This window comes from Schistocerca cancellata, chromosome 2 (assembly GCF_023864275.1).
Source record: "Schistocerca cancellata isolate TAMUIC-IGC-003103 chromosome 2, iqSchCanc2.1, whole genome shotgun sequence".
Classification (NCBI taxonomy): Eukaryota; Metazoa; Arthropoda; class Insecta; order Orthoptera; family Acrididae; genus Schistocerca; species Schistocerca cancellata.
Genome location: NC_064627.1, coordinates 1,019,046,569 through 1,020,200,001, shown reverse-complemented (window position 1 = coordinate 1,020,200,001; position 1,153,433 = coordinate 1,019,046,569). Strand labels below are relative to the sequence as shown.

At 43.5% G+C, this 1,153,433-nt stretch overlaps 1 protein-coding gene, 1 non-coding gene and 1 pseudogene across 2 annotated transcripts; all 3 read left to right on the top strand.

The window, feature by feature from the left end:
- Positions 1-252,222: 252,222 nt before the first annotated feature.
- On the top strand, positions 252,223-1,143,732 carry LOC126160650 (extracellular serine/threonine protein CG31145-like). The gene is made up of 4 exons (XM_049916920.1): positions 252,223-252,882; positions 713,783-713,822; positions 928,578-928,653; positions 1,143,160-1,143,732. Exon 4 carries the CDS (start codon positions 1,143,289-1,143,291, stop codon positions 1,143,730-1,143,732), a length of 444 nt encoding a protein of 147 aa, XP_049772877.1. The 5' UTR covers positions 252,223-252,882; positions 713,783-713,822; positions 928,578-928,653; positions 1,143,160-1,143,288.
- Positions 820,868-820,942, top strand: Trnat-ugu (transfer RNA threonine (anticodon UGU)). The gene has a single exon. It is a non-coding gene; the product is annotated as a tRNA-Thr (tRNA).
- On the top strand, positions 1,135,832-1,135,949 carry LOC126163733 (5S ribosomal RNA; annotated as a pseudogene).
- Positions 1,143,733-1,153,433: the final 9,701 nt, after the last annotated feature.

Below are 1,153,433 nucleotides of genomic sequence, written 5' to 3'. Positions count from 1 at the left end.
GTAAGAACACTTCGAACATTAGGAAAACCGAAAAATCTAAAGAGAGAAACAGACAAATGTGAAGTGAGCATAATGCGTTTAAGTGAAGTGAGGTGAGCAGATAGGGGTGAAGCAACATCAGCTAATTGCACAATGTTTTATACCGGTTGAAAAAGTTTTGAACGTAGAGTTAAATAGTGACGAGAAATCAAATAGTTCAAAATATGAGTAAAGTGGTATTCCGTAGTGATCGTTTAATGTTTGTAAGTGCACAACCAGTGGACATTCTGATGGTACAAGTGTACAAGCCAACATCAGACAATAACGACGAAGAAGTGGAGAAAATGTACGATGAAATAGAAGATATCATACATTCTGAAGGCAAGGAAGAGTAAACACCGTAATCATGGGAGATTTTAATAATGTGGTTGGACAACGTAGAGAACCAAACGTCGTGGATCAATATGGATTAGGAAGAAGATAAGACAGGGGAGAGATGTTTATTTAGTAGAATTCTGTCAGAGAAACGACTTGGTGGTGATGAACACTTGGTTCCATAAAAGGAAAAGTAAATTGTACACAGGGAAGAGCCCAGGAGACATTAACAGATACCAGATAGACTACATACTCGTCAAACACAGGTTTAGGGCTAGTACAAAAGACGATAAAACTCTGCCTCCTGCTGATGTCGATTCTGATCATAACACTATGGTTGCGGACATCAGTACGTAATTGAAAAGGATACGACAGCCTGGGAGGTACAAGCAGTGATGGGACCTGGAAAAGCTAAGAGTGACCAATGAGGCAGTAAGAGATTCCTTGGAACAAGAATTTAGGCAATTGAGAGGTGCAAATACATATGAAAATGTAGATGAGCAATGGAGAAATGTTAATCAGGCTTTATGGAATATGTTAAAAAGCGATGTTAGGAGAGAAGCAAAGAGAGCGAGGAAACCGTAGATCACCAGTGAGATGCTGGAAAAGACGGAGGAAAAGAGGAAGTGTAAAAACGTTAATGAAACAGCGCACTCAGAAGAGAAACGACAAAGCGAAAGAAAAGTATATAGACGGAATGTGCGACGAAATAGAGAACTTACAAATAAGAGGAAGGTATGACCATATGTACCAGAAAACAAAGGAGTTGGGAGGTAGAGAAAACAAATGAGAAAGGACTTTCGGAACAGAATACTTCAGAGCGCAAATGGTTACTGAACAGACAGAGGTGCTGAAAGCATGGAAGAATATATAAAGATAAGAAATATCGTCCACAAGGCATTGAAATACAGACAGACGAAGGGATTGACGAAGACGAAAGAGGGACTAGCGTACTGACAACTGAAATAGAGAAGACGATTAAATACATGAAGTCACAGAAGATGACTACATACTGGTGGATTTGCTGAAAGAAGTCGAAAAAGAATGCTTGAAGACATTCGCGCGTCTCATAAACACAATCTGCGAAAGTGGGGAATGGTCTAAGGACTTTTTTGATGACACAATGGCTGCTCTTGGTAAGAAGCGGCAAGCCAAGAAATGTAGTGATTTCAGAACAATCACTTTAATCTCACACGTAGCGAAGGTTATTGCAAAAATACTCAACAGACGGCTGGAACACAAAATTGAAGAAGTAATAGGAGAGGATCAGTTCGGATTTAGGAAGGGAAAAGGAACCACAGACGCCATCGTCATGGTGAGGATATTGTCGGAGAGAGTTTTGGCTGTTAACGAAGTTTGTGTCTGTTCTATAGACTGGCATAAGGCCCTTTGACAGTGTCAACTGGATAAGATTGATGAAGATCCTTAGGAGTAAACTGAAGAGATTAGAGACTAATTCTCAACTTGTACCTGGGACAAAGGAATGCGGCTGAACTGTGGAGAAACAATCAGCGTGGAAATAAGAAGAGGCGTCAGACAAGGGCATTGTCTATCGCCGATTCTCTTCAACCTGTATGAGGAATGGCTAGCGAGAGAAGCTCTGAAAGGATGCAGAAACTCCAGGATAGGAGGGGGCCTCATCGTACCATCACGTATGCAGGTTACCTGCTGGTGCTTGCTAAAAATCAAAGACAACTGCAACTGGAAGGAAATTCAGCATAGAAATCAACATCGAAAAATAAAAAGTGAGCACGAGTGAAATTCGAGCAAGAATCGCTATGGCCAATACTGCATTCGATAAAAAGAGTAATCTGCTGACTAGTAAGTGAAGCTTGGAATTAAGGAAGAAACTATATCTGGAGCATATCACTGTATGGAGCAGAGACGTGAATCATGAGAAGAAAGGAAAAAAAAATACCTTGAAATTTTTGAAATATGGTGCTGGAGGAGAATCGAGAAGATAAAGTGGACCCATCGGCTGACGAATAACGATGTACTGAGAAGAGTAGGATAGAAGAGACACATTCCGGATACAATCTTTCAGAGTATCGCCAACTGAATCGGACACATACTTAAACATGGAGGGCTCATACACGAAGACATTGAAGCTAAAATTAAAGGAACGTAATGACGAGGAAGAAGAAGGAGAATTCAATTTTTGGATGACATGAAAGATGGAGAGAGATACAGCAGACCGAAGGAAGAAGCTGAAGACAGGGAACATTGGCATCATAAATTCTCCTTACGAAGACACAGACCACAGCCACTAGGCAGAATACTACACAATAATAATAATAATAATAATAGTGAAAAGCTGTTAAACTCCCCAGTCCCAACAAATGAATTAGAATTTCCAGTGACACCTCAAAATCTAGATGGAGATTTCCCATGGAGATTTCCCAGCAACAGGGTTATAAATTCATGAAGCCATCAAAATACTCAGAAAAAATAAAGCAAGTGGTTAAGACTCCATTACAGCAGAATTATTGAAGTGGTCAAAACCAAAAATCATAAAGGATCTACAGCTGCTTTTTGAGAAGATTTGGGAAACTGAAAGGATTCCATTTGAATGGAAAACAGTTTAATCCACCAGCTACATAAAAAGGGAGACAAACAAAACGTCAATAATTACAGAAGAGTGTCTCTTCTGCCAGTGGCATACAAAATATTACCAAAACTTCTCCTGAACAGAATGGTAGATACTTTCGACAAACAACTGGGAGAATATCAGGGTCGTTTTCGAAAGGAAAGATCCTGTACAGAATAAATTTCTAACTTAAATTCAATAATTCGCAGTAGAATATTAACCAGCAAACTAATAATAGTGTCATTTATCGATTTCAAGAAAGAATTTGATTGTATAGGTAGAGAAACAATACATAAGGTCATTAGAGAATTTGGCGTTAAATCAAAATTAGCAAATATAATTCATGTAACACCAACAGGTACAATATCTACAGTCAAATTTATGGGAGAAGTATCTCAGCGATTTAAAATAAAAGGTGGTGGTAGAGAAGGTGATGGTTTATCAACTTTACCGTTTAATTTGTTCTAGAAAAAATTGTAACGATCTGGAATTCGGAGCTAAAAAATCACAAAATTCAACCAATAACTCTGGGAAGGAAAACGAATCGAATTAAGGTAAACTGCTTGGCTTTTGCAGATGTTTTTGCAAGACTTTCAGAAAACCTGACAGAAGCACTTCTTCAAATAAACCTTCAGGAAGAAATAGCAAACAGAAGTTTTCTCAAAATTTTAGATGAAAAAAATTCATGACAAATATAAAAAATGCGCCAAAGTTCATGAAAACACAAATAGGTGAAATTAAATTTAAATATCTTGGAGAAACTATACAACAGAATAGACTACAAAAATCTGCAGTAGATGTAAGAACTAACAAAATGGAAAGATCTTATGGCTTGACCAAACATATTTACAACAAGAAATGTATATCTAGAAACACAAAACTAAAACCCTGCACCACAATGGTACGACCAGAATGTTTATATGGATTTGAATGGCTAACGGTGAACTATAAGATGGACAAACTAGGGGTACTGGAAAGAAGGATTATTAGATAAATAACGGTTGCAATAAAAATGCAGATGGTTGGAAAATAATAAGTAATAAGGTGATCTACAAAAACATAGAGAAAATACCTGAAATAATGGCCAAACAAAGATTAAACTTTTTAGGACACCTCTACCGAATGGATGGAAATGGACTAACAAAACACATACTCCTATATTTATGGAAGAAGAAATCGACAATAGCATGGATTACAGAAGTAAGGAAAGATATAGAAAGAAAGAAAATCAAACAATCATCAGTAGCAGAAATTATAAAAATTAGATACTAAATATGGAAGGCTTTCAAAGCAGAAGGAATAAAAGATCGGGAACTACATGGACAGAAGAAAGGAAGAGACTTCATGGGGAGAAAATGAGGGAATACTGGAAAAATAGGAAACAACAACAAAGGAAGAAGAGAAACTGAAGTTGTTAACGTGATCCCAGTTGGTCAGTACGATTGTAAAAAAAAATATTTCTGTACCTTGTTGTAACCTTATTGTACCCTTACTCCTGATTGACTATCGCTGATGCCCTAGGCCGAGCTTCTTGTACGTATAGTAAATTATCCGCCTTTCCCTATATGTTAGCCCTTTTTAAGGGATTTTGAACATCTTGCACCAGTTTAGATTGTCGAACACTTTTTCCAGGTGGATAAACCCCATGAACAAGTCTTGATTTTTCCTTTATCAACAGCAGCGTCAAAGCCTTTCTGATGCCTTTACCTTTGCTAAGGCCAAGTAGATCGTCATCTAAAACATCCTCAATTTTCTTTTACATTCTTCAGTATGTTATTCTTGCTAGCGACTTGGATGCATGAAATGCTAAGCTGAGTGTATGGTAATTATCTCCTTTGTCAGTTCTTGCAATTTTCAGAATTGTGTGGATAATTTTTTTCGGAATATCTTATGGTATATTGCCAGTCCCATACATTCTAAAAAACGTATGTGAATAGTCGTTTTGTTGCCACTTCCCCCAATGACTTTAGAATGTTTTCCATCCCTTCTGCCTTATTTAATCTTTTTTTTTTTTTTTTTTTTTTTTTTTTTTTTTTTTTTTTTTTTTTTTTTTTTTTTTTTTTTTCCTATACTCCGCGAGCCACCTTACGGTGTGTGGCGGAGGGTACTTATTGTACCACTATCTGATCCCCCCTTCCCTGTTCCATTCACGAATTGTGCGTGGGAAGAACGACTGCTTGTAAGTCTCCGTATTTGCTCTAATTTCTCGGATCTTTTCGTTGTGATCATTACGCGAGATATATGTGGGCGGTAGTAATATGTTGCCCATCTCTTCCCGGAATGTGCTCTCTCGTAATTTCGATAATAAACCTCTCCGTATTGCGTAACGCCTTTCTTGAAGTGTCCGCCACTGGAGCTTGTTCAGCATCTCCGTAACGCTCTCGCGCTGACTAAATGTCCCCATGACGAATCGCGCTGCTTTTCGCTGGATCATGTCTATCTCTTCTATTAATCCAACCTGGTAAGGGTCCCATACTGATGAGCAATACTCAAGAATCGGACGAACAAGCGTTTTGTAAGCTACTTCTTTCGTCGATGAGTCACATTTTCTTAGAATTCTTCCTATGAATCTCAACCTGGCGCCTGCTTTTCCCACTATTTGTTTTATGTGATCATTCCACTTCAGATCGCTCCGGATAGTAACTCCTAAGTATTTTACGGTCGTTACCGCTTCCAATGATTTACCACCTATGGCATAATCGTACTGGAATGGATTTCTGCCCCTATGTATGCGCATTATATTACATTTATCTACGTTTAGGGAAAGCTGCCAGCTGTCGCACCATGCATTAATCCTCTGCAGGTCTTCCTGGAGTACGTACGAGTCTTCTGATGTTGCTACTTTCTTGTAGACAACCGTGTCATCTGCAAATAGCCTCACGGAGCTACCGATGTTGTCAACTAAGTCATTTATGTATATTGTAAACAATAAAGGTCCTATCACGCTTCCTTGCGGTACTCCCGAAATACCTCTACATCTGCAGATTTTGAACCGTTAAGAATGACATGTTGTGTTCTTTCTTCTAGGAAATCCTGAATCCAATCACAAACCTGGTCCGATATTCCGTAAGCTCGTATTTTTTTCATTAAACGTAAGTGCGGAACCGTATCAAATGCCTTCCTGAAGTCCAGGAATACGGCATCAATCTGCTCGCCAGTGTCTACGGCACTGTGAATTTCTTGGGCAAATAGGGCGAGCTGAGTTTCACATGATCTCTGTTTGCGGAATCCATGTTGGTTATGATGAAGGAGATTTGTATTATCTAAGAACGTCATAATACGAGAACACAAAACATGTTCCATTATTCTACAACAGATTGACGTAAGCGAAATAGGCCTATAATTATTCGCATCTGATTTATGACCCTTCTTGAAAATGGGAACGACCTGCGCTTTCTTCCAGTCGCTAGGTACTTTACGTTCTTCCAGCGATCTACGATAAATTGCTGATAGAAAGGGGGCAAGTTCTTTAGCATAATCACTGTAGAATCTTAAGGGTATCTCGTCTGGTCCGGATGCTTTTCCGCTACTAAGTGATAGCAGTTGTTTTTCAATTCCGATATCGTTTATTTCAATATTTTCCATTTTGGCGTCCGTGCGACGGCTGAAGTCAGGGACCGTGTTACGATTTTCCGCAGTGAAACAGTTTCGGAACACTGAATTCAGTATTTCTGCCTTTCTTCGGTCGTCCTCTGTTTCGGTGCCATCGTGGTCAACGAGTGACTGAATAGGGGATTTAGATCCGCTTACCGATTTTACATATGACCAGAGCTATTTCACATTTTGTCTCTAATTCTTTATAACCAATCTCTTCCCTGTAGCTCTGTTTTTTCTTCTATCACATCAGAGAAGCCCTCCCCCTCATAGAGACCTTCAATGTTCTCTTTGCGCTATACCCTCTGTATTTAACAGTGGAATTCCCGTTGCCCTCTTAATATTACCGCCTTTTCTACTTCTATTTATTCACATTTTTCATGCAACCATTTCCCTTTATCTTCCATCCACTTTCTCTGTGTTTCATTCCTAAGTAACTTGTATTTCTGTGTTTCTGAATTTCTCAAGCGTTTTTGTACTTCCTTCTTTTGCCAGTCAACCACAGTATTTATATTCTGTTACCCTTGGTTTCTTCGCAGTTACCTCCTCTGTGCCAACATCTTTCTTTCCACTTCTGCGACTGCCCTTTTTAGAGGTGTCCATTCCACAGCAACTGAACTGTCTACTGAGCATTGATCGTGACAGGGCCACATATCTCATGAAATAAGCGTCAAACGAAAAAAACTACAAACAAAAAAAAATGATTCAAATGGCTCTGAGCACTATGGGACTTAACATCTATGGTCATCAGTCCCCTAGAACTTAGAACTACTTAAACCTAACTAACCTAAGGACAGCACATCACGAGGCAGAGAAAATCCCTGACTCCGCCGGGAATCGAACCCGGGAACCCGGGCGTGGAAAGCGAGAGCGCTACCGCACGACCACGAGATGCGGGCAACTACAAAGAACTAAACTTGTCTAGTTTGAAGGGGGAAACCCGCTAGATGGGGCTAGATGGGGCTAGATGGGGCTGTTATAGGTCAAACGGATATCTACTGCGTTTTTTTAAAATAGGAACCCCCATTTTTATTACATATTCGAGTAGTACGTAAGGAAATATGAATGTGTTAGTTGGACCAATTTTTTTGCTTTGTGATAGAGGCGCTGTAATAGTCACAAATATATGGTACACAATTTTAGACGAACAGTTGGTAACAAGTAGGTTTTTTAAACTAAAATAAAGAACGTAGGTACGTTTGAACATTTTATTTCGGTTGTTCCAATGTGATACATGTACCTTTGTGAACGAATCATTTCTGAGAACGCATGCTGTCACAGTGTGATTGCCTGTAAATACCATATTAATGCAATAAATGCTCAAAATGGTGTCCGTCAACCTCAATGCATTTGGCAATGAGTGTAACGACATTCCTCTCAACAGCGAGTAGTTCGCCTTCCGTAATGTTCGCACATGCATTGACAATGCGCTGACGCATGTTGTCAGGCGTTGTCGGTGGATCACGATAGCAAATATCCTTCAGCTTTCCCCACAGAAAGAAATCCGGGGACATCACATCCGGTGAATGTGCGGGCCATGTATGGTGCTTCGACGACGAGTCCATCTGTCATGAAATATGCTGTCCAATACCGTTTCAACAGCACGAGAGCTATGTGCCGGACATCCATCGTGTTGGAAGTACATCGCCATTCTGTCATGCAGTGAAACATCTTGTAATAACATCGGTAGAACATTACGCAGGAAATCAGCATACATTGCACCATTTAGATTGCCATCGATAAAATAGGGGCCAATTATCCTTCCTCCCGTAATGCCACACCATTCATTAACTCGCCAAGGTCGCTGATGTTCCACTTTTCGCTGCTATCGTGGATTTTACGTTGCCCAATAGTGCATATTATGCCGGTTTACCTTACCGCTGTTGGTGAATAACGGTTCATCGCTAAATAGAACGCGTCCGAAAAACCTGTCATCGTTCCGTAATTTCTCTTGTGCCCAGTGGCAGAACTGTACACGACGTTCAAAGTCGTCGCCGTACAATTCCTGGTGCATAGAAATATGGTGCGGGTGCAATCGATGTTGATGTGTCATTCTCAACATCGACGGACTGAGATTCCCGATTCTCGCACAGTTTGTCTGCTACTGATGAGTGGATTAGCCGCGAGAGCAGCTAAAACACCTAGTTGGGCATCATCATTTGTTGCAGGTCGTGGCTGACGTTTCACGTGTGTGTGAACACTTCCTGTTTCCTTAAATAACGTAAATATCCGGCGAACGGACCGGACACTTCGATGATGTCGTCCAGGATACCGAGCAGCATACATACCACGCGTCCGTTGAGCATTTTGATCACAATAGCCATACATCAATACAATATCGACCTTTTCCGCAATTGGTAAACGGTCCATTTTAACACGGGTAATGTATCACGAAAAAATACCGTCCGCACTGGCGGAATGTTACTTTATACCACGTACTTCTACGTTTGTGACTATTACAGCGCCATCTACCACAACGCGAAAAAAGTGGTCCAACTAAAACATTCATATTTCTTTACATACTACACGAATATGTAATAAAAATGGGGGTTCCTATTTTAAAAAGAAACGCATTTAATATCCGTCTGACCTATGGCAGCGCCATCTAGCGGGCCAACCATAGCGTCATCTGGTTTCCCCCTTCAAGCTAGACGAGTTTCGTTCTTTGTAGTTTTTTCGTTTGATGCTTATTTCGTGAGCTATTTGGCCCAGCCAGTTTCAATGGACCACCCTGTATACCCTCAGAGAACTTTAAGCATATCTCTTCATTCCTTAGAACTTCTGTATCCTACTTCTTTGTGCATTGATTTTTTGTGACTAGTCCCTTAAACTTCAGCCTTCTCTTCACCATTGCGATCTGAGTCTATATCTCCCCGTGGATATCCTTAACAACCTAATGCCTGATTTCGGAATCTCTGCCTTGTCGTAATGTAATCTAACCGAAATCTTAATTTATCTCCCGACCTTCTACAAATCCACGTCCTCTCATTCTGATTGTTGAACAGGGTATTCTCTGTTACTATCTGAAATGTAGTGCTGAACTAAATTAATGTTCCTCCTCTCTCTTTCATACCAAGTCCATATTCTCCCGCAACTCCTTCTTCTACCCCTTTCTCTAAACCGCATTCCAATTACTCATGACCATTAGATTTCCGGTACTTTACGAATTGAATTATCCGCACAGGAACTCACTCTCTGCCTACATTCCTATCGATAAGGAATCCTACTCCAGTTATTTCACTTTCTGCTCCTGTTGATATCATCCTATACTCGTCTGACGAGAAATCCTTGGCCTCTTACATTTCACTTCACTGTTCTCCAATGCCCTCTGTCTAGACCGAACCTTAGCATGGAACGTTATGATTTTGTTGATTATTCAGTCTTTTTCTCATGGTGACCTCTCCCTTGACAGTACCCTCCCGGAGGTCCGAACTGGGGACGAGTCCGGAAACTTTTACCAATGGTAAGATCATCTTGATATTTTTTCACTTACACGATACATTTCCAGTGGATACGCGCTATGTTAGTTTAATGCATTGGTTTCCATTATCTCTAGCATTCTCAGTCCGCTGACCATAGATGATTCTTCTGCCTTTAAGCGCAGTTTCCCACCACAGGGGTGAGAGAGTGCCCTGAACCTCTCTCCACTCCACCGCCCTGTTTGTCAAGGCCGTTGGCAGAATGAGTTTGATTTCTTACTCCGGAAGTCACTGCAGATTACTTTTATTGTAATTCAGTGTATGGCGGGGTTCGAACAGGGGGGTGAAGATGGTATTTAATTAAAATCTATTACGCTACCCCTAGACGTCGTTTTGCTGAGCTCCCCTCCTTATCGCAGCCGAAGGAGTCGTGTTGCAACAATAACTGATGCATATCATGATCTAGAAGTGACGGCAGCAGGACAGTTGCATTATGGAGCTTGCAACTGGAATGATTTGGCACTGTTTGCTTTACTTAGCGGCGCGGGGTAGCCGAGCGGTCTCAGGCGTCTCGTCAAGGTTCGCGTGGCTCACCCTGTCGGAGGTTCGAGTCCTCCCTCGGGCATGTGTGTGTGTGTTGACCTTAGTATAAGTTAGTTTAAGTTAGGTTAAGTAGTGTGTAGTCGTAGAGACCGATGACCTCAGCAGTTTCGTCCCGTAAGATCTTACTACAAATTTCCAAAATTTGCTTTACTGAGGAGTAAGACGCACAGTTGGTCTACTTTCAGTCATTCTGCTTTTCTGTCAAAGTTGCTTTTGTAGAATCTCTATCCTTTATCTCAGCATAGTAGAGCCCCAGCATCGGAAAACTAATTTGGTGTCTCCCTCTTTCCATTAGAGAGTCTGCTGTTGCCTTGTTATTCGGCTTTTCCGAATTTTGCTGTTGTGTTCCTGAAGCCGGCGGTAGTTAATCTTTTTTAATTCTGATGTACAAGGGATTTGCAAGGGATTTTATGCACTCTTGTTCCCACAAGCTTCGGGCATAGGTCCTTTACAGTGTTTCAATATTCTTGCTGATTTAAACACTGTGTCAGTATTATGCCTTCTTAGTACTCTGCTGATCCTCTCTGTTACTATTCTTACGACTGGGAGGGAACTTTCCCCTCAGCTGGTACTCCTTCAGTAGAAGCTGACGTTTTCACCATTAGAAGTCCACACTGCAGGCAGGCGTGAGCTGGTGATCTTAGCCAGTGATTTATAGCATCACTGTCCGCTTGATTAATACGTTCCTGTGTAGCCTTTGGTGTGATATACATCAACTAATCCTGCCAGATTATTGAATTGCGACGGAAAACGCCTTTTTTTTAGATATCAGCATTGTTAAGCTGATATTAGAATTGACATTAATGACTGTGAAAGGATCTTAGTTCACTGTATATGGAGGCACACATAAAATGTATTCGCAATTAGGAAGATGGACAACCATCAGCTGTATAACAAAATGACGACAGTGAAAATTTGTGCTGGACCGGGACAAAATCGTATTTATCCGCCGACACTGGGCAAGTGACTTTCAAGTAAAATGTCTTTCCTGTACATGAATATACATAATGGATGTATGAGTACAGGTTGTAGACACATGTTTCACGAAATACGGAAATTTAGATTTGACCGTGAGTCGTTCTCGGATTGTCAAATGGTAAGATGACCGCTTGAGATAAGCGGGAAATCAGGGTTCGACATCGGGTTCGGCAAAAATTTCCATTGTCATCGTTCTACTACAGTGCTGACGGTTGTCCGTATTCGTAATTACGAATGCATTTCGTATATCAGATAACAGCTTCAGTCGCCGCAGGGTATGTTTCTTGCGAGCATGTCACGAGAAACTTCGCATAGTGATTCCGAATAACAAAGGCATTGCAATACAGTATATATGGAGGCAGATCAGTGTTTCAAGATGGAAAATTCTATACTGTCTGCGCGTATGAAGTAATAGCACTAAGATGATATTAGTGGCAATGAATGTGTCACTGTCAAGTAGCGTAACCCGTTGAAACATGGCCCATACATAAAAAGGACTGCTGCAGCATAGTATGGAAAATAAATGAAAGAAATGCGTAAAGATACGAACAGAAATGGCACTTGTACTCAAGGACAATAAAGTCACCTCGATTCATGATTGTGTCTTCTCGACATTACAAACAGCGAGACATTGTTGTTAAAAGGGTGTGTGATCACCACTTGGTCCTCCACCACCATAGCGGTCGACAACTAGATGGTCTCTGGCACATGTGGACTTGCTGCAATACATCTCCCCAACGCATCCCACACGTGATCTATATGATTTAAGTCAAGTGAAAAGTTGGATCAGTCCATTCATGGAATATCTTCTCGTTCCAATAACGCACTGTCGTCCTTAAACATCAAGTCAGGGACGAATGCACCCCTGGTAAATCTCACATGCGGAAGAAATACAATTTCGCATGACGCTGGCGGACGAGCGTATAGTTTTCAAAGATTTGGAGGTTGGTACGCCCTTGTACCCATGTAACATTATGTCTCCCCACACGATAACAACAGCACTATGATACTCGACAATGATCAAAGAACTCTCTCACATGCCGAGTGGTGGGAAAATGTAATGCACCCACGAACAGCTGAGGATGAAAACTGAGTGCAAGACACAACAAGAAAGGAGGAGACGTAGTGTGGATTCCACATACAAAGGAAGATATGCCACTACGTCTTTTGCACGAGGTTCTCAGCAGAAACTTTCGACACATAATGAATATTTGTAAATGAAAATAACTTCTGGAACATAGCGAAAAAATGTTCAAATGTGTGTGAAATTTTATGGGACTTAACTGCTAAAGTCATCAGTCCCTAAGCTTACACATACTTAACCTAAATTATCCTAAGGACAAACACACACACCTATGCCCGAGGGAGGACTCGAACATCCACCGGGATCAGCCGCACAGTCCATGACTGCAGCGCCTTAGACCGCTCGGCTAGAACATACCGATTTTCGAATAAACAGAAGTCTTTCTTTTTAAAGTGGTTTATTTTCCGGCACAATTACACAAATTTTGAAATACAAAATATCGATTTCCACCATCACTTTCTATTTTCGCATTATAAGGAGAAGCAGTTGTTCACTCACAAGCACATTGGACAACGTGGGTTTCTCAGTGTGCTTGTGACCGATTCATTTTAAAAGGAATTTGTATCACTGACAGTCGTTTCCATCGAGAATAAACTGTCACTCTTTCAAAAAGAGATATATTTGTCAATGTCAACAGAATTAAAGCGCCAGTACCACAGAGACGATGCGGAACTGGACAGGTCAGCACGCCTCACATACGACGGCAGAATGGGCACTAAACAGAGGGCGCAGTAGCAGATATGACGCAAGAATACCTCCGGCTTCACCGATGACAGAGTTTATTCAGGCGCGACTAAATAAACCATTGCGATAATAAACTGGGCGGTAAGGAAAGGCTTATTAGCGGACAGCGCGGGATTCGGTTTAGGGTATTCATGAGGAGGGTGATTGGATCCGTGGGCTGATTACGGCTGCAGGCTGGCCGGCATAAAGCGTATTTGCATAAACTTGGCTGCCCCGCAATCAGGCTTTGTGCTCATCCGTGCACCCGCCGGGAGTCGATCGGAACGTCATGCGGAAAATCTGTCAGTGTTGCCCGATGACGGCTCGCCCTCGCAGCGCAGTCCTGTCCCTCTTCGCACATTTTTTTCTCAGTGCGCAGTCAGCTCTCCAAGACTCTGAGTACAGTCTTCGCGGAAGAACAGGGAAGCAGAATACAGTACACATACTCCAGAAAATAAAGTATACAAACATCTGAATCACCTGGTTGGAATCCAACCTATAGTTCACTGACATCGGAACGAATCAGCCCTAGTTATTTGCTCTACATTATTTAATCCACTTCTCTGCCCGATACCTTGTACTGAGGTCACTATACTTTAACATCAACTCATTTACTTGTTCACTTTTCAAGTCATAACACTTCCGACTGGTCTGGTGCAGTCTACCTTTCAATATATACATATATACACATCGACGTAACTGCCACACCCAACGTCCTACACAAACTGTATTTCACATTATAGCCTTAGCCTTCCCCAAAACTTTCCCTTTAACCGCTCGTTAATGACATCGGACTTTAGAAGGAAAAAAAACCATAATCTACACAATTCCGAAGATGGCGATTCCCAGTCCGACAGCAAGCATCCAATCTGCTGACTAGAATAACATACAGACGAATGGAAAAGATAATTCATGATATGTCAGATGACAGTCTGGCGTTAGGAAGGGTAAAGGCATCCGAGAGGCAGTTGTGGCGCTGCCATTGATAACGGTAGAAGCAATAAAATTCAAGGCACTCTCATAGGCTCTGTCGACCTGAGAAAGACGTTCGAAATTCTGAGGAAAATAGCGGTAAGCCATAGAAGAAGATGGGTAATATACAATATGTACAAGAACCAAGAGGGATCAATAAGACCGGAAGACTAAGAATGAAGTGCTCGGATTAAAACGGGTAGTCTTTCCCTCCTACAGGCCAAGAGAAGTCTACCAGTATGAAGCACAGGCTCTAATTTCAGGAAGACATTTCTGAGAATGTACTTTGGAGCACAGCATTGTCAATAATGATAAATGAAAGTTCCAAGAGTGGAATTAAAATTCAGGGTGAAAGGATATCAATGATAAGATTCGTTGAGGACATTGCTATTCTCAGTGAAAGTGAAGAAGTATTACAATACCTCTTGAACGGAATGAACAGTCTAATGATAACAGAGTATGGATTGAGAGCAAATCAAAGAAAGACGAAAGTAATGAGAAGCATAAGAAATGAGAACATCAGAATTCGGGATCACGAAGTAGATTTTAGAGAATTATGGTACCTAGGAAGCAAAACAACCCGTAATGTATGGAGCAAGGAGGACATAAAAACTAGATTAGTACTGGCAAAAATTGCATACCTGGCCAAGAGAAATCTACCAGTATCAAACACAGGCCTTAAGTTGAGGAAGAAATTTCTGAGAATGTACGTTTAGAACAAAGCATTGTATGGTAGTGAAACATCGACTTTGGGAAAACCGGAGCAGAAGAAATCGAAGCAGCTTGGGACGTGGTGCTACAGAAAAATTTTGAACATGAGCTGGGATAATAAGGTAAAAAAAGAGAGGTTGTACTCAGAATCGGCAAGTAAAGAAATATGTGAAAAACATTTACATGAAAAGGGGACGGAGTTATAGGACATCTTTTAAGACATCAGGGAATAAATCCTGTAATATTAGAGGGTGTTGTAACTCCGTATGAGCTCGACCTTCTGATTTTATGTTTATGATCTCCACACCAGATACAAAGTCACAGTGGCATCGACATCGTGGAATTCATTTGACTACTGAAATCGGTCAAAGACGGCCGATCTTTTCAAATCAGCGTTTCGTCAGGGAATCTCAAATTGATTCCATATTTTTCTAGATTTCCTCACAAGTCACTTCTAATTATATTGCGGATCTATAAAATATTATCTCAACTGTACGACTACATTTGTGATTTCTGATCAGAAATATGTGAAATAAATTCGCAATAGTGTATTGTCTTACTAGTGAGGTCACGGTTCGTGGTAATCACGGAAACTCATCGAGTAAAACAGAAGTGACATCTGGCGTTCCCCAAGGAACGATTTATGATACAAGCAGCCGTCTGAGGTTGTTTACGGATGACGCTGTCATGTAGTATGTAGCAAAGATATCAGAAGATCAAAAACAATTGCAACATAATTTGAACAAGATATTTGCATGGTGCAAAAATTGGAAATTGACTAAAGTATAGGCAAGTTGGAAGTGATCAATGAATACTAAAAGGAATCTGTTAAAATTCAATTACACGACGAATGATGTAAATCTAAAGGCTGTCGATTCCTCTAAAAACCCGGGGATTACAGTTATGAACAACCCAAATTGGAACGATCACACGGATAACGTTTTGAAGCGCGAGGACCAAAGGCTGCGATTCACTGCTATAACACTTAGAAAATGCAACAGACCCCATAAGGAAACTGCGTACAACACGCCGTGCAGAGAAGGGCAGCTCGTTTTGTATTATCGAGATCTAGAGAACAGTGTCTCGGATATGATACAAGATTTGCGGTGGCAATCATAACTTTCTCCTCCGAATGTGAAAATATTTTGTTGACACCAACCTATATAGGAAGAAATGATCATCGTAATAAAATAACAGAAATCAGAGCTCGCACGGAAAAAATTAATGGTCCTGTTTTGCTCCGCTGTTCGAGAGTGTAACGGTAGTGAAATACAGTATTATGAAGGTGGTTTGACGAACTCTCTACCTAGCAATTAAGTGTGAGTTTCAGAGTAGATTATCACTATTTCATATGCTACTAGCAGTAACAGAAAGAAGAAGGTTCCGCTGGTAGGTAGTTTACATGGTAGAGGTGTGGGCCAGCAATTGCAGGAAGTGTTGGGAACTGAGTACCAGGTCAACAGCATTGTGAAGCCTAGTGCAGGGTTGGCTCAGGTAACTGGCAGCGTAGGGGAGTTATGTAGGAATTTTGAGGAGGAGGATCAGGTAGTGGTAGTGGTAGTGGATGGGGCGGGGAATAGTCTTGAGAGGGACGGGGAATGATGTGGGTGGTGACCTGGCAAAGAAAGCTACTCAGACTGGTGGCACTAATGTGCGTTTCGTGCAACTGTTTCAGCGTCATGATCGGCCTCATCTTAATGCGACTGTTAGGGCTAGGCGCGTTAACATGGGGCTGGAGAAGGCACTCATGGCAGAGGGCATGGGTCACATTTTAGTGGTGCCAGTTGAGTCTATCAGTAGATCGGGTTTCCCTAGGCATGACCTGCACGTCAATAGGTTTGGGAAGGAGAAGCTGGAAAAGCTTACAGGTGACAGTGTATTGGATGGTGGTGGGATCATTCATGGAAAAATTCCTGCAGTATTTGGTGTTAGAACTGCACCCTTTTTAGACTGAAGTCACCTGATAGGTATACCTGCTGAAAGGAAGTCCCTCTAACTGAGGGCCTACATTCAGAGGACGTCATGTTTCCAAGCAGAGAAGGAATTAGCATATTTCATCAAAATATAAGAGGTATTAAAGTTAGTGAACTGCTTATAGATGTTGACTATGAAATTATTGGTATACTGGAGCACCACTTAAATAAGTTGACAATTTAGAGGCTTCCTTTACCAGGATACAGATTAGTTGGCTGTTTTTCAAGGAGTTCCTTGCAGGCTGGGGGAGTGGCATGTGCGTAAAAACAGTATTCTTTGAGTCCATAGACGTGTCACGGCAGTGCAGATCTCTGAACTTTGCGCAGGGGCAGTTGAATTTAGTGAAACTAAACTTCTAATTGTTGTTGTTTGTAGGTCCACTAACTCTAACTTCAAAGAATTTCTGCTACAGCTAGAGAGGGCTCTTGATTCACTTTATAGTAAGTACTAGAAATTAGTTATATGTTGTGAAATGGCTCGGAGCACTATGGGACTTAACATCTGTGGTCCTAACTAACCTAAGGACATCACACACAACCATGCCCGAGGCAGGATTCGAACCTGCGACCGTAGCGGGCACGCGGTTCCAGACTGAAGCGCCTAGAACCGCACGGCCACACCGGCCGGCTTATATGTGGTGACTTAAATATAAATTTTGTATATGATGATGCAAGAAAAGGATGTTGGCAGATCTCCTATATCCATATCATCTGATGCAGATTGTGTTTTTTCCTACTAGGGTGCAGGGGAACAGTAGCACTGCCATAGACAATATTTTTATTCATTCTTCCTTACTAGATAGGCATCCTGTCAGTAAAAGGGTGAATGGCCTTTCAGACCATGGTGCACAAATTTTAACGCTAGAAGGCTTTTGTACTCAAACAAATGCCACATATAATTTCAAAGTATGTAGGAAAGTTAATCCAACAGCAGTAGAGAGTTTTTTTAAACCTCATCAAGGAACAAGAGTGGCAGATTGTTTATAGTGTCGATAACAAAGATGACTAATATAATGCTTTCCTTAACGCATTTCTCATGCTCTTTGAGAGTTGCTTTCCAATTGAACGTTCTAAATGGGGTACTGGCAGTAACAGGCAGCCCAGGTGGCTGACTAGTGGGATAAGGATATCATGTATTACAAAGTGGGTATTATATCAAAATGTTAGAAGTAGTCACAATCAAGCTACAGTAGCCCATTACAAACAATACTTAAGGTGTTTAATATGTTATTAGGAAGGTAGAGAGTGTGTGGTAAAATTAAAAACATATGGTCAGTTGCGAAGGAAGTGTCTGGTCAGCAGCACAAGGTCGACGATATAAAGTCAGTTCACAGTAAAAACATTTATGTTACTGATAAATCAGATAAATGTACAGTATTTAACAATCACTTTTTGAGCACTGCTGGTGAATTAAATAAAACTTTAGTTTCTACAGTGAATTGTATAACTCTGTTTTCGAGACTGATGTCTGAAATAATCCTCTGTGATCCAGACAATATTAATTAAATTACTGAAGACTAAGGACTCTCATGGATATGATGGAGTGCCTAGCAGAATATTAAAATATTGTGCTGCACATTTAGCCCTGTATCTAGCCATTGTTGTAATTTTTCCATTAGGAATGGTCAGTTTCCTGAACGATTAAAGTACTCATTAGTAAAGCCGCTTTATGAAAAGGGAGAAAGGGATAATGTAGACAATTTTAGACGTATTTCAATGCCATCAGTGCCTGGTAAAGTTATTGAAAAGGCTGTGTATGTAAGGATAATTGATCATTTTATATCACACGATTTGCCATCAGATGTACAGTTCGGCTTTAGAAGTCGTTTAACAACTGAAAATGCTATATTCTCTTGTCTTTGTGAGGTAGTGGATGGGTTAAACAAAAGGTTTCGAACGCTAGGTACATTTTTTTTTATTTAACTAAGGCATTCGATTGTGTTGATCACGAAACATTGCTCCAGAAGATGGACCATTACAGAATACTGAGAGTAGCACACAATTGGTTCATCTCTTACTTTAGCAACAGATAGCAAAAGGTCATTATTCACAATCTGGAGAATGGCTGTGATGTGGGGTCTGAATGGGGTACGGTCAAGTGGGGGGTGCCCCAGGGACCCAAGGATCAGTGTTGTGGCCACTCCTGTTCCTTATTTATATAAATGATATGCCCTCTTATTTCTGTTTGCTGATGACACTAGCTTGGTAGTAAAGGAAGTTGTTTGCAACATTGGCGCGGTTTCAAATAGTGCAGTTCCTGACATAAGTTCATTGCTTGTAGAAAATAAACTATCGCTAAATAAGAGTAAGACTCAGCTTTTACAGTTTCTGACACAGAATTCAACAAAACCTGACGTTTTAATTTCTCAGAATTGGCATATGATTAGCGAAACTCAACAGTTCTAATTACTAGGTTTTCAGATATGTAGTAAACTGTCGTGGAAGCCCACGTTCAGGATATTGTTCAGAGACTTAATGCTGCCATTTTTACTAATCGAACGGTATGTGAAGTGAGTGGTCGTTTGACACGAAAATTAGTCTACTTTGCTTATTTTCATTCGCTTATGTCGTGTGGTATTATATTCAAAAAGGATATTTTTAGTTCAGAAACGGGCGATTGGGGAATAAGTGGTGTAAGTTCACGACCCTTTTCTCGACCATATATATTCCTTACTGTCATTTCTTGTTAACAATATTACCTTATTCCCAAGAATAAGCAGGCTTTAACTCAGTTTATGCTCGGCAGAATTCAAACCTGCATTTGGATCGGAATTTCTGAACTCATGTGGAGAAAGGTGTGCAGTATACGGCTGCATCCATTTTCAATAAGCTACCTCTAGAATTCAGAAATCTTAGGAGTAATCCAACTGCTTTCAAATCGAAACTCAAGAGTTTCCTCATGGGTCACTCCTTCCGTTCTGACGAGGAGTTCCTCGAAAAATTAAGCTGATTCTTGTTGTATTGTTGTTTGTGTTTACTTAAACTTACTGCTTGACTTTTTTAGGATTCAAAAACATTTTATTTTTGTCTGTTATTACTTTTATGTTGTAATTTCATGTACTGGCACGTTCCATGACCTTGGAGATTTGCTCCTCAATTTGGTTCTCCAGAACGTCATGTGTAAATAAAGAAATAAATGTTATGGCTGTTACAGTCTGTAAAAGGAATGTATGAATATCTTTCTCCCATACTCCACCCGTCAAACACGTATTCTTGAAACTGCCTTTTCCGAGTTGTAGGTAGTTCATTCAATGGAGCTGTAATTGCTTTATTATTCACTTTTCAGGAGATAAATGAACTAATTGACGGAACAATTCAACAGTAACACTGTTATGGTAACTTCACAGCATGCCTACACTACTGTATGTAAAAAGTGAAACGCCGAGCGGAGTGGCCGCGCGGTTGGAGGCGCCATGTCGCTAATCGTGCGGCCCCTCCTACCGGAGGTTCGAGTCCTCCCTCGGGCATGGGTGTGTGTGTTGTCCTTAGCGTCAAGTTACTTTAAGTAGTGTGTAAGTCTAGGGACCGATAACCTCAGCAGTTTGGTTCCTTAGGAATTCACACACATTTGAACATTTGAAAAAGTGAAACACTGAGAAACAGTGATCTACAAAACGCCACGATAAGAGGATGAGTAGAACAGATGGACTCATAACAAGTGATTTAAATGGCAGAGATGCAGCGTGCACATGGCCTAACAGAGCTCTCTTTTGTGTGACCGGACAGGTCAGGGTTACGCAAAGCTGAATCGGCGCGGAGCCGTCACGGTGGAAATGTGTAACCAAGTGCCACTAGGACTCGCCGACATCACAGGGTGGAATATCGGCGTGTTTCTGCGTTCTCACAGGGCAGACGGGTCTCTAGGTCAGTGACACTGCAGCTCGAGCAGGGTACGACGCTTGTATAGTGAGGTATCTGGAACCAGTGGAGAGAAGAGGGCCGCACATAGCGCCGACAGGGTACTGGACGACTCAGTGTGACCACAGAGCGAAATGACAGCCATCTCGTCGGCTTGTTCGCAACGGACAGAACAGCTTCTTCAAGAGCGCTGGCGCGACGTTAGGGCATTTCGGCAGACGCGGACATGTCTGCGTCGACATTTCGATGCCCTCCTCTGCGGGCTCGACTGCTGGCACCTTTGCCGCTACGTCACCGTCGACTGACCAGAACCCACCAATGCCGCAGAGAGCATTGGGCACATGAACGCCGACTGGAGTGCTGAGTGGCTCCAAATTGTCCACAGTGGTGGCCGCATGCGTGACCGACGCCGCCGTGGTGAGCTCAATCGGGCAGACTGTGTTGTCGAGCGGCATAGCTGATAAACGCCAAATATGATGGTTCTGGCCGCCATTGCCTGTAATACACGATCTCGCCTTCTTTGTCTTGGGCGCCTCTGAATTGCTACTGCTACATCAGGAAAATCTTACAGCCTGAGGCACTGCCCCTCCTGCAGGTTGTTCCACATGCCATATTTCAGCAGGACAACGCCCGTCAGTATATGGCGAGGAATTTGCAAGCCTCATTTGAAGAACGAAGAGTACCACTGCTTCCCTGGTCTGTCCGTTCGCCTCAAATGTCACCCTTCGAAAATGTCTGCGATATGGTCGTTCGGCATCATGTTCGTCAGCTCTTCCTGTAGTCACAACTGACACTTTGTGGAAGCACCTGCAAACCTTATGGCACAGTAATCCCCACCAGTATATTCAGGTACTATTTTAATGCATGCCACGACGTCTAGCGGCTCTGATTGTTGGCGCTACTTACTTTTTTTACTTTGATAGCTGATCTTTATATTGTAGTTTTATGAGATGAATCCAAATGTAGTCTTAGTTTTTTTTTTTTGTATCACCCATAGTTTTCGAGCAATATGCTTTTCATTATATAGTATAAAAAACCTATGCTATACAGTACACGTGGAAATTAATGAAACACTTTATTACAACATAAGCAAGGTTTCTATTACTGTAAGCTACTTAAAACAATGGTATGTTTTACTAGTGGTTTCTCTTGTCAGCTGGAAATGGTTTGCATTTTTTTCTCGTTTTTCATTGAAGCTTCTTGTGTAGCTTTTTCTACGATGAGTCGCTTGCTGAACTTCTCGGTGAAGTGACCAACTGTAGTCCCCCATTATGTTGGTGTTCCAGCGGCCTTGGTAGCGTTTTTGCATCACTTTAATGTCCTTGTGGAAACGCTCTCCTTGCTTCTCACTAACATTTCCCATATTGTCCGGGAAGTACTCAAGGTGACTGTTCAAAGAGTGAACTTTCAGGCTCATTAAACATCCTAAATTTTAAACTTCTTTAACAATGTTGTGATAACAGAAACATATTGTAGGTATTTTTCATGTCATAAGAACTTTGTAACGGCTTGCATGAACGATACCCATCCTTCCTTCTCATTTAAGGTCATTGTGGATTCAGACTTAACATCAAACATCAGTTTTCTAATGTTAGGTCCGACAAAGACGCCTTTTTTAGTTTAGCTTCTGAAAGGTGTGCAAACGTTTGGCAGAGACAATGAAAACATGGTCCATCCTTAGGCAAAGCCTTTAAAACTGTTTCATTAGGCCTAACTTTATATGTAGAGGTGACATGAGTACGTTGTTTTGGATCTACAAGGTTATTGCGTAGAATGTTCTTCTCACCAGGTTTTAAAGACTCCCTCACAGGCCATTTCTTTCTGCACCAGTGTTGATTCTTAGTCCTACTGTCCCATTCACACAAGAAACATGGAAATTCGGTAAACACACCTTGCTGACCGAGGAGCATGCATGTTACTTTTAGATCGCCACATATCATCCAACCATGAGCAGAATAGCCTATTTCATTTAGCACCATTTCTAGGTTTTCGTAGCTTTCTTTCATATGTACAGAATGTCCAACAGATATAGATTTATACAAGCTACCATTATGTAGTAAAACAGCCTTTAAACTAGTTTTGGATGAATCAATAAACAGCCTCCACTTTTCCTTTTTGTATTCAATGCCAAACTCATTCATCAAACCAGGAATGTCTGAGCAGTACACTAAATCACCTTCTCGTTGAAGAACTTGGAAAATTACTGCTCTCTCTTTCTATATATATGTATATACTGGTTCCAACTGCCAATAAGTTCTTTTCTTTTAATCTAGAGCCAAGCAGTTTAGCTTTTTCTTTCGTTAAGCCCAGGTCCCTAACAAAATCATTAAGCTTGGTCTGGGTAAACAATTTGGGCTCTAGACATTCTACATTGCAATGGAATTCATCATCATCTGGTTCATCCAAATCAGATTGTACATCAGAAAATACTTCTTCTGGAATAGAATTAAATCATCTGGTGGTTCAGGAACGGGCATATCTACACCATGCCCTACTGGTTGGATGGCGGATGGAAGCTTATGGTAGGTTATTCCCTTGTTGTTTTTCGAATTATAAGCAGAAATACCAACACTGCAGAAGTAGTCATCATCGGAATGATTTCTTGGCTCCCTCCATATCATAAGAACAGCAAATCTAAAGGCTGTTTTCTCCTTTTGGGACCATTTTCTCAAATCCTTAGCACACACATAATGTACCTTATGTGACGCCCCAGACTTATCTTGATCACCAAGTTTAGATCCAAAGTATGATAGATAAACCTTTTTCACAAAGTCTTTAATGTTTCTTTGGTGTGTTTTACTCCCAAATATAATAACAAATGTCAGCAGGGTTTTTACATCCACTAATAGAAATTGTACTGAGCACATGTACAGAAAATGGGAAAGTGAGGTTAGGTTGACAGTAAACAAAACACCATCTGTTAACACAAAAATAGAATCGACCTTATTTCGCCAGAAAATGTTGTTCAGCAGTGCTACCAACGTCATCTACATTCATTACACCTCCTTTTTAAATTATTTTAACTACATAGAAGCTGTTAAATTCTTTAAAAATCGCTAATTTAATAAATTTAAGTGTAAAATGTGAAGAAATGGTGGGTGACACAGTTTTTTAAGTATCATATTTTGATTTCCCACCCTAAAAAACATATGAATAAGGTATTTTCAACCAAAAAATTCTTCCATCGATGGATTGTGTTGTCATTTGTGTAGTGCCATGTCTGCAATGAGTGGAATAAATTTCATTGTGCCGCGCTGGGTAGCCGTGTGGTCTTGGGCGCCTTGCCACGGTTCGCGCGGCTCTCCCCATCGGAGGTTCGAGTCTTCCCGCGGGTATGGGTGTGTGTGTTGTCCTTAGCGTAAGTTAGATTGGGTGGTGCGTAAGCCTAGGGACCGATGACCTCAGCAGTTTGGTCCCATAGTCCTTACCACAAATTTCCAAATTTCATTACGATCACATCTACTGGTATGATTGTTTCACTTTTTCCAAACAGTAGTGTATGTGTGTGGCCAGACACGAAGTATTGGCATCTTGAGGTCTTCTTATTTCTACCAGTTCAGAAACAGTTAGCCTAGCACTCAAGTAATTTACAAGCAGTAAGTACAGTGCACATATTTTAACTTGGATGATTTTAAATTAGGTTGCAGGGTGGGGTGAAGCAATCGTCAGAAGGGAGAGGAGTGGTACACAGGTAGCATCTCTTGCAGCAGATGCCAACGCTCGATGTGAATAGCTAGCTTTTTTTAACTCAGAAGTTGCAGGTAGCACTCGCGAAATATTGAGAACTACTTCTTCATTCACTGAAAAACCACTTGCAGGGATAAAAAGTAAAACTTGTATCATTAATTCAGTCGCTCGCGATTTAATAAGACATTAAAAATGTTGAATGGAAAATCTGTTTCAGTCTAAAGTTAACTAATATCAATGATGGCTGGAGGGAAGAGGGGGTCAAGTACTAGGTAATACCCGATTGCACTCAAGGGTGATGTTCTCAGAATGGTTTGGAGCCACTGACCTCCTCGATGTTTGATTATCTTGGCCAGAAATGCCCCTTGAGTGCTCGTATCCTTTTGACGTCCTCCTTCCTCCGACTGTCGAGGGTTACCTTGCTGCCTCCTTAACTTCATCTAGATTACGACCATCAACCCTGATGTTAAGTTTCTCGCTGTTCTCATTTCTCCTACTTTTTATGACTTTTGTCTATCTTCGATTTTCTCTCACTTCATGTTCTGTACTCATCGGACTGTTCATACCATTCAGCATATCATGTAATTCTGCTTCTCTTTCAATGAGGATAGTAATGTCGTCAGTGACTCCTTTCATCTTGAATGTTAATTCCACTTTCGATGCTTTCATTTATTCCCATCATTGCTTCTTCGATGTATGTATTGAAGAGCAGGAGAGGAAGACTACATTCTTGTTTCACATCCTTTTTAATACAAGCATTTCGTTCCAGGTCTTCCACTTTCATAGCTCCCTCTTTGGTCTTTACATGCTGTATATTGCAAGTCTATCAAAATAGCTTACCCCTATTTTCCTCAGAATTTCGAACATCTTGCACCATTTGACTCTGTCGAACGCTTTTTTCTGGTGTACAAATCCGATGAACGTGACTTGATTTTTCTTTAGTCTTGCTTCCATTATCAACAGCGACGTCAGAGCTGCCTCTCTCATGCCTTTACCTTTCCTAAAACCGAACTTATTGTCGTCTAACGCATCCTCAATTTTCTTTACAGTTCTTCTGTATATATTCTTGTCAGCAACTGGAATGATGAGCTGTTAAGCTGACTGAACAATAATTCTCGCACTTATCAGCTCTTGCAATCTCCAGAGTTGTGTGGATGATGTCTTTCCGAAAATCAAATGGTAAGGTGCCAGACTCATACATTCTACACACCAACGTGAAGAATCGTTTTGCTGCCTCTTCCCCCCATTATTTTAGAAATTCTGGTGGAATGTTACCTCTCACTTCTGCCTTACTCGATCATGTCTTCCATAGCTCCTTCAAATTATGATTCTAACACTGGATCCCCTATTTCTTCTGAATCGACTCCTGTTTCTTCTTCTATCACAGCAGAGAAGTCTTCCCCCTTATACAGGCTTTCACTGTACCTTTTAGACCCGTCCGTTCTCTCCTCTGAATTTAATAGTGGAAATCCCACTGCACATTTCATGTTACAACTATAGCTTTTAATTTCACCAAAGGTTGTTTTGACTTATGTTGATTCAGTCCTTCCGACAATGTTTCCTTTTAAGATTTTGTCACGTTTTTCATGCATCCATTTCGCAATAGCTTCGCTGCACTTCCTTTTTATTTCATTTTTAAGCGACTGGTATTTCCGTATTCCTGAATTCCTCTGAACGTTTTTGTACTTCTTCTTTCATCGATCAACTGAAGTATTTCTTCTGTTACCCATGATTTCTTCGCAGTTATCTTCTTTGTACCTATTTTTGAATTCCCAGCTTCTGTGATGGTCCTCTTGAGTTGAACTGCCTACTGAGCATTTCTTATTGCATTATCTATACCCTTAGAAAACTTCATGTATATCATTTCATTGATTAGTATTTTCGTCTTCCATTTCTTTGTGTACTGTTTCTTCCTGCCGAGTCTCTTCAGTCTGCACTTCATCATTACCAAATTGTGCTGTAAGTCTATATCTGCTCGTGGATACACCCTACTATCCAATATCTGACAATAATGCAATCTTACTGAAATGTTACAGTATCTCCCGGATTTGCCATGTACACCTCCTCCTCTTGTGCTTTTTCAACAGAATAATTGCTATACTAGCCGAACTTTATTGTGGAACTCGATTAGTTTTTCTCCTCTCTCATTCTCAGTACCATGCCCATATTCTCCAGTAATCTTTTCTTCTACACCTTTCCCTACAACCTCATTCCAGTTCCCCATGACTATTAGATTTTCATCTTCCTTTACATACTGAATTTCCTGTTCAGTATTCTCACCAACTATCTCTGTCTCTTCATCTTCTGCTTGAGACGTCGGGATGTGTACCTGAACTATCGTTGTCGGTGTTAGTTTGCAGTCGATTCTGATGAGAACAATCCCATCACTGAATTGTTCACAATAACTTCCTCTCTACCCTGCCTTCCTATTCACAACGAATCATATTCCCGTGATACCTTTATCTGGTGCTGTTGATATTACCATATACTAACCTGACCATTAATGTTTCTCTTATTTCCATTTCACTTCACCGATCCCCGCTGTGTCTAGACTGAGCCCTTGACTTTCCATTTTCAGACTTTCTAGCTTACCTACCAAGTTGGAACTTTTGACATTCCACGCACCAACTCGTCGAATTTCATCCTTCTGTCGGTGATGTAATCTTTTTGTCTTTTTGTCATGGTCACCTCCCCTGTTGAGTCCCCTCCAGGAGATCTGAATAGGGGACGTGCAACTTATCCGGTTTTTTTTTTCATGGTGTTTTACTGAGAAGTGTGCAGCTGATGGCAGCCAGGTTGCGTGGCGTATGATGGATACGCTCCCGGAGAGGAAGTGACGCACGGCGATCTTCGATACTTTGCTGCCGAGTGAAGTCTGTCCTTAGCCTTAAAAAATTGCATTGTCGAGGTGCGCTCAGTGTCAGAACGGCCAGGGAACAAGGTATCCTTTAGAGTGTACTTTTTCGCGGCCACGTTATTGAATAAATGCTTAGCGAAGTTCTTGCTGTGCCATATTTTTCAATACAACAATCTACTGACGTCTAATCTCCTGACAATGATGACGGAGGACAGCGTTGAGATATCGAGACTAAAAAAAAATTGTATAGTAAGAGCTGCGTGAAGTGTTTATTCAACAAGGGAACTTAGCTCTGATTAAAAATCGCTCCAGACCCTCGTCCAAAGCAATTGCTGCTGACCACAGATCGGATCTCTAACATACCGCTGTACACATGGTCATAGAAAGTGAAACGTACAATGAACAACAGATAGGTCACCAAGGAAGGGAAAGAGAGTTTTGGAAGAGACATGGGTGAACGCTGTGACAACATGCAAGGATGAACAACCATTAATGCTCACAAATACCAAGGCACTAAGGCCTCAAGTACATCAACAGCAAAGAAAACATTTGAGTGAATTTGTGTCGCACCTTCAAAATCATCGGGTAATAACTTAACAGCTGGGAATGTACACAATTAATAACAACACTGAAGCTTTTAGGACAACGTCGTAGGAGATTGACCTTGACCCACAATACTAACAGCGTATGCCTGGATTGATCACCATTCTATGCGGCCGCGCGATTGTGTAAATATTCCACGTTGCGGCTGCTTTTAACGGATCCGAAAAAAGTACTCGTATTTGACAATAGATGGAAGTTGTTCCGTTTCGTTACAACTACATTATCCCGTGGTAAAATCATCAAAAGAATTTTAGTGATCTACGTTATCCGTTTAATCACATCCGACTGAAAGCGGTTGTTGTTCGTCTAACATGATGTTTTAAAAATATTTATAAATTTCATAGTTTCGCAGTTACGAGTGAGCGTCTAAACACATTTCAAAATATAACTGGTAAATCGGGAAGACTTTATCCGGGCATGCCCCGCGAAAGACTGTGACGACAAACAGGTTTTGTTAAGTTTTGTTTGCTTATTTGTCTGTGATGATCGTTTTGTCTAACATGTAAGAACTTCATAACTTCTCTCATTGCCTAACATGGCAAAGACTAGGCAGATACTGACATACATTCTTATGAGAAATTCGGCAATCCCTTGTTGCATAAAACAGATCGTAGTGTCTGTTTATACAACAAATGTGGAATTTGTCAATTTTTGCAACACGTGGCTTAACTGTTGTTGTTGTTGTTGTGGTCTTCAGTCCTGAGACTGGTTTGATGCAACTCTCTATGCTACCCTATCCTGTGCAAGCTTCTTCATCTCCCAGTACTTACTGCAGCCTACATCCTTCTGAATCTGCTTAGTTTATTCATCTCTTGGTCTCCCTCTACGAGTTTTCCCTCCACGCTGCCCTCCAATGGTAAATTTGTGATCCCTTGATGCCTCAGAACAAGTCCTACCAACCGGTCCCTTCTTCTTGTCAAGTTGTGCCACAAACTTCTCTTCTCCCCAATTGTGTTCAATGCCTCCTCATTAGTTATGTGATCTACCCATCTAATCTTCAGTATTCTTCTGTAGCACCACATTTCGAAAGCTTCTATTCTCTTCTCGTCCAAACTATTTATCGTCCATGTTTCACTTCCATACATGGCTTCACTCCATACCAATACTTTCAGAAACGACTTCCTGACACTTAAAGCTATACTCGAAGTTAACAAATTTCTCTTCTTCGAAAACGCTTTTCTTGCCATTGCCTGTCTACATTTTATATCTTCTCTACTTCGATAATCATCAGTTACTTTGTTCCCCAAATAGCAAAACTCCTTTACCACTTTAAGTGTCTCATTTCCCAATCAAATTCCCTCAGCATCCCCCGACTTAATTCGACTACATTCCATTATCCTCGTTTTGTTTTTGTTGATGTTCATCTTATATGCTCCTTTCAAGACACTGTCCATTCCGTTCAAGTGCTCTTCCAAGTCCTTTGCAGTCTCTGACAGAATTACAATGTCAGTGACTTAACTAACGGCAAGCAAAGCTTTTCGTTTTGGTTCAAAAATGGTTCAAATGGCTCTGAGCACTATGCGACTTAACTTCTAAGGTCATCAGTCGCCTAGAACTTAGAACTAATTAAACCTAACTAACCTAAGGACATCACACACGTCCATGCCCGAGGCAGGATTTGAACCTGCGACCGTTGTGGTCGCTCGGCTCCAGACTGTAGCGCCCAGAACCGCACGGTCACTCCGGCCGGCTTTTTAGTTTTGGAAGGAGACACTTAAAAAGGGTGTTTTCTGCTGTTCAGATCATGTGAGTAGTTTCAAGTGAGCGTTCCGATGATTTAGTAAGAGAGAGAGAGAGAGAGGGGGGGGGGAGGGGGGGTCTTATGGCATTAGTGTTTGGAATGCGGCAGGTTCAGCCACATAATCGGAAGGGTTTTATTTCTTCACGCGCATTGTCGCCTTTCTATGCGCTCCATGAGAGGTGTGTTCCAAACGTATCTGTTGAGCAGCTGTAATAGTAATGTGTGTGGATACAGTGTGGGGTGTTGTTTGTATCACATGATTAGAGAAGGCGCCTACACCTGACCTACTGCTCACGCATAGCACCGAGGTTGCCACAGACCTTAAATATCCCAACCGACAGACTGATCATCAACAACTAAATCCACGAGATACCAACATGTTTGGCAGGAAGATTGGTATTATAAACTTCACTGCAGCACCTATTCTCCCATTTCCAGCAATTTACTGCTGGTGAAAATTTCCTTCACGAACAAGAGTTGAAGCGGTTACCTCCGTCTCCAGCACTACAGCACAGATGTACGTTAGTAGCTTCGACTGTGGAACTAAGATATTCGACAGTTGCATAGATCCAGCAACACCATATCCATTCTGAACGATTTAGAACGTACAAGAAGAGATACCCTATAGCTGGCAGGTTCTCAGATTAGCCACTTTGGCTTCGTCTCTCATGCAGCCTAGGCGTACAGAGCTCCGTTGTTGAGTATGAAACATCCCTCGGTTGTTGAAACCACGCTGCGCGTGTGACAGAGGTGCTTTGCTGACTGTATTAGACAACGCCCACCAAAATCTACAAAGCTGGCATACTTACTAAAGCGGTATCTACTTATGCAGTTTCGCAGATAACAGAATCACAGAGACGAAATGTTCTGTTCAAAATTATGTGTTGAATTATTAGACTCGCTCGCAGAATCACACTGCATATCAGAATTACAGTTAACAGTCGCAGCAAACATTCGTGTTCGGAGTAACACGGCAACTGTAGTCGACATTCGAGTAGTACTCACGTTGATTTTACATACGGAAATGAGCAATACCACAATAAATAAAGAAAAATCTGTAAGGAGAAGCTCAAACCAAATTATGATAAACTTACAGCATACGAACACCAGGGTAATGGCATGTGTAACGAGGTTATATTTTTATACGGATAATGTTGAAATTCTGAGAAATTTTGGTTAAAGTTTCGCGCCATTTGAATAGAGTGACACACTTCACGGAGCACTGCCGATATCCACTTTTGATATTCTACGACAGCTGCATACGTCGAAGAACACCATGTTCATACCGAACGATCTGTGACGTACAAGAAGGGATATTCTTTAGCTAGTAGTTTCTCAGCTTAGCGACTTTGGCTTCTCCTCTCATAGAACTTGGGATAAACTGGAAGACTTCATAATTGGAACATAAGCTTGAGTTACATTGTAACTGCAAAGGAAAATTCCTATTTGCACACACATACACACACACACACACACACACACACACACACACACACACACACATATATATATATATATATATATATATATATATGTGTGTGTGTGTGTGTGTGTGTGTGTGTGTGTGTGTGTGTGTGTGTGTGTGTGTGGAGTGGGTGTGGGTAGGTGGGCGGGTGGGCGTCTGTCATTAATTTACACACCGACGAACATTTGGATGTGGTATTACCCGACCACGATATTATCATACTTCGAGTGGCCGTTATCGGAAACACAGAGTGACGTTATAGCAAACAAGTCTCAGTGGAGTGGTGGCTAAGGAAAACTCATCACATTATGAACGATTTCAAGACAGTACTGCATATACTATCAAGTGGCTCAGCGTGTTCTCGTGAAATGTCACAATGAAATGGAACTTCTGAAATTTTCGAGGAGTATTTACTCTTCTAATAACTTTTGGGTGCGCAGCCGGATCCCTCCAACAATCAGCCATGGTATTTCGTGGTCAACTAATTGTATGGACCAAAACAAAAAAATGCCTAGTAAACATGTGGCCTTACGTTTATACCTTAAGAACTATGAGAACCTGTTCAATAGAAGAAAGCGTTTTACAATAACTAAAACCAATGAGTGCTCATAGCCCTCAAGATCTTTACCTTAGAGCCCATGTTTACTGTACATTTTTTCCTTGTTTTGGTCCATACTACGACCTCTGAAAGTCTATTCTTGGAATTATGGTTCACTTAGTTCAAATACAAATCACGTGGCGTCCAGAAAATGTTTGCTAGTCTGAATTTCACTTTTTTGTAAAATTCTATTCACTGAAACGTAGAAAACTTTAATTATTGCTAGGCCGGCAACTCCTACCAAAGTGTCTTGATTTTTCTTAAGTGTTTCCTCCATTATCAATCTCAACGCCAGAAGCGTCTCTTTTGTGCCTTTACCTTTCCGGAATCCAAACTAATCGTCATCTAAATGATTCTTAATTTCCTTTTCCATTCTTCTGTACATTGTTCTTGTCAGAAACTTGTACGGATGAGCTGTGCGACAGCTCTTGCACTTATGTGCTTATTACTAACTTCCTGATCCTTACACGACACCAAACAAGTCATGGATGAGAATTCCTCGGGTAGTTGGACGCAGGATACTAGGCAGCAATCCCTCATCACCAGATATGAGACTTAATGTCAGCACTATGAGCCGTAACTCCAAAGAAAGTCCATGGAGTGCCATACGAATTCTCCAACAAAGAAGTAATTTAATACGGATCAAAGTGAAGCCCGCAGTCTTCTGGGACAGACGCGGTGTGTTTCTTTTTGACATTTCTGAAGCTAAAGCAACTAATTCAGCACGACGATTCTGTTGAGATCCAGAATATCCTAAGTTATTCCAGAGGCAAAGACAAATTTACGCTTGCCACGCGATAACTCCAGCTGCTGCAATATTTTTGCGACGGTAGAACTTGTTGCGTAAGATGGCTGGACTGACCTATCACACCGCGGAGCAGTCGTGAACGGGCACCTTCAGACTTCCATTGCCTTCGGCCGCTGAAACATGGACTATGCGAGTAACATTTCCCAAATTCAGATGTTGGCGTCACAGCTGTAAGACAATGGCTAGCCTAGGCTGGTTCAGGTTTTTACGAGCACGCTATGCGAGCTGATGTTGGTCGTTGGCAAAAGCACTAAAGGAATGGAGGTGACTATGTCGAAAAATGAAAGCATTTCGCTGAAATATTTTTCTATTTGCACAGTGCTACTGTGCTTCCTGTACCTGTTTAAACTTCCATGGAAATAAGTGCAGTTTTTCATATGTTTTCTGCCATTGTAAATGCTTCGCTCTTTGCTGTACTGGACAAAGCTGCATGAGCGCTTTACACGAGTAATGACAAACTTTCCGTCGCTACCACAAATGCCGGAACGAAGATGCGGAACCCAAGACCAGAGAAGGCGGTGAGGAAACGTCGGCCAGTGGTGCGCGGAACCGGACTGCGCCATGCCAAGAAGAAGTGAACACTTGGAAGAAGTGAACATAAGCGCCGCTCCTGCCAGGGTCGGCCGCTCAGATCGGTCCAGTCTGCAACGGACATAACTGCGACGCTATCATATTGTCGTGATACGTATCAAGTGCTTACTTAGTCTTTGTGTATATCAAGAACTTTAATGTTTTCATGTCGCCTCTCGCTAGCGACAGTTTCTGTAATCAAAGTTAAGTACTGTCAATTTGCTGTCTAGAAATAGAACTACTAATGTTATTTGTTTGAACTGTTGTATAGCATTCCTAGAACGTTGTATCCCTTACTCTATGAGCGACGAGTGGGCAAGATCCCACAAATAAGGTCCTTGACTCTGTGTCTAATGCAGTCTGTCATTCGCTTGGTTGCAAGTCAGTTGTGCAGCGTTAAGACATTCATATTAGAGGCACAGAAGCGAGCAGCTGAGTTGTAGAGAAGGAGATCTAGTGAATCTGGGATAAATTATCAATAATATTTTAATATGGAGATAAAAAATTGCTTGTAAAGATATGTCTTGACTGTATGGATGGAGAAGATTTTTGGAGCATCTCCTTGTTTTCATTAAGTCACAAATTATGTATTTGGTTTAAATGTCTGTAATCTTTGTAATGAGTGAATTTAGTAACTGTTAAAGTTTTCTTATGTTGTACAGTCTTTTTCGAAAAGAAACAGCGTTCATTCTTAAAGAACGATTTTCTTTAAAGTAAAATCCTCCTCCATCAATGTTTTGTCGTGTGTGCATTGCGCCTTACGTTACACACAGCCACAATTTGTTTGTGACAAGCAAATAAAAATTTAGCAGTGAGTAGATTATTTTTCTTTAGCTGCTGGATTTGCTGATATCAGTTTTCTTTGGAGAGTGTCAGTATACCAGACGAAAAATAGCATGCTGAGGAAGAAGTAAGTTACTTTTTTTTCAACGTAGATCTCACTTTGTACTCTTGAGAGCAAGCTGCATGTAGTCAGAATTTTCAGTTATTATGCTATGTGGGAAGATTAATTTACAGTGAACTGTTATTTTCTTCCGATTTCAGCAGTATTTTATATTGTAGATACTTTAAGTCAGACACTGCACTTCATGTTACATAACTTCTATAAAGCACTTCAGTATCGAATTTCAGTTGCATAATTTTCTCTGAGTAAAGAATTAGTACGAAAAATAGCATGCTGAGGAAGAAGTAAGTTACTTTTTTTTTCAACGTAGATCTCACTTTGTACTCTTGAGAGCAAGCTGCATGTAGTCAGAATTTTCAGTTATTGTGCTATGTGGGAAGATTAATTTACAGTGAACTGTTATTTTCTTCCGATTTCAGCAGTATTTTATATTGTAGATACTTTAAGTCAGACACTGCACTTCATGTTACGTAACTTCTATAAAGCACTTCAATATCGAATTTCAGTTGCATAATTTTCTCTGAGTAAAGAATTAGTATTTTTGGGATGTAATTAGATTCAATTCCCGTTATTTAAAATTCAGTTTTTCATTCAGATTAAAGTATTGTTTCACTACACTGTTCACAAGCGCAATACAGGGCCATCCGGCAGTCAGTATTGCTTAGCAGTGTCTTAAGGACACGTTACACGAGGAGACAACTTATGGCGCTAGACAGTAATTCCGGAATGATCTTCACATTTGACAAATTCCACACAACTTCCGATGTTTTGAACACTGGTAGCTTTCGAGTGTTTGCCACTGCCCCTAATTAAGAATAATGATTGTGTGTGACATCTTATGGGACTTTACTGCTAAGGTCACCAGTCCCTAAGCTTACACACTACTTAACCTAAATTATCCTAAGGACAAACACACAGACCCATGCCCGAGGGAGAACTCGAACCTCCACCGGAACCAGCCACACAATCCATGACTGCAGCACCTGAGACCGCTCGGCTAATCCCGCGCGGCCCTAATTAGGAGCAAAACACCATATTCGAATAGTTCGTCCCCAGGTTTCCACGTGCTCCAGGGGGTCCTCTGAATACGACTGATCAACGTACTGTGATCTATTGAGAGCCAAAGGAGGTAAACCGAGTTTAGAGGGGAGCACCCTCGTACCTCTTCATCGTTTCTGCGGCCTGAGCAGCGATCTATTATCATGTATGAGTTACGGCGACTGCGCCGTGTATTAGGCGTTATACTGACAAGGGAACCTCCCCATCGCACCTCCCTCAGATTTAGTTATAGGTTGGCACAGTAGATAGGCCTTGTAAAACTGAACACAGATCAATCGAGAAAACAGGAAGAAGTTGTGTGGAACTATGAAAAAATAAGCAAAATATACAAACTGAGTAGTCCATGTGCAAGATAAGCAACATCTAGGATAATACGAGCTCATGAGCGCCGTGGTCTCGTGGTTAGCGTGAACAGTTAACAAACGAGAGGTCTTTGGTTCAACTCTTCCCTCGAGTAAACTTTTTACTTTCTTTATTTTCGCAAAGTTATGATGTGTCCGTTCGTTCATTGACGTTTCTGTTCACTGTAATAAGTTTAGTGTCTGTGTTTTGCGACCGTACCGCAAAACCGCGCGATTAGTAGACGAAAGGACGTGCCTCTCCAATGGGAACCGAAAACATTTGGTCGCAAGGTCATAGGTCAACCGATTCTTCCACAGGAAAACACGTCTGATATATTCTATACGACACTGGTGACGGCATGTGCGTCACATGACAGGAATATGTTGTCGACTCACCTAACATGTACACTTGGCGAATGGGTAAAAAGATTCTTCTACCTTGCCCGATTTAGGTTTTCTTGTGGATGTGATAATCACTCCCAAAAAAGTGATGAAAACAAAAGGGTTTGTCACATAAACTGCAACAAATGAATGCAACAGTTTCCCAGTCGCACAGTTCTCCCTGTCCTCTGTCAAAACATATGTTTTTAACGTTTTCAAATTTTTCCGTGCGTAGACCGTCAAATCCTGCATATGCCCAAGCAAATCTGAACATGTCCTGGTATTTTGGAGAGCGAAGATGATTATGTGTGAGTGCCTGAACTTTTATAATTGTATGAAAATAAAAAATTAAACTTTTTGCTCGAGGGAAGACTTGAATCAAGGACTTGTCGTTCCGCAGCTGCTCACGCTAACCACGAGACCACGGCGCTATTTAGCTCACAATTTCCTTGATGTTGCTTATTTTGCAGATGGACTACTCAGTTTGTATATTTTGCTTATTTTTTTCATAGTTCCACACAAATTCTTCCTGTTTTCTCGATTGATCTGTGTTCAGTTTTTCAAGGCCTATCCACTGTGCCAACTTATAACTGAATCTGAGGGGGGTGCGATGGGGAGGTTCCCTTGTGAGACGTCAGTGTGGCGGGATGCGTATCTGTCTTACCGGCAGGCGCGACCTCTGGGAGCACATCGCCACTTTATGTGTCACGTCGACGCCTTCTGCGTCGCTGCGATAAGGACAGCCAGCAGCCGCGAGACGCAGGCACGACTCGTTAAGCGGCGAAGCCGTGGTGAACCACTGAGGATTCCCTCTCTTCTCCTTTCCTCCCCCAGGATGAGCCCCAGAGCGTAACCCCAGTCACGTCCGCTTCTGCAAAGCCTGCTAAGCGGAAGCAGCCTTACTTACAGTGGCTGATGTAGCTGGGGAAACAGCTTCAGCAACTAAATCACAATGACTCTTCCAGAACAGCAATATATCTTTACTTATTGCGTTAATGCACTGTTTCGTTGGTTCGTGGTAGGACATTTGGCTGTGTAGATTAGAAATAATAACGTTCTTATAAGAATAAAGTAAAGGAAACAAAAGAAAAATTCGGAGTAGGTATTAAAATCCATGGAGAAGAAATAAAAACTTTGAGGTTCGCCGATGACATTGTAATTCTGTCAGAGACAATAAAGGACTTGGAAGAGCAGTTGAACGGAATGGATGGTGTCTTGAAGGGAGGATATAAGATGAACATCAACAAAATTAAAACGAGGATAATGGAATGTAATCGAATTAAGTCGGGTGATGTTGAGGGTATTAGATTAGGAAATGAGACACTGAAAGTAGTAAAGGAGTATTGCTATTTGGGGAGCAAAATAACTGATGATGGTCGAGGTAGAGAGGACATAAAATGTAGACTGGCAATGGCAAGGAAAGCGTTCCTGAAGAAGAGAAATTTGTTAACATCGAGTATAGATTTAAGTGTCAGGAAGTCATTTCTGAAAGTATTTGTATGGAGTGTAGCCATGTATGGAAGTGAAACATGGACGGTAAATAGTTTGGACAAGAAGAGAATAGAAGCTTTCGAAATGTGGTGCTACAGAAGAATGCTGAAGATTAGATGGGTAGATCACATAACTAATGAGGAAGTATTGAATAGGATTGGGGAGAAGAGAAGTTTGTGGCACAACTTGACCAGAAGAAGGGATCGGTTGGTAGGACATGTTCTGAGGCATCAAGGAATCACAAATTTAGTATCGGAGGGCAGCGTGGAGTGTAAAAATCGTAGGGGGAGACCAAGAGATGAATATACTAAGCAGATTCAGAAGGATGTAGGTTGCAGTAGGTACTGGGAGATGATGAAGCTTGCACAGGATAGAGTAGCATGGAGAGCTGCATCAAACCAGTCACAGGACTGAAGACCACAACAACAACAGGAATAAAGTGAGGTTTACTTCGATAAAATTTGAAGTAAAAACTATGCAGGTTTTTATAAAATATATCACACACTTCAGGTTAATGAACTGCATGACAATCTACAATTTTTCAAACAAGAAAAATGAATTGACGAAAGTACGGTGAACTTTGCTGAAATATTACAAGGACGCGAATGGCAAGCTAAAATTCCCATAAACAAGTGTAATATTCGAAATGCTCTCCAGTCACATTAATGCGATCATCTGTTATAACGGCAGACCGTTGTGGCCGTGCGTTTCTAGGCGCTTCAGTCTGAAACCGCGTGACCGCTACGGTCGCAGGTTCGAATCTTGCCTCGGGCGTGGATGTGTGTGATGTCCTTAGGTTGGTTGGGTTTAGGTAGTTCTACGTTCTAGGGGACTGATGATCACAGATGTTAAGTGCTCAGAGCCATTTGAACCATTTGTTATAACGCTGAATAACCACCTTTTTCATGGAGGACCGGTGCGTGACGTGCAATAAGAGAGTCAATGAGGTTCTCGAAGGTACTGACAGGGATGTGAGGTGTCGTGGCCGGCTGCACTAAGTCTCTCGGTTGAGGATCCACGGCGCGAACAGCGGCGACTTTGGTGACCATGGAAGCAAGGTAAACTCACCCTAGTGGTCCACGAACCGCGTATGTACACTGTAACCTGCGTGACACATTGTGCTGTCCTGCTGGTAGATGCTATCGTTGTGAGAAAAAAAAAACTGTTTGTAAGGATGGACATGATTCCCAGTGATAGGTGTATATTGTGTTCATCCTTTGTGCCTTCCACAAAGGTGAGATCACCCTGCGAATGCCTCACATTGGTAGATGCAAATTGTGTTCATCCATTGTGCCTTCCACACAGGGGAATGACCCCCGGCCTCGACCGTTCCGACGGTCGTTGCAGGGCGTTGGCTTTCACACGTTACATGCCGTACACGCCAACGGCCATCTGTCTGATGGAGCATAAAACGATTTATCTGATAAGACCACCTGTCACCATTCGGTGGACGTGCACTTGTGGTACTGGCGTGCCAATTCCAGTCTCCGTTGCCGATGAAAAGCAGTCAGTGTGGCTGCATGAACCAGGTGCCTGCTGCGGCGTTCCACACACAGCAACTTTCACTAAAGAGTTGTTGAGGAGACGCTGTTGGTTGCTCCTTGGTTCATCTGGGCTGTTCGTTGTTTAACGGCTGCACGTCTGTTTACCTGTATATATCTCTGCAGGCGTCTTTCACCGCTGTCACCTATGGTCCGTGATGCACAACAGTTTTCTCGGCGACGAATTTGAATAGCGCCAGTTTTCCATGCACGGCGGCACACGAACAGTTTACAAAGTTAGCCGTTTCGGAAATGCTTCCATCCTTGGCCCGGCAATTAACACGCCCTTCTGAACGTCAGATAAATCGCTTCGTGTCCGCATTACGACAACAGCTGTACTGTTTCTCACATCTCCCATAAAACGTGTACATACCTTCCACTGCTAATCCTTACTGCATGTTGATGTCGAACGTAGCCGGTGGTCATATTAATGTGACTCGACCGTGTGTAAAGAATGAGACACATGATTAGGTTAAACAAATAAGTGAAGCAACTGTATTTACTCGTATACAAAATAAAATTATTAGGCAAATGAAAGCACAGTACGTGAACTAAAGTAAAATATGGGACACGTAAGTCGTAAGAATAATATACAAAGCTTTTGGCTATGTTTATTTGCATTTCCTGCGGTTAGAAATGGCGAGTAAAGAAGCCGTTCCAGATCATCTAGTGTTAAGTTTGTGCAAATACCCATACTTTCCATTGTAACATCTAAAGTATAACTTGCCATTTTTTGGAAATATTAAAGCATTTTGCACAGTCATTAGTCTCTGAAACACCGAGCTTCCTTATTGCATCAGTATAGGAATTTCGTTCATTTTTCTCTCGTGTCGATGAGCATTGTAATCGGCTTCTGTCTTCACTTTTCCCGTGATCGTCGCAGAATCGAGCAGGAAGCCACCGACGACTGCTCTCATATGCCCATATTATGCGAATATAATTCTTACTCCGGAAACGTGGATGACGCTTATGACGTAGCGATTCCTGTACTTCATGGAAATACATTTTTGAATCATCAAATTAAAATAAAATGTACCACTACGCTTGGCTCCTTTATGTGTATACTCAACCTTCAATCACTCATTGTTAATGATTTGTACGTGTTTATCTGTTTTGGTGTAACAGCTGAGAGAGTAAGGAATTAATTGTGTGACGTTTTGGTGTAGTGGAGGATACGTGACAGCAGGACAAGGAAAGGTGCTACTATCGTACTAGCAGAAAGCGTGGGAAATACGAGAATCTTGCCTGCGAGAGCGGTTGTATTTGACTTATACTTTTGCAGTAAAACAACTAACCGCGATCGACATTTGAGACTTTCAAGTATATTATGTGTGAAGTAATTTGAATAAAATATTAACTTAAATTTTTGCAATTTTAAACATTCATTTCACATTATTTTTACTAAGTGGGACGCTACGTCAGTACCTCCAAATGGTTCACACTCCTCTCTTGGCGAATGTTGTGTAGGACTCAATATAGCTCCTCCTTTTCTATCTCTAAATTCATTGATGTTTCTTGAAGTGGGTGGAAACTGCCCTGCCAGACAGGCTCATATAAAAGTTGCCTCAATTAAAAGTGTTTTTATATTCCGCTCATTTCCAGAGTTGATGTGTTGTATTTACTATTGGGCGAAATTTTTGTTCATTACTAGTTACGAGGCGGAAATACCAATTTCAAGTGGTCCTACCTAAAAAAAATATTCATACAGTGTTGGCCTGACTATAAAATACGAATATCTGGTGAAATACATCTGAGACAGCACTTCACTGACAATAATCAAATGACAGGCAAAAATCTATCTCCTTGTCTGTTGGTTTTAGAAATGAGGTCATGCACCATCGAAAGCTACTGTTAGTCTTTTCTTAATATTTGGCTGGTTTCGGTTAAAGTCAGTCTTCGAGCACAGCTTGGGTTATCAGCCAAAGCTGCGTTCGAAACATACTTTACTTCCCATAGAACTTACAGTCGACGTTTTGATTTTGTGCACCTCATTTGACGTCAATGTATCCCAACGTAACCTTCGCTGTCATACCAAGCTGTGCTAGAAAATGGTTTCTTACCGAAATTTGTGACGCATTAAAGGATAGTTTTAACAGCAGCAAACGTAGTTGCAAGAAGTGATTTCTAATACTGCCTGGTAGAGCCAAAGTAAAAAAAAAAATTGTGTGCAGTCCATTAGGTCATGGAAGATTTCATATAAGAACACCAGGGATTCAAGCGAGGAAATGTCCTGTTGTGAGACAGGTCGTGAAATAATAATCTGCAATGAAGCAATAATCAGCGATGATGCCCATTTGTACGGTCTAGCGAAAACTCGTTATATCTGATACATGTAACACGTAAGAGGACACCAGGCCTTGGAACGTGCAAACCGTAACATTTCATGACACAAGGGCGTATAGTTCTCTAATTTGAAGGTCAAAGGAAACTATGTAATTCTTGAAGCAAATAGCTATACTATGACAAAAGAATAAAACTTGAAGGCTCTACAACTGTTGGGAGGAAATAATCGATAAGCAAAAACTGTATAATCATCATATGCTTTCAAACAAGAGCTTACCTCACAGACATCTACTTGGTACAAACGTAGAAAACACAGGGAGTACCATACAGACTGAGTCAACAAAACAAGCAATCCCATATGTATTGAGAACCAGTAAATAAATCGAGGCGTGTTTTTAGCTGAGTTGTAACAGACAATGTAGCAAATTATCTGCGTAAGCAACCAATTTTAACGTATATAACGGTTGAACTGAAGGAGTCTGCGGAAGAAAATACTAACTCATAAAAACCAATTCTTAGTTACTTAGCGTTATATGTTTTGATTGAACAAAGGCAGAAAATTATAAATACAATTTGATAAAACAATTTTTATAGCTGGCAGTGCTTATTAACGGTACATACACAAAACAAAACAGTTCACGTCATCAGAATTCATCATCATCATCATCATCATTTAAGACTGATTATGCCTTTCAGCGTTCAGTCTGGAGCATAGCCCCCCCCCCCCCCCCTTATACAGTTCCTCCATAATCCCCTATTCAGTGCTAACATTGGTGCCTCTTCTGATGTTAAACCTATTACTTCAAAATCATTCTTAACCGAATCCAGGTACCTTCTCCTCGGTCTGACCCGACTCCTCCTACCCTCTACTGCTGAATCCATGAGTCTCTTGGGTAACCTTGCTTCTCCCATGCGTGTAACATGACCCCACCATCTAAGCCTGTTCGCCCTGACTGCTACATCTATAGAGTTCATTCCCAGTTTTTCTTTGATTTCCTCATTGTGGACACCCTCCTGCCATTGTTCCCATCTACTAGTACCTGCAATCATCCTAGCTACTTTCATATCCGTAACCTCAACCTTGTTGATAAGGTAACCTGAATCCACCCAGCTTTCGCTCCCATACAACAAAGTTGATCGAAAGATTGAACGGTGCACAGATAACTTAGTCTTGGTACTGACTTCCTTCTTGCAGAAGAGAATAGATCGTAGCTGAGCGCTCACTGCATCAGCTTTGCTACACCTCGCTTCCAGTTCTTTCACTATGTTGCCATCCTGTGAGAATATGCATCCTAAGTACTTGAAACCGTCCACCTGTTCTAACTTTGTTCCTCCTATTTGGCACTCAATCCGTTTATATTTCTTTCCCACTGACATTACTTTCGTTTTGGAGATGCTAATCTTCATACCATAGTCCTTACATTTCTGATCTAGCTCTGAAATATTACTTTGCAAACTTTCAGTCGAATCTGCCATCACAACTAAGTCATCCGCATATGCAAGACTGCTTATATTGTGTTCACATATCTTAATCTCACCCAGCCAGTCATCAGAATTGTCCTTACTAAAGTAATTCCTTTCCTCCGCCCACCCCATTAATTATTGTGTAATCCTGCCCACTCTTGTAATACAGGGTGACCAAGAAACTGCTTTCTCGGACAGCTAGACAACATACAAGCAAATCATATTAATGGAATTTATTACAGTAGTTGAATTGTCAATACTCAACTTGCGAATGTGCAAGGTGGTGTCGTAAGCAATTGGCGACATGCAAATAATCAGTGTCCTTCAAAATATATAATTTCCACGCAAGTAATTGATATGGATCACAAGTTACAACTCTTCTAATGCGGCTCTTCTAGTACGTCCGAGGCTAGGCGGCGCGTCGGTTTTATTCTGTTCGTATGGAGCCCGCTTCTGTCGAGACGACGTCCTAGTCAGCGTGCTATTGGCTGCGTCGTCTCACAGCCCACTCTGCTGTATCGTTCTTGATCTTCGTCGTTACGCCGGAACATTCGTCCCCCTCAAAGCGACGGACCGTCGTCGTGTAGGGAGCGCGAGATGGCGGGGGAGGCAGGAGCGTTCGTGCAGTGCTTGACCGGCTACAGCCGTGGCTACAGGGGACGTTAAGCTTCCGACCGTACCCCCCGCCACCCGGCCTTCGCTCTGACGGAAAAGTCCCCCGGAAAACGACCAGAAGGGTACGCGTCCACCTGCTGATGCCACGAACCAGTTGAAGAAGGCGGCGACTGCTGCGGTGAGGACGGGTCCAGCTCCATCGGTAGGAGGAGAGGAGGCGGAGGAGGCGAAGGGGTCGTCCTGATGTGTCTTGATGACACTCGCTGGCGGCTGCTGTGACCGCGCTGTCCTCGGGATCCGTGAATCAGAAGGAAGACAGTAAAGAATCGTTATCGGATAAGTGGGGTGGGCATTTTGGGAGAGACAAATGCAAGAAACAGAGAAGACAAGCATGAAAAACAAGTACAGAAGCAAAGAAAATTACTGCAACACCCACTTGAAAACACTGATTAGCAAAAGAGACCGTTACATCATGTAAACGCCCCTGCAAAGAAAAGACAAGAGAGAATTAAGGCGTAGCCGCTACGTGCAGGGTAGGTTTGTGAATCCTCGTCACCAATGTGGAATCCTGCCCACTCTTTCAATATAGGGTGCCTAGGAAGCTGCTTTCTCGCATAGCTAGACAACATACAAGGAAACCATATTAATAGAGATTATTACAGTAACTGAAATGACAATGCTTGCGTATGTACAAGGTGGTGTTGCAAGCAGTTGGCGACATGCAAATAATCAGTGTCCTTCGAAATATGCGGTTTCGATGCAAGTCATTGATGTGGATCACATGTCACGGCTCTTCTAGTGCGCCCGAGCCTAGGCGGCGAGTCGCTTTAATTCACCTCATGTAGAGGCTGCTCCTGCTATTGCCTGATGTCGTTTCGCAGCCCTCTCCACTGTGTTGTCCACGATCTTCTTGCCGGCGCTCGTTGTTACGCCGGAACAATTATAACACTGACGTTTCTTTTTAACCCAGACTGAAAGCTATACCTTTTCCACAGCATTGCCAACAAGCCTCGAAGAGGCCTTCAGTAACGCAACAGCGCGACAAACAACTTTCCTGCCATTACGGATAGAGTTTCGAAACGTGTGCTCTATTGTAACAAACTTCTGCAAATGCTGGATGAAGTAAGACTCCTTTTACTTTGTTTCCATTACTGTACAGTTTCATATTTTCCATCTTGCCTTTGGCTGTAAAGTCAAATATTGTGTCCACTCTGCTACAATAAATTACAGAATTACACGTGGGAACTGGTGAGTTTTACGATTCTAATCCACATATGATCGTGATTTTGTAGCATCTGATCTAACGGGTTTTTTTTGTAAATAATTATATGCAATTATGTTTTTTACATAAATGAACAAAATGTATTCAATAATTAACAGTGTTTAGAATACTAAATGCACTGAAAGTTAAATGAATGTAAATTTCAATTGAAAAAAGACGATTTCATTGCACGGCGGTGCAACAGCAATGTCGATCTCGGAATGTTAAAATCACGAGCGACAGCTCGTAAAGACATTCCCATTTGCATTGCAGCAACTGCTCGTTCAATATCGTTTTGATTGCGTTTTGTCGTTTATAGTTTGTAATTTCGTGCCATTTTTCCTGAAAATAAACAAATATTCACTTTGTTTATGTAAATAAATAATTCCATACACATAAACGATAAAAAAATATGCTGTCGGATTTACCCCACCATTTAGCGGTCGGATTTAACCCACCATGCCATGTTTCATTTATCACACATAGAAACAATTTACACAACATTTCCAATAAAAACAATACATACACTGAATAGGTCACTAAATGCACTACAAAAATCACTTACCAGTTTATTTAGTTCGTCTTATTTAATAATGTAAATCTAGTGGTGCAATATGCACAAAAATTAAATTGAAACAATCGAAAACGCACTTTTTTACCCGACGGTCGGAGTTACACCACCTTATCCTATAAAAAACTAGAAAACAATATTATGTATCTATTCCAATTTTCATTTTCATACCATTTACAAGGCTATTTATTTTGAAACACAGCAGGGATATAAAGACAACAACCATATTGATTATGTTGGTGAAACACTGTAGACTAATACCTCCAAAGGGGTGCAATGAAAACAGTTAGTCTTATTACGCCATCACAGTAAAATGCATCAAATAGTAATCTGAATGTAATGTTGTAATTTTTTTAATATACGTAGTGGTTAAAAGTTGACATAGAAGTTATTTTTACAAAAAATTATCGTGCGTGCATTTTCATTTTAGTCCTCTACTCATATGGTATATATGTGGAGTGCTTCTTGTATGTTAGCGTCTGATTTGCGTTTTTTTCAGTTTTCGTATTAAATTACGTTAAGCAGTCTGTCGGTATGCTAATTACTCCATCTTTTTACATCAAAGAGGAAAAACTGGCTTTTTACTACCTGCACTTAAACAAGCCTAACTTCTTTGTTCTTTCCGCCCTTCTCAGTATACCTTTCTAATTTTTTCTTTGTTAATAGTATTCTTTCCATGGACATACAACAAGGCAAGTCCTGTTAAGCAATTTTTGCTCACAGTGGGCTCTCAAGTATTAACGGCATAGGGGAGAATCTGAATAGCCGTCTTTGATTGTTTGTAGATGATGCTGGCATTTATTTCCTTGTAAAGTCATCAGATGACCAAAACGAATTGCAAAATGATTTAGATCAGATATCTGTATGGTGCGAAAAGTGGCACTTGACGCTGAATAAAGAAAAGAAATTCCGCTAAATTTCGATTGCGCGAAGAGTCACACAAATCTTCAGGCTGTAAATTTAAAATACTTAAGGTATTACAATTAAAAATGACCTAAATTTCAATGGTAACATAGATAATGTTGTGGGTACAGCAAACCAAAGTTTGCGATTCATTGGCAGAACACTTAGAATGAGCAACAAACAGGTGGGACTGATGGATGACATCGAAAAAGTACAAAGAAGGGCAGCACGTTTTGTATTATCGCGAAATCGTGCCACAGACATGATACGTGAATTAGAGTGGCAGTCAGTAAACGAAAAGCGTTTCTCACTGCGACGGGATTTTCTCATGAAATTTATATCACCAGTTTTCTCCTCCGATTGCGGAAACATTCTGTTGGCATCCACCTACACAGGGAGAAATGATCATTAAGGTAAAATAAGAGAAATCAGGGATCGCACAGAAAAATTTAAGTGCTTGTTTTTTCCGCGCGCCGTTCGAGAGTGGAAAGGTAGAGAGACAGCGTGAAGGTTGTTCATTGAATCCTCTGCCAGGCACTTTATTGTGAACAGCAGAGTAATCAAGTAACGCAGATGTAGATTCAGGTTGCAAAATTCCCATGGGCACTACTGCTGCCCTATCTTACAACACAGAGTGCACTTGCCGAGGAGATTTATCGGAGTAAACAATGTTGTTTCCAGCCTGAAGCTCGTCATAAACCAATATCAAAGACAGCCAAACATTGTAGGGAACCCATGCGAGGCCATTAGCTCCGTCATATAATTCAAAACGTTTGTCATTTTCTGCTGTCAAACAGTGGAAGCTACGCGACACTTCGATGGAATAGTATAGTGAACACTAATAATACACATTCACGTGGGTAAAGTTCATCTACATATACATCTATATGGATACTCTGCAAATCACATTTAAGTGTCTGCAGGGGGTTCATCGAACCGCTTTCACAATTCTCTATTATTCCAATCTCATATAGCGCACCTATATCTTCCCGTACGAGCTCTGATTCCCCTTATTTTATCGTGGTGATCGTTTCTCCCTATTTGGGCGGTGTCAACAAAATATTTTCGCATTCGGAAGAGAAAGCTGGTGATTGGGATTTCGTGAGAAGATTCCGCCGCAACTACAAACGCCTTTGGTTTAACGATGTCCACCGAAAATCCTGTATCATTTCAGTGACACTCTCCCCCCTTTTTCCATATACTCCGTCAATCCCACCTGGTAAGCATCCCCTACCACGAAGAAGTATTCTTAAAGAGGACGGACAAGCGTAGTGTAGGCAGTCTCCTTAATATGTCTGTTACATTTTCAAAGTACCTTGGTGTCACCCTTGACCGCACCCTTTCATATAGAAAACATCTTGAAAAAACTGCTGCCAAGATGAAAACTCGTACCAATATTATTAAACAATTGTGTGGAATGACATGGGGAGCTTCAGCAGATACCTTGTACACATCATCCACTGCGTTGATCTTCTCAGCAGCCGAGTATTGTGACCCGGTGTGACTAAACAACTGCCACACCAACTTGATCGACTTCCAGTTGAACCACACAATGCAGTTAATAATTGGGGCAATCCGACCGATTTAATGGCTTCCTCTGCTGAATAACATCTATCTATCTGGAGTCCACAGAAGCGATGACTTGGTTAGGGAATACCGCAAGCTACAGGAGAACCTGGAATTACCCATACAGGAAGACATACCACGCTTACGACGAAATAGACTTCGTTCGAGAAATCCACCATAACGGCAAGAAGAAGAGCTGGACGCCTGTAATACTGGTGTGAAAGACGTGTGGAACCAAAGCTGTCAACTTATTGAAAATCCTGAGGAGCGTGAGTGGTTCCGAAAGTATAATTGTGACACTGCTGGCACAGAAATCTACAGGAAACTGCGGGTCAAATTGAACACTGGCCATGGCCGATGCGCACACTTTCTTTAGAAATGGGGTGCTGCAAAGTCTCCGTTTTGTGATGTAGGGCTCCGAAAGAGACAGTCAAGCACATTAGAGATGAATACCCCTTGCGTTCCTATCAAGGGAGTTGTTGCGACCTCATGAAAGCTGATGATATGGCTCTTATATGGGTTAGTTTTACACGTAATTTTGCATTTTAATGTTTCTGTGATGTATAGTATTACTTATGTTATATACCTGTAATTTTAAACTACATGTGAGCCATACGAATAAATAAATAAAATTTTCAATGTGTTTTGTCAATAAAACGCTGTGCTTGGTTAGCCTTCCCCACATTTCCTATCTGTTCCTTCCAATGTAAGTTGTTCATAATTGTCATTACTGGGTATTTAGTTGAATTTGCGGCCTTTATATTTGACTGATTTATCGTGTAACCGACATTTAATGGATTCCTTTGAGCACTCATGCGGATGACCTCACATTTTTCGTTATTTAGGGTCAACTGCCAATTTTTGCACCATCCACATATCTTTTCTAAATAGTTTTGATATTTGTTTTGACTTTATTAGTCGATAAACGACAGTGTAATCTGCAAACAACCTAAGACGGCTGTTAGGATTGACTCCCAAATCGTTTATATAGATAAGCAACGGCAAAGGACCTACACTACCTTGGGGAACGCAAGAAATCCTTTCTGCTTCACTCGATGACTTTCCGTCAGTTACTACGAACTTCGACCTGTCTGACAGGAAATGACGTATCCAGTCACATAATTGAGACGATATTGCATAAGCACGCAATTTCACTACGAGCCAGTTATGTGGTACAGTGTCCAGTCTTCCGGAAATCGAGAAATACGGAATCAATCTGAAATCCCTTGTCAATAGCACTCAACACTTCAGGCGAGTAAAAAGCCAGTTGTGTTTCACAAGAACGATGTTTTCTAAATCCACGTTGACTGTGCCCCAATAGACCGTTTTCTTCGAGGTACTTCATATTGTTCGAAGGCAATTTATGTTCCAGAATCCTGCTGCATATCGACGTTAATGATATGGGCCTGTAATTAAGTGGATTACTCCTACCACCTTTCTTGAATATTGGTGTGGCTTGTGCAACTTTCCAGTCTTTGGGTACGTATCTTTCGTTGAGCAAACGATTGTATATGATTGGTAAGTATGGAGCTAATGCATCAGCATACTCTGCAAGGAACCTAATTGGTATACAGTCTGGGTCAGAAGATTTGCTTTATTAAGTGATTTAAGTTGCTTTACTACTCCGAGGATATTTACTTCTACGTTACTCATGTTGGCAGGTGTTGTCGATTCGAATTCTGGAATATTTACTTCGTCTTCTTCTGTGAAGGCATTTCGGAAGACTGTGTTTAGTAACTCTGCTTTAACAACACTGTCTTCGATAGTATATCTTTTGCTATCGCGCAGAGAAGGCGCTGATTGTGTTTTGCCGCTAGCGTATTTCACATACGACCAGAAGCTCTCTGGATTTTCTGCCAGGTTCCGAAACAAAATTTCGTTTTGGAAACTATTCTAAGCATGTCCCATTGAAGTCCGCGCTAAATTTCGAACTTCTGTAAGAGATCGCCGATCTTGGCGATTTTGCGTCTGTTTCATTTTGGCATGTTTGTTTCGTTATTTCTGCAACAGTGTTATGACCAGTTTTGGTAACCAAGGAAAATCAGCTCTGTCGTTTCTTAATTTATTTGGTATAAATGTCTCAATTGTTGCCGATACTATTTCTTTGAATTCAAGTCACATCTGGTCTACACTTATATTTTTAATTTGGAAAGAGTTGAGATTGTCTCTCAGGATGGAATCAATCTGCCTTTTGAATAGATTTTCTTTTCGTTTATTTTTGTAGCGTTTGGGGGTTACAACATTCAGTCTCGCTACGAAAACCCTGTTTCACTAATCCCTGTATCCGTTTTGATATTCGTAATTAACTCAGGATTATTTGTTGCGAAGAGTCAAGTGTGTTTTCACAACCGTTTACTACTCGCGTGGGTTCATGAAGTAACTGCTCGAAATAATTTTCAGAGAAACCATTTAGCACAATATCGGATGATGTTTTACGCGGTCCTCCGGAATTAAACATGTGTTTTTGCCAAAGGATGAATTAATATCATCACCAACTATAATCGTATGAGTAGTGTACGTGTTTCAAATGAAACTCAAGTTTTCTCTGAACCTTTCAGCAATTGTATAATTTGAATTTGGAGGTCGGTAAAAGGATCCAATTTTTATTTGATTCCGTTTGCCAACAATGAGCTCTGCCCATACTAACTCACAGGAACTATCTACTTGAATTTCGCGACGAGATAAACTACTTCTAACAGCAACAAATACGCCACCGCCGAAAGTGTTTAGTCTTTCGTTTCGGAACACCGATAGGTTCTTCGCATACATTTGGGCTAAGACCATCTCCGGTTCTAGCCAGCTTTCAGTGCCTGAATCAGTGTTTTCTATTAGAGCTTGGAGCTCTGTTACTTTCCCAACACAGCTACGACAATTTACAGCTGTTTATCCTGATTTTTCCTGTATCTACGTTCTTCCTGTGTTCTGCCTGCACCCATTGTGACTGAAGCCCTTCTTATGTTTTCCCGAGACCCTCTAACCTATGAAACCGCCCAGTCCACGACACACAGCCCCTGTTACCCTTGTAGCCGCCTCCTGCGTATAGTGGTCTCCTGATCCACTCAGAGGAACCCGAAACTCAACCACCCTTTGGCGCAAGTCGAGGAACCTGCAGCCTACACGGTCGCAGAACCGTCTGAGCCTCTGCTGCAGACTCTCCACTCGGGTCTGTACCACAGGTCCGCAATCGGTCCTGTCGACTATGCTGCTTTCATCTCGCAAGCAAGACTGGCAGCCTCTACCACTTCTGTTAGCCGCTTGAAACCAGAGAGAATCTCTTCTGATTCAAAGTGACACACATCAATGGTACCGACGTGAGCCACCACCTGCAGTTGGCTGTACCCTGTGCTCTTCACGGCATTGGGGAGGACTTATTTCACGTCTGGAATGACTCCATCCAGTATGCATGCAGAGTGCACTTTTCGTTTCTTCCCCTCCTTGACAGCCATCAATAATCCCACACTCTGTGGCTGCCCGGTTCTTGCAGGCTGAGAGGTATCCTCTGAAACAGGACAGGCGACGGCATCTGGCTCAGAGACAGACAGAACCCGATACTTAATTGTCGGGCTAACTGGGAGGCCTTACGTGCGGCCGCCTGGGAAGTCTTTCGCCGCCTGCTACGCCCTGGGGTGACCTCCTACTCGACCACAGGTGAGTGGTCGGCCTCAGTGCAAGCAGTAACTGGGCTGGCCACCGGTGAGGACCGATCGGAGGACTCGGACTTGCTGGACGTCCGTTGGATCCCCACAGCCGGCCCACAACAGTGGTGCCCATCCACTGCATCCTCAAGCTGTGTAACCGAAGCCATCACAGCCTAGAACTGAGAGCGAAGTGTCATCAACTCGGCTCGCATCCGCACACAGCAATCACAGCCCCTCTCCCTACTAAAGACCGCTGAAAACTAAACTATACAGATAAAAGGACTATCAGCACTTGCTGAGGATCTCTACAGTAGACTCTGACGAAAACGCAGGAATTATGTCTAATAAATTAGTTTAATGCGCAGAGATTGAAAAACCTAACTGCCGAAGCACTCGGGTGAAACTAAATAATTCGCTCCTGATTAAGAATTTGTAATATGTCACAAATCGGTTTACCCTCCGACGCATACGAAAACGCGAGAACTGTGGCTATTAGTTATCAAATTAATACACAGAAACTCAAGAAACTAAACTATTATTATATAATTCGCTCCTGGTTAGGAACTTGTAAAAGTCACAAAATCGGTTACTTCCCTGTTGTTGCGTCTGTCTCGGCCGGCTGCTGCTGCCTGACGAGAGGTAGCCAAACATTATAGGGACACCATGCCAGGCTATTAACTTTAAATTGCAGTGCAAAACAATTTTCCATCATCCTCTGATAATACCAAATATTATAGTGAAGTAATAATACACATACATATAGGTAGGAATTAAAGGTTACTATGTCTTTAACTACCCATTTTCATGCTTTATAGTGACTCCACGTTAGAGTATTATCTTTATCTTGCAGTACAGAGCTTTTGTCATTATGGATTCATTGTAAGCTTTAGTTGACTTCGAACTCATAGCAACATCTCTTCTTAGCTACATGAAGGTATATTGTCACTCTTTGATATGCTCTTCCATCACCGTGTCTTGTAGTTTTCACTGTGTGTCAGCAAGACATGACAAAAGGTTTGAAATGCAAGATGAAGGGGATACCCTAGTATGGCATCACTATAATATTTGGCTGACTTCGAAAAGAGGTTTAGAGGCGAGTTTCAGGCAAATTTATATCCGGAGTAACACTGTTTACTTCTTGACACAAGCACGTTTTTCTGTAAGTTAGGTCCACAGTAGTATATATGTGTATTTTGAAATATGTCATAACGTCTTATGCCGAGCTGAGTAGCTGTCAGCAGCCCCAAGACTTTTCGGAACAAGCGAAATGCTCAGTTAGTGTGATCAGTCTTGCCATTGCCTGCCTGCCTGCTGTGTGTAAAAAACTGACAATCAGGGAAAGGAGATGGCAAATGAATTATTGTAACATTTTGTTTATTTTTGACTCAGTCTCTCTTTATGACACAGTTATAACCGGTTTCGCTGCTCACTGGCCATCTTCAATGCTGTGGGTGGCATTTCTTGAAAGAATGTTCATATATTGTCAAAACTGACATGTTCAATGGCCACCTACAGATGCTACCGTTGGCATTTGGTGAACAAATGTCCATGTACTGTGAAAACTCACGTGAATGTGTGACAATTTGTTCGCCCGTAGAATCTGAAGACGGCCATTAAGGCGGAAAAAATTGTGATTGTGTCACAAAAAGTGATTGATCGAAAATATTTCATACTTGAAGAGCAACACAGAAAATTTTCCATATGGAAAATAATGTATGACTCTTTTGTATCTTACGCCATTTATTGTACAGAAGTCTCTGCACGTATGCAGGTGCTGCTTTACGTAATTTTTCGGATAAATATACTTGAGCGTAGCCCAAAAACAAAAACAAAAAAAAAACAAAAATCTGACCACTTGAATACTTTGGAACGCAGCCAAAATGGCTAAATTATGATTGTGTACTTCATTTTAATGGCCTACAGAGTACTTTTAAGTAGAAAAATACTACAAATTGCACCCTTTGGATACATGCGTTTGGAAAATTCAAATCAGGTCGTTCGGTTTCACCAGCAATAGCTTTTGACAGACTGAAGTGCTACCATACCGAGAAAAGTTTCATGTTAACCGACTGGCCACGGAAGCTTATGCAGCTATAAGTAGAGGTAAATAAATACTGTCATTACCATTACTCTATTCTTTTTCAATTTATGGCTACCGTTTCCTTCCTGAATTAATACACTGAAATTCATTAATTGCTGCTGAATCTATCAGTATCTTATCCCCATCAAAACTCTTTGCTTTCCATTTCCCAAAGGTAGCGCTCAGAATGTCTACAGAATTGTTACTGTTGGGATCAGAAATACAATTTACTGCATCATAATAGATTATTTCTGTAACAGTCGCACTCTCTCAAAGAAAATCCTTGTAGAACATCATCTCGGGAGACTGCTGTTACTCACAGCATTCCCTCCACCTGAGCAGTATGCTGGGTGTGTAATGGTCAGACACCACATGTAATTTGATCGAGTGCTTATTGACTACGGTGCTAACACCAGTGTAGCAGGATTGCAATTTCTGCCCCAGAATGGCGCGAGCAGGGTCTGTGGGATGAAAACCACCAGTACCGCAGCGAGCGTGGAATCAAGAATAGTTACGGAACGAAGTTCTTTACTGATCGTTGCTTCCATACGTGAGGTCAATGACAGTGGCCAGTGAACGGCGATGGCTAGCGAGCAGCAAGTGGCTACACCGAGACAGCGTAACGCTGTGACACCATAACAGTGGCAGGCAGCATGCTGATGCAAGACGGTAGTCACCTCTCCAGTAGCCCTGTTGAGCGGTGACGTGTGATTGACTGGTGAACACTGTACACAGTACAAGGTGGGTGAGTGAACATCCTGATGGCCAGGTTGAACCCCGGGTTCTCTGAGACTGGCAAGAGTGAGATGTCACCTCTCCAGCAGCCGTGTTGAGCGGTGACGTGTGATTGACTAGTGAACACTGTACACAGTGCAAGGTGGGTGAGTGAACATTCCGATGGCCAGGTTGAACCCCGGGTTCTCTGAGACTGGCAAGAGTGTGATGTCACCGCTCCAGCAGCCGTGTTGAGCGGTGACGTGTGATTGACTAGTGAACACTGTACACAGTGCAAGGTGGGTGAGTGAACATTCTGATGGCCAGGTTGAACCCCGGGTTCTCTGAGACTGGCAAGAGTGAGATGTCACCTCTCCAGCAGCCGTGTTGAGCGGTGACGTGTGATTGACTAGTGAACACTGTACACAGTGCAAGGTGGGTGAGTGAACATTCTGATGGCCAGGTTGAACCCCGGGTTCTCTGAGACTGGCAAGAGTGTGATGTCACCTCTCCAGTAGCCCTGTTGAGCGGTGACGTGTGATTGACTGGTGAACACTGTACACAGTGCAAGGTGGGTGAGTGAACATCCTGATGGCCAGGTTGAACCCCGGGTTCTCTGAGACTGGCAAGAGTGTGATGTCACCTCTCCAGTAGCCCTGTTGAGCGGTGACGTGTGATTGACTGGTGAACACTGTACACAGTGCAAGGTGGGTGAGTGAACATCCTGATGGCCAGGTTGAACCCCGGGTTCTCTGAGACTGGCAAGAGTGTGATGTCACCTCTCCAGTAGCCCTGTTGAGCGGTGATGTGTGATTGACTGGTGAACACTGTACACAGTACAAGGTGGGTGAGTGAACATCCTGATGGCCAGGTTGAACCCCGGGTTCTCTGAGACTGGCAAGAGTGTGATGTCACCGCTCCAGTAGCCCTGTTGAGCGGTGATGTGTAATTTACTGGTGAACACTGTACACAGTGCAAGGTGGGTGAGTGAACATCCTGATGGCCAGGTTGAACCCCGGGTTCTCTGACACTGGCAAGAGTGTGATGTCACCTCTCCAGTAGCCCTGTTGAGCGGTGACGTGTGATTGACTGGTGAACACTGTACACAGTGCAAAGTGGGTGAGTGAACATCCTGATGGCCAGGTTGAACCCCGGGTTCTCTGAGACTGGCAAGAGTGTGATGTCACCTCTCCAGTAGCCCTGTTGAGCGGTGATGTGTAATTTACTGGTGAACACTGTACACAGTGCAAGGTGGGTGAGTGAACATCCTGATGGCCAGGTTGAACCCCGGGTTCTCTGACACTGGCAAGAGTGTGATGTCACCTCTCCAGTAGCCCTGTTGAGCGGTGACGTGTGATTGACTGGTGAACACTGTACATAGTGCAAGGTGGGTGAGTGAACATCCTGATGGCCAGGTTGAACCCCGGGTTCTCTGAGACTGGCAAGAGTGTGATGTCACCTCTCCAGTAGCCCTGTTGAGCGGTGACGTGTGATTGACTGGTGAACACTGTACACAGTGCAAGGTGGGTGAGTGAACATCCTGATGGCCAGGTTGAACCCCGGGTTCTCTGAGACTGGCAAGAGTGTGATGTCACCTCTCCAGTAGCCCTGTTGAGCGGTGATGTGTGATTGACTGGTGAACACTGTACACAGTACAAGGTGGGTGAGTGAACATCCTGAAGACCAGGTTGAACCCCGGGTTCGCTGAGACTGGCAAGAGTGTGATGTCACCTCTCCAGTAGCCCTGTTGAGCGGTGATGTGTAATTTACTGGTGAACACTGTACACAGTGCAAGGTGGGTGAGTGAACATCCTGATGGCCAGGTTGAACCCCGGGTTCTCTGAGACTGGCAAGAGTGTGATAACACACAATGGGTGGTTTCAGCTCGGCGGTACCAGTTCGAACTCTAGAACCATCAGAGCTAGCTGATGGCTCGAATGCCAATGACTTCGGCTAGGTGACGAGGTTGCTTGATGAGGGTGTTGCCGCTTGTCAACACATTTTGCCGATAACTACATCTACATCTACATCCATACTCCGCAAGCCACCTGACGCTGTGTGGCGGAGGATACCTTGAGTACCTCTATCGGTTCTCCCTTCTATTCCAGTCTCGTATTGTTCGTGGAAAGAAGGATTGTCGGTATTCCTCTCTGTGGGCTCTAATCTCTCTGATTTTATCCTCATGGTCTCTTCGTGAGATATACGTAGGAGGGAGCAATATACTGCTTGACTCTTCGGTGAAGGTATGTTCTCGAAACTTTGACAAAAGCCCGTACCGAGCTACTGAGCGTCTCTCCTGCAGAGTCTTCCACTGGAGTTTATCTATCATCTCCGTAACGCTTTCGCGATTACTAAATGATCCTGTAACGAAGCGCGCTGCTCTCCGTTGGATCTTCTCTATATCTTCTATCAACCCTATCTGGTACGGATCCCACACTGCTGAGCAGTATTCAAGCAGTGGGCGAACAAGCGTACTGTAACCTACTTCCTTTGTTTTCGGATTGCATTTCCTTAGGATTCTTCCAATGAATCTCAGTCTGGCATCTGCTTTACCGACGATCAACATTATATGATCATTCCATTTTAAATCACTCCTAATGCGTACTCCCAGATAATTTATGGTATTAACTGCTTCCAGTTGGTGACCTGCTATTTTGTAGCTAAATGATAAAGGATCTATCTTTCTGTGTATTCGCAGCACATTACACTTGTCTACATTGAGATTCAATTGCCATTCCCTGCACCATGCGTCAATTCGCTGCAGATCCTCCTGCATTTCAGTACAATTTTCCATTGTTACAACCTCTCGATACACCACAGCATCGTCTGCAAAAAGCCTCAGTGAACTTCCGATGTCATCCACCAGGTCATTTATGTATATTGTGAATAGCAACGGTCCTATGACACTCCCCTGCGGCACACCTGAAATCACTCTTACTTCGGAAGACTTCTCTCCATTGATAATGACATGCTGCGTCCTGTTATCTAGGAACTCCTCAATCCAATCACACAATTGGTCTGATAGTCCATATGCTCTTACTTTGTTCATTAAACGACTGTGGGGAGCTGTATCGAACGCCTTGCGGAAGTCAAGAAACACGGCATCTACCTGTGAACCCGTGTCTATGGCCCTCTGAGTCTCGTGGACGAATAGCGCGAGCTGGGTTTCACATGACCGTCTTTTTCGAAACCCAAGCTGATTCCTACAGAGTAGATTTCTAGTCTCCAGAAAAGTCATTATACTCGAACACAATACGTGTTCCAAAATTCTACAACTGATCGACGTTAGAGATATAGGTCTAACTGGCGAGGAGATTGTCAGGGCGCCTGTGGAAGTCGGAAGTCGGAATGCAGAGTAGAGACCATTTATAATTGCTTCAGTCGGATGTATTGTGACAGAAGCCTGCTTGCCATCATGTAGCCGGTTGCGGAAGTTGTAACTTTCCTGAATATCATATTTTTTTCTTGATGGTGTGAAGTAAACCCGTTCTGGTTTCCTAACTATGAGGGCGTGTCAGTGTTGTACTAAACAACGCATGTGGCGTATTTAGAGAGAACGCTATCTGATAAAACCAATCGCTGAACTATCTGAAACTGTACATGTTTCACCAAAATAATCAGAAAACTTAAAAACTGTATATTAAATAAGCCGTCCTGTGAAATTCTGTACAGAGTGGCGCAGTCAACAGTGCTACAGTGCGTGGCGTCACAGCACATGACTTGCACAAAAGTAATAGAACGAAAATCCTACATAAAACTACAAAACGAATTTTGAAAGAATAAATAGCCATAATGATTTTGCTAAAATACCCGGTGAATTTAGACACAAAAACTCACTAAGCTAAATGAAAAGCATTAAATGATACGCATGCAAATGCAACACTGATCTGTAAGAATAAAACCCTCTGCATAAGAAATAAGATCGGAAGTGAAATTTACCTAAACTGAAACCGACATTAATTTTGAAAATTTGGGAATTTCTGGTACGTTTCTGTGGGACCAAACTGCTGAGGTCATCAGTTACTAGGCTTACACACTACTTACATTAACTTAGTTTATGCTAAGGACAACACTCACACCCATGTCCGAGGAAGGACTCGAACCTCCGCCGGGGAAAGCCGCGCGAACCACGCCAAGGTGCCGTGGACCGCGCGGCTACCCCGCACGGTCATTAAATTTGAAAAAGCAGCAGATAATTGTAAATGATCTTACTATCCTGCCCCAACAAACTTCCGTAATTTTCCTGTGCCAACGGAAACACAGGACTACGCGAAGTGAAGAACATCAAAATATGCAGCGCAGTAGCAAACTAGCTAAACAAAAGGAAGGAAGCCTTGCGCAGAGCAGTGCAAAGATGTGCAACTATTCTAAGTAGAGCACGTTTCGCTTTAAAGCAGTTACGTTCCGCTAGGTGCATTGCGGCGACATGTAATTGAAAACAAAAATTTTCGTGAGGAAAGTTTGGAGGAATTTAAATTTGCTGCGTGATATAAAGAAGACTAACAATTTTTATAGAGCTATATTGCAATTTAAGATAACTTCCTTTCACTGTTCCGTCTCAGTTGCACATTTTAATAAGACCACATGTTTTGATCACTCTGAATCATCTTCAGTTGTAAACAGTTGTGTCAGCATGTCGTGTTTTCTACTTAGAAGCCACATAACACTGTACTCTGATATGTGGTTCTGGGTAGTCAACACGGCTTGCTGTCACAACTCCTTAGATGTGGATATGATTCAGAGTGATCGAAACGTGTAATCTAATTAAAAGTGTGCAACTGAGAAGGAACAATAAATGAATATTACCTAAAATGTCTATATAGTTGCTGAATCTTAGAAGAACATTTTGTCGATTGCAGTGCGTACATTGTGAACAATGAAACTCATTCTTTAGCTATTACAAAAATTACCTTTTATTAAAAATATGGATTTGCTGTGGAGTTAATTATTGAAATGGTAAAGGAATGGTAAATCTATAACTTCTGAGTGCAAGCCAAGTGAACTGGTAACTTTGCTTAATCTGGTATCGAAAATAAAACTAACTAACCCGAACCAATACAAATAAAAATCCCACAAATTTTTCATTTATCAAACACACCATAAATTACGTGCAGGCAAGCAATGCAGCAACAACATTACTTGAAAATCTTCGCTCCTCAAATTAATCTCTACCGAATCGTATTTCCAAAAAATTCAACACCGTCTGTGTCTTTATCTCAATGTTCTGCAGGCTATTTCCAAACTATTAAATAGTATGACCAACGCCTGATTCACTCGCTAGCTTCTTTTACATTAGAGTGCCACAGCAACGACAATGCTACTGGGAAGCAAAGATCACATTGCTCGTTCTCAGAACCTCTGTGGAGTATCATATCGACTACTGGAAACCTCTGTTCGAAAAATATTCATACGCAGATATGAAATACGACACGGCGTATGAAAATAGAGCATGCATCTTTCTTCTTGAATACCAAAAATAAGCTAAAAACCTTACAAAATGCAGCGATGTGACACAGCCTTTAGCAATCCAGTCCACCGCTACGGCAGACCACTGCATTGCTGAATACTTTGACAACATTATTTTAGCACCCAAATTCAGAATTGCGCAAGTGGTTGGCGTGCTACTTCTTTTTGCTACGGCCTAAACATTAACGCCTCACTTCCATCATATCTGATTCTTTAAAGAATGGTATTCGCTTGAATAAAATGGCTGATAACTTTACATATGAGTTTATGTGTTAATTATTTGATTCGATGCTTGATGTAAATCTTTGTAGTTGAAAACGTAAAACACTATTTATGTCGGCTTTATTAGATTCGGATTACTCACCCATAGACTAGTGGATAAACGTAGAAAAGGCTTGAAAATATGTTTAAAGTTCGTTAGAAGTCGCTAATTACTCTCACTATCAAACACTGGATGAGTACAGTCTGGGTAATTTGAGCTCTTTCAAGAAAAGTTTAACGCACCTCAAAGTTTATGATGTCATACCTCCTGAACTATGAGTCCTACAATGATAAAATCTCGCAGGTACATTCAGTGGTATATAAGGTTACTGTCTTTAAACTGTGTAGCGACTATAGCTAGTAAAGGAGTAAAACTCTAAAACGTCGAGCGAAAATGTAGTAAGCTACAAACTTTCTGCCTCTCATTATTTTGTGAGGAATTTCAGTGAGGAGAATATTCTAAAAGATTTGACTGGAAGCTGCTAAGTGCTCTTGTTCTCCAGTCCTGGTTCAATATAGTCTGGGTAATTTGCACACCATAACTTACGCTGCCTCAACAAATACCTGTTAACACAATTTGTGACATGAATATTCGCCGTATTGTTTTAAACGTAAGATTATACCTCTTAATGAGGGTATTATGACGCATTTTAAATTTTTAAATTGGTCTATAACTAGGGTAGAAAAGGAATAGATACCATAGAGGGAAGATGGCCAACAGTTGTGGTTCTCCAACTACGAGCTTTCCAGCGCTGCTGGTCAGATTATAGTGAGTTTTTGTCGCGAGTGACACGTCGATACTTCGCTTGACCCTTTACTTCAGGAAAAAATAAGTATTACAATTTAATTTTTAATACACGTAAATATTACGTAGTATGTCAGTACTTTTCAATGTTGCCGTAAGTTAGACTGTGAATAGTTACGGAAACTTATTTCAGGGTTGTATAGGTCGAGCTGCATACCATCATACTGTTTCGCTTTGCGTTCTCGTTTACCAAATTTTATGATGCGCAATGGTTACCTCAGTCACTGCCAGTTGGGAGACATTGCCGTACCGTCTCTGAGATAGTTAGCCACACCGTGAAACGTTTCTTAATTTTTTAGTTTTGACCCATTTTTTTTTTTTTTTTGTTACAGATGGCAATTAAATATGTTGCCAAGATTGGTTCTACTAAAGGCAGATGGAGAGAGGAGGACTTCTAATTGCTATTAATAAAGTGGAAGATGATAGTTATTCAAACAGGAAAACCCTAAATGGCAAAACGAAAACCCTTTGTGATTAAAATACCGCAATGTGTCGAGGTCCTATCTGGATTCAGCCAATGAGGAACGACTTGTTTGATTTTCTATAATTTTCTCTACAAAATTTAACTGTAACAAAGAGTTTCACTAAAACGTGTTAAGATTATTAGATACTCTTTCAACACTATTTCATCTTTGTTTTTAAAGTGTGTTTAAAGCCTGTCTGGTCATTTATCAGGTGAAATGGCCATATGTTACACAGATAGGCAGATGTCCAGCGATCACAGGCCCACCCCCAGACCACGCGCTGTTTCCACAAACTGCCTCCATTCCTTCCCGCTTTGTGCCCGGTCTCTTCAGGTGTCTTTAATCCCAAGGGTTGCTTGGTCCTTCTTCACGTCTTCCATTCAGCACTGCCTTGGTCGTCCAAAGGGGCGTTTGGTGTTTGGTTTCCCCCCTAGTGCCATCTTCGCCTGCCTTGCATCTGGCATACGGGCCACATGACCCACCCGTTGTATTCTTTTGCACTTTATCTTCTGTATGATAGCTGGTCGTTGCGTCGGAAGGTAGATTTCCTCCTTTTTCCTCCTCCTCCATTCTCCGTTATCTAAAACTGGTCCCCATATCTTCCTCATTATTCTTATTTCAAATATTAATAGTTTTCCTTTTCTCGCTTAGTCATACTCAATGTTTCTGAACCGGGAATATCACTGTGTTGTTGATTTTCATTTTAGTGTTCATTGAGATCGATTTAGAGCCCAGCGTCTCTCTGAGGTAGTGCATGTATTTCATTCCTACTGCTATTCTTTCCTTGATGTCCATTTTTATGTTGTTGTCCATGGCAAACGAAGATCCCAAATATTTGAACTGGTATACTTTCTTGAACTTCTTGCCGTCTATCTCTACTTTACATAGTTTTAAAAAATCGTAGTTAATTTGAAATTTGCTCTGGCCTCGTCAACGGAGTCTTATTTGGTTTTCTATGAATACATAAAGCAATATATCTGAATTTCCCAGTGTTTTTTGTGTATTATGTGTTGATATTGGCAGTTGAGGAAATCATGGCCGTCTATCAACGTTTTACCCTATATGAAACACAAACCAAATTTTTGTTGCTCCTGGAAGCCTGCTTAGACTGACAACTTTGCAGCTGAGACAGGATGACCGGGTGACCTTTCTACCAGTACAGACGAGATGGCGCAGTGGTGATGCCACTGGACAAGCATTTGGAAAGATCAGGGTTCAAATAGTAGTAGTAGTAGTAGTAGTAGTAGTAGTAGTAGTAGCAGCAGTAGCAGTAGTAATTTCTTTCAGCTGTGGATCACTTCTACAAGCATTTTGCATATATAGTACTCAACTGAAGACCAACAACAAAAAAGAACAAAAGTTCAGTTACACACCTCTTGCAACATGTCGACCCAAACAGGGGATGGTCCATTTCGGGACATGCCATCCGCCGTACCTGGTACACATCAACCGTTTGGGTCTAACTAACGATTAAACATGAATCTTAGGAGAAACTGGGACACCAGAACATATCACACTGATATGTGAAACGCCAGCACACATGAGACCTATACAGAACGACAATGACATCGCCAGAATAACAGGTAATCCCCATGATTGGAACACAATAAGTAAGGTAACCGATATTGTATCAAACACACTGCATGGGGAATACAAGCACGAAAACACATGTGGGAGAAAGCGCAGACAAGCACAAACAACACAACAAACCACATGGGAGGACATAAGAACGACCACAGATTCAGAAACCGAGGAATGAACTAAGGCACTAAGCACACATGACTCAGAAGGGATCAACACGTAAGGGACCCAAGCCAGCAACACGACACTGTATGCCCTAACTCAGTCACAAACTACACAACAGGCAATAACAATCATAGAAAAACAGCGACACCACATGCTAAGACTATAGTAATAAGGTAACGTCGCTTGGGAGGAGAAGGCTCGAAGAACGTTTACTCCGAGGCTCCTTCTCCCCAACGTCACGTTGTATATTGTTTAAAGTATACTGTACAAAAGCAGTAACGTATTATTCGTCTTATTATGTGTAGACAGAAGCATATTCTCTTCTTTATGCAAAGGCACAACCAAAGAAGTAATTTAAGGAACACAGCACTCAAATAGCAATGAACTACATTCTATTTCTACTAACAAATTTTCAGCCATAAGTGTATTCTTCACGTAAAGGCAAAAATTCATGTATTCCATGTTTCAAATGGTCAGTCAGTATTTAACCTTTATAAAACTAGGTGTATGTATCTAAGGTATCACACAGAATATATCATGACTACCAACAATAAGACAAACAAACAACTACTGAATATAATGTAGTGTTCAGACATGCAACATTTCAAGTAATATATCAATAGACACAAATACAATAAAAATACATAAACACAAACCATAGCTCGAGGTTCTACCGAGATCTTCTCACCTGAAATAAGTCGAAATAGGCTATTATCAACCAACAAGCTACTTAGACTATATTACTTAGACTATATTACACATCCGAATATAGTACATCACTTCCCTCTACATATTGCAACTTATTTTCACCACAATTATTGCTTTGCATTTCCTTTTTTTTCTTTGAAGTTTGCATTATATGAACTGTATTCCCCTTCACTAACCAGAGACAAATTATACAGAACCACTTTAACAATTATTAAGCATTCAGTTCTCAGTAACCTTAGAGAAATTGTTACGTTCTTTATGTTGTTTAAAAAAGCATTAACAACTATATATGAATAGGATTGTAATAATAAGAAGTTTCTGCTGTTAGATTTAGAAGCATCCGACCCGCCTTACATTTCAAACGGGTGGGTTACTCTGTACCGCTAATGAAATAATTAAATAAAATGTTTGGCATACTTACAGGTCTAGTTTGGCAACAGTAGGAAAAGTAGTCGGCCATGGTCTTTTAGCGAGAATCATCTCGGCATTTGGCTGAAGCAATTTAGAGAAACCACTGAAAACTTAAATCAGGATGGCCAGATGGGCGTTAGATTCACGAACTTCTGGAATACAAAGTCAGTCCGTTAAAATCAGCGTAACATCGTTCAGTTCGTATGTTGCGTACTGTTACGTTTAACTATTCTTGCAAAGAACCTGTTTCGTAACGTAAAAAGCTTGTCGCACACTGTATGTTCCAATCCCCGTCTGGTCAGCCATCATTTATGTTTCGTGTTATCTAAAGTACACTAAACCTGCGCCCTTTCTTCTACAGGACGTCATACAAGCATTTTCGTTCATTTCTTTCGTTGACCTAATGTGGAATCCTGAGATGACCTTGTACCATCCAGCATCAGCACAGTCGCTGGGAAAAATAACACAAAAACACTCTGAGTAAGGGACAAAAGCAGAATACGGAGTATTAATTTGAGTTTCTCAAGGCTCTCTCGAATCTATTTAGGTAATTGCTGGAGTCACTACTACACTGTCGACGTCAACACCTACGGATATTTTTTCTCTTTCTTCATTTCATTGGCTTTTGGTCTCCGCCATACAGATATCTATTACATGACCATACTACAACTCTCAATGCATATTCTACTACGCCATTGAAAAAACTAAGACAAGAACAAATCCCTGGAGTGTGACTCCACTAAAAATCAACGCATAAAGAAATTGTATTACGAATAAGAATTCTGAAATGTGTTTTACTCTGTAGCCATAATTTATTAATTTTTGCCAATTAGTCACTGGTTTCGGTACACAGGCCATCCCCTGGCACGCAGTCGTGACGCTTGCTTCCCAAGTAGTTGTGGCAGATGTGTATGGAAAGAAGAGTGAGAGGATGTTGTACGGTTTCATTACCGTTACCTAAACTTTCCACGACTTCACTGGAAGAATGATATGAGATTCCCTTCAAAACAATATAGGACCCTCATTTATCCATTCCGAGACGACTGGAACCTGGTTTGAATGCCAGCTGATTTCTCACACCATATAGGGCATGGTAATACATTGTGTTTTTGGTGTTTCGGTTACTTTTGTACAACTTCTGAATATATAGATACATGACACATATCTCAGTGGTTGAACATCACATTTAACGCAAGTCCATTGTTTCGGGTTAACAGCAAGACTGCAGCCGATGATGGATGCAGAAGCTCTCCCTTGACTAAAGTTCGGTAAAAGATTTTTGTTGAGTGTTGTACGAACTAATAGTTGGTTCACGTCTTGTTATGAGCACATCTCTGTTCGTAACTGGTGGGTAGGAAAGTTGTATAAATTTTAGCGCATGTGCGTAACCGTCCGCTTTTGCTTCTGCTCTGATTATTAAACCATGGAGATAAGACTATTGTACTTTACAGCCAGCGTTACAACATGTCAGATCATCGCATAAAATACTGACAACAGGTTATACGGTGATATAAAATCAATGGAGTAAAAAAGTCGCCGTTGAAAACAAAAGTACGACACATAAAGTGCACCGGTGCGGCTCTCGCGGCCTATCGACCTCTCCGCGCAGTGCGACCTGTTGTTTCTCTTCAGCTCAAGTAACGTGGATTATGGCTAGTTACTACGGTGCTACAGTTTTATACTTGACATGGTCAAACTTGGGCATGAAATAGTTTAGTGTCACTCGCTTCTGAAGAAGGCCAAATTATTGTGGCTGAAACCTGGGTAAAGTTTGGTTTCTATTTGCAACTGAGGCTGACCTGTTACATGTTCAATTACCACAGTTTCTGACAGGGCAGCACAATGTTAAAAATTCGAAGTTAAGGAATACTGCTACCTAGGCAGCAAAATAACCAGTGGCGCACGGAGCAAGGAGAACATCCAAAGCAGACTAGCCCTGGCGAAAAGGGGTATCTTGGCAACAGGTCTACTATTATCACACATAGGCCTTAATTTGAGGGAGACATTTCTGAGGATGTACGTCTGGAGCACAGCACTGTTTGGTAGTGAAACATCGGCTGTGGGAAAACTTGAACAGAAGAGAATCGAAGCATTCGAGGTGTGGTGCTATAGGCGAATGTTGAAAATTAGGTGGACTGATAAGGTATGGAATAAGGAGGTTCTGCGCAGAATCGGAGAGGAAAGGAAAGTGTGGAAAACACTGAAAAGAAGAAGGGACAGGATGATAGGACATCTGTTCAGACATGAGGGAATGACTTCCATGGTACTAGAGGGAAGTGTAGAGGGCAAAAACTCTAGGAGAAGGCAGAGATTGGAATACACTCAGCAAATAATTGAGGACGTAGGTTGCTAGTGATACTCTGAGATGAGGAGGCTGGCACAGGATAGGAATTCGTAGCGGACCGAATCAAAGCAGTCAGAAGACTGATGACCAAAAAAAGGAAAATAAAATTGTAGTACCATGCCTCATCACCAGTGATGACGTTGTCCCGAAAACTTTGACAGAAAATTTAGATCAGTTTCAAGCTGTTGTTTCAAAGCACGATATGTTTCAACACGGCATTCCCTTTGACTGTCAGTCAGAACCCGAGGAACAAACTTGGCAGCAACCCTTTTAATTTCCAAATCTTCCGTTAAGATGCACTGAACCGAGCTCCAAGATAACCCACTAATCTGACAGTTGATCAATTGTCTGTCGACTGTCTATGGGCACAAGCTCTCAAATTTTTTCAATATTATGGCCGATCTGGACAGTTGATGGACGTCCACAACTAGGTTTGTCTTCAATCGACGTGTAGCCATTTTTAAATCGCGCAAACCACTCGCACACTTGAGTTATTTCCATAGTGTCATCGTGGTATGTTGGTTGCAATATATAAACAGTTTCAACGGCATTTTTTACCGAGTAAAAAACAAAATTTCACTTGCTATCATAAAAAACGAAACAAGAACAAAATAGCGCTAGCCGGGTCTACAGCACAGACGGCACCGAATTAGCAATGAGTTGGGCTATACACTTCTAGCGGCAGAAATGCGTACTACAGAACTACACAAGGTCCGCCCACGGCAACGTTTCCTTTTTTTTTTTTTTTTTTTTTTTTTTGTCAGGCCCTCTGATTGTTGCCAGCATCATATTTAAAGTACCAGGAAAGCAGGTTGCAGAGCTAGATCAGAAATGTAAGGACTATGGTATGAAGATTAGCATCTCCAAAACGAAAGTAATGTCAGTGGGAAAGAAATATAAACGGATTGAGTGCCAAATAGGAGGAACAAAGCTAGAACAGGTGGACGGTTTCAAGTACTTAGGATGCATATTCTCACAGGTCGGCAACATAGTGAAAGAACTGGAAGCGAGGTGTAGCAAAGCTAATGCAGTGAGCGCTCAGCTACGATCTACTCTCTTCTGCAAGAAGGAAGTCAGTACCAAGACTAAGTTATCTGTGCACCGTTCAATCTTTCGACCAACTTTGTTGTATGGGAGTGAAAGCTGGGTGGATTCAGGTTACCTTATCAACAAGGTTGAGGTCACGGATATGAAAGTAGCTAGGATGATTGCAGGTACTAGTGGATGGGAACAATGGCAGGAGGGTGTCCACAATGAGGAAATCAAAGAAAAACTGGGAATGAACTCTATAGATGTAGCAGTCAGGGCGAACAGGCTTAGATGGTGGGGTCATGTTACACGCATGGGAGAAGCAAGGTTACCCAAGAGACTCATGGATTCAGCAGCAGAGGGTAGGAGGAGTCGGGGCAGACCGAGGAGAAGGTACCTGGATTCGGTTAAGAATGATTTTGAAGTAATAGGTTTAACATCAGAAGAGGCACCAATGTTAGCACTGAATAGGGGAGCATGGAGGAACTGTATAAGGGGGGCTACGCTTCAGACTGAACGCTGAAAGGCATAGTCAGTCTTAAATGATGATGATGATGATGATGATGATGATGTTAGGCCCTCGCATGTTCTCTGCCTTCTTCGGTGAACTTATCCGTCTCAATTCATGAATGGGAATGCTATTAAGAGTACCAACATCGTAATTGTTACAGATGTAGGAAATATAACAACAAAGCCTATGAGCATAAACGAAGCGGTACGACAAAGATGCTATATTTCTCCAACATCTTCATCATATGCAGGTTAAACATTAATAAACCGACAAATTGCAGGGATGGATTCTTCATTGGAAACGGAGGAAAAAGGAACCTTCGAAAATGTGTCCGGAACTGCGTCGTTGCCACGGTAGATGGCTCTGACGAATCATAGTTCCTCTGACCACATGCCGTGCGTTCTTTGTGTGTTGCAGGCAGTGTAATTGACGCAGCGTACTATAAGCAGCAGAATGATCCGACATTCATGTAACAAACAAGCCGAATTGGTATTTGCGAACAGCTAACATGATGGAAACGGTCAAGAGCCAGCACGGCTATACCACAGCAAGTATCCTTACAGACACCAACCACATCGTACTATATTTCAATCCCTTTTTTGGACAGAAATGAACATGCAGGGAGGCGACGGACTGTGCACACACCAGATCTGAAAGACCGGCTTCTACGGGATGTGGATACGAACCCTAGTACAAGTTCCAGGCAAATGACCCGTCAACGTGGTGTAAGCCAAAGTATGATTATGTGTATCCCGCATGAGAACCGCTGCTAATCCTTTCTTCTGCTGTCCCATGGAGATCACTTTGAAAGTTTTTGTTGTGACATGGATGCGATGCTACTCTGTACTTCGTTCCGGGACGATATGCTGTCATTTCACGCACACCGTCAATTTCCGGACACATGCTCGTAGGACCTCATTTCTTCCATTTCCGGTCAGGAAACCGTCCCTGCAGTTTGTCAGTTTTGTTAATGTTTACCTTGTATGTAGATGAAGATGTTGAACATAACTGGAGTTGAAACTTCCTGGCAAATTAAAACTGCGTGCCGCACCGAGACTCGAACTCGGGACCTTTGCCTTTCGCGGGCAAGTGCTCTACCGTCTGAGCTACCGAAGGACGACTCACGCCCCGTCCTCGCAGATTTACTTCCGCCAGTACCTCATCTCCTACCTTCCAAACTTCACAGAAGCTCTCCTGCGAACCTTGCAGAACTAGCACTCCTGGAAGAAACGATATCGCGGAGACATGGCTTTGCCACAGCCGTGGGGATATTTCAGAATGAAATTTCCACTCCGCAGCGCAGTGTGCACTGATATGAAACTTCCTGGCAGATTAAAACTGTGTGCCGGACCGCGAAAGGCAAAGGTCCCGAGTTCGAGTCTCGGTCCGGCACACAGTTTTGATCTGCCAGGTTGTTTCATGTCAACGCACACTCCGCTGCAGAGTGAAATTTTCACTCTGGAAATAACTGGAGTTCTTTCAGATCTTGACACCAGACTAAATATTATTTTATAAGCTGATGACCTAATTCTGATTACTGAGAATGAAGACGACCTTCGCCGGCCGTGGTGGCCGAGCGGTTCTAGGCGCTTCAGTCCAGAACTGCGCGACTACTACGGTCGCAGGTCCGAACCCTGCCTCGGGCGCGGATGTGTGTGAGATCCTCAGGTTAGTTAGGTTTAAGTAGTTCTGAGTTCTAGGGGACTGATGATCTCAGATGTTAACTCCCATAGTGCTCAGAGTCATTTGAAGACGACCTTCGGGTGGGTTGCAGCAGATAGCCTCAAATTACAGCCTAACACTGGCTATAGTGAAACGAAAGTGTTGTCATTTCAGTGCAGATAACCAGTAAGGGCTAAAACAGTTTTGAGTAATAAAATCTTGGAGGAAGTCAAACAGTTTTAAATATTTAGCATGCAACATCACTTAGGAATATTACCATGGCGTGGACCAAAAATTAATTAAACTGACTTTCATATGTGGAACTACCGTAAAACGTTTGCAAAATAACGCCAGGAAATAAATCGACCTTAAATTTTATAATACAATAGGAAGCATGGGCAACAAGACACCAAGAAAGTAGAATAAAGGCTCAAAGAATGAGAATTGTTAGAGGAGTGGGAAGGATGTACAAGGGAAGAAAAAAAATGAAATGAAAGGAAAGATTTAGGAATGTATAACCTAAACGAAAAAATAAAGGAACTTTGGAGAAAATGAAAGGAACGTGTAGACCCTACGGGTGCAGAAAGAATACCGATAAAGGCTCTAAATTATAAGTACACTGGAAGAAGAAATGCAGGAATCCCACACAAGAGATGAGTATCGTAATAGGCAGTTTGTCCAATACATGAAGTGAAGAAGAAGAAGAAGAAGAAGAAGAAACGTGTACTGAAGAGCTTAAAAAATCAAAATGGGAAAGCTTGTGACGCCTAAACCTATAAACGTTACTAAAGAAGTAGCTACAAGTAAACAAAAGTATGAACGAATGGTAACGAAGTTTTTTTTTTATATTTTATGTGGGCGTAAAAGTAAAAATTCACGATTCGCTGGCTCAAATTTGTTTGGTCTAAGGAATGTGTAGCCATTTATAGGGATCACCTCTCTTTATTTTCCAAACAGTCATTGATTGAAAAGGAAATCGGTGCTGAAACAATTACTTAATTTTACTACAACCATGAAAGATCTGGTGCCTGGTCCACTTGAAACACGCGCTGCGTGCCACAGTTACAATAAAAAGTTGTTCCCCAAGAAATTAGATTAAATGTTCAAATTTCAGTTTAAGAAGATGATGCCCCGTAGCTCTTAAATATTTGAAAAATATAAATGTGTTATATGTATTGACAGATGTATATACAGTTAACTTCTTTGCACCTACTTTTTTGCTTCCAACTTCTGTAATTGGCCTTACAGTCCATTCCTCTGCAACCGTGCTGCCTGCAGAGTTGATTCTATAGCCTTACAGAACGTCAAGCTTGTCTCGTCATCCCTTAGTACTTCTGTATCCCACTTCTTTGCGTACTGATTCTTCCTGACTAATCTCTTGAACTTCAGCCTACTTCTCATCACTACTACATTGTGATCTGAGTCTATATCTGCTCCTGAGTACGCCTTACAGTCCAGTATATGATTTCGGAATCTCTGTCTAACCATTATGTAATGTAACTGAAATCTATGGTTACAACACTGGTCGAGCGGTTCTAGGCGGTTCAGTCCGTAATCGCGCTGTTGCTACGGTCGTAGGTTCGAATCCTGCCTCGGGCATGGATGTATGTGACGTCCTTAGGATAGTTAGGTTTAAGTAGTTCTAAGTCTAGGTGACTGATGACCTTAGATGTTAAGTCCCATAGTGTCTGGAGCCATTTGAACCATTTGATTGCGACCCAGAAACAAACCGACAGTCAAGCCAGTGGAAGATGTCATCGTCACCCCGTCCAGAAAAATGTCAAGTCAAATCAAACATCAAAACACTGTTGATTTGCTTTTTTCATGCCAAGGACGTAGTTCATTCAGAGTTCGTTTTCCTAGATCAGACACTCAATCTAACCATTCATTTGAAAGTTTTAAGAAGAGTGCGCAGTAGAGTTCGTAAAAAAAGGACGCGACTTGTGCCAAACAGGAGACTGGTTCTTCCATCACGACAAGGCACCTGCACACACAGCCGTGTCTGTTGCACAGTTTTTGGTTAAAAATGGCTTGGTTCCGCTGTCCCACGTACCTTACTCGCCTGACCTCTCTCCGTGTGTTTTTTCTTATTTCTACGCATGAAAAGGGAAACGAAAGGACACCGATTTGACAATGTTGGAAAAGAAACAAGAGAAAAAGACGCAGGAGGAGCTGTCAGCCATTTTTAAAGATGAATTTAAAAAATGTTTCGAACAGTGTAAGCACCGTTGGGACAAACGTATGAGTTGTAATGGGCAGTATTTTGAGGGGGTAAGTTTGTTTTGTAAGCAATTTGAAACTGTATAGTTTTTAAAAAGTAATCCCCCCCCCATTTTTAATAACCCCTTGCATGGCGTATACGTCGCACATCCTACCGTTGTGACAGTAAACGTGTAGAAGAAAGGAATTTTCTATCACTACCTGACAAACAGTTACGGTATACTGCAGAAGCAAAGAATGTTAGCAGCAGGTGGCTAAATTGGTGCTCTCCAACAACCACACCATTTCGTGCAACGAAAAGCTCTGAAAATGTCGAGTATTTAGGTACGTAGCTCGTTCGAATGACGATCGCTTGCAGTTCCACGTATCGCCAACTAAGCGGAAGCTCGAGTTCTGCGAGCCCGTATTTGAAGATTTCAGGAGTGCACCGGCTGCCTCTGGTTATCAGAGTTGTGCGTCCGCCGAGAGCCGCCGGATGTTGGGTGCGCGATACGGCGCCGGCACCACCCGCGCTGACGTCATCGTGTCCTACCCCCACTTCCGGTCCTATCCTACAGCAGCACCAGCCCCCACACGACCAGCAGAGGCGGACAGTAGGTTGGTGTCAGCCCACGCGTCGTCGCGTTGGGTGCGCTCCTGCGGTGCTGGCACGCTGAATGATAATGGCTGAAACGTGGGCGTGAGCGTGTGGGCCGCCATTAAGGATCATTGACAATTCCTGTTACCGTGATTTGTGCGTAATTTCGATAGCGACCACTGCGGAATGAAAACTGCAAGAGGCAGAATGTTTACTCTTCGCTCCGGACACTCCTGTCTTCCCGTTTCGGCAAATTAACGTCCGACCGCATGCAGCCTGAAATAGCCTCGTCTTCGTCACTGCTCATTTGGGGCTGCTTTCAAGTGGTCTGCCAATTCGACAAACGTCCCACGGACTCGAGTACATAAGACATTAAACCACTACGGCAAACTGTCCAGTGCATCAGTTTCCAACAATAGTCTATTAACATAAATGTTTCCCGTGCGTAGAGTTGCGTCACTAAACCGATACAACTAACAATTTAGCAGCGCTTACAGTGCCATTCCTCACAGTCCACTAATCGATTTCCTGACGGATTCTTACGCCATGACCAGACTCCATAACAGGAATTATGTTCTTCGTCACATCAGGGGAAGTGTTTTTTTCTTTTTAGCCATCAGTCTCCTCTTCCTCTTAGAGTATCATTTGCATCACATGTCCTAATTTTTCGTCTACAGTTTATACCCTCCACAGCTCAATGAAAATTATTCTCTGATGTCTGTTCTCTGAACGTAAGTCATATCATAAAGTCCCTTCTTCCGTCGGTGTTCTCCACATGTTCCCTTCATCGCTGATTCTGCAGTGAACCTCTTCATTCCTTATCTTATCAGTCAGCCTAATTTAACATCCTCTAGAGCACCATATCTCAAACTCTTCACCCCTTTCTTCTATGGTTGCCCCACAGCTCAAGGTTACGACAATACAATGTTGTGATCAAAAGTACAATTTCAAGAAAGTCATTCCTCAAATCAAGGCATCTACTCAACTCTAAACTGGTGTGTAAAACTTAAGGACCGAAGGAGCTTTCTCATAATGGGTTACTGCCAAGTACCATAGATCGATGAAAGTTTCACCTGCATAGAAAGAACTGCCCCATTGTAGTATAGAAGGTAACTGAAAGAAGTACGCAGTGACACAGAAATGCAGTTTTATTGAAAGACAATAATTACAGTGAAATAAATACGATTCACAGTCGTTCCCTTGACATTAGATCCATACCCACAAACTGTAAAGCTGTAAAGGTCACATCAATATTCAAGAAAGCTATTGGGAGTAATCCACAAAATCACAGTCCCATATCATTAAAGTCGATATGCAGCAGGATTTTGGAACATATATTGTGTTCATAATGAATTACCTCGAAGAAAAAAAGCCGTCTATTGACACACACTCAACACAGATTCTGAAAACATCGTTCTCGTGAAACACAACAAGCTCTTTACTCTCACGAAGTGTTGAGTGCTATTGAAAAGGAATTTCAATTGGATTCCATATCTCTGGATTTCCGGAATACTTTTTGACCCTGCACCACACAAGGAGATTGTAGATAAATTGCGTGCTTAGGGAATATCGTCTCAGTTATGTGACTGGATTCGTGATTTCCTGTCAGAGAAGTCACAGTTCGTAGTAATTCACGGAAAGACATCGAGTAAACCAGATGTGCTTCCTGGCGTTTCCCAAGGTAGTGTTGTGGGCTGTATGCTGATCCTTATCTACACTCCTGGAAATGGAAAAAAGAACACATTGACACCGGTGTGTCAGACCCACCATACTTGCTCCGGACACTGCGAGAGGGCTGTACAAGCAATGATCACACGCACGGCACAGCGGACACACCAGGAACCGCGGTGTTGGCCGTCGAATGGCGCTAGCTGCGCAGCATTTGTGCACCGCCGCCGTCAGTGTCAGCCAGTTTGCCGTGGCATACGGAGCTCCATCGCAGTCTTTAACACTGGTAGCATGCCGCGACAGCGTGGACGTGAACCGTATGTGCAGTTGACGGACATTGAGTGAGGGCGTATGGTGGGCATGCGGGAGGCCGGGTGGACGTACCGCCGAATTGCTCAACACGTGGGGCGTGAGGTCTCCACAGTACATCGATGTTGTCGCCAGTGGTCGGCGGAAGGTGCACGTGCCCGTCGACCTGGGACCGGACCGCAGCGACGCAAGGATGCACGCCAAGACCGTAGGATCCTACGCAGTGCCGTAGGGGACCGCACCGCCACTTCCCAGCAAATTAGGGACACTGTTGTTCCTGGGGTATCGGCGAGGACCATTCGCAACCGTCTCCATGAAGCTGGGCTACGGTCCCGCACACCGTTAGGCCGTCTTCCGCTCACGCCCCAACATCGTGCAGTCCGCCTCCAGTGGTGTCGCGACAGGCGTGAATGGAGGGACGAATGGAGACGTGTCGTCTTCAGCGATGAGAGTCGCTTCTGCCTTGGTGCCAATGATGGTCGTATGCGTGTTTGGCGCCGTGCAGGTGAGCGCCACAATCAGGACTGCATACGACCGAGGCACACAGGGCCAACACCCGGCATCATGGTGTGGGGAGCGATCTCCTACACTGGCCATACACCACTGGTGATCGTCGAGGGGACACTGAATAGTGCACGGTACATCCAAACCGTCATCGAACCCATCGTTCTACCATTCCTAGACCGGCAAGGGAACTTGCTGTTCCAACAGGACAATGCACGTCCGCATGTATCCCGTGCCACCCAACGTGCTCTAGAAGGTGTAAGTCAACTACCCTGGCCAGCAAGATCTCCGGATCTGTCCCCCATTGAGCATGTTTGGGACTGGATGAAGCGTCGTCTCACGCGGTCTGCACGTCCAGCACGAACGCTGGTCCAATTGAGGCGCCAGGTGGAAATGGCATGGCAAGCCGTTCCACAGGACTACATCCAGCATCTCTACGATCGTCTCCATGGGAGAATAGCAGCCTGCATTGCTGCGAAAGGTGGATATACACTGTACTAGTACCGACATTGTGCATGCTCTGTTGCCTGTGTCTATGTGCCTGTGGTTCTGTCAGTGTGATCATGTGATGTATCTGACCCCAGGAATGTGTCAATAAAGTTTCCCCTTCCTGGGACAATGAATTCACGGTGTTCTTATTTCAATTTCCAGGAGTGTATATAAACGATTTAGGAGCAATTTGATCAGCAGATGATGTCGTCGCGTATCGACTAAAAATGTCATCAGTAGATCAGAACAAATTTCAAAACGATTTAGAAATGATATGTGGGTGGTGCAGAAAGTGACAATTGACCCTCAATAACGAAACCTGTGAGGTCATTCACATTACTGCTAGAAGGAATCCGTTAAACTTCAGTTACACGATAAATCGGTCAAATCTAAAGGCCGTAACTTCATCTGAATACCTAGCAAGTACAATTACGATCAACTCAGATTGGAAGGAACACATAGAAAATGTTGTGGGGAAGGCTAATCAAAGACTGCGTTTTTGGCAGGACACAGAAAATGTAAGAGATATACTGAAGAGACTGCTTACGCTGCTCTTGTCCACACTTTTAGAACACTTCTGCGCGGGTGGCGGGTACTTTACCAGGTAGGACTGACAGAGTACGGAGTACAGCGAAAAAGATCAAAGAAGGGCAGAAAATTTTGTATTATCGTGAAATAGGGGTGAAAGGGTGAAACGTCCTCTTTGGAAATTTATAAATAACTGTCCTGGTAAACCTCTTAAGTTATTTGATTTTCAAACAGCTGAACAAAACGTACTCAGACATTTCTCTCTTTACTTATTCTGATCAACACTAAACTGACACACAATGTTTTCAGCGCTACGCAATCTGACTTTCAAGAATCCCTGCAAAAGAATGGCCCTGGCTAACAATAACCTATACCTTTCATGAATCACTTACCTCACAAAAATCTTCCTTACTCGAACTACTGCAATACAGTGAGCGCCAATACTGTCAGCTAAATAAAAGATTCTAACTACTGAAGGCACTAACCACTGATAGGCATAGTTAGCAAATGAAATATTTTGATAGAATACGATCAATGCATTTACCTTAATAGTGTTCAAAAGTCGTTATATATATACAGGGCGAGTCACCTAACGTTACCGCTGGATATATTACGTAAACCACATCAAATACTGACGAATCGATTCCACAGACCGAACGTGAGGAGAGGGGCTAGTGTAATTGGTTAATACAAACCATACAAAAATGACCGGAAGTATGTTTTTTAACACAAACCTACGTTTTTTTAAATGGAACACCGTTAGTTTGTTAGCACATCTGAACATATAAACAAATACGTAATCAGTGCCGTTTGTTGCATTGTAAAATGTTAATTACATCCGGAGATATTGTAACCTACAGTTGACGCTTGAGTACCACTCCTCCGCTGTTCGATCGTGTGTATCGGAGAGCACCGAATTACGTAGGGATCCAAAGCAGAACGGTGATGGACCTTAGGTACAGAAGAGACTGGAACAGCACATTACGTCCACATGCTAACACCTTTTTATTGGTCTTTTTCACTGACGCACATGTACATTACCATGAAGGGTGAGGTACACGTACACACGTGCTTTCCGTTTCCAATTACGGAGTGGAATAGAGTGTGTCCCGACATGTCAGGCCAATAGATGTTCAATGTGGTGGCCATCATCTGCTGCACACAATTGAAATCTCAGGCGTAATGAATGTCGTACACGCCGCAGTACATCTGAAACGTCCCCTTCGAAAAATTATACAAGACTGTGCTTAAATTGACACACAATAATTTTAGCGCAACGCAATCTGACTATCAAAAATCCCTACAAAAGAATGGCCCAGACAAACATTAAACTATACCTTTGACAAATCACTTACCTCACAAAAATCTTCGTTACTCGAACTACTGCAATACAGCGAGCGCCACTATTGCCAGCTAAATAAAAGATTCAAATTACAGAAGGCACTAACTACTGATAGGCATAGTTAGCAATTGAAAGATGATAATAGAGAACAAACAATGTATTTACCTTAACAGTCATAATATATATAGTAGTTCATAATATCCAGTATTACAAATTATCAAAACTCCGCCATCTCTCTCTCCCCACATCCACCACTGCTGGCGGCTCACCTCCAACTGCGCAACGCTACGCGCTGTTCACATCCAGCTGCCGCTGCCCAACACTACAATGGCAGACAACAATGCAAAGTAGCCACAGACTGCACACAGCACAGCCAGTGATTTTCATACAGAGCGCTACGTAACGTTGCCAATAAGAAAACATAAACAGCCTACTTACATAGCCCCCATGCTCCCCACAAAAAAATTTACAAATTGTTTTGGACAGTGGCCAATAATGATTTGAAAAAATTTTTCATAATTACAGTAAGAAAAATATCAAATGCACACACTTATTAATACAATGTTGGTCAAAATCTAAAATTTTCTCACAGTCCATAAAGACAGTCCCGATCATTCATCACAGTGAAACTGCCGTTTCTTTTCTCAAAGTCTGAGCTGTAAAAGACAATGCAAACGGAAGTGGTAGATTTTCATGCAGTCTTGAAGAAGTAGTGCTGTCCTTCCAACGGAAAGACAGTACTGACTCTTGACATGCAGACAGGTATTGGGCCACAACAGAGCAAACCCACAGCAGAGTCTTTCGAACTTTTGAAGAATATTGGTAGGTAGGTCATCACAGAGTAGACCCACTGTAGTCCTGTTAGAGATTGTGGTATTGGTGGGCCACCAGAGGTGCAGACCCACTGCAGTCCTTGTAGAAATAACGGTACTGGTGAGTCAGCAAAGGTGTAGCCCCACTGTAGTCCTTGTAGAAATAATGGTATTGGTGGGTCATCAAAGATGTAGACCTACTGTAGTCCTTGTAGAGATGGCCGGCAGCCATCTGCTGGGACTGTGCAGGTGCACAATCACCATTGAAGAGTCTTGCAGATAATAGAGCAAGTCCATAACCACCACTTGTGGACTCACAAAGTTTTTGGAATTGTCCTTAGAACCAGCAATTCTGTTATCCAGTCCCTTGCTGAATTATTAACACATGTGCAAACACTAACAGTCCCTACTTCTCACATATTGTCCATATACTATGACCAACAGAAACATGTGCAGTGAAATGAATGCTTACAAGTTACTTAATTTGATGAACTGGTGTCAATTACAATATTATAACATAAGAATACAATAACAAAGGTACAAAATACATCATTAAAGAACATAACAATACAGATAACATTTGTAGTACAAGCTTTACAAAAGAATCGAACTAACATATACACCAGGGTTACAGGAATTATGACATGAGTACATACGTAGAAGATCAGAATAACTTTCGAAACATCAACTTTATACATGATGAGCATTAAAACAGAACAGAATTAATAATGTCTAAACACCTTTACAAAGTAAATAACATATTATTAATGCCAATTATATTTGAAGATAACAGTATTCCTCATCATAGTGAATATAGCTTAGTATTAGAAGAAGAAAAACTTCTATGAAACTACACAGAGACAGGAAGAAAACAAATACACAAGGGTACACAAACACATAGTGGGATAACACCAAAAGGAAAGGACAGGGTTTGTTTTCAGTGTAACATTTGATACTGCAGTCCAACCCAAAACTTCATTCCATAGATCTTTCATCTTATTTCGATATTTGCTCCAGCCAAAAAATTCTATCCAAGCATGCTTTCTGTATTCTGTTCACACATTTCTTACCTCATTATTTATTTACCATTATCTTACCTCAACATTTATTTCCAAGAAAATCCTACCTAAACCTGTTGTCCCTAAACCCTACTATTTTATTCATATCCTCTTTCAAAATTCTTTTTTTTTTGGCCACATCATTTTCTTATAGCTTCTCAATGCATTTCTTCCAATTCATCATAGTTAGTTTCTTATATAGTCTACCCCCTCTTAAGCTAACTTAAATCTACTGAGCTCAGATGCATAAACTACGGGACGAGGCAATGCAGCAGCACAAAACAATTAATACAAACAGCAATGACAAAAAAATGGAAATTGGTGAAGCAACAATATTACAACTAAGATAAGGCACTGTGCAGCAAACAAGAAAAATAAATCAGTAGTAAAACTAGCTTAGAAGAGTAACACAAATTAAAATTCAGTAGCACTATGCCTGGCAAACAGCAGCAGCAAATATAAAAAATATAAAACTTATATCTATACATAACAAAGCTCAAGCAGAAAAAATATTACAGAAAAAATGGCCATGTTTAATACTTATGTCACATCTTAACACTAGAGTGATGCATCACAAAAACTTACTCTACCAAAAAAATTTACCAAGTAGTTGAAAAGAAAATTATGTATGCAGTTCCTGTGAAGGGAAATGTCTTTGTGCTCCCCCATTTTTGGGAAATGTATTACAAAATTAGTATTTACTGGATCTGTAGACAGAAAATATTTACATTAGTACATCTATAAAATTCTATTTTAACCAATGCTGCAGTGCAGCTAGAAACTCGATATTAAAGAAATTGTGTAAATAAATACATAAAGCAAGCCATATGGCCTTTTTCTCAACTAGCAAGACAATAGCCGTGAAATGTTTCTCATCGTTTCATTAGGCATTTCAGTAAATATCATAAATTACGAGCTCCACAGTATGCTTTCAACAAGGAAATGTCAATAGCGAGGATAATGGCCTCCCTTTTTTTTTTCTACCTGTGCTTCCGAAAAGGCACACCCTAATGGCTTGTTCTCCAGGCGTCTGACACAGCTGGGTGCCCACGACACATTACGTGCAGGTGGTCACTTAACTTTGTTATGGAAATATTTACGACAGCAGTTTCCGCTACAGTGACAGTCTCATATACAAATATTTCACAGGTCAAGAATTTGCGTTAAACATCTGTAGAAACAAAATCCTATTGATATAACAGTGTCCAAAAATGTTCGTCGGCATTGTAATACATTTGCGCATTTACCCACATTTCATAACTCTTAAAGTACGATTCTTAGTTTCCAACATCCTTTTTCACAAGTCAGAGTCCCTAACCAATATTCATTATTCCTTACCTCATTATACATATACATATTCGTCGACACTTCTTCAATATTACATCATAAGAGATACGTAGCATAATCAAATAACTCGTATAGCATCAGCTTATTAATCATAAACATACCTCAGCAGCATAATACACATCGTCGTTGTAAGAATAACATCATAACACCTCAGTCAAATCTCAAAATCGTTGTAGCTTTCTGCAATAATTTCAAAACCTAAAGAAAATTCTCTGCTCATTTCAGTAGTGTCATCTACCTCAAACGTACTTTAAAAATCATGACCTCATACCAAATACATCATTCAAAGCTCTCATAGTATCACAATGGTTCCGAAAAAATATGAACAGTTCACAAAGTACAGACAAAATACAATTTCATAAGTGTGGAGTTATCCAACTCTGTAATTGCGTAAACATGCGTCACTGACGTAGGTAAAAAAAATGTTTGTTTCTCTGTTAAATAATCAGGTGGCTGTGTAATTCTGTGTTGGAGAAATATGGTACCGATGTGTAAAGTTGTATAAGCAAATGCCATATTAGCTAGGGTTCCTTGTGCTTGCCAAACACATGGTACACAAAGTAGGCGTGTACCCCCCTGAGGATTATTGTAATTATACCCTCAGGTGTTACAGATTACAGCAATGGAATGAAATGTATCATGGAAAACTTTCTTTGTAATTCAAAAATCTTTAAAAATAAATGTTTTAAGTACAAAATTAATCACTGAAATGCGTGTCCTGTAGCTCTAAATGTGCATCTTGCTGTAAGATAATTATGTGGAAGTGTCGTAGTTATTTTCGTCCGAAAGCTAAGTTCTGCAGAAGCCAATGTACTTACCTCATGATAAACAAAAGTGAAATGCTTTGCGTATAGATATCTTAGTTATTGCGGTTATTGTTGTGGTGATGAAAGTACTGTGCTGTAACGTATTGTTGTGCTACGGAAAAGGCTGTCTCATTGTAGCTATACCACAAAAGTTACTACTAAAATATGTTTTACTTTCCAGAATAATTCAGAAAAACTGTGCAGATATGAAACAGATACACCGCAAACAGATTCTAAGTCTGACAAAGCATACTAGTAATGTAAAGTGAAAAGTTATATGGCAAAGACAAAGTTAAAAAGCAGATTATCTTTCAATAAACGGTTTTACATGTGAAATGTGGTGTAAACCTTTGCTCTTCTTAGTATGCAGAGTTTCAACTTTAACGCAATTATCATGTGGTATACGTCGGTAAAGAATACTGGAATTTTTCTCAAGGTTAGCGTCTATGTTATTTTTCTCTGAGCCAGCTGGCGCACGCGGCAGCCTGTGGTGCGAGTCATTGTCTGTTCCTTTGTTGGCGCGCGTCGTTATTGGGATTTGGAGACCTAACTTCTACAAATTCACGTTGTCGAAAGTGCCCTGCTCTGTTTGAGTCCCGCCAGTTCTGATGAAATTCAGGTCTGTCGTTATGATTATCTCGTCTGCCGTCATGTCGGTAGATTTCATAATTTCTTTCTTGTCGGTCATGTGGTGGATAATTTCTTCCTGAATCATAACTGCACGCTGAACTTTTGCGTCTGAAGTTATTCTGTCTCCCTTGATAATAATTGTTTTGGTTCCCATATTGTCTGTTTCTATGGTTGTCTCTGTCACATTCATTACTACACTCCTGGAAATGGAAAAAAGAACACATAGACACCGGTGTGCCAGACCCACCATACTTGCTCCGGACACTGAGAGGGGGCTGTACAAGCAATGATCACACGCACGGCATAGCGGACACACCAGGAACCGCGGTGTTGGCCGTCGAATAGCGCTAGCTGCGCAGCATTTGTGCACCGCCGCCGTCAGTGTCAGCCAGTTTGCCGTGGCATACGGAGCTCCATCGCAGTCTTTAACACTGGTAGCATGCCGCGACAGTGTGGACATGAACCGTATGTGCAGTTGACGGACTTTGAGCGAAGGCGTATAGTGGGCGTGCGGAAGGCCGGGTGGACTTACCGCCGAATTGCTCAACACGTGGGGCGTGAGGTCTCCACAGTACATCGATGTTGTCGCGAGTGGTCGGCGGAAGGTGCACGTGCCCGTCGACCTGGGACCGGACCGCAGCGACGCACGGATGCACGCCAAGACCGCAGGATCCTATGCAGTGCCGTAGGGGACCACACCGCCACTTCCCAGCAAATTAGGGACACTGTTGCTCCTGGGGTATCGGCGAGGACCATTCGCAACCGTCTCCATGAAGCTGGGCTACGGTCCCGCACACTGTTAGGCCATCTTCCGCTCACGCCCCAACATCGTGCAGCCCGCCTCCAGTGGTGTCGCGACAGGCGTGAATGGAGGGACGAATGGAGATGTGTCGTCTTCAGCGATGAGAGTCGCTTCTGCCTTGGTGCCAATGATGGTCGTATGCGTGTTTGGCGCCGTGCAGGTGAGCGCCACAATCAAGACTGCATACGACCGAGGCACACAGGGCCAACACCCGGCATCATGGCGTGGGGAGCGATCTCCTACACTGGCCGTACACCACTGGTGATCGTCGAGGGGACACTGAATAGTGCACGGTACATCCAAACCGTCATCGAACCCATCGTTCTACCATTCCTAGACCGGCAAGGGAACTTGCTGTTCCAACAGGACAATGCACGTCCGCATGTATCCCGTGCCACCCAACGTGCTCTAGAAGGTGTAAGTCAACTACCCTGGCCAGCAAGATCTCCGGATCTGTCCCCCATTGAGCATGTTTGGGACTGGATGAAGCGTCGTCTCACGCGGTCTGCACGTCCAGCACGAACGCTGGTCCAACTGAGGCGCCAGGTGGAAATGGCATGGCCAGCCGTTCCACAGGACTACATCCAGCATCTCTACGATCGTCTCCATGGGAGAATAGCAGCCTGCATTTCTGCGAAAGGTGGACATACACTGTACTAGTGCCGACATTGTGCATGCTCTGTTGCCTGTGTCTATGTGCCTGTGGTTCTGTCAGTGTGATCATGTGATGTATCTGACCCCAGGAATGTGTCAATAAAGTTTCCCCTTCCTGGGCCAATGACATCACGGTGTTCTTATTTCAATTTCCAGGAGTGTATGAAAAAGCGATCTTTCTCTATAACTATTATTCTGCCAACGGTTGTCATACGGATGGTGTCTGTTTTGGTCACGATTTACGTTATAAGAATAGCCTTGTCGTGTCAAGTTATTATTTCTGTCGTCATGGAATTGTGACGGATGTGACCTGTAGTGATTGTTTTCCTGTTTTCGCATCCCACGACTGTCTGTGTCAATTTCTAATTGTTGTAAGAGCCCCTGAAAAGCTTCAATGTCGTCTTTGCAACGTCCTGCTAAAATACTATGTCTCAAATGTTCAGGCAGTTTGATTAAGCAAATGCGGATGAGTTCTGAGGGGCTGTATTGGTTTGACAGGTATTGATTCTTGTGCAACATGTCTTCAAAATATTTCACAAGACTGGAAAATTCAGATTGTTCGAAATGTTTCATCAATATGATGCTATGTTTTACTCGGTCTTGTGTAGCTTGAGACCAATACGCTGAGAGGAACGCATGGTAAAATTCTCCTTCACTGTGACAATCGTGAATGACCGATCGCATTCTTACAACTGGTTCATTCTCCAAGTAGCAACACATAAATTCTAACCTGTGCTCCAATGACCAGTTGGGAGGAAAACAATGAGAGAATTGATGGAGCCACACTTGTGGATGAATTTCGTTGGCAGAATTCTTAAACGTTTTGAATTTACGTGTAGTAATGAACAGCTTATAATCAAAATCATCATGTCGGCGAGTCGCATGTCGGTCATTGTTACGTCGTTTCGGCGGTTCCATCTCAAAATTCGGTGTACCTTGCCAATTTCTTTCATAATTTCCGAAGTGCCCTGTGTTATTATTTTGTGGCTGTTCCGTATTTCTATGTCCCTCCTCCCGTATTGGAGCGCGAGTGTCCTCTGAAATACGTAATTCTTGTATTACCTGTGTCAGCTGATCTTGTACTTCCCAGATTTCTCTTTGGTGTTGCGTATTAATTTGATTCAGATTTTGTTTCAGTTTCCTAATTTGTTCACACTCTTCTGTGTCATTAAAGACTACCGGTTTTTGTCATTCAGATTATCATCTACCTTCGTAGATAAGTTAGTGACCTGATCCGAAAGTTCGGCTACTTTCTCCGATAGTAAACACATTTCCTCAGTGTGTTTTTCTGAACCAAGTTTCAGAGTGTCCATTTGTGTTGAAATCGAATCTACTGTGTCCTTTAAGTTTTCCTGAGTTTTTGCAAGTTGCGTAACCGAATCGGTAGATGCAACGAGTCAATTTTAGCCCACAAGGTCTCATGACTTTCATGAACAATGGTTTGCAGTTCTTTTATGGCTGCTTCGTGATTCTGTAATGCATTTTCATGCCGCGAAAAAATAGGTTGAAAATGCTCACAAATTTGTGTTTTTACGTCAATTCAGACTTTTTGACATTTCGGTTCAATGTTATGTAACTCAGTAGTTAAATCTTCACGTGTTTGTTCAAGTGTGGTGTCTAACTTCCGAAGATTTTGTTCCATTGTGTCTAACTTTTGAAGCTTTTGCTGTGTTTGTCTCTGATTTTGTTCCATTGTGTCTAACTTTTGAAGCTTTTTCTGTGTTTGTCTCTGATTTTGTTCCAATGTGTCTAACTTTTGAAGATTTTGTCCCATTTGTTTCTGATTTTGTTCAAGCGTTGTGTCTAACTTTTGTAGCCTTTGTCCCATTTGTTGCATTAACTGTAATAACAGTGCACTGGTGTCTGAAACATGTTCCTCAGTGCTATTCGGCAACGCATTGGAACCGGCAATATTCGCAGTTTGAATAGCAGAAAATGTGTATTGACTTATTTGAGAAAAGGGTGAGGACGCAAAACCTGAATCTACAGTATTTGCAAGATTGTGTTCTGTCATTTCGGATTCCTGAGGCAAGCTGTTGCAGACCGATCGATCGATAATGCTTCCCTGTTCACTAATTGTTTCACTGTCTACACCATTGTTTGCAGCCCGCTCCATTTCCCTATGTACAATTACCAAATTACTACTTTGAACATCAGTTAATTCATTACTCGGTGGCGCTAACACACTGCTTTCGTCTTTACTGTCATTTCTCAGTTTACTTTGGAGCCTAGTATTACGTTTTTCACACGCCATTATTGTCACAATATTTCACACGACAACACAAAAAAACACAATTTGAAGAGCAAAAATAAGAGAACACATTAACATAGTACTGAAAATAATATCTCGTTAATTGCAGGCGCAGCTGCGAAATACTTGGTGCAAATCTACATGCATGCCACAACTGTTTTACTGTGCAACAATGAAAAACCACAACTACCAAGGAAATTCTCTCTATAATTACGCGCTAGCAATAAACAAAAGCTACACTAAATACACAAACTTCAAGAAAAAATCAGAAGATTCCAGTGAGGTATACTAGGCTAAGGGTCGACATATGAAACGCCAAACAGCTGAACAAAACGTACTCAGACATTTCTCTCTTTACTTATTCTGATCAACACTAAACTGACACACAATGTTTTCAGCGCTACGCAATCTGACTTTCAATAATCCCTGCAAAAGAATGGCCCTGGCTAACAATAACCTATACCTTTCATGAATCACTTACCTCACAAAAATCTTCCTTACTCGAACAACTGCAATACAGCGAGCGCCAATACTGTCAACTAAATAAAAGATTCTAACTACTGAAGGCACTAACCACTGATAGGCATAGTTAGCAAATGAAATATTTTGATAGAAACGAACAATGTATTTACCTTAATAGTGTTCAAATGTCATTATACATATACAGGGTGAGTCACCTAACGTTACCGCTGGATATATTACGTAAACCACATCAAATACTGACGAATCGATTCCACAGACCGAACGTGAGGAGAGGGGCTAGTGTAATTGGTTAATATAAACCATACAAAAATGCACGGAAGTATGTTTTTTTTAACACAAACCTACGTTTTTTTAAATGGAACACCGTTAGTTTGTTAGCACATCTAAACATATAAACAAATACGTAATCAGTGCCGTTTGTTGCATTGTAAAATGTTAATTACATCCGGAGATATTGTAACCTACAGTTGACGCTTGAGTACCAGTCCTCCGCTGTTCGATCGTGTGTATCGGAGAGCACCGAATTACGTAGGGATCCAAAGCAGAACGGTGATGGACCTTAGGTACAGACGAGACTGGAACAGCACATTACGTCCACATGCTAACACCTTTTATTGGTCTTTTTCACTGACGCACATGTACATTACCATGAAGGGTGAGGTACACGTACACACGTGCTTTCCGTTTCCAATTACGGAGTGGAATAGAGTGTGTCCCGACATGTCAGGCCAATAGATGTTCAATGTGGTGGCCATCATTTGCTGCACATAATTGCAATCTCTGGCGTAATGAATGTCGTACACGCCGCAGTACATCTGAAACGTCCCCTTCGAAAAATTATACAAGACTGTGCTTAAACTGACACACAATAATTTTAGCGCAACGCAATCTGACTATCAAAAATCCTTACAAAAGAATGGCCCAGACAAACATTAAACTATACCTTTCACAAATCACTTACCTCACAAAAATCTTCGTTACTCGAACTACTGCAATACAGCGAGCGCCACTATTGCCAGCTAAATAAAAGATTCAATCTACAGAAGGCACTAACTACTGTTAGCAATTGAAAGATGATAATAGAGAACAAACAATGTATTTACCTTAACAGTCATAATATATATAGTAGTTCATAATATCCAGTATTACAAATTATCAAAACTCCGCCATCTCTCTCCCCACATCCACCACTGCTGGCGGCTCACCTCCAACTGCGCAACGCTACGCGCTGTTCACATCCAGCTGCCGCTGCCCAACACTACAATGGCAGACAACAATGCAAACTAGCCACAGACTGCACACAGCACAGCCAGTGATTTTCATACAGAGCGCTACGTAGCGTTGCCAATAAGAAAACATAAACAGCCTACTTACACATCTGGTGTAATGTCGCCGAAGGCTGCCACAATACGTTGTTTCATATCCTCTGGGGTTGTAGGCACATCACGGTACACATTCTCCTTCAACGTACCCCACAGAAAGAAGTCCAGAGGTGTAAGATCAGGAGAACGGGCTGGCCAATTTATGCGTCCTCCACGTCCTATGAAACGCCCGTCGAACGTGTACCTCACCCCTCATGGTAATGTACATGTGCGTCAGTGAAAAAGACCAATAAAAAGGTGTTAGCATGTGGACGTAATGTGCTGTTCTAGTCTCTTCTGTACCTAAAGTCCATCACCGTTCCCTTTGGATCGCTACGTAATTCGGTGCTCTCCGATACACACGATCGAACAGCGGAGGAGTGGTACTCAAGCGTCAACTTTAGGTTAAATATATCCGGATGTAATTAACATTTTACAATGCAACAAACGGCACTGATTACGTATTTGTTTATATGTTCAGATGTGCTAAAAAAACTAACGGGGTTCCATTTAAAAAAACGAACGTAGGTTTGTGTTAAAAAACCTACTTACGTGCATTTTTTTATGATTTGTATTAACCAATTACACTAGGCCCTCTCCTCACGTTCGGTCTGTGGAATCGATTCGTCAGTATTTGATGCGGTTTACGAAATATATCCAGCGGTAATGTTAGGTGACTAACCCTGTATATCAGTTCATGACATCCAATCTTACAAATTCCCTTTTTCTAAACTCTGCCATCTCTCTCCCCACATCCACCACTGCTGGCGGCCCACCTCCAACTGCTCAACGCTATGCTCTGTTCACATCCAAATGTCCAACACTACAGTAGCAAATATTCCAACAATGCAAATCAGCCACGGACTGCACACAGCACAGTCAGTGAATTATTATCGAACGGCGCAGCTGGAGGTAATCTTCTATTCGAGAAATTGACTGCTCTGCCCGTTGTCCCGACTTAAGTCCTACCGAGCACCTGTGGGATGCGATGGGGAGACATATCGGAGCATGCCCATGTGCACCAACCACCATCCATTAGTTGTCAACCGCTCTGATGGAGGATTGGAGCGCCCTACCACGAGAACTCGTTACGAACCTTGTGGCCAGCACTGGCCTCCGTAGTGATCACGCACACCCAAATAAGAACCGTATCCCGCCGTTTGTAATGTCCAGGGGAATATTACACTCCTGGAAATTGAAATAAGAACACCGTGAATTCATTGTCCCAGGAAGGGGAAACTTTATTGACACATTCCTGGGGTCAGATACATCACATGATCACACTGACAGAACCACAGGCACATAGACACAGGCAACAGAGCATGCACAATGTCGGTACTAGTACAGTGTATATCCACCTTTCGCAGCAATGCAGGCTGCTATTCTCCCATGGAGACGATCGTAGAGATGCTGGATGTAGTCCTGTGGAACGGCTTGCCATGCCATTTCCACCTGGCGCCTCAGTTGGACCAGCGTTCGTGCTGGACGTGCAGACAGCGTGAGACGACGCTTCATCCAGTCCCAAACATGCTCAATGGGGGACAGATCCGGAGATCTTGCTGGCCAGGGTAGTTGACTTACACCTTCTAGAGCACGTTGGGTGGCACGGGATACATGCGGACGTGCATTGTCCTGTTGGAACAGCAAGTTACCTTGCCGGTCTAGGAATGGTAGAACGATGGGTTCGATGACGGTTTGGATGTACCGTGCACTATTCAGTGTTCCCTCGACGATCACCAGTGGTGTACGGTCAGTGTAGGAGATCGCTCCCCACACCATGATGCCGGGTGTTGGCCCTGTGTGCCTCGGTCGTATGCAGTCCTGATTGTGGCGCTCACCTGCACGGCGCCAAACACGCATACGACCATCATTGGCACCAAGGCAGAAGCGACTCTCATCGCTGAAGACGACACGTCTCCATTCGTCCCTCCATTCACGCCTGTCGCGACACCACTGGAGGCGGGCTGCACGATGTTGGGGCGTGAGCGGAAGACGGCCTAACGGTGTGCGGGACCGTAGCCCAGCTTCATGGAGACGGTTGCGAATGGTCCTCGCCGATACCCCAGGAGCAACAGTGTCCCTAATTTGCTGGGAAGTGGCGGTGCGGTCCCCTACGGCACTGCGTAGGATCCTACGGTCTTGGCGTGCATCCTTGCGTCGCTGCGGTCCGGTCCCAGGTCGACGGGCACGTGCACCTTCCGCCGACCACTGGCGACAACATCGATGTACTGTGGAGACCTCACGCCCCGCGTGTTGAGCAATTCGGCGGTACGTCCACCCGACCTCCCGCATGCCCAGTATACGCCCTCGCTCAAAGTCCGTCAACTGCACATACGGTTCACGTCCACGCTGTCGCGGCATGCTACCAGTGTTAAAGACTGCGATGGAGCTCCGTATGCCACGGCAAACTGGCTGACACTGACGGCGGCGGTGCACAAATGCTGCGCAGCTAGCGCCATTCGACGGCCAACACCGCGGTTCCTGGTGTGTCCGCTGTGCCGCGCGTGTGATCATTGCTTGTACAGCCCTCTCGCAGTGTCCGGAGCAAGTATGGTAGGTCTGACACACCGGTGTCAATGTGCTCTTTTTTCCATTTCCAGGAGTGTAAAAAGTGGTACAGTTTATCAAGTATGTTGTTGCTTCGAATACGATTTCAATGACAGAGCCCAAAGGTCATCAGGAACAGATGTAACGGCAGATTTGCTCCAAGGAATAATGCAAGAACCGCTCTTGTTTTCAGTATATCAAATAATAGTTTGCTTACAGTTGGCGCAGCTGGACACACGGTACTTTCCTCGTTGAGTAAATGTAGGTAAAATCAGAACGACATAGCAAGAAGAAAGGTTTGATTTCAACGTTTCATCGGCACTTACATTCGATGCTCTAGCTCAGATGGAGGAAAAAGAAAATCGACAGGGAATCTCCTATGATCTCTTGGATGAACCAATTACTTAATTCAATGTTATATTAGTCATGTACAAAGTTTTTATCGATATAATGTGAATAGAGTGAACTCACATCCAATGTCGGCGCTATTCATTATTTTTATGTGTTCGCGGCTAAATGGTGGACAACAACAATTTTCTAAATGGCTGTCATTTCGTAAATAGATTAGACTTTGACACCACCCAAGTTACTAGTGACACACAATGAAACTTTGTCCTCTTTACTACACCTCTTTACTACACTAATTAAAAATTCATCAGTTGAAGTGAAAGATTTACGATTGTATTCAGTATTTGCTTTGCCACGTCTTAGAAGTTCATTTTATTGGCCATATGTTTCAAGACTTTTGTTGCTTCTTACAATTTGTTTATTTGTTACGACGTTTCGTTACTGCCATCATAAGACGGTCACATGTTTTACTACTGACACAGATCATTCTTTTATTAGCTCTATAAATTTTTGATATCTAACTATTTCAGTTGCCCAAATGTCACATTAAATAAAGAAATTACAATGAGTAGTCTATACGGTTTTATTCATGAAATATTCACAAAGATCGGGGACCCATACAGGAAATTCATGTTCGGTATTAGTTTTGTAACTTCATTCAGATCACCTCACAGTATAAGTAGCGTGCGTTGGTCATGTTTATAGTTCTTGTGGACGTAAATATTGTCCTCTAAGTCTTATAAGATTATTTGAGACGAAGTAGAGACCATAAGCGTTGTGGAGGTACGGGCAGAATGCCTATCACCTCAAAGAGTTCACCAATAAAAAGACTATAGATGAAGGCAACTTTTGTGCAGTTAGTACTTCCCTTGGGTGATGAATAAGAAACAAAAAATTATGCTGGCGTCATCAAAAGAACGATGTGGCCCGGGGCAGTGTCCTGGCCCCTTTTATTTAATCTACACACAATTATCAACCAATACCAACTAATATTAGCCATTTATTGTACGCCGATGATATGGCTGTTGCCACACAAGGAAAGAGCTTTAGGACGTAGAAGGGAACTTAGAAAACTTGTTAGAACTTAAGTATCAATATTACCAAGAGAACTCCCTCAAACCAAACCCTCTGAAGAGAAAAGTTAGGGCTTTGTCACCTCCGCTCAAAACTGGCGAACAGAAAGGTGAAAGTCCCTTGGCATGGCAGCAGCCTGTAACAAACCAAAAACCAATGTTCCTGGGTGTTGTGCTGCGAGATCTCTGATATGTAGCCGTGCGGTCATAGGCTCCTTGCCACGGTTCGCGCGGCTCCCCCAGTCGGAGGTTTCAGTTCTCCCTTGGGCATGGGTGTGTGTGTTGTCCTTAGCGTAAGTTAGTTTAAGGTAGATTAAGTAGTGTGTAAGCCTAGGGACTGATGACCTCAGCAGTTTGGTCCCATAGGAACTTACCACAAATTTCCAATTTTTTCTGACATGTGAATATCATTGTGACATGATCTCCCAAAAGGTTGCAGCCAAGAAGAAGATCTTGAGGAAACAAGCGAACAGCAAATAGTGAGCCAGCCCAATTGCATGAAGAACAATTGCCCAAGCACTTCGCTTCTCCACAGCGATGAATGAATACCCGGCAAGTTACAAGCCAGCACATGCCAAAGAAGTCAAGTCAGTATAACTCTAAATTAGACAAAAATGGTTCAAATGGCTCTGAGCACTATGGGACTTAACATCTATGGTCATCAGTCCCCTAGAACTTAGAACTACTTAAACCTAACTAACCTAAGGACATCACACAACACCCAGTCATCACGAGGCAGAGAAAATCCCTGACCCCGCCGGGAATTGAACCCGGGAACCCGCGCGTGGGAAGCGAGAACGCTACCGCACGACCACGAGCTGCGGACTCTAAATTAGATATGCAGACTAACAACAGGGTGCATGAAAACCACACCACTTTGAACCTATGCAAGGCGGTCATATTCTCAGATCCTTAATCCCGAAGTATTGAGCACACAGAAAAATTTGAACAAACATTCAATGAACACCATCCCGTAAACAGTACTTCATGCGGACATGGCAGACATAAATCCCATAAGGGATCGAGTATTAGTTAGCTGACGATCGGTTCGGTTTTAGGAAAGGTAAAAGCACCAGAGAAACAGTTAAGATGTCGCGTTGACAATGGAAGCAAGACTGAAGAAAAATCAAGAGACTTTCATAGGATTTGCCGACCTAGAGAAAGTATTCGATATTAAAAAATGTTTGAAATTCTGAGAAAAATAGGGATAAGCTATAGGGTAAAGAGCGTAGTAAACAATATGTACAAGAACCAAGAGGGAAGATGAAGACAGGAAGAACGAACTCTCGAATTAAAAGGGGTGTAAGACAGGGATGTAGTCTTTCGCCCCTAATGTTCAATCTCTACAACGAAGAAGTAATGACGGAAATAAAAGAAAGGTTAGAGAGTGGGATTAAAATTCAGGTTGAAAGGATATTAGTGGCAAGATTAACGGATGATATTGCTATACTCAGTGAAAGTGAAGAAGAATTACATTATCTTTTGAATCGAATGAACAGTGTAATGTCTGAGAGAGAAACGAAGGAAGACGATAAAATGAGAAGTAGCAGAAAAGAGAACACCGAGAAATTTAACACCACAGCTGAGGTTCAAATGGCTCTGAGCACTATGGGACTTAACATCTATGGTCATCAGTTCCCTAGAACTTAGAACTACTTAAACCTAACTAACCTAAGGACAGCACACAACACCCAGCCATCACGAGGCAGAGAAAATTCCTGACCCCGCCGGGAATCGAATCCGGGAACCAGGGCGTGGGAAGCGAGAACGTTACCGCACGACCACGAGATGCGGGCCCACAACTGAGGATCACGAAATAGATGGAGTTAAGGAATTGCTCTACCTAGGCAGCAAAATAACACGTGATGGAAGGAGAAAGGAGCGCATAAAAAGCAGATCAGCCCTGGCAAGAAGGGCATTCCTGGCCAAGAGAAGTCTACTACTATCAAACATAGGCCTTAATTTGAGGGAGAAATGTCTGAGAATATATAGAAACAGTAATATCAGAAACTGAGTCCGCCTTGATGCAAAACACCTTGTTATTCGTTTGTTTCTTTATTATCCCAAACTAGTTTCGGCGACAAATATCACCATCATCAGTCGGGTTTTTAATCTTATTTATTGTATGTTACAGCATGTTTTAAGCAATTATTGGCGCTGTTTGCGACATATTTTCTGCGCTCTTTTCTTCTGTTGCCGTCCTTTGACTTAGCGAACATCATGGCATGTTCGTTGAATGGTATGTGGGTGCTTTTACACACAGAAAAACAAAACTTCTGCATTTCGTTTCTGATCCAGGTGTTTAAAGAAATAAACGAATAACAAGGTGTTTTGCATCAAGGCGGACTCGATTTCTGATATTACTGTTTTTCTATGCAAACACGGACCAAATGGAAGAGTTCCATGATAATATTATTGAGAATATATGTTTGGATCGCAGCACTATATGGTAGTGAAACATGGACTGTGGAAAAACTGGGACAGAAGAGAATCAAAGCTTTTGAGATGTGGCGCTACAGACGACCGGCAACCGCTTTGGCGCTCACCGATTCTCAATGGCTTACTATCAAGCTCAAGAGCAGCATTGTAGGTGTGAAAAAGCCGGAGCTTAACCTGCCTACAGGTGCCTGGTACTCAAGTCATGTATACTGCCTGCGCAGGTGCATTTTTAAAATTCTCAATAAAGGCGGGTTTGTCGGACTGGAGTGTTTCACAGGGACCCTTTGTCGTTTTACTCACGCATGTGTCAGTCACACCATGACCACCCCCCACGTGGACAGAAATTAGGAACGCTGGAAAAGCATTACATCCTTAGCTGCAACAGATTTCGTCGAGTGGTTCCAACTTGTACGTAAGAGCGACAGTTGCGGTCATATTGCGCTCCAAATTGGTGCGATCACCTTCGGTGGGGATGCACCTCCACAATGTTCCTAAAGAAGGGCTTAAACGTCAGAAGGTGTTAGCAGTGTCAAAGGTTGAGGAGAACCTCTTCCTGTTTCTCATCGCACTACGGACTGTTGTTTTCGACCGTGAAATGTGTGGGAATCAACGTCACAGAAAAGAGGTGGTTTCATCGACACCCTCCGTGCCAGCCCCTGATGTCTTTTCGTGTCAATTATGATCTGCGATGTACGTAGAATGCCTTCGTCGGCAGCTGATGAGAAAACCGCGTGATTTCAACGATAGGTTTCTCGGTTTTTAGATCCACCACAGAGATATCAAAAGAAGGGATAAATGTGGGCAAGAAGTGTTGTGACGAACTTCCGATTGTGTGACACGCCCGCGGTGGCATTGGGAAAAACTGTGATGAAATTTGGTGCCAATATGACATCATTAACTCTCCTTAAGCCCCATATGAACTTCTCAGCTGTGGCTTTTTTTTCGCAAGAGTCACTTTCTAGTTTGAAGCATCGTCGACCAAGAGGCTGCCGGCGCAAGTTGCCACGCTTTTGCACCATTACAGAGGAAGTCTGTAAGCACTTTTTACCCAAATTCCATACTTAAGCGTCGCAATGGGTCGGAATTACGGGATTCCGAAAAAGTGATCCTTTAACTGTGTTTCGCAGCGTAGTAGAGAAAGATAAACGGATGAGATGGAAAAACAGATATAAAACGGGATGAGAAAAGCTTGGATAGTTGACAATGTAAGGTGAAAATACGTATTCTATGCTTCTGGTTTGCAAATAGGCAGAAGAAATTTCCTGCATGCTGCAACAGTTTGATCTTCCCAAGTTAGATCCTCATACAACATTATTCGAAGGTATTTTACTGTTTTTAGAAGTATTGGAGGAATTGTGCCACAAAAATGCCCCCTGATAAAGTTGTGCGACGACATGAGGATGATATGTAACTTCTCTCGGTTTAGTTTAGGATTAACGATTCGTGCTCATTGTGACACTGAACAAACATCATCATTCATACTTGTTGCGGTACAGGAGTGTTCTTAAGTCTAGCACGTAGGTGCAACTGGATATCGTCGATATATAAATGGTACTCAGAAGATTGAAGCATAGGTGAAATATCATTCACGCAAAGCGAGAAAAACAATGGACCCTGGAGGGGGGACTCCAAATACACTCCTGGAAATTGAAATAAGAACACCGTGAATTCATTGTCCCAGGAAGGGGAAACTTTATTGACACATTCCTGGGGTCAGATACATCACATGATCACACTGACAGAACCACAGGCACATAGACACAGGCAACAGAGCATGCACAATGTCGGCACTAGTACAGTGTATATCCACCTTTCGCAGCAATGCAGGCTGCTATTCTCCCATGGAGACGATCGTAGAGATGCTGGATGTAGTCCTGTGGAACGGCTTGCCATGCCATTTCCACATGGCGCCTCAGTTGGACCAGCGTTCGTGCTGGACGTGCAGACCGCGTGAGACGACGCTTCATCCAGTCCCAAACATGCTCAATGGGGGACAGATCCGGAGATCTTGCTGGCCAGGGTAGTTGACTTACACCTTCTAGAGCACGTTGGGTGGCACGGGATACATGCGGACGTGCACTGTCCTGTTGGAACAGCAAGTTCCCTTGCCGGTCTAGGAATGGTAGAACGATGGGTTCGATGACGGTTTGGATGTACCGTGCACTATTCAGTGTCCCCTCGACGATCACCAGTGGTGTACGGCCAGTGTAGGAGATCGCTCCCCACACCATGATGCCGGGTGTTGGCCCTGTGTGCCTCGGTCGTATGCAGTCCTGATTGTGGCGCTCACATGCACGGCGCCAAACACGCATACGACCATCATTGGCACCAAGGCAGAAGCGACTCTCATCGCTGAGGACGACACGTCTCCATTCGTCCCTCCGTTCACGCCTGTCGCGACACCACTGGAGGCGGGCTGCACGATGTTGGGGCGTGAGCGGAAGACGGCCTAACGGTGTGCGGGACCGTAGCCCAGCTTCATGGAGACGGTTGCGAATGGTCCTCGCCGATACCCCAGGAGCAACAGTGTCCCTAATTTGCTGGGAAGTGGCGATGCGGTCCCCTACGGCACTGCGTAGGATCCTACGGTCTTGGCGTGCATCCGTGCGTCGCTGCGGTCCGGTCCCAGGTCGACGGGCACGTGCACCTTCCGCCGACCACTGGCGACAACATCGATGTACTGTGGAGACCTCACGCCCCACGTGTTGAGCAATTCGGCGGTACGTCCACCCGCCCTCCCGCATGCCCACTATACGCCCTCGCTCAAAGTCCGTCAACTGCACATACGGTTCACGTCCACGCTGTCGCGGCGTGCTGCCAGTGTTAAAGACTGCGATGGAGCTCCGTATGCCACGGCAAACTGGCTGACACTGACGGCGGCGGTGCACAAATGCTGCGCAGCTAGCGCCATTCGGCGGCCAACACCGCGGTTCCTGGTTTGTCCGCTGTGCCGTGCGTGTAATCATTGCTTGTACAGCCCTCTCGCAGTGTCCGGAGCAAGTATGGTGGGTCTGACACACCGGTGTCAATGTGTTCTTTTTTCCATTTCCAGGAGTGTAGCACACGTTTCCATGATAACTTCACCGACCCACGGAAGACAAGATGACATCTGCTTTTGAGACAGCCGTCGAACCACATTATTTCACTGTTTGAGAAATTCAAATGTTTCCTTTTGATAAGCAAAGTATTGAAATGAAGTGTATCATATGCCGTGCTCAAATCAGTGCTGAAATGGTCGCATCTCGTCTTTCCATGGTATGCTTGATATCGTCAATCACATTGCTTAAAGCAGTTGCTCTGCTGTGGTGGGCTCTTAAATATGTGAGGGATATTAAGATGTTCCAGCAATAGAAACTAGTGCGTTGTCCTGGACGACAAACTTTTATCAGAGACACTGACAAGCTGTGCCCCAGAGAAGCTTTATAGGATCACTCTTGTTCTCCATATACTTAAATAATCTGCACAACAGTTTCGGCGAAAATCTCAGACTGGTTACTAATGACACTGTTGTTGAGTGACTATTGAGGGATCCAGGATAACTTGGACACACTTTCTGTTTGGTACAATTGAAAAGTCCCCTTTGAAAAATTTATACATGACTGTGCTTAAACTGACACACAATATTTTTAGCGCAACGCAATCTGACTTTCAAAAATCCCTACAAAAGAATGGCCCTGACTAACATTAACCTATACCTTTCACAAATCACTTACCTCACAAAAATCTTCATTACTCGAACTACTGCAATACAGCGAGCGCCACTACTGCCGGCTAAATAAAAGATTCAAACTACTGAAGGCACTAACTACTGATAGGGATAGTTAGCAAATGAAAGATTTTGATAGAGAACAAACAATGTATTTACCTTAATATCATCAAAAGTTATAATATATGTAATTTCAAAACTCCGCCATTTCCTTCCACACATCCACCACTGCTGGCGGCTCACCTCCAACTGCGCAACGCTACGCGCTGTTCACATCCAGCTGCCGCTGCCCAACACTACAATGGCAGACAACAATGCAAACTAGCCACTGACTGTACACAGCACAGCCAGTGATTTTCATACCGAGCGCTACGTAACGTTGCCGATAAGAAAACATAAACAGCCTACTTACACAATGGATGACGGCTTGATTTAAATGCGAATAAATGTGAATTACTTTGGATGTAATGCATGAATACAGTATTAATTAATAATTCGCTGCTTGAATCAGTAGCATCTATTAAATATCTGGATAAAGAGATGTGACATTGAACTAACTTACAAAACTGAAAAGGTTTCCAGTCAGTGCTGATACATCTTCGTTCATTGACACTTTTGACTTTTTCAGTGGCCCATATTACTTACTAGTCGATAGCTGCGTCACACTGCAGCGGGAGGGAACATCTTGTTCTTACCAGAGGACGTGACAACACCGTTGAAACCAGTCTAGACAATAAACAATAGTGTGTGAGCATTGACTGATAATCTTAGCGAGCTCGCGGAAGCTCTACGCCGCAACGTGGCAAATATGTAGTGCAAAATGTCAATTGTAGACGAAGCATTCTGGGAAAGTCTAGCGTATTTATAAAGGAGACTGCTTACACAACACTTCTTCGACCCATTCTTGAGTACTGTTCGACTGTTTAGGGTTATAATTACGTCAGGTCAATGGAGGACATCGAAGTAGTGCACTTGCGTGCTACTAATTTCTTATCGGGCGTCTTAAGAGTATTACGGAAATACTCCTTGCAGTCAGAAGTGAATCTTTCAAGCACTGAGGTCGATGTTTCCCTGAAAAAGGACAAGTAAGATTTATGACAGGGTGCAAAACGATTCTACTGCCGTTAGTGTGTCATCTCACGTAAGAACCCAGAAGATTAAATAAGGGATACTGTGACTTTTCCACGTAGCCAGTTGTTCTTCCCTGGTAAAATTTATGGGAGGAGAAGGAAACGGAATTACTAACAGTGGTACTAAGTACTGTGCGCCATGCATTATTTGGTGGTTTGCGAAATATGTATGATGGTATGGACGTAGATATATTGTCGCTGACTGAACAGCAGATACCCTATCCCTTGGATAAGATCATTTCGCAAGCCAGCGCAATAGCTGGACCTCGACTTTCTCTATTCTTTCGTAAGGATCACTTGAAGAAGTTGGAGCAGCAGAAAATGAAAAGATACTTGTTGGTATAGCACAACGGCCTTGTGTCATTATAAAAAGTATTTGAGAGACTCTACACTTTGAGAATTGTGACTGTCACATTGAAAAGCCGTTTTGTGATTCAAGGTATTGCTACAAGGCGTAAGTCTTTTATGTCACATACAAAGAAGTTTTCATATCCTACCATTAGATCCTCATTTTAAAGTATTTCTTTAGCATCCTGAACCATCCGTATTATTTTCATGGCAAGGTTCGGTACACCGTGTATACACCCAGAAGTGACAGAAGTCATGCGATACCTCACAATACCGTGTCGGACTTCCTTTTGCCCGGCGTAGATAAGCAGCTCGACGTGGTATGGACTCAACAAGTCAGTGGAAGTCCCTTATAGAAATGTTGAGCCGTACTGCCTCTACAGCCCTCCGTAATAGCGAAAGTGTTTCCTGTAAAGAGTTTTGTGGACGAACTGATCTCTCCATTACATACTATAAATAATCGATGGGATTCATGTCGGTCGATCAGGGTGGCCAAATCAATCACTTGAGTTGTCCAAGATGTTCTTTAAACTAATCGCCAGCAACTGTGGCCAGGTGACATGGTAGACTGTCATCGACAAAAATCCATGAAGTCTATGAATGGCTGGCAATGATCTCCAAGTAGCCGAATATGATCATTTCCAACCGCTGATTTGTTCAGATGTAGCAGTCGACCCAGCCCGTTATACGTAAACACAGCTCACACCATTATGGAGCCACCACCAGCTTCCACAGTGCCTTCTTGACCACTTTGGGCCGCGCGGGATTAGCCGAGCGGTCTAGGGCGCTGAGGTCATGGACTGTGCGACTGGTCCCAGCGGAGGTTCGAGTCCTCCCTCGAGAATGGGTGTGTGTGTTTGTCCCTAGTATAATTTAGGTTAAGTAGTGTGTAAGCTTAGGGACTGATGACCTTAGCAGTTAAGATTTCACACATATTTGAAGATTTCTTTTGACCACTTGGGTGCATGGCTCCGTGGGGTCTGTGCCACACCCGAATCCTACCATCAGCTCTTACCAAATGACATCTGGACCACGGTTTTCCAGTCGTCTAAGGTTTAGCCTATATGGTCACGAGCCCAGGAGAGGCGCTGCAGGCGATGTTGTTCTGTTAGCAAGGACACTCATGTCGGTCGTATGCTTGTAACGCCGGAAATGCATATCCTCCTATTTCCATTTATTGTACTATAAATTTGTTTTCCTTATTTTTGTTACCTGAATATATAACATTTCTGTGTCTTCGTGTATTGTAATTGTTTTACTATTTGTATATATATATATATATATATATATATATATATATATATATATATATATATATATATATATATATATATATATATATATTTATGCATTTATGTCGATGTATAATTGGTTTGTTTCGTAAATATTATTTGTATTTTGACGCTGGGTCTTGCCTAGGGAAAACTGCTATCGAACGATTACATCGATGGGTCGTGTGAAGAATCAAAGTGTGTAGGATCTTTGGTAGTGTTAACTCTGCCGCGTGGAGCGCGAGCAGAGAGAGAGTCTGGCTGGGGTCGTGCAGTGGAGCAGGTGTGTGGTGTGAAGCTCCCGAGAGTTGCCGCGCTTTCGGGGTTTGGCAGCATGTAATTGCGCTCGACTTGCTATGATAGTTTCTGACATGGTGTCGCGGACGGGAAGCATTAGCTGGCGCATATCAAGAGCCCGTTTCGTCTGGTGACCGTGTCGAGAAGAAGGCGCGCCAACATCCAGCTTCTGCAACAGCGACGGCCGACAGTGAGTGACTGTCGCCACCTCCTCGATCGACGGCATCGAACCTTCAATCAACCAACAAGGAAGACTGGAAGCACGTAAAGTTTTAGAACTGTATGGCAGACCTCAGCTTTTCAAACTGTACCATTTTCGTAACTATAATTACAGCAACTTAGCATGAACCTATGTTGCTCATTGTCCCAATTGCTTTGCCAAGCAGGGTCCCTTCCTTTTCCGAAATGAGCCCGAGTGTCGTTGAAATTCAAACGCCAGCATCATTTTATTTCACTACTTTAATTTCAAAGTTCAGTTAAGGTATTCATAGCTGGCTACAATATTTAGATTGCACAAGCACAAATTAAGAGTGCGAGTTTTGTTACCGTATTTTAGTTACCTGTGACTGCAGCTCAGCTTGGTACATACTAAATTTTACTATTGTTAATTGTTCAGAATCATTTAATTCAAGTTCAAAGTTAAATCTCTTATTTCTAAATTGTGTAGATTCATGTAGCTTTTGAAATGATTGTTGAGGTAGTCCAAGACTAACCGTATTTTACTGAATTTCGATGTGCTTCAGAAAGAAAGCTCACTATTAACTTCAGTCACTAAATTAACTTTCGATTTTCTGGTTTTATTAATTCTTTTGCAAAATTAAGTCAGAGTGTAGCGAATTTTATTACTTCTGACAAACTTTCAGTTTTCACACTACACGTGTCAACCTTCAGTTGCCAAGCTTCTAGTGCTAATTATATGTGTAATAACCTTTCTTTTTCAGTTACTATAGTAATTGTCCTTAGGACTGGCGACCGTAATTTCCCACAAATCTCAAATACCTAATTACCGCTATTTAATTGTTAACGTAACGTCCGCACATTTACTTTGTTTATTAACTTTACCCCTATTTCAAAATTAATTTCCATCAGTTTCATTAGCATTTTTCCTTTCATTTAGATGTAACCCTTTCCTCCCTCTTTACCGACAAATTAACTTCGGTGACGATTGCTTTTCCCAAATTTCCATTAGGTACAAGCGGTTTCATTTTTCCATGTCATTAAGGTCGATAAGTGAGTGGGGAGGTTACATGCTGCCATAGCCCGTTACCGCCACATTTCGCCTCACTGTGCTATCGGACACGTTCATCGTACATCCCACTTTTATTTCTGCGGTTACTTCAAGCAGTGCTGCTGGTCTGTTAGCACTGTCAACTCTACCGTAAACGGTGCTGTTGTCGATCGTTAAATGATGACCGTCGACTACTGCGTCGTCCGTGGTGAGAGGTAACGCCTGAGAGTTTGTATTCTCGGCACACTTCTGACACAGTGGACCTCGTAATATTAAATTCACAAACAATTTACGAAGTGGAATGTCGCCTGCGTCTAGTTCCAATCACCATTTCGTGTTCAAAGCCAGCCAGTTCTCGCCTCGCGGCCATAATCACGACGGATACCTTTTCACATGAATCACCTGAGTATAAACGACAGCTGCGCCAGTGCGGTGCCCTTTTAAACCTTGCGTACGCGTTGCTGCCGCCAATATGCATATCGCTGTTCCATGAATTTTGTCACCTCGGTGTGTATAACTTGACGATAGAGTGAAAATATGTCATCATTTTCATTTACCTGTAAAGTGAAAGGTAGCTAAAATTAGGAACACTGATACAAAATTTGCTGAAGAAATATTAACATGTAACAATAATTATCACCAGGGAATTGACGACAGTCATAATTGTATTGTTTTACAAATTATTTTAAACAATACTCGTTAATACATGGAATACGTACAGAGACATAGTTTTTCCAGAACAGAAGTTGGTACAGCGGTCTTCCCTTATCCGTCATCGAAGTGCATATGTGTGTTACAGTCAAGTGATTAAAACACAATAGAGAAACAAAAATTTAGATAATGTGATAACAGCGACATTTGATGTTGGATTACTGCAGTACGAATACACCGACAATGATGTAGTATGTGCACATGTTTTCCTTGACATGACATATGTACTGACACATATCCGTATTTTCAAATAATTTTATTTCGCTTCTAGCCTTTCAATCTTCCCTTCGTAGATTCGAAACTGACCGCTAGTGATGCATTACTATGTAAATGTCCGTATTTTTAATTTTTGAAGGGAACTTACATTCCTGATGGAAGCATGCTTTTGTGGCCCCACAAGAATCAGATAAATTTTCTTTTAACCACTAATTTTTGTGTGAATGGAGCATAAGACACGATCCCAGCTTAAAATAACCTCAATGCTATTTCCGTAGGATGCTGAACCATCGACCTTATTAAATTATACCAGTCACGTATCGTACGAAAGAAAGGCTTCGCGCAGCGAATAGCATTAATAATGAGCCGGCCGAAGTGGCCGAGCGGTTAAAGGCGCTACAGTCTGGAACCGCACGACCGCTCCGGTCGCAGGTTCGAATCCTGCCTCGGACATTGATGTGTGTGATGTCCTTAGGTTAGTTAGGTTTAAGTAGTTCTAAGTTCTAGGGGACTGATGACCACTGCGGTTGAGTCCCATAGTGCTCAGAGCCATTTGAACCATTTGAACCATTAATAATGAGTCTGCACGTTTTCCTGTTTTATTTTTTATATATATTTTCGTGGATTAAGGGAAACTTTCAGAACCAGGACAAGAAAGAAACCGACTCTTAAACTTCTTAATCAAATCAACTCCACGAAAAGAAAATATTGCTTTGATAAAACTCTACCAAGTAGAGCTCAGGCGCTAATGTGGGGGTCGTGAGCAACTATCTCGCTGCAGGTGAAAAGAAATAATTAATCCAGTTACGAAGCCAACATGTTTTTCGCAATTATCTTTGTCAAAAATTGAAACTGTTTTCTTTAAGAATGGAGGTGGCACAGAGGCAAATTAGTTGCGAAAAAATAACACAGTAGATAGCACTATGGATGAATCGATTACAGCGTTTGTAGCACTGAAGAAAGAAGTAATCAAAAAGGTTTTCCAAGTGCAATCTCATGAGACTTATAAATACTGTTGATAATTTTCAATGACGAAGATTTAATTTTGCTGCGTGAAGAAATACAACCGATCATAAAGCCACCGACATGTTTATTTTTTAGCATTAATCTAACATTATCTGCATGTTCTTCTTCTAATTTTTGCATCTAGGGAACGTGATAATTCGCAGGGAACGTAGAATTCCGTGCAGCATGATTTTGACAGAAAACAATCGTTCCAGAAACCTAGTAATAGGACAGTTGAGCCATCATGTCCGATGCTTATTTCAGCCAAGACTTCAGGTCCTAGAGGCCTATTTATAAAACTGTTTCCTGCAGTTTAGTTCTTGTGTGCGGGAAGTATCTTCTGAGATAAAGCTGGCAACTAGATCAAAATTTCAAGAGGATTCTAATTTCAGTGCACATTCTCTCTCCCTTTAGTGTTCAAACATGAGGCTGATTTGCAGCAGTACACCATTCCCGTATTCTCAGGATCTATTCATTGGTAACCCTGTCCCTCCAGCTGATCTTCATCATCTTTCTACAGCAGCAAATCTCCAGGGCTTCTAACTGTCTTACTTTCCTATTGCCCAAGTTTCACACCTGTATAGGGCCGCCTTAAAAAAAAAAAAATATTCACGATCCGTTTCATTATTTCCTGACCGATGTTCTTGCTGATGAATAAGTTCTTTCTCGAATTAAATGTAGTTTTAGCCAGCTATATTCTGCTCACAATTTGGTTCTTGCTTCTACCACCCCTTGTGGTCCTGCTTCCCAAATAGCTAAATGCCTCTATCTCTTCTGGATCATCTCTTCCAGTTCATACTATTCTTCAGTAATGCATACCACCAATTTAGTCTTTCGCTTTTTTATTCTCTTGCCATAATAATTATAGAAAATCATTTCAATTGTGCTAAGGACCGTCTCTACATCTTCTTTCGTCTCCATGACCGCATCAATATCATTTGCGTAATGCAGCATATCTATCTTCTTCCCATTAATTTTGATCCCCAGAACAGCTGTTTTCTGAACTTAGTCTGTTTCTTCCTGGATTTAGACATTGAATGTAAGCGGAGAGAGAGCACACACCCTTGTCTTACGTCTTTACTAATTTTTACTTCTTGTTCCTGATGAAAATTCCTAATCACACGCTCTCGTTCTTTTAGACCCTGAGTATAACCCGCATGGCTTTTTTATTTATTTATTATTTTAAACCTGCTTTCTTCAGCACTCTGAACATCTCTGGACAAATAACGTTATCAAACGCGTTCTGTAGGTCACCAACATTTTCATAATTATGTCTGTTAAGTGTTTGAATCCCATCCCTAAAAGGATTTCCTTTTATTAAAAGAACACAATCATTTTGAGTTATTAAGCAGCTCTTTCACAACAATGCTGGTTCACTCTCAATTAAAACGAATCCACCTTCAGAATTACCCTCGCGGTAAAGTCTCGACATCAATATTTTATTTCATTTCACGCCCTTTTTCTTAATTTTAAAATTATCTCAGTGTTCATAAAGTTCTAAGCTATTTGTCAGCTTATGTAACTTTATGTTGTCTCTTTATGCAATAACGCATGCTAATGCATTGCCTTCGCAAAAACACTGCTGAGTTTCGTGGCCCTAATTGGTATTATGAATGAACATTTGCATATTCACGACAGTCAGAACAAAAAACTCTTCTCTATCCATTTAAAACAGAACTGCTTAAAAAAAATTAAAATCATACATTATCTTCTTTACTGCTTCCATGAGTCCCTTAAAGATCATTACTTTAAAACATATGAAGTAAATGTAATACTTTATGAAACGGACCGATTATGTTGTAACCACGCGCACAATAGATGTTCTTAGAATTCCTGCACATTCCCATTCTCACCTGGTCTGAGGCGTGCTATTTCGACTGAGGAAGGAGGCGTGCTATGGTAGTCCCTGCAGTTGAGTAAAGCCATTCTGCCAGGCCTGGAGTACTGGTCAGCGCATCTACCTATTGAGAAGGGGAACCGGGTGAAGATCCCGTCCTAGGTACAAACTGTCATTCGTCGCATTTCAATCTGCATACGTACCTCATAGATGTTTGAGACTTGAAAAGGTTTCGCCAACCATTTAGCTTCATTGTCTAAATTCTTAGTAGTTTGTTCTCTCTCTCTCTATCTATCTGAGTTGCATTATACTTGTTATATGCTGAGTGTCCCAGCGCGGCGGTCATTATTCAGGGATATATCGGGAACAATCATTTGAAGCAGAGAAAACTTCAAATGGGCAAATGCCCTATTGTAAATCCGTTTCGATACCGAACACATTTAATTTACATTGTTATTTATTTTCTGTATTGCTGTTTTGTCGAAAACGGACATTATCAGCCTGTGGCTGTGTGCAAAATATGGTTGACTCTAACACAGAAGACAACAGCAACCAGTCACTTTATATAGTTTTATTTATTTAAATAGCACCGTTAACACATTTAATTTACATTGTTATTTATTTTCTGTATTGCTGTTTTGTCGAAAACGGACATTATCAGCCTGTGGCTGTGTGCAAAATATGGTTGACTCTAACACAGAAGACAACAGCAACCAGTCACTTTATATAGTTTTATTTATTTAAATAGCACCGTTAACGGTTTCGAACAGAAAGGTTAATCTTCAGACGGCCAGTTCACGTATCGAACCACGTAGTTCATCTTGCGTTGTCACGTTTCGTTTCTAGACCCCAGACACCATGTAACTCCACAAACAGAACTCTAATGGCGTAAGATCTGTGTCCCGTTATTAATTCTACTACAACGACGGGTCCAGTGATTAGGGTGATTGCCGGTGAGGGTTCACTCACATGTCTGGTAAAATGTGGACAGCCTTCGTCATGCTGAAAGTACATTACAGTCGGCGTGGCCAGAGGAACGTCCTCAAGGTAGTCACAAAGGAAATTTTCCAAAAAATGCAAGTCATTCTGTCTTGATATTTTCTCTTCTAAAATTACAGGACTTATCAAGATGTTGTCGACCATGTAGCACCAAAAAGTGATCGAAACCGTCTTTTGAAACTGGTTTCCACAGTAGCGAATGGATTTTCCTGCGACCGTCGATGATTATCACGTGTGTTGTTGATTCTATTCCGTGTAAACATGACTTCAGTGGAATCCAACAACTGACAAAATTAAAATCGTGTGGCATTTCCCCAATAGAATGATTGTGGACACGCTGTATATGAAATGGGTACAAGTTTTCCGCCTGTAATGTTCCCCATACTAGTTCCAATCCCAAAGAAAGAAGGTGTTGACAGATGTGAAAATTACCAAACTATCAGTTTAATAAGCCACGGCTGCAATATACTAACACGAATTCTTTAGAGACGAATGGAAGAACTGGTAGAAGCCGACCTCGAGGAAGATCAGTTTGGATTCCATAGAAATATTGGAACACGTGAGGCAATACTGACCCTACGACTTATCTCAAAAACAGATTAAGGATAGGCAAACCTACGTTTCTAGCATTTGTAGACTTAGAGAAAGCTTTTGACAATTTTGACAGGAATACTCTCTTTCAAATTCTGAAGGTAGCAGGGGTAAAATACAGGGAGCGAAAGGCTATTTACAATTTGTACAGAAACCAGATGGCAGTTATAACAGTCGAGGGACATGAAAGGGAAGCAGTAGTTGGGAAGAGAGTGAGACAGGGTTGTAGCCTATCCCCGATGTTATTCAGTCTATATATTGAGCAAGCAGTAAAGGAAACAAAAGAAAAATTCGGAGTAGGAATTAAAATCCATGGAGAAGTAATAAAAACTTTGAGGTTCGCTGATGACATTATCATTCTGTCAGAGACAGCAAAGGACCTGGAAGAGCAGCTGAACGGAATGGACAGTGTCTTGAAAGGAGGATATAAGATGAACATCAACAAAAGCAAAACGAGGATAATGGAATGTAGTCGAATTATATCGGGTGATGCTGAGGGAATTAGATTAGGAAATGAGACACTTAAAGTAGTAAAGGACTTTTGCTATTTGGGGAGCAAAATAACTGATGATGGTCGAAGCAGAGAGGATATAAAATTTAGACTGGCAATGGCAAGGAAAGCATTTCTGAAGAAGAGAAATTTGTTAACATCGAGTATAGATTTAAGTACCAGGAAGTCGTTTCTGAAAGTATTTGTATGGAGTGTAGCCATGTATGGAAGTGACACATGAAAGATAAATAGTCTGGACAAGAAGAGAATAGAAGCTTTCGAAAAGTGGTGCTACAGAAGAATGCTGAAGATTAGTTGGGTAGATCACATAACTAATGAGGAGTTACTGAAGAGAATTGGAGAGAAGAGAAATTTGTGGCACAACTTGACTAGAAGAAGGAATCGGTTTGTAGGATATGTGTTGAGGCATCAAGGGATCACCAATTTAGTATTGGAGGGCAGCGTAGAGGGTAAAAATTGTAGAGGGGGACCAATAAATGAATAAACTAAACAGATTCTGAAGGATGTAGGTTGCAGTAGTACTGGGAGATGAAGAAGCTTGCACAGGATATAGTAGCATGGAGAGCTGCATCAAACCAGTCTCTGGACTGAAGACCACAACACAGCACGTGTTCGTTGGACATAGATATGAGCAGACAGTCGTCGTATGGTGGCGTTCCATTTGCCAGTATTCGAGAGAAGTTGGCTTCTTTGAGCACCAGCTCTCCGTTCTCATACGAACATCTCATACCAACAACATGACTGTGACTTAACGCGATATCACTCGTCTCCGGTCATTTAAAATGCCACGAAATTACTTGTTGGTACTAAGGCCGCAGTAGTTCCGCACACTGTCAGGGAGGGCGTTACTATCGGTAAGGCACAGTGCGCCGCCCGGAGACGATGAGGAAGAACCATTGTGATTGGAAGAGGGAATGCTGTCGAGCAGCCGAACAGGATGGATTTGGGAGAGGCGCCTGGGTTTCGTTATCAGGTTGGTGGCGGACAACACCAGTCCACAAGGCCGAAGGATGGAAGTGCAGGGAGTCGGGTACTGTTTTGGTATACAGCAGATTGTTTCTTGCGTTTACTGGAGGTCGCGGACTGGGACAGCGACTTGAAGTGGGTGTCTCTGTCTTAAGAATAGCATTTCCCTAGGGAAAGCAAGTTGTTGGCAAGTCTGTCCGCTATAAACCCGGTATTGTATTTGCGGGAAAAAGCAGACATTAGTACTGTGTGGCGTATATGGACCGTAACTGTGTGTGAGGGTTGACTATTTGATTATTACACTGCTGTTAACTGAGCTGTAGGTAATTGATCAAGTTTGGTTCCGAGTACACACGATAAGATTGCTTCGGACCGTTCATACGGCAGTATTCAGTCAAACAAATTGCTTTTGTGTATCTTGGTAATAGAATTGTTTTGTGGTGAATTACATTTAGTGCTAACTCTGATTTCTCATCTACATCTACATCACACTTAGGTGCCTGGCAGAGGATTCATCGAAAAACTTTCACAATAATTCTCTATTATTCCAATCTCGAACAGCGCGCTGAAAAAGCGAACACCTGTATCTTTCCGTATGAGCTCTGATTTCCCTTATTTTATTATCATGATCGTTTCTCCCTGTGTATGTTCGCGTCAGCAAAATATTTTCGCATCCAGAGAAGAAAGTTGATGATTGAAATTTCGTGAGAAGATTCCGCATCAACGAAAAACGCCTTTGTTGCAATGAAGTCCAACCCCAATCTTGTATCATGTCAGTGACATTCTGTCCCCCATTTCTCAATAATGTAAAACATGCTTCTCTTTTATGAACTTTCTAGATGTTCGAGGGTGAGTCAAATGAAAATCTAAAATATTTTTAACTATTATTTATTGTGCAGAAGTGGTACAAAGCAGTATCACTTTTCAACATAATCTTCCCCTCGCTCAATGCAAGTTCTCCAGCGCTTACGAAGTGTATAAAATTTAGAAAATAATTCTTTTGGTAGTCCGCCCAACCACTCATCCACTTCGTAGCGTACCTCTTCATCAGAACGGAACTTCTTTCCTCCCATTGCGTCCTTCAGTGGTCCAAACATATGGAAATCACTTGTGGCAAGGACTGGTGAGTATGATGGATGAGGAAGACACTCGAAATGAAGGTCTGTGATTGTTACAACTGTTGTACGGGCAGTGTGGGGCCTTGCATTTTCATGTTGCAAAAGGACATCTGCTGATGGCAATCCACGTCGCTTTGATTTGATTGCAGGACGCATGTGATTTTTTAGGAGATCTGTGTATGATGCACTGGTGACAATGGTCCCTCTAGGCATGTAATGCTCTAAATGACGCCTTCTTCGTCCCAAAAGAGAGTCAGCATAACCCTCCCTGCTGATGGTTCTATTCGAAACTGCTTTGGTTTTGGTGATGAGTAACGGCGCCATTCCTTGCTCGCCCTCTTCGTTGCCAGTTGGTGGAAGTGAACCCAGGTTTCGTCCCCAGTAACGATTCTTGCAAGGAAGCCATCACCTTCTCGTTCAAAGGGCCGAAGAAGTTCTTCACAACCATCAACACGTCGTTTTCTCATTTCAGGAGTCAGCTGCCGTGGCACCCATCCTGCAGAGACTTTGTGAAACTGGAGCACATCATGGACAATGTGGTGTGCTGACCTATGACTAATCTGTAAACATGGTGCAGTGTCATTCAGTGTCACTCGGCGGTTTTCCTTCACTATGGCTTCAACTGCTGCAATGTTCTGTGGATTCACAGCTCGTTGTGTCTGACCTGGATGAGGAGCATCTTCCACTGAAGTCACACCATTTGCGAACTCTCTATTCTATCCGTAGACCTGTTGCTGTGACAACATGCACCACCGTACTGAACCTTCATTCGTCGATGAATTTCAATAGGTTTCACACTATCGCTAAGTGGGAAGGCCATCTTCATACTGAGACTGCGACGGTATGTGTGCATCTGCACTATGCTGCCACCTACAGGCCATTCTACACGCTGTTTGTAGCACGCTCATCAACTTACAGGATAACGGCGCGAAATTTCGATTTGTTATTACAAATTTAAGGTTTTCATTTGACTCACCCTCGTACTAACACTGTAATTTAACGCGGTGTGTGGGCACGATTAATTATGGCAACTTTCATGTGTATTTTGTGTCCATTGTGTAGTGTGATTTTATTTAGGCCTCTGGTTCCATTTTCTTTGACCTTACTACGCATCTTATACTATCTTTCTGAATTCTTTTCTTTCCGTGGTTTTGTATAGTGCAAATGAACTGCCTCATTTTAACAATGTGTATATTATTCCTATTATTTTAGCGGTCTGTTCTACTTTAATTATTCTTATGATAAATTTTGCATTCTGCCTTTACTGAGCTTGCCTTGGCCTGCTACTAAACATTGGTTTTTATTTGCGACTGTGTTTGGTGATTTAAGTTTTTTATCATTAAGGTTCTGTATTTATTGTAAACTGGAAATTCATGCAAGTATATTGAAATATTATAAGACATGTTCACTCACAGCTCAAACCGGCGTTACCACTTTCCTGTAACACTATAACGGGACCACACTATACACACTCTCATTAGTCACCTACACCCAACCTTAGGATACGACTCTCAGTCACCGCCAGAAAATGGGCCATTGTGTGCAGAACAATAAAACCCTTTCCAATTAGCGGTCTGAATAAAATTTCGGGGTCCCAACCGAAAAAAGCCATGCCAATCCTTGCTTTCCTTATCGTGGTTGCTTTGTCCAATTTTTAAACGGTACACATCCACACACACAGGGACACATAGCAGGGAATCGTGTTTTGTTTATGTTGTCAATAACACTGCAACATATTCCTGTGTTCCCATACTTGCTTATGGTGATCTAGGAGAACAGTTATCGAAGAACATATTCCGCATGGAGAACAGTGAAGTGTAGTATGCACGTACCTACGAGAGGAGGAGGAGGATGAGGTTAGTTTTAACGTCCCACCGACAAGGGGCCATTAGAGTCGAGTCCAAGTTCAGGTTAGGGAAGGATGGAGAAAGAAAGCGGTCGTGCCCTTTCGAAGGAACCATCCTGTCATTTGCCTTAAGGGAAATCACGGAAAACCTAAATCAGAATGGCCGGACGCGGGCATGAAATGTAATCCTCCCGAATGTGAGTCCAGTGTATTAACCACTGCGCTATCCCCCTCGGTAATATATCTACGAGATTATCGCAGGAGCAGTTAGTCAGTACTTGATCGGCATATCGGTTCTGCAGTGAGAGTCCCTCGCCGTTTAGTTTTATCTGTGTATTCTGCATGAAATGGACTTTGCATGTTTCCCCATTTCGTTATCTGCGCGACATAGCACCTTCCGTGTAGCAGCTATCGCTACTCTTATCAACAGTGGTTGCAACTAAAGACAGTTGAAGTATGTAGAAGAGCATCTTCTGTAATACACTGTGTAACCTCCCCCTCACTTACCGACCTTAATGACAGTGAAAAATGAAACCGCGTGTACCTAATGGGAGTTTTGGAAAAGCAATCGTCACCGAAGTTAACCTGTCGGTAAAGAGGGAGGAAAGGGTTACATCTAAATGAAAGGAACTGTGCTAATGAAACTGGTGGAAATTAATTTTGAAAAGGGGTAAAGTTAATAAAGAAAGTAAATGTGCAGCCGTTACGTTAACAATTAAATAGCGGTAATTAGGTATTTGAGATTTGGGGGAAATCACGGTCGCCAGTCCTAAGGACAATTACTATATTAACTGAAAAAGAAAGGTTATTACACATATAATTAGCACTAGAAGCGTGGCAACTGAAGGTTGACACGTGTAGTGTGAAAACTGAAAGTTTGTCAGAAGTAATAAATTTCGCTACACCCTGGCTTAATTTAGCAAAAGAATTAATAAAACCGGAAAATCGAAAGTTAATTTAGTGACTGAAGTTAATAGTGAGCTTTCTTTCTGAAGCACATCGAAATTCAGTAAAATACGGTTAGTCTTGGACTACCTCAACAATCATTTCAAAAGCTACTTGAATCTACGCAATTTAGAAAGAAGAGATTTAACTTTGAGCCTGAATTAAATGATTCTGAACAATTAACAATAGTAAAATTTAGTACGTACCAAGCTGAGCTGCAGTCACAGGTAAGCTAAAATATGGTAACAAAACTCGCACTCTTAATTTGTGCTTGTGTAATCTGAATATTGTAGCCAGCTAACTGAACTTTGAAATTAAAGCAGTGAAATAGAATATTACTTTAATGCTGGCGTTTGAATTTCAATGACACTCGGGTTCATTCCGGAAAAGGAAGGGACTCTGCTTGGTAATGCAATTGGGACAATGAGCAACAAACGTTCATGCTAAGTTGCTGTAATTATAGTGACGAAAATGGAACAAGATTAAAAGCTGAGGTCTACCATACAGTTCTAAAACTTTACTTGCTTCCAGTCTTCCTTGTTGGTTGATTGAAGGTTTGAAGCCGTCGGTCGAGGAGGTGGCGACAGTCACTCATTGTCGGCCGTCGCTGTTGCAGAAGCTGGATGTTGGCGCGCCCTCTTCTCGACACGGTCACCAGACGAAACGGGCTCTTGATGTGCGCTAGTTAATGTTTCCCGTCCGCGACACCATGTCAGAAACTATCATCGCAAGTCGAGCGCAATTACATGCTGCCAAAGCCCGAAAGCGCGGCAACTCGCGGGAGCGTCTCACAACACACCTGCTCCACTCGCTACCCCAGCCACACTCCTTCTGCTCAGCCCGCGCTCCACGCGGCAGAGTTAACACTACCAAAGATCCTACACACTTTGATTCTTCACACGACCTATCGCCGTAATCGTTCGATAGCAGTTTTCCCTAGGCAAGACCCAGCGTAAAAATACAAATGATATTTACGAAACAAACCAATTATACATCGACATAAATGCATAAATATACAAATAGTAAAACAATTACAATATACAAAGAGACAGAAATGTCATATCTTGAGGTAACAAAGCAAGGAAAAAATTACAGTACAATAGATGGAAATAGGAGGATATGCATTTCCGGCGTTACAACTGGTGTATGAAATGCAAGCGTTAGTAGAAAAAGAAAATCGAAAACTACAAAAACGGTTTTATTGTAAATAACCTAAAGAGAGCGCTGGCATAAGAAGGTATGTGAGAGCTACATGTGCATGAAAGAGATATGTTCAAAGAAAACTTGCTTAGTACAACAGTCTATAAATCAGTCAGCAACATACGATGAACTGCGGAATGATCACCTGTATCGTGAACTAACATTGTTACGAAAAAACCCAGAGGTGTACAAATTCTTCTTCCAGCCTGCCTGGTCCTATCTCCGCGCAACCGTTAAAGTAGCTCAACCCGCCACAACGGAGACAAGAGAGTACGTGTGTACTGAGAAACAGAGGTTGAAGTAGGCCGACTTGGGTTTCCGCAGGCCTGGCACGTTTTACAGGAATGTTCAGCCTGCCGAACCACACAACAGATTGCACTATCAATAGAATGTGACTGACCCCAACGCTGCTCCATTACCATAACGCTCGGAGCTTGCAATATGAAAAAACCTCACTTAAAGGAGATTGAGTAGAAATTAAGAATAGGGGAATATATAAAAGTCACGAAAGAGACTCCAAGTACAGCAGGGGAAACGTTGTCCTCTGTATGAGGCAGCTTCAAATAAATTGGTAAGTGTCTAGAAATGCAAATTGTATATGAAGTTACTAAACACTCATTCAGGAACCTCCAGTATGTTACAACATGTTTGTAAATTTGACTAGCAGTTCCCTCACTCCATAAATGTTTTGAATGAGGACGAAGACTCAGTGGCTGACAAGTATGTGGAAATGTGTGATTAGGAGATCAGGCCATTTAGCAGTGTTTAGGCTTTCTATATTTAGGGCGAACACTGATTAAAACAGAAAAAGAATATGGCTCAGTGGACATTAAATACCACAATATGGCTGTATGAAACGTAGTGTGAGGAAAGATTAGTATGAGAAAAAAGCATCTTTCAGACATGTGCTTTTCAGATCAACGAACATCGTGTTTTTTGAAATACGTATTGGGAATTCAGAATGAACCATTCGGACAGTTAGAATGAATTCAGAGAAAGCGCAATACGCATTCTGGAAAACGCAATTAAACTTGATATAACTGGGGTCATATTTGGCTGGAGCACAGAAACTAGACTTCAAAAACCTTACTTTAGTTAGCGTTGAAGTATAATAGACGCCTTCAGGTTTTAGGTGCAATGGATCTCGACTTTCAGGGATGATTCTGCTTATTGCAGAAAACCTGTATTCCAAGTGACCTGACGATGGTTCGAACTGAGAATAGCTATTGCTAGTCGAAAGAGGGTGAAGCTGCAGAAAAAAATCGTTCGTACCGAAGTGAATAAATAAGCCCAAAATACGCCGAAAATGGAAAAAAGAGAAAATCCACCATTTTCTGGCCTACAATGACCCAAAATATAATTATATATCATTGAGGCTCGAATGTGATATTCGGGTAAAAAAAAAAATACTTTTCATCAACTTCCGATCCCTATTCAAAACACTATAGTGAAAGAGTACTGAATTAACTGCTACGTAGCGTAGCACAGCAGTAAGACGTGCAGGCAAGCAAGAGTCCTTTAGCCTCCTTGGGTCGGGTATAGCTTTCATTGCATGGGAGTAAAACAGCCTGGACATTCTGATGATAGCGTGCGGCAACTTGGCTGCCTGGCTAACACGCTTGTACGCAGCAACGCACCGCCTAAAACCGTCGACACGCGGACCGTGCTGTCTGACATCAAATTTGGCGTGCCGAGTTCAGTGTGTCGCTGAACGCTCAGAAACGATGCGACTTGCACTTACGGTACGCGGGCACCAACATGGTACACGCGATCACAATGCGCTCCAGCGGCAGTTGCTGGCTGTATCTGACTCGTAAATCACACTGTTTACGAAATGAATGGGCTGAAAATTCCTACGTTAGCTCTATTAAAACGTACTTTACTCTCTTGTCCATATACTAATCAGGTTGTTCTCTCCATAGTATACACAAATAAAAAGTTCATTATAAGGCAAGAAAGAAAGTACCGTATCCATTCAATAAGGACATCGGCTTATAAAAGTTCCATTACAAAGAGTGCGGTAACATTTACAACAGTTCCCCACACGAGATAAAAATTATTTCATCATTCTCACTTTGTAAAAAAACCCAAAGTTAATTTTTATACTACTGGACATTAAAATTGCTACACCACGAAGATGACGTGCTACAGACGCGAAACTTATCCGACAGGAAGAAGATGCTGTGGCATGGAAATCATTAGCTTTTCAGAGCATTCACACAAAGCTGGCGCCGGTGGCGACGCCTACAACGTGCTGACATGAGGAAAGTTTCCAACCGGGCTTATTTTATATAAATAATGCAAATATTTTTTTGTAGCTGTGAGTCCGATTACGCAAGTCTCGTAAACGATTGGCCCTGACTAGTTTTCGTACGCAATCTGACTGCTTAGAATGACAACAAAGAATGTAAGGAAATTTCTGTTAGCACAATTAATTAATTAAGTCCCCAGCAACTATAAAACCTACGAAACCAACAAAGCACAAGTGTAGCTGTTCTGTATGTGGTAGTATGACTCAACGCACATCTGGCACGGTTCTTCTTCAACAAGACAAGAATTTTTAAATACCAATTATACTGACGTGATAAAAGAAAATTAGAAATAGTATAATTGCGCAAGAAAATCAGAATTACACTCTAATACAAGAACACACGCCAGATGCTTTGTTGACTGAACCTGTAATGACACATTATTCAGGTCACTGAAAGAATAAAAGAATAAAAGAAAATACCTCCATATATATTGACGAAATGCACTCTGACCATTACAATATCTCCATTAGAACAACATCTGCTATCTCTCCCATCAAACCACTGCATAAAACATGGAACAACACTCTCCACTACCACATCTCACTCTGAGTTCACGACAAGCAGTGTCCACCACAACTTCTTGGTAAGAACTGCCTGTCGCTGCGTCTCAATAATCACTCTAGTGGAGGCGGCAGAACAATACTCTCTGGCGCGATCTTTGGCGCTGTGGCTCAGTGTAGCCACCTTTCAACAGCATTTGACCGGCGTTGCCTGGTGAAACGTTGTTGTGATGCCTCGTGTAAGAAGGAGAAATGCGTACCATCACGTTTCCGACTTTGATAAAGGTCGAAGCCTATCGCGACTGAAGTTTATTGTATCGCGACATTGCTGCTCGCGTTGGTCGAGTTCCAATGAGTGTTAGCAGAATATGAAATCGTTGGGTTCAGAAGGGTAATACGAACGTCGTGATGGATCCCAACGACCTCGTATCACTAGCATTCGTGATGACAGGCATCTTATCCGCATGGCTGTAACGTCTCGATCCCTGAGTCAACACATGGGGACGTTTGCAAGACAACAACCATCTGCACGAACAGTTCGACGACGTTTGCAGCAGCATGGACTATAAACTCGGAGACCATGACTGCGGTTACCCTTGACGCTGCATCACAGACAGTAGCGCCTGCGATGGTGTACTCAACGACGAACCAGGGTGCACGAATGGCAAAACGTCATTTTCTCGGATGAATCCAGGTTCTGTTTACAGCATCATGATGGTCGCATCCGTGTTTGGCGACATCGCGGTTAACGCACATTGGAAGCGTGTATTCGTCATCGCCATACTGGCGTATCACCCGGCGTGATGGTATGGGTTGCCATTGGTTACAAGTCTCGGTCACCTCTTGTTCGCATTGACGGCACTTTGAACAGTGGACGTTACATTTCAGATGTATTACGGCCCGTGGCTCTACGCTTCATTCGATCCCTGCGAAACCCTACATTTCAGAAGGATAATGCACGACCGCATATTGCACGTCCTGTACGGGCCTTTCTGGATACAGAAAATGTTCGACTGCTGCCCTGGCCAGCACATCCTCCAGATCTCTCACCAATTGAAAACGTCTGGTCAATACTGGCCGAGCAACTGGCTCGTCAAAATACGCCAGTCACTACTCTTGAACTGTGGTATCGTGCTGAAGCTGCATGGGCAGCTGTACCTGTACACGCCATCCAATCTCTGTTTGACTCAATGTCCAGACATATCAAGGCCGTTATTACGGCCAGAGGTGGTTGTTCTAGGTACTGATTTCTCAGGATCTATGCACCCATACTGCGTGAAAATGTAATCACATGTGAGTTCTAGCATAATATATTTGTCGAATGAATACCCGTTTATCAACTGCATTTCTTCTTGGTGTAGCAATTTTAATGGCCAAAAGTGTACCTAATCAGTGTACATACTCAATAGCAGAATCTCTACAACATGGGAATTACAAAACTTAAAAAAAAAGGATGCAATATCTTACTGCAAGTAGTAAATGGCATCCTGTAGATTAAGCCAATCGAGCTAGCTCACTCCCCCAAAAGAGCGCACTTACTTTTACATAACATCGAATATTACCGTATAGACTTATATTAAGCTAATAAGAAAGTATCAGAATCTATCAAAAAAACGAAAGTTAGAAAGAAATGTTTGGATGCCGTAAGACACGAACCACCGACACATCATAAATTTCGACAAACCTGTGACACTATTAATTGCGCTTTTAGCATTTTTTTAAGGAATAGAAGGAAATGGTCCCGGGGGCAAAGTGGGCAGGGTTCAAATGGTTCAAATGGCTCTGAGCACTATGGGACTTAACATCTGTGGTCATCAGTCCTCTAGAACTTAGAACTACTTAAACCTAACTAAACTAAGGACATCACACACACCCATGCCCGAGGCAGGTTTCGAACCTGCGACCGTAGCAGTCGCGCGGTTCCCGAGTGAGCGCCTAGAACCGCTAGACCACCGCGGCCGGCAAAGTGTGCAGGGGTACGAGGCTTGGCCACGATGTCTACCTCGCTAAACAAGAACGTACGTAAGGGGTAAATGAGCACAGAAGAATATTCATTTCTTTATTGACAAAAAAACTGAACTCAAAGGTACACTTCTGTAACACCCACACGTGGCGTCGATAATCCACGGACGCCGCCGCCCCATTTTCGTTGCATGTCTTCTTATAATGTCTTGTAGGTACCGTTATCTGTTCATCTCCTTGTGTGAATGTATCAAATTTATCTCCTGTTATGAATAATCCAGCTACGGGGCGGATCGTTGAAGTATTGACTGTGCTTGGGGTTCCTCACAATAGCACAATGACGATCGTTTAAATAGCTCCAAAAATCCACGAGTCCTATGACAGAACCAGAAAATAAATATAAATAATGAATGGCTTGACCTCTGATCCATGTGACAAAAGTTGTGCTTCGTCCTAGGGGAATAAACAGCTTCTTGGTGGAAGAGCCGGCCAGGGTGGCCGAGTGGTTCTAGGCGCTTCAGTCTGGAGCCGCGCGACCGCTACGGTCGCAGGTTCGAATCCTGCCTCGGGCATGGATGTGTGTGATGTCCTTAGGTTAGTTAGGTTTAAGTAGTTCTGCGGGCGACATCCGTAAAAAGAAAGCCAAAATTTGACGCACAAAATACCAGATATCTTCCGCCTGCCCACAATGTAGCCGGTGTTCGTCTATATACTGGACGTTGCAGTTCACACATAAAGGCGTATCTGTAATATGGATCCTATGGAGTCTCTCGCAAGTAGTTTGTTTTCTCTTCACCATAAAGTACCAGGTCGAACGTTCACCTGAAACTCGCTGCTCGACTCGCTGCGACTCACATCGTCTCCGCGCACGCAACGCCATGGCTGGGAAGTAGATTGCCGCCGCATTGGAAGTCCTCATCAACGCGATGGGTTTCACCCGCGGCCGCCAACGGCAGCCAAGGCGCAAGCGAACGCAGCGGAACGGGACGATGCTCCAGTGCTACAAGTGTCAGCAGCTGGGACACACCGCGCGCGGGTGTAAGAACGCCGTCGCGTGCTTGAAGTGCGCGGCGGCTCACGACACCCGCAGCTGCACGAAACCTCGTGGGGTGGCCTGCAGCTGCGTGAACTGCGGCGGGCCGCCCGCCGCCAACTCGCGCAGCTGCGGCTACCTCCGCGAGTCACGCCGCCTACCCGCTGCAACACGCCCTGCGGCGACGCCAAGCGACTCGACGGCTGCCCCGCCCCCCCGCTCAGGCGAGGGGTGCGAGCCGCGCCGTCTTGAGGCCGCTACCGATGAAGCTCTGGCCGGCTTCCAAGCCGCCTTTGCGGCCGAAAGGGCCGCACTGAAGAAGGAGCTCGCAGCTGTGCATCGCCAGCTCCAACAGCTGCGCGATGAACTGCGGGCTACCAAGAAGAAGCCGCCAGTTCCTGCCGCCGTCCTCCCCCCCCCCCCGTCACCCCACCCCCCCGTGAGTCGACCGGTGGGGGTCGATGCGGCCACGCAAAAAACCGCCGCTCCGCCCCCTGCAGCAATGCAGGAGGTGGCGTCCATGGAAACAGAGGATGTGCCGCCTGGGCTGCCCCCCTCCAAGGTGGCAGCCGCAAGCAAGGTCGCTAAGGCGCCTCCTGACTCCTCGCAAGCCGAGAAGCCAACGAAGAAGAGGATGATTAGCCTACCATTCCCCGACGTGAACAACGTACAGGTCATCCTGAAGAACATTGCCGCGGTACTGAAGAACGGGTCCTACCCCTATTCAGACCAACCATACCCCTTCACCCCGCCAGACCAGCCCATACCTCCCCTCCCCCATCGACCGCTCCACCTTCGCACGTACAAATACCGTGACGCGTTGATGGAAGCGCTCACGAAGAAAGAACAAGCCTTGATACATTCACACCCCATCTTCACGCCTTCTCAGTGGGACGACTCAGTAAACATTATAGACCTATGGGTGAAGGAAGAGTTCCGGTCTGGTAGGAGGAAGATGGCTCCTGAAGATGTGGAAGCCATGGAAGAAATTGCACGTAAACAACGACAGTTTCAGTAACTAAAAACATGCGAGGCCATCACCACAGTAGCGGAGACTCATGCTAAAACCCACCGGCCAGTCACTTAGGCCGTTCGTTTTCCATTTCTCTCACTATCCTTTAATCTTTCTTTTATTTAAAAAAAAGGGGGAAAATGCACAAAGCCGAGCAGCACGATAAAGCCATTTAATTTTCTAGTCAAACCGTCATGCCAGAAGGTGAAGCGCCTCGTGCGCTAGACCTTCGCCCACAGTCGAGGATATCTCCCTCCTTCAAATGTGCAGGTACACCTGAAACTAGCGTTACCGCGTTGACGGTGCACCATACTATGCTCCAATGTACAATCGGACATGTCACTTCGACACTATCAGGCGACCGGAGGCGAAGTAGTGCGCGAAAGATGTCACTGGCCATGGTAACCGGGAGACGGGGAGAACATCCAGTAGGTAGATGTGCTCCAGATAAAACCTCTCAAAGTAGGAAAAGGGTACCGGTATCTCAGTAAGCGCCACCGGAGGGTCAAGGGAATAAGGTGCGAGAGCCTCCATCAGTAAGACTGTAAGGCTGGTCGGACATCGTCGCCAAACCGTGAGGTGCATACTAACATATAGAGACACTGCTCGATCATGAACATTGGCAAGGCCCAAGTCCGCCTCATTCTTTAGGAAGAGTGAGGGAGAGTTATCGAACCTTAAATATCATTCCAGCGCTGACAAAGGAACCGACTGCCGCCATGACGCTCCGAGGTATGTGTTTAGGCATCGGTAGTGTTTGCGCTACATGCGGAATTCGTGATGCCTGATAGATATTAACAAATTCGGTCCGTTGATGAAGGTCCAGTTCACGATGACGATGATTCACAAGTCCAGCAAGGATGTGTTGCAAGGGGCTCCGATAATTAATGGTTGTCGTGCGTGAGATGTCGTCCGTGAAGTCGATACCAAGACAGCGGATTTTATAGTACAGTCTGGTTGGTGTTGCTAAACCGACAACAAATCCTGGATGACCTTATTTAAATATGTACAAAAAAATGGCCCTGAGCACTATGGGACTTAACATCTGAGGTCATCAGTCCTCTAGAATTAGAACTACTTAAACCTAACTAACCTAAGGACATCAAACACATCCACACCCGAAGCAGGATTCGAACCTGCGACCGTAGCAGCAGAGCGGTTCCGGACTGAAGCGCCTAGAACCGCTCGGCCACAACGGCCGGCAAATATGTGCCATGTAATGAGAGTTGCAGCCGTAGCTATAATACTTACTGAAATTTAATTACACTAAATTGTACCAAGAACAATGGGTTTTAATTGCTCCTCAACATGCCGCTGCCTTCAACTAACATCTTCTTACAATACGCAAGTTACAGTAATTCTTTTACCATCAATATGATGTTTCTTGTCATTTTCTTACAAGGAATCATACAATTAACAGCGGATTTTTGAGAGCTTCAAAAATGGTTCAAATGGCTCTGAGCACTATGCAACTGAACTTCTGAGGTCATCAGTCCCCTAGAACCTAACTAACCTAAGGACATGACGCACATCAATGCCCGAGGCAGGATGCGAACCTGCCACCGTAGCGGTCACGGTTCCAGACTGTAGCGCCTAGAACCGCTCGGCCACCTCGGCCGGCTTTGAGAGCTCCTCACTTTGCCGTTGCTCAGAAACGGCGTATACAGGGTGGTCCATTGTTCGTGACCGGGCCAAATATCTCACGTTATAAACGTCAAACGAAAAACACTGCAATGAACGAAACTCGTCTAGCTTGAAGGGGGAAACCAGATGGCGCTTATGGTTGGCCCGCTAGATGGCGCTCCCATAGGTCAAACGGATATCAACTGCGTTTTTTTTTTAATAGGAACCCCCAGTTTTATTACATATTCGTGTAGTACGTAAAGAAATATGAATATTTAGTTGGACCAGTTTCTTCGCTTTGTGATAGATGGGGCTGTGATAGCCGCAAACATATGGCTCACAATTTTAGACGAACAGTTGGTAACAGGTACGTTTTTTAAATGAAAATACAGAACGGTGGTACGTTTGAACATTTTATTTCGGTTGTTCCAATGTGATACCTGTACCTTTGTGAACTTACCATTTCTGAGAACGCATGCTGTTACAGCGTGATTACCCGTAAATACCACAATAACGCAATAAATGCTCAAAATGATGTCCGTCAACCTCAGTGCATTTGGCAATACGTATAACGACATTCCTCTCAACAGCGAGTAGTTAGCATTCCGTAATGTTCACACATGCATTGACAATGCGCTGACGCATGTTGTCAGGCTTTGTCGGTGGATCACGATTGCAAACATCCTTCAACTTTCCCCACAGATAGAAATCCGGGGACGTCAGATCCGGTGAACGTGCGCGCCATGGTATGGTGCTTCGACGACCAATCCACATGTCATGCAACATGCTATTCAATACCGCTTCAACCGCACGCGAGCTATGTGCCGGACATCCATCATGTTGGAAGTACATCGCCATTCTGTCATGCAGTGAAACATCTTGTAGTAACATCGGTAGAACATTACGTAGGAAATCAGCATACATTGGACCATTTAGATTGCCATCGATAAAATGGGGGCCAATTATCCTTCTTCCCATAAGGCCGCACCATACATTAACCCGCCAAGGTCACTGATGTTCCACTTGTCGCAGCCATCGTGGATTTTCCGATGCCCAATAGTGCATATTATGCCGCTTTACGTTACCGCTGTTGGTGAATGACGTTTCTATGCTAAATAGAACACGTGCAAAAACTCTGTCATCGTCCCGTAATTTCTCTTGTGCCCAGTGGCAGAACTGTACACGACGTTCGAAGTCGTCACCATGCAATTCCTGGTGCATAGAAATATGGTACGGGTGCAATCGATGTTGATGTAGCATTCTCAACAACGACGTTTCTGAGATTCCCGATTCTCGCGCAATTTGTCTGCTACTGACGTGCAGATTAGCCGCGACAGCACGTAAAACACCTACTTGGGCATCATCATTTATTGCAGGGCGTGGCTGACGTTTCACATGTGTCTGAACACTTCCTGGTTCCTTAAATAACATAACTATCCGGCGAACGGTCCGGACACTTGGATATGTCGTCCAGTATACAGAGCAGCATACATAGCACACGCCCGTTGGGCATTTTGATCACAATAGCCATACATCAACACGATATCGACCTTTTCCGCAACTGGTAAACCGTCCATTTTAACACTGGTAATGTATCACGAAGCAAATACCGTCCGCACTGATGGAATGTTACTTGATACCACATACTTATACGTTTGTGACTATTACAGCACCATCCATCACAAAGCGAAAAAAGTGGTCCAACTAAAACATTCATATCTCTTTACGTACAACACGAGTATGTAATAAAAAATGTCGGTTGCTATTTAAAGAAACGCAACTGATATCCGTTTTACCTATCTCAGCGGCATCTAGCGGGCCAACCATAGCGCCATCTGGTTTCCCCCTTCAAGCTAGACGAGTTTCGTTCTTTGTAGTTTTTTCGTTTGATGCTTATTTCGTGAGATATATCGCCCAGTCACTATCTATGGACCACCCTGTATACATACGGGCTGCAACTGAGAGGCAATATGGCACCTTAGAACTCTGCACCGAATGGATTTGGCGTGCTTGTGACGTAGGAGTCCATCTTAATTATCAACGATCAGACGCCCCTTTAGGGTATCTGACATGCTAGACATTGCTCTCCACGTTCGGGAAGACTCCCCAACGTGCTATTCCGCGCTATTGCGTCAGATACTCGGCACGCTCAACGCTCACCGTTCGGATGCACGGTCATAGTGTCGACGGTTTAAGTCTGTAGCGCCGTTCCCCTTATTATACCTCCACGGTTTTAGCATTTTAGTTCCAGAGATAGTTATCGGTAAAATTTTCACCTAGACTTTTCTCGAAACCTTCTATTGATCGGTGCGAGGCTATCGGTGTCTGTGTGTAGGCTTGACAGAGACGTGTTGCTTTGTAGTCTTGCTCTAGGATGCCTTCGGAGCCCGTGTGTATATTTGCGGAGTCGCAGCGGCTGTCGACAGCGCAGAAGGATGACGCGTACCCGAGCGCCGGCAGCTGTCAGAAGCAGCGGCAGCAGCGGAGCAGGGACTCACTTCAAGGAGGCGTCGCGTGCGCTTCGCCGCAGCGGCCGCATCCGGTTTGCGATATCGCCGGCTTGCTCCAGACGCTGCGCGTGGTGCCTTATCTCGCCTTCCGCAGATAAGATAGTATTCATAGCGCCTGCTCCAAGGGCGGCGACGCTCTGCGAAAGTTGAGGTTTCCTCTAACGTCGTGCAGGTCTCGTAAGAGCGCAGAAAGATGTCACAATGTGCACTACTGCGAAATATTCCGTCACCGCGTGCGCACACTTACACGCACACACACAAACACACATACACTATACATTGACAGAATTTTTTTTTTTAAGTTACCGTATTAAATATTGTGAATACTGTTGGAGGGTACAAAGATGGATACCCTAGAGTTATTTACGCAGCACACGAAGAAATAATGGGACGAGTGCATCTGTATTACGAAGGGTCTCAACTGGAGGCTGTCCATTGTGTCCTCTTTTGAGCATCTTCCTTCATTTGTTTGTACACGGTGACAGTTATTGAACTGTATGAAAAAAAATATACTTACAAACTACGGCGTGCGCACACTTTATTCAGCACGCAAAAGTCACTACAGATATTCGAATTTAGGTTATGGCATGTTCGTATTTCTGTCTTCATTGGCAATAATATGGCGCAGACGAATAGCGAAATTCTGCATGACCCGCTGAAGTGTCGGAACATCAAAGCTGTCCTCCTGAACGGCTGTTTTCATCTCAGCAATGGTTTTGGGTTTACTGCTGTACACCTTGTCTTTAATAGAGTCCCACAAAAAGGAGTTGCATGTGTTCAGATCCGGAGAATTTGGCGGCCAATCGGTGCCCATGCCAGTGGCCTCTGGGTACCCCAAAGCCAGAACGCTGTCCCCAGAGTGCTCCACCAGGACTTCACCCTCCTGCTTCGGTAGGATGGGGCTTCGTCTTGCATGAACCACATCGTCTCGAAATCACGGTCACTTTGGATAATGAGGATGAAATCATCTTCTAAAACCTTCACTAATGTTCGGTAGTCACCATGGCATGAAGGAATATCTCACCGATTATTCCGTGACTGGACGTCGCACCCGTTGAGGGTGAAGAGACTTCTCGAACGCGAGATGCGGATTCTCAGTTGCCCAAATGCGCCAGTTTTGCTTATTGACGATCCCCTCCAAATAAAATTGGGTTTCTTCGCTAAACCAAACCATGTATGCGCATACTAATGCCCATCATGCCCCGCGGCTAACCGTGCAGTTTGAACGTCCAAAGGCAAACTGTTCAGAAGCTATGATGATTTTACTCCATATAGTTCAATAATTTCCATCATCTATGTTGGTCCATTTCTAACGTCGTCCATCATTTCATTTTTGTTCCTACCTCTTACTCACATTTGTTCGGCTTTTCCTTTTGTAAGTTTTTGTTGAAGCCAATTGCAAAGCAATATATGTTGCAGCCAATATTTTTTCCTGTGTCTGATCACTTTCAATAACATCCTTTCATCTCCATTTCCTTCATTACTTTTTAATCTCAATTCCGTCAGTTCACTTCACCGTAAGTATTCATCGCTATTGCCATATTTAAAACCTTTTAAATATCTTTCTCCTTTCTGTTTAACTGCGCATAATTCGCTGGTATGCAAAACTAAACTCCATTTAGCAAGTATTTTCCTCCGACTCACTGGAATTCTTCTGACTATTAGTAACTGTTTCACTTTTTTAAAGGCTCTCCTCCCCAAAATTATCCTCTTTCTTATTTCTTTTGTACAATATCCGTTCCATGTCTTTAAAACTTCCCAGGTATACAGACTTTATTTGTTCTGTCTTTTTTCCGTCTATGATGAGAAAAAACACCTGTCATTAGTAGAAAAATTGAGAGGCAAATTCAAACAGAGATCTTCTCTATACTCTTCTCTATACTACGAGAGAACTTCAGGAAGTAAGTTACAAGTAACTTTAATTGAATGCTGCACTACACCTCGAAGTGATACACATCCATGTCAAAGTTTTTCAACCTTGGCCCCTTAGTTAACCTGCATTTATCACGAATCTCTCGCTCAGTGCGGAAACTCAATCGACTGAAAAAAGCACAGGTGACTGATGTGTATAAGAAGGGAAAAAGAACGGACCAGCAAAATTACAGACCAGTATCCCCAGTATTGGATTTCTGCAGATTCGTTGAACATACTCTCAGATGGAATATAAAACATTTCCTAGAGACCGAAAATCTTATGTGTACGAATCAGCATTCATGCGAAACTCAGACTGTCCTTTTCTCACATGATATACTGCGAACTATGGATGAAGGGCAACAGGAAGTTTCCATATTCTATATTACCGGAAAGCGTTTGACGCCGTGCCTCACTGCAGGCTTTTAAATAAGGCACGAGCATATGGAACAGGTTCACAGACATGCGACTGGATCGAAGAATTCTTAAGTTATAGAACTCGGTATGTTGCCCTCGACGGCCACTGTTCATCAGAGGCGAGAGTATCGTCAGGAGTGCCCCTGGGAAGTGTGGCAGGGCCGCTGTTATTTTCTGTGTGCATAAATCATTTGGCGGACAGATTGGCCAGCAATCTGCGGTTGTTTGCTGATGATGCTGTGGTGTATGGTAACGGTCGAAGTTGGGTAGCTGTAGGAGGATACAAACTGACCTAGACAAAATTTCTAGTTGATGTGATGAATGCCAGGTATCTCTAAATATAGAAAAACCTAACTTAATGCGGATGAGTAGGGAAAACAAACACGTAAGTTCTGATGCACCAGTTACGTCGTTTAAATATCTGGGCTAAACGCTGCAAAGCGATATGAAATAGGAGGATCATATGAAGATTGTGGTAGGGAAGGCGAATTGTTGACATCGGTTTATTTGGGAGAATTATAAGAAACTGTGGTTCATCTGTAAAAGAGAGCGCATATACGATGCTAGTGAGACCTATTCTTGAGTACTGTTCGACTGTTTCGGATCCGTACCAGATCGGATTAAAGGAAGACATCGAAGCAGTTCAGAGTCGAGCTACTACATTTTTTAACTGGTAGGTTCGAACAACACGCAAGTGTTAGGGGTACGCTTCCGGAACTCAAATGAGAATCCCTGGAGAGAAGACGACATACCTTTCAAGGTACACTATTTAGAACTGGCATCTGAAGCTGACTGCCACACGATTCTGGTTCAAATGGCTTTAAGCACTATGGGATTTACCATCCGACGTCATCAGTCCCCTGGACTCAGAACCACTTAAACCTAACTAACCTAAGGACATCACACACATACATACCCGAGGCAGGATTCGAACCTGCGACCGTAGCAGCAGCGCGGTTCCGGACTGAAGTGCCTAGAACCGCTCGGCCACAGCGGCCAGCCGCCACACGATTCTACTGCAGCCAACATACAATGCGCGTAAGGACCACGAAAAGGAGATACGAGAAATCTGGGTTTATAAGGAGGCATATAGATAGTTATTTCTCCCTCGTTCTATTTGCGAGTGGTATACGAAAGGAAATGAGTTGTGGTGGTACGATGTACCCACTGCCACGCACCGTAAGGTCCGTTACTGAGTATCGATGTAGATATAAATGTAGAAGTCTCTGTAACCAAGGGTTGGAAATTTCTACCAATCGTTCAATTCCTCGACAGCAGAAATCCACTTTTTATCTCGAAGCCATTCGAGAACCGCAAAATCAACGTGCTAATCGTTGGAGAAAAACTCTCTCCCTCCCCCTCACCTTCGATTTTCTTTCAGCTTACCGAAAAGATGGAAGTCACGTGGTATGGAATCTAGATGATGTGTCGGATGTTTCCAAAGCTCTTGTCGAAAACATTGAAGCGAAGCTTGTACATGCTGGGTGGGGTGTTGCATTGCTACGCAGAAGAACAATGGCTTTACTTCATTTTTCGTGTCTCTTATTCTTTATGGGTGGTTTGGCATAAGCTCTGTGCACACAGCTCGAACAAAACGGTGCACATGATCTTGCCTGCTGATGTCACAACCTTACAAATGTTTCGTGGAGTCGCGGTGATGTTTCTTCCATCTCCAGACGTTCTGTTCATTGTAGCTGTGAAATTATGGACACATGTCCCATTGCCCGTAACGATATGGCTTAGGAAAGCATTTCCATTCACATAGTAACGCTCAAACAAGTTCAGAAACGCCGTCACATTTCCGCCTTTGTCTACAGGTGGCAGCGATCTCCAAATCCAGCCTAAGCATAATTTCCGGTATCGCAAATGATATGCGATGTTGATATGACAACTGCCTATTGAGATGCGCAACTGCTGAGTAGGTCTGTTGTTAAAATATCGATATATCAATATTTTTCCAGAGGTGTCTATATTGATATACAGGGTGAGTCACCTAACATTACCGCTGGATATATTTCGTAAACCACATCAAATACTGACGAACAGATTCCACAGACCGAACGTGAGGAGAGGGGCTAGTGTAATTGTTTAATACAAACCATACAAAAATGCACGGAAGTAAGTTTTTTACCACAAACCTACGTTTTTTTAAAATGGAACCACGTTAGTTTTGTTAGCACGTCAGAACATATAAACAAATACGTAATCAGTGCCGTTTGTTGCATTGTAAAATGTTAATTACATCGGGAGATATTGTAACCTAAAGTTGACGCTTGAAACCTCCGACGTTCAGTTGCGTGTTGTAACAAACACGGGCCACGGTCGGCGAGCAGCATCTGCAGGGACATGTTTACGATGACGACCGTGTTTACGAGTGTGGCTGTAGTGCACTGTTGTGGTTTGGTCTAGCTGTCGCAGTGTCCGCATGTAGCGCTTGCTGCTATTGTTATTCTGCATTCGTCTCCACACGCTCACCAACTGTAGTACACCGTGTTACCAGACGTCTGTGATAGTGTAGTGTTGTAGGAACCGTGACCATGGTGTATTCGAACTCTGAATAGGCGGAGATGATACTCATCTATGGCGAGTGTCGACGAAATGCAGCTGAAGCCTGCAGGGTGTATGCCGAACGGTACCCGGACAGGGAGCATCCAACGTGCCGCATATTGCAAAACATCTACCGCCAACTGTATGCAACAGGTATGGTCGTAGCACGCAAACGGGTCCGTAACAGGCCCGTCACAGGAGAAGCGGGTGCAGTTGGCGTGTTAGCTGCTGTTGCCATGAACCCACACATGAGTACACGGGACATTGCGAGAGCCGGTGGACTGAGTCAAAGTAGTGTCATGCGCATACTGCATCGTCACCGCTTTCACCCGTTTCATGTGTCGCTACATCAGCAATTACATGGTGATGACTTTAATCATCGAGCGCAATTCTGTCAATGGGCATTAACAGAGAATGCGTTGCAGTTCTACCTGTTTACCGATGAAGCGGGTTTCACAAACAACGGGGCAGTGAATCTACGGAACATGCATTACTGGTCCGTGGACAATCCTCGCTGGCTCAGACAGGTAGAGCGGCAGCGACCGTGGACTGTAAATGTATGGTGCGGAGTCTTTGGCCCTCACTTCATTGCAGGGGCCCAAACAGCTGCAACATACATCGCGTTTCTACAGAATGATCTGTCAACGTTGCTCGAAAATGTCCCACTGGAAACGCGTCGACGTATGTGGTATCAGCATGATGGTGCACCTGCACATTCCGCAATTAACACTAGGCTGACCCTTGACAGGATGGTCGACGGGCGTTTCATAGGACGTGGAGGACGCATAAATTGGCCAGCCCGTTCTCCTGATCTTACACCTCTGGACTTCTTTCTGTGGGGTACGTTAAAGGAGAATGTGTACCGTGATGTGCCTACAACCCCAGAGGTTATAAAACAACGTATTGTGGCAGCCTGCGGCGACATTACACCAGATGTACTGCGGCGTGTACGACATTCATTACGCCAGATATTGCAGTTGTTTGCAGCAAACGATGGGCACCACATTGAACATCTATTGGCCTGACATGTCGGGACACACTCTATTCCACTCTGTAATTGAAAACGGAAACCACGTGTGTACGCGTACCTCAACCCTCATGGTAATGTACAAGTGCGTCAGTGAAAAAGACCAATAAAAAGGTGTTAGCATGTGGACGTAATGTGCTGTTCCAGTCTCTTCTGTACCTACGGTCCATCACCGTTCCCTTTGGATCCCTACGTAATTCGCTGCTCTCCGATACACACGATCGAACAGCGGAGGAGTGGTGCTCAAGCGTCAACTTTAGGTCACAATATCTCCCGATGTAATTAACATTTTAGAATGCAACAAACGGCACTGATTATGTATTTGTTTATATGTTCAGATGTGCTAACCAAACTAACGGGGTTCCATTTAAAAAAATGTAGGTTTGTGTTAAAAAACATACTTCCGTGAATTTTTTATGGTTTGTATTAACCAATTACACTAGCCCCTCTCCTCACGTTCGGTCTGTGGAATCGATTCGCCAGTATTTGATGTGGTTTACGAAATATATCCAGCGGTAATGTTAGGTGACTCACCCTGTATATGTCTTTTCTTTTCACCGATATGTCGTTACATCGTCATCAAAAAAGCTATATCGAGTGCCGATATTTCTATTTTATTTTATTTTCGCAATTTTCGGTAAGTGTCTGGAATTGTTCTTGTGAAACTGTAGTGGAACATAATTTTACTTTCCTTCAGTGGAGGAGTTTTACTACTTTTTGAGTTTTCATCAGGTCCAGTCCATCTCTTTCATTGTTCGAAGCAAGTGTAGGTGGCACAAAAAACATGTCCGATTGCACTGGCTATGGCGGTGTGAATGGAATAACATGATTTCCAATGTTAAGAAACAGCACTCCAGCTGCGATAAAAAACAGTTTTTGAGGCAATTAGTGTGCTATTTCTTCACATCGGCAGTCTTCAAGAACAGTTGCCGTAAACGGTGAACAAAAATCTTTATGACGAGATTGGTCTTTGCGGTTGGTGGAGATGTGTTAGGGAAAATGTTGACGTTATCGGCGCTCGATGCTACCAACAGAAACTGCAGTGTTTAACTTCACCACGCAGTTTTGACACTGCGACTGTTGGTTCTCTGGCGTCTGCGGAAATGAAAAACAGGGAAGTCGTTATGATGAGTACTGGACATACCCGATACATGACGAAACCGAAAGACGAACCCATCGGACACCTTCTATTGTGGCACTTTGACGCTCCTACCACTGTTAGCGAAGTGGTTATCGCCTTGTGTGAACGTGCATCGCTTTCCTTTCAGATCTTGCACTAAGGGGGATAGGCAAGCTGCTGACTTCTTGATGTGCAGAATATTTAATAAATAACCAATACCTAAATATACAGCTCCAAAACCGGCAGTATATTTGCACGTACAGCTGATATTTTTATAGGCCGGTGTTTTCTGTCGGTATATCTGTACGTTTTTTCGATATATCCATGGTCGGCAACGATACTTATTTAAATATCCATAGTTCGGATTTCCGATAGTTTTAAAAATATCAACAGTCCTGCTACCGAGCAATGTCTGCACCACTCTGAGACTAGCCGGCCGCGGTGGTCTAGCGGTTCTGGCGCTGCAGTCCGGAACCGCGGGACTGCTACGGTCGCAGGTTCGAATCCTGCCTCGGGCATGGGTGTGTGTGATGTCCTTAGGTTGGTTATGTTTAAGTAGTTCTACGTTCTAGGGGACTTATGACCTAAGATGTTGATTCCCATAGTGCTCAGAGCCATTTGAACCATTTTTGAACTCTGAGACTGCCGCGAATCAGTCTCTGCATTGTGTAGACATTGTTCGTATGCGGTCGACGGTGGTGGCCTTCTTCTGCTTCTTCTGTATCAACACCACAGACAGCTTTGCGGTCTTGCCCAGATTCTAACCACCGTTTCACTACGTGTTGATGTGGCACTGCAGTTGGTTCACATACGGCCAGAATTTCAGGAGGAATGTGTGTGTAATTTACACATTTCACCCACAAGAATCGTATTGCCTCACGTACTACAGCGTTGGAGTACCTTTCCAGTTGCCGCGCCGTTTCATCCGCACACTGTGACAAACCTGTTATCAGTACCGCAGCATAGCTGCGCCTGTGGAAAACCCGGTAGTGTACTCTCTTCTGGCAATGTACCACTCGTGTTGCGCAGTGTTATTAGTGTGGCACGAAATGTGTAAGTTAGTTTATGAAGGCCCTACGTAGGTAAACTACTTTATTATTAGATTTATCATTATGTAACAGCGTATTGGTTCAAAGACAAAAAGAATGACTATAGCCGTTTCTACTATTACGAACTTGCAAGAATTTAAAGTATTAACCTAACGTAGCAACATAAACGATGTCCAATGCGAACGTTTCTTGATCGAGCAGCAGAGTGGTGGAAGCGACATGAGAGTGGGTCACTTGTCACAGAAGCAGTCAAATGCGCAGACAGATGCGGGACGGCGCAGTCCGGCCAAGGAGGGGCGTGATACCCAGCTTCAGAGGGCGCTGTCATAGCAACATGCATCCAGCAGCAGCTAATTTGGTTTGTAACAGCATTCCGCTACTATCATTATATGGTCCCGGAAGTAAAGACGGCTGCCGCTGGCTGCGTCGAACAAAACAAAGGAGCGCCACCATCTTGTAAAACGAGACACGTAACTTCAAAGACTTGCTGGAAGGCTGTTTTGTCAACTAACTCTAATGCTCTAGCGACGGTTCAGAATTTCATTCACCTAAGATACCACTTTTACTGAGCATATATCACTTCCTGACGAATATATTCGTTCCATGTTCTGTCTTACACGTCCCTCCACTGATCTCAAAATCTCATTCCTGCTACTCGTATTTATTGTTCTTTTTTCCTTATTACCCAATCTTCACTGCCGTACATTAAACAAGGGACTGCCACTGCTCTATAAAATATCACTGAAGTCTCTTTATGAAATTCTCTAATGTTCTCATTGTTCTCCAAATTAGTCCGTACTTGCTTAGCTTTTCCTTAACTTCAGTGCTTGTTGTTCAACAAATTAGTCCGAACCTAATTAGCTTTTCCTTCACTTCAGCTTTTATATCATATGATATATCACAGCCCAAATGCTCAAAAAGACTTGTTCCCTCTATTAATTTTCCACCAGTGGCCATCCTAATCCTTGTATGATATTTCCCCTGAATGCCATTACTTTAATCTTGCCTGCTGATATCTTCAAATTACGTTTATTGGTAATTTGGGTATATCTGTGTTCATTCTAAACTACGATCTTCTTTTTAAATTCAACCCCATTAAATCACAAATAGGTATTTCTTCTCTTGCAGTGTATTACTGTGGGCAGTGTGCAGTGAACTCTATGCAAAATGCTAGGTCTGCAATCAATTATGGATCTTCTATCTTTCGTTTCTCCTTTTTTATTCACAAATTCAATGATCGCAAGTTTTTAAATCGAAAACTCGATCAAGACGTGCCTCTTGACTTAACCAACTTTCTTCGTAGTAACAGGCAACGTCCCGATACTCTTTGTTCAGTACAACCGAAAACTGTTGCAACTGACAGTCGAATAAAGCGTGAAACTTCAGAAATTTTACTCTATCCCTGCAAAACCTGCTCAAAGTGCTTCTTGATGTTCTGAACAATGAATCCCGCCTGTAGATCGTTGCAATAGTTCCATTTTCATTGTCAACTAAATCTAAACGGAATTGGAATATTGTTTCACAAAAGTTCTGAAGAACTCGTAGATTCTGCGGCTGCATAATACATGTTGAGAATTCTCAACCCCCTCTTATGTCATTTACATTCATTTCTAAAGTGCTGGGACAATACATCAGCAGACAGTCTCTTTTTGTGCAAACAGCCACTGGACCTGTGAACGTCCTCCATACGAACAAACAGCAAAGGGTAAAGAGCGCTGACACCACGATTCTACTGAACTGAAGAGAGTTACTCCGGCCGTAAAACGCCACATCGTAATAATAAACGAAATGTAGCACTGTACCGGTTACTTCGGAGAAGGACCGAACAAAGCCGATACAGGCCGAATCTGTTTAGCTGTGGTTGTTTCTCCGCCTTTACGCTTGGCAATCACATTACGAATAGTCGACTTGAGTAGCCTTAGGAATGTTGGAATATCCATGATGAATTAAAACGGGGTTGAGGGTTGGGGGGTGGGAAGTGGGCGGTGCGTGTCGTCCTCTCGTAACATGTAGAGGTCAATTTCGCGTTACGTGATGGTGTTGGAATATGTTTCATCAGATAGTGTATGTCATTTCTAGTGTCAGAAAATTTTTGAACGGTGTGATGCAGCCCACTGTAAATTCCTCTTCTGTGCCAATATCTGCACCTCTTGTACTCGTACTTGCACACAGTGTGCACAGTTAATAGTTAATTGTTGAATATTCTGCAAACTCTGCCTTCCCATTCGTCCATGTTAGTCGATTCTGCTGAGAACCTATTCATTGCTAATCAGTCTGTTTTCAACATCCTTTTACGGCGCAGCGTCTCAGATGCTTCGGACTCTTTTTCCGGTTTTGCCATATTTCATAACTCGGATCGATGGGGGGGCTTTGCTCCAAATCGATGTTCTCAAAATTTCTTCTTCTAATTATGGAAAATGTTTGATAGTAGTAGACTTCTCTTGGCCTAGAATGCCCTCTTGAATTATACTACTCTGTTAGTTATGTTTTCCTTGCTTCTTCCTTCACTTGTTATTGTACTTCCAAGCTAGCATATTTCCTGTGTCTATTTCGTGGTCCCCAATCCTGATGTTAAAGTCACTCATTACTTTCATCTTTATTCAGTTTACACTAAGCCCAAACGTGCACTTATCCGACCGTATATTCAACAGGATCTGAAATTCTTCTTCACATTCACTTAACTTTCACTGATACTAGAGATATCGCCAAAGAATCATATCATCGATATCTTTCAGCCGGCCGGTGTGGCCGAGCTGTTAGGAGCTTCAATCTCGAACCGCGCGACCGCTAAGGTCGCAGGTTCGAATCCTGCCTCGGGCATGGATGTGTGTGATGTCTTTAGGTTACTTAGGTTTAAGTAGTTTTTAAGTTCTAGGTGACTGATGACCTCAGATGTTAAGTCCCATAGTGCTCAGAGCCATTTGAACCATTTGATATCTTTCACCCTTAATTTTGTTACCAAATTTGTACCTTCCTTTTATGTCATTCGTATGTCTTAATATTGCACTCACTGTTTGCAGAATGCTATAAAAAATTATACCATTCTTAGAAACACATACTGTTCCCAGACAGACGTAAATTAGTTCTAAAAGCTAACACCGGTCATGCTGAAAATTGGAAAGTGTTTTGCACGACGTTTTCATAAGAAACTAGATTATATTTATCATTCTTAGCCTGACACCATAGATAATCGGTTGGAAAATTTTATTTATATTCTAAACGTGGTGGCCTGTGTCATTTTCGTGTCTCTCTTTGTTAACTAGGTGGCGGGTTTTAATGGAGTATGAATGTTTCTGGGCCAAGTGCAAATCTGCAGCTCTTTGGACTTTAGACAGAGCAACAGGAAACGCTTCGGCCAAGCACGCCGGTGACCGGTGTATGGGGCCGTGGCCTGGATGGCATAAGATTCTTGGAAATGAGGTCGGCTTCGAACCCACAGTGGCGGCAGGTACTGTCCTCTCACAAGATTGCTTGCAGTTATTATCCAACCAGAGGGCCGTACGGTGACATGTGAGAGAGTCGGGGGAGCCTTTTCATGTTTTCTAAATTCTTTTGAAGATAAGTATCTGCCTCCTGTAGAAAGCAAGGGACACAGGAAACAAACTCTGGCCCGTAGCGAACATCTCTGAATTTTCAAACCCAGTTGTAAGGTTCAAAAATGGCTCTGAGCACTATGGGACTCAACTGCTGAGGTCATTAGTCCCCTAGAACTTAGAACTAGTTAAACCTAACTAACCTAAGGACATCACACACATCCATGCCCGAGGCAGGATTCGAACCTGCGACCGTAGCGGTCTCGCGGCCAGTTGTAAGGCTATGGAAATTGGTGACAGAATGTGTAGTTGGTGTTAAGATATATGACATCAGATCACAGCGCTGAAATGAATGCTTTTTTGTAGTAGGGGAGAATTTTATATTGTCATTGGCGATTGAAAGAGATGCACAACTATTGGTGGGAGTCTCTGTTGGCGTGAAACCTTGAGACGGGACTGCAGTGGTTTGTAATTTTGAGATGAGCGACTGGCACCATTTGGCAGCGAGGAATAGACGTGATGTAAACCAGTGTGGCCAGAGATGCTGATTGTGGAAGGATGCGAGAGTGTCCTCATAGAATTAGGGTTACGATGCCGTTGTTTTTTGACAGAGTTGTCGTTCATAGCGCAGTAAGGCTAACACATATCTGAATTCCGCAGCCGGCCGCGGTGGTCTAGCGGTTCTAGGCGCTCAGTCCGGAACCGCGTGACTGCTACGGTCGCAGGTTCGAATCCTGCCTCGGGCATGGATGTGTGTGATGTCCTTAGGTTAGTTAGGTTTAAGTAGTTCTAAGTTCTAGGGGACTGATGACCACAGATGTTAAGTCCCATAGTGCTCAGAGCCATTTGAACCATTTTTTTGAATTCCGCAAAGGTGCTGACGATGCCGTCTTCGCGAAGGAGCCAGCTCATCTGAAATGCACAGCTCAGTGCCACAGTCATTCTCACTGTGAGAATAAGTCGCAGCACTTGCAGAGAAGCTCAATTTGATTTCACGTTTGTAGACTCCAGAACGATCACATGTCTCATCTCCTTTTGCGCTGGTAATGAATGTGTGGACTTCCGTGTTTTAGTTACCAACTTCCAGTCACTGTTACAGTTGAGAATTAGCGGATTAAATAGTTAATTTATTGTTGAACTTTGGGAGACACTAAATTCGTAAGAGGGGAAGAAGTAATTTAACTGACGTGGGAGCGACACTGTTTCCATTTAATCTTCATATAAATTTGGAGAGATATAATTGTCACAGATTTGCAATTGTTCGTTTTATATTGATCCCGCAAACGTGATTATGAATAAATGTGGGTATTGAATTTAATCATTTTTTTTCCATCTAACTTTATGCACAAAAATTTTGAGATTAGCTCCTAAAGTAGTAGCCCACCCAGAAATAGGTTTGGAGAGTTAAACGAAATTCTACACTGCTGGGTTTTGCAGCAATTGGCGGCTCTGCCAGGGTCATGTTTAGGTTTATCTGGGAAGCAGTCAGTTACGTTAACTGTAGTTTCATCTACGTTTGTGAGGTTATATCTAAGGTTCTCAGGAAAGTAATCAGATTCATGAATCATTGTATTATCGTAATTTGTAGCCACTTATAATTTCAGTAGTGTACATTTTATATAGGTGTTTGTGACTTAAACTAAGAGACTATACCCTTATTGTAGTCCAAACTGGCATCATTTACTAAGTTGTATTTTCATTCCCCTAGGTTCTAATGAAGGTTTTGTGGTTTCTGTCCCGCATCTGGCGATTCACCTGCATTGCAAAGAGCGTTGTCGTTATTTTGGTTCTGTTATATATGTTTGAGATGACGTAAATAAGTTGGGGTGTGCGGGAATCCAAGACCACCACGAAAACGTACGATTTTAGTTCTATTGTTTGTAGAACAAGGACCATTTTCATCCCATATATGGAGCGCGCCTTTTAGCAGTGGAGGTGTGAGAATCATTACAGGTTCTTAATAAAGAAATAAAAAGACACAGTATCAAATATTTTGCGTCCGCGTGGTCCGTTAAACTAGGAATCCTGACTTCCATGAATTCATGGAAACTCACAAGAAACCGAAAACTCCCACTCCATGAAATGCAGCCAGAGCAGTCTCATCAGACGCAACGTACCATGCAGCCAAATGAAACACATAATGTGCGGGACATACAGGCAATTAAAGCGTTCTGAATGAGAATGTGAAAGCTGTGGATGGTTCTGTATCGGGAGAGGGAAGTAACGGAACAGCAATGGAAGTAGATTGAGAGTCAAGAGATAACCGATTTTGGCTAGTATTGCAAACCAAGAGGGAAGTATCGTTGACAAGAAGGCATGAGGAGTACTTACTGTAATATATTCGGAGAAAATTAAAGTATTAGTTAGTCAAGGAGAGCACATAAACCAACATGTTGACAGTTGGCAAATAATAATTCAAAGGAGATCAATACCTACTGTCAGATATTTCGTACTTTTTGCAACATATAATCAACATTATGGTGGCAGAATTCACCACACTCGTTTTTCGCTCCATGTTGCGTGCGCATTTCTAACCTGTGTGATACCATATCAAAACAGACACATGTACCATGCTGATAAAAACAAATTTAAAGACGATGTCGATAGAATGGCAAAAACTTACAGTGGGTTCGATGGCCAAATTTGACTCAAACAGATGAACAGGGTAAACTGGGAGCAGCAAGAGGGACTTGACAGTACAAGACATTTCGGAAATCGGGTGAATGACGAGGATGGAAATACAGAGAGGAATAATGTAGAGCAGGAGAAGATGAAGAAAGCCCCTACTGTCGGATATTTCGTCTTTTTGCAACATATAATCAACATTACGGTGGCAGAATTCACCACACTCGTTTTTCGCTGCATGTTGTGTGCGAGTTTCTAACCTGTGTGATACCATAGCTAAGCAGACACATGTACCATGCTGATAAAAACAAATTTAAAGACGATGTCGATAGAATGGCAGAAACTTACAGTGGGTTCGATGGCCAAATTTGACTCAAACAGATGAACCGGGTAAACTGGGAGCAGCAAGAGGGACTTGACAGTACGAGACATTTCGGAAATCAGGTGAATGACGAGGATGGAAATACAGAGAGGAATAATGTAGAGCAGGAGAAGATGAAGGAAGCCCCTACTGTCAGATATTTCGTACTTTTTGCAACATATAATCAACATTACGGTGGCAGAATTCACCACACTCGTTTTTCGCTGCATGTTGTGTTCGAGTTTCTAACCTGTGTGATACCATAGTAAAACAGACACATGTACCATGCTGATAAAAACAAATTTAAAGACGATGTCGATAGAATGGCAGAAACTTACAGTGGGTTCGATGGCCAAATTTGACTCAAACAGATGAACCGGGTAAACTGGGAGCAGCAAGAGGGACTTGACAGTACAAGACATTTCGGAAATCGGGTGAATGACGAGGATGGAAATACAGAGAGGAATAATGTAGAGCAGGAGAAGATGAAGAAAGCCCCTACTGTCAGATATTTTGTACTTTTTGCAACATATAATCAACATTACGGTGGCAGAATTCACCACACTCTGTTTTCGCTTCATGTTGCGTGCGAGTTTCTAACCTGTGTGATACCATAGGAAAACAGACACACGTACCATGCTGATAAAAACAAATTTAAAGACGATGTCGATAGAATGGCAGAAACATACAGTGGGTTCGATGGCCAAATTTGACTCAAACAGATGAACAGGTAAACTGGGAGCAGCAAGAGGGACTTGACAGTACGAGACATTTCGGAAATCGGGTGAATGACGAGGATAGAAATACAGCGAGGAATAATGTAGAGCAGGAGAAGATGAAGAAAGTCCCTACGGTCAGATATTTCTTACTTTTTGCAACATATAATCAACATTACGGTGGCAGAATTCACCACACTCGTTTTTCGCTGCATGTTGTGTGTGCGTTTCTAACCTGTGTGATACCACAGCAAAACAGACACATGTACAATGCTGATAAAAAAAATTTAAAGACGATATCGATAGAATGACAGAAACTTACAGTGGATTCAATGGCCAAATTTGACTCAAACAGACGCAGACGACAGCGTTCTGGCAATATGTGGAGGGTTAGTAAGCAGTATAGAAGAAAGAATGGAGGGAGCCATCAATACGTTATATCGAGGAGAGGGAAAAGATGAGCAAATCAAATGGAAGTGAGCAGAGAGAGATTCAGTACATTTCTGAGCAGCTTTGGCAGATAGAAATAGTGTGTCAGGGAATGATGAATTCAAATTAACTGACTTTTCAAAACATAGGGAAGACGATCATCAGGATAGAAGACATGAGAAAATGAATTAAAGGCATGGGGGAAAAGAGCAGACAAGAAAATAAAGACATACGGAAAAAAATTAAAGACATAGGGGAAAAGATGAGACAAGAAAATAGACAGGGGAAGAGCCTGAGAAACGAAATTTGGGAGATAAGGGAAGAAACCAAAAAAATTGGCCAGAGTACCAGAGGAATCTCATGGAAAGATGGACCAGGCTGTTGATAAAGCAGGGGAAGCAGAAAGGGTAACTAGTAAACAAACCGACAAGAATAGTCACGAATCGGTATCAAAAATAGACCATAGTGATGAGAGCACAGAGTAGTGTAATGAAACCAGAGACGAAATCAAAATCGAGTTTGAGCTGTGTAGTGTGGGATCGGACATCACAAACATGACGCGAACAGCACAAAGATAAGATATGCAAAAGCTTTTAATGTTTAAGAATTAACGGAAATTAAGTAATTCAAAGCTAAAGAAAAAGATATAGGTGAGTTTAAAATATGTATCCGACAGCATGGTGAAGATAGGAGGATGGTCTGTATGAAAGAGGTATCAAATGATGGCAAAGGTGCCAGGATCAAAACGTTAGTGAATTTAGCTTTGGCACTTACAACAGATGAAGATCGTAAGTCATACAGAGGCAAGACGATGTGAAAAAGGCACGGGTGAGTATGCGGAAGAATTTAGTACTGGAAGTATCATTTTCTGCAGGCTCGATGTTTTAGAATGTACCACGATGAGGGGGTCACTTCATCCTAAAACTTGGATTACCCAGTTTCAAGGATCACTACTGCCATGTTGGCCGCTAAAGTATCAACATGATTTTATCTACGGTAATTTAAAAGGAATGGAAGTGGAAAAGAAGCACAAAATTGCCGCAGTGTGCCGCTTTTACCAAGAATTTCGTGATATATTTCTCATTTCTGTAGAGCTCTGGTCTAGAGAGACACGAGAATGAACAAAGCACAAGATGATCATTTCAAAAGATTATGTAGGATCAGGATGTAGAGCACAGTAAACTTCTTAGAACTCCTGACACTTTCATAAGCGTTCGACAAAAATGTTCGAAATTCTGGGGATAATATGGGTAATCTGTATGGAGAGACGGGTAATGTAAAACATGGACAAGAGCCAACAGCGAATAATAGCAGCGGAACACCAAGAATAAAGTGCTCATCAAGAACGAAGTGCTCAGATTAAAAAACGTGTAAGATAGTGATGTAGTCTTTCGCCACTACTGTTCAATCTATATATCGAAGAAATAATGCCGGAAATAAAAGAAAGGTTCAAGAGTGGACTCAAAATTCTTGGCTAAAAGATATCAATGTAAAGATTCGCTGATGACATTGCTGTCCTCAGTGAAAGAGCAGAAGAATTGGCGGATGTGTTGCATGGAATGAATATGAACTGAGAGTAAATAGAAGAAAGACTAATGAGAAGTAGCAGAAATGACAACTGCGAGAAACTTAACATCAGGACTGGTGGTAACGAAGTAGATGTTACGGAATTCTGTTACCTAGTCAAATGGTTCAAATGGCTCTGACCACTATGGGACTTAACTGCTACGGTCATCAGTCCCCTAGAACTTAGAACTACTTAAACCTAACTAACCTAAGGACAGCACACAACACCCAACCATCACGAGGCAGAGAAAATCCCTGACCCCGCCGGGAATCGAACCCGGGAACCCGGGCGTGGGAAGCGAGAACGCTACCGCACGACCACGAGATGCGGGCGTTACCTAGTCAGTAAAATAACCCATGACGGACAGAGCAAGAAGGACATGAAAAGCAGACTAGCGCTGGCAAGAATTGCATTCCTGGACAAGAGAAACCTGCTAGTATCAAACATAGGCGATAATTTGAGAATGAAATTTCTGAGAATGTACGTCTGGAGCAGAGCACTTGTGGTAGTGAAATATGGACTGTGAGAAAACCGAAAACGAAGAGAATTAAAGCATTTAAGATGTGGTGCTATAGACGAATGTCGAAAATTAGGTGGGCTGATAAGGTAAAGAATGAGGAGTTTCTCTGGCTACTGGTGAGGAAATGATAGGACATCTCTCAAGACATCAGGGAATAACTTCCATGGTAACATAGGAGGCTGTAGAATGTAAAAACTGTAGAGGAAAACAGAGATTGGAATACATCCAGCAAATAAATGAGGAAGTAGATTGCAAGTGCCGCTCTGAGATAAAGGGACTGCCACAGAAAGGGAATTCGTGGCGGGCCGCATTAAACCAGGCAGAAGACTGATGACTAGAAAAAAAATCATCACTAACCACGTCAAACACATTATGAGTATCAGACAAGCACCACAGAGGACATAAAAATCCTCTGGTAACCAACTAACCTTCAAGTAAAAACACAACAGATTTAGTCGGTGAGAAACGCAAAATTCAGGTATGCCCACTCGCTATCTGAGGACTTTCACAGTCACGTCGTTCTCTGAAAGAATTTACGAGTTCTGGGAATAGGCAAACCTAAATCTGCAGCTGAGCCTGTAGTTCCAACCGAGGGGCTGAATCACTATTTCAGCATGCCGACATTTTATCTTGAGGAACGCAAAAGGGTGCAGACCATGTCCTCCCTTAAAATATCAGTGTTTGGTAATAAAAGTAATTTTTTTCTGCAGTCGCTAAGCCAAAAAATGATCAGGCATTGCACTGCGAAAAATTCGTTCCTCAGCTGCAGGGTACAACAACATAATGGTGCCAATTACCAATTTTTTATCGATTCACTTCTCCTGAAATTAACGAAAATCTTGAACCATTTTCTAATCTTCAGCTTTTTCTCAACATTCCGGAAGCAGATACTCGTAAAACTGTTGCCGAAAAAGGATATGCCAAACGACCTTCCAACTATACGTACACTGACATTCAACTAGTATTATCCAAGGTTTTATTATCATAAACACCGACCAAGAAAACTGCTTTTCTGAAGATGTTCACAGTCTCTACACTCTCAACACATTTCTACCAAAATTCTGCTCGTATTCTACAAAGTCTATGGAGCCAGTGATTAGGGATACAGAACCTCTGTTTATAGTACGACAACATGGAAAAGGGAAGAAGCAAACAAAGCACCTCTGCCAGGCTATACAATCTAGTGTTTGTAGTTTTGCATTCCAGAATTTTATTCTTCAAATACATCTATATTGCTGATCCTTTCTTCTCTTCCAGTGTGAACTGCAACAGGAGAAAGATTTTCCTTGGCACTGAAACTCCTTAATACAGGGTGGTCAGAAAATGTGTGAAATGCTTGTAGGGATGTTACAGGGCAGTTTGTACTGAGACATAAGTGTTAAGAAAGAAATTCGATACGTTGCTCCGTTTCCGTGTTATTTAGCGTAGAATTTAGCCAATCGGGGCGTCGCGCGCTTGCATTCAAACGGCCTGCCAGGGGCGGTGTTGCCCAACGAGTGCTTTGTCTCGTTAACTGAAACTTGAATTTACGCGCGCGACGATCTGATTGGCTAACTTCAATGCTAAATAACTCGGAAACGGAGCAACGTATCGAATTTTTTTCGTAACATTCATATATCAGTACAACCTGCCCTGTAACATCCCTACAAGCATTTGACACATTTTCTGACCACCCTGTATAGATCAGGAAAAATAGAGGGCCTATAGCACTTCCTTGGGGATCGCCGGGTATTACTTCTGTTTTACTCGACTTTCCCCCTATTACTACGAACTGTGACCTTTCTGACTGGAAATCACGAAACCAGTCGCATAATTGATGCGATATTCCATAGTCACGCAGTTCGGTTGGAAGACTCTTGTCAGCAACGGTGTCATAAGCCTTCTGGAAATCTAAAAATATGGAATCAATTTGACATCCCCTGTCGATAGAACTCATTACTTCATGAGTATAAACATCTAGTTGTGTTTCACAAGAACGATATTTTCTGAATCCGTGCTGACTGTGTGTGTCAATAAATCGTCTTTTTCTAGGTACTTCATAACGTTCGAATACAATATATGTTCTAAACCCTACTGCAAATCGACGTTAGTGATATTGGCCTGTAATTCAGCGGATTACTCCTACTTTCCTTTTTGAGTATTGTGTGACTTGAGCAATTTTCCAGTCTTTAGGTACTTATCTTTCTGTGAGCGAGTGGTTGTATATAATTGCTATATATGGAGCTATTTTATCAGCATACTCTGAGAGGAACCTAACTGGTACACAATCTGGACCGGAGGCCTTGACTTTATTAAGTGATTTAAGCTGCTTTGTTACACCGAGGATATCTACTTCTATGTTTCTCATCTTGGCAGTTGTTCCTGACTGGAATTCAGGAATATTTACTTCGTCTTCTTTGGTAAAAGAGTTTCGGAAAATCGTGTTTAATAACTCTGCTTTAGTGGCACTGTCATCAATGACTTCACCGTTGTTATCGCGCAGTGAAGTTATTGATTGTGTCTTGCCACTGGTGTGCTTTGTGTATGACCAGAATCTCTTTGGGTTTTCTGCCAGATTTCGAGACAGAATTTCGTCGCAGAAACTATTAAAAGCATCTCGCATTGAAGTACGCGCCATATTTCGAACTTCTGCAAAAATTTGCCAATCTTGGGGATTTTGCGTTCTTTTAAATTCGGCATGCTTCTTCCGTTGCTTCTGCAACAACGATCTGACCCGTTTTGTTTACCATGGGGGATCAGTACTATCACTTATTAATTTATGTGGTATATATCTCTCAATTGATGTTGATACTTTCTCTCTGAAAACATTCCACAACTTTTCTACACTTACATGATCAGATCGGAAGGAGACAAAACTCTCTCTTAAAAAGGCGTTAAGAGCATTTTTATCAGCTTTTTTAAATAGGTATACTTCGCGTTTCTTTTTCATGGTTGTAGGTGTTACGGTATCCAGCCTAGCAGCAACTGCCCTGTGGTCGCTAATCCCTGTATTCGTCACAACGCTCACTATTTGTCCAGGATTATTTGTTGCTAAAAGATTAAGTATGCTTTCACAACCATTTACGCTTCAAGTGGGCTCATGAACTAATTGTTAAAAATAATTTTCTGAGAAATAATTCAGTACAATTTCGAATGACGTTTTCTATCTGCCGCCGGCTTTAAAGGGATAATTTTTCCAGCATATCGAGGGTAGATTGAAGCCGCCACCGACTATAATTGTATGAGTGGGGTACCTATTTGAAATAAGATTCAAGTTTCCTTTGAACTGTTCAACAACTCTGTCTTCTGGGTCGGGGGTCGGTAAATCGACCCAGTTAATAGTTTATTCCAACTGTCAGGTATAACTTCTACCTATACTATTTCGCAGGAACTATTTACTTAAATTTCACTACAACATAAACTACTTCCAACAGCAATGAATACTCCACCACCAACTGTATTTAATCTATCGTTTCTGAAAACTCTTAGATCGTTTGAAAAACTTTCGGTTGAACGTATTTCCGGCTTTGCCAGCTTTCTGTACCTATAACTATTTGAGCTTCAGTGCTTTCTATTAGGGATTGGAGGTTTGGTTCTTTCCCAACACAGTTACGACAATTTACAACTACAATACCGATCGTTTCTACAACCACGTTACTGTGTTGTACCTGCCCTCTTTTAGACGGGCGCCCTTTCTGTGGTTCCCTGAGACAATCTAAAAAACCACCCAGTCCCTTCCACACAGCCCCAGCTACCCGTGTAGCCGCTTCCTGTGTATTGTGGACTCCTGACCTATTAAGCGGAACTACGAAACCCACCACCCGATGGCGCAAGTCAAGGAATCTGCAGCCTACACGGTCACAGAACCGCTTGAGCCTAAGATTCAGACCCTCCACTCGGCTCTGCACCAAAGGACCACAGTCGGTTCTATCGAAGATACTGCAGATGGTGAGCTCCAACTTAATCTCGGAAGCAAGACAGGCAGTCTTTACCATTTCCACTAGCCGCCCGAAACCAGAGAGAATCTCCTCCAATCCAAAGCGACACATGTCGTCGGTACCGACATGAGTCACCACCTGCAGTTGGCTACACCCTGTATTCTTCAAGACATATGGAAGCACCCTTTCGACATCTCGAATGACTCCCCCCGGTATGCATATGGAATGCACACTGGCTTCCTTCGCCTCCTTGGCCGTCATGTTCCTAAGGGACCCCACTACGCACCTAACGTTGAAGCTCCCAACTACCAGCAAACCCACCCTCCGTAAATGCCCACACCTTGCGGGCCGAGAAGCTTCCTCTGCAACAGGGTGGACGACTGCATCCGGCTTAGAGACATCGTCAGCCACAGATAACGTCCGTAAACTGTTCGTAATACGAAATGGGGAGATTCTACGATCGGTCCCTAGGAAAGTTTTTCGCCGCCCGCCAGACTTCGGAATGATCTCCCACTCGACCACGGGTGAGGGGTCCTCCTCAGTCCAGCCAGTACCTGTTGTGGCCACAGCAGTGGACCGAACGGGGACCACGTGTGACGCGCTCGACGTGCCTCGCATTCCCGCGACCGATGCGCCCACAGTGGTACCCCTTTGCAACAGCCTCAAGCTGCGTGACGGAAGCCAGCGCAGCCCGAGCTGTGAGCGAAGGGTCGCTAACTGAGTTCGCATCTGTACACAGCAATCACAGTTCCAAAAGCAGCATGCATGTCATATTATGCTGAGCTGAGAGTGTATGCCATTCTGCATTGGAGGTCAGTAAGACAAGACTCGTCAGCACAAGCACAATGCTCAGTCAGCAAGTTCAAGTATGCTGATGCCAGCCTGTCTGCCTTGAGACACTTGACAAGTATCATAGACCAATTTAGACGTGGCAAATAATTAATTTGAGGCTCCATTGCGCTTTACACTATCCATAGTACAAAAGTCAAAACCTTGTATATATGCTCGTGCTACATTGGTTAACTTTTTAAATACATACTTTTGAAAATGGTGCAAAAATATTTCAGACTGTTGAGGTGCTTTTGAGCATGCCAGGGATGTGACTGACTGTTTCATTTTAATGGTCTGTAAGGTACTTTTAGATTTGGAAGTGCTGCAAGTTACACCATTTACATACTTTTTTGGGGAATTGCTTTTGAACGTGGTGTAAAAAAGTCCAAAATTTGGATGCTTTTGAGCACAGCCAACATGGCTACTCTAGAGCTCCATTGTGTTTCAACGTTTCCTTTTAATGTCTGTTAAATACTATGCTCTGACTTGTGGAGAGGGGGAGGGAGAGTGAGGTTTTACAAAGTAAAGCTGGGCTAGCTAGCCATCTTGGATGTTTAGATTATTTTAAATTTCACATCATCATGCCTTTCTAGTTTATTGCCGTGAGTCACATTTGATTTTTAAATTTTCCACCATCCATCATCTTGGATGTTTAAATTTCCTTACATCCACCATTTTGATTGTGTCATTCTGCAATTGCTGTGCCTTGACTAGCAATGGAGACACGTGGCACAAACTTTAACTGATCGACACCGTCGAAACAGATACGCTAATAACGTTCCTAATGCATTTAGAAATGTAGTCACACAGCAAAATGTTAAGAATCAAATAGTCATGTAAATGATGAAATAAGGAGATATTAGTTAAAATAAAGGAGAGAGAAATTTACGAAAATAATTTCCGGTAGAAGTGAAAGTAGGCTGTGCCGTGTAGGTTACGCTTATCTGGGAATTATGTTAGTTGAGGTAGAGGGCTGGAAGGGTAAGGGAGAAACCAGCTAAAGGCAATGAAGTTTGGATTAAGAAACAGGTTATGGTGGATTTTGGTGCAGAACATCTGCAGAAATGAATTTAGATCAGTATACATAAAAATGGACAGCCCTATCACAGCTAGAACGACTGTGTTGTCGATTTAGGAAGCAAATGTTTTTTTTTTATTATTCTACTGTCACTGCACTTCACATTTGTTTGTGAAACGACGGCAACGTTTATCTATTGCATATGGCTGCATCCGCAAGTAATTCCAAGTATGTAATGCTAGTGTTTTGATTCTCTATCAGAAAGAAAATATTGTATCACTCATAGCCACGGGAATACAGTGTTTTATTTGCAGAGTATTTTCTGTTTTACAATATGCAGTGAGACTGAAAAGAAATTTCAGTAACAGGGCTGATTCTCAGTACAGCGCGTGTCGTCATTTGAATGTAAAATTATAAAACAATAGCCCAGTGGGACTGATTTGACAAACTTGTTAAGCTCAACGTAACACAAACATAGCGAGAGCTCTATGCTTCGTTGTAGAACACACAGATAATGTAACCGTAGATGAAGTGTCGCCCTTCCTATATGATAAACTTAACGTTTAACACATACTACGTCGTTAGCTGAAACACGAACGGCGGATGGTTTTGAGAAGTTTACAGCTACATCCTAATTTCCGCCGTTAGCGTCTAAAGTCTACACGCATTAGGACGAATTTTACTTCTCAGAATATCATTTACAAACAATGTCCTACAAATATGTGTGGGACATATTACAATCTCTGTCTTCTCCAATTGTTTCCTCCCTCTACGCATCCATCAAGTAGAACTGAGTGTTTTTTTTTTCTGATGTACTTCCTGCCCATTCTTCTAGTTCCCTCTCCACATATTCATTTTCTTAGCGATTCTGCTGGAAGCCTATTTGTTTCTTATTACTCTATTTAATTTTAAGGACCCTTCTCCAACCTTTTGATTGTCTTCTTTTCCGATTTTTCCACAGCCCATGATTCACTTTCATACAATGCTATACTCGTTCACCCTCAGAAATTTCTTTGCCAAATTAAGGCCTGTGTTTGAATTCTTTTTCCGAGTAGTGTCCTATTTGCCTGTGCTAGTCTGCTTTCCATCTTCTCGTTACGTCGTCGGTGAAGACTTACTTGGCTTCCGAGATAACACAATTAGATCTCTTCAACATCATAGACGCAGATATCGTCTACATTACAATCTAAAAACTCCCCTCTCCCCAACAGGATATAAACATACACGTTCATAGAGAACACACACATTATGCGTAATGTACGCGATTTGTCGCATTTGATAACTTCTGACACCGAAAAAAAATAAAGGTTTGAAATTTTGAAATTTAGCATTTTATTGAGAGAAATACCAGCAACTTCACTGTTTCTATTTTTTGTGGTGCCCCCATGAGTCATGGACATTGCCGCTGGTGGAGAAGCTTGCGTGCGTCAGCGATAGAAATAGCTGTACCGTAGGTGCAACAACAACCGGAGGGGGGGGGGGGGGGGTAGCTGTTGAGAGGCCAGAGACAAACGTGTGGCTCCTGAAGAGGGCAGCAGCCTTTTCAGCAATTGCAGGAGCGACAGTCTGGATGATTGATAGAGCTGGCGTTATAACATCAACCAAAACACCATCGCTGTGCTGGTACTGTGAACGGCTGAAAGCAAGGGGAAACTAAAGCCGTAATTTTTCCCGAGAGCATGCAGCTTTACTATGTGGTTAAATTACGATGGCACCCCCTTGGGTGAAATATTCCGGAGGTAAATTAGTCCCTCATTCGGATCTCCGAGGGGGGATTGCTCAGGAGGATGTCTTTATCAGAAGAAACAAAACTGGCTTTCTACGGATCAGAGTGTGAAATATCAGATCCGTTAATCTGGCAGGTAGGTTAGAAAATTTAAAAAGGGAAATGGATAGGTTAAAGTTAGATATAGTGGTAATTAGTGAAGTTAGGTGGCAAGAGGAACAGGACTTCTGGTCAGATGGATACAGTGTTATAAATACAAAATCAAACAGGGGAATTGCAGGAGTAGATTTAATAACGAATAAAAAAATAGGAACCCGGATAAGCTGCTTCGACCAGTATAGTGAACGCATTATTGTACCAAGATACACACGAAGCCCACATTCAACACACTAGTACAAGTTTACATGCCAGATAACTCCGCAGATGAGGAAGCGATTGAAGAAATGTATGATGAGATAAAAGATATTATTCAGATAGCTAAGGGAGACGAAAATGTAATAGTCATGGGAGACTGTAATTCGAGAGTAGGAAAAAGGAGAGAAGGAAAAGTAGTAGGTGATCATGAACTGGGGGCAAGGAATGAAAAAGGAAGCCGCCTGGTAGAATTTTGCACAGAGTATAACCTAATCACAGCTAACACTTGGCTTAAGAATCATGAAAGAAGGTTGTATACGTGGGAGAGGCCTGGAGACACTGGAAGGTTTCAGATAGGTAATATAATGGTGTAACCTCCCAACAGTAAAAATAATTACATCATTCACATTCAGTGTAACCTCCCAACAGTTTATTATTCCGTAACCTCACAATAATAACGTGACTAACCTCCCAATAAAAATATGTGACTCATATACACTCCTGGAAATTGAAATAAGAACACCGTGAATTCATTGTCCCAGGAAGGGGAAACTTTATTGACTCATTCCTGGGGTCAGATACATCACATGATCACACTGACAGAACCACAGGCACATAGACACAGGCAACAGAGCATGCACAATGTCGGCACTAGTACAGTGTATATCCACCTTTCGCAGCAATGCAGGCTGCTATTCGCCCATGGAGACGATCGTAGAGATGCTTGATGTAGTCCTGTGGAACGGCTTGCCATGCCATTTCCACCTGGCGCCTCAGTTGGACCAGCGTTCGTGCTGGACGTGCAGACCGCGTGAGACGACGCTTCATCCAGTCCCAAACATGCTCAATGGGGGACAGATCCGGAGATCTTGCTGGCCAGGGTAGTTGACTTACACCTTCTAGAGCACGTTGGGTGGCACGGGATACATGCGGACGTGCATTGTCCTGTTGGAACAGCAAGTTCCCTTGCCGGTCTAGGAATGGTAGAACGATGGGTTCGATGACGGTTTGGATGTACCGTGCACTACTCAGCGTCCCCTCGACGATCACCAGTGGTGTACGGCCAGTGTAGGAGATCGCTCCCCACACCATGATGCCGGGTGTTGGCCCTGTGTGCCTCGGTCGTATGCAGTCCTGATTGTGGCGCTCACCTGCACGGCGCCAAACACGCATACGACCATCATTGGCACCAAGGCAGAAGCGACTCTCATCGCTGAAGACGACACGTCTCCATTCGTCCCTCCATTCACGCCTGTCGCGACACCACTGGAGGCGGGCTGCACGATGTTGGGGCGTGAGCGGAAGACGGCCTAACGGTGTGCGGGACCGTAGCCCAGCTTCATGGAGACGGTTGCGAATGGTCCTCGCCGATACCCCAGGAGAAACAGTGTCCCTAATTTGCTGGGAAATGCCGGTGCGGTCCCTTACGGCACTGCGTAGGATCCTACGGTCTTGGCGTGCATCCGTGCGTCGCTGCGGTCCGGTCCCAGGTCGATGGGCACGTGCACCTTCCGCCGACTACTGGTGACAACATCGATGTACTGTGGAGACCTCACGCCCCACGTGTTGAGCAATTCGGCGGTACGTCCACCCGGCCTCCCGCATGCCCACTATACGCCCTCGCTCAAAGTCCGTCAACTGCACATACGGTTCACGTCCACGCTGTCGCGGCATGCTACCAGTGTTAAAGACTGCGATGGAGCTCCGTATGCCACGGCAAACTGGCTGACACTGACGGCGGCGGTGCACAAATGCTGCGCAGCTAGGGCCATTCGACGGCCAACACCGCGGTTCCTGGTGTGTCCGCTGTGCCGTGCGTGTGATCATTGCTTGTACAGCCCTCTCGCAGTGTCCGGAGCAAGTATGGTGGGTCTGACACACCGGTGTCAATGTGTTCTTTTTTCCATTTCCAGGAGTGTATAACCTTTCAATAATTGACTGACTGTGAATCTAAACTGTTGAATTTGGACGTCAGCAGTGCTGCGTCATGGCCCTGAAAGATCATTCTTAGCTCAAAGAAGTCGCTGGATAACGCGTATATATCTGCTGTTATAAGAAATTTTTCTCGCACAGCCCAGTGTAATGCTGGCTGCTAGATTTGTCATGTATAAAAAGAAACAACTAATTTCTCTTTACGAAAATCGGCATGACCATGGATTGGAGAAATTAGTAAATTCTTTAAATTCAGATGAATGATTGTCAAAAGTTAATTTTTATAAGAAATATTGTTATTAAAAGATCTTTTAAAAACATTTGCATGGGCCTTGATATAACAATTGTGCAAATTTAGTTGTAACAAACTACATATGCGCGCGGCTGCTTTTACCTTATACTACATCTCTCAGGGACGGACGCCCCAACCGTCCGACTGCCGACTGCTAGCTACTACCACTACTGCTGCCACAGCTCCTACTGCAGCGGACACTGCACTCTGCAGCCGACACCGCTCTCTGGTCTGCGATTCTATTACAGCTTACATATCGCAGGCAGCGCGTGAGCAATCCATCGAAATTACATCTGCTCGAGTGCGTTAGCAATAAATTCCTTAGTCATGGATCTCTTACAATGGTAAGACAGAGATTTAGGAATAAGGTTTAAAATTTCCAGAATGAGATTTTCACTCTGCAGCGGAGTGTGCGCTGATATGAAACTTCCTGGCAGATTAAAACTGTGTGCCCGACCGAGACTCGAACTCTGGACCTTTGCCTTTCGCGGGCAAGTGCTCTACCATCTGAGCTACCGAAGCACGACTCACGTCCGGTACTCACAGCTTTACTTCTGCCAGTACCTCGTCTCCTACCTTCCAAACTTTACAGAAGCTCTCCTGCGAACCTTGCAGAACTAGCACTCCTGAAAGAAAGGATACTGCGGAGACATGGCTTAGCCACAGCCTGGGGGATGTTTCCAGAATGAGATTTTCACTCTGCAGCGGAGTGTGCGCTGATATGAAACTTCCTGGCAGATTAAAACTGTGTGCCCGACCGAGACTCGAACTCTGGACCTTTGCCTTTCGCGGGCAAGTGCTCTACCATCTGAGCTACCGAAGCACGACTCACGGCCGGTACTCACAGCTTTACTTCTGCCAGTACCTCGTCTCCTACCTTCCAAACTTTACAGAAGCTCTCCTGCGAACCTTGCAGAACTAGCACTCCTGAAAGAAAGGATACTGCGGAGACATGGCTTAGCCACAGCCTGGGGGATGTTTCCAGAATGAGATTTTCACTCTGCAGCGGAGTGTGCGCTGATATGAAACTTCCTGGCAGATTTAAAATTGTAAGCCACTTCCAAGGGCAGATGTGGACTCTCACCAAAATCTAATGGTTATGAACTGCAAATTAAAACTGAAGAAACTGCAAGGAATTTAAGGAGATAGAACCTTGTGAAACTGAATCAGAGATTATAGAGAGTTTTAGAGAGCATTAGGGAACGATCGAAACCAACAGGGGAAAGGAATACAGTAGAAGAAGAATGGGTAGCCCTGAGAGACGAAATAGTGAAGGCAGCAGAGGATCAAGTAGGTAAAAAAGAGAGCTAGTAGAAAAAAAAGTGTAAAAACTTATGGAACTTAACAGCTAAGGTCATCAGTCCCTAAACTTACACACTACGTAAACCTAAATTATCCTAAGGACAAACACACACACCCATGCTCGAGGGAGGACTCGAACCTCCGGGGGGATCAGCCGCACAGTCCATGACTGCAGCGCCCTAGACCGCTCGGCTAATCCCGCATGGCGGAGAGCTAGTAGAAATCCTTGGGTAATACATTAGATATTGAATTTAATTGATGAAACGAGAAAATATAAAAATGCAGTAAATGAAGCAGGGGGAAAGCCATACAAACGTCTCAAAAATTAAAATGCAGAATGGCTAATCGGGTACAATAGATGCCGCCTACAGGGAAATTAAAAAGATCTTTGGAGAAAAGAGAACCACCAGTCTGAATATCAAGAGCTCAGGTGGAAAAACCAGTCCTGAGCAAAGAAGGGACAGCAGAAAGGTGGAATGAGTATACAGAGTGTCTATACTAGGGAGCAATATTATGGAAATGGAAGAGAACGTAGATGAGGATGAGATGGAAGAAATAATAATGCCTCAAGAATCTGACAGAGCACTGAAAGACCTAAGTCGAAACAAATCCCCCGGAGTAGACAAAATGTCGTTAGAATTACTGATAGCCTTGGAAGAGCCAGCCACGACAAAACTCTTACATCTGGTGAGCAAGATGAATGAGACAAGAGAAATACCCTCAGACTTCAAGAAGAATATAATAATTCAAATTCCAAAGAAATCAGGTGCTGGCACGTGAGAAAATTACCGAACTCTCAGTTTAATAAGCGACGGTTGCAAAATACTAACACGAATTCCTTGCAGACGAATGGAAAACTGGTAGAATCCGATCTCGAGGAAGATCAATTTGGGTTCAGCAGAAGTACAGGAACAGGTGAGGCAATACTGACTCTACGACTTGTCTTAGATTAATGAAATATATACCTAAGTTTATAGCGTCTGTAGACTTAGAGATAGCTTTTGATAATGTTGACTGGAATACTTTCCTTCAAATTCTGTAGGTGGCTTGTGTAAAATGCAGGAGGCGAAAGGCTATTTACAATTTGTGCAGAAACCAGATGGAAGTTATAAGGATCGCGGGGCATGAAAGGGAAGCAGTGGTAGAGAAGGGAGTGAGACAGGGTTGTAGCCTCTCCCCAATATTATTCAATGTGTGTATTGAACAAGCAGTAAAGGAAACAAAATAAAAATTTGGAGTAGGAATTAAAATCTAAGGAGAAGAAATTGAAAACCTTGAGATTTGCCGATGACATTGTAATTCTCTCAGAGACAGACTTGGAAGAGCAGTTGAACGGAATGGATAGTGTCTTGAAAAGGATATAATATCGACATTAACAAGAGCAAAACTATGACAATGGAATGTAGTAGAATTAAATCTGAGATGCTGAGGGGATTAGACTTGGAAATAAGACACTTTAAGTAGTAGATGAGTTTTGCTATTTAGGCAGCAAAATAATGATGATGGACAAAGTAGAGAGTATAGAAAATGCAGACTAGGGACAGCAAGAAAAGTGTTTCTGAAGGAGAGAAATTTGTTAACATCAAATATAGATTTAACTATCAGAAAGTCTTTTTCTGAAAATACTTGTATGGAGTGTAACTACACTCCTGGAAATGGAAAAAAGAACACATTGACACCGGTGTGTCAGACCCACCATACTTGCTCCGGACACTGCGAGAGGGCTGTACAAGCAATGATCACACGCACGGCACAGCGGACACACCAGGAACCGCGGTGTTGGCCGTCGAATGGCGCTAGCTGCGCAGCATTTGTGCACCGCCGCCGTCAGTGTCAGTCAGTTTGCCGTGGCATACGGAGCTCCATCGCAGTCTTTAACACTGGTAGGATGCCGCGACAGCGTGGACGTGAACCGTATGTGCAGTTGACGGATTTTGAGCGAGGGCGTATAGTGGGCATGCGGGAGGTCGGGTGGACGTACCGCCGAATTGCACCGCCACTTCCCAGCAAATTAGGGACACTGTTGCTCCTGGGGTATCGGCGAGGACCATTCGCAACCGTCTCCATGAAGCTGGGCTACGGTCCCGCACACCGTTAGGCCGTCTTCCGCTCACGCCCCAACATCGTGCAGCCCGCCTCCAGTGGTGTCGCGACAGGCGTGAATGGAGGGACGAATGGAGACGTGTCGTCTTCAGCGATGAGAGTCGCTTCTGCCTTGGTGCCAATGATGGTCGTATGCGTGTTTGGCGCCGTGCAGGTGAGCGCCACAATCAGGACTGCATACGACCGAGGCACACAGGGCCAACACCCGGCATCATGGTGTGGGGAGCGATCTCCTACACTGGCCGTACACCACTGGTGATCGTCGAGGGGACACTGAATAGTGCACGGTACATCCAAACCGTCATCGAACCCATCGTTCTACCATTCCTAGACCGGCAAGGGAACTTGCTGTTCCAACAGGACAATGCACGTCCGCATGTATCCCGTGCCACCCAACGTGCTCTAGAAGGTGTAAGTCAACTACCCTGGCCAGCAAGATCTCCGGATCTGTCCCCCATTGAGCATGTTTGGGACTGGATGAAGCGTCGTCTCACGCGGTCTGCACGTCCAGCACGAACGCTGGTCCAACTGAGGCGCCAGGTGGAAATGGCATGGCAAGCCGTTCCACAGGACTACATCCAGCATCTCTACGATCGTCTCCATGGGAGAATAGCAGCCTGCATTGCTGCGAAGGTGGATATACACTGTACTAGTGCCGACATTGTGCATGCTCTGTTGCCTGTGTCTATGTGCCTGTGGTTCTGTCAGTGTGATCATGTGATGTATCTGACCCCAGGAATGTGTCAATAAAGTTTCCCCTTCCTGGGACAATGAATTCACGGTGTTCTTATTTCAATTTCCAGGAGTGTATGTACGGAAGTGAAACAGTGTAGACAAGAAGAGAATAGAAGCTTTTGAAATGTGGTGCTCTGAAAGAAGCTGAAGGTTAGATGGGTGCATCACGTACCTAAGGAGGAGGTACTGAACAAAACTGCGGAAAACAGGAATTTGTGGTACAACTTGACTAGAAAATGGGATCGGTTGGTAGTACACGTTCTGAGCCATCAAGAGAACATCAATTTAGTATTGGAGGGAAGCGTCGAGGTAAAAATCGTAGAGGGAGACCAAGAGATGAATACAGTGAGCAAATGCAGAAGGATGTAGGGAGCAGTAGTTACTCGGAGATGAATAGGCTTGTACAGGATAGAGCATCACGGAGAGCTGCATCAAACCAATCTTTTGACTGAAGGCCACAATAACAACAGAAACATATATTTTTGTGTCTTAGTAGCATTTATGAATTTAATAAACATTATAAAATCCCTTTTTTACTATGGTTTTAGAGATTTTCAAAACATCGTAATGGATTTTATACATAATATTTTTACCAACTGTTATATAATATACTGATCAGTTGCTGATGTAAGTACTGCGTAAAACGTGTCTATAGATATTGCTGTTACATATTGGAAGGACACTCGTAGAAAAAACAGCAGAGGCATTCTAGTACTCTGCTATGATGGGTGCCCGCAATAACCAGAAGTGTACAAATCCTTCCAGCCAGCCTGTCCTTATCTCCACCCTAACCATTAAAATTGCTAAGACTGCCGCAGCGGACACAAGGTTATATGTGTGCTGAAGCACAGTTGTTAAAGCGGGATATCTTGGGTGTTTGGAAGCTTGGGAATGTCCACGGTACTCTTTCAGTCTGCTCTGCCTGACGACAGATTGCATTGCCAATCCGTCGTGATTAGCCGGGAATACATTTGCATGCTAGTTTCACTGCAGTTCCTTTGTCATAACATTGAGAGTGTCAGAACAACAAATCAACCTTACAGGACGCCGTAGAGAAATTAAGAATTTGGAAATATATTCTAGTCACGAAACAGAGCTCAAGTCCTGCACGGGAAAAGTTTTCGTGTGTTCATGAGGCATCTTGAAATAAATCAGTAGTTGTCTCGCATTGCAAATTGTGTAAAAAGTTACTGAACACTCATTCTGGAACCGTGAGTATGTTACAACATGTTTGTAAATTTGACCAGCAATTCCCTCACTCCAGAAATACTTTGAAAGGGGACAACGATTTAATGGCTGAAATAGGAAAAAAATATGGCTTAGTGGATATTAAAATCCCACATCCTGATGGTATGTAACGTAGTGCGAAGAAAGTTTTATATTGTTTTTTTTTTCAGACATGTACTTTTCAGATTACCGTGATATGAAAAACCAACATCGTGTTGGCTACAATGGTTTTGGGGAATTCAGAATAGATCATTTTGGACACTTAGAATGAATTTAGAGAAGCCGCAATACACATCCAGATAAAAGTAATGAAAATTCGTATAAATGGTGTCGTATAGAAGGTATAGAAACTAGATTTCCAAAACCTTACATTAGTTGGCGTTGCAGTGTAATACACATTTTCAGGTTCTTAGGTGCAAAGGATCCCCACTTTCAGATATTGTTCTCCTTACTAAAGTGAACATGCATTAGAGGTGACGTAATTATGGTTAGAATTGAGAATAGCCAGGACTGGTCGAAAGAATGATGAAGATGCAGATAAAACTGTTCACATAAATATAAATAACTAAAAAAGGACAAACAAAATCCACCATTTGTGGCCTACAGTGACCCAAAGCAATCTGTATTTCATTGAGCTTCGTCTTGTGAATCTCGGGTGAAAAAATACTTTTCATCAGTTTGCGAATCCTGATCAAACACTACATTGAAAGCGTACAGAATAAACTACCACTTAGCGTAGCACAGTGGGAACACGGGCTGACAAGCAAAACTCCTTTAGACTGCTTTGGTTGGGCATAACGTGGCGTGGACGGAAATAAAGCAGCCTGCTCGTTTATGCTGGTAACGCATGGCACCTTGCTTGCATGGATAACCTGCAAGCTTGGGCAGGCTAAAAGCGGAATGTGTACACCTCTGGCAAGAACACAAGCGAACACAGATAACGCCGGTAAAAAACAAAACAAAAATTTAAGAGAAACTACAAACGACTCAGTGTCAAGTAGATAGCAACATCGAGGGTACATAATTTTCAAACTTGTTTTCAAAAAAAATGGCTGTGAGCACTATTGGACTTGGCCCGCCCGGTTGGCCGTACGGTATAACGCACGGCTTTCCGGTCGAGAAGGAGCACCGGTCCCCGGCACGAATCCGCTCGGCGGATTTGTGTCGAGGTCTGTTGAGCCAGCCAGTCTGTGGATGGTTTTTAGGCGGTTTTCCATCTGCCTCGGCGAGTGCGGTCTTGTTCCCCCTATTCCGCCTCAGCTACACTATGTCGGCGATTGTTGCGCAAATAAGTTCTCGACGTACGCGTACACCACCGTTACTCTACCACGCAAACATAGGGGTTACACTCGTCTGTTGTGAGACGTTCTCTAGCGGGTCCACCGGGGGCCGAACCGCACAATAACCCTGGGTTCGGTGTCGAGCGGCGGAAGGGGTGAAGTGGACTGCGGTAGTCGTCGTGGGGTTGCGGACCACTGCGGCTGCGGCGGGGACGGAGCCTCTCCGTCGTTTCTAGGTCCCCGGTTAACATAACTGTGGGGCTTAACATCTGAGGTCATCAGTCCACTAGAACTTAGAACTACTTCAACGTAACTAACCTAAGGACATCACACACATCCAAGCCCGAGGCAGGATTCGAACCTGCGACCGTAGCGGTCACGCGGTTCCAGACTGAAGCGCCTAGAACTGCTCGGTCACACTGGCCGGCTCAAACTTATTTTACCAAGAAATTATTTCATTAATCACATGAAAAAAGTGCGTTATAAAAATGAACGTAATTAAGTAAAGTAAAGAAACAAAAACCTTTTATCAACTAGAGTTGTTTTTTCTTACTCAAGTTTGGCGCAGTTAAAATAGATTTTCACCAGACGCGTTTTGTTTTTATTTAGAATCTTCTGTGAACATACTGGAAATATGGTACCGTACATACAAAATGTCTCTATATTTTGGTATTTATAGATAAAAAATACAATTTCTTTATAAAATTGGCATACGATTTAATTATGGTGTTTTTCTCTTTGGTCGCATGTGTGAAGTCCTACGTTTTTCCTTCTCTTGCTAGGAGAAGCTGAAACAAGAAAAATGTAGTTAAATATTCGATTTCCACAGTTTTTGGTCTTTTAAATACTCCAGCTTTCTTTCACTTCGTTAGTGACATTTTCTGTTTCCTCTCTCTTTCGTAAACTTCACAAGAGTACTGTAACTTTCACATGTTACGCTGTGAACTTAGTGTTTATGTTCATTCATTTATTCTCTACGTGAGTTGTGAGTGTTTTAGAGGCGCGCGCACGCTCTCGCGCGCGTGTGTGTGTGTGTGTGTCTGTGTGTGTGAAAGAGAGAGAGAGAGAGAGAGAGAGAGAGAATAGATTTGGGCTTCGGGTGAGGAGTGATGCAGAGAGAGGTGTGGGTTAGAGTGAGTGCAAATTAGAGATGTGTTAGATATTTAGCAGAGATGTAGGTAGATTGGCGGTGGGGTGAGATTGGTGGAAAACTTCTGGGGGCAGGGGGCTGGGGTAAAACACGGGTTGTAGGAAAAACAACTGGAAGTGCTGGTACTCACATCCCAGCTGAACATTTAACACTTCTTCTCTAATTTACGCTCCCACAGACGCACGCGCAACCACGCACGCACAAACACACACACACACACACACACACACACACACTGCTTCCTCACGCCCCACCACCACCACCACCACCACCATCGCTACCACACCTCCCCATCAATCTAATCTCTCTCTCTCTCTCTCTCTCTATCTCTCTCTCTCTCTATCTCTCTCTCTCTCTATCTCTCTCTCTCTCTCTCTCTCTCTCTCTCTCACACACACACACACACACACACACAGAGAGAGGGAGAGAGAGAGAGAGAGAGAGAGAGAGAGAGAGAGACGTAAACATACGACTACCAAAAAATGCATTTTCAACTTTGACAGTACAACCTACAAAGGAAAATGAACAAACATACAAACTCTGCTGAGTGTGAACACGTAAAAATTACAGTACTATTAAGCTTAAGAAAGTGAGGCGACGTGGAAAAATTACAAATGAGTGTAAGAAAAAGCAGGTTCGTAAAAGGTGAAAAATTACGAAAAGTTAATGTCCATCCACGTTTCTTTTTTTGTTTCAACTTGAAGCGACAAGAAAGGAAGATAACACAGGATTTCAGAACATGTAACATGCGGAAAGAAACACCATCAGTAAATTGTGCCCTAATTTTATACAACAATATTATTTTCAATACGTATACGGCTTCACATTTCCAGACTGCCCACGGAAAATGCTTTGTTAATAAAAGCGAAACGCGTCTGGTAAAAAATATTTATTTGCAGTAAGCTTAAGAGAGAAAAACGAATAATAACTGATTATAACACCTGCTGCGGAAGATGGCCATGCAAACGGACATAATGATCTTTGAACTTGATTTCTAAGTTAACTACCGTTTTTAATGCAAGCTTTGCGAGGGAAATTTCGTAAATAATTCGCAGAATATCGAAAGAGAGTACTGGATGGTGCAACAACAGCGAAAATAGCAGGTTTCAATAATATGCTAGTTTTGTCCCGTTCTTTCCATCCTCTAAGCAACACAGGTTGGAGTGATACTTGCACGATGCCTCTAGTAGAGTCTTCCAGTGTAGTTCGATGAGTATTCACCGAGATTGAAAAAGAACCTATGTCTGAACATGCTGTGGAACATGTCAGTTTTCACTAATGATACTTCTTGGCTAGTGTCACAAGTCAATGACCAACAGCTAAGAATCCGTACTGGTTTCAGACATCACTGAAGGTAAGGAGGACGACGGTTCAAATATCCTCCCGGACATCAAGGGTTTCCATAAATCACTCAGATGATTTCTCTGACAAGGACATTCCCGTTTCCCTTCCCCATCTTTTCTTAATCCGACTTAAACGACCTAGCTGTCAATGGGACATTAAACTCAAATCTTCCTTTCTTGCTTTCTTCAAACACACAGTGTCTGAAGTTAGCAGCGAACAACTCATTAGTACAGTCATTTTCATGACGGTCATGTGGCCATAAACTATGTTCAAAGACAAATAAGGCTCGAATTAATGAAATGTGATATTTGTGAGGTATTCTCTCGAAGAAGACTGTCGGAGTAATGAACACATAGCCCACTTACTCTTGAAGCCTCATCGCTACGACACCATCGTTCGTGCATCGTACAGTGGGCCTCATCCTAGTTGCTACTGTTTGCGATGAGACTTCGTATCCTTGGAGAAACAGAAGTTAAGTAAATGTTCTGTTTGTTGCGTTAACTTGTTCGCCGATCATTTCTGCTCCTGTCCAGCCTTCCTGTGGCAACGGTTGCCGCACCACGCTGTACCCCATCTCTCCTTACCGTTGTGTACGAAGTCATAAAAAGCCGTTCATCTTTTTGATACCAGTCTACAAGGAGAAGGGACAGTCGAAAAGTTTCCGTTCGATGGTGTTGCAGCAGCATATATGCAACGTAGTCCGACTCTGATGCTGTTTTATAAGCACTGACATGTAGGCAAAGGATCAGTATAGCGTTCGTGTTTTTCCGACGTGTTTACGGGAAAAGCAGAAACGCGAACTGTGGCGACCAAACGCATTCAAACAGGACCAACGTCTTTTCTTTTTTCTTGAGTGCCGAAAGACGAACACCGACTGACATCCATCGAAGAATGAAGAATTTTTATGGGGCAGCATGTCCGCCGAAAACCACCGCTGCACAATGGTGTGCCAAGTTCATGATAACGCACGTCCCCAGGTCGCAAATGTCATAACGCCGAAGTTACGCCTACTCAAGTGGGACACACTCGACCTTACAGTCCTGCTCTCTCCCTATGTGATTCTCATGCCTTCTGCCCCTTAAGAATGGACTTTAATGGGTAGACGAGTGCTGTTGCATGAGGACGTGCAAGGGGTGTTCTTCACGCAGCAGGACGCAGTGTTTCACCCAATGGCTATTTTCAACCTCGTTTGTGGGTGGAATGATTGCCTTAATGTTCACTGTGATTATGCCTCATTGGTATACCGATTCTGGACTGACCAACCTTCGAATAGAAAATTTTTGTTGCCCATGTACACCGAGTGTCCAACCTATCTCTGTCACCTCAGTACTTCCGAAACGGAACAAAACGTGAAAAACGCAGTTGGCTAGGGATGCACTTGTGTAAAAGCTCACAGAATGGGCAGGAATACGCACTCCATAAATGTGAACAAACACCACTTTCATGACAAAGTTGAGATTTTTTTTAATGGCACTTATAGGTTTGTTCTACGAAAATGAAAACTGTTGGCACAATTAGAGGCTGAAAACATGGTTTCATTGTTGTAAATCTCATACATTCCAAAATATATGAACTTTAAAAGATGGCAAAAGGGCCAGAGTTTCTGCCGTAATGCGCAGAGCCAGGGTTTCCTACAGCGGGACTCAAGACAGTCCAGGCCACCCTGCTTACGGCGTAACATTACTGCACGACCTGCAGCACCGTTGCCATTATTTTAAAATCTATGCAGTCCTGAAGGCATATTGTTCAAAGAAGCGAAACCAAGTCTGCCATCACAAACTGAACAAATAACATTACTGCTGTTACAATGGCAGGTTAGCACGATTTAAGTGAGTTTGAACGTGGGGTTATATAATCGGCGCACCAGCGACTGGACATAGCGTCTTCGAGGTAGAGATGAAGTGAGGATTTTCCTGTACGACTGTTTCATGAGTGTACCTTAAATATCAGGAATCCGGTAAAACATCAAATCTGCGACATCGCTGCGGCCGGAATAGTATCCTGCAAGAACGGGTCCAAGACGACTGAAGAGAATCGTTCAACGTGACAAAAGTGCAAAACTTCCGCAAATTGCTGCAGATATCAGAGCCGGGCGATCAACAAGTGTAAGCGTGCGAACCATTCATCGATAAGGGATTTCCGAGTCGAAGGCCCACTCGGCTACTCTTGATGACTGCACGACATAAAACCTTAAGCCTCGCCTGGGTCCATCAACATCGACATTGGACTGTTGATGACTGGAAAGATGTCGCCTGGTCAGACGAGTCTCGTGTCAAATTGTATCGAGAGGATGGACGTCTACTGGTATGCAGAAAACCTTATGAATCTATGGGCCCTTCATGTCAGCAGGGCACAGTTACAGCTGGTGAAGGCTCTGTAATAGTGTGGGGCGTGTGCAGCTGGAGTGATATGGGACCCGTGATACGTCTTGATACGACTCTGACAGGTGACACTTACGTAAGCATTCTGTCTCATCACCTGCATCCATTCATATCCATTGTGCATTCCGACGGACTTGGGCAATTCTAGCAGGACAATGCGACACCCTACACGTCCAGAATTGCTACAGAGTTGCTCAGGAACACTCTTCTGAGTTTAAACACGTCCGCTGGCCTCCAAACTCCCCAGACATGAACATTATTCAACATATCTGGAATGCCTTGCAGCGTGCTGTTCAGAAGCGATCTTCACCCCCTCGTACAGCCCTGCAGGATTCATGGTGTCAATTCCCTGCAGTACTACTTCAGGCATTAGTCGAGTCCATGCCGCGTTGTGTTGCGGCAGTTCTGCGTGCTCGCGGGGGCCTTACACGGTTAAGCAGGTGGATCAGTTTCTTTGAGTCTTCTGAGTAGTATTAAACATTTATTATCTGCCAGGAAATACAAACTACAGCGCCAGATGAGAGAACGTTTCATTGAATTGTCCAGAAAAATAAAATTAAAAACTTGCGAATAGAAAATATCTTACACGTTACTTTATTCAGACTAAACTGGTTAATTCCAACAGAGATATCATGTTAGAGTGATCGGCAAACATACCTAAATATGCAAATCACGAGATATGTAAGCAAAAAGAAACAACAGCAGTTTCCAGTATCATTAAACAAATCAGTAAAAAACTTCCGATTGTGACGTGGTATTAAGCAAGTTGTTCCTTTTTTTCAGCAGACATTTGTAAAATATTTTGCAATATCGAAAGTTGTTTATGAATGTAATCACCAAAACACTTCATTTTCTCTAAGATGTATACACTTTCCCACCGTTAAATGTCACTTAATGCCATTTTGATTTTCACTACTCCACGTGAGATTATCTTAATTTGTGCGCCACAACTGATGTGGAGCGTTGTTGAGTTGATGACTTCATCAACATCAGTCTGAAAGTCAGTAAAGTCCTTTTCCTCAATTCTATGTACGTTGAATGGTAAAGAAGGGCGTACTGAAGTAATTACTTGTTGTAAATCATCAGATGCATAACACTAAATTGCCTTCTTTCCCTTTTCTATTAATGCAAAATTTCAATCACAAAGATAATTACGTTGCATGCAGTCAAATAGGCCATAAGACGCTGCGAACATGTACACATATAAAAGTACACGATTTTATTTGGTTCACGGCAGTTGTCACTCTAAATCACACCTTTCCATTTGTTACCAGTTACATTGACGGTATGTTTAGTGTAATTCAGAACATGGGGTAGACTTGATGCTACGTTTTTAGCTCCACGAGACCCTTCAGCCTCAGGCCACGATTACATTACTGCCTCACTGTGGTCAACAGTATGAACACAGAGGTTGTAATATAAAAGCTGGCGTGAACAGAACACCAAGTCGGAGCGTATAAGAGTTGAAACAAACAATACCCACTACAGATCGACTACTAATGTACAAGTGCTACTTCCACAACACGACAGACAGTATGGAAACTGTTACGTTCACTTTTTAAACTGATATATTTCGAGGCTGATAGCCAGGCAAGTTTAGAATGAGGAAGCCCGTAGAGCTGACACCAGCGTTTTCTGTTCGTCACTGTTACGATTCGCTAACTTCGTCATATGATGAAGCGCTCTCAGTACAAAATGGTAGGGCGGATGGGCATCTCTAGAGCAAATAAAATCAGTAAAAAAAAAGGTACTTAACAAGTTTAGAAAGGTAGCTCTTCAACTGTACCTTTAGTTTTCATTTCAGTAGAAGAAACATACACATGCCCTGTAAAAAACTGAACTTTTTGTTGAAAAAGATGTTTGTCGATTTCTATTGACTGTACATTTCTGCCAATTGTGTGTGCCCGTGACATGGTTGCATCCCAGGCCAACTGCATTTTTCACATTTTCTTTCGTTTTGGAAATATTTGAGGTGGCAAAGTTAGGAAAACTGGGCATTAAATTTTATTATTGAATTAAAATGAGTGTATTAAATCTCAAATATATTAAATCGTATTAATGAAGTAAGTTGAAACGGTAACATAGGTTTCTGAGGATAGAGCGATTTTTAATGGTAACAACTCTTACTTGTCCACAGACACCGAAATGTGTAGGCCTACCTTAGATCGTTACTTGCTTGAAAAGATGCTATAATATAATTAATTTTCACGTTCTCATGTGGAAAACTCATACGATCAGTGTAATTCTAGCAGGCTAGGCGCAAGTCCCGCTTGCTTCTTACGTCATTCGGTCACGGTAGCGGGCAAGAAGAGATAAACTGAACTGCCATTCGTTCCGCGCCATAAACTGGACCAATGAGTGTGCGAGATGAATGGCGCTTTCAAAGAAAGCTTAACAGTGTCTTATACCTATCACAACCGCTCGTAACTTCAATGGTACTTCACATCTACATCGCATTTTCGGTGACGCAAGTTCAGCAATTCCTTTTGCTCTGCCCGTTTCCTGAAGAGTAAAACAGTATGAGCATTTCGTACCTCACTGTAGTCTCGTAAAGGAGAGCAAAAGCAAACAATTTTCTAGGTTATTCGCAAGAGAACCTATTCATGTTATCCATATCAAATAGAAACAGTACGACTAATCTGACCACCTTCCTCTTTGTGTCAGCTTCAGCCTTATACCCTTCATTCTCTTTCCAAGTAGTTTTAGCGACAACTTCTCAGTGGTTACAGTAAAAGAGCGTTTTCCTTTTCCTATTTTATCAAAGTTAAACTATTCTCCACTCTTTTCTCTCACCTGTTAAGCATCTTACTTGTTTCCTTTCCCATAGTATCCCATTCTGTATTGTCCCCGCCTACACTCCTGGAAATTGAAATAAGAACACCGTGAATTCATTGTCCCAGGAAGGGGAAACTTTATTGACACATTCCTGGGGTCAGATACATCACATGATCACACTGACAGAACCACAGGCACATAGACACAGGCAACAGAGCATGCACAATGTCGGCACTAGTACAGTGTATATCCACCTTTCGCAGCAATGCAGGCTGCTATTCTCCCATGGAGACGATCGTAGAGATGCTGGATGTAGTTGGACCAGCGTTCGTGCTGGACGTGCAGACCGCGTGAGACGACGCTTCATCCAGTCCCAAACATGCTCAATGGGGGACAGATCCGGAGATCTTGCTGGCCAGGGTAGTTGACTTACACCTTCTAGAGCACGTTGGGTGGCACGGGATACATGCAGACGTGCATTGTCCTGTTGGAACAGCAAGTTCCCTTGCCGGTCTAGGAATGGTAGAACGATGGGTTCGATGACGGTTTGGATGTACCGTTCACTATTCAGTGTTCCCTCGACGATCACCAGTGGTGTACGGCCAGTGTAGGAGATCGCTCCCCACACCATGATGCCGGGTGTTGGCCCTGTGTGCCTCGGTCGTATGCAGTCCTGATTGTGGCGCTCACCTGCACGGCGCCAAACACGCATACGACCATCATTGGCACCAAGGCAGAAGCGACTCTCATCGCTGAAGACGACACGTCTCCATTCGTCCCTCCATTCACGCCTGTCGCGACACCACTGGAGGCGGGCTGCACGATGTTAGGGCGTGAGCGGAAGACGGCCTAACGGTGTGCGGGACCGTAGCCCAGCTTCATGGAGACGGTTGCGAATGGTCCTCGCCGATACCCCAGGAGCAACAGTGTCCCTAATTTGCTGGGAAGTGGCGGTGCGGTCCCCTACGGCACTGCGTAGGATCCTACGGTCTTGGCGTGCATCCGTGCGTCGCTGCGGTACGGTCCCAGGTCGACGGGCACGTGCACCTTCCGCCGACCACTGGCGACAACATCGATGTACTGTGGAGACCTCACGCCCCACGTGTTGAGCAATTCGGCGGTACGTCCACCCGGCCTCCCGCATGCCCACTATACGCCCTCGCTCAAAGTCCGTCAACTGCACATACGGTTCACGTCCACGCTGTCGCGGCATGCTACCAGTGTTAAAGACTGCGATGGAGCTCCGTATGCCACGGCATACTGGCTGACACTGACGGCGGCGGTGTACAAATGCTGCGCAGCTAGCGCCATTCGACGGCCAACACCGCGGTTCCTGGTGTGTCCGCTGTGCCGTGCGTGTGATCATTGCTTGTACAGCCCTCTCGCAGTGTCCGGAGCAAGTATGGTGGGTCTGACACACCGGTGTCAATGTGTTCTTTTTTCCATTTCCAGGAGTGTATCTCCACCTCATTCAGTCCTGCACCATACCACCTCATTTGGAGGCAGAACGTACGAACGAGCCACAGGCCTGCACGGGCCGTTTCGCGTGTTTGTGTGACCCTTTGAATGGTGGACAATGGGTTCTGCATTCTTCATTCTCCATTCAGTGGCTGTTCTTTCAGCTGTCTGATCGTGGTTCTTTTCTGGCTAACTGAGGTTACAGTTTGACCATAGATGTTGCTATTTGAACTGATATTACTTTCTGGTGGCTTTTTTTCAGGCTAGGAAGGTACTGTGAGGTTGTGTCACGCTTTTTGCAGCTTAGTGTAGTATTCTGCTTACAGCGGTTCAGGTCTTTAAATGTGTATTAGCTTATGTTCAAACTTAAATGTCGTTGTTCGGTGATCCGTAACGTGAGTCCCGTCCGTGATACAGATTCAGGTGCCAAGGATTTGCTAGCATATCTAGAGCTTTTATTTGTTCAGTTTTTCATATATTGGGTACTTCTATACGACGTGGTCCGTCACATGGCAAGTATAATCTTTTAGTCCAGTACGGCGGGACAAAAAAGGCGATAAGAGAGGTATAAGATTTAATCTTTTACCATGTGTCTGTAGCTGAGAGTGTGTCAAATCCAAGTTTTCGACCTCCAGAACACTCAGAACAACTTTTTGTCGCCAAAAAAAAACAAGAAATTTTGGCACATTTTTCATGTTTTCGCCCATTACTCGAAAAGTAAGCATCCTACTGAAAATGTTACCCTTACGAAAATGAAATAGCATTAAATTTTGCGTCGAATGCATTATTTAAATGTAAAAAGCAGTGCAGCCGTTTGGCCGCTATCAGTTGTAAAATTTCGTTCATTCTTACAAGCTTCGCTAGAAAGTCGGCCCCAACGCCTGTAACTAACAACTGGCTGCTACAAACGAAAAATCTCTAGTTATCAATGTTCTAAAGTATGAAATTTCGTACTACAGCACGTAGTTTTTCAGTTTTCTGTACTATTAGACGTTCATACCCTTGAACGTCAAAGGAATTCCATTTTTTTTTTTTTTTTTTTTGTAAGTCAAAGTTATTCAATGAAATGAAATTTCTGAAAGGAAATAAATCAGCCCCACCTTCGTGTATAGAGGTATCTAAAGATCTCCCTCAAATGACATGACCGAGCTACGTGGCACAGTGGTTATCACACTGGACTCGTGTTCTGGAGGACGACGGTTAGAACTCGCGTAAGGCCATCTGATTTAGGGTTTCTGTGGTTTCCCTAAAACGCTTCGGGCCAATGCCGGAATGGTTCCTTTCAAAGGGCACGGCCGACTTCCTTCTCTATCCTTCTCTGATCCGATGGGATCAATGACCTCGCTGTTTGGTCCCCTCCTCCAAATCAACCAACTAAGCAACAATCGACATGTCGTAAACAGCCGAGGCAACCGCCCCTTCCGTTCCTTTGTACTGTTTCCACTGTCACCCACGCCCAGTCTTTCTCTGTTGTGCGAGGGATGAGTCCAAAACAACTTGTGTCTTGCAAAATTCTCGTTCATCGTTCCATTTTATTTTTGTTGTGCGGTCAGTGCATTCAAAACGAGTGCTCGAAATCGTATGGAGATGTGTTTTATATGCGACAGCAATTTTGCAGATGGTGATGTGAATAAAGTGAGGCAGAAAGGACTGGAAACGCTACTATAATCCAGCAAGGATATACAACTGCAGCACATCGTAAGTTATTAACTGGTCTGGTAGAAGCCGAAGTACACAATGCTTGTCAGAAGAAGTACAGTAACCCAAAACTGATTAAATCGCCTTTAGCAAAAGGCACTGCACCGTCAAGTTGAATCTTCGATCAAACAAGAAGATATTTGGTTTTAATGAACACTAATTGTATTGTGGCGATGAAATTCTACATCCACATCTACATCCATACTCCGCAAACCACCTGACGGTGTGTGGCGGAGGGTACCTTCAGTACCTCTATCGGTTCTCCCTTCTATTCCAGTCTCGTATTGTTCGTGGAAAGAAGGATTGTCGGTATGCCTCTGTGTGGGCTCTAATCTCTCTGATTTTATCCTCATGGTCTCTTCGCGAGATATACGTAGGAGGGAGCAATATACTGCTTGACTCTTCGGTGAAGGTATGTTCTCGAAACTTTGACAAAAGCCCGTTCCGAGCTACTGAGCGTCTCTCCTGCAGAGTCTTCCACTGGAGTTTATCTATCATCTCCGTAACGCTTTCGCGATTACTAAATGATCCTGTAACGAAGCGCGCTGCTCTCTGTTGGATCTTCTCAATATCTTCTATCAACCCTATCTGGTACGGATCCCACACTGCTGAGCAGTATTCAAGCAGTGGGCGAACAAGCGTACTGTAACCTACTTCCTTTGTTTTCGGATTGCATTTCCTTAGGATTCTTCCAATGAATCTCAGTCTGGCAATCTGCTTTACCGACGATCAACATTATATGATCATTCCATTTTAAATCACTCCTAATGCGTACTCCCAGATAATATATGGTATTAACTGCTTCCAGTTGGTGACCTGCTATTTTGTAGCTAAATGATAAATGATGTTGGTGCTAAACGGTAGAAACTAAGCAGGCATCCCTATGCAAAGCGAAATATTCTCCGCAAAGTGATGAAACTCGAATTAACAGGTACTGTTTTTAGAGTTGCTGAAAGGTGAGGATGACTGGGCTCGCGAATTGTTGAAACGTATCCGATAAGAGGGCCTTTGTGCTAAAATGCACGATATTTTAGGTTCTGTCAGAGAGATTTTTACCGGCCGATCACGGGTGGAGGAAAACGAGAAATTCCTGGATTCACACAGTTAAATGAAGCAATCGAAATGATTTCTTCCCACGCTAAACGATCAGGAAAGTATCAGTTCACTTTTGCAGGAGTTAAAGGACCAAATCAAGAACGGCTGAGAGGGAAATGTAAGGACCATAAAAACCCGACTCTTCCGGAAGTATGGTGAAGAAATAATGATTGTTGACAGACAGAAAAGGAGCACAGTAATGTGTTTCAAAAGTACAGGCTATAAGATACTGTCTGATAGTTTGTATCACAGCAAGCTGTCAGATCTACGAGAAGAGTGTCTGAGAACTGTACGCGCTGCTGCAGATATACTTCGTGAGGACATCCGTACACAGGTCTGTGATACATTGCAATACCCACCACCTGACGATATCTTGCCAGACGTCCAATCAGTGACCCTTGAATCATTGCTCCGTTTCAATGAGTCGTTGGTTTGAAAAACAAAAGATGAGCTCTAGATAAATGGGATAAAAGTGTGTTGCTTTGTCACATGCAGTGATTTCTGCAATAAGGCAACGGTCGTTTCTGTCTTCACTATTGATTGGTCTCAGTACATTCATGTGCAAAAGATTCGGATCAAGACTTCTTGTCGACGCTCTTAGTGCAATTGGGTACTAGCCATATATATGGAAGCTTTCCTGTTTGGGAAATCTTCGATCGCATGACCTGAGCTTCGTAACATAGCCAATGAAGGATTCATCCAGCTGATCTCTGATAACGCCGATTTTAACATCTGCACGACTGACGGGATGAATACGTTCCATTCTCTCCCTCCGTAGCTATGCAACCTGACAAGAACATCGATCCGGAAAGAAGACGTTCAGCTTCTGATTTTTTGTATACCCAAGTGACGCTTCGCATAGGGGAACAAAGTCCTCAGAAAGATCTCGTCGTTTAAAGACACCAGGTGCTTCATCAGATATCATTTTCGATGAAGGTACAGATGTTACAGTCGCACAGTAGAAGTTTCTCGCAAATAAGAGCCATGGGTAACAGAAGAAATACGTCAACTGATCGATGAAAGAAGGGTGTACAAAAATGCTCAGGGAAATTCAGGAATACAGAAATACAAGTCGCTGAGGGTTGAAATAAATAGGAAGGGGAGGGAGGGAAAGGGAAGGGAAGCTAAGACGAAATAACTGCGTGAAAAATGCGAAAAATCGAGAAAGAAATGACTGTTGGAAGGACTGACTCAGCATATAGGAAACTCAAAACAACCTTCGGCGACATTAAAAATCAAGGGTAGTGAAATTAAAAGCGTACCTGGAATTCTACTGTTAAATGCAGAGGAGAGAGCAGGTTGGTGGAAAGAGTATACTGAATGCGGGTACCAGTGGAAAGATTTGTCGGAAGTGTAGAAGAAAAAAAAATGGAGTTGATTTAGAAGAGATAGGGAAAGATAAATAAAATCAGAATTTAAGAGAGCTTTGGAGGACTTAAGATAAGTTAAGGCAGAAGGGATAGACAAGATTCGATCACAATTTCTAAAATCATTAGGGGAAGTGGCAACCAAAACGACTATTCTCGTTGGTGTGTAGAATGTATGAGTCTGCCGACATACCATCTGACTTTCGGAAAAACATCATCCACACAATTCCGAAGACTGTAAGAGCTGGCAAGGGCAAGAATTATCGCTCAATCAACTTAACAGCTCATGCATCCACGTTGCTGACAGGAATAATATACAGAACAATGGAGAAGAAAACTGAGGTGGTACTATATGACGATCAGTTCGGCTTTGGGGAAGGTAAAGGCACCAGAGAGGCACTTCTGATGTTGCGGTTGATAATGGAAACAAGACTAAAGAAAAATGAAGACACTTTCTTAGGATTTGTCGACCTAGAAAAAGCGTTCGGCAATGTAAAATGGTGCAAGATGTTTGAAATTCTGTTGGAAATAGGGATAAACTATAGGGAGAGACGGGTAATATACATTATGTAAAAGAACCAAAAGAGAATAATAAGAGTGGAAGACCAAGAACGAAGTGCTCGGATTTACAAGTGTTTAAGACGGGGATGTAGTCTTTCGCCCCTACTGTTGAATCCGTACATCGAAGCAGCAAAGATGGACATGAAAGAAAGGACGGTGTAATGACCACAGAATATGAACTGAGAATAAATTGAAGAAAGACGAAAGTAATGAGAAGTAGCAGAAATGAGAACAACGACACACTTAACATCAGAATTGATGGTCACGAAGTAGATGAAATTTAGGAATTGTGCTACCTAGACAGCAAAATAACCAATGACGGACGGAACAAGGAGGACATCGAAAGCAGACGAGCACTAGTAAAAAAGACACTCCTGGCATAGAGAAGTCTATTAATATCAACCATAGGCCTTAATTTGAGGAGGAAATTTGTGAGAATGTACTTTTGAAGCACAGAGTTGTATGGTAGTGAGATTCAGACCGTTGGAAAACCGCAACAGAAGAGAATCGAAGCATTTGAGATATCGTGCTACAGACGAGTGTTGAAAATTAGTTGGAATGATAAGGAATGAGGAGTCTCTGCGCAGAATCGGAGAGGAAAGGAATGTGTGGAAAGCACTGACAAGGAGAAGCGACAGGATGATAGAAGATTTGTTAAGATATCAGGGGATGACTTCCATGGTACTAGAGGGAGCCGTAGAGGGCAAAAACTGCAGACAAGGACAGACTGGTATATATCCAGCAGATAATTGGGGACGTAGGTTGCAAATGCCACGTTGAGATGAAAAGGTTAGCACAGGAGAGGAATTCGTGGCGAGCCGCATCAAATCAGTTGGGAGGCTGACGACCAAATAAAAAAGTTAAAAGAAGTGTAAAGGATGAGTCTTATTGAGCTCTTTGTGTTGATCTCAAATTTTTTCACGGAACTCTTCCATCACCCACAGTTTGTGAGTAATCATACCATTCACATGTCTAGCAGTCATTCAGTTGAGTAAATATCATACCTTACCTAGAATACATTTTACTTAGCTACAATGTATGTGTAGCAGATATTCGGCTATACTTTGTTTGAGGGTCATCTTTCTTGAAATCTGACTGCATGTGTGGAGTCCATTTTTCCTGTTAGCGTTTTTCCATTTCAGCGATGAGGGGGTTGGAAACACTCGTTATAGTCGTCTGTCCCAGCGCGCCATTCTCAGGGAAGAAATAAAAACGGAATTCCACCATGTATATTTTCATCGACGTACTACACATCACGACGTTCTAATTCTTAATCCACTCACTGACTAGTTCTTCGTATTTCCTGAAAAGTTTATCACAATGTTCTTGAAAGAGTACCATTCAGCCAATTCTTGCATATATATCAGGCTTTCTTAAGTTCCCTGATTTTAGGGCCAACAGATGTTCATTGCGCCGTGAGAACTAAGATTTTGGAAAGAGACAGGCAGTTATGTCACGATCCATTGATTTCACGAAATTCTTAACCAGACCTAGTTTGATATGTAATGGAGGCAATAAGATTTTGTCAGCATTTACATGTGATTGTTGAGCAAGGTATTCCTGGCCTGGAGTGAATGAGTGAATGATTCTCTCTTTGGCTAGCTTTTTTTAAAAAATAATGATTTATTCTGTCTCTGCTATCCCATATCCACAAGAAACAGTAAAAGTTTGTGCACCCATGTCGTAATCTAAGTAAAACAAGTGTCATATTAAGATCTGCAAATATCTGCTATGAAGAGTCAGCATATCGGATACCGCATGGCAAGAGATGTATGTTCACGTATCTTCCCTTCACACCACCTGAGTGAACTATAGGAATCGATGAAAATTTATTTCCGTTATGTAGCAAGACCGCTTTCAAGCTGATTTCGAGGAGTCGACGTTCAACACAAAATGGCTCCATCAAAGAATCAACATTATTACAGACAACTAGGTAATCCAGATTAGAATACAGATGGAACCAGAAAAATGTAGATACTCTTTGATATCTAATATCGTTTTCCAGCAGATGACAGTGCAGCATAAACGACGTAAGATTGTCTATAAATATGGGCTTCCGCGGCCATTGTCGCAATCAACGAAATTTTTCAGGATCTGAAGGAGGTCACTTGCAACAGTGACTGAAACGTCGGTGGTTTTACATATTAACAATGCGATCACAAACCCAGTAAAATTTTATTGACTGGAAGTAAGATTGTCGTTTGACCAGCGCAAAGCTGTATTGAAGCGGTACTGGAAGTACGGAAACACGATGAAGTACAACGACAATTGTTCAATGTGTATGTAACTCAGCCACCAAAACGTACAACAGTTTATCATGGTCGGGATAAATTTGAAGCCAACGGTACTGTGGTACTGTTCAGGATGTGCATAAGGAAAAGTATGGCCGACCAAAGACATCAGCGAGTCCAGGTTCCAGCGCTATTGTGTTGCAACATTTTAATATGTCATTTCAGAAATCTGTGAAGCAGGGTGCACGTGAAAGCGGGGTAAACGGATGAAGGTTGTGACGATTTCTGAAGACTGCAAGGTCGAAAGTGTTCATTCCAAAATCGCTGCGCGCTATGAACGAGGACGACCCCGATTGCAAGTGGTTGAGGTGGATAGTGATCACGCATCTTTTCGCTTCATAGTAGACCTCGGGGCCAAAGAAGGTGAGACATTTCATCCTCGTGTTCACAAAACCAGTTGTCGACGATGTGAACTGTGTGGACAGTAACCCTGTCACCTTGCTTCACGGCAATGTCGAACGGACCTTGAACAATGCGGTGTACCTCATCAGCCAAAATGGTCACATAATCTTTGGCGGTAATGTGACCTAGCGGCGTGCCCATGGGATCCAAGAAATAACATTATATTGTTATCCAGATCATCAAAGAATCCACACCACGCCCCACTCTTGGTACGTAATCTCTGCCTAGAGGTTGGCAACAGCGTGAAACAAGACTCTCCCGAAAAAATGACTTTCTTCTATTAGTTTGCAGCTCAGGTTTTGTGGCTTTATGGCGGTTTCACAGTATACCGTAAAATCTTCGATATGGTTTTGAAAGGTAACTTGTTTGGACTATTTAACTGATTGAGAATGTTAGCAAACCTTAGTGTATTAACAACATTTATTTTTTTCAAACAAGACATAAATTATACTAAACAAGTTATAGATTGAATACCCTAAACAACTAACAAGTGATTTAAAGCTCCACTGGATGGAGCCTGGTTGGAGAAGACAGTTTAACTAGGTGGTCAGTGAGTCAAGTACTCTGTCCCTAAAAATATGGGTAACTCAAGCTGAATTGATCTGACGCTGAGCAGACTTCGATTCATCAAATCTACTGAAGGTGCTCTACATAGGTGCAGCCGCCCGGGCTGGTCGAGCGGTTCTAGGCGCTACAGTCTAGAACCGCGCGACCGCTACGGTCGCAGGTTCGAATCCTGCCTCGGGCATGGATGTGTGTGATGTCCTTAGGTTAGTTAGGTTCATGTAGTTCTAAGTTCTAGGGGACTTATGACCTCAGAAATTAAGTCCCATAGCTCTCAGAGCCATTTGAACATAGGTGCACCTGACAGCAACTGGCGGTTGAGGTCTGTGCACCCTGACAACGCCGGAGCAGCAGTACGTTACCCTGTATAGTTCGTGCGGCGACGTGACTTGCAGATGGCGAGATGTGTGCGGTAAAGGAGGAGAGACGTGGAGGCGTCATCTGTGAATCGATAGCGGTCACGAAAGAAATACAGAAACCTCACGGTCTAGCTATCAGACAGACGGATCGCAATTTACTCTCTACCAGGGCCCTGAAATCACGGCAGATTTCAGTGTGTGACACACCCGTTCGCTTGTCGTACCAAGGACCAATTTGTCTCACTTATTCGACAAAGCGCTCAAGGATACCAAACGTCAAGACTGGTAAACCAAAAAAGAATGAGTGTGCCCTCGGCAAACGAGTAGTCCGAGACGGTTGAAGTCACACTGCCTGTACAGTAAGAACTTCACCACAGGTTCCCCAGTCTAAACTACTCGCAAGTGAAGTGAGTCTCAGGACTGGTCCCAAGCACCAACCACACATACCAGAGCTTCACCAGAAGTACCAGGCCAAAGTCCCGCACACCAGTGCTTCGCACCTTTACAGAAAAAAATTCCGTTTTCCCGCAAAATGCGCAGCCTTCACCCGGTTTTGAGCCAATTAAAGGGCTCTAGAGGCGCTAAATCTCCCCTCCCACACGACAGCATAAACTCTTGTCGAACCAAGGCAAGAGTTAAGAAACCTGAGTCTCTAAAGAAAAAAGGAAACTGCCAATTACTGGCTTGTTTAAGTTTTTGCAGACGGGGAAGAGATGATTTTCTCCGAAGTCGTGTCGCTTCCCGTGGCAACAAACGAACAGATACAATGTCAAAGATCTAAATCGTCTGGAGATTGTTAGTCCTAGCAGCTTCCTCTAGTACCATGGAAGCCATTCCCTCCTGTCTTAACAGATGTCCTATCATCCTGTCCCTTCTCCTTATAAGTGTACTCCACATGTTCCTTTCCTCTCCGATTCTGCGCAGAACCTCCGCATTCCTTACCTTATCAGTCCACTCAGTTTTCAACATTCATCTATAGAAGCACATCTCAAATGCTTCGAGTCTCTTCTGTTCCGGTCCACAATCCATGTTTCACTACCATACAATGCTGTACTCCAAACGTACGTACTCAGAAATTTCTTCCTCAAATTAAGTCTGATATTTGATATTAGTAGACTTCTGTTAGCCAGGAATGCCCTCTTTGCCAGTGGTAGTCTGCTTCTGATGTCCTCCTTGCTTCGTCCGTCATTGGTTGTTTTTCTGCCTAGGTGACAAAATTTATTTAACTTCATCCATTTCGTGACCATCTATCCTGATGTTAAGTTTCTAGCTATTCTCATTTCTAGTACTTCTCGGTAACTTCGTCTTCCTTCGATTAACTCTCAGTCCATACTGCGTGCTCACCGGTCTGTTCATTCCGTTCGGCAGATCATGTAATTCTTCTTCACTTTCACTGAGGATCGTAGTGTCATCAGCGAATCGTACTATTGATATCCTTTCACCTTGAAGTTCAATTCCACTCCTGAATCTTTCTTTTATTTCCATCATTGCTTCCTCGATGTACAGATTGAACAGTAGGGCGAAAGGCTACATCCTTGTCTTACAACCTTTTTAATATGAGCACTTCGTTCTTGGTCGTCCACTCTTAGCTGTTGTACATATTGTATACGACCAGTCTCTCCCTATATCCTACCCCTACTTTTTTCAGAATTTCGTACATCTTCCACCATCTTACATTGTCGAACGCTTTTTCCATGCTATGAACGTGTCTTGATTTTTCTTTAGTCTTATTTCCATTAATAACCGCAACGTCAGAGTTGCCTTTCTCGTGCCTTTAACTTTCCTAAAGCCAGACTGATCAACATCTAGCGCATCCTCAATTTTCTTTTCCTTTCTTCTGGATATTATTCTTGTAAGCAATTTCGGTGCTTGAGCTGTTAAACTGATTGTATGGTAGTTCTCGCACATGTTAGCTCTTTCCATCGTCGGATTTGTGTGGATGAAGCTTTTCCGAAAGTCAGATGGTATGTCGCCAGACTCATACATTCTACACACCAACGTGAATAGTCGTTTTGTTGCCACTTTCCCTAATGATTTTAGAAATTGTGAAGGAATGTTATCTATCTCTTCTACCTTATTTGATCTTAAGTCCTCCAAAGCTTTTTTAAATTCTGATTCTAATACTGGACTCTTGTTTCTTCTTCTATCACAAAAGACAAATCTTCCCCATCATAGAGACTTTCAATGTAATCTTTCCTCCTATCCGCTCTCTCCTCTGAATTTAACAGTGGAATTCCCGTTGCACTTGTAAGTAGGCTGTTTAGGTTTTTATATTGGTAACGCCACATAGCGCTCTGTAAGAAAATCACTGGCTGTGCTGTGTGCAGTCTGTGGCTGGGTGGCATTGTTGTAATATTCGCTATTGTAGCGTTGGGCAGTTGGCTGTTAACAGCGCGTATCGTTGCGCAGTTGGAGGTGAGCCGCCACCTGTGGTGGATGTGGGGGAGAGAGATGGCGGAATTTTAGAGCGGACGATCTGGACGTGTGTGCACCAGAAAGAGTAAATTTGTAATAGATGTTATGGCTTTTGAACACTATTAAGGTAAATACATTGTTTGTTATCTATCAAAATCTTTCTTTTGCTAACTATGCCTATCAGTAGTTAGTGCCTTCAGTAGCTAGAATCTTTTATTTAGCTGGCAGTAGTGGCGCTCGCTATATTGCAGTAGTTCGAGTAACAAAGATTTTTGTGAGGTAAGTGATTCATGAAAGATATAGGTTATTGCTAGTCAGGGCCATTGTTTTGTAGGGATTATTGAAAGTCAGACTGCGTTGAGCTAAAAAAAATTGTGTGTCAGTTTAAGCACAGTCATGTATAATTTTTCTAAGGGGACGTTTCATATGTCGACCCTTAGCCGAGGATACCTCACTGGAATCTTCTGATTTTTTCTTGTAGTTTACATAGTTAGTGTAGCTATTGTTTATTGCTAGCGCGTAATTGTAGAGAGAATCTCCTTTGCAGTTGCAGTCTTTCATTGTTGTACAGTAAAACAGTTGTGGCATGCAGGTAGATTTGCACCAAGTATTTCGCAGCTGCACTAGCAATTAACTACATATTATTTTCAGTGTTATGTTAATGTGTTCTCTTATTTTTGCTCTACAAATTGTGCTTTTTTGTGTTATTGTGTGAAATGGTTCAAATGGCTCTGAGCACTATGGGACTCAACATCTTAGGTCATAAGTCCCCTAGAACTTAGAACTACTTAAACCTAACTAACCTAAGGACATCACACACACCCATGCCCGAGGCAGGATTCGAACCTGCGACCGTAGCAGTCCCGCGATTCCGGACTGCAGCGCCAGAACCGCTAGACCACCGCGGCCGGCCATGTGTGAAATATTGTGACAATAATGGCGTGTGAAAAACGTAACACTAGGCTCCAAATTAAACTGAGAAATAATAGTGACGACGAGCGTAGCTTATCAGCACCACTGTGTAATGGATTAACAGACATTCGAAGTAGTAATTTGGTAATTGTGCATAGGGAAACGGAGCGGGCGGCAAATAATGGTGCAGACAGTAAAACAAGTAGTGAACAGGGAAGTATTATCGATCGATCGGTCGGCAACACCTCGCCTCAGGAATCCGAAATGGCAGAACACAACATTGCAAATACTGTAGACTCAGGTTTTGGGTCCTCACCGTTTTCTCAAATGAGTCAAAACATATTTTCTGCTTGTCAAGATGTGAATGTTGCCGGTAAAAATGCACTGCCAAAAAGCATAGAGAAACAGATTCCACACACTAATACATTATCATTGCAATTAATGCAACAAATGGAACAAAATCAGGAACAAACATAGCAAAAGCTTCAAAAGTTAGACACAATAGGACAAAATCAGAGACAAACACAGCAAAATCTTCAAAAGTTAGACGCGACGGAACAAAATCTTGGGAAGTTAGACACCACGCTTGAACAAACACGTGAAGATTTAACTACTGAGTTACATAACATTGAATCGAAATGTCAAAAAGTCTACAATGACGTAAAAACACAAATTAGTGAGCATTTTCAACCTATATTTTCGCAACATGAAAATGCATTACAGAATCACGAAGCACCCATAAAAGAACTGCAAGCTATTGTTCATGAAAATCACGAAACCTTGCGGGCTAAAATTGGCTCAGTTGCATCTACCGATTTGGTTACGCAACTTGCAAAAACTCAGGAAAACTTAAAGGACACAGTAGATACTTTGAAAATAGGTTCAGAAAGACACATGGAGGAAATTAGTTCATTATCAGAGAAAGTAGTTGAACTTCCAGATCAGCTAAATAATTTATCTACGAAGGTAGATGATAATCTGAATGACACAAAACCGGTAGTCTTTAATGACACAGAAGAGTGCGAACAAATTAGGAAATTCAAACAAAATCAGAATCAAATTAATACGCAACACCAAAGAGAAATCCGGGTAGTACAAGGTCAGCTGACACAGGTAATACAAGAATTACGTATTTCAGAGAACACTCGTGCTCCAATACGGGGAGAGGGGCACAGAAACACGGAACAGCCACAAAATAATAACACAGGGCACTTCGAAAATTATGAAAGAAATTGGCAAGGTACACCGAATTTTGAGATGGAACCGCCGAAACGACGTAACAATGACCGATATGCCACTTGCTGACATGATGATTCTGACTATAAGCTGTTTATTACTACAAGTAAATTCAAAACATTTAAGAATTCTGGCAACGACATTCATCCACAAGCTTGGCTTCATCAATTCTGTCATTGTTTTCCTCCAACTGGTTATTAGAGCACAGATTAGAATTTATGTGTGGCTACTTAGAGAATGAACCAGCTGTAAGAATGCAATTGGTCATTCACGATTGCCACAGTGAAGGAGAATTTTATCATGCCTTCCTCTCAGCATATTGGTCTCAAGCCACACAAGACCGAGTAAAACATAGCATCATAATGATGAAACATTTCGAACAATCTGAATTTTCCAGTCTTGTGAAATATTTTGAAGACATGTTGCTCAAGAATCAGTACCTGTCAAACCCATACAGCCCCTCAGAACTCATCCGCATTTGCTTATTCAAATTGCCTGAACATTTACGACATATTATTTTGGCAGGACGTTGCAAAGACGACATTGAAGTTTTTCAGGGACTCTTACAAGAATTGGAAATCGATACTGACAATCGCGGGACGAGAAAACAGGAACACAACAATTACAGGTCACACACGTCACAATTCCGCAATGAAGGAAATAATAACTGGATATGACAAGGCTATTCTTACAACGTAAATCGTGAACAAAACAGACACCACCCGTATGACAACCGTTGGCAGAGTAGTAATAATTACAGGGGAAGATCACCTCTCCGCAGTAGTGACTATCACAGAGACAATCAGAGAAACAGACAATATGGGAACAAAACAATTATTATCAAGGGAGATGGAATGACTTCAGACACAACGGTCCTCCGTGCAGTTACGACTCAGGGAGAAGTTCTCCACCACGTGACTATTAAGAAATTAATTACAGAAATTACCGACATGACGACAGACGATATAATCATAACGACAGACCTGAATTTCATCAGAACTGGCGGGATTCAAACAGGGCAGGGCCCTCTCGACAAGGCGAATTTGTAGAAGTTAGGTCTCCTAATCCCAATAACGATGCGCGCCAACAAAGAGACAGACAATGACTCGCACCGCCAGCAGCCACGTGCGCCGGCTGGCTCGGAGAAAAATAACATAGACGTTTACCTTGAGAAAAATTTCAGCATTCCTTACCGACGTATAAAACATGATAATTGCTTTGAAGTTGAAACTCTGTGTACTAGGAAGGGTAAAGGGTTACACCACATTTCACATGTAAAACCGTTTATTGAGAGATAGTATGCTTTTTAACTTAGTCTTTGCTATAGAATTTTTCACTTCACGTTACTAGTACTCCTTGTCACAGAAACTGTTAACATGCAACTATGTTTTAAAGTTAACTATCCAGTCAAGAACCTACGGAACTTATTTAAACACGTAATTACAAATGCATTGCTATAGTGAACAGAGGTCTCAGTGTTATTGTGTGTGTACATTCTTGCTTGTTAGTCGCACGGTTATGTAACGACTATAAGGCTTACATACTTAGAACATATACTGCTAATGAGATTTAATACAACATTTTGGTTTACTTGAAAATACATTATGGATTTAAAGTGCTTTCTGAGAGATATCAGATGACTCAGTGGTTAGTTTATTTGACAGCTACACAATTATATCACGACGCTACTAATGAGTGACACAATTTATATTATTGCTTTTGCGCTGTATCTGCTTTATATCTGCACAGTTTTTCTGTATTATTCTGGAAAGTAAAACATGTTTCAGTAGTAACTTTGTGGCATAGCTACAATGAGACAGACTTTTTCGTAGTACAATATTACGTTACAGTGTAGCACTTTCTTGATCACGGTACTGCACATAATAACTACGATATCTATACGCATAGCAATTCACTTTGTTTATTACGAGGTAAGTACATTGCCTTCTACAGAACTTTGCTTATGGACGACGATAATTACGACACATGGCACATTTTTTACCCTTAAGTAATGACAGAGATTGTCTTACAACAAGACGCACAGTTTAGCGCTACAGTACACGTATTTGAGTGACTGATTTTGTACATAAAACATTTATTTTTAAGGATTTTTGAATTACAAAGAAAGTTTTCCGTGATACATTTCATTCCGTTGCTGTAATCTGTAACACTTGACGGTATAATTACATTAATCTCAGGGGGGTACACGCCTACTTTGTGTACCATGTGTTTTGCAAGCACAAGGAGCCCTAGCTAATACAGTATTTGCTTATACAACTTTACACATCGGTACCATATTTCTCTAACACATAAATTACACAGCTATCTGATCATTAAACTGAGAGAGACAAACATTTATTTTACTACATCAGTGACAGATGTTCACGTAATTACACCGTTGGATAACTTCACACTTACGAAATTGTATTTGTCTGTACTTTGTGAACTGTTCATATTTTTTCGGAACCATTGTGATGCTATGAGAGCGTTGAATGATGTATTTGGTATGAGATCATGATTTTTGAAGTACGTTGGAGGTAGATGACGCTATTGAAATGAGCAGAGAATTTTTTAGGTTTTGAAATTATTGCAGAAAGCTACGACGTTTTTGAGATTTGACTGAGGTGTTATGATGTTATTATTACGAAGACGATGTGTATTATGCTGTTGAGGTATGTTTATGATCAATAAGCTGATGCTATATGAGGAATTTCATTAGGCTACATATTTATTATGATGAAATATTGAAGAAGTGTCGACGAATATACAGGGTTATTACAAATGATTGAAGCGATTTCACAGCTCTAAAATAACTTTATTATTTGAGATATTTTCACAATGCTTTGCATACACATACAAAAACTCAAAAAGTTTTTTTAGGCATTCACAAATGTTCGATATGTGCTCCTTTAGTGATTCGGCAGACATCAAGCCGATAATCAAGTTCCTCCCACACTCGGCGCAGCATGTCCCCATTAATGAGTTCGAAAGCATCGTTGATGCGAGCTCGCAGTTCTGGCACGTTTCTTGGTAGAGGAGGTTTAAACACTGAATCTTTCACATAACCCAACAGAAAGAGATCGCATGGGGTTAAGTCGGGAGAGCGTGGAAGCCATGACATCAATTTCTGATCATGATCTCCACCACGACCGATCCATCGGTTTTCCAATCTCCTGTTTAAGAAATGCCGAACATCATGATGCAAATGCTGTGGAGCACCATCCTGTTGAAAGATGAAGTCGGCGCCGTCGGTCTCCAGTTGTGGCATGAGCCAATTTTCCGCGGGCTACGCGTGAAACTTGCCCGCACGCGTTCAACCGTATCTTCGCTCACTGCAGGCCGACCCGTTGATTTCCCCTTACAGAGACATCCAGAAGCTTTAAACTGCGCATACCATCGCCCAATGGAGTTAGCAGTTGGTGGATCTTTGTTGAACTTCGTCCTGAAGTGTCGTTGCACTGTTATGACTGACTGATGTGAGTGCATTTCAAGCACGAAATACGCTTTCTCGGCTCCTGTCGCCATTTTGTCTCACTGCGCTCTCGAGCGCTCTGACAGCAGAAACCTGAAGTGCGGCTTCAGCCGAACAAAACTTTATGAGTTTTTCTACGTATCTGTAGTGTGTCGTGACCATATGTCAATGAATGGAGCTACAGTGAATTTATGAAATCGCTTCAATCATTTGTAATAGCCCTGTATATATGTGTAATAAGGTAAGGAATAATGAGTAGTGGTTAGGGACTCTGACTTGTGAAAAAGGATGTTGGGAACCAAGAATCGTACTTTAAGAGTTATGAAATGTGTGTAAATGCGTGAATGTATCACAATGCCGGCGAAAATTTTTTGGACATTGTTATATTTATAGGATTTTGTTTCTACACATTTGTAACGCAAATTCTCGACCTGTGAAATATTTATATCAGTCTGTCACTGTAGCTGAAACTGGTGTCGTAAATATTTCAGTAAGAAAGGTAAGTGACCATGACGTAATGCGTTGTGAGCGGCCAGGTGTGCCAGCCACCTTGAGAAAAAGCCATTAGGTGGAGAAGAAAGAGGCCATTAATCTCGCTATTGGCATTCCTTTGTAGAAAGCATCGCAAATATGACACGCTAATACTTGGAAACATATGGTTATACTGTGGAGCACATACTTTGTGCTACTTACTGAAATGCTTATGAATTGATGGGAAATATTCTTACATCTACACACCTGATTATGACTACTGTCTTTCTACGAGAATTGAGAGAATTTCTACTAATCATGCAACGTAAGCTTTCACGGCCGGTATTGTCTTCACTTGAAACTTCCAGGCTGATAGGCCGTGGTCGAAGTATAAAACTGTCTCCTGACGTTTCGTCTCCAACTGCGGGAGACATCCTCGGAGGTAAAACGGCGAACTGCGAAGAGGACTCGAGGAAGCGCTGATTATATAAGCAGTACAGAGGGCGCCACAGTCGATCACGTGGCGTCGGCTATGAGATTGTCTCTGGTGATGCCAACATTCTCGATTGAAAGTAATCGATCGTCACGCTTGCGGTGCAACGCTGACATCCAAATTTTATCCAGTTTAACACCTTCGTCTTTCCTGTTAAAATTATTACGATGTTTATCAATCTCGATAGCCTCTCTATACAAGCGTGCATAATAATGCGAGGTTTTTGATGTGACGCTTGTCTCGCTGAATTTTATTTCATGATCACCTTCCTGGTAAACATGTTCCGCTATGGCCGATTTATCCGTGTGACCCAGGCGGCAATTCCTCTTATGTTCAACAAGACGGGTGTTCACACTTCTCTTTGTGGTACCGATGTAAACCTGTCCGCAACTACAAGGAATTTTATATACCCCCGGTGTAGCCAAAGGGTGTCGTGCATCTTTTGCCGACCTTAAAAATTCTTTTATTTTCCTAGTGGGTCTGAAAGTAGTTTCCACCCCATACTTGCCTAAAACTTTCCCAATGCGATCTGTGACTTTACTAATGAACGGAAGAAAAACTTTGACCTTGGGCGACTGTTGTTCGTCGTTGCTCCTGATTCTCTGCCTCGAGCAAAGTGTTTGATCTATATCCTTGCTGGAATAGCCATTCTTCACGAAAGTTGACCATAGATGTTCAATCTCATCTTTTAAATAAACAGGTTCACAAAGTTTGTACGCCCTGTCTATCAAAGTTTTCATTACACCTCTTTTTTGTCTAGGGTGGTGGTTTGAATCTTTATGTAGGTAACGATCAGTATGTGTGGGCTTTCTATACACCTTATGGCCCAACGTTCTGTCCCGTCGTTTAATCACAGACACATCCAGGAAATTCAATTGCCCATTCCTTTCCGTCTCCACAGTGAAATGGATTTTCGGATTAATGCTATTTAAATGTGTCAGGAAGGCGTCCAACTCCTCTGCTCCGTGTGTCCATACTACGAACGTGTCATCGACATAGCGATACCATCTGGCTGGTCTCTTACTGGCAGTCTGCAACGCCCGTTGTTCAAAAGTCTCCATAAATAAATTAGCCACAGCAGGACTGAGAGGACTGCCCATAGCCACCCCGTCAATCTGTTCATAAAAATCATTATTGTATTGAAAGTAAGTTGTGGTGAGGCAGTGTCGGAATAACGCCACAATATCGGTAGGACGTTGTGTCGTTATTTACCATGATTCCGGTAAACGAAGCTATCTTATGCATAGCGGGTATTTTTCCTACCGATATTGTGGCATTATTCCGACACTGTCTCACCACAATTGAGAGCTGCATGCACTGACAATCTGAAAAGGCTGGGGTGGCAGTACCGTTACCCTGTATACTTCGTGCGGCGACGAAACTTGCAGCTGGCGAGACGTGTGCGGCGGAGGAGCTGAGACGTGGAGGCGGTACCTGTGAATCGATCGAGGCCACGAAAGAAACGCAAAAATCTCACGGTCTAGCGATCAGGCAGACGCAATGCAATTTACTCTCTGCCAAAGCCCTGAAATCACGGCAGATTTCAGTGTGTGACACGCCCGTCCGCTCGTCGTACCAACGACCAATTTGGCTCACTTATACGACAGAGCGCCCAAGGATGCCAAACGTCAAGACCGGTAAACCACAAACGAATAGGTGTGCCCTCAGCAAACGAGTAGTCAGAGACGTTAGAAGTCACACTGCCTGTACAGTAAGAACTTCACCACAGGCTCCCCAGTCTAAAGTACTTACAGGTGAAGTCAGTCTCAGGACAGGTCCCAAGTACCAATCACACATGCCGGAGGTTCGACCAGAAGTCCCTTACCAGACCAAAATCTCGCACACCAGTGCTTCGCACCTCTCCAGATAAAAATTCTATTTTTCCTCAAAGTGCAGGAACGACAGCACCTTTACTCCATCTTGAGCCAATTACAGGGCTCTAGGGGCGCTAAAGCTCCCCTTTCACACGACAGCATAAACTCATGTTGGACCAGGGCAAGAGTTAAGAAACCTGCATCTCTAAAAGGAAATACTGGCTTTTTTAAGTTTTTGCAGAGGGGGAACAGATGATTTTCCCACAGCAACAAGTGAACAGATACAATGTCATAGATCCCTGCCTAAATCGCCTGTGCCTTGGAGTTTGTTAGTCCTAGCTATAAGATGTAATAAAGATTCTATCTCTAGACGTTTCTCAGGGCCTGAGTTTTCTTATACAACAGAGGCGGCCGAGGGAAGTGGTTCACTGGCCTACTTGCCCTACCAGCAAACACAAAAACATATGAGTTTTTATTATTTGTGGCTCTGCACACAATGCTCAGTTTATGACTTCACTCGATAGATGTGTTCCTTTAGACTTTTGCCCCAGCACAGGCTTCTGCTGGCGCCGTGGCAGGTATCATGATTTTGCTGGAGACCTGTCTCGAAGAGAGGCTGCACTGTCTTCCCTGTATGGCTGTGGGTCTGTCTGGCAAGATTTACTAAGGGAGGGGCTCGCCTCCAATTGCTTTCAACTCACACCAAGCCGTTTCTATGAGCTAAGAATCATAAATATACCTCATGCTTTTAGCGCCTTACGAGGCTTCATCAACGTCTGCTTAGGCTTTCTAGTGTCTCACTTAAGGTGCATTAGGTTGTAACAAAATCTTTAATAATTTTCTGTATGCAAAAAATACGTGAGAGAGTAACTTAGCTCCAACAAAATGCACTCTTTACCACACAGAACACTATTCTGGCCACACTGACACCTGCAATGTATTGAGGACTCAGCAGACGTGCCGTTCGTGGTCAAATACACTCCTGGAATTTGAAATAAGAACACCGTGAATTCATTGTCCCAGGAAGGGGAAACTTTATTGACACATTCCTGGGGTCAGATACATCACATGATCACACTGACACAACCACAGGCACATAGACACAGGCAACAGAGCATGCACAATGTCGGCACTAGTACAGTGTATATCCACCTTCCGCAGCAATGCAGGCTGCTATTCTCCCATGGAGACGATCGTAGAGATGCTGGATGTAGTCCTGTGGAACGGCTTGCCATGCCATTTCCACCTGGCGCCTCAGTTGGACCAGCGTTCGTGCTGGACGTGCAGACCGCGTGAGACGACGCTTCATCCAGTCCCAAACATGCTCAATGGGGGACAGATCCGGAGATCTTGCTGGCCAGGGTAGTTGACTTACACCTTCTAGAGCACGTTGGGTGGCACGGGATACATGCGGACGTGCATTGTCCTGTTGGAACAGCAAGTTCCCTTGCCGGTCTAGGAATGGTAGAACGATGGGTTCGATGACGGTTTGGATGTACCGTGCACTATTCAGTGTCCCCTCGACGATCACCAGTGGTGTACGGCCAGTGTAGGAGATCGCTCCCCACACCATGATGCCGGGTGTTGGCCCTGTGTGCCTCGGTCGTATGCAGTCCTGATTGTGGCGCTCACCTGCACGGCGCCAAACACGCATACGACCATCATTGGCACCAAGGCAGAAGCGACTCTCATCGCTGAAGACGACACGTCTCCATTCGTCCCTCCATTCACGCCTGTCGCGACACCACTGGAGGCGGGCTGCACGATGTTGGGGCGTGAGCGGAAGACGGCCTAACGGTGTGCGGGACCGTAGCCCAGATTCATGGAGACGGTTGCGAATGGTCCTCGCCGATACCCCAGGAGCAACAGTGTCCCTAATTAGCTGGAAAGTGGCGGTGCGGTCCCCTACGGCACTGCGTAGGATCCTACGGTCTTGGCGTGCATCCGTGCGTCGCTGCGGTCCGGTCCCAGGTCGACGGGCACGTGCACCTTCCGCCGACCACTGGCGACAACATCGATGTACTGTGGAGACCTCACGCCCCACGTGTTGAGCAATTCGACGGTACGTCCACCCGGCCTCCCGCATGCCCACTATACGCCGTCGCTCAAAGTCCGTCAACTGCACATACGGTTCACGTCCACGCTGTCGCGGCATGCTACCAGTGTTAAAGACTGCGATGGAGCTCCGTATGCCACGGCAAATCGGCTGACACTGACAGCGGCGGTGCACAAATGCTGCGCAGCTAGCGCCATTCGACGGCCAGCACCGCGGTTCCTGGTGTGTCCGCTGTGCCGTGCGTGTGATCATTGCTTGTACAGCCCTCTCGCAGTGTCCGGAGCAAGTATGGTGGGTCTGACACACCGGTGTCAATGTGTTCTTTTTTCCATTTCCAGGAGTGTACAACAGTGTGGCCTGCAGGCTTGGCCAGCATCTGCATTTATGTACACGCATGCATTTGCCGAAGTGTTTTCGTACTTTTGTCCAACACCTGTTTATTCTGCTTTTGTTTTACGTAGCCCTAGATCACAGACCAAGTCATTTAGATTTTCCTGTGTTAGAAAGTGATGTACATTTACAGTAACTCCTTCCACTAACCTGAATCAGTCTGTTGTAGATCACTGATGTCATCAACACTTTAAAAATCTTTGATCACATTTTTATCATCTGCTGCAGGTGGTGTGTATTGGTTTGGTCCGTGAGGCACTCGTCCAATTGCCCATTCTGAAGACAGATATTTAACAGTAAGGTATATTTGGTCTTTCAACTAATTCCAGATGTATTTGTTTAGCAGAAGTAGCAATCTGTTACATGACCCATAGGTTTGTGTCATATAATGGGAACTGCTAGAGGTATATGACGTGAGCCTTTTACCCAGCCAGTTAATAATGTTAAATATTTAGCACAACAGATTTCTGGAATCCAAAATTTATTCTGGCTTATTTTACTGTCAGAATAACAATCGAAATCTCCTTTAATTATCGTGTCAAATTTCGCCTCTGCACTTTCAATATGCACTTGCCACAAACGTAACAAAAATTGTTTTTTTCTCTTACACATTAGCGAGACATGTTTCTCTTTCTGACACTACACTTGTCAGTTCACAACTGAAGAAAGTGCACTAGTATCTTCTTTGATTAAATAAAGCTTCTACTCTTCTGGCAACTAAGCAGTATACTTCCTATCTGCAAGACATCTTTTACTTGTCTGTCGTTAGAGCAAATCTTGACCTGGAGGGGAAAGTTATTAGTGTGAGGCGAAGTTCCTTGTTGAGCACTGTTGACATTTCTGAAGTCACAGAAAACAGCCACCTTAAGAAAATACATCAGTCGTTTATCCAGTTAAATAAAATTATATTAGTTACAAGTTACATAGGCTAAATACCGTATAATGCAACTGTATTGAAAGTATTATGACGAAGTGCGTTTCGCGTTATTTCAAACCGTCTTCAGTGATCGCTGTAACAGTATGGTTTTTCTACTAATTTTATTTGCTAGGGTCATGAACAGTACATGTACCTTAACGTGCTTCTATAAAATGACTTAATTATTATTGTCACTCAAGGTTTCTTTTTTCTTCCTTTTGTCATTTCTCCCTTTCTTCTATACATATGTGGAAGTTTTTTGCACATAGCATTTACACTATTACCAATGTATTCACGATTTTGTGTGAAGAACCACTTCCATCTCGCCATTTCGTGTACTGTGCTCTGATACTGCGGAATGTGTTAGTTTTTGTTTGGTTTTAGTAGTAACGGGAGTGTCTGGTAATTCTCTCTCTCTCTCTCTCTCTCTCTCTCTGTGTGTGTGTGTGTGTGTGTGTGTGTGTGTGTGTGTGTCTGTGTGTGTGTTTGTGTGTGTGTGTGTTTACGTTCTTTTAATCACTGAATTTCGCACCCTGCGCTAATACAGAACAAAACAGTCTTTTGTAAAAAATTGTGAAAAACTGGTATATGATGAAAGCATTTATGACTTCATTTTTGGATTTGATGAATGCAAATACATAAGACTCGACTGAATATGTTTATTTAACATTTTCATTGTTGACCAATGAATCATAAATTCACCTAAAGTGTCTGTGATATATTTTCATTTCCGAGCGACTTACGATATCAAATGTAAAATACTAGGCGACACGTACTTTTATATTCATTTGCAAATTTGCACATACTTCACTCTGAATTCTGCCTTCCGCAAGAATATTAGTCTATTCCGAGAAAATCTGCTATTAGCAAAGCCTTTTTGAAAACCGCAATTAATAGAAACCCTTTCCAGGTCATCGCACACTCTACAACTCAGAAGGGAAGTGATGATGCCGAGTTCAAGACTCTCTGCCACTTACTACATTATATTCGACGTGATTGTTAGTTGTAGATATTTCGGTTCTCTGCACAGGCAGGTGTGAGGCTATCAGACTGCGGCACGCATTCTCATGGCAGTTGGTCTGCCTAAAAAGGGAGATTCTCTTAACCTACGACATTTCTATAAGTAACTGTGATCCACAATTCACTCAAATTTATTCATTTATGCTCCCTTTTCTTCCAGTTGTGCAATGTAAGCAAACCCATCCCTTGAATACGTTTTTATTATTTTCATCAAATATGGTAATATATACTGAAAGGAACACTCAAAGAATTAAATTACGCTGAGCTCTTGAAATGCTGGTAAGATTGATTGAGAGTCCAATTTGCGGCATTAGCTGTTTTATTGTAGTCTATCAGAGACACATACAACCGGTTCCGCACTAAGTAGCTACATCTTCAAATGTACCTTGCATGGGGGCTTAATTTAAAAAATACAATGAAAGTAATTTTAGTAGCTGTGTGTCCGGTTACGAAGTCTCGCAACCGGTTGGCCCTGACTAGTATTAGTACGCAATCTGACTGCCTAAAATAATAATAAAGAATGAAGGGAAATTTCCGTTAACACAATTGATTAATTAAGTGCCCAGCAACTATAAAAGCTACGAAACAACAAAGCACAAGTGTAAAAGTGTGATTCAACGTACACGTATCTGGCACAGTTCTTCCTCAATACGACAAGAAATTTTAAACACCATTTACAATGAACTAATTTAAAAAACCACAAATACTATAATTGCACATGGAAACCAGAATTACAAGTCTAATACATGAACACGAGCCAGATACTTTGTTGACTGAACCTGTAACCAAGAGGCATTATTATTAAGGAGATTTGAAATAAAAAAAATTTTTGTTACCTTCATATATATTGATGAAAAATTCACTGTGATCATTGCAACAACTTCCATATATACAGTACACCAACCGAACATCATCTACTCTCTCGCCAAACAGAACAATAACTGCACACGACATGGTCTCAACTAGTACTGCTCTCGACATCCTCTCAACAAACACTGCCCACGGCAACCTCTGAACTACAACTGCTCTCGACATTCTCTGAACAACTACTGCCAGTGAAGGCGGCAGAATAATACTCTTTGGCGCAATCTCTGGCGCTGTGACTCAGTGTAGCCACCTTTCAACCTCTGCATAAAAAAATTATTTAAAACCGCATGGGAACCATACTACTGCCTGACTAAGTTCAGAATTCTTAATACTAAAAATTAAAATCACGGCACACGGTTGAATAACAAAAGACGTGAGGCGATATCATAAAATTGCTTAAAGGTCTAGTGTCCCACGTTTTCTGAATGGCTTAATGTGTGTTCCAAGGTGCAACGAGGAGCACTACTGACGCAACCACCAACGGAAGACAAACTTAACAAAGCCAGTTGTTATACTATTGTTATTAACACTTCTACACGCTGTGGCCGAGATGTTCTAGGCGCTTCAGTCCGTAACCGCGCTGCTGCTACGGTGGCAAGTTCGAATCCTGCCTCTGGCAGGGATGTGTGTGATGTCCTTACGTTGGTTAGGTTTAAATAGTTCTAAGCCTAGGGGACTAATGACCTCAGTTGTTAAGTCCTATAGTGCTTAGAGCCATTTGAACCATTTTGAACACGTCTGCATTACCTGTATTATTGTTCTATATCAACACGAATTATATGCGTCTAACGTTAGTGACACTACTAGCGCAACTTACACTTGTGCGACGACTGTGGTGCGGTCTTTGCATCAAAATAAAATAGCTCTAATATAGCGAGACTTGTTCTATAAAAACACAAAACACACGTTTACTGACAGTACTGATCTAACTCACGGGTTATGGTACACTTGGCCACTTGTAAAGTTTGATCGTTTTACCTACTTGGTGTTAGTCACAACTGACCGTCAAATAAAGTTCCACAATGCTATGTCCCCACCTAAATTGTCTGTATTAGTTGTTAAAATACGCTTTCCATTAAAACCGATACATCATGTGCTATAGAATCCGACAGTCAGAGTGGAACGTATGTGGTGAGAGGAGCCTTCCTCCCTGGTTGTGTAAATTGCACAGAGTACTTGCGCACACCCTGTATAGCACTTGAATTAGGCAATTTTAAATTTGCCTTTTATTTCCTGCATAATAATATTGTTGAACATTCTGCATAGCCTGGCGTGTATGGTGCCAACTCTTCCTCATATTCTACCTGAATTTGCATGTAAACTATACATTTGCTACTTCAGCAAACGAAAGGCAATCAAATGTAGTTTATCGGTTTTAAACTTTCTAATGGATTTTCCCTTTCTATATGAATAAAGTCGAGACAACGACATTTACAGGGTGTTTCAAAAATGACCGGTATATTTGAAACGGCAATAAAAACTAAACGAGCAGCGATAGAAATACACCGTTTGTTGCAATATGCTTGGGACAACAGTACATTTTCAGGCAGACAAACTTTCGAAATTACAGTAGTTACAATTTTCAACAACAGATGGCGCTGCGGTCTGGGAAACTCTATAGTACGATATTTTCCACATATCCACCATGCGTAGCAATAATATGGCGTAGTCTCTGAATGAAATTACCCGAAACCTTTGACAACGTGTCTGGCGGAATGGCTTCAGATGCAGATGAGATGTACTGCTTCAGCTGTTCAATTGTTTCTGGATTCTGGCGGTACACCTGGTCTTTCAAGTGTCCCCACAGAAAGAAGTCACAGGGGTTCATGTCTGGCGAATAGGGAGGCCAATCCACGCCGCCTCCTGTATGTTACGGATAGCCCAAAGCAATCACACGATCATCGAAATATTCATTCAGGAAATTAAAGACGTCGGCCGTGCGATGTGGCCGGGCACCATCTTGCATAAACCACGAGGTGTTCGCAGTGTCGTCTAAGGCAGTTTGTACCGCCACAAATTCACGAAGAATGTCCAGATAGCGTGATGCAGTAATCGTTTCGGATCTGAAAAATGGGCCAATGATTCCTTTGGAAGAAATGGCGTCCCAGACAAGTACTTTTTGAGGATGCAGGGACGATGGGACTGCAACATGGGGCTTTTCGGTTCCCCATATGCGCCAGTTCTGTTTATTGACGAAGCCGTCCAGGTAAAAATAAGCTTCGTCAGTAAACCAAATGCTGCCCACATGCATATCGCCGTCATCAATCCTGTGCACTATATCGTTAGCGAATGTCTCTCGTGCAGCAATGGTAGTGGCGCTGAGGGGTTGCCGCGTTTGAATTTTGTATGGATAGAGGTGTAAACTCTGGCGCATGAGACGATACATGGACGTTGGCGTCATTTGGACCGCAGCTGCAACACGGCGAACGGAAACCCGAGGCCGCTGTTGGATCACCTGCTGCACTAGCTGCGCGTTGCCCTCTGTGGTTGCCGTACGCAGTCGCCCTACCTTTCCAGCACGTTCATCCGTCACGTCCCCAGTCCGTTGAAATTTTTCAAACAGATCCTTTATTGTATCGCTTTTCGGTCCTTTGGTTACATTAAACCTCCATTGAAAACTTCGTCTTGTTGCAACAACACTGTGTTCTAGGCGGTGGAATTCCAACACCAGAAAAATCCTCTGTTCTAAGGAATAAACCATGTTGTCGACAGCACACTTGCACGTTGTGAACAGCACACGCTTACAGCAGAAAGACGACGTACAGAATGGCGCACCCACAGACTGCGTTGTCTTCTATATCTTCCACATCACTTGCAGCGCCATCTGTTGTTGAAAATTGTAACTACTGTAATTTCGAAAGTTTGTCCGCCTGAAAATGTACTGTTGTTCCAAGCATATTGCAACAAACGGTGTATTTCTATCGCTGCTCGTTTAGTTTTTATTGCCGTTTCAAATATACCGGTCATTTTTGAAACACCCTGTAGATACTGGGTAATCGTCCTTTAGAAGCAGATCCAAAAGTTGATGGACGTTTATAATGCTGTTTCTCGTATGTCCTCTAATGTAGTAAAGGTCCTTGGATACACCGTTTCCTGGAGACTCCAGCAACTGACCTCTTTCCATGATATTTACAGTAGATACTAATTTCTTGGTGGGTTCCCCAAGCATATCCAGATTTTTCTATATACCATGCTGAAACTATTTCATAATCTTTGCTTCCGCAACTACAATGGCTTGTTGTTTTTGCAGTAACAGGTTCCTTTCATTTTGTATGAACGCAGACTTAAAAATGCCGCGAAACCATCCTGTCGGTATCAACATCACTACTATAGCCGATAGTGGAGGTGCAGCACGGGAGCAGGAGAGCTGGACGCCAGATTGGAGAAAGAAAACGGGACGTGTAGCTCCGTTTACAGGTGAGTGGAGTGTCCTAACACCGTGTGGAGACTGGCACGGAGAGAGGCACAAGATGTAACCAGCGCGAGTAACGAAAAACAAGTAGCGCACGGGGCTAAGGGCATGGTGCGATCCGCAAGGCCACCTCCTTCTTGGTCGAGCTCTGAGTAAGCAATCGCAGGCTCCGCCTGTCGCCGCCGGCTAGTAAACACGTAGCTCAGAGATTCTGCCCACAAAATGTTTCGCGCCTACCGTCCACGTTAGCTTTTCCCGTTATTCCGCCGCGTGAACCATGCCATCTGTCACAGTCCATCTTTTACGTCCATACAATGCTGTGCTACAAACGTACATTTTTAGTAATTTCATCCTCAAATTAATACCGGTGTTCTTTTATCCAGGAAATCATTCTTTGCCTGTATTGATCTGCTTCATATGTCTTCGTGGTTCGCCTATCATGTATTACGTTGCTTCCCAGGTAGCAGGATTTAGATGGTTCATCTCCTATACTGTACCTAAATTTGTTGTTAAGTTTATCGCTAATCTCATGCCTGGTAGTTTATACGTGTCATTCAGAAGTTTCTTAGACTGTGTCTGTATACTGAGAAAAATTTCAGGTAAAATGTTTAAATGGTGAGGAATAGAATCAACTAAATGGCTAGCCATATAACCTTTTGAGTACAGTTCTTGATCAAATTAATTTAAAATAATCCTAGCACATGTTTAGATTTCTCTTAAATCTTGCTTCCATTATGAAACTTAACGTCAGAACTAACTCCTTGGTGCCTTTACCTTAGATAAATCGAAATTAATTGCCGTCTGACATTTCTTCAGTTTTCTTTTCCATTCTTGTGTACGTTACTCCTGTCAACAACCTGGATGTAGGAGTTGTTATTCTGATTGTACGATAACTCTCACAGTTATTTACCCTTCCTATATCCTCTCAGTTGTCTGCATGATATTTTCGCGAACTGATGGTATGTCTTCAATCTCGTAGATTCTACATATTGAATACTCGTTTGGCTGCCTTTTCCCCCAATGGTTTTAGAAATTCGGTAGGAACTATATATATTCGTTCCGTCTTATTCGATCGCAAGTCTTCCTAAACTCTTTCAGGATCCCCTACATTTCCCATATCGACTCTCACTTCTTTTTCTATCACTTCATCCGGCAGTAACACCCCATAGTAGAAGCCGTCAGTGAAATAGTTTTACCTATCCAGTCTTCCTTCTGAGCTCAAAAGTGGAATTCTCATTGCACTGTTAATGTTGACGCCCTTCATTTTAATTTCACCAAAGCTTGACTTTTCCATTTATGCTGAATCACTCATTTCGACGACCATTGCTTTATCAGATTTCTTCCAATTTTTTCTGCTGTCATTTTACCTCGTTGCGTTTGATATTTATTTATTCTTAACTGACTTACATTACTGCATGCCTGTCTTCTCATGAATATTTTTGTACTTCCTTTATTCGTCGATCAGCTGAAGTAGTTCATCTGTTATCCAAGGTGTTTTTGCACTTACGTTTCTTAGACTTATATTTGTCTGTCCTTGTTCTGTGTTTGTCCTTTAAGTAGATGCCTATTGCTCTATTGTGGTATTCACTGTCGTAGTGTCTGCAACCTAACAGATCTCCAAACGCACCTCATCACTCCTCAGTAATTCAGAATCTCATTTCTTTCCGTATTGATGCGCCGGACGATGGCCTTAACTTCAGTCCATTCTTCATCACTAAAATTGTGATCAGAAGCGATCTCTCTCTAACTGCGACGTTAACTGCAGTTCATTGGAGAACTCAGTTAGTCTTCCTCTTTCCTCATTCCTAGTGCCGGGCCTATATTCTCCAATTACTATGTCTTCCATTCGATCTCCTGTTTCACCCTAGCAATCACCAATGATCATCAGACTTTCAGCTCCTTTTACATAATGACCTCTCCTTTCTCCGACTCCTCTTGGGCCATGGACCTTGCCGTGGTGATTCGACTTGCGCACCGAGTGGAATGGCTCACTGGCTAGCACACAGGATTCTTATTTGGGAGGACAACGGTTCACACCCGCGTCCGGCCATCCTGATTTAGGTTTTCCGTGATTTCCCTAAATAGCTTAAGGCAAATGCCGGGATGGTTCCTCCGAAAGGGCACCACCGATATCCTTCTCCATCCTGCCCTTGTGCTCCTTCTCCAGTGACCTCGTTGTCGATGGTACGTTAAACAATGATCCCCCCTCCTCCTCCTGCTGCTGTGGCTTGCATGCCCCGACGGTACAGATAGCCGTACCTTAAGTGCAACCACAACGGAGGAGCATCTGTCAAGACACCACACAAACGTGTGGTTCCTGAAGAGGGACAGCAGCCTTTTCCATACTTACAGAGGCAACAGTCTGGATGATTGATTTACGTGGCCTGATGATGTCAGACAACAAGGCCTTGTTGTGCTGGTACTGCAAACGGCTGATAGGAAGAAGCAACTACATCCGTAATTTTTCAGGAGGGTACGTAGCTCTACGACTAATGACGATGAAATCCTTTTGTGCAAAATATTCCAGAGGTGAAATAGTCCCCCCATCCGTACCTCCAGTTGGGGACTACTTATAGAAGTAGCCCTAACAATAAATAAGAGGGTGGGACTTCTGGTAAGCTACTACAAAGAGCACAGCGAAAGCATTGTCATAGCAAAGCTAGACATAAAGCCGACATCCACCACATTACTACAAAGTGTTCATATCAATTATCTCCGCAGATGACGAAGAGATTGAAGAATTGTGTGATGAGGTAAGTGAAACTGTTCAGATAGTTAAGCGAGATTAGAATTCGACAGTAGGAAAAGGAAGAAAAGGTACAACAGTAAATGAATATGGACTGGAGAAAAGCAACGAAATAGGAAGCCGCCTGGTAGAATTTTGCCCATGGCATAATTTAATAATTGTAGCGTTAACACCTATTTAAGGATCATGGAAGACGGTTGTATACGTAGAAGAGACCTGGAGACACCGGAATGTTTCAGATTCATTATATAATGGTAAGACAGAAATTACGGGACCAGATTTTAAACTCATTTCCAGGGGCAGATGTTGATTCTGACCACAATTCACTGGTGGATTAAAACCGAAGAAATTGCAAAAGGATAGAAAATTAAGGAGATAGGGCTTGGATATGTTGAAAGAACCAGAGGTTTTTCAGAGTTTCAAATGGAGCATTACGCGACGAGTGACTAAAACAAGGGAAAGGAATACAGTAGAACAATCCTTAGCTTTGAGAGACGAAACAGTGAAGGCAGCAGAAGATCAAGTTGGTAAAAAGACAAGGTATCACAGGAAATACAGAATTTAATTGATGAAGAAGGAAGGTATAAATACATAAAAATGCAGGAATCGAAGCTGGCGAAAAATTAGAAACGTCCAAAAAACGAGATTGACAGGAAGTGTAAAATGGATAAGCAGAAATGACTCGACGACGAATATAAGAATATAGAGAAAGATAGATAATTCCTGTAGGAAAATTAAAGAGTCCTTCGGAAAAAAAGGAAGCAGCTATACGAACATCAGGAGCTCAGATGGAAAACCAGTACTTTCCAAGCAAGCTGTAAGATGAACTGAGTACGCAGTAAGACTATATATGGGAAAGGGTAGAAGGCATACATTAAATGAGATGGGAAATATGATACTGCGATAAGAATCTGACAGGGCTCTGAAAGGCCAAAGTCAAGACCACTGGAGTAGACGACATTCCACCAGAACTACTGATATCTCTGGGACAGCCAGCTATGACAAAACAATTCCACCTGTTGTGCAGTATGTGTGAAACAGGCGAAATACCCTGTAACTTTAAGAAGAATGTAATAATCCCAATACAGAAGAAAGCACCTGCTGACAGCTGTGAACATTACCTGACAATCAGTTTAATATGTCCTGACTGCAAAATACCAACATAATTTTTTTTTACTGAATAGCGGACATTCAAGTGAAATGTACACCACGATTCAGTCACATTAATGTGACCACGGCCTACGTTCAGCGTCAACGTTCAATAACCACTCTCAGACGGTAGGTGACAGCAGTAGTAGTGGAGGGTATATAAATCAGGCGGTGGGACGCGGAAAACAGTGCAGTCATTGTCGCATTGCGGACCAAGGGTGGAAGCATTTCCGAAACCGTGCACAGTCCAAAACCGGCGCCGAGGAAACTGTGGTGCAGCACAGGCGCCACGTGACAGGGGTGAACCACGCCTGCAGAAATGATTACGGACGAAGAGACGTGCAGCTGTTGTGTAACTGATCGCCCAGATGAACCAAGGGGCTACCAACAATGTTCCTCAACGACCGTTCAGCGAATGATGGCGTGAAACGTCTGAAAGGAAACACCCTGCAAACTGGAGGGATCATTACGGCTTGAGAATGTTTTCGTGGTATCCCCCTCGGTGAAATCGTCATTCCGAAATGCACAGTGGAACAATACAAACATGCATCTCTTCTTGGGGACCATGCCCACTCCTGCACACAGTTCTTTCTCGGCACTATGGCACCTACCAGTAGCACAATTCAGCGTGTCACACAGCTTGCAGCGTAACGCGCGTGGTTCGAAGAGCACCAGCATGAGTTTGCCGTACTCCCCTGGCCCAGATTCCCTCGTTGTAAACCCAGTCAAGAATCTATGAGACCACCTCGATTGGGCTGTTGGTGCCATGGATCCTCAACCGAGAAACCTAGCACAGCTGGTAACAGCAATGAGGTCGTCATGTCTCCACATCCCGTTGGCACCTTGTAACGCCGGAAATGCATATCCTCCTATTTCCATCTATTGTACTATTTTTTTTCCTTGCTTTGTTACCTCAAGATATGACATTTCTGTCTCTTTGTATATTGTAATTGTTTTACTATTTGTATATTTATGCATTTATGTCGATGTATAATTGGTTTGTTTCGTAAATATTATTTGTATTTTTACGCTGGGTCTTGCCTAGGGAAAACTGCTATCGAACGATTACGTCGATAGGTCGTGTGAAGAATCAAAGTGTGTAGGATCTTTGGTAGTGTTAACTCTGCCGCGTGGAGCGCGGGCTGAGAGAAGGAGGCTGGCGGGAGTAGCGAGTGGAGCAGGTGTGTTGTGTGACGCTCCCGCGAGTTGCCGCGCTTTCGGGGTTTGGCAGCATGTAATTGCGCTCGACTTGCGATGATAGTTTCTGACATGGTGTCGCGGACGGGAAACATTAACTAGCGCACATCAAGAGCCCGTTTCGTCTGGTGACCGTGTCGAGAAGAAGGCGCGCCAACATCCAGCTTCTGCAACAGCGACGGCCGACAATGAGTGACTGTCGCCACCTCCTCGATCGACGGCTTCAAACCTTCAATCAACCATCAAGGAAGACTGGAAGCAAGTAAAGTTTTAGAACTGTATGGCAGACCTCAGCTTTTCAAACTGTACCATTTTCGTAACTATAATAACAGCAACTTAGCATGAACCTTTGTTGCTCATTGTCCCAATTGCATTACCAAGCAGGGTCCCTTCCTTTTCCGAAATGAACCCGAGTGTCGTTGAAATTTAAACGCCAGCACTAAAGTAATATAGCTAATTCTATTTCACTGCTTTAATTTCAAAGTTCAGTTAGCTGGCTACAATATTCAGATTACACAAGCACAAATTAAGAGCGCGAGTTTTGTTATCGTATTTTAGCTTACCTGTGACTGCAGCTCAGCTTGGTACGTACTAAATTTTACTATTGTTAATTGTTCAGAATCATTTACTTCAAGTTCAAAGTTAAATCTCTTATTTCCAAATTGCGTAGATTCAAGTAGTTTTTTGAAATGATTGTTGAGGTAGTCCAAGACTAACCGTATTTTACTGAATTTCGATGTGCTTCAGAAAGAAAGCTCATTATTAACTTCAGTCACTAAATTAACTTTCGATTTTCCGGTTTTATTAATTCTTTGCTAAATTAAGTCAGGGTGTAGCGAAATTTATTACTTCTGACAAACTTTCAGTTTTCACACTACACGTGTAAACCTTCAGTTGCCACGCTTCTAGTGCTAATTATATGTGTAATAACCTTTCTTTTTCAGTTACTATAGTAATTGTCCTTAGGACTGGCGACCGTGATTTCCCCCAAATCTCAAATACCTAATTACCGCTAGTTAATTGTTAACGTAACGGCTGCACATTTACTTTCTTTATTAACTTTACCCCTTTTCAAAATTAATTTCCACCAGTTTCATTAGCACATTTCCTTTCATTTAGATGTAACCCTTTCCTCCCTCTTTACCGACAGCTTAACTTCGGTGACGATTGCTTTTCCAAAACTCCCATTAGGTACACGCGGTTTCATCTTTCACTGTCATTAAGGTCGGTAAGTGAGGGGGAGGTTACACGTGGCGACCTGGTGACAGGACAATCTTCAGATTTGAGGTTGTTCTGGACACGAATTTTGCATTGTGCAAATCTCGTAACAAAGTATTGGTTATGTACAGGCCGTTACGTCAGCGAGAATAAGTAGTGGGAGTAATCCTAATTATATTTGAGTTTTGGCATTTATATTGAAAATTATTAAAATGAGTGAAGGCAACAATTGCCAAAATTTGGTAGACTTGGATACGGAACAATCGGTCGAACAGTGGGAAACGCGCACCGCGGTACCCATTGTTCAGGGGCAGGCGGCTAGCATGAAAGACGCGACCACCGAAACGCAACAAAGAGCAGAAATGGAATTCCAAACTTTAGAAAATGTTTCGGAATCGGAAGTGAAAATCGAACCTGAATCCCTTTATGACGAATACGGGGGGACAATTAAAGAGGAAGCCGCTACGGAAGTGGAACCGGTAGTTTCCGGGAATTTAACTGATTTATTGAATGTTTTGATTAACGAAATCAAGAGTCAATCGGCCAAGCTAGACAATCAGAACAAAGCTATTAACGTTGTTAACAACAATGTTGGAGTTGTTAATACAAAAGTTGATAAAATCAAAGAAGATATTGTTGTAATTAATACCGAAATCGGTAATCTTAAACAGGAAATGATAGGCGTTCAGGCGGAAATTGCGAGCATAAATACTCGTTTTGATTCCGAAATTAGCAGAATCGAGAAAAGTGTAGGAGAAGCAGTTGCTCCGATCATCGAGAATAAGGTGACGGAACAAATTCAATTAGTGAAAAAAGAGGATCAACAGAAGGTGGAAACTTTAAAGGCTTTAGTGTCCGAAGTAGACACTAAAGTGAGGGAGCAGGCTAATACCTGCGAAGAGAAAAAGAGGGAAGTGGAAACGCTTGCGACAACCACTTGCCAAGTAATTACGAGAGTGTCGGAATTAGAAAAGAAACTTGACGAAAAACAGAGCTATGTGCCAATCTGTGCACATAGTTCGGAATTGTTGACGAAAGAGGAGCGGTTCGACCCCTTGAAAAAAGGCGGTATACACGCCACGGATTTCATTAAAAATTGTGAAAGAGTTTTACCCAGATCATGGACTAATGAGAGAAAAATTAATGCGGTTATTGATGTGCTGGCTGGTGATGCCAAGCGTTGGGGCTTAAACCTCAACATTACGAACCTGACTTTTGACGAGTTTAAAAATTTGTTTCTGGCTGAATACTGGTCAGAGCAAAAACAGCAAAGTGTTTGGCGCGAATTTGTCGTATCGAGGCCTTTCGATGCGAATTCGCGCGGTTCGATGAGGGAGTTTTGTGAGGGCTGGATCCGCAAGTTGGAATATTTGCGTGATCGCCGCACGGAATCCGAAATTATCTGGGAACTCTACAGGAAGCTTCCAGATGACACAAAACGCTACGTAGGAAGCAATCACAGGACAATCAATGATTTCCTGGACAGAGTTGAGGACGAGGACAATTGTCGCAATAATCGCGACAGTGGTAGAGGCCGTGGTAACAACAACGAGTACCACAGCAACCACAACAATGATAACCATGGGAATAATGCATACCGCAGCAATAACAATAATGGTTCGGACCGTAATAACAATCGGTACAATGCAAATAATAACAGGAATGACAGAAACCAGTATCATACTAACGTGATACGGGATTCACAGAATAGTAATAACGCCAGAGGGTGTGATCAGCCGCCTCAGCAGCATCCGAGGAGCGTATCTGCTGGGACGAGACAGGGAAACCATTAGCCGCGCCGGTGAGGGGCCGAGCGGGCGTGGAGAAATTTTGGCGGCCCAACAACAAGAGAAAACCCAGGTGTCGCCGTTATGAAAATTCCGTGTGGAATAATCAACGGCGGGAGAGTGTGCCAGTGTTAGGAGAAAGGAGTGCGCCCACAACTAGTAGATCAGCTGTATACACGGCAGTAGGAAGTACATTCACTGTCAGTGAGAGCAATTTAAGTAGTGTTCCGGAAATCGATTATAAAGTGGCAGCTGTAATACCCACAGCGGAACTGGAGATTGAGTTTAAGAATGATTCGCAATTGTTGAGAGAAGATCAGATGTCGGATAACACGTCCGTCATCGAGCGAGGGGATGCAGAGAGGGATGAGGTCTGGTTAAGGCAGTTCGGTCGCTTATACGACGAACTAAGAGATTATAGGGGTCTGTATGGGAGGAGTGTTTATGGGGAGCGCGTGCAGGATTTTCCGCGTCTCGTCCCGCAGGAAGATAGTGTTTGTGAAATGATAGAAAGTTCTGGCCCTAATCGGCAGACTTTACTAGAAATAGTTGATGTTAAGGGGGAGCACGAGCAAGATTCGTCGTGTTTCGTCCCGCAGGAGTTTGATGTTGAAGTAGTAACGGAAAGTTCTGGCCCTAACCGGCAGACTTTACCGAAAGTTTCAGTGGTAGAAGTAACCGACCCATCCGACGCAAACCTCCAGTTTAAACATTGCGAGAGTATTAAGGAGAAAGATTACGAAAATTTTAGTGATAGCCGGACACTATTGGTAGAAAAGCACATAGATTACAACGTGTATGAGGTTAGAGCTGACATTATACGGTCAGACGATAGCAGTGTGGGTTGTGCAGATCTAGCGGAAGTAATTGCAGAAACTACTGGACACATTCCTCCAGGTAGATTGGCGGATGAGATTAATCTGACCAAAGTGGAATCAACGAAGGTGACGATTAATGAATTGATAGCAAAGCAACACTCACTAGTTGACGAGTTACAGGAAAAGGTTTCGGTATTGGAGGCGAAGCTACAGGCTAAGCCTCAGGACAAACGTGTTGAAATTAAAACTGTATGTGAACAGAGGCTGAAAAAGCCGCCAGATAAGCCGGATTTAGGGTCAAAGCCGGATGGTTTTTTCTGGAATGACCTGGATATAGACGAGGATTTACTGTGGGAAAATAAAGAAACAGTCGAGGACAAGTGTAGACAGATAGTAGTGTCTGTTAATATGCACGACCTACAGCTAAACGTGTTGATTGACACCGGTGCAGAATTGAGTGCTGTATCTGGGAAAATATTTGAGTTACTGAAAGACAGACCTGGCATCGTAGTTATGCCAGTAACAGGAGTGAAAATTATCTGTGCTACTGGGAAGGCCAGTAAACCGGTCACAAAACAGATTTTTGTCAACTTCGAGATAGGTGGGGCACGATTTGAACAAGAGTTTATCGTCGTGCCAGACTTGACTACGGAAGTAATTATCGGGTTAAATTGGCTATTAAAGTACCGTGCAGTGATTAATTGCAAAAGCAAAACTTTGACATGTACGTCACAAGATAAAACGATAGTAGTTAGTTTTGACGAGGCAGGAGACGGTGTGCATAAGCAATACCAGCCTATACACATTGTTAACTGGCCGGATGACATTTACGTAGGAATGAATTTGAACTGCCGTAACGTGAGGAATTTCGGCAGTGACAAAAGTGTAGAAAGTGAATTGGAAGAGATAATCAAATTCCCTCCACGGATTGACATTAGTATTGGTGTGAAAAAAGATCGTTTGCGAGAAGTAATGAAGCTAAAAGCCGATGCTCGCATACGTCGTCATGACGCAAAAGCGCGTTTTGCTAAGTTTGCAATCGGAGACTTAGTACTTGTAAAAGCTCATGAGAAATCGAGCGAGATAGACAATGAAATCTCTAAATTTAAGTTTGTTTATAATGGACCATATAAAGTCATTGGTATACCTCACACAAATGCTTATTGCTTAGAGTATCCAAGCTCTGGAAAACGATTAGGTATACGGAATATTGTAGACTTGAAATTGTACCAACCTAGGATCGATTAATACCACACAATGGGTAATTTGTACAGTATGTAAATATAGAGTGTAAGATTTAAGGATGTGCCATGTTACGATGCTTTTGCCTGACCTAGAGGTCATTAAAGAAGTTGTAATTAATAAGTAATTAATTTTGACTAAATGATTTAAGAGTAACTGATTAGTAATCATCTGAAAAATCCAAGCTGCTAGTTTAAGTTTTCAGCTGAGTCACAGTAGATTAAGCAATGTAAATATGATTTTGTAACTTTCTGTAATATTTCATGAATGTGTGTTTTTATTAGTCATTGCCGATGTACTTAGACGCTGTTTTAAGTTTCAGGCTAGTACATGCGTATGATGATGGACAGTGTTGAGTTATCTACTGTGATAGTATTAAGGGACTCCTTGAGATTACTCGGGAGTGAGGTTTCCTAAAGAATTCAGTGAAACGGACGTTCTGGAAATGCCGTCACACAGGTGGGTGAGATCAAGCGTGCCGCACAGGCGGGCGCAACAATACTTGCGAGGCGAAGCCGCTGTCGGCTCTGTGCCGCTGTCGGCTCTTGTGCCGCTGTCGGCATTTCTTGTACTTGCGAGTACGGAATGTGGAGTTGCTTTTCTTCCCGGACAGCTGATGTGAAAGGATTCTGCTGTCAATATTTATGTTTTATTTTATCTGCTGTATATTATTTTCTTGCTTAGCGTTAATTGGACATGACGAGAATATTAATTATGAGAAGGTTACATAAAATTGTGTATTCTATGTAATTAATTATTAGTTTGCGTATTTTGATATACCTGTTTTTTATGACCATGTACTCTGATCAATTTTGCAGATAGTATTCCATTTTTTATAGTGTTATGAATTTTAATGATTTTGGAATAGCTAAACCATTTTCTATATTTTCTATAAATTTTGATATGTTGTCAACCTCTTTTATTTTGTGCAAGATGACAGAGTGGCATAAGATTAGGAGTGTCTCCACTCAATTATTATTGTCTAAAAATTGGTTTATGATTAATTAGACGAATGCTAAATTTTTTTGATGTTTTGAGCATATGCATTTCCGCTGTTTCTTTTTTGGGACATTTTCTGAGTCTGTTTACGTTACACGAACATCCTCAGACAATGTGGGGCACGTGTAACGCCGGAAATGCATATCCTCCTATTTCCATCTATTGTACTATTTTTTTTCCTTGCTTTGTTACCTCAAGATATGACATTTCTGTCTCTTTGTATATTGTAATTGTTTTACTATTTGTATATTTATGCATTTATGTCGATGTATAATTGGTTTGTTTCGTAAATATTATTTGTATTTTTACGCTGGGTCTTGCCTAGGGAAAACTGCTATCGAACGATTACGTCGATAGGTCGTGTGAAGAATCAAAGTGTGTAGGATCTTTGGTAGTGTTAACTCTGCCGCGTGGAGCGCGGGCTGAGAGAAGGAGGCTGGCGGGAGTAGCGAGTGGAGCAGGTGTGTTGTGTGACGCTCCCGCGAGTTGCCGCGCTTTCGGGGTTTGGCAGCATGTAATTGCGCTCGACTTGCGATGATAGTTTCTGACATGGTGTCGCGGACGGGAAACATTAACTAGCGCACATCAAGAGCCCGTTTCGTCTGGTGACCGTGTCGAGAAGAAGGCGCGCCAACATCCAGCTTCTGCAACAGCGACGGCCGACAATGAGTGACTGTCGCCACCTCCTCGATCGACGGCTTCAAACCTTCAATCAACCATCAAGGAAGACTGGAAGCAAGTAAAGTTTTAGAACTGTATGGCAGACCTCAGCTTTTCAAACTGTACCATTTTCGTAACTATAATTACAGCAACTTAGCATGAACCTTTGTTGCTCATTGTCCCAATTGCATTACCAAGCAAGGTCCCTTCCTTTTCCGAAATGAACCCGAGTGTCGTTGAAATTTAAACGCCAGCACTAAAGTAATATAGCTAATTCTATTTCACTGCTTTAATTTCAAAGTTCAGTTAGCTGGCTACAATATTCAGATTACACAAGCACAAATTAAGAGCGCGAGTTTTGTTATCGTATTTTAGCTTACCTGTGACTGCAGCTCAGCTTGGTACGTACTAAATTTTACTATTGTTAATTGTTCAGAATCATTTACTTCAAGTTCAAAGTTAAATCTCTTATTTCCAAATTGCGTAGATTCAAGTAGTTTTTTGAAATGATTGTTGAGGTAGTCCAAGACTAACCGTATTTTACTGAATTTCGATGTGCTTCAGAAAGAAAGCTCATTATTAACTTCAGTCACTAAATTAACTTTCGATTTTCCGGTTTTATTAATTCTTTGCTAAATTAAGTCAGGGTGTAGCGAAATTTATTACTTCTGACAAACTTTCAGTTTTCACACTACACGTGTAAACCTTCAGTTGCCACGCTTCTAGTGCTAATTATATGTGTAATAACCTTTCTTTTTCAGTTACTATAGTAATTGTCCTTAGGACTGGCGACCGTGATTTCCCCCAAATCTCAAATACCTAATTACCGCTAGTTAATTGTTAACGTAACGGCTGCACATTTACTTTCTTTATTAACTTTACCCCTTTTCAAAATTAATTTCCACCAGTTTCATTAGCACATTTCCTTTCATTTAGATGTAACCCTTTCCTCCCTCTTTACCGACAGCTTAACTTCGGTGACGATTGCTTTTCCAAAACTCCCATTAGGTACACGCGGTTTCATCTTTCACTGTCATGAAGGTCGGTAAGTGAGGGGGAGGTTACAACCTTCTAGAGTCCAAATGACACTCTTCCTGCACATCTCGCTCTGCAAAAGGCGGTTATTCAGGCTTTTTAAGAGGTGATCACATTAATGTGGCTGGACAGTGTAGAAACACGCGAGGCAACACTGACCCTACGACTTCTGTTTGAAGGAAGGTTAAATAAAGACAAATCCGCGTTTATTAAAAAAAAGTTCAAATGTGTGTGAAATCTTATGGGACTTAACTGCTAAGGTCATCAGTCCCTAAGCTTACGCACTACGTAACCTCAATTATCCTAAGGACAAACACACACACCCATGCCCGAGGGAGGACTCGAACCATCGCCCGGGCCAGCCACATAGTCCCGCTTTTATAGCATTTGAACATTTAGAGAAAGCTTTCGACAATGTTGAATGAAACACACTCTTTTATATTCTGAAGGTAACAGGGGTAAAATGCAGGGAGTGAAAGTTAATTAATTTCTACAGAAACCAGACGGTAGGTATAAGTCAGTGGGTATGAAAGGGAAGCAGTGGTTGAGAAGTGAGTCAGTTGTAGCCCATCGTCGATGTCATCAGGTGCGTACATCGAGCAGGCAGTAAAGAAACCAAACGTAATTAAGGAGAAGGAATTAAAGGTCATGGGGAAGAAATTAAAACTTTGAGGTGTGCCGATGACACGGTAGTTCTGTCAGAGCCAGCAAAGGACTAATAAGAGCAGCCGAATGGAATGGACAATGTATTGACAGGAGGATATAAGATGAACATCGTCAAAAGCAAACCAAGGTTGATAGGATGTAGTCGAATTAAATCAGGTGATGCGGACTGAATTAGGTTAGGAAGCGAGACAATAAAAGTACACACATCAAAAAAAGTTTTGCATCGTCTCGGTTCCGAGAGTTCCGGAACCTGTACAGAAAATTTGAACAGAGATCAACGTAAACATCTTTACAACCCTTTTTATTGCTCATGAAAACCACACATTGCATGTTGTACCACTATACAGCGAGACCTTCAGAGGTGGTGGTCCAGATTGCTGTAAACTGCGGTACATCTTATGCCAAGTAGCACGTCCTCTTGCATTATGCATGCATTCGTTGTGGCATACTATCCATAAGTTCATCAAGGCACTGTTGATCCAGATTGTCCTACTCCTCAACGGCGATTCGGCGTAGATCCCTCAGAGTGTTTAGTGGGTCACGTCCATAAACAGCCCTTTTCAATCAATCCCATTCATGTTCGATGGGTTCACGTCTGGGGAACATGCTGGCCACTCTACTCTAGCGATGTCGTTATCTTGAAGGAAGTCATTCATAAGATGTGCACGATGGGGGCGCTAAGTGTCGTCCATGAAGACGAATGACTCACAAATATGCTGCCGATATGGTTGCACTATCGGTCGGAGGATGGCATTCATGTACCGTACAGCCGTTACGTTGCTTTTCATGACCACCAAGGCGTACGTCGGCCCCACATAATGCTACCCCAAAACAACAGGGAACATCCATCTTGCTGCATTTTCTGGAAAATGTGTCTAAGGCGTTCAATTTTACCGGGTTACCTCCAAACAGGTCTCCGACGATTGCTGTTTGAAGGCATATGCGACACTCATCGGTGAAGAGAACGTGATGCCAATCCTGAGCGATCCATTCGGCATGTTGTTGGGTCCATCTGTACGGCGCTGCATGGTCTAGTGGTTGCAAAGATGGACCTCGCCATGTACGTCGGGAGTGAAATTGTGCATTATGCAGCCTATTGCGCACAGTTTGAGTCGTAACACGACGTCCTGTGGCTGCACGAAAAGTATTATTCGACTGACGTTGCTGTCAGAGTTCCTCCGAGCCATAAACCATAGGTAACAGTCATCCACTGCATTAGTAGCCCTTAGACGGCCAGAGCGAGGCATGTCATCGGCAGTTCCTGTCTCTCTCCATGACCGAACAATATCGCTTTGGTTCACAACGAGACGCCTGGACTTTTCCCCTTGTTGAGAGCCCTTCTTGGCACAAAGTAACAATGCGGACGCGATCGAACCGTGGTACTGACCGTTTAGGCATGGCTGAAATACAGACAATACGAGCCGTACATGTCCTTCCTGGTGGAATGACTGGAACTAATCGGCCGTCGGATCCCCTCCGTCTAATAGGCGCTGCTCAAGCATAGTTGTTTACAGCTTTGGTCGGGTTTAGTGACATCTCTGAACAGTCAAAGGGACTATGTCTGTGATACGACATCCACAGTCAACGTCTATCTGCAGGAGTTCTGGGAACCGGGGTTGATGCAAAACTTTTTTGATGTGTTTAGTATATGCGTTCTGCTATTAGGGCCGTAAAATAAGGATGGCCAAAGTAGAGAGGGTATAAAATGTAGATTGGCAATATCGAGAAAAGTGTTTCTGAAGGAGATGAGCTTGTTTACATCGAATACGATTTAAGTGTTAGGAAGTCTTTTCTGAAGGTATTTATTTGGAGTGTAGCCATGGGTGGAAGTGAAACATTAACAAGAAGCAGTTTAGGCAAGAAGAGAATAGGGGCTTCTGAAATCTGGCGCTACAGAAGAATACTTAAGGTAATTGGGTGGATCGCGTAGCTAATGATGAGTCGCAGAGTGTAACTTCTCGCCGGCCCGGGTGGCCGAGCGGTTCTAGGCGCTACAGTTTGGAACCGCACAACCGCTACGGTCGCAGGTTCGAATCCTGCCTCGGGTATGGATGTGTGTGATGTCCTTAGGTTAGATAGGTTTAAGTAGTTCTAAGTTCTAGGGGACTGATGACCTCAGAAGTTAAGTCCCATAGTGCTCAGAGCCATTTGAATCATTTTTGTAATTTCTCTGCCTGTATTTTCTCATATTTTTCCCATGCGAGGGAAGATCACACTGGCGACCAAAATTGTGCCTGTTTTATTTTCATCTGTATTACATTTGATATTCAGTACAAACCTAAGAACCCTTCTGTAAACGTGGATGATTGCTGGATTGAGTGAATGTGGGTGTACTTGCAAATGCATGGAACTTTGCGATTTCAGGTGTTCTTTCTTGGTTCAGCTATGTATTACAGGCCTGAGAAATGCCTTGAAGTTTAATTTTCAAAGCTATCTTGAGGTAAAATTCGAGCTGGAAATTATCTGCACGGACTTTCTCAAAAGGTGGCCTCGGGTTCGGTTCCTTGTGACGCACATGCGAGGGATGCGGTTGTTCAAATTTTCGACGGTGAACCGACGGAAAGTTTTGTCTCTTCTGTTTCCTGAATGGAGGAGGTGCCTGGAATCACTACGAAATTCATGTTGGTTGCTCAGTTCGCTCGCTCCAAGTTGTTCGGTCTCCGGGCAGGAGAGGAGGCAGATTGGTTTTAGTACAGTCTTGCCGCATAAGAGTCGTTGAGGTGGTACGTGGTGAGCAAAATGTGCCGCTTATGGGTGGACATAGACGGTTATTTTTCGATTTACGAACTTCCCTTGATTTTAAAGTTATTTGTCAAAAGCATTATGGGATCATCGTGAGTGATGATTTTGCTAGCAGACGGGACGTAACTTGTTCCTCATCCAGTCTCGATCACTTCATGCAACGTGATCTCGACTGAGTTTCGAGCTTCCTTCCGCTGAAAGTTACGAGCTGGTCTTGGCGACTCAACATTTGCTAGAAAATGGTGAATATTATCTTTGGTTATTAGGTAAATGTTTGAGTCTTTGCGTATGAGACAAGTGCGCCCATGTTGCGTCCCTGAGGATACCTACTCCTCGCTGAATGTTGATGTTTAATACCTTTTACGCTTACGGGAACATATTGTTATTATTTTATACATGTTCAATGTTTATTACGTTGTACTATGTGAATAAATGTCCCTTAAACATCAATTTCGTTTGTTAAACTTTTCCCACTTGTGCACTCCTGCACGCTTTCCCTCCTGCGATTAGTAATCTCCTATTGCCTGTAAGAGAAAGTTACTGGGAAGCTTTTATAAAAGTTCAGTCCCTGATCGATCAGTCTTAAGGGGCTCCGGAACGCCCTATACTTGCAATGTTAAAATAACACTTATAAATTACATCTTTCCTCACAAAGTATTTGAGGTAGGAAGTTGAACTTTTTACAGGTTATTTATTGGAATATGGGCTACAACTTAACACAGGGATTTTACAAAATTTTAGTTCAGTTATTAAAGATGATTTTTTCAATTGTAACGAAAATTCACAACATTTTTTTGCAATTTTTTATTTATATATTCAAAAATATACAGTTTTTTGGAAAAAGGCTGTGTTAAATTATGCAGAAGGTACTGTGTAACATTTACTGAAAGTTTGAAACAAATATGTTTGGAAGATCCTTAGAAAACGTGTAATTAGTATGAGAAAATAAAAGTTTTGGGAATCGAGCGACAAAGATTGGATTAACTTTTTAGTGCATTCCAGGTCCATAGGATGGATTATCTTCATCCTCTGCAAACTCCTCCTCCAGCTTCCTCTTGTTCCTCCTCCTGTTTACTCTTGCTTGTATTTCTAGACTCTTTACAGCCCTGTCTGCAGCCCGAAGGCGTTCCTTGTCTAAAGCAAGCATCGCTCGTACCATGTTAGAATGTTATTATTTACAGTAATAACACATACCTTTGGCTTTCCAACATTTCTCCTTTTCTTAAAAGCCTTCAGAGGATTTCTAATAACTTTACTTTTACTCACTATTATACTTCAACAAAACAGAGACTCAAGAAACAGAATTAATTACGAATATTTTCGAGATAACGACAGAGTAAATAAACATGAAACAATCGACAATCACACCAGCGATATATATTGAACCATCACAGGTTAGCCACAACACATACTTTATCTCACATCACTAAAATGTACCTGATGAACACGGACGTTAATAATAACACCATTTGACAGCAGTTTAACAGCGCCACAGTGGGTCACGCCCATGTAGAACACATTTCAAAAAACATTTAAAAATAGTTGTTGTCTTCGGAATTGAATAAATTACATATCTATTAAAAGGTAATAGCCTGCAGATTCAGAAAACGCAAAAAAGTAAAAATTGAACTTTTCATGATTTTGAGCCTTTCCGGAGCCCCTTAAGTTCGGTATTTAGTTTTACGATGGACGTTTTCTTTGATACAGAACCTACAGCTACAGTCAATTAACATTTCTGGGACTTTAGACTGCTTGGCATTCAGGAGGCGCTACAGGACGATAACCTGTTATTTGTTCAATAGGAAGCTTGCGGCTACGGAAAGTTGATCCTTATGGTGAAAGAACGTCCCACTGAACAACCAGTTACCAACATTTAAACATTTTCTTTATCCCATAAACAGGGGTTACCCTTTAACTCCACGTCTTAAGATTTACGAGTAATACTCAAGAATCGGCGTAGCGTGAGTATTTTGAGCCATTTCTTTCGTGGATGAATAAAATTTCCTCAGGATTCTTCCAACGATATCAACTTTTTATTATGTGGTTGCTTCCCTTTACATCACTCCAATCGGTTAATAACGTTTTAATCTTCTCGCTTCGTATCCATATCTGCAGCCATAGGTTGATATCGTTGTTAGCTGCTATATTATTGACAGGGTGATTAAACACTTTTTTTTCTGGAATCGCTTGAAGCATAATATAGCGTCACTGTAATAGTAACTACAATGGTTCTTCTTGATGCTTTTCAGATGTGAGGTACGTCTTCCACACGTTTCTGGAATCAAAGCAAAATTTTTAAACATGGGCCTTTGTTTTGAGAACCCGGAAATCACTCTCCCGGCTGTCATTTCCTATTCATACTGAAAGTCTGCTGCCTCGTAACATGGTGTTCCTCTTCAGTTCCATCAGTGTCGCTGTGTCACTGGGGGACATTTTCTCCACTCAATCGATACCGGTCCTATTCTCGTCTTGTCAAGATTCTCGTGACTGAGGCAATATTGGCAATATTTCTCCCTCCAATCCGCCCCCTTCCCTACCAACACAGAACCGTTTAAACTGTTTTTTCGGCAAGTGAATTCCCAGTAAAAGAATTTAGCTTTTGCCGTAATTACATCTTCCTCATTTCTGTCTCAATTAAGCGTAGTGGGAAATCAGTAAGGGCAAGACTGTATTACAAAATGTTGCCAGAAACAGTTGTAGAGGGCAGTATTACGTTTTTATTCACTTACTATCAATTCCAGCACTGGTTCACAATTTATAAATATGTATGTGAACTAGATATATGTCGTAATCTCCTTCTCCCCCCCCCCCCTCTGTCAACGTCCACCTCCTTTTCTCTTTGTCCATCTCCTCCTCCTAACCTCATTGTACATCCGTCACCTCCTACCCCATCTCACCTCCTCCTTACCTCTCACTTCATCTCCTCCTCTCCCTATCTCTGCTCATTTCCTCCTTCCTCTCTCTATCCATTTTTGTGGCCTCCCCTCTCTGCACATCTCTTCTCGAGATCTCTGACCTCGACTCTTGTTTATTGTTATTGAAAAATAAATCTTGATTGGGAATTGAAGTCGGTTAGAATTAATGGATAAATCAGTTGTCATCACTGGTTATAAGGTATGAAAGAGACCGCTCCAGCTCCTACATATGTGAGGGTAGTGGCTTCAATGACAGTATTTCGCCTAGTTTTAATCTGCAAAACTTATAGGATTACAAGCTTTCGGACAGTTCGGATTCTGTAGTAGTATTCTAATTGAATGCTGATAAGCCATAGACACAGATTTCAAGTATTCTCTTAAAACCGACTATGAGGAAGAAAACAAAACAAATGATTGTTGTGTACAAAAGTTTGATTTAAAATTATTTATAACGAGAATGAATATATAAGGAAGAAACAATTCGCCTAATGGTTTAAATGCACTGGTAACGTAGTTAGAACTGACAGTGGGAAACAAAACGAAACTGCATATTTTCTTAGCACAACACAGTCCTTTCTTTCTTGTAGTTAACTTCAACAGAACGCGTTTAGATCCTTTCTTTAAAAAAAAGTATAGCCTGTGAGCAGTATTGTCAAGTGGATGAATTGATGAATTGGTACTCTCCATGTAGGAGAGATGTTGAGTCACAGTCAGGCACAACGATACGACTAGTAAAAAGTGTATGTTGAAATGTTGTCAACGCCTGGCCTGTCTGTGACATGTCAACGTCGGAAAAAGAAATTTCTGGTCTCGTAGACCAGTTATTGTTTTACAAGGTACAAGTATTTTTAACATTTCAACATGCACTTAAGAATGGCTAAAAAGCTGAAACCGTGATTCCGTAAAATTAATAAACAATTAACAGTGAAATTGCGAAAATTTCCTTATATAATTACTACCCATCTTCTGCAATAAAATAATCATAGATGACAAGTTTTACAACAAATGGAATCTCCCAAAACAATACGAACGCACTCCGGGAAGCGATAGCCTTCCAGAACTATAGCCAGTGACCAGGTACTTGGGGCAGCTCCGTCTGTGGAGGCGTAATGTATTCCTCTGTTAATTATACATAATGTGAAAAAGCTAGAGAACATAATCTTCCTGTAGTTACAAAAAGGACTATGCTCGTAGCTTAAAACATAATAATTAATGTTAAAATGTTTAACACATATAATGGGCTTGTAGCTGCGCAGAAACAAGTGTTGTAAATGAGATTGTGATACTACATTTCCACAACTCCGTCACTGTTAGATTGTTATTTATCTTAGAGTTATGTTCCATTGTAATCCTTGACTTAAAGGTTAATATGCATTGTCGTTTGAAAGATTATAGTTGTACGCCACTCAACAATACAGTAATAGTTCTGTAAACTATATTTATTCTCATAAATTGTTAAATGGCAATGATGCATTGATGGCAAATTTAAAATTTAATGTTCTAAATCCTTGTCGCCGTCTTTTATATCATCTCGTAGTCTCTGTAGAGCTGTACCATGGGAGCAAGAAGAGGATGTTGTTCGGTGGCTGGTATCCTCCATCTGTAACAAACTGCATGCAGTTATTAAATGGGTTCTTTATTCGCAAGAATAAGAAATCTACTTAACTTGTGGTACAAGCTCTTCCGTTAGTCCACGTTAGCCTCACTACTGACGAAGTACTAAGTCCACTATGTACACTATGTGCTGTCTGGTTCTGAGCTAGAGACTGTGACTGCGGCTCCGAGTCGGTGATATGCTGAAACTCACCCCGTGTGACAGACTCAAACTAACTGGCCCTCTGGCCCATGGCGGCTATCCAAATACGTCGAAGAGGGCGTTGGCGGCACGTTTCCTGTGAGTCTGTTTTTTGGCCTCGGTCGTTCTTCGTACAATATCTGTGCCACATGGTGTGCTGGCGACAACTTACGCCAGCACACGATGTATCATTGTGATCCTTGTTATAACGAATTATATCACGAAGATTGAAACTTCCCTTTTCATGAGTTTTTGATGAAGTAGCTGGGACCCATGTAGGGGGTGTTCCATTCCAACCTTTTACATGGCAGCAAAGGGTTAAACAATTCTGTTTCCCAGAGCGAAGCTACCTCTCTTAAATTACGGCAGTCTAGAAGCGAAGTGGATGTCAAGAATAACATTTCAACAGTCAGAGCGGGTCAGGGAAACAATATCGGTGCCTCTGGCAAGCCACACAGCTGAGCTCAGCAGAAATGTAGTGGGAGGGGGTTTCAGATACACAGGCTCGGGTCACCTTCGTTACGTGCTGAGAAAATTCTATTTCTAAAGCAATAACGCATATCAAGAGCTTTTATAAACCATGCCTACACTATGTGTTTAGCAGTGTCCAGGCACCTGGATGAAAATGACTTACAAATTCGTGGCTTCCTACATCGGTAATGCTGGAATTCAGTATGGTGTTGGCCCACACTTAGCCTTGATGACAGCTTCCAGTCTCTCAGGCATACGTTCAATCAGGTGCTGGAAGGTTTCTTGGGGAACGGCAGCCCATTCTTCATGGAGTGCTGCACTGAGAACAGATATCGATGACAGTCTGTGAGACCTGGCACGAAGTGGGCGCTCCAAAACATCCCAGAGGTGTTCTTTAGGATTCAGGTCAGGACCCTGGGCAGGCCAGACCATTACAGGGATGTTATAGTCGTGTTACCACTATGCGATAGGCTGTGCGACATGAAAAAGTGCTCGATCGCGTTGAAAGATGCAATCACCATCTCCGAGCTGCTCTTCAACAGTGGAAAGCAAGAAGGTGTTTAAAACATCAACGTAGGCCAGTGCTGTGATAGTGCCAAGAAAAACAACAAGAGGTGCAAACTCCCTCCATGAAAAACACGACTACACTATAACATCACAGCCTCCAAATTTTCCCGTTGGCACTACACACGTTCACAGATGACGTTCACCAGGCATTTGCCATACCCACACCCTGCCATCGGATCGCAACGTTGTGTACCGTGATTGCCCACTCCACACAACGTTTTCCCACTATAGAATCATCCAATGTTTGTGCTTCTTACACCAAGCGAGACGTCGTTTGGCATTTACTGGCGTGATGTGTGGCTTATGAGCAGCCGCTCGACCTTGAAATCCAAGTTTTCTCACCTCCTGCCCAACTGTCATAGTACTTGCAGTGGATCCTGAAGCAGTTTGGAAGTACTGTGTGATAGTCTGGATAGATGTTTGCCTATTACTCATTACGAGCCTTTTAAATTGTCAGCCGTCTCTGTCGGTCAACAGACGAGGTCGGCCTGCACGATTTTGTGCTGCAGGTGGTCCTTCACGTTTCCACTTCACTGTCACATCACAAACAGTGGACGTAGGGATGTTTAGGAGAGTGGAAATCTCGCGTACATACGTATGACACAAGTGACAACCAGTCACGTGACCACGTTCGAAGAAGCTGAGTTCCGCAGAGCGCCTCATTCTGCTCTCTCACAATGTCTAACGATTACCTGGTGGCAGGTGGCAGCACAATGGACCTAGTATGAAAACGTATGTTTTTGTGGCTGTCCAGATATATTTGATCACATAATGTATATTATAGCAGACTAATTAAGAAAGCACGGCAGAGTGGACCCGCTGATACCTTCGTAATAGGAAGACCTATGCGGTGATGGCAAGTGATGTCGGGTAAACATTAGTCACTACTTGGCTCCATTAATACCCCACAGTCTTAGCTCTTACAAAAGCCGGTCAGACGGATCAATGGCAAATACAACGTTCTCACTCGATTCTCTGATTACGCTACTGGGCAACAACAGCCGCTACTGGGAGAGATGGCTACCTCGCCACAACCATCACTCGCAGATTTCAACACCACAGTCCAGGGCTATCGCAGTTGGGTGGACCCAGCTATCTTTCCTATCATCCTGGGTTGGAACACCAGAGTTCCTGATACTTTGGCAGACTGATGAGAGCCTACCTGAACGGCAGGCCAAGATCATCTTACTACGATGCTACACGGCCACAGTCATCTCAGTTCAACAGATGGAGAATAATGGTGGTAGGCGGTAGTGGACAGAGCACCTCCCAGAACGGCGCCGCCTTCAGTGTCTGCCATGGTACCGCATTACAGCCAGTGCTGGAGCCACCACGAGTGCCAAACCGCCAAGGCAGCAGCCAGCCACGAACGGAGGCACTTACGATACGAATCCCCGATGGGCATCTTTAGCAGATGTCAATAGCGAGTCTAGACACTGACTGTAACTTCTGAAAATAAATAGCTTGAGGCCGCAAATACATAAGTGCTAGACACATTTGGTGACAAAAAACTGTGCATAAATTGAATCTGTGTATATGCAAAGGGGTCTTAGGTTGTCTAGCCCGATTGTATTGTAATTCATCCTGTTACAATTACTTAGACACCTTCAAAAATAATGAATTAGGAATTCAATGACTACTAAATGGAACAATAATCACAATTAATTCGGTTCATTGCGTCAAAGTGACTCATAAATGGTCTGATAAGTAATGGTAATTCAGGGTGTATACGTGGACAAGGAAAATAAACTCCCGAATATTTCCCGGATTTCCTGGTTTAAATGCAGTTTTTCCTGGGTGAAAATACACTTGTTCCGTGTTAAGTGACAGTATTCTCTTATTCAGCACTGTAAAACTCATCAATCCTTTGAATGTTAATGGTTTTATATGTTGTTGTTGTTGTGGTCTTCAGTCCTGAGACTAGTTTGATGCAGCTCTCCATTCTACTCTACCCTCTGCAAGCTTCTTCATCTCCCAGTACCTACTGCAACCTACATCCTTCTGAATCTGCTTAGTGTATTCATCTCTTGGTCTCCCCCTACGATTTTTACCCTCCACGCTGCCCTCCAATACTAAATTGGTGATCCCTTGATGCCTCAGAACATGTCCTACCAACCGATCCCTTCTTCTAGTCAAGTTGTGCCACAAACTTCTCTTCTCCCCAATCCTATTCAATACTTCCTCATTAGTTATGTGATCTACCCATCTAATCTTCAGCATTCTTCTGTAGCACCACATTTCGAAAGCTTCTATTCTCTTCTTGTCCAAACTATTTACCGTCCATGTTTCACTTCCATACGTGGCTACACTCCATACAAATACTTTCAGAAACGACTTCCTGACACTTCAATCTATACTCGATGTTAACAAATTTCTCTTCTTCAGAAACGCTTTCCTTGCCATTGCCAGTCTACATTTTATATCCTCTCTACTACGACCATCATCAGTTATTTTGCTCCCCAAATAGCAAAACTCCTTTACTACTTTAAGTGTCTCATTTCCTAATCTAATACCATCAACATCACCCGACTTAATTCGACTACATTCCATTATTCTCGTTTTGTTTTTGTTGATGTTCATCTTATATCCTCCCTTCAAGACACCATCCATTCCGTTCAACTGCTCTTCCAAGTCCTTTGCTGTCTCTGACACAATTACAATGTCATCGGCGAACCTCAAAGTTTTTATTTCTTCCCCATGGATTTTAATACCTACCCCGAATTTTTCTTTTGTTTCCTTTACTGCTTGCTCAATATACAGATTGAATAACATCGGGGAGAGGCTACAACCCTGTCTTACTCCCTTCCCAACCACTGCTTCCCTTTCACGTCCCTCGACTCTTATAACTGCCATCTGGTTTCTGTACAAATTGTAAATAGCCTTTCGCTCCCTGTATTTTACCCCAGACACCTTTAGAATTTGAAAGAGAGTATTCCAGTCAACATTGTCAAAAGCTTTCTCCAAGTCTACAAATGCTAGAAACGTAGGTTTGCCTTTCCTTAATCTTTCTTCTAAGATAAGTCGTAAGGTCAGTATTGCCTCACGTGTTCCAGTATGTATTTCTACGGAATCCAAACTGATCTTCCCCGAGGTCGGCTTCTACTAGTTTTTCCATTCGTCTGTAAAGAATTCGTGTTAGTATTTTGCAGCTGTGGCTTATTAAACTGATTGTTCGGTAATTTTCACATCTGTCAACACCTGCTTTCTTTGGGATTGGAATTATTATATTCTTCTTGAAGTCTGAGGGTATTTCGCCTGCTTCATACATATTGCTCACCAGATGGTAGAGTTTTGTCAGGACTGGCTCTCCCAAGGCTGTCAGTAGTTCCAATGGAATGTTGTCTACTCTGGGGGCCTTGTTTCGACTCAGGGATTTCAGTGCTCTGTCAAACTCTTCACGCAGTATCATATCTCTCATTTCATCTTCATCTACATCCTCTTCCATTTCCATAATATTGTCCTCAAGTGCATCGCCCTTGTATAGACCCTCTATATACTCCTTCCACCTTTCTGCTTTCCCTTCTTTGCTTAGAACTGGGTTTCCATCTGAGCTCTTGATGTTCATATAAGTGGTTCTCTTATCTCCAAAAGTCTCTTTAATTTTCCTGTAGGCAGTATCTACCTTACCCCTAGTGAGATACGCCTCTACATCCTTACATTTGTCCTCTAGCCATCCCTGCTTAGCCATTTTGCACTTCCTGTCGATCTCATTTTTGAGACGTTTGTATTCCTTTTTGCCTGCTTCATTTACTGCATTTTTATATTTTCTCCTTTCATCAATTAAATTCAATATTTCTTCTGTTACCCAAGGATTTCTACTAGCCCTCGTCTTTTTACCTACTTGATCCTCTGCTGCCTTCACTACTTCATCCCTCAAAGCTACCCATTCTTCTTCTACTGTATTTCTTTGCCCCATTTCTGTCAATTGTTCCCTTATGCTCTCCCTGAAACTCTGTACAACCTCTGGTTCTTTCAATTTATCCAGGTCCCATCTCCTTAAGTTCCCACCTTTTTGCAGTTTCTTCAGTTTTAATCTACAGGTCATAACCAACAGATTGTGGTCATAGTCCACATCTGCCCCTGGAAATGTCTTACAATTTAAAACCTGGTTCCTAAATCTCTGTCTTACCATTATATAATCTATCTGATACCTTTTAGTGTCTCTGGTTTTATATACCGGAGTAGAATTTCCCGGCACTTTAGAAAACGTAAATCAGGGGGGAAAACACGTTTTGAAAGACCTTTGATGTGCAGCAACATGTACGCTGCATATTTTCGTATTATGAAGGTATGAATTCGAATTCCACCAAACACTGCATGTCACTTTCAGAAGCATTGAAATCTAGATTGCGATGCGCTTTTGTAAGTCAGTCATAGCTCATGTCACGTGATCTCGCCAGCTGATGACAGCATATGACACGTGATGTAGTCGTCCAATAGCAAGATCACTCTTAAGTAGCACGAACACACAAATAAGAAAAGTTAATGGCTTAAATTAATATACATAGCATGTACCTACAGTATTGGTGTCGAAGATTAATAAGCTGGAAGAGAAGCTAAGCTTCCACATATAATGTTGATCTTTTTTGCGCTTGTTACACTGTAAGACACATCACACAAATGCGCCAGAAATTTTTTAATAACGACGTAAATGTCTGATCTTCTGGGCTCGAAATTCTTCTAAACGGTCGTCTTCAAAGAGTTGATTTTTAAATGAGAGTCAAACTCTTTGTGATTTAAGAAATTCATCGTACATTCTCGCACATAGCTCATCTTACGTAAAAGGGAAATCTCCTTTGAATGTAATGCTTTTCAAACCACCATTCGCAATATTTTCCCGCGACCTGTCAGAAATAGGTTCGTTTCAGCAGTTGCAAGAGAGCGCCAGATAACAAGCGTCACCGCGCTTGCGCAACTACGAAGATGCAGGAAGCCCATATCTTCGTACATGTAAAACATTAAAAGCTCTTACATTATGTCATAAAAGAAACAAGACATCAGAGGATACTTCTAGAGCGTCGGAATTTCGTGAACCATACTAAAACGCACAATTCGGCTTAAAATGCACATTCGTATGTAAATTTTCTTGGAGTACCAGTACTGTATTATCTCATGTTTTGTTCTTTATTATGGTATAATGCCATACATGCACTTGAAATGCAGCGGACAGTTGAAAATAGCCAATAGTGTGAAATTAAACACTTCGTTTCTAATAAACTGACTGCCTCTACAGAAAAGATAAATAAAAGCCAAATCTCTTTAGCAAACCGGCCAAAATAACTTCATTGTTCTGTAAGGCGATTAATGTGTGACTGTCAGAAAGGTGGAAATAAAATCTAAAACTGTAACATATTTAAGCCTTCCGTAATCACGCGAACGTATTTTAATTCATTTGATAGCTCCCGGCCACAAAAATCCGTTTTGTTATCATTTAACGTGAGAGCAATAAACGAAGAGGAAACAACAAAATCACTAAACGTAAACACGGGTCACTTGGTGACGACTCTTCTCCCCACCTCAACTCAGACTGCTCTGTGCATCAGCCCCAGATTTACTAATTTCCGAACCGGGCCAATATTAAGTAGTGGCGCCCAGCCACACATCTGTTACGAGAAGCGGGAGAAGGTACCACTCATACGCGACTCAACTGTGCATGTGCAAGACCCTGCCCACAACTGCTCAAACGAATCTAATTTAAACAGTTGTCACGCCATGCTCATCCTAGGCAATTTGTTGTTACAAACCATTGCTTAGTCTTCCTAAAGCCTTTGACACATTTTGCTGTTGGCAGACGCTTGTATGAGCACTGTTTTGGTGTTGTATACGGCGCATTTCCTTTGCAACTTAAGTTTCACTTCTTTCTTTTTTCTCCTGTTAATGTTTTGTTGCTGCAGTGTTATTGTGCAGTAGCGGGATACAGTAATATCTTTAGTTAGAGTATTGGTTCTTACCAGTCAAAATCACAAAAATTTAACTGAAAACCAAACAATGAAAAATTTGCGGAATTCTAAACAATTCCTGGGTTTTTCCCGGTTTTCTCCCGGATGAAAAAATTCCCGGGTTTTTCCCGGATCTCCGGGTTGTCCCAGCTTGTATACACCCTGTAATTCTAAAGTGGAAACCTTGGCACATCTGACTAAAGAGTCCGGGGGCTATTTTTCTAAAGATCGCGCATGGAAACGAAACAATTACAGGCGCGAAGTTGTACCTTGATTGTCGTGATCTTTGTATACAAGACAGTACCAGTGAACGGAGTGCAGTGTATCTGTAGTCGGTGGTGGAATCAAATTGGTCATTCCAAGCTGAAAAGAAGACATCAGAGTGAAGTTTGAGATTACTGAAATTCTATAAAAACGACTTTGCTGTCCCTACAGACCGTCTCGCTGTCGCGGTTCGGTCTCATAATGTCTGCCTGCAGATGGAGGCTGAAGCTGCAGCTGAATCAGTGATTGGCGACACACCATCAATCTGCATCTGCGGCTGACACCCAAACCTACAGATGTCAGATATTAAGATCGGTACCAAACGTTGTATGTAGATAGAGTGTCAACCAAACCTACGATTGACTTCGTGCTATGTGCTGTCGTCCAGTAGTACATGCGTAAACGGTAAAGAAAAGCAACACCAGAACTATGGAGCACAGGATAGGCCTATCAGTGAGTGACAGCTTGGTAGATCTCTCCTGGGTGAGTTGATACAGCGTATGGTCATCGTATACTATAGGGTCAAAAGTATCCGGGCACCTGGGTGAAAATGACTGACAAGTTCGTAGCGCCCTCCAACGGTAATGTTGGAATTTAGTATTGTGTTGGCCCACCCTTAGCCTTAACGACAGCTTCCACTCTCGCAGGCATTCGTTCAATCAGTTGCTGAAAGGTTTCTTGGAGAGCGGCAGCCCATTCTTCACGGAGTGCTGCATACACGAGAGATATCGATGTCGGTCGGTGAGGCCTGGCCCAACGTCGGCGTCCCAAAACATCCCAGAGGTTTTCTGTAGGTTTCAGTTCAGGACTCTGTGCAGGCCAGTCCTTTACAGGGATGTCACTGATGGGTAACCACTACGCCACAGGCCGTGTATTATGAACAGGTGCTCGTTCTTGTTGAAAGATGCAATCACCATCCCAGAATTGCTCTTCAACAGTTGGAAGCAAGATGGTGATTGAAACACTAGTGTAGGCCTGTGCTGTGATGGTGCCACGCAAAACAACGAGAGGTGGAAGCCCCCTCCGTGAAAAATACGTCCACACTATAACACCACAGCCACCAAATTTTACTGTTGGCACTACACACGCTGGCAGATGACGTTCACTGGGCATTCGCCATACCCACACCATGCCGTCGCATCGCCACATTGTGTACCGTGATTCCTCACTCCACACAACGTTTTTCCACTGTTCAATCGTCGAATATTTGCGCTCCTTACACCAAGCGAGACGTCGTTTGGCATTTACTGGCGTGATGTGTGGCTCATGAGCAGCCGCTCGACTGTGAAATCCAAGTTTTCTCACCTCTCGCTAACTGTCATAGTACTTGCAGTGGATTCTAAAGCAGTGTGGAAGTACCGTGTGATGGTCTGGATAGATGTCTGCCTATTACACATTGCGAGCCTCTTCAACTGTCGGCGGTCTCTGTCAGTCAACAAACGAAGTCAGCCTGTATGCTTTTGTGCTGTATGTGTCCCTTCACGTTTCCACTATTACGTCGGGAACAGTGGACCTAGGGATGTTTAGGAGTGTGGAAATCTCGCGTACTGACGTATGACACAAGTGGCAACCAATCACCTGACCACATTCGAAGTCCGTGAGTTCCGCAGAGCGCCCCATTCTGCTCTCTCACGATGTCTAATGACTACTGAGGTCGCTGATGTGGAGTACCTGGCAGCAGGTGGCAGCACAATGCACCTAATATGAAAAACATTTTTTTTTGGGGGGGGGGGGGAGAGGGGGGGTCCGGATACTTTTGATCACATAGTGTAGCTTGGATCCCGCGTTCAAATCCACTGACGACAAATTGTTTGAATTGCATACGATTGATATAGTTATATGGTAGAACACTTTCCTGATAGAGGAAAACAGCAAACACCCGCAGTGATCACAAATTTTCAAGGTAATAATGTCAGTGAAGTGACTCAAACCTTGGCGGGGGTAACTTGAATTGCTATTCAGCGCCACTCTGAACTTAAGGGAAGACCCGCGCAGTATCATGAATACCAATTTACAGTTCAGCAGCAAACAGCAAATTGCACTTAAAACAACAGCAGTAACTAAACACCTCAGCATACACTCCTGGAAATTGAAATAAGAACACCGTGAATTCATTGTCCCAGGAAGGGGAAACTTTATTGACACATTCCTGGGGTCAGATACATCACATGATCACACTGACAGAACCACAGGCACATAGACACAGGCAACAGAGCATGCACAATGTCGGCACTAGTACAGTGTATATCCACCTTTCGCAGCAATGCAGGCTGCTATTCTCCCATGGAGACGATCGTAGAGGTGCTGGATGTAGTCCTGTGGAATGGCTTGCCATGCCATTTCCACCTGGCGCCTCAGTTGGACCAGCGTTCGTGCTGGACGTGCAGACCGCGTGAGACGACGCTTCATCCAGTCCCAAACATGCTCAATGGGGAACAGATCCGGAGATCTTGCTGGCCAGGGTAGTTGACTTACACCTTCTAGAGCACGTTGGGTGGCACGGGATACATGCGGACGTGCATTGTCCTGTTGGAACAGCAAGTTCCCTTGCCGGTCTAGGAATGGTAGAACGATGGGTTCGATGACGGTTTGGATGTACCGTGCACTATTCAGTGTCCCCTCGACGATCACCAGTGGTGTACGGCCAGTGTAGGAGATCGCTCCCCACACCATGATGCCGGGTGTTGGCCCTGTGTGCCTCGGTCGTATGCAGTCCTGATTGTGGCGCTCACCTGCACGGCGCCAAACACGCATACGACCATCATTGGCACCAAGGCAGAAGCGACTCTCATCGCTGAAGACGACACGTCTCCATTCGTCCCTCTATTCACGCCTGTCGCGACACCACTGGAGGCGGGCTGCACGATGTTGGGGCGTGAGCGGAAGACGGCCTAACGGTGTGCGGGACCGTAGCCCAGCTTCATGGAGACGGTTGCGAATGGTCCTCGCCGATACCTCAGGAGCAACAGTGTCCCTAATTTGCTGGGAAGTGGCGGTGCGGTCCCCTACGGCACTGCGTAGGATCCTACGGTCTTGGCGTGCATCCGTGCGTCGCTGCGGTCCGGTCCCAGGTCGACGGGCACGTGCACCTTCCGCCGACCACTGGCGACAACATCGATGTATTGTGGAGACCTCACGCCCCACATGTTGAGCAATTCGGCGGTACGTCCACCCGGCCTCCCGCATGCCCACTATACGCCCTCGCTCAAAGTCCGTCAACTGCACATACGGTTCACGTCCACGCTGTCGCGGCATGCTACCAGTGGTAAAGACTGCGATGGAGCTCCGTATGCCACGGCAAACTGGCTGACACTGACGGCGGCGGTGCACAAATGTTGCGCAGCTAGCGCCATTCGACGGCCAACACCGTGGTTCCTGGTGTGTCTGCTGTGCCGGGCGTGTGATCATTGCTTGTACAGCCCTCTCGCAGTGTCCGGAGCAAGTATGGTGGGTCTGACACACCGGTGTCAATGTGTTCTTTTTTCCATTTCCAGGAGTGTATATAGAGGCTAGGAAACATGTTTAAATAAAACGCCATAAGCACAGGAAAATCACCTTAAAACGTTTCCAAGAGTTCACGTCTGATTGCATGAATTCTCCAGTGGACAGTTAAGTGAACCAGGTGCACACAGCAACAGCTGTCAACGGCCCCCAAGCGCCTGGCCTCTCCCGCTAGTCCACAACACCCTGCGAGTACTGCCGAAGACGGCCAAATTCACGACCACTTGGCGATCATTTACCAGGCTGGCACTGCCCTCACCTCTCTCTCCACTCACCCCTTTCTCTGTCCGCCAGAGCGCATCCCCTCGCACACGAGTCGCAACCGACGACCAAAGAATAAAACAGAGGGCAAAGGTCGATATCCGGAGAGTCGCCACGGACCGGCGTCAATGCGGGGAAGTTGTCCACCTCGGCAGTGGCTTGCCGGTACTTAAATATCTGCATCGGAGAAGCGCTCAGGGACGCAACGGTCACCTGATGTCGCTCCAATAAGATTGCCCTCAATGCTGCCAAAACTATGGCAGTGTATTTCACTAAACGACGCCCTATCCTCCGCCACAACACTCCATCGGGAGCGTCCGGGTTACTTGGGCCCAAGATACCAAGTATCTCGGGGTCTGGTTGGATAAGAAACTATTCTTCCACTGCCACGCAGAATACATCATCCATAAACGGTAAAAGTTGTCAAAGGCCTTCTACCCGCTCTTCTCCAGCCGAGAGCTGAATTTAGATACCGGTCTCCTGCTGCATCACTTCTTTGTACAACCCTCACTAACATGTGGTTTCTCTGCGTCGGCCACGATGAGTAAGTCACGGATGCAGACGCCCCAGCGCCTACAGAATAAAGTTCTCAGGTGGAGTCTTCACGCCCCTCCGTTCACCAGGATTGTCACTCTGCATGAGGAGACAAATACAGCCCTTCTTAAGACGACCATTCACCGTAAGGCTCGACAAATATACAGTAAAGTGGAAGCCCTCCATGAGACGGTAGCTGGACTACAAACCATCGCCACCACAGTACCACGGCGCTGGCACCGACACCTGGTTCAGCTCACCATCCTGGAAGACTCGGATTCGGGCTATGACTGACGATAGGCCCAATACGACCACCTTTTTATTCCCGTTTCGTATAATCACGCCTTTTCTTGTCTTGCCACTTTTTTCCTTCACCGTAGGGTTGGCGCATTACTACATCCCTCCTCCGTACTTCCACAGTCGGAAGGTGGCACGGGCCTTAAAGTTCCAAACCTTCAAAGTGCTGTGCTCGTCTGTTGTTCAGCAGTTGCTTTGAATCTCCTCTCACTTTTCCACCGAGACAGTTGGACCGAATCTGAACCGGTGACGCTATGTACAAGTAAACTACCACAAAATTAAAAAAAAAAATAGAAAAACGCTGGGTTGCATAGAAGCTGCAGCAACACACTGTGTAGAGCACTGGTTCCAAACATGGGGGTGATTACCCCCTGAGTGGTTAACGAAATTTTCTAAGGAGTGAAAACTGAAGAATTCGATTGTGTTACGGTTACGAAACTAAACTACTTTGTAAAGATCATTATTATTATCACTATTTCGTATACTATAATACTGATTACTAAGTTACCAGTGCTTATCAATTTTTCAAACATAAGCATTAACCTGTGACACAATTTGGTTGAGGTTAAAGTATATGAAACGAATGTATGAACACCTTCTACTCACACAGTCCACTTTTAAGATACAAACTCCTTACTTTGTGCCATGCCTCTATGACTGTAAGACAGATGTATACATCATACGTGCTTTAATATCTCATCAAAATGCCTTCTCTGAGTTGAAGGTAGTTCTCGCACTGGACCACAAATTGCTCCATTATTCATTTAGCACTCCGTCTTCAGGCCACAAGTGGCCCATCGGGACCGTCCGACCGCCGTGTCATCGTCAACTGAGGATGCGGTTAGGAGGGGCGTGTGGTCAGTACACTGCTCTCCCAGTCGTTATGATCGTTTTCTGCGGAGCCGCTACTATTTGGTCGAGTAGCTCCTCAATGGCCGTCACGAGGTTGAGTGCACCCCGAAAAATGGCAACAGCGCATGACGGCCCAGATGGTCACCCATGCAAGTGCTGGCCACGCACAACAGCGCTTAACTTCGGTAATCTGACGGGGAACCGGTGTATCTACTGCGGCAAGGCAGTTGCCTTCCATTATTCCTTTGGCAACAAATAATCCATCTAATTGACGACACGACACAACAGTAAATACGTAATGGTTACTAAACTGCTGCTGAGCCTTCGTAGTGTTATTATTATTAGTAGTAGTAGTTGTCAGACAAAGCCTTGGCAGCCCAAGATTTACCAATTTCTACCAGTCAGAAGTAAGGAATCCAGCAACGAAGTAATTTGCAGACTGTAGTGCAGCGCATGTGCTTTAATTCGGTTGGTTTTAAATGGGGGTGTAGAGTGTGGCTGAAACAGGAGTCGCTAGGAACAGCAGTAATGCAGAGGAAGAATATTTTGTAACAAGTGTCTACCATCAATGTGGATAGTTAGCTTTCTTTTCTGAACAGGAGTTACAGGTAGCAATAGCGATGCACTGCTAGGTGCTTCATCATTCTATAAAGAAAGGTTGTTAGAAACAAGCAGAATCATTATTTCTCGATATAATAAAACACCCACAGCAATTATAATTTTTTCATTCTAAAACGACGTTAGTGGTGGCGGGTACTACGTAATATCTGATTGCACTCATGGATAATAGTCTCAGAAAGGTTGGGAAACATTGCGTAGAGGGAAAACATATTACCATCTGGGGATAATCCGTCCATCTGAAAAGCCCCTCATCCATCCACCTCGCCCTCCCCTTAAAGTATCGTTACGCTGGTTGATTTATGACGCTCTGGGGATAATCTGTCCTTCTGAGAACAACCCCCCTACCTCTCTCCACTCCTCCTCCTCTCTCCTCTCGGAAATACCCATCCCCTGCTGCCTCCCTCTCGCTGATATAAGCCCACACTTTTCATCTCAAATAAATTTACTAATTAATAAAATCGATCAATTAATTAACTCCTCCCATTCTGGGAAATCGTCCAGTCCGGATGACACAAAATTCAAACCAATGTCTATAATAACATCGACGCATACAAGGGTTGGAACTTTAATGGTGGCAACTATTTATTTACAGCTCGTATAAAATAGATACGTGTTTCATAGCTTTACTGACGTTCAAAGTAGTCACCAGCATTGTGTATAACCAGTTGCCAGCGATGTGAAAGTCATAGGATACTCTTAGCAGTGTCAGTTGTATTGACAGTTCGAGCAGCGCGGTCTGTTTCCCGACGAATTTGTCACAGTTCTGAAGCGAATGCCGTGAAGTTTTCCCTTCAGTTTAGAAATCGAGTTGAACTCACGAGGGCTTAAGTCAGGGGAGTGCAGTAGGTGGTATGGCACTTAACAGCCCCATAAGTCAAACAAATCAATAACACCTTGCACTGTACGTGCTTGAGCATTATCCAGCAAAATGATGGTCGGATCCTGCAAAAAGTGTCATCACTTCTGTCTCTATGCTGTTCATTTTTGGAACAGAACCTAGGACCAGCTTAGAGACAGATGTGATGACACTTTCTGCACGACCTGACCATGACAATGCTCAAGCACATATAGTGCAAGCTGTTACTGATTTGTTTGACTGATGGGGCTGCTAAGTGCTGTACAACCTACTGCACTCCCATGACTTAAGCCCTAGTGAGTTCAACTCGATTTATAAACTGAAGGAAACACTTCACGGCATTCGCTTCAGAACAGCTACAAGTTTGTCGGGCAATAGACCGCGCCGCTCGAACTGTCAACACAGCTTGCAGTGCTAAGAGTCTTCTACGACTTCCACATCGCTGGTAACGTGTTATACATAACGCTAGTGACTTCTCTGAAGGTCACTGAAACTTTGGAACGCATATATATTTTGTACGAGCTGTAAATAAATAGGTGCCACTATTAATGTTCCAACCCTCGTATGTGTAATCAGTTTGTGAGAGACAGGGCTGCTCCCCTCCTCTCCCCCACTTTCAATGATGTAATAATTTTAAGCACCAAGGAATGGAATGAAGTGTGGTATATTAGCTGCCATTTGGGGTCTCCAGCGCGTCTCTCTGTCGTTCAGGCACCATCCATTAACTGTGGATGTCGGCAGCGTAATGGCATGTACATATCAGCGCGCCCCTCCAGCCTCACAGAACTACAGTGAGGACACTCATGTCCACGGTGGCCATGAACCATGCCAAGTGTGGAATGAGAAAACCCCTGTTGGGTGCCTCACAGCCTGCCACAGGAAACCATTGCCAGAGGCCTCACAGCCATCCATGGCGAGCCCGTGCTAGAGACACCACATCGCAACGCTAGGGACCACCAGCTGTCTACCGTTAACTACTGTCAATCAATGCTGCAATTACATGATGCATAACGAGCTACCAGAGAGCCCCACAGCGGACGCAAGCTACAGTCCCCTTTGTTCGCAGTGGTGTTCTTTGCTGGAGGAATTCCAGCTTCAAGTGAATACTTCCGGTTGCAAGTGACTGCAGAGCTGGAGTCGGTATCCTTTGATATTTGATACCTGGAAATCCACCTTTGCTCTTCTTCAAGTAGCTGCTTCCTGTTTGAGTGTGACACAATGTGTGCAAACACGCGGATGAATGTTTCTATCCCCCCTCAGAATGCCGCACTCCTATTGGCTAGGCCAGCCTGAGTGGCCGAGCGGTTCTAGGCGCTACAGTCTGGAACCGCGTGACCGCTATGGTCGCAAGTTCGAATCCTGCCTCGGGCAAGGATGTGTGTGATGTCCTTAGGTTAGGTAGGTTTAAGTAATTCTAAGTTCTAGGGGACTGATAACTTCAGAAAATGGTTCAAATGGCTCTGAGCACTCTGCTACTTAACTTCTAAGGTCATCAGTCGCCTAGAACTTAGAACTAATTAAACCTAACTAACCTAAGGACATCACACACATCCATGCCCGAGGCAGGATTCGAACCTGCGACCGTAGCGGTCGCGCGGTTCCAGACTGTAGCGACTTGAACCGCTTGGCCACAACGGCCGGCGATAACTTCAGAAGTTAAGCCCCTTAATGCTCAGAGCCATTTGAACCATTTTGAACCTATTGGATCAGCGAAGGCATATAGAGCCTACCCATCCATTCCTGGCCTGCTTCTGCTATCATATTGCAGCTGGGTCATCTCAATTTCATGCCTCCCTCATGCATTATTAGTCTGTTTGCTCCGTTGTCGTCTTTATGCCAACATGAAGCGTTCAGCAGCGCCATCAGGCAGCATCAGCAGCAGAGGCGCCAGTGATGGCAAACGTCCAAGACTGTCGCAGGCATAGGAATTACAAGGCAAGTTCAGATTCAAATTGGCAAGTGTAGCATTTTTTCGAATTCTGTCAATATCGTAGCAGCGGTATTAAATACCTCTCTTCTTGTTGTTTCAGCATATATCCACCAAATTGTGCATCAGCAGGAGGCAGAAAGGCTGTTGTGGCAGGAACAGCATCATACGTAGTATATATTCTTCTTCACGTTTGTTATATCCTGCTGTTATTTAGTCGTCATTGAGTCTTTGACGATGTACACGATTTCGAGGATCAAAATCGATAACTTTTGCACTAAGATTTGCGTAGTAATAGTACTGAATACAGGCCAAGTGTCTCGCCGCATTGTTTCCCGTCAGATCACAGAAATTAAGTGCTGTCGGGCTGGGCTAGCACTTGGATGGGTGACCATCCGGTCTGCTGTGCGCTGTTGGCAAACGGTGTACACTCAGCCCTTGTGAGGCAAACTGAGGAAGTACTTAACTGAGAAGTAGCAGCTCCGGTCTCGTAAATCGACATACGGCCGGGAGAGAGGTGTGATGACCACATGCCCCTCCATATTCGCATCCAGTGACGCCTATAGGCTGAGGATGGCACGGCTGCCCGTCGATACCGTTGGGCCTTCCAAGGCCCGTTCGGGCGGAATTTAGTTTAGTACTGAATGCATGTCGTCTTACAGTTTAAGTCTACATCCAGTGGGTAATTGACGACCTGGTTGCTCAAAGCCAGCAACAGCAACAGCAAAAGCAGGAGCAGCAGCACTGTAATTATTATATGTTTTCTTCTTCATAGTACTGTGCGTATACATAATATGTTGCTGTTAGACAAAAAATTTCATCCTACATGTCATATGCTGCATATTCTCTGTTTTGCAGAAGATGATTTCGAGGAGTAGGAGCAGTGAAAGACAGAGGTTGTGATGCCATCTGCATCACAGCTATCGTGTAAGTACATATGCGACCATCAATTTTTTTTCTTTTGTGTGTGTGTGTGTGTGTGTGTGTGTGTGTGTGTGTGTGTGTGTGTTTGTGCTTTTCAAATTGATTAGATTACATTAGATTAATACTTGTTCCATAGATCATGAATACGACACTTCGTAATGATGTGGAATGTGTCAGGCTAATAAAAGATGTCTGTACAAGACATTACATTATACAAAATATTGCATGACACTAATGTTTAAGGTTTTTTTTCCCTCCCTTAATTTATATCTAAAAATTCAGCCACTGAGTAGAAGAAGTTGACATCTAGAAATTCTTTTAATTTATTTTTAAATGTTGGTTGGCTATCTGTCAGGCTTTTGATGCTGTTTGGTAGGTCACCAAAGACTTTTGTGGCAGCATAATTTACCCCTTTCTGTGCCAAAGTCAGATTTAACCGTACATAGTGAAGATCATCCTTTCTCCTGGTGTTGTAGCGATGCACACTGCTATTACTTTTGAACTGGGTTGGATTATTAACAACCAATTTCATAAGTGAATATATATACTGTGGCGTTACTGTGAGGATCCCTAGATCCTTAAATAGATGTCTGCAGGATGACCGTGGGTGGGCTCCATCAATTATTCTGATTACACGTTTTTGAGCAATGAATACTTTTCTACTCAACGATGAATTACCCCAGAATATGATGCCATACGAAAGCAGTGAATGAAAGTAGGCATAGTAAGCTAATTTACTGAGATTCTTATAACCAAAATTTGCAATAACCCTAATAGCATATGTAGCTGAACTCAAACTCAGACGTTTCAGCAGACCATCAATGTGTTGCTTCCAGTTTAACCTCTCATCAGTGGACACACTTAAAAATTTTGAAAATTCTACCTTAGCTACAGACTTCTGTCCAAAGTCTATATTTATTACTGGAGTTGTGCCATTTACTGTACGGTACTGTATATACTGTGTTTTATCAAAATTTAAAGAGAGTCCGTGTGCTGAGAACCAGTTAATAATTTTGTGAAAAACATCATTTACAATCACATCACTTAGTTCTTGGTTTTTGGATGTTATTACTATACTTGTATCATCAGCAACAAGAACTAACTTTGCATCTTCATCAATGTGGAATGGTAAGTCATTAATGTATATCAAGAACAGTAAAGGACCTAAGACCGAACCCTGTGGGACCCCGTACTTGATAGCCCCCCAGTTTGAGGAATCAGCTGTTGTTTTAACATTACATGAACCACTTATTTCAACTTTCTGCATTCTTCCGGTTAAGTATGAATTAAACCATTTGCACACTGCCCCCCTCAAACCATAATGATTTAGCTTATCTAAAAGAATTCCATGATATACACAATCAAAGGCCTTTGAGACATCACAAAAAATACCAATGGGTGATGTCCGGTTATTCAGATCATTTAATATTTGATCAGTGAAAGCGTATATAGCATTTTCTGTTGAAAAGCCTTTCTGAAAACCAAACTGACATTTTGTAAGTACTTTATTTTTACAAATATGGGAGGCTACTCTTGAATACATTACTTTCTCAAAAATTTTTGATAGAGCTGTCATAAGAGAGATTGGGCGGTACTTATTGACATCCGACGTATCCCCCTTTTTATGCAGTGGTTTTACAATGGGATATTTCAGTCTATCGGGGAAAACACCCTGCTCCAAAGAGCTATTACATACGTGGCTGAGAATCCTACTTATCTGTGGGGAACAAGCTTTAAGTACCTTGCTGGAGATGCCATCAATTCCGTAAGAGCTTTTACTTTTCAGTGACTTTATTATTTTACTGATTTCAGAGGGAGAGGTTGGTGGAAATACAGTTGTTTCAAACTGCACAGGTATGGCCTCTTCTATTAGTAGCCTTGCATCTTCTAGTGAAGATCTAGATCCTATTTTCTCCACAACATTATAAAAAATGATTATTGAGAATATTTTCAATTTCTGATTGTTTGTTAGTACACTTGTCATTCAGTTTTATGGCACTAAAGTCTTCCTGTGCTCTTGGTCAATATGGTGCTGTTGTAGGTGATTTCGGAAGCCTCAATCAACTGATCCATAGTGGTTCAGGCGAGGAGATGCCTGCGTGGGTGGACGAGGTGAAGAGGGAGCTGTGTCGTCATGAGGAAATGCTGGATGACCTGAGGGATATGTCACGGAGCCAGTGTGATATGATTTATACATGTACTCACTCTGCTTACACACATACAGTGTTCTTCAAATGGCTCTGAGCACTATGGGACTTAACATCTGAGGTCATCAGTCCCCTAGAACTTAGAACTAATGAAACGTATCTAACCTAAGGACATCACACACATCCATCCCCGAGGCAGGATTCGAACCTGTGACCGTAGCGGTCGCGCGGTTTCAGACTGAAGCGCCTAGAACCGCTCGGTCACACCGACCGGCTGCAGTGTTCTCTTTTTCCTTGTAGCTGCAGGTGGTGTCCGGAAGAATGTCTTTATTTCTCATTATTCTTTCCCTGCAGTACCACCATCCATGCACTATGCAGTGACGTGGGTACCAGTGACGGTGAAGAAGCCACCAAAAACACCCGGTCCTGTGGACCTCGTCACTATGCGGGAAGGCGTGGCGGTTCAATTAGTCGCAGCTGCAATCCCTCACCAGCTTTGCTCTGGCGTCCATGGTCAACCCTCCCTCAGGCCACTGGCTCAGAGTTGTGGTAACAACCATCTATGCAGCTAGTGAGTGGTCAATCGACTGTTTTTAACGATCGATTGGTCAGTCGATTGTTTTTTTCGTTCAGTCAAATGAAACAACCGAATGAAGCTAATCTCTGCCGCCATATCAACTCCATGAATCTGTTCACTCACTCAGCACGTTTGAGTGGTTTAACTCATATGTTTTTCAGCCTTTTCGGTTATGCACGAAGCATGACTAGGGTTGACAACTTTTTTTAGTGATGAGTAAAGAATCTTGTTTCAAAGAGATTTGAATGAAACTTATTTTCGCGAAATATGCCTATGAGGAAGCAATATGCTGGTTGACTTAGCCGAAGAGAAACAGAAGTAAACCTGCAAGTTAACCACATGTCTCTGTTGTAATCTCATCAAAATAGTTTAAATGAGATGAAAAACTTCACACATACAAGACTAAAAAGCAGAAGATAAATATTTAAATGGAGAAACTTTTTAATATACGTATTTACATACTAAAATACCAATTTTTCTGCTTGTGCCATTAGATATCGAATTTTTGTTGTTTTAAAAGTTTAATATTTGGTGCTGCGTTGTAAGCGAGGTTTACTACATTCACTTTTCAGTCAATCGAATTTTCCACAGATACGAAAAAAGTTCCAAATTTACCCCGGACAGTTGTATAAAAATCCCTCCAGCACGCCACTGTGCCCTCAAAATTAGAACCAATACGAGGAAATCTGGACGTATTGCAGCCCTAATTGGGGCAATGGTTCCCATAATGATATACGAAGAAGAAAGGAATTTTGCATTGTCTTAGCGACAGTTTTTATTTATGTGGATGGTAAATATTTTGTACAGAAAATTACGTCAAAAGCAGTGTGTGTACCTCCGACGTTTTCAATTTGACCGGTAGTGTCATATCTATTAAAACTCACAAGCACAAGTTTTCAGGACTATCTCTATGACCTTATATGTATGGGGGCTAGGAGGGATTATTTAATATTTTCTAGCCTCTTTTGAAACCGTTTATATTAAAAATTTTGTCCATTTAAATAGTTATCTTCTGTTTTTTAGTCTTGTATGTGTGAAATTTTTCAACTTATTTAAACTATTTTGATAAGATTGCAACAGATACATGTGGTAAACTCGCAGGTTTATTTCAGTTTCTCTTCAGCTAAGTCAACCAATATATTGCTTCCTCATAGATATATTTCGCGAAAAGACCGCAAATGTAAAAATGAGAGGGAATCGAGCTCACAGGGAAGCTTAGTAGCAACCGTCCTCAACTGCGAAACATTCGCGACTGGAACAAAAAGCAAGGAAATAGCAGTGGTACAGTAAGTACCTCCTCTCCGCCACACACCAGAACAGAAGTAGAGTTAATGTGGCCTTGTCATCCAGTTCTGAGCTAAGTCGAACGTTTCAAGTCTATAGCTTATCGGAAAGTTGATTTAAAATCAATTGCAAAATTTGTACCGAACAGAGAGACACGCAGAAAAACAAAGTATCCTCTGCCACACATCGGGCACAAAATCGAGTTAATATTACAGTATAGTCCACGCCCCACACCATTACAGAGCATCCACCAGTTGGATCAGTCCCCTGCTGGCATGCAGGGTCCATGGATTCATGAGGTTTCAGTCACCAGTAGTTTCAACACTCTAGATTATCGGGAAGCTCCTTTAAAATCGACTGCAAAATTTATACCGAAAGAAACAGACAAGAAACCGACTTGTTAAAAAGTGATTGTTCATTTACACTGAAGCGCCGAAGAAACTGCTATAGGCATGCGTTTTCAAATACACCGACGTGGAAACTGCGTTCGGCAACGCCTACATAAAAACGACATGTGTATAGCGTAGTTGTTATGTCGGTTACTGCTGCTATAATGCCAGCTTATCAAGATTTAAGTGACCATGAACGCGGTGATATAGTAGGTGCAATAGCGATGGGACACAACTTCTCCGAGGTAGCGATGAAGCGGGAATTTTCCCGCACGACCATTTCACGAGTGTACCTTGAATATCAGGAATCCGGCAAAACATAAAATCTCCGACATCGCTGCGGCTGGAAAATGTTCCTCCAAGAACGCTACCAACGACCGCTGAAGAGAATCGTTCAACGTGACAGGAGTGAAACCCTTCCGCAAATAGCTACACATTTCAATGCTGGGTCATCAACAAGTCTCAGCGTGCGAACCATTCAATGAAACATCAGCGATATGGGCTTTCGGAGATGAAGGTGCACTCGTGTAGCCTTGATGACTGCACGACACGAGGTTAACGCCTCGCCCGGGCCTGTCAACACAAAAATTGGACTGCTGATGACTGAAACCTCATGAATCCATGGACCCTGCATGCCAGCAGGGGACTGTTCCAACTAGTGGATGCTCTGTAATGGTGTGGGGCGTGTGCAGTTGGAGTGATAGGGGACCCTGATACGTCGAGACACGACTCTGACAGGTGACACGTACGTATCCTTCCTGTCTGATCACCTGCATCCATTCATGTCCATTGTGAATTCCGACGGACTTGTGCAATTCCAGCAGGACAATGCGACACCCCACACGTCCAGAATTACTACAAAGTGGTTCCAGGAACACTCTTCTGAGTTTAAACACCCCAGACATGAACATTATTGAGCATATCTGGGATGCCTTGCTACGTGCGTTCAGAAGAGATCTCCACCCCATCGTATTCTTATGGATTTATGGGCGGCCCTGTAGGATTCATGGTGTCAGTTCCCTCCAGCGTTACTTCAGACATTAGTCGAGTCCATGCCACGTCGTGTTGCGGCACTTCTGCGTGCTCGAGGGCGCCCTACACGATATTAGGCAGGTCTATCAGTTTCTTTGACTCTTCAGTGAATAATTTATCAAAGTTTTAAAGACAATTTTGGAACACCCTATATTTTCCATATTTCTTTATTGACACAATAAGAAGTCGTGGACAATGAGTAGCTGCCGACAGTGGGAGATTGCATACTCCACTACGCCGTCCCGACCACCGAACAACTGAATATCTTAAAAATCATTTGCCTTCTACTCGGTGAGCTGTATAAAACTAATTTCATTCACATTCATATTCCTTACTGCAAATTAGTACTACATCTCAACAGTAACGTAGCCATAATGCGCTTTCATAAATCCTTGTCACTATCATGTGTAATTTACCGGGTGATCAAAAAGTCAGTATAAATTTGAAAACTGAATAAATCACAGAATAATGTAGATAGAGAGGTACAAATTGACACACATGCTTGGAATGGCATGGGGTTTCATTAGAACAAGAACATACAAAATTTCATAAAATGTCCGACAGATGGCGCTTCATCGGATCAGAACAGCAATAATTATCATAACAAAGTAAGACAAAGCAAAGGAAATGCTCAATATGTCCACCATCATTCCTCAAAAATAGTTGTAGTCGAGGAATACCGTTGTGAACGGCACTGTAAAGCATGTCCGGAGTTATGGTGAGGCATTGGTGTTGGATGTTGTCTTTCAGCATCCCTAGAGATGTCGGTCGATCACGATACACTTGCGACTTCAGGTAACCCCAAAGCTAATAATCGCACGGACTGAGGTCTGGGGATCTGGGACGCCAAGCATGACGAAAGTGGCGGCTGAGCACACGACCATCACGGAACGACGCGCGCAAGAGATCTTTCACGCGTGTAGCAAAATGGGGTGGAGCGCCATCCTGCATAAACATCGTACGTTCCAGCAGGTGTTTATCAGCCAGGCTGGGGGTGATACGATTCTGTAACATGTAGGCGTACCTCTCACCCGTCACGGTAGTAGTTACAAAACCAGAATCACTCATTTCCTCGAAGAAAAAAGGCCCGATAACGGTAGATGTGGTAAATCCAACCCATACCGTGACTTTCTCGTCGTGCAATGGAGTTTCCACGACACTTCTAGGACTTTCGGTAGCCCAATTTCGGCTGTTGTGGTCGTTGACAGATCCTCGGAGCGTGAAATGAGCTTCGTCGGTCCACAACACGTTACTCAACGATTGATCATCTTTCGCCATCTTTTGAAACGCTCACACCGCAAATGCCCTCCGCTTCACTAAATCACCAGGTAACAGTTCATGATGCCGATGGATTTTGTACAGATAGCATCGGAGGGTACGCCTAAGTGCCAACCAAACAGTAGTGTATGGAATGCCGGTGCGACGTCCGACTGCACGAGCGCTGAATTCCCCGTGCATAGGCGAACCTGCTACAGTCTCCATTTCTTCCTGAACTGTCTCAGCAGCATTACGCCTTGTGCTCGATCGGCCACTACGGGGTCTATCGTCTAAATAACCCGTGGCTTCGAACTTCGAAATCATTCTCGCCACAGCCACATTTGTCAACGGACCTTTACCCGTTCCAAACCCCTTCCTATGGCGATAGGATCGTGACGCTGAACTAGCACATTCCCCATTCTGATAATACAGCTTCACTAAAAGTGCCTTTTCTGGTAACGTCAACATGCTGCGACTGCTGGTGCATCTGATTCTCTCTCTTTTTTTTTCTCTTTATTGTGATTTCATTCCACTGCCCCATATGGGCACAATCCGCCGCTCTTCAGCCGAGCGACACGACAACTAAAACAAGAATAAAATGATACAGACATAAGGAGATAAAAAAGGGGATCATAAAACAGAGTAAGGGGAGAAAATGGAGGTAAAAATACACTGACATGTAGACGTTCATGGGGGACAGTTAAAAAAGTCACCAGAAAGTTAAAAAACACAGTTGGCGATTCTTAAAACACAGAGAAGACACTGAATGCGCATGCACAGGTTAAAAGTTGGCCACAGTATTAAAAACACTCCGAAACAACAGACTTAAAACCCACTTGAAGCACACACGACGAAGAATAAAACTACCAGGCGGGACCTGCCGAGGGAAAGGTCAGAGAGGATGGAAAAGGAGGGGAGAGCATGGGGCAGCTGGGGAAGCGGCGGGATGAAGAGAGGAGGGGCTACCGTGGGTTCACGAAGAGGCAGGAGACACGTGGGGTGGGAGAGGAAGAGGGAATACAGGGCAGGAGGGAGCGCAGAGACACTGAAAGGAGGCACAAGAGATGGAGGGGGAGTAGGAGGGGGAAGCCACTCAGGAGGAGGGAGGGGGAGGAGAGGGAGTCCTGAGGAGGAGACAGGAGGAGGGGGTTAGAGTTGGTAGGAAGGGTAGATGTCAGGGCGAAGCTCATCATCCAGGAGGGGTAGACGGTGGAAGTTGTGTTGGGAAAGGAGATGGAGGGTGTGGAGATGGGGAGAGGGAGGGACACAACGGTAAAGGCGCGGCAACTGGTTGGGGGTGGAGAGGAAGGGAGACACCAGAGGGTAAGGGGAATCAAGGCGGCTGACAATATATAGCGTGCAGATGTGTTCAAGGAAAAGGAGAAGGTGGGGGAAGGGGATGAGGTCATAGAGGATGCGCGTGGGGGACGGAAGGCGGATGCAGAAGGTGAGGCGGAGTGCATGGCGTTTGAGGATTTGGAGGGCTTTATAGAACCGGGGAGGGGCGGAAATCCAAGCGACGCTGGCATAACAAAGGATGGGGCAGATCATGGATTTGTAGGTGTGAAGGATGGTAGAAGGATGCAGACCCCACGTCCGGCCGGACAGGAGTTCCAGTAGGTGGAGGCGGTTGTGAGCTTTGTTTTGGATGATAAGGAGATGGGGAGTCCAGGTGAGGTGGCGGTCGAGTGTGAGGCCAAGGTATTTGAGGGTAGGAGTGAGGTGGATAGGACGGCCATAAATGGTGAGGTAGAAATCATGGAGGCGGAGATTACCTCTCTCATTACAGCTCCTTTTATACACGATTGTCATGCGCAGTCACTGACGTTTTGCTGTCCAGCGCTATCTGTCGGACATTTTGTGAACTATGTTTCTTTTTGTTCTAATAAAACCCCATGTCATTCCTAGCATGTGTGTCAATTTTTACCTCTCTATCTACATTATTCTGTGGTTTATTATGTTTTCAAATATATACAGACTTTTTGATCACCTGGTATATCTGGTGGTCGGATGGAAGCATGCGCCCGCTGGCGTTGTCGCATGGAAACGCAAAGGAGGAAGCATTCGCCCTCTCATTCCCCTCTCTCCGCCCAACATTGTGACCGTCGACCAACTTACCGTCTACACTCTGTTTGTGTCTGGTAAAACAATCCGATTTGACCGAAATGTCCGGGGTTTACAAAGTTTTCGGCTGGGGTCGGCAACTTACGTGATGGCAGGCCTACCCAGCGATACCTCAGGTTAATTAGTTACGCATTAATGGCACCTGAAACAATTTAATCCACAACACATGAATCAGTTTTAAATTACGAAAAGAAAAAATTACTCCATTCAGTTCACTTTCAAATGAACACACAAACTGCTTATTTTAACTGTGGCATTCCCCTGAGACACGTCTTCGCTTGGGATCATCCTCTGTCAATATAATGTAGCTCTGCTTTAGTTCCGGTGGTTAAATTATTGCAGGTTGGTTTCACTCAGAAGAATTAATGGATAGCTAAAAAAAATGGTTCAAATGGCTCTGAGCACTATGAGACTTAACTTCTGAGGTCATCAGTCCCCTAGAACTTAGAACTACTTAAACCTAACTAACCTAAGGACATCAAACACATCCATGCTCGAGGCAGGATTCGAACCTGCGACCGTAGCGGTCGCGCGGTTCCAGACTGTAGCGCCTAGAACCGCTCGGCCACCCCGGCCGGCAATGGATAGCTCGGTCATCTAAAACATTAAACAGTGGTTTCAATTACAAGAATGAACACAAGAATTATTGATTATTTTCACCTGAACAGAAAGAATGAATAATTCAGTCAATACGCAAAGCTACAGCGCTGTCGAATCTTCTCATTCGATTGCTACCGCTGACTGCCTTCATTTGAAGAAAGAAAATGAATAATAATGCAACATACAGGTAAAACTATAATTGACTGGTTTCACTTAAAAGAATGATTGATTTTGCTCGGATCCTTCCACAGGCTAGTTTCACTTGTAAGAATGAATGAATAATTCAACTGATACATGTAAGTACAGGCGAGTGAGCCGGCCGGAGTGGCCAAGCGGTTCTAGGCGCTTCATCCTGGAACCGCGTGACCGCTACGGTCGCAGGTTCGAATCCTGCTTCGGGCATGGATGTGTGTGATGTCCTTAGGGTAGTTATAGGTTTAAGTAGTTCTTAGTTCTAGGGGACTGATGACCTAAGGTGTTAAGTCCCATAGTGCTCAGAGCCATTTTTGAACAGGCGAATGAGTCGATTGTTTCCAAGAGCTGAATGAATCGATTGTTCTCATTAAATGGTTCCTGTTAATACCTGCAGCTGCACCTGCCGCCAGGCTGCTCAAATTGGGGCAATGCACAATCTCCTCCTACGCCACGTTCTTACCCAAAACACAAGGTACGTGCACGTTCCTCCTCCACGCAGTCAACAACACCAGCATTGTTGTCAACTAGCCGTAGTAGCAGTAGTAGTAGTAGTAGTAATCTTGTGACTAGCGCAGTTCCCTCTCCTGTCTTTTAGTGAAGGACATCAGCTTAGTGTGGCGTCATGTTAAAAGTTATCCTGGCATGGGACGCCAAAATGGAAGTTAACCCGTGGTTCTGACTATATAAAATGATTAAGAATGTAGTAAAATTTACTAACATTTATTTTTAGAAGAAAAACAGACATAAATTATAGTTATTGATTGAATACAGGAAACAACAAACCATTGGGTTAAGAAAAAAGTGGACAAGAATCCTGGGTGGCAGAAGTGAGTCAAGTAGTCTGGCCTTAAAAATGTGGATAACGCAATCTGAATTGATCTGACGGTGAGCAGATTTTGATTGATAATCTACAGAAGTCTATATAGGTGCAGCTGAGAGCAAATGGCGATTGAGGTCTGTACACCCTGACAACGCCGGAGCAGCAGTACGTTACCCTGTATACTTCGTGCTGCGACGTAACTTGCAGCTGGCGAGATGTGTGATGCGGAGGCGAGGCATAAGGTGGCACCTGTGAATCGATCGCGGCCACGAAAGAAATGCAAAAATCTCACGGTCTAGCGATCAGACAGACGGATCGCAATTTACTCTCTACCAGAGCCCTGAAATCACGGCAGATTTCAGTGTGTGACACACCCGTTCGATCGTCGTACCAAGGACCAATATGGTTCACTTATACAACAGAGCGCACAAGGATGCCAAACGTCAAGACTGGTAAACCTAAAACAAATAAGTGTGCCCAACAAGAAGTCGAAGCCATTTGAAGTCACAGTTTCGGTACAGTAAGAACTTCACCAAAGGCTCTCCAGTCTAACTACTTGCAAGTGAATCAGTTTCAGGACAGGTCCCAAGCACCAACCACACATGCCAGAGCTTCGACCAGAAGATCACTTGCAGACCGCAAAGTGCATGAACGACACCGCCTTCACCCCCTCTTGAGCCAAGCACAGGGCTTTAGAGGCGCTAAATCTCTCCTCCCACATGACAGCACAAACTCACGTCGAACCAGCGCAAGAGTTAAGAAACCTGTGTCTCTGGACAAAAAAAGAAACCGCCAATTACTGAGCTTTTTTTAAGTTTTCGCGGAGGGAGAAGATGGTTTTCTCCGAAATCATGTCGCTTCTCGTGGCAACAAGCGAACATATACATTCTTAAAGATCTTTACCTAAGTCGTCTATGCCTTGGAGCATGTTAATCCTAGCTATGAGGTGTAATAATGATTATATCTCTAAACGTTTCTCCGACGAAGGGGTTTCTTGTACATCTACATCTACATCTACATCCGTACTCCGCAAGCCACCTGACGGTGTGTGGAAGAAGGTACCTTGAGTACCTCTATCGGTTCTCCCTTCTATTCCAGTCTTGTATTGTTCGTGGAAAGAAGGATTGTCGGTATGCCTCTGTGTGGGCTCTAATCTCTCTGATTTTATCCTCATGGTCTCTTCGCGAGATATACGTAGGAGGGAGCAATATACTGCTTGACTCTTCGGTGAAGGTATGTTCTCGAAACTTTAACAAATGCCCGTACCGAGCTACTGAGCGTCTCTCCTGCAGAGTCTTCCACTGGAGTTTATCATCTCCGTAACGCTTTCGCGATTACTAAATGATCCTGTAACGAAGCGCGCTGCTCTCCGTTGGATCTTCTCTATATCTTCCATCAACCCTATCTGGTACGGGCCCCACACTGCTGAGCAGTATTCAAGCAGTGGGCGAACAAGCGTACTGTAACCTACTTCCTTTGTTTTCGGATTGCATTTCCTTAGGATTCTTCCAATGAATCTGTCTGGCATCTGCTTTACCGACGATCAACATTATATGATCATTCCATTTTAAATCACTCCTAATGCGTACTCCCAGATAATTTATGGTATTAACTGCTTCCAGTTGCTGACCTGCTATTTTGTAGCTAAATGATAAAGGATCTATCTTTCTGTGTATTCGCAGCACATTACACTTGTCTACATTGAGATTCAATTGCCATTCCCTGCACCATGCGTCAATTCGCTGCAGATCCTCCTGCATTTCAGTACAATTTTCCATTGTTACAACCTCTCGATACACCACAGCATCATCTGCAAAAAGCCTCAGTGAACTTCCGATGTCATCCACTAGGTCATTTATGTATATTGTGAATAGCAACGGTCCTATGACACTCCCCTGCGGCACACCTGAAATCACTCTTACTTCGGAAGACTTCTCTCCATTGAGAATGACATGCTGCTTCCTGTTATCTAGGAACTCTTCAATCCAATCACAGAATTGGTCTGATAGTCCATATGCTCTTACTTTGTTCATTAAACAACTGTGAGGAACTGTATCGAACGCCTTGCGGAAGTCAAGAAACACGGCATCTACCTGTGAGACCGTGTCTATGGCCCTCTGAGTCTCGTGGACGAATAGCGCGAGCTGGGTTTCACATGACCGTCTTTTTCGAAACCCATGCTGATTCCTGCAGAGTAGATTTCTAGTCTCCAGAAAAGTCATTATAGTCGAACACAATACGTGTTCCAAAATTCTACAACTGATCGACGTTAGAGATATAGGTCTATAGTTCAGCACATCTGTTCGACGTCCCTTCTTGAAAACGGGGATGACCTGTGCCCTTTTCCAATCCATTGGAACGCTACGCTCTTCTAGAGACCTACGGTACACCGCTGCAAGAAGGGGGGCAAGTTCCTTCGCGTACTCTGTGTAAAATTGAACTGGTATCCCATCATGTCCAGAGACCTTTCCTCTTTTGAGCGATTTTAGTTGTTTCTCTATCCCTCTGTCGTCTATTTCGATATCTACCATTTTGTCATCTGTGCGACAATCTAGAGAAGGAACTAAAGTGCAATCTTCCTCTGTGAAACAACTTTGGAAAAAGACATTTAGTATTTCGGCCTTTAGTCTGTCATCCTCTGTTTCAGTACCATTTTGGTCACAGAGTGTCTGGACATTTTGTTTTGATCCACCTACCGCTTTGACATAAGACCAAAATTTCTTAGGATTTTGTGCCAAGTCAGTACATAGAACTTTACTTTCGAATTCATTGAACGGCTCTCGCATAGCCCTCCTCACACTACATTTCGCTTCGCGTAATTTTTGTTTGTCTGCAAGGCTTTGGCTATGTTTATGTTTGCTGTGAAGCAACCGAGGTGGCCGATGGAAGTGAGTCACAGGCCTATTTGTAGTATTGACGAACATGAAAACTTGTGAATTTTTATTATGCACGGCTCTGCACACAATGCCTGGTTTACGACTCCACTGTGTTGACGTGTTCCTTCAGTCTGTCACCGCAGCGCAGCCTTCGACTGGCGCCAGTGCAGGTATAGTGGCATTGTCCTGCTGGAGACCTGTCTTGACTAGGGGCTGCTCTGTCTGCCCTGTATGGCTGTGGCCCTGACTGGCAAGATTTACTGAGGGATGGGCTCACTGCCAATTGCTTTCAACTTACATGCCACTTCTATGAACTAAGAATCATAAAAATGCCTCATGCTTTTAGCGCCCTACCAGGCTCCATCAACGTCTGCTCAGGCTATTAACTTTCTAGAGTCTCACTCAAGGTGCCTAAGGTTGTAACAAAATCTCTCTGTGTTATCATTAGAATATGGGTTGAATCTAGCAGGAGAGTGCCACGATCTAGCCAGGTTTCTGGAAGCATACGTTTCTGTGTTGGAAGCGTAAATCCTCCAAGTCCTTAGTGATGCCCAGTATCCCACCATTAAATGCAGTGCTGTTCTCTGCTGTGAGTTAATTCACCCCCCACCCCCCAAAAAAAACAGCAATGGGTGTTGAGGAAAAGACTCTTCAATACATTTGGGGATATAATGGCGTGATATTGCGGGATATATCAATCGCCAAGTGGTTATTTGAATCTGCCTTGAGTGCTATAATGGACGGGTTTAGCGAGATGGAAGCTAGAGAGCCAGCTAAAGCACTCAGCCGAACACTACACCTGGACATCCATATACAGGTCTGTGATCCGTTAAATGGACGACACAGCTGTGTCAAGCTTCCTAAGGATATAAAAATGGTTCAAATGGCTCTAAGCACTATGGGACTTAACAGTTGAGGTCATCAGTCCCCTAAACTTAGAACTACTTAAACCTAACAAACCTAAGGACATCACACACATCCATGCCCGTGGCAGGATTCGAACGTAAGGATATAGCTGAAAAGTAGACATGCATTAATGTCAAAAAGAAAACCGATCACACTTGTTTTGCCTGATCAGTCCAGACTTGCGAAAGAAATTACACGAAAAATCCGCAGTACGAGTTCCCCTCCACAACCTTCCCTAGCCTTTTTCCTTTTTGCTCCCCATCTTCCCCTATCCCATTTCCCCCTTCATATTTTGGGCTTAACCACATACCCAAGTACTCCTCCCTACTTGCCTACTCAGCGTTTACCAGTACAACCCATCAGTCGTCCATCGTTGCACCCGCAGCCTCCTACCCTACGAAACTTCTGAAATTTTCTCCTCTACCAACGGACGATCTTCCCTAGATTGGTTATTTCAACTTACAGAGACAGTACAGTGCTTCATTTGTAAGTCCAATGTTTTATATTGCTTTATATGTTTTAAATATATCCTTATTGTTTGCATTGTACCTATTCGTATTCCTGTTTTAAATTAACAACGAAGAGATCAAGGTTTTTGTACAAAAATGTTCCATCAATTCGTCTTTACGACTTTTAAAATCCCCTGTACATCTCTCAACTTTTACTTTATTGTTTCCTTCCTCCTGATTTTCGTTAGATGTACTTTGGCTGAAGGGCAAGTTGTACAACCAACTTGCTCTTCAGTCCATCTCTCGCTCATATGGACTGAGGGGGCCAAATATTACTAGAAAAAGAAAAAAGCCCGGGACGGACCGCTATAATTTATAGTCTGTCTGTTTGAGAAAGCTAATCTCCGAAATACTGTAATGATGATAAAGGTTTCGCTAAAAACTGATACACGAGGAAGTTGCCTGCAGATAATTTATTACCTCTGTGGCGTCCGCCTGTACGTACTGCTACCTATCTTAATGTAATTTCAACTAGTAAGTAATTTTCAAGTACATAAAGTACTGAAAGCACGAAACCCTTCAGAATTACATATTTTACTAATGTTCCTGTGTTTTCAGCACGCTAACCACTTGATAATTACATCTGGAGTACCCCAGGGAAGTGTGGTACATCCGCTGTTGTTTTCTATCTACATAAATGATCTTTTGGATAGGGTGGATAGCAATGTGCGGCTGTTTGCTGATGATTCTATGGTGTACGGGAAGGTGTCGTCGTTGAATGACTGTAGGAGGATACAAGATGACTTGGACAGGATTTCTGATTGGTGTAAAGAATGGCAGCTAACTTTAAATATAGATAAATTTTAATTAATGCAGATGAATAGGAAAAAGAATCCCGTAATATTTGAATGCTCCATTAGTAGTGTAGCGCTTGACACAGTCACGTCGATTAAATATTTGGGCGTAACATTGCAGAGCGATATGAAGTGGGACAAGCATGTAATGGCAGTTGTGGGGAAGGCGGATAGTCGTCTTCGGTTCATTGGTAGAATTTTGGGAAGATGTGGTTCGTGGTTCGTCTGTAAAGGAGACCACTTATAAAACACTAATACGACCTATTCTTGAGTACTGCTCGAGCGTTTGGGATCCCTATCAGGTCGGATTGAGGGAGGACATAGAAGGAATTCAGAGGCGGGCTGCTAGATTTGTTACTGGTATGTTTGATCATCACGCGAGTGTTACGGAAATGCTTCAGGAACTCGGGTGGGAGTCTCTAGAGGAAAGGAGGCGCTCTTTACGTGAATCGCTACTGAGGAAATTTAGAGAACCAGCATTTGAGGCTGACTGCAGTACAGTTTTACTGCCGCCAACTTATATTTCGCGGAAAGACCACAAATATAAGATAAGAGAGATTAGGGCTCGTACAGTGGCATGTAGGCAGTCATTTTTCCCTCGTTCTGTGTGGGAGTGGAACAGGGAGAGAAGATGCTAGTTGTGGTACGAGGTACCCTCCGCCACGCACCGTATGTTGTATTGCGTAGTATGTATGTAGATGTAGATAACGACTAATAACTGGTAAACGCAATTGTGGAAATTATAATAAATCACAGTTATACGACACTGTGACAAGGTATACGAAACGACCCTAGAGAGCAGAGATCGAACAACGGTTGAGAACAAATCGAGAGAGGAACAGCGTGGCTTCAGACCAGGGAAGTCAACCTTTGACTTCAAATTTGCAGCTACGCAGCTCGAGAAGTGCCACTACGAATTTGGGGAAGACCTTGTGATGGCCTTTCTCCATACAAGAAAGGTATTTAATAGCGTCTATAGTAGAAAGGTCTGGAAAACAGTAAAAAAGAATGGAGTGGGAAAGAGACAATAAGCAAAGTGGAGGAGATTACTGTGGGAGCCTGAGTCGTGTGAAAGTGGGAAATGAAATGACGGATTGGTTCCAGTAAACAAGCAGTGTGAAACAAGGCAATTCATTGTCAACTCTCTTCTTGTTCGTGCTCTTAGATGAGATTACGACTAAGATGCCAGCAAAAGCTGGAGAAGACAAAATGAAAGCAGTAGTGTTTGAGGATGACTTGATGATCTGGGAGAACAGGGAGAAGGAGATCCAGGAACAGCTGGATGCTTGGGAAGAAACATTGAGACAGTGTGGAATGAAATTTAATGTCAACAAATGTGAAATTCTGGTTACAGATAGACAGAATGGCAGACCAACTAGCAAAATAAGAATTGGAGGTGAACAATTGAAGGAAGTGGAAAGTATCAAGTAACTGAGAAGTGTGATACAGGAAAATGGAAGAAATGTGAAAGATATCAGTGAATGTGGCAGACAGGCAGAAGCATTCCTGTATAGTGTCAGGAGCCTGATTTGGAACAAGGACGTCCCACAAATGGTTCAAATGGCTCTGAGCACTATGGGACATAACTGCTGAGGTCATCAGTTCCGTTGACTTAGAACTACTTAAACCTAACTAACCTAAGCACATCACACACACCCATGCCCGAGGCAGGATTCGAACCTGCGACCGTAGCTGTCGCGCGGTTCCAGACTGTAGCGCATAGAACCGCTCGGCCATCCCGGCCGGCGACGTCCCACAAGGAAGCAATATATCTAAGTTACCACATCCCAGTACTGACCGACGCATCTTAAACGTGGGTAATGGATAAACGAGATGTAAACAGACTACAGGCATGTGAAATGAAATTCCTCACAAACATAATAATAGAGTATAAGTAACAAGAAGAGATAGAATGTGGAATGAAAGGGTAAAGGAAATATTAAAATAGGAACCCTTGCAGAGCAGTATAGAAAAATCAAGGCTAAGATGTTATGGACACATGAAAGGAGCGGGAAACAAGAGGTTTACACGAAATTGAAATGTGAAGGAAACGAGCAAGAGGAAGACCAAGGTATAGATGGGTGACAGGTGTAGAGGAGTGTGTTTAAAAATAGGCGAGGATTGCAGCAGAGTGAACCCAGCAAGATGACACAAGATGGTTGGAAAACAGGGTTAGATGGCGAGGCTCATGTTCCAAATACACCCAGCCTGGGGCTGGAAACTGTTCAAGATGATTATGATGAAATTATACATAGCTCTCCATCTCATTTCAGAAAATCTATGTTTACTCCTAATATGGGTCACAACGGCAGTGTTGCCGTGGTCATTAGCACTGGGATATGTTCGTACTGTAGTTTTATTTACTTTTTGAGTTCACGAAAGCTGTTCGGAACACACTTCCTTCCGCGATTAACGAGAAACCGGGCCTCAAGAAGGTGTCATTATTCTTTCGCGCACAACCTGTTTCACGAGTGGTGCGGAGAGAGAGAGAGAGAGAGATTTCAGGTATCGGCGCTGCGATTAACATCTAAGCGTGGTGTTCCCGCTCCGCGCCCAACCGGCGTCGGTGCAGTAGCAACGAGCAAAGCCTGCTGGCGGAAAACGCCGCGAACTCTTTCGGTGCCAAGCAAGCGGTTGCGGGCGGGGAGGCAGAGCTGCGCGCGCACCTCCTTCCCCCTCCACCCACCGCTCCCCCCTTCTCGTGTGACTAACCCATGCCGCTGGACCAGACGCGGCGGCAACCAGGCCTCAGTCGAGCTTCGTTGACTGAGCTGAGCGGTCGGTACTGCGCACTGTCGCTACTGCGCATGCGCCGGCGAGCAACACGCTACTTGCCGAACGCGAGCACGCGCGGGTGAGGCACTGTCGTCCGTGACCCAGTGTGGAAGCGAGGTCGTTTGCCAGTATTCCCTGAGCGACGCGACGAAAGCGAAACGCCGTTTCCTCCCTCCTCCTCCCTTCCCCTACACTGGCGACCATGTGCTCGCAAGGACGCGGCAACTTGCCAAGCGTGACCGTGATGAGCTGAGTGTGTGTACGAGAGGCCAGAAGGCGGCAGTCAGCTGTTTCCCGTCGTACCACGCGCGCCACCTGCCTCTGGCTAGTATGTGCAATCAACAGGCGGGCTATGTTGTGACGTGACACGCGGCCACCGGGCCCCTATTCTTCAGCGCTGCTGATCACGTGACTGAGTTATCAGTTATCAGTCTAGCGCGCCGCGGCGTCCAGTGGTTGCAGAGCTACCGGCACCTTGAACAACTGCTTCCCGCCGACCGCCAAGTGGTCGCGAGCGCGCTTTGTTGTCGGTCCCGTTCTCGCGGCCGCCTCTGGGATATCGACCCGACCGAGGGCGGCGTCGGCCGGCCTTCCTCGCAAGACCACGTGCTCTACTCACACGCACAGGTGCGTAGTAACTGTTACGCACCGGTCGCTTGTCGCTGCACGCAATTCGCTTCCCTTTCCCACGCAGCGGACGAGTGTCATTTTCCTTTGCATGGCTTTCGGAAAATGCTGCCACTTTGCTTGCGTTCTACGTTTTGCCAGTGACTACTGCTACATCTTTTGGTTTCTGTTTATCCATCTACGACGCAAGACAGTATGTCCGAGTTCAGCATATTTATATCGGTAGACATATAGGCAGTGAGAACTACCCTACGGATTGAGAAATTTCAATGCTCACGGAAGACACGCGTATCTTCTTCCCTCCACTAAACGGCACAGCATACGAAACTTTCGGATACTTAGCATTTGCGTGCAGCTGTAAACACGTCTTAAGACATGGTGCTTCTCTGTTACATAACGAAGTTGTTGTTGTTGTGGTCTTCAGTCCAGAGACTGGTTTGATGCAGCTCTCCACGCTAATCTATCCTGTGCAAGCTTCTTCATGTCCCAGTACCTACTGCAACCTACATCCTTCTGAATCTGCTTAGTGTATCCATCTCTTGGTCTCCCTCTACAATTTTTGCCCTCCAATACTAAATTGGTGATGCCTCAGAACACGTCCTACCAACCGATCCCTTCTTCTCCCCAATCCCATTCAATACCTCCTCATTAGTTATGTGATCTACCCATATAATTTTCAGCATTGTTCTGTAGGACCACATTTCGAGTGTTATTGCACCAAGAGTATTTTCATTATAACAAACACGAACGAAAATGAGAGATTAAAGGCGATATGTAATCACTGCAACGAAGAAAATGTCTTGACATATAAGATATCGAGGTCGTATTTAAATATAATGTTTGTATGTGACAAAGACTATTCCAATTCTAAATAAAACACGCAGAAAATAAAAACCCAATTTTTTACTCAAATATTGTGAAAATTAACGGACTTAACCATGGGTTCTTGGTTGAAAATTTTAGATCTAGATGTCATGAATGAAGACACACAGAACGCTGGTGTAATATTCTACAATATTCATTATTTTAGAAACCAGTTTTCAGCTGTTAAGCCATCGTAACAGGCGAGAACCGGTTTGTAAAGTACTCGAGTATCGTGTGTTTCTTTCATTCATAACAAATTTTGTGACCTACAATACCCTCCGTTTGTAAATAGTCTGTTACGTGCCTTGTTCTGAAGTGGTTTTCTTTAAAGATATTTAAGGTTTGTCATGATTTTGTCCACACTCTAAGTTTGACAACTGAGGTACAATAACCTGAACCAGTATCATATCGTCTGTTTATCTGTATATTCTTCAAAATTTGGTATTCGTAAAAAAGTAATCAACAGCTGACAACATGTCGTTTCTGGATTAATTTGCAAATCCAGAGTGGTAGCGTAGTTTCTGTTGACTAAACTGTGGTGAACTGGTGTCACTGCCCGTTCTAGTAAGCTTGCGCAACTTCAGGGTATTTCGGGAGCTAGAGGTTACCGCTCTTGTGGGACTTTTCATTACCGTCGTATATCTCTTCGGCTCATTTTCGCTGACCAGGCTACTGCCGCTGAGTTTCACACGGAACCTGGGGCCAAATTTATGGTCATTGCGCCTAAAGTTACGCCGCCGTGCGGAGAGATAATTCAGCGGCGGCGGGAGCGACCCCTGGCAACGCGTGCGGAGGTGACGCAGCTCGTGTTCCAAACGGGTTCCTCTCGCCACGGCCGGCGCAGCCGCTTCCCGAATGAGGCAGGCTTCGTCACTCGAGCCTGTTTGTACCACGTGACGCCCCCCCCCCTCCTGCCCCCTGCCCACCGGAACAGACCAATCAGCTGCTTCGCGCCGTAATTCACTTTCTAAAACGCGCCGGCTGTATGCTCCTGCGCTTAGGCAGCATCCTCCGTAAACACTTTTGGCTCTCATTAATGTCGGCTAAGGCGAGCCGCGCCGAAAGCGTTATTAGGAGAGTAAAAGGCGAGAGCACTGCGATACACCGCTGGTGCCGTAACCACAAGAAAGGATGGAAGGAGCGAGGAAAGGAAGCGGCAGACTTGCCAGAGATCATTTAAGAGGCCAGCGCGAGGAACAATTTACACGCTCGGCAAAACACTTGTTAATAACTGTGCAACGTAGCAGAAGTTATTTCCTCCAGCAACTCCTTACAGTCCTTGCGAAGCTATCAACAAAAAGGCAATATTCAAGTAATTTCTCTGCTGCGAAACTGGATGCTTTGTTATTGAAGCAATCTGGTAAATCTCGGCCTCATCTTCTATCGCCTATAGAAAGTAATTTATTAGGTTTGTGCGTAAGTTCGTAGAGCTATTGTTTTTCATGTTGGTACTCCAGTTGCTATGGGTTTATTTATCGATTGTCATTTTTATTTGTAGTTCAGTTTGTAGTTTCAGTTTACATCTTGTCATTTGGAGATTGTGAGTGGAGCTGTGGGCGCTATAAAATGTAGGGCCAAGTGGAGAAATCTGAACATTTGCGACATATTCTTCTGTTTGAGTTCAGTATGGGGGTGACAACAACGGACGCAGTCAGAAGCATTTGAGCCGTGTATGGGGATAATGTCGTGAACAGAACACAGCAACAAATTCGTTTTTTCGTTTGACATTAATGACATTCCACGTTCAGGAAGACTCCTGGTGTTTGATGCAGATCGTTTGGACGGATTAATCTATAATGATCCATGCCAGTGTACTCGAGAACTACCAGATGTGACTAACTGTGATCAATTTACTGTCGTGCGACATTTGCATGGAATGGGAAAAGTTCAAGAGTCGAGTGTATGGGTACACCATGCCATAAACACAGAAATCATCGGATGACCAGATGCGCGTCTCTGCTTGCTTGTCATCAATTGAATCGTGAACAACACTGACCATTGCTATCCTAGATCGTTACTGGTGAAGTGGTGTCTTCACACTTACGTAAGAAAATAAAGGGAATGGCAGAGCCCAAAGGAAGCAGCAACTGCCAGTACAAAGACTTGTTTGCATCCACAAAAGATAGTGTTATGCATCTGATGGAACAGCGACGGTGTGTCATGCTACGATTTGCTTCTCCGAGGTGTAACCGTCACAGCTTACGTTTTTTGTCAACAACTGAGACGTCTTGCAGAGCAATCCAAGAACAACGACCAGGAAGACAGCGTGAAGAGACGCTGCTCCTCGATAACGCCGGCACGCATTCTACTTGACTGAGAAAAATCTCTGTACAGGAAATGGGATGGTGAGAAAAATCTCTGTACAGGAAATGGGATGGGAAGTCATTGCGCACCCAACTCATTCACCTCATCATGCGTCCTCAAATTTTCACTCTTCACGCTCTCTATCGAACAATCTTCAGAGAATTACCTTTCCGGATGATAAAGCGCTCCTAACATGTTTCGATGAGTTCTTCCCCTCAAAGCCAAGTGACTTCTAGAGTCGCAGAATCGAAAAGTTGCCCCCCCCCCTCCCCCCCCGTTGGCGAAATGTTGGAAATAGGGAAGGGAAATATATTATAGATTACTAAAGTCTCTGTAACGTCTATCTACACTACTGGCCATTAAATATGCTACACCACGAAGATGACGTCCTACAGATGCGAAATTTAACCGACAGGAAGAAGATGCTGTGATATGCAAGTGATTAGTTTTTCAGAGCATTCACACAAGGTTGGCGTCGGTGGCGACACCTACAACGTGCTGCCATGAGGAAAGTTTCCAACCGATTTCTCATACACAAACAGCAGTTGGCCGGCGTTGCCTGGTGAAACGTTGTTGTGATGCCTCGTGTAAGGAGGAGAAATGCGTACCATCACGTTTCCGACTTTGATAAAGGTCCGATTGTAGCCTATCGCGATTGCTTTTATCGTATCGCGACATTGCTGCTCGCGTTGGTCGAGATCCAATGACTGTTATCAGAATATGAAATCGGTGGGTTCAGAAGGGTAATACGGAACGCTGAGCTGGATCCCAACGGCCTAGTATCACTTGCAGTCGAGATGACAGGCATCTTATCTGCATGGCTGTAACGGATCATGCAGCCACGTCTCGATCCCTGCGTCAACATATGGGAACGTTTGCAATATGATAACCATCTGCACAAAGAGTTCGACGAAGTTTGCAGCAGCAGGTTCAAATGGGTCAAATAGCTCTGAGCACTATGGGACTTAACGTCTGAGGTCATCAGTCCCCTAGAACTTAGAACTACTTAAACCTAACTAACCTAAGGACATCACAAACATCCATGCCCGAGGCAGGATTCGAACCTGCGACCGTAGCGGTCGGGTGGTTCCAGACTGTAGCGCCTAGAACCGCTCGGCGCAGCAGCAGGGACTATCAGCTCGGAGACCATGGCTGCAGTCACCCTTGACGATACATCATAGACAAGAGCGCCTACGATGGTGTACTCAACGACGAACCTGGGTGCACGAATGGCAAAACGTCATTTTTTCGGATGAATCCAGGTTCTGTTTACAGCATCCGTGTTTGGCGACGTCGCGGTGAACGCACATTGGAAGCGTGTATTCGTCATCGCCATGCTGGCGTATCACCCGGTGTGATGGTATGGGGTGCCATTGGTTACACGTCTCGGTCACCTCTTGTTCGCATTGACGGCAATTTGAACAGCGGAAGTTACATTTCAGATGTGTTACGACCTGTGGCTTTACCCTTCATTCGATCCCTGCGAAACCCTACATATCAGCAGGATAATGCACGACCGCATGTTACAGGTACTGTACGGGCCTTTCTGGATACAGACAATATTCGACTACTGCCCTGGCCAGCACATTCTCCAGATCTCTCACCAATTGAAAACGTCTGGTCAATGGTGGCCGAGCAACTGGCTCGTCACAATACGCCCGTCACTACTCTTTATAAAATGTGGTATCGTGTTGCAGCTGCATGGGCACTGTACCTGTACACGCCATCCAAGTGCTGTTTGACTCAATGCCCAGGCGTATCAAGGCCGTTATTACGGCCAGAGTTGGTTGTTCTTGGTACCGATTTCTCAGGATCTATGCACCCAAATTGCGTGAAAAGGTAATCACATGTCAGTTCTAGTATAATACAGTTGTCCAATGAATACCCGTTTATCATCTGCATATCTTCTTGGTGTAGCAATTTTAATGGCCAGTAGTGTATTCCGTTTATTAAACGTATGGAAAAATACTACGAACCTGTGCACCAACCTAGTAACTCGTAAAGTTCTAAGAGCTGAACAGTCGAGTGACATTATTTTGAGTTTATATACACCCGAATCATATCCTCGCTACTTTTTACACACTTGCACCTGTTCTTCATCATGTTACTTTACTGACTCTTTCGTCGCTTTTTGCTACAACAATTTCAGGATTATAGATATAAGCACAATATAGTTTATGTTCAACAATACTGATTTATATTTTTAAATGATTTTCGTCTTACAATATCACCATCAGACTGTGATAGATGACTGTCGTCAAACAAGTGGGGTATACAAAATTTCTTGTCCTTACTGTGGTAAGTTTTATATTCGTCAGTCAGAGACGTAATAACTATGTTGGCTGAATGCGGCTGGAGATTGCTGAATTATGACTCCACATTTGCTGAGTTTGTACTGACTGAGGGCCACAGCTACCAGCCATCGTCCAATATCCATCACTTCGTAAGGGCAAAATACTTCCCCTGTTCTGAACTTGGCTTACTGGGGATCAATGCCCACTCGTCTCACGGATGTCGTTCAAACTTATGGTATATGCAGGACTGCGCCAGAAATGAAAATGACGTAACTGGGAGCTCCAGACCGCTAAGAGGGTCGGGTGAGGCATGAAACATTTATGGTGATGTAGTTTGCAGGCAGCACCCTGCGCAGCGGAAAGAGGGCAGAATGGCAGTCTAAAGGTCGTGCGGTCGAGTCCCAAGGGGGATTTTTATTTCATCTTTTACGTTATTTACTCTGCAAATGAGTCGGAAACGACCGAAGTAACCAAGTGTACAGCGCAGTATGCTTTATTCAGTTGTGGAAAATTATTGCCAAGTCTACGTATGCTTACGAGACAGTACTTCCTCTTTTGGACAGAGCGTTCAGATAAACGGTGGACGAGTATGCGACAAAATATACTTAGTCAAAATTTGGAAACTTACAACAGCTTTACACAGAAACTTTCTGACGGATGTGATGAAGCCCTACGCGCAGGAGAAGAAATTTCTGTTGTTAATTAGCTCATGAAGAAGGCAAACAAATCCGCAACTATAGGACTACAGTTTTTGAGATGAAGGATTACTGCAATCCTGCAGTACTGAAATGATTTCCCCCAAATGTTCTCCGCTAGTTCAACCCTGCGACGTCTGTTTTAAACGCCAGGAAAGTATTCGATCAAAAAATTTCAAAACTACAACCTAACTCATCGAAAGAGAGAGAGAGAGAGAGAGAGAGAGAGAGAGAGAGAGAAAGAAAGAAATCAAAAACCGAGTAGAATGAATCGAAATACAATCCTGGAAATTGAAATAAGAACACCGTGAATTCATTGTCCTAGGAAGGGGAAACTTTATTGACACATTCCTGGGGTCAGATACATCACATGATCACACTGATAGAACCACAGGCACATAGACACAGGCAACAGAGCATGCACAATGTCGGCACTAGTACAGTGTATATCCACCATTCGCAGCAATGCAGGCTGCTATTCTCCCATGGAGACGATCGTAGAGATGCTGGATGTAGTCCTGTGGAACGGCTTGCCATGCCATTTCCACCTGGCGCCTCAGTTGGACCAGCGTTCGTGCTGGACGTGCAGACCGCGTGAGACGACGCTTCATCCAGTCCCAAACATGCTCAATGGGGGACAGATCCGGAGATCTTGCTGGCCAGGTTAGTTGACTTACACCTTCTAGAGCACGTTGGGTGGCACGGGATACATGCGGACGTGCATTGTCCTGTTGGAACAGCAAGTTCCCTTGCCGGTCTAGGAATGGTAGAACGATGGGTTCGATGACGGTTTGGATGTACCGTGCACTATTCAGTGTCCCCTCGACGATCACCAGTGGTGTACGGCCAGTGTAGGAGATCGCTCCCCACACCATGATGCCGGGTGTTGGCCCTGTGTGCCTCGGTCGTATGCAGTCCTGATTGTGGCGCTCACCTGCACGGCGCCAAACACGCATACGACCATCATTGGCACCAAGGCAGAAGCGACTCTCATCGCTGAAGACGACACGTCTCCATTCGTCCCTCCATTCACGCCTGTCGCGACACCACTGGAGGCGGGCTGCACGATGTTGGGGCGTGAACGGAAGACGGCCTAACGGTGTGCGGGACCGTAGCCCAGCTTCATGGAGACGGTTGCGAATGGTTCTCGCCGATACCCCAGGAGCAACAGTGTCCCTAATTTGCTGGGAAGTGGCGGTGAGGTCCCCTACGGCACTGCGTAGGATCCTACGGTCTTGGCGTGCATCCGTGCGTCTCTGCGGTCCGGTCCCAGGTCGACGGGCACGTGCACCTTCCGCCGACCACTGGCGACAACATCGATGTACTGTGGAGACCTCACGCCCCACGTGTTGAGCAATTCGGCGGTACGTCCACCCGGCCTCCCGCATGCCCACTATACGCCCTCGCTCAAAGTCCGTTAACTGCACATACGGTTCACGTCCACGCTGTCGCAGCATGCTACCAGTGTTAAAGACTGCGATGGAGCTCCGTATGCCACGGCAAACTGGCTGACACTGACGGCGGCGGTGCACAAATGCTGCGCAGCTAGCGCCATTCGACGGCCAACACCGCGGTTCCTGGTGTGTCCGCTGTGCCGTGCGTGTGATCATTGCTTGTACAGCCCTCTCGCAGTGTCCGGAGCAAGTATGGTGGGTCTGACACACCGGTGTCAATGTGTTCTTTTTTCCATTTCCAGGAGTGTACATTCCACTGTACGTCACCAGCTACCGTCGCCAATACTAGGCAAAATGATGCGCTGCAGATGGTTTGCTGCAAAACTATGCGATGAGAGGGATCATTTTGTGTATGTAAACCAAGTTTGATTTTCTACAGAAACCTTAAAAGAACATGTAAAAATCGACGATCATGACGTGTGCAAAACACCGAGAGAATTTCGGTTAATTTGCACTTTAAGTAATTTAATAATTGAAATTAATAAATGTTTCCGTCTTAGGGACTCGGCCGGCCTCTGTGGCCGAGCGGTTCTAGGCACTTCAGTCTGGAACCACACCACCCCTACGGTCGCGGGTTCGAGCCCAGCCTCGGGCATGGATGTGTGTGATGTCCTTAGGTTAGTTAGGTTTAAGTAGTTCTATGTTCTAGGGGACTGATGACCACAGATGTTAAGTCCAAAAGTGCTCAGAGTCATTTGAACCATTTGAACAAGGGATTCGAGCGCACAACCCTAGCGTTACAGTCCTGTAATCTTCATGCTGCGCTCACCACTATCGGGAAACTACGCTAAGACAAATGGCTCATGGCTCAACCAACCCGTAGCAAAAAATTTTTTGCTAAACATTCGACCAGCTGGAACGCCAACTTCTGTCAATTTGGACGAAATCGATGATGAGTGGGTGCGGTCCCCTTTTTAATCCTCATAGCTTTTCAGTGCTTCCACACTGCCTGTTCCATTCTATTCCTCTATTTTTCCTTATTTGTTTCTCTTATTGTGATTGTGTAAAGACTCCATACTTTATCTTTTATAATAAGTGCATCTTCCCTAGAATAGCAGAAACTCTTCTTGCACTAACAAATAATTTATATTTCGTAATTCCTGTTACATTTGCCTATTCTGTCTTTTACTCTGTCTCTGTATAATCTCCCACACGTAATACCTCTTCAAGCTATTCTCCTGTACTCTTGTCTTGTAATAATTTTATTTGACTATGGAAAATTGTTATGTAGGCGCTATTTTAGACGTTTAGTATTAATGACTTTCTGGTTTGTTCCCTTTGTATTTATTTACTATTTCATATTTTTAATTACATTACCACTGCACTGTCGAGGATTACATGGTTCAAATGGCTCTGAGCACTATGGGACTTAACATCTGTGGTCATCAGTCCCCTAGAACTTAGAACTAATTAAACCTAACTAACCTAAGGACATCACACACATCCATGCCCGAGGCAGGATTCGAACCTGCGACCGTAGCAGCCACGCGGTTCGAGACTGAAGCGCCTTTAACCGCACGGCCACACCGGCCGGCGAGGATTACATTTACTCTGTGTTCCTAACTCACTATCGATGTCTAACATCTTCTTCATTGTTGTTCACTGTTGTTGGCGACGATAGTTAAAGTCTGATAATGGACTTGAAAGCCGAAAACTGGTTAACAAAATAAATGAATACTGTAGGACACACAAAATATTCTTTATCACATTTTTTTTTCTCTGCTATGTATTCAGGTTTTCAGTTGATAACGAACTAACTAATCAGTTAGTGGGAACGCCACAGAGTACAACTTTTCTTTTCAAAGAGTTTACTAATTGAAGTAAAAAACTGTGAAGTGTGGTATTATATAGAATAAAATATTAACACAAGAACATGGAGTAAATGAATAGCCGCATTTATTTTAGACGTGAAAATATTCCTTGGCCATACGACATAAATTTTGGTAGGTAGTGTGAGCAGTTGAGCTGCAAATTCGTTACTGGCAGGAACATGATCACGACGTAGTCTTCATAAAGAATATTGACTTAATTCACCACTGGAATGTTTTCCATATGTTCCTTTCTTGTCCGATGCTGCGGAGAACCTCCTCATTCCTTATCAGTCCACCTGATTTTGAGAGTTCTTCTGTAGCATCACATCTCAGACACTTCTATTCTCCTCTGTCCCGGTTTTCCCACTGTCTGTGACTCACTACCATACAATGCTGTGCTCCAAATTTACATACCCAGAAATTTCTTTCTCAGACTAAGACTTACACTGAAGCGCTAAAGAAACTGGTATACGTATACGTATTAAAGAGATATGTAAACAGGCAGAATAAGGCGCTTCTGTCGGCAACGCATATATAAGACAACAAGTGTCTGGCGCAGGTGTTAGATCGGTTACTGCTGTCACTATGGTAAGTTATCAAGGTTTAAGTGAATTTCAACGTGGTTTTATAGTCGGCACAAGTGCGATGGAACGCAGCATCTGTGAGATAGCGTTGAAGTGGGGATTTTCCATTACGACCATTTCACGAGTGTACCGTGAATATCAGTAATCTAGTAAAACAACAGATCTCCGAAATCGCCGCGGCCGGAAAAAGATCCTGCAAGAACGAGACCAGCGACGACTGAAGAGAAACGTTAAAAGGGACAGAAGGGCAACCCTTCCGCAAATTTGTGCAGATTTCAATGCTGTGCCATCAACATATATCACCTTGCGAACCGCTCAACGAAACATATTTGATATGGGCTTTCGAAGCCGAAAGCCCACTCGTGTGCTTTTGATGGCTGCACAACACAAAGCTTTATGCCTCGCCTGCGCCCATCGTCACCGACATTGGACTGTTGATGACTGGAAACACGTTACGAGGTCGAACGCGCCTCGCTTCAAATTGTATCGAGCGGATGGACATGTACGGTTATGGAGACAACCTCATGAATGCATGGACCCTGCATGTCAGCAGGAGACTGTTCAAGCTGGTTAATGCTCTGTAATTGTGTGGATCATGTACTGTTGGAGTGATATGGGACCCTGATACGTCTAGATACGACTCCGAAAGGTGATACGTACGCAAGAAACCTGTCGGATCATCTGCATCCATTCATGCCCATTGTGCATTCTGACGGACTTGGAAAATTCCAGCAGGACAACGCGACACCCCACACATCCGTAATTGTTACAGAGTGGCTCTAGGAACACTCTTTTGAATTTAAACACTTCCACTGGCTACCAAACACCCTACACATGAACATTGTTGAGAACATCTGGGATGCCTTGCAACGGGCTGTTCAGAAGAGCTCTCCACCCACTCGTACTCTTCCTGGCTTATGGACAGCTCTGCAGGATTCATGGTATCAATTCCCTCCAGCACTATTTCAGACAGTAGTCGACTCCATGCCACGTCGTGTTGCGTCACTTCTGAGTACCCGCGCGGGTCCTACACGATGTTAGGCAGGTGCACCAGTTTCTTTGGCCAGATATTTTGATACCACCAAGCTTCTCTTGGCCAGGAGTGCCCCTTTGCCTGTGCTGGTCTGCTTTTTATGTCCACTTTGCTTCGTTTGTCATGGGCTATTTTACTTCCAAGGTAGCAGAATTCTTAAATTTCGATATTCTCATTGCTCTTATTTCTCACCTCTTTTTTCTGCTTCCGGTTTACCATCAGTCCATATTCTGTAATCACAAGTCTGTTCATTCCATTCAACAGATCATGTAACTCTTCTTCACTTTCACTGCGGATAGCAATGTCATTAGCGAATCCTACCACTGGTATCCTTTCAACCTGAGTTTTAATCCCACTCTTGAACCTTCCTTTTGTTTCCGTTATTACTTCTTCATTGTTTGGATTGAACAGTAGGAGCGAAAAATTGCTTCCCTGACTTACCCTTTTTTAATCCGAGGACTTGTCGAACGCTTTTTCTGGGTCGACAAATCCTCTGAGCGTATCTTGATCTTTCTTTCATTCCATTATCAAGTGCAATGTCACAACTGCCTCTCTCGTGCCTTTACCTTTTCTAAAGCCCTTCTGCTCTTCTAGCAGATTCTGAATGTTCTTTCCCATTTTTCTGTGCGTATATACTTCTTGTCAGCAGTTTGGATGCATGGCCTATCAAGATGATTGTGCGATAGTTCTCGCATCTATCTGTCCTTGCCGTCTATGGAACTGTGTGGATGATATTTTTCCTAAAATCTGATAGGACGTCACGAGTCTTATGGATTCTTCACACCAACTTGAATTATATCAATCACTTCTGCCTTACTTGATCTCATGTCTTCTGATTTTTTTTATATTCCAATACTCGATCCCTTGTGTCTATCATACTGACTTCAATTTCTTCTTCTGTCAGGTTACCAGGCAAGTCCTCCCCATCAAAGTGGCCACTTAACGGCACTGTGCGTTGAACACTGCACTCCCACTGAACACTTCCGGTTACAACCTTTCCTTTTAATTTCACAGAAAGTTGTTTAGATTTTTCCTTATGCTGAGTCATTCCTCCCGATGATCATTTCTTTTTCGATTTCTTCACATTTTCCTGCAGCCCTTTTGCCTTCGCTGCCCAGCACTTCCTATTTATTTCATTTCTAAGGGCTTCATATTGCATTCTGGTATCTTTCTCTGGACGTTTCTGTACTTCCTTCTTTCGTAGATCAATTGTTCTGTTAAAGAAAATTTCTTCGCTCTGGCCTTCCTTGTGCTCATGTACGTCCAACATCAGTGACTGACCTGTTCAGAGACGTCTACCCCTCTTCAACTGAAACATTTATTCCAGTATTCCTTGTCTCCGTATCCACATCCTCAGCGAATTTCAAGCACGCCTCATCATGCCTCAGTGATTCAGTAACCCACTCCGTTTCACACTAATTCTTCCGTAAGATTATCTTAAACTTCATTCTACTCTTCACCATTACTAAACTATGAGTCTATATATGTTCCTGGATACACCCTACAATCCACTACCTGATTTCGGAATCTCGATCTGACCATGACATAATCCAGCAGTGGAACCTTACCTAACATCGGTTCCCTTCAGATCACCGAAGTTAAGCTCTGTCGGGCTGGGATAGAGCTTAGATTCACAGGTAGATGCCGTGTTTCTTGACTTCCGCAAGGCGTTCGATACAGTTCCCCACAGTCGTTTAATGAACAAAGTAAGAGCATATGGACTATCAGACCAATTGTGTGATTGGATTGAAGAGTTCCTAGATAACAGGACGCAGCATGTTATTCTCAATGGAGAGAAGTCTTCCGAAGTAAGAGTAAATTCAGGTGTGCCGCAGGGGAGTGTCATAGGACCGTTGCTATTCACAATATACATAAATGACCTGGTGGATGACATCGGAAGTTCACTGAGGCTTTTTGCAGATGATGCTGTGGTGTATCGAGAGGTTGTAACAATGGAAAATTGTACTGAAATGCAGGAGGATCTGCAGCGAATTGACGCATGGTGCAGGGAATGGCAACTAAATCTCAATGTAGACAAGTGTAATGTGCTGCGAATACACAGAAAGATAGATCCTTTATCATTTAGCTACAAAATAGCAGGTCAGCAACTGGAAGCAGTTAATACCATAAATTATCTGGGAGTACGCATTAGGAGTGATTTAAAATGGAATGGTCATATAATGTTGATTGTCGGTAAAGCAGATGCCAGACTGAGATTCATTGGAAGAATCCTAAGGAAATGCAATCCGAAAACAAAGGAAGTAGGTTACAGTACGCTTGTTCGCCCACTGCTTGAATACTGCTCAGCAGTGTGGGATCCGTACCAGATAGGGTTGATACAAGACATAGAGAAGATCCAACGGAGAGCAGCGCGCTTCGTTACAGGATCATTTAGTAATCGCGAAAGCGTTACGGAGATGATAGATAAACTACAGTGGAAGACTCTGCAGGAGAGACGCTCAGTAGCTCGGTACGGGCTTTTGTCAAAGTTTCGAGAACATACCTTCACCGAAGAGTCAAGCAGTATATTGCTCCCTCCTACGTATATCTCGCGAAGAGACCATGAGGATAAAATCAGAGAGATTAGAGCCCACACAGAGGCATATCGACAATCCTTCTTTCCACGAACAATACGAGACTGGAACAGAAGGGAGAACCGATAGAGGTACTGAAGGTACCCTCCGCCACACACCGTCAGGTGGCTTGCGGAGTATGGATGTAGATGTAGATGTAGATGTAGACCATCAGGTCTGCCGAACGCTGTTGGCAAACGGGGTGCACTCAGCCCTTGTGAGGCAAACTGAGGAGCTACTTGATTCAGAAGTAGCGGCTCCGGTCTCGTAAACTGACATACGGCCGGGAGAGCGGTGTGCTGACCACATGCCCCGCCATATTCGCATCCAGTGACGCCGGTGGGATGAGGATGACACGGCAGCCGGTCGGTACCGATGGGCCTCTCACGGCCTGTTCGGAGTTTAGTTTACACACTGAATTACCCGTTCAGTATCGTCATATACGTTCTCCAACTCTTCATCTTCTGTTTACGACGTTGGCATGTATACCTTTCCTACCACGGTTGTTTTTCGGTCGAAATCGATGAGAACAACACAATCACTGGTATGTCCACAGTAGCTCGCTCTCTGTCCTGTTTTCCTATTCGTAACGAGTCCTACCCCCGTTAAACCATTGTCTGCTACTGTTGGTATTACCCTGTATTCATCTCACCAGAAATCCTTAACTTCTTTCCATTCCACTTCATTGACCCATATTTTGTATAGTTTGAGACTTTTCATTTCTCTTTTTAGGTTTCCTAGCTTTCATTTGGTGGAAACAGGACTCAGGATATATAAACTACCGACAATGGAGGGCATTACACCATGCAACACCATTCTGATATTTGTCAGATATTTTAGATATTTTTATCACGTAACGTATATTAATTCAATTCCAATGTCCGCAAACAACATCATATGAACTGCTTCACCCACGGCTGCGAATACACTTGTATTATATAAGTGTGCAGGCTTTGTGACGTAATCACCGAAGCTACAATCTCCTACGATAGTAGGCTGCGTCAACTTCCTATACACGATAAACTTGTAGACCACTCTGCTGGGACCTTGTACGGAATCTACTGGTGTTTACGGTTAGCTGAATCGGTGTTGCCAAATACCTGCCAAACTCTGATCCTGAATTTACTTTTCTACTGATGTTTCGTGAAGTTTTGCGAGGGCGTTCAATAAGTACCGCAACATATATTTTTTCTCGGCCAATTTTGGTTGGAAAAATGCTGAATTTGCTCTACATCTACATCTACATTTATACTCCGCAAGCCACCCAACGGTGTGTGGCGGAGGGCACTTTACGTGCCACTGTCATTACCTCCCTTTCCTGTCCCAGTCGCGTATGATTCGCGGGAAGAACGACTGTCTGAAAGCCTCCGTGCGCGCTCTAATCTCTCTAATTTTACATTCGTGATCTCCTCGGAAGGTATAAGTAGGGGGAAGCAATATATTCGATACCTCATCCAGAAACGCACCCTCTCGAAACCTGGACAGCAAGCTACACCGCGATGCAGAGCGCCTCTCTTGCAGAGTCTGCCACTTGAGTTTGTTAAACATCTCCGTAACGCTATCACGGTTACCAAATAACCCTGTGACGAAACGCGCCGCTCTTCTTTGGATCTTCTCTATCTCCTCCGTCAACCCGATCTGGTACGGATCCCACACTGATGCGCAATACTCAAGTATAGGTCGAATGAGTGTTTTGTAAGCCACCTCCTTTGTTGATGGACTACATTTTCTAAGGACTCTCCCAATGAATCTCAACCTGGTACCCGCCTTACCAACAATTTTATATGATTTTATATTTTATATTTTATATTTTATATTTTATATTTTATATGATTTTATATGATCATTCCACTTCAAATCGTTCCGCACGCATACTCCCAGATATTTTACAGAAGTAACTGCTACCAGTGTTTGTTCTGCTATCATATAATCATACAATAAAGGATCCTTCTTTCTATGTATTCGCAATACATTACATTTGTCTATGTTAAGGGTCAGTTGCCACTCCCTGCACCAAGTGCCTATCCGCTGCAGATCTTCCTGCATTTCGCTACAATTTTCTAATGCTGCAACTTCTCTGTATAATACAGCATCATCCGCGAAAAGTCGTATGGAACTTCCGACACTATCTACTAGGTCATTTATATATATTGTGAAAAGCAATGGTCCCATAACACTCCCCTGTGGCACGCCAGAGGTTACTTTAACGTCTGTAGACGTCTCTCCATTGATAACAACATGCTGTGTTCTGTTTGCTAAAAACTCTTCAATCTTCAATTGTTGTGGGACATCGTGGAATGTTTCCGCTTCGTGAATATTTCCGCTTCAGCCCCTACAGTTTCATGAACTTACGATAGATGGCGGCACTATACGTAGCCTTCAAAATGGCGTCTATAATAGAGGTGCGTTTCACGCAGAGATCTAGAGTATCTTTTGGCGAAAACCAGAACGTCGCAGATATTCATAGGGGCTTGCGCAATGTGTACGGAGACCTGTCAGTGAACAAAAGCGCGATGAACCGTTGGGCAAGGCGTCTGTCACCATCGCGTCAAGGTCGCGCAAGCCTGTCCGGTTTCCTGTGCGCCCGCCGACCGCGCACAGTAGTGAGTCCGGCAATGTTGGAACGTGCGGACACTGTCAGTCGAGGTGATCGACGGGTCTCAATTGAACACCTCGCTGCTCAACTTGGAGTCTCTGTGGTTACTCAAAGGTTTGTGCCCGCTGGGTTCTTCGCCTTCCGACTTCCATCTGTCGACCCAATGAAGGCTGCGCTCCATGGGAAGCAGTACGTGGATGTTGGGGAGGTTACTGATGCAGCACGACGTTGACACCGACGTCGTCCAGTGGATGGGTGTACCTGGCCTAAAGGTTCCCCCCAAGTAAGGCAGCGTAAGGCCGTCGCATTGAAAGGAAATTATGTTGCAAGCTACTACTACATCTGCATGTACATGGCTACTCTGCAAATCACATTTAAATGCCTGGCAAAGGGTTTATCAAACCACCTTCAAATTTTCTATTATTCCAATCTATATCTTTCCGTAAGAGCTCTGATTTCCCTTATTTTAACGTGTTGATCGTTTCTCTCTGTGTTGGTCGCTGTCAACAAAATATTTTCGTATTCGGAGAAGAATATTGGTGGTTGCAATTTCGTGAGAAGATTTCGTCGCAGCGATAAACGCCTTTCTTTTAATGGTATCCAGCCCAAATCCTGGATCATTTCATTGATACTCTCTCCCATACTTCGCGATAATACAAAACGTGCTGACGTACTCCGTCAGTCCTACCTGGTAAGAATCCCACACCACGCAGCACTATTCTAAAAGAGGACGGACAAGCGTAGAGTAGGCAGACTCTTTAGTAGATGTGTTACATTTTCTAAGTGTCCTGCCAATCAAACGCACTCTTTAGTTAGCCTTCCCCACAACATTTTCTATGTGTCCCTTCCAATTTAAGTTGTTCGTAATTGTAATTCCTAGTATTTAGTAGAATTTACGGCATTTGGATTTCACTGATTTATCGTGTAACCAAAGTTTAACGAATTCCTTTTAGCACTCATGAGGATGACCTCACACTTTTCGTTATTTAGGGTCAACTGCCAATTTTCGCACCATTCACATATCTTTTCTAAATCGTTCTGCAATTTGTTTCGATCTTCTGATGACTTTGTTAGTCGATAAACGACAACTTCATCTGCAAACAACCTAAGACGGATGCTCGGATTGTCTCCCAAATAGTTTATATAGATAAGGAACATCAAAAGGCCTATAATACTATCTTGGAGAACGCCAGAAATCACTTCCGCTTTACTCGATGACTTTCCGTTAATTACTACGAATTGTGACGTCTCTGACAGGAAAACACGAATCCAGTCACATAACTGAGGCGATATTCCATAAGCAAGCAATTTCACTACAACCCGCGTCTGTGGTAAAGGGTCTAAGGCCTTGCGGAAATCCAGAAATACGGAATCAATCTCAAGTCCCTTGTCAGTAGCACTCAACATTGCACGCGAATAAACAGCTGGTTGTGTTTCACAAGAACGACGTTTTCTAAATCCATGTTGACTGTGTGTCAATATACCGTTTTCTTCGACGTAATTCGTAATGTTCGAATACATTATTTATTCAAAAATTCTGTTGCATGTCGACGTTAATGATATGGGCCTGTAATTTAGTGGATTACTCCTACTACCTTTCCTGAATATTGGTGCGACCTGTGCAACTTTCCAATCTTTGGGTACGGATCTTTCGTTGAGCGAACGGTTGTATATGATTGTTAAGTATGGAGCTAATGCATCAACATACTCTGAAAGGAACATAATTGAATTACAGTCTGAACCAGAAGACTTGCTTTTATTTAGTGTTTGAAGTTACTTGACTACTACGAGGATATTTACTTCTAAGTTAATGTTGGCAGCTGTTCTCGATTCGAATTCTGGAATATTTACTTCGTCTTCTTTTTTGAAGGCATCTTGGATTGCTGTGTTTAGTAACTCTGCTTTGTTAGCACTGTCTTTAATAGTATCTCCATTGCTATCGCGCAGAGAAGGCATTAATTGTTTCTTGCCGCTAACATGCTTCACATACGACCTGAATCTCTTAGGATTTTCTGCCAGGTTTAGGGACAAAGTTTCATTGTGGAAACTGTTATAAGCATCAGGCATTGAAGTCCACGCTAAATTTCGAGCTTCTGTAAAAGATCGCCAATCTTTCGCATTTTGCATCTGTTTAAATTTCGCACGTTCGTTTCGTTGTTTCTGCAACAGTGTTCTGACCCGTTTTGTGCACCAAGGAGGATCAGCTCCGTCGTTCGTTAATTTATTTAGTATAAATCTCTCAATTGCTGCCGATACTGTTTCTTTGAATTCAAGCCACATCTGGTCTACACTCATATTATTAATTCTGAAGGAGTGGAGATTGTCTCTCAGGAAGGCATCAAGTTAAATTTTATTGTTGGATAGGTTGATTGTTTCGTTAATTTTTGGATTAGGGAGTTACAATATTCAGTCTCACTACGACAACCCTGTGTTCACTAATCCCTGTATCCGTTTTGATGCTCGTTATTAACTAAGGATTATTTGTTGCTAGGAGTTCAAGTGTGTTTTCACAACCGTTTACTACTCGAGTGGGCTCATGAACTAACTGCTCGAAATAATTTACAGAGAATGGGTTTAGCACGATTTCGAATGATGTTTTATGCGTACCTCCGGAATTACACATGTGTTTTCGCCAACACATCAAGGATAAATTAAAGTAACCACCAACTATGTGGTGAAGTGCCGCTCTTTCCTCCTATCCTATTCAGGAGCACAGGAATCCACAGGATCTAGTCTCAAATTCCTCCGGATCATGCAGTTCAGATGCATTGCCATTTCTTGACATAGGAATATGGAAAACACCATTTCGTGTTTGTGGCTCAATGTGTGACACTGGGCACAAAATGTTTTTCCCTCATTTTTGATTCACTCTGTTTATGGGGAGCGGTAGCGACCCTACTCTACCTTGAGGTACACCAAATTCTTGTTTCGCTTTTAATAACGCCGGTGAACGAAATCGGAAAGCTGGATTCTGTTCAAATCAATAGCAACAATTATTTTGTTTGGCAAGCAGAAGTGCAGAACTGAATGGCACGTTTTATGGAACAAACACACCACACGCCGATCTGTGGTGCCTAGTGTCACCTGGATCATATTAACGAACAGAGCACGTTCGGCCTCACACGCTCTGTGCTTGAGTAAACCATACTGACTCCTACATAGGGCTCCATAGAAGTTGTCATATGTGAGCTTAATATTGTACAATTCTACGTGATATCGACGTCGCTGAGATAGCTCTGTAGGTCCGAACGCGCTTTTGATGGACTGGAGCACTCTCTGCGTTTTACTAATCATCTGACACGCTTCGTTGTTTGAACGAGCTACGGTAAACTGAAGATAGGTAGGAGGCCAGATCGTCTGCATGTTCAATTGGAATCCTACTGGTAACCCGTCTGGTCTTGGCACTGCCTTTGTCGAGTTGGTACTACCTTACTTCCATATCTGTCATTTTCGCATATGCGCGACAGTCGATCTTAGGATTTGCACTGTGATCGACGAAGCATTTTCGGAAGACAGAGTCTAGCCATTTTTGCCTGCACTAAGCCTTCTTTCGTTTCGGGGCTATTATAGTCAACTAGCATTTGTACAGTCGACAAGTGAACAAAACATGATTGTAACAGCTTTTATTTTGCCTTTGATCACTCTGTATAATAATAAAGTGGTACATAATACAGTATGCACAAGGTTCTGAGGAAATTAACGAGACTGGCAACACTGTGAGCCATCTGGCAACGCTGTGGTGTTCTGCTTGTGCAGAGCGGTCTTTTTATCAGTTCCTGACGCTCAGTCCGGATTTCAGCTCCTTACAGCCAGCATGTGAGTTTTGAAAGAGCCATTTGTTGTGTGTTACGAAAATGGAACAGCGGAACTTAGAGCAACGTCATGCCATCAGGTTTTGGTGTTTACCGTGGGAAATCCGCGATTATGACCTTTGAAAAGGCTTATGGTGAACATTTCTTATCAATATCATACGTTTTTCGCTGGCACAAATTATTTTCGGAAGGCCGAGAACACTTTGAAGATGAACCTCGCTCAGGGAGACCTTCAGCTTTAGAAACTGATGGAAACGTTGACCATTGACATCAGGGGTGTCTTACATGGAGAATTTGCTGCTCCAGGACGAACTGTGAACCAAGTGTTTCACAAGGATATCGTCAAAAGGGTCAGGAAAAGAGTGAATCGGGAGAGGTCGAACATTGCAGGCAAGTGAATGCTGCATCAAAAGAATGTGATCAACATGTTAAAGGCCGTACCAGTTGAAGAATTTCAGCGCTGCTGCCACGACTGGAAACAACAACTTTGCCGGTGTATAGCTGCCAAAGGGGACTGCTTTCAAGGGACAATATTGTTGTTCGAAATAAATAAAAACTTTGGTAGATAAAAAAATTGCATTACCTTTATCACCCACCTCGAATGTAATATAACACGGAAATAAATTTTTGTACGAAAAACAATGAAAATCTTATGTTTTGTGAGTGAAACTACGCCAGTGGTATACATCGCACGCTCAATTATTGTTGCTCTTTACCAAGCTCACTTCAACGATCAAACCAGAGAAGCAGAAGGAAAAACCCATTCCTCATATAAAATACCGTGAAATATAATATAACATGTATTCTTGAAAAAGTAGCAGACATGTGTAAAAATGAATAATTTACTAATTTATTAATGTTATAGAAACTATTTGGAATTAGCATATTTTTCCCCTTATTTTAAAACAATTTTCTGTTATTTATTTTCACAAGCAATTCACTGAAGAGTATTTTAATCTGATGTAGCGTACGTTTTTGAGTTGGGCGTAGCTACATACTTCTCTACGAAACTAAGTTCTGAACTTGTGCGTTTATTTCTAAAAGTTCCCTAGTGATCTAGAGTAATACACATATCTATATGTACATACATAATTGTGGGGTAGTCAAACTTTCACATTCTTTACCAATGTTACTGCATTTTTCCATATTAGTAATACTCTTCTATATCCTTATTGCCCATTTATCGATTTTGAATGACTGATTTTCAAAACACAACTCCCCAGAACACCACTACATACCAGACAGCATATTTTGAGACCAAAAGGCTAGTATTTTTGTTCAGTCCCACGGCTCTCTAATTTTAATATTATTTCGCTTAATTTTAATATTATATCGCTTTTATTCTTATGTCTCTAAATCGCATCCATTTTACTCTTGCAGCATGTCGCTATTACTCAAGCAGAGGGATATTACAGTCGAGCCGGCCGCACTGGCCGAGCGGTTCTAGGCGCTTCAGTCTGGAACCGCGCGACCGCTACGGTCGCAGGTTCGAATCCTGCCTGTGGCATGTATGTGTGTAATGTCCTTAGGTTAGGTTTAAGTAGTTCTAAGTTCTAGGGGACTGATGACCACTGCAGTTAAGTCCCATAGTGCTCAGAGCCATTTGAACCATTACAGTCGAACAAACGGCAATCCGGTAGCTACGGGCTCATGAGTGTCACAAGGTTCTGAAACCTGGAAGAGATGTTTACTATACATCGGTATATCATCTGTTCTGTGCTAGCGATGTGAAAGGATCCTGACGTTTCACGCGAGTCCCTTAAAAAATTCACGCTGTGTCACATCCTTCCAGATACAGAGACTTACGACAGAACTGCTTTCGAGGAGGCATGAAATAGTGCCACAGCTTGAAACTTGAGAGGAGCCTTAACAAGAAACCATCAGCTTCCAATCTCAAAACGCCATGTTATACGTGTCCGCCCCCCGGTAGCTGAGTGGTCAGCGCGACAGAATGTCAATCGTAAGGGCCCGGGTTCGATTCCCGGCTGGGTAGGAGATTTTCTCCGCTCAGAGACTGCGTGTTTTGCTGTCGTAATCATCATCATTCCATCCTCATCGACGCGCAAGTCGCCGAAGTGGCCTCAAATAGAAAGACTTGCACCCGGCAAACGGTCTATCCTACGGGAGGCCCTAGTCACACGACATTATTATGATATTCGTGCCGATTTCGAACTAGGCTGTTCTTCCACTATGCATAAAATAAATTATTGTTCTGCAGATATGTAACAGATGACTGTGTCTGGAGGAATATTTTCATCGGAAGGAAAAGTGGTTGAGTTTTGATTGTCTTAATGTAGCGGAATTACTTGAGACCGAATGTACTGGTGTTCTACATCATCGTAAGATAAGAAACTCAGAACCACGTTTCACCAACTGCTTAATATACTTTATTGTTAACTAGAGGTTACATAAAAAAATCGTACCTGTTTCTAAGACGTTGAAAATAGAGCATATTCTCTCCAGACTGTCTGTGTAGCGCTGCGTTTCAAAGCAGAATCTGGAGTTTTGAAAAAGGTGTTGTTTCACTAGTTTTGAATTTGATAGGTACATCGTAACATCCAATCTCTCATTAACTCCAAAATCGCTTTTATAATATGCATCGGTAACAAATAAGGCATACAATGAGCTGCCATCACCACTCGAATGTCTACTTACGGATTCTGCTGTGCAGGGGCAAAATCCTTGCGGTAACATATCCGGCCTACATTGAATCTGCAATATTTGGCCGCTCAACACGCAAAATATGCAACTTGTCCAAACCTTTTCGCCAGTACTAGACTCGGCAAACAGCAGCAGACCAGTCATTTGCTCTTTACTTGTCCATTCCACCAACACCTCAGTAAGGCGTATTGTAGGTGTGTAGCTGTATTAAGCAAAAGGATACTTTTTCATTTTTATACTGCTTAAACACTTCTGAATAATTGTACTAAACTCTCTAAGTGACAGAAGAGTGACGAAAGAGTGTTCAAAGAAAAGAAAATATATCCTGAAGTGCTTCAGTTGCTAGTACTTTTATTCAGAATATAGATGTAAACTACCGATAACATTTAAGCTGTGTGCGAAATACATTTCAAAAAGTACAGTCACTCTATTTCACGATTTGGCAATTACACAATTTCGTTCTGGATGAATACTTGTCTATGTTTGACTTTGGTGTCAGTTTTTGGATAAGACCAGAGCCTACACTACTCAATCGAAAGTCTGTTTGCACTTTTCTCAAATTCTAACAAAAGTGTAAATGTTAGGATGAGCGGTTTAAAACACAGAGTTAAGACAAAAATGAAATCTCTCGCACGCGTGCGTTGCCCTCTAGAGCACAGAGGACTCGTCTGACCATTATATATAAGCGTCCTTCTACCTGAATCCCAAGTTGGAGAATAGTGAAAGACACGAAGTATTTCTAGAGGTTTAAGACCGTCATGTACTTACTACAAAACCTATCTGACCAGATGACACTTTGTTTCTTCAAATGGATAACATCCTCAGATATTTTGTAAGACAGAAAAGAAATAAGTGTACCAATCCTCTTTCTAGTAATATATGACTTATGTGTACCCCGTGTTCTTTTTCGTTTTAGGACGTATTATGTTCAATGCAGTCTGCCGAACCGTTTTATATATTTGAAAATACACTCCTGGAAATTGAAATAAGAACACCGTGAATTCATTGTCCCAGGAAGGGGAAACTATATTGACACATTCCTGGGGTCAGATACATCACATGATCACACTGACAGAACCACAGGCACATAGACACAGGCAACAGAGCATGCACAATGACGGCACTAGTACAGTGTATATCCACCTTTCGCAGCAATGCAGGCTGCTATTCTCCCATGGAGACGATCGTAGAGATGCTGGATGTAGTCCTGTGGAACGGCTTGCCATGCCATTTCCACCTGGCGCCTCAGTTGGACCAGCGTTCGTGCTGGACGTGCAGACCGCGTGAGACGACGCTTCATCCAGTCCCAAACATGCTCAATGGGGGACAGATCCGGAGATCTTGCTGGCCAGGGTGGCACGGGATACATGCGGACGTGCATTGTCCTGTTGGAACAGCAAGTTCCCTTGCCGGTCTAGGAATGGTAGAACGATGGGTTCGATGACGGTTTGGATGTACCGTGCACTATTCAGTGTCCCCTCGACGATCACCAGTGGTGTACGGCCAGTGTAGGAGATCGCTCCCCACACCATGATGCCGGGTGTTGGCCCTGTGTGCCTCGGTCGTATGCAGTCCTGGTTGTGGCGCTCACCTGCACGGCGTCAAACACGCATACGACCATCATTGGCACCAAGGCAGAAGCGACTATCATCGCTGAGGACGACACGTCTCCATTCGTCCCTCCATTCACGCCTGTCGCGACACCACTGGAGGCGGGCTGCACGATGTTGGGGCGTGAGCGGAAGACGGCCTAACGGTGTGCGGGACCGTAGCCCAGCTTCATGGAGACGGTTGCGAATGGTCCTCGCCGATACCCCAGGAGCAACAGTGTCCCTAATTTGCTGGGAAGTGGCAGTGCGGTCCCCTACGGCACTGCGTAGGATCCTACGGTCTTGGCGTGCATCCGTGCGTCGCTGCGGTCCGGTCCCAGGTCGACGGGCACGTGCACCTTCCGCCGACCACTGGCGACAACATCGATGTACTGTGGAGACCTCACGCCCCACGTGTTGAGCAATTCGGCGGTACGTCCACCCGGCCTCCCGCATGCCCACTATACGCCCTCGCTCAAAGTCCGTCAACTGCACATACGGTTCGCGTCCACGCTGTCGCGGCATGCTACCAGTGTTAAAGACTGCGATGGAGCTCCGTATGCCACGGCAAACTGGCTGACACTGACGGCGGCGGTGCACAAATGCTGCGCAGCTAGCGCCATTCGACGGCCAACACCGCGGTTCCTGGTGTGTCCGCTGTGCCGTTCGTGTGATCATTGCTTGTACAGCCCTCTCGCAGTGTCCGGAGCAAGTATGGTGGGTCTGACACACCGGTGTCAATGTGTTCTTTTTTCCATTTCCAGGAGTGTATAAAGACAGACAATTTCCGTATAAGCTGCAGAATTCTTGTATTGGGAATTAGTGGACCGTTCCTCCATCTTTTCTGAATTGCTTTGTTCGTGTCCGCCCCTCAGTATGTAGGCCTATGTTAATTAGTTAACACTACACGGTCTGATTGCATGTGGGATTAGCTAATTGGCGGCTCTGGAGAACAATGGCTAATATAAGACTCTGAAACGTAAAGTAGCATCCTTCAGAAGCTACACAATATACTTGGGAAACCACGCAGGACCAATTTGTCACAGAATCACGCAGATGACACACAAATATTAATGACCACTTAAAATACTAGCGGCACTGCCGCTGACCGGCGGAGAGGGCGCAGTATGTTCTATTCGAGTACGGGATGTCGGCGTGGTAGTGTATTCACATTAAACAGCTTTCAGGTGTAGAATGATACGACGACAGTGAAAATTTCTGCCCGACCTGGGCTCGAACCCGAATTTCCCGCTTAACGCAAGCGCTCTCATTAGCATTTGGTTATCCGTGCACGACCCACGGCCAGACCCGAACTTCCGTATGTCGTCAACCATGTGACTACAACCGGTACTCGTACATTCCCGTAGAGGTGACACATTTTACTTGAAAGTGGCTTGCCCTGAGTCGGCGGGTAAATACGTTATTGCAGTGCCTGTCTCAATCTGAATTACGATGCAAAGTTACTTGGACATGCGTGCTACTGTAAGCGGAGCAGACACGGACGGAGAATCACCCTAGCGTAGATATGGGCTTCAGATTGGGAAATCCACTGAGATAAGCGACTTTGACAAAGGGCACAGTATTATTAGGCAGAGTCTGTGAACGAATACCTCAAAAACGGCGTATCTTGTCTAATGTTTACGTGTTACTGTCTGAGCATCTGCGGAAAGAGGCAGAAGGCAGTGAAGCTACCACAAGGAGTTAAATGTTTGTATGTCCACGACTCCTCACTGAAAGTGGGGTTGCCTTCTCTGTAAAGTACGGTACATGATGATCTGTGTTATCTCTGCCGAAAGAGAACAATGCTGGTGCACGCACACCGTTCATTGTACGTTGTGGAATATGGAGCTCCGCAGCAGACCACCTTTATGTGTACATATGTCGACCCAACGACATCGTCAATTACGATTGCAGTGGGCACTTGACTGTCAGGATGCAACCGTCGATCAGTGGAAATGTGTGAATCACACTTTTGCTGCACTAGGTCGACGGTCGTCTCCATAAACGCTGTCATCGAGGTGAACGGCGGCTTAAAATGTGGGGGGCGCCACAGACGCAGGCTGGTGGGAGTAGTATTGTGCTATGGGAGACATTCTCCTGCGCTTGTATGTGACCTGTGGCACTAATCGAAGACACGCTGACAGCTGCGAAGCGCCTGCATCCCTTCACGCTAAAGGTCTTCCTCGATGGCGATGTCAATCATCCAGCAGTATAATTGTCCGCGTCTCGGAGCCGAAACCGCGCTACACTGGTTTGAGCAGCATTGCAGTGCCGTCACGTTGATTCCTCGGCGACCAAAGTCGCCTGATGTAAATCCTCCGAAACCCATCTGGGTCGCTATCGGCCGCCATCATCGCGTACCCAAATTAGCGGCCCGTTGTTTACACGGAGACGTCTGAAGCCTCATACCTTAACCACACTACCAACATACCGTCAGATCTCTGATACGCAAAAACAGTTATTTATTTCATTCCAAACATGGACATGGAAGCTAGAAGCAGGTGGTCATAATGTTTCGGCTCATCAGTGTACGTGGCCTTCAAAATGGTGTCTCGAAGGGAGATACGATCCAAGCTGAAAACCAGAGCGTTGCAGAAAGTCATAGGCCCTTGCAGAATGACTACAGATACCTGGCAGTCAACAAAATCACGGTGAGTGAACAAAACCACGGTGAGTCGTTGGGCGATGCGTCTGTCATCACCGCAGAAAGGGCGCGCGAACCTGTCGTATCTCCAGCGTAACAGCCAGACGCACACAGCCGCGACCCCTGCAGTGATGGATTATAATCAAACACCGTGCAGATCATAATCGAAAACCTCGGTGCACATCTAGTTGTCTCTGTTGGTAGTGCTGATACACCTGTCCACCAGTTAGCGCACTCGAAGATATTCCTCGTCGCCTAGCAGAGGACGATAAAGAGCAGTGAAGGACCATCTGTGCCAAATTGCTTGCGCGAGGCTTCTCGCGCAAATTTTTTGTCAAACGTCGTCAAAATTGATTAAACATGGGTTCATCACTTCCAAACAGAAACCATGCGGGCATATAGGCCTGCCCAGTAAGGTAATGTAAGGTCGTCAATTTGAACGGAGACTACGTTGAAAGAGTTTTGTAGCCAAAAGAGTGGGAAATAATATGGTGTATTGGAATGCTGAATAAAACTAACCTGTTTCAGAAAAAAGAAATGCATTAGTTACTGATCGCCCCTCGCAATTTGACTCTGTCGATACCAGTAGCAATGCCAGTATGGTACCATCACAAATACGATGTAGTCGACTCATTTGGCACCCTTCGTATCCACTAGTAGTCAGCAGTTGCAGATGTGATTGGTATCGGCTAGAAAATCGTTTGCAGATGAACGGGCGGGTGTGGAAATGCTCACGGCAACTTCCTGCAAAACCCGTTCTGACCGCCACCACCCTCTCGTAGCCCAAAATCGATTTATTAATTTTGAATTAAGTTAATAAATAGGACGACTGGTCACATTTTCACAGCGCTTGGTACAGTGAGTCAGTGACACACCAACACACAACGGTAGAACTTGTAGGAACAATTTTCATTTTATTCGTCTTTTATTGTCCATTCTGAACTGCAACTTTGTATACTGGTCTAGAGGATGCTCGGCTTCATTTTTTTAATAGTGATATGAACACTGGTGGTCTCTCTCTTGTTGAATAGACATATTTTCAGTCATTCCACTTCACTATACAAATCAACATCAGCCGCCATGCTAACACATCAGACACCTAACTTGTACTCCATCTTCACACTTCAAACTCGTACTATGAACTGTACAAATACAAAAATTTACCTTTAACACTATGCAGCAAGGGAAATACTATCATATATCTATCTGCGCAAAATCGTTTTTGAAACATACATGTCAAGAATAAAGTGAAAATAAGTAATTATCTCTGCTTAACTTTTTATGAAGTCCACACTCATTATGGTAATTACATTGTGTTAATATATGTTGACGTTTGTACATTTTCGAATAGCCATATGTTAGTGGGTTTTTGGGTTTTGAGTCTTCATCTAGAGAATCGGTCAGTTCATATGATTCAAGATCGGTTAGTACATTTATCTCACCATAACCAATTTTATTACACCATTCACATTAAGTTGGAAGTAAACTTTACTTCATTCCTTTGTCACTCGTATAATAGCACCTAGTAATTCCTAACCGACTACCTGTTAATTATTTGTACATGTACAGGGTGAGACATAAAAGTATATTCAGAGATCTGTGTATCTCAAAAGGAAACAACAAAGCTCAAATTCTTATGACTAATAGAGGCCTTTAAAATGGTTAATTTCATTTTCTGCTAGATAAAATTGTTATCTACGGTGAGGTATTATTCCAGTAAGAGAAATGTGCGGAACACGACTTTAGAGGAACAACAATTTAAATAAATATGTTTTATCGCCTGATGGCTGTCCTTTCTTTCCCAGAGGACCTGCGCGCTGTGTTATATGAAAAGTTTCTAGCGCGGTACGTTTCTAGCGGTTTGTGCGTGTACAGCCTGGCCTAATCTACCTGGACTCTTCCCCAAACTATCGACAGAAGTTATCATTAAGTGGTCACCCTTCCACAGCAACATGGTTCCTTTTCTTTCGTTTCCGTGTTTTATGGACATACTCTGCATTGTTTTAATCAGTGTCCTACTACTTTTTTGACATTCTTTACTTCAGTACTGTGCTTTGAATCTTTTCCTTGTATACATACGTTATTTCCTTTTGGTTTAAGAGTTTATTCTTGTTTTAATAGTTTGTAACCAAACATCTCTAAATCTCCAGAATGAGTTCTCACTCTGCAGCGGAGTGTGCGCTGATATGAACTTCCTGGCAGATTAAAACTGTGTGCCGGACTGAGACTCGAATTCGTGACCTTTGCCTTTCGCGGACAAGTGCTCTACCAACTGAGCTTCCCAAGCACGACTCACAACCCGTCCTCACAGCTAGGAGACGAGGTGCTGACGGAATTAAAACCACAGATAGGAGACGAGGTACTGGCGGAATTAAAACTGTGAGGACGGGTCTTGAGTCGTGCTTGGGTAGCTCAGTTGGTAGAGCACTTTCCCGCAAAAGGCAAAGGTCACGAATTCGAGTCTCGGTCCGGCACACAGTTTTAATCTGCCAGGAAGTTTCATCTCTAAGTTTTTTATTTAAGAGCGCTGGTCGCTTTGCAGTCTATAGCCCTAAAAACATAAGCATAGTCATCAAAAGCAAACTAAGATTTCAAATCACTGTTCCTCAAGAAAATGAGAAATACCCCAAATTTGTAAACATTTACATTTCACTTAAAACGTACAGGGTGCCAGTTGCCGTTTACTTCCCGTAATCGTAAACGAAACGTCAGGGAATAGTTTTTAATACCGATCACAGCCTCTCAGCTTGGAAGTTCTAACTGTAGCAAACACCGGCCGAGTAAGCCTACACTGTGTGACTTCATATTTTCTCCAGCGTAACACAAGCCGGACGAGAATGTGTGCGCTACAAAGTCTTACGCAATACGAGCTTCCCTGCTCCTTCATTTTTAATTATGGTAATTAGTTTACCTAAGGGGTGAATTTAAACCGAGTACGAGCTGCGTCGTGACGGGATAACAAAGGCCGGTACTCTCGAGGTATGAAGAGATCGCTGTGTAGAAACCTCGATCCAAGTGACCGAGGAAAGAAAGAGTAATGCAACAGACGTGTTGTGTTCGAATGTTTCACATTAACTGAAGACTAAGGTTGCTTCATCTGAATCTTTACTTTGATTCGTATCTTGGCAACGGTAGCGTGACCGTAATGGAAAGCTGACCAACTATGACGATATTCGAGAACGAAATACCAAAAACACATCGCATTACTTTGCCAAATACGCTTTAGGAAAGGCGGTGGCATTCGAAACAGCTTCCAGTAGTCTTGAAATGTATAAATACAGGTCCTGTATGGTTCTCAAGGGAATCTTATACCGTTCTTCCGACAAAATTGTGAACATTTCAGGAACGGTGATGAGAGGGATAGCAATCACGTACCCTTCTCTTCAAAGCAGACCATAATGCTTCAACAATGCTGAGATCTGGTAACTGTGGTGGTCATGGCAGACGCGACGATTCATCCTCACAAAGCTAGTCAAGGACGATGCGAGTGGGCCGGCCGGAGTGGCCGAGCGGTTAAAGGCGCTACAGTCTGGAACCGCACGACAGTTACGGTCGCAGGTTCGAATCCTGCCTCGGCCATGGATGTGTGTGATGTCCCTAGGTTAGTTAGGTTTAAGTAGTTCTAAGTTCTAGGGGACTTATGACCACAGCAGTTGAGTCCCATAGTGCTCAGAGCCATTTGAACCATTTGACGATGCGAGCTGCGTGAAGAGTGGCCGTGTTGTCTTGGAACACAGCATCACCATTGAGGAACAAACATTGTACCTTGGGAAGGACCTGATTAGCCAGAATGGTCATATAATCCTTGACAGGAATTCGACCTTTCAGAATAAACATGGGCACGTGGAATACTACGATATGGCTGCCCATTTCATCTCCGAACCCTGCCATTGAAGAAAAATCGTCGCAGATATCTAAAACCAAAGGCAGTCACTATGTACTAGCTAATACCAGAATTCTAAGGTTCAAAATGGTTCAAATGGCTCTGAGCACTATGGGACTTAACTGCTGTGGTCATCAGTCCCCTAGAACTTAGAACTACTTAAACCTAACTAACCTAAGGACATGACACACATCCATGCCCGAGGCAGGATTCGAACCTGCGACCGTAGCAGCAGCGCGGCTCCGGACTGGAGCGCCTAGAACCGCTCGGCCACCGCGGCCGGCACAATTCTAAGGGTACCATGGTGTAATAAGGAAGAAACATCACAGAGATCCACGACAGTGGTAACACGGGTGAAATATAGCCGCTGGAGGTTCAACAGACGCCTATATAGCCTCACCCCCTGTGTTTGCTGATAGGAAGAAGATCCAAACCATATGTTACTACAGTGCCTTCGGAACACGTATCACATAACGTCCCCGCACTAATCTTGGGGCTCTTGGTCATGAGTTCCCAAGCAAAAACAGACATAACGTCTGATGGGATAACCGCACTCACTGGTTTTTCCAGTGTTATTTATAATCCATCTTGATTGCAAAATATGTTTATTCAAATGACCGGTTTTGGTTCATCCTTCGTCGTGGTATTTAGCGGGACACCGGGTTAACGCCTGCTTGGGTTTTCCGGTTGAAGACAGAGCCACGTCCTGCCTCTTTCTCTTTACGGGTAAGCGTCATAATGTTCGCCAGAAACTTGTCTCGGTTGTTTGCAGTTTGACTGAAGCAGCTTGGCGCTTACCTTCCTTGTGGTTTTCATCTTCAGTTGTGTTGTGTTCCCACGTTTTGCATTTAATTGGTGATTATTTGAAGGTGCCGCTGGAATGCGTTACGGCGTAAAGTCAAGAGCCGGAACGACAGTCGGGAACGACAAGGAAGAGAAGGCCGTGAGAAGAAATATTAGTAAATTACAACTGACCAATCCGACGTCAGATTGAGGACCCATTCTGCCGCCAGCGCACTTGTGCTCAATCTGTCGTCGGATTGGTCAGTTGTAATTTACTAATATTTAACTCCATTGATCTTTTGTAATCCTATTAAAATTGTGAAGCATATCTAAATTATTTAAAAATTGATCTTTGGAGTTTAATAATTTTTATTGAATCTGATCTTCATTATTTTTTCGTTTTTAAATAGAAAAGAAAAGAATAATGGTTGTACCTTGTTACTGCTCTAGAAAATAATTTCTTGTTCGTTAATAAATTTGTCAGAGGAGGTACCTGATAACAAATCGTGTTGAATGATTTTCCTCACGTATTGCCTTAGGGAGGAATAGTTTGGAAACATACTAAGATAGGGTGATGGTGGATAACCTAGAAGGAGCAAATATCTTGTAGGTATGTGAGCGGACACGAGAACAGAATGTTTAGTGTAGTGCGTGTTGTTCAGTTTTCGATGAGTGGTAAAACGTGGGACGGCGAGAGGTCCATAATATACTGTCACAGGGTCGTAAATGCTGGTCTTCGAATTAAGTATCCATGATCAACAAGTCAGAGGTTTCTGCCTATTATGGACTAATTTTCTTTGATTGTTAATAGATTGGAATACCAAGTTACTCTGCGTAGTGGCGTGCTTGGCTGAGGTGGATGGTTGTTGATTGTCAGTCAGGTAACAGTACAGATGGCGGAACGCATATAGTGCTTTCATATTGGCCGGATTATTGCGTGGTTGATGAGGTGCCACTTGTTTCACCAGGAACTGAGGGAATCGTTGGAGTGAATCATGCATAGGGCGGACGGCAGGGAAGACAGTGACCTCAACATAATTGAGAGCGCAGATGGTATGCCTACAGTGTGTAAAAGGATAGGTTAGTGTCGTTTTACGTCCCGTCGACAAAGAGGGCATTAGAGACGGAGCGCTAGCTCAGGTTAGGGAAGGATGGGGAAGGAAATCGGCCGTGCCCTTTGAAAGGAACCATCCCGGCATTTGCCTGAAACTATTTAGGGAAATCACGGAAAACCTAAATCAGGATGGCTGGAGACGGGATTGAACCGTCGTCCTCCCGAATGCGAGTCCAGTGTGCTAACCACTGCGCCAACAGTGTGTAAAAGATAATACACGCATCAAAGAAAGGTTTGCATCACCCGGGTTCCCAGAACTCCTGAAGATAGAAGTTGACTGTGGATATTGTATCACAGACACAGTCCCTTTGACTGTTCAGAGATGTCAATAATCCGCCCAAAATGCAAACAACCATGTACGAGCCGCTCCTATTAGACGGAGAGGGTCCGACAGCCAATCAGTTCCAGTCACTCCACCAGGAAGGAGGTACGTAGCTCAAGTTGTCTGTAGTTCAACCATGCCTAGACGGTCAATAATGCGGTTCGATCGCGACCGCGTAGTTACTTTGTGACAGGAAGGGCTCTCAACAAGGGAAGTGTCCAGGCGTCTCGGAGTGAAGCAAAGCGATGTTGTTCGGCCACGGAGGAGATACAGAGAGACATGAACTGTCGATGACATGCCTCGCTCAGTTCACCCATATGCTGCTACTGGAGTGGATGACCGCTATCAACCGGTTATGGCTCGGAGGAAACCTGACAGCAACCCCACTTTGCTGAATGATGCTTTTCGTGCAGCCACAGGACGCCGTGTTACGACTCAAACTATCCGCTACAGGCTCCATGATGCGCAACTTCATCCCGACGTCCATGGTGAGGTCCATCTTTGCAATCACGACACCATGCAGCGCGGCACAGATGGGCCCAACAACATGCCGAATGGACCGCTCAGGATTGGCGTCACGTTCTCGTCACCGATGAGTTTCGCATATGTCTTCAACCAGACCATCGTCGGAGACGTTTTTGGAGGCAACCCGGTCAGGCTGAACGCCTTACACACACTGTCCAGCGAGTGCAGTAAGGTGAAGGTTCCTTGCTGTTTTGGGGTGGCATTAAGTGGGGCCGACGTATGCCTCTGATTGTCATGGAAGAAGCCGAACGGCTGTACGATACGTGAATGTCATCCTCAGACCGATAGTGCAACCATATCGTCAGCATATTGGCGAGGCATTGTCTTCATGGACTACAATTCGCGCCCTCATCATGCACTTCTTTGAATGACTTCGTTCAGGAAAACGGCACCGCTCGACTAGAGTGGCCAGCACGCTCTCCAGACACGAACCCTATCGAACACGCCTGGGATGGAATGAAAAGGGCTGTTTATGGACGACGTGACCCACCAACCACTCTGAGGGATCTACACCGTATCGCCTTTGAGGAGTGGGACAATCTCGACCAACAGTGCCTTGATGACCTTGTGGATAGTATGCCACGACGAATACAAGCATGCAACAGTGCAATAGGACGTGCTACTGGGTATTAGAGGTACCGGTCTGTACAGAAATCTGGACCACCGCCTCTAAACGTCTCGCTGTATGGTGGTACAACACGTAATGTGTGGTTTTGATGCGCAGTAAAAAGGGCGGAAATGATGTTTATGTTGATATATATACCAATTTTCTGTACAGGTTCCGGAACTCTCGGAACCGAGTTGACGCAAAACTTTTTTAGATTTGTGTAGAATGGTGGTGATGTCACGGATCCTTGGGGCTCACCTGCTGTTGAACGGAAAACACACGCTAGCTAGTACACAAAATAGGTGTAGGTTTACCTGATCTATTTAGGAGATAATGGAACAGTAGTAGGACGTGTCCTTGGTGAACACATGCAGATCTATGAAAACTCTGCCACCAGGTAAAGAAAATAATTATAAACAGAATATCGGGTGAGACATGTGATAAGACCGGAAACTTCACGGCGAACGTAAATTTGTTAGTTGTTCTCAATGGAATGAGATTCCGTGTAAAGAATGTGATGTCAGGCGTCTCTCATGAAAATGAGAATGAAACCGTAGCAGATCGCTATGTGTATACATGACATGGCAGTAGCATCAGTATCTCTTTTAATCTGTTCGTAAGCGACTGAGTTACGTGCAAGATCACATTGCTACACAATTGTTGCGACGAGTTAAAGACGTACAGATAAAAAACGCATGTGGAAAAAACTGGTAGTTAAGTTTCACGTAAAAAGAAGCGCAATTACTTTATTACATTACCGCTGAAAAGTTGCGGGAATCACTGCCAGCAGTTAAAACCAATGTGTTTCCACAATGAGTGATTTGTAGAGGAACGAGTAGATGAATGTAGCTGTATAAAATGTAGTAGGTCATATTATAATTCATTATAAGGATCATAAGGTCGTGATATTCATCCACATAGTATGCCTGGTCCGATCGTTTCTTTTATTTTTCAGCCTGAATTACCGGAAGAGGTAGAAAGGATTCAGATAACAACACCACGACTCATCGGCACGAGAACGGTGCGGAAATGCTCAACAAAGTCTATTGAGAGACGCTTCTGCCGATACTTACCTCGTGCTCTTACAGCTCACCCATAAAATACAGAGAGACTTAGTTCTATGAAAAACATATCGCTTGATGGCCGTAATTATAAAATTACGGCTTAACGGAAGAGTATCAGCAACTGGTGATCCTTCGCACAGACCGCGAAGGACCTACCAAAGTGAAATGTTACATTGGTGAAGAAATGGTTCAAATGGCCCTAAGCACTATGGGACTTAACATCTGAGGTCATCAGTCCCCTAGACTTAGATCTACTTAAACCTAACTAACCTAAGGACATCACACACATCCATAACTGAGGCAGGATTCGAACCTGCGACCGTAGCAGTCGCATGGTTCGGGACTGAAGCGCTTAGAAGCGCTCGACCACCGCGGGCGGCTACATTGGTGAACACTGCACGCATTGATTCTTGTAGTATCTGCAGCAGGATCATACTATCATCTAGGCACAGTATTCTAGCGGTCACCTGGTTACCATCTTCAGGTTAGAACACTGTTTGCTGACCTCGCTGGAATTGCCTCATACCGTGAACGATGGCCCCTTTTACACGCCGCGTAAAACCAATAGCGTTGCTGCCCCCTAGCGGAAGTTAACGTGCAGCGCCACAGCGATGGCAGCTGGCAGAAACGATGAGTTGCTATCGATTATCTGTGTGAATACAGTCTGCCGGACGAGTCAAAGAACGTTGTGTTTTTATGTCGTATAAAACGGGATTCCACGTTTTATTTAAAGGGTGTCCCTTGTCTCTATGTCTGCCACTCTAATTTCAATTGATTCCTGTAAGGTAGTACTCCAGAAGCGAGATGCGTGGGCAGCTATCTGTGTGTCATGATACATCACTCTGGTTCCTACGGTTAGACCGTGCTCCGCCACAACAGAGTTTTCAGTTTGTGGTAATCGTGTGTTAGGATGGTGCTCCAAATACTTGTCGGGTAAGGAGTTAATTGTCTGCCCAATACACGTATTACCCTAATGGAAATGGATTTTGTAAACGCCGAAACTCCTCAGTCCTGGATTACTTTTAACCGAGCCAAGGAGCGCTCTAATTTTGACTGGTTAACGAAACATGCTTTAAATGATATATTCTTGAAATCCTTCCCATCTTTGAAGGTATGATCCCAGCATATAGTACGAAAAAAATCTGGTCTACATACGTCTGCTACTGGTCGAAACGCCAAGGCAAAAAGAAATTATCAGTCCAGCCATTATATATGAACACAAACTTAAAATGTCCTAGCTCGTCCGAGAGGGCGTATACCCTCCGTGCCAGCGTCCTCAGGACCCCTGACCGTTTGAACGATGGTTGCCAACTCATAGTAAGTAGATACCGGTCCGTATGCAGTGGTTTTCTGTAAACACTATGCCCTGGAGTCCCATTATCCCCTCTGTACATCAGTACGTGCAGAAACGGAAGCTTTCTACAGCATAAGAATCGTCGCGCACCATAAACTGCGAACATGTATATAAATGACCACACAAATCAAAGCAGTAGTGCAACTATTAATAATAACATCACTATTTCATTTTATCTCTTTTACACTATCATTAAGATACTAGGTGTGTTTGTCGAAGGATGCTTCCGCAGTTGTATTCTACTCGTACACGTTTCGTGGACGAGTGCCACATATGTCATTAATTTATTATTCCAAATTTTTATGCGAATCGTTGATGAGGTTGCTTCGAATCATGCAAGAAAGAATTTTCTAGAAGTTTTAAGTGTACGCCTATTCTTTATGCGCATGTTTCACTGGCCTTTGCGTGTACTCGAGACAACATAATAACCTCTGAAAAAGTACAAAGCTTTTCTTTGAATCCCTTGCAATCGCCCTGTTAGCTGTAAGGATCGTGGACAGAAAAGAATTTCATAACGAGCCTCTATCGTAAATGAGCTGCACTTTCTAATCTTTCCTCCCTCGCTTTGCGACCTTCAGTCCAATTTTTCGCATTCTTTTTCTATAGCAAATGGATTACGTGGCTTTTGAGTGGGCTCCCACAACTACTAAATATTTGAGACTGCAACACTTACTGGATCGTGCCTACTAACGTAAAACAGAATAAAGCTGTTTCACGTGGTTGCTAACTTTATAATTTTTCTTGTTCACATTGAAACGTCCCCGTAGAACAATTTATATTTGACTGTGCTTAAACTGACACACAATATTTTTTTAGCGCAACGCAATCTGACTTTCAGAAATCCCTACAAAGGAATGGCCCTGACTAACATTAACCTGTACCTTTCACAAATCACTTACCTCACCAAAAATCTTCGTTACTCGAACTACTGCAATACAGCGAGCGCCACTACTGCCAGCTAAATAAAAGTTTCAAACTACTGAAGGCACTAACTACTGATAGGCATAGTTAGCAAATGAAAGATTTTGATAGAGAACAAACAATGTATTTACCTTAATAGTCATAATATATATAGCAGTTCATTACATCCAGTCTTAGAAATTTCAAAACTCCGCCATCTCTCTCCCCACATCCACCGCTGCTGGCGGCTCACCTCCAACTGCGCAACGCTACACGCTGTTCACATCCAGCTGCCCAACACTACAATGGCAGACAACAATGCAAACTAGCCACAGACTGCACACAGCACAGCCAGTGATTTTCGTACAGAGCGCTACGTAACGTTGCCAATAAGAAAACATAAACAGCCTACTTACAACATTTTCAACAGCGTCTTTGCGCCAAAAGACTAAAACATGCAAGTTTGTCTAGATTTCGTAAACAAAAAACCTGAGCAGCCAAGTACCATGTAGTCAACGATCGAAGAAGATGCCTTGCCTCCGAAGGAATATGACTTTTCCAAACTGTGTCGGATTTCGCTAATGACTGTCCCTGTATAGTGTACATCATGTTCTGTTACAAATCATTGAGGATTTGTTCTGTTACCAGAGGCATTGACTCCTGAGCAGCTTAATCAAAGTATGCTGACAAGAGACGGGGAATGAAACAGTTGGACGCTTCACGTGACTGAATGTTGTCTGATCTCGCACTGTTCATCAGCGTGACAGTCGGTCATAGCATGGGCGAGACACGCTACATCTGCGCGTTTAATAGTGACCAGATTTGGGGTGTCCAGTAGAGAGGATATACCATCACTGAGGCGGCACAGTTTCTCATACCACCATGATCGGTATGTACTTCATCCGTCCAAAAAGTTCCGTGGCTGATATTAATCCTTTATATAAATTAGAGAATGAGGAAAGAAAGGAAAGGGACAGGGGCGAATATCGAAGAGGTGCTCCGTCCGTCCAAAATGCTCCATGCTGATAGTGTTCATCTACATGAAGTAGAAAATTGCGAAAGAAAGGGAAGGTATGGGTAGGAATTCGTAACTTTCAGCCGCCCAGAGCATTGTGATAACATAGTGGCGCAAGTTGAAAATACGTCCCGGATAGGGATTCGAACCCGGATTTACCGCTTCTCATAAAGCCTTTAAACGCTTCAGCCCTCTGGACACGGTCCCTGATCCACTCAAATTTCCAACTCGTTCGACGCTGCAGAGTAGCTTCCTTCGTCCATTAACCCCTAGTCGCAAATATTATCGATTCCCGTTAGAATTCGGACGATATTAGTGCATCCCCACCGAAGCAAACGTCAAGCAATCGTTGCACTGTTACAGTAAGTATATACAGTATATTTCTCCTGGAGTATAAGCTTGTTGTGCAGTGACTAGGGTGGTGGCTTGAGCTAACGACTATAAACTACAGATGTGGATTCGGCCAGTCAGTTGTCAGTAGGCATTGTTAAGTACTGCACATGGTAGTATGGCTGTACGAACGTTCTGTAGGTTGTATTCAAAATGGGAATGGAGGGAGGGGAGACTACGCAGAAGCGTTAAAAGCATTAAACGATCATCCTAAATTTTCCCTATTTTCTGTTGATTCGGTCTGGAAACCTTTTGGACAGACGTGGTCTAGCAGGACGCCTTGGACACGCGGAATTCAGTCACCAAGCAGCCTTGACAATGGCGGTATGGCTAACAGTCACATATCGGAAGATAAAGGTTACTGTGTTCCACCGTCCTTCACGTAGATGTACACTACTGTTTGCGAAATTTGCAACACCTAGAAGGGAACGTACGTTTATAATGAAATTTATCCCACACATTAAGGACATGAAACACACCAATTATGGAAATTATAAATCTTAACGTACACTCCTAACAGTGAAAAATTCAGTAGGGCGTGAAACTGCCATATGCTGCAATCAGAGCAGTTGTACATCGTGGCGTGGACTCAAAGAGGTCCTTGATGTGCTGCTGGGAGACACATTGTCACGCAGTTTGTAGCTGTGGCAAGAAATCATTGACAGCAGTTGCAGGAGGACGAGAACAAACAAGCTGGCGACCGACCATATCTCAGATATGTTCGACGGGCAACATGACAGGCAAAACTGAAGGCCAAGGAAGCAGTGGTACCTGTCGTTCTTCGCCAAAGACTTGCACATTCCTTGCCACAGGTGACATGGCATTGTTCTGCTGAAATATGGCAACTGGAGTTGACTGCAAGATGGACAGCAGCCTCAACTCTCTCTCTGCTGTTCAAATCGTTCGCAATGCATGGGAGGCTAGAATCACAGCTTGTAACCAGTGGTACTTCAAACCATCTTGGCCAGACTGTGTTCACCACGATACCATCCAACCATGCACAGCCGTTACTGTACGTTAAGCTGAAGCGGGACACGACCATAAACGCTACATTCTGCCACTTAGCTCACCCAATGAAGCCGTTCACGTGTCCACAGTAGTCTGAGGTGTTGGCAATTTTTGATCAGTGGAATCCGACACAATGGTATGCGTACAACCAGTCTTGTCCTCAGCAGACGACGACGAACTATCGATGCAGGCATGTCCACACCAGCTGCAGTGCTCTAACCGCCGAGCCAACACTCTTGACGAACATGGTCTATTGGTTACGGCCACGCAGACAAGATGGCGGTCTTCCTGCGCTGTAGTCACTTTGAGTAACCCAGTCGCTGCGTACAGCCCTGTTTTATCCACTGGCTCCACGCAAGCATAACTGACGTTGCAGCTGCCGTGTATGAGTTGCATTGTCATGGTATGACAAACCCATTTCCTGGACACCAATCATTTTGCCCCAATCTATATCACTCACATGCTGATATTGCGTCGTTTGACATCGACGATGCAAACCAATGCTTGCTTGCATGTTTCCAACTTTGTTTGAAGGCTCTGACCGGTCACTAGAAAGAGGGCGCTGATAGGCATACTGCACGTCATCTCTCTGCAATCTTAATTGCTTATTGTGGTTCCACTGTTCTACACATTGTCCCAGTTTAGAATGATTCGGACATGAGTCGTGGCGCACCAGTTCGATTTGCCTCTTTCGCAATTATCCTCTGTACCTCTGCCATCATTTCACCATCATCATCATCATCATCGACTGAAAAGATTTGCAACTTGCCGGCCGAACTTCCCCAGGTGGAGACCATGAGTGCCATATGGTCATTTCATTACGTTCCAAATCTTTGGTTGCGGCCGGAGGTAGATGGTAGAGGATGCTCGACATGTTTCTCTTGGTGCTGGCCGCCATACAAACATGAGAGGATTGGGTTCTTTGAGACGGCATGAGCTCTGGTGCGCTCCTAGTGGTAGTTGGGCGCTCGCTACGGACTTGAGCGGCGAACGGATGGAATACACCTGTGTCGCTATGGTCCTTCGAAGCTTGTCGCAGCGAGAGGTTTCGCTGGCCTGGGACATAGTGGACGGAAACTTCTGCTGGACATCTTGTGAGGAGCTGTGGCTGATGTGAGGTAACAGTGCGATTGTGACTTCACACCTGGAGCGTGAGCGTCCTGTGGATCCGGCTTGACTGCAGCGTCCAATGAGTTGGAAGTTTTGCTTGCAGAGACTTCCTTTGTTAAATGGTGAGCTCTGATGTCTGACACCCTGCTTTTTTTTAGATAGGAAAAAATGGAGAGAGTCTAGGAACGTGTTGAGTGTAGTTATCGAGACTGTTATAAACTTTGTTCTGACACTTGTGAAATAATTGAAGTGTGCTGAATGCGGGCACTTTGTTGACTGAGATAGTCACGTTGGTTAACTAATTACCACCTTGTGTAAGACACTGCTCGGAGTCGTTGATACATTTAAATGGTTGTTTTGAGTCGGTTGCTTAATGAGCACAGTAGTTTCTGAAGCACAAGTAGTTATACTTTGTTAATTCATGGAAATCTTAACGGGTTACTTTTAAACCTTGTGTGTTTATCTGTTCTGAGGCTCTGGTTGTATTTATTCCACGTGTTCTAGGTTACTTAATAATTGTGCTTTTAAATACTAGAGCTTGTACTGATGGCTGACGAGCGTTATGCATGTCACGGCTTAGTGGTCTTTTGTAATTATTCCGTTACCTGACGCCAGTAGCTAAGGCCTCTAGATCTGGGCGTGATGCCTAAGTCTGTTGTTACTGTAATTCTGGAGACAACACACAGTCTTACTGACGTGACTGAATTCTGTAAGTGGCTCAGTAAGTAATTTATTTAACAGAATACTGTGAAAAGTTTTAATTGATTTTTAATACTGTTAGTGTGTTGCAATTTTACTTTGGTCGCTAATAAATGTTGTCACTGTAAGAGAAGTAATTTTCTGGATTTTAAAGTTAATTAAGTGTTTCAAGGTTTAAACGAGAAGTTGCGATTGACTTTTCTTCAGTAGTTTTATTGTTTAAGTCCATTGTGGACGTGATCAATAAAGGTGTAATTAATATCATGTCTGTTCTCTGCGAAATTTTATCCGTAGTAAATATGCTTTAAGGTAGTGTGTGTTTATTAGCTAAACCAGCTCTTCGCCACTCCAGCACTCAGCTCCTGCCTATCGCGACAATACAAGGCCATTCCTTCGCGGTGTTACTACTTTCGCACACAGTAGTTAGTTTACGCAGTATTTACTACGTAAAACTACTAAAACGTGTTTTACTTTCAAAAATAATACAGAAAAATTGTGCAGATATAAAATAGATACACCGCAAAAGCAACAATGTAAATTGTGTCACATATTAGTAGCGTTGTGATATAATCATTTAGCTATCAAAGAAACCAAATGCTAAGTCATCTTTAATCTCACAGAATGTACTTCAAATAAAGAATATCTTTTCAAGTAAACCAAAATGTCGCATTAAAATCTCATTAGCAGTATATGTTCTAAGTATGTAAGCCGTATATTCGTTACGTAATCATGTAATTAACAAGCAAGAATGTACAAATAACAACACGGTGTCGTCTGTTCACTACAACAATGCATTCATAATTTCTGTTTAAATAAGTTCTCTTGGTTCTTGACTTGATTTTACTTCAAACATTGTTCCGTGTTAACAGATTCTAAGTCTGACAAAGCATACTAGTAATGTAAAGTGAAAAATTTCATAGAAAAGGCTAAGTTAAAAAGCAGATTATCTTTCAATAAATGGTTTTACATGTGAAATGTAGTGTAATACTTTTCTCTTCCTTAGTACTCAGAGTTTCCACTTGAAAGCAATTCTCATGTTGAATACGTCGGTAAGGAATGCTAACATTTTTCTCAAGGTTAGCGTCTGTGTTATTTTTCTCTGAGCCAGCCGGCGTGCGTGGCTGCCTGCAGTGCAAGTCATTGTCTGTCTCTTTGTTGGCGCGCGTCGTTATTGGGATTTGGAGACCTAACTTCTACAAATTCGCCTTGTCGCAAGGGCCCTGCCCCGTTTGAATCCCGCCAGTTCTGATGAAATTCAGGTCTGTCGTTACGATTATATCGTCTGTCGTCTACAAAGGAAATTCTATCTATAATTAGGCGCTAGCAGTAAACAATAGCTACACTAATTACACAAACTACAAGGAAAAATCAGAAGATTCCAGTGAGGTATCCTCGGCTAAGGGTCGACATATGAAACGTCCCCTTAGAAAAATTAGTGAATTACTGTGCCGGTAAACCCCTTACGTTATTTGATTTTCGAGCAGCTGAGCAAAACTGACCGTACTCAGACGTTTCTCTCTTTACTTATTCTGATTGTCACTAAACTGACACACAATATTTTTAGCGCAACGCAGTCTGACTTTCAAAAATCCCTACAAAAGAATGGCCCTGACTAACAATAATTTATACCTTTCATGAATCACTTACCTCACAAAAATCTTCATTACTCGAACTGCTGCAATACAGCGAGCGCCAATACTGCAAACTAAATAAAAGATTCTAACTACTGAAGTCACTAACTACTGATAGCCATAGTTAGCAAATGAAAGATTTTGATAAAGAACAAACAATGTATTTACCTTGATAGTGTTCAAAAGTCATAATATATATATATATATATATATATATATATCAGTTCATGACATTCAGTCTTGCAAATTTACTGTCTCCAATGGACACACATCCAGATCATCCGCTCTCAAAACTCCGCCATCTCTCTCCCCACATCCACCACTGCTGACAGCTCACCTCCAACTGCGCAACGCTACGCGCTGTTAACAGCCGACTGCCCAATACTACAATAGCGAATATTACAACAATGACAACCAGCCACAGACTACACACAGCACATCCAGTGATTTTCATACAGAGCGCTACGTGGCATTACCAATATAAAACCTAAACAGCCTACTTACAAAATTCTTTGGGTCAGACCTTACAGATGTGTTGTGATAAAAATACTGATCTTCTTGAACACTACTGTGTAATTTTTAAAGTGGATAGCACAGCTAAGACAACAGTGAAATGATGACACTTTGTTAGCAGAGGCAAGGGGGGAGTGACTCCGGTTAATTAACCCCTTTGGCTAAGCTGCGGTTCATCTGGAGCCCGTCTTGCCTCGCTCGCGTCAGTCTGAGCTAACGACGGGCGGATATCTTATCCCAGCACAGAAGCCCCGAGGCGGTCTGAAGAGTACACGCCGGAGTTGGAAGCCAGCAAGTGCCCCCACCCCACGCGTCCCCCAAATCTCGCCCACCAAGCGCGACCCACTAAACGGGCCGGAGCGCCGCTGTACGTATTTGCAGATGCCGGAGATTACGCCTGACGCGCGCTGCCTCGCTATCGGCGCACTCCGTCCGCCAATCAAGCGTTATCTCGTTCTTTCCCAGTCGGCGTAATGCGTGCGCCCACACTGCTCGAGTACCCCCGTATATTAGTAGCGCGCGTTATCGTGTAATTCCGCAGTCGAGCCGGATCGGCCGTCACTATTATCTGGGGGAAGCCAGGGCAATTAGTGCCTCGACAGCGTCGCTGGTTCCCGAACATGATTAATTTTGGCTCGAAACAGGATTAAAGAAGGTCAGCGAACCCTCGATTTGTACTGCGCCAACCGAGCCTTTATTTGCGAAGCGAGTGTAGTTGCGCAGTTTCGGAGACACTCTGTAAGCTTCCTGGAGAATTTTCTTTTATTTGCGTGAGTCCATGGCCCAAGGCGTAGTCTTTCTAATCAGAAGTATCTCGACAGCCATTAATATACATTAATATGGATACTGGGTGTTTCCGTAAGAGCGTGCAAAAATGTAACAGGACACAGAGAAAGCTCCAACGAGTAATTTGAGGAAGGAACGTGGGGTCAGAGAAGCCAGCTTAAGGAGATATGAAAGTAAACTTGTCTACCACTTGATCTAGCATTACTGTTTTTCAGCTTATTTGCGACTAACATGCTTACAACGTTACATGTCCTGTGGTGTTTATTTACATGTACACTCTTTATTTCCTGCAAGGAAATAAGGATGACAAGCGCCATTATTCTCTTTACCTTGCTTGTCCATAACGTGGCTCTGTTGTATCGTATTTACATTGTCCCATGACAGAACGCGGCAAAGGTCTTGCCGCAGTGGATACACCGGTTCCCGTCGGATCACCGAAGTTAAGCGCTGTCGGGCGTGGCCTGCACTTTGATGGGTGACCATCCTGGCCGCCATGCACTGTTGCCGTTTTTCGGGGTGCACTCGGCCTCGTGATGCCAATTGAGGAGGTACTCGACCGAATAGTAGCGGCTCCAGTCAAAGCAAACCATCATAACGACCGGGAGAGCGGTGTGCTGACCACACGCCCCTCCCATCCGCATTCTCAGCTGAGGATGACACGGCGGTCGGGTGGTCCCGATGGGCCACTTGTGGCCTGAAGACGGAGTGCATGACAGAACGCGCTAAGATCAACGACAGAGCCATTCATTACTCAGTGCTTTTCAGAGACGTGCAGTACTTTACAATGGGAGCAGTACTGGTACAACTTTGCAGAACACACTGACATGCATCTTGTGTATCCGGAAGTACGTCGCAATGCTCTCGCTGCTGAAAGGGTGTGTACGGAACGATGTCCTAACGAGTATCTCCCGCTACGAGGAGTGTTTATTTCTCTCGTTCGACGAATGTGGGAGACCGGTTCATCGGAAAGAATTATCGAGGGACCTGACAACTTGAGAACCACTCGCACGCACAAATTTGAAGAGAGGTGCTGGAACGTATTGCAGCGAACCGTACTACAAGTACTCGTCGTACGTTAAATGGGCGCTGCACGTACTAGCGTGTTTCGAGTCCTCCACGAACAACAATTACATCCATGTCATCCACAACGAGATGTCCTTAGGTCAGTTAGGTTTAAGTAATTCTAAGTCTAGGGGACTGATGTCCTCAGATGTTAAGTCCCATAGTGCTTAGAGCCATTTGAACCATTTTTCAAAAGACGAAACTAGAGGAACTAGTGATGTTGGACGTTGGGGTCTGGACCGATGTCAACTCAACCCAAAGGTGTTTCACTGAGTTCTGATCGGCACTCTGTGCATATCAGTCCATTGCAGGAGCGCTATTATCCACAAGCCATAATTTAAAAGATGGTACAGTGTCATGCTGATTCATCCATTCGATGGTGGTGGTGGTGGTTAGTGTTTAACGTCCCGTCGACAACGAGGTCATTAGAGACGGAGCGCAAGCTCGGGTTAGGGAAGGATGGGGAAGGAAATCGGCCGTGCCCTTTCAAAGGAACCATCCCAGCATTTGCCTGAAACGATTTAGGGAAATCACGGAAAACCTAAATCAGGATGGCTGGAGACGGGATTGAACCGTCGTCCTCCCGAATGCGAGTCCAGTGTGCTAACCACTGCGCCACCTCGCTCGGTCATCATCCATTCGATATCAATGTCGGTCCTCGATATATCGGAAAGATGCGTCGATTTATCGATCTCTTAACTGAATTAAGTATCGACCTACCAGCCAGTAAAAATATCAGCTGCACATAGCAAATATACTGCCGTTTTTAGAGCTGTTTATTTAAGTATTGATTTATTATTAGATTGTGTACATCAACGAGCTAGCAGCCTACTTAACCCTCTTAGAGCAAGAACTGAAAGGAAAACGATGCACCTTCACGTTTGGCGATATCCGCTATGCCAACAATGGTAACTACATGTACGTGCCACAATGGCAGCTGTCTGAGGGTCTGTCGTTCGGTTTCGTTACATATCGCAACTGTCCGGAACACTTCTTGTCGACTTCCTTGCTTTTCCATTTCTGCAAATGCTAGGGACCTAGCAGTTGTAGTGTAAAAATTGCATGGCGAATTTAAATGATGTAGTTTATGTTGATGGCAACGAGCGTCGATTACATCAGAGTTTCCCCTTACACGTCTCCGCCCACCGCAAAGACCAATATTGGCCATTTAGATTTTTGTTAAACATTTTCAGCAAATGTTTTTGAAGAATGCCGGTGTGAAGAAATAGCACAGTAGTTTCATTAAAAATTATGTTCTTAGCGTAGCTGGTGAGCTATTTCTTCACATCCGTAATCTTGTTCCATTCATACCGCCACCGCCACCGCCACCGTGCAGTCGGACTTCTTCTTGGTTCCTCCACCTGTACTTGCTTCACACAATCAAAGAGAAAAACTGGACGTCATGAAAGGTAAAAAACTAGTAAGACTTCTTTACACAGTGCAAGTAAAATTATATTCGACTACAATTTCAAAAGAATAATTAAAAATATTTACTGGAAATTGCGAAAAAATATAATATAAAATAAAAATATCGGCACTCGATATTGCTATCTCGATGTCGATATATCGAGATAGCGGATAGGAAATGTCGCTGATATACATCGACATCTTTCAGTACAACTGTAAATAGATATTTTATCAGCAGCCCTGCGACCCGCCAGGTTAGCCGAGAGAGCGCATTAGCGCTGCTACCTGGACTCCGGTAGGCGCGCCGGCCCCGGATCGAATCTGCCCGTCAGATTAAAGATGTGGTTTTCCACATCCCACTAGGTGAATATTGGGCTGGTCTCCATATCCCGCCTCAGTTACACGACTCACAGACATTTGAAAACGTTCGCACCATGGATTACACTAGTCTCAGACAGTTGGGGTACACTAATTCCATCCCGGGGGGTACGGTAAGGCGACAGGAAGGGCATCTGGCCACCCTCTGACGCTAGCATCACCTCATCCATAGTACTTGTAACAGGACCAACCCCACATTGAAGTGGGACAAAGGCCCAAAGGAAATGATGATTATCAGCAGGCCTACTATAAGTAAGAAGAGGCAACTCTCAACCGTTTTCGAGAAAATCGAGTTCGAAAACTTTAGATTTCCTTATATACTTCGATGCTCGCTAAAATGCAACGACTCCGCAGTCGAGCGAGTAAGTGTTTAATTTCACAGGCGCACTATCTCAATATCGAATCTTGCTGCCAGCACTACATTTTTTTTTTTTTTGTGACTTACAGAAATATTCGGTGCCACGCATCAATACGTGTGGTACGATGCGAAGCTAATGTGATGATCGGGAACAGTTTATGATTGTAAACCAAGCTTGTTTTCTGCAACAAAAAACACACTGGAAAAACCATGGACATGCAAAAAAGCGGCGTTCATGACACCTGCTGTATGTTGCGATAATTATACACTCCTGGAAATGGAAAAAAGAACACATTGACACCGGTGTGTCAAACCCACCATACTTGCTCCGGACAGTGCGAGAGGGCTGTACAAGCAATGATCACACGCACGGCACAGCGGACACACCAGGAACCGCGGTGTTGGCCGTCGAATGGCGCTAGCTGCGCAGCATTTGTGCACCGCCGCCGTCAGTGTCAGCCAGTTTGCCGTGGCATACGGAGCTCCATCGCAGTCTTTAACACTGGTAGCATGCCGCGACAGCGTGGACGTGAACCGTATGTGCAGTTGACGGACTTTGAGCGAGGGCGTATAGTGGGCATGCGGGAGGCCGGGTGGACGTACCGCCGAATTGCTCAACACGTGGGGCGTGAGGTCTCCACTGTACATCGATGTTGTCGCCAGTGGTCGGCGGAAGGTGCACGTGCCCGTCGACCTGGGACCGGACCGCAGCGACGCACGGATGCACGCCAAGACCGTAGGATCCTACGCAGTGCCGTAGGGGACCGCACCGCCACTTCCCAGCAAATTAGGGACACTGTTGCTCCTGGGGTATCGGCGAGGACCATTCGCAACCGTCTCCATGAAGCTGGGCTACGGTCCCGCACACCGTTAGGCCGTCTTCCGCTCACGCCCCAACATCGTGCAGCCCGCCTCCAGTGGTGTCGCGACAGGCGTGAATGGAGGGACGAATGGAGACGTGTCGTCTTCAGCGATGAGAGTCGCTTCTGCCTTGGTGCCAATGATGGTCGTATGCGTGTTTGGCGCAGTGCAGGTGAGCGCCACAATCAGGACTGCATACGACCGAGGCACACAGGGCCAACACCCGGCATCATGGTGTGGGGAGCGATCTCCTACACTGGCCGTACACCACTGGTGATCGTCGAGGGGACACTGAATAGTGCACGGTACATCCAAACCGTCATCGAACCCATCGTTCTACCATTCCTAGACCGGCAAGGGAACTTGCTGTTCCAACAGGACAATGCACGTCCGCATGTATCCCGTGCCACCCAACGTGCTCTAGAAGGTGTAAGTCAACTACCCTGGCCAGCTAGATCTCCGGATCTGTCCCCCATTGAGCATGTTTGGGACTGGATGAAGCGTCGTCTCACGCGGTCTGCACGTCCAGCACGAACGCTGGTCCAACTGAGGCGCCAGGTGGAAATGGCATGGCAAGCCGTTCCACAGGACTACATCCAGCATCTCTACGATCGTCTCCATGGGAGAATAGCAGCCTGCATTGCTGCGAAAGGTGGATATACACTGTACTAGTGCCGACATTGTGCATGCTCTGTTGCCTGTGTCTATGTGCCTGTGGTTCTGTCAGTGTGATCATGTGATGTATCTGACCCCAGGAATGTGTCAGTAAAGTTTCCCCTTCCTGGGACAATGAATTCACGGTGTTCTTATTTCAATTTCCAGGAGTGTAGTTTTCCATATTTACGCCATCAGTGTCACCCTGTGTGTCGCGATAGTTATTGTTTTCCATGTTTCTACGATCAGTACCATCCTGCTTCGAGTAGTGTTGCGTAGGTTACGTGATATACCTGTCACAAATGTAGATGCAGTAATGCGAATAAAATGACTACACTGATTTGACTGAATGTTTTCATTTGTCCTTTTTGTATACAGTCTCATTTAGAAAAAAAAATACTTTTTTCCTTTCTTCATATTAAAGATTTGGAAAAAAGTGAATGAATGATTAGAGACTGCTACTTTTCGTGTTCACAATAAACGTATTGCTAGAATTATGTGGGACTGAAAAATGAGCTACCGGCAGCGACATTCGATCCACAGACCTCACGCATATGAAGCTAAGTGCTTACTCGCTGCGCTGAGGATCCCCTGAACACTAGCGGCCCTACAAAGCGTACAGCAAAAGCACGCCCATAATATTCAAACTCGATTTTATCAAAAACAGCTGAAAGTTGCATCTTGCTGCTTACGCATGTTCAAGTCCTAATAGTGTTCTACACGCCCGCCAACATGAATCACGTCGGCGGTAAATTCGCACTGTCTCCTCGTTAGCACTGACTACAGAACTTAGTGGTTCTTCAGGAAATACTCGACAATCGTAACCAATTCTGTATAACTGGCTACATATATTGTGCTAGATGGACTGCTAGTACCACTTCGGCACTCAAGGATGACTCCTCCTGCTGATTTCATGAATTTTTAATTTTTTATTATACACTACTGGCCATTTAAATTGCTACACCACGAATATGACGTGCTACAGACGCGAAATTTAACCGACAGAAAGAAAATGGTGTGATATGCAAATGATTAGCTTTTCAGAGCATTCACACAAGTTTGGCGCCGGTGGCGACACCTACAGCGTGCTGACATGAGGAAAGTTTCCAACCGATTTCTCATACACAAACAGCAGTTGACCGGCGTTGCCTGGTGAAACGTTGTTGTGATGCCTCGTGTAAGGAGGAGAAATGCATACCACCACGTTTCCGACTTTGATAAAGGTAGGATTATAGCCTATCGGGATTGCGGTTTATCGTATCGTGACATTGCTGCTCACGTTAGTCGAGATCCAATGACTGTTAGCAGAATATGGAATCGGTAGATTCAGGAGGGTAATACGGAACGCCGTACTGGATCCCAACGGCCTCGTATCACTAGCAGTCGAGGTGACAGGCATCTTATCCTCATGGCTGTAGCGGATCGTGCAGCCACGTCTCGATCCCTGAGTCAACAGATTTGGACGTTTGCAAGACAGCAATCATCTGCACGAACAGTTCGACGACGTTTGCAGCAGCATGGACTATCAGCTCGGAGACCATGGCTGCGGTTACCCTTGACGCTTATCACAGACAGAAGCGCCTGCGATGGTGTACTCAACGACGAACTTGGATGCACAAATGGCAAAACGTAATTTTTTCGGATGAGTCCAGGTTCTGTTAACGGCATCATGATGGTCGCATCCGTGTTTGGCGACATCGCGGTGAATGCACGTTGGAAGCGTGCATTCGTCATCGCCATACTGGCGTACCACCCGGCGTGATGGTATGGGGTGCCATTGGTTACACGTCTCGGTCACCTCTTGTTCGCATTGACGGCACTTTGAACAGTGGACGCTGCATTTCAGATGTGTTACGACCCGTGGCTCTACCCTTCATTCGATCCGTGCGAAACCCTATTTCTGCAGGACAATGCACGACCTCATGTTGCAGGACCTGTACGGGCCTTTCTGGATACAGAAAATGTTCGACTGCTGCCCTGGCCAGCACATTCTCCAGATCTCTCACCAACTGAAAACGTCCGGTCAATGGTGGGTGAGCAACTGGCTCGTCACAATACGCCAGTTGATGAACTGTGGTATCGTGTTGAAGCTGCATGGGCAGCTGTACCTGTACACTCCATCCAAGTCTCTGTTTGACTCAATGCCCAGGCGTATCAAGGCCGTTATTATGGCCAGAGGTGGTTGTTCTGGGTACTGATCGCAGGATCTATGCACGCAAATTGCGTGAAAATCTAATGACATGTCAGTTCTAGTATAATATATTTGTCCAATGTATACCCGTTTATCATCTGCATTTCTTCTTGGTGTAGCAATTTTAATGGCCAGTAGTGTATTTTACTAATTTATTTCCTTTTTCTCAATCACCCTCTGCAGTGTTCGATTGTCCCTGTCTGTCAGTATAGGAGGTCTGCCTCTTGGTTTAGCTGTCGTTGCTTCTTCACTTTTCTATTAGACAATCACATGAACAACTTGGGCAGCTTTAGAAGTGTTGAAATGTCATCCAGCGACTAGTCCACGTTGTAAGCCACTGTGTACCCTTACCAACCACTCCTTCTGATATTGGTTCTCTACTGACAACTCAGATTCACCAATTCCTTTAATACTGGCGTCTCTCCTCTCGTGACATTTAGTGGTCAGTTCCGCATTACTTACAGACGTCTGCGTATTTGTAATCAGATTGCGTATTTCTATGCTTAAGGTTTCGTCTCGTAATGGTGGAGACATCATCAGAGGCTATAAACATTCGCACTGCAGTTTCAAACTTAAAACTGCTCATCAAGCCGAACTGTTTACACATATACACGCAGTATTCGGGCGGGACGTTATCAGACAGATGCATAATGTCGCGGAGTCATAACGACATGTGTTATGGAGCATAAGAAAAGGCAGCTGTTGTCCAGGAAACTCTGATAAAGCTGCAGCAGCAGATCATGCACTTGGACCAGGGAGACGATGAAATTCGTTCCTCCAACAGCTATGGTTTTAAGAAAGTCAAATCATCACTATGCTAGCCTGTGTAGAGAGATGGTTGACATTCAGTAAAAGTGCACTTCCAGTGCCCGCAAGTTTTCCTTTGTGTGCTGTTTGCATGATGAATGATGGGAAGTAAACACGGTTAATTATGAAACGGCTGTTGGTAGCGAATCACAATGCTCGTTCGTAATTTCCTATGCTTCGTAATACTGAAATCTGCTGCCATTTCGGTTCATTCGCGCTAGTTTTATCCTGTGCTGTTAGATCTCAACCTAACCGCAACCTCGAAAATCGTGACGTGTTCGGAAGAAAAGTCCAATATTTATGTCAGCGAACATGATTATGTCGTCGCTGTTCGTTTAACTTGCAGAAATGTAAACTTCGTTTCTTCTTCTTTTTGTTGTTTTTCTTCTTCTCATCTCATTCCCGTTGGAGCTCGGTCCGCTTTTCAGGTCGGTCCACGCCATTTCTTCCCGGCGACATCCTTGCTGTGGTTAAGCATCTTCATCTTAGATCTGCGTTTGTAGAGCCTATCCACAGTAATTTTGGTTTTCCACGTTTTCTCTGACCTTCGACTGTGAGATTATGGGCTGAGCTGATGACCGAGAGAGGAACAAGCCAACATGAGTTGTTCTAGCAAAAAGTTTACGTTTGACAACGCATGTTTGCTTCTGGGATGTTACTTTTGACGGGGCCTTATGGTGTAGAAGCTTTAAGTATTTGATGGTGGGATAACGCATTTCGGAAACATGTTGTGCTAAAATTGTCATACGTATAACAACATTCTCAGAACCAACTAATGACATAGTTGTATGATGACGCCACAACAGATAGACTGAAGTAGGTGCTTTCGTATGATATGTCCATGCCAACGAAATCTACGTTCTTGCGTCTTCCCACTGGTTGAAGCCACTCCAGCTGGTTGTATTGCTGATGTGGTTGAGCAGGAAAACAGCTATCAATCTCTTTAGTATCAGCATTTCCATAACACGTAGTGAATGTTGAGCACTTACAGTGGTGGTCCAACACTCCTTATCATATAATGCAATTGGCCTCATCATCGTGCGGTATGTCTTTGTTCTCAGGTGAATAGACAATTTAAACTCTACTGTTAAGTTGGTTGGTTGGTTGGTTTGGGGAAGGAGACCAGACAGCGAGGTCATCGGTCTCATCGGATTAGGGAAGGACGGGGAAGGAAGTCGGCCGTGCCCTTTCAAAGGAACCATCCCGGCATTTGCCTGGAGCGATTTAGGGAAATCACGGAAAACCTAAATCAGGATGGCCGGACGCGGGATTGAACCGTCGTCCTCCCGAATGCGAGTCCAGTGTCTAACCACTGCGCCACCTCGCTCGGTACTGTTAAGTATCAATCTTACTGCAGCCAAGGAAATCGTGGTATATTCGGAAAAAATCCAAACATTTGCTACAGTCAGGATAATAAGACTGAGTGGTCTTCATGGACAACCGTATACTACCACACGATTAGATACAACGAACGATAACGAACTGCCAAGGATACCACGCAATGGAAGAGCTGCGGACACCGCAAGTGCACTTTTCCACTTAGGCTAAAGCACACTTCCCATGTTCGCATCTGTTTACGCTTTTGAATTTCTGCTACAGTGCCAAAAACTTTAACAGAAAAGAAGAAGGATTAAATTTAGATTAAAGTAAACATCGCTAACGGTCCCCTACTTCTAGCTCCGTCACATAGGTAGACGCTACTTAGGTAGTGGTTTGATGACGTAATGTCGCGGTAGTTGCGTGGATACCTATAAAGAATTCAGCTTGCTAACCCTGTCTTTGTAGCATATCATGATGTCAGCGTCAGGAGGCAAAAGTTAGGCACAGAAAATGGCTTGGACCACGAAATGACGCCCATGAAAAAAAAAATATCTTTAAAGCTCGCAGATACCGGCAGTGAAACCCTACATCGCGGAAGCACATCCTTGTTCCGGTCCCCAAGCCAGAGGCCGAAAGGCACACGCAATCATGTACGTGACGTAACTGTACCTAGTCAGTCAAGGAACTGGATAAACACTGCAGTAGCAAAACTCATGGCATAGCGATATGGGCGTATGCTGATGGCGGTAGTATCGCGTACTCAAGATATAAAAGGGCAGTGCATTGGCGGGGATGTCATTTATGCTCGTGTGATTCAAGTAGAAAGGTTTCCGATGCGCTTATGGACGCACCACGGGAATTAACAGACTGAACCTTATTTTAAACATAGCTGCGCAACAGCAACGGTTCCACGTAATTAGATTAAAAAACAGCCGACCAGTTGCAAAGGTCTCCAACTTCCACGTACTTAATTTTATTTATCTGACAAACCCTATTCTCAGGGCTATATTTTATTTGGACTAATGGAGCCATGGAGATGTTTGTAAAAATGGCAATGACATATCACTCCATGTTAATGTAATACTGCCGCCTTCTGAAGAAGATAGATTTAAATCTATCGAAACCTAGGTAAAGATTACTTTATCCTTTGCAACTGGTCGGCTGTTTTTTTAATCTAATTAGACTGAACCTTGATCGGTAGTAGGAGCCAGACGCAAGGGGTATTCAATTTTGGAAATTTTTGAGATCGCCAATGTGAAGAATGTGCCGAAAATACCAAATTCAAGGCATTACCTCTACGGGCAAAGCAGTGCCCGACGGCCTACACTTAAAGGCATAAAGCAGGTGCGTTTGCTTAGAGATGTCAGCACCAACAGACAAGAATCACTGCGTGAGATAACCGCAGAAATCAATGTGGGACGTACGACGAAAGCTTCCGATAGGACAGTGCGGCGAAATTTGGAGACAGTGGCCTGTGGTAGCAGCGACCGGCACGAGCGTCTTTTCTAGCAGTACGATATGGCCTGCAGCGCCGCACCTGGGCTACTGACCATATGGTTTGGACTCCCAGACGACTGGAAAATCGTGGCCGAGTTGTTTACCTTTGTCCCTTATTTTACCTTGTCTGAAATAAAGCAAATATTGAGTCTCTAGTATTCGTATCTGATTGTGTGCCTCGTGTATAGTTTTATTATTCAGAAATAATATGCACGTGAACCGTGAAATCACGGTACCTCAGAGAGAAAATTTATGTTGCCATAGAAAAGCGATGGGCCCAGTTTGTCAACAACTGCAACAGCTGCGGGCGGCGATTGCCGCTTGTAACATAATGGTTGTTATTTATTCTTTCTTAGTGGGATGTGTTTCTTTCACGGCATATCTGCAGTTAAATGTCAAATTTCTTAAGAACCTGATCAAACTTTTATGATCCTGCATAGTGGAGTCAGTAGTGGAATTCATTGTAAACGTGTTAACGTACTCAGAAGTATGTACCTTGTACGCTCCGAACCACACGAAAATGTGCTTACGATACAAATTGCTCATTCTAAAAATAGTAGTATGAGCAAAACTGCGCGTCTTTCCGCGGGAGACATTTCAGTGTTCAAATCTAAGAGAGGAACTTTGGTAATGCGAAGAATATTATAAGACCAAAACACACATATTTCAATATAATGACTTGTTGCAGTATTTTAGTCTGCTTAAAATAATTATGCTATACTACAACTTTTCTCTGCTGACCTGACAATATTGCACAGCTATTTAGCCCTCAAATTGCAGACGTGAGACTTCAGTGTATTGGTCAACGCACAGTGAAACAGAACCAAATGAACATCTGAATAATGGCCGAGCGGTTCTAGGCGCTTCAGTCCGGAACCGCACGACTGCTACGGTCGCAGGTTCGAATCCTGCCTCAGGTATGGATGTGTCTGATGTTCTTATGTTAGTTAGTTTAAGTAGTTCTAAGTTCTAAGGAACTGATGACCTCAGATGTTAAGTCCCATAGTGCTCAGAGCCATTTGAACTAGAGATGGGGGATCCGCTCTTGAACTAATTCATAGAGTTGAATCTTTCAAAGGAGTGAACAATCAGTGATTCAGAAAAAAAGAACGGTATCTCCAAACGTTTCCCACGGCAGAGAGAGAGAGAAAGAGAGAGAGAGAGAGACGGAGCATATCAGCAGCGCCTCTGCTGGTCAGAGCACAGTGCACATCACACAACACAGCCAGCGCCGGCCTCTGCCCTGCTTCTACCTTGGCTGCCTGCATTGTGCAGTGCCCCATTGGATTTTGTGTTTCACATATGCCGTGCCGTCTCTGTGCGTCGTCTGCTGCGTGCAGTGTCTGGCGCAGCTTAACTTCGCATCGCACTCTGTCGGCGATCGTTTCAGTCGCATGTCCTGCCCTCTGGGCAGTTGATGCGAGCAACAGGACATAGAGCCACCTAGCAGATAACATAGGAACTACTTGCAACAACCTGCTCGCAAGGGAATGGACGATTTGTCTCGGAGCCGGTGAGTTCACCGCTCCCCCCACCCTCGGAACTCGCCCGCTCAACACTCACCCCACCGTCTCGACTCTAGCCAGAGCGTTGAGCAAAGTGACTCAGGTGTCACTCTGGTCTCTGCGGTCTCAGCTCACGCAGTAATACAGCTCGCGGCTCGACCTGCTCGACTCAGTGCCTCTGCATCGGAGTTTGTCCCTACTGGATATTGTTCTTCGTAGTAATACCGCTATGTATATTACATTATTATGTTATGTATACATCAATTGTTTTTATTTTATTTTTATTTGTTTGAACTGAGTAGATTAGGTTCCTGATGACTCCTCTTACTATAGGATTTTTATTACGGACACTCGAATTTATGCTTTAATTACGAGCAAACCGATAAATGTATCGCAAAATGTGATACACCAATATTTTCCTTGTTTTATTTTGCGTAAGGCTATATGCAGCACTTTCGTTTTACAGTCAAATTTATATATTTTTTTCTTATTCTGGTACGGATTTTGCGATTTTAGGCGTCTTCGGAAGGAAACGTTCACTTTAAAAATATATGGCTTGCGATGTATTTGTATGAGGTTAATGAAATTTTAATACATTATAGCCAAATATATTGTTAATGTAAATCTCAAGTTACAACATTTTCCGATCACCCAAAAAACCACGATAGTGCAAAATAAATCAATAATCAAATACTTTGTCATATCGTGGAAATTTCAATAAACAATACAAAATTCTTACTCATTATCTGTGTTACTTCAAAATGGGATCAAATAAGATCAAAATACAGGTATAGTACTGGAATAAACCAAGTTTAAAGGGCAATGTGCCTTCCATTTATTTTCTATTGTAAATGAGTGGTGAGTCATGAAAAAGAGCTAATTCATTTCAGGGAGTGAACAGTTCTGATCCAATCTCTGAAAAGAACAGTTTTGCCCATCTCTAATTTGAACCATTTAAACCATATCCGACTAAAGCCACCTTTTCACATTCCACATCACTTCTGCGTTCCAGCTGTCCAGTCCAAATGGCATACTAATTAGATTTTCAGAAGATCATATTGGTATGTCACTGTTACAACCTATCTTTTTACAAGCTTAATGGAACATAGGCTTTTACTTTGGTGCAGAAAGTTAAGTGTAGAACATAGAACGAAGTCTGATGATGAAATGACGATCATGTACTTTTGCTTGTCGTTTTTCGGAGTGCACTATTCCCATGGAGAGGTTATATTGCCATCAAGAGGTGGGTAATATTTTATACCTTTTGGTGGCAATATCGTGAGCGTAACATTCTCCCCAGGAAAACTTTCATCACAAGAAAACTTCCTTCTAACAAAGTACGATCTTTATGCTGTGACCAGGAATGACGCTAGCAGATAACAGATGCGTTTTGTATATTATTGGCTTATACCACTGCTTTTGAGATGATGGTTTATATTCTAAGCGTATTTTCGAGCAGTTGTGACCATTCGAGATCTCACACTTCCCGTGTTGCTATGGAACGGCACAGCTGTATCCTACTGCAGCCACACTGCACTTGGGCGAAACAATGAACCGACATCACCCCTCCACCCACTTCTCTGCTCGACTGTCAGTCACTTCGTTGCTCTGAGTTAGCGGAAGGCATACTGGACCGAGACTGCTTCCAAGAAAGGAGAAAGAACCGGGGAGAAAATGCTTACTTAACGCTCAGCAGTGGAAGGTATGTTGAGGAGAAGTCTAGATATGTCTACGTTTGAATCTAAATATGTACTCCCCAAGCCACCTTTCTGTGTGTGGTGGAGGGTACTTTGTAAAGCAGTATCACTTCCCCATTTTCATGCATGGCTCGCAGAAAGAACGATTGTTGGTAAGCCTCCTTGTAGGCTAGAATCTCTCTGATTTTGTCTACATGGACTTCGCGCGCGGTATATGCAAGCGGAAGTAATGTATCTGTTGGCTTTTCTAGGAGCGTCGCTCTCGGGATTTTAACAGCAGACCATACCGTACTGCAAAACGTCTCTCTTTCAACGTCTGCCGCTAGAGTTTACGGAACATTTCTGCGACGTTTCCACGCTTACTAATTGAACCAGTAATGAAACGTGCTGCTCTTCTTTGGATCTTCTGTATTTCCTCAACAATCTTGTCTGGTATGGAGACCATACTGGCAAGTAATATTCAATTATTGGTATAAAGAGTGTTTTGTGAGCTACTCTCTCTGTTGATGGACTACATTTCTTGAGGATTCTTCCAAGGAAACTCAGTCTGCTGGCCCGCATCTCGTCGTCATGCGGTAGCGTTCTCGCTTCCCACGCCCGGGTTCCCGGGTTCGATTCCCGGCGGGGTCAGGGATTTTCTCTGCCTTGTGATGGCTGGGTGTTGTGTGCTGTCCTTAGGTTAGTTAGGTTTAAGTAGTTCTAAGTTCTAGGGGACTGATGACCATAGATGTTAAGTCCCATAGTGCTCAGAGCCATTTGACCCATCAGTCTGCTGTCAGATCTTCTTGCGATCCTTTCACTTGGAATCGCTCCACGTACATACTCCTAGATGTGTTGTGGTAGTATCTACTTCCAGTGATTGTGCATTAAATGTATTCGAAACTGCGAATAAGGACAACCATCAGCTATAGAATGGAATGACGACAGCGAAAATTTGTGCCCGAATGAGACGCAAACCCGGTTTTCCTCATTTATCGCGAGCGGTCGCCTTATCATTTGGCTATCCAAGCACGACCCACGACCAGACCAAACCTTCCTTATGTCGTCAACCATGCGTCTACGACCTGTACTAGTACATCCATTAAATATGTCCACAGAATTTGCATTGTAATCAGAATAACACAGACACTGCAATGTCTTACATTTCTGCCGAGACCGGTCAGGCCGCTTTCAAGTACAATGTCAAATCTAAAAAAATATACACATAACGGATGTACGAGTGCAGGTCGTAGACGCTTGTTTGACGACATATGGAAGTTTTGATCAGGCCGTGAGTTGCGCACGGATAGCCAATTGGTAAGGCAACCGCTCGCGATTAACGGGAAAACCGCGTTCGAGTTCCTGTCCGAGACAAATTTTCATTTTCGTCATTGCATTCTACAGCTGATGTTTGTCCTTATTCGCAATTGCGAATACATTTAATGTATTTCATAACGGCTGTAGTCGCCGCAGTGCGTGTTCGTTTGGACATGCATACATGTCCAAAGTAACTTAAGTAACTTAGCATCGTAATCAGAATAACAGAGGCACTGCAATGTCGTATATTTCCAGTGACTCTTCTGCAGCCGTGTAATCAAGCAATAAAGGGTCTTTCTGTCTGTATATTCGCAATACGTTCCATCTGTTTATTGAGGGTCAACTGTTAATCCCTGCACCAAGCACGGATCCTCTGCATTTATGTAGAATCTTCTAGCCTTGCGACTTCTCTCTATACAACAACATCATCCGCAAAAAATCTCACGGAGCTTCTCTACTAGTTCATTTACACATATTGTGAAAAGTAATTGTTCTATAACACCTCCTTAGGGCACATCTGAAATTACTTTTACGTCTGAATACTTCTTTCCTTTCAGAATGACACGGGTGTCCTGTACACTACAAACTCTTCAGTCCACATCACACAGTTTGTATAATTTTCCGTGCGTCCGTATTTCGCTCATTAGGCGGCCGTGCAGAACAGTATCAAACGCCTTCCGGAAGGCAACGAATGTGGCATCAACCTGAAAACTTGTATCTACTGCTCTCCTAGTCTCGTGTACGAAAGACAAAGCTGCTTTTCACGTGACTTTTGTTTTCGGAACCCACGTTCATTACTTCAGAGCAGAATTTCGGTCTCCAGAAACGCTATGATACGCCAGCTGAAAACACGTTTTACTGGTATTGTTTGTTAGCTTAGTAATCGAGGACAGTCCCAGAGGTGAGCTGGGGCTGTCTGCGTACTTACCACCGCATTCTTTCCTCGTGGGTGGCGGTGGGACTCCGAATGCAGATATCTGTCGGTGTGCGTCGATTTTCTATACACTTTATGCTCTAGCTTGCCTCTAAATGTCAATGTCAGAGGAATCGACCCGTTGTTATTTGTAGCGTGACCTCCGTGTTTTAGTAATCTAAGTATTTCTGGTTCCAGATGCCCCCATATAAAACGTCGGTTGTATAGACGTTTTAGTGTTTTACGAGGGCAGTTCAATAAGTAATGCAACACATTTTTTTCTGAAACAGGGGTTGTTTTATTCAGCATTGAAATACACCAGGTTATTCCCCAATCTTTTAGTTACACAACACTATTTTTCAACGTAATCTCCATTCAATGCTACGGCCTTACGCCACCTTGAAATGAGTGCCTGTATGCCTGCACGGTACCATTCCACTGGTCGATATCGAAGCCAACGTCGTACTGCATCAATAACTTCTTCATCATCCGCGTAGTGCCTCCCACGGATTGCGTCCTTCATTGGGCCAAACATATGGAAATCCGACGGTGCGAGATCGGGGCTGTAGGGTGCATGAGGAAGAACAGTCCACTGAAGTTTTGCGAGCTCCTCTCGGGTGCGAAGACTTGTGTGAGGTCTTGCGTTGTCATGAAGAAGGAGAAGTTCGTTCAGATTTTTGTGCCTACGAACACGCTGAAGTCGTTTCTTCAATTTCCGAAGAGTAGCACAATACACTTCAGAGTTGATCATTTGACTATGGGGAAGGACATCGAACAGAATAACCCCTTCAGCGTCCCAGAAGACTGTAACCATGACTTTACCGGCTGAGGGTATGGCTTTAAACTTTTTCTTGGTAGGGGAGTGGGTGTGGCGCCACTCCACTGATTGCCGTTTTGTTTCACGTTCGAAGTGATGAACCCATGTTTCATCGCCTGTAACAATCTTTGACAAGAAATTGTCACCCTCAGCCACATGACGAGCAAGCAATTCCGCACAGATGGTTCTCCTTTGCTCTTTATGGTGTTCGGTTAGACAACGAGGGACCCAGCGGGAACAAACCTTTGAATATCCCAACTGGTGAACAATTGTGACAGCACTACCAACAGAGATGTCAAGTTGAGCACTGAGTTGTTTGATGGTGATCCGTCGATCATCTCGAACGAGTGTGTTCGCACGCTCCGCCATTGCAGGAGTCACAGCTGTGCACGGCCGGCCCGCACGCGGGAGATCAGACAGTCTTGCTTGACCTTGCGGCGATGATGACACACGCTTTGCCCAACGACTCACCGTGCTTTTGTCCACTGCCAGATCACCGTAGACATTCTGCAAGCGCCTATGAATATCTGAGATGCCCTGGTTTTCCGCCAAAAGAAACTCGATCACTGCCCGTTGTTTGCAACGCACATCCGTTACAGACGCCATTTTAACAGCTCCGTACAGCGCTGGCACCTGTCGGAAGTCAATGAAACTATAGGAGACGAAGCGGGAATGTTTGAAAATATTCCACAAGAAATTTCCGGTTTTTTCAACCAAAATTGGCCGAGAAAAAAAATGTGTTGCATTACTTATTGAACTGCCCTCGTAGAATGACGCGACCTAAGGCCCTAAAAGATTTTATTTACATTGACACTGGACAGTGAAACCTACGAATCTATGTTTTGTTATTATTTTTCAGCAAGCTAATTTTCTTAAGGAAAAATGGGCTTTGTCTTTCTTTGCTGTTGCCCTTGAATCCAAGCCCGCAGACTTTCGAGGGTATACGGGTCGGGCAAAACATTTTTGAGTAGCTCGTGTCTATTTTACCGTGTGGCCTTTTTCCAGGTATCTCATCATTTCTGACTTATTCAGTGGAAATCCTTTGACAACCATTTCAATATTCTGTGAGGATATACATTCCCATCTAGAAGAAAATTGACAGCGGATCTTTTATTTACATAGTCATGAAATAGAAGTTTTGTGGTGATCGGTTTCAGTTTATTCCAAATTGCTTTCGAATATTACCCCTGTAGTAAGTCTAACGAATAAGTTTTACATGTGCCATGTGATATCACAGAATTAGACACAAAGGCTTGTCACGGCTCCTGTTGTGAAATAAAATCCTAGTGGTTATATACTTATAGGAGAAGTGTCTGCTTGTGCTTGGAAGCATTTATCACACGTCACAGGGAACCTGTGACATTCCATACGTCTGAGGCATTTTTGCTGCTAACAAACGATATCTGCAGATTCGGCGGCTGATGAAATTTCTGTACCGTAAATTGTAATTGGACAAATGCTAAGGTATTCATTCATGCAATCATTATTGGCTGTCGAATAAAGCTGTTACAATTGGAATAGTCTGTAGCGAGAAGTCATCAAATAATCCCTGAAAAGTAAATATCAGGATTATGTCATTCTGAATAGATGTGCTGTGTCATATATGAGAATTATGGCCAATTGAGGATCTAAACTATTCAAGGAAAACATAGCATGACATCTCTAACTTTACGCTATATTACGACAGTCAGGTCACTAAGAATATCTCTGTACAGTAGTTATAAATCCACTGGAAGTCTTACTGGCGCGAGGCTGATTTCTTTCTCTGATCAACGCGTCATCAGGAAAGTTTTCCCTGCTATCACGCCGGTGGCTCTGCAATCTCAGGGTCACATGTGCTTGCATCGAACACCGCATGCTCAATGCACTCGTAAGGAGCCATTTCTCCTGGAATGCCTTAGGAGAGCACGGCACATTTTGATCACTTTCAAATAAAACATTTTCACGTGTGCTTAGCAATGCACAGCTGCACCTTTGTTTGCTAATCTTGTTCATTCTACAGAAATACTCTGGATGTGAGCTGCGTACTACAAAAAAAATCGACTATGCGGTATATTTTCCATGATAATGGTTAATACTCTTATCACTCACAGCGTGTGCAGGGCTTAATGACGACAGACTTGCCACATCGGAAGCGGCTCTGTCACTCGTTTCTTCACCAGGCAACCACGATTTCTGGATTTGTTCAAATGGTTCAGATGGCCCTAACAAGGGAACATCCCCATCGCACCCCCCTCAGATTTAGTTATAAGTCGGCACGGTGGATAGGCCTTGAAAAACTGAACACAGATCAATCGAGAAAACAGGAAGACGTTGTGTGGAACTACGAAAAAATAAGCAAAACACGCAAACTGAGTAGTCTATGCGCAGATAGGCAACATAAAGTCTCATATGAGATCAGGAGCGCCGTGGTCCCGTGGTTAGCATGATCATGTGCGGAACGAGAGGTCCTCGGTTCAAGTCCTCCCTCCAGTGAAAAGTTTAATTTTTATTTTCAGTTTATGTGACACACTCTTATGTTTTCATCACTTTTTTGGGAGTGATTATCACATCCACAAGAAAACCGAAATCGGGTAAGGTAGAAGAATCTTTTTACCCATTCGCCATGTGTACAAGTTAGGTGGGTCGACAACATATTCCTGTCATGTGACGCACATGCCGTCACCAGTGCCGTATAGAATATATCAGACGCGTTTTCCTGTGGAGGAATCGGTTGACCTATGACCTTGCGATCAAATGTTTTCGGTTCCCATTGGAGAGGCATGTCCTTTCGTCTACTAATCGCACGGTTTACCGGTGCGGTCGCAAAACACAGACACTAAACTTATTAAAGTGAACAGAGACGTCAATGAACGAACGGACAGATCATAATTTTGCGAAAGTAAAGAAATTAAACTTTTCACTGGAGGGAAGACCTGACCCAAGGACCTTTCGCTCCGCAGCTGCTCACGCTAACCACGAGACCACGGCGCTCCTGAGCTCAAGGTAGCCTTGATGTTGCCTATCTTACGCATGGACTACTCAGTTTGTATATTTTGCTTATTTTTTTCCTAGTTCCACACAACATCTTCCTGTTTTCTCGATTGATCTGTGTTCAGTTTTTCAAGGCCTATCCAGTGTGCCAACTTATATCTAAATCTGAGGGGGGGTGCGATGGGGAGGTTCCCTTGTAAGCACCATGGGACTTAACATCTGAGGTCATCAGTTCCCTAGACTTAGAACTACTTAAACCTAGCTAACCTAAGGACATCACACACAGCCATGCCCACGGCAGGATTCGAGCCTGTGACCGTAGCAGCAGCGCTGTTCCAGACTGAAGCGCCTAGAACCGCTCGGCCACAGCGGCCGGTTCAGGATTTGTGTCATACGTCTTTTTCACAGATGAGACCATATGTAACAGTCATCGGTGGGATAGTACGCAGAACCCCCATTTGTGGTGATAGCGAATCATCAGCGTTAGTGCAGCCGGTATGTGGGGAGTGGGACAATTGGCGACCGTATTTTGGGACCAGTCTTCTTTCCACGTCGCCTAACAGGCCGCAACTGTCGGCGTTTCTTGCGGATGACTCTGTCTCCCCTGCTGGAAGAAGTGCCATTGATGATTCGAAGGGTTGTGTGGCTGCTGCGCGATGGTACTTCACCGTCAACGGCCGGATGCACCTCAGTTGTGTCTTCCATGGTCAGTGGATCGGACGAGGGGCTCAAGTTGCATGGCATGCTCATTCACCGGATCTCAACCCGTGCGATTTCTAGTTATGGGGCTATCTTAAAAGTGTCGTGTATGCAAAGCCCATTACAGATGTCGAGACACTGGAGCAGCATATTTATGCTGCCTTTGGCACTGTTCGAATGTAGCGCGGCCGACATGAGCTTGTGAGGCACAACATGCTACGGCGTGTACACGCATGGTTTGAGGCACATGAAAACCATTTTCACCACATATTGTAACTGTGGCTGCATGGTACAGTGCGTATTGGTGTAACCTCCCCCTCACTTATCGACCTTAATTACAGTGAAAAATTAAACTGCATGTACCTAATGGAAATTTGGGAAAAGCAATCGTCACTGAAGTTAATCTGTCGGTAAAGAGGGAGGAAAGGGTTACATCTAAATGAAAGGAAAAATGCTAATGAAACTGGTGGAAATTAATTTTGAAAAGGGGTAAAGTTAATAAAGAAAGTAAATGTGTGGCCGTTACGTTAACAATTAACTAGCGGTAATTAGATATTTGAGATTTGGGGAAAATTACGGTCGCCAGTCCTAAGGACAATTACTATAGTAACTGAAAAAGAAAGGTTATTACACATATAATTAGCACTAGAAGCGTGGCAACTGAAGGTTGACACGTGTAGTGTGAAAACTGAAAGTTTGTCAAAAGTAACGAATTTCGCTACACTCTGACTTAATTTAGCAAAAGAATTAATAAAACCAGAAAATCGAAAGTTAATTTAGTGACTGAAGTTAATAGTGAGCTTTCTTTCTGAAGCACATCGAAATTCAGTAAAATACGGCTAGTCTTGGACTACCTCAACAATCATTTCAAAAGCTACTCGAATCTACGCAATTTAGAAATAAGAGATTTAACTTTGAACTTGAATTAAATGATTCTGAACAATTAACAATAGTAAAATTTAGTACATACCAAGCTGAGCTGCAGTCACAGGTAAGCTAAAATAAGGTAACAAAACTCGCACTCTTAATTTGTGCTTGTGTAATCTAAATATTGCAACCAGCTACGAGTACCTTAACTGAACTTTGAAATTAAAGCAGTGAAAACGAATTAGCTATATTACTTTAATGCTGGCATTTGAATTTCAACGACACTCGGGTTCATTTCGGAAAAGGAAGGGACTCTGCTTGGTAATGCAATTGGGACAATGAGCAACAAACGTTCACGCTAAGTTGCTGTAATTATAGTTACGAAAATGGTACAGTTTGAAAAGCTGAGGTCTGCCATACAGTTCTAACACTTTACTTGCTTCCAGTCTTCCTTGTTGGTTGATTGAAGGTTTGAAGCCGTCGATCGAGGAGGTGGTGACAGTCACTCATTGTCGGCCGTCGCTGTTGCAGAAGCTGGATGTTGGCGCGCCTTCTTCTCGACACGGTGACCAGGCGAAACGGGCTCTTGATGTGCGCCAGCTAATGCTTCCCGTCCGCGACACCATGTCAGAAACTATCATCGCAAGTCGGGCGCAATTACATGCTGCCAAACCCCGAAAGCGCGGCAACTCGCGGGAGCTTTACACAACACACCTGCTCCACTCGCTACTCCAGCCAGACTCCCTCTCTGCCCGCGCTCCACGCGGCAGAGTTAACACTACCAAAGATCCTACACACTTTGATTCTTCACACGACCTATCGATGTAATCGTTCGATAGTAGTTTTCCCTAGGCAAGACCCAGCGTAAAAATACAAATACTATTTACGAAACAAACCAATTATACATCGACATAAATGCATAAATATATATACAAATAGTAAAACAATTACATTATACGAAGACACAGAAATGTTATATATTCAGGCAATAAAAATAAGGAAAACAAATTTATAGTACAATAGATGGAACTAGGAGGATATGCATTTCCGGCGTTACATGTGCCCCACATTGTCTGAGGATGTTCGTGAAACCTAAACAGACTCAGAAAATGTCCCAAAAAAGGAACAGCGGAAATGCATATGCTCAAAACATCAACAAAATTTAGCATTCGTCTAATCAACCGTTAACCAATTTTTAGACCATAATAATTGAGTGGAGACACTCCTAATCTTATTCCACTCTGTCATCTTGCACAAAATAAAACAGGTTGACGACATAATAAAATTCATAGAAAACATAGAAAATCGTTTAGCTATTCCAAAATCGTCAAAATTCGTAACGCTATCAAGAAATGGAATACTATTTACAAAATTAATCAGAGTACATGGTCATAAAAACAGGTAGATCAAAATACGTAAATTAATTATTAATTGCATCGAATACACATTTTATATAACCTTTTCATAATTAATACTCTCGCCATGAGAGTCCACTTAATGCTAAACAAGAAAATAATATTCAGCAGATCGAAAAAACCATGAATATTGACAGTAGAATTCTTTCAGCTGTCCAGGAAGAAAAACAATTCCGCCTTCCGTACCCGCAAGTACAAAGAATGCCGACAGCGGCACAAGAGCCGACAGCGGCACAAGAGCCGACAGCGGCTTCGCCTCCCAAGTATTGTTGCGCCCGCCTGAGCGGCACGCTTGATCTCACTCGCCCTTGTAACGGCGTTTCCAGAAAGTCCGTTTCACTGAATTCTTTAGGAAAAACTCACTCCCGAGTAATGTCAAGGAGTCCCTTAATACTATCACAGTGGATAACTCAACACTGTCCATCATCACACGCATGTACTAGCCTGAAACTTAAAACAGCGTCTAAGTACATCAGCAATGACTAATAAAACACATATTTATGGAATCTTACAGCTATTTACAAAATCATATTTACATTCCTTAATCTACTGTGACTCAGCTGAAAACTTAAACTAGCAGCTTGGATTTTTCAGTTGATTAAATCATGATTAAATTGATTAAAATTAAATTGATTAATCAAAATTAATTACTTATTAATTACAACTTCTTTAATGACCTCTAGGTCAGGCAAAAGCATCGCAACATGGCACATCCTTAAATCTTACACTCTATATTTACATACTGTACAAATTACCCTTTCGGTGGTATTAATCAATCCTTGGTTGGTACAATTTCAGGTCTACAATGTTCCGTATACCTAATAGTTTTCCAGAGCTTGGATACTCTACGCAATAAGCATTTGTGTGAGGTATACCAAAGACTTTATATGGTCCATTATAAACAAACTTAAATTTAGAGATTTCATGGTCTATCTCGCTCGATTTCTCATAAGCTTTTACAAGTACTAAGTCTCCGATTGCAAACTTAGCAAAACGCGCTTTACTGTCATGACAACGTATGCGAGCATCGGCTTTTAGGTTCATTACTTCTCGCAAACGATCTTTTTTCACACCAATACTAATGTTAATCCGTGGAGGGAATTTGATTATCTCTTCCAATTCACTTTCTACACTTTTGTCAATGCCGAAATTCCTCACTTTACGGCAGTTCAAATTCATTCCTACGTCAATGTCATCCGGCCAGTTAACAATGTGTATAGGCTGGAATTGCCTATGCACACCGTCTCCTGCCTCGTCAAAACCAACTACTATTGTTTTATCTAGTGACATACATGTCAAAGTTTTGCTTTCGCAATTAATCACTGCACGGTACTTTAATAGCCAATCTAACCCGATAATTACTTCCGTAGTCAAGTCTGGCACGACGACAAACTCTTGTTGAAATCGTGCCCCACATATCTCGAAGTGGACAAAAATCTGTTTTGTGACCGGTTTACTAGCCTTCCCAGTAGCACCGATAATTTTCACTCCTGTTACTGGCATAACTACGATGCCGGGTCTGTCTTTCAGTAACTGAAATATTTTTCCAGATACAGCACTCAATTCTGCACTGGTGTCAATCAACACGTTTAGTTGTAGGCCGTGCATATTAGCAGACACTACTATCTGTCTACACTTGTCCTCGACTGTTTCTTTATTTTCCCACAGTAAATCCTCGTCTATATCCAGGTCATTCTAGAAAAAACCATCCGGCTTTGATCCTAAATCCGGCTTATCTGGCGGCTTTTTCAGCCTCTGTTCACATACAGTTTTAATTTCAACACGTTTGTTCTGAGGCGTAGTCTGTAGCTTCGCCTCCAATACCGAAACCTTTTCCTGTAACTCGTCAACTAGTGAGTGTTGCTTTGCTATCAATTCACTAATTGTCACCTTCGTTGATTCCTCTTTGGTCAAATTGATCTCATCTGCCAATCTACCTGGAGAAATGTGCCCAGTAGTATCTGCCATTACTTCCTCAGGATCTGCGCAACCCACACTGCTACTGTCTGACCGTATAACGTCAGCTCTAACCTCATACACGCTGTAATCTATGTGCTTTTCTACCAATCGTGTCCGGCTATCACTAAAATTTTCGTAATCTTTCTCCGTAATACTCTCGCAATGTTTAAACTGGAGGTTTGCGTCGGATGGGTCGGCTACTTCTACCACTGAAACTTTCGGTAAGGTCTGCCGGTTAGGGCCAAAACTTTCCGTTCCAACTTCAACATCCAACTCTTGCGGGACGAAACACGACGAATCTTGCTCGTGCTCCCCATTAACATCAACTATTTCTAGTAAAGTCTGCCGGCTAGGGCCAGAACTTTGTATCATTTCACAAACACCATCTTCCTGCGGGACGAGACGGGGAAAATCCTGCACGCGCTCCCCATAAACACTTCTCCCATACAGGCCCCTATAATCTCTTAGTTCGTCGTATAAGCGACCGAACTGCCTTAACCAGACCTCATCCCTCTCTGCATCCCCTCGCTCGATGACGGACGTTTTATCCGACATCTGATCTTCTCTCAACATTTGCGAATCGTTCTTAAACTCAATCTCCAGTTCCGCTGTGGGTATTACAGCTGCCACTTTATAATCGATTTCCGGAACACTACTTAAATTGTTCTCACTGACAGTGAATGTACTTCCTACTGCCGTGTATACAGCTGATCTACTACTTGTGGGCGCACTCCTTTCTTCTAACACTGGCACACTCTCCCGCCGTTGATATTCCACACGGAATTTTAATAACGACGACACCTGGGTTTTCTCCTGTTATTGGGCCGCCAAAATTTCTCCACGCCCGGTCGGCCCCTCACCGGCGCGGCTAATGGTTTCCCTGTCTCGTCCCAGCAGATACGGTCCCCGGATGATGCTGAGGCGGCTGATCACACCCTCTGGCGTTATTACTATTCTGTGAAGCCCGTATCACGTTAGTACGATACTGGTTTCCGTCATTCCTGTTATTATTTGCATTGTACCGATTGTTATTACAGTCCGAACCATTATTGTTATTGCTGCCATGGTTGCGGTATGCATTATTCCCATGGTTATCGTTGTTGTGGTTGCTGTGGTACCCGTTGTTGTTACCACGGCCTCTACCACTGTCGCGATTATTGCGCCAATTGTGCTCGTCCTCAACTCTTTCCAGGAAATCATTTATTGTCCTGTAATTGCTTCCTACGTAGCGTTTTGTATCATCTGGAAGCTTTTTGTAGAGTTCCCAGACTATTTCGGATTCCGTGCGGCGATCACGCAAATATTCCAACTTGCGGATCCAGCCCTCACAAAACTCCTTCATCGAACCGCGAGAATTCGCATCGAAAGGCCTCGATACGACAAATTCGCGCCAGACACTTTGCTGTTTTTGCTCTGACCAGTATTCAGCCAGAAACAAATTTTTAAATTCGTCAAAAGTCAGGTTCGTAAGGTTGAGGTTTAAGCCCCAACGCTTGGCATCACCAGCCAGCACATCAATAACCGCATTAATTTTTCTCTCATTAGTCCATGATCTGGGTAAAACTCTTTCACAATTCCTAATGAAATCCGTCGCGTGTATACCGCCTTTTTTCAAGGGGTCGAACCGCTCCTCTTTCGTCAACAATTCCGAACTATGTGCATAGATTGGCACATAGCTCTGTTTTTCGTCATGTTTCTTTTCTAATTCCGACACTCTCGTAATTACTTGGCAAGTGGTTGTCGCAAGCGTTTCTACTTCCCTTTTTTTCTCTTCGCAGGTATTAGTCTGCTTCGTCACTGTGGTATCTACTTCGGATACTAAAGCCTTTAAAGTTTCCACCTTCTTTTGATCCTCTTTTTTCACTAATTGAATTTGTTCCGTCACCTTATTCTCGATGATCGGAGCAACTGATTCTCCTACACTTTTCTCGATTCTGCTAATTTCGGAATAAAAACGAGTATTTTTGCTCGCAATTTCCGCCTGAACGCCTATCATTTCCTGTTTAAGATTACCGATTTCGGTATTAATCACAACAATATCTTCTTTGATTTTATCAACTTTTGTGTTAACAACTCCAACATTGTTGTTAACAACATTAATAGCTTTGTTCTGACTGTCTAGCTTTCGTTCAATTTTTTCAGACTGAGCTTCTTGCTTGGCCGATTGACTCTTGATTTCGTTAATCAAAACATTCAGTAAATCAGTTAAATTCCCGGAAACTACCGGTTTTACTTCCGTAGCGGCTTCCTCTTTAATTGTCCCCCCGTATTCGTCATCAAAGGATTCACATTTGATTTTCACTTCCGTGTCCGAAACATTTTCTAAAGTGTGGAATTCCATTTCTGCTCTTTGTTGCGTTTCGGCGGTCGCATCTTTCATGCTAGCCGCCTGTCCCTGAACAATGGGTACCGCGGTGCGCGTTTCCCACTGTTCGACCGATTGTTCCATATCCAAGCCTACCAAATTTTGGTAATTGTTGCCTTCACTCATTTTAATAATTTTCAATATAAATGCCAAATCTCAAATCTAATTAGGATTCCTCACACTAATATTCTCGCTGACGTATCGACCATTTCGTAACCAGTACTTTGTTACGAAATTTGCACAATGCAAAATTCGTGTCCAGAACAACCTCAAATTTGAAGATTGTCCTGTCACCAGGTCGCCACGTGTAAGCTCCCCCTCACTTATCGACCTTAATGACAGTGAAAAATTAAACCGCGTGTACCTAATGGAAATTTGGGAAAAGCAATCGTCACCGAAGTTAATCTGTCGGTAAAGAGGAAGGAAAGGGTTACATCTAAATGAAAGGAAAAATGCTAATGAAACTGGTGGAAATTAATTTTGAAAAGGGGTAAAGTTAATAAAGAAAGTAAATGTGTGGCCGTTACGTTAACAATTAACTAGCGGTAATTAGATATTTGAGATTTGGGGGAAATTACGGTCGCCAGTCCTAAGGACAATTACTATAGTAACTGAAAAAGAAAGGTTATACACATATAATTAGCACTAGTAGCGTGGCAACTGAAGGTTGACACGTGTAGTGTGAAAACTGAAAGTTTGTCAAAAGTAACGAATTTCGCTACACTCTGACTTAATTTAGCAAAAGAATTAATAAAACCGGAAAATCGAAAGTTAATTTAGTGACTGAAGTTAATAGTGAGCTTTCTTTCTGAAGCACATCGAAATTCAGTAAAATACGGCTAGTCTTGGACTACCTCAACAATCATTTCAAAAGCTACTCGAATCTACGCAATTTAGAAATAAGAGATTTAACTTTGAACTTGAATTAAATGATTCTGAACAATTAACAATAGTAAAATTTAGTACGTACCAAGCTGAGCTGCAGTCACAGGTAAGCTAAAATACGGTAACAAAACTCGCACTCTTAATTTGTGCTTGTGTAATCTAAATATTGTAGCCAGCTATGAGTACCTTAACTGAACTTTGAAACTAAAGCAGTGAAAACGAATTAGCTATATTACTTTAATGCTGGCATTTGAATTTCAACGACACTCGGGTTCATTTCGGAAAAGGAAGGGACTCTGCTTGGTAATGCAATTGGGACAATGAGCAACAAACGTTCACGCTAAGTTGCTGTAATTATAGTTACGAAAATGGTACAGTTTGAAAAGCTGAGGTCTGCCATACAGTTCTAAAACTTTACTTGCTTCCAGTCTTCCTTGTTGGTTGATTGAAGGTTTGAAGCCGTCGATCGAGGAGATGGCGACAGTCTCTTATTGTCGGCCGTCGCTGTTGCAGAAGCTGGATGTTGGCGCGCCTTCTTCTCGACACGGTGACCAGGCGAAACGGGCTCTTGATGTGCGCCAGCTAATGCTTCCCGTCCGCGACACCATGTCAGAAACTATCATCGCAAGTCGGGCGCAATTACATACTGCCAAACCCCGAAAGCGCGGCAACTCGCGGGAGCTTTACACAACACACCTGCTCCACTCGCTACTCCAGCCAGACTCCCTCTCTGCCCGCGCTCCACGCGGCAGAGTTAACACTACCAAAGATCCTACACACTTTGATTCTTCACACGACCTATCGATGTAATCGTTCGATAGCAGTTTTCCCTAGGCAAGACCCAGCGTAAAAATACAAATAATATTTACGAAACAAACCAATTATACATCGACATAAATGCATAAATATATATACAAATAGTATACAATTACATTATACGAAGACACAGAAATGTTATATATTCAGACAATAAAAATAAGGAAAACAAATGTATAGCACAATAGATGGAACTAGGAGGATATGCATTTCCGGCGTTACATTGGAACGCAGAGCTCGTATTGAACCGTAGGCTCTGTAACAATGTATGACTGAATAAATAGTCTATAGCATTGGATACCATGCATTTCCGGACATAAGTTCATTAGACGTGTTTAGTTTCGTATCCTCCCATCGATAAGTCCCTAGAGTTTGTACATAGTGGAAAAAAATCACCTTGTGTACGTTGATGTAAATATAGATGCGGACAGGGGTCGCAATACTTAATATGTGTGCCGAACAAAGCGGTATCGAAAATTTCCTTTAAGTTTTAAAGCTCCAGTTACTGCTTTTACTAACCGCACGAACTGTCATAGTTACTAAAGAGTTTTGCCAGCGACGGTGGTCGGCTGACGAGCAGAGAAACATTGCGTGTGGCTTCTAGCAGCCCAGTAACGCGCGCAGCGTTCAGTTCGGACATTCAGCGGCCGGTCGCCGCTCATAAAACATGCTTTAACGACCAGCGGTTCTCCGCGCCAGCCAGCACGGCTAACTTTGCGCCGTTGTGTGCAGCGCGGCGGAGACTTCGAGTTCAGCGCCCGAACATTTTAATCGTTTTCGTCGTTAAACGACAATTAACATGCATTACGACGTAGATAATCATCGGAAAACGTGATATGCTAGTTAACTGTTCGCATTACTAGCGTCATTCAGCGCATACACGCACAAACTGTTACGCCGGCGGACGCGAACATTGTGGTCGAAATGCACGATGTTGTGCTTCTGCATTTCTGCTCTGTAACTGACTGTAAAACTCGTGGCAACAAGAACATTGGAATCGATTAATTTCTAACATCGACTGTGATGTTCACGGGAGACAGCAAATGGCTTATAAAATTTTAAAAAACTTCAAACACAACATAAAAATAGAAGGTACAGATAAACAGTATTGAGGAACAATGGGTAAATTTTTACAGAGTATTATGGTATGATGTTACAGTAGAACAAACTGATATTTAAATAATAGTTGACAAGATGTTAGATGAAATAGTCTGACAAAATAAAATCTGCCTTAACATCAATTAACAACAGAAAATCCACAAGTACAGATGATATTAATGCTGAATAGCTAAAATATGGAGGAACAATGCTACACCTTCAACTGCTACATCTCTTAGACGAATGTTGGAAGAACAAGAGTATTCCCAAACACTGGAAGATTGCTTGGGTGATATCAGTTGTTTTAGAAAGGAGACAAAAGTATCTGCAGTAAGATAAGTTTACTAGACTCAGAGTACAAGATATATGCTAATATTATGAATTAAAAACATAACGAAAGTAGTACTATATGAGGAACAAATTGGTTCTGGGAAACGACACTCTACAATAAATGCAGTTTTTATTTTACATCATATTATACAGAAACGTTGAGAATACAGTTCAGAGACACACATTGCTTTTCATAATTTTAAAAAGGCTTTTGACGACTTCAGTAGACAGGAACTTCGGAATGACGAATCGTGGATATCCGAAACATCTGATAAATGCGATGAAATGTTTGTATCAGAACACGACAGGTGGTCTAGATTTCAACGGGCTGCAGGACCTCGCCAACATCGTTTAACATTTACGTACCTGAAATAATGCGTATGTGGAAAACAGAATTTAAAAAATGTAGTAACATGTAACAACTAAAGCCGTCCTTATGATATTATTTATTATATGGCTACCAGTTTCAGTGCTTCAGTGCGCCATATTCAGGCCTGTATGCATAAATAGTGGTGATAGCGTCATCAAATTATCACCCTTGCAGTACAAAGACAGATTAAAAATAGGATCAAGGACAATACTCTACAAGTGAATTTACAGTAATCATTTGATAAAACTAACACATATAACAATCGTTACATACCTAAGGTATACCGTAACGAATTTCCATTCTGTATATTATGCAGTTATACTATTTATTAATAAATTCATTAATTAAGTGTTCCTTCATATTTATTGCTCAGTTGGAAGATATTGTAAACTGCACAATCCTGAAATAACCTACGAAACGAGAAAAATAACAGCAGAAAATAATAGATTTATGAAAGAGAGTACAACTTCAGAAATAAGTAAACTAAAGAAATACGCATCTGTGCCGAAATAGCCCTCGCACAAGGACAGCATCACATCAAAGTTATAAAATGCTAAGCCGAAAACCGAATATAGGCATATTTATATCATTTGTATAAAAGTAATGTCGAAGAACATATAAACAGACCACTTATGTAATGCCATATACAGAATATAGAGAATTGAAGATAATGCTCAGGATGAACAACATCTACACATCTATGAGAGTGTAGCCCTTGCGTAAGGACATCTCAACAAAATCTAAGTGTCAGTATGGTAAGCTACTCTTATAAAAATGACAACAAAAATATATCTCTGTGTCAAGCCAAAGTATAAAATGCTGAGGTGCAAACTGCAGAAGGCCGTGCTTATGTCATATACGTAATTTAAATGTCCAAGACGTGTCAAAAGACCAAATATGGGAAACCACCTGTGTCACAACATACGCAGAATATATGAAAAACCCTCATAACAAACTATTCAGTGTGAAAAACATTCATGTGTGAATGCATCCATATATCACGTACTGCCATAAAGCAAAAATCACACGAGGACAACTAGCGAACTCACGTATTGCATCCTCGCAGACTAGTAGCATTCTTTTTGGTGTGGCTTGATACACATGGTCTGGGTGTGCCTTCTAGTCGGTATATTTAGTACAAGGTGGCCGCCTTAACATTGTCTGTCTACTCCTAGTTAGCCTTGCATCCTTAATGTCAATGACATTTCCTGACATTAAATTATGTTATTGACCAGTTGTTTACCTGGCTACACAAGTCGTAAAGGGGTTGGTTTAGACTGTTATTCAACTCCATTGCAGCTTTTGGTAACGTTATCCAATAAAATATATTGGTTTCATACAGGAACTCCGTGGTTTCATTTACCACATAACTATTGTCTTTGTATATGCTGAGCATGTTTAAACATATTCGCTAAGGGTGTGTGGATAGGTCATAATATTTTTGTGATATTATGTTTTGGTTGTTGATTTCTTTGTCTGGGTAGGATTGCTGGATTAGTTACATATTATTAGGTAAAATATGGTTTTCCATTGGACTGTAATTCTTTAGCGTGACATTGGATACATACGACTCTCTGCACCTTTGATATTAATGATAATGTATAATACGATCTGCAGATATTATATGTTACGTGGATGTATATTAACAGTATCTGACATTTACATGAATTACATTACTGTCCTTGTGTGATATTTGTTTCATGGTCATACATGATGGTTGGGTGCATTCACACATGAATGTTGTTCACACTGAATAGTTGGTTGTGAGGGTTTTTCATACAGACTGCATGTGTTATTATATAGGTGGTTTTCTATATTTGGTCTTTTGACCCGTCTTGGACATTCATTTTATGTATTAGGCATAAGTATGGCCCTCTAAGTTTTGCCCCTCAGCTTTTTATACTTTGACTTGACACACAGATGTATTTATATTGTCATTTTGACAGCTTACCTTCTTGACAATTAGATTTTGTTGATATGTCCTTACGCAAGGGCTACTTTCTCACAGATGTGTAGATGTTGTTCATCCTGAATATTATCTTGAGTTCTCTATATTCTGTGTGCACTGTTACAAGCATTAAAATCTAGAATTACGTACAACCACAACGCTATTGGAAATGGTTACTCATGCGACTCTAAACCCCCGCCATGTCGCGGATGGTTATCTGGATCCAGATGTTTACTTCAACTCAGATGAAGCATTGTTTTATCTTAACGGATACCGGTACGTTAATCCTCTAAACACACGCTTTTGGTCAACAGACAATCACAGGGAATGCTTTGAAGTGCCTCTTCATTATATCAAAGTAGTGTTTGGTGTGCAGTTTCACGCCAAAGAATTGTACGCCCCATTTTCTTTAACGGCACCATGACCTCTCAAATACACGTACCAGAACTGTTACAGTCATTCATAGTGCAACTAACGGAGGGAGAACGAGAGTATGCGATTTTCTAGCCAGTTGGCGCTACGACACGTACTTTACGGTTTTCAGTGTCACACGTCCTTGAAGTTTTCTGAGATGAACGTGCAGTTTCTGCAGTTTTATCGCCTCTCAGATCGCTCAGTCTGTCTATCAGTGGTTTTTATTTGTGGAGTAGTTTATAGGGTAAAGTCTACAGTAGCAACCGGCATACAATTGAAGAATTGAAAACAAATATTCGTGATATGGTAGCGGAAATCAGACTAAACGAATTGACAAAAGTTTCTAGAAACGTGTTGAATTTGTGGTGAACATTTTCAGCACCTCCTGTGAAATATTGATCTACAATACGTTCAGTATTGTGCTTTTCGTAATAATAATTTACTACTGTGTGTTCTGTATGTTATTTGTATGACATGAGGCTTGTAGCGTGAAATAACAAAAAAAAAGGCTTTTTACTCTCGTGTGATTTGTTACGAATCTTAGTATAGCACGAAGAACACTTGCTGAATATTCTTTGCTTTAAACACGTTGTAGGCTAAAAATCCAAATGGTAACTTTCACTTTCACTTTTTAATAAACTTTTAGCAGAATTGCTTCCAGTAATTTTATAAAATGTCCTTGCAGAGCTGTGAAATTACGACTTAACGCACAATCCTTTTTTCTCAAACCATGGGCTACAAATTATTTGAAATATGAGCTCTATTATTTATCTGAGGTATCTGGTTGAATGAATATGTAGGCAATGCACCTTCTACTTGGTTAAGCTCGTTCAACATCATTGACGAAGTCTGTTAAAAAAATTCAGGAACTTTGTCCATAAAATTATTCTCCGCTCACCCTTTACTCATAGTGCATGGTCTTCTTCGAAATACTCTCATCGAAAATTGACAGACGGCGCCACTTCCGGAAGCAGTATTGTCACATCTCTTGCTGGATAGCGCGAAGCGCCGTCTGCGAATTTTCTTTTATCTCGTCTATAGTTGCAAATCTTCCTTGTTTTAACGGGGTTTTGGAAATAAAAAGTCTGCAGGGGCCAGGTCTGGAGACTACGGAGGTTGAGGCGTCACAGCGATTTAGTTTTTTGTGCAATAGTCACGCACCAACAGGGATGAATGTACGGGTGCGTTATGGTGATGAAAGAGCCATGAATTGTCTCACTACAATTCAGGCCGTTCCCTTGTCACATCTTCTCGCAAGCGGCCCAGCACCTCCCGACAAATGGTTCAAATGGCTCTGGCTGGGACTTAACATCTATGGTCATCAGTCCCCCAGAACTTAGAACTACTTAAACCTAACTAACCTAAGGACATCACACAACACCCAGTCATCACGAGGCAGAGAAATTCCCTGACCCCGCCGGGAATCGAACCCGGGAACCCGGGCGTGGGAAGCGAGAACGCTACCGCACGACCACGAGCTGCGGACCGCACCCCCCGACAGTACCATGGATTAACAGTTTGTCTGTGTGGCATGAATTCAGGATTAACTGAGGCTTGATCGTTGTCGTTAGAAGTCGAAGATATTCATGAACGAAGGACATCTTTTTTCCAACTGGCCATTTTTAAGCCACGTGAACCATTCGTAACAACGAGTACGTATTAAGCATTCATCACAGTTGGCTTTCTGAATCATTTGGTGTGTCTCTGTACAGGTTTCCTTGAGCTTCACGCAGAATTTAATGCAGACGTGTTGTTCCTTTAACTCTGCCATCTCGAAATTCGCAAACTGTGCCACACAACGTTCTACTCAATACAGCACTGAATAATAACTAACAAACATACAACAAAGAAACTTTCGGCGGTTACACATTAAACACAGGCGTGTGCAGGTATGCCAACCGCGTTACGCTTCAACACACCATTGGCGCGAAATTACAAATGTTTCGGAATTTTTTGAACAGATCTCGTACTTAACGTAATGTGAAATTTCCCCGTTATAGCTGGTGTTAGGTAATGTACTCGATATTTGCAATCCGGTACGAGTGAAAGTTGAAGCAAAATGTGGAAACTCATACGAATATTAGTCAACATGTTATTAGATGTTAAGAATTCATCACTCCTCTTTCGCTCTCTGGTTCGTTACTTAACAAACTTGACTCCATGCGCCGTAAAAGCGACCAACAAGGGAATAGTCCGCATTGATAATATCGTACTACCCTGGAAAGGACGCTACTTTCACGTAAACAAAAGAATATTATTTTATACTTTCCAATAATAAACGTATTTTCAAACCAATAAATTATTGTCACAGACCTTGAGAGATATACATTGAGGAAAATGTTAGTGCCTTCATTCAGTTCAGCCGTACTAGCCAGAGAGATGACACATGTTATCAGAAAAAAAGTTTTCCATCTGGTTTTTGTAATGTCTCTGTCTTTTTCCGCGAGATCACACACAGGCGCTACTCAATACTACATCTTTGGTTCAGTTCAACTTGAAATTAGGCAGAGTATTTTTAACGTACATGTAAAGTCTTTACTAAAGTTAGTTCCAGTGTATGGTACAGGTCTCTTTTATTTTGGCCAAACTGTGGAAACTAACATGGACGTATGGAACAATATTATACTCATTACACCATCTGAAAAGTGGTAAAAATGCCGAAACGAGCTCCTCGTGCAACTTTCTAAACGCTGTGCGCAAGTACATCAGTAGTATAACAGAAACCTGTACCGAAAATAAAAGATGTCGTTCTTCAACCTCGTGCATGCTGCGAGCCCATTAGGAAAAGAAATAAACTGTTGAAGTTAATATTTTTGTACAGTATTAATTTGAAATAAGAAACACTTGTTGTTTTATTGCTTCTGTGTGTGCAGTTGTACGCAGAGAAAGCTAGGAGTATGATTTCGAAAAGAAATTCGGCTGTTCTTTATCCGATAGCAATACATATGGATTCTCTCGCTTTTAAAACAACTGCCGAATAACCAAACAAAACATGGTGCCCAATAGTACAGTTAGGCGGAGTGCTGAACAACGAGCCGTGGTTTCTGATTTACAGTATATTCTGTCTATCTGCCGATGTCGTGCTGAAGTAATTGTGAACTCGTATTTCATGGTAAATGAACGACTACTTGCATTGTTACTGGTATCTTTTGATGTTGGTAGATACTATATGCGTCATACTTTAATAGCCGGATATGTGTGTTTAATGCAGTAGGAGGTATTGAATTAATAATAACAAGTAATAGTCTGTCACGTAGGCGTTGCATGTTTCGCCCAAAATCGCAAACAATCATCTGGATATGTCCAAGGTGGAATTTATCCCTGTTTGCGGTGAGGGCTGGCTGTTCATGATTAGAAGGTGCGTCTGAAAAGCTCGGCGAATGATCTCAGAATAAAAAAGGGAACACGAGTTACAAACAATGTAGAAACAGAAGTACAACTTCAGACAGCCAGCTCGCTATTGTTCAGCATGTATTGTGAAGAATGGTTTCATCAATACGTTGCCATCATCGGGTCTTCTGCAAAACATTTCACTGAACCTCAATCATACCGTGTCATGTCACAGAATGATACTTGATGAACATGAGAACAATACAGCATCAGCAAGTCAACCGTGGACTAACTATTACATGAAACAAGGTACTTATTGCACTGATTATTAACAGAATTCTGCTAATGTACGAACGTGAGCTTGCATAATCAATGCAATATATATGTTGTTTTATAATTGTTATTCCCCACTTGACCAAGCGAGGTGGCGCAGTGGTTAGCACACTGGACTGCATTCGGGAGGACGACGTCTCAATCCCGCGTCTGGCCATCCTGATTTAGTTTTCTGTGATTTCCCTAAATAACTTGAGGTAAATGCCGGGATAGTACCTTCGAAAGAGCACGGCCGACTTCCTTCCCCATCCTTCCCCAATCCGATGAGACCGATGACCTCGCAGTTTAGTCTCTTCTCCAAAATCAACCCAACAACCAACCCTCCACCCTTGACTTGCTGATATCCTATTCTTCTCTAGTTCATGAAGTATCGTTCGATGATATGACTGAGTGTAATATGCAGTTGTCAAAACTCAGTGAAATGTACCTTAGAAGGTTTAATGGTGGTCACACAGTTTTCTGTAACCAGCCATCACAATAAATGTTGTGCAATAGCAATTTTGGCTGTCTAAAGTTGTTACTCCGTTTCTACATTAATCTACACTGGAGCCCCGAAGAAAATGTTAAAGGCACGTGTTTTCAAATACAGAGATATGTAAATAGGCAGAACACGGCACTGGGCTCGGCAACGCCTTTATAGGACAACAAGTGTCTAGCGTAGTTGTTAGATCGGTTACTGCTGCTACAATGGCAGGTTATCAAGATTTAAGTGAGTTTGAACGTGGTGCTATAGTCGACGAACGAGCGATGGGATACAGCATCTCCGAGGTAGCGACGACCATTTCACGAGTGTACCGTAAATATCAGGAATCAGGTAAAACATCAAATCTCCGACATCGCTGCCGCCGGAAAAAGATCCTGCGAGAATTGGACCAACGACGACTGAAGAGAATTTTCCAATGTGGCAAAAGTGAAACCCTTCCGAAAATTGCTGCAGAGTTCAATGCTGGGCCATCAACAAGTGTCAACGTGCAGACCATTCAACGAAACATCATCCATATGGGCTTTTGGAGCCGAAGGCTCACTCTTGTATCCTTGATGACTCTACAGCAAAAAACCTTTACACCTCGCCTGGGTCCGTCAACACCGACATTGGATTGTTGATGACTGGAAACATGCTGCCTGGTCGGACGACTCTCGGTTCAAATTGCATTGGGCGGCTGGATGTGTACGGGTATGGAGACAACCTCATGAATCCATGGACCCTGCATGTCAGCAAGGGACTGTTCAAGCTGGTGGAGACTGTGTAATGGTGTGGGGCGAGAGCGGTTGGTGTGATATGGGACCCCTGATACGTCTAAATACACTCCTGGAAATGGAAAAAAGAACACATTGACACCGGTGTGTCAGACCCACGATACTTGCTCCGGACACTGCGAGAGGGCTGTACAGGCAATGATCACACGCACGCACAGCGGACACACCAGGAACCGCGGTGTTGGCCGTCGAATGGCGCTAGCTGCGCAGCATTTGTGCACCGCCGCCGTCAGTGTCAGCCAGTTTGCCGTGGCATACGGAGCTCCATTGCAGTCTTTAACACTGGTAGCATGCCGTGACAGCGTGGACGTGAACCGTATGTGCAGTTGACGGACTTTGAGCGAGGGCGTATAGTGGGCATGCGGGAGGCCGGGTGGACGTACCGCCGAATTGCTCAACACGTGGGGCGTGAGGTCTCCACAGTACATCGATGTTGTCGCCAGTGGTCGGCGGAAGGTGCACGTGCCCGTCGACCTGGGACCGGACCGCAGCGACGCACGGATGCACGCCAAGACCGTAGGATCCTACGCAGTGCCGTAGGGGACCGCACCGCCACTTCCAAGCAAATTAGGGACACTGTTGCTCCTGGGGTATCGGCGAGGACCATTCGCAACCGTCTCCATGAAGCTGGGCTACGGTCCCGCACACCGTTAGGCCGTCTTCCGCTCACGCCCCAACATCGTGCAGCCCGCCTCCAGTGGTGTCGCGACAGGCGTGAATGGAGGGACGAATGGAGACGTGTCGTCTTCAGCGATGAGAGTCGCTTCTGCCTTGGTGCCAATGATGGTCGTATGCGTGTTTGGCGCCGTGCAGGTGAGCGCCACAATCAGGACTGCATACGACCGAGGCACACAGGGCCAACACCCGGCATCATGGTGTGGGGAGCGATCTCCTACACTGGCCGTACACCAGTGGTGATCGTCGAGGGGACATTGAATAGTGCACGGTACATCCAAACCGTCATCGAACCCATCGTCCTACCATTCCTAGACCGGCAAGGGAACTTGCTGTTCCAACAGGACAATGCACGTCCGCATGTATCCCGTGCCACCCAACGTGCTCTAGAAGGTGTAAGTCAACTACCCTGGCCAGCAAGATCTCCGGATCTGTCCCCCATTGAGCATGTTTGGGACTGGATGAAGCGTCGTCTCACGCGGTCTGCACGTCCAGCACGAACGCTGGTCCAACTGAGGCGCCAGGTGGAAATGGCATGGCAAGCCGTTCCACAGGACTACATCCAGCATCTCTACGATCGTCTCCATGGGAGAATAGCAGCCTGTATTGCTGCGAAAGGTGAATATACACTGTACTAGTGCCGACATTGTGCATGCTCTGTTGCCTGTGTCTATGTGCCCGTGGTTCTGTCAGTGTGATCATGTGATGTATCTGACCCCAGGAATGTGTCAATAAAGTTTCCCCTTCCTGGGACAATGAATTCACGGTGTTCTTATTTCAATTTCCAGGAGTGTACGATTCTGACAGGTGACACGTATGTAAGCATCCTGTCTGATCACCTGCATCCATTCATGACCACTGTGCATACCCGTGGACTCAGGCGATTCCAGCAGAACAATGTGACACCGACCACATCCAGAATTGCTACAGAGTGGCTCCAGGAACATCTTCCGACTTTAAACACTTCCAGTGGGCACCAAATTCCCCGAACATGAGCATATCTGGGATGCCTTGCAATGTGCTGTTCAGAAGAGATCTCCACTCCCTCGTACTCTTACGGATTTGTGGACAGTCCTGCAGGATTCATGGTGTTAACTCCCTCCAGCATTAGTCAAGTCCATGCCACGTCGTGTTGCGGCATTTCTGCGTGCTCGGAGTGTCCTACACGACATTAGGCAGGTTTACCAATTTCTTTGGCTATTCAGTGTAGAATGCCCCTAACCTGATAATGCCAAGCATATATACTTACAAACAAAATGGCATATCTTTCTTCAAGTAACCACCATTAGTTGCAATACACTACTGAAATCCGTTGTAAAGCTGTGGATAACTGTCAGCAGACGCTTCTTATGCAATCACTCGAAGAACCGTGATCACGCGTTGCTGGAAATCCACAACGTCTGCAAAACGTAAGCCTTTCGGGGCTGATTTAAAGCGGGGAAACAAAAAGAAGTCTGCTGGCACTTGATTTGGAAACTAAGGCATTTGTTGAAGATTGGCAGTCTGACGCTCGGGTAGAACTCTAGGATGGATCAAGTTCTTGCTGTCGATAAAAGACGGTCAACGTCGCCTTAATCTTGGATTTCATCAGCCGACGTGTTTTTAGGAAGGCGTAGAAGACGATGAACACAGTGCCATAAACCGTCGCTTTGTCTCCGGAACGTACTGGTAGCACTTCTATAGTGACGCTTTTCAGAAGCTGCAGAATCTGTTCAGACATGTCGATGAAATCTCCACTCGACTTTGCTTCCGATCGTTTCTCAGCGTGTTCGGTACGAAACGAACACAATACTCCCTCCTTTCCAGATCTTCTTGAATAATACTGCTTGCAGTGCATTTGCTCATCTTCAACTCTTCTGCTGTCATTCACAAAGCTGGCCGCAAGTATTCGTCGCACTCATTCGATACTGTCTGGGATTGTGCGTGTTGACGGTCGACGTGAACGTCACTCATTCTCGACATCTTTCTTTCCACCTCTAAAACGTTTAAATCATTCAGATACATGCATTTTACTCGCTACTTCAATATCGCCTACTCGCATTATTACTCCAGGAGCCTCCGTCGCCGTTTTCCCAAATTTGAAGCAATGTTTAAAGCGTTGGTCTATTTTGCTCTTAATTTTACAGTGCCACGACCTCTCACACGGACTCCGTTAGCTTGGTCGCAGCGGGCACCACTGCTTCACTTCCGTGATTTGCGTAATAGGGAGCACTTGTTGACATTTCTCTCGGTGCACATTCGCAGGCGTCTCATCGTGACTACCACGTATGGGAATATCGACCGAACTTTCCAGACGAACCTTGTATTATTCATTCCGAATTCTGACGCCTTTGTTTAGGATGAGCAAATGAAACTTGATCAGAATATATACAATACTGGCCATTAAAATTGCTACACCAAGAAGAAATGCAGATGATAAACGGGTATACATTGGACAAATATATTATACTAGAACTGACATGTCATTACATTTTCACGCAATTTGGGTGCAGAGATCCTGAGAAATCAGTACCCAGAACAACCACCTCTAGCCGTAATAACGGCCTTGATACGCCTGGGCATTGAGTCAAACAGAGCTTGGATGGCGTGTACAGGTACAGCCGCCCATGCAGCTTCAACATGATACCACATTTCATCAAGAATAGTGACTGGCGTATTGTGACAAGCCAGTTGCTCGGCCACCATTGACTAGACGTTTTCAATTGGTGAGAGATCTGGAGAATGTGTTGGCCAGGGCAGCAGTCGAACATTGTCTGTATCCAGAAAGGCCCGTACAGGACCTGCAATATGCGGTCGTGCATATCCTGCTGAAATGTAGGCTTTCGCAGGGATCGAATGAAGGGTAGAGCCACGGGTCGTAACACATCTGAAATGTAACGTCCACTGTTCAAAGTGCCGTCAATGTGAACAAAAGGTGACCGAGACGTGTAACCAATGGCACCCCATACCATCACGCCGGGTGATACGCCAGTATGGCGATGACGAATACAAGCTTCCAATGTGCGTTCACCCCGATGTCGTCAATCACGGATCCGACCATCATGATGCCGTAAAAAGAACACGGATTCATCCAAAAAATGACGTTTTGCCATTCGTGCACCCAGTTTCGTCGTTGAGTACACCATCGCAGGCGCTCCTGTCTGTGATGCAGCGTCAAGGGTAACCGCAGCCATGGTCTCCGAGCTGATAGTCCATGCTGCTGCGAACGTCGTCGAACTGTTCGTGCAAATGGTTGTTGTCTTGCAAACGTCCCCATCTGTTGACTCAGAGATCGAGACGTGGCGGCACGATCCGGTACAGCCATGTGGATAAGATGCCTTTCATGTCGACTGCTAGTGACACGAGGCCGTTGGGATCCAGCACGGCGTTCCGTATTATCCTCCTGAACCCACCGATTCAGTATTCTGCTAACAGTCATTGCATCTCCACCAACGCGAGCAGCAAAGTCGCGATACGATAAATCGCAATCGCGATAGTCTACAATCCAACCTTTATGAAAGTCGGAAACGTGATGGTACGCATTTCTCCTCCTTACACGAGTAATCACAACAACGTTTCACCAGGCAATGCCGGTCAACTGCTGTTTGTGTATGTGTCATGTCAGCACGTTGTAGGTGTCGCCACCGGCGCCAACCTTGTGTGAATGCTCTGGAAAGCTAATCATTTGCATATCACAGCATCTTCTTCCTGACAGTTAAATTTTGCGTCTGTAGCACGTCATCTTCGTGGTGTAGCAATTTTTTTGGCCAGTAGTGTATTTCATGCACGTTAAGATACGTAACCCAGCTTAAATCATACCTCATAACCCCCCCCCCCCCTCCCACCCCTCAAGCACCTGTCTCGCGAATGATTTAAAATCGGATGCGTACTTTAAGATGCATGAGATACTTTACGGGCCAGTTCTACTTTTCGCATCCGGCAGGTTCTACAAACATCACATTTAGCATTATCGACAGCATAAATGAATGCTCACAGCTCTTGGAACACCAACAACGAAATGTCGGATTAGAAATTGTATCAAGAGGATGTCACCCGCTCATTATTTATTGTGCAGTAATACTGTCTCAGCATACTGCAAGAAAATGGGAAGACAAGGACCACACAATATTATACTGAGGCGACGAAGTCATGGGATAGCGATATATACACATACAAAAGGCGGTAGTATCGCGTACTCAAGGTATAAAAGGGCACCTCTGTACTGAGATGATTCATGTAAAAAGGTTTCCAACGTGATTATGGCCACGCGACAGGAATTAACACACTTTGAGTGCGGAATGGTAGTTGAAGGTAGACGTAAGTGACATTCCATATCGGAAATCGATAGAGAATTTAATATTCCCAGATCCTCAGTGTCAAGAGAATACCAAATTTCAGGCATTACCTCTCACTAAGGACAACGCAGTGGCCGACGGAGTAGCGTTGACGCATGTAACCTCCCCGGAAAATTTTGAAAAACAATATTTAAATGTTAACGAGAGTTGAACCTAGTCTAACCTACCAGCAAAAAATGTAAAGTCAATTCAATAAAAAAATGAAATCTCAGTGACAATGAAAACGTAAATTGACCGAAATGTCGATCTTTAGGCCCTGATTAAACTCAAATTCTTACCTCAATAAAACTGCATCTGCTCTTATTTTTCGCCATAGCTTGGAGGAAATGCATCGCAAATATATTTTTTTTTTTGAATTTAAGGGAAACTTTTCTTTAAGGAAATGCAAGGGAAATATTATTTCAAAAAAGGATTGTTTGTTAAAATGCTTGGTTTGAAAACAAAATTATTATTGGGGCGATTCTTGAACAAATTAATTACACTTAAGATCCATTACAATACATTATTAGCTGAGCGCAAAGCTGCTTCATTACCTTATTTAAAAATATACCTCGTCCTGAATCTCGACCAGAATGCCATGTCGACGCCCGCCGACTCCTCACACACAACAGCTAACTCGCAACCGACTGCATACTCTCGCGGCTCGCTACTCACTACTGCCTCGCAATAAAACACTCGCGCGCTATTACTCTCTCGCAACTGTACTCAACTCTATGCTCTCTGGTCAGAGATTGTGCAATGCCTCACCATCGCTGCGTACGCGTTTCACGCAGAATTGTCAGTGTTAATAAACAAGCAGTACTGCGTGAAATAACCGCAGATATAAATGTGGGACGGACGACGAACGTATCCGTTAGGACAGTGGGGAGAAATTTGGCGTTATTGACCTATGGGAACAGACGGCCGACGTGAGTGTCTTTGCTAACAGCATGACATCGTCAGCAGCGCCTCTCCTGGGCTTGTGAACATATCAGTTGTACCCTAGACGAATGGAGAGCCGTGGCCTGGTCAGATGAGTCCCGATTTCAATTGGTAACAGCTGACAGTAGGGTTCGAGTCTGGCGCACATCCCACGAAACCATGGACAAGTTGTCAACAAGGCATTGTGCAAGCTGGTGATGGCTCCGGAGCGATGTGGGCTGTGTTTACACCGAATGGACTTCCACCTTGAATTTTAATTTCTGTCTTGCACCTTCCTTTTATTAGAAATGAAGAATACACATCGCACGCCGTGATCGCAGTGTAGGCGCTTTTATTGTTCGAAGACGACGGATTTAGAGTAAACTGAAAATAAAAGACGAAATTTATCAGGGGTAGCAGCAATTTAATATCAAAATTAGTGTCTGCGAAATAAACGAAAAAATCCTGCTACCTAGGAAGCAAAATGATATACCGCATAACGCACGAAGCAAGGGGGAACAATCAACAAGACTTTCACAGTGAGATCAGACGATTAAAAAACAACATTGTTTGGTAGTAAATTACGGACTGTGGGAAAACCGGAAAAGAAATCTAGGTATTCGCAATGTAGTGCTACAGAAGGCTGTGAAACTTTACGGTGACTGATAAAAAATGAGTTGTTTCTCAGCGGGGTTGGCGAACAGAGAAATTCCTGGAAAACACTGTCAAGAAAAGGAACGATTTGATAGGACATATGTTAAGACGTCAGGGAATAACGTTCATGGTACGTGAAGGAGCAGTAGCTAAAAACTGTGAGGACAGGTAGAATCTGGAATGTCTCCAACAAATGTGGACGTTAGATGTAAGTACCACACCGAGATGAAGAGGTTGGCACAGCAGAGGAATTCGAGGCGGACCGCATCAATCCATTCAGAAGACAGCAGAAACCCCCTCACCCCTCCACCCGCCCCCCCGTCCCATCCATCCAACAAAATAAGAAATCATAGTACTACTGGCTGCACTGAAATTTTCATGGAAGTTTATGAGACTCATGTTGGCTCTCGTTTGATACGAGCAATAACAGCGAAGGACTGGGTTCGGGATTCGGGTTCCAGTCTGCCAGAAAGTTTCAGAGCCAGTGATGGTTGAGCTGGCGGCCCGCTTTATGTACAATGAATGTCGCCTTTTAGTTTTTTAGTATTCTAGTAGATTTTTCTGAATATCCGAAAACTTAACATTTGCTTCAATTGTGCCAAGCGGTACTAATACATGGAATTTGTGTGACACGTCTGTTTGTAGTTCGCACTTATTAAAACAGTGTATTTTATAAAAGGCCGTTTGCAGATGGAAAATCATAACTATAAGTTTTTTTTAATGGAAACGCTTATTTTCTCTGGAAGTTTGTATACTCTAGTACATTTTACTAGCCGATAATTGTATTCCTTCCTTGCTCTACTGAATGTCAACCGTACAGTAACTGTAATTACTGGAGAAGATTAGCTCGTTGATTTCATAATCTTTGAATGAACTACTCTAGCGCCCGCCATACGTCTACCGCATTTCCTTTTTCTTCAGATGACGTCAATTATACTTCCATTAGTCATCTAAAACTAGAATCTGAATAACTTTTACTAGCCACTGCGTATGTCTTTGTTGGCATAGCACAAGGAGCTGCATCAGCTTCCCTTAGAAATAAGTAAATTTTCAGTATATGAAGACATCGAAGTAGTCCACAAGTTTTCTTCACATTACCAGTGAAATATTTCGTATATCATGATTCAGTATATAATACATATTTTCTACAAAAGGAGGTCAATCATAGACAGTATCGTGCCAGTTTTGGTAAGCAATTTCGCGTAATAAAGAGCAATAGTAGGAACTGAAATTTGGCAAACGATGCCTTCGTTCCAGTTGATGATTCTTCAGTTGGCACCAAGATCTTTTTTTGCCTGAATGGATTTCCAACTATGTTTGTTTGTGGGAACCTAGATGTAAAAGTCTGGAGAATGCGCTATCGTTGTAGTAGCGAACGCTCGCGTTTCGATAACACGCCATAACAAACATGCATCGAACACTTACCGTACTCGAATATTTGGCAAATAGAAACACAGTGATAAAAACTGCGTGCCGGTTCGAGACTCGAGGTTAGGACCCTTGGCAGCCGCGGGCTAAAGTGCTCATTCGCTGAACAATTGCCCACGAAAGGCAAAGTTATCGAGTTCGAGTCCCGTTCCGTCACACAGTTTTAATCCACCAGGAAGTTTCATATCAGCGCACACTCCGATACTGAGCGAAAATTTACTCCACAAACACATTGTTTTCAGAGCAACCGAAAATTTTGCCACATGCCAACGTACATTCAACAGGTTATTACTATTTAGTCTAGTTCTCTGTTTCTAGGTAAAGTATGCAGACGTGATATCTATTTATTGTTTGTTTTAATTGCCATTAATTCGAGCCCCCGCTAATAACGTAGATTCCCAAATGTAAAACTCACATACAAATACTTACTTAGTTGTCAATAAGTGAAGGTTCACGGTTTCACATGTTCGTTTGAGGTGATGCTTAACGATATAAATGACAAAAAATTCGAATAATCTTGCTTTATTATTGTTATGTACGTGAATAGCATGAGATCAATTCCCAGAATGACTGCAGTGTTCTGCTGTTTGAGTCAGTGTTACCACCTGCACCATAGTCAAAGAAATGTAGTGCCCTCGCGGAAAACACACGCTCATCTGTCGTCTGCCAAAGACTGCCAAGACTCACACCACAGCAGCTGCCTACGCAAGTGCTACTGCCAAAAATGCCCCCTCCCTCTCCCCCTTCCCCGTCGCCCTTCAGCTGATGCTGTTGTTTTGTTCTAGTGACTGGTGACGTCATTCTCAGGACACCAGACAATCCCTTCGTCTGTATTACGACGTGACTTCTGACTCAAATTAAATATCGTGTGACTTTAAGGTATGTTAGTGGATAACAACACAAATAGTTCAAGCTGCAGATGACACTGGGAATCCCTCACAAATTGCTGGTTCTGGTCGCATGATAAATGTGATAATGTCCTGAATGATTCTGGTTCAAAGCTTTGGAAATGGTTGAAAACATACAAAAACAAAAGTTACTAAAACAGGCCAAAATAAAAATCTAACAGTTGTTACATGATTCCATCAGATGAGACGATTAAAGAACAGTAATTGGATATGATCTAGGAAAAGTATTATGAAAGTTATTGAGACGACTTTATCGATTTTTGCCGGGCCTGGTGGTGTAGTGGTAAAGCGCGGGCCTGGAAAAAGACAGTTCGTTCGAATCTCAGTCGGACCATGGGTTTTTCGGTCTTCAATTTAACACGGTCTTCACCCATAAACAATGTGAGGACCCCAAGAAACGACACGTGATTCGGATTCCACGTTAAATCCTTGGTCCTCTTTTAGTGATTAGGATAGTAGCTTAAAGACATGCAAGCCGCTGACATGGTGTCCAATTGAAAGGCTTACAGATGGCCATTGAGCCACACGGAATTGTTATTATTATCTTGTCGATGGTTTGATAATAAGATAGAAAATATCGTAGTAAATTAATTGTTGAGTGGTACTTAAGTAAATAAATTAGTGAAATCAAAGTGAAGTAGAAATTAGAATATAAATGAAAAACTTGGTTTAGTTTAGAGAGTTACATACTGGCAAACAGCGGGCAGAACAGCAGAGCAGAAGAGACAATGACCATGAAGTCAGCAAGTTCCACATAAGTGGACGCTGTCGATTCAGCCATCAGGGCATCGCCCGACTGGCTCACGTGTTTCTCAGTCGTCACATGTGATCAAAGGCCCTCGCCTACATTCCAAGAGCCAGTGACCTAACTTAAAAAGATTCTTCGAGAAGCTTTTCAACGTGACAGAAGAGGCAATGGCTGTGAAGTCGTTCACCTCCAGTAAACTGAAGTGAATAAATATGCGAGACGCAGTGAGCCTGACAGACGAAGGAAGAAGAGGAGAGTAGCAGTAGTTTCAGTCAGTTTCGGTGCTGAAGACGGTCATGCAAGAAGAGACTACATCATGCACAGACGCACCAAGTCCGCCGCTGTAATGGAATAGCAAGCAGCAGCCTCGGCGCCAGAAGACAGAAGTTAAAAGGTATTTGAAGTCTGGTTTTTACGTACCCGGGTGACTCGTGAGGACGGGAAGGAGACGGCCTCACATCAGCAGTCACCTGTGAGCTGGGATGAAGATCTGACAGTCGAAGACTGGCAAGCGGGAGTCCGTTGTTCGAGTCCGGGACACCATCCGATGCACGACTTCGCTCGCAATAATTAAACGGGCCACCTCGCGCTGCGCGTCTCCAGTCAGCTGGGCAAGACGGCGACACGAGATACACACTGCCACGCGTAATCAGACGCCGCCGCTGCCGCAGCAGAAGGCTTCGCAAACGACACAGCTGCCGCTCACAGAGCCAGGACATCGAGTGAGGAAACAGTTGTACGAATCTTCAATAAAAGTTATGTAAAAATGCTGTTTCATTCTACCTCATACCCGAGCCAAGGAAGAACCCACCCTGCCCACATGTTGTTAAGAGAGAAAAATTAATTTATTTACTATGTTCACCATGACATAATGCTTTAGAATTAAATGCCCATTGCAGTGATGCTCATCCTGACAATTGACTAGCATCAAAAGAGAAAACCCAATTACATTTAGTATCAGAACTGTTACATAATATATCGCCTGTGAAGTGAAACTAGTTGTCAGAAGAGAGGTATGGTTTGACCTTCTGCCTCGACTGAAATTATCAATTGCTCCAAAATACTTTTTTAAAACTGTGTCAGAATCAAGATGAGAAGTGATCTCGTATCAGATTTTGCAGGATTAGATGATGGTAAACACCCCTCACCCCACCAATAAAAAAAAAACTATTGTGTCACTGCGAAAAAGAGGTAGTTCTGACTTCCAATAAATGTTAGTAAAGCTAGAGTTATTATCGAAAGGAGAAAGCGAATACGAGAATTTGAACCACACGAAGAACGCTGGTAAACTAAATACGAGCACAAGGGCCGATACGAGAAGGGACGGGTATTTCAAAGCAATTTTGGATAGTGGTCGACGTGTCGGTTATATTACACCAGAACCAACTTTTGTTAATTACAATTCAGGTTCCGACGAACAAAACAGTTTTCACCTGAAACAGTCGACGTGGAACAGATAGATTGGTCGCAGTCGATCTCGCGTTTATGAATAGCGCGGCGTGTTGAACAGAATTGTGTTACCAATTTTTCAGTATCTTACGAGACAGTCACCAGCACCTGAACCAACTTATATTTTCTCAAGCTCTGACAGAAGATTTGTACTGTTTAGTTGGATCTTTAACATCCCTTAAAACAATCGAATATTTGTTGCTCGTGATGGATAAAATAATGACCCCTAAAGCAATGATTATCATCTCAGATTCGCTCCAGAGGTCCTCCACCGAGGCACGTAGTAGTTCAAATCCCGGCCCTGCCAGACAGCGGAGTGTGCGCTGTTATGAAACTTTCTGACAGATTAAAACTATGTGCCGGACCACATTAACTTGGGACTTTGCATTTCGCGAGAAAGTGCTCTACCACGTGAGCAATCCAAGTACGACTAACGACCCATCCTCACAGATTTACTTCAGCGAGTCGCTCATTTCTCGCCTTCCAAACAGCGGAGAAGTTATCCTGCGAAACCTGTGGGGCTAGCACTTCTGGAAGAAAGGATACAGCAGACACGTCTTAGCCATAGATTGGGGGATGTTTCGAGGATGAAATTTCACTCTGCAGCCTAGTGTGCAGTGATATGAAACTAAGCCATGTCTCCGCAATACCCTTTCTTTCAGCCGGCCGCCGTGGCCGAGCGGTTCTAGGCGCTTCAGTCCAGAACCGCGCTGTTGCTACGGTCGCAGGTTCGAATCGTGCCTCGGGCATGGATGTGTGTGATGTCCTTAGGTTACTTAGGTTTAAGTAGTTCTAAGTCTAGGGGACTGACGACCTCAGATGTTAAGTCCCATAGCGCCTAGAGCCATTTCAACCATTTGCACCATTTCTTTCAGGAGTGCTAGTACTGCAAGTTTCACGGGAGAGTTGCTCTGAAGTTTGGAATTTGAGGGATGAGGGATAACCTATACATTACTCTTGTAACTCTAATTGTCATGTTTCTAAAAATGTATTCTTTCGTCAAAAGTTATGTACTAACTATTAAGTTATTGAAATTAAAAGTTTCTGTATGGAGAAAAGTCTCGCGGGAACTGCGAGATTATAAACGTGGGAGTTCCACGCCAATTCTGCGGTCCTGTGTTTAGCTATATCACTGTAAAAGTACTATTCTACTTGTCTGAATATGTTCGTTGTTTGTCTGACCTGTCTGTAGAAGAACTACTGATCTCACAGTAATAAATGACGAAAAACGCGAAGAAATGCATTTCAGTCACCACATAACAAACTCGACGTTAGACGATGAGCTGGAAGCAAGAGACAGAAATAGATTTTGTTTTTAATTCTTTCCAATGGTAAGGAGTGCAAGAGTAGTTAATATTTATTCCTAAAATGCACTTACTTCGTTTAAACTTTTTCTTTCTTGGATACTGTTTACGATGGAATATTACAACCTACGGTATGTATATAGCATCGTATAACATCTAGCCGTCTGCGCAATCGCCTTAACCTTTTGTGGAATATTGATTTGGATGTAGTATTACAACCTACTCATGTGTGTATGTGGTGTCGTAGGAAAACTGCGCACAGCCATTACTCTGCCCGTCGATACAACCAAAAGTTTACCTTCCGTAGCAGTGAACTTTAGTTTCACAACTTACGTACCATGGTAAACTACTCATCTCTGCGTTGGCACAACAGTGGAAGCTTGCTACCACAGCTTACGTTAGCGCAGCGTCCAGCCAGCTAATCCCCTGCCTCCATACGTCCTGTGCTGGTCAGTTAATTGCACACTAGGTGTTTGTTCTCGTCACGCAGGAGAATCCAATTACAAGCGCCGTGTTGTTGCGCGACCTTCGGTAAATGAGTCCGGCGCGCAGATACAGGAGATTCGCGGTAAGCTGTGACGCCCAGACTGCAGTTTGGTTTCTCTTGGACCAACCACATTGTGAGCAGAAAAACATCATGTTTACATCTACATAATTACTTTAGTTCTACAGCTTTCGGATATTCATCGGAGCGCTGTAAAAAAACTTTACACTCCTATTTGAACATATAACATATCGTTTTACTTCGAGTAATTTTTACATAATTTCCTTATCTTTAATTGTACAAAGGGCGTTCAACAAATAAGGTAACACATTTTTTCGGCTAATTTCGTCTCAAAAAATTGAGTGTGGGTCAGCGTGTAATGTTCCCACTTTTGGGCCCTATAGTTCCAGGAAGTTTCGATAGGTGGCAGCGCTGTACGTAGCCCTAAAAATGGCGTCTGTAACAGAGGTGTGTCCAAGCAGAGAGCTTTCATTGAATTTCTTTTGGCGGAAAGCGAGAGCGTCGCAGGTATTCATAGACACTTTCAGAATACCTATGGAGACTGGCAGTGAGTAAAAGCACGGTGAGTCGTCGAGCGTCGCGTCTGTTACCATTGCAACAAGGTCGCGCAGACATGTCAGACTGCTAGTCTGCCGGCCGGCCGCACACAGCTGTGACTCCTGCCATGTTGGAATGTGCGGACACCTGATTCGAGATGAGTGACGGATCACAGTCAAACACCTCGCTGCTCAACTGGACGTCTCTGCTGGCAGTGCTGACACGCGCGTACGCCAGTTGGGGCACTCAAATTTGTGTGCCCACTGGATTTCTCGCCGCCTAAGAGAAACCTATAAAGAGCGACAAAGGATCAGCTGTGTGAAATTGCTTGACCGTTGCAAGGCTGATCGGACAGTTCGTTGTCTAACATTGTCACGTGGATGCATCGTCACAAGAATGCGTCACTTCCAACCGGAAACAAAATGGCAATCCATGGAGTGGCGGTACACCACCTCTCCTCCGAAGTTCAAAGCTGCGCCCTCGGCCGTAGGAGTCATGGCGATGGTCTTCTGGGAATCTGAAGGGATTATTCTGTTCGATATACTCCCTCATCGTACAACCATCAACTCAGAAATGTATTGTGCTACCCTCAGGGAATTGAAGAACCTACTCGAGCGTATTCATCCCCTCAAAAATGTAAACGAACTTCTCCTTCTCCATGACAATGTAAGGCCTGACACATGTATGCACACCCGAGAGGAGCTCACAAAACTTCATTAGACTGTTCTTCTTCATCCACCCTGCAGCCAGCCGGGGTGGCCGAGAGGTTCTAGGCGCTACAGTCTGGAACCGCGCGACTGCTACGGTCGCAGGTTCGAATCCTGCCTCGGGCATGGGTGTGTGTGGTGTCCTTTAGGTTAGCTAGGTTTAAGTAGTTCTAAGTTCTAGGGGACTGATGACCTCAGAAGTTAAGTCCCATAGTGCTTAGAGCCATCTGAACCATTTGAGCCATCCACCCTGCACCCCTGCACCTTCTGACTTCGATCTGTTTGGTCCAATGAAGGATGCACTAAGCGGGAAGCAGTACTAGGAAGATTGGGGGGCTATTGATGCAGCATGACGTTCGCTCCGATATCGACCAGTGGGGTGGTACCATGCGACAATCAGGCCCCCTCAGTAAAATGGCGTAAGGCGAGCGCACTGAAAGGAGATTACGTTGATAATTAGGGTTTTGTAGCCAGAAGAGCGGGAAATAATGTGGTGTATTGGAAACACGAATAAAACGAAACTGCTTTCAGAAAAGAAATGTTTTCCATTACTTACAGAACGCCCCTTGTAGATCGGGTTAGATCCCAGGGACTCTTAAACGCGTAGTTAAAACATCTCTGTAGTCATTTTCGTTCTGCTCGCTGACTTTTAGTAAGTATAAAAGACGTAACTGTCGTTCACGAATCCCACTTCTTCCACAGCCCACTTCCTCAATAACACACGTGATAGTTTCTTCTGCAATAGCCAACTTATGAAATAGATTTTGCTTAGGTTTAATTGCGGTACTAGCGCTGTCCGAGTCTGAATATTAGAATAAATATTGAGAACTATTTATTGATAAGGTTTCGGACTTATTGTTAGTGTAGTTATGCGGAAACCATTCTGAGGTAACGTTAACGTGAACTAATAAAAGAATCCAGAGTGTGAACTTACTCACCCGTATTATTTACCTATCCTCATCAACGAAGAGCTTAAAATATTGATAGCAGTTCAACCGTGATTAATTGAGAATAGATATGAAAATTTGGTGATCTTAACCTGAAGGCTGAAATTTCACAGTTGTAATTCAGACTAGTGCTCCGCACTTCAAATATAAACGTTCAGGTTATTCAAATTAAAGTTTAACAATAATTAGAAGTATTTTCCAATGGCATTTGCCGCCAGAACCGACGGGCGTTAATTGTCATATTGAGTACTAGTACTCGGAAACAAAGCACAGTTTTCGCTGCTCTCGTAGTAGACGAAATTTTACAGTAGTGCATATCGACTGCTACTGTAAGCATCACAGTATTTTAATTCGTATGATCTTATTGTACATGGCATTACAGCTGTTCTGCGGCATGTAACAGTCCAAATGACACTCCCGCGCCACCTCTTCGCTTCTGCCATAGGCAAGAAGAAGGTAATTTTATATATGTATTTCAAATACCATTTTAAGTAGTGTAGTACTGTGTACTTTTCATTCTTCAGCACATGGAGTAATATTTTGATTATCAGTTAGAAGAAGAAGAAGAAGAAGAAGAAGAAGAAGATGAAGGGAAAAAAGAAAAAAAAGAGAAGTTGCCAGTATGAAAGCTGGTGATGGTGCTAGTCGTTCACATTCACCACTCAGTTTTCTTCTTCTGCGTTTCACAAATTAGGCCTGTCAATCTGATCTGGCCTTAGTTCCATCATTTAATTGGCCGTCCTATGTCTCTCGTTCCGTTGGGTTTGTACTGTAAGGCCGTCTTTGGACTCCTTGTTTCTCCCATTAGTTCCAAATGTGCCTTTCAGTGTTGTTTATGTGGTTCTATTTTGTCATTTTCTTCAAAAATATTCAGTTCTTGTAAAATGCTTTCGTTAGGGATCTTGTCCAGTTAAGTGTAATCTTTTATGCTCATAGAAATTTCATTACAGACACCAGAACATGACTGCAGTCTTTTCTCTTCATAACCCAGGATTCACTGCCATACCAGAAGAGCAGGGAACACGAGCACCTTTCAGAATTTCCCTTTTATGTCTTTTCGTGTAATTTTTAATGTTCCGCTTACAGTGCCCCACATCTCAGTAATTTAATATCTACCGGGTGTTTGAGTTAAAGGATACGCCTCTGTAACTTGCAAAATAGTAGGTGACAGGCATATTTATTGAGACAGGCACACATAGGAAACGTTGCGCATTCTGCGGGATTATGAACATAATTTATTGAGGTTTTTTTCAGAGAGATCCATTTACACTTATGAGCTAAAACATTGTGACCACCTGCTTAATAGCTCTGGCTTTGGAATGAGATACATCACTAATTCTGCCACATACCTAGCACAGGTGATGAAACTCGTGAAAATAACGGGCTGCTGATTTGCGTACCCGGGGGTGGTGCCAGATAGCAACACAGGTGGGTACCACGGGATTTACATCAGGAGAATTTGGTTGACAAGACGTCAGCGATAGTTCACCGTAAAGCCCCTCAAACCTGTAGGACTGTTCTGGTTGAGAGACACGGAGAATGGTTTGCTGAAGGATGATATCGTCAACGGGGAGCACATCAAGCATGATGGCATTCATGTGGTTTACAGCTGTCAGCGTGTCTTCGATTACTACTACAGGTCCCATGTGAGAGCAGGAGAAGGTCCCTCATAGTGTAATACTGCTGCCACCAGCCTGACTCCTTCGCTCGCTGCACGTGTCGAGCCGCCATTCACCTCGCTGACGGAGTTTGTGGAGACGACCGTTGATCCAGTGTAGCAAAAATGCGTTTCACCTGAAGAACCGACGCGTTTCCCGTGATCGACAGTTGAATCCCGATGGTCCCGTGGCCACTGCCTGTGAACGTGTAAGGGTGGCCTGCTGCGGTGCTTCATGTTCAACAGTGTACGATGAACGGTGTGCTCTGAAACACTTACACGGGCACCAGCACTGTAGACTTTCGGTGAAGATGCCGCAGATCACCATTCATTCTACACTCCTGGAAATTGAAATAAGAACACCGTGAATTCATTGTCCCAGGAAGGGGAAACTTTATTGACACATTCCTGGGGTCAGATACATCACATGATCACACTGACAGAACCACAGGCACATAGGGGACCGCACCGCCACTTCCCAGCAAATTAGGGACACTGTTGCTCCTGGGGTATCGGCGAGGACCATTCGCAACCGTCTCCATGAAGCTCCCGGAGATCCGAATGGGGGACTATTCTGGAATCTTTTGCCAATGGAGAGATGATCATGACACTGCTTCAGTTACAGGACAAATGTCCCGTAAGTACACGTTACGTGTCTTTAATCCAGTGGTTTCCATTGTCTTCTGCATCCTCATTCCGTTGATCATTGGTTTCTATCTCCTAAATTAAAGGTGATAGAAATGTGATTTACATCAATCTGTACACAGCTGTTTTAAATACGTCGGCTACTACTGTTGTGTGTACAAAATTGTATCTCGTTGTTGTACCTCTCAGGAACCGCGCCACCGCTACGGTCGCAGGTTCGAATCCTGCCTCGGGCATGGATGTGTGTGATGTCCTTAGGTTAGTTAGGTTTAAGTAGTTCTAAGTTCTAGGGGACTGATGTCCTCAGAAGTTAAGTCCCATAGTGCTCAGAGCCATTTGAACCATTTTTGACCTTAAGTTCCCCAAAGCTCTTTTAAACTCTGATTCTAATAATGGATCCCCTGTCTCTTCTAAATCGACTCCTGTTTCTTCTTCTGTCACATCAGAAAAATCTTCCTCCTCATAGAGGCTTTCAATGTATTCTTTCCACCTATCCGCTCTCTCTCTCTCTCTCTGCGTTTAACAGTGGAATTCCCGTTGCACTCTTAATGTTACAGCCTTGCTTTTAATGTCACGGAAGGTTATTTCACTTTCCTGTATGCTGAGTCTGCCCTTCCGACAGTAATTTCTTTGCCCTTCCGACAGTAATTTCTTTTTCAATATCTTCACATTTTTCCAGCAACCATTTCGTCTTAGTTTCCATGCACTTCCTATTTATTTCATTCCAGAGCGACTTGTATTTCTGTATTCCTGATTTTCCCGGAGCATTTTTGTACTTCCTCCTTTCATCAATCAACTACAGTATTTTTTCTGTCACCCATGGTTTATTCGCAGTTACCTTCTTTGTAGCTATGTTTTCTTTCCCATCTTCTGTGATGGTCCTTTTTAGAGATGTCCGTTCTTCTTCAACTGTACTGCCTACTGAGCTATTCTTTGTTGCTGTATCTATAGCCTTAGAGAACTTCAAGCGTATCTCGCCATCCGTATCACACTTCTTTGCGTATTGATTCTTCCTGTCTGAAAATTTCAGCCTACTCTTCATCATTATTATATTGTGATCTGTGTCTATATCTGCTCCTGGGTACGCCTTGCAATCCAGTATCTGATTTCGGAATCTTTGTGTGAGCATGATTTAATCTAACGGGAATCTCCCTGAACCCCCTGGACATTTCCAGGTATACCTTCTCCTCTTGTGATTCTTGAACAGGATATTCGCTATTACTAGCTGTAACTTGTTACAGAACTCAATTAGTCTTTCCCCTCTCTCATTCCTTGTCCCAAGCCCATATTCTTCTGTAACTTTTCTTCTACTCCTTCCCCTACAACTGCATTCCAATTCCCCATGACGATTAGATTTTCATCCCCCCCCCCCCCTTTACATGCTGTATTACTCTTTCAATATACTCATACACTTTCTCTGTCTCATCATCTTCAGCTTGCGACGTCAGCACGTATACCTCAACTATCGTTGTCGGTGTTGGTTTGCTGTCGACTCTGACAAGAACGACTGTGTCACTGAACTGTTCATAGAAACACACTCTCTGCCCTACCTTCCTATTCATAACGAGTCTTACTCCTGTTATACCATTTTCCACTACTTTTGATATTACCCTATACTCATCTGACCACAAATCCTTGACTCCTTTCCAGTTCACTTCACTGATATCTACTGTATCTAGATTGAGCCTTTGCATTTCGCTTTTCAGATTTTCTAGTTTCCCTGCTACGTTCAAGCTACTGACAGTCCACGCTCCGACTCGTAGAACGTTATCCTGCCGTAGATTATTCAATATTTTCCTCATGGTAACCTCCCCCTGGGCAGTCCCCTCCCGGAGATCCGAATGGGGGACTATTCTGGAATCTTTTGCCAATGGAGAGATGATCATGACACTGCTTCAGTTACAGGACAAATGTCCCGTAAGTACACGTTACGTGTCTTTAATCCAGTGGTTTCCATTGTCTTCTGCATCCTCATTCCGTTGATCATTGGTTTCTATCTCCTAAATTAAAGGTGATAGAAATGTGATTTACATCAATCTGTACACAGCTGTTTTAAATACGTCGGCTACTACTGTTGTGTGTACAAAATTGTATCTCGTTGTTGTACCTCTCAGGAAAGTAAATCAATAAACCATGTTTATAACCCCATAGAATGTTAACGTTTCGGATGTGGAACTATCTGAAAAAAGCATCCTGACACTTATTATTTAGTAAGTTACAGGGACATGCTCTTTACCTGAGACACCCTACGTTAAAGGTAATACAGTACTCTAGGTAACTCAAATGTTGAATTTGTTGCAAAATCTGATCTTGAGTTACCATATCGTTTCGTGCCGGCTATCTTTCACGCAATGTCATTGCCTTAGTTTATTGGCTACGATTTTAAAATTATAAAGATTGACTATCAAGTTTTAAACACGGATTGATTTTTGTGTTTCCTCTTCCGAATTTGCCGTTAATACAATGTCGTTTGCGTACAAATCAATGTTAATATATTTATTCTCGATTATAAGAATCTTTTTTGGCGCTCTTTCTTTCCATTTTCGGATAGCAACATCAATATAAATATTAAAGAGAGTAGGCGACAAAGTACACCCTTATTTTGCTCTTTGGTTTGTTAAAATCGCTTCCCATGTATAAAAGGGAACTCAGGTATAAGTTCCATTATATAGACTCTTGACGCAGTGCATAGACTTGGATACCCACGTGTTTCCATATTTTCCCACAGGTTATCTCTATCCACTCTGTCAAATGCTTTCTCAAAATCTATGAAAGCAGGGTAGTTTGTTAAATTAAAGTCTCTCCTTTTTTTGCATTTATTATTCAATGTGGCACATTGCTCCCAAGTATGAATAATTCGGCGTAGACATTTCGTGGGAAGCTAATATTTTTCTTGATTAGTTGCCAATTTTGAGCGTCATGTCCTGCAATATTTAGGAATGACATAAACCCGACCACTTGGAAATGGTACAAAAGGCCGTAACCTGGGTCATAATTAAGTAAACAACAATGCAGTCAAATGGGGGTGTGTTCATTTAAAAACTGGTCATATAAATCTGTTCAGAAGAAGCTTTACTGAGAAAATCAGCACGTCGTCTTTCTGAAAACGCTTTCCATGCAATGGTTTCTTTGTTTCAGGAAAGAGGTTAATGAACAGAGAGTGAGGCAGACAAAATTTGATGGGTAAAAGAAGCAGCCATGTGAAACGAGGTCCTGTGCCAAAGGAGCCGGGCATAGTCGTGGTGGAATGGTGCAAAAACACTCCCTCGGACAACTTACCAAGACGCTTCGTCTCGAGAGCCTCCCGTAATCTCGTCAGGAGACTTCGGCAGCATCTTTCTGTAACAGTTTGCTCCGTAAGCCGCGTGCACACACGATGAGCCAGGTAGCGCAGGGCTGCATACAAACGCGCAGAACCGCGCAGATCAGAGCAGAATGGACCGGAGTGCTCGTGTGTGCACAACTATGATCCAGAGTGTGATTGCGCTCGTCAATAGAAATGGAAAACGGGAATCGCCTTCCAAACAGAGCCACGAACGGATAAACTATTTCCCTTCAGGTGCCAACACTTCGCGGAAATTGTTCGTTGATGCGCTGCGCGGCGCAGAGCGGCGTGGTTTGCCGTCCACACCGTTCGCGCAGCACTGCGCCGAATCTCTGTCCTAGGTTTTGCTCCGCGCAGCCGGTGTGGGCTCAGGGCCATAATCTCGTAGGGGCTACACTGTGACCGTCCCAAAATAACGGCGCTACCTCGCCTAAAGCTTCTTGGGTCTTCCCATTCCACGTCGCTGGTGAATACACATGTTCCGCCGGCCGGGGTGGCCAAGCGGTTAAAGGCGCTACAGTCTGGAACCGCGTGACCGCTACGGTCGCAGGTTAGAATCCTGCCTCGGGCATGGATGTGTGTGATGTCCTTAGGTTAGTTAGGTTTAAGTAGTTCTAAGTTCTAGGGGACTCATGACCTTAGAAGTTAAGTCCCATAGTGCTCAGAGCCATTTGAACCATTTGAACACATGTTTCCGCTATATTTTTGTTGCTTTCATCAACGATCTTGGTGAAACACTCAGCTTTTCTCCACGGTGAACTGCTAGCTAAAGAAGCTATCTGCTCTTCCCTGACACAGCTGCAAATATACTGCAAACATACTGACTTAGATCGACGGGTTTTTGGAACTGATGTGAGAAGTCGCGAAATCCAACGGGCAGCCACGTTTGACCTTCAGACCTATTTGGCAACATTCGACGCGTCAGAGTCACCTAAGAATAATTGTGTGATGTTATGTTGCATTATTACCATGCCATTCCACCCATTAACCACTGACTGATGCAGTGTCGCTCCATGTCAAATGCAGACACTCCACTTTATCTCTGGACTTCTTCATTTCATTTTTGGTCCTCTAGCGATGTGCTACGGCAATGTGGCATGGGGATTTCTGTGTTTACTAGGAATGAAGACTCACACCTACAATCTAATAAAAAGTTAGCTACATGACGCTACCATTTCGCGGCAGTCGTTAAAACTCTACTAGCATCCCTTGTAATACACTGAAACAAATGACGTTCAACGAAGAAACTAAAAGAAACGGGAGGGAATTCGGTACACGTCATGTACGTGTACAGTCAGACAAATGATTAGAATTTCAGAAAAATTGTATGATTTATCGAAAGATAGAGTTTTTTCTGATGTGAGAAAATCAGTAACACGCTGGTCCATCTCTGGCCCTTATGCAAACAATTACCCGGCTTGAAATCAAGAGCTGTTTGGAGGGCCCTGGCCATAATGCTCAAACGTGCTCAGTTGGGGAAAGATCCAATGCCCTTGATGGCCTAGGAAGGTTTTCGCAAGCACGAAAACAAGCAGTAGAAACCCTCGCCATGTGCGGAAGGGCATTATCTTTCAGAAATATAAGTCCAATTTGGCTTGTCATGGAGGGCAACGAAACGGGGAATAGAATATCGTCAACATACCACTGTGCTGTAGGGGTGTCGTGGATGCTATGCTATGAAGACAAAAGGCACCCCGAGACCATCACTCCTGGTTGTCAGGCCGTATTGCGGGCGATATACGGGTTGGTGTCCCACCGCTGTCTGGGGTGTCTCCAGAGATGTCTTTGCTGGTCATTTGGGCTGTATTCGAAGCGGGACTCGTCACTGAAAACTGTTATACTCCATTCAATGAGATTCCAGGCCGAATGTGCCCGACACCACTGCAGACTGTATACAGAGGTCAATACCAGTCGGAGCAAGTGGCGTAATGAGCTCAGCTCCCTTTCTGTCAACCCCTACTAATGGTCCCTGTAGTCACTGAAGCACCAGTTGCACGTCGGGTAGACGATGCTGACGAACTCGGGGCTCTGTCTCTCGGACGTTAGTACGGTCCTCACGTTCTGTCGTCTCTCTAGGTGTAAAGCTCCTTTCTTGGCGGCGTGTTCGGCAATGGTTCACCCCTCCCTGCCAACATCCTCGAACAGTGACATCGCTTCTATTCAAATGTCGAGCGTTTCGCCGATTATTCCAACCGGTTTCTTTGAGCTCTGCTACACGTCTTCTCTCAAATGCTGGTAGCAGCGTATATTGCCCACGCACCTGTCTGTAACACACAGTTACTACCCATCTGAGTACACAGAATGAAATTCGGAATGGCTTGATGCACTGGTATCGACATGTCCCGTGTTCAGTATCCACGCCAGCTGCGCGCTGTAATTGTGCTACAGTGTAACACATTCATCGATTGACAGCCAAAGTGCACAGTTTTGTACACTCCTGGAAATGGAAAAAAAGAACACATTGACACCGGTGTGTCAGACCCACCATACTTGCTCCGGACACTGCGAGAGGGCTGTACAAGCAATGATCACACGCACGGCACAGCGGACACACCAGGAACCGCGGTGTTGGCCGTCGAATGGCGCTAGCTGCGCAGCATTTGTGCACCGCCGCCGTCAGTGTCAGCCAGTTTGCCGTGGCATACGGAGCTCCATCGCAGTCTTTAACACTGGTAGCATGCCGCGACAGCGTGGACGTGAACCGTATGTGCAGTTGACGGACTTTGAGCGAGGGCGTATAGTGGGCATGCGGGAGGCCGGGTGGACGTACCGCCGAATTGCTCAACACGTGGGGCGTGAGGTCTCCACAGTACATCGATGTTGTCGCCAGTGGTCGGCGGAAGGTGCACGTGCCCGTCGACCTGGGACCGGACCGCAGCGACGCACGGATGCACGCCAAGACCGTAGGATCCTACGCAGTGCCGTAGGGGACCGCACCGCCACTTCCCAGCAAATTAGGGACACTGTTGCTCCTGGGGTATCGGCGAGGACCATTCGCAACCGTCTCCATGAAGCTGGGCTACGGTCCCACACACCGTTAGACCGTCTTCCGCTCACGCCCCAACATCGTGCAGCCCGCCTCCAGTGTTGTCGCGACAGGCGTGAATGGAGGGACGAATGGAGACGTGTCGTCTTCAGCGATGAGAGTCGCTTCTGCCTTGGTGCCAATGATGGTCGTATGCGTGTTTGGCGCCGTGCAGGTGAGCCCCACAATCAGGACTGCATACGACCGAGGCACACAGGGCCAACACCCGGCATCATGGTGTGGGGAGCGATCTCCTACACTGGCCGTACACCACTGGTGATCGTCGAGGGGACACTGAATAGTGCACGGTACATCCAAACCGTCATCGAACCCATCGTTCTACCATTCCTAGACCGGCAAGGGAACTTGCTGTTCCAACAGGACAATGCACGTCCGCATGTATCCCGTGCCACCCAACTAGTTCTAGAAGGTGTAAGTCAACTACCCTGGCCAGCAAGACCACCGGATCTGTCCCCCATTGAGCATGTTTGGGACTGGATGAAGCGTCGTCTCACGCGGTCTGCACGTCCAGCACGAACGCTGGTCCAACTGAGGCGCCAGGTGGAAATGGCATGGCAAGCCGTTCCACAGGACTACATCCAGCATCTCTACGATCGTCTCCATGGGAGAATAGCAGCCTGCATTGCTGCGAAAGGTGGATATACATGTACTAGTGCCGACATTGTGCATGCTCTGTTGCCTGTGTCTATGTGCCTGTGGTTTTGTCAGTGTGATCATGTGATGTATCTGACCCCAGGAATGTGTCAATAAAGTTTCCCCTTCCTGGGACAATGAATTCACGGTGTTCTTATTTCAATTTCCAGGAGTGTATTTTCCGTCGATACCTGTACGAATATCAGTTTCTACTCGATTTGCCAAATGCCTTCGTGGTGTGTCGTTGTTTTACTGTCTTAGGGTGTATACGGATGTTTCTTCTCCATCAGCTTATGGAAAGAGGGTGAGATGAAAATCTGCTTGTGCAGCTATGGGCGAGCTGTTACTGGCGTAACTGAAGCTTCGTTTTCTCTACGGCATCGCTATGTAATGGACTGAAGAATATTCTTCGTTTCCGACCAGATGACGTTTCGTAAAGGTACCAAACACTTTTTCGAGAGATAAACAGTGATTCTCTCTTCGAGTGAGGGCAGTTAATGTTAGTCAGCGTTTCCGTCCCACTCTCCCCTCGTTCAACACATCTGTGGCCATTACCCCCAGTTGGTCCAACCCGATATGGAAACCACAAGTGAAAAACAGAGCCGGCCGGAGTGGCCGCGCGGTTCTGGGCGCTGCAGTCTGGAGCCGAGCGACCGCTACGGTCGCAGGTTCGAATCCTGCCTCGGGCATGGATGTGTGTGATGTCCTTAGGTTAGTTAGGTTTAATTAGTTCTAAGTTCTAGGCGACTGATGACCTCAGAAGTTAAGTCGCATAGTGCTCAGAGCCATTTGAACCATTTTTGAAAAACGGATTATAGTTTTTTTTGCCTAAACTGAGCCAATATGATCGTCCACTCCATATATCTGCACATGGTTACTTTCAGATAACTGAAAGACGTGACTCACTCTCTCTGCGATTCTTTAATCGTTCAGTGGAAATGTGCCAATATAATGCATTTAAAAAATTAACGTAACTTTACACTCCTCTACAATAAGAGCTTGTTGACATATTGTAAGATTTGACCGGATATTACTAGTTTTGTGGCTGATAAACGTCAACGGAATAGTATAGCGTTTCAGAAGCTGCTCATTGATATTTTACAGGCCTTCGAACATCACTTTTCGAGACTGAATCTCCCCATTTCTCACTGACCAAATATGGGGCTACGTCGAAACTTAAAAAGTTTTCACCTAAGAAATACAGTTTTCACTGTCATTTCGCAAACGTTTTGTCTGAACGGCACAGTAGTGGAAAGTAAACGGTGCAGACTTTATTGTTGTCGAGAAGAAATCCTTACGCTGCTTACTCGCAAGGTTGTACAATAATAGTATTGATGGTTCGTTCTCTACTAACTTGCAAACCTGTTCTGCCTTCACCGACGTTGCTAATCTGTACCTGTAAAAGCTGCTACTTATTTCACTGAATCTATTTCACTGTGCTCTTTCCTAGCCTCTTTAGAACTCATCGGAACACAACCAAAACATCGTTATCATTTGGCTCACACCCGTATAATCACTAACGGAACGTACTGACGAATGAACTATCTACTTCTGTTCTCCGTCCAACCTTTACACAAACAACTTATACACGAGCACCGTTTCATACACTCAAGCCAGATACTAAATCATTAACGTAGAATAATAATAATAGTAATAATACACTATCATATGCAGTTTGTATAAGTATATGGTTTATTCTAATTCGAGTTTAAATTTAATGCATTAGTTTCATGTAAAAACTCTTTTGTTGTACCTATATTTGCTGTTATTTCACACATTCTGTAGCTGCTTCAATACAACGTCAAACTTAAATCACAATAAATTAGCATTCCTATTTGTACATCACATTAATCAACATTAGGTAACCAATTCTCACCTAATTCCTCGAAATCTTTAACTGGTTATACATATGCAGAAGTTATATTGTACTAGACTGCGAGAGATATTACAGTGACTGTGTATCCTGCTAAGTTAGGAGTACCTGCTGCTCATTTGAACCTATTTTCAAAGTGTAATACTGCAAGTTTAATTTCCTTTTATTAGTTCATTTCTATTACAGATAGTTTTCACTTAAGTCGACACAATCGTCTCGAGAGATTCAACAACCGTTTAGATATTTACGGTAATTCTCATTTGTTGTTGCGTCTCAATTGTATAGTTTTCCTTAGGTTACATTTTTCGATCACTTTGGATTATCTTCAGTTGCGTCCTGTCTACTCAGAACCACATATAGGAGTCGGCAAGATAGTTTGCTGGCGCCACTACTTAACACTCCAGATGATACAGAGTGATCGAAACATGTACTCTAATTAAAGATGTGCACCTGAGATGGAAAAATAAATGAGATTTATCGTCAGAGATGCATCTCTGAAAAGCTCTTATGTCTGGCTGAAGAGAGTTGGCTATTGCAGTGTGTCGCTGGACCGCTCTGCCGTCGCTGAGCTGAGATGGCAGTGGAAATGGCGGCGTCGCCAGTTCAGTTTGCAAAATTAACCTGAAAATATATACCGGGTGGTTATAATTAAACTCTCCTTATTTAACACGTTGTAACACGGAAACTAATTATCGTACGAGTACCAAACGTGGTAGTATAAATGTCCAGAGTATGGAGTGCACGATTTCCGTGCGTCACAGCGCCACCGTCCAGTTCCAATTATGGCCATAATCAGTCACCGTGATTCATAGTCCCACACAGTCCGCCCCGATAGCTGAGTGGTCAGCGTGACGGATTGTCGTTCTACGGGCCCGGGAACGATTCCCGGCTGGGACGGGCATATTCTCCGCTCAGGGACTGGGTGTTGTGTTGTCTTCATCATCATCATCATCGCGCAGGTCGCCCAGTGTGGCGTCGAATGTAATAAGACCTGCACCGAGACGGCCGGACTTGCCCCGCAAAGGACCTACCGGCCAATGACGCCAAACGCTCATTTCATTTCCATAGTCTCACACACACCTCACCAGTCGGAGTGCACTTGTTGACATGTTAACCTGAGCTTGGTCAAAAGGAGTAGACCCTCTTTCTCCACCTGCTGTGCGAATCAAGATGAAGAATTTCGAATCAACTGGAGAAGTGAGTGTCGCTCCGGGAAGAGGAACGACCGGTTGCACCACAGGTAATTCATAAAATCGATGTTGCTATGGCATACAACTCTGTGCGCAATTCCGCGTGCTGTGTCACGACAGTTGAACATCCCGTAGTCCACTGTACGGAAGGTGCTTCGAACCATTCTCAATTAGTACAAGATCCATATCGTGCAGCAGATTGCACCGCAGTGCGCACAACGACGTGTTGACTTCGCTCTCCACTTTCTCGCAAAGATTGAAGATGACGAGAGCTGGCCTTGATCCATACTATGAGCAGACGAAGCTCATTTTTCTCTGTTGGATGAGGTGAACACACAGAATATCCGAATGTGGGGATCTTCATCTCTACATTTACATCTACATTTATACTCCGCAAGCCACCCAACGGTGTGTGGCGGAGGGCACTTTACGTGCCACTGTCATTACCTCCCTTTCCTGTTCCAGTCGCGTATGGTTCGCGGGAAGAACGACTATCTGAAAGCCTCTAATCTCTCTAATTTTACATTCGTGATCTCCTCGGGAGGTATAAGTGGGGGGAAGCAATATATTCGATACCTCATCCAGAAACGCACCCTCTCGAAACCTGGCGAGCAAGCTACACCGCGATGCAGAGCGGCTCTCTTGCAGAGTCTGCTACTTGAGTTTGTTAAACATCTCCGTAACGCTATCACGGTTACCAAATAACCCTGTGACGAAACGCGCCGCTCTTCTTTGGATCTTCTCTATCTCCTCCGTCAACCCGATCTGGTACGGATCCCACACTGATGAGCAATACTCAAGTATAGGTCGAACGAGTGTTTTGTAAGCCACCTCCTTTTTTGATGGACTACATTTTCTAAGGACTCTCCCAATGAATCTCAACCTGGTACCCGCCTTACCAACAATTAATTTTATATGATCATTCCACTTCAAATCGTTCCGCACGCATACTCCCAGATATTTTACAGAAGGAACTGCTACCAGTGTTTGTTCCGCTATCATATAATCATACAATAAAGGATCCTTCTTTCTATGTATTCGCAATACATTACATTTGTCTATGTTAAGGGTCAGTTGCCACTCCCTGCACCAAGTGCCTATCCGCTGCAGATCTTCCTGCATTTCGCTACAATTTTCTAATGCTGCAACTTCTCTGTATACTACAGCATCATCCGCGAAAAGCCGCATGGAACATCTGACACTATCTACTAGGTCATTTATATATATTGTGAAAAGCAATAGTCCCATAACACTCTCCTGTGGCACGCCAGAGGTTACTTTAACGTCTGTAGACGTCTCTCCATTGATAACAACATGCTGTGTTCTGTTTGCTAAAAACTCTTCAATCCAGCCACACAGCTGGTCTGTTATTCCGTAGGCTCTTATTTTGTTTATCAGGCGACAGTGCGGAACTGTATCGAACGCCTTCCGGAAGTCAAGAAAAATAGCATCTACCTGGGAGCCTGTATCTAATATTTTCTGGGTCTCATGAACAAATAAAGCGAGTTGGGTCTCACACGATCGCTGTTTCCGGAATCCATGTTGATTCCTACATAGTAGATTCTGGGTTTCCAAAAACGACGAGCAAAAAACATGTTCTAAAATTCTACAACAGATCGACGTCAGAGATATAGGCCTATAGTTTTGCGCATCTGCTCAACGACCCTTCTTAAAGACTGGGACTACCTGTGCTCTTTTCCAATCATTTGGAACCTTCCGTTCCTCTAGAGACTTGCGGTACACGGCTGTTAGAAGGGGGGCAAGTTCTTTCTCCAGTCACTGTGCAAGAAGTTCCTCTGTATGGTAAACGTGTCGCCGTATGGTGTGTCTTCACGGCTACTTTCATCACTGACAAATTCTTTTTTGAATAGGATGGCGTTCAAGGACAAAATACGTGCAGTGTGACTGGTCAGCTTTACTGCGATATGCTTCACTCAAACCCGCCCCACAGGAAAGAGACGCATTGAACTCAACAGTTTTCATGCAAGATGGGGCCCCACCGCACTTCGTTCGTGAAGTTCACCTGCTTCTCCGAAACGCTTTTGGAAACTATCGAATTATCAGCCGATCGTTTCCAAATGCTTGGGCGGCACGATCACCTGATCTCACCCCCTGTGATTTGTGGTTGTGGGGCTACCTGAAGGGCAGAGTTTACTAATGGAACATTCACACAGGTGCTGATCTGAGACGCAGCATATCAAGAGAGGTAGCCAGCATACCTACGGACGTTGCGGACATGCTTTGTTCTGCTGTGCACAATGCAATCGTGCGGTTTCAGACTCTTCTGGACGCTGATGCGCGCCATGTTGAGCAGTAATGGTACCAGTGAGTAATGGTTCAAATGTCTCTAAGCACTATGGGACTTAACATCTGAGGTCGTCAGTCACCTAGACTTAGAACTACTTAAACCTAACTAACCTAAGGACACCACACACATCAATGCCCGAGGCAGGATTCGAACCTGCGACCGTAGTAGCAGCGCGGTTCCGGACTGAAGCGCCTAGACCCGCTCGGCCACAGCGGCCGGCCCAGTGTGTAATGGTATGATGTGCCGTAGCAGCACATTAAAAGTGTTTCAGTTGCATTGATTCTGCGTTATTTCTCTTCCCCACCTCCTTGATATTAAGGCTACCAAGTTTGGTCCTTGTACGGTAATTAGTTTCCGTGCTATAAAGTGTGAAATATGGAAAGTTTAATTAAACCACCTGCTAGATTCAATTCCCCACTCCTGATGACGGTTTGATGAACATTAAATTTCTCTAATGATGCAGAGAGAGCGTCAGAATGATTTCGATATAGTGTTTATGATATTGTTTACACGCCAGCTGAACTTTTATTACGAATTTGCGTGTATATTTATTTAGTTTAATTTTCAAGAAATGTCTTCACAAAATAAATAGTTATGGCTTGTTAGTTAATTTCCGAAAGCTCACGTAAAGTTTAATCCTTTCGAACGAAAAGCAATCTATGCACTCTTTTCCACAGTTCATACACACGTCTTCCTCTAAAATGGCAAATAAAAGTACTTCTGGCTGTTCCTGCCTTTATACTCTTCTACCACTCGCTCCGCACACACATTTTCAATAAGAGCCAAAGCTGTTAATAAATTCCTCCAAATCTGATGTAGTTGTTGACCGCCATTAAACAAGTACCGATCTCTTGTGTTCTTCTCTACTTTCTTGAAAACGTCGTTCTTCATCAAATTAACTGGGCTTCTTCTCCCGTCTGTCAATCTGCTCATTTTCTCGGTCCACCTTCACATTTTGCTATTACGCTTTTACAGTGTCTCAGACAAAACTCCCCATTACACTGACAAGTTTTCGAAATAGCATTACTTCATCTCCTTCCCGGTGCAATATTTCTTCCCATATTTTGTCGTCACGTCAGAGTCTAAATATTCAATCAACATACTTCTCCTTCACCATATTACGTGGCTGACCCCGCACTAAAGAAAATTCATCATCTCACTCCTCTCACTACCAACCGTCTTCTGTCTCCCCCTCGATTACAAAACACAGGTTTTCAAAATGTGTGTGAAATCTTATGGGACTTAACTGCTAAGGTCATCAGTCCCTAAGTCTACACACTATTTAACCTAAATTATCCTAAGGACAAACAAACACACCCATGCCCGAGGGAGGACTCGAACCTCCACCGGGACTAGTACACAGATATTAATTTTGACGTAACGGGCGTAGTATTTGACTAGGAAAAATCGTCAAATGTACACTGCATAAATTTAGAACAAAAGAATATATTTACGAATAAATTTTCACACAACAGCATTCATTCGTTAACATTTTATGTTTGTATGAATAAAAATCGGTAAATGCATATGCATTAACTTTACATTGGAAAATGGGCAATTAAAAAAAGAGACTACTGTGAAATTAACACATATCAATTACATAATACGACAATTTCCGTCGCAGTTGGATCCTTCACATCAAGCGTTGTGTAATTTTATGAGGCGAATTAGTTATTTTGTCTACTGTGTAACATTTATTCAAACAAATTATCTTCCACGAGTATTTAAAGTCCACTTGATTGACTGCTAAAGGTAAGCAGTGACGCAATCGTCACGTGTACGTGCTTTTAACATCTTAATTTTCGAATCTCCTTTCAACTCATTCGCGGGAAACTTTGCACGTGTAGTAATTCTAACAAGTATTCCATTCCGGGCGTAATTGATGGTCTGCAAATCGATTTCAGCAGCCTGAAGAGAAACTTGAAGGGAACTCTTGATTAGTGTGAACGATTGCAGCTACTATCGGCGATGAAGACCGGAGGAATGTACGCGACTGTGGAAGTAATGGTATCGCATCACTGTCGGTATCTGTCAACACTAGTATCGTATTAATGCGGCCACTTTGTTCGTTGCATAACAAGTTCCAGACTGTACAATTGCAGATAAGATTCACAGTTCCCACACTTCACAACTTTCCAACATCTAATCTTCAGAAGCAGTTTCGCTTGACGTTGCAAAATCATTTCTCCGTTCCTGCACCTGCTTTTCTCCTTCTCTCTCTCACTCTCTCTCTCTCTCTCTCTCTCTCTCTCTCTCTCTCTCTCTCTCTCCTTCTCTTTCTCTGTCTCTGCCTATGTTCCTATTAATTTCTCAGAACTCTGTACTCTTTGTCTAATTCTCGGGATATCACGTCATCCTCTTCTTATAACTTCCTCACGACACTGAAATTTCTGCCTGCATCTGCATAAATATATACCTAGATTTCCTGCAAGCTTGCGTATGGTACATGGCAGACGGCATCTTGTACTACTACTGCTACTGCTACTACTACTACTACTACTGCAGTGGTTAGAGTCATGAACGACGATGGTCGAGTTTAAGCTTGTTCTGTGCACCCATAACACGCATTCACCAACAGCAGGGCCATCGAGACGTACAGGCCTTGCAACTAACTAGTGACGTCAGGCTAATCGGCTTGTCCGCCACTCTTCAGGAACGTTCGGCTCCGCGCAGGGCCCACGGAAAATAAATATTTAATTGAAAAGGTACCCACTGCTGGTCTTAATTTTGTCGTGTGCTATTGGGAACTTGCTCGCCTTTAAATGCACTGTTAAGAATTATTAAACTCCACTGAAAAAGTTATTCGCTCCGTACCGGAGACGGCTGCTAGCACTCGTAGGACCTGCAGTGTCACGTGCTGTGACGTATGCTCCACGACCTGTCTTTCTCCCGGGCATCGACCAACAGGCAATAAGCGTTCAGTAGCGTTCTGAGCGCTCTTATGTGTATGCTGTAAGTAATGCGAACATTAAACGTAATCTTGGCGAGTTACTTAGTGAATTTTTATCCCGCTTGTTGCGAGTGTTCATCGCTGATGTTGGCGGTAAACGAGAAATTCTACATACGCAAACGAGAGACATAATTTGTGGGATATACGCTTTCTTCAGGCGCAGAACACGTGTATGCGCGTACCGCAACTGCCGCTTGGAACTGGCAACAATTCGAACCCCGTTTGTGCCTCGACTTGCAAGACCCCCACCGTTCGTGAATAAGACTATAGTCATTTCCTTTTCTGTTAAACTCGCAAATGGAGCGAGGGAAAGCAACCGTCTACAACTCTCCGTGAGAGTCCTGATTTCTCTTATCTTGTCTCTACGGTCCTTCCGTGAAATGTATGTTGGCGACAACAGAATCGTACTGCAGTCATCCGCAAATACCGGTTCTGTAAATATCCTCAATAGTGTCTTCCCTCCAGCCGGCCGTGGTGGTCGAGCGGTTCTAGGCGCTTCAGCCTGGAACCGTGTGATCGCTACGGTCGCAGGTTCGAATCCTGCCTCGGGCATGGGTGTGTGTGATGTCCTTAGGTTAGTTAGGTTTAAGTAGTCCTAAGTTCTAGGGGACTGATGACCTCAGCTGATAAGTCCCATAGTGTTCAGAGCCATTTGAACCATCTTCTCTCCAGGAAGTCCCATTTAAGACAACCCGCAATCGGGTGATCGTTTAGTAAAATACACTGCTCAACAAAAGTTTGGAATACTATCGTAAAATGTAATTTACGATACCAAAGGTCTCACTGACATAGGCGCTTCATGCACTACCAATTCAGAGCCCATGTACTGGATGGTGTTTACTACGGGCATGGTTCTTGGCAGTTTCCCAGTCATGTAAACATACCGCTGCCGCAGTGGCACACATTGAGCAGTCCAGTATCAACAACAACTTCCTTTAGTCTGTGTTCAGCGCTGCGGTAACGTGCCACTTAGAAGCATACAACACTTTGACAGAGTCAGGACAATGGCATTACTTTCAGCAGGTCACACACATCAATATGTTGCCGAACGGTTGCATGTCATTCAAAGTGGTGCGTCTAAGGTGTGAAGGAAGCACAGAGAGACGGGAAATGTGAACGACAGACCTCGAAATGGTCCTCCTCGAATGACGACTCAAATGTAGGACAGTACCCTCCAACTGTCGACTCGCAGACGCCCAGCTTCAGCTGCCAGAAGTATTGGAAATGACCGGGGCAGAGGAGTTCGTATCTCAGACCAAACAGTGCGCAGAAGATTGGATCATGGCGGCCTTCATTCCAGAAGACCAACGAGAAAATTTGGATTGAAGCAACGGAACCGACGCATTCGAAGGACCTGCGCTCTTCCACCTCAAGAGCGGACCGTTGCAGAATGGAGTAATTTCATGTTTTCTGACGATACCAGGATTGGTTTGCGACCTGACACTAGACGCTGATACGTTCAGGATGTCTATCCGTTTGCAGGTGGAAGTGTTATGTCATGGTTGGCAATAATGACGGGACGGCGGACAACTCTAATTCCCATCTATGGCAACTTATCTGGTCCCCGACACATCCAGGCGCCCTACAATCGATTGTAAGGCCCTACAGACATGAAGTCGGTGACAACTTCATCCTTGTCGACGACAATGCAACACCGCACCCTACTCTAGCAGTGTCTCGGTATGTTAAAAAATGCAACATTATCCGAATGCATTGGCCACCACAGTCCCTAGACATGAATGAAACTGAGTGTGCATAGGACATGTTGGAGGTGGCCATTGCACAACGTCCGAATCCACCTGACAATTTTCAGGACTTCACCGATACAAACACTGAGGAGTTGGACCTCAGACGCCAAGATAAAATTGATGGTCTCATCCAGAGCATACCTCACAGAGCGCACGAGCTCTTCCGTGTGTGGGGAGGACATACTCACTACTAAAGACTGATAGTCATTATCATGAGATAAAGATTTTCACTACGTTTGACTGGTATGTTTGTAATAATTTTTTTCATCTAACCAAAATCATTGTTGTTTTCGGAAGGCATTATGTTTATTTTGTTAGTAAGGTCTTGTACAAACCTCAATGGGTGTCCTATAAGAAGTCATTGTAGTACATGATATTCCAGAATTTTGTTGAGATGTGTGGATCGTCAGATTCTCACGTGTTTACTATGTATTGTTTCAGAGATGTCATTCAAACTATCTTCTGTGAACAAAATACATTGAAGCGCCAAAGAAGCTGGTATAGGCAAGCTTATTCACATACGTAAACGGGCAGAATACGGTTCTGCGGTCGGCAACGCCTATATAAGACAACAAGTGTCTGGTGCAGTTGTCGGATCTGTTACTGCTGCTAAAACAGCAAGTTATCAAGATTTAAGTGAGTTTGAACGTGGTATCATAGTCGGCGCACGAGCGATGGGACACAGCATCTCCGAGGTACGACCAGTTGACGGGTGTACCGTAAATATCAGGAACCTGGCTAAACATCAAATCTCCAACATTGCTGCGGGCGGAGAAAGATCCTGCAAGAACGGGACCAACAACGATTAAGAGAATCCTTCGGCATGACAGAAGTGCAACCCTTCCGCAAATTGCTGCGGATTTCAGTGCTGGGCCATCAACAAGAGTCAGCGTACGAACCATTCAACGAAATACCTTCGATATGGGCTTTCGCTGCCGAAGGCCCGCTCGTATACCCGTGATGACTGCACGACACAAAGCTTTACGTCTCGCCTTGCATCGTCAGCCCCGACATTGGACTGTATATGACTGGAAACATATTGCGTAGACGGACGAGCCTCATTTCAAATTTTATCAACCGAATGGACGTGTCCGGGTATGGAGACAGCCTCTTGAATCCATGGACTTTCCATATCATCGGGGGACTGTTCAAGCTGGTGGAGGCTATGTAATGGTGTGGGGCGTGTGCAGTTCGAGTGGTATGGAACCCCTGATATCTCTAGATGCGACTCTGAAACGTGACACGTACGTAGGCATCCTGTCTGATCACCTGCATCCATTCGCGTCCATTGTGCATTCCGACGGACTTGGGCAGTTATAGCAGAACAGAGTGACAGCCCACACAACCAGAATCGCTACAGAGTGGCTCCAGGAACGCACTTCTGAGTTTTAGCACTTCCACTGGAGACCAAACTCCCCAGACATTAACATTATTGAGCATATCTGGGATGCCTTTGCAGCGTGCTGTTCAGAAGAGACCTCCACCCCTTCGTACTCTTACGGATTTATGGACAGTCCTGCAGGATTCATTGTGTCAGTTCCCTCCACCACTACTTCAGACATTAATCGAGTACATGCCACGTCGTGTTGTGGCACTTCTGCGTGCTTGCGAGGGCTATACACGATATTAGGCAGGGGTATCAGTTTCTTTGATTCTTCAGTGTATAGCTGTGATGCCCGAGCATCTATGACTATGGAAGATCTGGGAACAGTCAGGGGCATTACGAATAACTGCTACAGATTCATCAACACAGACCCTATTGAAAAGTAAGACATTATGTTCTTCATACAAGAAGTTCGTAACTCTTATTCCGGCACCTTATGTTGGTCAATGCACTGACCGATGCTACTTCTATTGAAAGTAGTCGTCTGCTGAAACGACTAGGGACCCATCTTTCAAGAATCTCGAGCCATAAAGTTGCGTTTAAGTAGCTGTGGCAATTTCTCCCAACGCACAGCTTTATAACGCGTGCGAGACCGCGCACCTGCCGGCCGGCGTGGCCGAGCGGTTCTAGGCGCTTCAGTGCGGAACCGCGCAACTGCTACGGTCGCAGGTTCGAATCCTGCCTCGGGCATGGATGTGTGTGACGTCCTTTGGTTAGTTAGGTTTAAGTAGTTCTACGTTCTAGGGGACTGATCACCTCAGATGTTAAGTCCCATAGTGCTCAGAACCATTTGAACCATCTGAACCGCGCACCCCATTTGCACAATGCAAACATTCCAGACTGTTTTCCAAGGCTCGAGCAACGCAGTGGCGCTGCGGGCTCTGTCTGCTGGAAACGCTTGCGTATTTCCGGAGGAGTCTGCCCCGTATGTCACAGTGATTTACTTGGTTGGAGGAGTGGGGAAGTCGAACTAAGCAGCAGCAAAATACCAGACGACAGCTGCAGTATTTGTTTCTCACTCAAGGGCAGTATCAGAGAAGCTAATTCTTCCGATCTAATTACTGAAACATTCATCAGAAATGTGGGCTGACCGCTTCTCTCCCTCAGAGGTTAATCAGGTTATCGAGGTGATATCCGAACAGCATATCTTGTGGAACTTGGCTGACGCCGAGTTGGAAAACTAAATGCAAAAGGAGTTAATTTGGACAGAAATCGGAGGAAAAATTAATCAAAACTTCAAGAATAAATGCCTTTGATTATGTCTAATGTAATGCGTTTGTCAAGTTCATACTGAGCCTTTAACCACAGTTATAGTGAGTTCTATTTTGTTTTATTGTGATCAGTACTGTGAGCAACGATTAAAATTCGGCCCGTTGAAGTAATCAGCGAATTCGCTCCTCACAGTGAATTGCTCAGCTTAGGCGTAACCGCCGACAGCTACCAACGGTATCATGTTGTCCTTGGGCAGGTCATTAATTTCTGATATGTCTGCGTTATAAGGCAATGGGAACTGGCATTCCTTCACATCGTCGAGGAACGGTTTTGTTATTAAAATGTTAAGCCCCTTTTCTTCTCCACGACGTAAGAACATTTCTGTAACTGATTTGCGCTCTCTGAGTAGTCTTCCCAATAATATAACGTGTTCCTCCTCCTCCCTAGCTTCCGTATGCTTTCAGAGTGCCAGAATTAACAGGTTCTTAGATTGTTCACTGCGCGGCACGTTTTGCCTTTGCTTCCTCCGCCACTACCGCCGCGCCGCACTGCACCGCGCGTATTATAGCAAAATGTTCCTCACAGCGCGTTCTGGAACTCACGTCGTGGCAAGGAACCGCACAATACTGCTCTCGTGTGGGGGAAACTGGAGGACCCACCGACTTCTAACAAACTGAAAAAGTAAATTCAAACCTTTCCGAAAGTTTCGAAAGTTTTTCTTGCTTTGATCTTCCCTCCCCCCCCCCCCCCCTCCAAAAAAAAAATAAAGTGCAAAGAGAAAATGTTTGTCGCTTACTACATTTCGGTTGTCAGTTTGGAAAAGATTCCTCGTCATATGCGACATAGTAAGGTATTACTTCATGTATTGGCCATGAAGTTTGCTTCGCTCTATCGACATGTATTGCTGAAGCCAAATACAAAATTAAATTATTGTAAGACACTTAGGACAGTAGTTCCCAATCCGAGGGTAATTACTCCCTGAGGGGTAAAACGAAATTTTCTGAGGGCTAAAAACTAAACGATTCCATTCTGTTTCAGTCACGCAACGAAATTATTTCCGAAAGATCATTACCATTATCAAAATTTTGTAATACGCGAATACTGATTATATAAGTTATCAGTAATTACTTTTTCTCAATTAGTGGTATTAATGCGGTGGAAGTTACAGGTTCCTCACATAGTCCACCCGCTACACACATTTTGTGATTTGTCCTGTTCATCACTGATGATAAAAGTGAGATATATAGGTAACAAATGCTAAATATCTCAAAAGAATTTCATCTCAAAGTTGCAGACAATATCTGCAGTTGTCCTGAGCTTCATTACTCGATCGAAACAGGTAAATGAATAACATGACAACAAGACGCAGCAGTGACAACATAAGGGCTACTACGGTCTTGTAGACAGTATTGTTATTATTATTTGTTATTGTTATTATCATTAGTGGCTGCGGTCAGACACAGAGCATTAACAGCCTGAATTATTCCAGTTGCTGGCAGTTCAGCAGTAAGGTTTGCAGCAATCAAGTGATTTACGAACAGTAAGTACAGTGCACGTATTTTAACTTGGTTGGTTTTAAATGGGGCTGCAGTGTGCCACAGTGGAGAGGAGTAATGCAGGGGAAGTATGTTTTGTAACAAGTGTCTACCATCACTGTGGATTGTTAGCTTTCTTATCTGAGTTGGAGTGGTGGGTACCAGTTGCGATCCACCTCGAATTCCTTCGTCATTCATTCTGACTCACCCACACACACGCACACTCGCAAACACACACACACACACACACACACACACACACACACACACACACACACGAAAACTAAGTATTATTGATCGTTCATCATTTTAAAGATATAAGTGTTAAAAAAATGTCTTTCACTCTACAGTTTAGTTAGGTGTTGATGTTGGTGATAATATAGTGGAGGGTGGGGAGGGGGGAGAGGGCAACAGATACCGCGTGAAGGGGGGAGAGGGTGAAGGTACTAGCATATGTCTAATCGCACTCAGGGATAATGGTCTAAGACAGACTGGGAACCACAGGTTTAGGAGATACTGCGTGATAAATATTGAGTAGCGCGAAAAACCAACATTTCTTAAAAGGTTAAGTATTTCTCTATTTCAGTAGTGCAAAATTTCCATTGAATTAAAAAAGCGTGTCAGAAGGTAGTTCTCACTCTGTCATGTACAGTAGTCAAATTATCAAAAACGTCACTTTCATTTTTTACATTCGGACACAGCGTCATGCAGTCTGCATCGGACAGCCAAAGACGCAAGCGTATTCCGCAGCACGCTGCATCTAGGAAAACGGGGGTTCATAGCGCTTTTATCAGGTATCTGGAACTTACGCGATCTTCCAGTATACAAACATTGTACGTGATCCTTTTTTGCCACGCAGCATAGTGACCGCATTGAAATGACCTAACAGTGTACCTGGAAGGACTTCCACGCTAGTGTGCGAGTTGTTTTATCTTTAACGGGACTGAAAAATACAATGGTATAAAAAACGTAATAGAGTTTTGTTGAAAAAAATAACACAAATAAAGTGCGCGAGGTCGAAATAGCATATGAAGTGAAGGTACAGGAATATATTTCCAGGTCTGATTGGGACACGTGGGTATCTTAAACGTATTAAGCGGATGAAGCGTCCCGAACAGTCCCTCAGCTGTTTTTGTAGCCACAGCACGTAGCGAGTCTATGACTCAAGCGGAGGAAGTGATGCGTATTTGAGTTAAACACGCATGACGCAGCGACCGGTGTTGTCTTTCTCGGTAGCGAAACTTCCCGTGAATCACGCCGGCGCGTGGTAACAAAAACTTCCTTTCACGAAGGAAAACAGGTCCATTCTTTGTGATTCATTAATGTTGAAATAGGCGTGGATTAATTGTAAACCGAGTAACCGAAATGTGTACTTGCTCGGACAACGGTGACATTTTGAGCCATCTGGGACCAGTACACTCAGTGAAGCCCTGAGATTCTTCATCTGTACTTCTTCTCCAGAGAGGCTAATAATACGCAGTATGAATTGCTTTGTACTGTCAACTTGTTCCTTGGACAGTAGTACGAGTTTTTTCTGTTGTATTTTCTATTTACGCAATGTACACGAGCACTTTAAAATTGGTGGTATCGTGAGCCGGCGTGGGATAACTTTGGTCCTTTCCGGGAAACTTTGGCCCACTGCTCGGAAAATGTTTTAAATTTCTTCTTCTTCTTCCTAACTTCACGTATTAGGAAAATTGCCTGTTACGGTCTACATCTCTTTCATGGTCTCCCTATATTTCTTCTTCCAGAACATTTATTATTATTCTTATTAGTCGCAAAGCTCCCAGAGTGGAAGACGGTAAGTAAAGATGGCTCATTTTCCGTTCTTCTTGTTCTCCTGGTTCTCTTTATTTGCCCACCAGTTTTTCAGTATTTGCGAGAATTTAGCACTTCTTTCTTCGCTCCATTTTGTTCCGGTTCTTCGGGATTTTGTCGCTGGTTTAACCTCCCACTTTTCTTCTTTTATTCTAAAATTGTTTCTTACGTATATTTCTTCTTTGGTGATTTTGGCTAATTCCTAGTCTTTTTTAACATTTTGAGTCCATTCTCCTCCATTAGGGAAGGAATCTATGTACCTTACTATTCTTTTTCTTAGTCTGTGCTCGGGGAGCCTCATCATGTGGCCATAGAATTTGAGTCGTCTTTTCCTTGTCTCTCTCTGTGTTAGAATATTCCTCAATTTTGGACGTTTTTCGTAGTCTATATCCATTCTCGGTCCACCTTGGTCCCAAAATTTTCTAATTATTTTTCTTTCTTCTTTCTTTAGATTTTCTATATCAGTTTTCCAGTTAAGTGCCAAGGTTTCGCTGGCATATTACATTGATGCTCTAATTAGTGATTTGTAATGTCTAATTTTGGCATTTAAAGAGAAGCATTTTTTATTATGGAAGTTTTGCACTAATCCTAAACACTTAAGAGCTTTTTAAATTCTTTCTTGTTGTGCATATTTTTCAGAGATAATTTCTCCTAGATATTTAAAATGTGATACTCTGTTAATTTCTCCATATTTGGCTTGTAATTTGAAAATTTCTAAATTTGCTGCTGTAAACACTATCTTTTCAAATGAATCTGTAGGTGGACTTTCTCTGCGCATTCTTTTAGAGTTTCTGTTTTATATCCATCTCACAAGAATCTACCATTATTGTGAGATCGTCCGCGAAGGCTAAGTTAGGTTCAAAAAAATGGCTCTGAGCACTATGGGACTTAACATCTGTGGTCATTAGTCCCCTAGAACTTAGAACTACTTAAACCTAACCAACCTAAGGACATCACACACATCCATGCCCGAGGCAGGATTCGAACCTGCGACCGTAGCGGTCACGCGGTTCCAGACTGAAGCGCCAATACCGCACGGCCACACCGGCCAGCGGCTAAGTTAGGGATTCGTAGTTCCTTTTTTTTTTTGGTTCCTAATGATATTGGTTTGCAGCAATTTTCTTCTTCAAGTTTCTTTTCCCATTCTTCCATAACTCTACCTAGAATTACACTGAACGACAGAGGCGATACATAACCCATTACCTTTTTTAGCCCAATTTTTTTTATCTCGAATGGATGTTGTATTTGTTAATGTCTGCCGAATAATTTTCTGTATATTTCGATCCAATCCTTTCTCTTCAAGAATCCTAACTAGTGTGGATCAGTGAATTGAGTCATACGCCTTTTTGAAGTAGACAAAGACATATACTATAGGCTTGCCTCGCATCTTCCTTATTCTTGTCATTAATTTTAGGTTTAAAATTTGCTGTGGGCACGATCTGTTTCGCCTGAAACCAGCCTGGGAATCTGAGATTTTGGGTTCTAGCAGTTGTTGTGCTCTTTCAAGAATACAAGCTGAGAAATTCCTCTGTAATTATTCATATTATATTTGTCCGCTGGTTTATGTAATGGGTGTATTAAGGCACACTTCCAATCTTCTGGGATTTCTTCGGTGAACCATATATTTTTAATAATTCTTACTACCTCCTTTCTTGTATTAGGCCCTAGACTTTCGAGAAATTCTGCTACAATTCCAACCTCCCCAGAAGCTTTGTTATTTTTGAGTTTATTTATGTGTTTGATAATTTCTTCTTATGTTGGGGGTGTAGAAGATTTTTGTTGCGGGGCTTTGGTATTGGATACTGGATTAGGGCCTTTACCAGGAATCTTTCTCCACCCATCCGGTCTACATGTTCTCCTGTTTTCCTTTGTTTACTTGTTCAGTTTGTATATTCCTAAATGTTTCCTTATATCTTCATTTATTTTTCAATCTTCCCTTGTACATCCTTCCACTCTCCTTAGAAATCTCATTTCCTGAGAGTGCGTGCTACTTTCTTGTCGTCCTCTTGTTGTCCGTGCTTTACCTCCATATGTAAGGGTTGGTACTGCTATTGTTTTATAAAACTTTAACTGGATTTCTTTCATGGCTTTATTCTGCAAATTTTTGTGATCTTTCCACATGTAAAGGTAGATTTATTTGATTTGTGGTCCATATTATTTTTCCCGCTAAAATTAAATCATTCTACAATTTTTACCCCCTACACTTCCCTGCAATACCATTTTGGCAATTCATTGAGGCCTCAGTATGTGTCCAATCAACGAACCCTTGTTTAAGTAAAGTTGTGCCACAAATTTCATTACTTTCATCAACTCAGTGTTAAATGCGGCAGTGTACGTCTTTTCAAAGCCAGAGTCATTAATTGTCAAGGAGGACGAACTCATCATTATCTAAAACTCGCTTTTTACTTTTAAATGCGTTCGCACATAACTACCCTTGTTCGATAGCAGTGCATGTTCAGTACGAAAGAGAGCTAAAGCTACTAAAATTAACTTTAATTTATGTTATTTCTATCTCGAAAGAGCCATTAAATACAACGATCTGTAATGATCGATGCAGATGTTTATCGTCAGCAACCATTCCTCTTATGGCAATTTCATATCATTGCCTCAATGGTATTGCCCAGCGCTACGACATCTTTCGGTCTTCCTGGTTGATGCAAATGTCAGAATCGCTTCGATGACTTTGTACGATGTCGAACATAGTATTTTTAAGCATGCGCGGATTGCCAATCACCGTCGGCAAAAGTACAAATCATCTCTCAGTTCTGTCCGTTTGTTCAATCTAGAGCGATTCCGCTTTATTCTATGCACAGGTCTTCTTTCAGATGTATTTCTAGAATTTTCTTCAGTTCAACGAGATTTTTTCACGAATCGTTTTGATAGTGTCTGTCTGATTGTGACGAAACCCCTTTCAGCTAAATTAGATTATCACATAATTGTGGCTGGCTGACTTCTGGCCTAACAAGGGATGAGCCGTCCACTCTGCAGTACACATAAAGCTTAGCCTAGGGTCCCATCAGCAGACATAATTTTAAAAGCCTTTACTACACTCGTTCGTTGCTAGCTAAAATAGGGCGTACGTCACCACTTACATTAGCTTCCGCCCTGTCCTCAAAATATCAAATGCACTCAGTAAAATGTGGCGTGCAGTGATTTGCATGCCACAGGCAGCACACACTGGGAGTGTCTTCGGTTGGAGCATTTAGGCATTTAGACAGGCGTTAATGGACTGTGTGAGCACACAGTCCATTAACGCCTGTCTAAAGGCTCCAACCGAAGACACTATATATATATATATATATATATATATATATATATGTGTGTGTGTGTGTGTGTGTGTGTGTGTGTGTGTGTACTCATGTTTTTTTGGTAGTTGCTGTACTTCAATTCTTGTTGATTTTTGTAGCTTTGGCACTTTTAACTGGACATTGACACCAAAACGTTATCATCAGCAGCAGTAGCAGTATCGCCACAATCATTATCTTTTACCAATCACTGTTCAGTATAACGAATTGTAACTTTTCGTCATGTAAAGGGCGAGAAAAATAAAAACGACGAAAAATATTTCATGCATATCAGCTTATAACGGTTCTGAAGTGCATGTATTGCCTCTTTAATGACAACTTCATTGTAATAACTATATAAGTTACGTCGGCAGTGTAAACAACTGCTCAGACCTTCTTGAACGGTTCGAGCGTTCTTGACAGCCAAGCTGGTGGAGGATAGCTAAGGTCACCATCCAGCGTCACGGATGGTCACGCTTCTATATCTATTTTATATAGTGAATCATATGTTTTATTGATTTTTGATTGTGGAAATGTGTCAGAACATCGACTCCCCCGGTGGAACACATAAATTGAACTGAAAATGACATTCCTTGAACCTTTCCCTCTTTATCCATGTATCATATGCATAGTTCATAAAGTGATTCCTTCTCTAATTAATTAAATGTCGCTCTACAGTAAAGAAACGAGTCACGTGAAAGTGGTAGTTTATATCTAAAATCTGAAACTTCCAGTGAGCAGAGCTCAAAGAGACACTTCTATTGGGCAGGCCATCTTTACTGACAATCATTTATTAACAGTACTTTCGTTGTAATTAATGCTGAGTGCGTGCGCAAAATATGCATATTTAAAATAATCGTAGATACACTATTAGTTTTAGATCACTGTGTGTGGTCTGAGGAAGACGGGCAGAGAGACATGCTTCTCTGAAACTGTGAATTGTGTATATTTAAAATGGTGGCCCATTTTAAAGATTCTGTTGATATCGTTGACTGTTGTAAATTTTCGAGGGCTCAACGAAGGCAAAAAAAGGCACACGAACCGCCACAGAGGGTCATTCTGTTCCAAGACGGACACCGACGTAAGTCACGGCTTGGAAGTTGGGGTAGTTTGGAACTTGTACAGTATTAGGTTTTGAGTTGTCAGTGGCGGTGCGAGTACTTTAACTTTCGGCTGAAATTGAATTGGACTAAGAAAGACTGAGGCTGCCCAGATTCCCTTTGCGAGTGTCTGGCGATGTGCAGCGCTGGACTTCGAATTGTTGCTGCTGTATTTAAAGATTGTTGTGGGTCAGCTTGTTGGAAAATATTCATCATTACGGGAATTTAGATATCTTAATCGCTTTACTGAACTTCAAGTATTTTTTTTTTTGAAATGGCAATTATTTTGTGAATAGTTCATTGGAGCGGGACTTTGCATTTCGCGCACTGCAGATGCTTATTTGATGCTTGGGAATATGCTTCCACTTCGCTTCACACATAAGCAATCTTTACTGCATTTGATTATTGCTCTTACATTCATTTAAAGCTTACGTCCATATTTTGTAGGAGCACCATTTCAAATCTTTTTGTGTGTAACTGGATGACTAAATTATCAGTTCATTAAAAGTAAATCCTTTGGTGTAGCCTGCTGTCATTTGTCTTATTATCATATTTGTTTTTTACATCAATTTCTTAACTTATAATCAATTAAATTCGCAAAACTTGTCAGAATTAGACTATTTACATTACAGGGTCAAGTGTTGTATCAGTTATTGTAACGAATTTAGCTTCTGGGCGTAAAGCAGACGACGCACGCGACACTATGACGATCGCGAGCAACTGTTTCAGTGTGGTGCATTTCCCCAACGGTGTGTAACGCAGTCAAATTAGACACGTAACATCACAAACACTCCTGAAACATGAATCGTATTACCGCTGTCCCATTGAACTCATATGGGACGCCATCAAGCACCTGCTTTGGTTCCTATTCATTGTAATTTCCATGAATTGTGGGTGCGGTTGTTAGTCAGTAATAAATTACGATGATCCCATTTGCCACTATCATCAAAACTATGTTAGGTACTAACGATAGTAAGCACATGAGACTAATCTAATTGCTGATGAATGAAGATATTGACAAACTTGCGTTCTTCTCGGTGACCTTATGCAGCATGCACCTTCCCTAAAGAAACGACCAGTGTTTCACTCGAATAGAGAAGCTGTAGTGGAAACTACTAACCCATAACTATGTCAACAGCGTGCACTAAATGTTTTCAAGCATCAAGTTTGGCGAGTTGCTAAATGAAAGAGAGTCATCAGATGAAAATTCCAATATGTTGTCACTCGCTGTTGGAAAGTCAGTTACATGAATCAACAGCATTATAAGATGAAACATAAAAGGAGAAGAAAAAACTTGTTAGTAGGAAATGGATCTTGATCGTTCTTCCCCAACAACAGAGACCTGTGTCGTTTTTCTCAAGTACATCAAAACTTTAGCACAGATTTCCGAACACCTAGATCCATTTCACAAAAAATTAACCTTGCCGTATTATACTTCCATTCTTCTATTACGAACTAAATTTTAAATTGTCATGGATCTTGATCGTTATCCCAGTACCTATCATATACAGTCTAATAAAATAAGAATTCACTCTGTATGGATGTATACCTACAGGCAGTTCTGTTCCTTCGATAATCCAAGAATCTTTCACTTTGTTGAGGTCCACAAGTCATGAAGGCATACCTTACGTCTTTCCTCGTTGCATACATTTAACACGCTAACAAGATAACCGTAGGTAAATTTTTAGCAGACTTGAATATTAAACATGTTGTGCATGTATTTTGAAAGTTGAAAATATAATCAGTGTCAGCGACTAAACAAGCGTTGTTTTCGGAACTCTAGCTTCATCGGCTATCGACACATATATAGCAACAGAGGATTTAAATCGATTAAGAGAGCGTCCTTTCCACATAACACACACTTTCGTTGGTTATTTGAAATGCATAAAAAAAATTAAATTACACATACGAGGGAAAATGCCTCGTAATACTGGATCAAATACGCATTTAATACGAGAGAAACGTTTGAAAATGCCTTCTTCACCCAATGTTACTAGCGTAAGCGCTCTAATACTTACTGTTTGAAACGTTTATCGCGTGCACACGTAAGAAATTACGAAAAACAGCAACCGTAAACAACAGCCACGTGAACAATAGTTTGCTAATGTTCTGGGATATCTAACATGGCGGCGCCGGCTTCAAATCAACGTGCAGCGTAACCTTCTCTAGTTTTTACATCCATGGCAGTAAATATTCCACAGCAATATTAGCAACAGTAATGGACTTTTAACTATCTCAAAAGGCAAATCAAGGCATATTACATAACAGGCGTGAAACAGACCCTTTCCCTGAGCATGAATGTAATGTTGTTCATCATAACTTAATACAAACATTTTTTGGAAGGTGGCTATTAACAGCCATCATGTAACGTATCAAATGCATGTCTGAGTATCAGCTGCTTTTTAATTAAAAACGTAAGCACTGACCGGTTTAGTCACAGATCATCTTTACGGACTCTATCCAAAGATACAAAAAAATACATGTAGTGTACAGAAAATGTTACAAATTCTCTTCCAAGGAAGTACAAAATATACATGAGTACTTCCAGAGTTAAAACAGTTTAAGTCACATCATTATATCTGTCACTACTTAAATAATGGCAACGTCTAATATGCAGAGCATGCCATGAATTCCAGTATAGCACATAACACTTTTCGAGGTAAACATACTAATAAGAAGCGTAAACAGAGCAGTACTGAAGAGAAGATCAGAGGTATAAGTGTTACAAACGTACAAAATATTTAGCAAGAAACTTATCATCGAGATATTTTTGTAACATAAGACGAAAATATTTTGCAAAGATCTTTGACCAACTCCCCAATATTTTGTACAATTGTAACGCTTATAAGTAGTGGTCAAACACGCATTTTATACAGGGTGTTACAAAAAGGTACGGCCAAACTTTCGGGAAACTTTCCTCACACACAAATAAAGAAAAGATGTTATGTGGACATGTGTCCGGAAACGCTTAATTTCCATGTTCGAGCTCATTTTAGTTTCGTCAGTATGTACTGTACTTCCTCGATTCACCGCCATGATTTCATACGGGATACTCTACCTGCGCTGCTAGAACATGTGCCTTTACAAGTACGACACAGCATGTGGTTCATCCACGATGGAGCTCCTGCACATTTCACTCAAAGTGTTCGTACGCTTCTCAACAACAGATTCGGTGACCGATGGATTGGTAGAGGCGGACCAATTCCATGGCCTCCACGCTCTCCTGACCTCAACCCTCTTGACTTTCATTTATGGGGGCATTTGAAAGCTCTTGTCTCCGCAACCCCGGTACCAAATGTAGAGACTCTTCGTGCTCGTATTGTGGACGGCTGTGATACAATACGCCATTCCCCAGGGCTGCATCAGCGCATCAGGGATTCCATGCGACGGAGGGTGGATGCATGTATCCTTGCTAACGGAGGACATTTTGAACATTTCCTGTAACAAAGTGTTTGAAGTCACGCTGGTAGGTTCTGTTGCTTTGTGTTTCCATTCCATGATTAATGTGATTTGAAGAGAAGTAATAAAATGAGCTCTAACATGGAAGGTAAGCGTTTCCGGACACATGTCCACATAACATATTTTCTTTCTTTGTGTGTGAGGAATGTTTCCTGAAAGTTTGGCCTTACCTTTTTGTAACACACTGTATATAGCGCAATTCGCGCCTACCCTGTTAACTCGCGGCTTACCGCTCTGATAGAGAATAAAACTTACTGGCTGCCAATGGTAACTGGAGGGGTATGCGCAGGACGGCTGAAAACTGGACCGCCTTCATACGTGAAGCGGATTTTAGCAAGTGTGGACAAGCTGCTCGCAGAAATTCTTCCTCGCGTCATATGCGGCGAAGCTTCCCAGTTATCGGCACTAAAATATTCGGCGTAGCTCCAGGCTAAATAAGTCAGAAGTGCCGTTTGCTTTCATAGGATAATACTTGTTTCACAATTCCCGCATACATGACGTCACGCACAATATCGACGGCCACATGACCGGCTATCGACTTTCGCTAGCATTCGATACGGGCCTGTCACAAGATTCCTGGCACGCGCACCAGAGATTTACAAAACACACCATTCTCTGATTGATTTATTATAATTATTGATATAGTAAAATGCCACGTAACGGTTTATCGACGGATATGCCTTCATATAAGAGTGCTCTCTTCGCAGTGGTTTATTTTCACTAGTTATTTACAAATTAAGAATGAAACACACTTCTTCTTTAATTTGCAGAAAATTTATCATACACACACACACATCACCATTATCATTAAATGCCATTAACGCATCAACGATACAAGCCTCCAAAATAGAATACGATAACCAGAACCGGAGTCAAACATCGCATCGTTAAGTGCTAGCGTAATGAATAACGTCGTGGTTTCCGGAGTCTAAAGTGGTTGGTTGGCATCCTGTTACATGCATTCTTTTTCAGGTTAGCGTTGTTAACACGTTCTGTTTCTTTCTTATGAATGTAATACAAGTACGTTCTCCAATACTGGATATTATTCACATTCAGTCTGATCTGAGTACGAAGGATGAAATTGATACTTAACTATTTCCCAGTGTATGATCAGGCAGGAACCTAAGAGGATAGCTTAAATTTCTGCGACAGAAATGAGCAATAAAAAATTCGTATTCTTCGTTCACACAAATATTTGGCTCTTTATTTCCGAGTATGTGCCACATTTAGAATGTGTGGCTGGGCGGGAACCTAACGGGAAAGCTTTAATTGCTGCCACTGAAAAGAGCAGTAATAAAATTCATACTCTGCCTTTTCACTCTTTATTTCCGAATATGTGGCGATTTCTGAGTGTGTAGCTATGCTGGAACCTAAAAGGACAGCTTTAAATGGTACAATTAAAACGAGCTGCAATAAACTTTGTGCCGCGCGGGATTAGCCGAGCGGTCTTAGGCGCTGCAGTCATGGACTGTGCGGCTGGTCCCGGCGGAGGTTCGAGTCCTCCCTTGGGCATGGGTGTGTGTGTTTGTCCTTAGGATAATTTAGGTCTTAGTAGTGTGTAAACTTAGGGACTGATGGCCTTATCAGTTAAGTCTCATAAGATTTCACACACATTTGAACAATAAACTTTGTATTTTTCTTCTCATAAATATTTTTCTCTCTATTTCCGAACATTTAGTGACTACAGAGTGTGTGCCTAGGCAAAAACCCAAGAGGACAGCTCAAATCGCTGCGAGTGAATCGAGGAGCAATAATAGTCATATTCTTCCTTGTCACAAAGTCTTTACCCCGTCATGCGGTCATCGATATTTGGGAAATTGTTGTGTATTACCCGTTTTCTCAACGACAAAAACATTTATTTACACCAAAGAGCAAAAGCGTCGTACAGTAATATTATAATACATAGCTCTACTGCGCCGCGACAGTAACCTATGCAGTACGACCAGAGCTATGGGACCTTACAAGTAATGAATACGAAGAACGAAATAAAAAAAACGAAAATAAGGGTTCAAATGTCATGTTGCTGCCGATAAACACAGAAACACACTTGGTGAATCTCAAAAAAAGTTTTGTTGTCTTAACCTATGCAAAATACAATTACGGCTCACTGCTGCAGATCTGCGATGGAAGTAGCTAGAATGTCAGTAAAGTTGCAGTCTTTGTATGTAATACTCTGGATGTTCCATGGCTCTGGCCATAGACGTATGTACCACATTTACTGAAACACTTGGTTCACCTATTTCTACATTATTGTTGACAATGATCCATCTTTCGAGCTGCTTAGATTTCGTGATTTGGCACTGCAGCGCTGTCATCGGCAGAAAGAGAAAGAACGGCTGAGAATAAGACTAAGGAATTCACAGTCAATAACAGAGATATATGTGGCCCGGTCATACGAAATGGCCGGCCGAAGTGGCCGAGCGGTTCTAAGCGCTACAGCCTGGAACCGCGCGACCGCTACCGTCGCAGGTTCGAATCCTGCCTCGGGCATGGATGTGTGTGATGTCCTTAGGTTAGTTAGGTTTAAGTAGTTCTAAGTCTAGGGAACTGATGACCTCAGAAGTTAAGTCCCATAGTGCTCAGAGCGATCTGAGTCATACGAAATGTGTTCCACCCTTAGTGGAGCAACGCCTAAGCAATTACTTGCAGCGGGCTGCCCCACCAGCAGGGAAAAAAAACCGCAGTATTGCCGTGTATTTCATCCAAAAATTAAAGCAATGTTGGCAGCAACACAACTGCGGCAAATATTGCCGCAAAATGCGGCCTGTGTAAACCCACCTCCAACGTATTGCCCATGAAAGGCAAATGTCGCCAGCAGGTGTCCCAGCCAGATACACAATTTTAATCTGCAAATAAGGTTCAAAATGGAGCAGACTCCTCCACAGAGTGAAAGATTCCACCTGTGAAAATGTTTCTTATTGAGTCAGTTACTTATGTTCGTTAATATGACTTTCTCTGAGTGAAAAATTTTCCTCATCTGAACACAGACAAGCTTCATTATCTTCCTATGGCAGGGAAAAAAATTGCAAGTTCTTGAAGTGTTCAGAATTGCGAATCCGCGTTCATTTCAGTTTTGGTGCTTGTTCGTCTTTAAAGTGATTAGAGTCTGCTTGTGAAAGATCTGTCACTTTTGGGTCGCTTTTGATGTGTAACATCGCATATTTCGACACGGTTATCTTCTAAACATTTACCGTGTACTGTGACCCAGTACTGGACACCATGGGCGCAAAGCTACACTTGTGAATTCAAAACTACGGAGACATCTTTTCACTGAAGCAATAAAAGTTAAAAAAAAGAAGATGCCACATCATCGAAACACTGACAGCTATCAATGACAGAATGATTCCCACGTGGGTTGTGCAACTGTTTTAAAAGCTTCATTCTCCACTAACGATCAGTTTCGATTATCAGTCATCGACTAGGGCTCAGTAGATGTTAACGAATCTTAGTGATATAAATATGTGTACCTATTATAAAGATGTTCACTTGCCAATGAGCTTGAATCAGAAACGGCCAGTAATGAAAAATAAAGAAATTGTTAAAACGGAGCAACTAGAAAGGAAAACAGTTACGAAGTTCAGTTACTTTGGCGAGACAATGTTGTCCAGTAATACGAAATCAGTCTAAGTGTTAACTGCAGTAAATCAAATCACTACAACAGAAATTTACGAGTCACCTAATTAGGCAATCAGGAAATATTTAGAAAAGGATGGAAAACAAGTCCGAGAACCTTGCGGTGAAACGGAAACTAGAGTCATAGTACAATTATGTGCCCTTCTGCGTATTTCTGTGCGACCATATCGCGATACCTTCATCATTTTTCAAATTACACATGTCTCTTCATCCGTTACTTTAGGATCAGTCATGTTTTCTTAATGAATTGGTCACTTCAAGATTTTTAACTTTCTTCAGTTCACCTGTCACATTTTCAAATCGTCATTGAGATACCTGTATCTTTCTCGGCGTGATAGACTGCTCATTTCTCAAAGTTAGTAACTATTTACTCAGCCATTAAAAAATATTCATACCAGTTTTATAAACTTTCGAGACAGAATGGCAAGAAAAGTATTTTCAAACAACTGTTAATTTTTATTATTTTCAGTCAAACGTCTCGCCGTTATATTTTTTATTTGCCTTGCGACACTTTCTAGGGGGCATTGTCAAATATCTGAAAACAAATGTTACTACTACGAATAAAGAATTTCTTGCTTTTACAAGAAAAGAAAATCCTCTCTGGTGCACCTGAACATGCAAAGTCGAGTAATATTCCGCGGCATAAATTCAGGAGGGAATTTAGTTGCGCCAGCAGCTCGCATACAGCAGCTGTCGCATCTAAGTAAAGACTACGTTCACAGAGGTAAGACGAAGTTTTATCATTTGCACCTGGCTGCTTTTCTTTGCACGACTCGTGGAGAAACTTACCACAAGTGAGTTTGAAAATAATTCCAAGTATAAGCGCTAATATGTTCACAATTACACCACCATGATAACTGAATTCAAACGACAGTATAAGGTAAACAAAGCAGGATATAGGATGCATGTGATTAAAACTGTAAAAAAATGGTGTAAACATTCGCCAAATACCATATAATGTTGCAGAAGGGCTGATTTGTTGTCATATACCATCGTTTGACTACATACGTAATATCTATATTTTGGTTTATGGTTAACCCAATTCCTTATAAAGTGAAAACGAAACACATGGCAAACAATGCCAAGTATATTTTACTTTGTCCAAGACGAATTTTTTTATCCATCATATTCAGGTGACATGCATATGATACATAAACTGAAGCGCCAAAGAAACTGCTATAGGCATGCGTATTCAAATACAGAGATATAATGTATAAACAGGCAGATCACGGCGATCGATCAGCAACGCTTATGTAAGACAAGTGTCTGGCACAGTTGTTAGCTGCTACAGTGACAGGTTATTAAGATTAAGGTCAGTTTGAACGTGGTGTTATAGTCGGCGGAAGGGCGATGGGATAGAACATCTCCGAGGTGAAAATTCCTGGCAGATTAAAACTGTGCGCTGGGCCGAGACTCGAACTCGGGACCTTTGCCTTTCGCGGGCAAGTGCTCTACCAACTGACCTACCCAAGCACGACTCACGTCCCGTCCTCACAGCTTTACTTCTGCCGGTACCTCGTCTCCTACCTTCCAAACATTACAGAAGCTCTCCTGCGAACCTTGCAGAACTAGCATTCCTGAAAGCAAGGATATTGCGGGGACATGGCTTAGCCACAGCCTTGGGGATGTTTCCAGAATGAGATTTTCACTCGGCAGCGTAGTGTGCGCTGATATGAAACTTCCTGGCAGATTAAAACTGTGTGCTGAGCCGAGACTCGAACTAGGATCTCCGAGGTAGCGATAAAGGGGGGATTTTCCCGTGCCAGCATTTGACGAGTGTACCGTGAATATCAGGAATCCGGTGAACCATCAAATCTCCTACACCGCTGCGGCCGGAAAAAGTTCCTCCAAGAACGAAACCAACAGAGACTGAAGAGAATCGTTCAACGTGACTGAAGTGCAACCCTTCCGCAAATTGCTGCAGATTTCAATGCTGGGCCATCAACAAGTGTCAGCCGCGAACCATTCAACGAAACATCATCGATATGGGCTTTCGGAGCCAAAAGTCCTCACGTGTACCCTTGATGACTGCACGACACAGATCTCTACGCCTCACCTGGGCCCGTCTACGCCGACGTTGGATTGTTGACGACTGGAAACATGTTGCCTGGTCGGACGAGTCTTGTTTAAAATTGTATCGATCGGAAGGACTTGTACGGGCGTGGAGGCGACCTCATGAATCCATGGACCCTGCATGTCAGCATGGGACTGTCAAGCTGTAATGGTACGGGGCGTGTGCAGTTGAAGTGATATGGGTCCCCTGGTACACCTAGACACGACTGACAGGTGACACGTACGTAAGCATCCTGTCTGATCACCGGTATCCATTCATGTCCATTGTGTATTCCGATGGACTTGGACAATTCCAGCAAGACAGAGCGACACCCCACACGTCCGGAATCGCTACAGAGTGGCTCCAGGAACGCACTTCTGAGTTTAAACTCTTCCGCTGACTACCAAACTCGTCAGACATGACCATTATTGAGCATATCTGGGATGGATTGCAATGTACTGTTCAGAGGAGACCTCCACCCTCTTGTACCTTTACGGATTTGTGGACAGGCCTGCAGGATTCATTGTGTCAGTTCCCTCCATGCCACGTCGTGTTGTGGCACTTCTACGTGCTCGCGGGGGCCTAGCACTATATTAGGCATTTCTACCAGTTTCTCTGGCTCTTCAGTATATTTTATAGTGCCTTATTTAAGTTATGAATCTGTACTGACACTACAAAATGTTGTAATGAGGAGACACTAGTCTTAAAAATTGATGTAATATACTGGGAACAAAGCTGAAATATAATATGTTGCAAATAATGTGGCTGTAAAATTATTTGTTTGTACAACACACTTTTAGAGTTTTTGCCATTTGACCGTTATGAAGTCGTATTAGTGTGCTTTAGAACATATAAAAATACATGTATAGATATTGTTGTCACATACGTGCGTTAGATCTTTAACTGTTGTTAGAATGTGGCACCTGTGCATGCATATAAGTTCATAAATATTGTGTGTGTGTGTGTGTGTGTGTGTGTGTGTGTGTGTGTGTATGTATGTAGTGTATATCCTTGATGCTTTTTCGCCAGTAAACGCTGTACAAGATATGAATGTGTTCTGCACTCAGAAGAGGATTCTCCATAATTTTCGCGGCTTGTTCCGTAGGTTTTATAAACACACTGAATTGTTACACGAAAATAAATAATGGTTCAAAAAAAATGGTTCAAATGGCTCTGAGCACTATGGGACTTAACATCTGTAGTTATCAGTCGCCTAGAACTTAGAACTACTTAAACCTAACTAATCTAAGTACATCACACACATCCATGCCCGAGGCAGGATTCGAACCTGCGATCGTAGCGGTCTCGTGGTTCTAGACTGTAGCGCCTAGAACCGCACGGCCACACCAGCCGGCAAAATAAATAATGTGACATGTACAATAGCAAGGACAGGTACAATTGAATCATATGAAGTCTGTTGCCATATGAAATTTGTTTAAAAGTTGTAAGGTTTCTTCCAGGAATACTATTATATACTCAATAATTTTCCACCAAATGACATAGCAAAATGGTCAAGACAATGGTCTGTCATTCAGGGTAGGGGGGGGGGGGGCGAGGGAGGAGAGAGGAGAGTTGAGCGCAAATCACTGTCCTAGGATTCAGACTTAAGATTAGAGTTTTCCGCAGTTCCCGAAAACCGGTTACTGCAAAGGCTGTGATGGCAGTGGCGTTGCCATCCTTTGCCAGTCAGCTACAGACGCTCTGGCAGTGGTGTGGATGCGAAATGAAGGATCGAGAACGTCTCATTTTCTCAGTATGAAGTGTCTGACTGGGAGTCAGAGTGAGGTATAACGTCCTGTCGACATCGGAGTCATTAAAGATGGAGCACAAGGTCAGTATGTTTCAAGGATTAGTAAGGAAGTCAGCCACGCCCTTGCAAAGAAACCATCCTGGCAATTACCCGGAGCAATATGGCTTACAATAAACTCTTTCTACAGATTGTTGAGTGCTGACCATCGGTCTGGGCCCACTGTAATGTTAGGTTAATGGAAAAATAGAGAATATCCAACAAAAGCAACACTTTTCGTCATACGAGAGCGTTGCGGAGATCCTTAACAAATGCGAGTGGCAGCCGCTACAAGAGACGTATTGTATGTATATAACTAAGAGATATAATTTTGAAATTTCGAGAGCGTAAATTCCAAGAAAAGTCGGGTAACACAGTACCTTCTTCCATTTAATTATAGTAAAATAAGAGAAACAGAGATCGGAAGGCCGATGTGGACGGAGGGAATTACAGTGCTACCGAGGGTACCCCTGGACTTCCAAGGACACATTTCAGATGTTGTTCTCTCTTTTTTTACATTTGTCATTCCCAACTCGTGAGACTATGGGAAGCTGTTATAGAACTTCGTTTTTACTAGGCAAATATTCCAGCAGAGTGGGATTTGGGGACAGGCATTGTAACTGGAAATGCTGATCGGTTGCGGCCAGTATCGTCCATCTACAGAGCATTTCTCAAAGTTACGAATAACCAGTCTATAGTCCTGCATAGTACTGGCATTTCCTGTAATCAATCCTGCAACATTGAAGAAACACCGCGGTCAATACACAAATATGGGCTTCTCTTCTGTTAGCAAGGGTTTGGAACAATTTGGAGCTGTATAGTTAATCTTGGTGTATAAAACGTAGGTGTGTCGCAAATATACGGCCTGTGAGAGAGACGGGGGATATTCTTTCCTTCTGTGATCGTGCAGCAGAACGATTCTATCGCATCGTTCAGCTGGATCGCATTTAAGCGGTACTGTGGCCTTGGATGAAAGTTAATCAAATGATAAGCCCGCAAGAGTACATTAAGCGTCTGTTTGTTTCGATTACATGCGGTGTGAAAGTCGTCATCGCACCATGTGAAGATCACATTACACACAGCCTTTGAATGTGCAGTTGTGTTGTCTTGCGTAAATTTAATCGTAAGTTTGGTTAATTGCTGCTCACACGTTGTCGCTGTTCATCGGCAGTGTGACTATTTTCAGCTGCACATGCCATTACTATTAGTTATTTTTCAATGAAAGAATTCCGCTGTGTATAAAACTGAATACCATTAAAGCGATGATTGAGTGGGTGGCGGAATGGCAGAAACATCATGAGAGGATTTTCTAAACATGTTTTCTCGAAACTGCCGAAATAAATAATATCTACCACTCTAAATCTCATAGATTCAATACAGGATCAAGAGGCACAAAACCAGGAGGTACTGTGAAGACTAGTAACTGAAAAAAGTTTCAGTACCCCTCTCAAAGGAAGAGAGTAGTTGATGGCAGATCCATTATAAATCAGTACACAATCAATATGACAGTAGACAGAGACATGGACAGGGAAAGCTGAAGAGAGAGATAAGAAACACGAAATACAAATCAAGCCGAAAGGGTAGTGAGAACGATTTCAAACTGTGAAAATGAACAGACCTTGACATAATGTCTAGCAGGGACTATAGTGACAAGTTTCTATAACCTTACAACAGAAAGGTTCTTCGTCTGTAACAGTAGTTTCATTTCCTATATAATCTACTGTGCCTATAAATCTGTTTCGCGTTAGCTACGGCAGCAACACGTCAGGTCATGTATTTCTATATTTAACAAACACAGTCAGCTCCAATTAGACGCAACGATGCGTTTGATGATGATACTTCACAATCAGTCCGATCCACAACAGAAATTTCTATCCGAACCGGCAGCATATTTCTTGCCAACATTTAAAATTGTGCGTCAAATGTAATAAGTAGCAGTACTTGTAAAACGTTCCACGTCGGGCTGAAAATTGATAGAGAAGTACTGTTTCCTGCTTTTGCATGGTTAGTGAAATAATTCATCTGACTGAAGAGCATGATTTCACGAGACGCTCAGCCTAGTAGGATACAGCAGATGATAAAAGCTTCCTCAACTAATCAAACCATATATTACCATAAAACTGCGGAAAGAGTATTTGAAAGTGTAGGAAACGGAAAGAAGATTGTGTAAAATGTTGTTTAAGAAATTAACAGCGTCTGCTGTGTGATGTTACAGAAAGATCTGGGAAATTATGTCTGGAGATGAATCACTAAATGAATAGGCAAGGAAAAAAATCTATGGAAACATATATCATGATAAAGGATTTGTTGATGTGTCATATGGAAAACAAGGCACTGGATGTGTTGGACGGAAACTGTAACAGTTACAACCAACTTCCTCCATTGTGGGACATCGTGGAATATTCCTGCTTTAGCTGCTATGGTTTCACAAAATTGCGATAGGTGACAGCGCTACACATAGTTTTCAAGATGGCGTGTGTAATAGAGCTGCATTCCAAGTAGAGCTTCTTTTGACGGGAAACCAGAGCATCGCAGATATTCATGGGCTCTTGCAGAATGTCTACGGAGACCTGGCAGTCAAAACAAGCACAATGAGTTGTTGGGCGAGGCGTCTGTCATCATCCCAACAAGGCCGAGCAAACCTGCCCGATCTCCCGCGTGCCTACCGGCCGCACGCAGCTGTGATTGCTGCAGAGTTGGGACGTGCGGACACTCTCATTCGAGGTGCACAATTGAACGTCTCTGTCGGTAGCACTGACACACTAGTCCACCAGTTCGGATAATCAAAGATGTGAGCCCGCTACGTTCCTGGGCACCCAACCACAAAAGTATCTACACTCCTGGAAATTGAAATAAGAACACCGTGAATTCATTGTCCCAGGAAGGGGAAACTTTATTGACACATTCCTGGGGTCAGATACATCACATGATCACACTGACAGAACCACAGGCACATAGACACAGGCAACAGAGCATGCACAATGTCGGCACTAGTACAGTGTATATCCACCTTTCGCAGCAATGCAGGCTGCTATTCTCCCATGGAGACGATTGTAGAGATGCTGGATGTAGTCCTGTGGAACGGCTTGCCATGCCATTTCCACATGGCGCCTCAGTTGGACCAGCGTTCGTGCTGGACGTGCAGACCGCGTGAGACGACGCTTCATCCAGTCCCAAACATGCTCAATGGGGGACAGATCCGGAGATCTTGCTGGCCAGGGTAGTTGACTTACACCTTCTAGAGCACGTTGGGTGGCACGGGATACATGCGGACGTGCATTGTCCTGTTGGAACAGCAAGTTCCCTTGCCGGTCTAGGAATGGTAGAACGATGGGTTCGATGACGGTTTGGGTGTACCGTGCACTATTCAGTGTCCCCTCGACGGTCACCAGTGGTGTACGGCCAGTGTAGGAGATCGCTCCCCACACCATGATGCCGGGTGTTGGCCCTGTGTGCCTCGGTCGTATGCAGTCCTAATTGTGGCGCTCACCTGCACGGCGCCAAACACGCATACGACCATCATTGGCACCAAGGCAGAAGCGACTCTCATCGCTGAAGACGACACGTCTCCATTCGTCCCTCCATTCACGCCTGTCGCGACACCACTGGAGGCGGGCTGCACGATGTTGGGGCGTGAGCGGAAGACGGCCTAACGGTGTGCGGGACCGTAGCCCAGCTTCATGGAGACGGTTGCGAATGGTCTTCGCCGATACCCCAGGAGCAACAGTGTCCCTAATTTGCTGGGAAGTGGCGGTGCGGTCCCCTACGGCACTGCGTAGGATCCTACGGTCTTGGCGTGCATCCGTGCGTCGCTGCGGTCCGGTCCCAGGTCGACGGGCACGTGCACCTTCCGCCGACCACTGGCGACAACATCGATGTACTGTGGAGACCTCACGCCCCACGTGTTGAGCAATTCGGCGGTACGTCCACGCGGCCTCCCGCATGCCCACTATACGCCCTCGCTCAAAGTCCGTCAACTGCACATACGGTTCACGTCCACGCTGTCGCGGCATGCTACCAGTGTTAAAGACTGCGATGGAGCTCCGTATGCCACGGCAAACTGGCTGACACTGACGGCGGCGGTGCACAAATGCTGCGCAGCTAGCGCCATTCGACGGCCAACACCGCGGTTCCTGGTGTGTCCGCTGTGCCGTGCGTGTGATCATTGCTTGTACAGCCCTCTCGCAGTGTCCGGAGCAAGTATGGTGGGTCTGACACACCGGTGTCAATGTGTTCTTTTTTCCATTTCCAGGAGTATATTTAGCCCCATGAAGGATGCAGTCCTTGGGATCAGTATGCGGATGATGGAGAGTTTACAGATGCAGCGAGACGTTGGCCCGAAATCAACCAATACAGTGATACGAAGTTGGCATATAGGTCGTCCCAGTGAGATAGAGGAAGACTGTAGCTCTGAACGGAGATTATGTTGAAAAATATGGTTTTGTAGCCAAATGAATCGGGAAAAATATGGTGCATTGGAATACTGAATAAAACTAATCTGATTTCAGAAAATAGAAGTGTTACTTTACTTATTGAATGGCTCTAGAAATAAGAAATGTCCTACCTTCCTGTGTCAGTCTTTTTTAACATTGCTTTCTTAGCTGAATCTGAGAAGAACCCCTTAATTTTTTATGAGTGGACTTAATTTCAAGCACCCTTTTGTAACAGCACGTCTCAAGCGCTTCTGTTGCCTTTTTTCCCTATTCCCATACTCCATTATTCGGTTCCGTACAATATTATGACCCAGGTGAAAGTTTTCAGATATTTCTTCTTCAAATTAAAGACGATGTTTGATCCTAGTGGGCTCGCTTTAGCATGAACGCTCGCCATTGACTGGTTACTTTAAGACAAATACAGACAAGAGTATGAAACTTCCTGGCAGTGTAAAACTGTGTGGCGGACTCGGGCTTGATCTTGGGACTTTTGCCTCACGCCGACAAGTGCTTTACCGACTGAGCTACCCCAGCTCGACTCAGCTTTGCGTCTGCCTCCACCTCTCCTCCTACGTTTCAGACTTCACAGAAGTTGTTCTGCATACCTTCCAGGACTAGAACTACAGAAAGAGAAGAAATTACAGGCAGATGTCTTAGCCACAAGCTAATGGATTGCTCCCAGAGTGAATTTTCATTCCGAAGAGGAAAATCAAATGGCTCTGAGCACTATGGGACTTAACTTATGAGGTCATCAGTCCCCTAGAACTTAGAACTACTTAAACCTAACTGACCTAAGGACATCACACACAGCCATGCCCGAGGCAGGATTCGAGCCTGCTACCGTAGCGGTCGCGCAGTTCCAGACTGTAGCGCCTAGAACCGCTCGGCCACTTCGGCCGGCCCGAAGAGGAGTTTTGGAAGGTAACGGAAGAGGTACTGTCGTAAGTAGGACTGTGAGGGCGTCGTGATTCGTGCTTGGATACCTCAGTCGGTAGAGCACTTGATCCCTGGCGGCAAAGATCCCAGCTTCAGCGGACCGGACCGGCACACAGTTTGAATCTGTCATGAAGTTTAAAATCGGTGCACACACTGGTGGATAGTGAAAATTCATTCTGAAGACACGCATGAGTAGTATTTTAGTTCTCACGTTGATTCTGACTTGTATAGTGAACATATGCATTTTGTGTCCGCCCCGGTAGAAATTAAGGGCCCGTGTTCGGAAATCTTCTCCGCTCAGGGACCGGGTGTTGTGTTGTCCTAATCATCATCATTTCATCCCCATCGACGCGCAAGGTGCCGAAGTGGCGTCAAATCGAAAGACTTGAACCCGGCGAACGGTCTACCCGATGGGAGGACCTAGTCACACGACATTTTTTATGCATCTTGTGACATTCACCTACTATCTCTATAGGATGCATCTACTGCCAATTTTAGGCCTTTTTATATGAAGATTAAGAGCCTTCAGTGGAGCCACGCTATGTTCCAACCCCTGTAAAATGAATTTTTTTTTTTGGTAAAGCAATTTCAGCTATGTTCCCACCGCTCACCGCTAAACTCGTTTTATTTGTTATTAGCTACTTTTTGCCTAGATGACACTGGCGACGCGTCATGGCAGGTATTACAGGAGACACCGAAAACATTAGGGAGCCATCCACATCCGTGACCGCTCAGCTGACAGATAATCGAGATTAGCTGGAACCTGGTTCACAGCACATACAACTCCGTTTATGGCATGTCAGATGCACTCAACAGAATTCAGTTCGTAAATGTAGGGAGGGGGGGGGGGAAGCAGAACAAAGGCACCATCAGTTCCACAGAAGGTGCCTCAATTTCAAGGATAGGGATGATGCATTGTCTTGTTAAAAGTTAGAGCTTATATGAAAACTTTTATAGTGATGTGGTAGGAGTGGGGAGGAAGTGGTAAAGTTCTGGGCCGAAATTACATTACACATTTTGCTTAAAATAATATATTACACAGAAATTCCAACTTTAGTATTAAAACCCAAAAATTTTGTTTTAAGTTTCACAGAATTACCAGCACATTCTTCATATTACAATTTCTGAAGAGATGGTGCTAGAAGAAATAACAGTTTAAATGTCTGATGATGATTCACATGAAACCAAGGTGTAAAGATAAATTTCACACAATGACAATTGCTCAGGAAAAGAGAAGGTGTCGAAACTCAAATGAGTTTCAATGACTTTAGATAACAACTATAAAATGACAGATGCACTGTGTATACAAGTTAAACCCTGAGCTGAGCAACGTAAGTTTGCTTACGAAATTTTGGCGTAATCCAAGTACAGTATTTCCGCCTGATTAAGTAGCTAAAATACTATTTATTAAACCTTGTAAATGACGTTGTACCAAAGTTCAATGCAGTAAGCAGGGTTTTAAAAAGAAAGCACAACAGTAGTTACATAATTGCAATTAGTGAACAGCTGTTAAAATTTAAATCCTGAGAACACAAATACGAAATAATATTTATCCCAGGCACACAGCTTTTTAAAAGTGGTATCTACCTATAGGAGCCGACTTACGATATATTACAAGGCAATCATTTCAATCAGACAGTTCAAAACGCAGTAATGACAGTTTGGAATTGAGTCGTAAATTTCTGTAACTAACAGATGCCACGATACACTAACTTGAAAAGCGAAGTAATAATTACAGCTGACTAACTTACAACAGAATGTCGAAAAGGAAAAGAAAAAAAAAAAAAAAACGTGTCACTTAATTTCAGAGCCTGGTTCCAAATAATAATGCACAGATACAGACCCTACTGTCAAATGGCTGCCCCGTGCCTTTCTTAAAACATCTGTCGCTAATGTGGCCTTTACAATGCAATAAACAGAGCAGGACATTGGGATAGAAATACCTGACACATCAGTTTGTTACCACAAGCATATAAGGGAAGGCACTTGTACACTAAACGAGGACCGAATTAGTGGTAACTGTTTTACACAGTAGCTGCTGATTTAAAACTTAACAAAGCAGACCAACTTGAGGTCACGACACTGTTCAAAACCTGACTGCAGGGTAAACACATTACGCGGATTTCAGATGTAGCCAGAGCGCGGGAACAGTCTGATAAGGACAGTAATTCTCACCGGTTTCTGGAGAACCCGCAAGAAGAGAGTCACAGCACCATAACAGGCGCAACATTGGAACATTGTAACGCATCGTACACTATCAAGTCCGTCGCCATTTATTACGGCATGGGTTACGTGCGCGTCGTCCACTTCTACGATTACCTTTGACGAATGTGCAGAAACATGTTGGACGGCAGTGGTGTATGGAACGGCGTCGGTGGGGACAGGAATAGCATCAGGTACTGTTTGTTTGAAAATGATGACCGAATTTTGGTTCGCCATGACGGAGGGAGCGGCATGACAGTGACTCTGTACGCACAAGACATACGGCGCCAACTCAAGGCCTTATGGTGGGGGTACTACTGAGTAAAACCACAAATCACAGTTGGTTCCGCGGCTGGAGTGGCCGAGCGCTTCTAGGCGCTACAGTCTGGAGCCGCGCGACCGCTACGGTCGCAGGTTCGAATCCTGCCCCCGGCATGGATGTGTGTGATGTCCTTAGGTTGGTTAGGTTTAAGTAGTTCTACGTTCTAGGGGACTGATGACCTCAGATGTTAAGTCCCATAGCGCTCAGAGCCATTTGAACCATTTGAACAGTTGGTTCCTGTCCAGGGTACTGTGACCAGTGAGACCTACGTGAATAACATCCTGCGATCCGTAGCCACACTTTTCCTGCACAACACCACAGACGCTATTTTTCAGCAAGACAATACACAATTACATGTTGCTGTTCGAACGTGTGCCTTCTCGATATCACAGGATGTCAGCCTTTTGCCTTGGCCTGCCAGACCACCGGACTTGCCGCCAATCGAAAATGTGTGGGATACGGTGCAACGACGGGTGCAGCGCTGTGACAGAATGCCAACCACCACAGATGAAATTTGGAACCAGTTGATTGCAGCATGGATGGCTATATAACAGAGCGCCATTCGCGCCTCATAAGCGTCGAAGCAACCACGCATGGAACAAGTTATCAGGGGCCCATCACTGACCTTGTACGTACAAGGCAACGGGACACGTGCTCAACTGAGGTGACAAATGCTAATCATTTTTGTGGAACGTACTAATGTACATGTCCCTTGAATATGAACGTCCAGTCTCTAGTCGTTCAAAGTGTTCTGCTTTTTTCTAAACATGAGTGTACTTTTTCTTCACTTTCATTTGCGGTCATACTTCATACTTGTAAAACGCACTGTGAACTGAGGGGCATTTACGACATTAACGTCTGTCAGTGTGACAGGCGCCAATTTTGAAGGTCACAGGGGCTCGGCCGCTACCTGCTACACTCCTGTAACTTCCCAGCAACAGCGATTAACGGTGCGCGCGCATCGCACTGCAAGGTCCGTCGATTCTCACGCTTCCACTGGAGAAAAAGGCGGGCTGCGCAGCTGCTAAAGGCAGTTTTTCTAAAGACACCTGAATTATTTTTTCGCGCGCTTCAGTGTTGAATGTTTTCAAGTAAACCAGGGTACATATTTTACTGTTTCATAGTGTTTTAGTTGGTTGGTTGTTTTGGGGAAGGAGACCAGACAGCGAGGTCATCGGTCTAATCGGATTAGAGAAGGAAGTCGGCCGTGCCCTTTCAAAGGAACCATCCTGGCATTTGCCTGGAGCGATTTAGGGAAATCACGGAAAACCTAAATCAGGATGGCCGGACGCGGGATTGAACCGTCGTCCTCCCGAATGCGAGTCCAGTGTCTAACCACTGCGCCACCTCGCTCGGTTTAGTATTTGTTCATTACAGCTTTAGTGAAAAGGTATATTTTTAATGATTTTAAATAAGTTTCTGCATAAGTGCGAATTTGGATTACTTACGCAATGTGGATGAAGTAACAGGCTCCCCAAAAGGTGCAAACGTATCAGATTGTAAATCAGTGTTAGGAAATCTGTCCAAAGATCCATTTGGAGTATTGCGTTTTGATGGGAAGAGTGACATGATCAAACAGGGACGGCCCACACTAAATCTTCCGCATTTAATTACAGTAAATAAAAATTATGTCAGGCATTTTGATAATCTTGGTACCCCTGTTACAAATAATTATGTGGCTGTAAAGAGTCACAAAAATTGTACTGTTAGCCATGTATGTTGTTTCCTTCCGATATGCTGTAAAAAAATAGCGTGAATGACAGGAACATTTTCATCAACTTAAGAAAAAAGCACGAAAATTCCAAGTACCATATTAATTCTGCATGGGCACACATTAAAAAAAATGATAAATTTTTGTTTGAAAAATGCCTTAACATTAAATATTCAGAAATATAATGAATCTTATCTTCGAAATATACTGTCACAAACCAGACTTTCAATGGCTCTGAGCACTATGGGACTTAACTTCTGAGGTCATCAGTCCCCTAGAACTTAGAACTACTTAAACCTAACTAACCTAAGGACATCACACACATCCATGCCCGAGGCAGGATTCGAACCTGCGACCGTAGAGGTCGCGCAGTTCCAGACTGTAGCGCCTAGAACCCCTCGGCCAACCCGGCCGGCAAGCCAGACTTTCTCACCATGCTCCGTTGTCCGTTGAAAAACAACTGCTCAGGTCCTCGAAACAACAAATGTTATTCAACGACTCCGTGATTGAAGTTTTCGACGAGAACAACGCACAATTGACCTCAAACGTAAATAAAACTTTTAGTATAATTCTTATTCATGTACACACAGTAACGGTTACTGTCCGATTATCCGGTATCCCTCTGTAGGCCTAATATTTGCGAGGTTGGGCTTCTACTTTAATAGGCGGCATTATGCTTTATTCAGTGATGCGACCCAATCAAGGAAAATCGTAAATAATGACAGTACTGTTACTTTTAATAGTTTTTTAAAAAGCGATTGCAGTTTCGAATATCTCACGCGCCGCCAGTGCAGTAACGGGAAGTTTCGAGAGAACAGTCGAACCAACCAATGAGGCAGAAGGCGGAGCAAAACCATCACAAAAACGATTTTATATGAGCTAGCCGCTCATAGAGGAACACGTGCATGCAAATTAGCGGTGGGCTAGTGTCAAATTTGTCTCTGAGAAATGATTTTTAGACATAACGGAGGCTTCATTTTGCTGTATGTATATTTATCAAACGAGAGAATACGTCCAGCACCTTCCCGAATGGTACTCACTTGGTCAGTAAAATTTGGCACATCTCATACAATTTCCGACGTATTTCCTCTTATGCCCAGTGGTGGTATTCCTGTTCCCAAGTAATTCGCTGTGTTTTGTGACGTAAAGTGAGTAGGGGTAGGATGCACACAAAATATCTCCGCCCGTACTTGTGCGGACGGCAATTAGGGGCGGGACAGCAGTATTCCTCTGCCAATATTATTCACTGTGCTTTGTGATGAACAGAGGTAGGATGCACACTAAATATCTCCGCCCGTATCTGTACAGACGGCACAGTAGTGGAGAAACAACAGTAGTAGTGGAGATTCCGTTGTTACAGGGCACAGTGTAGTTGTTTGATAGCTGAAACCACGCAAAAACTCAGGTCTCGCATAATTGGTGAGCTATAGCTAGTGCGTCTGAAAATGATTGAATTAGCAGGTTAATCAGGAAGACCAATACTTTGACAAATGTAGATGTTCAGAGTCAGTAGCTTCTTATTAGTAAAACGAATTGTCGTAAAAAACAGTCAATCAGAGAAACACAGTTCCGACAAGAAGGAAATCTCTTAAAACAAAAGAAGTGTAAAGAAGTAATGTAGCGAACGACAGGAGTTTGAGCAAATGTAGAAAAATACGAGAAACAGCTCTTGAAAACACTGTTGTAATTCAACAGTGGTCTGTTAGATAATTAAAATACTAATGAGTCTTGATCGCGACGACTTATTACAAGCTAAAAATCACACACCGGGTGGTAACCGGTTTCGATTTTATCAAAAAGGATCTTCAGAACCATGTCTCATCAGATTTGAACAGAGACGACGGCAGTGGGTTGATAAGTCTCAGAGGACACCACTGGTAATTGCTGAACCCACTCCTCTGACACTTCCCAATGCTGCGCCCGTAGTCCATGTTCACCATCTAACAAGATGTAGTCTGGAGACGATTTCTGATAAAACAGAAACCGGTTAACATCCGATGTGTGTTTTTCAGTGCGTAATAAATCAAACCGCAAGAAATGCATGCTTGGACATAAATGAGGATGCCAGCTATGCCCCCTCGTTGTGCTGTTGTATTTGACCACGACCGGCTCCTCCACCGTGTCCTCAATACGTTGCAAGTGTCAATAGTGCTCAGAACAGGTTTCCGTGCAGTCGGAGCTCAGTGAATTGGAACGTGAGCAGTTTGTCGGTGCATGGTGGGTGCTTCCATAAATAAAGTACCAGAAAAGTTTGTTATTTCAGGAGGCACCACTCGAAGCTTTGTACCCCTTACAGGGAAAGCTGAAAAACATCGTCCACTAAGTTTCAACGCGAACGAAACTGTGTGTTGAGGATCGTGACAGATAGTCATCGAAGAGGATTGTGACGAAAAGTAAGGTTGCACTCGTGAAAGCTGTCAGAACCAAAAACAGCACGAAGGGAGCTCATTGAGCTGGGATCTGCAATGCGAGCATCAGCTCCGAAAAGCCACAGCAATGATGCGAGTGCCCGTAACGGGAATACTTGGTGCCGGGGCCATAAAACCTGGACCATGGAGCAATGGAAGAAGGTCATTCTGTAGGATGAGTCTTGTTGCACGTTGTTTCCAACTTCTACCGGGTTTACGCCCGAAGATTGAAACATGGTTCGGTTATGACTTGTGCAGCTATATCATGGGATTCCATTGGCCCCATAGTTACTGTGCAAGGTGCATGGGGGCTTAATAAAATGAAATGCAAATATTTTTAGTAGCTGTCTGTCCGATTACGCTGTTTCGTAAACGGATGGCCCTGACAACTAATTGTTACGCTATCTGACTGCATAGAATGACAACAAAGAATGTAAGAAAATTTTCGTTAACACAATTAATTAATTAAGTCCCCAGCAACTATAAAACCTACGAAACCAACAAGGCACAAGTGTCGCTGTTCTGTGTGTGGTAGTGTGACTCAACGCACATCTGGCACGGTTCTTCTTCAACAAGACAAGAAATGTTAAATACCAATTATACTGACGTGATAAAGGAAAATTAGAAATACTATAATGGCGCAAGAAAATCAGAATTACACTCTAATACAAGAACACAAGCCAGATGCTTTGTTGACTGAACCTGTAATGACACATTATTCAGGACACACAAATAATAAGAAAATAAAGAACAGTAGTTAGTTACCTTAATTTATATTGACGAAAAGCACTCTGATCATTACAATATCTCCATTAGAATAACATCTGCTATCTCTCCCATCACATAGCTGCATAACATGGAACAACACTCACTACTACCGCATATCACTCTGACTTCAGCTACAATCAGTGTCCCCCACAACTTCTCGGCAAGAACTCTCGGCAAGAACTGCTTGCCACTACCTCTCAACACGCACTGCCAGAGGAGGCGGCGGAACAATACTCTCTCTGGCGCGATTTTTGGCGCTGTGGCTCAGTGTAGCCACCTTTCATATGCCCTTCCTCCACGGGCTAGAATTTGATGGTATTTTTGCCAGCATTGGTGGTGAAAATACCACCAAATTCGTCAAAAAAAAAAATACAGACAAAATAAAAGACAATATTAATACGTAAATATCATATAACTAGATAAAATTTTGGCTTTGCACTGACCTTTCAATAGCCTAATATATAAAATACACTAAGCAATACAAATTCTTTCATACATGTGACTTTACATAGTAATTTACAGAAATATCATGTGGTTAAACAATTCAATCGATAATGTCAGCAATGACGAATATGAGCAGGTAAGAGTCTTATAACTTTTCACAAACAGTAATACACAAAAAATCAGTTAATACAAATATTCACAACACGTAGTTCACAGTTCCAGCAATAGCACCCAGCACTGTTGAATAGGTGCTGACAGCAACAAGTGACATCATCTCAGTAGAAGCAGTCCATCAGTGGCACCCAGCATTGTGGAACAGGTGCAGACTCCAACAGGTGACATCATCTCAGTAGAATCAGTCCATCAGTGGCACCCAGCATTGTGGAACAGGTACAAACAGCAACAGGTGACATCATCTCAGTAGAATCAGTCCATCAGTGGCACCCAGCATTGTGGAACAGGTACAAACAGCAACAGGTGACATCATCTCAGTAGAATCAGTCCATCAGTGGCACCCAGCATTGTGGAACAGGTGCAGACTCCAACAGGTGACATCATTTCAGTAGAAGCAGTCCATCAATGGCACCCAGGATTGTGGAACAGGTGCAGACTCCAACAAATTACATTAAACAACTATCACTGATCACACTGTTCCTCACTACAAATTAAACATGTCCTAGTGGCACCAATCATGTAGAAACAGTACAAGTAACAGTCCATAATTTCATCATTACTCAGACAGTTCAAGCATGAACAATAGTTTGAATGCACATACAAATGCTTTTACAATGCTCTTACACTAAACATATAAATCATAACAAACACACAAATGATATCAGATAACTGTCATATTACTATTACAAATACACAAACATCAGTTAATATTTTTGGGTGTCAGTGCAAGCCACTACAAACAAATAAAATAATATTTAGGAGATAGGTGGCTAGGATTAGGAAAGGAAAACACACAAAACACACTCACTCATCTTTCATCCACATTAAGTACTACTGTGTAATTGTATAGTGTTAACTGGCTGAATCCACTTCTGTCAAATTTCATGTTCATCATGTGTATCAAGTAGTAGTGACAGCAATGTATAACAGTCAATAATTGTTAAGTCAACGTCATAGTCATCATGTCAAGACCAATGTTTGCCAAGCCAGATCAAAATGTACTGTTACTGAACAACTGTCAGTGTGCCAAGATATGCAACTTCCTCTCTCCAAAAAAAAAATACATACTGCTTAGTGATTTAACAAGGTGTGTGTAGACAATCTTCCTTCCATTTTAGTGTTCTAGTCTGCTATCTTCATCCTCCTTGTTCCATATAGACCAACAACAAAAAAATATGCACCTCACTTATTTTACCTCTTATACCCATACTCCAATCAACTTCATACAATCTCAATACCTCCATAATACCTCTTCAATACGTCGACATATAAACCTTAGCACCAATATCATTTCACTTCCATAACAACTCTTTCCTTAAGTCAGTCTCCTCGAATAAGTACAGATAAAATCCTAATGCAAACCTCCTCATCCCATACAATCCGAAGACACACTGTCAACACACAACCTCTGTGTAATCCATCTGACCAAAATCTTCTACTCATTATGAATTATAAACAAAGAATGCATACATGACCTCTAACAAACTTAGTTCGAATAACTCTCAGTAATTAAGTACGATTACGGAGTGTGAATGATCCTAATATTTCACAGTGTGTACACCACTTCAAGAATTATGGCAAACAGAAGCAAACATGTGGAGTATTTCTTGTGTCAAGTGTCACTTCCTATTTCAATTGCTCACGAAAAATGCAGTGTAATAACTGTGTTGGTATGTCATGTCGTTAGCTTCCTTCCTATTAGCATAAATTTACACAGCTTTCATAAAACCTCCAGCTCATGTGACTTCTATGACGTTTCTTGTACTAATGTCGTTCGTCGAATTATAGCAGTTCATTTTTTTTTATCTTAAAAATATAAGGCACTGAGCCTAAGCAAAACAAGCAATAGCGAGTAAATATACCAGTAGTGAACAGAATGTCAACAAGTGGATGCAGCACAATTCTTACAACGAGGCTCTGCCAAGCGAACAATCTGTAACTAGTACCATAGTGTAACCTAAACTCTATGTTCATACACAGTATAATAGCATTTCTATATACAAAATTAAAGAGTAGTTGTGACAACAAACAGAAATGTATAAATATGCAATCCATACGCATAGCAGCAAACATATCTTACGTAATAACAGGTCATCAGCATCGTATAACCGTAAGCAAATAAATGTTCATATGTAATCTAATAAATAAACATGAAGGCGCAAGCAAATAAGTAAACATGAAGGCGCAAGCAGATAAATCACAAAGTATAACTTACATACCTAACCACATCAGCACAATTAATCAGGTGACAATTATAATTTAAATAAATAGGCACAGCAGGCACATAATTAAAGATATGACATCAGTGAAAAAAGCAGTGCAGCCAAGCGATGCATAGTATACACAAGTTACAATCCAGTACATTAAAAAAAATTGTCAAAATCAGTTAACGTACGCAAGCACGTCGCTTCACAAGTAATTTCATAGAACATGTAATTAGCACAAAGTATGAATCACGTAATCGCGCAGCAAATTACGTCTAAGGTACGTACCTAAGTGGAAATATGTTACCTGAAAAATAAACTCAATTAATAGTTACCTTTTTTACTTTATTACTTTCTTCTTTGAAATGACATTTTTCCTGAAATTTTCTCGACAGCAAGTCGTCTTAACGTCGGACACGCACAGAATTTACCTGAAGTTCTTAAATATTTTATAGAACCGTATCCTGAAAAATACTGAATGTTAATAACAGAATTCAACAAGTCACTATAGCTTTATACTGAATTTAGTCGGAGAAATTAGACTGTGTATTTATTTACGGCTGTCAGTGCATTCACACTGAGCGCTCGATCAGCTGTAGGCGCGTGACGTAGGAAGTGATTGTTTGCGGTCACGACTGCCCTGTGCGGCGCGCAGACTTGACTGTTGCTTTGAGTATGTGCCGCCGCCAAAACACAGCGCGGTATCCTTGTACTCTCCGCATGTTTACATGTAGCTGTTAGTTCCTCAAAAGTATGTCATTCTACAAAAAATTTTTCAAAAGTATATCATTCCACAAAAATTTTAACGTTAGATATATGATGTATTCCCTTAGAGCGTCGTGATTTAAGAGTTTCTACTTCGACAGTGTTATCATGAATAATTTTGCGAATTCTATATGGACCGTTATAAAGCAGAAAAAATTTCCGACACAAGCCTTTTCCTTTGTGAGACAATCGATGAGACTTAATTAACACCTTCTGACCAACTGACAAGATTTTTAAACGACCAGGACGCTTTGCTGATTTCACTCTTCTAGCAGCCGCAGATGCAATATTTTGTAGAGCCAGATTCACAACTTCAGAATGCCGCAGCTTCCGTGAAGGCGGAAAAGGAACGATTTCAGAAATGCGATTTGTCGGTGCTTTGTTTTTTAATATCAGTATAGGCGGTAAAGAAGTTGAATCATTAGGGAGTTCATTCAGAATGTTTTGAAAAATATGAAGATACTGATCCCAAGTTCTGTGATTCTGATGACAATAAAGACGACACAATTTATTGATTTCCTTCATCCATCTCTCTGAAGCGTTAGATTGAGGGTGAAAAAGTGAAATGAAGATTGGTTTAATTTTACGACGCTGTAGAGTACGAAGCCAAATTTTAGAACGAAACTGTGATCCATTATCTGATATAACCTTATCAACATGACCCACTTCTTTAAGAAAATGGTTAATGAAAGCATTAGATACTGAACGAGCTGTTGCTTGCGTAATGGTGTAAAACACACATATTTTGATGTCAACTCCACTGCTACGAAAATGTACGCAAAACCATTAGTAGAACGAACCACTGGACCGAACAAATCAACTGCAGCCGTGTCCTTTAATTTTGCTGAAATGATAGGAAACAACGGTGCTCTGTGAGATACTGTTGGCGGCTTAGCCTTTTGACATAATTTGCATTTGGCAAGAACAAATCGAATACGTTTTTCCATATTATTGAAGTAGCAATTTTCTCGTAATTTATGAAAGCATTTTCTGGGACCAAAGTGTGCATAACTGAAATGCGTATACCAAATCAGCTTATTAACCCACTCATCAGGAATACAAACTAACCAAACAGAGTTGTCGACCGATTTTCGTTTAAAAAGAACTTTCCAGATAGATCGCAAAAACGAGGTGTGGCCAAATTGTCCAATCTAACAAAGCGTCTAAGAAAATTACAGACACCAAGGAAACTACGAACATCACGTTTTGTGGTAGGAACAGCATAATTACGAATAGCGTCTAATTTTTCTGGATCAGGAAGAATACCTTCTGTAGAAATAATGTGACCGAGAAATCTCACCTGAGAACGACCAAATTCAGATTTTTCTAAGTTCACTGTAATGCCAACTCTTGCAAAGATACGTAACAATGAATCCAAAATTTTGTTGTGCTCACTCCAAGAATTTTTAGCAATAAGAATGTCGTCGACATAAGAAGTAATATTGTCACGAAGATAAACAGGTAAAATTTCATTTAAACTACGAATGAATGCTGCTGAAAATACAGTAAGTCCAAACGGTAATTTCCAGTCACTTTTGGGTAAAATAGTCATATCCGGTTATTTTTTAGCGTCTCTCTAGATAGATTGATAGTCGAAGAGTTGTTTTGATAGGTGCAAAGAATAGTAAAAGAGTAGGCAGCGGTGCAGAAAACTAAAAGAGAAATAGCACCACTACAGCTCGAGGCCCTGTGCACGCTACGGCACATATTCACTTAGTGTAGTGAATCCCCTGAGGACATCAATAGCTGCACATACATTTCAGTTTGTTACTTAGTGGAAAATTTGGCGGAAGTGCGTACAGAAATTGAGCTAACCATGAACATGGATGTATGTCATTCTTAGATTTGCGAAAGATCTTAAATTTCCGAACAGTCAAAAAGTGTTTATAGTCAAAGTTTTCGCCTCGTGGCGACAAAGACCTACCGCGTTTGTCCCAGTCCCAAGGTCGATTATTGTCAAGTTCGCGCGCCTGGCGCTCTCTTGTTGCATCCCGTAAATGAAACCAATTATTTTCTTCAAACCCCTCTGGTATCTGTGATTCTAAATTTCTTTTGCCGTCTTTTCCTACGATTTCGCCTTCAATTTGTTTGACTTGCTTTTTTAATGCCTCAAATTCCTTTTTCACGCGTTCATTAAATTTTCCCTGATTTTCAACATGTTTATTTATGCTCTGGTACTCTTCGGTTTCTGAAAATGGCAATGGAGCTGTGTCATCTGAATCTCTGTCCCCATTTAAACTAAGATTTGTCAACTTATCTGAAATCTCCTCCACTCTTTCCGAAAAGTCACCAATTTGTTCTTTCTGTTTATTTACGTCTTCCGTAAGTGTCGCGACTCGCGTTTCAGTATTAACGCATTTAGTAGTTAACTGTTCATACTGTTGTGTTAGGTTATTTAATCTGTCATTTGGTACGGAATCCTCGATTCTCTCAAATATTTCTTCCTTATCTTTTGCACGTTGTAAATTTAACTCTGAAAATTTCTGTACTATCACGTGATCTCTTTCCTCCTGTTCTCTATCCTGTTCCTTTTGTCTGATTTCTACTGCAGTTAATCTATTATTGTGAGAATTCAAAATCGGTTGTACTTCTTCTTTGATTTCTTTCTTTAATTCATCTTTCATATTTTTGAAACATGTCCCTATTCGTGAGTCTAACTGTGTTTCCATTGTTTCCATCTCGGTTTTACTTGTTCCTATTTGTGAGCCAAACCCTCTTATCACTGCTCTTAATTCAGATCCCATTTTTTTTAATGCAGATCCCATTGAGTCTATCTGTGACCCCAAATCTAATATTGCACTCATCAACCGCTGCATATCTTCTGTCGTTAATCTCGTATTCTGAGAATTTTTCGATTGTGAAAAATTTTGAACTGTTTCCGGACTATTTTCCCGATTTATTAAATTGTTTTCAACACCATTATTCATCATACTGTTGTCCTGTGTTGGCGAGTTCGCCATGTCAACAATTTCGTTATTCTGACTATTCATCATTTTCGCCTGTTTCATTGACCGCATAATGATTTACAAAATATTCAAAACTCGTCACTATATGAAAATTACACACAATGCCTCCTTATGTCCAACAATATCATTCACACGAAATGCTTCCCTCAAACACGATTAACGAACAATAGAAGAATGACAAACACCAAATCTACACGTGCAATATAGACTACAATTACTAAACTACAAATTACTACAACAATACTACTGTCTATTATTTTTACAAGCAGAAGATTCCAAGGGACGATCCGAAGCAGCGGTCGCCACGTGCATGGGGGCTTTATTAAAATAAAGATATAATAATGCAAATATTTTTAGTAGCTGTCTGTCCGATTACGCTGTTTCGTAAACGGATGGCCCTGACAACTAATTGTTACGCTATCTGACTGCATAGAATGACAACAAAGAATGTAAGAAAATTTTCGTTAACACAATTAATTAATTAAGTCCCCAGCAACTATAAAACCTACGAAACCAACAAGGCACAAGTGTCGCTGTTCTGTGTGTGGTAGTGTGACTCAACGCACATCTGGCACGGTTCTTCTTCAACAAGACAAGAAATGTTAAATACCAATTATACTGACGTGATAAAGGAAAATTAGAAATACTATAATGGCGCAAGAAAATCAGAATTACACTCTAATACAAGAACACAAGCCAGATGCTTTGTTGACTGAACCTGTAATGACACATTATTCAGGACACACAAATAATAAGAAAATAAAGAACAGTAGTTAGTTACCTTAATTTATATTGACGAAAAGCACTCTGATCATTACAATATCTCCATTACAATAACATCTGCTATCTCTCCCATCACATAGCTGCATAACATGGAACAACACTCACTACTACCGCATATCACTCTGACTTCAGCTACAATCAGTGTCCCCCACAACTTCTCGGCAAGAACTCTCGGCAAGAACTGCTTGCCACTAACTCTCAACACGCACTGCCAGAGGAGGCGGCGGAACAATACTCTCTCTGGCGCGATTTTTGGCGCTGTGGCTCAGTGTAGCCACCTTTCAAAGGTCCCACTCCTTCCGAGGATTACGTGACCATTTTGGCTGATCAGGTCCACCTCATGGTACAATGGTTATTTCCCAATAGTGATAACGTGTTCCAAGACAACAGGGCCACTGCTCACAAAGCTCGCATCGACTAGAACTGGTTTTTCGGGCACGAGGATGAATTGTCGCATCTCCTCTCGCCAACACAACCGACAGCTCTCAGTATTACTGAGCTTTTATAGTCTACCTCGCAGAGAAGGGTGCGTATCGCTATCAACCTCGACTATCGTTACGTGAACTTGCCACTATTTCGCAGGAAGAATGGTAGAAAGTTCTCCTGAAAACATACAGGAGTTTTATTTATCCATTCCGAGACAAATGGAAGCTGCTTTGAATGCCATCGTGTTGACTGCACCGCATTTGGCATGATAATGTATTCTGCGGGTTTTGGGCCACCGCCTATACGTCACTCACTAAAACACTGAAAATGTAAAGTAAGGGACATGTCATGTGGGAAGTTTTGTGACAAGGTGCTCGTTTGTATTACCTAACTATAAAAGTTTCTTCACCTGCCTCCAAATCTTTCAAAGGTTGTGATGCCTTGGGAAATACTTGTAGCTGTTTCCTCTTCGTCTTTCTTCTCTTTATTGAGGAACATGAATATTTCATTTGCCTCTTCGAACAGAGACATAATGGCATTGGATATAATCAAACATGCCGGATTACGAAAAACTTTCCCCACATTGTTCTTCTTGGGTTCTAATATTTTTTTCCGGTTTGTTAATAATTACTTTCGCAAAAATTCTCATTAATGTGCTTGTAACACAAATTCCTCGATACTTTGAACTAATTTTGCTATCCCCTTTATTAAGTATGGTATTAATGTAACCTAGCTTCATCTCGTTGGGTATTGAATCTCCACTATCATTTCGTTGAAAAGCAGTGTTCTCAATTTTTTCACCACCATATTTCAGACACTCCAGACTGATATTGCCTGGTCCCGGTGATTTACCATTCTTTCCTGATGTCAACGCCTGAAGTACTTCACTTTCTAAAATCTGGCAGTGGATTCCATTCCCGGCATCTACTGAGTGATAGAGCGACAGTAATTTTTCGTGATTCTGATAATTAACACATTTGAAAGCAAATGCGTGGCGTAGAAATAAAGCTCAGTCTCGTACAAGATACAGAGAGTGCTGCACCCCTTGCATCTTCCAGTGGTTGTCCGTGGTTGTCCGTTTCGCCACGTCAGCATATTGGTTCTAAATGTAATAATTGCGAGACTCAAAGTAAATTTATATTTACCCTCGTGCTATAGATACAGGAGAATGATAAACCTCGTATCAAATTTCTGTTTTCAGGAATAGGAACGTTCCATCTCCGGACATGAATGCCTGTGTTAACCACGATGTGCCCAGCGGTCTCCACTCGCACTACCAGACTGAGGGCAACTGAGAAACGCACAGTATAAAAAATGAATAAAACTCAATAAACATTCAAGACATATTAGAGTCCCGAAAACGGTGCTCTGAAGACAATACCAAAACCAATTTCACCGTGGAATATACGAACAACCTTTGTGATCCGACGCAAAGCTACCGAACTGATGGTGAACACAAAATTAGAACAATAGCCACATAAACATCAGTCGTAAAAAAGTCGAGAAATTTGCATTCAGATCCGAGTAGATATCACATCTACTTTCCTTTCTTTGTGCCTCTTCGTTAAGCTGCTGGTAACTACGTCCATTTTCTCCTCCAGCATTTTAGTCATTTTTTTTCTCAAGATTCCTTCCCTGAAATCCGTCCTTCCATTACTCTTATTAGCATACTATTTCCCTGGAATATATATCTCATTCCGTCCTTATATTTCCCTCTGGTTTCGTTTCCTCTCCTATATTTCACTCCATTCCACTTCTTTCCAAATCCCCATTTAAAAACAATCACAGTACTTTTCTTCTCTGTTTTTAACTGTCCGGGTTTTACTGACATTTACTGACAGTCCTTATTGTACTCCAGATAGTTTTATCGTTATTCTTTTTGGTGTCAACAAACAGTTCAGTTTCTCAAATATATAATTTGCCCATTTATTTATTTATCGTATGATATGTACATTGATTTACATTTATATACAATATTTTCAGGACTAAAATGTACAATCACAAGTTCGTACAATTTTACAGCTCTATGTCTAGTTCTTCAATCCACTTGACTGCTTCATCCGATGTACGGTGAATGTCCATTAAAGTTCCTCTGAAAGTACGATGAGGGCAGTCAGCAACAATGTGATGAATCGTCTGTGAGGGGGCACCACAGTCACAATTTGCAGAGCCAACCCATCCCCATTTGTGCAGTAGATAGCCACATCTGCCTTGTCCAGTTCGAATGCGGTTAATGATCCTCCACTGACGCCTTGGAAGATCAAATCCTTGCGTCTGCTTGGAAGGGTCCTCGACTAGATGTTTACTGGCTACTGGAGACTGTTCCCACTGGAGTTTCCATGAACTGTTAATGTTGAAAGCAGATCCTTCAAGGTCGAGTGCTGTGCGCCATGGTGGTTTCCTCGATTTCAAGCGTTGGTGTGTTCCTTGTACAATATCTTGATGGATGGGGAGCTGGGGGTTCTGCTGAATGTTTTTCCACGTCTTTAGGAGAGCTTCTGATCTTCTTAGGGCTGGAGGTGGGATATTGCTTAGAACAGGCAGCCATTGCCCATACATATACCACTTACTGTTCGTTCCATACAGTTTCAATGTTTCATAACCAGCTGGAGCATATTAGCCAAATAAGTACTGCAAGTATATTGAAAAATTATTGTTGACTTGGCTCTTCTATGGGTGAACGAATTACTATTAAATCAATAAAATTCTTCTGGGTTTGAGGCCACATTGTCGTCTATAAAATTCCGACGTTTCGGCGACTGTTGCAAGGCTCCTTCCTCAGGGTAACACCCTGAGGAAGGCGTCTTGCAACAGTCGCCGAAACGTCGGAATTTTATAGACGACAATGTGGCCTCAAACCCAGAAGAATTTTATTGACTGTGACAACGGCCGCGGAAGCCTACGTTTAGGAATTACTATTAACTTTTTTTGGTCAGAATACCTGGAGACTCTTTAGTGGCGAGAGTTTAGTCACTGTTTTCCGCAGAATCCATCGAATGGCACCATTAAACCGGAGTGTATCTTTGCCGTCTTTTAATTACTAAGAAGGGACTTACCGCATCACTATTTACAACGTATTCCAGCATTGTTTATAGATATATGTAGCCAAAGTGTATTTTCGTTGCCGTTTCATTCAAGTAGAACAAACTGAATCTTCAGAAGAATTTATATTCCAGAGGAATTTTTAATACAGCAGAGCTGTCTTGGGTTCCCAGACATGTAATATCACTCAACCCGAGATATATACCATATTCCCGCAGGATACATCCCTCTCGAAGAATTTTATTACTAGAAGAAGGACATTAGAAGGCAGAAGAGAGCTTCGTCCCCGGTATTTTTAATCGAACTATGCTCAAATTCTCTGTTCACCACGACCAGTTAATGGGTCCACCAACAAAGGGAAATTAACGACATTATTATCTAATCATTTATGTAGCAACACCGAAGAGGAATAATTTGAATGTGTCAAAATTCGATACCAAAATGTAGTAATTATGTTAAACTTCAAAACTAAATTGAGGTGTTCTACAGGCTCTAATTGTCAGCAATCTCTCCGAGGCTGTCACTCGCTCAAGATGTAGTTCTAGAGTGTTACATCTACTGTTTAAATATACCTGTCGAAAGAGTGAGCAAGAAATACCTAACCTCTGCTTGCCTCGAAGAAAATTTCTGCGTTCTAGCAACGCGGTGTATCGAGTTGCTCCTGTTTGTATTTTGTTTGTCTGGCTTTGCGCTGTGTCTGCCTCGTAACAAAAGACTAAGTAAATACGTTTGAGGGGAGGACGGGACGAACGCCCAAGTGCACTGGTTTTATTAAGTTGTTATGATCTTTTAAGGAATAACTGGTCACGATAACGGGCTTGCACTGTGACTGTGTCTAGAAGTAATAAAAAGAACTGTTGGTTCATGCCAATCATTTTTCTCCATAGACAGAATGTCCTATTTTCCAGAACTTCCTAGACAGTATTATGCACATAGTCAAATATATGTGACCATACAATACTTTTACGTGTCATCATTGTTCCAGTACTGTAATTAGAAAAGAGCGTAACAATAAATTTAAACTGAAGCTTGGGAACCACGAAGAAAAAAATCTATTACCTTGGAAGCAAAACAACACATGTTACACTTGCAATTTCCATAAAATATTTATACGATATGACCTACTCTTGATTTTCTCTAGTAATCGCGTAATAAACTATATCGAGACCTTTCTCCTTGTTGTAGTCGTTACCCTGCATTTGACCACATTTAAAGAGATCTGCCACTCATTAAACCAAGGAAAACATTTGTCTAAATCTTTCTGCATTTCATAGCAGTCGTCTAACTATTATTTTCTTCATATGTATTTGGTCCTTACTTAATTTTCACAGAAAGACAGAAACAGCTTTCCGCCAGGCTTTAGGTACACTACCAACCTTTCAAATTCTGTAGTTTCTGCCTGAAACTACCATGGTAGTAATTTTGTTTTCGAGTACCAGCACTTTTAGCATAAAACTGAGGTACTTCTACGAATCTTGTGCATTACAGCAGTCATTACTAGCGCTGCAAGCAAGAACCGGCGCGAATGTTGCGCTACATGACTGTAGGAGATTGTAACATGCGGTTTTTTTTATAGTAGCCATATTGAGGAGATCATTGATAGTGAAAGTAGGTGTATCTAAAGTTATTGTAACGAAAATTTGAGTTTGTACCACTGCGTTTACGAGTTGTTTCGAAATGAAACCACTGGGGCAGTATGTAGTTTTGACACAAAAATTATTTCTTGTTATTTAGGGCTATAATTTATTTTAGCCATTACCAGTTCACGGGAGTTTCGAGATGTGAGGCTGTCTTCAGGAAATCTGCGAATTTGCTTTCAAATAAACGCATGAAATGATGGGTGTTTGAAACCTGTATATCCTAATTGTTCCAAAGTGAAAGCAGCTCTATAAAGCAACGTATTGTTTACTTTTTGCCAATATCTTCCTGTATTCGTTGCTTACTACGACAATAAAGGTTAATTTTGTAACAACTTTTAAAACTGCATGGTGTTTCATGTTGTTGGGATTCAAAGGGTTGAGCTACATTTGATACCACTGTTTAGATACATTGCCTGACAGCAAAAGGTGATTACCCAGAAGGGGAGGAGGAAAGGAAATGAAACATCACTTGATGAGAAGGTATGTGATATTTCAATGGTTACGCAGTGCAGTGAAATTTACAAAGAACGTGGCAGTACGAGCGCACTTATCGATACGACGTTGCACCCCTTCTGGCCTGGATGCAACCACTGGTTCTGTTGGGAAGAGCGTCAGTTGTTGCGTCTTCTCTCATAATCCATGCGACGTGACTAGTGATTTCCTGGGTACTAACACTGGGGCGGAGTTAACGTAATTGCTGCTCCCATACATGTCCTACTGTGACAATTCTGGTGGTGTGATTCTTGAGTTTCTCCCGGCGTATTTGATAATCAAAATATCCACGGGTGTGCTGCCGGTCTATAGTGTCCAACGGGCACAATATTTCGGCGATCATACATGTCGCCATCATCAGGTGAACTGACGGACTGAGCTCCTGTGAACGTGCCGGCACGGAGATCCGTACGCTATGGCTGCTCAGAGGGAACTGGGTTCGGTCGCCTTCACCCACAAGTGAACGCTACAATCAGAATTTATCTTACAACGTCTACGACAAGACAAAGACAAACTCCCGTGCGGAAAAAGGTAGGAACCCTCACTAGCAATGATAATCTCAGAAACAGGTATAGTACGGTAAGCTAAGATTTCCCTAGTTTCAAAGGATTCCAAACCTGCTCTACCTGCATTGTTACAAGCAACGAAAGCTACGGTTAGCCATCCGTTACCCAAACTAGAGGAAGAAGAAACTTTCATTAAAGAAAAAGTTAACCTCGCACCACAAAATAAAGTAGGTCCATTAATAAGAACAAACTGAGTAGTTTTACCAACTCCTCTAGTTTCATTCTTTTTACCCTTCGCAGAAGATGTCGAAGCACCTAGAGTGCCGTCCACATTGATAAGTGATTTGTAAATAAGCATTCGCCGACGGCGACGAAAGCAACGTTTACGCTCGACATCTATTGAGGCTCAACAACAAGTCTACCCTGAGAAGGAGACCTCACTTACCGTGAGGCCACTTTCTAGGATGGCCTTCGGCTGTGCGTCTGAGAAGGATTTTTGAGGTTTTTACTTATTGTGGCCCTGAAAAGAGACATATGTTGAGAACACTACTTTCAATGATTATATAACGTAGTCACCCACAATGCGACAATCTTCCAAAGATGAAGGACCACTCGCCTTCACCCACAAGTGAACGCTACAACCAGAATTTATCTTACAACGTCTACGACAAGACAAAGACAAACTCCCGTGCGGAAAAAGGTAGCTTACCGCACTATACCTGTTTCTGAGATTATCATTGCTAGTGAGGGTTCCTACCTTTTTCCGCACGGGAGTTTGTCTTTGCTTGTCGTAGACGTTGTAAGATAAATTCTGATGCTATAAATAGCACACTGTTCTGTCTAGCGCATTCACTCGGTTTGAGTGAATAGCCACTGAGGCACTGCTTATTACAATGATGCGTAAACGTTGCTTACGTCGCCGTTGGCGAATGCTTATTTGCAAATCACTTATCAATGTGGACGGCACTCTAGGTGCTTCGACATCTTCTGCGAAGGGTAAAAAGAATGAAACTAGAGGAGTTGGTAAAACTACTCAGTTTGTTCTTATTAAACCGAACCCAGTTCCCTCTGAGCAACCATAGCGTACGGATCTCCGTGCCGGCACGTTCACAGGAGCTCAGTCCGTCAGTTCACCTGATGATGGCGACATGTATGATCGCCGAAATATTGTGCCCGTTGGACACTATAGACCGGCAGCACACCCGTGGATATTTTGATAATTCTGGTGGTGTTTCTCACCACGTGAGTACCTCATCACGCGAACAATTCAAAATGCCACGTGCCATTTGAGGACGAGCATTGTCCTGTTGAGAAACAGAACCAACATACGGTCTTAAGAGAGGTAACACATGACGACATAGGAATTCCTTAATATACCGTTGCTCTGCCAGAGTTCCCTCAGTCTCTACTAACCGTGACCTGGAATCAAATGTTCTAATGTGTGTGAATTCCTAAGGGACTAAACTGCTGAGGTCATCGGCTCCTGGACATATTCACAACTTAAACTAACTTATGCTAAGAACAACACACAAACCCATGCCCGAGGGAGCACTCGAACTGCCGGTGGGAGGGGTCGCGCAATCCGTGATATGGCGCCTCAAACCTCGCAGCCCCTCCGCGCGGCTGACCGGGAATCATATCCGGCTGCTCCCCACACCAGGAGTGAAAACCAAGTCAAGTTTGTTGACATTGCCAGCCGTGAGATACGCGATCTATTGTAAATATTTTATTTATGATGGGGACTGAAAACCGATGAAATCAAGATCGCGCTTGAAATCTTATTTAGTCGGGTTAGTTACTAGTTTCACCTAACAATCTAGTCATGACACGAAGATGGCTGGATTGTCAGCCAGAACAAGTAATCAAATCTAATAAAGAAGATTTCATATGCAATCTTGACTTGATGAGGTTTCAATCCCTAACATAAACAGAAAACAGTAAAAATCCGTGTTAGGTTGTTAGATGCCCCAAGGCATCCAACACGGAAAACAGAAGAACTTCAGAAAACATACAAACTTCCGTGGACGCACTACAATGAAAGAAGTACTTCAAGAAAGGCTAAACTCAGGCACTGCAGTACAGATGTACTATCAGAAGCATTCTACACAAGAGAAACTACCACAATCGGAGCATATGGCATCACAGAGACAGAAAAAATAGAACGTAAAATTCCTAGAAAAAGTTTTGTAGCAGTACTCAGAGACTGCATGTAGATGAAGAGACAACGAAAGAATTAGATGAAAACACAGGCACGCTCACAGACGTGATCAGAAAACGGCGACTACTATTCTATAGACACTTACATACAATGAATATCGAGAGACTCACAAAGAGGATTTTTGATGTAGTAAATAGGTCAATTAAAACAACCAGTTGGTTTCAAGAAATAGAAAAAGATTTAAAACAAACAGGGATCAGTACTGAAATGATAAATAAAAGAGTTCGTCGCCGTCCGCTGTGACCGAGCGGTTCGAGACGCTTTAGTCTGGAACCGCGCGACCGCTACGGTCGCAGGTTTGAATCATGCCTCGGGCATGGATGTGTGTGATGTCCTTAGGTTAGTTAGGTTTAAGTTCTAGGGGACTGATGACCTCAGATGTTAAGTCCCATAGTGCTCAGAGACATTTGAATACGACGAGAAACGACTGAGGCGATGGACCCCTCCCACCAGCACAATACCGTCCAAATACGTGGTGGTGATATTCAGGTTAGGGAGAAGTTTACATGGGATAAAGCCTGGCGCTTTAACCATCTCCCTCACCGAGAAGCAATACGGGATACTTCAGTCCAGTTACACCCTTCCGTATCTCCACCTGCAACGTTTGCGACACAGAACGTCGCTCTATTGCTGCTATGAAGCATATTTTTAAAAAAGTTTCACACATTACTGTGGGAGGTAATATTGTTCAAATATAGAAGATAAGTTTCTAAATAGTACGAGAGCTTGCCTAAAAGTAGTTCCTCCGATTTTTGTAACTCTTAAATCTTGTTTAAAGGAAACAAACGTTATTAACATTCTACATCTCTGTTCTTCATGTCTACATAGTTGCAACCCTCAGACTTCAGGCAGCCCTAAATTGTAACGTGTAACATGGCGGTGTGTGAGAAACAGCACGCTTAATCGAGTTTCGAGCTCAAAGAGTTCGGTCACACATCGAGCACCCTGCCCTTGACCATGACGATGTCAAACCACACACGAGCGCTGCGACATTTGCAGCAACTGACGCCTAGGCTTCATTGTTGTCGCTCATCATCCATACAGTCTCGACTTGGCCCCATCAGAGTTTCATCTGTTTCCCAAAACTCGAAGAACACCTTTGAGGACTTTTCTTTGATAGTAATGAAGTGGTACAAGTGGAAGTAAGGTAATGGCTCCGTCAACAGAGTCATACATTCTACAGTGACGGTATTGACAAACTGGTCTTTTGTAGAGAGAAATATGTTCATCGCCAGAGACACCGTATTGAAAAATTAATATGGAGAGATGAAGAATAAAGATGTTGACTATTAATAAAGTTTATTTTATTTAAAAAGTTTTAAGAATTTTCACTTAAGAAATTTGGAGGCCTTACTTTCTAGCAGGCCCTCGTACCTCCGGAAAGCAAATATATTGAGATTGAGCTAATCTGTCCTCTCACTACCATCTGTCCGGTACATGGCAGTACCGCAAGTAGTTAACACGCATTTTGACACATCCGTCAGCCCTTCTACACAGTGAATTTCCCACAGAAAGACGAATATGGTTTATATACCCCTTTTTCCACTGGACGTGTGACAGTACCTCACTGCAGCCATTCATATACGATACTCTGGTCGAGGAGATCCGGTAGCATGGGCACCTCGATCATCGGAACTGAATCCATTGTGTTTCTAGCTATGGGGACATTCGAATGATAAACGTATGCCCAACCCATCGACAATGTGCAGACATTACAGGAACGAGTAAAAAACGCAAGTGACGCGCTCTGAGTATTTTGAGAGAGAGCGTCATCCACTGAGAAGAACGGATGAACGATATACCAGGCTCTATGGTAACCGGCTGCAGCAGTACCTGTCCGCCAAACCGAATTTCGGAAACCAGTACCAGGTTGCCTATGTAACGGCTTCATAGAGCAACAAAATTTCGGTTTTCAGTGATCCATGTAATGAATGACCGAAGTTGAAAATTGAAAATGCTGTCCTATACTACTTATTGAGGGGTATAATCTTACTTTAAAAGATTGACACACTACTACTATTTAACTGAACTCCGTCCGAACTGGCCTTGGGAGGCCCAACGGTATCGTCCGGCCGCCGTGGCATCCTCAGACCATAGACGTCACTGGATGCGGATATGGAGGGACATGTGGTCACCACACCACTCTCCCTGCTGTATGTCAGTTTACGAGACCAGAGCCGCTACTTCTCAATCAAGTAGCTCCTCAGTTTGCCTCACAAGCAAGGGCTGAAGGCACCTCACTTGCCAACAGCGCTCGGCAGACCTGATGGTCACCCATCCAAGTGCTCGCCCAGCTCGACAGCGCTTAACTTCAGTGATCTGACAGGAACCGGTGTTACCACTGCGGCAAGGCCGTTCGCACGCTACAACTATTACAGTTAGAAATTCTTCGTTTCTCACGAGGCAGCGTAACTGACGACCCTCTAACACGCGGAGTATTTTCACCCAGTGTTTGACAATGAGAGTACTTAACACGGGAGCACAGCAGTCCAATTTTCGAGAAACTTCGCTCAGTGGAAGAGGAGTCAAAATAAGCGAAGATATGTCTCTGCTTAATCATTTCAGACGAAATGTTTTTACAGTTGCTAGCATAAGAGCGTTTGACTTTTCACCCCATGTTTGAAACCTGAAACTGGTTTCTTTTTATTTATTTATCTATTTATTTATTTAACTGAGGACCACATGAGGTAACTAACGTATTATTTCTTTTCTCCTTTCCTTCTTTCCATTCTTTTTCATTCTTTCAATATGTTTTTCTCTTCTGTCTTCTGTCCATATTGCACCTGCCTTTTTCTTTGTTTTCTCCTGTAAGCCCTCGAAACCTTTCACTTTTGCTCTGAACCTTTCTCTTTCTCTTATTTCTTCCTCCGTTATTTGCATTTCCCTCAGTTCTGCTTTAACTTCCTTTATCCACGTCATTGCTATTTTGGGGTTTCTGTCAAAGAAGTTAAAAATTCTTTTTCTTATCCTTTTTTCGTCTAACTTTTTTACGTGTCCATAGAACTCTTCTCTTCCGAATTGTGTCTGATACTTACCCTATTTTTTCATAAACCCATTTATCAATACTTAATTTGCATTTCCCATTCTCATATTTTGGTCCCAAGATTTTCGTAATTATCTTAGTTTCCTTCCTTAATATTTCACCTAATTGTTGGGCAGTATCTAACGAACGGCTTTCTGATGCATAAAGATATTGTCATTTAATGACAGCACGTTTAATGTCGAAGTATTGCATTTATGGAAATTGATTTCTTGTTATACAGGGTTTTCCTTAGTTAAAAAGCACCTCCATTTTCTGTGCCCTTGCTACGATAGCTTCTTTGTCCAATGCATTTGGTTGTATTATTTCACCTAGGTATTTAAATTTTGTAGCCTTTTTTATTCAACCACAATCAGTTTCTATATATTTCGGTCCTTCTTCACATATGTCACGTACTGTGCTTCTTTCATGAGATATATATTGGTCTGCTTTTGAAGCTGTCTCTTATAGTAGATTAATCTGCTTTGTTGCGTCTAGTAGAGATTCAGCAAAGATGGCACGATTATCTGCAACAGCCAGATAATCAAAACTCTTGTTATTCCCTTTCCTCCCAATTCTGATTGTTCTGATTCGGTTTTCTTCTTTTCCTCAGTTCCCTGATTACCTTTTCTAACACACAGTTGAAGAGCACTGAAAATAGTCCTACGTCAGTTTTAGTCTCAAAAGCCTTGGAGGTCGCCTAAAAATTTTATTTCTCATTTTCTATTTTGGTATTTTTTATTGTTTTCTTGCATTAATTCATACATATTATTCTTATGTATATTGTTCAGGAAGGTTTGGTGCATTCCCATTGATGATATCGATGACAGAAACTTAAGAAATATAGAAATTCCTAACACCACGATCATCGCGTGAAGGCAATTTTACCACAGTGTCATTTTTCATATGAATCTCACTCGGTAAAGAAACGTCGTCAACATTGCTGCAGATTTCACATGTTGGCAATAATTTCAAGGCAAACCATACATATCGGGCCACTTTTCCGATAAACAGCCTTTGCTGTTGATTTTGAAGCAAGTTACATTACGGGAAACTGAACGAAAGTAATTCCAGTTTTCTCATTTTATTCATTTATTTAATTTTTAGTTCAGTCACCAGACATGCAGTTGGTAGATGAATAATGACAACGTTATTTAAATATGCACTGGAAAACATTAGTGTGTTGATCTTCTACGGACGTGGGTAGATAAATGAAAAATAAAAATAATAATCGGTTTCCAACTTGGGGCGCAGAAGTGTGAAGCCGCGACGCTAGTCAATGCGCCACAGCTTCGGTTGAACGAGTTATTCGCTAAAATGCACATACAGTAACTCGAAAACTTTGAGCGTCGTTTTCTCAGAAAAGTCAAGTATATGCCATAAGCCAAGACACGTGTTCATTTATATTGACCCCTGTTCCACTGAGCTACGTTTCTGAGAAAAAGAGTTATGGCGCTTGCAGCGTTCTCTTCATTAGCGGCTTCCAACAAACTGTACAGATAATTTCAAATTTTTACCAAACTTTTCCCGCTGAAATCCCCAAAGTTGATGAAAGGAAAAAAGTTTATCGCTAACTATATTTTCATTGTTCATTGTTCAAACTTCAACATCTGGCATGACGTTTTAATTTATAACTTTTTCACTACGGGCTCTATTCGCAACATAGTTTGCAGGCAGTATCAACATCTACGTCTTAATGTAATTGTAAATTGATATCATTGTACGACATATATTGTATACTGTAATTCACGAGATAAGACGTCATAAACATTTAGATACTTGAAAAACTAGCTTTTGCCTAAAATGACGGGCAGTAAAATTTCAGAATTGCGCATGATGTTTTAATTTATTATTTCTTTAGTACTAAAAATGGTTCAAATGGCTCTGAGCACTATGGGACTTAACTTCTAAGGTCATTAGTCCCCTAGAACCTGGAATTACTTAAACCTAACTAACTTAAGGACAACACACACATCCATACCCGAGGCAGGTTTCGAACCTGCGACCGTATCAGTCGCGCGGTTCCAGACTGTAGCGCCTAGAACCGCTCGGCCACCGTTTCTTTAGTACTATCTCTCTTCTCAAAACACATTGAAAATAGTATCTACATACAAAGGGAATTTTTCAATTTCCCGGTCTTCATGACTCTATTTTCAATGTTTTTTATCTTCTCGGTACACATGTTCCTTACATATTTCAGCATCAGCTGTTTGCGAATATTTAGTTTAGTGTTCACAATCGACAAAGTAATATGTGTTTTCGAGTGCTCGCTGAATTTTTCATTTAGAAACAGGTGGATTAAAAAATTTGCATTAAATTTTGCTTGATAAATGGAATAAAGTGCAGCACCATATTCGAATTATTGATGTGGCTTTTGGCGAATCTGGTAAGAGTAAGAAAGAGTTGCTGATGATGTCGACGTATTCTTTGGCTCATGCCAAGCACTTTTTTTGATGTTATGGGCATGCAACGTGCAGTAGCAGAATTTGTTCCGAAGTTGTTGGATTTCGACCAAAAATGGCGTCGCGTGGACATCGCAGCGGAGTTGCTGATTGAAATCGACAACAATCCGGAACTTCGAAAGAAGGTGAAAACAGGTGACGAAACATTGGTATACGGGTATGAAGTCGAAACCGAGGCCCAATTGTCCCAACGGAAACTGCCTGAACAGCCAAGAACGAAAAAAACAATTCCGTAAGTTCGATCACACGTGAAGGTTCCGTTTTCTTCGATTACAATGGGATAGTGCATCTTGGGTTCCTGCCTTATGGTCGTACTGTTAGTTAGGAATACTACCTGGAAGTTATGCGCCGTTTGTGTGAAGCAATTCGAAGAAAACGACCAGGATTGTAGCGAAATCATAGTGGAGATTGCATCACGGTAATGCTGCCACTCGCACCTAAATGCTTCTTTGTGATTTTATGGCAAAAAAAAAAATTGTTTCATCGGCCACCCTACTCGTCGGACATGGCCCCCTTGTGGCTTCTTCTATTTCCAAGGCTGAAGAGAACCACAAAAGGACGTCGTTTTGCCGCCACTGATGAGATAAAAACAGAATCACTGAAAGAGCTGAACACCACAACGAAAAATGAGTGCCAGAAATGCTTCTGACAATGGATTACTTTGAAGCGGGCGAAGTTGATACTGCTGAACAAATATTCTTTAAGAAAAACTTACAAAGTCCCGCTGCTTTTGATCACACCTTCTACGGCACTGAATGTACCTGCAAAAGTAAATCACTGTACGACATATAGTTCAGGAGATATAACATCATAAGCATTCAGATGCGAGAAAAGCTTTCGCTTAAAATGAAGCGCATACTGCCCACACTATATTCGTCTATAGTTTGATAACGCTGGGCGACTTCCGGCAAACTTTAAGCACTATTTCAAATCTTTCCTAAACTATTTCTTGCTTACTTGCCTTTAGTCAAATACCCATTTAATACATTAAGTAATTTTGTACAGTAATCAGACGCTGAATGCTGTTCTATACGTGCGAGTTAGTGGTAGCGTCTACTTCTCCATGGCCGTCAGATAGGAACGAGAAAACAGACTGGCCAATATCTCAAAAAGTATTGGTTTCCGAACACATCTTTATAAGAAGATATATTCCAGTTTTGACGAATACTAACACATTTAGTAATATGTGATACTCTTTTTTAAACTCTCTATATTGATTTAGACTGGTTTAAAACCAGCCTACACTGCTGTCCGTTAACATTGTGGTCCAGGAAAATGTGCTCGGACTCTTGTTGTCCATACTGTATATTAATGACCTTGCGGAAAATATTAATAGCAATTTCAGATTTTTCGCAGATGGTGCAGTTATCTGTAAGGAAATACTACGGAAAAAAAGTGGATAAATATTCGGTCAGAGGTTAATAACACTTCAAGGTGGTGGAGAGACTGGTAACTTGTTATAAATGCTGAAAAACTTGAAATTATGTCCCTCACAAAATAAAAAAGTAGTATTCTGTGAATACAGTATCAACAAGTGAAGCTTGAATCGGTCAACTCATACTAAAGCCTGAGTCTAAAACTTTTCAGTGTCATGAAATGAAACGATCACATAGCCTCAGTCGTAAGTAAAGATGGCGTCAGACTTCGGTTAATTGATAGAATACTATGGAAATGCTGTCGGTCTGTAAAGAAGATCGCTTTCAAATCACTCGTGAGCCTTATCTGTTTTCTAGACAGCTCAAGTGTGTGAGACCCGTACCAAATAGGGTTAAAGGGGCAGTACGAACTGTCACTGGTCTGTTGGACTTGTGGGAGAGTCTCACAGAGATGCCAAAGAATCCAAACCAGCAGGCACTTTGAAGTACACTGTCCCGAGAAAGCCCATGATGACTCCTGGAATACGCTACAACGCCCGACGTATTGCTCTCTTAGGGATAGTGAGAACGTGATTAGGTTAGTTACAGTGCGCATAGAGGCGTTGAAACAGTCGTTCTTCCTGCCCTCCACAAGTGATTTCAACGGTTAGAAGCCTTAATAACTGGTACAATGGGATGTACCTTCTGCCATGCACTTCATAGTGAGTATCGATGTGGGCGTACAATGTGGTAGGTCAGCACAGCACGGGCAACTTGCAGTCTTCCGTTATGATGTTGAAAGATACAGTAATGGACTCGAATATAGGGCACAGTCACCGTGCTTAACACGAAATATGAGAGTTCCTGACCAAATTACCGGCAATGGGAACCATCGGCGTTCGTATTGTGGACCCAATGACACCCGAAACCAACACAGCAGATGCTGTGCCCTTATGATGATGATGAATGAAATAAAGCTGGCACAAATCTTCTAAGAACCTCCACATATGGATACGTCCATCGTAATGCTGCACGCAACGTCGGGACTTATCTGCAAAGACGACGTGATGCCCCTGCTGTGTCCATAGTCGTTGAGTGCAGCACTGTTCTCTCGCCTTTCTCTCCCTCTCTCTCTCACTCTCTCTTTCTCTCTCTTTCTTTCTCTGCTGTTGTGTCAATAAAAACCACAACGATAGTCACCATGCTCCAATGTCGTCGTCCTGCCTGTAATGATACTAGTACTCCTGACACAAGGTTCATGATGTACATAGCAGAGCAAACAATGCGTCTGTCCTCTCTGGCGCTAGTCGCACTGGATAGCTGAGAAACGGCTGTATGCCGAGCATGGAGGACTTGAATTCGTCGATTGCTTATCGGCATGATAGTCGTGATGCTGACCAAAGCCAGAAACAGTATGGCGGAACGATAACCAGTAGTTTGTTTAGTCTAGTATCCCACTGCTAGAGAATTCTGACAAGTCCTGGTAGACATTTCGCATTTTTATACGAGTGCCAGTATGAGCTTCTGACAACCAACATTCAAAACAGATTTATGAATGAGATTATAACGTCTCGTCTTGACAAAATTTTTCAATATAGCAACTTTTCTTTAACCCACGTGGGGTGTACTATGTGAAACCAGTACCACGTGCTTATACAATTGTTTGACCCATCAGGTTAATAGTAAGACGATAGTAACCAGTTCGAGGTTTTTCTTTTGTAAATTGCTTTTCGATCTAATTTATTTTAATTATCAAAATTATTGTGGAGTTACACTCTTTGTGTAAACCAAGTTGACCACGTGAAGCCTGTGGTGTAACCATCAAAGTAGCCCTCAGCTATTCTTTTCGCGAAGATTTCACAAAGAGTTAATATGAATTTAGTATACCAGTGTGTGGTAATTACATGACGGACAGGATTGTGCTACGAACGTAACTTCTTTGGGTGAGAACTGAATCGGTTGGTAGTGGTTAATTTCCTCTTGCATATGTTTCAACGTTCTTTGTGTGTTGTTTTATGAATGCAGTGTTGTATGCAGTCTCCCAATCTTGGCTCCATATTTGATGTGTTCCGTAAGATTACAATCTCACATTTTCACAATCCTAAATAAGGCACCAGTTTAGTTAGGAATCAAGTTTAAAATGCTGAAATTTCAATGATCAATGTTAAAAGTCTGGTTGGGAATTTGGTAAACTAGACTGGATACCTGGTGAAACAGTTGCTCAGTAATGCAAGGTTAACTTCCCCAGACAGCTCACAGCTTTTAAACCGCTTTTATTGTCGATCAGCACCGCTTTCATAGCAAATTAAAGCAACAATGTTACAACACAACCTTCCCGTTGTGGTGAAACATTTGAACATTGATGACGGTTACAAGTGCCCTCACGATCCCATTTAGTCCAACATCGGGCCACTGTCACATCCGAATGTCGGTCAAATCTAGTTACTGCATGATTCGACCAGCCGGCCAACACAATGAGGCCCTTTCCACACAGTCTTTCATATGCTGATAACGCCGTGGTAAACTAGTACGCGGCATCCCCGTGTTCTTCGCAATGCTCTCTAATCGCTGACTGTTTTGCTCAGGCCTGATAGCAACACTAAACACGAACAGATCTAATGCATCTGGGTGACCATTGTACTTCATCATAATTATCATCGTTTTCCAACTTCAGTTTCCTGGGTTTGGTGTACAAGCGCTCGCCGTCTCCTTCTGTCTTCATACTTCTTGTGTCGCAGGACAGCTTCCCATTTGTGTCCTTTCTCCTCCGCATCTGATCTTACGGTCTCTATCCAGCGTTTGCTTGGCCTTCCCCGTGGTCTTCTTCCTACGAAGTTCAGGTTTAAATACTTTTTGGCAGGTCTTTGGCTGTTCGCTCTCATTATGTGCCAGTACCACCGAAGCCTGCGTTTCTGTATGACACTGGTAATTTTTGTCACAGGTAATTGCAACTCTATTCATTTATCCATCGTCCGATAGTGTGTACGTCTGCGAAGTCGTATTGACATCTGACCGCGTCTTCTGAGTCATTCACTTTTTTGTCAGGCAGCGTATGTGGTGCAGCAGAAAGAACTCTAGTAATTTCAGGTTAAATTCTAAATGTAACAGTCTCTTATGTTAATTTCCCTAAAGCCGTAATGTTAAATTGTTAAAATGTCAAGGGGTCGTCTATTCTCAGGCGGAAATATACAAATTAAATCCTCATTTCTCGAGTAGCTTGGTACTAGACGGTTTCCTTTGTTTTGTGAGGCAGACATTCGCTACTTTAGGCAAAGGGCCGAATCTGCCTACGGAGATTAAATCTCGGCGTAGCCTCTAGGTCGCTATATTCTGCGGCCATCCGAGGAGCCGCTGCGTTTGTAGCAGTTTTGGAGCTGAATCTTTTATCTCTGTTCTCACAAACAACAACAACAACAACGGTTTTGGCGCCACTAATTAATGCTACAAATTAACACCAAACCTGAAGGAGCTTCACCCGGTCTGTAGTTCAGCAGTATTTTCCCTCGGTGAGGCATCTTTGGAGACACGGGATGGTAGGGGGATTGTCAAACACTGAGGATAAAATGAGAGAGACTAGTTTATCTTATGATCACAAACATGACAAAAATTAGATAGTGCGCTGCTTTGCAGAACAAGAGAAAAGAAAAGTTAATAAAAAGTGTAGCTGGAGGTAGCCATTTACAAACCCGACTAAATAGCAATAAGAACAACAACAATTCAGTAGCCACAGCTGCTGAAGACCTTCCTTCAGGCTGCTAACACACACATTGATGACATGACGGCTCAACGTAGTGTATCAGTAGAATGCGTTGTTGTGGTTTTTCCTCCAGCGCAGCTATGGGTATACGATTATCACACATCCGTGCTTCACGGGGCACCCTTGGTCTTAACAGAGTTCATACTCCGACATCCAACCATCAGATTATAAACTGCTTCATTTTTCCCACTGCCTCCATTCTTCTTCGACAGCGTACAGTGAGAATCCTGATTTCTGTTATGTTTCTTCCAATTTAAATTCCTAGTTCTCCACTTTTCAAATTCATAGATTGCAACTGTATGTCAGTGTCGTGTGTGTGTGTGTGTGTATGTGTGTGTGTGTGTGTGTGTGTGTGTGTGTGAAGAGCGTTTCCCTGTCCACTTTGAGATAAATAGTTACGGAAAAATAACGATATTCAGAATTTGAGAGTTACCTATTTATTTTAACGAGATACCTCCACCACCCAAAACATTAAAATCTTTCAGGGTTTTGCAGCATTCTTAGTAATCTATGTATATACAGCCACAGCAGTGCCTTAGATCTAAGAAATCACGGTCTGGCCCAGAAGTTAGCTTCAAGTGTCCCTGTGTTAGCGTAAGTACATGATGGGGAAATAAATGATGGATAGGTGGTTAATGGAAAATTCATCATGGAGGTTTACAATGTTTATTTCTGCAAGCACTATGGGACAGTCTTCTTCATCATCCATAAGGGCCAAGGTTAACACCGGTACTTTCTTCATACTTAGGGTTGATATTTCTGCGAATTGTTACTACAGTGTCATTTGCAGTAAATAAGGGAGAAACTCCATTAATCACGTTCCACTGTGCGTCTGATGGATACTTCGTTTGGGTGAGTGTTTCGATGCATAGAACTCTGACATTAGACGAATTTGTCGTCTACTACGCATAACCTTCGTGCAAAACTACCTTCTCACTGCTGACATCACAATAGCAACTTCATGTCGTACTGTAAGTAAATAAATGTATATTTGTATTTTCTCAACACGACACTCAATGGACATAATATAAAACAATATTTTGTGAGTAGTAACTTATATTTTTAGACCTAAGATCACTTATATTTGCAACATAGGAGCAATGCTGTCAGTGAGTTTCATTTCGCTAAAGTCATCCAGCAAATTTTTACTGCAGAAGCATCCGTTACAGACATTCGCTTAAAATCTAACATACAGTCTGTCACATTTCGCACAATTCATAAATTAACATTCAGTCAAGATTCTTGCACTGTGCTACTAGCCACAATGGAGTTAAGTTGTTTAATATAGTCAACCATACATTAATCCTAAATTACTTTTCGTGACTGTTTTTTACGCGCCGCACGGAAGCTACTTTCTGCGCCTGTTCGATAATGTATCGACGGTATCTCTGTTTTTAATTCTCTTGTGAAGTTTCCGTGTAAACTCGGTTGCCGGGAATGTCATGATGCGCTGACGTGAATGTGCTCGGTGCTTCACAAAGCTTAATCTGTATAAGCCTGTAATAACAGTTTACTGTTCCTTGTAATAACATCGCTAATTCGTACTACTCCCGTGATTCTCCTTTCTAACACACAGACAGGATAACACCACACATCATACTCTTTCTCACACCCCCGTGCGAACGCGTGCACGCAATTTATGACTCGTGGACTTTCACATTCCGTCAACACAGCTATTGTCAAACACGGATTTAAAACTGAAGCCGCCTTCACAGTTCGGTGCCTCTTTTGGCAATCACCGCAATTCCGTATTTTGAAATGACCAAGCGATTACGTTTCCGTTTCGAGTTTGCTCTCGGTGTACGAAAAACAGGGCGCAGTTTTGAGATTTTTTCGATCTTAAATTAACCCGAACACAATGGGTTTACACAATATTTATCGGAAACTTTAGAGGTTTATTGTTTCTTCCTATCCAAATATTACTAAAGTTCATATGAACATTGGTTCCAAAAATACCTCCAAGTGATATAAAGGATTTCTTATAAATGGCATAAAAAGGATACGTGTACCAAACACATTTAAATTAATAAAAATTTCTTGACGTGATGACATCTCGCTTCCATGCATCCCTTAAGCCTGCGTTTCATACTTTCCGAACGTTGTGGAAACTCCTGGTTCGTTCCACAGAGCACGGATTTTTAACTGCCCTCAAAGGAAAACTATTACTTCGATTCAAATCTGGGGATTTGGCAGGCCATACAATGGATCCCTCTCGACTAATCCACCTGTTCAGAGACTTATTATAGAGATACTGACGAACTATCCGAGTATAGTGAGGTAGAATACCATCATGGATAAACCACATTCGTTATTAGACTTATAGAGGCACATCAAGTAAACGAAGCAACTCATGTCTCAGAAACTGAATATAGCTTTTTCTAGTAAGACGTTGTGGGAAGAAATAGGAGCTACTGAGATGGTCTGCAATGATTCCATCACACACGTTGAGGCTGTGCCACCGTTGATGTCTGTCTTGTCACGTTTCATGAGGGTTTTTACAAAGCCAGAGATGACTGTTACCGTAACTGAATATCCCATCAGGTGGAAGACAGGGCGGGGAAACGACTTCCAATTAAAATATGGTACGATATTGCAGTGCCTGTGTTATTCCGAATTGCAATGCAAAGTTCCTTCGGACACGGATGCTTGAATGTGCGAAGGAACAGCACTGCGGCGACTACAGCCTTTATGAAATACATGAAATGTGTTCGCAGTCGCGAATATGGACAACTTCAGCTGTATAATGGAATGACGACATTGGAAATTTGTCCCGGATCGGGACTCGAACCCGGATTGGCCGTTTATCGCGAGCGGTCGCCTTTCCAACTGGCTATCTGAACACGTCTCACGGCCAGACAAAAATTTTCATATGTCGTCAAGCATGCGTCTACAGCCTGTACTCGTACATCCATTGTATATACTCCCGTACAGGGAAGAAATTTTAATTGAAAGTCGCTTGCTCTTTTTTGTCTAATAAAAACTGAAATAGCTTATTTATCCGCCAACACCGGGCAAGCGGCTTTCAAGTAAAATGTGTCCCTGGTACGAGAATATACATAATGGATGTACGAGTTTAGGTTGTAGACAGTTTGTTGACAACATATGAAAGTTTGGGTCTGGCCAATTGGTAAGGCGACCGCTAGCGATAAACAGGTCATCCGAGTTCGAGTGCTATTCCGGCACAAATTCTCATTGTCGTCATTCCATTATATAGCTGATGGTTTACCATGTTTGCAACCGCCAATACATTTCATAAAAGTTATTCTTGGTTGACTGTTTGCCTCATTTACCCCTCGTACCAGCTGAACATGATTTTGGTACAGCAGGTTTTTATACATAATTTTTAAGGTCGGCATGTGTTCAACTAACACCTTCTCGCATTTATCCTTGAACTAGTTGATGCCGTTTCATCGCCATTTCGAAGAACGCGTTTTTCAACTTCAAGCGGTCGCACATCACGTGGCCACCCACCATCTATCTGCAACTCTCTCGTGAAATGAACCTGTCTCGTAAATGTTGTTAACTCCTCGGATCGCAGCGTAGGTACACGTCAAACAAGTCATCGAGTTTTGTCGGTACATGCATTCACATGTACTTGACTTCAAATGTTTGTCTACAGCAAACTTTCAGAACCGACCTAAAAATAATTTAAGTACTATGGGACTTAACATCTGAGGTCATCAGTCCCCTAGACTTGGAACTACTTAAACCTAACTAACCTAAGGACATCACACACATCCATGCCCGAGGCAGGATTCGAACCTGCGACCCTAACAGCAGCGCGGTTCCAGACTGAAGCGCCTAGAACTGCTTGGGCACAGAGGCCGGCTACTGAGCTAAAACTAATTCCTATCCTCCGACTTTGAGGAAGGTATCCATCAAGCTCCTCCTGGTCATACGGTAAATTTGTAAATGGAAATCCGCTCCACAATATTCGCAATTAGAACTCTTTCATCCCTGCTACCAGTCGGCCTAGAATTTTTCTGGAAAGTCCATGACTCTGTATCTGTCATAATGTAAACAGCTCAGGCGACGAATCAAACCATTTCTTGTCAATCTCATGTTGCATTACTTGAAGGGAGGGAAAAGAGTTTAGTTCAGTCGATGGCGGGGTAGTTAGACACGGAGCTTCATGGGGTCCCAGTAAGCAGTGCACAGAAGGAAACGCGCTTCTGCTCTTGTGGACATGACATCTCTGAAGGACTCTTGGTCGCCCATACTTGTGTGTTGCAGGCTGTACGATTTTATTTTCGCTCTGTTACTTATGTTCATTGAGTTACTTATAAGTGTTTAATTGCGTGTAAGCAATGCCAGGTTGTGCTATTGTTAGCTGCGGCACTCACAATAGTAAAGCAAAGGAGAATTAATTTTAGCCCAGATCTACAGATACGACTATTTGTCCAAGAAAACTGGTATCGTTAATAACATCTGGGCCACACTGGCCAAGAGTTCCCCCAACGTTCACCCAGAAATAATCAAAATTTATGCGAGGGAGTGAACATTTGTCCGTCTGCGTTGGCTGTCATCATAAGATGAGGCACAGAAAGTAGATAGTTCACCATTGCAAAAAGAGGGAGGGGTAACATCTCGTAGGGTGCATACCTGGACATGCTTGCGCTGTGTCAACGGTTCGAGGAGGAGCGATATTCAGTTAACGCCATATCATGTAACTTCCAATGGCATTTTTATAATTATTTCATTCGTCAGTGTGCACGATTGTACATGTCTTAGTGAGCAAGTGTTAGATGTATAACGATAGATCAACTTTTATTATATCTGGGTTTAATGTGGCCTAGCGGTTCTAGGCGCTTCAGTCCGGAACCGCACTGCTGCTCCTTTCGCAGGTTCGAATCCTGCCTTGGGCATGGATGTGTGTGATGTCCTTAGGTTAGTTAGGTTTAAGTAGTTCTAAGTCAAGGGGACTGATGATCTCAGATGTTAAGTCCCATAGTGGTTAGAGCCATTTGAACCTATTTATACCAGGGTTTCATCTGATTGCTTATCTTCTGTTACAGGTAACGATTAAATCCAGACATCGACGTGGCGTGACGATAGAAGAAACATAGAAACATGCGTCGTGTTGGAAGGTCACGCTGTTGGCATTATATGGTCCGTATAATGTTCTATATTTCTCCACTTTCCTATTTGTTTTCTGATATAGTGACTTCAACAGAAAATTTAATTTGCTTGGTACAGTAACGGAACGAAATACTAATTATAGTGCCAATAGCGTGTACCGTGAGATGATAATAGGACTCTCAAAATATTAATTGTTTTATGAATCATCTTAGGTATTAATAAGCCAAATATTCAGGTGAACATATAACTAAAAGATGAGAGCTGAAAAGCTGGGAACTTTGTTCCCTACCGCTTCTCCGCACCATACGCAAAAGCGAACAGAAGACGCGGCCGCATGCTGTATCATACTGACTGCTGTTTTATGGATCTCCATTAACAGCGGACACAAAGACGGTTTCAACATACATACTCCGCAAGCCGCCGTACGGTGCGTGGTCGAGCGTAATCCGTACCACTGCTCGTCAATTCCTTTCCTGTGATTCTTGAGTTTCTCCCGGCGTATTTGATAGTCAAAATATCCACGGGTGTGCTGCCGGTCTATAGTGTCCAACGGGCACAATATTTCGGCGATCATACATGTCGCCATCATCAGGTGAACTGACGGACTGAGCTCCTGTGAACGTGCCGGCACGGAGATCCGTACGCTATGGCTGCTCAGAGGGAACTGGGTTCGGTCGTGGCGGTGGCCGATTTAAATACCCTCCGCCCTCGGCGCGCTCCCACCGCCGTCCGCGCCACGGTCGCGCGGTGGGACAGATTGCGACGGCGTCTGAGATGACGTCGGTGTGATGGCTCTGTCCGCCATGGTCTTCACAACTATACGTTTGCTCGATTTACTCTTGATTAACCCAATCGCTGGTTCCCAAGCCTTGCTAAGATTATAGCCACAGTCACGGTTTATGAGGTCGTCATTGGTGCGAATTTCGATGACCTCTCTAACAACGCTGTCCCAGTATCTCGACGTCTGTATCAGAATCCTCGTGCGGTCATACTCCATGGCGTGATTTTCCGACAAACAATGTTCAGCGACCGCCGACTTGCTCGGATACATCAGCCGAGTGTGCCTCTGGTGTTCACGGCATCGATCCTCGACGGTACGCACCGTCAGACCAATATACGACTTGCCACATTGACACGGAATCTGGTGCACGCCGGCCTTCTTCAAACCGAGGTCATCTTTGGCGCTCCCCACCAGTGCACGAGTTTTATTTGGAGGACAAAACACAGTTCCGACCTGGTGTTTCTTCAGAATGCGGTCGATTTTCCCCGAGAGTGCGCCTGTGTATGGAATAAATGCAGTGCCTACCTCCTCCCTCGTGACTTCATCCATCTCAACAGGTTGTGCTGCAGTGGTTGGGCGGAGAGCACGTTGAATCTGCCACTCTGAGTACCCATTTTTTCGAAATACAGTTCCAAGGTGTTCCAATTCCTGGGGTAGACTCTCTGCGTCAGAGATAGTGCGCGCCCTATGTACTAGAGTTTTAAGTACCCCGTTCCTCTGTGAAGGGTGGTGACAGCTGTCTGCGTGCAAATACAGATCAGTTTGCGTTGTCTTCCGATACACCCCATGACCTAGGGTGCCGTCAGCCCTTCTCTTGACCAAGACGTTCAGTTCACCTGATGATGGCGACATGTATGATCGCCGAAATATTGTGCCCGTTGGACACTATAGACCGGCCGCACACCCGTGGCTATTTTGACAATTCCTTTCCTGTTTCCCTCGCAAATAGAACGAGGGAAAAACTGCTGTCTATATGCCTTCTTACGACCCCAAATTTCTCTTATCTTCGTGATCCTTACGCGAAATATGCATTGATGGCAGTAGAGTCGTTCTACAGTCAGCTCCAAACGACGGCCTTTAAATTTTCTCAGTACTGCTCACCGAAAAGAACGTCGGCTGCCCTCCAGGGATTCGTAATTGAGTTCCCGAAGCATCTCCATGATATTTGCACGTTTTTCTAGCCTAACGGTAACAAGTGTAGCAGCCCGCCTCTCATTACTTCCATGTCTTCTTTTAATCCGACCTGGTGCGGATCCCAAACACTCTAACAGTATTCATCAATGGGTCGCTCTCGTGTCCTGGATGCCGTATCTTTTACAGACAATCCACACTGTCCTAAACTTCTCCCAATAAACAGAACTCGACCATTCACCTTCTTACTAGGATCCTTACGTGCTCTTTCCATTTCTTATCACTTCGCAACGTTACGCGTAGATATTTAATCGACGTGACTGTCAAGCAGAACAATAGGAATGCTATAATTGAACATTGAGGGTTTGTTTTTCTTACTCATCTGCATCAAATTACATTTTTCTACAGTCACGGCTAGCTACCATTCATCAACGAGACAAGGAACGTTGTCTAAGTCATATTGTCTCTCCCTACAGTGATTCAATTTCAACAGCTTTCCGTCCACCCCAGCATCATCAGCAAACAGCCGTAGGTTTCTGCTCACCCTGTACGCCAGACCATTTATGTATATACAAACATCAAAAACAGTTCTGCAACACCTCGGTTCCGAGAGTTCCGGAACCTCTACTCAAAATTGCAATAGAGATCAACATAAACATTATTTCCGCCCTTTTAGTTGCTCATGAAAACCACACATTGTATATTGTACCACCATGCAGCAAGACTTTCAGAGGTGGTGGTCCAGATTGCTGTACACGCTAATACCCAGTAGCACGTCCTCCAGCAATAGTGCTTTCCTGTATTCGTCGTTTCATACTGTCCACACGTTCATCAAGGCACTGTTGGTCCAGATTGACCCACTCCTCAACGGGGATTCGGCCTAGATCCCTCAGAGCGGTTAGTGGGTCACGTCGTCCATAAACAGCCCTTTTCAATCCATCCCAAGCATGTTCGATAGTGTTCATGTCTGGAGAACATGCTGGACGCTCTAGTCGAGTGATGTTGTTATCCTGAAGGAAATCACTCACAAGATGTACAGAATGGGGGACGCGAATTGTCGTCCACGAGGACGAATGCCTCGTCAAAATGCTGCCGATATGGTTGCACTGTCGGTCGGAGGATGGCATTCACGTATCGTAAAACCGTTAAGGCACCTTCCATGACCACCAGCGGCGTACGACGGCCCCACATAATGCTACCCCAAAACATCAGGGAACCTCCACCTTGCTGCACTTGCTGGACAGTGTGTCCAAGGCGTTAAACCTGACCGGGTGAAGAGAAAGTGATGCTAATCCTGAGCTGTTCTTTCGGCATGTTATTGGGCCAATCTGTACCTCGCTGCATGGTGTCGTGGATGCAAAGATGGGCCTCGCCATGGACGTCGGGAATGAAGTTGCGCATCAAGCAGCCTATTGCGCACAGTTTGAGTCGTTACACGAAGTCCTGCGGCCGTACGAAAAGCATTATTCAACATGGTGGCGTTGCTGTCGGTGTTCCTCCAAGCCATAATCCGTAGGTAGCGGTCATCCACTGCAGTAGTAGCCCTTGGGCGGCCTAAGCTAGACATGTTATCGACAGTTCCTGTCTCTCTGTATCTTCTCAGTGTCCGAACAACATCACTTTGGTTCACTCCGAGACGCCTGGACACTTCCCTTGTTGAGAGTCCTTTCTGGTACCAAGTAACAATGCGAACACGATCGAACCGCGGTACTGACCGTCTAGGCATGGTTGAACTACAGACAACACGAACCGTGTACCTCCTTCCTGGTGGAATGACTGGAATTCATCAGCTGTCGGATCCCCTCCGTTTAATAGGCGCTGCTCATGCATGGTTGTTTACATCATTGGGAGGGTTTAGCGACATTTCTGAGCAGTCAAAGGGACTGTGTCTGTGATACAATATGCACAGTCAACGTCTAACTTCAGGAATTCTGGGAACCGGAGTGATGCAAAACTGTTTTTGAAGTATGTAGAAAATTAGCTTAGAGCCCACACGTTGTTCGCACTGCACATATTTTTTTGTTTAATCGAATTTTTTATGTTTTCTTACAAATTATAGCACCTGCTAAACTTTTCATGCTAATTAAGGCCATAGAAGCGAGGTATTTTCGAATGTACTTCTGACCAAAAACTGATTCTGATGGCTGGTGTCTAAGGTTATTCCACAAGCTGCGACATGGTCGCGAATGTAACAGTGACTCGAAACTGTAGAATAAATTTCTTTTGTTTCACGTCTATGGCCACAAACTTGTAGGTCCTCAGACTACTTGTTTCAATCAGCAATGACCATCTTCAGATCTGTTCTATAAAAACATGTTCTAATATACTGGAGCCAGAGTAGCATTGTGAAATGCTAAACACAAAAACATATCTAAAGATGGTCATTGCTGATTGAAACAAGTAGTCTGAGGACCCAATAGTTTGTGACCATAGACGTGAAGTGAAAGATTTTAATCAAAGGTTTTTGTTAGTCATTCCTCTAGCATTCTTGTGGTGGTATTTCGCAAGAAACTTTCATTTCCTAACACATACACTCCTGGAAATTGAAATAAGAACACCGTGAATTCATTGTCCCAGGAAGGGGAAACTTTATTGACACATTCCTGGGGTCAGATACATCACATGATCACACTGACAGAACCACAGGCACATAGACACAGGCAACAGAGCATGCACAATGTCGGCACTAGTACAGTGTATATCCACCTTTCGCAGCAATGCAGGCTGCTATTCTCCCATGGAGACGATCGTAGAGATGCTGGATGTAGTCCTGTGGAACGGCTTGCCATGCCATTTCCACCTGGCGCCTCAGTTGGACCAGCGTTCGTGCTGGACGTGCAGACCGCGTGAGACGACGCTTCATCCAGTCCCAAACATGCTCAATGGGGGACAGATCCGGAGATCTTGCTGGCCAGGGTAGTTGACTTACACCTTCTAGAGCACGTTGGGTGGCACGGGATACATGCGGACGTACATTGTCCTGTTGGAACAGCAAGTTCCCTTGCCGGTCTAGGAATGGTAGAACGATGGGTTCGATGACGGTTTGGATGTACCGTGCACTATTCAGTGTCCCCTCGACGATCACCAGTGGTGTACGGCCAGTGTAGGAGATCGCTCCCCACACCATGATGCCGGGTGTTGGCCCTGTGTGCCTCGGTCGTATGCAGTCCTGATTGTGGCGCTCACCTGCACGGCGCCAAACACGCTTACGACCATCATTGGCACCAAGGCAGAAGCGACTCTCATCGCTGAAGACGACACGTCTCCATTCGTCCCTCCATTCACGCCTGTCGCGACACCACTGGAGGCGGGCTGCATGATGTTGGGGCGTGAGCGGAAGACGGCCTAACGGTGTGCGGGACCGTAGCCCAGCTTCATGGAGACGGTTGCGAATGGTCCTCGCCGATACCCCAGGAGCAACAGTGTCCCTAATTTGCTGGGAAGTGGCGGTGCGGTCCCCTACGGCACTGCGTAGGATCCTACGGTCTTGGCGTGCATCCGTGCGTCGCTGCGGTCCGGTCCCAGGTCGACGGGCACGTGCACCTTCCGCCGACCACTGGCGACAACATCGATGTACTGTGGAGACCTCACGCCCCACGTGTTGAGCAATTCGGCGGTACGTCCACCCGGCCTCCCGCATGCCCACTATACGCCCTCGCTCAAAGTCCGTCAACTGCACATACGGTTCACGTCCACGCTGTCGCGGCATGCTACCAGTGTTAAAGACTGCGATGGAGCTCCGTATGCCACGGCAAACTGGCTGACACTGACGGCGGCGGTGCACAAATGCTGCGCAGCTAGCGCCATTCGACGGCCAACACCGCGGTTCCTGGTGTGTCCGCTGTGCCGTGCGTGTGATCATTGCTTGTACAGCCCTCTCGCAGTGTCCGGAGCAAGTATGGTGGATCTGACACACCGGTGTCAATGTGTTCTTTTTTCCATTTCCAGGAGTGTATTTCTTTATATCTAACAGAGGAGTGAAATACCAATTTTCATAGATTTATCTCTAAATAGTTTTTAATATAACGAATCTTATTTAAAATTTTCATCCCCTATTTCACCCCCTCAGGCGTTCAGTTTCCAAATTGCTTTTTTGTTACTTCTCACAGAGAAGCCAAATTCAAATTTTCGTAAATTTTGATTTAAAAATGATTTCCTAATAAAATATTTCATAAAACATTTAAACCTATCGGTGGACTGTTAGCGTCATCTCCTTACTATCTTCGATTCGATTCTGTCTGGAGAGAGAGTGAGCTCCCATCTTAATGGCGGGGGAGCAGCTTCGTCCCGGTAGTGGAACCGGGTAGGAATCCCCTAGAGATGGACAGTTACCGCCCAGTCAGTCTCACCACTGTTCCCTGTTAGTTACTCGAGAGCACGGTGAACCGTTGGCTGTGTTGGCTCCTTGAGACTCGGGGCCTTCCGACTTCGTCCCAGGACGTTTATTTCCTGGGCCGTTCCACTACCGATAATTTAGTTTGCCTGGAACCTGCCATCCGGACAGTTTTCGACCGACGTCAACATTTTATTGCTGTCTTCTTCGACCTACAAAAGGCTTATGACATTACATGGCGACACCACATTTCCGCTGCCTTAGATGAGTAGGGTCTTCGGGGCCCACTTCCGATTTAATATTAGCCTAGAACTTCTTGTTTCACAATTCCACCCGCGTTCGGATTGGTGCTTCCCACAACACCGCCCACGTCCAAGAGAAAGGATTCCCGCAGGGCTTCGTATTAAGTGTCGATCTCTTTCTAGTGATGAGTAATGATATAGCAGCAGTTGTGGGGTCTTCAGTATTACCCTCCATGTATTTCGACGATTTTTGCTTCTGCTATTGCTCCTCTATTTTTTAAACTTCACAGCCTCGTCAAGTGCTGCTTTCGCATACGGCGCTTGTTTTGACAAGTTGAAAAGTTTTTTGACTGGTTTCCTGTGATAATAGTAAATGTATTTAAAGCATATTCGTTAGTAAAGAAATTGTCATAAAACGATTTTTGTGTAGGGTAGCCTTTAATTTATCCTCGATATTAATGTATTAAATATATAAAAAATTTAATCAATTGACATCTAGAACTTTTATATTCGACTGCTTCTTATTTTCAAATTTCAAAACAATTTTTCACCTTTTAGAACATTAGGACGACGTTGTAGACAAAAAAGTTTACATTTCGTTCACTTTTATTTACTTGAGAAGGCTGAACTCCTTGAGAGGCCCAGCAATCGAAACCAAGTTTTAACAATGCGATATTAGAGCACTGAAAGCACCGAAATCATTCGAGCGTGAACATGGAAACGTTTGTTTTGTTGTATTTTATTTTGTGCTGTGACTTATCACTACTCATAAGCAGAGCTCAGAAATCAGTCAAGTAGAATACTCTACGTTTTTTTATCATTGCATCAAACACTTTTAAAGAGTTTAGTTATAATGTAAACGAATTACCCGAGTGGGAAAAAGTGTTAGAGTACTTAATGAGATCATCCAAAACGAAAATATATGGCTCAGAAAGACAAAGCTGCGAAAATGTGACAGACATTGTTACTCGTTGAGAGGAGGTTCGTCGATAGTTAGTCGATTCAAGGTAGTACTGATTCTGGTTGTTGAGGTGTAGATAGTTAAGAACGAAGCTCTCGCACAAAAATTAATCCCATTTTTCCAAATTTGTAGATGTTAAAACGTCCCTTTAGAAAAATTATACAAGACTGTGCTTAACCTGACAGACTGTGCTTAACCTGACAGACTGTGCTTAACCTGACAGACAATATTTTTAGCGCAACGCAGTCTGACTTCCAATAATCCCTACAAAAGAATGGCCCTGACTAACATTAACCTATACCTTTCACAAATCACTTACCTCACAAAAATCTTCGTTACTGGAACTACTGCAATACAGCGAGTGCCACTGCTGCCAGCTAAATAAAAGATTCAAACTACGGAAGGCACTAACTACTGATAGGCATAGTTTGCAAATGAAAGATTTTAATAGAGAACAAACAATGTATTTACCTTAATATCATCAAAAGTCATAATATATGTAATTTCAAAACTCCGCCATTTCCTTCCACACATCCACCACTGCTGGCGGCTCACCTCTTAACTGCACAACGCTATGCGCTGTTAACATCCAGCTGCCGCTGCCCAACACTACAATGGCAGACAACAATGCAAACTAGCACACAGAGCGCTACGTAACGTTGCCAATAAGAAAACATAAACAGCCTACTTACAATGTTAGTATGTTTAGAAGCATCCACAGCATCGGCGGTGTAGAGATGGTACCAAGTCGGTCAAGACGGCAGTAGGGGTGACATCTGCGTTGAGGAAGAGAGCACGTAAAAAAGTGTAGAGCGCTACGTAACATTGCCAATAAGAAAACATAAACAGCCTACTTACAATGTTAGTATGTTTAGAAGCATCCACAGCATCGGCGGTGTAGAGATAGTACCAAGTCGGTCAAGACGGCAGTAGGGGTGACATCTGCGTTGAGGAAGAGAGCACGTAAAAAAGTGTAAGTGATCGTACTAAAGCAAGCTACGGTGACAGTGACAAAATCGTTCCAGAAACTGGACACCTTCTAACGGCTAGACCGACAGTGAATGAGAAGATTTTAGATTTCGATATCGGTCTGTGGAGTGAAAATAAAAAGCGCTTCGGTGGTTTAGAGGTAGAAGAAGCTGTTAAGTGAGGATCTGAGCCAACGCCGAAAAGATTGTTGCGTTCGAGGATCTGAGCGAACACCGAAAAGATTGCTGCGTGTCGAGGAAATGTTTTTGAGCGTATCTGAAAAGACGTGAAAATTTCAAATAGGGACTGGCTTCTTTGAATCGTGTTAATCAAGCATTGTAGTGCTCTGCTTGCCTATTGTTTTCGCAATCCATGGATGTTTCTCAGTCTGATTCGGGTCTAGGCTACGGCTGGGTATTGTCAAGAGATTGGAAAAAGCTAAAACAGAGAGCGAGCGAACATCAACGCAGAGCTGATTACAAAACGCCTTACTTAAAATGACTCTAACTAGAAAATGTGCTAAATGTTATTTCAGCCATAGAAAATCTTCTAGACTGAAATGTCGTTAGACCGAACTACTGCATCACGTTATCGAAGCGACTCTTTATCTAGCGGAAAGAGGTTCAGGTTTAAGAGGTGACAGTGACTCAGTCCGACATGGTTGAAATTGGAATTTTTTGGGCGTGTTAGAAAGAAAGTCTGATTTTATAAAGTATAGAATTCGTGTAAAAACAAAACAAAAAAAACCTGCCATGTTGGCCGAGAGCGCTAACGCGCTGCTTCCTGGACTCGGGTAGGCGCGCCGGCCCTGGATAGAATCCCCCCATCGGATTAACGACGATGGCCAGTGTGCCGGCCAGCCTGGATGAGGTTTTCAGGCGGCTTTCCACATCCCACTAGGTGAATGTCGGGCTGGTCCTCACGTCTCGCCTCAGTTAGGCGCCTCGCAGACATTTGTATCACGTTTGCACTGTTTCATGATTTACACTATATGCACTATATGCACTCATTCTGTCCTGGGCGGTGTGGGCTGACGGCAGGAAGTGCATCCGGCCACCCCTTAACATTGACCACGCCAACTCCAACTTAAACGTGCCGACCCTGCGCCGAATGCGAGACAAAGGCGCTAGCAATAGGTAGATCGAATTCATGTAAAATCCGAGCAGCAAAAACGTTTCTTGTCTGACTTTTAGGAATTAATTTTTTCTACTTTATCCAAAAATCTAAGTTTAAAATAAAAAGTTGAGGAAGGGGCTTAAGAACGTTTACCCGGGGCACGAAAATCTTAGCACTGGTCTGGGTTGGACCCATGAGACTTGTGTCCATAAAAAGATGAACAGTGTGAACGATTAATGTTTCACTAAAGGTTCAGCTAATATTTTGATTTGGGAGTATTGTGTACAGTCCGGTAACTTAATGTCTTAGCTATGATTTTTTCCTTATTTGAGTCAACTTCCGGCGCCATCTGAGTTTCGTACTAATATGTATAAGTTCCACCGATATTAGTTCAATATTTATAACCATTTAGAGTTAAATTAAAACGTTTTGTGAAAAAATAACTTTTTTATACACAGAAATTTCATTCCGACACAACCGTCTCAGAATTTAAGCGAAGAAAATGGAATGGCTGATGAAAGTACAAAGGAAAAAACGAATTATATTCTTAGGACACTGAGTTTAATATTCTTCTAAGTAATGTGTCACTGAATTATTTGGTGTAAACGATGTTCCAACACAACCTTCAGAAAAAGATGTATTTCCGAAAATGCTGGGTAGTCTCACACCACCCGACCTTCCCCCACACCATTTTCAAAATTACAACCTCTGTCTATCTACATGACGTAACATACGCCGGAAAGATAACACGCACGTATTTTACCAAAAGGCTGATATATCTTATACATCGTAGGCAAGAAAGTGAACCACTATAGCCTGTTTCTTTCGAATCGCCAAAGTACACATCGTGTCTGTTTCTTGCCTTTGTAGCTGGGTCTACACACATCATTCCTAAAGCTTTTAACGGACCGCAAAGTTTCATCTACATCTTCATAAATACTTTGCAAATCACACTCAAGTGCCTGCTGAGGATTTGTCAAAACACCTTCACAATAACGCTTTATTAGTCCAACAGCGAGCTCTGATTTCTCTTATTTTATTATGATGATCGTTTCTTTCCATGTAGATGAGCGTCAGCAAAATCTTTTGGTATTCGGAGGAAAAAGTATGTGATTGAAATTTCGTGAGCACATTCCACCACAACGAAAACCGACTTCCTTTTAATAATGTCCACCCCAAATGTTGTATCTTGTCAGTGACACTCTCTCCCCTATTTCGTGATTTTTCAAAACGTGCTGCTCTTCTTTGAACTTTCTCGATGTACTCCTTTAATCCTATCTGGTAAAGATCCCAGACCTCAGATCAGTACTCCATAACAGGACGGACAAGCGTAGTGTAGGCAGTCTGTTTAGTAGATCTATTACATATTATAAGTGTTCTCCCAATAAAACGCAGTCTTTGCTTTGCCTTCTTCACAACATTTTCTATGAATTCTTTCCAACTGAGTTGTTCGTAATTGTAATTCTTAAGTATTTAGTTCAATTTATGGCCTTTAGATTAGACTGTTTTATCGTGTAACTGAAGTTAAAGGGACACCTTTTGGCACTCATGTGGATGACCTCACACTTTTAATTATTTAGGGTCAACTGCCGATTTTCATATACAAACCTTCTCTAAATCATTTTGCAATTCGTTTTGATCCTCTGATGACTGGACTAGACGATAAACGACAGCATCATTTGCAAAGAACGGTTGCTCAGATTATCTCCTACACCATCTATATAGGTAAGGAACAGCAGAGGACCTGTAACACAATCTTGGGGAACGCCAGAAATCACTTCTGTTTCACTCCACGACTTCCCGTCAGATACTGCGAACTGCGACCTCTCTGACAGGAAATCACGAGTCCAGTCACATAACTGACACGATATTAAGCACGCAATTTCACTACAAGCCTCTTGTGTGGAAATTTAGAAATACGAAATCAATTTGAAATCCCTTACCAATAGCACTCAACGCTTCGTAGTTGTGTTTCACTAAACGATGTTTTCTAAATCCGTGTTGACTGTGTTTGTTTCACCAAACAAAAATATACCGTAATGAAAGCTTTCCGTTAAACATGCGCATATCCGTGAATTCGACCGGTTATCTCATAGACGGAGGCAACGAGGAATAGCAGGAGAATAATGGCTGGTTCACCGCCGTACCGAATTCTAGCCATTAGGCGGTCCTCCCAGTTTCCAGGCAACCACCGTTTGCTTTGCCAGTACCAACATCGGGATGTGCAAATCGTGCGCGGTTGTAAATACTAATGCCTCAGGCGCACAAACAGGGACACAGGTTCGGTAATGGCAGGAAATGGTTTACAGTTAACTGTCAAAGCAGCGCTCCGAATCAGAATTAACCGTGTGCAGTCGGGCGCGGCAAATTCCTGGGTAATGCAGTCCTGGGTAATTTGTGAAAAGCGACCTTAGAAGCCCTTAGAAGCAAATAATTGTACATGAACTTCATTGCAAAAATATTCTATCGCACTTATACTTGCTGAAATTATATCTGCTTAAAGTCAAAACAAGTTGGAGGAGGTACAGATCCAGTTAAGACCAGGAAATGAAAGTACGAAACTGTCGAATATTTATCAGTATTCTGCAATACGTCATATGTCTGTCAACATCGTTAATTTTTTTTTATGTCGTGACTGTAATGTCTTGGAGTTAAAACGGCGAGATTGTGATTAGCAGACGACAATGATAGCGTTCAGGCTACATGTCCAAACAAAATATTAAACGGACTTAACCCCAGTGCGATAGTTACGTACAACGTTTTGACCTTAATTAGTCAAATAACTGTTATTAACATATTCGTACAAATTACGTACTAGTTGTTGATATAAATGCTGCAGAAATGCTCGTATATGATTAATACACTCTGGTGAACAAAACTTTAGGACGAAAGTAGCTTTGGCATGATGTGTTACTGTCTGTGAAATGGAAGGCAGTACCACAAGAATTCCTGACCAACTTTGCGGCCAGCATGGGCGTACGATGCAGAGTGTGCATGCCGTCCATGTTGATGCCAGTCACTATTAAGGACCATGTCCTGCCTTTCGTAATGTCCAGGACGCCATCAATCGCGTGGCTTAGTGTAATTATTGTCTCTGAATAAGAATGTCATTTCTCTTCTTCTTGCAGGGTGTTTCTTTCAGTTGCCTTCTGTGCTGTACTGTAGCAGTTATTTCTATGTATGGTCCAAGTTTCATCGAAGCATTTTATCTGGCAGTGACGCATCATGTGAAAGCTATTTTTATGTTAAAGTTTTATTCAATGTTGCTTTGATCAGTTGATGTCCATCGGCAGTGCTCATAGAAAGATGTGGTTGCTTAAAGGCCGAGAGACGTAAGTTTTCTTATGTGCATAATTAACGATCTAGATCGCTTTAACTGCCAGGAATTCCCACCTCGACACAGACAACTAACAAAGGACTCATATATGTTATTTATGTGCTAGGTACTAACGACCTGGAAAATTATCGTGCACATTGTAAACGACAAGAAGTCATAACATGACCACCATTTAGCGTACACTCATGTTTTTGTATCGTCATTATGATCAGTTTGATACGGAACTCCATCAACATTCCTCCTTTAACAAACATTTTATCTGACAGTAGCCCTTTAATCGCACGTGCTCATCCATTTGTTCGATGTATTCGATTCACTATCTGCTCCTACAGTTTCTACAGCTCCCTCTGGCACCATCGAAATTATTGCCTGAAGTGGTAAGACATGTCCTATCATTCTCGTCAGTGCCTTTCTGCGAAGTAACTCCTCATTCCTTATCATTCCACCTACTATTCAGCACCCTTCTACGTCGCCCCATCTCCAAAACTATTTTTTCCGGTTTTTCACCGTTTACGATTCACTTACATATATTTTGAGAAATCCCTTTTTCAAATTAAGGCTTATGTTTAATAATGTAGACATCATCTGGTCAAGAATGCCCTCTTTGCATGTGCTAGTCTGCTTTTAATGTCCTATTTGCTTCACTTCCAAGTTAGCACAATACCTTAACATTGTCTACTTCGTCGTCAGCAATTTTTATGTTGAGCTTATGGCTAATCTCATTTCTGCTAAACGGGCTAGGTGATTACTTCTTCTCTTTCACTGAGAATAGCAATGATATCATCTAATCTTATCACTGATATTTTTTCACCCTGAATTTTAATCCCACTCTTAGACCTAATCTCTAGTTCAGCCATCACTCGTTTGATGTTGAGGTTGAAAAGTTGGGGGCGAAAGATTACATCCCTGTCTCACACCTTTTTTGATTTGAGATCTTCATTTTCGGCCTTTCATTCTCACTGCTCGTTCTTGGTTCTTGTACACATTATATAATTCTCTATAACTATCTCCAATTTTTGTCAGAATCTCTTGCACCCTTTTACGTTGTCGAATGGTTTTTCTAGTTCAACAAATCATACGAAGGTGTCTTGATTTTTCTTTAGTATTGCTTCCACTATTAGTCGCATTATCAGAAATGCCTCTCGTCATCTGTCAGTTCATCATTTTTCTTTCCGCCTCTTCTGTATATTATTCTTGTTAGCAATTTGGATGCATTAACTGCCAAGCTGATTGTGCTATACTTCTCGCACTTACCTGCCTACGCTGCCTGCGGAATTGTGTGGATGATATTTTTCTGAAAGCTTGATGGTATTCCCCCATTCTAATAGATTCTACACATCAGCTTTGCTTTGCTGCCACTTTTCAAACTCCCTTGCGAAATCCGAAGAAATGTTGCCTATCCCTTCTGCCTTGATTGACTGCAAGTCTTCTACATCTCTGTTAAACCCTAATAAAGGATCTCGTATGTCATCCCTATCGACTCCCATTTCTGCTTCTTTCGCATCATCAGAAAATTTCTCCTCTTCATAGAGGTCTTCAGTGTACCCTTTCCACCTATCCGTTCGCACTGTAGTGTTGTGCAAAAACACAATACATGTATGAGTCAAAATTTAGAAGCTGACAATCAGCTTGAATCTATAGGAATTGGTTATCTTAATATTTTTCCGATTTTCTCAAACACGTGTTTCCTGTATGAAATTATACTTCTCTCAGAGTGCTCCTTAACGCTGCACCAATCGCAATGACTTGGTTAGGCCACTGGACACCTGTCCAGAAGAACCAGCGATCAACTCCTTGTACAGCTATTCAGATGTCCCATGTGAATCTTGGGGTGGTTGGTTTGAATTGGCCACGTTAGTGCGTGCTGTAATTCTAATTTAGTGCACGAAATTGTCTATATATTTCCAGTTAAAGTGTCTACATAAATGAGAAAAGTCAGCCACTGGTATCAATACTTTGAATCTGACAGTACAGATCGATGAAATAAACATGCAAGACGTGGACTAAAAACTGCGACCTGATCGACAACTAACGATTAACACTCTGGCTGACGAATTTCCTCTAGTTGTGCGTGGTACCATTTAACGACTGTGACGGAGAAGGTTGGATATCGCAAATTTTGTGCAATATGAGTACGGAATATACATACAGCAGAACAGAACAAACAAAGAATATCAAGCAGATGAGCCTCTTTGGAGCACTATGGACAAGATAGAGATGATTATTTTTCCACATTCTTACTGGATACGAGACGTGAATATTCTACACCAGTGCAGAACCAAAACAACACTGATTCTACTGGCGCCATTCAGCCTCTCCAGAACTGAAAAGATTCAAGATATCTCAGTCGAGGCAGAGAAAGGTGGCTACCGTTTTCTAGGAGGGAAAGGAAGTCGTTTTGGTTTATTTCGTGTAACTTGGGTAAGAAGTTATTGTCATCAATATGAAACGTGCCACTCAAAACCGACGGCACGGTAAATAATCATTTGGGGCAGTCCTTCATGATAACGCACGTCCAACTCACATCCAGTAACTATTACTTCGTCATACACTTGGAAAACGGCTTTATGGACTGACTTTTGTAGATGACTGGGAACTCAACAACGCCGCTGTCAACCAATTTGTAGAGAACTTCCGTGCAACGTGACTGAAGAAGTTAGTGCAAAGTTAAGATTAATGCTTGGACGTGAACGGCGATTACCACGGAAAATGAAGCAACGTTCCTTTCTGAGTCATCAACCTTGTTTGATGACTGGCTTCACACAACTCTTCACGAATTCCTCTCTTGTGCCAACCTCTTCGTTTCATACAAGCACTTGTACCCTGCATAATCAGTTATTTGTTGAACACATTCAAGTCTCTGTCGTCCCCCATTGGTCATACCCTCTACAGTTTCCTCTACCACCATAGAAGCTATACTCCGATGTCTTATGTCCTATCGTCCTGTACCTTTTTGTTATCAGTGTTTTCGGTATTTTCCTATTTTCGCCGATTCTGTAGAGAGCTTCCTGTTTTCTTTCATCAGTCCACCTAGTTTTCAACATTTTCCTATAGCAATAGATCTCAAATACTTCCATTCTCTGCTGTTCTGGTTTTCACACTGTCCATGACTCACACCTTCCAACAGTTCTCTGCGGTTGTTCCTCAAATTAGGTCCTGTGCTTGATACTAGAATTTTGATGTTAAGTCTCATACCACCCACTCGTCTTTCTTTGCTTTATTCTCAGTCTGTACATATTAGATTGTTCATTCCATTCAGCAGGTCCTGCAATTCTTATTCACTTTCAAGGAATGTCATCCACAAATCTTATCAATGAAATCATGTCACCCTGAATTTCGATCCTACTCTTGAACATTTCATACAGACTGAACAGTATGTGTGGAAAACTAAATCAGTATTATCACCCTTCTGAATCCAAGCACAGTGTTCACAGTCTTTCATTCTTACTTTCCTCTCTTGGTTCTTGAATGTACATGTGTACATGTTGAACATATATACTGCAGACGTTTCCTCCTCCCTCTTCTGTGTAAACCTCTTCTTTCTATCTCTCTGCCTACCTCATCCTCACAACTATATGTATGTCTTCTCCTTCCACCTCTTGACTCCATCTCTTCCTTCTCCTCTCTTTGTCCATCTCCTTTGCCCCTCTCTATGATCACATCTTCTCCCCCCCCGTCCACCTGTCCACATCCCCCACCCCTTCTCTCTGCCCATGTGATTCTCCCCTCCCTCACTATTCATCTCCTCCCTCCCGCCCCCTAAGTATCTGCGCAGCCCTGCCCATTTGCACATGCAGCCCCTGCAAAGGAGACCGATGTAGCAGGTCATTACCATTCCTACACAACACGCCTGCCCTGTAGGGCAGTGTATACACTGAGGCATGGGAAACCCCTTCAAGCCCCTGATGTGTAGGTTGCACTCCAAAGCAAAGTGGAAAGGCAGGCTGATGCTATTCCAGACAATCCACCTGTCGTGCAGGGCAGCCGATGTTCCTGTATGGTACAGTCTGGAGAAAACATGATTTTTGCCCACATCTCCGCTCCCATTGCAGCTAGGAGATTAGGAACCCAACAGTGTCGACCTGATACTCGTGAGACCAGCTGGTCGAAACCAATCTGTGTATTTGGAAGCAGATCCGAGATGTACACAAACACACACACACACACATACACACACACACACACACACACACACACACACACACATATTGGGTCGACAAATCCTGCAAAGGTCTCTGGATTTTCCTTAAGTCTTGCTTCCCTTGTCAATCAAGTCAATAGCTAATTAAAGCTATAAAGGGAGGCTTTTTCTAAATAATTCTTGTCCAGTTCAAAAATGGTTCAAATGGCTCTGAGTACTATGGGACTTAACATCTGAAGTCATCAGTCCAGTAGACTTACAAGTACGTAAACCTAACTACCCTAAGGACATCAGACACATCCATGCCCGAGGCATGATTCGAACCTGCGACCGTAGCAGCCGCGTGGTTCCGGACTGAAGCACCTAGAACCGCTGGGCCACAGCGGCCGGCTCTTGTCCAGTACCGCGAAGAAACAAAGGAATAACAAAGAGGAAATTAATCGCTGCAGTAGCTTCTTCCCCTTGTGCTACAATGCTTTTCTGTAGTTATTAAACAATGTTCTCATTTAATTAAAACTGCTCGCATCTCAGGTGTACTTTAAAATTCGTTTCCACTGTGCTCTGTAACGCATGTTATCGTTAAAAACACGAAGCAAAGTTCTCAACGAATCATTTTTACAGAACAGACCGCAGTACGAGTCAGGGACGTTTACTCAAGGCGCGGCGCTCGCCTCGGAGCTGTCTTGGCTGCACAAATTTCTCGACCGGACAAGTGTTTTGTCAGAAAATACTACGAGTATTCGCCGGTCGGAGGGCGGAAATCCGTTAAGAGGGGCGTGTTTTCTTAGCGGGTCATTTTTCTTTCTTTCCATGTGGAGCAGTCGGGTTGCGAGGAATAATTCCAAGCGTCAGGCGACCCGAAACGTGTTAATACTGTGGATGAAGAATCGCTTTTAGGTGTCGGGTTGAATAACCAAACATTTGAAGGTATTTCGAATATATTCAATACATAATGACACCTAATTCTACAAAGAATCATGTCGATGTAATGGTGACGATGATTTTTACTTCAGAATTTTACTACCGGGAAGAAGGAATCCTTATGTCAAATTTAAAAGATTCTCCGTTAACGATTTATCACAGGGTATTGTCATAAATGCATTTTGTCACTGAATTAGCTTCAACACGGTATTGCAACAGTAATCTTTCAGCTTTCTTACATTCTTGAAGAATATTATGACATGCTACGTGCAATAAGTTCAGAAGTGCAGAAAGTGTCTTCCAACCTTTCGTAATCATGTTTGCAGAAGGGGGTGCAAAGAGTAACGGAAGTGAACTCTCCCGATCACATGTCTGGATTTACTTCATACTCTGCACCTATACCCTGCAAACCACTGTGAAATGCATGACAGAGGGTACTTCACCACTGGACCAGACATTAGGGTTTCTGCCCTTTACATTCACGTATGGAGCCCAGGAAGAATGATTCCATGAACGCCTCTGTGCGCAATGTAGTTAGTCTATTCTTATCTTATAGATCCTTGAACAGAGTGGTCTGCCTCTGTTTAACATCAACTAACCTTTTAGATGAATCTCCGTCCGGCTTCCGGCAAAATCACAGCATGACTGCTGATCTTATAAAAGTGACTGACGAACTCTGAGGAAGAGCTATGGATACATAACAGGCGACTATTGTGTACTTTTTCAGATTTCACTAAAGCTTTCGACACTGTCAACTTTGAATTCTACTTTCTGACCTTGCAAGTCAAAATTTTTGCTGAAGTGGTGTACAGTAGTTTCATTCATTCCTCACATCTTGCCAACAGTGCGTCATGATCGGAGTAGAAAGGTCACAATGGAGCGATGTAAGACCGAGGGTCCTACGAGAATCAGTGTGTGGCCCTTTAGTTTTCTCGGTAAATGTTAATGATGAGTCAACCATTCTCTCCAACTGCAGATATCATCTGCACACTGAAGACATTCAGTAATATCTAATTGGAAGTCCAATAAACCTATGCACAGCTATCCAGCATGTAAATGACGATTCACTTGCTCTATCAGAGTGGACGCAGAGCACAGGTTTGAAACTTAAGCCATCTGAAACGCAAGCTATCATAGTCGCTGACAAAAGACTTACTACCCCTCAGCATAGAGAATCTCTTCCGCCATTAATCCTAAACTGCTCACTAGTAATGTTTCCTTCTTCGCAAAGAAATTGGGAATAAATCTGGACTCAAAAAACAACCGCAGTCTGCAAGATGTCAGTGTCGCTTCGCTCACTACAGAAATATGAAAAATTATTTCCTTTAGAGCACAAAAAGTAGCTCGTGGAGACACTAACGCTACCCATACTTAGCTATGGTGATGCAATCTCCAAGGACTTTCGTAAGGAATTAAATACGTTCGAAACTTCAAAAGACACTTAATGATACACCTTCCGTCACAATAGCCATTTCTGATATACTCTGTGCAAGTGATTCACATTCGCCCCCCCTCCCCCCCCCCCCCAGAACTTTATCACACCCCTTGTCCGCAAAGTTCTCTATTTATATTTTGTTCTTTCCTAGCAGCCACTGTGACTATCATTTCAATCTTCTGCTCTTCCTTTATCCATTACGCCTCTGATAATACTAATGGCCTCGAATGAGCCAAGCTAATCTATATCATTCGAAATGCCCTTTACTATCATTGTTATTATTATTATTATTATTAAGAAGGTTTTTTAATATCGTTGTACATGTACTGCTCCTGGTCAGATGTAAAAGAGGGTCTTAAGAAACTAATCTGGACAGACTAAATAAGCAATAAATAATTACATAAATAAATTCAAGAGTCTGACAGTTCTATTTTTTCAGTATCTCCATGACGCGCTCTCTAACATGTGACCATTCGTGCTGCTCTTCTTTGTAAACGTTCAGTATTCCTTGTTAGTCCTGTTCGGTATAGATTCCATAGATTTAACAACGTTCCAGGATGGGTCGTGTGAGAGTATTTTTTATGAACTCTAATTTGTAGGTAGCCAACGGCCGTGCCACAGTGACAACACCAAGTCCCGTCAGATCCGGTCTCCAGAGCGCTGCTGGCAAGCGGGGTTCACGCAGCCCTTGTGAGGGAAATCGAGGAGCTTCTTGACTGAGAAGTAGCGACTCCGGTCTTGAAAACTGACAACGGCCAGGAGAGCGTTGTGCTAACCACATGCCCCTCCGGAACCTAATCCAGTAATGCCTATCGGCTGAAGATTACACGGCGGTCCGTCTTCACCGTTGGGCCTTCCGAAGCCTGTTCGAATGGAGAGAGAGAGAGAGTTAAATTATAGGCTGTTTGCATTTCCCAAGTATTCTGTATGTTTTCATTCCTCTTCACAACCATACAAATTGTTACACAGAGGTATCTGTACGATCTGACACATTCCAGATATTACTTATTGATAGTGTAGTCATAGGGTAATAGACGTTTCGTTTTGTGAAGTCAAAAATTTTGTATTTATCAGCATTCGAAATAAGTTCCCGTTCTGTGCATGAATTTGAGATGTTACGAAAAGTGAATATTTGTGCAGCTTTTTTCACACAATAGGCTACTTCATTATAGATGATTTCATCATCTGCCGTACGTCTGATGTTCCTATTAATAGTGTCTGCAGGGCCATTGCTACTCAGCATGAACAGCAAGAGTCCCAACGCATTTCCCTAGCACACACTAGAAGACACATGAAGTTACTCCATTTGTCAATGATTCTTCATCTGACATAACTTGCTGCTTCCACCTGTCACATATTCTGAGGTACTAAAGGTACGTTTCGTATTTCGTAAATGTTTTCTGGAAGTTGGCACTAACAAATTCATTTTCTATTACGATATACCGTCTCTGTTGTCAACCGTAGATGTCTGCAAAATTGATAAACATTTCTCTCCTCTCTATCCGTATTCTACCAAACCTATGACGATTCATCCAAGCTAAAAACCACAAAGTGCGCAGAATTGCAGCGTCACAAGTTCTGGGGGAAGAAAGAAACCCCGACAAGACAAGACATTATTTTCTACAGCGGTGGCTTCGACACTGCTACACACAATACTTTTATTATTATCTCCGTAATGCTGGTAACGGTTTGACATAAAACACTGGTGGAGCAACGTTTTCCAGCTACTCCCGCTTTCAGCTGATACAGAACTAGAAAGTCAAGTTGTCTGGAAAAATCTGAATGTTGCTTACAGTAACAAAATTGTTAGCTTTCCCTACTGATTCATTATCGTCTACGAAATGGGGTTACTCGTTTATGAAGTATGACCTGTCCCGTGATCTAGGGGTAGAGCCTTTGACTAGTAGTCAAAAACGTCCTGAATGCCGGGTTAAAAAGTCGCCACTACTTAAATTTTGAATGAAAATCAACAGCAGTGACGATCGAAGACATTGCTCGTTCTACCAAGGGCCTTTCAAAGAGAGGGGGGGAACCGACAGAGCTTCAGAGCTTTTTCTTGCCTTTGGCCTCTAAAAGGCGGAACTATCAGCAGTGACCAACGGCATGCAGATGCAGAAGGAAATGGAACCTCAGCGTTAGAGACAAGTAATGTGTGTCTACGGGACAGGTCACCTGAAATTGAAAAATTACCGTGGTAATCTCTCCATTGGCAAAAGATTCCCGACCAGTCCTCCATTCACATATCCAGGTGTGGAGTGCCAAGGGGAAAGTGACCATGAGAAAAAGGCTGAATAACCAAGGAAAATGTAATGTTCTATGAATCAGGGCATGGAATGTCAGAAGTATGAACGTGGTAGGGAAGCTAGAAAATCTGGAAACTGAAATGATAACGCTCAAGCTAGACTTACTGGAGGTCAGTGAAGCGAAACGGAAAGAAGACAAGAATTTGCAATGAGACGAATACCGGGTAATGTCAACAGCAGCAGAAATTGATATAACTGGAGTAGGATTTGTAGCGAATGGAAACGTAAGGGAAGAGTAAGTTACTGTGAACAGTTCAGTGATACGGTTGTTCTCACCTGAATCGACGGCAGACCAACCCAGAAAACAATACTTCGCAAGTGGAAGATTAAAAGATGAAGGAAGTATATGAGGATATTGAAAGGATAATTCAGTACGTAAAGTGAGATGAAAATCTAACAGTCATGGGGAATTGGAAAGCGGTTAGTAGAAGAAGGGTTTATGGGAAAATACGGTTTGGCATTAGTACTGAGAGAATAGATAGAGTAAATGAGTTCTGCAATAAATTCCTACTATTAATAGCGAATACTCTGTTGAATAGTCAACAGCCACAAGAAGAGGAGACACACCTGGAAAAGGCTGGGAGATACGGAGAGATTTCTGTTAAATTACATTATGGTCAGACATAGATCCTGAAACTGATATTTTATTGGAAGGCGTACGCAGGAGCAGATGTAGACAGAGATCACAATTTAGTGATAATGAAGTGTAGGCTGAAGTCTAAGAGACAAGTCCCGAGATTGTAAGGCCCGAAATGTGCAAGAATTATTGTACAGTCAGCTTAACAGCTCATCCATCCAGTATACTGACAAGAATACTACATATAAGAATGGAAAAGAACATCGGGAGTATGTAAGACGACGATCATTTTGGCTTTGGCAAAGGTAAAGGTACCAGACAGGCAATCCTGATGTAGTTGTTAATAATGGAAGCAACTAAGAAGAGAAATCAAGATTCGTTGAAAGGATTTGTAGACCTAGCAATAGTGTTCGACAGTCTACTATGTACTAGATTATAGGGGTAAGATATAGGAGTTTGGTGGTGGTAAGTTCCTATGGGACCAAACTGCTGAGATGATCGATCCCTAGTCTTACACACAATCCAACGTAAACTAACTTACGCTAAGGACAAAACACACACACACACACACACACACACACACACACACACACACACGCCCGAGGGAGGATTCAAACATCCGACGGGGGCAGCCGCGCATGCCGTAGCAAGGAGCCTAAGACGGCGAAGCTATCACACGCAGTGATATAGCGAGAGACGGGTACAAGTAGCAAGAGGGAACAATAAGACTGGAAGATTAAAATCGAAGTACATGTATTAAAAAGGGTGTAAGACAGGGCCACTCAAAGAGGATGCTGCTCTCGTAACAGATCTCAACGTGGTAATGTGGTTTTGACTGGGTGTCCGTAAACCATTTCTGCAATGCACATCCTGTGCACGCTTTTGGGTACGAAGAGTACTTCCTCAAATCTGCCACTTTCATTTCTACCCTATTCGAAAAAGAAACAAAGGAGAAACGGCACGTTCCTTACACAACACTTGCGAACACCTCTTCAGTATGCGAAACATAAGATGTAAGCCCCAGATTTGACTTGGAATATGCCTCCAGTACTGATTCTCTATATTTGTCTAGCCTACCGCATTAAGAACAATAGGGAGCTACAATGGCTATGCACCATTTAATGACAGAACTGCAACGCCATTCATAGCCTCCGAGGTTTCAGAAGACGGCTGAATGTAAACAGCAGGTCATTCAGAAAGTGGACTCATATCAATGAATAGAGCATCGCTCCGGTTTCTTAATTTACATTACAGATGGACATACGTGTAATGCGGCAAACGATAATACGTGCATGGAATTCTCTGAAGTCGCTGAATGTGGGGCAGATGATTTGTCCGCAAGTTCTAACATGCCAGCCCCATAGTACATGTAAGTATTTCTCCGTGTCTTGTAGCATTCGCACAGTCTTCTAAAACTCTGGGAGTATTTATAAAGAGCTCGGATATTTCCCGTCTCTAATGAACTCATCTTGATGGGCCGTAAACTTTCAAACTGCAACAAAATTTCGAGAATAAATGTGTAAAACATTTCTCTTGCACTCTACAGTGTCCAGTGGTGAGTTCTCCATGATTCGCATCGTTTTCTTGTAGCGTCTGACATTGTTGTTTAGAAAGTCAATATCCTCTACCGACTTCGTTCCCACAGTGGTACTACTCTCACATATGCAGTTTCAAAAACCACAGGTTTCCATCGTCACAACATATTCATTGCTGTGCAGCTTGAGCATATCCCAGCGGTATTCAATCATATCAGATCGTAGTTTTTCGTGATATCTTTGTATGAACCATTCTCCAATTACTTGTCCCGTCGAATACGGGTAAATTCTCGAGATTTCGACGAAATCCTCCGTTGCTTTTGTTGGGAACTACTAGGTTTCTCCAGTTATATGGCAATATGTTTCATAACGCTAATTTATTTGTAATGGAACTAAAAACATTCCTTATTTTCAATGTTCTCAATACTTCCTCCTTAGACGTTAAAAATATGATGTTACTGAATTTTCGGAAGCGTTTAAGGTATCGTAATTCTGTTTTTCACCCAGCTGCATTGTGAGAGAGCTCTCACTAAAGGACTCATTTCGTAGCTGTAAAAATTACAGAGCTGTCAGTATCAGCTTCGCTTATTCAAATGGAACTCTTCTAATATCTGCTGCTAGTTTCATAATTTTAAGAGGGACGAATTCAAAGGCGTTTCATTCTTCGTAATTCTTTGCAATAGTCTGTCCATGTTTATTTTAGGACTGACAGATACGACCGAAGTAATATCGGGGAAAGCATTCTGTCACTCCCACGAGACCCGTGGCCGCAGGAAGTACCCGAAGTTGTCAAACCTTCATCCCCACCACAACAACACTTCCGCTTGTTGTGTGCTTCAGTTTCAGGCAGACTGCTATGCTGTGTGAACGTAGCATCCTTTCATTTTCTTTGTTTCCGTTTTCATCATTATTTGTTATTACTGCTATCTGTTTTGTGGTACTCTGCAATGAAACAAGAAATTATTCTACAGCTATGAGTGGAAAAGTTCGACATCGTTCTTTTGGCCAGGGGATTGCCGTACAAGGTCAACTGAGAGAAGCGGTTTACCCGTTAAGTGCCTATCTTGAAACTGAAAAAGTTAATGGTGGCGCGCTTCTCTTCATTAACAAGATAATCTATAGAAATTTTGTAGCTTCGAATACAAACAAAGACAACTATACATTGTAGGCTTTCACGAGAGGCGTCTTCGTCAGTTTAAACATCCGGGCTGAGAGGCCGTGGTTGTTCTACAGAACTTCTTGTCATTTCGTTTCCAATTGCGGGAGATCGTCCGGGGTAAAACTGCTACTGCCAGGAAGGCTTTAGGGGCACCCGCATTTATAGAGAGCATAGAGGACATCACCGTACATCATGTGATGCCGACTGTCTACCTCGGGATGATGTCATCATTCTCGGTTAAAAATAATCGATTGTCGTTCTGTTGGCGCAAAGTCGACACCATAGTTTATCTAACTTAAAACTTTCTTTTTTTCTACTAAAATTATTGTGGTGTTTATGAATTCCTATTGCTTCTCTATACATGCGTGGACGATAATGCGATGTCCTCGGTAAAACGTTCGTGTCACTGAATTTTATTTCGTGGTTCCCATCTCTAAAAACACGTTCTGCTACGGCCGAATTTTCGGCAAGCCCCAGACGACAGTTCCTTTTTGCTCTGCAACGCGGGTGTTGACACTTCTTATCGTGCTTACAATAGACACTTGTCCGCATCTGCATGTAATTTTATACCCCACAAGTGTTGCTAGGGAGTGCTGTGTATCTTTTGCTATTCTTAAAAATTCATTAACCTTCTTGGTGGATATAAAGATCATTTTGTCCCAATACTTGGCAAAAACAGTCCCGATACTACCTGTAATTTTATTAATGAACACGAGAAAAACTTTTGATGATGGCGGCCATCGTCGCTCAGTACTTGCGGCTTCTCCTCTTCTTGAGTGAAGTACTTGATCTGTCTGCTTACTAGTATATCCATTTTTCTTGAAGGCCGATCGTAAATGTTTTAATGCATCCTGTAAATAAACCAGCTCTCAGATTTTGTTGCGACTGTCCAACAAGATATTAAGGACAGCTCTTTTTTGTCTAGGATGATGGTTTGATTCCTTGTGGAGGTATCGACCAGTGTGTGTGTCCTTTCTGTAAATCTTATGATTCAGTGTCCGATCCACCAGTTTAGTTACAGATACATCCAGAAAATTAAGTTGACCTTAGCTCTCTTTCTCTATCGTAAACTGTATCTTTGAGTTAGTACCACTGGGATGCACCGAGAAGACATCCAGCTCCTTTTCACCCTAAGTCCACTATACAAATGTTTCCTCCACGTAGCGGTACAACTTAGCTGGTCTCTTATTGGCCGTCTGCAGTGCCCACTATTCGAAGAACTCCACAAATGTATTGACAACAGCTGAACAAAGAGAGCTGTCCATACGCACCCTGTCAATTTGTTCCTAAAATTCATTGGCGTTTTAGTTATAAGTTGTGGTAAGGAAGCGTCTAAATGAAGCCACTATGACAGTCGGGAAAATATCTACTATTTATGAAATAGCTTCGTTTACAGGAACCAGTCGGACAAGAACGAGTAAGAGTCGGATCCGACAGTGGCCGATCGCTTCTAAGAAACAGGAATTTATCGTATCGCCTTCCAGTGGGACAAATGTCTCAAGGCGTGTGCTGGTTACTTTTAAGTGGAACCGTTGTGGAGGATATTCGGTTTTCGTTTGACTGCCCCTTATATAAGCACTGAGATCTAGGCAAGTGATTAGCGAGGTGTTGGTGACTTTCCGACGTGCGTGTAGTAAATGTGGAAATGTAAATTGTGATGATGTTATTAACAGATGCGTCCAAACAGGACTAAGGTGCTTTTATTCTTTTCTTGGCTGCCGAAGGACAAACACCGGTAGGCTCCATGGAAAATGAAGAATACGTATGTGGTCGCCTGTGATCGAGCCGCCGTTGTGGAACGGTGCGCCAAGGGATGCTGCCGCTTCTTGATAACGCAAGTCCCCATGTCGCAAATCTCGTAAACTCGTAACGCAGAAGTTACGCCAATTCAAGTGAGAGACACTACATACTCCCCATAGTCCAGATGTCTCTCCACGCGGTTATGACGCTTTCGGTCCCTTCAAAAAAGCATGCAGTTAAGATGTTTTTCACGCAGCAGGCCACGGTGTTTTATCAAACGGGTACCTTCAACCTCTTGCGTTGGTGGGATTAGTGCCTCAGTGCTCACGCTGACTTTGCCTGATAGGTGATGACATAATCCTTGCACGCTGTGTGGTTCTTTAATGGATACAGGAGCGAGGAAAGGGTGTCATTCATGAACAGAGAATTCAGATACTAATTTATTCTACGCGTAACATTAAATAGTAAAAATAATAAATAACTTTGTTGCTGTATTGGCAGCGTCAGTCGATGGAATGCAGATATATACACCGATACAAGAGATTTATAAGTCTGTCACTCTTCAGTACAATGTCTGTTTAGAAGACGTCGACCCCTGACCACTGTGAAAGTTTGTTAATATTATTCAACTGACAGACACACGAAATGGGCTTTCCTGCATGAATGACTCTAAGCACCATGGGACTTAACATCTGAGGTCATCAGTCCCCTAGACTTAGAACTACCTAATCCTACCTAACATAAGGACATCACACACAGGATTCGAACCTGCGACCGGAGCAGCAGCGCGGTTCCGGACTGAAGCGCCTAGAACCGCTCGGCTACTGCGGCCGGCCTTGCTCCATGAATACTCCATCTTAAGTACACTCGCCGCTGCAGCTCCAGAGAAGGGATGCTCGCATCTCATTGGCAGTGGCGTAATCGTTTGTCGCAGCGCCCTCATGCTGCGGTGGCGGCTGTGGGAAACGCGGCTGCGTAACTGGCGGCGCACGTATTTGAAAGTGCGGCCGACCGGATGGCGGCCGATACTGCAGTTGACTTACCAATCCCGGACTGCGCAACCTTCGAACGGAAACTTTTTGATCGCCTCTTACGCCTGACGCTTGAGCGGACCATTGTGTGTAAATTTTAACTGAAATTATCTCGTGTTACAGAATTTTGACGGAATTCAGTTATGGAGTAGATGTTATTTCGTGTGTTCTTAGGTTTGCGTTCACATAATGTGATCGAACTCTCAATAACAAAAAATTTTCCCGCATGTCAAAATTCGCCAGAAATGCATATTCGTAAACTGTCCGTGCACTGTCTTTATAACTCGTTGCTGTGAATAAAACTAAAATGAGAACATAGTAACACGCAGATGCCAGTTCTGTATTTGTACAAGGACTAGTTTTCCTGTTCCAGCGGGAGGCATGGAACGTAAAGGTGGCCACACACGTAACTGCATGTTTGACAAGCAAGCTTGCCCAACCGTGCTTCCACAAATATACTCCAGCGTGTGTAAAATAATTTGCACAAACATCAGGACCGCACAAGCATCTTGAAACTTGATCCAGTTTCGATAATAGATGCTTTTGCGTGTGTTCAAGCATGTGCATGCTTGAGCGTGTGTACCGATAACAGCGGGGCTTGTGAAAGCATTCGTCAGAAACTTGATTTAATTTGTATTTGGTCCTGTTAAATTACATTCAGTACTAAAATTTTACCCAACATAGAGGAAGGCAGAAAGTACAAAATTACACAGCGAAAATGAGAAGAAAAACAACAATACTGTGAGACAGTTTCCGAGGCGTGTCTACTGCTGCAACAATGAAACGCATCATACGCTCTCAGGAGTGGGAGTCCGTCACCGTTTATTACGGTATGGGTTACGTGCGCGTCGCTACTTCTCTGCCTACCTTTCACCAATATGCAGGAACGTGCTAGATGGCAATGGTACGTGTAACGACTTGACTGACGACAAGAATGTCATCAAATAGTGTTTTCGGACGAATCCAGGTTCTGTTTATTTGAAAATGATGGCCACATTTTGGTTCGCCGCAGACAGGGGATGCGGCACCACCGTGACAGCATTTGCTTAAGACATACAGCGCCAACTCAAGGTCTTATCGACATCTACATCTACATCTACATTTATACTCCGCGAGCCAACCAACGGTGTGTGGCGGAGGGCACCTTACGTGCCATTGTCATTACCTCCCTTTCCTGTTCCAGTCGCGTATGGTTCGCGGGAAGAACGACTGTCTGAAAGCCTCCGTGCGCGCTCTAATCTTATACCTCCCCGGGAGGTATAAGTAGGGGGAAGCAATATATTCGATACCTCATCCAGAAACGCACCCTCTCGAAACCTGGCGAGCAAGCTACACCGCGATGCAGAGCGCCTCTCTTGCAGAGTCTGCCACTTGAGTTTGTTAAACATCTCCGTAACGCTATCACGGTTACCAAATAACCCTGTGACGAAACGCGCCGCTCTCCTTTGGATCTTCTCTATCTCCTCTGTCAACCCGATCTGGTACGGATCCCACACTGATGAGCAATACTCAAGTATAGGTCGAACGAGTGTTTTGTAAGCCACCTCCTTTGTCGATGGACTACATTTTCTAAGGCTTATGGTGTGGGGTGGGTACTACCACAAACCACAGCTGGTGCGTCTTCAGGGCATTCTGACCAGTGTTATCTACGGGAATGACATCCTGCGATCTGTAGCCATACCGCACAACTCTCCAGACGGCATTTTTCAGCAAGACGACGCACGCCCACATGTTGCTGCACGAACACGTCCCCTCTCGGTGTCACAAGATGTCAGCCTTTTGCCCTGGGCCACCAGATTACCAGACTTGTCGCCAATCGAAACAGTGTGGTGTATGATGAAATGAGAGGTGCAGCTCTGTGGCCCAGTGCCAACTTTGGAACCAGGTGAATGCAGCATAGATCGCTACACCACAGGAGGCAGTTCGCGCCCTACACGCGTCAGTGTCATCACGCATCGACCAAGTTATCAGGGCCAATTGCGGACAAACCGAGGTGACTGAAGTGCTAATCATTTCTGCAGAACACACTAATGTACAGGGCTATTACAAATGATTGAAGCGATTTCATTAATTCACTGTAGCTCCATTCATTGACATATGGTCACAACACACTACAGATACGTAGAAAAACTCATAAAGTTTTGTTCGGCTGAAGCCGCACTTCAGGTTTCTGCCGCCAGAGCGCTCGAGAGCGCAGTGAGACAAAATGGCGACAGGAGCCGAGAAAGCGTACGTCGTGCTTGAAATGCACTCACATCAGTCAGTCATAACAGTGCAACGACACTTCAGGACGAAGTTCAACAAAGATCCACCAACTGCTAACTCCATTAGGCGATGGTATGCGCAGTTTAAAGCTTCTGGATGCCTCTGTAAGGGGAAATCAATGGGTCGGCCTGCAGTGAGCGAAGAACGGTTGAAAGCGTGCGGGCATGTTTCACGCATAGTGATGTGAAAGATTCAGTGTTTAAACCTCCTCTACCAAGAAACGTGCCAGAACTGCGAGCTCGCATGAACAATGCTTTCGAACTCATTGATGGGGACATGCTGCGCCGAGTGTGGGAGTAACTTGATTATTGGCTTGATGTCTGCCAAATCACTAAAGGGGCACATATCGAACGTTTGTGAATGCCTAAAAAAACTTTTTCAGTTTTTGTATGTGTGTGCAAAGCATTGTGAAAATATCTCAAATAATCAAGTTATTGTAGAGCTGTGAAATCGCTTCAATCATTTGTAATAACCCTGTACTTGTTCCTCTGAAAACGAATGTGATAATTTCTAGTCGATTAAGCTGTTCTATTTCTTTTTCTCTGAACATTAGTGTATTTTCGTTTCGTTAACAACTGGTTATTCCACATATCACGTTTTCTATTTTCCTTTTTCTTAACACAAATAAAGAGATTGCCGAAGCCAGCGCATCGTCATCTGAGCTCGACATTTTCTGGTAAACAAACTGCTGCTTGTACACGTAGGCTTGTGCCGTTCGGAGGCGAGAGAAATTCGTGCAAGCTTGTGCCTTCAGACTACGCGTGTTTTTTTTTCTTTTTTTTATACTCCGCAAGCCACCCAACGGTGTGTGGCGGAGGGCACTTTACGTGCCATTGTCATTACCTCCCTTTCCTGTTCCAGTCGCGTATGGTTCGCGGGAAGAACGACTGTCTGAAAGCCTCCGTGCGCGCTCTAATCTCTCTAATTTTACATTCGTGATCTCCTCGGGAGGTATAAGTAGGGGGAAGCAATATATTCGATACCTCATCCAGAAACGCACCCTCTCGAAACCTGGCGAGCAAGCTACACCGCGATGCAGAGCGCCTCTCTTGCAGAGTCTGCCACTTGAGTTTGTTAAACATCTCCGTAACGCTATCACGGTTACCAAATAACCCTGTGACGAAACGCGCCGCTCTTCTTTGGATCTTCTCTATCTCCTCCGTCAACCTGATCTGGTACGGATCCCACACTGATGCGCAATACTCAAGTATAGGTCGAACGAGTGTTTTGTAAGCCACCTCCTTTGTTGATGGACTACATTTTCTAAGGACTTTCCCAATGAATCTCAACCTGGTACCCGCCTTACCAACAATTAATTTTATATGATCATTCCACTTCAAATCGTTCCGCACGCTTACTCCCAGATATTTTACAGAAGTAACTGCTACCAGTGTTTGTTCCGCTATCATATAATCATACAATAAAGGATCCTTCTTTCTATGTATTCGCAATACATTACATTTGTCTATGTTACGGGTCAGTTGCCACTCCCTGCACCAAGTGCCTATCCGCTGCAGATCTTCCTGCATTTCGCTACAATTTTCTAATGCTGCAACTTCTCTGTATATTACAGCATCATCCGCGAAAAGCCGCATGGAACTTCCGACACTATCTACTAGGTCATTTATATATATTGTGAAAATCAATGGTCCCATAACACTCCCCTGTGGCATGCCAGAGGTTACTTTAACGTCTGTAGACGTCTCTCCATTGATAACAACATGCTGTGTTCTGTTTGCTAAAAACTCTTCAATCCAGCCACACAGCTGGTCTGATATTCCGTAGGCTCTTACTTTGTTTATCAGGCGACAGTGTGGAACTGTATCGAACGCCTTCCGGAAGTCAAGGAAAATAGCATCTACCTGGGAGCCTGTATCTAATATTTTCTGGGTCTCATGAACAAATAAAGCGAGTTGGGTCTCACACGATCGCTGTTTCCGGAATCCATGTTGATTCCTACATAGTAGATTCTGGGTTTCCAAAAACGACATGATACTCGAGCAAAGAACATGTTCTAAAATTCTACAACAGATCGACGTCGGAGATATAGGTCTATAGTTTTGCGCATCTGCTCGACGACCCTTCTTGAAGACTGGGACTACCTGTGCTCTTTTTCCAATCATTTGGAACCTTCCGTTCCTCTAGAGACTTGCCGTACACGGCTGTTAGAAGGGGGGCAAGTTCCTTCGCGTACTCTGTGTAGACGTGGGAACTCTGCTCCACGCTTCCAAGTGCTCCTGCCAAACTGTCACCCTTAGTGTAACTTTGAGCAGGCTATAAAGTTTCATTGCAATTACAAATTTAGACTTTAGGATTTATCTAGTTTAAGCGGGGGGGGGGGGGGGGGGGGTAGGACGTCAAACGGGCAGACTTCGAGAGGCACCACAGGACATTTTAATCTCCACTGTCTATACTCTTACAAGTAAATTCATAAAACTTTAACAGCATGACCAGGAAGTATTCAGGATTCATACAGTGGAAGTTCAAAAACGTAACAAAACACTTTTCTTTACATGCGAAATTTCATTATTTTTTCACTTACTACTGGCTGCATTTGTTGCTATAGGTACACTTTTCTTCCTAAGTAAGAGAGATTCCTCGATGGCTTTTGCACAGCATACAAACCATAGTTACAGGTGTATGCAACTCTAGAAGTTCTTTAATTTATGAAAAAATGAATGAACTGTTACATTTTAAACTTCATGCTTAGAAAAAACTCAAGTTTTATAGGTTAATTATCTCAATTTTTTCCACAGTTTTTTAATAGATTTGGAAAATGCTAGAGTTTCATACACCTGTAACTACTGTTTGTATGCTATGAAAAATTCATCGAAGAATCTCTCTTACTTAGTAAGAAAAGTGTACCTACAGCAACAAATGCAGCCAGTAATAAGTGAAAAAAATGATGAAATTTCACATGTAAAAAATGCATTTTGCTACGTTTTTTAACCTCCACTGCGATGATTGTGAGTTCTCAATCCTTCCTGGTCATGGTGACAAAGTTTTATGAATTTATTTGTAAAAGTATAGACAGTAGAAAATAAAATGTCCTGTGGTGACTCTCCTGCTCCAAGTCGACCCGTTTGACGTCCTACCCCCCTTAAGGAGGAAACAGATTGCTTTCTCACGCCGTAGTTCGTACCTAAGTAAGGAAATACACTGATGAGCCAAATCACTATGACCACCTGCTTAATAGCTTATATATACGTCCTTGGTACGAAATACACCACTGATTCCGCATATTAGTGATCTGACAGTTTATTGGTAGCATTTTGCAGGTATGTGGCATTCGATCTCTACGCACAGTTCATGTAATTTGCGCAAATAATAGGCCTCTAATTTGCGTACGCCGCTGTGATGGCTCTCTATAGCGACTCAGATGGGTTACATAGGATTTACATCAACCGAATTTGGTCGCCGAAATGAAATAGTACTTCGCCCTCGGGGAAGACATCAAGCATGAAGGGATGGTTCGCAACTGTCAATGTATTTTCACCATGCCTCCCATGCCATCGTAGGAGAATGTCTCCCATAGCACAATACTACTCCCACCAGCCTGCGTCTGTGGCGCGCTGCTCGTTTCGAGCAGACTTTCATCTCGATGACGGCGTTTGTGGAGACGACCGTAGACCTTGTGTAGCAAAAACGTCATTCAACCGAAGAGCCGACACGTCTCCAAGGAGCGACTATCAAATCCCGTTGGTCCCGTGTCGACTGCAATCGTAACTGACGATGTCGTTGGGTCAACGTGTGAACACGTAGGGGTGGTCTGCAGCAGAGCTCCATGTTCAACAATGCACTATGAACGATGTACTCACTAGGGGTAAGATAGATACTGCCTACAGGAAAATTAAAGAGACCTTTGGAGATAAGAGAACCACTTGTATGAACATCAAGAGTTCAGATGGAAACCCAGTTCTAAGCAAAGAAGGGAAAGCAGAAAGGTGTAAGGAGTATATAGAGGGTTTATACAAGGGCGATGCACTTGAGGACAATATTATGGAAATGGAAGAGGATGTAGATGAAGATGAAATGGGAGATACGATACTGCGTGAAGAGTTTGACAGAGCACTGAAAGACCTGAGTCGAAACAAGGCCCCGGGAGTAGACAACATTCCATTTGAACTACTGATGGCCTCGGGAGAGCCAGTCATGACAAAACTCTACCATCTGGTGAGCAAGATGTATGAAACAGTCGAAATACCCTCAGACTTCAAGAAGAATATAATCATTCCAATCCCAAAGAAAGCAGGTGTTGACAGATCTGAAAATTACCGAACAATCAGTTTAATAAGCCACAGCTGCAAAATACTAACACGAATTCTTTACAGACGAATGGAAAAACTAGTAGAAGCCGACCTCGGGGAAGATCAGTTTGGATTCCGTAGAAATACTGGAACACGTGAGGCAATACTGACCTTACAACTTATCTTAGAAGAAAGATTAAGGAAAGGCAAACCTACGTTTCTAGCATTTGTAGACTTAGAGAAAGCTTTTGACGATGTTGACTGGAATACTCTCTTTCAAATTCTGAAGGTGGCAGGGGTAAAATACAGGGAGCGAAAGGCTATTTACAATTTGTATAGAAACCAGATGGCAGTTATAAGAGTCGAGGGACATGAAAGGGAAGCAGTGGTTGGGAAGGGAGTAAGACAGGGTTGTAGCCTCTCCCCGATGTTATTCAATCTGTATATTGAGCAAGCAGTGAAGGAGACAAAAGAAAAATTCGGAGTAGGTATTAAAATCCATGGAGAAGAAATAAAAACTTTGAGGTTCGCCGATGACATTGTAATTCTGTCAGAGACAGCAAAGGACTTGGAAGAGCGGTTGAACAGAATGGATGGTGTCTTGAAGGGAGGATATAAGATGAACATCAACAAAAGCAAAACGAGGATAATGGAATGTAGTCGAATTAAGTCGGGTGATGTTGAGGGTATTAGATTAGGAAATGAGACACTTACAGTAGTAAAGGAGTTTTGCTATTTGGGGATCAAAATAACTGATGATGGTCGAAGTAGAGAGGATATAAAATGTAGACTGGCAATGGCAAGGAAAGCGTTTCTGAAGAAGAGAAATTTGTTAACATCGAGTATAGATTTAAGTGTCAGGAAGTAATTTCTGAAAGTATTTGTATGGAGTGTAGCCATGTATGGAAGTGAAACATGGACGATAAATAGTTTGGGCAAGAAGAGAATAGAAGCTTTCGAAATGTGGTGCTACAGAAGAATGCTGAAGATTAGATGGGTAGATCACATAAGTAATGAGGAAGTATTGAATAGGATTGGGGAGAAGAGAAGTTTGTGGCACAACTTGACCAGAAGAAGGGATCGGTTGGTAGGACATGTTCTGAGGCATCAAGGCATCACCAATTTAGTATTGGAGGGCAGCGTGGAGGGTAAAAATCGTAGGGGGAGACCAAGAGATGAATACACTAAGCAGATTCAGAAGGATGTAGGTTGCAGTAGGTTCTGGGAAATGAAGAAGCTTGCACAGGATAGAGTAGCATGGAGAGCTCCATCAAACCAGTCTCAGGACTGAAGACCACAACAACAACAACTATGAACGATGTACTATATCCGCAGTGATGCCACAGATTACCATCCATCCTGCTTTACAGAGCAGACAAACCTATGAACCCCACGTTCTGTGAAGAGTCGTCGCGTTTCAAACATTCAGCCCTAGTGGCAGTTTCACTGTCCTTCTACCGCTTTCTGTAGATGCTCAAAACAGTAGCACGTGAACATTCGACCAGCTTCTCCATTTTCGAGATACCTGTTCGCAGGCTCTGTGTAATAATAATGTGCGCTTTGTCAGAATCGCTTAGCCCTATGGGTTTCCCCAGTTGCAGCCCTTGTCTTTGCTAGGGTGATCCCCTAGAAGTGTCTGCTCCCGTCAAATACTTCTGCTACCTCGTCACATGCCAACAACGCCACCAGGCAGCATCCAGCGTCTCGGTCGGCACTGGCCGTAATGAAAATTTCCGCTCTGCAGCGGAGTGTACGCTGTTATGAAACTTCCTGGCAGATTAAAACTGTGTGCCGGACCGAGACTCGAACTCGGGACCTTTGCCTTTCGCGGGCAACTGCTCTACCATCTGAGCTGTGAGGACGGGCGGGAGTCGTGCTTGGATATCTCAGATGGTAGAGCACTTGCTCGCGAAAGGCAAAGGTCCCGAGTTCGAGTCTCGGTTAGTTTTAATCATCCAGGAAGTTTAAGTATTCATAATGTGTTGGCTTATCAGTGTACGTCACGTCGGATGAGGTGAGTTGTGATAGGCATTTTTTCAACCAACCAGCACGCGACACGCTTGAATAACAAATATGCAATGTAAGCTACAGATCCTGTCTGCCTCTCGTATCGGTACCACCCCGATGCAGCACATTGTCCTCTCCTTATCCCGCGTGAGTTAATTCCTTATTTGGCTGTAAAATTACCAGGTACCGTATAAGTCAGCTATCGGTTTCGTTGTCAAAACACATAAAGCCTGAATATTATCATTAACCCAAAGGCTATAACGTTTAACTGAAAAGCTATAATGTTTTGAAGAACGAAACTCCGTTGAAATCGTGTCTTTTAGACGTACGATATGAGCTGCAGAAATTACTATAATTCCATTTCAAAAAGCGAAATAGATATCGATATCTCTGTAATTAATATAGTTATGAAAATAGAATACGTTTAGTAAGAAGTGTTGGAAAAATACAATAGTGTGAAAACACATTACGATTTTTTAAGCTGTTCCGGAGATATCTGAGGTTAACAGCTTAACTGAGCCACCCTGTATATCCATTATCTACGATAGTATAATCGTTCGTAAAAAGTTGGATAAAATATAAAACAATCTAAAATTCTAAAAAATTATTGCAAGTCAGCATGGCAAATAATAATGTTTAAAATTTATATGCTGGTCACCTATTTCTGACTTGAATTAACGCTATGTCAGACTAAAAAAAGAAAACTTCTGTTGGATTTGAGTCCGCAGCTGCGATGAAACATTTAAATGATTTGATATGGCCCGCAGCTGTTACTTTCTATTTATTCTTTGCGCTACTGTACAATTTCGGTATTTCACCATTTTCAACTATCTTCTTAAAATGAAGCGGCACAAATTCAAATTCAGTGCATTAACAATCGATTGAAAGTTACACATAGCGCAAAATTAGATTTCAAAATGTACTAGGATTAATAAGACTTCTATACAAACATTTACCTTTGGTACACTATGCCACGCTAGTCTTTCTTTTTCTTAACCGTTATTTTAGTTTCTCAGGAAGGGAACGGCAGGCAGAGGATTAAACCACTCTTCGTCCGAAGATGTGAGTAACGCAACTTGGAAATATATTTTAATATAAAATATATTTAAAAAAAACAGATTACCGTAAATGGAAGTTGTTTCAAAAAACAAGTCGGCGCAATATATTGAAGATTTGTAAAGTTTATAGATGATTTTATGTCACAGTTAAAATATAATAACCGATAATATGATTGATGCTATGGAATAATAGTGATGCTAGTGATGCATGAAAATGATCATGGTCATGACGGAGGTAGAATGATGTGTATGACTGTGGAACTGCAGGCAGCAACTAGAGGTGAACAAGTTGCAGGAAGTGGTAGGAAGGAAATTGGATGGTGTGAGATGGTACGTTGTGACTAGCTTTGGAAAGAAGGGTTTCTCTCTGGACGAATTTCATCGTCGGGGAGTGGGAGACGCAAGTCTCTGCGCATGTTATATTCGACTTGTGTCCTCTGTCATTGTACATGTGAGTGCAAGTGTCATAGTTGTCATAAAACCATTATCTCAGCACAGTTGGTTTTATTTTATTATATTGCTCTAAAAGTAACCATTTATTGCATTTTATTGTACTCGACCAGTAAATTATACACACTGGCCAGGTTATTAACTTACTTCATCATTCCTGGTTCTACCTGAAGCAAGTTGACGAATAAAGATACCTGTGTGCGTCATCTCTGTATGTCGAGTACGTCATCTCTGTATGTCTATTTGTGTACTTTAGCATAAGATCGTTGTAATACCAAGTCAACATTAATCAGTGTGCGTCCATAAGGTCTAGATTGACTGCGTTGGTACGTAGAAGCACATCTAGTTTTAAAAAAGTGACGTGCACCCGTATTAACTTTGCTAGTGGCACTGATTTTATGACCACGTCATTTGCACTCACATGCGCGAGGCCAATGAACGCCATTCAAAAACAACATCTACAAAGACTAGGGCGTAATGCACCGTCGCTGAATTTAAGTATAGTAATCTCCCAATAATCCTAGTACATTTTATCAGATGTTTCTGTACTGTGTTCAACTGTTAATCGAGTGTTAATGCATTGAGTTCACGTTGGTACTGTTAAACAGGATATTTCATAATAGTCTAAGACTAAACTTATTCAACATAACAACTAAAAAGAAAAAAATTGGCAGCTGTAGGCTGTATCAAATAATTTAAACATGTTGAACTTAGATTCTACAGTGCCCATTTCGTCTCCACAAGAGGTCGAAGCCAGACAAGAGCACGTTTATGAGGTTGATGTTCGACTTATCATCATCAAGGGACAGTGTTAGGGAATACTAACGGGCTACTTTTGGACCGAAGCAGTTCTGGTAGATATTTGGAGTACCAATAAAATGGAACACACAGGCTGCAGAAGAGTACCGAAAAAGGTGTAGGAAGAAAGCAGACTGGCACAAGACAAGAAAGTTCTTTCCAAAGATAAATTTATTCGGGTGAAAGGTAGAAACGAGACCAAAACTGTAAAACTTGACCTATGCACATCAACCTTCTGAAACTTGAGCTACTGGAAAAATGGAAAAGGAAAACGCGTAAACAAGTGTAATACGACATGGATAGGGACCGTCTTTTAAAATGGGAAATATTTTCATTTGCAACGAACTGCTTCCTCTGATACTCGCATGTTTCTCAGCCGATGGTGGGTGCTTTGAGAGCATTTTAATTCCTGTTTCCAGTTAAAACATTCTAAAGGACGGAATAGGTAGAATAAATGGCAATGCAACGGTGAAAATGTGACGTAGCTCCGTTATACGAGCGTCCTTTCGAATTTAAGCAATCATCTGTCCATAATGTTTTCCGAAATGAGCCAGTCCATTAGCGAAAAAGTGAAATGTGTGTTGTGACTCATGAAAAATGAATATTTTACACTGTCAACCAATAAAAAGTAATGGAGGTGAACAATAACCGGTGATGATCTGGAATGAAAATATGCATCCAAAAACTGCATCACCACAGGACTGCCTGTATATAACACAGCCATCCCGAGCTGTGGGAACTCTTGTAATTACTCTAAATTACGTTACGACCCGTACTGTATGCACCGAAGTGGATTCCTGCGAACATTAACAGCAAATGCTATTGACTTGGAGTGTTGTATGGATAATTAATCATACAAGCACGTAATTCGAAACTGAATGCACGCCGAAATGTGTAGGGCGATTATGCCTCTGAATACTGAACCACTGTCGGAGTTATTAGTTCATTTAGTTATTGACGTCATTTTGCTGATGCAGCATAATGGAAACGAGAAATACAATGTATTTTACTTTCACCTGTGACAAATAATTACGACAGGCGAGAGATTTTCTTCAGTGCCGTCAATGTTGTAGAAATGCAGTGATGCAAATAAAGCAGCGTTTGTTTGCATTTTTATGGTCATATCTCATTTGTCTAAGAGCATGCCATATCGTTTCGTAGTGAAACAAGAACCCCCTTAATTAATCTTCCAACTAGTAATGACCATTTTCATGCAAAATTTAACAATATTTCATTCAGCTGTAGAATAAAAACGAGTTCTGGCGGATAGCGTTAACTAAACTGGAAGTATCCTGAATCTTCCTCAGCGAAGGAAGTAAAAATTGTGCCATAGGTAATTCAGGATAACTATTCTCTTAAGCTAACTGTTCATAGAGTATAACACCTAATGTGTACTAGAATGTTTATTAACGTTCATCAACACAAACAGGGAAGTTCCTACTATCCATTATGATGGATAATGAAGATATGCGAGTATGTACACTGATGAGCCAAAGAAACTACTTCACCAGCCTAATATCGTGTTGGTCCCCCGCGAGCACGCAGAAATGCCGCAACACGACGTGGCGTGGACTCGACTAATGTCTGAAGTAGTGTTGCACGGAAATGACAACGTGAGTTCTATAGCGTTGTCCATAAATCCGTAAGAGTACATTGCAAGGCATACCCGATTTGCTCAATAATGTCCGTGTCTGGGGAGTTTGGTGGCCAGCGGGAGAGTTGAAACTCAGAAGAGTGTTCCTGTAGGCACTCTGCTGCAATTCTGGATGCTTAGAGTGTCGCATTGTCCTGCTGGAATTGCTGATGTCCGTCGGAATGCACATTGGACATGAATGGATGCAAGGTGATCAGACAGGATGCTCAAGTAGTGTCACCTGTCAGGGTGGTATCTAGACGTATCAGAGGTCCCATATCAATCCAACTGCACACGCCGCATACCATTACACAGCCTCCACCAGCTTGAACAGTCCCCTGCTGACAAGGGGGATCCATCGATTCATGAGGTTCTCTCCGTACCTTTACACGTCCACCCGCTCGATACAATTTGAAACGAGACTTGTCCGACCAGGCAACATGTTTCCAGTCATCAACAGCCCAATTTCGGTGCTGACGGGTCCAGCCGAGACGTAAGCTTTGTGTCGTGCAGTCATCAAGGGTACAGGAGTGGCTCTTCGCCTCCGAAAGCCCGTATCGATGATGTTTCGTTGGATGGTTCGCACGCTGACACTTGTTGATGGCCCAGCTTTGAAATCTGCAGCAATTTGCTGAAGGGTTGCACTTCTGTCAAGTTGAACGGTTCTCTTCAGTCGTCGTTGGTCCCGTTCTTGCAGGATCTTTTTCCGGCCGCATCGATGTCGGAGATTTGATGTTTTACCGGATTTCTGATATTCACGGTACTCTCGTGAAATGGTAGCACGGAAAAATCCACACTTCATCGCTACCTCGGAAATGCTGTGTCCCATCGCTCGTGCGTCGACTATAACACCACGTAGAAACTCACTTAAATCTTGATAACCTGCCATTCAGCAGTAGTAACCGACCTAACAACAGCGCCAGACACTTGTTGTCTTATATACAGGGTTATTACAAATGATTGAAGCGATTTCACAGCTCTACAATAACTTTATTATTTGAGATATTTTCAAAATGCTTTGCACACACATACAAAAACTCAAAAACTTTTTTTAGGCATTCACAAATGTTCGATATGTGCCCCTTTAGTGATTCTGCAGACATCAAGCCGATAATCAAGTTCCTCACACACTCGGCGCAGCATGTCCCCATCAATGAGTTCGAAAGCATCGTTGATGCGAGCTCGCAGCTCTGGCACGTTTCTTGGTAGAGGAGGTTTAAACACTGAATCTTTCACATAACCCCACAGAAAGAAATCGCATGGGGTTAAGTCGGGAGAGCGTGGAAACCATGACATGAATTGCTGATCGTGATCTCCACCACGACCGATCCATCGGTTTTCCAATCTCCTGTTTAACAAATGCCGAACATCATGATGGAAGTGCGGTGGAGCACCATCCTGTTGAAAGATGAAGTCGGCGCTGTCGGTCTCCAGTTGTGGCATGAGTCAATTTTCCAGCATGTCCAGATACACGTGTCCTGTAACGTTTTTTTCGCAGAAGAAAAAGGGGCCGTAAACTTTAAACCTTGAGATTGCACAAAACACGTTAACTTTTGGTGAATTGCGAATTTGCTGCACGAATGCGTGAGGATTCTCTACCGCCCAGATTCGCACATTGTGTCTGTTCACTTCACCATTTAGAAAAAATGTTGCATCATCACTGAAAACAAGTTTCGCACTGAACGCATTCTCTTCCATGAGCTGTTGCAACCGCGCAGAAAATTCAAAGCGTTTGACTTTGTCATCGGGTGTCAGGGCTTGTAGCAATTGTAAACGTTAAGGCTTCTGCTTCAGCCTTTTCCGTAAGATTTTCCAAACCGTCGGCTGTGGTACGTTTAGTTCCCTGCTTGCTTTATTCGTCGACCTCCACGGGCTACGCGTGAAACTTGCCCGCGCGCGTTCAACCGTTTCTTCGCTCACTGTAGGCCGACCCGTTGATTTCCCCTTACAGTGGCATCCAGAAGCTTTAAACTGCGCATACCATCGCCGAATGGAGTTAGCAATTGGTGGATCTTTGTTGAACTTCGTCCTGAAGTGTCGTTGCACTGTTATGACTGACTGATGTGAGTGCATTTCAAGCACGACACACGCTTTCTCGGCTCCTGTCGCCATTTTGTCTCACTGCGCTCTCGAGCGCTCTGGCGGCAGAAACCTGAAGTGCGGGTTCAGCCGAACAAAACTTTATGCGTTTTTCTACGTATCTGTAGTGTGTCGTGACCATATGTCAATGAATGAAGCTACAGTGAATTTATGAAATCGCTTCAATCATTTGTAATAGCCCTGTAGGTGTTGCTGACAGCTTCGCCGTATTCAGACTGTATACCACTTCCTTTGGAGCTTCAGTGTATATTCGAAGCTAAGGAATGGGAATTTTGCATAGGTATATCTGAAGATGAAACGTAAAGTCTCGAAATCTGTCATGCAATAAAAACTGTAACACCATAACTACACCTAGAGACTATTCTATTTACTGTTATTTTTGTTTCGTCTCATTGTCACTGGAGGCTTATAGCAGAGGAAGCAAGGAGAGGACGTTGTTTGGCGACTGATACCCTCTTTCTACAACGCAAACAGCACCCTTGCATTAACAGGGTCCCTTATTCATCCCAACAAGAAGTTACTTAACATAGAGCCCGTCCCGCTAGCCGCGGGATCTAACGCGCCGCTTCCCGAGAGGGAAGGAAGGCGTGCCGGACTTGACCACGAATCCGCCCGGCGGATTAGTGGCGAGGTCCGATGTGCCAGGCAGCCTGTGGATGGTTTTTAAGGTGGTTTTCCGTATGCCTCGGCGAATGAGGGCTGGTTCCCCTTATTCCATCTCAGTTACGCTATGTCGGCAATTGCTGCGCAAACACTGCCTCCACGTACGCGTACACCATAATTACCCTACCACGCAAACATTGGGATTACACTCGTCTGGTATGAGTGGTATAAGACATTCCCGGAGCACGGGGGGGGGGGGGGGAGGGGGGGGAAAGGGGAAGAGGGGTCCACTGGGGCCGAACCGCAAAATAACCCTGGGTTCGGTGTGGGGTGGCAGTGAGATGGGTGGACTCCTGTGATCTGTTGTGGGGTTGTGAACCACTGATGACTACGGCGGGACGAAGCCTCTCCGTCGTTTCTTGGTCCCCAGTTCAATGTATTCATGCTTAACACAGTCCAGGTGATGTGGTACATGCTATTCTGTAATAGTTCGCACTAGACTCACTGCTGTTGAAGTACTAGTCCCATATGCGCACTACTCTGGTCGCTAGGTACCGATTGACTCTGGGCTGGAGGCTGAGAGATCTGCGACTGCGACTTCCACTGTGCTGCGACTGAAGAATCGACTCGTTGGCTCGCACAATCAGACTGACTGGGTGCGCCTCCACTCCGTGGCGGTGATGGCCTTGGCAGCAAGTTTCTTGCGAGTCTGTCTTTGGCCTCTATCGATCTTCTCGCAACTTCTTTGCCATCTGTTGTGCTGGTGACAGCTTACGCCAGCACAGTTGTTACTGTATATGGCTACATTCCCCTTTCACTATGACAGATAATGAAGACACGTACACTGCACAACAAAATTGAAGGACCACTTTTCCCAAACACCGTAATTGTCTCCCACTGTGACGCAAAAGCTTGAAATTTGGCTCAAAGATGGCAACAACCATCCTCTTTAAAGGTACACAAGCGTAGCGCCCTGCGACGTTACCCTCAGCTCGGCAACGCTTTTAACAGCATGGCGTCGACACAGGCGTGAAAATGACCACAGCTCAAAGGTTCAAGTGAGCTGCAAGGTGGGTTAATTATGTCGCACTGTGTAACGTCGTCCTTCGGATCTTCGGACTTGGCTAACACTCAGCGGTAGAGCAATGAGATTGTTATTTCTTATGTATCGGTATCTACGTTACAAACAGAATATTGATGAACTGAACTCCCGACTTGTGCCAGATATTTACTTCACCAAATGTCGCAATTAAATCGTTTATAGTTGTTGTGTACATAGTTCCGCGTAGTCAGCGCGTACATAACTTTCCCACTAGAGCGCGCCCCGCTAAGCGCAACAGCGCAGGCGCAGCGCTCGTCCGTCTCCGCACTACGAGATGGCGCCTTCTTAGAGACGGACCAAATTTTGCTTCTGCCGATCCGCGTATTAATATGTAACGCAGCCAATGAGATTGCTGCTAACGTAGAACCTTTTCTCCTCGTGGATTACACTCGTTCAGTGATACCTGAACGCTCGAGGTATTATAACGAGTGTACAGACCTCCGATTAGTCTGCATTTGTCTGCACCAGTCTGTACCAGTCTGCATTAGTCTGTACCAGTCTATATTCAAGTTTCAGTCTGCGCCTAATAAGATAATCATATTCCTGTACATAGCCATGAAGAGAAATGTATAGACACTTTGTGAAGTATCAGAGATATGCGAGAATAAGATTAACGTACCAAGGACAAAGGAACTTCAGATTGTCAATTGTAAACAGCATCCAGAATCAAGTAACGTAATATCTATGATTTTTATTATTTTAATAAATGTGTATGAAAATTAATCAAGTTCTGTTTAAAATTGGTCACCGTCAATCTGCTAAGTGTGCAAGTGGCATTTCTATCGTCTGACCTAACGGCAGAAGATAAACACGCCACGATAAGACCACGAGACATATTTCTGACACTCGCCTACTTCGTTAGAGCGACAAGTCAATTAATCTGATGGTGTATGTACTGAAGGTCTTACAGTACGCACTCCACAATAATCGATGGTTTATCAGTTGCTTTTTAAATATTAGTAATAAGTTCAAATTAGTTCCAGCGACACCAAATTCTCTATAGACTGGTTCTAATCTCAAATCTATAATCAGTCGTAACAGTGTTATTAATTCCTAACGTCAAGGAGTATCTATACAAGCGCCGAGCGCTTCAGTCAAATACACTCCTGGAAATGGAAAAAAGGACACATTGACACCGGTGTGTCAGACCCACCATACTTGCTCCGGACACTGCGAGAGGGCTGTACAAGCAATGATCACACGCACGGCACAGCGGACACACCAGGAACCGCGGTGTTGGCCGTCGAATGGCGCTAGCTGCGCAGCATTTGTGCACCGCCGCCGTCAGTGTCAGCCAGTTTGCCGTGGCATACGGAGCTCCATCTCAGTCTTTAACACTGGTAGCATGCCGTGACAGCGTGGACGTGAACCGTATGTGCAGTTGTCGGACTTTGAGCGAGGGCGTATAGTGGGCATGCGGAAGGCCGGGTGGACGTACCGCCGAATTGCTCAACACGTGGGGCGTGAGGTCTCCACAGTACATCGATGTTGTCGCCAGTGGTCGGCGGAAGATGCACGTGCCCGTCGACCTGGGACCGGACCGCAGCGACGCACGGATGCACGCCAAGACCGTAGGATCCTACGCAGTGCCGTAGGGGACCGCACCGCCACTTCCCAGCAAATTAGAGACACTGTTGCTCCTGGGGTATCGGCGAGGACCATTCGCAACCGTCTCCATGAAGCTGGGCTACGGTCCCGCACACCGTTAGGCCGTCTTCCGCTCACGCCCCAACATCGTGCAGCCCGCCTCCAGTGGTGTCGCGACAGGCGTGAATGGAGGGACGAATGGAGACGTGTCGTCTTCAGCGATGAGAGTCGCTTCTGCCTTGGTGCCAATGATGGTCGTATGCGTGTTTGGCGGCGTGCAGGTGAGCGCCACAATCAGGACTGCATACGACCGAGGCACACAGGGCCAACACCCGGCATCATGGTGTGGGGAGCGATCTCCTACACTGGCCGTACACCACTGGTGATCGTCGAGGGGACACTGAATAGTGCACGGTACATCCAAACCGTCATCGAACCCATCGTTCTACCATTCCTAGACCGGCAAGGGATCTTGCTGTTCCAACAGGACAATGCACGTCCGCATGTATCCCGTGCCACCCAACGTGCTCTAGAAGGTGTAAGTCAACTACCCTGGCCAGCAAGATCTCCGGATCTGTCCCCCATTGAGCATGTTTGGGACTGGATGAAGCGTCGTCTCACGCGGTCTGTACGTCCAGCACGAACGCTGGTCCAACTGAGGCGCCAGGTGGAAATGGCATGGCAAGCCGTTCCACAGGACTACATCCAGCATCTCTACGATCGTCTCCATGGGAGAATAGCAGCCTGCATTGCTGCGAAAGGTGGATATACACTGTACTAGTGCCGACATTGTGCATGCTCTGTTGCCTGTGTCTATGTGCCTGTGGTTCTGTCAGTGTGATCATGTGATGTATCTGACCCCAGGAATGTGTCAATAAAGTTTCCCCTTCCTGGGACAATGAATTCACGGTGTTCTTATTTCAATTTCCAGGAGTGTAATATCGCAGCACGTTAACTCTATAAATAATATTGTGAAATTTAAATGATAAATGCGTGAATTGACACGATATGCTGGTTTATTACACAATATTAGTCGCTTCCTAACAGAGCCGTGAGGATGAAGCTTTCCCAGGTGTTGGGGGGGAATTATAAATTATATGCTTCGTAACTATCGCCAACTTCCATAGTCCATTAGTTGTTACGAATAAAATTGTCTATCTGTGTTCACTTCCTAAATAGTGTTAAGTTCAGGTTATCTAATTAAACGTCACTTCTGTATAATATATGCAAGTCCTCTATCTGAATTCTAAATAACATAATATTTGAAGTCAAAATATCGTTTCACTGCGTCGTAGTAGATCGCAATAATCAATTCTGAAAAAAACAATGTAATTGCGCCTACATATACGAGCATTCGAAAGTATGACCTGCTTTGGCTAACTCTCGTAACGTAGTGACAATGGATTGAACTATCCTTAGCCATTACTCACGAATCTCAGAGTACTCACACGGAGTATTCTTTGGGATCGTTGGTTCTACTTTGCGAATTTTAATTATAATGATCTTGTGATTTACTATGATTTTGAATTTTGAGTTTGATTTTACTGGAATCCTGTCTTTCTTTCGTATGTTAATAAATTACTAAGTATTAGATTCATGATTTAAATGCCGACCGGAGTGCCCGTGCGGTTATAGGCGCTACAGTCTGGAACCGCGTGACCGCTACGGTCGCAGATTCGAATCCTGCCTCGGGCATGGATGTGTGTGATGTCCTTAGGTTAGTTAGGTTTAAGTAGTTCTAAGTTCTAGGGGACTGATGACCACAGTAGTTAAGTCCCATAGTGCTCAGAGCCGTTTGAACCATTTTAGCCATGATTTAATTACTGGTTAATATCCAGATAATAGTGTTAACTGGAAATTTGTTTGCTTGTTCATTTTTCATGGAATTTGGAATTTGTTTTGGGTAAATTTGTGGGAATTTTGGAGCTAAGTTTTGATTTTCATTTCTCGTCCCAGGAAGTGGCATTACAACTGGCATGAGATTTACTGCCGTTCTGACCAACGCCACAGTGGATGTGTTACACGACGGCAAGGTCGGCACACCTTTTCTTACCAACATTCCCCCCTTCTTTTGTCACCTGTGCGATGAAGGTCAGAAAAGAGACACTCATCTTTTAAATCACACTGTTTTATTATGGGTGCCAGTGATGGCCGTGCGTTGATTAGGAGGAGGTCGGTTGAGCACCTGCAGCCAACCTGTGTGGCTAGTAGATGCAGTGCACCCATACGTGGAATAACGTTCTGTGGTGCACTCTCGTGGTCATCCCACGTAACCAGACGCAGAACTTTATGTCAGTCTGGAAATTCGACCTGCTATGTTGCTATTCACAAACAGCTTTCCAAGAGGTGTTTTCCAACAGGATAACGCTCGCCCATACATCGCATTTGTAACTTATCATTCTCTACAGAGAGTCGATGTATTGTCTTGATCTGCACGATCACCAGATCTGTCTCTAATCGAGCACATATCGGACGTCATAGGACGACAACTCCAGCGTCATCCACAAAGAGCAATAACCGTCCCTGTGGTAACCAAACTAGTGCAACAAGCATGGACTCCATAACACAAATTAACATCCGGCATCTTTACAACACAATGCATCCTTTCATTCAATACTCTTGGGGTTACACTGGTTATTGACATAGTGGCATTTCACCTTTGCAATGACATATCACGCTCTTACATTATCTTGCAATGTTAATCACTTAAATATGTTATCTACATAAATGTATTCCCAAAATTTCTTTGCACTACATTCATTTTTTTTTGTCTTGCGGTTCTTTTCATTAGCATATTTTCTATCAGAACGGGACTTACAAAATGGGATTTTGTGTCAAAACATAGGACTTTACCCGCTCAAATTTCTCTAATTTATCTTTAACTATAAAAAAATGGCTCTGAGCACTATGGAACTTAACAGCTGAGGTCATCAGTCCCCTAGAACTTAGAACTACTTAAACCTACCGAACCTAAGGACATCACACACATCCACGACCGAGGCAGGATTCGAATCTGCCACCATAGTGGTCGCGCGGTTCTAGACTGAAGCGCCTAGAACCTCTCGGCCACATCGGCCAGCTTTAACTATCCCTCTGTCAGTTATACTGATGTAGAAAACCCTGATATCACGGAATAATTTAGAAATTGTGCAAAAATGGGACTTACCAAAGGAACTTGATCTTCTATGCCCTGGTCATTTACTTGGTTATCACCACCCAGTTCTAACAGTTCTAAAAAGTCCTATTAAAGTGTCCGACCCCTTTATATTGTGCGCCTCAAATTCAGAAGTTAGAATGAGAGTTTCCACCCAGCAGTACACATAGATTTTCGCGGCGTAGCTGGTACCCAGAACAGGTGTTTGCTGCCTGTCTCTAATGTGAATTTTTGGGGCTCTAAATAGGAGCGAAATTTCTCTGTTTCAGATAAAACTGGTGATGCTTCTAACTCAGGAAAGACTTCTTTTCTACATTATACAATGAGCTTGTGGTAGAAGCAACAACCTTTTTACCTTCTTATTTCTCCTGAATTAAAAGAGCTCCTATTCCCAAACCCCATTGTATCAGTTAGAAGGATAAATTTGACATTGAAGTCTGGTAGGGCTTAAGAAGGGTACTGACTACAATGCTTTTCTGAGTGCCAACAATGAGGCTTCCTGTGAGGGACCGCAAAGAAGTTTGCAACCTTCCTAATCTAATTCATTAAGTGGTGCTGCCTTCTCAGCAAAGGCGTTGACGATTTTTCTAAAGAAATAGGCCATCCTTGTTTAACATCTTATGGAGGTTATAACCTGACTAGTCATTCTTTCCGGATCGACTAGATTTCTCTCCCAAGAAACTATGTGTCTAAAATCTTCATAGATGAAAAGGTAATAGCTACCTTTTGTCTGTGAATGGCCAGACCTGCCTTCCTTAACCACCTAAAAGCCTCCCAGAGATATCGGATATGCTCTTAAGTGGACTTACTGTATACCATCAAGTCGTCAATATAGTAATATAAGTATTAAAATTTAATGTCATAAAGCAAACTGCCCTGTAACTGATTTAGCACAACCGCGCCTCTAGCCGAACTAAAAAATGGTTCAAATGGCTCTGAGCACTATGGGACTTAACAGCTATGGTCATCAGTCCCCTAGAACGTAGAACTACTTAAACCTAACTAACCTAAGGACATCACACACATCCATGCCCGAGGCAGGATTCGAACCTGCGACCGTAGCAGTCGCGCGGTTCCGGACTGCGCGCCTAGAACCGCGAGACCACCGCGGCCGGCTCCTGTAGCCGAACTGAAGGGGACATGGCAGAATTTAAAAAAATGTTCTACTCCATCACAAATACATTCCTCCAGTGGGCCGGCCGCGGTGGCCGTGCCGTTCTAGGCGCTGCAGTCCGAAACCGTGAGACTGCTACGGTCGCAGGTTCGAATCCTGTCTCGGGCATGGATGTGTGTGATGTCCTTAGGTTAGTTAGGTTTAAGTAGTTCAAAGTTCTAGAGGACTGATGACCTAAGATGTTAAGTCCCATAGTGCTCAGAGCCATTGAACCATTTTTGAATATTAAAGCTGAGTGCCGGACCGAGACTCGAACTCGTGACCTTTGTCTATCGGCCGGAGTTCGAGTCTCGGTCCGTCACACAGTTTTAATCAGCCAGGAAGATTCAAAAATATTTTTGCAGGGAAAGTTTAGGTAGCACATAGAAGATAAATAAAAAACAGAATAATCATTTAGTTTTATAATTACGTAGTTGTCGATATTATACATCACGTTACATTACAATAGTAGTTGTTCCATAGAACATGAACACGACATTTAGTAATGATGTGGAACGTGTCAGTTAACACGATATAATTTTTTCCCCGGATAATCAAAATACAGGAGAATCAGATACTATCTGACATAAGACGTATATTTCCCTTCGCGAACATCAACATGTTACAGTTTTCATCCGAGAGCGAGGCTCATTTACGAGACAAAATGTCGTTTGGGTGCAGCACTCGATGCGTATTACATTTAATAATTAATAAATTTACTAAAGCCTGTTGTCCAAGAAATACCGCATCGTTGAATGAGTCTTTTGATTTCATGTCCAGCCAAATTTTGTGTAGACTCTGGGCTTTACTTTCTACAGGTGACTTATTATTAGGCCCCTCTTTAGAATGTTGGTGGAGCTAGAATCCTATTTCATGATTTACTTTACACAGTCAATCCACTAAGAAACAGCAGTACTTAATGCGAACTCAGTAAACAAACAACAATAAACAGCCAACACCCAGTTATTTTCGCTCGCACTCGATTGTTTGCAACAGTCCCGTGCATTCCGGCGTAGCCACACACAGCAGCCCAGCTTGCCACAACATGACATCCGCGGCAGCGCAGCGTCATTTGTGCCATACACAATAGTAAAATGATTAACGGACTCAAGGAAACTCAATGGATGTTAAACAGTCCGTTAAAGTTGTCATAAATTAACATCGTAGATCTGAGACAACGGATCTACGCCGCAGTGGAGGCCATAACACCCGTTATGTTTATGAACATGTGGCGAGAAGTGATATACTGTTTCGATGTCTGTCGAGACATGTCCACATTGAACTGCACCAAGATGCATAAAAATGTTTGAGCTCCTTCGTACAGTGTTGGACACATAAACATATAAACCTTAACGGCTATTGAAATATAAACAAATGGTATCGTGTAACTCTAGCCCAAACACGTAACTCTAGCCCGAACACCCTGCACCTCGATATTTTCATAAAGATACGAACAGTTGCAGCCATTGCAGAGGCACTTTTCATACTCACAAGGCTGGATTAAGGATTTTTGTTGTGCATCGAAAAAACTAAAGGAGACTAGTAAGTCGTCTGTAGCTCTTTCTTTCTTAGTAAATTCGCAGAACGGATTATCTCAGTTGCCATTATTGTACTGTAGCTTCCGCTGAACAATTGCTGTTGTGGTGTTTTTCATCAGTGGTTCTTGTGCTATTGTACACATGGAGACTGCTCTTTTGCCACTGCAGTGTTAATTGTCACCGACTTCAGGCAACCGCGGAAAGTATTATGTTAATAGTCAAGTGATGCTTCAAAAATTTATTTGCTGGCATTGATTTTTCACCTACTGGCTAGGTAGTATTAGAGGCCAACGTTTACATACATACTCAGCCAGCCACCATACGATGTATAATAAAGTTACCTTGTACCAGTGCTATTAATTCCGTTTCCTGTTGGACACACAAATGGAGCGAAGAAAAAGCGAGTATGTACACTCCTGGAAATTGAAATAAGAACACCGTGAATTCATTGTCCCAGGAAGGGGAAACTTTATTGACACATTCCTGGGGTCAGATACATCACATGATCACACTGACAGAACCACAGGCACATAGACACAGGCAACAGAGCATGCACAATGTCGGCACTAGCACAGTGTATATCCACCTTTCGCAGCAATGCAGGCTGCTATTCTCCCATGGAGACGATCGTAGAGATGCTGGATGTAGTCCTGTGGAACGGCTTGCCATGCCATTTCCACCTGGCGCCTCAGTTGGACCAGCGTTCGTGCTGGACGTGCAGACCGCGTGAGACGACGCTTCATCCAGTCCCAAACATGCTCAATGGGGGACAGATCCGGAGATCTTGCTGGCCAGGGTAGTTGACTTACACCTTCTAGAGCACGTTGGGTGGCACGGGATACATGCGGACGTGCATTGTCCTGTTGGAACAGCAAGTTCCCTTGCCGGTCTAGGAATGGTAGAACGATGGGTTCGATGACGGTTTGGATGTACCGTGCACTATTCAGTGTCCCCTCGACGATCACCAGTGGTGTACGGCCAGTGTAGGAGATCGCTCCCCACACCATGATGCCGGGTGTTGGCCCTGTGTGCCTCGGTCGTATGCAGTCCTGATTGTGGCGCTCACCTGCACGGCGCCAAACACGCATACGACCATCATTGGCACCAAGGCAGAAGCGACTCACATCGCTGAAGACGACACGTCTCCATTCGTCCCTCCATTCACGCCTGTCGCGACACCACTGGAGGCGGGCTGCACGATGTTGGGGCGTGAGCGGAAGACGTCCTAACGGTGTGCGGGACCGTAGCCCAGCTTCATGGAGACGGTTGCGAATGGTCCTCGCCGATACCCCAGGAGCAACAGTGTCCCTAATTTGCTGGGAAGTGGCGGTGCGGTCCCCTACGGCACCGCGTAGGATCCTACGGTCTTGGCGTGCATCCGTGCGTCGCTGCGGTCCGGTCCCAGGTCGACGGGCACGTGCACCTTCCGCCGACCACTGGCGACAACATCGATGTACTGTGGAGACCTCACGCCCCACGTGTTGAGCAATTCGGCGGTACGTCCACCCGGCCTCCCGCATGCCCACTATACGCCCTCGCTCAAAGTCCGTCAACTGCACATACGGTTCACGTCCACGCTGTCGCGGCATGCTACCAGTGTTAAAGACTGCGATGGAGCTCCGTATGCCACGGCAAACTGGCTGACACTGACGGCGGCGGTGCACAAATGCTGCGCAGCTAGCGCCATTCGACGGCCAACACCGCGGTTCCTGGTGTGTCCGCTGTGCCGTGCGTGTGATCATTGCTTGTACAGCCCTCTCGCAGTGTCCGGAGCAAGTATGGTGGGTCTGACACACCGGTGTCAATGTGTTCTTTTTTCCATTTCCAGGAGTGTACTTCTATATGAACCCTGATTTCACTTGTCTTCGTGGTATTTAGGTGATGTAGACGTTGATGCCACTAGAATCGTTCTATAGTCTGTCGCAAGTGCCACTTTTCTTAACTTTCTCAATAGTCTTTCGCGAAAAGAATGCCTTCCGTCCTGGCAGCGCCGGTTCAAGGTACAAGCGACATCAAACCGCCGCTTCGGGCACCAAGCTGAGAGGGGCACCAGCGGCCTCCGTGTGGAAGATTTGTGTGGGCGCCAGAGTGCAAGGTTTGTATACCGTGCATTATACTATTATTAGGGATCACTGACGCAGGTAAAAGTGTACGACAGAAAGGGGGAGGGTTGGAGGGGTGGGCCAGTGGTAAGTCGCTTGTATGGAAAAATGTTCTCGAAACAGCCTTGCCTCCAGGGATTCCAATTTGAGGGCAATGATCATTTCCATAGTATTGGCCTGTTGGTCAAACCCACAAGTAACAAATGTAGCAGCACGTCTCGTAATTGGTTGTCTTCATAAAATCCGACCTGTGGTGATCCCCAACACTCGACCTGTACTCAAAGAAGAGTAAGTGATCTGTACGCCATGGTCTTTGTAGATGAGCTACACTTTTCTAGAATTCTCGCGATAAGCCGAAGTGACCATTCGCCTTCCCTACAGTCTACCTTACGTACGCGTTCCATTTCATATCGCCTTGCAATGTTACGCCTAGATATTTAATCAGCGTCACTGTATCAAGCAGGACATCATTAATACTGTATTCGAACACTATAGCATTCTAAGGATGCAGAGCCCCGCAGCGTTAACAGTGAATAAAATCTCAGGCTTCCAGCCGCAACAATTAGTAAAATGCCACGAGCTGTTGATCAACTTCTCCTTGGTCAAACTACAAAGACTGCTGACGAGCTGCTGGTAAGACTGTATATATTCTTGCTGCTTGATGTAACATCACTGCTTTTACTACTCACGTAGTAGGTCGTGTTATATGTATTACTTTTTAATTAAATGAACAAGTATTCTGCTGGACAAAGTGAAGATACTATACAGCTCGGTTTTGTTGATGTGTTAGTAAACTACAAATACATTTCTTGTAGTAGTATGCTAATATCGGGACATGTTCAGAAAGTAAAAATACTATTTTTCTGTATGTTTCAGAAAAAGAGTGTATTTGAAAAGAAATTACAGTATATTGTTGATGCACTCGTTGACTATTTTCCCACATAATCACCATCACATTTCAGGTGTTCAATAGCCCACATCTGAACAACCTACTTAAGAAGAACAGTGTGTATATATGGACTGAGGAATGTGAAACAGCATTCAACCGGATAAAAGACAATTTGGCTAAAAACATAAAGTTATGGCACCTTGACCTGTGTGAACCATTCCACATGGCAACAGATAGTTCAGATTATGGATTGGGAGTATCCATATTTCAGGAGGTAATGATAGATGGGGAAAAACTCATAGACAAATAGCATTTGCGAGTAGAACCATGTCTAAGTACGAAAGAAACTATACAGTTTCAGAGAAGGAGGCTTTAGCTCTAGTATGGGGTTTTAGGAAATTTCAACTTTTCTTATGGGGACATAAGACTGTGGTCCATACAGACCACAAAGCTTTAATATTTTTGAAGGACTGCAGATTGTTACATAACAGGTTGACCAGATGGGCGCTGTTTTTACAACAATTTGACATAGAGATCAAGTATGTTAAAGGGAAAGAACATGCAGTACCGGATGCTTTGTCGAGATTACCGGAAGGATGTGAGACACCAGAAAGTGTAAAGAACAGGGAAGATGTTTTTGAGGTGAATTACTTCAAAAAAGCGGAAGGAAGAGAAAAAATTAGGGAAATATGTCGGAATATGCGAAGATATCAAAGTGATGATGATGCACTCAAGTCGGTAAAGGTCAAGTTTGACAATCCGGACGCAACTAACATAAGGGCTTCATATAAAATACATAAAGGTGTACTGTATCTTCAAAGATTAAATAATCCAGGGAAGTGGAGAGTATGTTGGCCGGAACAACACACTGAAGTGCTGATAGATTATGTTCACTTGGCATATGGCCATTGTGGTGCACGGAAGTGTACCGATAAGTTAGATGAATGCATTACCTTTAACAACATGGCACGAAGGGTAGCACAGAGGATAAGATCTTGTGATCTATGCCAAAAGGCGAAAGTAACAAATGCAACTAATCAAGGGCCCATGCAATCAATAAAACCTGATGAAGTATTAGAAATAGTAGCAGTAAATATCTTTGGACCATTACCGAAAACCATGGGGGGTTTTGTGTACATATTTGTAGCAGTTGAACTTTTCTCAAAGTATATAAAGCTTTATCCCTTGAGAAAAGCTACTGCCAGAGCTGTGTATGATAAAATGGTGTGTGATTATTTTGTGAAAGTAGGGAAGCCAAAGAGAATACTATCAGATAATGGTGTTCAGTTTTGCTCAAAAATGTGGAAGGATGGGATAACTGAGAAACAGGTAGAAGTGGTACATATCTCAGCTTATCACCCATCAAGCAATCCGGCAGAAAGATATATGCGTGAGATAGGTCGGTTATTTAGGACGTACTGCCATAGTAACCACAAGAAGTGGGGCATGTATGTGAGTGAATTCGAAGAAATCATGAATTCATTAACAAACGAGAGCACTGGATTTACTCCAGAAGAAATCCTGAAAAAGACAAGAAGTAAAAGTCTAGTAGAAGACCTACTAGAATTTCCAAATAGAGTTGAATTAGATTATGATAGTAAAAAGAACTTAGTAAAAGACAAGATGAGAAAACAAGCAGATGCGAGAATTCGTCGTCACGACGAAAAAGTAAGGAATCCCAAATTCAAAATAGGTGATTTCGTTCTTGTAAAAACACATGAAAAGTCAAGTGAAATTAATAACGAGATCAGCAAATTTAAATATGTATATAATGGACCATTTAAAATAGTGTCCACACCCAATGTGAATGCTTATTATTTAGAGTACCCATTAACAGGCAAACGCCTGGGAGTAAGAAACATAGTGGATCTCAAAAGGTATGAACCACGAATTCTACCAGATTGAAAATAAATATATAAATAAATATTAAAGTAAACCAATATGTAAATAGTTGTGTTTCTTTTGTTCTATGTGAAAGGTAAATGCTCACTAAAATATATTGCAGTATTCTAATGAAACTTCTAGTTTAAGTAGAGACTAAACGGACTGGGAAAGACTGAGCTTCTAAGAAAGCCTTAATAGATGTGTAAATAAGTGTTGTGGAAGAGGTAGAAAAGTGAGGAGGTAAAGTGAAAAGGACGGGCTACAAAGTAATAGGCGCATAACGTGTGTTTTACTTGCCTGAGATAAAAGAAGTGTATTTAAAACTTTGTAAAAAAAAGATGTTTAAAGTGTACTGTGTTTAGAAGTAAGAAAATTGGAAAGAATATATGTAAATCATTTATGTAATGTTTAGCAGGAAAGAGAGAAAGAATTGGTGTTTAATTTTAAATATGTAATATAAGTATCGAGGTGTATCAGTAAGAAAGGGAAAACCCTTGGTAAAAAGCTTATCAAACATTTCAGATTCATTATAGGAGAGACTTCTTATTGAATTATCACTGTAAGATACTTCAATAAGAAGTGGGGCATGTGTAATGGAACTGAAATGATGGTGGGCTGACAGTAATTTGGAGCCCGCACGTCTGAAACGGGCGCGCTTGTGTGAGACTGCCAGGGAGTGCACCCTGATGCCATCTATTGGCGAAACTGGGAATTAGCACTGCCTGTCAGACAATGCACTAAGCTCTCGGAGTCAAATGTATTCTTTTTCTTGGTAATTATAAGTTATTACTGTATAATTTAATGTTGTAAAGCGCTAGTAGTAAATTATTATGACTGGTATGGACTCCAGGGTAGTAAATATAAATATTCTTAAATACTAAATGATTTCGGTAAAAAGGTGGTAGGGGAACGCCCCCACTCTTGGTGATACGAGCGTAGCTAGGGTAGCTGGAGACACAGGGACTGAACAATGGAATGGCCTGGGGAGTGTTGACGTGATCAGACGTGCGTAACTGTGCTCACGCAAAAGTGATTGTGCAACAGCGAAGATGCGAATATCGTCGCCGTTTTTGGAGTAAAACGCGACGAATGGTTGTTGAAGCCGCCTTTATGCCAATGGGGCTGATTGTAAGAGTTCCTGTGCCCAGATTTTATGGCGGACGTGCAGTAGCTTATACGAGTGCTACAGCTCATAGTTCCACCCGCCATTAAGGGCATGAGGCGTGAAGAGCTGCGTTAGCCACATGCATCTCACCACCAGCACCGACACGTCTACCCAAGGCAAGACTGCTTGCAATTGTTAAGTCGAACTTTGTATACATGTAAAAGGAGAATACCAGTTTTCTTTTATGCAAGTGCAGAGGACAGAATATAGTAATGAGTAAAATTACGACGCATGTTGTTCATTGTAAAGTGTAGTAACCTCAAACATAGTATAGTGAAATCAGACTGAGGCCACCATCGCCTCTTTCATTTACAATTCTTTTGGTTGTAGAATACTTTAGCGTATAAGAATGTTGAAAAGAGCAATGGTCACACCAGAATGAGTCGCCTATTTACAGTTACTTAAATTTTTCTGAGCAACCTTTCAAGTAAAGTCACTTAACTAATTCTGTATCAATGGTCCAAAGAGTAATATCCAAAATCATTAAATAAGTTGAAGGATAGAATTTTGTTAACCGAAGTTGCATAACCTGTCTTGGTAGTAATTACCAAGCCAACTCACAGAAATTGAGAGAGTATTTGCTTTGTAGAATCATCTAGAATGATCAGAAATAGTAATATTCAGAATTAAGTTTAAATTCAACTCAAGCCATTTCACTTTGAAACGAGCCCAAAAATTGATTTATTCTTTTGCTCCTTCAGAGCTGGCGACCGTAGTTATAAGTATTTTCAGGAGGATTCGACGGTAAGTCTGCTGCTCTCGTCGTGCTGATAGGATTATCCACTGCTGCTAGCAGTGGTGATTGGATACATAAGCTCACTACCAAGTTAAGTGGGTCAGGTAGGCAGTGTTACCGTGTGAACTGTAGGGCACTGTAGGCCGTGGATCGAACCCGTTCAATCATCACAGCTCTTAGGGAAATAGTCTGGTTAGGAGTGTACTAATCATTAGGTAAATACTGGCGAGTAACGGTCAAAAATGTATACGCAAGTGAATTTAGCAAGGTCCACGTAGCACCTAGTTAATGTGGTGCAATGGCGAGGGTAGGAGTGGAGTAAAAGTGAGCTGAGCTTGTGGCAGCTGTGCTGGATTCAAATATTAACTACGTGAATTCACTACTGCCTCTTACCATTGGGACTGAGCTATTTACAGTTAAAATACGTAGCAGTAAGCGCAAAGGCGTGACAGCTACAAGTCCGTATTGGTTTTATACATACGGAATTGCGAAGTGGGTCATTCCGTCAGTGGAGGGGGTTAAAACAACCGAGTCAGTGGAGAACATACCCCATTTACTGATGGAAAGATTCAGCGGTTCGGTCGCAAGCCCAAAAACGCCTTGTCTAAGGCTGTGTGATGTCGCTGTAGCCAACAAGCAAACCCCTCTCCTTTGCATTGGTCTCAGAATAACGTTGTGCATCTGTGGTTTCCCCCTGAGGCAGAAATTCTAACAAAATGAAGCCTCTTCCTGTCCCAAAACATTGGGCCCATGAGTTTTTTGCCAGAAATTTTGCGGTTTAGAATTTTTTTTGGCCGATGGGGAATTGGTGTGACGCGAATGTGACCTGTCTTTTTCTCTCAGGCATGTAATGAACCACCTACATTTCGTCTTCTGTAACAGTAGGCCACAGGATATTCTCGTCTTCATTCAAGTACCTCAAGGAACTCTTGAGCTCTACTGATACCGTTTTTCTTGAGCTACTCTGTCAGCTATTTTGGGACCCATCTTACGCACAATTTCCGGTATCTCAGTGTTGCTTTGAGTGTCTCGTATAAGAGAGTTCTGGAAATCTGTGGAAACGCCGTAGAAATCTGATCCACTCTTTATCGGCTGTTTTCACGAACAGTTTCCTCGATTTTTTACACCAACCTTTCAGTCAAAACGGCAATTCTTCCATTCATCTGATCGTCATGAACATTTCTTCTGCCTCCACTAAACTCCTTACAGCGGTTAAATACACTCGTTCTGTTCATAACACCTTCTTCCTAAACTGTTTTGATATGCGAAAAAATATGGGTAGGTGTTATTCCTTCCACGAGTAGGAAGGGTATCACAACACGTGGCTCTCACTTGGCAGGATTTCTATACCGACATCTTTCCCGCAACTGTACACTGCAAAGTGTGTTTACGTACTAAAATATTCGTGCGTGTTCGCTCTGGTCAGGGGATCCCTCTGTACCACTCAGTGACGCCAAACGTAAAAAAAACAAAAAAAAAACGGTACACTTACTCAGTGAACATGTCCTGTATTATCACCAACTGAGGACAATGAAAAACGTAACCTTATGTTAGTTTGATCAGAAGGTCTGTGCTCTGAAATATATGTTTGACATTGTAATACTTCTCTGTGAGGCTAGGTGGAGAGTAGTGCGAAAAACCTATGGATCCCAAGCTCCGGTGTTTGAACACACTCAGATATAGAATTTTTATCTGTCACGCATCACTTCTTTGGCCGTGGCAATGTTTGTTAACTTGAAAACTGACGGAGTGCACCGTCTTAAGCCCGCATTAAACTGTAGGTCGCTGTGAAAATGGTCTGGTATGTCAGTTCAGAAGTCGGAGAAAAGCAAGACTATACAGCCTCCAGTAAAACCACGCTTAATGAAACACCGTGATTTTCAAATAAATCTTCGAAAATAAAACTTTACCCTACAGAGTAACTTCTATCTAGGTCTATCGTATCAAATTACCAAGAATAGGTTTTCCGCACATTTGGAAAAAATATGGCTATTTTATCAACATTCCTAGTCGAAACTGAAGGACAAACGTAAAAACGCGTGAATGGTATGCACGTGTTTCTACGTTTGTCCTTCAGTTTCGACTAGGGCTGTTGATAAAATATCGATATTTTTTTCGAAATGTGTCAACATGCATCGGCGTTATGCCTTTCACCAACACATCGAATTCGAAATGGCAATATCGAACGCCGATATTTTTATTTTATATTGTATTTTTTCACAATGTTTGGTAAATATTTGAAATTGTGCTTTTGAAATTGTACTAGAACATAATCTTACTTTCACTGTGCGAAGGAGTCTTACTACTTTTTGTGAAGCAAGTACAGGTGGCACAAAGAAGAAGTCCAATTGCACTCGGGGGTTGCGGTATGAATGGAATAGCAAGATTTTCGATGTGAAGAAATAGCACACCAGTTGCGTTATGAAACCATTTTTAAAGCAACTAGTGTGCTACTTCTTCACATCGGTATTCTTCAAAAACAGCTGTTGAAAATTTTGACAAAAATCTAAATGACACGGGTGGTCTTTGCGGTGGGCGGAGACGTGTGAGGGGAAAAGATGACGTAATCGGCGCTCGGCGCTACCAACATAAACTGCAACGTTTAGCTTCACCATGCAAATCTGACACTGAAACTGTTAGGTCGCTGGCGTTTTGGAAATGAAGAAACAGATAAGTCGGCATGAAGTGTTCCGGACCTATCCGACGTGTGAAGAAACCCAACGACGGACCCATCAGACACCTTTGGCTGTGCCTTTACATCCAGTTACCATTGTCAGTAAAGTGGTTATCGCCAATTGTGAACGTGTATCGTCTTCCTTTCAATTCATGTTCTAAGGGGGCTACCTTCTTCATGTGCAGAACATCTAATAATAAATCAGTACTTAAATATAAAGCTCTGAAACCGGAACTACACTCCTGGAAATTGAAATAAGAACACCGTGAATTCATTGTCCCAGGAAGGGGAAACTTTATTGACACATTCCTGGGGTCAGATACATCACATGATCACACTGACAGAACCACAGGCACATAGACACAGGCAACAGAGCATGCACAATGTCGGCACTAGTACAGTGTATATCCACCTTTCGCAGCAATGCAGGCTGCTATTCTCCCATGAAAACGATCGTAGAGATGCTGGATGTAGTCCTGTGGAACGGCTTGCCATGCCATTAACACCTGGCGCCTCAGTTGGACCAGCGTTCGTGCTGGACGTGCAGACCGCGTGAGACGACGCTTCATCCAGTCCCAAACATGCTCAATGGGGGACAGATCCGGAGATCTTGCTGGCCAGGGTAGTTGACTTACACCTTCTAGAGCACGTTGGGTGGCACGGGATACATGCGGACGTGCATTGTCCTGTAGGAACAGCAAGTTCCCTTGCCGGTCTAGGAATGGTAGAACGATGGGTTCGATGACGGTTTGGACGTACCGTGCACTATTCAGTATCCCCTCGACGATCACCAGTGGTGTACGGCCAGTGTAGGAGATCGCTCCCCACACCATGATGCCGGGTGTTGGCCCTGTGTGCCTCGGTCGTATGCAGTCCTGATTGTGGCGCTCACCTACACGGCGCCAAACACACATACGACCATCAATGGCACCAAGGCAGAAGCAACTCTCATCGCTGAAGACGACACGTCTCCATTCGTCCCTCCATTCACGCCTGGCGCGACACCACTGGAGGCGGGCTGCACGATGTTGGGGCGTGAGCGGAAGACGGCCTAACGGTGTGCGGGACCGTAGCCCAGCTTCATGGAGACGGTTGCGAATGGTCCTCGCCGATACCCCAGGAGCAACAGTGTCCCTAATTTGCTGGGAAGTGGCGGTGCGGTCCCCTACGGCACTGCGTAGGATCCTACGGTCTTGGCGTGCATCCGTGCGTCGCTGCGGTCCGGTCCCAGGTCGACGGGCACGTGCACCTTCCGCCGACCACTGGCGACAACATCGATGTACTGTGGAGACCTCACGCCCCACGTGTTGAGCAATTCGGCGGTACGTCCACCCGGCCTCCCGCATGCCCACTATACGCCCTCGCTCAAAGTCCGTCAACTGCACATACGGTTCACGTCCACGCTGTCGCGGCATGCTACCAGTGTTAAAGACTGCGATGGAGCTCCGTATGCCACGGCAAACTGGCTGACACTGACGGCGGCGGTGCACAAATGCTGCGCAGCTAGCGCCATTCGACGGCCAACACCGCAGTTCGTGGTGTGTCCGCTGTGCCGTGCGTGTGATCATTGCTTGTACAGCCCTCTCGCAGTGTCCGGAGCAAGTATCGTGGGTCTGACACACCGGTGTCAATGTGTTCTTTTTTTCCATTTCCAGGAGTGTATATTTACAACGTGCATCCGGTACTTTCATAAGCCCATACGTCGATATGTTTTCGCCGATGGATCGATGCTTTCTTCGCCAAGTGGAGGACAGATAACGATATTTTTTAAATATCGATACATCGGATTCCCGATATTTTTAAAGATATCATCAGTCCTAGTTTCGAACCGTAACTGGGCGACGTCCTGCGTCCGACATTTGCAGCCAGTTTAGGTTTGTTGCAGTGAACCGAGACTCGATCAGGAGAAGACGCTACATCAGGCACAGTGCCAACAAACTCCGTCCTCAAGTTCTCGCAGCGCTCCGCGTCGTTGCTAGAGAGCACTCCAGTCCACCGCCTCTTGCGGTGATGGTTTCCACCTCCTTAAGCTGAGGGTACAGAACCCACGGAATTACTCTCCGGTAGACCAGTGCTGTCCGACGGTTGAGGCGGTCCAGTCAAGGCGCAGTTCACTTCAGGTCTCGTGGCTCTACTTACCAAGACCCGCTTCGTCGCTGCCCACGCACAGCTGTGTCGCGTCCTTGCAGGGGCAAGCATTCCAGTTTCCTGCGGCCGTCGCACGTCGTTGCCCTCTGAAGTATCACGTTGCACATTTTGCAATCATGCATGCTTGCAGTTCTTACCGAGGTAGAATGTCTGCAGGATACCGTACAGCCCCACACGCCTCTCTAGAACGCAACATTACGTTACCTCTACATTTATGGGAGATGTGATACTACGAGAAGAATTTGACAGAGCTCTGAACGATCGATCTAAGTCGAAACAAGGCCCCAGGAGTAGACGATATTCCGTCAGAGCTACTGACAGCCTTGGGAGAGCCAGCCATGACCAAACTCTTCCATCTTCTGTAAAAGATGTATGAGACACGCAAAATACCCTCAGACTTCAACAACAACCTAATAATTCCGAATCCAAAGAAAGCAGTTGCTGACAGGTTTGAAGTCAGTTTAATAAGTCATGGTTCCAAAATACTAAAACGAATTCCTTATAGATGAATGGAAGAACTGGTAGAAGCCGATCTTGGGGAAGATCAGTTTCGACTCCGGAGAAATGTAGGAACACGTGAAGCAACACTGAACCTACGACTTATCTTAGAAGATAAGTTAAAGAAACGCAAACCTACATTTGTAGCATTTGTAGACTTCGAGAAATCTTTTGACAATGTTCACTGAAATACTCTCTTTGAAATTCTTAAGCTATCAGGGGTAAAATACAGGGATCGAAAGGCTATTTATAACTTCTGCAGAAACCAGATGGTAGCTGTAAGAGTTGAGGGCCACGAAAGGGAAGCAGTGATTGAGAATGGAGTGAGACAGAGTTGTAGCCTATCCCCAATGTTATTCAATCTGTACATTGAACGGGCTGTAAAGGAAACTAAAGAAAAATTCGGAGTAGGAATTAAAGTTCAGGGAAAAGAAATAAAAACTTTGAGGTTTGCCGATGACAGTGTAATTCTGACAGAGACAGAAAAGGACTTGCAAAAGAACTTGAACGGAATGGACATTGTCTTGAAAGGAGGATATGAGATTAACCTCAACAAGAGCAACAGAAGAATAATGGAATGTAGTAGAATTAAATCAGGTGATACTGAGGCAATTAGATTAGGAAACGAGACACTTAAAGTAGTAGATGTGTTTTGCTCTTTGGGCAGAGAAATAACTGATGATGGCCAAAGTAGGGAAGATATGAAATTTAGACTGGCAGATGGCAAGAGAAGCATTTCTGAAGAGCAGAAATTTATTAACATCGAATATGGGTTTAAGTGTTAGGAAATCTTTTCTGAAATTATTTGTCTGTAGTGTAGCCATGTGTAGAAGTGAAATATGGACGATCAGCAGTAGAGACAAGAAGAGGATAGAAGCTTTTGGAATGTGGTGCTACAGAAGAATACTGAAGATTAGATGGGTAGACCACATAACTAATGAGGTGGTACTGAATGGAGTGGGGCAGACAAGAAATTTGTGGCACAACTTGACCAAAAGAAGGGACAGCTTGAGACATCAAGGGATCACCAATTTAGTTTTGGATGGAAGTGTGAGTGGTAAAAATCGTAGAGGGAGACCAAGAGATGAAACAGTAACCAGATTCAGAACGATGTAGGTTGCAGTAGTTACTCGGAGATGATGCGGCTTGCACAGGATAGAGTAGCATAGAGGGCTGCATCAAACCAGTCTTTGAACTGAGGACCACTGCAACAAACAACCACGTTGATGGCACAACTCATCCATATAGTTCAGAATTTGGATCTGCGCTCTTACATGAAAATGACATGTTGCGAGTTTATAATTTCAACATACATCCTGTTATCTATTGCGGATAAGGATCTGCATAGACGTGTGGTATACGGCGAGCAACAGCGATAATGTTTCGCGCTTAACAGCTTTCAAGGGGATCGGAAGCGGAAACTTTATTTTTATATAGAGGCAACAAACACTGCTCCGGCTGCAGAAAGTTTATTATCGCGCCAGTTTAGGAGCGTCCTCGGGTGATATAATTGTGTCTAGAAGATTAACTCTTTTCTTGAAACCTCTCCCCGTCCTTCACGCCATCGATAAAATTAAAACCATCTGGAAGCGTTTGTCAAATACACTCCTGTAAATGGAAAAAAGAACACATTGACACCGGTGTGTCAGACCCACCATACTTGCTCCGGACACTGCGAGAGGGCTGTACAAGCAATGATCACACGCACGGCACAGCAGACACACCAGGAACCGCGGTGATGGCCGTCGAATGGCGCTAGCTGCGCAGCATTTGTGCACCGCCGCCGTCAGTGTCAGCCAGTTTGCCGTGGCATACGGAGCTCCATCGCAGTCTTCAACACTGGTAGCATGCCGCGACAGCGTGGACGTGAACCGTATGTGCAGTTGACGGACTTTGAGCGAGGGCGTATAGTGGGAATGCGGGAGGCCGGGTGGACGTACCGCCGAATTGCTCAACACGTGGGGCGTGAGGTCTCCACAGTACATCGATGTTGTCGCCAGTGGCCGGCGGAAGGTGCACGTGCCCGTCGATCTGGGACCGGACCGCAGCGACGCACGGATGCACGCCAAGACCGTAGGATCCTACGCAGTGCCGTAGGGGACCGCACCGCCACTTCCCAGCAAATTAGGGACACTGTTGCTCCTGGGGTATCGGCGAGGACCATTCGCAACCGTCTCCATGAAGCTGGGCTACGGTCCCGCACACCGTTAGGCCGTCTTCCGCTCACGCCCCAACATCGTGTAGCCCGCCTCCAGTGGCGTCGCGACAGGCGTGAATGGAGGGACGAATGGAGACGTGTCGTCTTCAGCGATGAGAGTCGCTTCTGCCTTGGTGCCAATGATGGTCGTATGCGTGTTTGGCGCCGTGCAGGTGAGCGCCACAATCAGGACTGCATACGACCGAGGCACACAGGGCCAACACCCGGCATCATGGTGTGGGGAGCGATCTCCTACACTGGCCGTACACCACTGGTGATCGTCGAGGGGACACTGAATAGTGCACGGTACAACCGTCATCGAACCCATCGTTCTACCATTCCTTGACCGGCAAGGGAACTTGCTGTTCCAACAGGACAATGCACGTCCGCATGTATCCCGTGCCACCCAACGTGCTCTAGAAGGTGTAAGTCAACTACCCTGGCCAGCAAGATCTCCGGATCTGTCCCCCATTGAGCATGTTTGGGACTGGATGAAGCGTCGTCTCACGCGGTCTGCACGTCCAGCACGAACGCTGGTCCAACTGAGGCGCCAGGTGGAAATGGCATGGCAAGCCGTTCCACAGGACTACATCCAGCATCTCTACGATCGTCTCCATGGGAGAATAGCAGCCTGCATTGCTGCGAAAGGTGGATATACACTGTACTAGTGCCGACATTGTGCATGCTCTGTTGCCTGTGTCTATGTGCCTGTGGTTCTGTCAGTGTGATCATGTGGTGTATCTGACCCCAGGAATGTGTCAATAAAGTTTCCCCTTCCTGGGACAATGAATTCACGGTGTTCTTATTTCAATTTCCAGGAGTGTAGATAAAACGGGTTGTGCCATAATGTCAGCTGGAGGCGATGCGGGCTGGATCATTAGCAACATTGAACTAGCTTGAGCCCTAGGGCTGATATTACGGGACACTTTTTATCTACTTGAGAGACGCTTCTGCTGGCTTTTAATTTTATCAGTGACGTATCAGACGGGGAGACGCTTCAAGAAAAGAGTCAAATAACGTTGTAGACACAATTTTATCACCTGATGGTGCGCCTAAACTGGCGTGTGACCGGCCGTGGTTTTAATAAACGTTCTTCAGCCACAGCGGTGTTTATTGTCTTTATATGAAAATTTGAACAGTTGGCTACGGTTGCCCGCAATTCAGGATAATATGCGGAAACATTATCCCGTTGTCGAGCATGCTCCTGTGCGTCATGTAGTTACGAGGCAAAACAAAGACAAGTGCGTAGTCTTTCGCCCCTACTGCTCAATCTGCTCGTCGAAAAATCAAAGCAGGAAATAAAAGAAAGGTTTAATGGCGGGAGAAATATTTAAGGTGAAAGGATATCACTGACAACAAATAATAATTAATGGAAACCCTCAGCTGCTAAGGATAAATCCCTGGCAGTCGCGCTATTCATCTGCGTCCTCGGTGGCTCAGATGGATAGAGCGTCTGCCATGTAAGAAAGAGATCCCGGGTTCGAGTCCTGGTCGGGGCACACATTTTCAGCTGTCCCCATCAAGGTATATCAGCAATACCTGTCGGCAGCTGAGGGCTTCAATTAATTGTCATTTATTCTAGAGGAGGTGCACGGTCACCAATGATATCTGTTCTTTGGAGAATAGTTACAATCTTCATTTCACTGATAACATTTGCTGATGACGTTGCTATCCTCAGTGAAAGTGAAGAACAATTACACGATCTGTTCCGTGGTATGAACAGTCTAACGAGTGTAGGATGTGGATTGAGACTAAATCGAAGAAAGAGGAAAGTAATGAGAAACAGCAGTAATGAGAGCAGCAATAAACTTAACATCATAACTGGTGATCACGGAGTAGATGAGATTTAGAAATTCTGCTACATGGTCAGCAAAATAACCCACGACGGAGGGAACAAGGAGGAGGTAAAAAGCAGACCATCACTGACAAAAATGGCATTCCTCGCCAGGAGAAGTCCATTAGTACCAAACATAGGTCTCAATTTGAGGAAAAAGTTTCTGAGAATGTACGTTTGGAACAAATTGTTTTATAAAAGTGAAACATGGACTGTAAGAAAACCGGAAGAGTGAATCTAAGCGTTTTAATTGTTGTGCTACAGTAGGATGTTGAAAATTAGGTGGACTGATAAGGTAAACAATGAGGAGGTTCTCTGCAGAATTGGCGAGGAAAGCAATAAGTTCAAACTCTAAAGAAGAAGGGATAGAATGATAGGACATCTGTTAAGATATCAGGGAATAACTTCCTTGGTGCTAGGGGGAGTTAGAGGGAAGGGTAAAAACTGTAGAGGAAGACAGAGACTGGAATACATGCAGCAAATAATTGAGAAGGTTGCAATTACTACTCTGAGTTGGAAAGGTAGGCACAAGAGAGGAACTCATGGCGGGCCACATCAAACTAGTTGGAAGACTGATAACTCAAAAACAAAACAAAAAATGGGACAGAAAGGTGAAGCTTGTGGCGTAGAATTGAGACAGGTAACAAATTAAAAAGTGGGACAGAAAAGCTGGAGTTTGTGGTGTGGGGTAGAGACAGGTAGCAAATCGGTGCAACTCGCAACATACGAGGCATTCCTGAAAAATACAGGGTGTTACAAAAAAGTACGGCCAAACTTTCAGGAAACATTCCTCACACACAAATAAAGAAAAGATGTTACGTAGATATGTGTCCGGAAACGCTTAATTCCCATGTTAGAGCTCATTTTACTTTCGTCAGTATGTACTGTACTTCCTCGATTCACCGCCATGATTTCATACGGGATACTCTACCTGTGCTGCTAGAACATGTGCCTTTACAAGTACGACACAACAGGTGGTTCATGCACGATGGAGCTCCTGCACATTTCAGTCGAAGTGTTCGTACGCTTCTCAACAACAGATTCGCTGACCGATGGATTGGTAGAAGCGGACCAATTCCATGGCCTCCACGCTCTCCTGACCTCAACCCTCTTGACTGTCATTTATGGGGGCATTTGAAAGCTCTTGTCTACGCAAACCCCAGTACCAAATGTAGAGACTCTTCGTGCTCGTATTGTGGACGGCTGTGATGCAATACGCCATTCTCCAGGGCTGCATCAGCGCATCAGGGATTCCATGCGACGGAGGGTGGATGCATGTATCCTCGCTAACGGACGACATTTTGAACATTTCCTGTAACAAAGTGTTTGAAGTCACGCTGGTACGTTCTGTTGCTGTGTGTTTCCATTCCATGATCCATGTGATTTGAAGAGAAGTAATAAATGAGCTCTAATATGTAAATTAAGCGTTTCCGGACACATGTCCACATAACATCTTTTCTTTATTTGTGTGAGGAATGTTTCCTGAAAGTTTGGCCGTACCTTTTTGTAACACCCTGTATAGGCCATTTGTTTTTACACGATCTTTGGAAGCTGAGAACAAAGTAGCACGTACGCTGCGGCATCTGTCTGTTGCTACGAGACCACAGAAGCTATTGTTTTGATTCAGTAGTCGTTTGTGGATAGCAGCAAACAACAATGCTTTTGAAAATAGTTGTTCCCGCCAGGGCAAACTGCGTGTCTTCACGTATATTTGTTGGGAAAGGATCATCAGTTGGTCAGATTCATCAGCAGTACTGCCTAGTTGATGGGATTACAGTAATAAATCAAGTAAGGCTAGATAATTGTGTCGATGCTTTAAAAACGGCTTTATGAAGAGCGGAGCAGAGGGCTGAGGACACAAGATAGCTGAAGTTGTGCAACAAGTAGACCGGAAACTGAAATCTGACCGACGATTGACATCTGCTGCTCTCACTGGTGGATTTCCTCGTCCTGGATTCACCATTATTCACACGATTTTCAGGGGGAAACTCGAATATCCGAAAATGCTTAGTGACCAGCATAAGGATCATGAAGCGGACGGGCGTTTGGGCCGCTTTAGGCAAGCAGAAGATGATTAGTTTTCCTACATTGTTCCGGGTGACAAGACGTGGATATCCTACAATAACACGGAGTCAAAACAACGGTTAATGAATATATAACACACTTCTACTAGAAATAGCCGTATTCATATCAAAAGGTTAGTAATAAAAACAACTGACCTTTCAAGCTGATGCATAATTTGGTTAAAATATGTTAAAAGTGGAAGAAGCCTGACACGTATGTAATGAAATGACAGTACGATCTCCAGTATGTAATTTTGTAGTAATTAAAACATAAAATTTTCACCGTTCCCGGAACACATAGAGTATTGCACTCACTCTGACTGAAACGATTTCTGATATTCACCAAACAGGTAAGCAAGTTCTCACACTGGCTCTGGAATAGTGTGGAATAATGAGTGGTGAGGTGTAAAGAGAGGTCAGCGAACACGCATCTGTCAGATTTAAAGTTTTAGGCGGTCGAAGTGCTTCGCCAATCAGAATCTACGTAGTCTCTCCTGATAGGTCGTAGCCAACTGGCTTCTAGGCGGACTCCACACGACGCCCGCGTATTACTTGGCCGTTGTATAAAACAACACATAATTAGATATGCAATTTGGATAAACATGCAGTAGAAAAGAGTAACATTCACAAACACATGAAAATGCCTATTTGTATGCGGCAAAGGGTAAAAAAAATCTAAAACGAGAAACTCTGTATCACTGATGATGGAATGTCTAGCAATATATTTTCAAGTGAAAAGCATATAATGAAAGGAATTAGTGTCGTTTTAGCCTTTTTAATAACTGAAATTATAATTTAAATTGCATAGGAATAACGTTGCGCGAGATATCTAACAATAATGCGCGGTCGTACATGCAGGTTCAGCAAAAAATTGTGTGTGTGTGTGTGTGTGTGTGTGTGTTAAGTAAATCTTCTTGAAACCAATTTACAAGTGAAACGTCCCCTTAGAACAATTGTACACGACTGTGCTTAAACTGACACACAATATTTTTAGCGCAACGCAATCTGACTTTCAAAAATCCCTGCAAAAGAATGGCCCTGACTAACATTAATCTAAACCTTTCACAAATCACGTACCTCGCCAAAAATCTCCGTTACTCGAACTACTGCAATACAGCGAGCGCCACTACTGCCAGCTAAATAAAAGATTCAAACTACTGAAGGCACTAACTACTGATAGGGATAGTTAGCAAATGAAAGATTTTAATAGAGAACAAACAATGTATTTACCTTAATAGTCATAATATATATAGTAGTTCATAATATCCATTCTGTACTCAAAAATCCGCCATCTCATTTCCCACATCCACCACTGCTGGCAGCTCACCTCCAACTGCGCAACGCTACGCGCTGTTCACATCCAGCTGCCGCTGCCCGACACTACAATGGCAGACAACAATGCAAACTAGCCACAGACTGCACACAGCACAGCCAGTGATTTTCGTACAGAGCGCTACGTAACGTTGCCAATAAGAAAACATAAACAGCCTACTTACATAAAGAAAACATAAACAGCCTACTTACACAAGAGGAAAACTTCCTATCAGTTATAGCGCCTGACAAAACTCTACCATCTGGTGAACAAGATGTATGAGACAGGCAAAATTCCCTCAGACTTCAAGAAGAATATAATAATTCCAATCCCAAAGAAAGCAGGTGTTGACAGATGTGAAAATTACCGAACTATCCGTTTAATAAGTCACAGCTGCAAAATACTAACGCGAATTCTTTACAGACGAATGGAAAAACTGGTAGAAGCCGACCTCGGGGAAGATCAGTTTGGATTCCGTAGAAATGTTGGAACACGTGAGGCAATACTGACCCTACGACTTATATTAGAAGAAAGATTAAGGAAAGGCAAACCTACGTTTCTAGACTTAGAGCAAGCTTTTGACAATGTTGACTGCAACACTCTCTTTCAAATTCTGAAGGTGGCAGGGGTAAAATACAGGGAGCGAAAGGCTATTTACAATTTATACAGAAAGCAGATGGCAGTTACAAGAGTCGAGGGACATGAAAGGGAAGCAGTGGTTGGGAAGGGAGTGAGACAGGGTTGTAGCCTCTCCCCGATACTATTCAATCTGTATATTGAGCAAGCAGTAAAGGAAACAAAAGAAAAGTTCGGAATAGGTATTAAAATCCATCGAGAAGAAATAAAAACTTTGAGGTTCGTCGATGACATTGTAATTCTGTCAGAGACCGCAAAGGACTTGGAAGAGCAGTTGAACGGAATGGACAGTGTCTTGAAAGGAGGATATAAGACGAACATCAACAAAAGCAAAACAAGGATAATCGAATGTAGTCGAATTAAGTCGGGTGATGCTGACGGAATTAGATTAGGAAATGAGACACTTAAAGTAGTAAAGGAGTTTTGCTATTTGGGGAGCAAAGTAACTGATGATGGTCGTAGTAGAGAGGATAGAAAATGTAGACTGGCAACGGCAAGGAAAGCGTTTCTGAAGAAGAGAAATTTGTTAACATCGAGTATAGATTTAAGTGTCAGGAAGTCGTTTCTGAAAGTGTTTGTATGGAGTGTAGCCATGTATGGAAGTGAAACATGGACGATAAGTAGTTTGGACAAGAAGAGAATAGAAGCTTTCGAAATGTGGTACTACAGAAGAATACTGAAGATTAGATGGGTAGATCACATAACTAATGAGGAGGTATTGAATAGAATTGTGGAGAAGAGGAGTTTGTGGCACAACTTGACTAGAAGAAGGGATCGGTTGGTAGGACATGTTCTAAGGCATCAAGGGACCACCAATTTAGTACTGGAGGTCTGCGTGGAGGGTAAAAATCGTAGTGGGAGAGCAATAGATGGATACACTAAGCAGATTCAGAAGGATGTAGGCTGCAGTAGATACTGGGAGATGAAGAAGAATGCACAGGATAGAGTAGCATGGGGAGCTGCATCAAACCAGTCTCAGGACTGAAGACCACAACAACAACAACAATGAGCAATCGTACATGTAGCTTCAGCAAAAAATTGTGTGTGTGTGTGTGTGTGTGTGTGTGTGTGTGTGTGTGTGTGTGTTAAGTAAATCTTCTTGAAACCAGTTTACAAGAGGAAAACTTCCTAACAGTTATAGCGCCCATGAAGACAACTTTAGCTGCGGGAAATGGCGTATAGTCACCCCCCGTTCGCAGCAAATACACCGTATTAGCGTAATCCTTACTAAGAACTGTCGCTGTGATTTCCCTCCTTGAGAATAGTCACTTTTACACAGATGCAGTACAAAGTGCATTGTTAATATTGTCGCCGTTGAGCTGTAGTTGGCGATGTATACCGAACGTAGTTCACCCAGAAAGAAGATGATGTTTACCAACGTCACTAGGGTTGTTAAACATTTTTATTTATTTCTTAGATATAAGTTTATGGAAAGAAGCACTTCACCACATTCATATTTTGCAATCTGCGGTGTGCATCGAAAACAGTTCACTTGGTAAACACGTTACTCTGTTATCCAAACATCTTAGCTTTAAGATTATTATTCTGTGAAATATTAGTCCAGGACAAGAACCACATTTGTATTTTAATTTCACAGTCCGCGTTCTGCACTGAAAGCAGTCTGTGTGGGAAATCTGTCGCATCATTGTTCCATATTTTTAGCTTTCACACTACTTTGTTCTGATACAGTAGTTTGTAACGAGAATCGTTTTGATCTATAAGTCCATTATGTTCAAAGCCCGTGCTATACGCAGAAAGCAGTCCACTCAGCAAACATATTACTCCACTGCCCGCACTTGGTAATTTTCGGAGTGCTTTGTGAGAGGATAGTCCACTACAGAAATCACTTTAATACATTCACATTTCAGTTTCACACTCCGCGATATCCATCGAAAACATCTGGCGTTTTAATACAGCGAAAAAACAGTGTAAAACTGCTGCTATAGCCGGCCGCTGTGACCGACTCCACCCCGCTGTGATATTTTACGCCGGCACGGTAGCTCAGCGTGTTCGGGCAGAGCGCTGGTTGGCCTCTGTAATAAAAAAACCTGAGTAGAAAGATTAACAAATAAACTTTAACGGCGGTCATGTGACGTCCGCAACGACCAAATCTTACGATAAAAAAAAAAAAAGTTAAGTCCAATAATGCTCAGAGCCACTGCTGCTATAAACACACCAATTCCTCTCTCTATTTCTCTACTGACGCCTTTGTTATCGCTTCACATAGCGAACTACCAATACGTTTTAAAACTAGTTTCTCTCTCCTAAATTATTACATTATGTACTATGTTTATTAATATAAAGATTTACAGTAACACATTGATTGAAATTTTGCATTAATATACAAATACAAAGTGATTCAGCTGCCCCTGACTATCGGTTTATGCAACCCACAACGTCTTCAAATACCACAAGCAAGATTTTCATATTCTCTCGCTCCCTACATGCAGACTACTAGTCCTACAGAAAAAGGAACAAGACCCTTTTGTATGAAATTTAATGAAGCTAACTGAACTGAGATACGATTTCGCTGGGGGCCACGGTTTTCGAGCTACTCAAGAATAACGTATTCGGAGGCCACTTTGTTCACTTTTTTCTTGAATAATTCAAAATCCACGGCCTTTAGCGGAAACGTACCCCCCTTCGAACTACATTAAATTTGCTACAAAATTGTCCTCTTCGCTTTTTCTGTAGGATTAATGGTTTGCACAAAGTGAGTGGGAGAAAATAAAAATCTTTTATTTGGTACTTGAGGGCACTGCAGATTGCATAAAACTCATAGGTAGGGGCTGCTGTTTCATCCTGTGTATGCCAGTAGAACTAATTTAACAATATGTTAATAAATGTATAGGTACACAACAGCAGAAAACGGAAAAGTAGTAATAATTCCTTTAACGACATTAGAACAGCGTTTCTCTTTTTTTTTTCTTTGGGTCACTCAAACTATGTTTCAAACTTTTGGGACTCCCCTACATGTGAAGATGGTGAAAGCCTCGAGACCTCCATTGTCAACTAGTTCAATTTCCAGGCAGCGAATTTCTGTGCTGTAGCACTGAAAAAGCTGCTGGAACATTAAAAAAAGTGCATGTGACCCCATTTATGCTGAAAAATGAAGTAGGTTTGAAGGAAAACGAAATAATAATAGCTTTCTCTGGTTCTTCTTCTCCTACACTTTGTGAATTAGGTACCATTTGTAATAAGACCAGACAACTTCATCATGAGAGTGAATTATGGATACCTATAAAAAGAACCATTGAGTGAAAGACAAAGAGCAGATATGAAATTTCTAAGGAGAACGAAAGGCTGTTCAAGAAAAGACATTAAAAACGAAACAGTGCCACAAGAACTAAAAGTAGAATGGTTCAAATGGCTCTGAGCACTATGGGACTTAACATCTATGGTCATCAGTGCCGTAGAACTTAGAACTACTTAAACCTAACTAATCTAAGGACAGCACACAACACCCAGAACTAAAAGCAGAGTCAGTTGAAAGCAGAAACAATCAAACACCGCAACACCTGGTATGCTCATGTGCACAGAATGGGCAGCAAATGATTTGCCAAACTAGCCTTAAAGATGAGTACAGAGTGTAAACCAGTTACCTGCGCGGCTGAGATGAGCGGGAGGCGGTCTGAACCAGTGCGGAGAATACGTTGTTGTTCTCTAAAGGGGCAGCACGCTATAGCAGCTCGGTAATGGCGCATGCTGCCGCGGAACCGCGCCTCCCGGCCAACTTTGGGCGTGCCAGTTTTCAAAGCGTTCCTCTGTCAGAATCGAGGCAGATCCAGCAACATATGACGTAAAAGGTCCCAAATGCAAAATCACAGCGACGTTTAATTTTCATTGCAACCTTTAGGAATTTTGCACAGTGTCTTACTCAAATGTCAAATATCACAATAACTGTGACCATTATCGGAATGATGGGCGCTGACATATAAATAATAAAGGTGTTACATAGTCACGTTGATGGCTAGCGACCGTTCTAGTAAATATGTGTAGATCTGTAGCTAAGCTGCCTAGGTCGCATAAAATCTCATACAGCAGATGAAGGATGATTTTATTGAACAAAAGGTGTGCAGGGTATGTATGTAGCGTGTAATCTCGTGTTACATACAACACTGGTAATTCTCTTCCGTCCGCAGCTCGTGGTCGTGCGGTAGCGTTCTCGCTTCCCACGCCCGGGTTCCCGGGTTCGATTCCCGGCGGGGTCAGGGATTTTCTCTGCCTCGTGATGACTGAGTGTTGTGTGCTGTCCTTAGGTGAGTTAGGTTTAAGTAGTTCTAAGTTCTAGGGGACTGATGACCATAGCTGTTAAGTCCCACAGTGCTCAAAGCCATTTTTGAATTCTCTTCCCTATGTGATACCTTTACACTTCGATTTCTGAAGATGGAAATAATTACGAAACGCGTAATGAATATTTTGTGTTCAATAGAGGCGTTCTTCAACTGCTGTATGACTTTTTATGCGACCTGGCCATCTTAACGACGGATCTACGTGTATACAGGGTGTTACAAAAGGTACGGCCAAACTTTCAGGAAACATTCCTCACACACAAAGAAAGAAAATATGTTATGTGACATGTGTCCGGAAACGCTTACTCTCCATGTTAGAGCTCATTTTATTACTTCTCTTCAAATCACATTAATCATGGAATGGAAACACACAGCAACAGAACGTACCAGCGTGACTTCAAACACTTTGTTACAGGAAATGTTCAAAATGTCGTCCGTTAGCGAGGATACATGCATCCACCCTCCGTCGCATGGAATCCCTGATGCGCTGATGCAGCCCTGGAGAATGGCGGATTGTATCACAGCCGTCCACAATACGAGCACGAAGAGTCTCTACATTTGGTACCGGGGTTGCGTAGACAAGAGTTTTCACAAACCCCCATAAATGAAAGTCAAGAGGGTTGAGGTCAGGAGAGCGTGGAGGCCATGGAATTGGTCCGCCTCTACCAATCCATCGGTCACCGAATCTGTTGTTGAGAAGCGTACGAACACTTCGACTGAAATGTGCAGGAGCTCCATCGTGCATGAACCACATGTTGTGTCGTACTTGTAAAGGCACATGTTCTAGCAGCACAGGTAGAGTATTCCGTATGAAATCATGATAACGTGCTCCATTGAGCGTAGGTGGAACGAAGCTAAAATGAGCTCTAACATGGAAATTAAGCGTTTCCGGACACATGTCCACATAACATCTTTTCTTTTTTTGTGTGTGAGGAATGTTTCCTGAAAGTTTGGCCGTACCTTTTTGTAACACCCTGTATATACTGACACATAAAGTTATAAGCAACGAAAAAATCTATTTTTTATGTAACATCTTCTATAAAATCGTGCGAGAAAGACAGCAGAGTTGACGGAGCGCGCCCAGCATTCTAGACGTAATGGCAATTGTGAGGTAACGAGCGAGTCGTGGCGCCCTGGAAATATTCTAAGTTAGGAATTGGCGTGGCCGAGCTGGGGCCTCTCGGCGGGTCGCTGCCCATCAGCATCCACGTGGTGCCGAACGTTAGCTTAGCAACCGCGTGATGCCGCACAGCGGCCGGTCCAGCAGCGTGGCTGGGAATTCCATTGTGACGCTGTGTCGCTGAAGAAGACACGCTAGGAGTGCCATAGATGGCGGACTTTGTGAAACCTTAATGGCAGACATTTCACAGTTCGTACAGAAATTAATAGCAGCCAGATGAATCATGATACCTCATAAAGAAACAAGTACATTACCGTTATTTGCACGACGAGTCTGATCGTGTAATCTGATTTTCAATATATTTATTAGTTTAAAGTAAAGTGTCTGACGATAAATTATACAAGTAACACCCAGCAACGAGTTTCCAAAATTTAAATGGTTCATCCGATATCGTCGACCTACGTGTGTTTAGAAAGCTGTTAGTGTAAACCTAAATTGGTATAACTTGAATAGTACATGAGTTGAAACTTCCTGGCAGATTAAAACTGTGTGCCCGACCGAGACTCGAACTCGGGACCTTTGCCTAGGTAGGAGACGGGATACTGGCAGAAGTAAAGTTGTGAGTACCGGGCGTGAGTCGTGCTTCGGTAGCTGAAATGGTAGAGCACTCGCCCGCGAAGGGCAAAGGTCCCGAGTTCGAGTCTCGGTCGGGCACACAGTTTTAATCTGCCAGGAAGTTTCATATCAGCGCACACTCCGCTGCAGAGTGAAAATCTCATTCTGGAGTACATGAGTTATTGGAGGTCAAAGTGGCCGATTACTATCGATCGCGTCAGGCCATAAGTACTTGACAGTTACACGAAAAAACGGTAGCAGCATGCTTTTAAATATATTTATTCATCTATGTCTTTGTTACTATCCTATATATGCTATTCATGAAGTATCTGGTCAATTATTTACTGTGTTTCAGAAAGCACAGAGACGTTAGGTTCAAATGGTTCAAATGGCTCTGAGCACTATGCGACTTAACTTCTTAGGTCATCAGTCGCCTAGAACTTAGAACTAATTAAACCTAACTAACCTAAGGACATCACACACATCCATGCCCGAGGCAGGATTCGAACCTGCGACCGTAGCAGTCCCGCGGTTCCGGACTGAGCACCTAGAGCCGCTAGGCCACCGCGGCCGGCAGAGACGTTAGGCTACTGGCCTACTTTTGCTTGCTGTTCCTTTGATATATGTCTATTTAATTTGTTTATGTATTATTTAATATGTGTGTTAGAGTGTGTCTGAGGTCCAGTCGTAGGAATATTTATTTAATTTCAAGTTATATAAATGTAAATCCAGTATTTCGTGTGTGTTTCAATATGTTTGTGAATGCACGTTGGCTTGGAGACATGGGGGAAGTGCTCTAGCCAATCACAGCTCTCATTACTAAGAGAGACGTATCGAGGTCGGGGAGGAGCATCGCTTCCGGAGAGGACATGAGGAATTTCTGGGCAGTGCGTCGCGAGGGACAGCCGCACAGGACACGGGGAGTCTTGGACGGTACGGCAAGACGGACGGACAGTCGCGGAAAGACTTGGAGAGTGTGGAGCGCTTTGCACGTGCTCGCGGGAGATGGAAATACTTCGGAGTGCCGACTTGTGAACTTGTGCTCCTTCCGAGGTTTCTACAGTGAAGACGTAGAGTGCGTTTAGAAGTGAATACCTCGCGAGCTATGTTGTTATTCATAACTAATTACGTGCAGTAGCAATCTACTGTTTCCCTGTTATTCAACTCATATTTCATTTAATTGCTGGACCATCGACACCAATAAGAGTTTTGCAGAAATATACCGCATTCTCAAAAGTACTTCTACTACCGTATTCATCATTTAAAGTCGTTCAAAATGGTTCAAATGGCTCTGAGCACTATGGGACTTAACAACTATGGTCATCAGTCCCCTAGAACTTAGAACTACTTAAACCTAACTAACCTAAGGACATCACACAACACCCACTCATCACGAGGCAGAGAAAATCCCTGACCCCGCCGGGAATCGAACCCGGGCGCGGGAAGCGGGAACGCTACCGCACGACCACGAGCTGCGGATTTTAAAGTTGTTAAAATAGCACCTGCAGATTTTATTTAATTGCAGTCTTTCATTTATAAATGTCTATATTACGTTCAAAATTCGCAATTGCCGAGTGACAGAAACCTTAGACCATTCGATTCATGTGTCTATTCATGTTGTATACTGTAGACTCACCAGTATTTTGTTTGTAATGCGGCAGCTACGTAGCCAGCCCCTAGACAACGAAACCTGCCAAAACTTTTTTTATTTCAACTCTTGACTCGAAGGGCCAATCATCACATCAACATTTTCTAATTTGAAAGCCCAGACAGTGCTGCACCTCGGCTATCAGGCTGACCAGCCTTCTCTGTGTGCCCCGTACACGCATACAGTTGTGAATCGATAAGCAAACTACCGGCTCTCTTTGTGTTATTACACTTAGCTTATAAATTAACAGAAGAAGATATGCTGGAAGACCTAAGATGAGAACAGCAGACAATTTGTGAAGGTGGATATGGCTCAATGCCCAATCCATGAAGAGTAGCAGTAGTAACAGTAGAAGAAGAAGATGAAGAAGAGAAAGGCAATATTATTTCATTTTCGTATGAACCTAATTCATTTTTCCACGCAAATGGCAGTCACATGCGCAAGACTTAAACCGCTCACTGGCGTCCCCACTGTTAGGGAGCAGCATAAAAGCATCGAGACGGAAAAAAAAGAAAAAAAATTCGCTTTTGTGGGGACAACGTAATGGCGTCCCTGCGCTTACGCGCGCCCACGCACACGACGGGAAAAATGATAAATGAGAGATGCAACGGAGTAGGAGTGTATTTAATGAGGACGGGTAAATTATGGAAGTGATAACGAGCAGTCCCAGAGGACGAGTGTGTCAGCAATCTGGAGGCGGCGAGCAGTATTAATGGTAACGGCCTCATTGTTTGTCAAGACCATTAGGCCGCGAGCGGGCCTGTAAAATTCTGGCACGTTTCGCAAAGTGTGTCCGCCGCCCGAGCTCCCGGCAATTTACTCCCAGGCCGGAAAGGAGACTTTCGGGGCGAATCGTGAGGGTGCGACTGTTACTGTCGCGTGTGACTCCTCTCGATAAAATAGACGCCATTGTCGCACTGTTCTCGCAGAAGGATAAATTATTTGTGAGTGCAGGCTTTCTCGGCGAATTTCCTATATGAAGTCTTCGCGGGATGGCAGTCGAGTAGCGTCGTCGTCTCGTAGCAACGTTTCGATGGAATAAGTCTCCATCATCTTCGCCTGAAGATGATGCATTCCATGGAAACGTTGCTGCGAGACGACGACGCTACTTGACTGACAACCCGTCAAGGCTTCATATAGGATAAGTTACTGTTTTCATAGGGTTTTTGCATCTAGAAGAAGCGTTCGGCAACGTAGAGTGGTGTAGGATTTTTGAAGTCTCAACCAAATACACAGGCCTAGTTTTAGACAGTTTTAGTGAGTAGCCTTTACCTAAATGTGTGGTGTCTTAAATACAAACCTAGGAATGTGAACTGATAACCTAAATGCGCTACTGAGCTCAAAGCCACGTAACATAAATGAAACTGAAAACAATCCAGTGTGTGTGAAAACCGATTTCACTCATAAGCAAATAAATAAGCAAACAAATAATTTCACTATCATTTGACTTGGTCAGTGTGTACTGTTTGAAAAAAAAAGTTACACAAAACTGTAATGCCGACGTGTATATGAACGTAACCTGAAACACACGAAAATTTCTACACTGACGTATGGCCCTGGTAAAATAAAGAAACTGAGAGAACCTGCATTGCGCAAAGGAAACGAAACGGTCTCACCTGCATACTTGAATACTGGCAGAAACAGCAACACAATAATACTCAGCAACAGCTAACAAAATATTGCTAAAAACTACAGTTGATCAGTTGATCCAGTAAAATTGCAGTAATGATCTTGACACAGAATACCGATTAAGCACATAACGCAGTCTTTAACTTCTGAAATTTCAGTTACGAAGGAATTTATCCAAAAAAAAAAGAAAATAAAACACAATTTTAGAATCTAATATGAAAATTCATTTAAATTTTTTTTCTTTTTCTTTTTTTTTCTTTTTCTTTTTTTTTCTTTTTTTTTTTTTCTTATGGGACTCAACTGCTAAGGTCATCAGTCCCTAAGCTTACGCACTACTTAACCTAAATCATCCTAAGGACAAACACACACACCCATGCCCGAGGGAGGACTCGAACCTCCGCCGGGACCAGCCGCACAGTCCATGATCATTTAATCTAACAACTTCCATGGTACAGTAAATTAACTCAGAAGATCAACCGATAAAATAATTATCAAAAACTCGACTGTGACTAGGGTGAAGTGGACCAACAATAAAAGTCTACAACATTAAAAATAAACTTTTTACCTCGTCAAATAGTAACTTATTTTTCGTTTCAAAACCTTTTTTATGTCCATATGCTATCCAACCCTTGTTCTGAGTCATCTTTCCTCTTCGTAATAAATTTTCAACTCAAATAGTTCCAAAACTGCACCAATGCATTAAGGCGGAGTAGCAACAGAGATGTGTCTGATTTAAAAAGGGTGAGAGATATGGGTGTATTCTTTATGCCATACTTTCCACCTCTTTTCAAGTGGGTGAAAGATGATAAGGTCCGCTGACGACAATGCTGCTATTGGTGAAAGGTAAAATTGCAGTAACTGTGGGAGAGAACTGTTCAGTGGGTACAGAAATTTCATTAAAAGAAAACCAAGCAAAAATAAAAGTAATGACCAGTTGCAGAAGAGAGTGTCGCGACAAACTTAACATCAAAACTGAGGACAGCGTCGTAGATGAAGTGAACTAAATCTGCTACCTTAGAAGCAATAAAACGCACGATGGACGAAACGTGAAAGATATACGAGAAGAAAACTAAATGATGGGACATTGTTATAGAGTATGTGATATCAGCGAATGGATTCTGTGGCACCCGAGGGAGGAACAGACTGCTGAGACTGAAAGAGGGAGATTGGGTTGTATTCAACATATCACTGAGGACGTTGGCTAGGTGACACTCTGGAATGATGAGGTTGGCACAGAAATCGTGATGGCCTGTAAAACCTTTCATAAGATTGATGACTGAATAAAACAACTCAATGACTTTAATATTAATTATTGATTATTTCCGTTTTGTGATTCAGTCGTAGAAGTTATTGATAGAGTTAGTAACACACAGGTAGGAGTATCTCGCATTTCGCGATTGGAATATGGTAAGCGTCAGGCATCGCTGCCGTGAGGGACTAATAATATTAATATCGAACGAAACAAGTTTACTGTTACCAGTCACTGTTTTTTTTTTTTTTTTTTTTTTAAATTTCCACGACGCGCCTCCAACTTTTAAACTTCTCTCCTCAGGTGGAGTTATGTGTATTAATGTGACATGTATGTGTTTTTTTACGACTTTAGATTAACTTGCACCACCGTCTAGTAGAGAAAATGTGCCACAGGTTACTCCACAGTCGTATTAATCTCCCTACATCCACGTAACGATAGAGGTTTACACCTTCGAAACGAGCTTTGGAAATAAATAAAGAGGGATTGGTAACCGTAAACTTATATTTTCACTCCATATAAATAACAGCCAAGGTAAATCCTAACCAAAAATTGTCGCATTAAACATATTATTCATATTAACATAATGAAATCCTCTCAGTGCTGTTCTCCGGGGCTCGAGCCGAAACCACTGCCTTTCGTGTTCGATTCTGTCTTCATTTGTCTAGTAGCTTATAAAGAGCACGTTATAGACGGCGTATTTTAATGTTAGTGTCTGGAGAAGGGATTAAAAATATTATCTGGTTCTTCGTTCTGTTATGCAACGGTTGCCTGAAGATGCTAACGGTGGACAAAGACGCGCGTGATTTGTAACCACTGCGTTTGCTGTCTCATCTGTGACCGAAGATTCTTCTGTTTATATGACAGAAAAGTATTACAAGCAAATTATCTATGATGCTCGTATTACGCTTTCACATCAGTCGTTGCACCTACTACGAACTATTCGATTTCGACAGCATTTCCACCCCTGATTGGTAATGCACTCTAATTAGGTCTGAATCTCGTCGAGCAAAAGTATTTTCATTACATAGGTGATAGAACGTAGGAGACACATTTCCTACAACCAGACTTTACACCAACGATTTGACTAAATACATTTGTAGCTTCAGTATCCCAGTAACTCTTTCCTACTTCCCGGAACTCGCAGTACAGGATACCATGGAGAAATTGCGTATACACAGGCCAAGGATTGTATCCAGAATAAATATTACACTTTGCAGAGGAGTATGAGTAGCTTTGAAACTTGTTTGCAAATTAACACTGAGTGTTGGTAAGGATACTGACAGGTAGTAAAGGGAGTTGTCATCTAACCTAAAATCGTTTGTTCTGGATAACTGCTTCTCTTCTGTATACGAACTTTTGTATCAAGACTGGTACCCACTAAAAGAAATTTTTAAAAACTAGTTCTAAGAGTAGCTGCATGAGTTGATATTAGTTCTCAGATTTTCCTGTGCTATACAGTCTCACTGTCGTACATCTAACAACTTTTATGCGTAGTAGACGTGTTACATTCATACTCTGTTCTAGTTTTAATGTCTAGTTTTGTAATTAAAGTTCTCTTTCTAAATTCGCCTATTTGAATGTTCCAGGTAACGAGCAAGTCGCTGGAACTGGACCACTTTCCAGAGACAACGGGTTACGGCATTCGGCGCACTATCCAGATTAGAGCGTCATCCAGACTGCAAGTTTCAGATGACATGTCAGGTATTTTCGAAGTCGAGTTGTCATGTGTGAGAGAGTGAAATCGCGGTTCCCGTGTGTACCAATCGCACATCCATAACGCAGTTTTAGTGGCTGAAAATGGCGAGAGTGATCGTTTCCTTCACCATCTGCGAAGTTAGGACTACGATAAAGTTTTAGGACGAGCGTCAAGCAGGGTTAGCTGAAATTCTCCGTCAGTGTACCTAATGTGGAAGAAGTACTTCGGAAACAAGTAGATGCTTCCTTGTTGGAGCAAACAATTTCCTAAAGAAATCCACACGTAGGTCATCTGAGGGAAACTGAAGCGGACTGTTCAGTAGGAGAAGAGCTTGATAGCTTGATGCTCAGTGAAAGTGTTTATGTACAGTAATGTTGAGCCATAAATGATTCAGCGAGCAACAACTTTTGTGCTTATACTGGTAGGTGTCTAACAACCCGTCCTATAGCACCAATGATGCTTGCATGACTGATTTCTACATTTTTCTACACAACAATTAATTTCTATCAAACTTTCTAACGCACTGAATAGGTGTAGGTGACTGCCACCAGTTGTTTCCATAAATTACAGAAATACAGAAAACGATATCAAGTGCCTGAATTCATGTGGCGGACATGTTGAGGAAAACTCCATTACTGTATCTGTAACAATAAATATTTCTACTCCCTTATTAGAAATATAGGGAAACTAACTCCACCCTGATACTAACAAGATAAGAAACGAATCTAAATTCCTGTAAAAGGCAACCGACTCGCTTTCGAGTACTCTACTCCCTTCGCTACCACATTGTCAGAGAAGTTTCCTCTCGGAGTCGATGCTGTGACTTTCGGGTGCTCTTCGTTTCTTCTAATCGCTTTTACTATGCTCTCCTAGTGGGATCATGTTTATACTTGTGTGCATAATGATATTAAGTATCCTGTGGTTCTGTAGTGGCTTATTTGTCTTTGTCTATTATAACAACAGGCATTCTGGTAGATCATAGCGACTGGGGAATTAAAAATCTTGATGCCTCCACTGTTTATTGCTCAAAATACGCGAAGGAGAAACAGATGTTCAGAGAAGCATTTGACCCAGTAGCGCTATGACTCTCATTAACTAAGATACGATTGCATGGGGTATCAGAGGAAATTTGTGGCTATAGAGGACTCTTTTGTTGGATGCAGCACGCTATCTTGCATTGACAGTGAAGGGAACTGTAGAAGTAACTTCAACCGTGCTCCAGGAAACTGTGTTGACGTACTTGCTGTTTATGTTGCAAATTAATGACCTCGCGGACAATGTGAGTAGTAGCCTCACACTTTCCTCAGAAGATACCATCTTCTTCTCCTTCTCCCATTCTCTTGTCTTCTCTTTTCCCTATATATAAATAGAAGTTGCATGCTCGCTTCCGTCTGTACGTTCGAGCTAATCTCAGGGACTACTGTAGGCATTCTGAACGGGTTTTGACTCATGCGTAGACTAATCAAGTTTCGCTTATTTAGGGAGTGAAATATCTAGGGATGGAAGAATAACCGACGAAATTAATGGGAGATTACAAAGGGAGGCAATTTCTACCAAACAATAGAACACCTGATTTGGAATAAGGAACTCATGGATAAGAATTATTACTTCCCTATTGTCACCTATGTTGGAGAAACATGGACAATGACAGAAAGGCACTGGAGCAGACTGCAAGAAGTGGGAATGAAATTTCTCAGAGCAGTTAAGGGAAAAACAAAAATGGACAGAGTGAAGAATTTAGAGATTAGAAAGGACATTAAACGAGAAAGTATGAGAGAAGAAATTGAAAAAAAAAGAGATTAAGATGGTATGGGCATGTTAAGAGGATGCATGGGCCGAGACTCACCAAAATTATGGAAGAACTAAAGATGGATGGAAAAAGACCTAGAGGGCGCCCAAGAACACGGTGGAAAATGGGAGTGAGAATATCTGTGGAAAGGAGAGGTGTGACCTGGCAGCAAGTGGAGGAAGAAAAGTGGTGAGAGGACCGAACCAAATGGAGAGGACTCGTCAGCACCCAGACCCGGCAGTAGCTGGAGCGGGATCCAGATAGATAGACTGATCAACAAGGAAGCTTCATGCATATAATTTATAAATATTTCGTGACAATTGATTTACTAACCATGAATTAAACTCCACCACTTCTGTGAAAACGATGGCATTACCATCTAGCGGTACAGTCGCCGCAACTCCAGGTAGCTGCGAAGCTTGAGCAGAATCCGAATAGAGGCTTTTGGTCCAGCGGTAAATTGTGTGCCTGAAAACCAAACTTCTGCCTTTTGACGTTTCATTCACCTCAACACCTGTGAAGATTCGCCTGAGGCGAATCATGGTTCACATTCTATATTAAAATGTATGTCTCCTTTCCCTAATCGGCACTGAAATTGGGCTGGGTGGTCTAAAAGTAAAGCACGTGACCGATAACTGAAAAGTCGCAGCATCGAATAGCGGTTGGATCACGGAGTTTTCTCTTTGTTTTTTATACTAACAATCACCTCTTGATATTGTGGAGATTCTCCACTAACGAATCGTGTTCCGCATTCTCGTACATTTAACTGTAAGTTGCCTTTTCCAGTTGGATACCTGACAAGGGAGATGGAATTCTCCGAAGTGACTTAGATCTCAAAGACTAGCACCAGGATATTGACCCACACGAAATTATTATCACTAGTAGCTGCACACATACGTCCGTAAATAGCGATTTCCAACAACAACAACTTAAGAATTAGTGTCTATAAGCAGAGATAGATATTCTAGAATCGAATAAGGAACTTTAATTATGCTGAGTTTCAGCCATTCACATAGGGAGCAGGTGATTGAATGGTAGCCAACACGCAAGGCATACGCACTCCACAGGGCGCCTACGCCCTGCTGCCTCTCTGCCATAACCAGTATATATATGGTGTTACAAAAAGGTACGGCCAAACTTTCAGGAAACATTCCGCACACAGAAATAAAGAAAAGATGTTATGTGGACATGTGTCCGGAAACGCATAATTTCCATGTTAGAGCCCATTTTAGTTTCGTCAGTATGCACTATACTTCCTCGATTCACCGCCAGTTCGCCCAATTGAAGGAAGGTAATGTTGACTTCGGTGCTTGTGTTGACATGCGACCCATTGCTCTACAGTACTAGCACCAAGCACATCAGTACGTAGCATCAACGGGTTAGTGTTCATCACGAACGTGGTTTTGCAGTCAGTGCAGTGTTAACAAATGCGGGGTTGGCAGATGCCCATTTGATGTATGGATTAGCACGGGGCAATAGCCGTGTCGCGGTACGTTTGTATCGAGACAGATTTCCAGAACGAAGGTGTCCCGACAGGAAGACGTTCGAAGTAATTGATCGGCGTCTTAGGGAGCACGGAACATTCCAGCCTATGACTCGCGACTGGGGAAGACATAGAACGACGAGGACACCTGCAATGGACGAGGCAATTCTTCGTGCAGTTGACGATAACCCTAATGTCAGCGTCAGAGTAGTTGCTGCTGTACGAGGTAACGTTGGCCACGTCACTGTATGGAGAGTGCTACGGGAGAACCAGTTGTTTCCGTACCATGTACAGCGTGTGCAGGCACTATCAGCAGCTGATTGGCCTCCACGGGTGCACTTCTGCGAATGGTTCATCCAACAATGTGTCGATCCTCGTTTCAGTGCAAATATTCTCTTTACGGATAAGGCTTCATTCCAACGTGATCAAATTGAAAATTTTCACAATCAACATGTGTGGGCTGACGAGAATCCGCAAGCAATTGTGCAATCACGTCATCAACAGATTTTCTGTGAACGTTTGGGCGGGCATTGTTGGTGATGCCTTGATTGGGCCGCATGTTCTTCCACCTACGCTCAATGGAGCACGTTATCATGATTTCATACGGGATACTCTACCTGTGCTGCTAGAGCATGTGCCTTTACAAGTACGACACAACATGTGGTTCATGCACGATGGAGCTCCTGCACATTTCAGTCGAAGTGTTCGTACGCTTCTCATCAACAGATTCGGTGACCGATGGATTGGTAGAGGCGGACCAATTCCATGATCTCCACGCTCTTCTGACCTCAACCCTCTTGACTTTCATTTATGGGGGCATTTGAAAGCTCTTGTCTACGCAACCCCGGCACCAAATGTAGAGACTCTTCGTGCTCGTATTGTGGACGGCTGTGATACAATACGCCATTCTCCAGGGCTGCATCAGCGCATCAGGGATTCCATGCGACGGAGGGTAGATGCATGTATCCTCGCTAACGGAGGACATTCTGAGCATTTCCTGTAACAAAGTGTTTGAAGTCACGCTGGTACGTTTTGTTGCTGTGTGTTTCCATTTCATGGTTAATGTGATTTGAAGAGAAGTAATAAAATGAGCTCTAACATGGAAAGTAAGCGTTTCCGGACACATGTCCACATAACATATTTTCTTTCTTTGTGTGTGAGGAATGTTTCCTGAAAGTTTGGCCGTACCTTTTTGTAACACCCTGTATATATATAGGGTGCCTAACATAAAAGTCGTCAAGTGCATTATCTCTCGTGTATCAGCAAATATTTCCAATTTCATTTTTGCAATATTTAGCTGGTATCAGCGCAAAGAGTTACTGGTCATCACGTCTTTCGTGCGACACCCAGCATCAACAGAAGGCGTCGATTTGTTTCCCGTTATACACAAAATGATTTTAAAAGCGGAATTTCACATGCTCAAGAGATAGGGTGGTCCTAAATTAGTTAATTGCGATATTCGTTTTAGTAATAAGCGTTAACATGAACGGTAAAACACGAAGAACTGTACTGTAGCGGTGACCGAGCATCGCTGCTGCATGGCGGCAGCAGTCGACGTGGACCATGGCGATGTCGTCGCTGTTGGAATTCTGGTTATTCTTCGTGTTTTACTATTACTGTTAATGCGTATCAGTAGAATCACTACCGCACTAGACTAATTTGCGTCCGCTTTATCTAACGTGCACGTAAAATTCCGCTTAGAATTTTGGTTGTAACTGGAAACCAACTGGCGTTTTTCATCGACATCGGACGTCGCTTGAAAGACTGGATGAGCAGTACTTGTTTGGACTGACTCCTGGTACGTACTGAAAAGCGAAACTGCTAATACCTGTGGAAACACCACAGGAAACGCGACTGGCGACTCTTTTTTTCTTTTTTTCCACAAAAACAATAATAAAAATGGGTAGCTTACAATGAAATGACATAAATAAGGTGACAGGTAATTGCAGACATAAATTACAGCTTTCATAGAATGAGGAATGATATTCAGTCCTTAACAGTAGCACACATTTAGTATCTTCACTGTCACCTTCAACTGGTGGCAGTTCAGCATGCACATTTTCATCCACTGCAGCCTGAGGTTTCTCATCATCATTTCCCAGACCCAAATTAATCATTCAGTAAATCCTTGATGTGTGTTCCTTCCAGGGTAAACTACGTGGACAGAAGAGAAGTCCCGAACAGCGACATCGCAAAGTCGTTCACTGCCTTGTTATTTTTTGTCAGTTTCAGCATTCTAAACGCATTCTTAGGGAGTTAGGAGAGACACCCTGTATATATTCACAGGCAGAAAGTGCAGACGATTTCCTACTATTTTTTAACTCAGGACTGGGTGACAGAAAATATATATCTATATATATATAAATTACTACAAAGCATTCTGTTATCACCATTATTAAAGATGGACAACCAGTTTAGAGTTTCCAAATAACTGGTCCAAGATTATTCCAGTAAACTGAATCTGTAAATGAACAGTAAAGGTATTTACCTAATCCTTAGTAGAGTACGCTGTCACAAAGTCATCGAATGAATAAACTTCCTGCTATTGTGACCATAGGCTACAATACATAATATCGTGACTGTCAAACTACTTACGATACGCGCCCACTACCATTCTTTAAGTTGCGTTACGTCTTATATAAATGTTCTTCAAACACCATAGTTTACAAGTACGAATATATGTCAACGGTAATCGTGTTTCAGGTTCTGAATCCTTTTTACGTACAAACGACTCTTCTGACTTCGTATCCAGTGCGTTCTGACAAAGAATGTTTCATGGTAAATTTATGTGTCCATTTTTCTCCTACATAGAGCTTTTGTTATTTTATTAAATGTCCGTATTAGTCCGGAAACAACGAAATGTTCTGGGCACCGAATACACTGAAATATGTCATGGAAATCCGGGCGAAATTTGTAACACCAATATTATTAATTAGTTCTTTTTCTCGAGTTCTTTTGCAGAAATTAACCAAATATTTTACGCTACGGCTATTTATTTGTGTATCGCTCGCTGTTTCATTTGGTTCTGCAGTTCTGTGACGGATTTCAATTCATTAGTAATTTTGGGGTAAAAATTATTTTAAAACCTCTCCACATCGCAATTTTTGCCTTTTCTGCTAATATTCGCTACTGATTTTCTTTGTAACGTCACATGTCAACACTTTCTCTGCGACCTGGACAGTACCATCTCCAAACGCATCAAACAGTATGCGTCATCACTCACATTGTATAAGCTGAACATCCATTCAGACTTTTTGCAGTATGTGTGTTTGTGTGTGTGTTTTAGATTACAAATATTTCTAAAAACAATGAACGAGATACTTCGCATGTAAATGTGATAACCGAAAAGGAAAGTTTGTAGTATTTTTAATGTCTAAGGATATGTGGTGGAGAAGTATCGGAAATAAACAGCGATAAAAATAACTCGGTAGATCTGATAACAACGGAGAACTGCAAAAAAGTAATACTGCAAGAAAAGTAAACCAAGAAACAAAAAAGACGTCAGCAGGCACTGATAATATAAATATGCAGTTGTTTAAATATGCGTCTGATAAACTAAAGTATGCACTTCTAAATTTTAGGAGTGTTCGCTGGCTGAGCGGACATGTGCCAGGGGAATGGAACAGAATTTTAGTCTTCCATATTTACAAGTAAAGAGATAAATTACAATTTACAATCTATCGAGGAAGAAGTGTGCTAAGTTTCTTTTATAACCCATATGTAAAAATTAGAAATAAGAGATTAATACTAAGAGTGTTAGCAAATATGTTGGTAGTACAAAGTGTTTTTGGAAAAAAAGATCCTGTTGTGATTGTATTTTCACTCTGGCAAAAGTAACTGAGAAAAAAGAAGAGAATTCAGACTATCGACTTAATACGTTTTCATCGATTATGAAAAGGCGTTTGACAATGTAGATCAGTAAATGCTATGAAAACCACTAAGGGAAATATCAGTTACAGCTCACCAGTTTACGGTAATTCAATCATTACACAAAAATAATGAAACAAGGACTCGTACTGCAAGCAGTTGGATAGAATCTGCAGATATTAATCAACAAGTTAGACAAGGCTTCCCATTCTCTTTCCCCTCCTCCTTTTCAATGTTTGTTTTGTTGATATAATTACTGGAAGGTTGTCTGTCTTAAACGACACATTAATAAGTGATGATTATAATTTTCTGACACTGCTATTTGCTTATGATAAACTTATTATAGGAAAATTTGCAGAAAAGTTTGAAATTGAAGTACGTAAGTTGAATGAAATTACCGCTAAACATGAAATGTCGAAATCGGCAGATAAAACAAAACTGATGGCATTTCCAGGATTTGAAACCATAAGAGCCAAAATTATTATAGACAGACAAATAATTGAGAGATTAAATAACTAGAGTGAAATTTTAAAGTTCGTGAAAATTTTCTGAAATTGGCCGGACTCAGACGTGGAAACGTACAAAATATATTAAAACATAAAGTACGGAAAGATACATTAATTAAACTTCTTAAACTAATAGGCTTGTCTTTGTTGGTTGTCTGTTAGCGAATCTTGGACCCTAACATCAGATCTACGAGTATTACGATGAATCGAATCATCAGATATGAAATTCCTCCGCTTCGTAGCGGGATATTCATTCCTGGGTCTTAAAAAAACATCGGTATTTGACAAGAGCTGAATATAGTATCGATTTGAGCTATAAATGAAAAGTACAGACTGAAGTGGAATGCCGATGTCCAGTGTATGTCTAATAATAGGATAACTGAATCTGCAACATTACATAAAACAACAGAGATAGAGACTGTAGACGTCTTTTAAGAGATGGCGTGAAAAAGTTTGAGGTGGAACACACCAAAAGGACTAACCCTTGAAGATGATGTTGGTGATGATGATAACGATAATGAAAAGCAGTAACGGAATGTGCAGTTCAATGATAATATAAAATAACATGTTAAGCTACGTATTGATACACCTAGAGGGTGCCCAAAAAACTAGCCCTGTGAAGTATTACTGAAAATGAGTTACTCAAGTAAATGACTATAAGCCAGTAAAATTAGCTACTATATGTGGGCTGTCTTCCCTAAAATTAGTAGAATTCTATAAACTGTTTTAAACGTACAAGTAGTCCTCTGACATAAACAATATGAGTATGAGCCGATTGGTGAGGGGAGCTTCAGCCATAATAAAAATAAAAATGTTTTTAAAAAAGAAATATATTTTAAAGCATAAGATCCGAAGGTGACAGCATAGCTCTGTGGAAACTGTTCATCGAATAAAATGTTATTTTAGCAATCTTCGCTTGTGGAGTTTTCTTCACTTACCATGTATTGCAAATCGCCCCCATAGTGACAATGTCAGGAATTTTCACTCATTCATTTCATTTATTGCATTTTGAGCTAGCGCAGCCTTAGCGTTACCGCCTACCACGCAAGGGGCCCGGATTCGATTCCCGGAAGGAGACTGGATATTGTGTGTCCTTCATCATCATTTTCATCATCATTGACACCCAAGCGGCCGAAGTGGCGTCAACTACAAAGACTTGCAGTTCGGCGGCCGAAACTCGAAGGGGCTATCCCGGCCGATAAATGCCATACGATCATTTCTTTTTTCATTGCATATTGCAATGCCTGTTTTAAATAGCAGGTCGTACATTTTACAGTTTTGCATTGTTCCATATTTCTAACATTTTTTTGTCTTGAGCAACAGAAAAAGTGTAACAATAATGAGTTGGCAATGGAATAAAATGAACATAAATTGAGGAAAAGGAAACGGAGACAATTCAAAAATTTAAGAAGAAGCTAATAGACGATAGGAAAGGTTTCTAATGGAAGAAAGTGTCCCACTATCTGGCTGTTCCAGGTAGGAGAGCATTGGAACAACTTTGTGCCAGTCACAGATGGAGCAGCAGTTTGCTTAGGTCCAAGTACAAACGATAAGAATATGTTATTTACAGTTTCTCATTAAATATAATAAATTAGTGTACGTTTCTCATATTAATTTTACTGTTATTTACTGACAATGTCAAGGCTTTTTCTGAAGTAGGGGAGCCACGGAAACTCTTCAACCTTTGCCTAGCCAGAAAGTTTCATCTCAGTGTATTTCTGTAATGTACACCGTTATGAAATTAAGCTTAGTAATTATTTACATTTTAATTACCTATAGGTACAATACGTATATGTTTTTACACATTTTCTACCGTTAGACAATGTTCAGTATATACTTTTACATTATTTTTTCTATTTTTTATATTATTCTATGAATCCACATTGTCTTGTTCTGAGTTTTTTGAGGCGTCCGAGTCAGTGGTTGTGTTGTTGTCGCAATCGTTCCATGTGTTGCGTCATTTCGTGCGGTGATTCCCTATTCTCCGTCTCTCGCATGTCGTTCCTGTCTGTATGCTGTGTGGAGTGCTAGATGATGGTGTTTAGTTCTAACCAGATATCTGGCTGTCTTATCCTTTTGTCCATTGTCGTGCTGTTGCGGTCCTATGTGTCTAAACATGTCGGAGTATATTGTGATGTGTTCCGCTGGGCACATGTCTGTGTCACTTAGGCCAACGTGACGGAGATGATGTGGGTACGGTCCATGTTCAGTAGTTAAGTGGACCATACCACGCGTCGGACCTATATAGCTTATGCTCATTCGTTCTTGGATGTTCGGGAAGAATGTGTATACTCTGCGTCCTTTTTCTACTGCGTTCCATTCAGTCCGCCAAGTATCATTTCGCCATTCATTAAGTTATTTCTTGTCAGTTATTTGTCTTCCTGTAATTTCCTGTACTTAGTCCTGTAGTCACTTTTCCTTTCCGTCCAGAATGCTGCAGCTCTGAAACGTACTGTAATGTCTATGGGCTACACAATCAAGACGATGCATAATGCCTGTATAGATGATGTTCCAAACGCTCCCAACATTCTTAAAAGGATGCTTCTCTGTCCGCATCGTACAATGGTCTTGTGTGATGTGAAGCAGAGACGATGGGCCCATATGCTGGCTGCACAGCTCAGAATGGACTCAAACAAGGCGATGGCGTAGGTTCGTATCATTTGCAGTAGTAGTCTAAACTGTGCAGTGTTGAGTCTGGCTAGTTCATGCATCGGTTTAGTCGCTTTGTCAGTCGCGAGTTTTGCGTGGTCTTTGAATGAAAGTTTTCCGTCAACAGATACTCTAAGGTATCTTGTCGTAAGTTTTCGTTGTATACTGGTATTGTCAAGTCTGATTGTTGGGTTTCTTTGTAATGTTCTCTTTAGCAGTAGGTAGACAGTTTCGTTGGCTGCTATTTGAAGTTTGTTGTTGTTGTTGCACCAGTTATTTACTCTTTGTAGTATCTGTGTCGCCTTTAGTTCTAGATTTGCTCTTGAGATGGCTGGTGTAATTACCATCACGGGATCTGCCTACGCTATTACTCCTGTTACCCTGTTGTCCTCATCAAGAGTGTTTAAAAGAAGTTCCGTAGCGATATCGCGGAATATGGGACCGCATCTAGATCCCTGTTTTTCTTTTGTTTTTTACTTTTTTTACCGAAATGTGGGCAGCCATTCGTAATTCTTTTGACGACCCTTCGATGGCCTGCACACCATTCTACACTTCTATAGTTACAGTAGACTAGGAAATTGTAATATAACGGTGTGGTTATCTGCACTTCCCTAAATCTTCAAATAGTACAAGCCATCAGAGGTTATCAAAGGCACCGGCTATATCGATAAGGATCGCAACTACATTTTTGTCTTTTGTCGTTTGTACAGTTTAGAGTGCGTCGTTAATGGCGTCATCTATAGATTTTTGTGGTCTAAACCCGAACGGGTGGGGGACTAAGGCCGAAGAGCGGTCTGTGCGACCGGAGTCTGTCGCACAGCAGTCTCTCCTGGACCTTAGCTAACTTGCTTATCAAGCAAATTGGTCTATGTCTTCTGATCCGTCGGGTCTTTGTCCTTAGTCTTATTGAATCTGCATAGTCTTACTGAATCTGCATATTTCCAAGTTGTGGGTATGTTGTGCTGTTGTAAGGCGTCATTCAGCAATTCAGTCAGAGGTGGAGTGATCTGCGGTGCTGCATTCCTGACAGTTTCTGGGTGAATTCCGCAGGGTTCTAGCGCCCTTTTGGGTCTGAGTTTGTTAATTGCCTGGGAAGCTTCCTCCTGAGCGAAAGGGATGACGGCGTGGTTAGTAGCATAGTTAATTTCTATTAGTCGGCGGAGATTGATGTGTTGTTGTTGGTCCTCAGTTTAGTCATCGTCCGGGAGAAGCTTTTGAAGAACGTATTCTGCGGAGCTTTTACAGCCTCGCATAGTGGAGTCTTCTGGGCGTCTCAGTGTCGACAGTACAAGTGGTGTTTTGATTTTGTCAGTCTATAGTTTGTACGGTTCTCCCCACATCTTATTTTCCAACTGAGTCCACACAAAGTGGTCCCAATGGTCCTGCCTTGCCTTGTTAGTTTCGGTTTTATACCTGTCTCTAGCATCGCGATAGATTTGGAATCTAATTTCCCATTCTCGTGCCGATTTTGACCTTTGACAGTATTGTAATTTGTCTCGTGATTCTTTCCTGAGTCTGGTCGATATCGTGGACCAAGACGTTCCCTGCTTCCATCGTTTGTTTGCTACTGGTATGACAGCCAGTTGGGCTTTTTGTAATATATGTCTCAGTGTGTAGACTCTAAAATCAGTGCTACCGTGTGTGGTATAGACCCATGAGTTATTGATCTCCTCTCTCAAGCTTTGCCAGTTTGCTTTGTGTGGCAGAAACCGTGGGTTCTTTACTGTATGTGTGTTTGCGGCTGTAGTGGTTGCTGTGTATGTGACTATTACGTTGTGATCACTATGTGTGACTTTGTCTACGACATGCCATTTTAGAACGTGTGTGACATTTTCCATTTGCGAGAGTAATGTCAATGTTATTGAATCTGTCTGCATGTCCACAGAAGGTCGGTGGTTGTCCTGCTTTATTGAGTACGAAAAGGTTACATTCGTTTATTGTGTCTACATCGTCCTACCCTCTGGCGTCCGTTCTGTCGGCATGCCAGAGGTGATGTCGGTGTGTATTAGTAAGCGTCTGCCTCGGGCGAAATGTGTTATCTCCCTTATTTTATTTGTAAAAGGTTCTGTCTTGAGTGAATACTGTGCATACATGGAAGAGATCACCCAATGTTCCGTTCCTAGTGTGATTTCTATTATTACTGAGTGTTCCGTGTTCTGTTGTGTAATTTGTGTGACTGTTATCGGTGTGTTTGCCACCACGGTTGCTGCCATTGCATCTGTGCACCCTCTTGTTACAGTGAATTGCTTCGGAATGCCTGGTATTTTCCCACTGCGCATGTATGGCTCTTCCGAGGTAAAGAGAACAAAAATAGTAGCAATTTTGAAAACAGGTGAATCAGCTGACCACCCTCAAAGTTTTAGATGAATTTCCCTTTTGATCTGTACTTATAAACTCTTGGAGAGGCTCATTTATAACAAAATGAGCGTCTTCGTTCTGGAACATATCCCAGCTGAGCAAGCAGGTTTCAGGTCTCAGAGAAGTTGCTGCGACGGGGTACTGGCCCTAACAACTTTCATGGAGGTTGGTTTCCAAGAAAACGTGAAGATATCTGTTTCATTCGTAGTCCATGTGACAGTCTAGAGAGAAGAGATGACATACAAACTACTAAAATCAATCCGATACCAGAAAACTGTAACTTTAATCAACACCATGATAAACAATACATATTTCAGTGTTTACCTGGCAGAATATGTGAGCAAGGAGAGAAATTAAGTAATGGTCTGCCACAGGACTCCGTCTTATCCCCTCCTCCTATTATTCAACCTATGTATCTCCGATCTTCCCAATACCAGATCAACAAAATTCTGTCTCGCGGTCGATATCGCTCTTCCTTGTAGAACCAAAGATCTCGGACAAGAAGGGGCAGTTCTCACAGGAGATATAGCCGTTATGAGATCCTATTTCAAAAAGTGGTGGCTTAAACCCAGTACAAGCAAAACAGAAGTACGTACATTCCGTCTGAGCAACAAACAAGCTAACACGGAGCTCAGAGTGAAACTTAACGGAAACACTCTTTGCCATAACAAGCACCTTAAGTACACTGGTATCAACCTTGACCGCACCCTTTCATGCATAAAAAATCTTGTAAATACCGCTGCCAAAATAAAAATTCATAAGAATATTATTTAGTAATTGTATGGAATGACATGGGGAGCTTCAGCAATACCTCTCGCGCATCATCCATTGCGCTGATCTTCTCAGCAGCCGAGTGTTGTTCATCAGTATGGCTAAACAGCTGCCACACAAACTTGATCCATATCCAGTTGAACCACTCTCTGCGATTAATAACTGGGACCATCCGACGAATACCCATTTATTGGCTTTCTATGACGGGCGACATATATCCTCCCGCAATCTGTAGAAGCGAGGCTTTGCTTGGGGAATACCGCAAGCTACAGGATAACATGGAATTACCCATACAGGAAGATTTACCAAGTCTACGACGAAATAGACTCCGTCAAATAAGCCCACCGTTACGGCAAGCAGAACAGCTAGATGTAATGTCGAGGTGAGAGAGCTGTGGACTCGGAATTGTCAACTTATTGAAAATCCTGAAGAGCATGATTGATACCTAAAGTATAACTGCGATACTGCTGACAGAGAACTCGAGCCGGCCGAGGTGGCCGTGCGGTTCTAGGCGCGCAGTCCGGAACCGCGCAACTGCTACGGTCGCAAGTTCGAATCCTGCCGCGGGCATGGATGTGTGTGATGTCCTTAGGTTAGTTAGGTTTAAGTAGTTCTGAGTTATAGGGGACTGATTACCTCAGATGTTAAGTCCCATAGTGCTCAGAGCCATTTGACCCATTTTTTTGAACTCGACAGGGAACTATGCATCAAATTGAACAGAGCTCGCACTGGGCATGGTCGATGTGCAGACTCTCTTTACAAATGGGATGCTACAGAGTCTTTGGTTTGTGACTGTGGGGCTCCGAACCATACAATAAAGCACATTAGGGACGAATACCCCTTGCGTTCCTGTCAGGGGATTTGGAGAAAGCTGACCGAACAGCTCTTATATGGATTAGGAACTTAGATTGACATTTAGTTAGTTTTATGTGCAGTTGTGTCTTTCTGTAATTCTGTTATATACATATACTAATGTTATGTATCTGTTTCTCTTTACACTGCATATGAGCCATAGAGACAAATATAGATTTTGATGCGAACAGTTCAAACAAATTATTTACATTTCTTCTTATGCTGCATCTCTTTTGTGATTGACTGTAATATTTGTGTCTTCTACAAAAAGGAACTAATTCTGCTTGATATGTATTAGATGGATAACATTTAATATACAGGGTTAGTCATTAACTATTGCCACCAAGAATAACTCCGAAAGTAGAATAGTAGCTGAAACGTTTGTGAGACAAAAGTTGTATGTGACAACGGGGGCCATAATATGACGTTGGGTCTTTGTTGCTAGGTTGGTTTGCGTCAGAGATATGAAGGTCAATTTTGTATTTTTGAATGGGATTCTATAATTTGGTACTTATTTTCTGATAGCGGCTAACGAGACGAATACAATGATTTGTAACAGTAAGGTCTTTGAAGGTCAACGGAGGTCCAAAAGGTGACATGAACGTCCATTCACAGAAGGTGTTCGAAGTGATGGCCATTGGTATCAATGCAGCGCTGCAATCTTCTTATCATGGATTGAGTGGTATTCCTTATCACTTCGGCACTTATCAAACCACATGCTCTGACAAGTCTCTCTTGCACGTCTTCAGGTGTAGTTGGAACTTCTTTGTAGACAATGTCTTTTACGAATCCGCACAAGAAAAAATCCAGAGGCGTCAACTCTAGCGAACGAGCCGGTCACGACACATCTCCTCCGCGTCCAATCCAACGATTTTGGAATTGTCTCTGCAACTCATTTCCAGCCATCAGCAAAAAATGTGCCGGAAACCCATCGTGTTGATAACACATTCTGTTCCTTGTTCCTGAAGGTATTTCCAATAATAGACCTAATGTTTCTTGCAGGAATGTGGTGTACTTCCTACTATTAAGATTTCCTTCGATGAAATAGAGGCCTATAATTCTGTCCTCCAGAATCCCACAACACATATTCACCGGCCACGGTTTTTGATGTGCAACTTGCCGCAGCCAACATGGATTTTCAGTTGCTCAGTAATGCATGTTACGCAAATTAATATTTCCGTGGTTCGTTAATGTAGCCTCGTTAGTAAATAAAATCAAATTAATAAATCTGTCATCCCTCTGAGTCTGAAATTGAGCCCATCGGCAGAATTGAATTTCACGCACACAGTCCGTACCTGTTAATTCTTGGTGGAGACTGATATGGTAAGGATGATACTTAACGGCGATTCAGAGCACGAACAACACTACTCTAGTTCATGCCAGATTCCCTTGCAATTTGACGTGAACTAACGCAAGGATCTCTAACCGCAGTGGCAAGAGTACTAATTTCCGTCTCCTCGTTAGTAACTTTCCTTTGCCAGATATGTTTCTGATGTGTTAAAGATCCAGTTTTTCTCAATTTATCATACACGTCTTTAAATGTACGACATGTAGGACGAGTACATTGAGGATATCTATCAGCATATAAGTCTCTGGCTCTCAATGAATTTCGTTGGTATTCTCCGTAAATGAGAAATATATCGACTTGTTCTTCGAAGGAATACGTCATTCACACTCACCTGATCGATGATACTAGTCTTACCTTTCCTATTAGTGTTGTATTGCGAAACCGTCGAATGGTGTTGTATTGCGAAACCGTAGAATGGTGTTTACGTTCAATGGCACGTTAGATGGGTACGCCGTATTCGGCGAATATTTACTATTTGCACGATATGCGAGAGAGAATTGTCAGATCATGTGCTTCGATAAGTGCAGAAGAGATAAGGAGTGCCACTCAATCCGTGATAAGAAGATTGCAGCACTGCATTGATATCAATGGTCATCACTTCGAACACCTTCTGTAAATGGACGTTCATGCCACCTTTCTGACCTGCGTTGACATTCAAAGACCCTACTGTTACACATCATTGGATTCCTTTCGATAGCCGCTATTAGAAAGTAAGTACCAAATTATAGCGTCCCATTTCAAAAAACAAAGTTGTCCTTCATATCTCTGACGCGACCCCATCTAGCAACAAAGACCCAACGTCATATTATGGCCCCCATTGTCCCGTGCAACTTCTGTCCCACAAACTTTTCAGCTGCTATCATGCTTTCCGAGTTATTCTAGGCGGCAATAGATAGTGACTCACCCTGTATATGTGGAACAGACCCAATATTAAACATTGTGGAACTCAGCCGGCTGGGGTGGCCGAGTGGTTCTAAGAGCTACAGTCTGGAACCGTGCGACCGCTACGGTCGCAGGTTCGAACCCTGCCTCGAGCATGAATGTGTATAATGTCCTTAGGTTAGTTAGGTTTAAGTAGTTCTAAGTTCTAGGGGACTGATGACCTCAGAAGTTAAGTCCCATAGTGCTCAGAGCCAATTGGACCATTTTTGGAACTTCCTTAATGATGTTACCAGAGGTAGAAAAACATGCCGTGTCTTGATGAATTAGGAAGTACAACTTTTCTGCATTTATTTTCTTAAGTGTGAATCTTCTGCGATTTATACACTCATCTCCAACTTCATTCTGCAGACGGAAGCTATTTTTGGTACCACTACCATCCCTCCCCCCTCCTAACCCTGTTCCATTCGTGAATTTTGCGTGGGAAGAGCGGCTTCCGTTAAACCTCTGCACAAGTTCTATAATCTCTGATTTTGCCTTTAATAGGTCATTCTCGTCACCATAGAAGTGTTTATACCTGTTTCAGAAGGTTTCGAAACGATAATATATCACGAACAATTGCGAAGCAGAGTTGTATAAGGAACGAGTGTTACGAACGTACTGTGCTGGTATTTGGTGCGACTCATAGTCCTTGCTTCCTGGTAGCGACCATAAGTTCCTGCAATGGAACACCTGCCGGCGATCTCTAGCAGATTTACCGGGAGCACTAACATTGCTTACCCTTGTCAGCGACAAAGTACACGCGCCATCAATAGAACCTAAGGGTTGCGGTAAGCGGCTTTGAAGGGAAGCTGTAGTTCCGTCACGACGTCCAATAACTCCGTCCGCCGCGGCCCTTTGTCGTCTACGTGCCCTTTGTCCGCGGAAGCCCGCTGCTTAATGCCGTGTCGGGACATGTCCAGGACAAATAACGCCAGTCTGGAAACGTTCCGACACGGGAAGCGACACCTGGCTACCCCAGCAGCAGCTGCAAGCAATCGCTCTAATTGGATCACCGATAGAAAGCACCACTCTGCCCGCAGGTTCGCAAGAAAATGCTTCTCTCGCTTGTTCTGTAACTTTGCGCCTGTTCTCTATCCGATGGTGCAGCAGCGACAGAAAATGTCGCGTTACTAGGGAACTACACTACTGGCCACTAAAATTGCTACACCAAGAAGAAATACACAAGACAAACGGGTATTCATTGGACAAATATATTATACTAGAACTGACATGTGATTACATTTTCACGCAATTTGGGTGCATAGATCCTGAGAAATCAGTGCCCAGAACAACCACCTCTGGCCGTAATAACGACCTTGATACGCCTGGGCATTGAGTCAAACAGAGTTTGGATGGCGTGTACAGGTACAGCTGCCCATGCAGCTTCAACAAGATACCACAGTTCATCAAGAGTATAGTGACTGGCGTATTGTGCCGAGCCAGTTGCTTGGCCACCATTGACCAGACGTTTTCAATTGGTGAGAGATCTGGAGAATGTGGTGGCCAGGACAGCAGTCGAACATTTTCTGTTTCCAGAAAGGCCCGTAAAGGACCTGCAACATGCGGTCGTGCATTATCCTGCTGAAATGTAGGGTTTCGCAGGGATCGAATGAAGCGTAGAGCCACGGGTCGTAACACATCTGAAATGTAACGTCCACTGTTCATGGTGTCGTCAATACGAACAAGAGGTGACCGAGACGTGTAACTAATGGCACACCATACCATCACGCCGGGTGATACGTCAGTATGGCGATGACGAATACACGCTTCAAATGTGCGTTCACTGCGATGTCGCCAACATGGATGCGACCATCATGATGCTGTAAACAGAACCTGGAGTCATCCGAAAAAATGACGTTTTGCCATTCGTGCACCCAGGTTCGTCGTCGAGTACACCATCGCAGGCGCTCCTGTCTTTGATGGAGCGTCAAGGGTAACCGCAGCCATGGCCTCCGATCTGACAGTCCGTGCTGCTGCAAACTTCGTCGAACTGTTCGTGCAGATGGTTGTTGTCTTGTAAACGTCCCCATCTGTTGACTCAGGGATCGAGACGTGGCTGCACGATACGTTACAGCCATGCGGATGAGATGCCTGTCATCTCGACTGCTAGTGATACGAGGCCGTTGGGATTCAGCACGGCGTTCCGTATTACCCTCCTGAACCCACCGATTCCATATTCTGCTAACAGTCATTGGATATCGACCAACGCGAGCAGCAATGTCGCGATACGATAAACCGCAATCGCGATAGGCTATAATCCGACCTTTATCAAAGTCGGAAACGTGATGGCACGCATTTCTCCTCCTTACACGAGGCATCACAGCAACGCTTCACGAGGCAACGCCGCTCAACTGCTGTTTGTGTATGAGAAATCGTGTGGACACTTTCCTCATGTCAGCACGTTGTAGGTGTCGCCACCGGCGCCAACCTTGTGTGAATGCTCTGAAAATCTAACCATTTCCATGTCACAGCATTTTCTTCCTGTCGATTAAATTTCGCGTCTGTGACAAGTCATCTTCGTGGTGTAGCAATTTTAATGGCCAGTAGTGTATTTTATCGTGGTGCATCATTGCGCTGCTGTCCTTCTATCTTGAACTGTATCGTTGCCCCGTGAAACAAAATCAAACTCAGTGGCTGAGAACCAATCTGTTGCAGAAATGTTCTTGCACTCTGATGGAGAATGTGTACAAAGATCGATAGCTGATGTAACGGATGGACAATATCAAACTGGCCCGGAAAATACACACCTCAAAATAAGTGTTGTCATCACCTCGGTTTCAAGCTCTCCGTACACGGCTTGGGTTACCTGTACTGCCGTACCTAGTAGATCAATTCCGAAGTTTGATCGTATCCGCACTGTTACGTTGCGTCAGCTTGGGCTTTCTTCGAGAGAATTTTCCAGACGCCTCAGAGTAAACCATAGCGATATTGTTCGGACATGGAGGAGGCACAGAGACACAGGAACTGTCGATGACTTACCTCTCTCAGGCCGCCCAAAGGATACTGTTTCAACTGATGACCACTAATTACGGATTTTCAGCTCGGAGGAACCCTGAGAGGAACGCCACAATGCTGAATAATGATTTTAGTGCAGCCGCAGGACGTCGTTTTTCGAGTCAAACAAGGACCCACTTTGAAACTTAGACACTATGCAGCTCGGTACAGATGGGCCCAACAACATGCTGAATGGACTCATAAAAACTGGCATCAAATTCTATTCGCAGACTAGACTCTCCTATGTCCTCAACCAGGCTATCATCAAAAAAGTTTTTGGAGGAAGTCTGGCCAGCCTGAACGTCTTAGAAACACTGTCCAGCGAATGCAGCAAGGTGGTGGATCCCTGGTGTTTATGAGTGGCGTTATGTGGCGCCAACGTACGCCACTGGTGGTCACTGGAAAGTAATCAAATGGCTCTAAAATGCAGGGACGCCATCCTACGACGTATAGTGCAACCATATCAGCAGCATTTCGCAGAGGGATTCTCTTAAAGGACTACAATTGTTAATGTTTCTGTAAGGTGAGTTTCAACGGCTGTAAAGTACCTTATAAAATTCATTTTAATCCTCAGCTGTTTATTTGTCCCATTAGTCATCTACCGGTTTCGGATGTCAACCATTATCCAGGATGTAGCGTACAACAGATTGGTTAAATGCATCTCACATTCTTTTGGAGCTGAACAATATCGTAACTAACCAGTTAAATTATACAACCACCTGACTAATTTGTCTTAGAATACTGATAGTCATATCTCATGTCAAATAGATAGTCAACACAGGAAAAAACAAGACGAACAATAGCTGGAAGAATCCTTCAGCAATCAAGTTACATCAAATTAATACATTTGTACAAATGACTATTTGACATTAGGCGTAACTCAGTATTGTAAGACAAATTATGTCAGGTGTTTGTACAATTTCACTGGATAATTTCGATATTGTTCAGCTTCAAAGGAATATGGGATGCTTTTAACTAATCTGTTGCACCCTACATCCTGGATGACTGTTAATAACCGAAACTGGTAGATGACTAATGGGACAAATAAACAGCTGATGGTTAAAATGCATTTTATAAAAAGACTACAGTTCTTGCGCTCATAGTGCACATCTTGTGAATGCGTTCCCTCATGGTAACAAAATCGCTACATTGGTATGGCTAGCATGTTCTAAAACATTAACTCTAGCGAACATCCGTCGGACACATTGAAAAGGGCTGTTTATAGAAAAGATGACCCGCCTACCAAACTGAGAAGTCTATGTCGGGCCGCCGTTGATAAGTGGGACAACCTGGACCAACAGTGCCTCGAAGATCTAGTGGACAGAATGGCACGACGAATACAGGTATTCGTCAATACAGGAGCATCTGTTCCTGGGGTTATCAGTTCTGGTGCATGCTGCAATCTGGAACACGAATTCCGAAACTCTAGATTATTATTGCACGACTTTGAATTTTCATGAGCAATAAAGAGAGCTGAAATGTTGTTTTGGTATATCTCTACTCCATTTTTATGTAAATGGTCAGGAACTCCTAGAACCGCGGTGATGCCAGACTTTTTTTGATGCGTGTGTTCCATATACCTTGATATATGCAACCCAGTTTGACTCTGCATCCTGAGCAGATAATGTAAGCTGGTTAGCCTATCTTAAGATACGTGAAACATTTTCCATGCTATTTTATTTTGCCCACACTGTGGAGACGTGCAAAGTTGTACATTTCACTATACATATAAATACGTTCTTTGCATACAGGATTAATGAGTCACAGCTTGAGACAGTTGTGTTCATAAGCACTGACAGCGAACATTGTTTTCACTTTTGACTTGCTCTTCTTTTTGTGCGGGGGATTTCCAACTTTGCCATTCGGCACTCCTGGATTTTGTCTCTGGTTCGTATTCATATAACCATGTTCCACTTCCGATAATAACGTTTTGTGAAAACTCAGCTTCAGTTTGAGCAGGTTCTGAAATTTCATTATCGATTGTTACTCCATTGGCCTTTTGATCGCTTGTGAAGATGATGGGAACCGGCTTGGCACAGGACTTTCACATGATGAGATCGTTTATCCTGTTTGTATGTGCAGTGGTTATTTACAGCTTCAGTGTCTATGAAATCATCCAAACGCTTGGTCAATGGTCAGAGTTCAACAAATCATGCACACAAGTCGCATTTTGTCGTTGTTGTGGCTTGGTGGCCGTCCAGAGCGGGTTTGGACAGTCACGCCCTCCGGACCCTCCTTAAACATCTTCAACCATTTTCAAACATGCGAAGACGATAGAATATGTTATTCGCAGGCTTGCTGCATCAGTTGACTGGTGGCGGTATAACTTTTACCGAGTGTGGCGCAGAGCTTGATGACGTATCTTTGTTAGATTGCTTGCACCATCCGCTGTTACATGGTCTTTGAAATGAGTGTCACAAAAGGAACTATACTGATGTAATCACTGCTCCGACCAGATCAACCTAAGGGGTGCATTGTGAAGCCAAACTACCCATGTATCTAATCCAAGTGATCCAAACATTAAAATCACATAGCCTATACATTTGGGAGTAATAATATGTAGGAGACACCTGCCAGAAGAAGGGATAAGTTATTGGAGCATCTGCTGTAGCGTGCAGTAGCAGTTACATGATTACGGTAGAGGCAAACAGTAGAGGTAGAGTCTGCAAAATCTAAAAATAAGTAAATTAATTATTTAAAAGAAAGTTAGTTGGTAGTGAGGTGTAGTTGTTACATAGAAATGAAAATGTTTGCACAATATATGGAGATGAACAGCAAACCAGCAGAAAGACTGAAGTGTCTGGTCATTTGAAGTGAATCGACGACATAGTCAACTGTACATAAAGCATGAGTAGGATATTGGTAAATTGCGGGTTGTCTACGAAAAATGATGCATAAAGAATAACTTCAAGGCCCTTGCCTGAATAGAGTTCGGCTGTAATGGATCCCTATTTGATCTGACCAGCAGGAGACACTGATCAATAGAAACAAGAGCAACAGAAATGTTGAAAATGGAGAACTGGAAAATTTTCGAAGAAAATGCTACACACAGTGATGAAACCTTAGAGAGCTTCGAGAACGGTGTGTCAGAGCAGAAGCTGCGAATATTCGTTTGCACCCTTACATGCTTACCTCGTGAAGATCGTGCAGGTAAACTCAGGAACAGATTTCCCACTCCCCAGCCATGAATGGAAAATGAAGAAATTGTAACACAAACTACAGTAAAGTGAAAGTTCTGGATCTGTATTTATAATTACGACTGGAAGCTGTTTCGAACACCAGCGAACACCAGCGGTTTTCCTACACTGGCATGGTAATATGTTGTGTATTTGGATTATCCATATATTTGTCCACTTCCTGTACATATATGTGGACGAAAAAGTGGATTATGGATGTTTGTTCCTTTCTTGCATGTAGTTTTCAAAACGGCTAAAAATCGGTAGTATTGTTTTTTTTTTCTTTCCATAGTAAACTTCTCGTCTACTGACTTAATTCGTTTATTGCCATGAAACTTAACACAGCGAAAGGACATAGCTGAAGGTCATGAAACAGGCGTGCGCTAGTAAGTCACGACGAATAGGTCCTTAGTTAATCAACCAGTGTCGATTGGTGTTTCATGGTGGTGGACTGCGTATTCTGCAAATAAAAAGCTATTCTTCTGGGTTCTGCTGCAAATATTTATGTCGTTGCAGTGACAGACAGTCCTTATAAATCCTGGAACGATAATGGATAGCCCAAAAATTGTAACAGACTTCACTGTTGATGTATAAGGCAGTCAGAACGTTGAAACAACGGAGAAGGATTTTGTACCAGTTTCCTGAATAAGCTAGTTCATCTCATAGACAATAAAAAGAACATTACTTTACATAAAGAGACGCGCGAGATGGGGATAACTCGTAAAATACGGAAAACAGCCAGCATTTCATGGCGGATGAAACATGACAGGTAATAAAAGGAAACTGTAGAAATGCTTTCAGGCGTTGCAGAGTAAGCTGCCTACGTTTGCCGGATGGAAGCGTAATACAGAAACGACTTAATAAAAACTGAAAGAGACGTATGCCGGATAAATCCCGTTACCGGCATAACACTGCTCCGACTACAATGAAAACCTCGCCACGCCAAAGCTAACGGAAATACGCAGGCACTTCGTCGAACGAAACCGTGCGTCGCTTCGAGCATATAGGAAACAGTGCATGAGAAATAGGGCTTAAATTTTCATCTATATGCAATGTTTCACAAATTCTAAATATTAGAACAAAATTATTATCTAGCATTAACAGGAACCGCCTGCATGGGAAATAGCGGCCATTAGAAATAAAATTGTGGAGCAACCAACAATCGCACACAAATTTCCTGTATTAAGTTATACGCGACATTTTAGAATCATTGTCATCGCCAATAAACTGCTGTAATGATGCAGTCTGTACTGTCGAAACTAGGCGAAGAGCTATTAATTAGAAACCGAGCTAAAGAGCAAATCTGATTGTGATTTCATGATTACCATTGCTTCTTTAATTGTAGTTTTCTATTTATGTATTCTTGCTCCACTTCTTGGTACAACAGTTTCATATTTAAGGTTGAAAACAGATAGTCTGCATTTTTTTGTTGCACAAATGTTTAATGTTTTTTATTCCAGTCTTTGATCACAATATCAGTTATTTTGACGATGACCAGTTTGTCAGTAATGACCATCCTCACATCGAAAATATAAAAATATGTACACCGAGTGATCAGTGTGTCTTTCAACACAATACAGCATTACGTATCACAATATAATATCATACAACCAGGGAAATGTACAGATAAAATACGGTAAAACGTGCCTTTGCTACACCATGTCCTAAATGATAATGCCGTAATGGCATCGTCAAGACATATAAACAAACTCAGCACAGCATCGTCACATAGATCTAAAATAAGGTGTAGAATAGGCCACATCTTCCACACAGTCATAGTCATTTTTGCAACTGGCTACCAGAAATATGTTTGCCTACATCCTACATAGATGTCAAACTGTGGGCTTGGATGTAGTCATTATTTACGTAAGAAACATAATCTGATAAAAACACGTTATGTAAAATACATGTAGCAGACTTTTAAATATTGATAATTATTATAGAAACAATTTGTGATACAGTAAAAGACGAATACAGTTACCCACATAAAATTATTAAAAGGATATATATATATAAAGATAATAGGTCTGTCAGTTTTATGGTGAATTTACGGTCAAAAATTACTATACGTAATACATTGCCTTTAGCAACGTATAAATTACCTATGAAAGATACAATGTCTATATGACAATGCAGGAGGATCTGCAGCGAATTGACGCATGGTGCAGGGAATGGCAATTGAATCTCAATGTAGACAAGTGTAATGTGCTGCGAATACACAGAAAGATAGATCCTTTATCATTTAGCTACAAAATAGCAGGTCAGCAACTGGAAGCAGTTAATACCATAAATTATCTGGGAGTACGCATTAGGAGTGATTTAAAATGGAATGATCATATAATGTTGATCGTCGGTAAAGCAGATGCCAGACTGAGATTCATTGGAAGAATCCTAAGGAAATGCAATCCGAAAACAAAGGAAGTAGGTTACAGTACGCTTGTTCGCCCACAGCTTGATACTGCTCAGCAGTGTGGGATCCGTACTAGATAGGGTTGATAAAAGATATAGAGAAGATCCAACGGAGAGCAGCGCGCTTCGTTACAGGATCATTTAGTAATCGCGAAAGCTTTACGGAGATGATAGATAAACTCCAGTGGAAGACTCTGCAGGAGAGACGCTCAGTAGCTCGGTACGGGCTTTTGTCAAAGTTTCGAGAACATACCTTCACCGAAGAGTCAAGCAGTATATTGCTCCCTCCTACGTATATCTCGCGAAGAGACCATGAGCATAAAATCAGAGAGATTAGAGCCCACACAGAGGCATACCGACAATCCTTCTTTCCACGAACAATACGAGACTGGAACAGAAGGGAGAACCGATAGAGGTACTCAAGGTACCCTCCGCCACACACCGTAGGTGGCTTGCGGAGTATGGATGTAGATGTGGATGTAGACAACTGAAGAAAAGACAGATCAATGATCAGCGCTCTCTGTTGGGTCGCTCGCCAGGACGTAATGCAGGTGCGCACCGATCGTAAGAACTTAACCACTAGCGGGCTTATTACATACATCGTGATATGTCTCCCACAGAAAACGTTTAAACAACATATTAACAGTCAATAAATAGAATTATCTAGTCTGGCCATACAATCCATGAATAGGGTCTTACGTAAATAATGATTACATCTAAGCCCACAGTAGCAACATCTATATAGGATGTAGGCAAACATATTTCTGATAGCTACTGTACTTCAGTAGCCAGTTGCAAAAATGACTGTGTGGACGATGTGGCCTATTCTACACCTTATTTTAGATCTATGTGACGATGCTGTGCTGAGTATATTTATATGTTTTGACGATGCCATTACGGCCTTATCACTTTAGGACATGGGTTAGCAAAGGTACGTTTTACCGTATTTTACCCGTACATTTCCCTGTTTGTATGATAGTGTATTCTGATACGTAATGCTGTATTGTGTTGACAGACACACTGCTCACTAGGTGTATATATTTTTATATTTTAGATCTGAGGATGGTCATTACTGACTGAAACCGGTCATCGTCCAAAGAATTGATATTGTGATCAAAGACTGGAATAAAAAACATTTGACAGTATTGGATCACTGTTCATATAAGCGACAATGTCGCAGCTGGTGTACAAATGTTTGTTTATTTCGAATCGGTTTGACTAAATCGACCATGGTCGGGAAATAATTGCCTAGCGCGCACCAAAAACAGTAATACGTATAGAGAAAACCAAACATTAGAAACAAAGATACCATGAACAAAACAGAATGTTTGCCATTGAGAAATGTCAAATCGAGCACTCCTCAACTTTATCGGCCAAACATGTTAAATTACAGCGTAGTAACCTGGCTGTTATTTAACATGTATAGTGCTTACCCTGAGTGATGAGTTCTCGAACTGACGTTTCTCAACTGACGTTTCTGTTTTTGTCAATAGTATCTTTGTTTCAAATGTTTTGTTTCCTACACGCTAGTGTCTTTTGTGGTCGCAAGCCAGTCACTTCCAGCGATTGTTCTATAGGCCTGAAACCGGCTCGAAGTAAACGAATAGAATAGAAATGCAGTTTGTTTTTCAGTTTTAAATATGCCGGAAAAAATAAATGTAGTGTAATGAAATTTTGGAGATACATTTGTCTGGGTAACATATTTAATACTGCAAGATCACAGGTTAACGTAAACGCTAGGTAAGCCATTGCGAATGTGGAATGCTTGTGCATTAATAAATGCTGCAAATACTCAGACGTTCATGAAGCATGTTTTACAGGTGCCACATGACAGTTTGCGGGCTGGAATTCCACGCCTATTGCACTTGACCAGGTAATACATGGACGGCCAGTGCTGCTTGTGGATGACGCTGGACTTCCCGTCCTGTGACGTCCCATATGTGCTCGAATGGAGAAGATCTGGTGATGGAGCACGTGAAGGGACATGTTTACACTCTGTAGAGCATGTTGGGTTATAATAACGATATGTGGGCGAGCAATGCTCTTTGGAAAACACACCTGAAATACTGTTCATGAACGGCAGCACAACTTGTTCAATAACCAGACAGACGTACAAATTTCCAGTCGAGGTGCTTGGGATAACAACGAAGTGATCTGCTGTCATGCAACATCGCAACCCAGGCCATAGCTCCAGGTGTAGGTCCAGTGTGTCCAGCACGCACACGGGTTGATTGCAGCCGTCAACTGGCCTCCTCCTAACCAACAAACAGCGAGCGAGGTAGCGCAGTGGTTAGACACTGGACTCGCATTCGGGAGGACGACGGTTCAATCGCGCGTCCGGCCATCCTGATTTAGGTTTTCCGTGATTTCCCTAAATCGCTCCAGGCAAATTCCGGGATGGTTCCTTTCAAAGGGCACGGCCGACTTCCTTCCCCGTCCTTCCCTAATCTGATGAGACCAATGACCTCGCTGTCTGGTCCCCTTCCCCAAAACAACCCAAACAACAACCAACAAACAGCCATCACTGGCGCCGAAGCAGAACCAGATTCCAGCAGAAAACACAACAGACCTCCACCCTGCCCTCCAATGATCTCCTGCTTGACACCTCTAAACTCGCAAATGGCGGTGGTTTGGGGTCAGTGAAATGCACGCTATAAGACGTCTGGCTCGAAGATGCCATTGTAGTAATCGATTTATAAGAATTCGTTGTCACTGTGGTGCCAACTGATGCTCAAATTGCTGCTGCAGATGCAATACGATGCGACAGAGCCATACGTCGATTACGATGGTCTTCCCTCTCAGTGATACCAAATGGCCGTCTGGAGCCCGGTCTTCTCGCAACCGTACATTCTCGTGACCCCTGCGGCCAGCAGTCATATACAGGGTTATTACAAATGATTGAAACGATTTCACAGCTCTACTTTATTATTTGAGATATTTTAACAATGCTTTGCACACACATACAAAAACTTAAAAAGTTTTTTTGGGCATTCACAAATTTTCTATATGTGCCCCTTTAGTGATTCGGCAGACATCAAGCCGATAATCAAGTTCCTCCCACACTCGGCGCAGCATGTCCCCATCAATGAGTTCGAAAGCATCGTTGATGCGACCTCGCAGTTCTGGCACGTTTCTTGGTAGAGGAGGTTTAAACACTGAATCTTTCACATAACCCCACAGAAAGATATCGCATGGGGTTAAGTCGGGAGAGCGTGGAGGCCATGACATGAATTGCTGATCATGATCTCCACCACGACCGATCCATCGGTTTTCCAATCTCCTGTTTAAGAAATGCCGAACATCATGATGGAAGTGCGGTGGAGCACCATCCTGTTGAAAGATGAAGTCGGCGCTGTCGGTCTCCAGTTGTGGCACGAGCCAATTTTCCGCGGGCTACGCGTGAAACTTGCCCGCACGCGTTCAACCGTTTCTTCGCTCACTGCAGGCCGACCCGTTGATTTCCCCTTACAGAGGCATCCAGAAGCTTTAAACTGCGCATACCATTGCCGAATGGAGTTAGCAGTTGGTGGATCTTTGTTGAACTTCGTCCTGAAGTGTCGTTGCACTGTTATGACTGACTGATTTGAGTGCATTTCAAGCACGACATACGCTTTCTCGGTTCCTGTCGCCATTTTGTCTCACTGCGCTCTCGAGCGCTCTGGCGGCAGAAACCTGAAGTGCGGCTTCAGCCGAACAAAACTTTATGAGTTTTTCTACGTATCTGTAGTGTGTCGTGACCATATGTCAATGAATGGAGCTACAGTGAATTTATGAGATCGCTTCAGTCATTTGTAATAGCCCTGTACAGTGGCCACATTTCTGTAAGGTCCTTCTGTAATACCACGGAAAGAACACCCAGCATCTCGTAGCTCTATTACACGACCTCCATGAAACTCAATGAGATGTTGCTAATTGAGTCTTTGTCGCCTTAAAGGCATTCTTGACTAACGTCAACACATCACGTCCGATCAAACGTAACTAACGCTCACAACAGTTACAGCGCGTATTTAAAAAAAATTGTTTTTGCATCCTGTAGTGGTTCAAATGGCTCTGAGCACTATGGGACTTAACATCTGAGGTCATCAGTCCCCTAGAACTTAGAACTACTTAAAACTATCTAACCTAAGGACATCACACACATCCATGCCCGAGGCAGGATTCGAACCTGAGACCGTAGCGGTCGCGCGGTTCCAGACTTAAGCGCCTAGAACCGCTCGGCCACATCAGCCGGCGCATCCTGTAGTGGCGCCACTGTTATTCTACTGGCTCTAAATTTGAATAGACACCATCTTTCAGATGTAGAATCACGCCTGCCAAACTTTCGTTTATGTCGTACAATTCCTTGGAGGTGCTGCGATTTTTTTTCTGTCAGAATAAATTTCTAATTTCAGTAGTTTTTCTATGGTGTTGCTGTATACAGAGAACTCTTTCCCTCTCTCTCTGCGCCATACAATGATATAATTTTGTTGATGCATTCAGCGGAAATGTTGATACCGGTTGCTAAATATGTTGCGAATAAGAAATAATAAATTCAAACGTCATGCACGATGTCGGAGTTTTTCACCCAGCTCAGTGTTTACGATTTCATTTCTTCTGAACTATGTGCGGTACAATGTAATTTTGGACATGTATTAAGTTGTATATGTGAACTCTGTCTGCAAAATGTGTCTTGTGTAGTGAAGAAGTAATAAATTAATACGTCATGCCTGAAGCGGCAGCTTCACTCACGAACAGCGAAAATGTTGTAAGCGATAGAATTTGTTCCTTTCATCGTTTTGTTGGTGTCGTAAGCGAGAAAAATTTTCATAATGGTTTGAAATTATGTGTAAATTTCGCTGCAGCTCACTAAGTGCTCATGTTCGCAAATATTGGATGAATAAAAGTCGGTTATTCGCGCGTCTTGGTTTGCACTTCTTTCTCAAGCTGATCCTCCCCCGTTTGATAGGTAGGTTCAAACCTGCACAGCGATTGTATCCAGACAGTACGTGGTACGTGTATCAAGTTTGGCTGAAATCGGTCCTGTGGTTCCGGAGGAGATGTAGGAAGTACGTACATATATAGATGCGTGCATAGATTTTTATAGTATGTATGAATATCTTTTTCGTGATCCAATTTTGATTAGGAATGTCCCATACGGCGCCACTAGCTACGCTGATGTTACGACTGAAAACCCCATAAAAACCCGCCCAGTAGTTTTGGAGATTCGCTTGTTCAGACAGACAAAAAGGACTTTGTAAGATTACTTTAAACCATTATATCTATTTTCCGTGATCTGATTATTATGAACTAAAGCCTAAACGGTACCCCAAGCTATGCTAAAGTTACCTGCGAAAGCCATATGAAAATTCGTATAGTAGTAGTTTTGGAGATTACCGTGTTCAAAGACAGTCAGTCAAAGATTGTCTTACAGATTTATTATTAATATACACAGATTATAAAATTTGTAAGGACCCTCTTTAATGTTGAACTGTGGACGAGTCTCTTGTATACATAAGATATTTATCTAGTACTGCAGTCGTATAAAGTATAATAGTGATGTGTGTAGTGTTTAACCAGGAGGAGGTATTTGTAGAAACGATGCTGTTTATTCGTGGGGGACTAGCCGCAGATTTTTTTATTACAGCGTGCAGTGAACTGAAATACCAAAATAATCGAGAATTCTCGATTCTGCCATCTGCCCTAGGGATCAGCTGGAAATTGAAAAGCCGGCCGGAGTGGCCGTGCGGTTCTAGGCGCTACAGTCTGGAACCGCGAGACCGCTACGGTCGCAGGTTCGAATCCTGCCTCGCGCATGGATGTGTGTGATGTCCTTAGGTTAGTTAGGTTTAAGTAGTTCTAAGTTCTAATGGACTGATGACCACAGATGTTGAGTCCCATAGTGCTCGGAGCCATTTGAACCATTTTGAAATTGAAAAACGCTCTCGTGCGGTCCAGTGAAGCGAATCGTGATCACACTACTTCTGTGGGACTACTGACTGATAGTAACTGCGCCAGTAGTTCTTACTTCGCAAAACCATGCAGTTCTCACGTGCTAAAATGTGTGTTACAGTGGTACTATAATCGTTCTCTATCTTTTCATATTACTCAGACGTAGAACTGAACGCACAATTGCAACCTTTCATCCTTAAAGAGCTTAAGATTATGCACAAGCATCTCGCTGCCTTGATGCATGTGTGGAACTATGAAAATTGTAATCCCGAATCACTAGACTTTAGCAATGGTCAGACAATGAATTGAGCATGTGACTTGTGTCATTCCGAAACTAAAAGAATCAAAGTGACCCCCTGTATTTTCTTCCCTCAACCTACAGTTGTCAATCCAACACTACAGAGCCAGCAGCGGACGCGAGGTAGACATGGAAAAGACTCAGTAATGATTCCTTCCTTATGCAAAACACAAACAGCAGAAAGTTTCCGAAAATGGGAGACTTTATAGCCTTATTGAGATGTGGAAAACTAGAGGTGCCCTCTGCTACGTAATTTGTGATAGTTCACTGAAGGAAGATGTAGATCTATCACACGGAGATTCCACCTCAAACAATGAAAGCTGTTTCAGATTTTTCTAAGAACAATTTACGTCTTTGCACCGATATCTTGCAGCAGTAACTTCGTTTGCACACTTTAATCTCAGTAGTATATTCGACGGTCAGTTTCGAGTCTGTTAATGTTGGTTGCAGCTCGGCACATGACATAATGGTAGATGCTTATTGCTCGATAAGGCTTAAGAAATAATTTGTATTGACTCATTTGTGATGCGGATTATGACTGTGAGCTTCCAGTCATTTGTTTAAAGAATCTTACAAAAATCGTAAAAATTTAATCTGTTTTCATGTCATCATTGTCCTATCGCGTCAAGAGCGTTAAACAAATAAAAATGTAATGTGTGAAAAGTGACTATAGACTGGTCCAAGTAATCGAAGCTATAAAGGAACGTCGTTATTAGGCCCGTATCGAAAATTCTGATAAACGAGCCAGGAATTTACAATTCTTCACAGTACATAGCTTTCCTGGTGCAGCAATTGTAGGTAGTATTTCCCAATAAAAACAGTTGCAGTATTGTTTCCCCAGCAAGCAGGATTGTTTTTCTTTCGAAACATTATTTTCCACTGACAGTATACCGAGTAAAAAATGAGACTTACAAGAAGGATAGCGATCCACGTCTAATTATTTCTTTCCAGGAAACATTTGAGCAGTTATCCAAAGCGAGAAAAATATAAAAACGAATTGCTATAGACAGGGTGCAAACACTATTCAGAGAACACCTAATGTAACTGTAATTGTGAAAAACCGTATTGTGCAGAAAATGAAATATGGATCATGGTAATACGAATTAAATTGGACTGGAAGACCGTGGAATAGGCTGCTATAGAATGATGCTGAAAAATGAAGAATGTGGTATGTAATGGAAAGGCTTAATAATTATCAGTCTTGGGAAAAAATTGAGACGTCTAGTCCCCGGAACTTATTCTACAGGGGAATGAAATGATTAGGGACAGACAAAATCGAGACAGTCTAACAGAGTGACGTAGGTTTTAGTAGATACCCATAAACTGGTGGACGGGCATGGAAGAAAGCAGGCGCCAAACCAGTCGAAATATCGGCGACTATGAGGAAATGATGAATATTAAATCTCAAGGACCTTAAGCAGCTGGCAGCGGACGATTTTAATGTTGTTTTGGATCGCACTTCTTTTTATGTGCACCACACGCAACTTCGAAACGGCGTAGTCACAATCAGTGTCATATATCTTTGGATACACATTATCACGTTAATGTTATGCGTAGATCCACAAGGTACACAGAAAACCGCGGGCTCGGATTTTGATTTTATCGTTTCTACCGATACTGAAAAGTTTTTATATGGGCTTTTGTGGATAAAAGACAAAAGTGAACTAACCAACTACCCACGTGAACCGAGAGGTCCGTGGAGTCACGAAGCCCGAATGTCGTTGCGAGTGACCCAAGTGCAGTTGTGCGAGAGCTGGGGCGTGCATTCGACTGCAGCTAACCTTTTGTCGTGAGGTCTCCCTAATAAGACGGCCTGTACTTTCTCTTGCTGACGGAGGTGAAAGATGCCACGGTTTCCCGCGCCGTTCAACCTTCTATCTTGGCGATGTGCCCATTCACTTCCGTCTCTACGCTATGCCGCTCCCATCTTCCTTTGGTCCTAAGTGTACGAATGGAATAAAAAGAAGAAGAGACGCCAGGCGAGCCTTTTACAGAAAAAGTGTAAAGCGTCTTTACTCTCTGTGTGTAATCGGCTATTATATTTGAAGTAACTGCGGCTCTGTCTTTTTTTATTTAGCTTTTATGCAGCGGTTAACTGCTGTTAGGGGATTTAGCTGTCTCACCGACATTAACAAGAAATAAAGTACACCTATGGTTGTAAATGCTGTGTTAGGGCGATAGAAATTCAAACGCTGATGTAAGCTGAGGTGATTACATGATACTCCATAATCAATTAAAACGGAAAACATGGATCAGATTCCATGCTAAGAACACTTGCGTGTCTTAGAAACAGAAGACGTACATGAAATTTCATAAAGATTTTCAAGGAAGTTATCGTGTGAAGAAGTTATTTCACTACCAAGTAGAGGTAGTTTTGATACATCAGCGCGAATAAGCAAGATCAGACAGTCCCGTGAAACGGAACAAGGGCTATGCAGTCAAAGAGCAAATATTTGGAATACCAAACGGAAGTTCAACATTACACATCCACGTTAGACTGTGATTTGTAAACTCCGATATAAAAGATAAATTGGCGCAACTATTTGTATCAGTCTCTTTTATTTTCTTTCACGAAGCGATTCTAGGGCTTACGCCCTCATTTTCGGATGGATCGGTGGATTACAAGAAAATTTATTTTCCTAATGTACTCAGTTGCTGGTTATACCTTTTGTTTCACTATAAATTAGTTGTTATGTGTCAGTTGTCAACTTGCCATCATAACATTGCACTGAAGGATATATATTGTAAACGATAACGAAGCTACTTGCAGTACGCTCTCCACGAAAGACAGGTCATTAGTCGTTTTTACACACGCAGACTGATATGACTGATTAGCCTAACCTTTATGTGTGAACGTTCTATTGATTTTAACACATGTACGGGCAGAAGCTGAAAAATAATACCTCCGATTTCTTTTATTTGAAAAGTTAAGGCTTTTTTTTAAAGAAAGAAACCTTATTGACATTCTACATCCTTATTCTTCACGTCTACATATTTGTTTCTCAATATAGCCACCATGGTGATGAACATGTTTCTCCCAACGAGAGACCAGTTTGTTGATACCGTCACTGTAGAATGTTTGACTTTGTTAAAGGAACCCCAACCTCACCCCAGCTTGGACCACTTCGTCACTGTCAAGGTAAAGAACTCGAAGGTGTTCTCTGAGTTCTGAAAACAGATGAAAATTTGATGAGGCCAATTCGTAGCTGTGTGGACGGTGATCGATGACACTGAACCCAAGGCGTCGGGTTGTTGCAGACGTCGCAGCGCCTGTGTGTGGTTTGGTATTGACATGCTGAGGGAGAGGATGATACATGAGTGCCGGAACTCGTCGAATTCGATACTCGATTACAAAACGCTGCTTTTCATACACCGGTTACGTTTCACATCGCCATGTTACACGCTAAAATACTGTGTCTTCTAGCGGCAGAGGGCTGCAAATGTGTAGGCATGAAGAATAAAGATGTAGAATGCTAGTAACGTTTGTTTTATTTAAGTAGATTTAAGAATTCTCACGCAAAAATTTCGGGGGCATTACTATTCAGCGCGCCCTCGTATGAATGATTTCTAGGGTAGAGAATAACATCTGCTGCCAGTCACAATGTTGTCACGGAGTTTATCTGCATCCATCATGGATAAGATACAGGGTGGCCCACTCAACCCTCCCTGATTTTTTCATGAAAAATGCTCCACATTGTGGAGCATCTCAAAGAATTTATATTCCCGCGTCAGACGTGTCACGTATTGTCGCTAGAGTGCAGCATGGTCTCATGAAGTGAAAATGGCGACTCCACATCAGCGCGCGCAAGCAGTAGTGTGGTTTGCAGAAACAAAATCGCCGATTACTGTGCAAAGAAATTATCGTCGTGTGTATGAATGTGATCCACCTTATATGAAAACTATTGAGGAATGCTATAGGAAGTTTCTGGCAGTAGCAAGTACTCTGGCGGTGCACGTTACAGAGTTTCAGAAGAGACAGTGGAGGACATCAGACAAACGTTTCTCAGAAGCCCACGTAAGTCAATTCGTCAACCACCTAGGCAACTTGATGTACCTCGATCAACATTGCATCGTGTATTTCACCAGTGTCTTCGTATGCGTGCTTACAAAGTGCAAATTCTGCAACATCTGACGCCAAACGACAAACCACGCCGACAACAATTTGCTACAGATATGCTGCAGCGTATTAATATGGATGCCACCTTCCTGGAAAGATGTTCATTCTCAGATGAGGCAACCTTTTATCTATCAAGAAGGATTAATAGGCATAATGTTCGGATTTGGGGTTCTCAAAATCCACACATTGTCATTGAACATGTTCGTAAAGTAAACGCTGGTGCGAGCTCATTCACGACAGGATCGTTGGACCGTTCTTCTTTGCGGAACAACTGTATCAGTGTATCTGGAGATGTTGGAGCAGTTTGTGTACCACTAGATACAAGACTTGCAACCCAACATCATTTTTTAACCAGATGGAGCTCGGCCGCATTGGTCAACGGCTTTTCGCAAGTTCCTGGATAGAAAATTTCCCAGTCGTTGAATGGGATGCGGAGGACCCATTGCCTGGCCACCACATTCACCCGACATTACACCGCTTGATTTCTTCAATTGGGGCTTTTTGAAGCACCGCGTGTATGCGACCAAAGTGGACGATATTCCTACGTTGCGACACCATACCACTAATGCGATTGCAATAACAACACAGGAAATAAATTGAATACAGACTCGATATACTTCGTGCTACAAATGGTTCACATGTAGATAGTGTATTGATGATAAATACGAGGGCCGTTCAGAAAGTAACCTCCGGTTGATTTAAAAAAATACACCAAGTTAAATAAAAATATTTTAATATATACATCTTACAACTACATCTTTGCACTATTTTTCTACATAGTCTCCATAGCGATTGAGGCACTTATCGTATCTCTTCACAAGCTTTGAAATTCCTTCTGCATAAAAATCACCCGCTTGTGCCTGGAGCCAGCCTGTGACCGCATCTTTGAGCTCTTCGTCGTCATCAAACCGCTGTGACCCGAGCCATTTCTTCAAATGCATGAAGAGGTGATAATCACTTGGCGCCAGGTCTGGGCTGTAAGGTGGATGGTTGATAACGTCCCACTTGAAGGACTCAAGAAGGGCCGTTGTTCTGCGAGCAGAGTGAGGACGGGCGTTATCGTGCAAGAAAACGATACCGGAAGTCAGCATACCACGGCGTTTGTTCTGTATAGCCCGTCGTAACTTTTTTATTGTTTCACAGTACACGTCTTGATTAATGGTCGTACCACGTTCCATGAATTCAACCAACAACACCCCTTTGGCATCCCAAAACACCGTTGCCATCAGTTTTCTGGCAGAAAAATCTTGCGAGGCTTTTCTTGGTTTGGTAGGCGAATTTGAATGTGCCCACATCTTTGATTGTTCTTTTGTCTCAGGGTTCACGTACTTAATCCAGGTTTCGTCACCGGTCACGATTCTGTTTAACAATGGTTCTCCTTCGTCTTCATAACGTGACAGAAAGTCTAATGCAGAGGCCATTCTTTGAGTTTTGTGGTGGTCGGTAAGAATTTTGGGCACCCATCGTGCACAGAACTTACGGTAACCCAATCTTGCTGTCACTATCTCGTACAAGAGAGTCTTAGAAATCTGTGGAAAACCAGTAGACAACTCCGACATTGAGAAACGTCGATTTTCACGAACTTTTGCATCAACTGTCTGAACGAGTTCGTCAGTCACCAATGATGGTCTACCACTCCTCTCTTCATCATGAACGTTTTCTCGTCCACTTTTAAATAAACGTACCCATTCACGGACAACTCCTTCACTCATAACTGTTGGTCCGTACACGGCACAAAGCTCACGATGAATAGCTGCTGCAGAATATCCTTTGGCTGTAAAAAACCTTATGACAGCACGCACTTCACATTTGGCGGGGTTTTCTATTGCAGCACACATTTCAAACTGCCACAAAAACTAAACTAGCGCAGGTACGACGTTCACTCGACCACGGCTTGATGCCGACTGACCTGTTGAGTGCGTGAACGCACAGATGGCGTCGCTACTCCCCCCACAACCCGCACTGTGACCGATCGGAGGTTACTTTCTGAACCGCCCTCGTAAATAAATTCTTTGAGATGCTCTACAATGTGTTGCATTATTCTCTGTCGTATCTAGTGGGTTTTATTCCTGGGTCTTTGAAATCTGGAAGGTTTGAGTGGGACACACTGTACGTTGAATGTTTTCTGTATGTTCGATTAGCAATGTAAGCTGCACTTTGACTCGCAAGACAAAATAGGTCCCCATTCGACAGAGCGGTCTCGCATTACTCTAGTGCGTTATTTCTTTTATCGATAAGTATTAATGGGGACAGTAAAACCTGAAGAATAGCCAGTACTCCGTTAGCAACCAGGCAGCTGCTGCAGCACGACAGTAGCAGCCAGCATGGGCCAGAGCGATGCTGCTGCTGCTGCTGGAGTACACGTTATTCATCGTGTTCTTCTGTTCCCATTAATACATACTGATAAAAGAAACAACGTACTGGGGTAATAACGGGCCACTCTATCGAAAGGGTACGTATAATTTGGTTTGTAACGGTACACAGACCGTGCTTTTCGTCGAGACTGGATGTCACATGAAAGACGTGATGTGCAATACATGTTTGTGGAAATTGCAAAAGCGAAATTACAGTTACCTTGTAACCTCCCCACAAAAAAACATAATAAAAAAATGAAAATGAACCATGAACCAAGTGTAACCTCTCCTCGGAAATAAGAATTAAATGAATTTTAAATATTGTAACCTCGGAACAAAATTGGCTCCCATTTATAATCGCTGTGCAGAAATGCATTCACATTTAATGATCCCACAAAATTCTTTTCTCATTTAATGTTAAGTTCGAAACAGAAAAATTCCTAAACCCAAAAATAATAAAAAAGGAAAATTCAGTAACCTGGTAAATTTTATGACGACAGCAGCGCTGCGCCACGGCCCTGTATTCTGAATAAAAAAAGCAAAAATTCTTACCTCAATAAAAACTGCGAATATGTCTGCTCTTACCTAAAAAAATTTTCGGCACAGCTCCGTGCAATGCTGGCCTATGCTTTGTGATTCGTGAAAGTTGCTGAGAGAACGGGATAGTGCGTCTGCTACAATATTTTGTGTACCGGGAATGTGAACAAATGTAAAATTAAATTCTTCTAAATAAAGCCTCCATCTACCCAATCTGGCGTGTGTAAATTTAGCGGAAAGCAAAAACTGTATCGCTCCATGGTCTGTATGTCTGTATGTCCTCCATAAAGAAAATGCCCAAATCTCATAAATGCCCATACAACACACAATGTTTCAAGTTCTGTAACAGAACAATTGCGTTCAGCAGGTGACAGAATGCGACTCGCAAAGGCGATGTTTTTAACCACTGTATAACCATCTTCCTCAATTTCCTGAAAAGTGTGTACGCCCAAAGCGGTGTTAGAACCGTCGGTGGCAATGGAAAAATTTCTAGTAAGATCCGGGTGCGATAAAAGTGGTGCATTCAACAGAGCCTCTTTCAGGTTCACAAATTCAGAATGTGCTTGCCTATCCCAGGACCAAATAGTGCCTCCACCCGTCAATTGAGATAATCTAGGGGTGTCTAAAGCAGAGTAATGAATAAATTTACGAAAAAAGTTAATAAAACCCAAAAAACTGCGTAGTTGTTTCTTCGTCGTAGGAACAGTAATGTCACGTAAAGCTTGAAGTTTTTCCGGGTCAGGCGCAATGCCCTCTGCTGAAATTACATGTCTAAGAAATTTTATAGAAGTTTTACCAAAGTGCGATTTACTGAGATTAATTGTGAGTCCTTGTGCATGAAAAGTTCGTAACAGTTGTTCAAGAATCAGACTGTGTTCAGACCAGTTAGCTTCTGCAATAAGAATGTCGTCTACATACTTTGTGATTCTGTCTTCAAGTTCTGTCGGAAGTATTGTATTCAAACCGCGAATAAATGCTGCTGAAGAAATAGTTAAACCGAACGGTAATTTACAAAATTGATAACAGTCACCAAAACAAAGAAAAGCCGTGTACTTTCTGCAGTCCGGATGGAGTTGAATTTGCCAAAATCCCGATTTCAAATCTAATGTGGAATAAATTGCAGTACCATGAAATTTCCGTAGAAGTTCCTCTAGTGTCTGTGGGCGATCCGTTTCATTAATAATATTGTCGTTGATGTGACGCGAATCAAGTACGAGGCGAAGTGAACCATCCTTTTTCTTAACAATATGTAGCGGGTTTATGTACGGACTAACTGCCGGTTCAATAATTCCTTGGTCAAGCATAGCTTGCAATTCTTTCTTAACTTGTTCTCTGTGAATATACGGAATGGGATAATGTTTGGCTTAAATGTGTCGTGCTGTTTAACTTGAAATTCATACAGAAAACCGGACATAGTACCAGGAACGTTGTCAAAAACTGGAGCTTGCTGTAAAAGAATTTTGCGTAGTTGTATGCGTTCGTCGTCTGTATTTGCACTGCTCTGTTTAACTTTTTCAGAAATCATCTGTATAACGTCATATTTGGTTTCGTCTGGAGTATTATAGTTGTGTACGTACGTATCTGTGAACAATGTGGAACGACAGTCTATATTACGTGATGCGGAAATGACCTCTGTACGATTAATTGTTTGTTCTTCTGCAGATAAAGAGTGCTGAAATTCTAAAGCCAGTTGTACATTCTCATCCTTTAACATTAAATAGGAGTTTTGAAAGTCAATAAGTGCGTCGTGTTGTACCAGAAAATTCGTACCTAAAATAACGTCTGTCGTCAATAAGGGAACAATCCAAAAATTTGAGTGAAATGTATGACCTGCAATACAAAATGATAAATGTGTCTGTAATTTTAAATCTACTCCTTTACCAGATACTGCTCCTTTTACTTTCGTTTTGCCTAATGGTAACGTAGGATAGGTATTTTTGTTACATTCGTTGAAAGTTTCCTCATTTATGACTGGCATAGGAGATCCAGAATCGATTACTGCTGAAAATTTGGATGATCCAATTTTTACTTCGATGACAGGGTGTGAAATGGTTTTTTGAATAACTGGTTTTTCCTGCAAAAAGAGTGTCTCGGATGTCGTCAAAAGTAATAACATTTTCGTGAACAAGATTCTCTGTGTCAAAAGTATTGCTTGCGTTACTGGAAGATGCCACCTGTACTGTATTTAGTAAAATTCTATCTGACGTGCTATTATTTTCGGGACGATGCTGTGGCATTTCAACTATCTGTACTGTTCTGTTATTTCTTCCTGACGTATTACGTTCGGGATGATATCTAGTGTCTGGTTCATTCATGATATGTTGTTGCGGATTATTTTGCTGTTGGTAAGACCGACTGTTATTAAACGTACGCTGAAAATTGTGCTCATTACTTTTACGTCTGTCATGATAGTCATTTCTATACGGTGCATTGCGATAGGAATTGAAATGGTGTGTTTTCTGTACGTACTCATTTCCTTGTTGCTGTGCGTTGCTATTTGTTGGAGCTGACGCTACACGTGTAGGCGGCGAAACATTAAAGCTTGGTTGACCTTGTAGACTGCATTGTTGGTTAGGTATGCTAACCGGTTGGTTTTGATGCTGTTGCGGTTGCTGATAATTTTGACAATTGCTGAAAATGTTGTACATACTGATGATTACAATTTTATCTTTCATTAAAATTACGCTGGTAGTTCTGGAGTGTCTAATGAAAATTGTCACTTTCGGTAAAATTTGTCATATCGGGTTTTCTTTACTCGTTTCTAATCCTAGATAGATCGATAATTGAAGAGCTGTTCTGATAGATATAAAGGATAGTAGAAGAGAAGGCAGCAGTGCAGAAAACTAAAGATGAAACAGCACTACTATGGCTCGGGGCCCTGTGCACGCTACGGCACATATTCATTGAAGTGTAATGAATCCCCTGAGGTCTTTTACGCGCTGCAAATAAATTTTAGTTTCTGCGTTACAGGCAATGCCGGTGAAAATTCAAAAGCAAGTAGTTGTATCCAATCCAATGGGTGAATCTGTGTTCTGTCATTTTTAAATACATTAAATTTTCTCACTGATACAAAATGTTTGTAATCAAAATTATCGTCTCTGTATGTCTGAACAGGTTCAGGATTGTATGAGAATCTATTTGTCTGTGATTGTTCTGAATCTAAGTCACGTACTCTCTGTAAATTACCTAAATTATACTGGCTGTGTGAGTGTGACAAATGTTCGGAATGTGCCGTATGCTGTGACGTGTTATTGACTGAAACATTTTTCATCTCTGTCACTTCTTGCTGTAAAGTTGACAATTTTCTGCGTAATGTATTATTGGACGAATCTATCTCACTGATCGTCTGCTGTAAATTTTGGAACTCAGGTGTTTGATTAAACGAAATCGGTGAAGTATCGTCTGATTTGCTTCATTATTACTTTCAATAACATCAATACGACTGGCCAATTCATCATACTTTTCAGTCAGTATTTTTACCTGATCATCGTTTTTAGTGTCACAAGCATTAATTTGTTTTTGTATTTTACGTGTGGTTTCGTTCAATTTTTTAATGTCTGCTTTGATGACATCGGAATCCTGTATTAATTCTAATTGTTCAAATCTGTCGGTCACTGTCTGAAAGTCTACTGTATGTGTATCTGTTTTTGATTTAAGATCGGAAATTTCATCACGCAATTCGGTGTTCAACTGTTTGATAGTATTAATTTCGTCTGATACTGTAGCAATATTGTTGTCTACGTATGTTTTTGCTTTCGCAAACAATTTACGCTTATCTTCCTGTCTCTGTGCAGTAATTGTTTCCATGACTTGTCGCTTTACTTTATTCTGTTCCTGTATAAATTTACGGTAACGCGTTTCACTGTTTTGTAGGTGGTGTTTAAAGCGTTCGTCAATTTGGCTGTTCTGTTGGTCAAATTTCGCGTCTACCTTTGCATCCAGTGTGCGCGAAAGTTCTGCTGACATTAATTTAAACTCGTCGCGTAACTGTGTTGTGTTTTCAGAGCATTGTTTAGCGACTGCACTAATTTCGTCTCTAAGTGATTCTGTTGTAACTGCTTGCGTATTCCTTAATTCTTGAGCAAACAGATTTAATTTCTTCACTACTTTTCCTAGCAAAAGCCTTAATTTCCTCACGTAATTGTTCCTTAGTATCATGACATTGCGCGCCAACGGCTGTAATCTATTCACTAAGCTGTCTGGAATTGTCGTCTAATTTTTCATTAAGGTTGTCATGTTTTTCATTAAGTTGTTTGTTCTGTTCATTAAGTTGTTTGAAATTTTCATTAAGCTTGTCTTGTTTTTCATTAATTTCATTAATTTGTTGTTTGAGACTTCCACTAATTTGTTTGTGATTGTTGTCATGTTCTTTCTTAAACTGTAGCAATACTGCCATAATTTGATCCAAGCGACTCTATTTTCTATGCTGTGTGTTGGTGTATCTGTATTTGTCACGTTTTCTGTAACCATTTGGTCATTCTGTAATTCTTGAAAAGGTTTCCCAATCGGATGTGCACTGTTAGTCACTACCTCGGACTCAAATAAATCTGTCGTCTTTTGAGTACACTGTTCATTTTCGTTAGAAAAATTCATCTGTTCACAATTCAAATTTTTCAAATCGGGCGTGTCGAAGTGGGCAGCGTTCATTGTAACAGAACGTCCCGCGTCATCAATTGTTGTCGTTAAATTAACAGAGGACACAGTTGAATTTGTTTGATCATCATTAGCGTTAAAATCATTACTACTGATCAGTACGCACTGATTGTCTGTAAATGGAGGACTATCATTAAGACACTGAGTGTCGCAAGTATTATCGGTCAAATTATTAGAGTCGGCTATTTCACTCATTACACATCGCGATGTACTGTTACCAGTTTTTCGCAGCATTTTCACAAATCAAAATTAAGCACAAATGAAAGAAGGACAATGCAAAATGCAACAAACACAATTACAACAAAGAGCAACAAATTTCCGATGATCTGTGAAAGAAAGAGTGACAAATTAGTAAATGCGTTGCGCCAGATGCAAACTACGTTTAAGTTAATAAGAGCAGATATATGACTACTTCTCAGAAGATTCACAAAGAAATACGATCCTGGCCGGATGTCGCCAAGTGTAGCTTCCCCACAAAAAATCATAATAAAAAATGAAAATGAACCATGAACCAAGTGTAACCTCCCCTCGGAAATAAGAATTAAATGAATTTTAAATATTGTAAACTCGGAACAAAATTGGCTCCCATTTATAATCTCTGTGCAGAAATGCATTCACATTTAATGTTCCCACAAAATTCTTTTCTCATTTAATGTTAAGTTCGAAACAGAAAAATTCCTAAACCCAAAAATAATAAAAAAGGAAAATTCAGTAACCTGGTAAATTTTATGACGACAGCAGCGCTGCGCCACGGCCCTGTATTCTGAATGAAAAAAGCAAAAATTCTTACCTCAATAAAAACTGCGAATATATCTGCTCTTACCTAAAAAATTTTCGGCACAGCTCCATGCAATGCTGGCCTATGCTTTGTGACTCGTGAAAGGAATTCATTATTCATTGGATAAAATCTTTAAATTGAAATGAATGCTTTTTCTTAAAAAAAATTACTTTATATTATAAAAATTATTATTGGGGCATTTTTTGAAAGAAATTGGACGACAGTTAACATACAGTACTAGATATGCGCAAGGCTGCTTCTTTACCTTCTACAATAATACCCATCCTCCAGAGTCCCGACCAGAGCAGACTGCCGACACGCGCAGACACGCGCCGACTACTGCCGACTCATGCAGACTACTGTCGACTACTGCCGACTAGCAACAACTAACTACATACTGCTCTCTGGTCAGAGACTCTCCTAAGTCTTGCTGTTGCAGGCAGCGCATACATCGCATACCTCTTACAACCTCCTGAAACACCAGAGAAAAAGCGCCTGATGACTCGTAGGAGAGACCCCCGTTATATATACGACCTCTCGACTATTTTTATTCTGTATTTACATGTGTTAGTTAGTGGTACAAATGTGTATATCAGTTGCTTCGCTGGTTTGATGCTGTCCTTCACAATATCTTCTCCTCTCTCAACCTCTTCAACTCAGACAAGCAATTACACCCAACGTCGACAGTTATGTCTACAGCTACTCTTACCATCTAATGTATCTAATTGGAGATATTTCACTCTCTATTTTCTGCTACAGCTGTGACCCCCTAAGGCTATCTCACATACAAAGAAAGCTATTTATTGATGTGTTATCAAATATCCTGTCATCCTGTCTTTTTCTTATAGCTAGTGTAATTGCACATATTTCTAAGCACACAGGTACTGCGGGAGACCTCGTCATTTTCTGTAACTCCACTTTCAACATCCTCCTTTAGCACTAAATATCAGACGTTCTTATTTTCTTCACTCCTGGTCTTTCAAAGGTCCATGATTCATTTTCTAGCAGCGCTATCTTATTCGCTTCTCCAGGCCTCTTTTCGATACCTTAAGAGGCAGTCAAATGGCAAGCGAACACCCGCCACAACGGGACCATGGAATGGTACCATTCAGAAGTAATCACCAAAAGCGTTAAGACATTTATTCCACTGGGAGATGACACGATCAATTAATGTTTCGTAGAACGCGGTCGGCCTGACGAATCCACAACCGCATTTCCTCGTCCGACTGAAACCACGCATGTCTTTCTTCAGGTCGTCGAAGGTGTCAAAATCGCACGGTGAAAGATCAGGGCTGTACGGTGAATGTTGCAGCGCTTCTCAGCCAAATAGCTGAAGCGTAATCATCGTCTGATTTGCATTGTGGAGGCGGACGTTATCGTTCAACAGAATGATTCCGTCCGACAGCATTCCTGGGCGTTTTGGCTTTATGGTGAAACACGTATGTATTCAGTACCAGCGATGGCGAGCCATGACAGAATCTCTGACCAGAGAGTTATTTATCGTTGCTAGTCTGCGCTTGACCACGCGAGAGTTCAGTTGCGAGTTAGCAGTTGGAGAGTAGTAGTCAGTCAGTACAGTAGTGTGTGAGGAGTCGGCGGGGGTCGACATGGGTCTCTGGTCACGATTCAGGACGAGGTATATTGTTAAATAAGGTAATGAAGCAGCATTGCCCTCAGCTAATAATGTATTGTAATTGTAATTAATTTGTTCAAGAAATGCCCCAATAATAATTCTGTTTTCAAAGCAATCGTTATTAAAAAAAATCATCACAATTGAATGTTCATTTCTCAATTTTTAAGTCGAGTATACATTGGGCCATTATTTTTCAAAATTTTTGTAGCGAAGGTACAGTCGCTTTTATTTCAATTTAACGATGTTTTGTGGGAGCTCAACAACATTTGGGTCATTATTATTCAGTAATCTTGTGGGGAAATAACTTTTGGCACGTTTTCATTATCATAGACTTTTCTTTTATTTTGCTGGGAAATCACACTTGGTTCTATTCACATTAACATATGTATTGTCTTGTAAGAGTTTGCTGGGAGGTTACGTTTAACACGATTCCCATTAACATTTAAATAATTTTCCTTTTTATTATTTCTTGGGAGGTTACACTTGGTTCCATTTATATATAATTACATTCATACATTTTTGCGGGGAGGTTATAATGGCGCTTCGCAGTTTCTGCGAAATATTTTCGTAGCTCTGCACAATGATTGAGTGCACACGCTCAAGAAACTCGATGAGCACAGGTCCCCTGCAGGTGAAGAAAGACGTCATCATGACCTTATCGGAACTTGCGAGAACAGCCGGCCGGGTTGGCCGAGCGGTTCTAAGCGCTACAGTCTGGAGCTGCGCGACTGCTACGGTCGCAGGTTCGAATCCTGCCTCGGGCATGGATGTGTGTGATGTCCTTAGGTTAGTTAGGTTTAAGTAGTTCTACGTTCTAGGGGACTGATGACCACTGAAGTTGAGTCCCATAGTACACAGAGCCATTTGAACCACCTTGCGAGAACAGCTTTTAGTTTCTTTGACGGGGGAGATGCGAGATGGTTCCTCTTCTGGCTTTGCCGTTTGCCGTTGGGCTGTTGGAATGGTGCCTGAGGGAATCACACTGTTGCACGATGACGACCACCACCACGCTGCCAATCGGACAAAGGATGCACTTCATTGATTTGGTTGGGAAGCACTGTAACAACCTCCGTGCATCCCGGATTGATCACCGTGTGATTTTCACGTCGTTGGTGCCCTGAAGAAAGACACGCGTGGACGTCGGTTTCAGCCGGAAGGAAGCGTAAGAGTGGGTGCCGTAGAGGATCTGTCAGCGGCACGCCCGTGTTCTACGAAACAGAAGCTAATCGTCTCGTATCCCAGCGGGATAGTTGTCCTAACAAATGAGGTGATTACATTTGAATGGAACTATTCCATGTTACCATTGTGGTTGCTGTTCGGTTTTCGCTTTACTGCCTCTCATACATACTTGTTTCAGTTGTGGGACGTTCAGTTTGCCTGATCTAGTCTGTTTCGTCTTTGTTCGTCCACCACGCCTTACTTTGCTTCCAAGGTAGCAGAGAGTTCATTCATTTCGTTTAGTATGTGGATCGCAATTTTGGAGTATGAATGTGTGCGGCCACATCACGGAACGGTAAGCCGCGATCGTATCACTGTGGAATTCCGACACGCTCCCCTGACAAACGTCCAACATTTAAATGTGATTTACGAATGAGAAACCCGATAGGTAGTCAGCCTTTCTATAAAGATGGTATTGCTCCTACCACGCTTATCATTCGCATTTACAAGCGTGTAGTTCACTTCATGCTGATTTGAGGTTTGTTACATGCCACCTTCATGATGTCACATGCCAGCGGTGTGCATATATGAGGTCTATTTTTTTTCAACCTCCTATTGGTCGCTAAATTAAAACCAAAGCGAAAATCCGGTGTTGCTTTGCACATATGTGTTTTGTAGTGTCTCACGTACGAGCACCTATTGCATCACGCCGCACTTTTTAGTTCTAAGTACACAGTGAGCACGTAAAGATGCCTAGAAAATCATGTCTCGCGCCAAGGGTGAAGTCCTGGTGAGGGGTTTCGCCTGATTTCATGCAACCCACATAACATAACTGTCATGCGCTTTTTCGATTTCATGAAAGGGGTTGGTACAGCAACCGGTATGTGTGATATGAAGAAACAAACAGTCTTGGTTGTAGTGTTAAAATTTTTTTATAACTCTCCAACGACTCGTTTCAACTTTATTTGGGCATCTTCAGACTGGTCTACAGAAGAAATAAAGATTTCATAATAGTGAGATTGTTACCAAGAAAATACTAAACAACTTACTGACATTTGGTAGCGGGGGGTACACGGGATACCACGCATAACATATTCCAGCAGGTAAATGCCCCTTGTCAAAGCTTCAAAAAACCGAAATAAAAATAGAAATGAAAGAGAAGATGACCCAAAGGCATTTAAAAAAAATTCTGGTTTGCTTGTAGGGAGGAGAGAGATCTCCCGCAAAATACAACAATTTGTTTTTCCCAAGTTAGAGGCTATCGAAGATTATGCGGTCTTTCGCTGTTTCTTAAGCGATATTTGAACATCGTTAAGAAGAATAGTTTCACGGAAATGTCCGCTGATCAACTTTCGGTGTGAAATGAGGATGACGTTGTTTGCTTTAAGACCCAGGTTTTGTCCCCAATGTGGTACTCGATAAAGGTCGTCATTCACACCAGATAAAGCAGCAGCGTCGCCTTTAGAGCTTAGTACAGTGCGTACTTCAATAAGAGATGTGTCATACATTTGGCTTTCAGGTTTCCAACTTCCCTGTGCATTATCGCTAACTATACTTCTATTTCTTTCATCTTTAATTCTTGGCGAGGTGAGAGGGGATTAAGTATTCCGCCATTTACCTGAGAACTAAAATGAGGTGGAACAGTTTTAATTTCAATTATTTGTGAGACAACACTATCAAAAGCAAAACTGAGCTAAGTGTATGTGTAGTCATGTATACAAGGTGATGAACTGGGGCAGAAAAAATTTCAATATTTGTCGAGGGATCGAAGATATTGTTTTAAATTCTCATATTTCTAGCTCAGTCGAAGAGTTCCCGTTTCGATCATCGCTGACGTGTTCTAACTGTTTCCCACAAGGGGAGTTGACCAGGCTTCTCGCCATTATCGCAGACTCTGATTCCAAAGGTGCCAATCGAGCACGTCTTATCGATCCCATCAAAGCTTCCACCAGTCCTTCCGTCTCTCCTTCTTTCCGGAACTCCGAAGAGTACCTCTTCTTCCAACTGCAGAGAACTAGAAACTCTGCGTCAAAGGACACGCTAAAGAGAAAGGCTTAACTAGGTCTCTGGGTTGTCCACGTAGCTGGAGGTCATAGATTAAAAATTACTCCGTTACTTTAAGCATCGTATGCTACAATATTATTCTCTACAATTAAGCCTTAAAATGTGCTATTAATTAATATCTCTAATATTCTATAGTTATAAACTGGGCGTTTCCATGATACTAACATCCTCGTAGCTCAAGCAGGGAGGCAAATGAATAAACCCTTGAACGAATAAGCTGAAAATGACTATGCCAACCGCATTGTGAGATATCTCAGTCAGATAGAATACGAGAACCTATGAGTTGTTGTTCGTTCGATGTAATAAACATATCTATTATTCAGCTATTGCCTCGTGATGACTGGGTGTTGTGTGATGTCCTTAGGTTAGTTAGGTTTAAGTAGTTCTAAGTTCCAGGGGACTGATGACCATAGATCTTAAGTCCCATAGTGCTCAGAGCCATTTGAGCCATTCAGCTATTACGTAGTTACTAACATTAAGTATCGTGCAAACTCGACCAACAGTTAAGTGTATTGAAATAAATGGTAGGGAAAGGAAATTCCACAAATACCCTAGAGAAGTCGTAGTATGTGCACTGACGTGAACGCGCCCGACGGAAGTGTCTATTAGACGTACTACAGAAATTGATTTCATTTGTGCGGAAGCACTCCTAAACACCTGTCATCTGAGGATGCTCAGTTAACATAACTTGCAGAGGAAATCAAACCATTTCGTAATAGCAGCTGAGATGGTGATTACGGCTGTGGCAGTACAATGTATGGTACTCGTAAAGTTGTTGCTGCAGCGTGTTTTAACAGCTGAAGTGTACAGCCGAGCAACATTATTGATATGGTGTTGTACCCAAGTGTACAGAACTAACAGACATGATTTTCGTGTACAGACCAGTGAACGGAAATTGTAAGGAAATTTATAGTTTTTGTCGGTGCTAGTACCTAGGCAGGAGGTTATCTGACGAACATTAGGATGCCTATAATGAAAATAAATCACAGTAAATGGTTCTGTAGCACAAAAATAAACAGATGAACATCGGCCTGTATGTGCTCGCTGTTTTCGAGAACGTGTACTTGCTCGCCTAGGTGAGGAGGCTTCAACTTTTATTCGATCATTTGAACGTGGGATGTCACGTACCGTGCTATGGAAAATAATTCCGGATCAGCAGATACACTCCTGGCAGTCAAACAAAATGCAAGCTCTAATTCGTGAAACTTTGCAGATCGTGTCACGTTGAACCAGTGGGTTGCTATAGTACTGAGTGGTCGATCCTCGCGCCCTTGTGTAGTGAGTTTCCTGGAATGGAACCTAAACTTCCTGAGACCGAAAGCCCAGTTGCAGAAACAGTCATGTATCGGCCTTTCATGAGGCCACACTAAAGTTTTGAGGGAAGGAAGGAAGACTTGGATTTAACGTGCCGTGAAAGTTGAGGTCATTAGAGACGAAGCACATGCAAGGCTTTGGCAATGACTAGTCCCACCCATTTCTGATTGTGTAAAGAATGGAACTTCCACGCTAGAAGCAGCTTCAAACGTGTGATTATTATACATTAAGGTAATGTGTTACACACCTAACGTTAAGCATGTAACACCTTATTGCGGTATGTTGATAATTTTTGCTATTGGACCGTTTAACTACAACTGAATGAAACACAATTTTCGTGCCATATGTTTTTCGCCTTTTTTCTGTGCAAGGCATCTGCAATTTGAAAATTATGCAGTTTGAATAAGACGAGGCACACCTGTTTTATAAAAACATATCCTAATATACTAGAACCTCACTGCCATCTTCAAATGCTAAACATAAAATCAGCACCAGTATGGTCACACATATATAAATTATAGTATATTCTAGAGTCACTTTGCTAATACTGCTACTGTTAAAAAAACTGCCGTATAGTAGCCACAAAACGTTTGTGTCGCAAGCTCGTCAGATGTCACGCCTGTAGGTGAACACATATTCTTCAATGATATAATTATGCGATATAAAATAGAAAGAAGAATACAATCAGTAGAGCCAGCAGTAGGCTTAGTCAGGTGTATAAGTCGTTACAGTAATAAATTGCATTACATTAAGACTCGACTAAAGTTAGATTGTGTAAAAATGGAAAAGTGAAGTGACAATGATTTCTGATACGAGCCGGCCGTGGTGGCCGTGCGGTTCTAGGCGCTTCAGTCTGGAACCGCTCGACCGCTACGGTCGCAGGTTCGAATCCTGCCTCGGGCATGGATGTGTGTGATGTCCTTAGATTAGTTAGGTTTAAGTAGTTCTAAGTTCTAGGGGACTGATGACCTCAGAAGTTAAGTCCCATAGTGCTCAGAGCCATTTGAACCATTTTTTTAATACTCTTTTGAGACACATCACAACGAAAAAAAGCTATACTGAGAGCTCTCGTAAACCAAAAGAGCTTTGAACTGTTCCAGTCTGTTTTACCTGTGTATTTTCGAGACAAGAAAACGTGAGATAACAAACGAAAGATTTCCGGTAGTAGTAGTAGTAGTAGTAGTAGTAGTAGTAGTGGCGGAGGAGAAAGTGCGAATCTATCCTGCTGCCTCTGTTAGTTCACTTTCCCTGCCCCGCCAGTGTTTACACGTGGGGAAGAAGAACAACGACAAGAGACAGACAGAACATGAGAGGACTCCCGTTGGTGTGTGAACATTCTCGCAGCTTCTCGGCGGCTACAGTAGCGGAGCTTCGCACGCTCGTTTGTTAGCGTTTCTCACCGAGGTGTGAAGAGGGAGCCACTTGAAAGGTCCCGCCAAGGTCTCTCTGCCTTGCAACACGACCCTAGCACTGCTGTAACCTGTTGCAGAAGACAGAGGAATTTCACTGCAGTTAAATCTGAGGGTCTCTAACAGCGAGATGTGTAATTGCTCTTAACTCATTGTATGCCAAGTGACCTCAGATGTTAAGTCCCATAGTGCTCAGAGCCATTTGAACCATTTTAATACGCTCTAGTGGCCAATTTCAGATGAAAATATGAAGGCATAAGTAATAAACAGCTTACGGACTACACAGTGAAATAGAAAAATGACAAAAACAAATAGCGAAAGAAGCCCCAAGGCATGAAATTAGTCTACAGTAAATAATCAGTTTCCTCTGTCGGAGGTATAACACTAGCGTATATGTCACTCTTCCCTAACAACCGAACCTGTCACGGCAAAAGCCACATATAACACTCACGTATACCATTCTAACGTGAATGTTACTCTCTGAAAGGATTTCGAAGTTTGACCACGCGTATGTCTAGCGGACAAGGGTATCGGACTGTAATTTTGAATTTGGTGAAATTAACAGAAAAACCAAACGGACTCTAACCTTGGGAATTAATGAAAGTGGTAAAATCATAAGTGAATAGAAAAATTAAAGGTCGCCAGCCCTGTTAGGCACATTAATTTGGAGATATATGTTTAAGAAAATTGAATATTGGTTATTGAAGTTACTTTCCTTGAAATCTCCCTTTGAATAGCAATCAGGATAGAAACTGACACAGTGCACTATGAACTGCGTGTAGCAACAGTTACCAATAACGCACACACCAGTAAATTATGGGAAGTATTTTTGTCCCAAGCTCATACTAATGACAGCTACACTCAAGAGCATTACTTAATCAAATACTGAAATGTTACTGCATGAAGTGCAGAACTAAATTTAGACATAAGGGGCTTTTATCTTGATTGACATGGAAAAAAACACAAATTAAGATGAGTAATATCATAAATACACTGTTTAAGCTCCTCCACATCTATCAGTTTTCCATACTAACAGCAATATTTCAGGATAGGTGGAGAATATGATGGGGACCCATAAACTAGAATAGTTTCACTAGTCAACGCTCTTTGATTATTACAATAGAAAAGACTAATTCAAAAAGCTTATGATTATCTTCACTTGGAGTGGTTCATAATTTACTTTGCAAGACAATAAAATACAGCACTGGGCTTAATTAACTTCAAAAAAGGAACCATTTATGATAGGAAACCACACAATTTTTGAAAATGAGCATAACTTATTTGCCTTCTTATTACCTGTGAAGGAGGTATTCTAGACAATAATATTTACACAATCTTGCACTGTAATCCTACAAAACTATATTTTGTAATAAACTAGGGATACTTTAGCAAAATCCTATCCAAATTTTGTGTTTTTAGCTTTAACTTTTACTACTGCTTTTACATTAGACAGAAAATCACTTTTAAACATTTGCATGCAAGAATTGTTCATTTAAATCCGGGTATTCGGTTTAAGTAGCGCATAGGTGAGGACCCTGCATAGGTTCGTGATCACGATAGAAAATTCTGTTCTGGACACGAATTTATGTTTTGTGATTATTACTAAAACAACAGACGAATTAACTGGTCCATGCCCATATACATTACTGAATGTTTAAAGTTTGTCAAGCAATGGCGAAGATTGGTGGCAGCTAACTGTACTCACGGCTCTTGATGTTCTGATGCTCTATATAATCTCTTCCTGGCGTCGGATTTTCAACATATTAGAGCCATTCCTTTATGCCGAGAATACCAAATAGCCAGATCCACATCCTAGGCAAATCTTTTATAAAGCATCTTCCGATTGCCTCTCTTAGCACCGTTGAAGTGTACCGTGCTACGGCTAGCCACATACTTCTTGCCGTTCACACAAAGGGGCTGCTCGTTTCGACCGCCAAAACCACCTTTTACATCGCGTCATGCCAATTCCGTTGTGGGGGGACTTCCCTAAAACTTTTACGTGTTACAAATACAAGTGCCTAAGCACGAACCAGCTTTCAATAAAAATTTTCTTTTAATGAACACACACATATTATAATAATTTTACCATAGCCTTTTGCTTTTTTCATACACTCCTGGAAATTGAAATAAGAACACCGTGAATTCATTGTCCCAGGAAGGGGAAACTTTATTGACACATTCCTGGGGTCAGATACATCACATGATCACACTGACAGAACCACAGGCACATAGACACAGGCAACAGAGCATGCACAATGTCGGCACTAGTACAGTGTATATCCACCTTTCGCAGCAATGCAGGCTGCTATTCTCCCATGGAGACGATCGTAGAGATGCTGGATGTAGTCCTGTGGAACGGCTTGCCATGCCATTTCCACCTGGCGCCTCAGTTGGACCAGCGTTCGTGCTGGACGTGCAGACCGCGTGAGACGACGCTTCATCCAGTCCCAAACATGCTCAATGGGGGACAGATCCGGAGATCTTGCTGGCCAGGGTAGTTGACTTACACCTTCTAGAGCACGTTGGGTGGCACGGGATACATGCGGACGTGCATTGTCCTGTTGGAACAGCAAGTTCTCTTGCCGGTCTAGGAATGGTAGAACGATGGGTTCGATGACGGTTTGGATGTACCGTGCACTATTCAGTGTCCCCTCGACGATCACCAGTGGTGTACGGCCAGTGTAGGAGATCGCTCCCCACACCATGATGCCGGGTGTTGTCCCTGTGTACCTCGGTCGTATGCAGTCCTGATTGTGGCGCTCACCTGCACGGCGCCAAACACGCATACGACCATCATTGGCACCAAGGCAGAAGCGACTCTCATCGCTGAAGACGACACGTCTCCATTCGTCACTCCATTCACGCCTGTCGCGACACCACTGGAGGCGGGCTGCACGATGTTGGGGCGTGAGCGGAAGACGGCCTAACGGTGTGCGGGACCGTAGCCCAGCTTCATGGAGACGGTTGCGAATGGTCCTCGCCGATACCCCAGGAGCAACAGTGTCCCTAATTTGCTGGGAAGTGGCGGTGCGGTCCCCTACGGCACTGCGTAGGATCCTACGGTCTTGGCGTGCATCCGTGCGTCGCTGCGGTCCGGTCCCAGGTCGACGGGCACGTGCACCTTCCGCCGACCACTGGCGACAACATCGATGTACTGTGGAGACCTCACGCCCCACGTGTTGAGCAATTCGGCGGTACGTCCACCCGGCCTCCCGCATGCCCACTATACGCCCTCGCTCAAAGTCCGTCAACTGCACATACGGTTCACGTCCACGCTGTCGCGGCATGCTACCAGTGTTAAAGACTGCGATGGAGCTCCGTATGCCACGGCAAACTGGCTGACACTGACGGCGGCGGTGCACAAATGCTGCGCAGCTAGCGCCATTCGACGGCCAACACCGCGGTTCCTGGTGTGTCCGCTGTGCCGTGCGTGTGATCATTGCTTGTACAGCCCTCTCGCAGTGTCCGGAGCAAGTATGGTGGGTCTGACACACCGGTGTCAATGTGTTCTTTTTTCCATTTCCAGGAGTGTATATTCGTTACAAAACTCTAATTTCTTGTCAGAGATAAAGGCGTTTAAATAACACAGAATACACAATTCATAATTGCAGATACGTAGGTACATAATATAAACCTATTTCTAATCGATAAAAGTGTTACTGCCAGAATGCCGTACAGGCGAGAAGAAGTGAGAGGAACATAACCGCCAGAGGACCCCTTTTACCCTGCGCCTCAACAAGAGAAACTACAGTAACCGAAATAAAGCGAAATGGGGCTTGTGAATAAGAGGAGTAATTTACAACTTAGCCTGGATGGGGTAATGAGTAATATATGCAGTTTCAAGTGGCGAGTAAGGGAATTCTGTCTGGTCATTCATTACTAAGCTTAAGCTAATGGACATACTTTTATTAACAAATCATGTTTCGTACCCCGACTTGCACCCACTCACTGAGATTTTTATAAGACCAACAAGCCAACTCGTCGAGCAGGAAACTTTGAATATGGCGTACCTACAAAAACTTGTGGATTCTCCTCCTCGCCGAATTGAACATTAAAAAGACTAGAAGCTATGTTTGATGGTATTAGCACACATACAGTCACGACACTTTCATTCATTTCTATTATACCTGCGACCGCAGCGCTCCAAGCGGACAGAAATCTACACTTCTGAATCCGATATCTGATGAGTGCAAGTAGTGTAGATTTTTACAATAGAAAGTCTATGTAGTACCATGAAAATGTAAAAAAAATTATTCTACTTTTCTCTTGCTATACTTTCCCAAGGGTCCTGGAATACATGAAACGCAACACTACAGGGAACTTTGTATGCGTTTCTCTTGTAACCTACAGACATTTAACGAAGAATATGGTTTTCTTGTAAGAAGACAGAAGTGGCTAGTAAACAGACCTGAACTTTGCAGAAAAGCGTCGTATATCTACTCAACAACGTGAACTTTTCTACACTTTCAGCCAAATCAGCGAATGTGGAACGTAGGAAACATGTATGGAATGCAATACCGACAGTATCTAAGGTACAAAATGAGCCATCAAACCGTAGTTTAAGAGGAAACCACACAGACCCGATAGCAAAACGTCCAAAGCAACAGAATTGTTTTCCAACACAGAAGAAGGCAATTCCACAGTTGTTGCTACTTCTGAACGACAAACACCGAGAGTCGAGCGAAGTGTAAGAATGTGGGAATCATTAGACTTCAGACAAAACTGTTATGTCAAGAATAGTGCCTATCGCAATAAGAATGGATAACAACAGGAATACATGTGGTTCAAATGGCTCTGAGCACTATGGGACTCAACATCTTAGGTCATAAGTCCCCTAGAACTTAGAACTACTTAAACCTAACTAACCTAAGGACATCACACACACCCATGCCCGAGGCAGAATTCGAACCAGCGACCGTAGCAGTCCCGCGGTTCCGGACTGCAGCGCCAGAACCGCTAGACCACCGCGGCCGTCTGAATACATGTGTCTCATACATGAAATACGTGTTTACATTGTCTCGCTTTCAGCTGAGTAAGCGGCAATTAAACGCATATTCTAAAGTATTTGTTCTTGATTAAGGTGTAGCCGGCCTCTGTGGCCATGTGGTTCTAGGCGCTTCAGTCCGGAACCGCGTTGCTGCTACGCTCGCAGGTTCAAATCCTGTCTCGGGCATGGATGTGTGTGATGTCCTTAGGTTAGTTAGGTTTAAGTAGTTCTAAGTACATGGGACTGATGACCTCAGATGTTAAGTCCCAAAGTGCTTAGAGCCATTTGATTTGATTAAAGTGTAGCTTACTTCACTGAATCAGTGTGATTCGGCTGTTGTTACATCTATTTCATGATTGTTCACATCTCTTGACCATTCACTAATGCTTGTAAAGCAAAAATGTAATAAGTACTTCGTTAATTAAGTATAAAAATAAATAGAGACAATCATTAATCTTACGATTGGCTTTCTCGCTAGGGGCGCTAGTGTCGATCCAGCAGTCCGATGCTAACAATTTTCACAGTAGTGAGTGTCGCGACTGTGTATATTAGTGGTATTAGGGTGATGTGTCGGTGACCAATTTTTTGTTCAGCGTGTTCATGACTCGCCACGAGATTCTATCTATTGGTGAATTACCCCATTCTCGGGCTCTGCTGTCTGACGACACTCATCTCCGTTGGTCATCAACTCATTTGAGCCCACATGTTATCCTTCTTCCTATTACTCTTGGAAAAAAGAAAGATTGGGTTTAACATGCCGTCGACATCGAGGTCATTAGAGACGGAGCACAAGCTCGGATTGTGTCAAGAATAGGGGGAGGAAATCGGCCGTGCCCCTTCAAAGGAATCATTCCGGTATTTGCCTGGAGCGTTTTAGGGAAATCATTGAAAAGCTAAATACGGATGGCCGGGCGTGGGTTTTGAACCTCGCCCTCCCGAATGCGAGTCCAGTATCCTAAACACTGCGCCACTTCACTCGGTTATTACGTTCGAGATATGGATCTTAAAGCCGGAACTTTAAAATTCGTTTTCTTTTTCGTTGCCTGGACTTAGTTTATTAACAGCTGCAACATGTTTATATTGTTTAATTTTTTTTCTCCGAAATTATTCATGGTGCTGCTATGTTAAATTAAAACTCATGCCTGTTACTCCAGTCTGGATATTTCGTAACTTTAATCGTGTTTTTAACGCGCTGTGTTACTTCTAATGTGTAACAGTAAATTTATATTTTAGATCCTAATCATTCCATATAGCCCACATTTCATATTTGTTATTCAGGTATCTGTTACGCTTGAAACTGACTTAATTAATGAAGGAAAGTTATCATGTTATTAATACGGATCTGCAGCTGGAGCCGTTAGGTTCGTATTGTGTTTTTAGTTACATGTACGTATCATTCTAATTGCCAGCGGCGTTACCAGTTGCTTCTATGGCTCTGTTTGCGGTAAGTTTTTTTCTCCTCTCGCATATTGGCTGCCCTGTACGGAAGTCTGCTCGACCAGGCGCGTTCAATCAGCTGAACTCACACACAAGTTTGCGCTGGCCGACGTAAAATATGCAAGAGGACCTCGGGCGGCTCAAAAGTTGGCTTCTGGAGGGAAGTCTGCTGTTGAATATCCAGCGTGCTTCGTCAGCAAGCAGTGGCTGCGGTCAGGTAAAGGATCTGTTCCACTCCGCAACTCGTACCCTACCGCAGCTGCATGCGTGGTCGACAAGACAAAAAGATCTCACAAGTGGATATCATACTGATTTGCCGTACACTAGATCTGTACTGCACAAGCTAACGGTAAGTACATATTCTCGACAAACTGTCGTTTGGACCAGCGACCAATACTCTAGAAATTGTTACACCATAGAAGTGCTGTACCAAATATGTCTGAAAAGGTCACTCTCAGAATCGCGGTTTGACTGAATCACGGTAACTTGGTTTTTGGTTTAGCCTGGACTAGCGGCCATTTGTATAGCCATTCGAACATATGTGTTTCAGTAGCCATGTTCCAGCACATTAACGGAGGTTTGAAAGACGAACCGGAGCTGGTGACAACGCAAATTGCATGAATCGATTAATTTCTTTTGCAAAAGGTTTCAATTGGACTAAAATTAATGCTCAGGTAGTGACACCACTTGTATTTGCAACATACGGATTTTACGAGCAAAAACATACAAAAAACATCTTTGTCTGGGAGACTTTTGTAGCGCACCACTTTTAACCTCTAAACTTGTAAGAATCGGTTCTAACTTTTCATAAAAGCAAATAAATGGGTTAAGTCAAAACAATTTCTTTTATCTATAAATCTTTATCCGTTGTCGAGGTACCGTTGTTTAAAGACCACCTAAACGTAGGGCTTATAATTCGCTTTTACGTGGAGTGAATTCGCAGAAACAGTTTATAGTGAATTAAATGAATAAATAACGTATCCTTACGATACGATCGAAAACTCGCTTTCAGAAATCTTGCTTCATTCAGATTTTATGTGCAAAAACAGATTTTTTTTAGCTTTCCTTCGCGTGCCACTTCTATGTTACAGTCTTGAGCAGATCGGTTCTAATTTTGTAATAAGATAGACAATTACATGTAATTAATGGTCTTCATGTTGTTTCATGAAACCTTTATCCCTTGTCACGACATGAGCAACATGGTTAGAAACAGAGCCAAAAAAACCAATACCGACCCAGTCGTCGCCCGTGTCGACAAAAATCTACATCGGTTGCCGAGCTATGGCGAGATAATGTCAAAATTATGGTGCAGTTAAATTTGGGAACCAGAATGAAAAATGATCTTGTCATAGCACAAGAAAAGTTGAATATATCCTGGGTAGAGTTACGGATGTAAATGAAGAGAATTAGCTTTTTTTATCAATCGAAGACATAAAGTATGTATATGAGTCCGCAATCATTTTATTTTGACCACTTTTATTTTCTCAAGTCCGTCTTGGTCACATAGATTTCTTTACACTTTGTGACCGGTTTCGGTTGTTCGCCATCTTCAGATCGCCAAATTAGCTTTTTAACTTATCTGGCAGCTTCAAAGACATTTAAATCAAAACATCTTGACAAACTTGAGGTTTCTTACGAGTCAACCATACTTCGCCAGCCTAGTGACGTCTCTTAGCTGCAGGGTGTTTGCGCACCTGTATCTTGCAATTTTTAAAGCCAGTGATCTTGTGCCAAAAAAACAAAACTTTCGCCATCCGCATTAAACATGACATGTTGCCGTGTATCATATCGTACAACATGACATCATGTATCATCTTTCTTTAACTGGCATGATGCATGACGTGGGGAACCAATACTAACAGGTAAAAAAGTTCAAATATGTCAAGATGTTTTCATTTAAATGCCCTTGAAGCTGCCAGATAAGTCGAAAGACTAGTTCCCTTAAGTTACATTCCTAGGTCTGCCGAAGACACATTCGCCTTTTTTTGGTGCTTTGATAGGAGCATTTTTCATTCTGGTAATATATGTTTTAGTCTATAGTGCCATTTGTTATTTTCCCTATTGGCTACCGGTTTCGGTACAAAGTTCCATCCTCAATCCACCATTTGTCGCGCAGTCGTCATGCTCACTCGGATTTGGCAAACCAGTACGCTAAAGAAAGACTAAAACATACGAATATATTATTTCTATAATACTAAGTATCGGACAGTAGTTGGTTCCGACTACCATTTCGGAACTAGATCGTTGCCAATTTAGTGTCCACTTCCTTCAATACTCGACGATATTTACCACCTAAGTTTAAGGAAAATATAGTAACAAACCTTTTTTCGGTCCTACCGCAGTGCAAATCACTTCACTGATAAAACATTGTAAGGTGTTTCTGCAAAAATTATGAATAGATATCATTGTCATTTCGATTACTATAGGCATAAAAATAGTTTAGCGCCAAAATTTCTTATTTTTTACTTGTTGCCTTCAGCATTTGTTCAAGCATTTCACGTCGTATTGCAACATCTGCCTTCCTCTTCCCCTCCCCCTCCCGTCTAAACCCCCCGTCACCCACCGCCCCCCCCCCCCCCCCACCAACACCACCACACTTTCGGTTCGCCAACATGTCCAAGCCTCGTATTTACCGCTCTTCGTCTACAACCACCCTTTCCTTTCCCTATTTCCCAAACCCTGCTACCACTTCACCCACATTTTTACGTTTTTATATACATTACAACAGCACACACACACACAAAGACCATGTTTTATAGGAAACCCTTCCTCTACAAATGTTACCACCGTTACCACAGTACTCCATTCATTAGTACTGACACTGCAGTTGGTTCTACATACATCGGAATAGATCCAAACGTTTTGTAAACTCTACTTCGCTCCAAGTGTAGTGGATAAAAAATTACTTTACAGCTGACGTCAATCACTTGCCGCTTCAGTCTTCCCACATCGGCTGCCGTCTATCGCTCTGTTATAGGTAACATGTAAACATGGTGCGTCACTTCACATATGCTGTTAATGTGAAACGCTGAGCAGTAGTGGACGTCGCCGCCGCGGGATGATATGTCGTAAATGTGAGATGATCTGTCAACAGTTGATTTTAAGTGACCAATGACTGAACTGCGGCAGACTACCCGTTCTGTAGCCGTGAATTTAAACTTATATCCTAAGCTGAGCACAACCCCGTTGTGCAGTGAATGCGAGAAAACGTTGGTCAAGAATGTGCGACACAACTGAAAGTTCTATCGCTTTGATCACGGCGATTGAAACTGACTTCTACTAGCAAATTCAAGACAGAAAAAAAATCTGTTTCAGCGCTAAAAGCAAACTATAATTTCTCGCTATCTTTTGCTACCTGAAACTATCCTCACAGTGGCTTCACGAGCTGCCACGGTTAAGAACTGATGAGGAGCAGTCGTTGGCACTTGGTTGTTGTTTACAGGCGACACAGGCAGATTCCAAGCGAAAAAAGAATAGCAGGAAGAAAAATAAGAGCAAATAAAAACGTCAGTACGTTGAAGAGAATGACGCAGCAAAGCACTGGAAATGATACAAAATATATTTGAATAATAAACCCAATAAAATTAATAATTAAACTCTTTTGATTAGATTTAGGAATTAAAAAGTCACGGCATTTAACGTTATTCGAACCTACGACCTTCTACACATCAGATTTATAAGCAAACCACTGCGCTCCACTGTAAGACTGGGTCAAACAGTTATATTTATGACTACGGTGTACCAGTCGCTTTCAAAAATTCGGCTTCGTGCAGTGTCGTGCGAAGCTTATCTGAGGTAAGCCGATCTCTGTGATCATGATAACTGTATTTATGATGCTGAACCCCGTCTTGTGCGGAAGTACCCAGTAGGGTTTAGCTAGTGCTGTGTGTTGTCAAACGCGTGTATTTCGTTAGCATCGCCATGTGTGTGAGCGTTATTTTTGACGTGACTATCATGTGTGATGAAATAAAGAGTAAAAGTGCCATATCCATGATTCGGAATCCAAACACATCAAGAATGAAAGCCGGATAAGAAATTCTTGTGTGCGAGCGGCTTGGGCGTGACGTAGAATCGTGGTAAAATTTTGTGCCAATTTGACATTAATTAATCTTACACCACACATGAATTTCTGGGGTCCGGCCGTTATTTTCGTAGGCGTCGACACCTTACTGTTTGTAGCGTCCCCAAGTCCGAGGGTGTCACCTTTTTGCACCATTACAGAGGAAACTAGTAGGCACCTATGAGCCAAATTTTGAACTTCTACGTCACAACGGGAGTAGATGTCGGGGTTTTAAAAGAGTGATCCTTCAATGCTATGGCTCAATGTAATAATATACATTTGAAACATTTTATCCATGACTGGCATTTGGAACAAGTCTAGGGATATACAACAGAGCACGGAGAACACAACAGCGCTCTAAATGCGTTTTATGAAGAAATAGCACTTAGAAAGTTTGACATTTCCACTCTTCACTTATTTTGTTGCCTCTATGTGTGTCATAATATCTTCAGACTGAGCGGCGTCTTCGTTAACTAATCCATCATTCTTATCAGCATTGCTGCAGACGTACAAACAGCGATAATTTCTTCAGAAATCGTACGGTATCCACCGTCGTCGTCATTCTGTAGCCAGATATTTACGTCAATACCACCTGTATCTGAGCATCCCAGAATGATTACAATTGCTTCATCGAATTCGGTGGGGCCGACATTGCCACCAGTTTCTTTATTCAATGTGAAACCCGCGTCAGTGGACTTACAAATGGTTACAGATGGTTCTTCCAATTCGACACCGTTGAAATTCCAGTACCAAATTCATATGCAATGGCTTTCCAACGGTTCTTGTTTATCCATACCATGTAGTGTACCTTGTAGTCTATGGAGACTACCACATTCATTCTCTTCGATATTATTTTACACTCGCGACAAACGGTGACAATTTAATAACTAACGTTGATGATTGTTGGAGTTATTGCTTCCGAAGCATCGAATGCTGTGATGCTATGTATTTAAAAAAGGAAAAGGAACGGATTAACCCATCGTTGCTGTTGGCAAATCTTTCAGTCTTCCTTCTTTCCCAGTACACATACGTATTTCATATCCTGGACTGCTGGTACGCTTAAGTACATGTTTCTCTCGTGTTGGCAGCACTTCAGTGCCTTCAGGATCTAGTCTGCAGTTCGAAAATCTGTCTGTATAACCTTTGGTGACAACTGAAGAGCAGCTTTGGAGAGAGCATATTTGTTTCGTGTACATTGTCATTCAATAGTTTGAAACTTTCAAATTTACCATCATTTATATGATGTAGGTTATTTACTGCTTTCTTTTCGTGCGCCTCTTCCGTTAAACTGGTAGATTTGTTTACAGAAAGCAGAAAACCATGTTTTACTTTTAGAGTACCGTCTGGCCATGTGTGCATATTTGCTATACTGCTACACAGGCGTAGTTCTATGCTTTCTTTGGTGGTTTTCGTTGTTTTTTCTGGCTTTGTTGATCCGCGTGCGTAACGACCAGACCATTTTTACTGCTATCATGACAGTCACGTTTTTAAATGTCTTTGGCAGATAAACATCACTTTTAGTATCGAAACAATCCAATCCAATCAAGATAGTGAAAGGTGGTTACAAACTGTGGTTTATTACAGATCAGAAAGGTTACATTCTCGCCTTTGATATTTATGAATGAAGAAATGAACGTCTGGAAACGAATTTGAAAATGATGCATTAGTTTTATCGAAAATAATTTCCAGCGGAAACAGGAGACAGTAACTAGACAAAATTTTTAATTCGATAGCCCCGATTGAATGACTAAAAAAGTAAAGAAAAGTTTGGCTTGAGGTACTATGAGCCTCAACATAAAGATTTCTCATGAGGCCTTTCACTTTCGAAGGAAATAAAAAGAGGTGACTTTCGTTACAGGATGTCATCTTCCAGAATTGTGTGTATGGCTTCCAATTTCCATGGAACAGAAGTAACATTTGTGTCCAAAAGTAGAAGGATGACACTAAAATAAATATTCAGTACCATCTGTCGTAAAGGACTACAATTGGAATACGGAAAGAGTGTACCATGCGGACAGACCTAAATCTGATTATCGGTTCAAATGGTTCAAATGGCTCTGAGCACTATGGGACTCAACTGCTGAGGTCATTAGTCACCTAGGACTTAGAACTAGTTAAACCTAACTAAACTAAGGCCATCACACACATCCATGCCCGAGGCAGGATTCGAACCTGCGACCGTAGCGGTCTCGCGGCTCCAGACTGCAGCGCGAGAACCGTGCGGCCACTTCGGCCGGCGATTATCGGTTGCGGAGAAAATACATAAGGTATTGCCTGTCCCGTGGCTTAATAGAAATAAAATTTGTGAAGTCTGATGTATTGTGCTGAGAAGTGAATAGAATAATGCCACTGCTGGAGTTAAAGGAGAAAGGTTATTCAACACCTGATCATCATCATCATCATCATCATTTAAGACTCATTATGCCTTTCAGCGTTCATTCTGGAGCATAGCCCCCCTTATACAGTTCCTCCATGATCCCCTATTCAGTGCTAACATTGGTGCCTCTTCTGATGTTAAACCTATTACTTCAAAATCATTCTTAACCGAATCCAGGTACCTTCTCCTCGGTCTGCCCCGACTCCTCCTACCCTCTACTGCTGAATCCATGAGTCTCTTGGGTAACCTTGCTTCTCCCATGCGTGTAACATGACCCCACCATCTAAGCCTGTTCGCCCTGACTGCTACATCTATAGAGTTCATTCCCAGTTTTTCTTTGATTTCCTCATTGTGGACACCCTCCTGCCAGTGTTACCATCTACTAGTACCTGCAATCATCCTAGCTACTTTCATATCCGTAACCTCAACCTTGTTGATAAGGTAACCTGAATCCACCCAGCTTTCGCTCCCATACAACAAAGTTGGTCGAAAGATTGAACGGTGCACAGATAACTTAGTCTTGGTACTGACTTCCTTCTTGCAGAAGAGAGTAGATCGTAGCTGAGTGCTCACTGCATTAGCTTTGCTGCACCTCGCTTCCAGTTCATTCGCTATGTTGCCATCCTGTGAGAATATGCATCCTAAGTACTTGAAACCGTCCACCTGTTCTAACTTTGTTCCTCCTATTTGGCACTCAATCCGTTTATATTTCTTTCCCACTGACATTACTTTCGTTTTGGAGATGCTAATCTTCATACCATAGTCCTTACATTTCTGATCTAGCTCTGAAATATTACTTTGCAAACTTTCAATCGAATCTGCCATCACAGTGTCAATTAGCAAGTAATTTTAATCGGACTATAGTTCTTACCATCGTCTGGAAACGAATTTGAAAATGAGGCATTAGTTTTATCAAAAATAATATCCAGCGGAAACAGGAGACAAAATTTTTAATTCGATAGCCCTGATTGAATGACTAAAAAAGTAAAGAAAAGTTTGGCTTGAGGTACTATGAGCCTCAACATAAAGATTTCTCATGAGGCCTTTCACTTTCAAAGGAAATAAAAAGAGGTGACTTTCGTTACAGGATGTCATCTTCCAGAACTGTGTGTATGGCTTCCAATTTCCATGGAACAGAAGTAACATTTGTGTCCAAAAGTAGAAGGATGACACCAAAATAAATATTCAGTACCATCTGTCGTAAAGGACTACAATTGAAATACGGGAAGAGTGTACCATGCGGACAGACCTAAATCTGATTATCGGTTCAAATGGTTCAAATGGCTCTGAGCACTATGGGACTCAACCGCTGAGGTCATTAGTCCCCTAGAACTTAGAACTAGTTAAACCTAACTAACCTAAGGACATCACACACATCCATGCCCGAGGCAGGATTCGAACCTGCAACCGTAGCGGTCTCGCGGTTCCAGACTGCAGCGCCAGACTGCAGCGCCACTTCGGCCGGCGATTATCGGTTGCGGAAAAAATACATAACTTATTGCCTGTCCCGTGGCTTAATAGAAATAAAATTTGTGAAGTCTGATATACTGTGCTGAGAAGTGCATAGAATAATGCCACTGCTGGAGTTAAAGGAGAATGGTTATTCAACACCTGATGTCTCCACCAAATGTAGAGTTCATCAATCCAAAAGAGCTGCAAGGCAAGTACTGACTAAGTAATAAATACAACAAAAGGAACTTATTCCCAAAGGGTGTAAGATTTAGGAAATAACAGCGTTCACTTTGTCACGGGAATCTGTTGGTTGTGTAGTAAAAGAAATGTTTGATCCAGTCCACACTCAAGAAATTCTGTGCTGCATTGGAAATAAAAATTATTTTACTGGATTCCATTTAGTAACTGTGTAATTACCTAAACATTACTAATTTGTAGCCGTTGTGCATTCTAACTCGTTTTGTGTTGCTAGTTTCGATATGTGCTACTCTGTGGACTGTAGTTGAGCATTCCTCCGTGAGGTACAACATTTATAAAATAGTAAAAACAACAACTAAAAATTCTTAAAATGATCACTGTTATTTTGTTACTATTTACTGCTGCTTTTCAAACAAAAACTGAAAAAAATATATTTTCCTGGTAGTTCAGGTAACAAAAGGTTAATGAAGAGCTTACCAACGAGGTTTCACTGTATGTGCGTAGAGGTAAAACACCAGTTATGCTGTCGCAACGCCTGTTACTCTTATCATATTTCACACCGGAAAAACAAAAAAAGATGAAAAGAGTAGCCAGAGCAGAGCGCAATACGTAGACCCACTGGGCGCTGGATGGGTTATACGCAAACCGCATTGGGTGCTCGGGCGCGCGAAACATTTGCAAGCAGTATCGGCACGCCGCGGTATCTGCCGCCTCCGGAACTTGACCGCTAGCGGGGGCAGCGGGGGCGGGAGGCAGAGCGCGTGCCGCACAGCTGACAGTTGACAGTTAGCCAGACGCGGTCGCGGCAACTGCGTCGCCGCGTCCGAGAATTAGCAGGTGGCGGCATTCTTGTACGTACGCTGATACCATCACAATTATTTTCTGTGTGTTCTGTGATATCCGTAGATATTGTGCACTGGGGTGACAAAAGTCATGCGAGAGGGATATGTACTTAGAAAGATGGCGGTACTGTCGTGTACACAAGGGCAGTGCATTGACGGAGTCATCATTCTTACTCAGGTGATTCATGTGAAAATGCTTCCGACGTGATTATGGTCGCACGACGGGAATTAACAGACTTTTATCGTGGAAGTGTAGTTGGAGCTAGATGCAAGTGACATTCCACTTCGGAAATCGTTAGGGAATTCAGTATTCCGAGGTCCAAAGTGGGAAAGAGTGTTCCGAGAACACGAAATTTCAGGCATTACCTCTCAACACGGGCAAAGCAGTGACTGACAGCCTTCGCTTAACGACCGAGAGCAGCGGCGTCTGTGTAGGGTTGTAAGTGCTAACAGACAAGCAACGCTGCGTGAAATAACAGGCTGCCGTGGTGGCCGAGCGGTTCTAGGCACTTCAGTGCGGAACCCCGCGACTGCTATGGTCGCAGGCTCGAATCCTGCGTCGGGCATGTATGTGTGTGATATCCTTAGGTTAGTTAGGTTTAAGTAGTTCTAAGTTCTAGGGGACTGATGACCTCTGATGTTAAGTCCCATAGTGCTCAGAGCCATTTGAACCATTTGCAATAGCAGCTGAAATCAATGTAGGTCGTGTGACGAGCATATGCGTTAGCACAGTGCGGCGTAATTTGACGTTAATGAGCTAAGGCAGAAGACGACCGGCGAGAGTGCTTTTTCCAACAGAACGACATCGCCTGCAGCGCCTCTCCTGGGCTCGTGACCATATCGGTTGGACTGCTAAAAAACCGCGGCATGGTCAGATGACTCCCGATTCGAGTTGGTAAGAGTTGACGGCGTGGCTCGATTTTGGCACAGATCACATGACGCTATGGACACAGGTTGTCAACAAACTGCTGTTGGCTCTATAATGCTGTGGGTTGTGCTTGTATGGAATGGACTGGGTTCTCTGGCCCAACTGAATGGATGATTGACTGTAAATGGTTATGTTCGGTTACATGGAGACCATTTGCCGCCATTCACGGACTTCATGTTCCCGAACATGTCACCGGGCCACATTTGTTCGCGACTGGTTTGAATTAACATTCTGCACAGTTCGAGCGAATGGTTCGGTTACCGACATCGGCAGACATGAATCCCATCGAACATTTATGGGACATCATCGAAAGTTCAGTTCGTACATAAAATCCTGCACGGGTAACGCTTTCGCAGTTATGGACAACTGCTGAGGTAGCATGGCTCAATATTTCTGCAGGAGACTTCCAGCAACTTGTTGAGTTCACGTCACGTCGAGATTTAGTTCACTATGCCGAGCAAAACTAGGACCAACGCAATATTAGATTGCATCCCATAACTTTTCTCACCTCCGTGTACAAATATTAGTTCTTTCCTCAGCTGACAGGTCAGCCAACAGTGATCTGAAAGTCACAGGCTATTACAATTTGTTTACATTGTAAAATTAGAAACAGATCCGTCATCAAAATATTTAAGCCTACTTCATTTATATAAGGCGTTTAATCACCAGCATCTGATTTACGTTGGAAATGCGTTGTCTGTCGTTGTGCATATTTTACTAACAAGTTGGCTACTAATCGGAAGCCAAAGTATACAGTTTCAAAACATGGAAATAAACGTCAAACGTAGGGCATTATATGAACGTGTATATCATATAGGGCCGGCTGGAGTGGCCGAGCGGTTCTAGGCGCTACAGTCTGGAACCGCGCGACCGCTACGGTCGCAGGTTCGAATGGTGCCTCCGGCATGGATGTGTGTGATGTCCTTAGGTTAGTTAGTTTTAAGTAGTTCTAAGTTCTAGGGGACTGATGACCTCAGAAGTTAAGTCCCATAGTGCTCAGAGCCATTTGAACCGTATCATATAGGAAAGTGTAGTATTCTAAATAACCAACGAGCTCGAAATATTTATTTATTTCATTATATTACTATAGAAGCCTCTTCAGCTCATGCTAGATATTGGTGGATTTCTGGTGGTGTTTACCGTAGGTACTGTTTAATTTTGTTCCCTTGATAAGAGAACCTGCCAGGTGAATAACACTCTAAATCAGCCCATACAGCCAAAAAAAATCAATCTTCACCATTCATAATGACATGAGTATCCAACTTCTGCATACCTCATCTGAAGATAAAGCTGAAAGGCTGGAAAATGTTTCATGGGAATAAACATTTTATGTGGCTGTTCGCAGTTATAATACACTCCTGGAAATTGAAATAAGAACACCGTGAATTCATTGTCCCAGGAAGGGGAAACTTTATTGACACATTCCTGGGGTCAGATACATCACATGATCACACCGACAGAACCACAGGCACATAGACACAGGCAACAGAGCATGCACAATGTCGGCACTAGTACAGTGTATATCCACCTTTCGCAGCAATGCAGGCTGCTATTCTCCCATGGAGACGATCGTAGAGATGCTGGATGTAGTCCTGTGGAACGGCTTGCCATGCCATTTCCACCTGGCGCCTCAGTTGGACCAGCGTTCGTGCTGGACGTGCAGACCGCGTGAGATGACGCTTCATCCAGTCCCAAACATGCTCAATGGGGGACAGATCCGGAGATCTTGCTGGCCAGGGTATTTGACGTACACCTTCTAGAGCACGTTGGGTGGCACGGGATACATGCGGACGTGCATTGTCCTGTTGGAACAGCAAGTTCCCTTGCCGGTCTAGGAATGGTAGAACGATGGGTTCGATGACGGTTTGGATGTACCGTGCACTATTCAGTGTCCCCTCGACGATCACCAGTGGTGTACGGCCAGTGTAGGAGATCGCTCCCCACACCATGATGCCGGGTGTTGGCCCTGTGTGCCTCGGTCGTATGCAGTCCTGATTGTGGCGCTCACCTGCACGGCGCCAAACACGCATACGACCATCATTGGCACCAAGGCAGAAGCGACTCTCATCGCTGAAGACGACACGTCTCCATTCGTCCCTCCATTCACGCCTGTCGCGACACCACTGGAGGCGGGCTGCACGATGTTGGGGCGTGAGCGGAAGACGGCCTAACGGTGTGCGGGACCGTAGCCCAGCTTCATGGAGACGGTTGCGAATGGTCCTCGCCGATACCCCAGGAGCAACAGTGTCCCTAATTTGCTGGGAAGTGGCGGTGCGGTCCCCTACGGCACTGCGTAGGATCCTACGGTCTTGGCGTGCATCCGTGCGTCGCTGCGGTCCGGTCCCAGGTCGACGGGCACGTGCACCTTCCGCCGACCACTGGCGACAACATCGATGTACTGTGGAGACCTCACGCCCCACGTGTTGAGCAATTCGGCGGTACGTCCACCCGGCCTCCCGCATGCCCACTATACGCCCTCGCTGAAAGTCCGTCAACTGCACACACGGTTCACGTCCACGCTGTCGCGGCATGCTACCAGTGTTAAAGACTGCGATGGAGCTCCGTATGCCACGGCAAACTGGCTGACACTGACGGCAGCGGTTCACAAATGCTGCGCAGCTAGCGCCATTCGACGGCCAACACCGCGGTTCCTGGTGTGTCCGCTGTGCCGTGCGTGTGATCATTGCTTGTACAGCCCTCTCGCAGTGTCTGGAGCAAGTATGGTGGGTCTGACACACCGGTATCAATGTGTTCTTTTTTCCATTTCCAGGAGTGTATTTGAGTTCGAGAGTTGAATTCCAGGTCAGGGTGTAAATTTTTTCCGCTAATTTTACACTGAGTGATATATTACTGGCTTATTATTCATTTAAAGCAATTCTAGCAAATGTCACACCCGACGCATGCAATTATTTAATATCAACACAGAAATGAGAGGACAGTGAAACGCACGCTGCCACTGATAGTCCATTGAAAATTTTACAACTGACCGCTCGTACTCAATGTGGTGTGTATGTTTAAATTTCCTCATTTATAAATTTTCTTGTTATTTGTGTCCTAAAGTGATATGATTTATTTTTAACTGATCATTACTCTTCATTAATATTTCTGGTATTTATCGACATTAATTTTTATGTTCAACATAGAAAAAACTGCACTTATACAATACATATCGTTAAAGAAAATGTTTACTACAGCAATATTGGGCAGATCAAAATTAGAAAAGAAAAGAAAAGAAAAAAGAAATTACAACTATAACCCGAATCGAACCCTCGAGCTGGAATATTCTAAAGCGAAAGTGTTGCATTATTGACTCGACAGTTCAGCTGCACAGTACTGAATGAAGGAACTTGTAGGATGTCTTATTACAATGTTGTCAGATCGGTTTCCTCTGACGCCACTTTTCTACTGAAAAATGACGAATTTAGTCAGGGATTTTACTGTACTGTTTGTATACAAAGAATCGCGCTGTCGCAACCTAGTGAGCAGTTTTGGTTCACTTTGTCAAAGGTGAATAGAGATGATAATTTCTGTAAAACTAAAGTTGTGTGGCACGATTGGCTGGGTGACCCTGAGGGACAGTATCCCTACCCTTCACGCACACTGGTCCCTTTTCTTGACGAAGTTTGAGATTTGTGTGTTAAATGTGTCTGATACGTGTAGATCGCTGTGTGGTGTTATCTCTACGTTGTATATTGATTAGAGAAGGGAGACAGTCAAACATGGCGTTAAAGTATAACCGACTCCTCTCGAGTAGCACCGAGGGGGTCGCCGGGCGGTCACCTATCCAGCTACCGGTCACTCTCAACGTCGCTTAACTTCGGTGTATCCAATGAGGCAAGGCCACTGGCATATTATTCTTGAGAATTACAATGTATTCGCATTCTGGTATAGCATGGTTATTGTTTGTAGCTGTGACGCGTCTGAAGTTGCTTCCATCTAAAGGAAATAGGTCATTGAGCCGCGTGCGGCTCGCGTTCATGCCGTTTGTTCTTTGGCGTTTTTTCACATCCAGTGGCGTCTTGTTTATTCCTTACTTACTGGCGTACCGAAGTTGAGGTTGCTGGCTTGCCTCCTTGATTGGCAGCAGCAACGCTTATCGATACTAATACTGCCGTACTATCTACGAGGTGCATTCAAGTTCTAAGGCCTCCGATTTTTTTTTCTCCGGACTGGAAAGAGATAGAAACATGCGCATTGAATGAGGCCGCGTTCATTGTCAATATGTCCCAGAGATGGCAGCACCGTATGGCAGATGGAATTTTACCGCCTGCGGCGAGAATGAGAACTGTTTTAAATACTTAAAGTGGCGACGTTTTCCTTACTTGAACAGCGTGCAATCATTCGTTTTCTGAATTTGCGTGGTGTGAAACCAATTGAAATTCATCGACAGTTGAAGGAGACATGTGGTGATGGAGTTATGGATGTGTCGAAAGTGCGTTCGTGGGTGCTACAGTTTAATGAAGGCAGAACATCATGTGACAACAAACCGAAACAACCTCGGGCTCGCACAAGCCGGTCTGACGACATGATCGAGAAAGTGGAGAGAATTGTTTTGGGGGATCGCCGAATGACTGTTGAACAGATCGCCTCCAGAGTTGGCATTTCTGTGGGTTCTGTGCACACAATCCTGCATGACGACCTGAAAATGCGGAAAGTGTCATCCAGGTGGGTGCCACGAATGCTGACGGACGACCACATGGCTGCCCTTGTGGCATGCGGCCAAGCAATGTTGACGTGCAACGACAGCATGAATGGGACTTTCTTTTCGTCGGTTGTGACAATGGATAAGACGTGGATGCCATTTTTCAATCCAGAAACAAAGCGATATTCCAGTTGTCAAAACAGACTCCTAAAGAAGCCTTCGCCGCTGTCATGGAATCATGGCGTCAGCGTTGTGAAAAATGTGTACGTCTGCAGGGCGATTACGTCGAGAAGTAACGCCAGTTTCATCGATTTCGGGTGAGTAGTTAATTAGAAAAAAAATCGGAGGCCTTAGAACTTGAATGCACCTCGTATGGTGGGACCGCTAGTATTTCCAGGTGGTGGTGGTGTGTGTGATGGTCAGTCGGTTGGGACGGAGCAGCGAGAAAGTCTCCGTGGCGGGAAGTCAGGAAGGGACAGCTTGTGGCATGCACGCACTGTCAGATCGTGAGACGCTAGCTGCGAAAGCGACGAAGTTCGTTGCCCACCGAACCTGGATGCGTACGTTAAGTGATCAGTTAACCTGTTATGAAACCTCAACTATTATGACATTTCTTCATTCATTTATGGGTTGTTGCTCCCTGTTCCGTTCGGGCTAGCAGCAACGTATGCTGTGTTGGGTTCGGCGAAATCTTGCGGCCGTCTTCCTATATTGTGATTAATTATTAAACTGACTGTTACTTAACAGTGAAGTGCACCAGCGGTATTTTCTGCCCTGTGGCCGTTAACACCCCAGTTACGTGCTCTGATCATTATCGTACTTTACCGGCAGTGTGCCTTTCCTCGTCATGGCTCTGAGCACTATGGGACTTTACTTCTGTGGTCATCAGTCCCCTAGAACTTAGAACTACTTAAACCTAACTATCCTAAGGACATCACACACATCCGTACCCGAGGCAGGATTCGAACCTGCGATCGTAGCGGTTTCCTCGTCATGTTCAAGCTGTCTGGCACAGCGTGTAGTTTGGCACCCTTTCAAGTAGTTTGGTTCATATTTACCTTAGTGGTTACTGTTCCCTTGGCTGTTTTAGACGCAAATTTCTGAATACGTAGTGCTGTTCCTATCCTCGACCTAAGCCAATATTTTCCATCGTTGTGCCGTTCGCCTGACAGAAGGGAATTGGTTAAATTGTTGGTCGGTCCTTGGGCCGCCTTAGTTTGGGTTGCCATCCGATTATTTAACTTCAACTCTTGGCTGCCTGTCTCACCTCACCTTACATTTGAGAAACCTTCTCAGGGCGACCCTTGGAACACTTCTGAGCACCACTTGTTCTGCTTGTTTTTGTGATTTTCATTTTAGTCTGAAGTATTGTGTGAGGCCTTTGGCTGTGTATTAATTCAGTTCTTTAAATTTTACATAAAGGCTTCCAGCAGTATTAAATTAAAATTTGTTCTATCTGAAATGGTTTGTAATCCAGGCTCTAAGCTGTTAATTGTTCGATGTGTTACGTGTGGCCTTCAGCCGAGGAATTTTCGAGAACCCCTTTTAATAAGGCCTTCAGCCGTGTGTATTCTTTAAAGGAACGAGATTATTTTAAATTGTTTGTCTGACTTGTTGTTCAGGCCTTCAGCCGTTGTTTCAGATTTGTTTGTGGCCTTCAGCTGTGCGATAAGTTAATACTTCTTTAATTAGGCTTTCGCCCATCTGTTGTAAGTTTAAAAGGAAATTTCTTGGTTAGAAAAATTGTTTATTAATGTGTTTTAATTATAGTTGTTCTTCAGACGTGTAGTATAAGCCTTCTGCAGCTAATTGTTTTCAATTGCACGTTTTTTTTTTAATTTTACCTTCTATTTTAATTGTTTTTGATTTCTAAGCCAGGCCTTCAGCCGTTCTTGTTTCTGGTGTGGTTTTGGGTCTTCAGTCCAGAAAGCATCTCAAGTTTTCCTTCACTAGGCGTTCAGCCATATTGTCTGATTGTGATCTTTTAAGGCAATGTGTAAATAAGCAGTTCTCAGAAAAATATAGTTGTGTGTTTGATTGTGCAACTCACAGTAACTGTTAACGGCCCCATGCACAATCGTGACCTTATCCTGCGCGCTCTCTGAGTACCTACCAACCAGGTTTCAGTATTGATTAATGGTGATTTTTGATCTTGAACGCCAATAAAAATAGAAATAAGAAATCATGGCAGTTTTTTTTAATAAACATGTCAGTCGTTTTAATACGCATGACTTTAAAACTATTAATAATGGTAGCTTAGACACTGCATAGTCTAATGTGATCAATTCTCACATCTGCACACTTAAAAATAAACAATCTCTATGCTAATAATAATAATTTCATGTGGCTCAACGGCCTGTTCCAAGTCTTTCAATTGGACGCCATACTTCGGAGACTTGGGTGTATCTAATCAACCCAGTAATTCTATGTGGGAAAGGTGACCTAAAGTTTGCGAACCACGTATCGTTTCTCTCGAGTCTTCACATCGTTGAGATGTAAATCCTCCGTCAAACGTATCACGAAATATTCCGTGGTCCGACTGGGATTCGATTCCGCCACCTTATGGTTTCCCGGCGCGCACTTTACCACCAGACCACCAACCTGGAGGCAAGTTTTCTGTTAAAAGGAATCCTTCGTCGTTAGGTAGGACAAACCAGGGGCACCGTTCACAAGCGCACTGTCCAGAATTATCGGCGTACTCGTCCTCCAAGCTCTTGGACTAGTCTAGTGGCTAGCGTTGCTGCCTCTAGATCCCGGGGTCTCGGCTTTGATTCCCGATTTTCTCTGCCCGGGGACTGTTTGTGTTGTTCTCATCATTTCATTATCATCATCATCATCATCATCATCATCATCATTCATGACAGTGGCTAGAGTGTACTGTGTAAAAAACAAAAAATTGGACTATGTAAAAACTGGGATTTTGTACGGGCGCTGATGACCGCGCAGTTGACGCCCCACAAACCAAACGTCATCATAATCATCTGTTATGTCCGCAATATAACATAACAAATATTCCGTGATAACCAAATTTATTTGACCTTCTGTCACTCAAAACAAAACTTAAGTTCGACTACACAACACTTCGCTGGCTGTAGCGCCAAGGAGAAATCAGAGTCACTAGTAGAGAATACAAGTCCAAACCACTGCCAACCAGTCGATACCGACGCGTCCCAAGTTTCCAGCCAGGGAGGCCACAGTACGGTTCGGACGTCGTGAGTCCAGCAGCCGGGTAGTAACACAGTCATCGGCGAAGATTGAACTGGTTCAACGAGCTCAGGGAGCTCGCTTAAATCCGCAGGTCCGGCCAATCAGAGTGTTGGTAGATGGCGCCCTTATACGGTTGCTCACTCTGGTGGCAAGGGCAGCGCCGCCAGGGTAATCCGTATCGATAGTGGTGTGTTCGCTGCCGCTAACCCCGCGACGACGCGTTCACTTGCGCCAGTTGTTGACATCGTGTGCGGCGCCAGAGGTACTCGCTGTGTGCCGCGCGTGTTGTAGCACGCCGCGCCGAGTTGACGGCTGCAGTGCGGCGGCCGATACGACAACATCCAAGCGAGTAAATCTCTTATTGCCCAATATTGTATTTCTTCTAGTCATTCCACGGTTATAATGAAACTAAAAATTTACCCGCACATCAAATATTTCGGGTGTCAAATATTCAAATGGCTTTGAGCACTATAGGACTTAACATCTGAGGTCATCAGTCCCCTAGAACTTAGAACTACAGGGTTATTACAAATGATTGAAGCGATTTCATAAATTCACTGTAGCTCCATTCATTGACATATGGGGACGACACACTACAGATACGTAGAAAAACTCACAAATTTTTGTTCGGCTGAAGCCGCACTTCAGGTTTCTGCCGCCAGAGCGCTCGAGAGCGCAGTGAGACAAAATGGCGACAGGAGCCGAGAAAGCCTATGTCGTGCTTGAAATGCACTCACATCAGTCAGTCGTAACAGTGCAACGACACTTCAGGACGAAGTTCAACAAAGATCCACCAACTGCTAACTCCATTCGGCGATGGGATGCGCAGTTTAAAGCTTCTGGATGCCTCTGTAAGGGGAAATCAACGGGTCGGCCTGCAGTGAGCGAAGAAACGGTTGAACGCGCGCGGGCAAGTTTCACGCGTAGCCCGCGGAAGTCGACGAATAAAGCAAGCAGGGAGCTAACGTATCACAGCCGACGGTTTGGAAAATTTTACGGAAAAGGCTAAAGCAGAAGCCTTACCGTTTACAATTGCTACAAGCCCTAGGGTCACAAGCCCTAGGGTCACAATGGTTTGAAGGTGACGAGTTACAGGAAAGTGATAAAGTACGGCATACCAGATTTCTTCAACGGGAACACTGAAGAAGTGCCTTTATATTGAAGGCAATTATGGAGAAAAATAACTCGCAGTAGTACCTTTAAGCTGTATATAATAAAGAGCCACTTCATGTATTGGCGCTTATGTTTTTATAAAATAACGGAACTTACTCTCCGAATAGCCTTCGTACATCCCCCAATACCCATCTGAAGATCAATGGAGATTCTGAGCCGAAATATCGTGCCAAAAGGTTTCACAGCAGTTCACTCGAAATCTTATGAAACCACCCTTTTAGTTCTCTTCGTTCAGTTACCGCCTCACGGTCAAATGGTTCAAATGGCTCTGAGCACTATGAGACTTAACATCCGAGGTCATCAGTCCCCTAGAACTTAGAACTACTTAAACCTAAGGAGGTCACACACATCCATGCGCGAGGCAGGATTCGAACCTGCGACCGTAGCGGTCGCGCGGTTCCAGACTCAAGCGCCTAGAACCGCTCGGCCGCACCGGCCGGCGCCTCACGGTCACCAAACGTCGTAAGCCGTTAAGTACGCATACAGAGCAATGCTGAATCCTGCGACTTTAGGATAAGCTTTCAGAAAATTATGAAAGCAGCTGTAGAGAGAAATACTTTCCACTGTGGCGCAAACGCCTTAGGAAACATTCATGAGCATGTAATCACAGAGCACCGAGCGGAGTGGTACAGTGTTAAGATTCTGAGCTCACATTCGAAGGAGTTCACGTCTTCCGGCCATCCCGACTGATTCGCTTAAGACAAATGCCGTTTTAATTATTTATTTATTTTCTGATAAGTAATGTTTCCAAATCTGACCTGATGCTCCCTGTTTAGTGTTCAACTAATCGACGGCACGTTACAAACTAATCTTTCTTCCCGACTGAAATCACGGCTGACCGGCTAAACTGTCCTGAAGTGTATCCCCGATCTACATCGATGATGTTAATATAAATACGGGAAATACGCTAAAGGAAAAAACGTAGAGTAATGAAATTTCGGGAATACATCTCTAGGTAACATATTTAAGTGACTGACAATGCAAGATCACAGGTTAGTGTAAGTGCGAAATCAGAAACTGCAAATGTGAAACGCAAGTACATTAATAACCGGTGTAACAGCCACAATGTTGAATGCAAGCACGCAAAATTGCGTACATTGCTTTGTACAGGTGCCGGATGTCAGTTTCTGGGATTGACTTCCATGCCTGTTGCACTTGTTCGGTCAATATAGGGACAGTTAAAGCCGGTTGTGGATCAGGCTGGAATTGTCGTCCTCTGGTGCCCGCCCCATGTGTGCTCGATTTGAGACATATCTGGGGGGGTCGAGCAAGCCATGGCAACAAGTCGACACTCTGTAGAGCATATTGGGTTACAAAATCGGTGTGTGGGCGAGCGTTATCCTATTGGAAAATACACCTTGGAATGATTTTAATGAATGGCAGCGCAACAGGTCGAATCACTAGACTGACGTACAGATTTGCAGTCAGGGTGCTTGGGATAACCACGAGAGTGCTTCTGTCATACGAAATCGCACCCCAGACAGTAACTCCAAGTGTAGGTCCAGTATGTCTAGAACGTACTCAGGATGGCAGCAGGCCCTCAGCTGTCCTCCTTCTAACCAACACACGGCCATCAGTGCCACCGAGCCAGAACCAGCTTTCATCAGAAATCAAAACAGACCACTACCGTGCCTTTCGCTGATCTCTCGCTTGACACCTCTGACGTCGCAACTGGCAGTGGTTTGGGTTCAGTGGAATGCGCGCTTTTGGGCGTCTGGCCGGGGCTGCCCTTGAAATAACCGATTTGTGACAGTTCGTTGTTCCGCTCAAATTGCTGCTGCAGATGCAATACGAAGCGCTAGAGCCATACGTCGAACACGATGGCCTTCCCTCTTAGTGCTGATAATGGCGTGTTCGTCACCTTAGTCGTTCTTGCTAAACGTCAACCCACCACGTTCAGTCTCAAATGTAACTAACGCTGACGATCGTCACAGCACGTATTTAAAGCAAACCTGATTGGCCTGGTAGCAGCACTATTAGGCAACTGGTCTGAAATTTGAATGGATATCATCTTTCAGACATAGAAACGTATCTACAAACTTTCGTTTATGTCACACAACTCCTTGTTGATGCTGCAATTCCTTTTTCCATCAGCTTATAAGCCGCACGACGATGCAATCGCATCGAGTACAACACTACATGGTAGATTCCTCATCGCACCACGGAGAACATGTGTGTGTGTGTGTGTGTGTGTGTGTGTGTGTGTGTGTGTGTGTGTGTGTGTGGTGATTCAACACAGGAAACACTCTAAGTTGCCAAATGACTGAGGTAAATACCATGTTTATAATACTGCTGGAATCGTAAAAGTGGAACCGATATGTATACTTTTATAGAACAGACTTGTACAATCAAAATTGATGTTACTGATTACTGGTATTTTCTACATTCCGATCCTCGAAAAGCGTCTAATATTCTCCTGAATTTAACCTTCTTTACCCGTGAAAGATCTGCTATAAGCAATCACTCGACCCTTGAATTACTTTTTCCTATTGAAGAACAGTCTGGAATTTGAACACGGCTCGTCCCAGATACATGTCCAGAGTCAAATGGTTCAAATGGCTCTGAGCACTATGCGACGTAACTTCTGAGGTCATCAGTCGCCTAGAACTTAGAACTAATTAAACCTAACTAACCTAAGGACATCACACACATCCATGCCCGAGGCGGGATTCGAACCTGCGACCGTAGCGGTCGCTCGGTTCCAGACACGTCCAGAGTCACTATGCAATGTTGTCACATCTGACGATAGTGGAGACCCAACCCAAATTTCTTCTTCAGAAGATTATAAATCTACCAGAAGAATCACATCACTCTTCTGTGTTTAGAAAACTAGTCGTCAGTATGACACAAATACCCTGACGTTGGCCTCCTACCGTTTCTGTAAGGTCTGATAATATTTTCCCATATCATGCCACAAATACAAAACAGACACAAGAAATAAATCGAATCTTACCGCACCTCCATAAATATGCATCAACTGGTTTATTATGAAACGCATAATTGTTTTTGGGAGTGAGAGACTTTTTAAATCATACATCAACAGGCAGCAGTAAACTGCACAGCTATAACAACAGAAGGAAAAATTACCTTCGTTACTCACTGCTGAAGCTGTCCGTGTCTCAAAAAGGAATTCATTACACTGTCACGAAAGACTTCGGTCGTTTACTCAACATAGCTTATGTGGCGGCTGGCAAAGCACATTTCAAATTTAATCAAGTTATTTCTTCGCCTCAATTTATTCTATCCTACAAATCAATATATAACTAAACACTTGCAGCGTGGGCAGTATAGTAGGTAAATAAGTCGACTTGCTTGTTGAATTTGTGTTTCACTCGAATCGATTCCATTATGGCGACTTTTATTAAGTTTTGCCTGCTCCTTAGTACTCTGTAAACGGAAGGTCTGAAACAGACTCATTTACCATCACTTTCAATTAAATTTTGCTAATTATCTGCGAAACATATAAATACCATACTAACTTGCCCACATATTCTTATTCAGTTTCGTATTGACTTAAACCTTCAGTCCACCCAACTCCATTTAATTTTTTTTTTTCAATTGCGTATCTGTGTAGTTTCGATAGTAGCTAGTGGTCTGTCGCTGTCTCTTGTGTACTGAAGGGTAGGTAACGACAAATATTTACTTTCGCTTTCTCTCCAGCAGCCTGTACGTGCGATGCTCAGGCCATTGGCCTCTTGCAGTGAGCGGGTTCCTAGAATCGAAGCTCTGTCAACAAGTGTTTCTGCTGCTTCGCCGGCTGCTCCAATTAGACGGAGTAAACTCAGTGAAACCGTCTTCCAGCACGCGCCCCGTCGTGCGGAGGTATGCCCCTCGTGTAGCGCTGCGGTGACGTGTGAAGATATATCCTACGAAGTGTGCCTGCTGAAAGGCAACGTCACGCATTCGTGTTTATTTCCACACCCGTTTTAAAACGAGGGAGAAAAGAAGGGGCTTCACGTATTTATATGTTGTATCTTGTAATGTTCTTCAGTCTAAGTTTGACGCAGCTCTTCATGCCACACTTTAATCGTCATCTCTGAGTACCTACAGCAACCTACCACCATTTGAACCGGCTTACCTTATTTATGCCCAGGTCTCTCTCTAAAATGCCCCCCTCCCTCAACTGTTCTCTCTGTAGTCGAACTGTTATGCTTTGATTCCACAGAATGTATACTACCCACGATTTTTAAATATATATCTCACAAAACCAGTCCTAATGCGTGTACATTGCAAATTCTTGCTGTTACGTTCACTTATGACGTGCTTAATTCCATTTGTTGAGTAGCAATATCATTATCCCAACAGTCTGTTTCGTGAAGGATGTAACGCACTTACCTACCTCTTTTATTGACAACGACAGTACAATACTTGGTGTGCTCCTATTGACGGCGGTATATTCATATTTCACTTCAACCTACGAACGACTGCGTATCCAGGTACCTGGAAATGCGCACATAAACCTAAAATACTTATCACGCTGCTGCTTATAAATGTACACACCAACAATTCAAATGTCCTCTGCTCGTGGTCGTGCGGTACCGTTCTCCCTTCCCACGCCCGGGTTCCCGGGTTCGATTCCCGGCGGGGTCAGGGATTATCTCTGCCTCGTGATGACTGGGTGTTGTGTGATGTCCTTAGGTTAGTTAGGTTTAAGTAGTTCTAAGTTCTAGGGGACTGATGACCATAGATGTTAAGTCCCATAGTGCTCAGAGCCATTTGAACCATTTTGAACAATTCAAATCAAATAAATCAGATGTTACAGAAGGTTATTAACAATCCATGGCACTGACATAATATGACTTGTAACCTCTGGGTCATCAGGTCACATATATTCCAAAACCTTAAACATGGTTGCGAAACAGCAACTGTATAAATCTGAAAAGTTTGAAAAATCAGCTAACAAGTTGCAAATAAAGGATTTTTAGCCCTTGGCCGTGGTTTCGATGTTTGTAAAAATATCTTCTTCAGAATTGGCCTTATTACAACACATGATGGCGCAGTAGATTAGATGAACCCTTAGCGGCTCTTGTCATAAACGAAATTGATGAAATAAGAACTATTGCAGGTTATGGCTTTAGATAGTGCCACACTACATATATCGTATTCAGAATTATTACTCATTAGTAAATACCCACATGTAGAGACTCCTGTCAACATAATATTGTAATAGGAGTCACAGGATAAAATATTTCCATAAGTTACATGTTCCTTATGCCAGAGACATATCACACCTGTGTCTCTGGCACAAGATACATAAAACTTCTGAAGAAGACATTTTTACAAATTCCAAAATCTTGGTCAAGGGCTAATCAACCTTTATTTGCAACTTGTTGGATGATTTTTCAACTTCTTCACACATACAGGAGATAGGCACAATAATGTGAACACCTGTACTTACTGGGAAATTGTTTATTAATAGGCACTGGACCCCCATTTGCCCGTAATACAGCTGCAATTCTTCTTGGAATACTGACGTATGATGATTGTATAGTCCCCAGTGGAATGTTATGCCACTCTTCGATCAGAACGTCTTCTAACTCCTGCAGTGACCAGGTAGGCGGAAATCTACTCCGAAGTCTGCGCTCCAATGCCGCCCACAAGGGTTCGAAAATGTTCAAGTCTGCAGACTGTGCTGGCCAGAGCAGACGCTGCAGTTCAGTTGCATCTCCCTCATACCACGAGTGTACTGTTCTGGCTGTAGGAATGGGCGCATTATAGTCCTGAAATATAGCATCATTGTTGGGGAACAAAATTGAATCACGGGGTACACCTGATCACCTAAAATGTTCACATAATCGTTGGCTGTAGCACTGCTTTTGAGAGTAATGATGGGACTAGCAGAATACCATGATACGGCCACCCACGCCATCACACTTCCCCCTCTATGCTTAACCGTTGGAATCAAGCAATCAAGATTTCAGACTTGTTTTGGCGTTCTCCAGACCCAAATCTGGCCCAATGTTGGAAATAACGAAAACTTTGACTCGTCGGACCATATGACGTGTTTCAACTGATCAGCTGTCCAGGATTTGTGCTCCTGACACCATGTTTTACGCTTCTTTGCTTTGATTTTCGTCACTAATGGTTTCGGTATAGCAGTTCGTCCATGAATATTCACTTTGTGGAGTTCTCGGAGAACAGCGTCGATAGATAAGGGGTCTCGAAGATGGCTATTGAATTCTGCAGTCACTTTAGCCGCCGTAGTTTTGTGTTATTTTGACGCAATTCGTGTTATCGAACGACGATCTCTGTCATTCAGTTTCGACTTGCACCAACTATTGCGTTTACACGATGATATCTTTCCATATCTTGTGTCGGCCATCATGACTGCTGAAACAGTTGCTCTTGAAACATTAATGAGGTCATCAGTCCCCTGGACTTAGAACTACTTAAACCTAACTAACCTAAGGACAGCACACACATCCATGTCCGAGGCAGAATTCGAACCTGTGACCGTAGCAGCAGCGCGGTTCCGGACTGAAGCGCCTAGAACCGCTCGGTCACATCGGCCGGCGAAACGCACAGTCCAGAGCTACACGTGCCTTACCTGCGTTGTTAACTGTCAAGCACAACCGTCTCATTACCACCTCTGTTCACATTGTTTTGGCTATCCCATGTATTTGCTGAACTATTTGGAGTTTCGTAGACAGATTTTTCGCTTGCCGGGGTGGCCCAGCGGTTATAGGCGCTACAGTCTGGAACCGCGCGACCGCTACGGTCGCATGTTCGAATCCTGCCTCGGGCATGGATGTGTGTGATGTCCTTAGGTTAGTTAGGTCGAAGTAGTTCTAAGTTCTAGGGGACTGATGACGTTAGAAGTTAAGTCCAATAGTGCTCAGAGCCACTTGAACAGATTTTTCCTGCTATCTGTTGTAATTGCGAAGCAGATTAAAAGAACATCAATGTTTCTGATAAACACGCGAATTAACTATTTTAATGTATCTGCTGCTGATGAAAGGGAGTTTGGAACCATTGCTATACACCTCACCACTTGTTAAGCGTTTTCTAACGTAAACAGCATGTTCAGGTAATACATTAATTTTTTGCTAGTCCATGTATTTTCTGACAACGCTCTCTCTGACTATGAAAAACGAGAGCTGTGGTTCATTTGTTAAGGGAATCGTGTGACTGAGCTAAATGGGGAAGCTGTGTCTTTCTACATCTGTTGGGTAATTACATTTGTAAAACCAAGCGAGGTGGCGCAGTGGTTAGACACTGGACTCGCATTCGGGAGGACGACGGTTCAATCCCGCGTCCGGCTATCCTCATTTAAGTTTTCTGTGATTTCCCTAAATCGCTCCAGGCAAATGCCGGGATGGTTCATTTCAAACGGCACGGCCGACTTCCTTCCCCGTCCTTCCTAATCCGATGAGAGCGATGACCTGGCTGTCTGGTCTCCTTCCCCACACAACCCAACCAACATCTGTAAATCTGGACCAGCTGGATTGGAATAGCATGTCGAGGAAACTTCCATGATATGCGGGCGTCAACGGTGATCAGCACAGTTTATGGGTTTCAGACACCTACAGTGACAACCCACAAGATAAAACGAAGGAGATCTAAATTATCAACATGTGGACGAACACGTGTTGCTACCGAAGCTAAAACAGATTGGACACAGAAATTACAGTTAGAAGTAGTACTAGAAAGGTGAGCGAAGTATAAGGCGAACCTATACCTGATGAAGGAAAATTTCAGTGGGACATTCCGAGTGGCTAGTATTGTCTAACATTCACCCTTCGTTGTGGTAGAGGGTGGTAATCTCAAAACTTATGATTAATTTAAATAATCGACTACCAGTAATGGAGCGTGACTCTTTGGCACTCGTGCAGGCGAAACGTCAGAAAATCCTCAAAACGACTGTCGACCGTAGATCCTGCGACGAGTTCCAGACCGCAGCACGTAACATTTGACTTATCATACCAACATTGATGAGGTCATTCGAGATTAAATACAAGCTAGAGCTTAACCAGAACGGGGACGAAATCGGCCTTTCGCAAGGAACACTCCCGACATTCTTCTTAAGTGGATTACGAATACAGCGAAAAATCTAAACGTTGATCGTGAATCCAGTAACCTTCATTATTACCTGCTTGAGGTTCCCACTAGCCATCCCCAGATTCTAGTTCACACGTATTACGCATTAAACAGAGCTTTTTGTTAATACAAAGCTTTACCACACTCAGTAGGTCAAATGGTTGTCCGTAGCAGTTGTTATTCTCAAGCGATAACGCTTGCATATAGACCAGATTGGAGGTCTTCATGAAACCTGTTTACCGACTGAAGACAATAAGTACGGGCTGCTAATGCAGTGACTAGAGGTGTCAAAAACCGTATACCACGACGTCCAACCACAAAAGTGACTAACTGCCTTGCCAACCGGGGTGGCCTAGCGGTTCTAGGCGCTACAGTCTGGAACCGCGCGAACGCTACAGTCGCACGTTTGAATCCTGCCTCGGGCATCGATGTGCGTAGTGTCCTTAGGTTAGTTAGGTTTAAGTAGTTCTAAGTTCTAGGGGATTGATGACCTCAGAAGTTAAGTCCCATAGTGCACAGAGACATTTGAACCATTTTTGGATCTAACTGCCGTAGAACAGTTATACTGCTCAAGAGAGACAGCTATATGAACAAACAGATTTGCTGTTAAGAAGTACAAAAGAATGCTCACTTAACACTCTTACGTTACCGAATCTTGCACAGGTGGACAGACGAACACCTGAAACAGTATTTGGCTCAAAGCGGAATGCTCAAAATATTACGTTGTTTCGTAAGTTCGTAGCATAGCGTAGCGTTTTTGTTTTGCTTGTTTGTATTCTTGTTGCTGTGGATTTATTCACACATTGTAATTTTTTATTTGTAGTTCACTGTTGCCATTTGAGCTTACATATTGTCATTTTGCCATTTGGAGATAGCGACTGGAGCTGTGGACACTAGAAAATAGAATGCCAAATGGAGAAATCGGATCATTTGCGACGTGTTTGAGTTCAGTAGAGGGATGACAGAAGCGGAGGCAGCGAGAAACATTTGCGCCGTGTGCGGGGATATCGCCATTGGACAGAGCAAGGCAAGAAAATGGATTCCTCGTTTCCAGGAGGATCGTTTTGTCATTAGTGACTACCCAGGTCCATGTAGACCTTCGGGGTTTTACGAAGATTGTTTAAACGCATTAATCTACAATGACCCACGTCAATGTACTCAAGAAAATGTGATGACCTACGATCACACCACCATCGTGCGACATTTTCATGCGATGGGAGAGGTTCAAAACTGGGTGTATTGGCACCGCATGGTCTAAGCCAAAATAAAAGAAATCTGCGGGTGGCCGTATGTGTATCTCTGCTTGCTCGTCAACAAGGGGTGGTGAACAACACCGACCATTCCTGTCCTTTTTCGTTACTGATGCCGAGAAATGGTGTCTTTGTGCTAAGATGAGGAAATGAAACGAATGGTTGAGCCAAAACAAAGCGGCAATTCGCCGTACGGAGACCTGAACGCATCCACAAGAGATAATGTTATGCATCTGGTGGAGCAGTGACGGTGTGGTGTACTACGAATTGCTTCCCCGAGGTGTAATCTTCACTGCTGAAATTTGCTGTCAACAACCGAGACGTCGTGCAGACGCATTCCAAGAACACCATCCAGGAAGACTGCGTGAAGAGATGCTACTCCACGATAACAGCAGCCGGCAGTCTACTGGAATGAATACATGAGTTGGTTGAGAAGTCATTCGACACCCACGTATTTACCTGAACTTCTGTCCTCAGATCTTCGCCTTCTCCTCTCTCTATTGAACAACGGTCAAGTAATTTTCTTTGTCGATGAAAATTCGCTCCGAACGTGGCTGGACGAGTTGTTCGCCTGAAAACCAACGTGATTTCTAGAGTCGCGAAATAGAAAAGTTAGCCCAGCGCTGGCAGACTGTTGTAAATAGTGAAAGGGAATATTTTAGTGATCACTAATGTCTCTGCTACAAATATCTGTTGTCTTTATTAAACACTACAAATTTATACCCTGGCCTAATACACTGAAGCGCCAAGGAAACTGGTATTGGGATGAGTATTCAAATAGATATATCTAAACAGTCAGAATATTGTGCTGCGATCAGCAACGTCTATATAAGACAAAAAGAGTCTGGCGCAGTTCTTTGATCGGTTACGACTGCTACAACGGCAGGTTACCAAGATTTAAGTGAGTTTGGACGTGGTGTTATGGTCGGCGCATGAGCGATGGGGCACCGGAGATTTCCGAGGTAGCGATGAAGTGGAGATTTTCCCGTACGGCCATTTTACGAGTGAATATCAGAAATCTGGTAAAACCGGATCTCCGACATCGCTGCGGCCGGGAAAGATCATGCAAGAACGGGACTACGGCGACTGAAGAGAATCGTTCAAAGGGAAAGAAGTGCAACTCTTCCGCAATTTTCTGCAGATTTCAGTGCTGGACCATCAACAAGTGTTAGCGTGTGAACCATTCAACGAAACATCATCAGTAGGTGCTTTCGGAGCCGAAGGCCCATAGTTGTACCCATGATGACTGCACGACACAAAGCTTTAGCCCTCGCCTGGACCCGTATGCACCGACACTGGACTATTGATGACTGGCAACATGTTGTCTGGTCGGACGAGTCTCGTTTCAAATTGTATCAAGCGGATGGACGTGTACGAATACGGAGACAAACTCATAAATCCGTGGACCCTGTATGTCAGCAGGGGACTGTTCAGGCTGGTAGAAGCTCTGTAATAGTGTGGAGCGTGTGCAGTTGAAGTGATATGGGACCCCTGATACGTCTAGATACGAGTCTGACAGGTTATGCGTATTTAAGCATGCTTTCTGATCACCTGCATGCATTCATGTCGCTTATGCATTGCGACCGACGTGGGCAAATCCAGCAGAACAATGCGACACCCCACACGTCCAGAATTTCTTCAGAGTGTCTCCAGGAACACTCTTCCGCTGGCCATTTAACTCTACAGACATGAATATTATTGAGTATATCTAGGATGCCTTGCAACGTGCTGTTCAGTAGAGATCTCCACCGCTCGTACTCTTACGGATTTTTGGACAGCCCTACAGGATTCATGGTGTCAATTCCCTCCAGCAGTACTTCAGAAATTAGTCACATTCATGCCACGTCGTGCTGCTTCACTTCTAACTGTTCGCGGGGCCCTACACAATATTAGGCAGGTGTACCAGTTTCTTAGGCTCTTCAGTGTATATCTGCTGTTCAGGCAAACACTGACGCCAATAGTGAGCCTCCTAAAGGAGACAGACTGAAGGTAAATATGTTAAAAACTGTACGTACCTAACCAGGTGGCACTTTGGGGACACTGGACTAGCATTCGAAGAAACGACCGTTCAAATTTCCCTCCGATCTATCAGATTCAGGTTTTCTGTGGTTTCCTGACATTGCTTGAGATGAGTGCGAGCATGGTTCCTTCGAAAAGGATACGCATATCAGCCAGCCACACGCCCGCTTACCAGCCAACATATCGCTTTTAATAATAACTTTGGTTATGCCCTTTTCTGTATATTCCAGTACTTACTGCTTAGTGGGAATTCGTTACGGTATATTACATTAGATTCATAGTTTGGTCGATTAAAAATGTTTTATTAAATATGTGGCACCTGATGAACTGTGTTTGACAGACTGCATTGATGTAACTTTATAATCTTGTTTTATTAGTTATTATTAGCATGAGGAACACGATGATATAGATATTTGTGGGTTTGATCTCCAGTAAGTGGTTTATGTTTTACTACTTTATGGCAACAAATAATTACCTTCAGTTCCTACTTTCTAGTATATGACTATAACTGGTCTCTGTTGATTCATTGGGACGTGGGACTGCAGTTGGTCCAATATTTAACAAAGAAATTAGCGCCCGCATCTCGTGGTCGTGCGGTAGCGTTCTCGCTTCCCACGCCCGGGTTCACGGGTTCGATTCCCGGCGGGGGCAGGGATTTTCTCTGCCTCGTGATGGCTGGGTGTTGTGTGCTGTCCTTAGGTTAGTTAGGTTTAAGTAGTTCTAAGTTCTAGGGGACTGATGACCATAGATGTTAAGTCCCATAGTGCTGAGAGCCATTTGAACCATTTTCTGAAAGAAATTAGCCAACAGTCGTGGCGATAAGAAGTTATTTTATTTTCGCTATCAGTTTCGCAATTCATTATGCCATCTTCAGGCCCCCATATGCGCCTCTCAAAAATAATCGATATTGGTGTACTGGTCTTCGAAGGAAGCGCTTGAGAATTCACGACATCCAGAAACTTTCGGCCATCCAGAAACATGTGGTCTGGAGGTGGCATAATGAAGTGCCAAAACTGGTAGTGAAAATAAAACAAAGTAATTTCTTAACTGCATGGCTCTTTGAAGAATTTCCTTCTTAAATAATGACCGTAATTGTTTTGCTCTGGTTGTTTCATAGGATTGACATTAGCATTACACCGTGATTGTTCGTGCATAAAGTGGGTTAATGACCTCCGTTTAGTAGGTTTTTTTTTACGACTATATGATATATAGATATTTTGATCCCTGGTTTATATTAACATAGAGTACAACTGTTCTCTTATTTTCTTCCATAATTTATCTTCAACTTTTATGTTACTCCCTGCACAGTTTGGTATCGTTATACGTTACTACATATCACTACTGCATATAACACTTGCACCGCCCCCTTTTGTTATGTATTTTACGCTATTACCAATGTTGTTTGTACACAGAGGACTGAAGATGGCGTAATATGTCGGCAAAACTGGCTGCACAATAGAACAACATTTTCGAAATTTAGATGGCTCAAAGGTGTTTTGATATGGCATTCTATTTCCTCCATCATTTTTCCCCGATACGAAGTTCTTCATTGTCTTTAATGACACCGTTACCGACGGGAAATCCATTATACTTTCTATAGCAATAATAGTATAATTCATTTTACTACTGATAGTAGTAATATAAGATGGTTCTTATTTTAAGGCCGAAGTAAGAACTTTGCCATGCTGGCTGCTGTTAATATTTTTATGATATCTACTGGTGATCATATGATTGAAATCGGTTGTTAATAAAGATCTGTTTTATGTGCAGCTCTCGATATTTCTGAAAAACCACTCTTTTTCTCCATACCAGCGGACGGCTTGCTAGCCAGTCCGCCGGGTCGCTTTACTTCGGCATCCAAGGCAGCTGTTCACCAGACCCCTCTTGTTATATAATTCCCCTTCGCGCTTCGTGATCTCCTCCCATTTTCCAGACTTACCAATCAAAATTCCTCCCGGCTAATTGCCTCGCTACTGTTACAGTCAGTTGCCTGAGATTGGCGCGATTTAGTTGTCATCTCCTAGACGTCGTCTTGGCCCGCTAAGGCCGAAACACAGCATGTGGCAGATTCTCTCTCCATTTCTGCAGAGTTTCGGGCTTTCTACGTGGTGTCTGGCATCCTACTTGTTCCCAATGTCAAACTGACCTACCTGCGCGAGTGTCACTTCTCCCTTGGAACTTTAAGCTACGACACAATCAGACTTCGATTAGAGATGATGCTGAATCCCAACCTGCCAACTTTGCTAATGGCAGGAGTGATTCTATGATAACGTTGCTGCGATCCCGAAACACATGCAAGTACAATTAAAACGAAGTAGTTGTGGGATGTCTATTTCTAAGACGAATTCTCTATCAGTACGGACCAGCCACTAAAGTTCTTCTTCGAAATCAAAGGAGAAGATAATGAAAAATATGAGCGGTCTTTAAAAGTGAGTAAGTGAGATATAATGCTCGTACCAAAGAGAAGAAACCAGACGTAATTCGGAAAACATTGGCAGAAAAGGAATAAACTTCTTGATCGCTTCTCGTCGTTTAAATATTTAGCATTAATATCAAAAAGCGATGTAAAGTGAGATGATCACGAAAGTCAGCAATAAGGAAGGTGAACGAAAGACAAATTTGTTGTAAGGTTATTGCTGTTTATTTCAGTCACAGTTGCGATGTAATACAGATATTTATCTGTTTCGTTATACCAAGGTAAACAAATGGAACACAAATAACAAATATTTAGAAAGAGCCACCCTGTCATGCCATTGCATTAATTGCAAACCAGGAGTTTCATTTTGCCGCGAGGGATTAGCCGAGCGGTCTTAGGCGCTGCAGTCATGGACTGTGAGGCTGGTCCCGGCGGAGGTTCGAGACCTCCCTCGGGCATGGGTGTGTATGTTTGTCCTTAGCATAATTTAGGTTAAGTAGTGTGTAAGATTAGGGATTGATGACCTTAGCAGTTGAGTACCATAAGATTTCACACACATTTGGATATTTGAGTTTCATTTTCAGCTGAGCTACAGTGTAATGCTGCAAATTACTTGCTGTGTATGGCTGCCTCAACACTGAAGTACAGGTGTACACATACAGGAAAGTGCCTATCTATACACGTTGCTGAAATGTAAGTGAGAAGTGTGGAAGGAGTGTGTGGTGTGGGGAGGGGGGAGGGGTAAGAAGGAAGCGAATGTTTAGTAGTAGTAGTAGGATTACGTGCATAAAGCTACATTTCAGCAGTGTATGGTATATGCAGGCACGTTTTTACATAACGGGTGACTGAAATAATAATAAACACGGAAAAATACGAAATCTAAAAAGAGTTTCATACTTTCGTTAAAAATAAAAGTAGCAAGGATTAAAAATTAAAAGCCCACAAGTTAAGCTGCACTAAACCCCTTTTAGGAACACGTGAAAATTAAAAATATTTTAAAACTATTTACGCGATTTTTCTGAAGTTAATAAATATTTGCACGGGCCTTTCATAAAATAAAATGTAAAGAAAACAAAATACCTAGTTGAACACTGAATAGCTTTGGCAGTAATATGAACTGAGAAAGACAAAAATTAATACGATTTTAAAATGTTCTCACTAAATTTTTCGAGATATAAAAATATTCTTGCTCCGTACCAGAGGACATTGGGTGGCTCCTGGGAAAAGTGCGATGTTTCTGTGAAGGACATCGCTTAAAGGGGTCAGCGCGCCTACTTGAGGGCTACTGCTCCAGCGATTGGAGTATCAAATAGGCATGACAGTAGACGTCATAGGAATCAGAGACGGTGCGACATAAATGTTCGGTAAACTTGAATCGGTGTCACTGCTAGAAAAGCGACGCCGTTGCACCTGAACCCTGTAGGGCAAAGTTACAATCGTATTTCTTCCATTGCGATCATGAAAACAAGATAAGAAAGAAAATTTGTTTATCAAAGCATATAGATAGGTACTTTTCCCGCATTCAGTGCTTCAGTGTATTAGGAAAGTAAATGACTAATGTTGGTAGAAAGTACGCTCTTCCGTGCACATTGCAGTGGCTTCCGTCGTATACAGAGTGAAGACTAAGGCTACCAGTCGTCTCCTGTACCATGCTAAAGAGTAATACCGTAAATTTTATTTACTCAGTTAGTTGCCAAATCACCTTTGTTTCTCTGGAAAATTCTTCACAACACTGCTAAAGCCTGTAATATGCAGTTATCACAAGGCCAAATACAGAAGAGTACAACAAGTTTCAGATGCTGTGGTGTGAATGCATTTGCTTTTGGAGCAGCTCAGTATACACTGAAGTGACAAACGTCACGGGAGAGCGATATACACATACATACAGGGTGTTTCAAAAATGACCGTTATATTTGAAACGGCAATAAAAACTAAACGAGCAGCGATAGAAATACACCGTTTGTTGCAATATGCTTGGGACAACAGTACATTTTCAGGCGGACAAACTTTCGAAATTACAGTAGTTACAATTTTCAACAACAGATGGCGCTGCGGTCTGGGAAACTCTATAGTACGACATTTTCCACATATCCACCGTGCGTAGCAATAATATGGCGTAGTCTCTGAATGAAATTACCCGAAACCTTTGACAACGTGTCTGGCGGAATGGCTTCACATGCAGATGAGATGTACTGCTTCAGCTGTTCAATTGTTTCTGGATTCTGGCGGTACACCTGGTCTTTCAAGTGTCCCCACAGAAAGAAGTCACAGGGGTTCATGTCTGGCGAATAGGGAGGCCAATCCACGCCGCCTCCTGTATGTTTCGAATAGCCCAAAGCAATCACACGATCATCGAAATATTCATTCAGGAAATTAAAGACGTCGGCCGTGCGATGTGGCCGGGCACCATCTTGCATAAACCACGAGGTGTTCGCAGTGTCGTCTAAGGCAGTTTGTACCGCCACAAATTCACGAAGAATGTCGAGATAGCGTGATGCAGTAATCGTTTCGGATCTGAAAAATGGGCCAATGATTCCTTTGGAAGAAATGGCGGCCCAGACCAGTACTTTTTGAGGATGCAGGGACGATGGGACTGCAACATGGGGCTTTTCGGTTCCCCATATGCGCCAGTTCTGTTTATTGACGAAGCCGTCCAGGTAAAAATAAGCTTCGTCAGTAAACCAAATGCTGCCCACATGCATATCGCCGTCATCAATCCTGTGCACTATATCGTTAGCGAATGTCTCTCGTGCAGCAATGGTAGCGGCGCTGAGGGGTTGCCGCGTTTGAATTTTGTATGGATAGAGGTGTAAACTCTGGCGCATGAGACGATACGTGGACGTTGGCGTCATTTGGACCGCAGCTGCAACACGGCGAACGGAAACCCGAGGCCGCTGTTGGATCACCTGCTGCACTAGCTGCACGTTGCCCTCTGTGGTTGCCGTACGCGGTCGCCCTACCTTTCCAGCACGTTCATCCGTCACGTTCCCAGTCCGTTGAAATTTTTCAAACAGATCCTTTATTGTATCGCTTTTCGGTCCTTTGGTTACATTAAACCTCCGTTGAAAACTTCGTCTTGTTGCAACAACACTGTGTTCTAGGCGGTGGAATTCCAACACCAGAAAAATCCTCTGTTCTAAGGGATAAACGATGTTGTCTACAGTACACTTGCACGTTGTGAACAGCACACGCTTACAGCAGAAAGACGACGTACAGAATGGCGCACCCACAGACTGCGTTGCCTTCTATATCTTTCACATCACTTGCAGCGCCATCTGTTGTTGAAAATTGTAACTACTGTAATTTCGAAAGTTTGTCCGCCTGAAAATGTAATGTTGTCCCAAGCATATTGCAACAAACGGTGTATTTCTATCGCTGCTCGTTTAGTTTTTATTGCCGTTTCAAATATACCGGTCATTTTTGAAACACCCTGTAGATGGCGCTTACGTAAGGTATAAAAGGGCAGTGCACTGGCGGAACTGTCATTTGTACTCTGCTGAATCATGTGAAAAGGTCTCCGACGTGATTACAGCACCACGACGGGAATTAGCAGGCTTTGAACGCGGAAGCGTAATTCAAGCTAGCACCGCGGACAACGCAGTGGCTGACGGCCCACACATAACGACCGTGAGCAGCGGCGTTCGTATAGAGCTGTCAGTGCTGACAGACAAGTAGCACTGCGTGAAGTAGCCGCACAAATTAATGTGGGACTTACGACGAACGTATCCGTTAGTAGTGCAGGACGACTAAAAACATCTGATGTTGCCTGACTGCTCCACTGCCATATTCCGACGAGTGTCAAAGGCGTAGTGTTACGTTCAAGGCCACGATTTTGCTGCAACAGTGCCAATATCGTTTGATGTTCTGCACAGCTGTTTCTGAAACTTCAAGGACCATATTGCCGCTATTCGCCACGAGATAGCATTGAAGTTTGGAATTACACACAAGCAGTCCTAACTGAACTGGAACGCACAGTGTATTTTAGCGGGATTGTGTACTGCGTACAGTAGAGCAACATTTTGCTGACGGGTTTGTGTCAGCATTACACTGTACCCTAAAGCCGCATCTGCGAGGCAATGGTTTTTGCACCGTAATATTCCTGAAATGCACTGGTCTGCTCAGATTCTCCACCTGACCCCAATGGAACATCTTTGTGATGTATTAGAACCTCCACTCCATACACCAGTGACGAACATCACTACCGTCTCCAGTTTCTGCTCGTGAGGAAGAAAGGGCTGCCATCCCTCCACAGATATTCAAAGCCCCTTCGAATTTGGCCCCAGCAATGTTCAAGCACGCCAACGGCCTTCCCGCAGTGCTAACACCGGTTCCCGTCAGATCACCGAAGTTACGCGCTGTCGGGCTGGACTAGCACTTGGATGGGTGTCCATCCGGTCTGCCGGGCACTGTTGGAAATCGGGGTGCACTCAGCCCTTGTGGTGCAAACTGAGGAGCTACTTGATTGAGAAGCAGCGGCTCCGGTCTCGGAAACTGACATACAGCCGGGAGAGCGGTGTGCTGACCACACGCCCCGCCATATTCGCATCCAGTGACGCCTATGGGTTGAGGATGCCACAGCGTCCGGTCGATACCGTTGGGCCTTCATTGCCTGTTCTGGAGGAGTTTCGTTTAGTTTTAGTGTTGAAGCACTCATAAAGGCAAGGGTGGACATTTCCCGTATTAACGTTCACTAATGGGTGTCTACGAAATGATTGTTGGATGGACAGCGTACAGAAAAATCAAAACAACCTTCGGTGAAATTGAAACCAAGATGGTAACATTAAGAGTGCAGTGGGAATTCCAGGGTTAAATGCAGAGGAGAGAGCAAATAGGTCTTAAGAGTACATTGGAAGCCTCTATGAAGGGAAGACTTGTCTGATGTGATAGAAGAAGAAACAGGAGCCGATACAGAAGGGACAGGAGTCCAGTATTAGAATCAGAACTTAAAAGAGCTTTGGAAGACTTGTGATGAAAAAAGGCAGAAGGGACAGATAATATTCCATCAAAATTTCTAAAATCATTGGATGAAGTGGTAACGAAATGACGTTGGTGTGTGGACGGCATGAGGCCGGATACCTACCGTCGACTTTAGGAAAAATATCATGCACACAATTCCGAAGACTGCAAGAGCAGACAAGTGTGAGAATTCTCCAACAATCGGCTTACCAGCTCATGCATGCAATTTTATGACAAGAATAATAACACAAGAATGTTTGGTGAAGATCAGTTTGGGCTTAGGATAAATGAAGGCGACAGGGGACGTGGGTCTGAACTTGCGAGGACGTATGTTGCAAGTGCTACTCTGAGATGATGAGGTTGTCATAAAAGAGGAATTCGTGGCGAGCCCATCAAACCAGTCGAAGACTGACGATTAAAAAGTATAGGTCTCTTGGTACTTTTCATCAGATAGTGTATTTTGATGTTGATGCCTGGACCTCAATGAATACACAAGCATAGCCGAAGCTCAGAGTATTAGCTGCCGATCACAGAACGTTCACTATGAGGCACTTGTTTCTTGCCTTCCGCTTCCAGATTCTTCCCTCCCCCCTGTCTGTTATTAATCGTCCGCTCGTAGTCCCTGTGGCACCAACGAAATTAGCCCGCCAACTGCTCCTTCTAAATGGGACGATACGACAGGTACAGTGTCGGTCGGGCGAGTTGAATGAGAGGCACGTTGCCCGATTTTCCTTTACAGCCAAACGTGAAGGAAATTTCCTGCTAAATTTCGCTGCGGGCGAATCGTTAATCGCGCAGTCACGAATCGCTACGCCGTCCTGCGTGCCTCTTTACGATCCCAGATGTCTTGCTGGCCTGGCGTCGAGACGGACTGACAGACAGCGGTGGGAAGCCGTTCCTTGTCGCACATTGGCCGCATCAGCCCGCCTCCGCCGCGGCCTGGGCTCTGGGAAGCCGTCGAGCCAACCAGCGCCACAGCTGAGGTGCGCTCGGCGCGGCGCGGTGCTCCAGTTAATCGAAAGTGTCACTCCGCGACGGGACGGGCCAGATTGCCCAAGCGGCGTGGCGGGGAGCTCGCGTCGGCCGCCCAGGGCCCTCCAACCTGCAACACTTTGTGCGCTCGCTTCCTCATAAACTCGAGAGCGCTGGCAGAAAAAAAAAGGCCTAAGCTTGCAGCGGAAGCAAGTTGATTGGCAGAACAGCGCTCCGGGAGATTACGTGTCTCTATAAAATCTCACGCAGGATTTGCCGTCAGGCCCAACACTGGGATATATCAGACAGCTCTTGACGAGTTTCTGATGCACAGGTACTTCGGAATATTCAGAAGCATACCCAACTTTCACTAACAAAGAGAACACGGCAAGTGTCATAACCTGGTTTCCCACAGAGTTCGCTCAGTGGAAGTAAGCGAACGCGTGTTTCGACTTACCCGTAGACACTCGACCGTTTCTGAGAAAACAACTGTCAAAGTTTTCGACGTAATTTACATACGTTCTACATCTACATCTACATCCATGCTCCGCAGGCCACCTGACGGTGTGTGGCGGAGGGTACCTTGAGTACCTCTATCGGTTCTACCTTCTGTTCCAGTCTCGTATTGTTCGTGATCGGTATGCCTCTGTGTGCGCTCTAATCTCTCTGGTTTTATCCTCATGGACTCTTCGCGTGATATACGTAGGAGGGAGCAATATACTGCTTGACTTCTCAATGAAGGTATGTTCTCGAAACTTCAACAAAAGCCCGTACCGAGCTACTGAGCGTCTCTCCTCCAGAGTCTCCCACTGGAGTTTATCCATCATCTCCGTAACGCTTTCTCGATTACTAAATGATCCTGTAACGAAGCGCGCTGCTCTGCGTTGGATCTTCTCTATCTCCTCTATCAACCCCACCTGGCACGGATCCCACACCGCTGAGCAGTATTCAAGCCGTGGGCGAACAAGCGTACTGTAACCTACTTCCTTTTTTTCCGGATTGCATTTCCTTATGATTCTTTCAATGAATCTCAGTCTGGCATCTGCTTTACCGACGATCAACTTTATATGATCATTCCATTTTAAATCACTCCTAATGCCTACTTCCAGATAATTTATGGAATTAACTGCTTCCAGTTGCTGACCTGCTATATTGTAGCTAAATGATAAGGGATCTTTCTTTCTATGTATTCGCAGCACATTACACTTGTCTACCTTGAGATTCAATTGCCATTCCCCGCACTATACGTCAATTCGTTGCAGATGCTCCTGCATATTTTCCATTGTTACAACCTCTCGATATACCACAGCATCATCCGCAAAAAGCCTCAGTGAACTTCCGATGTCATCCACAAGGACATTTATGTATATTGTGAATAGCAACGGTCCTACGACACTCCCCTGTGGCACACCTGAAATCATTCTTACTTCGGAAGACTTCTCTCCGTTGAGAATGACACGCTGCGTTCTGTTATCTAGGAACTCTTGAATCCAATTACACAATTGGTCTGATAGTCCATATGCTCTTACTTTGTTCACTGAACGACTGTGGGGAACTGTATGGAACGCAGCGCGCAGCAAGCCCAGCCCAACTGGACGTGCCTTACCAGCCTGATGCTGGAGGCCCTTGCACCACCCTCTCTCTCAGCCCCTATTAAGCTTTCGCATGTTCTGCTGCCCTTCTTTTACTTCCGCCATTTCTGTCTCGAACTGAGCTACGTCCGTACTGCGATATTGCCAACGAGCTTGATATCCACGAAGACAATCTACGGCTGTCTTCAGCAGCGCAGATCACCGAATGTGGGTGGGGGTGAGCATCCCCATATCGACTGGTGGACCGTCTGGCGATCGCTGTGCCCTCTTCATCTTACCAATGACATCCAATTTGTATGGTACCTTACAGTCAATGGAAAGCAAGTATGCCGGTCATGCCTTCATGGGTTTCATCTCGCAGACAGGCCGTTGTGTGTCTCCTATGGTGGACACGGTCGAACATCGACTGGTGTGCGGATGAGGGATACATGTCTGGTTATCAGTGCGACCGACGCTGGCCCAAAAACCCGTACGACACCTCGTCAGATACCTCCTCACCTGTTCCTCTTTCTGGAGTGAAGACGTGAAGACCAAATACGTGGAGTGGATTTGTTGACACAAAGTTCACTACTTGATTGCTGAGGGTGAGAAAAAATGTCCTTCATTTTTGGCACCTCCTGAATGAACGCCATTGTACAGTTGTCTGTTATACCAAATACAGACATTTCTTCTCCAATTTCCTTTGTAGTGTCTTCCTTCACCCACCCCAAAGCTGTGATGTTCCAGACATGAGGAATTGATCCCCGCCTCTTTCACTCTCAGAGTTAGTACATGCTCTGGTCGACAGTCTTTCTGAGTCTAAATTATTACCGCTCCCTCCTCTTCGCAGCGTCGGTTTCCTGCTATTCTTGGTGATATTTAACAAAAGAAAGTGCACAATAAATAAATAAATTTTTGATGTCCCTTGAATCTCTATTCCACGTTCTATATGTGTTTCTTCGTTCCAGTGGGTTGCGACCCCTGCACACTTTTCCCAACCCTCCCTTTGGCTGCCAGGAAGGTTCCTTTGGGAAAAAACAAAAACTGGTGACATAGTGGGTAGCTTCGCGGCCTCTCAGTTTTACGTCCCGTGTTTAACCCGATTATTGTTTTCAAGTTTTTCCCCTGATCTACCCATGTCGGTAGAAGGTTACTACACGAAATTTTTTGTCAAGTTTGGGAACACGAGGGCATTATATTAATTAAGAAATTGTGACAGGGTTTCACAATAAGTGTTATACAGGGTGTTCGGAAATTCCTGTTATAAACTTCTAGGACTTCTAGAGGAGGTGAATACATAATACACTCCTGGAAATGGAAAAAAGAACACATTGACACCGGTGTGTCAGACCCACCATACTTGCTCCGGACACTGCGAGAGGGCTGTACAAGCAATGATCACACGCACAGCACAGCGGACACACCAGGAACCGCGGTGTTGGCCGTCGAATGGCGCTAGCTGCGCAGCATTTGTGCACCGCCGCCGTCATTGTCAGCCAGTTTGCCGTGGCATACGGAGCTCCATCGCAGTCTTTAACACTGGTAGCATGCCGCGACAGCGTGGACGTGAACCGTATGTGCAGTTGACGGACTTTGAGCGAGGGCGTATAGTGGGCAAGCGGGAGGCCGGGTGGACGTACCGCCGAATTGCTCAACACGTGGGGCATGAGGTCTCCACAGTACATCGATTTTGTCGCCAGTGGTCGGCGGAAGGTGCACGTGCCCGTCGACCTGGGACCGGACCGCAGCGACGCACGGATGCACGCCAAGACCGTAGGATCCTACGCAGTGCCGTAGGGGACCGCACCGCCACATCCCACAAATTAGGGACACTGTTGCTCCTGGGGTATCGGCGAGGACCATTCGCAACCGTCTCCATGAAGCTGGGCTACGGTCCCGCACACCGTTAGGCCGTCTTCCGCTCACGCCCCAACATCGTGCAGCCCGCCTCCAGTGGTGTCGCGACAGGCGTGAATGGAGGGACGAATGGAGACGTGTCGTCTTCAGCGATGAGAGTCGCTTCTGCCTTGGTGCCAATGATGGTCGTATGTGTGTTTGGCGCCGTGCAGGTGAGCGCCACAATCAGGACTGCATACGACCGAGGCACACAGGGCCAACACCCGGCATCATGGTGTGGGGATCGATCTCCTACACTGGCCGTACACCATTGGTGATCGTCGAGGGGACACTGAATAGTGCACGGTACATCCAAACCGTCATCGAACCCATCGTTCTACCATTCCTAGACCGGCAAGGGAACTTGCTGTTCCAACAGGACAATGCACGTCCGCATGTATCCCGTGCCACCCAACGTGCTCTAGAAGGTGTAAGTCAACTACCCTGGCCAGCAAGATCTCCGGATCTGTCCGCCATTGAGCATGTTTGGGATTGGATGAAGCGTCGTCTCACGCGGTCTGCACGTCCAGCACGAACGCTGGTCCAACTGAGGTGCCAGGTGGAAATGGCATGGCAAGCCGTTCCACAAGGACTACATCCAGCATCTCTACGATCGTCTCCATGGGAGAATAGCAGCCTGCATTGCTGCGAAAGGTGGATATACACTGTACTAGTGCCGACATTGTGCATGCTCTGTTGCCTGTGTCTATGTGCCTGTGGTTCTGTCAGTGTGATCATGTGATGTATCTGACCCCAGGAATGTGTCAATAAAGTTTCCCCTTCCTGGGACAATGAATTCACGGTGTTCTTATTTCAATTTCCAGGGGTGTATCTTGAATACAAATCTGTTATGGCGTGAAGTAAAGCGCCGGCACGCCAGTCGGAAACGATAGAGCATGGAGGGGTGAGAGGCGACGCCACCCAATTGCACGCTGGCCGACCCCTCTCCAGGACGACAACGCGACAGCAGTGGCCTCTATGGGAGGAGGACGTAAGAGCCGCGCCCTACTGGTCGCGGCCCAGGCGAATAGCAATCTGAAGACTAGCGACTTGCACGGAAGCGTTAAAGCTCATTACTTCGGTCGAATTCTCTATGTATCAGACCTGGGAATTATTTATATTAAAGAACGTAGCTTATTTTATATGTCGCCTTTTGCTTGGGACACGTCTGTGGAACTCTGAAACCTAAGTATTGTCATTTAGTTTTTTGTAATAAAACTCATTAATACAATTTGTTTGAATTGTTGGGTAACGATCCGAGAAAGCTGGTTTCCTAGAAACGCCATATTCGACGACTAGGCAGGATTTAACGGAAACCGGCCGCGGTGGTCGAGCGGCTCTAGGCGCATCAGTCTGGAACCACACGGCTGCTACAGTCGGAGGTTCGAATCCTGCCTCGGGCATAGATGTGTGTGATGTCCTTAGGTTAGTTAGGTTTAAGTAGTTCTAAATTTAGGGCACTGATGACCTCCGCTGTTAAGTCTCATAGTGCTTAGAGCCATTTGAACCATTTGACAGAATCTCTATCCGAAAACGTAACGTTTCCGTTCTGCGACGGTTTCAGTTCAGATGTATGAAGCATCTACGTCTGCTGAGGGGAAGAGAAAAGTCACGGAGTTGCTTGTCCAGGTATGCAGTAGAGCAGGCACGACGACGTGACCTCCATCTTGTGGAGTCGAATGCGAAGTTTAATTTACGAGACTCCTCTGGAGGCAGAGGAAGATTTCGTGGCAAGAGTTCTGGCTGTTGAAGTAGATGAGACAGCGCTCGGATGGAAGATGTGTACCAGAACATCCTTTGTAAGTACAGAGTCTGTAACAACGTTGGTGGTCGCCCCATCGAGCCGCTGTCGTAATGTATCAGTACTGTTCAGTACGTACATGTTTGGTTGTTTTTTATTTTGGAATAATGTAAACGCGTAATGTTCAAGTGTCCACGCCTAATTCAAGTCTTCAAGCAGAACTGGATGAGTTAAACATCTGAACTGAAAGTGTCATAGAACGGAAACGATACGTTTACGGACATGGGTTGTTGTTTAAAATTATGTACCACTCCCCTTTACTTGTCCTAAAACATTGTAACGGCGATTTCCTAACACTCTGTGTATTTATTATATAACATAGGTGTGTATGACATTTTAAGGTGCTACAATTTTTAAAATTTTCGTAATCTTATATTTAACTCTTCCGTCAATTTCTAATTCTCATATTTTAATCTTATGTTTATTCTTCAGGAATCGATCGTAGAAACATTCGAAACATAGAAATCCGGAACACCATGAACATCGCACGAAGGCTGGTTTGCCACAACGACATTTCTTCTTACTCGGAAAAGACAGGTCGCTTACAGAGCTGATGATTTCACGCGTTCGCAGTACTTTTGCGGCATACCACGCATAAAGGACCAGATTTTCGAAAACGTGAGCTTACAACTGTTTACGTATCAAGATAAACTACAGGAAGTTCACCGAAAATAATTTCAAATAATTTTTCAATTCATCTGTACAATTACTGCAAGAATAAGAACAAAGTTATTTCTGTATCCCCTGGAGAAAAGATTCGTGTATTAACCTTTAAGGACATCGATACATAAATTAAAAATTAAAATAATAATAATCGGGTTTCGAACATGGGGCACAAAAGTGTGAAGCCGTGGCGTTAGCCACTGTTCCTCTGCTTCGGTTAACTATGTAGTCGATAATGGCACATGAAATTCGAAAACATTGAGCGTCATTTTCTCAAAAACCACGGATAGCCCGAGACAAGTTCAAAAATGGTTCAAAGGCTCTGAGCACTATGGGACTTAACATCTGAGGTCATCGGTCCCCTAGAACTTAGAACTACTTAAACCTAACTAACCTAAGGACATCACAGACATCCATGCCCGAAGCAGTATTCGAACCTGCGACCGTAACGGTCGCGCGGCTCCAGACTGTAGCGCCTAGAACCGCTCGGTCCGAGACAAGTGTTCGCCTATTTTGACCCCTCTTCCACTGAGTAAAGTTTTTGGAAAATCGGGTTATGGTAATTGCCATGTTCTCCTCGAAAGTAATGATTTGATAATTCCTTAATTTTTAATTTCTCGCTGAGAAAAAATAAAGTTACGTGATTAATTTTTTTATTTGCGTAAGGGTACATCTCTGCAGTGGTAGTACACATTGAAGCCCAGAGTTCCGTAACACCCCGGTAGATGAGTTAAAAAAGGGAAAAAGTGCGCAGGCCGTTGATAGTGGAGTAGGTGCGGTAATTCGTTTTCCATATTTGTAGAACACTGCAATAATGTGTGACGAGTTGGTGAAACAATGAACCATTACGTGACACATTATTTATGGGGTGCAAATGCTTCTGTCCAGTGTTGCCAAATCATCTATTTTAGAACTAATTCTGGGTTCTTTTTAATACCATTTATCTCTCAAACGAAAGTATAGTTTTTTCACAACCATTTGGGTCTTTTCTGGCTTTCTTTTACTTGAGTATAGGAAAGCCTTAAAAATCTATGTTGACTAAAAGATAGTTATTTCCAGTGACTTAGGGTTTCGAAACACGCATTAATATCCCATGAAAATTTATTATTAGACTGAATTAAAAAGCACAACAAAGCGAACTAAAGCTATGTCGGTGTGCGTTTAGGGCTTCTTAGAATAGACGTACACAAGACCAAACAACATAACTATGAAATATAAACTGTTGAGAGCATAAGAGGAAACGCTGTTGCAGCATAGCTGAGAGAAAGGAATCACAACTTCACAACACTGAAGAAAGCTGTTCTAATCAAAGGCGACTTTGATTTACACAATATGAATCAGAAGTAGAACGTCTCACAGTTGCAATAAACAATGGGCCAGTGACTGAAATGAGGAAAGGAATATCGAACTTCCATTCAGTGTAATAGTTTGTTAAGGTGCCTTACTCACTACAGTGCTAAATATTGGTTTCATGGATACACATTATTGCTTAAATTGACTTCTGTAGTGTTGGATATCACCCGTTTTGAATTTTTTAAAATGCAGGTTTGTTGTTTCCGTATTATCAAGGATATGTAATTCAAGTAATTTCATAGTTTCACAAGCAGATTCCATACTAAAAATGTAAAAAGAAATTAATTCTTGTTCCTATCTGCTTATAAGGTGTGATGTGAAATTTTATTGTTTTTATTTGTCTTGACATTTAATAATTGCCACAGACTTCATTATCTAGAACCTTTTAAAGTGTAATTGTAGCAAAAATAAAGCTGCAAAATAATACACTTTTTATTGCAGTTTTTCTAGCATTTTTTGTAGACACATTTAGCTTATTTCATTTTGGAGAGTTGACGACAATGTCTCCCTGGGGGTCAGCCTAGGCTGTTTGGCGAGGATGAAGTGTCGAAGTGTGCAGGCCATTTTTCTGTGAAGCACCGAGCATCGCAAGGGGTGTGGTGGCCCTAGAGCACAGTATATCACGATCGAGAGCACAGTATATCACGATCGAGGCAATGGTGGAAAAACTGAAAATCAACCACGGACCAGTTATCAACATTCCGCACCTCATTTTTGGACGAAAGAAAAATCGGTTGTCTCTAGCGTTCCGTGACTCCTCCCAACCATTCTAAATGCCAAGCCGAAGGAGCTGTAGAGATGTTCCAGCTGTACGAGGCCAATCCTGATGATTTCTTAGACTCCTAATCACCACGGACGAGTGCTGGGTGCATCACTACGATCTCGGGACAACAGAGCAGAGCAAACAGTATAAACATGTGGATTAAGAGGATTATACTACTAGCATACCTTGAAAAGGTTACAGGAAGTTGTCACGACAAGACGAGATGACTCCAAGAGACTTCTTCGTCTTTCCTCGGATGACGAAATTGTTGTGCGTAGTTCATAGGGTTTTTTCATGAGTTTAATAAACGCAATAGAAACACGTAACAGAGACTTAAGTCATCAATAGTATATTCTCCTTCACTACTTTCGACAGTCTCTCAACGCTGGGGTAGCTTTTCGATTCCGCGACTGTAAAATCACGTGGTTTTGAGGTGAAGAATTCGTCGAGCCATGTCCGGAGCGTATTTCCATCCGGAAAGGAAGTTGCTTGAAGTTTGTTCGATAGGAAACTTGAAAATGTGAAAATGTGAGGACGCAGACCACGTAACGGATGCCGAATGAATTCTTAGTCCACCTCCTGTGTAGTGTTTTCTGTCGTCCTAGCAGAATGCAGGCGGGCTTTATCGAGGAGTAGCATCACTTCAGACAGCTCAAATGGTTCAAATGGCTCTGAGCACTATGGGACTCAACTGCTGTGGTCATAAGTCCCCTAGAACTTAGAACTACTTAAACCTAACTAACCTAAGGACATCACACACATCCATGCCCGAGGCAGGATTCGAACCTGCGACCGTAGCGGTCGTGCGGTTCCAGACTGTAGCGCCTTTAATCGCTCGGCCACTCCGGCCGACTTCAGACAGCCTTCCTAGTCGTTATTCTTGGAATGCGTCTGCAAGACGCCTCAGTAGTTGACAGCAAGTGTCAGCAGTGATGGTTACATCTCGGGGAACCAATTCGTAGTACACCACACCGTCACTGTTCCACCAAACGCGAAGGATTATCTTCTGTGAATACACACAGGTTTTGTACGGGAAGTTGCTGCTCTGTTTGGGCTTAACCCTTCGTTTTTTCTCCTTATGTTAGCATTAAGATACCACTTCTCGTCACCAGTATCGCACAGGGCAGGAATATTCGGTGCTGTTCAAGAGCCATTGATGACGAGCAAGCAGAGAGACACATATGGCCTTCCGCTGTTTCGTACTGGTAATTTTGGCTTATGGCATGCGGTAGCCATACGTTAGATTTTGGAACCTTCACCATTGCACGCAAATGTCGCACGTTTGTGGAATTATCACAGTTCAAGACATTTGCCGTTTTCGAGAACGGTGACAACGTGGATTAATGACTTTAAACAATATTCGTCAAACCCCAAGGTCTTCCTGAACGTGGAGAGTCGCTAGTGTTAGAACGATCCTCCTTAAAAAGAGAAAACCGTTTTCTTGCCTTGCTCTATCCAGTGGCATTATCCCCATAGAGGGCGCAAACGGTTCTGGCTGCCTCCGCTACTGTCATCCCTCTAGTGAACTCAGTCAGAAGAATGTATCGGAAATATTAGAATTTCTCCACTTGGCACTCCACTTCCTAACTCCACCGCTCCACTCACTATCTCCAAATGACAAAAATACAAATAAACTCAAATAGCAACAGTGAACTACAATCGATAAAGAAACCCATAGCAACTTGACTACCAACATGCAAAACAGAAACGCTAGGACCTTAGGCACCAACTTAATATTTCAATAATGACGACGTGATGAGTTTTTAGGTGATGCGTTTTCTGAACAGCCGAAAGGTGGACTTCTGCAACCAATGTCTCCGCCAAGCTAACCATCGTTGTGAAAATGACCTGTCGCATTGTAGGGTGATTATGCAGAAAAGGACCAACACTAGTTTCACAGTCGCAGCTGGTTGTAGTTTAAAGGTGCCTCCATAACGAAGGTCGCTAATGCACACCTGTGCGGTAGCGCTCGACTGTATGGTATGTTCGTTCGAGGCCTGATGATGGATGAAATTTTCACTGCCAGTATTTGGCCAGCAAGGGGAAGAGGGGTGGTGGCGAAAAGTTCCTCGTCGCCAGTCTTTGCGTCAAAGGCCCGGATTAAATTTCAAATCTGTCTGCAGTAACTCATGAGGAAAGGGCATGCGACACTGTTGAGGAGGAGCAGGCTGTGTGGCAACACCGGGTTCTACCCTCTCCATTCTCTCGTCATCATCATCATCCTCATCCTCATCATCATCATCATCATCATCCAACACAAATATGACAGTACACTATAAACGCATCCATTTCACTCACCTATTCTCCTCAAATACACACACGACACCACTGTCATATCTCTGCAAGCAGAGGTGCCAGTGTGCATGAAGGAAGAACACTCCTTCCGGCAGATGGTTTATAAACCCACCCAGTAGGACATCCCAGCCAACAATGCCTAACGACGTATACATTTTTCTGTCCTTAATTTGAACATGTGATTTAATTTTCGTTTCTACCTACAAACAGAACAAGGAGCGTTACTGACATGTCCATTTTGTATATTAACGATCTCCACTTCTTGCGGAAAGTGCAAACTTCTTTCCAGATTCACAATCGGCTGCTTGCATCAGTCTCCATCCACTGACCGTTTACTGACATGCGCCAAGAACAGTGCGACTGACGCCTAATTAGCGATCGAGATTAACGCGTTGAGTCATTCAGTCACAAGCACGTCTATCTTTCTTACTTGAACGGGCTCTGTTCGTCAATACGTAAATCTCCTTGTTTTCGTAAACGAAAGAACGTACTACTTCCTGATGTTGGAATCTAGTAACCCGTAATACTTCTATAAAGACAGCAACGTAAGGTATCTGTCGACAGTCCAAGTCCCTCATCCTTGATCTATAAATTCACGGAAGATTCAAATGGTTTAGATGGCTCTGAGCACTATGGGACTCAACATCTGAGGTCATCAGTCCCCTAGAACTTAGAACTACTTAAACCTAGCTAACCTAAGGACACCACACTCATCCATGCCCGAGGCAGGATTCGAACCTTCGACCGTAGCGGTCGCGCGTAACCAAGCTGAAGCGCCTAGAACCACTCGGCCACACAGCAGGCGCACGGAAGATTCAATTTTTTATATATGACATGAGTAAGACAGATCTGATTTGATCTACTTGTATGAAAAATCAGTTTGTCTATAGTGTTGTTGCCGTCCTTAAATTTGTTACATATTCATGTTTAAGGCATGTGTATCCACTAAGTTGTTTCAAAATACCGCGGCCTGCTGAAAAATGAAATGTAAACTGACAAGTTAATTTTTAACAAAAATCTTAGTAACTTTATATCTTTATGTGTAGAAGTAAGTAACGATAGAACCTTCTATAGTCTTTTTAAATTCATGTTGGAAGCAATTCCAACTTTCTGTCTCAAGATATCACGAAAACTTTATGCTACAATTTTCAGTCGATCGGCTGAATGGATTGGTCTAAAATTTGGTATATAAAACTCACTAAACGTTGTGAACATGAAAAAAAATAACTGTAGTTTTTCATTCAGGCTATAATTATCAGAAAATGTGTGCAGTATACTGAAAGTCCCCACGCTTGCTTGCTTACTTCGGAGATTTTCCTCTTCATGCCACGCTAAGTTTTGATCCTTCTTTTTGCAGCTGGTCCTGTTAGAGCGTCTTAAATTCGTACCACATGCCAAGACTACCAAACAACTGTTGCCTTGCAAGTGGTCCATGACACTATGTTCACTTCTAAAGATACCTTATTGTTTCAGTTTATAATTTTAGTAAATAACTTACAAATTATGGAGAATAGGCTGTACATCTATGAGTTGTTTGTTTTCTTTAGTTGTTTTTCGTGTTTCTCTCTCCTTTCTCCTGATGTGGAAGTTATTGCAGTATTTTTATGGGTTTGAAGTATCCTCCCATATACGTCCTGTAAATAATTTTGTAAATTTCTTTTGTTTAAGTACACCCAGTTTTAAACATTTCCACTGAAACACCATTTTGTTGAGGCTCCTTTAGTTTCTCCATGCATCAAATAAGCACTTCATCGGCACCGCTCCTGGACTCTCGTCATTTTCTACATCAGCTTTACGCATTCAGGATGTGGCTGTGAGAAAATACGGATTAATACTTACAATAAAGTGAAAACAGCAACCACCGATAATAGTGCTATTTGTTTTTAGTAAATAATATTACTAAAAGTGGCTGGTTGTTGTAATTATTTTCTTGCATGAATTGACTTGAAATACTGAAATACACTCCTGGAAATGGAAAAAAGAACACATTGACACCGGTGTGTCAGACCCACCATACTTGCTCCGGACACTGCGAGAGGGCTGTACAAGCAATGATCACACGCACGGCACAGCGGACACACCAGGAACCGCGGTGTTGCCCGTCGAATGGCGCTAGCTGCGCATCATTTGTGCACCGCCGCCGTTAGTGTCAGCCAGTTTGCCGTGGCATACGGAGCTCCATCGCAGTCTTTAACACTGGTAGCATGCCGCGACAGCGTGGACGTGAACCGTATGTGCAGTTGACGGACTTTGAGCGAGGGCGTATAGTGGGCATGCGGGAGGCCGGGTGGACGTACCGCCGAATTGCTCGACACGTGGGGCGTGAGGTCTCCACAGTACATCGATGTTGTCGCCAGTGGTCGGCGGAAGGTGCACGTGCCCGTCGACCTGGGACCGGACCGCAGCGACGCACGGATGCACGCCAAGACCGTAGGATCCTACGCAGTGCCGTAGGGGACCGCACCGCCACTTCCCAGCAAATTAGGGACACTGTTGCTCCTGGGGTATCGGCGAGGACCATTCGCAACCGTCTCCATGAAGCTGGGCTACGGTCCCGCACACCGTTAGGCCGTCTTCCGCTCACGCCCCAACATCGTGCAGCCCGCCTCCAGTGGTGTCGCGACAGGCGTGAATGGAGGGACGAATGGAGACGTGTCGTCTTCAGCGATGAGAGTCGCTTCTGCCTTGGTGCCACTGATGGTCGTATGCGTGTTTGGCGCCGTGCAGGTGAGCGCCACAATCAGGACTGCATACGACCGAGGCACACAGGGCCAACACCCGGCATCATGGTGTGGGGAGCGATCTCCTACACTGGCCGTACACCACTGGTGATCGTCGAGGGGACACTGAATAGTGCACGGTACATCCAAACCGTCATCGAACCCATCGTTCTACCATTGCTAGACCGGCAAGGGAACTTGCTGTTCCAACAGGACAATGCACGTCCGCACGTATCCTGTGCCACCCAACGTGCTCTAGAAGGTGTAAGTCAACTACCCTGGCCAGCAAGATCTCCGGATCTTTCCCCCATTGAGCATGTTTGGGACTGGATGAAGCGTCGTCTCACGCGGTCTGCACGTCCAGCACGAACGGTGGTCCAACTGAGGCGCCAGGTGGAAATGGCATGGCAAGCCGTTCCACAGGACTACATCCAGCATCTCTACGATCGTCTCCATGGGAGAATAGCAGCCTGCATTGCTGCGAAAGGTGGATATACACTGTACTAGTGCCGACATTGTGCATGCTCTGTTGCCTGTGTCTATGTGCCTGTGGTTCTGTCAGTGTGATCATGTGATGTATCTGACCCCAGGAATGTGTCAATAAAGTTTCCCCTTCCTGGGACAATGAATTCACGGTGTTCTTATTTCAATTTCCAGGAGTGTATATGTTTGAATGGCTGCACAGTCTCGCCTGTATCACTGATTACTATCTGATATGTCAAAATGATGTACTGCATCTGCCCACCATATGTTTCCAATTCGTTTCGTTTGCATTCAGTTGTTTCGCATACAAAATTTTCCTTGTAACTTTTAATAACATCATGAAGCTATTACTTAAGTACCGTAATGTCATTTAACTTATCACTTTCTATGATGCTCTCGTTATAGTTTAGATCTCCTTCGTCTTAGTACTAGCTGTGCTCAATTTGGGCTTCCTTTTCTTTCGTTTTCTTTGAGCCGACAAAATCTTTCGTCGTTTGCACTAATACTGTCGCTAAAGAACTGCTTTTTGTATCGTTAATTACTAACTGTTTGACAATGAAGTGTTGAGCTGATTCACTTGATTTCCTTTGTACGTAACTGATTTTACGTGAATTCCAGAATTGTTACTTTTGATCACTAGAGAAAGAAATACCCATTTGCTCAGCTTGAAAAGCAAATGCTGCTCTGAGCCAAAACTCACACTCTCGATCTGTGCTTCGCTCTTATTCGCATCCCAGATTTTTTCCATAAATTTTGACGGCTCCTAAATTGCGTTTGTAGATCCTCGTTAAGATATTCAAATAACGCAGCTTACATAATGGTGCTTCGGTGTGTGTCTGTTTTCAGAATTTTGATTTCCGGATATCAGTCCTCCTTTCATTTATTCCAGATACCAGATCAATCATCCATAATATTTACCAGACTAGTTTCTAAGAATTTTTCTTCGTAGCTGTCACGGGAAATATCCATTTGTCAGCCTTGACGTTCGACCGCTACATTTACCACATTTCTCGCTGGCCACAATTTATTACCTCCGTTGTGCGATTAATTTAGATGTCCTCCGTCACCTAGAAACACTTCACTGCAAGGTAAAATGAAAGAATATCAAAGTGAATCTGACTAGCGCACTTCTGAATCCATGTTACGAAAAATGAACTACTAGTGAAAGATTTCCCTCTGTCATCTGCCGTACTAACATTTGCGCATTTGTAATACTACGTACCAAAAAGCCATATGGACTGCCAAATAAATATGCATAATTTTTTGCTGATTGAATATTGAATAACTAATTACTTTTCTGATTGTTGTGATAAGACTAATTACAAAGAATTATACGCTTGTTTAACATTTACAGAAAGACATCGGCTACGGATACTATAATCCTTACAAGCTCCTATCACCCACAAAGTCACGAACTTGCAGCTTTCAATTCTTTGGTGCATCAGCTCGTATCAGTTCCATTACGTCAGTCTGCCTGTCAAATTAAATTACAGGTCATTGAACTTTTCGCTTCCTATAATGGCTACGAAGCTGACAATAATACTATACTACGAGAAAGGTAAATGAACACTGACAAACAGGAACGAGTCAGTAGTTATAAAAATTGTGCACTGCCCCGTGTGTTCCGAAAATTTCAGATATCCTTGTAAATAACTTAAAATCATGAAACCACAGATCTGCGTTTTACTGTGCCATATCTAAATTATTCAAGACGAAGTGAAACGTTTCTCACTAAGTAGCATCTCTTATAACACATGCAAAAAGTGGAAATATGTATTTGCCCAGCCACGTAGACGTGTGGCAATTAGGATATCAGAACATGAGAGAAGGTGAAGTCTAGGAAAGACATATTCAACTTTTGTGGAACGTCTTATCACAGGGAGCTACCGATACGGTATACATTGTGGAGGTTTACATACTGCAGGAAGACGACACTACTGGAAACTGAAGCAATAAACACATCACACAATATTCCGCCATGGTGTTAAATAATCAAACGCAATTTCATTGTTGCTGCTGTTAAATTAGTTTTCAGTTATGGAAGTATTTGCTAAATCCAACGATTTCCACATAAAATATTATTTTTCATTTGCTGTTGAATGTAACGATATGGAAATAGTAGGGATTCCATGTGTGGGAGTGGTAAGGTTCAGGGCATACAACACCGATATTCCACATTTTACCACTGTTTTTAATTTTTTACTTTCTCAAAAGTAGCAAAGATATTAACAACAGCTTTTAGGAAAGTTTTCTCTTGAATAACACTTTAAAAACCAAAAGTTAGAAAATTCAGAAAAAAATAGGAAAATGTCGGTTTTAAAGATAATGTATAAGAAATTAAGATCAGAAGCCATTGCTTCTCGTTTCAAAAGCCAGTTGTAAGAAATTTCCAGTTGCAAAATGTTTTTAAGTAATTATATCACTGCAAAGCAATAAAAACAGATTAACACCCCAGTTAAAATAGCACAGAAATTAACTAACCAATGCAGAGTTACCGGATTGAGCTCGGGCCATTTATTTATTTATTTTTTTATTTAAATGTCAAGTTCCATAGGACCAAATCGAGGAGCAAATCTCCAAGGTCATGGAACGTGTCAGTACATGAACTTACAACATAAAAAGTAATAACAGATAACAATAAATGTTCATGAACCTGAAAGAAAATCAGTCTATAAGTTTAAGCAAACGCTATCAGCAATTCAATGAGAATCATCTTAATTTTTCAAGGAACTCCTCGACAGAATAGAAGGAGTGACCCATGAGGAAACTCTTCAGTTTCGATTTGAAAGCGCGTGGATTACTGCTAAGATTTTTTAATTCGAGTCGCAGCTTATTGAAAGTGGATGCAGCAGTATACTGCACACCTTTTTGCACAAGAGTTAAGGAAGTCCGATCCAAATGGAGGTTTGATTTCTGCCGAGTATTAACCGAGTGAAACCTGCTTATTGTTGGAAATAAACTAATATTGGTAACAAGAAACGACAGTAAGGAATATACATATTGAGAGGCCAATGTCAAAATACCCAGACTCGTGAAAAGAGGTCGACAAGAGGTTCGTGAACTCACACCACTTATTGCACAAACCGCCCGTTTCTGAGCCAAAAATATCCTTCTAGAATGGAAAGAGTTACCCCAAAACATAACACCATACGACATAAGTGAATGAAAATAAGCAAAGTAGACTAATTTACGTGTCGAAATATCACTCACTTTCGGTACCGTTCGAATAGTGTAAATGGCAGTATTAAGTCTTTGAACAAGATCCTGAACGTGGGCTTTCCACGACAGCTTACTATCTATCTGAACACCTAGTAATTTGAACTGTTCAGTTTCACTAATCATATGCCCGTTCTGTGAGATTAAAACGTCAGGTTTTGTTGAATTGTGTGTTACGAACTGTAAAAATTGAGTGTGATTTAACGCTAGTTTATTTTCTACAGGCCATGAACTGAGGTCATGTACTGCTCTACTTGAAACTGAGTCAATGTTGCACACAACATCCTTTACTACCAAGCTAGTGTCATCAGCAAACAGAAATATTTTAGAGTTACCCATAATACTAGAGGGCATATCATTTATATAAATAAGGAACAGGAGTGGCCCCAACACGGATCCCTGGGGCACCCCCTACTTGACAGTACCCCACTCAGATCCCACATCACAGCCGTTATCAACATTCTACATCTACATCTACATCCATACTCCGCAAGCCACCTGACGGTGTGTGGCGGAGGGTACCTTGAGTACCTCTATCGGTTCTCCCTTCTATTCCAGTCTCGTATTGTTTGTAATGACCTTTTGCTGCCTGTTGCTAAAGTAAGAGGTGAACCAATTGTGAGCTACTCCCCTTATTCCGTAATGGTCCAACTTCTGGAGCAATATTGTGTGATTAACACAGTCAAATGCCTTTGTTAAATCAAAAAATACGCCAAGTGTTCGAAACTTTTTGTTTAGCCCATCCAGTACCTCACAGAGAAAAGAGAATATAGCATTTTCAGTTGTCAAACTACTTCTAAAGCCGAACTGTACATTTGATAGCAAATCGTGTGACATAAAATGATCAATAAACCTTACATACACAGCCTTTTCGATAACTTTTGCAAACACTGATGGCATAGGTCTAAATTTATCTACATTATCCCTTTCTCCCTTTTTATAAAGCGGCTTTACTACTGAGTACTTTAATCGCTCAGGAAACTGACCATTCCTAAAGGAAAAACCCAAGTTGTTAGCAAGGCACTGTGCAAGCAGATGATGGTTCCATAATGGTGGGGGCTGTGTTTACAAGGAATGGGCTGGGTCCTCACGTCCCAATGAACCTATCATTGACTGGAAATCGTTATTTTCGGCTACTTGGAGATCATTTGCCACCATTCATGGACTTCATGTTCCCAAAATGTCACCGGGCCATAGTTCTTTGCGATTGGTTTGAAGAAATTTCTGAAGAGTTCAAGAAAATAAGTTGACTACCCATATCGTCCGACATGAATCCCATCCAACATATGTGGGACATAATCGAGTGGTCAGTTCGTGAAGAAAGTCATGTATCGGCACCACTTTCGCAATTACATATGTTTACAGAGGCAGTAAGGTTCAGTATTTCTGCAGGGGACTTAACAACGACTTGTTGAGTTCATGCCTTGTCAAGGTACTGCTGTTCAGGAGGCAGGAGGAATACTATGACTCGTCGCACGTGTTTTTATCTTTGAGTGCGACAGTCAGTTGACCTAAGAAGCAGTAAGATGGTACATGATCAAATTAATATTTTGTATGACGTCAGGAAAATATTTCGTACTTAACATTATTAAGAAACCCCCGGTTTTTAAGATGCAGCTTTCTTCTTCTCTTTCCTTAGCATAAAGCTAAACTAAATACCAAACTATAATACATATGCTTTCTTTATTACTTTTATGATATTAAATTCAGCAGCCAGAAAATAGAGGTTGAAAAATATATCAATGGAAGTTTCAGATGACAGCCGAAAATCTATCAAAGCCTCAAAGTTCGTATAACGTAATATCAAAAGCTGTCCGAGTAAATATTGTTCAGTTTACTGTAAGTAAAAAATTTCACTGCATTGTGGTCTCTCTCTAACCCTCCCTCCTCCCTCCTCCTCCTCCTCTCTCTCTCTCTCTCTCTCTCTCTCTCTCTCTCTCTCTCTCTCTCTCTCTCTCTCTCTACTTTGAGACACAGGGTGTTATGAACAGTTAATTTCGTCCGAGACAGACATGTAAGCACAATCACTTAAATTTTGGTAAAGTGCACAAAAAAACAATTTGATTTTTCACTAAGATTTATACTATTTATTTTTTTTCTCAGACCAGTTAACAGATCTTCACCAATCATTTCTCCATCATATTTACCTTATTACTGCATGTGCCGCTGTAGCCACAGGCTTGAATGCATTGATGGATTACAACTTCCATACATCATATCAAGACTATCGGCGGACAAGAAAGCAAATATGTCTGATGAATGGGGTACTAACACTGAACTCTGTATTCATCGTTTCCATCTTCCGAAAATGGAAGACAAATGAAGAGGAAAGCATAGATGAGTTTTGATTAACAGCAGTGGTCTACGTTATCTTAGTTTGAAGCTACTCATTGATATTCAAAAAATGTTCAAATGTGTGTGAAATCTTATGGGACTTAACTGCTAAGGTCATCAGTCCCTGAGCTTACACACTACTTAATCTAGGGACAAACACACACACCATGCCCGAGGGAGGACTCGAACCCCGGCCGGGACCAGCCGCACAGCATTGATATTCAGTTTAACATCTATTGCCATATCACTGATCCGATTGCTAGCTATGTTGGAGGAGGGACATGAAGAAACATTACAGTCTGCTCTAAACTAAACACATCTGACAAGAGTCGTCATGAGGTCTTTAGATGTTAGCCCATATTTTCGCTGACCTATAGGGTGGTTATAATTAAACTTTCGGTACTTGAGCCAATGTAGAGGGAAACCTATTTACCGTATTAGTACCCAAGTTTATGCGATGCAGGATTTGCGGTTGTGACTTGCTGTTAGGCGCCGGTACTGGTACGGCGTCGGTAGGACTGAAACAAGCATCAGAGTGCATTACAGTTGCAGACAATGAAATGGATCTGGACAAGGTGAGCAGGGCTTTACCACTAAAACTGTTTTATCAAAACGATATCAGTAGTGCTGCTGCTCTTTAGGGGTATCGACGGATTAAAGGAATACAGAGAGGTCCTCTTACCAGCCTGTGGTTGAAGAACATGATTCGGAAGTTCGATTTAACTGGCGATCTGGGAATTCCTCCTGGGAGAGCCCGACGGTCAAGTGTGCCACAAAGTGTTGAAGAAATTACTTTTGCCATGGTTGAGAATGCTGGACGCAATGTGCGATCTTCAAGCTGTGCACAAGCTGTACCACGACAGCTAAACATTTCATGGTTCACCGAAAAGTTCTGCAAACAGTTGTGAAAAGTTATTTTTGGACTAAAGTAAGTGGTTTTAGGTCTTTATGTAGATTGTTCTTATTCCTAGTATTGATACGATGTATGGAGCTATTGTTTGCAGACAGACACATATTATTTGCAACAAATTTCCCTACCGGATAAATATACTAAGAAGCAGTGATGTGAATACCCAGTTTCTTGAGCAGGTTATTACATGATTTTCTTGAATCTACTCCACAGAAGTCTTATGACACACTTTTGCACTCTAAAAGCGTTTGCTCGGTTTGATGAGTCACGCCAAACTATGATTCCATATGACATAATAAAACGAAAGTAAGCAAAATGTGAAAGTCTTTTTTTTATATTTTTAACTCCTACATCTGACATCATTCGCATTGCAACTACAGACTTGTTTAGGCTCTTCAGCAGTTGCGAATTTACTATCGAGTTGTAATCTCAGAAATTTAACAGTTTCAATCTTCCTATCTGCATGTCTTCATGTGTTAAACGCATGCTGGAAAGAAATCTCTTACTGGCTCTGAAGTGCATATAGAGAGTCTTTTCAAAGTTTAATGACAGTGAACTAGCTTTAAACGATTTACTAATGTCAATGAAAATTTGATTAGCACCCATTTCTAAATCTGTACTTTACTTGCTATTTATTGCAATGTTCGAATCATTTGCAAACAAAACAAATGTAGCATCTGGCAGTGTAACAGACGATAGGTCATTAATTTAGATAAGAAAAAAAATCGACGGACCCAAAATGCAACTTGAGAAACACCACAAGTAATTGATTCCCAATCAGATAAAGACTGCTTATTCCACTGGTATTTCGCAACGACGCCCTTTGTTTCCCGTTGGTTAGGTAAGACGCGAACCATTTTGCTGCGCTGCCAGTGATATTGTAATATTCGAATTTACTTAAGAGAACGCCGTGATTCATACATCTAAGGCTTTTGACTGGCCACAGAAAATATCAGTAGCCTATGTCTGTCAAACCATTCATTTTACGCAGTTACTATTAGGAATGTGAATAGTCTACAGAATCACATAATGTCACTTGTTTTAGTCCGGAGTTGTGTTCATTATCCATGAACACATATCTTCTCAATTACTTGCTGAAATGAATAAAAAAGTTTTGCTATTAATAAAGCACAGTTTAGGATGAGCGGAATGTGTTCATGACTGGCCATTTCCTTCTACTCAGTTCACGAATTCGCTATCAGTCCCAAATGATATGTTTGGTATCAACGGTATCGTTTAAAACGAAGCCTGAATTTCTTCGGTACAGTAATGCGATCTGTGTAGTTGAGCACTGTAGGCACACTTCTTTATATTAATGATAACTGATCTTATACACTTTACTTATGTACAATTTTAAATATTTGAGATACGATTTGTATTAATTTATAATTGCACATTTTTGAATTACTGCACAACTTCCAGGACCTTCTCAGGATGTGCTGAAGGTGGAGTAGTACGTATTTTCCTTTGTGAATATGTCTTATAAGCTTTCGTTTTTGTAATAAATACTATACCTTCCAAAACCTCATTAAGGGACTACTCAATTAACAGTGTGCCTAATGTTATCTTAGGGTGCCCAAAGTTAATCTTTTTTTTGTGACGTGAACTGATCACCTAAAACACTATCACATTTTCATCGAACTTGCTGAGACTCCATGTGCACCAGTATTCAAGGGTAACAGGCATAACAGTTGCATCAGATACGGGTCGTCTCCGTAGGATACATCACACTTTACTTCTGGTATACATCTACCTCTACTTACCCGCTTACAATTTTAAATATTTGAGATACGATTTGTATTAATTTATAATTGCACATTTTTGACTTACTGCACAACTTCCAGGACCTTCTCAGGATGTGCTGAAGGTGGAGTAGTACGTATTTTCCTTTGTGAATATGTCTTATAAGCTTTCGTTTTTGTAATAAATACTATACCTTCCAAAACCTCATTAAGGGACTACTCAATTAACAGTGTGCCTAATGTTATCTTAGGGTGCCCAAAGTTAATCTTTTTTTTGTGACGTGAACTGATCACCTAAAACACTATCACATTTTCATCGAACTTGCTGAGACTCCATGTGCACCAGTATTCAAGGGTAACAGGCATAACAGTTGCATCAGATACGCGTCGTCTCCGTAGGATACACCACACTTTACTTCTGGTATACATCTACCTCTACTTACCCACTCTGCAAGCGGCCGTGCGGTTCTAGGCGCTACAGTCTGGAACCGAGCGACCGCTACGGTCGCAGGTTCGAATCCTGCCTCGGGCATGGATGTGTGTGATGTCCTTAGGTTAGTTAGGTTAATTAGTTCTAAGTTCTAGGCGACTGATGACCTCAGAAGTTAAGTCGCATAGTGTTCAGAGCAATTTGAACCATTTGAACCACTCTGCAAGCTACCGTACGGCGAATGGCGAAGGGTACCTTGTACCACTACTAGTCATATACTTTCCAGTTCATCTTTCAAATGGAGGGAGAGAAAAACTATTTTCTATATGCTTCCGTACGAGCACTGATTTCTCTTATCTTGACTTCGTGGTTCTTATGTCCGCTGTATGTTAGTGACAGTGGGTTGGTTCTGCGTATTATCGAAAATTCGGCGTTCTAAACTTCCTCAATAGTGTTTCGAGAAATAAGTGTCTCCTTACATGCAGGGATTTCTATTTCAGAATTTGCTGAGCATTTCCGCTACAAATGTTGATCGAAACCACTGATAACATATCTAGCCTCTGAACTGCTTCGACGTCTTCCTTCAATCCGTTATGGTGGGGACCCCAAGTACTCGAGCAGTACTAAAGAATGATTCGTACTACGTTGTGCACTAAGTCTACAGTTTCCGAGACCTCTCCCTATAAATCGAAGTCGATCATTAGCTTTCCGTACGACCGACCTTACACGCTCGTTCCATTTCATGTCGTTTTGCAACTATACGCTTAGGTATTTAATTGACGTGATTGTGCCAAGCAGCACATCACTAACAACGTGTCCTAAAATTACAGATTTTCCTACTCACATGCAATAACTTACATTTTTCCACATTTAGAACAAGCTGCCACTCATCAGATCAAATAGAAATACTGTCCAAGCCGTTCCTTATCCTCCTACAGTCACTCAATGGCGACATTTTACCGTACATTACAGCATCATCAGCAAGTAGTCGCATATTACTGCTCACCCTTTCCGTCAGATCATTTATGTATAGAGAGAACAAAAGTGATCTTACGACACTTCCATGGGGCATTACGGAAGATACATTTGTATCTGATGAAAGGTAATGTAATTTTGTGGGGCACTTCTTTCTTGCACCGCTTCGTATTTCCATGAAAGGATGCGCACTGTTGTTCCACTCCTGTCCACAAGTTTCCCATAACAAGTACGCCTGGAGCCCTACCTCTTCTCGCAGTCAATAGATGCCGACAGAGGTCGCAATGTCAGCAGAAAGTTACACATTGTCCCCAGTGGCTGACCTCTTGCGACGCGCAAGGCGAGAGAGCACCTCACGTTTCGCAGAGTTACGTGTTTTCTCCCCTTTCAGCATGAGATACACTCCAGTAACGAGAGTCGGTGCGTAGGTGCTGCCATCTGTCTTCGGTGTCGCTAAAGAAGTTTACTTTCGCTGCGGAAAACTGGAAATTGCCAGTGCATGTCACGAAACGCGAGGAAAACATCTATCCGGAAGCGGCGTCTCTCTGCCACCGAAGTTCTCAGATATTTATTGAGAAAGTTTAAAGAAAGGTTTACTCGCTGTTTCGGAAGGTATTAAAGCAGCATGGTTCCTCCAGATCCTACACTCTACACCTTGTCGAGGCAGAAACCCGTACAATATTTAACGAAGACTGCACAGACACGAGTGCTATTCGGAAACACGTAAGGTCCGATCGGGTGCGAAGTGGTAACCACAGTAAAAATCCGATGTAGCTTTACACAGATATGATCAGCAGTGTCTTTAGTGTGACCATCGTTCGCGTCACGTCGCTCTTTTCAGTTCTGAGTGCATAGTGAGCACGTAAAGATGCCTAAAGCAATAGTGTCTCCCGGCAAGTAAAAGGGTCTGCTCAGAAAGTTCGCCTGATGTCATGCAGCCCATGTAACATAATTGTTAAGGTGTTCCCTTCTTCAGAGGTATTCTCGGCCACACTCTGCAGGTGCAATGAAGGTACTGCTGCAGCGTTTTCGATGGGAAGTGCTTGGTCACCCACAGTACAGTCCATAATTGACTCCCCCTGAGTTTCATCTCAGCTCACATGAACCATTGACTATGAAGACATTTTGGCACAGACAAGGACCTGTAGACCAGCGTAGGGAATTTACTGCCTTCTATGACGAGGGAACTTGAAAGCTGGTACAACGCTTCATCGGATGTCTAAGTCGTAGCGGCGACTATGTAGGGAAGTATCTGGAAGGTGCAGCCAACTGTTGCAAATAAAACAATTTTATTTTCACAGTGATTTCCATTTCGCGACCGATCGGATCTTACTTGCGAATAGCCCTCGTATTAGAGCGACGTGTAACGAAATGGAAGAAGATCTATAGAGCTCGATGCTTGCTGCAGGGACTGGTAGTTCGTAAATATAAACTGCTTGAAAAACAAGTGAAGCAATCAGAAGGGGAGGAGGAAACGAAACGAAACTTCACTTGAAACGGTATGTGATGTAATTTCAGTGTTTACAAAAAAAGATCATATTTAGTTGACAGTATGAGTCCACTTACAAGTATCATGTAGAACCCACTCTGGCCCGAAGGTATTCACCGCGTCAGTTGAGAAGGCTGCCGTGAAGTTGTTGAACTCTTTTGTGAGGGAAACTGGCCTAAAGCTAATGTAAGTGATCTATGATTTCCTGGATACTAACACTGTGTAAGTAGGCTGTTTATGTTTTCCTATTGGCAACGTTACATAGCGCTCTATATGAAAATCACTGGCTGTGCTGTGTGCAGTCTGTGGCTAGTTTGCATTGTTGTCTGCCACTGTAGTGTTGGGCAGCGGCAGCTGGATGTGAACAGCGCGTAGCGTTGCGCAGTTGGAGGTGAGCCGCCAGCAGTGGTGGATGTGGGGAGAGAGATGGCGGAGTTTTGAAATTTGTTATACTGGATATTATGAACTGCTATGTATATTACGCTTTTTCAACACCATTAATGTAAATACATTGTTTGTTCTCTATTAAAATCTTTCATTTGCTAACTATGCCTATCAGTAGTTAGTGCCTTCCGTAGTTTGAATCTTTTATTTAGCTGGCAGTAGTGGCGCTCGCTGTATTGCAGTAATTCGAGTAACGGAGATTTTTGGTGAGGTAAGTGATTTCTGAAAGGTATAGTTTAATGTTACTCAGGGCCATTCTTTTGCAGGGATCTTTGATAGTCAGATTGCGTTGCGCTAAAAACATTGTGTGTCAGTTTAAGCACAGTCTTGTATAATTGTTCTAAGGGGACGTTTCACAGGGTCTCATGATTTTCATGAACAATGGTTTGCAGTTCTTTTATGGCTGCTTCGTGATTCTGTAATGCATTTTCATGCCGCGAAAAAATAGGTTGAAAATGCTCACAAATTTGTGTTTTTACGTCATTACAGACTTTTTGACATTTCGATTCAATGTTATGTAACTCAGTAGTTAAATCTTCACGTGTATGTTCAAGTGTGGTGTCTGACTTCCGACGATTTTGTTCCATTGTGTCTAACTGTTGCTGTGTTTGTCTCTGGTGTTGTTCCATTGTGTCTAACTTTTGAAGATTTTGTCCCATTTGTTTCTGATTTTGTTCAAGCGTTGTGTCTAACTTTTGTAGCCTTTGTCCCATTTGTTGCATTAATTGTAATAACAATGCACTGGTGTCTGAAACATGTTCCTCAGTGCTTTTCGGCAGTGAATTTGCACCGGCAACATTCACATTTTGACAAGAGGAAAATGTGTCTTGACTCATTTGAGAAAACGGTGAGAACCCAAAACCTGAGTCTACAGTATTTGCAATATTGTGTTCTGTCATTCCCGATTCCTGAGGCGAGATGTTGCCGACCGATCGATCGATAATGCTTCCCTGTTTACTACCTATTTCACTGTCTACACTATTATTTGACGCCCGCTCCATTTCCCTATGCACAGTTGCCAAATTACTACTTTGAATATTAGTTACTTCATTACATGGTGGCGTTAAGACCCTGCTTTCGTCTTCACTGTCATTTCTCAGTTTACTTTCGAGCCTAGTGTTACGTTTTTCACACGCCATTATTGTCACAATATTTCACACGACAACACAAAAAAACACAATTTGAAGAGAAAAAATAAGAGAACACATTAACATAGAACTGAAAATAATATCTAGTTAATTGCAAGCGCAGCTGCGAAATACTTGGTGCAAATCTACATGCATGCCACAACTGTTTTACTGTGCAACAATGAAAAACCACAACTACCAAGGAAATTCTCTCTATAATTACGCGCTAGCAATAAACAAAAGCTACACTAAATACACAAACTACAAGAAAAAATCAGAAGATTCCAGTGAGGTATCATAGGCTAAGGGTCGACATATGAAACGTCCCCTTAGAACAATTATAGAGTACTGTGCTTAAACTGACACACAATATTTTTAGCGCAACGCAATCTGACTTTAAAAAATCCCTGCAAAAGAATGGCCCTGACTAACATTAATCTATACCTTTCACAAATCACTTACCTCACCAAAAATCTCCGTTACTCGAATTACTGCAATACAGCGAGCGCCACTACTGCCAGCTAAATAAAAGATTCAAACTACGGAAGGCACTAACTACTGATAGGCATAGTTAGCAAATGAAAGATTTTAATAGAGAACAAACAATGTATTTACCTTAATGGTGTTGAAAAAGCGTAATATACATAGCAGTTCATAATATCCAGTATAACAAATTTCAAAACTCCGCCATCTCTCTCCTCACATCCACCACTGCTGGCGGCTCACCTCCAACTGCGCAACGCTACGCGCTGTTCACATCCAGCTGCCGCTGCCCAACACTACAATGGCAGACAACAATGCAAACTAGCCACAGACTGCACACAGCACAGCCAGTGATTTTCATATAGAGCGCTACGTAACGTTGCCCATAGGAAAACATAAACAGCCTACTTACAACTGTAACAGAGTTGATGTCCGACGTGGTCCGGCACATGTTCTATCGGAGACAGATCTATGCATCTTCTGGTCACGGGAGCACTTAAACATGACGCAGAGAGTTCATACGGACGCATTATATAAGCTGACGATCATTGTACTGTTCAAACATGTCACAACCATACTATTGCATGCGAGGTGATACATGAGGATAAAGTCCATTCGAACGTACCGTTGTTCCGTCAGGGTGCGCTACCAGCTATAACCTAAGTCATACCACGACCCATGGTGTAAAACGGTTGTGCCTCTCCAAATCACTGTAAGAATGGGACCTCTCCTGAGGACGCCGCCGCTCTCGACATCGATGGTCATCCGGAGTACTGCAGAACTGCGACACATCTTTGAATACAACGATGCTTTCCAGTTACGACACCTCTCCGAAGGCAGCCGTTTGTGTTTTTGGTGTTAACAGCACCCTGTGCATGGCTCGTACTTCACTTGCCCGGTCTCTGTTAGCCCTCATTCAATGGTGTGGGACGATACAGAACATTGCAGAGGGCCCACTACTTGTTCCCGGACAGCAGGCGTAGATGTGAAGGGGTTAAGATGTGTTTGGTGCACAGTAAGGCTGTCATCGCTTGTGATTGTAAGACATGGTCAGCTGGAACGTCGAGGACGAGGATGCCCGTCCTCATGTTCCCATGGAGACCAGAAGAGGATTAGTGTCACTTCCGAATACACGGAAGTCTGGCAATAAGGCGCCCTTCAGACTAGTTCATGTGCTGATGACACTGTCTCACACGAGTACGCTGAATCTGTGTTGTTCACAGTGATCACTCAAGATCTAACGCTATTCGCGTCTATTATGTACCCTATGAGGCCTGGTAACGGCACTGTCAAGGGAAGGGTCTGACGTATGGGTCACCGATTTTGATCAAGTTTTGTAAGGATGTTCTGTGTTCAAAATAAGAGACACATCTTCTTTTTCTTTTTCTTTCTTTTTTTTTTTTTTTTGAAATAATCAAGGTCAAAGACGATGACGGAAAATCGTATTTTCATTTCAGTACATCGAAATATTTCTAAAAACGAAATTTTTATTCATATAACATTGGATCCAAAGTCAATCATGTTCGAGTTATTGACATTTTTGTGTTTTCTTGCTGTAGCTTGGGCACCCGTCATTCATTGCGTCTAGCAGAGAGAGGTCGGCGGTCGAGTGATCAAGGCATTCGATTATCAAACTGCTGATCCGTGTTCGATTTTTAGTCGTGACTTCTTTCTCATTCCATACTTTTTCCGTGTATTGGATAATGTCAGTATAATGGTAATATTTTTTTTCCTTTCTTTGAAGTAAAATATCGCAAAGTGTGATTGATAGTCAAATAATTATATACAAAGTACTCACAGCTATATTCGTCATGATACATGATGCGCTGTATAAGGCTTTCGTAGATGATGATGCTCGACTGAACTGCTCCGTGAATGTGATACCGCCGAAATGTACCTCTCTTTGTCAACCGCGTGACGTTTACATTTTCCGACACGTAAAAAATTTCATAGCACGACTTCAGAATCGTGCGACATTACAGAAGAGCAGAGAAATACAAAACACAGATGATGCTATGATAATCCATGCGTTGGTCCACAGTTGTGCACGCCTGTCTTTCAAGGTATACTTTTATGCGTTTGAGAAGCGTTTTAAAAGAACAATGCACCGGAAAACAAGTCAGTGCAGCGACATTTCGGTCGTGTGTTGCGCATGGTGCGAGAAATACTTATGTGTTCCCTGTTTTTATGATAAGTCTCATCCCACTGATTGCAAGAACGCTCATGAATAGACAGTCAGTTAGGATTACGCAATAATCTATTTTAGGTGTAGTTTTTTTTACTATGCATCACAATTAAACTGTTAATACAGTATACATGCTTATTTGATTTTTACTCACACCTCCCGCTGTTTTACTTTTTAAAAAAGGCAAAGGAGAGAATTCTGATTATAAGAATTTTATCAGATACACTGAAGAAATATCTAATGAAAAAAAAAAGCTTCGATCAAGAATCGAACATGGTACAGTGGCTTGATAAACGATAGCCACGACCGCTCGACTGTTGACCTCGCTCTGTTAGACAGCATGAAAACAAAAAAACGACTGTAACTTGAACAGTTTTGACTTCAGACCTCATATTATACGAAAAAGATTTTTGTTTGTAGACGATCATTTGATGTATGGCATTGAAAATACGACTGTCAGTCATCAGCTTTGGCCTCGATTTTATCAAAAACACAGTGATCACTCACGATCTAACGCTGCTCACGCCTCTTATGTACCCTATGAGGCAAAAAGCCGAAATAGGTGTCTCTTTATTTTCAATAAAGATCGTCCTTGTAAAACTTGATCAAAATCGGTGACCCACATGTCAGACTCTCCCCTTGTAAATATAAATAATACTAACGACCTCTTTGGCTGTTCAAACTGTCACAGAGGATCGCAGCTCGCAATGTTTTACACACTCGTCGTTGCTGTATAAGAGATCAAAGTTACTCTGATAACCGACCGTGTTTTCTGGGTCCTTCACTTATTTGTCAGGCAGTGTATTTATCGTATCAAGCACAAACTGGCGAACGCATCCACTAATTATCCAATACACTACTGCGAACAAATGACCGGAGACAGTTACTACTGTAAAATACCTAGGAGTGACCAGCTGTGGTGACCGACAGTGCATTGACCACATAAAACAAGCTGTAGGAAAAGCAGGCACCAGGCTGAAGTTTACTAGAAGAAAAGAAAGTGTAATTCATTCGCGAAACACGACGCTTACAGAACTCTTGGGCCGAATCATGAGTACTGCTTATCAATTTGGGACCGAAATACGATGGCAAGCGGGGAGCAGGGAGTGGCACTATGCCAGGCTACAAAAAATTTTACACTTCATCCAGGAAAGAGAAATTTATTTTTAACAAATTCTCCAAACTCTTACTATGAATTTCTTATAACAAGTGCAGTGTGACAAATGTCAGTAAATTTAAGAATATTACCGCTAAGCCGGTAATACCTGAAACTTAAGCACTTTGTATACTTTCTTTCTCAAATAAATTCAATAAAGAGTAGTATGTATTCAGATTTTCGTAAAACAGGCAAAAACATTTTAGTTAACACATAATGCAAATAAAAATAAGTCATTCATTACTATACATTCAGTCAACACATCAGTTTCCACCTCTAATCCTAGCAATCAAAACAGCCCGTGTGTAACTACAAAATAATGTGAAATATAAACATTGTCTAAATCGGAGAAATAATACTTGAACCCATTAAGCAGAATGCGAATGACTCAGGCAGTTCTATAAAACAATATATGAGTAAAATTTAAACACAACACCGACAAGGCTTCAGGTAAAACAGCAAACAGTAAAATTAACCCTTATATAAAAATGGCTTTAAAACAGCCGGTTGGTCGCGAAGTAATAGTTACAGGATGTTTCTGGACTATTTTTTTCTTTTTTTTTTCTGCTCATCACGCGTTTCGGGCTCTGCCCATCTGCAGATTACCCGGTGACATATTTTGTTACAAACCTGCAATATTTTTCTCCTTTATTGGGTTTAGATTCCCCCCAGAGGGAAGGGGGGGGGGCTGACAGCAGCTTAGTACGCCGTTCTTCAGCCTACAGAATATTTAAAAACAAAATAAGGAGAAATAATAAAAACAGGCGATAAAAACGGTGACTTTTTAAAATATAAAATCGCAGAAAGTTGTGGAAGGGTTGGTGATGCTAATTAAGACACACAGTAAGTATACAGACAATTAAAAAACACAGCGACAGTCTGGTTTCTGTTCGCAAGAGATAAAAATTACACCTAGCGACAGTATGGTCTCCGTTCGCGAGACTTAAAAAAGACGCACAAAGTTTAACACGCACTAAACACTGCAATAAAGAATAGACATGAAGATAACACATCACAGCCAAAGGCAGATGGGGGGGGGGGGGGTCAGGAGGAACCGGTCAGATGAGGGGAAAAAGGGGTGGGGGGAGGAGAGGAAAAAGCAGAAGTGGGGGAGGGAAACCGATGGAGGGAGAGGGCACATAAAAGGGGGGGAGGGCGGTAACGGTCTTGCAATGTTTTTTTTTTCTTTATTGAATTTCGATTCCCCCCTGCCGAGGGGGGCCGAGCTGGCAGCAGCATAATATTCCGCTCTGCAACCTACAGAAGAGTTTAAAAACATAATGAGTAGAGAATAAACAATAAAAAATGGCTATAAAGTGGGTCTGATTAAAACTATAACAGGGTGAAAAGTTGTGGAAGTTAAAATATAAAAACAAAGGGTTAGTGATGCTAATTAAAATACATAGTAATTAGACAGGTACAATTAAATAAAACTTGGCGACAGTCTGGTTTCTGTTTGCAAGATTTAAAAAACACACCTAGCGACAGGATGGTGTCTGTTCACAACACGTAAAAAAACGGGACACACAACACTGACACATCACTTAAACACTGCACTATAAAGTAGACACAAAGGCAGATTTGAGGGGGGGGGGGGAGGGAGGAAGGACCCGGACAGGAGAGGAGGGGAAAAAAGGGGGGATGAGAGGAAAAGCAAATAGGAGGGGAGCCGATGGAGGGAGAGGACACAAAAAAAGAGGGGGGGAGTGTGGACACGCGAAGGAGTGGGGAAGGCAGTGGAGGGAAAAGCAAAAGGACTCAGGGGAGAGAAAGAAGTCAAAGAGGGGGTAGGAAGGGAAAAAAGAAACCGGATGGTGGAGGGGGGGGAAAGGGGGCCCAGTAAAAGGACAAAGGGAGGGAGGGGGAGGTGAGGATCAGAGTTGATAGGAGGGATAAATGGAGAGAGAGAGGGCATCATCCAGGAGGGGGAGTTGACGGAAGCTACCTTGGGAAAGGAGATGAAGGGTGTAGGGGTGGAGGGTAGGGGGGACACAATATTGGAGGAGTGGCAATGAGTGGGGGTTGGAGAGGAGAGGAGCAACCAGGGTATGAGGGATCAAGTCGTCAGGAGGTGTAGATGGCGTGAATATGCTCGAGGAAAAGGAGCAGATGTGGGGAAAAGAATCAAGTCATAGAGGATCTGCATGGGGGATGGGAGGTGTGTATGAAAGGCGAAGTGGAGTGCATGGCACTTGAGGATCTGGAGGGACTTATAGAATTTGGGGGGGAGGGGGGATATCCAAGCAGGACTGGCATAACAGGGGATGGGACAGATTAAGGATTTGTAGATGTGGAGGATGGTAGAGGAGTTCAACCCCCTTGTCTGGCCAGAGAGGAGTTTAAGATGACAGAGGCGGTTGTGGGCTTTGGATTGGGTAGGGCGGAGATGAGGGACCTAGATGAGGTGACCGTCAATGGTGAGTCCAAGGTAGTCTTACAAAATTACACACGTGTATAAATGAAACGCTTGTACTAAACCACCATATAGCAACAACACATTTTATTACCTAATACATACCCTTTGATACAAAGTGAACATACGACTTTAATAAAGCTGTCAAGTAACGTCGAAAGAAACGTAAGTTTCACAATTTCACACAGCAAAATGAGACTGCAACTTAATGTGGGTGCTAGTAACGGCCGAGTGACGTGGCTGGTGGCCGTTCCCACTTAAGAGAACTAGTTGGCGGTAGGTGGCTTACCCCCTCTGGCCCTGCCATCATGGCTGATACGTCATTACAAACATAAATAATACTGTCAGTTTAAAAATATCTTAGGCGAAGACCGACTTGAGCTATATACAGTTTTATTTCATAGAGTGTGCATTTTAAAGCTGGCTAGCTTAAGGGCTAAGGTGCTATCGACTATTATGCACACGTAATTGCAATTTGCAGTTCATAGACACATTAAACAACAGAATGTACATTAACTTTTCTTTCTTCCCCTCTCTTACACATACTAGACTATGCCAACATGAGAATAGGCAGTTACAAACAATTTACAGTAGCTTGCAATAAAAATGGAGAGATAGAGCCTACCTACATCGATGTCTAAATGGTTTTCCGTGCACCGTAATGCATACTGGAAAGCAATGCCTAACCAAGAGAAACATGGAGGTACAGCTATTTTTTATTTATTTATTGTTTCACACATATCATCAATTTGAATCAAGAACTCTTTTACGATCAGTACAGGATTGCGCACTGAAACACATTTTTACAGAACGAAGGGTAAAACTAGAAGCCTTTGTTAAAGTTGCTAGATAAACCAACCAATATATAGGAGAATTCCAATCTACCCGTATGTGGTATGGAAAAAGGTCTTCGTTCTCCGATATACTGAACGATTAACTTCTTTAATGAAATTTTCTGGCAGATTAAAACTGTGTGCCGGACCGAGACTCGAACTCGGGACCTTTGCCTTTGACGGGCAAGTTCTCTACCATCTGAGCTACCCAAGCACGACTCATGCCCCGTCCCACAGCTGTACTTCTGCCAGTACCTCGTCTCCTACCTTCCAAACTTTACAGAAGCTCTCCTGCGAACCTCGCAGAACTAGCACTCCTGAAAGAAAGGATATTGCGGACACATGGCTTAGCCACAGCCTAGGGGATGTTTCCAGAATGAGATTTTCACTTTGCAGCGGAGTGTGCGCTGATATGAAATTTCCTGGCAGATTAAAACTGTGTGCTGAACCGAGACTCGAACTCGGGACCTTTGCCACTGGCAGAAGTAAAGCTGTGAGGACTGGGCGTGAGTCGTACTTGGGTAGCTCAGATGGTAGAGCACTTGCCCGCGAAAGGCAAAGGTCCCAAGTTCGAGTCTCGGCCCAGCACACAGTTTTAATCTGCCAGGAAGTTTCATATCAGCGCACACTCCGCTGCAGAGTGAAAATCTCATTCTAGAAACTTCGTTAATGCCGATCTTTGGCAACATGTGACAACGCGAACCTTCTTGGTCTGTTCTAGTGAGGCTTGGATTTCAAAATGTGTTTTCTGAAACTATTGTGACAGAATGAACACTCTATATAGTGATTTCAAGCATCAATTGAAAAGTTCTCATTGTTCAGTAATTAATTTTTTGCTAGTTTTCTCACATTTAATTCGAAATGTTCTATTACTTTATAACTTTAACTGAAAGTTTCTTAATTTTCAGTTATTAAAAATATTGCTGGTTTTCTCGAGAGTCACTGATACTGTTAAAGCACAATCAAATATCTATTGTAAGTTCCTCAGTTTTCCCGCTTTTTTTACATTTAATTGCACTTGACAATGTTCATGTGTTCAAGAAGAGAAAAAGAAAATAAAATTTCTTGTTAAATACAGTCTTTCTAGGTGACGAACTATGTTTTTTTGTGGCCTGGTGCCTTACCACTCACAGCTCCTCGCTTGACACATTACTTCATATTCACTGTGGAGTAATAACAATATCTTTAATTTATGTTTTCAGTGAAAATGATAGTGAATATATGCAAGTAAAGCAGTTACAGAAACGTAATTACAAGTATAGGGTAACTTGTCGCAAAGGATATTTTTGTGAGACAGAAACATACACCAACTTGTGTTAAATCAACTTCTCGTTTAATCGTTAAACATATAGCTGGGTACCAAATAAATAAAACGCTGCGAGACATGTACGTGTTCAAGCCCGCTTTTCTATTTGGAGCAGCAGGCTATAGGACGCCGCGGAAAAGAGAGAGGCGTAACAGAAATACATCACGCGCACAGTGACAGGCGGCAGCAGACTATGGAAAAATTCCCCCCCTCGTAATGAAAGTGCTCCGAGGACGAGGCCGAGAGCCAAAAGTTTTGCACTTTTGCTAAATGAAGTGGAAAAGCTTGTCAGCGTCCGCAGGGATGAAAAATTTCCTCTTTGCTTGTAGCAAATACAATCAGCAGACTTCCTAATAATTTTTTAAAAGTAATGACAGTCAGGGCAGTAAACAATAAATTAGACATTTGCAATATTCTCACACTGTGGGTGTGTATCAATAAGTTACACAAAAGTAATATTTAACTGTGGAAAAGGTAAATGATTTACAAAAATATTTATTGCAGCACTGAATACTGTATATTTTCAAGTTTTATTTACAAATATTGACTGTGGCTACCTTTTCTTACACAACAAAAGTCCCTTCTGTAATCAGTTTCCTGCCAAATTCATTCTTGATGTATGGTAGCAACTACTTGTGTTAAACGCTGTCGCAGCTCCTTGACGTTTTGCGGAAGTGGACGAATATAGACTGTCTTTACTGTAGCCCTGTACGCATAAGTCCATTGGGGTTAAATCAGGTGATCGTGGAGGCCACGATATTGTTCCACCACGTCCAATCCAAGTTGACACATTCCTACGGTGATACGCTGATGACGATGATGATGATGTTTGGTTTGTGGGGCGCTCAACTGCGTGGTTATCAGCGCCCGTACAATTTCCCAATCTTTTGCTCAGTCCAATTTCGTCACTTTCCTGGATGATGTGGTGATACGCAACAGTTTCACGACGATAAAGTGGTCGTGCGCCATCGTGCTGGAAAATAACTTCCCTGCCCCTATCCTGTTGTAACCAGGCCTAGAGAACTATCAGGCAAGTTCAAATATGATACGCCAGTTGATGATGACTCGGAAAAACAGAAAGGACCGTAAATCTTGTTACAGCAAACAGCGCAAAAAAATTTACCTCGTGTGAATCCCGTAAGTGTTCAATTACGTGACGTGGTTTGTGCTCACCCCACACTCGAACATTACGCCGATTCACTTTACCACAGTTTTGAAAGGTGGCTTCTTCACTAGAACACAATTTTATTAAAGAAAATAGTCTTCAGTTTGCATTTTACTAAACATTTCTACGCAAAATTAGGCTCTTGTTTCCTTGTCGCTTTCTCTTAAAGCTTGCAACAGTTCCAGTTTGTAGTATTTCAATGATAGACGTTTCCGTACTACCTTCCACACTGTAACACTAGGCATATTCAATTATGAGCTGCCACGTCTCATTGATTTACCCCGACTAAGAATGTAAGACTGCCGAACTAGTTCCATTGCTGCATCAGAGACTGCTGGGCGATCCTGTCCTGCCGTCTTAAATGATATACAACCAGTCTCGGCGAAATTATTTTACCAATTAATAACAATAACGATTTTTGAAGTGGCTTGCGATATTTAGTCCTGAAATGTCTCAGAGTTGTAGCAGCCGATTTGGATTCGTGACACCATAAACAACACTGCGCACGCTCTGCACTGTGATGCGACTTCATGACGACTGTTGGAATAACTCAACACGCATGCCATTTAGCGTGAAAGTCGGGAATTAACAGTGTTAGGCGGGAATAAAACTTGAAGATATACTGCATTCGATTGTCAGCGGGCTTACCTCAGTGGTAACACCGGTTCCCGTCAGAGCACCGAAATTCAGCGCTGTCGGTCTTGGCTAGCATTTGGATGGGTGACCATTTGGGTCTGCCGAACGTTGTTGGGAATGGGGAGGCGCTTTGTGATGGCAAGTGAGGAACTACTCGAGGTAGAAGTAGCGTCTCCGTTCGCGAAACCTGACAATGGACGGGAAAGCCGTGTGCTGACCATACGCCTCCATATCTGCATCAAGGGACGCCTATCGGCCGAAGATGACACGGCGGTCGGTTGGTACCGTTAGATTTCCGGGACCTGTGTTGACGGAGTTTTAGTTTCTATAATTAATACATAAACACAAAGTATTTCAATCTTTCATTGCCTAATGTAATGTACGGGGTTGGGACAAAAATGCTTTCAAAACAGCTTCCAGTCACCTCTAAATGTGTAAAGACAGCTCCTATATTGTTTTCAAATGAATCTTTAACCAATCTTTGTACAAAATAGTGGCAACTGTAGGAAAAGATATTAATGAGCGTATGACATTGATGGCCAGGAGACCCTTCGCGGGGCGGTTCGGCCGCCGCAAGTTCTTTAACACCACTACGGCCACTTGCGAGTGAATGATGATGAAAGATACACAGCACGCAGACATCTCGAGGCAGAGAAAATCCCCGACCCTGCCGGGAATCGAACCCGGGACCCCGTGCATGGGAAGCGAGAACGCTACCGCGAGACCACGAGCTGCGGACAAGGAAACATGATGTAGGTTTATAGCGATCACGCACGATGTAGGTTGATAGCGATCACGCACGTCTATCTCCAAAGTAGACCACAACGGCTGAACAATATTACGAACTCCGAACTCTGATGGCTACAGCAGTTGTACCTCTACATCTACATGGATACTCTGCAAATCACATTTAAGTGCCTGGTGGAGAGTTGATCGAACCACCTTGCAATGTCGCATAGCGCGCGGAAAAAACGAACTGCTATATCTTTCCGTGCGAGCTCTGATTCCCGTTATTTTATTATGGTGATCGTTTCTCCCCGTGTAGGTCGGCGTCAACAAAATATTTTCGCATATGGAGAAGAAAGTTGGTGATTGAAATTTGGTGGGAAGATTCCGCCGAAACGAAAAACGCATTTGTTTTAGTGATGTCCGCCCCAAATCTTGTATCATTTCAGTGACACTCTCCCTTATTCGTGATAATACAAAACGTCCTGCCCTTCTTTGAACTTTTTCGATGTACTCCCTCAAACCTATCTGGTAAAGATCCCGCACCGCGCAGCAGTATTCTAAAACAGGTCGGACAAGCATAGTGTTGTAGTCTCTTTAGTAGATCTGTTACATTTTCTAAGGCGGCTGGTCCCGGCAGAGGTTCGAGTCCTCCCTCGGGCATGGGTGTGTGTGTTTGTCCTTAGGATAATTTAGGTTAAGTAGTGTGTAAGCTTAGGGACTGATGACCTAAGCAGTTAAGTCCCATAAGATTTCACACACATTTGAACATTTTTTTCTAAGTGTCGAGCCAATAAAACGCAGTCTTTAGTTAGCCCTCCCCATAACGTTCTCTATGTGTTCCTTCCAATTTAAGTTGTTCGTAATTGTAATTCCTAGGTATTAGGTTGAATTTACTGCCTTTAGATTTGACTGATTTATTGTGTAACCGAAATTTAAGGATTCCTTTTAGCACTCACGTGGATGTCTTCACACGTTTCTTTATTTAGGGTCAATTTCCAATTTTCACACCATACAGATATCTTTTTTAAATTGTTTTGCAATTTGTTTTGACCTTCTGATAACTCAACTAGACGATAAACGACAGCATCATCAGCAAACAACCTAAGACGGCTGCTCAGATTGTCCCCCACGTGTTAACTACTCAGCACTCACACTTATGCTTGACAGACTAGCACGGCAAAAGATTGCTATCGGATTCAAATAGAATCAACGTTTCTTTCCTGTTAGTTAAATACACTCCTGGAAATGGAAAAAAGAACACATTGACACCGGTGTGTCAGACCCACCATACTTGCTCCGGACACTGCGAGAGGGCTGTACAAGCAATGATCACACGCACGGCACAGCGGACACACCAGGAACCGCGGTGTTGGCCGTCGAATGGCGCTAGCTGCGCAGCATTTGTGCACCGCCGCCGTCAGTGTCAGCCAGTTTGCCGTGGCATACGGAGCTCCATCGCAGTCTTTAACACTGGTAGCATGCCGCGACAGCGTGGACGTGAACCGTATGTGCAGTTGACGGACTTTGAGCGAGGGCGTATAGTGGGCATGCGGGAGGCCGGGTGGACGTACCGCCGAATTGCTCAACACGTGGGGCGTGAGGTCTCCACAGTACATCGATGTTGTCGCCAGTGGTCGGCGGAAGGTGCACGTGCCCGTCGACCTGGGACCGGACCGCAGCGACGCACGGATGCACGCCAAGACCGTAGGATCCTACGCAGTGCCGTAGGGGACCGCACCGCCACTTCCCAGCAAATTAGGGACACTGTTGCTCCTGGGGTATCGGCGAGGACCATTCGCAACCGTCTCCATGAAGCTGGGCTACGGTCCCGCACACCGTTAGGCCGTCTTCCGCTCACGCCCCAACATCGTGCAGCCCGCCTCCAGTGGTGTCACGACGGGCGTGAATGGAGGGACGAATGGAGACGTGTCGTCTTCAGCGATGAGAGTCGCTTCTGCCTTGGTGCCAATGATGGTCGTATGCGTGTTTGGCGCCGTGCAGGTGAGCGCCACAATCAGGACTGCATACGACCGAGGCACACAGGGCCAACACCCGGCATCATGGTGTGGGGAGCGATCTCCTACACTGGCCGTACACCACTGGTGATCGTCGAGGGGACACTGAATAGTGCACGGTACATCCGAACCGTCATCGAACCCATCGTTCTACCATTCCTAGACCGGCAAGGGAACTTCCAACAGGACAATGCACGTCCGCATGTATCCCGTGCCACCCAACGTGCTCTACAAGGTGTAAGTCAACTACCCTGGCCAGCAAGATCTCCGGATCTGTCCCCCATTGAGCATGTTTGGGACTGGATGAAGCGTCGTCTCACGCGGTCTACACGTCCAGCACGAACGCTGGTCCAACTGAGGCGCCAGGTGGAAATGGCATGGCAAGCCGTTCCACAGGACTACATCCAGCATCTCTACGATCGTCTCCATGGGAGAATAGCAGCCTGCATTGCTGCGAAAGGTGGATATACACTGTACTAGTGCCGACATTGTGCATGCTCTGTTGCCTGTGTCTATGTGCCTGTGGTTCTGTCAGTGTCATCATGTGATGTATCTGACCCCAGGAATGTGTCAATAAAGTTTCCCCTTCCTGGGACAATGAATTCACGGTGTTCTTATTTCAATTTCCAGGAGTGTATTAAGTTGAATTTACTGCCTTTAGATTTGACTGATTTCTTGTGTAACCGAAGTTTAACGGATTCCTTTTAGCACTCATGTGGATGTCTTCACACGTTTCTTTATTTAGGGTCCATTTCCAATTTTCACACCATACAGATATCTTTTTTAAATTGTTTTGCAATTTGTTTTAACCTTCTGATAACTCAGCTAGACGATAAACGACAGCATCATCAGCAAACAACCTAAGACGGCTGCTCAGATTGTCCCCCACGTGTTAACTACTCAGCACCCACACTTATGCTTGACAGACTAGCACGGCAAAAGATTGCTATCGGATTCAAATAGAATCAACGTTTCTTTCCTGTTAGTTAAATATTTATGCATTTTGTACCATTAAGCCATTTTTAATTGGGGAAAATTTCAAGTAACTCTATCCGATGCAGAAAATAAGCCTTTTCATATTATGTTTCTAGTTCGGTGGCACCTTTCAACTTTTTCTGATATTTCTGAAAATGTTTATGTCTGCGACTTAGTTGACTGAATAGAAGTACATAGAACACTGAAAACCTAATATCGCTGTTATTTTCTATGTACATAAATGGTATGGCGGAGGGGGTATGCCGCAGTGTGCGGCGGCTGTATGCTGACGATGCTGTGGGTATGAGAAGATGAAGATGTCGTAGTTGACTGTAGGAGGATGCAGGATTACCTAGAATATTTCTTTTAGTTGATGTAATGAATGACACTTAGCTCTAAATGTAGAAAAATGTAATTTTAGGCAGATGAGTAGGAAAAACATACCCATAATGTTCGAGTACAGCATTGTTAATGTGCTGCTTGATACACTGAGGTTGACTAAATTTCTAGGCGTAATATAAGGGAATATGACATGTGAGGATTGTAGTAGGGAAGGCGTTTGGTCGACATCGGTTTATTGGGAGAAGTTTTAGGAAAATGTGTTACATCTGTAAAGGAGACCGCGTATAGTGAGACCAATTGGCGACAACTCTTTGAGTGTTTTGAGTCCGCACCAAGTCAGATTAAAGGGAGACATCGAAGGATTTCAGAGACGGGCTCGTAGATTTGTTATCGGTAGGTTCGAACAACGCAAGTATTACTGAGATGCTTCAGGAACTCCATTGGTGACTTTCTTTTCGAGAAGCACTATTGAGAAAATTTGGAGAATTGGATTCTGAGGTTGACTGCAGAATGATTATACTGCCACCAACGTGCATTTCGTGTAAAGATCATGAAGATAAGTTCAGAGAGATTGAGGCTCGTATAGAAGCACACAGACAGTGGTTTTTCCCTACTTCTATTTGCGAGTGGAACAAAAAAGAAAATAACTAGTAGTAGTACATAGTATCCACCGCTATGCACCATACGTTGACTTGCAAAGTATGTATGTAAATGAAGAAAATCTCAAACGGTAGAAAAATGTGATTAAAGTAATTTGTTACGAAAACTGATAAACACCTCTGACGCATTTATAAAAGTACACGTCAGAATAATCAGCATCATTATCGGGTTCTTCTTCTTTACCAAGAATCTTGCTTCTTCTTGCTGGCTTGGCATTCTTGGCATTACAGTTAACCTTGCTTGTATTGTATTGTATGTTAACCGGGGGCCTAGAAACGACGGAGAGGCTCCGTCCCCGCCGCAGCCGCAGTGGTCCACAACCCCACGACGACTACCGCAGTCCACTTCACCCCTCTGCCGCCCCACACCGAACCCAGGGTTATTGTGCGGTTCGACCCCCCGTTGACCCCCCAGGGAACGTCTCACACCAGACGAGTGTAACCCCTATCTTTGCGTGGTAGAGAAATGGTGATGTACGCGTACGTGGAGAACTTGTTTGCGCAGCAATCGCCGGCATAGTGTAGCTGAGGCGGAATAAGGGGAACCAGCCTGCATTCACTGAGGCAGATGGAAAAAATGGTTCAAATGGCTCTGAGCACTGTGGGACTTAACATCTTCGGTAATCAGTCCCCTAAACTTAGAACTACTTAAACCTAACTAACTTAAGGACATCACACACATCCATTCCCGAGGCAGGATTCGAGCCTGCGACCGTACCAGCAGCGCGGTTCCCTACTGAAGCGCCTAGAACCGCTCGGCCACAACGGCCAACGCAGATGGAAAACCGCCTAAAAACCATCCACAGACTGGTCGGCTCACCTTGCTTAGTTGCACTTCGTATGATGATAGTAAAACCAGTAACAATGCCATGCCTTTTCAGGACCTTTGCGCAGATGACTATCAATAAATAACGGCATTACTGTTCCCTCTTTCCAAAGTTTTTATCCCGACAAATACATATCTATACACACGAGTCCACATTAAGTTGTAGCACAACTCGGTTTCTTTTGCTCTCTATTTTCACTACGGCTGACAAGAAAGATGAAGAGGATTTCCATCAGTGGGACATCGGTGAAAATATGTTGTCAATACAACTTTTCTCACTTTCAGGAAATCATTTACATTATATCTTACATCCAAGCCGCAGTACTGCTGAAGTTCAGTTATGATTGTATGTGGTATTCGACCTCTATCATATTTTACTGGCAAGACTCAAAACACTAAGCAACATACCAAAAACCTGACTTGTAAACACAGCTGGTTCCTACGATAACGGTACCGACCGAAAGATCAAAGTACCTGGCACAAATGAGTGAAACATACAGCCTTCTACACCGAGGCCCATACAGTTACAATAAATACACTCCTGGAAATGGAAAAAAGAACACATTGACACCGGTGTGTCAGACCCACCATACTTGCTCCGGACACTGCGAGAGGGCTGTACAAGCAATGATCACACGCACGGCACAGCGGACACACCAGGAATCGCGGTGTTGGCCGTCGAATGGCGCTAGCTGCGCAGCATTTGTGCACCGCCGCCGTCAGTGTCAGCCAGTTTGCCGTGGCATACGGAGCTCCATCGCAGTCTTTAACACTGGTAGCATGCCGCGACAGCGTGGACGTGAACCGTATGTGCAATTGACGGACTTTGAGCGAGGGCGTATAGTGGGCATGCGGGAGGCCGGGTGGACGTACCGCTGAATTGCTCAACACGTGGGGCGTGAGGTCTGCACAGTACATCGATGTTGTCGCCAGTGGTCGGTGGAAGGTGCACGTGCCCGTCGACCTGGGACCGGACCGCAACGACGCACGGATGCACGCCAAGACCGTAGGATCCTACGCAGTGCCATAGGGGACCGCACCGCCACTTCCCAGAAAATTAGGGACACTGTTGCTCCTGGGGTATCGGCGAGGACCATTCGCAACCGTCTCCATGAAGCTGGGCTACGGTCCCGCACACCGTTAGGCCGTCTTCCGCTCACGCCCCAACATCGTGCAGCCCGCCTCCAGTGGTATCGCGACAGGCGTGAATGGAGGGACGAATGGAGACGTGTCGTCTTCAGCGATGAGAGTCGCTTCTGCCTTGGTGCCAATGATGGTCGTATGCGTGTTTGGCGCCGTGCAGGTGAGCGCCACAATCAGGACTGCATACGACCGAGGCACACAGGGCCAACACCCGGCATCATGGTGTGGGGAGCGATCTCCTACACTGGCCGTACACCACTGGTGATCGTCGAGGGGACACTGAATACTGCACGGTACATCCAAACCGTCATCGAACCCATCGTTCTACCATTCCTAGACCGGCAAGGGAACTTGCTGTTCCAACAGGACAATGCACGTCCGCATGTATCCCGTGCCACCCAACGTGCTCTAGAAGGTGTAAGTCAACTACCCTGGCCAGCAAGATCTCCGGATCTGTCCCCCATTGAGCATGTTTGGGACTGGATGAAGCGTCGTCTCACGCGGTCTGCACGTCCAGCACGAACGCTGGTCCAACTGAGGCGCCAGGTGGAAATGGCATGGCAAGCCGTTCCACAGGACTACATCCAGCATCTCTACGATCGTCTCCATGGGAGAATAGCAGCCTGCATTGCTGCGAAAGGTGGATATACACTGTACTAGTGCCGACATTGTGCATGCTCTGTTGCCCGTGTCTATGTGCCTGTGGTTCTGTCAGTGTGATCATGTGATTTATCTGACCCCATGAATGTGTCAATTAAGTTTCCCCTTCCTGGGACAATGAATTCACGGTGTTCTTATTTCAATTTCCAGGAGTGTATAATGATTCCGACAGTTGAAAGTGTTGGTCCAATGCTTGATACTACATTTCATGACTTATATGCATCTGGGGTCATGGGATGCCCCACAATATCGTGTCGGACCTCTGTTTGCCCTACGTAGTGCAGGAACTCGATGTGGCACGTACTCAACAAGTCGTTGGAGGTCCCCTGCAGAAATATTGGGCCATGCTGCCTCTACAGCCGTCCATAATTGCGGAAGTGTTGCTAGTGCAGGATTTAGTGCCCGAACTGTCCTCTCGATAATGGCCCATAAATCTTCGATGGAATTCATGTCAAGCGGTCTGGGTGGCCAAATCATTCGCTCTAACTGTCCAGAGCGTTCTTGAAACCAGTCGCGAACAAGTGTGGCCCAATGACATGGCGCAATGTAGATCTCCGTTTTCGGAAATGCGAAGATTTGAATATGAGCACATCACAAGGCCGGTAACTATAATGAGTGCAAACGGGAAAATATTTCTAAGTAGAATTTATTAATTAATTCTTGCTCCATTTAAAGCAGAAAATACCAAATTATGCTGCAGGTATAAAAACTGAAAGTGTGTGTCGTTACCGTTTTAGGTTAGGCGTTCCAAGTCGCCTTGAGAAACTAGAATCCAAGTCGGCAAAACTCCGGTTAAAATTCCTGTCCTGCCGCCCAGATTTTGGATTTCTGTAGTTTTCCTAATCCGCTTGAGAAAAATGCTGGGATGCTTCCTTTGAATCAAGAGAGAAGAAGCTAAATTTCGTTTCTCTCTCTGAGTGTATCCTTCGTTCCTAGTGGCCTTGGCATCGACTGGCCATTAAATCCTTCTGATCCTTTCGTCTTTAATTTTATACCTGTGCACTTATACTCCGTCATTCTGAAAAAAGCAAGTTTGGCAACTTGGCATACACTGAGTTAAGAGCAATTACACGCCTCGCTGTTAGAGACCCTCAGATTTAACTGCAGTGAAATTCCTCTGTCTCTTGCAACAGGTTCCAGCAGTGCTAGGGTCGTGTTGCAAGTCTGAGATACCTTGGCGGGACCTTTCAAGTGGCTCCCTCTTCACACCTCGGTGACAAGCGCTAACAAACGAGCGTGCGAAGCTCCGCTACTGTAGCCGCCGAGAAGCTGCGAGAATGTTCACACACCACCGGGGGTCCTCTCATGTTCTGTCCGTCTCTTGTTGTTGTTCTTCTTCCCCACGTGTAAACACTGGTGGGGCAGGGAAAGTGAACTAACAGAGGCAGCGGGATAGATACGCACTTTCTCCTTTGCTACTACTACTACTACTACTACAACTACTACTACTACCGGGAATCTTTCGTTTGTTATCTCGCGTTTGTTGTCTCGAAAAGAAACCGGTAAAAGAGGCTGGCGCACTTCAAAGCTCTTTTGGTTTACGAGAGCTGAGACTGATGTGAAAAACAAATGTTGCTTATCGTTTTAGTCAACTTTAATGTCTCCTTCAAAGTAGTTCCCTTCTAATTGCACACTCTTTATCCAGCGCTTCTGCCATTGATGGTAACATTTCTGGAACTCGTCTTCTGCAATATCCTCCAAGAACCTCGTCACAGCTTTTTGGACATCTTGTGTTGTTTGAAAATGGTGTCCTTTGACCGTCGTTTTGAGTCTTGGAAATAGAAAAAAATCGCACGGAGCGATATCTGATGCATAAGGTGCCTGTGGTAGTACTGAAATTTGTTTTGAGGTTATAATTGCTGTACTGACAGAGCAGTATGGGATGGCGCATTATCTTGATTTAGAATCCAGTTATCAGCAATGTTGACACGGACACGAAGAACTCTTTTTACGAAGTCTTTCTAAAATTTCTTTGTAGTAATATTGGTCAACTATTTGTCCAGGAGGCACCCACTCTTTATGAACAATTCCCTTGGAATCAAAGAAACACACGAGCATGACTTTGACATGCGAGCTTTTTTTGGTCTCGGTGAACCCTTTGAGCACCATTGCGAACTTTGGCGTTTTGTCTCTGGATCGTACTGAAAAAAAGAAACTTTCTTCACCAGTGATAACACGGCTTAACAATTCTGGATTGATTTCCATTTGCTCTAACAGATCGGCTGCCATATTTTTCCGTGTTTCTCGCTGCTGTGGTGTGAGATTTTTGGGGACCATTTTTGCACAAATCTTTCTCATACCAAGCTCTTCAGTTATTATTAAACGAACCGTTTCTCGATTGATGTTCAGTTCTTCTGCTATCATTTTTACGGATAATCTTCTATCAGATCCTACGAATTCACGCACCCTGGCCAAGTTGACATCCGTCCGTGAGGTTGACGGTTGTCCACTGCGGTCTTCACTTTCAACGTTCGTTCTGCCTTCACTAAAAATTTTATGCCAACGAAAAACTTCGCTCCATTAGCAAATTTACGACTCCTTGCTGCCTAAGGATATACCGACCCGTTATTTTAGCCAATCTGTGTCGTAAATTTCTTTTATCCCAATTCGGTTCAGTACCTGTTCATTAATTATCCGATCTAATCATCTACTCTTCAGAACTCTCCCGCAGCAACACAAATAAAAAGCTTGTATTCACTTCTAGACCGGCTGTTTACCGTCTACATTTCACTTCCATAGAAGCTACACGCCAAACAGACACAGTCAAAAATATTTTCTAGATATTAATAAATTACTGTTGCCAGTCTGCACTTCGTATTCATTCTATTTCAGCAATCGTCGGTTATTTTACTGTCAAAATTGCAAAAATCATCAGCTACTCTTACTGCCTAAGTATCGCCTGATTTAATTCGACTACATAAAGGGTGATTCAGTTGTCTCTGCTGCTTACAAAGTACCACGGTGACAGAGAAGCCGAGACGAACAATTTAATTCTAAGTGGTTATAAAGAAAATGCAGCTGCTGGAGGCGGTCCAGTGTAGTCTGTAATTATCGTTGGTTAAACTAGCGGATCAGTATATGTTTAGGCAGCAATGAGTCGTAAATCTGGTATCCTGTGGCGAAACTTTGTAGATATACTAATGCGTTGACGCGAAACCGATTTACGCTGGAAAAAAGTTAGTTCCAGTTTTGTCTCACAGTAGGTGCAAACCTGGTGCAGTACGGCATCTCGTCGCCGTCTCCAGTGCTGATACTGAACAAATTGCGTTCGCAGGGGATAAAATAAAGTCAATATTATGTCTTTCTCACTTGTTTGACCTACTGTGCTCATGCCTGCCCCTAAGTCACTACATATTTTTCTATACGACTCTCTTGCATTTACAGTACCAAATTTTCACCTGGCGGCCACAACTGGAACTAATTTTTTTCCAGTGTAAATCGGTTCTGCATTAACGGATTAGAAAATCTACCAACTTTCGCTGTCATACGATAATAATTACAGCCCATAATGATCTTCTATGCACTGAAACTTCTGTGCATAGTGGGATTTTAATTATAACCACCATGTTTAAGACAATTATGGTGTATCAAGTGATGAAATAACCTTAAATTGGCATACAAAAGCCATCTACATACAGCGAATGCATGCCACTCGAGATTTTGGCTAAAATCATCCTATAAAATGTAAAACTGACGAATGTGTAAGTTTTACCTCCTAGATTGTGAAGTTTCACCATTAAATCGTTTTGTTTCTCTGGCGCTCTTGCTAAGAATCATCGTGTCTCTAAGTTTTGAGTTTAGATCGAACTGGAAACGTAATTAGCTTTCGCATAACTTCTTCAGAAGTCTTACACTTTCATTACCCTCACAGGAAAGGTTAACTCATGAATGTTAACGAAAACCATTGGCAAAAAGGATCGAGAGAATATCGGAAATCTCACGACCGCGCGAGGTGGCGCAGTGGGTAGCACACTGGACACGCAGCCGGGACGATTTAGGTTTTCCGTCATTTCCCTAAATCGTTTCAGGTAAATGCAGGGCTGACTCCTTTGAAAGGGCACGGCCGACTTCCTTCCCCATCCTTCCCTAATCGCATCGGACGGACCAAAAAAAAAGAAAGAAAGAATAAAATCTCACGTGGTGTTCTTGCGCTGCAGTTTAAATGGGTTTTATAGGCCCACTCGAGGTTGATGAACCAGAAGTGTCCCATATCAAACTGTTCGTCTCGACTTCCCCTACACCAAAGTGGTGCATTGTGAACAATTGTAGCTTATAACACACTGTATGCAGGGTGATTCAGCTGCCCCTACCGATTGATTTTATGCAACCCGCAATGCCTTCAAATCCCACGCACAAGATATTTAAATTCTCTCACTCGCTACGTGCAAACTGTTAGTCCTATAGAATAAAACAACAAGACATTTTCGTAGTAAACTTAATGAAGTTAGATTTTGTATTGGGATACGTTTCCTCTGGAGGTCACGCTTTTTATACGGCCGACCGACTCTTGTTTTTAGAAGTTGCCTTTTATATCGTCAAAATCAGACAACACTCTTTAAAAAAACAGTACCGCAACTAATCCGCAGATCGTGCTGTCGCTTTGACCCACGTCACAACGTAATACAAGAAACAATAAATTTTCAACGCCGCCTGTGTGCAGTGAAAGCCGTGAAATCCTGCACTCGCCCCCCGTGAGCCGGTCGAGATTGCGAGAGCGGCGCCATTAACGTAATTGCCTTCGGGGATTGGGAAGTTCGCCGTCCTACCTTGCGCGGCTGGCAGCCGAGTATCGGCCGTGGCGGGCCGGTGTGTGAATGGCGGCGGGTGCATCGTGCAGCGAGCTGCGCCGGAGGCGGATGCACGGGTCGGGTTTCACACGCGCCCGCCGCAAGCCTTCCGCCGGCTCGCGTTACAAACGCGACCTCGCCGCACTGTACCGCGCCGGGCCAGCGGCTGCCGCCAGGGAAGTTACAGCACATACACACACACACACACACACACACACACACACACACACACGAAACAGCTCCTTCCGCACTTCACCCAAGGTCTCTGAGCGCTTCTACTTATTTTACTTAATTGCTTGCTGCTCCCCGTGGTTGCGCTCGCCTGTCAGTAGTTTTTGGTATGATGAGTGGTGGTGAATAAGTAAGCTTCTGTGTTAATAACAGAAGGAGGCTCATCAGTGCTGCAGATAAATTAAGAATAACTAAAACTAAACTTCGCTCGAATAGGCCTTGAAGGCCCAAACGGTAGCGATCAGCCGCCTTGTTATCCTCAGCCAACAGGTGTCACTGGATGCGGATATGGATGGTTCAAATGGCTCTGAGCACTATGGGACCTAACTTCTGTGGTCATCAGTCCCCTAGAACTTAGAACTACTTAAACCTAACTAACCTAAGGACATCACACACATCCATGCCCGAGGCAGGATTCGAACCTGCGACCGTAGCAGTCCCGCGGTTCCGGACTGCGCGCCTAGAACCACTAGACCACCGCGGCCGGCGCGGATATGGAGGGCCATGTGTTCAGCACACCGCTCTCCCTGTCGTATGTCAGTTTACGAGACCGGAGCCGCTACTTCTCAGTCAAGTAGCTCCTCAGTTTGCAACCCGCTCGCTACAGTGCTCGGCAGACCGGATGGTCACCCATCCAAGGGCAGTCCGACAGCGCTTAACTTTCTTTGATCTGACAGGAACCGGTGTTACCACTGCTGGAAGGCCGTTGACAAAATAAGAATAAAATAATCAGACTGCACTATATCATAATACACCTGCACTAATATACAAGTAAGAACATGCAGAAGAGATGGTTTTCATCAACATACCTAGTGTTAAAGCCCTTTGGCTGTAAAATTGCAGCATCTACACATATCAATGAAGAGTTCTTGTCAAACCGAAGCTACAAATACAACTGGCTAGCTGATTGCAGGGACCTAAGAAGCTATGCTCATTGCCAACATCGGACGCAACAGCGTCCTCTATAATGATAATTATTTATTAATAAAATAGAAGACATAACGAAATGTAGTGACTAATTCGTGCACAAATTAAGAACCTTACGAGTAAAAATCTGTAGGATTACATCGTAAAATCATAAAACTGATAGTTCTCACGTCTTCTGGCGTGTGTTTCAGGAGTCCTATCGCCAAGCAGGTGGTGTAGCATAAAAGATACTAGAAGATAGTATTGCAACCATTGTATTGACATAACGCTGAAATAATTCCAGCGAAACCAAAGGAATTGGCTTTCCCTAGCATCTTTGACATTCACTTTTATACTCGTACATTTCCAGAAGCCTCTTTAACAGACGTTGTTTAAAATACAATGTGAAAATTGTTTAGTTCGGTATTTTTAATTATTATTCTTCTGATGGAAGACGTAGGAAATCTGTAAAGCTTCATCTCTGACAATATTAGTATTCTGATTTAGAACCAAAAAAGAAAAGTTACTCTTCCCGTAAATCATCAAAAATCAAATTCTCTTGTATATTAAAATATTTTCTAGCATCTTCTGACAATTAATACAATAACTCTCCTGCAACTGTGTGAATATTCTGTCCCGGCAAGATGCCAAAACAATTCAAGAGAAATACTGCGATCCATTCAGAGTGAAATGCATGGTCAAAACTACTGATACGTTACTGCAATTTTTCGTACAGAAATTGAGTGATCAGGAGGAGTTTGTTCAACAAGCCTTAAGTGATGTAAAAAAATGACAGAAACCAGGCAAAATTTTTAATTTACTGCATTCTGAAAATTGACTATTTAAATTCTGACAAACTTTATTCGGACCTTTCCTTTTCTTCGACAGTTTCATCAGCGACAACTTTAATTATTCAACAATGCCTATAATAAATAATCACGTATCTGGTCACAACAAAGATGCGAATATTAATCTCAGTGCATGCACACTCAAATCTGACGAAATCCCTGCAGTGCGTAAGCAAGCAACAACTACGAGCAGCAAAAAGGCAAATTACCAAAAATCAACAATTAATACCAAAGTCTGCACCGGTGCTACTGGCACAGTCACGGCAGGCTGAGACCTCATCTGCCGCTTGGCTTCTCTCCACCGTAGGGTGCGTACAGCTCTCAACAACTGTTCGCTCTTTACAACTCGCGATAATAATATCTCAAACTCAGAGTTTGTGTATGCACATGATAGCAGAATCAGTGGCCAACGGTCCAAAAAAGTAATAACGTCCAACTTTCAAATGTAGATATAAAAATACAGGACACCTTGCAAAAACTTTTCAAAAGCCAAAGCATAATTTCGTCAGTGTTCATAGTCGGGTAGAGTGACTGTATTCACACCGTCTGACATTAATTTTGAGACTCATACATGCATACATATGCCAGTTAATGTGCGTGTAGTAACATCAACTGCCCTACGTGCTTGCCTGTTTGGGTAAGCACAGGGCTTGATGTGCTCCCAGAGGTTGGGTTGAAGGAAAACCCAGAAGCAACTAGAGTCCTCCCCGAAAAGTTGTAATACGTCGGACATTACGATGTTTGTAAGGAAAACATCTAAACTGCATACAGATTTACCGTGAAGTTCGGACGGTATACAGGCCAAGTGCAATGTCGCCTCCAGTCGTAGTAAAATGGTGACTGAACAACGCCGCACAGACGTTGGTGATGCTGATGTGGAAGGAAGGCGGTCGACATCGATCACAAATGACAATGTACAGGAAAACTGGTTATCAGTAATCGCACAGTGATGACGACATTGGGACAACGGCTCTCGAATGGCTCCGTGATGAGGGAGCAGAGCTCTATCATCTAGAAATTGAGCGATTGAGAGAGCGTGCCGACTCTTGTGTACAAAGATTTGGTGAGTCTTCTTCTTCTGCATTTTGCGTACGAGGCCAGCTGTGACCTGTTACTGTTCCCATCTTGGTCTTGGTCTGCCAGGATCCCTTATGCTGTTTGGTTTCAAGTTCTTTTTCTGACGTGGCAGTCTCTCGGAATCCAATCTTTGTAAATGTGCATTCCATTTCCTTTTTTTTTTCATCCTGTTTTTCTATCACATTCCAGATTTTCAACTCCTTCCGGACATATTCTTTTCGTATTTTATCTGTCTTCCTACATCGCTTCACTAAGAAATCTCATTTCTACACCTTGTATTTGTTTTTCTTCAAATTTATTCGATACCCACGATTCACTCCTACATAATAGGGTTGGCAATGCATCTGTTGTATAAAATTTCAGTCGCATATTTTTCCGCGTTTTAACCTTTTAAGTTCTGTCATTCGTTCCACAGACACTGCCAAATTTATTCAACTTAATCTCCCCTTCATCTTCGTATTCATACGACATTTTACATTCAAGATAGTTACAATACTTTGGTTACATCTTCATATTCATAAGACATTTGTCCGAGATAGTAAAAATATTTTGGTGACTATTTTGAAAAATAGCGTCCTCAATCAGTGTCACTTTGAAGTGTAGTGCAGCTTTCAATAAAAGATACTTGGTCTGCCGTAACAGTGTGTAGGTTGCTTTTTTATGTCTATTCGTATATTTATTTATAGGTCAAAAGATTAGCCCCCACACATCTACCTTCCGGTAACGAACAAACGTTGCATTTGGCACATGCCATGTTACTAAGTTTCATTTCTAAGAAACTGTTTCGTCAGATACTGAAGAATAATTAGTAACAAAAACGTCTCATGTTTCAGTTTGTATAATTTCTTCCACTCTGAGGCAACGATTTTATAACACTATATTTTCTAGTCTTGAATATCGGAATGAATTTTAACTTACACATTGGAATAAAACGTTCTTAATTTCAAAACAACCATCCTATTTTACAAGGGTATCTATTTTCCTTGCAATTACATACTTAGTTTTACTTATAAGTCTCAAGTTTTCGTTTACTTCTTACAAAAATGTTGAACATACCCTCTGCCGGACGCCCGACAAACATCCAGACGACAGTCAAGATTGCCATCCCGTAATTTTCCTGGCGTTTCTGGAGGATGGCTACCGCGTTCACTGCTGCTATTCAGTTTTGCAGTCCACCCAAAGCTGATGGCTGGGGAGGCACGTAGACGTAGCCTTTCACACACTGTTCCTCACAGCAAAACAAGTCAAACAAATCACTTGCAAACGGAGATCTGTGCACCCATTACACTCTAGGGAATACAGTCACGTACCCTCGACGACAATCATGCCGGATTGCCGTAGTCGAATTACTCTGATGAAACAGAGAAGACTAATTTCCTTTCGTTGCTATATTGTCGACGCATTCCACTCGACGCACATTACCTAGTAAATGAACGAGCGAGCGAACTAGCTAGTTGCCCCAGAATGGGACAACCTGCGACCGTATGACTTGGCAGCTTATATGGGGCGGCAAACTAAATTTTTAGGTTTGGTGTCAAATATCAATACCAAGAGCTCGGATGGAAATCCAGTAATAAGCAAAGAACGGAAAGAAGAAAGGTGGAAGGAGTATATAGAGGGTCTATACATGGGTGATGTTATTGATGACAATATTATAGAAATGCAAGAGAATGTAGATGAAGATGAAATAGGAGATATGATACTGCGTGAAGAGTATGACAGAGCACTGAAAGACCTAAGTCGAAACAAGGCCCCGGGAATAGACAACATCCCATTAGAACTAATGACAGCCTTGGGAGAGCCAGGCCTAACAAAACTCTACCATCTAGTGCGCACGGTGTATGAGACAGGCGAATACCCTCAGACTTCAAGAAGAATATAATAATTCCAATCCCAAAGAAAGAAGGTGTTAACAAATGTGAAAATTACCGAACTATCAGTTTAATAAGTCACGGCTGCAAAATACTAACAAGAATTCTTTACAGACGAATGGAAAAACTGGTAGAAGTCGACCGTCGACCTCGGGGAAGATCAGTTTGGATTCCGTAGAAATGTTGGAACACGTTAGGCAATACTGGCGCTACGACTCATATTAGAAAATATATTAAATAAAGGCAAACCTACCTTTCTAGCATTTGTAGACTTAGAGAAAGCTTTTAACAATGTTGACTGGAATACTGTCTTTCAAATTGTGATGGTGGCAGGGGTAAAATACAGGGAGCGAAAGGCTATTTACAATTAGTACAGAAACCAGATGGAAGTTATAAGAATCGAGGTGCATGAAAGGGAAGCAGTGGTTGGGAAGGGAGTGAGACAGGGTTGTAGCCTATCCCCGATGTTATTCAATCTGTATATTGAGCAAGCAGTGAAGGAAACAAAAGAAAAATTCGGAGTAGGAATTAAAATCCATGGAGAAGAAATTAAAACTTTGAGGTTCGCCGATGACATTGTAATTCTGTCAGAGACCGTAAAGGACCTGGAAGAGCAGCTGATCGGAATGGACAGTGTCTTCAAAGGAGGATATAAGAAGAACATTAACAAAAGCAAAACGAGATCAATGGAATGTATTCGAATTAAATCGCGCGATGCTGCGGGAATTAGAGTAGGAAATGAGAGGCTTAAAGTAGTAAATGAGCTTTGCTATTTTGGGAGCAGAATAACTGATGATGGTCGAAGTAGAGAGGATATAAAATGTAGACCGGCAATGGAAAGGAAAGCGTTTCTAATGAAGAGAAATTTGTTAACACCGAGTATAGATTTAAGTGTCAGAAGTCGTTTCTGAAAGTATTTGTATGGAGTGTAGCCATGTATGGAAGTGAAACGTGGACGATAAATAGTTTAGAAAAGAAGAGAATATAAGCTTTCGAAATGTGGTGCTACAGAAGAATGCTGAAGATTAGATGGGTAGACCACATAACTAATGAGGAGGTATTTAACAGAATTGGGGAGAAGAGGAGTTTGTGGCACAACTTGACTAGAAGAAGGGATCGGTTGGTAGGACATGTTCTGAGGCATCAAGGGATCACCAATTTAGTATTGGAGGGCAGCGTGGAGGGTAAAAATCGTAGAGAGAGACCAAGAGATGAATACACTAAACAGATTCAGAAGGATGTAGGTTGCAGTAGGTACTGGGAGATGAAGAAGCTTGCACAGGATAGAGTAGCATGGAGAGCTGCATCAAACCAGTCTCTGGACTGAAGACCTCAACAGCGACGTCTAATATAAAATTGGCCCCCAAGATTCTGTGTTTAATCAAGTTACGGCTATAGTCTCGTGAATGTAATACCACATACTGGGCCAAGAAAATGATTCACACTTCTAAACCGTTGAAAATCAACACACACCCACGTCACATTTAGCCGTCTCTTTCATAGTTGCTTTTGTTTCTAATGTACCTCTTTCCTTACACTCATGCTTAGATCTCTTTACCTCTTTATTACTTGTGAAACAGATTAAGAAATCTAAGAATGAGCGTAAGGAAAGAGGTACATTAGAAACAAAGGCCACTGTGAAACAGACGGTTAAATGTGACGTGTGTGTGTGTGTGTGTGTGTGTGTGTGTGTGTGTTCGTTCTCACAGCGTTTAAAACATCAGAGGTCGAAAGAGCAGGCAACATACTGTAAAAAAGCAAATGCAGTTTCGGAGTGCTGTAGCTGAAGGAAAGTAATTAAGCTCCAACGTACAGTGGCAGAACTAGAAAAAGAGAACCCGTGGAGCCATCCTGCGGCAGTGTATCAACTGCAGCTCTCGGAGCTTGACGTCAACAACCAGCTGGAAGCGCATCGCACTAACGTAATTTTATTTTTCGTGGTTTCTGGGAGCTGGTTTAGGCAGTGAGGTAACGAATTATTGTTAGTAAATCAAGATTAAGGGATGATGAATCGCTGCGAGAGAGGCATTAAACTCTGCCCAGTGCAGCCACGAAGCGATAACGGAAAACGGTATGCAGCCAGTATTTTTGCGTACCCACACCTGCGAACAATTTGTGCTCCTATCCAGAATGAATGTTGCGGCAGAAACTATACTTTAGTGAAATTTTATTATAATTACGCTACAAACCTGGATCCCTACTTAACTACACTTCCAGGAAAAAAAAATAGTGCACCTGGAAATACGCCGTAGATTTTGATCCGATGTCAGCATATTCTACCTGGGAGATAGCAGACGTCCTGGTAACGGTATCAGCGTAGTCCGCCAACAGGCAGCGTAGCGATATAGCTACCAGAGCGGCATCTCTGTTTATCCTCTGATAGGAAATGCTCATAGCTAGAAGACTGAGTGTGATGCAAACGTGTGAAGCAAGTAGGCAACCTTGCCATGGAGGAGCACTCGTGCTTCTTGCAGTTACTGAGCGTGTTTGAAAGGCGCCAAATTGTGGTCTTCCGACTGGGGGGATGGTCCTTTTGGAGAAATGCCACACAAGTTGGACGTACTGCATCAGTTGTGCGATGTAGCTGGTATCAATGATCACTTGAACATTCTCACACCCGTAGACGAGGTTCTGGGTGTTCACGCAGCACAGGCGCCCACCAGGATGACCTATTGGGGAAGGACAGCCGTGGCAGATCGTACAGCTACCACAGCACAGGATGGATGGGTGGATGGATGGATGGAGAGGGTTGTATGGGCGTACGACGGAAAGGTCTTCAGCCCCCGCTCAGTAACAGATTGAGACGGGTGCCAAGAAAAGACTCAGAACAGTAAGATAAAACAGAACGTAAAACACAGGTAACAAGCATGGGACGTAGCCTATCGCCAGCAGTAAAACATGGACAACACAGGAATAAAGTGGTAGAGGGAGCTAAAAAAATATAGCAGATGGAAGTGGCTGGCTGATCGCAAGGAAAAAAGGGAGGAGCCAGCCACTGTGCAATACACTAAAACCTCCAGCCTAAAAGTTTAGGCCAGAGTCCAGACACATCACGAAACTATAAAACCCTGTTAAAATGTGGCGGACAGAGATGTGCACACCACAAGCATCACAAAACTGGAGATCCTCCCGCCATAATACACTCCTGGAAATTGAAATAAGAACACCGTGAATTCATTGTCCCAGGAAGGGGAAACTTTATTGACACATTCCTGGGGTCAGATACATCACATGATCACACTGACAGAACCACAGGCACATAGACACAGGCAACAGAGCATGCACAATGTCGGCACTAGTACAGTGTATATCCACCTTTCGCAGCAATGCAGGCTGCTATTCTCCCATGGAGACGATCGTAGAGATGCTGGATGTAGTCCTGTGGAACGGCTTGCCATGCCATTTCCACCTGGCGCCTCAGTTGGACCAGCGTTCGTGCTGGACGTGCAGACCGCGTGAGACGACGCTTCATCCAGTCCCAAATGGGGGACAGATCCGGAGATCTTGCTGGCCAGGTTAGTTGACTTACACCTTCTAGAGCACGTTGGGTGGCACGGGTTACATGCGGACGTGCATTGTCCTGTTGGAACAGCAAGTTCCCTTGTCGGTCTAGGAATGGTAGAACGATGGCTTCGATGACGGTTTGGATGTACCGTGCACTATTCAGTGTCCACTCGACGATCACCAGTGGTGTACGGCCAGTGTAGGAGATCGCTCCCCACACCATGATGCCGGGTGTTGGCCCTGTGTGCCTCGGTCGTATGCAGTCCTGATTGTGGCGCTCACCTGCACGGCGCCAAACACGCATACGACCATCATTGGCAACAAGGCAGAAGCGACTCTCATCGCTGAAGACGACACGTCTCCATTCGTCCCTCCATTCACGCCTGTCGCGACACCACTGGAGGCGGGCTGCACGATGTTGGGGCGTGAGCGGAAGACGGCCTAACGGTGTGCGGGACCGTAGCCCAGCTTCATGGAGACGGTTGCGAATGGTCCTCGACGATACCCCAGGAGCAACAGTGTCCCTAATTTGCTGGGAAGTGGCGGTGCGGTCCCCTACGGCACTGCGTAGGATCCTACGGTCTTGGCGTGCATCCGTGCGTCGCTGCGGTCCGGTCCCAGGTCGACGGGCACGTGCACCTTCCGCCGACCACTGGCGACAACATCGATGTACTGTGGAGACCTCTCGCCCCACGTGTTGAGCAGTTCGGCGGTACGTCCACCCGGCCTCCCGCATTCCCACTATACGCCCTCGCTCGAAGTCCGTCAACTGCACATACAGTTCACGTCCACGCTGTCGCGGCATGCTACCAGTGTTAAAGACTGCGATGGAGCTCCGTATGCCACGGCAAACTGGCTGATATTGACGGCGGCGGTGCACAAATGCTGCGCAGCTAGCGCCATTCGACGGTCAACACCGCGGTTCCTGGTGTGTCCGCTGTGCCGTGCGTGTGATCATTGCTTGTACAGCCCTCTCGCAGTGTCCGGAGCAAGTATGGTGGGTCTGACACACCGTTGTCAATGTGTTCTTTTTTCCATTTCCAGGAGTGTAGAAAGCTGTGTGTGAGAGGACAGTGCCCAATCCGAAGACGCGTGAGTGTCACTTCCTCCCGCCTGAGCAGCCGGCAGGAGGAACGCCACGGCCGGATAAGAGGGCTTGTGAGCTCAGACGTGTCAACACGAGCTGTTGCGAACCGGTTGTTAACGGACTACGTGCATGTTATCAATGAGACCACGGGCACGCACACGTCTAGCCCGTCTTCCACTCACGCCACAGCATCGACGTGCACAATTCGACAGTTGCCGTCAGAGGATCACTTGGAAGATAGAAACGTGCGCCGTGGTCTTCAGGGATGAAAGCAGAATCTGCCTGCACGCAAGTGATGGTCGTTTACGCACTCGACGTAGACCTGGTTAGCGTTGTCTCGTAGATTGCACTCGTCCAGGACACTCTGGCCCCACCCCGGACCTGAGGTCTGGGGTACGATAAGCTAAAACTCTTGCTCACCTTTGCTGTGGCTGTAGGGGACGCTAACCAGTGCTCGGTATGTTCACAGACCTGTTCTTCTGAGTTCTTGCAACACGGTGAAGAGTCCTTCCAACAGGTCAGTACTCGCCTACACGCTACACGCGAAACTCAACATCTACATCTACATCTATACTCCACGAGCCACCTTACGGTGTGTGGCGGAGGGTACTTATTGTACCACTATCTGATCCCCCCTTCCCTGTTCCATTCAGGAATTGTGCGTGGGAAGAACGACTGCTTGTAAGTCTCCGTATTTGCTCTAATTTCTCGGATCTTTTCGTTGTGATCATTACGCGAGATATATGTGGGTGGTAGTAATATGTTGCCCATCTCTTCCCGGAATGTGCTCTCTCGTAATTTCGATAATAAACCTCTCCGTATTGCGTAACGCCTTTCTTGAAGTGTCCGCCACTGGAGCTTGTTCAGCATCTCCGTAACGCTCTCGCGCTGACTAAATGTCCCCATGACGAATCGCGCTGCTTTTCGCTGGATCATGTCTATCTCTCCTATTAATCCAACCTGGTAAGGGTCCCATACTGATGAGCAATACTCAAGAATCGGACGAACAAGCGTTTTGTAAGCTACTTCTTTCGTCGATGAGTCACATTTTCTTAGAATTCTTCCTATGAATCTCAACCTGGCGCCTGCTTTTCCCACTATTTGTTTTATGTGATCATTCCACTTCAGATCGCTCCGGATAGTAACTCCTAAGTATTTTACGGTCGTTACCGCTTCCAATGATTTACCACCAATGGCATAATCGTACTGGAATGGATTTCTGCCCCTATGTATGCGCATTATATTACATTTATCTACGTTTAGGGAAAGCTGCCAGCTGTCGCACCATGCATTAATCCTCTGCAGGTCTTCCTGGAGTACGTACGAGTCTTCTGATGTTGCTACTTTCTTGTAGACAACCGTGTCATCTGCAAATAGCCTCACGGAGCTACCGATGTTGTCAGCTAAGTCATTTATGTATATTGTAAACGATAAAGGTCCTATCACGCTTCCTTGCGGTTCCCCCGAAATTACCTCTACATCTGCAGATTTTGAACCGTTAAGAATGACATGTTGTGTTCTTTCTTCTAGGAAATCCTGAATCCAATCACAAACCTGGTCCGATATTCCGTAAGCTCGTATTTTTTTCACTAAACGTAAGTGCGGAACCGTATCAAATGCCTTCCTGAAGTCCAGGAATACGGCATCAATCTGCTCGCCAGTGTCTACGGCACTGTGAATTTCTTGGGCAAATAGGGCGAGCTGAGTTTCACATGATCTCTGTTTGCGGAATCCATGTTGGTTATGATGAAGGAGATTTGTATTATCTAAGAACGTCATAATACGAGAACACAAAACATGTTCCATTATTCTACAACAGATTGACGTAAGCGAAATAGGCCTATAATTATTCGCATCTGATTTATGACCCTTCTTGAAAATGGGAACGACCTGCGCTTTCTTCCAGTCGCTAGGTACTTTACGTTCTTCCAGCGATCTACGATAAATTGCTGCAACACATGCAGCAACTTCCCTGACCAACACAGTCCTCGCACTTGTCTTCAATCGAGCACATGTGGGATACAGCAACTCTTACAGAATTGCGTGAACAGGTCGAGCCGGAGCGGCATAACATATCCCAGGACAGTATTCGTCACCAGAGCAAGCGCCTGTATCGCCGCCCGTGGACGCTACACCTTGTACTAATGCAGGTGTTTTAGCATGGGTCGATACCTGGTACCTCAAACCCGATTATGCTATTGATCAGTAAATGTAATCATTTCATGTACTCCATACGCACTGTAGCAACAGTAAATCTTGAGTGAATTGTAAACCTCTAAAACGATGTACTAATTTTTTTTCGGCAGCATATCCACATATACAGGCAACTTGAAGCACAAATGAGTCCGATAAGTCTTTCTTTAATAATTATTGATAAAATACCCCAGACAGTTTCAAAATAAAGCATTTTGCAGGAGGCCACACCTGAGCTAACAAGACTTATCTTCTGTAGTGTCCGATGCCGTCAAAGTCTCCAGACCGCCAGAACACTTCCCACTCATTCAGATGCATTCTTTAAAATTTTAAGACTGCACATCGCATTAAAAAGGAAGGGGTCCTGGTAAATAAATAATGACGCCGGCTTTGTAAAATGAATTATATCGTAGGCACGTATTATCTAACTACAGATTCAGTTGAAAAGTTCCATGTAATACCCTATTTATTGCTTCAGTGGTCGATACGTACACTTATGTTCATAAATTGCAGAATGCAGTGCCAGACAACATGGCATTACACAAAACTGGCGCTAATAGCCAGGCATATAGGGAACACACACAACACAGATCCGTATTGGTGCGAAAACCGTCCCGAAAAACATGTGCTACAAAACGCCACTCTTTCCTGCGCATGTACCCCGACTTCAATATGGGATATGATTACCACGCACATGTACACAGGCCGCAAAATGGGTTGTCATACGTTGGATCAGGTAGTCGAGCAGCTGCTGAGGTTTAGCTTCCCAATTTGCACCAGTGCCTGTAGGAGATCCTGAAGTGTCGTAGGGGTCTGAAACGAGCAGCGATACGTCTACCGAGAGCATCCAGGATGTGCTCGATGGAGTTTAGGTCTGGAGAACAGGCAGACCACTCCATTCGCGTGGTATCTTCTGTTTCAAGGTACTTCTCCACTATGGTAGCTCGGTGTGGCCGTGCGTTATCATCCATCAGGAGGAAGTTGGGACCCACTGCACCCTTGGAAAGGCGGACATACTGGTGAAAAATGACGTCCCGATACACCTGACCTGTTACAGTTCCTCTGTCAAAAGACATGCATGGGTGTACGTGCACCAATCATAAACCCACCCCACTCCATCAAACCACGACCTCCATACAGGTCCGTTTCAAGGATATTAAGGGGTTGGTATCTGGCTCCTGGTAGACGCCAGATGAAAACCCGGCGAGAATCACTGTTCACACTATATTTGTACTCGTCCGTGAACGTAACCTGGGACAACTGCTGCAATGACCTTGTACTGTGTTCTTGACACCAGGATTTACGGGCTCTCCTGTGACTAGAGGTCAGTGGAATGCACCTTGCAGGTCTCCGGGCGAATAAACCATGTCTGTTCAGTCGTCTGTAGACTGTGTGTCTGGAGACAACTATTCCAGTGCCTACGATAAGGTCCCGAGAAAGACTACCTGCAGTAATCTGTGGCCGTCTGCGGGCACTGATGTTGAGATATCGGTCTTCTTCTGGTGTTGTACACTGTGGACGTCCCGTACTGTAGCGCCTGGACACGTTTCCTGACAGCTGGACTCGTTGCCACAATCTTGAGCTCACACTTTGTGACACACGGAGGGCCCGTGACCTGCTGTGTTTAACCAGCCTCCAGTCGCCCTATATGTGTTCTCTGAGCCATTTTCAACATACAGTCACCATTAGCACGTCTGAAAACGTCTGCACACTTACTCGCTGCACCGTACTGTGACATGCACCAACACACCTCTGCGTATGTGGACTGCTGCCAGCGCCACCGTGCGACGACCGCAGGTCAAATGCACCGCATGGTCATACCCCGAGGTGATTTAAACTTACAAACCGCCCACCAGAGCGTTGTTTCACCATGTATCAGCATTGTCCTTAATTTATGAGCATGAGTGTAGAAACTGCACGCAAAGAAAATTTATATTCAAATACAATAAATATACATGGAAAAACTTAAAGTAATATGAACCAGAATTCAAAACACTCCTCAATAGGCTGCAGAGTACGAGGTAACGAACGGAATCATTGCTGAATGATTATCTCTCGAATCCTCTCTCGTCTACAGCGCAGAAACAATTGATGGACCACGCTGTGGATGCGGGAGATACATGCAAGAGGAGGTACTAATAAGCTACTGCGATTATACTGAGCAGTCACATCGTCCAAGCGACATGGGGTAGTCAAGCTGTAACAAAAAAGCAATTACATGCTGTGCATTAAATTGAAAGGAATTCGTCAAAATTAGTCGCGAAAAGAACACCAAGTAGTTAATTACCGCAAGGGTAATTCATAAAAGCGCGAAAGCGGTGACGGAACTTACAGAGACCCGTGAGTAACTGCGAAACAATCTAAAGCAGCACGTGTGCCTAGCCCACGAAGAAACCTTGATTAAATTAAATTCATTCGTACAAAAATTACTGAATGGAGTAATGTTTACCAGAAGTATAATTTTTCTTGACGTAAAATGGTACTGAAACGGTTGTCCTAAGGTTGTCCTAACAAGAGACTTTGAAGAACACTAGTCACACACGTGCGTCCTTTTCACACAGGAAAATGTAGTACCGGACTCAAATACGACACGCGAGTCAATCTAAAGTGAAATACAAACATTTATTCGCTGAGGGAGCCTCAGTAATTCGATGAGCGAGTCTACAGTAACAAAAGGGCCGACAAATCCTTCCGACCACGTCAAAGTATGTGCAGAAGACTCATCTAGAAACGCAGATAACATTCACTCACAAATCGCGAAAAAATTAATAATGCAATACTAATCAAATGAAATGTCACCGTAAAGACACTAAAAATCAACCGAGGCATTGCTGAAACTACTTCTTCTGAACTTTGGCTCAAGCCAACCGTCGGAGTGAAAGCAGCATTCATCCTGGCTACGTGTCGACCCCACCAAGCCAACGTCCAGAGTGACGAAAAAACACATCCTCTCTGTCATACTGGCACTCCCGCGAAGAAAAATGGCACCTGAACCACTAACCGAGGCACGAGCTTTGTTGCCACACTGTGAACATGGAAGGAGATTGCCAGCATGAATCCCTCTGCCCTGAGAAATTCTAAATGGCAGACCAAACATGAAAACGCATACTTACCCTCTCTACATCGTGGGACATTTAAAAATTGCTCAAAACATTGCATGTGCAAGAAGAGCTGAGCCTAATTCCCCAGATGTGAAGGGAGCCAACTACTTGACATAACTATTATTTTTTCGTACATACATGGTCACAGATAGACAAGTTAATATTAGAGGAAACGAATTAGTTAGGAAAGTGGTGGACGCGTTTCAGTTTATTTCGAACCTCAAAAGTACAGCAGTATTGAAAATCCCATCAAATATCCAAATCGCGAAAAGCATAGGTAACTGAGTATTTCTATAAAGGAATATCACAGCTTCTAAAGAATATTTACAGAATATAATCTTTGAGGGATTAAGTAGCCTGTTTATGTGTTTGAATGTTGGCAGCGCTATGTAGCGCTCTAAATTAATAACTTTGACAGCGCTGTGCGCACTCTGTAAGAGACTCTATGGCTGGTTGGACTCGCAGTTGGAAGTTAAAAAGTCAGGGGTGATGGAACTTCGAGGTGAACAGCCAGTAGTGATGGAAGTTGGAAGTGAGTAGTTAGCATTGATGGAGGTTAGAGGTTTGATGTGTTAGCGAAAGCGGACGATCTGGACGTGTGATTGAATATTATTCATGAATATACAGGGCTATTAGAAATGATTGAAACGATTTCATAAATTCACTGTAGCTCCATTCATTGACATATGGTCACGACACACTACAGATACGTATAAAAACTCAAAGTTTTGTTCGGCTGAAGCCGCACTTCAGGTTTCTGCCGCCAGAGCGCTCGAGAGCGCAGTGAGACAAAATGGCGACAGGAGCCGAGAAAGCGTATGTCGTGCTTGAAATGCACTCACATCAGTCAGTCATAACAGTGCAACAACACTTCAGGACGAAGTTCAACAAAGATCCACCAACTGCTAACTCCATTCGGCGATGGTATGCGCAGTTTAAAGCTTCTGGATGCCTCTGTAAGGGGAAATCAACGGGTCGGCCTGCAGTGAGCGAAGAAACGGTTGAACGTGTGTGGGCAAGTTTCGCGCGTAGCCCGCGGAAAATTGGCTCATGCCAGAACTGGAGACCGACAGCGCCGACTTCATCTTTCAACAGGATGGTGTTCCACCGCACTTCCATCATGATGTTCGGCATTTCTTAAACAGGAGATTGGAAAACCGATGGATCGGTCGTGGCGGAGATCATGATCAGCAATTCATGTCATGGCCTCCACGCTCTCCCGACTTAACCCCATGCGATTTCTTTCTGTGGGGTTATGTGAAAGATTCAGTGTTTAAACCTCCTCTACTAAGAAACGTGCCAGAACTGCGAGCGCGCATCAACGATGCTTTCGAACTCATTGATGGGGACATGCTGCGCCGAGTGTGGGAGGAAGTTGATTATCGGCTTGATGTCTGCCGAATCACTAAAGGGGCACATATCGAACATTTGTGAATGCCTAAAAAAACTTTTTGAGTTTTTGTATGTGTGTGCAAAGCATTGTGAAAATATCTCAAATAATAAAGTTATTGTAGAGCTGTGAAATTGCTTCAATCATTTGTAATAACCCTGTATAATTTTTGGAACTGGATGTCACGGACGATTATATATAATTTATATTTTGAACTGGATGTCACATTATTAAGGTAAAAAACACATTGTTTGCTTTGCAACAAAATCTTTCCTTTGCTAACAATATGCCTATTAGTAGTTAGTAGAGCCTACAGTAGTTAGAATCTTTTATTTAGTTGGCTGTATTGGCACTCGCTGTATTGCAGTAGTTCCGGTAATGAAGATTTTTGTGAGGTAAGTGACCTATGTAATGTATAGGTTATTGTTAGGATTATTTACTTATTCAGGGCCATTCTTCTGAGTTAATTTAAAGCAGCCAAATCGCGTTACAGTTGAATATTGTGAGTAATTAATGAATAGAAAAAGTTTGAGTTCTGAAACTTCCTGGCAGATTAAACCTGTGTGCGGACCGAGACTCGAACTAGGGACCTTTGCCTTTCGCAGGCAAGTGCTGTACCATCTGAGCTACCCAAGTTCTGTTTGTCAGGGCAAATTCTGTAGGTCAGTGCTGAAACGATAAAGACCAGCAAAGAGACAGTACATTCAGTTTAACTCAGCAGTTTCATAATTAAATTAAGAAGTTTCACCGTCTCAGTTATTTCAGTTTAACTAAACTCTTTAAATAAAGAAGTTTCAAGGGGCGTTCAATAATTAATGAATACATTTACCTTCTCGGTCAGTTTCAATTGAAAAAATGCCGAATTTGTTGTGAGACATCGTGGAACATTCCTGCTTCAGCCCCTGTACGTTTATGAAGTTCCGATAGGTGTAGGCGCTATACGTGGCCTTCAAAATGGCGTCTTTAAAGGTGGTGCGTTCCAAGCACGGACCTGTCATTGAGTTTCTTTTGACGGAAAACCAGGGCATCGCAGATATTCATAGGCGCTGGCAGAATATCTACGGAGACACTGCAAAAGCCTCGCATAAGTGTTCGGACACTCACTGGAGGTGATCGACGGATGACAGTCAAACACCTCGCTCCACAATTGGACGTCTCTGTTGGTAGTGCTGACACTCGTCCACCAATTGGGGCACTGAAAGGTGTGTGCCCGCTGCGTTCCTCGCCCCCTAACAAAAGACTATGAAGATCACCGAAGGCCCGTCTGGGCGAAAGTGCTTGCGCGTTACGTAGCTGATGGTGACAATTGGTATCGAACATTGTCACAGGCGATGAAACATGAGTTCATCACTTCGAAACAGAGACAAAACGGCAAACCATAAAGTGGTGTGGCGCCATTCCACCTCTCCTCTGAAGTAGAAGTTCAAATCCGTACCTTTAGGCTGTAAAGTCATGGAGATGGCCTTCTACTCTCTTAGGTATCTTCCCTCATGGTGCAGTAATTTGAGTAATTCTCATCAGATAAGATGATAAACATCTCAGTTTACATATCTGCAGTTCACACATTTTACACAGTTATAAAAGAAAGTAACGGATACCAGTGAAAACTGGTGAAAAGTCGCTTAGCAGTACAGTTTTTAAACAGCGTAAAGTCGAAAATGTACACTACTGGCCATTAAAATTGCTACACCACGAAGATGACGTGCTACAGACGCGAATTTTAACCGACAGGAAAAAGATGCTGTGCTTTGCTGTGACATAGCTCCACAGACATGAATATTATTGAGGATATCTGGGATGCCTTTCAACATGCTGTTCAGAAGATATCTCTAGCTCCTCGTAGTCTTACGGATTTATTAACAGCCCTGCAGGGTTCATGGTGTCAATTACTTCCAGCACTACTTCAGACATTTGTCGAGTTCAGGCCACGACGTCTTGCGGCACTTTTGCATGGCCACGGGAGCCCTACATGATATTAGGCAGGTGCAACAGTTTCTTTAGCTCTTCAGTGTATTTTGTAATTTATAGAGAATAACTGTCTGAAACACTTTTCACAATTACAGACCTTATTTTACAAAATATTACTTTTGATTGTTAGTCATTCTTGTTTCTATTTTGAGAGCAATTTGCTGTCCGAAATACACTACTGGCCATTAAAATTGCTACACCACGAAGATGACGTGCTACAGACGCGAAATTTAACCGACAGGAAAAAGATGCTGTGATATGCAAATGATTAGCTTTTCAGAGCATTCACACAAGGTTGGCGCCGGTGGCGACGCCTACAACGTGGCGACATGAGTAAAGTTTCCAACCGATTTCTCATACACAAACAGCAGTTGACCGGCGTTGCCTAGTGCAACGTTCTTGTGATGCCTCGTGTAAGGATGAGAAATGCGTACCATCACGTTTCCGACTTTGATAAAGGTCGGATTGTAGCCTATCGCGAAGATGGAATCGGTTGCTTCAGGAGGATAATACGGAACGCCGTGCTGGATCCCAACGGCCTCGTATCACTAGCAGTCGAGATGACAGGTATCTAATCCGCATGGCTGTTTCGTTCGTGCAGCCACGTCTCGATCCCTGAGTCAACAGATGGGGACGTTTGCAAGACAACAACCATCTGCATGAACAGTTCGACGACGTTTGCAGCAGCATGGACTATCAGCTCGGAGACCATGGCTGCGGTTACCCTTGACGCTGCATCACAGACAGGAGTGCCTGCGATGGCGTACTCAACGACGAATCTGGCTGCACGAATGGCAAAACGGCATTTTTACGGATGAATCCAGGTTCTGTTTACAGCATCATGATCGTCGCATCCGTGTTTGGCGACTTCGCAGTGAACGAACATTGGAAGCGTGTATTCGTCATCGCCATACTGGCGAATCACCCGGCGTGATGGTATGGGGTGCCATTCGTTACACGTCTCGGTCACCTCTTGTTCGCATTGACGGAACTTTGAACACTGGACGTTACAGTTCAGATGTGTTACGACCCGCGGCTCTTCCCTTCATTCGATCCCTGCGAAAACCCTACATATCAGCAGGATAATGCACTACCGCATGTTGCAGGTACTGTACGGGCGTTTCTGTGGCTCGTCACAATACGCCAGTCACTACTCTTTATGAACTGTGGTATCGTATCGAAGCTGCATGGGCAGCTGTACCTGTACACGCCATCCAAGCTCTGTTTGACTCAATGCCCAGGCGTATCAAGGCAGTTATTACGGCCAGACGTGGTTGTTCTGGGTACTGATTTTTCAGGATCTATGCACCCAAATTGCGTAAAAATGTAATCACATGTCAGTTCTAGTATAATATATTTGTACAATGAATACCCGTTAATCATCTGCATTTCTTCTTGGTGTAGCAATTTTAATGGCCAGTAGAGCATAATTTGCTTACAGAGACATCATATTACTGTGTTTTTTTAATTGTCTAGGTAGCGTGAATCAAGCGGCGAATCACTACATTCTAAATGACTAGCAGTAATTGATTCAAATTACCAAATTACTTATAATTAACGAACATAGAAACTTCTGCCATAAAGGAGAAGAACTAGTTAGTAAATTAGATATATATTCCATAGATTATTTTAATAGATGTTTTGTCGAAATAATGTGGAACGATCCTAATAGATGTTTTGTCGAAATAATGTGGAACGATCCTGTTTACAGGATATTTATACATGCTTAGTTTTAACATTCATTAACATAAATAGTTCCAAGTTCCATTCACGCAACTAGACACGAAAGCCAATGTTTCTTATTTTTTACGGGCTGCCAAATTTTAAATAATAATGCATATGTGGAATAGATATTGTCAAGAAGAAATCAGTGCTTCCGACGGTACAAGGAAAGGTCACATTTGTTCTCATTTGAGAAAACAAACATGTTCGTAGGTGGTCCATCGTCATTCAAAGCATAATATTCACCGCGACTGAATATCAAAACATAGATCTTCTAATGGCATTTCGTATTCACTGAATTCAAACGCTGAAAATGTGAGGCGTTGGAGTGGCCTGCAATTGTTGACTCATTGTTTATTTATTCACAATGTGAAACAGAGGCATAAAGTTGGTAATATCTATCCAAGAAATATTAATTCGCTAGCTGAACAACGGGGCTAATTTCAGTTTGGTTCTGAATCGAAGGCCAGAACTCTGATCTTACGCATGATTTATTGGATAGCTTTTATACTTAACTATAAAATATTAAAAAAAGTAAAAGTTCTCTTCCGATCCTTCAGTCACACTTTTACTCACAGTAAATTAAGATCGTAAGACCGTGTCGTGGCAGCTGTGTTCGTTGGCTCCGGAGCTCATTAACTGTTACGATTTGACTCGACTACGCACCCACCAACGATTCCGCAAAAATATTTTCGTGTTTACTCAGGGATTTGCTAATATTACGTATAGTTACTCAGTTATTAATGAAAATGTCGACCATATGACAACCAAAAAATACTTTTTGCGCCGTGTATAAATCAACTATACGTGGTACACTTACCGAGGATTGTTTTATCTGTTTTCTATATGTTACCTGAACCACCATGGTTATTTTGTTTTCGGTATAATTTAGCTGTATGCGTTCCTTGTCGACATAATTTGTACCTACAAGAGAAACCAACCAAGGTTTTCTATGTTACATCTATACAGCAGGAAAAAGGGTATTTGCTAGTTGTTTTACGTACACGTAACACCTCCACGTAAATTTTCACACAGCCTGAACACTAACCATTTTTTGTCATTTGAAACGAAATGTTCATTATTAACGGACTGAGAAGCTGCACGTATGATTAGCGAATCGCTGAGTAAGCATTAAAATATTTCTGCGGAATCACGGCTGTTTGTTTTTGGGACAGTAAAATTGTCATTAGTGGACAACGAATTGGTACCTGCTCTCTCGGTAATTGAGGCAATATCGGAATGGAGGGAAAAGAGGGGCGGGTGGGAGTGAGTTCCCTTGCTTTCGTTTGAACCTCGTTGCTACATGGCTCTGTATTGGTTCTCGGTGTTTCATCGAGTTCTAATTGCTTATTCCGTCGTTCGGCGTATTTAATGAGTTGGTTGCTTTCCGTGAACTCTCTCTCTCTCTCTCTCTCTCTCTCTCTCCTTCTTTTTTTCCAGTAAAAAAAAAATGGGGGAAAAGAAAGAAAAACGAAGTCCGTTATTCCTAGTGGTCCGCCCCTGATTTAATGAACGTTGCTCGTACCAGAAGTAGGGAGTATAAAACGAGGGGAAAAAAAGTTATCCCCGGTCGAGTGCAGCGCTTTAGGAGTACCGTTCGATACATTTGATGCGCGTTAATGATTCGTTTGTTTTTACAGTTCTTCCGCGACTTGTGCGGCACGGTATCGGAAAAACTGCGGCGACGTGTGGCGGACTGTGCCTGACACAGGGGTGGGGTAGGGGAGGGGGCAGACGCGGAGAGTACGTAAATTATACGCCGGCCAGTGCGATTGCGATCAAAGTAAAAGTCGTTACGCAGCTGAGCGCTTGCTGGGGACCTGAGGACGTCGATAATGTCTCGAAACAGCCACGTCAGCGAACGTGAAGCTGGGAGTCGTTCTGAGCGACTGAGCAACACTCTAATTCTGCTATTTAAGAGGACCATACCCTGCCTATCTAGCCCATGTTAATTTGGGCAGGTATTTGACCCATTTCTGAAAAAAACTATTTGATGCAGGACCTTAACAATGTCACTGTTTGTTACATGATGCTAATAGAGCCAACTGTACTAAAATCTACTTTGTCCATTTTATAGTTTTCAAGAAATACTTCTTTAAATTTATTAACAAAAAATATTAAGTTTTTTCTGCAGAAAATATTTTTTGTGAACTTCCTAATGAACGTAGTACCAGAGCTTTTTATGTTATGCAGAGTCTCTGAAAATTTCATTCATTTATCTATGATAGTTTCTGATATAATGGACCATATGTACTGAAAATTTTAGTTTGCGGGAAATTGACTTTAAAGAAAAAACTTTTGAAATTTGTTACTTACAATTAATTAAAATTGTCCTGCTGCATATGATGGCCCTTCTTTGGCCTCTAGCAGGTCTTCCAGCTTCTTTTACACCTTCCTCAGTGTTTGGCTTGCTTTCTTGGCCATATTAGATGCATCGGCTATCCTCATTTTATCGCAATGTTGCAGCCCAGTGATCATATTTTCACGAGGATTAATTCCCAGCTTTTTTAGTACCCAACACTTTCCAATATTGCCACAATTGAATGTAATAACAGCATCATAAATTCCCAGTTTCATTGTATGCATGCCTAAAAATATAGTTTTAGGAAGGCGGTTCCAAATTATGCTGCTGAAACATTCATTTGGGTTCTGTGTCTGCCCATGCAGACATTTCCTTACAAGGTCAGGATGAGCGAAGTCTCTGAAATAGGTTTAATTGCTGTAATAACAGCAGCAGGAAGACAATGCTGCTGAGACTAAGATTCTCCAGTTTCCTGAGCCCTATTTTATTTGCACCACGAATTTTCTCCTGATGCATGCAATCTATGACATGGCTTATCATCAGTAGAGGACTTACGGAAGAATATGGCCCAAACATCTCTCTTCATTGCCTCCAGATTTTCTATATTTCTCCTAATTGCCTGCCCATAGTATACCTGCAAGTTTTCTATTTCAGTTTTAGTTACCGACCCTGTCCGGTCAACAATTTTCCATCTTCTAATTTTGTTCCCCTCATATCAACAGTTAGTTTTCTCAGCCTTGTTCCAAAACGTTTTTGAACATGGCCTACAAACTCTATTTTGCTAATAATGGCATCTCAATATGGCCTAGAGTTGACAGTGGGTGGGTTGACAGTGGGTGACAGAAAAGTAGGCGAGGCACATAAACACACATGGTAGGAAAATGCTGTTTAAATGCTCAAAAAAATTTTTTTCAGAAAAATCGTTTTCAGAGTACTTAAATAAAACCTCAATCTATCGATATATTATGAAAACCGAAATCGATTTTTTTTCGACCTGAACCACGGTGTGGTCCCCTTAAGGGTCTACCCCATAAGCGGCATTATGGTGTGTGGAGCAGAGTATTTATGGCACAACAACATAAACAAACGGTCTGACGGACAGTATGAGCAGCTGTGTGCGATTTTTTGCTGATGACTCTGTATTGTACGGGAAAGTGGTGTCCTTTAACGGATGTACGATGGTACGGCGTGACCTAGATAGAGTTTCTACTTGGTTTCATGAATGCAGCTTGCTGTCAAAGTGTCAAAATGGAAGTGAGTGCCGCTGAGTAGGAAAAACAATCTTGTAATATTGAAATACAGTATCACCGATGTGCTGTTTGACGTTGTCACATTGATTAAATATCTAGTACTGAAATACAGTATCACCGATGTGCTGTTTGACGTTGTCACATTGATTAAATATCTAGCAACGATGTACAGCGACAAGAAATGGAACGAGCACGGAAGGTCGGTTGTATGGGAGGCGAATTGTCGACGTCAGTTTAGTGTGAGAGACGTAGGGAAGTGTAACATTTAGCGGCTGGTCTATAGATGATGAGTGTCGTAAATAAAGTGGGGAAATCATTATCACTGCTTCCTTATAGGGCTGGTAGTAGTACTCTACTGTTTATCTGCTATGCCTGGACTGTGGAGATTTCTTCACTTGACAGGTGATTCATCGCCTAACGAATACGTTTCAGAAAAAAAATTGGATTATTTATCTGTGAGAAAGAGCTTCACAAACTGAGTAAGTCGTTAACGCATTGGTCCATCTCTGGCCATTTTGCAAGCAGTTATTCAGCTTGGTTTTCATTGACAGAATTGTTGGATGTCCTCTTGAGGGATAATTTGCCAGATTTTGTCCAATTGGCGAATTGGATCGTCAAAATTACGAGCGGGTTTGAGGGCCCTGCTCATAATGCTGCAAATGTTACAATTTCGCGAGAGATCCGACAACCCTGCTAGCCAAGATAGCGTTTGTAGATGTGGATGTAGATATAAATTTACCCCCTCCCTCCAATTCTTCCAGTTGTGAACCTTCCGTGCGAAGAAACGACTGTCGATATGCCCCTCTATCAGGTCTAATTATTCTTATTCAGCCGTTGTGAACGTTTTGCGACGTGTATGTTTGAGGTTGTAACATGTTTACTCACACATATTGGAACCTACAATCGAAATGTATGATTCAAATAATGAGAAATAGGTTCTTTCCTCCTGCGAAAGGAGGCTGTGTTGTCTTCGAATTCAAGACATCTTTACATCACTCACACTGCTGCAGTTTTTGTTTCCTGCAAGTAATTACTTTGGTTGTCACTCACCACAAAGGATGACTATGCTTGGTGCATGTAGGACATACAGGCTATTTCCGTGATGACATAAACTTGCTGGACTAATGAAGAAGCACAAATGTGTTATTTTTCGACGGAGACCTCTCGATTAGAGACGACTGAGACCACAGTCATACGCGAAAATGAGAACACTTCCGATTTACGAAACATCTGCGGATAATGAAAAATATCAAGTTACACATTTTTTGCAGTAGTTTTATTCAAATGCACAATTATATATTCTCTTAGATAATGCTCCACAGCTGTTTAATTATACAGAAAACATACTTTTAGAACGAAAAATCTTCTCTGGGAATAAGTTGTAATTCCTTATACTAGTTTCGATTTTAAGCCTTTATCAGGTCGACAGGATCGTTGAATCAAACCTGGGAACTCTGTCACTTTTAGCTAGTTAAATAAGGGCCGTAAGTTACACAAACAATCCAGAACTTTAGGTTTTGTAACACAATTTGTTTGACAATAATTGTGATAGGTGTGATAGGTATCATTAATAAAAAAACAGAAAGGGTGAAAGAACCCAGTAAATCTACACTCCTGGAAATGGAAAAAAGAACACATTGACACCGGTGTGTCAGACCCACCATACTTGCTCCGGACACTGCGAGAGGGCTGCACAAGCAATGATCACACGCACGGCACAGCGGACACACCAGGAACCGCGGTGTTGGCCGTCGAATGGCGCTAGCTGCGCAGCATTTGTACACCGCCGCCGTCAGTGTCAGCCAGTTTGCCGTGGCATACGGAGCTCCATCGCAGTCTTTAACACTGGTAGCATGCCGCGACAGCGTGGACGTGAACCGTATGTGCAGTTGACGGACTTTGAGCGAGGGCCTATAGTGGGCATGCGGGAGGCCGGGTGGACGTTCCGCCGAATTGCTCAACACGTGGGGCGTGAGGTCTCCACAGTACATCGACGTTGTCGCCAGTGGTCGGCGGAAGGTGCACGTGCCCGTCGACCTGGGACCGGACCGCAGCGACGCACGGATGCACGCCAAGACCGTAGGATCCTACGCAGTGCCGTAGGGGACCGCACCGCCACTTCCCAGCAAATTAGGGACACTGTTGCTCCTGGGGTATCGGCGAGGACCATTCGCAACCGTCTCCATGAAGCTGGGCTACGGTCCCGCACACCGTTAGGCCGTCTTCCGCTCACGCCCCAACATCGTGCAGCCCGCCTCCAGTGGTGTCGCGACAGGCGTGAATGGAGGGACGAATGGAGACGTGTCGTCTTCAGCGATGAGAGCCGCTTCTGCCTTGGTGCCAATGATGGTCGTATGCGTGTTTGGCGCCGTGCAGGTGAGCGCCACAATCAGGACTGCATACGACCGAGGCACACAGGGCCAACACCCGGCATCATGGTGTGGGGAGCGATCTCCTACACTGGCCGTACACCACTGGTGATCGTCGAGGGGACACTGAATAGTGCACGGTACATCCAAACCGTCATCGAACCCATCTTTCTACCATTCCTAGACCGGCAAGGGAACTTGCTGTTCCAACAGGACAATGCACGTCCGCATGTATCCCGTGCCACCCAACGTGCTCTAGAAGGTGTAAGTCAACTACCCTGGCCAGCAAGATCTCCGGATCTGTCCCCCATTGAGCATGTTTGGGACTGGATGAAGCGTCGTCTCACGCGGTCTGCACGTCCAGCACGAACGCTGGTCCAACTGAGGCGCCAGGTGGAAATGGCATGGCAAGCCGTTCCACAGGACTACATCCAGCATCTCTACGATCGTCTCCATGGGAGAATAGCAGCCTGCATTGCTGCGAAAGGTGGATATACACTGTACTAGTGCCGACATTGTGCATGCTCTGTTGCCTGTGTCTATGTGCCTGTGGTTCTGTCAGTGTGATCATGTGATGTATCTGACCCCAGGAATGTGTCAATAAAGTTTCCCCTTCCTGGGACAATGAATTCACGGTGTTCTTGTTTCAATTTCCAGGAGTGTATTAACACTATCCGATGTAAAGTTTATCAAGCTACCAGCATATTTTATACTGCTTCAAAGTTCCGTAAGCTATTTCTTAAAGATTAACTCTTGTTGTTGCACTTTCAAGAGTGGCATTTCTTGCTGGTTAATTAGGTTGAAATCCAGCAAGATCATAACTGTCGTTCTGATTCTTTTTTGTTTGCATTTTTTAATATTCAGTGACAAACTAACATTATTGCTACATGAATAGAAATACTTCTTCTACCGTCAATTCCTGACCTGCTCGCACGCTTTATGTAATGATATGAGGATATAATTTCAAACTGGTAACGCAAAAAAATGTAGCATCCATACTACTAATATAAAAATATATAATTTGCGTATACTATTGGAAGCTGATACCTGTTATATATCAAAGCGATTTATCTTCAAAAATACATCGAGAGAATAACCTTTAATCGTTTAAAGTACAACCACTTCAGGCTGGATAGGACCTTAGGGGCGTTCGGCTATGTTTCGTGAACATAATGTTACAGCATAGTCGATTTGTTGATGGTACTTAACTCGCATTATCGATTTTGCAATTATACAGTATCTTCAGACATGCTTGTGGCAGGCTAACTCAGCTGAAACATTGAAGTACCTAAATTGCCATTTTAACCTCTTGTTATTCCTATTGGCTATCGATGTTGTTATGTTGTGGATCACTTTTTATGTGCTTCAGTGTTTCCATTGAGCTGTACTGCCACAAGTTCGTTTGAAAATCAAATTATATTTACAGTTTCGTAATCAATGGAATAGTATCAATAAAACAGGTATTGAAATACCCAGAAACTATTCCGGTATGTCAGTTTAGAGTACTTCCTGTCGAATTTAGCTGTTAGGGTACGACGCATCTTCAAAATCACCGATTGTGTTACATAAACATATTGTAATTTTAAAACCTTGACCCCTCTTGGATCAATTCCTACGGACGCTTATGATCATACTGACTGTGAAAACCGTCAGTGTAATTCCGACGGCGATAGGACGTTTGCTGCTGTTCCGGCAAACCACATTCAGATAGCTTTTATACGAAAACGGTAACGCTATATCTTGTGGGTAAGGACAATAAAAAAAATTAATTTGTGGTCAATTTCGCTGCTATATTTTGCGTATTTCAGTGTTATTTCTTGCCAGTTTTTGGTGTGATATTCAACCAGTTACGGTCTTATCTTTTGCCAGTTTTGGTATTTGTTCATTTCTTGTTTTATTTCAATTTTTTGTTGAAACTGAACCTATATCTATCAATTACATTATGTTTCTTGACATCAGAGTTCAACTTTATTTACATTATTTAAAAAATCATTTATAATATACCCATTAAATATAAAGAATCAAAGAAAATAACGGTTCACAGTGGCGGCTCATGCAAAGTTTTGCCAATGTGCTACAATGTGGTGGCCTATAGCGTTTTGACTTACAGGTTTAGTAATTGTAACTACATTGAATATATTAATTTCATGTATATAAATTGAACTGTTAAATCTATTTAAATTTTATAGTTAATAGTTTAACATAACAAGGAATAAAATAAAATGAACAAAAAATGTTGATAACAGCAGAAATCGAAGCCAAATCGACAGTGCTACTCTATGCATTAGACCACGGCTGCTCAATAGTCCCTCATACCCAAAGGGAAACCTTTAGAGTGCATTTTACCTTTTCCTACGATCCACCCAGGAATTGATCTGTAGTTTCTGTCACTGGAATCAATGGCCTTTTCCAACTCAACAAACATCTTTTGAATTCAGTCATTTGTGGCATGTGATTGACTTCAGATTTGATATTTGTTCAGAACATGATCTGTCCTTCCTAAAACCACCTTTATATTCACATAAATTAATCTCCAGTGTTTTTTTCTACTTTGTTTACTGTAAACTTGGTAAATATATTGTGCTGAATTGGTTGAAAAGAAATTGCTCTGTAGTTCTTAACATCTTGTTTATTGCCTTTCTTATGTAGTGGGTGTACCAAGGCCACCTTCTACTCTTCTGGGTGTTTTTCTGTTTTCAATATTTTCTCAAACATCAATTTTCATATTCTTTTCTTTATTTTTGCTGGAGGCCATTTCAAAAGTTCTGCTTTGAGGAGTTTTCTCCACTAGCTTTGTAAGATTTTAATAACTTCTTCAATTTCTTTGATAGTTGGGAGGTAAATCTTCTTCTAGATTTTCGTGAGTGTTTGAATATTTGAGCCTAACTATTGATTCTGGACAGTTAACAAGCTGATCTGAATATTTAGCAAGTATTTCTAAATCACCAGTATTACGTAAGAAAAATAGGTGAGCCTCGTACCACGCCCCTCTGTTGTTAAATTTATGTTTTAAGTACATGTACCGGACTCTTTAAATCTACTGGAAAATGGCCTCTTTAGCAGCTCATCTGTATATCATCTATAGAAAACACTTTCATACTAAAATAAACACATACTCACTTTTTTACCATCATATAGCTTCTAGCCGTTTGACTTAGAAGGGTAGTAATCGTAATTGATTTGATTATATTAATTTTAAGCAGGTAAATGGAACATTTAGATATAACTAAATTTTATAATTAATGGTTTAACATTGCGAGGAACAAAACAAAAAAAAAATGTTTCTAACAGCAGTAAACGAACCAGAGTCGACAAATTAAACGTTCTTTGTGGTAGACCATTCAGCTACGGTGTTGTTATGACAACAGCTAATCACAAATCCCTCGTGCCCCACGCTTGGACAATGTGCTACTTGCGGTTTCAAAGAAAAATGCTGACCTGGTGCTGTGAACACTGCAGCACTCGCAGTACCTGAAGGGATGATGTTACATCAAAGAATACATAGTCAAAAAACAGACAGCTGCATCCCTTCTCTGAGTGAATATCGATTCAGCACTCGACACCTGTTTCTCGATATTACGGGGGAGGCGTTATAAAACATGTTTCCGTCCATTTTATTTGCATATCAGCATGCGTTTAAAGATAAGTCGCGTGATTTTAGTGCGATTTCCGACTCACATTCGGAGCAAAATGGTATGATTTTACTGTGATATTTACAGTGTGCTATAGCACATTACCATAAGTTAACCAGCCGCCACTGCTCTGAAACCATGCTTTTTGGAAAGAAAGCATCATCGTACTTCTAAATTCTAATGTAACACTTAACTTTACTGTGGAAACAGCCGCCCACAGTCGATATTCGAAGACGGAAGACGAAGTGCCGTATGTGTAACACAAGACATTTAACGGCATCCACATTTGTAGTGGTCATGGAAATTTACTTGCCCACAATATTGTGAAGGGATTTGTATCCCTGCGGCATTGCCATTTCAGATACACGTAACAGATCCTTCGTCAAGTCAGCATTCCTGCAGTTCTTCATTATCATCCCATGCATAAAAGCAGAATCTATGTCGATGAAGCGAAACTTGCTTGGATCTGTGGCCATTAGATTTGAAGGTTCAATAGAGTACGTTAATGTTCCCTTCATCTCTGCCTGAAGTATTTTCCCTTTTGTATTTGTCGACATTTGGTACTTTCATCGCTGGAATTTACTTTTCCCACAACAATGGGACAACGCTCAAACTCTTTTAAATTGGGATAGGATAACCTTTAGACCCCCGAATCTAAAAGAACGTAACTCCCATGTATAAAACAACTTCGAACTTCTGACAACCTTACAAATGACTTAATGTACTAAATACAGGGTGTTTCAGAAATGACCGGTATATTTGAAACGGCAATAAAAACTAAATGAGCAGCGATAGAAATACACCGTTTGGTGCAATATGCTTGGGACAACAGTACATTTTCAGGCAGACAAACTTTCGAAATTACAGTAGTAACAATTTTCAACAACAGATGGCGCTGCGGTCTGGGAAACTCTATAGTACGATATTTTCCACATATCCACCATGCGTAGCAATAATATGGCGTAGTCTCTGAATGAAATTACCCGAAACCTTTGACAACGTGTCTGGTGGAATGGCTTCACATGCAGATGAGATGTACTGCTTCAGCTGTTCAATTGTTTCTGGATTCTGGCGGTACACCTGGTCTTTCAAGTGTCCCCACAGAAAGAAGTCACAGCGGTTCATGTCTGGCGAATAGGGAGGCCAATCCACGCCGCCTCCTGTATGTTTCGGATAGCCCAAAGCAATCACACGATCATCGAAATATTCATTCAGGAAATTAAAGACGTCGGCCGTGCGATGTGGCCGGGCACCATCTTGCATAAACCACGAGGTGTTCGCAGTGTCGTCTAAGGCAGTTTGTACCGCCACAAATTCACGAAGAATGTCCAGATAGCGTGATGCAGTAATCGTTTCGGATCTGAAAAATGGGCCAATGATTCCTTTGGAAGAAATGGCGGCCCAGACCAGTACTTTTTGAGGATGCAGGGACGATGGGACTGCAACATGGGGCTTTTCGGTTCCCCATATGCGCCACTTCTGTTTATTGACGAAGCCGTCCAGGTAAAAATAAGCTTCGTCAGTAAACCAAATGCTGCCCACATGCATATCGCCATCATCAATCCTGTGCACTATATCGTTAGCGAATGTCTCTCGTGCAGCAATGGTAGCGGCGCTGAGGGGTTGCCGCGTTTGAATTTTGTATGGATAGAGGTGTAAACTCTGGCGCATGAGACAATACGTGGACGTTGGCGTCATTTGGACCGCAGCTGCAACACGGCGAATGGAAACCCGAGGCCGCTGTTCGATCACCTGCTGCACTAGCTGCGCGTTGCCCTCTGTGGTTGCCGTATGCAGTCGCCCTACCTTTCCAGCATGTTCATCCGTCACGTTCCCAGTCCGTTGAAATTTTTCAAACAGATCCTTTATTGTATCGCTTTTCGGTCCTTTGGTTACATTAAACCTCCGTTGAAAACTTCGTCTTGTTGCAACAACACTGTGATCTAGGCGGTGGAATTCCAACACCAGAAAAATCCTCTGTTCTAAGGAATAAACCATGTTGTCTACAGCACACTTGCACGTTGTGAACAGCACACACTTACAGCAGAAAGACGACGTACAGAATGGCGCACCCACAGACTGCGTTGTCTTCTATATCTTTCACATCACTTGCAGCGCCATCTGTTGTTGAAAATTGTAACTACTGTAATTTCGAAAGTTTGTCCGCCTGAAAATGTACTGTTGTCCCAAGCATATTGCAACAAACGGTGTATTTCTATCGCTGCTCGTTTAGTTTTTATTGCCGTTTCAAATATACCGGTCATTTTTGAAACACCCTGTATTTGATGTTGAGCGTGTGAGCAAGAGAACGTTTGGAAAAGGTTTGAAATCATGCTTAAAGATTATTGCAAGTCGCTAAGTGCTCTCATTATTTAACACTGCGTGAGTATATTCTGGGTAACAGTTCGTTTTTCACGGAGTTCAGTGTCTATGACGTCCTATATCCTTAACCATTTACTGTACAATGATACAAGTTTCCTGTTACATTCTCTTCTTTATCTGATCACTGGCTGTACAGTGTGTTGCAAATACAGTTAGTAGTCAAGAAGAAATAAACTGAAACGTCATGAGATGAGTGATGCGTCAGTTTTACTACATCAACAGCGAAAATATAAGCGGCAAACGGTTTTTTTTTCTTTCGTCATTCTGTGAGAGGTGTTAGTGGTAAACCGTTTCGTAAATATTTGAAATTACATGTAATGCTTCTTGCATGTCAATAAGTACTGTTATTTTCAAACACTGTATGCATGTAGTCTGAGTGCTCACGGAGAGTTGGGCAGTCTCAAGACATACACAGTTTATAACTGTAACACTTGTCTTGCTGTGATGAACTTTTCACGTAAGATTACACGTCTTGATAAATGAAAAGCGTAAGTTTTCTTTTGTTCTACAGTATTGGTTTCACTGTGTTAACCGGTTTTCGGTTTAAAAGGCCATTTTCAGACATTTACTGAGTATTGTCACCAAAGAAGTTTCAGTGTTTGTAAGCAAAATTGGAAGAGAAGTTACACGTCTAGACTGAAGCACAGACTTACAGTAAGTAAAATCTTTGACAGTGTGGTGGTAATGCATTGAAAAGTGAAAAATTGAACAGTAAACAAATAAAAATAGATTAGACAGGATAAACCTTAGCACAAAATATGAACAGCATGCCTACATAACAGTTTCTATTAATAAAAAAAAAGAAATAAAATAAACTTAGTGCTTGACAAGGCTACTTCAGGAGGTATAAAACATGTAGAGTGATTCACAAACCAATTAAAAGAAGGAACAATTATCAAAGTAACTACAGAATACATAAGGAACTTAGCAATATCAATAAGATAAACAGGAATAAATAAATGAATGCAGAAAAAATGGAGGAGTTTGAGGGAACACACCGTAAATGTAATGTTTGAGAGTGTGGTGGTACTGCACTTTTAAAAGGTAAAAGGGCTGAAAAATACACAAATACAAAAGGAGCAGACAGAGTAACATTAAGACTATATTCAAAACTGTGGCTATGTAACGGTTTGAATTCAATAAATGAACTAAGTAAATTATAAACAATAACTGATGAGACAACTACAAGAGGTATTAAACAAGGGCATTAATACAATTACCATTTAAAAGAAAGCCTTAACATTTGAAACTATAGTCTATATGGAATACAAAGACCACTTCAATAAAGTAAACGACCTTAATGAATACAGGAAAACGGGAATATGTAGGAACGGACAGTGTGGGAACAGATATGATTATAAGAAATTTAGGAGAGGGGAAGTATTGAGCTGTGTCTGGTCATTTAAGATTAGATCTGGACTGTGGGCTAGACGTTTGTTAATTTCCAGGGCTTCCAGCAGGTTGCATTTTTGGCCTCTGTTTACTAAGAGCCGTACATGGGACACTGGCTGGTAGTTGTGATCCTCACTCAGTGCATGCTCAGCAAATGCGAAGTCAAAATTCTGCAACCTCCAGCTGCCTTCAAGTTCAGCCAGCCTAGTTGCTACGTCTCTGCCTGACTGACCAATGTAAAACCTGTCGCTGTCAGAACAGGTAATTTTGTATACCCCACTGTTGGCTAATAACTGGATCTTATCTATGCTATTAAAAATACACTGGGCTGTCGTGTTCTAAACATAGTAGGAAAGCCTATACTTGCAGGCTTTCAGTGTTTTGGCTACAGTCTGTGATACCCTCCTAGATATGGGAGTGTTCACCATTTCTTGCAGATGGACATAGAGGAGGGGCATAATTTCCTGTTTTTGTTTCCTCTGCAAGATGTGGTCAGTAGGAACTGGACTGTAGCCATTGCCTGTGCCAATAACACTGCTTTAAAATCATCTCTGGACATGAGGATAGATATGAGACAGTATGCCATTGATTGGAAAGCTTCATGTTTGTGAGTAACAGTAAATAAATAAATAAATAAAAGTAACAGTAAATAAATAAAAATAAAAATGGAGTAGACATAAAAAACTATAACACAAACAGGAACAGCATGGTTACGTAACAGTTTCTATTAATAAACAAAAAGAATAAAATAAAATAAAATTTGTGCTTGAGAAGGCTACTTCGCGCCTTAATGACCATATTAGTTTTTAAATTCCGTCATTATTTCTATGAAATATTGAAAATCAGATTTTTATTGCCCCTGGATGTCGTTATAGACGACCTGAGGCGTGATCTAGTTTCCATGTCTCGGCGTAGTCGCTGAATTATATACGACGCCTGTTCGGAAAATAAGTGTATTGTGACCGTAACAGGCTGCGGTTTTTTGTTTCTTGGGGGTTGTCAACAGTGAGTGGTAGAGGGGGATCCTCTGATCAGAGGAAGCATCGCAGGAACACGGTAGTGCATAAGCTCAGGTTTCAGTTTCCAGATGTGTGAAAAATGTTGGTAAGAAATCTCGCAAAGTGCGAGCCACGTTCTGTGATCCAATTCCGATTCGAGGAAGGAATAACACTTTCCCAAAAATTTTTCGAGGATCAGAACGCTTCACGACGAAGATTTTACGATCAGTACGAACGTGTTTATGTGGTACCGCGAGTTTAGTGGAGGCAGAAGAAATGTTAATGATGAACAAAGGAGTGAAAGATCTTCCATTTGACTAATGGGTTGGCACAAAAAATTGAATAAACTGCTCGCAGGGACCGCTGATAAAATTTCTGCTATGTTCCCACAACTCTCCTGAATTCTCTTTTATGGGACACTGACAGAAAAGCTGAGATACGGTAAATTGTGCGCCAGATGGCTCCCAAAACAGCAGCACAAGAAAAATCGGGTCAGTAGAGCCTTCGATTTTCTTGAGAGAGTTGAACTGCAAGGTGAGGATATTCTGAGCTATATTGTGACTGGAGATGAAAGTTGGGTATCTTACTGCACGTCTGAGACAAAAAGACAGTCGTCACACAAATTTCCCGTATGAAGTTTAGCCCTACACTAATTTACAAGAAATGTTCCACTGGAATGAATAATCATGTGGCTGTCGAATTGGATGTTAACAGCATAGCTTATTGAATGATCTGACAATGAGCTTAGGCTCGAAACTAGTCAGAACGTAATAAAGAAAATGAATATTGCAACGTCGATGGTTCTCTCCAATTTATTGCACAGGCCATACAGCTCCTAACGTCATGCCTTCCAGACTCATGGATAATTAGTAGACACAATTTCGGGCAAAGAAATCTTAGCCTCAGTGTTTTGGGACAGAAAAGGCATCACTTTCATCGAATTTCTGCCGCAGAGAGAGACCATCAACGCACAACGATATTGTTGAGACTCTAAAAACCTGAAAAGGACCATTCAGAACAAGAAGAGGAGAAAGCTAACGATAGGATTGTGCTTGTTACATGACAACGACCGTACTCACACGGCCCTAGCCACCAGAGCGCTTTAGGACTCATTTTGTTGGCATGTTCTAAATCACACCGTATCCCCTGATTCAGATTATCATCTTTTCACCTCACTGAAAGCACACACGAGTGGAATTATATTTTCAGCCAATGATCAGGTGCAGAATGAGGTTCTGAAGTGGGGGGAGACGCTGGTAGGAGTGTTGTCCGAGGAGAGCATAGAGAAGCTTGTGCCACAGCTCATCGCATGCATTGAACGGAATGGCGATTACACCAAGGTGGCAAATGTCATGTGACAGATATGCAGTTATACAGATTGAGGTAGTATCTCGTACGCAAGGAATAAAAGGGCAGTGCATTGGCGAAGCTGTCATTGGTACTAAGGACATTCATTTGAAAATATTATCGACGTGATTATGGCCGAACAACAAGAATTAACAGACTTTGCACGCGGAGTGGTAGTTTTAGCTACACACATGGGGCATTCTGTTTCGGGAATCGTTAGGGAATTCAGTATTCCATGATCCACAGCGTAAGGATACCAAATTTCAGGCATTACCTCTCCACTGACAACACTGTGGCCGACGGCCTTCACTTAACGGCCAAGTACAACACAGCTTTGTCAGTGTTAACAGTCAAGCATCACTGCGTGAAACAACCGCAGAATACGAAATGGAGTGATCACATAAGTGCAGTCGTTGGTAAAACAGATGGTAGACTTCGGTTTGTTGGTAGAATGCCGGCCGCTGTGGCCGAGTGGTTCTAGGCGCTTCAGTCCAGAACCGCGCTGCTGCTGCGGTCGCAGGTTCGAATCCTGCCTCGGGCTTGGGTGTGTGTGATGTCCTTGACCTTTCTCCATTTTTTTTTGTAGGTGCGGGGGAAGTGCAGTCAATCTAAAAAGAAGATTTCTTTCAAATCACTCGTGCGACCGGTTCTAGAATATTACTCAAGTGTGTGGGACCTACACCAGGTTGGACTGACAGGGGATATTGAACGCGTACAGAAAAGGGCAGCGCGAATGGTCACAGGTTTATATAATCCATGAGAGTGTCACAGAAACGCTGAAGGAACAACTGAATTGGTGCACTCTTAAAGGTAGACATAAATTATCCCGAGAAAGTCTGTTAACACAGTTTCAAGAACAGGCTTCAAATGATTACTCTAGGAATATACTACAATCCCCTACGTATCATACCCTTAGGGGTCGTGAGGATCAGATTAGAACAATTACTGCGTACACAGAGGCATTCCGCACATGAAGGAACTGGAAGAAACCCTAATAACTGGTACAACGGTACGTACTCTCTGCCATGCACCTCATGGTGTTTTGCAGAGTATAGATATAGATGTAGAAATCAATGAGGGGCGTACGAAGAAAGCATCCGTTAGGACTGTGCGGCGAAATACGGCGTTAATGGGCCATGGCAGCAGACCACGGACGCAAGTGCCTTTTCTAACAGCACGACAACGGCTGCAGAGCATCTCGTAGGCTCTTGACCATATCGGTTGACCCTAGACGACTAGAAAGCGTGACCTGGTCAGATGATTCCTGATTTCAGTTGGTAAGATTATAGGGCTTAGACACACAAAGCCACGGACCCAAGTTGTCAACAAGGCGCTGTGCAGGCTGGTGGTGGTTCCATAATGGTGTGGGCTATGTTTACATGGAATGGACAGGGTCCTCTGGTCCAACTGAACGATCATACACTGGAAATGGTTATGTTCGGCTACCTGGGGACCATTTTCAGCAAAACAAATATCGTATTCATAATGGATGACAATGCGCCATGTCACCTGGACACAACTGTTCACGATTGCTTTGGAGATTCTGGATAATGGTTTGGCCCCCAGTTCGCCTGACATTACTCTCATCGAATACTTATGCGACATAAGCTAGAGGTCAGTTCATGCACAAACTCCTGCACCGGCATCACTTTCGCAGTTATGTACAGCTATAGAGACAGAATGGCTCAGTGTTTCTGCAAGGGATTTTCAACGACTTATTGCGTCCATCCCACGTCGAGTTGCTGCACTACTCCGGACAAAAGGGAGTCCGACACGATTCTGAGAGGTATCCCGTGACATTTTTTTTACCTCAGTGTATTTGGAAAAAGAGTGCACAAATGTATCAACAATGTGCTGTAACTGTTTCAAATAATTTTTTTTCTAAAAAAGAATATAAAATTTTGCAGACTTACTTTCCGAATATGCCTCCTGGGCAATTTTACCCTGCGACTAAAGCTGCTTTTGGGCTGGAGTTCGCTGGAAATACCGTATTTTCGCTTGATATCTAGTGTTACAGATTTTGACGCTGCATTGAACTGTCATTTGAAGATTTGCGCGAAACAGCCAAGGAACATAAAGTCGGAATCCAGTTTCTTCGTCCGGGAACTGCTGAATGACGAAATTGAATGTTGACAGATATTAGTAACATGTTGCACTCAGATTAACGACCCTCTTACATAACATCAGGGACAATCCAAAATTTCGAAAAATTTGTTAAAAAATAATAAATAAACAGAAACGCTGATTTCGACATGTCAGTAAAAACAGTTGATTTTGCTTTATCGTTTGCGCGAAATTTGTCCTCTCTCTAATTACGGGCGCTGATAATTCGTTCACTGCTCTTTTCACAGCGCAGCGCTCGTTGTAGCCTAGCTTCAGGCCCAACTCCATGCACAAAACATCAGTTCGCTCTCGGTAGCCTCGCGTGTGTTGCCTCGCGCCTTCAGATTTCTGTCGCAATCATTCACCAGCGTGCGCCATTTCGGCCACAGGCAGCGAACACTGCAGGGACAGAAACAATGCGGTGGCCCATGCCGCGTTCTTTACGTTGAGCCGGCATTGTATGTGGAAGCGGGGGAATCCCCGGCTCTGAGCTTTGTCGCTGCTGGAAACAGAAAGGGGGTGGGTGTTGCTGGTAGTTGGGAGTGGGGTGTGGCAGGCAGGTGGGGGGGGGGGGGGGGGGAGGGAAGGGTTTCACCGAGCCGGCCTGGATCCAGCTCAGCCATCGAGCGCCGAGCTCGGGGCTCGGATGCCCACACCAGCCTCGGCTGGCGGGCTAAGGATTTCCGATGCGCCATCGACTTGCATAATGCCGCATAAATGACTGGCGACCAAAGCGAGCTTCACAACCTGTTTGATGTATGGCCGGGCCGCCGAGGAAGTGACTTGAAAGCCGAAACGCTGTGGCGGAGAGAGGTCGCGGGGAAAATGAGGTTGTGACGTGGGAGGTAACGGTCCTTCGGCTTCCGTCTCACTGAATCTGAATCCTGATAAAAACAGCGGGTCTGAAAAGCTTTACCGCTTCTGTCTATGATGGCATCGATGCCGAGAAACACATTCCTGAGACTTCGTCAGTCTGTTCTGATATGGCTTTTTTCCCAAACTCTTCATCTCAGAATAGTTACTGCATCCAAGTACGACAATTGTTGGTTTTATATTCCCTGAAGTACTACACCTACGTACACTACTATTGAACATTATACTGGGGAGCTGCACATACCAGTTACCGAAATAATTAAAATCAAGGGTAGAGATTTATGTTTTATTGCTATCAAATGGGTGTTAACAATCCGATGCGTAGTGAAATAAATTTTCACATGATAACTTACAATCAGGTATGTAAACACTCGGTATGTCTTGTGAATGAGCCTTTTACGTTTATCACACCTAACAGTCCTATTGTTCTTCCTGGCACAAATACAGCTGCGTTCTGCTCTAGCAGTATTATCCTTTCGAGTGGTTTTTACGGGTGTAATTTGTCGACCTTTTACCAGAATATCACTTCTTCAACGACTGTCACAAGCTCTTCAGCACATCGTCATCGCACTAATCTTTGTCCGTTTCAGCACCTCCGCATTCGTCTCTTCCTTCAGCATCACTCCCACCCTCCCAGTAAAGTAGCCTGAGAAACTCCTCATCCAGTCAGTTTTTCCTTGCCATTTTCGTAGAATCTGTTTAATACAATAAAATGTCTGTTACTCATCTGACATACACGTCTTTATAATTATTTGGTCTGTTACAATTATTGACACACTACCACAGTTTTACGTAGCGACAAAATACGGGAATATTATACTGGGGTGCGTGGTGTCACAACAGTACCCTAATGAAAAACAAAACTACACTCCTGGAAATTGAAATAAGAACACCGTGAATTCATTGTCCCAGGAAGGGGAAACTTTATTGACACATTCCTGGGGTCAGATACATCACATGATCACACTGACAGAACCACAGGCACATAGACACAGGCAACAGAGCATGCACAACGTCGGCACTAGTACAGTGTATATCCACCTTTCGCAGCAATGCAGGCTGCTATTCTCCCATGGAGACGATCGTAGAGATGCTGGATGTAGTCCTGTGGAACGGCTTGCCATGCCATTTCCACCTGGCGCCTCAGTTGGACCAGCGTTCGTGCTGGACGTGCAGACCGCGTGAGACGACGCTTCATCCAGTCCCGGAGGGGGGACAGATCCGGAGATCTTGCTGGCCAGGGTAGTTGACTTACACCTTCTAGAGCACGTTGGGTGGCACGGGATACATGCGGACGTGCATTGTCCTGTTAGAACAGCAAGTTCCCTTGCCGGTCTAGGAATGGTAGAACGATGGGTTCGATGACGGTTTGGATGTACCGTGCACTATTCAGTGTCCCCTCGACGATCACCAGTGGTGTACGGCCAGTGTAGGAGATCGCTCCCCACACCATGATGCCGGGTGTTGGCCCTGTGTGCCTCGGTCGTATGCAGTCCTGATTGTGGCGCTCACCTGCACGGCGCCAAACACGCATACGACCATCATTGGCACCAAGGCAGAAGCGACTCTCATCGCTGAAGACGACACGTCTCCATTCGTCCCTCCATTCACGCCTGTCGCGACACCACTGGAGGCGGGTTGCACGATGTTGGGGCGTGAGCGGAAGACGGCCTAACGGTGTGCGGGACCGTAGCCCAGCTTCATGGAGACGGTTGCGAATGGTCCTCGCCGATACCCCAGGAGCAACAGTGTCCCTAATTTGCTGGGAAGTGGCGGTGCGGTCCCCTACGGCACTGCGTAGGATCCTACGGTCTTGGCGTGCATCCGTGCATTGCTGCGGTCCGGTCCCAGGTCGACGGGCACGTGCACCTTCCGCCGACCACTGGCGACAACATCGATGTACTGTGGAGACCTCACGCCCCACGTGTTGAGCAATTCGGCGGTACGTCCACCCGGCCTCCCGCATGCCCACTATACGCCCTCGCTCAAAGTCCGTCAACTGCACATACGGTTCACGTCCACGCTGTCGCGACATGCTACCAGTGTTAAAGACTGCGATGGAGCTCCGTATGCCACGGCAAACTTGCTGACACTGACGGCGGCGGTGCACAAATGCTGCGCAGCTAGCGCCATTCGACGGCCAACACCGCGGTTCCTGGTGTGTCCGCTGTGCCGTGCGTGTGATCATTGCTTGTACAGCCCTCTCGCAGTGTCCGGAGCAAGTATGGTGGGTCTGACACACCGGTGTCAATGTGTTCTTTTTTCCATTTCCAGGAGTGTATCATACCCACTACACTACGGCGACTGTGCTACTCAGCTTCTTCTGCGACAATATACTCTCCTACACTATTTACAACAGCCTGCCAACGCTGTGGTATTTTAGATTCCGCGACTGTAGAGATCACGTGGTTTTGAAGCGAAGAACTCGTCGAGCCATGATCAGAGCGCATATTCATCCGGAAAGGAAGTTCCTTGAAGGTTGTTTGATAGAGAGCGGGAAAAGTGAAAATCTGCGGTCTCAATATCAGGTGAATCAGGTGGGTGCACAGTGACTCCCCAACTCAAATACTGTACACTGTCTTTTGTCACTATAACGGTATGTGGGCGGGCGTTTTGCAGTAACTTCACCTCACGCAGTCTTCCTGGTCGTTATTCATGGACTGCGTCTGCAAGACGTCTCAATTGTTGACTATTGTCGACAAAACACGTCAGCAATGACGGTTATTCCTCGGGGAAGCAGTTCGTAGTACGCCACACTCGCTCTTCCACCAGATGCGTAACATCATCTTTTGTGCAGGCCTATGTACGGGGAGTAGCAGCTTTGTTTGGGCTGAACCGTCCCTTATCTTCCTTGTGTTAGCATACAGACGCCACTTCTCGTCACTAGTAACGATACAGGACAGGAATGGTCGATGTTGTTCACTCGGTAATTTTTGAGATTTGGTTTAGAGCATGCGGCACCAATATACCCCATTTTTTAACCTTCCCCATTGCGTGCAAATCTCACACGATGAGTGAATGAACACAGTTCATTATATTTGCCTGTTCTCAAGTACACTGACGCATATCGTGGTTGATTAATGCGTTTAAACTATCTTCATCAAACCCCGAAGGTCTTCCTGATCAAGGAAAGTCACTAATGTCAAAACGATCCTCTTGGAACGAGGAAACAATTAACTTGCAGTGTTATGCCCAGTTGCATTATCCCCATAGGGCACAAATGTTTGTGGCTGCCTTTGCTGCTCTCTCCTCAGTCGAACTCAAAAAGAAGAATATGGTTCAAATGGCTCTGAGCACTATGGGACTCAACATCTTAGGTCATAAGTCCCCTAGAACTTAGAACTACTCAAACCGAACTAACCTAAGGACATCACACACACCCATGCCCGAGGCAGGATTCGAACCTGCGACCGTAGCAGCCTCGCGGTTCCGGACTGCAGCGCCAGAACCGCACGGCCACCGCGGCCGGCAAGAAGAATATGTCCCGGATGTTCCGATTTCACCACTTGGCACTCCAGCCTCCACAGATCCACTCACTTGCTCCAAAAGACAGAATGACAATTTGTAAACTGAAATAGCTACAGTTAAATGCAAATAAAAAATTACAGTCGATAAATAAACCCATGGCAGTCAGAATACGAACATGGAAACAAAAATGCTACGAAGTTACACAATGAAGGCTTTCACGACCGGATGTTTCAGTTGCCGATAATTCTTCTGGGTTGTATGGCCGTGTTCCATGGAACTCTTCTATCCCTGACGTTTCGTCCAAAGGTACGTTGGACATCTTTGGAGGTGCTCCTGGTTTTGTTGAGTCTTGCAGACTGACGAGTCGGACGTCGAAGAGCGCCTAAATACCATGGAAAGTGGGCGTGGTCTGGATTTCACGTGTATCAGAGATAAACTTTGTAAAGGATAAAATATAACCATCGATCATAGTACGTCAAGGATAAAAACTTCTCATCGATTCTGTAGCACCACTGTCCATATATCGCCGAGTTTCATGGATTCTTCTTTTCTGTTAAAATTATCCCCATGTTTATATATTTCGATGGCTTCTCTATGTAGCCGTGAATAATAGTTCGTCATAGTACATAAAACTTCAGTTTCTGAAATTTCACTACGTGATCACCCGACTGAACAGCATGTTCCGCCACGGCTGACTTGTCTGATTTCCCTATTCGACAAAAACTTTTATGTTCCTTCAACCGTGTATTCACACTTCTCTTTGTAGTTCCAATGTAGACCCTACCTCATGTTCACGGAATCTTGTATACACCTTGCAGACAGAGGGGGACGTTTATCCTTAACGGAGCGAAGTGCTTGGCCTATTTTCTTAGTTGGTCTGAAAATTGGTCGAACGTTACGTTTGAAACGTCCCCTTAGAACATTTATACACGACTGTGCTTAAACTGACACACAATAATTTTAGCGCAACGCAATCTGACTATCAAAAATCCCTACAAAAGAATGGCCCTGACAAACATTAAACTATACCTCTCACAAATCACTTACCTCACAAAAATCTTCATTACTCGAACTACTGCAATACAGCGAGCGCCACTACTGCCAGCTAAATAAAAGATTCAAACTACAGAAGGCACTAACTACTGATAGGCATAGTTAGCAAATGAAAGATTTTAATAGAGAACAAACACTGTATTTACCTTAATAGTGTTGAAAAATCATAATATACATAGCAGTTCATAATATCCATTCTGTACTCAAAAATCCGCGATCTCATTTCCCACATCCACCACTGCTGGCGGCTCACCTCCAACTGCGCAACGCTACGCGCTGTTCACATCCAGCTGCCGCTGCCCAACACTACAATGGCAGACAACAATGCAAACTAGCCACAGACTGCACACAGCACAGCCAGTAATTTTCATACAGAGAGCGCTACGTGGCGGCGGCGTTACCAATAAGAAAACATAAACAGCCTACTTACACGTTTACTTAAAATCTTGCCGATTTGATCCGTTACTTTTTTGATGAAGGGTAGAGAAACAGTGTTCTTCCATCGCTGTGTGCTATCGTTGTCCTTAGGCCTCCTGTTATTCTGTCGCAAAACTCTATTTCATTTCCTTACTAGAGTATCCGTTCTTCTCAAAAGCCTGCTTTAGATGTTTTAACTCGGTGTCCAGGTATTCCGGCGCACAAATCCTTTTAGCTCTGTCATCTAGACTTTTAATTACACCTATTTTCTGTTGTGGAAATGGAGAAAGACAATGCAATATCCTTCTTGGATGTCTTCGTTATGAGGCAGACTGATGGTAGCTTAAAACAGTCCTTCGGAAGGTTACACATACCGACAGATACTTGCATAAGGATTCCAATCATCACATGGTTATTGTTGCTGCATCACAGTTACGGGCACATGGGTTCAGTTCCCAGCCGGATCGGGTTTTTATTTCTTTTCTTATTTTTTGCTCGGGTCTGGATGTGTGCGTTTTTTCTCCTCATCATTTTATCATCATCGAGGTGCATGTTATCGACATGGTGTCAAATAAAAAGACTTGCACCAAGCTCCCGAACATCTCAACCGAGTTACCATCCAATAAAGACATGCGCACATTTCATTTCACTTTACTGACACGCGAGCGCAGCCTTGGTTAACAGCTAAAATACTGCCTGTGGGCTGAGTCCAAATTGTCCAAATGTGTGTGAAACCTTATGGGACTTAACTGCTAAGGTCATCAGTCGCTAAGCTTACACACAACTTAACCTAAATTATCCTAAGGACAAACACACACACCCATGCCCGAGGGAGGACTCGAACCTCCGCCGGGACCAGCCTCACAGTCCGTGACTGCAGCGCCTTAGACCGCTTGGCTAATTGTGGGCTGAGTATAACATGGCAGCTGATCGGTACCGTTGGGCCTTTATGGCCTGTTCGGGCAGAGTTTAGTTTTATATAATCCTCATCATGTTTAACCCATGCCTATCCACACTTCCATACTAATGTTATAAATGCGAAAGTAACTTTGTCTGTTACCTTTCCACGACTAAATCTCTGAACCCATATTCATGAAATTTGGCGTGAGAGTCTGAACCCTGATGAAAACGATAAGCTACTTTACAAAGTCTGTAGTATGAGATATTTATCGATTTGAAGAACGTTACGTAAATTAAGGAAAAATATTTACTCTTCGGAAAGGCTATTTACTATCTCACTTTTGAACTTCATCATATTTGTGAAAATGCTTTTATTGGTTGAATGCTCTGCTTAATACGATTCAACTGTAATCAGTACAATGCGTATTCAGTTCTCAGCTTGTTTCATCCGCACTTCCATAATAAAACCAGTATTATTAATTGCTTAGTAACTCACTCTTTTACGTTTCCACGACTCTACCGCTGAACCGATTCCGATAGTATTTGGTCTGGAAATAGCTTTAACCCTGAGAAAGACCATATGCTACTTCAGAAAGTTGTATTTTTTCAGTATTATTAACGTTTTTAAACATGGTGCAAGTGAGTGGCATGAAGATGACGCTGGCCCGATGGTCAGTGACTCTTAGTGTCTCTATATCATTCAGTAACGGTGTAATTCTGATGTGATTGTGTGCGTGGGTTATGAAATTGGGTTTCTACGCCACCTGGATTAGGTGGTGAGTTTTGCTGGAAACAGAACGACAACATCGGAGGGTAAGCCAGAGAACCATATTTAAAACTGTTACTATAAACCTCTCAAACGTAAATCTGACTAAGAGAACTAAAGCTGCGAAAGTTACTCGAATCCAACAATCGTCAGAGCAATCTCATGTCCGCCGGAACTTGAATGCAGAACGACATGCAGCCTTAAGAGTTACAGAGACGTTAGAAGTCACAAGCCAACCGCACTTTAGACACTCTGTCACTTGCCTCTTACAGATTTCAAGACGCCTGAAAACTCACAACGATGGCGTCATTTAAATAAAGGCTGTACGATAAACAGAGAGTCGTGAATGTGTGAAGCTTTTGGTGAGACTGCATTTGATTATGATCTATTAACTGACTATGTTAGTCATAAATTAGTCATCACCAGGGAATGAATCAAAACTGTAGGCACCATAACGTATTAAAATGGAAGGGAAAAACGGTTAGTACGTGTTGCTCTGTTGATAAAATCTCGTATCCAGTACTAGGTGAGCCAGAGAAACCCCTAAAAACTTTGCTTCTGCACAAATGTAATTAAACGAGTCATTTTTAAATGTAATTAGCTAATATATTGCATGCTTTTGGATTCTACATACAGAAAAATAATAGAAACATATTCATCGTGTTCCAACACACCGGAATTCCACACAGTTTAATACATACGTCTCTACACCACTATATACACAGACAACTCACATAATTACAAGCTTACCTGCTCACCATCACTCGTCATAACAAAACTTCCGATACACGAGCGAAGCACCAGGTAAAAGTTAGTATTTACCATGTACATACCTCTATGTGTTGTCCCAACTGGTGCTACGTACCTCGAAAATCGCGTAATATTAAACTTAATTTGTTACCAACAAATACTCATACCCTAGACCTAAAACGACATGACCTAATGTAACTGAAATGAAATTAATTTGTTATTAACAAACAGGTACACCAAGCTTACCCTCCCGCTATGGTGCACAACTTCAGAACGAACCCACCCCACTTTCGTACTCCAGCTGTAGAAGAAGAGCTCAGGGAGGGGCTTTAGTCTTTTTGTTCCAGTGGATGGGAAGGAGAGGGAGGGTGGATGTGACCTTGATCAGTTGTTGGTGATTCTCCAACGGAAGCAGACGAGGGGGGGGGGGGGTGACTTTGAATATAACTATCACAAGTGTGTAGTCTGACATTCGAAGTCATTTTTGATAAGATGGTAATCTCAGAACCTGCCTTTGATAACTTCTGCCACTGTAAATCACGTCCCTTTAAAATCAAGCCCCTTGAAATCCTATTATCTTGTGATAAGTGCCGTTTTAAGTCCAGAACTCGTCATTGATAACTACTTGTATGTGCTTGATATGACTCTGCAGTCTAAATGGGCCAGTACCAGCAAATAAGAGATAAATACTGCAGCCTAAAAGTGACAATGTTCTCTTTTTCAGAAGTTAAGTTACATGTGGTCCAAACTAAAACGGTCCTCACACGAGACGTATTTGCTATCGTGAAGCACGCCAGACGTGCTATATCTCACAGAAGTGCTCCTCATCGTGATTTGTTACCTATGCGTTCTCCAGCGGTAGTTCCCGGATGCATCTGGAGCGTAAATCACACAGTCTCTGTACGAAAATGGACGAGTGCAAAACCGATGCGTTAGTTCTCTTAGCAATTGTCGAAGAAGAGCGGAGAAAATCGCGAACAAGATTCTGGACCTGCCGATGGCTTGCAGAGCGAATGCTGGTGGAGTAACACTGTATAATCCTGCACAATGCTCTGGGATACATACTAGTACAAGTTATTCGTTAACGCAATTGAATCTTCATCACATTTTTTGTTTTAAATTGAATATAATTAAAGTACAGTGTCTAATGTCAGTAGCGCATGCATGATATCTGTATTCTCGACGTTTCATGGTCTAACATCGCTCTGAAGTAAAGTACTTATATTTTCTTCTTACTCTGGTAACATTTCTAATTGGAGAAAACATCTGCCTTATCAAAGGAAAAATTCTGTTACCTGCATATATTTCAGAACTTTACGTTCTGTCTTCTGGATTTTTATTATTATTCTGCCTGCAAAGCTTTTGCGCCTCAAAAACTTGTGGCATTTCCTATGGATTCGACTTAAGGCTATTTCTACGAAATCTGTTCATAATTGTACGGAACATTGGTAATTTCGCGCCAAAGGTGTGCTGGAGCGAAATGTGTTTGGCATCCCTGCACACGCCTGTGTTTAATGGTGTAACTACCAGAAGTTTCAGTGTTGTCTGACTATTAGTTAATGAACAGTGCTGTATAGAGTAGAACGTTGTGTCGTATAGTTTGCGATTTTCGAGATGGCAGAGGCAGAGAAGCAAAGCGTCTGCATTAAATTTTGGGTACAACTCAAGAAAACGTTTACAGAGACACGTCAAATGATGCAAAAAACCTACGGTGATGAGTGGTTAAGCCGTAATCGGTGTTACGAATGCTTCACACAGGAAGTTAAGGACGACTCTCGTTTTGGACGCCCTTCGACGTCTACTGACGACGCTCATGTCAGAAACGTCAACAAAATAGTGCGTACCAAACGAAGACTGACTGTCCGAGAAGAATGTAACACTTAAGTTGGATCATGTCATGCGATCTTGACACAGGATCTTGGAAAGCATCGTATTACCTCCAGGTTCGTCCCACGATTCATGAGACAAGACCAGAAAGACCTTCGCCTCGCAATCTGTGAAGAGCTTTTAGATCACACAGATGGGAACTAGATGTTACGTAAGAGAATCACAACTGGTGATGAGACGTGGATCTATGGTTGTAATGTTGAGACCAAGCTTCAATCTGCACGGTGGGTCGAGAAAAGTTGACAGCCACGTTGAAAGGACGAAGATAAACGAAAATTCGCAAGCGATCCAGCAAGAGGCTTACCAAGACTGCTTCATTAAGTGGAAACGGCGTAGGGAAAGGAGTATCAATTGCGGAGGAGAGTATTTCGAAGGAGACAGTGCACATTAAGTAAAAGATAAGCATAGACAAATTTTTTGGACAAACTTCCGGAATTTTCTGAACAGACCTCGTACATAATAATAAGCTCAAGGCTGTGACCAAGACTATGTGGTTGAACCATGTTTCGGGCCTGTTATTTGTGGTGTATCGAAAATTAGGCCTGCAATGCCATTTTGAAAAATAAGATGATTATACTGTTATGTTTAACTAACGTAATTCTAGTACTTTATTGTGCTGGTAGTGTCATATAAAACAAACGTCATGCAACTTGTTTTTTTTATAGACAAAGAACAAAACAACTTTCTTCCTTTTTTTTCATATTGACAGACTACTTCATAATTTTCTGTGTATTACAGTTTTCGTGGGAAAAAGGGAAATTAAGGGGAGTAGGACGTCAAACGGGCCGACTTGGAGCAGGAGAGGCACCACAGGACATTTTAATTTCCACTGTCTATACTTTTACAAGTAAATACATAAAACTTTGTCAGCATGACCAGGAAGGATTTAGGATTCACACTCGTAGCAGCGGAAGTTCAAAAACATAACAAAATAATTTTTTTTCATGTGAGATTTCATCATTTTTTCACTTACTATTGGCTGCATTTGTTGCTATAGGTACACTTTGCTTCATAAGTAAGAGAGACTGTTCGATGAATTTTGCACAGCATACAAACCATCCTTACAGGTATCTGAAACTCTAGAATCTATTTAATTTATGAAAAAATGAATGAGCTGTTACGTTTTAAACTTTATGTTTGGAAAAAATCCAATTTTGTAGTTAATTATCTCAATTTTTACCACAGTTTTCAATAGATTTGGAGAATTCTAGAGTTTCATAACCTGTAAGTATGGTTTGTATGCTGTGCAAAATTCATCAAAGAATCTCTATTACTTGTGAAGAAAAATGTACTTGTAGCAACAAATGCAGCCAACAGTAAGTCAAAAAATGATGAAATTTCATATCTAAAAAAAAATATTTTGTTATGTTTTCGAACTTCCACTGCTATGAGTGTGAATCCTGAATCCTTCTTGGTCATGCTGACAAAGTTTTATGAATTTATTTGTAAAAGTATAGACAGTAGAAAATAAAATGTCCTCTGGTGCCTCTCCTGCTCCATTTCGGCCCGTTTGACGTCCTACCCCCATTAAGACTAGTTTCAATGTCCAAAAAAAAAAAAAGTGATGGCAACATGTTTCGATTTTTTACTGAATTTTACGGTACGCCTTCAGTTGTAAGAGGTGGACAGCCGCAGAACAACATTCGCAAAACCGTAAAACTTCCTCTCGTTTGGGATCCAGGGCTCCAAATGCTGGTTTGATTTATTAATAACTGCTATTTGTAACATGACACGAAATTAACATCGGTTTCATAATTTAGTTCACGATTTACTGCTGGAAGTGTCAATTTATATTTTCAACGATTGGATTCGAATTAACTTAAATATGATCATATATTAGCCAAGAAAGCTACAGCAATTAATTATCATACTGTTATGAAGCGTGGTCAACGGAGATAATGAGAGACCAATAGCTGTCGGAATGAAAATAGTATTCACATACATATTGCTTGCATTCCTGTTCGGTCAAACAGAGCAGCTGAATGGGGAAAGGTAGTAGGCTTATTTAGTAATACAGTAGGTAGCGGTTGGATTGCTTGCCTATGAAATAATTTTAATTCGTTCGTAGAAAAGATATAAACTCTAAGAATATGCTTTTTAGGTCTTAGAGGTAGCGTAGGAATAGTGTATCATTTTATTTCAAAGCAATATGTCCAATTTAACTCCATGAAATGTTCTTTTGCAGATTTCTGGGGTGCCTGTTGCACCTTCTCTGCAACTAGAAGGTGAGTTGCAGCCTTTAGTTGTACCTAAAGCACAACTTTGTTAACTGGATAACAATCTTGATTAGAGGCAGCGGGCGTTTCTTACAAATCGACAAAGAAAAAATGTACTCAGCACTGCCTGAAAATTAGACCTGACGTTTTCCGAATGCCCTTGCAACTGTACAGTTTCATTCGTTTAGTAATAAACTAATAGTAATCTAATAATCATGAAGATAACAGCAATGATGTCTTGCATGAAAGGTCCTCTCATTACTTGTTGCCAGACCGAGAACATTGATATTTATGTCGACTCACCTCTTAACATTTGTTTCTTTTTCTAACACCAGTTGCACCATCTGTTTCCCACATATCTCCTCTATCGTTTTGTCAGTGGACTGTTTACAGTACATAATAATATCTATAGCAGGCATTGTCCGACATTTGTGATTGCTGCTCATTTTTTTCGTACTTTTAAATAAAGGGCTGACATGTTTTCAGGCACGCCCATGTAAAATAATGCAAGTTTTCACTTACGTAAAAAGAAATAGTTTAGCTACGCGGTTTCGTGGACGTTTGATTTGCTTATATTTTTCGAAAGTCTTCAAAATGTGTGTGAGAGAACGTTTTATTCTACTAGATGGTCGGAAGGAGGATTTGAACAGCATACGACTGCTGGATCTTACCATATCGCCACATCGCAAGCCCGAGCCATCATGTAGACTTTTATGATGTCCTAAAGTCACGTCACGTAAAATACCGGGATGATTCCCTCCAAAGGTATACAGTTGCTTTCCTAACCGATTGAATGTCTGTTAAACTGCAAATGCGAGGGGCGTTCAATAAGTAACACAACGCCTTTTTTTTCCTGGAAGCAGGTTAGTTTTATTCACGCTTCCAGCACACCACATTATTCCTCATTCTTCTGGCTATAACCCCCCCCTTTTTTTTTTCAACATAATCTCCGTTCAGTACGCCACGTTGCTGGGAGGGCCTGTATGCCCGCATGGTACCACTCTACTAGTCGACGTCGCAGCCAACGTCTTGCTGCACAATAAACTGCCCATCATCCACGTACTGCTTCCGCGGAGTGCATCCTTCATTGGGCCAAACACATGGAAGGCGGAAAGTGCGAGATCCGGGCTGTAGCGTGGATGAGGAAGAATGGTCGAATGAAGTTTTGTGAGGTCGTTTCGGGTGCGAAGACTTATGTAATGCCTTGCGTTATCATGCAGATCTAGAAGTTTGTTTGAATTTTTGCTGTGACGAACGCGTTGAAGTCGTTTCCTGAGGGCAGCACAGCACACTTCCGAGTTGATCGTTGCACCGTGAGGGGGGACATCAAATAGAAGACCAGCGCCATGACTTTAGTGGCTCGGGGTGCGGCTTTGAACTTTTGCTTCGGAGGAGAGGTGGTGTGGTACATAGAAGACGGAGCTCGACCCCATAGAAGCAGGAGAGTGATGTCCTCGAGAAAAACTTTGGGGACCACATTCTGGCTCTGGGGTACCCCCAGGCCACTGGCTTGGGCCTCGATTGGCTGTCATATTCTGCAGATCTGAACACGTGTAAATCCTTTTTGTGGGACTCTGTTAAGGACAAGGTGTACAGCAATAACCCCAGAACCGTTGCTCAGCTGAAAACAGCCATTCAGGAGGTAAATGGAAATGAGCATTTGGCGTCATTGGCCGGGAGGGCCCTTACGGGGCAGGTCCGGCCGCCTCGGTGCAGGTCTTATTGCATTCGACGCCACATTGGGGGACCTGTGCGCCGGCTGTGGGGATGAAATGAGGATGAAGACAACACGACACCCAGTCCCTGAGCGGAGAAAATCTCCGACCCAGGTGGGAATAGAACTCCCGGGCCCGCAGGACGGCAATCCCCCACGCTGACCACTCAGCTATCGGGGTGGACCATTCAGGAGGTCATCGGCAGCATCGATTTTTCGACACTTCAGCAGATCATGCAGAATTTCGTTATTCCTCTTGGCCACATCATCGGCAATGATGGCAGGCGTATCGAACATGTCATAACCGAAATCCAAATATCTGTGGTAAGAATTACATGTTAAATAAAGCGTGTGCAGACTGTAGTTTGTAACTAACTTAGATTTTTTTATATAGTTCAATAATTGTGACCCGGTATATTCAGATCTTTAAATCTAGCTCTCCGCTCCCTGTAGCTGATGGTAACCGCTAAAGAATGTCAATCCTAAGGGCCCGGTTTCGATTCCCGGCTGCGTTGGAGATTTTCTCCGCTCAGCGACTGGGTGTTGTGTTATCCCAATTATCGTCATTTCATCCCCATCGACGCGCAAGTTGCCGAAGTGGCGACAAATCAAAAGACTTGCGCCCGGCGAACTGTCTACCCGACGGGAGGCCCTAGTCACACCACATTTACAATGTAGCTGGCGCTCGAGTGTGGCACGACATTTTAAAGTCCATAATATAATTTGCAAGTTGTAGGCACGTGGTACATAGAATTATTATAAAAATTTAAAGTCTGTGAGACGATTACTGCCACTCTAAAAGTAGCTGCCGAATAAAACTTTTTAGCATTCTGGCGTTGTATGACATCAAAATGTTTATAGCTCTCAGTGTTGTCGACAGCGTGCTATGGAAGAGAGGATGGGAGGGAGGCAATGACCTGTGGTTCTCTAAATCAGAGAGAAAGAAAGAAAGAGAGAGAGAGAGAGAGAGAGAGAGAGAGAGAGAGTGTGTCTGTGTGTGTGTGTGTGTGTGTGTGTGAGAGAGAGAGAGAGAGAGAGAGAGAGAGAGACAGACAGAGAATCACTGTGAAAGACCACCGCACTGTAGGAGAACCGCAATTTTACAGCTGAAGCCTGTACACAAACGTACAGATAGCAACCAGAACGCTCAAAGTGCACAGGTCGGCAGGAGACGGTCAGTTGAGGTGTCTTAGTGAAGCTCTGACTCAACATAAGGAAGTGCTTCAGGCGTCGGTGCTGCGTTATTTTGCGCGAGCCTGCAGATCTTAAGCGTAACCTTGAGCTCTACTGATGTGCACATCGTCGAGACTCAGCACTTTGCTTCCTTCCTTACAGCGACTGAATATAAATGAATGGTTACTGATAGCAGCAAGGTGCTATATAGCGCAGTCACGGGAAGCCACTGCACGACAGATGAAATATGCCAGCGCCACAGACGTCTCGCACTGTATCTGCGCCTTCCGCTTCCTGCGGTGTCGTGATAATAGGCGATAAACCCGCGCCGCTGGCGATTTGCATGTAATTCGGCGGCGGTCTGTTTGGCACACGGCGGCTGGAGGCACTCGCTCCTGTCTGGTACTGCGCAAGTAGTGGGCGTCTGTCGGCGCGGCAGGGACACGCGCGCAGCTACAGCCGGGCCTCGCAGCCCCCGATAATGGCTCACGGCGAACTAATTAGAGCTTAATTGAAATTCCCAGTGAGCTGGGGAGGCGCGCCGACCATCTATTTTCAACCACTCGCCGCCTCCGGGCGTGCCTGAAATATGGGCCTCGCCGACGAAGGCGCTCGCGATAGCAGATGGCCGCCGCCCGATAGCGTCTGCTGGTTGTGACGTCACGGCGCGGTGGGTGTAGTAGTGTTGGTGAGGGGTGTAGGGGGAGTGGGGGTCTGCAATTAGGCCACGGAGCAGAACGGCTGCGGGGGTCCGGCTAATAGCCGCTGTCGCGTCTGCCCGTCCTACTGAACCTCTCCGTTACGTCGGAGACGCTCGGCTCTCCTAGGACTGAGTGGTCCCGCCCTAAGGGAGACGCTGCGAGGTCGGCCGTGGGGAAGTGTCCGCGGGTAAGGTGCAGCGGGGCATCTGGAACCACGACAACCAATTCGCCTTATAGCGTCTTCAAAGAGCAACCGTAAAATATAGTCACCCGGATGGGAATAGAATTTTTGTAATTTTTTATATTTGTGGAGGATATGATAGATGACGATCAGTTTGGCTTGAGGAAATATGAAGGCCCCTGAGACTCAGTTCTGACGCGCTTGATAACGGAAGCAAGGCTAAAGAAAAATCAAAACATCTTCACTGGATTTGTTGCCCTGGAAAAAGCGTTCGACAATGTGTTCGTACAATATGTTCGAAATGCTGGGAAACATATGGACAACCTACAGAGAAAGACAAGTAATGTACAGTATGTCAAGAGCCAAGGTTGCACAATAGGAGTGTTAAGACCAAGAACGGAGCGCTCGGATTAAAAAGGGTGTAAGACAAGGATACAGTCTTTCACCCCTACTGTTCACTCTGTGTATCGAAGAAGCAATGGTGAAAATGAAAGAAAATTTCATGTGTGGAATTAAAGTGAAAGGATATGAATGATAAGATTCGCTGATAACGTTGCTGTCCCCAGTAAAAGTGAAGAAGAAATATAGGATCTGCTGAACGGAATGAACAGTCTAATGAGTACAGAAATAAATCGAAGGGAGACGAAAGTAATGATAAGTAGCAAAACTGAGAACAGCGACAATATTACCATCGTCCATCAGTATTGGTGGTCACCAAGCACATGAAGTTAAGTAATTCTGCTACCTAGGCAGCAAAATAACCCATGGGACAGAACAAAGAGGACACAAAAAGCAGATACCACTGGCAAAAAGGGAATTCCTCGCCAAGTGAAATCTCCTAGTATCAACCATAGCCCTTTATTTGAGGAAGAAATATCTGAGAATTGTACTGTGGGTAAACCTAAACAGAAGAGAATCGAAACATCTGAGATGTGGTGTTAAAGTTGAAAATTTTTGGATTGATCAGGTAAGGAATGAGGACGTTCTGCGCAGAATCTGAGAGGAGAGAAATATATGGAACACACTGACAAGAAGAACGGACAAGATGGTAAAACATTGTTAAGATATCATGTGCACATTCTGCGACCAGTTCCATGACTCTTAAAATACATTAATATTGGGAAAAAAGATCAGCAGCGCTCGAGACGTTATTGCTGGATCGCTGGTTGGGCCTTGTTTCAGTCATTTTTTTTCCTCTCTTTTCGTTCAGTTTGAATACCTAAGTCATTTAAATACAAAGAAATATTTCCTAATTAACACATATTTAGTTATCATTTTCATGAAAATGCATTCTTCCTGTGTGGCTGGTCCCGGCGGAGGTTCGAGTCCTCCCTCGGGCATGTGTGTGTATGTTTGTCCTTAGGATAATTTAGGCTAAGTAGTGTGTAAACTTAGGGACTGATGACTTTAGCAGTTAAGTCCCATAAGATTTCACACACATTTGAACATTTTTGCATTCTTCCTCCACACACACACACACACACACACACACACACACACACACACACACACACACGCGCGCGCGCGCGCGCGCACACTCATACATTTATAAAAAATTTCATTCGAAATGTACGAGGGCATGCAGAAAAGTAATGCCTCCGAATTTTTAATGGGAAATAATTTAAAGGTTTTTACATACAAATAACGCTGTTAATATTATGCAACTTTATTCTCCATGCCTACGTATTTATAGCCTTATGCCGCTAAAGGGCTCCGAACTGTTGCGCGTAACATGGCTGTATGTATCGTAACTATGCCGGTGCATGGTTGGTTGGTTGATCTGGGGGAGGGGACCAAACAGCGAGGTCACCGGCCCTATCGGATTAGGGAAGGATGGAGAAGGAAGTCGGCCGTGCCCCTTCAAAGGAATCATCCCAGCATTTGCCTGAAATGATTTATGGAAATCACGGGTAGTTTAAAAATCAAGATGGCCGGACGTTGGTTTGAACTGCGAGTCAGTGTGCTGACCACTGCGCCATCTTGCTCGCTGCACGTGCATCACAAACAGTGCACTGTAATGGATCTTTGATTTCGAAGAGTTTGTCCATCCATGGAACACCCTCTTCTACAGCATGGCAGGCCAGACCAATCACGAGCGCTGCGACACCTTCTACAATGCGATGTCTCGGGGGTCCCTGTCGTCGATCATCGTCCATACACTCTGGTTTAGGCTCCATCCGATCTGTTTCCAAAACTTAAAAGACACCTTCATGGACTTCACTTCGATAGTGATGAAGCGGTGCAAGCGAAGGTGAGGTTGTGACTCTGTTAAAATGTCAAACATTCTGGTCGTTCGCTGGGAGAAACGTGTTACGTCGCCAGGGTGACTGTTGACAAATTAATACGTAGGCATGAACAATAAAGATGTAGAATATTAATAAAGTTTGTTTCACTTAAGGCTTTAAGAGTTTTTGCATAAAAAATTCGGAGACATTATTTTTCAGCAGACCTTGCAAATTCCTAATTACAGATCTTTTATAAAAGACTATTAATATAGGTTGCTTGAACTGAAAAGGATCACATTAATTTTTTTCAACCTTATGTATTTTAAGTTTCACGGAAATGCTCATGGAACATGGCCTTTTGTTTAAAAAGTTACCACGGACAGGCGTCGAATCTAAACCACCCACATCGTAGGTAAGCCTTCTGCCACAGTGCTTTAAGCGTATTAAAACGCTCGGAAAACTTCGAAGTCTACTTTCTGAACAACTTTTGAGAATTGCTGCGACATGCTGTGGAGGGTTGTTATTCGAGTTATGAACTTTGTGTACAAAAAAAAAAAAAAAAAACCTACAGAAGTCCGATAGCCGTGTGGTGTTTCTTTGTCAGTGAACTAACTGACCTCAGAAAGAAGTGATTTTCAGATTGTTTTACGCATTTACGTAGATGTTGTCAAAGTAAATACTTTCAGCGATGTGAAATCCCGTTTTGATGTGCATGTACCATTCAAGTCTTTCTTCATCCTCTTTATAGTTCAACGCTGAGGTTATTTTTTTCATAAGTACTTCATTCCACTTTTCACTCTTCCTTCCTCATTATTTCAGCACACGTAGTGCACCCGGCACCATTCATAATCTACTGCGCGTATGACTTTCTTGGTCACCCCAGCTATTCCTTCGCTGCGTGGCTCTTTCTCATTTTATTCCAGTGATAATACTGTGTTTTAAAATGTAGGCGCAGGTCTCTATGGCCGTTGTCATTGCACAAATTTACCCCCTCTTTCTTGCTTCTATCCATCCTTGTACCTTTGCTTAAGAAACTTGCTGTTTTTGTTCATTATTGCCCCTCATTTATTTCATTATTTATTGTATGGGCACGACGGGGTTTTACACTCCTGGAAATGGAAAAAGGAACACATTGACACCGGTGTGTCAGACCCACCATACTTGCTCCGGACACTGCGAGAGGGCTGTACAAGCAATAATCACACGCACGGCACAGCGGACACACCAGGAACCGCGGTGTTGGCCGTCGAATGGCGCTAGCTGCGCAGCATTTGTGCACCGCTGCCGTCAGTGTCAGCCAGTCTGCAGTGGCATACGGAGCTCCATCGCAGTCTTTAACACTGGTAGCATGCCGCGACAGCGTGGGCGTGAACCGTATGAGCAGTTGACGGACTTTGAGCGAGGGCGTATAGTGGGCATGCGGGAGGCCGGGTGGACGTACCGCCGAATTGCTCAACACATGGGGCGTGAGGTCTCCACAGTACATCGATGTTGTCGCCAGTGGTCGGCGGAAGGTGCACGTGCCCGTCGACCTGGGACCGGACCGCAGCGACGCACGGATGCACGCCAAGACCGTAGGATCCTACGCAGTGCCGTAGGGGACCGCACCGCCACTTCCCAGCAAATTAGGGACACTGTTGCTCCTGGGGTGTCGGCGAGGACCATTCGCAACCGTCTCCATGAAGCTGGGCTACGGTCCCGCACACCGTTAGACCGTCTTCCGCTCACGCCCCAACATCGTGCAGCCCGCCTCCAGTGGTGTCGCGACAGGCGTGAATGGAGGGACGAATGGAGACGTGTCGTCTTCAGCGATGAGAGTCGCTTCTGCCTTGGTGCCAATGATGGTCGTATGCGTGTTTGGCACCGTGCAGGTGAGCGCCACAATCAGGACTGCATACGACCGAGGCACACAGGGCCAACACCCGGCATCATGGTGTGGGGAGCGATCTCCTACACTGGCCGTACACAACTGGTGATCGTCGAGGGGACACTGAACAGTGCAAGGTACATCCAAACCGTCATCGAACCCATCGTTCTACCATTCCTAGACCGGCAAGGGAACTTGCTGTTCCAACAGGACAATGCACGTCCGCATGTATCCCGTGCCACCCAACGTGCTCTAGAAGGTGTAAGTCAACTACCCTGGCCAGCAAGATCTCCGGATCTGTCCCCCATTGAGCATGTTTGGGACTGGATGAAGCGTCGTCTCACGCGGTCTGCACGTCCAGCACGAACGCTGGTCCAACTGAGGCGCCAGGTGGAAATGGCATGGCAAGCCGTTCCACAGGACTACATCCAGCATCTCTACGATCGTCTCCATGGGAGAATAGCAGCCTGCATTGCTGCGAAAGGTGGATATACACTGTACTAGTGCCGACATTGTGCATGCTCTGTTGCCTGTGTCTATGTGCCTGTGGTTCTGTCAGTGTGATCATGTGATGTATCTGACCCCAGGAATGTGTCAATAAAGTTTCCCCTTCCTGGGACAATGAATTCACGGTGTTCTTATTTCAATTTCCAGGAGTGTATTTCACCTTTTAATTATACTGATTGTAAGACTGAGATTACCTCTTTCTGTGTTTGTGGCTAAAGACAGTAGGATTTTTCTTTTATTGTTACTATTAGCCCTAATAAATAAACTCAAAGTTACTAATTGAATTTCGTTTTATTTTTACTGATAATGAATGTACTGATACGCAACGAATAACGCTCCCCTGGATCTGTACGTAGCCAAACCAGCAGTATAGGAGAGGGGAGGTGAAGCTTTTGGTTCTGCCCACCATGAATCATTTGATTTTCCTGTTGCATTTGATTCTTGTCAATAAGTATATTTACTTAAGAGGAGATTGCTGTTGGTTACTATCATCTCAAGAGTACTACAGGAAATCAGATAAGAAAATCATGTTTAATTCTTGCATCTCGAAAGTGTTCTAATAGTATTTATTTAAGTTAAACATCTGATAATAGCTTTTATTTACAACTTCTGATAACAGCATTCTATTGAGTTAAAACTTCTCATGATATAATTTTTTTATTTATTTTATTTTATTTATTTATTTATTTTTTTTACTTTACTACAGATTTCGGTTCCCAGTGGAGAGTTTGTGTGGTATCCTATAATTACCGAAATAGCGTCACTCTTAGAAAACGGAGGAGGTTTTACAGAGAAATGTCGAATTGTTGTCGTTTCATTCAACACACATTAGCATGCAAAACACTCTTTTGACTAACAACTAAGATCTAAAATTTACTCTTAAGCGCGGAGGGCTACGTAACCGAGATCAGCAAAATGTTGTTCTGTTTGGTAAATTTTCTCACTTGAGGGGGCTCTGTTAAGGCAAGAAATCATTTAAATGGCTTTAATAAGGATCTGATTACTGTTTAATTTTACAGTTGGCCACCTAAGGAGTAGATGACCACGCAAAAAGCCATTCGATCATTCTCGTAATTCTTCATCAGCCCCCACTAATGGACATAATTGGAGTTAGGTGCAAGATATTCTCTGCTCTCTTCCAACCATTACTGGGGTTTGCTACAAAATGCAGCTGAATCAAAAATTAAGGACATCTACTTTGAACTAGCCAATAGCATAGTTACTAAATCAAATCATTGACTGGAAACACTCAGAATTTAGCCACTGTTTAACACCCCGTAGTAATTACATACTTAAGATCACGATTCCACTATTCACCATAACACTATCAACTCCTAAACCTCTGTACTGTGTACAAGGCATGCAGAACAACACGTGGGTAACCATTTGGTACCACCACTCATCACTAAGAAACACACACAAAATAATTATCATAAGACAAATAAATCAGTTTTACTGGGCTACTATTAACCATCGCAACCGTCGTACTTCGATAGAGGAAATACGTTAATGAATAATGACCACTGTGAGGACTGGCTTCCGTGCATGGCACGAAGCACCCATCCCCACTAAGTGCACAAAAAAATCTCTCCTAACGTCAACAATTAATTCCAGAGAATTATCGAACTTTAATTTAAAATCCGTTAAATTATTAGTGCAATAATATTTTTTTCTGAATCCCAGCAACTTCTGAAGTTTAGTGTCGTTACCAACATGTGATACGAACTGTTAAGCAATTTCAAATTACAAAGAAAACCCATAGAAATATCAAAATTAGACCCGTTAAACTACTCACATTATCTTTCCCACACATACGGAAGGCATTGAGAGGCGATTACGAAGCAAGTAACCTTGAAATTCAGTGTCTTAACTACTTTATAGATCTCGTTGTTGAGTGCGCTCAACACTAGCACACAAAAGAAGGTAGTCAATTGCAACAAAAGTTTTATAAAACCGTAGAAAGAAAGAAATCGTTTTACGCTATTATCTTACTGAGAAGCACTTAAATGAAGATTTTTTAAAGGTAAATGTGCCACGCTGAAAGCCAGTATCACTCTTAACTGTGCACTTACGACAAGCTAATCTGTCAAAACGACCAAAATCCTTACATTTCCAAGCGTTTCACTATAAACAGTACCTTTAACTATCACGTTATGAACCTGATACATGATGATGCAGCTCATTTTGCTACGCAGTTTTCTTACCAGTTGGACACCTGACGTAGAGACATCTGCCCACTGTCCCTCCGCCTACACAGTGAGTCTCCGGGGCCAATGATTCCCCGATTTGAACGTCTGCGAGGAAGACGCCTCCCATTGCCTGAGCGACTCCGCTCACTCAGTAGTCTCGATACTTGGGGAAGGACTCTCCTAGTCTCTTTGCTCAATCTTTTCCACTGATCTTTCTTTACAAACCACCACCTTCTGAACATCTCTGGTTAGTTTCTGCCTTCTGCTGTCTGTACACATTCACTTTCAAAAATCTTTCAAATGGCTCTGAGCACTATGGGACTTAACTTCTGAGGTCATCAGTCCCCTAGAACTTAGAACTACTTAAGCCTAACTAACCTAAGGACATCACACACATCCATGCCCGAGGCAGGATACGAACCTGCGACCGTAGCCGTCGCGCGGTTCCAGACTGTAGCGCCTAGAACCGCTCGGCCACCCGGGCCGGCACATTCACTTTCAACGATTCATACATTTGAGAGGAAATGAAAGATAGGATAAAGGGAGTTTAACTGAAAGAATAATACACTGTTTATTAGCATTTCCATATCCCATTAGCCAAGGTGCGACGAGATCTTAACTTATAGCTTCTCATCGTGCTACCATTAACTACTACAATCAGTACTATAATCATTCTCAAAGGCTGAAATGGAGGCTACTAACAGTACCGCTTCAACTATAGATAAAATTTTCAACAGTTTGTGACCGCATTGTCAATATTCCAAATTCTCCGATATACCAGCCACTGTCGCAAATTTCTTTCCTCGGTTTATTTTGTTTACTGCTCAGTGATAAAAACATTAGTTGTTATACACTAGCGGAAGAAGCTGTTTTCGTGATTTGATAGGGTGACGAGGAGGGGTGTCAGACCTCCTTTATTGGTGTTTGCACTGTTTAATGTAAAATGTGTCCTATGAGTTTCTTTCTTTTTGTTTGGACGTGCCTTCAGAGATATCTGGTTTTTTGTACTCTTCATCGGTAACTCGATGTCCATAGCTGATGTTCATGATTCTTCTGTACCATTAAATCTGCAGGACTTCTAGCCGTCTTATCTCTTGCTTTCCTGTTGTCGAAGCATCACAGTCGTATAGGGCCACACACCAAACAATCGCCTTTATGCTGCGTGTCTTTACATCAAGACTGATGTCATTTCAGGTAAAACGTTTCTCAAACTAAATGCAAATCTGACCTTCTCCATTCTGCTCACAATTTCTTTCCTGTTTTTACCATCGCTCGTAATTCTTTTTCACACATAGGTAAATTCCTCTACACTTCTCAATTGTTTCTCATTCTTGGAGATTCATATTCTTCTTCAAATGGCTCTGAGCACTATGGGACTTAACATCTATGGTCATCAATCCCCTAGAACTTAGAACTACTTAAACCAAACTAACCTAAGGACATCACACAACACCCAGTCATCACGAGGCAGAGAAAATCTCTGACCCCGCCGGGAATCGAACCCGGGAACCCGGGCGCGGAATATTCTTCTTCAGTAATGCATACCATAACTGTAATCTTCATCTTATTCTCATACTATTGTGATTAAAGAAAATCCTTACCACTGTGCTAAAGACCTTCTTAAAATTCTACTGTGTAAAATTGAGTATCATGATCGATAATGTACAGTTTCTCTTTGATGTTCACGCTCTGTGTTATTGTCTCTACCCCACGTTGACTGATTTCAGTATGTACGTAAATAACACAAATCTGCGGACAGTGCTCTTGGTGTCATTGAAAACAGTCCGTTTGCGTGATCATCAATAATATAATACAATCCTACAAGGACGTTGTTATTTTTAACCAATTTATGTGCTACTTCGAATCTTGCAAAGATGTGAATATTGACTACTAATTTTTTTCTAAATACTTTTGTTTTTTTAGTATTTTATTCACAATGGCTAAGAGATCATGATTTTAAAATCATTGTTAAAATATTGGCTCAACCACATTCCACTGTGCAAAAGCGCTAAAATTGACGCGTTTCAAGTAGTAAACAGGTGAATCATCATAATTATGCAATAATAATAATAGTAATAATAATAATAATAATAATAATACCCCGTGGAGGCCCGGGAAAAGAATAGGCCTCCGGTATGTTCTACCAGTCGTACAAGGCGACGAAAAGAACAAACCACTAATAGGGCTAACCCCTCTTTCAGTGTGATTACTTGGTTCAGGACAGAACTAAAGAAGCCTCGGAAAAGCGCTGTCATGGTCGGGGACGACGCTTGAACCCTATGCCCGCCCACAATGGTAACGACACTGCCAGCCAACTGGAAAATGATTTAAATCCAAATAGAGGTGTTTTGCAGGATATGCTTCCTGCAACCACCCTAGAAGGAAAACGAAGACAGGGGATGAGATGGTCAGATGAAGTTAATCGACAACTCCTGTTCTGTTATTACCAAGCAACAAACCTAGGAACCAACACAACTGGATACAGATCACAAGTATACACAACATTTATTACCAGATACCCGGAATTAAAATTTTTAACAGAACAACGACTAGCTGGTCAGATCCGTGTAATAATAAAAAATAACAGGATACCCCAGTCAGAATTAGAAAACGTCAAACAAGTACAACAAATACTGGAACAAAATAATGTGCAATTAGAAGAAGAAGAAAATACAGTAATGGACTCAAACATCCCAGAGAAAACAAACAAAGAACAAAACGCGTCAATTAAACAATCAGAGGAAAACGAAATCTTAAGACAGCCACCAGAACAAGCACAAATAGAACACGAAGTGACACACATGTTAGATATAGAAGAAAAATTTCAGCTGACATATATAGAATACAAAGACACAAATACAGACATTAGACCATTCTTGCATAGACCACCAAATAACCCACAAGTCGAAACAACAATAACAACTATCAACACAATCATACGCAACAAAATAAATGAAAATGCAACTATGGAAGAATTACAACTACTGGTTTATGTAGGAGCACTCACTACACTAAATATACACACTAGGCAGAGATCAGAACCAACCAACACACAGAAGAAACCCACAAAACCAGCATGGCAACACAGGCTACAGATCAGAATAGAAGAACTTAGAAAAGACATCGGACAGCTAACACAATTTATAAGAAGTGAAATGTCAGAAAAAAACCAAAAAGGTTAGGTAAAATCTCACAACAAGAATCAATAGAGCAATTAGATGAAAAGAAGCAGAAATTACAAGCATTGGCCAAACGACTTAGAAGATAGAAAAAAAGTGAAAATAGAAGGAAATAAAACCAAACATTCAACACAAACCAAAAGAGATTTTACCAAACAATAGATAACACACACATTAAAATAGACAATCCACCAAACATAACAGACATGGAACACTTCTGGAGCAACATATGGTCAAACCCGGTACAACACAACAGGCATGCACGGTGGATACAAGCAGAAACAGAATCATACAAGATGATACCACAAATGCCTGAAGTGATAATTTTGCAACATGAAGTCACCCGAGCAATTAATTCTATGCACAATTCGAAAGCCCCTGGAAATGTTAAAATAGCAAATTTCTGGCTAAAGAAGTTCACCTCAACACATTCACATCTAACTAAATTATTTAACAGTTACATTGCAAACCCATACACACTCCCTGATACACTTACACATGGAATAACCTATCTGAAACCTAAATATCAAGCAGACACAGCAAACCCAGCTAAATATCGCCCCATAACATGCCTACCAACAATCTACAAAATATTAACTTCAGTCATTACACAGAAATTAATGACACATACAACACATAACAACATTATAAATGAAGAACAAAATGGCTGCTGCAAAGGAGCACGAGGATGTAAAGAGCAACTGATAATAGATACAGAGGTGACATATCAAGCTAAAACTAAACAAAGGTCGCTACACTACGCATACATTGATTACCAAAAAGCTTTTGATAGTGTACCCCACTCATGGTTACTACAGATATTGGAAATAGACAAAGTAGATCCTAAATTGATACAGTTCCTAAACATAGTAATGAAACACTGGAAAACCACACTTAATATCCAAACAAATTCGAATAGTATCACATCACAGCCAATACAGATTAAGCGTGGCATATACCAAGGCGACTCATTAAGTCCTTTCTGGTTCTGTCTCGCTCTGAACCCACTATCCAACATGCTAAATAATACAAATTATGGATATAATATTACTGGAACATACCCACACAAAATCACACATTTGCTATACATGGATGATCTAAAACTACTGGCAGCAACCAATCAACAACTCAACCAATTACTAAAGATAACAGAAGTATTCAGCAATGATATAAATATGGCTTTTGGAACAGACAAATGTAAGAAAAATAGCATAGTCAAGGGAAAACACACTAAACAAGAAGATTACATATTGAATAACCACAGTGACTCCATAGAAGCGATGGAAAAAACAGATGCATATAAAGATCTAGGATACAGACAACAAATAGGAATAGATAATACAAATATTAAAGAAGAACTAAAAGAAAAATATAGACAGAGACTAACAAAAATACTGAAAACAGAATTGACAGCAAGAAACAATACAAAAGCTATAAATACTTATGCTATACCAATATTGACCTACTCATTTGGAGTAGTGAAATGGAGTAACACAGTCCTAGAAGCACTCAATACACTTACACGTTCACAATGCCACAAATATAGAATATATCACATACATTCAGCAACAGAAAGATTCACATTAAGCAGAAAGGAAGGAGGAAGGGGATTCATCGACATAAAAAACCTACATTATGGACAGGTAGACAATTTAAGAAAATTCTTTCTAGAACGAGCAGAAACTAGCAAAATACACAAAGCAATCACTCATATAAATACATCGGCTACACCGCTGCAATTTCATAACCACTTCTACAACCCTTTAGATCACATAACATCAACAGATACGAAGAAAGTAAATTGGAAAAAGAAAACACTACATGGCAAGCACCCGTATCATCTAACACAGCCACACATCGATCAAGACGCATCCAACACATGGCTAAGAAAAGGCAATATATACAGTGAGACGGAAGGATTCATGATAGCAATACAGGATCAAACAATAAACACCAGGTATTACAGCAAGCATATTATTAAAGATCCCAATACCACAACAGATAAATGCAGACTTTGCAAACAACGAATAGAAACAGTAGATCACATCACAAGTGGATGTACAATACTAGCAAATACAGAATACCCCAGAAGACATGACAATGTAGCAAAAATAATACATCAACAACTTGCCATAAAACATAAACTAATAAAACAACACGTTCCCACATACAAGTATGCACCATAAAATGTACTGGAAAATGATGAATACAAATTATACTGGAACAGAACCATTATAACAGATAAAACAACACCACATAACAAACCTGACATCATACTCACCAATAAAAAGGAGAAATTAACACAACTAATCGAAATATCCATACCCAATACAACAAACATACAGAAGAAAACAGGAGAAAAAAATTGAAAAATACATCCAACTGGCTGAGGAAGTCAAGGACATGTGGCATCAGGATAAAGTTGACATTATACCGATTATACTATCAACTACAGGAGTCATACCACACAATATCCACCTGTACATCAACGCAATACAGCTACATCCAAACGTATACATACAACTACAGAAATCCGTAATTATTGATACGTGTTCAATAACCCGAAAGTTCCTAAATACAATGTAACATATACCGTACAGTTAAAAGGAAGTCACGCTTGATGAAGGTCCGCGTCACTTTCCATTTTTAACCAGACCTAAGGTCTGAGAAAAATAGAAATAATAATGGATTTATTGCAGCCAAACTGGCCATTTAGTGCGCGAAGTACAGGAATTATTCTCTATTCACTATTATTATTTTTAGTCACAACAGAATTTCACCAGCGATTCTGTTCTCATCCTGCATATTAACACATGATATCTCCCACACTGGTCACCGAACCTCGCACACATACAGCTCGTGCTGGCCTCGTGAAAACTCTGCGTGTTGCACAGTTTGTGGTGAAATCCATGCACGGAGAGTCTTGTCGCTACGTTGCGGAGTTCGTGTCCTCCCTGCGTCCATTCACGGTTTTTCATCACGTCTGTAACATAGAAATCCTTCTATATTCTGCGTTTCTTCTCATGTAGTTCCGTCAGTAAGTCCTGGTACGCCGTCGTCGCTGGTAATAAGTGCTTCAGTCGCAGCTCTTCTATGAAGAAGGGCTCTCTGGCCAATTCATACACAAGCCGCGAGAGTGTGTATTTGGAGAGACATAGCACCCTTTTTAAGTAATTAGCCTTCAGCTTCTCTATCTTTTCGAGATCTGTCTTCTTCAGATGAATCCATATGTTTTAAAATCTATAAATTGCAACAGGTTTAACTTTGAGTTCAAACGCTTGTAGGGTTGTTTCCAGGGGGAGTTTGCCTATCGACTTGATATCATTTACGGCTCTCGTTGCGGCGCTGACTCTGTAGTTAATGTGGCGTGTGAATACTGTTCCCTGTGACTGAAGGGTAGCTCCTAGTTATGTAAAACTGGTGACTGACTTTAGCAGTGTCTCTCCAACATAGGAATTGTCGGGTATTCTTTCTCTTCTGAAGGTCATGGAAACTGTCTTCTCTTCATTCAAGGATAGGTCATTTTTTCTTGCCCAGTACATTAACTGGTTGGAGGTTTTCTAAAGACCATCCTCAGAAACTGATGTTAATGCCATGTCGTCTGCATATATGAGTAGATTTACATTATCAGGTTCTGTTATCTCAATGTTGTTTGCCGTAGCTAAGATGAAGAGTACGGGGCTCAGTGGGTCACCTTGCAACACTGCAACTGTTTGCTGTATCAGGCTGGACTTACCTATACCATCCAGCTGTTAGTGAGAAGATCTCTAATGATTGGCAACAGGTAATGTCTTGGACCTAAGGCGGTTTCCCGTTTCTTCGTTAGAATGGATCTATTGATTGTGTCGAACGCCTTGGTGTACTCTATGAAAATTGCGTGAAGCTTTCCCCTTCGGTTCGCTAAGGCCATTTCTGTATCGATTTGGAGACAGTGTACAGCCTGTGTCGTTGATCTCCCACATCTGAAACCAAACTGTAAATCGGGGAGTTTCTCATCGATGGTATCTCCAAGACGCTTGCGCCGTAGTGATGTAAAGATCTTGAATAGGGTGTTCTCTGGTCCAATGCCCCTGTACGCATTTGGGTCAGCCGTGCAGCCGTGTTACCTTTTCCCTTGTACAACGTTATCACCTTTGAATGTTTCCGCTGATCCGGTACAATTCCTAGTTTCAGGCACTCATTGAGGAGCGCTGTGAGTGGAATCACTAGTACAGGGAGCGCAGTTTTCAGGTGGACTACTTGCTTTGTTGTTCTTCGTGCACATAACTGTGTGGATTATTTCTTCTTCTGTTAAAAATTCAATCTCCTGTGTAGGGGCTGGAGTCACTGTGGTTTTTTTTTTTTTTTTTTTTTTTTTTTTTTTTTTTTTTTTTTTTTTTTTTTTTGCCGGCGGGTGTGTGTGTCAGCCTGAAGGATTATGCTTAAATGTCTTTCACACACTTTCATTGGCAAGTTCCCTGGGAATTTTGGTTGCTTCGGCTGAAGAGCCTTGTACGGTCTCTGTCTCTCTATTAGACGTTTTTTCTCTTCCTCCCACAATAACCTTTGCGCTCACTTAATCTTGGTTCTATACTCTCTCCTGAGCTCACCATAGCGGTCCAAGTCATCCCGTGATTGAATTCTTCTGGCTTTATGCATAGCATTGATGGCTTTCTATCTGACTTCGTAGCATTCCTTATTGAAACACGGTTTAGCTTTCCGTTTTGCGATGTCTACTGTGTGTCAGTTGTCTTTAGGATGAGTCCTTCTATTAATAATGCTGCTTCACTGAGATTCTCTCCTTGTAGCAATGTTATTATTGTACTGGTGTCGGCAGTGCCCAGTGCTGATATGTCTGCCTTCCTGCTTAGCTTGACTGGACTTTTCGGCCTCTTTTTTACTGTGTTCTCTAGTTGTAGCGATGTTTCTACTGGTAAGTGTTTCCTTTCCGCATTCAGGATGATGCGTTGTTCTAGTGATTTAAGTCTGGAGTTCACAAATACGATATCATTTGTGCTTGCACCGTTATTACAGAAATAAGTGTGGGTTGCTTTGTTACTGACAAGTGTAAAGCCTTCCTCTTCCAAGGAGTTCATGACATCTGTTATTTCCCGTAAATGGGTGTTCACACGGCAATTCAGGTCTCCTGCCAATATTACTGGGTCGTCCTGAGTGGTAGTATCCAGGCACAAGCTGATTTCCTCTGTAATATTTACTGTTGTGAGCTCAGGCTCAAAGTACATACATATAAGAACACAGATGGCGGTCCTTACTACTAGAGAGGGTCTTGATTTGTGGGAGACTGAGAAGGACGAGAAAAGTTTCGTGATGAGACATGTGATGCCGCCCTTAGGCCTGCCCTTTGGGCCTTGTTCCTCCATAACATTGATCGCGTAATGCGTGTTTACTTTGTTACAGTCTTTTGTAAGGAACGTTTCCGTCAGGAACACTACATCATAAGGTCTAAAGAAATTATCTTGGACGCGCGCTATTGCTGTGCTAAGGCCTTCAATATTCCGGTTTAACGTTTTTAATCTGAGTTTGCAGTGAATGGTGTTACAACCTGGCGGCTTCAAGTCCCCTATTCCGAAAAACGTACTGTCTCACCAGCACTCCTGTTGGCCACTGTTCTGGCTGTATGGTTTGTTCGCGGTAGCCAAAAGGCTCCACAATTTTGAAGGCCTTTAGGCGGCCCTATGGTTTCAGCATATCGCACTCGATTTCTCCTGCTATTCCCAGTCCATTTAGGTGTTCAAAAATGGCTCTGAGCACTATGGGACTTAACTGCTATGGTCATCAGTCCCCTAGAACTTAGAACTACTTAAACCTAACTAACCTAAGGACAGCACACAACACCCAGCCATCACGAGGCAGAGAAAATCCCTGACCCCGCCGGGAATCGAACCCGGGAACCCGGGCGTGGGAAGCGAGAACGCTACCGCACGACCACGAGATGCGGGCCCATTTAGGTGTCTGATGATTTCTTCCTTTGTGGTGTCCGGATGGAGTTTGCCCACATAAAGCCAGGCGGTTCGCTCTCCTGTTCGAAATCCCGATCCTCTTGGGTGCATCGTCCCTAACACGAAGGGACTTTCATTGTTTCCTCTCCCCTCTTGATGTCGTTCCCTGCGTCTTCTCCTTTCGACTAAAGTGTAGTCTTCATTTTCTTCTTCTTTCTCTTCCTCGCCCTCCAACGGTGGTAGCATGGCATCTCTATCTGAACTTCCCTCTCTACGACTGAGCGCTTCTGCTGGTGAGGGCGTGGCGGTCCTCGTTGTATTCCTCTCTCTAAGACTGGCAGCTGACGGTTGGGGTGTTGCCAGTCTCTGGTGGCAATCCGATCCCTCAGGCGCAAAATTTTTGACTTCCTCTACAATCATCGTTCTATAAGAGTAAAGATAAAAAATATAAATTAAATTTTTTGTAATTCCTGGGCACTTCCGTCGCAACTGAATGTTCCTAAAATGTGATTCAATATCACTTCCAGGGTTTCAGAAACTACTATTTATGCGAGTGGCCTTGTATCTCCTGCAAAGAAGCGAATGTGCACTTTGCGTGCATAAATAAGACATCAAAGATAATGCACATCCCTACGGAGACGTTCATGACTTCGAATCTCCTCAAGCCCATAATTTCAACAGTATTACTGTAATTAAATCAGACGGATATTATGACTTCGCTGGAGGTATACGGACTGCGCACGCAATTAGCTGTTACTGTGACGCTGTCTGTACTGATCGACCGCATACGGTGATAAATTTTAGCTTACTTTTTTGCCTGGACGCTGTTATAAAGAAAGTAACTGCGAAATTTTTACATTTCCGTTTTTATATTTATCGCATTTGTAAGATTCTTGTAGAATAATTCTGATGAAGACGTGCTCCTTCGAAGGATATCAGTTTTAATGCTTTCTCACTGTGAAACTTGGTTGAGCCTGGATTTTAACACTGATTACGTTCTTTCTTGTAGATCTTTGTAGTAGTTTGACAGAGCTCCTAGGTGAAACGCAGATCCTCAGTCCTCCAAATGTGCGAATTTTGCTTATTGACGAACCCGTCCCAATGAAAGTGGGCTTCGTCGCTAAACCAAACCATATTCACATCAAAGTCCTGTTCATCAGTTCTATGGACAACAGTGTTGGCGAAATACAACCGCTGTTCCATGGCTCTGGGACTTAATGACTGATTGGTTTGAATTTTGTGTGGGAAGAGATGCAGGTCTTCAACAACAATTCGTCGCAGTGTCCCCCGGTTGCTTCTCACCTGTCGTATATCTACATCTACATCTACATTTATACTCCGCAAGCCACCCAACGGTGTGTGGCGGAGGGCACTTTACGTGCCATTGTCATTACCTCCCTTTCCTGTTCCAGTCGCGCATGGTTCGCGGGAAGAACGACTGTCTGAAAGACTCCGTGCGCGCTCTAATCTCTCTAATGTCACATTCGTGATCTCCTCGGGAGGTATAAGTAGGGGGAAGCAATATATTCGATACCTCATCCAGAAACGCACCCTCTCGAAACCTGGCGAGCAAGCTACACCGCGATGCAGAGCGCCTCTCTTGCAGAGTCTGCCACTTGAATTTGTTAAACATCTCCGTAACGCTATCACGGTTACCAAATAACCCTGTGACGAAACGTGCCGCTCTTCTTTGGATCTTCTCTATCTCCTCCGTCAACCCGATCTGGTACGGATCCCACACTGATGCGCAATATAGATCGAACGAGTGTTTTGTAAGCCACCTCCTTTGTTGATGGACTACATTTTCTAAGGACTCCCCCAATAAATCTCAACCTGGTACCCGCCTTACCAACAATTAATTTTATATGATCATTCCACTTCAAATCGTTCCGCACGCATATTCCCAGATATTTTACAGAAGTAATTGCTACCAGTGTTTGGTCTGCTATCATATAATCATACAATAAAGGATCCTTCTTTCTATGTATTCGCAATACATTACATTTGTCTATGTTAAGGGTCAGTTGCCACTCCCTGCACCAAGTGCCTATCCGCTGCAGATCTTCCTACATTTCGCTACAATTTTCTAATGCTGCAACTTCTCTGTATATTACAGCATCATCCGCGAAAAGCCGCATGGAACTTCCGACACCATCTACTAGGTCATTTATATATATTGTGAAAAGCAATGGTCCCATAACACTCCCCTGTGGCACGCCAGAGGTTACTTTAACGTCTGTAGACGTCTGTCCATTGATAACAACATGCTGTGTTCTGTTTGCTAAAAACTCTTCAATCCAGCCACACAGCTGGTCTGATATTCCGTAGGCTCTTACTTTGTTTATCAGGCGACAGTGCGGAACTGTATCGGACGCCTTCCGGAAGTCAAGAAAAATAGCATCTACCTGGGAGCCTGTATCTAATATTTTCTGGGTCTCATGAACAAATAAAGCGAGTTGGGTCTCACACGATCGCTGTTTCCGGAATCCATGTTGATTCCTACATAGTAGATTCTGGGTCTCCAAAAACGACATGATACTCGAGCAAAAAACATGTTCTAAAATTCTACAACAGATCGATGTCAGAGATATAGGTCTATAGTTTTGCGCATCTGCTCGACGACCATTCTTGAAGACTGGGACTACCTGTGCTCTTTTCCAATCATTTGGAACCTTCCGTTCCTCTAGAGACTTGCGGTACACGGCTGTTAGAAGGGGGGCAAGTTCTTTCGCGTACTCTGTGTAGAATCGAATTGGTATCCCGTCAGGTCCAGTGGTCTTTCCTCTGTTGAGTGATTCCAGTTGCTTTTCTATTCCTTGGACACTTATCTCGATGTCTCTGATCGATTTCCTGGGGCTGGTATGAAACACAGCGCATGTCTTTTCAAAATTTTCAGGCGTTTGCGCCCTTGTTGGACGACCGACTTTGCCAACACTGTCATCACTCATCACGACGAACACTACGCGTTCCTTCAAACTTGTGAATCAAATTCTTGATTGTTACCATTCTTTGATCGGTTGTCTTCGGCTTGAACTCGGCTGAAAACTTCCTTTGAGCAGCAGCTGGGCTGTTATTGTTCGCATAGTAGGCCTCCACAAGCGCTACACGCTACCGTCACATTGTCACGTGCAAATTGCCGACAACAAGAAGGCGCGTGCCCATGCGCATACTAATTCCCATCATCAAGTCTACGGTCAAACATGCAGTTTGAACGTCCTAACGCAAACCGTTCAGGAGTTATGACGATGTTATTTCACATAGTTCCATAACTGTCACCCTGTTACATTTCACGCTTGCTTTGACATTGAAGATATACAGATATAACCGATAGCGAATTACCCTGACAGAAAAAATGTAATAAGTAAATGTAGTGCTGTTAGATTACAAACTGTAGCAGATGATTTCTCTTAACGAAGACCTAACATTTATTTTTATATTTACATCTACATCTACATACATACTCCGCGTGGCGGAGGGTACCTCGTACCACAACAGCAACTTCTCTCCCTGTTCCACTCCCAAACAGAACGAGGACTGCCTATATGCCCCTGTTCGAGCCCTAATCTCTCTTATCTTATCTTTGTGGTCATTCCGCGAAATATAAGTTGGCGGCAGTAAAATTGTACTGCAGTCAGCCTCAAATGCTGGTTCCCTAAATTTCCTCAGTAGCGATTCACGAAAAGAACGCCTCCTTTCCTCTAGAGACTCCCACCCGAGTTCCTGAAGCATTTCCGTAACACTTGCGTGATGGTCAAAATTACCAGTAACAAACCTAACAGTCAGCCTCTGAATTGCTTCTATGTCCTCCCTCAATCCGACCTGATAGGGATCCTAAACGCTCGAGCAGTACTCAAGAATAGGTCGTATTAGTGTTTTATAAGCGGTCTCCTTTACAGATGAACCACATCTTTCCAAAATTCTACCAATGTACCGAAGACGACTATCCGCCTTCCCCACAACTGCCATTACATGCTTGTCCCACTTCATATCGCTCTACAATGTTACGCCCAAATATTTAATCGACGTGACCGTGTCAAGCGCTATACTACTTATGGAGCATTCAAACATTACGGGATTCTTTTTCCTATTCATCTGCATTAATTTACATTTATCTATATTTAGAGTTAGCTGCCATTCCTTACACCAATCACAAATCCTGTCCAAGTCATCTTGTATCCTCCTACAGTCACTCAACGACGACACCTTCCCGTACACTACAGCATCATCAGCAAACAGCCGCACATTGCTATCCGCCCTATCCAAAAGATCATTTATATAGATAGAAAACAACAGCGGACTTACCACACTTCCCTGGGGCACTCCAGATGATACCCTCACCTCCGATGAACACTCACCATCGACGACAACGTATTGGGTTCTATTACTTAAGAAGTCTTCGAGCCACTCACATATTTGGGAACCAGTCCCATATAATCGTACCTTAGTTGGGAGTCTGCAGTGGGGCACCGAATCAGACGCTTTCCGGAAGTCTAGGAATATGGCATCCGTCTGATACCCTTCATCCATGGTTCGCAAGATATCATGTGAAAAAAGGGCGAGTTGCGTTTCGCAGGGGCGAAGCTTTCTAAAGCCATGCTGATGCATGGACAGCAACTTCTCTGTCTAAAGAAAATTCATTATATTCGAACTGAGAATATGTTCGAGAATCCTGCAACAAACCGACGTTAAGGATATTGGTCTGTAATTCTGAGGATCCGTCCTTCTACCCTTCTTATATACAGGCGTCACCTGCGCTTTTTTCCAGTCGCTCGGGACTTTACGTTGGGCAAGAGATTCGCGATAAATGCAAGCTAAGCAAGGAGCCAATGCAGTAGAGTACTCTCTGTTAAACCGAATTGGAATCCCATAAGGACCTGGCGATTTATTTATTTTCAACCCATTCAGCTGCTTCACAACCCCAGGGATGTCTATCACTACGTCCTCCATACGGGAATCTGTACGAGACTCGAACGGCGGTATGTTTGTACGATCCTCCTGCGTGAAAGATTTCTCAAATGCTAAATTTAAAATTTCAGCTTTCGTTTTGCTGTCTTCCGTTGCCAGGCCACATTGATCAGTGAGTGACTGGATGAAAGCCTTCAACGCGCATACCGATTTTACGTAAGACCAGAATTTCCTTGGGTTTTCAGCAAGATCTTTTGCTAAGGTAGTGGTTGAATGCTTCGCGCATCGCTCTTTTTACAGCAGCACGATTCTCTACTAACTTTTGCCTGTCCTCATTCTCCCGATCTCTCTTGTACCGCGAGTGCAACTGTCTTTGCTTCCTGAGCATTCTCCGAATTGCGCTTTTAAACCACGGTGAGTCTTTTCCGTCCGTAACCCACTTTTTCGGCACATACTTGTCCAATGCATGATTTACAATGTTTTTAAAATTTGCCCATAATTCTTCCACGTCCATCGTACCAGAAGTAAATGAAGTCGATTCATTTACTAAGTGGGATGCTAACAACTGCTTATCTGCTCTTTCTAGTAAGAATACTCTCCTAGCCTTCTTGCCCGACTTTTTAACTTTATAAATAGGAAGAACGCAGCTCCCGTTAAAGTGGTTGGCGTTAGTGGTTAGGATGTCTTTGAAAGACGGTAGCTCCTCGCGTAAAACCTATTCCCAAAGCACTTGATGATGCCGGTAAGATATTCTATGGAAACACTGAACACTCTGAAACATGAGAACTTCGCATACGCCGTCCAATAGCACTCAAGCAAATACAGGTACCACAAAAGTACTGACTCTGCAAACGAACTTGAGCCATCTGAAGCGTGTGCAGTGTTCGTTACGTAAGCTCGGTGAGTCAGTTGCTTGTCCCTTGTGTCTCGCGGTAACGTTAAAACGTCCAAGAGGAAAGAAACGAACCGACTCCAGGGGTCACGGGTGACTAACGGCAAGTGGTCTTAAATTGCGGACACGGTACCGGGAAACTCACACGATTGGCTGCACACGGCTGAGAAAGATCACGTACTCGACAAACTGACAAAGCGTTTCATCAGGAACAATAAGGGCAATTTGATGTGGGACACACGGGAGAACTAATGAACAATACTCTGGCGAGTGGGTGGAAGCTAGTAACACGGCCGAAATTTGGTGTGGCGTTGTTCTTAAACTTGATCTCACACGGTCAAAACTAGGGTGCTTTTCTTTCTTAGCTAAACTTTGTCATGGGCAATTAGTCTCCGTAATATTCGAGTACTTTTGAAATATCCTGTTCACCTCATCACTTGTCTCAAAATGGTGTCGAGCGGAACACAATTACCTGACAATATATTTATAAAGTACATCGCCCGCTATGATAATTGAAATGGACGTCGCGTTGAAGTGTGACGTGGTTGACCTTAACCAACATGTGCACAAAAAACAATTACTAAGTGTAAGTCATCTCAAGATGGCCTTTCCTTTTTATTCTCGCTCTAACTACAGCAAAGCAAATATTTCATAGCTCCTAGCATCCTCTTATGCCACGTTCAGAAGAATGCTATGAAATTTATCCAGGACGCTCCTATCGATATTAGATACGTAATCATGGAAATGTATTCGAAAACATCGATTAAACCATTTTACTTTCTGTATTCTGGCACTCAAACACATTCAGTGCAAGAGATCGTCGTAGTATCGAAAATATTTTTGTGGTAGTATGTTGCCGATATCTGCCTATGTAACAAAAGAAATGTAGTTTGTGCTGGCGGCGGGCACAGGTCGTAAATATTTAAAGAAAATCTTTGGATTTATTCACCAATGTATGTGATGTCGTGGCTGTACTCACATTGAAGATTAAAATGTAGGCTCAGTCTCATACAGAGTTAAAGCACTGAAAATTATTCCATTCCATTGTGGCAGGGGGCTACGGCAACCAGTTTAGAATTATTTCAGAATAAAAACAGTCTTGGTTGTGAAATTATTTAATTTCAATGGCGTGTTTCACCCTCTCGGAGCATCATCAGATTGTGTAAACATCATCAGATTGTGTAAAAGTAGCTGGATATGAAACTCATCCGTCATGTAGCCACATAAAATGGAAAATGGTCGCAACAGTAACTGCGTGCTGAGTACGACTCATACCGCGTTTATTGTATAAGCGTAGTTTTATTTTCTACTACTATGGCGGTGTCAGCTGGTGTGGTCAAGGTTCACTCTGGATGTTATATGTCTGTATGACGGATGGATTTCATATCCAGTTACTGCTGTGTCCATTTTCCATTTTTATGGGTATATCAATCTGTATATTGAGCAAGCAGTAAAGGAAACAAAAGAAAAATTCGGAGTAGGTATTAAAATTCATGGAGAAGAAGTAAAAACTTTGAGGTTCGCCGATGACATTGTAATTCTGTCAGAGACAGCAAAGGACTTGGAAGAGCAGTTGAACGGAATGGACAGTGTCTTGAAGGGAGGATATAAGATGAACATCAACAAAAGCAAAACGAGGATAATGGAATGTAGTCAAATTAAGTCGGGTGATGCTGAGGGAATTAGAATAGGAAACGAGACACTTAAAGTAGTAAAGGAGTTTTGCTATTTAGGGAGTAAAATAACCGATGATGGTCGAAATAGAGAGGATATAAAATGTAGACTGGCAATGGCAAGGAAAGCGTTTCTCAAGAAGAGGAATTTGTTAACATCGAGTATAGATTTAAGTGTCAGGAAGTCATTTCTGAAAGTATTTGTATGGAGTGTAGCCATGTATGGAAGTGAAACATGGACGATAACTAGTTTGGACAAGAAGAGAATAGAAGCTTTCGAAATGTGGTGCTACAGAAGAATGCTGAAGATAAGGTGGGTAGATCACGTAACTAATGAGGAGGTATTGAATAGGATTGGGGAGAAGAGAAGTTTGTGGCACAACTTGACCAGAAGAAGGGATCGGTTGGTAGGACATGTTTTGAGGCATCAAGGGATCACAAATTTAGCATTGGAGGGCAGTGTGGAGGGTAAAAATCGTAGAGGGAGACCAAGAGATGAATACACTAAGCAGATTCAGAAGGATGTAGGTTGCAGTAGGTACTGGGAGATGAAGAAGCTTGCACAGGATAGAGTAGCATGGAGAGCTGCATCAAACCAGTCTCAGGACTGAAGACCACAACAACAACAACAACATGACGGATGGGTTTCATATCCAGCTACTTTCACACAATATGATGGTCCCCCAAAAGGGTGAAACATGTCATTGACATTAAATAATTTCGAAACCAAGACTGTTTTTATTCTGAAATAAACTAAAGCACTAATTTATCCCTTTTTCGAAGTCTAGCTTTCAACATCAGAAATATCTACACACAAGAGACTTGATTGTGTGGAGTATATTTGCATACTTTCAGGCACGCTGTGTTATTACATTAATCTCATTTTTGTGCATAGGGAAAAAATCTAAAGCCCCCTAAAGTCAATACAAATTTTGTGGTCACTTTCCTTAAGAAGAGGAGTTTGTTACAAGGGATGTTACCACGCGTGTTGAACTACAGTGGGACTTCCTCGTCCCTCGTATCCTCTCTCTGCTCAGAGTTTATTGTTGCATCATACCACCGACTACATTTTCAGAGGGAAGAATGATGCCGACCGCTCTGGTTGCCTGCCAGCTGTTTCTGCAGTACTTGCTAACAACTAATTGTTATAATTTCCTTAATATTACTTTCATCACTTGCAGTGATTTATGCCGTAATAGGCTTACGCTTCCTGATTTCCAGCACGACCTTAGGGTAAAAATACTAAATTTTCCATTATTTTCCCCTTACTTTTAAAGACAATTTCAAAATCGTGTGTCCCACGAGACTTGATTGCGAAATTTCTATTTTACTGCTGCGTAGTCAACATGATATGTACATACGTAAACGTTAACTCCGTTCACACTCCCTGATCGGACAATCGATGCCGGCCGACCGCCGTATCATCCTCCACCAATGACGTCATTGGAGACGGTATAGGAGCCCTCTGTCAGGCGGCGAGGAAGCCAGCGAGCGTTCACCTTCGAGTACCCCAATTATTGGACAACTGTGTCAGCATTACCAGCAGCGAAGTCCAGTGGTGCAGCGGCTTGTTTGATCGTGATCCGTCGATGATCTCGAATGAGAGTTGTACGCACGTCCCAACATTGTAGGTCACACCTGTGTGCTGCCGGCAGACACGAGGGATGTCGGATAGGTTTGCGGACCTTGCTACAATGATGAAAGACGCCTCGCACAACGACTCACCGTGCTTTTGATCACTGCCAGGTCGCCGTAGAGATTCTGCAAGCGTCTACGAATATTTCCGATGCTCTGGTTTTTCCCCTAAAGAGACTTAATGACAGTTCTGTGCTTGGGAGACACCTCCGCTACAGAATCCATGTTTAAGGCTACGTACAGCAGCGCCACCTATCGGAAATTCATGGAACTATCGGGGCTGAAGCTGGAATATTCTATGATTCTCGCAAAGAATTCCGCATTTATTCAAGTGAAACTTGTCGAGAAAAAAATGTGTTCCATTACATAGAAAGTCCCTCGTAGATTGAAAACAGGCAATCCTATTTGTGTAACACTTGTACATTAACAAAACACTTTTGACAATGCTGACTCGAAAATAATATGTGAAATTTTGAAGGTAGCAGAGAGACAGTACATGGAGCAAAGGATTATTTACAAGTTGTAAATAAACTAGACTGCAGTTGTGAGAGTTCAAGAACACGAACGGGGAGCAGCAGTTAAATAGAAAGTGTGACAGTGCCGTAGCCTAACACTGATTTATTCAATCGTTTCAATGAGCAAGTAGTAAAGGAAATCATTCAGGAATGTGTAAATGTAATTGTAGTTCAGGATGTGAGGAATAATTACTGTGGTGGGTTGAAAAGAGGATGGACATCAAGAAAAGTGGAAAAATAGCAATGGAATGTAGTAGAATTAAATGATGTTGTGTTAAGGGAACTGGGTTAGGAAATGAAATGGAATACTAAGAGTAGTACACGAGTTTCATCTTTCAGATTTTATGAAGTTTTCATAAAAGTGTAGTCTTGTAAAGAAGTAAAAACAGGAAGAGCAGCAAAGCTTGTGAAGTGTGGTACTACTTGGGAATGCTGAGTATTAGACTGGCTTTTAGGAATTTTCACTGAATCGAATCTGCGAGAAAGATATTTACGACAGAATACCTGCTGGGAAGCGCGTGTGTGTGTGTGTGTGTGTGTGTGTGTGTGTGAATTTCAGACTGAGAGGCCTGAGTACAGTAAGCAGTTTCTAGTCTATGTACGTTTCAGTAGTTACGCAAAGATGAGCTCCATCCAACCAGTCTTCGGACTGAAGACCAACCGTTTATAACGACTTTTAACTGTCCATAAGCTCTTTATCTAATAGGTAAAGTCTAACCACACAGAAATTGCCCGAAATTCGAGCAAATTGCATTAAATAGTTTACCGGCACTCCAAACTTTGCGAAATATCCATTACCTTTACGAGAAGCGCAAAGTACGCAATGTGCTACCGCTGCTCAGGGAGCACTTCTGAAGACGGTAGTGTAGAATCGCATGGGAGTTGAGAACATTCAGCTCCTCTCCGAATATAATGCACCGGTCTGGGGGCGTCACACTTAACTGCTTCTGTGTTCTGTTAAACAGCTACAAGTTTCGTGCTTACTCGAATTGGGGATATGAAAGTTAATTACCTTCCTACAGCAGCTTCAAGGTTTATTTAAAGGCACACACCTGCAGCTCTGTAAGGGAGGACCTTAATAAAGTTTTTTACGTGAAACGTAAAACTTGAGCACCTCCGACGATGATGGCCTTACACTCGTGAACTGACTGCAGCGCTTCGTTTTCATTAAGTTCCACCCTCAGCTGTGCACTTCGCCATCGCCTATTGCACAAGTTCAGTGCAGCTTAAGGGCTGTTCAATTTTGGTGATACAACAAAGCGGTAGATATGGTGCAATGATATTCTCCTATATGATTGTCCCCTATCAAGGCTATAAAACCAACATTGCATCCATACACAAAACAATGATTGGCTTAACTTCTTTTCTTCTTTTTCTTTTCCTAAGCTTCATATTCACTTCCGTAAGCTGAATGTTTAATTTTCCTTATTTTGTAAATTAGGCATAAAATCTACCGCACACAGTCACGGTACCCTCCCCCCGTCAAAACCCAACCTATCTTTCTGCATCTTCTTTTACGCATATTTTGTAATTCTGCAAGCAGTTTTAATAAAAACAAGGCGCTATTGGAAAATATTACTTAAAACTGTGTTGAAGAATAATATAGCACACAATAAATTATACAATGAGATGAAAAAAGTCATATGATAGCGATGTGCACATATAAAGATGGCGGTAGTGTCGTGGTTTGGTTTAAATGGCTCTGAGCACTATGGGACTTAACATCTTAGGTCATCAGTCCCCTAGAACTTAGAGCTACTTAAACCTAACTAACCTAAGGACATCACACACACCCATGCCCGAGGCAGGATTCGAACCTGCTACCGTAGCAGTCCCGCGGTTCCGGACTGCAGCGCCTAGAACAGCACGGCCACCGCGGCCGGCTGTAGTATCGTGGGTACAAGGTATAAAGGAGCAGTACGTTGGGGGAACTGTCATCTATATTCAGATGATTCAGGTGAAAATGTTTCTTACATAGTTATGGCTGCACGACGGGAATTAACAGACTGAACGCAGAATGATAGTTGGAGCTAGATGCGTGGGACAACTCTTTTGGAAATCATTGGGGAATTCAATATCCCGAATCCATAGTGTCAAGGTCGTGGCGAAATAACGCAGTGACCGACGGCCTTCACTTAACGACCGAGAGCAGCGTCGTTTGTGTGGAGTTGTCAGTGCTAACAGAAAAGCAATACTGCGAGAAACTTTGCAGAAAAGAATGTGGGAAGTACGAAAAACGTATCCGGTAGCACAGTACGGCGAAATATGGTGTTAATGGGCTGTTGTAGCAGACGACCGACGTGAGTGCCTTTGGTAACAGCACGACATCTCCTGCAGCGCCTCTCCTTGGCTCGTGACCATAGCGGTTGGACCCTAGACGACTGGAAACCCATGGCCAGGTCAGATGAGTCCCGACTTCATTTGGTAACAGCTGATAGTAGGGTTCGAGTGTGGTGCAGATCCCACGAAGCGTTGGACCCAAGTCGTCAAGAAGGCACTGTGCAAGCTGGTGGCGGCCCCATGTGCGGTGGACTGTGTTTACGAGGAATGGACTGGATCTTCTGGTCCAACTGAACCAATCGTTCAAAATCTTTATGTATGGCTACTTGGAGACGATTTGCAGCCATTCATGGACTTCATGTTCCCAAAAAGCGATGAAATTTTTGTGGGTTGGGTTGATTTGGTGGAAGAGACCAAACAGCGAGGTCATCGGTCTCATTGGATTAGGGAAGGATGGGGAAGGAAGTCGGCCGTGCCCTTTCAAAGGAACCATCCCAGCATTTGCCTGAAGCGATTTAGGGAAATCGCGGAAATCCTAAATCAGGATGGACGGACGCGCGATTGAACCGTCGTCCTCCCAAATTTTCATGGATGACTATCCTGTTCGCGACTGGTTTGAAGCACATTCTGGACAATTTGAGTGAATGACGTGGCCACTCAGATCGCCCGACGCCAACTCCATCGAGCATGTATGGGACGTAATCGAGAGTTCAGTCCGTGCACAAAGTCCTGCACCGCCAACACTCTCGCAACTATGTACGGCTATAGAGGTAGCATGGATCAGTATTTCTGTTCAACCACGTCGAGATTGTGCACTACGTCGAGCAAAAGGAAGTCCGACACGTTATTAGGAGGTATCCCGTAACTTTTGTCACCTCAGTGTATGTATCATCATAGTAATTAAATTAAATTTTTAAAATCTATCTAAAATTTTAAGTAAAGCTTAGTGTGTACCTTATTGTTTATTGCAGCTACTGTCCAAGGGTTTCAGTACAAAGTATAATAAACAACAGATCTAAAGCACATAAAATATTAAACACTCAAATTATTAATTATAAATGAAAGAAACTGGCTGTCACGAGGAGGGAAAAACACTTTAACGTTTGTTTGTGCGAGGTTCCAACTTAGATGAACAGAGCACAGGTATCTGTAGACATATGGGCTGAAAAATCCCGTATTATTATCATTGTTATTATTGTTAATCAGCTACAGAACTTTTATTCACAATTCTTTTTTATTTGCACAGCATATCGTGCCACCCAGCTGAGAATAGGGCCAGCTGATATATGACCAGCTATACGTACTCCAGCGATAAGGAAAGCAGGTGTCATTCTGTTGGGTGCCAGGGCATGTGGGGGTAGGGGGAAATGGACAGGCCGATCGGGCTGCCATGGAGGCCTGCTGTGGCACAGTGTCCTGTTCCCCTGCAGGCTGTCGTATCTGCACTACAATAAGAACTTCACGCAGTTATGGGATGAGGAATGGCTGGCAGTAACGGACAATAAGCTCCGGTTGGTCAAGTCAACTATCTGGCCGTCGCGTTCCTCCTGTCGGTTGCTCAGGCGGAATGAAGTGACCCTCACACGTCTTCCAATTGGGCACTGCCCTCTTATACATGGCTTTTTACTACTGCCACAGGATCCCGCGTTTTGTGATGCTTGTGGCGTGCAAATCTCTTCACGCCATATTTTAACAGTACGTTTTATACGATGATGCAACGGCAGCAGCAAATAGCGGTGGGGATCTGCCCTCTATTTTATCTGATGATGAGACGAGTGTGACTAAGGTTTTTAGGTTTTATGATTTTTCTGGACTCTGGCCAAAGCTTTCAGGCTGTAGGTTTTAGTGTATTGCAGAGTGGCTGACTCATCCTTTTTTATTCTTTCAGTCAGTCAGCCACGTCCATCTGCTATATTGTTTTAACTTCATTTACCGCTTTCTTCCTGTTTAGATAACGTTTTAACAGTGGCATGATACTTCCTTTCGTGATTCCGTGTGGGTGCACATATAGTTTTCCACATTTTGTTACTTTTAGTTTCTGTACTATTTATATTCATTTTAGTGTATTTTACCGACACTCGTCTCAAACAGTTTTCTAACGGGCGCTGAAGATCTTGCTGTCATGCGCCCATACCAACATCTCCCTCTTCCTCGTAATTTCACAGTTCAAATGGTTCAAATGGCTCTGAGCACTATCGGACTTAACTGCTGAGGTCATCTGTCCCCTAGAACTTAGAACTATTTAAACCTAACTAACCTAAGGACATCACACACATCCATGCCTGAGGCAGGATTCGAACCTGCGGCCGTAGCGGTCGCGCGGTTCCAGACAGCGCCTAGAACCGCTCGGCCACCCCGGCCGGCAATTTCACAGTAATAACAGTACTGGCAGCAGGGGAAAGTAAATTACTCATCCCTTCCACCTTTTTTGCTTGCTACTACATCAAAATCTATATCTATGTCTGTATTACACAAGCCACGTTGCATTGTGTGTCGGAGGTACTGTGAGTACCACTGACCATTTCCCATTTTCCTATTCCTGTCACGAATGGTTCGCGGGAGAAACGATTGCCAATAGGTTGAGTGTGAGCTCGAATCTATCAAATTTTATCTTCATGGTATTTTCGCTAGATATAGGTAGGAGGAAGTAATATATTGAAACAGTTGTCATTTGTTCTTCAGTTTCAGCCGCACCTTTTTAATACAAGTCATGCTTCGATAAGTGTGGATCATCTTCATATCTACGTAGTTGGATCAGAAACCCATCTTGTCTGTTGAGAACGTCATATCAGAGTGCAAGTACTTTCTGAAGAAACAAGACGGGTTGCTGGCGCAACTACTTAAATCTGAAGATGATCCAGAGTGATCGAAACATGTCATATAATTAAAATGTGCAACTGAGACCAAAGAATAAATGATAACTGTTTTAAACATCAGTACTTAAAAATCCATACAACAGCTAAGATCGCATGAAATTTTTTTAAATTTAGTACAAACGGTTTCAACAGACTTTGCTGTTATCTTCGGGTCTTAAAATTCCTTTTGTTGTCAGACACTTTCATTTCACTCTTAACCTCACGCCCAAGATGTCAAGTGGATAAAAATCAGAGGTCTGTCGTCGCTAAAGTATTTTAAAACATAAAGCTCCTTTCGCAAAATGGTATGTCCATATAAATATTAGGTAGCTTCAGTGTAAAATGAACATGTTTTACAACAAAAAGGTTTTAAGACCCGAAGAAGACTACAACGTCTGTTGAAACCAGATGTTTTAAATAAAGAAATATTTTATGAAATCTTGGCTGTTGAATGGTTTTTAACTTACAAATCAATGATCTACGTTTTATAATGTTTATTCTGCCTTGTTGTGGTGTAATAGTAATTTTTCTACGAAAGCATTCTCTTGCAATTTTAACAGTAAACCACAACGTAATACACAACGTCTCTCTTGTAGCATCTGCCAGTAGAGATGGCTGAACATATCTGTCACGCTTTCGAGCTTACAAAATGAACCTGTGACGTAACGTGCTGCTCTTCTCTGAATCCTCTCTATTTCCTCTAACAATCCTAGCGTATACGAATTCCTGATAACTAACCGGCATTCAGATATTAGTAGAACGAGGTTTTTCTAAGCTACATCCTTCATGAGTACTTACTGATGCTTCTTTTAGTGTATGTCAGTTTGGCATCTGCGTTACCTGCGAGTAGTTTTATGTGGTCGTTCCATTTTGAATTTCTCCATAGACTAGTCATACACAGGGTGGACCACTTTAATCTATAATGGACAACAGCTCGGGATAGAGAAGAGATACAGCAAAATGCTGTAGATAAAAGCTGTAGATGTTGAAGAGAGTCACGCTACTAATAGCTGCGACCTTGAACGTGATTTTCGAGGTGATTTGGAGCTTAATTTTTTTAATGTAAAACATAATATTTTCTGTGAGATTTCAAATGCGCCGCAAATTTTACGTATAAAGTGATACATTATCCAATGTCATGGCAAGGGTCAGTGAAGGTCAATTAAGCAAAGATGTTTTTACGTAGCTGTAGTAGGGACTAACTGGGAACAGAGGAGCGATACAGCAAAATATAATGTTAGAGACCATTTGGAAGCGGTATCCGACGAAATAGAGGCGAGGGGATCACTCAACAACTTAAAGACCAATGATCTACGTTTTATAATGTTTATTCTGACTTGTTGTGGTGTATTTATCTTTGGCAATAAATACGTTACTTAAAATTAAAGTTCAAATATATTTCCGCCCTTTCCAAATACGACGTTACACATAGGGGTTTCAAGCAAACAAAATTCAATCCTAGAACCCTCTGCCAGGCACTCTATAGTGAAGAGCAGAGTAATCACGTAGATGTAGATGTTAGAACGGGACTTTAAACAGTGGATTAAACATTATTATGGCCAGCCAAATAACTTTTATTGAATGTTGCATGCTGAGTAGAATATCTCTGGAGTGAGTATTACGTTCTCCGCGTGTTGTCGACAATGAGCTGGAATTGTCACGTGATCTCGGGGCGACGCTGCTTCCTGAAGGGCAATTCATAATCGCCGTCAAGTCACATCTCATCACGTCAAAACATTCCACAGTGCATTTCAAATGGTGGCATTCACACAGGTTGTCTAAGGACCGTCACTCCTAGTCAAGGTCTTTTTGGAAGAAAGTTTTGACGGTATCGTTATCTACTAACATCGTAAGTTAACCTGTTTTCGCCGCGCTCATTCAATATATAGCAATTGATTTTGTGCTTTTTTGTCTTCGTAAAGTTTATTTTATTTTCGTGGCAAACAGCAAATGTTACGTGACGAACTGGATATTTTTTCCATTCAGTGTTCTTACGCAAGCGTGGTTATATATCTATGTCTCAAAGCGAAAAATTATTTAGACTTTACAGTAATAGAACAGAGCTGAAGCCGGCCGTGGTGGCGGAACGGTTCTAGGCACTTCAGTGCGGAACCGCGCCATTGCTGCGGTCGCAGGTTCGAATCCTGCCTCGGGATGGATGTGTCTGATGTCCTTAGGTTAGTTAGGTTTAAGTAGTTCTAAGTTCTAGGGTACTGATGACCTCAGATGGTAAGTCCCATAGTGCTCAGAGCCATTTGAACCATTTGAACAGAGCTGATGGGCACGACGTATAGGTTTTAAACAAGAAAACAAATTCACAAAGCAATTTCCATTACGTAACATTTTAAGTAAAAAGGTCAGCTTTAATGAAGGAGAAAGATGCATTTGTTTATGACGCTATTAGTAAACTAAGAAGAGGTAAATAGTCCTCACTGATACATTAAATTTATTCCCAACCACGAATATGGACAACCATCATCTCTATAATGGAATGTCGACAGTGAAAATTTGTGCCAGACCGGGAGTCGAACCGGATTTCTCGCTTATCGCGAGCGGTAGCCTTCCATTAGCACGTTACGTTTTTCTTACGTTATCCATTTTTTGCCTCCTGACAGGATAGGGGAGAGGTATCGGGAAGGAAACACTGTACATGTATGTTTTAACGTTTTCTTTTTTTTTAAATTATAATGTCCCAGAAAAAAAAATCACATGTGAAAAAGAAAGGAAAGAAATATAGGGCCGAAGTGACATCCTCGTCATGTCACTGGTAGTAATATCCCATCCCGCGAAACTAATTAAATCTGTGACTCCCCACCGCCTAGGGGGGTCGTGGAACATGCTTCCTAGAAAGTTGGCGAAGTGCGTTTGCACTTCGCCTTTATAATGACGTCGGATGATTTCGTGTAGTTCTAGTAAATGATGCCAATAGTCCATGCCCGATATCACGGTCCGCGAGAACACATAGTGCGATGCGTGTACTCCAATCCAGAGGATTACCGACGTTTCCTGTGAGGGATGAAAGATAGCTTCTGGGAAAACTAAGACGTCCGTCGTGATCGTGGATTCGTCGGTGCATCGGAGGAGTGCATGATGCGTTCTGTCAGCCGCCAAACATCCTTTGCCTCAAAGCACTGCAGAGAATGTTCGTCGGTGTCCTGCATTCTTGGCGGTCGACTGTCTTGTGGTTAATTAATGTACACCAAGACGATCTCGCTGCCGCGGTGAGGAGAGGCGTATGGACACCTCGCCAAATCTGTCGCCAATCCCTCGCTGGGTATTTAAGTTCTACAACTTTGCTGCCGTGATGACGCCTCAAGTATCGATATATCTCACGGGTAGTGGGGATCCTTGTAGAAGGTACTTGTAACTGAACGTAACTAAAATCAACGAAGAATCGCGCGACGTGAGAAAAAGAAGGCGATATCGTACCTATGAAGGGATAAATAAGAAGGGATACGTTCGTTAAGGGCGATTCGCACCTGTCGGACGTCGTTTAGCACGGGATAGGTTCTAAAACTCGCCCAGCGTTCAGGCGTATGACTCAGTACCGTTCCATATGGTCGCAGCGATTCAGTACATCTACATCTACATCCATACTCCGCAAGCCACCTGACGATATGTGGCGGAGGGTACCTTGAGTACCTCTATCGGTTCTCCCTTCTATTCCAGTCTCGTATTGTTCGTGGAAAGGAGGATTGTCGGTATGCCTCTGTGTGGGCTCTAATCTCTCTGATTTTATCCTCATGGTCTCTTCGCGAGATATACGTAGGAGGGAGTAATATACTGCTTGACTCTTCGGTGAAGGTATGTTCTCGAAACTTTGACAAAAGCCCGTACCGAGCTACTGAGCGTCTCTCCTGCAGAGTCTTCCACTGGAGTTTATCTATCATCTCCGTAACGCTTTCGCGATTACTAAATGATCCTGTAACGAAGCGCGCTGCTCTCCGTTGGATCTTCTCTATATCTTCTATCAACCCTATCTGGTACGGATCCTACACTGCTGAGCAGTATTCAAGCAGTGGGCGAACAAGCGTACTGTAACCTACTTCCTTTGTTTTCGGATTGCATTTCCTTAGGATTCTTCCAATGAATCTCAGTCTGGCATCTGCTTTACCGACGATCAACATTATATGATCATTCCATTTTAAATCACTCCTAATGCGTACTCCCAGATAATTTATGGTATTAACTGCTTCCAGTTGCTGACCTGCTATTTTGTAGCTAAATGATAAAGGATCTACCTTTCTGTGTATACGCAGCACATTACACTTGTCTACATTGAGATTCAATTGCCATTCCCTGCACCATGCGTCAATTCGCTGCAGATCCTCCTGCATTTCAGTACAATTTTCCATTGTTACAACCTCTCGATACAACACAGCATCATCTGCAAAAAGCCTCAGTGAACTTCCGATGTCATCCACAACGTCATTTATGTATATTGTGAATAGCAACGGTCCTATGACACTCCCCTGCGGCACACCTGAAATCACTCTTACTTCGGAAGACTTCTCTTCATTGAGAATGACATGCTGCGTCCTGTTATCTAGCAACTCCTCAATCCACTCACACAATTGGTCTGATAGTCCATATGCTCTTACTTTGTAACCACCAATTTTGCTACCTCAAACGGCAATTGAAAGATTCGAATGACCCTCACACCCAAGCCTGCAAGAACTACTGTTAAATCGCTGATATGGCCATCAGAGTGTCTTTCACACGCAGGTTCATCGGTCATCTTGACGTACATTGTACAGCTTACAATGGCTAGATGTATTCCAATTAGGTCTGTAGCAGGTAAACGAACTTCTTCTCTAAAAAACGCGGTATTTCGAAAGCCTTGGGTCTGGCATATTCGTTGTCAAACGTAAATTAGAGCGTAGTCTTTCTAAAATTGTGTGCCATGGCGATCTAGTCAGACAAGACGGTGCGCGAGTACCGGTGGTGTAAACACTACGTCTCCCACGCGCGCCCGCTGCCGTGACAACAGGTCCGTGCCGCGCCGCCGCCTAACAGACTGCGTCAGTCAGACCCAAACTTTCATATGTCGTCAACCATGTGTCTGCAGCCAGTACTCGTTCATCGATTGTGTACATTCCAGTACAGGGGAGACGTTGTAATTGAAAGTCTCTTGCATGGTGTCGTGGAATAAACATGATATTGCAGTGCCTGTGTTATTCCTACTTACGGTGCAATGTTCCTTTGGACATGCATTCATTTCCAAAGGAACATTGCATCGTAATTCGGAATAGGACAGAGACTGCAATATCATATAAGGCTCCATTTGCTCCTTTATACCTATTGTTTGATGTGTTTGTATGTATTTATTTCCCCTAGCAAATAAACGTCGATGTTTTGAAATGCTGTTTCACTTCTTGGTACTTTACCAAACGAACTGATCAAGAGCATAGAGCGTTATCAAGTTTGCTTCGACCATTAATAAACTTTGTCGTTGTTAGTTCCTCAGTTCCGATACTATACTGTGATTTTTTAATATCTCGTATGGTGACTCCTAACATCACTTTCGCCGTTCGATTCTGGAATGATGGAATCAACGTGACGGATGGTGTAAATACACGATGACGTGACGGTGCCGCAGCGCGATGGCCGCTCAGTTTGCTCTTCAAAGATAAGAGCTGAAATTTATTCGAGGTGTCAAATGCAAATTCTTACGATGCCTACCACGCCTAAACCAAGATCCACAGCATTTACGAAGGGAATCTGTCTGTAATAGTGATATTATATTCAAAATTTATATCAATGTTGGCAACACAAAATCAGTTCCACTCATCTGACTGCGGTAACGTTAATTTCACAATAATTCCCGCATACATAACGTCATTTTGATATCACATACAATACCGACGATCGCATGATCCACTTTCGTTAGCATTCGATACGGGCTACTCATAAGATTTCAGTGCCCATGCCGGAGATTTACGAAAACACCTCATTCTTGGAATGATTTATTATAATTAATGCTGTAATAAAATGACACGTAATGATTTATCGACAATTTATGCCTTCATATAAGCGTCTCTCTTAGGAGTGAGTTGTTATCGTCAATAATTTACACAATAAGAATGAAACACACTTGTTTTATAATTTGCAGTATACCGTTTCAGTGTAGCGGAGCATTTAAAATTTATCTTAAACACAGTACCATTATCAGTCAGTTTCACTTGATGACGCATCAACGATACGAGCCTTCAACACAGAATATGATAACCAAGACCGGACTTAAGCATCATATGGTTAAGTGTTAGCGTAATGAATAACGCTGTAGTTTCTGGAGTGATAAGTTGTTGGTTCGCATCGCGTTATATGCAATTTCTTTTTCACGTTAGCATTTTTCCACGTTCTGTTACTTTCTTCTGAATGTAAAACAAGTCTTTCCTGTTATACTGGATATTATTTACGTTCAGTCTGATGTGATAATGAAGGATGTGGTTAGGCACGAACCTAAGAGGACAGCTTACAAGTGCTGTGACTGAAACGAGCAGCAATAAAATTCATATTCTGCCTTTTCACTAATATTTGTCTCTCTATTTCCGAATATGTGACGGTTTCCAAGTGTATGGTTAGGCTGTACCTAAGAGTGCAACTGGAAATGCTGCAACTAAAACGAGCTGCAATAAAATTTGGATTTTTCCTTCTCACCAATATTCGTCTTCCAATGCCTTCCTTCTTACGTGTGTCATTGTAACGAGAAGGAAGCGATTCTGCCTTCCATATCTGGTTTCTTTATTGATAACCTGGTGTCTTTCTGCTTCGGTTGTCCCTCGTCGCAATAGTAGCGCTCAGGCGTCAGTTTCAATATAGGTTTGTGTTCCTGCTGAAATGGGGTGTGTCGGGATGCCAGTTGTTAGAGGTTAACAACGTTTTGTAATAAAATCGTTTTAATGAAGAAGACTTTAAAACACGCGTCACAGACTTTCCAATATGGCAGCTCTTGGCTGCGCCGCTACACTCAACACTTTACAACACCGTTAGCACTTTCAGTACTGGTATAGATACTGCCCACGACACGTGGCATTCACTGATAATTAATACCGTTCACTTTAACTTTATATATTGTTTATCACTTCTGTATCTGAGGTCAGTGGAGCATTCTGTTACTGCCACTGCTTACTCGCGACCGTCCTTTTGGGCCGGCCGGAGTGACCGAGCGGTTCTAGGCGCTTCAGGCTGGAACCGCGCGACCGCTACGGTCGCAGGTTCTAATCCCGCCTTGGGTGTGGATGTGTGTGATGTCCTTAAGTTAGTTAGGTTTAAGTAGTTCTAAGATCTAGGGGACATGACCTCAGATGTTAAGTCCGATAGTGCTCAGAGCCATTTGAACCATTTGATTTTTGAACCGTCCTTTTGGAGCCGTCTCTGGTTACTCGACCTTGCGTTTTGAGTGGCACCTTGCTAGTAACTTCGCACCGTCTTCCCGACGCGCAAGAGACACCCCGCCTTTCTCTCTCAGCCAATAGGGACACTCCACTCGTCTCCTACGCATATAGATACCAAAACTTTCAGCCAATGGGCTTTCAGATTGCTGTTGCCAGGCGGATCTGACGTCACGTTTGCGGACAGTGTGACGGAAGTTTGTCTCGGAACACTGTCTCATATTGTAAGATCCTACTCCCGAATAGTCGGAGCTTGTCGCTACTGAGGTTGCACAACGTTGCCTCATATGATGTTATCGTTAATGCTCCTTGCTGACGCATAATTGTCAGATGGGCATGTATCGTGGCTGCTATAGAGCATTCCAGAGCGTTCAGATCTAGCAAAGGTTCATAAATGTGCGTAATAATTAGCATAAACACGTGAAGGGCATGCACGTTTGCATTACGGTCTAATAAAAATGGTTCTGAGCACCATGGGACTTAACTTCTGAGGTCATCAGTCCCCTAGAACTTAGAACGACTTAAACCTAACTAACCTAAGGACATCACACACATCCATGCCCGAGGCAGAACTCGAACCTGCGACCGTAGTGGTCGCTCGGTTCCAGACTGTAGCGCCTAGAACCTCTCGGCCATTCCGGCCGGCCCATTACAGTCTCTTTATTTCCAATATGTAGCGACATCCAAGCGTTTGGTTAGGCAGGAACCTAAGAGGGCAGCTTTAATTGCTCGAGCGCATCGAGGAGCAATAGTATTGATATTCTGCGCTGTCAAAAAGTCGATAGCCAACCAGGCGGTTGTCGATATTGCGCGTGACATCAAAATGACGCTACGTTTGAGGGAACTGTCGTAAAAAGAGAATTGCCCTTTGAATGAAAACTCACTCCTCAGATATTTCTGCTCTGTGTTGTTGCGTTACACTTCACAGAGATACAGATACATGATGTTATTTTTCAACTTATCCACCAATACTACGGTCAGAACGTTATACCAGTCGCTCAGTCCTTGGCGAGAGAAGTCCGCTCTTTGATAAGGGAGTCATTCGAGAACCGCTGTGTGAACTTCCTCATCCTGAGAAACCTCTTTCAGCTTGCCGACTGCCCGGGCACTCTCGCCTGTGGTTGATGTCACGGTTCTCCTGCCCGATCAGCATAACCCACATGTGCACGGTTTTTGTCAAATTATTGGCACCATTTCATTACCGCTGGGCGCGACAGTGGATTTGGTCCATATACCACCAGAATTTCACGGTGAACTTGTGTGCAACTAAGACGATTTGGTTACAATACCGTGCTGTCCCACGCACGTCAACTTCGGAGTACGTTTCCAGTTGTGTCGCTGTTTCACTTCCACGCTGAGAAGTACCGGTTATCCTTACCGCAGTAGAACTCTGTCTGAAGGGAACGGTGGACGTGTTCTCTCTTCTTACAACGCACCACTCTTGCTGCGCAATGGTCTTGGTGCAGGACAATGTCTGCAACTTATTTTACGGAATCCCTACGCACCTCTGGTCTGAACTACATAATTTGTAAAAAGGAAAACCACGACTTGTGGAACTAAACTGGGTAACTCCAGCTCATGTCCAATTTCTGTGTTGTTCGGGCTACTAGAAGCGTACAGCTATATGAGTCTCTATGATCACTGAGCTTTTCCAAGGTACCCGACTCCAAATATCCACTGCAAGCACTTCATTTCGCAATGTTTGCTCGGAAACTGCTTGACATGTACCATCTTTCACTGGCAGCAGCTGTTCGTTTCGGATTCGGAACGAATTCTCATTGAGACGGAGTGGCACTCGTGCCCTGTCCTTGTTGGTTAGGACGGCACCTTTCTTACTCCGTGTGCGAGTGTTACACAACTCCTTGTACACATACGTATTGAACAGTCCAGTCAGTATTTCGTACAAACTTTGTAATGCAAAGATCGCCTAAATATTCCTTTACTTACAGCAATCTTTTTCAACAGATTTTCCTGCCATCTTCAAGTCCTCAAAAATTTTTGTTGTAAAACGCGTTCATTTTGATTTGGAACCTCACACCAGACTGTCATGTTAGTGGCTAAAATGTAGCACATCATACAAAGGTTTGCCATAAATAAAACATTGACAGTCAAAAAGCACCGTTCTATAATGTGCTTGTCAAAAAGGAACATTTAATATCAAAGATAATCTTTGTATAACGTGCATTTTAGCCTGTAACATGACAACTTGTCTCGAGGTGCAGCTCAAAATGAACACGTTTTATATATAAAAAAAAAAAAACTTTTGAAGACCTCATGATGACATCAAAGTCTGTCGAAACCAATTTTTGTAAATAAAAAAAAATGTGAGGTTGAGTTTGGAAAGTTTTTACTAGGTAAAACAGATCACTCCTTCTGATCTCTCAAAGTGAGAATATTCAACCAGTCAGTCTGTATACACCAATAAATGGGGCAACTTCAACAGTGTGATCATGGGTACTTTCAAACGCAATAGTTTCTTCCCGTTGTTCCGTCACTTTACGACGCCCACCCAAATTATTGCTCTGATGCGTTATAACTGACCGGCACATTCACACTGCATCACTGTCATTAATAACGTCAGCGACTGAGGGCCACAACACCACTTGTTACCAGCTCTACGCCATCCCCAGTGCTCCAAAAGCGACCAGTGTGCCCTTTAGTGGAGAAGAATAGCTTTTTGCCCAGTGATGTTTCTCGCAGTGGTTCGACGCCATATTCACATTTGGATAGATTGGTGTTCAAAACACTGTCCTGACATCCAGATTTAGGTTTTCTGTCGTTTCCCTAAATCGCTTAAGCAAATACAGAAAAGGTTTTCTTGAAAACAGCTTCTTCTCTATCTCTAATCACCTGATCGTCCACAGTTCTCCTGCGCTGCTGCTACGGTCGCAGGTTCCTATCCTGCGTCGGGCATGGATGTGTGTGATCTCCTTAGGTTAGTTAGGTTTAAGTAGTTCTAAGTCTAGGGGACTTATGACCTCAGATGTTAAGTCCCATAGTGCTTAGAGCCATTTGAACATCCACTGTTCTCAAAGCCGCAAATCTTCCGTCTTTCCATTTCCTGAATTCGAAGCTAGAGATTCAACATGTTGATTGTACTGAGAAGTGTTGCTACTACCTTGTTACACTGAGGGTTTGTGGTCTCTGTACCTGGGGAGAGGCGCAGCGCGCCGCCTTTGCCTGTGTGGACCCGTTGCGGTTGGCGGCTGCGGTAGGTTGGCAGCGACCAGCGAGCGGCACCTGATTAAGCCCCAGCTGAGTCATCTTCCTGCGGCACACGGCACCCACACACGGGTCCAGCAAGTGTCGCCGCCAGTCTAATCTCCTCCTACTGTGCGCTGCCGGCAAAGCGCTGTGCTGAACTTGTAGCATCCGATTTTTCATTTACGATAGTTGTTTCGACAAACAATCCTATGATTGCTCTGACTAAGTGGTCCATGACATAACTTGCCAGCTGGCATTTTTAAGTCAACTAAACTGCTATATTCCACATCTAGTGGCACGGGAAAGTACTTTACTGCAGATGTCTTGTCAAATGATCGTATTAAAGAGTTACGTCTGTTTTTCTTATTTACCTAACATTTGGTCCTCATGTCTGAATTCCAGCACTTTCAGCCCTTCTTCTTTCTGTGAGTTTTCTACACTATGCGCCGTCTCTCGCATCCAAGTTTCCGTTTCCTTCTATCTCTCCAGTCCTCTTCTTGCATGTCCCTGTCGTGCATCGTTCGCCTCACTCTTTTTTTTTCCAACGTAGCTGGGAGTTTTCTTCTTTTTCTGTGCGGCAGAGATCCCAATTGCTCATTTTTCCGCCGCTTCTTCTAAGACGCCCGTACCATGTTAGCCGTTTATGTTCAGTTGTATTTACAATATCCTTTGTAACTCCCATCTGTTCTTGTAGCACTTCATTTCTTATTTTTTCTTGTCCTGTTACTTCACAAATTCATCTCAAAAACTCCATTTAGATCGTCTTTAATTTCTTCTCATCGACCCCGGATACTTCCCACAGTTCAGCACTGCGCAGAGCATTGCTCTCAACAGTAGTTTCTTATGTCGGCCATTTCACATTTATTCCAAACTGTGCAGTGTAACTGTTTAATTGCCACCGCTCCCTTTCCTATTCTGTACTTTATTTCCTCGTTGCATCCTCCTATACCCGAAATGATTGTCATTAAATATTTATATGATCGACCACATTTTACTGCAGGTTCTATCATCCATATCCAGAGTCCTCCCTATACCTCCAACAACCAAGTATTGACTCTTTTTTAAAGTTAATTCTCATGCCTCACTACACAAATTCTTCTTTACGCATTCTTAACATAAAAGACAAATGCTCGCCTTTCTCGGCGAAGATGACCTGACCGTCGGCGAAATTTAAAGAGAACAGTATGTCATCACCTACTCTAATTTCTATCTTTCTGCACTTTCTTAGCCAGTTTTTCAGTGCTTCGCTCACAAATATTATAAAAAGGGTAGACGCTATGCATCATCCTTGTCTCCGTCCTTTGCTAACCTTTGAACTTTAACAACTATTATCGGCTTACAGCTTTCTAACTGCCTCTACATAACATTTATGAATATTCCGCTTATTCATTACTTCCCACATCCTAGGAAGTGATATAGTGTCACAGGTCTTCTGTGCGTCTGTAAAAACAATGTGTGTCAACCAGTTACGTGCCATTCTTTTGTCAGTCTCCTGTATAATGCCGCAGATATTATCGATTCTAGACCTTCCTGCCAGGAAGCCATTCTGTTCACCCACTTCCTTAATTTCTCTCTCATTTGTAGTTTAAAGGATCTTACGATATAGTTTCGATATAAAACTGAGAAATTTGTTGCCACGATAATTTGCACAGTCATCCTTGCTTCACTTTTAAATATGTTCGTGACGAACTCTTCTTTAAATTCGACAGATATTTCCTCTCCACTAAGACAGAAGTTAAATAGTTTTGCGAGATGTTCGAACAGCTCGTTTGGTCCGGCCTTCAACAAGTCTATATATACAGCTCCAGGTCCTGGGGCTCTGCCATTTTTAAATTGCTTAACTGTGTCCTGTACTTCCGCTGCTGTTACCTCCTGGATTTCTGCCTGCAAAGAAGCATATATCCTGAAATTCGAATCGATCTTCTTTAAACAGTTCCTCACAGTATGTCTTCCGTCTATCTATGCCTATCAGCTGTAAGTTTGAACTACTTCTATCATTTGTTATTAGCTGTTTTATCAGCTTTCTTGCTTCTTTGGACTTTGAATTTCATTTGCTGTTACAGGTCAACTGCTTAAAACCACAGAGAAATGGTGTAAGTAAACTTGATGATAGCATGACAACTGCCTAGTAGAGGCAGAAAAATATGAGTTCATAGGAAAATATTGCTGGAGCTGACGATATGTTCAAAACATTTATGCGATTGGAAACCAGACCGTTTGAGGACGGGCATGAATGATGGTTCCTGTAACACTAAATTTCAGATGCTTCCAATACATTTTCGCTTCGCCATTGTACCCATTCTGAGCTGTAAGCCAGACATAGTTTCATCATTTCATTTTCGTTGCCGTCATAATACTCTGTCTTCTACTTCAGTATATTCTCTGATATTTCTGTTCTTTAAGTTTATCTCTTCGTAATTCACAACGTGGATCTCTCCAGTGATCGCGAAAACACTGCGGGGTAATGATGGTTGCCACGTTAAAAATCCAGGTCTGAATGCCACACGATGAAATTGGTAGTAAAAGTTAACCGACTTTGTTCCTTTTCAAACTCATCGGAAACTTGTGTTTCAAAGGGCTTTCTAGTTAACAAAATCACTACACGTCATTTTTAGTCTTACGTTTGTTTCTTGTGGTGCCAAACCAATCACTGTCTTCAACTGCTCTAAATCCAAAAACTACTTAACGGGTTCTCGAACTCCACTATTAGGTTTTGGTCGTTTCTTTTGAGTATGATGGCTATCTACTTAATTTTATTTTGATTTTCAGGCCTGCTTTCAGACTTACTGTATTAAATTCTTCCAACCGTTTTAAAGTTTATCTGCACTAGAGACAAACGTTACGGCAGGAGACACATCGTCGTCAAATTAGGCACATTGTCATCAAATCACATATTACATACTTGTGCTTAATAGAATTCATGTATTTATTCATGTTTTTTTTTTTTTAATGTACTGCTTGATGAACGTTTGCTAAGTGTTACCCAAATGTGTGAGATCGTCGTATACATTGTGCAATAATACTGCGTAAGTTCATATCCACATATGAAGAGCGCTTATCACAAATTAGGGAATACATTTACCTCTGTCACTTAGCACCAGTGAATAACAGAGTAATATGCCCGATTCAGAGTAGGTAGAACACTAAGATATTGAAGTCTCATTTCACTATGCATCGTCTTCCGTAATTTTCTCACCATCGACCTCAAATTTAAATTTTTTGCTTGCTTCATCGTCCTCATCAGCTGTCTAGCTTCTTTGTCCTCAACGTCATTAAATTTAATGAAGTTAACAGGAAACCGTTGTTGCTCATTCGAAGCCATTCAAAGCGATTACTTTCTACGCTTGCTCTTCGAGGTAACAATAACAGTTCAGTTTTGAATTGTGGCTGCATCTAGTAACGGACCAGTCTACGGCTGGTTCTGCAGCGTAATAAATCTACCCCACAGCGAGCGTACGTTCGTAAATTGTGTTACCTGCCGATGATCGTTTTCTTTACCATATGTTCCGTAATTTTTTGACACAGAGATGTTGATTCTGTTCGAAACAGAGGGTCTGAAGTTTAAAAGAGGTGATGAAGTGAGTACGACAATTGGCTTCAGAGGTTATCGAATTCTCCAGTTCGTGGAGCTTGCCTTCAGACTGCGGGAAAGTGTTCGTGCCGATTACACCCCTCCTCCCTGTCGCTGATGTCAAGGACAATTGGGCAATCAGTGCCGTGGGAACTCTGCATGCGCGAGCTGTGTCTGGCTTTTAGTCTCCCGTAGCAGGAGAGGTTGTGCAAACAGAGGTACCTGATTGAGAAACAGAAAATCCAGGCCCAGCGCTATATTTAGCAGGACACTCTATCTTAAAAGGCGGACTACATATTTTAAATAGAAATAGAGTCAATTGGCTATTTTCAATCGTTTATTAATAATCAACTACAGTCAGAGTAACCTTAGAAATTTTCACTCTGCAGTGATGTGAAACTTTCTGGCGAATCAAAACTGTGTGGTGTCGAACAGAGAATCGAACTCAGGACTTTTGCCTTTCTTGGGCAAGTGTTCTAATGACTGAGCTCCCCAAGTACGACTTGCGACCCCTCCTCACATACATAATTCCACCTTACAGACTGCGTAGGAGCTCTCCTGAGAAACTTGTAAGATTAGTACTCCTGGAAGAAAGGATATTGCGGGGGTGTGGGTTAGCCATGTCCTGGGGGATGATTCCAGAATGAACTTCCACCCTGCAGCGGAGTACGCGTCAATATCAAACTTCCTGACGAATTAAAACTGTGTGCCGGACCGAGATTCGAACTCAGGGCCTTTGCCTTTCGCGGGCAAGTTCTCTACCGACTAGTCCGCAAGAGACAAGTCTCGAGTTCGAGTCTCGGTCCGGCACACAGTTTTGAAAATTCGTGGAGAAATTTCAACCTGAGCTGCAGTAAAAAAAAAAAAAAAAAAAAAAGAAAAAAAAGAGAGAATCATGATACTCTTCTTAATTAATAGTCTTCTTTCCATCTGACGTAAAAGATGTCTGAAACTTCTTCATTAAACAAGATAAACGTTTATCATTTCTTCTGGGATGGAAAACGAGAAAATATTCAGTAACTTTGGTCATTTCAGCTAGACTTATAACAAAATAGCAACAATCTATTGTAAAGTACTATAATTTCTTATTTGAACTCACTTTATGAAGAACGTTATTTTTCTCGGAAATCATTTCCTGGGTCTCTTGACAGAATAATTTTAAATTTCACTACAACTTCGTGATTGTTCCTCCTTATACTTATTCCTCGCTCTTACAACAATGGCGTGGGACGGGCCTTCCTTGTGCGTTATCTACTTCATTGCTAATAATCCTAACAAAAGCCACACAGACCGGACATGTACATATTTGGCCGGACACGACCGCAAAAAACCGGACACGTCCATCTGAAGTCGGACATCTGGGAACCATATGTATAGTTCCTCAAAGACAGGACTCGCACTCACTAGAACCGAAGACCAGATTAGCATGCGGATATCAAGGTTAACTATTCCGCGGTGTCCTTAATTCCTCTAGAGGAGCGAATCGTTAGAAGCGAATCGTTCCTAGTGATTGAAAAAAGTGCAAGTAATTCCAATTTTCGAAAAGGGCCATCTAACAGACGCACAAAGCTGTAGGCATGACGTCGATCATTCGTAGAATTTTGGTATGTGTTTTAATGTTCCCGCATTTTGGCATTTCTGGAGGCCGAAAATCTCCTCTCTAGGAATTAAAACCATGGGTGCCGGAAACAACAGTGCAAAACCCATCTCTCCCTGTTCGTCTCCGAGACTCAGAAAGCTGAAGTTACCGGCGTCCAGGTTGGTCCCGCGTTCCTTGACTTCTGGAAAACGTCCAGAGCAGTGGCGCACTAGAGATAAACACTTGCTTGCGGAACTTCAGACCAGCTGTGTGGCTGGATCGAAGAACTCCTAGCGAACAGAACACACAATGTCATTCTTAACGGAGAGACGCGCGTGCCTCAAGAAGTGTTAAAGGAACATTACTTTTCACATTATAAGTAAATGACGTAGCATATGACGCGGAAAGTTCGACAGGCCACTTTATGGTGTGTCGTGGAGGGTACATTTTTTGTACCGCTGTGACGTTCCGTTCTACTGCTCCCTGTTGCGAACGTTGCTATGGAAGAACGATTGTTGGTAGGCGTCTGTGTGAGCTCGAGTCTCTCTAATTATATCTTCACGGTCTGTTCGCCTGACGTACGTAGAAGGAAACAACATATTGGCTGATTCTTCTAGGAACGTATGTTCTCGGAATTTTTAACAATAAACCACTTCGTGACGGAAAGCACGTCGATTGTAGCGTCTGCCACTGATATTTAAATGAGCTAGTTCATGACGCTTTTTCGCTTACTACAAGAAGAAAAGCACTGATCTTGTTGTCGTTGTTATAGTCTTCAGTCAAAAGGCTGATTTGATGCTGCTCTCCATGCTACACTATCCTGTGCAAGTCTTTTCATCTCCAAGTAACTATTGCAATCTACATCTTTCTATATCAGCTTAGTGTATTCATCTCTTGATCTCTTGGCCTCCCTCTACGATTTTTACCCTCCACGCTTCGCCCCAGTATTAAATTTGTGATCTCTTTATGCCTCAGAATGTGTCCTACCAACCGATCCCTTTTTCTTCCCAATTCTATTCAGCATCTCATTATTTACATGATCTACCCATCTAAACTTCGGCATTCTTCTGTAGCACCACATTTCGAAAGCTGCTATTCTCTTCTTGTCCAAGCTATTTATCGTCCATGTTCCACATCCATACATGGCCACACTCCATACAAATACTTTCAGAAAAGACTTCCTGACCCTCAAATCTCTACTCGTTGTTAACAAATTTCTCTTCTCCAGAAACGCTTTCCTTGTCATCGCCAGACTATATTTTATATCCTCTCTACTTCGACCATTCTCAGTTATTTTGCTGCCCAAATAGCAAAACTCATCTCACGTCCTAATCTAATTCCCTCAGCATCATCTGATTTAATTCGATTAAATTCCATTATATTCGCTTTGCTTTTGTTGATGTTCATTTTCCTTTCAAGACACTGTCCATTCCGTTCAACTGTTGTTCAAAATCCTTTGCTGTCTCTGACACGATTACAATGTCTTCGGCAAACCTCAAGGCTTTTATTTCTTCTCCCTGCAATTTAATTCCTGCTCCAATTTTTTCTTTGTTTTCCTTTAGTGCTTGTTCAATGTACACATTTAATAACGCTTCCCTTTCGTCTCCCTCGACTCTTGTAACTGTATCCTGGTTTCTGTACAAATTGTAAATAGTCTTTCGTTCCCTGTTTTTGATCCCTGGTCTTATCCTCTCTTCACTGTTCTACTAGTCCTAACTGCTGAGGAACGCAGACTGAGGAGTAATTCTCGGGTATTGCTCGACTGATGTGTATAAGCAGACTGAAGTGCGAAAAAATTTGTACCAAGGCCGGGTTTCGAACCTGGGTCTCCTGGTAACCACTACGCCACTCTGGCACAATGGCTTTGCCCAACTGTATGGACTGCCCTACCATTCCTCCCAACTCAGTTCCAAATTCCCATTCATGCATATATACATCATAGATGTTTGAGACTTGAAAATTTCTCTGGAACGAATTTCATTTGATTAAAGCATGTAGGCTTGAGTTTCAGGCAGGATCCCCCGTTTCGTTCGATTCAGAGGAGCTACTCCAATACTGCTGGAGAGCTTCTGCAATACTGTTCTTCCTAGAGCAGGAGATCCGTGTTCGAATCCCGGCCTTGGTTCAAATTTTCATTCACGCTACAGTCTGCATACACACATCATAGATGTTTGAGACTTGAAATCCTCTGGAACCAAATAGCTTCATTTTATTTCTAGAATAAGTGTTTGGTAGTTATCGCCTTCGTGGATAGACTACTCTTAGCGAATGTCAGTCTCTTAACGTCTGTTTCTGTTTCTCCGTTTTGTCATATCATATGAGATGCGTTGGATGAAATGTTTTTAACTCCTGGTTCGCTTCACGCCTGCAGTACCGCAGAATCTGGAGCCCCTGTCAGTTATTAATGCTTAGGCCTACAGGCATCGAACGAATTCGGAGACGCGCTGCTAAGATCGGAACAGGTCGGTTTGGGACAAATGGAAGTCTAACAGAGGTGACGATGAAACTTAAACGGGAATCTTTGGAACAAAGGCAACGACGCAGTTCTCGCAAAGCCTTGTCAGGTAAATTTAGAGCATATGTATCCGAGGAAGACTAGGACACCATCTACTGCTGCCGTCCTGTATCTCGTGTGGCGATGACGAGGATAATATGAGAGAGATCATGATGCGTACAGAGGCATACAGATATTTTTATTTAGTTTTACTCTTTAAATTTTTTGTTTGTTTATTCATTAGTTTCTCATAGATCATTCTTTTGATGGTAACAGTGAGCCGTCTCGTCCAGAATTATGTATGTTTGAATTTTCGGGATAATCTATTTATTTTTCTTTCCCTTTACTATTTTTCTAATCTGGACATTGAATAAAGTTTACATTTTATATAAACTCAAACATTTGTTAAAGGAATTAGGTATGTTGACTACTACCTCACATACATTTATTCCCTCGCATGGTTTGTTATCACTAATTCACTGTAGATCAAAAGCAACAATCATGTACATGACTACAATAATAGAACAAAAGCTGACGTTCATTACTCCACATTAAGCACAAAAATGGGCGCATAATGCTGCCACCAAAATTTTTGATTACTTACCCTATGATATGAAATGCCTGACAGACAGCTAATGGTACAAATGAGCCACGGAATATGAAACTAACTGAGTAACTACTATATTTTTCTTACCTTTATTCCTTTCTACAACATTGCTTTCATAAGATTTATATGTTTTATTAGTTTTCTACTTTTCTTGTTATACTGTTAACTAGAATTCCATATATAAGACAGGGTGGATATCATCAAACTTTCGCTACCTGATAGGACCCCGTGAAGAATGAATGATCGTAGGACAATGAAATTTGGCTGAAACATTTATAAGAACGTGCGGAAGAGAAATAAGCAACAAAGCGTTGAAAGAAACACATTTTAATTTCCAGACGAGAGAATCACATTTGATGAGTGAGTACAACGTTTGCGTGCCAGGTTACAAGCGTAGCTCAGTGTCATTATCATCTGCATGCAGCGCCGACTTTAGGGTGGGGCGACCCGGGCGGTCGCCCAGGGCGCCGGGGCCCAAGGGGCGCCACGTACTAAACGCATGTAAAAAAAAAAAATACAATTTACAATCACCCATTTCGCGAAACTAAAATATTATTCAGTCTCATTCAACATGCGTCACTAATCTCACGAATGCGCGATGAATTCGGGGTAGCAGAAGAGAAATCATGCTGAATGCAATCTTTGTATTGTCTGCAACCATCCATGTTTGACGCGGGCTAGCACGGGCTCTACCAAAGCGCCTCTCTTATTTGTTTCAAGGACTGCAACAAGGAAGAGCCCATGCAGCCGCACCATCTCTCGTTCACAACAGAAACTACCGGTCGCTCCAAATAAAAGAAAATACAGACTGTGAAATATACATTACATTACGCAATATTTTTAGACAATTTCCCAAAACGTGAATGCCCAAACAATATATCACTGCTATACTGACTGTTACGGCAGTGACAGCAGCATGCTGGACTGACGTCACAGGCTACACAAGACTCACATGGAGCGTCTTAGCGGGCTTTCAGATTATTTGGATTTCATTTCCATTTAAAAAAAAAATAAAATACTCAAATTTACGATGGAAAAAACCATGTTATGATCATAAGATGACGCCATTAACCACTTAAGACGATTTCTAGAAAACAGTCAAATACCGTGTTGCAAAGCACTGCCAGGTTCGCTATTTATACAATAAAGGGCGCCAACTGGACGACTCGCCCGGGGCACCTGGATGGCTAAGGCCGGCCCTGTCTGCATGCTCGACTGTCTGGAACCGCATTAGAGATACTATTGCACAGTCATTCGGAGCACTTTTTCGAACGATGGACTATGGAACGTTCAGCTGTCGTGACACAGCGCTTGCACTGCTTGAAGATCGCAAATTGCGTCTCCTTCAGCTATTTGCGGCGCAATTGGCCGTCGGCCTCTCGCAGTTACATTTGCCAGATCTCCAATTAATTCGAACTTCCGAATGATGTTCGTCAACAGCAGTGCGGAGTGAAGATCTTCCCGTATTGAGTTGATACTCGGGAAAAGCAGCAACCATTCTTGTTGTTTTGACGTAACCGCTTTATAAACAAAGCCCTGCTCACGTCAGACCCAAGTTGACCGCCTGCAAGTGCAATGTACATTGATGCTCGTGTGTCAACCCTACATCGATGCACCAGTACCGGAGCCTAACGGCAAATTATGACACTAACACTACTAACAGTGCAAATGTTGCTGCGCGCAGTCTGAACATCATTCCTATAAAGTTGCGCTCATACTGAAGCTTGTTTTTCATGGGTGATCTTTTAATTTTATTTCATTCCTTCTACTTTGAAGCTGCAATGAATGTTTATACGATTTTGTTTTGTTGTGGGTAAGGAATCATACTTTGCTGGCATTGGACACTAAGTACTCAAATACCTATAGCTTATACGAAGTAGGTGACGGAGATAGCAAAGCTTTGTGCTTATAGCACACATTTTCGTAAAATGAAACCAAGAAACTGTCGTCCGCCTGTCCCCTACACGTATTTTCTTACAGTGAGGTTTGCTGCTTGGCTTTCAGCGCGTTGCCGGCACTCTCACGCGTACTCAGTCGAGGAGACAATAGCCGCTCACATAAACAACTCACCAAACCTGGCGGTAGGAGAGGCGTGCTCCAATCTCACAGCCAAGTGACCTGATACCATTCTAGTTGTGGAATGCAATCGTTCTGCAGGCTGATATTTTTCTTGAGAAGCAGACAGGCATTTGAAAGGGGGCGCTTATCCTGCAGACAACGGCAACCGTATCTACTACCAGTTAGTAATTTTATGTGGAGGCTTTCTGAGTAATCGTTTTATGATAGCAAAATCCTTATGTTCGTTGCATTCTCGAGGCAATAAGTAATTCTAATGCTAATATATGTAAGTAATTTAAATATTAGTTCGAGTTTTATCGTATTCTAGTGATATTTTCGAATGTCTAAAGAGGGTGCTGTGTTTAGTCTTGAAAACATGTAACCTGCCTTCCTTTCAACGAACCAAGACACAGCACCGTTTTATTACTGATTTTTATTTACTTTAGTTACTTGTTGTAGTACACTTTCTTGATAACAACAACAGACCTTTGCTTACACACTCAAGAGCCAAAGAAACTGGTACACGTGTCTAATATCGTGTAGGGCTCCCACCAGCAGGCAGAAGTGCTGCCACACGACATAGCATGGACTCGACTAATGTCTGAAGTAGTACTGGAGGAAATTCCCACCATGAATCCTGCAATCCTTCCATAAATCCGCAAGAGTACGAGAGGTTGGAGACCTCTTTTGAACAGCACGTTGCAAGGCATCCCAGATATTCTCAATAATGCTCATGTCTGGGAAGTTTGGTTGCCGGCCGAAGTGTTTAAACGCACGAGAGTGTTCCTGGAGCCACACTGTAGCAATTCTGGACGTGCGAGGTGTCGAATTGTCCTTCTCGAATTGCCCAAGTCCGTGGGAATGCACAATGGACATGAATGGATGCAGGTGATCAGCCAGGATACGTACGTGTCGCCTGCCAGAGTCGTATCGTATCAAGGATCCCATATTAAATGGCTCTGAGCACTATGGGACTCAATTTCTGAGGTCATTAGTCCCCTAGAACTTAGAACTAGTTAAACCTAACTAACCTAAGGACATCACACACATCCATGCCCGAAGCAGGATTCGAACCTGCGACCGTAGCGGTCTCGCGGTTCCAGACTGCAGCGCCTAGAACCCCACGGCCACTTCGGCCGGCTGATTCCATATTAGCCCAACTGCACAAGCCACAGACCATTAGAGAGCCATCACCAGCTTCAACAGTCCCCTGTTGACACGCAGGTTTCATGGATTCATGAGGTTGTCTCCATAATCGTACACAACCATCCGCTCGATACAATTTGAAACGAGTTTCTCGTCCGACCAGGCAACAAGTTTCCAGTCATCGACAGTCCAACGCCGGTGTTGCCAGACCCAGGCGAGGCGTAATTAGCCGTGGCGTAAGTAGGAGCTCTACGTTGGCTAGGCTGGAGAGCCGCATGCCGACGCCGACGTGGCAGATTCCGGTACTGGAATACGGAGATTATATGATAGCGGAACAAACACTGGTAGCAGTTACTTCTGTAAAATATCTGGGAGTATGCGTGCGGAACGATTTGAAGTGGAATGATCATATAAAATTAATTGTTGGTAAGGCGGGTACCAGGTTGAGATTCATTGGGAGAGTCCTTAGAAAATGTAGTCCATCAACAAAGGAGGTGGCTTACAAAACACTCGTTCGACCTATACTTGAGTATTGCTCATCAGTGTGGGATCCGTACCAGATCGGGTTGACGGAGGAGATAGAGAAGATCCAAAGAAGAGCGGCGCGTTTCGTCACAGGGTTATTTGGTAACCGTGATAGCGTTACGGAGATGTTTAACAAACTCAAGTGGCAGACTCTGCAAGAGAGGCGCTCTGCATCGCGGTGTAGCTTGCTCGCCAGGTTTCGAGAGGGTGCGTTTCTGGATGAGGTATCGAATATATTGCTTCCCCCTACTTATACCTCCCGAGGAGATCACGAATGTAAAATTAGAGAGATTAGAGCGCGCACAGAGGCTTTCAGACAGTCGTTCTTCCCGCGAACCATACGCGACTGGAACAGGAAAGGGAGATAATGACAGTGGCACGTAAAGTGCCCTCCGCCACACACCGCTGGGTGGCTTGCGGAGTATAAATGTAGATGTAGATGTAGATGTAGGTAATGACCCACGCACGCACACTACGCGACGCCATCGATGGCATCAGCGGCAAGTCTCGCTGTGTACCTCCGATGCAATAAAGTCAATGACCCACTTGTCGGAGTCTCTCTCCGCACTTTGCCCTTAGTCACCCTTCTCTCCCAAACCATACCTCTCGTTCGTTCTGACACGTACCTCCGATGCAATAAAGTCAATGACCCACTTGTCGGAGTCTCTCTCCGCACTTTGCCCTTAGTCACCCTTCTCTCCCAAACCATACCTCTCGTTCGTTCTGACACTGTGAGCTTGAGGGGTTGTAACTAAACTTAACGTATTTATTTAGACATCTGTAGTTGGATGCGTTCAAATGGTTCAAATGGCTCTGAGCACTATGGGACTTAACATCTGAGGTCATCAGTCCCCTAGAACTTAGAACTACTTAAACCTAACTAACCTAAGGGCATCACACACATCCATGCCCCAGGCATGATTCGAACCTGTGACCGTAGCTGTCGCGCGGTTCCAGGCTGAAGCGCCTAGAACCGCATGGCCACAACGGCCGGCGTTGGATGCGTAGCGTCACGGTCCGATGATCGAAGTCTCTGGTTCTTAGGCCGCGTCTTACATAAGCGACAGGCGACAAAACACAGTTGCAGGTATAGTTACGGGCCGGCCGAAGTGGCCGTGCGGTTAAAGGCGCTGCAGTCTGGAACCGCAAGACCGCTACGGTCGCAGGTTCGAATCCTGCCTCGGGCATGGATGTTTGTGATGTCCTTAGGTTAGTTAGGTTTAACTAGTTCTAAGTTCTAGGGTTCAAATGGTTCAAATGGCTCTGAGCACTATGGGACTCAACTTCTGAGGTCATTAGTCCCCTAGAACTTAGAACTAGTTAAACCTAACTAACCTAAGGACATCACAAACATCCATGCCCGAGGCAGAATTCGAACCTGCGACCGTAGCGCTAAGTTCTAGGGGACTAATGACCTCAGCAGTTGAGTCCCATAGTGCTCAGAGCCATTTGAACCATTATAGTTACGGAATGGTTCTACGTGAGCGACATCCGTGTTGCTGCCTTTCTTCCTCTGCTACTGGCGACGTTTGAATTCAAACGAGTTTGAATCTTTGACGCTGCAGCACGCGCGGCAGAGAGCGACAGCCACTTGTCTTCTCGGCAAAGTAGTGGAGCTGACGCGGCGACAGCTATGAAATAGTTATCATCCGATGTTAAGAAAAGCATTCGGTGAAAAAAGTTGATTCTTCCGCATCTTATAGCTTGATATCTTTGCTCGATGATCGTCTGAATTTATTTTCTTTATTCGTCATAGTTACTGTGCTGCACGAAATTGAGTACATGGCTGCACGAAACTTCTAAGAATTTGCAGAGGTAAAACACATTGCGTAGACTTTCCGTATAGTTCATTTAAGGCCATACGTTATTGCGTATGAGATATAACCCATATATCTAAATTTTATTTAAAGTTGAGACCGGAGTGATATCTCTTTTCATTCTTGATATATTGGTTGTTATATCCGCGGACGCGTCGCTAGCGGCGCGTCCGAACATTTCCTGCGCTTCGGGAATCAAGCGGTCGTAAAAATCGTCGTATATCATAAACGTTTCAAGATATCGAAACGACGATTTTTGGAAATGACAGACCGCAGAAAGGACTAATTCTTCGTTTCATTAACACTCGATACGTTTTTGTAAAGGCGTGAGCGGAGCGAAAACAAGACTCCCTATAAATTAAACTATGAGGTTGTGACAGAGTTTTCATAGCCAAAAAGAGAGGGAGAGAGAGAGAGAGAGAGAGAGAGAGAGAGAGACAGGTAATCGGGGTATCAAAGCGACACGCGTGAGATCTAGTTTTGCATCAAAATATTTAACCACTTGAAAGTAATCAGTGTAATTAACGAAAACTTAATTATTGAGTTGAGGAAAAATTGAAACATTTCACGTAAAGTTGCCGTAAAGCTATGTAAATGAAGTGTGAAACATTTCATCTGTTCAAGGCCTAGCTATTTTCCACATAAAAAGATACAATGTTGTGGTATTTAAATGTCAAACAGAATTCCTTCGAATCAAGTACCAAACGTAGGATTTTCGAGAACAGAAACCGTTAAGAAGGCAAACGAAGAGTCAGTAAGATCATGCCTTATGAATAAAAGTTGAAAATAAGAAATCGGTCAAATATTTTATGAAATGATTTGTGGAAAAGAAAGAAGTAGATCAGAAAAACGTTCTATGCGCCTTTGAATGATGCTCAAAATCGTGAACAGAGAATGAAGTGCACCAAACGTTTCCCCAATATCATTTATTTCATACTTTTAGACAAATCATTTCACAAAGCGTTTGACTTTCTTTTCAAAAATTTTTTATGCTTTATTTTACAGACTATTTAGATTAATTGAAACGCTTGACCTTGTCACTGACTGCTGATGAATTACATTCGCAGCATCAAATATCTGTAAAATTACATGGTTCATTGTAATTCATTGGGAATTTAATGTGTGTAATATACTGGGATAGTTGTGTATAAACGTAAAAAGGTCAAGTTCTTTGGCAAGATCTTAAAAATATACTTAGCGATGCAGTGTAAACAGTATACTCGTACATAAAACTAAGTATACATAATTGTAAATGAGTCAGTTAAAATATAAAAAGCACACATGATCGAACCACAGACCTTTCCATGGCCATAATCACAATCTGCAACGCTACCGTTATACCACAACTAGCTGGTATCTATAGTTGTCAATCCGCGTATTTAGATGTATATTTAGGATAGTCAGTCATGTAGTCAGTCATTCTTCCACATTTATTGACTGTTACAACTTCTCGATCATGTAAAAAACATTCGTCTTTAATTTATTGATGAGGTAGTCGAATGCTCGTCTGCTGATTCACGTGTACTGGAAAAATTTGTCTGGTGATCTCCGTAGCTGATGGTATTTATGAAATTCTCCATGGAGATTCCTTCCTTTGTAAATTTCATGCACAGCATTCCTTTTAGCTTTATTTTCTTAAGTACACCTAGTTTTGTAGCCTTTGCTACAGTATTCTACAGTTTAGGGGCGCCGTTTTACAGAAACAGCTTGTTGCCTCTGAGCACCTATCTTGTAGCGCGACATGGTCGCTCGCACGAAGGGCACCCGAACTTTTCGCCCGATGCTGCTGCTTATCGCTGGAGTGTCGCGTATCCAGAAGTCCCTCGCTGTCGGTCGATTCTGTCGCTTACATAGGACACGGCCTTAAAGCTTTGCGTCGTGCGGTCATCAAGGGTACACGAGTGGGCCTCCCGCTCCGAAAGTCCATATCGACGATGTTTCGTTGAATGGTTCGCACGCTGACACTTGCTGATGGCCCAGCACTGAAATCTGCAACAATTTGTGGAAGGATTGTGTGGTGTCACCGCCAGACACCACACTTGCTAGGTGGTAGCTTAAATCGGCCGCGGTCCATTAGTACGTGTCGGACCCGCGTGTCGCCACTGTTAGTACGTGCAGACCTAGCGCCACCACATGGCAGGTCTAGAAAGACGGACTAGCACTCGCCCAGTTGTACGACGACTTTGCTAGCGACTACACTGACGAAGCCTTTCGCTCATTAGCCGAGCAGATAGTTAGAATAGCCTTCAGCTAAGTCCATGGCTACGACCTAGCAAGGCGCCATTAGCCTTACAGTGATTGTAATTAACCGTATCTGGAGATACTCATTTGTATCGTCAATAGCGATGTACCACAAGGATGAATTAAAGTTAAGTATTCAAGGAGCTGCATATTTTTCTCTATAGCATTCATCAAGTTTCCTGTTCCAGAACTCACGCCAGCCGGCGTGTGTGTACGCGTGCCTATCGGTAACCTCACCCTGTGTCTAGACTGTCTTGTATAGACACAACAGATTGCACTTCTGTCATGTTGAACCATTCTCTTCAGTCGTTGTAGGTCCCGTTTTTGCAGGATCTTTTTCCGGCTGTACCGATGTCTGAGATTTGATGGTTTACCAGATTCCTGATATTCACGTTACACTCGTGAAATGTCCGCAGCTCGTGGTCGTGCGGTAGCGTTCTCGCTTCCCGCGCCCGGGTTCCCGGGTTCGATTCCCGGCGGGGTCAGGGATTTTCTCTGCCTCGTGATGACTGGGTGTTGTGTGATGTCCTTAGGTTAGTTAGGTTTAAGTAGTTCTAAGTTCTAGGGGACTAATGACCGTAGATGTTAAGTCCCATAGTGCTCAGAGCCATTTGAACCATTTGAACACTCGTGAAATGGTCGTACAGGAAAATCCCCACTTCATCACTACGTCGGAGATACTGTGTCGCGGGGCCGATGACCTCGCAGTCTGGTCCCTTTAATCCCGCACACCAACCAACCATACTGTGTCGCATCGCTCGTGCGCCGACTATAACACCACGTTCAAACTCACTTAACTCTTGATAACCTGCCATTGCAGCAGCGGGAACCCATCTAACAACTGCGCCAGACACTTGTCGCCTTATTTAGGCAATGTTAACCGCAGCGCCACATTCTGCCTGTTTACGTATCTCTGTATTTGAATATGCATTGCTATACCAGTTTCCTTGGCGCTTCAGTGTATAACTGCATTTAAGCGAATATCTGTGATAATCTATTTCTCTTTTTCTCATTTACAATGATATTATGTGTCATTATCTTTGTTTCTATCACTAGTGCTGTAGCATTTAGATGGTCAATGGACGCTCATACACCATGATACATCCAGTTTTCCTACAATATCTTTTTCCACTCTCAGCCGAGGCTTCCTTTACCGTAGCAGAAAAAAAGCCTTAGGCTTTAGTTATTTCAAATTATTTTGGGCAGTTTTTCAATTATCTTTATACCTAGTGTTATTAGTTCTGTTACAACAGCATGTACTACTGCTGTGATAACAAACAATGCAACTATTTACACTATAGAAAATCCCTATTACTACTCCCACCACTTTGACGTTTTCCAGCGACTGTTACCATTATTACTACTACTGAAAATTATTTACTAGTTCAAAAACAAATACCAGTACTTCTGCTACGATTACATAAGATGATCATAGGGTCATTGACGCTCGGAGAAGAGTCAAATGTTGTACTGTCTTCTGTAGCCTCTCTGTTTCTCTTCACTTGTGGTCTGAAATGGACACACATAGACAGTTTCTGCCTACGATCCGTACCAGATCGACCACCTCGTCGGGTCCAGCAATACTTTGCTACCTCCAGACGGCTTGGTGACGGGTCAGAGCGCTTTTCTTAACTTATTTTCCACTGTCTCTTCCCGCTCTTCTTAGACGCGCTGGTGCCAATCTTCCATAATTGGACCAAGCGATCATAGAGGTATCATGTTTCATCCATGTTCCCTAGGGTTGCATTGAAGTCTCACTAGTCTGTACTGTGTTGTCTATTCGTCATAATTACGCCCTGCTTCTTTCAAGACAATAATAGCTATGATATTTAATGCAGCAAAGTCCTCCTTTATACTAATTATGGAATTTATTGCTTTTAAAACCCACCTATTCAACCTATTCTCGTCAATTACAGGACACTGCCGATTGCACTACAGTCATAGTTGGTCGATGGCCTATTACTAATTCTGTTATGCAGATGCGGTCCATGTCTGGAGAGACAATGGACTAGTCTCCCACTTAGCTCAAAGTGTGTTATCCGGAGCCTGAGGTTTGCATCATCTGAGAAATTCCATCTCAGTGGGCGTTCTGCACATATAAAATTTTTATTATTAACGGATTTGTTTCCGGTTTCACAAGAATATCATTTATTTTTTCGTATTGTTTTTTTCTGCATCCAATGTAAGGTAGTGTGTTTGCTTTTTATTTTTAGATTAAGGGGACATACACTCATTGACATAGTTACGACGTCTGTAGATATGGTGCTGAAGGCTCCAGACAGTCGTTTCTCCCTCGTTCAATACGCGAATAGAAATTCGGTAATATTGATAAAAAAATACTCTTCGCCATTTCGCCATTCACTGTACAATGCCTTGCGGAGTATATGTATAGTTGGAGAACAAGGTCCAGTAGAGATTTAATTGCATACAGATTGATGGCAGAGCAAGACATTTGAGTTAAAACGTCGGTTTCTGCTGACGGTAGAAGCATTTCATGCGAGGTTCGGGGACGATGTTTAGCAATGAGGTTACAAGGCAATGACGGCGCAAATTTTGATCAACGGGCGGGAATGTTTGTGCGGAAACAAAAGAACAAACTTTCACTGACAGAGAAAGTAATGCCAATACGGCTGGTAACAAATTTAAGGTTTCCGTATACATGGAAGAAGCTTCGCAATAATCTTAGTGTCCCTCATGTGTAAATTTGGTAACTGCAACGAGACTGGAGCTTTTTTTGGAAAGAACTTGGTATGCATGTGTCACATGGAATCATTCAAGACTTTGAGAAAAGTCGAACATCTAGCAAAAAAATTGGCTAAGTCGGGCAACACCACGATAGTAAAATTTCGGCACTCGATGTTGTCACAGCTAGAAAAAACACTTTAAATATCGCCAGAAGAATGGAAAACTCATTACGTAGGCCAAAGTTTTACAAAATAGCAATCAGAATATCGTGTGTCTGTAATATTTCCCACTACTTATTCCAGACTGAAATTCAATCAGTGGTGCTGTAATAGCCATTTGTTCTCAACAAGTGTAGTGGTTACGATAAACTTTTGTTGCAGAGAAATAGAAAATATGAACAACATTTTGCCTGTCTTGCAAAAATTGTTCACAGAAAACAGCAGTCTCGATCATGAGTTTGAACTGCAAACTACCAATATGACTGAGGACACTATTAATTTACTGAGACCCTTAAAGGGTAATATATGAATATTTAAGTAACACTGGAGTTAACATACGATGAAGAAAGCTGTGTTGTAATATTCGTCGTGAAGGTGTTGTAATACGTCATGTGATTGAAATCCAAAAACATAATGTACCATGAGATGACATGCCGAACACCATATAGCTCGGGTGGATGTAGGTTTGTGTGTGAGTGTGTGTGTGTGTGTGTGTGTGTGTGTGTGTGTGTGTGTGAGTGTGTGTGTGTGTGTGTGTGAGAGAGAGAGAGAGAGAGAGAGAGAGAGAGAGAGAGAGAGAGAGAGAGAGAGATGGGTATGTGTGTATTTGAGGGATTGGGGGGTGGGGGGGAGGGCAGCAAGCTTTTATACCTATTAATGAAAACCTACTATACAACGTGAATGGCTATATGAACTTTATTCCAATATGAAAAGAAAATGAAGTCTACGCCATAGCTATTGTTCTGTAATTGAAATACTAGAAAAATTTGAATACAGTTATCATGGTTCCTGTATATATTTACTTATTGAGTTTCATTGTATAAATTAGTATCTTAATAGGCCCCTACCGCGTTATTAGATTTAAGAGAATGTGTGTATACTATTACGTATAACAATTTCAGTGTCTTTGAGACGTGGGTACTTAGGGAAAGGCAGGACTTGGTGTGGAAGGGGCCGTTATCACTTTTGGTTGATCAGTTTTTTTTTATCCTGTACAATTAATTTGGAAGCAGTTGGCAATAAAGTTGACAATAAGGAACAACTATCAGATCTGACTGTTAAGACACAATGTCTAATTAAAAAAATTCTTAAGCAAGTTGCACTCATGGCTGAAGGCCTTATCGACCAGAAATTCAAATTATTTGTCGGCTGAATACCCCAATAGTAATAACTCAAAAAACAATTTGACGGCTGAAGGCCTGGATAGCAAATTTTGGGAAGCAATTAAACTTCTTCGAGAGATATTTAAAGAACAATCATCAACATTTCAGTATTAAGATATTTGGTCTAATTAAAATTTCTTAAGACAAGTTGCACTCACGGCTGAAGGCCTTATTAATTTATTATTTGTCGGCTGAAACATTAATAATTCGAAATTAAAATAAAAAAAATAAACAATCATCACAATCTGACCAAATCAAGAGATAAGTGGACCTCAGACACTGCTCCAAGGATCGACCTGGGAAAGCCTCTCAACTTCGTAGGTGATGAGACAGGCAGCCAAGAGTTGTATTCACTTAACCGGATGGCAACTCAAACTAGTGACAGTTTAAAAGCAGACCAATACCCTCGCAAAATCTACCTAACGTGTGATACCCAATACAACGATGGAATAACCCTGGCAAGGCGGAACCGGTGGACGGTACTGCGTACATCCAGAAGCAGAAGGAACGACTACGACCAAAGTAGTCCAAAAGAAACAATATATCCGAACCACAATCAAGGAGGCTGTCGAACTGCACGCCTTGCTGGACAGCAGCGGCAAGGCGAGGAAAGGTACACTCCCGCGAAAATTCGTTAACCTCCAGGTCATGTAACTGGGGCGTTAGCAGCCACTAGGCAGAAAAATACTACTGGTTGAACTTCACCAATAATAACACAAGGAAATCAATGATTAATAATAAGAAGTGGAGAACGGCTAATTAATTTCTCCAACTCCAAACACACCACTCGTTGCTCTTCGTCTCAGCGACCCTGCGAGCAGGAACGCACAAACAAACGACGTGACCTCAAAATAGTGGAAGTTTCACTACTGGGTTAATGTTCACTCAACCCAAACATCCTGGGTCCGGTGGACAACGAGGTTGTCGCCCTCGCTGTACCCTTGATCCGGCAGTGCCTGCGTGCCATCAGCGATCCCGGCAAGTCATCGCTATGCCAGACCTCACTGCTGCTCCGTCCCAACCAAACTCCCTGACACACTCCGACCCGGAAACCACTTGACGTCCCTCCAAAGATAGTACCACCGTATTAGATATCGATAACCGCTGCTGCTGCCACTCACGGACAGACAACGCTAGCAAATGCAGTGGCGCTAATAAACACAAGAAGAAAACGAGACGCCACTATCTCCTATTACACGATGCCAACCTACCGACGGACGGCACCAACGCGAGCCGCAACACAATTCAGTCTTGTATGACCGGCACATAAGGACAGATTTTATGATTGCAATACGTAAATAAACAATGTCTTTACCCACAACCAGAAAGATTTCTACATTTTAAACTCCCTAATAGATTTCATTCATGTGTCAAGAGAGCTTTAGGATTCACGTATTTGTTGCCTTGTGATGTAGATTTGGGTGTTCTCAGCTTTTCACTCTTTTTTCATTTATCTAACAAATATTGAGTGCTTGTAACAAAAACGTACGAGTAATTCTGTGTCTTAGAATTCATCTTGGTATGAAAACAGACAATACCTAAAAGGTAAAAGTTTCTGCTACAGAGAGTTATTACTCCAGACAGTCTATGTTCGGGAGATAAAAGCACTACCTCTGTTTATGGTTAGAGTGAGAGTGTGAGGATAAATAACTGATTACAGAACAGGTACCGGAAAACAAAACAGGTCACATTCGCCAGCGTTTGACATTCGGTGTGGGTCTTGTGAATACACAGGGGAAATGCAAGAACGCTTTCCATTCTTTGCCGAACCACTTTGCTAGGCGGTATCGGTGCCGCCTTTATGAAACGATTTGAAAAGCTCTGCCACTTTTTGTAAGCTGCGTATTTTGCGCTTCTGCTGCGGTGAATAGAATTCGCGAAGCAATCCTGGAATATTTTATCCCTTTCCGACTGTCAGACGGTATTCTGCCTGTGTCTGTTGCAACCGAACCTTTTCACTGCGACTTTCTGCAGATGCGAGCGGGACGTCGTTACGTTCCCTTGGCGAGACGCACTGAATGTGTACGGCGATTATGCAGTTCTGTGCAAAAGGTTTCCTCTTGCTTCTTGAGGCTCGAATTGCACGGAGAGAGGGAGGAGGTGGTTCTGCAGAGGGAGTGAAGGTTCAGGCTTTACTCTGTCCTTATCTAATGCATGCAGAGTATTTGTTTAAAGTTGGAATAAGTAAATTCTCGAAAAATACGCACCGTACGAAAAAATTGTTCTAGGTGGAACGTTAATATTGTCAAAGGAGGCATATGTCGGTGCTAAAACTGGCCATGTCGTAATCCGTCATCCACCAATGGGTTAGATAAACTTTATATTTTCAAATTTAAATCCCTCATTTTTCCTGAAGATTCGTATTTGGCAGGGAAGGACCTATACCAATATATACAGGGTTCGATGGTACGAGCAGTAATATCGACTTTACGCCAGCAAATAATGCAGCAATAGCATACGTAACAAACTGGACTGTACACGACATCTTAACCAGTAGTGATCGTAATGTCATAACATACACACTAACTCACACTCAGAACACAATGACCAAATCACACACCAGCCACCTGTGGTTACACAAAGCAGACTGGAACAAATTAACGGAAATTATCCAACAACACGATCTAGAAAACATCAATGAAACTATCGATTATAGAGCACACAAGTTAACTCAGGTAATACAACATGCTTAAAACACTTCAATACCGGCAGCAAAGAACACAAAATGCTCACCTTTACCATGGATCAACGAACTCACGAGACTCACGAGGCATCACAACAACGTTTCACCAGGCAACGCCGGTCAACTGCTGTTTGTGTATGAGAAATCGGTTGGAAACTTTCCTCATGTCGCCACGTTGTAGGCGTCGCCAACCTTGTGTGAATGCTCTGAAAAGCTAATCATTTGCTTATCACAGCATCTTCTTCCTGTCGGTTAAATTTCGCGTCTGTAGCACGTCATCTTCGTGGTGTAGCAATTTTAATGGCCAGTAGTGTATTTCTGACAGCAAATTGCTCTCAAAATAGAAACCAGAATGATTATCAATCAAAAGTAATATTTTGTAAAATAAGGTCTGTAATTCTGAAAAGTGTTTCGGGCAGGTATTCTCCATAACCTTCAAAATACACTGAAGAGCCAAAGAAACTGGTGCACCTGCCTAATATGTAGGGCTCCTGTGAGCACGTAGAAGTGCCGCAACACGTCGTGGCCTGAACTCGACAAATGTCTGAAGTAATTCTGGAAGTAATTGAAACCATGAACCCTGCAGGGCTATTAATAAATCCGTAAGAATACGAGGAGGTAGAGATATCTTCTGAACAGCACGTTGCAAGGCATCCCAGATATTCTCAATAATGTTCGTGTCTGTGGAGCTTGGTGGCCAACGAAAATGGCTAAATTCAGAAGAGTGTTCCTGGAGCAACTTTGTAGCACTTCTGGACGTATGGGGTGTTGCATTGTCCTGCTGGAATTGCCCAAGTCCTTCGGAATGCACAATGGACATGAATGGATACAGGTGATCAGGCAAGATGCTTACGTACGTGTCACCTGTCAGAGTCGTATGCAGACATTTCAGAGGTTCCCTATCACTCCAACTACATACGCCCCTCACCATTACAGAGCCTCTACCAGCTTCAACAGTCCTGTGCTGACATGCAGGGTCCATGGATTGATGAGCTACACGTCCAACCACTCTATACAATTTGAAACGAGATTCGTCCTACCAGGCGACATGTTTCCAGTCATCAACAGTCCAATGTCGGTGTTGACGGTCCAAGACGAGGCGTAAAGCTTTCTCTCGTGCAGTCATCAATGGTAAATGACTGGACGTTCGGCTCCAAAAGCCCATATCGATGACGTTTCGCTGAATGGTTCACACGCTGACACTTGCTGATGGCCCTGCATTGAAATCTGCAGCAATATGCGGAAGGGTTGCACTTCTGTCACGTTGAACGAGTCTCTTCAGTCGTCGTTGGTCCCGGTTTGGCAGGATCTTTTTCCGGCAGCAGCGATGTCGGAGATTTGATGTTTTATCGAATTTCTAGTATTCACGGTACTCTCCTACCTCGGAGATGCCGTGTCCCATCGCTCCATCGCTCCTGCGCCAACTATACCACCATTCAGACTCACTTAAATCTTAATAACCTGCCATTGTAGCAGCAGTAACCGATCTAACGATTCCGCCAGACGCTTGTTTATAGTGGCGCTGTCGTCCGCAGCGCCGTATTCTGCCTGTTTACATATCTCTGTATTTGAATACGCATGCCTATACCAATTTCTTTGGCGCTTCTACGTAGTAAGTGAAATGCATGTTTATTTACACGGGCAAACGTAAGAAAGGCTACTATTTCTGGCGTGTTGCGAATATAGTTTATTTTTGCAGAGACTTACGGCAACGAGTTGTAACTCAGGAGATCGTCAGAACAAATGGTTAAGCCAAAATTTCGCAAGGATATGCTTGCACGCGTTATGTGTTGTGTTTCTGAGTAATGCCGTTAGCAAATAGTTACACTTGCACCGCTAGAAATAACAGTCAGCTATATAAACTTTTGTCCATTACTCGAGTTATTTCCGTATCTTAGAATTTATCCATAACATTTTGTATAGTAATTCAACTGACAATCTTGTTGGTTGCATTTTCTTCCACCAGTCTCTTCAATATTTAAGATTTTTTATCATGCAGCTGATGCATTTAAACCAACTATGTGCATATCACTTTAAATTAAATTTTTACCAATTTTAACAAGGGACGTAGAAACATTGAAAGCTTTATGAGTGGATGAAACACAATATAGAAATTGACAGTGTTCATATGGATGCTCTTGTGGTGGATTGTTCACTCCAGTATGATATTCAAACGAATGTTTATTTTCTTGAATGCACCACACAATATCCTTTCTAAACGACCAGAGGACGAGATGCAGAGTTGTGTCACATAGCGACAAGCTCCGTCGATGCACTGTTTGGAGTCGTGTTCGGGTAGAGTGTAGAATCCCGTATTCAAGAAAGTTCGGAATGCACAAACAAATAAGGTTCGGTGTGTCAAGGGTGTCTGCGTAGAATAAACATAAGATCCGCATTCAACAGGTACCCTGGCATCTTGCTAATACTGAGTGAAGTATGAATCTATAGGAGATCAAAACGTTTCCGGTAGAAAGCCGTACAGTCCAAAATCGGTATGCCAAACAGGCAAAATCGCCATGAATGCTGGGGAGCTTATCCTATCTATGCTCCAGATAGTGCATAGTTTGGTAACACACTGTGTCCTGCTGCGTGAAGAAGTCCGTAACTGCTTGCTGCCTATCCACGTCTGACAAGAATCGCGGCCGTTTAAGGCTTTTTCAAGAGACCGAAGGCTTGATAATCGCATGGGAAGGGATCAGGACTATAGGTCGGGTGTTCAACTGTCTCCGACTTGAGTTGGCGTAACTTCTGCCTAACGACATTTGCGGTAAGATGAGTGCGTTATCATGTAGCAACAGCAACCCGTATCTCAGTTTTCCTGGTCTTTTCGCCTTAACTGCATTCCTAATTTCTCCAGCGTTGCGCAGTACTAATCAAAAAACAGGGTGAGCACCGTGACCAGCGCAGAACTTCTCCCACCATTGCACAACGATGGTTTTCGACTGACGTGCTGCCCCACACACATTCTTCATTCTCCGATGGACGTCTATCGATATTTGTCCTTCAGCAGCCAAGAAACGTATAGTCCTATTTGGGCGCATTTGGTAATAACTTCTCCATAGTTAACGTTTCCGTATTTATCGGAAGAGCGTTGGAAGGACACGAATGCCACACTAATGCCTTGTCTATATGTAGGTGCTTATATACCCGTACAGGGTACATGCATATAAGCTGCACAAACGCCCACAAACGAAATTTTTTTTCGCCCTTTACAGATGTAGACAGCGCATTACGCCAAAGAAAAGCTTAGCATGTGTCAACAATGTTTATAAAAAATTCTGTTTTTAAATTAGCGAATACTTCTCTTAAAAACTGAAATTCTGTATGTACAAACAGCGTTATTTAACGGAAGAGAAATGTAAGAAAAGCCCACCGATGTTGCTGAAACTGTAGCAAAAAAATGGTTCAAATGGCTCTGAACACTATGGGACTTAACATCTATGGTCATCAGTCCCCTAGAACTTAGAACTACTTAAACCTAACTAACCTAAGGACATGACACAACACCCAGTCATCACGAGGCAGAGAAAATCCCTGATTCCGCCGGGAATCGAACCCGGGAACCCGGGCGTGGGAAGCGAGACCGCTACCGCACGACCACGAGCTGCCGACAAACTGTAGCATATAATGGTATCATGTAGAACAAAGTGGAAATTATATCAAAATATTTGAAGTAGTCATAATCGAGATACAGTATCACGTTACAAATAATGTGGTAAGGCGCTTAAAAATGTTATTAGGGCAGCAAAGAGTATGTGGTATGCAAATAGAACAGCCAGCTCACAGGATAAAATTAAAACCATATGGCCAGTCGTGAAGGAAGTGTCTGGTCAACAGCACAGAGTGGAGGATATGAAGTCAGTACGTGTTAAAAGTGTTTCTGTTACTGATGAATCAGATATATGCACAGTGTTTAGTAATCACTTTCTGAACATAACCGGTGAATTAAATGAAAACTTAGTTTCTACAGGGAATCATGTAACTCTCTTGGAAAATGTTTTTTTTTGCGATATTGGTATCTGAAATACTCCTCCGTGATACTGAAAAGAGTATCTATGTGATATGGTATTCTGTAGGTCATACCTTTCCTCTTACGAGCTATCCTATTGTTTATATAATTCGTGTTTATGTGGTTCGGCGCTCATATGTAATTTAAACCTGTTGTTTTTTTGGAATTGGTTGTGCCAGACAGTGTTGTAGACCCCGAGGCTTATGATCATTTCTTGATGTTGTTTCATTCTCAAACTTATGTTTGGTTGTTTTTACTGCCATGATAACACGGTCTTTGACAGGTTATTAGATTTTGTTTCCACTTTCATCTCGTGCTTGGGAAGATAATTTCGATAATTTTTTTGTGTAATGCTTGTGTTTCAAATAGATCTGTTCATTTAGAATTTCTTGAGGGTAATTTTTATGTGTGTGTGTGTGTGTGTGTGTGTGAATATATTTCCATCTCTTGAAGAATGTTCATTAGTGGTCCTTTTTGTGCAGTATGTAAAACCTCGACAGCCTGTTCTGTATTGTGCGCTGTGTGTCGTTCTGAATTGAAGTGGTGGAAAAAGCTGATGAGTTACTGTCGGTCCCTCTAACGTATTCTCGGTATTGGAATTCCGTCCAGTTTGACCTATATAGAATTATCACGTACTTTACAATGAATTTTGTATATGCCTGCATTCGAATACATGGTTGGTTTTGTTTTTCCGGAGTGTGGTAGTGTTCGAAGACTGTGTCGTGTCTGGATGCAAATTTTATATTATTTTAGTAATGCGTTAAATCTATGAGATATAGTTCCTAGATATGAAGCGGGTATGGATATAAATTTTTCTTTTATTGGTAATTCTCTTGTCAGCGTTATTCCCTACATATGGTAGGTTTTACAGGCATCACGCGTTATCGTATAGGTATGTGACATTTATGCTGGTTTATCAGCAATGTAGTAACTTGTGTTCCATTATGGCAATTGTTTCGTCAATTGGAATGTTTGTACAGAGCTTTCTGATATCAAATGAGACACAGTTGCCAATTTTTGGGATTTAGGTGTCTTATTTTTTTGTGCTAGTAACTTAGAATTTTTCGTTGTGTATCCTTTATTAAAAGTGTTTAGTTTCGTTAGAATGTTATGCAGTCTTTGGATAGGGACGGATATTTTATGAATTTTGGGAAGTCCGCGTAATTTTGTCGTCCTAGGAGTCAATAACCAACATACTATTTTTTTGTAGTCACATATATTAGTATTACACTAATTGAAGATAATTATTATTACTTTTCTGTTGTAATTTCATGTAGTGACACGTTCTATGACCGTGGAGATTTCCCGTCAGTTTGGTTGTACGCAACTAGACGTGTAAAATATAAATGAAATAAATATGTATATTCTTCAGCCACCGATATTCATTCCCGATCACAGGTCTCTTCCAAAAATTGCCATATCGATATATGCTGGGCGGTCTGGATGCAGTTTTTCCCCGCATGTCGTTGGATATCGTCTCTTCGTCTCGTCAGACGTCGTCCAGTACTTCTCTATGACTCTCTCGAACGCCACTGCATTTGCATTGTGCTCCATTTGAACTTGGCCTTTTTTCCTGCCCTTGCCCACCGCCATTTCAGTCTTGCTTCCACTCGACAGCGTTCTGCTCCTTATGTCTTCCTTCCTGATCCTGTCTCTGACTCCACGCTCTACCTATTGCCCTTTGACAGACCCGGAGCCGATTTGCACTGCGTTTTCGAGCAGCTGTTTCGGTAGCTGTTGCTACTGGCATCCTTTTTAAATTTATAGGCACATCCGATTTACAGAGACGTAACTAGGTTTCCCGAATGTCAGTCAGGTGAGCTCAATTCGCTGATCTCTGCTGTCTGGTTATCTTTCCTATGTTGGATTTCACGCTCCCTATAATCGTATTAATTTAATACACCCAGAGCACGGTTTCCGATGATGACCGTAATATAGACAGGGCTCACGATTTTGATCTTCTGAAGGTTAATTTTGAGGCCTACTGCTTGGGAAGCATCTTTGCTTTCTCGGATCATTGTTGACACTTCGTTCGTGCCGCTGCTGAAGAGGATGAAATCTGCAAAGTGAGCTTGGTTGAGACGTGATGATACTTTCTGTCTCCGAGGCAGACACTTGAACACATCGTCCAGGAACTAGGAGAATAATTTAGGTGAGACTATGTCTCCCGGTCTCTATGTATATATAAATTGATGTCACATTCAGGCTGCGTTTCCCTTCTGGATTTGAATTTAATCCTTCTGGGAAATAAGCTCCTGCCGCCGCTACCGCAAAAAAATGCAGCCTGCGCCGGGAGAAGTCTTTATTCTACCTGCACGTCTGAATGCCGGAGCTGACGTCTTATTCGAGTAATATTCTTCTGTTTAAGCTCGTCATATATCGAAGCTGACAAGCTGACACTCCTATAAGGCCGTGACGTGTAGCTCCGCATTTTCCGCTCGCACATCCCTCCTTTCCCGAGCGCCTACCCCTTTTCCTCTTCTTCGGGCAATACGGGACTGATGGGAGAGTCTCTAGATAGGATGAAGAATAATGCATTTCACAGCAACGCGCCGCCGGCTGCAGATATTTTATTTAGGAACCATGTTTTCTTTATTACGTCATTCAGGCGAGAGGATCCATCGAGAATATTTCTGGACTGCAGAAAACGCCACGAGTGTCAACGCGAAATGGAAACAGAAATATACCATTCGATTTACCCGTCAACGCAAGGAATTTTAAAAAGGGCACAGGGGGAAGAGAGACGGTGTTTCCCAGTTACAGAGTGGATTCATTCATTTTTAGTGCTACTTTCTGCAGCAGCCGACAGTTTTTGCATTTTATTCTAGACGTCTTGGTTTCACGCTATATAGCTCATCTATAGATACGTTTATAAGAAATATACAGTATATAAAAAGGTCTCCAAGTCCATAATTTTAAGACGACAGCTCTACAAGCGTCTATCCTGCCCAGTCTATTCATCTCTACATAACTAATGCAACTTTGTGTGTGTGTGTGTGTGTGTGTGTGTGTGTGTGTGTGTGTGTGTATGAGTCATCAGTCTTCTGACTGGTTTGATACGGCCCGACACGAAATCATCTGCTGTGTCAACCTCTTCACTTCACAGTAGCACTTGCAACCTACGTCCTCAATTACTTGCTGAATTTACTCAAATCTCTGTCTTTCCCTACATCTTTTACGCTCTATAGCTCCTTGTAGCAACATGGAATTATTCTGTGATGTCCTAAGAGATGATGTACTTCAATCCAGCCTCTTCTTCTTGTCAGCGTTTACCATATATTCCTTTCCTCCCCTATTCTCCGTAGAAGCTCCTATTTCCTTACTAGTCGGCCAGATTTTCAACATTCAGCGGAGGCGAAACAAACGCTACATTATTGTAAGAGGTACAGAGGCCAGAGAGTGTGCCAGGGATTACCCCAGTTCACTACTACTAGCGCCGCGTCATCATAACGCGCCTGAGATTAATATACAAAGGACTGCAACGTAATATCAGAGTGAAATTAAAAATTAAAATAAAGCTACCAATCTTTATTAGTATATGCTTCAGTACATTAATGTTAACATTGTGAAGTCTCAGAATTATCAAATGAACATGTTGCAGAAAATATATGAACGTAAGAAAAAATAACTGGCGCTAAATAAAGAGACTATGAAGCTAAAAATTGGTCAGAATATGCAAAAGAATGTCACAGTCGTAAGTTACAAGTCTCAACTTAATCGGAGAAATATTTTGGTCAAAATCGGTGTTTTTACGAAATATTGAAGGCCCTAAATATTGGACTGAGAAAGATGAAAATTCGTATGTCGCCTCAGTTTGATCTAAAAGCCTTAAATCTGTGATACCAATGAAATACCTCTATTAGTTTTCCAATTATTAACTAAAAACCAAATTTGGAACAAAAACATCCTTATTCATGGTAGATTAAGTGTCATTTGTATATCTTACAGAAAGCTCTAATTACAGCACTCGATTACATTCATTAAATAATATAGCCGTACCAAGTTTTAACACTTTATTGTAAATAAAAATCATTACAAGGAATCTTAAAGAGGCAATTCAGAGGTCACGTTCTACTGTCGGTTCTATTCTAAAAATTCTTTCCGGCATAGTTTAAATTCAGTCGAGTTAAAACCTTTTCAGTAACTAAAACGAACTTAATTGTGTTTGTATAAAAATTAAGAAGATTGTGAATCGTTAACGACAGAGATGTTCATTAATACGTATCCGAGAAAGGGGCCATTTAGATATTGCTACCTGTTCTTAAGACGGTTAACAGCTGATGTTCCGTTTGGCGGTGCGCTGAATCCATATAGGCAGGTAGGCAGTGGGAGAGACACTCCGTACCGAGATATCAATTAGTCTGTCCCTGTCAGTCAAACGTCTGCTCAAGCTGTGCGTCGGATGACGTCACAGCCGGGCAGCTACCTAAAGCGTTTTCAGTAAAAGTAGGAAGTGAGCTCCCGAGGACTATACACCTTCCTGGATCGCTTAGTTTTTACGTAAATAACTGTTGGTGTGACGTCCGTAGTGTTACCACGTGGCAAGTAGCGACATTTTTTTTCCACTTTCAATGTTGAAGAGACAGGGAACGTAGTGAAGGAATGAATGAGACAGCAGCAGGAAGAGGGAGCAAGAGCGATAGCGACTGTGAGAGGAAACAGTAGGACAGGACGAAGGAGTGTGTCGCTGTGAGACAGGAGACAGTGGCAGTTACAGAGAGATACAAAGAGATAATGACAATCAGTTGGGCACAATGAGTGAGTAAGAACGACGAAGTGGTGATGTGTGGGTAAGAGCGACTTACAGCAATGGACTAGTGAGTGTGAGACAGTTACAGTTAGAGGAGGTTGTGGGGGTGAGACATTATTTGCACGTTATAAAGAGCACGAATATGTTCACATGCCAAAATTTTTCGAAAAAATATTTGAAGGTGTTGAGGAAGATAAAATGAGCGGCTAGCACCCCACTTTTCAGTTTAAAAAATTTAAAAAGAAACATTTTCGTCCTTTTTTTGTTCCGATGGGAGAATTTTTACGTAAGTTTCTATACTGACTACTTAGGCAAAATTTTATCTAAAATAGTATTAAAGAGATACCCTTCATTCAGAAAAGAACAAAATAATCATTTAAATAAAAATAAATATTTAAATAACACCGTTTTCAGTCGTACTATAATCTATAAAATACTTTCTCGTAGTCCCATACACATACCTAACCTCACGTGGATAGCTCTCAAAATTTGTGATTGTGAATTTTTAAGATCTCTGAAAATAACTGTAAGATTTATGTGGAAAAACGTGGGCCCCATGTAAAAATAACAGTTAGGAAGTGAACTGTTAATGCATTAGTTGTGTACTGTATGCGCCCCACGTTTTTGTGGTTGCAAATCTTATACGTATTGTCATAGCTGCTAAAAATTCACAATCACAAATTTTCAGAACTATCTGTATGGAATTAGGAATCGACACACATCAAAAAAAGATTTGCATCACCGCAGTTCCCAGAACCTCCTGAAGATACACGTTGCCTGTGGATACTGAATCACAGACACAGTCCCTTTGACTGTTCAGAGATGTCACTAAACCCGCCCAAAGATGCAAACAACCATGCATGAGCAGCGCCTATTAGACGGACGGGCTCTGACAGCCGATCAGTTCCACTCATTCCACCAGGAATGAGGTACACGGTTCGTGTAGTCTGTAGACGGTCAATTCCGTGCGCGGTTCGATCGCGTCCGCACTGTTACTTTGTGCCAGGAAGGGCTCTCAACAAGGGAAGTGACCAGGCGTCTCTGAGTGAACCAAAGCGATGTTGTTCGGACATGGAGGAGAGACAGAGAGACAGGAACTGACGAAACATGCCTCGCTCAGGCCGCCCTGGGGCTACTACTGCAGTGGGTGACCGCTAGCTACCGATTATGGCTAGGAAAAACCCTGACAGCAACGCCACCATGTTGAATAACGCTTTTCGTGCAGCCACAGGACGTCGTGTTACGACTCAAACTGTGCGCAACTGACTGCATGATGCACAGCTTCACTCCCGATGTCCATGTTGAGGTCTATTTTTGCAACTACGACACCATACAGCGCGGAACAGATCGGCCCAACAACGTGCCGAATGGACCGCTCAAGATTGGCATCACGTTCTCTTCACCGATGAGTGTCGCATATGCCTTCAACAATCGTTGGAGAAGCGTTTGGAGTCAATCCGGTCAGGCTGAACGTCTTAGACACACTGTTTCCAGAAAACGCAGCAGGGTGGAGATTCCCTGCTTTTTTGAGGTGGCGTTATGTGGGGCCAACGTACGCCGCTGGTGGTCATGGAAGGCGCCGTAACGGCTGTACGATACGTGAATGGTATCTTCCGACCGATAGTGCAACCATCTCGGTAGCATAATGGCGAGGCATTCGTCTTCATAGACGATAATTCGCGCCACCATCGTGCACATCTTGTGAGTGACTTTATTCAGGACAACGACATTGCTCGACTAGAGTGGCCAGCATGTTCTCCGTACGTGAACCCTATAGAACAATTATGGACGATGTGACCCACCAATTACTCTGAGGGATCTACGCCGAATCGCCGTTGAGAAGTGGGACAATCTGGATCAACAGCGCCTTGATGAACTTGTGGATAGTATGCCACGACGAATATAGGCATGCGTCAATGCAAGAGGACGTGCTACTGGGCATTAGAGGTACCGGTGTGTTCAGCAATCTGGCCCACCACCTCTGAAGTTCTCGCTGTATGTGGAACAACATGCAATGTGTAGTTTTCATGAGCAATAAAAAGGGCAGAAATGATGTTTATGTTGATCTCTATTCCAATTTTATGTACATGTTCTGGAACTCTCGGAACCGAGGAGATGCAAAACTTTTTTATGTGTGTATATTGGGCTAGGTGAAATTAGTTTATACTTTATCCCTGATTTAAAACGTGTTATATTAAAAATTTATTTTTATTTAAATAAATTTAGGTTTGTGTGTGTGAAATTTTTCAACCGATTTGAAACATGTGTTACATTAAAAATTTATTTTTATTGAATTAATTATTCTCTGCCTTTTAGGTTTATGTGTGTGAAATTTTTCAATCGATTTCAAACATGTTGATGAGGGTTCAACAGACACATGTGTAATTTTCAGATTTGTTTCAGATTCTCTTCACTTGAGTCAATCAATACACTCCTTTATCCTACGGATACCTCACTAAGAGACCGTGGTAGTAAACGTTAGAGAAATTCGAGATCAGGCGGGGGCTTACCAGTAATCGTTCTTCCCGCGAACAATGAGCGACTGGAACAGGAAAGGGAAAAAATGGCAGTGGTACACGAAGTACCCTCCATCACACACCAGACAAGAATGCTAGTTAATATTGCACTGTTGTCCAATATTTCACTGTTGTCCAGTTCTGAGCTACGAGTATATTAAAAATTTCAAGTCCCAAGCTCATCGGGAAGATAGTTCAAAATCAGTTGAAAAATTTACACCAAACAGACAGACAGAGAAGAAAGTGACTAAATAAAAACTTTTTCCGGTGCAAAATGTACGCACCTGATCCCTTCCACGCTGCAAGGGTCTATGAAGTATCGTGTGGCTGTGGCAAAGTACAACTAGGTGAATCTGGAAATGCTATGTAACGAATCCCACAAGCGTGAAATCTGTAGTAGCAGAAACTTAGGAGAACTGCGCCCAAAACATAGATTTCAATAACGTACGAATGCTAGCGAAAGAAAAAAATATCGTTTACACGGAAAAGTCTGAGAAGCGGTGGAGATTTCTAAGAACGGAAGTAATTTCAATTACGATGAAGGGTATAGGTTTCCAGCTCCGTGGCTTCCCGCCGTCAAGGAAGTAAATACGCAGCCACTGTGAGCGAGAGATACCAACAACTACCAAGAAGCCACCGCCACGTCTGCGTCAAGGAAATCATAGTTCGGTAAACAGCTACCCCCCCCACCCCCCCCACCCCCACTCGCCTGCTTAGCAGCCTGTTACCACTACATAAGCTTACTGCTTTGCCTTGTTGAATATACCGGTTCCCTTCATATCACATAAGTTAAGCAAAGTCGGGCGTAGCCGATAGTTGGATGGGTGACCACCTGCGTACGCCGCACGCTATTGGCTACTTTTCCTTTTCCTTACCGGCGAAGAGGAGGAGGGGTGGTTGCGCGAAGTTCCTGATCACCAGACTTTGCGCCAACGTCCTGGAATAAATACCAAACCTCTGCGCACTGTCTCTTGAAGTGAGGAGGGCATGTGACGCTTTTGGAGGTGATTCGCCCTTCAGATGGGGACCTTCGGCTCGGTGGCGCCCTTTGTGTTACTCGAGCGGAATAGGCGATGTGCTGGCAGTGCGTTTCTTGCTTCCGTCATCATCAAAATGACAATGACCCAATGGTGGATGGAAACATTACACGTTAACAACTACACTTCTTGAGAAAAGGTGTGGAAAAACACTGTTTTATAAGTGAACACGACACTGATCTTTGACAGTCCTAGGCTAACCATGGCTATGGCAATATTAAGAAGAAGGTCTCAGCGAAGTGGTCGAAACGATAATAAGATTTCCAGCTCTTGACCTAAAGTTACATCAAGAAACAGTACCCTAATAGTACACGTTGTGTGAAAAAAAAAGTCGCATCACACGCAGTAATTCAAAATTGACTGTGGTTTGTATGGGGGTTATCCAAAAGCAAGAGAAAAAGCATTTTTAAATAAAGGTATAGGAAGATCTGTTTCAAGCACTTTTTTGCCCTGTGATTCCGAGGCCACAATAAATTGTTTAAAAGATGCATGAAGGCAATTTCTTTCTAATGTGCAACTACCATTTCGAATAACACTTCTATTCTTGTGTTGATTTCTTCTGCTGTGTAGCATGTCATTGCCTCCAACTACCCTCAATGCAAAAACTAGTCATCCGGTTCTCTGAATTCATTGCTGATTTCCAACATTCTCTACTCGATAACGTATTTAAACATTAGTTTTGCTTTATTACAGTTGGTTTTCAGGTCTACTTTCACGTCTGACGTACTAATTACTGTAGTTATACAAAGTGATAAATGTGGTATGTTCAGCGTCTTTTCGCCGGCCGGTGTGACCGAGCTGTTCTAGGCGTTTCAGTCTGGAACCGCGCGATCGCTACGGTCGCAGGTTCGAATCCTGCCTCGGGCATGGATGTGTGTGATGTCCTTAGGTTAGTTAGGTTTAAGTAGTTCTAAGTTCTAGGGGACTGATGACCTCAGACGTTGAGTTCCATAGTGCTCAGGGCCATTTGAACCATTCAGAGTCTTTTCTTTAGGTCATTAGTCTTTTGATAGCCTAGAAGCGGCCGATAACGAAATGCTCTATACTGTCAAACCCTACCCGAGAGTAGCATTCGCAGACAACTCCACCAATTATTTGTTGGAGATATTTCAATCACCTACAGTCTTTATCCCATACAGCAAAAGCAAGTAACATTGAAGCTATTACTTGATGTTATAACATATGTTGTTCCACCCTGCCTCTTCTTCTTGTCAGTATTTACCATCTGTTCCTCTTCTAGCTGATTCTCAAACGCTTCGACTATCTAGTATTCCACTTCTCCATTATTTACTTGCGTGCTCCAACGTATATCGTCATACATTTCTTCTTCAAATTAAGGCTTATTATGTCCAGGAAAGCCTGCGCTAGTCTGCTTTTTATGTCTGCTCGCTTCATGTTGTTTTGCTCCCAAGGTAGCAGAATTCCTTCTCATTATCTACTTCGTGGTCCCCAGTTATGACGTTAAGTTTATCGCTAATCTGATTTCTACTGGTCCTCTTTACTTTCGCATTTCTGCGGTTTACCCTCAATATGTGTGTTGTGCTCAACAGACTGTTCAGTCCATTCAGCAGGTCCTGTGATTCTTCTTCTGTTTCACCAATGATAACAGTGCCATCAGTGCATATTACGACTGATATCCTTGCACCGGGAATTTTAAACACACTCTTGAATATTTATTTTATGTCCGTCATCGTTTCTTCGATGTATAGATTAAACAGTAGTAGCAAATGAATGTATTCCTATCTTTCTTACGTTTCAATCCGAGCAAATATTTATCTTCCATTCTCATTTTTTCCTCTTAGTTCTTTCACATATAGTATAAAGACCGTCGTTTCTTGTAGCTTACGTAATTTTCCTGAGAATTTCGAAAATCTTGTTCCATTTTACACTGTAGAACGCTTTTGTTTCGTCGATAAATCCTATGAATGTATCTTATTTCTTCAGAAGACTTTCTTCCATTATCAGTGAAACGTCAGAATTACGTATCTATTGCCTACGCCTCGCCTCAAGCCATTCTGATCATCATACAACATATCCTACATTTTCTTTGCCCCGTGGGGACTGACTTCGTATTTCCCTTTTCAGAATTTATAGCTTCTGCCATTCTACACTCCAACTCTTTGAAAAGTATCCTTCTGTTGATCATTCAGCTTTTTTAAAATTTGGACCAAGTCATGACACTTTCTCAATTACAGGTCACATGTCATCTGGATACTCAATGAATATTTTAAAGCATCCCAATGCAGTTAATCACTGTTGATTATTCCGCCTTCAAGTGGCAGTTTCCCATCGTAAGAGCTAGAGAGTACCCCTGTACTTCTCTCTCCACCTCCGCTCTCTTTGATAAGGCCGTTGGCAGAACAAAGGCGACTCCTTATGCCGAATATCTTCGGCCACCACTGCCGATGATATTTTTTAATTTTATGAAGTGGCTAGGTCCAAACACGGAGGTCAAGTCTTCTTGATTACTAGTCAGACAAGCTATTGCTAGGCCACAGGTACAATACTGAAACCTATCTGGAAAAGACCTGGAAGCATGGCCAGACAGATTTTCTGAAAACAGATTCTTAGGTGCACCAGGAAGATATAGAATCAGGTCACAATTTAGTAATGATGAAGGGTGGACTAAAGTTTAAGGGAATCATCCCAGAATGGAAATGGAAATGCCGTGTGGCTGGGGCCTCCCGTCGAGCAGACGGTTCGCCTGGTGCAAGACTCTCAAGCTGACGTCACTTGGGTGGCTTGCGTGCCGATGGAGATGAAATGATGATGATAAGGACAACACTACACCCAGTCCCTGAGCGGAGAAAATCTCCGACCCAGCCACAATCGAACCCGGGCCGTTAGCCATGATATTCCGTCGTGCTGACCACTCAGCTACCAGGAGCGGACAGCCCAGAATAATCATTGTGGAAAGAAACGGGATACTGCAGGACTAAGGAATAATGAGATGCGTTTGCAGTTCTGTAGGGCTGCAGGTATTGCGATAATGGATATCATCAAAGCCAATTTAATTGAAGAGAAATAAACATCTGTAAAAAGGGCAGTCACAGAAACTGAACCGAGAAATGTAAGTATAAAGAGGTCTGGGGTACTCTCTGGCCCCTGGGACGTGAAGCTGCTACTATGTGGCGGACGAATAAACAATGACCAACGGCATGAGGAGGAGGCAGAAGGCAATGAAAAGCTTGGTTAACAGCAGTAATAATTTATCGATGAAAGAAGGAAGTACAAACATATTAAGCAACTTCGGGATTATGAATGAAATGAATGAGAATGAAATAAATGAAAAATACTGAGAAGCATAGATGGAAAGACAACGATCGATGGAAGGAATGATTCGGCATATAGGAAAGTCAAAGCAGCCTGCTGTGAATCTAAAAACAAAGGTGTCAACATTAAATGTGCAGGAGAAACTCCTTGTCAAACGCAAAGAGAGCCAATAGGTGGAAATATTACATTGAAGATTTGAATTCTGTAGAAATGTAGGAACACTTGAGGCAGTACTGACCCTACGACCTATCTTAGAAGCTACGTAAAGGAAAGGCAAACTTACGTTTATAGCATTTGTAGACTTAGAAAAAGCTTTTGACAATGTTGACTGGAATACTCTCTCTCAAATTCTAAAGGTGGCAGGGGTAAAATACAGGGAGCGAAAGGCTATTTACAATTTGTGCAGAAACCAGAAGGCAGTTATAAGAGTCGAGGGGCACGAAAGGAAGGTAAAGGTTCAGAAGGGAGTAAGACAGGGCTGTAGCCTATCCCCAATGTTATTCAATCTGTACAGTGAACAAACAGTAAAGAGAACGAAAGAAAAATTTGGCGTAGGAAATAAAATCCAGGGAGAAGAAATAAAAGCATTGAGGTTTTCCGATGACATTGAAATTCTGGCAGATACAGCAAAGGACTTGGAAGAAGAGTTGGCTTGGCTCTGAGCACTATGGGACTCAACACCTTAGGTCATAAGTCCCCTAGAACTTAGAACTACTTAAACCTAACCAACCTAAGGACATCACAGACACCCATGCCCGAGGCAGGATTCGAACCTGCGACCGTAGCAGTCCCGCGGTTCCGGACTGCAGCGCCAGAACCGCTCGGCCACCGCGGCCGGCGAAGAAGAGTTGAACAGAATGGACAGTGTCTTGAAAGGAGGCTATAAGATGAACATCAAAGAAGCAAAACGAGGGTAATGGAATATAGTCGAATTAAACCAGGTGATGCTGAGGGAATTAGATTAGGAAATGAGACACTTAATGTAGTAAGTAAGTTTTGCTTTTGGGTCGGTCAAATAACTGAGGATGGTCGAAATAGAGAGCATATAAAATGTAGACTGGCGATGGCAAGGAAAGCGTTTCTGAAGAAGACAAATTTGTTAACGAAGAGTATAGAGTGTCAGGAAGCCTTTTCTGAAGGTATTTGTATGGATTGCAGCCATGTATGGACGTCAAACATGGACGATAAACATTTAGACAATAAGAGAATAGAAGATTTTGAAATATGGTGCTACAGAAGAATGCTGAAGAGTAGATGGGTAAATCATGTGAGTAACGAGGAGGTACTGAATAGAACTGGCTAGAATAGGAATTTGTTGGACAACTTGACTAGAAGAAGGGATCGCTTGGTAGGACACGTTCTGTGGCATAAAGTGATTCCCCAATTTAGTACTGGAGGGAAGCGTGGAGGGTAAAAAGAGAAGAGCGAGATCAAGAGATGAATACACTAAGCAGTTTCAGAAGAATGTAGGTTACAGTAGTTACTCGGAGACGAAGAGGCTTGCACAGGATTGAGTAGCATGGAGAGCGGCACCAAACCACTCTTTGGACTGAAGACCACAACAACAACAACAAAAGGGATAGGTACTGTCTGATCACGTGACAATAGAAGAAATGGACGTAATATAGGAGATGTAGGGGATCAAGAATTGGAACCAGCGTATAACACAACTCTGGAAGACTTGCAATCAAATAAGCAGAGTGCTTTGATAACATTCCTTCGTAATTTCAAAAATCAGTTGGGAAAGTGGCAACCAAAGGCATATTAAAACTGATGTGTAGAATCTATAAGGGTTTACGTGACTTCCGGAAAAATATCATTTACAGCATCAGAACGACAGCAAGCTCACGTAAGTGCGAGAACTACAGCACAGTCAGCTTAACAACTCAGGCACCCAAAACGCTGGCAAAAATAATATACAGAAAAATGGAAAAGACAACTGTGGATCTGTCATATGACTATCAGTTTGGCTTTACAAAAAGTGTAGCCACCAGAAAGATAGCTCGACGCTGCACTGGATAACAGAAGTAAGACATACGAAAAAATAAAACACGTTCATATGGTTTATAGACATAGAAAAAGCGTCAGACAATATAAAATGGTATAAGATGTTCGAAATTCTCTCGAAAATTGGTGTAAGCTATAGGGAAGGACGGGTAATATGTAATATCTTCAAGAAACAAGACGGAAAAATAAGAATGGAAGGCAAATATCGAAGTGCTCTGATTAAAAGAGTATAACAATGGATGCATTCTTCCGTCACTACTGGTCAAGCTCCACATCGGTGAAGCAATGACAGAAATAGAGGATGAATGGGACTAAAGTTAAAGGTGAAAGGATATGAATGATAAGATTCGTGGGTGACTTTGGTATCTTCAGTGAAAGCGAGAAAGCATTATCGCACATACTGAATGGAATGAACAGTCTAATGAGAGCAGAATATGGATTGAGGGTAAACCTAAGTGAAAGGAAAGGAATGAGGAGTAGCACAAATAAGGTTGGTGGGAAACTTACCATCAAAGCTGGGAAGGAAGGAACAGACCAAGTGAAGGATCTCTGCTACCTCGGAAGCATAATAACACATGACGAACGAAGCAAGGAGGACAAAATAGCACACTTGCACACGGAAGGAGTGCGTTCCCACTAGTATCAAAAGTCTAGTGAGGATGTACGTTTGGAGTAGACCGTTGTGTTGTAGTTCGATTATGGACTGTGGGAAAACCGAAAAGAAGAGAATCGAAGAGTTTGAGATGAGGTGATATAGACGGAATTTTTAACATGCTGCTGCCCTGTCAGCAACTGCGACAAATTAATACGTCAAAGATCCGCCTCATTTGCGAAAAGCTACTCGTCTTTGCCCAGGTTTCAGCTAGAGTAATCTAGCTAAGTAACGTAAGTTTGTATGGCACCACGGTACTTCAGCTTTTTATGTTTGACCGTGCCTTATTCTGGCATGCATTAGTTTATTTTATGCTTCTGAAGAAGTCTAGATTACTCTAACTGAAAACTGGATAAAGACCAGTAACTTTTCACAACTGAGGCGGTTCTTTGACGTATTGGTATAGACGGAGTTTGAAAATTAGGTGGAATGACAAAAAGTGGAGAAGTTCTCTGCAGAATCGGAGAGGAGAGAAACATATGGAAAAGCAAGAGGGGATTCACGATAGAGCCCTTAGATGAGGATGATGGAACAGGTAAGGGATTCGTGCCGGGAGGTGTGAAACCAGTTAGGAGACCGATGATACAAAAGAAAAGGTCCTCGTCTTGTGATTTCTGTACAGCGTAATTGCTATTACTAGCTGGAATTTCTTTCAAGGACATAAAGACATTTGCATAATCAGTTAGACAGCGTTACTAATCGTACGAATTTATTACGTCCTCTAAAGGCATTAATTACGTAGCAGGCGCAGAGGATTACAAGTAGCTGAAATTTATCACATAACTTACTAGTGAGTCTTTCTCCTCTTCCATTCCGACTCCATATTCTCCTCGCTTCTTTTCTTTCCCTACTACATCGTTCCAGCGAGCCATGATGACTATTCATCTTTCTCTACAGGCTGAATTACACCTTCAGTGTCCTCATACACTTTCTCTATGTTCGCACTTACAAGTTTTGATCCTTCATGGCAATGCCCCTACTTATTGACAAGAGGAAGCTTTGGTAGTTGATGCACTGTGCGCGGTGGCCGTCCTCCTCCGCTGTCTTATCGGTTCTTTCTTCCCCACTCTCGCCGTCGTTTTTCAGATATCTTTCGTTTTCCCCGGTTCCGGCGCGCGGACCAGACGCCAGCGGCTGCCGGGGAGGGAGGGATCCCTCTGAGTCTGCGCTCCAGATTAATTAGTATCGGCAGCGCAGAGTGGCGGTAATGAAGGCCGTTTATCACGGCGCTGCCCGAACAATAGGCTGCCGGCGCAGCGGCAGGTAAGTGAGATAAACGCCCGCCGGCCGCACGGGGCGGACGCTCAGATACTGGAATTTTATTGCCCTCCGCGCGCCCGTGTTGCCGAAGCAACGCCACAAACTCCACACACCGCCGCTTCCCGCCAGTCGCGGTGGGTGCGTCAACAACCCGCCGGAGGTCAGAGGTGTGTGTGACAGCCACCGTACCACCACCCCTGCACACGCTGCTATCACGATTCATCCGTCCACGTTAAAACACACTGTGGTGACAAAAGTCACGGGACGTCTCTTGTTGTGTCGGACCGACTTTCGCCCTGCGTAGAGCATCAACTCGACGTGGCATGGACACAAAAAGTCGTGGGAAGTCCCCTGCAGAAATACTGAGCCATGCTGCCTCTACAGCCGTCCATAATTCCGGAAGTGTTGCTTGTCTATTAGCACTGACAACTCTACACAAACGCCGCTGCTCTCGGTCGCAAGTGAAGGCCATCGGCTGTTGCGTTGTCCGTGAAGAGAGGTAATGCCTGAAATTTGTTGTTCTCGGCACACTCTTGATAATGTGGATCTCGAAACATTGAATTTCCTAACGAATACCGGAATGGAATATCCCATTCGTCTAACGCCAACTACCAGTCCGCGTTCAAAGTCTGTTACTTCCCGTTGTGCGACTACAATCACCGGAAACGTTTTCACGTGAATCACCTAAGTGCGAATGATAGCTCCGCCAACGCACTGCCCTTTTATACCTTGCGTACGCCATACTGCCGCTGTCATATATATGCATATCGCTATCAAATGACTTTCGTCACCTCAGCGTAATGTGAGCCCTCCATCGTAGAGCCGACTACTTTATCCGGATGGTCATCAGATCATTATCTTAGTTGCATTTATCTTAGAACTTATTTATTGCATTTAGGTCGTTTATGGTTTAATGTATCATCAACCAGTACACATTTGCTCGGTTTACGGAGTTAATTAGACACATGTTCCACAGAATATTAGAACTTGGTTTTTAATCGAAGCTACGTAGGTTGGAATTTTAGCAAATATTTTTTTGCAACCTTATACGAAGTACACTCTAAAAAACCGACACACATGGAAGGAGTTATGCAAATTGGTCCAAACTGATATTCGTACAGGCATCGACGGAAAATGCAAAATTGTAATCTTTGGCGGCCGATGGTTGAATAAGAGACACTGCAGCGCAGTTTCACGGCGCAGATGGCATGGACAGTTAAAGGGCGGACATGTCGGTACAAGCGTATGTCTTTCCGAATTTCATTCCGTATATTCAGTTAGCCAGTCACTATGTCTCGCAGACAGGCGCGTGAACAATATACGAATATCAACATTTGAAACAAGAGTCTTTTTTTTTTTTTTTCACAGGTCTTCTGACTTGTTTGATGCGGCCCGCCACGAATTCCTCTGCTGTGCTAACCTCTTCATCTGAGGGTAGTACTTGCAACCTGCGTGCTTGACGTATTCCAATCTCTGTCTTCCTCTACAGTTTTCGCCCTCTGCAGCTCCCCCTAGTACCACGGAAGTCATTCCCTCACGTCTTAGTAGACATCCTATTATCCTGTCCCTTCTCCTTATCAGCGTTTGCCACATATTCCTTTCCTCGCCGATTCTGCGTAGAACCTCCTCATTCCTTACCTTATCAGTCCCCCTAATTTGGAACATTGGTCTGATTCTCTTCTGTTCCGGTTTTCTCACAGTCCATGTTTCACCACCATACAATAATGTACTCCAGACGTACATTCTCAAAAATTTCTTCCTTTTTTTGCCATAGCTAGTCTCTTATCATTGCGTATTTTGTTCCCTAGGAAGCAGAATTTCTTAATTTCATCTACTTCGCGACCATCAATCCTGATGTTAAGTTTCTCGCTGTTCTCATTTCTACATCATCTCATTATCTTCGTCTTTCTTCGATTTACTCCGAATCCATACTCTGTACTCATTAGACTGTTCGTTCCATTTAGCAGATCATATAATTCTTCTTCATTTCCATTGAAGATTGCAACGTCATCAGCGAAACGTATCATTGATATCCTTTCACCTTGAATTTTAATTCCACTCCTGAAACTTTGTTTTATTTCCATCATTGCTTCCTCAATGTACAGATTGAACAGTTGGGGCGAAAGGCTACATCCTTGTCTTACACCCTTTTTAATACGAGCAGTTCGTTCTTGGTCGTCCACTATTATTATTTCCTCTTGGCTGTTGTACATATTGCCGGCCTTGGTGGCCGAGTGGTTCTAGGCGCTTCAGTCTGCAACCGCGCAACCGCTATGGTCGCAGGTTCGAATCTTGCCTCGGGCATGGATGTGTGTGATGTCCTTAGGTTAGTTAGGTTTAGGTAGTTCTAAGTTCTAGGGGACTGATGACCTCAGATGTTGAGTCCCATAGTGCTCAGAGCCATTTGAACCATTTTGTTGTACATATAGTATACGACCCGTCTCTCCCTATAGCTTACCCCTACTTTTCTCAGAATTTCGTACATCTTGCACCATTTTACATCGTCGAACGCTTTTTCCAGGTCGACAAATCCTATGAACGTGACTTGATTTTTCTTTAATCTTGCTTCCATTATTAGCCGCAACGTCAGAATTGCCTCTCTCGTGCCTTTACTTTTCCTAAAGCCAGACTGATCGTCACCTAGCGCATTCTCAATTTTATTTTCCATTCTTCTGTATATTGTTCTCGTAATCAACTTGTATTCATGAAGACTTAAGCTGATTCAGCGGTAATTCTCGCATTTGTCAGGTCTTGCCGTCTTCGGAACTGTGTGGATGATGCTTTTCCTAAAGTCAGATGGTATGTAGCCAAACTCATACATTGTACACACCAACGTGAACAGTCGTATTGTTGCCACCTCCCCCAATGATTTTAGAAATTCTGATGGAATGTTATCTGTCCCTTCTGCCTTATTTGTTCTTATGTCCTCCAAACTCTTTTAAATTCTGATTATAATACTGGATCCCCTATCTCTTCTACATCGACTCCTGCTTCTTCTCCTATCACATCAGACAAATCTTGCCCCTCATAGAGGAGTTCAAAGTATTTTCCACCTATCCGGTCTCTCCTCTGCATTTAACAGTGGAATTCCCATTGCACTCTTAATGTCATCACCCTTGCTTTTAATGTCACCGACGGTTGTTTTGACTTTCCTGTATACTGAGTCTGTCCTTCCGACAATATTTTTTTTTCGGCATCTTCACATTTTTCCTACACCAATGACTTTATAAAATGCCGACTTGATGCGGCCTCGCGCCGGACGGCGGATCAGCGTCACAGGCAGCTGGCACGGCAGGCAGTACCAGGGACAGAGGGACCCCGGCAGAGGCAATGGCATAATGCAGAGGTGGCAGACAGCATAGCGCGCCGTGCCGGGCGGCGCCTTTGATCAGAGGCGAGGCGCGGAACGCGGGCGTTGGTGGCAGGCGCCGCGGCGCTGTGGTCCGACGCAGGAGGTCTGCAGCTGCCAAACACACTCACTACGAGCGCACAGAGCCCGCGACCGTGCTCTTTCTGCAGAAGCGCATCCTCTTTGACAGTATCGATCTGTCCGGACCAGTGGTCGCTCGTCACTTCGCAGCAGCAAGTGACCGGAGGGCTGTAAACAGCACAGACAGTGAATTCAGTGGTCACTTTGCCGGTATCTGGCCTTTCTTACATTCATTTATCTGCATCTACCTTTACAAGACTATTCTGGACATCTAACTTAAATTTTTTGAAAGATATAACCACTATTTGACGCTATAACAATTTTTATTCCCCAATCTACACTCATGCTCATAAATTAAGGATAACTGCAGAATGTTGTGCCACACAATGTGGCACTACACAAAACTGGTGCTAACAGCATAGGCACATAGGGAACACGCACGCCGCGCGGGATTAGCCGAGCGGTCTTCGGCGCTATAGTCATAGACTGTGCGGCTGGTCCCGGCGGAGGTTCGAATCCTCCCTCGGGCATGGGTGTGTGTGTTTGTCCTTAGGATAATTTAGGTTAAGTAGTGTGTAGGCTTAGGGACTGATGACCTTAGCAATTAAGTCCCATAATATTCCACACACATTTGAACATTTGTTGGAACACACACGACACAGATCTGTAAGTCCACGGTATTGATGATAAGCTGAGAAAACCGTCCCGAAACACATGTGCTACAAAACGCCACTGTTTCCTGCGCATGTAACCCGACATCAATATCGGACATGATCACCATGCACACGTACACAGGCCGCACAACGGGTTGGCATACTCTGAATCAGGTAGTAGATCAGCTTCTGGGCTATAGCCTCCCATTCTTGCACCAGTGCCTGTCAGAGCTCATGAAGTGTTGTCGGGGTTTGAAGACGTGCAGCGATACGTCGTCCGATAGCATTCCAGACGTGCTCCATGGGGTTTACGTCTGGAGAACAGGCAGGCCACTCCTGATATCTTCTGTTTCAAGGTACTCCTCCATGGTAGCTCGGTGAGGCCGTGCGTTATCATCCATCGGGAGGAAGGTGGGACCCACTGCATCCCTGAAAAGGCGGACATACTGGTCAAAAATGACGTCCCGATACACCTGATCTGTTACAGTTCCTCTGTCAAAGACATGCAGGGGCGTACGTGCACCAATCATAATCCCACCCCGCACCATCAAACCACGATCTCTATACAGGTCCCTTTCAAGGCATTAAGGGGTTGGTATCTGGTTCCTGGTTCACTCCTGATGAAAACCCGGCGAGAATCACTGTTCAGACTATACCTGGACTCGTCCGTGAACATAACCTGGCACCACTGTTCCAATGACCAAGTACTGTGTTATTGACACCAGGCTTTACGGGCTCTCCTGTGACCAGGGGTCAGTGTAATGCACCTTGCAGGTCTCCGGGTGAATAAACCATGTCTGTTCAGTCGTCTGTAGGCTTTGTCTCTGGAGACAACTGTTCCAATGGCTGCGGTAAGGTCCCATTCGAGGCTTCCTGCAGTAATCCGTGGCCGTCTGCAGGCACTGATTGTCAGATATCGGTCTTCTTGTGGTGTTATACACTGTGGACGTCCCGTACTGTAGCGCCTGGACACGTCTCCTGTCTGCTGGAATCGTTGCCATAATCTTGAAATCACACTTTGTGTCACACGGAGTGCCCGTGCTACGACCTTAGGCCATTATCAAGTGTTACAAGCATTAAAAATCATTCAAGTCTTGGTCAAAACATGTATCTTTGATTCTATAAATCAATTTTGTCAAAATTAAGTGCGAGAACGTTGGTGTAATAACTTAATTTACTTCTTACTTCTTCACTTGATACGGTTCTGGAATAAAATAGAAAATAAGATCACAGTTTTTAAACTTTGCTACACTTAAGTGTTTGGCAGATGGTTCATACCAGATCTACTGGTAAATTAAGGTCATGGTTGGGAAATGGAAACCACTGTGAAAATAAAAAAAAATGCTTTATTTGTAGCGGTTAGCTACACTTCCAGGGACTTCTCTAGCTCCGACTTAGACATTCGTTGTAGCGTTGTACGGACTTCCCAATACCGTAGTCATAGTAGGCAGCCGCCTGTGCTTTCCGCCAATGCTTTACGCTGGCCTACATCTCGTTATCTGAGAATAAATGTTGTCTTCGTAGCCAGCTGTTCATGTGAGCAGAGATGAAACTCAGGTGGAGCCAATTATGAGCTGTATTGCGGGTGATCAACCACTTCCCATCATAAACGCTGCAGGAGCATCTTCATTGTCCCTGCACAGTGCTGCCGAGAATTGCCATGAGTAAGGAAACTCATGACACTTATGTTACGTGGGCTGCATGACATCAGGCGAACTCTCTCAAGAGGACCTCATACTTGGGGGCAGGCACTATTGTTCCAGGCATCATTACGTGCTCACTGTGTGCTCGGAAATGAAAAGAGCATACTAGAAACAGTGTCAAACACATATGTGCAGAGTTTCATCGGATTTTCACTGTGGTCTCCATTTCGCGACCATATGTCATTACTTTCCGAACAGCCCTCGTAAAACACTTTCAGACTGTTTCTCGATAGAACATGGGAAAAATAAGCAACAAAGTCCCTCGGTACCAGCTCTGATTTTTCTTATTTTAGAGACAATCTCGTTTATTCGTGTGTACGTGGGACGCGCACTTCACAGGAGAAAGTTGGTGATCGGTGATCGAAAAAAAACGCAGTCTTTGGTTTACCTTCACCACAATATCTTCTTTGTAATGGTTCCAATTTTAGTTGTTCGTAATTGTAATATCTGGGTGTTTAGTTGATTCCGAAACGTTTGAATTTGTGCGAGTTATCGCATCCTTTTTAGTACTCGTGTGGATAATCTCACACTTATTATCCTTTAGAGTCAACTGCCACTTTTCGCATCATACAATATCTTGCCTAAATCATGTTGCAATTGCTTTTGATATTATGATGACGGTAAATGACAGCATCATCCGCAAATAATCTAAGATGCCTGCTGAGTTTGTTTCCTACATCGTTATGTAGATTTAGAACAGCAAAGGGCCTATAAAACTTCCTTGGGGAACCCCAGATATCAGTTCCGTTTCGCTATATGACAGCTCCTCGGTTGCTAGGAATTGTGGCCTTTATTACAGTAAATCACGAATACAGTCGCACAACTGAGATGATAGTCCAAAGGCACGCAATTCGATTAGACGTCACTTGTAAGGAACGGTGTCAAAAGCCTTCTGGAAATCTCTTGAGGTCACCTGTCGACGGAACTCATTACTGCGTGTGAATGAATAGCCAATTGTGTTGCACATGAATGAGATTTTTGGAATCCGAGCTCATTTTGATCGTTTGCTTTGGGGTTAAAACACAGTTTATGTTCAAAATATTACTGTAAATCGATGTGGGTCAGTAATTCTTCGGATTACTTTTGTTTCCTGTCTTGCTTGCTGATATGGCCTATGCAACTTTCCAGTCCTTGGGCACGGAACTTTCGTCTAGCGAGGATCCGAAAATAACGTAAGTGGTGTACGATCAGAACCTGAAGACTTGCCTTCGCTACATGGAGGGTTCTTACTTTTAAATTACTCATTTTTGATGTTGGTCCATTTGAGGTGGAATTTCTATCTGGGTGTTTATTTATTTATATATTTTATTTACATTATCTAAATTACGCAAATTTTATATATGTTTCTATGAATACACATGTACGTTTTGTAACTTAAGTAACACGCCTAGACACATTAATATCAATATAAAATGAAGGTAACAGGAGATGGATACAGTTGAAGGGTACCGTTGTGTGGACGAGAGGTGTAGTGGTGTTTGAACTGGTTGGCGCTAGGTTTCACGAGAAGCTCAAAATGTTAAAAGTGGAGGACACTAAGAATTAATTATCGGTGTGGACAGTGGTGTAAAATAATAAGCTGAGACACTTTCATCCTGAAATTCAGTTCCCACCTCTTAATCTTTATTTTATTTTCTTCATTGCATTTTCGATCGAAGAAGCTGGTATCTGTGATCACTATACGGAAATAGTTTGCAGTCCTGCTGGTAGAAAAACTTTCATTGCTGTTACTTGACTAGTAAGCGGAAGAGAAGAAGAGACGTTCAGTTCCTGATCACAATACTGTGCGCCTTGCTCCTGGTTTTGAAACTTTTAAAGGCTTTCGCTTGTTATCTGGAGACGCTGTGTGACAAAACCTCTCGCTATCTATGTCAAAGCAAATACTTTTAAATTAAGAGTACAATGTCGCCCTTGTGTTCTTAGCTACCCTACTTCGGAACACGTACATAACTGTGTAAATTACTTTCGAGGTGTACGTCACAAGTTTGTGTAAACGGCATTTATCTGTAAATGTAATGCAAACAATGATTATCAGTAATCAGAATGGCTTTATAATGAAAAAGTCACACAGATGGCTAACTGTTGCGTATCGAACAAACGCATCTACTGCATTTGCATTAAATTTTCCAAATGAGTGCTGTTCTGAATTTTCTCTTGAAAAGTTCGTTTAGGCCCTACCTTAGATTCTTAGCTTTCCAACGGATAACTCATCTCTGCCCCGTCTAAGTGCTGCATGAATATGAAGTGGCTAACTGCATGTACCTAAAACAAATCACTGCGCTGCAGACTGCCTTATCGAGTTTTATTTTAGGTTGCTTTCGTAAATTAAACTTTTCTTATCCTCTTAAAAATGCAGCTAACCGTCGCAATATTGCAAATTAAATCACATTTACTTTTAATTGAATAGTGAGGATTGGTTTTAGTCAAATATTTGTAAATGAATGAAAGGGATATATTGAAATTAGATTAAAGTCCTTTTAATGACGTAGAGCTGACTCGAGCTAACGTGATCTTTCCTTAGCATTTTCACACCATCAAAATTACTTACAATTACTTTTGTAAAAAATATTTGAATTAAGTAAAATTTACTCTTTGTTTTCCTAATAAAATACTTTAACTGAAAGAGGAGGTTGAAAGACGTGACCGATAACTTAATCTGGATACCAAAACGTAGTATTGTTGAACACAGTGCTATCTTTAGACAATAATACTTAGCGGTAAGCGCTTGCAGCAGACAATTTCAATGCAAATTACCTTATTCCAATCATCATTTATCTTTAATCGTCAATTACACATCAAGGAGTATTTCATTCTCTGTGCTGCACGCCCACCATCCAAGCTGCTTGCTCTGCAACGCAGTTGGTTCGCTCGCTCACCGGAGCTCTACTCAGTAATACAACCTCTGGTAGCGAAAGAATACGCATGTATTCAGGTATCAGACAGATATATTTCATGATATATAAACATTTCAGTTTAAATTACAAAACTCCCCGCAGTGTCTCGTGACTTGTGTTGAGCATGGCAATAATTGGTGCTTAAATGGATCTTTGCGCACTGTAATTAGGTTAATGCCGGCCGCTGTGGCCGTGCCGTTCTAAGCGCTGCAGTCTGGAACCACGCTGCTGTTACGGTCGCCAGTTCGTATCCTGCCTCGGACATGGACGTGTGTGATGTCCTTAAGTTAGTTAGGTTTAGGTAGTTCTAAGTCTAGGGGACTGATGACCTCAGATGTTAAGTCCCATAGTGCTTAGAGCCATTTGAACCATTTGAATTAGTTAATTTGTCTTGGCGATCGCTAAGAAGAGATACGTAAAAGAACGTATATTACCAGATTCTTGGTCGTTCACTCTTATTATTCCCTCTTGGCTGTTGTAAATATTGTATATGACCCGTCTCTCCCTGTAGCTTACCTCTACTTTTATCAGAATTTCGAACATCTTGCACCATTTTACATTGTCGAACGCTTTTTATAGCTCGACAAATCCTATGAACGTATCTTGATTTTTCTTTAGTCTTGCTTCCATTATTAAGACCAGAGTCAGAATTGCCTCTCTCGTGACTTTACTTTTCAAAAACGCCAAACTGATCGTCATATAGCGCATCCTCAACTTTCTTTTCCATTCTTCTATACATTTTTCTTGTAAGCAACTTGGATGCATGAGCTGTTAAGCTGATTGTGCGATAATTCTTGTACTTGTCAGCTCTTGCCGTCTTCGGAATTGTGTGGGTGCTGCTTTTACGAAAGTCAGATGGTATATGACCAGACTCATACATTCTACACACCAACGTGAATAGTAGTTTTGTTGCCTCTTCGTCCAATGATTTTAGAAATTATGATGGAATGTTGTCTATACCTTCTGCCTTATTTGATCTTAAGTTCTCTAAAGCTCTTTTAAACTCTGATTCTAATACTAGGTCCCTTATCTCTTCTAAATCGACTCCTGTTCCTTCTTCTATCGCGTCAGACAAATCTTCCCCCTCATAGAGGCTTTCAGTGTATTCTTTCCACCTATCCGCTCTCTCCTCTGCATTTAGCAGTGGAATTCCCGTTGCACTCTTAATGTTATCACACCTGCTTTTAATGTCACCGATGGTTGTTTTGACTTTCCTGTATGCCGAGTCTGTCCTTCCGACAACCATTTCTTTTCCGATGTCTTCACATTTTTCCTGCAGCCATTTCGTCTTAGCTTCCCTCCACTTCCTATTTATTTCATTTGTCAGTGACTTGTATTTCTGAGTTGCCAGGAACATTTTTGTACTTCCTCCTTTCACCAATCAACTTAAGTATTTCTTCTGTTCCCCGTGGTTTCTTCGCAGTTAGCTTCTTTGTACCTATGTTTTCCTTCCCAGCTTCTGTGATGGTCCTTTTTAGAGATGTCCATTCCTCTTCAATTGTAATGCCTACTGAGCTATTCCTTATTGCTGTAACCATAGCCTTAGAGAACTTCAAGCGTATCTCGTCATTCCGTAGTAGTTCCGTATCCCACTTCTTTGCGTGTTGATTCTTCCTGACTAATCTCTTAAACTTCAGCCTACTCTTCATCAATACTATATTGTGATCTGAGTCTACATGCGTTCCTGGGTACGCCTTACAATTCAGTATCTCATTTAGGGAATCTCTGTCTGACCATGATGCAATCTAACTGAAATCTTTCCGTGTCACCCGGCCTTAGGTTGATTCATTTGTTCCCCCAGAGTAGCAAATACACGAGGTCCAAAAGTAGCTGAACATTGTCTGAGGAGCTCAGTAACATGTTTCTTCAAGTCAAAATTTTCACCAACATTTACAGTTAACAATCTAAAATATTTTATCACCATTACCGGCTCCTGTTCATGTGCTACATCAGTTTTCAGTACAGAACTGTGTGTAATGTGTTTTCTAAGGAAACATTTTCATATAATCAGCTTACTATGGTTTCGAGTACATCATTTATAATTTCCTTTATTGTGCTGAATGTAAAAGGATTTATTACAACACTGGCGCCATCTGCAGAAAATGCCACTTTCGCTTGAGGAATGTTAATTATTTCCTCCCAGCCTCTACAATTTTCTCTAGTTTCAACATTGAAATATTCAACACAGTTTCTTTCTTTGTAATACAACTTTTATTTGCCTAGATCGCGAGTTTATGAAATGATATTACCGTTTTCTATTGTGCTAGCAGTACCCTCCATTGGGGGCCTAAACGCACGATAACCTTGGGATTCGGTGTGGGATGGCGGTGGGGTAGGTGGATTGCTGTGGCCTGTTTTGGGGATGTGAAGCACTGAGAGCTGCGGCAGGACGAAGCCTCTGCGCCGTTTCTAGGTCCCCAGTTTAATACACTCCTGGAAATGGAAAAAAGAACACATTGACACCGGTGTGTCAGACCCACCATACTTGCTCCGGACACTGCGAGAGGGCTGTACAAGCAATGATCACACGCACGGCACAGCGGACACACCAGGAACCGCGGTGTTGGCCGTCGAATGGCGCTAGCTGCGCAGCATTTGTGCACCGCCGCCGTCAGTGTCAGCCAGTTTACTGTGGCATACGGAGCTCCATCGCAGACTTTAACACTGGTAGCATGCCGCGACAGCGTGGACGTGAACCGTATGTGCAGTTGACGGACTTTGAGCGAGGGCGTATAGTGGGCATGCGGGAGGCCGGGTGGACGTACCGCCGAATTGCTCAACACGTGGGGCGTGAGGTCTCCACAGTACATCGATGTTGTCGCCAGTGGTCGGCGGAAGGTGCACGTGCCCGTCGACCTGGGACCGGACCGCAGCGACGCACGGATGCACGCCAAGACCGTAGGATCCTACGCAGTGCCGTAGGGGACCGCACCGCCACTTCCCAGCAAATTAGGGACACTGTTGCTCCTGGGGTATCGGCGAGGACCATTCGCAACCGTCTCCATGAAGCTGGGCTACGGTCCCGCACACCGTTAGGCCGTCTTCCGCTCACGCCCCAACATCGTGCAGCCCGCCTCCAGTGGTGTCGCGACAGGCGTGAATGGAGGGACGAATGGAGACGTGTCGTCTTCAGCGATGAGAGTCGCTTCTGCCTTGGTGCCAATGATGGTCGTATGCGTGTTTGGCGCCGTGCAGGTGAGCGCCACAATCAGGACTGCATACAACCGAGGCACACAGGGCCAACACCCGGCATCATGGTGTGGGAAGCGATCTCCTACACTGGCCGTACACCACTGGTGATCGTCGAGGGGACACTGAATAGTGCACGGTACATCCAAACCGTCATCGAACCCATCGTTCTACCATTTCTAGACCGACAAGGGAACTTGCTGTTCCAACAGGACAATGCACGTCCGCATGTATCCCGTGCCACCCAACGTGCTCTAGAAGGTGTAAGTCAACTACCCTGGCCAGCAAGATCTCCGGATCTGTCCCCCATTGAGCATGTTTGGGACTGGATGAAGCGTCGTCTCACGCGGTCTGCACGTCCAGCACGAACGCTGGTCCAACTGAGGCGCCAGGTGGAAATGGCATGGCAAGCCGTTCCACAGGACTACATCCAGCATCTCTACGATCGTCTCCATGGGAGAATAGCAGTCTGCATTGCTGCAAAAGGTGGATATACACTGTACTAGTGCCGACATTGTGCATGCTCTGTTGCCTGTGTCTATATGCCTGTGGTTCTGTCAGTGTGATCATGTGATGTATCTGACCCCAGGAATGTGTCAATAAAGTTTCCCCTTCCTGGGACAATGAATTCACGGTCTTCTTATTTCAATTTCCAGGAGTGTACATACATACGCACCTACCCCCAGACACACACACACACACACACACACACACACACACACACACATCTGCACAAGCATACACTTGAGGTTGACATCGTAGTAGGGTAAAAATACGTAGAGATGCAATTTCTTAACTTCGTTTTAAACACTGATTAAAGCATTTAAAAAAATCCATTTTTTATTTATAAAGTGTATTAAACAGTGTTTTAACACATGATTAAAAATACTTACTTTTAAACTCACCAACTGTGAGTAGTATTTGGATGGGCAGAATGTAGACCGATGGACAAAAAGGAGCCATAGTAATAATATCAACTGTTTTGACGGATCCCTAAGAACCGATCTCTTATTGGTATATTACGAATATATACATTAAATATCACTGAACCTTCAGTTAATTTGCAGATGAAAGATAATAATATTTGTACATTCTTTTTAACATAGCGTAAATGGTTCAAATACCTCTGAGCACTATGGGACTTAACATCTGAGGTCATCAGCCCACTGTAACTTAGATCTACTTAAACCTAACTAACCTAAGGACATCACACACACATCCATGCCCGAGGCAGGATTCGAACCTGCGACAGTAGCATCAGCGCGGTTCCGAACTGAAGCAGCTAGAACCGGTCGGCCACAATGGTCGAGCTTTTCAATCTCTTGATTAACATGATCACCAAGAGAATTCTTGTCGGTGAACCTCAGCCTAGCTAACTTCCATATACGTTAACTTCTTGTTCGCATGTGTGTTTCGAATTGTCGGCATGTATAAGTTTTGAGACAAATTCATGTTGAACTTGATAACATTAGCTTTATAAACGTTGGAGAATACCACGACTGACTCACTGACACGCAGTAATTTCGGCAGGTGCGGCAGAGAAATCCCCGAATGAAATCTAACACTTGGGCTGTACTTGTTTGAAATTGATGAATACTGGACATGTACACGTTTAAAGCATTCTGTTCAGTTCTGAGAGGCCATACAGAAGGATGAGTACTTTAACACTGTCTACGCTAGGGATTAATTATACAAAACAAAATCTTAATTGTTATAATAAAGTAATAAAGTATATTCTGTGAAGTAAAAGGTTGACGTGAGAATTTCATCTTCCCCTCCCCCCCCCCTCTTATTCATCAAAAAATGAGATTTGGTGAGATTCTGCCACATGCCCCCTATTTCCAGTTCATGTAATTAATGAACGTTCCCTTTAGACGTCATTTTGTATTAGTTATGACGCTGAGAAGTGGCAGAGCATAGTCTCGAAGCGGCGTGCATGTGCTTTGCATGTTGCCTTCGATCCAGTCATCTGCTCTGTGTGAAAGGGGGGTAGGCCCAGTAAAATTAACGTTCGTGATTCGCGTCTAAAGTACCTTTCTTGACTTACATGGGAAACCTGCCATAGGTCGCTCTCCCATACAGCCGAAACTTGGCAGGTTGATAGAAAGATGTAAATAAAAGGGCACCTATTTTGGGTTAGGTGCAGCATTCGATTGCTTACGAAAAAATCATGTCAAAGTTTCGACGCAACTTCATCAGGCTACTCGAGCGCGTAAAACCAAGTGCGTCGGTAGCGCAGTGACTAAGAGCACCGTTTCGATATTCTGCGCCCCGTGTTCATGTCCAATTACAGATTTTTTCGTTGTCGCAGAAGTCAGAAGTACGTTAAATCAATATTTTTTATAACATCGTAAAATACAATGGGATGAATGGTAAAAGACATAACGAATTCAAATGTTATTAAATCTAAATACCGTCATCACAACTGACCCGGTTGATAATTTCCAGAAAACTGGTACCAACAACTTTCGTTTTCTCCAAGAAGACGGTGACAAATTTTTGTCCTCGAGTCCAAGAAGAGGTAAGCCATTTAAAGGAACCATAGTAGAAAGTGTACTCTACAGTCACATAATTTGGAAAGCCACAAAAGAAACCTATGATCAGTTTCTGGATGTTTTACGGCATTACGTGAAAATGGAGACGCTTCTGTACTTTACTGACTCGTGGAGTGGATAAAACGATCTCTTCTTAATGGATGGGCCGCCTGTATATGAAATTAGAATGTCGTGTAACATTACGAGTACGTGGGAGAGTTATTCGTGCACCAGGGCCTTGTGCTGAAGAGAGATGCAGTTGTTGCACGGCTGGGCACTAGTGGGCCCTGGGCAAAGTGCGCGCCGCGGCCATCCCGGCTACTTGACGGTTTCCGCCCCAGGAAAGCTCGCGTGCAGAGACAAAGAGTGCGTCGCCGGCAAGGGTAAATCCCAGAGCTGATGCTCGCATTGCCTTTGTGCAGAATATGTTACTGGAAATAGCGGAGTGTCAGACACCCTTAAAGATGGCTAAGCTGCAGCTCTTTGAGATTCGACAATAACTTAGTATCAAAGCATATCAGAAGACATAGGCGCTCCCAGAAAAAACGAGGCGCATCAGATGACACAACAGTATTTCAATATCTTTAAAAATACAGTGAACAAACATTTTCAAAATGACCCTCTGGATTAACAACAATTAATCGCTTCATGCGATTGCAACAAACTTTATCTCAGATAATGGCATTGCGCTATAGCTGTCATCCCTGAAATCTGTATCTATTCTGTTCATTGATTTACGACTTCTTATAAACCTTTTCTAGTATGCAAATGTTTGTCAGACCATCGTATTCTCCATATTTACACAGAAAATGAGTGCAGCATGAATACCTCATATTCTGTCATACTTGTGTTTTTATTTAATAGCTTCCAATTTTGCTAGTAACTTTATTTAAATATTGATTGCAAGTGCTGTTACAAAACTGTGCTAATTTAAAAGTGGTCAGTCGCATCTGTTAGCAGACGCCACCTTTGTGAAAGAATGCCAAAAGACACTTCTGAGAAGCAGGCCTAAATAATTGCTTAAACTATACTTAACGACAGTTAGATGTCATTTGACGTGAATACGCTTGGGCAACAATGCTGGCTTATTTATTTATTAACCGGCTGTTATTTATATATATTGTAAATCGTCGCCGGCCGAAGTGGCCGTGCGGTTAAAGGCGCTGCAGTCTGGAACCGCAAGACCGCTACGGTCGCAGGTTCGAATCCTGCCTCGGGCATGGATGTTTGTGATGTCCTTAGGTTAGTTAGGTTTAACTAGTTCTAAGTTCTAGGGGACTAATGACCTCAGAAGTTGAGTCCCATAGTGCTCAGAGCCATTTGAACCATTTTTTGTAAATCGTCTGAATGTAACCGAATGTATATGAGATTTCTTTTATTTAAATATTTTAATAATATATTAGTTGGGTTCGGTAAAGTGGTCAGGTGAGTCAAATCATGTCTGTAAAGCTTGAGAACGATGTATTTTTGTGGGGATGTCCTCCAATTAGAGGTGAACAGTGGCGGAGCACTGCTAGAGTAAAGTGGAGACTACGACGTTTCGAGTGAAGAGATCAATGGAGAGATTCTGGACGGTTTTACAATTCTGCTTGAAGGTGGACATGTCCGAAAGAACAGGTACAATCTTCATGGAGATAAGACTTATCAGCCAAAGATCTTCTTCAGTGCGGATGTACTCACATTGCCCGAACTCTTACGGGAATCGGTAGATTGACTGCTGCGAGTAATGAGCATAGGGGGCAGGGGCACTACAAATGTCGTGTGTGGACAGTAAGTTGGAAATGTGGGTCTCACTGGGAGCGTGCCAGAGATAAGTCCCTGCAGTCGCACTATCCCCTGTGTCCTTGGTGGTTCAGGGCCGGCACGGTAGCTCAGCGTGTTCGGTCAAAGAGCTGGCGGTTCTCTGTAATAAAAAAAAACTGATTGAAGGGCTCAACAATGAACTTCAACGGATGTTATGTGATGTCCGCTAGGACCAAATATAACGAACAAAATAAAAATAAGGTAGAGATACAGATTAATAATGAAACAAATGAATTGCAAAAAAGAGGAGAGAGGGAGAGAGAGAGAGAGACGGATAGAGCGTCTGCCACGTAAGCAGGAGATCCCGGGCTCGAGTCCCGGTCGGGGCACACATTTACACATTTTCAACTGTTCCCGTTGACATTTATCATCGCCTTTCAGCAGCTGAAGGTCTAGATTTCACTGCAATTTCATTAGATAATACAATCTGACAGCATTTATTTGGCGTTGTATTTAGCTGCAACCTGAACGATAAAAAGTACAGACAAGAAGCGAGAAAAAAAACTGAAATATGGAATTACAGAAGAAAGCAGATGATTAGATCGAGTAAATAATGAGGAGGAGCAAAATCGAGCCAGGGAAAAAGAAATTTTACGGCACAATTTGACTAAAGGGAAGGATAGGCAGATAGGAAAAAACCTGAGGTATCAACGTATAGTTAATTTGGTTCTGGATGGAATTTTGAGACGTGGTCGCAGATATAAATATTGTGGCTGATGACAAAGTCTTGATTACAATGATGATGTTCATATTAATTGACTTACCTTGCAGACCAGCACTGCCAAGAAGGGCATTCTGGGCCAAGACAAATCTAGTTGTATCAAACGCAGGCCTTCATCTGAGGAAGAATTTTCTGAGAATGTGCGTTTGAAGCACATTATTGAATGGTACTGAAAGAAAGACTGTGGGAACAGAAGAGAACGCAGCATCTGAGATGTGGTGCTACAGTAAACACTTGGGGCGGCTGGTAAATATCCTTACGGTCACTACTTCTGTTATGTTGTTAACGAAAAATTACTTAAATCGTCTGTGCGTCCATTACGCCACCTTTAAAAGAGCCTCAAAACTATTTTTGCAGTCACACGGAATGCAATGCAGGACATACCAACCATAATTTCCAGTCTGCAAGTCCACATTACTCATCGCGTTCACTGAAATAAAATTTTCTTACATGCTATTTATTTAGCGGGACCAGGAAAAATAACTATAATCAAAAGTCTTAAGTGATTGATATATTCAGTAAAAGTTCACACACACAAAATATAATAGTCAGTGAATGACGCAGCCAGCCACAAATACTTTTTAAATCTTTTATTTTATTGCCATAACCAGATTCGGGCATCTGAAGATGGGCATGGTAGCCCTAAACCGATTATGGCCATAAAATAAAACATTCAAAGAAGTATTTGTGCCTGGTTGCATCATCATCATCATCATCATCTGGCTATCATTAACAGCAGTGGAGTTCACAAGATCCAACATGGATAAAATGACATCAAAATATAAGAGTATTCCTACTAATACTACTACTACTACTACTACTACTAATAACAATAATAATAATAATGTTCCTATCGGAAACAGCACTATTAACAGTTCGGAGGTGACCGCTATGGGAAGTTTCAAGCAAAATTTCCTATCACCTTGATTTCTAATCACCAAAGTTAAAAGTCACTGTAATAGACACTGTCTCTAATTATTACTGGATCCCACTCACTTCCACTTTCTACTAATCTCTTCTCTTTCTTCCTCTCCCACAGGCATTGTTTCCTTCACTCTCATCGCAGCACTGTTCCACCACTGTCAACTGTGTTCCACTGCCACTCTGTCCCTCCTTTCTCTCACACTGACATTGTCTTCTTAACTCTGTCCACACCACAGCCACTGTCTACTGTCTTTCAGTATTTATTACTTTTGCGTCACTTTCCCACTGTCACTGTCTCCCCTTTCTCCGGATAAAAAAGCGCGAATGTGTTCGGATCTCGATATTTTTGAAGGTGCTGCGGAAGGTAGAATGAGGTCACAATATTATGAGAAGAAAGTTGCTACTCATCATATAACGGATATGTTGAGTCGCAGGTAGGCACAACAAAAAGACTGTCACAAATAAAGCTTTCAGCCAGTAAGGCCTTCGTCAGAAATAGACCACACACACACACACACACACACACACACACACACACACACACACTCAGGCAAATGCAACTCACACACACATAACTACAGTTTCAGGCAACTGAAGCCACACTGCGAGCAACCAGTGCATGATGGGAGTGGCGACTGGGTGGTGGTAAGGAGGAGACTGGGGCAGGGAGGGCGAGGGACAGTAGGGTAGGGGTGGCAGACAGTGAAGTGCTGATGGGGAGCGTGGAGAGATGAGGTGGAGAGACAGTAGGGCAGCTATGTGCAGTCTGAAGTTAGACAGAGGGCAGGAAAAAGGCGGTAGTGATGGCGGGGTGGGGGGGGGGGGGAGGTAGCAGAAAAAAGGAGAGAAGTAAAAAGACTGGGTGCGAAGTTGGAATAAGGGCTGTGTGGTGCTGGAATGGGAATGGGAAGGGGTTGGATGGGTGAGGAAAATGGCTAACGAAGGTTGAGGTGAGGAGGGTTATGGGAACATAGGATGTATTGCAGGGGAAGTTCCCACTTGCGCAATTCAGAAAAACTGGTACTGGTGAGAAGGATCCATATGGCACAGGCTGTGATGCAGTCTCTGAAATGAAGGATGTCACGTTCGGCAGCATGCTCGGCAATAGGGTGATCCACTTGTTACTTGGCCACAATTTGCCAGTGGCCATTCATGCGGAGAGGCAGATTGTTGGTTCCCATCCCACATAGAAAGCAGCACAGTGGTTGCAGCTTAGTTCGTAAATCACACGACTGGTTTCAAAGGTAGCCCTGCATTTAATGGGATAGGTGGTGTTTGTGACCAGATTGGAGTAGATGGTGGTGGGAGGATGTATGGGACAGGTCTTGCATCTATATCATAGGGGTATGATCCATGAGGTAAGGGTTTGGGATTATGGGTTGTATAGGGATGGATGAGTATATTGTGTAGGTTCAGTGGATGGAGGATTACCACTGTGAGACGGGTGGGGAGGATAGTGGACAGGACATTTCTGAGCAACTGAATTTCATTCTCTCGTCATGCCCTGAAATGAGAAAAGATCTCAGAAAAGTCTCATTTTTATGTGCAGCGTTTTGGAAGGTATTGGTACCTCATCCTCTCACATGAAACCTATGTTACAATCCTCGTCCTTCCTGTGAGCTGAATTAATTCTATTTTCGGACATGTTCGAAAGAACAGATACCATCTTAGTATATATATAGTTAAGGCTACCGGCCACTTGACCATCTTCTTCTGTGCGAATGCACAAACAGTGCCCGAACTCTTACGGGAATCGGCAACGCGCCGCGAGTAATGAGTGTAATGGGCGGGGGCACTACGAATGTAGTGCGGGACAATACGTTGAGAATGTGGGTTTCGCGGGAGGCGTGCCAGAGATAAATCCCTGCAGTCGCTCGCTCCTCTGTCCTCGGTGGCTCAGATGGATAGAGCGTCTGCCATGTAAGCAGGAGATCCCGGGTTCGAGTCCCGGTGGGGGCACACATTTTCATCTGTCCCCGTTGACGTGTGTCAACGCCTGTAAGCAGCTAAGGGCGTTCATTTCATTGTAATTTAATTCTATTTTTGTTGAAAGTTAGCTCAGACTCCGAGTTTCATTGTTAGTGAGACGCAAGGCCCTCTAAGAAAGAGTGTTGAGCATTGCTTGCTTCTGGTGTGGATGATGGTACGACGTGACATACAAATGGCGATTTGTGTTTGTGGATTTAGCCGTATCTTCTGATCGCTGTGAGAGGCAAACTACTAGCTTCATTAGGTCAAAACGTCCGACTGGGTATGGGTTGCTCAAGCAGGAAGCTTCGTTTATTATAACAGTTGCCTACTTCTGCATGTGGTGTTTGGCGAATAAATTTTCTAGAGGAGAGGGAAGGTCTGAGAGAGACTGGGTGGCCGCTTCTGTATTCAGCGGGCTCCCGTGTTAAAGGATTTTGACAGAGCTCCAAGAAGCCGTGAGGTATGGCGCCGATAGGGCGAATGGCGTGGAAAGAGCCGGATAGATGGCCCGTGCACCGCCGGCCATTGAGAGAGAAGTAGAGAGAGATAGAAAGAGAGAGAGTGGGGGGGGGGGGTTGACAGGGTGTGGTAGTATGAGGCGATGGGGGGAGGCGCCTACCTACCTCCCGGCTGCAGCCAGCACGCCACCGCAGCTGTGCGGGTGGTCGACATCGCAGGCGCTGCCAGGTCACGCGCGACGACGGCAAGTGGAGCGTGTGGCAAGTTCTGACGGAGAGCGGAGCTGGGTAAGAGTTTTCCATCTGCGGCGAGCCATGTGCAGGACCGTAGTTTCACCGCAAGACTGTGAGTAGCAGTCGATGGATCTGTACCCGTGGTTTAGGGGTAGCGTCTTTGATTCATAATCAAAACGTCTTCGGTCCCGGGTTCGATCCCCGCCACTGCCTAAATTTTGATAAATAATCAGCATTGTCGGCCGAAGACTTCCGGCATAAGAGGTCAGCCTCATTCTGCGAACGGCCTTGTCAAAGAGGGCGGAGGAGTGGATAGAGGTTCAGGGCACTCTCTTGTCCTAGGGGTGGGAAATTGCCCCTAAAGGCGGAAGAATCAGCAATGATCAACGACATGAGGATGCAGAAGGCAATGGAAACCACTGCTTTAAAGACACGTAATGTGTATCCACAGGACATGTGGCCTGTAATTGAAGAAGTCTCATGATAATCTCTCCATTGGCAAAAGATTCCGGAATAGTCCCCCATTCGGATCTCCGGGAGGGGACTGCCAAGGGGGAGGTTACCATGAGAAAAAGATTGAATAATCAACGAAAGGAAAACGTTCTACGAGCTGGAGCGTGGAATGTCAGAAGCTTGAACGTGGTAGGAAAACTAGAAAATCTGAAAAGGGAAATGCAAAGGCCCAATCTAGATATAGTAGGGTTCAGTGAAGTGAAGTGGAAGGAAGACAAGGATTTCTGGTCAGATGAGTATCGGGTAATATCAACAGCAGCAGAAAATGGTATAACAGGTGTAGGATTCGTTATGAATAGGAAGGTAGGGCAGAGGGTGTGTTACTGAGAACAGTTCAGTGACCGGGTTGTTCTAATCAGAATCGACAGCCGACCAACACCGACAACGATAGTTCAGGTATACATGCCGACGTCGCAAGCTGAAGATGAACAGATAGAGAAAGTGTATGAGGATACTGAAAGGGTAATGCAGCACGTAAAGGGGGATGAAATTCTAATAGTCATCGGCGAATAGAATGTAGTTGTAGGGGAAGGAGTAGAAGAAAAGGTTACAGGAGAATATGGGCTTGGGACAAGGAATTAAAGAGGAGAAAGACTAGTTGAGTTCTGTAACAAGTTTCAGCTAGTAATAGCGAATACCCTGTTCAAGAATCACAAGAGGAGGAGGTATACTTGGAAAAGGCCGGGAGATACTGGAAGATTTCAATTAGATTGCATCATGGTCAGACAGAGATTCCGAAATCAGATACTGGATTGTAAGGCGTACCCAGGAGCAGATATAGACTCAGATCACAATATACCAGTGATGAAGAGTAGGCTGAAGTTCAAGACATTAGTCAGGAAGAATCAATACGCAAAGAAGTGGGATACGGAAGTACTAAGGAATGACGAGATACGTTTGAAGTTCTCTAACGCTATAAATACAGCAATAAGGAAAAGCGCAGTAGGCAGTACAGTTGGCCGGCCGGTGTGGCCGTGCGGTTCTAAGCGCTTCAGTCGGGAACCGCGTGACCGCTACGGTCGCAGGTTCGAATCCTGCCCCGGGCATGGATGTTTGTGACGTCCTTAGGTTAGTTAGGTTTAATTAGTTCTAGGGGACTGATGACCTCAGATGTTAAGTCCCATAGTGCTCAGAGCCATTTGAACCATTTGAGCAGTACAGTTGAAGAGGAATGGACATCTCTAAAAAGGGCCATCACAGAAGTTGGGAAGGAAAACATAGGTACAAAGACGGTAGCTGCGAAGAAACCATGGGTAACAGAAGAAATACTTCAATTGATTGATGAAAGGAGGAAATACAAACATGTTCTGGGAAAATCAGGAATACAGAAATACAAGGCGCTGAGGAATGAAATAAATAGGAAGTGCAGGGAAGCTAAGACGAAATGGCTGCAGGAAAAATGTGAAGACATCGAAAAAGATATGATTGTCGGAAGAACAGACTCAGCATACAGGGAAGTCAAAACAACCTTTGGTGACTTTAAAAGCAACGGTGGTAACATTAAGAGTGCAACGGGAATTCCACTGTTAAATGCAGAGGAGAGAGCAGATAGGTGGAAAGAATACATTGAAAGCCTATATGAGGGTGAAAATTTGTCTGATGTGATAGAAGAAGAAACAGGAGTCGATTTAGAAGAGATAGGGGATCCAGTATTAGAATCGGAATTTAAAAGAGTTTTGAAGGACTTACGGTCAAATAAGGCAGAAGGGATAGATAACATTCCATCAGAATTTCTAAAATCATTAGGGGAAGTGGCAACAAAACGACTATTCGCGTTGGTGTGTAGAATATATGAGTCTGGCGATATACCATCTGACTTTCGGAAAAAGCATCATCCACACAATTCCGAAGACGGCAAGAGCTGACAAGTGCGAGAATTATCGCACAATCAGCTTAACAGCTCATGCATCGAAGCTGATTACAAGAATAATGTACAGAAGAATGGAAAAGAAAATTGAGAATGCGCTAGGTGACGATCAGTTTGGCTTTAGGAAAAGTAAAGGGACGAGAGAGGCAATTCTGACGTTACGGCTAATAATGGAAGCAAGACTAAAGAAAAATCAAGACATTTTCATAGGATTTGTCGACCTGGACAAAGCGTTCGACAATATAAAATGGTGCAAGCTGCTCGAGATTCTGAAAAAAGTATGGGTAAGGTATAGGGAGAGACGGGTCATATACAATATGTACAACAACCAAGAGGGAATAATAAGAGTTGACGATCAAGAACGAAGTGCTCGAATTAAGAAGGGTGTAAGACAAGGCTGTAGCCTTTCGCCCCTACTCTTCAATCTGTACATCGAGGAAGCAATGATGGAAATAAAAGAAAGGTTCAGGAGTGGAATTAAAATACAAGGTGAAAGGATATCAATGATACGATTCGCTGATGACATTGCTATCCTGACTGAAAGTGAAGAAGAATTAAATGATCTGCTGAATGGAATGAACAGTCTAATGAGTACACAGTATGGTTTGAGAGTAAATCGGAGAAAGACGAAGGTAATAAGAAATATTAGAAATGAGAACAGCGAGAAACTTAACATCAGGATTGATGGTCACGAAGTTAATGAAGTTAAGGAATTCTGCTACCTAGGCAGTAAAATAACCAATGACGGACGGAGCAAGGAGGACATCAAAAGCAGACTCGCTATGGCAAAAAAGGCATTTCTGGCCAAGAGAAGTCTACTAATATCAAATACTGGCCTTAATTTGAGGAAGAAATTTCTGAGGATGTACGTCTGGAGTACAGCATTGTATAGTAGTGAAACATGGACTGTGGGAAAACCGGAACAGAAGAGAATCGAAGCATTTGAGATGTGGTGCTATAGACGAATGTTGAAAATTAGGTGGACTGATAAGGTAAGGAATGAAGAGGTTCTACACAGAATCGGAGAGGAAAGGAATATGTGGAAAACACTGATAAGGAGAAGGGACAGGATGATAGGACATCTGCTAAGACATGAGGGAATGGTACTAGAGGGAGCTGTAGAGGGCAAAAACTGTAGAGGAAGACAGAGATTGGAATACGTCAAAATTGAGGACGTAGGTTGCAAGTGCTACTCTGAGATGAAGAGGTTAGCACAGGAAAGGAATTCGTGGCGGGCCGCATCAAACCAGTCAGTAGACTGATGACAAAACGATTTGACAAGTTTCTTACTTGCACCATTCAGCCTACATCCAAGAAGATAGCAAGAAACGTCCTTCCGAAATGAAGATTTCCCAAGAAGAATTCATCATTCACGAAAATGTCGCTAGATTGCATCCGTAAAATTTTTGGCCCAGCACTTGGCGCGATGTCACACGGTATCGTTGGTTACACTAAACGGTCACCTCTGCTTAAGTTGTGACATAAAGTCGCCAGAGACCTGAAATCATTTCGAGAATACGAAGCAGGCCTTTTCTCTCCGTTTCATTTGATTGCTGCAAACAACAGTTCACTTTTTGTCGAGGATTTTATTTGCTTAATCATTTCGGGTATACCCCACCATCAGAATACTTTATAAAAAGAACTTAATACAAAGCATTGTGTCACTTTAGTTCAATATTAACGATGTTTAACTTCTCGCTTACTCGCCCCCCTCCCCCCCGCCCTCCTCTCTCTCTCTCTCTCTGCCAATGACGTTTTAATGTAAGAACAGCTGAATTGTAGCACTGTGGTTCAGAGTCCAGATGAATCTATAGATCCTACTATATCTGGCTTCGAAAGTCAGTTCAGAGATCAGAGGAAGGTAGGGGCCTATCACCTTCTATAGGACCTTGCAGCATTAATAAAATAGGTACAAAATAACTTGTCCAGTACCTCCGCAAACGCAATAATGGTGGGGGCAAAGGGTAGGAAAAGTGCAGTTCGACAAATGAAATCTATTCAGAAATGTATACCTTGCTTAAGTTGTAGGTTACAGCTAGCGAGTTTACAATCGATTGTGGTAACAGTTTATGTTAGTACAACCAATAATTCGACAAATATAGATGATCAAAGTCAGTGGTTTCTCATTAGACTACCAATAATGAAATAGTTGCATAAAAATCAACCAAAGCAAAAATAGACCGACCACGGGATGCCAGAAGGGAATATCATGAAACAAAACAGCGATTAAGAAATGTAGCGTAGTAGACAAAGTCGCTTACTACAATACTGCCAGTCTAAAATAAAGAACATGTGTCTCGTAGAAATTATTTGCCACTCCCCTGGCAACCTGTTGGACAATATTATATAAAAATAATTTTTTTTTCCTTTCCTGCGTATTTACAAAATAGTAAAACCTGAGCCAACCAATTCATCTCAGAACAGCACTTGGACACAGCGTGCAGAAATGTCTATCGGATGTATTCGATTGTCTACCCTCCCCTGCACTTCTTACCCTCAATAACTCCCTGAAGTTCCATGGAAGTTATTCCTCGATCTCGTAAAACATTTCCTGTCCCTCTTTTTGTCAAAGTTGTCAACACGTTGTCTACTCGCCGATTCTGCAGAGAACCTCCTAATTTCTTACCAGCCCGCCTAGTTTCCAACGTACCTCTGTGGCATCACATCTAAAACGCTCCCATTTCGTTCTTTTGCGCTCCATACGCTGTCCATGATCCATTTCCATATGATGCTATGCTCCAAACGTAAATGTTTTTGCTACAGACTTCTTTTGGCCTGAGATACTCTGCTTTTTATGTCCTGCTTGCTTCGTCTGGCATGTTTTATTTGGCTTTCAATGTGTTAAGTTTGTCGCTAATCTCATTTCTGTTATTGCTCATTACTTTAATTATGCTTCGGTTTGATCTCAGTTAGGATGTTCTAGTTACACTTCTCACTTTATGCAGCTGGTCCTTCAATTATTCTTGAGTTTTATTAAGGTCTAGCTGAGAAGCCTGTTGTTGATCGGTATTTATTTATAGCTATGCGTGAGACTTCGTACACGTGGAATTTATTTTTGACTTAAAAAGTTACTTTGTATACAACGTTTGAAGTAGTAATGACTGGGTACATCAAGAAAGAGCTTGTTTGCTTCACTAACATGGGAGACAGCCATGCAGGGTTGGCCGTCCGAAAATCAACTGTAACTACGGTCCATGCCTGTAAAACGCAGCGTCTGGCCTTTTGATTTGTTTACGGTCATGGCATAACATAACCCCACTGGAAACTGTACACGTTCGCAGCGAAATGGTAAACTGTTAAGAATAAACGGGATTCGGGGTATAAAAACAAGCCCGCCTGGGCCACTTCCAGTCAAAATTTCCGCTTCTGTGGTGTTGCAGTGGAGAGAAGTAACTTTAAGCCTCTGTGAGTGAAGGGTTCTGAGGAGGGAGGTAATGCATGACGCTCGTGATCAGAGTTATGTAGCATCTGACTTTCAGAATGAGTTTCCAAAGAGTAATTAAAGCCAGATGTTCTTCAATGCAGCAAGTCTTAACTTCCCTTTGATCGTTTGATTCGGTAGACTGCATGGTCTGGAATGGAGCAAGTCTTAACTTCACTTTAATCATATGATTCGTTAGATTGCAAGGTCCTAAGTCTAGACAATTTTATTCGTAAACAAAGCTGAATTTAAATATAATGTTTAGGCATCCAAATCACGAAGTAAACTTAACTTTTTTCTGACAAAGATTATAAATAAATAAGAATGAAAACAAGTTTTGAGTGTTGTTGGGTCTTGCCCACTCGTTTCGTATAGGTTGCCTAAGGGATGCCGCGTTCTCGGAATGCTATACAACAATTCAAGCAAATAACATTTGTAGTTTTATTTCTATAAAGCAGATTTGACAATACTTAACTTGAATGTACAAAATGTTGTCGCAAGCGATGGGCGACATGCAGTATAATTCAGAGTCCTTGCTATAAATAATATTCAAACAAGCAATGGATATGGATCACTAATAACTGTTCTCGTAGCACTCTCTGCTAGGCCGTGCTAATACTCTGCGAATCCTGTGCACTAATGTCCGGCCGAGGCTGGCAGGAGGGGCGCTCATATCCACTTCGGCTGGACGCCACCGCCATCGTGGTGTAGTCCTAGTCAGCCCACCCTTGGCCGACTTCGTTTCACCGCCTTCTCTGGTCTTGCGTTCGTCGTCTTCGTTCCGACGCTTGTGATTACTCCAGAACATATACAAAGCGAAATCAGTAAATCCATATATTCTAGCCAAGTAACCTCTCTGTTAATTTGTATTCGTTAAGATTCATTGCGACCTTAATTCCGCCACTTACGTAAACTTCCAAAAGCACATCTATCACCGAGTTGAAAAACACTAAGAACGCCGTCTATTGGTTCTTTGGTGTACTAAGTGCGTAATAGAGCCGTATATTGGTTCTTTGATGCAGCACGCCGTGATAAGTATGTGTCAAAACTACCAAGCTGAATACACGATTTTATATGAAATTTTAAATTACGATACCTTTTGTTTTGGCCGGCCGTAGTGGCCGAGCGGTTCTAGGTGCTTCAGTCTGGAACCGCGCGACCGCTACGGTCGCAGGTTCTAATCCTGCCTCGGGCACGGATGTGAGTGATGTCCTTAGGTTAGTTAGGTTTAAGTAGTTCTAAGTTCTAGGGGACTGATGCCCTCTGATGTTAAGTCACATAGTGCTCAGAGCCATTAGGACCATTTTGTTCAAAATGGTTCAAATGGCTCTGAGCACTTATGGGACTCAACATCTTAGGTCATAAGTCCCCTAGAACTTAGAACTACTTAAACCTAACTAACCTAAGGACATCACACACACCCATGCCCGAGGCAGGATTCGAACCTGCGATCGTAGCAGTCCCGCGGTGCCGGACTGCAGCGCCAGAACCGCTAGACCACCGCGGCCGGCGGACCATTTGGACCTTTTGTTTTGTGTTCCGATTTTGATGAATTTAGCCTTTATTTTGCCCCAAGCAGCGTTCAAGTTACCCTAAAACCTCCATTAAAATACGTGTAGTAGTTTTGGAGATTAGAGTGTTCAAACAGACAAACGCGACGCCTGTACAGTTTTGTTCTTATTACAGGTATAGGTAGGTAGCAATGTTGTCAGCGAAACGTATCACTCACACCCTTAAGCTCCGTATTTAAATCTCCTTCCTGAAGCCTTATTTCATTTGTCAGTGATTCCTCTACGTATAGATTGAACGATATTATACGCTTTTGTAATCTGAGCAATTCGATGTTGGGCTTCCATTCCTATCTTTCCCTGCGCCTTATTACACGTATTGCATGTTCCCCGTCCTTTCCTATAGCTTATATCAGTATTTTCCCGAGAATTTGGAACATCCTGCACCATTTTACGCTTTTTATACATCGACAAATCTCATGGATGCAACTTGTTTTCTTTGGAAGTCTTCTTTCCATTATCAAGCATAACGTCAGAACAGCCTCTCTGGTGGCTTTACCTTTCCGAAACCAAATTGATACATAGTTTATCTTTCCATTATTAAGTATATTATTCTTGTCAGCAACGTGGACACTTGAGATGTTTATGTGATTGTGCGATAGTTCTCGCACTTACCTGTCTTTTCTCCAAAAGTCTTTTGGTATGTCTCCAGCCTCATAGGTTCTGCATGTATTTTCATACGTATCATGTGCACGCTGATATTTCGGGCAGTGCTGATAGTGTTTCAAACAGACGATACCGGTGACGCAACCCCTTAAACGCCGCTGCCAGTTCAATTTGCTGTTAACAGGCGCGCCCCATGCTGCTGCCAATGTCTCGCGAGGCTCGATGCAGTTGTGTAGCGGCGTGCGCTGTTATTGATGATCACGCGGCTGGCGTAGTGTTTCTGTTGGCGATTATGTCTGTGGCAGGAGGGAGTGCCTAAACCCCGGTGCTAATACGCATACTTTTTCCATAGGAACGTACGGCACTTGCGGCGCTAAGCTTGCATGATCTACCTTGGGTATACTATAAACAAAACAGAAAATTCTGTGGCCGTTGTGACATCGATACGAAGCTTCAGTTATCACCTCGAAAAAATATTACGTATGTCATGTATTGTTTGTTTGCAGGTCGTGTCTATAGTCGTGTTAAACACTGAAATCCCCGAGCTACAATACCGTAGCATGCCGCTATAAGACCAAACAAAAATGGCACAGGCCACTGATGAAGTAAAATATCGACAGGTAACCCGTTCTCTGCCTTTCAAAGGGAACAACACTGCGACAGTCGATGCTTTACTCGATGGAAGTGTATGACGACACAGTGGTTCCGTGGTGTAGTCGCTTCCACTAGTGTCAGATAAGTCTGAATGGAAAAGAACATATTGGGAGACCATCTCTCCTTGAAGAACCGAGAATCGCGAGTAGTGTTGAAGCCATGGTACCCTAAGGCTAGCATATCACAATCAGTGCGATACAAAATTAGTCCTAGATCGGTTTTCAAACGCCTTACACAATCTTATGACCGTGGAAAACGTCTCCGGCCGCTCGGCTGCACAACTGCTCGGATCATTCAGAAAGTCCGGCGAAAAGAGGCAGCAGCTGTCAGGCCAGTACAGGCGACAGCTTTAGCGGACTAATCAGGAACAAGTATTTGGTGTACCACTGTGATCTCAGGACAAAAAAAGAAAAGAATAAAGTAAAGCAAGCATTCTAAAATACAACCGCTAAACATCCGACAAGGTGATTAAGAATATTTTGTTCGGAATTTTATGCTGTGGAGGAATTTCGACGAGAAAAGAAGAAGAAATCAGGTATGGAAGAGATAGGTGATCCAGTATTAGAGTCAGAATTCGAAAGAGATATGGAAGACTTGAGAAAAAAATAACGCATAAGGAACAGATAACTTTCTATCGGAATTTCTAAAATCACTATGGGAAGCAGTAACAACCGACTGTTCGTGTGTAAAATCTGCGAGACGGGCGACATATATCAGACATTTGGAAAAATATCATCCTTAAAATTTCCAAGGTAGCAAGGGCATACATGAGAATTACCACACAATATTCATCCGAGTTTCTGACAATGATAACATACAGAAGAATTAAAAAGAAAATTGAGGATACGTTACATGACTATTATTTTGGCTGTAGGAAAGCCAAAGGACCAGCAAGGCAGTCCTAAGGTTGCACTTGATAATAGAAGGAAGACTGAAGAAAAATCGTTGGATCTGTCGACCTAGAAGAAGCGTTCGAGAATGTAAAATGGGGCCAGAGGATCGAAATTTCGAGGGGTAAACTGTAAGGAAAGACGGGTAATGTACAGGTTGTACAACAACCAGGAGGGAACAATCACACTGGAAGACCAACAGCGAAGTGCTCAGATTAAAAAGAGTGTACGCGATGCAGTTGTTCAGTCTATAAATCTAAGTAGCAATGACGGAAATTTGAAAAAAGATTCAAGATAGGATTATAATTCATCTTGGAAGGATAAAAGTTATAAAATTCGTTGATGACAGTGAAAGTGAAGAATAATTACAGAATCTGTTGAATGAAATGAACAGTTTACTGCGTACAGGGTATGGATTGATGGACTGAGAGTAAACCAAAGATAGACAGAAGTAATCAGAAACAGCAGCGATGATAATAGCAATAAACTTGTCATCAAAATTAGTGATCACAAAGTAGACAAAGTTACCGAACTGTGCTGCCTTTAAATCAAAATAATCCATGACGAACGAAACATGGAGAACATAAAAAGCAGATTATCACAGGCGAAGAGGGCATTTCTAGCCAAGAGAAATCTACTAGCACCAACCGTAGACATGAACTTGAGGAAGAAGTTTCTGAGAAGGAACGTTTGGAGCACAGCATTGTAGTAGTCAATCACGGATTGCGGGAAACAGGAAGAGAAGAGAATTGAAGCTTTTGAGATGTGGTGCTGCCGAAGAATGCTGAAAACTTGGTGGACTTCTAATGTAAGGAATGAGAATGTACTCCATTCAATCGAACATGAAAGAAAGATATGGAAACCAGTGCCAAGAAGAATGGACAGGATGATAGGGCCTGTGTTAAGGCCTCGGGGAATGATCTCTTTGGGACAAGAGGGGGCTGCAGAGATTAAAAACTATAGAGGAAGACAGAGATTTGAATACATCCAGCAAATAACTCAGGACGTAGGGTGAAGTATTACTCTCAGATGAGGAAGTAGGCGCGGAAGAGGAATTTGTTTTGGGCCGCATGAAATTAGTAGAAGACTGAGCACCCAAATTAAATAAATAAATTTAAAAAATGGGCCCAGCATGCTTCCACTGCGCGTTTGACTGAACATTCGACCGCAACTACAGAGAAAAAACCTGCTTGGTAATGGAGAAAAGAGGTTCTCCAAGACACCTATTAAAAGTAAGACAAGGTTTATTCAAAAGAACAGAGTCTGGCAAAGAGCAGAAACAAAAAATTGAGATAATCCAGGGAGTATGGCAAGACTGTAGTACGTCACTACCCTAAGTCAACGACCTGGTCAGCGAATGGATGATGAACAGAATACCTCAAGGTATAAGGATTGGGCAAGGCAAATCTCGAAATACAATGCTTTTTGCCTACGACCAGGTAATCATGCGAGACAGTGAAGATAATTTACAAATTTCGTCACACATTAAACAATATATGTTCGGAAAGAAGGAATTCCGATTTCTGCCGCATTCGGGCAATGAAAAGTATTCGTTGGCGGCAAATGGAAATTTGTACCAAGGCCTGATTCGAAAACGGGGTTTATACTTATTAGGAAGATGTCTTAAACACCTACGCCACCTTGGCACAATGGTTAGACACAACTGCGCAGACTACCCAAGCACGCATCCGCCTTCAGTCCAAATTTCCAGTTGCCGCATACTACCAAAGTTTGGTCCCTAGACCTTTTTCCTCTGTTTGCTCGTCGCATCACGCAAAGTCCGTGTGAGGTGGTGTGAAGAGTGCTCTGCACTGAGTGATCACATTAGCCTTCATGGCGCATATATGGGTGGTGTCCGTTCTTTCGGACATCTCCTGCGGCCAGGGATAGAACATGTTCAGAAAGGAGAAATTCCGATCCCTGCAGCATTCGGTGTCTGAGCCTGCGGTCGGACATGACCGAAAGAACAAGCACCACCCATTTTATGGATATATACACAATATTAATCTAAATTATAATCTAAACATATCAAATGGTTCAAATGGTTTTGCGCAATATGGGACTTAACATCGGAGGCCATCAGTCTCCTAGAACTTAAAACTACTTAAACCTAGCTAACCTAAGGACATCACATACATTCATGCCCGAGGCAGATTTCGAACCTGCGACCGTAGCGGTCGCGCGGTTCCGGACTGAAGAGCCTAGAACCGCTCGGTCACCGCGGCCCACCTAAACATATCAACAACAGAAATAAACAAAATGGCCTTTTTTGGAAAGTACACTCTAAGGATTAAAATAATCATTAGTAATACAATGATGAAACTCGTGTCCCATTTCCAATATGTAGAATGTGACTCACCTACTGAAGAACAGAAAAACATAAATGAGAAAATGAAGAAGTATCAACAGATATGTGACATGAAAAGAAGAGCTTTGAAAGGTAAAACTAGAAAAGAAACCCAACCGAAAATTTATAAATTGATTGCACCATATGGATCAGAAAGTAGGCTATTAAGATGAAAAGACATAAGAGAACTTGAAACGTCAGAAACGAAGTTCCTTAGATCTGTGGAACGCTGCACAAGAGAAGGCAGAATAAGACATGAAGAAATAAGGAAAGAACTGGGTGTAAAGCCATTAACTGAGAAGTACTCCAACGAAAACAGGATTAGAAAGAGAGTGTATTACGTAAGTAATATCAGAGAATCGCTCGACAGTCGGTGGAATACAACCCTACTGGACGAAGGAGTGTGACAAGACCGAGAAAGAGTTGGTGAGGTAGAACAGACCACAATGCCTAATCGTCCTCGTATTCTGCTGGCATGGCACTCACCGAATTATCCTTCGTTCTTGGTCGAAGAGACCAAAGCTTGGCACGTATTTCCAGAAGGACGAGGAGGTGATTTTAGAGGTGAACGTTTTCTGAACGGTCAAAATGCATACTCCTACAATCAAGATCTCCGACAAGTCATTCATCTGTGGGAAAGAAGAAATGTCGCATTTACTGGTGATTATGTAGAGAAGGACCAGCACCGTCAAACGTTCATGGTCGCGACTTGATGTTTTCGAGGTGATAATTCTTTATCGTAGCTGGTACGCTGTAGACGGCTCATGACGGCTCATTTACTTTATACAAAATGCTGTTTCGACTGGACTTTGGTTTCTTTCATTTTGATAGGCCTTCGTCGTCCTTCTCCGCTTACAGTTGCTGGGAAGGAGTTGCGATTCAGGTGCGTTCCAGAACACATGGGGATTCAGGGAGACGAATTAGCAGACAAGAGCGAAGGAGACGTGTACTGACAAGCAGGCAGCTCAATCTTGAGGTCAGTGGTTCCCAAACTTGGGGGTAACTAACTCCAGATGGGTAAAATTAAATTTTCTGAGGGGTAAAAACTAAACGATTCGATTCTGTTTCATTCAAGAAACTAAATTATTTTGAAAATCTCATTGCTATTATCACAATTTTGTAAAACTTACGTTGATTACGTGAGTCACCAATAATTACTTTTTCTCAATTAGTAGCATTAATACGCTGGAGGTTACAGGTTTCTCACATAGTTCACCAATCGAACACATGTTGTGCGTCGTCCCGTGCAAGGCTGATGATAAAAGTGCGACATATACATAAGAAATACTAAATACCTGAAGAAAATGTCTTCTCCAAGTTGTAGATAGTACCTACAGTGGTCCAGAAATTGCTTCATTACTCGCTTCGAAACAGACAAATCATTTAATTGACTACACAACACAGCAGTAACTACACAAGGGCTACTATAGTGTTGTACACTTTATTATTATTATTATTAAAGTGGTTAGATACAAAGCCTTAACAGCCTAAAGTCGTCTAATTGCTGCGAGTTCAGAAGTAAAGAGTACAGCAATCATTACAAACAGCAAGTGTAGGGCACTCATTTGAACTTATTTGATTTTAAATGGGTCTGCAGTGTGCAAGTCGGACAAGTGCGGCATTGGAGAAGAGTATTGCAGGGGAAGTATGTTCTGTAACAAGTGTCTACCCTCACTGTGGATTGTTAGCTTTCTTATCCTAGAAGGTGTTGCGTTAGCAGTTGCGATGCTCCACGAATCACACACACACACACACACACACACACACACACGCACACACACACAAACTAAATATCATAAAAGTCTTTCATTCTACAGTTTAATTATTTGCTAAAATTGGTGAGTGTGTGTGGTGAAGGGGGATGGGGGGGAGGCCGGAGATACAACCTAATGTCTCATTGCACTCGGGAGTTATGGTCTAAGAAAGGTGTGTAGCCAACACTCTAGATGCTATATCCTCGCTGTTGAGGTACAGTCTCGTGTCGGGATGGGAGGACGAGTAGCTGGAGGTGACGTACAGTAGACTGCGACTACTGAAGTCATCGCCTCGGCCGTGGCCCACCTCCTTCGCGCCAGAATAGACGAGGTGAGGTCCTTTTCGTTCGAATAAGTATAGGACACAGTCCTACGACGAATGGCCTGTTCCTCCAGCGAGAACATCGTCCAGTATGTGATGCTTGCACGTTTCATTTGTCTATATTTTACTCCACCTGGCGTCAAAAAATATGAGGTACCAAGAAGACATTGTTGGATGTGACTGTAGTTCCGGACAAGTCCACATCATCGGGTGCTATATAAATGATCAGAATTGTAGTTCTCTATGACGGGGAAAACGACCGTTAGAATGCAACATTGTTCGTGTTTAGTGTTTTCACCAGGCCTTGAAGGGTGTATAAGGGGCGTTGAACTGCGTAATTTGCTGAATGATCACCGTGAAGCACATGGAGTGCCGTATACTCACGTGATACAGCATTACCAGCACCCGTCGGAATTTGAAAGGCACCTTAAGTGGATGTCCATTTAGCTTCCTGGTGGATTCGTACAAATTCCGGGTACGTGAGGAATTGAGATGTGTCAACCACGCCTGCCCACCACAAGCGAGGGTCGTCATTGTATCAAGCACATCGAAGCCCTTCACGTTCGCGTCTGCCATCCGAGAAGTAAGGGGCTCCCCGCGGCATTCTGTGTCGTTCTACATCATTCATAGCAGACTGAGAGTAGTCGGAGTAGGTAATAACCATCTCATTCATAGGCTGCTTTTAAGACCACATCAAAAAAGATTGCGTTTTGTGTGCAGTTCAGTACATCTTGCGTCCTCATGTCTTACCCTTCAGGTCATAGTATCGTGGTGTCATTTTGTCACAGGACAAAACTCGTGCACACGTGGAAGATGCCTGTATGGACTTCTGGTTGATGCTCAGGTGCTCCTCTTGCCAGGAACATCCTCGGGTCTTTCTCCAACAGAACATGTGTGAGACCAGCTTGGACGTCAGCTCCGTCCCACTTACGGTATCCAAGACATCAACGACCATCACAAGAGTTGAGGCCAGTTTGCCTCAGTATACAACGGCTTTATGCAGGCATTCATATCAGAGGGGGGTGCAACATAATACTTGAACTGTCCCTATTTTTATAAACAAGATAGAACATGAAAGTGTGAAACTTCCTTGAGACTAAAACTCTCTCTCTCTATCTCTCTGTCTCTCTCTCTCCACGCGCGCGCACACACACACACACACACACACACACACACACACACACACACACACACAAATATCATTCGCTCGAATTGTCCAGAATGTTCTTCAGCCCAATGTCGAACAATTTTAGCATGGTGACATGGTGCATTGTCATGCATAAGAACTCCATCGTTGTTTAGGGACATGAAGTCCATGAATAGCTGAAAATTTACTCCAAGTAGCCGAACATCACCATTTCCATCAACGACCTGTTCATTTGGACCACAGGACCCAGTGCATACCATGTAAACACAGGTCAAACCATTGTGTGCACAGTGCCTTGTTGACAATTTGAGTCCGTGACGTCGTGGGGTCTGCACCACTCTCGCTCACTGTCGTCACCTCTTACCAACTGACATCGGGACTCATCTGGACCAGTCGTCTAGGGTCCAGTCGAGATGGCCGCCAGTTTAAGAGAGGTTCTGCATGCAATGTTCCGCTGTTAGTACGGCAGTCGCGTAGGTCAGCTCCTGCCATAGTCCATTAGCGCCAAATTTCGCAGCACTGTCCTAACGATTCGTTCGCCGTATGTCCCACAGTGGTTTCTGCGGTTATATTAGGCAGTTTTGCTTGTCTATTAACACTGACAATTACACGCAAATAAAATCTTCTTGGTTTTCAAGCCACATCAGTTCGAATAAAATTCTCAAACTTTACTCTTGACGACGATGGCAGAGAGGGCCATTGAATTGACGCGGCTTGAAAACCGAGATTTTATTCAGATAGGCCACCGCGAAAGACTCCAGGGACATATACCTCTACGTAAACGCCGCTGTTCTCGGTCGTTAAGTGAAGGACGTCGGCCACTACGGTGTCCGTGGTGAGAGGTAGTGCCTGAAATTTGGTTTTCTCGGCACGCTCTTGGCACTGTGGATCACGGAATATTGAATTCCCTAACGATTACCGAAGTGGAACGTCCCAAGCGTCTAGCCCCAAATACCATTCCGCGTCCAGACTCTATTAATTCCCGTCTTGTTGCAATAATCACGTCGGAAACGTTTTCACATGAGTCACAAATAGAAATGACAGTTCCGCCGATTCACTGCCCCTTTTATACCTCGTGTACGCGATGCTACTGCTGTCTGTTTATGTACATATCCCTAGCCCATGACTTTCGGGCTCCTTATTGTGTCAGGAGATATTAATGTGTTGTCTGAGTGGTGCAGTCATCCATGTTTTTTGTAACTGATCAGCGAGACTCACATCAATTTGTTGTTATTTTACCATCCTTCTCGCATTATGCCCGTTTTTGTAGAAAAGTTTTAGAATATTTGGCTAAAATCACATTGTCTTAGAAGTGCGTTATAATGTCAATATGCGGAGGGACGTGAATGACATTGGGAGGAACCGGATGTAATTTTAAATCAAATTGTATTTTATCCCTTTTTAATATTTTAGATATTTTAACGACAATCAACGCTAATTATATTTGTATCAGTGCTAAGACTTGAATAGTGAACTTACACAAACGTCACAAACACGCACCTTTCGATGCGCCTTTGGAGATGCCGCGATTAAAGCTAGGCAGGTGTCAAATCTGATCCTCAAGAGTATGTCCCTTACTCCTCTGAACGGTTTGTCAACGGAGGGATCGATAATTACAAGAACCGGAGCAAAAGGTTTTTGAAATGCTCAAATAAATACGTTCTTCACTCCCATCTACCGGCGCAAACATGCAATGACATCTAGCATATTAACAGGTTATAAGGATAGAAGATGCTATAAATCAGATATCTTGCCCGCTAATATTAAACGTGAATTCCTTTCCCACTGTCTTGCAGTCTCCAGTTACAGAATTTAGAAATAGTTTATTATTTCTTGAGAGAGATATTCGGAATCGATATTATCATGTAAGACACTGGAGCCAACAAATGTCTCCATGATGGTTGTAAAATCATATCACAGGGTGGAGGGTGAGATGATGACAATGAAAGTGCAGCGACAGTATTTGTTTCTTTGATCACGATCGTACTTTGCATTTCATTTGATAAATATTTTCGATCAATAATCTTCAGATCAGGTGCTTAGGTTTTGCAGGGAAATGACCTAATGGTGGGAATCAGCTAACAGCATAAATAAAATAATATATACTTACTGAACGGAAAGATTTAGGTGTTCCTTTTTCCCACACGCCATTTGAGAGTGGAATGGTAGAGAAGTAGTATGTAAATGGTTCGATGAACCCTCTTCCAGGCACTTAAGTGTGAATTGCAGAGTAACCATGTAGATGTAGATGTAGATCAACTGCAAAATCGTTTCATTAAGTTCATCGGCAATGTATCGGGACTTCGGGTATTTCAAGAACAATGAAATTCGAAACTGTGAAATTAGAGCACGCGATATATTTGGAAAACAACTTTTTTAAATTTTTTTCCTGTCTGTGCTTGGTAGTCTTATAAGTATTTACCAGTTGCGATTGTTATGAGTCGTGGATAAAATTCGTATCTCACTACGAAACCAATACACCACATAGTGTCAATCTTCGTCACTTGAAATCAGTGATTTAAGGTGACAAAAGAGGAGCTCTAGATAACTATTTGGCGTCTTTTCTTCGTAACAAGATATTCGTTTTGGCTACGAATCGTGAGAGTCAAAAGTGTTGCAAATTTCCCAAATGTGATCAAGACAGCTGAATATGTGAATGTCTTTTACGAATCACGTACTTACCGGTCTGCAGACACTTGGTTTTCTTTCGGCGTAGTCACGGTAACGTGCCTTGTGGTGTACCGCACTTTTCCTTCCGGTTACGCTTCAGATTTTTGTTTTGGAAAACAGTGCCACTCTCAGCAGGGTAAACAAATCGGCAGCGTAATTCTAGCTGTTTTCAAAACAGCGACTCGTGTTTAACTACTACACGTCCCGTCCACTGTCGCCTACACGCGCTCTGTACGCCAGCTGGTCAGTAACTTGCTTCCTGACCTTCAGCCATGGCTGTACGTGCCAGCCAGCTCAGCGGCCGTTCACCGACCACAGAAGTCATTGATAAACATTTTGCTTCTCAATCTGTATGTGGAGACTCCCTGTCTATTATAAAGAAGCACTGTTATAGAGAGCCAAGGTACTATTCACATACGCACTTACAGGGTGTTTCAAAAATGACCGGTATATTTGAAACGGCAATAAAAACTAAACGAGCAGCGACAGAAATACACCGTTTGTTGCAATATGCTTGGGACAACAGTACATTTTCAGGCGGACAAACTTTCGAAATTACAGTAGTTACAATTTTCAACAACAGATGGCGCTGCAAGTGATGTGAAAGATATAGAAGACAACGCAGTCTGTGGGTGCGCCATTCTGTACGTCGTCTTTCTGCTGTAAGCGTGTGCTGCCCACAACGTGCAATTGTGCTGTGGACAACATGGTTTATTCCTTAGAACAGAGGATTTTTCTGGTGTTGGAATTCCACCGCCTAGAACACAGTGTTGTTGCAACAAGACGAAGTTTTCAACGGAGTTTTAATGTAACCAAAGGACCGAAAAGCGATACAATAAAGGATCTGTTTGAAAAATTTCAACGGACTGGGAACGTGACGGATGAACGTGCTGGAAAGGTAGGGCGACCGCGTACGGCAACAACAGAGGGCAACGCGCAGCTAGTGGAGCAGGTGATCCAACAGCGGCCTCGCGTTTCCGTTCGCCTTGTTGCAGCTGCGGTCCAAATGACGCCAACGTCCACGTATCGTCTCATGCGCCAGAGTTTACACCTCTATCCATACAAAATTCAAACGCGGCAACCCCTCAGCGCCGCTACCATTGCTGCACGAGAGACATTCGCTAACGATATAGTGCACAGCATTGATGACGGCGATATGCATGTGGGCAGCATTTGGTTTACTGACGAAGCTTATTTTTACCTGGACGGCTTCGTCAATAAACAGAACTGGCGCATATGGGGAACCGAAAAGCCCCATGTTGCAGTCCCATCGTCCCTGCATCCTCAAAAAGTACTGGTCTGGGCCGCCATTTCTTCCAAAGGAATCATTGGCCCATTTTTCAGATCCGAAACGATTACTGCATCACGCTATCTGGACATTCTTCTTGAATTTGTGGCGGTACAAACTGCCTTAGACGACACTGCGAACACCTCGTGCTTTATGCAAGATGGTGCCCGGCCACATCGCACGGCCGACGTCTTTAATTTCCTGAATGAATATTTCGATGATCGTGTGATTGCTTTGGGCTATCCGAAACATACAGGAGGCGGCGTGGATTGGCCTCCCTATTCGCCAGACATGAACCCCTGTGACTTCTTTCTGTGGGGACACTTGAAAGACCAGGTTTACCACCAGAATCCAGAAACAATTGAACAGCTGAAGCAGTACATCTCATCTGCATGTGAAGCCATTCCGCCAGACACGTTGTCAAAGGTTTCGGGTAATTTCATTCAGAGACTACGCCATATTATTGCTACGCATGGTGGATATGTGGAAAATATCGTACTATAGAGTTTCCCAGACCGCAGCGCCATCTGTTGTTGACAATTGTAACTACTGTAATTTCGAAAGTTTGTCTGCCTGAAAATGTACTGTTGTCCCAAGCATATTGCAACAAACGGTGTATTTCTATCGCTGCTCGTTTAGTTTTTATTACCGTTTCAAATATACCGGTCATTTTTGAAACACCCTGTATAAGACGATGGTCCGTTTTCTGTGGAAATGCTTGCCTTGAGATTGTTGCTGCGTGTGATAACATTTCACTTTTCAGCTTGTAATTGTTTTCCGTTTCTATCCTTCACCTCATTTTCTTATTGGGAGGGACATTAGGTTGTAAATTACCTCCGTCTGTCGTTATATCTTCCCGTGCCATGCCTCACCCATAGCCATTTTAGTGATGTAACATGGACCAGAACACGTTTTCTCTTCTACTGTTCATTATTCGTGAGCCCGTTTCTTCGAATTACATTGGGCATACTACGTCCCACTGCCCTCTAAGTTATTCGGATGTAATTTCTCTCTTTATGGGTGAGTCCCACACTGAGGGTAAGGTACAAGCACTACGATTTATTCCATTAAGCGGCAGATCTCCCTTTACAAGAAATCTTAATTTCCACTTTTTCTACCACAGGTATCAATTCGAAGCACTTTAGTGGCAGACATTTGCAACTTGCTTCAGCGAAGTCGGCCGAGTAGTATCCATTACATATAATACCTCAACCGTTACTGAGGACAGAATAAAAAAATTGGAAATGTTAATTTTCAGCACGCCCTCGAACACATGAACAGATGGTGAACCTGTCGGCTCGAATCCGATATCTGTGTAAATAAATACCATTATTTACTATGGAGGGTAATGTTTTCGTCTTTGGAAGCCACAGTAACAACAATTCCAGTTTTCGATAAAATATGAGGAAAAACGTTTTTGTTCGAAGTGCCATTAATACTGAGACACTACATTTTATTTGTGATAATACAAGTACAGAAGAAAGGCATCAAGTTTTTAACTAGTAGATCTAAAATCAGCAAAAACCACTTCTCAAATACTTCAGATTTTGGAACTTCAGAGGGAAGAACATATTGCCAGAAAGACAATACTCTTTCTATTGACGCATGTTTAAAAGACTTTCTCCATGATGTGGCTCCTGGATCAAGTGTAGAGACATGCAACAGAGTACCGAGTACACAACAGCACTGCAAACAGTTTTGTGAAAACATGGCACTTAAGGACGTTTTCCTTATCCACTCTTGATCTGTGAATCCTTTATATTCCCAGTCTGCTAAACGCTAAAGTAGGAGTTGCTGATAAAACAAATATTTATTTACTACCCCTGTTTCTATCAAAACGATCGTTAACCAACATAAAACTGCAGCTTGTTCGCTATTGTTCTTCCCATGGCGTCAATTAAATTAAATTATACAAAGTCATATTCACAAAATGGAGAAACCACAACAGTTGTTGAAACCAATAATATTTTTTGTTGCTCTGTGAAAAGCACTATTTGCGTATACGAAGGCATCTTGTGACAATCCTGGTGACACTGAATCTCTGTGACCCTAAAAGACTTAAAACACTTAAGTTTGCACGAATAAATAGACTACTAAACTGAAATTACTTTTTAACATCTCTGCTCTTACATGCAACATACAATTACTTCCTATAAAGCACCAGACGAGCAGGTGATGCTCCGATACCTCCTACACAGCAATTGAAGTTCACTTTTGTTTGACGTTGTTACTCTAAACGGCTACACGTGTTAAGTATTACGTAGGTGAACTGCGCTGCAAGCGTTCCTGCAGCTTGTGTTTTGGTGTGGGCTGCACGTAGCGCAAACCTATCATTAACGGTTCTTCCTTGGGGTGTTTTGTAAACACTGATAGTGCTTGACTGTAGCAGGAACTGGCTGACCTTGCTTACGAGCGCACTGAACGTCTCAGCGAGGGAGTTGACCTGCGTCGTACGAAATGATTCTCTTTCCTCTCTCATATCTACAAAGTACTTGATGCGTTGTCATTCAGTGACCAGAAAGCATCAAATTTATGACAAGCATGACTAATGCTAGAACAAGGAAATGCCGTTAAATTTTCAGCGTCAGAATTGATGACAAATAACAAAATTTTACGTTCTGTGGTTGTACAGTGTAGAGGGAAGAATAGTCGATTAAGCTTCTGGTTACAAAATTTAATATATTGAGTTGTCACTTCTGGCAACAGCAGTGGAATGTAAACCTGCTGGGCATCGAGTGTGAGCTTGGATGACCGAAATACCAGGCCGCCATGACGCTTCAGCTCTGTAAGAGTCGTCGTAGCGACATGTGAATGGTGGTATGCCAGTTTCTCGGCAACTCAATACACGCGCTTCCAGTTGATCAGAAATCTGAAGAGCATGCTGACCACGGGAAACATCTTCTCTATCGAGGTTTTTCAGGACAGTACAGATGTGGCCTTGCGTTATATTGTTGAAAGATAACGTCACGGAGACCTAGAAGTTGCGGCGCAGCCAACGGCTTAACACGTGGCATATGTAATGACCGCTGTCGAAACTACAGGCCATGCGACCAGACCTGATCCTGTTGAGTTGGTCAGTAGCATCCTTTAGGATGACGCCAGCTGCTGGTTCCATCACGTACACAATCTGGCAACCTTCGTGCTCCTCGGAGTCTCCACACATGAATACATGAATCGTAATGTTGTATGCAGAATGGGGACTCGTTTAAAAAGACGACGTTGTGCCACCCCAGTGTCCATAGCTGTTGGGAGTATCACTGTCGGCGATTCTTCTCTGATGCCGCTTCAGAGGATGCTAGAACAATGGTCGCCGTGCTGACAGTCAGTGGTTTCGAAAGTCCGTTTTCCACTGTGCTTGTGCTTAGTTCCTGCATGCACTCGCGGGCGCTAGTCAAATGGTTCAAATGGCTCTGAGCACTATGGGACTTAACATCTGAGGTCATCAGTCCCTTAGAACTCAGAACTACTTAAACCTAACTAACCTAAGGACATCACACACATCCAGGCCCGAGGCAGGATTCGAACCTGCGACCGTAGCAGTCGGGCGGTTCCAGACTGTAGCGCCTAGAACCGCTCAGTAACAACGGCCGGCGGGCGCTAGTCGCTTAGAGCTGTGGACATCCTGCATGGCGTTGGTTATAGTTCCATCTATATTCACATGAAGACCATGGGATCCGAACCAATACTACATCTACATATAAACGCCGCAAGCCACCTTGCCGTACGTGGCGGAGGGCACTTGCTCTGTCACTCTCCCCCCACCTGTTCCCAGTCGAGAGCAGTTCACAGGGAAAATGGTTGTTGGTATGCCTCCGTGTGTGCTCGAATCTCTCTGATTTTATCTTTACCACCTTTTCGCGAGATACATTTAGGGGGAGCAGTATATAAGGGACGATCGAAAAGTTTCCGTTCTAAGGCCGTACAGAAGATAAATATTACGCCAGTCAGGCAAAATCGCCGTGGCCATTGAGACAGTCATCCTACCGACCGAACAAGTTGAAGACACCCGTTTGGTGAACCACGGTGTCCTCCTGCGTGAAAAAGTCCATAACCGCCTGCTGCACATCTTCGTGCGTCGGGAATCGTCAACCATTCAAGACCATTTTCAAGGGACTGAAGGCGTGATAATCGCATGAGGAGATATGAGCTGTAGAGAGCGGGTGTTGGAGTGTCTCCCACTTAAGTTTCCGTATCTTCAGCGTTGCGTTCTGTTCCAACATCGACGGCGTCTAGTCGAATCACGACCAGCATGGAACTTACGTACCATTCCGCAACGATCGATTTCGACAGATATATTGCCCCAAACACATTCTTCATTCTCCGATGGATAGCTACCGGTGTTTGTCCTTCGGCAACCAAGAAAAGAACAACAGCACGTTGGTCCTGTTTGGATGCATTTGGTAATAACGACGCTAAATTCACGTTTACCAAGACACCAATGCCAGACTAATTCCTTTCCTACACCTCTGTGCTTATATTACTGCATCGGAGTCACGCTACGTTGCGTACACGCTGCTGCAGCGCTCCCAAACGGTAACTTCTGGATCACCCGCTATATTTGTTGGGTCTTCTAGGAACGTACTCTCTCGGAACGTTAACTATAAACCACACCATGATGCAGAACGCTTCCCTCGCAGCGTCTTCCACCGTAGTTCTTTGATCGTCTCTACCCTGCTTTCGCACTTACTAAATGAACCTGTAGCAAACGTGCTGCTCTTCTTCGGATCTTCTCTACTTCCTCTCTCAATCTCATCTGAGCAGTATTCAGGTATTGGGTGAAGTAATCAAGTACTGGTTGAACGAGTGTTCTGTGAGCTACTTCCTTTGTGGGTGGACTATATTTCCTGAGGATTCCAGCAATGAATCTCTGTCTGGCGTCTGCCTTCCTCGCGGTTTCGCGATTATTTTTGCATATTGTGTCACACTGCCGATTTACTCCATTTACAGATGCGAATCCGTCCTCCAGGCGACGTTGCACCGTCAATGGAAGTTAGAGTTCCAATTATGACGTCACTTCCCCACTGAAAAGAGAGAAACGCCACTGTAAAGGAAGTAGACCGCTCCCGGCAGACAGTGCGCGTCTAATGGAAAAGACGTTGATAATTTTCGAAAGCCCCAGTTGTAAGTCTGATTTGAAGCGGTCTGAACACCGAGATGATTTTATACAACCATTCCACAGAAAAAAGTTTTCGATGTTACTTGGGCTGTGAGTTGGCGTAGACAGCAAATCTTGTTATTACATGTTAGATGTGGTGACATACGAATATGAAACGTTGTCTGAAGTCAAGGTTGGGCTGAATGGTGACAGTTTCGTTGTGAGGCGGCGAAGTGGTATCGAACGCTTCAGATATCCCGGCGTCGCCACCAGGTTTTCACGGACGGCGAGACCTCTGGTCATATCGCACGAATAAAGGAGCCAGCCGCGCTATCTCGGACGTACTGTGTTGACGGTGTGTACCGACGTCCCACGCTCCCTTGCCCTGCTCGGACCAGAATGAAATTTTCCCCCTCTCCGGCGCATCCGCAGCCCGTATCTCGGCTCCGACACAACAGCGCGATGCGCGTAAAGTTCTTCTTCCGCGAGTTCTCCCTTTGTTTCTAATGTGACGCCTTTTGGAATAAAGCTCTCTGGCCCTGTGAAGACGATAAGAGGCAGCTGTATAAGTCACCAGATAATCGAAGAGACCCGAACGTAGCGCTGGTGGTCTGTGCAGGCTGCAGTGACAAGCAGATTAGAGGGGAACCCCGGGCCCAGAGACGCCGACTGCAGGTCGGTGTGGTGGTTTGCCTGACTCCCGGCCTGGCTGGTTTCCAGCCGCCCCCGAGATTACAGTGTCGCCGCCACCGCCCCCGCCGCCTCCGTTGCCCCCACCGCCGCCGCCAGACAATGCCGCCCTCTCCACAGCTTATCTTGGCACCGCGGACGCTGCATTTGTTGCCAACGCCGCCTCTGCCTATTCTGTAGGCCTCCGGTGTCGTCTCCATACAAACACACACACACACACACACACACACACACACACACACAAATACATAGACGGGTGCGGGTGGCGCCAAATTACGTCCAGCGTTTCATTACGCGCGCGGCAAAATTGAATGTGGTTACTTAGCAATGAGCAACGGATTTACGCGGCCCTGGCCGCTAGGGACTCCGACCTAGATGCCTGCATGCTTTCCGCACCCTTTCCCTTCTGGTCTCAAGAGAGCGCCGACAGTGATTCGATTAGAAACGTCGTGTCCATTTGGGGACGCCTATCTCCTCCGAGTATGAGGTAGACCATTTCAGGCGATAGTAAAAAAGATCCTTGAAACCAATTATTGCCATTTTATTGCGCTACCAGTACGTTATACAGGGTGTTTCAAAAATGACCGGTATATTTGAAACGACAATAAAAAATAAACGAGCAGCGATAGAAATACACCGTTTGTTGCAATATGCTTGGGACAACAGTACATTTTCAGGCGGACAAACTTTCGAAATTACAGTAGTTACAATTTTCAACAACAGATGGCGCTGCAAGTGATGTGAAAGATATAGAAGACAACGCAGTCTGTGGGTGCGCCATTCTGTACGTCGTCTTTCTGCTGTAAGCGTGTGCTGTTCACAACGTGCAACTGTGCTGTAGACAACATGGTTTATTCCTTAGAACAGAGGATTTTTCTGGTGTTGGAATTCCACCGCCTAGAACACAGTGTTGTTGCAACAAGACGAAGTTTTCAACGGAGGTTTAATGTAACCAAAGGACCGAAAAGCGATACAATAAAGGATCTGTTTGAAAAATTTCAACGGACTGGGAACGTGACGGATGAACATGCTGGAAAGGTAGGGCGACCGCGTACAGCAACCACAGAGGGCAACGCGCAGCTAGTGGAGCAGGTGATCCGACAGCGGCCTCGGGTTTCCGTTCGCCGTGTTGCAGCTGCGGTCCAAATGACGCCAACGTCCACGTATCGTCTCATGCGCCAGAGTTTACACCTCTATCCATACAAAATTCAAACGCGGCAACCCCTCAGCGCCGCTACCATTGCTGCACGAGAGACATTCGCTAACGATATAGTGCACAGGATTGATGACGGCGATATGCATGTGGGCAGCATTTGGTTTACTGACGAAGCTTATTTTTACCTGGACGGCTTCGTCAATAAACACAACTGGCGCATATGGGGAACCGAAAAGCCCCATGTTGCAGTCCCATCGTCCCTGCATCCTCAAAAAGTACTGGTCTGGGCCGCCATTTCTTCCAAAGGAATCATTGGCCCGTTTTTCAGATCCGAAACGATTACTGCATCACGCTATCTGGACATTCTTCGTGAATTTGTGGCGGTACAAACTGCCTTAGATGACACTGCGAGCACCTCGTGGTTTATGCTAGATGGTGCCCGGCCACATCGCACGGCCGACGTCTTTAATTTCCTGAATGAATATTTCGATGATCGTGTGATTGCTTTGGGCTATCCGAAACATACAGGAGGCGGCGTGGATTGGCCTCCCTATTCGCCAGACATGAACCCCTGTGACTTCTTTCTGTGGGGACACTTGAAAGACCAGGTGTACCGCCAGAATCCAGAAACAATTGAACAACTGAAGCAGTACATCTCATCTGCATGTGAAGCCATTCCGCCAGACACGTTGTGAAAGGTTTCGGGTAATTTCATTCAGAGACTACGCCATATCATTGCTACGCATGGTGGATATGTGGAAAATATCGTACTATAGAGTTTCCCAGACCGCAGCGCCATCTGTTGTTGAAAATTGTAACTACTGTAATTTCGAAAGTTTGTCTGCCTGAAAATGTACTGTTGTCCCAAGCATATTGCAACAAACGGTGTATTTCTATCGCTGCTCGTTTAGTTTTTATTGCCGTTTCAAATATACTGGTCATTTTTGAAACACCCTGTATATACTCCATGGAGAGGAATATCTGAAAGTTCAGAAAATTTCATGAACAATTTTTCCTGTTCCATCTCGGCAGGTTCTTACAGCAACCGGTTTAAAAGTGTTTCAGAACAAAAACAGTCTCGTTTGCGAAATCATCTAATGTCAATGACGTGTTTCACGCTGTTGAGGCATCATCAGATTGTGCAAAAGTAGCTCGATACGTGACCCGTCAGCCATAAAACCGTATTACATTTTAATGCATTGTGAGAGTGAACAGTCATCAGTGTGTTAAGAATATTTTCTATCAAAAACAGTCTTGATCACAAGTTATTTATTACTGTTTCGAACACTACTGTGGTCATCTTCAGAGCAATGAGTAAGAACCTGCTTCTGGTGGTAAATCAGTAGTGATTTACCACCAGAAAGAGGTTCTTACTCATTGGTCTGAAGCTGACCACACTGGTGGTCGAAACCGGTCACCGTAATAAACAAATTGTGATCGAGACCGTTTTTGATAGTAAATAAAACGATATATAATGTAAAATAGACACCAAGGCAACCGGATATATTATCCGTCGGCCACGAAACATCTAAACCATGAAGCTACTTTTACACAATGCGATGATGCCCCAAAAAGGTGGAACGCATCATTGACATTGAATAATTTCGCAATCGAGACTGTTTTTGTTCTGAAACAGTCTATTTCAATTCAATGCAATGTATCTATGACATTTTCAATATTTTTAATTGTATTTATTTAGATATCTTCTGCTCAGCTCCCAGCTCTCTGCGGCATTTGTTTGAAAACAACCACGACCCCTTAATATGTCGAATCTCAAGCAGCCCACTCTTTTCGAAGTGGAGGAGGAAAAAAACACCTCGTAGGCCTCCTTTCAAGCGATATTCGTGAATATAAGGCCTCAGAACATTTCAACTACCTGATTAATAGCTCTTTGATCGAACTTGGATGCAGTATACCGTATTATAGCGAATCTAATGTGCCATCTAATCTAATGCGCACCCCAGTTTAAAAAATTAAATTAAATTAATAAAAAAAGGCATTCTGGCACATCACTGGTAGGGTATTTTTTGTATTGTTGAAATTTATTTCACAATGCTAACTTTATTTCAAACAGTAGTGAACGTATACATGAACTATAAAAAACAATAATAATTTATTTTTAAGTTACTCGTTACGGTAATATGTGACGTTTTCATTATTAGAAAAGAACGCCTAACTTGATTACCTACATGAAATGCCGCCGCGCGGTCTAAGACGCCCTGCCACGTTCCGCGCGGCTCCCCCCGACGGAGGTTCGAGTCCTCCCTCGGACATGGGTGTGTGTGTGTTGTCCTTAGCGAAAGTTAGTTTAAGTTAGATGATTAAGTAGTGTGTCAGCTTAGGGACCGATGACCTCAGCAGTTTGGTCCCATAGAAACTCACCAGAAATTTCCAAATTTTTTTGACATACAAAGAAACACTGTAAAATACAGGCGTTACTCATCATTATTCACTAATGCCATCATTACTGTAATCCTCGGAAGAGACTACAGCAGAAATAGATTCATTTCCTCCTTCTCCGCCATCCTCAGTGTCGTTCCACACCACATCTTCACTGCCATCCAGAGTATTTGGAATACAGCATTTCGTGAATGATTTTACGGTCATTGGTACTTCGATGCGTTTGCAGGCAGCGGAAACACAGTGCGCAATAATGTAGAGTGCAGCACGCATAATTTTTCCTGTCGGAGTCAGTTCAAGATTTGGTTCGGAAAACCATTTTTCGTACTGTTTCTGAACGTAACCTTCGAAAGGTTTAGCTATACTAAGGTGCAGGGGCTGCAATACAGAAGTGATTCCTCCAGTAATAATAACAAGGTCACTGGGTAGGCTGTGAATCTTCTTTTCTACGTCGTCAGTGAGATGACCACGAAATTCATCAAGACAAATCATTGATGGTTGGTTGGAAAGCCCATCAGGACGAAGTTCCCACACGTTTCGGAACCAGTCAAGCATCAAAGTTTCAGTCACCATCCCTGAAACGTCCCCTTAGAACAATTTTATACACGACTGTGCTTAACCTGACACACAATAATTTTAGCGCAACGCAATCTGACTATCAAAAATCCCTACAAAAGAATGGCCCAGACAAACATTAAACTATACCTTTCACAAATCACTTACCTCACAAAAATCTTCGTTACTCGAACTACTGCAATACAGCGAGCGCCACTATTGCCAGCTAAATAAAAGATTCAAACTACAGAAGGCACTAACTACTGATAGGCATAGTTAGCAAATGAAAGATTTTAATAGAGAACAAACAATGTATTTACCTTAATATCATCAAAAGTCATAATATATGTAATTTCAAAACTCCGCCATTTCCTTCCACACATCCACCACTGCTGGTGGCTCACCTCTAACTGCGCAACGCTACGCGCTGTTCACATCCAGCTGCCGCTGCCCAACACTACAATGGCAGACAACAATGCAAACTAGCCACAGACTGCACACAGCACAGCCAGTGATTTTCATATAGAGCGCTACGTAACGTTGCCAATAGGAAAACATAAATAGCCTACTTACATCCCGTCTCTTGATTGCGAACAATGACGTCATCAGGGAATAGCTTTTCATTTTTTGGAGTCTTGGGGCTTGTTTTTCGCTTGAAGGTTAAGAAAGGGGGAAGTCTGTTCCTATGTGCTGTGATTGCCAGCATTACTGTTACACGCTGTTTTTCACACCCAGATGTTTTGATGGTAATTTCTTTTGTGCCCTTCTCGTCAATCGTGTAATTACGTGTCAAATCAACCTGGGGTCTCATCAGCGTTTCCTGCTTGGCCCATCGAAAAATTCTTCTCTTTCCGAAGTATGATAACATACCGCTGAAATTCTGGAAGTTTCTTCTCCTGTGGAAACTTATGGCATCTTGTTGCACGGCGTCTCAGATATAATCCCACTCGTTTCATAAAGCGTAAACCATCTCTGGATAGCCTTAAACTCTTGTTTCGGTATATTAAGAGCTGCAGCCATCTCTTTTGCTTTTTTTTTTTAATGTGGTGTGACTGGTCACAGGTTGCCCATTCTTCCTCCTTTATCGGACGAGTTCCAAAACATTTACGTCAACGTCAGGACGTCTTCCTTTGCGAGGTCCAGTGAATTTCTTTCTAGCAGTGGTAGTTGCAGAGAATCCCAAATTCTGTTGCTCTCAGCCATACTGAACTCCGTTCCTGCCCTTGTGTTACCATATTTTTTAGCATAGGGAATTACTTTACCCTTGAAAATAGTTTCATACGCTATACTTCTCTGATTACCTTCCATTTCGTGACTACGTAATGCAAACACAATGGGAAGTACTGTAGTAGACAATCAATAATGAAACGAGGTTACGAAGTACAACAATGCGTTGTAATGTACGGAACAGTATCTAAATTTCAACGAGCAAATAAAAACAAAAAACAAAAACAGACACGTTCTATTTGAGCCGATGACTACAGAAAATTTCCTCTCGTGCCAGTAATGTATTTTGTTCTGATGCCTGCGAACAGTGTTCAGAACTGAAAATATATACCAGCTCTTTTAATTCGGTAACCTCTTACCCGATTTACGACTTCCTTTCTTTAATTCACAGATACCTTACCTACATATTCTTGCTAGAGTCTGATATATGTTTTGCTATTTCAGATCACATAGAGTAAGAAATACCGATGAGCGATTCAAGTTTGTATTCGAATCTAGTGCACCATCGAATCTTATGGGCACCTCAGTTTTGAGTGCTTCGTATGGTAAAAAAAGAGTGCGCACACGATTCGCGTAAATACGGTGGTAGCAACTCTGCGTGCCACTGATTCGAGAAGCCCTTGACAAATTTCCAAGGGCGGTGACGCCAAATTCCTACGCCTAGGATACGCAATTCCCATCAATTACGAGTAATTGGTTTGTCATCAGTCAGCATTCCAGGTGTGTTGTTTCGGGTTCAAATCAGTCGAATTTGGTGGCCACGACATCATGCTCCGCAAACCACTTTAGAACGATTCTGGCCTCGTGAGCGGACAGCTATCGTGTGGGAAGATGCCATTTATGTGTGGGAAGACATCAAGTATGAGGGGATAAAGGTGTTCCGCAATAATTTCAGTTATTAGCACAAGTCACATGGGAGCTCAGGTAAATGTCACCCTTAAACTAACACTGGCTCCACCGTGCTGTGCTGGTGGGGTAGAGCATGTTTCGAACAATCGATCGCCAGGATGACGGCGTATCCTTCCACGGGGAAAGACGTGTTGCAAGAACAGATCTGATTCATTCGACAAGAGTCCACGTTTCACTTGGTTCATGTTCCAATACTGTTGATCCCGCGCCGGCCGCTGTGGCCGAGCAGGTTTTAGGCGGTTCAGTCCATAATAGCGCTGCTGCTACGGTCGTAGGTTCGAATCCTGCCTCGGGCATGGATGTGTGTGATGTCCTTAGGTTAGTTAGGTTTAAGTAGTTCTAAGTTCTAGGGGACTTATGACCTAAGCGGTTGAGTCCCATAGTGCTTAGAGCCATTTCAACCATTTTTTTGTTGATCACGCACCCATTGCAATCATAACTGACGACGTCATTGGGTCAACAAGGGATTACTTAAGGGCCTTCCGCTGCGGAGACTCCTATCGACAGTACGTGCTGAACGTTGTTCTCTGAGTGTCTGCACCATCATTGTTCTCCGTCGTCATATCTGTCACGGATCGCCGCCTATTCTGCTTTAGGGAATGGGCATAGCTCCAATCTCCGATGAAGCGTCTACGTCCCAACACCTTGTCGTCTACTCATGGTTTCGCCGTTCTTTAGCCACTTTCCACAAATACTCTCGACAGTAGATGCGAAGAGCCGGTCAAGTTTGCCGTTTCGAAGGTGGTCGTTCCCAGGCGTCAGAATACTACAATCTGCCGTTTGTCAGAGACGCTTACGTCAGTGTATTTCGTCATTTTTGGCTCATACCGTTCCTAGAATAATTCCCCATTTGTGTTTGCTCCGCTTATGCAGTAAAAACTAGGACTCGAAACTGCATACCTTGAGAGCTATCAACATTCCTTCATCTTCAATACTGTGGAACAAATTTTTTTCTACTGGAACCTCTTTGTTTCCAATAATTTGAGAGGTGGTAGTATGGACCAAAAGAAGAAATAATACAGAATAAACGTGCGCTCTAAAGTGCACGCTATGTGAAACACATCTCTTGTACAGGACAAGTGGTCAAAGCTCTTAAGGTATACATTTTCTTGTTTTGGTCCATACTGCCTCCTTCCAAAATATGTGAAACAAAGGCCTTGCAGTAAAAGAGACTCTCGTATTATCGAAGATGAAGAAGTGCTCGTAGCTCTGAAAGTATGTATTACAGAGCCCATACTAGTAGCACTTTTTTGCTTCGAATGGTCTGTCGTGTGATATCCCTGAACATTGACCTGGGACACTCTGTATACTTCCCTTACAGCGTCGCAATCCCGGCAGCCGACATTCGGCCGCGCTGGACAGTAGTCGTAAATTTTTTGCTCTTTGATGTATATCTATGTTACTGAAATTGAGGCACTGAGAACCAAAGGGTCCAAAACACAGAAACGAAATTTTGACAAAAGCAGATGTTTGTGAAAATCAAATTTGTAGGCTAAGTGCTGTTCTCATAGTTTTGACTTTTTTACCTATATTTCGTATAAAACATTATGTATCCATTTGATTTTGTGAAATTTTAGTTAATATTTAGAATTATTATTAGTATCACTTCACAAAGTTTTCATATAGAGACTGGTGACAGTAGTGACTTTTTGACTGTTGTGTAGATTGTAATTAAAGTGGAATTAGAATAGGAACATAAAGAGCAGATACTGAAATAAACACAAAATTATGACCTATCACAACACTCCATGCCCCTCGTCATTGTCATTTTCAGTAGTCACTGGCGTTTTATGAAGCTGGCTTGAGGTTGAGATAAAAATGTCTGTTCACTTCACGAATGAAATCTAGTTCTTCTGTTAAGTCTGTGTGTTTCAAGGTTGATCTAGTCGTGTATCAAGCCTTTTTGTTTCGAGATCGATTTTGCCCTCCACCTACGTATTTCATCAGTTGATTTTGCAAGCCATCTACAAACAGTGGTCATATGACAAATTGTGGTTTCTTTCGATGTGACTTGAAGAAAACGGTAATCTCCCACGCCTCCAATGAAGTATATTTTACTTTAAACGACATTTCATGGCAATCTGTTGAAAGTTTCATCTTTGTAAAATTTCTGAAATGTGTCTTGTTACCATGAGCATCAAGTTTGGTTTGGTAGGTTCTGAAATCGTTAGCTTGCATTTTGCAGACTGGAATGCTGAAACCATGCAACGTGATGTCATGGCGGGGAGTTTCTACATCTACATCTACATCTACATCCATACTCCGCAATCCACCATACGGTGCATGGCTGAGGGTACCTCGTACCACAACTAGCATCTTCTCTCCCTGTTCCACTCCCAAACAGAACGAGGGAAAAATGACTGCCTATATGCCTCTGTACGAGCCCTAATCTCCCTTACCTTATCTTTGTGGTCTTTCCGCGAAATGTAAGTTGACGGTAGTAAAATTGTACAGCAGTCAGCCTCAAATGCTGGTTCTCTAAATTTCCTCAGTAGCGATTCACGAAAAGAACGCCTAGAGACTCCCACCCGAGTTCCTGAAGCATTTCCGTAACACTCGCGTGATGATCAAACCTATCAGTCACAAATCTAGCAGCACGCCTCTCAATTGCTTCTATGTCCTCCCTCAATCCGACCTGATACGGATCCCAAACGCTAGAGAATAGGTCGTATTAGTGTTTTATAAGTGGTCTCCTTTACAGATGAACCACATCTTCCCAAAATTCTACCAATGAACCGAAGACGACTATCCGCCTTCCCCACAACTGCCATTACATGCTTGTCCCACTCCATATCGCTCTGCAGTGTTACGCCCAAATATTTAATGGACGTGACTGTGTCAAGCGCTACACTACTAATGGAATATTCAAACATTATGGGGATTCTTTTTCCTATTCATCTGCATTAATTTACATTTATCTATATTTAGAGTTAGCTGCCATTCTTTACACCAATCACAAATCCTGTGCAAGTCATCTTGTATCCACCTACAGTCACTCAAAGACGACACCTTTCTTCAAGAGCTTTCAGATTTTACGAAGAAATGGGCGTCATTGCAGTCAGTGAGTTTTCCTACAACAATGAAAATTTGTGCTTTCGGATCTTACGGAAGTTAAAGTCAGAGAAATCGGTGAGGAAGCTTTTCGCAAATGTTCATACTGTATAGAGCATAGGGACACACCCCTCATAAAGAAGGTTCATCGTAAGATCAACAATTGTCAGAAGCATACATTCACGCTAGAGTCACAAAATCAAAGACATTGTGCTTTAAGTGCTTGTGGTTCTCAGCGTCTCAGTTTCTTTTTGACGTCATGTAATATCTCATATCTCATATACTCAAGTACGGATGTTTCAGTTGGTTCATCATCATTGATTACTTTTTCCTGATTCAAGCGTATGGTCCAATTAACAATCAAAAAATATCGTTTTGCAGTTCATAGTGTGATTGTAGTTTTGATACTGACATTCCAAATATCAACAACTCGGAATGACTATCAGAGGTAAAGCGAACCCCTTCCTCGCTCGGTGAGAAACTTCATTAACGGCGCTGTCTCTCGCAGGCGGTTCCATTTGCACTTGTCCTTCACACGGGGTCACCGCGCAATGCCACTCGCTGTGTCCCGAGTGCTCTTTTCGTCACGGAGCGCGCAGTTGCGGGCAGGAGCACATAAAAAAAAAGGAAGATGGCAAGCGTACAATTTTGTTAGAGGTAGAATATCCCGAATTTAAGTCCAAATCCCTCACGCGCAAAGTACTCTCGCTGATGACGCGCCGGCGGAAGTGGTTTGGAGCCGTGTGTCCGGTGGGCGTGGAAACACGTGGGTGAGTGAGAGGGAGAGAGGCGGAGTGTTTCCAGACACAGGGGGGTGAGAGTGGTGTTAGAGTAGAAGCCGAGTGGGTGAGGTGCGCGCCGGAGGCCGCTGCCGCGGCGACACTCTGCCGCTTTAACGATGGCCGACGCGTAAATTTTTGTCGCCGCGCACGGCCTCATCCGGCTGGCCACTCGAATCCCTGGCAATTATCCCCGCATCAACCCCGCAAAAGCGTCGTTAGCTTTTTCCACTTTATTTTTTTCGTGCGCCACTGCAGGGTACACACACACACAGGGGCACGCCAGAAAAACAGAGACGGGGGCGGAAGGGAGGGAAGAGAGTGACTCTTTAATGGTATTCGGGCAGCGGAATAAATTTTGCAGCTCACAATCCCTCGTGCAGCCTTCGTCCCAGAGCTGCAAGTAATGATCGTCATTTCTCCGTCGCACTGTGCCTTAAAAAGAGAAAAAAGTCCTCATCTGGGCTGCTCTCTAAAGCTTTATTCCCACTCCGTAAAAAAAGCGTCGCTGCCATTTACTGCTTTGCTACTACAAAGCTGTTATCGAAGTTTATAGTCTTCGTGCCATAGTTTTTGAAGGCAAGCTAATGCGGTGAATATTTGCGTTTCTTTGGTGTGGCAGACATAAAAGGGTAGTGAATTGTCGGTATCGATAGAAAAATCCAACATTTATTTGTTCTTACGTCTGAGTAGCATATCATTCTACTCTGGGAAATGTTTACTTTTCCGTTGTTTGAGCACTTAAAAAGTCTTTATTCGGGCTTTCAAAGATAGAGCTACAGAGGTCGCACCCCTTTCCTACTAACTATGTTTGTGTATTTCGTATATGCTTTCGCTTACTGAGTCGAGTTGTTGATTCGCGCCGGCCGCGGTGGTCTAGCGGTTCAGCCGCTCAGTCCGGAACCGCGCGACCGCTACGGTCGCAGGTTCGAATCCTGCCTCGGGCATGGATGTGTGTGATGTCCTTAGGTTAGTTAGGTTTAGGTAGTTCTAAGTTCTAGGGGACTGATGACCACAACTGTTAAGTCCCATACTGCTCAGAGTCATTTGAACCATTTTGTTGATTCGCTTTTATGCACACGACAAGCGATGTAGCCGTCTTCTCCAGCTGGACTCGAGAAGCGTTGTAGGTGTCGTGTCACTATACTCAGCCGAGTTCGAATCACGACGCCCACAACCCCCTGTCACGCTCTTCAGAGCATGCACTTTCTCGCAGCGTTTTCCAGCTCCCCTGCATTAGAAGGCCGGGTCCGTGGCTCAGATCTTGTTTAAATTGAAACCTCCGTCCCGATTATTAACGCTTTCATGGATATTCCGCTAGAATCCTCAATTGTCCCAGAAACTTGGTGCTTGGACCATGGCACTGGTCTCGTTGTAATTCATTTCACGATTATATTCGAGGCAATGTTCGGGGATGGTTGATTTACTTGGATGTTTTAGTAGGGGGTGGCCCCGAATCTTTGCATCTCCCCTCAGCTGTCATCATAGCATTCGCCACGAGGACATGCCACATTTACATGGAATCCGGTACATATCTGCCTTTTGCAGACCTATATTGTCTTTAATATTTCAAAGAAGACTTAATATCCAAGTTAATGGAAGGTTTCAGTCTGAACAAGGTAGCCTGTTTATTAGGTTCTGCCCCCTCCCGTCCCCTTTCATCCTCTAGCGCTAAAATTACGAGTCGGACAGCCAAAAACAAATGAGCATCAAAGGGCGCAGTGTATGAAGAATTCAATTCGACTGCAGATACCGGTGAGACACCAATAGTACTTCACAGCCTTGTTGTATTAAAGACAGCGACTATAGTCGAGGCGGCATTAGAAGATCCCTGACAGCTCGCAGTACTGTTGCCAGCTTTCAACTGCGAACCGCTAACCGTGCAAGAGAGAAAAGTACAGAGCTACCGGCCGCGGTGGTCTAGCGGTTCTAGGCACTCAGTCCGGAACCGCGGGACCGCTACGGTCGCAGGTTCGAATCCTGCCTCGGGCATGGATGTGTGTGATGTCCTTAGGTTAGTTAGGTTTAAGTAGTTCTAGGGGACTGATGACCACAAATGTTAAGTCCCATAGCGCTCAGAGCCATTTGAACCATTTGTTTTTACAGAGCTGTGACAAAACTGAGGCGTTGCCATATCGACGTATATAAAATCGCTGTACGTTATTGGCTGAGGTAGGAGCGCCAAGCTGCTGCGCCCAGCCCCCCTGCAACTGTCAGGAATCAGTTTACACCGACTCAACTACAGGCAAAAGAACACAGCCCACAGCACCTGAAAGAGGCGGCAGAGTCGGTCGTCGAAATATACTGCGTGACAAAAACTGTGCAGCACCCAGAAGACATGGGTGGACGTCAGTATAACTCCATGCAAACACATACCATTGGGGGGTATGTAAGAGATTAGAGTTGCAGTTCTCTCTGACAGATAGCATGTCCAACAGAGTGCATTGAAGTTGTTCGTATTTGTTATTTTTATCAAGTTTTGTAGAACATATAATGGGTGTGAACAGTGCCAGATATCGAATGATCACTGTGAAGACACGGAGATGTCACGTACGCATTTGAGACAGCGTTATCAGCAACCGACATAGTTCGAAAGTTACCTCGTTGTGCTCCGTCATTTGGCTCGCTGGTCGAATTGTGAAATATCCGTATCTGTGTGGCATTCGTATATGACACTGGCCCGATGTTCCTCTACATTTGAAAGTGAGGGCATGAATACTCGCCGTAAAGGTTCCTGTCAATCACATGTGGCCACCACAGAGGAGGATCCCTTTATTGCGCACCAAACACATTGAAACACCTTCACATCTGCGCTTGCCATCAGAGAACTCCTCGCAACATTCGCTATCATCCAACTCGATTGACGGTGACAAGCAGCACCTGGACTAGGAAACTACCGTCGCATACGTAGGCTGCCGTTAACACCACGGCACAAATAGTTGCGTTTGATGTGGTGACATTACCGGCAAGCATGGACTGCTGATGAATAGCATTGCATTGTACTCAACGATGAATGGGACTTCTTCCAAGGTCACCGCCAAACTTGCGGACGATGGTGATCCGTGATAGTGGTGACTAAAACGTATGACTACTGTCGGCGAGTTTGACGGCGACCTTGGACGAAGTCCCATAATTCCTACGTTCTTTTTTTGAGGCGTAAAGGTTTTGCTCTTGGCGTCCTGGTGAAGGGTCATCGAATACGACTTCATGTAAGGACTAGTAGCGATTGAGGGAACTCCAACAACACAATGGTACGTGACGGATATCCTTCGTCTTTACGTGTTACCGTTCACGCGACAACACTGTGATGCCATTTTTCAACAGGACAATGCTCGTCCGCACATGGCACGACTCTCTATGATGGGTCTGTGTGATGTTGAGATCCACAGATCTGTCTGCAACAGAACATGTGTGGATACATCTCGGACGTCAACTCCGTGCCGCTACCAGTTTCCAGGATATAAAGGACCAGTCACCTCTTGACGTTTTTGTCTCTAGAGAAGGTACCACAGTTTTATGACACCCGCCCCAACCGAATCATTTTATGCATCCAGGCCAGAGAGAGTGAAAATTTGTACTGATAAATTGGCTCACGCTGCCAAGTTCTTCGTAAATTTGACTTCAGTAACGTCACATACCCTCTCAACCCTAAAGTTTCACTTTGTTTCCTCCATCCCTTCTGGATGCTTTTCTTTCTCTGTCAGGTACAGTATTATTCATTAAACGGAATCAATATCTCTGCCGAACACTCGAAAACACACACTAAATCAGACACACCGTGAAAGTCTCAGAAAATACATCGTAGTTCTCTGCTTCAGTAATGTGGCAAACAGTTGACATTTTAATGACAAGAGACTTTAAGCTACACGTTTCCATAGTCGCATCCAAAAAACAAATGAAGTTTCAAGCACCTAATTTTCAAATGGGTATCAAAAAGAATGCTTTGTTGGGACAAATGTGACGAAGCTTGGAGTGCAGCTACGTGTAACATGTTACAGAAATGAAACAACAAGTATGGGGTTAGAGTTATGGCTTACAGATAGAAGATTGAGCTCATTACGTGAAAGTTCCTGTAAAACCGGAGTCCAAATGTTCTGTGAGAAAAAGGAACTCAGTATGTGGACATCAAATCAACAGTTAAATTCCACTGAAAAAGTGGTTAAAAAAATCTCACAGGTTACTCACTTCACGTGCTTATGAGAAACCATCCGACACACAGGACTGAACACAAAATCCAACACAGAAACAATATTGAACTGCAAAAGGCGTACAAACTGACTTCGAATAACTACAACAAAAGAGCAGTATGTTCTAGGGCAAAACACTATAACATGTTTGTATTATCAGGAGCCTTGCGTGGTATTAACCATAGAAACTAGAGGGCTGATGAAAATTCATGACAGAGAGAAACAAGAACGGAACATTCTTACAAAAAGCCACGGTGCTTTTCTCTGAGAGTTTTTGCCAGACGGCCTGCAAAAGAACTCTACAAAAAAGCAAACAAATTTATAAATAGGCGTCTAAAGTACTACGGACGGCTGTCATGGGTAGATGAAAACACACTCACTAGGAAATCTTTTAGCATCATTGATGCGCAGTCATTAAAGATCAGTTGGATGAAAGAAACAGAAGAGTTGGAGCAATAGAATATCTCAGAAGAAGAAATCAACGACAGAAAGCAGTTCAGAAATAAAACAAGAAATAAGCAAATTAGACAAGTCCCAAGAAAAGAAACAACGGGAAAAAATGGACAGAGGGAAGAAAGTAAAAAATACAATGACTTAATGAAGAGCTTTGAGGAAGCAAAGGACAGAGGAGAACGAAGTGAAGCTATGAACGTTTCAGGTTCACACGCTCTTCTAAAAGGGAACAATCGAAAATTAGATATCATTTTAAAATATAGGAAAACAGCAGCTTCTAGTTTCAGCAAGATTATTTCTGTAGTTTCATTAAATGATAGAGACGAATACGGAAATGGTTCTTTCAACGAGACGCCGATTGATTTCCTGCTTCCACCTTTGTCTAACTGACCTCGACGCAAATGTGAATTTCAGGCATGCCAGGTAATACGTCTTTGGTCATCAACTCCACAAAATAAAGATGTCCAAAAAAATAATGATGTCCAACAGAGCAATGTTGTGCCTTTCTGTAATTTGAATCTGTAGCCTACATAGCTTTTTGTCTACATACTTGTGATTAGAATTTACATTCCCCCTAGCAATCTAACAGATTTCTTTCCTTCCCTCAGATTTACTACTTGATGATCTACTTTACAACTGAAACTGGGAATAAAAACAACGATTTAATTCAGATGGATCTCCATTTTAAACAGATGGAAATTAATTTTAATACCGTAACAGAGTTTCGACCCCGAAGCGAAATACCTTACATTGCAACATAGAAAGAGAAACGATGCGGTAAAAAATTCTCCCTTACTACTCGCAAAATTATGATTTCGTATTTCCGTGAGAAACCACTGTAATCTCTCGAATGTTTTATTTTGTTTTTCAATTTTTATATCCATTCATTGTGTGTGTGTGTGCGTGTGTGTGTGTGTGTGTGTGTGTGTGTGTGTGTGTGTGTGTGTGTGTGTAATTTTTTCACCGGCCGGGATGGCCGAGCGGTTCTGGGCGCTTCAATCTGGAACCGCGCGACCGTTAGGTTAGTTAGGTTTAAGTAGTTCTAAGTTCTAGGGGACTGATGACCTCAGATGCTTAAGTCCCATAGTGCTCGGAGCCATTTGAACCATTTTTTTGTAATTTTTTCCCTTTCTCGTTACACTGTGTACCTGTCGTAATTTCCTTCCTGCCTTCCAATCATCCCTTCTGTAACATTTTAATTCCAGAACTGCCTGTTTATTATCCTGTTACACTGATTATTTGTAAATTTTTCTTGACGTCGAAAATCTTGTTTATCATTCATTTCTTTTATTAGGAGTATTTGAGACTGGTTTTGGTTATTAGTGGATATGAACGAAGGAAGTCACTCCTCATACTCTTATTTTCACATTCTCTGGAACACAGACTCTAGAAAGCATTTTAAATAATAATTATTATTATAAATCAAGTAATCGCTTCTACCTTACGACAGCAAGCAAAAAGAGTAACTAAAGAAAAGATCTAGACACTAATTAGTAAGTAGTTAACGTATTATTCATTATTACACAATTGGTTGGACGAAGAATAGTTACAAAGTAAAATTGGAGAAGAGTATTTATTATAAATAATTAACATATTAGTTTCTAGGTAGATAACCAATATATACTCTTGCAATAAAAATAATTAAACAGACCGTCCTTTCGTTGAGTAACCGTTTTCAATAAATTTGTGTTATTAGTGGCTATACCCTGTAGAGGATTTACGTTGAGTGTAAAGCGAAAAGAGGTTTTTTTTAATGCCAAAAATTATACCTACTGTGGAAGTTTTTTGAATGCCCAAAATTATACCTACTGTGGAAATAAAAATTTAGATACGAATGTGTGAGATTCAGAAGAATGTGTCACACAATCCTATGTGGGTGGAAGATCATAAAATCTCTGAAGTCAGTATTCTAAGTGACTTTTATGTCACTGCACATCAAAAAAGGTTCAAGCGCAGCTTTCGCTGAGGGGGATGGAGAATAAGGAAGATTGATGGAAGTAAGTGCGGGAAACGCCGGTGCTGAAGTCGAAGTTAGCTGCGGAATGCGTTTCGCTGCGTTATCGCTCAGGGTCGGCGCGATATTTGGTACCAAAGTCTCCCGCACAGAGCAGAGGGTATTCCACCGGGAAGTTGCAGACGGCGGATAACGGATGCCTTTGTTCAAGTCCGCCAGCCGACTGCGCCGCTGCTACAGCAGCCTCGCGGCTCTCCTATGGCCGAGAAGCTGACAGAGCCCCTATTGATTCCTCATCTCAATGTACGTCCTTTCTACACCCCATCTCATACAGAGAATTGTTAGAAATCGTGGGGTATCAAATGCCCCGTAACTTCTCTCGGAAAAAGTATAAATAAGCAGATCAAAAATGGTTCAAATGGCTCTGAGCACTATGGGACTTAACAGCTGTGGTCATCAGTCCCCTAGAACTTAGAACTACTTAAATCTAACTTACCTAAGGACATCCATGCCCGAGGCAGGATTCGAACCTGCGACAGTGGCAGTCGCGCGGTTCCGGACTGCGCACCTAGAACCGCGAGACCACCGCGGCCGGCAATAAGCAGAGCAAACTGGAAAATATAATCCGTGAAACGCTCACAGGCACAGTCTCAAAAGTAAATCGAAATTTCTGAGGATCGTAAGACATATAGGGTTATTTTATCCACCATGTACAAACTCTAGGGATTGATAGATGAGAGGATGCGATACAAGAAAGATTTAACGAACTTTTGTCCGGAAATTCATGGTTTCATGCTAGATACCATTTACTCAGTCATACACTGTTACACAGACCGCGGTCTAATACGCGGCGTACCATGCAGCCACTGTTACAGTATGTGTTGAAAACGGTTTCTGTGTGCCACAAGGCATGCGTGTACGCGTCGTAGCACGTTCTGTCTCACACGTTCACATGGGCCAGGCTGCAGTCGAACAGTGTCAGAGGCAGCGTGGATACGCTGCTCCAGTGTCTCCATATCTGGAATGGACTCTGCATACGAGATTTTTTGAGATGGCCCCATAACCAGAAATCGCACGCGTTGAGATCCGGTGGACGAGCAGGCCATGCAACTCCGATTCTTCGACCAGTGAAGACACGACTGAATGCGTCCGAACGTTAATGGCGAAGTGGGCCGGAGCACCATGAATTAGCAGCCACATTCCCCTTCGAATCATCAATGGCACTTCTTCCAGCAGGGGAGGCAAAGTCACCCGCAAGACACCCCGATAGTTCCGGCCTGTTAGGCGATGTGGAAGAAAGACTAGTCCTAAAATGCGGTCGTTAGTTATCTCGGCCCACACATTCTGGCTGCACCAATGCTGACGATCCGCTATCACCATACCATGAGGGTTGTGCATACTATCCGGCAGATGACTGTTATGCCGGCCGGTGTGGCTGAGCGGTTATAGGCGCTGCAGTCTGGAACCGCAAGACCTCTACGGTCGCAGGTTCGAATCCTGCCTCGGGCATGGATGTTTGTGATGTCCTTAGGTTAGTTAGGTTTAAGTAGTTCTAAGTTCTAGGGGACTTATGACCACAGCAGTTGAGTCCCATAGTGCTCAGAGCCATTTGAACCATTTAGATGACTGTTATGAAAGTTGAAGATATCACTCCGCGTATAGGTGGCCTCATCTATCAATAGGATGGACGACACAAATCCCGGAATCGTGGTTTCTTGGTCAAGAAACCGGGGACAAAACTACTCCCGATGTGGAAAATCGGTCGCTAGTAAGCCGTGCACATACTGTAAGTGATAAGGGCAGTACCAATTGTCATGGAGAGTGTTCCACACGGTCGTCTGACTTACCTTTACTAGGAGGGCCCAATGCCTGGCACTGACAGAGAGATCACCTTCCACAGTGTTAATCACATTTTCCTCCAAGTCTGGTGTCCGAAAATTTCTGGTGCGCTCTCCATGATTTCCCGCTTCCTGAAACGACCAAGTCTCAGAAAAATGGCGAAATACTCTTGCAAACATTGAATTCAGTGGTTGTTGTCGGCGGGATAGGTCTCGTGATACAACCTTGCTACCCGCCACCCGTTGCCATTTGCCGTTCCGTAAGTAAACACCATGTCGGCAAACTCCCGATTCGAATACGGAACCATTGTGTACAACGCTGTATCACATCCACCACAAGGTGTGGCAGCAAGAGAAGTTCAAATGTTCAAATGTGTGTGAATTCCTATGGGACCAAACTGGTGAGGTCATCGGTCGCTAGACTTACACACTACTTAAACTAACTTACGCCCAGAACAGCACACACATCCATGCCCGAGGGACGACTCGAACCTCCGGCGGGAGGGGCCGCGCAATCAGTGACATGGCGCCTCTAACCGCGCGGACACTCCGCGCGGCAGGAAGAGAAGTGAATGGGACACAACATTATCAATTACGAGGTGCATTCAAGTTCTAAGGACTCCGATTTTTTTTTCTCCTGACTGGAAAGAGATAGAAACATGCGCATTGTTTTAAAATGAGGCCGCGTTCATTGTCAATACGTCCCAGAGATGGCAGCACCGTACGGCAGATGGAATTTTACCGCCAGTGGCGAGAATGAGAACTGTTTTAAATACTTAAAATGGCGACATTTTCCTTACTTGAACAGCGTGCAATCATTCATTTTCTGAATTTGCGTGGTGTGAAACCGATTGAAATTCATCGACAGTTGAAGGAGACATGTGGTGATGGAGTTATGGATGTGTCGAAAGTGCGTTCGTGGGTGCTACAGTTTAATGAAGGCAGAACATCGTGTGACAACAAACCGAAACAACCTCGGGCTCGCACAAGCCGGTTTGACGACATGACCGAGAAAGTGGAGAGAATTGTTTTGGGGGATCGCCGAATGACTGTTGAACAGATCGCCTCCAGAGTTGGCATTTCTGTGGGTTCTGTGCACACAATCCTGCATGACGACCTGAAAATGCGAAAAGTGTCATCCAGGTGGGTGCCACGAATGCTGACGGACGAGCACATGGCTGCCCGTGTGGCATGTTGCCAAGCAATGTTGACGCGCAACAACAGCATGAATGGGATGCCATTTTTCAATCCAGAAACAAAGCGCCAGTCAGCTCAATGGAAGCACACAGATTCACCGCCACCAAAAAGATTTCGGGTAACCGTCAGTGCTGAAAAAATGATGGTGTCCATGTTCTGGGACAGCGAGGGCGTAATCCTTACCCATTGCGTTCCAAAGGGCAATACGGTAACAGGTGCATCCTACGAAAATGTTTTGAAGAACAAATTCCTTCCTGCACTGCAACAAAAACGTTCGGGAAGGGCTGCGCGTGTGCTGTTTCACCAAGACAACGCACCCGCACATCGAGCTAACGTTACGCAACAGTTTCTTCGTGATAACAACTTTGTAGTGATTCCTCATGCTCCCTACTCACCTGACCTGGCTCCTAGTGACTTTTGGTTTTTTTCCAACAATGAAAGACACTCTCCGTGGCCGCACATTCACCAGCCGTGCTGCTGTTGCCTCAGCGATTTTCCAGTGGTCAAAACAGACTCCTAAAGAATCCTTCGCCGCTGCCATGGAATCATGGCGTCAGCGTTGTGAAAAATGTGTACGTCTGCAGCGCGATTACGTCGAGAAGTAACGCCAGTTTCATCGATTTCGGGTGAGTAGTTAATTAGAAAAAAATCGGAGGCCTTAGAACTTGAATGCACCTCGTACTATGGCAGGAGAGCGATAGGGCATGACGTATGAGGAACAGTACCACCGTCTGGGAGGAAACCGTGCATACTGTAACTGTTGCTACATGGTACAGCGCGTATTAGATTGCAATCTGTATAACAAAGTATGACAGAATAAATGGTCTCAAGCATGGGAACTATGCATTTTCGCACGTAAGTTAATTAGACCTGTTTTGTTCCGCATCCTCTCATCGACCAATCCCTAGAATTTGTATACGGCGGAAAAAATTAACCTGTAAACGGGTGGAAGACGAAGTTATGGCGTGTCTCCAATTCTGTTCAAATGTGTTTTAGAAAAAAATTACGAAACAATCAAATGAAAACTTACAGCCGGCCGCGGTGGCCGAGCGGTTCTAGGCGCTTCAGTCCGGAACCGCGCTGCTGCTACGGTCGCAGGTTCGAATTCTTCCTCGGACATGGATGTGTGTGATGTCCTTAGGTTAGTTAGGTTTAAGGAGTTCTAAGTTCTAGGTGACTGATGACCTCAGAAGTTACGTCCCATAGTGCTTAGAGCCATTTGAACCATTGATAACTTACAATGGGCGTACAACAAGTAATGCAATATAATATTTCTCGGAACTTTTGTTTGAAAAAATGAGGAATTGTTGTGGGACATCGTGGAATATTTCCGCTTCAGTCCGTACAAAAACATGAAGTTCCGACAGTTGGCGGCGATACACGTAGCATTCAAAATGGCGTCTGTAACGGAGATGCGTTGCAAACAGAGAACAGTCCTTGAGTCCCGAGAGGCAGGATTGGAACCTGCGACCATAGCGGTCGCGCGGTTCCAGACTGTAGCGCCTAAAACCGCTCGGCCACTCCGGCCGGCAGGTCATCAGTCCCCGAGACTTAGAGATATTTAAACCTAACGAACCTAAGGACTTCACACACATCCATGCCCGAGACAGGAATCGAATCTGCGACCGTAGCAGCAGCACGGTTCCGGACTGAAGCGCCTAGAACTGCTCGGCCACAACGGCCGGCCTGGGTTCCTCACCGTCTAGTAGTGGACAATAAAAAGCAAATAAAGACTATCTGTGTAGAATTGCTTAGGTGTTACGAGGCTGATGGTCACATTTTCTGTCGAAAATCGACACAGGTGATGGAACATGAGTTCATCAGTTCGAACCGAAAATAAACTGGCAGTCCATGGAGTGGCGCCTGCCCGCATCTCGTGGTCGTGCGGTAGCGTTCTCGCTTCCCACGCCCGGGTTCCCGGGTTCGATTCCTGGCGGGGTCAGGGATTTTCTCTGCCTCGTGATGGCTGGGTGTTGTGTGCTGTCCTTAGGTTAGTTAGGTTTAAGTAGTTCTAAGTTCTAGGGGACTTATGACCACAGCAGTTGAGTCCCATAGTGCTCAGAGCCATTTGAACCATTTCGAGTGGCGCCAAACTAGCGCTACTTCGAAGAAAAATTTCAGAGTCGCGCCTTCAGCTGGTAAAGTAATGGTGAGGTCTTCTGGGGCTCTGACGGGGTTATTCTGTTTAATTTCCTCCCTGGATGGTGCAGCGATCAACTCTGAAATGTATTGTGCTACCCTCAGGAAACTGACGAAACAGGTTCAGCGTATTCGTAGCCACAAAAATGCAAACGCACTTTTCCTTCTCCATGACAACGCAAGTCTGCGGACCCCAGAGCAGCTGTCACAATTGTTCTTCTTCAAACACCTACAACCCGGATCTCTCACTTTCCGATTTCCATCTGCTTGGGTCAATGAAGGATGCGCTCCGCGGGGAGTGGTAAGTGGATGATAGGGATGTTATTGAGGCCACAAGACATACGCTTCGACGTAGACCAGTAGAATGGTACAATGCAGGCATAGATGACCACCCAGTGAAGTGGCGTAAGGCCGACGCATTGGACGGATATTACACTCCTGGAAATGGAAAAAAGAACACATTGACACCGGTGTGTCAGACCCACCATACTTGCTCCGGACACTGCGAGAGGGCTGCACAAGCAATGATCACACGCACGGCACAGCGGACACACCAGGAACCGCGGTGTTGGCCGTCGAATGGCGCTAGCTGCGCAGCATTTGTGCACCGCCGCCGTCAGTGTCAGCCAGTTTGCCGTGGCATACGGAGCTCCATCGCAGTCTTTAACACTGGTAGCATGCCGCGACAGCGTGGACGTGAACCGTATGTGCAGTTGACGGACTTTGAGCGAGGGCGTATAGTGGGCATGCGGGAGGCCGGGTGGACGTACCGCCGAATTGCTCAACACGTGGGGCGTGAGGTCTCCACAGTACATCGATGTTGTCGCCAGTGGTCGGCGGAAGGTGCACGTGCCCGTCGACCTGGGACCGGACCGCAGCGACGCACGGATGCACGCCAAGACCGTAGGATCCTACGCAGTGCCGTAGGGGACCGCACCGCCACTTCCCAGCAAATTAGGGACACTGTTGCTCCTGGGGTATCGGCGAGGACCATTCGCAACCGTCTCCATGAAGCTGGGCTACGGTCCCGCACACCGTTAGGCCGTCTTCCGCTCACGCCCCAACATCGTGCAGCCCGCCTCCAGTGGCGTCGCGACAGGCGTGAATGGAAGGACGAATGGAGACGTGTCGTCTTCAGCGATGAGAGTCGCTTCTGCCTTGGTGCCATTGATGGTCGTATGCGTGTTTGGCGCCGTGCAGGTGAGCGCCACAATCAGGACTGCATACGACCGAGGCACACAGGGCCAACACCCGGCATCATGGTGTGAGGAGCGATCTCCTACACTGGCCGTACACCACTGGTGATCGTCGAGGGGACACTGAATAGTGCACGGTACATCCAAACCGTCATCGAACCCATCGTTCTACCATTCCTAGACCGGCAACGGAACTTGCTGTTCCAACACGACAATGCACGACCACATGTATCCCGTGCCACCCAACGTGCTCTAGAAGGTGTAAGTTAACTACCCTGGCCAGCAAGATCTCCGGATCTGTCCCCCATTGAGCATGTTTGGGACTGGATGAAGCGTCGTCTCACGCGGTCTGCACGTCCAGCGCGAACGCTGGTCCAACTGAGGCGCCAGGTGGAAATGGCATGGCAAGCCGTGCCACAGGATTACATCCAGCATCTCTACGATCGTCTCCATGGGAGAATAGCAGCCTGCATTGCTGCGAAAGGTGGATATACACTGTACTAGTGCCGACATTGTGCATGCTCTGTTGCCTGTGTCTATGTGCCTGTGGTTCTGTCAGTGTGATCATGTAATGTATCTGACCCCAGGAATGTGTCAATAAAGTTTCCCCTTCCTGGGACAATGAATTCACGGTGTTCTTATTTCAATTTCCAGGAGTGTATATTGGAAGACAGGGTTTGTAAACAAAATGGTTCAAATGGCTCTGAGGTCATCAGTCACCTAGAACTTAGAACTACTTAAACCTAACTAACCTAAGGACATCGCACACATCCATGCCCGAGGTAGGATTCGAACCTGCGACCGTAGCGGTGGCGCGGTTCCAGACTGAAACGCCTAGAACCGGTCGGCCACACCGGCCGGCTGCAGCCAAAAGAGTAGGGAGAGATATGGTTGTATTGTAAACCTGAATAAAGTAAACCTGTTTTCAGAAAAAATTGTTTTCACTTACTTATTGAACATCTCTCGTAGAATAACTTCAAGCATCACCAATAAAACTCTTAAGAGAGGATGAGTGTATTGAAAAAAACTGCCGGAAATTTTTGGGAGTTTACTATTCTGCCTGACATAAAAAGCGAATTAGAAGAGGCAAGGAGGACATTCCTGTCCAAGAGAAGTCTGCTAGTATCGAACACCGACTTTATCTGAGGAAGAAATTTTTCAGAATGTCCATTTGGAGCACAGCATTGTATGGTATTGAATTATGAACTGCGGGGAAACCGGAATAGAATAGAATTGAAATGTTTTTGATCTAGTGCAATAGAACGATGTTGAAATTTACGTGAAGTGCTAAGATAAGGAATGAGGAAGTTCTCCGTAGAATATGCGTGGCGAAGAAATAAACGTATGGAAAATAGTTACAAGGAGAAGGAACAGGATGATATGAAGTGTGTTAAGGCATGAGCGATTAACGTTCGCGGTACTAAGCGGAATTGTCGTGGGTAAAAATGATGGGGAAGACAGAGAATGGAAAACATTCAACAAATGATTGCGGATGTGTTACTCTGAGATGAAGAGGTTTGCGAAAGTGAGGAATTCGTTGCGGGCCGCCACGAACCAGTCAGAACACTGATGACTGAAAAAAAATCTCTGAATCTAGTAGAGGGAGAACACATGGGGACTAGAACGACTTCAAGAAATCTCAACTGAGAAAATTAAATTTCATGGAGTTATGGTGCAGTTTTGCAAATAAATGAAAGGCACTTTTTTTTGTGAAGCGATCTCCAGTCTCGACAGTCCATACGTGATGTCCGGTGATGTGTTTACTGGATTTCCGTTTCTCAGATGGCCAATTTTCAGCTTTTTTACACTGTAAATATACACACGTTCAACACACTCCGAAAAGTGCAACTGAAGTGTTGTAGTAAATATGGGTGAAAACAGCCGAAATTTTACGATCTGTGATTGCAACATTAGGAGTCGCCACTGAAGACACCTCATAAATAAAAGAAACGGAACGCACATGGTAGAAAAAAGACGGAACATACCTCCATGAAGAAGTTTGAAGCAACTCAGGAACGACGGGAGACGGAAAGAGGTTATGAAAATCAAATTTATCACTCTCAAAAAAATTACATACACGTACCTTGATCAAACAGAAAATATCAAAAAGTTCATGCATCTACGAGCCCTAATTTATGAAAATGGAACTCACAAAATGGAAAGAGCATATGGTATAACTAAAAATAATTACCAAAAACTACATATCAAGATACGTAACGGTGTGGCCGAGCGGCTCTAGGCGCTTCAGTCTGGAACCACGCGACCACTACCGTCTCAGGTTCGAATCCTGCCTATGGCATTAATGTGTGTGATGCCCTTAGGTTAGTTAGATTTAAGTATTTCTAAGTTCTAGGGGACTGATGACCTCAGATGTTAAGTACCATAGTGCTCAGAGCCATTTGAACCATATGTTAAGGAAAAAAGGAAAGCGTTGCATCACAGCAATATAACCACAATTCATCAATGCAAGTTACTGCCTATCACTGAAAATTAAGAATCAGTATTGAAATATAACAAAATATACGTTGGTAGGCGTTTCTGTACAACTGAAAGATGATGTCTATACAAACGTCGCGCCAGTCGCATAAGAGTGGCGCTGGTAGCTCCACTGTTAGGATGCAAATCAGTTTTGATTTAAAGACAGGCTGTAATGGTCGTGAGCGTTAGTTACCTTTGAGATTGGACGTGGTGAGTTGCTGTTAGCCAAGAATGCCTTTAAGGCGACAAAGACGCCGTTATCAACACCCCACTGAGGTTGAACTAGGTCGTGTAACAGGGCTACGAGAGGCTCAATGTTCCTACTGCGATATTCCAGAAAGACGTGCCAGGAATACATCCACTGGACATGATTGCTGGCAGCAGTGGTGACGCTATGTACGGTGGCAAGAAGACCTGGCTCCGGACGGTCGCTTGGCACTGCAGAGAGAGGGAAGACCATCGTGTTCTGCTTATGGCTCTGGCGCATCTTACCGCATCTATAGCAGCAATGTGAGCAGCAGTTGGCATCACAGTGACACAACGAACTGTTACAAATCGGTTATTTCAAGGACAGAAGGACAGCTCCGTTCCGTACGCCCTGTATCGTGCATTCCACTGAAGACAAACCACCGTCATTTGCGATTTCAGTGGTGTCAAGCGAGAGCTCATTGGAGAGGAGGGTGGAGGTCTGTTTTGTTTTCTGGTGAAATCCGTTTCAACCTCGGTACCAGTGATGGCTGTGTGTTTGTAACTTCCCCCTCACTTATCGACCTTAATGACAGTGAAAAATTAAACCGCGTGTACCTAATGGAAATTTGGGAAAAGCAACCGTCACCGAGGTTAATTTGTCGGTAAAGAGGGAGGAAAGGGTTACATCTAAATGAAAGGAAAAATGCTAATGAAACTGGTGGAAATTAATTTTGAAAAAGGGGTAAAGTTAATAAAGAAAGTAAATGGGCGGCCGTTACGTTAACAATCAACTAGCGGTAATTAGATATTTGAGATTTGGGGGAAATTACGGTCGCCAGTCCTAAGGACAATTACTATAGTAACTGAAAAGAAAGATTATTACACATATAATTAGCACTAGAAGCGTGGCAACTGAAGGTTTACAAGTGTAGTGTGAAAACTGAAAGTTTGTCAGAAGTAATAAATTTCGCTACACTCTGACTTCATTTAGCAAAAGAATTAATAAAACCGGAAAATCGAAAGTTAATTTAGTTACTGAAGTTAATAGTGAGCTTTCTTTCTGAAGCACATCGAAATTCAGTAAAATACGGTTAGTCTTGGACTACCTCAACAATCATTTCAAAAGCTACTTGAATCTACGCAATTTAGAAATAAGAGATTTAACTTTGAACTTGAATTAAATGATTCTGAACAATGAACAATAGTAAAATTTAGTACGTACCAAGCTGAGCTGCAGTCACAGGTAAGCTAAAATACGGTAACAAAACTCGCACTCTTAATTTGTGCTTGTGTAATCTGAATATTGTAGCCAGCTATGAATACTTTAACTGAACTTTGAAATTAAAGCAGCGAAATTGAATTATGTTACTTTAATGCTGGCGTTTGAATTTCAACGACACTCGGGCTCATTTCGGAAGAGGAAGGGACCCTGCTTGGCAATGCAATTGGGACAATGAGCAACAAAGGTTCATGCCAAGTTGCTGTAATTTTGTGATGCAACAATTTTAAAAGTTTGAAACGCTGAGGTCTGCCATACAGTTCTAAAACTTTACGTGCTTCCAGTCTTCCTTGTTGGTTGATTGAAGGTTTGAAGCCGTCGATCGAGGAGGTGGCGACAGTCACTCATTGTCGGCCGTCGCTGTTGCAGAAGCTGGATGTTGGCGCGCCTCCTTCTCGACACGGTCACCAGGCGAAACGGGCTCTTGATGTGCGCCAGATAATGCTTCCCGTCCGCGACACCATGTCAGAAACTATCATCGCAAGTCGAGCGCAATTATATGCTGCCAAACCCCGAAAGCGCGGCAACTCGCGGGAGCGTCACACAACACACCTGCTCCACTCGCTACTCCAGTCAGACTCTCTCTGCCCGCGCTCCACGCGGCAGAGTTAACACTACCAAAGATCCTACACACTTTGATTCTTCATACTACCTATCGATGTAATCGTTCGATAGCAGTTTTCCCTAGGCAAGACCCAGCGTAAAAATACAAATAATATTTACGAAACAAACCAATTATACATCGACATAAATGCATAAATATATATATACAAATAGTAAAACAATTACAATATACGAAGACACAGAAATGTTATATATTCAGGTAACAAAAATAAGGAAAACAAATTTATAGTACAATAGATGGAAATAGGAGGATATGCATTTCCGGCGTTACATGTTGGTTAGAAGAAGGCCAGTCGAGGACCTGCAACCAACCTGTCTCTGTGTTAGACACTCTGGACCTACACCCGAAATTATCGTGGTTATCCCACGTACCCTGACTGGAAATTTGTACGTCAGTCGGGTGATTCGGTCTGTCATGCTGCCATTCATAAACATCATTCCAGTGGGTATTTTCCAATAACATAACGTTTACCCACATACCGCTTTTGCAACCCAACATGTTCTACAGAGTGTCAACATGTTTTCTTAGCCTGCGCGATCAGCAGATCTGTCTCCAATGGAGCACGTATGGGAAGTCATCGGCGACAACGCCAGCGTCATCCTCAAACAGCATTAATCGTCCCTATATCGACCGACCAAGCGTAACAGGGATGGAACTCCATTTCACAAATTGACATCCGGTACCTGTTCAACTTAATGCATGCACGTTTGCATGCTTGCGTTCAACGTTACCCCCGTCATTAATGTATCAACATTTCACGTTTGTAGTGGCTCATGTCGCGCATACACTAACCTGTGATCATGCAATATTAATATCTTAAACATGACACACAGACAAACACATTCCCGAAATTTCTGGGAAAATAAATTATCAACAAGTTTAATTCGAGAAGTTGAAAAGATTTAGAACTATTGAAGGCTGGAGAAGCAGCAGCACGGCATGTTTTCCAAAATACAGTTATAAATTTAAAAGGATTCCAAGGCAGAAGTAATAACAAAAGTGTGAACTGATCTGAAGCGAGAAACAGAAGACACGGTCCAAAATTGGAGAAAAAAACATTGGAGGAATGGAGAAGGGGAACTGAGAAGAAATAGAATTGTTTATATGGCCCCTTGCTGGTCTGATCGGAAGGGGAAGAAAGTAGATCGGAAACAGGGATTCTTCTGATCCTGCGTCTTGTTCTTAGATGCTGGGCTGATATGACGTTCTTTCGAAAAGAAACACCTCTCTTGATATCAATTTTTACATGGAATCGAGGAGAAAGTTTGAAATACAGCGCTATGTGGGAGTGTGTCGAGAGTTATGGTGAAATCGGCCAATTCGAAACTGGAAACATTTGATATGCGGTACGGGAATAGGATGAAAAAACTTGTTACGTTGGTAAAGTGTGAAAAGATGAGGTAACCGTATTGTGGACATGGTCCAGGTCGTTTTTATGTCTGATGAGGCCAACAGAAATAAGTTAACATGGGGCTGTAAAAGATAATGGCGAAATGAGAGTTGAAGGTACAACACTTCCTACAGAAGATTTTCTGCGTTGTAATTACGTGCAGAGGAAAAAATTAGAACGATATAGGAAGAGATGGAGGATGACAGCACCAAACCTGTTGGAAGAGTATTAACTTAAAAAATGAACTTCATCTCATTGTCCAGAAATTAAATTTCACTGTCACTAAATACTATTTGAAGATTAGCACAGCTACAATCAAAGTAATGACATTGGGAGGAAAAAATCTTATTGAAAGCGAGATTGTAATTAATGATACTAGTTATACGAGGCGGAGCACTTGTACAGTCTGGACAAGGAAAGGCAGAAAATAGACGATTATTTTTAAAAGAATTATCCGAGAATTCTGTGTAACTGCTTTAAGAAGAAAACTTAAATGTGTATGATCTGATAAGTGTTTGAAATCAACTTCACCCGTAAGCGTCTACATTATCTTGACCACTGAGTAAACTCGCTCAGATCAAACCTCAGGTAGATAATTGCATTTTATTTCATGTGGTCACATCATTATGCCAATTTCTGGGCAGTTCCTTGGAGTACTTTCAAATTCATGACTGAAGAAGTTACCGATCAGAACTTTTGAATCGAAGGTCACCAAACTGTACTCGACATCAGTCTTTCTCAACGACTTCATACAGTAACTCCAACTTTTGAATATTTCTACTCGTTCTGAGTGTGTAAGATCTCTCAGAGATTACTATAGCGTTATTAGTTACTTGTTTCATGGGTCAATTTGCACGATAACCTGTAATGACGTGGAACGAGTCGGTTTACAGAGTATAGTAATAAATACGGATACAAATTAACTGCTTACACAATCTAATGTCAAAACATGGGGGATCACAGTAAATATACTCCTGGAAATGGAAAAAAGAACACATTGACACCGGTGTGTCAGACCCACCATACTTGCTCCGGACACTGCGAGAGGGCTGTACAAGCAATGATCACACGCACGGCACAGCGGACACACCAGGAACCGCGGTGTTGGCCGTCGAATGGCGCTAGCTGCGCAGCATTTGTGCACCGCCGCCGTCAGTGTCAGCCAGTTTGCCGTGGCATACGGAGCTCCATCGCAGTCTTTAACACTGGTAGCATGCCGCGACAGCGTGGACGTGAACCGTATGTGCAGTTGACGGACTTTGAGCGAGGGCGTATAGTGGGCATGCGGGAGGCCGGGTGGACGTACCGCCGAATTGCTCAACACGTGGGGCGTGAGGTCTCCACAGTACATCGATGTAGTCGCCTGTGGTCGGCGGAAGGTGCACGTGCCCGTCGACCTGGGACCGGACCGCAGCGACGCACGGATGCACGCCAAGACCGTAGGATCCTACGCAGTGCCGTAGGGGACCGCACCGCCACTTCCCAGCAAATTAGGGACACTGTTGCTCCTGGGGTATCGGCGAGGACCATTCGCAATCGTCTCCATGAAGCTGGGCTACGGTCCCGCACGCCGTTAGGCCGTCTTCCGCTCACGCCCCAACATCGTGCAGCCCGCCTCCAGTGGTGTCGCGACAGGCGTGAATGGAGGGACGAATGGAGACGTGTCGTCTTCAGCGATGAGAGTCGCTTCTGCCTTGGTGCCAATGATGGTCGTATGCGTGTTTGGCGCCGTGCAGGTGAGCGCCACAATCAGGACTGCATACGACCGAGGCACACAGGGCCAACACCCGGCATCATGGTGTGGGGAGTGATCTCCTACACTGGCCGTACACCACTGGTGATCGTCGAGGGGACACTGAATAGCGCACGGTACATCCAAACCGTCATCGAACCCATCGTTCTACCATTCATAGACCGGCAAGGGAACTTGCTGTTCCAACAGGACAATGCACGTCCGCATGTATCCCGTGCCACCCAACGTGCTCTAGAAGGTGTAAGTCAACTACCCTGGCCAGCAAGATCTCCGGATCTGTCCCTCATTGAGCATGTTTGGGACTGGATGAAGCGTCGTCTCACGCGGTCTGCACGTCCAGCACGAACGCTGGTCCAACTGAGGCGCCAGGTGGAAATGGCATGGCAAGCCGTTCCACAGGACTACATCCAGCATCTCTACGATCGTCTCCATGGGAGAATAGCAGCCTGCATTGCTGCGAAAGGTGGATATACACTGTACTAGTGCCGACATTGTGCATGCTCTGTTGCCTGTGTCTGTGTGTCGTGGTTCTGTCAGTGTGATCATGTGATGTATCTGACCCCAGGAATGTGTCAATAAAGTTTCCCCTTCCTGGGACAATGAATTCACGGTGTTCTTATTTCAATTTCCAGGAGTGTATATTCAGTGCAATCTGTTGATGACCAATTAATTTTGACACAAGATAAAGAATACATAGTGTACATTATAATGAAATTAACAGAGGAATATAAAAAATGGGGACTTCAGGTCAAGAGGAATAAAACAAAATATATGATAATAGAAGACACAAATCAAGTTTTGACACTGGAAGAAGGGGTGGGAATTGTTAAACACACTGAAGAGTACAAATATCGAGGAGTCAGTATCACACAAGATGGAAAACAACACATGGATATTAATTCAAGAATAAATGCTACGAAGTTTATTATTGAAACAGTAAATGGTATTTTATGGGACCAACAGATTAGAAAGGAAACAAAGAAAAATCTTCACACAGTTATCAGATGCATTTCGACATACGGGTCAGAATTATGGTCAGTTAAATCGCAAACAGTGGAAAGGTTGATGGCAACGGAGACAGATCTCTGGAGGCGGTCCGCAAGAATATCTCGGCGAGAAAGAGTCAGAAATGATTATTAGGAAGACAATGGACGTTAAAAACTCAGCTGCGGCTTTTATGGAAGAAAAATAATTTTTATGGTATTGACATACAAAAAGGATGTCAAAGGAGAAATTACCACAGAGAGTTATCGAATGGGAGCCACCAGGCAGAAAGAAAAGAGAGTTCAAGGAATTCAGACTATCAGAAGAAGAAATACTGAATAACATTTATGGACATATATACAAAAATGGAGGTTGAAAATCAAATTTGGTGTGTATTTTTGGGGTACCGGAAAATGTAAAATGTTACGGAATGGAGGTAATTACCCAGAGGAAACTTTTGCAGCTTAAATTCAAATCTAGCTTCACTATTTATCAGATAGTTAATATAATTGACCAATTGAGCAAAGATTTTGGTAGCAGCACTAGTCACCCTTTTCCGAGCTGAAGTTAATTTTAATGAAGAGTAATGTAGATCGGTTTCTTTTCCAGCAGAGTAATTATGGATGTCATTATTTCTTCTGAACTCTAATGGATTCCTTACTACAAATTTCAGAGGAAAGATACATACTGCGATGTGCAGTTGAAATACCTAACTTCTTAACGGTTGTCTACAATACGGTTGAAGTAGAGTGCCACGTAGCCTTCTTATGGCACGGTTTTGTACAATGTAGACTTTATTAAAATGTGTTACCTTAGAATACTCATTAATTTTTCTCTCTCTAGGGCTTGCAAAAAAGGCGAGCTACAAAGGTGGTTATGGAAGTACTTAAAACACGATGCGGAATCCATATCTTCACCCACTTTAGTGTACAACAATTACAAATAAAAGAAAATTATGAACATACTTTGAAACGGAATTACCCTCGTTCCCTTGTGCAGCTTGCTACGTCGTAGCATTAAGATTTGCGTTCCTATATTAGCTTCCTTTAGCTGTTCTAATTCCACTCCTGCATTCTGATTTGTGTAATCGCATTAACTCTGTCTTCTTGTCTTTATCGGTCTCTTTCTTCCTTCTCCTTTCGCTGGTCTCTACCCTCTTCGAGAATTAGCTTTCGAATCCAGAACTAGAGCCCCTGCTCGCAGCGGTAAGTTAACTGCACGGGCCGTGTTGGAGTAATTTGTAATTTAAAATCCACTTTCAGCGCGCAACCTAATTTACATCGCAGTCTCTTTATTGTTCTCATGAACAATACTGAGAGATGCGAAATTCAATTACAACCGGCTCAACAGTCGCAGTAATGCAGTGCTCGCTCTCGGAAACATACTTGGTATGTGACAATTTCACGAACTGAGCGTGCTGCATAGCAAATATATACTACACATTCAAGAATGCATATTTAATGCGGAGTATGTTGATCGGTAGCTTCATGAGTGTGTACGAGACAACAAATCAAAGTCTTCGAGATTCAACTGCCGTCTGGTCGCAGAATTTACTTCCTAAGATTATCGTAATTTTTATCTGCGATATTGCTCTGTGCACGTGAAATGTAACGGTACTCACTGGAGGATTCAACGTCAAAGTGTAGCTCTTGCAGTTGTTTTCTAAGTTTCTTCTTGAATCACCAACCACTAACCAATAAATGTTTTCAGTACTACTTTATATTTCCTTGAGTTATGCAATTAACCGTGTGTGGCCGTTGAGTGAAAACACCAGTTCACTCTGTCTACACAGCTCTTCTTCCCAAGTTTGTTTTCAAGTGGGAACCGAGCGACCAGTGCAGCTGTTAAGATCCTCAACTCTCATTTCGAAGAGTGGGATTCAAATCCTCATCTGATAAATCTAGATTTAGCTTTACTATCGTTTTCCTAAATCGCTTAAGGCAAATAGCGGGATGGTTCCTATGAAAAGGAAACAACCAATTTTCTTCACTGAAACTTTCTGGCAGGCTGAAACTGTACACAAGTTTAATCTGATAGGAAGCTTCAGTGGACCGAGACTCGAAATCGGGATCTTCGCCATTCGTGGGCAAGTGCTTTGCCGGTACTACAGCACAATAGTAGAACACTTGCTCGCGTAAGGCAAAGGTCCCAAGTTCGAGTCTCGGTGCGGCACAAAGTTTTAATCCACCAGTAAGTGTCATATCAGCATACATTCAACTGCAGATTGAAGCTTCGTTCTGGAACTCCCCCTCCTCCCCCCAGACTGTGGCTAAGCCATGTCTCCACATATCCTGTTTTCCAGAACTGCTAGTGTTGCATGTTTCGCAGGAGGTCTGTAAAGTTTGGAAAGTGGAGGATGTACTGGTGGATGCAAAGCTGTAAGGACGGGTCGTGAGTCGTACCTGGATAACTCAGTTGGTAGAGCAATTGCCCACGAAAAGGCAAAGGTCCCAAGTTCGAGACTCGATGGCGCACACACTGTAAGCCGCCAAGAAGTTTCGTATCAGCGCACACTCCAGTGCAGTGCGCAAATTCATTCTGAAATTTTCCCACTATTTTTCCACAATCCAAGGTTGTGTTCCATTTGTGATGACCTAACAACCGAAGAAACGTTAAAGTCTGCACCTCCTCTCCTAGCTGAATATGTGAGAATGCAATCGTTATGTACCCTAAGAGGTGGAATCTATTGAGTAGCATCTATGGAATAGGTATGGAATGTGATAAAATGAAAATACACTGTAGGGAGCTGTCACGTAATCAGATTTTTCATTGCTAATAACAGGAGTGATATAGACACATGTCGGATATTCGCTGCGATTGCAGTTTACTCATTGAGCATACGCTGGAAAGTTGTGCTCCATGCGTGGTTGTTAATAACAGCAAGAAGCAGCATTTACTTTACATTAAAGAAATGTTATTAGTTTCGATTGCCTTCATACCATTCTGTAAGTGCTCACAATTTTTACTAATCTTGTTATTTATACGAGCTAAATACACCCTCTGTGATTTGTTTCATCTGTTATAATCTTTGTCCGTCTGCAGCGCATCTTCTTCTACCGAGTTAATTCATCTTAAAATGCTGCAGCAGCTATCGTCTTTTCCCTTTCACCAAACCCACATTTAATGCACCCTTCTTCCTCGAATTTTTGGAAAATTCCACTCCCTGCCCATCATTACTCTCTGTTCAACATAAAGTTAACCTACTTTAATCCTTTCAAATTAAGGTTATATCACTATAAAACAATAATCATATCTATACTGAAACCTCATAGCGATACCCATGTGTTACGTCTAATGAACATTTTATTCAAATGGTTGAAATGGCTGTGAGCACTGTGGGACCTAACTTCTGAGGTCATCAGTCCCCTAGAACTTAGAACTACTGAAACCTAACTAACCTAAGCACATCACACACATCTATGCCCGAGGCAGGATTCGAACGCGGTTCCAGACTCAAGCGCCTAGAACCGCTCGGCCACACCGGCCGGCAAACACTTTATTATTATTGTTGTCGTTCCAAACTGAAGCGCTTAGAACCGCACGGCCACACCGGCCGGCTAATCAACTTCATATTCAGTAGTAGCTAGGAGTAGCATGTTTAGTTGCAAACCTTAAGGCCTTTCTCATTCCTAGTGACGTGTTGCCTAATATCTGCGATATCATGATGTTAATTTACAAGTGGATTGACTGCCGTAAAGAGCAATGTTCTCTAGTAGTCGTGTATCATTGAGATGTAAATGACGTGCCTCAGCGGAAAGTAATTTCCGTCGTGCAGCACGTATTGTTTCAGAGGCACTGAGTATATGTTATAAGTGCCACAAAACGTGTATTATATACTAAGTATATACTATTATTTGGAGAAGCTGCCGTCAAACCTGTTTACTTTTACATTCCGCTTAAGTGTCGTGGTTGAATACAGGTTTTCTTAAGGCTACATCTAATGCACAGCGCTTACAAGAAAGTATAGTTTCCTGCGTAACGCTATTGCTAGCTAGATGAAATATTTTGTGGTAGCTATGTTTAAAATGAATGTATTTTTGAAAGTATTGTTCGTCAAATATTTGAATAAATCGTCAACTGTAGGTGTGCGTGCACATGTTATAGCATAATAACTGTAGCTGCGTTAGTTTGTACTACAGACTTGGGTAGGTTAGGTGAAACTTATGATCCTTCAAGGGGTGATCGTGGCCATGCGGTCCGGGCTGTACTAGCCGCGGCTCGCGAGCTACGGGCCAGCCAGACTGGCCGAGGCGAGACGCAAGTGAGCGAGCTGGCGGTGGCGTTGGTGGGCCAACAGTCCGGGACGAGCCAGCACGGCTGCGCCGCATGCCTCTGCCTCTGCCGCTCCGATTGACCTAAATATGTTTACCTCCTCTCCTGGAATCAGTATAAGAGCGGCAAGCAGATATACACATCAGGCTGTCTGCCGTAATGGCTCAGTGGGAGAGGTCTATTCGAGGTAGAGTCAAAAATTGGTTCAAATGGCTCTGAGCGCTATGGGACTTAACATCTGAGGTCATCAGTCCCCTAGAACTTAGAACTACTTAAACCTAACTAATCTAAGGACATCAAACACATCCATGCCCGAGGCAGGATTCGAACCTGCGACCGTAGCGGTCGCTCGGTTCCAGACTGAAGCGCCTAGAACCGCTCGGCCACTCCGGCCGGCCGAGGTAGAGTCGTCGCTCTCATTGAGGAAGGAGGATGTTCCATAGAGAAGCTGGCAGACGGTATGGCGTACCACATACCACCGCAATGAGATGGTGGAGAATCTGCCTTGAAAGAGGCACCACCAAGAGGGCCCCTGGCTCAGGCAGGAAGAGAGTGATCTCACAGCAGGAAGACAAGGAGCAGAGAAAATCCCTTTCTGAACGCGAAGCAGTTGCGGCGGGAGACCAACTTCCCCGGCTCCAGTGACACAATTCGCCGAAGGCTGAGGGACGCTGGACTGCATGCACGACGATCCGCCGTGAAACAAGAGCTCAGCGAAGACAACGTTTTATACCGGCTAGCATTTGCGGAGCTCCATCTGAGGGCGTCCTGGGACAACGCCATTTTCACTGATGAGAAGGTGTTTTCCACCAATAACGACAGTACACGATTCGTTTACAGGCCGCAAGGGACTCGCCATCGACGCGAATATGTAACCACGACGAGAAGAAGTGGCCGGTTGTCTGTTACCTGCTGGGGTTGGAATTCTGCGAGAGGGGCGGGAATTCTTCACAGGATAGAAGGAACTCTGGACAGCGCGCAGTATGCCCACATATTGAAAAATGTGATGCTTCCGTCAGTGCGTATGCTGTACGCAGAAGGGGACGTCACATTGGAAGAGGACCATTCTCCCATTCACAAGTCTGCATTTGTTCAGCAGCGGCTCTCCACGATTGGCGTCAACGTCATAGACTGGCCGCCACGGGCGGCTGATATGAACTCCAAGGAAAGCATGTGGGCTGAGGCCGACAGAACATTAAGAGAGAACTGGCCACGAAACCAACCAACTACTGCGGACGCTCTTTGGGACTGCGTCCTGGAAGCCTGGGAGGAAGTTGCTTCCTCAGGCTGTTACGTCCGACGGCTTAGAAATTCTATGCCAAGACGCGTGATAGAAGTACAAAATAATGAAGGATTCTGGATAAAATATTAGAGTTCTTAAAATGTTTTGTTATGTCTTCTTTTTCGTCATTTTTCCTCATTGGGAGCTAGTGGAAGATCGCGTGGCAATAGAAAAGATACAATATGGGTTAGCTTTCCTTTGAGTTGCCCTTTTAATTCAAGTGGGTTTCTTTTGAATATACAGTTTGTTAAGTATTCTATTTTGATTTCATTTATAGCCTGTCTACATACTTACAAACTAATCAGCGTAGATGGACTCTGTCACAGTAGTTTTTGTTATTTCAAATACGTCTCTCTCTTCCCCTCCATCCATGAATACACCCTCCGTCCTCCACACAATACGCCAACGATTTCATATTATGTTTACTCGCCACGACGGGATTAGCCGAGCGGTCTGAGGCGCTGCAGTCATGGACTGTGAGGCTGGTCCCGGCGGAGGTTCGAGACCTCCCTCGGGCATGGGTGTGTATGTTAGTCCTTAGGATAATTTAAGTTAAGTAGTGTGTAAGATCAGGGACTGATGACCTTAGCAGTTAAGTCCCATAAGATTTCACACACATGTTATCATTTATGTTTACTCGTTGTTAATATCTCTTCTATTCTCTCTCACACTCTGACACTATTGCCGCAAGTGACCTTCTATTACACTCCCCCAAAATTTTTTAAACAAATCTAGCGGTTTCCAATGACGCTACATTTTCTTTTTTAATTGATGCTGTCTTTACTCTCTATCATTCCTCTCACCACCTATGAAAACGTATTCTTTGATCTCCCCTTCCCTATAACCCATTCTTCGTTCTGAGAACAGTCCTTCCTTATCTCTCTGTCCTAAGATAAAACGAACTGTGGCACACATCCAAGTAAGCAATAGTTTGCAAACATTTCACGCTTATATTTTGCACTTCTGCACTTCTATCCATTCCCAGATCCCGCCCTCCTTCCTGTTACGCGTCCCTTGACATCTGCATCTACATCTAAATGAATACTCTGCAATTCATAATTATGTGCTTGGCAGGGGGTTCTGTGGTCTGCTGGATTAATCTTGTATTGATGTGCAAAACGTGTAGGTTCTCATCTCACGTCAGGCGTAGATTTTTAACACACACAAGTAGCTCTCCTTCACCCCTAGTAATGCCAAGTGCAGAACGCCGGTAAGCTCCGTAGTTCAATATCCGCAGTAAAGATAACATCCTTTCGCTGCCGACTGGGCATCCGTTTGAGCTGTGACAGATGGAGAAACCCCGGAAGGCAGAGACTCTGTCACCAGCAAGCCGTCGTAAACTACAAAACGTATTTCATTTAATGAACCAATGGCCATGTAAGTTCACAAGGCTCTTACATTATGTCAAACTGAGAAGTTGAAAGTTGTGGTGCTGGACTGGGATTAGAATTCGATTTCACTGTGTTCCCGAAGATTGCAAACTCTTCTAGGCGTCCTCCAAAGGCACCTATCTGGTTTCGAATCCTGATCAGCACAAAATATTCATTATTTCATTTCAAGCCCTAGCACGTGCACTCCGAACTACTGGTGAAAAATAGTCTGTGGATCCGCAATTTTAACTGCTCAAAACGTCATTGTTCGCTGCGGAACACATAACTGTTCAAGGGTCACACGACACAAATACTAGCATGATTCTAAGAGATATTACCCTCATGGTCACCCCCGCCTTAGCGGAGACCCAGTTGGGGAGGGGGAGGGGGGCTAATCTGAAATCTGCTGCCAATGGAGAGATCATGATGACAATGTCGCGATTACAATTCACAGGTTATACAGTTGTTGGAGACAAATATGGAAAAACCGCGAGAATTACATATCGTACTTTCATAGATACACAGATGCTAGCCAAGCCTGCTGTTTGTGATGTTGTATTTGACCAGTAACGGCACCTGTGCAATGTCCTCAATAGTTTGGAAGTTTATGGCTGTGAACGCATTATGTTAGAGATAACTGAATTCGAACGCCGATAAATTGTTGGTGCTCGTATGGTGGGTACACCCTTTATCAAGACAGCGGTAGTGTTTGGTGTTTCGTGAGGCACAACATCGGAGGTTTGGAAAGCACAAAAACGAGCGGAAAAATACCGTCCGCTGAGTCACAACGCGGACGAAACTTTGTCATTGTGAGAGGTAACTATTGAAGATAACTGTGACGAAAAATAGGAGAAAAACAGCAGCAAAAGTCACTGCAGAAGTGAATGTCGCAGTCGCGAGCCCTGTCAACACCACAACAGCACGAATGGGGCTCCATAGCAGGGAATTGCAGCTCGAGTTGGATTTCCAAAACCACTCTTCAGTTGCACAGATGCCTGAAACAGGTATACGTGTTGCTGAATCGATAAAACCTGGACTATGGAGCAATGGAAGAAAGTCATTTGTTCGGATGAGTCTTGTTGCGCACTGTTTTCAACTTCTGGCCAAGTTTACGTTCCAGTAGTGGAACATGGCTGCAGGGCGGGGGGGGGGGGCATGGGGGGGGGGCAAGGATGATGATTGAGGCAGCCGTATCGTGGTACTCCTTTGGGCCTCTTGGGTATTCTGCAAGATCACATTACTTCCAAGGATTGTTGTCCCAGCTTCCTTTGGCCACTACAGTCACCAAGTCTCAATGTTACTGAGCCTTTGTGGTCTACATTGGAGAGAAGGATTCGTGATCGCTACCCATCACAGTCATCGTTACCAGTCTCTGTTTTGCAGGAATTGTGGTATTAGATTCCCTTGAGGCCCATACAGGACCAGTATTCATCCATTCTGAGACAGCTGGAAGCCATTTTGAATGCCATCTGTTTTACTACACCGCGTTGCGCGTGATAATGCGTTTTGTTTTTGATGTGTCCATATTTCTGTCCACGCCCTGTATGTCTTTAATACAGTGGTTTCTAGAGTCATCTGGATCATCACAACATGATCCATAATCACTAGCTAGATTGAAGCTGCTCTCATATGACAAGAGCATGCGACCTCACTCCTCGTTAGTGCAGTCCCTCTGCTATTGGCACCATCGCAACAGGTGCTACCGACGCGCGTGTTTCAACCGAACACAACACACGTGTCTTTGGGAAAACAGAGCATCCTCATGCAGTCGCCGTGCCATTATGGAATGTGCGCTTGAGATTGCGTGCCTTGCAGTCCTGTTACAGGTGGTTGCAACTTCTGTCGCTGTTTAACGTTCGTTCCTTCTTGCCTGCTGCACGATTTAGCGGTCATCTGCTGTTGCAGGTGATCATGGACGATGACCTACTCTCCTTCTGGCAGCAGCTCCGTATTTTGGAACATACCTCATGCACTTGAGCCAATCCTGTGAGGAATACCAAACTTTTGTACTACACTTGTCACACTTCGTCCCCCTTCCAGTTTCCCGATGATTCATTCCCGAGAGGAGCCATCCAAATGCTGTCTCCGGCCTATTTTCTAATGAAGAGAGTGTCACTGACATGACATAGGATTTGGCATGGACACCATTAAAACAAAGGCGTTTCTCGTTGCGGCGGAATCTTCTCACGAAATTTCAATCTCCAACTTTCTCCTCCGAATGCGAAAATACTTTTTGGCGCCCACCTACATAGGGGGAAACGATCGTCATACTAAAATAAGGGAAATCAGAGCTCGGTCGGAAAGATACAAGTGTTCGTTTTTTCAGCGCGCTATTCGAGATTGGAGCAACAGAAAATTATTGTGAAGGTGGTTCGACGAGTCTCCTGGTGGGCACTTAAGTGTGATTTGCAGAGAATCGATGCAGATGTAGATGCAGAAGTAGATAAAGAACACCACCACGCCGGCCAGGATGGCCGAGCAGTTCCAGGCGCTACAGTTTGGAACCGCGCGACCGCTACGGTCGCGGGTTCGAATCCTGCCTCGGGCATGAATGTGTGTGATGTCCTTACGTTAGTTAGGTTTAAGTAGTTGTAAATTCTAGGGGAGATGACCACAGAAGTTAAGTCCCATAGTGCTCAGAGCCATTCGAACCATTTGAACGCCACCACACTGCGCCGCAGCGGATGGCTGACTGACATACGCTATTTTTTCCCGTTCCTTCAACTGCCTCGTTTCAAAGGACCAGCCCCATTTGGCGCTATAATCTCGCTCGGATCACGCCATGTGATGTCCAACTTTCTGTACACGAATGGAACACCTCTGGGATCATGCTGCCGCACTTTCATTCGTTTCCACCGTGAAGTTGATGTGTTACTTTATCCGTCTTGTCCTTGCGTGCTGCAGAGCAATGTATTTTATCAGGATGGGTCAAAAGTTTCGCATTCTCCATTTGGCAATCCATTTTCTAGCGTCCACAGCTCCACTCACTATCTTCAAATGAAAATATGTAAACCCAAACAGAAACAGTGAACTACAAATAAAAGTGACAATCGATAAATAAACTAATAGCAACCGGAATACTAACATGCAAAACTAAAACGCTACGAACTTATGCGTCAACCTAGCAACAGTCGTATCTTACCTCCAGTTAGCGTCCAGAGCAGAAGACACGCTTTTCTATTGTGCAAATTCTTCTGACGCTCACAGGTTGTAATGTATGGAGCTGCTTCCTGTCAGGACTGTCACAAATTTCTTTCCCAGATGGTTTCACGAAAAACAGGCCGTCCTTTGGAAACCACTTGCCCTTGGAAACAACAAGGTCGGCCCAGACCACTATCCATTCAGCCCATTATATCCAGGCGGTCAAACGGTCCCCGTTACCCAGACACCAGAAAACCGGCTCTCGCGTTTACTGTAGCGACCAGCACTGCCCGAAGGGCGCGGCAAGGAACCGGTATGTTACAGTATGAGTGAAAGTAGTGTCACTACATAACCGTATAGGAATCTAAAACTAGAAATAATCTCTTATTCCTCAGGCGCACGAGACCTGTACTAGAGGTAGGTAATTGTACATCTACATCCTCACTCTGAAAACCGCTGTGAGGTGTCAGAGGGAGCTACGAGGGCTATTCGGATAGTAAGGAACGATTGGTCGCGAAATGGAAACAACAGTCAAAAATCGAAACTGTTTTACTTGCAACAGTTAGCTACAACTTCCAGCTACTTACCTCCATAGTCGCCGATCCGACGTAGACGTTTGTCGTAGCGTTGTACCAAAGTTCCAATACCCTCGTTATAGAAGGCAGTCGCCAGTGCTTTCCACCAATTCTCTACGGTGGCCTACAGTTCGTTGTCTGTGCCAAAATGTTGCCTTCATAGCCAGCGGTTCATGTGAGCAGACATGAAACTCAGAGGGAGACAATTACGGACTGTATTGTGGGTAGTCAAACAATTCCAATTAAAAATTGAGCATCTTCATTGCCCTTGCAGAATGCGGCTGAGAATTGTCTTGAAGAAGAAATCGCACGGCAGTTATGTAATGTTGGCTGCATAGATTCAGGCGAAATTTCTCACCAGGCCCTCGTACTTGGCGGGAGACACTATTGTTCTAGGTACATGTGCTCACTGTGTGCTCAGAACTAAAAAGAACGACGTAAACCGATTGACAGGCGTTGTAGAAACACTTCCCAACACACCTGTGCAAAAGTTCATCGGATTTTTCACTGTGGTGTCCATTTCGCTACCGATCGTTCCTTACTTTCCGACTAACCCTCGTAGTTACTAGGGCATTTTTACGCTTCGATGTCACTGTCAGTGCTGTAATTAACCTTGTCCTCACGACCCCTATGGGAGTGATATGTAGTGGTTTGTAGAGTCATCATTTAAAGCTGGTTCGTTCTTGGGCTAACTTACATTTGTTTTCAAAAGTCTGCCAGTTTAGTTCTTTCAGCATCTCTATGACTCTCTCCCGCGGTTGAAACAAACCTTTGACAATCCGTGCTGCCCTTCTCTGCATACATTCAATATCCCTTGCTACTCCTCCATGGTACAGTTCCCATACACTTGAACAATTTTCCAAAATCAATAAAATTTTTCTGGATTTGTGACCTCATTGTCAATATGTAAAACTACCGAAGTTTCGGCCACTGTTGAAGTTATCTTCTGCAGGGGTTTTTTGTTTGTAAGCAAACTTTCTTCAGTACGCTTTTGTTTACAAACAAAAAAAACCCTGAAGAAGGTCACTTGTAACAGTGACCGAAACGTCGGTAGCTCTACATATTGACAATGTGGTCACATACACAGAAAAATTTTATTGATTGTGATAATGGTCGCGGAATCCTACGTATATATTTAATTTTCCAGAATGTTCGCACGAATGATTTGTAAGCCGTCTCCTTTGTAGACTCATTACATTTCCCTGTTGTTCTGACAACAAACCGAAGTCTGCTACCTTCTTTACGCACGACTGAGTGTTCGAGTACGTATTCGTTCCATTTCATGTCCCTACAAAATGTTACTCTCAGTTATTTGTATGAGTTGCCTGATTCCAACTGTGACTCATGATACAGCAGTCATAGGATACTACGTTTTACCGTTTACGAAATGCACAGTTTTACATTTCTAAACATTTAAAGCACGTTGCCAATCTTTGCACCACTCTGAAATATTTGTGAGTTCTGACTGAATATTTATACAGCTTCAGACTAACTTCATTATGTGTAGCTGCATCATCTGCGAAGAGTGTAAGGTTACTATTAATATTGTCTCTAAGATCATTAAAGTACAGCATGGGTGTCAAAAATCCCAACAAAGTCCCCTGGGGTACACCCAGAGCTACTTTTACATTTGTAGAATCCCCACCCAAGCGGGCGAGGTGGCGCAGTGGTTAGCACACTGGACTCGCATTCGGGAGTATGACGGCTCAAACCTGCGATCGCACGTCCAAATTTAGGTTTTTCCATGATTTCCCTAAATCGCTCCAGGCAAATGCCGGGATGGTTTCTTTGAAATGACATGTCCGATTTGCTTCCCCTTCCTCGACACAAGCCGAGCTTGTGCCCCGTCTGTAACGACCTCAACGTTAAACTCAATATTCTTTCCTTCCTTTCCAAGGTGAACTGCGCTGTTCTCCCGACCAAAAAGTCCTCAGTCGAGTCACAAATTTCGCTTGATATTCATGCGATCGCGCCTTTCTTTTTTTAAAGATGTGCAATCAAATAAGAAGGAAAGCATAGATAATCATCCTTCAGAATTTCTGAAATCACGGAGGAAAGTGACAAACAAACGACTATTCAAGCTGGTGTGTAGAATGTACGAGACTGGTGGAATATCAGACTGACACAAAAATATCATCCACGTAATGTCGAAGATAGCAACAGCAGGTAACTCGAAAACTATCGTGCTATCAGCTTATCAGCTCATGAATCAAAGATGCCGACAATAATAATAGACAGAAGAATGGAAAAGAAACTTCGGGGGTCTCTCTGATGACTATCAGTCTGGAGTTAGGAAAGGTAAAGGCACCAGAGAGGCAGTTATGACGGCGCGCATTATAATGGAAGCAAGACGGGAACTGTCGCCTGGAAAAAGCGTTCAGCAACGTTAAATGGTGCAAGGTGTTCGAAATTCTCAGAAAAACTGGTGTGAACCACAGGCAAAGACTATAATATACAATGTGTACAAGTACAGAGAAGTACCAAAAGAGTGGAACATCGAGAAAGAAGTGCTCAGATTGAAAAGTGTGTAAGAAAAGGATGCAGCTTTTCTCACCTAGTGTTAAATCTGTACATCGAAGAACCAATAACGGAAACGAAAGATAATTTGAGAATTGGGATTAAATTTCAGAGAGAATGAACATTAACGGAATAAAGACTGAGAGTAAGGAAAAGAAGAACGAAAGCCTTGAGGTCATGAGGATTAGCAGAAATGAGAACAGTGATAAAATTAACGTGAAAATTGAGGACCACAACGTAAATGAAGTGAAGGAATTCGGCTATCTTGGAAGCAAAATTATATATGACCAACGAAGCAAGAACCTTACTGATACAATTTACCTTAAAATAGGAGACTACGAAGTAGAGGATGGAATTGTCCTACTTCGAAGTAAAACAACATATGCTGGACGAAGAAAGGAGAACGTGAAAAACAGAGTGGCGCAAGCAAAGGGAACATACTTGTCCAAAAGAAGTATGCTAGCATTGAACATTGGTTTTACACTGAAGAGCCAAAGAAACTGGTACACCTGCCTAATATCATGTAGCGCCCTCGCGAGCACTCAGAAGTGCTCCAACACGACTTGTTATGGACTCGACTAATGTCTGAAGTAGTGCTGGAGTGAAATGACAACATGAATCCTGCAGGGCTGTCCATAAATCTGTAAGAGTACGAACGAGAGGGAGAAAATGGCGCGTAATGGGGCGCCTTAGGGATATGGCAGCAAGAGAGGGGAAGAAAACCAATGTGCACTCCGTGTGCATACCGGGGGGAGTCATTCCAGATGTGGAAAGGGTCCTTTCGGATGCCATGAAGGGTACAGGGTGCACCCATCTGCAGGTGGTCGCTCATGTCGGCACCAATGATGTGTGTCGTTATGGATCGGAGGAAATCCTCTCTGGCTTCCGGCGGCTACCTGAATAGGTAAAGACTGCCAGTTTCGCTAGCGGGGACATGTTTTTTGCTCGAGTATCATGTCGTTTTTGGAAACCCAGAATCTACTATATAGGAATCAACATGGATTCCGGAAACAGCGATCATGTGAGACCCAACTCGCTTTATTTGTTCACGAGACCCAGAAATTATTAGATACAGGCTCCCAGGTAGATGCTATTTTCCTTGACTTCCGGAAGGCGTTCGATACAGTTCCGCACTGTCGCCTGATAAACAAAGTAAGAGCCTACGGAATATCAGAGCAGCTGTGTGGCTGGATTGAAGAGTTTTTAGCAAACAGAACACAGCATGTTGTTATCAATGGAGAGACGTCTACAGACGTTAAAGTAACCTCTGGCGTGCCACAGGGGAGTGTTATGGGACCATTGCTTTTCACAATATATATAAATGACCTAGTAGATAGTGTCGGAGGTGGCTTACAAAACACTCGTTCGACCTATACTTGAGTATTGCTCATCAGTGTGGGATCCGTACCAGATCGGGTTGACGGAGGAGATAGAGAATATTCAAAGAAGAGCGGCGCGTTTCGTCACAGGGTTATTTGGTAACCGTGATAGCGTTACGGAGATGTTTAACGAACTCAAGTGGCAGACTCTGCAAGAGAGGCGCTCTGCATCGCGGTGTAGCTTGCTCGCCAGGTTTCGAGAGGGTGCGTTTCTGGATGAGGTATCGAATATATGGCTTCCCCCTACTTATACCACCCGAACAGATCACGAATGTAAAATTAGAGAGATTAGAGCGCGCACGGAGGCTTTCAGACAGTCGTTCTTCCCGCGAACCATACGCGACTGGAACAGGAAAGGGAGGTAATGACAGTGGCACGTAAAGTGTCCTCCGCCACACACCGTTGGGTGGCTTGCGGAGTATAAATGTAGATGTAGATGTAGAAGATCTCTTCCGAACAGCGCGTTGCAAGGCATCCCGAATATGCTCAATAATATTCATTTTTGGGGTGTTTGGTGGACAGCGGAAGTGTTTAAACTCAGACGAGTGTTCCTGGAGCCAGTCGGTAACGATTATGGACGTGTGGGGTGTCGCATTGTCCTGCTGGAATTGCCCAAGTCCGTCGGAATGCGCAATGGACATGAATGGATGTAGATGATCAGACACGATGCTTATGTAGCCACTTCAGGGGTCCCATATCACTCCAGTTTCACACGCCCCACACCATTACAGAGCCTCCGCCAACTTGAACAGTCCCCTACTGACATGCAGAGTCCGTGGATTCATAAGGTTGTCTCCATACCCGTACACGTCCATCCGCTCGATACAGTTTGAAACGAGATTCGCCCGAAAAGACAACATGTTTCCAGTCATCAACAGGCCAATGTCGGTGTTGACGGCCCAGGCGAGGCGTAAGGCTTTGTGTCTTGCAGTCATCAAGAGTACAGGAGTGGGCCTTCGTCTCCGAAAGCTCATTCGCTGATGTTTCGTTGAATGGTTCGCACACTGACACTTGTTAACGGCCCAGCACTGAAGTCTGCAACAATTTGCGGAATGGTTACACTTCTGTCATGTTGAACCATTCTCTTCTTTCATCGTTGGTTCTGTTCTTGCAGGATCTTTTCCCGGCCGCAGCGATGTCGGAGATTTGATGTTTTACCTGATTCCTCATATTCACGGTACACTCGTGAAGTGGTCGCTCGGGAAAACCACCACTTCATCGCTACCTCGGAGATGCTGTTTCCTACCGCTTGTGCGCCGACTGTAGCACCACGTTCAAACTCACTTAAATCTTCATAAACTGCCAATGTAGCAGCAGTAATTGATCTAACAACTGCGCCAGACACTTGTTGTCTTATATAGGCGCTCCGACCGCAGCGCCGTATTCTGCTTGCTTACATATCTCTGTAATTGAATACGCATGCCTACATCTGTTTCTTTGACGCTTCAGTGTAATTTGAGCAAACAATTTCTGAGGATGTGGGGATGTACATCTGGGGCTGCATGTTACGTGTCCCGTAACTTGTGTAATATCCGAAAGACATAGTCAAACTAAAATGGAATAAATTAATCAACACCGGATAATGAAGTATGAATTAATACCAGTAATTGTCACATACAGTTACTTAGCTTTAGATTCCCTGTACGCATAGCTAAATGAGAGAGACAACCAGATGGTGAGTGCGAGGGGTGCAGTGCAGACCATAAAATTCGAGGGAGGCCGCACCGATGCAGTTGGTGCAAGCGTCTGCGTCAGACAATGCCAAGTGTGTCTCAGGAATGTACAGGACAACGGAGTTTTTTTAATAGTGCATGGCCACGGGGTGTGTGCTGCCTAAGGACCAGGGTGCCTGAAGAACTGCCGGCCGCGGTGGCCGAGCGGTTCTAGGCGCTCAGTCCGGAGCCGCGCGACTGCTACGGTCGCAGGTTCGAATCCTGCCTCGGGCATGGATGTGTGGGATGTCCTTAGGTTAGTTAGGTTTAAGTAATTCTAAGTTCTAGGGGACTGATGACCATAGATGTTAAGTCCCATAGTGCTCAGAGCCATTTGAACCATTTGAACCTGAAGAACTGCTTTCGTAGAAGCAATCAACGGCAGTTAAACTTCACAGAAAAACATGAGCTGTTAAAATAACATCTTAGAGATCGGAACGATAACAGAAAGTTGGGACTTCTTTGCAGTACTTGAGACACCGACACACCCTGGTGATACAATACTGAATGACTGTTTAAAGAAACGTAAAGACAGCTCTCACGGTTTCGTATAGATAATCGAGGGCTGGCGGAAAGGAGTGAGACTGTGCTCACAGGGACTTAACCGTACTGGCCAGAGCACGATTAAAGGCAGAGAGATGGATTAAATTGTACTTATTTTGAAACACCAACACTACCAAGCTTTTTAAATCGTTAACTACCTGAAATCTGAGTAAGGAAAGGAGGCCAGGATCTTGTAACAAGTCGGCACTCACAATAATCAGTATTCCGCCAATCAGTCAATATAATACAGTGCTGAAAAACACAGAGTTCAGAGTTTTCCTTATCGGGCTCTGCAGATGGTTGCTCCCATTCCGGATCTTCACTGCTAGACGTCACCTTCATCTCTAGGCTTCTTCAAAACTCCCGCGTGTTCGGGACGAGAGGTTCTCATTAGCCTGAGTTGACCTTAGACTCAGCCAGAGGTGATTTGTTTCCACCGAGCCAGTTGTTGATTTAACAGCAATCACAGAGGCCACCTGCACATTATAATTATGGTGAGACACAACAGCGAAGCGAACTGTAGGGAAAGGTGAAGTGTGCATAACGATGTTCAGTAATTGCGATTGCCATTTCGAAGACTAATTTCCAGTAAGAAGTTCAAAATGTTTCCTGCGCATGCAATAGATACAGCTGCATATCCTTCTGTAATATTTTCGATTTCTGTATACTAACCTAGTAATACTTTAGACAAGAAGAGAACAGAAGCTTTCGAAATGTGGTGCTGCGGAAGAATGCTGTAGGTTAGACGGGTAGACAACGTAACTAATGAGGTGGTACTGAAAAGAAGTGGTAAAAGAGGAATTTGTGGCACAACTTGACTAGAAGTAGGGTTCGGTTGGTAGGACACATTCTGAGGCATCAAGGGTTCACCAATTTTGTATTGGAGGGAAGAGTGGAGGGTAAATATCGTAGACGGAGACCAAGAGATGAATACGCTAAGCACATTCAGAAAGATGTAGGCGACAGTAGTTACTCGGAGACGAAGAAACTTGCACAGGATAGAGTAGCATGGAGAGCTGCATCAAACCAGTCTCTGGACTGAAGACCGCAACAACAACAACAACAACAACCTACGGCAGTCACGGTAAGACCCCCCCAAAAACATGAATGTGCTATGTTCAGATATGCGTTGCCATTCCAGACCCTTTATCCAAGTTTTCCAAGGCATTACTTTTTTGACTTTAATTCTTGTTGAATTGGTTCTTATGAGATTTGATTACTTGCAAATAATTGTATTCATTGAAACTTCCTGGCATATTAAAACTGTGTGCCGGACCGAGACTCGAACTTGGGACCTTTGCCTTTCGCGGGCAAGTGCTCTGACAACTGAGCTACCCAAGCACGACTCACGCCCCGTCCTCACAGATTTACTTCTGCCAGTACCTCGTTACCTACCTTCCAAACTTTACAGAAGCTCCCCTGCGAACCTTGCATAACTAGCACTCCTGAAAGAAAGGATATTGTGGCTTAGCCACAGCCTGGAGGATGTTTCCAGAATGAGATTTTCACTCTGCAGCGGAGTGTGCGCTGATATGAAACTACCTGGCAGATTAAAACTGTGTGCCGGACCGAGACTCGAACTCGGGACCTTTGCCTTGAGACGAGTTACGAGCAGAAGTAAAGCTGTGAGGACGGGGAGTGAGTCGTGCTTGGGTAGCTTAGTACGGACGACCATCGGCTGGTCTGCGGGGAGGCATTGGCTGTCTGGACTCTCGCAAGCAAGATAATAGCGTTCATGCGGCGCACTGTCTGTACAGCAGTCTCTTCTGACGCAGTGGCGTAACCACAGGTATGACGGTCCATTACATCTATAGAGACACACGTCAGAACGTACTGGACGTCCTGGATTACTGGCAAGACTTGCAAGATGGACACACAAAACTATTACTGCTACACAAGTACAAGGACTGGCACGCCAATTTCCTAGTAACGGTTTTTGCGGACCCGCCATATTCTTGGGGTGTGCCGGGTGCGCAAAGATGAGCGGCGGCGCTGTCGTTGTGAAACCGACCAAGTGATCAGCTCAGGACACTATGCGAGTATGCAACCTTGGAAAACTAACGCTTGCACAATTAGCAAATGGATATACTTCAATTTTGTTTTCATATCTATAAATACTTTTCTTTAGGGTGCCGGAGGTGGCCCCACTTTTATTTTGTTGTTATTTCATGCTGCATGGTAGGACGCCAGCGAGGTTCCTTCCAGGACAGTTATCATGTGTCAGGACGTACTATGTTTATTTTGTGAATGATAAAGGTTTCTGTTTCTCCTACCTTCCTTAATAAAAAAAAAAGGTTGGTAGAGCACTTGCCGCGAAAGGCAAAGGTCTCGAGTTTCGAGTCTCGGTCCGGCACACAGTTTTAATCTGCCAGAAAGTTTCATATCAGCGCACACTCCGCTGCAGAGTGAAAATCTCATTCTGGAATTGTATTCAGTATTTGACTTAGTAGTAATATACTTTCCTTCAACAATGATTTTGTAAATGATAATTTAATTGTACCAAAAACTGCTGGGGTAAATACATTTATTTAACTAAAGTATCCACTTAAAGAACTCCAACCATTCAGCAGGCAAAAGACATCAAACGGCGAACACTCACAACAGCGTTGTATTTATATGAAACATGGTCTGCACAGGAAAGTGAGAAGAAGAGAATCAAAGCGTTTGAGATGGGGTGCTAAATGAGGATTATGAAAATTGGGTGGACTCATAACAAATGAAGAGGTTGTCCATAGAAACGGGAGGATAGAAATATCGGGAACACACTGGTTAGAAGAAGGACAAGGTGATAGAACATGCCTTAAGACAGTAGGGGATAACTGCGGTGGTACTAGAGAGAACTGTAGAGGGAAGATGGAGAATTGAATATAGAAAAAAAAAAGGAAAAAAAGAAAAATGATAATCATGTTTGTACGTGTTTCTCTGAGAAGAAGATATTGGCATAGGAGAGGAAGTGGTGGCTTTCCAGGAACTGGAAAACCTCAGAATACCTACAGTGAGTGATTCAGTCAACACAGGACGTCACGTAGTACAATGAACGTCAGAGGAAAAATTGCCGGATACTGTGCAAGAAACGAAACGATGGCCTGCCGCGCGAGTTAAATCTATATAGTGCGTTGGGAAAAAAATCGGCCTGAAGACGACAAATCGAGATAGTCAATCAAATGTCTAAAGATACTGTGACAACTTCAGGCGATGCTCGTTTTGCAGAGGAAACACGGTTTCCGTTTGAGCAGAGACACACAAACTCGGGAAACTTGCGCATCAGCGTAACAAAACACTCGCGCATTGTGCACGAAAAAGCCCCCTCGCTCTGACAGAACTATGCCAAGTGGACGAGGGGAAATCGTATTATAACGACTTCGCGAGTTGGGACAGATAGGAAAAGCAGACGGGGGAAAGGGGAAGCGCAGAGCGAGCCTCGCGAGAATGGCGTCCGACACAATGGCCGCGCTGGCCAAGTTCCCGTGACAGGCGGCAACGGCAGCGGCAGCGGCAGAAGCGGACACTGCCGCCCGGCTTTAGGCGGGCGGTCGCCGCTTCCATTCGCGACGTCCGGCCCGGCCTTAACGGCTGGCTCTAGTCCGCTCTGAGCTACCCCCCGCTGCGCTGCGCGTTCTCCCGTTCCATCCACGGCGCGGCGGCTGCAGGCACTCTGCGAGCCGTTCACTGCCGTCAGCCGGCGCGCTCGCACGGAAAAGGAAGCTGGCGCGACAGTCGCGTGCTGAGGACCAAGGACGGCGGGGCTCTGCGGCAGGTGTGTGTGTGTGTGTGTGTGTGTGTGGAAGTGTGCGTAGTGGGGGAGGGGAGAGGAGGGGGGAGGGGAGGCTGGTACCCGTGCCCATGACTGCAAGAGGCACTGCTCCTTTGGGAAGGCTTTATAGTGGACCTGTCTCGTAGCACTAAATGGGTACCGTGTGCTATTTCACCGTCGTATTATAATAGAAACCCGTTAAGCTGTTAAGCAGGATAGTTAGTGACCGGTTATTCTAAAAGGCACCATGTAAAATAGGTGGAAATTTTAAGAGTTGGGACCTGGATAAATTGAAAGAACCAGAGGTTGTAGAGAGTTTCAGAGAGAGAGTTAGGGAACGATTGACAAGAACGGGGTAAAGAAATACAGTAGAAGAAGAATGGGTAGCTTTGAGAAATGAAATAGTGAAGGCAGCAGAGGCTCAAGTAGGCAAAAAGACGAGGGCTAGTAGAAATCCTTGGGTAACAGAAGATAGACTAAATATAATTGATGAAAGGAGAAAATATAAAAATGTAAATGAAGCTGGCAAAAAGGAATGAGACAGCCGGCCGAAGTGGCCGTGCGGTTAAAGGCGCTGCAGTCTGGAACCGCAAGACCGCTACGGTCGCAGGTTCGAATCCTGCCTCGGGCATGGATGTTTGTGATGTCCTTAGGTTAGTTAGGTTTAACTAGTTCTAAGTTCTAGGGGACTAATGACCTCAGCAGTTGAGTCCCATAGTGTTCAGAGCTATTTTTGAGATTGACAGGAAGTGCAAAATGGCCTAGCAGGGATGGCTAGAGGACAAATGCAAGGATGTAGAGGCATATATCACTAGGCGTAAGATACATACTGCCTACAGGAAAATTAAAGACACCTTTGGAGAAAAGAGAACCACTTGTAAGAAAATCAAGAGCTCAGATGGAAAACCAGTTCCAAGCAAAGAAGGGAGGGCAGAAAGGTGGAAGGAGTATATAGAGGGTGTATACATGGGCGATGTACTTGACGGCAGTATTATTGAAATGGAAGAGGACGTAGATGAAGATGAGATGGGAGATACGAAACTGCGTGAAGAATTTGAGAGAGCACTGAAAGATCTAAGTCGAAACAAGGCCCCGTAAATAGACAACATTCCATTAGAACTACTGATAGCCTTGGGAGAGCCAGCCGTGATAAAACTCTAACATCTGGTGAGCAAGATGTGTGAGACAGGCGAAATAGCATCAGACTTCAAGAAGAATATAATAATTCCAATACCAAAGAAAGCAAGTGTTGACAGGTGTGAAAATTACCGAACTATCAGTTTAATAAGTCACGGTTGGAAAATACTAACACGAAATCCTTACAGACGAATGGAAAAACAGGTAGTAGTCGACTTAGAGAAAGCTTTTGACAATGTTGACTCTATTACGCTCTTTGAAATTCTGAAGGTGGCAGGGGTCAAACACAGGGACCGAAAGGCTGTTTACAATTTGCACAGAAACAAAATGGCAGTTATTAGAGTCGAGGGGCACCAAAGGGAAGCAGTGGTTGAGAAGGGAGTGGGAGAGGGTTGCAACCTATCCCCCCAAATGTTATTCAATCCGAATATATTGAGAAAAAGGTAAATGAAACAAAAGACAAACTTGGAATAATAATTAAAATCTATGGAGAAGAAATAAAAACCTTAGCGTTCGCCGATGACATTGTAATTCTGTCAGACACAGCAAACGACTTGGAAGAGCAGTTGCACGGAATGGACAGTGTCTTGAAAGGAGGATATAAGATGAACATCAACAAAAGCAAAACGAGGATAATGGAATGTAGTCGAGTTAGCTCGGATGATGCTGAGGGAATTAGATTGGGAAATGAGACACTTAAACTAGTAAAGGAGTTTTGCTATTTGGGGAGCAAAATAACTGATGATGGATGAAGTAGAGAAGATATAAAATGTAGACTGGCAATGGCAAGGAAAGCGTTTCTGAAGAAGAGAAATTTGTTAACATCGATTATAGATTTACGTGTCAGGAAGTCGTTTCTGAAAGTATTTGTATGGAGTGTAGCCGTGTATGGATGTGAAACGTGGACGATAAGAGAATAGAAGTTTTCGAAATGTGGTGTTACAGAAGAATGCTGAAGATTAGATGGGTAGATCACATAACTAATGAGGAGGTATTGAATAAAATTGGGTAGGAGTTTGTGGCACAACTTGACTAGAAGAAGGGATCTGTTGGTAGGACATGTTCTGAGGCATCAAGGGATCTTCAGCTTAGTATTGGAGGAAAGCGCGGAGCTTAGAAATCGTAGAGGGAGACCAAGGCATGAATGCACTGAACAGATTCAGAAGGATGTAGGTTGCAGTAGAGATGAAGCTTGCACAGTATAGAATAGCACGGAGAGCTCCATCAAACCACTCTCTGGGCTGAAGACGACAACAACAACAATAAAATACACTGACGAAAAAAATCGCTACAGCAAAAGATACACTCCTGGAAATGGAAAAAAGAACACATTGACACCGGTGTGTCAGACCCACCATACTTGCTCCGGACACTGCGAGAGGGCTGTACAAGCAATGATCACACGCACGGCACAGCGGACACACCAGGAACCGCGGTGTTGGCCGTCGAATGGCGCTAGCTGCGCAGCATTTGTGCACCGCCGCCGTCAGTGTCAGCCAGTTTTTGCCGTGGCATACGGAGCTCCATCGCAGTCTTTAACACTGGTAGCCTGCCGCGACAGCGTGGACGTGAACCGTATGTGCAGTTGACGGACTTTGAGCGAGGGCGTATAGTGGGCATGCGGGAGGCCGGGTGGACGTACCGCCGAATTGCTCAACACGTGGGGCGTGAGGTCTCCACAGTACATCGATGTTGTCGCCAGTGGTCGGCGGAAGGTGCACGTGCCCGTCGACCTGGGACCGGACCGCAGCGACGCACGGATGCACGCCAAGACCGTACGATCCTACGCAGTGCCGTAGGGGACCGCACCGCCACTTCCCAGCAAATTAGGGACACTGTTGCTCCTGGGGTATCGGCGAGGACCATTCGCAACCGTCTCCATGAAGCTGGGCTACGGTCCCGCACACCGTTAGGCCGTCTTCCGCTCACGCCCCAACATCGTGCAGCCCGCCTCCAGTGGTGTCGCGACAGGCGTGAATGGAGGGACGAATGGAGACGTGTCGTCTTCAGCGATGAGAGTCGCTTCTGCCTTGGTGCCAATGATGGTCGTATGCGTGTTTGGCGCCGTGCAGGTGAGCGCCACAATCAGGACTGCATACGACCGAGGCACACAGGGCCAACACCCGGCATCATGGTGTGGGGAGCGATCTCCTACACTGGCCGTACACCACTGGTGATCGTCGAGGGGACACTGAATAGTGCACGGTACATCCAAACCGTCATCGAACCCATCGTTCTACCATTCCTAGACCGGCAAGGGAACTTGCTGTTCCAACAGGACAATGCACGTCCGCATGTATCCCGTGCCACCCAACGTGCTCTAGAAGGTGTAAGTCAACTACCCTGGCCAGCAAGATCTCCGGATCTGTCCCCCATTGAGCATGTTTGGGACTGGATGAAGCGTCGTCTCACGCGGTCTGCACGTCCAGCACGAACGCTGGTCCAACTGAGGCGCCAGGTGGAAATGGCATGGCAAGCCGTTCCACAGGACTACATCCAGCATCTCTACGATCGTCTCCATGGGAGAATAGCAGCCTGCATTGCTGCGAAAGGTGGATATACACTGTACTAGTGCCGACATTGTGCATGCTCTGTTGCCTGTATCTATGTGCTTGTGGTTCTGTCAGTGTGATCATGTGATGTATCTGACCCCAGGAATGTGTCAATAAAGTTTCCCCTTCCTGGGACAATGAATTCACGGTGTTCTTATTTCAATTTCGAGTGTAGTTAACGTTGAGTGATGAAATTTGGGGAATACATCTGTAGGTAACATATTTAAGTGATTAACTTAGTGAAGTGTTGCTCATGGCGTCTGTGTGCCTTAAAGGCATTCTCTGCTATCATCAACTCACCACCTCCAGTCTCAAAGGTAACTAACGCTCCCGACCGTTACAGCGTGTATTTGAAGCAAGCCTGAATTGCCGGCTCATAGTGGCACTACTGCCGCCACTCTTAAAAGTGACTGGCATGAAATCTGAGTAGACAGCATCTTTCAGATGTAGAAACAGGCCTACCATCATTCGATTAGGTCGCACAAATCCTTCTTGGAGATGAGAGGTTTTTTCCGCCAGTATATGTATTTTGACATACAAGTAGACTAAATTTACATTGAGAAAAATGCAACACAAGTATTCTAGTGTGTTAACACACATAAAATGACGAGATAAAGATAACACTCAAAATACACAATAAATGACACTAAATGTAGAAATACCGTATTTAAGTGAACCTAATGCGCACTTTCTTTTACCGTACACTGTTCAAAATTGGGGTGCGCATATGATTCGATGGGGCATTACATTTGAGTACCAATTTGAACCCGTTGTTCACAAGCAACATAATAGAAACTCAGGAGTACGTACTGTTCCTCATGTCACAATACACTGTTGTAATTTCCATTTCATTGTATTTTTGTTGACCTATTCCTATATAGTGTATCTGCGTTAGGTAATCACGAAACTGAAGACAAGCAAGAAGTTTAAAGTAATTCTTTGTGCGGAAAAATATGGTAATAGGAGGGCAGGCCGAGCGTTCAATGTGCTGGACAGTAGCGTTCGCTTATGGAAGGAACAGAAGTTGGCATTATTTGCAATTGCCGCTACTAGAGAGACATTCACTGGGCATCGTAAAGGAAGACATCCTGACGCAGAAGTAGAAATTTTTGGAATTCGGCGGATGATGAAAGGAGGAAGAATGAGCAAACTGTGTCTAGTGACACCGTAAGAAACAAAATAAATGGCTGCAGTTCTTAATATATCGAGGCCGAAGGTGAAGGCTAGCCGAGCATGACTTGGTCAGTTTATGAAACGGGTTGGCGTGTCTCTACGACGCCGTATAACTCTGTGCCAAAAGCTACCAAAGGATTTTGAGAAAGAACTTCAAGAATTTTCAGTGGTGTGTTATTACACTTTGGAAAGAGAAGGATTTTTCAATGGACCTAATAGGCAACGCTGAAGAGCCACCAATTTGGCTTGCTAAGCCACATAATTACGTGATTGATTAGGGGGTGACAAAAGAAGTTACCATCAAAACATCAAGGCGTGAAAAACAGTACACAACTGTAAAGCTGGCAGTCACGGCACATGGCCGAAAACAAGCTCTAAGACCTCTAAATATCCCTGATGAAGTCATTGCTAGAAGTCACAAGAAGGGAACTTTAATGCTTTGCTGGCTCCGAAACGTATGGGAACACCGTCCTGGAGGGCTTTCCAAACTGCCGTCAATGTTTCGCCTTGTTTCATTTCGGTGGCGTGTCACTGGCAGCGTAAAAAAGAAAATCCACAGCTTAGTCAGCGACCTTGAATTACTGGAAGAAATACTTCTGTTTTACAAGCCCTGGGCGTTAGTATAAATAAATCTTTCAAAGGCTATATTGATGAACAGTACGAAAAATGGTTTTGCGAAACAAACTATGAAATAACTCCAAGAGGGTGAATTAAGCGTGCTGCAACCATCGTTATTGCAGTCTGGGCTTCGTTTGCCTGGAAAAGCATCGAAACGCCACTGATCGGAAAATTATCCGAGAAATGCTTTATTTCACGTACTCTAGATGGCAACGAAGATGATGTGCTCCTGAACTACACCGAAGATGATGGGCAAAAAGGAAATGAGTCTGATGTAGACTCCTCAGAGAACACTAGTAGTGACGACACTAGTAAATAATGGAGTGTAACACCTGTAATTTACGGCATGTTTATTTGCATGTCAAGTTCGGCGTTCTTTTTTAGTACCGACTGTGTCACTTAACAGTGGGTCACTTAAAAATTGTTGTTCTGATAATCCATGAATACATCCACGGGTGTGTAAAATAAATTTAGTCAACCACTGACGCGAACAAACTCTTTTCCCACGATTTTAATTTTTAAAAATGGAATGCACATTAAATTCGATGGTGCACTAGATTCGCGTAAATATGGTAGTACCACACTGACAGAATAAAATAGAAACCTGTCAGTATATTAAGTAGGATAGATCGTGGTCGGTTATTGCACAAGTCGCCACGTTAAACCTGTAATTAGACTGCATTAACATAGAAACACGGAAACACAAATAATATTGCTAATTAACACACGCACAGTATAAAATCATATTTTCTCTTTTTTTTTGCCTCTTTTTCCGCAGCTGCACAAGTTGTATAGGTTAAGGGTCATCTTTTTTAACTGTAATAAAAGTGTTACTAAGACCAGACGCGTTTCGCTTTATTTTAAAGTGTCTTCAGAGGTCACTGTAACAATATGGTTCTTTTCTCTTACAATTTTGTTTGCTATGATCATTAACAATTCGCGTGCTTTACTTATCACTATAAACAGAAATCATTCTTTTCATTACTCACCGTTTCCTTTTTTTTCCCATTCTCCTTCGTCTCAACACATACACGTGGCAAACGAAATCAAATGCCATAAATAAAAGAAAAACATGGGTAACGAAAAGAATAAAAACTATTTGTAATAGGAAGTAAAGCATGTGAACGTTTAATGATCATAACAAACGGAATTGTAAGAGAAAGAACCATATTGTTGCAGCGACCACTGAAGATGCTTTAAAATAAAACGAAACGTGCCTGGTCATAGTGAGACTTTTATTACAGTTGCAAAACACGGTAATGAACCTAGATTACTAATATAAACGATAACGAAACTCAGATATTCGAATAGTTGTGCGAGAGATGAACCACTCGTGACGTCCCAGACGTGAATTATTTCATGCGATAAACTAACAATGAGACGTGCTGCCCAAGGACGTCTGGCTCGAGGACACCTTTCGAGACCACGTTCTTGAGCAGCGCCGGTGATGGGACAGCAGTCTTCAACAGTAATAGTTCCCATCTTCTTTTTGTCTCCTTCTTAAAAATTAACTTCCTGTAATTTTTCCATTTCAAAATTCCATGTGTGGTAATTTCAAGACGTAATTGCAGGTATATCTTGTGCGTAAAAGGACAGAAGGGCTCCATGAAGCTCCGACGACACTTGGTGCTGCATGAACAACGGTGTCCACGGCCTCAGCTGCGTAGTCAAACTTCGGTGCGCTGTGCGGAACGTGGTTATCGGCTAAGTGGACTGAATGGAGCACTACGATCTATCTATCGCTTGCGCCTTATCCCGCGGTTATGCAGGGTCGGCTATGGTTAACCGGATGTGGCATGTTAAGTTTAAGGGGTGGCCGGATGCCCTTCCTGCCGCCACCCCGTACCCCCCAGAACGGAATAAGTACACCCCAGCTGTCTGTGTCTAGTGTAAACCGTGAAAGAGAGCGAACGTGTTTCAAATGTCTGTGACGCGTGGAACTGAGGCGGGACGTGGGGACCAGCACAGTATTCACCTAGCGGGATATGGAAAACCGCCTAGAAACCACATCCAGACTGGCCGGCACACCGGCCCTCGTCGTTAATCGATCCGGGGCCGGCGCGTCACCCCAGTCCAGGAAGCAGCGCGTTAGCGCGCTCGGCTACCCTGGCGGGTGACTGAATGGAGCACTAAGGCCGTACAAAATTCATCAGATGGCGCTAGTCCTAGTTGTCTAAATAAAGACTTAAAAAAATTTACGACATTGTCGTATCCTTATTACTAAACGGCCAGTTGTAGGCTACCTATTAACGGCTTCCAGAGACAACAAAAATTTGACTTACAGTATTTCATACACATATTCACGAAGTTTAAAACACCGTCATTATTCGCTCATTAAGAGGTATAATTTTATGCCTAAGGATTAGCACAATAACTCACATATTAAATTTAGAAAGAGTGTATACTCTTATGTCTTGAGGCAGCGTACGTCACGGCACGTGTATTAGACTCCCTATATTCATCCAGTATTTGAGAATCAGAGAACTTAGCGTTTCAGACCTCTTCGAAGCGTTGTCGTGCTGAGTCACCCAAGAAAATAAAGAAACCGTAAAGGTTTATCGCTTACTGCAATGACCAGCCAAAACATTATGAACACTGCCCACCGCGACGTTGGATGCCGCCTCGTGGCGTTGCGGGCACGTGATGCGGTAACAAAAGTATGTAAGCGGAGCGAACACGAACGAGGGATCACGCTAACGAAGAGATGGGCTCCAAATTGGGAAACCCATTGAGATAAGTGACTTTGACAAAAGGCAGACTGTTATCACACAGAGCCTATGAACGAGTATCTCGAAAACGGCGACTCTGGTCGAATGTTCACGTGCTACTGTCGTTTGCACAGTGAAACTTTCACTAGGCGTTAAATGATTGGACATCGATGACTCTTTACTGAATGTGGGGTTCGGAGGATTGTCTGCTCTACATGAAAATGAGCGTATGGCGTCAGTGGCCGGGGGTTCCCAGGCGTGAAGTTCGGCCGCCAAGTGCAGGTCTTATTGAGTTGTGACGCCACGTTGGGCGATCTGCGCGTCGACAGTGGGGATGAAATGATGATGAGGACAGCACAACACCCAGCCCCTGAGGGGAGAAAATCTCCTTCTCCATCCGGGAATCGAATACGGGCCCCCATGCGCGGCAATCCAATGCGCTGACAATTCAGCTAATGGGACGGACGTCTGTTCTGCAACGTGGGGTAGATGCTGATTTGTGGCATCTCTGACGAAAGAGCACAATACTCGCGAACGCACAAGTGTTTCGGAACACACCATTCATCGTACATTGTTGAACATGGAGTCCTGCAGCAGACCAGCTCTACATGTTAACATGTTGATCTACATTTACATCTACATCCATACTCCGCAAGCCACCTGACGGTGTGTGGCGGAGGGTACCTTGAGTACCTCTATCGGTTCTCCCTTCTATTGCAGTGTCTTGTTGTTCGTGGAAAAAAAGGTTGTCGGTATGCCTCTGTGTGGACGCTATTCTCTCTGATTTTATCCTCATGGTCTCTTCGCGAGATGTACGTTGGAGGGAGCAATATACTGCTTGACTCCTCGGTGAAGGTATGTTCTCGAAACTTCAACAAAAGCCCGTACCGAGCTACCGAGCCTCTCTCTTGCAGCGTCTTCCTCTGGAGTTTATCCACCATCTCTGTAACGCTTTCACGATTACTGAATGATCCTGTAACGAAGCGCGCTGTTCTCCTTTGGATCTTCTCTATCTCTTCCATCAACCCTATCTGGTACGCACCCCACACCGGTGAGTAGTATTCAAGCAGTGGATGGCCAAGTGTACTGTAACCTACTTCCTTTGTTTACGGACGGCATTTCCTTACGATTCTTCCAATGAATCTCAGTCTGGCATCTGCTTCACCGACGATTGATTTTATATGGTCATCCCATTTTAAATCACTCCTAATGCCTACTCCCAGATAATTTATGGAATTAACTGCTTCCAGTTGCTGACCTGCTATACTGTAGCTAAATGATAAAGGATCTTTCTTTCTATGTATTCGTAGCACATTACACATGTCAACATTGAGATTAAATTGCCATTCCCTGCACCATGCGTCAATTCGTTGAAGATCCTCCTGAGTTTCAGTACAATTATTCATTGTTACTACCTCTCGATATAACACAGCATCATCCGCAAAAAGCCTCAATGAACTTCCGATGTTATCCACTAGGTCATTTACAGGGTGTTTCAAAAATGACCGGTATATTTGAAACGGCAATAAAAACTAAACGAGCAGCGATAGAAATACGCCGTTTGTTGCAATATGCTTGGGACAACAGTACATTTTCAGGCAGACAAACTTTCGAAATTACAGTAGTTACAATTTTCAACAACACATGGCGCTGCGGTCTGGGAAACTCTATAGTACGAAATTTTCCACATATCCACCATGCGTAGCAATAATATGGCGTAGTCTCTGAATGAAATTACCCGAAACCTTTGACAACGTGTCTGGCGGAATGGCTTGACATGCAGATGAGATGTACTGCTTCAGCTGTTCAATTGTTTCTGGATTCTGGCGGTACACCTGGTCTTTCAAGTGTCCCCACAGAAAGAAGTCACAGGGGTTCATGTCTGGCGAATAGGGAGGCCAATCCACGCCGCCTCCTGTATGTTTCGGATAGCCTAAAACAATCACACGATCATCGAAATATTCATTCAGGAAATTAAAGACGTCGGCCGTGCGATGTGGCCGGGCACCATCTTGCATAAACCACGAGGTGTTCGCAGTGTCGTCTAAGGCTGTTTGTACCGCCACAAATTCACGAAGAATGTCTAGATAGCGTGATGCAGTAATCGTTTCGGATCTGAAAAATGGGCCAATGATTCCTTTGGAAGAAATGGCGGCCCAGACCAGTACTTTTTGAGGATGCAGGGACGATGGGACTGCAACATGGGGCTTTTCGGTTCCCAATATGCGCCAGTTCTGTTTATTGACGAAGCCGTCCAGGTAAAAATAAGCTTCGTCAGTAAACCAAATGCTGCCCACATGCATATCGTCGTCATCAATCCTGTGCACTATATCGTTAGCAAATGTCTCTCGTGCAGCAATGGTAGCGGCGCTGAGGGGTTGCCGCGTTTGAATTTTGTATGGATAGAGGTGTAAACTCTGGCGCATGAGACGATACGTGGACGTTGGCGTCATTTGGACCGCAGCTGCAACACGGCGAACGGAAACCCGAGGCCGCTGTTGGATCACCTGCTGCACTAGCTGCGCATTGCCCTCTGTGGTTGCCGTACGCGGTCGCCCTACCTTTCCAGCACGTTCATCCGTCACGTTCCCAGTCCGTTGAAATTTTTCAAACAGATCCTTTATTGTATCGCTTTTCGGTCCTTTGGTTACATTAAACCTCCGTTGAAAACTTCGTCTTGTTGCAACAACACTGTGTTCTAGGCGGTGGAATTCCAACACCAGAAAAATCCTCTGTTCTAAGGAATAAACCATGTTGTTCACAGCACACTTGCACGTTGTGAACAGCACACGCTTACAGCAGAAAGACGACGTACGGAATGGCGCACCCACAGACTGCGTTGTCTTCTATATCTTTCACATCACTTGAAGCGCCATCTGTTGTTGAAAATTGTAACTACTGTAATTTCGAAAGTTTGTCCGCCTGAAAATGTACTGTTGTCCCAAGCATATTGCAACAAACGGTGTATTTCTGTCGCTGCTCGTTTAGTTTTTATTGCCGTTTCAAATATACCGGTCATTTTTGAAACACCCTGTATGTATACTGTGAATAGCAACGGTCCCACGACACTCCCCTGCGGCACACCCGAAATCACTCTCCGACGATATTGTCAGTAACGATTGCAGTAGCCACTAGACCATCGCGATTCGACGTCGCCCAATGGAAACTTGTCGGCTCTTCGAGTGGATCACATTTTTGCTGCACTAGGTCGGTGGTCGTCTCCGTCATTGGGGTTAAGGAGGCTCAACACGTGCAGCGCGCCACGGGCGCAGTGTGGGAGCAGTGTTATGCTACGGGAGACATTCTCCTGCGCTTACTTGGGACCGGTGGTAGTAATCGAGGACACGCTGACAGCTGCAAAGCACCTGCACCCCTTCGCGTTTGATATTTCCCGACGGCGATGTCTTTCAGCAGTATGATTGTCTGTGTTTCCGAGACAGAAGCCTACTACTGTGGTTTGAGGAGCATTTTAGTGAAATCCGCAGCTCGTGGTCTTGCGGTAGCGTTCTTGCTTCCCGCACGCGAGGTCCCGGGTTCGCATTTCCGGCGGGGTCAGGGAATTACTCTGCCTCGAGATGACTGGGTGTTGTTGTGTCGTCATCATCATCATCATCATCATCATCATCATCATCATCATCATTCATCCCAATTACGGTCGGACGAAGGCAATGGCAAACAACCTCCTGCCACGACCTCGCGTAGGCGGCGGTGCGGGTCTCCCGCATCGTCCCCCCTCTGCGCTCCCCGGAGTATCACCACAGTGAAATCACGTTGATGCTAGTAACCTCCCCAAATAAAAAATGAAAATGTGAGCCAAGTGTAAGCTCGCCACAAAAAATAATAATTAAATGAATTTTTCTAAGATTGTAACCTCTGAACAAAATTGATTTTAATTATTGTAACCTCTGAACAAAATTTGGCTCCCATTTATAGTCCCTGTGTAAAGAATGCATTCATACTTAATATTCCCACAAAATTCTTTTCTCATTTAATGTCAAGTTCGAAACAGAAAAATTCCTAAACACCAAAAATAATGAAACTTCCTGGCAGATTAAAACTGTGTGCCCGACCGAGACTCGAACTCGGGACCTTTGCCTTTCGCGGGCAAGTGCTCTACCACTGAGCTACGAAGCACGACTCACGCCCGGTACTCACAGCTCTACTTCTCCCAGTACCTCGTCTCCTACCTTCCAAACTTTAAAGAAGCGCTCCAGGAAGTTTCATATCAGCGCACACTCCGCTGCAGAGCGAAAATCTCATTCTGGAAACATCCCCCAGGCTGTGACTAAGCCATGTCTCCGCAATATCCTTTCTTTCAGGAGAGCTAATTCTGCAAGGTTCGCAGGAGAGCTTCTGTAAAGTTTGGAAGGTAGGAGACGAGGTACTGGCAGAAGTAAAGCTGTGAGTACCGGGCGTGAGTCGTGCTTCGGTAGCTCAGTGGACAGCCGGCACGGTAGCTCAGCGTGTTCGGTCAGAGGGATAGCTGTCCACTGTAATAAAAAAACTGAGTGAATGGATCAATAATGAACTTCAATGGGTGTCAGGGGACGTCCGCCACGAACAATTGCAACGAACTAAAACGAACAAAATGAGATTACAAAAAAAAAAAAAAAAAAAGTGGTAAGTGGTAGAGCACTTGCCCGCGAAAGGCGAAGGTCCCGAGTTCGAATCTCGGTCGGGCACACAGTTTTAATCTGCCAGGAAGTTTCATATCAACGCACACTCCGCTGCAGAGTGAAAATCTCATTCTGGACCAAAAATAATAAAAAAGTTTTGTAACCTGATGAATTTTATGACGACAGCGCCGCTGACCTTCGGCCCTGTATTCTGAATTAAAGAAAAAAACAAAAATTCTTACCTCAATAAAACTGCAATTATATCCGCTCTTAATTACTCATTTTTCGACACAGCTTCGTGCAATGCTGGCATATATTTTTTTGATTTTTGGATGCAATGATAATGCATTGGAAATTCTTTAAATTCAAATGAATGCTTTTCTTTAAAAGAGTTGCTTTAAATTATAAAAATTATTATTGGGGCATTTCTTTGAACAAATTAAATTACAATTAACATACATTATTAAATATGCGCAAGGCTGCTTTTTTACCTTCTACAACAATACTCATCCTCCAGAGTCCTGACCAGAGTCGCGAGCAGACCACACAGCCGACGCATGCCGACTCCCCGACTACTACCGACTGCTACCCACTCGCTACTACTACTGTCGACTCGCGCGGTCAAGCGCAGACTAGCAACAGCTAACGATAAACTACTCTCTGGTCATAGATTCTGTCATGCCTCGCCCATCGCCGGCAATGTGTACGTCTTTCATTCTTCGGTGACCAAATTCACCTGCTGTAAACCCTATAACACCACCTGCGTCGCGATTGGGTGCCATCACTGCGTACGCAAATCAGTTGCTCGGTATTTACACGAATTGCATGACTTGTGCGTAGATACCTAATGCCACATACCTCCACAAACCTATCATAAACTGTCGGATTCATAACATGCTGAATCAGTGATGTATTTCGTTCCAAAGACGGACAAACAAGCTGTTAAGCAGGTTGTCGTAATATTTTGGCTCATCAGTGTATATTTTCTCTCCTCATCCAGAAAAACTATAGCGTCACGCAAGACGTTTTAATTTATTACTTTTTTACTACCAGTTCTATTCGCAATACATTTTCCACGCCGTATCCACATCTATCACCCCAGATACTTTTCCTTTTATTTCCTTTTCAACGCCAATGTGTTATCTATGTCCTCCTTATAACACACAAACGTTTGAAGTCCTGATGAAATACTGTAGGTATAAATCTTTCGCATATGGCTGCACACTGTTATGGAACATTCAGAATGGTACAAGACTCGGGAGCTTTGTCTTCCGCAACTTCCTTTTTTATCAGATGAGCTATACTACCAAGTCTGACGATCAAAATATCTACCTGTAAGCTTATCTAACACAGTAGCTGTCTCATCAGTACCTTTTCCAGCTTGCCACACTACAGAAAAACATGTGTAACTGCTCCGGTCCTCATCAACCTATTGTGATCAAACGACCCACAAGCACAGTAGTGCCGTTGCTAAACGCCAGGTTTTCATTGTTTGCTGTATCTCTCGTCTTTTTGTGAAAAAGAAGCAATTGCTTTGCGCTGCTTCTCTTCCAAGCGTCTATTTACGCTCCAAGCGCATGAAATATCTAAGTTTACATTAGCCCCGCGCTTTAGCTCTAACGGTGGTAGATGCTAGGAACCTACCATCTCCGTTGTTCGCAATATAACATGGATGACGTGTAGTTTCCAGCCCACGCTGCCGAGGGAATCTTACTCTTTCCTCTCCCCTTCATGGCAACGTAAACAAGCGCGGAAAATAGAAATCTTCCAGAGCGCTCCACTGTTTGTATTGTCCAGTCCCGTTAGTCGCAAGTGTCCGTTTCGCTGCATTATTCTCGTCGTAGATTTCAGTTCACCATTCTTCTTGAGTATCTGTGTTTCTCTGTACTCCAATACAGCTTTCGGGCTGTTTCCTGGTTTCCACATCAACACTGGACAAGTGGTTCGCAGCAAATATTGCCGCTTTCCCGCTCCAGTTGCCGGCCGCGGTGGCCGAGCGGTTCTAGGCGCTCCAGACCGGAGCCGCGCTGCTGCTACGGTCGCAGGTTCGAATCCTGCCTCGGGCATGGGTGTGTGTGATGTCCTTAGGTTAATTAGGTTTAAGTAGTTCCAAGTTCTAGGGGACTGATGACCACAGCAGTTGAGTCCCATAGTGCTCAGAGCCATTTGAACCGTTCCAGTCGCGAATGGTTTTCGGTAAGATTGATTTTCGGTGTACCGAAATACACGCCTGAATTTATGTATTTCAAACAAACATCAAAAGAAAACGTCTTCAGCATTTCTCTTTACTTACGTGGTATGTAAATACGGGAAGAGAGTGACACAATTTGCACTACGCCACCTGAATCATCTTTGTAAACAACATGATACTGAATTCTCTAAAGCTGTCATGTGGTAGAGTGGCGTGGCTTCACTGATGTCGTTTAGGGGTCAGTTGCCTAATCAGTGAGGTTTTCAAGTCGTATCTACACATGTATTATTATGTTTCTGCCGAGAAGTACAGTACTGGCCGTTAAAATTGCTACACCACGAAGATGACGTGCTACAGACGCGAAATTTAACCGACAGGAAGAAGATGCTGTGATATGCAAATGATTAGCTTTCCAGAGCATTCACACAAGGTTGGCGCCGGTGGCGACACCTACAACGTTTTGACATGAGGAAAGTTTACAACCGATTTCTCATACACAAACAGCAGCTGACCGGCGTCAAACGTTGTTGTGATGCCTCGTGTAAGGAGGAGAAATGCGTACCATCACGTTTCCGACTTTGATAAAGGTCGGGTCGTAGCCCATCGCGATTATGGTTTATCGTGACATTGCTGCTCGCGTTGGTCGACATCCAATGACTGTTAGCAGAATGTGGAATCGGTGGGTTCAGGAGGGTAGTACGGAACACCGTGCTGGATCCCAACGGCCTCGTATCACTAGCAGTCGAAATTACAGGCATCTTATCCGCATTGCTTTAACGGATTGTGTAGCCACGTCTCGATCCCTGACTCAACAGATGGGGACGTTTGCAAAACAACCACCATCTGCACGAACAGTTCGACGACGTTTGCAGCAGCAAGGACTATTAGTTCGGAGACCATGGCCGCGGTCACCTTTGACGCTGCATCACAGACAGGAGCGCTTGCGATGGTGTATTCAACCACGAACCTGGGTGCACTAATGGCAAAACATCATTTTTTCGGATGAATCCAGGTTCTGTTTACAACATCATGATGGTCGGATCCGTGTTTGGCGGCATCGCGGTGAACGCACATTGGAAGCGTGTATTCGTCATCGCCATACTGACGTATCACCCGGCGTGATGGTATGGGGTGCCATTGGTTACACGTCTCGGTCATCTCTTGTTCGCATTGATGGCACTTTGAAGAGTGGACGTTACATTTCAGATGTGTTACGACCCGTGGCTCTACCCTTCATTCGATCCCTGCGAAGCCCTACATTTCAGCAGGATAATGCACGACCGCATGTTGCAGGCCCTGTACGGGCCTTTCTGGATACAGAAAATGTTGGATTGCTGCCCTGGCCAGCACATTCTCCAGATCTCTCACCAATTGAAAACGTCTGGTCAATGGTGGCCGAGCAACTGGCTCGTCACAATACGCCAGTCACTACTTTTGATGAACTGTGGTATCGTGTTGAAGCTGCATGGGCAGCTGTACCTGCACACGCCATCCAAGCTCTGTTGGACTCAATGCCCAGGCGTATCAAGGCCGTTATTACAGCCAGAGGTGGTTCTTCTGGGCACTGATTTCTCAGGATCTATGCATCCAAACTGCGTGAAACGGTTACAAACTGTTCTGTTTACATAAAATATTTTCTATGTGTAAAGTGTACAACAAGTTGTGTGTGATGTTTAGTGTGTGTGAGACTCCACACAAATGGACCATTAGAAAACTGTAAGTACAAATTCTTCTAAATTTCGCCACTAACTTCACAAAAAGAATAGATACCCAACTAAAAATTCGTGTTTTTCTTAGATATTGCAGTAAAAGTCAACGAAATGAAGCAGACTCACACACACTGACAACATCAAAAGAAATGGCTTAATACACACAAAAAACGCACTTGAAAATGGGAATTATTTCTCGAAACGCGTCGTGCGGAAAGTAAAATAAAGAAAAATCGTGACTGGTAGCAGAAGATTTATTTATTAATAAACAAACCTATTGTTTCTACAGTCGCAGGCTTTCAAAAACCATTTATAATGCATCAAATCAAACTCGTTATTGTTTACACTGACGGAAAAAATGGCAACATTAAGAAAGAGTTTCGCGACATGAACTAAAGTTGGCCGACGTGTTTCTGCATCTGACAGATGATTTCTTTTCAAATATCGCATCAGTGGAATAAGAGTGGCGCTTGTAACGCAACTCTAAGGATGAAAATCAGTTTTGCGTTAAATACACGCTGTAAAGGTAATGAGCGTTAATTTGTTTTGAGATTGGACGTGGTGAGCTGATGTTATTCAAGAATGCCTTTAAGGCGACAAAGACGCCATTATCAACACGTCTATGAGTTTGAACGAGATCTTGCTATATTGTACGAGAGGCTGGATGTTCCTACAGCGATATTGCAGAAAGGCTTGGTAGGAATGTTGCCGCTGTACATGACCGCTGGCAGCGGTCTTCACCGGCAAGTATGGAAGTGGCATTATTCGGAGATAATACCATCGTCTTCGGCATATGGCCCTGGCGCATCGTACTGCGTCTGCAGCAATATGAGCAGCAGTTGGTACCTTAGCGGTCCAACGAACTACGATGGCAGTTCAATAAGTAATGCAACACATTATTTTTCTCGGCCAATTTTGGTTGAAAAAACCGGAAATTTCTTGTGGAATGTTTTCAAACATTCCCGCTTCGTCTCGTATAGTTTCATTGACTTCCGACAGGTGGCAGCGCTGTACGGAGCTGTTAAAATGGCGTCTGTAACGGATGTGCGTTGCAAACAACGGGCAGTGATCGAGTTTCTTTTGGCGGAAAACCAGGGCATCTCAGATATTCATAGGCGCTTGCAGAATGTCTACGGTGATCTGGCAGTGGACAAAAGCACGGTGAGTCGTTGGGCAAAGCGTGTGTCATCATCGCCGCAAGGTCAAGCAAGACTGTCTGATCTCCCGTGTGCGGGCCGGCCGTGCACAGCTGTGACTCCTGCAATGGCGGAGCGTGCGAACACACTCGTTCGAGATGATCGACGGATCACTCGTAGTAATGACATGGTGAACGGGAAAAAGTGTTCGTAGGCACAAAAATCTGAACGAACTTCTCCTTCTTCATGACAACGCAAGACCTCACACAAGTCTCCGCACCCGAGAGGAGCTCACAAAACTTCAGTGGACTGTTCTTCCTCATGCACCCTACAACCCCGATCTCGCACCGTCGGATTTCCATATGTTTGGCCCAATGAAGGACGCAATCCGTGGGAGGTACTAAGCGGATGATGAAGAAGTTATTGATGCAGTACGACCTTGGCTCCGACATCGACCAGTGGAATGGTACCATGCAGGCATACAGGCCCTCATTTCAAGGTGGCGTAAGGCCGTAGCATTGAATGGAGATTACGTTGAAAAATAGTGTTGTGTAGCTAAAAGATTGGGTAATAACCTGGTGTATTTCAATGCTGAATAAAACAACCCCTGTTTCAGAAAAAAAATTTGTTGCATTACTTATTGAACTGCCCTCGTATTACAAATTGGTTACTTCAAGGGCAGCTCGGAACCAAGCACTCTGTAGCAAGCATTCGTCGACCCCAAACATCCGTCATTTGCTACTTAGGTGGTGTCAAGGGAGAGCTCACTGGGCGGCAGAGTGGAGGTCTGTTGCCTGTTATGATGAAAGATGGTTCTGCTGCCTCGGCGCCAGTGATGGCCATGTGTTGGTTAGGAGAGGCCAGTTGAGGGCCTGCAACCATCCTGTGTGTGTGGCAGACACAGTGAACTATATCTGAAGTTATGGTCTGGGATGCGACTTCGTATGACAGCAGGAGCACTCTCATGGATATCCCACGCGTCCTGACAGAAATTTTTTTTCTGCTGGTTCAACATGTTGTGCTGCCATTCAACACCAACATTCCAGGAGTGCTTTCCAACGATATAATGTTCGCTCACATACTGCAGTTGTGACCCAACATGCCCTCCAGGGTGACAACATGTTTCCTTGACCTGCTCGATGACGAGATCTGTCTGCAATAGAGCACATCTGGCCCATCATCGGAGGACGAATCCAACGTCATCCACGTCCAGCATTGACCGACCAAGTGCAGCAGGCATGGAATCGATGCTACAAACTGATATCCGGTACCTGTACAACTTAAAGCGTACACGTTTGCGTGGTTGCATTCAACATTACCCCGGTTATTAAGCAGGCCGGAGTGGCCGAGCGGTTAAAGGCGCTACAGTCTGGAACCGCACGACCGCTACGGTCGCAGGTTCGAATCCTGCCTCGGGCATGGATGTGTGTGATGTCTTTAGCAAAAACAGACATAATGTCTTATGGGATAACAGCAATCAGTGATTTTATAATGTCACTTAAAATCCGCCTTGATTGCCAATTATTTTTTTATTATTCATATGACCGGTTTCGGTTCATTCAGAACCATCTTCAGATCTGATATTTCAGTTACAGGAGTAACCCGTCCAAATCCAGCAACTTTCACATGCTACGTCACGAGCATGTGAAAGTTGTTGGATTTGGACGGGTTACTCCTGTAACTGAAATATCAGATCTGAAGATGGTTCTGAATGAACCGAAACCGGTCATACGAATAATAAAAAAAAATGCAATCAAGACGGATTTTAAGTAACATTATGATGTCTTTAGGTTAGTTAGGTTTAAGTAGTTCTAAGTTCTAGGGGACTTATGACCACAGCAGTTGAGTCCCATAGTTCTCAGAGCCATTTGAACCATTTTGAACCGGTTATTAATGTACCAGCATTTCACATTTGCAGTGGCTTATCTGGATCTTACATTAAGCTGTGCTCTTGCAATGTGCATCAGTTAAATATGTTACCTAGACAAATGTACTCTTGAAATTTCATTACACTACATTATTTATTTGTGGTGTTGTGATTTTTTCCGTCGGTGCATATTAAATTCTGATCAAAGACTAGAGTAAATAACCACCTCGAGGATTTCGTAAGTGTGGGTGCAAGGATTTCTATGAGAGAACACTTCTTCATCTTGCATGTCAGTGCTGCTGGTCGCTTACCCAAGCAGCTTAACTTTTGCCCTTGCGGGTTTGAATTCATTCCAGGCTCCTTCACCAAAAAAGTCGGAGAGAGTCGCCGGGATCGAAACACGAGATCCCACGACGTCTGCAAGCTTGGAGACTAATCACGAGATGATATTGCAGGAGTCCACTTCGCCAGTTTGATGCTGGTGACAAACGTACAAAACCCGTCGCTTCGTCATTAATGAAATGTTTTACAAGTGCCTGGCTATCTGGGTTGGTAAGAACATTGCTGAAAAAAAAAAAAAAGGTTCCGGGTTTGAGTCCAAATCCGACACAGAGTTTTAATCTGCCATGAGTTCCGAAATAGCACAAACTCCGTTGCAGAGTGAGTGATTCATTCTGGAAAGCATTCTACATTCAGTTTTGTTTCAGTCTTCAATTTTTACGTTTTAGTCTTTGTGGCAGCCTTGAGCAAACGTTGTTGTGTTTAAACGAACTGCTGGCCGCTGTGGCCAGGCGGTTCTAGGCGCTTCAGTCTGGAACCGCGCGACCGCTGCAGTCGCAGGTTCGAATCCTGGCTCGGGCATGGATGTGTGTGAGTCCTTCGGTTAGTTAGGTTTAAGTAGTTCTACGTTCTAGGGGACTGATGACCTCAGATGTTACGTCCCATAGTGCTCAGAACTATTTGAACCATTTTTTCAAACGAACTTCACGCGAAGTACGTTTCTATACAAGTTCAGAAATAAAATGAAAACAGAGGTAGTCCCTAGTATTTTCTGTGCAGAGAACTTCCGTCATTTATTTAGTGCCTAAGTGGTAACAGCCTTGCTCTAGACTCGCAGATTCACCGACGAAGTAACTAAACGAAGACAAATGAAAGATTATTTGGTTTAAACGAAAACTGAGAACGCCTGCAGCGTGGCTGCAACGAGGAAATCATAATTTACGCTCCCCGAGTACAAATTAACACAGCATAGACTCGCGAGAGGAAATTCATGCCACGGCGATTTTCGCAGCCGGCGAGGAAATCGGAAACATCGACCATGGACGTCTAAACTGCTTACACTGGTGCTGTATACCATGTACAGGTAATATGCTTTTCCGAACCAAAATGAAAAAGGCGACCCACATTTTGTTTGTAATGGGGAACAAACCAACACTTTCCGATCCCACTGATCGTCGCATGAAACATGTCATGAACAGTATTTCTTTGAATTGACTCCACTTACTCCAAAAACGAAACTGAAACTAGCGCCGGAGGAAACACGCCTGACGACTATTAGAAAAGATAAGCGGTGTGTGCTAGGTGTATGTTTACTATATGCTAACCTGTCGTGAACATATTCCTTAGTAGAAGTAAAGAGCGACACATGTGTAAAACAAAGTGAGGGAAACAGGGTTCTGGGAAGGTGGTGACTTGAAAATATTATTCAGCAATTCGTGAGAAGAAAGGACTTGTCGACAAACATTCACTTTCGGCTTCACCAGGACTACTTCAGAAATGAAATCCAGCTTTCTCACTGAAATTGCTAAAAATTTGGTAACGCTAAACCTAAAACAAGCTTTCATACCTCCGGCAAAAGGTGAACAGAAGTAATAAAGTTCGTCTTCAAAGCATGTGTTAAGCTTCACTACCTAAGAGCTTCACTACCTAAGGAGAAATCACGAGTAGGTTTTGCCTGGGAGATATGCAACCGTATTGCATGTTATTTGAATGAATATACAGGCAGTACATGCTATTCAGAATCAGTGTGTGAGAAGTAACCAACAGACACCCACTTATGGCCGGCCCGTGTGACCGAGCGGTTCTAGGCGCTTCATTCTGGAACCGCGCGACTGCTACGGTCGCAGGTTCGAATCCTACCTCGGGCATGGATATGTGTAATGTCTTTAGGTTAGTTAGGTCTAGGTAGTTGTAAGTTCTAGGGGACAGATGACCTCAGATGTTAAGTCCCATAGTGCTCAGAGCCATTTGAACCCTCTTATATGTCTTGTCCCAAGTGTAAACAACTAATCAATCAAATACGCTAGTCAACAAAAGAAACATATGTTTGAAAATAGTTGTTGTTGTTGTTGTTGTTGTGGTTTGTTTGGGGAAGGAGACCAGACAGAGAGGTCATCGGTCTCATCGGATTAGGGAAGGATGGGGAAGGAAGTCGGCCGTGCCCTTTCAGAGGAACCATCCCGGCATTGGCCTGGAGTGATTTAGGGAAATCACGGAAAACCTAAATCAGGATGACTACGAAGTCTTTCGCGACGGAGTCCTTGCATAAAAAGTTCTCGGTTTACTTGCCGCGTCAAATTTGGATAAGTCAGGATGGCCGGACGCGGGATTGAACCGTCGTCCTCCCGAATGCGAGTGCAGTGTCTAACCACTGCACCACCTCACTCGGTTTTGAAAATAGTAATGTCTGTTATGTGTACGTGCCAATGTGTGTGTGGGGGGGGGGGGGGGGGGGAGGGGGTCTGAACCCTGCAGCTGAGAAACGAGATGTAGGAGGTGAGCCTTATAATATCTCTGTTCATTAATTGCTCGAATTTCTTTATATCTATACCTACTTCCGTGCCTTTCAGTTTCTAACAATTCTGTTTACATTGAAGCGGCTTCTCCAGATTACATTTGTTCTGCTCCAGGAAAATGGCGATGCCGCCAAGTAAATGCTAGACCCACAGCTGTAGTTCTTGTTACAACAATAAGATACGCAGGACTGACAGAAATAAAGAAGGCGCAGGTTTTAAGAAACATCATCACCTCCCGCAAAACTAGGTGGATAGTGTAATGTCGTTAATGGTAAAGGTATATATACGGTAGTCTCGAAACGTCATTTCTGGCCATATGCGGCAGATGGACACCCAGCTTGTTTTGACTAGGTACAGAGTCGAGAATATTTTGTAAATAAAGGCGCTTGTCGAAGACGTATGACAAACTGGAGACAGAACAAGACACAGTCTGCAATAGCAACAGACTTAAAAACGTAGCTTGAGATGATGGTGGAATGATTTTAGAAAGGAACTTACTAGGTGAACAGGTATGTTTTCTAGTGTGAGAAAAGAGGGCGTTATACCAGACGTACAAATGTTGGTGTTAAGTAATGTGACTGATGAGACAAGAATCATGACCAGAACATGTTTGAACACACACATTGAAACCTTTGCATAACGTTAGGGGAGTGATCTTCTTACTGTGAGATACTTTGATGCAAGACTGCCTAAGAATCAGTGAATAACATGCACTTACGCACTCCCAGTGTTCCATTTGTCTCAGAGCAATAATAATCAAAACCCAGGGAGGAACAATCCTGAGAGATTTTCACTGACATAATGTGCATTTCATTATTTTCTTACTTTGATCGTTGAGAGAAGAGACCTTAGTTGTAGAGTGGAAGTGGAAAAGATTCTAAGTGCTAAATCTCATACTTGTCAGGAGAATCAGAAAACAATGTGTCTCCTTTCCTATTCATATTAGTATGCAAAAATTTGAGAAGGATTCTGATATCACAGTTATGCTGCCCACTTTATCACTGCAAAAAACAGTGGTACAAATTAGAAAATAAAAATTCCTTAAGAACTTTGTGTCATACCAGGAAATTGAATGCTTGTAACTGCCAAAAAGATTTTATTTCAAGTGCCATTAATATAGAGGCAGACAAACACAAGTACAGAAATACAGCATTAATATTTTAAGTAGTGGAATTGCAATTAACAAAAATCATTTCTTATTTCTTTTCATTTTTTTACGAGCGAATGACAATACGATATTTAAGAAGAAATATCTTTCTCGCACAATTCCGTTATTGGGATAAAATGTTGAAAAGTCTACTGTAAAATTCCCTGGGCTGTTGAGGAAGAAATGGCAGCATCGTCAACCGGACCAGTTTCGTAACTGACAAATGATTCAAATGGCTCTGAGCACTATGGGACCTAACATCTGAGGTCATCAGTCCCCTAGAACTTATAACTACTTAAACCTAACTAACCTAAGGACATCACACACATCCATGCCCGAGGCAGGATTCGACCTTGCGACCGTAGCAGTCGCGCGGTCCCGGACTGAAGCGCCTAGAACCGCTCGGCCACCGCGGCCGGCAACTGATAAATATGGCTGCTGTTTCAGATGAAACGCGGCATAGAATACACTTGTCATGGTCTCTTTTGAATAAAGTGACATTTCTCCATTCTTCCCTTTCAAAGTAAGAATATTTATATAGCTACACTCCTGGAAATTGAAATAAGAACACCGTGAATTCATTGTCCCAGGAAGGGGAAACTTTATTGACACATTCCTGGGGTCAGATACATCACACTGACAGAACCACAGGCACATAGACACAGGCAACAGAGCATGCACAATGTCGGCACTAGTACAGTGTATATCCACCTTTCGCAGCAATGCAGGCTGCTATTCTCCCATGGAGACGATCGTAGAGATGCTGGATGTAGTCCTGTGGAACGGCTTGCCATGCCATTTCCACCTGGCGCCTCAGTTGGACCATCGTTCGTGCTGGACGTGCAGACCGCGTGAGACGACGCTTCATCCAGTCCCAAACATGCTCAATGGGGGACAGATCCGGAGATCTTGCTGGCCAGGGTAGTTGACTTACACCTTCTAGAGCACGTTGGGTGGCACGGGATACATGCGGACGTGCATTGTCCTGTTGGAACAGCAAGTTCCCTTGCCGGTCTAGGAATGGTAGAACGATGGGTTCGATGACGGTTTGGATGTACCGTGCACTATTCAGTGTCCCCTCGACGATCACCAGTGGTGTACGGCCAGTGTAGGAGATCGCTCCCCACACCATGATGCCGGGTGTTGGCCCTGTGTGCCTCGGTCGTATGCAGTCCTGATTGTGGCGCTCACCTGCACGGCGCCAAACACGCATACGACCATCATTGGCACCAAGCCAGAAGCGACTCTCATCGCTGAAGACGACACGTCTCCATTCGTCCCTCCATTCACGCCTGTCGCGACACCACTGGAGGCGGGCTGCACGATGTTGGGGCGTGAGCGGAAGACGGCCTAACGGTGTGCGGGACCGTAGCCCAGCTTCATGGAGACGGTTGCGAATGGTCCTCGCCGATACCCCAGGAGCAACAGTGTCCCTAATTTGCTGGGAAGTGGCGGTGCGGTCCCCTACGGCACTGCGTAGGATCCTACGGTCTTGGCGTGCATCCGTGCGTCGCTGCGGTCCGGTCCCAGGTCGACGGGCACGTGCACCTTCCGCCGACCACTGGCGACAACATCGATGTACTGTGGAGACCTCACGCCCCACGTGTTGAGCAATTCGGCGGTACGTCCACCCGGCCTCCCGCATGCCCACTATACGCCCTCGCTCAAAGTCCGTCAACTGCACATACGGTTCACGTCCACGCTGTCGCGGCATGCTACCAGTGTTAAAGACTGCGATGGAGCTCCGTATGCCACGGCAAACTGGCTGACACTGACGGCGGCGGTGCACAAATTCTGCGCAGCTAGCGCCATTCGACGGCCAACACCGCGGTTCCTGGTGTGTCCGCTGTGCCGTGCGTGTGATCATTGCTTGTACAGCCCTCTCGCAGTGTCCGGAGCAAGTATGGTGGGTCTGACACACCGGTGTCAATGTGTTCTTTTTTCCATTTCCAGGAGTGTATTTGAGATGGATGAGTAAGAGACCCGTTGGTAATAGTTGGAGTTCTAAGACGTTTGCATTGATAACAGTGTTTCAGCAGCATCGCGGAAGTCAGTTGTATGAATTGGTACTATGAAGGTCGTGTAGTGATTAACGCAACGCATTTGTTTGTCGGCCAGTTTCGGTTAAAAAACTCCGGAATTTGTTGTGGGACATCGCGGAATGTTTTCTCTTCAGCTCCTATAGTTTCATAAGCTGCGATAAATGGCGACCCTACATACAGCCGTCAACATGGCGCCTGTAACGGAGGTACGCTCCAAGCAGAGAGCTGTCGCTGAGTTTCTTTGGCCGGAAAATCATAGCATCGCAGATATTCATAGACGCTAGCCGAGTGTCTACGGTGACCTGGCAATGAACAAAACCATGGCGAGTCGTTGGGCGAGGCGTCTGTCTTCTTCGCAACAAGGTCGCGGAAACCTGTCCGCACGTCGGCATGCCACACACAGCTGTGACTCCTGCAGCGTTGGAACCTCAGTGCGTAGCCGGACGTCGCTGTTGGTAGCGCTGACACACTCGTCCACCAGTTGAAATACCCAAATGAGTGTGCCCGCAGAATTACTCACCACTAACCAGAAGGCCCTAAAGACCATCTCTGTGGAACTGCTTGCGCGTTACGAGGCTGGTAGTGACAATTTTTGTAGAACATCGTCACAGGCGATGAAACGTAGGTACATCACTTCGAAACGTAAACTAAACGGCAATCCATGGAGTAGCTCCACACTGCCTCTTTTCCGAAGAAAATTATCAATGCCGCAACCTCAACGCGTAAAGTCATGGCGACTGCGTTCTGGGGCTCTGAAGAGGTTATTCTGTTTGATGTTCTCTCTCATGGTGCAAAAATCAACTCTGAAGTGTAATGTGCTCATCATAATCTTCGTTTCCCCTCTCTCCAACATGTCGTAGGGTTGGGGTATCAATGGCACTTCGCCACTTTACTCTGTCTTTCCACCATTCTTCTTCCACAATTTGGTTCCACAGCTGGTTTCTCCTCTTTAAACTCATATTTATTGTATCAATCCATCTTGTTCTCGGTCTTCCTTTCGGCCTCTTGCCCTCAATCTTGAACTCCGTCATTCTTCTTGGTATTCTTCCCTCTCCCATCCTCTTCACAGGCCCAAACCATTTTCACCTATTTTTTTCAATTATTCAGTCAACTTCTCCACTCCAATTTCTTTCCTAACATTTTCATTTTGCACTTTGTCTCTCCTCGTTTTCCCTAGCATACTTCTCAGAAACTTCATTTCACTGGAATGTATCCTACTCTCCTCTCTTCTAGTCATAGTCCCTGGGCCGTAAATTAGTATGGGTGTGAAGTAAGTCTTGTATAGCACCAGCTTGCACCTCATTGGCACTTCCCTCCCCACACCAAGCCCCTCATACATTCTGTTGTATTCTGTTCCTAATTTCTGTCTCCACACGAGCATCCCCATTATTACACTTCCCAAATATTTAAAGTTGTCCACTATTTCATTATCCCGTCCCTTAATATGAATTTGTCCCTTGCTCTCTCTATCCCCTCTGGTTACCACCGAGGCCTTACCCTCAGGAAACTGAAGTAACGACTCCAGCGTGTTCGTCGCCACAAAAATGCATACTAACTTCTCCTTCCCCATGAGAACTCAAGATCTCACACCCGTCTGCGCGCCCGAGAAGAGGTCACAAAAGTTCATTGGACTGTTCTTCCACATCCTCCCTACAGCCCTGATATCGCATCTTCCAACTTCCATTTGTTTGGCCCAATGAAGGATGCACTCTGCGTGAAGCAATACGTGGATGATGGGAGGTTATTAATGTAGCAAGACGTTCGCTTCGACATCCACCAGTGGATTCGTATATGCGGGCTTACAGGCCGTTACTGTAAGGCGGCGTAAGGCCGTCGCATTGAACGAAGATTAGGTTGAAAAATAGGGTCTTATAGCTGAAAGAGTGGGGGACAATATGGTGTATTAGCATCCTATATAAAACCAACGTACTTTCAGAATAAAAAATGTGTTGCGTTTCTTATTGAACGTCCCTCGTACATGGAGTCGTTTCATAGCTTTAACTGACTCATCAATCAAATTTTGGGTAACAAAGGTCTTGCTTACAATTCTTCATTTCTCTAAAACTCCAAAATCGCTGTCGTAGCTCAAAAAGCAGTGCCCACCCACTAAAAACTTGTGTGCTATATCTTCAGATCACGCCAGGCTAAATGGAGGAGCCTCGAGGCATAGCACCTGGAAGCGCTGCAGCACTTCTTCGCACAAACAACATCGCCATCTACTAATGAAGATCTGAAACATGTTCCCTGTGATTTGACGCTTGGAACAAGTCTAGGAAAATGCAAGTGAGCATCGAAAACACAACAGCGTTGAAATCGTGTTTTGTGAAAAAATTTCACGTGGAGCGTTTCCAATGTCATTCCTTTAATTGTTTTGAAATTTTGTAGTTTGTTTGGCGGAAATGAAATTAACTTTCTGTAGTCCAAAGCAGAGCACATAATGGAAGTAAAATGCCTGTAATAGAGTATGGCCAGATTAATGCAATTTTGCGTATGAACACCTGCGTCTGGTTTGAGGTGACCTAAAAAATTCCAGGAGCAATTTACTTATGGAGAGCGAGGTTCTGAGTCAATTCTTGGTAAGACTTCCCACGCCATGTAAATGATCGTTGAGGAACTCCTGAACTAAGTAATTTCAGAATATTAACGATGTAGACTGGCAATGGCAAGGAAAGCGTTTCTGAAGAAGAGAAAATTGTTAACACCGAGTATAGATTTAAGTGTCAGGAAGTCGTTTCTGAAGGTATTTGTATGGAGTGTAACCATGTATGGAAGTGAAACATGAACGATAAATAGAAGAGTATAGAAGCTTTCGAAATGTGCTACAGAAGAATGCTGAAGATTAGATGGGTAGATCCCACAACTAATGAGGAGGTATTGAATGGAATTGGGGAGGAGTTTGTGGCACAACTTGACTAGAATAAGGTATCGGTTGGTAGGACATGTTCTGAGGCCTCAAAGGATCACCAATTTAGTATTGGCAGGCAGCGTGGAGGGTAAAAATCGTAGAGGGAGACCAAGAGATGAATACACTAAATAGATTCAGAAGCATGTAGGTTGCAGTAGGTACTGGGAGATGAAGAAGCTTGCACAGGATAGAGTGACATGGAGAGAAGCATCAAACCAGTCTCAGGACTGAAGACCACAACAACAACGATTTCCAGCGAGGAACGCTGGCAACAGTGCGTATGAGAGAACAAACTTCTGCTGCGAGTTCGGAGTGCGGTTCAAAAACACTTTGTGTCTGGTTTCTCCAGATATTATTTGTGTGAGTCCAGTTCACATTACATGAGATAACAGTTCAAATGACGTTTATTATTGAATGATTGTGATCCATGTTAAACAGGGAGGATTAACGCCCACCCTAAAGGCGACCCTTCCCAGTTATTTTTTATGTGGTGCTTTCTAATATAAAGTTGTTTCGGCTCCTAATTTCCAAAATATAAGCAATGCTAGAATCCAAGTTTACTTTCCATACCTTCCTCGTGAACATCTACGTCAGACATTCCATGGACGATGGCTAGAAATTCCAGTCTTGTAAGCTCTTAACATAAAACGCCGTTGATTTCATTTTGTGGGATAAAGTGAAACATTTTCGGTACGAGACATTCGAAGAGACAGGAGGATCTGTCACGAATTCTCGCTGTTTGTTAGTATTGTGAGAATGACACATGGTTTGTTAAAGTACATGTGACAGAAATTTGGGTAACTAAATCATGTCTTCAAAGCCATTCTGAACGAGTGACCTAAAATCTGTGCATGTAAATGGAATTATTGCCAAAATTGTGTACTTGGACGTCTATCATCAGTAGTTTGAATTTTGAATTTGTGGTAAGTTCGGGCGGGCGGGGTAGCCGTGCAGTCTGAGGCCTCTTGTCACGGTCCGTGCGGCTCCCCCAGTCGGAGGTTGGAGGTTCGGGTCCTCCCTTGGGCATGGGTGTGTGTGTCGTCCTTAGCGTAAGTTAGTTTAAGTTTGACATCACTTCCAGTCGTTATCGGAACGCTGGGATTTAGATGATTTATGTGAAAGTTAATCACTATTTTTGTACGAGAATACGATAAAGTAACGAAAATTTATGAGTCAGTCAGATTTTTAGCACCTTTTGACTTATACTTCTTTGTTTCAGGCCGGGGCAGTACAGTTCATGATTTACTGTGCTTTCCTGCAAGGACATAGGATAGGCTGATAAACCAGTTTAAGAGGTAAGCACTAGCACTTGTCTTGTTTCTAGTTTCTCGTTTTCTTCCTTCGATACTGGGTGCCTGTACAGCCGATACGAATTATCGTTCTTGCTTCTGTTTGAAACGTTCCTTTCGTCCGTGCATCGGAGCTACCGTAGAATGGCGATGTGTAGCGAGACAGCCAAATTGCGCTACGTACTGCTCCGACGGTTTTGCCGAGAACGTCCATTGGTGGACCTGGTTTAATTTTCTGCGCTGCTACTGCACTTGTAAAATCAGTCTAAATAGGTTCGCCGTCCTCGCTGCGACCCGCCAGACAATATCAAACTTCTCAATATTCCAAAGTCAATAATCAAAAGCGTTGTAGCAGTCCAAACACATTCAGAAAAAATACAGAGATACGACCACTCCACTCGAATATGTGCAGCGCTTCCTTTTCGTACACTGCCTCCAGATGGCTTCTACTCACTTCCGTCGATAATCTCCGCAACGAGGCAACAGGAACAGGGAAAGAGTGACAGGAAAATACGACGCTCAGTACAGTTTATTGGACAGAATTTGACATCAAATGACAATCTGGAGATCAGTCATATAATTTGCATTATTTCTTATTTAACTGTTCTGATCGCAAACGGTTTTTAACGGAATTAAGAGTTTCAGGTACAGAATACGCACTTCCGAATCTACACTCCTGGAAAGTGAAATAAGAACACCGTGAATTCATTGTCCCAGGAAGGGGAAACTTTATTGACACATTCCTGGGGTCAGATACATCACATGATCACACTGACAGAACCACAGGCACATAGACACAGGCAACAGAGCATGCACAATGTCGGCACTAGTACAGTGTATATCCACCTTTCGCAGCAATGCAGGCTGCTATTCTCTCATGGAGACGATCGTAGAGATGCTGGATGTAGTCCTGTGGAACGGCTTGCCATGCCATTTCCACCTGGCGCCTCAGTTGGACCAGCGTTCGTGCTGGACGTGCAGACCGCGTGAGACGACGCTTCATCCAGTCCCAAACATGCTCAATGGGGGACAGATCCGGAGATCTTGCTGGCCAGGGTAGTTGACTTACACCTTCTAGAGCACGTTGGGTGGCACGGGATACATGCGGACGTGCATTGTCCTGTTGGAACAGCAAGTTCCCTTGCCGGTCTAGGAATGGTAGAACGATGGGTTCGATGACGGTTTGGATGTACCGTGCACTATTCAGTGTCCCCTCGACGATCACCAGTGGTGTACGGCCAGTGTAGGAGATCGCTCCCCACACCATGATGCCGGGTGTTGGCCCTGTGTGCCTCGGTCGTATGCAGTCCTGATTGTGGCGCTCACCTGCACGGCGCCAAACACGCATACGACCATCATTGGCACCAAGCCAGAAGCGACTCTCATCGCTGAAGACGACACGTCTCCATTCGTCCCTCCATTCACGCCTGTCGCGACACCACTGGAGGCGGGCTGCACGGTGTTGGGGCGTGAGCGGAAGACGGCCTAACGGTGTGCGGGACCGTAGCCCAGCTTCATGGAGACGGTTGCGAATGGTCCTCGCCGATACCCCAGGAGCAACAGTGTCCCTAATTTGCTGGGAAGTGGCGGTGCGGTCCCCTACGGCACTGCGTAGGATCCTACGGTCTTGGCGTGCATCCGTGCGTCGCTGCGGTCCGGTCCCAGGTCGACGGGCACGTGCACCTTCCGCCGACCACTGGCGACAACATCGATGTACTGTGGAGACCTCACGCCCCACGTGTTGAGCAAATCGGCGGTACGTCCACCCGGCCTCCCGCATGCCCACTATACGCCCTCGCTCAAAGTCCGTCAACTGCACATACGGTTCACGTCCACGCTGTCGCGGCATGCTACCAGTGTTAAAGACTGCGATGGAATTCCGTATGCCACGGCAAACTGGCTGACACTGACGGCGGCGGTGCACAAATGCTGCGCAGCTAGCGCCATTCGACGGCCAACACCGCGGTTCCTGGTGTGTCCGCTGTGCCGTGCGTGTGATCATTGCTTGTACAGCCCTCTCGCAGTGTCCGGAGCAAGTATGGTGGGTCTGACACACCGGTGTCAATGTGTTCTTTTTTCCATTTCCAGGAGTGTATAAAACTACAACAGCAAGAGTCATAATATATTGCCGTGAGGCACCCCTGAAGTTACTTTTACATCTTTCGATGACTCTCCCACCAAGATAGCTTGCTGCGTCCTCCTTATCAAAAATTCACAATTTCAGTCACAAATTTTGCTTGATTCCCCATACGATCGTACTTTTGACAATAAGAGTGGATGAGATTCTATCAGATTCTTTTAGGAAATCGCCCGTTGTATCTTCGAGATACAGTATATGACATACAGGGACCAATACATACGAACATCATGAACATATTGTGGTACATAACACATTTCCAAGTACATAACCGTTTTTTATTACACATGTGTGCATGTGAACTGACCATTGAGGAACAGCAGGTTCACTGATACCTCGATTCCGGTATAAAAGAAATTTAATATCTACAGCGTACACATTCAGTCCGTAAATATCCTTCTCAATTTTCTACATAGTACAATTTTGTTATGAGAATTTCCTAAGCCTTTACTGTAAGTACTGTATCTCATTACGTTTGAGACCAGAATATATTCTAAGAATGTGCAACAAATGGGTGTCAAAGATACTGGACGTTAGTTTTTGGACCTTCTCTGCTACCCTTGTTGTCGACGGGTGTGACATGGGAGTTTTCTGTTCGACGGATCTAGGTAGGTTAGAGTTTTTTAAAAAAAGGGCTAGCTCAGCTCTAAATTCGGTGGAGCATCTGATAGGTATTCCGCCGGCAACTGGAACTTTACTCAACTTTTGCGACTTCTGTTTTTCTCACCGCCAGTAATATCTATTTCACTTACCATTTTACTGGTAAAAAATTAAATTGGGGTTAAACCCCTGGATTTTCATTTTTAGAGGGTCATTTGAAAACCGATTTGAGCTGACGGGCGAGGTTAAATGTCAGAACTTCTGTTGTTGCTAGGAAGTGCTGTGAGCGTCTTTTCGTCGTTCTCTGACTCTTTTAAGTGAAGTCCACTGAAGCGCCAGAGAAACTGGTACAGGCACGCGTGTTCAAATACAGAGATATGTAAACAGACAGAACACGGCCTTACGGTCGCGGACGCCTGTGTAAGACAACGAGTGCCTGACGCAGTTGTTAGATCGGTTATTGTTGCTACAATGGCAGGTTATCAAGATTTTAGTGAATTTGAACGTGGTGTTATAGTTGGCGCACGATCGATGACGTGGGGATTTTCCCGTACGACCATTTCACGGGTGTACCGTGAGTATCAGGGATCCGGTAAAATATTAGATCTCCGACATCGCTGCGGCCGAAAAAAAAAAAAAGATTATGCAAGAACGGGACCAACGACGACTGAAGAGAATCGTTCAACGTGACAGAAGTGCAACCCTTCCGCAAACAGCTGCATATTTCAATTCTGGGCCAACGACATATATCAGCTTGCGAACCATTCAACGAAAAATCATCGATATGGGCTTTCGGAGACTAAGGCCCACTCGTGTACCCTTGATGACTGCACTACACAAAGCTTTACGCCTCTCTTGGGCCCGTCAACACCAACAATGGACTATTGGTGACTGAAACATGTTGCCTTGTCGGAAGCGTCTCGTTTCAAATTGTAACGAGCCGATGGACGTGTACTGGTATGGAGACAACCTCATGAATCCATGGACTCTGCATGTCAGCGGAAGACTGTTCAAGCTGGTGGGGGCTTTGTAATGGTGTGGGGCATGTGTAGTTGGAGAGATATGGGACACCTGACACGTCTAGATACGACTGTGACAGTTGACACAGATGTAAGCATCCTGTCTGATCACCTGCATCCATTCATGTCCATTGTGCATTCTGAAGGAGTTTGGCAATTCCAGCTGGACAATGCGACGCCCCACACGTCCAGAATTGTTACAGAGTGGCACCAGGATCACTCTTGTGAGTTTAGACACTTCCGCTGATCACGAAACTCCCCAGACATTAACATTATTGAGCATACCTGGGATGCCTAACACTGTGCAGTTCAGAAGAGATCTCCACCCCCTAGCACTCTTACGGATTCCTGCAGGATTCATTGTGTCAATTCCCTCCAGCACTACTTCAGTCATTAATCGAGTCCATTCCACGTCGTGGTGCGGCACTTCTGCGTTCTCTCGGGAGCCCTATACTACACTCCTGGAAATGGAAAAAAGAACACATTAACACCGGTGTGTCAGACCCACCATACTTGCTCCGGACACTGCGAGAGGGCTGTACAAGCAATGATCACACGCACGGCACAGCGGACACACCAGGAACCGCGGTGTTGGCCGTCGAATGGCGCTAGCTGCGCAGCATTTGTGCACCGCCGCCGTCAGTGTCAGCCAGTTTGCCGTGGCATACGGAGCTCCATCGCAGTCTTTAACACTGGTAGCATGCCGCGACAGCGTGGACGTGAACCGTATGTACAGTTGACGGCCTTTGAGCGAGGGCGTATAGTGGGCATGCGGGAGGCCGGGTGGACGTACCGCCGAATTGCTCAACACGTGGGGCGTGAGGTCTCCACAGTACATCGATGTTGTCGCCAGTGGTCGGCGGAAGGTGCACGTGCCCGTCGACCTGGGACCGGACCGCAGCGACGCACGGGTGCACGCCAAGACCGTAGGATCCTACGCAGTGCCGTAGGGGACCGCACCGCCACTTCCCAGCAAATTAGGGACACTGTTGCTCCTGGGGTATCGGCGAGGACCATTCGCAACCGTCTCCATGAAGCTGTCTTCCGCTCACGCCCCAACATCGTGCAGCCCGCCTCCAGTGGCGTCGCGACAGGCGTGAATGGAGGGACGAATGGAGACGTGTCGTCTTCAGCGATGAGAGTCGCTTCTGCCTTGGTGCCAATGATGGTCGTATGCGTGTTTGGCGCCGTGCAGGTGAGCGCCACAATCAGGACTGCATACGACCGAGGCACACAGGGCCAACACCCGGCATCATGGTGTGGGGAGCGATCTCCTACACTGGCCGTACACCACTGGTGATCGTCGAGGGGACACTGAATAGTGCACGGTACATCCAAACCGTCATCGAACCCATCGTTCTACCATTCCTAGACCGGCAAGGGAACTTGCTGTTCCAACAGGACAATGCACGTCCGCATGTATCCCGTGCCACCCAACGTGCTCTAGAAGGTGTAAGTCAACTACCCTGGCCAGCAAGATCTCCGGATCTGTCCCCCATTGAGCATGTTTGGGACTGGATGAAGCGTCGTCTCACGCGGTCTGCACGTCCAGCACGAACGCTGGTCCAACTGAGGCGCCAGGTGGAAATGGCATGGCAAGCCGTTCCACAGGACTACATCCAGCATCTCTACGATCGTCTCCACGGGAGAATAGCAGCCTGCATTGCTGCGAAAGGTGGATATACACTGTACTAGTGCCGACATTGTGCATGCTCTATTGCCTGTGTCTATGTGCCTGTGGTTCTGTCAGTGTGATCATGTGATGTATCTGACCCCAGGAATGTGTCAGTAAAGTTTCCCCTTCCTGGGACAATGAATTCACGGTGTTCTTATTTCAATTTCCAGGAGTGTATATTAGGCAGGTTTACCAGTTTCTTTGGCTCTTCAGTGTTATTGTCTCGGGGCCACTTTTATCTTCGACATCAAGGTATCTATGGCTGTCAGTGTGTTAGTTCCATAGATGACACTGGTGTAACATAAGCTATTGAAAGTTTACAAAAGTATTCTAATCACTGTAACAAAGTAACAGTTTAGTATGTTAAATACACAATGCAGAAGAAGATGTATAATTTTAAAGCATATAGTTTATCTAAATGATTATTTTCAGTTTATACGTATTTATTAGTCCTGGGCTGCTTGACTGCCAGGAAAATAACGGCAGGGTTCGTGAGCTGTAAGCATTTTCGCTTTCTGCCTCGCACCGAATGAGTGTTGGTCCCTGCAGACACAATTTGCGGCCCACTGCCGCCGTTAATGGAAACGTATTTCAGATAACTGAAACAGACAGAATTCCTCAGTAGGCCGGTGGAAATTACACAGTCCGCTTTTGCCGGCGCTAGCGTTAACTCCAAATAAATTAAAGAGATTTCCTGTTTATTATAAACGCAAATAAATTAAAGGAGTGCCAGAGACGAACGCTTGGCGTTTCTGGTACGGCTGTTAATTAAAAACTTTGGAGGGCATTTACTCTAAATTGAAAGCCGCCTGTTCGCTTCTTTCAGCGGTAGTCAACGGCATCCTTAGGTGTAAGTAAACGTCTCTGCAGTCCTCCAAAGAAAGTTGACCGTGGCTGCCTCCTTGAAGAAGAAAATTAGGTCAGAGTTCATCAACATCCTCAAGCAATATTCCACTGCTGTTTTACTAAAAGGAAAATAAGTTACGTACAGACATTTCAGTACTTAGTCAAGATATCTGCAGAGAGCAATGGATAAATCAACTACAGAAACATTAGTATACAAACTCACAACGGTATACACCAAAAGAACAAAATCGTGTATCTGCGTGCGTTGTGCCGCCTGACCATTCGACTATGTAATTCCTCTGCATGTGCAGAACAAAACACAGTGTAATGCAGCAGGTGTATGGTGGGACGTGTACCCTCTTACTGCGTGAATCTTACGCATTGTTAATTGGCAGTCATGAGATAGTTAATTGCCGCGCGGGATTAGCCGAGCGGTCTCAGGCGCTGCAGTCGAGGACTGTGCGGCTGGTCCCGGCGGAGGTTCGAATCCTCCCTCGGGCATGGGAGTATGTGTTTGTCCTTAGGATAATTTAGGTTAAGTTGTGTGTAAGCTTAGGGACCGATGACCTTAGCAGTTAAGTCCGATAAGATTTCACACACACAGATAGCTAATTACTTACACCACTTTTAAATGTTTGCACTGTAGCACAATAACTGTTGGTTAATGATCCTTTGTTTGCCCACCGAGTTTACTTTTTGTATGATCTAATCTTACTGCAAAAGGCCTATTTGTCAAAGAGTCTCCGGCATATAACACCTATCCATGGGCATTGACTCCCATGATCTTTGTTTTAAAAGTGTATCGTGATCCGTCTTTCATACAAGAAGACATGGTTTCCGTAGTATGATAATAATGTGCTCTGTTTTACATTCAATATCTCGGGGGACCATGGTTAAGTGCGTCGATCCTTGCATTTTATGGAGCGGGAATGGGTCCTATCACCCCAAATGTACAATACGTATGCAGATGTCATTAGGATTGCTCTTGATAGTTGGTCTAAAGGTATCGCAACTGGTGAAACACCTATTAATCACTTCCGATTTGGTGATGACACTGCGTTTTTAGCCAGCAGTGGAGATGAACTTGGCTGAGTTACTAACAAAAGTAAAAGATCTTAGTCTGTCATCTGGATTAGACATCAGTATCAGCAAGTACAAACTCATGATGAGTGATCGAGGAGCATAGGACAGCTCAGAAATCGATTAAAGGGAGTGGAAGTCGTACATTCTTTCATGTATCTCGGGGCAATCGGTAGTAGCTGTAAAGATGAGGCAAGAAGACGGATCACGCTAGGGCGAGCGGCTGTGAGAACGCCCACCAAGAGTTGGCAGAACGGGGCGATAATGAAGAGCACAAAATCAGGCGTGTTGAAACAGTTGTGTTGCTGGTTCACGGTTGCAAAACGTGGACCGTTAAGGACAGAAGCAAGTAGCTTGTTCATGAATTTCAGCTTTGGTACTGACGCAGAACGCTGTGCTAAAATGGAGTGAAAGAAGACCAAATATGTCCATCATTGAGCTACTCAGTATTCCTAGACACGTTTCTCCTAGTGTCAGCCAAAAAATTCTCCAATTATTTGGTTGGCCATATTGTAAATGGAGAAAATTGAGAGAAAATAATCATGGAAGGAAAGATCGAAAACGCGAGGCCGAGGGGAAGAGCAGTGAGAAAGTGGATAGATAAAATCAAGATCTCTGCTCTACCTCTTCAGCAGGCTCCAAGAAAAGCTGGTAACCGTCCTGAATGGAGAGGATTGGCTCAGCAATAAGTAGACTGATGCTGATTGTCGGTGCGAAATGTTAATATATAGGACTAGAGCCGATTGAACCACTTTGGTTAATCATATAAGACACTTTGTCAGCTACAGGGTTATTACAAATGATTGAAGCGATTTCACAGCTCTACAATAACTTTATTATCTGAGATATTTTCAAAATGCTTTGCACACACGTACAAAAACTCAAAAAGGTTTTTTAGGCATTCACAAATGTTCGATAAGTGCCCCTTTAGAGATTCGGCAGACATCAAACCGATAATCAAGTTCCTCCCACACTCGGCGCAGCATGTCCCCATCAATGAGTTCGAAAGCATCGTTGATGTGAGCTCGCAGTTCTGGCACGTTTCTTGGTAGAGGAGGTTTAAACACTGAATCTTTCACATAACCACACAGAAAGAAATCGCATGGGGCTAAGTTGGGAGAGCGTGGAGGCCATGACATGAATTGCTGGTCATGATCTCCACCACGACCGATCCATCGGTTTTCCAATATCCTGTTTAAGAAATGCCGAACATCATGATGGAAGTGCGGTGGAGCACCATCCTGTTGAAAGATGAAGTCGGCGCTGTCGGTCTCCAGTTGTGGCATGAGCCAATTTTCCGCGGCCTACGCTTGAAACTCGCCCGCACGCGTTCAACCGTTTCTTCGCTCACTGCAGGCAGAGCCGTTGATTTCCACTTACAGAGGCATCCAGAAGCTTTAAACTGCGCGTACCATCGCCGAATGGAGTTAGCAGTTGGTGGATCTTTGTTGAACTTCGTCCTGAAGTGTCGTTGCACTGTTATGACTGACTGATGTGAGTGCATTTCAAGCACGACATACGCTTTCTCGGCTCCTGTCGCCTTTTGTCTCACTGCGCTCTCGAGCGCTCTGACGGCAGAAACCTGAAGTGCGGCTTCAGCCGAACAAAACTTTATGAGTTTTTCTACGTATCTGTAGTGTGTCGTGACCATATGTCAATGAATGGAGCTACAGTGAATGTATGAAATCGATTCAATCATTTGTAATAGCCCTGTATAATTGCTTCATTATTTTACTTTTAATGATCTCGTCTTTCAAGAACCTTTGATAATCTGTCACAGACTTTAGTTTTATCATTTTGACGCACGTTCCTACGGCACCCGTCGTCGACCCTGCTGCAGTCCGATACACAACTGAGTTGGCATTACTTCCATCTGGTGCGTCCACCTGTGTCACGCTCAGTAATCACGTGATCAGCCCGCAGAAACTGACAGAAAGAAAGCAGTAGAACATGTGCGTGTCACAATATAGTAGGAGGAGCGTAATACTCTTCTCAATAATTTCTTTTCTTTACGGCACTGCTTCACGGTCCAGTCACATTAATGTGGCCATTGCCATGTTAGACGTCAACAAGTAATAACCACTTACAGACGACAGATGACAGCACTAGCGGTGGAGGCCACGTAGAGCGTGTCAGGGAAACCCGGATAATAGTTCACTCGTTGTAATGTGGAAACGGAGAGATTTATCCGACATCAACAGGGCACGATCATTATATTTCTGGATAATGGTGAAAGAAATACCTAAATGACTGAGTTAGTGAACAGTTCGCGTGCCGCTGCGGTTAAAGTATACCGTGCATGGCAAAATGGTGCTGTCTAAACAGGCGCCGATGCAAATATGGTGCATAAACGGCATTAGATGAAAGGCATGAACGGACGGCAGCACGGACGAATAGATGTGGACGTACAGCTACATCATGGGAAAATTTAGATACTCATTTACATATAAATAATGTAAATAAGTTTAATCATCTGTGGAGTAACAAAAAAGTGAGGTGACATCTAAGGTGTCCGAGAATAAGTTCGTTTTACAATAGGTGAACACAGCAGTTTTCTAGCTGTTCCCCGCACTGTGGGACACGTGCAAGAAGATTCTCATTTTAAGTCTGTATATACAGATCGACATCTGCATTTATGCTCAGCATGGCACTTCACGAAACGTGATGTAAGGTACTCCTCTATTTTCTGTTCCATCCATGACTGCGGATTGCGTGCGTAGAAGGATACAAGCGTGTTACACAGGGCGGAGCTGCTCTGTATCGATTGTTATCCAGCAGCAAATTTTCATTTCACAGATGAGCGAAGAAATGTCCTTCCGAACAGAGTGAATTTAGGTTTGGCCCGGAAACTATTCACGCACAACTGGATGTGGATAATGTGGGCTGAGTTGCCTATCTTGAGGTGGATTTAAAGGATCACTTTTTCGAAACCCCATATTTACCTCCCACTGAGACGCGTAAGTTTGAAATTTTGCTCAAAGGTGCCCACCACCTTCTTCTGTAACACTGCAAGAGAATGGTGCCCTGAGACGTCGCCCTCGGACCCGACCACGCTTCAAACTTCAAGGTGTCGACAAGAGGAAGATAAGACCACAGTTCAGAAGTCCACGTGAATTGGTGGGTTAATGATGTCGCATTGGCACCAAATTTCACCGCACTTCTTCCCAACCCTACCGTGGACGTGCCACAGCCTCTCTTATCCGTATTTCACTCCTTCTACATCTACATCTACATCCATACTCCGCAAGCCACCTGACGGTGTGTGGCGGAGGGTACCTTCAGTACCTCTATCGGTTCTCCCTTCTATTCCAGTCTCGTATTGTTCGTGGAAAGAAGGATTGTCGGTATGCCTCTGTGTGGGCTCTAATCTCTCTGATTTTATCCTCATGGTCTCTTCGCGAGATATACGTAGGAGGGAGCAATATACTGCTTGACTCTTCGGTGAAGGTATGTTCTCGAAACTTTGACAAAAGCCCGTACCGAGCTACTGAGCGTCTCTCCTGCAGAGTCTTCCACTGGAGTTTATCTATCATCTCCGTAACGCTTTCGCGATTACTAAATGATCCTGTAACGAAGCGCACTGCTCTCCGTTGGATCTTCTCTATCTCTTCTATCAACCCTATCTGGTACGGATCCCACACTGCTGAGCAGTATTCAAGCAGTGGGCGAACAAGCGTACTGTAACCTACTTCCTTTGTTTTCGGATTGCATTTCCTTAGGATTCTTCCAATGAATCTCAGTCTGGCATCTGCTTTAGCGACAATCAACATTATATGATCATTCCATTTTAAATCACTCCTAATGCGTACTCCCAGATAATTTATGGAATTAACTGCTTCCAGTTGCTGACCTGCTATTTTGTAGCTAAATGATAAAGGATCTATCTTTCTGTGTATTCGCAGCACATTACACTTGTCTACATTGAGATTCAGTTGCCATTCCCTGCACCATGCGTCAATTCGCTGCAGATCCTCCTGCATTTCAGTACAATTTTCCATTGTTACAACCTCTCGATACACCACAGCATCATCTGCAAAAAGCCTCAGTGAACTTCCGATGTCATCCACCAGGTCATTTATGTATATTGTGAATAGCAACGGTCCTATGACACTCCCCTGCGGCACACCTGAAATTACTCTTACTTCGGAAGACTTCTCTCCATTGAGAATAACATGCTGCGTCCTGTTATCTAGGAACTCCTCAATCCAATCACACAATTGGTCTGATAGTCCATATACTCTTACTTTGTTCAATAAACGACTGTGGGGAACTGTATCGAACGCCTTGCGGAAGTCAAGAAACACGGCATCTACCTGTGAACCCGTGTCTATGGCCCTCTGAGTCTCGTGGACGAATAGCGCGAGCTGGGTTTCACATGACCGTCTTTTTCGAAACCAATGCTGATTCCTACAGAGTAGATTTCTAGTCTCCAGGAAAGTCATTATACTCGAACACAATACGTGTTCCAAAATTCTACAACTGATCGACGCTAGAGATATAGGTCTATAGTTCTGCACATCTGTTCGACGTCCCTTCTTGAAAACGGGGATGACCTGTGCCCTTTTCCAATCCTTTGGAACGCTACGCTCTTCTAGAGACCTACGGTACACCGCTGCAAGAAGGGGGTCAAGTTCCTTCGCGTACTCTGTGTAAAACTGAACTGGTATCCCATCAGGTTCAGAGGCCTTTCCTCTTTTGAGCGGTTTTAATTGTTTCTCTACCCCTCTGTCGTCTATTTCGATATCTACCATTTAGTCATCTGTGCGACAATCTAGAGAAGGAACTACAGTGCAATCTTCCTCTGTGAAACAACTTTGGAAAAAGACATTTAGTATTTCGGCCTTTAGTCTGTCATCCTCTGTTTCAGTACCATTTTGGTCACAGAGTGTCTGGACATTTTGTTTTGATCCACCTACCGCTTTGACATAAGACCAAAATTTCTTAGGATTTTCTGCCAAGTCAGTACATAGAACTTTACTTTCGAATTCATTGAACGCCTCTCGCATAGCTCTCTTCACACTACATTTCGCTTCGCGTAATTTTTGTTTGTCTGCAAGGCTTTGGCTATGTTTATGTTTGCTGTGAAGTTCCCTTTGCTTCCGCAGCAGTTTTCTAACTCGGTTGTTGAACCACGGTGGCTCTTTTCCATCTCTTACGATCTTGCTTGGCACATACTCATCTAACGCATATTGTGCGATGGTTTTGAACTTTGTCCACTGATCCTCAACACTATCAGTACTTGAGACAAAACTTTTGTGTTGAGCCAACAGGTTCTCTGAAATCTGCTTTTTGTCACTTTTTGTAAACAGAAAAATCTTCCTACCCTTTTTAATATTTCTATTTACGGCTGAAATCATCGATGCCGTAACCGCTTTATGATCACTGATTCCCTGTTCTGCGTTAACTTTTTCAAATAGTTCGGGTCTGTTTGTCACCAGAAGGTCTAATATGTTATCGCCACGAGTCGGTTCTCTGTTTAACTGCTCAAGGTAGTTTTCAGATAAAGCACTTAAAAAAATTTCACTGGATTCTTTGTCCCTGCAACCCGTTATGAACGTCTGAGTCTCCCAGTCTATATCCGGCAAATTAAAATCTCCACCCAGAACTATAACATGGTGGGGAAATCTACTCGAAATATTTTCCAAATTATCCTTCAGGTGCTCAGCCACAACAGCTGCTGAGCCAGGGGGCCTATAGAGACATCCAATTACCATGTCTGAGCCTGCTTTAACCGCGACCTTCACCCAAATCATTTCACATTTCGGATCTCCGTCAATTTCCTTCGATACTATTGCACTTCTTACCGCTATAAACACGCCTCCCCCTTCACTGTTCAGCCTGTCTCTGCGGTATACATTCCAATCTGAGTTTAGGATTTCGTTACTGTTTACGTCTGGTTTCAGCCAACTTTCTGTCCCTAGTACTATATGGGCGTTGTGATCGTTTATTAATGAGAGTAGTTCTGGGACCTTTCTATAGACGCTCCTGCAGTTTACTATTAGCACATTAATATTGTTATTCCCTGTTGCATTTTGCCTACTCCTATCTTGCCGCGTCTCAGGAGGCGTCTTGTCGGGCCTAGGGAGGGGATTCTCTAACCTAAAAAACCCCCATGGGCACTCCACACGTACTCCGCTACCCTTGTAGCCGCTTCCGGCGTGTAGTGCACGCCTGACCTATTCAGGGGGACCCTACATTTCTCCACCCGATAGCGGAGGTCGAGAAATTTGCACCCCAGATCTCCGCAGAATCGTCTGAGCCTCTGGTTTAAGCCTTCCACTCGGCTCCAAACCAGAGGACCGCGATCGGTTCTGGGAACGATACTACAAATAGTTAGCTCTGATTCCACCCCGCGAGCGAGGCTTTCCGCCTTCACCAATTCCGCCAACCGCCTGTACGAACTGAGGACGACCTCTGAACCCAGGCGGCAGGAGTCATTGGTGCCGACATGAGCAACAATTTGCAGTCGGGTGCACCCAGTGCTCTCTATCGCCGCCGGTAGGGCCTCCTCCACATCTCGGATGAGACCCCCCGGCAAGCAGACAGAGTGAACACTGGCCTTCTTCCCCGACCTTCTCGCTATTTCCCTAAGGGGCTCCATCACCCGCCTAACGTTGGAGCTCCCAATAACTAATAAACCCCTCCCCCCGTGTGCCTGCTCGGACCTTGCTGAAGGAACAGCCACATGTCCCCTCACAGGCAGAGCGGGCGATGCCACACGGCCAGCCTCCACATTGACCTTCCGCCTCGTGCGCCGCGAACGCCGCTGAACCCGCCACTCCCCTTGGGGAGAGGATGGCCCAACCGCGCCCGGTACCCGCGAAGATGTCTCGACAGCAGGGACAGTGGGTGAAGCATGTAACACCTGGGGTGTACCTTGCGACGCACCAGACTCCCCACTGCCGCTACACTCCGAGGCAGCAGCCTGAAGACGGCTGCCGCGGCCATCAACACGCTCAGCTGTTCGCGAACAGCGGCCAGCTCCTCCTGCGTCCGTACAGAGCAGTCACACATCCTATCCATCCTAAGGAAACAATTTACTGAAGAGAGTTAATCAACCTTTAATAGGCTGCTAATTCACTAAAGGCGGCTGCTTATTCACTAAACTGTGGTTGCTAGCCACTTCTTGTAGAAAACAATGAAAATAGCACTACCTGTCTCTGGACTGTATTGAAAACAAACTCTAGCACTACTGGCACTATGGTTGACTACAGGGACTCTCTCTGACTGTATTCAAAACAAACACGAAATCTATGGAACACTATTAAGAGCACTCGAAAATTAAAGCTTCCTAAAAGCAAATACACACGGAAGAAGAAGTGACAAGAAAGAAAAATACAGTTAATACTTAAATTAAGGTAGCTCGCTGCACAGCAGACGTGAAACAGGCGGCAGTTACGACGACACTGACACTGACTATGGCTGACTAAAGGGACTCTCTCTGACTGTATTCAAAACAAACACGTACTCTATGGAACACTATTAAGAGCACTCGAAAATTAAAGCTTCCTAAAAGCAAATACACACGGAAGAAGAAGTGACAAGTAAGAAAAATACAGTTAATACTTAAATTAAGGTAGCTCGCTGCACAGCAGACGTGAAGCAGACGGCAGTTACGACGACACTGACGTCTCTCGGACGTAGGTCACAACCGCGACCAAATCACGCAGATTTCTTACGGATGGACATTTCAGACACACAGCTTGTCTGACTCTACACGAAATGGCCTCAAGGTGCGGCGCAAAAGACGATAACTGAGGCATTCGTTAGTCATTCGTTAGACTGCCACTAGTCTGAGTTACCATCTTGTGAAGTGAATGCAACTCTTGGCTACCTATTTCATCGCTCGCAAAAGTGTTTGTTGCCGGACCTACTCAGAGGTCGATTCCTGATGCACCGTCTGTGACTGGCCCTTGCGTTTTATTATTGTATTTGCTGTATTACTGTGTGTTTCTAAATTTTTTCATATAACTGCCATTCTTGGCGTTACAGCAGGTTTAAATGATTGTGCTACCAAGTTTACCATCATTTTGTCTAACCCGTTTGGTGATCAGTTGCCTGTGTTTTTAAATTAACCTTGCTATTGCACTACTATTTTACAGTATGTTTGTTAATTTTTTTTATAATTGCCGTATTTGGAGGTAAAAGCCTTCATCAGCCGTGGCTGTGGTTACTCGCCTTAAAATTCTAATTGGGATCACATTGGCTTGTTTTAAAACATTATTTGTTGTGTCTGTATTTTAAGCTGATTTGGTAAATTGTAAAGCACTGAAAGCACTATTAATTACGCAGTTGTTTATTTCTTCATTAATAACGTGTGATACCTTTATTTATTGCTGAATCTGGAATTAACATTTTAAAATACATGTGTGTAATTGCAAAAGGGAACCAACAGTAACTGATTATGGCCCCGTCCACAATCGTAACCGAATCCTGCCTTCCTTGACTACCAGGTTTCAATTTTACTTAAAATGGTGACTGGTTTCGATCTGTTGTACTTATATCATCTTCAGACCTTGTACTCCATGATGGCCACAGGAGCTGAGCTGGCTGGGCAGGCTGCTGTAGAGAGATGTAATCGACTGCTCAAAAATGTTGAGAATGTTTAGAGAACAGGAATCTGCGACTGACTACAGAAAGATTTTAGTGCAACCAACGAACAAGTTGCGTTAGGACAACGAAGACAAGATAAGAGAAATTAAGGTTCGTACGGTGGCATATAGACTATTGTTTTTCCCTCGCTCGATTCGCGCGCGGAAGAGAAATGACTGGTAATGGTGCAAGGTACCCTCCGTCATGCACCCTGACTTGGATATTATGGATGTGGAGGGAAAGTTTAAATTCGAGTGTGATTCGAAACGATTCGTCGGATTCACCAGGTTGTAATTTTTCCTCCTATCTACGTAATTCTAAAGCTCTCAATTCGTTCGAGCAATCAATCGTTCATGATAGGAAACACAGTCATAGCTCAGTCACTCAAAAATGATTCTGAAATTTTACTTGTTAGAATGAAATCAGGCGATGATTCTTCTTCTCTGCAGGTTCGTGCTTTGCGGCAGTCTGCTAATCTGTACAAATAAAATGCCTCGTAATTTTGGGAGCGTTGTATAATCAGTCGGGAAACCTCAGATCAAGCGGATATTTGGCTTTGATGAAGTTTAACCTTCCGAAGAAGTAATGGAGCTCTTGGATTATTAAATGCAGGTTCGTATCCAGTTTTTCGGAAGTCCCTTCTGATTAACAACTACGCAATATATCGATAAATATCATTAATTCCCAAATGTCACATACACACCTTTTTTTGAAGGAGCAATATATATATATTTCCTTTTTAATCGTACAATTCGTATCAGTTATCTTCTGTGATAAATCTCAATAATCAAATTACAGTTCTTCCAAACCAAGCTCATGCTAATCGGCACGAAGACAATCTCGGAAGCTTTTTTTTTTAACAACCACCAGAGAGAGTACTACAAAGAATACTTATGCGCTCATGTGCATAGCTATTGTATGAACTACTTTTCGCATGGATTCTGCGAGTATGAAGATAGAAAATTAGTAAACGTCATTCAAGGGTAGAATTGTATCAGAATAATTCATCGAATATAAAGAGATATTACAAGGTTATAGCTCCTGCGTGAATGAAGATAACTTACGGTAAATTTTAACTTATGCAGCGAATCTCATAGCTTACCTCGGCGCCAGCTGTTAGTTGCTGCTTCATGTGTGGACTCCCTAGCCTAGCTTGTCCCTCCTTCATTGCCAAACATGCGCCGAGTCCTGATGGCGCTAACACGATGACAAGTGGCGTTTTGTGTCCTCCGTTTCAACAGGGGCAATTCAGATACAACTGAGTGGTGGCAGTATGGTACTGCGCTGTTAGTGGCCTATGGATCTCACGCTGCGCCACTGGCCTGCAGGGTCGTCGATTTCACGGTATGCTTTTGTTGTTCTTTCTTTGGAGGGAGGGAGGGATGGGGAAGGGGAGCGGGGCAAGAGGGAGGGAGTTGGTTTAAAGACTTAATGGATTTGCCATCGTATAGCTTTTAGTGATGTCCGACGCCTCGCAACAAGAGCAGTGAATGTACAAGAATGGAACGAGTTTGGCTGTATTTTGGACAGATCGTAAGATAGAGTATCTATCGTAAATTAGCCTAAAATAAATAGGCCCACATGCAGTGAAAATCAAGGTGGTTCAAAATGGCTCTGAGCACTATGGGACTCAACTTCTGAGGTCATCAGTCCCCTCGAACTTAGAACTACTTAAACCTAACCAACCTAAGGACATCACACACATCCATTCCCGAGGCAGGATTCGAACCTGTGACTGTAGCGGTCGCGCGGTTCCAGACTGTAGCGCCTAGAACCGCTCGGCCACCACGGCCGGCTGCAAATCAGGGACAAGAACAAACAGAACAGCACATAAATATTGAAAGTAGGCTAGGGAACTTACAGCAAAGTTCTGAAATAAGGCGTATTTAACGTGCAGAAAAGAACAAAGCGTACAAATCAACAATGGAATGTAGGAATTAGGGTACGACTTTTTACATTTAAAGTAACTGAAAACAATGACCGGATGGACTTGCAAATAAATAAATAAAAGCATAAAATGGGCCCAGAGGGCTTCTGGTGTATTAAATACGAATATAAAACTAAACTACAGATATTTCTGTAAGATAATGTTTATAATCAGAGTTTATGACTATCTTCCACTCTTGGCAGCGATAGCTTTTTAAATGGAAGGATTGTTGAACGAGTCTTTAAAGAAACTGTCCGTTAAAAAACAGCTTTATACGTCGTATTTAAAATGAATTAATGTGTTAAATATTTGACACCAAGCATATTGAACGATTCGATGGCGTTACGCCACAGTCATGCAATACTTTTAAAAGAGTAAACCGCCATTTGACTGTGAGCTATTATATTTATCTTTTGTATTATCCAGATTTCGTCTTTTATGTCATTATCAAGTACAATATCAAAAGTTGTTAGACCATTATTAAGTCATTAACAGACATTGCTTAATACTGGTCTAATAACTTTTAGCATTGTATTTGATAATGGCATAAAAGCCGGAACGTGGCTAGTACAAGGGGAAATACAATAATACACAGTCAAATGGCAGTTTACTTTTTAGAAAGGAGAACGTTCTTGATTGAAGATTGAAAACGTCAGTTATTTTGATTTCACTATTTTCTGATTATTCAGTGTTTTGGTGTAGTCTCAATTATTTGCGCTCCATTTTAAGAAACACTAGTTTTTTACGTATCGCAGTGTTTAGGACGTCATATCTCCTGAATTGTGCGTCGTACAGGAGTGTAATTTTGCAGTAACATTCACTGATATATGTAGGTAGTCTACCGTCTGTAAAATGTGTTTCGAATCGAGTCATTAATAAAGAATTAATAAATTAAAACGGCATATCTGATGCTAAAGATTCACTGCATGAACAGCGAATATGAAGTTAAAATAATCTTTTTTCCTTTCTTTGTGGAGGTTTCAAAGAGAAAGTTTCAAAATAGTTTTAAATGATGTGTCTAGTTTGCGCGCCATGAGTTATCCTGTGTCGATACAGAATATAAAATTTCCGAAATATTGAAAGTCAATTTTTTTGGCCCTAGAAGCCGTCAGATAGGCAACCTACAACTAGGACTGTGCACAGTTTTAGCCATTTATTGATATAGATAGTTTTCACGAATATACGAGGGCAGTTCAGTAAGTAATGCAACACATTTTTTTTCTGAAACAGGGGTTGTTTTATTCAGCATTGAAATACACCAGGTTATTCCCCAATCTTTTAGCTACACAACACTATTTTTCAACGTAATCTCCATTCAATGCTACGGCCTTACGCCACCTTGAAATGAGGGCCTGTATGCCTGCACGGTACCATTCCACTGGTCGATGTCGGAGCCAAGGTCGTACTTCTTCATCATCAGCGTAGTGCCTCCCACGGATTGCGTCCTTCATTGGGCCAAACATATGGAAATCCGACGGTGCGAGATCGGGGCTGTAGGGTGCATGAGGAAGAACAGTCCACTGAAGTTTTGTGAGCTCCTCTCGGGTGCGAAGACTTGTGTGAGGTCTTGCGTTGTCATGAAGAAGGAGAAGTTCGTTCAGATTTTTGTGAACAATTGTGACAGCACTACCAACAGAGATGTCAAGTTGAGCACTGAGTTGTTTGATGGTGATCCGTCGATCATCTCGAACGAGTGTGTTCGCACGCTCCGCCATTGCAGGAGTCACAGCTGTGCACGGCCGGCCCGCACGCGGGAGATCAGACCGTCTTGCTTGACCTTGCGGCGATGATGACACACGCTTTGCCCAACGACTCACCGTGCTTTTGTCCACTGTCAGATCACCGTAGACATTCTGCAAGCGCCTATGAATATCTGAGATGCCCTGGTTTTCTGCCAAAAGAAACTCGATCACTGCCCGTTGTTTGCAACGCACATCCGTTACAGACGCCATTTTAACAGCTCCGTACAGTGCTGCCACCTGTCGGAAGTCAATGAAACTATACGAGACGAAGCGGGAATGTTTGAAAATATTCCACAAGAAATTTCCGGTTTTTTCAACCAAAATTGGCCGAGAAAAAAAATGTGTTGCATTACTTATTGAACTGCCCTCGTATATCGTCTTCTGCAACGTAATAGTACCGTGTTTGCGGTGACGAATATGAGGACGTTTAGCTACCAAACGAACTCATTTCGATTTATTACACCTATAACGTAGTTAGAGTTTGCTGGATGGGTAATGGTTTCAAGTTTTCTTTGTTTATATTAAATCCCACTTTCATTATTCCATAGTGCTATAAAAAAGTTCCTCGTCACTGGAACATATAATTTAAAAGAAGTAAGACTGAGTTATTGGCCACTTATGGGCCAAATGGCTCTGAGCACCATGGGACTTAACATCTATGGTCATCAGTCCCCTAGAACTACTTAAACCTAAATAACCAAAGGACAGCACATAACACCCAGTCATCACGAGGCGGAGAAAATCCCTGACCCCGCCGGGAATCGAACCCGGGAACCCGGGCGTGGGAAGCGAGAGCGCTACCGCACGACCACGAGCTGCGGACAATTCCATTTAAAGAGGAAAGTTGCAGGCCATTAAAAATTGGGATGCAGGATACTATGAGCTCACAGGTCAAAGTTTAGACGAAATGACCGGTTTTGAAGTGGTCTTTTCCGTCATCATGATTGTTTACAGATAGCCGTGCCTTTGCGCATGTGTATGACCGCTTATGATTGAAACTGTAGCAAAATAGAGCGATTCTTCGTAACAGCAGACGGTATTTACAGCATGACTTTCATTGAAGTACTAAGCTTTTCCTGTTACCAAAGCCACCATCGCTACTCAATATTTCCGAGTTAAAGTGAATACTCTCCTTTCTTTGTTTAGCGTATGTCGAATGTACAGGAACATGTAACACAGAAAACTGATATAAATATATAAAAATATTAATAAACTAGTTTAAAATTACAGCAAACAAATATGTAGAGATATTTTTAACATCACAGTTCTAGCAGAGCTTTAAACTTGAAACTCACTTACTGCCCTTTAACTACTAATATGTTGCACTGTTCGCTCCAATGCGCCTTAATCACACTCTGGGATCGGTACAATACACCCATTTGTAATGAAATGCTTCACATACTGCATGCCTTTTTCTGAAGCTGTTGAACCAGCTCTGGATTTATCCTTACTACTACATGCCTTTACTTTTGGCCCATTCTGACAATATCATTATGACGGTCCAATTCTTAGATATTCTACAGCGCAGGCCATTAATTGGAATTGTTTGCGTGTTGTGAGCAGTAAGACATTCAACGCCGTTATGAACTTGGTGTTCAGTCAACCAGACCACCATTTCCTACAGCTGAGTTTCTGCTCAGTTCGGCCGGACTCTTAGAGCTCTACACAGTTTATGTATTCCGCTACGTCGGTCGACGGGCGAACCGGGCTCACAGATGCGTTAAGCGAAGTGGACTGACTCCGTCTCAGTGAATGCCAGCCAGCCAGCAGTTCCAAGTTTCCGCGTTAACCGGGAGCTGTCCGTGCCGTCAGATGGAATTCCTCCCGCCAAGCGCACGTATTGCCATCGCGAAATGGAATCCCTCCTGCGGAGAGCGGATACAGTAGTCCCTTCCGACTGGATGGGTTTGCATTTCTGCATGTGTTCATCCTTTTTCACAACAGATGTCTATGGAGCTGTGCCAAATAAAGAGTATTCTTGTTGACTGAACAGTGAGAAGCAGCAAGCTACGTGGTTATTCTGAAAACATGTGATCCTCTCGTTTTTAAATGAATTTTTCTGCAGGGTAATACCAGCATGAGGGTCATAAAACTCAAATATGTGCTGCCGTAGTCGAATGTTACAGTCAAAAAATTGCAGAATTTATTGTTCAGTTATTTGCTGCAAAATATCTACCGGAAACACAGTGGAAATTCAGAAACAGGAGTAAAGAATAGGGAGAAGAAATAAAAACTTCGAGGTTTGCCGATGGCACTGCAGTTCTTACAGAGACGCCAAAGGATTTGAAGCAATAGTTCATGGAGTGGACAGTATCACGAAAAGAGGCTGTAACATAAAGCACCAATAAAAGTAAGACGGCAGTAATGGAGTGTAGTCGAATTAAATTTAGTTATTTGGGTATTAAAATAACTGACGAAGGAAAAAGTAACTAGGATATTAAATGGTGACTCGCAATAACAAGTATTCTTTTCTGAAAAAGACTGAATATAAATCAAAGGTTTATAAAACGGTCTTTACTGAAAATGCTTGTGAGGAATATAGTGCTAAATCAAAATGAAAAGTGGTCAATGAGTGCTACAGATAAGAAGAGAATCCTCAGAAATGAGGTATTGCAAAAGAACACAGAAGACTAGATGTTTACATTGTTCAGCTAACGAAAAGGTACTGGTATTAAAGAAAAAAAAAAGAAACACTTCCTTATGTTCTGCAAAACTATATTTATTTACTCACGAAACGGCTTTAGGCTTCTCAGGCCACCTTCAGGTGACAAATGAATGTCGTAAACAGAGATAAACATGATGTACGACTTACACGGACACTATTTTTACAGAAGATACAAAGATAACATTGTGTTTACACAGGAAAACATTACTTGTTTCTCGGTCACATAGAAATACTTACATTAACTAAAAATCGGGTTAAACAAAGTTTTTATATTAAGATACGTTTAACAGGTGACGAGAGATACCATGAATGTACAGTCTGAGTCTAGTAATGGTAATGAAAACTTAATTCAACAAACGGGAAAATGGAAATGGAGCCTGATCACTTCATGCTAGGCTGACAATCTGTGCCATGTGTTTTTTGCTTTCCAGTAGATTCGTCTTTCCGCTTTTCATATGCTACATCAAATGAATAGTTTTCTTCTAAAAGATGATCAGCCAAGGTTGAATCTTTCTTCCGTAATCTCTAGATTCTCTCATGTTCAAGTAGCCTTATAGCCACAGCTCTGCCATTGCCGGCCGAAGTGGCCGTGCGGTTAAAGGCGCTGCAGTCTGGAACCGCAAGACCGCTACGGTCGCAGGTTCGAATCCTGCCTCGGGCATGAATGTTTGTGATGTCCTTAGGTTAGTTAGGTTTAACTAGTTCTAAGTTCTAGGAGACTAATAACCTCAGCAGTTGAGTCCCATAGTGCTTAGAGCCACAGCTCTGCCAGAATGGCCAAGGTACACTTCTCACACAGCTTGGAAGTGATTCTATACACAATATTCAGTGCCAAGGGATGCAGTTTGTTTTTGTCATTGAATAAAAATTTTGATATGTTATTGGTATCATAAAATGCAGTTGCGATACATTAACTTTTGCACAAGATTGTTTGAAATGTTGCCAATGTATGGAATTTTGCACCAGGATTTATAACTACCCAGTACTGCAGTTGGCCAGTGTACACAAGTACTACACACGGAGGTGACAAAAGTCATGGGACAGCATGAAGCACATATACAGATGGTGGTGGTATCGCGTACACAAGGTATAACACAGCAGTGCGTTAACGGAGCTGTCATTTGTGCTCTGGTGATTCCTGTGAAAGGGTTTCCGACGTGATTAAGGCCGCACGTTGAGAAGTAACAGACTTTGAAGCTGGAATGGTAGTTGGAGCTAGGCACTTTACCTCTCACCATAGACAACGCAGTGTCCGACGGACTTCACTTAACGACCGAGATCAGAGGCTTTTGCGTAGAGTTGTCGGTGTTAACAGACAAGCAGCAGTGCGTGAAGTAACTGCCGAAATCAATGTGAGACGTACACGAATGTATCTATTAGGACAGTGCTGCGAAATCGGCGCTAAAGCGCTAGGGCATTAGACAGTTCAAAATGACTCTGAGCACTATGGGACTTAGCTGCTAAGGTCATCAGTCCCCTAGAACTTAGAACTACTTAAACCTAACTAACCTAAGGACATCACACACAGCCATGCCCGAGGCAGGATTCGGACCTGCGACCGTAGCGGTCACGCGGTTCCAGACTGTAGCGCCTAGAACCGCTCGGCCACTAGGCAGTCAACGCGAGTTGTTGTTAACAGCACATCGCCTGGAGCACCTCTCCTGGGCTCGTGAGCAAGTCAGTTGGACGCTGGTCTATGGGAAAATCATGGCCTGAGTCCCGACTTCCGCTGGTAACACCTGACAGTAGCGTTCTAGTGTGATGCAGACCCCACGAAGCCACTGACGCAGATTGTCAACAAGGCACTGTGCAAGTTGGTGATGGCTCCGTAGTGGTGTGGGCTGTATTGACATGGAATGGACTGGGTCACTGACTGGAAATGGTTATCTTCGGCTATTTGGAGACTATTTACAGATATTCATGGACTTCAGGCTCCAAAAAAAGATGGAATTCTCATGGATGACAAAACGCCACGCCACCGGACCAAAATTGTTCACGACTGATCTGAAGAAGATTCTGGACATTTCGAGCGAATGATTTGGCCACCCACATCACCCGGTATGAATCTAATGGAAGATATGTGGAACATAACCTTGAGGTCACTTCATACACAAAATCCCTTAACGGAAACACTTTCGCTATTGTGAACGGCTATAGAGGCAACATCGCTCAGTATTTCTGCAGGGGACTTCCGAGGTGTTGCGTCCATGCCACGTCGAGTTTCTGCACCACGCCGGGCAAAAGGAGGCCGGCCAAGATATTCTGTAGTATCCCACCAGTTTCGTCATCTCAGTCTAACTTTGCAGGACATTGGGATGTGTTTTTCCTTTTTAATATTATTATCATGTTATGCCAAGCAGCGACGGAAAATTCCGTTAATGTTATGGAAAAGCACTGGATCGCAATGGGCAGAAAAAAGTTTTATGATACGTCTATTGGCAGCAACAGACTGATAGGACAGATATTCAGGCATAAATGAGGAGTTACTTTGGAGGGTAGAAATTGTAGAGAAAAACCGACTTAGTAATCAGCTTCAAATTCATGCAGGATGTAGTAGTTGCGAAAAAAGTGAAGAGCCTTCACTAGATATACTTCGCGCTGAAGAACAGAAAAAAATGCCTTCGAAAACGTGCGTTAATAGGCCATTACTACCGAGACATTCTGTTCTATGCCTTTGTATTTCGTCGATGCGTTGATGTTACGGACACTTTATAGTCTAGAAATTATTTTGCTTCTGTAGCCAGATATACTTTCAATCATATAAACATCTTAAGCAGAATGGGCAGAAAAATACACTCCTGGAAATTGAAATAAGAACACCGTGAATTCATTGTCCCAGGAAGGGGAAACTTTATTGACACATTCCTGGGGTCAGATACATCACATGATCACACTGACAGAACCACAGGCACATAGACACAGGCAACAGAGCATTCACAATGTCGGCACTAGTACAGTGTATATCCACCTTTCGCAGCAATGCAGGCTGCTATTCTCCCATGGAGACGATCGTAGAGATGCTGGATGTAGTCCTGTGGAACGGCTTGCCATGCCATTTCCACCTGGCGCCTCAGTTGGACCAGCGTTCGTGCTGGACGTGCAGACCGCGTGAGACGACGCTTCATCCAGTCCCAAACATGCTCAATGGGGGACAGATCCGGAGATCTTGCTGGCCAGGGTAGTTGACTTACACCTTCTAGAGCACGTTGGGTGGCACGGGATACATGCGGACGTGCATTGTCCTGTTGGAACAGCAAGTTCCCTTGCCGGTCTAGGAATGGTAGAACGATGGGTTCGATGACGGTTTGGATGTACCGTGCACTATTCAGTGTCCCCTCGACGATCACCAGTGGTGTACGGCCAGTGTAGGAGATCGCTCCCCACACCATGATGCCGGGTGTTGGCCCTGTGTGCCTCGGTCGTATGCAGTCCTGATTGTGGCGCTCACCTGCACGGCGCCTAACACGCATACGACCATCATTGGCACCAAGGCAGAAGCGACTCTCATCGCTGAAGACGACACGTCTCCATTCGTCCTTCCATTCACGCCTGTCGCGACGCCACTGGAGGCGGGCTGCACGATGTTGGGGCGTGAGCGGAAGACGGCCTAACGGTGTGCAGGACCGTAGCCCAGCTTCATGGAGACGGTTGCGAATGGTCCTCGCCGATACCCCAGGAGCAACAGTGACCCTAATTTGCTGGGAAGTGGCGGTGCGGTCCCCTACGGCACTGCGTAGGATCCTACGGTCTTGGCGTGCATCCGTGCGTCGCTGCGGTCCGGTCCCAGGTCGACGGACACGTGCACCTTCCGCCGACCACTGGCGACAACATCGATGTACTGTGGAGACCTCACGCCCCACGTGTTGAGCAATTCGGCGGTACGTCCACCCGGCCTCCCGCATGCCCACTATACGCCCTCGCTCAAAGTCCGTCAACTGCACATACGGTTCACGTCCACGCTGTCGCGGCATGCTACCAGTGTTAAAGACTGCGATGGAGCTCCGTATGCCACGGCAAACTGGCTGACACTGACGGCGGCGGTGCACAAATGCTGCGCAGCTAGCGCCATTCGACGGCCAACACCGCGGTTCCTGGTGTGTCCGCTGTGCCGTGCGTGTGATCATTGCTTGTACAGCCCTCTCGCAGTGTCAGGAGCAAGTATGGTGGGTCTGACACACCGGTGTCAATGTGTTCTTTTTTCCATTTCCAGGAGTGTACATCCATCGGCGAAACACACAAAATCGTTTACGTCTTTCTATGTTGTATTTCCTGTAGGTACTGAAATGGTAATTCAGTTTCCCTCTTGCCTAAACTAGAGTGAGAATCTCCATTATGACACATTCTCATGGTGACTGACGTGGCAGAAGAACGGTCTTGAATCCAGTGCACACACTACATCTGACTCATCGTTCAAGATGGTCGTAAGTTAAGAAACATTAGATTACGTACAAATTTATTGCTGTAGCGACTGTCTTCCGTCTAAAGACCGGTTCAACACATCTCTGTATTCTAGTCTGTGCTATGGAAGGATCTTCATTTCTATATAGGTACTGCTACGAGGATGCTCTTGAACCTTGCTACTGTAGCTACAACTCCAATTACATCTCCTACCCCTCTCCCCCCCCCCCCCCCCTTTCACCGTCTCCCTTCCACATGCCCCAAGTTTCGATCTCATATTGTTAGTGAGCAGGCAGGTAGCTTAGAGTTGTATGGTGCCAGATCATGAATAAGCACAATTACTAACCATATATTGGCACAGACAGTTTTACTAACCAGAATCAGCTTGGCATTCTGCAAAAGAACAAAGCTTCTCGACATAGAATTCGTTTAAACAATGCTTTCCTAGAAAATAAATCTCAGCCTGTACTCAAATCAGCAGTTAGACAATATTGGCGAAAGGACGTTTTGATGTTTTCCACCTCAGCTGTTTTTCACAACAATTCAGTTTATTATGCCTTGCACTACTGTTGAATTTCGGCCTTAAAGGATATTTTCAAGCGCTGTCTACAAAGAAACAGAGCAGAGATACAACAAGCATAAGTTTTATGTAAATTGAAGGTGGAGGAGGGAGAAGGTAAGGAAAGGGAAGCAACTATTGATTTCAGCTGCGTCGTGACTTCACGAAAGAACAGAAACCATGCATCCATATGGGTAGGAATGTGGGTCGGCCGGGTGGGGTACCGAGATAGTCTTCGAAGTTGCGATAGCCACCGTGTCTCGGTGGTGCAGTGGATAACGCAACTACCCAGGAAGCAGGAGAACCTGGGATCGAATCCCAGTCCGGCACACATTTTCAATCGTCGACATTGATTTCGCTAAAGCCCCGGTGCAGCTGACATGTCATTAAGGACAAGCACCACGTGTTCATATAAGTATGGATTACTGGAATATGAAAATAATACTTTAGAACACGCAGCCTAAAATTGTACTTGTGTGTGTCGATGTGTTGTACAATTATCCTGTAATAAATGGCGATATAGCCGATCTGAAAGTGAGGGCATTACGTGTAAGCGTCGGAACGAAAACTAGAACGCTTGCTTATGTGCAGTAATATGTTTATAACTAATGCCACGTTACACGTTCTCGCTTACGTTGTCGAATATCAGGTGTCACTTTTGTCCGCCCCTATAGCTGTATGGTCAGCGTGATGGACTGCCGTCCTAAGAGGCCCGGGTTCGATTCCCGGCTGGGTCGGGGATTTTCTCCGCTCAGGGAGTCTTCATCATCATTTCATCCCCATCCGGCGCGCAGGTCGCCCACTGTGGCGTCGAATGTAATAAGACCTGCACCAAGGCGGCCAGACCTGTCCCGTAAGGGGCCTCCCGGCCAATGACGCCAAACGCTCATTTCCATTTACCTGTCACTTTAGTCCATACGGGAAACAGTTACAGCAGAGGTACAGCACTTTGAATCAGTGTGTCCGTAGAGCGATACATAAGTCAGAGACGTACTGTTTGCTATTATAACCGTATATTAAAAGTTCGAAATTGTTAAAACAGATCTAGACCTAACAGTTTGCAAGGCAGCAAATGCGACTGCAGAGTGCTGTGAAATCCGGGAGAGGGGGGAAAGGAAGTCTTTATGAGATTTTGGAAAAAAATTTGGAAATATTTTGTAAGGCCTTATGGGACCAAACTGCTGAGGTCATCGGTCCCTAAACCTACACTCTACTTAATCTAACTTAAACTAACTTACGCTAAGGACGACACACACACACACATGCCCCAGGGAGGACTCGAACCTCCAACGTGACAAGACGCCTAAGACCGCGCGGCTACCTCTTGCGGCGAGATTTTGGACGTAAAAAAAATTAGAAATACACTATGCCAGACGGTACACCATTAAAAATACGAGGTGCATTCAAGTTCTAAGGCCTCCGATTTTTTTTTTCTCCGGACAGGAAAGAGATAGAAACATGCGCATTGTTTTAAAATGAGGCTGCGTTCAGTGTCAATACGTCCCAGAGATGGCAGCATCGCACGGCAGATGGAGAACTGTTTTAAATACTTAAATGGCGACGTTTTCCTTACTTGAACAGCGTGCAATCATTCGTTTTCTGAATTTGCGTGGTGTGAAACCAATTGAAATTCATCGACAGTCCAAGGAGACATGTGGTGATGGAGTTATGGATGTGTCGAAAGTGCGTTTGTGGGTGTGACAGTTTAATGAAGGCAGAACATCGTGTGACAACAAACCGAAACAACCTCGGGCTCGAACAAGCCGGTCTGACGACATGATCGAGAAAGTGGAGAGAATTGTTTTGGGGGTTCGCCGAATGACTGTTGAACAGATCGCCTCCAGAGTTGGCATTTCTGTGGGTTCTGTGCACACAATCCTGCATGACGACCTGAAAATGCGACAAGTGTCATCCAGGTGGGTGCCACGAATGCTGACGGACGACCACATGGCTGCCCGTGTGGCATGTTGCCAAGCAATGTTGACGCGCAACGACAGCATGAATGGGACTTTCTTTTCGTCGGTTGTGACAATGGATGAGACGTGGATGTCATTTTTCAATCCAGAAACAAAGCGCCAGTCAGCTCAATGGAAGCACACAGATTCACCGCCACCAAAAAAATTTCGGGTAACCGCCAGTGCTGAAAAAATGATGGTGTCCATGTTCTGGGACAGCGAGGGCGTAATCCTTACCCATTACGTTCCAAAGGGCACTACGGTAACAGGTGCATCCTACGAAAATGTTTTGAAGAACAAATTCCTTCCTGCACTGCAACAAAAACGTCCGGGAAGGGCTGCACGTGTGCTGTTTCACCAAGACGACGCACCCGCACATCGAGCTAACGTTACGCAACAGTTTCTTCGTGATAACAACTTTGAAGTGATTCCTCATGCTCCCTACTCACCTGACCTGGCTCGTAGTGACTTTTGGCTTTTTCCAACAATGAAAGACACTCTCCGTGGCCGCACATTCACCAGCCGTGCTGCTATTGCCTCAGTGATTTTCCAGTGGTCAAAACAGACTCCTAAAGAAGCCTTCGCCGCTGCCATGGATTCATAGCGTCAGCGTTGTGAAAAATGTGTACGTCTGCAGGTCGATTACGTCGAGAAGTAACGCCAGTTTCATCGATTTCGGGTGAGTAGTTAATTAGAAAAAACATCGGAGGCCTTAGAACTTGAATGCACCTCGTATAACGTGTGATAACATAAGTACTTACGTGTAACAAATAATGTATACTTTAGCGGGAGAGCGACATTCATGACTGACGGTAGCTTACATTCAGAGTAACGATGGTGACAGTAATACATGATTCGACCGATGACATATTTGCGAAATTAATAAGCAATGAAGGCCTTTGAATGGCTGGTTGAATTAATTAAATAGATCTTACTGGAGCACAATTGAAAAGACGTAAATCAGTTAATAATTGAGTAAAACAGACGGACCTCTGAAATATCTAGTTTCATGGCCGTTGTCATAACTGCTGAACCAGGCAACATGACAGTACGTTGCTTATTAACAAGACAACTGAATCTTTGGATGTTTACGTTAGTCAAGATAAAAATGATGCAGAACTATAGCAGAGATAGAAACACAACTAAAGATCATTTAAATCGTTAAAACACCGATTTAAATAACTAGTAACATTTGGCTGCGTATACATGGGAAATGCCTAATACACTAGGTAAACAACATAAAACTTAAAATGACGATACACTCCGAAAACATTTAAAAGCTTACAGCAGAATATGAATGAGAGGTAGATGTCTTTAAGTGCCACTAAAGTAATTCTACTTTAGCACTTCCTGAGTTATAACAGTAACTTAAGAAAAGAAAAGATAATGGTTATTAAAAATTCCCAGATGAGATAACACGTTAAAAACATAAAAAACGCTACTTAAACGGTATCAACCAGCCCAGAAGAAGATAGTTCGTGTAGAGGAAATATCGATAAAATGTTATAATTCACATAACATTTTCATAAACGAACAGGTAAGAAATTATCATGGCGAGCAAGAATGGTAAACTTTTACTGGCAGTTTTCGGGTGAGATCCGAAGCGAAGACAGCAACAGGTTCAACATTAAGTTCTCACCGAATAACTTTCCTCTGTGATCGTCCTGGAGTAAAGGATTCGTAGCCTTCGATATCGTATGCCAGACTTTATCTGCTCAGGCTAAGTTTCCCCTCAAGGTGCTCCACCAAGTTAACAGCCAGGCTTTGACTGCAGGAAACGCAGCGGAAGCACAAAGGCAGCCAACATGGACTTTCTCATTCGGCTACACCATAAAGTAATGTGATAATGTCAACCTAGCACATCACCAGCGTTGCTAACTCTGGATCACGGGGTCTCGGGTTCGATTCCCAGCCGGGTTGGGGATTTTTCTCTTCCCGGGGACTGGGTGTTTGTGTTGTCCTCATCATTTACTCATCATTATTTGTGACAGTGGCTAGATTGGACTGTGTAAAACTTGGGGATTTGTACAGGCGTTGATGACGGCCCAGTTGAGCGCCCCACAAATCGAACATCATCATCATAGCCCATCAACGGAGACAATGTCGCAACTCACTCCAGCACATTCGGCGAAATCGGACGATCCGCTTAAGTCAGCGTAGCGCCTGCTGCCGCCTGGGAGGCGGAAACTAAACACGTTCTCGCCAGTTAAGGAAAGATACACTAATACTATCGATCCACATATCAACGTACACTTTAGACAACTACTTCCAAAAGAGTTTTCAGAGACATTTATATTCGATTTAAACAAATCTGTATTTTTCCAAAACACTTTTGTTACTATGGCCAACTCCATTTTAAGCTCAAAGATTGCCTTCATTAAAATCTTCACATTTAAAGTGCTCTATAACATAATTACAAATTTGTGGGAAGAAAAAAATTTTTATATAAAAAAGTGTAAGTGCTGACTAACAATGTAAGACAGAGACAATACTTACATGTCACGTATAAAATAAATAGCAGGCCAGAAGGGCTTTAGTCACAAAATATTTAAAAGGAATGTGTGAAGGCGAGCCTCTAAGGGCTGCTCATACCTATACAGCCACAGGTTGTAACGGTCACTGAACCTAGCAGCCATGTTCAAAACTTCGTATAACTTGTATGCACTATAGTTTAATTTTTATAATCATTTACATTGCAATTAAAACTCTAACAAAAGTTTCTGTTTTATATGTTATAATTTCATGTCCAAATTTAAATACCGAAATGCAAGGTATGGCAAAAATATTTAAGAAATTCACTGAACATATATCGTTACGGGAACACTGAGTTTTGTATTTGCAGCAAGCTACGTATCATAGTGTTGTTTAGTGCAAGCAATGTTCCGTCAGAACCTTCACCAAAAAAGTTGCCTTCCCAGTTGCCAACGACGTTTCATATTCTTCGACTCTTACAGCAGCAGTCAACAATCCGTACAAGATGCAACTGGCATTTCATTTCTTGTAGTCTTCCGGATGATTATAATTAAATGACGGTGTTCCGAGTGCTGCATTGCACGCTGTATACGTTGCAGGACTCTGAAACATCGTAGGTACACACATCAATATGTTTTGCATCATCCTGGTTCCGAGAATTCCCGAGTGTGTACAGACAATTGGAATAGAGTTCAACATAAACATCATTTCCGCACTTTTATTGCTCATAAAAACCACTCATTGCATGTTGTACCACTATACAGCGAGACCTTCAGAAGTGATGGTCCAGACTGCTGTACACACCGGTACACTAATACCAATAGCATTTCCTCTTGCATTGATGCATGCCTTTATTCGTCGTGGCATATTATCCACAAGTTGATCAAGGCACTGTTGGTCCAGATTGCCCACTCCTCAACATCAAAAAATGTTTCAAATTGCTCTGGGCACTATGGGACTTAACATCTAACCTAAGGACATCACACACATCCATGCCCGAGGCAGGATTCGAACCTGCGACCTTAGCGGTCGCGCGGTTCCAGACTGAAGTGCCTAGAACTGCTCGGCCACTCCAGCCGGCCCTCAACAGTAATTCGGCGTAGGTCCCAAAGAGTGGTTGGTGGGTCACGTCGTTCATAAACAGCCCTTTTCAACCCATCCCAGGCATGTTCGATAGGGTTCATGTCTGGATAACATGCATCCCGAAGAAAGTGATTCACGAGATGAGCACAATGAAGGCGCGAATTGTCGTCCATGAAGTCGAATGCCTCGCAAGATGCTGTCGATATGGTTGCACTATCGGTCGGAGGATGGCATTCACGTATCGTACAGCCCTTACGGCGCCTTTCATAACCACCAACGGCGTACGTCGGCCGCACATAATGCCACCCCAAAACAGCAGGGAACCTCCACCTTGCTGCACTCGCTGGACGATGTGTCTAAGGCGTTCAACATGACCGGGTTGCCTCCAAACACGTCCCCGACGATTGTCTGGTTGAAGGTATATGCGACACTCATCGGTGAACAGAACGTGATGCCAGTCCTGAGTGGTCCATTTGGCATGTTGTTGGGCCCATCTGTACCGCGCTGCGTGGTGTCGTGGTTGCAAAGATGGACGTCGCCATGGACGTTGGGTGTGAAGTTGCGCATCATGCAATCTTTTGCGCACAGTTTGAGTCGTAACACGACGTCCTGTGGCTACACGAAACGCATTATTCTACATGGTGGCGTTGCTGTCAGGTTTCCTCCTAGCCATAATCTGTAGGTAACGGTCATCCACTGCAGTAGCAGCCCTTGGGTGGCATGAGCGAGGTATGTCATCGACAGTTCGTGTCTCTCTGTATCGCCTCCATGTTCGAAAAACATCGCAATGTTTTACTCCGAGACGCCGGGACACTTCCATAATTGAGAGCCCTCCCTGGCACAAAGTAAAAATGCGGACGCGATCGAACCGCGGTATTGACCGTCTAGGCATGACTGAACTACAGAGATAACACGAGCCGTGTACTTACTTCCTGGTGGAATGACTGTAACTGATTGGCTGTCGGACCCCCTCCGCCTAATAGGCGCTGCTCATGCACGGTTGTTTACATCTTTAGGCTGGTGTAGTGACGTCTCTGAACCGTCAAAGGGACTGTGTCTGCGATACAATATCCACAGTCAGGAGTTCTGGGAACCGGGGTGATGCAAAATCTGTGCACTCTCGGACTACCCTGGAAAAAAAAAGAACATTGTTCCACTTTCTGCCAACACATAAAAGTATGGCGCAGTAAGGAGTCAGAATGTGGTGTGGTGCAAGAAACTGGAAGGAACGATGAAGTACATGATAATGGTGGTTGTGGCACGTTTATTAGGATATGGTCACAAGTTACAATACGTGTTCATACTGGTCTCCCGACTCAGCAGCATGCTGCATCCGTAACACAGCATGGTCGACATCTGCTCGCAGTATATCCTGTGTAATCAGAGGTGTCATTGTATGTTATCCTTCAGATCAATAAAACTCCAGATACACCCCTGATGGACACAATCATTAAAATATCCCCATAACCAATAGTCACGGGGATTAGGTCGGTGTATTTGGAAGGCCACACGCCTAGAAACTGCCTAGAGATGATGTGGTCGTTACCGAAGGTTTCTAGAAACAGGTCTTTCAGCAGGCAGGCAATACACGATGCCACCCAATATTACATGAAAATATTGGTGTCGACACAGTTGCGTTCATGCAAAGGTGAAATCATATGTTGCACAACGAACTACTTACAACATTCAGATATGACTGTATGCCTAACAGACCCGCAAGATGTAATGTCCTCAAAGAAAAACGGACCGAGAATGGAGGAGCTTGTAAAACCACACCACAGAGTCACAAAATCCGAAAGCAGTGGATGCTCCTGCACAACATCTGGCGGAGAAGAACAGCATATGCCATAGTTCTTTGCATTTGCGGCGCCGTGCGAGGTGAAATGTGCCTCGTCCGTCCAAAGAGTATTACCCGGCCCCATAGCATCTATTTACACGAGTGCCGAAAAACGAAGGGCAAACTCACAGCGTCGTAGCTTATCTTCGGCTTTCATTTGGTGCATATTCTATACACTGTAGCGGCACCAGGCGCTGCGAAATCTTTTGAACTGTTGAGAGGAGAGAGAATTTCCGTGACGCAGCTCGAGCACTGGCTGCAGAATTTGAGGTACATGCTGCACGCTCGACTACAGCTACAGAAACTCCATAACCAGCTGCCATGGGAATGGGTCGCCTCTCTCTCGCTGCTTCACCATCTAATTCACACGTGTCTTTAAATTTCTCTATCCACCTATCGAGGTGAGACCTCTCCTCATCTGCTTCTGTCGGCGATATTCCCGCAATGTTACACTGCTATTGCCGCTGTTCCGATAAACTAGTTTCAACAGCAATGCACGGTCTTTCTTCTCAATAGCCATTCCGTTTCTTACAGAAAACCTCAACCTTCTTGCCCCCTCACAGCATCAGCCACTTCACAAAAAAATCATCCAAGCGATAAACATCATTCTGATGACAAAACGGGAGGCCTTTTCATTAAGACAGCTTATAGCGTCATATTTTCGCACTGAGGCAGAAAGTGGAACTATTACTGTTTACAGCATGCTTCGCTAGAGCACCGTTTAACGAACATATCTACAATGCTTCAGGGTCCTGCGATGTGCACGGCCAATAACGCAGCACTCGGAACAGCGTCAGTTTTATGTATATAGATTGAAGCAGAGAGTGAAAATTTGTAGCAAAGTCGGCAGTCGAACCTAGATCCCTTGCTTACCACGCAGGAGCGTTAGCCACTAAGTCACTTTGTCACAGTGGTTCACACAACTGCACGGGTTACCCTGGCACGTCTTCCTACTCCCTCCAGATGCCCTTTACATTTGAGCATAAAAGCCGAGCTTTCCATTTCCTGGAATAGCAAAAAATGGCTCTGAGCACGATGGGACTTAACTTCTGAGGTCATCAGTCCCCTAGAACGTAGAACTACTTAAACCTAACAAACCTAAGGACATCACACACATCCATGCCCCAGGAAGGATTCGAACCTGCGACCGTAGGGGTAGCGCGGTTCCAGACTGTAGCGCCTAGAACCGCTCGGCCACTCCGGCCGGCTCTGGAATAGCACCTCACCATCCAACGTAAATGAGGGATCGAGCCTGATACGCAAGTGCAGGCAGTTATACAAATGAAACGACATAATTTCAGAGACTTGGTGCTCTCACACAGATACGATTTTACGTATGCAGACTGAAGTGGCGAGTGAAAATTTGCAGAAGGCGGGAATCGAACCCAGGGCTCCTACTTATTAGGCAGGTGCGTTAGCCACTGAGTGACTTCGGCACAACTGTTCACATAACTGCACGAATTACACTGGCACGCCTCCCTGCTTGATCCAAAGTCTCACTGCCTCTCCAGTCTTTTTTACATTCCCGTTTACAGACGAGCACGCTGTGCCAACATGACTTGGCCAACGAACATGCCTAGTAAACAAGAGACTCGGGTTCGATTACCGTCCTCAGTACAAATTTTAACTCGTCGCTTCAGTCTGTATACATAAAATCACATCTGTAGGAGACCGGCAAGGTGTCTACAACCGCGTCATTTCACCGTGAGTTTAATTAAAAGCACGCGGTATTATCGCTTACATCAGAATTACAGTTATAATTACGAAGTATATTGATCCGTCGGCTAGGTACTGAAGGCGAGAATGTAGTCAACGAATTTTTCACCGTACTCTTTGTTTGAGTCGTATTATGGAGAGAGAAAACAGCGACGGCTCTCCCAGTGGATCTCCGAAAGCGAGCGAGCCTGCCCTGACGCCGGCTGTCGGCGCAGGAAGCAGGAACGTCGAGAATTCGGCCGCTTCCGTGTCAGCCTGTTGTGTTTCTCAGACGTCACCGGTTTCTGGTTTACGACCTCCTCTTTCAAGATAGCCGTTCTTCCAGTCTCGTCCTTCCAAGCACACAAGAGGCTCTCTATCCCTCTTCCACTTTCGCGTACAATGTGCCTGAATGTGATCCGTGTTGCAAGCTACATTCACGATAAAGCTGTTTCTGTGATTTACAATACAGCGTCCAGTGAACTTGTGCGTTCTTCCACCATTCTACGCTCCGCTCCTGAACATTTCATCCATCAGAATGTGTACCATCAGTATTATGTTCAATAATGGTACTTCATCTTCCGATATTTCGGATAGACACTTCCTAGTTAATATCAGGACGAGTCACCGACTGACTTCATAAACTTGCCCCTCACAATGTGTGAGAGACGGTCATTGGCTTGGAGTCCCCTAGACACCGAAATTGTGGCCTGTCGTGCTGATTCATAACTGCTGAACTGTTGCCCATAACTCACAGAGAACGAAGGTACTGAGTCTACATCTAAATCTACACACCGCAAAGCACCTTATGGCGGGTGGCGGAGGCTACTTTCTATTTCACATTCACATACTCCTCCCCCCTTTCCTGCTCCTCCGAGAATGGTCTGCGGGAAGAACGATTGTTGGAAAGCCTCCATGTCAACTAGGATTTCTTTATCACGAACTCGTTTTCATATTTTGTCTTCAATTGAGAAGAATCTCTTTCATTTTACCTCCATACTCCCTCACGCGATACATTTAGGATGCAGCAGTAAATTGGTTGACTCTTCTAGGAACATACGCTCTCACAATTTTAACACATCGTGATGAAGAACGCCGCTCTTTCAGTGTCTGCCACAGAAGTTGATTCAACACTCTGTGACGCATTCGCGCTTACTAAACAAACCTGTGACAAAAAGGCGCTACTATTCTTTGGATCTTCTCTATCAGTTCTACCCGGTACTGATCCAGGCAGTTGAGCAATATTGAAGTATTGGTCATATGAGGGTTTTGTAAGCTATTTCTTTTGTGGGTGGACTACACTTCCTAAGGAATTCCTCCGATGAATCTCAGACTGGCATCTCCATTACCTGCGAGTAGTTGTATTTGATCGTTGCACTTAAAATCAATCTGTATACGTATTCCCAGATATTTAATGGATATCATTGCCTCCAGTGATTATTCTGAAATTTTGAAGTCGTACAATAATGGATCTTTCACCCTATTTATGCACTGTGGGTAGGAATTAGCCAACGGTACTCCATTTCACGAAAGTATTTTCAGCCGCCTCGGAAGAGGTTTTAAAATCATTTGACTGTGATGAAGAAAGAATACGAGTGTGGATATCCTCTGAAACACTTTCTATTTGCAGATGGCACTTTTTTGTTTGCTTCTGATGCAGAACAACTTTAGCAAAGGATAGAGCATGCGAACTGAAAATGGATGCTAGTAGCCTCGAAAGATATACGTGGCAAGACGAAAGTCAAATACAATCAGATTTACGACAGCATAATAGTAGAGAATGGTGCTTGGATGCAGAATCGGCCGGCCGGTCGCAGGTTCGAATCCTGCCTCGGTCATGGATGTGAGTGATGTCCTTAGGTTAGTTAGGTTTAAGTAGTTCTAAGTTCTAGGGGACTGATGACCTCAGAAGTTAACTCCCATAGTGCTCAGAGCCATTTGAACCATTCGATGCAGAATCAGTTGAATGATTCTTTAAAGTTAGGACAATTGAAAAGAGGATGGACACTTAAAGAAGGGTAAAACTGTCTTGGATTTCTATTGAGGAACTTAGTGTTGCATTCAGAAGTAAATTCCCAATGTGGCTCAGTCTCAAAATCTTGTTATTATTGTGTTCGTCAGTCCAAAGTCTACTTTGTGGATCCCTTCTTTTAGTCAAGTTATGTCACAAATTTCTTTTCTCCCCAATTCTATTCAGTACCTCCTCATGAGTTACATGATCTACCCATCCAATCTTCAATTTTGTACTGTAGCGCGACATTTGTTTAAACTGTTTGTCATCGATGTTTTACTTCATACTCGGGCACACTCCATACAAATACTTTCAGAAAAGACTTCCTAACAGTTACATCTATTTTCGATGTTAACTAATCCCTCTTATTCAGAAACGCTTTTTTCTACCATTCCCAGTCTACGTGTTATATGCTCTCTACTTCGGCCATCATCACTTATTTTGCTCCCCAAACAACAAAACTTCTGTACTACTTTAAAAGTATCGTTTCTTAATCTAATTCCCGCACCATCAACTGATTTGATTCGACTACATTCCATTGTCCATGTTTTGCTTCTGTTGATGTTCATCTTTTATCCTCCTTTCAAGACACTGTCCATTCCGCTCAACTGCTCTTGGAAGACCTTTGCCATCTCTGACAGAATTACAGTGTCATCGGTAAGCCTCAAAGTTTTTATTTCTTCTCCTTGAACTTTAATTCCTATTCGAAATTTTTTCTTTGGTTTCCTTTACGGTTGCTCATTGTGAAGACTGTGTAACATTGGGGATAGGCTATAACCGGGCCTCACTCCCATCTCAATCACTGCTTTCCTTCCATGCCCCACGACTCCTATAACTGCCGTCTGGTTTCTGTACAAATTGTAAATAGCCATTTGTTCCCTGTGTATTACACCTGATACCTTCACAGTTTCTAAGAGAGTATTCCTGTCGACATTGTCAAAAAGCATTCTCTAAGTCTCCAATTGTTATTAACGAAGGTTTTGACTTTCCTTAACCTATCTTCTAACAGAAGTCATAGGGCCAGTACTGCCTAGTGTGTTCCTAAATTTCTCCGGAATCCAAACTAATCTTTCCCGAAGTCTGCTTCTACCAGTTTTTCCATTCTTCTGTAAAGAATTCGAGTAAGCATTTTCCATCCATGGCTTATTAAACTTATAGTTCGGTAATATTCACACCTATCGGCAACTACTTTCCTTGGAATTCGAATTATTATGTTCTTATTGAAGTCTGAGGGAATTTCGTCTGTCTCACATATGTTGCACACCAGACGGAAGAGTTCTCTCACTGCCGGCTCTCCCAAGGCTACCAGTAGTTCTGACGGATTGTCGTCTACACACAGGGCCTTGTTTCGCCTTAGGTCTTTCACTGCTCTGTCAAACTGAATACTCGAGGGGTTCAAACTTTGAGCAATGTATACCTGTTGGATATCACAGAAAAACGAATAGACAAAAGATAGGAATTGATGACGACAAAGTGAAATGGAGACATGATGGGCCTATAGCGGAAGAAATTATAGGAAACGGACTATGAAGGTCCTGGGCTGGAATACTCGTGATAAGACAAGGTCTGTCTAATGGAAGATGGGCTGACGACACCTAACTTACAAAATAATGACTGACAGTAGGAATTATTTAGATAGGTCAACATAAATGTTACTCTTCCCGTTGGAGTTATTAACATGGTCTATTTATTTATTCCCCAGAGAGTTACAGCAACGAGCTGTATATTTTTCTTTCCATCGCGTACGCATCGAAGGAGCGTGTCGCTAACTTTACTTCTCGTCTTCAGGTCGTTTAGAAGCCATACTGAGAGGGTAGTTGTTTGAACACTTCACTTAAATGAGCACTTGCTCCCATAATATTCATCTGAAGACAAAAGTGTACAGCGTGTTGCATCCACCCCCACCCCCCCAAATTTTGAACGTTTCCATATTACTAAACAATATTCTATGTAAAAAATTATAATTCGTTGTTGAAACTGTGTGTAATATGTCTAAATAAACTATGTTCATAACTCCACGGAAAGAATATTTTAACGCGCGTCTAGATATTTAAATAAATGTTCCTTTCACTGATAATCTTGCGGGTTACGTAGAAGAACACCTTACTTGAAATATCCTGTAGAGAAACAAGCAAGACAAATGTGAAAGTCACAATGTATGGAAAAGCCTGTTAGAGACCTATACCCAAAAGCGCATGACAAATGATTGATGATAATGATGGTGATGATAATGTACTGCATCGCTTAAACAATTCTCATGTATTTCTGGGTGGATAGAATCGTGAACTGTCTTGATCAAGTTATATATCAACTGCAGAGTGCTGTAGGCTTACGAATGAGTTAACATGATTGGAGAGGAAGTTCCTGCATGCTTCGCCGGTGAGACACGGCAGCAGAGGTATCAAGAGCGCCAAGTTATTACACTCACGAATCCAGCCCCACAACAAAGACGCCAATCCTTAGGCAAACAACTTGATTAGCCTCAGCTCGTGATGTATGCTCCATCTTCGCCTACCAGCCGAAAACCCTGAACAATGGTCAATTAGACACTACTAACTTCGATGCGGCAGACATTTAATATAAGCAGATTGCAAAAAAGTCCTTCATGCGTATTACTCATCCAAGACCTCGAACTACCTGAAATATTTATATCCGAAAACATTCATATCCGAAAATTGGTTCCTTGTTTCAAATTAGTCTGTTTATCACCCCGCACCGCATAATATTGGGACGCCCGCTGTTTAGAATTTTAGACAACGCCTCAGCTGCAAGTATTAAATTTCGCTCCCGCAAAATAATGGAATATTTACTTTGGTATTAGTGAGCTATCGGTCATTTTACTGGTACAAATACCAATCGGCATGCGTACTTCCACAGTTATGAAAATTCAGCTGCCTCTGATTAGTCGTCAGTATTCGGTGGACTATCAGAAAGTAGACACTAAAGGTGAGTCCAGAAGTTCCGCATCTGTCATATCCTGTTTCGATGATGAATTACGCAGTGTCAGAGAATTTCACTATTCTGATGCATTAATTTGTGTAGCTAAAATATTTACCAGCTTAATTGAAATTAACTTTGAATGCCCCGTGTCTGGCGTCTATTTTATTTACTGTGTGTGTGTGTGTGTGAGAGAGAGAGAGAGAGAGAGAGAGAGAGAGAGACGTAGGTAACGTTTACAGTTTCTATGTGTTCTAGTTTAATGACCGACGCGGAAAGTAATCTTCTCGGCTTCGGGACCAGGGCTTTTAGATTCAGGGCACGGGGAATCGAAGAAAATGAAAAAGGGGCGTCTCATAAGAGGGAGAAGCGAGGAGACGTCCAGTATCTCACTTTCTGCTTTTCCTCTGCCGTTAGTGTCTCTTTTCCGGCTGTTATATTTTCCATCTGTGACACATTACTTCTCTCGTCGAGGTTCATATTTCTGTCTTGCTTCTTTCCGCACCATTTACAGTTGTCTTTATCTCTGAGGTCACTGTTACGTTTTTATCCAAACTACCTGGTTATCTCTCTCTCTGTCTCTTTCTCTCTTCTTATATACACACTTACAATGATGTCTACAGTAATTAGGCGCGAATAACCATTTGACACATTATCATTCCGCCCGGAAGGAAACGTATTCACTGGAGTCCACGAGGCCGAAGCACAATATGCAGAGCAATATAAGAATGAAATGGCTTTGGCCGTAAATGTAAAAGTTTCCAGCACGATTTATGAGGAATATATGGAGCTAGAGAGAAGCGCATGCACGTATTCATGGAAAATTTGACTGCCGCAATCTTCCCACATTCTCAGCTCCTGGGCTCGATCTTATGCAGGTACTTTTTCTACAAACTAAGCTGTTACTTTCTCTGACAATCTGAAAATATTTTGTCACACAAATACCTCAGGGTAACAAGATGGACATCAAACCTGAAGTGATATAACATTAAACAATGTGCGATTTTTGAGTTCCTGGTGTAAGTTCTCTCGTTTTCCTTTAGATTCTGTTTCAGATCCTTCCGCTTTATCTCATGAAGTGACTGATGCATATGTTGTGGAACTAAAAAAAGTGATACACGTCGATAATCGTTAATTACAGTTTATCTGTAAATGCTGGATACCTATGCTTCGAGTATATGAATCAGCAAAACCATACCTGATCGGTTCGTGTACACAGGGGTTGTGGGCTCTTTCCTAAATGAATCACATTAATTTTCACTATACCTCAGATTCGTTCGAGGTGCTCAGAATCAAGTCATGTGGGCACCATACTATGGGTGATTACGGCGACTGAAGTACTTTGTGTTCAGGTACAGAACTATAAAATGGTGGCGGAAGCTGCTTTTTCATTTGCTCTTATTAGGAGTATCTAATGCATTTTGGGTACACAGTTGTATTCAAACCAAGAAAATGACATTAACTGATTTCATTACCAATCTTGCCAACAGCTCCAAATAACGCAAACGGACCTGTAGGCTGACTGACACAGAGATATTTCCTGCAACATTTACCACCCACAAGCAAAAAATATGCCCCTCGTGTATGTTATGTTTGTTCTCCAAAATCAAAGAAACGAAGTAGGAAAGCATCTCGCAAGGAGACGCGTTATCAGCGCGAACAGTGCTGTGTGGCGTTATGTGTGGAACCATATTGTGAAATATTTCATACGAAAATTCAGTATAGATCTAGGTAGAAACTGCTGTTGTATTTAAATACGATATCCAGCACTGATCAGTACATATTTAAGAACTCATTTACTCTGCCTACATGAATGTATGATTTTTTTTAATTTTACGAAAACAATGTCATATATAATAATAATGTTGTTCGTGACTGCATATTACAGAAGATAAAATGAGCTTAAAATAGTGTTAGTTTTGTATTTATATATCTGATACTTTCCAAGACATGAATTTGTGGACATAGCGAGAATTACCTGGATTCTGTGGACATGGACATGTATTGGGCCGGTACTGAGAGTGTTAAATCTGAAGGGCTTTGTGGCCTGGTGTGTGCGTAAACTCATCCTCGTAGTCTTCGAACGAGGCACGTACACTCCGAGCCATACGATACATTGCATTACCCCACTGGTAGACGCCATCGTGTCGATGAAAAAGAAACTGCATGGAGTGGTGTACGTGGTCGCTAGGGATAGATGCATACTTATGCTGATCTGTTGTACCTTCCGGAATAACGAAATCACACAGGAAATTCTAGGAGAACATTCCCCAGACCATAACGTCCACTCCTCCGGTCTGGAACCTCCGGACGATTGTTGCTATCAGTCCCAGGGAGCGTAAAACGCCATTTATCTGAATAAGCCACTTGTCACTACTCGGTGAACGTCCAGTTACGGTCTGGCGTGCAAATCGCAGCCTTCGTCATCGATGAACTGTAGTGTTTATCTGACTGGTCATCTATTGCGGAGGCCCGTGCGGAGCCGCTTAACAGTCACTGAGGGGACTCTGTTGGTAGCCGCCTTGGTTCATTTTGGTGGTCAGCTGCTCAACAGTTGGATGTCTGTTCGCCCGTGCACATCTCCATACCCACTGTTCACCCCTGCAGACTATGACTTGTGGTACGCAACAGTAGCCTCGGCGCCGGTTTTGGATATCTCCAGTTTGCCACGCACGTTTACTTTAACCGCGGCGGCACGCGAACAGTTTACAAAGTGAGTCGTTTCGGAGATGCTGCCACCCTTGTCACGAAAGCTTATGATCGTGCTCTTTGAGGACGGCAGATAAAGCGCTCCGTTACCGCATTATGACTACCGCACTGTTTTCGGCGTCCCCATCGAGATGCTTTATATACCCTCCACAGCCAGTCATTCCACCTGCCGTGTGAGAGTGGTTATTGCACATTGACGACGAAAAAAGCGGTGGCCACAGTAATGTGAATGGAGTGTGTATTTCAACTGATTATTCAGAAAATGTGTTTGGTCAATAACGGGTTTTATATATACTAAGATGGTATCTGTTCTTGCTGACATGTCCGAAAGAACAGATACCATCGGTAACCATGCAGCTCGTTAGAATGAAATTAACACCCTTAGCTGCTTACAGGCGTTGACATACGTCAACGGGGACAGATGAAAATGTGTGCCCCGACCGGGACTCGAACCCGGGATCTCCTGCTTACATGGCAGACGCTCTATCCATTTCTTTTTTTTTTTTGCCTTTCGCGGGCAGATGCTCTACCATCTTTTTTTATTTTTTTTATTTTTTTTACCCAGCCGGGAATCGAACCCGGGCCCTTAGGATTGACAGCCTGTCACGCTGACCACTTTTTTTGTATTTTTTTATTTTATTTTATTTTTTCCTTAAAAAGCCCATTACAAAAATGGAACTTAAAAAAACCTAAGTGCCACCGCCACTTTTCATCCTATAACAAAAAATCTGATCCACTTCAGGCGTTGGCTCCTGAGTAAACCCACCCCAGAGAGCTGTCTATATACCAGGGGAAATATGGGAAATCAAGGTTAGGGCTACGCTTTTCCACTTTTCTTTTTTTTTTACATGATGACATTTAGGGAACGTGTACAAATTAGAATTCTAGTAACTAAGTGTTACAAGTAAGTGTTACAACAACAAAGGTGGCATAAAAGAGTAATCAAAAAATAAAAATATAAATCACTGACGTAATTCCAACTAAAAGGTTCTTCGATAATGTAACTGATTCCGCTTGGAGCCTCGCCATCGTTATCTGATATCTCCAACAGCGCCTTTGAAGGGCATCTGCAACGGAGGCATTCTGCTTCGCTAGTGCCTCAAGGAAAACAGTATCCTTGCAGCAGTTTGTCTCTTCCTTTGCTCATGGCTGACAACGCAGAACGTTGAGCCGTTAGTGTGATGCGGCACAGAATATTAACCGCAGCTTGGCACTCCCCAACTGAGTGGGGGGTTAACGAAAACGCTGCGTAAATAATTTGCGAAGAGCGTACGGTATTTCGGTGTGCATTCGAGGGCATTGTGAAGCCATCTGAGCCACCGAGGACACAGAGGATAGCGCGACTGCAGGGATTTATCTCTGGCACGCCTCCCGCGAAACCCACATTCTCAACTTATTGTCCCGCACAACATTCGTAGTGCCCCCGCCCATTATACTCATTACTCGCGGCGCGTTGCCGATTCCTGTAAGAGTTCGGGCACTGTTTGTGCATTCACACAGACTGTGGGCAACTGTATCAAACGCCTTGCGGAAGTCAAGAAACACGGCACCTACCTGGGAACCCGTGTCTATGACCCTCTGAGTCTCGTGGACGAATAGTGCGAGCTGGGTTTCACACGATCGTCTTTTTCGAAACCCATGCTGCAATGTTATTACATCATTTTTGTTTCTGTTGTTTCATAATTGCTTCTACAGTATTATTATTATTATTATTATTATTATTATCATATCACCATCTTGATGATTTGGTCCATTTACGCGACTGCATAAAAAGTGTTTTTATAGCGTTGCACGTTCCCGTTATACAGCGTCATTAGTGAACAGCGTGGTGGAACCTGTATTTCATGGGCAGTAATCGTCCTACTACTATCTCCTGTGGTACCGATACGTCAGATTCACAGAGGTGATCTTCCACTCGCTATTTTTGTTACTAGATGACAGTGCGAAACCGTGTCAGATATCTTGCGGAAGACAACACATTATCAACTTGGACCCCAGGAGTACGGGCTTTTTAGTTTCTTAGACGAACAGAGCGAGTTAGACTTCACAAGATCCACTTTTTTCGGAATCCATGTCGATTCGTACGCAAAAGGGTTGGGAGGAGCGCAAGCCGTGTCGTTACGCTGGATTCAGCCCGACTGTTTGCCTTAATCGATTTAAGGAAATTCGCAAAAAAAAAAGAACCGACGTTCTCCCAAAGGGAAGTCCAGCGTTTTAAGCACTGCACCATCTCGACGGGTGAGAGAATGACAACATTGAAAATAATGGTTCGTGACGGGGTGAGAAAAAGAGAATGAAATACTAACTCAGGAAACGTAGAAACGAGACGCAGCTCTGCAGAAAAGAAAATGCTTGAGGGAAGGAAAGCTAGCACGAAATCTCGAGCCATATGTTGCAGAAAATGAATGGATTGCTCACGATCCCAGTTACAGAATGGAATGGAGCTCGATAGACAGAAAGTTATTCCCCAGGAGCGGTAAATAAGACGTTACTGGCTCGAAGAAGGGGAACGAAGGACTGGAGTGCCGTTGGGTGAGATAAAGCGGAAATTTCTGGCGTCCGGCACAGTTGTAGCGTGTAGGGGTACGGAGCCGCAGCGCCCAACTTCTGGCTGGCAGAAAAACAAACATATAAAGCGCGAACTGCCGAACACCAACCTACGGTGTGGACTAACATTCATTCGCCCTTACTTCCCTCTCTTTCTCTGTCGCTCTCGCCTATCCTTCCTTGCGTTTACCGCAGTCTTTCTCTACACACATACAAACACACACACACACACACACACACACACGAACAGAAAAGTAATCCTGCAGCATACACAAACCAACATTTCACCTTGTACGGTACTAGTCTACACTTCGCCATAAGCTGTGCGTGACTGAAACTTCTAGGTTAGAAATAATTTCTTCAGTTACAATACTGTGCGGCTGGTCCCGGCGGAGGTTCGAGTCCTCCCTCGGGCATGGGTGTATGTGTGTTTGCCCTTAGGATAATTTAGCTTAAGTAGTGTGTAAGCTTAGGGACTGATGATCTTAGCAGTTAAGTCCCATAAGATTTCACACACATTTGAACTTTTAAAAGAAAAAAAAAATTGTCAGTGACAGATATCGCACTACGTAAACTAAATAAAATATTTAAAATAACTATCATTTGTTGTTCCGTCTCAGTAGTACATTTTTAAACAGATTACGTGTTTCAGAGAGCACTGTACTCTGATACGTGGTTCTGAATAGATAAGACGGTTTTTCTGGCGCAACTGCTTAGATCTGAAGATGATTCTCAGTGATCGAAACATTTTCTCTATTAAAAAAAATGTGCAGATGAGACGTAACAATAAATGATAATTGTCTGAAGTATCAATACAGTTCCTGATTCTCACAAGATGAATATATCGTTATAGTGAAATAAAATGTTATTAACTGTGAACTTAATTTGGACAGGAGATACTCATCTCTGCATCGGTGAAATAGTTCCACATTCCGCTTACACTTACACTTACACTTCAGATAATACACCATGCTTATGATCGTGCTAAATTGTTCGAATTACACACTGTAATTCGTGATTCTACGATTATTAACCCTCTGAGTCCCAATGCTTTCTGCATAAAACTATCATTTTTTGTTTTTGTTTTTTAAGTACTTGTACCTTTCGCATGAAAAAACCGATGCGATTGCAAGACAGACTTCTGACTTCTGGTGGTACACTGAGGTACTTCTCCCAGTGTAGTGCGTTGTAGGAGTCACTTAAGGCGTTCAAAGCAACAGTCGGCGAGGAGGTGGTGCTACGTGATTGATGCAGATTTTGATATGCTGTTTTATTTATATATTTATATATAGTCGTCTTATTGAGGTGTTCATTGACATCGAAAACAAGTGTATCTGACGAGGGAACCTCCCCATCGCACACCCCTCAGATTTAGTTATAAGTTGGCACAGTGGATAGGCCTTGAAAAATTGAACACAGATCAATCAAGAAAACAGGAAGAAGTTGTGTGGAACTATGAAAAAAATAAGCAAAATATACAAACTGAGTAGTCTATGTGCAGCGTATGCAACATCAAGGAGAGTGTGAGATCAGGAGCGCCGTGGTCCCGTGGTTAGCGTGAGCAGCAGTGGAACGAGAGATCCTTCGTTCAAGTCCTCCCTCCAGTGAAAAATTTAATTTCTTTATTTTCGCAGTTGTGATCTGTCCGTTCGCTCATTGACGTCTCTATTCACTGTAATAAGTTTAGTGTCTGTATTTTGCGATCGCACCGCAAAACCGTGCGATTAGTAGACGAAAGGACGTGCCTCTCCAATGGGAACCGAAAACATTGGATCACAAGGTCATAGGTCAACCGATTCCTCCACAGGAAAACACGTCTGATATATTCTATACGACACTGGTGATGGCATGTGCGTCACATGATAGGAATATGTTGTCGACCCACGTAACTTATACACTTGGCGAATGGGTAAAAAAGATTCTTCTACCTTGCCCGATTTAGGTTTTCTTGTAGATGTGATAATCACTCCCAAAAAAGTGATGACAGCATTAGAGTTTGTCACATAAACCGCAACAAATGAATGCAACAGTTTCACAGTCGCACAGTTTTCCCTGTGCTCTGTCAAAACATATGTTTTTAATGTTTTCAAATTTTTTGGACAGACGGATGTACAGATAATAATTGTCAGAAAATAAAAAATTAAACTTTTCACTCGAGGGGAGATTTGAACCAAGGACCTCTCGTTCCGCAGCTGCTCACACTAACCACAGGACCACAGCGCTCCTGAGCTTACACTATCCTTGATGTTGCCTATCTTGCGCATGGACAACTCATTTTGTATTTTGCTTATTTTTTTCATAGTTCCACAAAACTTTTCTCCATTGATCTGTGTTCAGTTTTTCAAGACCTTTCCACTGTGCCAACTTACACCTAAATCTGAGGGGGGTGCGATGGGGAGGTTCCCTTGTGAGTTATTTTAACGTAAATTTAAGTTTGTACTACCGCTTTTATGAGCATTATCGAAATGAAATCTCTGACATTGAATGTACTTGTGATACAAAATTTTAGTCCGATTTTCGCTTGTTATTTAGGACCATGATTTGCTTTAGGCTTACTGAGTTTATGCGAGTTTCGAGATGTAGGATTTTATCGAGGAAAAATGAGAATTTGCCTTCAAGTATATCACATGACATTAGCGGTGGTTGAAAAGCATATTTTGCAGTGGTTCCGAAGTGAAACCACCTCCTTAAATCGACTGACTGTTTGTTTTTGTCCAGTTTGATCTTATATTCGTTGCTTACTATGATCGTAATGATTAGCTTCGTGAAAAATTTCACAATTGCATTCCAAATTGCATCCACCTCGTTAAAACAATTGATTGTTTATTTTTTGCCATATTCTTCTTGTATTCGGTGCTTATTAATGTTTTTTTCATATTTTTGTGACTCAAAGGGTTGAAGCAGCCAAGGTCATCTGACTGTCGTTTACATAACACATGAAATAAAAACAGCTATTCAGGTAACCGCAGTTAAGGACAATTTTATACTTTTGTACTTACATTATACATGATTAGGCATGTTTATACTATGTGACTCAAATTGCCCATTACATTTTTGCTACTTCTGTTGATAATCACACATTTGAATATCTTACGCAGAAATTTTATCCTGTTATTTTTAGTTTATGAAAAATAAATGAAGTGGAATGAAATAGCCTACTATGAAGAAGGGAGAGATTGCGTGGTATAATATAAGGTGCCACATGACATGGTGAATGAGAGCGCGATAAAGGTGAAGGGAAGGGTGGAAGTGAGGAGAAGAGAGCATTTATTTCTGTGTGTAAGGGAGAAGGGCATTGGCTTTAGTCATTCTTGTGACGCTAAGGTACTAAGAGATAGTCATTACTCAGTGTGGAGAGTAGTCTATTATATTTTCTGTCTGTTCATTCCGAATGTTAGTGGACCAAAACACCTGTTTTCTATGTGTATCTAGTGCATCTAGTACGTTAAGTTTTGTACTTTAGTATTGTCTGTGGCAGGTCGGATATTGTCTGTGGCAGGTCGGAGATCTTCAGTGATACCCTCTTATTTCATCCAGGGAAATGATATGAGAAATGGATATCACACATGTCTCTTTTCTCCTGCATGTAAAATCACTAAAAATATTGTGGAAAGTGGCTGCGGACTGATGGAGTGGATGACAGAGACATCGGAGTAGTACGAAATACTGACAGTTGCCATCCATCTTAAGGTTGAATTTTCATGACACCTAATGGAATAACATAGTCAAAATAAAACAGAAGTAGTAAAATAATAAAGAAAAGCTTTGTGACATTGTCGGCTGGGACACCCTCGAGTGTTAGTTTCAGGCATCTAACTGGCATGACACTGATTTACATATCATGATTTTGGTTTAGGTCCGTGACTGTGGATTAAATAACTTGAATGAACACAACATGTAGCTACTTTTTGTGTAGCTTTAATTGTGCTAAGTCGCGTTTAGGGCTTTCACCCATCTTCAGTTACCGTAATGCATTCATAAATTCATCATTATCACCTTTTTCCTCTCTGCAGCCGCCCCGCGCAAAACTAGCAATTCGCTTAACTACATCGTCTCCCGAGTTGTATATTGACGTTTAATTAGTAGTCCGGCGCACTTTAATTCTGTAGCCCGTAACTCCGTTTCTCGCATTTATATGCGTGGCACGCACGCTTTTAGCTTCAATGATCCACTGACGCAACGTACCATTCGCTATGTGCCCGGAACAGCTGTCTTTCGTCCATTCATTACTGCCTCACCGTACATTTCCTTTTGTGGGCAGTAGGTTACCGCGCGGCTTCAACTGCCTACCATTTGAAAGTCGGATAACACCAGCGACTTTGTAAGCTACCATTCCTTTCGAAACTGAACTACAAGGACCATGCGTAGTTGTGAACACTGTTCATGATGTGAAATATACCCCACGAGTGTGAATATGAGCGATGTATATATAAAGCGATGTGGCTTTGGCATAGCAACACGAACTGACAAGGCTGAGGCAAACCGCAAGGAGATAACTACCTAAAACAGATAGTGGGAAAAGCAGACACTAGACTCAGATTCATCAGAAGAATATTAAGGAAATGTAACTCATCAACGAAAGAAGTGACTTATAAAGTGCTTGTTCGCCAGATTCTTGAGAATTGTTCATCTACCTGGGATCCCTATCAGGTAGGACTCATAGAGGAGATAGAGAAGGTCCAACGAAGAGCGGCACGTTTCGTCACGGGATCGTTTAGCTGGCGAGAGAGCGTTACGGATATGATAAACAAACTCCACTGACAGACGTTACAAGAGAGGCATTGTGCATCACGGAAAGATTTACTATTGAAATTTCGGGACAGCACATTTCGGAAGGAGTTGGACAACACATTCCTTCCCCCCCCCCCACCCGCACCCCCCCCCCACCCGCACCCCCCCCACCCCCCCACATACATCTCGCGTATTGACCACGAGGAGAAAATTCGATAAATTAGAGCCAAGTCAGAGGCTTACTAACAATCGTTCTTCCCACGCACTATTCGCGAGGGGAACAGGGTTGGAGGAATCAGATAGTGGTACCGAAAGTACCCTCCGCCGCACACCATTAGGTGGCTTGCGGAGTATGATGTAGATGTTGATGTGGGTTACTCAGCAGTGCAGAATTCGTCTACATGTAACGCCGGAAATGCATAGCCTCCTATTTCCATCTATTGTACTATTTTTTTTCCTTGCTTTGTTACCTCAAGATATGACATTTCTGTCTCTTTGTATATTGTAATTGTTTTACTATTTGTATATTTATGCATTTATGTCGATTTATAATTGGTTTGTTTCGTAAATATTATTTGTATTTTTACGCTGGGTCTTGCCTAGGGAAAACTGCTATCGAACGATTACGTCGATAGGTCGTGTGAAGAATCAAAGTGTGTAGGATCTTTGGTAGTGTTAACTCTGCCGCGTGGAGCGCGGGCTGAGAGAAGGAGTGTGGCGGAAGTAGCGAGTGGAGCAGGTGTGTTGTGTGACGCTCCCGCGAGTTGCCGCGCTTTCGGGGTTTGGCAGCATGTAATTGCGCTCGACTTGCGATGATAGTTTCCGACATGGTGTCGCGGACGGGAAACATTAACTAGTGCACATCAAGAGCCCGTTTCGTCTGGTGACCGTGTCGAGAAGAAGGCGCGCCAACATCCAGCTTCTGCAACAGCGACGGCCGACAATGAGTGACTGTCGCCGCCTCCTCGATCGACGGCTTCAAACCTTCAATCAACCTACAAGGAAGACTGGACGCACGTAAAGTTTTAGAACTGTATGGCAGACCTCAGCTTTTAATCTTGTTCCATTTGCCTCGCAAAATTACAGCAACTTAGAATGAACCTTTGTTGCTCATTGTCCCAATTGCATTACCAAGCAGGGTCCCTTCCTTTTCCGGAATGAACCCGAGTGTCGTTGAAATTCAGACGCCAGCATTAAAGTAACATCATTTCACTGCTTTAATTTCAAAGTTCAGTTAGCTGGCTACAATATTCAGATTACACAAGCACAAATTAAGAGTGCGAGTTTTGTTACCATATTTTAGCTTACCTGTGACTGCAGCTCAGCTTGGTACGTACTAAATTTTACTGTTGTTAATTGTTCAGAATCATTTAATTCAGGCTCAAAGTTAAATCTCTTCTTTCTAAATTGCGTAGATTCAAGTAGCTTTTGAAATGATTGTTGAGGTAGTCCAAGACTAACCGTATTTTACTGAATTTCGATGTGCTTCAGAAAGAAAGCTCACTATTAACTTCAGTCACTAAACTAACTTTCGATTTTCCGGTTTTATTAATTCTTTTGCTAAATTAAGTCAGGGTGTAGCGAAATTTATTACTTCTGACAAACTTTCAGTTTTCACACTACACGTGTCAACCTTCAGTTGCCACGCTTCTAGTGCTAGTTATATGTGTAATAACCTTTCTTTTTCAGTTACTATAGTAATTGTCCTTAGGACTGGCGACCGTGATTTCCATAAAATCTTAAATACCTAATTACCGCTAGTTAATTGTTAACGTAACGGCTGCACATTTACTTGCTTTATTAACTTTACCCCTTTTCAAAATTAATTTCCACCAGTTTCATTAGCACATTTCCTTTCATTTAGATGTAACCCTTTCCTCCCTCTTTACCGACAGGTTAACTTCGGTGACGATTGCTTTTCCAAAACTCCCATTAGGTACACGCGGTTTCATTTTCACTGTCATTAAGGTCGGTAAGTGAGGGGGAGGTTACACGTGGCGACCTGGTGACAGGACAATCTTCGGATTTGAGGTTGTTCTGGACACGAATTTTGCATTGTGCAAATCTCGTAACAAAGTACTGGTTACGTACAGGCCGTTACGTCAGCGAGAATAAGTAGTGGGAGTAATCCTAATTATATTTGAGGTTTGGCATTTATATTGAAAATTATTAAAATGAGTGAAGGCAACAATTGCCAAAATTTGGTAGACTTGGATACGGAACAATCGGTCGAACAGTGGGAAACGCGCGCCGCGGTACCCATTGTTCAGGGGCAGGCGGCTAGCATGAAAGACGCGACCGCCAAAACGCAACAAAGAGCAGAAATGGAATTCCACACTTTAGAAAATGTTTCGGAATCGGAAGTGAAAATGAAATGTGAATCCCTTGATGACGAATACGGGGGGACAATTAAAGAGGAAGCCGCTACGGAAGTAAAACCGGTAGTTTCCGGGAATTTAACTGATTTATTGAATGTTTTGATTAACGAAATCAAGAGTCAATCGGCAGAAATTAATGCTCTGTCTGCCAAGCAAGAAGATCAGGCTGCCAAGCAAGAAGCTCAGGCTGCCAAGCAAGAAGCTCAGGCTGTCAAGCAAGAGGCTCGGGCTGCCAAGCAAGAAGCTCAGGCTGCCAAGCAAGAAGCTCAGTCTGAAAAAATTGAACGGATGCTAGACAATCAGAACAAAGCTATTAACGTTGTTAACAACAATGTTGGAGTTGTTAATACAAAAGTTGATAAAATCAAAGAAGATATTGTTGTAATTAATACCGAAATCGGTAATCTTAAACAGGAAATGATAGGCGTTCAGGCGGAAATTGTGAGCATAAATACTCGTTTTGATTCCGAAATTAGCAGAATCGAGAAAAGTGTAGGAGAAGCAGTTGCTCCGATCATCGAGAATAAGGTGACGGAACAAATTCAATTAGTGAAAAAAGAGGATCAACAGAAGGTGGAAACTTTAAAGGCTTTAGTGTCCGAAGTAGACACTGAAGTGAGGGAGCAGGCTAATACCTGCGAAGAGAAAAAGAGGGAAGTGGAAACGCTTGCGACAACCACTTGCCAAGTAATTACGAGAGTGTCGGAATTAGAAAAGAAACTTGACGAAAAACAGAGCTATGTGCCAATCTGTGCACATAGTTCGGAATTGTTGACGAAAGAGGAGCGGTTCGACCCCTTGAAAACGAGCGGTATACACGCGACGGATTTCATTAAAAATTGTGAAAGAGTTTTACCCAGATCATGGACAAATGAGAGAAAAATTAATGCGGTTATTGATGTGCTGGCTGGTGATGCCAAGCGTTGGGGCTTAAACCTCAACATTACGAACCTGACTTTTGACGAGTTTAAAAATTTGTTTCTGGCTGAATACTGGTCAGAGCAAAAACAGCAAAGTATCTGGCGCGAATTTGTCGTATCGAGGCCTTTCGATGCGAATTCGCGCGGCTCGATGAAGGAGTTTTGTGAGGGCTGGATCCGCAAGTTGGAATATTTGCGTGATCGCCGCACGGAATCCGAAATAGTCTGGGAACTCTACAAAAAGCTTCCAGATGATACAAAACGCTACGTAGGAAGCAATTATAGGACAGTGAATGATTTCCTGGAAAGAGTTGAGGACGAGGACAATTGGCGCAATAATCGCGACAGTGGTAGAGGCCGTGGTAACAACAACGAGTACCACGGCAACCACAACAATGATAACCATGGGAATAATGCATACCGCAGCAATAACAATAATGGTTCGGACTGTAATAACAATCGGTACAATGCAAATAATAACAGGAATGACAGAAACCAGTATCATACTAACGTGATACGGGCTTCACAGAATAGTAATAACGCCAGAGAGTGTGATCAGCCGTCTCAGCAGCATCCGGGGAGCGTATCTGCTGGGACGAGACAGGGAAACCATTAGCCGCGCCGGTGAGGGGCCGAGCGGGCGTGGAGAAATTTTGGCGGCCCAATAACAAGAGAAAACCCAGGTGTCGCCGTTATGAAAATTCCGTATGGAATAATCAACGGCGGGAGAGTGTGCCAGTGTTAAGAGAAAAGAGTGCGCCCACAAGTAGTAGATCAGCTGTATACACGGCAGTAGAAAATACATTCGCTGTCAGTGAGAACAATTTAAGTAGTGTTCCGGAAATCGATCATAAAGTGGCAGCTGTAATACCCACAGCGGAACTGGAGATTGAGTTTAAGAATGATTCGCAATTGTTGAGAGAAGATCAGATGTCGGATAACACGTCCGTCATCGAGCGAGGGGATGCAGAGAGGGATGAGGTCTGGTTAAGGCAGTTCGGTCGCTTATACGACGAACTAAGAGATTATAGGGGTCTGTATGGGAGAAGTGTTTATGGGGAGCGCGTGCAGGATTTTCCGCGTCTCGTCCCGCAGGAAGATAGTGTTTGTGAAGTGATAGAAAGTTCTGGCCCTAACCGGCAGACTTTACTAAAAATAGTTGATGTTAAGGGGGAGCACGAGCAAGATTCGTCGTGTTTCGTCCCGCAGGAGTTAGATGTTGAAGTAGTAACGGAAAGTTCTGGCCCTAACCGGCAGACCTTACCGAAAGTTTCAGTGGTAGAAGTAACCGACCCATCCGACGCAAACCTCCAGTTTAAACTTTGCGAGAGTATTAAGGAGAAAGATTGCGAAAATTTTAGTGATAGCCGGACACGATTGGTAGAAAAGCACATAGATTACAACGTGTATGAGGTTAGAGCTGACATTATACGGTCAGACGATAGCAGTGTGGGTTGCGCAGATCTAGCGGGAGTAATTGCAGAAACTACTGGACACATTCCTCCAGGTAGATTGGCGGATGAGATTAATCTGACCAAAGTGGAATCAACGAAGGTGACGATTAATGAATTGATAGCAAAGCAACACTCACTAGTTGACGAGTTACAGGAAAAGGTTTCGGTATTGGAGGCGAAGCTACAGGCTAAGCCTCAGGACAAACGTGTTGAAATTAAAACTGTATTTGAACAGAGGCTGAAAAAGCCGCCAGATAAGCCGGATTTAGGATCAAAGCCGGATGGTTTTTTTCTGGAATGACCTGGATATAGACGAGGATTTACTGTGGGAAAATAAAGAAACAGTCGAGGACAAGTGTAGACAGATAGTAGTGTCTGTTAATATACATGACCTACAACTAAACGTGTTGATTGACACCGGTGCAGAATTGAGTGCTGTATCTGGGAAAATATTTGAGTTACTGAAAGACAGACCTGGCATCGTAGTTATGCCAGTAACAGGAGTGAAAATTATCGGTGCTACTGGGAAGGCCAGTAAACCGGTCACAAAACAGATTTTTGTCAACTTCAAGATATGTGGGGCACGATTTGAACAAGAGTTTGTCGTCCTGCCAGACTTAACTGCGGAAGTAATTATCGGGTTAGATTGGCTATTAAAGTACCGTACAGTGATTAATTGCGAAAGCAAAACTTTGACATGTACGTCACAAGATAAAACAATTGTAGTTAGTTTTGACGAGGCAGGAGACGGTGTGCATAGGCAATACCAGCCTATACACATCGTTAACTGGCCGGATGGTATTGACGTGGGTATGAATTTGAACTACTGTAATGTGGGGAATCTCGGCATTGACAATAGTGTAGAAAGTGAATTGGAAAGTATTGTAGACGGTGTGTCAAACGTAACACACGAACAAAGACGAGGCCGAATTTGCCGTACCTATTGCCATCACAACCATAGGGCATGGAGCAAATATGTAGCAGTATTTGAGAGAATTATGAACACCTTGAGACATGAATCGACGGGATTTTCTCCAGAGGAAATCCTGTTGGATGACAGAAGTAAAAGTTTAGTGGAAGAGATGATCAAATTCCCTCCACGGATTGACATTAGTATTGGTGTGAAAAAAGATCGTTTGCGAGAAGTAATGAAGCTAAAAGCCGATGCTCGCATACGTCGTCATGACGCTAAAGCGCGTTTTGCTACGTTTGCAATCGGAGACTTAGTACTTGTAAAAGCTCATGAGAAATCGAGCGAGATAGACAATGAAATCTCTAAATTTAAGTTTGTTTATAATGGACCATATAAAGTCATTGGTATACCTCACACAAATGCTTATTGCTTAGAGTATCCAAGCTCTGGAAAACGATTAGGTATACGGAATATTGTAGACTTGAAATTGTACCAACCTAGGATCGATTAATACCACACAATGGGTAATTTGTACAGTATGTAAATATAGAGTGTAAGATTTAAGGATGTGCTATGTTACGATGCTTTTGCCTGACCTAGAGGTCATTAAAGAAGTTGTAATTAATAAGTAATTAATTTTGACTAAATGATTTAAGAGTAACTGATTAGTAATCATCTGAAAAATCCAAGCTGCTAGTTTAAGTTTTCAGCTGAGTCACAGTAGATTAAGCAATGTAAATATGATTTTGTAACTTTCTGTAATATTTCATGAATGTGTGTTTTTATTAGTCATTGCCGATGTACTTAGACGCTGTTTTAAGTTTCAGGCTAGTACATGCGTGTGATGATGGACAGTGTTGAGTTATCCACTGTGATAGTATTAAGGGACTCCTTGAGATTACTCGGGAGTGAGTTTTTCCGAAAGAATTCAGTGAAACGGACGTTCTGGAAACGCCGTTACAAGGGCGAGTGAGATCAAGCGTGCCGCACAGGCGGGCGCAACAATACTTGCGAGGCGAAGCCGCTGTCGGCTCTTGTGCCGCTGTCGGCTCTTGTGCCGCTGTCGGCATTCTTTGTACTCGCGAGTACGGAATGTGGAGTTGCTTTTGTTCCCGGACAGCTGATGTGAAAGAATTCTGCTGTCAATATTTATGTTTTTTTTTCGATCTGCTGTATATTATTTTCTTGTTTAGCATTAATTGGACATGACGAGAAAATTAATTATGAAAGGTTACATAAAAATGTGTATTCTATGTAATTAATCATTAGTTTGCGTATTTTGATATACCTGTTTTTTATGACCGTGTACTCCGATTAATTTTGCAAATAGTATTCCATTTCTTATAGTGTTACGAATTTTAATGATTTTGGAATAGCTAAACCATTTTCTATGTTTTCTATGAATTTTGATATGTTGTCAACCTGTTTTATTTTGTGCAAGATGACAGAGTGGAATAAGATTAGGAGTATCTCCACTCAATTATTATTGTATAAAAATTGGTTTGTGATTAATTAGACGAATGCTAATTTTTTTTTGATGTTTTGAGCGTATGCATTTCCGCTGTTTCTTTTTTGGGACATTTTCTGAGTCTGTTTACGTTACACGAACATCCTCGGACAATGTGGGGCCCGTGTAACGCCGGAAATGCATAGCCTCCTATTTCCATCTATTGTACTATTTTTTTTCCTTGCTTTGTTACCTCAAGATATGACATTTCTGTCTCTTTGTATATTGTAATTGTTTTACTATTTGTATATTTATGCATTTATGTCGATTTATAATTGGTTTGTTTCGTAAATATTATTTGTATTTTTACGCTGGGTCTTGCCTAGGGAAAACTGCTATCGAACGATTACGTCGATAGGTCGTGTGAAGAATCAAAGTGTGTAGGATCTTTGGTAGTGTTAACTCTGCCGCGTGGAGCGCGGGCTGAGAGAAGGAGTGTGGCGGAAGTAGCGAGTGGAGCAGGTGTGTTGTGTGACGCTCCCGCGAGTTGCCGCGCTTTCGGGGTTTGGCAGCATGTAATTGCGCTCGACTTGCGATGATAGTTTCCGACATGGTGTCGCGGACGGGAAACATTAACTAGTGCACATCAAGAGCCCGTTTCGTCTGGTGACCGTGTCGAGAAGAAGGCGCGCCAACATCCAGCTTCTGCAACAGCGACGGCCGACAATGAGTGACTGTCGCCGCCTCCTCGATCGACGGCTTCAAACCTTCAATCAACCTACAAGGAAGACTGGACGCACGTAAAGTTTTAGAACTGTATGGCAGACCTCAGCTTTTAATCTTGTTCCATTTGCCTCGCAAAATTACAGCAACTTAGAATGAACCTTTGTTGCTCATTGTCCCAATTGCATTACCAAGCAGGGTCCCTTCCTTTTCCGGAATGAACCCGAGTGTCGTTGAAATTCAGACGCCAGCATTAAAGTAACATCATTTCACTGCTTTAATTTCAAAGTTCAGTTAGCTGGCTACAATATTCAGATTACACAAGCACAAATTAAGAGTGCGAGTTTTGTTACCATATTTTAGCTTACCTGTGACTGCAGCTCAGCTTGGTACGTACTAAATTTTACTGTTGTTAATTGTTCAGAATCATTTAATTCAGGCTCAAAGTTAAATCTCTTCTTTCTAAATTGCGTAGATTCAAGTAGCTTTTGAAATGATTGTTGAGGTAGTCCAAGACTAACCGTATTTTACTGAATTTCGATGTGCTTCAGAAAGAAAGCTCACTATTAACTTCAGTCACTAAACTAACTTTCGATTTTCCGGTTTTATTAATTCTTTTGCTAAATTAAGTCAGGGTGTAGCGAAATTTATTACTTCTGACAAACTTTCAGTTTTCACACTACACGTGTCAACCTTCAGTTGCCACGCTTCTAGTGCTAGTTATATGTGTAATAACCTTTCTTTTTCAGTTACTATAGTAATTGTCCTTAGGACTGGCGACCGTGATTTCCCCAAATCTCAAATACCTAATTACCGCTAGTTAATTGTTAACGTAACGGCTGCACATTTACTTGCTTTATTAACTTTACCCCTTTTCAAAATTAATTTCTACCAGTTTCGTTAGCACATTTCCTTTCATTTAGATGTAACCCTTTCCTCCCTCTTTACCGACAGGTTAACTTCGGTGACGATTGCTTTTCCAAAACTCCCATTAGGTACACGCGGTTTCATTTTCACTGTCATTAAGGTCGGTAAGTGAGGGGGAGGTTACATACATCCGCATCAACCTCTACATGGATACTCATCAAATCACACTTAAGTGCCTGGCGAAGGGCTCATCGAATCACAACAATTCTCTATTTTTTTCCACTCTCGAACAGCACGCGAAAAAAACGATCACCTGTATCTTTCCGTGAGAGCTCTAATTTCTCTTATTTTATTATGACTATCTTTTCTCTCTATATAGGTCGGTGTCAACGAAATATTATCGCATTCAGAGGAGAAAGTTGGTGATTGAAATTTCGCGAGAAGATTCCGCAGAAACGGGGAACCACCTAGTTTTAATGATGTCCATCCCAAATCTGATATCATGTCCGTAACACTTCCTCCCCTGTTTCATGATAATACAAAACCTGCTGCTCTTCTTTGATCTTTCTCGATGTACTCAGTTAATCCTATCTGGGAAGGATCCCAGACCGGACAGCAGTACTCCAAAAGTGGAGCGTAGTCCAGGCAGTCGCTTCAGTAGATCTGTTGCATCTTCTAAGAGTTCCGCCTGTAAATCACAGTCTTTGGTTCGCCTCCTCCACAACATTTACTACGTGTTCTTTTCAATTTAAGTAGTTCGTAATTGCAATTCCTAGGAATATAGCTGAATGTACAGCTTTAGATTTGATTGATTTATCGTGTAAACGAAGTTTAACGGATTCCTTTTAGCACACATGTGGATGACTACACGCTTTTCATTAATTATGATGAGTTACCAATTTGCACTATACAGATAGATTTCCTTGTATTTTGCGATTTGTTTTGATCTTCAGATGACTTTACTAGACGATAAATGACAGCATCAACTGCTAAGAACCTAAGACAGCTGCTCAGATTGTCTCCTAATTCGTTCACATAAATAAGGTACAGCAGAGGGCCGGTAACACTGCCTTGGGGAACGCCAGAAATCACTTCTGTTTTACTCGACGATTGTCCGTCAGTTACTATGAACGGTGATCTCCCTGACAGGAAATTACGAATCCAGTCATATAGCTCAGACGATATTCCATCTATCGTGTCAAAAGCCTTCCGGAAACCTAGAAATACGGAATCAATTTGAAATCCCTTGTCAGTAGCACTCAGTAGTTCGTGTGAGCAAAGAGCTAGTTATGTTTCACAAGAACGATGTTTTCTAAATACGTGCTAACTGGCTGTCAATAACCTTTCTCTTCGAGGTAATTCATAATGTTTTCGAACAGTATATGTTCCAAAATCCTGCTGCATAAAGATGTTAATGATATGAGCCTACAATTTAGTGGATTACTCCTATTACCTTTCTTGAATATTTGTGTGACCTGTGTAACTTTCCAGTCCTTGGGTACGAACCTTTCGTCAAGCGAGTGTTGTATATGACTGTTAAGTATGAAGCTATTGCATCAACATACTCTGATAGGAACCTAACTGGTATAAATTATAGACCGGAAAACATGCTTTTCTGTGAAGTGATTTAAGATGCTACTCCGAGGTTATCTGCTTCTAAGTTATTCATGTTGTCAGCTGTTCTTGATTCGAATTCTGGAATGTCTGCTTCTTCTTCATTGTTGGAGGAATTTCGGAAGGCTATGTTTAGTAACTGTGCTTTGGCAGCACTGTCTTCGATAGTATTTCCATTGCTATCGCGTAGAGAAGTCATTGATCGTGTCTTGCCGCTAGCGTAGTTTACACACGACCAGAATCATTTATATAGATAACAAACAGCAGAAGGCTTATAACACTACCACGGCTAACGCCAGAAATCACTTCTGTTTTACTCGAAGAATATTGAAATTGAACATTAACTACGGTCTTCGTACTCTACGGCCTCAAAGTGAAAAAAATTGCGCCTTATATGCTCGGTACACTACCTAATGCGCTAAAAATAAATGTGTGGTGAAAGCGATATTTAACAAACAACGTCGTCTCCGCCACCGGCTATCTTGAAGAACTTAATTGGCGTCGACATACTTCTATTGCCGAAATTTCTTACTAAATATAACTTCAAGCATGCATACATGTGAAATGTAGGCATTGAGCAAAGTGCAACGTAAGTACGTGGAACACAGTTTGCATTAAATCAATATTAAGTATTGAAACATGGGAGCAAAATACATGTGGTATAATAGGTAAATCAAGGAAAACACTTAAGATAATGAATTCACGAAGTAAAAATGTATGAAAACCAAACGTAATAGGTAACCAGATCAGATGTACAAATTAGCTGTTATGGTTATGAACAAAAGTCAAATGAAAATATATTACATCCTGTAACACCTCCGATTTAATTTTTGATCCGATCTGATCTGATCGAATAGCAGCCCAATAATTATTAATTAATGTGACCGTGTACCTAATGGGGCTGGCAATCGGAATTGACTGCTACGGAGTTGTTACTTTCCAGTTTGTCCTTCTCAAATACTGTAATAATGAAATGTCTGGTAACAAGAAGAACACCAACACAGTTTCACTAATCAAGAACCTATATTCGTCTCAAAAACACAAAAAGGAGGAGACAGCCACTTGCCTTCGTCATACATATCTAATTACGGCTAATCTCAGCACAGGCTTCTTCGTTACTCATTATCGTCACACGCAAATTCAATCACTGCAATCCAACACTGCAATCCAAAAAATGATGCCGGCGCGGTAGACGCGAAACCAAAATATCGGCACTGAAATATCACTGATCACTTCGTAATTATACTACTTCACTTTCCCGGCATTATTCTAGCACAAAGGGGTTAAACCGCGGCGATGGCCACTCCCTTTGTCGGTAAAGCTCCACACAGCTCGGCCCGCTACATGGGACTCACTCAACTTCACACTCGCTCTCGTAACATGACACAATCGATCGTTCGCCCTATCGACCTGTGCCGAGTGCAAACTTATAGTAAGGGCTTACGGATCCCTTACAATCCCTTCCAAACATTATGTCACAGTTCGAACAACTTACGGGTTTGCTGCCGGGTGACGTCGTCGACCACCGCCGATATTTCGACAGGAGCACACCCTGCCATTCTCAAGGCACAAATGCAAGGAGGAAGAAATGTGCTCGGAAATTTAATACCTCGGTTCACAGAAAAGAAACAAGGAAGATACCACACACAGAACAAGTGTCAACAGAAACAAAGATGACCAACACCAGAAATATCGATAGTGACTAATCAACAGTTGAGGTAGCACTAATTCTGTCCCTCTGTTTTTTGATGAGAGAAAAAGCCGGATTCCAAGCAGCATTTAAACAAAATCCACCATCTCTGTTAATAAGGTTGCTTGATAGTTTGATTTCAACAGCTTCCTTAATAACACTATCCCAATAGCTGGACGTGCAAGACAGAATCTCCGTGCTGTTGTTTTATCCATAGGATGACCGGTGCCAAGGCAGTGTTCTGCAATAGCGGATTTGCACGGCTGTTGTAAGCGTGTGTGACGCTTATCTTCAGTACACCGGTCTTCCACATTCCTGATTGTCTGACCAATATATGACATGCCACAACTGCAAGGAATACGATAGACCCAGGCCTTACGCAAACCAAGATCATCTTTTACGGACGCCAACAGGGCCTTAATCTTAGAAGGTGGTGGAAAACCCCATTTCACATCATGTTGTTGTTGTTATGGTCTTCAGTCCTGAGACTGGTTTGATGCAGCTCTCCATGCTACTCTATCCTGTGCAAGCTTCTTCATCTCCTAGTACCTACTGCAACGTACATCCTTCTGAATCTGCTTAGTGTATTCATCTCTTGGTCTCCCCCTACGATTTTTACCCTCCACGCTGCCCTCCAATACTAAATTGGTGATCCCTTGATGCCTCAGAACATGTCCTACCAACCGATCCCTTCTTCTGGTCAAGTTGTGCCACAAACTTCTCTTCTCCCCAATCCTATTCAATACTTCCTCATTAGTTATGTGATCTACCCATCTAATCTTCAGCATTCTTCTGTAGCACCACATTTCGAAAGCTTCTATTCTCTTCTTGTCCAAACTATTTACCGTCCATGTTTCACTTCCATACATGGCTACACTCCATACAAATCCTTTCAGAAATGACTTCCTGACACTTAAATCTATACTCGATGTTAACAAATTTCTCTTCTTCAGAAACGCTTTCCTTGCCATTGCCAGTCTACATTTTATATCCTCTCTACTTCGACCATCATCAGTTATTTTGCTCCCCAAATAGCAAAACTCCTTTACTACTTTAAGTGTCTCATTTCCTAATCTAATACCCTCAACATCACCCGACTTAATTCGACTACATTCCATTATCCTCGTTTTGCTTTTGTTGATATTCATCTTATATCCTCCCTTCAAGACACCATCCATTCCATTCAACTGCTCTTCCAAGTCCTTTGCTGTCTCTGACAGAATTACAATGTCATCGGCGAACCTCAACGTTTTTATTTCTTCTCCATGGATTTTAATACCTACTCCAAATTTTTCTTTTGTTTCCTTTACTGCTTGCTCAATATACAGATTGAATAACATCGGGGAGAGGCTACAACCCTGTCTTACTCCCTTCTTAACCACTGCTTCCCTTTCTTGTCCCTCGACTCTTATAACTGCCATCTGGTTTCTGTACAAATTGTAAATAGCCTTTCGCTCTCTGTATTTTACCCCTGCCACCTTTAGAATTTGAAAGAGAGTATTCCAGTCAACATTGTCAAAAGCTTTCTCTAAGTCTAGAAATGCTAGAAACGTAGGTTTGCCTTTCCTTAATCTTTCTTCTAAGATAAGTCGTAAGGTCAGTATTGCCTCACGTGTTCCAACATTTCTACGGAATCCAAACTGATCTTCCCCAAGGTCGGCTTCTACCAGTTTTTCCATTCATCTGTAAAGAATTCGTGTTAGTATTTTGCAGCTGTGGCTTATTAAACTGATTGTTCGGTAATTTTCACATCTGTCAACGCCTGCTTTCTTCGGGATTGGAATTATTATATTCTTCTTGAAGTCTGAGGGTATTTCACCTGTTTCATACATCTTGCTCACCAGATGGTAGAGTTTTGTCAGGACTGGCTCTCCCAAGGCCGTCAGTAGTTCTAATGGAATTTTGTCTACTCCGGGGGCCTTGTTTCGACTCAGGTCTTCCAGTGCTCTATCAAACTCTTCACGCAGTATCGTATCTCCCATTTCATCTTCATCTACATCCTCTTCCATTTCCATAATATTGTCCTCAAGTTCATCGCCTTGTATAGACCCTCTATATACTTCTTCCACCTTTCTGCTTTCCCTTCTTTGCTTAGAACTGGGTTTCCATCTGAGCTCTTGATGTTCATACAAGTGGTTCTCTTATCTCCAAAGGTCTCTTTAATTTTCCTGTAGGCAGTATGTATCTTACCCCTAGTGAGATAAGCCTCTACATCCTTACATTTGTCCTCTAGCCATCCCTGCTTAGCCATTTTGCACTTCCTGTCGATCTCATTTTTGAGACGTTTGTATTCCTTTTTGCCTGCTTCACTTACTGCATTTTTATATTTTCTCCTTTCATCAATTAAATTCAATATTTCTTCTGTTACCCAAGGATTTCTACTAGCCCTCGTCTTTTTACCTACTTGATCCTCTGCTGCCTTCACTACTTCATCCCTCAAAGCTACCCATTCTTCTTCTACTGTATTTCTTTCCCCCATTCCTGTCAATTATTCCCTTATGCTCTCCCTGAAACTCTGTACAACCTCTGGCTCTTTCAGTTTATCCAGGTCCCATCTCCTTAAATTCCCACCTTTTTGCAGTTTCTTCAGTTTTAATCTACAGGTCATAACCAATAGATTGTGGTCAGAGTCCACATCTGCCCCTGGAAATGTCTTACAATTTAAAACCTGGTTCCTAAATCTCTGTCTTACCATTATATAATCTATCTGATACCTTTTAGTATCTCCAGGGTTCTTCCACGTATACAACCTTCTATCATGATTCTTAAACCAAGTGTTAGCTATGATTAAGTTGTGCTCTGTGCAAAATTCTACCAGGCGGCTCCCTCTTTCATTTCTTAGCCCCAATCCATATTCACCTACTACGTTTCCTTCTCTCCCTTTTCCTACACTCGAATTCCAGTCACCCATGACTATTAAATTTCCGTCTCCCTTCACTATCTGAATAATTTCTTGTATTTCATCATACATTTCTTCAATTTCTTCGTCATCTGCAGAGCTAGTTGGCATATAAACTTGTACTACTGTAGTAGGTGTGGGCTTCGTATCTATCTTGGCCACAATAATGCGTTCACTATGCTGTTTGTAGTAGCTTATCCGCACTCCTATTTTCCTATTCATTATTAAACCTAATCCTGCATTACCCCTATTTGACTTTGTGTTTATAACCCTGTAGTCACCTGACCTACGTTTCCTTCTCTCCCTTTTCCTACACTCGAATTCCAGTCACCCATGACTATTAAATTTTCGTCTCCCTTCACTATCTGAATAATTTCTTGTATTTCATCATACATTTCTTCAATTTCTTCGTCATCTGCAGAGCTAGTTGGCATATAAACTTGTACTACTGTAGTAGGTGTGGGCTTCGTATCTATCTTGGCCACAATAATGCGTTCACTATGCTGTTTGTAGTAGCTTACCCGCACTCCTATTTTCCTATTCATTATTAAACCTACCCCTGCATTACCCCTATTTGACTTTGTGTTTATAACCCTGTAGTCACCTGACCAGAAGTCTTGTTCCTCCTGCCACCGAACTTCACTAATTCCCACTATATCTAACTTTAACCTATCCATTTCCCTTTTTAAATTTTCTAACCTACCTGCCCGATTAAGGGATCTGACATTCCACGCTCCGATTCGTAGAACGCCAGTTTTCTTTCTCCTGATAACGACATCCTCTTGAGTAGTCCCCGCCCGGAGATCCGAATGGGGGACTATTTTATCTCCGGAATATTTTACGCTAGAGGACGCCATCATCATTTAATCATACAGTAAAGGTGCATGCCCTCGGGAAAAATTACGGCCGTAGTTTCCCCTTGCTTTCAGCCGTTCGCAGTACCAGCACAGCAAGGCCGTTTTGGTTATTGTTATAAGGCCAGATCAGTCAATCATCCAGACTGTTGCCCTTGCAACTACTGAAAAGGCTGCTGCCCCTCTTCAGGAACCACACGTTTGTCTGGCCTCTCAACAGATACCCCTCCGTTGTGGTTGTACCTACGGTACGGCTATCTGTATCGCTGAGGCACGCAAGCCTCCCCACCAACGGCAAGGTCCATGGTTCATGGGGGGTTCACATCATATTTCCGCAAAATACGGCCAATCCTGTTGGAAATGCTTCCCGCGTAAGGCAAAAAGGCCGTAGGCTTAGGTGCCGCTCCGTTGCTATCGTCACTCACCCGTTGCACAGAAGGCTGATAGCGCAACGCACGTTTGATCTGCCTCTCACTATAACCATTCTGACGAAAGGTGACTTCAAGATGTGTTAGCTCAGCTGCCAAACTTTCAGGGTCTGAGATAACGTGGGCCCTGTGATCCAAGGTGCGAAGTTCTCCTTCAAGCTGAGCTGGATGGTGACAACTATCAGCTCGGAGATTCAAGTCAGTGTGAGTAGGCTTCCTATAAACAGAATGTCCCAACGTACCATCAGTCTTCCTTTTGACCAACACATCAAGGAAGGGAAGGCATCCATTCTTTTCCACCTCCATAGTGAACTGAATATTAGGGTGGATTGAATTCAGGTGTTCCAAAAACCGATTTAAATTCTCACTACCATGTGGCCAAACAACAAAAGTATCGTCTACATATCCGAAAAAACACGCAGGTTTCAAAGTCGCTGACCCCAGTGCACGTTCCTCAAAGTCCTCCATAAACAAATTGGCCACAATAGGTGACAACCAGCTTCCCATTGCAACTCCATCAGTCTGTTCGTAGTACTGACCATTGAATAAAAACTAAGTGGAAGTCAGCACATGTCGAAACAAATTTGTTAACTCGACACCAAACTTAACCTCAATTAGCTGCAACGAATCGGAGAGAGGAACGCGAGTGAAAAGAGAAACCACATCAAAACTGACTAAAATATCAGAGTCATTCAAACGCAATCCCTGCAATCGACGTAAGAAATCTGCAGAGTTCCTAATGTGGTGTTCACACCTGCCTACTAGTGGGCTCAACAATCTAGCAAGATGTTTAGCTACACGATAAGTCGGAGCACCAATATTAGAAACAATAGGCCTCAACGGGACCACCTCTTTATGGACCTTAGGGAGGCCATATAATCTAGGTGGTACAGCACAGTAAGAATTAAGACTCTTGATAGTCTCCTGTGACAAAGAACTTTTCTTCAGGAGGTTATTAGTCTTTCTCTCAACACTCTTAGTAGGGTCAGCACCGATTTTGCGATACGCCGAATCAGAAAGTAGACACTGCATCTTTTGAATGTAATCGTGCTTCTTCAACAAAACGGTGGTGTTTCCCTTGTCCGCAGGTAAAATAACAATATCAGGATCCGCCTCAGCTGCTGTAATATTACACTTGGATGGACGGGCACCAGTCAACACACGACAAGGTTCCCTCCTAACCTCTTGCCGCTCTACAATGTTGGTGCAAAGGCAGTCAAACACAGTAGCAGCTTTTTACAATATTTATTTTCATTCTTACAAGATTTTTCCGCCTTTATATATCCTTGCTTTAATCACATTGTTGATTACTTACAATTTTACCGACATAAAAGTTTTCTGAGTGTCGTACAGCGCCATAATGTAAAAAAAAAAAAAAAAAACTTATTTGGCAAGACCAACGTTTGGGCCACGAATGCGGTGGCCTACTACAGTTTTTTACATTATGATGCGACACGATACTGAGAAAACATTTATGTCAACTGACTCTGTCGGAGAAAGCCTTCGCAGTTATACAATTTTATTGTATTTTAACGTGATTAAATAACGTTACGCATATACTTCGACTGTTTTAGTCAACATGGAACCCTGTCACTGCTTTTGAAACTGTACCTTAGTTTTGATACAAGCTTATGAATCCGATTTCTGCTTGAAATATACCCTCTAACGCTGAACATGACCCATTAACAATGCAATCGGAGATACTAAAACGTAAGTAAAGAGTGACAAATGGAAGGTGGTGGCTTAATGTGAAGTAACACAATGGAGTTTTTAACTAGAATATTAACTGCAAACCTCATTCTGTACTGCCTCAGAAGGTGTTAAAACAGGGCTTTGTAAGTTGAATTTGTGCGGGAAAAATGTTTTTGCCACGTACTGCCTACACTGCCTAGTAATCTGAAAATGGAAAGCTTTTATGAAGGAAGAAATAATTTACGATGACGCCATCAATGCCGCCACGTAACACTAAGACCTGCATTAGCGACGCTTGAGTTTCTGGAAAGTACTTATGAAAGATAAATGCTCGCTCGTGAGAAACTCGTTTTTCCTCTTACTCGCACGATATCCTGGGAACCATGGATGAAGGGCATTAAGCAGATCCCACATTCCTTAATTCCTGGAAAGCGTTTGGAACGGTGGCCCACTGCAGATAGTTAAGGATGATCCGAGCATATACGATGAGCTCCCTGATACGTGAGTCGCTCGAAGGCTTCTGAAGTACGAGGGTTGTCCACAAAGTAATGCACCGTATTTTTTTCTTCAACAGTTATTTATTGAACGTTATGACAATACACACACGACGGGAAGAGTTTCATCTACACACTCTATTTTTCCACGTAATCTCCATCCCGCTCCGTGGCCTTCCTCCAACATGAAACAAGGGCGTGTATGCCGTGTCGGTACCAGTCATTGTCCTGGTGGTGTAGCCAGTACTTCACTGTGTGAATCACCTCGTCGTCCTCAAAATATCCTCCACGAATGGCATCCTTTATGGCCCAAACGAGTGGAAGTCCGAGAGGGCTAGGTCAGGGCTAGCCGTGGATGGTCTCCCCAACCGCTGCAAATGTTGGAGCTCCCCCGAACCTTCTGATGACCTCATTCTCCGTGCCCAACGACTGACTGTACTTCTGTTGACAGCAGATGCTCCATAGACATTGCACAAGCGTTTGTGAATATTTCCCACAATTTCTTTCTCTTCAGTGAGAAATTCTATGACGTCACGTTGCTTGTAACGTGCATCACGTACAGACGCCATTTTGAAACTGTCCAGCAGCTATTCTATGTGTCGGAAGTGACGGAAACTTGGCGCGCTCACTCAGGAGACTTCAGATAATACGTACGTATCGTTTCGCATTCGTAGCATTCTTTTCGGCTGAGAAAAAAATGCGGTGCGTTACTTTCTGGGCAACCCTCAATAGAAGTCGGTACGTTGCCCTCGACAGCGAGTGTTCATCACATAAGGATACCTCTCTTGCTCTATATGTATACATAAACGATCACAGAGATCGGTTAGGCAGCAATCCGCGACTGTTAGCTTATGTCGTTGCAGTGTGCGGGGAAGTGTCATCGTTGAGTGGTTGTAGGAGGAGACAAGATGACTTAGACAGAATTGCTAATTGTTTTGACGAATGGTAGCTTACTACAAAAGTAGAAAGATGTAAGTTAATGCAGGTGAATAGGGATAAAAAAAATGCTCAAATGTGTGTGAAATCTTGTGGGACTCAACTGCTAAAGTCATCAGTCCTTAAGCTTACACACTACGTAACCTAAATTATCCTAAGGACAAACACACATACCCATGCGATCCATTCTTGTGCACTGCTCCCCCACCAAGTCAGATTAAAGGAAGACATCGAAGCCATCCCGAAGCATACTGCTAGACTCGTTACCAGTAGCTTATTTCAACAGTTGAGTATTAAGGAGATGCTTCTTGAAGTCAACTTGGAAGCCATGGATTAAAGACAACGTTCTTTCCGCGAAACGTTCTTCAGAAAGTTTAGAAAACATGTATTTACAGGTGTAGAAAGATCCTACTGCGCCCAACGTACATTTAGTTTAAGGGTCACGAAGATAACATAAAAGAAATTAGGATCCTAAGGATGTGTATAGATAGTCATTTTTCTGCTCACACCATTTGCGAGAGGAATAGGAAAGGATTACAAAAAATACATTACTTTCAGGTGATTACTAGTTTCAGGTGGTAGAGAACTATCTTCAGAGCATTCATGGTGAAGACTCTGCCCAAGAACGCTGTAGGCTATATTGGTGTCGAGTGATATCTCAGTTCTTGAGCACTAATGGACAAGGCTCCAATTCACTGTTGATTGTACAACGAAATTAAAAAAGTGCAATTCTGAATCATTATTATTAAGAAGTGAACCTGAGTAGAAAATATTCATATCCGGTTTACGGGTTGCAATTCCTAACGAGGATGTGTCAACTTTGTGCTCAGGTTCACTTCTTAGTAAGTGTGATTCAGAACTGGACTACGTAACTTCGTTGGTATAGCTAATTGTACAAGTAATGGCTCATTAGTGACATGTGCCGAGTTATATTTACTTCTTTTTTTACTTCTTTTTATATTTACTTCTTTGATTAGGGCCATTAGGCCCTCTCTTACAACAGAATAGAGTTTCACATATATAGTGTCTTTTACATTATAGTTACCTAAGCAATAACAATTTTAATATGACAAACAGTGTTAAAATTATTCGAGTGTCTATAGTAACAATGTGAGCAAATTATACTGGCTGTGGACTAATAAAGTTAACACTGGCAGTACTTATACTACTGCTGCTGTTGCCACTGATGGTGCTAACAGTAACAATAATGACAGTAATACCAATAATGATAATGGCAGTTATAAAAAAATTCATAGATGTACAAAATATATGTTTTCTGATACAGTGCGTTCTGGAAAAAGGAAATTTAAGGAGACTGCACCAGCTAAGAATATACTATCACATGATGGCGTTCTAGCCTACAGTGTTCATAGACAGTGTCTTTACCATGCTAGATCAGTTGTAAACTAATGTTTCTTTTGTTATCAAGACAGTTAAAGGATTTAATATATTTTTTTAAATTTTAGAAATAAGACAGAACTCCATCAACTGATAATGTCAAGCCTTACTATATGAAGATGTGTTCAATAATAAGTATAGCAAACTTCTGTTGATATAAAACGCTTTATTTAACTGAATTAACAAGCTCAAATTCTAAGGTTGATGTGTCCTGTTCTTTTGAAATACATCCTTCCATAGATATTATAAAGTTCCCTGCCGTGTTTTTCTATCTGTGTGTGAAGGTTAATCTCAGGAAATTTCTTTCTTACGAAATTCGTAACCTAACATCAAACCTATTCGTAACAGAAGTATGCATTTCATCTCATTCAAGAGAACAAATAAACCCTGTATTAAGACGAATTACACCTGAAGATACATCGTGTAGTGAATAAAACACGAAAAATTGTGACTGAAGGCGTTTTTTAGTTCATACCTCGAGTGTATTGAGTACAGTCACGTTTGAAGCTGCAAAATATGGATGAAATTAAATTTCTTTCTTTCTTTGGGCTTTGTCTCGCCGCACGCGGGGTCGGCGGTGTTAGTACAGATTTCGCAGTGTTACTTGCAGAGGGTGGGATGTAAATAGTGTACCCCAACTGCCTGCGTCTAGTGTAAGCCATGAAATAGTGCGAACGACTTAAAATGTCCTTCAGTCGTGTAACTGAGGCGGAACGTGGGGATCAGCCGGGTATTCACCTAGTGGGATGTGGAAAACAGCCGAAAAACCACATCCAGGCTGGCCGTCATACCGGCCCTCGCCGGTAATCCGCTGGGCAGATTCGATCCGGGGCCGACGCGCCTACCCGAGTCCAGGAAGCAGCGCATTAGCTCTTCTGCCCTGGCGGGTATTAATCTCAGGAACTACTGTAGGGGTTTTGTAAGGCTTTCTCCAGTAGACTGACTGGTTCACGGGGTAGGTTTATGTATATAATTCATTATCATTATGCCAGACAGACCGTTTAGCCATAGATACTCCCAGAGCCAACCTGGGTCACCTGTCATATACAGGGTCAAAATGATTTAAATCGATAAACTCAGTGAGTTGGCACGCGACACTAAAACAAACGTTTTTCCTTAATGTCATAGTTACTTCTGAGCATTTTTTATCGGATAGAGGGAGTAATCGCTCTCAGCACTCGTGCAGTTGGGCGTAAGATGGGGGCGAATCAGCCGAAGGTAAGGAACGACCTTCATGAGCAATCGGTAATCCATTTCACTTACAGCGTGTTCAGAACTTGGAATCGGATAATTAACTACTCAGCACACAGTGTTCGTAGTGATATGTGGAAAAGTGTCAAATGCATCCTACATTTCTGTCATCTATGCTGTTTGCAGATGAAGCAACGTTCGGACACGATGGGATTTTCAACATCCACCATTTGTATGTTTTGAATGAGGTTAATCCATATGTCACATTTCCTCGCGCTCGGCAGTTGCAGGTCTACTTGAATATGTCGGCAAATGTTGTTGCTGAGTGTAATTGGGCCGTATCTGCTACTAGGGCCACTAAATAACAGGCATTATTACAAAAATGGTTCAGATGGCTCTGAGCACTATGGGACTTAACGTCTGAGGTCATAAGTCCCCTAGTACTTAGAACTACTTAAACCTAACTAAACTAAGGACATCACATACATCCATGCCCGTGGCATGATTCGAACCTGCGACCGTAGCGGTCGCTCAGTTCCAGACTGTAGCGCCTAGAACCGCTCGGCTACTCCGGCTGGCGCATTATTACAGTTTCCTCGCCAGAGCATTAGCATTTCAGTCGTCCTGTGCGTCGATTCTTGAGGCGACAGTTTCCAGAAAAGTGGACTGGCAGAGGTGGTCTTATACCACGAGTACTCGATCCCCTGATTTCACCCTTCTGGACTTGTTTGTGTGACGAGACATGTGCAACCTCGTTTACAAAAAAACGCCTGTTCAATTAGAAGAGGATCTGGTTACCCAGACAGTACCAGCAGCAGTGAGAAATAAGGACTCTCCTGCATTCTTTGACCGTGTTAGACAGAACACGACGCGACGGTGTAAGCAATGTTTACAAGTCAATAGAGGCATTTATGAACATCTACTCTAGCTGATGTAACTGTGTTGTGTTGATCTTGCTGTCTCTTGGTAATAAAGAATTAAACTAGTTTGTGTTATTTTCTGCTCTCACAGGACAACCAGTTAGAAAAGTTTTGCATTGTCCCATGCAACCTCTTAGGCTTCGATAGCATAATTAGTTTTCATCCAGAGAAAACTCCGTCTGCTCGTTTAAGAAATCCTCACAGGCAAATATGACATTTTTTTTTTCGGGGTCCCGTGCAAATAATTTTCACACTGTATAAATGACATTACGAATAGTATTTCTACGCATAATGGGGAGAAAACTACACAGGGTAAGCATTTCGGTTTTCGCGAGTCGGAAGATACCATCACGAGATTTATTGCGTTGTAAACCAGTGCTTGTTCCTGAGGACGGATGAAGCTCTGTGCTGATGTGGCATGGTACATATTGCAGAAGGACGCAGACGGGCCGGTCCGTTATTCTAGCATAGATCTGCGCCGCACTGCAGGCAGTAAATCTGATTCATGAGGAGGGGGATGAGGGGAACGTGGACGGAAGCCCAAGTGACCCAGCTTATGCCCGGTGCGACTGCAGCTACTGCCCCCGCAGCTGCAATTGAATTTGCGTTTCGGCGCGCTGAACGGTCGTACGTATTGTCAGCGCACCGGTGTCGCTCACCGCCAGCGTGCCTGTTCGTATAAATTCCGCCGCGTGACGGAAACGCGAATTTCACTTTCGGCGAACCAATTTAGCGGCGGCTCGTAAACAGGATTAGTGTCGCGCAGCGCAGGATGATGCCCGAGGCAATGAATTTGCATAAACAAACGCGGCGATTTATCTTCGGCGGCAGATAAAACTGACAGCACGACCGCCTTTTCCGTCATTTTACGACAGACTGTCGCGGGATCCAAACGTCTGCCTACCGCCCTTGCGAAACTCAGGCACATAAAAAACCGGGCGTGCGAAGTGCACCCTGTTCCCGAGCCGTATTGCCTTCCTGTAGCGGCGTGATAACACCTTACTAAAACCTGATGCAGTCCCCCTCTTCCCCTCTCCCTCACGATCACCCCCCCCCCCCTCCAACTCCTTCCTTTTCCACCGATCCACACCTACCAACTCACCCACTCACCCCCCCATATATATATATATATATATATATATATATATATATATATATATATATATTTCCAGCTATCAGTCGTCCTTTTGATATTTTTTATTCGCAGATCTAGATTTCAGCAAGAAACTAGCCATTCTCAATGCACTATCATTTTTGATCAACGCATGTAATGCCTGTTGGTCGGGCTTCATCCACATTGATCAGAAATGATAGTGCATTGAGAATGGCTAGTTTCTAGCTGAAATCTAGATCTGCCAATAAAAAAGATCAAAAGGACGACTGATAGCTGGAATCTATTATTTACAAGTCAATAACAGTCGCTGCGTGCAACAGCCTCTGAATGGAGGGTAACCTGATTATATATATATATATATATATATATATATATATATATATATATATATATATATTTGTGTGTGTGTGTGTGTGTGTGTGGGTGGGTGGGTGGGTGGGTGGGTGGGTGGGTGGGTAGGAGGGTGGGTGGGTGGGCGGGTGGGTGGGTGAGTGGGTGGAACAGGAATCTGTGTGAAGTGTCTGGCTTTGGCAGACGATCTTGTCATTCTAACCAACAACGGAGAAGAAGCCAAACTCGCACTGGAGAAGCCTTCAAATATCTAGGAGAAATAATCCAACCATCAGGACTGAACTCCATAACCAATCAAAAATAAAAAAACCTAATTACAGAAAGCATATAAGCTCACTTGGAATCATTACAATAAAATATCTATTCTGCCTAAGTAGGGCATTGGAACACAGTGGTTCTAACAGAAGCGATATACGCTGCGGAAACTACAGTGATTCATGGCCATACCAAAATCAGAGAAAATGAAAAGCAAGAAAGAAAAATTCTGAAGAAAATATATGGACCAACGTTTCTTGAAGGAATTTGGATAAAGAGGCTAACAAGAAAGATCAACAAACATATAGAAACAATAACAGACACTTTTAAAAGGAGAAGGATGAAATTTTGTGGTCGTATCAGTAGTATGAACAAGAACAGGCTCAAAAGTCAAATATTTGGCATAGCAAACACTCGCAAAAACAAGACAAAGTGGATCACTGAACTTCCGCCGGAGGTTCGAGTCCTCCCTCGGGCATGGGTGTGTGTGTTGTTCTTTGCGTAAGTTAGTTTAACTTAGGTTAAGTATAGTTTAAGTCTAATGACCGATGACCTATGCAGTTTGGTCCCTTAGGAATTCACACACATTTGAACATTTTTTGGATCACTGAAACAGAAGAAGATATTATGGAACTGGGAATCACACAAGACAGCATAAACAATCGAGAACAGTTCAGGAACATCATAAAGAAACACACACTTAAACAAAAATACACGGAGAAAATAACAAGAAATTAATGGTCGGAGGTACGCAGGAGAGAGCAGAGCGAACATATGAAGAGAATTTGGGAAGAACGAAGGAAGAAGAAGAAATCATGATTACTCGCGTTCAGTCGCTCTCTTAAAAGGGAATAATCGATATATTGTGAGGGTACGACATTTTCCAGATACTTTGTAGTCAAAGTGGAAGTAAAATCTCGTACTAATTTTGGATATAAATGAGCAAGCATGCTACATGTATTTTCTTGCTATCCCGAATAATCGTTCAGAATATAAAGTTTTAATTATTGTATAAGAAGATTTATTAGAGGACGAGTCCTGTTTTGTGCATTTTATCATCTGCGTGAGATATCCCGCCTGGTCTCCGTGCCGTTACAAGAGCGTCGAAGACGTGCTTGAAGCTTTGACGGGCAAAGTAGTCAAAGGCGGCACAGAGTCTTCTGTGTCAGACAAGCTGTCAAGGAAAACCAATGATCAGAAGTTTACATCGATAATGTATACATGTATGTACTGAAAAAGCTCTTGTTATGCGTTTCCCAGAAGGTCTACTGTAAGAAGATACTTATCCAGTATGTGTGGCGTTTAAAGACGCAGTAAAAGTCTTAAAATATTGGAGTTGACAAGTCCTGATTTTTAGTAAAGTTGTACTACAGATAAGAAGAATATTTAACAAATCGAGGGGTTCGCAGACTACTCCGAGCTGACGAGCACAAGAGATAACTTAAAAATATAAACGACCCCTCGCAATTTATACAGCGAGCGTGTATCGAATGGTGTTGCAAAATATTACTCCGTCATCACACAGTCTCGCAACATTGATGTGGACACTGTGACGTCTTCACTGTAAGATGGGTGTTATTCGATATCATTAGGAAAGGGAAGAGAAGCAAACAAAGCACTATAATTATATGTTTTTGTTCATGATCAGCTTCCACATTAACTATTTTGAATTAATTTCTTTTTATCATCTTGAGCTAACGGCAATTAAAAAGTGTTTTTCACCAGATGCGTTCCACCTTTGTTTATAAAGCATCTTCTTTGATCATCCTGGAAATATGATATACATAAGTCAAAAAGTTTTGCATCACCACGCCTCCCAGAACTCCTGAAGCAGGACGTTGACTGCGAACATTGTATCACAGACATAGTCCCTTTGGCTGTTCAGATATGTCACTAAACCCGCCCAAAGATGTAAACAACCATGCATGAAAATCGCCTATTACACGGAGGGGGTCCGACAACCGATCAGTTCCAGTCATTCTACTAGCAAGGAGGTACACGCGGCTCATGTTGTCTGTAGTTCAACCATGCCTAGGAGGTCAATACCGCGGTTCCATCGCGTTCGCATTTTTACTTTGTGCCAGGAAGGGCTCTCAACAAGAGAAGTGTCCAGGCATCTCGGAGTGAACCAAAGCGATGTTGTTCGAACGTGACGACTACCTACGGATTATGGCTCGGACGAAACCTGACAGCGACGCCACTATGTTGAATAATGCTCTTCGTGCAGCCACAGGACGTCGTGTTACAACGCAAACTGTGCGCAATACGCTGCATGATACACAACTTCTCTCCTGACATCCATGGCGAGGTCCATCTTTGCAACCACGACACCATGCAGCGCGGTACAGATGGGCCCAACAACATGCCGAATGGACCACTCAGGTTTGGCATCACGTTCTCTTCACCTATGAATGGCGCATATGCCTTCAACCAGACAATCGTCGGAGACGTATTTGGAGGCAACCTGGTCAGGCTGAACGCCTTAGACACACTGTCCAGCGAATGCAGCAAGGTGGAGGTTCCCTACTGTTTTGGGGTGGCATAATGTGCGGCCGACGTACACCGCTAGCCGGCCGCAGTGGCCGTGCGGTTAAAGGCGCTGCAGTCTGGAACCGCAAGACCGCTAGTGTCGCAGGTTCGAATCCTGCCTCGGGCATGAATGTTTGTGATGTCCTTAGGTTAGTTAGGTTTAACTAGTTCTAAGTTCTAGGGGACTAATGACCTCAGCAGTTGAGTCCCATAGTGCTCAGAGTCATTTTGAACGTACGCCGCTGGTGGTCATGGAAGGCTGTACGATACGTGAATGCCATCCTACCACAGCGCCGTATTCTGCCTGTTTACTTTTCTCTGTATCTGAATACGCATGACTATACCAGTATCTTTGGCGCTTCAGTGTATAAACCTTTCTAAAGCTGTTCAAGTCGACTGTTGGTGGTGTGGTGGTGGTGAAGTGGAAACTCGAAGAAATAACCACAGCTAAACAAAGACCAAGCAGACATCGTGTAGGGACTGTTGACCACTGTGGAGAGTTGTAAATGGTCACATTAATTCGAAGGAAGGAATCACTTCTGAGTTCCATAGTGCTATGAGCACTGGAAATGAGTGATAAAAGACGCTATACCCATTGGCAATCCGATAGAAGGGCGAACACCAGGAGAACGTTACCTGCCAACATGTGTAGCGCCAACAGTGAAGTCTGCGGAAGTTGGTGTTACGGTAGGGCGTGGTTCCTGTATTGTGCTTACGGAAACGATAAATGGGGAAACATGAACACGTTTCACAGCATTTTGCATTGCGTACAGTGGAGCAGCAGTTCGGAGGCGTCGATTGTATTAGCCTGACTTTTCACCCTCCCATAAGCAGCATCTGTGGTTTGTAGCCAATAAAATGGACTGACCGGCGAGGAGACCTGACCTGAACCCAACGGAACACCTTTGGAGTGAATTAGAACGTCATCTTTATTGTAGACTCCAGCGTCTAGTTTCGGCCCATTAATAATGGGTTGTAATTCCTCCACAGACATTCAGACACCTCATTGAAAGGGTTCTCAGCTGAGTTCAAGCCGTCACAAAGGCGAATAGTGGGTACACCCGTCTTAATGTCTACTAATAGTTACTAATAGTTGTCGAGATACTATTTTGGTGTAATGAATCTCCCGCTAATGTTTCGATAAACCTGTGAACAGAAATACAAGCTAGGTTAACTTTTTGTTGCTGATGATTTGGACGTTCTGTGCGACAAGTTGTAATACACAAGCGTTATGTCACATGACTAACAACAGAGAAAGGAAGCGGTGTAAAAGCTTCACTTAGGGAAGTGTAGCAGAAGAAATAAGCGTTGGCCTTGTCAAAGTAACCATACCTCCATTTATCCTAAGTACTTCCGGAAACCAACTTAAATCTGCACGCACATACGAGAAATAAATCTCAACTGGTTCGGAATACGAACAAGTGACTCATACATAGGTTCAGACAGTAGCAGCATGTAAAATCTGGAAGCCCTTGTGGTTGGCTATGCGCCATCGTCGCCAACCTTATTATAATATGCTTCGTTATCAGGGCATACGCACCTAACAGAAATGAAGTACCTAATTTAGATTGTCTGATTCTCCTGGTTAAAATCAGTTTCCACAGGGGCTACAAATCTTTGGCCATTTTTTTTAAATCAACACTGTAGTGGATCTTAACATTTATTGTCTTTGTTATGTTTTATTTTGACTAAAATTAAAGGATGATCGGCAAATTAGCAAGTGTTTTTTTGCGTTTCATGTAATATTTTTAAAGCGTAGACACTTGGATATTCTCACTTTGTCAAGAATGTACTACGACGATCTGTACTGAAAAGACAATAATAGTGCTGTTTAGTAGAATCGAAAGTATAAGATCAAAAATCTTTATTTGTGACAAGGTAACACAACAGCTAAAAACCTTTTAGCTATCTTATAAGCAAAATATCGAAAAGATCAAGCTGTAGGTAAATACTTGTAAAATTTCAGTACATTATAAAACTGTAAACAGAGCCTTAATAAATAAGATGACGAAAAATACTAAAAATTTCATGAAAGTATCGCAAATCCTATTATGGTCCACAGTGATATCTGAAACGATAGCTAATGGCAGAGAGGTAAGATTCAGGGATCTGCAATTACGTTAATAAAAGGCGCGAAAGACATTGCAAAATTTGATAAAATAAAAAATGAAGATATTAGAAAAATAGTTAAAAGCTGAATAAATAGATATAATACATGAATACAGACCTAAATGGGTGGACCATTTGAGAAGTACTGTATGTCAGAGCCTCCATTAGCGCAACGTACCGTGTAATGTGTGCCACGCGATAAAGAAGTTATGGAAGACACAGAAGAGATAGCATAAGGAAGGCTGACGCACGAAGACGGAACAGGATCTCAGCATCTCTGCTGGAATCAATCTGCTGACCTATAACAAATTTTTATAAACTGCGGACCTTGCGTAAAGAAAAACTGCGTATATGATAGGCAATGTCCCGACTGATTGACTTTCTCATCATGGCCCAGCCCAAACTGCTAAGGGGATCAAATAGGAGAGAAATATTTTTCAAAAATTTGTCGCCATGAAAGCAATTTTGAAGCCAGACCTACCAAAATTGGTATTTGGGATCTCGGTCAGAAATAAAGATATGTGTTTCAGCATTCTTGGAAATTTAAACTTCCTGTGGGTGAAATAGTGGGTGAAATTTCTTTCATAAAATAAATCGTTATTAAAGAACTACTAAAGTATTATAAAGCTACATCGATGAAAATTGGTGTTTGGCTTCTCCCTTACAAATAAAGCAATACTTGTTTCATTGTTTTTGGAAATTCAACTTGCCAGGGAATAAAATATAATATGAAATGTTTTATGAAAATGTTTCATTATATAAGCAAATTAAAGTTAAATCTATATAAATTTGAGTTTAGCTTCTCGGTTAGAAACAAAAAAATATGTTTTTCACTGTTTTTGGGAATTTAACTCGTAAAGGGGTGAAATAGAACCAGACTGATTCAGTGACACATTATCGCCCAGCACAAACTGCTACGGATAGAAACGTGAAATTTGGGGAGAGTGTTGATCTTATACTGTGGTGGTGGTTTAAGAAGTAATTGTTCGAAATTCCACTAAGGGGGTGAAAAAGGAAATGGAAGGCTGTTTAAAAGTATGTAGGTATTAAAATAATTTTGAAGCTAGAACTACGAAAATTGTTATTTGGTTTCGCAATCGGAAGTAAAAAATTCGTGTCTCAGAATTTTCTGAAATTCAGCTACCAAAGGGGTAAAAAAGGTGGGTGAAACTTTTCTTGTGAATAAATCATTAATAAAGAACTACTAAAGCATTATTAAAGCTACGCATATGAAAACTGATATTCGGCTTCTCACTTGGAACTAAAAAAAAAAAGAATGTGTTTCAGCGTTTTTGGAAATTCAAACCTTGACGGAATGATATAATGGCTGCAAAGTTTTATGAAAATATTTCGTTATGAAAGTATTTTCGAAACTATATGTGTCAAAAATTATATTTGGCTTCTGGGCTACGACTAAAAAAATTGTTTTTCTTTTTGTAAATTCAAACTATAAGGGGATGATAGAGGGGATGAAACTTTTTAGAAAATATTTCGTCATATTAAAAAGTTTTAAAGGTAAATCTATGAAAATTGTTATTTCACTTACCGATTAATTATAAAGAAAGATGAGTTAGAAGATGAAAGTTCCTGTGGAAATATCACAAAAAGAAAACAAAAAAGGTATGATTAACAAAAACCTTGGACTATTGCTACGAAAATCGCTTTTTGGTCAGAATTACATTCGGAAAAGACTATGTCTTTACGGCCTTAATTAGTGTGAAAAGTTCAGAAGGTGTTGCAATTTGTGAACAAATAAAAATTCTAACAAAGAAAAAAAACATAATATACGGGAGTGAAGGAGCGAGCGCTAAGCCAGTTGTTAAATGATTTGCTAACAGTATTCTTTGATATAATCATTTTTGACAGTGTAGTGGAGTGTCCGTTGATATGATACTTCCTGGCAGATTAAAACTGTGTGCCGGATCAGGACTCGAACCTTTCCCGGCCAGGTGCTCAATGGACTTTTCTTTCGCCAAATGAGCTATGCCCACGAGCCTCCCACACTGCTTCACATCCGCCAGTACAGTAACAGCATTTATTTCGCTCTTACAGGTTTTCGAAAGTCATGATAGTGGCTCAGTACGATGCACTGCGTCGGTAACTATTAGCTCTTCCAATGTCCACACTGGAGGAGTAATCGTAGCTCGTTCGATGTCGGCGAGGCCACCGCTTGACCGTCATTGTAAAAGCACGAGCAAAACATCCATCATGTGGTTACCCTGAGGCGTGCTTCCTGTCCCACAGCGCTCCCTGTCATTAGCGCCAGCCTAGCCGCCCCGTAACGTCCTTCACATCGCTCTGTACTCTTCAGTGTCTGACATTTCCTCTGATATTACACTGTGCCAGCTCGTTACCCGCTCGTTGCACCCGCCATTATGTTTTCTATCTGTGCCAGACTCGTTTTCTCATGTTCCGGCGTACCATTTGCTTCTGTGTACACAGGAAACAGTTTATCTGCAATACTATCTGCAGAAACAAAAACAAAATTATATGCATAAAGTTATCTTCTTCTTCCTGGTCCCCACGAGCGATGTGGCTCATTGATTAGCACGGTGGACTAGCATTTAGGATGACTACGGTTCACTTCTGCATCTCACCATCCAGAGTTAGACATTAAACCCAAATTTTCCTTCCTTCCTTCTTCCTATCCAGTATTAAACCTAGAAGCCTATTATGGTATCAGTCCATCCTATTGCCATTCTTACTACTTCACATCCGCCTGTGGCTTAGTATTTGAGGATTCTTTGGGAAATCCAGCCGGTCTTCATTCGTAGTACATGTTCTTCGGGAAGGGAATTGATTTTACTTTGAGATCATTAAGGATTAATTTCTGAGTCTTCTAACTGGTTTGACTCGTCCCGCCACGAATACGCTCTCTTGTGCCATCCTCTTCATCTGAGATTAGCACTTGCACCCTACGTCCTGGTTGGTTGGTTGGTTTTGGGGAAAGAGACCAAACAGCGAGGTCATCGGTCTCATCGGATTAGGGAAGGACAGGGAAGGAAGTCGGCCGTGCCCTTTCAGAGGAACCATCCCGGTATTTGTCTGGAGCGATTTAGGGAAATCACGGAAAACCTAAATCAGGATGGCCGGACGCGGGATTGAATCGTCGTCCTCCCGAATGCGAGTCCAGTGTGCTAACCACTGCGCCACCTCGCTCGGTCCTACGTCCTGAATTACTTGCTGTCTTCCTCTACAGTTTTTTTTTTCCCCTCTCCATCTCCATCTAGTGCCACGAAGGTTAGTCCCTGATGCCTTAACATATGTAGTCCTGTCCCTTCTTCTTGTCAGTATTTTCCAAATATTCCTTTCTTCGCCATTTCTGCGGAGAACCTCGTCACTCCTCACCTTATCAGTCCACCTCATTTTCAACAGTGGTTTGAAGTACCACATCTTAAATGCTTCGCTTCTCTTCTGTTCTGGTTTTCCCACAGTCCAAGTTTAACTACCGTAAAATGCTGCGCTCCAGACGTACATTCTCAGAAATTTCTTCCTCAAATTAAGGCCTATGTTTCATACTGGTAGACACAGCTTGGCCAGAAATGTCCTTTTCGCCAGTGCTAGTGTACTTTTACGTACTTAAAAATGGCTCTGAGCACTATAGGACCTAACTTCTGAGGTCATCAGCCCCTTAGAACTACTTAAACCTAACTAACCTAAGGACATCACACATATCCATGCCCGAGGCAGGATTCGAAGCTGATGTGTTGGCAGAAAAGCCAACACCGTGTTGCTAGAGGAGGCCGAAATGCACGCGTTTAAGCTCACGCAGACTGGCGTGAGGTCTGGAACAGTTATGGGAATTTGTAATAGCAAATAAAGTACGTAGTTGATGTAATACTTAACTTTAATCCATAATTGGTGTACATCGCTCTTGACGGTACATGTTTTACAATCTCAATATAAACTGGTAATGGCGCCTTGCTAGGTCGTAGCAAATGACGTAGCTGAAGGCTATGCTAACTATCGTCTCGGCAAATGAGAGCGTATTTGTCAGTGAACCATTGCTCGCTAAGTCGGCTGTACAACTGGGGCGAGTGCTAGGACGTCTCTCTAGACCTGCCGTGTGGCGGCGCTCGGTCTGCAATCACTGACAGTGGCGACACGCGGGTCCGACGTATACTAGCGGACCGCGGCCGATTTAAAGGCTACCACCTAGCAAGGCGCCATTACCAGTTAATATAGAGATTATAAAACATGTACCGTCAAGAGCGATGTACACCAATTATGGATTAAAGTTAAGTATTCCAGAAGCTATGTACTATTTTTGCCTACTATAATTCCTTGTCATTTTCCAGACCTCACGCCAGCCTGCGTGAGCTTACAAGCGTGCCTTTCGGCTTCCTCCAAACTCCGTGAATTGGCTCCTGCCAATTCACAACAGAAGCTGCGCCCGTAGCGGTCAAGCGGTTCCAGACTCTAGCGCCTAGAGCCGCTCGGCCACACGGGCGGGTTTACGTCCTCCTTGCTCCGTCCATCGTGTATTGTTTTCCTGCCTAGATACCAGAATTCCTTGACATCATCTACTTCGTGATCCCTGACTCTGATATTCAGTTTCTCGCTGTTTTCATTTCTGCTTCTTTTCCTTACTTTCTTCTTTGTGCGATTTACTCTCAATCCGTATACTGTACCCAGTAGACTTTTATTTCGATTCAACAGATCCTGTAATTCTTCTTCACTTTCACTCAGTGCAACAATGTCATCAGCGAATATTATCATTAATATCCTTTCATTATGAATTTTAATCCTCGCCTTGAATCTTTCTCTTCTTTCCGTGCTTGTTTCTTCGGTGTAGAGATTGAGCAGTAGAGGCGAGAGACTACATCCCTTTCTTACACCCTTTATAATGCGATCACTTTTTTTCCAGAATGAAATTTTCACTCTGCAGCGGAGTGTGAGCTGATATGAAACTTCCTGGCAGATTAAAACTGTCTGCCGGACCGAGACTCGAACGCGAGATCTTTCTCTTTCGCGGGAAAGTACACTTGCAGCGAAAGGCAAAGATCCCAAGTTCTAGTCTCGGTCCGGCACACAGTTTTAATCTGCCAGGAAGTTTCGTGCACTTTGTTCTTGGTCTTCCACTCTTATTATACCCGTTTGGTTGCTGAACATATTATGAATATTTTCCCTATAGGTTATCCCTAGTTTCCTCGGATTTTCAAACGCCTTACACTACTTTAAGTTATCGAAAGCTTTTTCTTGGTCGACAGATTTCCCTGTACATTTTTTTTTTACTTCCTTCTTCCGTCGACCAGCTGAAGTATTTCTTCTCTGTCCCATGGTTTCTCCCAGTTATCTTCTTTGCACGTCGGTTCTTCTTTCCAGCTTTCATCATTGCCCTTTTTAGAGATGTTCGTTGTCTGCTGCACTATTCGTTACCGCGGTGTCTATAGCCTCAAAGAATTTGAAGCATAGCTCATCATTCCTTTGTTGTTCCATTTCTCACTTCTTGACACGTTATTGCTTCCTTACCAGTCTCTTAAGCTTCAGGCTACTCTTCATAACCACAAAATAGTTATCTGATTCTACATCTGCTCCTTGGTACGCTTAAGAATCCAGTATCTGATTTCGGAATCTGTGCCCGACCATGATGTAATATAAATGAAATCTTCCCCTATCTGCCGTCCTTTTCCAAGTATAACTCCTCCTCTTCTGATTCTTAAAGCGAGTATTCGCTAATGCTAGCCGAAATTAATTGCAAAATTCAATTAGTCTTTCTCCTCTCTCATTCTTATTATCAAGCTCTTTCCCTACAATTGTATGCCAATCCCCCATAACTATCATATTTTCGTCTCGCTTTACTTGCAGAAATACGTGGTCAGTAGCCTCGCTATACTTTCTCCATCTCTTCATCTTCTGCTTGAAACGCTGGCGTGTGTACATGAATTATTACTGTTGGTTTGCTGTCGACACTGAACTGTTCACATAGCTCCCTCTCTGCCCTATCTTCCTATTCACAACGAATGTTACTCCCGTTCTACTGTTTTCTGCTTCTGCTGATATTACCTTACACTCATCTGACCTGAAATACTTATCGTCTTTCCATTTCACGGCACTGTCCCACAGTGTATCTAGACTGCGACTCAGCAAATTCTTTTTCAGATTTTCTAGCTTCCCTATCATGCTCAAACTTCTGACGTTTCCCACCCTGACTCATAGAACGTTATTCTTTCGTTGGTCATTGGACACTTTTTGCATGGTGACCTCCGCTTGACAGCCTCTTACGGATGACACCAGATATCTCCTGTCCAATAGCATGTAGCTAGCTTTTCGGGAACCGCCTCTACGTGTTTATTAGTCTTCGTTTGTCATCTCTACAGGGTGTCCAAGCTTCGCCGCCACATAAAAGTGTAACTTTGACCAGCGTGTTGTATAGTTTTTCTAGTGATTTGTTTAACAACTGATGGTCTGAAGATACTATTTATTGTTAGTCATATGATGTTTATGAAGCTCGTTATTTTGTGTTGCACATCGTTTTCTTGAATATAAGAGTTCTTCTATCTTTGTTATTTCAATGTTGATGTCTGCTCGAGGGTTCTGTTACCCATTGTAAGTTGGCTCTCTTCCGTTCTTTCCAGATAATCGTTAACACTCGAATGAAAGAGTTCAATTCTCAGCTGCATACAGGCATTGCGTTAAATGCACCGGCGATACAGATTTAGTGTCCTCCGTCCATTACCCTCTCTTTGCTCGCAGCTATTTAACTGAGTCTCGCAAAGGCTTCGGCGAACGAATGCACGCACACAGAACTATCATTTCATAGTCAAGGCGCATATGTAACTTATACATATTTGAAGGCGTTACTTCAATAGTGGTACAAGTCCATTACCTCCACGTTTCTGTCTATAATGCTTCTGAAATTAATGAGCCAAACAAACAGAAAGAAAGGTTCATCTCTAGCAAGAATATTTCTGGTATCTCAAATGCAGATTTTTCAGCGCTCATTTAACTTTAGGACTCTGTATCTCAATATGAACAAAAATAGACTTGTACCACTATTGAAATAAGCCCTTCATTTATACTCCGAAGCGCCAAAGAAACTGGCATAGGCATGCGTATTGAAATACAGAGTTACGTAAATAGCAGAATACGGCACTGCGGTTGGCAACGCCTATATAAGACAGTAAGTGTCCAGCGCAGTTGTTAAATCGGTTACTGCTGCTACAGTGGTAGGTTATCATGAATTAAGTGAATCTGAACATGGTGCTATAGTCGGCGCACGGGCGATAGGACACAGCACCGCCGAGGTAACGATGAGGTGGGAATTTTCCTGTACGAACATTTCACGAGTGTAGCGCGAATATCAGGAATCCGATAAAGCTACAAATCTCCGACATCGCTGGGACTGAAAAAGATCATGCAACAACGGGATCAACGACGACTGAAGAGAATCGTTCGACGTGGAAGAAGTACAACCCTTCCGCAAATTGCTGCAGATTTCAATGCTGGCCATCAGTAAATGTCAGTGTGCGAATTATTCAACGAAACATAATAGATTTGGGCTTTCGGAGCCGAAGGCACACTCGTGTACCCTTGATGACTGCACGATACAAAGCTTTTCGCCTCGCCTGGGCTCGTGAACACCGACGTTGGACTGTTTATGAGTGGAAACATGTTAACTGGTATAACGAGTCTCGTTTCAAATTGTATCGAGCCGATGGACATGTACAGGTCTGGAGTTCATCCAACCGCTAACATGATATTGGTAAATTCAGTATCGCTCCTACAAAAACACAAGATCCAGCCGCTGTAGCGAAAGATCCAGTGCCTTCCGACTTTACTTTATGTTTCTTAACCATGGTTCCCGTCGTAAAGGTTACATTATCAACAGGTTCTTATACAGTACGACGGGAGCCACGTTTACGAAACATAAAGTGAAGCTGGAAGGTATTGGATCTTTCAGTGAAGTGGATGGACCGTGTGTTTTCGTAGGAGCGGTACTGAATTTGGTACGATGTGGAAGTATTAGTGAAACTGGCGAACGTGAAAATTTCAGTGACCGTAATTCAGTTATTTGTTACTTTCAAGTTTTTTGAAGCCTTTAATAGAAAAATAAGATATGTCCGATAAATAGACACCATACATATAAATATTTACATAAATTATCGTTTTATTGACGGAGATATCAATTTCATACACTTTTGCTGTTATGTGCAGGTTAGACACCAATCACCCTATGATTATGGAAAAAAGCACCTGGTCAGCTGTAAACAGTAGTGTGTCTAAGTTATTTTGTCTGTCTATACTGATTTTGCCACGAGTACTTTGTCTCCGTTCACTTATAATTTCATTTATATACGACTCGAATGAAAGCCTTGAGAGGCAACTTCTTGATAAATACACTACTGGCCATTAAAATTGCTACACCAAAAAGAAATGCAGATGATAAACGGGAATTCATTGGACAAATATATTATACTAGAAATTACATGTGATCTCATTTTCATGCAATTAGGGTGCATAGATCCTGAGAAATCAGTACCCAGAACAACCACCTCTGGCCGTAATCCCAACGGCGTTGGTACGCCTGGGCATTGAGTCAAACAGAGCTTGGATGGCGTGTACAGGTACAGCTGCCCATGCAGCTTCAACACGATACCACACTTCATCAAGACTAGTGACTGGCGTGTGTACCGTGTGTACCGTAGGTCTCTAGAAGAGCGTAGCGTTCCAAAGGATTGGAAAAGGGCACAGGTCATCCCCGTTTTCAAGAAGGGACGTCGAACAGATGTGCAGAACTATAGACCTATATCTCTAACGTCGATCAGTTGTAGAATTTTCGAACACTTATTGTGTTCGAGTATAATGACTTTTCTGGAGACTAGAAATCTACTCTGTAGGAATCAGCATGGGTTTCGAAAACGACGGTCATGTGAAACCCAGCTCGCACTATTCGTCCACGAGACTCAGAGGGCCATAGACACGGGTTCACAGGTAGATGCCATGTTTCTTGACTTCCGCAAGGCGTTCGATACAGTTCCCCACAGTCGTTTAATGAACAAAGTAAGAGCATATGGACTATCAGACCAATTGTGTGATTGGATTGAGGAGTTCCTAGATAACAGGACGCAGCATGCCATTCTCAATGGAGAGAAGTCTTCCGAAGTAAGAGTGATTTCAGGTGTGCCGCAGGGGAGTGTCATAGGACCGTTGCTATTCACAATATACATAAATGACCTGGTGGATGACATCGGAAGTTCACTGAGGCTTTTTGCAGATGATGCTGTGGTGTATCGAGAGGTTGTAACAATGGAAAATTGTACTGAAATGCAGGAGGATCTGCAGCGAATTGACGCATGGTGCAGGGAATGGCAATTGAATCTCAATGTAGACAAGTGTAATATGCTGCGAATACACAGAAAGAAAGATCCCTTATCATTTAGCTACAAAATAGCAGGTCAGCAACTGGAAGCAGTTAATACCATAAATTATCTGGGAGTACGCATTAGGAGTGATTTAAAATGGAATGATCATATAATGTTGATCGTCGGTAAAGCAGATGCCAGACTGAGATTCATTGGAAGAATCCTAAGGAAATGCAATCCGAAAACAAAGGAAGTAGGTTACAGTACGCTTGTTCGCCCACTGCTTGAATACTGCTCAGCAGTGTGAGATCCGTACCAAATAGGGTTGATAGAAGATATAGAGAAGATCCAACGGAGAGCAGCGCGCTTCGTTACAGGATCATTTAGTAATCGCGAAAGCGTTACGGAGATGATAGATAAACTCCAGTGGAAGACTCTGTAGGAGAGACGCTCAGTAGCTCGGTACGGGCTTTTGTCAAAGTTTCGAGAACATACCTTCACCGAAGAGTCAAGCAGTATATTGCTCCCTCCTACGTATATCTCGCGAAGAGACCATGAGGATAAAATCAGAGAGATTAGAGCCCACACAGAGGCATACCGACAATCCTTCTTTCCACGAACAATACGAGACTGAAATAGAAGGGAGAACCGATAGAGGTACTCAAGGTACCCTCCGCCACACACCGTCAGGTGGCTTGCGGAGTATGGACGTAGATGTAGCTGTAGATGTATTGTGACGAGCTAGTTGCTCGGCCACCATTGACCAGACGTTTTCAATGGGTGAGAGATCTGGAGAATGTGCTGGCCAGGGCAGCAGTCTAACTTTTTCTGTACCCAGAAAGGCCCGTACAGGACCTGCAACATGCGGTCGTGCATTTTCCTGCTGAAATGTAGGGCTTCGCAGGGATAGAATGAAGAGTAGAGCCACGGGTCCTAACACATCTGCAGTGTAACGTCCACTGTGCCGTCAATGCGAACAAGAGGTGACCGAGACGTGTAACCAGTGGCACCCCATACCATCACGCCGGGTGATACGCCAGTTTGGCGATGACGAATACACGCTTCCAATGTGCGTTCACCGCGATGTCGCCAAACACGGATGCGACCATGATGATGCTGTAAACAGAACCTGGATTCATCCGAAAAAATTATGTTTTTCCATTCGTGCACCCAGGTTCGTCGTTGAGTACACCATCTCAGGCGCTCCTATCTGTGAAGCAGCGTCAAGCGTAACCGCAGCCATGGTGTCCGAGCTGATAGTCCATGCTGCTGCAAACGTCGTCGAACTGTTCGTGCAGATGGTTGTTGTCTTTCAAATGTCCCCATCAGTTGCCTCAGGGATCGAGACGTGGCTGCACGATCCGTTACGGCCATGCGGATAAGATGTCTGTTATCTCGACTGCTAGTGATACGAGGCCGTTGAGATCCAGCACGGCGTACTGTATTACCCTCCTGAACCCACCGATTCCGTATTCCGCTAACAGTCATTGGATCTCGACCAACGCGAGCAGCAATGTCGTGATGCGATAAAGCGCAATGGCGATAGGATACAATCCGACCTTTATCAAAGTCGGAAACGTGATGGTACGCATTCTTCCTCCTTACACGAAGCATCACAACAACTTTTCACTTGGCGACGCCGGTCAACTGCTGTTTGTGTGTGAGAAATCGGTTGGAAACTTTCCTCATGTCAGCACGTTGTAGGTGTCGCCACCGGCGCCAGCCATGTGTGAATGCTCTGAAAATGTAATCAAAATGGCTCTGAGCACTAAGGGACTTAACATCTGAGGTCATCAGTCCCCTAGAACTTAGAACTACTTAAACCTAACTAACCTAAGGACATCACACACTTCCATGCCCGAGGCAGGATATTAACCTGCGACCGTAGCGGTCACGCGGTTCCAGACTGAAGCGCCTAGAACCGCTCGGCCACACCGGCCGGCAAAAGTTAATCATTTGAATATCACAGCATCTTCTTCCTGTCGGTTAAATTCGCATCTATAGCACGTCGTCTTCGTGGTGTAGCAATTTCAATGGCCAGTAGTGTATATACGACTTGAATGAAAGCATTGAGAGGCAACTTTCTGATAAATATGTTTCCATTCCGACCGCTGGTGTCCGGTTCTGATTGCAGTCGCAGTTTGGCTATATGTATTCTGAACTTCTTTTTTGAATCGTGATGGGAGTTCCTTTCTGGTAGGATCTTCCAAAGTTTTTTTCTGTCAACTGAATCTAAATCTTTTGGGATGTAAATAAATGCCAGATGTGTTTCCAGACTGCATTCTTTCGTTTCAGGGTTCCGTGTGTCAATCGGTAAAAACGAAATTCTTACACGATCGCTTTGTTGTCAGTCTGTCTGTGCGTCTGATAACGGGTTGACGAATCAAGATGAAATTTATGTCGCATACTGAGGTTATAAATTCAAGCTTCTAAGGCAATGCAGCCATCCATTTAGGTTGCATAATATGAAACTGGCAAACTCACTCATCAGAACCTACAGGGTACTTCCCCATCGCGTAGAAACATGAAATTTGGCAAGACGCAAGGTTCCACAGTATAATTCATCGAAACCTATAGGGCACTTTCCCTTGGCCTGGAATCATGAAATTTGGTAATGAATCATGAAATTTTGTAATGCTATCACATGAGAAAAAGTTTCTTCATTTATTATCCGACTATATCTCCGTCCATCCGTCCGTCTGTGAAGAACCCTTTTTCTCAGGAACGGGTTGACGTACCAGGTTGAAATGTATGTCACATACTTAGGTCTATGGTCCCATTGGGATATAATAAACGTTAGCGTCTATGTCAGTGCAGTCAAAAGGTACGGCCATTTACGTCACATTTTTCGATGCAAACTCATTCATCAAAACCTATAGGGTACGTCCAGTTGTTCTACCATTATGAAAATTCGCAAGCAGTAAGGTTCCAATGTACAAATTAACGAAAAAGTCCGGAAACTGTTAATTTGTAACTACACACATCAAAAAAAGTCTTGCATTGCCGCGGTTCCCACAACTCCTGAAGAGAGACGTTGCTGTGGATACTGTACCACAGTCGCAATCACTTGGACTGCTCAGAGATGTCACTAAACCAGCCCAAAGATGTAAGCAACCATGCACAGGCAGCGCCTATTAGACGGAGGGGGTCCGACAGCCAATCTGTTCCAGTCAGTTCACTAGGATGGAGATAAACTATGCCTAGACATGTGTGTGTTGGACCTTCCATCGAGCTACGCATCCCCTTGAAGATGTCTCCCGCAGTCGGAGACGAAACGTTGGGAATCATCACAGAATTCATCAACCGACCACGGCATAACAGCCCGGATAATTATAATGGACATGATATTTCCGGCCGTGAAAGTCTACATTTTAGTATGCCTAGACAGTCAACACCGCAATTCGATCGAGTCCGCATTGTTACTTTATGCCAGAAAGGGCTCTCAAGAAGGTAAGTGTCTAGCAGTCTTGGAGTGAACCTAAGCGATGTTGTTCGGACATGGACGACATACAGAGCGAAACGAGCTGTCGATGAAATACCCCGCTCAGGCCGCTCAACGGCTACTAGTGCAGTGTATGACCGTTGTCTACGGATTATGGCTCGTAGAAACCCTGACAGCAACGCCACCATCTTGAATAATGCTTTTCGTGCAGCCACAGGACGTCGTGTTACGACTCAAACTGCGCGCAATAGGCTGCATGATGCACAACTTCACTCTCGACATCCGTGGCGAGGTCCGTCTTTGCAACCACGACACCGTACAGTGCGGTACAGATGGGCTCAGAAACATGCCGAATGGATCGCTCAGGATTGGCATCACGTTCTCTTCACCGACGAGTGTCGCACATGCATTCAACCAGAAAATCGTCGGAGACGTGTTTGGAGGCAACCCAGTCAGGTTGAATACCTTAGACACACTGTCCAGAGAGTGCACCGGGGTGGAGATTCTCTGATGTTTCGTGGGGCCGACTTACGCCGCTGGTGCTCATGGAAGGCTCCGTAACGGCCGTAACGTACGTGAATGCCATCCTACGACTGATAGTGCAACCATATCGGCAGCATATTGGCGAGGCATTCGTGTTCATGGACGACAATTCTCACCTCCATCGTGCACGTCTTGTGAATGACTTCCTTCGGGATAACGACGTAGCTCGACTAGAGTGGCCAGCATGTTCTCCAGGCACGGACCCCATCGAACATGCCTGGGATGGATTGAAAAGGGCTGTTCATTGACAACTTGTCCTACCAACCACTCTCAGGGAGCTACGCCGGTGTCGGACAATCTGGACCAACAGTGCACTGATGAACTTGTGAACAGTATGCCACGACGAATACAGGCATGCATCAATGCAAGAGGACGTGCTGCTGAGTACTAGAGGTACAGGTGTGTACAGCAGTCTGAACCACCACCTCTAAAGGTCTCGCTGTATGGTGGTACAACATGCAATGTGTGTTTTCCATGAGCAATAAAAAGGTCGGAAATGATGTTTATGTTGACCTCTATTCCAATTTTCTGCACTGGTTCCGGAACTCTCGTAACCGAGGTTATGCAAAGCTTTTTTTTATGTGTGTCTATTACATGAAAAAAAAATATTTCTTTTATTATTTGTTACCCTACCTTTGACTTGAAATTAAAACAAAGAATAGTTCTGCATTCAGGCCGACAGACAAGGATAGAATTCAGTGCTCATACGACGCGTTTCGGAATTTATCCATCACAAGATATCCAGGAGCGGTTACTGCACGTAGGTATGGCGTTTTTTTGCTTATTTGAAACAAATGTTCGTAGACTAATTCCGAAACGCGTCGTAGGAGAAATATAGTCATCGTGGGTCTGATGTCTGGCTTTTACTATTGCGACCGAGTCAGCGTGAATTGACAACTACTGATTACCATAGCAATGGTCGCCTGCCTTATGCATGGTTTTATGTCACATTTATGCTATTCAGATTAAAATATTGTCGAAAACCTTGGAATTCCTGGGGCCGCTATCTTGCCAGTATCAATGTCGATAACAGGCAAGAATGACCATATTCTGCCGGCCGGGGTGGCCGAGCGGTTGTAGGCGCTACAGTCTGGAGCCGCGCGACCCCTACGGTCGCAGGTTCGAATCCTGCCTCGGGCATGGATGTGTTTGATGTCCTTAGGTTAGTTAGGTTTAAGTAGTTCTAAGTTCTAGGGGACTGATGACCACAGCAGTTAAGTCCCATAGTGCTCAGAGCCATTTGAACCATCCCTCGAACTCGGTTGCTCATGACCGGCGCTTTTGAGTGTCTACCTGGAAACAACTGTCAGACACTCAGGAATGGATATGTTTCCCAGAGAAGAGCTGTATTTGAAGTAACAAGAATTGAAATCCTGGAAAGGAGAAGTGATTTAAAAAAGCTAATAAATGCGCATCAACGCAATTTTGAATCTTCGAGCACAGAACAGAGCTCAATTTAAATCAGTTTTCTACCAATTCTATGTACTGAACAAGATATATTCCAAGCTTTAGGGTGGTCGCAAAATGCTGTACTTATTTCGCTATGTTTAGGTGGATGTTTTGCTGGTGGAATGTTTATTTAAATGAGACGTACAAAAGAGTGCCCATTTTCCCGAGTGTAAAACTAAATTCACTACTCCCCCTTTCTAAACGACCTGAGGCCGAATGTAAGTATGGTGGTCCCGAAGAAAAAGCTTCCTTGACTTGCTGTCTGAAGTCATCGTCGGTTGTGGGTTCGAGTTTTTTGTGCCTTCCGACCTGCCTTGCACACGACAGTCGAAGGATAAATTCTACAATCTACCCTAAAGTGAATTCAGAGTGTCGAGGAAGCTTGTCTATCCTTACAATTCCTCCGTCGGTCATTAAGAAGGCGCATTGAGTTGTACATTTAGGAAAAAGAGCACTCCTTTGAATATATCTCTTAAATGAATATTCTTCCAACATTTCATTGAACACCGCCAGTTACGTACAGCATGTCGCACTCATCCTAAGTCTTTGAATGTTTCTAGCTTCCTAGCTAAAATATGTCAGCTGAAAATGAAAATCTTATATGAAATTACAATGAAATGAATACCCCTAGCTGCATACAGGCGTTGATATAAGTCAACGGGGACCGTTGAAAATGTGTGCCCGACAGGGACTCGAACCCGGGATCTCCTGATTACATGGCAGACGCTCTATCCATCTTTTTTTTTACTTTATTTTATTTTATTTCGTGGGCCTATCTTCTCATTTAGACTAGTTTAATCTCCAAAAGTAAAAGAAACGAAATCGAATCAACTCCTACTTGGCACCGCCACTTTAACTCTGCCGTAAAAAAAAAGAAATGAACTAACCCTTTTCACTTTTCTATTTTATTTATTTCTTTTTACGTGTCTATCTGAGCGACCGAGGACACAGAGGACAGCGCGACTGCAGGGACTTATCTCTGGCACGCCTCCCGTGAGACCCACATTCGCAACTTATTGTCCTGCACTATATTCATACTGCCCCTGCCCATTATACCCATTACTCGCGGCTTTACTGTCTATTCCCGTAAGAGTTCTGGTACTGTTTGTGCATCTGCACAAAAGAAAACGGTCAAACGACCGGTGAGCCGTAACTATTTGTTGGGTGCTCAGTGGCTTGTATGTATTTAATAAAGAAAATGTTGTTGCACATCATGAGCTGCATTTCAAAACTAATTATTCGGCAGACCGGCAATCGGGCATACAACACATTATCAGTGGCATCTCATAAAGAGGATAAACAAACATATGTATGCGTGGTGTCCTGCCCACACGTCTCTTATAGGGTATCTAAAGGATGTTGCTCTCTCGGATAACTGAACAACAATTCAAGCAAATCATATTAATGGTTTTTATTGCAATAAAGTAGATTGACAATACTTTACTTTGGGTCGCAAGCAATTTACGAGATGCGAATAATCAATGTCCTTTGCTATGTACAAAGTCCATACAAGTCATTCACACAAATTCATATGGATCACAAGTTACGGCCCTTCTAGTGCCTCTCTTCTAGTGAGTGGTTTCTACAGGGTGAAAAGTATTTAAACCGACAAACTCTTGGAGGTTGTAGGGGACATTAAAACAAATATTTTTCCCTAATGTCATTTTTTCCTATGAGGATTATTTAAACCGGTGGAGGCCGTATTACGCTCTTCAGTTGTTAGAGGCCGTGTTACGATCTTCAGTTGTTAGAGGGCGTATTACGCTCTTCAGTTGTAGGCAACTGCTGTCCACCAGTGTAACAGTGCATTGTCTCTGTTTACTAATGGAGCGCTACACCTGGAGTGAGTACACTGATATGGTTGGTGCGTACTACGTAGCGCACCATAACGAACGAGCTGCACAGCGGGTTTATCAACAACAATATCCTAATCGCCGTATGCCGCATCATACGACCTTTGCTGCTGTGTACCAACGTCTGTGTGCGACCGGTTCATTTAGCAGATTACCTGGACAGGGATGCCGTCGCACGGTGAGAACGCTCCAATTTGAGAAAGCTGTCTTGTAGCATGTGGAGCGGGATCTTTCAATCAGCACTGCACGTAACTTGGGGACGAATCAGACGAATGTAAGAACTGTCCTGCAATTTGAGGAAGTTGTCTTGCAGCATGTGGAGCGAAATCCTTCAATCAGCACTCTTGCAATTGCACGTAACATAGGGACTAATCAGACGAATATAAGAACAGTCCTTCGAGAGCAATTGTTACGTCCATTTCACTTACAGCGTGTCCACAACCTGGAACCTGTTGATTTCCACCCAGAGCACGGTTTTCGAAGTGGTACCTGGAAAAGTGTGAAATTCATCCTACATTTCCATCCTCTGTGTTGTTTGCCGATGAAGCAACGTTCGGGCGTGATGGAGTCTTCAAAATGCACAATTCGCATGTTTGGAGTGAGGATAACCCACATGCCACAGTTACTAGCGCTCATCAAGTGCGGTTCTTCGTTAATGTGTGGGTCAGTGTTGTTGGGGACTGTTTAATTGGGCCGTATCTGCTACCTAGGCCATTAAATGGTAGGCACTATTTCAGTTTTCTCGCCAGAGCACTGCCAGAATTGCTGGAAGACATCCCGCTCCCTACAAGACAACGCATGTGGTTCCAAACATGACGGGGAGCCGGCACATTTCAGTCGTCGTGTTTGTCGATTCTTGGACCGACGGTTCCCAGAAACGTTGATTGGCAGAGGTCGTCCTGTACCATGGCCTGCTCGATCCCCAGATCTGTCCCTTCTGGACTTTTTTGTGTGGGGAGAGATGCGCAAACTTGTTTACGCAACTCTTCTTGCATCAGAAGAGGATCTGGTTGCCCAGATAGTAGCACCAGCAGGAACAAACTCTGGAAACTCCTGCGGAGTTTGCCCGTGTCAGACAGAAGATGACCCTACGGTGTAACCTTTATTTACGTGTCATTTTTGAAAATCTACTGTAGTTGAATTTGGGTTGTGTTAATGTGTTGTCTCTTGGTCATAAAAAAATGGAAAAGTGTTTGTTGGTTTAATCAATTTGTCGCCAGAAAAATCTTCCTCTGCCGGTTTAAATACTCCTTATATGAAAAAATGACATTAGGGAAAAATATTTGTTTTGATGTCCCCTACAACTTCCCAGAGCTTGTCGGTTTAAATAGTTTTCACCCTGTATAGCGCGCCTGCTAGTGCCTCCGCTGGTGCGCGTCTTCTACTGTCCGGCGGAGGCTGGCTGGAGCGGCGCTTATATTCTCTTCTTGTAGAGGCCGCTCATGTCGTGGTGCGTCGTCTCAAAGCCTTCTCTGCGGTTACGTCTTCATCTTCGTGCCGGCGCTTGTCGTTAAGCCGGAACAGTATGTATATCAATGACGATAACAATAGATTATTTTGTATAATCTAAAGTAGAAATGCAAGATCTGTTAGTACGTCCTTAGATCCACATCTGCGTGGGCAACCCCGTTACATAATAGACATAGATTTTATGACATTTACGTCCATCTTGCTCAGGGTGGTGTTCATAGCAGGTGGCATCGTCTTTTATCTCGATATATTTTCTATTAGCATATACAATTTGTTCAAACGCTTCCTTTAACTGCCACAGTGAGCACATCCCACAGATCTATATACACTCCTGGAAATTGAAATAAGAACACCGTGAATTCATTGTCCCAGGAAGGGGAAACTTTATTGACACATTCCTGGGGTCAGATACATCACATGATCACACTGACAGAACCACAGACACATAGACACAGGCATCAGAGCATGCACAATGTCGGCACTAGTACAGTGTATATCCACCTTTCGCAGCAATGCAGGCTGCTATTCTCCCATGGAGACGATCGTAGAGATGCTGGATGTAGTCCTGTGGAACGGCTTGCCATGCCATTTCCACCTGGCGCCTCAGTTGGACCAGCGTTCGTGCTGGACGTGCAGACCGCGTGAGACGACGCTTCATCCAGTCCCAAACATGTTCAATGGGGGACAGATCCGGAGATCTTGCTGGCCAGGGTAGTTGACTTACACCTTCTAGAGCACGTTGGGTGGCACGGGATACATGCGGACGTGCATTGTCCTGTTGGAACAGCAAGTTCCCTTGCCGGTCTAGGAATGGTTGAACGATGGGTTCGATGACGGTTTGGATGTACCGTGCACTATTCAGTGTCCCCTCGATGATCACCAGTGGTGTACGGCCAGTGTAGGAGATCGCTCCCCACACCATGATGCCGGGTGTTGGACCTGTGTGCCTCGGTCGGTCGTATGCAGTCCTGATTGTGGCGCTCACCTGCACGGCGCCAAACACGCATACGACCATCATTGGCACCAAGGCAGAAGCGACTCTCATCGCTGAAGACGACACGTCTCCATTCGTCTCTCCATTCACGCCTGTCGCGACACCACTGGAGGCGGGCTGCACGATGTTGGGGCGTGAGCGGAAGGCGGCCTAACGGTGTGCGGGACCGTAGCTCAGCTTCATGGAGACGGTTGCGAATGGTCCTCGCCGATACCCCAGGAGCAACAGTGTCCCTAATTTGCTGGGAAGTGGCGGTGCGGTCCCCTACGGCACTGCGTAGGATCCTACGGTCTTGGCGTGCATCCGTACGTCGCTGCGGTCCGGTCCCAGGTCGACGGGCACGTGCACCTTCCGCCGACCACTGGCGACAACATCGATGTACTGTGGAGACCTCACGCCCCACGTGTTGAGCAATTCGGCGGTACGTCCACCCGGCCTCCCGCATGCCCACTATACGCCCTCGCTCAAAGTCCGTCAACTGCACATACGGTTCACGTCCACGCTGTCGCGGCATGCTACCAGTGTTAAAGACTGCGATGGAGCTCCGTATGCCACGGCAAACTGGCTGACACTGACGGCGGCGGTGCACAAATGCTGCGCAGCTAGCGCCATTCGACGGCCAACACCGCGGTTCCTGGTGTGTCCGCTCTGCCGTGCGTGTGATCATTGCTTGTACAGCCCTCTCGCAGTGTCCGGAGCAAGTATGGTGGGTCTGACACACCGGTGTCAATGTGTTCTTTTTTCCATTTCCAGGAGTGTAGATATAGCCTCACGGATAACAAGAGACCTGAACTATGAAACTCTATGCCCTCACCACCACCTCCATGTTTTCTTATTAGGGAAAGACGACAGTGAGTCTGCCTCTGACTATTATTGATGAAACCTGTAACATCTGGTACGTGGTCCCCTTTTCGTACCACACTTATCCACCATATCTTACATACCATAAAAGAGGAAGCTGGATGGAGTCACCGTTGGTAGTCACAATTTATAATTAAGACAGTTTATTGACATTTAAGGAATTTGACAATTACAAATTATGGACGAGCCACTAGATAAAGCTTTATAAATACAGTTAGGAATCCAACGTACTCAGTACTCAAATAAACAGTACCTTAAGAAAAAGTTATAAAAAATTAGTGAGCCAGGTATTTATAGAAACCTTAAGCATAGTAATTATCAATTACTTCACATAGCCACTTCATCAAACTCCTTAAAACCAGTTATTACATTAAGATGGCCACACCTAACATTCTTCACTAAAGTACCCTTATAAAATTACTATTTCAGTACGTCAAAGAAGCACTTGTTAAAAGGTCAATTGCAAACTTAACGTTGCCGGGCACTAATCCCCCTTGCCGGCCGGAGTGGCGGTGCGGTTCTAGGCGCTATAGTCTGGAACCGAGCGACCGCTACGGTCGCAGGTTCGAATCCTGCCTCGGGCATGGATGAGTGTGATATCTTTAGGTTAGTTAGGTTTAATTAGTTCTAAGTTCTAGGCGACTGATGACCTCAGAAGTTAAGTCGCATAGTGCTCAGAGCCACTAATCCCCCTTGCTTTATTTTCCCTTATTAAGAAAACAGAATTACTGACAAACCTCAGAAATTCAAACTCCCATACAGAATTTCCCTCAAAATACATATAATGAAAACAGTTACCAATAAAGGGTGACTTAATGACACTTCAACACTAGTGCCAAGCTAACATCCAATTACATAACATGATAGAACCACTTACATAAAACCTACAGCAGAAACACTGATCTTTAAAAATCAATGTTCACGTGCCCAGACGTGTTAATAAAAGAGTGCTAGAGAGAGCTGCGCAAGGAACTCAGCAGATGCTATGCAATTTAAAGTTTAGCCAGTTGCCAGTAGCTAATATTTAAGGAAACAAGTTCGTATAAGACCAGGTTACATACAATATATATTTATATATCTATCAGCTTCACCCGCCTCGGCGGAAGGAAGATAAATACTAAACTTTGGAAGGCGCTATGTGAACAATTCCCGGTCGTGGCCAGGTTTTTAAACACTGCCAGGCCTAGACCTCGGATGGCATTTCACTCCTCGCCAAGGCGCTGGCACAATCGAAGGTTTTTTGCGCGAATCACAAAGACATTCCAATAACTCTGAAACATAGACACACTCGACAGAACCTTTGACTCGATATATGGGTAAGCGTGTAAAGGAACACTTTACACTACTGACAAATTCACAACTTTGACCTTAAGCATTTTACACATGGACAACTGTATTAATAGATTGCAGGCTTTGAAAACGCCAACATAAAATCATTTGATTACAAGAAACACAGAACACTGGTAAAACTGCTGAGAAACTTTCAAATAACGGCCACTATTCAACTAGGCGAACTGAACTCTTGCACCATCTTAAAAGTTCGACTATGAAAGTCTCACCATAATAATAAAATTTAAATACTTCTGAGTGCGTCGGTCAACAAAACAGAATTACGACCAAATACTACGTATCACGTACAGAATACGAACGAGCGGGTTCCACAGCTTCCCCGCTTTGCCTCTAATTTTGTTCCCAGCAAAGTCACAGAACTTGTATCTCCAAGCTGTCCATGTCGCCAAAACGCCCGACCAATTTCACACCACAACGTCCAACAGTCATCACGCTCGTTCGGCAGCCGTTGACACTCGTCTCCCAGCGAATGTCACGAGATCTCCAGGGTTACCCGTCGAAGGCTAAGAACCCAATCCCTTCGCCCGCCAACCCGGAAGGCAAGACACGCGAAAAGCAAAGGTAGCTTAGGGACAACCACAATCGATCTCACCGCTACATGAACAAAATAAAAGTGGCGCCACCTCGCCACGGCTCAACATCAGTTTATCTGTACAACTCGATGTATCTGGTATCTGACGATGGATTATCCTAAAACGCGTAATATCAAAGTTATTCATTCACCAGTTGATGACGTTTCGCTAATTGACCTATTCAGCATTCGTGCAGTTCTGTCCCAATTACACAATATGGCCCCGTGCTTCCTGTATGAGTTCTGGTGGCATCTGCAGCCGTGACAGAAGTGTCAGTACTACCATGAAATGTGGCCGTTTAACGATCCACAGTCGTGAACAGACGAGGATCTTTGAACGCCTGAGATGTACATTATTTTTAACCATCATAAAATATTTTATGTTTGATAACGTCGTTTGGATATTATGCAGCGTTACAACCCCAAATTCCCACAAGGTCACGATTTGTGAGGACACATTTGGACAGATCAACGATTTTCGCCATCATTCGACTCCGCTTTAACCAAGCCTCCTGTCCTCCACATCAACACAGTATCAACATTTACGGTTCTCCTGCATGTAAGTGTGATTCTGAATTATGAGCTGCTGTAAACCATGTCTCGTTTTCATGTCCAAAGTTCGACTGTCAAGGATCGAAATTTTTGAGACCGTTGGTGAGTATGGGATACCACCTCCCCCGGACAGCTTTTTCTGTTTTGTGTTCTAATGACAGTTGCCTTTGTAAGGACATTATTAATTTCCTCTACAGCAAAGAGAAAAATCTGTAGGTTTTAATAGTATTAATAAGTAAGTAATCCTTTATTTCTCCTTTAGTGTTTCCGAAATGAACTTCTGTTATCGAGATCGATATGCATTCATTTGTTGATTTATCCTTTTTATTGCATGTCACTGAAGGCCTGTATGTCCCCAAATACTGGCCCGGCAAAGAAGTACTTTTGAAGTGCAACTCGTAGTGTACAAGAAGATATGCTTCATGAAATCGTGTCACCTAGATCATGGGAAAATTTTTTTCATTTAAAAAAAAAAAAACTATAACTCAATGCTGTGGCTCTATGTAAAATAAGAAAATAAACTATGATAACGATGAAAGGTGAAGAAATGAATTAAAATTTGTGTCATAGCCAATAATTGAACCTGGGTGTTTTCCATTACAGGCAGGAATGGTAACCACTACACCACCACAACGCTGTACCGAACACAGCTGCACGGTTTGCTTAAATCTAGTGCCCTCCCCAACGTAAACCCTAATTCACATCTTCAGCTTATTTTCCCTTGCTTAGATTATCACTACTGGCGAGACTCTCTGGCATTGGAATAGCACCCCATTATTGGTCGTAATTGGGAAATTCTCTGCCTCAGGTGATCTATATGTCTCATAATTAAACATTCATCGAGACACTTGAGTCTCATCTTCATTTACGATAATGATGGAAGCTGAAGAAATGGATTAAAAATTTTGCCACAGCCTGCACTTGAACACAGGTCGCCTTGCGCCCTTGTCAGGAATGCTAGTTCGTACTCAACCAGAGTCCTAGAGACCTAGTAGATAGTGTCGAAAGTTCCATGCGGCTTTTCGCGGATGATGCTGTAGTATACAGAGAAGTTGCAGCATTAGAAAATTGTAGCGAAATGCAGGAAGATCTGCAGCGGATAGGCACTTGGTGCAGGGAGTGGCAACTGACCCTTAACATAGACAAATGTAATGTATTGCGAATACATAGAAAGAAGGATCATTTATTGTATCATTATATGATAGCAGAACAAACACTGGTAGCAGTTACTTCTGTAAAATATCTGGGAGTATGCGTGCGGAACGATTTGAAGTGGAATAATCATATAAAATTAATTGTTGGTAAGGCGGGTACCAGGTTGATATTCATTGGGAGAGGCCTTAGAAAATGTAGTCCATCAACAAAGGAGGTGGCTTACAAAACACTCGTTCGACCTATACTTGAGTATTGCGCATCAGTGTGGGATCCGTACCAGATCGGGTTGACGGAGGAGATAGAGAAGATCCAAAGAAGAGCGGCGCGTTTCGTCACAGGGTTATTTGGTAACCGTGATAGCGTTACGGAGATGTTTAACAATCTCAAGTGGCAGACTCTGCAAGAGAGGCGGTCTGCATCGCGGTGTAGCTTGCTCGCCAGGTTTCGAGAGGGTGCGTTTCTGGATGAGGTATCGAATATATTGCTTCCCCCTACTTATACCTCCAGAGGAGATCACGAATGTAAAATTAGAGAGATTCGAGCGCGCACGGAGGCTTTCAGACAGTCTTTCTTCCCGCGAACCATACGCGACTGGAACAGGAAAGGGAGGTAATGACAGTGGCACGTAAAGTGCCCTCCGCCACACACCGTTGGGTGGCTTGCGGAGTATAAATGTAGATGTAGATGTAGATAGCTAACATTGCTGCGCGGACAACCCAATTCCGATGCCCTCGCCAACACAAACCCCAGTTCACATCTTCAGCTAATTTTTCCCTATTAGACAGTAACTGTTGCCGAGGCACTCCAGCATTGTGATAGCACCCCAGTGGTGGTGCAGTGGCTAGCATTCCTGCCTAATAAGCAAGGAGGCCTGTGTCCAAGTTCCAACCAAGGAACAAATTTGAATTCCGTTCTTCAGCTTCCATCATTATCGCAGATAAAGACGAGACTCAAATGTCTCAGATGAAATATAATTATAAGAAAAATAAACTATGTTTCTATCTCCGCAGTAAGAGACACTTCCTTATTTTTATACGTATACACATAAACATTCCTTACACTATTTATTTTGGAAGTACAAGGGAAAAACAACCTATTTGAATCAGCTTGTACGTGCCCAGCGTAAGTACGCTTCTAAGCTTAAGACCGCCAGCAATCGCATGCGCTTCGTGAGTACAGGCTTCTACAGCCTGAGTACGCGTTGTGAAGTTCGTGCCACCGCGGGGGCGTGACCGCAAAGCGTCGCTCCACTGCAGGCAAATCCTCTGCCCTCGGCGGAGTCCTACAGCAGGCCGGTGCTTCCCAACAACTGCCACATCCCCGTGTGTGTGTGTGTGTGTGTGTGTGTGTGTGTGTGTGTGTGTGGGCGCGCGCGTGCCGGTTCACACACTAGTTGCGGTTGTCCGCGAGCCGCTGAGAAAAAAAGGAGAGAGGGCAGAAGACGAGACGAGGTATTACAGACACAAAAATGCATTGAGAGCGAGAGAGGCAGGGGCCAGAAAGAGGCTTAAATGCCGCTGAAAAGCAGCACTTGGTTTTAAACTGAGAGAGGGAAGAGGGGTAGAGGAAAAAAAAAAAAAAACATGCTCCAGACACGCGCTTCATGAAAAATGCTTTTGGTCTGCGGTCGGCTTAGCAGGGACTGTGCTGAGCCGGCCCGCGGGCCGTGGTACATTCTTGGGATCCCGCACTCTGCCAGAGACGCTTTAAAACTGCTTACATGAAAAGGATTAATTGAGCTTCCGTCCACGGCTTCCAGTAGGAATGCGCAGAGAACTTGTCACGTGGCGGCGCTGAGCGAGAAAAGCGCTATGTCGGTATCTCCGGACGTGGTAAAGAGAGAAGAAGGGTTGATTTGCAAAGTGTCTGTTGTCTTAGTACGGGTCAGCGGTCACGTTTCTTCGGCCCCGCGTAGAAACACAGGAGAGGAAATAGTCGATTCTGCTGCACCACGGACACGTGTTAACCACCCCTCGTACGCAGTCTTCGTCAGTCTCTCTAAAAGCGTACTCGCACTTGACGCGCTGCAGTTTTTATACTGGAAACGTTTGTACAGGCGCCTAGTGCACCTGCACCTGTTGACACGTACCGAGCTTAATAACAAAAGTTCTCCGCTAATTTCTTGTTACTAATATGGCACATACAGGGTTATTACAAATGATTGAAGCGATTTCACAGCTCTGCAATAACTTTATTGTTTGAGATATTTTCACAATGCTTTGCACACACATACAAAAACTCAAAAAGTTTTTTTAGGCATTCACAAATGTTCGATATGTGCCCCTTTAGTGATTTGGCAGACATTAAGCCGATAATCAAGTTCCTCCCACACTCGGCGCAGCATGTCCCCATCAATGAGTTCGAAAGCATCGTTGATGCGAGCTCGCAGTTCCGGCACGTTTCTTGGTAGAGGAGGTTTAAACACTGAATCTTTCACATAACCCCACAGAAAGAAATCGCATGGGGTTCAGTCGGGAGAGCGTGGAGGCCATGACATGAATTGCTGATCGTGATCTCCACCACGACCGAACCATCGGTTTTCCAATCTCCTGTTTAAGAAATGCCGAACATCATGATGGAAGTGCGGTGGAGCACCATCCTGTTGAAAGATGAAGTCGGCGCTGTCGGTCTCCAGTTGTGGCATGAGCCAATTTTCCGCGGGCTACGCGTGAAACTTGCCTGCAAGCGTTCAACCGTTTCTTCGCCCATTGCAGGCCGACCCGTTGATTTCCCCTTACAGAGGCATCCAGAAGCTTTAAACTGCGCTTCCATCGCCGAATGGAGTTAGCAGTTGGTGGATCTTTGTTGAACTTCGTCCTGAAGTGTCGTTGCACTGTTATGACTGACTGATGTGAGTGCATTTCAAGCACAACATACGCTTTCTCGGCTCCTGTCGCCATTTTGTCTCACTGCGCTCTCGAGCGCTCTGGCGGCAGAAACCTGAAGTGCGGCTTCAGCCGAACAAAACTTTATGAGTTTTTCTACGTATCTGTAGTGTGTCGTAACCATATGTCAATGAATGGAGCTACAGTGAATTTATGAAATCGCTTCAATCATTTGTAATAGCCCTGTATATACTGACTATTGACGATACTGGTGCAAACGAAAGCGGCGAGTAGAGGTCAATGAAAGAAGCAAATAATCCTAATATACCTATGTCCGGAAACTATGGTTTCTCCGCGTCTTTTTATCGATGCATGTTCATATATCCCAGTCGTGTTGCGAATGCATTGACAGTCATAAGGAGAAAATGGCTCTGAGCACTATGGGACTTAATATCTGAGGTCATCAGTCCTCTTCACCTAGAACTACTTAAACCTAACTAAGCTAAAGACATCACACACATCCATGCCCGGGGCAGGATTCGAACCTGCGACCTTAGCATCAGCGCGGTTCTGGAATGAAGCGTCTAGAACCGGTCGGCGACAACGGCCGGCTGACAGTCACCCACAATGAGTTCCCGGGATTCATTGATGCTATCAACAAGGCTTTTAAATATTTCGCCACAAAAAAATTTAACTGGTTGAAGCCGTCGGACGTCGGAAGCCATGGTTTGGGCGACAAGCGACTGACACACTTGTTGTCGAAGATTCTCGTTACGGTTCGGAACAGCTACATAAATGTGTACAAATATCCTTGTAGGTCGGGGAACAACAGCTAAAAAACTTGTCCATAACGTGAAGGACAACCAAAAATTTAAAATCAGAGATGGTAAAATAGTCTATATTAACCTGAGTAAATTTCCAAATGCATAAAAGCTGTTTATTGTGTTTTCACTGTATGATGATCGGTTTCATACCCTGAAGGTATATCTTCAGGTCATGTCTGCACGTAGAATGAAACTACATAAGTAAAAGTCCTAATCGTCGAAATAACCTACCGAACAAAGTGGTCAGTAAAGCGATGTACTCGCAAAACTAATACTTCATGTGCCACGACTTCCAAGGTGCAAATGGACATAAGAACATGTCACTTCTCGGTAAAACTTCGAATGAAACGGTAGATAGGCACCCGATCCGAACCATGCATGTTCAGTAATACATCTCCAAAACACTGAACGCGGACAGCAATTGACAATCTACGTTGATAGCATAAAACCTATGAGTACAAAACATTGCAGAATGAATGTAATGTAAATTAAAACACAGCTCGCGTAACAGCAGAGGAAACTGAACTACCCGGTTACATTCACAACAAGATAACATAACCCTATTAAAGTCCTACTCATTGATAGCAAATTATATTAAACCAATATATATATATATATATATATATATATATATATATATATATATATATATATATATATATATATATAACAAAATATCTAAAAAGTTGCTAAGAAATGCTAGACCAAGTTAAGGTAAAAATCGACCCCTATCATTTTTAAGCAGTCCAAATTAGCATGGAATATAGAGACCATATGATGGATCTTAGTGAAAGCAGACCAGAGCTGACTAAGACAAATTAATGGACCAAACCCCTCCCAAAACTAATCTCTCAAACCCGACCAAAAACATAGACTATTTTACCATCTCTGATTTTAAATTGTTTGGTTGTCCTACACATCATGTACGCAAATGTGTGCCGGTGCACAGTCATGCATGTACTCCATACACATCCTTTCACCACATGAATCATCATCAAATTACTCGATCAGCTTGTGTTGCAGAAAATGTAGGTAAACACGAACAGGAAGTCGACCAGGTAGGATATGTGACCCTGACAATCGATCACCAACACCCCTGCCCAAACGTTAATGGAAAATATCCGCTGAAGCGGGGCCTCAGTGATGCCGTGTGAGTTCTCATAAGCCCAAAGGTGTGTGCTGTGGATGTTCGTAATACATTCTCGAGTAAATGATGCTTCGTCTGTAAATAACACGTGCGTGAGGAACTTTGGATCATTCGAACGCCGTGTACAGATGCATTGGTAGAAGGCAATCACGGATGAAAGATCAGGTGCTGCTTGTATACTTTTGACATGATATGGGCACAACTGTCCTTCGTGTAACACCCGCCTTGTTGAGACCAAAACACATTCTGCTGCAGCAATGATTTTGATACTTGAGGCTTGCATTGCGTCCACTCATTCGCAGTGGTGACACTGTTCTTGGTCTACAAGCACGTAGAATGCTGCTGTTGACTAAACCGGTCTCGCTCAGGCGTTGATGGGGCTTAGTTAACTCTTTGATGACTGACTGTCTTGTCTGAGGATACGGTTAGTGATACTACGTTGATGCCTCCTGAGCAATGCCGTTACCACGCCTGTACATGCTGTGCATGTCAGCCATGTCTTCATTTCAAAATGTGTGTCGAGGCGCTGCCTTAGCTGTTCACTGGGAGAACCGGCATGTGGAACAGGTACACATTAACAGTGTAACACTGACACGGCTGCACTTGTGAGTACATCGTATTGCGAAACCATTGGATTCCGGACCTATGTTTGGGGGTTACTAGGATTTAATTTTATCCATATTTTAGAGCTTCAAACGTGACTGCATTGAATACATTGGAAGTACAAATTAAAAAGTGCCTTAAGTCACAACATTTCGCGTTTTATTACATACAGGACGCATTTTGGATCTATCGTCTGGTGTAATTTGTCTTAATACACGCTTCATTTTTTTCTCTTGAATGAAGTGAGTAAAACAAGGAAAGTTGTGACTAAAGGCCTTTTTAAATTCATACTTCCAATGTTACTAGGATTATTTCTTGTTTCCTTGTTCTCCACTCGCACGTTTGTATCAATAATACTCATACTTTCTGTAAGTGTTGAAACACAACCAATGCAATTAAACTAACATCATCAGCCAAAATACAGTACTGGCCATTAAAATTGCTACACCAAGAAGAAATGCAGATGATAAACGGGTATCCATTGGACAAATATATTATAGTAGAACTGAAATGTGATTACATTCTCACGCAATTTGGATGCATAGACCCTGAGAAATCAGCACCCAGAACATACACCTCTGGCCGTAATAACGGCCTTGATACGCCTGGGCATTGAGTCAAACAGAGCTTGGATGGCGTGTACAGGTACAGCTGCCCATGCAGCTTCAACACGATACCACAGTTCATCAAGAGTAGTGACTGGCGTATTGTGACGAGCCAGTTGCTCGGCCACCATTGACTAGACGTTTTCAATTGGTGAGAGATCTGTAGAATGTGCTGGCCAGGGCAGCAGTCTAACTTTTTCTGTACCCAGAAAGGCCCGTACAGGATCTGAAACATGCGGTCGTGCATTAGCCTGATGAAATGTAGGGTTTCGCATGGTTCGAATGAAGGGTAGAGCCACGGGTCGTAAAACATCTGAAATGTAACGTCCACTGTTACCCAATGGCACCCCATACCACCACGGGTGATACGCCAGTATGGCGATGACGAATACACGCTTCCAATGTGCGTTAAGCAAAGTGTGAACAAAAGAAATTATCTTTCTGGTAAATCACAACACATGTGTTGAAAATAAATGTATTAGTCTTCATAAGTATGGACAGCAATAACGATCTCGTGATTAGAATCCTATCCACATTACTCTCACAAAACCAAGCTTCTATCGCTGCAGAAGTACTCCATTATTATTCACATAAAACACACCTTGCACTTCTTGCATTTGAAACATGGAAGAAAAGAAGATATACTAAAATGAAACTAAAGTTAAAATGATGAGTAACCAATCTCCATATAGTTAATAAGTCTAAACCTCTTCAAGCCTACTCGACTGCATGTGAATAATGCAGAAGTACAGTATACGATACGCGAACTGATGTAAATGGACCACTTAATTAACTCTTACTATAGAACGTACTCCAGCACCGAATATAAATTGAGATGTTCTTACCGGCCATCTTCCATGTCATGCAGACTGTTCTAAACCGTGGCTCCCCGTCAGACAAAGGTAATTTCATCAGAACAATAAACTGTTCAGACTATATCTCCGGATCCAGACACGTCTTAACATTTCCAGAAGCGAACGGCGAATATAACGACTGACTTGCTCTGAACAAGGAAGCACATGTATTTCCCCACCGCCAAACAATGCTGTTCGCTGATGGGTAACCGGCTCCAGAATGAGATTTTCACTCTGCAGCGGAGTGTGCGCTGATATGAAACTTCCTGGCAGATTAAAACTGTGTGCCGGACCGAGACTCAAACTCGGGACCTTTGCAGAAGAGCTTCTGTTAAGTTTGGAAGGTAGGAGACGAGGTAATGGCAGAAGTAAAGCTGTGAGGACGGGGCGTGAGTCGAGCTTGGGTAGCTCAGTTGGCAGAGAACTTGCCCGCGAAAGGCAAAGGTCAAGAGTTCGAGTCTCGGTGCGGCACACAGTTTTAATTTGCCAGGAAGTTTCGGGTAACCGGCTAATTGAAAACTAACTTCCGATGATGTTGTTGAGCAAATAATTTGCGAAAGTATCTGAACCGATATGTACTGAAGCCTATTAACTCAGTTTCTCAGAGGTTTCTCTGGTCTGCAACCAGAGTACGTTACTTCTTCGCCGTCATGGTGCCTTGCACGAGCTCCACTGGACCAGTTGTTCCTGATGCCGTGGTGTTAACCTTGGCACCTGCATGAGCTGTCGGCTACAGAGGCCAATCATTAAGAGTGTTCATTGCACTATGTTCAGACATACTTGTTTTCTGTCCAGCATTAAAGTCTGATGTTAGTTCCTCTGCAGTTCGCTGCCTGTCCTGTTTTATCAGTCTGCACAGCCTACGATGTCTGACATCTGTAATGAGGGGTGAAGCCCAACCCCATTACGTCTGGACGTAGTTTTACCTTGGTTTCACCAGGTGTTGAAGTCACTCACCACAGCACTCCTCGACCACCCGACAAGTCGTGCAAATTCCGAAATGCTCGTGCCCTCGGTCAAACTCAGACGCATCGCGCTCCTTCCCCCATTCTACACACGGACAGCACGCTCACTGATACTACAGGGTGTTTCAAAAATGACCGGTATATTTGAAACGGCAATAAAAACTAAACGAGCAGAGATAGAAATACACCGTTTGTTGCAATATGCTTGGGACAACAGTACATTTTCAGGCGGACAAACTTTCGAAATGACAGTAGTTACAATTTTCAACAACAGATGGCGCTGCAAGTGATGTGAAAGATATAGAAGACAACGCAGTCTGTGGGTGCACCATTCTGTACGTCGTCTTTCTGCTGTAAGCGTGTGCTGTTCATAACGTGCAAGTGTGCTGTGGACAACATGGTTTATTCCTTAGAACAGAGGATTTTTCTGGTGTTGGAATTCCACCGCCTAGAACACAGTGTTGTTGCAACAAGACGAAGTTTTCAACGGAGGTTTAATGTAACCAAAGGACCGAAAAGCGATACAATAAAGGATCTGTTTGAAAAATTTCAACGGACTGGGAACGTGACGGATGAACGTGCTGGAAAGGTAGGGCGACCGCGTACGGCAACCACAGAGGGCAACGCGCAGCTAGTGCAGCAGGTGATCCAACAGCGGCCTCGGGTTTCCGTTCGCCGTGTTGCAGCTGCGGTCCAAATGACGCCAACGTCCACGTATCGTCTCATGCGCCAGAGTTTACACCTCTATCCATACAAAATTCAAACGCGGCAACCCCTCAGCGCCGCTACCATTGCTGCACGAGAGACATTCGCTAACGATATAGTGCACAGGATTTATGACGGCGATATGCATGTGGGCAGAATTTGGTTTACTGACGAAGCTTATTTTTACCTGGACGGCTTCGTCAATAAACAGAACTGGCGCATATGGGGAACCGAAAAGCCCCATGTTGCAGTCCCATCGTCCCTGCATCCTAAAAAAGTACTGGTCTGGGCCGCCATTTCTTCCAAAGGAATCATTGGCCCATTTTTCAGATCCGAAACGATTACTGCATCACGCTATCTGGACATTCTTCGTGAATTTGTGGCGGTACAAACTGCCTTAGACGACACTGCGAACCCCTCGTGGATTATGCAAGATGGTGCCCGGCCACATCGCACGGCCGACGTCTTTAATTTCCTGAATGAATATTTCGATGATCGTGTGATTGCTTTGGGCTATCCGAAACATACAGGAGGCGGCGTGGATTGGCCTCCCTATTCGCCAGACATGAACCCCTGTGACTTCTTTCTGTGGGGACACTTGAAAGACCAGTTGTACCGCCAGAATCCAGAAACAATTGAACAGCTGAAGCAGTACATCTCATCTGCATGTGAAGCCATTCCGCCAGACACATTGTCAAAGGTTTCGGGTAATTTCATTCAGAGACTACGCCATATTATTGCTACGCATGGTGGATATGTGGAAAATATCGTACTATAGAGTTTCCTAGCCCGCAGCGCCATCTGTTGTTGACAATTGTAACTACTGTAATTTCGAAAGTTTGTCTGCCTGAAAATGTACTGTTGTCCCAAGCATATTGCAACAAACGGTGTATTTCTATCGCTGCTCGTTTAGTTTTTATTACCGTTTCAAATATACCGGTCATTTTTGAAACACCCTGTAGATGCGCCATGTGTGTGTCCGACTAGTTGTCATTTCTCTTCAGGTGATGCTACTGTCACCTCTACAGGTTTATATCGATAGCAGGTCGGTGGTCATAATGTTCTGGCAGATCAATGCATACGCATCTCCCATATGTACACGAAATTCCCAAATTCTTATTCATGCAGTATTTCACTAAGTTATCTTATTCACAGTATACGCTACAGTCTGCAAATGACAACAGTGTAGATAGTTCATAAGGAAATATTCACAATTTACTATACATGTAAACCATGTGACATCAAAACTCCGCCCCGCTAAAAGTTGTCTGTTGCGAGAGTGACATGGTTTATTTGAAAGCTCTTGTACTACTCTTTCAAGCAAACGTTTTAATTTTTCTGAAAATTTATGGTTTCAAATAGTATTAATATTGAGCATTTTATTCTTAGAGAACATTGCAAAGTATAAATGAAATTCTTTTCATATTCAGTGCCATAGCCTTGCGGGGTAGCTGCGCGGTCTTAGGCGCCTTGGCACGGTTTGCGAGGTTTCCCCCGTTGGAGGTTCAAGTCCTCCCGCGGTCTTGGGTGTGTGTGTTGTTCTTAGCTTAAGTGAGTTTAAGTTACATTAAGTAGTGCGTAAGCCTAGGGAACGATGACCTCAGCAGTTTGGTGCCAAAGGAATTTATCACAAATTTTTAGTGCCATTGTTTTGTAGTACCTATTCTTCTGTTTTCAGAACTCTACACTGATACTTAAATACTTGATAATTCCTCATTTATTTAAATTTAAAAATCTGCACTTTCTCGAAAATTCTTGGCGAACTTTGGAAATCCCCGTGCAGATTAAATCTTTCCTTTCATAAGAGAGTACCTATTATTTCGCCATTTTCTACTGAAACAGATTTTTGTAAACAAATTTGCTTCACTGCCTATCGTATCTTGGTATCTTTTACTTTTTTCTTTGTTTTGCGCTAACATCCAGAATATAATAGTCTAGTAAGTTACGATTTTGTAATTTCTGTAATACGCGCGTCAGCGAACAGTCGTCTTTCATAAAGCCACTACTATTTGTTGTTTGATAATTAATTTATATAGTTTTTATGTGTTAGTCAGGACCCAGTAATAAACTCAGAAATTGTGTTTCAACATGTAATTTTCCCCTAATTGTGAAATAGCTTTCAATCATATTTCAACACTTAATTTTCTGTTAGTAATTTTCCTTTAGTCGCGGAGTAGCCTTCACTCCTCGTGAATATGTGGTTATGTATAGTTACACTCCTGGAAATTGAAATAAGAACACCGTGAATTCATTGTCCCAGGAAGGGGAAACTTTATTGACACATTCCTGGGGTCAGATACATCACATGATCACACTGACAGAACCACAGGCACATAGACACAGGCAACAGAGCATGCACAATGTCGGCACTAGTACAGTGTATATCCACCTTTCGCAGCAATGCAGGCTGCTATTCTCCCATGGAGACGATCGTAGAGATGCTGGATGTAGTCCTGTGGAACGGCTTGCCATGCCATTTCCACCTGGCGCCTCAGTTGGACCAGCGTTCGTGCTGGACGTGCAGACCGCGTGAGACGACGCTTCATCCAGTCCCAAACGTGCTCAATGGGGGACAGATCCGGAGATCTTGCTGGCCAGGGTAGTTGACTTACACCTTCTAGAGCACGTTGGGTGGCACGGGATACATGCGGACGTGCATTGTCCTGTTGGAACAGGAAGTTCCCTTGCCGGTCTAGGAATGGTAGAACGATGGGTTCGATGACGGTTTGGATGTACCGTGCACTATTCAGTGTCCCCTCGACGATCACCAGTGGTGTACGGCCAGTGTAGGAGATCGCTCCCCACACCATGATGGCGGGTGTTGGCCCTGTGTGCCTCGGTCGTATGCAGTCCTGATTGTGGCGCTCACCTGCACGGCACCAAACACGCATACGACCATCATTGGCACCAAGGCAGAAGCGACTCTCATCGCTGAAGACGACACGTCTCCATTCGTCCCTCCATTCACGCCTGTCGCGACACCACTGGAGGCGGGCTGCACGATGTTGGTGCGTGAGCGGAAGACGGCCTAACGGTGTGCGGGACCGTAGCCCAGCTTCATGGAGACGGTTGCGAATGGTCCTCGCCGATACCCCAGGAGCAACAGTGTCCCTAATTTGCTGGGAAGTGGCGGTGCGGTCCCCTACGGCACTGCGTAGGATCCTACGGTCTTGGCGTGCATCCGTGCGTCGCTGCGGTCCGGTCCCAGGTCGACGGACACGTGCACCTTCCGCCGACCACTGGCGACAACATCGATGTACTGTGGAGACCTCACGCCCCACGTGTTGAGCAATTCGGCGGTACGTCCACCCGGCCTCCCGCATGCGCACTATACGCCCTCGCTCAAAGCCCGTCAACTGCACATATGGTTCACGTCCACGCTGTCGCGGCATGCTACCAGTGTTAAAGACTGCGATGGAGCTCCGTATGCCACGGCAAACTGGCTGACACTGACGGCAGCGGTGCACAAATGCTGCGCAGCTAGCGCCATTCGACAGCCAACACCGCGGTTCCTGGTGTGTCCGCTGTGCCGTGCGTGTGATCATTGCTTGTACAGCCCTCTCGCAGTGTCCGGAGCAAGTATGGTGGGTCTGACACACCGGTGTCAATGTGTTCTTTTTTCCATTTCCAGGAGTGTACTTTGTGATAATTTCCACTTATGAACTATTTGAACCTCCTAATTAATTAGTTTACGGATCTGTGTTAAGATACCATAGCCCATTCATTCGAAAAAGCTGATTATAGAACTGTACCTGGTACTAATAAATGAGAAGGCAAATGGAAAATAAAATCTACACTAGTTTGCACTTTATTTAGTAACAGTTCGTCCCACCTAATAATCACAGGAAGAATGTAAGAGAAGAAATTTGTTGACACTAGGGCATACCCAACAGTTCGGTAATCTACAAGGTCGTCCCAGCTGCTGAATGCCGTCCAGTTTTGGCACCTCATATCCGCCGTTTTAAGACTCTTCCATTCCTGACCGTCCCTCACCAGTCTCGTATAATCAGCTGCTGGTATAACACAATTTCACGGACCTGTTTTTCGCGTTTTCTTGGTTGGTGGCCACGCCCCGTAGCGTACAATTCGTGCCGTCATAGTGCAGAGCAATATCAAACGTCTCTTTAGTAACAGAAGAGGAGACGATAGCGATTGGGTAAACACAGTAACGCTGTCCGTCATTTTTTCGGCGCCGCGCGCCCTACTTGCTGTGAAAAGAAACTGCTTACCGTGCTGCTGCGGGCACCTGTCGTGGTCGGTCGATGCCATTCTCCCCCTGGCCAGCAGAAGATTACATGGTGCATAGCAGCACGTGTGGCGCTTCTGCCTCACGGTAAGCCAAAATATGTCGTAAATATTGACAGTTCGTACCATTCTCCTGCTGCGATAAGAAACCGCTCATCGTGCTGCTGCGGTCGCTATCATGCTCCTCCCCCTGGTCAGCAGAAATATTACAGTGTGCATAGCACCACGTGTGGTGCTTCTGCCTCACGCGAAGAGATAACTGCGGGTTTTTTGGTTGGAGTACCAACCGTAGCTGGGAAAACTTTGTGACAAAAGAAAGAAACAGTCTTATGGCACTGGCGAGCAGGGAGAGTCCGAAAGATTGCTCAGCCGCCTAACCGGAAAGGGTTTCCTTCCTCCGCACATATGCCCCCATCTCGTGGTCGTGCGGTAGCGTTCTCGCTTCCCACGCCCGGGTTCCCGGGCTCGATTCCCGGCGGGGTCAGGGATTTTCTCTGCCTCGTGATGGCTGGGTGTTGTGTGCTGTCCTTAGGTTAGTTAGGTTTAAGTAGTTCTAAGTTCTAGGGGACTGATGACCATAGATGTTAAGTCCCATAGTGCTCAGAGCCATTTTGAACCTTAAAATTACAAACAGCTCAGTGCTCTGAGCGGGCGTATATTACAAACTGAAATTCAGTAAGTCTTAAATACTCGAAGGATTAGCAAATGTGTCTCCAACTTACAGGTCGTCTCGCTCCCACCAGCACACAAAGGCATAATAACACGCCCAGAACATCAACCGGCACAACAGTACGATAACGCATAATTGAAGGAGGTTTCAATGCAGAGTCATCGACACATGCAGAAGTGATTCGGCTGTGTGTTGGCACCCTTGCTGTTTATCTTATATGTTCATAGCACGGTATACAGTATTAATAGTTCAAAAAATGGTTCAAATGACTCTGAGCACTATGCGACTTAACTTCTGAGGTCATCAGTCGCCTAGAACGTAGAACTAATTAAACCTAACTAGCCTAAGGACATCACACACATCCATGCCCGAGGCAGGATTCGAACCTGCGACCGTAGCGGTTGCTCAGTTCCAGACTGTAGCGCCTAGAACCGCACGGCCACTCCGGCCGGCTATTAATAGTTACCTCAGATTTTCGCAGATGATACAGTAATCTAAACTAAGAAGAAATGCAGATGATAAACGTGACATGTGATTACATTTTCACGCAATTTGGGTGCATAGATCCTGAGATATCAGTACCCATAACAACCACCCCTGGCCGTAATAACAGCCTTGTTATGCCTGGGCATTGAGCCAAACAGAGCTTGGATGACGTGTACAGGTACAGCTGCCCATGCAGCTTCAACACGATACAACAGTTGATCAATAGTAGTTACTGGCGTATTGTGACGAGCCAGTTGCTCGGCCACCATTGACCAGACGTTTTCAATTGGTGAGAGATCTGGAGAACGTGCTGGCCAGGGCAGCAGTCGAACATTTTCTGTGTCCAGAAAGGCCCGTACAGGACCTGCAACATGCGGTCGTGCATTTTCCTGCTGAAATGTAGGCTTTCGCAGGGATCGAATGAAGGGTACAGCCACGGGTCGCAACACGTATATGAAATGTAGCGTCCATTGTTCAAAGTGCCGTCAATGCGAACGAGAGGTGACCGAGACGTGTAACCAATGGCACCCCATACCATCACGCAGGGTGATACGCCAATATGGCGATAACGAATACACGCTTCCAATGTGCGTTCACCGCGATGTCGCCAGACGCGGATGCGACCATGATGATGCTGTAAACAGAACCTGGATTCATCGGAAAAATGACGTTTTGCCATTCGTGCACCCAGGTTCGTCGTTGAGTACACCATCGGAGGCGCACCTGTGTGTGATGCAGCGTCAAGGGTAACCGCAGCCATGGTTTCCGAGCTGATAGTCCATGCTGCTGCAAACGTCGTCGAACTTTTCGTGCAGATGGTTGTTGTCTTGCAAACGTCCCCATCTGTTTACTCAGGGATCGAGACGTGGCTGCACGATCCGTTATAGCCATGAGGATAAGATTCCTGTCATCTCGACTGCTAGCGATACGAGGCCGTTGGGATCCAGCACGGCCTTCCATATTACCCTCCTGAACCCATCGATTCCATATTCTGCTATCAGTCATTGGATCTCGACCAACGCGAGCAGCAATGTCGCGATACGATAAACCGCAATCGCGATAGGCTACAATACGACCTTTATCAAAGTCGGAAACGTGATGGTACGCACTTCTGCTCCTTACACGAGGCATCACAACAACGTCTCACCAGGCAACGCCTTTCAACTGCTGTTTGTGTATGAGAAATCGGTTGGAAACTTTCCTCGTGTCAGCACGTTGTAGGTGTCGCCACCGGCGCCAAACTTATGTGAATGGTCTGAAAGACTAATCCTTTGCATATCAAAGCATCTTCTTCCTGTCGGTTAAATTTCGCGTCTGTAGCACGTCATCTTTGTGGTGTAGCAATTTTAATGGCCAGTAGTGTATAATGAAGTACTGCCGAAAAATTCTGAACAAATATTGAGACAGATCTTGATAATACACTCCTGGAAATGGAAAAAAGAACACATTGACACCGGTGTGTCAGACCCACCATACTTGCTCCGGACACTGCGAGAGGGCTGTACAAGCAATGATCACACGCACGGCACAGCGGACACACCAGGAACCGCGGTGTTGGCCGTCGAATGGCGCTAGCTGCGCAGCATTTGTGCACCGCCGCCGTCAGTGTCAGCCAGTTTGCCGTGGCATACGGAGCTCCATCGCAGTCTTTAACACTGGTAGCATGCCGCGACAGCGTGGACGTGAACCGTATGTGCAGTTGACGGACTTTGAGCGAGGGCGTATAGTGGGCATGCGGGAGGCCGGGTGGACGTACCGTGGAATTGCTCAACACGTGGGGCGTGAGGTCTCCACAGTACATCGATGTTGTCGCCAGTGGTCGGCGGAAGGTGCACGTGCCCGTCGACCTGGGACCGGACCGCAGCGACGCACGGATGCACGCCAAGACCGTAGGATCCTACGCAGTGCCGTAGGGGACCGCACCGCCACTTCCCAGCAAATTAGGGACACTGTTGCTCCTGGGGTATCAGCGAGGACCATTCGCAACAGTCTCCATGAAGCTGGGCTACGATCCCGCACACCGTTAGGCCGTCTTCCGCTCACGCCCCAACATCGTGTAGTCCGCCTCCAGTGGTGTCGCGACAGGCGTGAATGGAGGGACGAATGGAGACGTGTCGTCTTCAGCGATGAGAGTCGCTTCTGCCTTGGTGCCAGTGATGGTCGTATGCGTGTTTGGCGCCGTGCAGGTGAGCGCCACAATCAGGACTGCATACGACCGAGGCACACAGGGCCAATACCCGGCATCATGGTGTGGGGAGCGATCTCCTACACTGGCCGTACACCACTGATGATCGTCGAGGGGACACTGAATAGTGCACGGTACATCCAAACCGTCATCGAACCCATCGTTCTACCATTCCTAGACCGGCAAGGGAACTTGCTGTTCCAACAGGACAATGCACGTCCGCATGTATCCCGTGCCACCCAACGTGCTCTAGAAGGTGTAAGTCAACTACCCTGGCCAGCAAGATCTCCGGATCTGTCCCCCATTGAGCATGTTTGGGACTGGATGATGCGTCGTCTCACGCGGTCTGCACGTCCAGCACGAACGCTGGTCCAACTGAGGCGCCAGGTGGAAATGGCATGGCAAGCCGTTCCACAGGACTATATCCAGCATCTCTACGATCGTCTCCATGGGAGAATAGCAGCCTGCATTGCTGCGAAAGGTGGATATACACTGTACTAGTGCCGACATTGTGCATGCTCTGTTGCCTGTGTCTATGTGCCTGTGGTTCTGTCAGTGTGATCATGTGATGTATCTGACCCCAGGAATGTGTCAATAAAGTTTCCCCTTCCTGGGACAATGAATTCACGGTGTTCTTATTTCAATTTCCAGGAGTGTATTTCAAAGTGGTTCAAGGATTGGAAACTTGCTTTAAATCTTAATAAATGTAAAATTGTACACGTCACAAAACACGAAAACAACTGTGTAACCTATGACTTCAGTATCAGTGAGTCACATTTGGAGTCGGTCAGCTCATGCAAATATCTTAGTGAAATACTTTTTGGGGATATGAGTGCAATGATCACATAGGCTCAGTTTTAGGTAAAGCCAGTGGCGGACTTAGGCTTATTGGTAGAATACTGGGCAAAAGCGATCAATGTCGAAAACAGCTCACAAATCACTCGTGAGATCAAAAATATGTGCAGTTTATTTGCTAAAGTAAAATTAATGTCTTTGAGAGACTACTCCAAATATTTTAACGGAGATACAGTGAGCGTAGACGAAATTAGCCTCCAAGATGTTATACCGATCTGGGTGGCAGAGTGGTTAGTTCACCGAACTTGCATTCGGAAGAACAACGGTTCCAATCCGTGACCGGCCTTCCAGATTTAGATTTTCCGTGATTTCCCTTAATCGTTCCGGTCAAATGCTGGGATGGTTCCTTTCAAAGGGCCCGGCAGATTTGATTCCCCAGAGCATGTTCTCTCACTCTAATAACTTGCTGTCGAGGGGCTTTAAATTCTAATCATCTTTCTTTCTAAGATATCCGAGCGTTGAAGACGTTTTGATAGTGATACCGTACCTGGATATCAAGAGATTGACTACATTACTGTTTAGAGTAAACAGAAAATATGTGGATCATAATTATTATTACTTAGATTCTTTCCCTCTTAAGCATACCGCCTTTTCAGCCTCTTTTGTGCTAGATGTTGCCCGCATCTCGTGGTCGTGCGGTAGCGTTCTCGCTTCCCACGCCCGGGTTCTCGGGTTCGATTCCCGGCGGGATCAGGGATTTTCTCTGTCTCGTGATGGCTGGGTGTTGTGTGCTGTCCTTAGGTTAGTTAGGTTTAAGTAGTTCTAAGTTCTAGGGGACTGATGACCGTAGCAGTTAAGTCCCATAGTGCTCAGAGCCATTTGAACCATTTTTTTTGCTAGATGTGTTTCACTTCTGTTACGAAAGCGCCCTAGGTGGTGATAGCCTAAACTTCATGAATACATGTCAGTGTTCAAATGTGTGTGAAATCTTATGGGACTTAACTGCTAAGGTCATCAGTCCCTAAGCTCACACACTACTTAACCTAAATTATCCTAAGGACAGACACACACACCCATGCCAGAGGGAGGACTCGAACCTCCGCCGAGACCAGCCGACATGTCAATGTTTTTAACATTGGATTACTCACCACTTACAAATAGATTTTTTGAAGAATAACGTAACTTTACCAGTTACTTACGGTGTCTATTACTACTTCTGACTTGTTGTCATGAGCCAAACTATTATGGCCGTCTGCTTACTATACATTGATTCACTTTAGCATCAGCTGTTCCCCGTTGCATTGATTATACAAGATTTTGGTATGTTTTCGGAGGTGTGGAGCACCAGATGTCTTAGTAATGGTTAAGAATTTCTCGTACATTGCCGGTCTGTGGTTTTCGGACGTAGAGCTGGCACCGGGCAGCGCCAAAGACCAGTTCCTTCGGGTTCAGATCACTACCATCTTCATGTTTTTTTTTTTTTTTCAAATTAATCTGGCACAGTTCAGAAAAAACGGGTGCATTGTCCTGTCAACGATAAAGGCTACTTACGGGGTGTTGTAAGTGAAAATGTGCACGGACATGATTAAGTAGTGAGGTCCTTTATCATTCTTCAATGAGAGAAATATCAAACGCTTCTAGGACCAGATTTCTCATGTAAACACTGCAATATCTGCGCCTGGAGTGAATGTTGACCAGAGGGTACCTCATAGGGAGGAGGTAGCCTCTGACAGATGACTGCTTATCGACTGTTTCTGTCCAGTAATGATTTCTCAAGTGATTTGCTTCACTGTGGTCCATCTGCCCGCTGTCGTAATCCTCAACATTCGACGGACCACTTCTGTCAACATCGCTGACGACCTCCCCTCGTCCCAAAAACCAGGCGACATATGGTGTGCCACCCTCCGCCCACCCAATCCTCTACCCGGTAGTCGCGTAAAAAAGAACGTAAAAATGAGTTTCCTAAATTTGTTTTAAGCATTGATTAAAACACTTTAATAAAACGACGTTTTATTTACACAGAACGTTAAACTGGATTTTTAACACGTGATTAAAAACACTTTATTCTAAACATGCCAACCCTGAATAGGATTCAGACGGACAGACAGACAGAGAGACGGCTAAAAATGCTTCACGAAAACGTATGAAGCATTTTTATCTCGAAAAAATGACCGTTAATTTGTATGTCATATACATTAAACGTAATTCAAGCCTTTCTTGCTTTACAGATGAAAGACAACACTGTCTGCACCTTTCTTTGAGCCTTGGTTTATATCATCACTAGGAAATTCTTGTCGGTAACTTCAGCTTAGCTTCCTTCCACAAACTATTGACTTCTTGCTCACACGTGTGCTTCCACTTGTCTGCTTGCCGCTTAGCATACGCAATGTAAAAGTTTTGATCCAAATTCTTGCTGAACGCTCTAACATCTGCTTTATACGTGTTGAAGTGATTTTGGTAGACGCGGCAGAGATCACATGGGCGGCACTTGATACAAATCGGGGAATTCCGGACATGTACAAGTTCAGATCAGCGAGGAAATAAAGGCAGGTGGACACTTTCATATTGTCTATGCTCGGCATTAACTCTGGACGACCACTAACGTAGTACTGTCCTCGACAGTTCACTACGGCAGCGGCACGTACGTGCCCCACATGGAAGTAGTAACAGCGCGTCCTTTGAATTGTGGCACCTAAAACACTCTGTGTACGTGGTTAATAAATGGCTATGCCATGGGTAGAGTGCCCACAGTCTCTGCCTGTGGTTAATACTACATATCCCTGTACACAGATAGATTACCATGCGTGTCTCTAAGAAGGTAATGATATTTTAAAAGCGAATAGCTCTGCCTCCCCCTGTCCATGCAGACCAGATGACTGGATTACAAACAACACACAGTGCATACGCACGTCACAGAGTGTCATTGCCGTGCCAACTCTCAGGGACACAACCAACACAAAAGGACGCAACGTGTTGCTAGCAAGCGTCAGCAAACATTTTGTCACTAACGAAACTTGTTCATCATGACGTGATCTGTCACCTCTAGACGTTTGATGTAAAGACTTTGAAACACCACGTATATTGAAATAAGCTAGATAACAGACGTTACTTTTATTTCCTTGTATTTACTGCTTTGTATTTATTGTATTATTTATTAGTATCGGGCACACACTCACCATCAGGGGCACCTGCATTTCATTGTTAAAGTTTCGAGAACATACCTTCACCGAAGAGTCAAGCAGTATATTGCTCCCTCCTACGTATATCTCGCGAAGAGACCATGAGGATAAAATCAGAGAGATTAGAGCCCACACAGAAGCATACCGACAATCCTTCTTTCCACGAACAATACGAGACTGGAATAGAAGGGAGAACCGATAGAGGTACTCAGGGTACCCTCCGCCACACATCGTCAGGTGGGTTGCGGAGTATGGATGTAGATGTAGATATAATATCTTTATCTCTAGTGTACACTGTTTCTTATTGCTCAATGTCACGAGTACTTCCTCGTATAATGTCGTTTATCTACTGGTTTCTCAGAATATGCCAAAGAAATCCGACAATGACAGTCATATAATGATCTAATTATATGACAGTTTTAATCAGCGTATTAATTTAGTGTATGACGTACTTGCCAGTGATAACCTTAACATCCAAAGATATTGATAGAGTTGTTTATTTAATAGATTATACCATTTTATTTTTAAACGTAGGAACAGCACAACAGAATTAGAGTATAACTTTTTCGAAACCCCCATAACTGCCTCCAATTGTGACGTGTAAGTTTGAAATTTGGCTCAAAGGTGTCTACAACCTTATCTTTTATTAGTGCAAAAGCGTGGCTCCCGGCGATATCACCCTCGGGCTCGGCGACGATTTAAACTGCAAGGTGTCGACCCTTCTAGGAAAAGGCCACGGCTCGTAAGTTCCTGTGGGATGTAAAGTGGATGATGATGTCACATTGGCACCAAATTTCACCAGAATTCTGCTCAACGCCACCGTGGACGTGACACATGATGACAAGGTCACCACAGCCCCTCTTACCCACATTTCACACCTTCTGTGATGCCTCTTTGATATCTCTAAGATGGGGAAGTGGCAACAAGACGACAATTCACGTTGATGTGTGGACTGTAAGAGTCTGGTACATACCGTCTGATCTCCGGAAAAATATCGTCCACATAATTCCAAAGACTGAAACAGCTGACAAGTGCGAGAATCAGCGCACAATCAGTTTAACGGCTCATGCATCCAAGTTTCTGACAAGAATAATACACAGAGGACTGGAAAAGAAAATTGAGGATGTGCTAGATGACGATCAGTTTGGCTTTAGAAAAGGTAAAGGCACTAGAGAGGCCATTCTAACGTTGCGGTTGATAATGGAAACAATATGGAAGAAATATCAAAACACGTTAAGAGTAGTTGTCGGCCTGGAAAAACCGTTCGACAATGTAGAATGGTGCAAGATGTTCGAAATTCTGAGAAAAATAGGGGTAAGCTATAGGGAGAGACGGGTAATATACAATATGTACAAGAGCCAAGATGGATTAATGAGAGTGGACGACCAACAACGATCTCGGATTAAAACGGGTATAAGACACTGATGTATTCTTTCACCCCTACTGCTCAATCTGTACATCGAAGAAGCAGTGATGGAAAAAAGAAAGATTTAGGAGTGGAATTAAAATTCAAGGTGGAAGGATTTCAATGATATGATTCGCTGATGAATTGCTATCCTAAGTGAAAGTGAAGAAGAATTACGTGGTCTGCTGAATGGAATGAACATTCTAGTGAGTCCAGAATATGGATTGACAGAAAATCTAAGAAAGAGAAAAGTAATGAGAAGTGGCAGAAATGAGAACAGCGAGAAATTTGACATCAGCATTGAAGTACATGAAGTTAAGGAATTTTGCTACGTTGGCAGTAAAATAACCAATGACGGACGAAGTAAAGAGGACATCAAAAGCAGACTAGCAATGGCGAAAAGGGCATTTCTGGCCTAGAGAAGTGTGCTACTATCAAACATAGGCCTTAATTTGAGGAAGAAATTGTGAGAAAGTACGTCTGGAGTGCAACATTGTATGGTGGTGAAACACGGACTGTGGTAAAATCGGAACAGAAGAGAATCGAAGCATTTGAGATGTGGTGCTACAGCCGGATGTTGAAAATTAGGTGGACTGATTAGGTAACCTTACCATAATTTGACGAGAAACTAAGTTGATGAAATCTTACCGAAGGTATCAACCGAGTCGTGACGTTTCTGCTCGTCATCTTTAGAGACGTACTTCACATAGTTTATTCACTGCTCCGCTGATGCCACTGAAGATGACGTGTAGAAAATTCGTCGAAACGTCACGATGGCACCACGTCTCGGCTGATAACCTGAAAAGAATCGCATTTTGATCACTGATTCTCGTACTACCACTGGTTTGCAGAGCACATTTCCAACCATTATGTACTCTAGATACTGATATACAGGGTGAAAAGTATTTAAACCGACAGACTCTGGGAGGTTGTAGGGGACACAAAAACAAATATTTTTCCCTAATGTCATTTTTTTTCCTATGAGGATTATTTAAACCGGTGGAAGCCGTATTACGCTCTTCAGTTGTTAGAGGCCGTATTACGATCTTCAGTTGTTAGAGGGCGTATTACGCTCTTGTAGGCAACTGCTGTCTACCAGTGTAGTAGTGCATTGTCTCTACTAACGGAGCAATACACCTGGAAAGAGTACAATGATATGGTTGGTGCGTACTAGGTAGCGCACCACAACGGACGAGCTGCATAGCAGGTTTATCAATAACAATATCCTAAACACCGTATTCCGCATCATACGACCTTTGCTACTGTGTGCCAACGTCTGCGTGAGACCGGGTCATTTAGCAGATTACCTGGACAGGGACGCCGTCGCACGGTAAGAACGCTGCAATTTCAGGAAGTCGTCTTGCAGCATGTGGAGCGAAATCCTTCAATCAGCACTCTTGCAGTTGCACGTAACATAGGGACTAATCAGACGAATATAAGAACAGTCCTTCGAGAGCAATTGTTACGTACATTTCACTTACAGCGTGTCCACAACCTGGAACGAGTTGATCATCCATCCACCCACAGCACAGATTTCGCAGTGGTACCTGGAACAGTGTGAAATGCATCCTACATTACCGTCCTCTGTGTTGCTTACCGATGAAGCAACGTTCGGGTGTGATGGAGCCTTCAACATGCATGTTTGGAGTGAGGATAACCCCCATGCCACAGTTACCACTCGCTCATCAAGTGCGGTTCTTCGTTAATGTGTGGGTCGGTGTTGTTGTGGACTGTTTAATTGGGCAGTATCTGCTACCTAGGCCATTAAATGGCAAGCACTATTACAATTTTCTCGCCAGAGCCTTTGCCAGAATTGCTGGAAGACGTCTCGCTCGCTACAAGACAACGCATGTGGTTCCAACATGACGGGGCGCCGGCACATTTCAGTCGTCGTCTGCGTCGACTCCTGGACCGACGGTTCCCAGAAACGTGGATTGGCAGAGGTGGTCCTGTACCATGGCCTGCTCGATACCTAGATATGTTCCCTCTGGATTTTTTTGTGTGGGGAGAGATACGCTTCTCTGCCTCGTGATGACTGGGTGTTGTGTGATGTCCTTAGGTTAGTTAGGTTTAAGTAGTTCTAAATTCTAGGGGACTGATGACCATAGATGTTAAGTCCCATAGTGCTCAGAGCCATTTGAAACTTTTTTTTTGAGATATACGCAACCTTGTTTACGCAACTCCTGTTGCATCAGAAGAAGATCTGGTTGCTCAGATAGTAGCAGTAGCAGGAACAATTCAGGATACTCCTGGAGTTTTTGCCCGTGTCAGACAGAACATTATCCGACGGTGTAACCTTTGTTTACGTGTCAATGGAGGCATTTTTGAAAATCTACTGTGATTGAAATTGGGTCGTGTTAATGTGTTGTCTCTTGGTCATAAAAAATGGAAAAGTGTTTGTTGGTTTAGTTAATTTTCTGCCAGAGAAATCTTCCTCTACCGGTTCAAATACTCCTCATAGGAAAAAACGTCATTAGGCAAAAATATTTGTTTTGATGTCACCTACAACCTTCCAGAGTTTGTCGGTTTAAATACTTTTCACTCTGTATTTATCTCGAGATATTCTTCTGAAAAGATTAAATTTGGACATACAGTACATTTAGGAAACCCGAAGAAAGGAATACGTAAGGTAGCTGCTGGGAACAGGAGTCTGCATTTTCGCGGCTACGGACCGCTTCGCGTCACTATTGTACGACACGCCGGAGCGTGTATCGGTCCACTTGTTGAACCCGGCGGTCCCCCAGGCGCTGCGCGGTACTTGGGCGGCCGCGAGGTCACGGCCGGTGATAGCGTCGGCTGTTATCGCCCGCAGCTGCAGCGTCAGCGGCCGCGTCCAGCGCCCCCGGCCGCGGCAGCGCCAGCGCCAGCGCCTCCGCCGGCCACGTCGGCGCGCCGGCAGTGCCTGGTGTGGGCGCCTGCAGCGAGTCTCGCGGCCGCCGTCGCCCGGAGAAGCAGCAGTAGCAGCCGCAGCCACAGCGCCGCCGCCGACTGCCCGCCGCGACAACCACCTGCCGCCGCCGCCGCCAGCGCGCACCACTGCCGCCGCAAGGACAAGTACTCGCCGCCCCCGCAGCCGCCGCCCTCCGCCTCTCCGCGACACTCCACAGCGCAGGTACCGGCGTCCTGCTGCTAACAAGTGTGTCGCCTACTAACGCAACGTTCTCGCTGGTGTGACGTTTCGGCAAATTTCTTAATCTCGATCTTCAGGTGAAAATGAATTAATCATTCAAATTCTCACATCCCGGTACAAAGGAATATCAAATAGTGTAAAGTTTAGACATATTTCTGCCTGTTTATCTTCAGCTAAGTACTAATCCAACTATCAGTCCACAGCGCTGGTACCTCCCTTCATACTACCAACATGTGTGACAGTCAGTGAAGTAGTTTTCTTCCTCTGCGAGGTTTCGGCGAATTTCTTCATCTTCAGGTGAAAATAATACCAGACTATTAAAGTAGTCAATTCACAGCACAGGCGCCTTCATTCTTACCACCAACAAGTGTGCGCCGATTACCAACGAAATGTTCTACCTGGTGTGACGTTTCGAAGAATTGCTTTCCCTCGATCTTCATGATAACGATCCCAGACTACTAAAGTAATCACTACACAGCGCAAGTATCTTAATCGATGCTAGAAACAAATGTGTTACTCACTAATGAAATTACATTCCTGGAGTGACATTTTGACGAATTGATTTCTGTTAATGTAGAGGTGAATAACAACAATTTAATTTCGCATGATTCAATGGCCTGATGCAAGACTTTTACTTGGATGACACTTCGGCAACTTGTCTGTCCCTAACCCACTCCAATAACTTGCAGATTAACGTGTCGTTGGTCGTGCGGTAGCGTCATCGCTTCCCACGCCCGGGTTCCCGGGTTCGATTCTCGGTGGGGTCAGGGATTTTCTCTGCCTCGTGATGACTGAGTGTTATGTGATGTCCTTAGGTTAGTTAGGTTTAAGTAGTTCTAAGTTCTAGGGGACTGATGACCATAGATGTTAAGTCCCATAGTGCTCAGAGCCATTTGAACGTGTCGTTCCTGATGAGTATTCACATCCCTCAGAGGTGAAGGGGACATTAAAGGCACATATATAAACCGTGGCCAGACTGGGATTCGATTCCGTGACCTTTCTGTTTCCAGACCCGCACTTTCCAATTTGCTCACCAATCCCGACGTTCAATTGGAAATAATCCAGAACTAAAAGTCACTGCACAGCGCCGATACGACCGTCCTTGCTACAAACAAATTTGACAATCACTAGTGAATTGTTCTTTGTGTTACGTATTCACACCCTCAAACATCAGGTGACAACGATCCAGACTATCAAAGTAGTCACTGCACAGTGTAGTTATCTCGATACCTGTTAGAAGCAAAAGTGTCAATCACTAACGAAAACACAATCCTCGTGTAATGTTTCTACGAATTTCTTATCCTCTGTCTTCGAGTGAAATCAAGTTCGGACAGTTAGTAATTGACAGAAAGTCATCGAGTAAAACAGAAGTGATTTCTATCGTTTTCAAAGGTAGTGTTATAGTCTCTCTGCTGTTTCTTATCTACGTAAATTATTTAGGAGACAACTTGAGCAGGCGTCTTAGGTTGTTTGCAGATGATGCAGTCGTCTATCTTCTAGTAAAGTCATCAGAAGATCAAAACAAACTGCAAAACGATTTAGGCAAGATATCTGTGTGGTGCAATTGGCCCTAAATAATAAAATGTGTGAGGTCAATCATATGAGTGCTAAAAGGAATCCGTTAAACTTCGGTTACATGATAAATCAGTAAAATCTAAAGGCCATAAATTCAACTAAATACCTAAGAACTACAATTACGAACAACTTAAATCGGGAAGAACACATTGAAAATGTTGTGGGGCAGAATATTTTTATTTTTGTTTTATTGGCAGACTACTTAGAAAATGTAACATACCTGCTGAAAAGACTGCCTTCACTACACTTGTCCGCCCTCTTTTCGAGTACAGCTGTGCGGTGTGGGATCCTTACCAGGTAGGGCTCATGGAGTACATCGAGAAAGTTCAAGAAAGAGCAGAACGTTTTGTACTATCGAGGAACAGGGGAGAGAGTGTCACTGACATGGCACATAATTTGCGGAGGACATCATTAAAACTACGGCGTTTATCGTTGCGGCGGAATCCTCCTCACGAAATTTCAATCACCGACTTTCTGCACTGAATGCGAAATATTTTGTTGACGTCGGCTTACATTGGGAGAAACGATCATCATAATAAAATAAGGTAAATAAGAGCTTCCACGGAAAGATATAGGTGTTAGTTTTTTTTTCTCGCGCTGTTAGAGATTGGAATAATAGATAATTATTGTTAAGGTGGTTCGATGTACTCTCTGCTACAGACAAGTGTGATTTGCAGAGTATCCGTGTGAATGTAGATTTATTTAAATCTGTTTAAAATGTAGGTGACAAATCTGGCGAGCACTAGCTAAATGTCCTTCATCGAGTGAAATTTCGATGAGTTTATTTCCCTCCATATTCACGTGAACAGCAATAATATATCGAGTGGGGGTAGACGGTTTGGTGCAAGTTCTTTAATTAGACACCACTTCAGCGTCTTATTTGTCTCTAACACACTAAAATAATGGTACTCAAGAAATAAGACTTACAGCTTAACTTGGAATCAGAACCACGCGTCGTCTCTGGTGAATCTTCACATCATTGAGTTATCAAGGCTAGGTTAAAGCAGACAAATGTTTCCTAGTCCCGCTGGGATTCGATCCCGCGACCTTCCTGTTTCCAGGCATGCGCTTTGCCACTTGACCACCAGGTCCAACGTTCAGGTGGAAACGATCCCGAACTGTAAGTAACTGCACAGCGCAAATACATGCATACTTCCTGCTAACAACTATGTCAATCACTAAAGAAGTGTTCTTCCATGTGTGATGTTTCGGCCAATTTCTTACTCTTCAGGTGAATACGATTCCAGCCCATTAAAGTACTCATTTCACAGTCCGTGTACATCACATCTTGCTCAAACCAATTTGTCAGTTTGTATCGAAATTTTCTCTCACTGTCAAGTTCCGACGAATCTCTTACACTACATCTCTAGATGAAAACAACTGCAGACCATTACAGTACTCACTTCACAGCTGTGGTATGTTCCTGGTATGATGTTTCGTAGCATTTCGTACCCTCAATCCTCAGGTTAAAACAACACCAAAATATCCGTATTAAAGTTTTCATACTGAATAACTTTCGTATTATACACTGTGTTCCAAACCTTTAAAAACGGAAGTCGAACTATTTAGCGACCCGTGGGTGCTGGGACCACGTGAGACGCAGCACAAACTCGAATCATTGAAAGCTATGGAAGGAAATTGACCATGGCTTTTCAGTGCAACTATTGCGGCATTGGCCTGAAGTGCTGTAGGAAAAGCACAAGGAACTACAATCTGTATGGCCGGCCACGGCACCGAACTACCGCCCTCCTGAATACGAATTCGATGTCTTACCACAGAGCTACCTTCCTCGGTCCTAATATGTAGGGTCAATACTAAACATAGTGGAAGATCACAAACTCGAGATTTTGTGATCAGGAATTAATAGTCGGAAAGACTATTTCTTACATGCTTTGTTTAAGACAAAACTGTTACTGCTTATCCATCACACGCCAACGATCCTATTGAACCCCATAAATCCATAATATTACAAGTTACGCTATGGCAATCCATAATATTACAGGTTACTCTATGGCCGTAAGACAGAAGATACTCATGGTGACAGCAAGATGTCACCAGAAGGTCCAAACAGGTAACTCGTCATAAGTTCACATGACATGCACTGGCTGATAATTCGAATTTTGATGACACCATTAGACGTTCCAACTTATCTTCTCTTGTCGAAAATGAAGCTGAACCATAAGTTTGCATAATACTGCTTACTTACGTCTTGTATGTGACTGCTTTCCGCCTTCATACAACGCTTCATCTCTCGCAAAAAGTAACGTTGGTTTCCGAACGTTCTCATGATTAGATTCACGTATTGCCCAGGAAAACATGCTTTTTCTGCACATTCCAGTGACGTAATCTTTGCATCTTAACAATTTCTACGAGTTTCCTACACGTCAGCTTCTATTGAAATGACGTCGGTTCTCAAAACTACAGTAGATGGGTATTTCACTTGCTATGTGCGAATGAGACTTGTCTGGATATTTCAAACCGAATTTTTCTCAGGTATTAGGTTTGTACTTGCGTAACGTCACAACGAGAATACGAGATCTGATAATGTGCAATTGGTGTTCGTTGAAACTTCGCATTAGCATGAAACTATTACTCAGTCGAGAATGCAACACGACTTCCTCCATCTTCTTTCGCATGTAAGAAAAGACTTACATTTTCTGGACGTTATTGTACTTTGCTGCCATTGTGACACTGAAACTGGAAGAAACAGAAACCCAAATGGCTTGTAGTCTGGATATATTCCACTTCGACTTATACTTCAAGCCATTACATGCTGTTCATCAGGTATTGGTATTTACGATAACATATCGTCACTCACGTGCATATTATCGTCAAAGCTAAATTTGTAGCGGTATGGTGGTATTCAGCATATTTGTCGACTGGAAAAGCTCTGTGGAGTCTACAAAACACAAGCCAAGATACACTATTCGAAGGCTCTCATGAATCGTATCACACTATCTGCTGGTGTCAAGGACATTGTAGCAATTCTAGCGAAGAGGTCAACCTGATTAAGGAAATAATTTTCCTGCACGTACTACCAGCTGATGATTAGGCGGCAGTGGCTTAAACAGACCAGGACAATAAGTCGTAACCATTCACCGATTACGTTCAAATCTTTCTGCACCTACAGTAGCTCCTCTGGATTAGATGCATGGCTCTCTTCAGTTTCGAAAACCATACACAGTACTGTACCGACAACTACTAAAGTCCGGACAATTGTAGAAGGTTGTTGTTGTTGTGGTCGTCAGTCCAAAGACTGGTTTGATCCAGTTCTCCACGCTACTCTATCTTGTGCAAGCTTTTTCATCTCCGAGTAATTTCTGCAACCTACATCTCTCTGAATCTGTTTACTGTGTTCATCTCTTGATCTTCCTCTACGATTTTTATCCCCCACGCTTCCCTCCAGTACTAAATTGGTGATCCATTGATACCTCAGAATGTGCTCTACCAACCAATTCCTTTTCTTAGTCATGTTCTATCACAAATTTCTCTTCTCCCCAATTCTATTCAGTACTTCCTCGTTACTTGTAGGAGGTATCTAACTGTATTTCCGATGATCGTGAAAGCCGGAACGCAGCCCGATATCGGTGATGGTGTCACGAAAATGCAGGAGTAGTTGCAAGAAACGCATCATTGGACTATTAATGTACACGTCATATAGGGTATGGAAGTAGTTCGGTTACAGGTTTACAGTCCCATTTTCCGAAAGAGGTCTGAAATTGTAACACGTCATCGATTCTGAATTTCACAAGGCAGGTGTTTCTCGACAGCCATGTGTGAGAGTTTGAAAATCGCCGAACGACGATTTTAAGGCGACAACAACAGCACAGATTTTGTAACAAATGTTTGTGCTGGCGTTGTACACGAGTAGCTCCTTCGAACTCATGTTCTGCTCAATATACCAAGTGCAAAATAAAAAAAAAGTCTCGCTTGTGGATTACGAAAGATTGTGTTTCAAAAACTGCGAAGTCTGTATATGCTCAAACCTTTGGGTTAGGCAACACCTCGGTGACATTTCCCACAATATTTGGACTGGAGTGGATAGGTCAGTGTTTTGACAAAAAAATGGCTCTGAGCACTATGCGACTTAACTTCTGAGGTCATCAGTCACCTAGAACTTAGAACTAATTAAAACTAACTAACCTAAGGACATCACACACATCCATGCCCGAGGCAGGATTCGAACCTGCGACCGTAGCGGTCGCTCGGTTCCAGACTGTAGCGCCTAGAACCGCACGGCCACTCCGGCCGGCAGTGTTTTAACACCTGAACTCCGAGACAATGGCTAAAGATTTCTTCTGCGCATGAACGTTCCCGAATGTGTGTTTGAAGGGGCACGAGAGTTTGAGGATGGGGATGGGGGAGGAACAGCTGTCGTCTGATCTACGACGTATCCCCAAATCAAACAATCTAGAGAAACTCAAGATTATTTTGAGTACGATAATTTACACGCAGATGTCTCGTCAATGTATAGAAACGTAAGAGCATCATTTCTAAAAGAGCACACGCTACACATCAGGAAATTACTTAAATGACTGTAGATTTGCGGGTTGTTTTATCACATCTGTTAGCTCTGAAAAAGTTTCGAATCGAATATTATTGGCAATACACACACACTATTTCTGTTATTAGTGCACGAATCAGATATTAACAGGGTCTAATCACGTGTTAATATCGGCTACTGAACTACAACGCAAAAAAATATGGAGCTGTGCAACTGATGAAAAGTTTCTGCGTTAAACTGACAACTGGGATTTTAATGTCACATATGGCATTTTATTACCAATGTATTAGAATATAAATTGGAACTGTCGCATAAATGGAATACGTGAGAAAACATCGGATATATAAATTACTTGGTGGAAAACATCGGGAGATCCTTGAAACTTTTCGCGGATGACGATGTTACATAATTTACTGCGCATAATTAGACGGTAGCACTTAGTAGAGTTTGATTACACGATTGGCCTCCAATTACTGGAAACAGGACTGTCAAATATCTAGGAGTATGCTTTCAGAGGCGTTTAAAATGAGAAGGATACTTAAAACTATGGTCAGGATTATCAGATACCGAACTGCGATTCACTGGGAGAATTCTACCGAAATGTAAATTACTTACGAAGAAGGTATCTTACATAAACCGTGTTCGACCTATTCTTGACTATTGTTCGTCATTCTGGACTTCCTGACAGGTAGGATTAATAGAGGAAATAGATATCCAAAGAAGAGCAGCACATATCACAAGTCGTTGGTTCACGAATCGTGGAAGCATTACGGAGATATTCACCCAATTACTATTGGTTTTACCATTAGTAAAGAAGCGAAAGATGTTCATCCAGCTCCGACACTGAATGTTTTAAGAGAGATATGCATCACGGGATAGTTGACTGTCATAAGTCCCACTATGAAACAAGTGACGTATTACTTTTTGACTATGAAATCCGAGTTCATGAGGAGGCCTACCGGCTGCTAACCAGGACATGAAATAAAGCATGGAGCCTAGTAGTACTTGAAATACTCGCCGCCACTCACCGTACCGTGGCTAGATGTAGATGTGGTGGGCAAAGTAAGGGATTCATTACGAAGATAAAGGCTGCTGAACTTTGCCGTTGAAACGTTATAAAATGCTGGTACGGTGTGTACTGAGATCCAGAATGTTGGACCGTTCTCTAGTTGGGAATACTGAGCTTATGTGAAGATGGCGAGCACATATGTTCATAGGTTTTTCTTTATTACGTGCGAATGTAGCGAAAATACTAATAGGTGTCAGATGTCAGCCTTGCCTCAAAGACTCCCAACACCTGTCTGAAATCTACTCGGAAATTCCTCCGCCGATTTCCAGGCCAAAAGCTACTAGTGAAATTCAGCTCCCTATATTTCGCTGCCGTAGAGACTGGAAAGGTAAAATTAGACCATCAGATGTCACCCAGTGGCAAATAAAACAGCCATTCTTCTAACTCTCCACCTTTGTATCGGAGAGGAAATCTTAGTGCTAAATAATCTCTGCTGTGTAGTGAACACCAACTGCGTACAATGTATATAACCGGAAATAGGAGAGTTGCGTCAATTCGAAACCTAGCAATGCTAGTGGTACAAAAGATAATTAACGGCTACAGCCTTTTCCGAATGTAGTCCAGCAGTAGCCCGATGAAAATTTGTGAAAATTTGATCTCTTCTTGTGCCTGTGTGAGTCACATAGTCGTTGCTACCACATTCTCAGACCAGTTTGGTTCCTTGAGAAATAAGTTATTCGTTATTGGCGTGGCTCACATAACCGACTAATTACAAAACGAACATATTCTGAAGGAGATAGTCAGCAGCTCTTGCACGTATTTTAAAATGCACGACACGCAGCTTTTTAATTGTCTTTCATTATAATTGCCGGTTTCGTTTTATGAGATCATCACGATAAAGATCAAATATAAATCACATATCATAGCATATATCAGTGTGGCAATCCATTTAATTACTTCCCCGTCTGAACCGCTAAACATTTGCAGAAACAGGTATCCCTACACAAAAAGTGGTGTGTCCCATAAAGAAATTACAGTCACAACTGTAGTTATAATAACAGACATCATCTGCGTGTCATACATTTAAGGAAACGATTACGAAACCTTTTGCTAAAGCCTGATCTTGGTTCTACGATTAAGGGATGTAAAAGTAAGAGTAGAAAGATGAAGACTCCGCAGGGGAGCACGTTACTGAGGTTTGACCGTCGGTCAAGGCAACAGCATTCTGGCTTTATTTCATGTCAGGTACAACATATTTCTAAACTCCGAGATATAATTACACTTTACTTTCACTGGCATTAATAATTTCTTTAAAACATCATTTTACAACGTGTTACCCGTATTGGTTTGGCCGCTAGTAGTAGTAATATACATTAATAATTCCTTAACAAAAGCTATTTTTTATCTACTGTATTCTGGGATAGTTAATACCTTGCCCGTCATTATAAGTAGTAAATATGCTTTGTAGAAATTCAGAAACTGCCGCGCTTAATTTAACGCAACACCGAGCTGCGCCCTCACAAAGCTGTCAGTTTCTCGTGTGGACTAAGCTGCACAGCAATGAATACTTCAGCACTTGACCTGTACTGCTCTATATAGTCGAATGTGCCGACTCCATGTCGACTCGCTCAGCCAATGAAAAGAAGTTTGATATGGGAAGAAAGCTTGTTGTGTTGCCTTTCGCGGGGAAAGGTCCTACCAACTCAGCACGACTTACGACCCACCCACACTCCTTCAACTACTCTCCCTCTCCCCACCCCCGCCCTCCCTCCCTCCTCCCCGGATTCCAATCACCGTCCGGTGCACAATTACAGTCTACCAGGGTGTTTCAGGCTGACTCTACACTAAAACCCTTGCACGATTGTCACTGACTGTCAGAAACTCACCCCACATGTAAAACGTAGCTTTGCAACGGGAATTTTCTCCACCAAACATCAGAAGAAATGTCTATGCTGATTTGCCTGAAAGACAACGAGCATTACTTGCTTGAATACACGTACTGACGGTCACGACTTCGATTAAGGACGAGCTGATTGGAAAACACACAGGTGCTTGTAGACTTTAATCGATCTCTGGATAACAAATCAGACGCACATGAATGAGTGGCTGGAACCTGCTGAAGAAATTTCTTTAAGACTTCAGATGGCTGGGCTCCGTAAAAAACCATAAATGGAGTGGACATTTCCAATGATAATTTCATTAAAAGGGGTAACCTAGAAGATGTTGTGAGGATGCGGAAAAACGTAATCAGTGTCTCCGGTTTTAACCTGCCCTCAATTTCCGTCGCAGCGCGACTTCTTGTAACTACAGTTAGTGTCAGAAAATTGTAGTAATACTGACAGAATATTAGAGCAAACGTAACTGTGCATTGTGTTCATTCTGCTTTGGCAATTGCGTATGACCGCAAATTAATTATCGTGTATGAGACCATGCAGTGAATTACGAATCAAAGGGTGGATTTGCGGATTACCTATTGCCTTTGTATAACTTGCGATTGTCACACACAAAGACTAAATTATGTTTCAGGCAACTAATACTGTAAGTGCTATTGTTCTGAGGGGATTGTATCCTATTCATCCTCAGGTAACTGGTAATACTTCCGTAGAGCTTTAAGAAGCCAAAAACGATTGTCTGTCTTGTGCCTTTAAAAATATTTTTCAAAAAGCACTTCAGTGTTTTACCAGAAATATAATGACGGAAAACGAATAATGTAAATAAGAGACATAACGGCGAATCGAATCTTGTTTCAGAGCGTTTGAACATCACGTGACACCGTCATCTTCTCAGTGCTTTTACAGACGCTCATAAATCGCGTTTACGCTTTGCCCTGCCGTTTATTTTACATAGTAGTAGGCGTGACTGTTTTCTTTTTTAAACATATTAAATACGGAGGCCATCATACAGCATTATACATGGTTGTAGGAACCGCCGATGTATATATTTGGTAACTCATTTAAACTGAGTAGATGGTGGTCTAGGCCCATCTAATAGACCAAATAGAAACTGATTAAAGGGTCACCCAGGTAGACAGAAGTGGTAACACTAAAGTGAGCTTTCAGAATAGAATGTGATGTTCACACAGTTCAAAGAGTAGGCATTCAAACTCACTTTCACTATAAACATTCACAGGAAAAAAGTCGAAACACCAAAACGTAATTAATGTACATTAATGACATTTCTGGAATACATTCTATTTAAGTGATTAACATTGCAAGATCACATGTAATATACGCACGAGATAAGCCATTGCAAATGTGAAATGTTGGTACATTAATAACAAGTGTAACCGCCAGAATGTTCCATGCATTTTGTTGTACAGTTTTCCGGGATGGAATTTCTTGCCTGTTGCACTTGGTCGGTCAATACAGGGACGGTTAATGCTGTTTGTGGAGGACACTGTTGTTGTCCCATATGTGTTCGATTGGAGACAGATCCGGTGATGTAGCAGGCCAAGGCAACATGTCGACACTATGTAGACCTTGTTGGGTTATTTAGACTAGGATGTATTTAATTAACCTATAAGGATCACTACAAGTGTAATTTGTGCAAACCTTATCTGGTTACATTATCAGTAATAAATTTCTCAATCTGCTTTAATTATCTATTGAAATCGCTCACGCATAACTTAGTCCTCTGTCCGAAGACTGCAATTCTACACGCTAGGCCATTTCGTGCAAGCCTCTTGATCTCTGCATAACTACTGCAACCTAAATTTGTGCCACATGCATACCGCCTTGGTCCCCTTCTACGATATTCGCCCTCACACTTCCATCCGCTATCACACTGTCAATCTCTTAACGCCGCAGGGCGTGTGCTATCAACCAGTACTGTAATCGAGTTGCGCTAAAATTTATTTTTTCCCCAATTTTCTATTCAATACCTGCTCGTTAGCTATTTCATCTACCCACATAATCTTTAGTACACTTCCGTAGCACCACATTTCAGAATTATCTGTTCTCCTATTGTCTGAACGCTTTATCGACCGCATTTCGCTTTCGTACAATCCTAACCTCCAGGCGAATACCTTCAGAAAAAACTTCCTGACCTTCAAATTTATGTTGCATGTTAGCAAATCCCCCTTTTTCAGAAAGACTTTTCTCGCTGTTGCCAGGGAACAATTAATATCCTCTGTGGTTCGGCTATCATCAGTTCTTTTATTGTAGAAGTAACAAAATTCATCGAACACTTTTTAACTCATTTTCTAACCTAATTTCCTCTGCTTATCCTGATTTAATTCGACCGCATCCCATTGACCTTGTTCTTTCGATGCTATTCTTATAACCGCTTTTCGAAAAACTACCATTCCGTTTAACTTTTCCTCCAAGTCATTTGTCGTCTCTGAAAGAATCGCTATGTCGTTTTCAAACTTCAGAGTTTTTATTTCCTGTATCTGAACATAAATTCCCTTCCCAGATGTCTCCTTACTTTCTTTTACTGCTTCCTCAAAGTACAGAATAACGTCGTTGATGGGCTACAATCCTCACTGCTTCCCTTTCACGTCCTTCGATTTTTGTAAATGCGTTCAGGTTTATGTACCTTCAGAATTTCGAAGACTGTGTTCCAGTCAACATCGTCTATAGATTTGTCTACGTCTGCAAGAGTTACAAACTTATATTTCCTTTTTTTTCACTCTTTCTTCTAAGATTAGGGTAACTATTGCCTCGGGTGTTCCTACATTTCTCTGAAAACCAAGTCTACCTTCGGCCTCTACCAGGTTTCCCATTCTTCCGTAAACAATTCGTGCAACTCTTTTACAATAATGACTTATTAATTTTAAAATTGGTTATAGTCACACCTGTCACTACCTGTCCTTTTTCGATTTGGAATTATTACATTCTTCTAGAAGTCTGGGGATGTTTCGCCTGTGACCTATAACTTATACATCATGTATACGTCACGGCTGGCTCTGTCAAAGATTCTGCTGAGTTAGTGTTGTCTATTTGTGATGAAACTTTGCATCCTATCGCTTTCTGAAGATAATTATACGAAAAACTATGAAGTTAAAATGGCGGGCATTTCTTGCAGAAAATGCTTTTTCTACCTCCTCATCCGTTCATCTGGTTTGCAACAGGTATTTCCTACACTAATTAATCGAATCAGGGTGCCTAGAAATTTTCGGAGAAATGAAGAAAAAACAGCTACTCTATCTCTGGATGACGAAAGCGGGAAATTTTTCATATGTTTGTAATTTTTAAAATCAATAGGACTCGGTGGCAGACTTTTCATTAGCTTAATATCCGAATTGTCACTCAGAATCACGCTGCAGACGTTTTGATAATGTGGCTGTAGTCTCTGTAGGTATGACACGATAGTTTATCGGAAACAAGTTCTTAGCATTACACACACACACACACACACACACACACACGAGTGAGAGCGGTTTAACTCGTGATGTTGCATTAGTGTATGAAATGCCAAGCTATATTGTGACCACAGCTACAGGTTATACGTCAGCAAAAGGTTTTCCTCCGACGTAGCATTTGTGCATTTGTTGTTCTTAGGAGACAATGATACGCCTGTCCGTGCATGTTTATCTTGCTCTTCTTCGCATTCTCTTTAAAATCAATGTTCCAAGCATATTCTTGGCCGTTGCAAAAGCTACGTTGGTACAGCATTTTCTCTGCATGGGAAGTCAATCGAGGGTACTTTTCCGCTTCCGCAAATGCGACCTGCTGTCTTCTATAAATTTTAAAACAGCTAGAGGGCAGCATTTGTAGCAGAAGAAAAATGAACGAAACGTTGCGAATGTTAAACTGAACTGAAGAAAATACAATAGTAGCACCACAGTGGTATTTCCGAAAAGAAAAAATTCTGGTCCTACGTAAAATCGCGAAGCGTGTGGAAGGTCTCTATCCAGTCTCTCGCCAACGGAGCTGCTGTGGTAGTAAAAGGTAGCAGAAGGAAGGCTGGAGTTACAGGACGTATGTACAGCCACTTCGGTTGCACAAAATTTTTGTCAGTTGACCACGGTTCCGATTGCACTAGGTCAATCTTCAAGAGAATAAAAAGGTACAGGGAATAAATGTAATCACACCATGGTTTAAAACGTCTGAGCAATCCACGGTATGAGCACATGAATTCCATGTAACTTTTTATTCTGATGAAGATTGTCCAAGTGCAATCGAAACCGTTGTCTACGGACTAAAGTTTTGTGCAACGGAAGTGGCTGTATATAGTCCTGTAATTAAATAATGTGAAGTTGCTGAATCACAGCCAATTAAATGTTTAAAATTTCGAAAGCTGAAGTTCTAAATTTCGCGTTCAAGAAATCAGTCACGCAGGACGATCGTACAAATATGATCGTCACACAGACTCGCGTACGGATGACATTAAAACAGACATCCCATGCCGCAGAGAAGCACCTGAAATAGATGAAAACAAAGAAGTCCCCAAGTCCGTATGACGTCTCTAAAATGTTATTCTTAATGAGAAAATGTTTTAATGATTATTGATTATTACCTTGGTTATTATTTTGCTTCTTAAGTTTACCGTAGTTAAAATTCATTAACAGAAATTACGGCTGATGTATTTCCGTTGGGTTCGACCCTACATACTTAACGTAACGTTTACTAACTTGCGACAGGATTATTTCACTGGGTCTCGTAATGAATTATTGCAATTAATTATACTTTCTCTCTTAGGTAGCATAAGAGCATGATTTTAAAATGAGGAGATAACATCCATCTGTCGCTAGTCCTAACACACTACGTCGTAGACAGACATTATAACACAAAATTCTATGTGAAACCTCTCACCGAAATTAAAAAAACAAACAGTTTGGATTAACTTAATTTCTCATGCAGTTGCTCTCCTACTGTTTAACTGAGACAACAACTGTAACGGCTCTCCGTTACAACCAGTCAGGCTAGCAACACAAAAAATTATTTAAAGTCTACCTACTTGGAAAAACGCCGTAAGATATTGGCTGCGCCAGGTCCACCTACTGCTGTGAACGAAAGTGTTAGTATTTGTTGCGCTGGTATGAGCCCTGCAGGAAGGAAAATGTTTAAATTCTATTTCGCCTCTTAATTTCGCTATCTACCCGGTCAGACGCGGCTAGATTGTTTTGTCATCGACATGTAATAATGTATCTTTTTGACATAGGGATGAAAGCATGAAATGACAAGTTGTAAATAGCTATCTGTTTTAACAGTTAATCCATTGCATATATGGCTGCAGACCTGGTATGGCTACGTAAGCTGTTATCACATCTACGAGAACAAGAGAACAAGATGGATAATGAACAAGAGAAGACTCAAAGATGATAATTCGCATTAACATAATTACCATAATGTGTCTATACGACGCGTATTGTCTGTGATTCAGTGTGTTACTAAGTTTTACGAAATTAGTTATTTTTGAAAAAAAGTTTGTCGATATGTCCACAAGACGCATTCTGCTTACTTCATACAGTCTCATATAAATTTCATCGAACCACATTCTATGACAACATATGGGGACGTCATGTCCGTATGGAATACCAGTTCGGTTTTACAGAGAGTACGCTGCGGACTGGCCGATTACCCAGCTTGCATTTACCGCGAATCTTCCGCCAAGTGGGAAGTACCAAGCGACTGGAAAAAAGCGAATCTGCTTCCCGCATAATTACAATCTAACATCCTTAATATCAGTGTTCTGCTGAATTCTTGAATATACTCGAATATAATAAATTTCCTTGGCACAGACAAGCTTCTGTGCACAAATCAGCACAGATTTAGGGAGCATCGCTCATCGAAAAGCTTGCCCTTTTGCGCATGACATTCTGCAAACCATGGATGAAAGGCAATTGGCCGATTTCATGTTCCTAAATTTCCATTAAGCATCTGACATGTTTCCCCGCTGCAGACTGTTAATGAAGGCACGAGCATGCGGAATAGGTTCTCAGACATACGAGTGGATCGAAGAAGAACGGCGAGTTTTCATCAGAGACAAGGGTATCGTAGGAGTGTCCCAGGGCAATGTTATAGGACCGATACTATTCTCTATGTAGGTAAATGATCTGACGGACATGGTGAGAAACTGCCTGTGGCTGCTTGTTGATGATGCTGTGGCTGACGGGAAGGTATCGCCGTTAAGTGACTGTAGTAGGATAAAAGGCTTAGACAGAATTTCTAGTGGGTGTGAAGAGCGGCAGCTTGTTCTAAAAGTAGGAAAATGTAAGTTAATGCAGAGAAGTAGGGAAAACAATATCGTAATGATCGAATAAGATACATTAGTCCTGCTTGAAAAGTTGCATCTATTAAACGTTCTGAGTCACCCTTCTATGCAATCTTATTGACGCAACACAACAAACAAATTTCCAACTTAGTGCCTCTACTAAAATTAATCGTCTGTTGATTTCCCACCTGCAACTTCCTTCAGCCTGACGAACGTCTGAGACAAAGTGTGGTCGATAGAAACAAAAACAACGAACAAATACGATCAGCCATTTTTTTCTAAGATTTTCCCTAATGCATGCTTGCCTCCGTTGTGAAAAGTTCTATAATCATGCTCCTTGGTAATATCAAGTTCAGTCCCTACATTAATTCCTATTCTTCAGTTTTGTGTTGAGATAAAAGTACGAAAAAGGCAAGTTTTCTTCTTCGTATGAGAAACAGAGCGCATATGTACATGATGACAGTTATTAAGGTACTAATCGCTTTCCTCTGCTCACAGATGGCGTATACGTGGAATTTCTATTACATCTCTCCTATGAATCCATTTCTCTCTCTCTCTCTCTCTCTCTCTCTCTCTCTCTCTATCTCTCTCTCATACACACACACACACACACACACAAACATACACACACACACGTACGCACACCCCTCCTTTCTCTCCTCATCTCGCCCTGTTTCCTAGTCTTTCTACCATCTCTTTACTTTTACCTCCGCCACATTTCCTCTGCCTGCACCATGTACTCATTGTACCACAGTTCTCGCAGATAACCAACTTTATGTTCATTGAGCAGCTCTCAGCGTTGCTTTATCTTTTATAAAAGCGTACCGTTACTTCTCAGGTTCAGTGGTAAAAGACCAGACACAGAGACTGTAATTGTGCCAGCTTTTCAACGAAATGAAAGATAAAAGAACACACTACTAAAACTATGTTTGTGTTAACTTGTTTTCACACTGCCAACATGCTTGCCAGTTAATTAAGGGGCACAACAACCGGAAAGAGATTTTTCTAGATGCTGCAAAGACTTGGGCTTTCAGAAGTTGGTAATCTAAGTCTTACTGCGGCGGTATTCCGCTTCTATTTTATTTTTTGTATTTAAATTCATATTAATATTGTACTATGTGTATAAAATGTTTTTACGTACATAATCACAGAAGTTGGAAATAAAAACATAGATACAAACAAGGTAACTGCGAATAAACCATGCGTATTAGGCGGAATATTTCAACTGATGGATGAAAGAAGGTAGCAAAAAGATGTTCAGGGGAATTCACTAATACAGGAACACAAGTCACTTATGAATGAAATACACTCCTGGAAATTGAAATAAGAACACCGTGAATTCATTGTCCCAGGAAGGGGAAACTTTATTGACACATTCCTGGGGTCAGATACATCACATGATCACACTGACAGAACCACAGGCACATAGACACAGGCAACAGAGCATGCACAATGTCGGCACTAGTACAGTGTATATCCACCTTTCGCAGCAATGCAGGCTGCTATTCTCCCATGGAGACGATCGTAGAGATGCTGGATGTAGTCCTGTGGAACGGCTTGCCATGCCATTTCCACCTGGCGCCTCAGTTGGACCAGCGTTCGTGCTGGACGTGCAGACCGCGTGAGACGACGCTTCATCCAGTCCCAAACATGATCAATGGGGGACCGATCCGGAGATCTTGCTGGCCAGGGTAGTTGACTTACACTTTCTAAAGCACGTTGGGTGGCACGGGATACATGCGGACGTGCATTGTCCTGTTGGAACAGCAAGTTCCCTTGCCGGTCTAGGAATGGTAGAACGATGGGTTCGATGACGGTTTGGATGTACCGTGCACTATTCAGTGTCCCCTCGACGATCACCAGTGGTGTACGGCCAGTGTAGGAGATCGCTCCCCACACCATGATGCCGGGTGTTGGCCCTGTGTGCCTCGGTCGTATGCAGTCCTGATTGTGGCGCTCACCTGCACGGCGCCAAACACGCATACGGCCATCATTGGCACCAAGGCAGAAGCGACTCTCATCGCTGAAGACGACACGTCTCCATTCGTCCCTCCATTCACGCCTGTCGCGACACCACTGGAGGCGGACTGCACGATGTTGGGGCGTGAGCGGAAGACGGCCTAACGGTGTGCGGGACCGTAGCCCAGCTTCATGGAGACGGTTGCGAATGGTCCTCGCCGATACCCCAGGAGCAACAGTGTCCCTAATTTGCTGGGAAGTGGCGGTGCGGTCCCCTACGGCACTGCGTAGGATCCTACGGTCTTGGCGTGCATCCGTGCGTCGCTGCGGTCCGGTCCCAGGTCGACGGGCACGTGCACCTTCCGCCGACCACTGGCGACAACCTCGATGTACTGTGGAGACCTCACGCCCCACGTGTTGAGCAATTCGGCGGTACGTCCACCCGGCCTCCCGCATGCCCACTATACGCCCTCGCTCAAAGTCCGTCAACTGCACATACGGTTCACGTCCACGCTGTCGCGGCATGCTACCAGTGTTAAAGACTGCGATGGAGCTCCGTATGCCACGGCAAACTGGCTGACACTGACGGCGGCGGTGCACAAATGCTGCGCAGCTAGCGCCATTCGACGGCCAACACCGCGGTTCCTGGTGTGTCCGCTGTGCGGTGCGTGTGATCATTGCTTGTACAGCCCTCTCGCAGTGTCCGGAGCAAGTATGGTGGGTCTGACACACCGGTGTCAATGTGTTCTTTTTTCCATTTCCAGGAGTGTACATCGTAAGTGTAGGGAAACTATGGCGAAATAGCTACACGAAAAATGTGAAGAAGTCGAAAATGAAATGGTCTGACTGACGCAGCATATGGAAAACATTAAGAGTTTAATGGGAATTCCACTGACAAATGCAGACGAGAGAGCTAATAGATATAAAGAGTACATTGAAATCCCCTATGAGGGGAAGGATTGTCTAATCACATGATAGAAGAAGAAGCAGGAGTCGTTGTAGAAGAGATAGGGGTCTGCTATTAGAATGAGAATTTAACAGATCTTTGGACGAATTAAGATAGAATAAGGCAGAACGGTTAGGTAACACTCCATCGGAGTTTCTAAAATTAATGGGGCGACTGGCAACAAAACAGTTTACATTGCTGTACAGAATGTACGAGGTTGGCGACATAACTTCTGACTTTAGGAGACTGCAAGAGCCGATAAGTGCGATAATTATCGCACAGTCAGCTTAACAGGTCATGTATCCAAGTTGCTGACAAGAATAATATACAGAAGAATGGAAAGAAAGCTGAGGATGTGTTAGATGACGATCAGTCTGGTTTTAGGAAGGTTAAAGGCATGAGAGATGCAATTCTGACATTGCAGTTGGTAAAGGCACGAGAGACACAGTTCTGGCGTTGCAGTTGCTAATAGAAGCAACACTAAAGAAAAATCGATACATTTTCATAGGATTTGTCGACCTGGAAAAAGCGTTCGAGAATGTAAATTGCTGCAAGATGTTCAGGGTTCTGAGAAAAATAGGGGTAAGCTATAGAGAAAGATGGGTAATACAATGTACAGGACGCAAGAGGGAACAATAAGAGTGGAAGACAAGGAACGAAATGCTCGGATTAAAAGGGTGTAAGACAGGGATGTAGTCTTTCACCCCTACTGTCGAATCTACACGCTTTAGAAACAATTATGGAAATAAAAGAAAAGGTTGAGGAGTGGAATTAAAATTTAACGTGAAATGATATCAGTGACAAGATTCGTTGATGACATTGCTATCCGTCGTGAAAGTGAAGAAGAATTTTAAGATCTGCTGAATGGAATGAAAAGTCTAATGAGTATAGAATATGGATTGAGAGTAAATCGAAGAAAGACGAATGTATTGAGAAGTAGCGGAAGTGAGAACAGCAAGAAACTTAACATCAGGATTAGTGATAACGAAGTAGATGAAGTTAGGGAATGCTGCTACCTAGTCAGCAAAATAACCAACGACGGACAGAGCAAGCAGGACATCAAAAGCACACTAGCACTGGCAAAAATAGCTTTTCTGGCCAAGAGAAGTCTACTAGTATCAAACATAGGCCGTATTTTGAGGGAAGAGTTTCAGAGAATGTACGTTTGGACCACAGTATTGTGGGGTAGTGAAACATGGACTGTGGGAAAACCGGAACAGGAGAGAATCGAAGCATTTAAGGTGTGTTGCTACAGAAGAGTGGTGAAAGTTAGTTAGATTGATAAGGTCTGCAATGAGGTGATTTTCCATCCGCCATATAAACAGAGGTCTCGCTTAAAGTTTTGGTGAGTGCCGCTGAAGTACAACATTTAACTTTGTCTATTCTTTATCCTCTTCATGTATTATTTTACTAATAATTACTTCCCCTTGTAACATCAGATTCTTCCAATGACGAGACACTAATATTTCTTGCGGTAATATACTTTCCGTTAACCGACTGTGGCGTCTAGCATCGCTCCCTCAGGAGCACAACCTGGTAGTCCGAATCTTCGTTCATAATAGCCAAATCCATCTGCCTCTTCACGCCTGTCATCAAAACACACCCACCGGAACGTACTGCAAGGAATCATAAGTACTGTTAGATATGTTTTAATATGGCAGAATACACGCTGATCCCTGAATATTACCCCTTCGTTGATACATTCAGTGTAGCTTCAGCAAAACACGGTTAGTTCAGTACCCGCACTTCTGTATTCTCTCACATTATACGCCTCGACTCAGGAGCTCTCGCGGTTCTCTTTGTGTTACGGGACTGTTTCATAGCCAATTCCAGCGAAACACAAGCGAAGAGAAGTGCACGTCAGAGGCGTCAAGTGCTGCACGCTAATTCTTCAAGGTTCCCCCGCTCTGAGCTAATAGTTGGCGCCCGGGATGTGTTCTGCCACGAGCATGCGCCAATGCTGTTTCACAAGTTATTTGTGTGGCCTATACATTAGAATATAGGCATCGTGCGGCGCCGTACCAGCCACTTTTCAGTTGTCCTCAGTCTACCTCAGATAACTGAGAACTCCAAGTAGGTCGCAAGGTAATACTTACTGGCTAGCAGCAGTAATTTTCGAGCATAAGCCAATGAGGCACTATCGCGCATTTTGAATGCACGAAGGCCAACCAAAAAGCTCTCGTTATGACAAAGAAAGGAATACGAATATTTCATCGTTGTCACTGTGTAGAACAATACCTTTAGACCAATAGCTTTCCAACTTCTTAACACCCAATACTGCGAAATAAGTGTCTCTCTCAATGTTAACTCAATCATTTGATATGGGTCTTCGTCCATCAAAGGCCTATGGAGGCAAATCCCACGAATGCGGTGGAAGCGAAAGGCATGCTATGCGAGATTCGACCAATCAGAAGGACACATTGTCGTGAGAGAAGAGTGCAAGATATGGAAGTTTGCTTTGGATAGCTTTCACAAGTCCCATGATCACAGTTTTCGACCGATAGCCAAACTGAATGATCGTCTACTCCCTAGCACAGGATTCACATATATGTCTGCCTGCAGGAATTTTTCGTTCACTTATTTTCCTTCATGGCTATCCGAGCCTTCAATTCATAGCTAACATTCAACTTTTAGCATTCTTCCTTCGCAGCTTATTACAGATACTTCGATTGCATGTATCCCCTATTGTATCACTCACTACATGTGGCAAATCCAACGAATGCGGTGGAAGCGAAAGGCATGCTATGCGAGATTCGAAAAATCAGAAGGACACACTGTCGTGAGAGAAGAGTGCAAGATATGACATGAGCAATAAATACAAATTTCACTGACACCTTTATGTCCAATCTACACTATGCCAGTAACTTCACAGACGTACAGAGTCATCAGTTTTTTCTTTTACTAACGTCCCATACAATATAACCTGTTAATGCGGTGTTTAATGGTGTTTGACGCAACAATACCTCGTTCCAGGGTACGCATCTCTGAAAAGTTTACGATAGAAAATTGTCTGCTCTCTGATAGTTACATCACACTGTAACTAGTAGTACAGTATTCTTAAATCGTTCAATGATCTAAGACCACATCATCACGGAGTGTCGTTTCGCGTGCCCATTATTTGAGGTGGATTACATTTGTGTAAACTGACTCAAGAACACATCAGAAGTTGACTTTGTTAAGTCAAAACAAATGAATTTACAAACCAGTTTGTGATATTTTGGCACTGTATTATTTCGAAATGGATATCCTGGAGAAATAAATGAAAGAAAGAATCGTATGGAGTGCTTAGCTGGCAGACCCAAGCAGTCATTCACTCGCGTAATCGGAAGATGTTAAGTGAGAAGTGTGCTTAGTGTATCTGTTGAGTGTATGGGGCCCTAAATGAAGCGTGTGTTTACTCGTGTCGTTTCTGTGTTGTACTATGATGAAAGAAAGGAGAGAGTGGACCCTATGCCAGTTTACAGCCTACTCTTATCGAATAGCACCACGAGACCATCAGGTTTAACATCCCCATCCGGCTGACAAATAATCACCAAAAGTGTCAGATTCCCTCGCGTCATGCGACATGTGGAGAAATTTGAAATTTTATCCAAAGCATTGCGGCGACGTCTGTCATTCGATGAACTCGAATGGAATCCCATAGGATTCAGTGTTTCATCCACTCCAATTCGTTATACACTGACTCCTACTTAACATTCATCAAACTGAAGCGGTAATTTAAAATCATAATAAACTTTGTTAGAGAAAAAGCAGAGAAGGAAATTGTTGTTGATGTTTCTCGTAGAAGTAATGAGTGGTTCTCTGAAAATCGGCTCTCCCTTAATTTTGAGAAAACACACTATATTCACTACTGTACCACAAACAGAGTCATACCAAAACCTGATGTAGCTTATGAAAAGGAATCAGCAAGCAGCGTAGAATGTTCCAATTTTGTGAGTGTACATACTGATTAAGCTTGAACTGGGAGAAACATATTACTGAGCCGTTCAACCAATTAGGTTCGACTGCTTGTCCTCGTTCTATAATTGCTGGTCTTGGAAACAAATGAGTTAATCTTCTAACATAGTTCTCATATTTCCCATCAACAATATCTTATGGGATGACTTTCAGGGGTAACTATTCACTTAGAAAGGAAATACTGAGTGCACAAAAGATAGCAGTAAGAATATTATGTGGCTTTCACCCACAATGATCTTGTAGGTGTCTCATCAAGGCGTTGGACAGTTTAACTGCACCTTCAAAATACACAGGGTGTCCCAGGAGGAGTGTTCAGCATTCAGGGATATGAAAGGAAAAATCATTCGAAGCAAAACAGTCAAATGATCATGGGCTCTAAAATGCATACCTTAAGAGCTATGAGCACATCTTCATTTTCGATATTGTGAAACAAATTTCTTCTACTGCAAGCTCTTTGCTTTCCTTATATCGAGAGATGGTAGTGTGGACCATACCAAGAAAAAAATGCCCAATTAACATGGTGTCCTAAGTGCACACATTAAGCAGTGGGCACTCGTTCATCTTCGCTTATGTCAGGCATATACTGAACAAGTGCTCATAGCTCCAAAGGTATGCATTTTACAGTCCAAAGTGTAGGAAGCAGAGAGCTTGCATCAGAAGAGAGTTGTTTTACAGTATGCAAAATGAATTTCTTTTTTACTTCGTACGATGGCTCCTGTCACGTCCCTGAATACCGACCATTCCTCCTGGGACACTATTGGTGTATTCAGTAATGAGTTTCGTCATTAACAAACCATGACAAATTGAGAAGAATAGGAATGTCGAGACCGACAACATTAGAAGAAAAGCGTTCATTATTACCCGTTATTAAAGTTGTCAGGAGTTCAATATATACCAATAAAAGTTTTGATCGTTTGGTACATAAAATAAAAGACTGACAGTTAGTAAAGCAAGTTTTAAATCTAATCTAAAATATTTTATTGTAAGCTACAACTTTTAGTCCTTAGACGAATTTGTACTAGTAAAAAAATAGTAGCCTCTAAAAAATTAGTTTCAGGTAAGTAATTCTACAACAGGAAAGTAGTTCAGATATGTTTCATTCACAGGTATTACTTTTCGTTTAGCCAGTTTAAGAATCAGCAGACCTTCTCCACTGCGGATGAGAACAGTTTTGTACGTATCGGGTCTCTTCACCTTACTCCCTGGTCATTATGAGGTTTACTATCCAGTTTATGTGTAATGAATGTATGAAGTAGCGTATCTTATCTTGACCGCGGCGTAGGCAGCAGGCGAAAGTCTACCCTTCTTCCTCCTTCATTCCTTGTTCAAAATGATCGTATGCCTAGTCTCCAAGTCTTCTCTACTAATAATACCGAGCACGTTGTAGAAAGAGCCAATATATTTCGCTGGCAGCACTCCGGTGGAGAATAAAAATAGGAGCGTGCTATCCGAAGCAGAAGATAATGGGATTATTGGCATAATAAGCAGTTCTCTGTCACCAGAGGTCAGATAAACGAGCCCGTGGTAGCCTCTTGCACACTTTGTCGAGGCGGCAGTATGTTTATTCTCATCATCAGTCTGCTAAGCATCGTCTTTGAATCCTTCAGTAACAACATTACAAATTTTGGTTTCTTTCAAGTCCCACATTTTTCTGCCAGCCTATAATTACAGAAAAGACTATTAGCTGCCATCACAAGCAAGGCTTCTGTCGTCAAATCCGTTCCATAGTCTCTAATTAATTAGTTGTTTTCCTCCCAGGAAGCAATTTTACCTCGGAAAAGAGATCTTTTCTACCCTTATTTTAAATACAGCTTGTTAAATATGGAACTTCTTTCTCAACACGAAGTTTTCTGGATTTTGTTCATTTTGAATGCACATTACTCTACTAGGTTTCCTTAGGCACGCGTTATTTCTTAAATCACATAAAATCCGTTGCATGTAAGAAATGAATACTTCAGCCTTCTAGTCTCCCTGTAAGAACTGAACGCCTGCTTCCCAAAGTTCTCCACTGAATTACAAGAATGTAATGCTCCGTCTGGTCTAGGAGATATGTAAGGTGTTTGTTTTAACTTGAGACAACTAAATATCTCGAAAACGTCGCATCGCACGAAAAAAAAAAAAGTTCTAGGTGAAACGTTAACATTAGTAAAGGGGAAATTTGTCTGTGCTAAAACTGGCCATCTCCCGACCACCCTCCTGCGTGGATGGGATGAGTTTCGTATTTTCAATGCAGACCCCCCCCCCCCCCCCCCCCCCAATTTTATTGCTTATTCTGATTCTACGCCAAGGAAAAAGTACGGTTTACCAAACCATTTTTCCAGTTGCTGATAAGTGGCGCTGTAATCGAAATATATCAAGTCTGCCTGCTTTTGCAGTTAAGAACCCACGCATTTGATTCTACATTTCATTTACGACATAAATGTAAACTTTTGTGTTCTAACGGTTGATGTTGACGCTCAAACGCTGTTAAGTGTTGCAACTGTGAATGCATAGTGCAAATAATATAGCTAGACACTGTCATTTCTGCCAAATCAGCTGCTTTTAGGGTAATATCGTTTCCTGTTTCTATGGACTTGATTGTGGCGAGTCTCCTAACCATCGGAATGCTTGACTTCGGTGCCCCCCATCGAAGACCGTCATCAGGATAACTGACTTGGCTGTGTGTTTCCACGCAACCGCCTTCATACTTGCGCTAGCTTGTACGCAGCTACCGACGGAATACAAACCACAACCATTGTTATAAAGTAAAATATCTATGAAGTGATAGTGACAGGCACACCTAGCATAGATACTCACGAAAATCAAGCATTCCAATGGTGAGAGACAACGGCATTCACCAAAATCAAGCACACACGTCGTCGTTCACGGATCACGCTAAATGTAGTTTCTAATCAGGCACTGAAATGACTAAACACAGTGTACTGTGCAATCAAATTTGCAACAGTAAAGTAAATTTCATCTATAAATATCGGCCATAAGAATACAAAGGTTTACATTTATATCGTAAATTAAATGAAGAATAGATGCGTGGGTTCTTAATTGTAAAAACAGGCCCACTTGATATTTGTCGATTACAGCGCCATCTAAGACGAATGTGTAACAGTGGGTTGGTAAACCGTACGTATTTCTTGGCATAGAATACGATAAATGAAATAAAAATGGGGATTTCCACCTGAAAATATAAAGTTGACGTTGCCAACGCAGGAGGGGTGGTTAGGATTCTTCCAATTGAACACAGACATTAGCCCCCTATACTAATAATAAGTCTTCACCTAGAACGTACACTACTGGCCATTAAAATTATTACACCACCAAGGCGACGTGCTACAGACGCGAAATTTTACCGACAGGAAGAAGATGCTGTGATATGCAAATGATCAACTTTTCAGAGCATTCACACAAGGTTGGCGCCGGTGGCGACACCTACAACGTGCCGACATGAGAAAAGTTTACAACCGATTTCTCATACCCAAACAGCAGTTGATCGGCGTTGCCTGGTGAAACGTTTTTGTGATGCCTCGTGTAAGGAAGAGAAATGCGTACCATCACGTTTCCGACTTTGATACAGGTCGGATTGTAGCCTATCGCGATTGCGGTTTATCGTATCGCGACATTGCTGCTCACGTTGGTCGAGATCCAATGACTGTTAGCAGAATATGGAATCGGTGGGTTCAGGAGGGTAATACGGAACGCCGTGCTGGATCCAAAAGGCCTCGTATCACTAGCAGTCTAGATGGCAGGCATCCTATCCGCATGGCTGTAACGGATCGTGCAGCACGTCTCGATCCCTGAGTCTACAGATGGGGACGTTTGCAAGACAACAACCAACTGCACGAACAGTTGGACGACGTTTGCAGCAGCATGGACTATCAGCTCGGAGACCATGGGTGCGGTTACCACTGACGCTGCATCACAGACAGGAGCGCCTGTGATGGTGTACTCAACGACGAACCTAGGTACACGAATGGCAAAACGTCATTTTTTTCGGATGAATCCAGGTTCTGTTTACAGCATCATGATGGTCGCATCCGTGTTTGGCGACATCGCGGTCAACGCACATTGGAATCGTGTATTCGTCATCGCCATACTGGCGTATCACCCGGCCTGATTGTATGGGGTGCCATTGGTTACACGTCTCGGTCACCTCATGTTCGCATTGACGGCATTTAGAACAGTGGACGTTACATTTCAGATGTGTTACGACCCGAGGCTCTAACCTTCATTCGATCCCTGCGAAACCCTAGATTTCAGCAGGATAATGCACGACCGCATGTCGCAGGACCTGTACGGGCATTTCTGGATACAGAAAATGTTCGACTGCCGCCCTGGTCAGCACATTCTCCAGATCTCTCACCAACTGAAAACGTCTGGTCAATGGTGGCCGAGCAACTGGCTCGTCACAATAGGCCAGTCACTACTCTTGATGAACTGTGGTATCGTGTTGAAGCTGCATGGGCAGCTGTATCTGTACACGCCATCCAAGCTCTGTTTGACTCAATGCCCAGGCGTATCAAGGCCGTTATTACGGACAAAGGTGGTTGTTCTGGGTACTGATTTCTCAGGATCTATGCACCCAAATTATGTGAAAATGTAATCACATGCCAGTTCTAGTATAATATATGTGTCCATGAATAGCCATGTAATGTCTAGTATAATATATTTGTACAATGAATACCCGTTTATCATCTGCATTTCTTCTTGGTGTAGCAATTTTAATGGCCAGTAGTGTATTTTTCGCACGATGCGTCGTTTTCCTGATGTTTAAATGTTAAAACATAACCCTATATAGTTTTTGATCACCAGAAAAAACATCAAAATTAAATGTAAACATTTCGAATCATTAAAACAAAGTTCCATAACACAATAAAGAGGTTCTGAATTTGTCGATCCTAATTCAAACGACAGGAAAATAGATGAAAGTAATCTGATAAGACGACATTACATTATATCATTCGTGTAAGTCAGCTGCATCATGAGACATTCAGGTAATTATTGTTATGTTATTCTTAGGCTACTACGGCTTGATGTAGTGGCAATTTGTGTGCGTTATCTGCAACGCTGTGGATGTGTATTTGATATTCATTTTGCTCCGTGCAGAAACAGCACAGCAGTGCGGCTAAAATATATTACGACCACCTCGTGAGGTGTGGAAGACAAGTCGATTCATTAGCACTTCATTTGTAAATAGTACGACATGGAGGCAGCGAATGTAGTGATTTCGTTGTATATGTGTTCTGATATGCGACTTAAGCGCGTAATTTTTTGCGGTTGAAGCGTAGCTAAAAATATAGTGAGATAGCTGTCAACAAGTTGAGGTTCTGAATTTCACTACCTACACTGCGATGAAAAAGTTATGGGATAGCGAATTGTACATACACAGATGGCGGTAGTATCGCGTACATAAAGACATAAAAGGGCAGTGCTTATGCGAAGCTGTCACTTCTACCCAGGTGATTCATATGAAAAGGTTTCCGACGTGATTAGGGCCGCACGTCCGCCCCCAGTAGCTGAGTGGCAACGGCACGGTAGCTCAGCGTGCTCAAAAAAAAAAACAGTGGTCAGCGCGAGGGAATGTCAATCCTCAGGGTACGGGTTCGGTTCCGGTTCCCCACTGGGTCGGAGATGATTTTTCCCCTCGCAGAGACTGGGTGTTGTGTTGTCCTAATCATCATTTCATCCTCATTGACGCGCAAGTAGCCAAAGTGGCGTCAAAGAGAAAGACTTGCACCCGGCGAACGGTCTACCCGACGGGAGGCCCTAGTCCCACGACATTTACATTTATGGCCGCACGATGTTAATTAACAGATTTTGAACCTGAAATGGTAGTTGGAGCTAGGTCCATGGAACATTCCATTTCGGAAATCGTTGGGGAATTCAGTATTCCGAGATCCACAGTGTCAATAGTGTGCCGAGAATGCCAAATTTCAAGCATTACCTCTCACCACGAACAATGCAGAGGTCGACGGTCTTCACTTAACGACCAAGAGCAGCGGCATTTGGGTAGAGTTCAAATGGCTCTGAGCACTATGGGACTTAACAGCTGAGGTCATCAGTCCCATAGAACTTAGAACTATTTAAACCTAACTAACCTAAGGGCATCACACACATCCATGCCCGAGGCAGGATTCGAACCTGCGACCGTAGCGGTCGCAAGGTTCCAGACTGTAGCGCCTAGAACCGCACGGCACACAGGCCGGCATAAATTAATCGCACGTTGACAGATGAGGTGGTCATGGTGGCTAGCAAGGGCCGCGACCAGACTGGCCTCTGCTTGCAACTCTATCGGGCGTGAAGATAGTGTAAATGTGCTCCAAGTTTCGGCCGGCTGCATGGGCAGTTGCTCCATACTGTTGGGGTGTGGTTATATGCATGCATTCACGTTCAACTTTATTCATTCGTCCGAGCCGCTTTTATTTGCCTCATCTTGAAGTGCAGCAATAATATCAGGTGATCAACACAGTCAAGCGCCTGAGACAAATCAAAGAAGAAATATTGTGTATAAAATGGAGAACTCAGCTTAACACCCTGAATTAATCATGTGTAGAAACACGAGATCAAGTACGAAAGATCTGCACAGTCGGTGATATATTGGGTGGACGCTTCGCTAGTCAGTTACGCTGCAGAGGACTGCCATGTGTTAGGCACCTGTCGGCACGTCTAACAGCAGGCGTTAGCGATAAACCGCGCAGGAACGCGAAAGGCAGTAGTATGAAATGGGGCGACAAACTGCGAGGCGTGCTGGCTTAGAGGTGGCGCTCGGCTTACGGGCTCGGCTGTCGTGTTGGTACAACAGTGTCACGCGCCGTGGCGGGTGCTTACCGCGCCTGCAAACACAGCGGCAGCCGCCACCCGGCGGTTGCGACACACGGCCGGCATTGTCGCCGCACGTCGCGGCTTAGCTGGCCGTCAGGTCCTGGCACGGTCGCCAGTTATTCCGCCACGCGCACTCAGCACTTTGGTTGCGAGCCCGCACTGCGCTTCAGGCCATACGTGCGTAGGCGAGAAATGACGTACTTAATCAGCATCTGCCTGCTGTTTCTGCAGCCTTCCACCAGTGACGTTTGCGGCAGCGCGTCACTCTGTGCCCTGTGTTAATGCCTGTGTGTGTGTGTGTGTGTGTGAGAGAGAGAGAGAGAGAGAGAGAGAGAGAGAGAGAGAGAGAGAGAGAGGTGATCTGGCTCGTAGCGTAACATATCTGTCAGACTGAGCCACTGATTAGACACGGAGACAGTCTAGTATGAGAACGAGAAAACTTCACATAGTGACTGTGGTGGATGTAGCGCTGCAGTCGGGGTTTATCACTTAAATTCCTTTCCTAATAAAAAGTAATGACCACGAGCAAATCGGATTCGTTAACACCGCGTTACAATAAAGCTTTATCAGCATAAACAGAAATACAATTCTTAGCAAGCACGGAGACAACAAGTAGAACTGCACCACAAGATGAAATACAATTCACTTACGAAGTAAATAGAAAGGATGTGAAGGAAAGCAAAGGCGAAATGGCTGCAAGACGAATTTGAAGAAATCGAGGAAGAAATGCTTGTCGGTTCAAAATGGTTCAAATGGCTCTGAGCACTATGAGACTTAACATCTGAGGTCATCAGTCCCCTAGAACTTAGAAATACTTAAACCTAAATAACCTAAGGACATCACACACATCCATGCCGGAGGCAGGATACGAACCTGCGACCGTAGCGGTCACGCGGTTCCAGACTGAAGCGCCTAGAACCGCTCGGCCACACCAACCGGCAAATACTTATCGTAAGCACTGAACCAGCATATGGAAAAAGTCGAAACAACCTTCGGTGAAATTAAAAGCAGGGTTGGTAACATTAATATTGTATTGGGAATTCCATTGCCAAATGCAGAGGAGAGGGCGGATAGGTGGAAAGAATACATTGAAGGCCTCTATGAGGTGGAAGACTTGCCTTATGCCGTGATAGAAGAGAAAACAGGAGTCGATATAAAGGAGATAGGGGATTCAGTATTAGAACCAGAATTTTAAAGGTCTTTGGAACATTTAAGAACACATAAGGCAGAAGGGATCGATAACATTCCAGCAGAATTTCTAAGATCTTTGCGGGAAGTGGCAACAAAATGAGAGTTTTATGTTGGTGTGCAGAATGTATGAGATTGGTGACATACCATCAGATTTTCGGAAAAACATCATTCACACAATTCCGAAGATTGCAATAGGTGACAGCTCATGCATAGAAGTTGCTGACAAGAATAATATACAGAAGAATCGAAAAGAAAATTGAGGATGTGTTACACGACGATCAGTTTGGCTTTAGGAATGGCATTGGTACCAGAGAGGCAGGGTTGATAATGAAAGAAAAACTAAAGGAAAATCAAGATACATTCATAGGATTTGTCGACCTGGAAAAAGCTACAGAGAGAGAGACGGGAGGTATACAGGGTGTCCCATTTATCTTGACCACCCTAAATAACTGCCTGTCCAGATGCAAATTACAAAATGTTGCAAGCAAATATTATTTAGCCGTCAGGGGGACATCAATCAGCATGATTGCCTTCGTTGTAGCTTTCTTTCTGACAAAGATATGAACAACGGTATGACCTTTTTAAATGGCACCCTTTATTTTTTATTCGGTAATCCATTTCCTCTCCTAAAGACCTATTCAAAAATGTATCACTGTGTATCATTCACTGAAACACAACGTTATTAATTACATAGCACAACATTGACGCTGACGCTCCCAGCGCTTAGTGCAAGTACTCTGGGTAATGGAACACATCCACGTGCTTACGTTGACAGAGGACAAATGTAAACATAAGTCGAATCCTCACCCGTCATTCCGTCAACCATCGTCAGCTGAAGAGTTCTGTGAGTAGAATGTACACCAACGAAGTGAAGGTAGAAATGATACTCATCTATGGGGAATGTAAGTTAGCAGAACAGTAATTCCAATACTGTTTTCTTATATATGGCTACGTTTAGTACAGTAGTTTAGTTCTTTTAAATACTGTTGTGTAGAGTAGGCATACAGTAAAGGCTGTCATTCCTACAAACTACATCGACGTAACGTTTCTTTTATTATTGTTGTTGTTGTTGTTGAAGGTGGGCGAAATGCCATGCAGGCAGCGAAACTGTACAGAGAGCGATATTCTGAGAAGAACCCACCTTCCCGACGGGTGTTCTCTCGCCTTGTTGCGACGCTTCAGGAAACGGGAAGTTTCAACCCACGACAACGCAATCGTCGTAGCACTCTCACAGACGAAGCTGCCGAAGTTACTGTTCTCGCTTCCGTTGCTATGAATCAACATGTGAGCATACGAGAGCTTGAACACGAGAATAGTATTCCTAAAACCAGTGTACATTGTATTCCTACACGTCACCGGTTCCATCCTTACCATGTACACCTACATCAAGAATTGCATGAGAATGATTTCCAGAATCGTGTACAGGTCTGTCAGTGGACACAGCAGCAATTCCTCGCCAACTCGAACTTCTTCTCCAATGTTCTATTTACCGATGAATGTTCCTTCGCAAACAAAGTACAGGTAAATACAAGGAACATGGATTATTGGTCGAGCGACAACCCATGATGGCTTAGAGAGGTGGAACATCAGCGTCAGTGGAGAGTTAACGTCTGGTGTGGTACTACAATTATTGGGCCTTATTTCATCAATGCTAGTCTAAACGGCACAGCGTATGCCAACTTCCTCAGACGAATTCTTCCTCCACTTCTGGATGAAGTGCCGCTAAGAACAAGAATGCTTACGTGGCATCAACACGATGGATGTCCAGCACATAATGCCTTGCGAGCACGTCGTATTCTGAACCGAAGGTATCCTACCAGATGGATTGGTAGAGGAGGAACAGTTACTTGGCCTGCTAGGTCTCCTGATTTAAATCCTCTTGACTTTTTTTCATTGGGATGCATTAAAGACGTTGTCTATCGTGATATTCCAAAAACTCCAGAGGACATGCAGGAACTCGTCGTGCTTGCTTGTAATTCTCTTCAGCAGGAAATTCTGGATGCAGTAAATAATTCCTTCATTCAGCGAGTGCACCAGTGTATCTGTGTCTAGGGTCACCACTTTGAGCACCTTTGAGTGTTCTGCACCTGAGCAGTGGTACACGAGAGTCAAAGTCAATTTTATGTTATGTTTTTACTTGGTTTTCATTTGTTTTCTAACAACTCCAGCAAGTGGACTCGTTTGTGATTCCGGGCTCAAATTCAGTGGCGTGTTATGTAATTAATAACGTTTTTCAATGAATAGTACACTGTGATACATTTCGGAATATGTCTTTAGGAGAGGAAATGAATTACCGAATAAAAAATACAGGGTGCCATTTAAAAAAGTCATACTGCTGTTCATATCTTTGTAAGAAACAAAGCTACAGTGAAGGCAGTCATGCTGATTGATGTCCCCCTGACGACTAAAGAACATTTGCTTGAAACATTTTGTAATTTGCATCTGGACAGTTTTTTAGGGTGATCAAGATAAATGGGACACCCTGTATGTATGTGCAAGAGCGAAGAGGGAACAAAGAGTTGAAGACAAAGAACGAAGTGCTCGAATTGAAAATGGTGTAAAACGATTATGTAGTCTTTCGCCCCTACTTTTCAATCTATACAACGAAGAAACAATAATGGAAATAAAGGTTCAGGAGTGGAATAAAAATTCAGAGTGAAAGGATATCGATGTTAAGTTTCACTGATGACATTGCTATTCTCAGTGAAAATGAAGAAGAATTACAGTATCTATTGAGTGGATTGATGTAATGAGAACAGAATATAGAGTGAGAGTAAAGCGAAACGCCCGGGTTCGATTCCCGGCGGGTCAGGGATTTTCTCTGCCTCGTGATGACTGGGTGTTGTGTGATGTCCTTAGGTTAGTTAGGTTTAAGTAGTTCTAAGTTCTAGGGGACTGATGACCATAGATGTTAAGTCCCATAGTGCTCAGAGCCATTAGTAAAGCAAAAGCAATGAGAAGTAGCAGAAATGAGAACAGCGACAGACTTAACATCAGATTTGGTGATCACGAAGTAGATGTCGTTAAGGAATTCAGTTTACTAGGCAGCAAAGTAACCCAAGACGGACGGAGCAAGGAGGAATTCAGACACAGACCAGTAATGGCGAATAGTGCATTCCTGGTCATGGGAAGTATACTAGTGTCAAACATAGGCCGTAATTTAAGGAAGAATTTTCTGAGAATGTACGTTTGGAGCACAGCACTGCATGGCAGTGAGACAAGGGCTATGGAAAAATCGGAACAGGAGAGGATAGAGGTATTTGAGATGTGGTGCTACAGAAGAGTGTTGAAAATTAGGTGGACTAATAAGGAATGAGGTTCTCCTTGGAATCGACGAGGAAAGGAATATATGGGAAACACTGACAAGAAGTAGGGACAGGATGGGATGAATCTGTTACGACAAAAGGAAATGGCTTACAGGGAGGTGTAGAGGATAAAAACTGTGGAGGAAGAGAAGGACTACAATACGACCTGCAAATAATTGAAGACCTAGGTTGCACTATCTAACACTGTTGTTAATATAGATTTATGGCGTGCAGGTAATAAAGCTCCGCTACGTGGCTGTAATGATTTTTAGAAATATAGCTAGAAACATTTCGTGAAGTGAAATAACCTTTAGTGTAAAATGATTTTTTATGAGGATAAGTTGTAAGGAAACTTAACGCGAAAGATAGTTTCGCTGCAACCACTTTTTAGTTGATTAAAGTCCAAAAACTTCAAAAGAAGTAACCGAAAAGCTGCACTTTACAAAATGTTATTCGACTTCCACATAAGCATTAAGGCTTATGCTTCCCCTCGAGCACAACAAATGTAAACATCTGTACTCAAAGCACACACTGCCTTACTGCCTCACTCACTGCCAGCTACAGGCTGTTACTGTTCTACTCTTTAGCAACAAATAACGTCTTTGGAACTTGTCTTTGAAACTTTCAGAAAAATGTTAACACATGCATTTTATTTTATACTACACACTCTACTGTCTGCTTATTTTTTACAACTTTAAGAAAATATATCATAAAAATAATAAGAAACAAAATTACAACCTTACACAGATGAAATAGAAACATTTTCACAAATACTTGCACCACAAACAGGTAGCCACTGGTAATCATCATAGAAAATTGGCGTGTACACATTCTAAGAAGAAAAAGCAGGACGCACTACGAAGGAATTATCTGAATGGGTCGGATATGTGATGTACGTTCACAGACAAACAAATGATATAGATTTCAGCGAAACTGGATGATATATTTAACAGAAAGAGCTTCAGGAATAAAGCAATTCAATAATGTGTTGGCCCATCTCTGGCTCCTATGCAAGCGGTTATTCGGCTTGGCATTGACTGACTGAGCTGTTGTATGTCCCCCTGACGGTTATCGTGCCAAATTCTGTCCAATTGGCGCTTTATATCGTTAAAATCCCGAGCTGCTTAGAGGGACCTGCCCATAATGCCCCAAATGCTCTCAATTGGGGAGAGATCCGGCGATCTTCCTAGACAAATACAGGTTGACTCACCTAACATTACCGCTGGTTATATTTCGTAAACCACATCAAATACTGACGAATCGATTCCACAGACCGAACGTGAGGAGAGGGGCTAGTGTAATTGGTTAATACAAACCATAAAAAAATGCATGGAAGTATGTTTTTTAACACAAACCTACGTTTTTTTAAATGGAACCCCGTTAGTTTTGTTAACACATCTGAACATATTAACAAATACGTAATCAGTGCCGTTTGTTGCATTGTAAAATGTTAATTACATCCGGAGATATTGTAACCTAAAGTTGACGCTTGAGTACCACTCCTCCGCTGTTCGATCGTGTGTATCGGAGAGCACCGAATTAGGTAGGGATCCTAAGGGAACGGTAATGGACCTTAGGTACAGAAGAGACTGGAACAGCACATTACGTCCACACGCTAACACCTTTTTATCGGTCTTTTTCACTGACGCACATGTACATTACCATGAGGGGTGAGGTACACGTACACACGTGGTTTCCGTTTTCAATTACGGAGTGGAATAGAGTGTGTCCCGACATGTCAGGCCAATAGATGCTCAATGTGGTGGCCATCATTTGCTGCACACATTTGCAATCTCTGCGTAATGAATGTCGTACACGCCGCAGTACATCTGGTGTAATGTCGCCGCAGGCTGCCACAATACGTTGTTTCATATCCTCTGGGGTTGTAGGCACATCACGGTACACATTCTCCTTTAACGTACCCCACAGAAAGTAGTCCAGAGGTGTAAGATCAGGAGAACGGGCTGGCCAATTTATGCGTCCTCCACGTCCCATGAAACGCCCGTCGAACATCCTGTCAAGGGTCAGCCTAGTGTTAATTGCGTAATGTGCAGGTGCACCATCATGCTGATACCACATACGTCGACGCGTTTCCAATGGGACATTTTCGAGCAACGTTGGCAGATCATTCTGTAGAAACGTGATGTATATTGCAGCTGTTTGGGCCCCTGCAATGAAGTGAGGACCAATGAGGTGGTCGCCAATGATTCCGCACCATACATTTACAGTCCACGGTCGCTTTCACTCTACCTGTCTGAACCAGCGAGGATTGTCCACTGACCAGTAATGCATGTTCCGTAGATTCACTGCCCCGTGGTTTGTGAAACCCGCTTCATCGGTAAACAGGTAGAACTGCAACGCATTCTCTGTTAATGCCAATTGACAGAATTGCACTCGATGATTAAAGTCATCATCATGTAATTGCTGATGTAGCGAAACATGAAACGGATAAAAGCGGTGACGATGCAGTATGCGCATGACACTACTTTGACTCAGTCCACCGGCTCTCTCAATGTCCCGTGTACTCATGTGTGGGTTCATGGCAACAGCAGCTGACACACCAACTGCACCCGCTTCTCCTGTGACGGGCCTGTTACGGACCCGTTTGCGTGCTACGACCATACCTGTTGCATACAGTTGGCGGTAGACGTTTTGCAACGTGCGGCACGTTGGATGCTCTCTGTCCGGGTACCGTTCTGCATACACCCTGCAGGCTTCAGCTGCATTTCGTCGACACTCGCCATAGATGAGTATCATCTCCGCCTTTTCAGAGTTCGAATACACCATGGTCACAGTTCCTACAACACTACTCTATCACAGACGTCTGGTAACACGGTGAACTACAGTTGGTCTGCGTGCGGAGACGAATGCAGAATAACAATAGCAGCAAGCGCTACATGCGGACACTGCGACAGCTAGACCAAACCACAACAGTGCACTACAGCCACACTCGTAAACACGGTCGTCTTCGTAAACATGTCCCTGCAGATGCTGCTCGCCGACCGTGGCCCGTGTTTGTACCACACGTAACTGAACGTTGGAGGTTTCAAGCGTCAACTTTAGGTTACAATATCTCCGGATGTAATTAACATTTTACAATGCAGCAAACGGCAACTGATTACATATTTGTTTATATGTTTTCAGATGTGCTAACAAAACTAACGTGGTTCCATTAAAAAAAACGTAGGTTTGTGTTAAAAAACATACTTCCGTGAATTTTTGTATGGTTTGTATTAAACAATTACACTATCCCCTCTCCTCACGTTCCGTCTGTGGAATCGTTTCGTCAGTATTTTATGTGGTTTACGAAATATATCCAGCGGTAACGTTAGGTGACTCACCCTGTATATGGTGTGACAAGCACAAACACAAGCAGTAGAAACTGTCGCTATTTCGAACGGGCATTATCTTGCTGAAATGTAATACCAGGATGGCTTGCCATGAAGAGCATCAAAACGGGACGTAGGAAGCCGTTGATGTACCGCTGTGCTGTACGGGTGCCAAGGATGACAACCCAAGGATTACTGCTACCATCACTTCTGGCTGTCCGCCCGTATGGCGTCCAGAACAACCTGACTGTCGCACGTGACAGCTCTTCTGTGAAACGTACATCGTACATCTGCAGTGGCAGCTCATCTTTATGACAGGAAACACAGCACTCTAGCCATCACTAAAAGTCTCCCACTGGGTCATAGGTAGCTTCCAGGCACAAAACTCAGTATACCATAGGTACCCGAAATACCACTGACATGTTGAAAGAAGACGCAGATAGTAGATACAACAGATTAATTTCTGTATTCATGAAGGGCTGTCTCTTAATACAACAGTCTCAGAAGGAGCAATGAATTTCCTTATCCCTGTTTCCAAAATAAAAATGCCTAATCATATCCATCTGATCCCAGCTCTCTCTCTCTCTCTCTCTCTCTCTCTCTCTCTCTCTCTCTCTCTCTCTCTCCCTCCCTCTCTCTCACCCACTCTCCCTCTCTCCCTCTCTCCCTCCCTCCCTTTATCCAGCCCCCTCCTCCAACTCTCCAACTGAAAACAAACCCCCAGCGCATACTCACCGTTACTTTTAGGCAATTTAATAACTAAAATTTTGAAGTTATGCAATCACAAGAAGTATTAATGTATTACTTACATACTTAGCAGTAGAAGCAGCAAGCCACAATGATCATTAAGCCATTCTTTATGTAAATAAAAATGTCAAATTCTTGTTCAATATGTAATAATGTATAACTAAAATTGTTAATGAAATTACAATGAAATCCAGACTTTTAGCTACTTACGGGCGTTGATAAATATCAACGGGGACAATTGAAAATGTGTGCCCCGACCGGGACTCGAACCTGAGATCTCGTGCTTACATGGCAGACGCTCTATCTGGGTTTTTTTATTTTTTTTTATTTTAAAGCTGTTTGCTGGACCGAGACTCGAACTCGGAACCGTTGCCTTCACGGGAAAGTGCTCTACCGACTTTTTCTTGTTTTATTTGTTTTTTTTTAATGAATAAAATTGAAAATGTCCAAATGAAAATGACAGGACGACATCGCTGATAGTATAAATGCAAAAGAAATATGCTCCTCTAGCAATGAAATGAAATTCAAGTCGGGGGCGACACCTGATCACCACCCGACGCTCGATAGGGCAATAGAGCCATCTATTGAACCGCTCTCCAGAGGTTGGCGTCAGACTGGGTCGTCTTCTCGAAGATAACTACGGTTCAGTTAAGTGTGATCGATGTCTGTCTCGGCTTACTTCGTCTATCTCACTCTCACCCGTCACACGCCATCTGGCCGGCGGATCGGTAAATGTCCTCAGCAGATAAATAGCGAAGTCTTGCCTATATTTCTTATGCCGTTGCAGCTTCGCGTGTCCATCCAGGAGAAAATGCCAAAAATCCATTTTGTCCTTTCCCGATTGATTGTAGACGTAGCCCACAACCATTCCCCGTACCCATGTCACCGCATCTGTTTTATGGACTGGAAAATAAGATTCTTGGGGGAAAAGGAGTGTGTCCGATGAAACTGTGTGAGGGGCGGTGTGTGACAGGAACGCCAGTATCTGTCGTGCCAAGTGCCACACCGGAGCCGCCCCACTAAATGCTAAACGATGTTCACCAGTGTCCACTGTTGCACACCTTAAGCATAATGGAGTGTCTGCCAAATGAATCGCATGCCGTTGCGAACCTCATATTTACCACCACATACCATGTTGAGCGTACCGACGTTGGGAGGTAAACGTTCCGTATAATGCGCCATATCTGTCGCCAGCTCTTGTCTGGGTGCTTCTTTTACAGGGTATTACCAGGCATTGGCGCAGTAATATTTGGTACACATCTCGCGTCGTCGGTAGTCGTGTTGTTGGGATGACTTCTCTGATATAGCTAAGCTCCAAAAATATGTCCCACATTGACTGGGGGTACCATTGAAGTGGGCGCCAGCGCATCGACCAACGCACCCGAGATACTGCGAAATTGACGGTACCACTGTCAAAAAACCGTATTGTCGAATAACGCTCATTCCTTTTCATATACGTTCACCAGATCTCTCCAGGTGGTAGCGTGACACTGTGTATGAATTGGATCTTAAACAGTTGTCCCACACTCACGCAAGTTCCGAAAGTTGATTGTTCCCGCGTTACCATTGTGCGCGTTAAAGGTAGGACATGCGCTACGTGAGTGAGTCTCGGTGCAAGGTACACCTTAACAAAATGGCTCTGAGCACTATGGGACTTAACATCTGAGGTCATCAGTCCCCTAGAACTTAGAATTACTTAAACCTAACTAACCTAAAGACATCACACACATCCATGCCCGAGGCAGGATTCGAACCTGCGACCGTAGCGGTCGCGCGGTTCCAGACTGAGGCGCCTAGAGGCGCTCGGCCACACCGGCCGGCGGCACACGTTAACATAGGCCACCCTCTGAATCATATACACGTCCTTAATTTCTGTAACAGCACCATTGTTTGCATCAGCTTCAATATGCGTCGGAGTTATCCGCTGCTGTCCGTTGCACATCTGAGTGTAACGTGACACCTAAATATTTTATGTTGTTAACTAACATGAGTGAGCCTTCCTCCCCCGGTCACAATCCTCGACCGACATTCATACAGTCTGACTTCTGTAGATTAAGCACACTCGCCGCCTCCATTCCGTATCGCTGTATCCATGCCAAAGCCGTTCGTACTTCGTCGCCTGTCCGTACCTGCAGCATCACAACGTCAGCATAAAAAATGGTTCAAATGGCTCTGAGAACTATGGGACTTAACTGCTGTGGTAATCAGTCCCCTAGAACTTAGAACTACTTAAACCTAACTAACCTAAGGACATCACACACATCCATGCCCGAGGCAGGATTCGAACCTGCGACCGCAGCGATCGCGCTGCTCCAGACTGTAGCGCCTAGAACCGCTCAGCCACTCCGGCCGGCACGTCAGCATAAGTGTGGCAATGAAAGGTCAGCTCTGCCAACGGCGCTCCTTCCAGCCGGAGACCATATAGGCAGGGTTCCAATGCCATCGCATACCAAAATATCGAAATGGGGCACCCTTGACGAACTGACCGTGAAATGACAATGTAGTCAGTGTCCCGCCCATTCACTGAGACCTTGGATCGCACGCCGTGTAACAGTCGCATCGTCACTAGAAATAAGGCCTGTGGTATTCCCAAACTATCACGGTGTGCAAAAAGATATGATCCACCCTGGCGAACGCATGATCGAAGTCAACAGAGACTAGTGACCCGCGCAGTCGGCACGCCGCTGCTAATTCGACGATATTTCGGTAACCACAAAGTGCCGTGTGGATATTACTCTTACCGCCGAGGCATGTTTGATCTGTGAGGAGTCCATCAGAAATTGAAGGCTTCAGGCGAGCAGCAAGGATGCGCGCGAAAATCTTGTAGTCGCAGTTCTGGAGAGTTAGTGGTATATAATCTCCTAGCCTTCTGCCACTGCGTGGTTTGGGTATTGGGATGATTTCTTTCTTTCTTTCTCGGGCCTTTGTCCCGCTCCAACGCGGGGTCGGCTTTGTTGTGACGGAATTGGCAGTGTTAATTGCAGAGGGTAGCCGGATGCCCTTCCTGCCGCCACTCCGAACCCCCGGGACGGAAGTAGTGTACCCCAGCTGTCTGCGTCTAGTGTAAACCATGAAGTAGTGTGAACGTTTTCAAATGTCTGTGAGACGTGTAACTGAGGCGGAACTTGGGGACCAGCCCGGTATTCACCTAGCGGGATGTGGAAAACCGCCTAAAGACCACATCCAGGCTGGCTGGCAGACCGGCCCTCGTCGTTAATCCACCGGGCTGATTCGATCCGGGGCCGGCGCGCCTCCCAGAGTCCAGGAAGCAGCGCATTAGCGCTCTCGACTACCCTGGCGGGTCGCTATTGGGATGGTGATACCCTCCATGAATTCGACAAGTATCTCAGTCTGCGGTAACAGAAGTTCGTTATACATCTGAATCCACGTTTGTCCCATGAGGTATGCAAAGGCGCGGTAAAATTAAATTGGGATGCCGTCCTGTCCTGAGGACTTGTTCGGAGCTCCCCTGGCAACTGCGTCTGTCAGCTCGTTCTCCGTTATCGCTGTGATGAAAGTCACCACATCCAGTGGTGGTCTCCTATCTGGCATTTCGGAGATGGCATCATTTAGTGTCTCGTGGTTCACTTCTACAGGTCCATATAACTGGCGGAAGTAATCGGTGAACACACGCGCAATGTCACGTTGGGTCACAACTTGCTGGCCAGTTTCAGAGATTATTTCCCTGATCAATGTCCTTCGTCGTCGTTGGAGTTCAAGTACTACGTGGTGCATTGAGGGGTCTTCGGCAGCAACTGTGTCCGTAAATCTCGCCCCGACCATTATCCCTTCCATTCTTAGTATCGTCAGCTGTAATAACTTGGCCTTTATCCTGCGTATGGCCGTGTGCCTTTCCGGCGATGGTTTTTGGGTCATCAGCTCCCTCAGAGCTGTAAAATAAAAATCTGCCGTCGCGCAGTTCCGCTGCGATTTGTCTTGCCCATATCGTATCTACGTTCTCTGTAACGTTGGTTTTGCGCATTTGATCTACCACTGGAGAACCGAGGTGTATGCACGTTGGCGGCGAACGCAGGTGTCCCAGACTTCCACTATCGACCGTCGACACGCAGCGTCATGTAAAAGTGCTCTATCATTTTACAGTGACCCTTACTCCGCCAATCTTCTGCCGCGTTAGCGAAATCGTACAATATACGCCATATGATCCGTAAAAGCCGCTGGCCAGATTTCGGCATCTAGTATCGCCGTCCGTAGAGCGCGCGTCACATAAGCTCTATCAAGCCTACTCGCCGAGTGTCCCGTTTCATACGAGTAACCCGATCTATCGCCATGCTGCAGTTCCCAGGTAACCAGAAGCGCAATTTCGGTAATCAAAGCTCGCAATTCCACGCATGTCACATAATGAGGTACTTGGTACTTTTGAGCGACGACACAATTAAAGTCGCCGCCCAATACGTAATTGTCATATCGGCCGGCGAACAACGGTGCTATCTGTTCGGAGTAAAAGGTCACCCTTTCTCTTCGTTTTGTGGAGCCAGACGGCGGGTATGCATTGATGAAACGAACGCCGTCGACAGTGATCGCTATTCCACGTGCCGAAGGGAGGGACATGACTTCCTCCACTCCTATGCCTTCCCTGGTGAGGATCGCCATACCGCATCCACTCTCATCGTGCACTGAATAACGTGCGTCGTAACCGTACAACTCCGGTGGCTTTTTTAAAACGTACGTCTTGCAGGAGTACAATATCTACGTCTGCGGCGTGTAACATGTCTTTCAGCATTTGAATTTTTAAGTGGTGTCCGAATGCCATTGATGTTGATCGTCGCAATGGAATGTGTCATCAAGCGATGGTGTTGAAACCGAATTGCTGTCGGTTATCGGCGCCCCCGTCGCTCCTCACCACACCAAGTAATTCAACATTCCCCGGCCCCTCCCGGCGCATGACCAGGACTATCCTCAATCGCCGCGGCCATATCTTCATCCTGCTCCTGTTGGTCCATTTCCTGTGCCCAGTCCCCACAGCATATTTCTAGAGGTGGCCGAAGGATGACAAACAGCGGTGTCACCTCTCTGATGTTGGACATTCGTCATCTCCACTTCTACCTTCCGGTCACCAGAAGGAGAATTCAAGTTATCGTCGCTGTGCAACTCCTGCACCTTCATCTCGGTATCTGTCGAATCCACTGGTCGCTGGACGATACTGTCGTTGTCGTCCACTGCCCCGTTGGGACTATGGCTATCGTCAGCAGAAGTCAGTCGTCGCTTCTTTCTTCTCTTCGGCGAACGCTGTTTCCGTTGTCTTGCTTCCACGTCGGCTTTTTGGATGGTGTATCCTCCGTCTTGGGCCTGGAGTATCACGCTCTCGGTGGAAGCAGTGGCAGCCACCAGGTTGAGCCTGGAGCGACCTTCAGCTGTACCTATTGTATGGAGTCCTGTGTTTGCTGCAGTGGAACCGGTGGTCGGAGTCCCAATCCGTTCATGCCCACGTTCTCTATAGTGTGCAGCCGCTGGCGCCCATCGGAAATCTCCCTCGCTTCTTCTCTCAGGGCCTCCACAAAGTTCTTCGGTAATAGGGTCATCTGTTGTGGCGCCTGAACGTCATCCCGCAGGGTTTACACTGAACGACGCTGGAGGCATTCCGAGCGGACGTGGCCTTCTTTCCCGCACCCTGAGTAAGTGCGAGGTTGTCCATCATATACTATAATCGCTCGACAATCCCCTATATACAAATAAGAGGGGTCGTGCTTTCTCAGTTCTGTCCGTATTTGTCTCACCCCATTTAGGACGGGGTATGTGGTAAAACTCGCCCATTTTTCGGCCACATGGGATAGATCTGTACCGTATGGTCCAAAGGCGTCGATCAAAACTTCAGACGGGACCTCAAACGGAAGCTCGAAGACCCGTATGGTGCGTATCCCCAATCCCGCGTGGTCGACTGTGACCGCACCAACATTCCCATCGGCATGACAGGAACGATATCCGTTCGGTGATCTTTCACAAGCCGCCTCGTCAATACGCTTGACATAGACGACGCTTAATACGATCGATAAATGGATTCCCACCATTTCCCGTGGATCGATTTTGACATCTTCTCTCAAAAAAAAAAAAAAAAAAAAAAAAAAGTTCAGTCTCGTGTGCCTTTGGTCGTGTATAGTCGTTCACAAAACTGAACTTCGAAGTCGTTTTTCTGTACGAGTTTTCCATCTCGTACTAGACTCACAACACCGCAAACACGAAGCTGCTCAGGCGTGCCGGCCGCGGTGGTCTAGCGGTTCTGGCGCTGCAGTCCGGAACCGCGGGACTGCTACGGTCGCAGGTTCGAATCCTGCCTCGGGCATCGGTGTGTGTGGAGTCCTTAGGTTAGTTAGGTATAAGTAGTTCTAAGTTCTAGGGGACTTATGACCTAAGATGTTGAGTCCCATAGTGCTCTGAGCCATTTGCTCAGGCGTAAACAAACAGGCGCGCGCACCACAGCGCGGCCGGCGGGCAACACGGTACGCACTGTGTCACTGCCGAAGGCAGACTGTCCATCTGAGCCACCGAGGACACAGAGGATAATGAGACTGCAGCGACTTATCTCAGGTACGCTCCCCATGAGACCCACACTTTCAACTTACTGTCAACACACTACATTTGTAGTGCCCCTACCCACTACACTTATTACTCGCGGCAGTCAATCTACCGATTCCTGTAAGAATTCAGGCAATGTGAGTCCATCCGCACTGAAGAAGATCATTGGGTGGTTCAGATGGTTCTAATCGCTCTGAGCACTTAACATCTGAGGTCACCAGACCCCTAGACTTAGAACTACTTAAACCTAACTAACCTAAGGACATCACACACGTCCATGCCCGAGGCAGGATTCGAATCTGCGACCGCAGCGGTCGCGCGGTTCCATACTGCAGTGCCTAGAACCGCTCGGCCACACTGGCCGGCCATTGGGCGGTAAGCCTTATCTATATGAAGATGGTCATATCCAAGAGAACAGATACCATCTTCATGTAGAATTGTTAACTGTTAGTCTACGAAATTTTTAAATTTCTTATTTCATCTCGGCAATTATAGAAATGGAAATAATAGTAACGTAATACCGATCATCATAGCCGTAACATTAGGTAAATATGCAATATTTGAGTCATGTGGTAATATAATAAACAGGTTAAATATTTTCAAAATGTAAATGCAAACGCGGAAGATTTTCACCAACGCAGAAGAGCAAAGCCGTGTGTGCAGTCGCAGGTAAACTATTACTAGAATTTGTTTCTCTTATTTCTGTAGTTCTAAACCCGCCAGGGTGGCTGAGGTCGCTAACGCGCTGCTTACTGGACTCGGGTAGGCGCGCCGGATCTGGATCAAATCGCCCAGGAGGATTAACGACGAAGGCCGGTGTGCCGGCCAGGCTGGATGTGGTTTATAGGCGGTTTTCCACATCCTGAATACCGGACTGGTTCCCACGTTCATCCTCAGTTAAACGACTCGCAGACATTTTGCACATGTTCGCACAATTTCATGGCTTACACTAGACGCAGACAGCTGGGGTACACTAATTCCGTCCTGACCGTGCCGGGTGGCGGCAGGAAGAGCATCTTGCCACTCTCTACAACTAACACTGCCAAGTCCGTAATAACAAGGCGGACCCCGCGTTGGCGCGACACAAGGCCCAAAGAAAGAAAGACAATTTTCTGTAGCTCTATCTCACCTGAGGTATAGCTTATCTCTTAAAGCTAATATCTTTGTACCTCTGAGACTGTTAAATGAAAAACCGGAGCAGATGTAACATCTACTGTATCCATGTAGTCCTTGAAAATTAAGTTGTAGCCCCGCAACGAGTTCGACAGCGATCATAAAACAAAATATGTGACTATTGATGGAACATTATTATTTAAGAATCTATAATCTAGAAGTTACAATCGTTGACAGCCCACGACGTTTAAATCTACAACTGCATGGTTACTGAGCAATTACAATTAAATGGCTGACAGATCTACACTATGTGACTCAAAGTATCCAGACACCTGGCTGAAAATGACTTACAAGTTCGTGGCACCCTCCATCGGTAATGCTGAAATTCAGTATGATGTTGGCCCATCCTTAAACCTAATGGCAGCTTCCACTCTCGCAGGTATCGTTCAGTCAGGTGCTGGAAGGTTTCTTGAGGAATGGCACCCCGTTCTTCACGGAGTGCTGCACTGTGGTGAGGTATCGATGTTGGACGGTGAGGTCCGGCACGAAGTCAGTGTTCCAAAACATCCCAAAGGTGTTCTATAGGATTCAGGTCAGGACTCTGTGCAAGCCAGTACATTACAGGGATGTTATTTTTGTCTAACCACTCCGTCACAGGCCGTGCATTATGAACAGGTGCTCGATCGTTTTGAAAGATGCAGTCGCCATCCCTAAATTGCTCTTCGACAGTGGCAAACAAGAAGGTGCTTAAAACATCTATGTAGGCTTGTGCTGTAACACTGCCATGCAAAACACCAAGGAGTGCACGCCCCCCTCCCCTTCCATGAAAAATACGACCACACCATATAAAACCGCCTCCGAATTATACTGTTGGCACTAAACACGCTGGAAGATGACGTTCACCGGGCATTCACCATACTCACACGCTGCCATCGGATCGCCACATTGTGCACCGTGATTCGTCACTACACACAACGTTATTCCACTGTCCAATCGTCCAATGTTTACGCTTCTTACACGAAGCTAGGCGTCGTTTGGCATTTACTGGCGTGATGTGTGGCCTATGAGCAGCCGCTCGACCATGAAACCCAAGTTTTCTCACCTCCCGCCTAACTGTCATAGTACTTGCAATGGATCCTAATGCAGTTTGGAATCCCTGTGTGATGGTCTGGATAGATGTCTGCCTATTACAAATTACGACTCTCTTCAACTGTTGGCGGTCTCTGTCAGTCAACAGACGAGGTCGACCTGTATTCTTTTGTGCAGTACGTGTCCCTTCACGTTTTCACTTCAATATCACAAAAATAGTGGACCTAGGGATGTTTAGGAGTGTGGAAATCTCGCGTACACACGTATGACATAAGGGACACCCAATCACCTGACCACGTTCGATGTCCGTGAGTTCTCACGATGTCTAATGACTTGTGAGGTCGCTGATATGGAGCACCTGGCAGTAGGTGGCAGCACAATGCAACGTATGTTTTTGGGAGTGTCCGGATACTTTTGATCACGTGGTGTACTTCTCTATCGTTCCACTCTTGAACAGCGCGCGGGAAAAAACGAACATTTAAATCTTTTGCATGTGGGGTCTGATTTCCCTTATTTTATTGTGATGATCATTTCTCGGTATGTAGGTGGGTGCCAACAAAATATTTTCACACTCTGAAGGGTATGTTGGTGACTGAAATTTCATGAGAAGATTTTGCCACAGCTAGAAAGCCTTTGTTTTAATGACTACCACCCCGATTCGTGTATCATATCCGTGACACTCTCTACCCTATTTTGCAATAATACAAAACGAGCTGGTCACCTTTGAACTTTTTCGACGTTCTCCGTCAGTCCAATCTGATGCAAATCTCACACTGCATAGCAGTACTCCAGTAATCCTTAAGTATTTAGTTGAGTTTACAGCCTTTAAATTTGTGTAATTCATAGTGCAACTGAAATTTAGTGCTCATATGAATGACTTCACGCTTTTCATGACATAAGAGTCAAAATTTCTATTAATAACGCTATGTCATTTCATAACGCAAATCGGAGAAGAAAGGATAATAGTGTGAGATCTAAATATATGTGGTTCTGAACATTCAAACCATTCGAAAAGGGAATCATCATCATCATCATTTAAGACTGATTATGCCTTTCAGCGTTCAGTCTGGAGCATAGCCCCCCTTATACAGTTCCTCCATGATCCCCTATTCAGTGGTAACATTGATGCCTCTTCTGATGTTAAACCTATTACTTCAAAATCATTCTTAAGCGAATCCAGGTACCTTCTCCTCGGTCTGCCCCGACTCCTCCTACCCTCTACTGCTGAATCCATGAGTCTCTTGGGTAACCTTGCTTCTCCCATGCGTGTAACATGACCCCACCTTCTAAGCCTGTTCGCCCTGACTGCTACATCTATAGCGTTCATTCCCAGTTTTTCTTTGATTTCCTCATTGTGGACACCCTCCTGCCATCGAAAAGGGAATAGGAAAGTGTATTAATTGTGACAAGCACATGCCTCCATACATTTCACAGTGGCCTACGACTCGTTTTAAGACTAGGAAAGACGTCGCACATGGAACGTCTAGAGCGCAGCGAGCAGCCAAAGATGTGCTTAGTGTTGGTAATTTACTCGGAACGCCGTGTTGTTACAGAGCGTTCTCTCTGGAGATTCAGCACGCAAGCGCTTGTCCTTGAACGCGACATCGCAAACACAGTCGACGTAACGCAACTTTCCTCGCACGCGACGTAACATCACTGCGAGGGAGCTCTGGAAGCGTGTACACAAGGCTACCTCCATTCTGTACAAACTTAGAGGTGGGGCTGTAGGCTTCTAAAGAACTCTGCGGCAGCACTGACAAGTAGCTGTAACAGGTACAGCTGCCTTATATTATTTTAGAAATACACTCCTGGAAATTGAAATAAGAACACCGTGAATTCATTGTCCCAAGAAGGGGAAACTTTATTGATCCTACGGTCTTGGCGTGCATCCGTGCGTCGCTGCGGTCCGGTCCCAGGTCGACGGGCACGTGCACCTTCCGCCGACCACTGGTGACAACATCGATGTACTGTGGAGACCTCACCCCACGTGTTGAGCAATTCGGCGGTACGTCTACCCGGCCTCCCGCATGCCCACTATACGCCCTCGCTCAAAGTCCGTCAACTGCACATACGGTTCACGTCCACGCTGTCGCGGCATGCTACCAGTGTTAAAGACTGCGATGGAGCTCCGTATGCCACGGCAAACTGGCTGACACTGACGGCGGCGGTGCACAAATGCTGCGCAGCTAGCGCCATTCGACGGCCAACACCGCGGTTCCTGGTGTGTCCGCTGTGCCGTGCGTGTGATCATTGCTTGTACAGCCCTCTCGCAGTGTCCGGAGCAAGTATGGTGGGTCTGACACACCGGTGTCAATGTGTTCTTTTTTCCATTTCCAGGAGTGTAGCTACGCTCAAGTCCGTAAGTCAAGGGATCTTCGAGATTCACGAAAAGACAGTACACCGTAATGTCATGCCTAGGCGGTCTTCTTACTACGTATTCTCCCAATAACCACCTGTTCCGTTCACGGAACATTTTGAAACCAGTCATCGTTGAAGAGGAACGAAGAGGAACCTGTCACTTTCCAGTGCTGTACACAGTGTCCGTGCTTTGCCGCGTGTTTTCTCCATTTGAAAGTATCTCATGTTTTCAAAATGCACTGGGATATACTGTTTATCCCCGAGATAACGTTTCAGTTAAGTGGAGAAGTCAACAGACAGTATCTCTGCACCTGTCGATGGTTGATTGTTTCACTTGGGGAGTAAAGTGGCTGAAATGCAGTGTCATCAGTCTACACTTGTGGAATGCAAAATATCCACACTACAATTGTAACTGAAAGAGATTCGTAAAAAGTGAATACGTTTTGCTCCATATCGTTAACAGAGACGTGTCAAACTTTCTTCTTTTTATGGAAACTCGATCACCAGTCTAATCTATCTTACAATGGCACACAACTGAGTTGTTCAAAGTTTTTTAAGATGAAGTAACACGTCTACCATCCTTCGTTTATGTAGTACAACTGCTTCTCGTGAATTTTTTCCGCCGGTGTACACCTAACCGTGAGGCTAATTCCGGAATTTTGTACCTGTAGCTTGATACAAGCCAGCCACGTAAACACTGACTCATAATGAACACGTTCTTGTGAGACCCAAAAAGAAAAAAAAACTAGAAGAACATAGAGCATACTCAGATACATCAATCGCCGGTCACTGCATCTTTGTTAAATACTTCCATAAGAGTCTCTTGGAGGAACACACCTAGCGTGGCTGAGCGGTGATGCGTCTTGAAGCCACGTGCAGACAATTTCTTCTTCAGTGTACTAAGTTACGTGGGAGGGAAAAAGCTGCCATCATCTTGTAGCTAAACTGGCCAGGATGGTTCAAATTTCTCTAAGCACTATGGGACATAACATCTGAGGTCATCAGTCCCCTAGACTTAGAACTACTTAAACCTAACTAATCTAAGGACACCACACACAACAATGCCCGAGGCAGAATTCGAACTTGCGACCGTAGCAGCAGCGCTGTTCCGGACTGAAGCGCCTGGAACCGCTCGACCATAACGACCGGCAACTGGCCAGGAAACGTGCCTATTGCGTCAGTAGTTAATTCGCTCAAATTGGTTTGAGGTGGCGCAGTGTGCACCTGTTCGCAATTAGGCGCCATTATTCTGGTGCAGTGACAAACTGCAGGTACACGTTATGTAGACATCCTTGCAGACCGTCTGCATTCTTGTCTGGCATTAGAGTACGTTAACAGAGATCCCATGTTTCAGCAGCACATTGCGCCATTGTCCGCCGCAGTTTGTCCGTAGGTGGCTTGACGAGGATTCTTGTGAATTCTCACCATTACTTGGGCCCCACCCTTACCCCAGATAACGCGCCTAATCCAATCACGCATTTACGGGAAACTACCAATATACCTGTATCCCCGTTGAATCCAACGACGGAGATACAGTATTGTGGGTAGCACTTTAAGACGCGTGGATCATTATGTCTCCATAACTATTACATCACCTGAGTGAGTCCATTTTTTCATTGTGTAAGGTGGTTGTATTGGTTGTGTATCAGGTGCATAATAAATAGAAATACACTAATAAGTTAAGAACATATTGAATGTAATTAGAATTGTATATTAATACCTTCAGCTGCTGACGGGCGTTGATATGTATCAACGGGGACAGGCGGAAATGTGTGCCCCGACGGGGACTCGAACCCGGGATCTTCTGCTTACATGGGACACGCTCTATCCATATGAGCCACCGATGGCACAAAGGATAATGCGACTGCAGGGACTATCTCGCTCACGCCTCCCGCGAGACCACATTCTCACCTTATATGTCCACACACTACATTCAAGGCGTCCCTACCCAACACACTCATTACTCGTGGAAGACATTCTTACCAAGTCCCGTAAGAGCTCGGGTAATGTGTGTGCAATACTGGCCTTCTTCTTATTCTGTGCGGACGCACACATATTATCCGAACTCTCACGGGACTTGGTAAGAATGTCTTCCACGAGTAATGAGTGTGTTGGATAGGGACACTTTGTGGACATATAAGGTGAGAATTTGGGTCTTGCGGGAGGCGTGCGTGAGATATTCCGTGCAGTCGCACTCTCTTCTGTATCCTCGGTGGTTCAGATGGATAGAGCATCTGTCATGTAAGCAGGAGAACCCGGGTTCGAGTGGTTCGAGTCCCGGTCGGGGCACACGTTTTCACCTGTCCCCGTTGATATATGTCAACGCCCGTCAGCAGTTGAAGGTATTAATATATAGTTCTAGTTTCGTTCTAGACTGCTTCAGGTCATCAATGGTGTCTATATAAGTATATTGAATATACTCCAATTCCGAATACAATTCTGCTTCAGCTACACGATGGTTTAGTGACAAAGAAAATTTGTGGCAGACCGGGACATTAATCTAGATTTCCCATTCACCATGACTGGAAAAAAGCGCATGTGTCTAATGTATATAAGGGTAAAACAACGAAGCCGCAAAATTACTGATCTATATCCTTAACATCGGTTCTCCGCAGAATTCTAAAACATATTCTGAGTTCGGATACAATAAATATCCTATAGACCGACGAGCTTATGACCACGAATCAGCACAGTTTTAGAAAGCATCGCTAGTGCGAAATTCAGTTTGCCCTTTCCCAAATGAAATACTGCGAACGATTGGTGAAGGGCAACAGACAGATTCCATATTTCTAGATTTTCAAGAAGCTTTTGACACACTGCCACACTGCAGACTGGTAACAAAAGTACGGGCATATGGAATACGTTCACAGATATGTGAGTGGCTCGTACACTTTTTAAGTAATAGAGCCCAGTGTGTTATCCTCGACGGCGAGCGTTCAGAGACAAGGGTACCGTCGGGATTGCTCCAGGGGAGTGTGACAGAATCGTTGCTATTTTCTGTATACATAAATGACTTGGCGAACAGGGTGGGCAACAATCGTCGGTTGTCCGCTGATGGTGCTGTTGTATACTGGATGGTGTCGAAGATGAGTGACTGTAGCAGGATACGAGATGACGTAGATAAAATTTCGTGTTGGTACGATTAATGGCAGCTTTCTCTAAATGCAGAAAAGTGTAAATTAATGCTGATGAGTAGAAAAAACAGCCCTATAACTTTCGCATACAGCATTACTAGTTTCCTACTTGATTCACTCACGTTGTTTAAACATCTGAGCGTAATGTTGCGAAGGGGCATGAAATGGACTGAGGATGTAAGCATTGAAGTAGGGAAAGCGGATGGTCGACATCGGTTTATTGGGAGAATTTTGGGAAAGTGTGGTTCATTATAACCATATAGGACGTTAGTGCGACCTATTCTTGAGTACTGCTCGAGTGTTTGGGATCCGTACCAGGTCAGATTAAAGGAAGAAAGCGAAGCATTACAGAGATCCTTCTGGAACTCAAATGGGAATCCCTGGAGGATTCGCGACGTTTCTTTCGAGGTACACTTACAAGAAAATTCAGAGATCCGGCATTTGAAGCTGACTGCAGAACGATTCTATTACCGCTAACACACATTTCGCCTATGGACCACGAAGATAAGAGAAATTAGGGCTCGTAGGGGGCATATAGACAATCGTTTTTCCCTCGCTCTACTTGCGAGTGGAAATGACTAGTAGTAATAGAGGGTACCCTCCGCCACGAACTGTGCGTTATCTTGCGGAGTATGTATGTAGATGTAGATGTAGGTGTAGATCGCGAGAGGTAGCCTTAAATCACTTAGGCTACCCGAGCACACCTCCAGGACCGACCCAAAACTCCTACGTCACCGCTTGTCTACTCCCTGTACTTGCTCAGTTGCTGTGATTGCCGCACAGGGAGAGACTTTCATTATTATTGTCGCGGACTTGTCTAGGCATGAAACAGTATGTTCAGTGTCCGTATTATACGATGTACTACACAATGTCTTTCAGACATGCATGGACGTCTGAAGGAAGAGACACTGCAGCGAACATATTTAATTCATTTCATACAGCTGTAGCTTATCGCAATGTCTTTTCCTTCAGATGTGCATGCATGTCTGAAGGACATTGCATAGTACATCGTATAACACAGACACTGCAAATACTATACTACACACATAAAAAAGTCTTGCGTCACCCCGGTTCCCAGAGCTCCTGAAGACAGATGTTGACTGTGGATATTGTATCACAGACGCAGTCCCTTTGACTGTTCAGAGATGTCACTAAACAGCCCAAAGATGTAAACAACTATGCATGAGCAGAGCCTATTAGGCGGAGCGGGTCCGACAGCCGATCACTCCAGTCATTCCCCCAGGAAGGAAGTACACGGCTCGTGTCATCTGTAGTTCAACCATGCCTGGACGTTCAATACCGCGGTTCGATCGCGTCCGCATTGTTACTTTGCGCCAGGAAGGGCTCTCAACAAGGGAAGTGTCCAGGCGTCTCGGAGTGAACCAAAGCGATATTGTTTGGACATGGGAGAGATACAAAGAGATAGGAACTGTCGATGAGATGCCTCGCTCAGGCCGCCCAAGGGCTACTATGGCAGCGGATGACCGCTACCTACGGATTGTGGCTCAGAGAAACTCTGACATCAACGCCATCATGTTGAATAATGCTTTTTGTGCAGCCACAGGACGTCGTGTTACGACTCAAACTGTGCGCAATAGGCTGCATGATGCGCAAGTTCACTCTCTACGTCCATAGCGAGGTGTATGTTTGCAACCACGACAACATGCAGCGCGGTACATATGGGCCCAACAACATGCCGAATGGACCGCTCAGGATTGGCATCACGTTCTCTTCACTGATGAGTGTTTCATATGCCTTCAACCAGAAAATCGTCGGAGACGTGTTTGGAGGCAACCCGATCAGACTGAACGCCTTAAATACATTATCCAGAGAGTGCAGCAACGTGGAGGTTCCCTGCCGTTTTGGGGTGGTATTTTGTTGGGGCCGACGTACGCCGCTTGCGGTCATGGAAGGCGCTGTAACGGCTGTGCGATACGTGAATGCCATCCTCCGACCGATAGTGCAACCATATGTGCACCACATTGTCGAGGCATTCATCTTCATGGACAACAATTCGTGCCCCCATCGTGCACATCTTGTGAATGACTTCCTTCAGGATAGCGACATCGCTCGACTATAGTAGCCAGCATGATCTCCAGACATGAAACCTATCGAACATGCCTGGGCTAGATTGAAAAGGGCTGTTTATGGACGACGTGACCCACCAACCGCTCTCAGGGATCTACACTGAATTGGTGTTGAGGAGTGGGACAATCTGCTCCAACAGTGATTTGATGAACCTGTGGACAGTATTCCACGACGGATACAGGTAAGCATCAGTGCAAGAGGACGTGCTACTGGTTATTAGAGGTACCAGTGTGTACAACAATCAGGACCACAATCTCTGAAGATCTCGCTGTATGGTGGTACAACATGCAATGTGTGGTTTTAATTAGCAATATAAAGGGCGGAAATGATGTTTATGTTAATCTCTATTCCAATTTTTTGTGCAGCTTCCGGAACTCTCGGAACCGAAGTCATGCAAAACTTTTTTGATGTGTGTAGTTTAAGAATATTCTGAGACCTCCATCGCTTCCATCCAAGGTTTTAGCAATAAATATAGATGTGCAGCAGGAACATCTATTTCTTCTTGGTTTGATTGTAGACCGTTGTTTTTTCGGCGGTGAAGACGAATTTACCTGAAACACAAATCACTACCTAATACAGGGCTATTACAAATGATTGAAGCGCTTTCATAAATTCACTGTAGCTCCATTCATTGACATATGGTCACGACACACTACAGATACGTAGAAAAACTGATAAAGTTTTGTTCGGCTGAAGCCGCACTTCAGGTTTCTGCCGCCAGAGCGCTCGAGAGCGCAGTGAGACAGAATGGCGACAGGAGCCGAGAAAGCGTATGTCGTGCTTGAAATGCACTCACATCAGTCAGTCATAACAGTGCAACGACACTTCAGGACGAAGTTCAACAAAGATCCACCAACTGCTAACTCCATTCGGCGATGGTATGCGCAGTTTAAAGCTTCTGGATGCCTCTGTAAGGGGAAATCAACGGGTCGGCCTGCAGTGAGCGAAGAAACGGTTGAACACGTATATCTGGACATGCTGGAAAACTGGCTCATGCCACAAGTGGAGACCGACAGCGCCGACTTCATCTTTCAACAGGATGGTGCTCCACTGCACTTCCATCATGATGTTCGGCATTTCTTAAACAGGAGATTGGAAAACCGATGGATCGGTCGTGGTGGAGATCATGATCAGTAATTCATGTCATGGCCTCCACGCTCTCCCGACTTAACCCCATGCGATTTCTTTCTGTGGGGTTATGTGAAAGATTCAATGTTTAAACCTCCTCTACCAAGAAACGTGCCAGAACTGCGAGTTCGCATCAACGATGCTTTCGAACTCATTGAAGGGGACATGCTGCGCCGAGTGTGGGAGGAACTTGCTTGTCGGCTTGATGTCTGCCGAATCACTAAAGAGGCACATATCGAACATTTGTGAATGCCTAAAAAAACTTTGTGAGTTTTTGTATGTGTGTGCAAAGCATTGTGAAAATATCTCAAATAATAAAGTTATTGTAGAGCTGTTAAATAGCTTCAATCATTTGTAATAACCCTGTAGAGTACACACTTACTTGTTGGAAGAGATCCTAGTGCATGTTCGGCAAACAGGTGAAATTATTGATGCACATTTGTTCCATAGGAGTTCCATAGGATCTCGAGCGAGGCACTTCCAAGTAAGAAGTGTGTGTGACCTGGCAGCTAAGATGGGAGCGTGGACAGAAGAACCGTCAGTGTCGCTAGGAGTGGGCGAACGTCGACCGGAAGTGCAATCAGAGCCGACTTGGCTGCAGGACAGTAGGCGATCGATTGTTGGAGGGTAACGATGCTGCGCGACCTCTCACGAGTGACGCCTGCATTCGCGTGAAGGAACTGAGAGCAATCGGAAAGAGTAGCTCTCTACTCTTCGACTTACAACATACTCAGTGGAATGAACGTCACGAACATCTCTGCTACATCCGCGAAGTGTACAAAAAATCTCTTTCCTAAATGTGGCCAGCTGACACTCTTTGTCCGTGTGATTTGCTCAATGGTTGGAGCGAATACCTGCATCCGTCTGAAAACGGTCGTTTATAGTCGAAGCCGGCAATTTACTATTACAGTTACTAGCTGTACTCCCCTTTCTAGTAAGTACAGGAGTAGGATATAGTCCTAGTCTCCTTCTCCCCACTGTCCCTGCCCATCTCCTCCTCTCCCCTCTTTGTCCAACTCCTCATAGTTCCCCCTCTGTCCAACACTGTCTCCTCACATCTTCTATACACCTACATCTACATCTACGTAGATAATCCGCCAGACTCCCTATGGAGCGAGGCCGAGTGTACCCCGTTCCACTACTAGTCACTGCCTTTCCTGTTCCACTCACAAATAGAGCGAGGGAAAAACGACTGTCTATATGCCTCCGTATGAGTCCTAATTTCTCGCATCTTATCTTCGTGGTCCTTCGGCACAATGTACTGTACACTAGCGGCAGTAGAATCGTTCGGCAGCCAGTTCTAATGCTGCTTCTCTGAATTCCTCTTCCCCTCTTTCCTCCCTCCCCCTTTCTCTCTCTCTCTCTCTCTCTCTCTCTTTCTCCCTGTCCTCCTGCCCCATATTTCTGTCCATCTCCTCCTCTGACGTCTCTACGTCCATTTCATCCCTCTGCCCTTCCCCTCCTCCTCACCGCCTTTAACCTTGATCCTTGTTTGTTGTTACTTCAAATTCAGATTCTATAGAAGTATTCCAATTATAAGCCAGTAGCCGATAAACACAGTAGTCTTTTTTGTGTCAAAACCGTATGTGTGGGAAAAAAAACGAACAGTATATTATTGTGTACCCCATATAAGAGAAAGAATGTACGGTGTATGGGAGAAACAATTTATCTAATCAGATCATTTCTTTCTAGTAGTCAGTTTTAACAGAAAACCTGGACATTGTTGTTTAAAAAGTAGTAATCTGTGTCTGTCTGAATGTTTAATAGAGCATCGTTTAAAATTTTAAGTAAATCGGCCAAGAACTCTTCGAGGTTTTTGTTACAACCTTCTACTATTTGACTGAACGTTTAGTTAGAGTAATGTGTGAAAATATGAAGTAACTCGGTGAAGTACTTTTTGTCATTTTTGTTAACAATGTTTCCCTTTTTCATATTACATATGTGTTTATACACACTACAGAGCCAAAGAAACTGGTACACGTGTCTAATATCTTGTAGGGCCTCCCGAGCCCGCGAAGTGCCACATCACGGCGTGACATGGACTCTACTATTGTCTAAAGGTGTGCTGGAGAGAATTGAAGCCATAAGTCCTGCAGGGCTGTCCATAAATCCGTAAGAGTACGAGGGGCTGGAGATCTCTTCTGAACAGCACGTTGCAAGGCATCCCAGATATGATCAGTAATGTTCATGCCTGGGGAGTCTGGTGGCCAGCGGAAGTGTTTAAACTCATGAGAGTGTTCCTGGAGCCACTCTGTAGCAATTCTGGATGTGTGGAGTGTCGCATTGTACTGTTGAAATTGCCCATGTCCGTCGGAATGCACAATGGACACGAATGGATGCAGATGATCAGACAGGATGCTTAAGTATGTGCCGCCTATCAGAGTAGTATCTAGACGTATCAGAGGTCCAACTGCAGACGCACCACACACGACTGCAGTGCCTCCACCAGCTTGAACAGTCCCCTGTTGACATGCAGGGTCAATTGATTCATGCGGTTGTCTCCATACCCGTGCACGTCCATCCGTTCGATACCATTTCAAGTGAGACTCGTCCGACCAGGCAACATGTTTCCAGACATCAACAGTCAAGTGTTGATGGGCCCAGGCGAAGTGTGAAGTTTTGTGTCGTGCAGTCATCAAGGGTACACGAATGGGTCTTCGGCTCCGAAAGCCCATGTCGATGATGTTTCGTTGAATGGTTCGCACGCTGGTACTTGTTGATGATTCACCATTGAATTCTGCAGCAATTTGCGGAAGGGTTGCACTTTGTCACTTGAACGATTCTCTACAGTCGCCGTTGGTCCCGTTCTTGCAGGATCTTTTTCCGGTCGCAGCGATGTCGGAGATTTGATGTGTTACCGGATTCCTGAAATTCACGGTACTCTCGTTAAATGGTCGTACAGAAAAATCCCCACTTCATCCCCACTTCCTCGGAGATGCTATGTCCCACTGCTCGTGCGCCGAATATAACACCACCTTCAAACTCACTTACATCTTGATAACCTGCTACTGTAGCAGCAGTAACCGATATAACAACTGCGCAAGACTGCCTGCTTACATAGCTGTGTATTTGAACACGCATATTTAAACCAGTTTCTGTCGCGCTTCAGTGTATTATATACACTCCTGGAAATTGAAATAAGAACACCGTGAATTCATTGTCCCAAGAAGGGGAAACTTTATTGACACATTCCTGGGGTCAGATACATCACATGATCACACTGACAGAACCACAGGCACATAGATACAGGCAACAGAGCATGCACAATGTCGGCACTAGTACAGTGTATATCCACCTTTCGCAGCAATGCAGGCTGCTATTCTCCCATGGAGACGATCGTAGAGATGCTGGATGTAGTCCTGTGGAACAGCTTGCCATGCCATTTCCACCTGGCGCCTCAGTTGGACCAGCGTTCGTGCTGGACGTGCAGACCGCGTGAGACGACGCTTCATCCAGTCCCAAACATGCTCAATGGGGGACAGATCCGGAGATCTTGCTGGCCAGGGTAGTTGACTTACACCTTCTAGAGCACGTTGGGTGGCACGGGATACATGCGGACGTGCATTGTCCTGTTGGAACAGCAAGTTCCCTTGCCGGTCTAGGAATGGTAGAACGATGGGTTCGATGACGGTTTGGATGTACCGTGCACTATTCAGTGTCCCCTCGACGATCACCAATGGTGTACGGCCAGTGTAGGAGATCGCTCCCCACATCATGATGCCGGGTGTTGGCCCTGTGTGCCTCGGTCGTATGCAGTCCTGATTGTGGCGCTCACCTGCACGGCGCCAAACACGCATACGACCATCATTGGCACCAAGGCAGAAGCGACTCTCATCGCTGAAGACGACACGTCTCCATTCGTCCCTCCATTCACGCCTGTCGCGACACCACTGGAGGCGGGCTGCACGATGTTGGGGCGTGAGCGGAAGACGGCCTAACGGTGTGCGGGACCGTAGCCCAGCTTCATGGAGACGGTTGCGAATGGTCCTCGCCGATACCCCGGGAGCAACAGTGTCCCTAATTTGCTGGGAAGTGGCGGTGCGGTCCCCTACGGCACTGCGTAGGATCCTACGGTCTTGGCGTGCATCCGTGCGTCGCTGCTGTCCGGTCCCAGGTCGACGGGCACGTGCACCTTCCGCCGACCACTGGCGACAACATCGATGTACTGTGGAGACCTCACGCCCCACGTGTTGAGCAATTCGGCGGTACGTCCACCCGGCCTCCCGCATTCCCACTATATGCCCTCGCTCAAAGTCCGTCAACTGCACATACGGTTCACGTCCACGCTGTCGCAGCATGCTACCAGTGTTAAAGACTGCGATGGAGCTCCGTATGCCACGGCAAACTGGCTGACACTGACGGCGGCGGTGCACAAATGCTGCGCAGCTAGCGCCATTCGACGGCCAACACCGCGGTTCCAGATGTGTCCGCTGTGCCGTGCGTGTGATCATTGCTTGTACAGCCCTCTCGCAGTGTCCGGAGACACACCGGTGTCAATGTGTTCTTTTTTCCATTTCCAGGAGTGTAAATTAAAAATATATAGACTATGTCCGTCCGAAGCCGGCCGAAGTGGCCGTGCGGTTAAAGGCGCTGCAGCCTGGAACCGCAACACCGCTACGGTCGCAGGTTCGAATCCTGCCTCGGGCATGGATGTTTGTGATGTCCTTAGGTTAGTTAGGTTTAACTAGTTGTAAGTTCTAGGGGACTAATGACCTCAGCAGTTGAGTCCCATAGTGCTCAGAGCCATTTGAACCATTTTTTGTCCGTCCGAATGTTCATTAGAGTATCGTGTAAAAGTTTGAAGTAAATCGGTGAAGAACTTCTTGAGATTGCTGGTTACAGCTTGTCCCCATAATATACTATATATTTATTTACATATTGTACATACATTAAAAATAGGTATACAAAACACGCTCGTATTGCAGTTCAACGTTTTGTTGAAATTTAAAGGCAATTGACCGACTACTTGCCGAGGTCTGCGAGTCCAAAAGTACGCAGGTTGAATTTTTATTTATAAAAATGTGTGGTGGTACCGAAAGTAAACTACTACAACAAATTAATAAAACACATTACTACAAATAATTAGTATCACTCATTTCATTGTTTCTTAGCTGGAAAACACATTTGTATTTGTTTGAATGTTAACTAAATATCATTTATCATTAGTCATTAAAAAGTCAGAGATTTCAAAATATTTTTGATTAATCTGAAGTTTTGTTAGGTGTCAAGGATTCTTATGGTGTGCAGACTCAGCGAGAAAGTTAGTGATACATCCAGTAGTAACAGTGACGGCAAATCAAATTTTGGAACTGATGTGTCTACTTTCCTGTGAGGACATGTTACCAGGAACCAATATCATTCCTTACTAATTCTGTCGAACTGCCTTTTCGACCACATCATCATCACAGCTTGGTTCACTGAAATTTTCTATGCTCTTGGAGACACTGAAAAAAAAATTGCACTGTGTTCAGGAGAATCTGTTCATATAACGCAGCGAGAAGTTCGAGTCATGTAGTTACAAGGTGACAATCACCAGTGCGTGTGTTTTCGTTCTCGAATGTGAGATAAGACAGCGAGACAAGAAACACTCGCCTGATAAGCCAGCGAACAGCAGATTATCATTCAGATTTTCGTTTCACTTAGTGAAGCCACAGTTGCCTTCTTGTCAGTATAGAGCGAAGCAGGAAGTGCGGAGTTAAGCAAACGGTTTTTCTGCAGAACTTGCTGAGGACACCTAAAGGCATCATTGTTGTCAGGTTAGTAGTAATAAATTATCGTATATAAAAATGCTAGCCCACTAGAATAGTGGTGAACATACAACCACTAAATGACGTGTTATTGCAGTGCGCCCATGTCCGAAAGAACAGGCGCTGCGGCGACCACAGCTATCATGAACTACAAGAAATGTTTTCGCCTTAGCGAATATGGAGAAAGTTCAGTGTATAATGGTATGACGTCATTGAAAACATGTGCCGGATCGTTATTCGAACCCGGATTTTCCACTTGTCGCGAGTGGTCTCCTTAACCATTTCGGCTGTCCCAGCACTCTTCACCATCAGACCTAAACTTCATACGTCGTCGTCAATGTGTCTACATCTTGAACTGGCACATTCGGTATGTATATGCCCGTACAGGGGAGACACATTCGCAACTGCGAATACATTTCAATAATTTCAGAACAGCCGTAGCCGCTGCCAATGCCTGTTCCTTCGATCATTTATCAACAGCATTATCGTTTTTATCCGCCAATACTGGACATTTGACTTCAATTAAAATGTCTCCCATGTACAGGAATATACATAATGGCTGTACGATTGCAGGTTGTAGACACGTGGACGACAACATATGATACCCGAAGCGACAGGCTGGAAATCCGGGTTCGAATCGATCACTGGAGGAAATTTTCGTTGTCATCATTCCATTCCGCATTAATTGGAGGTTCAGACAAGTGACTAGTAGCGTGCAAAAATGGCTTTCAAACACCCGTTCGGTCGTTTTGAAAAGTCCGTTGAGCCGATATGCTTCTCTTTGCAAAAAGCCAAGTTTGCCAAACCGTTAGAAATTTAAAAACTTAACATTTCCAATTAATTCAGTCTTAAAATCAACTCCATCATCAACAAGACATTAACATGATCGCCGAGGTTGTTGAACAGACAGGCATCTAATTCCTTCCCGCTATTGAAGTCTTTGTAGAGGCTGTATGTACTGCATTCATACTTTACACTATGTTCTCAGAAAAGAGAAATACGAGAGGCGTTCAATAATTAATGCACCTTTCTTTTCTCGGCCAGTTACGGGTGAAAAAATGCCAAGTTTGTTGCGGAACAGCGTGGAACATTCCCGCTCTAGCGGCGATAGTTCTGTTATGCTACACGTAGTTTTCTAAATGGTGTCTGTAAAGGATGTGCGTTGCAAGCAGAGAGCTGTCATTGAATTTATTTAGCCGAGTACCATAGCCACGCACCTACACCATGTGGTCAAAAGTATCCGGACACCCCCAAAAACAAACGTTTTTCATATAGGTGCATTGTGCTGCCATCTACTGCCAGGTGCTCAATATCAGCGACCTCAGTAGTCTTTAGACATCGTGAGAGAGCAGAATGGGGCGCTCCGCGGAACTCACGGACTTCAAACATGGTCAGGTGATTGGGTGTCACTTGTGTTCAAAAATGGTTCAAATGCCTCTGAGCACTATGAGGCTTAACATCTGAGGTCATCAGTCCCCTAGAACTTAGAACTACTTAAACCTAACTAACCTAAGGACATAACACACATCCATGCCCGAGGCAGAATTCGAACCTGCGACCGTAGCGGTCGCGAGGTTCCAGACGGAAGCGCCTGGAACCGCTCGGCCACAATGCAGGCGCCACTTGCGTCTTACGTCTGTACGGGAATTTTGCATATTCCCAAACAGCCCTAGTTCCACTGTTTGCGATGTAATAGTGAAGTGGAAACGTGAAGGGACACGTACAGCACAAAAGAGTACAGGCCGACCTCGTCTGTTGACCGACAAAGACCGCCGACAGTTGAAGAGGGTTGTAATGTTTCTGGACTTCTGTCCAGACCATCACACAGAAATTCCAAACTGCATAAGGTTCCACTACAAGTACTACGACAGTTAGGCGGCAGGTGAGAAAACTTGGATTTCATGCTCTAGCGGCTGCTCATAAGCCAGACATCACGCCGGTAAATGCCAAACGACGCCTAGCTTGGTGCAAGGAGCGTAAACTTTGGACGATTGGACAGTGGGAAAACGTTGTGTGGAGTAACGAATCACGGTACACAATGTGGCGATCCGATGGCAGGGTGCGGGTAGGCTGAATGCTCGGTGAACGTCATCTGCCGGCGTATGTAGTGCCAACAGTAAAATTCGGAGGAGGTAGTGTTACGGCGTGGGCTTGTAGCCCTTGTTGTTTTGCTTTGCACTTTCATAGCACCTAGTTGCTTCCACCTGTTGAAGAGCAATTCGGGGATGGCGATTGTATCTTTCAACACGATCGAGCACCTGTTCATAATGCACGGCCTGTGGCCGATTGGTTACACGACAGAAACATCCGTGTAATAGACTGGCCTGCACAGAGTCCTGACCTAAATCCTGTAGAACACCTTGAGATGTCTTAGAACGCCGAATTCGTGCCAGGCTCACCGACCGACATCGATACCTGTCCTCAGTGCAGCACTCCATGAAGAATGGGTTGCCATTCCCCAAGAAAACGTCCAGCACCTGATTGAAGGTATGCCTACGAATCTGTCACGAAAGCTAGGGGTGGGTCAACACCATATTGAATTCCAGAATTACCGATGGAGGGCGCCACGAACTTGTAAGTCATTTTCAGCCAGGTGTCCGGATACTTTTAATCACATAGTTTATTCATAAGCCCTTGCAGAATATTTATGGGGACCTGACAGTGAACAAAAGCACGGTGATATAAGTTCGTAGACATGCGCGGCCGATGTCTTTGTGGATAAAATAATTTTTTGTATTGGACCGCGTCATTGTAAGTACTAAAACGGCTAAACTGCGGATGTTTCGGCCGACTTGCACCTATCCTTAGTAGTTACAGTGACGCTGACCAATACCCGAAATTATCCAAAAGCAAGGTGAGTCGCAGGGTGGGGCATCTGTCACTATCGCAACAAAGTCGCGCAATCGTGTCCGTTCTCGCACCTGCCGGCCGACCGCACACAGCTGTGACTCCCGCAGTGTTGGAACGTGCGGACACTGTCACGAATATAGCGTCTTGGTCGCTACAAAAATGCAAACGAATTTCTCCTCCTACATGAGAACACGAGGCGTCACAGAAGTCTACGCACCCGAGAGGGGCTCACAAAACTTCATTGGTTCATTCTTCACCGTCCACAAGATGTTGGTTCTGACGTCGAGCTGCAGAGTGGTACCATGCAAGCATACAGGCCCTCCCAGTAAAGTGCCGGAATGTCGGTGCAGTAAACGTAGATTGTTTTGATAAACGGTGCTTTGTGGCCAAAAGAGCGAGGAAAAGTATGTTGTATTGGAAACCTCAATAAAATCAACCTATTGCATTACTGACTGAACGCCCCTCGTGATAGTAACAACAAAGGAGATTAATGAATATGTGTTGCGAAACCCTTGTAAAAGTCCCAACTTTTCTCAAAAACTAACATCGGATGCAATTTTTATAACACGTTTCTGTATTTTGAATATGAAAGGGGTGACAATGATACAATCCAAAGCCACAAAATGTAAATTGTTCAGGAGAGCGTTTTAAAACTTTGAATAAATCCATAAATCCTATTTTCTGGGTATCCGACAAAAGTAGTTTATTTTTCCAATGTATTAAGATACATGTGTGTACATATAGTCAATATATATCACCTCTGTGTCATTTTCATCACTTTTTTCCTTTGTTTCACTGAGACTCTTGAGGTACCCTTCGAAACATCTGGTATATATGGCATTAATGGCCTAACACCTTTCGGGTTTTTTGTCGTAAATTGGAATGCGTTTTATGTAGTTCCTTGATAGGCGGAGCGGATTAAGCTCCTGATGTGCTCACCCTTTTCTAGTGATATTTACAGTTCTGAATTCTTCAAAATCGGTGTACTGATACTTCACTTTTAAATGTGATGGCATTCCTTCATCAAAACGAAAAGCTGTCGCTTCATAAAATTGGAACTGAGACCCATCATCATGTTTGTCCTTCTTTGCAATATTTATCTGCAAAGATGTCAGATCTATAAAGTCTGCTTGCTTCATTTTAACGACTTCTTCATTTTAACGACTTCTTCTATGACCCTCAAATGACTGTAATCCTATCGTCAGGCGTGTACACCGTGGGGTTACTGTTCTTAGCGTGATTCTAAATTCGACAGAAATCTCGGTCACACGGCAATCGTGTGTGTCCAACTTGTGGAAACCAATGTTCAACGGCCTTAACTTTCCCTGAACACACAAGTGATCTCTCTAGTGCAACAGTTGCCCAGTTTTTGCCTTGGCCTCTGCAATTATCAGTAATAATGTGAAGAATGTTTGTTTGAGACTTTTCTATTTCTAGGAATTTTATCAGACAGCTTCCTGTCTCATCAGATCCACACTTTGCTTCATCTTCCTTCCACACGAACATATGTCTCTTCTCAGACCCACAATCATGAATACCAACATTATACGTCCACAACTTCCTTTTATAGAATGCAGGCCCAGATGTCAGACTTGATTTTCCCTAGCTTAGAAAGCTGTGTATTGATATTTTTTACAGCAGATATTTTGGCATGATGTAGGTCACTTTCAGTTTTTAATATTATAATCATGTCTTCAGAGTTGGTCAACTGTGCATTTTTTATTTGAATTCATCAAATACATGACATGAGTCTGAATGGTTCAAATGGCTCTGAGCACTATGGGACTTAACATCTGTGGTCATCAGTCCCCTAAACATAGAACCTACTTAAACCTAACTAACCTAAGGACAGCACACACATCCTTGCCCGAGGCAGGATTCGAACCTGCGACCGTAGCGGTCACGCGGTTCCAGACTGAAGCGCCTAGAGCTGCACGGCCACACCGGCCGGCCATGTGTCTGAACGAGGGAATTTAAAACCAATATTAAACTCATGGTTAAAAATATCTCGAAATTTCGAAAATTTCACTTGTGGTGCTTTATTTTCTTCACAATATTTCAAATAATTTTCTTGATATAATGAAGAAAGCGGCATGTCATAGTCGAAGTACACTTCAATAGCGTTCTGTGAGCTGCTGTAATGACTGGCATATTTAGGTATATTACTTATGAAGTAGTGAACTGTCAGAAATACTTCTGGTGAAGTTTTCCCTGATGGATTCTTTTTTCCCCCTGGAAACAAAGAAAAGGAATAAAAATTATTTTAAAGGTAAATGCCCAGGTCAGAGAAATTTAGCGAATTTATGTTTGAATATGATACTTAGAGAAAAACACTGGATAAATAAGCAGAATAGAACAAAATTACGGTTTCTCTGGGCAGAAACATTAATCTTTAAATACCTCTTCTGTCTTTTGGAGAAGTCTAATGTCCATCACGCAAGTGTTTTTGTAAGTTTTTAAGACGTCCTTCATTGTTCGGAAGCCCATGCACACTTAAAAATGCTTATCTGCATATCAAAATATTGTAACCATTAATCCTAACCTGGTACAAAAAAGCAACCATTAGCGGCGAAATGCGCTTCTCCTATTCTCTGGTTACCTAAAAAAGCAAAATATATTAATCAAAATAATATTTTATTTATAAAAAGTACTTGATATAAGACATTCATGTCAGATTTTCATCAATCATAGTTACCTCCTTTGCCCTGGTTTCATCTTAATATTGCCCAAAAGGTTTCAAGATTGAAATCACCCATATTCCAAAAAGAATGGAATATCTGCTCTACACATTCATGAATTTTTCTCCAACACTTGAAACACTTTCATCCAGGACCACGAATTTTAGCACCACCAGTTTGTCCTGTTGTATCAGGTATTTACTCTATGCCAGAATTTCTGCGACGTTTACATTTTCCCAATTCCAATTGCACATATTTCTTTTCCTTTCTGCCTTCAGGTTCTATAGCAGGTGATACTTTGGGATACCTTTCACATTCTTCAACATCCTAAGCCAAATAAAGTGTTCAGAATGAGAAAGACCAAAGCCACTTTAACATATATAACATACCTTAATATATTATCCAATTAATATTAAAATTATTACCAATAACGCAGTAATTAATAAGAGAAGTATAATTTTCTCATGATTCACACATACATATTTTAATTAGAGAGTATATGATAGTTATAATTACGCAATAATATTTTACTCTGACACAGTCCTTAGCCTGAACGTGTTTAAATGTTTGAAAATTGTAAGTATTTTTGACTTTCCATGTAATTTTCGGATGAATATTCATGAAAGAGGCAATAACTGCTTCCACTGCACGATAATCTTCTTCAGAACTGGCCATTTTTCTCTCGGAATCTTCTTTTTCGGTTATGCCTGGAAATAACCTCTTCTTTGCAAGCGCCATTTTACTGTGGCTTTGGGTTGTGTCACACACAAAAAAGACTACTTCCTCACTGTATAAGAACAACAAATGTGAACTGCTGCGCTACCTAGTGAGTGAAAGTTAAAATATTTTTGCAATAGTTTCCTCAATTGAATAGAAGTTGAATTAACACAAAAACGTATTTTAAGAAAAGCGTGGCTTTGGACTATATTATTCTCACCCCTTCATATTATCCCTGTAAATTGTTGCCCAGTGAATGATATCATAAATAAATTATTGAGTGGAAATTTCCGTAAGAAACTAGTTTCTTCAGTTTTAAATAACTCAGGGCAGTGTTCATGCTCGCTGAAAATGTTGATGAGCCAATGCTTCATTAATGACACGGTCTGGATCTTAAATTTAAGGGTGTTATCTGTCTATAGTCCCAAAAAACTAAACACTGCCTACTTTTTTCTGTTTGCGCGTGAGATAATCAATTTGCCTAAGGAGCCGAAAAGGCTTACTGGTAAGATAAAAACTTTTGCAGAACGTAAAGTTTTCTGCCAAGTGCTAATGAAGAATATAAATAACGTAAACATATGATTTACTTAGTTGTGGCGGTAAAGCTACGTTTTTCGTCTGTGTCAGAATTTGCTGTACTAACGAACAGTTTGCAGTCGTGCGGATTTAATATGGACACATTCTTTAATTTAGTGTAATCGTAAAACATGTTTAACAGGAAAATTCCAAAGAGTTTCCTTTTATATTATACGGGAAATCCCTTAGAATAAATCTGCGTGCACTACAATTCTAGCCATTTAAGTAATAAAGTGTTCCGTTCTTAGATGTAAGAAATTGTTTCGTTTTACGAAATTCTATTAATGAAACGGAATTTCTAGGTTATCTAATTACACCCACAAATTTTATAAACAGCTCTCGATGAGTTCTTCCTCATAATTGTGTTGTCTTCAATTAGTGGAAAGTACTTAGATGTTCCTGAGAACATTTCATTTTTCTTTTCACTTTCAAGCTTTCATTTTTCGCATCATTACGTACGGCCTTAAGTTTCAACTATTATACAGGGTCTTATAAATTGGTGCCCATAAAAAGAAGTTCATATGAACTTGTGTTCGAAGATCATTCGTTAACGAGTTACATGGGGTTATTGCAAATGAGACATGAGACACGTTTAAAGATACACATTTACAAAAATGTCTCCAAGTGAAGACCTCCTGCTTCGATCCATGCGCTGAGTGTGCCGTCCCATGTTGGAAATTGATGGAGGACATCGTATTTGGTAAAATTCATTTTGAATATGGTCCCTCAAAACTTGAACACAAATGTAGTAGTTGAATATATCAAGAATTTTAAATGTGCGCAGAAATAGAAATCGCCTCGATTCTGGTGATCGTGTTAACCATGAAACGATTCCCCTCGACCACTCCATTGATTTGCGGACTGTTTACGGAGATACCGAAGGAGTTTTTTAGCACCACTGTGCACAAACTACATCCGTTGGATGACTTTTAGAGGTACTTTATCAGATAGATGAAGCACGGTATTTCCTGCCACAGGTACTTTTATCTAGTAAGATGCTGCGGGAGGAAATAGGGAACAATAAGATGTTCATGAATGCTTCCACCTACACCTTGATGCCGAACAAAGAACGTTAAAACTAAAAACAAATTTGAAACCCTGTGCAAAGAATAATTTTAGTTTAAAATGGACGTATGTGGTGCATGTCGTATAATTTGAGAACTCTCCAGAGAATCCCTTTCATAACTCGCTCACGAAGAATTTTCCACCTATTTTCGTATGAACTTTTGGTGATGTTTCGGTGTCACGAACATGTCTCTGCATTTATGGACATCAAGTTATAAACATCCTGTAATAATCTCTGCCAATATTTTACTGACTTCGAAAAGGTCACGAAAGAAATTATAAAGAGTTCTTAGGTTCCACATGTTACTGACCCTGTGGTCATATTACTCAACTTGTTAACTTACGATTTATAACCCGTTTCATTCTTTTACCGAAATTTAAGTTATCTGTGGATGTTATATTTTCCGAATGGGTGTATTTGCTATTTGTGTTTAAGAATCCACTGGCGAAAGGTAACTTCATACCCACTCCTCCTACGGAACTTAAGCTTCATCCACGCTAGAACAAGAGCATTACTTGCCTGGCGTAATTTTCACTGCCTCTTTAACAAGCTAATCCCAAAAGGATAAAGAGTTCCCTTTCCTTCCGCAGCAGTTTTCTAACTCGGTTTTTGTACCACCGTGGCTCTTTTCCATCTCTTACGATCTTGCTTGGCACATACTCATCTAACGCATATTATACGATGGTTTTGAACTTTGTCCACTGATCCTCAACACTATCTGTACTTGAGACAAAACTTTTGTGTTGAGCCGTCAGGTACTCTGTAATCTGCTTTTTGTCACTTTTGCTAAACAGAAAAATCTTCGTACCTTTTTTAATATTTCTATTTATGGCTGAAATCATCGATGCGGTAGCTGCTTTATGATCGCTGATTTCCTGTTCTCCGTTAACTGTTTCAAATAGTTCGGGTCTGTTTGTCACCAGAAGGTCTGATATGTTATCGCCACGAGTCGGTTCTCTGTTTAACTGCTCAAGGTAGTTTTCAGATAAAGCACTTAAAAAAATTTCACTGGATTCTTTGTCCCTGCCACCCGTTATGAACGTTTTAGTCTCCCAGTTTATATCCGGCAAATTAAAATCTCCACCCAGAAATATGACATGGTGGGGAGATCTACTCGAAATATTTTCCAAATTATCCTTCAGGTGCTCAGCCACAACAGCTGCTGAGCCAGGGGGCCTATAGAGACATCCAATTACCATGTCTGAGCCTGCTTTAACCGTGACCTTCACCCAAATTATTTCACATTTCGGATCTCCGTCAGTTTCCTTCGATACTATTGCACTTCTTATCGCTATAAACACGCCTCCCCCTTCACTGTCCAGCCTGTCTCTGCGGTATACATTCCAATCTGAGTTTAGGATTTCATTACTGTTTACGTCTGGTTTCAGCCAACTTTCTGTCCCTATTACTATATGGGCGTTGTGACCGTTTATTAATGAGAGCAGTTGTGGGTCCTTTCTATAGACGCTCCTGCAGTTTACTATTAGCACATTAATATTGTTATTTCCTGTTGCATTTTGCCTACTCCTACCTTGCCGCGTCTCAGGAGGCATCTTGTTGGGCCTAGGGAGGGAATTCTCTAACCTAAAAAACCCACATGTGCACTCCACACGTACTCCGCTACCCTTGTAGCCGCTTCCGGCGTGTAGTGCACGCCTGACCTATTCAGGGGGACCCTACATTTCTCCACCCGATAGCGGAGGTCGAGAAATTTGCACCCCAGATCTGAGCCTGTGGTTTAAGCCTTCCACTCGGCTCTAAACTAGAGGACCGCGATCGGTTCTGGGAACGATACTACAAATAGTTAGCTCTGATTCCATCCCGCGAGCGAGGCTTTCCGCCTTCACCAATTCCGCCAACCGCCTGTACGAACTAAGGATGACCTCTGAACCCAGACGGTAGGAGTCATTGGTGCCGACATGAGCAACAATTTGCAGTCGGGTGCACCCAGTGCTCTCTATCGCCGCCGGCAGGGCCTCCTCCACATCTCGGATGAGACCCCCCGGCAAGCAGACAGAGTGGCCTTCTTCCCCGACCTTTCCGCTATTTCCCTAAGGGGCTCCATCACCCGCCTAACGTTGGAGCTCCCAATAACTAATAAACCCCTCCCCCCGTGTGCCTGCCCGGACCTTGCTGAAGGAGCGGCCACATGTCCACTCACAGGCAGAGCGGGCGATGCCACACGGCCAGTCTCCACATTTACCCTCCGCCTCGTGCGCCGCGAACGCCGCTGAACCCGCCACTCCCCTTGGGGAGAGGGTGGCCCAACCGCGCCCGGTATCCGCGAAGATGTCTCGACAGCAGGGACAGTGGGTGAAGCATGTAACACTTGGGGTGTACCATGTGACGCACCAGACTCCCCACTGCCGCTACACTCCGAGGCAGCAGCCTGAAGACGGCTGACCGCGGCCATCAACACGTTCAGCTGTTCGCGAACAGTGGTCAGCTCCTCCTGCGTCCGTACGAAGCAGTCACACATCCTATCCATCCTAAGAAATCAATTTACTGTAGAGAGTTAATCAATTTTTAACTAGACTGCTAATTCACTAAAGGCGGCTGATTGTTGACTAAACTGTGGTTGCTAGCCACGCGGTGAAATTTTCGGAAACTGAAGTTTTATGTAGTATGACGAACTATTATCCATGGCTATATAGAGAAGCCATCGAAACATATAAACATGGGGATAATTTTAAAAGAAAAGAAGAAGCCTTGGAACTCAGCAATATATGGACAATGACGCTACAGAATCGATGAGAAGTTTTGATCTTTAACGTACTATGATCGATAGTTACATTTTATCCTTGACAAGGTTTATCTCTGCTATCACGTGACATCTGGACCACGCCCACTTTCCACGGTATTTAGGCGCTCTACGACGTCCGACTCGTCAGTCAGCAAGACTCAGCACAACCAGGAGCACCTCCGAAGATGTCCAGCGTAGCTTTGGACGAAACGTCAGGGATAGAAGAGTTCGATGGACCACGGTCATACAACCCGGAAGAATTCTCGGCAGCTGAAACATTCGATCGTGAAAGCCTTCACTGTATGCTTATAGAAATTGTCAGGCATTGGGCCTTAAATAAACAAATATTACTCCAGCAAAATTGTCCGGACGCAAGCTCTGCACAGTTTGAACAATTTGCACATGTTTTGTACGTTGGGACCAAACTGCTGAGGTCATCGGTCCCTAGGCTTACACACTAATTAAACTAACTTACGCTAAGGACAACACACACACCCATGCCCGAGGGAGGACTCGAACCTTCTACCGGGGGAGCCGCGCGAACCGTGGCAAGGCGCCCCCCCCCCCCCCCCCCTAGATCGCGCGGCTACCCCGCACTGATGGGTTGGGATAACTTTCATTCATTTTTACGGTTCCGCATATCAGCCTGCAATAAAGGAGCCCTTACAGGATAGCTCTGTAGTCCGTCTGTCTGAGTGTTCAAGACACTTTTCCTCAGGAACGGTTAGACGTACTACCTTCAAATTTATATCACGTATTAAGGTCTATGATCCCTTGGGAGCATAAAAATTTTAAGCTTCTTAGTCAGTGGTTCAAATGGCTCTGAGCACTATGGGACTCAACATCTGAGGTCATCAGTGCCCTACAACTTAGAACTACTTAACCCTAACTAACCTAAGGACATTACACACATCCATGCCCGAGGCAGGATTCGAACCTGAGACCGCAGCAGTCGCGCGGTTCCGAACTGAAGCGCCTAGAACCGCTCGGCCACTTTAGTCAATATAATCAGAAGATACGGCCATTTATGTCACACATTTTGCTATTCGAGAACTCGCTCATCAAAACCTATAGATTATTTCCTGAAATTAGGCAATAAGGAATGTTCCTCAGAAAAAATAAAATAAAATAAAATTTCTGAAACTTCTTGAACTGTAATTACATCACATAAAAATATCTTTTTGCCATTTGAACATACACCACGTTCATCATCCGTAAAAAGAATAACACCGAACATCACTCCACGCAAACATCAAATATAAGTTGTAGTCATGTTTTAATAACTAAATAAAATTATGTTATTAAACCTTCTTTCTCCACACGTATAAACTGAAATCCCACGCCCGCTGCCTTTTATATGTCCGGGCTAGCATGAGGAGGTACTCTAGAGATTTTAATAATTCTCGCTTCTTAGAATGGATGAACTGTACACACTCCACGCTAATCTATCCACCATCTCTACATCAATTTTTATCCTCTCCTCCAAAACAGGCTCCCCACAGGCATTATCAAGAAGATATCGGGATTCATCAGACCATGCAACGCTCTGCCACTGCTCCAACGTCCGGTGCTGATGGCCACGCCCCCATTTCAGTCTCAGCTGCCGATGTCATAATGTTAACACTGGCACATGCATTGGTCCTCGGCTGTGGAGGCCAATCGTTAGTAGTGTTCGGTGCACTGTGTTTTCCGACACATTTGTACTCTGCCCAGCATTAAAGTCTGGTGTTATCCGCCACAGTTCGCCGCCTGTCCTGTTTTATCAGTCCACCCTGTTTGCGACGTCCGAAATCTGTAATGAGGGGTGACCGCCAAACGCCACGACGTCTGGATGTGGTTTCACCTTGGTTTCGTCCACAGCATTCCTCGAATACCCGACAAGTCGTGCTGTTTCCGAAAGGCCTCCGGGTCATCACAATCTACCCTCGGTCAAAGATAGGTCGGGCATCTTCCCCATTCTACACACGGCGAGCACGACCACTGACACTATATGCACCATGCATGTGTTCGATTTGCAGTCATTTCTCTACAGGTGACGCTGCTATCGCATGGACGGGTTTACATCGACAGTAGGTCGGTGATCATAATGTTCTGGCTAATAAGTGTAGGTCTGCATTTTGGAGCTCTTGCTTACTGGATTTTCTTTTTCCTGTCATATCGCTGAATATACACCTTTCCCCCTGGAAGCCCAGCATATTTCTACAGTTGACATTATAAGGGAAGACCGAGGGCAAAAGAAGAAAAAGCGAAGACAAATATCTTTGTTACACAGGGTGATTCAGCTGCCCCTCCAATAGGCTTTATGCAACCCACAACGCTTTCAAAACCATGTCCGACGTGTTCATATTCTCTCGCTCATTATACACTAATTGTTAATTCTACGACAAAACAATTAACAGAATATTTTCGTAGGAAATTTGATATAATTAAATTTTGCACTGGAATACGTTTTCGCTGGAGACAAAGGTTTTCGAGTTATTCAAGAAAACTATTTTGAAGGTAATTTTTGTACGTTTTTCTTGAATAATTTCGTAACTACAGTCTCTAGCGGAAACGTATCCCTGTACAAAATTTAGTTACATTAAATTTCCTACATAAAGGTACTTCTCATTTTTCTTTAGGGCAATATTTTGCACCTAGCAATCGAGAGAATATGAAAATCATGCGCGTGGTATTTAAAGAAGTTGCAAGTTGCATGAAACCCATGGTTAATGAAAGCTGTACCACCCTGTACAATATAAACCAATGGAAAAGATTATCAACTGCAGATCCACTACTACATACTGCAGTTCATAGAATAAAGTGTAGGCGCCACCATCCATTAATAGACAGACAGAAGAAAAAGAAGAAGAAGAAAACCATAGCCTTCTGTTATATGCCAGCCTGGTGCACGGATTCAATCCGCTAGAATATTTCATTCTGGAGTATTCTCAGATAAATAATGAATTATCAGTTCCTGTGATCATCATCAATTACTCGCTGTTGTGAAATTAACTCTGTGATTGTGCATTAGAAGAGATTAAACGTGTCGCTAGTGATGGCTTTCAGAGTGAACACGGCTGTGTATTACAACCGAGTGGCAACTCTCATTTGTGAAACAGAAGGGTACGTAAATCTTTTCTTCAAAAATGGCTCTGAGCACTATGGGACTCGACATCTTAGGTCATAAGTCCCCTAGAACTTAGAACTACTTAAACATAACTAACCTAAGGACATCACACACACCCATGCCCGAGGCAGGATTCGAACCTGCGACCGTAGCAGTCCCGCGGTTCCGGACTGCAGCGCCAGAACCGCTAGACCACCGCGGCCGGCAAATCTTTTCTGTTCTTGCTCTTATTGAGAATAAATGCACGGGTAACAGCCCAACACTTAATGTTTCTCTTGTCTAATCTTGACTGTCAAATAAGTTGAATCGTGGAATCAGCATCTTTTTAATGAAGATGTTCGGCCAAAGCTTGTTCCTTGGAATACTGTCATTATTTGTTATCTTGCAGTAATAATATCATCAGGTGTGAGGTGCATATGGAGTGCTGAAACTACGCTATAAATGGAGACGAGTGTTGGTTCCTAGTACCTGGTTACCTTGATTAATATCCACTCATCGTGGTCTATTCTCGGACTACTCTCGTTCAGAATATGGTGGCCTATTGTGCTGCGAACACCATATTCACAGATCATGTCTTCAATTTTCCATTTGTACAGGAACAAGCGTTCATTCCAAAGCCTCGTCTCACTCTATCGAACAGACTCTATATTTCTGTAGACAGGTTGAAGCCTCTCGTGGTCTCTGGCTGAAGTGATGTCACCTGAACATGATACATCTGAAGTGGTACTTCTGCTTTAAAGATGTCAGTCGTCCGAGTGGTTTTATGTGGCAGGCCATGATTTCCTCTCTTACGAGAATATTTTCATCTCAGAATGGCACCCACGGTCAATGTTCTGTTATGTAATGCAGTCTATGTTTTCCCCTTACAATTTATTCGATCTACGGCTCCTTCAAGTGGCAAAGAAATTTATTATCGCGTCACAGCCGATATTTGGTAATAGCAGATTTCTTTTAGCGAGGAATGCTATGTTTTCTGATTGTAGTCTGCTTCTTATATGCGCCTTTTTTTGTCTGGCATGTATAATTCTTGCATCGACGTTAGCAAAATAGCACTATTACGTCTACTAACTGGTTCCCAGTTTCGATGTTAAGTTTGTAACAAACCCCAAGTCCACAGCCTCTTAATACTTCCGATTTTGTTTGACTTACCTTCAGTAGATATTCTGTGCTCAGTAACCTGTTCTCCTAACTGAATAAAGAACCGAACTTAGATCAGCAAATGTTAACAGTGAAATCATTTTATCACAAATTTTTAATTCCACTTCTTTTTTCTCTCTCTCTCTCTCTATTCCTGAGCGGTAAAGGAGAAAAGTGCATCTCGTCTTATGCTCTTTTTATTAGCACTTCTCCTTCTCCCTTGGTTTCCCTTTCCTATCGTTCCCGCCTGCTCCTTGTACAACTGTATATTAGTACTCTTTCATTATATCGTACATTTTTGTGACGGTTTTAAAAATCTTGCACCACATTATGTTACGGAGCGATTTTTGTAGGTTGACAAAGTCTGTGAATGTGTCTTGAATTTTCTTAAGTCGTGCTCCCTTTGTCGGTCGCAAAATCAGAAATGCCTCCCTGGTGCCACTCTGATGTGTGGAAATTGGCACAAGATAGTAAAGCGTGTCGAGTCACGTCAGACCAATCGGAAGAGATGCTACGCACGCCCCAGAAAATTGACGTCTGGCCATCCACGAGTAACTGTGAGAATTGTGCTGCTGCAGTCAGTCACTGAAAGAAAATCCGGTGAACTACATATCGACGCTACTCTCTTCTGTGAACACTGTAGGTCAGGATCGACTGTGATTGTTATTAATATCAATTGGAAACACAAAATTACAGTAATCAGACACATTTAATATTTTTTTCGCTGTGATTTTCGGAGGATTGTACATCACTGGGTGGACTTGTGTTATTAATTTTTTTCACATTAAAAATTAAAATTTTTAAATCTTCATTCTGAAGTATTTATTTCCACCACTAATCAGAAAAAATCTATTTTTATGTACGTCGCTACGAAATTATAAAACCCACTAGAGATACTACGTTAGTTGTCAAACAGAATGAAGAGTTAAGCAGGGCATCTCAGAAGACTGGTCAACATTCAGGAATATGACCCTAATGATCATTCGAAGCAAAAAAGTCACTAAATATTCGGGGTCATGACCGGAACAATCGTTCGAAGCAAAACAGTCTAGTATACATGTGGTCTAAAATGTGTAACTTGAGAGAAATGTGCAGTTGTTCTTCTTCACTACGGTGAAATACATTTCTTCTAGTGAACAGCCGGCCGCTGTGGCCGAGAGGTTCTAGGCGCTTCAGTCCGGAACCACGCGGCTGCTACGGTAGCAGGTTCGAATCCTGCCTCGGGCATGGATGTGTGTGATGTCTTTGGGTCAGTTAAGTTTAAGTTGTTCTAAGTCTAGGGGACTGATGACCTTAGATGTTAAGTCCCATAGTGCTTAGAGCCATTTGAACGATTTTTTATAGTGAAAAACTGGTCATAGCTCCTTCAGTGGGCATTTTAAAGCCCATGTATCCAGACAAAGATTTCTTGTTTTGGTTCATAGTTCGTATTCCAAAACGTTGCAGTGAAATTCTTAAAAACAATGTGGTAACTTTATTGGAGGAAGTCTTTGACTGAACGAAATTTATATTTTGCCGCGTATATGGACTGATATTATTCCTTTCCCATTCGTGAAATTACACTACAGGGCACGGCTGTGGCTATGCCTATGATGATTATAATAAAGAGAAGAAAATAAATATACAGTTTGATTAACACTTTTTACTAAAGTAACAAATACCTACACTTCCTATGCAGAGCAGGCGCTTTATAAAAGAGATTTGCTTTTTAAGGCTTTGCGCGACGAGTGATGATGCACTGGCAGGCGCCCGGATGCTTTGTATTATTTGTCGTATTTATATTCCAGACCGTGCACGTGACTTCTTCTCCGGCGGGCTGTAGTGATTCAATGGATCAGTAAACTCAGCATTCTTTGTATTAACTCGGATCTATATTTTTCTGTGAAGAAATACACGTAGCATTAAGGCAAACAAGCTATCCTACCGGTAAGAAGAAAACCAACGATAAAACTCTGATCTAAAAAAAAAAAGGAGGTGTTTTTGCACACGTTTTCTCCAAAGCGATCTACGTTATTAACATTATTTAACATTTGACGATACCACTATGGCTGCAGTACATTAGGCCCTTGTTTTTATGAAACAGGTCTGCTGATGGTCATTAAAGACCGAAACCGGTAATCTGTTAACAAAAAGTTTGTGACCATAGACGTAAATTAAAGGAAACTTATGCACTTATCTGATGGAAATTCTCACCGGATTCAGAAACTGGAATTGGGCACAGGGGTTGCCGAGAAATATTGGATGGAAATCAGCATATGCCAACACAAAGGCAACAACCCCACCGACCAAAGCACGGTCCCTCTCCACGGCTCCGCACATGCCAATCGTTGCATCCACTCTTAAGTTCCTAACTACCTCCTACTTTTCATAGCGCGGCGCTCCCTCTTTATCCTGCAGCCACACTCACGCTCTCTCTCAGACTTTTCTCACACCACCAACCTGCCAATTCTGCATGCAAGGGTCGCAAACCAGCCCGCTAGTGATAGGCCACATCTCACTGAGGTCACGAACTGGGGCACAGCTCTTCCGCGCTCCGCTCCATATTGACCTCCACACATGGGCGCTGCGGTGCTGAGAGACAGGGCATGTCTTCTTTAGCATCTCACATTCGTCACTGCAGAGTTCAGAAAGATATCACTAATGTCTATGGTATCGATGCACATTGCAGACTGTGGTGTGGCACGGCGATCTCTGGATGATACATAGCCACCAGCTTTGTTTAACATGTACTGGCCTCCATTACCTTTGAGTCTGTTGTGTGTAGCACCACATATCTAGGACACCAGAGTCCAGTTGCACCGTGAGAGTATGCACGCTCCTGCCACAATTGCTGTAATTACGTACGCATACATCTTGCTATTCGAGCTGACAGCACACCACCGATGATGGCTAGGGAAGAGTTGCTATGCTTGCTGAACTTTACTTTCGTATCTCGTGTCTCTCATGGTCATCAACAACCTCCAGTATCCCCCCCCCCCCATCCCCCAGTTTATTAGTTAGGACGCTAGGGGCTGGAGGAACATTTGTTTCTTCTTTGATTGTTTTTATTATGACACTTCAAAGTCCCACCAAGGGCCTTGCCACAGTGGTAACACCGGTTCCCGTCAGATCACCGAAGTTAAGTGCTTTCGGGCTGGGCTAGCACTTGGATGGGTGACCATCCGGTCTGACAAGTGCTGTTGGCTAGCGGGGTGCACTCAGCCCTTGTGAGGCAAACTGAGGACCTACTTGATTGAGAAGTAGCGGCTCCGGTCTCGGAAACTGACATACGGCCGGGAGAGCGGTGTGCTGACCGCATGCCCCTCCATATCCGCATCCAGTGACGCCTGTGGGCTGAGGATGACACGGCGGCCAGTCGGTACCTTAAGGCCTTCATGGCCTGTGCGAGAAGAGTTACTTCAAAGTCCCGTGAAGAACATGCAGTACAATGAGTAATGCAGAGTTGTGTCTTGGCGATAAAAGGCTACCTCACATTCGGAAGTGTTTTAAATGACCAGTATACACTGCCAATGTTCCACGTCAACATGCAGTAACCGCTTACAGACGGCAGGTGGCAGCACCAGCGGTGAAGTCTATATAAAGCCTTTCGTGGGGGTGGGGTGGGAGGGTGGGGGAAGGGGTGGGGTTGAAACAGCGCGGTCGTTGTCATAATGCAGAAATGGGGCGATTTGTCTGACCTTCGAAGCCTCATGATTATTGTATTTTGTGAGCAGGTTGCAAGCATTTCCGAAGTGGCAAGTTTGTAACGTATTTGCGTGTTCAAAGTGGTTCAAATGGCTCTGAGCACTATGGGACTTAACTTCTAAGGTCATCAGTCCCCTAGAACTCAGAACTACTTAAACCTAACTAACCTAAGGACATCACACACATCCATGCCCGAGGCAGGATTCGAACCTGCGACCGTAGCGGTCGCGCGGTTCCAGACTGTAGCGCCTAGCATCGCTCGGCCTCTCTGGCCGGCTATTTGCTATGTTTCCGTGGTTAAAGTATACCGCGTTTGGCGAAACAGCGCTATCCAAAACCGGTACCAAAGCAGCTTGGTGTACCATGGGCCATAGATGATAGGGGTAAACAACGGCTGTGGAAATGTTGACGGGCGAATAGAAGTGCACTTGTTGGACAACTGACCATCCAGATGAAACAAGGGTCTACCCACAGTGTCTCCCGAACTACTGTTTAGCGAACGTTGCTGCATACAGGCCTCCGCGGCAGGCACCTTATACATTACCATTATGCTGAGCGCTGTTCATCGGCGACGAAGGCTGGAATTTGCACACCAGCACCGCAACTGGACGTCGGTTGTGTAGCGACAGGTGGCCTTTTGAGATGAACAACGTTTCAGGCACTATCGAGAGATTGCCGATGACGTGTACGGTGTGAAACGTCTGAAAGCAAACACCCCAGCAACAATCGTCGGGAAGGTCCAGAGCGAGGAAGGAGGGTTATGGTCTATCCAATTTTTTCGTGGCATGCCCTAGCTGATCTGGTCATTCTGGAAGGCACAATGCATCAACATAAGTATTCTTCATCTATAATTGGGGAACAGGTTCTTCTTTTTCCTCGGCACGATGGCATTTATCAGCAGGATAACGCAACGTGTCACGCTGCTCGCAGTATACTTACGTGGTTCGGAGAGCACCAGGATGAGTTTTCCGTACTCACCTGATCCCCCCAGACTACCGGATTGAAACACAATCGAGAATCTGTGCTTCCACCACGATCAGGCTGTTTGCGTCACGGATTCGATTGAGAAACCTAGCACATTTGGCCATGTTTATATCTTCCAGAACCTCAATGACTGCATTTTCTTGTCATGATCATTATGGGGGCGACCTGCAGTGTACGGTAACTGAAGAAAACTACATAAGGCAAGATGGCTAAAAAAGCATTTTATTGGATGATTGATTTCGACAAAGCTATGCCGTCATCCTCGGATGTTAGGCAGTTGAAAATCATAAGATCCGATGATGACAGCATAGCTCCATCGATAACGGTCAACCACTAAAATGCTTTTTTTTTTTTTGCCGTCTTGACTTGTGAAGTTTTCTTTAGTTGCCATCATTGACTCCATTCCTGCACGTCTCGTAGCATTTCGCCCTGCAAAATGTGGTTATTCATGCTTTAGACTGGATAGTTCATTTATTCGATTTACTACTTTTTTGTTACGAGGATGTCAAACACCTTTCAGCTATCAATTTTCAACCTTATTTCTTCTGACAAACCGTTTCAGCGTTTTACTGTTCCATCTTCAGGCCCCTGACCGATGTGTAGGAATAATCTACCTCGCTTCTGATCAAATATGTGGTCACTGCATCAAATATCTACCAATACCAGTATTGCTGGCCTCTGTTTGGATCACTAGCGAGGAAGATTATTCCTACACGGGTGAAGATGGGGTAGTAAAACGCTGAAACTGGATCCATATAAAATAAGGTTGAAAATTGACGGCTGAAAGGTGTTTAATTTGACATCCTCTATCGAACAGCAGAGTCCGGCTAACATCGCTAAAAAGATGGACATACAGAAACTTCCGTATAAGGTGTTCGTGGCCTTTTCTCTGTCACTTATTCTATAATTATATGTAAACTGAAGGGAGATCACTGCTCCCAGCTGCAGAGACACATTAAGTGGAATCAGCGACGACGATTGTGAATGTGTACCGGACCGGGATTCGAACCTGGGATCTCCCGCTTACTAGGCAGGTGCGGTAATCACTCCCACCGAGCGCCACTTGTCCGTAGTCTCTGCCCATTATATTTCCATTCGCTACTTAGAGTATCCCACAGGAAGTCGGACGTATCTGTCCATTCGCACTCCCAGCTAGACTTATAGGTCATATGACTGAAACCCTTGCTGTAGGTTTCCTCTTCATTTTTTCGGACAGTCAGGAGCAGATCGTCTTCAGGTAAGCTATTTTTTGACTGATGAAAGGGGCGCGGCTACAGCTAGGGTAGCAGTGCCAAATAATAACTCATTTAATACGAACGATGCTCGCTATGCTTCTTTTAAAAATTTCATTCTTAAACGTTGAAACTAAGTCTTTAATTATGTTTTTATTATTAAACAATGACCAACAGAATTTTCCCTGACAAAGACAACTCAAACTTAACCTATTCATTTATTACCAACAATAAACAAGCCTAACGTAATCTGCCTGCTATACATTGACAACATGACTTCCAACCATCAACACAAAAGAATGGCCCTGAATTGCAAAAAATCCCAACAATAATACAAATCTAAAATTATGAAATCAAAAAATATGAAACTACCTACAATTATGTTAGTTGCCTAAACTCATTTCTATCACGAATCCCGTTAGTGGAAACCGTACTTACCTCACAGAAAATCTTCATAACACGAACCATAGCAAGTAACAACAACGACAGCTAAATATAAAGGTTCCAACTACTGTGCAGTGTAACTACTAGGAAGCATATGGTTACCAAAAAGAAAGATTTTGTCGAAGACCTAACAATGTACACTCCTGGAAATTGAAATAAGAACACCGTGAATTCATTGTCCCAGGAAGGGGAAACTTTATTGACACATTCCTGGGGTCAGATACATCACATGATCACACTGACAGAACCACAGGCACATAGACACAGGCAACAGAGCATGCACAATGGCGGCACTAGTACAGTGTATATCCACCTTTCGCAGCAATGCAGGCTGCTATTCTCCCATGGAGACGATCGTAGAGATGCTGGATGTAGTCCTGTGGAACGGCTTGCCATGCCATTTCCACCTGGCGCCTCAGTTGGACCAGCGTTCGTGCTGGACGTGCAGACGGCGTGAGACGACGCTTCATCCAGTCCCAAACATGCTCAATGGGGGACAGATCCGGAGATCTTGCTGGCCAGGGTAGTTGACTTACACCTTCTAGAGCACGTTGGGTGGCACGGGATACATGCGGACGTGCATTGTCCTGTTGGAACAGCAAGTTCCCTTGCCGGTCTAGGAATGGTAGAACGATGGGTTCGATGACGGTTTGGATGTACCGTGCACTATTCAGTGTCCCCTCGACGATCACCAGTGGTGTACGGCCAGTGTAGGAGATCGCTCCCCACACCATGATGCCGGGTGTTGGCCCTGTGTGCCTCGGTCGTATGCAGTCCTGATTGTGGCGCTCACCTGCACGGCGCCAAACACGCATACGACCATCATTGGCACCAAGGCAGAAGCGACTCTCATCGCTGAAGACGACACGTCTCCAGTCGTCCCTCCATTCACGCCTGTCGCGACACCACTGGAGGCGGGCTGCACGATGTTGGGGCGTGAGCGGAAGACGGCCTAACGGTGTGCGGGACCGTAGCCCAGCTTCATGGAGACGGTGGCGAATGGTCCTCGCCGATACCCCAGGAGCAACAGTGTCCCTAATTTGCTGGGAAGTGGCGGTGCGGTCCCCTACGGCACTGCGTAGGATCCTACGGTCTTGGCGTGCATCCGTGCGTCGCTGCGGTCCGGTCCCAGGTCGACGGGCACGTGCACCTTCCGCCGACCACTGGCGACAACATCGATGTACTGTGGAGACCTCACGCCCCACGTGTTGAGCAATTGGGCGGTACGTCCACCCGGCCTCCCGCATGCCCACTATACGCCCTCGCCCAAAGTCCGTCAACTGCACATACGGTTCACGTCCACGCTGTCGCGGCATGCTACCAGTGTTAAAGACTGCGATGGAGCTCCGTATGCCACGGCAAACTGGCTGACACTGACGGCGGCGGTGCACAAATGCTGCGCAGCTAGCGCCATTCGACGGCCAACACCGCGGTTCCTGGTGTGTCCGCTGTGCCGTGCGTGTGATCATTGCTTGTACAGCCCTCTCGCAGTGTCCGGAGCAAGTATGGTGGGTCTGACACACCGGTGTCAATGTGTTCTTTTTTCCATTTCCAGGAGTGTATTTAGAAAACTGTACCTTAATCATGTGACATCCAGTTCAAAAATTATATAGTTGTCAATAATACCACTACCCAAACTTTATCAACCACACACCCATCCTGATACATTTCCTTGCATATTTTCTTCTAAACACATAATTTCATCTCATGCATGTCGCACCAACACAGAGTCACCACTAAGAAAATCATTTCCATAGACTTCCCTGTCTACTCGCTAACTGCTATTCCGTTCAACCACAAAATCTCTTGGCAAGGGCTCAGAGCGCTGTCAGCCATATTAACACAGTCTATAGCGCTGCAAACATACAAACAGGCTACGTACAAGTCCATTAAATTTCGGGCATGCAGCCGCGCAGATAAAATGTCATCCACTGATATTTGGGCTGCGTATCTTCCGGCCGTCCTCAGATTGAGTCACAAGACTGCCGACAAGATGTCAAGTGCAGCCTTATATGCGCCACCGCGGCGGTACTGTACATGCGGGTCACAGATGCTGGTCGGCGGCAAAGGAGTACGCTTACACATGCGCCGCCTGTGGCGAAGGCGTACAGACATTCGATTCGCTTATCGATGTATGATCGGCGGCGGTGACACATGACGACTTCTCTGCAGTTTAATTACCCCAAGAGCTGGATTCCACGCTTTATCCAAATTAAAACCATTATCTCTATTTCTTAAATTATTAGCTAATCTAATCTCTGTAGCTTCCGTGAAGACAGATTCCCAAAAGGAAGAGGTGGATGTTAAAATCTTGACATCACTGTAATTCATGGAATGCCCTGTATCAGTACAATGTTCGGCCATAGCTGACTTGTCTGGCTGTAGTAAGTGTGTGTATCTTCGATGCTCGACACATCTCTCCGGAACGGTGTTTGTTGTTTGGCCTATGTACGACTTCTCACAATGTTACGATTTTCGTAAGGAATCCAATACACAGCTGCTTTACGAAACTTTAAATCGTCCTTCACAGGGCCGAGTAAAGCTGCAATCTTCGTGGTGGGGAGGGGGGGGGGCGGAAGATCCCCTTAACAGAATGTTTCTCAAGACTCAAGAATAGGGCCTATCTTCAAGGGAAGAGCACCCACATAGGTGAAAAATGCACTAGATCTGAAGGAATTACTATCTTCTTCCCCATCACATACATGCCCTCTAGGTTTTGCATTGAATGCTCTACGAATTTGTTGCAGAGAAAATCCATTCGAATTAAAAATTCTCTTGAGGTATGTGGCTCTTCTTGTAAATTGTCTTTATCGGATATACAGTGCGCCTATGCACTAAGGTCTTAAGGACACCTATGGTCTGTGAAGGGTGATGGCAGCTACTGGCACGAAGATACAGATTTGTGTGTGTTGGTTTCCGATATACGGCATGACCTAATGTGCTATCAACTTTACGGCGAACGACAACATCCAAAAAGAGGAGCATCCGTCTTTTTCTATTTCCATAGTAAATTTGCTAGCATGGATGGAGTTCAAATGCTCGAGAAATTGATGTAATTCATCCATCCCGTGCGGCCATACCACAAATGTGTCGTCCACGTACCTCCCGAAGACCGTTGGTTTAAAACTTGCTGAGTCCAGTGCCTTAGCCTCGAAATCTTCCATGAATAAATTAGCTACCAGAGGGGACAGGAGGCTTCCCATAGCAACGCTCATAAAATTCACCATTAAACTGAAAATAAGATGATAAAAGCACATGTTCAAATAAGACCGTAACGTTCTTATCAAAATGTTGGCCGATAAGACGTAAAGAATCCTTTAAAGGTACCTTGGTGTATAATGACACCACGTCAAAACTAGCAAGCACGTCCGTACTATTTAGCCTGACATTGCTAAGTCTCTGAATGAAATCCATAGAATTACAAATGTGGTGACTAGTTTTTCCTAAAAATGGTTCAAATGGCTCTGAGCACTATGGGACTTAACTTCTGTGGTCATCAGTCCCCTAGAACGTAGAACTACTTAAACCTAACTAACCTAAGGACATCTCACACATCCGTGCCCGAGGCAGGATTCGAACCTGCGACCGTACCGGTCGCGCGGTGCCACACCGTAGCACCTAGAACCGCTCGGCCACTCAGGCCGGCACTTTTTCCTACCAAAGGTTTTAATAAGGAAGCTAAATATTTGGCAGAGAAATACGTTGGTGAACCAATAGTGCTCGTTATAGATCTCATAGACAAGTCGTCTAGACGCTCATCCCTACCCATCTTATGAGCATGTAAGGCTGCGCTTGGCATCTTGTCGTCAGTCTTGTGACTCACTCTGAGGATGGCCGGTCGGCACGCGGCCGAAATATCAGTGGGGGAAATTTTATTTGCGTGGCTGCATGCCCGAATTTTACGCCGCGAGAAGTTGAAGATGCACAACAGGCTACTTACAACGTCACGATGGCCATAGTATAGCTGGGGAGACCGATGACACTACAAAAAATTGCAGTTTCGGTGCAAACTGTCCCCACCTAAGAGCGTTCCTTGGTTTCAATGTTTCAGCACCAGAGCAAAGCGAGCCCTAGCGCGCAGTATCTACAGCAGCAGCAGACGCCGACGCAGCGGCGCGGTCATCATCATCAGCAGCAGCAGCAGCATGCGCATGGCAGCTGGCGGGCGCGCTGGTCGGGCATGAAGCTGAAGGAACGCGTGCTGCTGGGCGTGAGCGCGGCCACGGTGCTGGCGACGCTGCTGCTCGTGGTGGACCTGCAGCTGGAGCTGGGCGTGTCGGGCCGCCACCTGCTGCCCAGCCACGGCCGCCACCGCCTCGCGCCGCACGCCAACACCTTCCGGCACCGCGTGCTGCAGCGCGCGCCCGCCAACGGCTCCGAGCGCGAGGCCTCCAATAGCTCCGAGGCGGCCGCGCGCACCGCCGCCGTCGCCGTCGCCGTCGGGCGCGCCCCCACCGAAGGCCCGCACGACGAGTTCAGCGACCTCGTCGACTACGTCGCCAACAACGGCGATGTCGGCGTCGTCGAGTCGTCGGCGGCGCGCCTCTCTGCCGCCGCCGCGGAGCTGTTCGGCGCGCGCCGCAACCCCACCATGGCCGAGCTGGTCGACTTCCCCGACAGGTGAGTACCGTGCTCAAAACTCCTTACGAATTCCTCGATAGACAAGACCGACAGACAGACAGACGGACAGATAATTCATTCAGTTTGATGTGGAAACAGCCAAAGTTGCTAGAATCCGTTTTTTATTTTATTTATGTCTAGCTTTTCAGTTACCTGAACCCATTTTCAAATCACCCTGAGACAAGGAAAATTAAAAATTACAAACTGTTAAAAAGTTAGTGCATATTACAGGATACAGAGCATATTGTACCTGGTTATAAACACTGACGAGACAAAATATTTGATCACCTGCTTGATACCTTGTTTGTCCGTCTGTGGGACGAAATACATCACTGATTCTGCGTATCAGGAATTCGACAATTTGTTGATAGGTTTCTGGCATTAGATGTGATAGGTTTGGGGAGATATGTAGCATTAGATCATTCCACTTGGGGCCTGTGGAAGGTACATTACCTTATTTGTTTTAGTTGTAAATATTTTTCAGGTATTATTGTTCTTCTGACTCTTCCACATCCTGGTCCCATCACTACGGATCAATTGGAATGAAAGTAAATCTAATCTAATCTTAGATGTCTACGCACACGTAATGCAATTCGCGTAAACAACAGGCTGATGATTTGCTTACGAGGAGATGCCGTGCAACAGCGACCCAAATGGTTCAAAATGGTTCAAATGGCTCTGAGCACTATGGGACTCAACATCTTAGGTCATAAGTCCCCTAGAACTTAGAACTACTTAAACCTAACTAACCTAAGGACATCACACACACCCATGCCCGAGGCAGGATTCGAACCTGCGACCGTAGCAGTCCCGCGGTTCCGGACTGCAGCGCCAGAACCGCTAGACCACCGCGGCCGGCGACCCAAATGGGTTCCGTAGGATTTACATCAGGCGAACCGGGTCACCGACACATCAACGTGAGATCTCTATAATGGCCCTCAAACCATTGTAGCACGACTCTCTGTCTCCGAGACAAGGACAATGATACTGCTGAATGCTGACCTAGATGTTGGGAAAGCCATCAAGCATGAATGGATGTAGGTGGTTCGCAGCTGTCAACGTGACTTCGATTACTGCCATAGGTTCCAAGAAGAATGTCTCCCACAGCATAATATTGGTCCCACCAGCCTGCATCCGTGAGCGTTTGGAACCTCCGTTCACGTCGATGATGGCGTTATGGAGACAATCGTCGATGTAGTGTAGCAAAACTGTGATTCACCCGAAGAGCCTACATGTTTCCACTGGTTGACGGTCCAATCTCGATGGTCTCATGCCACTGCAATAGGAACTGACGATGCCGTTGGCTCAAACCGTGAACACGTAGGGGTGATCTGCTGCGGAGCTCCATGTTAAACGACGTACGATGAATGGTGTGCTCCAAAACTGTGGCATCTATCCCATTTTACAAGACAGTCTAGTCTCTGAACCCCATGTTCTCTGAAGAGTCGTGGACGTCCAACCATTTAACGCCTAGTGGTGGTTACACTGTTCTATCTCTTTCCGTTGACGCTCATGACAGTAGCACGTGAACATTCGACCAGCTCCGGCGTTTCCGACATATTCGTTGACAGGCTTTGCGTAAGAATAACCTGCCGTTTGTCAGAGTCGCTTATGTCAATAGATTTCCCCATTTTCAGCCCATATCTTCGCTAGGATGATCCCCCATCCGTATCTGCTAAGCTTACGTAGTTCTGTTAACAAGTCACATGTCCGCAACGCCACCTCGCCACCAGGCGGCATCCAACGTCGCGATGGCAGTAGTCATAATGTTTTGGCTCATTAATTATCACACAGATAAAACACTATTTTCTTTAATAGCCTGAAAACTACGTCTAGAGTATACATACAAGACGAAACCTCACGCTGGAAATCCAGTAATTCGTTCCTTTTCAAAGTTCTGTTGTTTCAAAAGTATTACAAGTATCGTTCACACACGCATAGTGCTGTAAAATCGCCAAGTTCGCTTTGTGTCCACCAATTAGCGTTACTAGTGGAGTGACTTGGCAGAAAGGCGACAAAACAAGACAAGAATTTTTTTGTGACGGAATAAGCAAGATGTTCATCTGTTACAAAAGTATAGCGTCCATTCAGAAGGAGTAATGGGGAAAAAAGCCGCAACGTAAAGCGAGCGTTCTGCTTTGGTATCTGCTATTTAGGGACTTTGGTTTCCCCTGTAAGCAGGAAAGTACCGATCGACCAACTGTTCCAGATGTAATCGTGGAGAGGGTAAGAGACAGTTTCGCACGCAGTCTAAAAATAAAAAAAAATCAACGGTCCACACGAGTCACGAACTTGGAAGACTGCAGCAAACTGTGTCCACGATATTGCGACAGCGGTTACATATCAAACCATGTTACCTGCATCTCGAGCAGCAATTAAAACGTAAAGATTATTTCCGGCGCTTTTGTATCCGGATACGGGAAGTATGACAGTAACCTCTGTAGAATCTTCGGAACCGGTATGCATACGTTTTAGAACATCGCACATAAGAAAGAAAATTTATGATGCTCATACCTCGGGTTTTGCTGGTTCTCAAAAGTAGGGTCATGTGGTTTGGATAGCTCTTAGGCTAAGGATTATCTGCATACGCAACATAACGATCGTCTTAGTGCCACTATCAAATGGCTCTGAGCACTATGGGACCTAACATCTGTGGTCATCAGTCCTCTAGAACTTAGAACTACTTAAACCTAACTAACCTAAGGACATCGCACACATCCATGCCCGAGGCAGGATTCGAACCTGCGACCGTAGTGGTCACGCGGTTCCAAACTGAAGCGCCTAGAACCGCACGGCCACACCGGCCGGCTCTTAGTTCCACTATCCTACAGGGTCAAATTATGAATATTACACAGTTCCTCCTGCTGAGGCAAATGGAGCAAATCGATTTATTCTTTTTGCATTTGACGTGGCCCACGATGGATCCGATGCGAATTGTGGAACCACCAAAAAATTCCGCTGCAGACTGAAAAATCTCATTCTGGAAACATCCCCCAGGCTGTGGCTACGCCATGTCTCCGCAATATCCTTTCTTTCAGGAGTGCTAGTTCTGCAAGATTCGCAGGAGAGCTTCTGTCAAGTTTGGAAGGTAGGAGACGAGGTCACAGGTTCGAATCCTGCCTCGGGCAAGGATGTGTGCGATGTCCTTAGGTCAGAAGTAAAGCTGTGAGGACGGGGCGTGAGTCGTGCTTGGGTAGCTCAGATGGTAGAGCACTTGCCCGCCAAAGGCAAAGATCCCGAGTTCGAGTCTCGGTCCGGCACACAGTTTTAATCTGACAGGAAGTTTCACCAAAAAAGTGTTTATCACATTTTCTCCATCAACAGCCGATAAAAACCAAGCCGAGGATTCCAAGAACTCTGTGCCTAGCAAACAGCTGAAATTTTTACGATGTGTTCCTAAGATCCCGATATCAAATAGCCTTGAAACTTTTCTTCAAATCATTATCCGCTTCTGAGAGTTTCTGAGATACAGACGGTCGAAGCTACCCTACTTGTACATGTAAAAGAACGTGCGTAAAATGCGGTGTGAGGCGAAAACGTATTTAATAAAGTGATGTCGCCGGAAGAAGTATTCTGTAAAGTGTCTTCGTTATCATCAGAGGGGTTCCGGGAATCCTAAGTTGCAGTACTGGAGCACAACCTTTTTTTCCCCTACGTAAAATCAGGTCTGATGTGTAACATTAGTTATGCGTTATTTCAGTATCACGTAAATAAATTATGTAACTGTTACTGACTAGTAAATTTCTTTTCATATGAGCTACATGCCCTGTTGCCGCAGGGAAAAGGAGGGGAACAGCGGAAAAATGATACTATCGGAGCACAAAAAATGCAAAGCTGTCCCTGTTTAGTGAAAAGACTCTGACTGAGAAGTTGGATACCAGTTGCCTAATCTATCTTCCTCAGCACTTTTAAAAATGTCAAAACTTGCAATATGCAAATATCTTTATGCCTTTTTACGCCGAGTGAGAAGAAGAGAGTGGCAGTGGCAAAGAGACGGAAAAGTAATATATACTGGAAGGTAGTAGACATGGTTGTGTTACAGGAGGGGTGAAGGAGACAATGGCACTGTGAAAGGAAGACACAGCGGTGTGGATCACAGTTGACAATGACAGAACAGTGATAGGAAAAGAGTGAAGGGACAGTGCCAATGGGGGAGGAAGAAAGAGAAAGAGTAAGTGTAGTGGATGAGAGCCAATGATAATGAGAAATAGAGTATACGACACTAACATCGAGGAAGAGAGAGACAGTGACACTGGACACAGACAGTAGCAGTAGGAAGGAAGGAATTAGGTATTAGCAGTATGAGAGAGCAGAAGAGAGGCAGTGACACTGAGAGGAGACTGTAGTAGTAGGACAGGACAAAGCGGACTGTGGGTTTGAGACAGGAGACAATTATAGACACAAAGCTGTAATGAGAATGAGTTGGTCTGAATGAGTGAGTAAGGAAGGGCAACAGAGATTCGATGAGTGTGAGCGACATAGAGCTATAGTCCAGTGTGCATGAGGGACTTACAGTTATGCGACCTTGTACGAGTTTAAAACGAGTTGCATATTTTAAAAAAACGAATATGTACGCATGCCAAAATTTTTGGGAAAATTTTTAAAGATGCTGAGGAAGGTAGAATGAAGCAGATGGTACCTCACTTTCCAGTCAGAGTCTTTTAAATGAACAAAACATATTCGCATTTTTTGTGATCCGATCGGAGCATTTTTCCGGTGTTCTTCTTTTGCACGATAAAGCGGCGTACAAAGTTGCCACCCCACAGCCTCCACGTCGCCTTCACTTAGTCCCAAGTACGACCAAAAGGGTCTCTGTAGAACCAATTCTAGAACTATAATAGAACGCCAAAGAAACTGGCATAGGTATGCATATTCAAATACAGAGATATGTGACCAGGTAGAATACGGCGCTGCGGTCGGCAATGCCTATATGAGACAACAAGTGTCTGGCGCAGTTGTTAGATCGGTTACTGCTGCTACAATGGCGGGTTATCAAAATTTAAGTGAGTTTCAACGTGGTGTTATAGTCGGCGCACGAGCGATGCGACACAGCATCTTCGAGGTAGCGATAAAGTGGGTACTTTCCCGCACGACCATTTCAAGAGCGTACCATGAATTTTGCTGTACTTCTGCCTGCTCGAAGGGGCCCTACACAATATTAGGCAGGTGTACCAGTTTCTTTGGGTCTTCAGTGTATTTGCAGTCCAAGCTCAAACCCGTTACCAAAATGCAGAATCGAATTAAAATCTCCGCCTATCGCGTCTGTGACGCTCGCACGTATCCTCCTCCCGACACATTTGCTGACATTCTTTTGTTTTAATAACAAAATCTCCTCAACCTCGATAACACTTTACGTAGATAAATATATCTAACTGGGCCATCACACTACCCTGCACACAGAATAATGTGGTCAGATCAGATGATGGTATTATTGTAACCTAGACAATATTTACCCATGTGAGAAACATACATTAAGAACGTAAGCCATAGTTTACACAAAAAACTGGAAAATGAGCAAATTATTGTAAATATAAATATCAGTTCACATATGTTTATAAAAAAACGTTTCAGCACTATCTGTTTTGTGGACTGAAAACCGTCTTGCCGCACCAGATCCCCGAATGTAACTTAACGGTTTTCTCTCAGCTATATGCCACGTCAGAGTGTAACTACTAAGTTCACATTGTCCATCTAGGAGACAGAATTGTACATGTACAAATAGACATTCGCAAAACTAAGTGGGTGTGATAAAGAAGGAAGACAGAGGTTTAACGTGCTATTACCAAGGAGATAGAGACGAATCACAAGTTCTGGTAAGGAAATGATGGAGGAAGAACCGTCACGGCGATCGCTGTAACCGGTTTACAGAAACAAGGGTAAACCTAAAACAGGATTTCCGGGCAACGAATTGAGTCCCACCACTTCCAAACTAGAGTCGAGTTTCCTGAGACTGTGCTCAAACCTTGCTCGGTTCTTCTAAAAAGCGGATTTCATCGATTGCTGTTACATACGACTGTTGTACGGATGGCCATGCATGCCTTAATAGTCGATAGCGTGGGAGCGTGGGTATCTTGCCGTCAGGACGCCACTTTAACCTTCCGCAGCTTATTGTAGGCCACTTGCAGTCGCTGATTCCTCTATTCAGCAATAACTGCCGCCGTCAACACAATCATAATGCCGTGCGGAACGATGGCGGTACGGTGGAATCATCTGCTACGGCGCAAGCCTGCTTCGCGGGCTAGTGTTCAAAATGTTCAAATGTGTGTGAAAATCTTATGGGACTTAACTGCTAAGGTCATCAGTCCCTAAGCGTACACACTACTTAACCTAAATTATCCTCAGGACAAACACACACACCCATGCCCCAGGGAGGACTCGAACCTCCGCCGGGACCAGCCGCACAGTCCATGACTGCAGCGCCCAAGACCGCTCGGCTAATCCCGCGCGGCGCGGGCTAGTGACAACGAGCTCTGTAAGACGCCCAGGTATTTATCCTGAGTCTAGTTGGTAATTTCTGCTATCTTTCTAAGGGGTTTGATTGCGTAGCTCATGCTATTCTCTTAGAAAAAAAAAAAAGGATTTGTGGAACTGATGACCTTACAAACGATTTGTTTGAATCATACATAACAAAGAAAATGCAAGACGTTTGCTGAATAATTCAAACAATGTTGGAAAGGGAAAAAAAAATTGTGACTGGGCCGAAATCACCAAGAGAGACCCACAGGGCTCAGTTTTGGTTCCAATCCTGTTCCTTATATACTGGTGTGATGATACCTTATACCATCTTCCTCTATACAGTATCTTCAGAAATTTACCTAACGCTTTTTTTTTAATATGATCAGTTTCCTTTCCACTTTCTTATATCTCAATGTGACTAAATTTAAGTGCCCCCAGTGTTTCACTGTAGGTCCCCATATGCACGTCATAACAGAGTAATACAACGGCTAACCGCGTCGTAAGCCCTTGCCCAGGACGGCAATGCGGGATTTCCACACGTGCCCCTGTCACACATTTCCTGAGTTTCTCTTTTGTATCTCAGATATTTTGTTACATTCTGTAAATATTCTGCCCCTAACGTTTCTCAATGGTCAGAGTTCAGCTTCCGCTGGTCAGTGGCACACTGTGCGCCGTCCTTTGTTCTGCCCCGAGTATCCGTTCCCTGGAGTCCTCTCTCAACGCTCTCAGCCGCCGCCTTAGGTGGCACAAACATCCGCCTGTGTACAGACTACTGTAAACTGTTTGAGTAGGACACTCTTAATATTTGCTTGCGCCGCTGTTATGTGCCGCCATTGTTGCGTCTCTGTCTCGCAGCCAGCCACCACTTCTGAGAAACCCTGTCGTCCAGTTCAAACCCTTAATCACAAAACTGGTGGAGACTTTCACGATCGAAAGAGTAACGACGGTCTTCTAAGATATACATGACTAATTTTTTAAACGAAATTGTCCGCATTAGTGAGTTGTGAGTTTAGCTTCTTGATCGCTATTGTGCTGGAGCTCTCAAATGACTGCCATAGTTATTCACTATCAGAGGGGTATCTTCCTCCACCCATCAAGCGGAATGTTCATTACATAGCGATAATATAGCGATTGTAAGGGTCACGAACGTGAAGGCAATATCACAGCAAGGCAAGAGAACAATTTGACAGAGCATTGAAAGACCTAAGGCGAAACAAGATCCATGCAGGAATTGACATTCCCTCACAATAACTGGAGTCCTCGGGAAGGCCAGCCGTGACAAGAACTATTCGACTTGGTGTGCGGAATATCTAAGACAGTATCAAAACCCTTCGACTTTAGAAAGACTGTAATAATTCCAATTCAAGGAAAGTAGGTGTTGACATGCGTGAATACTACAAAATCGTTAGTTTAATTAACCGTCATTTTTCCGACGAATGGAAAAACTGGAAGGGGCCGACCTGGGTGAAGATCTGTTGGGGTTCCGGGACAATGTAAGAACACGCTAGATAGTACTGAACCTACAACTTATTGTAGAAGATAGGTTGAAGAAAGGAAATCTATGTTGATGGTGTTTGTAGATTTAGAGGGAGCTTTTGATAATCTTGACTGGACTACACTCTTTGAAATTTTAAGTATAATAGGAAGAAAACAGAGGTACCCAAAAGTTACTTACAACTTGTACAGAAACCAGACTACTATAATAAGAGTTGAGGTGCATGAAAGGGAAGCCACAGTTCAGAAGGGACTTAGACGTGATTGTAGCCTATCCCCGATGTTAATCTGTATATATAGCAAGCTGTGAAGAAGTTTGGAAAAGGAAGCAAAGTTCATCGGGAAGAAATAACTTTGTGGTTTGCTAACGGCATTATAAATCTGTCAGTGAAGGGAAACGACTTGGAAGAGCAGAGGAATGGAATGAACAGTGTTTGAAAGAAAGGTTATAAGATGAACATCAACAAAACTAAAACAACGGTGATGGGATGCAGTCAAAATATATCAGGCGATGATGAATGAATTAGATTAGGAAATGAGACAGTAAAGGTAGTAGATGAGTTTTAGTATTTGGACAGTGAAGTAATGATGATAGTACAAGTAGAGAGAAAAAAATGCAGACTGGCTATAGCACTAGAAGCACCTCTGAAAAAGAGGAATTTGTTAACATTTAACAGAAATTTATGTGTTAATAAGTGTTTTCCGAAAGCATTGGTCCTGAGCGTGCATCGTACGGATGTGGACAATAAGCAGTTTACACTCGAAGACTGAGGAAGAATTTCAATTGCGGTACTACGCAAGAATGCTGAATAACTTAGACAGATCTCATAACTAATGAGGAGGTGTAAGTGTCAGTGTCTGGTATTCTTCGTATATTTCTCTACCCAGACAGTCGTCCGTAGTACTGTCCGGTATCACTTTCGCATTGACATAGGTTTCGCAGCACCTAGCTTGACCGGCGGTTTTGAAACGTTTTTAATTTTTGTTTTGTTTCTTATGGTTTTTTCTGTCTGTATAAAACTATCCCCCGTCCCTTGCTATTTCAGTACGACACCTGAATATGGGCGTATAAGAGCCCGATACCGGTCGTGTGTTGATAAAAGAACTTTACAGCTGAAGGGGTATGTTCAACATCTGGTAATGAGGAGGTACTGAATTGAAAAAGAGAAAACAGAAAAAAATGTGGTACAAATTGACTTAAAAAAAGGACTGGTTGATAGGACACAACATGGGTCATTGAGTCATGAAGGAATCCTCGATTTAATAATCGAGGGAGTTATGAGGGGGGGGGGGGGAGGAAGGAGGTGTTGACATACGTGGAGGGAGACGAAGGGGTGAATAAGATAACCTTGTTTAAATGGATGAATGTTACAGTTGTTTTTCACAGATGAAGGTGCTTGTACAGACGTAGGTTAAGCAGTGTGACGAGTTCCAACAAACCAGTCTACGGACTGAAACAAACAACAACTGGAAGCCAGTTGAGAACATAACCAACCAAAGAGTGCACAAGTGTCATGCAATGATAAAAAGTTTTGTCCAAGGGAAATTCGGTTTTCTGTTTCAAATTTATCAAATAAGTGCTGGCATTCCCTTTGTAATGGTAAATAATATGAAGAACGAATCAAAGTTCTCAAAAAGATAGCACAGATCATTCTGACAGCCCATTTCGGGGCTAATAATACGTAAATGCTTTACATAAGCTGTACATTCCAGTTAGTATCGTATTCTTCGTCGCTATGTGTCATGCAAGCTCGA

Coding starts and splice junctions, on each gene's coding strand:
- LOC126160650 (XM_049916920.1), top strand. CDS start 1,143,289: ATGAAGCTGAAGGAACGCGTGCTGCTGGGCGTGAGCGCGGCCACGGTG.